The sequence below is a fragment of the Gorilla gorilla genome, chromosome Y (assembly GCF_029281585.2).
Source record: "Gorilla gorilla gorilla isolate KB3781 chromosome Y, NHGRI_mGorGor1-v2.1_pri, whole genome shotgun sequence".
In the NCBI taxonomy this organism is placed as follows: domain Eukaryota; kingdom Metazoa; phylum Chordata; class Mammalia; order Primates; family Hominidae; genus Gorilla; species Gorilla gorilla.
In genome coordinates, this window is record NC_073248.2 from 49594929 (window position 1) to 50748361 (window position 1153433).

Below are 1153433 nucleotides of genomic sequence, written 5' to 3' on the forward strand. Positions count from 1 at the left end.
TCGATTCCATTCCACTCCATTCCACTCCGTTCCATTCCATTCCATTCCATTCCGTTCTACTCGGGTTGATTCCATTCCGTTCCATTCCATTCCATTCCATTCCGTTCCGTTCCGTTCTGTTCCGTTCCGTTCTACTCGGGTTGATTCTATTCTATTCCATTCCAATCCCTTCCATTCCATTCCGTTCTACTCGGGTTGATCATTCCATTCCATTCCATTCCATTCCATTCCATTCCATTCTGTTCTACTCGGGTTGATCATTCCATTCCATTCCACTCCATTCCATTCCATTCCATTCCATTCCATTCCATTCCATTCCATTCCATTCCATTCCATTCAATTCCATTCCATTCCATTCCATTCCATTCCATTCCAATCCATTCCACTCCATTCCACTCGGGTTAATTCCATGCCGTTCCTTCCCGTTCCATTCCGTCCCATCCCGACCCGTCCCATCCTGTCCCGTCCCGTCCTATCCCGTTCCGTTCTGCTCGGGTTGATTACGTTCCATTCCGTTCCGTTCCTTTCCGTTCCGTTCCATTCCGTTTCACGCGGGTTGATTCAATTCCATTCTATTACATTGAATACCATTCCATTCCATTCCATTCCATTCTACTCGGATTGATTCCATTCCATTCCATTCCATTCCAGTCCATTCCAATCCATTCCATTCTACTGGGGTTGATTCCATTCCATTCCATTCCATTCCATTCCATTCCATTCCATTCGATTTCATTCGATTCCATTCCATTCCATTCCATTCCAATCCATTCCATTGTACTCGGGTTGATTCCTTTCCATTCCATTCCATTTCATTCCATTCCATTCCATCCTGTTCCATTCCATTCCATTCCATTCCATTCCATTCCATTCCATTCCATTCCATTCCATTCCATTCCATTCCATTCCATTCCATTCCATTCCATTCTACTCGGGTTGATTCCATTCTTTTCCATTCGATTCCATTCGATTCCATTCGATTCCATTCCATTCCATTCCATGCTATTCCATTGAATTCCATTCCATTCCATTCCATTCCATTCCATTCCATTCCATTCCATTCCATTCCATTCTATTCCACTCCATTCCTTTCCATTCCATTCCATTCCATTGCATTCCATTCCATGCTATTCCATTCCATTCTACTCGGGTTGATTCCATTGAGTTCCGTTCCGTCCCGTCCCGTCCCGTCCCGTCCCGTGCCGTTGTACTCTGGTTGATTCCATTCCATTCGGTTCCGTTCCTTTCCGTTCCGTTGCATTCCGTTCCTCTCGGGTTGATTCAATTCCATTCTGTTCTATTCCATTCCATTCCATTCCATTCCATTCCATTCCATTCCATTCCATTCCATTCCATTCCAATCCATTCCATTTCCTTCCATTCCATTCCTTTCCATTCCATTCCATTCCATTCCATTCAATTCCATTCCATTCCATTCAATTCCATTCCATTCCATTCCATTCCATTCCGTTCCATTCCTTTCCATTGCTTTCCATTCCATTCCGTTCTACTCGGGTTGATTCCATTCTTTTCCATTCCATTCCATTCGATTCCATTCGATTCCTTTCGATTACAATCCATTCCATTCCATTCCATTCCATTCCATTCCATTCCATTCCATTCCATTCTCTTCCACTGAATTCCATTCCATTGCATTCCATTCCATTCCATTCCATTCCATTCCGTTCTACTCGGGTTGATTCCATTCCATTCAATTCAATTCCATTCCATTCCATTCCATTCCATTCCATTCCATTCCATTCCGTTCTACTCGGGTTGATCATTCCATTCCATTCCATTCCATTCCATTCCTTTCCATTCCGTTCTACTCGGGTTGATTCCACTCTATTGCATACCATTCCATTCCATTCCATTCCATTCCATTCCATTCCATTCCATTCCATTCCATTCCATTCCATTCTATTCCATTGAATTCCATTCCATTCCATTCCATTCCATTCCATTCCATTCCATTCCGTTCTACTCGGGTTGATTCCATTCCATTCCATTCCATTCCATTCCATTCCATTCCATTCCATTCGATTCCATTCCATTCCATTCCATTCCAATCCATTCCATTCTACTCGGGTTGATTCCATTCCATTCCATTCCAATCCATTCCATTCCCTTCCATTCCATTCCATTCCATTCCATTCCATTCCATTCCATTCCATTCCATTCGATTCCATTCCATTCCATTCCATTCCATTCCATTCCATTCCGTTCTACTCGGGGGCATTCCATTCCATTCCATTCCATTCCATTCCATTCCATTCCATTCCGTTCCAATCCATTCCATTTCCTTCCATTCCATTCCATTGCATTCCATTCCATTCCATTCCATTCTACTCGGGTTGATTCCATTCTTTTCCATTCCATTCCTTTCGATTAAATTTGATTCCATTCGATTCCATTCCATTCCATTCCATTCCATTCCATTCCATTCCATTCTATTCCATTGAATTCCATTCCATTCCATTCCATTCCATTCCATTCCATTCCATTCCATTCCATTCCATTCCGTTCTACTCGTGTTGATTCCATTCCATTCCATACCATTCCATTCCATTCCATTCCATTCCATTCCATTCCCTTCTACTCGGGTTGATTCCATTCCATTCCATTCCATTCCATTCCATTCCATTCCATTCCAATACATTCCATTCTACTCGGGTTGATTCCATTCCTTTCCATTCCAATCCATTCCATTCCTTTCCATTCCATTCCATTCCATTCCTTTCCATTACATTACATTCGATTCCATTCCATTCCATTCCATTCCATTCCATTCCATTTCATTCCATTCCATTTCTTTCCATTCCATTCTACTCGGGTTCATTCAATTCCTTTCCATTCCATTCCATTCCATTCCATTCCATTCCATTCCATTCCATTCCATTCCATTCCATTCCATTCCGTTCTACTCGGGTTGATTCCATTCCATTCCATTCCATTCCATTCCATTCCATTCCAATCCATTCCATGCTACTCGGGTTGATTCCATTCCTTTCCATTCCAATCCATTCCATTCCCTTCCATTCCATTCCATTCCATTCCACCCCATTCCATTCCATTACATTATATTCGATTCCATTCCATTCCATTCCATTCCATTCCATTTCTTTTCATTCCATTCTACTCGGGTTCATTCCATTCCTTTCCATTCCATTCCATTCCATTCCATTCCGTTCTACTCGGGTTGATTCCATTCTATTCCATTCCATTCCATTCGATTCCATTCGATTCCATTCCATTCCATTCCATTCCGTTCCATTCCATTCCATTCCATTCCGTTCTACTCGGGTTGATTCCATTCCATTCCATTCCATTCCATTCCGTTCCGTTCCGTTCTGTTCCGTTCCGTTCTACTCGGGTTGATTCTATTCTATTCCATTCCAATCCCTTCCATTCCATTCCGTTCTACTCGGGTTGATCATTCCATTCCATTCCATTCCATTGCATTCCATTCTGTTCTCCTCGGGTTGATCATTGCATTCCATTCCATTCCATTCCATTCCATTCCATTCCATTCCATTCCATTCCATTCCATTCCATTCCATGCTATTCCATTCCATTCTACTCGGGTTGATTCCATTGAGTTCCGTTCCGTCCCGTCCCGTCCCGTCCCGTCCCGTGCCGTTGTACTCTGGTTGATTCCATTCCATTCCGTTCCGTTCCTTTCCGTTCCGTTCCATTCCGTTCCTCGCGGGTTGATTCAATTCCATTCTATTCTATTCCATTCCATTCCATTCCATTCCATTCCATTCCATTCCATTCCATTCCATTCCATTCTATTCCATTGAATTCCATTCCATTCCATTCCATTCCATTCCATTCCATTCCATTCCGTTCTACTCGGGTTGATTCCATTGAGTTCCATTCCGTTCGGTTCCGTCCCGTCCCGTCCCGTACCGTCCCGTCCCGTCCCGTCCCGTCCCATCCCGTGCCGTTGTACTAGGGTTGATTCCATTCCATTCCGTTCCGTTCCTTTCCGTTCCGTTCCATTCCGTTCCATGCGGGATGATTCAATTCCATTATATTCTATTCCATTCCATTCCATTCCATTCCATTCCATTCCATTCCATTCCATTCCATTCCATTCGGTTCTACTCGGGTTGATTCCATTCTATTCCATTGCATTCCATTCGATTTCATTCGATTCCATTCGATTCCATTCCATTCCATTCCATTCCATTCCGTTCTACTCGGGTTGATCATTCCATTCCATTCCATTCCATTCCATTAAATTCCATTCCATTGCATTCCACTCCATTCCATTCCATTCCGTTCTACTCGGGATGATCATTCCATTCCATTCCATTCCATTCCATTCCATTCCATTCCATTCCATTCCATTCCATACCATTCCACTCCATTCCATTCCATTCCATTCCATTCCATTCCATTCCATTCCATTCCATTCCATTCCATTCCATTCCATTCCATTCCATTCCATTCCGTTCTACTCGGGTTGATTCCACTCTATTGCATACCATTGCATTCCATTCCATTCCATTCCATTCCATTCCATTTCATTCCATTCCATTCCATTCTATTCCATTGAATTCCATTCCATTCCATTCCATTCCATTCCATTCCATTCCCTTCCGTTCTACTCGGGTTGATTCCGTTCCATTCCATACCATTCCAATCCATTCCATTCCATTCCATTCCATTCCGTTCTACTCGGGTTGATTCCATTCCATTCCATTCCATTCCATTCCATTCCATTCCATTCCATTCCAATCCATTCCATTCCCTTCCATTCCATTCCATTCCATTCCTTTCCATTGCATTCCATTCCATTCCATTCCATTCCATTCCATTCCATTCCATTCCGTTCTACTCGGGTTGATTCCATTCTATTCCATTCCATTCCATTCGATTCCATTCGATTCCATTCCATTCCATTCCATTCCATTCCATTCCATTCCATTCCGTTCTACTCGGGTTGATTCCACTCTATTGCATACCATTCCATTCCATTCCATTCCATTCCATTCCATTCCATTTCATTCCATTCCATTCCATTCTATTCCATTGAATTCCATTCCATTCCATTCCATTCCATTCCATTCCATTCCCTTCCGTTCTACTCGGGTTGATTCCGTTCCATTCCATACCATTCCAATCCATTCCATTCCATTCCATTCCATTCCGTTCTACTCGGATTGATTCCATTCCATTCCATTCCATTCCAGTCCATTCCAATCCATTCCATTCTACTCGGGTTGATTGCATTCCATTCCATTCCATTCCATTCCATTCAATTCCATTCCATTCGATTCCATTCCATTCCAATCCATTCCATTCTACTCGGGTTGATTCCATTCCATTCCATTCCATTCCATTCCATTCCATTCCATTCCATTCCATTCCATTCCATTCCATTCCATTCCATTCCATTCCGTTCTACTCGGGTTGATTCCTTTCTATTCCATTCCATTCCATTCCATTCCACTCCATTCCATTCCATTCCATTCCATTCCATTCCATTCCATTCCATTCCATTCCGTTCCATTCCGTTCTACTAGGGTTGATTGCATTACATTCCATTCCATTCCATTCCGTTCCGTTCCGTTCCGTTCCATTCCGTTATACTCGGGTTGATTCCATTCTATTCCATGCCATTCCATTCCATTCCATTCCATTCCGTTCTACTAGGGTTGATCATTCCATTCCATTTCACTCCATTCCATTCCATTTCATTCTATTCCATTCCATTCCATTCCATTCCACTCCATTCCATTCCATTCCATTCCACTCCATTGCATTCCATTCTACTCGGGTTGATTGCATTCTATTCCATTCCATTCCGTTCCGTTCCGTTCCGTTCCATTCCGTTATAATCGGGTTGATTCCATTCTACTCCATTCCATTCCATTCCATTCCATTCCATTCCATTCCATTCCATTCCATTCCATTCCGTTCTACTCGGGTTGATCATTCCATTCCATTCCATTCCATTCCATTCCATTCCATTCCATTCCATTCCATTCCGTTCCATTCCATTCCATTCCGTTCCATTCCATTCCATTCCATTCCATTCCATTCCATTCCATTGCATTCCATTCTACTCGGGTTCATTCCATTCCATTCCATTCCATTCCATTCCATTCCATTCCATTCCATTCCATTCCATTCTATTGCATTCCGCTCTACTCGGGTTCATTCCATTCCATTCCATTCCATTCCGTTCTACTCGGGTTGATTCCATTCTATTCCATGCCATTCCATTCCATTCCATTCCATTCCGTTCTACTAGGGTTGATCATTCCATTCCATTCCACTCCATTCCATTCCATTCCATTCCATTCCATTCCATTCCATTCCATTCCACTCCATCCATTCCATTCCATTCCACTCCATTGCATTCCATTCTACTCGGGTTGATTGCATTCTATTCCATTCCATTCCATTCCATTCCATTCCATTCCATTCCATTCCGTTCTACTCGGGTTGATCTTTCCATTCCATTCCATTCCATTCCATTCCATTCCATTCCATTCAACTCAGATTGATTCCGTTCCATTCCATTCCATTCCATTCCATTCCATTCCAGTCCATTCCAATCCATTCCATTTTACTCGGGTTGATTCCATTCCATTCCATTCCATTCCATTCCATTCAGTTCTACTCGGGTTGATTCCATTGAGTTCCGTTCCATTCCTTCCCGTCCCGTCCCGTCCCGTCCGGTCCCGTCCCGTGCCGTTGCACTCGGGTTTATTCCATTCCAATCCGTTCCGTTCCTTTCCGTTCCGTTCCATTCAGTTCCACGAGGGTTGATTCAATTCCATTCTATTCTATTCCATTCCTTTCCATTCCATTCCAATCCATTCCATTCCATTCTACACGGGTTGATTCCATGCCGTTCCTTTCCATTCCATTCCGTCCCATCCCGACCCGTCCCGTCCCGTCCCATCCCGTTCTGTTCTGCTCGGGTTGATTCCGTTCCATTCCGTTCCTTTCCTTTCCGTTCCGTTCCATTCCGTTCCACGCGGGTTGAATCAATTCCATTCTATTACATTGAATTCCATTCCATTCCATTCTACTCGGTTTGATTCCTTTCCATTCCATTCCATTCCAGTCCATTCCAATCCATTCCATTCTACTCGGGTTGATTCCATTCCATTCCATTCCATTCCATTCCATTCCATTCCATTCCATTCCATTCCATTCCAATCCTTTCCATTACATTACATTCCATTCCAATCCATTCCATTCTGCTCGGGTTGATTCTATTCAATTCAAATTTCATTCCATTCCATTCCATTCCATTCCATTCCATTCCATTCCATTCCATTCCATTCCATTCCATTCCATTCCATTCCATTCCATTCCATTCCTTTCCATTCCATTTCATTCCATTCCATTCCGTTCTACTCGGGTTCTTTCCATTCCATTCCATTCGATTCCATTCCATTCCATTGCATTCCATTCTATTCCATTCCATTCCATTCCATTCTACTCGGGTTGATTCCATTCCATTCCATTCCACTCGGGTTGATCACTCCATTCCATTCCATTCTACTCGGGTTGATCATTCCATTCCATTCCTTTCCATTCCATTCCAATCCATTCCATTCCATTCTACACGGGTTGATTCCATGCCGTTCCTTTCCATTCCATTCCGTCCCATCCCGACCCGTCCCGTCCCGTCCCATCCCGTTCTGTTCTGCTCGGGTTGATTCCGTTCCATTCCGTTCCTTTCCTTTCCGTTCCGTTCCATTCCGTTCCACGCGGGTTGAATCAATTCCATTCTATTACATTGAATTCCATTCCATTCCATTCTACTCGGTTTGATTCCTTTCCATTCCATTCCATTCCAGTCCATTCCAATCCATTCCATTCTACTCGGGTTGATTCCATTCCATTCCATTCCATTCAATTCCATTCCATTCCATTCCATTCCATTCCATTCCATTCCTTTCCATTACATTACATTCCATTCCAATCCATTCCATTCTGCTCGGGTTGATTCTATTCAATTCAAATTTCATTCCATTCCATTCCATTCCATTCCATTCCATTCCATTCCATTCCATTCCATTCCATTCCATTCCATTCTGTTCTACTCGGGGTGATTCCATTCTATTCCTTTCCATTCCATTCCATTCCATTTGATTCCATTCGATTCCATTCCATTCCATTCGATTCAATTCCATTCCATTCCATTCCATTCCATTCTATTCCATTGAATTCCATTCCATTCCATTCCATTCCATTCCATTCCATTCCATTCCATTCCATTCCATTCCATTCCATTCCCTTCCACTCGGGTTCATTCCATTCCATTCAATTCCATTCCATTCCAATCCATTCCATTCCATTCCATTCCATTCCATTCCATTCCATTCCATTCCATTCCATTCCACTCCTTTCTATTCGGGTTGATTTCCATTCCATTCCATTCCATTCCATTCAATTCCATTCCATTCCATTCCATTCCATTTCGTTCTACTCGGGTTGATCATTCCATTCCATTCCATTCCATTCCACTCCATTCCATTCCATTCCATTCCATTCCATTCCATTCCATTCCGTTCTACTTGGGTTGATCATTCCATTCCATTCCATTCCATTCCACTCCATTCCATTCCATTCCATTCCATTCCATTCCATTCCATTCTACTCGGGTTGATTCCATTCTACTCCATTCCATTCCATTCCATTCCATTCCATTCCATTCCATTCCATTCCATTCCATTCCATTCCATTCCATTCCATTCTACTCGGGTTGATCATTCCATTCCATTCCATTCCATTCCACTCCATTCCATTCCGTTCTACTCGGTTTGATTCCATTCTATTCCATTCCATTCCATTCCATTCCATTCCATTCCATTCCATTCCATTCCATTCCATTCCATTCCATTCCATTCCGTTTTAGTCGGGTTGATCATTCCATTCCATTCCATTCCATTCCATTGCATTCCGTTCTACTCGGGTTCATTCCATTCCATTCCATTCCATTCCATTGCATTCCACTCCATTCCATTCCATTCCCTTCCATTCCATTCCATTCTATTGCATTCCGCTCTACTAGGGTTCATTCCATTCCATTCCATTCCATTTAATTCCATTCCATTCCATTCCATTCCATTCCATTCCATTCCATTCCATTACATTCCATTCCGTTCTACTCGGATTGATGCCATTCCATTCCATTCCGTTCCGTTCTGTTCCGTTCCATTCCGTTCCGTTCCGTTCCGTTATACTAGGGTTGATTCCATTCTATTCCATGCCATTCCATTCCATTCCATTCCATTCCGTTCTACTCGGGTTGATCATTCCATTCCATTCTACTCCATTCCATTCGATTCTACCCGGGTTGATTCCATTCTATTGCATTCCGTTCAATTCCATTCCATTCCATTACATTCCATTCCATTCCGTTCTACTCGGGTTGATCATTCCATTCCATTCCATTCCATTCCACTCCATTCTACTCGGATTGTTTCCATTCCATTCCTTTCCTGTCCATTCCAATCCATTCCATTTTACTCGGGTTGATTCCATTCCATTCCATTCCATTCCATTCCATTCCAGTCCATTCCAATCCATTCCATTCTACTCGGGTTGATTCCATTCCATTCCATTCGATTCCATTCGATTCCATTACATTACATTACATTACATTACATTACATTACATTACATTCCAAACCATTCCATTCTACTCGGGTTGATTCCTTTCCATTCCATTGCATTCCATTCCATTCCATTCCATTCTATTCCTTTCCATTCCATTCCATTCCATTCCGTTCTACTCGGGGTGATTCCATTCTATTCCATTCCATTCCATTTGATTCCATTCGATTCCATTCCCTTCCATTCCATTCCATTCCATTCCATTCCATTCCATTCCACTCGGGTTCATTCCATTCCATTCCATACCATTCCATTCCAATCCTTTCCATTCCATTCCATTCCTTTCTATTCGGGTTGATGTCCATTCCATTCCATTCCATTCCATTCCATTCCATTCCATTCCATTCCATTCCGTTCTACTCGGGTTGATTAAATTCCATTCCATTCCATTCCGTTCCGTTATACTCGGGTTGATTCCATTCTACTCCATTCCATTCCATTCCATTCCATTCCGTTCTACTCGGGTTGATCATTCCATTCCATTCCATTCCATTCCATTCCATTCCACTCCATTACATTCCGTTCTACTCGGGTTGATTCCTTTCTATTCCACTCCATTCCATTCCATTCCATTCCATTCCATTCAATTCCATTCCGTTCTAGTCGGGTTGATCATTCCATTCCATTCCATTCCACTCCATTCCATTCCATTCCATTCCATTCCATTCCATTGCATTCCATTCTACTCCGGTTCATTCCATTCCATTCCATTCCATTCCGTTCCATTCCATTCCATTCCATTCCGTTCTACTCGGGTTGATTCCATTCCATTCCAATCCGTTCCGTTCCGTTCTCTTCCGTTCCGTTCTACTCGGGTTGATTCTATTCTATTCCATTCCAATCCCTTCCATTCCATTCCGTTCTACTCGGGTTGATCATTCCATTCCATTCCATTCCATTCCATTCCATTCTGTTCTACTCGGGTTGATCATTCCATTCCATTCAATTCCATTCCATTCCATTCCATTCCATTCCATTCCATTCCATTCCATTCCATTCCATTCCATTCCATGCTATTCCATTCCATTCTACTCGGGTTGATTCCATTGAGTTCCGTTCCGTCCCGTCCCGTCCCGTCCCGTCCCGTGCCATTGTACTCTGGTTGATTCCATTCCATTCTGTTCCGTTCCTTTCCGTTCCGTTCCATTCCGTTCCACGCGGGTTGATTCAATTCCATTCTGTTACATTGAATACCATTCCATTCCATTCCATTCCATTCTACTCGGATTGATTCCATTCCATTCCATTCCATTCCATTCCATTCCAATCCAATCCATTCCATTCTACTCGGGTTGATTGCATTCCATTCCATTCCATTCCATTCCATTCCATTCCATTCCATTCCATTCCATTCCATTCCATTAGAATCCATTCCATTCTACTCGGGTTGATTCCATTCCATTCCATTCCATTCCATTCCATTCCATTCCATTCCATTGCATTCCATTCCATTCCATTCCTTTCCATTCCTTTCCATTCCATTCCCTTCTACTCGGGTTGATTCCATTCTTTTCCATTCCATTCCATTCGATTCCATTCGTTTCCTTTCGATTCCATTCCATTCCATTCCATTCCATTCCGTTCCATTCCATTCCATTCCATTCTATTCCACTGAATTCCATTCCATTCCATTCCATTCCATTCCATTCCATTCCGTTCTACTCGGGTTGATCATTCCATTCCATTCCATTCCATTCCATTCCATTCCTTTCCATTCCGTTCTACTCGGGTTGATTCCACTCTATTGCATACCATTCCATTCCATTCCATTCCATTCGATTCCATTCCATTCCATTCCATTCCAATCCATTCCATTCTACTCGGGTTGATTCCATTCCATTCCATTCCAATCCATTCCATTCCCTTCCATTCCAATCCGTTCCATTCCATTCGATTCCATTCCATTCCATTCCATTCCATTCCATTCCATTCCATTCCATTCCATTCCATTCCATTCCATTCCGTTCCATTCCATTCCGTTCTACTCGGGTTCATTCCATTCCATTCCATTCCATTCCATTCCATTCCATTCCATTCCATACCACTCCATTCTATACCATTCCATTCCATTCCATTCCATTCCATTCCATTCCATTCCATTCCATTCCGTTCTACTCGGGTTTATTCCATTCCATTCCATTCCATTCCATTCCATTCCATTCCATTCCATTCCATTCCATTCCATTCCATTCCATTCCTTTCCATTCCTTTCCATTCCATTCCGTTCTACTCGGGTTGATTCCATTCTTTTCCATTCCATTCCATTCGATTCCATTCGATTCCTTTCGATTCCATTCCATTCCATTCCATTCCATTCCATTCCATTCCATTCCATTCTATTCCACTGAATTCCGTTCCATTCCATTCCATTACATTCCGTTCTAATCGGGTTGATTCCATTTCATTCCATTCCATTCCATTCCATTCCATTCCATTCCGTTCTACTCGGGTTGATCATTCCATTCTATTCCATTCCATTCCATTCCATTCCATTCCATACGATTCCATTCCATTCCATTCCATTCCATTCCATTCCATTCCGTTCTACTCGGGTTGATTCCACTCTAATGCATACCATTCCATTCCATTCCATTCCATTTCATTCCATTCCATTCCATTCTATTCCTTTGAATTCCATTCCATTGAATTCCATTCCATTCCACTCCATTCCGTTCCATTCCATTCCGTTCTCTTCGGGTTGATTCCATTCCATTCCATTCCATTCCATTCCATTCCATTCCATTCCATTCCATTCCATTCCATTCCGTTCTACTCGGGTTGATTCCATTCTTTTCCATTCCATTCCCTTCGATTCCATTCGATTCCTTTCGATTCCATTCCATTCCATTCCATTCCATTCCATTCCATTCCATTCCATTCCATTCCATTCTATTCCACTGAATTCCGTTCCATTCCATTCCATTACATTCCGTTCTAATCGGGTTGATTCCATTCCATTCCATACCATTCCATTCCATTACATTCCATTCCGTTCTACTCGGGTTGATCATTCCATTCTATACCATTCCATTCCATTCCATTCCATTCCATACGATTCCATTCCATTCCATTCCATTCCATTCCATTCCGTTCTACTCGGGTTGATTCCACTCTAATGCATACCATTCCATTCCATTCCATTCCATTTCATTCCATTCCATTCCATTCTATTCCTTTGAATTCCATTCCATTGAATTCCATTCCATTCCACTCCATTCCGTTCCATTCCATTCCGTTCTACTCGGGTTGATTCCATTCCATTCCATTCCATTCCATTCCATTCCATTCCATTCCATTCCATTCCATTCCATTTCATTCCATTCCATTCCATTCCGTTCTACTCGGGTTGATTCCATTCTATTCCATTCCATTCCATTCCATTCCATTCTATTCCATTCCATTCCATTCCATTCCGTTCTACTCGGGTTCATTCCATTCCATTCCATTCCATTCCATTCCATTCCATTCCATTCCATTCCATTCCATTCCATTCCATTCTATTCCATTCCGTTCTACTCGGGTTCATTCCATTCCATTCCGTTCCGTTCCGTTCCGTTCCGTTCCGTTCCGTTAAATTCCATTCCATTCCATTCCATTCCATTCCATTCGCTTCTACTCGGGTTGATTCCATTCTATTCCATTCCATTCCATTCCATTCCATTCCATTCCATTCCATTCCATTCCATTCGATTCGATTCCATTCCATTCCATTCCATTCCATTCCGTTCTACACGGGTTGAATCCATTCCGTTCCATTCCATTCCGTTCCGTTCCATTCCGTTCAGTTCTACTCTGGTTTATTCCATTCTATTCCATTCCATTCCATTCCATTCCATTCCATTCCATTCCATTCCATTCCATTACATTACATTACATTACATTACCTTACATTACATTACATTACATTACATTACATTACATTACATTACATTACATTCCGTTCTACTCGGGTTGATTCCATTGAGTTCCGTTCCGTTCCATTCCGTCCCGTCCTGTCCCTTCCCGTCCCGTCGCGTCCCGTGCCGTTGTACTTGGGTTGATTCCATTCCATTCCGTTCCATTCCTTTAAGTTCCGTTCCATTCCGTTCCATGCAGATTGATTCAATTCCATTCTGTTCTATTCCATTCCATTCCATTGCATTCCATTCCATTCCATTCCATTCCATTCCATTCCATTCCATTCTACTCGGGTTGATTCCATTCTTTTCCATTCCATTCCATTCGATTCCATTCGATTCCTTTCGATTCCATTCCATTCCATTCCATTCCATTCCATTCCATTCCATTCTATTCCACTGAATTCCATTCCATTCCATTCCATTACATTCCGTTCTAATCGGGTTGATTCCATTCCATTCCATTCCATTCCATTCCATTCCATTCCATTCCATTCCATTCCATTCCGTTCTACTCGGGTTGATCATTCCATTCCATTCCATTCCATTCCTTTCCTTTCCATTCCGTTCCACTCGGGTTGATTCCCCACTATTGCATACCATTCCATTCCATTCCATTCCATTCCATTCCATTCCATTCCATTACATTACATTCTATTCCATAGAATTCCATTCCATTCCATTCCATTCCATTCCATTCCATTCCATTCCATTCCATTCCATTCCATTCCATTCCGTTCTACTCGGGTTGATTCCATTCCATTCCATTCCATTCCATTCCATTCCATTCCAGGCCTTTCCAAACCATTCCATTCTACTGGGGTTGATTCCATTCCATTCCATTCCATTCCATTCGATTTCATTCGATTCCATTCCATTCCATTCCATTCCAATCCATTCCATTCTACTCAGGTTGATTCCATTCCATTCCATTCCATTTCATTCCATTCCATTCCATTCCATTCCATTCCATTCCATTCCATTCTACTCGGGTTGATTCCATTCTATTCCATTCGATTCCATTCGATTCCATTCGATTCCATTCCATTCCATTCCATTCCAATCCAAACCAATACATTCCATTCTACTCGGGTTGATTCCATTCCATTCCATTACATTCCATTAAATTCCATTCCATTCCGTTCTACTCGGGTTGATTCCATTCCATTCCATTCCATTCCATTCCATTCCATTCCATTCCATTCCATTCCATTCCATTCCATTCCATTCCATTCCGTTCTACTCGGGTTGATTCCATTCTATTCCATTCCATTCCATTCCATTCCATTCTATTCCATTCCATTCCATTCCATTCCGTTCTACTCGGGTTCATTCCATTCCATTCCATTCCCTTCCATTCCATTCCATTAAATTCCATTCCATTCCATTCCATTCCATTCCATTCCATTCCATTCCATTCCATTCCACTCCACTCCATTCCATTCCATTCCATTCCGTTCTACTCGGGTTCATTCCATTCCCTTCCGTTCCGTTCCGTTCCGTTCCGTTCCGTTCCGTTAAATTCCATTCCATTCCATTCCATTCCATTCCATTCGCTTCTACTCGGGTTGATTCCATTCTATTCCATTCCATTCCATTCCATTCCATTCGATTCCATTCGATTCGATTCCATTCCATTCCATTCCATTCCATTCCATTCCGTTCTACACGGGTTGAATCCATTCCGTTCCATTCCATTCCGTTCCGTTCCATTCCGTTCAGTTCTACTCTGGTTGATTCCATTCTATTCCATTCCATTCCATTCCATTACATTACATTACATTACATTACATTACATTACATTACATTACATTACATTACAATACATTCCGTTCTACGCGGGTTGATTCCATTGAGTTCCGTTCCGTTCCATTCCGTCCCGTCCTGTCCCTTCCCGTCCCGTCGCGTCCCGTGCCGTTGTACTTGGGTTGATTCCATTCCATTCCGTTCCATTCCTTTAAGTTCCGTTCCATTCCGTTCCATGCAGATTGATTCAATTCCATTCTGTTCTATTCCATTCCATTCCATTCCATTCCATTCCATTCCATTCCATTCCATTCCTTTCCATTCCTTTCCATTCCATTCCGTTCTACTCGGGTTGATTCCATTCTTTTCCATTCCATTCCATTCGATTCCATTCGATTCCTTTTGATTCCATTCCATTCCATTCCATTCCATTCCATTCCATTCCATTCCATTCTATTCCACTGAATTCCATTCCATTTCATTCCATTCCATTCCATTCCATTCCGTTCTACTCGGGTTGATTCCATTGAGTTCCGTTCCGTTCCGGTCCATCCCGCCCCGTCCCGTTCCGTCCCGTCCCTACCCATACTGTTGTACTCGGGTTGATTCCATTCCATTCCGTTCCTTTCCTTTCCGTTCCGTTCCATTCTTTTCCACGAGGGTTGATTCAATTCCATTCTATTCTATTCAATTCCTTTCCATTCCATTCCATTCCATTCCATTCCATTCCATTCCATTCCATTCCATTCCATTCTACTCGGGTTGATTCCATGCCGTTCCGTTTCTTTCCATTCCGTCCCATCCCGACCCGTCCCGTCCCGTCCCGTCCCGTCCCATCCCGTTCCGTTCTGCTCGGGTTGATTCCGTTCCATTCCGTTATGTTCCTTTCCGTTCAATTCCATTCCGTTCCACGCGGGTTGATTCAATTCCATTCTATTACATTGAATTCCATTCCATTCCATTCCATTCCATTCCATTCCATTCTACTCGGATTGATTCCATTCCATTCCATTCCTTTCCAGTCCATTCCAATCCATTCCATTCCATTCCATTCGATTCCATTAAATTCCATTCCATTCCATTCCATTCCATTCCATTCCGTTCTACTCGGGGTGACTCCATTCTATTCCATTCCATTCCATTCGAATCCATTCGATTCCATTCGATTCCATTCCATTCCATTCGATTCCATTTCATTCCATACCATTCCATTCTATTCCATTGAATTCCATTCCATTCCATTCCATTCCATTCCATTCCATTCCACTCGGGCTCATTCCATTCCATTCCATTCCATTCCATTCCACTCCATTCCATTCCATTCCATTCCGTTCTACTCGGGTTGATTACCATTTCATTCCATTCCATTCCATTCCATTCCATTCCATTCCATTCCATTCCATTCCATTCCTTTACATTCCGTTCTACTCGGATTGATTCCATTGAGTTCTGTTCCGTTCCGTTCCGTCCCGTCCCGTCCCGTCCCGTACCGTCCCGTCCCGTGCCGTTGTACTCGGGTTGATTCCATTCCATTCCGTTCCGTTCCTTTCAGTTCCGTTCCATTCCGTTCCTCGCGGGTTGATTCAGTTCCATTCTATTCTATTCCATTCCATTCCATTCCATTCCATTCCATTCCATTTCATTCCATTCCATTCCATTCCATTCCATTCCATTCCATTCCATTCCGTTCTTCTCGGGTTGATTCCATTGAGTTCCGTTCTGTTCCATTCCGTCCCATCCCGTCCCATCCCGTCCCTTCCCGTCCCGTCCCGTCCCGTGCCGTTGTACTCGGGTTGATTCCATTCCATTCCGTTCCGTTCCTTTCCATTCCATTCCATTCCGTTCCACGCGGGTTGTTTCAATTCCATTCTATTCTATTCCATTCCATTCCATTCCATTCCATTCCATTCCATTCCATTCCATTCCATTCTACTCGGGTTGATTCCATGCCGTTCCGTTCCTTTCCATTCCGTCCCATCCCGACCCGTCCAGTCGCGTCCCACAACATCCAATCCCGTTCCGTTCTGCTCGGGTTGATTCCGCTCCATTCCGTTCCGTTCCTTTCCATTCCGTTCCATTCCGTTGCACGCGGGTTGATTCAATTCCATTCTATTACATTGAATTCCATTCCATTCCATTCCATTCCATTCCATTCTACTCGGATTGACTCCATTCCATTCCATTCCATACCAGTCCATTACAATCCATTCCGTTCTACTCGGGTTGATTCCATTGAGTTCCGTTCCGTTCCATTCCGTCCCGTCCCGTTCTGTCCCGTCCCGTCCTGTCCCGTTGTACTCGGGTTGATTCAATTCCATTCCGTTCCTTTCCTTTCCGTTCCGTTCCATTCGGTTCCACGAGTGTTGATTGAATTCCATTCTATTCTATTCCATTACTTTCCATTCCATTCCATTCCATTCCATTCCATTCCATTCCATTCCATTCTACTCGGATTGATTCCATGCCGTTCCGTTCCGTTCCATTCCGTCCCATCCCGACTCGTCCCGTCCCGTTCCGTCCCGTCCCATCCCGTTCCATTCTGCTCGGGTTGATTCCTTTCCATTCCGTTCCGTTCCTTTCCGTTCCGTTCCATTCCGTTCCACGCGGGTTGATTCAATTCCATTCTATTACATTGAATTCCATTCCATTCCATTCCATTCCATTCTACTCGGATTGATTCCATTCCATTCCATTCCATTCCAGTCCATTCCAATCCAATCCATTCTACTCGGGTTGATTCCATTCCATTCCATTCCATTCCATTCCATTCCATTCCATTCGATTCCATTTGATTCCATTCCATTCCATTACATTACATTCCATTCCAATCCATTCCATTCTACTCGGGTTGATTCAATTCCATTCCATTTCATTCCATTCCATTCCATTCCATTCCATTTGATTCCATTCCATTCCATTCGATTCCATTAAATTCCATTCCATTCCATTCCATTCCATTCCGTTCTACTCGGGTTGATTTCCATTCCATTCCATTCCATTCCATTCCATTCCATTCCATTCCATTCCATTCCATTCCATTCCGTTGCATTCCATTCCATTCCACTCCATTCCATTCCATTCGATTCCGTTCTACTCGGGTTGATTACCATTCCATTCCATTCCATTCCATTCCATTCCATTCCATTCCATTCCATTCCATTCCATTCCATTCCATTCCATTCCATTGCTTTCCATTCCATTCTACTCGGATTGATTCCATTGAGTTCCGTTCCGTTCCGTTCCGTCCCGTCCCGTCCCGTCCCGTCCCGTCCCGTGCCGTTGTACTCGTGTTGATTCCATTCCATTCCGTTCCGTTCCTTTCAGTTCCGTTCCATTCCGTTCCTCGCGGGTTGATTTAATTCCATTCTATTCTATTCCATTCCATTCCATTCCATTCCATTCCATTCCATTCCATTCCATTCCATTCCATTCCATTCCATTCCGTTCTACTCGGGGTGATTCCATTCTATTCCTTTCCATTCCATTCCATTCCATTTGATTCCATTCGATTCCATTCCATTCCATTCCATTCAATTCCATTCCATTCCATTCCATTCCATTCTATTCCATTGAATTCCATTCCATTCCATTCCATTCCATTCCATTCCATTCCATTCCATTCCATTCCATTCCATTCCATTCCCTTCCACTCGGGTTCATTCCATTCCATTCAATTCCATTCCATTCCAATCCATTCCATTCCATTCCATTCCATTCCATTCCATTCCATTCCATTCCATTCCATTCCATTCCATTCCACTCCTTTCTATTCGGGTTGATTTCCATTCCATTCCATTCCATTCCATTCCATTCCGTTCTACTTGGGTTGATCATTCCATTCCATTCCATTCCATTCCACTCCATTCCATTCCATTCCATTCCATTCCATTCCGTTCTACTTGGGTTGATCATTCCATTCCATTCCATTCCATTCCACTCCATTCCATTCCATTCCATTCCATTCCATTCCATTCCATTCCATTCTACTCGGGTTGATTCCATTCTACTCCATTCCATTCCATTCCATTCCATTCCATTCCATTCCATTCTACTCGGGTTGATCATTCCATTCCATTCCATTCCATTTCACTCCATTCCATTCCGTTCTACTCGGTTTGATTCCATTCTATTCCATTCCATTCCATTCCATTCCATTCCATTCCATTCCATTCCATTCCATTCCATTCCATTCCCTTCCATTCCATTGCATTCCATTCCGTTTTAGTCGGGTTGATCATTCCATTCCATTCCATTCCATTCCATTGCATTCCGTTCTACTCGGGTTCATTCCATTCCATTCCATTCCATTCCATTGCATTCCACTCCATTCCATTCCATTCCCTTCCATTCCATTCCATTCTATTGCTTTCCGCTCTACTAGGGTTCATTCCATTCCATTCCATTCCATTTAATTCCATTCCATTCCATTCCATTCCATTCCATTCCATTCCATTCCATTCCGTTCTACTCGGATTGATTCCATTCCATTCCATTCCGTTCCGTTCTGTTCCGTTCCATTCCGTTCCGTTCCGTTCCGTTATACTAGGGTTGATTCCATTCTATTCCATGCCATTCCATTCCATTCCATTCCATTCCGTTCTACTCGGGTTGATCATTCCATTCCATTCTACTCCATTCCATTCCATTCTACCCGGGTTGATTCCATTCTATTGCATTCCGTTCAATTCCATTCCATTCCATTACATTCCATTCCATTCCGTTCTACTCGGGTTGATCATTCCATTCCATTCCATTCCATTCCATTCCATTCTACTCGGATTGTTTCCATTCCATTCCATTCCAGTCCATTCCAGTCCATTCCAGTCCATTCCAATCCATTCCATTCTACTCGGGTTGATTCCATTCCATTCCATTCCATTCCATTCGTCTCCATTCGATTCCATTCGATTCCATTCCATTCCATTCCATGCAATTCCATTCCATTCCATTCCATTCCATTCCATTCCATTCCATTCCATTCCTTTCCGTTCTACTTTGGTACATTCCATTCCATTCCATTCCATTCCATTCCATTCCATTCCATTCCATTCCATTCGATTCCATTCGATTCCATTACATTACATTACATTACATTACATTACATTCCAAACCATTCCATTCTACTCGGGTTGATTCCTTTCCATTCCATTGCATTCCATTCCATTCCATTCCATTCTATTCCTTTCCATTCCATTCCATTCCATTCCGTTCTACTCGGGGTGATTCCATTCTATTCCATTCCATTCCATTTGATTCCATTCGATTCCATTCCCTTCCATTCCATTCGATTCAATTCCATTCCATTCCATTCCATTCCATTCCATTCCATTCCATTCCATTCCACTCGGGTTCATTCCATTCCATTCCATACCATTCCATTCCAATCCATTCCATTCCATTCCATTCCTTTCTATTCGGGTTGATGTCCATTCCATTCCATTCCATTCCATTCCATTCCATTCCATTCCATTCCATTCCATTCCATTCCATTCCGTTCTACTCGGGTTGATTAAATTCCATTCCATTCCATTCCGTTCCGTTATACTCGGGTTGATTCCATTGTACTCCATTCCATTCCATTCCATTCCATTCCGTTCTACTCGGGTTGATCATTCCATTCCATTCCATTCCATTCCATTCCATTCCACTCCATTACATTCCGTTCTACTCGGGTTGATTCCTTTCTATTCCACTCCATTCCATTCCATTCCATTCCATTCCCTTCCATTCCATTCAATTCCATTCCGTTCTAGTCGGGTTGATCATTCCATTCCATTCCATTCCACTCCATTCCATTCCATTCCATTCCATTCCATTCCTTTCCATTCCATTCCATTCCATTTGATTCCATTCGATTCCATTCCATTCCATTCGATTCAATTCCATTCCATTCCATTCCATTCCATTCTATTCCATTGAATTCCATTCCATTCCATTCCATTCCATTCCATTCCATTCCATTCCATTCCATTCCATTCCATTCCATTCCCTTCCACTCGGGTTCATTCCATTCCATTCAATTCCATTCCATTCCAATCCATTCCATTCCATTCCATTCCATTCCATTCCATTCCATTCCATTCCATTCCATTCCACTCCTTTCTATTCGGGTTGATTTCCATTCCATTCCATTCCATTCCATTCCATTCCATTCCATTCCATTCCATTCCATTTCGTTCTACTCGGGTTGATCATTCCATTCCATTCCATTCCATTCCACTCCATTCCATTCCATTCCATTCCATTCCATTCCATTCCATTCCGTTCTACTTGGGTTGATCATTCCATTCCATTCCATTCCATTCCACTCCATTCCATTCCATTCCATTCCATTCCATTCCATTCCATTCTACTCGGGTTGATTCCATTCTACTCCATTCCATTCCATTCCATTCAATTCCATTCCATTCCATTCCATTCCATTCCATTCCATTCCATTCCATTCTACTCGGGTTGATCATTCCATTCCATTCCATTCCATTCCACTCCATTCCATTCCGTTCTACTCGGTTTGATTCCATTCTATTCCATTCCATTCCATTCCATTCCATTCCATTCCATTCCATTCCATTCCATTCCATTCCATTCCATTCCATTCCGTTTTAGTCGGGTTGATCATTCCATTCCATTCCATTCCATTCCATTGCATTCCGTTCTACTCGGGTTCATTCCATTCCATTCCATTCCATTCCATTGCATTCCACTCCATTCCATTCCATTCCCTTCCATTCCATTCCATTCTATTGCATTCCGCTCTACTAGGGTTCATTCCATTCCATTCCATTCCATTTAATTCCATTCCATTCCATTCCATTCCATTCCATTCCATTCCATTCCATTACATTCCATTCCGTTCTACTCGGATTGATGCCATTCCATTCCATTCCGTTCCGTTCTGTTCCGTTCCATTCCGTTCCGTTCCGTTCCGTTATACTAGGGTTGATTCCATTCTATTCCATGCCATTCCATTCCATTCCATTCCATTCCGTTCTACTCGGGTTGATCATTCCATTCCATTCTACTCCATTCCATTCGATTCTACCCGGGTTGATTCCATTCTATTGCATTCCGTTCAATTCCATTCCATTCCATTACATTCCATTCCATTCCGTTCTACTCGGGTTGATCATTCCATTCCATTCCATTCCATTCCACTCCATTCTACTCGGATTGTTTCCATTCCATTCCTTTCCTGTCCATTCCAATCCATTCCATTTTACTCGGGTTGATTCCATTCCATTCCATTCCATTCCATTCCATTCCAGTCCATTCCAATCCATTCCATTCTACTCGGGTTGATTCCATTCCATTCCATTCGATTCCATTCGATTCCATTACATTACATTACATTACATTACATTACATTACATTACATTCCAAACCATTCCATTCTACTCGGGTTGATTCCTTTCCATTCCATTGCATTCCATTCCATTCCATTCCATTCTATTCCTTTCCATTCCATTCCATTCCATTCCGTTCTACTCGGGGTGATTCCATTCTATTCCATTCCATTCCATTTGATTCCATTCGATTCCATTCCCTTCCATTCCATTCCATTCCATTCCATTCCATTCCATTCCACTCGGGTTCATTCCATTCCATTCCATACCATTCCATTCCAATCCTTTCCATTCCATTCCATTCCTTTCTATTCGGGTTGATGTCCATTCCATTCCATTCCATTCCATTCCATTCCATTCCATTCCATTCCATTCCGTTCTACTCGGGTTGATTAAATTCCATTCCATTCCATTCCGTTCCGTTATACTCGGGTTGATTCCATTCTACTCCATTCCATTCCATTCCATTCCATTCCGTTCTACTCGGGTTGATCATTCCATTCCATTCCATTCCATTCCATTCCATTCCACTCCATTACATTCCGTTCTACTCGGGTTGATTCCTTTCTATTCCACTCCATTCCATTCCATTCCATTCCATTCCATTCAATTCCATTCCGTTCTAGTCGGGTTGATCATTCCATTCCATTCCATTCCACTCCATTCCATTCCATTCCATTCCATTCCATTCCATTGCATTCCATTCTACTCCGGTTCATTCCATTCCATTCCATTCCATTCCGTTCCATTCCATTCCATTCCATTCCGTTCTACTCGGGTTGATTCCATTCCATTCCAATCCGTTCCGTTCCGTTCTCTTCCGTTCCGTTCTACTCGGGTTGATTCTATTCTATTCCATTCCAATCCCTTCCATTCCATTCCGTTCTACTCGGGTTGATCATTCCATTCCATTCCATTCCATTCCATTCCATTCTGTTCTACTCGGGTTGATCATTCCATTCCATTCAATTCCATTCCATTCCATTCCATTCCATTCCATTCCATTCCATTCCATTCCATTCCATTCCATTCCATGCTATTCCATTCCATTCTACTCGGGTTGATTCCATTGAGTTCCGTTCCGTCCCGTCCCGTCCCGTCCCGTCCCGTGCCATTGTACTCTGGTTGATTCCATTCCATTCTGTTCCGTTCCTTTCCGTTCCGTTCCATTCCGTTCCACGCGGGTTGATTCAATTCCATTCTGTTACATTGAATACCATTCCATTCCATTCCATTCCATTCTACTCGGATTGATTCCATTCCATTCCATTCCATTCCATTCCATTCCAATCCAATCCATTCCATTCTACTCGGGTTGATTGCATTCCATTCCATTCCATTCCATTCCATTCCATTCCATTCCATTCCATTCCATTCCATTCCATTAGAATCCATTCCATTCTACTCGGGTTGATTCCATTCCATTCCATTCCATTCCATTCCATTCCATTCCATTCCATTGCATTCCATTCCATTCCATTCCTTTCCATTCCTTTCCATTCCATTCCCTTCTACTCGGGTTGATTCCATTCTTTTCCATTCCATTCCATTCGATTCCATTCGTTTCCTTTCGATTCCATTCCATTCCATTCCATTCCATTCCGTTCCATTCCATTCCATTCCATTCTATTCCACTGAATTCCATTCCATTCCATTCCATTCCATTCCATTCCATTCCGTTCTACTCGGGTTGATCATTCCATTCCATTCCATTCCATTCCATTCCATTCCTTTCCATTCCGTTCTACTCGGGTTGATTCCACTCTATTGCATACCATTCCATTCCATTCCATTCCATTCGATTCCATTCCATTCCATTCCATTCCAATCCATTCCATTCTACTCGGGTTGATTCCATTCCATTCCATTCCAATCCATTCCATTCCCTTCCATTCCAATCCGTTCCATTCCATTCGATTCCATTCCATTCCATTCCATTCCATTCCATTCCATTCCATTCCATTCCATTCCATTCCATTCCGTTCCATTCCATTCCGTTCTACTCGGGTTCATTCCATTCCATTCCATTCCATTCCATTCCATTCCATTCCATTCCATACCACTCCATTCTATACCATTCCATTCCATTCCATTCCATTCCATTCCATTCCATTCCATTCCATTCCGTTCTACTCGGGTTTATTCCATTCCATTCCATTCCATTCCATTCCATTCCATTCCATTCCATTCCATTCCATTCCATTCCATTCCATTCCTTTCCATTCCTTTCCATTCCATTCCGTTCTACTCGGGTTGATTCCATTCTTTTCCATTCCATTCCATTCGATTCCATTCGATTCCTTTCGATTCCATTCCATTCCATTCCATTCCATTCCATTCCATTCCATTCCATTCTATTCCACTGAATTCCGTTCCATTCCATTCCATTACATTCCGTTCTAATCGGGTTGATTCCATTTCATTCCATTCCATTCCATTCCATTCCATTCCATTCCGTTCTACTCGGGTTGATCATTCCATTCTATTCCATTCCATTCCATTCCATTCCATTCCATACGATTCCATTCCATTCCATTCCATTCCATTCCATTCCATTCCGTTCTACTCGGGTTGATTCCACTCTAATGCATACCATTCCATTCCATTCCATTCCATTTCATTCCATTCCATTCCATTCTATTCCTTTGAATTCCATTCCATTGAATTCCATTCCATTCCACTCCATTCCGTTCCATTCCATTCCGTTCTCTTCGGGTTGATTCCATTCCATTCCATTCCATTCCATTCCATTCCATTCCATTCCATTCCATTCCATTCCATTCCGTTCTACTCGGGTTGATTCCATTCTTTTCCATTCCATTCCCTTCGATTCCATTCGATTCCTTTCGATTCCATTCCATTCCATTCCATTCCATTCCATTCCATTCCATTCCATTCCATTCCATTCTATTCCACTGAATTCCGTTCCATTCCATTCCATTACATTCCGTTCTAATCGGGTTGATTCCATTCCATTCCATACCATTCCACTCCATTACATTCCATTCCGTTCTACTCGGGTTGATCATTCCATTCTATACCATTCCATTCCATTCCATTCCATTCCATACGATTCCATTCCATTCCATTCCATTCCATTCCATTCCGTTCTACTCGGGTTGATTCCACTCTAATGCATACCATTCCATTCCATTCCATTCCATTTCATTCCATTCCATTCCATTCTATTCCTTTGAATTCCATTCCATTGAATTCCATTCCATTCCACTCCATTCCGTTCCATTCCATTCCGTTCTACTCGGGTTGATTCCATTCCATTCCATTCCATTCCATTCCATTCCATTCCATTCCATTCCATTCCATTCCATTCCATTCCATTTCATTCCATTCCATTCCATTCCGTTCTACTCGGGTTGATTCCATTCTATTCCATTCCATTCCATTCCATTCCATTCTATTCCATTCCATTCCATTCCATTCCGTTCTACTCGGGTTCATTCCATTCCATTCCATTCCATTCCATTCCATTCCATTCCATTCCATTCCATTCCATTCCATTCCATTCTATTCCATTCCGTTCTACTCGGGTTCATTCCATTCCATTCCGTTCCGTTCCGTTCCGTTCCGTTCCGTTCCGTTAAATTCCATTCCATTCCATTCCATTCCATTCCATTCGCTTCTACTCGGGTTGATTCCATTCTATTCCATTCCATTCCATTCCATTCCATTCCATTCCATTCCATTCCATTCCATTCGATTCGATTCCATTCCATTCCATTCCATTCCATTCCGTTCTACACGGGTTGAATCCATTCCGTTCCATTCCATTCCGTTCCGTTCCATTCCGTTCAGTTCTACTCTGGTTTATTCCATTCTATTCCATTCCATTCCATTCCATTCCATTCCATTCCATTCCATTCCATTCCATTACATTACATTACATTACATTACCTTACATTACATTACATTACATTACATTACATTACATTACATTACATTACATTACATTCCGTTCTACTCGGGTTGATTCCATTGAGTTCCGTTCCGTTCCATTCCGTCCCGTCCTGTCCCTTCCCGTCCCGTCGCGTCCCGTGCCGTTGTACTTGGGTTGATTCCATTCCATTCCGTTCCATTCCTTTAAGTTCCGTTCCATTCCGTTCCATGCAGATTGATTCAATTCCATTCTGTTCTATTCCATTCCATTCCATTGCATTCCATTCCATTCCATTCCATTCCATTCCATTCCATTCCATTCTACTCGGGTTGATTCCATTCTTTTCCATTCCATTCCATTCGATTCCATTCGATTCCTTTCGATTCCATTCCATTCCATTCCATTCCATTCCATTCCATTCCATTCTATTCCACTGAATTCCATTCCATTCCATTCCATTACATTCCGTTCTAATCGGGTTGATTCCATTCCATTCCATTCCATTCCATTCCATTCCATTCCATTCCATTCCATTCCATTCCGTTCTACTCGGGTTGATCATTCCATTCCATTCCATTCCATTCCTTTCCTTTCCATTCCGTTCCACTCGGGTTGATTCCCCACTATTGCATACCATTCCATTCCATTCCATTCCATTCCATTCCATTCCATTCCATTACATTACATTCTATTCCATAGAATTCCATTCCATTCCATTCCATTCCATTCCATTCCATTCCATTCCATTCCATTCCATTCCATTCCATTCCGTTCTACTCGGGTTGATTCCATTCCATTCCATTCCATTCCATTCCATTCCATTCCAGGCCTTTCCAAACCATTCCATTCTACTGGGGTTGATTCCATTCCATTCCATTCCATTCCATTCGATTTCATTCGATTCCATTCCATTCCATTCCATTCCAATCCATTCCATTCTACTCAGGTTGATTCCATTCCATTCCATTCCATTTCATTCCATTCCATTCCATTCCATTCCATTCCATTCCATTCCATTCTACTCGGGTTGATTCCATTCTATTCCATTCGATTCCATTCGATTCCATTCGATTCCATTCCATTCCATTCCATTCCAATCCAAACCAATACATTCCATTCTACTCGGGTTGATTCCATTCCATTCCATTACATTCCATTAAATTCCATTCCATTCCGTTCTACTCGGGTTGATTCCATTCCATTCCATTCCATTCCATTCCATTCCATTCCATTCCATTCCATTCCATTCCATTCCATTCCATTCCATTCCGTTCTACTCGGGTTGATTCCATTCTATTCCATTCCATTCCATTCCATTCCATTCTATTCCATTCCATTCCATTCCATTCCGTTCTACTCGGGTTCATTCCATTCCATTCCATTCCCTTCCATTCCATTCCATTAAATTCCATTCCATTCCATTCCATTCCATTCCATTCCATTCCATTCCATTCCATTCCACTCCACTCCATTCCATTCCATTCCATTCCGTTCTACTCGGGTTCATTCCATTCCCTTCCGTTCCGTTCCGTTCCGTTCCGTTCCGTTCCGTTAAATTCCATTCCATTCCATTCCATTCCATTCCATTCGCTTCTACTCGGGTTGATTCCATTCTATTCCATTCCATTCCATTCCATTCCATTCGATTCCATTCGATTCGATTCCATTCCATTCCATTCCATTCCATTCCATTCCGTTCTACACGGGTTGAATCCATTCCGTTCCATTCCATTCCGTTCCGTTCCATTCCGTTCAGTTCTACTCTGGTTGATTCCATTCTATTCCATTCCATTCCATTCCATTACATTACATTACATTACATTACATTACATTACATTACATTACATTACATTACATTACAATACATTCCGTTCTACGCGGGTTGATTCCATTGAGTTCCGTTCCGTTCCATTCCGTCCCGTCCTGTCCCTTCCCGTCCCGTCGCGTCCCGTGCCGTTGTACTTGGGTTGATTCCATTCCATTCCGTTCCATTCCTTTAAGTTCCGTTCCATTCCGTTCCATGCAGATTGATTCAATTCCATTCTGTTCTATTCCATTCCATTCCATTCCATTCCATTCCATTCCATTCCATTCCATTCCATTCCTTTCCATTCCTTTCCATTCCATTCCGTTCTACTCGGGTTGATTCCATTCTTTTCCATTCCATTCCATTCGATTCCATTCGATTCCTTTTGATTCCATTCCATTCCATTCCATTCCATTCCATTCCATTCCATTCCATTCTATTCCACTGAATTCCATTCCATTTCATTCCATTCCATTCCATTCCATTCCGTTCTACTCGGGTTGATTCCATTGAGTTCCGTTCCGTTCCGGTCCATCCCGCCCCGTCCCGTTCCGTCCCGTCCCTACCCATACTGTTGTACTCGGGTTGATTCCATTCCATTCCGTTCCTTTCCTTTCCGTTCCGTTCCATTCTTTTCCACGAGGGTTGATTCAATTCCATTCTATTCTATTCAATTCCTTTCCATTCCATTCCATTCCATTCCATTCCATTCCATTCCATTCCATTCCATTCCATTCTACTCGGGTTGATTCCATGCCGTTCCGTTTCTTTCCATTCCGTCCCATCCCGACCCGTCCCGTCCCGTCCCGTCCCGTCCCATCCCGTTCCGTTCTGCTCGGGTTGATTCCGTTCCATTCCGTTATGTTCCTTTCCGTTCAATTCCATTCCGTTCCACGCGGGTTGATTCAATTCCATTCTATTACATTGAATTCCATTCCATTCCATTCCATTCCATTCCATTCCATTCTACTCGGATTGATTCCATTCCATTCCATTCCTTTCCAGTCCATTCCAATCCATTCCATTCCATTCCATTCGATTCCATTAAATTCCATTCCATTCCATTCCATTCCATTCCATTCCGTTCTACTCGGGGTGACTCCATTCTATTCCATTCCATTCCATTCGAATCCATTCGATTCCATTCGATTCCATTCCATTCCATTCGATTCCATTTCATTCCATACCATTCCATTCTATTCCATTGAATTCCATTCCATTCCATTCCATTCCATTCCATTCCATTCCACTCGGGCTCATTCCATTCCATTCCATTCCATTCCATTCCACTCCATTCCATTCCATTCCATTCCGTTCTACTCGGGTTGATTACCATTTCATTCCATTCCATTCCATTCCATTCCATTCCATTCCATTCCATTCCATTCCATTCCTTTACATTCCGTTCTACTCGGATTGATTCCATTGAGTTCTGTTCCGTTCCGTTCCGTCCCGTCCCGTCCCGTCCCGTACCGTCCCGTCCCGTGCCGTTGTACTCGGGTTGATTCCATTCCATTCCGTTCCGTTCCTTTCAGTTCCGTTCCATTCCGTTCCTCGCGGGTTGATTCAGTTCCATTCTATTCTATTCCATTCCATTCCATTCCATTCCATTCCATTCCATTTCATTCCATTCCATTCCATTCCATTCCATTCCATTCCATTCCATTCCGTTCTTCTCGGGTTGATTCCATTGAGTTCCGTTCTGTTCCATTCCGTCCCATCCCGTCCCATCCCGTCCCTTCCCGTCCCGTCCCGTCCCGTGCCGTTGTACTCGGGTTGATTCCATTCCATTCCGTTCCGTTCCTTTCCATTCCATTCCATTCCGTTCCACGCGGGTTGTTTCAATTCCATTCTATTCTATTCCATTCCATTCCATTCCATTCCATTCCATTCCATTCCATTCCATTCCATTCTACTCGGGTTGATTCCATGCCGTTCCGTTCCTTTCCATTCCGTCCCATCCCGACCCGTCCAGTCGCGTCCCACAACATCCAATCCCGTTCCGTTCTGCTCGGGTTGATTCCGCTCCATTCCGTTCCGTTCCTTTCCATTCCGTTCCATTCCGTTGCACGCGGGTTGATTCAATTCCATTCTATTACATTGAATTCCATTCCATTCCATTCCATTCCATTCCATTCTACTCGGATTGACTCCATTCCATTCCATTCCATACCAGTCCATTACAATCCATTCCGTTCTACTCGGGTTGATTCCATTGAGTTCCGTTCCGTTCCATTCCGTCCCGTCCCGTTCTGTCCCGTCCCGTCCTGTCCCGTTGTACTCGGGTTGATTCAATTCCATTCCGTTCCTTTCCTTTCCGTTCCGTTCCATTCGGTTCCACGAGTGTTGATTGAATTCCATTCTATTCTATTCCATTACTTTCCATTCCATTCCATTCCATTCCATTCCATTCCATTCCATTCCATTCTACTCGGATTGATTCCATGCCGTTCCGTTCCGTTCCATTCCGTCCCATCCCGACTCGTCCCGTCCCGTTCCGTCCCGTCCCATCCCGTTCCATTCTGCTCGGGTTGATTCCTTTCCATTCCGTTCCGTTCCTTTCCGTTCCGTTCCATTCCGTTCCACGCGGGTTGATTCAATTCCATTCTATTACATTGAATTCCATTCCATTCCATTCCATTCCATTCTACTCGGATTGATTCCATTCCATTCCATTCCATTCCAGTCCATTCCAATCCAATCCATTCTACTCGGGTTGATTCCATTCCATTCCATTCCATTCCATTCCATTCCATTCCATTCGATTCCATTTGATTCCATTCCATTCCATTACATTACATTCCATTCCAATCCATTCCATTCTACTCGGGTTGATTCAATTCCATTCCATTTCATTCCATTCCATTCCATTCCATTCCATTTGATTCCATTCCATTCCATTCGATTCCATTAAATTCCATTCCATTCCATTCCATTCCATTCCGTTCTACTCGGGTTGATTTCCATTCCATTCCATTCCATTCCATTCCATTCCATTCCATTCCATTCCATTCCATTCCATTCCGTTGCATTCCATTCCATTCCACTCCATTCCATTCCATTCGATTCCGTTCTACTCGGGTTGATTACCATTCCATTCCATTCCATTCCATTCCATTCCATTCCATTCCATTCCATTCCATTCCATTCCATTCCATTCCATTCCATTGCTTTCCATTCCATTCTACTCGGATTGATTCCATTGAGTTCCGTTCCGTTCCGTTCCGTCCCGTCCCGTCCCGTCCCGTCCCGTCCCGTGCCGTTGTACTCGTGTTGATTCCATTCCATTCCGTTCCGTTCCTTTCAGTTCCGTTCCATTCCGTTCCTCGCGGGTTGATTTAATTCCATTCTATTCTATTCCATTCCATTCCATTCCATTCCATTCCATTCCATTCCATTCCATTCCATTCCATTCCATTCCATTCCGTTCTACTCGGGGTGATTCCATTCTATTCCTTTCCATTCCATTCCATTCCATTTGATTCCATTCGATTCCATTCCATTCCATTCCATTCAATTCCATTCCATTCCATTCCATTCCATTCTATTCCATTGAATTCCATTCCATTCCATTCCATTCCATTCCATTCCATTCCATTCCATTCCATTCCATTCCATTCCATTCCCTTCCACTCGGGTTCATTCCATTCCATTCAATTCCATTCCATTCCAATCCATTCCATTCCATTCCATTCCATTCCATTCCATTCCATTCCATTCCATTCCATTCCATTCCATTCCACTCCTTTCTATTCGGGTTGATTTCCATTCCATTCCATTCCATTCCATTCCATTCCGTTCTACTTGGGTTGATCATTCCATTCCATTCCATTCCATTCCACTCCATTCCATTCCATTCCATTCCATTCCATTCCGTTCTACTTGGGTTGATCATTCCATTCCATTCCATTCCATTCCACTCCATTCCATTCCATTCCATTCCATTCCATTCCATTCCATTCCATTCTACTCGGGTTGATTCCATTCTACTCCATTCCATTCCATTCCATTCCATTCCATTCCATTCCATTCCATTCTACTCGGGTTGATCATTCCATTCCATTCCATTCCATTTCACTCCATTCCATTCCGTTCTACTCGGTTTGATTCCATTCTATTCCATTCCATTCCATTCCATTCCATTCCATTCCATTCCATTCCATTCCATTCCATTCCATTCCCTTCCATTCCATTGCATTCCATTCCGTTTTAGTCGGGTTGATCATTCCATTCCATTCCATTCCATTCCATTGCATTCCGTTCTACTCGGGTTCATTCCATTCCATTCCATTCCATTCCATTGCATTCCACTCCATTCCATTCCATTCCCTTCCATTCCATTCCATTCTATTGCTTTCCGCTCTACTAGGGTTCATTCCATTCCATTCCATTCCATTTAATTCCATTCCATTCCATTCCATTCCATTCCATTCCATTCCATTCCATTCCGTTCTACTCGGATTGATTCCATTCCATTCCATTCCGTTCCGTTCTGTTCCGTTCCATTCCGTTCCGTTCCGTTCCGTTATACTAGGGTTGATTCCATTCTATTCCATGCCATTCCATTCCATTCCATTCCATTCCGTTCTACTCGGGTTGATCATTCCATTCCATTCTACTCCATTCCATTCCATTCTACCCGGGTTGATTCCATTCTATTGCATTCCGTTCAATTCCATTCCATTCCATTACATTCCATTCCATTCCGTTCTACTCGGGTTGATCATTCCATTCCATTCCATTCCATTCCATTCCATTCTACTCGGATTGTTTCCATTCCATTCCATTCCAGTCCATTCCAGTCCATTCCAGTCCATTCCAATCCATTCCATTCTACTCGGGTTGATTCCATTCCATTCCATTCCATTCCATTCGTCTCCATTCGATTCCATTCGATTCCATTCCATTCCATTCCATGCAATTCCATTCCATTCCATTCCATTCCATTCCATTCCATTCCATTCCATTCCTTTCCGTTCTACTTTGGTACATTCCATTCCATTCCATTCCATTCCATTCCATTCCATTCCATTCCATTCCATTCGATTCCATTCGATTCCATTACATTACATTACATTACATTACATTACATTCCAAACCATTCCATTCTACTCGGGTTGATTCCTTTCCATTCCATTGCATTCCATTCCATTCCATTCCATTCTATTCCTTTCCATTCCATTCCATTCCATTCCGTTCTACTCGGGGTGATTCCATTCTATTCCATTCCATTCCATTTGATTCCATTCGATTCCATTCCCTTCCATTCCATTCGATTCAATTCCATTCCATTCCATTCCATTCCATTCCATTCCATTCCATTCCATTCCACTCGGGTTCATTCCATTCCATTCCATACCATTCCATTCCAATCCATTCCATTCCATTCCATTCCTTTCTATTCGGGTTGATGTCCATTCCATTCCATTCCATTCCATTCCATTCCATTCCATTCCATTCCATTCCATTCCATTCCATTCCGTTCTACTCGGGTTGATTAAATTCCATTCCATTCCATTCCGTTCCGTTATACTCGGGTTGATTCCATTGTACTCCATTCCATTCCATTCCATTCCATTCCGTTCTACTCGGGTTGATCATTCCATTCCATTCCATTCCATTCCATTCCATTCCACTCCATTACATTCCGTTCTACTCGGGTTGATTCCTTTCTATTCCACTCCATTCCATTCCATTCCATTCCATTCCCTTCCATTCCATTCAATTCCATTCCGTTCTAGTCGGGTTGATCATTCCATTCCATTCCATTCCACTCCATTCCATTCCATTCCATTCCATTCCATTCCATTCCATTCCATTCCATTCCATTCCATTGCATTCCATTCTACTCCGGTTCATTCCATTCCATTCCATTCCATTCCGTTCCATTCCATTCCATTCCATTCCGTTCTACTCGGGTTGATTCCATTCCATTCCAATCCGTTCCGTTCCGTTCTCTTCCGTGCCGTTCTACTCGGGTTGATTCTATTCTATTCCATTCCAATCACTTCCATTCCATTCCGTTCTACTCGGGTTGATCATTCCATTCCATTCCATTCCATTCCATTCCATTCCATTCTGTTCTACTCGGGTTGATCATTCCATTCCATTCCATTCCATTCCATTTCATTCCATTCCATTCCATTCCATTCCATTCCATTCCATTCCATGCTATTCCATTCCATTCTACTCGGGTTGATTCCATTGAGTTCCGTTCCGTCCCGTCCCGTCCCGTCCCGTCCCGTGCCATTGTACTCTGGTTGATGCCATTCCATTCTGTTCCGTTCCTTTCCGTTCCATTCCATTCCGTTCCACGCGGGTTGATTCAATTCCATTCTGTTACACTGAATACCATTCCATTCCATTCCATTCCATTCTACTCGGATTGATTCCATTCCATTCCATTCCATTCCATTCCATTCCAATCCAATCCATTCCATTCTACTCGGGTTGATTGCATTCCATTCCATTCCATTCCATTCCATTCCATTCCATTCCATTCCATTCCATTCCATTCCATTAGAATCCATTCCATTCTACTCGGGTTGATTCCATTCCATTCCATTCCATTCCATTCCATTCCATTCCATTCCATTCCATTCCATTGCATTCCATTCCATTCCATTCCTTTCCATTCCTTTCCATTCCATTCCCTTCTACTCGGGTTGATTCCATTCTTTTCCATTCCATTCCATTCGATTCCATTCGTTTCCTTTCGATTCCATTCCATTCCATTCCATTCCATTCCGTTCCATTCCATTCCATTCCATTCTATTCCACTGAATTCCATTCCATTCTATTCCATTCCATTCCATTCCATTCCGTTCTACTCGGGTTGATTCCATTCCATTCAATTCGATTCCACTCCATTCCATTCCATTCCATTCCATTCCATTCCATTCCATTCCATTCCGTTCTACTCGGGTTGATCATTCCATTCCATTCCATTCCATTCCATTCCTTTCCATTCCGTTCTACTCGGGTTGATTCCACTCTATTGCATACCATTCCATTCCATTCCATTCCATTCGATTCCATTCCATTCCATTCCATTCCAATCCATTCCATTCTACTCGGGTTGATTCCATTCCATTCCATTCCAATCCATTCCATTCCCTTCCATTCCAATCCGTTCCATTCCATTCGATTCCATTCCATTCCATTCCATTCCATTCCATTCCATTCCATTCCATTCCATTCCATTCCATTCCGTTCCATTCCATTCCGTTCTACTCGGGTTCATTCCATTCCATTCCATTCCATTCCATTCCATTCCATTCCATTCCATTCCATTCCATTCCATACCACTCCATTCTATTCCATTCCATTCCATTCCATTCCATTCCATTCCATTCCATTCCATTCCATTCCATTCCGTTCTACTCGGGTTGATTCCATTCCATTCCATTCCATTCCATTCCATTCCATTCCATTCCATTCCATTCCATTCCATTCCTTTCCATTCCTTTCCATTCCATTCCGTTCTACTCGGGTTGATTCCATTCTTTTCCATTCCATTCCATTCGATTCCATTCGATTCCTTTCGATTCCATTCCATTCCATTCCATTCCATTCCATTCCATTCCATTCCATTCCATTCTATTCCACTGGATTCCGTTCCATTCCATTCCATTACATTCCGTTCTAATCGGGTTGATTCCATTTCATTCCATTCCATTCCATTCCATTCCATTCCATTCCGTTCTACTCGGGTTCATTCCATTCTATTCCATTCCATTCCATTCCATTCCATTCCATACGATTCCATTCCATTCCATTCCATTCCATTCCATTCCGTTCTACTCGGGTTGATTCCACTCTAATGCATACCATTCCATTCCATTCCATTCCATTTCATTCCATTCCATTCCATTCTATTCCTTTGAATTCCATTCCATTGAATTCCATTCCATTCCACTCCATTCCGTTCCATTCCATTCCGTTCTACTCGGGTTGATTCCATTCCATTCCATTCCATTCCATTCCATTCCATTCCATTCTTTTCCATTCCTTTCCATTCCATTCCGTTCTACTCGTTTTTATTCCATTCTTTTCCATTCCATTCCATTCGATTCCATTCGATTCCTTTCGATTCCATTCCATTCCATTCCATTCCATTCCATTCCATTCCATTCCATTCCATTCCATTCTATTCCACTGAATTCCGTTCCATTCCATTCCATTACATTCCGTTCTAATCGGGTTGATTCCATTCCATTCCATTCCATTCCATTCCATTCCATTACATTCCATTCCGTTCTACTCGGGTTGATCATTCCATTGTATTCCATTCCATTCCATTCCATTCCATTCCATTCCATACGATTCCATTCCATTCCATTCCATTCCATTCCATTCCGTTCTACTCGGGTTGATTCCACTCTAATGCATACCATTCCATTTCATTCCATTCCATTCCATTCCGTTCTACTCGGGTTGATTCCATTCTATTCCATTCCATTCCATTCCATTCCATTCTATTCCATTCCATTCCATTCCATTCCGTTCTACTCGGTTTCATTCCATTCCATTCCATTCCATTCCATTCCATTCCATTCCATTCCATTCTATTCCATTCCGTTCTACTCGGGTTCATTCCATTCCATTCCGTTCCGTTCCGTTCCGTTCCGTTCCGTTCCGTTAAATTCCATTCCATTCCATTCCATTCCATTCCATTCGCTTCTACTCGGGTTGATTCCATTCTATTCCATTCCATTCCATTCCATTCCATTCGATTCCATTCGATTCCATTCCATTCCATTCCATTCCATTCCATTCCATTCCGTTCTACACGGGTTGAATCCATTCCGTTCCATTCCATTCTGTTCCGTTCCATTCCGTTCAGTTCTACTCTGGTTTATTCCATTCTATTCCATTCCATTCCATTCCATTCCATTCCATTCCATTCCATTCCATTCCGTTACATTACATTACATTACATTACATTACATTACATTACATTACATTACATTACTTTCCGTTCTACTCGGGTTGATTCCATTGAGTTCCGTTCCGTTCCATTCCGTCCCGTCCTGTCCCTTCCCGTCCCGTCGCGTCCCGTGCCGTTTTACTTGGGTTGATTCCATTCCATTCCGTTCCATTCCTTTAAGTTCCGTTCCATTCCGTTCCATGCAGATTGATTCAATTCCATTCTGTTCTATTCCATTCCATTCCATTCCATTCCATTCCATTCCATTCCATTCCATTCCATTCCACTCCATTCCATTCCATTCTACTCGGGTTGATTCCATTCTTTTCCATTCCATTCCATTCGATTGCATTCGATTCCTTTCGATTCCATTCCATTCCATTCCATTCCATTCCATTCCATTCCATTCCATTCTATTCCACTGAATTCCATTCCATTCCATTACATTACATTCCGTTCTAATCGGGTTGATTCCATTCCATTCCATTCCATTCCATTCCATTCCATTCCATTCCATTCCATTCCATTCCATTCCATTCCATTCCATTCTATTCCACTGGATTCCGTTCCATTCCATTCCATTACATTCCGTTCTAATCGGGTTGATTCCATTTCATTCCATTCCATTCCATTCCATTCCATTCCATTCCGTTCTACTCGGGTTCATTCCATTCTATTCCATTCCATTCCATTCCATTCCATTCCATACGATTCCATTCCATTCCATTCCATTCCATTCCATTCCGTTCTACTCGGGTTGATTCCACTCTAATGCATACCATTCCATTCCATTCCATTCCATTTCATTCCATTCCATTCCATTCTATTCCTTTGAATTCCATTCCATTGAATTCCATTCCATTCCACTCCATTCCGTTCCATTCCATTCCGTTCTACTCGGGTTGATTCCATTCCATTCCATTCCATTCCATTCCATTCCATTCCATTCTTTTCCATTCCTTTCCATTCCATTCCGTTCTACTCGTTTTTATTCCATTCTTTTCCATTCCATTCCATTCGATTCCATTCGATTCCTTTCGATTCCATTCCATTCCATTCCATTCCATTCCATTCCATTCCATTCCATTCCATTCCATTCTATTCCACTGAATTCCGTTCCATTCCATTCCATTACATTCCGTTCTAATCGGGTTGATTCCATTCCATTCCATTCCATTCCATTCCATTCCATTACATTCCATTCCGTTCTACTCGGGTTGATCATTCCATTGTATTCCATTCCATTCCATTCCATTCCATTCCATTCCATACGATTCCATTCCATTCCATTCCATTCCATTCCATTCCGTTCTACTCGGGTTGATTCCACTCTAATGCATACCATTCCATTTCATTCCATTCCATTCCATTCCGTTCTACTCGGGTTGATTCCATTCTATTCCATTCCATTCCATTCCATTCCATTCTATTCCATTCCATTCCATTCCATTCCGTTCTACTCGGTTTCATTCCATTCCATTCCATTCCATTCCATTCCATTCCATTCCATTCCATTCTATTCCATTCCGTTCTACTCGGGTTCATTCCATTCCATTCCGTTCCGTTCCGTTCCGTTCCGTTCCGTTCCGTTAAATTCCATTCCATTCCATTCCATTCCATTCCATTCGCTTCTACTCGGGTTGATTCCATTCTATTCCATTCCATTCCATTCCATTCCATTCGATTCCATTCGATTCCATTCCATTCCATTCCATTCCATTCCATTCCATTCCGTTCTACACGGGTTGAATCCATTCCGTTCCATTCCATTCTGTTCCGTTCCATTCCGTTCAGTTCTACTCTGGTTTATTCCATTCTATTCCATTCCATTCCATTCCATTCCATTCCATTCCATTCCATTCCATTCCGTTACATTACATTACATTACATTACATTACATTACATTACATTACATTACATTACTTTCCGTTCTACTCGGGTTGATTCCATTGAGTTCCGTTCCGTTCCATTCCGTCCCGTCCTGTCCCTTCCCGTCCCGTCGCGTCCCGTGCCGTTTTACTTGGGTTGATTCCATTCCATTCCGTTCCATTCCTTTAAGTTCCGTTCCATTCCGTTCCATGCAGATTGATTCAATTCCATTCTGTTCTATTCCATTCCATTCCATTCCATTCCATTCCATTCCATTCCATTCCATTCCATTCCACTCCATTCCATTCCATTCTACTCGGGTTGATTCCATTCTTTTCCATTCCATTCCATTCGATTGCATTCGATTCCTTTCGATTCCATTCCATTCCATTCCATTCCATTCCATTCCATTCCATTCCATTCTATTCCACTGAATTCCATTCCATTCCATTACATTACATTCCGTTCTAATCGGGTTGATTCCATTCCATTCCATTCCATTCCATTCCATTCCATTCCATTCCATTCCGTTCTACTCGGGTTGATCATTCCATTCCATTCCATTCCATTCCTTTCCTTTCCATTCCGTTCCACTCGGGTTGATTCCCCACTATTGCATACCATTCCATTCCATTCCATTCCATTCCATTCCATTCCATTCCATTCCATTCTATTCCATTGAATTCCATTCAATTCCATTCCATTCCATTCCATTCCATTCCATTCCATTCCATTCCGTTCTACTCGGGTTGATTCCATTCCATTCCATTCCATTCCATTCCATTCCAGGCCTTTCCAAACCATTCCATTCTACTGGGGTTGATTCCATTCCATTCCATTCCATTCCATTCGATTTCATTCGATTCCATTCCATTCCATTCCATTCCAATCCATTCCATTCTACTCAGGTTGATTCCATTCCATTCCATTCCATTTCATTCCATTCCATTCCATTCCATTCCATTCCATTCCATTCCATTCTACTCGGGTTGATTCCATTCTATTCCATTCGATTCCATTCGATTCCATTCGATTCCATTCCATTCCATTCCATTCCAATCCAAACCAATACATTCCATTCTACTCGGGTTGATTCCATTCCATTCCATTACATTCCATTACATTCCATTCCATTCCGTTCTACTCGGGTTGATTCCATTCCATTCCATTCCATTCCATTCCATTCCATTCCATTCCATTCCATTCCGTTCTACTCGGGTTGATTCCATTCTATTCCATTCCATTCCATTCGATTCCATTCTATTCCATTCCATTCCATTCCATTCCGTTCTACTCGGGTTCATTCCATTCCATTCCATTCCCTTCCATTCCATTCCATTAAATTCCATTCCATTCCATTCCATTCCATTCCATTCCATTCCATTCCACTCCATTCCGTTCCATTCCATTCCGTTCTACTCGGGTTCATTCCATTCCCTTCCGTTCCGTTCCGTTCCGTTCCTTTCCGTTCCGTTCCGTTAAATTCCATTCCATTCCATTCCATTCCATTCCATTCGCTTCTACTCGGGTTGATTCCATTCTATTCCATTCCATTCCATTCCATTCCATTCGATTCCATTCGATTCGATTCCATTCCATTCCATTCCATTCCATTCCATTCCATTCCGTTCTACACGGGTTGAATCCATTCCGTTCCATTCCATTCCGTTCCGTTCCATTCCGTTCAGTTCTACTCTGGTTGATTCCATTCTATTCCATTCCATTCCATTCCATTCCATTCCATTCCATTCCATTCCATTACATTACATTACATTACATTACAATACATTCCGTTCTACGCGGGTTGATTCCATTGAGTTCCGTTCCATTCCATTCCGTCCCGTACTGTCCCTTCCCGTCCCGTCGCGTCCCGTGCCGTTGTACTTGGGTTGATTCCATTCCATTCCGTTCCATTCCTTTAAGTTCCGTTCCATTCCGTTCCATGCAGATTGATTCAATTCCATTCTGTTCGATTCCATTCCATTCCATTCCATTCCATTCCATTCCATTCCATTCCATTCCATTCCTTTCCATTCCTTTCCATTCCATTCCGTTCTACTCGGGTTGATTCCATTCTTTTCCATTCCATTCCATTCGATTCCATTCGATTCCTTTCGATTCCATTCCATTCCATTCCATTCCATTGCATTCCATTCCATTCTATTCCACTGAATTCCATTCCATTCCATTCCATTACATTCCGTTCTAATCGGGTTGATTCCATTCCATTCCATTCCATTCCATTCCATTCCATTCCATTCCATTCCATTCCATTCCATTCCATTCCATTCCATTCCGTTCTACTCGGGTTGATCATTCCATTCCATTCCATTCCATTCCTTTCCATTCCGTTCCACTCGGGTTGATTCCCCACTATTGCATACCATTCCATTTCATTCCATTCCATTCCATTCCATTCCATTCTATTCCATTGAATTCCACTCCATTCCATTCCATTCCATTCCATTCCATTCCATTCCATTCCATTCCATTCCATTCCATTCCATTCCATTCCATTCCATTCCGTTCTACTCGGGTTGATTCCATTCCATTCCATTCCAATCCATTCCATTCCATTCAATTCCATTCCATTCGATTCCACTCCATTCCATTCCACTCCATTCCATTCCAATCCATTCCATTCAACGCGGGTTGATTCCATTCCATTCCATTCCAATCCATTCCATTCCATTCCAATCCATTCCATTCCATTCCATTCCATTCCATTCCATTCCATTCCATTCCATTCTATTCCATTCCATTCCATTCCGTTCTACTCGGGTTCATTGCATTCCATTCCATTCCATTCCATTCCATTCCATTCCATTCCATTCCATTCCATTCCATACCATTCCATTCCATTCCATTCCGTTCCATTCCATTCCGTTCTACTCGGGTTGATTCCATTCCATTCCATTCCATTCCATTCCATTCCATTCCGTTCTACTCGGGTTCATTGCATTCCATTCCATTCCATTCCATTCCATTCCATTCCATTCCATTCCATTCCATTCCATTCCATTCCATTCCATTCCATTCCATACCATTCCATTCCATTCCATTCCATTGCATTTCATTCCGTTCTACTCGGGTTGATTCCATTCCATTCAATTCCATTCCAATCCATTCCAATCCATTCCATTCTACTCGGGTTGATTCCATTGCATTCCATTCCATTCCATTCCATTCCATTCCATTCCATTCCATTCCATTCCATTCCATTCTACTCGGGTTCATTGCATTCCATTCCATTCCATTCCATTCCATTCAATTCCATTCCATTCCATTCCATTCCATTCCATTCCATTCCATACCATTCCATTCCTTTCCATTCCATTCCATTCCATTCCGTTCTACTCGGGTTCATTCCATTCCATTCCATTCCATTCCAATCCATTCCAATCCATTCCATTCTACTCGGGTTGATTCCATTCCATTCCATTCCATTCCATTCCATTCCTTTCCATTCCATTCCATTCCATTCCAAACCAATACATTCCATTCTACTCGGGTTGATTCCATTCCATTCCATTCCATTCCATTAAATTCCATTCCATTCCGTTCTACTCGGGTTGATTCCATTCCATTCCATTCCATTCCATTCCATTCCATTCCATTCCATTCCGTTCCGTTCCATTCCATTCCATTCCATTCCATTCCATTCCATTCCATTCCGTTCTACTCGGGTTGATTCCATTCTATTCCATTCCATTCCATTCCATTCCATTCCATTCCATTCCATTCCATTCCATTCCGTTCCATTCCGTTCCATTCCATTCCGTTCTACACAGTTTGATTCCATTCCATTCCATTCCATTCCATTCCGTTCCGTTCCGTTTTGTTACGTTCCGTTCTACTCGGGTTGATTCTATTCTATTCCATTCCAATCCCTTCCATTCCATTCCGTTCTACTCAGGTTGATCATTCCATTCCATTCCATTCCTTTCCATTCCATTCTGTTCTACTCGGGTTGATCATTCCATTCCATTCTATTCCATTCCATTCCATTCCATGCTATTCAATTCCATTCTACACGGGTTGATTCCATTGTGTTCCGTTCCATCCCGTCCCGTCCCGTCCCGTCCCGTGCCGCTGTTCTCGGGTTGATTCCATTCCATTCCGTTCCGTTCCTTTCCGTTCCATTCCATTCCGTTCCTCGCGGGTTGATTCAATTCCATTCTATTCTATTCCATTCCATTCCATTCAATTCCATTCCATTCCATTCCATTCCATTCCATTCCATTCCATTCCACTCCATTCCACACGGGTTGATTCCATGCCGTTCCGTTCCGTTCCATTCCGTCCCATCCCGACCCGTCCCATTTCGTCCCTTCCCGTCCCATCCCGTTCCGTTGTGCTCGGGTTGATTACGTTCCATTCCGTTCCGTTCCTTTCTGTTCCTTTCCATTCCGTTCCACGCGGGTTGATTGAATTCCATTCTATTACATTGAATTCCATTCCATTCCATTCCATTCTACTCGGATTCATTCCATTCCATTCCATTCCATTCCAGTCCATTCCAATCCATTCCATTCTACTGGGGTTGATTCCATTCCATTCCATTCCATTCCATTCCATTCCATTCCATTCCATTCCATTCCATTCCATTTCATTCGATTCCATTCCATTCCATTCCATTCCAATCCATTCCATTCTACTCGGGTTGATTCCATTCCATTGCATTCCATTACATTCCATTCCATTCCATCCCGTTCCATTCCATTCCATTCCAGTCCATTCCATTCCATTCCATTCCATTCCATTCCGTTCCATTCCATTCCATTCCATTCCATGCTACTCGGGTTGATTCCATTCTTTTCCATTCCATTCCATTCGATTCCATTCGATTCCATTCGATTCCATTCGATTCCATTCCATTCCATTCCATTCTATTCCATTGAATTCCATTCCATTCCATTCCATTCCATTCCATTCCATTCCGTTCTACTCTGGTAGATTCCATTCCATTCCATTCCATTCCATTCCATTCCATTCCATTCCATTCCATTCCATTCCATTCCATTCCATTCCATTCCGTTCCATTCCGTTCTACTCGGGTTTATTTCATGCCGTTCCGTTCCGTTCCATTCCGTCCCATCCCGACCCGTCCCGTCCCATCCCGTCCCATCCCGTTCCGTTCTGCTCGGGTTGATTCCGCTCCATTCCATTCCGTTCCTTTCCGTTCCGTTTCATTCCGTTCCACGCGGGATGATTCAATTCCATTCTATTACATTGAATACCATTCCATTCCATTCCATTCCATTCTACTCGGATTGATTCCATTCCATTCCATTCCATTCCAGTCCATTCCAATCCATTCCATTCTACTCGGGTTGATTGCATTCCATTCCATTCCATTCCATTCCATTCCATTCCATCCCATTCCATTCGATTCCATTCCATTACATTCCATTCCATTCCAACCCATTCCATTCTACTCGGGTTGATTCCATTCCATTCCATTCCATTCCATTCCTTTCCATTCCATTTAATTCCATTCCATTCCATTCCATTCCATTCCATTCCAATCCATTCCATTCTATTCGGGTTGATTCAATTCCATTCAATTCCATTCCATCCATTCCGTTCCACTCGATTCCATTCGATTCCATTCCATTCCATTCCATTCCATTCCATTCCATTCCATTCCATTCCATTCCATTGCATTCCGTTCTACTCAGGTTGATTCCATTCTATTCCATTCCATTCCATTCCATTCCATTCGATTCCATTCCATTCCATTCCATTCCATTCCATTCCATTCCATTCCATTCCATTCCATTCCATTCCGTTCAACTCGAGTTGATTCCATTCCATTCCATTCCGTTCCATTCCATTCCATTCCATTCCATTCCATTCCATTAAATTCCATTCTATTCCATTCCATTCCATTCCATTCCATTTCATTCCATTCCATTCCATTCCATTCCATTCCATTCCATTGTACTCGGGTTCATTCCATTCCATTCCGTTCCGTTCCATTCCATTCCGTTCCATTCCGTTCCACGCGGGTTGATTGAATTCCATTCTATTACTTTGAATTCCATTCCATTCCATTCCATTCCATTCTACTCGGATTGATTCCATTCCATTCCATTCCATTCCATTCCATTCCATTCGATTCCATTCCATTCCATTCCATTCCTTTCCATTCCACTCCGTTCTAGTCGGGTTGATTCCATTCCATTCCATTGCATTCCATTCCATTCCATTCCATTCCATTCCGTTCTACTCGGGTTGATCATTCCAATCCATTCCATTGCATTCCATTCCATTCCATTCCATTCCATTGCATGCCATTCCATTTCATACCATTCCATTCCATTGCATTCCATTCCATTTCATTCCATTCCATTCCATTCCATTCCTTTCTACTCGGGTTGATTCCATTCCATTCCATTCCATTCCATTCCATTCCATTCCATTCCTTTCCACTCCATTCCATTCCACTCGGGTTCATTCCATTCCATTCCATTCCGTTCTGTTCGGGTTGATTCCATTCTATTCCATTCCATTCCATTCAATTTCATTCGATTCCATTCGATTCCATTCCATTCCAATCCATTCCATTGCTTTCTACTCAGGTTGATCATTCCATTCCATTCCATTCCATTCCATTCCATTCCATTCCATTCCATTCCATTCCATTCCATTCCATTCCATTCCACTCCATTCCGCTCTACTCGGGTTGATTCCGTTGAATTCCATTCCTTTCCGTTCCGTCCCGTCCCGTTCCGTCCCTTCCCGTCCCGTCCCGTCCCGTGCCGTTGTACTCAGGTTGATTCCATTGCATTCCGTTCCGTTCCTTTCCGTTCCGTTCCATTCCTTTCAACGCGGGTTGATTCAATTCCATTCTATTCTATTCCATTCCATTCCATTCCATTCCGTTCCATTCCATTCCATTCTACTCGTGTTGATTCAATGCCGTTCCGTTCCGTTCCATTCCGTCCCATCCCGACCCGTCCCGTCCCGTCCCGTCCCATCCCTTTCCGTTCTGTCGGGTTGATTCCATTCCATTCCGTTCCGTTCCATTCCGTTACACGCTGGTTGATTGAATTCCATTCTATTACATTGAATTCCATTCCATTCCAATACATTCCATTCTACTCGGATTGATCCCATTCCATTCCATTCCATTCCAGTCCATTCCAATCCATTCCATTATACTCAGGTTGATTCCATTCCATTCCATTCCATTCCATTCCATTCCATTCCATTCCATTCCATTCCATTCCATTCCATTCCAAACCAATACATTCCATTCTACTCGGGTTGATTCCATTCCATTCCATTCCATTCCATTCCATTCCATTCCATTCCATTCCGTTCTACTCGGGTTGATTCCATTCCATTCCATTCCATTCCATTCCATTCCATTCCATTCCATTCCATTCCATTCCATTCCGTTCTACTCGGGTTGATTCCATTCTATTCCATTCCATTCCATTCGATTCCATTCGATTCCATTCCACTCCATTCCATTCCGTTCCATTCCATTCCACTCCATTCCGTTCTACTCGGGTTCATTCCATTCCGTTCCATTCCATTCCATTCCGTTCCGTTCCGTTCTGTTCCGTTCCGTTCTACTCGGGTTGATTCTATTCTATTCCATTCCAATCCCTTCCATTCCATTCCGTTCTACTCGGGTTGATCATTCCATTCCATTCCATTCCATTCCATTCCATTCCATTCTGTTCTACTCGGGTTGATCATTCCATTCCATTCCACTCCATTCCATTCCATTCCATTCCATTCCATTCCATTCCATTCCATTCCATTCCATTCCATTCCATTCCATTCCATGCTATTCCATTCCATTCTACTCGGATTGATTCCATTGTGTTCCGTTCCGTCCTGTCCCGTCCCGTCCCGTCCCGTGCCGTTGTACTCGGGTTGATTCCATTCCATTCCGTTCCGTTCCTTTCCGTTCCGTTCCATTCCGTTCCTCGCGGGTTGATTCAATTCCATTCTATTCTATTCCGTTCCATTCCATTCAATTCCATTCCATTCCATTCCATTCCATTCCATTCCATTCCATTCCATTCCACTCTATTCCACTCGGGTTGATTCCATGCCGTTCCTTTCCGTTCCATTCCGTCCCATCCCGACCCGTCCCGTCCTGTCCCGTCCCGTCCTATCCCGTTCCGTTCTGCTCGGGTTGATTACGTTCCATTCCGTTCCGTTCCTTTCCGTTCCGTTCCATTCCGTTTCACGCGGGTTGATTCAATTCCATTCTATTACATTGAATACCATTCCATTCCATTCCACTCCATTCTACTCGGATTGATTCCATTCCATTCCATTCCATTCCAGTCCATTCCAATCCATTCCATTCTACTGGGGTTGATTCCATTCCATTCCATTCCATTCCATTCCATTCCATTCGATTTCATTCGATTCCATTCCATTCCATTCCATTCCAATCCATTCCATTGTACTCGGGTTGATTCCTTTCCATTCCATTCCATTTCATTCCATTCCATTCCATCCTGTTCCATTCCATTCCATTCCATTCCATTCCATTCCATTCCATTCCATTCCAATCCATTCCATTCCATTCCATTCTACTCGGGTTGATTCCATTCTTTTCCATTCGATTCCATTCGATTCCATTCGATTCCATTCCATTCCATTCCATTCTATTCCATTGAATTCCATTCCATTCCATTCCATTCCATTCCATTCCATTCCATTTCATTCCGTTCTACTCGGGTTGATACCATTCCATTCCATTCCATTCCATTCCATTCCATTCCATTCCATTCCATTCCATTCCGTTCTACTCGGGTTGATTCCATGCCGTTCCGTTCCGTTCCATTCCGTCCCATCCCGACCCGTCCCGACCCGTCCCGTCCCATCACGTTCCGTTCTGCTCGGGATGATTCCGTTCCATTCCGTTCCGTTCCTTTCTGTTCCGTTCCATTCCGTTCCACGCGGGTTGATTCAATTCCATTCTATTACATTGAATACCATTCCATTCCATTCCATTCTACTCGGATTGATTCCATTCCATTCCATTCCATTCCAGTCCATTCCAATCCATTCCATTCTACTCGGGTTGATTGCATTCCATTCCATTCCATTCCATTCCTTACCATTCGATTCCATTCCATTCGATTCCATTCCATTTTATTCCATTCCATTCCAACCCATTCCATTCTACTCCGGTTGATTCCATTCCATTCCATTCCATTCCATTCCATTCCATTCCTTTCCATTCCATTCCATTCGATTCCATTCCATTCCATTCCATTCCATTCCATTCCATTCCATTCTACTCGGGTTGATTCCATTCCATTCCATTCCATTCCATTCCATTCCATTCCATTCCATTCCATTCCATTCCATTCCATTCCATTACATTATATTCCATTCCATTCCGTTCCGTTCCATTCCATTCCATTCCATTCCATTCCATTCCATTCCATTCCATTAAATTCCATTCTATTCCATTCTATTCCATTCCATTCCATTCCATTCCATTTCATTCCATTCCATTCCATTCCATTCCATTCCATTCCATTCCATTCCATTGTACTCGGGTTCATTCCATTCCATTCTGTTCCGTTCCTTTCCATTCCGTTTAATTCCATCCCATTCCATTCCTTTCCATTCCGTTCCATTCCGTTCCACGCGGGTTGATTCAATTCCATTCTATTACTTTGAATTCCATTCCATTCCAATCCATTCCATTCCGTTCCGTTCCGTTCTGTTCCGTTCCGTTCTACTCGGGTTGATTCTATTCTATTCCATTCCAATCCCTTCTATTCCATTCCGTTCTACTCGGGTTGGTCATTCCATTCCTTTCCATTCCATTCCATTCCATTCTGTCCTACTCGGGTTGATCATTCCATTCCATTCCATTCCATTCCATTCCATTCCATTCCATTCCATTCCATTCCATTCCATTCCATTCCATTCCATGCTATTCCATTCCATTCTACTCGGGTTGATTCCATTGAGTTCCGTTCCGTCCCGTCCCGTCCCGTCCCGTCCCGTGCCGTTGTACTCGGGTTGATTCCATTTTATTCCATTCCATTCCATTCCACGCGGGTTGATTCAATTCCATTCCATTCCATTCCATTCCATTCCATTCCATGCGATTCCATTCCATTCCATTCCATTCCATTCCAATCCATTCCATTCTACTCGGGTTGATTCCACTCCATTCCATTCCATTCCATTCCATTCGATTCTATTCCAATCCATTCCATTCCATTCCATTCCATTCCATTCCATTCCATTCCATTCCTTTCCATTCCTTTCCATTCCATTCCGTTCTACTCGGGTTGATTCCATTCTTTTCCATTCCATTCCATTCGATTGCATTCGATTCCTTTCGATTCCATTCCATTCCATTCCATTCCATTCCATTCCATTCCAATCTATTCCACTGAATTCCATTCCATTCCATTCCATTCCATTCCATTCCATTCCATTCTAATCGGGTTGATTCCATTCCATACAATTCCATTCCATTCCATTCCATTCAATTCCATTCCATTCCATTCCATTCCGTTCTACTCGGGTTGATCATTCCATTCCATTCCATTCCATTCCATTCCTTTCCATTCCGTTCCACTCGGGTTGATTCCACTCTATTGCATACCATTCCATTCCATTCCATTCCATTCCATTCCATTCCATTCCATTCCATTCTATTCAATTGAATTCCATTCCCTTCCATTCCATTCCATTCCATTCCATTCCGTTCCATTCCGTTCTACTCGGGTTGATTCCATTCCATTCCATTCCATTCCATTCCATTCCATTCCATTCCATTACATTACATTACATTACATTCCATTACATTCCATTCCAATCCATTCCATTCAACGCGGGTTGATTCCATTCCATTCCATTCCAATCCATTCCATTCCATTCCCTTCCATTCCATTCCATTCCATTCCATTCCATTCCATTCCATTCCATTCCATTCCATTCCATTCCATTCCATTCCATTCCATTCCGTTCTAGTCGGGTTCATTCCATTCAATTTCATTGCATTCCATTCCATTCCATTCCATTCCATTCCGTTCTACTCAGGTTGATCATTCCATTCCATTCCATTCCATTCCATACCATTCCATTCCATTCCATTCCATTCCATTCCTTTCCATTCCTTTCCATTTCAATCCATTCCATTCCATTGCATTCCATTCCATTCCATTCCATTCCATTCCATTCCATTCCGTTCTACTCGGGTTGATTCCATTCCATTCCATTCCATTCCATTCCATTCCTTTCCACTCCATTACATTCCACTCGGGTTCATTCCATTCCATTCCATTCCGTTCTACTCGGGTTGATTCCATTCTATTCCATTCCATTCCATTCGATTTCATTCGATTCCATTCGATTCCATTCCATTCCAATCCATTCCATTGCGTTCTACTCAGTTTGATCATTCCATTCCATTCCATTCCATTCCATTCCATTCCATTCCATTCCATTCCATTCCATTCCATTCCATTCCGTTCTACTCGGGTTGATTCCATTCTATTCCATTCCATTCCATTCGATTCCATTCGATTTCGTTCCATTCCATTCCATTCCATTCCATTCCATTCCATTCCATTCCATTCCATTCCATTCTATTCCATTGAATTCCATTCCATTCCATTCCATTCTATTCCATTCCATTCCATACCGTTCTACTCGGGATGATCATTCCATTCCATTCCATTCCATTCCATTCCATTCCACTCCATTTCATTCCATTCCATTCCATTCCATTCCATTCCATTCCATTGTACTCGGGTTGATTCCATTCTATTCCATTCCGTTGTACTCGGGTTAATTCCATTCTATTCCATTCCATTCCATTCCATTCCATTCGATTCCATTCCATTCCATTCCATTCCATTCTATTCCATTGAATTCCATTCCATTCCATTCCATTCTATTCCATTCCATTCCATACCATTCTACTCGGGATGATCAGTCCATTCCATTCCATTCCATTCCATTCCATTCCATTTCATTCCATTCCATTCCATTCCATTCCGTTGTACTCGGGTTGATTTCCATTCCATTCCATTCCGTTCCATTCCATTCCATTCCATTCCATTCCAATCCATTCCAATCCATTCATTTCCATTCCATTCCATTCCATTCCATTCCTTTCCATTCCTTTCTATTCTATTTTTCCGTTCTACTCGGGTTGATTCCATTGAGTTCCGTTCCGTTCCTTTCCGTCCCATCCCGTCCCGTCCCGTCCCGTCCCGTCCCGTCCCGTGCCATTGTACTCGGGTTGATTCCATTCCATCCCGTTCCGTTCCTTTCCGTTCCGTTCGATTCCTTTCCACGAGGGTTGATTCAATTCCATTCTATTCTATTCCATTCCATTCCATTCCATTCCTTTCCATTCCATTCCATTCCAATCCATTCCATTCTACTCGAGTTGATTCCATTCCATTCCATTCCATTCCATTCCATTCCATTCCATTCCATTCCATTCCATTCCATTCCATTCCATTCCGTTCTACTCGGGTGGATTCCATTCTTTTCCATTCGATTCCAATCGATTCCATTCGATTCCATTCCATTCCATTCCATTCCATTCCATTCCATTCCATTCCATTCCATTCCATTCCATTCCATTCCATTCCGTTCTACTCGGGTTCATTCTATCCCATTCCGTTCCGTTGCGTTCCGTTCCATTCCATTCCATTCCATTCCATTCCATTCCGTTCTACCCGGGATGATTCCATGGCTTTCCATTCCATTACGTTCCATTCCGTTCTGTTCCTTTCCGTTCCGTTCTACTCGGGATGATTCCATTCTATTCCATTCCATTCCATTCCATTCCATTCCATTCCATTCCATTCCATTCCTTTCTACTCGGGTTGAGCATTCCATTCCATTCCATTCCATTCCATTCCATTCCATTCCATTCCATTCCATTCCATTCCATTCCATTCCATTCCATTCCATTCTATTCCATTCCATTCCATTTCATTCCGTTCCGTTCTACTCGGGTGGATCATTCCATTCCATTCCATTCCATTCCATTTCATTCCATTTTTTCCATTCCATTCCATTCCATTCCATTCCATTTCATTCCATTTTTTCCATTCCATTCCATTCCATTCCGTTCTACTCAGGTTGATTCCATTGAGTTCCATTCCGTTCCGTTCCGTCCTGCCCCGTCCCGTCCCGTCCCTTCCCGTGCCATCCCGTGCCGTTGTACTCGGTTTCATTGCATTCCATTCCGTTCCGTTCCTTTCCATTCCATTCCATTCCGTTCCACTCGGGTTGATTCAATTCAATTCTATTCTATTCCATTCCATTCCATTCCATTCTACTCGGATTGATTCCATTCCATTCCATTCCATTCCAGTCCAATCCAATCCATTCCATTCTACTCGGGTTGATTCCATTCCATTCCATTCCATTCCATTCCATTCCATTCCATTCCTTTCCATTCCTTTCCATTCCATTCCGTTCTACTTGGGTTGATTCCATTCTTTTCCATTCCATTCCATTCGATTCCATTCGATTCCATTCCATTCCATTCCATTCCATTCCATTCTATTCCACTGAATTCCATTCCATTCCATTCCATTCCATTCCATTCCATTCCATTCCATTCCATTCCATTCCCTTCCGTTATACTCGGGTTGACTCCATTCCATTCCATTCCATTCCATTCCGTACCTTTCCATTCCATTCCATTACATTCCATTCCATTCCATTCCGTTCTACTCGGGTTGATTCCATTCCATTCCATTCCATTCCATTCCATTCCATTCCATTCCATTCCATTCCATTCCATTCCATTCTATTCCGTTCTACTCGGGTTGATTCCACTCTATTGCATACCATTCCATTCCATTCCATTCCATTCCATTCCACTTCATTCCATTCCATTCCATTCTATTCCATTGAATTCCATTCCATTCCATTCCATTCCATTCCATTCCATTTCTTTCCATTCCGTTCTACTCAGGTTCATTCCATTCCTTTCCATTCCATTCCATTCCATTCCATTCCATTCCATTTCATTCCATTCCATTCCATTCCATTCCATTCCGTTCTACTCTAGTTGATTCCATTCTATTCCATTCCATTCCATTCGATTCCATTCGATTCCATTCCATTCCATTCCATTCCATTCCGTTCCATTCCATTCCATTCCATTCCGTTCTACTCTGGTTGATTCCATTACATTCCATTCCATTCCTTTCCGTTCCGTTCTGTTCCGTTCCGTTCTACTCGGGTTGATTCTATTCTATTCCATTCCAATCCCTTCTATTCCATTCCGTTCTACTCGGGTTGGTCATTCCATTCCTTTCCATTCCATTCCATTCCATTCTGTCCCACTCGGGTTGATCATTCCATTCCATTCCATTCGATTCCATTCCATTCCATTCCATTCGATTCCATTCGATTCCATTCCATTCCATTCCATTCCGTTCTACTCGGGTTCATTCCATTCCATTCCATTCCCTTCCATTCCATTCCATTCCATTCCATTCCATTCGATTCCATTCCATTCCATTCCATTCCATTCCATTCCATTCCATTCCATTCCATTCCATTCCGTTCTACTCGGGTGGATTCCATTCTTTTCCATTCGATTCCAATCGATTCCATTCGATTCCATTCCATTCCATTCCATTCCATTCCATTCCATTCCATTCCATTCCGTTCTACTCGGGTTCATTCTATCCCATTCCGTTACGTTGCGTTCCGTTCCATTCCATTCCATTCCATTCCATTCCATTCCGTTCTACCCGGGATGATTCCATGGCTTTCCATTCCATTCCGTTCCATTCCTTTCTGTTCCTTTCCGTTCCGTTCTACTCGGGATGATTCCATTCTATTCCATTCCATTCCATTCCATTCCATTCCATTCCATTCCATTCCATTCCATTCCATTCCATTCCATTCCGTTCTACTCGGGTTGATTCCATGCCGTTCCGTTCCGTTCCATTCCGTCCCATCCCGACCCGTCCCGACCCGTCCCGTCCCATCACGTTCCGTTCTGCTCGGGATGATTCCGTTCCATTCCGTTCCGTTACTTTCTGTTCCGTTCCATTCCGTTCCACGCGGGTTGATTCAATTCCATTCTATTACATTGAATACCATTCCATTCCATTCCATTCCATTCTACTCGGATTGATTCCATTCCATTCCATTCCATTCCAGTCCATTCCAATCCATTCCATTCTACTCGTGTTGATTGCATTCCTTTCCATTCCATTCCATTCCTTACCATTCGATTCCATTCCATTCGATTCCATTCCATTTTATTCCATTCCATTCCAACCCATTCCATTCTACTCCGGTTGATTCCATTCCATTCCATTCCATTCCATTCCATTCCTTTCCATTCCATTCCATTCGATTCCATTCCCTTCCATTCCATTCCATTCCATTCCAATCCATTGCATTCTACTCGGGTTGATTCCATTCCATTCCATTCCATTCCATTCCATTCCATTCCATTCCATTCCATTCCATTCCATTCCATTCCACTCGATTCCATTCCATTCCATTCCATTCCATTCCATTCCATTCCATTCCATTCCATTATATTCCATTCCATTCCGTTCCGTTCCATTCCATTCCATTCCATTCCATTCCATTCCATTCCATTCCATTCCATTCCATTAAATTCCATTCTATTCCATTCTATTCCATTCCCTTCCATTCCATTCCATTTCATTCCATTCCATTCCATTCCATTCCATTCCATTGTACTCGGGTTCATTCCATTCCATTCCGTTCCGTTCCTTTCCATTCCGTTTAATTCCATCCCATTCCATTCCTTTCCATTCCGTTCCATTCCGTTCCTCGCGGGTTGATTCAATTCCATTCTATTACTTTGAATTCCATTCCATTCCATTCCATTCCATTCTACTCGGATTGATTCCATTCCTTTCCATTCCATTCCATTCCATTCCATTCCATTCCATTCCATTCCATTCCATTCCGTTCTAGTCGAGTTGATTCCATTCCATTCCATTGCATTCCATTCCATTCCATTCCATTCCATTCCGTTCTACTCGGGTTGATCATTCCATTCCATTCCATTCCATTCCATACCATTCCATTCCATTCCATTCCATTCCATTCCTTTGCATTCCTTTCCATTTCAATCCATTCCATTCCATTGCATTCCATTCCATTCCATTCCATTCCATTCCGTTCTACTCGTGTTGATTCCATTCCATTCCATTCCATTCCTTTCCACTCCATTACATTCCACTCGGGTTCATTCCATTCCATTCCATTCCGTTCTACTCGGGTTGATTCCATTCTATTCCATTCCATTCCATTCGATTTCATTCGATTCCATTCGATTCCATTCCATTCCAATCCATTCCATTGCGTTCTACTCAGTTTGATCATTCCATTCCATTCCATTCCATTCCATTCCATTCCATTCCATTCCATTCCATTCCATTCCATTCCATTCCGTTCTACTCGGGTTGATTCCATTCTATTCCATTCCATTCCATTCCATTCCATTCGATTCCATTCGATTTCATTCCATTCCATTCCATTCCATTCCATTCCATTCCATTCCATTCCATTCCTTTCCATTCCATTCCATTCTATTCCATTGAATTCCATTCCATTCCATTCCATTCTATTCCATTCCATTCCATACCGTTCTACTCGGGATGATCATTCCATTCCATTCCATTCCATTCCATTCCATTCCATTCCATTCCATTCCATTCCATTTCATTCCATTCCATTCCATTCCATTCCATTCCATTCCATTCCATTCCGTTGTACTCGGGTTGATTCCTTTCTGTTCCATTCCGTTGTACTCGGGTTAATTCCATTCTATTCCATTCCATTCCATTCGATTCCATTCGATTTCATTCCATTCCATTCCGTTCCATTCTATTCCATTGAATTCCATTCCATTCCATTCCATTCTATTCCATTCCATTCCATACCGTTCTACTCGGGATAATCAGTCCATTCCATTCCATTCCATTCCATTCCATTCCATTTCATTCCATTCCATTCCATTCCATTCCATTCCGTTGTACTCGGGTTGATTTCCATTCCATTCCATTCCGTTCCATTCCATTCCATTCCATTCCAATATATTCCATTCCATTCCTTTCCATTCCATTCCATTGCATTCCATTCCATTCCATTCCATTCCATTCCATTCCTTTCCATTAGTTTCTATTCTATTTTCCCGTTCTACTCGGGTTGATTCCATTGAGTTCCGTTCCGTTCCGTTCCGTCCCGTCCCGTCCCGTCCCGTCCCGTCCCGTCCAGTGCCATTGTACTCGGGTTGATTCCATTCCATCCCGTTCCGTTCCTTTCCGTTCCGTTCGATTCCGTTCCACGCGGGTTGATTCAATTCCATTCTATTCTATTCCATTCCATTCCATTCCATTCCTTTCCATTCCATTCCATTCCAATCCATTCCATTCTACTCGAGTTGATTCCTTTCCATTCCATTCCATTCCATTTCATTCCATTCCATTCCATTCCATTCCATTCCATTCCATTCCATTCCGCTCTACTCGGGTTGATTCCATTCTTTTCCATTCGATTCCAATCGATTCCATTCGATTCCATTCCATTCCATTCCATTCCATTCCATTCCATTCCATTCCATTCCATTCCGTTCTACTCGGGTTCATTCTATCCCATTCCGTTCCATTGCGTTCCGTTCCATTCCATTCCATTCCATTCCATTCCATTCCATTCTACTCGGGTTGATTCCATGGCTTTCCATTCCATTCCGTTCCATTCCGTTCTGTTCCTTTCCGTTCCGTTCTACTCGGGATGATTCCATTCTATTCCATTCCATTCCATTCCATTCAATTCCATTCCATTCCATTCCATTCCGTTCTACTCGGGTTGATTCCATTGAGTTCCATTCCGTTCCGTTCCGTCCTGTCCCGTCCCGTCCCGTCCCTTCCCGTCCCATCCCGTGCCGTTCTACTCGGTTTGATTGCATTCCATTCCGTTCCGTTCCTTTCCATTCCATTCCATTCCGTTCCACGCGGGTTGATTCAATTCAATTCTATTCTATTCCATTCCATTCCATTCCATTCTACTCGGATTGATTCCCTTCCATTCCATTCCATTCCAGTCCAATCCAATCCATTCCATTCTACTCGGGTTGATTCCATTCCATTCCATTCCATTCCATTCCATTCCATTCCATTCCATTCCATTTCATTCCATTCCTTTCCATTCCTTTCCTTTCCATTCCGTTCTACCTGGGTTGATTCCATTCTTTTCCATTCCATTCCATTCGATTCCATTCGATTCCATTCCATTCCATTCCATTCCATTCCATTCTATTCCACTGAATTCCATTCCATTCCATTCCATTCCATTCCATTCCATTCCATTCCATTCCGTTCTACTCCTGTTGATTCCATTCCATTCCATTCCATTCCATTCCATTCCATTGATTCCATTCCATTCCGTTCTACTCGGGTTGATCATTCCATTCCATTCCATTCCATTCCGTACCTTTCCATTCCATTCCATTCCATTCCATTCCATTCCATTCCATTCCATTCCGTTCTACTCGGGTTGATTCCACTCTATTGCATACCATTCCATTCCTTTCCATTCCATTCCATTCCACTTCATTCCATTCCATTCCATTCTATTCCATTGAATTCCATTCCATTCCATTCCATTCCATTCCATTCCATTCCATTCCATTCCATTCCATTCCATTCCATTTCTTTCCATTCCGTTCTACTCGGGTTCATTCCATTCCTTTCCATTCCATTCCATTCCATTCCATTCCATTCCATTCCATTCCATTCCATTCCATTCCATTCCGTTCTACTCTAGTTGATTCCATTCTATTCCATTCCATTCCATTCGATTACATTCGATTCCATTCCAATCCATTCCATTCCGTTCCGTTCCGTTCTGTTCCGTTCCGTTCTACTCGGGTTGATTCTATTCTATTCCATTCCAATCCCTTCTATTCCATTCCGTTCTAATCGGGTTGGTCATTCCATTCCTTTCCATTCCATTCCATTCCATTCTGTCCTACTCGGGTTGATCATTCCATTCCATTCCATTCCATTCCATTCCATTCCATTCCATTCCATTCCATTCCATTCCATTCCATTCCATGCTATTCCATTCCATTCTACTCGGGTTGATTCCATTGAGTTCCGTTCCGTCCCGTCCCGTCCCGTCCCGTCCCGTGCCGTTTTACTCGGGTTGATTCCACTCTATTCCGTTCCATTCCATTCCACGCGGGTTGATTCAATTCCATTCCATTCCATTCCATTCCATTCCATTCCATTCGATTCCATTCCATTCCATTCCATTCCATTCCAATCCATTCCATTCTACTCGGGTTGATTCCATTCCATTCCATTCCATTCCATTCCATTCCATTCCATTCGATTCTATTCCATTCCATTCCATTCCATTCCATTCCATTCCATTCCATTCCTTTCCATTCCTTTCCATTCCATTCCGTTCTACTCGGGTTGATTCCATTCTTTTCCATTCCATTCCATTCGATTGCATTCGATTCCTTTCGATTCCATTCCATTCCATTCCATTACATTCCATTCTATTCCATTGAATTCCATTCCATTCCATTCCATTCTATTCCATTCCATTCCATACCGTTCTACTCGGGATAATCAGTCCATTCCATTCCATTCCATTCCATTCCATTCCATTTCATTCCATTCCATTCCATTCCATTCCATTCCGTTGTACTCGGGTTGATTTCCATTCCATTCCATTCCGTTCCATTCCATTCCATTCCATTCCAATATATTCCATTCCATTCCTTTCCATTCCATTCCATTCCATTCCATTCCATTCCATTCCATTCCATTCCATTCCTTTCCATTAGTTTCTATTCTATTTTCCCGTTCTACTCGGGTTGATTCCATTGAGTTCCGTTCCGTTCCGTTCCGTCCCGTCCCGTCCCGTCCCGTCCCGTCCCGTCCAGTGCCATTGTACTCGGGTTGATTCCATTCCATCCCGTTCCGTTCCTTTCCGTTCCGTTCGATTCCGTTCCACGCGGGTTGATTCAATTCCATTCTATTCTATTCCATTCCATTCCATTCCATTCCTTTCCATTCCATTCCATTCCAATCCATTCCATTCTACTCGAGTTGATTCCTTTCCATTCCATTCCATTCCATTTCATTCCATTCCATTCCATTCCATTCCATTCCATTCCATTCCATTCCGCTCTACTCGGGTTGATTCCATTCTTTTCCATTCGATTCCAATCGATTCCATTCGATTCCATTCCATTCCATTCCATTCCATTCCATTCCATTCCATTCCATTCCATTCCATTCCGTTCTACTCGGGTTCATTCTATCCCATTCCGTTCCATTGCGTTCCGTTCCATTCCATTCCATTCCATTCCATTCCATTCCATTCTACTCGGGTTGATTCCATGGCTTTCCATTCCATTCCGTTCCATTCCGTTCTGTTCCTTTCCGTTCCGTTCTACTCGGGATGATTCCATTCTATTCCATTCCATTCCATTCCATTCAATTCCATTCCATTCCATTCCATTCCGTTCTACTCGGGTTGATTCCATTGAGTTCCATTCCGTTCCGTTCCGTCCTGTCCCGTCCCGTCCCGTCCCTTCCCGTCCCATCCCGTGCCGTTCTACTCGGTTTGATTGCATTCCATTCCGTTCCGTTCCTTTCCATTCCATTCCATTCCGTTCCACGCGGGTTGATTCAATTCAATTCTATTCTATTCCATTCCATTCCATTCCATTCTACTCGGATTGATTCCATTCCATTCCATTCCATTCCAGTCCAATCCAATCCATTCCATTCTACTCGGGTTGATTCCATTCCATTCCATTCCATTCCATTCCATTCCATTCCATTCCATTCCATTCCATTCCATTTCATTCCATTCCTTTCCATTCCTTTCCTTTCCATTCCGTTCTACCTGGGTTGATTCCATTCTTTTCCATTCCATTCCATTCGATTCCATTCGATTCCATTCCATTCCATTCCATTCCATTCCATTCCATTCCGTTCTACTCCTGTTGATTCCATTCCATTCCATTCCATTCCATTCCATTCCATTGATTCCATTCCATTCCGTTCTACTCGGGTTGATCATTCCATTCCATTCCATTCCATTCCGTACCTTTCCATTCCATTCCATTCCATTCCATTCCATTCCATTCCATTCCATTCCGTTCTACTCGGGTTGATTCCACTCTATTGCATACCATTCCATTCCTTTCCATTCCATTCCATTCCACTTCATTCCATTCCATTCCATTCTATTCCATTGAATTCCATTCCATTCCATTCCATTCCATTCCATTCCATTCCATTCCATTCCATTCCATTCCATTCCATTTCTTTCCATTCCGTTCTACTCGGGTTCATTCCATTCCTTTCCATTCCATTCCATTCCATTCCATTCCATTCCATTCCATTCCATTCCATTCCATTCCATTCCATTCCGTTCTACTCTAGTTGATTCCATTCTATTCCATTCCATTCCATTCGATTACATTCGATTCCATTCCAATCCATTCCATTCCGTTCCGTTCCGTTCTGTTCCGTTCCGTTCTACTCGGGTTGATTCTATTCTATTCCATTCCAATCCCTTCTATTCCATTCCGTTCTAATCGGGTTGGTCATTCCATTCCTTTCCATTCCATTCCATTCCATTCTGTCCTACTCGGGTTGATCATTCCATTCCATTCCATTCCATTCCATTCCATTCCATTCCATTCCATTCCATTCCATTCCATTCCATGCTATTCCATTCCATTCTACTCGGGTTGATTCCATTGAGTTCCGTTCCGTCCCGTCCCGTCCCGTCCCGTCCCGTGCCGTTTTACTCGGGTTGATTCCATTCTATTCCGTTCCATTCCATTCCACGCGGGTTGATTCAATTCCATTCCATTCCATTCCATTCCATTCCATTCCATTCCATTCCATTCCATTCCATTCCATTCCATTCCAATCCATTCCATTCTACTCGGGTTGATTCCATTCCATTCCATTCCATTCCATTCCATTCCATTCCATTCCATTCCATTCGATTCTATTCCATTCCATTCCATTCCATTCCATTCCATTCCATTCCATTCCTTTCCATTCCTTTCCATTCCATTCCGTTCTACTCGGGTTGATTCCATTCTTTTCCATTCCATTCCATTCGATTGCATTCGATTCCTTTCGATTCCATTCCATTCCATTCCATTACATTCCATTCTATTCCACTGAATTCCATTCCATTCCATTCCATTCCATTCCGTTCCATTCTAATCGGGTTGATTCCATTCCATACAATTCCATTCCATTCCATTCCATTCAATTCCATTCCATTCCATTCCATTCCGTTCTACTCGGATTGATCATTCCATTCCATTCCATTCCATTCCATTCCTTTCCATTCCGTTCTACTCGGGTTGATTCCACTCTATTGCAGACCATTCCATTCCATTCCATTCCATTCCATTCCATTCTATTCCACTGAATTCCATTCCATTCCATTCCATTCCATTCCATTCCATTCTAATCGGGTTGATTCCATTCCATACAATTCCATTCCATTCCATTCCATTCCATTCCATTCCATTCCATTCCGTTCCATTCCGTTCTACTCGGGTTGATTCCATTCCATTCCATTCCATTCCATTCCATTCCATTCCATTCCATTCCATTCCATTACATTCCATTCCATTACATTCCATTCCAATCCATTCCATTCAACGCGGGTTGATTCCATTCCATTCCATTCCAATCCATTCCATTCCATTCCCTTCCATTCCATTCCATTCCATTCCATTCCATTCCATTCCATTCCATTCCATTCCATTCCATTCCATTCCATTCCATTCCGTTCCATTCTACTCGGGTTGATTCCATTCCATTCCATTCCATTCCATTCCATTCCATTCCATTCGATTCTATTCCATTCCATTCCATTCCATTCCATTCCATTCCATTCCATTCCATTCCATTCCTTTCCATTCCTTTCCATTCCATTCCGTTCTACTCGGGTTGATTCCATTCTTTTCCATTCCATTCCATTCGATTGCATTCGATTCCTTTCGATTCCATTCCATTCCATTCCATTACATTCCATTCTATTCCACTGAATTCCATTCCATTCCATTCCATTCCATTCCGTTCCATTCTAATCGGGTTGATTCCATTCCATACAATTCCATTCCATTCCATTCCATTCAATTCCATTCCATTCCATTCCATTCCGTTCTACTCGGGTTGATCATTCCATTCCATTCCATTCCATTCCATTCCTTTCCATTCCGTTCTACTCGGGTTGATTCCACTCTATTGCAGACCATTCCATTCCATTCCATTCCATTCCATTCCATTCTATTCCACTGAATTCCATTCCATTCCATTCCATTCCATTCCATTCCATTCTAATCGGGTTGATTCCATTCCATACAATTCCATTCCATTCCATTCCATTCCATTCCATTCCATTCCATTCCGTTCCATTCCGTTCTACTCGGGTTGATTCCATTCCATTCCATTCCATTCCATTCCATTCCATTCCATTCCATTCCATTCCATTACATTACATTCCATTCCATTACATTCCATTCCAATCCATTCCATTCAACGCGGGTTGATTCCATTCCATTCCATTCCAATCCATTCCATTCCATTCCCTTCCATTCCATTCCATTCCATTCCATTCCATTCCATTCCATTCCATTCCATTCCATTCCATTCCATTCCATTCCATTCCATTCCGTTCTAGTCGGGTTCATTCCATTCAATTTCATTGCATTCCATTCCATTCCATTCCATTCCATTCCGTTCTACTCAGGTTGATCATTCCATTCCATTCCATTCCATTCCATACCATTCCATTCCATTCCATTCCTTTCCATTCCTTTCCATTTCAATCCATTCCATTCCATTGCATTCCATTCCATTCCATTCCATTCCATTCCATTCCATTCCATTCCATTCCGTTCTACTCGGGTTGATTCCATTCCATTCCATTCCATTCCATTCCATTCCTTTCCACTCCATTACATTCCACTCGGGTTCATTCCCTTCCATTCCATTCCGTTCTACTCGGGTTGATTCCATTCTATTCCATTCCATTCCATTCGATTTCATTCGATTCCATTCGATTCCATTCCATTCCAATCCATTCCATTGCGTTCTACTCAGTTTGATCATTCCATTCCATTCCATTCCATTCCATTCCATTCCATTCCATTCCATTCCATTCCATTCCATTCCATTCCGTTCTACTCGGGTTGATTCCATTCTATTCCATTCCATTCCATTCGATTCCATTCGATTCCATTCGATTTCATTCCATTCCATTCCATTCCATTCCATTCCATTCCATTCCATTCCATTCCATTCCATTCCATTCCATTCCATTCCATTCTATTCCATTGAATTCCATTCCATTCCATTCCATTCTATTCCATTCCATTCCATACCGTTCTTCTCGGGATGATCATTCCATTCCATTCCATTCCATTCCATTCCATTCCACTCCATTTCATTCCATTCCATTCCATTCCATTCCATTCCATTCCGTTGTACTCGGGTTGATTCCATTCTATTCCATTCCGTTGTACTCGGGTTAATTCCATTCTATTCCATTCCATTCCATTCCATTCCATTCGATTTCATTCCATTCCATTCCATTCCATTCTATTCCATTGAATTCCATTCCATTCCATTCCATTCTATTCCATTCCATTCCATACCGTTCTACTCGGGATGATCAGTCCATTCCATTCCATTCCATTCCATTCCATTCCATTCCATTCCATTTCATTCCATTCCATTCCATTCCATTCCGTTGTACTCGGGTTGATTTCCATTCCATTCCATTCCGTTCCATTCCATTCCATTCCATTCCATTCCAATCCATTCCATTCCATTCCTTTCCATTCCATTCCATTCCATATCATTCCATTCCATTCCATTCCATTCCATTCCATTCCATTCCGTTCTACTCTAGTTGATTCCATTCTATTCCATTCCATTCCATTCGATTACATTCGATTCCATTCCATTCCATTCCATTCCGTTCCATTCCATTCCATTCCATTCCGTTCTACTCGGGTTGATTCCATTCCAATCCATTCCATTCCGTTCCGTTCCGTTCTGTTCCGTTCCGTTCTACTCGGGTTGATTCTATTCTATTCCATTCCAATCCCTTCTATTCCATTCCGTTCTAATCGGGTTGGTCATTCCATTCCTTTCCATTCCATTCCATTCCATTCTGTCCTACTCGGGTTGATCATTCCATTCCATTCCATTCCATTCCATTCCATTCCATTCCATTCCATTCCATTACATTCCATTCCATGCTATTCCATTCCATTCTACTCGGGTTGATTCCATTGAGTTCCGTTCCGTCCCGTCCCGTCCCGTCCCGTCCCGTGCCGTTGTACTCGGGTTGATTCCATTCTATTCCATTCCATTCCATTCCACGCGGGTTGATTCAATTCCATTCCATTCCATTCCATTCCATTCGATTCCATTCGATTCCATTCCATTCCATTCCATTCCATTCCAATCCATTCCATTCTACTCGGGTTGATTCCATTCCATTCCATTCCATTCCATTCCATTCCATTCCATTCGATTCTATTCCATTCCATTCCATTCCATTCCATTCCATTCCATTCCATTCCTTTCCATTCCTTTCCATTCCATTCCGTTCTACTCGGGTTGATTCCATTCTTTTCCATTCCATTCCATTCGATTGCATTCGATTCCTTTCGATTCCATTCCATTCCATTCCATTCCATTCCATTCTATTCCACTGAATTCCATTCCATTCCATTCCATTCCATTCCATTCCATTCTAATCGGGTTGATTCCATTCCATACAATTCCATTCCATTCCATTCCATTCAATTCCATTCCATTCCATTCCATTCCGTTCTACTCGGGTTGATCATTCCATTCCATTCCATTCCATTCCATTCCTTTCCATTCCGTTCTACTCGGGTTGATTCCACTCTATTGCATACCATTCCATTCCATTCCATTCTATTCCACTGAATTCCATTCCATTCCATTCCATTCCATTCCATTCCATTCTAATCGGGTTGATTCCATTCCATACAATTCCATTCCATTCCATTCCATTCCATTCCATTCCATTCCGTTCCATTCCGTTCTACTCGGGTTGATTCCATTCCATTCCATTCCATTCCATTCCATTCCATTCCATTCCATTCCATTCCATTCCATTCCATTCCATTCCATTCCATTACATTCCATTCCAATCCATTCCATTCAACGCGGGTTGATTCCATTCCATTCCATTCCAATCCATTCCATTCCATTCCCTTCCATTCCATTCCATTCCATTCCATTCCATTCCATTCCATTCCATTCCATTCCATTCCATTCCATTCCATTCCATTCCATTCCATTCCGTTCTAGTCGGGTTCATTCCATTCAATTTCATTGCATTCCATTCCATTCCATTCCATTCCATTCCGTTCTACTCAGGTTGATCATTCCATTCCATTCCATTCCATTCCATACCATTCCATTCCATTCCATTCCTTTCCATTCCTTTCCATTTCAATCCATTCCATTCCATTGCATTCCATTCCATTCCATTCCATTCCATTCCATTCCATTCCATTCCATTCCGTTCTACTCGGGTTGATTCCATTCCATTCCATTCCATTCCATTCCATTCCTTTCCACTCCATTACATTCCACTCGGGTTCATTCCCTTCCATTCCATTCCGTTCTACTCGGGTTGATTCCATTCTATTCCATTCCATTCCATTCGATTTCATTCGATTCCATTCGATTCCATTCCATTCCAATCCATTCCATTGCGTTCTACTCAGTTTGATCATTCCATTCCATTCCATTCCATTCCATTCCATTCCATTCCATTCCATTCCATTCCATTCCGTTCTACTCGGGTTGATTCCATTCTATTCCATTCCATTCCATTCGATTCCATTCGATTCCATTCGATTTCATTCCATTCCATTCCATTCCATTCCATTCCATTCCATTCTATTCCATTGAATTCCATTCCATTCCATTCCATTCTATTCCATTGAATTCCATTCCATTCCATTCCATTCTATTCCATTCCATTCCATACCGTTCTTCTCGGGATGATCATTCCATTCCATTCCATTCCATTCCATTCCACTCCATTTCATTCCATTCCATTCCATTCCATTCCATTCCATTCCGTTGTACTCGGGTTGATTCCATTCTATTCCATTCCGTTGTACTCGGGTTAATTCCATTCTATTCCATTCCATTCCATTCCATTCCATTCGATTTCATTCCATTCCATTCCATTCCATTCTATTCCATTGAATTCCATTCCATTCCATTCCATTCTATTCCATTCCATTCCATACCGTTCTACTCGGGATGATCAGTCCATTCCATTCCATTCCATTCCATTCCATTCCATTTCATTCCATTCCATTCCATTCCATTCCGTTGTACTCGGGTTGATTTCCATTCCATTCCATTCCGTTCCATTCCATTCCATTCCATTCCATTCCAATCCATTCCATTCCATTCCTTTCCATTCCATTCCATTCCATTCCATTCCATTCCATTCCTTTCCATTCCTTTCTATTCTATTTTTCCGTTCTACTCGGGTTGATTCCATTGAGTTCCGTTCCGTTCCGTTCCGTCCCATCCCGTCCCGTCCCGTCCCGTCCCGTCCCGTCCCGTCCAGTGCCATTGTACTCGGGTTGATTCCATTCCATCCCGTTCCGTTCCTTTCCGTTCCGTTCGATTCCTTTCCACGCGGGTTGATTCAATTCCATTCTATTCTATTCCATTCCATTCCATTCCATTCCTTTCCATTCCATTCCATTCCAATCCATTCCATTCTACTCGAGTTGATTCCATTCCATTCCATTCCATTCCATTCCATTCCATTCCATTCCATTCCATTCCATTCCATTCCGTTCTACTCGGGTGGATTCCATTCTTTTCCATTCGATTCCAGTCGATTCCATTCGATTCCATTCCATTCCATTCCATTCCATTCCATTCCATTCCATTCCATTCCATTCCATTCCATTCCATTCCGTTCTACTCGGGTTCATTCAATCCCATTCCGTTCCGTTGCGTTCCGTTCCATTCCATTCCATTCCATTCCATTCCATTCCGTTCTACCCGGGATGATTCCATGGCTTTCCATTCCATTCCGTTCCATTCCGTTCTGTTCCTTTCCGTTCCGTTCTACTCGGGATGATTCCATTCTATTCCATTCCATTCCATTCCATTCCATTCCATTCCATTCCATTCCTTTCTACTCGGGTTGAGCATTCCATTCCATTCCATTCCATTCCATTCCATTCCATTCCATTCCATTCCATTCTATTCCATTCCATTCCATTCCATTCCATTCCATTCCCAACCAATACATTCCATTCTACTCGGGTTGATTCCATTCCATTCCATTCCATTCCATTTAATTCCATTCCATTCCGTTCTACTCGGGTTGATTCCACTCCATTCCTTTCCATTCCATCCCATTCCATTCCATTCTATTCCATTCCATTCCATTCCATTCCATTCCATTCCATTCCATTCCATTCCATTCCATTCCATTCCATTCCATTCCATTCCGTTCTACTCGGGTTGATTCCATTCTATTCCATTCCATTCCATTCGATTCCATTCGATTCCATTCCATTCCATTCCATTCCGTTCTACTCGGGTTCATTCCATTCCATTCCATTCCATTCCATTCCATTCCATTCCATTCGATTCCATTCCATTCCATTCCATTCCATTCCATTCCATTCCATTCCATTCCATTCCATTCCATTCCATTCCATTCCATTCCATTCCGTTCTACTCGGGTTCATTCCATTCCATTCCGTTCCGTTCCGTTCCGTTCTGTTCCGTTCCATTCCATTCCATTCCATTCCATTCCATTCGCTTCTACTCGGGTTGATTCCATTCTATTCCACTCCATTCCATTCGATTCAATTCGATTCCACTGCATTCCATTCCATTCCATTCCATTCCATTCCGTTCTACACGGGTTGAATCCATTCCGTTCCATTCGATTCCGTTCCGTTCCATTCCGTTCTGTTCTACTCTGGTTGATTCCATTCCATTCCATTCCATTTCATTCCATTTCTTCCATTCCATTCCATTCCATTCCGTTCTACTCGGGTTGATTCCATTGAGTTCCATTCCGTTCCGTTCCGTCCTGCCCCGTCCCGTCCCATCCCTTCCCGTCCCATCCCGTGCCGTTGTACTCGGTTTGATTGCATTCCATTCCATTCCGTTCCTTTCCATTCCATTCCATTCCGTTCCACGCGGGTTGATTCAATTCAATTCTATTCTATTCCATTCCATTCCATTCCATTCTACCCGGATTGATTCCATTCCATTCCATTCCATTCCAGTCAAATCCAATCCATTCCATTCTACTCGGGTTGATTCCATTCCATTCCATTCCATTCCATTCCATTCCATTCCATTCCATTCTATTCCATTCCATTCCATTCCTTTCCATTCCTTTCCATTCCATTCCGTTCTACTTGGGTTGATTCCATTCTTTTCCATTCCATTCCATTCGATTCCATTCGATTCCATTCCATTCCATTCCATTCCATTCTATTCCACTGAATTCCATTCCATTCCATTCCATTCCATTCCATTCCATTCCATTCCATTCCATTCCATTCCATTCCATTCCATTCCGTTCTACTCGGGTTGACTCCATTCCATTCCATTCCATTCCATTCCATTGATTCCATTCCCTTCCGTTCTACTCGGGTTGATCATTCCATTCCATTCCATTCCGTACCTTTCCATTCCATTCCATTCCATTCCATTCCATTCCATTCCATTCCGTTCTACTCGGGTTGATTCCATTCCATTCCATTCCATTCCATTCCATTCCATTCCATTCCATTCCATTCCATTCCATTCTATTCCGTTCGACTCGGGTTGATTCCACTCTATTGCATACCATTCCATTCCATTCCATTCCATTCCATTCCAGTTCATTCCATTCCATTCCATTCTATTCCATTGAATTCCATTCCATTCCATTCCATTCCATTCCATTCCATTCCATTCCATTCCATTTTTTTCCATTCCGTTCTACTCGGGTTCATTCCATTCCTTTCCATTCCATTCCATTCCATTCCATTCCATTCCATTCCATTCCATTCCATTCCGTTCTACTCTAGTTGATTCCATTCTATTCCATTCCATTCCATTCGATTCCATTCGATTCCATTCCATTCCATTCCATTCCGTTCCATTCCATTCCATTCCATTCCGTTCTACTCTGGTTGATTCCATTCCATTCCATTCCATTCCTTTCCGTTCCGTTCTGTTCCGTTCCGTTCTACTCGGGTTGATTCTATTCTATTCCATTCCAATCCCTTCTATTCCATTCCGTTCTACTCGGGTTGGTCATTCCATTCCTTTCCATTCCATTCCATTCCATTCTGTCCTACTCGGGTTGATCATTCCATTCCATTCCATTCCATTCCATTCCATTCCATTCGATTCCATTCGATTCCATTCCATTCCATTCCATTCCGTTCTACTCGGGTTCATTCCATTCCATTCCATTCCCTTCCATTCCATTCCATTCCATTCCATTCCATTCCATTCCATTCCATTCCATTCCATTCCATTCCATTCGATTCGATTCCATTCCATTCCATTCCATTCCATTCCATTCCATTCCATTCCATTCCATTCCATTCCATTCCATTCCGTTCTACTCGGGTGGATTCCATTCTTTTCCATTCGATTCCAATCGATTCCATTCGATTCCATTCCATTCCATTCCATTCCATTCCATTCCATTCCATTCCATTCCATTCCATTCCATTCCGTTCTACTCGGGTTCATTCTATCCCATTCCGTTCCGTTGCGTTCCGTTCCATTCCATTCCATTCCATTCCATTCCATTCCGTTCTACCCGGGATGATTCCATGGCTTTCCATTCCATTCCGTTCCATTCCGTTCTGTTCCTTTCCGTTCCGTTCTACTCGGGATGATTCCATTCTATTCCATTCCATTCCATTCCATTCCATTCCATTCCATTCCTTTCTACTCGGGTTGAGCATTCCATTCCATTCCATTCCATTCCATTCCATTCCATTCCATTCCATTCCATTCTATTCCATTCCATTCCATTCCATTCCGTTCCATTCTGCTCGGGTGGATCATTCCATTCCATTCCATTCCATTCCATTTCATTCCATTTTTTCCATTCCATTCCATTCCATTCCGTTCTACTCGGGTTGATTCCATTGAGTTCCATTACGTTCCGTTCCGTCCTGCCCCGTCCCGTCCCGTCCCTTCCCGTCCCATTCCGTGCCGTTGTACTCGGTTTGATTGCATTCCATTCCGTTCCGTTCCTTTCCATTCCATTCCATTCCGTTCCACGCGGGTTGATTCAATTCAATTCTATTCTATTCCATTCCATTCCATTCCATTCTACTCGGATTGATACCATTCCATTCCATTCCATTCCAGTCCAATCCAATCCATTCCATTCTACTCGGGTTGATTCCATTCCATTCCATTCCATTCCATTCCATTCCATTCCATTCCATTCCATTCCATTCCATTTCATTCCATTCCTTTCCATTCCTTTCCATTCCATTCCGTTCTACTTGGGTTGATTCCATTCTTTTCCATTCCATTCCATTCGATTCCATTCGATTCCATTCCATTCCATTCCATTCCATTCCATTCTATTCCACTGAATTCCATTCCATTCCATTCCATTCCATTCCATTCCATTCCATTCCATTCCATTCCATTCCGTTCTACTCGGGTTGACTTCGTTCCATTCCATTCCATTCCATTCCATTGATTCCATTCCCTTCCGTTCTACTCGGGTTGATCATTCCATTCCATTCCATTTCATTCCGTACCTTTCCATTCCATTCCATTCCATTCCATTCCATTCCATTCCATTCTACTCGGGTTGATTCCATTCCATTCCATTCCATTCCATTCCATTCCATTCCATTCCATTCCATTCCATTCCATTCCGTTCTACTCGGGTTGATTCCACTCTATTGCATACCATTCCATTCCATTCCATTCCATTCCATTCCACTTCATTCCATTCCATTCCATTCTATTCCATTGAATTCCATTCCATTCCATTCCATTCCATTCCATTCCATTCCATTCCATTTCTTTCCATTCCGTTCTACTCGGGTTCATTCCATTCCTTTCCATTCCATTCCATTCTATTCCATTCCATTCCATTCCATTCCATTCCATTCCATTCCATTCCATTCCATTCTATTCCATTCCATTCCATTCCATTCCGTTCCATTCTGCTCGGGTGGATCATTCCATTCCATTCCATTCCATTCCATTTCATTCCATTTTTTCCATTCCATTCCATTCCATTCCGTTCTACTCGGGTTGATTCCATTGAGTTCCATTACGTTCCGTTCCGTCCTGCCCCGTCCCGTCCCGTCCCTTCCCGTCCCATTCCGTGCCGTTGTACTCGGTTTGATTGCATTCCATTCCGTTCCGTTCCTTTCCATTCCATTCCATTCCGTTCCACGCGGGTTGATTCAATTCAATTCTATTCTATTCCATTCCATTCCATTCCATTCTACTCGGATTGATACCATTCCATTCCATTCCATTCCAGTCCAATCCAATCCATTCCATTCTACTCGGGTTGATTCCATTCCATTCCATTCCATTCCATTCCATTCCATTCCATTCCATTCCATTCCATTTCATTCCATTCCTTTCCATTCCTTTCCATTCCATTCCGTTCTACTTGGGTTGATTCCATTCTTTTCCATTCCATTCCATTCGATTCCATTCGATTCCATTCCATTCCATTCCATTCCATTCCATTCTATTCCACTGAATTCCATTCCATTCCATTCCATTCCATTCCATTCCATTCCATTCCATTCCATTCCATTCCATTCCGTTCTACTCGGGTTGACTTCGTTCCATTCCATTCCATTCCATTCCATTGATTCCATTCCCTTCCGTTCTACTCGGGTTGATCATTCCATTCCATTCCATTCCATTCCGTACCTTTCCATTCCATTCCATTCCATTCCATTCCATTCCATTCCATTCTACTCGGGTTGATTCCATTCCATTCCATTCCATTCCATTCCATTCCATTCCATTCCATTCCATTCCATTCCATTCCGTTCTACTCGGGTTGATTCCACTCTATTGCATACCATTCCATTCCATTCCATTCCATTCCATTCCACTTCATTCCATTCCATTCCATTCTATTCCATTGAATTCCATTCCATTCCATTCCATTCCATTCCATTCCATTCCATTCCATTTCTTTCCATTCCGTTCTACTCGGGTTCATTCCATTCCTTTCCATTCCATTCCATTCCATTCCATTCCATTCCATTCCATTCCATTCCATTCCATTCCATTCCGTTCTACTCTAGTTGATTCCATTCTATTCCATTCCATTCCATTCGATTCCATTCGATTCCATTCCATTCCATTCCATTCCGTTCCATTCCATTCCATTCCATTCCGTTCTACTCTGGTTGATTCCATTCCATTCCATTCCATTCGGTTCCATTCCGTTCTGTTCCGTTCCGTTCTACTCGGGTTGATTCTATTCTATTCCATTCCAATCCCTTCTATTCCATTCCGTTCTACTCGGGTTGGTCATTCCATTCCTTTCCATTCCATTCCATTCCATTCTGTCCTACTCGGGTTGATCATTCCATTCCATTCCATTCCATTCTATTCCATTCCATTCCATTCCATTCCATTCGATTCCATTCGATTCCATTCCATTCCATTCCATTCCGTTCTACTCGGGTTCATTCCATTCCATTCCATTCCCTTCCATTCCATTCCATTCCATTCCATTCCATTCCATTCCATTCCATTCCATTCCATTCCATTCGATTCCATTCCATTCCATTCCATTCCATTCCATTCCATTCCATTCCATTCCGTTCTACTCGGGTTCATTCCATTCCATTCCATTCCATTCCATTCCATTCCATTCCATTCCATTCCATTCCATTCCATTCGATTCCTTTCCATTCCATTCCATTCCATTCCATTCCATTCCATTCCATTCCATTCCATTCCATTCCATTCCATTCCATTCCATTCCATTCCGTTCTACTCGGGTTGATTCCATTCTATTCCATTCCATTCCATTCGATTCCATTCGATTCCATTCCACTCCATTCCACTCCGTTCCATTCCATTCCATTCCATTCCGTTCTACTCGGGTTGATTCCATTCCGTTCCATTCCATTCCATTCCATTCCGTTCCGTTCCGTTCTGTTCCGTTCCGTTCTACTCGGGTTGATTCTATTCTATTCCATTCCAATCCCTTCCATTCCATTCCGTTCTACTCGGGTTGATCATTCCATTCCATTCCATTCCATTCCATTCCATTCTGTTCTACTCGGGTTGATCATTCCATTCCATTCCACTCCATTCCATTCCATTCCATTCCATTCCATTCCATTCCATTCCATTCCATTCCATTCCATTCCATGCTATTCCATTCCATTCTACTCGGATTGATTCCATTGTGTTCCGTTCCATCCCGTCCCGTACCGTCCCATCCCGTGCCGTTGTACTCGGGTTGATTCCATTCTATTCCGTTCCGTTCCTTTCCGTTCCGTTCCATTCCGTTCCTCGCGGGTTGATTCAATTCCATTCTATTCTATTCCATTCCATTCCATTCAATTCCATTCCATTCCATTCCATTCCATTCCATTCCATTCCATTCCATTCCATTCCATTCCATTCCATTCCACTCCATTCCACTCGGGTTAATTCCATGCCGTTCCTTCCCGTTCCATTCCGTCCCATCCCGACCCGTCCCATCCTGTCCCGTCCCGTCCTATCCCGTTCCGTTCTGCTCGGGTTGATTACGTTCCATTCCGTTCCGTTCCTTTCCGTTCCGTTCCATTCCGTTTCACGCGGGTTGATTCAATTCCATTCTATTACATTGAATACCATTCCATTCCATTCCATTCCATTCTACTCGGATTGATTCCATTCCATTCCATTCCATTCCAGTCCATTCCGATCCATTCCATTCTGCTGGGGTTGATTCCATTCCATTCCATTCCATTCCATTCCATTCCATTCCATACCATTCGATTTCATTCGATTCCATTCCATTCCATTCGATTCCAATCCATTCCATTGTACTCGGGTTGATTCCTTTCCATTCCATTCCATTTCATTCCATTCCATTCCATCCTGTTCCATTCCATTCCATTCCATTCCATTCCATTCCATTCCATTCCATTCCATTCCATTCCATTCTACTCGGGTTGATTCCATTCTTTTCCATTCGATTCCATTAGATTCCATTCGATTCCATTCGATTCCATTCCATTCCATTCCATTCTATTACATTGAATTCCATTGCATTGCATTCCATTCCATTCCATTCCATTCCATTCCGTTCTAATCGGGTTGATACCATTCCATTCCATTCCATTCCATTCCATTCCATTCCATACCATTCCATTCCATTCCGTTCTACTCGGGTTGATTCCATGCCATTCCGTTCCGTTCCATTCCATCCCATCCCGACCCGTCCCGACCCGTCCCGTCCCATCACGTTCCGTTCTGCTCGGGATGATTCCGTTCCATTCCGTTCCGTTCTTTCTGTTCCGTTCCATTCCGTTCCACGAGGGTTGATTCAATTCCATTCTATTACATTGAATACCATTCCATTCCATTCCATTCCATTCTACTCGGATTGATTCCATTCCATTCCATTCCATTCCAGTCCATTCAAATCCATTCCATTCTACTCGGGTTGATTGCATTCCATTCCATTCCTTACCATTCGATTCCATTCCATTCGATTCCATTCCATTTTATTCCATTCCATTCCAACCCATTCCATTCTACTCCGGTTGATTCCATTCCATTCCATTCCATTCCATTCCATTCCTTTCCATTCCATTCCATTCGATTCCATTCCATTCCATTCCATTCCATTCCATTCCATTCCAATCCATTCCATTCTACTCGGGTTGATTACATTCCATTCCATTCCATTCCATTCCATTCCATTGCATTCCATTCCATTCGATTCCATTCCATTCCATTCCATTCCATTCCATTCCATTCCATTCCATTATATTCCATTCCATTCCATTCCGTTCCATTCCATTCCATTCCATTCCATTCCATTCCATTCCATTCCATTCCATTCCATTCCATTCCATTAAATTCCATTCTATTCCATTCTATTCCATTCCATTCCATTCCATTCCATTTCATTCCATTCCATTCCATTCCATTCCATTCCATTGTACTCGGGTTCATTCCATTCCATTCCGTTCCGTTCCTTTTATTTAGTTTAATTCCATCCCATTCCATTCCTTTTCTTTCCGTTCCATTACGTTCCACGCGGGTTGATTCAATTCCATTCTATTACATTGAATTCCATTCCTTTCCATTCCATTCCATTCCATTCCATTCCATTCCATTCCATTCCGTTCTAGTCGGGTTGATTCCATTCCATTCCATTGCATTCCATTCCATTCCATTCCATTCCATTCCGTTCTACTCGGGTTTATCATTCCATTCCATTCCATTCCATTCCATACCATTCCATTCCATTCCATTCCATTCCATTCCTTTGCATTCCTTTCCATTTCAATCCATTCCATTCCATTGCATTCCATTCCATTCCATTCCATTCCATTCCATTCCATTCCGTTCTAATCTGGTTGATTCCATTCCATTCCATTCCATTCCTTTCCACTCCATTACATTCCACTCGGGTTCATTCAATTCCATTCCATTCCGTTCTACTCGGGTTGATTCCATTCTATTCCATTCCATTCCATTCGATTTCATTCGATTCCATTCGATTCCATTCCATTCCAATCCATTCCATTGCGTTCTACTCAGTTTGATCATTCCATTCCATTCCATTCCATTCCATTCCATTCCATTCCATTCCATTCCATTCCATTCTATTCCATTCCATTCCATACCGTTCTACTCGGGATGATCATTCCATTCCATTCCACTCCATTCCATTCCATTCCGTTCCATTCCATTTCATTCCATTCCATTCCATTCCATTCCATTCCATTCCATTCCATTCCATTCTATTCCATTCCATTCCATTCCGTTGTACTCGGGTTGATTCCTTTCTATTCCATTCCGTTGTACTCGGGTTAATTTCATTCTATTCCATTCCATTCCATTCGATTCCATTCGATTTTATTCCGTTCCATTCCATTCCATTCTATTCCATTGAATTCCATTCCATTCCATTCCATTCTATTCCATTCCATTCCATACCGTTCTACTCGGGATGATCAGTCCATTCCATTCCATTACATTCCATTCCATTCCATTCCATTTCATTCCATTCCATTCCATTCCATTCCTTTGTACTCGGGTTGATTTCCATTCCATTCCATTCCGTTCCATTCCATTCCATTCCATTCCATTCCAATCCATTCCATTCCATTCCTTTCCATTCCATTCCATTCCATTCCATTCCATTCCATTCCATTCCATTCCTTTCCATTCCTTTCTATTCTATTTTTCCGTTCTACTCGGGTTGATTCCATTGAGTTCCGTTACGTTCCGTTCCGTCCCGTCCCGTCCCGTCCCGTCCCGTCCCGTCCCGTGCCATTGTACTCGGGTTGATTCCATTCCATCCCGTTCCGTTCCTTTCCGTTCCGTTCGATTCCATTCCACGCGGGTTGATTCAATTCCATTCTATTCTATTCCATTCCATTCCATTCCATTCCTTTCCATTCCATTCCATTCCAAACCATTCCATTCTACTCGAGTTGATTCCATTCCATTCCATTCCATTCCATTCCATTCCATTCCATTCCATTCCATTCCATTCCATTCCATTCCATTCCATTCCATTCCGTTCTACTCGGGTTGATTCAATTCTTTTCCATTCGACTCCAATCGATTCCATTCGATTCCATTCCATTCCATTCCATTCCATTCCATTCCATTCCATTCCATTCCATTCCATTCCGTTCTACTCGGGTTGATTACATGGCTTTCCATTCCATTCCGTTCCATTCCGTTCTGTTCCTTTCCGTTCCGTTCTACTCGGGATGATTCCATTCTATTCCATTCCATTCCATTCCATTCAGTTCCATTCCTTTCCATTCCATTCCATTCTATTCCATTCCATTCCATTCCATTCCGTTCCGTTCTACTCGGGTGGATCATTCCATTCCATTCCATTCCATTCCATTTCATTCCATTTTTTCCATTCCATTCCATTCCATTCCGTTCTACTCGGGTTGATTCCATTGAGTTCCATTCCGTTCCGTTCCGTCCTGTCCCGTCCCGTCCCGTCCCTTCCCGTACCATCCCGTGCTGTTGTACTCGGTTTGATTGCATTCCATTCCGTCCCGTTCCTTTCCATTCCATTCCATTCCGTTCCACGCGGGTTGATTCAATTCAATTCTATTCTATTCCATTCCATTCCATTCCATTCTACTCGGATTGATAACATTCCATTCCATTCCATTCCAGTCCAATCCAATCCATTCCATTCTACTCGGGTTGATTCTATTCCATTCCATTCCATTCCATTCCATTCCATTCCATTCCATTCCATTCCATTTCATTCCATTCCTTTCCATTCCTTTCCATTCCATTCCGTTCTACCTGGGTTGATTCCATTCTTTTCCATTCCATTCCATTCGATTCCATTCGATTCCATTCCATTCCATTCCATTCCATTCTATTCCACTGAATTCCATTCCATTCCATTGCATTCCATTCCATTCCATTCCATTCCATTCCATTCCATTCCGTTGCATTCCGTTCTACTCGGGTTGATTCCATTCCATTCCATTCCATTCCATTCCATTCCATTCCATTCCATTCCATTCCATTCCATTCCATTCCGTTCCATTCCGTTCTACTCGGGCTGATTCCATTCCGTTCCGTTCCATTCCGTTCCGTTCCATTCCTTTCCGTTCTGTTCCATTCCGTTCCGTTCCAGTCGGTTTGATTCAATTCCATGCTATTACATTCCATTACATTCCGTTCTGTTCCTGTCGGTTTCATTCAATTCCATTCTATTACATTCCACTATGTTCCGTTCCGATCCACTACATTCCGCGTGGTTCTACTCGGGTTGATTCAATTCCATTCTTTTCCATTGAATTCCATTCCATTCCATTCCATTCCGTTCCGTTCTATTCCATTCTGTTCCTTTCCGTTCCATTCCGTTCCATTCCGTTCTGTTCTTTTCTGTTCCCCTCCGTTCTATTCTACTCTGGTTGGTTCTATTCCATTCCATTCCACTCCATTCCATTCCATTCCATTCCATTCCATTCCATACCGTTCTACTCGGGTTGATTCCATTCCATTCCATTCCATTCCATTCCATTCCACTCCATTCCATTCCACTCGGGTTCATTCCATTCCATTCCATTCCTTTCCATTCCATTCCACTACATTCCATTAAATTCCATTGCGTTCTACTCGGGTTGATTCAATTCCATTCCGTTCCATTCTATTCCGTTCCGTTCCGTTCCGTTCCATTCCGTTCTACTCGGGTTGATTCTATTCTATTGCATTCCATTCAATTCCATTCCATTCCATTCCAATCCATTCCATTCCATTCCGTTCTACTCGGGTTGATCATTCCATTCCATTCCATTCCATTCCATTCCATTCCATTCCATTCCATTCCATTCCATTCCATTCCATTCCATTCCATTCCATTCTACTCCGGTTGATTCCGTTCTATTCCATTCCATTCCACTCGATTCCATTCCATTTCATTCCATTCCATTCCTTTCCATTCAATTCAGTTCTGCTCGGGTTGTTCATTCCATTCCATTCCATTCCATTCCATTCCATTCCATTCCATTCCATTCCATTCCATTCCATTCCATTCGGTTCTGTTCTAATCGGGTTGATCATTCCATTCCATTCCATTCCATTCCATTCCATTCCATTCCATTCCACTCCATTCCGCTCTACTCGGGTTGATTCCGTTGAGTTCCATTCCGTTCCGTTCCATCCCGTCCCGTCCCATCCCATCCCGTCCTGTCCCGTCCCGTCCCATGCCGTTGTACTCGGGTTGATTCCATTGCATTCCGTTCCGTTCTTTCCATTCCGTTCCATTCATTTCAACGCGGGTTGATTCAATTCCATTCTATTCTATTCCATTCCATTCCATTCCATTCCATTCCATTACATTCCTTTCTACCCGTGTTGATTCCATGCCGTTCCGTTCCGTTCCATTCCGTCCCATCCCTACCCGTCCCGTCCTGTCCCGTCCCATCCCTTTCCGTTTTGTCGGGTTGATTCCATTCCATTCCTTTCCGTTCCTTTCCGTTCCGTTCCATTCCGTTACAAGCGGGTTGATTCAATTCCATTCTATTACATTGAATTCCATTCCATTGCATTCCATTCCATTCTACTCGGATTGATTCCATTCCTTTCCATTCCATTCCAGTCCATTCCAATCCATTCCATTCTACTCGGGTTGTTTCCATTCCATTCCATTCCATTCCATTCCATTCCATTCCATTCCATTCCATTCCATTCCAATACATTCCATTCTACTCGGGTTGATTCCATTCCATTCCATTCCATTCCATTCCATTCCATTCCATTCCATTCCATTCCATTCAATTCGATTCCATTCGATTCCATTCCATTCCATTCCATTCCATTCCATTCCATTCCATTCCATTCCATTCCATTCCATTCCATTCCGTTCTACTCTGGTTGATTCCATTCCATTCCATTCTATTCCATTCCATTCCGTTCCGTTCCGTTCTGTTCCGTTCCGTTCTACTCGGGTTGATTCTATTCTATTCCATTCCAATCCCTTCCATTCCATTCCGTTCTACTCGGGTTGATCATTCCATTCCATTCCATTACATTCCATTCCATTCCGTTCTACTCGGGTTGATCATTCCATTCCATCCCATTCCAATCCGTTATATTCCATTCAATTCCATTCCATTTCTTTCCATTCCGTTCTACTCGGGTTGATTCCATTGATTTCCATTCTGTTCCGTTCCGTCCCGTCCCGTCCCGTACCGTCCCGTCCCGTACCGTCCCATCCCATCCCGTGCCGTTGTACTAGGGTTGATTCCATTCCATTCCGTTCCGTTCCTTTCCGTTCCTTTCCATTCCGTTCCACGCGGGTTGATTCAATTCCATTCTATTCTATTCCATTCCATTCCATTCCATTCCATTCCATTCCATTCCATTCCATTCCATTCCATTCCGTTCTACTCGGGTTGATTCCATTCTATTCCATTCCATTCCATTCGATTTCATTCGATTCCATTCGATTCCATTCCATTCCATTCCCTTCCATTCCGTTCTACTCGGGTTGATCATTCCATTCCATTCCATTCCATTCCATTCCATTCCATTCCATTCCATTCCATTCCGTTATACTCTGGTTGATTCCATTCCTTTCCATTCCATTCCATTCAATTCCATTCCATTCCATTCCATTCCATTCCGTTCTACTCGAGTTGATCATTCCATTCCATTCCATTCCATTCCATTCCATTCCATTCCATTCCATTCCATTCCATTGCATTCCATTCCATTCCATTCCATTCCATTCCATTCCATTCCATTCCATTGCATTCCATTCCATTCCATTCCATTCCATTCCATTCCATTCCTTTCCGTTCTACTCGGGTTGATTCCATTCCGTTCCGTTCCATTCCATTCCATTCCATTCCATTCCATTCCATTCCATTCCACTCGAGTTCATTCCATTCCATTCCATTCCATTCCATTCCATTCCATTCCATTCCATTCCATTCCATTCCATTCCATTCCGTTCTACTCGGGTTGATTCCATTCCATTCCATTCCATTCCGTTCCGTTCCATTCTGTTCCGTTGCATTCTACTTGGGTTGATTCTATTCTATTCCATTCCAATCCATTCCATTCCATTCCATTCTACTCGTGTTGATAATTCCATTCCATTCCATTCCATTCCATTCCATTCCATTCCATTCCAATAAATTCCATTCTACTCGGGTTGATTCCATTCCATTCCATTCCATTCCATTCCATTCCATTCCATTCCATTCCATTCCATTCCATTCCATTCAATTCTATTCCATTCCATTCCGTTGTACTCGGGTTGACTCCATTCTATTCCATTCCATTCCATTCCATTCCATTCGATTCCATTCCATTCTATGCCATTCCATTCCATTCCATTCCATTCCATTCTACTCGGGTTGATTCCATTCCAATCCATTCCATTCCATTCCGTTCCGTTCCGTTCTGTTCCGTTCCGTTCTACTCGGGTTGATTCTATTGTATTCCATTCCAATCCATTCCATTCCATTCCGTTCTACACGGGTTGATCATTCCATTCCATTCCATTCCATTCAATTCCATTCCGTTCTACTCGGGTTTGATCATTCCATTCCATTCCATTCCATTCCATTCCATTCCATTCCATTCCTTTCCATTCCTTTCTATTCTATTTTTCCGTTCTACTCGGGTTGATTCCATTGAGTTCCGTTACGTTCCGTTCCGTCCCGTCCCGTCCCGTCCCGTCCCGTCCCGTCCCGTGCCATTGTACTCGGGTTGATTCCATTCCATCCCGTTCCGTTCCTTTCCGTTCCGTTCGATTCCATTCCACGCGGGTTGATTCAATTCCATTCTATTCTATTCCATTCCATTCCATTCCATTCCTTTCCATTGCATTCCATTCCAAACCATTCCATTCTACTCGGGTTGATTCCATTCCATTCCATTCCATTCCGTTCCGTTCCATTCTGTTCCGTTCCATTCTACTTGGGTTGATTCTATTCTATTCCATTCCAATCCATTCCATTCCATTCCATTCTACTCGTGTTGATAATTCCATTCCATTCCATTCCATTCCATTCCATTCCATTCCATTCCATTCCAATAAATTCCATTCTACTCGGGTTGATTCCATTCCATTCCATTCCATTCCATTCCATTCCATTCCATTCCATTCCATTCCATTCAATTCTATTCCATTCCATTCCGTTGTACTCGGGTTGACTCCATTCTATTCCATTCCATTCCATTCCATTCCATTCGATTCCATTCCATTCTATGCCATTCCATTCCATTCCATTCCATTCCATTCCATTCTACTCGGGTTGATTCCATTCCAATCCATTCCATTCCATTCCGTTCCGTTCCGTTCTGTTCCGTTCCGTTCTACTCGGGTTGATTCTATTGTATTCCATTCCAATCCATTCCATTCCATTCCGTTCTACACGGGTGGATCATTCCATTCCATTCCATTCCATTCAATTCCATTCCGTTCTACTCGGGTTGATCATTCCATTCCATTCCATTCCATTCCATTCCATTCCATTCCATTCCATTCCTTTCCATTCCTTTCTATTCTATTTTTCCGTTCTACTCGGGTTGATTCCATTGAGTTCCGTTACGTTCCGTTCCGTCCCGTCCCATCCCGTCCCGTCCCGTCCCGTCCCGTGCCATTGTACTCGGGTTGATTCCATTCCATCCCGTTCCGTTCCTTTCCGTTCCGTTCGATTCCATTCCACGCGGGTTGATTCAATTCCATTCTATGCTATTCCATTCCATTCCATTCCATTCCTTTCCATTCCATTCCATTCCAAACCATTCCATTCTACTCGAGTTGATTCCATTCCATTCCATTCCATTCCATTCCATTCCATTCCATTCCATTCCATTCCATTCCATTCCATTCCATTCCGTTCTACTCGGGTTGATTCCATTCTTTTCCATTCGACTCCAATCGATTCCATTCGATTCCATTCCATTCCATTCCATTCCATTCCATTCCATTCCATTCTACTCGGGTTCATTCTATCCCATTCCGTTCCGTTGCGTTCCGTTCCATTCCATTCCATTCCATTCCATTCCATTCCATTCCGTTCTACTCGGGTTGATTACATGGCTTTCCATTCCATTCCGTTCCATTCCGTTCTGTTCCATTCCGTTCCGTTCTACTCGGGATGATTCCATTCTATTCCATTCCATTCCATTCCATTCAATTCCATTCCTTTCCATTCCATTCCATTCTATTCCATTCCATTCCATTCCATTCCGTTCCGTTCTACTCGGGTGGATCATTCCATTCCATTCCATTCCATTCCATTCCATTCCATTTCATTCCATTTTTTCCATTCCATTAAATTCCATTCCGTTCTACTCGGGTTGATTCCATTGAGTTCCATTCCGTTCCGTTCCGTCCTGTCCCGTCCCGTCCTGTCCCTTCCCGTACCATCCCGTGCCGTTGTACTCGGTTTGATTGCATTCCATTCCGTCCCGTTCCTTTCCATTCCATTCCATTCCGTTCCACGCGGGTTGATTCAATTCAATTCTATTCTATTCCATTCCATTCCATTCCATTCTACTCGGATTGATAACATTCCATTCCATTCCATTCCAGTCCAATCCAATCCATGCCATTCTACTCGGGTTGATTCTATTACATTCCATTCCATTCCATTCCATTCCATTCCATTCCATTCCATTCCATTCCATTTCATTCCATTCCTTTCCATTCCTTTCCATTCCATTCCGTTCTACCTGGGTTGATTCCATTCTTTTCCATTCCATTCCATTCGATTCCATTCGATTCCATTCCATTCCATTCCATTCCATTCCATTCTATTCCACTGAATTCCATTCCATTCCATTGCATTCCATTCCATTCCATTCCATTCCATTCCATTCCATTCCGTTCCATTCCGTTCTACTCGGGTTGATTCCATTCCATTCCATTCCATTCCATTCCATTCCATTCCATTCCATTCCATTCCATTCCGTTCCATTCCGTTCTACTCGGGCTGATTCCATTCCGTTCCGTTCCATTCCGTTCCGTTCCATTCCTTTCCGTTCTGTTCCATTCCGTTCCGTTCCAGTCGGTTTGATTCAATTCCATGCTATTACATTCCATTACATTCCGTTCTGTTCCTGTCGGTTTCATTCAATTCCATTCTATTACATTCCATTATGTTCCGTTCCGATCCACTACATTCCGCGTGGTTCTACTCGGGTTGATTCAATTCCATTCTTTTCCATTGAATTCCATTCCATTCCATTCCATTCCGTTCCGTTCTATTCCATTCTGTTCCTTTCCGTTCCATTCCGTTCCATTCCGTTCTGTTCTTTTCTGTTCCCCTCCGATCTATTCTACTCTGGTTGGTTCTATTCCATTCCATTCCACTCCATTCCATTCCATTCCATTCCATTCCATACCGTTCTACTCGGGTTGATTCCATTCCATTCCATTCCATTCCATTCCATTCCACTCCATTCCATTCCACTCGGGTTCATTCCATTCCATTCCATTCCTTTCCATTCCATTCCACTCCATTCCATTCCATTCCATTGCGTTCTACTCGGATTGATTCAATTCCATTCCGTTCCATTCTATTCCGTTCCGTTCCGTTCCGTTCCATTCCGTTCTACTCGGGTTGATTCTATTCTATTGCATTCCATTCAATTCCATTCCATTCCATTCCAATCCATTCCATTCCATTCCGTTCTACTCGGGTTGATCATTCCATTCCATTCCATTCCATTCCATTCCATTCCATTCCATTCCATTCCATTCCATTCCATTCCATTCTACTCCGGTTGATTCCGTTCTATTCCATTCCATTCCACTCGATTCCATTCCATTTCATTCCATTCCATTCCTTTCCATTCAATTCAGTTCTGCTCGGGTTGTTCATTCCATTCCATTCCATTCCATTCCATTCCATTCCATTCGGTTCCGTTCTAATCGGGTTGATCATTCCATTCCATTCCATTCCATTCCATTCCATTCCATTCCATTCCATTCCATTCCATTCCATTCCATTCCACTCCATTCCGCTCTACTCGGGTTGATTCCGTTGAGTTCCATTCCGTTCCGTTCCATCCCGTCCCGTCCCATCCCATCCCGTCCTGTCCCGTCCCGTCCCATGCCGTTGTACTCGGGTTGATTCCATTGCATTCCGTTCCGTTCTTTCCATTCCGTTCCATTCATTTCAACGCGGGTTGATTCAATTCCATTCTATTCTATTCCATTCCATTCCATTCCATTCCATTCCATTCCTTTCTACTCGTGTTGATTCCATGCCGTTCCGTTCCGTTCCATTCCGTCCCATCCCTACCCGTCCCGTCCTGTCCCGTCCCATCCCTTTCCGTTTTGTCGGGTTGATTCCATTCCATTCCTTTCCGTTCCTTTCCGTTCCGTTCCATTCCGTTACAAGCGGGTTGATTCAATTCCATTCTATTACATTGAATTCCATTCCATTGCATTCCATTCCATTCTACTCGGATTGATTCCATTCCTTTCCATTCCATTCCAGTCCATTCCAATCCATTCCATTCTACTCGGGTTGTTTCCATTCCATTCCATTCCATTCCATTCCATTCCATTCCATTCCATTCCATTCCATTCCAATACATTCCATTCTACTCGGGTTGATTCCATTCCATTCCATTCCATTCCATTCCATTCCATTCCATTCCATTCCATTGCATTCAATTCGATTCCATTCGATTCCATTCCATTCCATTCCATTCCATTCCATTCCATTCCATTCCATTCCATTCCATTCCATTCCGTTCTACTCTGGTTGATTCCATTCCATTCCATTCTATTCCATTCCATTCCGTTCCGTTCCGTTCTGTTCCGTTCCGTTCTACTCGGGTTGATTCTATTCTATTCCATTCCAATCCCTTCCATGCCATTCCGTTCTACTCGGGTTGATCATTCCATTCCATTCCATTACATTCCATTCCATTCCGTTCTACTCGGGTTGATCATTCCATTCCATTCCATTCCAATCCGTTATATTCCATTCAATTCCATTCCATTTCTTTCCATTCCGTTCTACTCGGGTTGATTCCATTGATTTCCATTCTGTTCCGTTCCGTCCCGTCCCGTCCCGTACCGTCCCGTCCCGTACCGTCCCATTCCATCCCGTGCCGTTGTACTAGGGTTGATTCCATTCCATTCCGTTCCGTTCCTTTCCGTTCCTTTCCATTCCGTTCCACGCGGGTTGATTCAATTCCATTCTATTCTATTCCATTCCATTCCATTCCATTCCATTCCATTCCATTCCATTCCATTCCATTCCATTCCATTCCATTCCGTTCTACTCGGGTTGATTCCATTCTATTCCATTCCATTCCATTCGATTTCATTCGATTCCATTCGATTCCATTCCATTCCATTCCCTTCCATTCTGTTCTACTCGGGTTGATCATTCCATTCCATTCCATTCCATTCCATTCCATTCCATTCCATTCCGTTCTACTCTGGTTGATTCCATTCCTTTCCATTCCATTCCATTCCATTCCATTCCATTCCATTCCATTCCATTCCATTCCGTTCTACTCGAGTTGATCATTCCATTCCATTCCATTCCATTCCATTCCATTCCATTCCATTCCATTCCATTGCATTCCATTCCATTCCATTCCATTCCATTCCATTCCATTCCATTCCATTCCATTGCATTCCATTCCATTCCATTCCATTCCATTCCATTCCATTCCTTTCCGTTCTACTCGGGTTGATTCCATTCCGTTCCGTTCCATTCCATTCCATTCCATTCCATTCCATTCCATTCCATTCCACTCGAGTTCATTCCATTCCATTCCATTCCATTCCATTCCATTCCATTCCATTCCATTCCATTCCATTCCATTCCATTCCATTCCGTTCTACTCGGGTTGATTCCATTCCATTCCATTCCATTCCGTTCCGTTCCATTCTGTTCCGTTCCATTCTACTTGGGTTGATTCTATTCTATTCCATTCCAATCCATTCCATTCCATTCCATTCTACTCGTGTTGATAATTCCATTCCATTCCATTCCATTCCATTCCATTCCATTCCATTCCAATAAATTCCATTCTACTCGGGTTGATTCCATTCCATTCCATTCCATTCCATTCCATTCCATTCCATTCCATTCCATTCCATTCCATTCCATTCAATTCTATTCCATTCCATTCCGTTGTACTCGGGTTGACTCCATTCTATTCCATTCCATTCCATTCCATTCCATTCGATTCCATTCCATTCTATGCCATTCCATTCCATTCCATTCCATTCCATTCTACTCGGGTTGATTCCATTCCAATCCATTCCATTCCATTCCGTTCCGTTCCGTTCTGTTCCGTTCCGTTCTACTCGGGTTGATTCTATTGTATTCCATTCCAATCCATTCCATTCCATTCCGTTCTACACGGGTTGATCATTCCATTCCATTCCATTCCATTCAATTCCATTCCGTTCTACTCGGGTTGATCATTCCATTCCATTCCATTCCATTCCATTCCATTCCATTCCATTCCATTCCATTCCATTCCGATCCATTCTACTCGCGTTGATCATTCCACTCCATTCCGTTATATTCCATGCCAATCCATTCCATTCCATTCCATTCCATTCCATTCCATTCTATTCCATTCCGTTCCATTCCGTTCTACTCGGGTTGATTCCATTGAGTTCCATTCCGTTCCGTTCCGTCCCGTCCCGTCCCGTCCCATCCCGTGCCGTTGTACTAGGTTTGATTCCATTCCATTCCGTTCCGTTCCTTTCCGTTCCGTTCCATTCCGTTCCACGCGGGTTGATTCAAATCCATTATATTCTATTCCATTCCATTCCATTCCATTCCATTCCATTCCATTCCATTCCATTCCATTCCGTTCTACTCGGGTTGATTCCATTCTATTCCATTGCATTCCATTCGATTTCATTCGATTCCATTCGATTCCATTCCATTCCATTCCATTCCATTCCGTTCTACTCGGGTTGATCATTCCATTCCATTCCATTCCATTCCATTAAATTCCATTCCATTGCATTCCACTCCATTCCATTCCATTCCGTTCTACTCGGGTTGATCATTCCATTCCATTCCATTCCATTCCATTCCATACCATTCCATTCCATTCCATTCCATTCCATTCAATTCCGTTCTACTCAGGTTGATTCCATTCCATTCCATTCGATTCCATTCCATTCCATTCCATTCCGTTCTACTCGGGTTCATTCCATTCCATTCCATTCCCTTGCATTCCATTCCATTCCATTCCATTCCGTTCCATTCCGTTCTACTCGGGTTGATTCCATTCCATTCCATTCCATTCCATTCCATTCCATTCCATTCCATTCCATTCCATTCCGTTCCATTCCGTTCTATTCGGGCTGATTCCATTCCGTTCCGTTCCATTCCGTTAGGTTCCATTCTTTTCCTTTCTGTTCCATTCCGTTCCGTTCCAGTCGGTTTGATTCAATTCCATGCTATTACATTCCATTACATTCCGTTCTATTCCTGTCGGTTTCATTCAATTCCATTCTATTACATTCCATTACGTTCCGTTCCGATCCACTACATTCCGCGTGGTTCTACTCGGGTTGATTCAATTCCATTCTTTTCCATTGAATTCCATTCCATTCCATTCCATTCCGTTCCGTTCTATTCCATTCTGTTCCTTTCCGTTCCATTCCGTTCCATTCCGTTCTGTTCTTTTCTGTTCCCCTCCGTTCTATTCTACTCTGGTTGGTTCTATTCCATTCCATTCCACACCATTCCATTCCATTCCATTCCATTCCATACCGTTCTACTCGGGTTGATTCCATTCCATTCCATTCCATTCCATTCCATTCCATTCCACTCCATTCCATTCCACTCGGGTTCATTCCATTCCATTCCATTCCTTTCCATTCCATTCCATTCCATTCCATTCCATTCCATTGCGTTCTACTCGGGTTGATTCCATTCCATTCCGTTCCATTCTATTCCGTTCCGTTCCGTTCCGTTCCATTCCGTTCTACTCGGGTTGATTCTATTCTATTGCATTCCATTCAATTCCATTCCATTCCATTCCAATCCATTCCATTCCATTCCGTTCTACTCGGGTTGATCATTCCATTCCATTCCATTCCATTCCATTCCATTCCATTCCATTCCATTCCATTCCATTCCGTTCTACTCCGGTTGATTCCGTTCTATTCCATTCCATTCCACTCGATTCCATTCCATTTCATTCCATTCCATTCCTTTCCATTCAATTCAGTTCTGCTCGGGTTGTTCATTCCATTCCATTCCATTCCATTCCATTCCATTCCATTCCATTCCATTCCATTCCATTCGGTTCCGTTCTCATCGGGTTGATCATTCCATTCCATTCCATTCCATTCCATTCCATTCCATTCCATTCCATTCCACTCCATTCCGCTCTACTCGTGTTGATTCCGTTGAGTTCCATTCCGTTCCGTTCCATCCCGTCCCGTCCCATCCCATCCCGTCCTGTCCCGTCCCGTCCCATGCCGTTGTACTCGGGTTGATTCCATTGCATTCCGTTCCGTTCTTTCCATTCCGTTCCATTCATTTCATCGCGGGTTGATTCAATTCCATTCTATTCTATTCCATTCCATTCCATTCCATTCCATTCCATTCCATTCCTTTCTACTCGTGTTGATTCCATGCCGTTCCGTTCCGTTCCATTCCGTCCCATCCCTACCCGTCCCGTCCTGTCCCGTCCCATCCCTTTCCGTTTTGTCGGGTTGATTCCATTCCATTCCTTTCCGTTCCTTTCCGTTCCGTTCCATTCCGTTACAAGCGGGTTGATTCAATTCCATTCTATTACATTGAATTCCATTCCATTGCATTCCATTCCATTCTACTCGGATTGATTCCATTCCTTTCCATTCCATTCCAGTCCATTCCAATCCATTCCATTCTACTCGGGTTGTTTCCATTCCATTCCATTCCATTCCATTCCATTCCATTCCATTCCATTCCAATACATTCCATTCTACTCGGGTTGATTCCATTCCATTCTACTCGGGTTGATTCCATTCCATTCCATTCCATTCCATTCCATTCCATTCCATTCCATTCCATTCCATTCAATTCGATTCCATTCGATTCCATTCCATTCCATTCCATTCCATTCCATTCCATTCCATTCCATTCCATTCCATTCCGTTCTACTCTGTTTGATTCCATTCCATTCCATTCTATTCCATTCCATTCCGTTCCGTTCCGTTCTGTTCCGTTCCGTTCTACTCGGGTTGATTCTATTCTATTCCATTCCAATCCCTTCCATTCCATTCCGTTCTACTCGGGTTGATCATTCCATTCTATTCCATTTCATTCCATTCCATTCCGTTCTACTCGGGTTGATCATTCCATTCCATTCCATTCCAATCCGTTATATTCCATTCAATTCCATTCCATTCCATTCCATTCCGTTCTACTCGGGTTGATTCCATTGATTTCCATTCTGTTCCGTTCCGTCCCGTCCCGTCCCGTACCGTCCCGTCCCGTACCGTCCCATCCCATCCCGTGCCGTTGTACTAGGGTTGATTCCATTCCATTCCGTTCCGTTCCTTTCCGTTCCTTTCCATTCCGTTCCACGCGGGTTGATTCAATTCCATTCTATTCTATTCCATTCCATTCCATTCCATTCCATTCCATTCCATTCCATTCCATTCCATTCCGTTCTACTCGGGTTGATTCCACTCTATTCCATTCCATTCCATTCGATTTCATTCGATTCCATTCGATTCCATTCCATTCCATTCCCTTCCATTCCGTTCTACTCGGGTTGATCATTCCATTCCATTCCATTCCATTCCATTCCATTCCATTCCATTCCATTCCATTCCATTCCTTTCCATTCCATTCCATTCCATTCCGTTCTACTCTGGTTGATTCCATTCCTTTCCATTCCATTCCATTCCATTCTATTCCATTCCATTCCATTCCATTCCATTCCATTCCGTTCTACTCGAGTTGATCATTCCATTCCATTCCATTCCATTCCATTCCATTCCATTCCATTCCATTCCATTCCATTGCATTCCATTCCATTCCATTCCATTCCATTCCATTGCATTCCATTCCATTCCATTCCATTCCATTCCATTCCATTCCATTCCTTTCCGTTCTACTCGGGTTGATTCCATTCCGTACCGTTCCATTCCATTCCATTCCATTCCATTCCATTCCATTCCATTCCATTCCATTCCACTCGAGTTCATTCCATTCCATTCCATTCCATTCCATTCCATTCCATTCCATTCCATACCATTCCATTCCATTCCATTTCATTCCATTCCATTCAATTCTATTCCATTCCATTCCGTTGTACTCGGGTTGACTCCATTCTATTACATTCCATTCCATTCCATTCCATTCGATTCCATTCCATTCTATGCCATTCCATTCCATTCCATTCCATTCCATTCTACTCGGGTTGATTCCATTCCAATCCATTCCATTCCATTCCGTTCCGTTCCGTTCTGTTCCGTTCCGTTCTACTCGGGTTGATTCTATTCTATTCCATTCCAATCCATTCCATTCCATTCCGTTCTACACGGGTTGATCATTCCATTCCATTCCATTCCATTCAATTCCATTCCGTTCTACTCGGGTTGATCATTCCATTCCATTCCATTCCATTCCATTCCATTCCATTCCATTCCATTCCGATCCATTCTACTAGCGTTGATCATTCCACTCCATTCCGTTATATTCCATGCCATTCCATTCCATTCCATTCCATTCCATTCCATTCCATTCCATTCCATTCCGTTCTACTCGGGTTGATTCCATTGATTTCCATTCTGTTCCGTTCCGTCCCGTCCCGTCCCGTACCGTCCCGTCCCGTACCGTCCCATCCCATCCCGTGCCGTTGTACTAGGGTTGATTCCATTCCATTCCGTTCCGTTCCTTTCCGTTCCTTTCCATTCCGTTCCACGCGGGTTGATTCAATTCCATTCTATTCTATTCCATTCCATTCCATTCCATTCCATTCCATTCCATTCCATTCCATTCCATTCCATTTCGTTCTACTCGGGTTGATTCCATTCTATTCCATTCCATTCCATTCGATTTCATTCGATTCCATTCGATTCCATTCCATTCCATTCCCTTCCATTCCGTTCTACTCGGGTTGATCATTCCATTCCATTCCATTCCATTCCATTCCATTCCATTCCATTCCATTCCATTCCGTTCTACTCGAGTTGATCATTCCATTCCATTCCATTCCATTCCATTCCATTCCATTCCATTCCATTGCATTCCATTCCATTCCATTCCATTCCTTTCCATTCCATTCCATTCCATTGCATTCCATTCCATTCCATTCCATTCCATTCCATTCCATTCCATTCCTTTCCGTTCTACTCGGGTTGATTCCATTCCGTTCCGTTCCATTCCATTCCATTCCATTCCATTCCATTCCATTCCATTCCACTCGAGTTCATTCCATTCCATTCCATTCCATTCCATTCCATTCCATTCCATTCCATTCCATTCCATTCCATTCCGTTCTACCTGGGTTGATTCCATTCTTTTCCATTCCATTCCATTCGATTCCATTCGATTCCATTCCATTCCATTCCATTCCATTCCATTCTATTCCACTGAATTCCATTCCATTCCATTGCATTCCATTCCATTCCATTCCATTCCATTCCATTCCATTCCGTTCCATTCCGTTCTACTCGGGTTGATTCCATTCCATTCCATTCCATTCCATTCCATTCCATTCCATTCCATTCCATTCCATTCCGTTCCATTCCGTTCTACTCGGGCTGATTCCATTCCGTTCCGTTCCATTCCGTTCCGTTCCATTCCTTTCCGTTCTGTTCCATTCCGTTCCGTTCCAGTCGGTTTGATTCAATTCCATGCTATTACATTCCATTACATTCCGTTCTGTTCCTGTCGGTTTCATTCAATTCCATTCTATTACATTCCATTATGTTCCGTTCCGATCCACTACATTCCGCGTGGTTCTACTCGGGTTGATTCAATTCCATTCTTTTCCATTGAATTCCATTCCATTCCATTCCATTCCGTTCCGTTCTATTCCATTCTGTTCCTTTCCGTTCCATTCCGTTCCATTCCGTTCTGTTCTTTTCTGTTCCCCTCCGTTCTATTCTACTCTGGTTGGTTCTATTCCATTCCATTCCACTCCATTCCATTCCATTCCATTCCATTCCATACCGTTCTACTCGGGTTGATTCCATTCCATTCCATTCCATTCCATTCCATTCCACTCCATTCCATTCCACTCGGGTTCATTCCATTCCATTCCATTCCTTTCCATTCCATTCCACTCCATTCCATTCCATTCCATTGCGTTCTACTCGGATTGATTCAATTCCATTCCGTTCCATTCTATTCCGTTCCGTTCCGTTCCGTTCCATTCCGTTCTACTCGGGTTGATTCTATTCTATTGCATTCCATTCAATTCCATTCCATTCCATTCCAATCCATTCCATTCCATTCCGTTCTACTCGGGTTGATCATTCCATTCCATTCCATTCCATTCCATTCCATTCCATTCCATTCCATTCCATTCTACTCCGGTTGATTCCGTTCTATTCCATTCCATTCCACTCGATTCCATTCCATTTCATTCCATTCCATTCCTTTCCATTCAATTCAGTTCTGCTCGGGTTGTTCATTCCATTCCATTCCATTCCATTCCATTCCATTCCATTCCATTCCATTCCATTCCATTCCATTCCATTCCATTCGGTTCCGTTCTAATCGGGTTGATCATTCCATTCCATTCCATTCCATTCCATTCCATTCCATTCCATTCCATTCCATTCCATTCCATTCCATTCCATTCCACTCCATTCCGCTCTACTCGGGTTGATTCCGTTGAGTTCCATTCCGTTCCGTTCCATCCCGTCCCGTCCCATCCCATCCCGTCCTGTCCCGTCCCGTCCCATGCCGTTGTACTCGGGTTGATTCCATTGCATTCCGTTCCGTTCTTTCCATTCCGTTCCATTCATTTCAACGCGGGTTGATTCAATTCCATTCTATTCTATTCCATTCCATTCCATTCCATTCCATTCCATTCCTTTCTACTCGTGTTGATTCCATGTCGTTCCGTTCCGTTCCATTCCGTCCCATCCCTACCCGTCCCGTCCTGTCCCGTCCCATCCCTTTCCGTTTTGTCGGGTTGATTCCATTCCATTCCTTTCCGTTCCTTTCCGTTCCGTTCCATTCCGTTACAAGCGGGTTGATTCAATTCCATTCTATTACATTGAATTCCATTCCATTGCATTCCATTCCATTCTACTCGGATTGATTCCATTCCTTTCCATTCCATTCCAGTCCATTCCAATCCATTCCATTCTACTCGGGTTGTTTCCATTCCATTCCATTCCATTCCATTCCATTCCATTCCATTCCATTCCATTCCATTCCAATACATTCCATTCTACTCGGGTTGATTCCATTCCATTCCATTCCATTCCATTCCATTCCATTCCATTCCATTCAATTCGATTCCATTCGATTCCATTCCATTCCATTCCATTCCATTCCATTCCATTCCATTCCATTCCATTCCATTCCATTCCGTTCTACTCTGGTTGATTCCATTCCATTCCATTCTATTCCATTCCATTCCGTTCCGTTCCGTTCTGTTCCGTTCCGTTCTACTCGGGTTGATTCTATTCTATTCCATTCCAATCCCTTCCATGCCATTCCGTTCTACTCGGGTTGATCATTCCATTCCATTCCATTACATTCCATTCCATTCCGTTCTACTCGGGTTGATCATTCCATTCCATTCCATTCCAATCCGTTATATTCCATTCAATTCCATTCCATTTCTTTCCATTCCGTTCTACTCGGGTTGATTCCATTGATTTCCATTCTGTTCCGTTCCGTCCCGTCCCGTCCCGTACCGTCCCGTCCCGTACCGTCCCGTTCCATCCCGTGCCGTTGTACTAGGGTTGATTCCATTCCATTCCGTTCCGTTCCTTTCCGTTCCTTTCCATTCCGTTCCACGCGGGTTGATTCAATTCCATTCTATTCTATTCCATTCCATTCCATTCCATTCCATTCCATTCCATTCCATTCCATTCCATTCCATTCCATTCCATTCCGTTCTACTCGGGTTGATTCCATTCTATTCCATTCCATTCCATTCGATTTCATTCGATTCCATTCGATTCCATTCCATTCCATTCCCTTCCATTCCGTTCTACTCGGGTTGATCATTCCATTCCATTCCATTCCATTCCATTCCATTCCATTCCATTCCGTTCTACTCTGGTTGATTCTATTCCTTTCCATTCCATTCCATTCCATTCCATTCCATTCCATTCCATTCCATTCCATTCCATTCCGTTCTACTCGAGTTGATCATTCCATTCCATTCCATTCCATTCCATTCCATTCCATTCCATTCCATTCCATTCCATTCCATTGCATTCCATTCCATTCCATTCCATTCCATTCCATTCCATTCCATTCCATTCCATTGCATTCCATTCCATTCCATTCCATTCCATTCCATTCCATTCCTTTCCGTTCTACTCGGGTTGATTCCATTCCGTTCCGTTCCATTCCATTCCATTCCATTCCATTCCATTCCATTCCATTCCACTCGAGTTCATTCCATTCCATTCCATTCCATTCCATTCCATTCCATTCCATTCCATTCCATTCCATTCCATTCCATTCCATTCCGTTCTACTCGGGTTGATTCCATTCCATTCCATTCCATTCCGTTCCGTTCCATTCTGTTCCGTTCCATTCTACTTGGGTTGATTCTATTCTATTCCATTCCAATCCATTCCATTCCATTCCATTCTACTCGTGTTGATAATTCCATTCCATTCCATTCCATTCCATTCCATTCCATTCCATTCCAATAAATTCCATTCTACTCGGGTTGATTCCATTCCATTCCATTCCATTCCATTCCATTCCATTCCATTCCATTCCATTCCATTCCATTCAATTCTATTCCATTCCATTCCGTTGTACTCGGGTTGACTCCATTCTATTCCATTCCATTCCATTCCATTCCATTCGATTCCATTCCATTCTATGCCATTCCATTCCATTCCATTCCATTCTACTCGGGTTGATTCCATTCCAATCCATTCCATTCCATTCCGTTCCGTTCCGTTCTGTTCCGTTCCGTTCTACTCGGGTTGATTCTATTGTATTCCATTCCAATCCATTCCATTCCATTCCGTTCTACACGGGTTGATCATTCCATTCCATTCCATTCCATTCAATTCCATTCCGTTCTACTCGGGTTGATCATTCCATTCCATTCCATTCCATTCCATTCCATTCCATTCCATTCCATTCCATTCCGATCCATTCTACTCGCGTTGATCATTCCACTCCATTCCGTTATATTCCATGCCAATCCATTCCATTCCATTCCATTCCATTCCATTCCATTCTATTCCATTCCGTTCCATTCCGTTCTACTCGGGTTGATTCCATTGAGTTCCATTCCGTTCCGTTCCGTCCCGTCCCGTCCCGTCCCATCCCGTGCCGTTGTACTAGGTTTGATTCCATTCCATTCCGTTCCGTTCCTTTCCGTTCCGTTCCATTCCGTTCCACGCGGGTTGATTCAAATCCATTATATTCTATTCCATTCCATTCCATTCCATTCCATTCCATTCCATTCCATTCCATTCCATTCCATTCCATTCCATTCCGTTCTACTCGGGTTGATTCCATTCTATTCCATTGCATTCCATTCGATTTCATTCGATTCCATTCGATTCCATTCCATTCCATTCCATTCCATTCCGTTCTACTCGGGTTGATCATTCCATTCCATTCCATTCCATTCCATTAAATTCCATTCCATTGCATTCCACTCCATTCCATTCCATTCCGTTCTACTCGGGTTGATCATTCCATTCCATTCCATTCCATTCCATTCCATACCATTCCATTCCATTCCATTCCATTCCATTCAATTCCGTTCTACTCAGGTTGATTCCATTCCATTCCATTCGATTCCATTCCATTCCATTCCATTCCGTTCTACTCGGGTTCATTCCATTCCATTCCATTCCCTTGCATTCCATTCCATTCCATTCCATTCCGTTCCATTCCGTTCTACTCGGGTTGATTCCATTCCATTCCATTCCATTCCATTCCATTCCATTCCATTCCATTCCATTCCATTCCGTTCCATTCCGTTCTATTCGGGCTGATTCCATTCCGTTCCGTTCCATTCCGTTCCGTTCCATTCTTTTCCTTTCTGTTCCATTCCGTTCCGTTCCAGTCGGTTTGATTCAATTCCATGCTATTACATTCCATTACATTCCGTTCTATTCCTGTCGGTTTCATTCAATTCCATTCTATTACATTCCATTACGTTCCGTTCCGATCCACTACATTCCGCGTGGTTCTACTCGGGTTGATTCAATTCCATTCTTTTCCATTGAATTCCATTCCATTCCATTCCATTCCGTTCCGTTCTATTCCATTCTGTTCCTTTCCGTTCCATTCCGTTCCATTCCGTTCTGTTCTTTTCTGTTCCCCTCCGTTCTATTCTACTCTGGTTGGTTCTATTCCATTCCATTCCACACCATTCCATTCCATTCCATTCCATTCCATACCGTTCTACTCGGGTTGATTCCATTCCATTCCATTCCATTCCATTCCATTCCATTCCATTCCACTCCATTCCATTCCACTCGGGTTCATTCCATTCCATTCCATTCCTTTCCATTCCATTCCATTCCATTCCATTCCATTCCATTGCGTTCTACTCGGGTTGATTCCATTCCATTCCGTTCCATTCTATTCCGTTCCGTTCCGTTCCGTTCCATTCCGTTCTACTCGGGTTGATTCTATTCTATTGCATTCCATTCAATTCCATTCCATTCCATTCCAATCCATTCCATTCCATTCCGTTCTACTCGGGTTGATCATTCCATTCCATTCCATTCCATTCCATTCCATTCCATTCCATTCCATTCCATTCCATTCCATTCCGTTCTACTCCGGTTGATTCCGTTCTATTCCATTCCATTCCACTCGATTCCATTCCATTTCATTCCATTCCATTCCTTTCCATTCAATTCAGTTCTGCTCGGGTTGTTCATTCCATTCCATTCCATTCCATTCCATTCCATTCCATTCCATTCCATTCCATTCCATTCGGTTCCGTTCTCATCGGGTTGATCATTCCATTCCATTCCATTCCATTCCATTCCATTCCATTCCATTCCATTCCACTCCATTCCGCTCTACTCGTGTTGATTCCGTTGAGTTCCATTCCGTTCCGTTCCATCCCGTCCCGTCCCATCCCATCCCGTCCTGTCCCGTCCCGTCCCATGCCGTTGTACTCGGGTTGATTCCATTGCATTCCGTTCCGTTCTTTCCATTCCGTTCCATTCATTTCATCGCGGGTTGATTCAATTCCATTTTATTCTATTCCATTCCATTCCATTCCATTCCATTCCATTCCATTCCTTTCTACTCGTGTTGATTCCATGCCGTTCCGTTCCGTTCCATTCCGTCCCATCCCTACCCGTCCCGTCCTGTCCCGTCCCATCCCTTTCCGTTTTGTCGGGTTGATTCCATTCCATTCCTTTCCGTTCCTTTCCGTTCCGTTCCATTCCGTTACAAGCGGGTTGATTCAATTCCATTCTATTACATTGAATTCCATTCCATTGCATTCCATTCCATTCTACTCGGATTGATTCCATTCCTTTCCATTCCATTCCAGTCCATTCCAATCCATTCCATTCTACTCGGGTTGTTTCCATTCCATTCCATTCCATTCCATTCCATTCCATTCCATTCCATTCCATTCCAATACATTCCATTCTACTCGGGTTGATTCCATTCCATTCCATTCCATTCCATTCCATTCCATTCCATTCCATTCCATTCCATTCCATTCCATTCAATTCGATTCCATTCGATTCCATTCCATTCCATTCCATTCCATTCCATTCCATTCCATTCCATTCCATTCCATTCCATTCCATTCCGTTCTACTCTGTTTGATTCCATTCCATTCCATTCTATTCCATTCCATTCCGTTCCGTTCCGTTCTGTTCCGTTCCGTTCTACTCGGGTTGATTCTATTCTATTCCATTCCAATCCCTTCCATTCCATTCCGTTCTACTCGGGTTGATCATTCCATTCTATTCCATTTCATTCCATTCCATTCCGTTCTACTCGGGTTGATCATTCCATTCCATTCCATTCCAATCCGTTATATTCCATTCAATTCCATTCCATTCCATTCCATTCCGTTCTACTCGGGTTGATTCCATTGATTTCCATTCTGTTCCGTTCCGTCCCGTCCCGTCCCGTACCGTCCCGTCCCGTACAGTCCCATCCCATCCCGTGCCGTTGTACTAGGGTTGATTCCATTCCATTCCGTTCCGTTCCTTTCCGTTCCTTTCCATTCCGTTCCACGCGGGTTGATTCAATTCCATTCTATTCTATTCCATTCCATTCCATTCCATTCCATTCCATTCCATTCCATTCCATTCCATTCCATTCCGTTCTACTCGGGTTGATTCCACTCTATTCCATTCCATTCCATTCGATTTCATTCGATTCCATTCGATTCCATTCCATTCCATTCCCTTCCATTCCGTTCTACTCGGGTTGATCATTCCATTCCATTCCATTCCATTCCATTCCATTCCATTCCATTCCATTCCATTCCATTCCATTCCTTTCCATTCCATTCCATTCCATTCCGTTCTACTCTGGTTGATTCCATTCCTTTCCATTCCATTCCATTCCATTCCATTCCATTCCATTCCATTCCATTCCATTCCATTCCGTTCTACTCGAGTTGATCATTCCATTCGATTCCATTCCATTCCATTCCATTCCATTCCATTCCATTCCATTCCATTGCATTCCATTCCATTCCATTCCATTCCATTCCATTGCATTCCATTCCATTCCATTCCATTCCATTCCATTCCATTCCATTCCTTTCCGTTCTACTCGGGTTGATTCCATTCCGTACCGTTCCATTCCATTCCATTCCATTCCATTCCATTCCATTCCATTCCATTCCATTCCACTCGAGTTCATTCCATTCCATTCCATTCCATTCCATTCCATTCCATTCCATTCCATACCATTCCATTCCATTCCATTTCATTCCATTCCATTCAATTCTATTCCATTCCATTCCGTTGTACTCGGGTTGACTCCATTCTATTACATTCCATTCCATTCCATTCCATTCGATTCCATTCCATTCTATGCCATTCCATTCCATTCCATTCCATTCCATTCTACTCGGGTTGATTCCATTCCAATCCATTCCATTCCATTCCGTTCCGTTCCGTTCTGTTCCGTTCCGTTCTACTCGGGTTGATTCTATTCTATTCCATTCCAATCCATTCCATTCCATTCCGTTCTACACGGGTTGATCATTCCATTCCATTCCATTCCATTCAATTCCATTCCGTTCTACTCGGGTTGATCATTCCATTCCATTCCATTCCATTCCATTCCATTCCATTCCATTCCGATCCATTCTACTAGCGTTGATCATTCCACTCCATTCCGTTATATTCCATGCCATTCCATTCCATTCCATTCCATTCCATTCCATTCCATTCCATTCCATTCCGTTCTACTCGGGTTGATTCCATTGATTTCCATTCTGTTCCGTTCCGTCCCGTCCCGTCCCGTACCGTCCCGTCCCGTACCGTCCCATCCCATCCCGTGCCGTTGTACTAGGGTTGATTCCATTCCATTCCGTTCCGTTCCTTTCCGTTCCTTTCCATTCCGTTCCACGCGGGTTGATTCAATTCCATTCTATTCTATTCCATTCCATTCCATTCCATTCCATTCCATTCCATTCCATTCCATTCCATTCCATTCCGTTCTACTCGGGTTGATTCCATTCTATTCCATTCCATTCCATTCGATTTCATTCGATTCCATTCGATTCCATTCCATTCCATTCCCTTCCATTCCGTTCTACTCGGGTTGATCATTCCATTCCATTCCATTCCATTCCATTCCATTCCATTCCATTCCATTCCATTCCGTTCTACTCGAGTTGATCATTCCATTCCATTCCATTCCATTCCATTCCATTCCATTCCATTCCATTGCATTCCATTCCATTCCATTCCATTCCTTTCCATTCCATTCCATTCCATTGCATTCCATTCCATTCCATTCCATTCCATTCCATTCCATTCCATTCCTTTCCGTTCTACTCGGGTTGATTCCATTCCGTTCCGTTCCATTCCATTCCATTCCATTCCATTCCATTCCATTCCATTCCACTCGAGTTCATTCCATTCCATTCCATTCCATTCCATTCCATTCCATTCCATTCCATTCCATTCCATTCCATTCCGTTCTACTCGGGTTGATTCCATTCCATTCCATTCCATTCCGTTCCGTTCCATTCTGTTCCGTTCCATTCTACTTGGGTTGATTCTATTCTATTCCATTCCAATCCATTCCATTCCATTCCATTCTACCCGTGTTGATAATTCCATTCCACTCCATTCCATTCCATTCCATTCCATTCCAATAAATTCCATTCTACTCGGGTTGATTCCATTCCATTCCATTCCATTCAATTCCATTCCATTCCATTCCATTCCATTCCATTCCGTTCTACTCGGGTTGATTCCATTCTATTCCATTCCATTCCATTCGATTTCATTCGATTCCATTCGATTCCATTCCATTCCATTCCCTTCCATTCCGTTCTACTCGGGTTGATCATTCCATTCCATTCCATTCCATTCCATTCCATTCCATTCCATTCCATTCCGTTCTACTCTGGTTGATTCCATTCCTTTCCATTCCATTCCATTCCATTCCATTCCATTCCATTCCATTCCATTCCATTCCGTTCTACTCGAGTTGATCATTCCATTCCATTCCATTCCATTCCATTCCATTCCATTCCATTCCATTCCATTCCATTGCATTCCATTCCATTCCATTCCATTCCATTCCATTCCATTCCATTCCATTCCATTGCATTCCATTCCATTCCATTCCATTCCATTCCATTAAATTCCTTTCCGTTCTACTCGGGTTGATTCCATTCCGTTCCGTTCCATTCCATTCCATTCCATTCCATTCCATTCCATTCCATTCCACTCGAGTTCATTCCATTCCATTCCATTCCATTCCATTCCATTCCATTCCATTCCATTCCATTCCATTCCATTCCATTCCATTCCGTTCTACTCGGGTTGATTCCATTCCATTCCATTCCATTCCGTTCCGTTCCATTCTGTTCCGTTCCATTCTACTTGGGTTGATTCTATTCTATTCCATTCCAATCCATTCCATTCCATTCCATTCTACTCGTGTTGATAATTCCATTCCATTCCATTCCATTCCATTCCATTCCATTCCATTCCAATAAATTCCATTCTACTCGGGTTGATTCCATTCCATTCCATTCCATTCCATTCCGTTCCATTCCATTCCATTCCATTCCATTCCATTCAATTCTATTCCATTCCATTCCGTTGTACTCGGGTTGACTCCATTCTATTCCATTCCATTCCATTCCATTCCATTCGATTCCATTCCATTCTATGCCATTCCATTCCATTCCATTCCATTCCATTCTACTCGGGTTGATTCCATTCCAATCCATTCCATTCCATTCCGTTCCGTTCCGTTCTGTTCCGTTCCGTTCTACTCGGGTTGATTCTATTGTATTCCATTCCAATCCATTCCATTCCATTCCGTTCTACACGGGTTGATCATTCCATTCCATTCCATTCCATTCAATTCCATTCCGTTCTACTCGGGTTGATCATTCCATTCCATTCCATTCCATTCCATTCCATTCCATTCCATTCCATTCCATTCCGATCCATTCTACTCGCGTTGATCATTCCACTCCATTCCGTTATATTCCATGCCAATCCATTCCATTCCATTCCATTCCATTCCATTCCATTCTATTCCATTCCGTTCCATTCCGTTCTACTCGGGTTGATTCCATTGAGTTCCATTCCGTTCCGTTCCGTCCCGTCCCGTCCCGTCCCATCCCGTGCCGTTGTACTAGGTTTGATTCCATTCCATTCCGTTCCGTTCCTTTCCGTTCCGTTCCATTCCGTTCCACGCGGGTTGATTCAAATCCATTATATTCTATTCCATTCCATTCCATTCCATTCCATTCCATTCCATTCCATTCCATTCCATTCCATTCCGTTCTACTCGGGTTGATTCCATTCTATTCCATTGCATTCCATTCGATTTCATTCGATTCCATTCGATTCCATTCCATTCCATTCCATTCCATTCCGTTCTACTCGGGTTGATCATTCCATTCCATTCCATTCCATTCCATTAAATTCCATTCCATTGCATTCCACTCCATTCCATTCCATTCCGTTCTACTCGGGTTGATCATTCCATTCCATTCCATTCCATTCCATTCCATACCATTCCATTCCATTCCATTCCATTCCATTCAATTCCGTTCTACTCAGGTTGATTCCATTCCATTCCATTCGATTCCATTCCATTCCATTCCATTCCGTTCTACTCGGGTTCATTCCATTCCATTCCATTCCCTTGCATTCCATTCCATTCCATTCCATTCCGTTCCATTCCGTTCTACTCGGGTTGATTCCATTCCATTCCATTCCATTCCATTCCATTCCATTCCATTCCATTCCATTCCATTCCGTTCCATTCCGTTCTATTCGGGCTGATTCCATTCCGTTCCGTTCCATTCCGTTCCGTTCCATTCTTTTCCTTTCTGTTCCATTCCGTTCCGTTCCAGTCGGTTTGATTCAATTCCATGCTATTACATTCCATTACATTCCGTTCTATTCCTGTCGGTTTCATTCAATTCCATTCTATTACATTCCATTACGTTCCGTTCCGATCCACTACATTCCGCGTGGTTCTACTCGGGTTGATTCAATTCCATTCTTTTCCATTGAATTCCATTCCATTCCATTCCATTCCGTTCCGTTCTATTCCATTCTGTTCCTTTCCGTTCCATTCCGTTCCATTCCGTTCTGTTCTTTTCTGTTCCCCTCCGTTCTATTCTACTCTGGTTGGTTCTATTCCATTCCATTCCACACCATTCCATTCCATTCCATTCCATTCCATACCGTTCTACTCGGGTTGATTCCATTCCATTCCATTCCATTCCATTCCATTCCATTCCATTCCACTCCATTCCATTCCACTCGGGTTCATTCCATTCCATTCCATTCCTTTCCATTCCATTCCATTCCATTCCATTCCATTCCATTGCGTTCTACTCGGGTTGATTCCATTCCATTCCGTTCCATTCTATTCCGTTCCGTTCCGTTCCGTTCCATTCCGTTCTACTCGGGTTGATTCTATTCTATTGCATTCCATTCAATTCCATTCCATTCCATTCCAATCCATTCCATTCCATTCCGTTCTACTCGGGTTGATCATTCCATTCCATTCCATTCCATTCCATTCCATTCCATTCCATTCCATTCCATTCCATTCCATTCCGTTCTACTCCGGTTGATTCCGTTCTATTCCATTCCATTCCACTCGATTCCATTCCATTTCATTCCATTCCATTCCTTTCCATTCAATTCAGTTCTGCTCGGGTTGTTCATTCCATTCCATTCCATTCCATTCCATTCCATTCCATTCCATTCCATTCCATTCCATTCGGTTCCGTTCTCATCGGGTTGATCATTCCATTCCATTCCATTCCATTCCATTCCATTCCATTCCATTCCATTCCACTCCATTCCGCTCTACTCGTGTTGATTCCGTTGAGTTCCATTCCGTTCCGTTCCATCCCGTCCCGTCCCATCCCATCCCGTCCTGTCCCGTCCCGTCCCATGCCGTTGTACTCGGGTTGATTCCATTGCATTCCGTTCCGTTCTTTCCATTCCGTTCCATTCATTTCATCGCGGGTTGATTCAATTCCATTTTATTCTATTCCATTCCATTCCATTCCATTCCATTCCATTCCATTCCTTTCTACTCGTGTTGATTCCATGCCGTTCCGTTCCGTTCCATTCCGTCCCATCCCTACCCGTCCCGTCCTGTCCCGTCCCATCCCTTTCCGTTTTGTCGGGTTGATTCCATTCCATTCCTTTCCGTTCCTTTCCGTTCCGTTCCATTCCGTTACAAGCGGGTTGATTCAATTCCATTCTATTACATTGAATTCCATTCCATTGCATTCCATTCCATTCTACTCGGATTGATTCCATTCCTTTCCATTCCATTCCAGTCCATTCCAATCCATTCCATTCTACTCGGGTTGTTTCCATTCCATTCCATTCCATTCCATTCCATTCCATTCCATTCCATTCCATTCCAATACATTCCATTCTACTCGGGTTGATTCCATTCCATTCCATTCCATTCCATTCCATTCCATTCCATTCCATTCCATTCCATTCCATTCAATTCGATTCCATTCGATTCCATTCCATTCCATTCCATTCCATTCCATTCCATTCCATTCCATTCCATTCCATTCCATTCCGTTCTACTCTGTTTGATTCCATTCCATTCCATTCTATTCCATTCCATTCCGTTCCGTTCCGTTCTGTTCCGTTCCGTTCTACTCGGGTTGATTCTATTCTATTCCATTCCAATCCCTTCCATTCCATTCCGTTCTACTCGGGTTGATCATTCCATTCTATTCCATTTCATTCCATTCCATTCCGTTCTACTCGGGTTGATCATTCCATTCCATTCCATTCCAATCCGTTATATTCCATTCAATTCCATTCCATTCCATTCCATTCCGTTCTACTCGGGTTGATTCCATTGATTTCCATTCTGTTCCGTTCCGTCCCGTCCCGTCCCGTACCGTCCCGTCCCGTACAGTCCCATCCCATCCCGTGCCGTTGTACTAGGGTTGATTCCATTCCATTCCGTTCCGTTCCTTTCCGTTCCTTTCCATTCCGTTCCACGCGGGTTGATTCAATTCCATTCTATTCTATTCCATTCCATTCCATTCCATTCCATTCCATTCCATTCCATTCCATTCCATTCCGTTCTACTCGGGTTGATTCCACTCTATTCCATTCCATTCCATTCGATTTCATTCGATTCCATTCGATTCCATTCCATTCCATTCCCTTCCATTCCGTTCTACTCGGGTTGATCATTCCATTCCATTCCATTCCATTCCATTCCATTCCATTCCATTCCATTCCATTCCATTCCTTTCCATTCCATTCCATTCCATTCCGTTCTACTCTGGTTGATTCCATTCCTTTCCATTCCATTCCATTCCATTCCATTCCATTCCATTCCATTCCATTCCATTCCATTCCGTTCTACTCGAGTTGATCATTCCATTCGATTCCATTCCATTCCATTCCATTCCATTCCATTCCATTCCATTCCATTGCATTCCATTCCATTCCATTCCATTCCATTCCATTGCATTCCATTCCATTCCATTCCATTCCATTCCATTCCATTCCATTCCTTTCCGTTCTACTCGGGTTGATTCCATTCCGTACCGTTCCATTCCATTCCATTCCATTCCATTCCATTCCATTCCATTCCATTCCATTCCACTCGAGTTCATTCCATTCCATTCCATTCCATTCCATTCCATTCCATTCCATTCCATACCATTCCATTCCATTCCATTTCATTCCATTCCATTCAATTCTATTCCATTCCATTCCGTTGTACTCGGGTTGACTCCATTCTATTACATTCCATTCCATTCCATTCCATTCGATTCCATTCCATTCTATGCCATTCCATTCCATTCCATTCCATTCCATTCTACTCGGGTTGATTCCATTCCAATCCATTCCATTCCATTCCGTTCCGTTCCGTTCTGTTCCGTTCCGTTCTACTCGGGTTGATTCTATTCTATTCCATTCCAATCCATTCCATTCCATTCCGTTCTACACGGGTTGATCATTCCATTCCATTCCATTCCATTCAATTCCATTCCGTTCTACTCGGGTTGATCATTCCATTCCATTCCATTCCATTCCATTCCATTCCATTCCATTCCGATCCATTCTACTAGCGTTGATCATTCCACTCCATTCCGTTATATTCCATGCCATTCCATTCCATTCCATTCCATTCCATTCCATTCCATTCCATTCCATTCCGTTCTACTCGGGTTGATTCCATTGATTTCCATTCTGTTCCGTTCCGTCCCGTCCCGTCCCGTACCGTCCCGTCCCGTACCGTCCCATCCCATCCCGTGCCGTTGTACTAGGGTTGATTCCATTCCATTCCGTTCCGTTCCTTTCCGTTCCTTTCCATTCCGTTCCACGCGGGTTGATTCAATTCCATTCTATTCTATTCCATTCCATTCCATTCCATTCCATTCCATTCCATTCCATTCCATTCCATTCCATTCCGTTCTACTCGGGTTGATTCCATTCTATTCCATTCCATTCCATTCGATTTCATTCGATTCCATTCGATTCCATTCCATTCCATTCCCTTCCATTCCGTTCTACTCGGGTTGATCATTCCATTCCATTCCATTCCATTCCATTCCATTCCATTCCATTCCATTCCATTCCGTTCTACTCGAGTTGATCATTCCATTCCATTCCATTCCATTCCATTCCATTCCATTCCATTCCATTGCATTCCATTCCATTCCATTCCATTCCTTTCCATTCCATTCCATTCCATTGCATTCCATTCCATTCCATTCCATTCCATTCCATTCCATTCCATTCCTTTCCGTTCTACTCGGGTTGATTCCATTCCGTTCCGTTCCATTCCATTCCATTCCATTCCATTCCATTCCATTCCATTCCACTCGAGTTCATTCCATTCCATTCCATTCCATTCCATTCCATTCCATTCCATTCCATTCCATTCCATTCCATTCCGTTCTACTCGGGTTGATTCCATTCCATTCCATTCCATTCCGTTCCGTTCCATTCTGTTCCGTTCCATTCTACTTGGGTTGATTCTATTCTATTCCATTCCAATCCATTCCATTCCATTCCATTCTACCCGTGTTGATAATTCCATTCCACTCCATTCCATTCCATTCCATTCCATTCCAATAAATTCCATTCTACTCGGGTTGATTCCATTCCATTCCATTCCATTCAATTCCATTCCATTCCATTCCATTCCATTCCATTCCATTCAATTCTATTCCATTCCATTCCGTTGTACTCGGGTTGACTCCATTCTATTCCATTCCATTCCATTCCATTCCATTCGATTCCATTCCATTCTATGCCATTCCATTCCATTCCATTCCATTCCATTCTACTCGGGTTGATTCCATTCCAATCCATTCCATTCCATTCCGTTCCGTTCCGTTCTGTTCCGTTCCGTTCTACTCGGGTTGATTCTATTTTATTCCATTCCAATCCATTCCATTCCATTCCGTTCTACACGGGTTGATCATTCCATTCCATTCCATTCCATTCAATTCCATTCCGTTCTACTCGGGTTGATCATTCCATTCCATTCCATTCCATTCCATTCCATTCCATTCCATTCCATTCCATTCCGATCCATTCTACTCGCGTTGATCATTCCACTCCATTCCGTTATATTCCATGCCATTCCATTCCATTCCATTCCATTCCATTCCATTCCATTCCATTCCGTTCCATTCCGTTCTACTCGGGTTGATTCCATTGAGTTCCATTCCGTTCCGTTCCGTCCCGTCCCGTCCCGTCCCATCCCGTGCCGTTGTACTAGGGTTGATTCCATTCTATTCCGTTCCGTTCCTTTCCGTTCCGTTCCATTCCGTTCCACGCGGGTTGATTCAAATCCATTATATTCTATTCCATTCCATTCCATTCCATTCCATTCCATTCCATTCCATTCCATTCCATTCCATTCCATTCCATTCCATTCCGTTCTACTCGGGTTGATTCCATTCTATTCCATTGCATTCCATTCGATTTCATTCGATTCCATTCGATTCCATTCCATTCCATTCCATTCCATTCCGTTCTACTCGTGTTGATCATTCCATTCCATTCCATTCCATTCCATTAAATTCCATTCCATTGCATTCCACTCCATTCCATTCCATTCCGTTCTACTCGGGTTGATCATTCCATTCCATTCCATTCCATTCCATTCCATTCCATACCATACCATTCCATTCCATTCCATTCCATTCAATTCCGTTCTACTCAGGTTGATTCCATTCCATTCCATTCGATTCCATTCCATTCCATTCCATTCCGTTCTACTCGGGTTCATTCCATTCCATTCCATTCCCTTGCATTCCATTCCATTCCATTCCATTCCGTTCCATTCTGTTCTACTCGGGTTGATTCCATTCCATTCCATTCCATTCCATTCCATTCCATTCCATTCCATTCCATTCCATTCCATTCCGTTCCATTCCGTTCTATTCGGGCTGATTCCATTCCGTTCCGTTCCATTCCGTTCCGTTCCATTCTTTTCCGTTCTGTTCCATTCCGTTCCGTTCCAGTCGGTTTGATTCAATTCCATGCTATTACATTCCATTACATTCCGTTCTATTCCTGTCGGTTTCATTCAATTCCATTCTATTACATTCCATTACGTTCCGTTCCGATCCACTACATTCCGCGTGGTTCTACTCGGGTTGATTCAATTCCCTTCTTTTCCATTGAATTCCATTCCATTCCACTCCATTCCGTTCCGTTCTATTCCATTCTGTTCCTTTCCGTTCCATTCCGTTCCATTCCGTTCTGTTCTTTTCTGTTCCCCTCCGTTCTATTCTACTCTGGTTGGTTCTATTCCATTCCATTCCACTCCATTCCATTCCATTCCATTCCATTCCATACCGTTCTACTCGGGTTGATTCCATTCCATTCCATTCCATTCCATTCCATTCCACTCCATTCCATTCCACTCGGGTTCATTCCATTCCATTCCATTCCTTTCCATTCCATTCCATTCCATTCCATTCCATTCCATTCCATTGCGTTCTACTCGGGTTGATTCCATTCCATTCCGTTCCATTCTATTCCGTTCCGTTCCGTTCCGTTCCATTCCGTTCTACTCGGGTTGATTCTATTCTATTGCATTCCATTCAATTCCATTCCATTCCATTCCAATCCATTCCATTCCATTCCTTTCTACTCGGGTTGATCATTCCATTCCATTCCATTCCATTCCATTCCATTCCATTCCATTCCATTCCATTCCATTCCATTCCGTTCTACTCCGGTTGATTCCGTTCTATTCCATTCCATTCCACTCGATTCCATTCCATTTCATTCCATTCCATTCCTTTCCATTCAATTCAGTTCTGCTCGGGTTGTTCATTCCATTCCATTCCATTCCATTCCATTCCATTCCATTCCATTCCATTCCATTCCATTCCATTCGGTTCCGTTCTCATCGGGTTGATCATTCCATTCCATTCCATTCCATTCCATTCCATTCCATTCCATTCCATTCCATTCCACTCCATTCCGCTCTACTCGTGTTGATTCCGTTGAGTTCCATTCCGTTCCGTTCCATCCCGTCCCGTCCCATCCCATCCCGTCCTGTCCCGTCCCGTCCCATGCCGTTGTACTCGGGTTGATTCCTTTGCATTCCGTTCCGTTCTTTCCATTCCGTTCCATTCATTTCAACGCGGGTTGATTCAATTCCATTCTATTCTATTCCATTCCATTCCATTCCATTCCATTCCATTCCTTTCTACTCGTGTTGATTCCATGCCGTTCCGTTCCGTTCCATTCCGTCCCATCCCTACCCGTCCCGTCCTGTCCCGTCCCATCCCTTTCCGTTCTGTCGGGTTGATTCCATTCCATTCCTTTCCGTTCCTTTCCGTTCCGTTCCATTCCGTTACAAGCGGGTTGATTCAATTCCATTCTATTACATTGAATTCCATTCCATTGCATTCCATTCCATTCTACTCGGATTGATTCCATTCCTTTCCATTCCATTCCAGTCCATTCCAATCCATTCCATTCTACTCGGGTTGTTTCCATTCCATTCCATTCCATTCCATTCCATTCCATTCCATTCCATTCCATTCCATTCCATTCCATTCCATTCCATTCCAATACATTCCATTCTGCTCGGGTTGATTCCATTCCATTCCATTCCATTCCATTCCATTCCATTCCATTCCATTCCATTCCATTCCATTCAATTCGATTCCATTCGATTCCATTCCATTCCATTCCATTCCATTCCATTCCATTCCATTCCATTCCATTCCATTCCGTTCTACTCTGGTTGATTCCATTCCATTCCATTCTATTCCATTCCATTCCGTTCCGTTCCGTTCTGTTCCGTTCCGTTCTACTCAGGTTGATTCTATTCTATTCCATTCCAATCCCTTCCATTCCATTCCGTTCTACTCGGGTTGATCATTCCATTCTATTCCATTTCATTCCATTCCATTCCGTTCTACTCGGGTTGATCATTCCATTCCATTCCATTCCAATCCGTTATATTCCATTCAATTCCATTCCATTCCATTCCATTCTGTTCTACTCGGGTTGATTCCATTGATTTCCATTCTGTTCCGTTCCGTCCCGTCCCGTCCCGTGCCGTCCCGTCCCGTACCGTCCCATCCCATCCCGTGCCGTTGTACTAGGGTTGATTCCATTCCATTCCGTTCCGTTCCTTTCCGTTCCTTTCCATTCCGTTCCACGCGGGTTGATTCAATTCCATTCTATTCTATTCCATTCCATTCCATTCCATTCCATTCCATTCCATTCCATTCCATTCCATTCCGTTCTACTCGGGTTGATTCCATTCTATTCCATTCCATTCCATTCGATTTCATTCGATTCCATTCGTTTCCATTCCATTCCATTCCCTTCCATTCCGTTCTACTCGGGTTGATCATTCCATTCCATTCCATTCCATTCCATTCCATTCCATTCCATTCCATTCCTTTCCATTCCATTCCATTCCATTCCGTTCTACTCTGGTTGATTCCATTCCTTTCCATTCCATTCCATTCCATTCCATTCCATTCCATTCCATTCCATTCCATTCCGTTCTACTCGAGTTGATCATTCCATTCCATTCCATTCCATTCCATTCCATTCCATTCCATTCCATTCCATTCCATTCCATTCCATTCCATTGCATTCCATTCCATTCCATTCCATTCCATTCCATTGCATTCCATTCCATTCCATTCCATTCCATTCCATTCCATTCCTTTCCGTTCTACTCGGGTTGATTCCATTCCGTACCGTTCCATTCCATTCCATTCCATTCCATTCCATTCCATTCCATTCCATTCCACTCGAGTTCATTCCATTCCATTCCATTCCATTCCATTCCATTCCATTCCATTCCATTCCATTCCATTCCATTCCGTTCTACTCGGGTTGATTCCATTCCATTCCATTCCATTCCGTTCCGTTCCATTCTGTTCCGTTCCATTCTACTTGGGTTGATTCTATTCTATTCCATTCCAATCCATTCCATTCCATTCCATTCTACTCGTGTTGATAATTCCATTCCATTCCATTCCATTCCATTCCATTCCATTCCAATTAATTCCATTCTACTCGGGTTGATTCCATTCCATTCCATTCCATTCCATTCCATTCCATTCCATTCCATTCAATTCTATTCCATTCCATTCCGTTGTACTCGGGTTGACTCCATTCTATTCCATTCCATTCCATTCCATTCCATTCGATTCCATTCCATTCTATGCCATTCCATTCCATTCCATTCCATTCCATTCTACTCGGGTTGATTCCATTCCAATCCATTCCATTCCATTCCGTTCCGTTCCGTTCTGTTCCGTTCCGTTCTACTCGGGTTGATTCCATTCTATTCCATTCCAATCCATTCCATTCCATTCCGTTCTACACGGGTTGATCATTCCATTCCATTCCATTCCATTCAATTCCATTCCGTTCTACTCGGGTTGATCATTCCATTCCATTCCATTCCATTCCATTCCATTCCATTCCATTCCATTCCGATCCATTCTACTCGCGTTGATCATTCCACTCCATTCCGTTATATTCCATGCCATTCCATTCCATTCCATTCCATTCCATTCTATTCCATTCCATTCCATTCCGTTCCATTCCGTTCTACTCGGCTTGATTCTATTGAGTTCCATTCCGTTCCGTTCCGTCCCGTCCCGTCCAGTACCGTCCCGTCCCGTCCCGTCCCGTCCCATCCCGTGCCGTTATACTAGGGTTGATTCCATTCCATTCCGTTCCGTTCCTTTCCGTTCCGTTCCATTCCGCTCCACGCGGGTTGATTCAATTCCATTATATTCTATTCCTTTCCATTCCATTCCATTCCATTCCATTCCATTCCATTCCATTCCATTCCATTCCATTCCATTCCGTTCTACTCGGGTTGATTCCATTCTATTCCATTGCATTCCATTCGATTTCATTCGATTCCATTCGATTCCATTCCATTCCATTCCATTCCATTCCGTTCTACTCGGGTTGATCATTCCATTCCATTCCATTAAATTCCATTCCATTGCATTCCACTCCATTCCATTCCATTCCGTTCTACTCGGGTTGATCATTCCATTCCATTCCATTCCATTCCATTCCATTCCATTCCATTCCATTCCATTCCATTCCATACCATTCCATTCCATTCAATTCCATTCCATTCAATTCCGTTCTACTGAGGTTGATTCCATTCCATTCCATTCCATTCCATTCCATTCCATTCCATTCCATTCCGTTCTACTCGGGTTGATTCCACTCTATTGCATACCATTCCATTCCATTCAATTCCATTTCATTCCATTCCATTCCATTCTATTCCATTGAATTCCATTCCATTCCATTCCATTCCATTCCATTCCATTCCATTCCATTCCATTCCGTTCCACTCGGGTTGATTCCATTCCATTCCATACCATACCATTCCATTCCATTCCATTCCATTCCATTCCATTCCATTCCATTCCGTTCTACTCGGGTTGATTCCATTCCATTCCATTCCATTCCATTCCATTCCATTCCATTCCAATCCATTCCATTCTACTCGTGTTGATTCCATTCCATTCCATTCCAATCCATTCCATTCCCTACCATTCCATTCCATTCCATTCCATTCCATTACATTACATTCGATTCCATTCCATTCCATTCCATTACATTACATTACATTCGATTCCATTCCATTCAATTCCATTCCATTCCATTCCATTCCATTCCATTCCATTCCATTCCATTCCATTTCATTCCATTCCGTTCTACTCGGGTTCATTCCATTCCTTTCCATTCCATTAAATTCCATTCCATTCCATTCCATTCCATTCCATTCCATTCCATTCCATTCCATTCCATTCCATTCCATTCCATTCCGTTCTACTCGGGTTGATTCCATTCTATTCCATTCCATTCCATTCGATTCCATTCGATTCCATTCCATTCCATTCCATTCCGTTCCATTCCATTCCATTCCATTCCGTTCTACTCGGGTTGATTCCATTCCATTCCATTCCATTCCATTCCGTTCCGTTCCGTTCTGTTCCGTTCCGTTCTACTCGGGTTGATTCTATTCTATTCCATTCCAATCCCTTCCATTCCATTCCGTTCTACTCGGGTTGATCATTCCATTCCATTCCATTCCATTCCATTGCATTCTGTTCTACTGGGGTTCATCATTCCATTCCTTTCCATTCCATTCCATTCCATTCCATTCCATTCCATTCCATTCCATTCCATTCCATGCTATTCCATTCCATTCTACTCGGGTTGATTCCATTGAGTTCCGTTCCGTCCCGTCCCGTCCCGTCCCATCCCGTGCCGTTGTACTCTGGTTGATTCCATTCCATTCCGTTCCGTTCCTTTCCGTTCCGTTCCATTCCGTTCCTCGCGGGTTGATTCAATTCCATTCTATTCTATTCCATTCCATTCCATTCCATTCCATTCCATTCCACTCCATTCAACTCGGGTTGATTCCATTGAGTTCCGTTCCATCCCGTCCCGTCCCGTCCCGTCCCGTGCCGCTGTACTCTGGTTGATTCCATTCCATTCCGTTCCATTCCTTTCCGTTCCTTTCCATTCCATTCCTCGCGGGTTGATTCAATTCCATTCTATTACATTGAATTCCATTCCATTCCATTCTACTCGGATTGATTCCATTCCATTCCATTCCATTCCAGTCCATTCCAATCCATTCCATTCTACTGGGGTTGATTCCATTCCTTTCCATTCCATTCAATTCCATTCCATTCCATTACATTCGATTTCATTCGATTGCATTCCATTCCATTCCATACCAATCCATTCCATTCTACTCGGGTTGATTCCATTCCATTCCATTCCATTTCATTACATTCCATTCCATCCCGTTCCATTCCATTCCATTCCATTCGATTCCATTCGATTCCATTCCATTCCATTCCATTCCATTCCATTCCATTCCATTCCATTCCATTCCATTCCATTCTACTCGGGTTGATTCCATTCTTTTCCATTCCATTCCTTTCGATTAAATTCGATTCCATTCGATTCCATTCGATTCTATTCCATTCCATTCCATTCCATTCCATTCCATTCCATTCTATTCCATTGAATTCCATTCCATTCCATTCCATTCCATTCCATTCCATTCCATTCCATTCCGTTCTACTCGGGTTGATTCCTTTCCATTCCATACAATTCCATTCCATTCCATTCCATTCCATTCCATTCCATTCCATTCCGTTCTACTCGGGTTGATTCCATTCCATTCCATTCCATTCCATTCCATTCCATTCCATTCCATTCCATTCCATTCCAATCCATTCCATTCTACTCGGGTTGATTCCATTCCTTTCCATTCCAATAAATTCCATTCCCTTCCATTCCATTCCATTCCATTCCATTCCATTCCATTCCATTCCATTCCATTCCATTCCATTACATTCGATTCCACTCCATTCCATTCCATTCCATTCCATTCCATTCCATTCCATTCCATTTCTTTCCATTCCATTCTACTCGGTTTCATTCCATTCCTTTCCATTCCGTTCCATTCCATTCCCTTCCATTCCATTCCATTCCATTCCATTCGATTCTGTTCCATTCCATTCCGTTGTACTCGGGTTGACTCCATTCTATTCCATTCCATTCCATTCGATTCCATTCGATTCCATTCCATTCTATTCCATTCCATTCCATTCCATTCCATTCCGTTCTACTCGGGTTGATTCCATTCCAATCCATTCCATTCCATTCTGTTCCGTTCCGTTCTGTTCCATTCCGTTCTACTCTGGTTGATTCTATTCTATTCCATTCCAATCCATTCCATTCCATTCCGTTCTACTCGGGTTGATCATTCCATTCCATTCCATTCCGTTCAATTCCATTCCGTTCTACTCGGGTTGATCATTCCATTCCATTCCATTCCATTCCATTCCATTCCATTCCATTCCGTTCCATTCTACTCGGGTTGATCTTTCCATTCCATTCCGTTATATTCCATGCCATTCCATTCCATTCCATTCCATTCCATTCCGTTCCATTGCATTCCATTCCATTCCATTCCATTCCATTCCATTCCATTCCATTCCATTCCATTCCATTCCATTCCATTCCATTCCATTCCGTTCTACTCTGGTTGATTCCATTGAGTTCCATTCCGTTCCGTTCTGTCCCGTCCCGTCCCGTACCGTCCCGTCCCGTCCCGTCCCGTCCCATCCCATGCCGTTGTACTAGGGTTGATTCCATTCCATTCCGTTCAGTTCCTTTCCGTTCCGTTCCATTCCATTCCACGCGGGTTGATTCAATTCCATTATATTCTATTCCATTCCATTCCATTCCATTCCATTCCATTCCATTCCATTCCATTCCATTCCGTTCTACTCGGGTTGATTCCATTCTATTCCATTGCATTCCATTCGATTTCATTCGATTCCATTCGATTCCATTCCATTCCATTCCATTCCATTCCGTTCTACTCGGGTTGATCATTCCATTCCATTCCATTCCATTCCATTAAATTCCATTCCATTGCATTCCACTCCATTCCATTCCATTCCGTTCTACTCGGGTTGATCATTCCATTCCATTCCATTCCATTCCATTCCATTCCATTCCATTCCATTCCATTCCATACCATTCCACTCCATTCCATTCCATTCCATTCCATTCCGTTCTACTCGGGTTGATTCCATTCCATTCCATTCCATTCCATTCCATTCCATTCCGTTCCATTCCATTCCATTCCATTCCGTTCTACTCGGGTTGATTCCACTCTATTGCATACCATTCCACTCCATTCCATTCCATTCCATTTCATTCCATTCCATTCCATTCTATTCCATTGAATTCCATTCCATTCCATTCCATTCCAGTCCATTCCATTCCCTTCCGTTCTACTCGGGTTGATTCCATTCCATTCCATACCATTCCAATCCATTCCATTCCATTCCATTCCATTCCATTCCGTTCTACTCGGGTTGATTCCATACCATTCCATTCCATTCCATTCCATTCCATTCCATTCCATTCCAATCCATTCCATTCTACTCGGGTTGATTCCATTCCATTCCATTCCAATCCATTCCATTCCCTTCCATTCCATTCCATTCCATTCCATTCCATTGCATTCCATTCCATTCCATTCCATTCCGTTCTACTCGGGTTGATTCCATTCTATTCCATTCCATTCCATTCCATTCAATTCGATTCGATTCCATTCCATTCCATTCCGTTCCATTCCATTCCATTCCATTCCGTTCTACTCGGGTTGATTCCATTCCATTCCATTCCATTCCATTCCGTTCCGTTCCGTTCTGTTCCGTTCCGTTCTACTCGGGTTGATTCTATTCTATTCCATTCCAATCCCTTCCATTCCATTCCGTTCTACTCGGGTTGATCATTCCATTCCATTCCATTCCATTCCATTCCATTCCATTCCATTCTGTTCTACTCGGGTTGATCATTCCATTCCTTTCCATTCCATTCCATTCCATTCCATTCCATTCCATTCCATTCCATTCCATTCCATTCCATTCCATTCCATTCCATTCCATGCTATTCCATTCCATTCTACTCGGGTTGATTCCATTGAGTTCCGTTCCAGCCCGTCCCGTCCCGTCCCGTCCCGTGCCGTTGTACTCTGTTTGATTCCATTCCATTCCGTTCCGTTCCTTTCCGTTCCGTTCCATTCCGTTCCTCGCGGGTTGATTCAATTCCATTCTATTCTATTCCATTCCATTCCATTGCATTCCATTCCATTCCATTCCATTCCATTCCATTCCATTCCACTCCATTCCACTCGAGTTGATTCCATTGAGTTCCGTTCCGTCCCGTCCCGTCCCGTCCCGTCCCGTGCCGTTGTACTCTGGTTGATTCCATTCCATTCCGTTCCGTTCCTTTCCGTTCATTTCCATTCCATTCCTCGCGGGTTGATTCAATTCCATTCTATTACATTGAATTCCATTCCATTTCATTCCATTCCATTCTACTCGGATTGATTCCATTCCATTCCAGTCCATTCCAATCCATTCCATTCTACTGGGGTTGATTCCATTCCATTCCATTCCATTCAATTCCATTCCATTCCATTCCATTCGATTTCATTCGATTGCATTCCTTTCCATTCCATACCAATCCATTCCATTCTACTCGGGTTGATTCCATTCCATTCCATTCCACTTCATTCCATTCCATTCCATCCCGTTCCATTCCATTCCATTCCATTCGATTCCATTCTATTCCATTCCATTCCATTCCATTCCATTCCATTCCATTCCATTCCATTCTACTCGGGTTGATTCCATTCTTTTCCATTCCATTCCTTTCGATTAAATTCGATTCCATTCGATTCCATTCGATTCCATTCCATTCTATTCCATTGAATTCCATTCCATTCCATTCCATTCCATTCTATTCCATTCCATTCCGTTCTACTCGGGTTGATTCCATTCCATTCCATACCATTCCATTCCATTCCATTCCATTCCATTCCATTCCATTCCGTTCTACTCGGGTTGATTCCATTCCATTCCATTCCATTCCATTCCATTCCATTCCATTCCATTCCATTCCATTCCATTCCATTCCAATCCATTCCATTCTACTCGGGTTGATTCCATTCCTTTCCATTCCAATCCATTCCATTCCCTTCCATTCCATTCCATTCCATTCCATTCCATTACATTACATTACATTATATTCGATTCCATTCCATTCCATTCCATTCCATTCCATTCCATTCCATTCCATTTCTTTCCATTCCATTCTACTCGGGTTCATTCCATTCCTTTCCATTCCATTCCATTCCATTCCATTCCATTCCATTCCATTCCATTCCATTCCGTTCTACTCGGGTTGATTCCATTCTATTCCATTCCATTCCATTCGATTCCATTCGATTCCATTCCATTCCATTCCATTCCGTTCCATTCCATTCCATTCCATTCCGTTCTACTCGGTTTGATTCCATTCCATTCCATTCCATTCCATTCCGTTCCGTTCCGTTCTGTTCCGTTCGGTTCTACTCGGGTTGATTCTATTCTATTCCATTCCAATCCCTTCCATTCCATTCCGTTCTACTCGGGTTGATCATTCCATTCCATTCCATTCCATTGCATTCCATTCTGTTCTACTCGGGTTGATCATTGCATTCCATTCCATTCCATTCCATTCCATTCCATTCCATTCCATTCCATTCCATTCCATTCCATTCCATTCCATTCCATTCCATTCCATTCCATTCCATGCTATTCCATTCCATTCTACTCGGGTTGATTCCATTGAGTTCCGTTCCGTCCCGCCCCGTCCCGTCCCGTCCCGTGCCGTTGTACTCTGGTTGATTCCATTCCATTCCGTTCCGTTCCTTTCCGTTCCGTTCCATTCCGTTCCTCGCGGGTTGATTCAATTCCATTCTACTCTATTCCATTCCATTCCATTCCATTCCATTCCATTCCATTCCATTCCATTCCATTCCATTCCATTCCATTCCATTCCATTCTATTCCATTGAATTCCATTCCATTCCATTCCATTCCATTCCATTCCATTCCATTCCATTCCGTTCTACTCGGGTTGATTCCATTGAGTTCCATTCCGTTCCGTTCCGTCCCGTCCCGTCCCGTACCGTCCCGTCCCGTCCCGTCCCGTCCCATCCCGTGCCGTTGTACTAGGGTTGATTCCATTCCATTCCGATCCGTTCCATTCCGTTCCGTTCCATTCCGTTCCATGCGGGTTGATTCAATTCCATTATATTCTATTCCATTCCATTCCATTCCATTCCATTCCATTCCATTCCATTCCGTTCTACTCGTGTTGATTCTATTCTATTCCATTGCATTCCATTCGATTTCATTCGATTCCATTCGATTCCATTCCATTCCATTCCATTTCATTCCGTTCTACTCGGGTTGATCATTCCATTCCATTCCATTCCATTCCATTAAATTCCATTCCATTGCATTCCACTCCATTCCATTCCATTCCGTTCTACTCGGGTTGATCATTCCATTCCATTCCATTCCATTCCATTCCATTCCATTCCATACCATTCCACTCCATTCCATTCCATTCCATTCCATTCCGTTCTACTCGGGTTGATTCCATTCCATTCCATTCCATTCCATTCCATTCCATTCCATTCCATTCCATTCCATTCCGTTCTACTCGGGTTGATTCCACTCTATTGCATACCATTCCATTCCATTCCATTTCATTTCATTCCATTCCATTCCATTTCATTCCATTCCATTCCATTCTATTCCATTGAATTCCATTCCATTCCATTCCATTCCATTCCATTCCATTCCCTTCCGTTCTACGCGGGTTGATTCCATTCCATTCCATAACATTCCACTCCATTCCATTCCATTCCCTTCCATTCCGTTCTACTCGGGTTGATTCCATTCCATTCCATTCCATTCCATTCCATTCCATTCCATTCCATTCCATTCCAATCCATTCCATTCTACTCGGGTTGATTCCATTCCATTCCATTCCAATCCATTCCATTCCCTTCCATTCCATTCCATTCCATTCCATTCCATTGCATTCCATTCCATTCCATTCCATTCCATTCCATTCCATTCCATTCCGTTCTACTCAGGTTGATTCCATTCTATTCCATTCCCTTCCATTCGATTCCATTCGATTCCATTCCATTCCATTCCATTCCGTTCCATTCCATTCCATTCCATTCCGTTCTACTCGGGTTGATTCCATTCCATTCCATTCCATTCCATTCCGTTCCGTTCTGTTCTGTTCCGTTCCGTTCTACTCGGGTAGATTCTATTCTATTCCATTCCAATCCCTTCCATTCCATTCCGTTCTACTCGGGTTGATCATTCCATTCCATTCCATTCCATTCCATTCCATTCCATTCCATTCCATTCTGTTCTACTCGGGTTGATCATTCCATTCCTTTCCATTCCATTCCATTCCATTCCATTCCATTCCATTCCATTCCATTCCATTCCATTCCATGCTATTCCATTCCATTCTACTCGGGTTGATTCCATTGAGTTCCGTTCCAGCCCGTCCCGTCCCGTCCCGTCCCGTGCCGTTGTACTCTGTTTGATTCCATTCCATTCCGTTCCGTTCCTTTCCGTTCCGTTCCATTCCGTTCCTCGCGGGTTGATTCAATTCCATTCTATTCTATTCCATTCCATTCCATTCCATTCCATTCCATTCCATTCCATTCCATTCCATTCCATTCCACTCCATTCCACTCGGGTTGATTCCATTGAGTTCCGTTCCGTCCCGTCCCGTCCCGTCCCGTCCCGTGCCATTGTACTCTGGTTGATTCCATTCCATTCCGTTCCGTTCCTTTCCGTTCCTTTCCATTCCATTCCTCGCGGGTTGATTCAATTCCATTCTATTACATTGAATTCCATTCCATTCCATTCCATTCCATTCTACTCGGATTGATTCCATTCCATTCCATTCCATTCCATTCCATTCCATTCCATTCCATTCCATTCGATTTCATTCGATTCCATTCCTTTCCATTCCATACCAATCCATTCCATTCTTCTCGGGTTGATTCCATTCCATTCCATTCCATTTCATTCCATTCCATTCCATCCCGTTCCATTCCATTCCATTCCATTCGATTCCATTCGATTCCATTCCATTCCATTCCATTCCATTCCATTCCATTCCATTCCATTCCATTCTACTCGGGTTGATTCCATTCTTTTCCATTCCATTCCTTTCGATTAAATTCGATTCCATTCGATTCCATTCGATTCCATTCCATTCCATTCCATTCCATTCCATTCCATTCCATTCCATTCAATTCCACTTAATTCCATTCCATTCCATTCCATTCCATTCCATTCCATTCCATTCCATTCCGTTCTACTCGGGTTGATTCCATTCCATTCCATACCATTCCATTCCATTCCATTCCATTCCATTCCATTCCATTCCATTCCATTCCATTCCGTTCTACTCGGGTTGATTCCATTCCATTCCATTCCATTCCATTCCATTCCATTCCATTCCATTCCATTCCAATCCATTCCATTCTACTCGGGTTGATTCCATTCCTTTCCATTCCAATCCATTCCATTCCTTTCCATTCCATTCCATTCCATTCCATTCCATTCCATTCCATTCCATTCGGTTCCGTTCTCATCGGGTTGATCATTCCATTCCATTCCATTCCATTCCATTCTATTCCATTCCATTCCATTCCATTCCATTCCATTCCATTCCATTCCACTCCATTCCGCTCTACTCGTGTTGATTCCGTTGAGTTCCATTCCGTTCCGTTCCATCCCGTCCCGTCCCATCCCATCCCGTCCTGTCCCGTCCCGTCCCATGCCGTTGTACTCGGGTTGATTCCATTGCATTCCGTTCCGTTCTTTCCATTCCGTTCCATTCATTTCAACGCGGGTTGATTCAATTCCATTCTATTCTATTCCATTCCATTCCATTCCATTCCATTCCATTCCTTTCTACTCGTGTTGATTCCATGTCGTTCCGTTCCGTTCCATTCCGTCCCATCCCTACCCGTCCCGTCCTGTCCCGTCCCATCCCTTTCCGTTTTGTCGGGTTGATTCCATTCCATTCCTTTCCGTTCCTTTCCGTTCCGTTCCATTCCGTTACAAGCGGGTTGATTCAATTCCATTCTATTACATTGAATTCCATTCCATTGCATTCCATTCCATTCTACTCGGATTGATTCCATTCCTTTCCATTCCATTCCAGTCCATTCCAATCCATTCCATTCTACTCGGGTTGTTTCCATTCCATTCCATTCCATTCCATTCCATTCCATTCCATTCCATTCCATTCCAATACATTCCATTCTACTCGGGTTGATTCCATTCCATTCCATTCCATTCCATTCCATTCCATTCCATTCCATTCCATTCCATTCCATTCCATTCCATTCCATTCCATTCAATTCGATTCCATTCGATTCCATTCCATTCCATTCCATTCCATTCCATTCCATTCCATTCCATTCCATTCCATTCCATTCCGTTCTACTCTGTTTGATTCCATTCCATTCCATTCTATTCCATTCCATTCCGTTCCGTTCCGTTCTGTTCCGTTCCGTTCTACTCAGGTTGATTCTATTCTATTCCATTCCAATCCCTTCCATTCCATTCCGTTCTACTCGGGTTGATCATTCCATTCTATTCCATTTCATTCCATTCCATTCCGTTCTACTCGGGTTGATTCCTTTCCATTCCATACAATTCCATTCCATTCCATTCCATTCCATTCCATTCCATTCCGTTCTACTCGGGTTGATTCCATTCCATTACATTCCATTCCATTCCATTCCATTCCATTCCATTCCATTCCATTCCATTCCAATCCATTCCATTCTACTCGGGTTGATTCCATTCCTTTCCATTCCAATAAATTCCATTCCCTTCCATTCCATTCCATTCCATTCCATTCCATTCCATTCCATTCCATTCCATTCCATTCCATTCCATTCCATTCCATTCCGTTCTACTCGGGTTGATTCCACTCTATTGCATACCATTCCATTCCATTCCATTTCATTTCATTCCATTCCATTCCATTTCATTCCATTCCATTCCATTCTATTCCATTGAATTCCATTCCATTCCATTCCATTCCATTCCATTCCATTCCCTTCCGTTCTACGCGGGTTGATTCCATTCCATTCCATAACATTCCAATCCATTCCATTCCATTCCCTTCCATTCCGTTCTACTCGGGTTGATTCCATTCCATTCCATTCCATTCCATTCCATTCCATTCCATTCCATTCCATTCCAATCCATTCCATTCTACTCGGGTTGATTCCATTCCATTCCATTCCAATCCATTCCATTCCCTTCCATTCCATTCCATTCCATTCCATTCCATTGCATTCCATTCCATTCCATTCCATTCCATTCCATTCCATTCCATTCCATTCCGTTCCATTCCATTCCATTCCATTCCGTTCTACTCGGGTTGATTCCATTCCATTCCATTCCATTCCATTCCGTTCCGTTCTGTTCTGTTCCGTTCCGTTCTACTCGGGTAGATTCTATTCTATTCCATTCCAATCCCTTCCATTCCATTCCGTTCTACTCGGGTTGATCATTCCATTCCATTCCATTCCATTCCATTCCATTCCATTCCATTCCATTCTGTTCTACTCGGGTTGATCATTCCATTCCTTTCCATTCCATTCCATTCCATTCCATTCCATTCCATTCCATTCCATTCCATTCCATTCCATGCTATTCCATTCCATTCTACTCGGGTTGATTCCATTGAGTTCCGTTCCAGCCCGTCCCGTCCCGTCCCGTCCCGTGCCGTTGTACTCTGTTTGATTCCATTCCATTCCGTTCCGTTCCTTTCCGTTCCGTTCCATTCCGTTCCTCGCGGGTTGATTCAATTCCATTCTATTCTATTCCATTCCATTCCATTCCATTCCATTCCATTCCATTCCATTCCATTCCATTCCATTCCACTCCATTCCACTCGGGTTGATTCCATTGAGTTCCGTTCCGTCCCGTCCCGTCCCGTCCCGTCCCGTGCCATTGTACTCTGGTTGATTCCATTCCATTCCGTTCCGTTCCTTTCCGTTCCTTTCCATTCCATTCCTCGCGGGTTGATTCAATTCCATTCTATTACATTGAATTCCATTCCATTCCATTCCATTCCATTCTACTCGGATTGATTCCATTCCATTCCATTCCATTCCATTCCATTCCATTCCATTCCATTCCATTCGATTTCATTCGATTCCATTCCTTTCCATTCCATACCAATCCATTCCATTCTTCTCGGGTTGATTCCATTCCATTCCATTCCATTTCATTCCATTCCATTCCATCCCGTTCCATTCCATTCCATTCCATTCGATTCCATTCGATTCCATTCCATTCCATTCCATTCCATTCCATTCCATTCCATTCCATTCCATTCTACTCGGGTTGATTCCATTCTTTTCCATTCCATTCCTTTCGATTAAATTCGATTCCATTCGATTCCATTCGATTCCATTCCATTCCATTCCATTCCATTCCATTCCATTCCATTCCATTCAATTCCACTTAATTCCATTCCATTCCATTCCATTCCATTCCATTCCATTCCATTCCATTCCGTTCTACTCGGGTTGATTCCATTCCATTCCATACCATTCCATTCCATTCCATTCCATTCCATTCCATTCCATTCCATTCCGTTCTACTCGGGTTGATTCCATTCCATTCCATTCCATTCCATTCCATTCCATTCCATTCCATTCCATTCCAATCCATTCCATTCTACTCGGGTTGATTCCATTCCTTTCCATTCCAATCCATTCCATTCCTTTCCATTCCATTCCATTCCATTCCATTCCATTCCATTCCATTCCATTCGGTTCCGTTCTCATCGGGTTGATCATTCCATTCCATTCCATTCCATTCCATTCTATTCCATTCCATTCCATTCCATTCCATTCCATTCCATTCCACTCCATTCCGCTCTACTCGTGTTGATTCCGTTGAGTTCCATTCCGTTCCGTTCCATCCCGTCCCGTCCCATCCCATCCCGTCCTGTCCCGTCCCGTCCCATGCCGTTGTACTCGGGTTGATTCCATTGCATTCCGTTCCGTTCTTTCCATTCCGTTCCATTCATTTCAACGCGGGTTGATTCAATTCCATTCTATTCTATTCCATTCCATTCCATTCCATTCCATTCCATTCCTTTCTACTCGTGTTGATTCCATGTCGTTCCGTTCCGTTCCATTCCGTCCCATCCCTACCCGTCCCGTCCTGTCCCGTCCCATCCCTTTCCGTTTTGTCGGGTTGATTCCATTCCATTCCTTTCCGTTCCTTTCCGTTCCGTTCCATTCCGTTACAAGCGGGTTGATTCAATTCCATTCTATTACATTGAATTCCATTCCATTGCATTCCATTCCATTCTACTCGGATTGATTCCATTCCTTTCCATTCCATTCCAGTCCATTCCAATCCATTCCATTCTACTCGGGTTGTTTCCATTCCATTCCATTCCATTCCATTCCATTCCATTCCATTCCATTCCATTCCATTCCAATACATTCCATTCTACTCGGGTTGATTCCATTCCATTCCATTCCATTCCATTCCATTCCATTCCATTCCATTCCATTCCATTCCATTCCATTCCATTCCATTCCATTCAATTCGATTCCATTCGATTCCATTCCATTCCATTCCATTCCATTCCATTCCATTCCATTCCATTCCATTCCATTCCATTCCGTTCTACTCTGTTTGATTCCATTCCATTCCATTCTATTCCATTCCATTCCGTTCCGTTCCGTTCTGTTCCGTTCCGTTCTACTCAGGTTGATTCTATTCTATTCCATTCCAATCCCTTCCATTCCATTCCGTTCTACTCGGGTTGATCATTCCATTCTATTCCATTTCATTCCATTCCATTCCGTTCTACTCGGGTTGATTCCTTTCCATTCCATACAATTCCATTCCATTCCATTCCATTCCATTCCATTCCATTCCGTTCTACTCGGGTTGATTCCATTCCATTCCATTCCATTCCATTCCATTCCATTCCATTCCATTCCAATCCATTCCATTCTACTCGGGTTGATTCCATTCCTTTCCATTCCAATAAATTCCATTCCCTTCCATTCCATTCCATTCCATTCCATTCCATTCCATTCCATTCCATTCCATTCCATTCCATTCCATTCCATTCCATTCCATTCCGTTCTACTCGGGTTGATTCCACTCTATTGCATACCATTCCATTCCATTCCATTTCATTTCATTCCATTCCATTCCATTTCATTCCATTCCATTCCATTCTATTCCATTGAATTCCATTCCATTCCATTCCATTCCATTCCATTCCATTCCCTTCCGTTCTACGCGGGTTGATTCCATTCCATTCCATAACATTCCAATCCATTCCATTCCATTCCCTTCCATTCCGTTCTACTCGGGTTGATTCCATTCCATTCCATTCCATTCCATTCCATTCCATTCCATTCCATTCCATTCCAATCCATTCCATTCTACTCGGGTTGATTCCATTCCATTCCATTCCAATCCATTCCATTCCCTTCCATTCCATTCCATTCCATTCCATTCCATTGCATTCCATTCCATTCCATTCCATTCCATTCCATTCCATTCCATTCCGTTCTACTCAGGTTGATTCCATTCTATTCCATTCCCTTCCATTCGATTCCATTCGATTCCATTCCATTCCATTCCATTCCGTTCCATTCCATTCCATTCCATTCCGTTCTACTCGGGTTGATTCCATTCCATTCCATTCCATTCCATTCCGTTCCGTTCTGTTCTGTTCCGTTCCGTTCTACTCGGGTAGATTCTATTCTATTCCATTCCAATCCCTTCCATTCCATTCCGTTCTACTCGGGTTGATCATTCCATTCCATTCCATTCCATTCCATTCCATTCCATTCCATTCCATTCTGTTCTACTCGGGTTGATCATTCCATTCCTTTCCATTCCATTCCATTCCATTCCATTCCATTCCATTCCATTCCATTCCATTCCATTCCATGCTATTCCATTCCATTCTACTCGGGTTGATTCCATTGAGTTCCGTTCCAGCCCGTCCCGTCCCGTCCCGTCCCGTGCCGTTGTACTCTGTTTGATTCCATTCCATTCCGTTCCGTTCCTTTCCGTTCCGTTCCATTCCGTTCCTCGCGGGTTGATTCAATTCCATTCTATTCTATTCCATTCCATTCCATTCCATTCCATTCCATTCCATTCCATTCCATTCCATTCCATTCCACTCCATTCCACTCGGGTTGATTCCATTGAGTTCCGTTCCGTCCCGTCCCGTCCCGTCCCGTCCCGTGCCATTGTACTCTGGTTGATTCCATTCCATTCCGTTCCGTTCCTTTCCGTTCCTTTCCATTCCATTCCTCGCGGGTTGATTCAATTCCATTCTATTACATTGAATTCCATTCCATTCCATTCCATTCCATTCTACTCGGATTGATTCCATTCCATTCCATTCCATTCCATTCCATTCCATTCCATTCCATTCCATTCGATTTCATTCGATTCCATTCCTTTCCATTCCATACCAATCCATTCCATTCTTCTCGGGTTGATTCCATTCCATTCCATTCCATTTCATTCCATTCCATTCCATCCCGTTCCATTCCATTCCATTCCATTCGATTCCATTCGATTCCATTCCATTCCATTCCATTCCATTCCATTCCATTCCATTCCATTCCATTCTACTCGGGTTGATTCCATTCTTTTCCATTCCATTCCTTTCGATTAAATTCGATTCCATTCGATTCCATTCGATTCCATTCCATTCCATTCCATTCCATTCCATTCCATTCCATTCCATTCAATTCCACTTAATTCCATTCCATTCCATTCCATTCCATTCCATTCCATTCCATTCCATTCCGTTCTACTCGGGTTGATTCCATTCCATTCCATACCATTCCATTCCATTCCATTCCATTCCATTCCATTCCATTCCATTCCGTTCTACTCGGGTTGATTCCATTCCATTCCATTCCATTCCATTCCATTCCATTCCATTCCATTCCATTCCAATCCATTCCATTCTACTCGGGTTGATTCCATTCCTTTCCATTCCAATCCATTCCATTCCTTTCCATTCCATTCCATTCCATTCCATTCCATTCCATTCCATTCCATTCGGTTCCGTTCTCATCGGGTTGATCATTCCATTCCATTCCATTCCATTCCATTCTATTCCATTCCATTCCATTCCATTCCATTCCATTCCATTCCATTCCACTCCATTCCGCTCTACTCGTGTTGATTCCGTTGAGTTCCATTCCGTTCCGTTCCATCCCGTCCCGTCCCATCCCATCCCGTCCTGTCCCGTCCCGTCCCATGCCGTTGTACTCGGGTTGATTCCATTGCATTCCGTTCCGTTCTTTCCATTCCGTTCCATTCATTTCAACGCGGGTTGATTCAATTCCATTCTATTCTATTCCATTCCATTCCATTCCATTCCATTCCATTCCTTTCTACTCGTGTTGATTCCATGTCGTTCCGTTCCGTTCCATTCCGTCCCATCCCTACCCGTCCCGTCCTGTCCCGTCCCATCCCTTTCCGTTTTGTCGGGTTGATTCCATTCCATTCCTTTCCGTTCCTTTCCGTTCCGTTCCATTCCGTTACAAGCGGGTTGATTCAATTCCATTCTATTACATTGAATTCCATTCCATTGCATTCCATTCCATTCTACTCGGATTGATTCCATTCCTTTCCATTCCATTCCAGTCCATTCCAATCCATTCCATTCTACTCGGGTTGTTTCCATTCCATTCCATTCCATTCCATTCCATTCCATTCCATTCCATTCCATTCCATTCCATTCCAATACATTCCATTCTACTCGGGTTGATTCCATTCCATTCCATTCCATTCCATTCCATTCCATTCCATTCCATTCCATTCCATTCCATTCCATTCTATTCAATTCGATTCCATTCGATTCCATTCCATTCCATTCCATTCCATTCCATTCCATTCCATTCCATTCCATTCCATTCCATTCCATTCCATTCCGTTCTACTCTGGTTGATTCCATTCCATTCCATTCTATTCCATTCCATTCCGTTCCGTTCCGTTCTGTTCCGTTCCGTTCTACTCAGGTTGATTCTATTCTATTCCATTCCAATCCCTTCCATTCCATTCCGTTCTACTCGGGTTGATCATTCCATTCTATTCCATTTCATTCCATTCCATTCCGTTCTACTCGGGTTGATTCCTTTCCATTCCATACAATTCCATTCCATTCCATTCCATTCCATTCCATTCCATTCCATTCCGTTCTACTCGGGTTGATTCCATTCCATTCCATTCCATTCCATTCCATTCCATTCCATTCCATTCCAATCCATTCCATTCTACTCGGGTTGATTCCATTCCTTTCCATTCCAATAAATTCCATTCCCTTCCATTCCATTCCATTCCATTCCATTCCATTCCATTCCATTCCATTCCATTCCATTACATTCGATTCCACTCCATTCCATTCCATTCCATTCCATTCCATTCCATTCCATTTCTTTCCATTCCATTCTACTCGGTTTCATTCCATTCCTTTCCATTCCGTTCCATTCCATTCCCTTCCATTCCATTCCATTCCATTCCATTCGATTCTGTTCCATTCCATTCCGTTGTACTCGGGTTGACTCCATTCTATTCCATTCCATTCCATTCGATTCCATTCGATTCCATTCCATTCTATTCCATTCCATTCCATTCCATTCCATTCCGTTCTACTCGGGTTGATTCCATTCCAATCCATTCCATTCCATTCCGTTCCGTTCCGTTCTGTTCCATTCCGTTCTACTCTGGTTGATTCTATTCTATTCCATTCCAATCCATTCCATTCCATTCCGTTCTACTCGGGTTGATCATTCCATTCCATTCCATTCTGTTCAATTCCATTCCGTTCTACTCGGGTTGATCATTCCATTCCATTCCATTCCATTCCATTCCATTCCATTCCATTCCGTTCCATTCTACTCGGGTTGATCATTCCATTCCATTCCGTTATATTCCATGCCATTCCATTCCATTCCATTCCATTCCATTCCGTTCCATTGCATTCCATTCCATTCCATTCCATTCCATTCCATTCCATTCCATTCCATTCCATTCCATTCCATTCCATTCCATTCCATTCCGTTCTACTCTGGTTGATTCCATTGAGTTCCATTCCGTTCCGTTCTGTCCCGTCCCGTCCCGTACCGTCCCGTCCCGTCCCGTCCCGTCCCATCCCATGCCGTTGTACTAGGGTTGATTCCATTCCATTCCGTTCAGTTCCTTTCCGTTCCGTTCCATTCCATTCCACGCGGGTTGATTCAATTCCATTATATTCTATTCCATTCCATTCCATTCCATTCCATTCCATTCCATTCCATTCCATTCCATTCCATTCCGTTCTACTCGGGTTGATTCCATTCTATTCCATTGCATTCCATTCGATTTCATTCGATTCCATTCGATTCCATTCCATTCCATTCCATTCCATTCCGTTCTACTCGGGTTGATCATTCCATTCCATTCCATTCCATTCCATTAAATTCCATTCCATTGCATTCCACTCCATTCCATTCCATTCCGTTCTACTCGGGTTGATCATTCCATTCCATTCCATTCCATTCCATTCCATTCCATTCCATTCCATTCCATTCCATTCCATACCATTCCACTCCATTCCATTCCATTCCATTCCATTCCGTTCTACTCGGGTTGATTCCATTCCATTCCATTCCATTCCATTCCATTCCATTCCGTTCCATTCCATTCCATTCCATTCCGTTCTACTCGGGTTGATTCCACTCTATTGCATACCATTCCACTCCATTCCATTCCATTCCATTTCATTCCATTCCATTCCATTCTATTCCATTGAATTCCATTCCATTCCATTCCATTCCAGTCCATTCCATTCCCTTCCGTTCTACTCGGGTTGATTCCATTCCATTCCATACCATTCCAATCCATTCCATTCCATTCCATTCCATTCCATTCCGTTCTACTCGGGTTGATTCCATTCCATTCCATTCCATTCCATTCCATTCCATTCCATTCCAATCCTTTCCATTCTACTCGGGTTGATTCCATTCCATTCCATTCCAATCCATTCCATTCCCTTCCATTCCATTCCATTCCATTCCATTCCATTGCATTCCATTCCATTCCATTCCATTCCATTCCGTTCTACTCGGGTTGATTCCATTCTATTCCATTCCATTCCATTCCATTCAATTCGATTCGATTCCATTCCATTCCATTCCGTTCCATTCCATTCCATTCCATTCCGTTCTACTCGGGTTGATTCCATTCCATTCCATTCCATTCCATTCCGTTCCGTTCCGTTCTGTTCCGTTCCGTTCTACTCGGGTTGATTCTATTCTATTCCATTCCAATCCCTTCCATTCCATTCCGTTCTACTCGGGTTGATCATTCCATTCCATTCCATTCCATTCCATTCCATTCTGTTCTACTCGGGTTGATCATTCCATTCCTTTCCATTCCATTCCATTCCATTCCATTCCATTCCATTCCATTCCATTCCATTCCATTCCATTCCATTCCATGCTATTCCATTCCATTCTACTCGGGTTGATTCCATTGAGTTCCGTTCCAGCCCGTCCCGTCCCGTCCCGTCCCGTGCCGTTGTACTCTGTTTGATTCCATTCCATTCCGTTCCGTTCCTTTCCGTTCCGTTCCATTCCGTTCCTCGCGGGTTGATTCAATTCCATTCTATTCTATTCCATTCCATTCCATTGCATTCCATTCCATTCCATTCCATTCCATTCCATTCCATTCCACTCCGTTCCACTCGAGTTGATTCCATTGAGTTCCGTTCCGTCCCGTCCCGTCCCGTCCCGTCCCGTGCCGTTGTACTCTGGTTGATTCCATTCCATTCCGTTCCGTTCCTTTCCGTTCATTTCCATTCCATTCCTCGCGGGTTGATTCAATTCCATTCTATTACACTGAATTCCATTCCATTTCATTCCATTCCATTCTACTCGGATTGATTCCATTCCATTCCAGTCCATTCCAATCCATTCCATTCTACTGGGGTTGATTCCATTCCATTCCATTCCATTCAATTCCATTCCATTCCATTCCATTCGATTTCATTCGATTGCATTCCTTTCCATTCCATACCAATCCATTCCATTCTACTCGGGTTGATTCCATTCCATTCCATTCCACTTCATTCCATTCCATTCCATCCCGTTCCATTCCATTCCATTCCATTCGATTCCATTCTATTCCATTCCATTCCATTCCATTCCATTCCATTCCATTCCATTCCATTCTACTCGGGTTGATTCCATTCTTTTCCATTCCATTCCTTTCGATTAAATTCGATTCCATTCGATTCCATTCGATTCCATTCCATTCCATTCCATTCCATTCCATTCCATTCCATTCCATTCTATTCCATTGAATTCCATTCCATTCCATTCCATTCCATTCTATTCCATTCCATTCCGTTCTACTCGGGTTGATTCCATTCCATTCCATACCATTCCATTCCATTCCATTCCATTCCATTCCATTCCATTCCGTTCTACTCGGGTTGATTCCATTCCATTCCATTCCATTCCATTCCATTCCATTCCATTCCATTCCATTCCATTCCAATCCATTCCATTCTACTCGGGTTGATTCCATTCCTTTCCATTCCAATCCATTCCATTCCCTTCCATTCCATTCCATTCCATTCCATTCCATTACATTACATTACATTATATTCGATTCCATTCCATTCCATTCCATTCCATTCCATTCCATTCCATTCCATTTCTTTCCATTCCATTCTACTCGGGTTCATTCCATTCCTTTCCATTCCATTCCATTCCATTCCATTCCATTCCATTCCATTCCATTCCATTCCGTTCTACTCGGGTTGATTCCATTCTATTCCATTCCATTCCATTCGATTCCATTCGATTCCATTCCATTCCATTCCATTCCGTTCCATTCCATTCCATTCCATTCCGTTCTACTCGGTTTGATTCCATTCCATTCCATTCCATTCCATTCCGTTCCGTTCCGTTCTGTTCCGTTCGGTTCTACTCGGGTTGATTCTATTCTATTCCATTCCAATCCCTTCCATTCCATTCCGTTCTACTCGGGTTGATCATTCCATTCCATTCCATTCCATTGCATTCCATTCTGTTCTACTCGGGTTGATCATTGCATTCCATTCCATTCCATTCCATTCCATTCCATTCCATTCCATTCCATTCCATTCCATTCCATTCCATTCCATTCCATGCTATTCCATTCCATTCTACTCGGGTTGATTCCATTGAGTTCCGTTCCGTCCCGCCCCGTCCCGTCCCGTCCCGTGCCGTTGTACTCTGGTTGATTCCATTCCATTCCGTTCCGTTCCTTTCCGTTCCGTTCCATTCCGTTCCTCGCGGGTTGATTCAATTCCATTCTACTCTATTCCATTCCATTCCATTCCATTCCATTCCATTCCATTCCATTCCATTCCATTCCATTCCATTCTATTCCATTGAATTCCATTCCATTCCATTCCATTCCATTCCATTCCATTCCATTCCATTCCGTTCTACTCGGGTTGATTCCATTGAGTTCCATTCCGTTCCGTTCCGTCCCGTCCCGTCCCGTACCGTCCCGTCCCGTCCCGTCCCGTCCCATCCCGTGCCGTTGTACTAGGGTTGATTCCATTCCATTCCGATCCGTTCCATTCCGTTCCGTTCCATTCCGTTCCATGCGGGTTGATTCAATTCCATTATATTCTATTCCATTCCATTCCATTCCATTGCATTCCATTCCATTCCATTCCATTCCATTCCGTTCTACTCGGGTTGATTCTATTCTATTCCATTGCATTCCATTCGATTTCATTCGATTCCATTCGATTCCATTCCATTCCATTCCATTTCATTCCGTTCTACTCGGGTTGATCATTCCATTCCATTGCATTCCATTCCATTAAATTCCATTCCATTGCATTCCACTCCATTCCATTCCATTCCGTTCTACTCGGGTTGATCATTCCATTCCATTCCATTCCATTCCATTCCATTCCATACCATTCCACTCCATTCCATTCCATTCCATTCCATTCCGTTCTACTCGGGTTGATTCCATTCCATTCCATTCCATTCCATTCCATTCCATTCCATTCCATTCCATTCCGTTCTACTCGGGTTGATTCCACTCTATTGCATACCATTCCATTCCATTCCATTTCATTCCATTCCATTCCATTCCATTTCATTCCATTCCATTCCATTCTATTCCATTGAATTCCATTCCATTCCATTCCATTCCATTCCATTCCATTCCCTTCCGTTCTACGCGGGTTGATTCCATTCCATTCCATAACATTCCAATCCATTCCATTCCATTCCCTTCCATTCCGTTCTACTCGGGTTGATTCCATTCCATTCCATTCCATTCCATTCCATTCCATTCCATTCCATTCCATTCCATTCCAATCCATTCCATTCTACTCGGGTTGATTCCATTCCATTCCATTCCAATCCATTCCATTCCCTTCCATTCCATTCCATTCCATTCCATTCCATTGCATTCCATTCCATTCCATTCCATTCCATTCCATTCCATTCCATTCCGTTCTACTCGGGTTGATTCCATTCTATTCCATTCCCTTCCATTCGATTCCATTCGATTCCATTCCATTCCATTCCATTCCGTTCCATTCCATTCCATTCCATTCCGTTCTACTCGGGTTGATTCCATTCCATTCCATTCCATTCCATTCCGTTCCGTTCTGTTCTGTTCCGTTCCGTTCTACTCGGGTAGATTCTATTCTATTCCATTCCAATCCCTTCCATTCCATTCCGTTCTACTCGGGTTGATCATTCCATTCCATTCCATTCCATTCCATTCCATTCCATTCCATTCCATTCCATTCTGTTCTACTCGGGTTGATCATTCCATTCCTTTCCATTCCATTCCATTCCATTCCATTCCATTCCATTCCATTCCATTCCATTCCATTCCATGCTATTCCATTCCATTCTACTCGGGTTGATTCCATTGAGTTCCGTTCCAGCCCGTCCCGTCCCGTCCCGTCCCGTGCCGTTGTACTCTGTTTGATTCCATTCCATTCCGTTCCGTTCCTTTCCGTTCCGTTCCATTCCGTTCCTCGCGGGTTGATTCAATTCCATTCTATTCTATTCCATTCCATTCCATTCCATTCCATTCCATTCCATTCCATTCCATTCCATTCCACTCCATTCCACTCGGGTTGATTCCATTGAGTTCCGTTCCGTCCCGTCCCGTCCCGTCCCGTCCCGTGCCATTGTACTCTGGTTGATTCCATTCCATTCCGTTCCGTTCCTTTCCGTTCCTTTCCATTCCATTCCTCGCGGGTTGATTCAATTCCATTCTATTACATTGAATTCCATTCCATTCCATTCCATTCCATTCTACTCGGATTGATTCCATTCCATTCCATTCCATTCCAGTCCATTCCAATCCATTCCAATCTACTGGGGTTGATTCCATTCCATTCCATTCCATTCCATTCCATTCCATTCCATTCCATTCGATTTCATTCGATTCCATTCCTTTCCATTCCATACCAATCCATTCCATTCTTCTCGGGTTGATTCCATTCCATTCCATTCCATTTCATTCCATTCCATTCCATCCCGTTCCATTCCATTCCATTCCATTCGATTCCATTCGATTCCATTCCATTCCATTCCATTCCATTCCATTCCATTCCATTCCATTCCATTCTACTCGGGTTGATTCCATTCTTTTCCATTCCATTCCTTTCGATTAAATTCGATTCCATTCGATTCCATTCGATTCCATTCCATTCCATTCCATTCCATTCCATTCCATTCCATTCCATTCAATTCCACTTAATTCCATTCCATTCCATTCCATTCCATTCCATTCCATTCCATTCCATTCCGTTCTACTCGGGTTGATTCCATTCCATTCCATACCATTCCATTCCATTCCATTCCATTCCATTCCATTCCATTCCGTTCTACTCGGGTTGATTCCATTCCATTCCATTCCATTACATTCCATTCCATTCCATTCCATTCCATTCCAATCCATTCCATTCTACTCGGGTTGATTCCATTCCTTTCCATTCCAATCCATTCCATTCCTTTCCATTCCATTCCATTCCATTCCATTCCATTCCATTCCATTCCATTCGGTTCCGTTCTCATCGGGTTGATCATTCCATTCCATTCCATTCCATTCCATTCTATTCCATTCCATTCCATTCCATTCCATTCCATTCCATTCCATTCCACTCCATTCCGCTCTACTCGTGTTGATTCCGTTGAGTTCCATTCCGTTCCGTTCCATCCCGTCCCGTCCCATCCCATCCCGTCCTGTCCCGTCCCGTCCCATGCCGTTGTACTCGGGTTGATTCCATTGCATTCCGTTCCGTTCTTTCCATTCCGTTCCATTCATTTCAACGCGGGTTGATTCAATTCCATTCTATTCTATTCCATTCCATTCCATTCCATTCCATTCCATTCCTTTCTACTCGTGTTGATTCCATGTCGTTCCGTTCCGTTCCATTCCGTCCCATCCCTACCCGTCCCGTCCTGTCCCGTCCCATCCCTTTCCGTTTTGTCGGGTTGATTCCATTCCATTCCTTTCCGTTCCTTTCCGTTCCGTTCCATTCCGTTACAAGCGGGTTGATTCAATTCCATTCTATTACATTGAATTCCATTCCATTGCATTCCATTCCATTCTACTCGGATTGATTCCATTCCTTTCCATTCCATTCCAGTCCATTCCAATCCATTCCATTCTACTCGGGTTGTTTCCATTCCATTCCATTCCATTCCATTCCATTCCATTCCATTCCATTCCATTCCAATACATTCCATTCTACTCGGGTTGATTCCATTCCATTCCATTCCATTCCATTCCATTCCATTCCATTCCATTCCATTCCATTCCATTCCATTCCATTCCATTCCATTCAATTCGATTCCATTCGATTCCATTCCATTCCATTCCATTCCATTCCATTCCATTCCATTCCATTCCATTCCGTTCTACTCTGGTTGATTCCATTCCATTCCATTCTATTCCATTCCATTCCGTTCCGTTCCGTTCTGTTCCGTTCCTTTCTACTCAGGTTGATTCTATTCTATTCCATTCCAATCCCTTCCATTCCATTCCGTTCTACTCGGGTTGATCATTCCATTCTATTCCATTTCATTCCATTCCATTCCGTTCTACTCGGGTTGATCATTCCATTCCATTCCATTCCAATCCGTTATATTCCATTCCATTCCATTCCATTCCATTCCATTCCGTTCTACTCGGGTTGATTCCATTGATTTCCATTCTGTTCCGTTCCGTCCCGTCCCGTCCCGTACCGTCCCGTCCCGTACCGTCCCATCCCATCCCGTGCCGTTGTACTAGGGTTGATTCCATTCCATTCCGTTCCGTTCCTTTCCGTTCCTTTCCATTCCGTTCCACGCGGGTTGATTCAATTCCATTCTATTCTATTCCATTCCATTCCATTCCATTCCATTCCATTCCATTCCATTCCATTCCGTTCTACTCGGGTTGATTCCATTGTATTCCATTCCATTCCATTCGATTTCATTCGATTCCATTCGATTCCATTCCATTCCATTCCCTTCCATTCCGTTCTACTCGGGTTGATCATTCCATTCCATTCCTTTCCATTCCATTCCATTCCATTCCATTCCATTCCATTCCTTTCCATTCCATTCCATTCCATTCCGTTCTACTCTGGTTGATTCCATTCCTTTCCATTCCATTCCATTCCATTCCATTCCATTCCATTCCATTCCATTCCATTCCGTTCTACTCGAGTTGATCATTCTATTCCATTCCATTCCATTCCATTCCATTCCATTCCATTCCATTCCATTCCATTCCATTGCATTCCATTCCATTCCATTCCATTCCATTCCATTGCATTCCATTCCATTCCATTCCATTCCATTCCATTCCATTCCTTTCCGTTCTACTCGGGTTGATTCCATTCCGTACCGTTCCATTCCATTCCATTCCATTCCATTCCATTCCATTCCATTCAACTCGAGTTCATTCCATTCCATTCCATTCCATTCCATTCCATTCCATTCCATTCCATTCCATTCCGTTCTACTCGGGTTGATTCCATTCCATTCCATTCCATTCCGTTCCGTTCCATTCTGTTCCGTTCCATTCTACTTGGGTTGATTCTATTCTATTCCATTCCAATCCATTCCATTCCATTCCATTCTACTCGTGTTGATAATTCCATTCCATTCCATTCCATTCCATTCCATTCCATTCCATTCCAATTAATTCCATTCTACTCGGGTTGATTTCATTCCATTCCATTCCATTCCATTCCATTCCATTCCATTCCATTCCATTCAATTCTATTCCATTCCATTCCGTTGTACTCGGGTTGACTCCATTCTATTCCATTCAATTCCATTCCATTCCATTCCATTCCATTCGATTCCATTCCATTCTATGCCATTCCATTCCATTCCATTCCATTCCATTCTACTCGGGTTGATTCCATTCCAATCCATTCCATTCCATTCCGTTCCGTTCCGTTCTGTTCCGTTCCGTTCTACTCGGGTTGATTCTATTCTATTCCATTCCAATCCATTCTATTCCATTCCGTTCTACACGGGTTGATCATTCCATTCCATTCCATTCCATTCAATTCCATTCCGTTCTACTCGGGTTGATCATTCCATTCCATTCCATTCCATTCCATTCCATTCCATTCCATTCCATTCCGATCCATTCTACTCGCGTTGATCATTCCACTCCATTCCGTTATATTCCATGCCATTCCATTCCATTCCATTCCATTCCATTCCATTCCATTCCATTCCGTTCCATTCCGTTCTACTCGGCTTGATTCTATTGAGTTCCATTCCGTTCCGTTCCGTCCCGTCCCGTCCAGTACCGTCCCGTCCCGTCCCGTCCCGTCCCATCCCGTGCCGTTATACTAGGGTTGATTCCATTCCATTCCGTTCCGTTCCTTTCCGTTCCGTTCCATTCCGCTCCACGCGGGTTGATTCAATTCCATTATATTCTATTCCATTCCATTCCATTCCATTCCATTCCATTCCATTCCATTCCATTCCATTCCATTCCATTCCGTTCTACTCGGGTTGATTCCATTCTATTCCATTGCATTCCATTCGATTTCATTCGATTCCATTCGATTCCATTCCATTCCATTCCATTCCATTCCGTTCTACTCGGGTTGATCATTCCATTCCATTCCATTCCATTCCATTAAATTCCATTCCATTGCATTCCACTCCATTCCATTCCATTCCGTTCTACTCGGGTTGATCATTCCATTCCATTCCATTCCATTCCATTCCATTCCATTCCATTCCATACCATTCCATTCCATTCAATTCCATTCCATTCAATTCCGTTCTACTCAGGTTGATTCCATTCCATTCCATTCCATTCCATTCCATTCCATTCCATTCCATTCCGTTCTACTCGGGTTGATTCCACTCTATTGCATACCATTCCATTCCATTCAATTCCATTTCATTCCATTCCATTCCATTCTATTCCATTGAATTCCATTCCATTCCATTCCATTCCATTCCATTCCATTCCATTCCATTCCATTCCATTCCATTCCGTTCCACTCGGGTTGATTCCATTCCATTCCATACCATTCCATTCCATTCCATTCCATTCCATTCCATTCCATTCCGTTCTACTCGGGTTGATTCCATTCCATTCCATTCCATTCCATTCCATTCCATTCCATTCCATTCCAATCCATTCCATTCTACTCGTGTTGATTCCATTCCATTCCATTCCAATCCATTCCATTCCCTACCATTCCATTCCATTCCATTCCATTCCATTCAATTCCGTTCTACTCAGGTTGATTCCATTCCATTCCATTCCATTACATTACATTACATTCGATTCCATTCCATTCCATTCCATTCCATTCCATTCCATTCCATTCCATTCCATTCCATTCCATTTCATTCCATTCCGTTCTACTCGGGTTCATTCCATTCCTTTCCATTCCATTAAATTCCATTCCATTCCATTCCATTCCATTCCATTCCATTCCATTCCATTCCATTCCATTCCGTTCTACTCGGGTTGATTCCATTCCATTCCATTCCATTCCATTCCGTTCCATTCCATTCCATTCCATTCCGTTCTACTCGGGTTGATTCCATTCCATTCCATTCCATTCCATTCCGTTCCATTCCGTTCTGTTCCGTTCCGTTCTACTCGGGTTGATTCTATTCTATTCCATTCCAATCCCTTCCATTCCATTCCGTTCTACTCGGGTTGATCATTCCATTCCATTCCATTCCATTCCATTCCATTCTGTTCTACTGGGGTTCATCATTCCATTCCTTTCCATTCCATTCCATTCCATTCCATTCCATTCCATTCCATTCCATTCCATTCCATTCCATGCTATTCCATTCCATTCTACTCGGGTTGATTCCATTGAGTTCCGTTCCGTCCCGTCCCGTCCCGTCCCATCCCGTGCCGTTGTACTCTGGTTGATTCCATTCCATTCCGTTCCGTTCCTTTCCGTTCCGTTCCATTCCGTTCCTCGCGGGTTGATTCAATTCCATTCTATTCTATTCCATTCCATTCCATTCCATTCCATTCCATTCCACTCCATTCAACTCGGGTTGATTCCATTGAGTTCCGTTCCATCCCGTCCCGTCCCGTCCCGTCCCGTGCCGCTGTACTCTGGTTGATTCCATTCCATTCCGTTCCATTCCTTTCCGTTCCTTTCCATTCCATTCCTCGCGGGTTGATTCAATTCCATTCTATTACATTGAATTCCATTCCATTCCATTCTACTCGGATTGATTCCATTCCATTCCATTCCAGTCCAGTCCATTCCAATCCATTCCATTCTACTGGGGTTGATTCCATTCCTTTCCATTCCATTCAATTCCATTCCATTCCATTACATTCGATTTCATTCGATTGCATTCCATTCCATTCCATACCAATCCATTCCATTCTACTCGGGTTGATTCCATTCCATTCCATTCCATTTCATTACATTCCATTCCATCCCGTTCCATTCCATTCCATTCCATTCGATTCCATTCGATTCCATTCCATTCCATTCCATTCCATTCCATTCCATTCCATTCCATTCCATTCCATTCCATTCTACTCGGGTTGATTCCATTCTTTTCCATTCCATTCCTTTCGATTAAATTCGATTCCATTCGATTCCATTCGATTCTATTCCATTCCATTCCATTCCATTCCATTCCATTCCATTCTATTCCATTGAATTCCATTCCATTCCATTCCATTCCATTCCATTCCATTCCATTCCGTTCTACTCGGGTTGATTCCTTTCCATTCCATACAATTCCATTCCATTCCATTCCATTCCATTCCATTCCATTCCATTCCGTTCTACTCGGGTTGATTCCATTCCATTCCATTCCATTCCATTCCATTCCATTCCATTCCATTCCAATCCATTCCATTCTACTCGTGTTGATTCCATTCCTTTCCATTCCAATAAATTCCATTCCCTTCCATTCCATTCCATTCCATTCCATTCCATTCCATTCCATTCCATTCCATTCCATTACATTCGATTCCACTCCATTCCATTCCATTCCATTCCATTCCATTCCATTCCATTTCTTTCCATTCCATTCTACTCGGTTTCATTCCATTCCTTTCCATTCCGTTCCATTCCATTCCCTTCCATTCCATTCCATTCCATTCCATTCGATTCTATTCCATTCCATTCCGTTGTACTCGGGTTGACTCCATTCTATTCCATTCCATTCCATTCGATTCCATTCGATTCCATTCCATTCTATTCCATTCCATTCCATTCCATTCCATTCCGTTCTACTCGGGTTGATTCCATTCCAATCCATTCCATTCCATTCCGTTCCGTTCCGTTCTGTTCCATTCCGTTCTACTCGGGTTGATTCTATTCTATTCCATTCCAATCCATTCCATTCCATTCCGTTCTACTCGGGTTGATCATTCCATTCCATTCCATTCTGTTCAATTCCATTCCGTTCTACTCGGGTTGATCATTCCATTCCATTCCATTCCATTCCATTCCATTCCATTCCATTCCATTCCATTCCGTTCCATTCTACTCGGGTTGATCATTCCATCCCATTCCGTTATATTCCATGCCATTCCATTCCATTCCATTCCATTCCATTCCATTCCATTGCATTCCATTCCATTCCATTCCATTCCATTCCATTCCATTCCATTCCATTCCATTCCATTCCATTCCATTCCATTCCATTCCGTTCTACTCGGGTTGATTCCATTGAGTTCCATTCCGTTCCGTTCTGTCCCGTCCCGTCCCGTACCGTCCCGTCCCGTCCCGTCCCGTCCCATCCCATGCCGTTGTACTAGGGTTGATTCCATTCCATTCCGTTCAGTTGCTTTCCGTTCCGTTCCATTCCATTCCACGCGGGTTGATTCAATTCCATTATATTCTATTCCATTCCATTCCATTCCATTCCATTCCATTCCATTCCATTCCATTCCATTCCGTTCTACTCGGGTTGATTCCATTCTATTCCATTGCATTCCATTCGATTTCATTCGATTCCATTCGATTCCATTCCATTCCATTCCATTCCATTCCGTTCTACTCGGGTTGATCATTCCATTCCATTCCATTCCATTCCATTAAATTCCATTCCATTGCATTCCACTCCATTCCATTCCATTCCGTTCTACTCGGGTTGATCATTCCATTCCATTCCATTCCATTCCATTCCATTCCATTCCATTCCATTCCATTCCATACCATTCCACTCCATTCCATTCCATTCCATTCCATTCCGTTCTACTCGGGTTGATTCCATTCCATTCCATTCCATTCCATTCCATTCCGTTCCATTCCATTCCATTCCATTCCGTTCTACTCGGGTTGATTCCACTCTATTGCATACCATTCCACTCCATTCCATTCCATTCCATTTCATTCCATTCCATTCCATTCTATTCCATTTAATTCCATTCCATTCCATTCCATTCCATTCCATTCCATTCCCTTCCGTTCTACTCGGGTTGATTCCATTCCATTCCATACCATTCCAATCCATTCCATTCCATTCCATTCCATTCCATTCCGTTCTACTCGGGTTGATTCCATTCCATTCCATTCCATTCCATTCCATTCCATTCCATTCCATTCCAATCCATTCCATTCTACTCGGGTTGATTCCATTCCATTCCATTCCAATCCATTCCATTCCCTTCCATTCCATTCCATTCCATTCCATTCCATTGCATTCCATTCCATTCCATTCCATTCCATTCCGTTCTATTCGGGTTGATTCCATTCTATTCCATTCCATTCCATTCCATTCAATTCGATTCGATTCCATTCCATTCCATTCCGTTCCATTCCATTCCATTCCATTCCGTTCTACTCGGGTTGATTCCATTCCATTCCATTCCATTCCATTCCGTTCCGTTCCGTTCTGTTCCGTTCCGTTCTACTCGCGTTGATTCTATTCTATTCCATTCCAATCCCTTCCATTCCATTCCGTTCTACTCGGGTTGATCATTCCATTCCATTCCATTCCATTCCATTCCATTCTGTTCTACTCGGGTTGATCATTCCATTCCTTTCCATTCCATTCCATTCCATTCCATTCCATTCCATTCCATTCCATTCCATTCCATTCCATTCCATTCCATGCTATTCCATTCCATTCTACTCGGGTTGATTCCATTGAGTTCCATTCCAGCCCGTCCCGTCCCGTCCCGTCCCGTGCCGTTGTACTCTGTTTGATTCCATTCCATTCCGTTCCGTTCGTTTCCGTTCCGTTCCATTCCGTTCCTCGCGGGTTGATTCAATTCCATTCTATTCTATTCCATTCCATTCCATTCCATTCCATTCCATTCCATTCCATTCCACTCCATTCCACTCGAGTTGATTCCATTGAGTTCCGTTCCGTCCCGTCCCGTCCCGTCCCGTCCCGTGCCGTTGTACTCTGGTTGATTCCATTCCATTCCGTTCCGTTCCTTTCCGTTCATTTCCATTCCATTCCTCGCGGGTTGATTCAATTCCATTCTATTACATTGAATTCCATTCCATTTCATTCCATTCCATTCTACTCGGATTGATTCCATTCCATTCCAGTCCATTCCAATCCATTCCATTCTACTGGGGTTGATTCCATTCCATTCCATTCCATTCAATTCCATTCCATTCCATTCCATTCGATTTCATTCGATTGCATTCCTTTCCATTCCACACCAATCCATTCCATTCTACTCGGGTTGATTCCATTCCATTCCATTCCACTTCATTCCATTCCATTCCATCCCGTTCCATTCCATTCCATTCCATTCGATTCCATTCTATTCCATTCCATTCCATTCCATTCCATTCCATTCCATTCCATTCCATTCTACTCGGGTTGATTCCATTCTTTTCCATTCCATTCCTTTCGATTAAATTCGATTCCATTCGATTCCATTCGATTCCATTCCATTCCATTCCATTCCATTCCATTCCATTCCATTCCATTCCATTCTATTCCATTGAATTCCATTCCATTCCATTCCATTCCATTCTATTCCATTCCATTCCTTTCTACTCGGGTTGATTCCATTCCATTCCATACCATTCCATTCCATTCCATTCCATTCCATTCCATTCCATTCCATTCCATTCCGTTCTACTCGGGTTGATTCCATTCCATTCCATTCCATTCCATTCCATTCCATTCCATTCCATTCCATTCCATTCCATTCCAATCCATTCCATTCTACTCGGGTTGATTCCATTCCTTTCCATTCCAATCCATTCCATTCCCTTCCATTCCATTCCATTCCATTCCATTCCATTCCATTCCATTCCATTACATTACATTATATTCGATTCCATTCCATTCCATTCCATTCCATTCCATTCCATTCCATTCCATTCCATTCCATTCCATTCCGTTCTACTCGGGTTGATTCCATTCTATTCCATTCCATTCCATTCGATTCCATTCGATTTCATTCCATTCCATTCCATTCCGTTCCATTCCATTCCATTCCATTCCGTTCTACTCGGGTTGATTCCATTCCATTCCATTCCATTCCATTCCGTTCCGTTCCGTTCTGTTCCGTTCCGTTCTACTCGGGTTGATTCTATTCTATTCCATTCCAATCCCTTCCATTCCATTCCGTTCTACTCGGGTTGATCATTCCATTCCATTCCATTCCATTGCATTCCATTCTGTTCTACTCGGGTTGATCATTGCATTCCATTCCATTCCATTCCATTCCATTCCATTCCATTCCATTCCATTCCATTCCATTCCATTCCATGCTATTCCATTCCATTCTACTCGGGTTGATTCCATTGAGTTCCGTTCCGTCCCGCCCCGTCGCGTCCCGTCCCGTGCCGTTGTACTCTGGTTGATTCCATTCCATTCCGTTCCGTTCCTTTCCGTTCCGTTCCATTCCGTTCCTCGCGGGTTGATTCAATTCCATTCTACTCTATTCCATTCCATTCCATTCCATTCCATTCCATTCCATTCCATTCCATTCCATTCCATTCCATTCCATTCCATTCTATTCCATTGAATTCCATTCCATTCCATTCCATTCCATTCCATTCCATTCCATTCCATTCCGTTCTACTCGGGTTGATTCCATTGAGTTCCATTCCGTTCCGTTCCGTCCCGTCCCGTAACGTACCGTCCCGTCCCGTCCCGTCCTGTCCCATCCCGTGCCGTTGTACTAGGGTTGATTCCATTCCATTCCGATCCGTTCCATTCCGTTCCGTTCCATTCCGTTCCATGCGGGTTGATTCAATTCCATTATATTCTATTCCATTCCATTCCATTCCATTCCATTCCATTCCATTCCATTCCATTCCATTCCATTCCATTCCATTCCGTTCTACTCGGGTTGATTCTATTCTATTCCTTTGCATTCCATTCGATTTCATTCGATTCCATTCGATTCCATTCCATTCCATTCCATTTCATTCCGTTCTACTCGGGTTGATCATTCCATTCCATTCCATTCCATTCCATTAAATTCCATTCCATTGCATTCCACTCCATTCCATTCCATTCCGTTCTACTCGGGTTGATCATTCCATTCCATTCCATTCCATTCCATTCCATTCCATTCCATTCCATACCATTCCACTCCATTCCATTCCATTCCATTCCATTCCGTTCTACTCGGGTTGATTCCATTCCATTCCATTCCATTCCATTCCATTCCATTCCATTCCATTCCATTCCATTCCATTCCGTTCTACTCGGGTTGATTCCACTCTATTGCATACCATTCCATTCCATTCCATTTCATTCCATTCCATTCCATTCCATTTCATTCCATTCCATTCCATTCCATTTCATTCCAATCCATTCCATTCTATTCCATTGAATTCCATTCCGTTCTACTCGGGTTGATTCCATTCCATTCCATTCCATTCCATTCCATTCCATTCCATTCCATTCCAATCCATTCCATTCTACTCGGGTTGATTCCATTCCTTTCCATTCCAATCCATTCCATTCCTTTCCATTCCATTCCTCGCGGGTTGATTCAATTCCATTCTATTACATTGAATTCCATTCCATTCCATTCCATTCCATTCAACTCGGATTGATTCCATTCCATTCCATTCCATTCCAGTCCATTCCAATCCATTCCAATCTACTGGGGTTGATTCCATTCCATTCCATTCCATTCCATTCCATTCCATTCCATTCCATTCGATTTCATTCGATTCCATTCCTTTCCATTCCATACCAATCCATTCCATTCTACTCGGGTTGATTCCATTCCATTCCATTCCATTTCATTCCATTCCATTCCATCTCGTTCCTTTCCATTCCATTCCATTCGATTCCATTCGATTCCATTCCATTCCATTCCATTCCATTCCATTCCATTCCATTCCATTCCATTCTACTCGGGTTGATTCCATTCTTTTCCATTCCATTCCTTTCGATTAAATTCGATTCCATTCGATTCCATTCGATTCCATTCCATTCCATTCCATTCCATTCCATTCCATTCCATTCAATTCCACTTAATTCCATTCCATTCCATTCCATTCCATTCCATTCCATTCCATTCCATTCCATTCCGTTCTACTCGGGTTGATTCCATTCCATTCCATACCATTCCATTCCATTCCATTCCATTCCATTCCATTCCATTCCATTCCGTTCTACTCGGGTTGATTCCATTCCATTCCATTCCATTCCATTCCATTCCATTCCATTCCATTCCAATCCATTCCATTCTACTCGGGTTGATTCCATTCCTTTCCATTCCAATCCATTCCATTCCTTTCCATTCCATTCCATTCCATTCCATTCCATTCCTTTCCATTACATTACATTCGATTCCATTCCATTCCATTCCATTCCATTCCATTCCATTCCATTCCATTTCTTTCCATTCCATTCTACTCGGGTTCATTCCATTCCTTTCCATTCCATTCCATTCCATTCCATTCCATTCCATTCCATTCCATTCCGTTCTACTCGGGTTGATTCCATTCTATTCCATTCCATTCCATTCGATTCCATTCCGTTCCATTCCATTCCATTCCATTCCGTTCTACTCGGGTTGATTCCATTCCATTCCATTCCATTCCATTCCGTTCCGTTCCGTTCTGTTCCGTTCCGTTCTACTCGGGTTGATTCTATTCTATTCCATTCCAATCCCTTACATTCCATTCCGTTCTACTCGGGTTGATCATTCCATTCCATTCCATTCCATTGCATTCCATTCTGATCTACTCGGGTTGATCATTCCATTCCATTCCATTCCATTCCATTCCATTCCATTCCATTCCATTCCATTCCATTCCATTCCATTCCATTCCATTCCATTCCATTCTACTCGGGTTGATTCCATTGAGTTCCGTTCCGTCCCGTCCCGTCCCGTCCCGTCCCGTGCCTTTGTACTCTGGTTGATTCCATTCCATTCCGTTCCGTTCCTTTCCGTTCCGTTCCATTCCGTTCCTCGCAGGTTGATTCAATTCCATTCTATTCTATTCCATTCCATTGCATTCCATTCCATTCCATTCCATTCCATTCCATTCCACTCCATTCCACTCGGGTTGATTCCATTGAGTTCCGTTCCGTCCCGTCCCGTCCCGTCCCGTCCCGTGCCGTTTTACTCTGGTTGATTCCATTCCATTCCGTTCCGTTCCTTTCCGTTCCTTTCCATCCCATTCCTCGCGGGTTGATTCAATTCCATTCTATTACATTGAATTCCATTCCATTCCATTCCATTCCATTCTACTCGGATTGATTCCATTCCATTCCAGTCCATTCCAATCCATTCCATTCTACTGGGGGTGATTCCATTCCATTCCATTCCATTCCATTCCATTCCATTCCATTCCATTCCATTCCATTCCATTTCATTCGATTCCATTCCATTCCATTCCATACCAATCCAGTCCATTCTACTAGGGTTGATTCCATTCTTTTCCATTCTATTCCTTTCGATTAAATTCGATTCCATATTATTCCATTCGATTCCATTCCATTCCATTCCATTACATTCCATTCCATTCCATTCCATTCCATTCCATTCCATTCCATTCTATTCTATTGAATTCCATTACATTCCATTCCATTCCATTCCGTTCTACTCGGGTTTAATTCCATTCCATTCCATTCCATTCCATTCCATTCCATTCCATTCCGTTCTACTTGGGTTGATTCCATGCCGTTCCGTTCCATTCCATTCCGTCCCATCCCGACCCGTCCCGACACGTCCCGTCCCGTCCCATCCCGTTCCGTTCTGCTCGGGTTGATTCCGTTCCATTCCGTTCCGTCCCTTTCCGTTCCGTTCCATTCCGTTCCACGCGGGTTGATTCAATTCCATTCTATTACATTGAATACCATTCCATTCCATTCCATTCCATTCTACTCGGATTGATTCCATTCCATTCCATTCCATTCCAGTCCATTCCAATCCATTCCATTCTACTCAGGTTGATTGCATTCCATTCCATTCCATTCCATTCCATTCCATTCCATTCAATTCCATTCCATTCGATTCCATTCCATTCCATTCCATTCCATTCTACTCGGGTTGATTCCATTCCATTCCATTCCATTCCATTCCATTCGATTCCATTCCATTCCATTCCATTCCATTCCATTCCATTCCTTTCCATTGCTTTCCATTCCATTCCGTTCTACTCGGGTTTATTCCATTCTTTTCCATTCCATTCCATTCGATTCCATTCGATTCCTTTCGATTCCATTCCATTCCATTCCATTCCATTCCATTCCATTCCATTCCATTCCATTCCATTCCATTCCATTCCATTCTATTCCACTGAATTCCATTCCATTGCATTCCATTCCATTCCATTCCATTCCATTCCGTTCTACTCGGGTTGATTCCATTCCATTCAATTCCATTCCATTCCATTCCATTCCATTCCATTCCATTCCATTCCGTTCTACTCGGGTTGATCATTCCATTACATTCCATTCCATTCCGTTCCTTTCCATTCCTTTCTACTCGGGTTGATTCCACTCTATTGCATACCATTCCATTCCATTCCATTCCATTCCATTCCATTCTATTCCATTGAATTCCATTCCATTCCATTCCATTCCATTCCATTCCGTTCTACTCGGGTTGATTCCATTCCATTCCATTCCATTCCATTCCATTCCATTCCATTCCATTCCATTCGATTCCATTCCATTCCATTCCATTCCAATCCATTCCATTCTACTCGGGTTGATTCCATTCCATTCCATTCCAATCCATTCCATTCCCTTCCATTCCATTCCATTCCATTCCATTCCATTCCATTCGATTCCATTCCATTCCATTCCATTCCATTCCATTCCGTTCTACTCGCGTCCATTCCATTCCATTCCATTCCATTACATTCCATTCCATTCCATTCCATTCCAATCCATTCCATTTCCTTCCATTCCATTCCATTCCATTCCATTCCATTCCATTCCATTCCATTCCATTCCTTTCCATTCCATTCCATTCCATTCTACTCGGGTTCATTCCATTCCATTCCATTCCATTCCATTCCATTCCATTCCATTCTATTCCATTCCATTCCATTCCATTCCATTCCATTCCATTCCATGCTATTCCATTCCATTCTACTCCGGTTGATTCCATTGAGTTCCGTTCCGTCCCGTCCCGTCCCGTCCCGTCCCGTGCCGTTGTACTCTGGTTGATTCCATTCCATTCGGTTCCGTTCCTTTCCGTTCCGTTGCATTCCGTTCCTCGCGGGTTGATTCAATTCCATTCTATTCTATTCCATTCCATTCCATTCCATTCCATTCCATTCCATTCCATTCCAATCCATTCCATTTCCTTCCATTCCATTCCATTCCATTCCATTCCATTCCATTCCATTCCATTCCATTCCATTGCTTTCCATTCCATTCCGTTCTACTCGGGTTGATTCCATTCTTTTCCGATCCATTCCATTCGATTCCATTCGATTCCTTTCGATTCCATTCCATTCCATTCCATTCCATTCCATTCCATTCCATTCTCTTCCACTGAATTCCATTCCATTGCATTCCATTCCATTCCATTCCATTGCATTCCGTTCTACTTGGGTTGATTCCATTCCATTCAATTCCATTCCATTCCATTCCAATCCATTCCATTTCCTTCCATTCCATTCCATTCCATTCCATTCCATTCCATTCCATTCCATTCCATTCCATTCCATTCCATTGCTTTCCATTCCATTCCGTTCTACTCGGGTTGATTCCATTCTTTTCCGTTCCATTCCATTCGATTCCATTCGATTCCTTTCGATTCCATTCCATTCCATTCCATTCCATTCCATTCCATTCCATTCTCTTCCACTGAATTCCATTCCATTGCATTCCATTCCATTCCATTCCATTGCATTCCGTTCTACTTGGGTTGATTCCATTCCATTCAATTCCATTCCATTCCATTCCATTCCATTCCATTCCATTCCATTCCATTCCATTCCATTCCATTCCATTCCGTTCTACTCGGGTTGATCATTCCATTACATTCCATTCCATTCCATTCCTTTCAATTCCGTTCTACTCGGGTTGATTCCACTCTATTGCATACAATTCCATTCCATTCCATTCCATTCCATTCCATTCCATTCCATTCCATTCCATTCCATTCCATTCTATTCCATGGAATTCCATTCCATTCCATTCCATTCCATTCCATTTCATTCCATTCCGTTCTACTCGGGTTGATTCCATTCCATTCCATTCCATTCCATTCCATTCCCTTCCATTCCATTCCATTCCATTCCATTCCATTCCAATCCATTCCTTTCTACTCGGGTTGATTCCATTCCATTCCATTCCAATCCATTCCATTCCCTTCCATACCATTCCATTCCATTCCATTCCATTCCATTCCATTCGATTCCATTCCATTCCATTCCATTCCATTCCATTCCGTTCTACTCGGGGGCATTCCATTCCATTCCATTCCATTCCATTCCATTCCATTCCATTCCATTCCATTCCAATCCATTCCATTTCCTTCCATTCCATTCCATTCAATTCCATTCCATTGCATTCCATTCTACTCGGGTTGATTCCATTCTTTTCCATTCCATTCCTTTCGATTAAATTTGATTCCATTCGATTCCATTCGATTCCATTCCATTCCATTCCATTTCATTCCATTCTATTATATTGAATTCCATTCCATTCCATTCCATTCCCTTCCATTCCATTCCATTCCATTCCGTTCTACTCGGGTTGATTCCATTCCATTCCATACCATTCCATTCCATTCCATTCCATTCCATTCCATTCCGTTCTACTCGGGTTGATTCCATTCCATTCCATTCCATTCCATTCCATTCCATTCCATTCCATTCCATTCCATTCCAATACATTCCATTCTACTCGGGTTGATTCCATTCCTTTCCATTCCAATCCATTCCATTCCTTTCCATTCCATTCCATTCCATTCCATTCCATTCCTTTCCATTACATTACATTCGATTCCATTCCATTCCATTCCATTCCATTCCATTCCATTTCATTTCTTTCCATTCCACTCTACTCGGGTTCATTCCATTCCTTTCCATTCCATTCCATTCCATTCCATTCCATTCCATTCCATTCCATTCCATTCCATTCCATTCCATTCCATTCCATTCCATTCCATTCCATTCCATTCCATTCCGTTCTACTCGGGTTGATTCCATGCTATTCCATTCCATTCCATTCGATTCCATTCGATTCCATTCCATTCCATTCCATTCCATTCCGTTCTACTCGGGTTGATTCCACTCCATTCCATTCCATTCCATTCCTTTCCGTTCCGTTCTGTTCCGTTCCGTTCTACTCGGGTTGATTCTATTCTATTCCATTCCAATCCCTTACATTCCATTCCGTTCTACTCGGGTTGATCATTCCATTCCATTCCATTCCACTGCATTCCATTCTGATCTACTCGGGTTGATCATTCCATTCCATTCCATTCCATTCTATTCCATTCCATTCCATTCCATTCCATTCCATTCCATTCCATGCTATTCCATTCCATTCTACTCGGGTTGATTCCATTGAGTTCCGTTCCGTCCCGTCCCGTCCCGTCCCGTCCCGTGCCTTTGTACTCTGGTTGATTCCATTCCATTCCGTTCCGTTCCTTTCCGTTCCGTTCCATTCCGTTCCTCGCAGGTTGATTCAATTCCATTCTATTCTATTCCATTCCATTCCATTCCATTCCATTCCATTCCATTCCATTCCATTCCATTCCACTCCATTCCACTCGGGTTGATTCCATTGAGTTCCGTTCCGTCCCGTCCCGTCCCGTCCCGTCCCGTGCCGTTGTACTCTGGTTGATTCCATTCCATTCCGTTCCGTTCCTTTCCGTTCCTTTCCATTCCATTCCTCGCGGGTTGATTCAATTCCATTCTATTACATTGAATTCCATTCCATTCCATTCCATTCCATTCTACTCGGATTGATTCCATTCCATTCCATTCCATTCCAGTCCATTCCAATCCATTCCATTTTACTGGGGGTGATTCCATTCCATTCCATTCCATTCAACTCCATTCCATTCCATTCCATTCGATTTCATTCGATTCCATTCCATTCCATTCCATACCAATCCATTCCATTCTACTCGGGTTGATTCCATTCCATTCCATTCCATTTCATTCCATTCCATTCCATCCCGTTCCATTCCGTTCCATTCCATTCGATTATATTCGATTCCATTCCATTCCATTCCATTCCATTCCATTCCATTCCATTCCATTCCACTCCATTCTACTCGGGTTGATTCCATTCTTTTCCATTCCACTCCTTTCGATTAAATTCGATTCCGTTCGATTCCATTCGATTCCATTCCATTCCATTCCATTCCATTCCATTCCATTCCATTCCATTCCATTCCATTCTATTCTATTGAATTCCATTCCATTCCATTCCATTCCATTCCGTTCTACTCGGGTTTTATTCCATTCCATTCCATTCCATTCCATTCCTTTCCATTCCATTCCATTCCATTCCGTTCTACTTGGGTTGATTCCATGCCGTTCCGTTCCATTCCATTCCGTCCCATCCCGACCCGTCCCGACCCGTCCCGTCCCGTCCCATCCCGTTCCGTTCTGCTCGGGTTGATTCCGTTCCATTCCGTTCCGTCCCTTTCCGTTCCGTTCCATTCCGTTCCACGCGGGTTGATTCAATTCCATTCTATTACATTGAATACCATTCCATTCCATTCCATTCCATTCTACTCGGATTGATTCCATTCCATTCCATTCCATTCCAATCCATTCCATTCTACTCGGGTTGATTCCATTCCATTCCATTCCAATCCATTCCATTCCCTTCCATTCCATTCCATTCCGTTCCATTCCATTCCATTCCATTCCATTCGATTCCATTCCATTCCATTCCATTCCATTCCATTCCGTTCTACTCGGTTGCATTCCATTCCATTCCATTCCATTCCATTCCATTCCATTCCATTCCATTCCATTCCATTCCATTCCAATCCATTCCATTTCCTTCCATTCCATTCCATTCCATTCCATTCCATTCCATTCCATTCTACTCGGGTTGATTCCATTCTTTTCCATTCCATTCCTTTCGATTAAATTTGATTCCATTCGATTCCATTCGATTCCATTCCATTCCATTCCATTCCATTCCATTCCATTCCATTCCATTCCATTCCATTCTATTATATTGAATTCCATTCCATTCCATTCCATTCCCTTCCATTCCATTCCATTCCATTCCGTTCTACTCGGGTTGATTCCATTCCATTCCATACCATTCCATTCCATTCCATTCCATTCCATTCCATTCCGTTCTACTCGGGTTGATTCCATTCCATTCCATTCCATTCCATTCCATTCCATTCCATTCCATTCCAATACATTCCATTCTACTCGGGTTGATTCCATTCCTTTCCATTCCAATCCATTCCATTCCTTTCCATTCCATTCCATTCCATTCCATTCCATTCCTTTCCATTACATTACATTCGATTCCATTCCATTCCATTCCATTCCATTCCATTCCATTCCATTCCATTTCTTTCCATTCCATTCTACTCGGGTTCATTCCATTCCTTTCCATTCCATTCCATTCCATTCCATTCCATTCCATTCCATTCCATTCCATTCCATTCCGTTCTACTCGGGTTGATTCCATGCTATTACATTCCATTCCATTCGATTCCATTCGATTCCATTCCATTCCATTCCATTCCATTCCGTTCTACTCGGGTTGATTCCATTCCATTCCGTTCCATTCCATTCCTTTCCGTTCCGTTCTGTTCCGTTCCGTTCTACTCGGGTTGATTCTATTCTATTCCATTCCAATCCCTTACATTCCATTCCGTTCTACTCGGGTTGATCATTCCATTCCATTCCATTCCATTGCATTCCATTCTGATCTACTCGGGTTGATCATTCCATTCCATTCCATTCCATTCTATTCCATTCCATTCCATTCCATTCCATTCCATTCCATTCCATTCCATGCTATTACATTCCATTCTACTCGGGTTGATTCCATTGAGTTCCGTTCCGTCCCGTCCCGTCCCGTCCCGTCCCGTGCCTTTGTACTCTGGTTGATTCCATTCCATTCCGTTCCGTTCCTTTCCGTTCCGTTCCATTCCGTTCCTCGCAGGTTGATTCAATTCCATTCTATTCTATTCCATTCCATTCCATTCCATTCCATTCCATTCCATTCCATTCCATTCCATTCCACTCCATTCCACTCGGGTTGATTCCATTGAGTTCCGTTCCGTCCCGTCCCGTCCCGTCCCGTCCCGTGCAGTTGTACTCTGGTTGATTCCATTCCATTCCGTTCCGTTCCTTTCCGTTCCTTTCCATTCCATTCCTCGCGGGTTGATTCAATTCCATTCTATTACATTGAATTCCATTCCATTCCATTCCATTCCATTCTACTCGGATTGATTCCATTCCATTCCATTCCATTCCAGTCCATTCCAATCCATTCCATTCTACTGGGGGTGATTCCATTCCATTCCATTCCATTCAATTCCATTCCATTCCATTCCATTCGATTTCATTCGATTCCATTCCATTCCATTCCATACCAATCCATTCCATTCTACTCGGGTTGATTCCATTCCATTCCATTCCATTTCATTCCATTCCATTCCATCCCGTTCCATTCCGTTCCATTCCATTCGATTATATTCGATTCCATTCCATTCCATTCCATTCCATTCCATTCCATTCCATTCCATTCCATTCCATTCCACTCCATTCTACTCGGGTTGATTCCATTCTTTTCCATTCCACTCCTTTCGATTAAATTCGATTCCGTTCGATTCCATTCGATTCCATTCCATTCCATTCCATTCCATTCCATTCCATTCCATTCCATTCCATTCTATTCTATTGAATTCCATTCCATTCCATTCCATTCCATTCCGTTCTACTCGGGTTTAATTCCATTCCATTCCATTCCATTCCATTCCATTCCATTCCATTCCATTCCATTCCATTCCATTCTACTCGGGTTGATTCCATTGAGTTCCGTTCCGTCCCGTCCCGTCCCGTCCCGTCCCGTGCCGTTGTACTCTGGTTGATTCCATTCCATTCCGTTCCGTTCCTTTCCGTTCCGTTCCATTCCGTTCCTCGCAGGTTGATTCAATTCCATTCTATTCTATTCCATTCCATTCCATTCCATTCCATTCCATTCCATTCCATTCCATTCCATTCCATTCCACTCCATTCCACTCGGGTTGATTCCATTGAGTTCCGTTCCGTCCCGTCCCATCCCGTCCCGTCCCGTGCCGTTTTACTCTGGTTGATTCCATTCCATTCCGTTCCGTTCCTTTCCGTTCCTTTCCATTCCATTCCTCGCGGGTTGATTCAATTCCATTCTATTACATTGAATTCCATTCCATTCCATTCCATTCCATTCTACTCGGATTGATTCCATTCCATTCCATTCCATTCCAGTCCATTCCAATCCATTCCATTCTACTGGGGGTGATTCCATTCCATTCCATTCCATTCCATTCCATTCCATTCCATTCCATTCCATTCCATTCCATTCCATTCCATTTCATTCGATTCCATTCCATTCCATTCCATACCAATCCAGTCCATTCTACTCGGGTTGATTCCATTCTTTTCCATTCTATTCCTTTCGATTAAATTCGATTCCATATTATTCCATTCGATTCCATTCCATTCCATTCCATTCCATTCCATTCCATTCCATTCCATTCTATTCTATTGAATTCCATTCCATTCCATTCCATTCCATTCCGTTCTACTCGGGTTTAATTCCATTCCATTCCATTCCATTCCATTCCATTCCATTCCGCTCTACTTGGGTTGATTCCATGCCGTTCCGTTCCATTCCATTCCGTCCCATCCCGACCCGTCCCGACACGTCCCGTCCCGTCCCATCCCGTTCCGTTCTGCTCGGGTTGATTCCGTTCCATTCCGTTCCGTCCCTTTCCGTTCCGTTCCATTCCGTTCCACGCGGGTTGATTCAATTCCATTCTATTACATTGAATACCATTCCATTCCATTCCATTCCATTCTACTCGGATTGATTCCATTCCTTTCCATTCCATTCCAGTCCATTCCAATCCATTCCATTCTACTCGGGTTGATTGCATTCCATTCCATTCCATTCCATTCCATTCAATTCCATTCCATTCGATTCCATTCCATTCCAATCCATTCCATTCTACTCGGGTTGATTCCATTCCATTCCATTCCATTCCATTCCATTCCATTCCATTCCATTCCATTCCATTCCATTCCTTTCCATTGCTTTCCATTCCATTCCGTTCTACTCGGGTTGATTCCATTCTTTTCCATTCCATTCCATTCGATTCCATTCGATTCCTTTCGATTCCATTCCATTCCATTCCATTCCATTCCATTCCATTCCATTCCATTCCATTCCATTCCATTCTATTCCACTGAATTCCATTCCATTGCATTCCATTCCATTCCATTCCATTCCATTCCGTTCTACTCGGGTTGATTCCATTCCATTCAATTCCATTCCATTCCATTCCATTCCATTCCATTCCATTCCATTCCATTCCGTTCTACTCGGGTTGATCATTCCATTACATTCCATTCCATTCCGTTCCTTTCCATTCCTTTCTACTCGGGTTGATTCCACTCTATTGCATACCATTCCATTCCATTCCATTCCATTCCATTCCATTCCATTCCATTCTATTCCATTGAATTCCATTTCATTCCATTCCATTCCATTCCATTCCGTTCTACTCGGGTTGATTCCATTCCATTCCATTCCATTCCATTCCATTCCATTCCATTCCATTCCATTCCATTCCATTCCATTCCATTCGATTCCATTCCATTCCATTCCATTCCATTCCAATCCATTCCATTCTACTCGGGTTGATTCCATTCCATTCCATTCCAATCCATTCCATTCCCTTCCATTCCATTCCATTCCATTCCATTCCATTCCATTCGATTCCATTCCATTCCATTCCATTCCATTCCATTCCATTCCATTCCATTCTATTCCATTCCATTCCATTCCATTCCATTCCATTCCATTCCATTCCATGCTATTCCATTCCATTCTACTCCGGTTGCTTCCATTGAGTTCCGTTCCGTCCCGTCCCGTCCCGTCCCGTCCCGTGCCGTTGTACTCTGGTTGATTCCATTCCATTCGGTTCCGTTCCTTTCCGTTCCGTTGCATTCCGTTCCTGGCGGTTTGATTCAATTCCATTCTATTCTATTCCATTCCATTCCATTCCATTCCATTCCGTTCTACTCGGGTTGATTCCATTCCATTCAATTCCATTCCATTCCATTCCATTCCATTCCATTCCATTCCATTCCGTTCTACTCGGGTTGATCATTCCATTACATTCCATTCCATTCCGTTCCTTTCCATTCCTTTCTACTCGGGTTGATTCCACTCTATTGCATACCATTCCATTCCATTCCATTCCATTCCATTCCATTCCATTCCATTCTATTCCATTGAATTCCATTCCATTCCATTCCATTCCATTCCGTTCTACTCGGGTTGATTCCATTCCATTCCATTCCATTCCATTCCATTCCATTCCATTCCATTCCATTCCATTCGATTCCATTCCATTCCATTCCATTCCATTCCAATCCATTCCATTCTACTCGGGTTGATTCCATTCCATTCCATTCCAATCCATTCCATTCCCTTCCATTCCATTCCATTCCATTCCATTCCATTCCATTCGATTCCATTCCATTCCATTCCATTCCATTCCAATCCATTCCATTCTACTCGGGTTGATTCCATTCCATTCCATTCCAATCCATTCCATTCCCTTCCATTCAATTCCATTCCATTCCATTCCATTCCATTCCATTCCATTCCATTCCATTCCATTCCGTTCTACTCGCGTTCATTCCATTCCATTCCATTCCATTCCATTCCATTCCATTCCATTCCATTCCATTCCATTCCAATCCATTCCATTTCCTTCCATTCCATTCCATTCCATTCCATTCCATTCCATTCCATTCCATTCCATTCCATTCCATTCCTTTCCATTCCATTCCATTCCATTCTACTCGGGTTCATTCCATTCCATTCCATTCCATTCCATTCCATTCCATTCCATTCCATTCTATTCCATTCCATTCCATTCCATTCCATTCCATTCCATTCCATTCCATTCCATTCCATTCCATTCCATGCTATTCCATTCCATTCTACTCCGGTTGATTCCATTGAGTTCCGTTCCGTCCCGTCCCGTCCCGTCCCGTCCCGTGCCGTTGTACTCTGGTTGATTCCATTCCATTCGGTTCCGTTCCTTTCCGTTCCGTTGCATTCCGTTCCTCGCGGGTTGATTCAATTCCATTCTATTCTATTCCATTCCATTCCATTCCATTCCATTCCATTCCATTCCATTCCATTCCATTCCAATCCCTTCCATTTCCTTCCATTCCATTCGATTCCATTCCATTCCATTCCATTCCATTCCATTCCATTCCATTCCTTTCCATTGCTTTCCATTCCATTCCGTTCTTCTCGGGTTGATTCCATTCTTTTCCGTTCCATTCCATTCGATTCCATTCGATTCCTTTCGATTCCATTCCATTCCATTCCATTCCATTCCATTCCATTCCATTCCATTCCATTTCTTTCTCTTCCACTGAATTCCATTCCATTGCATTCCATTCCATTCCATTCCATTGCATTCCGTTCTACTTGGGTTGATTCCATTCCATTCAATTCCATTCCTTTCCATTCCATTCCATTCCATTCCATTCCATTCCATTCCATTCCATTCCGTTCTACTCGGGTTGATCATTCCATTACATTCCATTCCATTCCATTCCTTTCAATTCCGTTCTACTCGGGTTGATTCCACTCTATTGCATACCATTCCATTCCATTCCATTCCATTCCATTCCATTCCATTCCATTCCATTCCATTCCATTCCATTCTATTCCATTGAATTCCATTCCATTCCATTCCATTCCATTCCATTCCATTCCATTCCATTCCATTCCATTCCGTTCTACTCGGGTTGATTCCATTCCATTCCATTCCATTCCATTCCATTCCCTTCCATTCCATTCCATTCCATTCCATTCCATTCCAATCCATTCCATTCTACTCGGGTTGATTCCATTCCATTCCATTCCAATATATTCCTTTCCCTTCCATTCCATTCCATTCCATTCCATTCCATTCCATTCCATTCCATTCTATTCCATTCCATTCCATTCATTCCATTCCATTCCGTTCTACTCGGGGGCATTCCATTCCATTCCATTCCATTCCATTCCATTCCATTCCATTCCATTCCATTCCATTCCAATCCATTCCATTTCCTTCCATTCCATTCCATTCCATTCCATTCCATTCCATTCCATTCTACTCGGGTTGATTCCATTCTTTTCCATTCCATTCCTTTCGATTAAATTTGATTCCATTCGATTCCATTCGATTCCATTCCATTCCATTCCATTCCATTCCATTCCATTCCATTCCATTCTATTATATTGAATTCCATTCCATTCCCTTCCATTCCATTCCATTCCATTCCGTGCTACTCGGGTTGATTCCATTCCATTCCATACCATTCCATTCCATTCCATTCCATTCCATTCCATTCCGTTCTACTCGGGTTGATTCCATTCCATTCCATTCCATTCCATTCCATTCCATTCCATTCCATTCCAATACATTCCATTCTACTCGGGTTGATTCCATTCCTTTCCATTCCAATCCATTCCATTCCTTTCCATTCCATTCCATTCCATTCCATTCCATTCCTTTCCATTACATTACATTCGATTCCATTCCATTCCATTCCATTCCATTCCATTCCATTCCATTCCATTCCATTTCTTTCCATTCCATTCTACTCGGGTTCATTCCATTCCTTTCCATTCCATTCCATTCCATTCCATTCCATTCCATTCCATTCCATTCCATTCCATTCCATTCCGTTCTACTCGGGTTGATTCCATGCTATTACATTCCATTCCATTCGATTCCATTCGATTCCATTCCATTCCATTCCATTCCATTCCGTTCTACTCGGGTTGATTCCATTCCATTCCATCCATTCCATTCCTTTCCGTTCCGTTCTGTTCTGTTCCGTTCTACTCGGGTTGATTCTATTCTATTCCATTCCAATCCCTTACATTCCATTCCGTTCTACTCGGGTTGATCATTCCATTCCATTCCATTCCATTGCATTCCATTCTGATCTACTCGGGTTGATCATTCCATTCCATTCCATTCCATTCTATTCCATTCCATTCCATTCCATTCCATTCCATTCCATTCCATGCTATTCCATTCCATTCTACTCGGGTTGATTCCATTGAGTTCCGTTCCGTCCCGTCCCGTCCCGTCCCGTCCCGTGCCTTTGTACTCTGGATGATTCCATTCCATTCCGTTCCGTTCCTTTCCGTTCCGTTCCATTCCGTTCCTCGCAGGTTGATTCAATTCCATTCTATTCTATTCCATTCCATTCCATTCCATTCCATTCCATTCCATTCCATTCCATTCCATTCCATTCCACTCCATTCCACTCGGGTTGATTCCATTGAGTTCCGTTCCGTCCCGTCCCGTCCCGTCCCGTCCCGTGCAGTTGTACTCTGGTTGATTCCATTCCATTCCGTTCCGTTCCTTTCCGTTCCTTTCCATTCCATTCCTCGCGGGTTGATTCAATTCCATTCTATTACATTGAATTCCATTCCATTCCATTCCATTCCATTCTACTCGGATTGATTCCATTCCATTCCATTCCATTCCAGTCCATTCCAATCCATTCCATTCTACTGGGGGTGATTCCATTCCATTCCATTCCATTCAATTCCATTCCATTCCATTCCATTCGATTTCATTCGATTCCATTCCATTCCATTCCATACCAATCCATTCCATTCTACTCGGGTTGATTCCATTCCATTCCATTCCATTTCATTCCATTCCATTCCATCCCGTTCCATTCCGTTCCATTCCATTCGATTATATTCGATTCCATTCCATTCCATTCCATTCCATTCCATTCCATTCCATTCCATTCCATTCCATTCCACTCCATTCTACTCGGGTTGATTCCATTCTTTTCCATTCCACTCCTTTCGATTAAATTCGATTCCGTTCGATTCCATTCGATTCCATTCCATTCCATTCCATTCCATTCCATTCCATTCCATTCCATTCTATTCTATTGAATTCCATTCCATTCCATTCCATTCCATTCCGTTCTACTCGGGTTTAATTGCATTCCATTCCATTCCATTCCATTCCATTCCATTCCATTCCATTCCATTCCATTCCATTCCGTTCTACTTGGGTTGATTCCATGCCGTTCCGTTCCATTCCATTCCGTCCCATCCCGACCCGTCCCGACCCGTCCCGTCCCGTCCCATCCCGTTCCGTTCTGCTCGGGTTGATTCCGTTCCATTCCGTTCCGTCCCTTTCCGTTCCGTTCCATTCCGTTCCACGCGGGTTGATTCAATTCCATTCTATTACATTGAATACCATTCCATTCCATTCCATTCCATTCTACTCGGATTGATTCCATTCCATTCCATTCCATTCCAGTCCATTCCAATCCATTCCCTTCTACTCGGGTTGATTGCATTCCATTCCATTCCATTCCATTCCATTCCATTCCATTCCATTCAATTCCATTCCATTCGATTCCATTCCATTCCAATCCATTCCATTCTACTCGGGTTGATTCCATTCCATTCCATTCCATTCCATTCCATTCCATTCCATTCCATTCCATTCCATTCCATTCCATTCCATTGCTTTCCATTCCATTCCGTTCTACTCGGGTTGATTCCATTCTTTTCCATTCCATTCCATTCGATTCCATTCGATTCCTTTCGATTCCATTCCATTCCCTTCCATTCCATTCCATTCCATTCCATTCCATTCCATTCTATTCCACTGAATTCCATTCCATTGCATTCCATTCCATTCCATTCCATTCCATTCCGTTCTACTCGGGTTGATTCCATTCCATTCAATTCCATTCCATTCCATTCCATTCCATTCCATTCCATTCCATTCCATTCCATTCCATTCCGTTCTACTCGGGTTGATCATTCCATTACATTCCATTCCATTCCGTTCCTTTCCATTCCTTTCTACTCGGGTTGATTCCACTCTATTGCATACCATTCCATTCCACTCCATTCCATTCCATTCCATTCCATTCCATTCCATTCCATTCCATTCCATTCCATTCCATTCCATTCCATTCTATTCCATTGAATTCCATTCCATTCCATTCCATTCCATTCCATTCCATTCCATTCCGTTCTACTCGGGTTGATTCCATTCCATTCCATTCCATTCCATTCCATTCCATTCCATTCCATTCCATTCGATTCCATTCCATTCCATTCCATTCCAATCCATTCCATTCTACTCGGGTTGATTCCATTCCATTCCATTCCAATCCATTCCATTCCCTTCCATTCCATTCCATTCCATTCCATTCCATTCCATTCGATTCCATTCCATTCCATTCCATTCCGTTCTACTCAGGTTCATTCCATTCCATTCCATTCCATTGCATTCCATTCCATTCCATTCCATTCCATTCCGTTCTACTCGGGTTGATTCCATTCCATTCAATTCCATTCCATTCCATTCCATTCCATTCCATTCCATTCCATTCCATTCCGTTCTACTCGGGTTGATCATTCCATTACATTCCATTCCATTCCGTTCCTTTCCATTCCTTTCTACTCGGGTTGATTCCACTCTATTGCATACCATTCCATTCCATTCCATTCCATTCCATTCCATTCCATTCCATTCCATTCCATTCCATTCCATTCCATTCTATTCCATTGAATTCCATTCCATTCCATTCCATTCCATTCCATTCCATTCCATTCCATTCCATTCCGTTCTACTCGGGTTGATTCCATTCCATTCCATTCCATTCCATTCCATTCCATTCCATTCCATTCCATTCCATTCCATTCCATTCGATTCCATTCCATTCCATTCCATTCCAATCCATTCCATTCTACTCGGGTTGATTCCATTCCATTCCATTCCAATCCATTCCATTCCCTTCCATTCCATTCCATTCCATTCCATTCCATTCCATTCGATTCCATTCCATTCCATTCCATTCCATTCCATTCCGTTCTACTCAGGTTCATTCCATTCCATTCCATTTCATTCCATTCCATTCCATTCCATTCCATTCCATTCCAATCCATTCCATTTCCTTCCATTCCATTCCATTCCATTCCACTCCATTCCATTCCATTCCATTCCATTCCATTCCATTCCGTTCTACTCAGGTTCATTCCATTCCATTCCATTCCATTCCATTCCATTCCATTCCATTCCATTCCATTCCAATCCATTCCATTTCCTTCCATTCCATTCCATTCTATTCCACTCCATTCCATTCCATTCCATTCCATTCCATTCCATTCCTTTCCATTCCATTCCATTCCATTCTACTCGGGTTCATTCCATTCCATTCCATTCCATTCCATTCCATTCCATTCCATTCCATTCTATTCCATTCCATTCCATTCCATTCCATTCCATTCCATTCCATTCCATTCCAATCCATTCCATTTCCTTCCATTCCATTCCATTCCATTCCATTCCATTCCATTCCATTCCATTCCATTCCATTCCATTCCATTCGATTCGATTCCATTCCATTCCATTCCATTCCATTCCATTCCATTCCATTCCTTTCCATTGCTTTCCATTCCATTCCGTTCTACTCGGGTTGATTCCATTCCTTTCCATTCCATTCCATTCGATTCCGTTCGATTCCTTTCGATTCCATTCCATTCCATTCCATTCCATTCCATTCCATTCCATTCCATTCTATTCCACTGAATTCCATTCCATTGCATTCCATTCCATTCCATTCCATTCCATTCCGTTCTACTCGGGTTGATTCCATTCCATTCAATTCCATTCCATTCCATTCCATTCCATTCCATTCCATTCCATTCCATTCCATTCCATTCCATTCCTTTCCGTTCTACTCGGGTTGATCATTCCATTCCATTCCATTCCATTCCATTCCTTTCCATTCCGTTCTACTCGTGTTGATTCCACTCTATTGCATACCATTCCATTCCATTCCATTCCATTCCATTCCATTCCATTCCATTCCATTCCATTCCATTCTATTCCATTGAATTCCATTCCATTCCATTCCATTCCATTCCATTCCATTCCATTCCATTCCATTCCATTCCATTCCATTCCATTCCATTCCATTCCGTTCTACTCGGGTTGATTCCATTCCATTCCATTCCATTCCATTCCATTCCATTCCATTCCATTCCATTCCATTCCATTCCATTCGATGCCATTCCATTCCATTCCATTCCAATCCATTCCATTCTACTCGGGTTGATTCCATTCCATTCCATTCCAATCCATTCCATTCCCTTCCATTCCATTCCATTCCATTCCATTCCATTCCATTCGATTCCATTCCATTCCATTCCATTCCGTTCTACTCAGGTTCATTCCATTCCATTCCATTCCATTGCATTCCATTCCATTCCATTCCATTCCATTCCGTTCTACTCGGGTTGATTCCATTCCATTCAATTCCATTCCATTCCATTCCATTCCATTCCATTCCATTCCATTCCATTCCATTCCGTTCTACTCGGGTTGATCATTCCATTACATTCCATTCCATTCCGTTCCTTTCCATTCCTTTCTACTCGGGTTGATTCCACTCTATTGCATACCATTCCATTCCATTCCATTCCATTCCATTCCATTCCATTCCATTCCATTCCATTCCATTCCATTCTATTCCATTGAATTCCATTCCATTCCATTCCATTCCATTCCATTCCATTCCATTCCATTCCATTCCGTTCTACTCGGGTTGATTCCATTCCATTCCATTCCATTCCATTCCATTCCATTCCATTCCATTCCATTCCATTCCATTCCATTCCATTCCATTCCATTCGATTCCATTCCATTCCATTCCATTCCAATCCATTCCATTCTACTCGGGTTGATTCCATTCCATTCCATTCCAATCCATTCCATTCCCTTCCATTCCATTCCATTCCATTCCATTCCATTCCATTCGATTCCATTCCATTCCATTCCATTCCATTCCATTCCGTTCTACTCAGGTTCATTCCATTCCATTCCATTTCATTCCATTCCATTCCATTCCATTCCATTCCATTCCAATCCATTCCATTTCCTTCCATTCCATTCCATTCCATTCCACTCCATTCCATTCCATTCCATTCCATTCCATTCCATTCCGTTCTACTCAGGTTCATTCCATTCCATTCCATTCCATTCCATTCCATTCCATTCCATTCCATTCCATTCCAATCCATTCCATTTCCTTCCATTCCATTCCATTCTATTCCACTCCATTCCATTCCATTCCATTCCATTCCATTCCATTCCATTCCTTTCCATTCCATTCCATTCCATTCTACTCGGGTTCATTCCATTCCATTCCATTCCATTCCATTCCATTCCATTCCATTCCATTCTATTCCATTCCATTCCATTCCATTCCATTCCATTCCATTCCATTCCATTCCAATCCATTCCATTTCCTTCCATTCCATTCCATTCCATTCCATTCCATTCCATTCCATTCCATTCCATTCCATTCCATTCCATTCGATTCGATTCCATTCCATTCCATTCCATTCCATTCCATTCCATTCCATTCCTTTCCATTGCTTTCCATTCCATTCCGTTCTACTCGGGTTGATTCCATTCCTTTCCATTCCATTCCATTCGATTCCGTTCGATTCCTTTCGATTCCATTCCATTCCATTCCATTCCATTCCATTCCATTCCATTCCATTCTATTCCACTGAATTCCATTCCATTGCATTCCATTCCATTCCATTCCATTCCATTCCGTTCTACTCGGGTTGATTCCATTCCATTCAATTCCATTCCATTCCATTCCATTCCATTCCATTCCATTCCATTCCATTCCATTCCATTCCATTCCTTTCCGTTCTACTCGGGTTGATCATTCCATTCCATTCCATTCCATTCCATTCCTTTCCATTCCGTTCTACTCGTGTTGATTCCACTCTATTGCATACCATTCCATTCCATTCCATTCCATTCCATTCCATTCCATTCCATTCCATTCTATTCCATTGAATTCCATTCCATTCCATTCCATTCCATTCCATTCCATTCCATTCCATTCCATTCCATTCCATTCCATTCCATTCCATTCCGTTCTACTCGGGTTGATTCCATTCCATTCCATTCCATTCCATTCCATTCCATTCCATTCCATTCCATTCCATTCCATTCCATTCGATGCCATTCCATTCCATTCCATTCCAATCCATTCCATTCTACTCGGGTTGATTCCATTCCATTCCATTCCAATCCATTCCATTCCCTTCCATTCCATTCCATTCCATTCCATTCCATTCCATTCCATTCGATTCCATTCCATTCCATTCCATTCCATTCCATTCCATTCCGTTCTACTCGGGTGCATTCCATTCCATTCCATTCCATTCCATTCCATTCCATTCCATTCCATTCCACTCCATTCCATTCCAATCCATTCCATTTCCTTCCATTCCATTCCATTCCATTCCATTCCATTCCATTCCATTCCATTCCATTCCATTCCATTCCTTTCCATTCCATTCCATTCCATTCTACTCGGGTTCATTCCATTCCATTCCATTCCATTCCATTCCATTCCATTCCATTCCATTCCATTCTATTCCATTCCATTCCATTCCATTCCATTCCATTCCATTCCATTCCATTCCATGCTATTCCATTCCATTCTACTCGGGTTGATTCTATTGAGTTCCGTTCCGTCCCGTCCCGTCCCGTCCCGTCCCGTGCCGTTGTACTCTGGTTGATTCCATTCCATTCCGTTCCGTTCCTTTCCGTTCCGTTGCATTCCATTCCTCGCGGGTTGATTCAATTCCATTCTATTCTATTCCATTCCATTCCATTCCATTCCATTCCATTCCATTCCATTCCATTCCATTCCACTCCATTCCACTCGGGTTGATTCCATGCCGTTCCGTTCCGTTCCATTCCGTCCCATCCCGACCCGTCCCGTCCCGTCCCGTCCCGACCCATCCCGTTCCGTTCTGCTCGGGTTGATTCCGTTCCATTCCGTTCCGTTCCTTTCCGTTCCGTTCCATTCCGTTCCACGCGGGTTGATTCAATTCCATTCTATTACATTGAATTCCATTCCATTGCATTCCATTCCATTCTACTCGGATTGATTCCATTCCATTCCATTCCATTACATTCCATTCCAATCCATTCCATTCTACTCGGGTTGATTCCATTCAATTCCATTTCATTCCATTCCATTCCATTCCATTCCGTTTGATTCCATTCCATTCCATTCGATTCCATTAAATTCCATTCCATTCCATTCCATTCCATTCCATTCCGTTCTACTCGGGTTGATTTCCATTCCATTCCATTCCATTCCATTCCATTCCATTCCATTCCGTTCCATTCCATTCCATTCCACTCCATTCCATTCCACTCGATTCCGTTCTACTCGGGTTGATTACCATTCCATTCCATTCCATTCCATTCCATTCCATTCCATTCCATTCCTTTCCATTCCATTCCATTGCTTTCCATTCCATTCTACTCGGATTGATTCCATTGAGTTCCGTTCCGTTCCGTTCCGTCCCGTCCCGTCCCGTCCCGTCCCGTCCCGTCCCGTCCCGTGCCGTTGTACTCGGGTTGATTCCATTCCATTCCGTTCCGTTCCTTTCAGTTCCGTTCCATTCCGTTCCTCGCGGGTTGATTCAATTCCATTCTATTCTATTCCATTCTATTCCATTCCATTCCATTCCATTCCATTCCATTCCATTCTACTCGGGTTGATTCCATGCCGTTCCATTCCGTTCCATTCCTTCCCATCCCGACCCGTCCAGTCGCGCCCCGTAACGTCCCATTCCGTTCCGTTCTGCTCGGGTTGATTCCGTTCCATTCCGTGCCGTTCCTTTCCGTTCCGTTCCATTCCGTTCCACGTGGGTTGTTTCAATTCCATTCTATTACATTGAATTCCATTCCTTTCCATTACATTCCATTCTACTCGGATTGACTCCATTCCATTCCAGTCTATTCCAATCCATTCCATTCTACTCGGGTTGATTCCATTCCATTCCATTCCATTCCATTCCATTCCATTCCATTCCATTCCATTGCATTCCATTCGATTCCATTCCATTCCATTCGATTCCATTCCATTCCATTCCATTCCATTCCATTCCATTCCATTCCATTCCTTTCCATTCTACTCGGGTTGATTTCATTCCATTCCATACCATTCCATTCCATTCCATTCGATTCCATTTGATTCCATTCCATTCCATTCCATTCCATTCCATTCCATTTCATTCCATTCCATTCTATTCCATTCCATTCCATTCTACTCGGGTTGATTCCATTCTATTCCATTCCATTCCATTCCATTCCATTCCATTCCATTCCATTCCATTCCACTCCATTCCATTCCGTTCTACTCGGGGTGATTCCATTCTATTCCACTCCATTCCATTCGATTCCATTTGATTCCATTCCATCCCTTTCCATTCCATTCCATTCCATTCCATTCCATTCCGTTCTACTCGGGTTGATTCCATTCTATTCCATTCCATTCCATTCCATTCCATTCCACTCCATTCCATTCCATTCCATTCCATTCCATTCCATTCCATTCCATTCCGTTCCATTCCGTTCTACTCGGGTTGATTGCATTACATTCCATTCCATTCCATTCCGTTCCATTCCGTTCCGTTCCATTCCGTTATACTCGGGTTGATTCCATTCTACTCCATTCCATTCCATTCCATTCCATTCCATTCCATTCCATTCCATTCCATTCCGTTCTACTCGGGTTGATCATTCCATTCCATTCCATTCCGTTCCATTCCATTCCATTCCGTTCCATTCCATTCCATTCCATTCCATTCCATTCCATACCGTTCTACTCGGGTTGATTCCATTCCATTCCATTCCATTCCATTCCATTCCACTCCATTCCATTCCACTCGGGTTCATTCCATTCCATTCCATTCCTTTCCATTCCATTCCACTCCATTCCATTCCATTCCATTGCGTTCTACTCGGGTTGATTCAATTCCATTCCGTTCCATTCTATTCCGTTCCGTTCCGTTCCGTTCCATTCCGTTCTACTCGGGTTGATTCTATTCTATTGCATTCCATTCAATTCCATTCCATTCCATTCCAATCCATTCCATTCCATTCCGTTCTACTCGGGTTGATCATTCCATTCCATTCCATTCCATTCCATTCCATTCCATTCCATTTCATTCCATTCCATTCCATTCCATTCCATTCTATTCCATTCCATTCCATTCGATTCCATTCCATTCTATTGCATTCCGCTCTACTCGGGTTCATTCCATTCCATTCCATTCCATTCCGTTCTACTCGGGTTGATTCCATTCTATTCCATGCCATTCCATTCCATTCCATTCCATTCCGCTCTACTAGGGTTGATCATTCCATTCCATTCCACTCCATTCCATTCCATTCCATTCCATTCCATTCCATTTCATTCCATTCCATTCTATTCCATTCCATTCCGTTCTACTCGGGTTGATCATTCCATTCCATTCCATTCCGTTCCATTCCATTCCATTCCGTTCCATTCCATTCCATTCCATTCCATTCCATTCCATTCCATTGCATTCCATTCTACTCGGGTTCATTCCATTCCATTCCATTCCATTCCATTCCATTCCATTCCATTCCATTCCATTCCATTCTATTGCATTCCGCTCTACTCGGGTTCATTCCATTCCATTCCATTCCATTCCGTTCTACTCGGGTTGATTCCATTCTATTCCATGCCATTCCATTCCATTCCATTCCATTCCGCTCTACTAGGGTTGATCATTCCATTCCATTCCACTCCATTCCATTCCTTTCCATTCCATTCCATTCCACTCCAATCCATTCCATTCCATTCCACTCCATTGCATTCCATTCTACTCGGGTTGATTGCATTCTACTCCATTCCATTCCATTCCATTCCATTCCATTCCATTCCATTCCATTCCGTTCTACTCGGGTTTATCATTCCATTCCATTCCATTCCGTTCCATTCCATTCCATTCCGTTCCATTCCATTCCATTCCATTCCATTCCATTCCATTGCATTCCATTCTACTCGGGTTCATTCCATTCCATTCCATTCCATTCCATTCCATTCCATTCGATTCCATTCCATTCTATTGCATTCCGCTCTACTCGGGTTCATTCCATTCCATTCCATTCCATTCCGTTCTACTCGGGTTGATTCCATTCTATTCCATGCCATTCCATTCCATTCCATTCCATTCCGCTCTACTCGGGTTGATCATTCCATTCCATTCCACTCCATTCCATTCCATTCCATTCCATTCCATTCCACTCCAATCCATTCCATTCCATTCCACTCCATTGCATTCCATTCTACTCGGGTTGATTGCATTCTATTCCATTCCATTCCGTTCCGTTCCGTTCCGTTCCATTCCGTTATAATCGGGTTGATTCCATTCTACTCCATTCCATTCCATTCCATTCCATTCCATTCCATTCCGTTCTACTCGGGTTGATCATTCCATTCCATTCCATTCCATTCCATTCCGTTCCATTCCATTCCATTCCGTTCCATTCCATTCCATTCCATTCCATTTCATTCCATTCCATTCTATTGCATTCCTCTCTACTCGGGTTCATTCCATTCCATTCCATTCCATTCCGTTCTACTCGGGTTGATTCCATTCTATTCCATGCCATTCCATTCCATTCCATTCCATTCCGTTCTACTAGGGTTGATCATTCCATTCCATTCCACTCCATTCCATTCCATTCCATTCCATTCCATTCCATTCCATTCCATTCCATTCCACTCCATTCCATTCCATTCCATTCCACTCCATTGCATTCCATTCTACTCGGGTTGATTGCATTCTATTCCATTCCATTCCATTCCATTCCATTCCATTCCATTCCATTCCATTCCGTTCTACTCGGGTTGATCTTTCCATTCCATTCCATTCCATTCCATTCCATTCCATTCCATTCAACTCAGATTGATTCCGTTCCATTCCATTCCATTCCATTCCATTCCATTCCATTCCATTCCAGTCCATTCCAATCCATTCCATTTTACTCGGGTTGATTCCATTCCATTCCATTCCATTCCATTCCATTCCATTCCATTCAGTTCTACTCGGGTTGATTCCATTGAGTTCCGTTCCATTCCTTGCCGTCCCGTCCCGTCCCGTCCGGTCCCGTCCCGTGCAATTGCACTCGGGTTTATTCCATTCCAATCCGTTCCGTTCCTTTCCATTCCGTTCCATTCAGTTCCAAGAGGGTTGATTCAATTCCATTCTATTTTATTCCATTCCTTTCCATTCCATTCCAATCCATTCCATTCCATTCTACTCGGGTTGATTCCATGCCGTTCCGTTCCATTCCATTCCGTCCCATCCCAACCCGTCCCGTCCCGTCCCATCCCGTTCCGTTCTGCTCGGGTTGATTCCGTTCCATTCCGTTCCTTTCCTTTCCGTTCCGTTCCATTCCGTTCCACGCGGGTTGAATCAATTCCATTCTATTACATTGAATTCCATTCCATTCCATTCTACTCGGATTGATTCCTTTCCATTCCATTCCATTCCAGTCCATTCCAATCCATTCCATTCTACTCGGGTTGATTCCATTCCATTCCATTCCATTCCATTCCATTCCATTCCATTCCATTCCATTCCATTCCATTCCTTTCCATTACATTACATTCCATTCCAATCCATTCCATTCTGCTCGGGTTGATTCTATTCAATTCAAATTTCATTCCATTCCATTCCATTCCATTCCATTCCATTCCATTCCATTCCATTCCATTCCGTTATACTCGGGGTGATTCCATTCTATTCCTTTGCATTCCATTCCATTCCATTTGATTCCATTCGATTCCATTCCATTCCATTCGATTCAATTCCATTAAATTCCATTCCATTCCGTTCTATTCCATTGAATTCCATTCCATTCCATTCCATTCCATTCCATTCCATTCCATTCCATTCCATTCCATTCCATTCCATTCCCTTCCACTCGGGTTCATTCCATTCCATTCAATTCCATTCCATTCCAATCCATTCCATTCCATTCCATTCCATTCCTTTCTATTCGGGTTGATTTCCATTCCATTCCATTCCATTCCATTCCATTCCATTCCATTCCATTCCATTCCATTCTATTCCATTCCATTCCATTTCGTTCTACTCGGGTTGATCATTCCATTCCATTCCATTCCATTCCACTCCATTCCATTCCATTCCATTCCATTCCATTCCGTTCTACTCGGGTTGATCATTCCATTCCATTCCATTCCATTCCACTTCATTCCATTCCATTCCATTCCATTCCATTCCATTCCATTCCATTCCATTCCATACTACTCGGGTTGATTCCATTCTACTCCTTTCCATTCCATTCCATTCCATTCCGTTCTACTCGGGTTGATCATTCCATTCCATTCCATTCCATTCCACTCCATTCCATTCCGTTCTACTCGGTTTGATTCCATTGTATTCCATTCCATTCCATTCCATTCCATTCCATTCCATTCCATTCCATTCCATTCCCTTCCATTCCATTCCATTCCATTCCGTTTTAGTCGGGTTGATCATTCCATTCCATTCGATTCCATTCCATTGCATTCCGTTCTACTCGGGTTCATTCCATTCCATTCCATTCCATTCCATTGCATTCCATTCCATTCCATTCCATTCCCTTCATTCCATTCCATTCTATTGCATTCCGCTCTACTAGGGTTCATTCCATTCCATTCCATTCCATTCCATTCCATTCCATTCCATTCCATTCCATTCCATTCCATTCAGTTCTACTCGGGTTGATTCCATTCCATTCCATTCCGTTCCGTTCTGTTCCGTTCCATTCCGTTCCGTTCCGTTCCGTTATACTAGGGTTGATTCCATTCTATTCCATGCCATTCCATTCCATTCCATTCCATTCCGTTCTACACGGGTTGATCATTCCATTCCATTCTACTCCATTCCATTCCATTCTACCCGCGTTGATTCCATTCTATTGCATTCCGTTCCATTCCATTCCATTCCATTCCATTCCATTCCATTCCATTCCATTCCGTTCTACTCGGGTTGATCATTCCATTCCATTCCATTCCATTCCATTCCATTCTACTCGGATTGTTTCCATTCCATTCCATTCCAGTCCATTCCAATCCATTCCATTTTACTCGGGTTGATTCCATTCCATTCCATTCCATTCCATTCCATTCCATTCAGTTCTACTCGGATTGATTCCATTGCATTCCATTCCATTCCAGTCCATTCCAATCCATTCCATTCTACTCGGGTTGATTCCTTTCCATTCCATTCCATTCCATTCCATTCCATTCCATTCTATTCCTTTCCATTCCATTCCATTCCATTCCGTTCTACTCGGGGTGATTCCATTATATTCCATTCCATTCCATTTGATTCCATTCGATTCCATTCCATTCCATTCCATTCTATTCAATTCCATTCCATTCCATTCCATTCCATTCCATTCCATTCCATTCCATTCCATTCCATTCCATTCCACTCGGGTTCATTCCATTCCATTCCATACCATTCCATTCCAATCCATTCCATTCCATTCCATTCCTTTCTATTCGGGTTGATGTCCATTCCATTCCATTCCATTCCATTCCGTTCCATTCCATTCCATTCCATTCCAGTCCATTCCATTCCATTCCATTCCATTCCGTTCTACTCGGGTTGATTAAATTCCATTCCATTCCATTCCGTTCCGTTATACTCGGGTTGATTCCATTCTACTCCATTCTATTCCATTCCATTCCATTCCGTTCTACTCGGGTTGATCATTCCATTCCATTCCATTCCATTCCATTCCATTCCATTCCACTCCATTCCATTCCGTTCTACTCGGTTTGATTCCATTCTATTCCATTCCATTCCATTCCATTCCATTCCATTCCATTCCATTCCATTCCATTCCATTACATTCCATTCCCTTCCATTCCATTCCATTCCATTCCGTTTTAGTCGGGTTGATCATTCCATTCCATTCGATTCCATTCCATTGCATTCCGTTCTACTCGGGTTCATTCCATTCCATTCCATTCCATTCCATTGCATTCCATTGCATTCCATTCCATTCCCTTCCATTCCATTCCATTCTATTGCATTCCGCTCTACTAGGGTTCATTCCATTCCATTCCATTCCATTCCATTCCATTCCATTCCATTCCATTCCGTTCTACTCGGGTTGATTCCATTCCATTCCATTCCGTTCCTTTCTGTTCCGTTCCATTCCGTTCCGTTCCGTTCCGTTATACTAGGGTTGATTCCATTCTATTCCATGCCATTCCATTCCATTCCATTCCATTCCATTCCGTTCTACTCGGGTTGATCATTCCATTCCATTCTACTCCATTCCATTCCATTCTACCCGGGTTGATTCCATTCTATTGCATTCCGTTCCATTCCATTCCATTCCATTCCATTCCATTCCATTCCATTCCATTCCGTTCTACTCGGGTTGATCATTCCATTCCATTCCATTCCATTCCATCCCATTCTACTCGGATTGTTTCCATTCCATTCCATTCCAGTCCATTCCAATCCATTCCATTTTACTCGGGTTGATTCCATTCCATTCCATTCCATTCCATTCCATTCAGTTCTACTCGGATTGATTCCATTGCATTCCATTCCATTCCAGTCCATTCCAATCCATTCCATTCTACTCGGGTTGATTCCATTCCATTCCATTCCATTCTATTCCATTCCATTCGATTCCATTCCATTACTTTACATTACATTACATTACATTCCAATCCATTCCATTCTACTCGGGGTGATTCCTTTCCATTCCATTCCATTCCATTCCATTCCATTCCATTCCATTCTATTCCTTTCCATTCCATTCCATTCCATTCCGTTCTACTCTGGGTGATTCCATTCTATTCCATTCCATTCCATTTGATTCCATTCGATTCCATTCCATTCCATTCCATTCGATTCCATTCCATTCCATTCCATTCCATTCCATTCCATTCCATTCGATTCCATTCCATTCCATTCCACTCGGGTTCATTCCATTCCATTCCATACCATTCCATTCCAATCCATTCCATTCCATTCCATTCCTTTCTATTCGGGTTGATGTCCATTCCATTCCATTCCATTCCATTCCGTTCCATTCCATTCCATTCCATTCCAGTCCATTCCATTCCATTCCATTCCATTCCGTTCTACTCGGGTTGATTAAATTCCATTCCATTCCATTCCGTTCCGTTATACTCGGGTTGATTCCATTCTACTCCATTCTATTCCATTCCATTCCATTCCGTTCTACTCGGGTTGATCATTCCATTCCATTCCATTCCATTCCATTCCATTCCACTCCATTCCATTCCGTTCTACTCGGGTTGATCTTTCCATTCCATTCCATTCCATTCCATTCCATTCCATTCCATTCAACTCAGATTGATTCCGTTCCATTCCATTCCATTCCATTCCATTCCATTCCATTCCATTCCATTCCAGTCCATTCCAATCCATTCCATTTTACTCGGGTTGATTCCATTCCATTCCATTCCATTCCATTCCATTCCATTCAGTTCTACTCGGGTTGATTCCATTGAGTTCCGTTCCATTCCTTGCCGTCCCGTCCCGTCCCGTCCGGTCCCGTCCCGTGCAATTGCACTCGGGTTTATTCCATTCCAATCCGTTCCGTTCCTTTCCATTCCGTTCCATTCAGTTCCAAGAGGGTTGATTCAATTCCATTCTATTCTATTCCATTCCTTTCCATTCCATTCCAATCCATTCCATTCCATTCTACTCGGGTTGATTCCATGCCGTTCCGTTCCATTCCATTCCGTCCCATCCCAACCCGTCCCGTCCCGTCCCATCCCGTTACGTTCTGCTCGGGTTGATTCCGTTCCATTCCGTTCCTTTCCTTTCCGTTCCGTTCCATTCCGTTCCACGCGGGTTGAATCAATTCCATTCTATTACATTGAATTCCATTCCATTCCATTCTACTCGGATTGATTCCTTTCCATTCCATTCCATTCCAGTCCATTCCAATCCATTCCATTCTACTCGGGTTGATTCCATTCCATTCCATTCCATTCCATTCCGTTCCATTCCATTCCATTCCATTCCATTCCTTTCCATTACATTACATTCCATTCCAATCCATTCCATTCTGCTCGGGTTGATTCTATTCAATTCAAATTTCATTCCATTCCATTCCATTCCATTCCATTCCATTCCATTCCATTCCATTCCATTCCATTCCGTTCTACTCGGGGTGATTCCATTCTATTCCTTTGCATTCCATTCCATTCCATTTGATTCCATTCGATTCCATTCCATTCCATTCGATTCAATTCCATTAAATTCCATTCCATTCCGTTCTATTCCATTGAATTCCATTCCATTCCATTCCATTCCATTCCATTCCATTCCATTCCATTCCATTCCATTCCATTCCCTTCCACTCGGGTTCATTCCATTCCATTCAATTCCATTCCATTCCAATCCATTCCATTCCATTCCATTCCATTCCTTTCTATTCGGGTTGATTTCCATTCCATTCCATTCCATTCCATTCCATTGCATTCCATTCCATTCCATTCCATTCTATTCCATTCCATTCCATTTCGTTCTACTCGGGTTGATCATTCCATTCCATTCCATTCCATTCCACTCCATTCCATTCCATTCCATTCCATTCCATTCCGTTCTACTCGGGTTGATCATTCCATTCCATTCCATTCCATTCCACTTCATTCCATTCCATTCCATTCCATTCCATTCCATTCCATTCCATTCCATACTACTCGGGTTGATTCCATTCTACTCCTTTCCATTCCATTCCATTCCATTCCGTTCTACTCGGGTTGATCATTCCATTCCATTCCATTCCATTCCACTCCATTCCATTCCGTTCTACTCGGTTTGATTCCATTCTATTCCATTCCATTCCATTCCATTCCATTCCATTCCATTCCATTCCATTCCATTCCATTCCCTTCCATTCCATTCCATTCCATTCCGTTTTAGTCGGGTTGATCATTCCATTCCATTCGATTCCATTCCATTGCATTCCGTTCTACTCGGGTTCATTCCATTCCATTCCATTCCATTCCATTGCATTCCATTCCATTCCATTCCATTCCCTTCATTCCATTCCATTCTATTGCATTCCGCTCTACTAGGGTTCATTCCATTCCATTCCATTCCATTCCATTCCATTCCATTCCATTCCATTCCATTCCATTCCATTCCGTTCTACTCGGGTTGATTCCATTCCATTCCATTCCGTTCCGTTCTGTTCCGTTCCATTCCGTTCCGTTCCGTTCCGTTATACTAGGGTTGATTCCATTCTATTCCATGCCATTCCATTCCATTCCATTCCATTCCGTTCTACACGGGTTGATCATTCCATTCCATTCTACTCCATTCCATTCCATTCTACCCGCGTTGATTCCATTCTATTGCATTCCGTTCCATTCCATTCCATTCCATTCCATTCCATTCCATTCCATTCCGTTCTACTCGGGTTGATCATTCCATTCCATTCCATTCCATTCCCTTCCATTCCATTCTACTCGGATTGTTTCCATTCCATTCCATTCCAGTCCATTCCAATCCATTCCATTTTACTTGGGTTGATTCCATTCCATTCCATTCCATTCCATTCCATTCCATTCAGTTCTACTCGGATTGATTCCATTGCATTCCATTCCATTCCAGTCCATTCCAATCCATTCCATTCTACTCGGGTTGATTCCTTTCCATTCCATTCCATTCCATTCCATTCCATTCCATTCCATTCTATTCCTTTCCATTCCATTCCATTCCATTCCGTTCTACTCGGGGTGATTCCATTCTATTCCATTCCATTCCATTTGATTCCATTCGATTCCATTCCATTCCATTCCATTCGATTCAATTCCATTCCATTCCATTCCATTCCATTCCATTCCATTCCATTCCATTCCATTCCATTCCATTCCATTCCACTCGGGTTCATTCCATTCCATTCCATACCATTCCATTCCAATCCATTCCATTCCATTCCATTCCTTTCTATTCGGGTTGATGTCCATTCCATTCCATTCCATTCCATTCCGTTCCATTCCATTCCATTCCATTCCAGTCCATTCCATTCCATTCCATTCCATTCCGTTCTACTCGGGTTGATTAAATTCCATTCCATTCCATTCCGTTCCGTTATACTCGGGTTGATTCCATTCTACTCCATTCTATTCCATTCCATTCCATTCCGTTCTACTCGGGTTGATCATTCCATTCCATTCCATTCCATTCCATTCCATTCCATTCCACTCCATTCCATTCCGTTCTACTCGGTTTGATTCCATTCTATTCCATTCCATTCCATTCCATTCCATTCCATTCCATTCCATTCCATTCCATTACATTCCATTCCCTTCCATTCCATTCCATTCCATTCCGTTTTAGTCGGGTTGATCATTCCATTCCATTCGATTCCATTCCATTGCATTCCGTTCTACTCGGGTTCATTCCATTCCATTCCATTCCATTCCATTGCATTCCATTGCATTCCATTCCATTCCCTTCCATTCCATTCCATTCTATTGCATTCCGCTCTACTAGGGTTCATTCCATTCCATTCCATTCCATTCCATTCCATTCCATTCCATTCCATTCCATTCCGTTCTACTCGGGTTGATTCCATTCCATTCCATTCCGTTCCTTTCTGTTCCGTTCCATTCCGTTCCGTTCCGTTCCGTTATACTAGGGTTGATTCCATTCTATTCCATGCCATTCCATTCCATTCCATTCCATTCCATTCCGTTCTACTCGGGTTGATCATTCCATTCCATTCTACTCCATTCCATTCCATTCTACCCGGGTTGATTCCATTCTATTGCATTCCGTTCCATTCCATTCCATTCCATTCCATTCCATTCCATTCCATTCCATTCCGTTCTACTCGGGTTGATCATTCCATTCCATTCCATTCCATTCCATCCCATTCTACTCGGATTGTTTCCATTCCATTCCATTCCAGTCCATTCCAATCCATTCCATTTTACTCGGGTTGATTCCATTCCATTCCATTCCATTCCATTCCATTCAGTTCTACTCGGATTGATTCCATTGCATTCCATTCCATTCCAGTCCATTCCAATCCATTCCATTCTACTCGGGTTGATTCCATTCCATTCCATTCCATTCTATTCCATTCCATTCGATTCCATTCCATTACTTTACATTACATTACATTACATTCCAATCCATTCCATTCTACTCGGGTTGATTCCTTTCCATTCCATTCCATTCCATTCCATTCCATTCCATTCCATTCCATTCTATTCCTTTCCATTCCATTCCATTCCATTCCGTTCTACTCGGGGTGATTCCATTCTATTCCATTCCATTCCATTTGATTCCATTCGATTCCATTCCATTCCATTCCATTCGATTCCATTCCATTCCATTCCATTCCATTCCATTCCATTCCATTCCATTCCATTCCATTCCACTCGTGTTCATTCCATTCCATTCCATACCATTCCATTCCAATCCATTCCATTCCATTCCATTCCTTTCTATTCGGGTTGATGTCCATTCCATTCCATTCCATTCCATTCCGTTCCATTCCATTCCATTCCATTCCAGTCCATTCCATTCCATTCCATTCCATTCCGTTCTACTCGGGTTGATTAAATTCCATTCCATTCCATTCCGTTCCGTTATACTCGGGTTGATTCCATTCTACTCCATTCTATTCCATTCCATTCCATTCCGTTCTACTCGGGTTGATCATTCCATTCCATTCCATTCCATTCCATTCCATTCCACTCCATTCCATTCCGTTCTACTCGGGTTGATTCCTTTCTATTCCACTCCATTCCATTCCATTCCATTCCATTCCATTCCATTCCCTTCCATTCCATTCCATTCCATTCCGTTCTAGTCGGGTTGATCATTCCATTCCATTCCATTCCACTCCATTCCATTCCATTCCATTCCATTCCATTCCATTCCATTCCATTCCATTCCATTCCATTGCATTCCATTCTACTCCGGTTCATTCCATTCCATTCCATTCCATTCCGTTCCATTCCATTCCATTCCTTTCCGTTCTACTCGGGTTGATTCCATTCCATTCCAATCCGTTCCGTTCCGTTCTCTTCCGTTCCGTTCTACTCGGGTTGATTCTATTCTATTCCATTCCAATCCCTTCCATTCCATTCCGTTCTACTCGGGTTGATCATTCCATTCCATTCCATTCCATTCCATTCCATTCTGTTCTACTCGGGTTGATCATTCCATTCCATTCCATTCCATTCCATTCCATTCCATTCCATTCCATTCCATTCCATTCCATTCCATTCCATTCCATTCCATTCCATTCCATGCTATTCCATTCCATTCTACTCTGGTTGATTCCATTGAGTTCCGTTCCGTCCCGTCCCGTCCCGTCCCGTCCCGTCCCGTGCCGTTGTACTCTGGTTGATTCCATTCCATTCTGTTCCGTTCCTTTCCATTCCGTTCCGTTCCGTTCCACGCGGGTTGATTCAATTCCATTCTGTTACATTGAATACCATTCCATTCCATTCCATTCCATTCTACTCGGATTGATTCCATTCCATTCCATTCCATTCCATTCCATTCCATTCCAATCCAATCCATTCCATTCTACTCGGGTTGATTGCATTCCATTCCATTCCATTCCATTCCATTCCATTCCATTCCATTCCATTCCATTCCATTCCATTAGAATCCATTCCATTCTACTCGGGTTGATTCCAATCCATTCCATTCCATTCCATTCCATTCCATTCCATTCCATTCCATTCCATTCCATTCCATTCCTTTCCATTCCTTTCCATTCCATTCCCTTCTACTCGGGTTGATTCCATTCTTTTCCATTCCATTCCATTCGATTCCATTCGTTTCCTTTCGATTCCATTCTATTCCATTCCATTCCATTCCGTTCCATTCCATTCCATTCCATTCTATTCCACTGAATTCCATTCCATTCCATTCCAATCCATTCCATTCCATTCCGTTCTACTCGGGTTGATTCCATTCCATTCAATTCCATTCCACTCCATTCCATTCCATTCCATTCCATTCCATTCCGTTCCATTCCGTTCTACTCGGGTTGATCATTCCATTCCATTCCATTCCTTTCCATTCCGTTCTACTCGTGTTGATTCCACTCTATTGCATACCATTCCATTCCATTCCATTCCATTCCATTCCATTCCATTCCATTCGATTCCATTCCATTCCATTCCATTCCAATCCATTCCATTCTACTCGGGTTCATTCCATTCCATTCCATTCCAATCCATTCCATTCCCTTCCATTCCATTCCATTCCATTCCATTCCATTCCATTCCATTCCATTCCATTAAATTCCGTTCTACTCGGGTTCATTCCATTCCATTCCTTTCCATTCCATTTCATTCCATTCCATTCCATTCCATTCCATTCCATTCCATTCCATTCCATTCCATTCCATTCCATACCACTCCATTCCATTCCATTCCATTCCATTCCATTCCATTCCATTCCATTCCATTCCATTCCATTCCGTTCTACTCGGTTTGATTCCATTCCATTCCATTCCATTCCATTCCATTCCATTCCATTCCATTCCATTCCGTTCTACTCGGGTTGATTCCAGTCTATTGCATAACATTCCATTCAATTCCATTCCATTTCATTCCATTCCATTCCATTCTATTCCATTGAATTCCATTCCATTCCATTCCATTCCATTCCATTCCATTCTACTCGGGTTGATTCCATTCCGTTCCATTCCATTCCATTCCATTCCATTCCATTTCATTCCATTCCATTCCATTTCAATCCATTCCATTCTAATCGGGCTGATTCCATTCCATTCCATTCCAATCCATTCCATTCCCTTCCATTCCATTCCATTCCATTCCATTCCATTCCATTCCATTCCATTCCATTCCATTCCATTCCATTCCGTTCTACTCGGGTTCATTCCATTCCTTTCCATTCCATTCCTTTCCATTCCATTCCATTCCATTCCGTTCTACTCAGGTTGAATCCATTCTATTACATTCCATTCCATTCGATTCCATTCGATTCCATTCCATTCCATTCCATTCCGTTCTACTCGGCTTCATTCCATTCCATTCCATTCCATTCCGTTCCATTTCGCTATGTTCCACGTCGATCTACTCGGGTTGATTCAATTCCACTCTATTTCATTCCATTCCATTCCATTCCATTCCATTCCATTCCATTCCATTCCGTTCTACTCGTGCTGATTCCATTCTGTTCCGTTCCGTTCCTTTCCTTTCCGTTCCGTTCCTTTCCTTTCCTTTCCGTTCCATTCCATTCTACCCAGGTTGGTTCAATTCTATTCCATTCCATTCCAGTCCAGTCCATTACATTCCGTTCCATTCGGTTGCATTCCATTCTACTCGGGTTGATTCAATTCAATTCTATTCCATTCCATTCCATTGCATTCCATTCCATTCCATTGTACTTGGGTTGATTCCATTCCATTCCACTCCATTCAATTCCATTCCATTCCATTCCATTCCATTCCATTCCATTCCATTCCATTCCATTCCATTCCATTCCCGTCCATTCTATTCCATTCTACTCGGGTTGATTCCATTCCATTCCATTCCATTCCATTCCATTCCATTCCATTCCATTCCATTCCATTCCATTCCATTCCATTCCATTCCATTCGTTTCCATTCCAATCCATTCCATTCTACTCCGGTTGATTCCATTCCATTCCATTCCATTCCATTACATTACATTACATTACATTACATTACATTCCACTCGGGTTGATTCCATTCCTTTCCATTCCCCTCCATTCCATTCTACCCGGGTTCATTCAATTCCATTCTATTCTATTCCATTCCATTCAGTTCCCTTCCATTCCGTTCCTTACGTTCCGTTCCGTTCCATTGCTTTCTGTTCTGTTCCATTCCATTCCATTCCAGTTGGGTTGATTCAACTCCATTCTCTTACATTTCATTACATTCTGTTCCGTTCCACTACGTTCCGTGTCTTTCTACTCTGGTTGATTCTATTCCATTCTTTTCCACTGAATTCCTTTCCATTCCATTCCATCCATTCCATTCCATTCCGTTCCATTCCATTCCTTTCCATTCCATTCCATTCCATTCCATACCATTCCATTCCATTCCATTCCATTCCTTTCCGTTCTACACGGGTTGCTTCCATTCCGTTCTATTCCATTCCATTCCATTCCATTCCATTCCATTCCATTCCATTCCATTCCGTTCTACTCGGGTTGATTCAATTCACTTCTATTCCATCCCTTTCCCTTCCATTTCTTTCCTTTCCATTCCATTGTACTCGGGTTGATTCAATTCCATTCCATTCTATTCCATTCCATTACGTTCCAGTCCAGTCCATTCCATTCTTCTCGGGTTGATTCCATTCCATTCCATTCCATTCCATTCCATTCCATTCAGTTCTACTCGGATTGATTCCATTGCATTCCATTCCATTCCAGTCCATTCCAATCCATTCCATTCTACTCGGGTTGATTCCTTTCCATTCCATTCCATTCCATTCCATTCCATTCCATTCCATTCTATTCCTTTCCATTCCATTCCATTCCATTCCGTTCTACTCGGGGTGATTCCATTCTATTCCATTCCATTCCATTTGATTCCATTCGATTCCATTCCATTCCATTCCATTCGATTCAATTCCATTCCATTCCATTCCATTCCATTCCATTCCATTCCATTCCATTCCATTCCATTCCATTCCACTCGGGTTCATTCCATTCCATTCCATACCATTCCATTCCAATCCATTCCATTCCATTCCATTCCTTTCTATTCGGGTTGATGTCCATTCCATTCCATTCCATTCCATTCCGTTCCATTCCATTCCATTCCATTCCAGTCCATTCCATTCCATTCCATTCCATTCCGTTCTACTCGGGTTGATTAAATTCCATTCCATTCCATTCCGTTCCGTTATACTCGGGTTGATTCCATTCTACTCCATTCTATTCCATTCCATTCCATTCCGTTCTACTCGGGTTGATCATTCCATTCCATTCCATTCCATTCCATTCCATTCCATTCCACTCCATTCCATTCCGTTCTACTCGGTTTGATTCCATTCTATTCCATTCCATTCCATTCCATTCCATTCCATTCCATTCCATTCCATTCCATTACATTCCATTCCCTTCCATTCCATTCCATTCCATTCCGTTTTAGTCGGGTTGATCATTCCATTCCATTCGATTCCATTCCATTGCATTCCGTTCTACTCGGGTTCATTCCATTCCATTCCATTCCATTCCATTGCATTCCATTGCATTCCATTCCATTCCCTTCCATTCCATTCCATTCTATTGCATTCCGCTCTACTAGGGTTCATTCCATTCCATTCCATTCCATTCCATTCCATTCCATTCCATTCCATTCCGTTCTACTCGGGTTGATTCCATTCCATTCCATTCCGTTCCTTTCTGTTCCGTTCCATTCCGTTCCGTTCCGTTCCGTTATACTAGGGTTGATTCCATTCTATTCCATGCCATTCCATTCCATTCCATTCCATTCCATTCCGTTCTACTCGGGTTGATCATTCAATTCCATTCTACTCCATTCCATTCCATTCTACCCGGGTTGATTCCATTCTATTGCATTCCGTTCCATTCCATTCCATTCCATTCCATTCCATTCCATTCCATTCCATTCCGTTCTACTCGGGTTGATCATTCCATTCCATTCCATTCCATTCCATCCCATTCTACTCGGATTGTTTCCATTCCATTCCATTCCAGTCCATTCCAATCCATTCCATTTTACTCGGGTTGATTCCATTCCATTCCATTCCATTCCATTCCATTCAGTTCTACTCGGATTGATTCCATTGCATTCCATTCCATTCCAGTCCATTCCAATCCATTCCATTCTACTCGGGTTGATTCCATTCCATTCCATTCCATTCTATTCCATTCCATTCGATTCCATTCCATTACTTTACATTACATTACATTACATTCCAATCCATTCCATTCTACTCGGGTTGATTCCTTTCCATTCCATTCCATTCCATTCCATTCCATTCCATTCTATTCCTTTCCATTCCATTCCATTCCATTCCGTTCTACTCGGGGTGATTCCATTCTATTCCATTCCATTCCATTTGATTCCATTCGATTCCATTCCATTCCATTCCATTCGATTCCATTCCATTCCATTCCATTCCATTCCATTCCATTCCATTCCATTCCATTCCATTCCACTCGGGTTCATTCCATTCCATTCCATACCATTCCATTCCAATCCATTCCATTCCATTCCATTCCTTTCTATTCGGGTTGATGTCCATTCCATTCCATTCCATTCCATTCCGTTCCATTCCATTCCATTCCATTCCAGTCCATTCCATTCCATTCCATTCCATTCCGTTCTACTCGGGTTGATTAAATTCCATTCCATTCCATTCCGTTCCGTTATACTCGGGTTGATTCCATTCTACTCCATTCTATTCCATTCCATTCCATTCCGTTCTACTCGGGTTGATCATTCCATTCCATTCCATTCCATTCCATTCCATTCCACTCCATTCCATTCCGTTCTACTCGGGTTGATTCCTTTCTATTCCACTCCATTCCATTCCATTCCATTCCATTCCATTCCATTCCCTTCCATTCCATTCCATTCCATTCCGTTCTAGTCGGGTTGATCATTCCATTCCATTCCATTCCACTCCATTCCATTCCATTCCATTCCATTCCATTCCATTCCATTCCATTCCATTCCATTCCATTCCATTCCATTCCATTCCATTGCATTCCATTCTACTCCGGTTCATTCCATTCCATTCCATTCCATTCCGTTCCATTCCATTCCATTCCTTTCCGTTCTACTCGGGTTGATTCCATTCCATTCCAATCCGTTCCGTTCCGTTCTCTTCCGTTCCGTTCTACTCGGGTTGATTCTATTCTATTCCATTCCAATCCCTTCCATTCCATTCCGTTCTACTCGGGTTGATCATTCCATTCCATTCCATTCCATTCCATTCCATTCTGTTCTACTCGGGTTGATCATTCCATTCCATTCCATTCCATTCCATTCCATTCCATTCCATTCCATTCCATTCCATTCCATTCCATTCCATTCCATTCCATTCCATTCCATTCCATTCCATGCTATTCCATTCCATTCTACTCTGGTTGATTCCATTGAGTTCCGTTCCGTCCCGTCCCGTCCCGTCCCGTCCCGTCCCGTGCCGTTGTACTCTGGTTGATTCCATTCCATTCTGTTCCGTTCCTTTCCATTCCGTTCCGTTCCGTTCCACGCGGGTTGATTCAATTCCATTCTGTTACATTGAATACCATTCCATTCCATTCCATTCCATTCTACTCGGATTGATTCCATTCCATTCCATTCCATTCCATTCCATTCCATTCCAATCCAATCCATTCCATTCTACTCGGGTTGATTGCATTCCATTCCATTCCATTCCATTCCATTCCATTCCATTCCATTCCATTCCATTCCATTAGAATCCATTCCATTCTACTCGGGTTGATTCCAATCCATTCCATTCCATTCCATTCCATTCCATTCCATTCCATTCCATTCCATTCCATTCCTTTCCATTCCTTTCCATTCCATTCCCTTCTACTCGGGTTGATTCCATTCTTTTCCATTCCATTCCATTCGATTCCATTCGTTTCCTTTCGATTCCATTCTATTCCATTCCATTCCATTCCGTTCCATTCCATTCCATTCCATTCTATTCCACTGAATTCCATTCCATTCCATTCCAATCCATTCCATTCCATTCCGTTCTACTCGGGTTGATTCCATTCCATTCAATTCCATTCCACTCCATTCCATTCCATTCCATTCCATTCCATTCCGTTCCATTCCGTTCTACTCGGGTTGATCATTCCATTCCATTCCATTCCTTTCCATTCCGTTCTACTCGTGTTGATTCCACTCTATTGCATACCATTCCATTCCATTCCATTCCATTCCATTCCATTCCATTCCATTCGATTCCATTCCATTCCATTCCATTCCAATCCATTCCATTCTACTCGGGTTCATTCCATTCCATTCCATTCCAATCCATTCCATTCCCTTCCATTCCATTCCATTCCATTCCATTCCATTCCATTCCATTCCATTCCATTCCATTAAATTCCGTTCTACTCGGGTTCATTCCATTCCATTCCTTTCCATTCCATTTCATTCCATTCCATTCCATTCCATTCCATTCCATTCCATTCCATTCCATTCCATTCCATACCACTCCATTCTATTCCATTCCATTCCATTCCATTCCATTCCATTCCATTCCATTCCATTCCATTCCGTTCTACTCGGTTTGATTCCATTCCATTCCATTCCATTCCATTCCATTCCATTCCATTCCATTCCATTCCGTTCTACTCGGGTTGATTCCAGTCTATTGCATAACATTCCATTCAATTCCATTCCATTTCATTCCATTCCATTCCATTCTATTCCATTGAATTCCATTCCATTCCATTCCATTCCATTCCATTCCATTCTACTCGGGTTGATTCCATTCCGTTCCATTCCATTCCATTCCATTCCATTCCATTTCATTCCATTCCATTCCATTTCAATCCATTCCATTCTAATCGGGCTGATTCCATTCCATTCCATTCCAATCCATTCCATTCCCTTCCATTCCATTCCATTCCATTCCATTCCATTCCATTCCATTCCATTCCATTCCATTCCGTTCTACTCGGGTTCATTCCATTCCTTTCCATTCCATTCCTTTCCATTCCATTCCATTCCATTCCGTTCTACTCAGGTTGAATCCATTCTATTACATTCCATTCCATTCGATTCCATTCGATTCCATTCCATTCCATTCCATTCCGTTCTACTCGGCTTCATTCCATTCCATTCCATTCCATTCCGTTCCATTTCGCTATGTTCCACGTCGATCTACTCGGGTTGATTCAATTCCACTCTATTTCATTCCATTCCATTCCATTCCATTCCATTCCATTCCATTCCGTTCTACTCGTGCTGATTCCATTCTGTTCCGTTCCGTTCCTTTCCTTTCCGTTCCGTTCCTTTCCTTTCCTTTCCGTTCCATTCCATTCTACCCAGGTTGGTTCAATTCTATTCCATTCCATTCCAGTCCAGTCCATTACATTCCGTTCCGTTCGGTTGCATTCCATTCTACTCGGGTTGATTCAATTCAATTCTATTCCATTCCATTCCATTGCATTCCATTCCATTCCATTGTACTTGGGTTGATTCCATTCCATTCCACTCCATTCAATTCCATTCCATTCCATTCCATTCCATTCCATTCCATTCCATTCCGTTCCATTCCATTCCATTCCCGTCCATTCTATTCCATTCTACTCGGGTTGATTCCATTCCATTCCATTCCATTCCATTCCATTCCATTCCATTCCATTCCATTCCATTCCATTCCATTCCATTCCATTCGTTTCCATTCCAATCCATTCCATTCTACTCCGGTTGATTCCATTCCATTCCATTCCATTCCATTCCATTACATTACATTACATTACATTACATTACATTCCACTCGGGTTGATTCCATTCCTTTCCATTCCCCTCCATTCCATTCTACCCGGGTTCATTCAATTCCATTCTATTCTATTCCATTCCATTCAGTTCCCTTCCATTCCGTTCCTTACGTTCCGTTCCGTTCCATTGCTTTCTGTTCTGTTCCATTCCATTCCATTCCAGTTGGGTTGATTCAACTCCATTCTCTTACATTTCATTACATTCTGTTCCGTTCCACTATGTTCCGTGTCTTTCTACTCTGGTTGATTCTATTCCATTCTTTTCCACTGAATTCCTTTCCATTCCATTCCATCCATTCCATTCCATTCCGTTCCATTCCATTCCTTTCCATTCCATTCCATTCCATTCCATACCATTCCATTCCATTCCATTCCATTCCTTTCCGTTCTACACGGGTTGCTTCCATTCCGTTCTATTCCATTCCATTCCATTCCATTCCATTCCATTCCATTCCATTCCATTCCGTTCTACTCGGGTTGATTCAATTCACTTCTATTCCATCCCTTTCCCTTCCATTTCTTTCCTTTCCATTCCATTGTACTCGGGTTGATTCAATTCCATTCCATTCTATTCCATTCCATTACGTTCCAGTCCAGTCCATTCCATTCTTCTCGGGTTGATTCCATTCCATTCCATTCCATTCCATTCCATTCCATTCCATTCCATTCCATTCCATTCCGTTTTATTCCATTCCATTCCATTCCATTCCATTCCATTCCATTCCATTCCATTCAATTCCATTCCATTCCATTCCGTTCTACTCGGGTTAATTCCATTCCATTGCATTCCGTTCTGTTCCGTTCCGTTCCGTTCCATTCCATTCCATTCCATTCCATTCCATTCCATTCCATTCCATTCCATTCCGTTCTACTCGGGTTGATTCCATTCTATTCCATTCCATTCTATTCAATTCCATTCAATTCCATTCCATTCCATTCCATTCCATTCCATTCCATTCCATTCCATTCTATTCCACTAAATTCCATTCCATTCCATTCCATTCCATTCCGTTCTACTCGGGTTGATTCCATTCCATTCCATTCCATTCCATTCCATTCCATTCCATTCCATTCCATTCCATTCCGTTCTACTCGGGTTGATCATTCTATTCCATTCCATTCCATTCCATTCCATTCCATTCCATTCCATACCATTCCATTCCATTCCATTCCATTCCATTCCATTCTGTTCTACTCGGGTTGATTCCATTCCATTCCATTCCATTCCATTCCATTCCATTCCATTCCATTCCTTTCCATTCCATTCCATTCCGTTCCATTCCGTTCTACTCGGGTTGATTCCACTCTATTGCATACCATTCCATTCCATTCCGTTCCATTCCATTCCATTCCATTCCATTTCATTCCATTCAATTCCATTCTATTCCATTGAATTCCATTCCATTCCATTCCATTCCATTCCATTCCATTCCATTCCATTCCATTCCATTCCATTCCATTCCATTCCGTTCTACTCGGGTTGATTCCATTCCTTTCCATTCCATTCGATTCCATTCCATTCCATTCCGTTCCATTCGATTCCATTCCATTCCATTCCATTCCATTCCATTCCAATCCATTCCATTCTACTCGGGTTGATTCCATTCCATTCCATTCCAGTCCATTCCATTCCCTTCCATTCCATTCCATTCCATTCCATTCCATTCCATTCCATTCCATTCCATTCCATTCCATTCTGTTCTACTCGGGTTGATTCCATTCTATTCCATTCCATTCTATTCAATTCCATTCAATTCCATTCCATTCCATTCCATTCCATTCCATTCCATTCTATTCCACTAAATTCCATTCCATTCCATTCCATTCCATTCCATTCCATTCCATTCCATTCCGTTCTACTCGGGTTGATTCCATTCCATTCCATTCCATTCCATTCCATTCCATTCCATTCCATTCCATTCCGTTCTACTCGGGTTGATCATTCCATTCCATTCCATTCCATTCCATTCCATTCCATTCCATTCCATTCCATTCCATTCCATTCCATACCATTCCATTCCATTCCATTCCATTCCATTCCGTTCTACTCGGGTTGATTCCATTCCATTCCATTCCATTCCATTCCATTCCATTCCATTCCATTCCATTCCATTCCATTCCGTTCTACTCGGGTTGATTCCACTCTATTGCATACCATTCCATTCCATTCCATTCCATTCCATTCCGTTCTACTCGGGTTGATTCCATTCCATTCCATTCCATTCCATTCCATTCCATTCCATTCCAATCAATTCCGTTCCATTCGATTCCATTCCATTCCATTCCATTCCATTCCATTCCATTCCAATCCATTCCATTCTACTCGGGTTGATTCCATTCCATTCCATTCCAATCCATTCCATTCCCTTCCATTCCATTCCATTCCATTCCATTCCATTCCATTCCATTCCATTCAATTCCATTCCATTCCATTCCATTCCATTCCATTCCATTCCATTCCATTTCTTTCCATTCCGTTCTACTCGGGTTCATTCCATTCCTTTCCATTCCATTCCATTCCATTCCAGTCCATTCCATTCCATTCCATTCCATTCCATTCCGTTCTACTCGGGTTGATTCCATTCTATTCCATTTCATTCCATTCCATTCCATTCCATTCCATTCGATTCCATTCCATTCCATTCCATTCCATTCCATTCCATTCCATTCCATTCCATTCCATTCCACTCGGGTTGATTCCATGCCGTTCCGTTCCTTTCCATTCCGTCCCATCCCGACCCGTCCAGTCGCGTCCCATAACATCCCATCCCTTTCCGTTCTGCTCGGGTTGATTCCGTTCCATTCCGTTCCGTTCCTTTCCATTCCGTTCCATTCCGTTCCGCGCGGGTTGATTCAATTCCATTCTATTACATTGAATTCCATTCCATTCCATTCCATTCCATTCCATTCCATTCCATTCCATTCCATTCCATTCTACTCTGATTGACTCCATTCTATTCCATTCCGTACCAGTCCATTACAATCCATTCCATTCTACTCGGGTTGATTCCATTAAATTCCATTCAATTCCATTCAATTAAATTCCATTCCATTCCTTTCTGTTCTACTCGGGTTGATTCCATTGAGTTCCGTTCCGTTCCGTTCCGTCCCGTCCCGTCCCGTTCCGTACCGTCCCGTCCCGTCCCGTTGTACTCGGGTTGATTCAGTTCCATTCCGTTCCTTTCCTTTCCGTTCCGTTCCATTCGGTTCCACGAGTGTTGATTGAATTCCATTCTATTCTATTCCATTCCTTTCCATTCCATTCCATTCCATTCCATTCCATTCCATTCCATTCTACTCGGATTGATTCCATGCCGTTCCATTCCATTCCCTTCCGTCCCATCCCGACCAGTCCCGTCCCGTCCCGTTCCGTCACATCCCGTTCCGTTCTGCACGGGTTGATTCCGTTCCATTCCGTTCCGTTCCTTTCCGTTCCGTTCCTTTCCGTTCCACGCGGGTTGATTCAATTCCATTCTATTACATTGAATTCCATTCCATTCCATTCCATTCCATTCTACTCGGATTGATTCCATTCCATTCCATTCCATTCCATTCCAGTCCATTCCAATCCATTCCATTCTACTCGGGTTGATTCCATTCCATTCCATTCCATTCCATTCCATTCCATTCCATTCCATTCCATTCCAATCCATTACATTCCATTCCAATCAATTCCATTCTACTCGGGTTGATTCCATTCAATTCCATTTCATTCCATTACATTCCATTCCATTCGATTCCATTCCATTCCATTCCATTCGATTCCATTAAATTCCATTCCATTCCATTCCATTCCATTCCGTTCTACTCGGGTTGGTTTCCATTCCATTCCATTCCATTCCATTCCATTCCATTCCATTCCATTCCATTCCATTTCATTCCATTCCATTCCATTCCATTCCATTCCATTCCATTCCATTCCGTTCTACTCGGGTTGATTTCCATTCCATTCCATTCAATTCCATTCCATTCCATTCCATTTCACTCCATTCCATTCCATTCCATTCCATTCCATTCAGTTCTACTGGGGTTGATTCCATTGAGTTCCGTTCCGTTCCGTTCCATACCGCCCCGTCCCGATCCGTCCCGTCCCTACCCGTACCGTTGTAATCGGATTGATTCCATTCCATTCCGTTCCTTTCCTTTCCGTTCCGTTCCATTCGGTTCCACGAGGGTTGATTCAATTCCATTCTATTCTATTCCATTCCTTTCAATTCTTTCCATTCCATTCCATTCCATTCCATTCCATTCCATTCTTTCCATTCCATTCCATTCCGTTTTATTCCATTTAATTCCATTCCATTCCATTCCATTCCATTCCATTCCATTGCATTCCATTCCGTTCTACTCGAGTTGATTCCATTCCATTCCATTCCATTCCATTCCGTTCCATTCCATTCCATTCCATTCCATTCCATTCCATTCCATTCCATTCCATTAAATTCCATTCTTTTCCATTCCTTTCCATGCCATTCCATTTCTTTCCATTCCATTCCATTCCATTCCATTCCATTCCATTCCATTGTACTCGGGTTCATTCCATACCATTCCGTTCCGTTCCTTTCCGTTCCGTTCCATTCCATCCCATTCCATTCCATTCCATTCCGTTCCATTCCGTTCCACGCGGGTTGATTCAATTCCATTCTATTACTTTGAATTCCATTCCATTCCATTCCATTCCATTCCATTCTACTCGGATTGATTCCATTCCATTCCATTCCATTTTATTCCATTGCATTCCATTCCATTCCTTTCTAGTCGGGTTGATTCCATTCCATTCCATTGCATTGAATTCCATTCCATTCCATTCCATTCCTTTCTACTCGGGTTGATCATTCCTTTCCATTCCATTGCATTGCTTTCCATTCCATTCCATTCCATTGCATTCCATTCCATTTCATTACATTCCATTCCATTGCATTCCATTCCATTTCATTCCATTCCATTCCATTCCATTCTACTCGGATTGATTCCATTCCATTCCATGCCATTTTATTCCATTCCATTCCATTCCATTCCTTTCTAGTCGGGTTGATTCCATTCCATTCCATTGCATTGAATTCCATTCCATTCCATTCCATTCCTTTCTACTCGGGTTGATCATTCCATTCCATTCCATTGCATTCCATTCCATTCCATTCCATTCCATTTCATTCCATTCCATTTCATTCCATTCCATTCCATTTCATTTCATTCCATTTCATTCCATTCCATTCCATTGCATTCCATTCCATTTAATTCCATTGCATTCCATTCCATTCCCTTCTACTCGGGTTGATTCCATTCTATTCCATTCCATTCCATTCCATTCCAATCCATTCCATTCGATTCCATTCCATTCCATTCCTTTCTATTCCATTGAATTCCTTTCCATTCCATTCCATTCCATTCCATTCCATTCCATTCCATTCCATTCCATTCCATTCCGTTCTACTCGCGTTGATCATTCCTTTCCATTCCATTCCATTCCATTCCATTCCATTCCATTCCGTTCTACTCTGGTTGATTCCATTGATTTCCGTTCCGTTCCGTTCCTTTCCGTCCCGTCCCGTCCCGTCCCGTGCCGTTGCACTCGGGTTGATTCCATTCCATTCCGTTCCGTTCCTTTCCGTTCCGTTCCATTCCGTTCCACGTGGGTTGATTCAATTCAATTCTATTCTATTCCCTTCCATTCCATTCCATTCCATTCCATTCTACTCGGGTTGATTCCATGCCGTTCCGTTCCGTTCCATTCCGTCCCATCCCGACCCGTCCCGTCCCGTCCCGTCCCGTCCCATCCCGTTCCGTTCTGCCCTGGTTGATTCCGTTCCATTCCGTTCCGTTACTTTCTGTTCCGTTCCATTCCGTTCCACGTGGGTTGATTCAATTCCATTCTATTACATTGAATTCCATTCCATTCCATTCCATTCCATTCTACTCGGATTGATTCCATTCCATTCCACTCCATTCCAGTCCAATCCAATCCATTCCATTCTACTCGGGTTGATTCCATTCCATTCCATTCCATTCCATTCCATTCCATTCCATTCCAGTCCAATCCAATCCATTCCATTCTACTCGGGTTGATTCCATTCCATTCCATTCCATTCCATTCCATTCCATTCCATTCCATTCCATTCCATTCCATTCCATTCCATTCCTTTAAATTCCATTCCGTTCTACTCCGGTTGATTCCATTCTTTTCCATTCCATTCCATTCGATTCCATTCAATTCCATTCCATTCCATTCCATTCCATTCTATTCCATTCCATTCCATTCCATTCCATTCTATTCCACTGAATTCCATTCCATTCCATTCCATTCCTTTCTACTCGGGTTGATTCCATTCCATTCCATTCCATTACATTACATTCCATTCCATGCCATTCCATTCCATTACATTCCATTCCGTTCTACTCGTGTTGATCATTCCATTCCATTCCATTCCATTCCATTCCATTCCATTCCATTCCATTCCATTCCATTCCATTCCATTCCGTTTTACTCGGGTTGATTTCCATTCCATTCCACTCCATTCCATTCCATTCCATTCCATTCCATTCCATTCCATTCCATTCCATTCCATTCCATGCTATTCCATTCCTTTCTACTCGGGTTGATTCCATTGAGTTCCGTTCCGTTCCGTTCCGTCCCGTCCCGTTCCCTCCCCTCCCATCCCGTCCCGTCCCGTCCGGTGCCATTGTACTCGGGTTGATTCCATTCCATTCTATTCTATTCCATTCCATTCCATTCCATTCCATTCCATTCCATTCCATTCCATTCCACTCCATTCCACTCGGGTTGATTCCATGCCGTTCCATTCCATTCCGTTCCGTCCCATACCGACCTGTCCCGTCCCATCCCGTCCCGTTCCATCCCGTTCCGTTCTGCTCGGGATGATTACATTCCAATCCGTTCCGTTCCCTTCCGTTCCGTTCCATTCCGTTCCACGCGGTTTGATTCAATTCCATTCTATTACATTGAATTCCATTCCATTCCATTCCATTCCATTCTACTCGGATTGATTCCATTCCATTCCATTCCATTCCAGTCCATTCCAATCCATTAAATTCTACTGGGGTTGATTCCATTCCATTCCATTCCATTTCATTCCATTCCATTCCATTCCATTCCATTCCATTCGATTTCATTCGATTCCATTCAATTCCATTCCAATCCATTCCATTCTACTCGGGTTGATTCCATTCCATTCCATTCCATTTCATTCCATTCCATTCCATTCCGTTCCATTCCATTCCATTCCATTCCTTTCGATTCCATTCAATTCCATTCCACTCCATTCCATTCAATTCCATTCCATTCCATTCCATTCCATTCCATTCCATTCTACTCGGGTTGATTCCATTCTATTCCATTCCATTCCATTCGATTCCATTCCATTCCATTCGATTCCATTCCATTCCTTTCCATTCCATTCTATTCCATTGAATTCCTTTCCATTCCATTCCATTCCATTCCATTCCATTCCATTCCATTCCATTCCATTCCATTCCGTTCTACTCGGGTTAATTCCATTCCATTCCATTCCACTCCATTCCATTCCATTCCATTCCATTCCATTCCATTCCATTCCATTCCATTCCATTCCATTCCATTCCATTCCATTCCATTCCATTCCATTCCATTCCATTCCGTTCTACTCGGGTTGATTCCATGCCATTCCCTTCAGTTCCATTCCGTCCCATCCCGACGGGTCCCGTCCCGTCCCGTCCCGTCCCATCCCGTTCCGTTCTGCTCGGGTTGATTCCGTTCCTTTCCGTTCCGTTAGTTTCCGTTCCGTTCCATTCAGTTCCACGCGGGTTGATTCAATTCCATTCTATTACATTGAATACCATTCCATTCCATTCCACTCGGATTGATTCCATTCCATTCCATTCTATTCCAGTCCATTGCAATCCATTCCATTCTACTCGGGTTGATTGCATTCCATTCCATTCCATTCCATTCCAACCCATTCCATTCTACTCGGGTTGATTCCGTTCCATTCCATTCCATTCCATTCCATTCCTTTCCATTCCATTCCATTCGATTCCATTCCATTCCATTCCATTCAATTCCATTCCATTCCATTCCAATCCATTCCATTCTACTCGGGTTTCTTCCATTCCGTTCCACTCGATTCCATTCGATTCCATTCCAATCCATTCCATTCCATTCCATTCCATTACATTACATTGCATTCCGTTCTACTCAGGTTGATTCCATTCTATTCCGTTCCATTCCATTCGATTCCATTCGATTCCATTCGATTCCATTCCATTCCTTTCCATTCCATTCCATTCCATTCCATTCCATTCCATTCCATTCCATTCCATTCCGTTCTACTCAAGTTGATTCCATTCCATTCCAATCCATTCCATTCCATTCCTTTCCATTCCATTCCATTCCATTCCATTCCAATCCATTCCTTTCTACTCGGGTTGAGTCCATTCCATTCCATTCCATTCCATTCCATTCCATTCCATTCCATTCCGTTCTACTCGGGTTGATGCCATTCTATTCCAATCCATTCCATTCCATTCCATTCGATTCCTTTCCATTCCATTCCATTCCATTCCATTCCATTCCATTCCATTAAATTCCATTCTATTCCATTACATTCCATTCCATTCCATTTCATTCCATTCCATTCCATTCCATTCCGTTCTACTCGGGTTAATTCCATTCCATTGCATTCCGTTCTGTTCCGTTCCGTTCCGTTCCATTCCATTCCATTCCATTCCATTCCATTCCATTCCATTCCATTCCATTCCATTCCATTCCGTTCTACTCGGGTTGATTCCATTCTATTCCATTCCTTTCTATTCAATTCCATTCAATTCCATTCCATTCCATTCCATTCCATTCCATTCCATTCCATTCCATTCCATTCCATTCCATTCCATTCTATTCCACTAAATTCCATTCCATTCCATTCCATTCCATTCCATTCCATTCCATTCCATTCCATTCCGTTCTACTCGGGTTGATTCCATTCCATTCCATTCCATTCCATTCCATTCCATTCCATTCCATTCCATTCCATTCCGTTCTACTCGGGTTGATCATTCCATTCCATTCCATTCCATTCCATTCCATTCCATTCCATTCCATTCCATTCCATTCCATTCCATTCCATTCCATTCCATACCATTCCATTCCATTCCATTCCATTCCATTCCATTCCATTCCGTTCTACTCGGGTTGATTCCATTCCATTCCATTCCATTCCATTCCATTCCATTCCATTCCATTCCATTCCATTCCATTCCATTCCGTTCTACTCGGGTTGATTCCACTCTATTGCATACCATTCCATTCCATTCCATTCCATTCCATTCCATTTCATTCCATTCAATTCCATTCTATTCCATTGAATTCCATTCCATTCCATTCCTTTCCATTCCATTCCATTCCATTCCATTCCATTCCATTCCATTCCATTCCATTCCATTCCGTTCTACTCGGGTTGATTCCATTCCATTCCATTCCATTCCATTCCATTCCATTCCATTCCATTCCGTTCCATTCGATTCCATTCCATTCCATTCCATTCCAATCCATTCCATTCTACTCGGGTTGATTCCATTCCATTCCATTCCAATCCATTCCATTCCCTTCCATTCCATTCCATTCCATTCCATTCCATTCCATTCCATTCCATTCCATTCCGTTCTACTCGGGTTGATTCCATTCTATTCCATTCCATTCTATTCAAATCCACTCAATTCCATTCCATTCCATTCCATTCCATTCTATTCCACTAAATTCCATTCCATTCCATTCCATTCCATTCCATTCCATTCCATTCCATTCCATTCCATTCCATTTCTTTCCATTCCGTTCTACTCGGGTTCATTCCATTCCTTTCCATTCCATTCCATTCCATTCCAGTCCATTCCATTCCATTCCATTCCATTCCATTCCGTTCTACTCGGGTTGATTCCATTCTATTCCATTTCATTCCATTCCATTCCATTCCATTCCATTCGATTCCATTCCATTCCATTCCATTCCATTCCATTCCATTCCATTCCATTCCATTCCATTCCACTCGGGTTGATTCCATGCCGTTCCGTTCCTTTCCATTCCGTCCCATCCCGACCCGTCCAGTCGCGTCCCATAACATCCCATCCCTTTCCGTTCTGCTCGGGTTGATTCCGTTCCATTCTGTTCCGTTCCTTTCCATTCCGTTCCATTCCGTTCCGCGCGGGTTGATTCAATTCCATTCTATTACATTGAATTCCATTCCATTCCATTCCATTCCATTCCATTCCATTCCATTCCATTCCATTCCATTCCATTCCATTCTACTCTGATTGACTCCATTCTATTCCATTCCGTACCAGTCCATTACAATCCATTCCATTCTACTCGGGTTGATTCCATTAAATTCCATTCAATTCCATTCAATTAAATTCCATTCCATTCCTTTCTGTTCTACTCGGGTTGATTCCATTGAGTTCCGTTCCGTTCCGTTCCGTCCCGTCCCGTCCCGTTCCGTACCGTCCCGTCCCGTCCCGTTGTACTCGGGTTGATTCAGTTCCATTCCGTTCCTTTCCTTTCCGTTCCGTTCCATTCGGTTCCACGAGTGTTGATTGAATTCCATTCTATTCTATTCCATTCCTTTCCATTCCATTCCATTCCATTCCATTCCATTCCATTCCATTCTACTCGGATTGATTCCATGCCGTTCCATTCCATTCCCTTCCGTCCCATCCCGACCAGTCCCGTCCCGTCCCGTTCCGTCACATCCCGTTCCGTTCTGCACGGGTTGATTCCGTTCCATTCCGTTCCGTTCCTTTCCGTTCCGTTCCTTTCCGTTCCACGCGGGTTGATTCAATTCCATTCTATTACATTGAATTCCATTCCATTCCATTCCATTCCATTCTACTCGGATTGATTCCATTCCATTCCATTCCATTCCATTCCAGTCCATTCCAATCCATTCCATTCTACTCGGGTTGATTCCATTCCATTCCATTCCATTCCATTCCATTCCATTCCATTCCATTCCATTCCAATCCATTACATTCCATTCCAATCAATTCCATTCTACTCGGGTTGATTCCATTCAATTCCATTTCATTCCATTACATTCCATTCCATTCGATTCCATTCCATTCCATTCCATTCGATTCCATTAAATTCCATTCCATTCCATTCCATTCCATTCCGTTCTACTCGGGTTGGTTTCCATTCCATTCCATTCCATTCCATTCCATTCCATTCCATTCCATTCCATTCCATTCCATTTCATTCCATTCCATTCCATTCCATTCCATTCCATTCCATTCCATTCCGTTCTACTCGGGTTGATTTCCATTCCATTCCATTCAATTCCATTCCATTCCATTCCATTTCACTCCATTCCATTCCATTCCATTCCATTCCATTCCGTTCTACTGGGGTTGATTCCATTGAGTTCCGTTCCGTTCCGTTCCATACCGCCCCGTCCCGTTCCGTCCCGTCCCTACCCGTACCGTTGTAATCGGATTGATTCCATTCCATTCCGTTCCTTTCCTTTCCGTTCCGTTCCATTCGGTTCCACGAGGGTTGATTCAATTCCATTCTATTCTATTCCATTCCTTTCAATTCTTTCCATTCCATTCCATTCCATTCCATTCCATTCCATTCTTTCCATTCCATTCCATTCCGTTTTATTCCATTTAATTCCATTCCATTCCATTCCATTCCATTCCATTCCATTGCATTCCATTCCGTTCTACTCGAGTTGATTCCATTCCATTCCATTCCATTCCATTCCGTTCCATTCCATTCCATTCCATTCCATTCCATTCCATTCCATTCCATTAAATTCCATTCTTTTCCATTCCATTCCATGCCATTCCATTTCTTTCCATTCCATTCCATTCCATTCCATTCCATTCCATTCCATTGTACTCGGGTTCATTCCATACCATTCCGTTCCGTTCCTTTCCGTTCCGTTCCATTCCATCCCATTCCATTCCATTCCATTCCGTTCCATTCCGTTCCACGCGGGTTGATTCAATTCCATTCTATTACTTTGAATTCCATTCCATTCCATTCCATTCCATTCCATTCTACTCGGATTGATTCCATTCCATTCCATTCCATTTTATTCCATTGCATTCCATTCCATTCCTTTCTAGTCGGGTTGATTCCATTCCATTCCATTGCATTGAATTCCATTCCATTCCATTCCATTCCTTTCTACTCGGGTTGATCATTCCTTTCCATTCCATTGCATTGCTTTCCATTCCATTCCATTCCATTGCATTCCATTCCATTTCATTCCATTCCATTCCATTGCATTCCATTCCATTTCATTCCATTCCATTCCATTCCATTCTACTCGGATTGATTCCATTCCATTCCATGCCATTTTATTCCATTCCATTCCATTCCATTCCTTTCTAGTCGGGTTGATTCCATTCCATTCCATTGCATTGAATTCCATTCCATTCCATTCCATTCCTTTCTACTCGGGTTGATCATTCCATTCCATTCCATTGCATTCCATTCCATTCCATTCCATTCCATTTCATTCCATTCCATTTCATTCCATTCCATTCCATTTCATTTCATTCCATTTCATTCCATTCCAATCCATTGCATTCCATTCCATTTAATTCCATTGCATTCCATTCCATTCCCTTCTACTCGGGTTGATTCCATTCTATTCCATTCCATTCCATTCCATTCCAATCCATTCCATTCGATTCCATTCCATTCCATTCCTTTCTATTCCATTGAATTCCTTTCCATTCCATTCCATTCCATTCCATTCCATTCCATTCCATTCCATTCCATTCCATTCCATTCCGTTCTACTCGCGTTGATCATTCCTTTCCATTCCATTCCATTCCATTCCATTCCATTCCATTCCGTTCTACTCTGGTTGATTCCATTGATTTCCGTTCCGTTCCGTTCCTTTCCGTCCCGTCCCGTCCCGTCCCGTGCCGTTGCACTCGGGTTGATTCCATTCCATTCCGTTCCGTTCCTTTCCGTTCCGTTCCATTCCGTTCCACGTGGGTTGATTCAATTCAATTCTATTCTATTCCCTTCCATTCCATTCCATTCCATTCCATTCTACTCGGGTTGATTCCATGCCGTTCCGTTCCGTTCCATTCCGTCCCATCCCGACCCGTCCCGTCCCGTCCCGTCCCGTCCCATCCCGTTCCGTTCTGCCCTGGTTGATTCCGTTCCATTCCGTTCCGTTACTTTCTGTTCCGTTCCATTCCGTTCCACGTGGGTTGATTCAATTCCATTCTATTACATTGAATTCCATTCCATTCCATTCCATTCCATTCTACTCGGATTGATTCCATTCCATTCCACTCCATTCCAGTCCAATCCAATCCATTCCATTCTACTCGGGTTGATTCCATTCCATTCCATTCCATTCCATTCCATTCCATTCCATTCCAGTCCAATCCAATCCATTCCATTCTACTCGGGTTGATTCCATTCCATTCCATTCCATTCCATTCCATTCCATTCCATTCCATTCCATTCCATTCCATTCCTTTAAATTCCATTCCGTTCTACTCCGGTTGATTCCATTCTTTTCCATTCCATTCCATTCGATTCCATTCAATTCCATTCCATTCCATTCCATTCCATTCTATTCCATTCCATTCCATTCCATTCCATTCTATTCCACTGAATTCCATTCCATTCCATTCCATTCCTTTCTACTCGGGTTGATTCCATTCCATTCCATTCCATTACATTACATTCCATTCCATGCCATTCCATTCCATTCCATTCCATTCCGTTCTACTCGTGTTGATCATTCCATTCCATTCCATTCCATTCCATTCCATTCCATTCCATTCCATTCCATTCCATTCCATTCCATTCCGTTTTACTCGGGTTGATTTCCATTCCATTCCACTCCATTCCATTCCATTCCATTCCATTCCATTCCATTCCATTCCATTCCATTCCATTCCATGCTATTCCATTCCTTTCTACTCGGGTTGATTCCATTGAGTTCCGTTCCGTTCCGTTCCGTCCCGTCCCGTTCCCTCCCCTCCCATCCCGTCCCGTCCCGTCCGGTGCCATTGTACTCGGGTTGATTCCATTCCATTCTATTCTATTCCATTCCATTCCATTCCATTCCATTCCATTCCATTCCATTCCATTCCACTCCATTCCACTCGGGTTGATTCCATGCCGTTCCATTCCATTCCGTTCCGTCCCATACCGACCTGTCCCGTCCCATCCCGTCCCGTTCCATCCCGTTCCGTTCTGCTCGGGATGATTACATTCCAATCCGTTCCGTTCCCTTCCGTTCCGTTCCATTCCGTTCCACGCGGTTTGATTCAATTCCATTCTATTACATTGAATTCCATTCCATTCCATTCCATTCCATTCTACTCGGATTGATTCCATTCCATTCCATTCCATTCCAGTCCATTCCAATCCATTAAATTCTACTGGGGTTGATTCCATTCCATTCCATTCCATTTCATTCCATTCCATTCCATTCCATTCCATTCCATTCGATTTCATTCGATTCCATTCCATTCCATTCCAATCCATTCCATTCTACTCGGGTTGATTCCATTCCATTCCATTCCATTTCATTCCATTCCATTCCATTCCGTTCCATTCCATTCCATTCCATTCCTTTCGATTCCATTCAATTCCATTCCACTCCATTCCATTCAATTCCATTCCATTCCATTCCATTCCATTCCATTCCATTCTACTCGGGTTGATTCCATTCTATTCCATTCCATTCCATTCGATTCCATTCCATTCCATTCGATTCCATTCCATTCCTTTCCATTCCATTCTATTCCATTGAATTCCTTTCCATTCCATTCCATTCCATTCCATTCCATTCCATTCCATTCCATTCCATTCCATTCCGTTCTACTCGGGTTAATTCCATTCCATTCCATTCCACTCCATTCCATTCCATTCCATTCCATTCCATTCCATTCCATTCCATTCCATTCCATTCCATTCCATTCCATTCCATTCCATTCCATTCCATTCCATTCCGTTCTACTCGGGTTGATTCCATGCCATTCCCTTCAGTTCCATTCCGTCCCATCCCGACGGGTCCCGTCCCGTCCCGTCCCGTCCCATCCCGTTCCGTTCTGCTCGGGTTGATTCCGTTCCTTTCCGTTCCGTTAGTTTCCGTTCCGTTCCATTCAGTTCCACGCGGGTTGATTCAATTCCATTCTATTACATTGAATACCATTCCATTCCATTCCACTCGGATTGATTCCATTCCATTCCATTCTATTCCAGTCCATTGCAATCCATTCCATTCTACTCGGGTTGATTGCATTCCATTCCATTCCATTCCATTCCAACCCATTCCATTCTACTCGGGTTGATTCCGTTCCATTCCATTCCATTCCATTCCATTCCTTTCCATTCCATTCCATTCGATTCCATTCCATTCCATTCCATTCAATTCCATTCCATTCCATTCCAATCCATTCCATTCTACTCGGGTTTCTTCCATTCCGTTCCACTCGATTCCATTCGATTCCATTCCAATCCATTCCATTCCATTCCATTCCATTACATTACATTGCATTCCGTTCTACTCAGGTTGATTCCATTCTATTCCGTTCCATTCCATTCGATTCCATTCGATTCCATTCGATTCCATTCCATTCCTTTCCATTCCATTCCATTCCATTCCATTCCATTCCATTCCATTCCATTCCATTCCGTTCTACTCAAGTTGATTCCATTCCATTCCAATCCATTCCATTCCATTCCTTTCCATTCCATTCCATTCCATTCCATTCCAATCCATTCCTTTCTACTCGGGTTGAGTCCATTCCATTCCATTCCATTCCATTCCATTCCATTCCATTCCATTCCGTTCTACTCGGGTTGATGCCATTCTATTCCAATCCATTCCATTCCATTCCATTCGATTCCTTTCCATTCCATTCCATTCCATTCCATTCCATTCCATTCCATTAAATTCCATTCTATTCCATTACATTCCATTCCATTCCATTTCATTCCATTCCATTCCATTCCATTCCGTTCTACTCGGGTTAATTCCATTCCATTGCATTCCGTTCTGTTCCGTTCCGTTCCGTTCCATTCCATTCCATTCCATTCCATTCCATTCCATTCCATTCCATTCCATTCCATTCCATTCCGTTCTACTCGGGTTGATTCCATTCAATTCCATTCCTTTCTATTCAATTCCATTCAATTCCATTCCATTCCATTCCATTCCATTCCATTCCATTCCATTCCATTCCATTCCATTCCATTCCATTCCATTCCATTCTATTCCACTAAATTCCATTCCATTCCATTCCATTCCATTCCATTCCATTCCATTCCATTCCGTTCTACTCGGGTTGATTCCATTCCATTCCATTCCATTCCATTCCATTCCATTCCATTCCATTCCATTCCATTCCATTCCGTTCTACTCGGGTTGATCATTCCATTCCATTCCATTCCATTCCATTCCATTCCATTCCATTCCATTCCATTCCATTCCATTCCATTCCATTCCATACCATTCCATTCCATTCCATTCCATTCCATTCCATTCCATTCCGTTCTACTCGGGTTGATTCCATTCCATTACATTCCATTCCATTCCATTCCATTCCATTCCATTCCATTCCATTCCATTCCATTCCGTTCTACTCGTGTTGATTCCACTCTATTGCATACCATTCCATTCCATTCCATTCCATTCCATTCCATTTCATTCCATTCAATTCCATTCTATTCCATTGAATTCCATTCCATTCCATTCCATTCCATTCCATTCCATTCCATTCCATTCCATTCCATTCCATTCCATTCCATTCCGTTCTACTCGGGTTGATTCCATTCCATTCCATTCCATTCCATTCCATTCCATTCCATTCCGTTCCATTCGATTCCATTCCATTCCATTCCATTCCAATCCATTCCATTCTACTCGGGTTGATTCCATTCCATTCCATTCCAATCCATTCCATTCCCTTCCATTCCATTCCATTCCATTCCATTCCATTCCATTCCATTCCATTCCGTTCTACTCGGGTTGATTCCATTCTATTCCATTCCATTCTATTCAAATCCACTCAATTCCATTCCATTCCATTCCATTCCATTCTATTCCACTAAATTCCATTCCATTCCATTCCATTCCATTCCATTCCATTCCATTCCATTCCATTCCGTTCTACTCGGGTTGATTCCATTCCATTCCATTCCATTCCATTCCATTCCATTCCATTCCGTTCTACTCGGGTTGATTCCACTCTATTGCATACCATTCCATTCCATTCCATTCCATTCCATTCCATTTCATTCCATTCAATTCCATTCTATTCCATTGAATTCCATTCCATTCCATTCCATTCCATTCCATTCCATTCCATTCCATTCCATTCCATTCCATTCCGTTCTACTCGGGTTGATTCCATTCCATTCCATTCCATTCCATTCCATTCCATTCCATTCCATTCCATTCCATTCCGTTCTACTCGGGTTGATCATTCCATTCCATTCCATTCCATTCCATTCCATTCCATTCCATTCCATTCCATACCATTCCATTCCATTCCATTCCATTCCGTTCTACTCGGGTTGATTCCATTCCATTCCATTCCATTCCATTCCATTCCATTCCATTCCATTCCATTCCATTCCATTCCATTCCGTTCTACTCGGGTTGATTCCACTCTATTGCATGCCATTCCATTCCATTCCATTCCATTTCATTCCATTCAATTCCATTCTATTCCATTGAATTCCATTCCATTCCATTCCATTCCGTTCCATTCCATTCCATTCCATTCCATTCCGTTCTACTCGGGTTGATTCCATTCCATTCCATTCCATTCCATTCCATTCCATTCCATTCCATTCCAATCCATTCGGTTCCATTCGATTCCATTCCATTCCATTCCATTCCATTCCATTCCAATCCATTCCATTCTACTCGGGTTGATTCCATTCCATTCCATTCCAATCCATTCCATTCCCTTCCATTCCATTCCATTCCATTCCATTCTATTCCATTCCATTCCATTCCATTCCATTCGATTCCATTCCATTCCATTCCATTCCATTCCATTCCATTCCATTCCATTCCATTCCATTAAATTCCATTCTATTCCATTACATTCCATTCCATTCCCTTTCATTCCATTCCATTCCATTCCATTCCGTTCTACTCGGGTTAATTCCATTGCATTGCATTCCGTTCTGTTCCGTTCCGTTCCGTTCCATTCCATTCCATTCCATTCCATTCCATTCCATTCCATTCCATTCCATTCCATTCCGTTCTACTCGGGTTGATTCCATTCCATTCCATTCCTTTCTATTCAATTCCATTCAATTCCATTCCATTCCATTCCATTCCATTCCATTCCATTCCATTCCATTCCATTCTATTCCACTAAATTCCATTCCATTCCATTCCATTCCATTCCATTCCATTCCATTCCATTCCATTCCATTCCATTCCGTTCTACTCGGTTTGATTCCATTCCATTCCATTCCATTCCATTCCATTCCATTCCATTCCATTCCATTCCATTCCATACCATTCCATTCCATTCCATTCAATTCCATTCCATTCCGTTCTACTCGGGTTGATTCCATTCCATTCCATTCCATTCCATTCCATTCCATTCCATTCCATTCCATTCCATTCCATTCCATTCCGTTCTACTCGGGTTGATTCCACTCTATTGCATACCATTCCATTCCATTCCATTCCATTCCATTCCATTTCATTCCATTCAATTCCATTCTATTCCATTGAATTCCATTCCATTCCATTCCATTCCATTCCATTCCATTCCATTCCATTCCATTCCATTCCGTTCTACTCGGGTTGATTCCATTCCATTCCATTCCATTCCATTCCATTCCATTCCGTTCCATTCGATTCCATTCCATTCCATTCCATTCCAATCCATTCCATTCTACTCGGGTTGATTCCATTCCATTCCATTCCAATCCATTCCATTCCATTCCATTCCATTCCATTCCATTCCATTCCATTCCATTCCATTCCATTCCATTCCGTTCTACTCGGGTTGATTCCATTCTATTCCATTCCATTCTATTCAAATCCACTCAATTCCATTCCATTCCATTCCATTCCATTCCATTCCATTCCATTCCATTCCATTCTATTCCACTAAATTCCATTCCATTCCATTCCATTCCATTCCATTCCATTCCATTCCATTCCGTTCTACTCGGGTTGATTCCATTCCATTCCATTCCATTCCATTCCATTCCATTCCATTCCATTCCATTCCGTTCTACTCGGGTTGATTCCACTCTATTGCATACCATTCCATTCCACTCCATTCCATTCCATTCCATTCCATTTCATTCCATTCAATTCCACTCTATTCCATTGAATTCCATTCCATTCCATTCCATTCCATTCCATTCCATTCCATTCCATTCCATTCCATTCCATTCCATTCCATTCCATTCCGTTCTACTCGGGTTGATTCCATTCCATTCCATTCCATTCCATTCCATTCCATTCCATTCCATTCCGTTCCATTCGATTCCATTCCATTCCATTCCATTCCAATCCATTCCATTCTACTCGGGTTGATTCCATTCCATTCCATTCCAATCCATTCCATTCCCTTCCATTCCATTCCATTCCATTCCATTCCATTCCATTCCATTCCATTCCATTCCATTCCGTTTTACTCGGGTTGATTTCCATTCCATTCCACTCCATTCCATTCCATTCCATGCTATTCCATTCCTTTCTAGTCTGGTTGATTCCATTGAGTTCCGTTCCGTTCCGTTCCGTCCCGTCCCGTTCCCTCCCCTCCCATCCCGTCCCGTCCCGTCCGGTGCCATTGTACTCGGGTTGATTCCATTCCATTCTATTCTATTCCATTCCATTCCATTCCATTCCATTCCATTCCATTCCATTCCATTCCATTCCAATCCATTCCATTCCATTCCATTCCACTCCATTCCACTCGGGTTGATTCCATGCCGTTCCATTCCATTCCGTTCCGTCCCATACCGACCTGTCCCGTCCCATCCCGTCCCGTCCCATCCCGTTCCGTTCTGCTCGGGATGATTACATTCCATTCCGTTCCGTTCCCTTCCGTTCCGTTCCATTCCGTTCCACGCGGGTTGATTCAATTCCATTCTATTACATTGAATTCCATTCCATTCCATTCCATTCCATTCTACTCGGATTGATTCCATTCCATTCCATTCCATTCCATTCCAGTCCATTCCAATCCATTAAATTCTACTGGGGTTGATTCCATTCCATTCCATTCCATTTCATTCCATTCCATTCCATTCCATTCCATTCCATTCGATTTCATTCGATTCCATTCCATTCCATTCCAATCCATTCCATTCTACTCGGGTTGATTCCATTCCATTCCATTCCATTTCATTCCATTCCATTCCATTCCGTTCCATTCCATTCCATTCCATTCCTTTCGATTCCATTCCATTCCATTCCACTCCATTCCATTCAATTCCATTCCATTCCATTCCATTCCATTCCATTCCATTCCACTCGGGTTGATTCCATTCTATTCCATTCCATTCCATTCGATTCCATTCCATTCCATTCGATTCCATTCCATTCCTTTCCATTCCATTCTATTCCATTGAATTCCTTTCCATTCCATTCCATTCCATTCCATTCCATTCCATTCCATTCCATTCCATTCCATTCCATTCCGTTCTACTCGGGTTAATTCCATTCCATTCCATTCAATTCCATTCCATTCCATTCCATTCCATTCCATTCCATTCCATTCCATTCCATTCCATTCCATTCCGTTCTACTCGGGTTGATTCCATGCCATTCCCTTCCGTTCCATTCCGTCCCATCCCGACGGGTCCCGTCCCGTCCCGTCCCGTCCCATCCCGTTCCGTTCTGCTCGGGTTGATTCCGTTCCTTTCCGTTCCGTTAGTTTCCGTTCCGTTCCATTCAGTTCCACGCGGGTTGATTCAATTCCATTCTATTACATTGAATACCATTCCATTCCATTCCACTCGGATTGATTCCATTCCATTCCATTCTATTCCAGTCCATTCCAATCCATTCCATTCTACTCGGGTTGATTGCATTCCATTCCATTCCATTCCATTCCATTCCATTCCATTCCAACCCATTCCATTCTACTCGGGTTGATTCCGTTCCATTCCATTCCATTCTATTCCATTCCTTTCCATTCCATTCCATTCGATTCCATTCCATTCCATTCCATTCAATTCCATTCCATTCCATTCCAATCCATTCCATTCTACTCGGGTTTCTTCCATTCCGTTCCACTCGATTCCATTCGATTCCATTCCAATCCATTCCATTCCATTCCATTCCATTACATTACATTGCATTCCGTTCTACTCAGGTTGATTCCATTCTATTCCGTTCCATTCCATTCGATTCCATTCGATTCCATTCGATTCCATTCCATTCCTTTCAATTCCATTCCATTCCATTCCATTCCATTCCATTCCATTCCATTCCATTCCATTCCGTTCTACTCAAGTTGATTCCATTCCATTCCAATCCATTCCATTCCATTCCTTTCCATTCCATTCCATTCCATTCCATTCCAATCCATTCCTTTCTACTCGGGTTGAGTCCATTCCATTCCATTCCATTCCATTCCATTCCATTCCATTCCGTTCTACTCGGGTTGATGCCATTCTATTCCATTCCATTCCACTCCATTCCATTCGATTCCATTCCATTCCATTCCATTCCATTCCATTCCATTCCATTCCATTCCATTAAATTCCATTCTATTCCATTACATTCCATTCCATTCCATTTCATTCCATTCCATTCCATTCCATTCCGTTCTACTCGGGTTAATTCCATTCCATTGCATTCCGTTCTGTTCCGTTCCGTTCCGTTCCATTCCATTCCATTCCATTCCATTCCATTCCATTCCATTCCATTCCATTCCATTCCATTCCGTTCTACTCGGGTTGATTCCATTCTATTCCATTCCTTTCTATTCAATTCCATTCAATTCCATTCCATTCCATTCCATTCCATTCCATTCCATTCCATTCCATTCCATTCTATTCCACTAAATTCCATTCCATTCCATTCCATTCCATTCCATTCCATTCCATTCCATTCCATTCCATTCCGTTCTACTCGGGTTGATTCCATTCCATTCCATTCCATTCCATTCCATTCCATTCCATTCCATTCCATTCCGTTCTACTCGGGTTGATCATTCCATTCCATTCCATTCCATTCCATTCCATTCCATTCCATTCCATTCTATTCCATACCATTCCATTCCATTCCATTCCATTCCATTCCATTCCGTTCTACTCGGGTTGATTCCATTCCATTCCATTCCATTCCATTCCATTCCATTCCATTCCATTCCATTCCATTCCATTCCGTTCTACTCGGGTTGATTCCACTCTATTGCATACCATTCCATTCCATTCCATTCCATTCCATTCCATTTCATTCCATTCAATTCCATTCTATTCCATTGAATTCCATTCCATTCCGTTCCATTCCATTCCATTCCATTCCGTTCTACTCGGGTTGATTCCATGCCATTCCCTTCCGTTCCATTCCGTCCCATCCCGACGGGTCCCGTCCCGTCCCGTCCCGTCCCATCCCGTTCCGTTCTGCTCGGGTTGATTCCGTTCCTTTCCGTTCCGTTAGTTTCTGTTCCGTTCAATTCAGTTCCACGCGGGTTGATTCAATTCCATTCTATTACATTGAATACCATTCCATTCCATTCCACTCGGATTGATTCCATTCCATTCCATTCTATTCCAGTCCATTCAAATCCATTCCATTCTACTCGGGTTGATTGCATTCCATTCCATTCCATTCCATTCCATTCCATTCCATTCCAACCCATTCCATTCTACTCGGGTTGATTCCGTTCCATTCCATTCCATTCCATTCCATTCCTTTCCATTCCATTCCATTCGATTCCATTCCATTCCATTCCATTCAATTCCATTCCATTCCATTCCAATCCATTCCATTCTACTCGGGTTTCTTCCATTCCGTTCCACTCGATTCCATTCGATTCCATTCCAATCCATTCCATTCCATTCCATTCCATTACATTACATTGCATTCCGTTCTACTCAGGTTGATTCCATTCTATTCCGTTCCATTCCATTCGATTCCATTCGATTCCATTCGATTCCATTCCATTCCTTTCCATTCCATTCCATTCCATTCCATTCCATTCCATTCCATTCCATTCCATTCCGTTCTACTCAAGTTGATTCCATTCCATTCCAATCCATTTCATTCCATTCCTTTCCATTCCATTCCATTCCATTCCATTCCAATCCATTCCTTTCTACTCGGGTTGAGTCCATTCCATTCCATTCCATTCCATTCCATTCCATTCCATTCCATTCCATTCCATTCCATTCCGTTCTACTCGGGTTGATGCCATTCTATTCCATTCCATTCCATTCCATTCCATTCGATTCCATTCCATTCCATTCCATTCCATTCCATTCCATTCCATTCCATTAAATTCCATTCTATTCCATTACATTCCATTCCATTCCATTTCATTCCATTCCATTCCATTCCATTCCGTTCTACTCGGGTTAATTCCATTCCATTGCATTCCGTTCTGTTCCGTTCCGTTCCGTTCCATTCCATTCCATTCCATTCCATTCCATTCCATTCCATTCCATTCCGTTCTACTCGGGTTGATTCCATTCTATTCCATTCCTTTCTATTCAATTCCATTCAATTCCATTCCATTCCATTCCATTCCATTCCATTCCATTCCATTCCATTCCATTCCATTCCATTCTATTCCACTAAATTCCATTCCATTCCATTCCATTCCATTCCATTCCATTCCATTCCATTCCGTTCTACTCGGGTTGATTCCATTCCATTCCATTCCATTCCATTCCATTCCATTCCATTCCATTCCATTCCGTTCTACTCGGGTTGATCATTCCATTCCATTCCATTCCATTCCATTCCATTCCATTCCATTCCATTCCATTCCATTCCATACCATTCCATTCCATTCCATTCCATTCCATTCCATTCCGTTCTACTCGGGTTGATTCCATTCCATTCCATTCCATTCCATTCCATTCCGTTCCATTCCATTCCATTCCATTCCATTCCATTCCGTTCTACTCGGGTTGATTCCACTCTATTGCATACCATTCCATTCCATTCCATTCCATTCCATTCCATTTCATTCCATTCAATTCCATTCTATTCCATTGAATTCCATTCCATTCCATTCCATTCCATTCCATTCCATTCCATTCCATTCCGTTCTACTCGGGTTGATTCCATTCCATTCCATTCCATTCCATTCCATTCCATTCCATTCCGTTCCATTCGATTCCATTCCATTCCATTCCATTCCAATCCATTCCATTCTACTCGGGTTGATTCCATTCCATTCCATTCCAATCCATTCCATTCCCTTCCATTCCATTCCATTCCATTCCATTCCATTCCATTCCATTCCATTCCATTCCATTCCATTCCATTCCGTTCTACTCGGGTTGATTCCATTCTATTCCATTCCATTCTATTCAAATCCACTCAATTCCATTCCATTCCATTCCATTCCATTCCATTCCATTCCATTCTATTCCACTAAATTCCATTCCATTCCATTCCATTCCATTCCATTCCATTCCATTCCATTCCGTTCTACTCGGGTTGATTCCATTCCATTCCATTCCATTCCATTCCATTCCATTCCATTCCATTCCATTCCATTCCATTCCATTCCATTCCATTCCATTCCATTCCATTCCGTTCTACTCGGGTTGATTCCACTCTATTGCATACCATTCCATTCCATTCCATTCCATTCCATTCCATTCCATTTCATTCCATTCAATTCCATTCTATTCCATTGAATTCCATTCCATTCCATTCCATTCCATTCCATTCCATTCCATTCCATTCCATTCCATTCCATTCCATTCCATTCCGTTCTACTCGGGTTGATTCCATTCCATTCCATTCCATTCCATTCCATTCCATTCCATTCCATTCCGTTCCATTCGATTCCATTCCATTCCATTCCATTCCTTTCCATTCCATTCCATTCCATTCCATTCCATTCCATTCCATTCCATTCCATTCCATTCCATTCCATTCCATTCCATTCCATACCATTCCATTCCATTCCATTCCATTCCATTCCATTCCGTTCTACTCGGGTTGATTCCATTCCATTCCATTCCATTCCATTCCATTCCATTCCATTCCATTCCATTCCATTCCATTCCGTTCTACTCGGGTTGATTCCACTCTATTGCATACCATTCCATTCCATTCCATTCCATTCCATTCCATTTCATTCCATTCAATTCCATTCTATTCCATTGAATTCCATTCCATTCCATTCCATTCCATTCCATTCCATTCCATTCCATTCCATTCCGTTCTACTCGGGTTGATTCCATTCCATTCCATTCCATTCCATTCCATTCCATTCCATTCCGTTCCATTCGATTCCATTCCATTCCATTCCATTCCAATCCATTCCATTCTACTCGGGTTGATTCCATTCCATTCCATTCCAATCCATTCCATTCCCTTCCATTCCATTCCATTCCATTCCATTCCATTCCATTCCATTCCATTCCATTCCATTCCATTCCATTCCGTTCTACTCGGGTTGATTCCATTCTATTCCATTCCATTCTATTCAAATCCACTCAATTCCATTCCATTCCATTCCATTCCATTCCATTCCATTCCATTCCATTCTATTCCACTAAATTCCATTCCATTCCATTCCATTCCATTCCATTCCATTCCATTCTGTTCTACTCGGGTTGATTCCATTCCATTCCATTCCATTCCATTCCATTCCATTCCATTCCATTCCATTCCATTCCATTCCGTTCTACTCGGGTTGATTCCACTCTATTGCATACCATTCCATTCCATTCCATTCCATTCCATTCCATTCCATTTCATTCCATTCAATTCCATTCTATTCCATTGAATTCCATTCCATTCCATTCCATTCCATTCCGTTCAATTCCATTCCATTCCATTCCATTCCATTCTACTCGGGTTGATTCCATTCCATTCCATTCCATTCCATTCCAATCCATTCGGTTCCATTCGATTCCATTCCATTCCATTCCATTCCATTCCATTCCAATCCATTCCATTCTACTCGGGTTGATTCCATTCCATTCCATTCCAATCCATTCCATTCCCTTCCATTCCATTCCATTCCATTCCATTCTATTCCATTCCATTCCATTCCATTCCATTCGATTCCATTCCATTCCATTCCATTCCATTCCATTCCATTCCATTCCATTCCATTCCATTCCATTCCATTAAATTCCATTCTATTCCATTACATTCCATTCCATTCCCTTTCATTCCATTCCATTCCATTCCATTCCGTTCTACTCGGGTTAATTCCATTCCATTGCATTCCGTTCTGTTCCGTTCCGTTCCGTTCCATTCCATTCCATTCCATTCCATTCCATTCCATTCCATTCCATTCCATTCCATTCCGTTCTACTCGGGTTGATTCCATTCTATTCCATTCCTTTCTATTCAATTCCATTCAATTCCATTCCATTCCATTCCATTCCATTCCATTCCATTCCATTCCATTCTATTCCACTAAATTCCATTCCATTCCATTCCATTCCATTCCATTCCATTCCATTCCATTCCATTCCGTTCTACTCGGGTTGATTCCATTCCATTCCATTCCATTCCATTCCATTCCATTCCATTCCGTTCTACTCGGGTTGATCATTCCATTCCATTCCATTCCATTCCATTCAATTCCATTCCATTCCATTCCATACCATTCCATTCCATTCCATTCCATTCCATTCCATTCCGTTCTACTCGGGTTGATTCCATTCCATTCCATTCCATTCCATTCCATTCCATTCCATTCCATTCCATTCCATTCCATTCCATTCCATTCCATTCCGTTCTACTCGGGTTGATTCCACTCTATTGCATACCATTCCATTCCATTCCATTCCATTCCATTCCATTTCATTCCATTCAATTCCATTCTATTCCATTGAATTCCATTCCATTCCATTCCATTCCATTCCATTCCATTCCATTCCATTCCATTCCATTCCATTCCATTCCGTTCTACTCGGGTTGATTCCATTCCATTCCATTCCATTCCATTCCATTCCATTCCATTCCGTTCCATTCGATTCCATTCCATTCCATTCCATTCCAATCCATTCCATTCTACTCGGGTTGATTCCATTCCATTCCATTCCAATCCATTCCATTCCCTTCCATTCCATTCCATTCCATTCCATTCCATTCCATTCCATTCCATTCCATTCCGTTCTACTCGGGTTGATTCCATTCTAATCCATTCCATTCTATTCAAATCCACTCAATTCCATTCCATTCCATTCCATTCCATTCCATTCCATTCCATTCCATTCCATTCCATTCCATTCCGTTCTACTCGGGTTGATTCCATTCCATTCCATTCCATTCCATTCCATTCCATTCCATTCCATTCCATTCCGTTCTACTCGGGTTGATCATTCCATTCCATTCCATTCCATTCCATTCCATTCCATTCCATTCCATTCCATTCCATACCATTCCATTCCATTCCATTCCATTCCATTCCATTCCGTTCTACTCGGGTTGATTCCATTCCATTCCATTCCATTCCATTCCATTCCATTCCATTCCATTCCATTCCATTCCGTTCCACTCGGGTTGATTCCACTCTATTGCATACCATTCCATTCCATTCCATTCCATTCCATTCCATTTCATTCCATTCAATTCCATTCTATTCCATTGAATTCCATTCCATTCCATTCCATTCCATTCCATTCCATTCCATTCCATTCCATTCCATTCCATTCCGTTCTACTCGGGTTGATTCCATTCCATTCCATTCCATTCCATTCCATTCCATTCCATTCCGTTCCATTCGATTCCATTCCATTCCATTCCATTCCAATCCATTCCATTCTACTCGGGTTGATTCCATTCCATTCCATTCCAATCCATTCCATTCCCTTCCATTCCATTCCATTCCATTCCATTCCATTCCATTCCATTCCATTCCATTCCATTCCATTCCATTCCGTTCTACTCGGGTTGATTCCATTCTATTCCATTCCATTCTATTCAAATCCACTCAATTCCATTCCATTCCATTCCATTCCATTCCATTCCATTCCATTCTATTCCACTAAATTCCATTCCATTCCATTCCATTCCATTCCTTTCCATTCCATTCTGTTCTACTCGGGTTGATTCCATTCCATTCCATTCCATTCCATTCCATTCCATTCCATTCCATTCCATTCCATTCCATTCCGTTCTACTCGGGTTGATTCCACTCTATTGCATACCATTCCATTCCATTCCATTCCATTCCATTCCATTCCATTTCATTCCATTCAATTCCATTCTATTCCATTGAATTCCATTCCATTCCATTCCATTCCATTCCATTCCATTCCATTCCATTCCATTCCATTCCATTCCATTCCATTCCATTCCGTTCTACTCGGGTTGATTCCATTCCATTCCATTCCATTCCATTCCATTCCATTCCATTCCGTTCCATTCGATTCCATTCCATTCCATTCCATTCCAATCCATTCCATTCTACTCGGGTTGATTCCATTCCATTCCATTCCAATCCATTCCATTCCCTTCCATTCCATTCCATTCCATTCCATTCCATTCCATTCCATTCCATTCCATTCCGTTCTACTCGGGTTGATTCCATTCTATTCCATTCCATTCTATTCAAATCCATTCAATTCCATTCCATTCCATTCCATTCCATTCCATTCCATTCCATTCTATTCCACTAAATTCCATTCCATTCCATTCCATTCCATTCCATTCCATTCCATTCCATTCCATTCCGTTCTACTCGGGTTGATTCCATTCCATTCCATTCCATTCCATTCCATTCCATTCCATTCCATTCCATTCCATTCCGTTCTACTCGGGTTGATCATTCCATTCCATTCCATTCCATTCCATTCCATTCCATTCCATTCCATTCCATACCATTCCATTCCATTCCATTCCATTCCGTTCTACTCGGGTTGATTCCATTCCATTCCATTCCATTCCATTCCATTCCATTCCATTCCATTCCATTCCATTCCATTCCGTTCTACTCGGGTTGATTCCACTCTATTGCATACCATTCCTTTCCATTCCATTCCATTTCATTCCATTCAATTCCATTCTATTCCATTGAATTCCATTCCATTCCATTCCATTCCGTTCCATTCCATTCCATTCCATTCCATTCCGTTCTACTCGGGTTGATTCCATTCCATTCCATTCCATTCCATTCCATTCCATTCCATTCCAATCCATTCGGTTCCATTCGATTCCATTCCATTCCATTCCATTCCATTCCATTCCATTCCATTCCATTCCAATCCATTCCATTCTACTCGGGTTGATTCCATTCCATTCCATTCCAATCCATTCCATTCCCTTCCATTCCATTCCATTCCATTCCATTCTATTCCATTCCATTCCATTCTATTCCATTCGATTCAATTCCATTCCATTCCATTCCATTCCATTCCATTCCATTCCGTTCTACTCGGGTTGATTCCATTCTATTCCATTCCTTTCTATTCAATATCATTCAATTCCATTCCATTCCATTCCATTCCATTCCATTCCATTCCATTCCATTCTATTCCACTAAATTCCATTCCATTCCATTCCATTCCATTCCATTCCATTCCATTCCATTCCATTCCGTTCTACTCGGGTTGATTCCATTCCATTCCATTCCATTCCATTCCATTCCATTCCATTCCATTCCGTTCTACTCGGGTTGATCATTCCATTCCATTCCATTCCATTCCATTGCATTCCATTCCATTCCATTCCATTCCATACCATTCCATTCCATTCCATTCCATTCCATTCCATTCCGTTCTACTCGGGTTGATTCCATTCCATTCCATTCCATTCCATTCCATTCCGTTCCATTCCATTCCATTCCATTCCATTCCATTCCATTCCGTTCTACTCGGGTTGATTCCACTCTATTGCATACCATTCCATTCCATTCCATTCCATTCCATTCCATTTCATTCCATTCAATTCCATTCTATTCCATTGAATTCCATTCCATTCCATTCCATTCCATTCCATTCCATTCCATTCCATTCCATTCCGTTCTACTCGGGTTGATTCCATTCCATTCCATTCCATTCCATTCCATTCCATTCCATTCCGTTCCATTCGATTCCATTCCATTCCATTCCATTCCAATCCATTCCATTCTACTCGGGTTGATTCCATTCCATTCCATTCCAATCCATTCCATTCCCTTCCATTCCATTCCATTCCATTCCATTCCATTCCATTCCATTCCATTCCATTCCATTCCATTCCATTCCGTTCTACTCGGGTTGATTCCATTCTATTCCATTCCATTCTATTCAAATCCACTCAATTCCATTCCATTCCATTCCATTCCATTCCATTCCATTCCATTCTATTCCACTAAATTCCATTCCATTCCATTCCATTCCATTCCATTCCATTCCATTCCATTCCATTCCGTTCTACTCGGGTTGATTCCATTCCATTCCATTCCATTCCATTCCATTCCATTCCATTCCATTCCATTCCATTCCGTTCTACTCGGGTTGATTCCACTCTATTGCATACCATTCCATTCCATTCCATTCCATTCCATTCCATTCCATTTCATTCCATTCAATTCCATTCTATTCCATTGAATTCCATTCCATTCCATTCCATTCCATTCCATTCCATTCCATTCCATTCCATTCCATTCCATTCCATTCCGTTCTACTCGGGTTGATTCCATTCCATTCCATTCCATTCCATTCCATTCCATTCCATTCCATTCCGTTCCATTCGATTCCATTCCATTCCATTCCATTCCTTTCCATTCCATTCCATTCCATTCCATTCCATTCCATTCCATTCCATTCCATTCCATTCCATTCCATTCCATTCCATACCATTCCATTCCATTCCATTCCATTCCATTCCATTCCGTTCTACTCGGGTTGATTCCATTCCATTCCATTCCATTCCATTCCATTCCATTCCATTCCATTCCATTCCATTCCGTTCTACTCGGGTTGATTCCACTCTATTGCATACCATTCCATTCCATTCCATTCCATTCCATTCCATTTCATTCCATTCAATTCCATTCTATTCCATTGAATTCCATTCCATTCCATTCCATTCCATTCCATTCCATTCCATTCCATTCCATTCCATTCCGTTCTACTCGGGTTGATTCCATTCCATTCCATTCCATTCCATTCCATTCCATTCCATTCCGTTCCATTCGATTCCATTCCATTCCATTCCATTCCAATCCATTCCATTCTACTCGGGTTGATTCCATTCCATTCCATTCCAATCCATTCCATTCCCTTCCATTCCATTCCATTCCATTCCATTCCATTCCATTCCATTCCATTCCATTCCATTCCATTCCATTCCATTCCGTTCTACTCGGGTTGATTCCATTCTATTCCATTCCATTCTATTCAAATCCACTCAATTCCATTCCATTCCATTCCATTCCATTCCATTCCATTCCATTCCATTCCATTCTATTCCACTAAATTCCATTCCATTCCATTCCATTCCATTCCATTCCATTCCATTCTGTTCTACTCGGGTTGATTCCATTCCATTCCATTCCATTCCATTCCATTCCATTCCATTCCATTCCATTCCATTCCATTCCATTCCGTTCTACTCGGGTTGATTCCACTCTATTGCATACCATTCCATTCCATTCCATTCCATTCCATTCCATTCCATTTCATTCCATTCAATTCCATTCTATTCCATTGAATTCCATTCCATTCCATTCCATTCCATTCCGTTCAATTCCATTCCATTCCATTCCATTCCATTCTACTCGGGTTGATTCCATTCCATTCCATTCCATTCCATTCCAATCCATTCGGTTCCATTCGATTCCATTCCATTCCATTCCATTCCATTCCATTCCAATCCATTCCATTCTACTCGGGTTGATTCCATTCCATTCCATTCCAATCCATTCCATTCCCTTCCATTCCATTCCATTCCATTCCATTCTATTCCATTCCATTCCATTCCATTCCATTCCATTCGATTCCATTCCATTCCATTCCATTCCATTCCATTCCATTCCATTCCATTCCATTCCATTCCATTAAATTCCATTCTATTCCATTACATTCCATTCCATTCCCTTTCATTCCATTCCATTCCATTCCATTCCGTTCTACTCGGGTTAATTCCATTCCATTGCATTCCGTTCTGTTCCGTTCCGTTCCGTTCCATTCCATTCCATTCCATTCCATTCCATTCCATTCCATTCCATTCCATTCCATTCCATTCCGTTCTACTCGGGTTGATTCCATTCTATTCCATTCCTTTCTATTCAATTCCATTCAATTCCATTCCATTCCATTCCATTCCATTCCATTCAATTCCATTCCATTCTATTCCACTAAATTCCATTCCATTCCATTCCATTCCATTCCATTCCATTCCATTCCATTCCATTCCGTTCTACTCGGGTTGATTCCATTCCATTCCATTCCATTCCATTCCATTCCATTCCATTCCGTTCTACTCGGGTTGATCATTCCATTCCATTCCATTCCATTCCATTCAATTCCATTCCATTCCATTCCATACCATTCCATTCCATTCCATTCCATTCCATTCCATTCCGTTCTACTCGGGTTGATTCCATTCCATTCCATTCCATTCCATTCCATTCCATTCCATTCCATTCCATTCCATTCCATTCCATTCCGTTCTACTCGGGTTGATTCCACTCTATTGCATACCATTCCATTCCATTCCATTCCATTCCATTCCATTTCATTCCATTCAATTCCATTCTATTCCATTGAATTCCATTCCATTCCATTCCATTCCATTCCATTCCATTCCATTCCATTCCATTCCATTCCATTCCATTCCATTCCATTCCGTTCTACTCGGGTTGATTCCATTCCATTCCATTCCATTCCATTCCATTCCATTCCATTCCGTTCCATTCGATTCCATTCCATTCCATTCCATTCCAATCCATTCCATTCTACTCGGGTTGATTCCATTCCATTCCATTCCAATCCATTCCATTCCCTTCCATTCCATTCCATTCCATTCCATTCCATTCCATTCCATTCCATTCCATTCCGTTCTACTCGGGTTGATTCCATTCTAATCCATTCCATTCTATTCAAATCCACTCAATTCCATTCCATTCCATTCCATTCCATTCCATTCCATTCCATTCCATTCCATTCCATTCCATTCCATTCCGTTCTACTCGGGTTGATTCCATTCCATTCCATTCCATTCCATTCCATTCCATTCCATTCCATTCCATTCCGTTCTACTCGGGTTGATCATTCCATTCCATTCCATTCCATTCCATTCCATTCCATTCCATTCCATTCCATTCCATACCATTCCATTCCATTCCATTCCATTCCATTCCATTCCGTTCTACTCGGGTTGATTCCATTCCATTCCATTCCATTCCATTCCATTCCATTCCATTCCATTCCATTCCATTCCGTTCTACTCGGGTTGATTCCACTCTATTGCATACCATTCCATTCCATTCCATTCCATTCCATTCCATTTCATTCCATTCAATTCCATTCTATTCCATTGAATTCCATTCCATTCCATTCCATTCCATTCCATTCCATTCCATTCCATTCCATTCCATTCCGTTCTACTCGGGTTGATTCCATTCCATTCCATTCCATTCCATTCCATTCCATTCCATTCCGTTCCATTCGATTCCATTCCATTCCATTCCATTCCAATCCATTCCATTCTACTCGGGTTGATTCCATTCCATTCCATTCCAATCCATTCCATTCCCTTCCATTCCATTCCATTCCATTCCATTCCATTCCATTCCATTCCATTCCATTCCATTCCATTCCGTTCTACTCGGGTTGATTCCATTCTATTCCATTCCATTCTATTCAAATCCACTCAATTCCATTCCATTCCATTCCATTCCATTCCATTCCATTCCATTCTATTCCACTAAATTCCATTCCATTCCATTCCATTCCATTCCTTTCCATTCCATTCTGTTCTACTCGGGTTGATTCCATTCCATTCCATTCCATTCCATTCCATTCCATTCCATTCCATTCCATTCCATTCCATTCCGTTCTACTCGGGTTGATTCCACTCTATTGCATACCATTCCATTCCATTCCATTCCATTCCATTCCATTCCATTTCATTCCATTCAATTCCATTCTATTCCATTGAATTCCATTCCATTCCATTCCATTCCATTCCATTCCATTCCATTCCATTCCATTCCATTCCATTCCATTCCATTCCGTTCTACTCGGGTTGATTCCATTCCATTCCATTCCATTCCATTCCATTCCATTCCATTCCATTCCGTTCCATTCGATTCCATTCCATTCCATTCCATTCCAATCCATTCCATTCTACTCGGGTTGATTCCATTCCATTCCATTCCAATCCATTCCATTCCCTTCCATTCCATTCCATTCCATTCCATTCCATTCCATTCCATTCCATTCCGTTCTACTCGGGTTGATTCCATTCTATTCCATTCCATTCTATTCAAATCCATTCAATTCCATTCCATTCCATTCCATTCCATTCCATTCCATTCCATTCTATTCCACTAAATTCCATTCCATTCCATTCCATTCCATTCCATTCCATTCCATTCCGTTCTACTCGGGTTGATTCCATTCCATTCCATTCCATTCCATTCCATTCCATTCCATTCCATTCCATTCCATTCCGTTCTACTCGGGTTGATCATTCCATTCCATTCCATTCCATTCCATTCCATTCCATTCCATTCCATTCCATACCATTCCATTCCATTCCATTCCATTCCGTTCTACTCGGGTTGATTCCATTCCATTCCATTCCATTCCATTCCATTCCATTCCATTCCATTCCATTCCATTCCGTTCTACTCGGGTTGATTCCACTCTATTGCATACCATTCCTTTCCATTCCATTCCATTTCATTCCATTCAATTCCATTCTATTCCATTGAATTCCATTCCATTCCATTCCATTCCGTTCCATTCCATTCCATTCCATTCCATTCCGTTCTACTCGGGTTGATTCCATTCCATTCCATTCCATTCCATTCCATTCCATTCCAATCCATTCGGTTCCATTCGATTCCATTCCATTCCATTCCATTCCATTCCATTCCATTCCATTCCATTCCAATCCATTCCATTCTACTCGGGTTGATTCCATTCCATTCCATTCCAATCCATTCCATTCCCTTCCATTCCATTCCATTCCATTCCATTCTATTCCATTCCATTCCATTCTATTCCATTCGATTCAATTCCATTCCATTCCATTCCATTCCATTCCATTCCATTCCGTTCTACTCGGGTTGATTCCATTCTATTCCATTCCTTTCTATTCAATTCCATTCAATTCCATTCCATTCCATTCCATTCCATTCCATTCCATTCCATTCCATTCCATTCTATTCCACTAAATTCCATTCCATTCCATTCCATTCCATTCCATTCCATTCCATTCCATTCCATTCCGTTCTACTCGGGTTGATTCCATTCCATTCCATTCCATTCCATTCCATTCCATTCCATTCCATTCCATTCCGTTCTACTCGGGTTGATCATTCCATTCCATTCCATTCCATTCCATTGCATTCCATTCCATTCCATTCCATTCCATACCATTCCATTCCATTCCATTCCATTCCATTCCATTCCGTTCTACTCGGGTTGATTCCATTCCATTCCATTCCATTCCATTCCATTCCATTCCATTCCATTCCATTCCATTCCATTCCGTTCTACTCGGGTTGATTCCACTCTATTGCATACCATTCCATTCCATTCCTTTCCATTCCATTCCATTTCATTCCATTCAATTCCATTCTATTCCATTGAATTCCATTCCATTCCATTCCATTCCATTCCATTCCATTCCATTCCATTCCATTCCATTCCATTCCATTCCGTTCTACTCGGGTTGATTCCATTCCATTCCATTCCATTCCATTCCATTCCATTCCATTCCATTCCATTCCGTTCCATTCGATTCCATTCCATTCCACTCCATTCCAATCCATTCCATTCTACTCGGGTTGATTCCATTCCATTCCATTCCAATCCATTCCATTCCCTTCCATTCCATTCCATTCCATTCCATTCCATTCCATTCCATTCCATTCCGTTCTACTCGGGTTGATTCCATTCTAATCCATTCCATTCTATTCTAATCCACTCAATTCCATTCCATTCCATTCCATTCCATTCCATTCCATTCCATTCTATTCCACTAAATTCCATTCCATTCCATTCCATTCCATTCCATTCCATTCCATTCCATTCCATTCCGTTCTACTCGGGTTGATTCCATTCCATTCCATTCCATTCCATTCCATTCCATTCCATTCCATTCCATTCCATTCCATTCCGTTCTACTCGGGTTGATTCCACTCTATTGCATACCATTCCATTCCATTCCATTCCATTCCATTCCATTCCATTCCATTTCATTCCATTCAATTCCATTCTATTCCATTGAATTCCATTCCATTCCATTCCATTCCATTCCATTCCATTCCATTCCATTCCATTCCATTCCATTCCATTCCGTTCTACTCGGGTTGATTCCATTCCATTCCATTCCATTCCATTCCATTCCATTCCATTCCATTCCGTTCCATTCGATTCCATTCCATTCCATTCCATTCCAATCCATTCCATTCTACTCGGGTTGATTCCATTCCATTCCATTCCAATCCATTCCATTCCCTTCCATTCCATTCCATTCCATTCCATTCCATTCCATTCCGTTCTACTCGGGTTGATTCCATTCTATTCCATTCCATTCTATTCAAATCCATTCAATTCCATTCCATTCCATTCCATTCCATTCTATTCCACTAAATTCCATTCCATTCCATTCCATTCCATTCCATTCCATTCCATTCCATTCCATTCCGTTCTACTCGGGTTGATTCCATTCCATTCCATTCCATTCCATTCCATTCCATTCCATTCCGTTCTACTCGGGTTGATCATTCCATTCCATTCCATTCCATTCCATTCCATTCCATTCCATTCCATTCCATACCATTCCATTCCATTCCATTCCATTCCGTTCTACTCGGGTTGATTCCATTCCATTCCATTCCATTCCATTCCATTCCATTCCATTCCATTCCATTCCATTCCATTCCATTCCATTCCGTTCTACTCGGGTTGATTCCACTCTATTGCATACCATTCCATTCCATTCCATTCCATTTCATTCCATTCAATTCCATTCTATTCCATTGAATTCCATTCCATTCCATTCCATTCCGTTCCATTCCATTCCATTCCATTCCATTCCATTCCGTTCTACTCGGGTTGATTCCATTCCATTCCATTCCATTCCATTCCATTCCATTCAATTCCATTCCAATTCATTCGGTTCCATTCGATTCCATTCCATTCCATTCCATTCCATTCCATTCCATTCCATTCCAATCCATTCCATTCTACTCGGGTTGATTCCATTCCATTCCATTCCAATCCATTCCATTCCCTTCCATTCCATTCCATTCCATTCCATTCCATTCCATTCCATTCCATTCCATTCCATTCCATTCCATTCCATTTCTTTCCATTCCGTTCTACTCGGGTTCATTCCATTCCTTTCCATTCCATTCCATTCCATTCCATTCCATTCCATTCCATTCCATTCCATTCCATTCCGTTCTACTCGGGTTGATTCCATTCTATTCCATTTCATTCCATTCCATTCCATTCCATTCCATTCCATTCCATTCCATTCCATTCCATTCCACTCGGATTGATTCCATGCCGTTCCGTTCCTTTCCATTCCGTCCCATCCCGACCCGTCCAGTCGCGTCCCATAACATCCCATCCCTTTCCGTTCTGCTCGGGTTGATTCCGTTCCATTCCGTTCCGTTCCTTTCCATTCCGTTCCATTCCGTTCCACGCGGGTTGATTCAATTCCATTCTATTACATTGAATTCCATTCCATTCCATTCCATTCCATTCCATTCTACTCTGATTGACTCCATTCTATTCCATTCCGTACCAGTCCATTACAATCCATTCCATTCTACTCGGGTTGATTCCATTAAATTCCATTCCATTCCATTCAATTAAATTCCATTCCATTCCTTTCTGTTCTACTTGGGTTGATTCCATTGAGTTCCGTTCCGTTCCGTTCCGTCCCGTCCCGTCCCGTTCCGTACCGTCCCGTCCCGTCCCGTTGTACTCGGGTTGATTCAGTTCCATTCCGTTCCTTTCCTTTCCGTTCCGTCCCATTCGGTTCCACGAGTGTTGATTGAATTCCATTCTATTCTATTCCATTCCTTTCCATTCCATTCCATTCCATTCCATTCCATTCCATTCCATTCCATTCTACTCGGATTGATTCCATGCCGTTCCATTCCATTCCCTTCCGTCCCATCCCGACCAGTCCCGTCCCGTCCCGTCCCGTCACATCCCGTTCCGTTCTGCTCGGGTTGATTCCGTTCCATACCGTTCCGTTCCTTTCCGTTCCGTTCCTTTCCGTTCCACGCGGGTTGATTCAATTCCATTCTATTACATTGAATTCCATTCCATTCCATTCCATTCCATTCTACTCGGATAGATTCCATTCAATTCCATTCCATTCCATTCCATTCCATTCCAATCCATTCCATTCTACTCGGGTTGATTCCATTCCATTCCATTCCATTCCATTCCATTCCATTCCATTCCATTCCATTCCATTCCAATCCATTACATTCCATTCCAATCCATTCCATTCTACTCGGGTTGATTCCATTCAATTCCATTTCATTCCATTACATTCCATTCCATTCGATTCCATTCCATTCCATTCCATTCGATTCCATTAAATTCCATTTCATTCCATTCCATTCCATTCCGTTCTACTCGGGTTGATTTCCATTCCATTCCATTCCATTCCATTCCATTCCATTCCATTCCATTCCATTCCATTTCATTCCATTCCATTCCATTCCATTCCATTCCGTTCTACTCGGGTTGATTTCCATTCCATTCCATTCAATTCCATTCCATTCCATTCCATTTCACTCCATTCCATTCCATTCCATTCCGTTCTACTGGGGTTGATTCCATTGAGTTCCGTTCCATTCCGTTCCATCCCGCCCCGTCCCGTTCCGTCCCGTCCCTACCCGTACCGTTGTACTCGGGTTGATTCCATTCCATTCCGTTCCTTTCCTTTCCGTTCCGTTCCATTCGGTTCCACGAGGGTTGATTCAATTCCATTCTATTCTATTCCATTCCTTTCAATTCTTTCCATTCCATTCCATTCCATTCCATTCTTTCCATTCCATTCCATTCCGTTTTATTCCATTGAATTCCATTCCATTCCATTCCATTCCATTCCATTCCATTCCATTCCGTTCTACTCGGGTTGATTTCATTCCATTCCATTCCATTCCATTCCATTCCACTCCATTCCATTCCACTCGGGTTCATTCCATACCATTCCATTCCATTCCATTCCATTCCATTCCATTCCATTCCATTCCATTCCGTTCTACTCGGGTTGATTCCATTCCATTCCGTTCCGTTCCTTTCCGTTCCGTTCCATTCCGTTACACGCGGGTTGATTCAATTCCATTCTATTACATTGAATTCCATTCCATTCCAATCCATTCCATTCTACTCGGATTGATTCCATTCCATTCCATTCCATTCCTGTCCATTCCAATCCATTCCATTCTACTGGGGTTGATTCCATTCCATTCCATTCCATTCCATTCCATTCCATTCCATTCCATTCCAGTCCATTCCAATCCATTCCATTCTACTCGGGTTGATTCCATTCCATTCCATTCCATTTCATTCCATTCCAATCCATCCCGTTCCATTCCATTCCATTCCATTCCATCCCGTTCCATTCCATTCCATTACATTCGATTCCATTCGATTCCATCCCATTCCATTCTTCCATTCCATTCCATTCCATTCCATTCCATTCCATTCCATTCCATTCCATTCCTTTCCGTTCTACTCGGGTTGATTCCATTCCATTCCATTCCATTCCATTCCATTCCATTCCATTCCATTCCATTCCATTGCATTCCATTCCATTCCATTCCGTTCTACTCGGGTTGATTCCATGCCGTTCCGTTCCGTTCCATTCCGTCCCATACCGACCCGTCCCGTCCCATCCCGTTCCGTTCTGCTCGGGTTGATTACGTTCCATTCCGTTCCGTTCCTTTCCGTTCTGTTCCATTCCGTTCCACGCGGGTTGATTCAATTCCATTCTATTACATTGAATACCATTCCATTCCATTCCATTCCATTCTTCTCGGATTGATTCGATTCCATTCCATTCCATTCCAGTCCATTCCAATCCATTCCATTCTACTCGGGTTGATTGCATTCCATTCCATTCCATTCAATTCCATTCCATTCCATTCCATTCCATTCCATTCCATTCCATTACATTACATTACATGACATTACATTACACTACATTACATTACATTGCATTCCGTTCTACTCAGGTTGATTCCATTCTATTCCATTCCATTCCATTCGGTTCCATTCGATTCCATTCGATTCCATTCCATTCCATTCCACTCCATTCCATTCCATTCCATTCCATTCCATTCCATTCCGTTCTACTCGAGTTGATTCCATTCCATTCCATTCCATTCCATTCCGTTCCGTTCCATTCCATTCCATTCCATTCCATTCCATTCCATTCCATTCCATTCCATTAAATTCCATTCTTTTCCATTCCATTCCATGCCATTCCATTTCTTTCCATTCCATTCCATTCCATTCCATTCCATTCCATTGTACTCGGGTTCATTCCATTCCATTCCGTTCCGTTCCTTTCCGTTCCGTTCCATTCCATCCCATTCCATTCCCTTCCATTCCGTTCCATTCCGTTCCACGCGGGTTGATTCAATTCCATTCTATTACTTTGAATTCCATTCCATTCCATTCCATTCCATTCTACTCGGATTGATTCCATTCCATTCCATTCCATTTTATTCCATTCCATTCCATTCCATTCCTTTCTAGTGGGGTTGATTCCATTCCATTCCATTGCATTGAATTCCATTCCATTCCATTCCATTCCTTTCTACTCGGGTTGATCATTCCATTCCATTCCATTGCATTGCTTTCCATTCCATTCCATTCCTTTGCATTCCATTCCATTTCATTCCATTCCATTCCATTGCATTCCATTCCATTTCATTCCATTCCATTCCATTCCATTCTACTCGGATTGATTCCATTCCATTCCATTCCATTTTATTCCATTCCATTCCATTCCATTCCTTTCTAGTCGGGTTGATTCCATTCCATTCCATTGCATTGAATTCCATTCCATTCCATTCCACTCGGATTGATTCCATTCCATTCCATTCTATTCCAGTCCATTCCAATCCATTCCATTCTTCTCGGGTTGATTGCATTCCATTCCATTCCATTCCATTCCATTCCATTCCATTCCATTCCAACCCATTCCATTCTACTCGGGTTGATTCCGTTCCATTCCATTCCATTCCATTCCATTCCTTTCCATTCCATTCCATTCGATTCCATTCCATTCCATTCCATTCAATTCCATTCCATTCCATTCCAATCCATTCCATTCTACTCGGGTTTATTCCATTCCGTTCCACTCGATTCCATTCGATTCCATTCCAATCCATTCCATTCCATTCCATTCCATTACATTACATTGCATTCCGTTCTACTCAGGTTGATTCCATTCTATTCCGTTCCATTCCATTCGATTCCATTCGATTCCATTCGATTCCATTCCATTCCTTTCCATTCCATTCCATTCCATTCCATTCCATTCCATTCCATTCCATTCCATTCCGTTCTACTCAAGTTGATTCCATTCCATTCCAATCCATTCCATTCCATTCCTTTCCATTCCATTCCATTCCATTCCATTCCAATCAATTCCTTTCGACTCGGGTTGAGTCCATTCCATTCCATTCCATTCCATTCCATTCCATTCCGTTCTACTCGGGTTGATGCCATTCTATTCCATTCCATTCCATTCCATTCCATTCGATTCCATTCAATTCCATTCCATTCCATTCCATTCCATTCCATTCCATTAAATTCCATTCTATTCCATTCCATTCCATTCCATTCCATTTCATTCCATTCCATTCCATTCCATTCCGTTCTACTCGGGTTCATTCCATTCCATTCCGTTCCGTTCCTTTCCGTTCCGTTCCATTCCATTCCATTCCATTCCATTCCGTTCCATTCCGTTCCACGCGGGTTGATTCTATTCCATTCTATTTCATGAATTCCATTCCATTCCATTCCATTCCATTCCATTCTACTCGGAATGATTCCATTCCATTCCATTCCATTCCATTCCATTCCATTCCATTCCATTCCATTCCATTCCATTCCATTCCATTCGGTTCTAGTCGGGTTGATTCCATTCCATTCCATTGCATTCCATTCCATTCCATTCCGTTCTACTCGGGTTGATCATTCCATTCCATTTCATTGCATTCCATTCCATTCCATTCCATTCCATTGCATTCCATTCCATTTCATTCCATTCCATTCCATTGCATTCCATTCGATTTCATTCCATTCCATTGCATTCCATTCCGTTCTACTCAGGTTGATTCCATTCCATTCCATTCCATTCCACTCCATTCCATTCCACTCGGGTTCATTCCATACCATTCCATTCCATTCCATTCCATTCCATTCAATTCCATTCCATTCCATTCCATTTCGTTCTACTCGGGTTGATTCCATTCCATTCCGTTCCGTTCCTTTCCGTTCCGTTCCATTCCGTTACACGCGGGTTGATTCAATTCCATTCTATTACATTGAATTCCATTCCATTCCAATCCATTCCATTCTACTCGGATTGATTCCATTCCATTCCAGTCCATTCCAGTCCATTCCAATCCATTCCATTCTACTGGGGTTGATTCCATTCGATTCCATTCCATTCCATTCCATTCCATTCCATTCCATTCCATTCCATTCCATTCCATTCCATTCCAGTCCATTCCAATCCATTCCATTCTACTCGGGTTGATTCCATTCCATTCCATTCCATTCCATTCCATTCCATTCCAATCCATCCCGTTCCATTCCATTCCATTCCATTCCATCCCGTTCCATTCCATTCCATTACATTCGATTCCATTCGATTCCATTCCATTCCATTCCATTCCATTCCATTCCATTCCATTCCATTCCATTCCATTCCATTCCGTTCTACTCGGGTTGATTCCATTCCATTCCATTCCATTCCATTCCATTCCATTCCATTGCATTCCATTCCATTCCATTCCGTTCTACTCGGGTTGATTCCATGCCGTTCCGTTCCGTTCCATTCCGTCCCATCCCGACCCGTCCCGTCCCGTCCCGTCCCATCCCGTTCCGTTCTGCTCGGGTTGATTACGTTCCATTCCATTCCGTTCCTTTCCGTTCTGTTCCATTCCGTTCCACGCGGGTTGATTCAATTCCATTCTATTACATTGAAATCCATTCCATTCCATTCCATTCCATTCCGTTCTACTCGGGTTGATTCCACTCTATTGCATACCATTCCATTCCATTATATTCCATTCCATTCCATTTCATTCCATTCAATTCCATTCTATTCCATTGAATTCCATTCCATTCCAATCCATTCCATTCCATTCCATTCCATTCCATTCCATTCCATTCCATTCAATTCCGTTCTACTCGGGTTGATTCCATTCCATTCCATTCCATTCCATTCCATTCCATTCCATTCCATTCCGTTCCATTCGATTCCATTCCATTCAATTCCATTCCAATCCATTCCATTCTACTCGGGTTGATTCCATTCCATTCCATTCCAATCCATTCCATTCCCTTCCATTCCATTCCATTCCATTCCATTCCATTCCATTCCATTCCATTCCATTCCATTCCATTCCATTCCATTCCGTTCTACTCGGGTTGATTCCATTCTAATCCATTCCATTCTATTCAAATCCACTCAATTCCATTCCATTCCATTCCATTCCATTCCATTCCATTCCATTCTATTCCACTAAATTCCATTCCATTCCATTCCATTCCATTCCATTCCATTCCATTCCATTCCATTCCATTCCGTTCTACTCGGGTTGATTCCATTCCATTCCATTCCATTCCATTCCATTCCATTCCATTCCATTCCATTCCATTCCATTCCATTCCATTCCATTCCATTCCGTTCTACTCGGGTTGATTCCACTCTATTGCATACCATTCCATTCCATTCCATTCCATTCCATTCCATTCCATTTCATTCCATTCAATTCCATTCTATTCCATTGAATTCCATTCCATTCCATTCCATTCCATTCCATTCCATTCCATTCCATTCCATTCCATTCCGTTCTACTCGGGTTGATTCCATTCCATTCCATTCCATTCCATTCCATTCCATTCCATTCCATTCCGTTCCATTCGATTCCATTCCATTCCATTCCATTCCAATCCATTCCATTCTACTCGGGTTGATTCCATTCCATTCCATTCGAATCCATTCCATTCCCTTCCATTCCATTCCATTCCATTCCATTCCATTCCATTCCATTCCGTTCTACTCCGGTTGATTCCATTCTATTCCATTCCATTCTATTCAAATCCATTCAATTCCATTCCAATCCATTCCATTCCATTCTATTCCACTAAATTCCATTCCATTCCATTCCATTCCATTCCATTCCATTCCATTCCGTTCTACTCGGGTTGATTCCATTCCATTCCATTCCATTCCATTCCATTCCATTCCATTCCATTCCATTCCATTCCATTCCGTTCTACTCGGGTTGATCATTCCATTCCATTCCATTCCATTCCATTCCATTCCATTCCATTCCATTCCATTCCATACCATTCCATTCCATTCCATTCCATTCCGTTCTACTCGGGTTGATTCCATTCCATTCCATTCCATTCCATTCCATTCCATTCCATTCCATTCCATTCCATTCCATTCCATTCCGTTCTACTCGGGTTGATTCCACTCTATTGCATACCATTCCATTCCATTCCATTCCATTTCATTCCATTCAATTCCATTCTATTCCATTGAATTCCATTCCATTCCATTCCATTCCGTTCCATTCCATTCCATTCCGTTCTACTCGGGTTGATTCCATTCCATTCCATTCCATTCCATTCCATTCAATTCCATTCCAATCCATTCGGTTCCATTCGATTCCATTCCATTCCATTCCATTCCATTCCATTCCATTCCAATCCATTCCATTCTACTCGGGTTGATTCCATTCCATTCCATTCCAATCCATTCCATTCCCTTCCATTCCATTCCATTCCATTCCATTACATTCCATTCCATTCCATTCGATTCCATTCCATTCCATTCCATTCCATTCCATTCCATTCCATTCCATTCCATTCCATTCCATTCCATTTCTTTCCATTCCGTTCTACTCGGGTTCATTCCATTCCTTTCCATTCCATTCCATTCCATTCCATTCCATTCCATTCCATTCCATTCCATTCCATTCCATTCCGTTCTACTCGGGTTGATTCCATTCTATTCCATTTCATTCCATTCCATTCCATTCCATTCCATTCCATTCCATTCGATTCCATTCCATTCCATTCCATTCCATTCCATTCCACTCGGATTGATTCCATGCCGTTCCGTTCCTTTCCATTCCGTCCCATCCCGACCCGTCCAGTCGCGTCCCATAACATCCCATCCCTTTCCGTTCTGCTCGGGTTGATTCCGTTCCATTCCGTTCCGTTCCTTTCCATTCCGTTCCATTCCGTTCCACGCGGGTTGATTCAATTCCATTCTATTACATTGAATTCCATTCCATTCCATTCCATTCCATTCCATTCTACTCTGATTGACTCCATTCTATTCCATTCCGTACCAGTCCATTACAATCCATTCCATTCTACTCGGGTTGATTCCATTAAATTCCATTCCATTCCATTCAATTAAATTCCATTCCATTCCTTTCTGTTCTACTTGGGTTGATTCCATTGAGTTCCGTTCCGTTCCGTTCCGTCCCGTCCCGTCCCGTTCCGTACCGTCCCGTCCCGTCCCGTTGTACTCGGGTTGATTCAGTTCCATTCCGTTCCTTTCCTTTCCGTTCCGTTCCATTCGGTTCCACGAGTGTTGATTGAATTCCATTCTATTCTATTCCATTCCTTTCCATTCCATTCCATTCCATTCCATTCCATTCCATTCCATTCCATTCCATTCTACTCGGATTGATTCCATGCCGTTCCATTCCATTCCCTTCCGTCCCATCCCGACCAGTCCCGTCCCGTCCCGTCCCGTCACATCCCGTTCCGTTCTGCTCGGGTTGATTCCGTTCCATTCCGTTCCGTTCCTTTCCGTTCCGTTCCTTTCCGTTCCACGCGGGTTGATTCAATTCCATTCTATTACATTGAATTCCATTCCATTCCATTCCATTCCATTCTACTCGGATTGATTCCATTCCATTCCATTCCATTCCAGTCCATTCCAATCCATTCCATTCTACTCGGGTTGATTCCATTCCATTCCATTCCATTCCATTCCATTCCATTCCAATCCATTCCATTCTACTCGGGTTGATTCCATTCCATTCCATTCCATTCCATTCCATTCCATTCCATTCCATTCCATTCCATTCCAATCCATTACATTCCATTCCAATCCATTCCATTCTACTCGGGTTGATTCCATTCAATTCCATTTCATTCCATTACATTCCATTCCATTCGATTCCATTCCATTCCATTCCATTCGATTCCATTAAATTCCATTCCATTCCATTCCATTCCATTCCGTTCTACTCGGGTTGATTTCCATTCCATTCCATTCCATTCCATTCCATTCCATTCCATTCCATTCCATTTCATTCCATTCCATTCCATTCCATTCCATTCCATTCCGTTCTACTCGGGTTGATTTCCATTCCATTCCATTCAATTCCATTCCATTCCATTCCATTTCACTCCATTCCATTCCATTCCATTCCGTTCTACTGGGGTTGATTCCATTGAGTTCCGTTCCATTCCGTTCCATCCCGCCCCGTCCCGTTCCGTCCCGTCCCTACCCGTACCGTTGTACTCGGGTTGATTCCATTCCATTCCGTTCCTTTCCTTTCCGTTCCGTTCCATTCGGTTCCACGAGGGTTGATTCAATTCCATTCTATTCTATTCCATTCCTTTCAATTCTTTCCATTCCATTCCATTCCATTCCATTCTTTCCATTCCATTCCATTCCGTTTTATTCCATTGAATTCCATTCCATTCCATTCCATTCCATTCCATTCCATTCCATTCCGTTCTACTCGGGTTGATTTCATTCCATTCCATTCCATTCCATTCCATTCCACTCCATTCCATTCCACTCGGGTTCATTCCATACCATTCCATTCCATTCCATTCCATTCCATTCCATTCCATTCCATTCCATTCCATTCCATTCCGTTCTACTCGGGTTGATTCCATTCCATTCCGTTCCGTTCCTTTCCGTTCCGTTCCATTCCGTTACACGCGGGTTGATTCAATTCCATTCTATTACATTGAATTCCATTCCATTCCAATCCATTCCATTCTACTCGGATTGATTCCATTCCATTCCATTCCATTCCAGTCCATTCCAATCCATTCCATTCTACTGGGGTTGATTCCATTCCATTCCATTCCATTCCATTCCATTCCATTCCATTCCAGTCCATTCCAATCCATTCCATTCTACTCGGGTTGATTCCATTCCATTCCATTCCATTTCATTCCATTCCAATCCATCCCGTTCCATTCCATTCCATTCCATTCCATCCCGTTCCATTCCATTCCATTACATTCGATTCCATTCGATTCCATCCCATTCCATTCCATTCCATTCCATTCCATTCCATTCCATTCCATTCCATTCCATTCCATTCCATTCCGTTCTAATCGGGTTGATTCCATTCCATTCCATTCCATTCCATTCCATTCCATTCCATTGCATTCCATTCCATTCCATTCCGTTCTACTCGGGTTGATTCCATGCCGTTCCGTTCCGTTCCATTCCGTCCCATACCGACCCGTCCCGTCCCGTCCCGTCCCATCCCGTTCCGTTCTGCTCGGGTTGATTACGTTCCATTCCGTACCGTTCCTTTCCGTTCTGTTCCATTCCGTTCCACGCGGGTTGATTCAATTCCATTCTATTACATTGAATACCATTCCATTCCATTCCATTCCATTCTACTCGGATTGATTCGATTCCATTCCATTCCATTCCAGTCCATTCCAATCCATTCCATTCTACTCGGGTTGATTGCATTCCATTCCATTCCATTCAATTCCATTCCATTCCATTCCATTCCATTCCATTACATTCCATTCCATTCCATTACATTACATTACATTACATTACATTACATTACACTACATTACATTACACTGCATTCCGTTCTACTCAGGTTGATTCCATTCTATTCCATTCCATTCCATTCCATTCGATTCCATTCGATTCCATTCGATTCCATTCCATTCCATTCCACTCCATTCCATTCCATTCCATTCCATTCCATTCCATTCCATTCCGTTCTACTCGAGTTGATTCCATTCCATTCCATTCCATTCCATTCCGTTCCGTTCCATTCCATTCCATTCCATTCCATTCCATTCCATTCCATTCCATTCCATTAAATTCCATTCTTTTCCATTCCATTCCATGCCATTCCATTTCTTTCCATTCCATTCCATTCCATTCCATTCCATTCCATTCTATTGTACTCGGGTTCATTCCATTCCATTCCGTTCCGTTCCTTTCCGTTCCGTTCCATTCCATCCCATTCCATTCCCTTCCATTCCGTTCCATTCCGTTCCACGCAGGTTGATTCAATTCCATTCTATTACTTTGAATTCCATTCCATTCCATTCCATTCCATTCTACTCGGATTGATTCCATTCCATTCCATTCCATTTTATTCCATTGCATTCCATTCCATTCCTTTCTAGTGGGGTTGATTCCATTCCATTCCATTGCATTGAATTCCATTCCATTCCATTCCATTCCTTTCTACTCGGGTTGATCATTCCATTCCATTCCATTGCATTGCTTTCCATTCCATTCCATTCCATTGCATTCCATTCCATTTCATTCCATTCCATTCCATTGCATTCCATTCCATTTCATTCCATTCCATTCCATTCCATCCTACTCGGATTGATTCCATTCCATTCCATTCCATTTTATTCCATTCCATTCCATTCCATTCCTTTCTAGTCGGGTTGATTCCATTCCATTCCATTGCATTGAATTCCATTCCATTCCATTCCACTCGGATTGATTCCATTCCATTCCATTCTATTCCAGTCCATTCCAATCCATTCCATTCTTCTCGGGTTGATTGCATTCCATTCCATTCCATTCCATTCCATTCCATTCCATTCCATTCCATTCCGTTCTACTCGGGTTGATTCCATTCTATTCCATTCCATTCTATTCAAATCCATTCAATTCCATTCCATTCCATTCCATTCCATTCTATTCCACTAAATTCCATTCCATTCCATTCCATTCCATTCCATTCCATTCCATTCCATTCCATTCCGTTCTACTCGGGTTGATTCCATTCCATTCCATTCCATTCCATTCCATTCCATTCCATTCCGTTCTACTCGGGTTGATCATTCCATTCCATTCCATTCCATTCCATTCCATTCCATTCCATTCCATTCCATACCATTCCATTCCATTCCATTCCATTCCGTTCTACTCGGGTTGATTCCATTCCATTCCATTCCATTCCATTCCATTCCATTCCATTCCATTCCATTCCATTCCATTCCATTCCATTCCGTTCTACTCGGGTTGATTCCACTCTATTGCATACCATTCCATTCCATTCCATTCCATTTCATTCCATTCAATTCCATTCTATTCCATTGAATTCCATTCCATTCCATTCCATTCCGTTCCATTCCATTCCATTCCATTCCATTCCATTCCGTTCTACTCGGGTTGATTCCATTCCATTCCATTCCATTCCATTCCATTCCATTCAATTCCATTCCAATCCATTCGGTTCCATTCGATTCCATTCCATTCCATTCCATTCCATTCCATTCCATTCCATTCCAATCCATTCCATTCTACTCGGGTTGATTCCATTCCATTCCATTCCAATCCATTCCATTCCCTTCCATTCCATTCCATTCCATTCCATTCCATTCCATTCCATTCCATTCCATTCCATTCCATTCCATTCCATTTCTTTCCATTCCGTTCTACTCGGGTTCATTCCATTCCTTTCCATTCCATTCCATTCCATTCCATTCCATTCCATTCCATTCCATTCCATTCCATTCCGTTCTACTCGGGTTGATTCCATTCTATTCCATTTCATTCCATTCCATTCCATTCCATTCCATTCCATTCCATTCCATTCCATTCCATTCCACTCGGATTGATTCCATGCCGTTCCGTTCCTTTCCATTCCGTCCCATCCCGACCCGTCCAGTCGCGTCCCATAACATCCCATCCCTTTCCGTTCTGCTCGGGTTGATTCCGTTCCATTCCGTTCCGTTCCTTTCCATTCCGTTCCATTCCGTTCCACGCGGGTTGATTCAATTCCATTCTATTACATTGAATTCCATTCCATTCCATTCCATTCCATTCCATTCTACTCTGATTGACTCCATTCTATTCCATTCCGTACCAGTCCATTACAATCCATTCCATTCTACTCGGGTTGATTCCATTAAATTCCATTCCATTCCATTCAATTAAATTCCATTCCATTCCTTTCTGTTCTACTTGGGTTGATTCCATTGAGTTCCGTTCCGTTCCGTTCCGTCCCGTCCCGTCCCGTTCCGTACCGTCCCGTCCCGTCCCGTTGTACTCGGGTTGATTCAGTTCCATTCCGTTCCTTTCCTTTCCGTTCCGTCCCATTCGGTTCCACGAGTGTTGATTGAATTCCATTCTATTCTATTCCATTCCTTTCCATTCCATTCCATTCCATTCCATTCCATTCCATTCCATTCCATTCTACTCGGATTGATTCCATGCCGTTCCATTCCATTCCCTTCCGTCCCATCCCGACCAGTCCCGTCCCGTCCCGTCCCGTCACATCCCGTTCCGTTCTGCTCGGGTTGATTCCGTTCCATACCGTTCCGTTCCTTTCCGTTCCGTTCCTTTCCGTTCCACGCGGGTTGATTCAATTCCATTCTATTACATTGAATTCCATTCCATTCCATTCCATTCCATTCTACTCGGATAGATTCCATTCAATTCCATTCCATTCCATTCCATTCCATTCCAATCCATTCCATTCTACTCGGGTTGATTCCATTCCATTCCATTCCATTCCATTCCATTCCATTCCATTCCATTCCAATCCATTACATTCCATTCCAATCCATTCCATTCTACTCGGGTTGATTCCATTCAATTCCATTTCATTCCATTACATTCCATTCCATTCGATTCCATTCCATTCCATTCCATTCGATTCCATTAAATTCCATTTCATTCCATTCCATTCCATTCCGTTCTACTCGGGTTGATTTCCATTCCATTCCATTCCATTCCATTCCATTCCATTCCATTCCATTCCATTTCATTCCATTCCATTCCATTCCATTCCATTCCGTTCTACTCGGGTTGATTTCCATTCCATTCCATTCAATTCCATTCCATTCCATTCCATTTCACTCCATTCCATTCCATTCCATTCCGTTCTACTGGGGTTGATTCCATTGAGTTCCGTTCCATTCCGTTCCATCCCGCCCCGTCCCGTTCCGTCCCGTCCCTACCCGTACCGTTGTACTCGGGTTGATTCCATTCCATTCCGTTCCTTTCCTTTCCGTTCCGTTCCATTCGGTTCCACGAGGGTTGATTCAATTCCATTCTATTCTATTCCATTCCTTTCAATTCTTTCCATTCCATTCCATTCCATTCCATTCTTTCCATTCCATTCCATTCCGTTTTATTCCATTGAATTCCATTCCATTCCATTCCATTCCATTCCATTCCATTCCATTCCGTTCTACTCGGGTTGATTTCATTCCATTCCATTCCATTCCATTCCATTCCACTCCATTCCATTCCACTCGGGTTCATTCCATACCATTCCATTCCATTCCATTCCATTCCATTCCATTCCATTCCATTCCATTCCGTTCTACTCGGGTTGATTCCATTCCATTCCGTTCCGTTCCTTTCCGTTCCGTTCCATTCCGTTACACGCGGGTTGATTCAATTCCATTCTATTACATTGAATTCCATTCCATTCCAATCCATTCCATTCTACTCGGATTGATTCCATTCCATTCCATTCCATTCCTGTCCATTCCAATCCATTCCATTCTACTGGGGTTGATTCCATTCCATTCCATTCCATTCCATTCCATTCCATTCCATTCCATTCCAGTCCATTCCAATCCATTCCATTCTACTCGGGTTGATTCCATTCCATTCCATTCCATTTCATTCCATTCCAATCCATCCCGTTCCATTCCATTCCATTCCATTCCATCCCGTTCCATTCCATTCCATTACATTCGATTCCATTCGATTCCATCCCATTCCATTCCATTCCATTCCATTCCATTCCATTCCATTCCATTCCATTCCATTCCATTCCATTCCTTTCCGTTCTACTCGGGTTGATTCCATTCCATTCCATTCCATTCCATTCCATTCCATTCCATTCCATTCCATTCCATTGCATTCCATTCCATTCCATTCCGTTCTACTCGGGTTGATTCCATGCCGTTCCGTTCCGTTCCATTCCGTCCCATACCGACCCGTCCCGTCCCATCCCGTTCCGTTCTGCTCGGGTTGATTACGTTCCATTCCGTTCCGTTCCTTTCCGTTCTGTTCCATTCCGTTCCACGCGGGTTGATTCAATTCCATTCTATTACATTGAATACCATTCCATTCCATTCCATTCCATTCTTCTCGGATTGATTCGATTCCATTCCATTCCATTCCAGTCCATTCCAATCCATTCCATTCTACTCGGGTTGATTGCATTCCATTCCATTCCATTCAATTCCATTCCATTCCATTCCATTCCATTCCATTCCATTCCATTACATTACATTACATGACATTACATTACACTACATTACATTACATTGCATTCCGTTCTACTCAGGTTGATTCCATTCTATTCCATTCCATTCCATTCGGTTCCATTCGATTCCATTCGATTCCATTCCATTCCATTCCACTCCATTCCATTCCATTCCATTCCATTCCATTCCATTCCGTTCTACTCGAGTTGATTCCATTCCATTCCATTCCATTCCATTCCGTTCCGTTCCATTCCATTCCATTCCATTCCATTCCATTCCATTCCATTCCATTCCATTAAATTCCATTCTTTTCCATTCCATTCCATGCCATTCCATTTCTTTCCATTCCATTCCATTCCATTCCATTCCATTCCATTGTACTCGGGTTCATTCCATTCCATTCCGTTCCGTTCCTTTCCGTTCCGTTCCATTCCATCCCATTCCATTCCCTTCCATTCCGTTCCATTCCGTTCCACGCGGGTTGATTCAATTCCATTCTATTACTTTGAATTCCATTCCATTCCATTCCATTCCATTCTACTCGGATTGATTCCATTCCATTCCATTCCATTTTATTCCATTCCATTCCATTCCATTCCTTTCTAGTGGGGTTGATTCCATTCCATTCCATTGCATTGAATTCCATTCCATTCCATTCCATTCCTTTCTACTCGGGTTGATCATTCCATTCCATTCCATTGCATTGCTTTCCATTCCATTCCATTCCTTTGCATTCCATTCCATTTCATTCCATTCCATTCCATTGCATTCCATTCCATTTCATTCCATTCCATTCCATTCCATTCTACTCGGATTGATTCCATTCCATTCCATTCCATTTTATTCCATTCCATTCCATTCCATTCCTTTCTAGTCGGGTTGATTCCATTCCATTCCATTGCATTGAATTCCATTCCATTCCATTCCACTCGGATTGATTCCATTCCATTCCATTCTATTCCAGTCCATTCCAATCCATTCCATTCTTCTCGGGTTGATTGCATTCCATTCCATTCCATTCCATTCCATTCCATTCCATTCCATTCCAACCCATTCCATTCTACTCGGGTTGATTCCGTTCCATTCCATTCCATTCCATTCCATTCCTTTCCATTCCATTCCATTCGATTCCATTCCATTCCATTCCATTCAATTCCATTCCATTCCATTCCAATCCATTCCATTCTACTCGGGTTTATTCCATTCCGTTCCACTCGATTCCATTCGATTCCATTCCAATCCATTCCATTCCATTCCATTCCATTACATTACATTGCATTCCGTTCTACTCAGGTTGATTCCATTCTATTCCGTTCCATTCCATTCGATTCCATTCGATTCCATTCGATTCCATTCCATTCCTTTCCATTCCATTCCATTCCATTCCATTCCATTCCATTCCATTCCATTCCGTTCTACTCAAGTTGATTCCATTCCATTCCAATCCATTCCATTCCATTCCTTTCCATTCCATTCCATTCCATTCCATTCCAATCAATTCCTTTCGACTCGGGTTGAGTCCATTCCATTCCATTCCATTCCATTCCATTCCATTCCGTTCTACTCGGGTTGATGCCATTCTATTCCATTCCATTCCATTCCATTCCATTCGATTCCATTCAATTCCATTCCATTCCATTCCATTCCATTCCATTCCATTAAATTCCATTCTATTCCATTCCATTCCATTCCATTCCATTTCATTCCATTCCATTCCATTCCATTCCGTTCTACTCGGGTTCATTCCATTCCATTCCGTTCCGTTCCTTTCCGTTCCGTTCCATTCCATTCCATTCCATTCCATTCCGTTCCATTCCGTTCCACGCGGGTTGATTCTATTCCATTCTATTTCATGAATTCCATTCCATTCCATTCCATTCCATTCCATTCTACTCGGAATGATTCCATTCCATTCCATTCCATTCCATTCCATTCCATTCCATTCCATTCCATTCCATTCCATTCCATTCCATTCCATTCGGTTCTAGTCGGGTTGATTCCATTCCATTCCATTGCATTCCATTCCATTCCATTCCGTTCTACTCGGGTTGATCATTCCATTCCATTTCATTGCATTCCATTCCATTCCATTCCATTCCATTGCATTCCATTCCATTTCATTCCATTCCATTCCATTGCATTCCATTCGATTTCATTCCATTCCATTGCATTCCATTCCGTTCTACTCAGGTTGATTCCATTCCATTCCATTCCATTCCACTCCATTCCATTCCACTCGGGTTCATTCCATACCATTCCATTCCATTCCATTCCATTCCATTCAATTCCATTCCATTCCATTCCATTTCGTTCTACTCGGGTTGATTCCATTCCATTCCGTTCCGTTCCTTTCCGTTCCGTTCCATTCCGTTACACGCGGGTTGATTCAATTCCATTCTATTACATTGAATTCCATTCCATTCCAATCCATTCCATTCTACTCGGATTGATTCCATTCCATTCCAGTCCATTCCAGTCCATTCCAATCCATTCCATTCTACTGGGGTTGATTCCATTCGATTCCATTCCATTCCATTCCATTCCATTCCATTCCATTCCATTCCATTCCATTCCATTCCAGTCCATTCCAATCCATTCCATTCTACTCGGGTTGATTCCATTCCATTCCATTCCATTCCATTCCATTCCATTCCAATCCATCCCGTTCCATTCCATTCCATTCCATTCCATCCCGTTCCATTCCATTCCATTACATTCGATTCCATTCGATTCCATTCCATTCCATTCCATTCCATTCCATTCCATTCCATTCCATTCCATTCCATTCCATTCCGTTCTACTCGGGTTGATTCCATTCCATTCCATTCCATTCCATTCCATTCCATTCCATTGCATTCCATTCCATTCCATTCCGTTCTACTCGGGTTGATTCCATGCCGTTCCGTTCCGTTCCATTCCGTCCCATCCCGACCCGTCCCGTCCCGTCCCGTCCCATCCCGTTCCGTTCTGCTCGGGTTTATTACGTTCCATTCCATTCCGTTCCTTTCCGTTCTGTTCCATTCCGTTCCACGCGGGTTGATTCAATTCCATTCTATTACATTGAAATCCATTCCATTCCATTCCATTCCATTCCGTTCTACTCGGGTTGATTCCACTCTATTGCATACCATTCCATTCCATTATATTCCATTCCATTCCATTTCATTCCATTCAATTCCATTCTATTCCATTGAATTCCATTCCATTCCAATCCATTCCATTCCATTCCATTCCATTCCATTCCATTCCATTCCATTCAATTCCGTTCTACTCGGGTTGATTCCATTCCATTCCATTCCATTCCATTCCATTCCATTCCATTCCATTCCGTTCCATTCGATTCCATTCCATTCAATTCCATTCCAATCCATTCCATTCTACTCGGGTTGATTCCATTCCATTCCATTCCAATCCATTCCATTCCCTTCCATTCCATTCCATTCCATTCCATTCCATTCCATTCCATTCCATTCCATTCCATTCCATTCCATTCCATTCCGTTCTACTCGGGTTGATTCCATTCTAATCCATTCCATTCTATTCAAATCCACTCAATTCCATTCCATTCCATTCCATTCCATTCCATTCCATTCCATTCTATTCCACTAAATTCCATTCCATTCCATTCCATTCCATTCCATTCCATTCCATTCCATTCCATTCCATTCCGTTCTACTCGGGTTGATTCCATTCCATTCCATTCCATTCCATTCCATTCCATTCCATTCCATTCCATTCCATTCCATTCCATTCCATTCCGTTCTACTCGGGTTGATTCCACTCTATTGCATACCATTCCATTCCATTCCATTCCATTCCATTCCATTCCATTTCATTCCATTCAATTCCATTCTATTCCATTGAATTCCATTCCATTCCATTCCATTCCATTCCATTCCATTCCATTCCATTCCATTCCATTCCGTTCTACTCGGGTTGATTCCATTCCATTCCATTCCATTCCATTCCATTCCATTCCATTCCATTCCGTTCCATTCGATTCCATTCCATTCCATTCCATTCCAATCCATTCCATTCTACTCGGGTTGATTCCATTCCATTCCATTCGAATCCATTCCATTCCCTTCCATTCCATTCCATTCCATTCCATTCCATTCCATTCCGTTCTACTCCGGTTGATTCCATTCTATTCCATTCCATTCTATTCAAATCCATTCAATTCCATTCCAATCCATTCCATTCCATTCTATTCCACTAAATTCCATTCCATTCCATTCCATTCCATTCCATTCCATTCCATTCCATTCCGTTCTACTCGGGTTGATTCCATTCCATTCCATTCCATTCCATTCCATTCCATTCCATTCCATTCCATTCCATTCCATTCCATTCCATTCCGTTCTACTCGGGTTGATCATTCCATTCCATTCCATTCCATTCCATTCCATTCCATTCCATTCCATTCCATTCCATACCATTCCATTCCATTCCATTCCATTCCGTTCTACTCGGGTTGATTCCATTCCATTCCATTCCATTCCATTCCATTCCATTCCATTCCATTCCATTCCATTCCATTCCATTCCGTTCTACTCGGGTTGATTCCACTCTATTGCATACCATTCCATTCCATTCCATTCCATTTCATTCCATTCAATTCCATTCTATTCCATTGAATTCCATTCCATTCCATTCCATTCCGTTCCATTCCATTCCATTCCGTTCTACTCGGGTTGATTCCATTCCATTCCATTCCATTCCATTCCATTCAATTCCATTCCAATCCATTCGGTTCCATTCGATTCCATTCCATTCCATTCCATTCCATTCCATTCCATTCCAATCCATTCCATTCTACTCGGGTTGATTCCATTCCATTCCATTCCAATCCATTCCATTCCCTTCCATTCCATTCCATTCCATTCCATTACATTCCATTCCATTCCATTCGATTCCATTCCATTCCATTCCATTCCATTCCATTCCATTCCATTCCATTCCATTCCATTCCATTTCTTTCCATTCCGTTCTACTCGGGTTCATTCCATTCCTTTCCATTCCATTCCATTCCATTCCATTCCATTCCATTCCATTCCATTCCATTCCATTCCATTCCGTTCTACTCGGGTTGATTCCATTCTATTCCATTTCATTCCATTCCATTCCATTCCATTCCATTCCATTCGATTCCATTCCATTCCATTCCATTCCATTCCATTCCACTCGGATTGATTCCATGCCGTTCCGTTCCTTTCCATTCCGTCCCATCCCGACCCGTCCAGTCGCGTCCCATAACATCCCATCCCTTTCCGTTCTGCTCGGGTTGATTCCGTTCCATTCCGTTCCGTTCCTTTCCATTCCGTTCCATTCCGTTCCACGCGGGTTGATTCAATTCCATTCTATTACATTGAATTCCATTCCATTCCATTCCATTCCATTCCATTCTACTCTGATTGACTCCATTCTATTCCATTCCGTACCAGTCCATTACAATCCATTCCATTCTACTCGGGTTGATTCCATTAAATTCCATTCCATTCCATTCAATTAAATTCCATTCCATTCCTTTCTGTTCTACTTGGGTTGATTCCATTGAGTTCCGTTCCGTTCCGTTCCGTCCCGTCCCGTCCCGTTCCGTACCGTCCCGTCCCGTCCCGTTGTACTCGGGTTGATTCAGTTCCATTCCGTTCCTTTCCTTTCCGTTCCGTTCCATTCGGTTCCACGAGTGTTGATTGAATTCCATTCTATTCTATTCCATTCCTTTCCATTCCATTCCATTCCATTCCATTCCATTCCATTCCATTCCATTCCATTCTACTCGGATTGATTCCATGCCGTTCCATTCCATTCCCTTCCGTCCCATCCCGACCAGTCCCGTCCCGTCCCGTCCCGTCACATCCCGTTCCGTTCTGCTCGGGTTGATTCCGTTCCATTCCGTTCCGTTCCTTTCCGTTCCGTTCCTTTCCGTTCCACGCGGGTTGATTCAATTCCATTCTATTACATTGAATTCCATTCCATTCCATTCCATTCCATTCTACTCGGATTGATTCCATTCCATTCCATTCCATTCCAGTCCATTCCAATCCATTCCATTCTACTCGGGTTGATTCCATTCCATTCCATTCCATTCCATTCCATTCCATTCCAATCCATTCCATTCTACTCGGGTTGATTCCATTCCATTCCATTCCATTCCATTCCATTCCATTCCATTCCATTCCATTCCATTCCAATCCATTACATTCCATTCCAATCCATTCCATTCTACTCGGGTTGATTCCATTCAATTCCATTTCATTCCATTACATTCCATTCCATTCGATTCCATTCCATTCCATTCCATTCGATTCCATTAAATTCCATTCCATTCCATTCCATTCCATTCCGTTCTACTCGGGTTGATTTCCATTCCATTCCATTCCATTCCATTCCATTCCATTCCATTCCATTCCATTTCATTCCATTCCATTCCATTCCATTCCATTCCATTCCGTTCTACTCGGGTTGATTTCCATTCCATTCCATTCAATTCCATTCCATTCCATTCCATTTCACTCCATTCCATTCCATTCCATTCCGTTCTACTGGGGTTGATTCCATTGAGTTCCGTTCCATTCCGTTCCATCCCGCCCCGTCCCGTTCCGTCCCGTCCCTACCCGTACCGTTGTACTCGGGTTGATTCCATTCCATTCCGTTCCTTTCCTTTCCGTTCCGTTCCATTCGGTTCCACGAGGGTTGATTCAATTCCATTCTATTCTATTCCATTCCTTTCAATTCTTTCCATTCCATTCCATTCCATTCCATTCTTTCCATTCCATTCCATTCCGTTTTATTCCATTGAATTCCATTCCATTCCATTCCATTCCATTCCATTCCATTCCATTCCATTCCGTTCTACTCGGGTTGATTTCATTCCATTCCATTCCATTCCATTCCATTCCACTCCATTCCATTCCACTCGGGTTCATTCCATACCATTCCATTCCATTCCATTCCATTCCATTCCATTCCATTCCATTCCATTCCATTCCATTCCGTTCTACTCGGGTTGATTCCATTCCATTCCGTTCCGTTCCTTTCCGTTCCGTTCCATTCCGTTACACGCGGGTTGATTCAATTCCATTCTATTACATTGAATTCCATTCCATTCCAATCCATTCCATTCTACTCGGATTGATTCCATTCCATTCCATTCCATTCCAGTCCATTCCAATCCATTCCATTCTACTGGGGTTGATTCCATTCCATTCCATTCCATTCCATTCCATTCCATTCCATTCCAGTCCATTCCAATCCATTCCATTCTACTCGGGTTGATTCCATTCCATTCCATTCCATTTCATTCCATTCCAATCCATCCCGTTCCATTCCATTCCATTCCATTCCATCCCGTTCCATTCCATTCCATTACATTCGATTCCATTCGATTCCATCCCATTCCATTCCATTCCATTCCATTCCATTCCATTCCATTCCATTCCATTCCATTCCATTCCATTCCGTTCTAATCGGGTTGATTCCATTCCATTCCATTCCATTCCATTCCATTCCATTCCATTGCATTCCATTCCATTCCATTCCGTTCTACTCGGGTTGATTCCATGCCGTTCCGTTCCGTTCCATTCCGTCCCATACCGACCCGTCCCGTCCCGTCCCGTCCCATCCCGTTCCGTTCTGCTCGGGTTGATTACGTTCCATTCCGTTCCGTTCCTTTCCGTTCTGTTCCATTCCGTTCCACGCGGGTTGATTCAATTCCATTCTATTACATTGAATACCATTCCATTCCATTCCATTCCATTCTACTCGGATTGATTCGATTCCATTCCATTCCATTCCAGTCCATTCCAATCCATTCCATTCTACTCGGGTTGATTGCATTCCATTCCATTCCATTCAATTCCATTCCATTCCATTCCATTCCATTCCATTACATTCCATTCCATTCCATTACATTACATTACATTACATTACATTACATTACACTACATTACATTACACTGCATTCCGTTCTACTCAGGTTGATTCCATTCTATTCCATTCCATTCCATTCCATTCGATTCCATTCGATTCCATTCGATTCCATTCCATTCCATTCCACTCCATTCCATTCCATTCCATTCCATTCCATTCCATTCCATTCCGTTCTACTCGAGTTGATTCCATTCCATTCCATTCCATTCCATTCCGTTCCGTTCCATTCCATTCCATTCCATTCCATTCCATTCCATTCCATTCCATTCCATTAAATTCCATTCTTTTCCATTCCATTCCATGCCATTCCATTTCTTTCCATTCCATTCCATTCCATTCCATTCCATTCCATTCCATTGTACTCGGGTTCATTCCATTCCATTCCGTTCCGTTCCTTTCCGTTCCGTTCCATTCCATCCCATTCCATTCCCTTCCATTCCGTTCCATTCCGTTCCACGCAGGTTGATTCAATTCCATTCTATTACTTTGAATTCCATTCCATTCCATTCCATTCCATTCTACTCGGATTGATTCCATTCCATTCCATTCCATTTTATTCCATTGCATTCCATTCCATTCCTTTCTAGTGGGGTTGATTCCATTCCATTCCATTGCATTGAATTCCATTCCATTCCATTCCATTCCTTTCTACTCGGGTTGATCATTCCATTCCATTCCATTGCATTGCTTTCCATTCCATTCCATTCCATTGCATTCCATTCCATTTCATTCCATTCCATTCCATTGCATTCCATTCCATTTCATTCCATTCCATTCCATTCCATCCTACTCGGATTGATTCCATTCCATTCCATTCCATTTTATTCCATTCCATTCCATTCCATTCCTTTCTAGTCGGGTTGATTCCATTCCATTCCATTGCATTGAATTCCATTCCATTCCATTCCACTCGGATTGATTCCATTCCATTCCATTCTATTCCAGTCCATTCCAATCCATTCCATTCTTCTCGGGTTGATTGCATTCCATTCCATTCCATTCCATTCCATTCCATTCCATTCCATTCCATTCCATTCCAACCCATTCCATTCTACTCGGGTTGATTCCGTTCCATTCCATTCCATTCCATTCCATTCCTTTCCATTCCATTCCATTCGATTCCATTCCATTCCATTCCATTCAATTCCATTCCATTCCATTCCAATCCATTCCATTCTACTCGGGTTTATTCCATTCCGTTCCACTCGATTCCATTCGATTCCATTCCAATCCATTCCATTCCATTCCATTCCATTACATTACATTGCATTCCGTTCTACTCAGGTTGATTCCATTCTATTCCGTTCCATTCCATTCGATTCCATTCGATTCCATTAGATTCCATTCCATTCCTTTCCATTCCATTCCATTCCATTCCATTCCATTCCATTACATTCCATTCCGTTCTACTCAAGTTGATTCCATTCCATTCCAATCCATTCCATTCCATTCCTTTCCATTCCATTCCATTCCATTCCATTCCAATCCATTCCTTTCTACTCGGGTTGAGTCCATTCCATTCCATTCCATTCCATTCCATTCCATTCCGTTCTACTCGGGTTGATGCCATTCTATTCCATTCCATTCCATTCCATTCCATTCGATTCCATTCAATTCCATTCCATTCCATTCCATTCCATTCCATTCCATTCCATTAAATTCCATTCTATTCCATTCCATTCCATTCCATTCCATTTCATTCCATTCCATTCCATTCCATTCCGTTCTACTCGGGTTCATTCCATTCCATTCCGTTCCGTTCCTTTCCGTTCCGTTCCATTCCATTCCATTCCATTCCATTCCGTTCCATTCCGTTCCACGCGGGTTGATTCTATTCCATTCTATTTCATTGAATTCCATTCCATTCCATTCCATTCCATTCCATTCTACTCGGAATGATTCCATTCCATTCCATTCCATTCCATTCCATTCCATTCCATTCCATTCCATTCCATTCCATTCCATTCGGTTCTAGTCGGGTTGATTCCATTCCATTCCATTGCATTCCATTCCATTCCATTCCGTTCTACTCGGGTTGATCATTCCATTCCATTCCATTGCATTCCATTCCATTCCATTCCATTCCATTGCATTCCATTCCATTTCATTCCATTCCATTCCATTGCATTCCATTCGATTTCATTCCATTCCATTGCATTCCATTCCGTTCTACTCAGGTTGATTCCATTCCATTCCATTCCATTCCACTCCATTCCATTCCTCTCGGGTTCATTCCATACCATTCCATTCCATTCCATTCCATTCCATTCCATTCCATTCCATTCCATTCCATTTCGTTCTACTCGGGTTGATTCCATTCCATTCCGTTCCGTTCCTTTCCGTTCCGTTCCATTCCGTTACACGCGGGTTGATTCAATTCCATTCTATTACATTGAATTCCATTCCATTCCAATCCATTCCATTCTACTCGGATTGATTCCATTCCATTCCAGTCCATTCCAGTCCATTCCAATCCATTCCATTCTACTGGGGTTGATTCCATTCGATTCCATTCCATTCCATTCCATTCCATTCCATTCCATTCCATTCCATTCCATTCCATTCCATTCCAGTCCATTCCAATCCATTCCATTCTACTCGGGTTGATTCCATTCCATTCCATTCCATTCCATTCCATTCCAATCCATCCCGTTCCATTCCATTCCATTCCATTCCATCCCGTTCCATTCCATTCCATTACATTCGATTCCATTCGATTCCATTCCATTCCATTCCATTCCATTCCATTCCATTCCATTCCATTCCATTCCATTCCATTCCATTCCATTCCATTCCGTTCTACTCGGGTTGATTCCATTCCATTCCATTCCATTCCATTCCATTCCATTGCCTTCCATTCCATTCCATTCCGTTCTACTCGGGTTGATTCCATGCCGTTCCGTTCCGTTCCATTCCGTCCCATCCCGACCCGTCCCGTCCCGTCCCGTCCCATCCCGTTCCGTTCTGCTCGGGTTGATTACGTTCCATTCCATTCCGTTCCTTTCCGTTCTGTTCCATTCCGTTCCACGCGGGTTGATTCAATTCCATTCTATTACATTGAAATCCATTCCATTCCATTCCATTCCATTCTACTCGGATTGATTCCATTCCATTCCATTCCATTCCAGTCCATTCCAATCCATTCCATTCTACTCGGGTTGATTGCATTCCATTCCATTCCATTCAATTCCATTCCATTCCATTCCATTCCATTCCATTCCATTCCATTACATTACATTACATTACATTACATTACATTACATTGCATTCCGTTCTACTCAGGTTGATTCCATTCTATTCCATTCGATTCCATTCGATTCCATTCGATTCCATTCGATTCCATTCCATTCCATTCCAGTCCATTCCATTCCATTCCATTCCATTCCGTTCTACTCGAGATGATTCCATTCCATTCCATTCCATTCCATTCCGTTCCATTCCATTCCATTCCATTCCATTCCATTCCATTCCATTCCATTAAATTCCATTCTTTTCCATTCCATTCCATGCCATTCCATTTCTTTCCATTCCATTCCATTCCATTCCATTCCATTCCATTGTACTCGGGTTCATTCCATTCCATTCCGTTCCGTTCCTTTCCGTTCCGTTCCATTCCATCCCATTCCATTCCACTCCATTCCGTTCCATTCCGTTCCACGCGGGTTGATTCAATTCCATTCTATTACTTTGAATTCCATTCCATTCCATTCCATTCCATTCTACTCGGATTGATTCCATTCCATTCCATTCCATTTTATTCCATTCCATTCCATTCCATTCCTTTCTAGTCGGGTTGATTCCATTCCATTCCATTGCATTGAATTCCATTCCATTCCATTCCTTTCTACTCGGGTTGATCATTCCATTCCATTCCATTGCATTGCTTTCCATTCCATTCCATTCCATTGAATTCCTTTCCATTTCATTCCATTCCATTCCATTGCATTCCATTCCATTTCATTCCATTCCATTCCATTCCATTCTACTCGGATTGATTCCATTCCATTCCATTCCATTTTATTCCATTCCATTCCATTCCATTCCTTTCTAGTCGGGTTGATTCCATTCCATTCCATTGCATTGAATTCCATTCCATTCCATTCCACTCGGATTGATTCCATTCCATTCCATTCTATTCCAGTCCATTCCAATCCATTCCATTCTTCTCGGGTTGATTGCATTCCATTCCATTCCATTCCATTCCATTCCATTCCATTCCAACCCATTCCATTCTACTCGGGTTGATTCCGTTCCATTCCATTCCATTCCATTCCATTCCTTTCCATTCCATTCCATTCGATTCCATTCCATTCCATTCCATTCAATTCCATTCCATTCCATTCCAATCCATTCCATTCTACTCGGGTTTATTCCATTCCGTTCCACTCGATTCCATTCGATTCCATTCCAATCCATTCCATTCCATTCCATTCCATTACATTACATTGCATTCCGTTCTACTCAGGTTGATTCCATTCTATTCCGTTCCATTCCATTCGATTCCATTCGATTCCATTCGATTCGATTCCATTCCTTTCCATTCCATTCCATTCCATTCCATTCCATTCCATTCCATTCCATTCCGTTCTACTCAAGTTGATTCCATTCCATTCCAATCCATTCCATTCCATTCCTTTCCATTCCATTCCATTCCATTCCATTCCAATCAATTCCTTTCGACTCGGGTTGAGTCCATTCCATTCCATTCCATTCCATTCCATTCCATTCCGTTCTACTCGGGTTGATGCCATTCTATTCCATTCCATTCCATTCCATTCCATTCGATTCCATTCAATTCCATTCCATTCCATTCCATTCCATTCCATTCCATTCCATTCCATTAAATTCCATTCTATTCCATTCCATTCCATTCCATTCCATTTCATTCCATTCCATTCCATTCCATTCCGTTCTACTCGGGTTCATTCCATTCCATTCCGTTCCGTTCCTTTCCGTTCCGTTCCATTCCATTCCATTCCATTCCATTCCGTTCCATTCCGTTCCACGCGGGTTGATTCTATTCCATTCTATTTCATGAATTCCATTCCATTCCATTCCATTCCATTCCATTCTACTCGGAATGATTCCATTCCATTCCATTCCATTCCATTCCATTCCATTCCATTCCATTCCATTCCATTCCATTCCATTCGGTTCTAGTCGGGTTGATTCCATTCCATTCCATTGCATTCCATTCCATTCCATTCCGTTCTACTCGGGTTGATCATTCCATTCCATTTCATTGCATTCCATTCCATTCCATTCCTTTCCATTGCATTCCATTCCATTTCATTCCATTCCATTCCATTGCATTCCATTCGATTTCATTCCATTCCATTGCATTCCATTCCGTTCTACTCAGGTTGATTCCATTCCATTCCATTCCATTCCACTCCATTCCATTCCACTCGGGTTCATTCCATACCATTCCATTCCATTCCATTCCATTCCATTCAATTCCATTCCATTCCATTCCATTTCGTTCTACTCGGGTTGATTCCATTCCATTCCGTTCCGTTCCTTTCCGTTCCGTTCCATTCCGTTACACGCGGGTTGATTCAATTCCATTCTATTACATTGAATTCCATTCCATTCCAATCCATTCCATTCTACTCGGATTGATTCCATTCCATTCCAGTCCATTCCAGTCCATTCCAATCCATTCCATTCTACTGGGGTTGATTCCATTCGATTCCATTCCATTCCATTCCATTCCATTCCATTCCATTCCATTCCATTCCATTCCATTCCAGTCCATTCCAATCCATTCCATTCTACTCGGGTTGATTCCATTCCATTCCATTCCATTCCATTCCATTCCATTCCATTCCAATCCATCCCGTTCCATTCCATTCCATTCCATTCCATCCCGTTCCATTCCATTCCATTACATTCGATTCCATTCGATTCCATTCCATTCCATTCCATTCCATTCCATTCCATTCCATTCCATTCCATTCCATTCCATTCCATTCCGTTCTACTCGGGTTGATTCCATTCCATTCCATTCCATTCCATTCCATTCCATTGCATTCCATTCCATTCCATTCCGTTCTACTCGGGTTGATTCCATGCCGTTCCGTTCCGTTCCATTCCGTCCCATCCCGACCCGTCCCGTCCCGTCCCGTCCCATCCCGTTCCGTTCTGCTCGGGTTGATTACGTTCCATTCCATTCCGTTCCTTTCCGTTCTGTTCCATTCCGTTCCACGCGGGTTGATTCAATTCCATTCTATTACATTGAAATCCATTCCATTCCATTCCATTCCATTCCGTTCTACTCGGGTTGATTCCACTCTATTGCATACCATTCCATTCCATTATATTCCATTCCATTCCATTTCATTCCATTCAATTCCATTCTATTCCATTGAATTCCATTCCATTCCAATCCATTCCATTCCATTCCATTCCATTCCATTCCATTCCATTCCATTCAATTCCGTTCTACTCGGGTTGATTCCATTCCATTCCATTCCATTCCATTCCATTCCATTCCATTCCATTCCGTTCCATTCGATTCCATTCCATTCAATTCCATTCCAATCCATTCCATTCTACTCGGGTTGATTCCATTCCATTCCATTCCAATCCATTCCATTCCCTTCCATTCCATTCCATTCCATTCCATTCCATTCCATTCCATTCCATTCCATTCCATTCCATTCCGTTCTACTCGGGTTGATTCCATTCTAATCCATTCCATTCTATTCAAATCCACTCAATTCCATTCCATTCCATTCCATTCCATTCCATTCCATTCCATTCTATTCCACTAAATTCCATTCCATTCCATTCCATTCCATTCCATTCCATTCCATTCCATTCCATTCCGTTCTACTCGGGTTGATTCCATTCCATTCCATTCCATTCCATTCCATTCCATTCCATTCCATTCCATTCCATTCCGTTCTACTCGGGTTGATTCCACTCTATTGCATACCATTCCATTCCATTCCATTCCATTCCATTCCATTCCATTTCATTCCATTCAATTCCATTCTATTCCATTGAATTCCATTCCATTCCATTCCATTCCATTCCATTCCATTCCATTCCATTCCATTCCATTCCATTCCATTCCATTCCGTTCTACTCGGGTTGATTCCATTCCATTCCATTCCATTCCATTCCATTCCATTCCATTCCGTTCCATTCGATTCCATTCCATTCCATTCTATTCCAATCCATTCCATTCTACTCGGGTTGATTCCATTCCATTCCATTCGAATCCATTCCATTCCCTTCCATTCCATTCCATTCCATTCCATTCCATTCCATTCCGTTCTACTCCGGTTGATTCCATTCTATTCCATTCCATGCTATTCAAATCCATTCAATTCCATTCCAATCCATTCCATTCCATTCTATTCCACTAAATTCCATTCCATTCCATTCCATTCCATTCCATTCCATTCCATTCCATTCCGTTCTACTCGGGTTGATTCCATTCCATTCCATTCCATTCCATTCCATTCCATTCCATTCCATTCCATTCCATTCCATTCCATTCCATTCCATTCCATTCCGTTCTACTCGGGTTGATCATTCCATTCCATTCCATTCCATTCCATTCCATTCCATTCCATTCCATTCCATTCCATTCCATACCATTCCATTCCATTCCATTCCATTCCGTTCTACTCGGGTTGATTCCATTCCATTCCATTCCATTCCATTCCATTCCATTCCATTCCATTCCATTCCATTCCATTCCGTTCTACTCGGGTTGATTCCACTCTATTGCATACCATTCCATTCCATTCCATTCCATTTCATTCCATTCAATTCCATTCTATTCCATTGAATTCCATTCCATTCCATTCCATTCCGTTCCATTCCATTCCATTCCGTTCTACTCGGGTTGATTCCATTCCATTCCATTCCATTCCATTCCATTCAATTCCATTCCAATCCATTCGGTTCCATTCGATTCCATTCCATTCCATTCCATTCCATTCCATTCCATTCCAATCCATTCCATTCTACTCGGGTTGATTCCATTCCATTCCATTCCAATCCATTCCATTCCCTTCCATTCCATTCCATTCCATTCCATTACATTCCATTCCATTCCATTCGATTCCATTCCATTCCATTCCATTCCATTCCATTCCATTCCATTCCATTCCATTCCATTTCTTTCCATTCCGTTCTACTCGGGTTCATTCCATTCCTTTCCATTCCATTCCATTCCATTCCATTCCATTCCATTCCATTCCATTCCATTCCATTCCATTCCGTTCTACTCGGGTTGATTCCATTCTATTCCATTTCATTCCATTCCATTCCATTCCATTCCATTCGATTCCATTCCATTCCATTCCATTCCATTCCATTCCACTCGGATTGATTCCATGCCGTTCCGTTCCTTTCCATTCCGTCCCATCCCGACCCGTCCAGTCGCGTCCCATAACATCCCATCCCTTTCCGTTCTGCTCGGGTTGATTCCGTTCCATTCCGTTCCGTTCCTTTCCATTCCGTTCCATTCCGTTCCACGCGGGTTGATTCAATTCCATTCTATTACATTGAATTCCATTCCATTCCATTCCATTCCATTCCATTCTACTCTGATTGACTCCATTCTATTCCATTCCGTACCAGTCCATTACAATCCATTCCATTCTACTCGGGTTGATTCCATTAAATTCCATTCCATTCCATTCAATTAAATTCCATTCCATTCCTTTCTGTTCTACTTGGGTTGATTCCATTGAGTTCCGTTCCGTTCCGTTCCGTCCCGTCCCGTCCCGTTCCGTACCGTCCCGTCCCGTCCCGTTGTACTCGGGTTGATTCAGTTCCATTCCGTTCCTTTCCTTTCCGTTCCGTTCCATTCGGTTCCACGAGTGTTGATTGAATTCCATTCTATTCTATTCCATTCCTTTCCATTCCATTCCATTCCATTCCATTCCATTCCATTCCATTCCATTCTACTCGGATTGATTCCATGCCGTTCCATTCCATTCCCTTCCGTCCCATCCCGACCAGTCCCGTCCCGTCCCGTCCCGTCACATCCCGTTCCGTTCTGCTCGGGTTGATTCCGTTCCATTCCGTTCCGTTCCTTTCCGTTCCGTTCCTTTCCGTTCCACGCGGGTTGATTCAATTCCATTCTATTACATTGAATTCCATTCCATTCCATTCCATTCCATTCTACTCGGATTGATTCCATTCCATTCCATTCCATTCCAGTCCATTCCAATCCATTCCATTCTACTCGGGTTGATTCCATTCCATTCCATTCCATTCCATTCCATTCCATTCCAATCCATTCCATTCTACTCGGGTTGATTCCATTCCATTCCATTCCATTCCATTCCATTCCATTCCATTCCATTCCATTCCATTCCATTCCAATCCATTACATTCCATTCCAATCCTTTCCATTCTACTCGGGTTGATTCCATTCAATTCCATTTCATTCCATTACATTCCATTCCATTCGATTCCATTCCATTCCATTCCATTCCATTCGATTCCATTAAATTCCATTCCATTCCATTCCATTCCATTCCGTTCTACTCGGGTTGATTTCCATTCCATTCCATTCCATTCCATTCCATTCCATTCCATTCCATTCCATTCCATTCCATTCCATTCCATTCCATTCCATTCCATTCCATTCCATTCCGTTCTACTCGGGTTGATTTCCATTCCATTCCATTCAATTCCATTCCATTCCATTCCATTTCACTCCATTCCATTCCATTCCATTCCGTTCTACTGGGGTTGATTCCATTGAGTTCCGTTCCATTCCGTTCCATCCCGCCCCGTCCCGTTCCGTCCCGTCCCTACCCGTACCGTTGTACTCGGGTTGATTCCATTCCATTCCGTTCCTTTCCTTTCCGTTCCGTTCCATTCGGTTCCACGAGGGTTGATTCAATTCCATTCTATTCTATTCCATTCCTTTCAATTCTTTCCATTCCATTCCATTCCATTCCATTCTTTCCATTCCATTCCATTCCGTTTTATTCCATTGAATTCCATTCCATTCCATTCCATTCCGTTCTACTCGGGTTGATTTCATTCCATTCCATTCCATTCCATTCCATTCCACTCCATTCCATTCCACTCGGGTTCATTCCATACCATTCCATTCCATTCCATTCCATTCCATTCCATTCCATTCCATTCCGTTCTACTCGGGTTGATTCCATTCCATTCCGTTCCGTTCCTTTCCGTTCCGTTCCATTCCGTTACACGCGGGTTGATTCAATTCCATTCTATTACATTGAATTCCATTCCATTCCAATCCATTCCATTCTACTCGGATTGATTCCATTCCATTCCATTCCATTCCAGTCCATTCCAATCCATTCCATTCTACTGGGGTTGATTCCATTCCATTCCATTCCATTCCATTCCATTCCATTCCATTCCAGTCCATTCCAATCCATTCCATTCTACTCGGGTTGATTCCATTCCATTCCATTCCATTTCATTCCATTCCAATCCATCCCGTTCCATTCCATTCCATTCCATTCCATCCCGTTCCATTCCATTCCATTACATTCGATTCCATTCGATTCCATCCCATTCCATTCCATTCCATTCCATTCCATTCCATTCCATTCCATTCCATTCCATTCCATTCCATTCCGTTCTAATCGGGTTGATTCCATTCCATTCCATTCCATTCCATTCCATTGCATTCCATTCCATTCCATTCCGTTCTACTCGGGTTGATTCCATGCCGTTCCGTTCCGTTCCATACCGTCCCATACCGACCCGTCCCGTCCCGTCCCGTCCCATCCCGTTCCGTTCTGCTCGGGTTGATTACGTTCCATTCCGTTCCGTTCCTTTCCGTTCTGTTCCATTCCGTTCCACGCGGGTTGATTCAATTCCATTCTATTACATTGAATACCATTCCATTCCATTCCATTCCATTCTACTCGGATTGATTCGATTCCATTCCATTCCATTCCAGTCCATTCCAATCCATTCCATTCTACTCGGGTTGATTGCATTCCATTCCATTCCATTCAATTCCATTCCATTCCATTCCATTCCATTCCATTACATTCCATTCCATTCCATTACATTACATTACATTACATTACATTACATTACACTACATTACATTACATTGCATTCCGTTCTACTCAGGTTGATTCCATTCTATTCCATTCCATTCCATTCCATTCGATTCCATTCGATTCCATTCGATTCCATTCCATTCCATTCCACTCCATTCCATTCCATTCCATTCCATTCCATTCCATTCCATTCCGTTCTACTCGAGTTGATTCCATTCCATTCCATTCCATTCCATTCCGTTCCGTTCCATTCCATTCCATTCCATTCCATTCCATTCCATTCCATTCCATTAAATTCCATTCTTTTCCATTCCATTCCATGCCATTCCATTTCTTTCCATTCCATTCCATTCCATTCCATTCCATTCCATTGTACTCGGGTTCATTCCATTCCATTCCGTTCCGTTCCTTTCCGTTCCGTTCCATTCCATCCCATTCCATTCCCTTCCATTCCGTTCCATTCCGTTCCACGCGGGTTGATTCAATTCCATTCTATTACTTTGAATTCCATTCCATTCCATTCCATTCCATTCTACTCGGATTGATTCCATTCCATTCCATTCCATTTTATTCCATTGCATTCCATTCCATTCCTTTCTAGTGGGGTTGATTCCATTCCATTCCATTGCATTGAATTCCATTCCATTCCATTCCATTCCTTTCTACTCGGGTTGATCATTCCATTCCATTCCATTGCATTGCTTTCCATTCCATTCCATTCCATTGCATTCCATTCCATTTCATTCCATTCCATTCCATTGCATTCCATTCCATTTCATTCCATTCCATTCCATTCCATTCTACTCGGATTGATTCCATTCCATTCCATTCCATTTTATTCCATTCCATTCCATTCCATTCCTTTCTAGTCGGGTTGATTCCATTCCATTCCATTGCATTGAATTCCATTCCATTCCATTCCACTCGGATTGATTCCATTCCATTCCATTCTATTCCAGTCCATTCCAATCCATTCCATTCTTCTCGGGTTGATTGCATTCCATTCCATTCCATTCCATTCCATTCCATTCCATTCCATTCCATTCCATTCCAACCCATTCCATTCTACTCGGGTTGATTCCGTTCCATTCCATTCCATTCCATTCCATTCCTTTCCATTCCATTCCATTCGATTCCATTCCATTCCATTCCATTCAATTCCATTCCATTCCATTCCAATCCATTCCATTCTACTCGGGTTTATTCCATTCCGTTCCACTCGATTCCATTCGATTCCATTCCAATCCATTCCATTCCATTCCATTCCATTACATTACATTGCATTCCGTTCTACTCAGGTTGATTCCATTCTATTCCGTTCCATTCCATTCGATTCCATTCGATTCCATTAGATTCCATTCCATTCCTTTCCATTCCATTCCATTCCATTCCATTCCATTCCATTACATTCCATTCCGTTCTACTCAAGTTGATTCCATTCCATTCCAATCCATTCCATTCCATTCCTTTCCATTCCATTCCATTCCATTCCATTCCAATCCATTCCTTTCTACTCGGGTTGAGTCCATTCCATTCCATTCCATTCCATTCCATTCCATTCCGTTCTACTCGGGTTGATGCCATTCTATTCCATTCCATTCCATTCCATTCCATTCGATTCCATTCAATTCCATTCCATTCCATTCCATTCCATTCCATTCCATTCCATTCCATTAAATTCCATTATATTCCATTCCATTCCATTCCATTCCATTTCATTCCATTCCATTCCATTCCATTCCGTTCTACTCGGGTTCATTCCATTCCATTCCGTTCCGTTCCTTTCCGTTCCGTTCCATTCCATTCCATTCCATTCCATTCCGTTCCATTCCGTTCCACGCGGGTTGATTCTATTCCATTCTATTTCATTGAATTCCATTCCATTCCATTCCATTCCATTCCATTCTACTCGGAATGATTCCATTCCATTCCATTCCATTCCATTCCATTCCATTCCATTCCATTCCATTCCATTCCATTCCATTCCATTCCATTCGGTTCTAGTCGGGTTGATTCCATTCCATTCCATTGCATTCCATTCCATTCCATTCCGTTCTACTCGGGTTGATCATTCCATTCCATTCCATTGCATTCCATTCCATTCCATTCCATTCCATTGCATTCCATTCCATTTCATTCCATTCCATTCCATTGCATTCCATTCGATTTCATTCCATTCCATTGCATTCCATTCCGTTCTACTCAGGTTGATTCCATTCCATTCCATTCCATTCCACTCCATTCCATTCCTCTCGGGTTCATTCCATACCATTCCATTCCATTCCATTCCATTCCATTCCATTCCATTCCATTCCATTCCATTCCATTTTGTTCTACTCGGGTTGATTCCATTCCATTCCGTTCCGTTCCTTTCCGTTCCGTTCCATTCCGTTACACGCGGGTTGATTCAATTCCATTCTATTACATTGAATTCCATTCCATTCCAATCCATTCCATTCTACTCGGATTGATTCCATTCCATTCCAGTCCATTCCAGTCCATTCCAATCCATTCCATTCTACTGGGGTTGATTCCATTCGATTCCATTCCATTCCATTCCATTCCATTCCATTCCATTCCATTCCATTCCATTCCATTCCAGTCCATTCCAATCCATTCCATTCTACTCGGGTTGATTCCATTCCATTCCATTCCATTCCATTCCATTCCAATCCATCCCGTTCCATTCCATTCCATTCCATTCCATCCCGTTCCATTCCATTCCATTACATTCGATTCCATTCGATTCCATTCCATTCCATTCCATTCCATTCCATTCCATTCCATTCCATTCCATTCCATTCCATTCCGTTCTACTCGGGTTGATTCCATTCCATTCCATTCCATTCCATTCCATTCCATTGCATTCCATTCCATTCCATTCCGTTCTACTCGGGTTGATTCCATGCCGTTCCGTTCCGTTCCATTCCGTCCCATCCCGACCCGTCCCGTCCCGTCCCGTCCCATCCCGTTCCGTTCTGCTCGGGTTGATTACGTTCCATTCCATTCCGTTCCTTTCCGTTCTGTTCCATTCCGTTCCACGCGGGTTGATTCAATTCCATTCTATTACATTGAAATCCATTCCATTCCATTCCATTCCATTCTACTCGGATTGATTCCATTCCATTCCATTCCATTCCAGTCCATTCCAATCCATTCCATTCTACTCGGGTTGATTGCATTCCATTCCATTCCATTCAATTCCATTCCATTCCATTCCATTCCATTCCATTCCATTCCATTCCATTCCATTCCATTACATTACATTACATTACATTACATTGCATTCCGTTCTACTCAGGTTGATTCCATTCTATTCCATTCGATTCCATTCGATTCCATTCGATTCCATTCGATTCCATTCCATTCCATTCCATTCCATTCCATTCCATTCCATTCCATTCCGTTCTACTCGAGATGATTCCATTCCATTCCATTCCATTCCATTCCGTTCCATTCCATTCCATTCCATTCCATTCCATTCCATTCCATTCCATTAAATTCCATTCTTTTCCATTCCATTCCATGCCATTCCATTTCTTTCCATTCCATTCCATTCCATTCCATTCCATTCCATTGTACTCGGGTTCATTCCATTCCATTCCGTTCCGTTCCTTTCCGTTCCGTTCCATTCCATCCCATTCCATTCCACTCCATTCCGTTCCATTCCGTTCCACGCGGGTTGATTCAATTCCATTCTATTACTTTGAATTCCATTCCATTCCATTCCATTCCATTCTACTCGGATTGATTCCATTCCATTCCATTCCATTTTATTCCATTCCATTCCATTCCATTCCTTTCTAGTCGTGTTGATTCCATTCCATTATATTGCATTGAATTCCATTCCATTCCATTCCTTTCTACTCGGGTTGATCATTCCATTCCATTCCATTGCATTGCTTTCCATTCCATTCCATTCCATTGAATTCCTTTCCATTTCATTCCATTCCATTCCATTGCATTCCATTCCATTTCATTCCGTTCCATTCCATTCCATTCTACTCGGATTGATTCCATTCCATTCCATTCCATTTTATTCCATTCCATTCCATTCCATTCCTTTCTAGTCGGGTTGATTCCATTCCATTCCATTGCATTGAATTCCATTCCATTCCATTCCATTCCTTTCTACTCGGGTTGATCATTCCATTCCATTCCACTGCATTCCATTCCATTCCATTCCATTCCATTGCATTCCATTCCATTTCATTCCATTCCATTCCATTGCATTCCATTCCATTTCATTCCATTCCATTCCATTGCATTCCATTTATTTAATTCCATTCCATTCCATTCCATTCCCTTCTACTCGGGTTGATTCCATTCCATTCCATTCCATTCCATTCCGTTGTACTCGGGTTGATTCCTTTCTATTCCATTCCGTTGTACTCGGGTTAATTCCATTCTATTCCATTCCATTCCATTCGATTCCATTCGATTTCATTCCATTCCATTCCGTTCCATTCTATTCCATTGAATTGCATTCCATTCCATTCCATTCTATTCCATTCCATTCCATACCGTTCTACTCGGGATGATCAGTCCATTCCATTCCATTCCAGTCCATTCCATTCCATTTCATTCCATTCCATTCCATTCCATTCCGTTGTACTCGGGTTGATTTCCATTCCATTCCATTCCGTTCCATTCCATTCCATTCCATTCCAATCCATTCCATTCCATTCCTTTCCATTCCATTCCATTCCATTCCATTCCATTCCATTCCTTTCCATTCCTTTCTATTCTATTTTCCCGTTCTACTCGGGTTGATTCCATTGAGTTCCGTTCCGTTCCGTTCCGTCCCGTCCCGTCCCGTCCCGTCCCGTCCCGTGCCATTGTACTCGGGTTGATTCCATTCCATCCCGTTCCGTTCCTTTCCGTTCCGTTCGATTCCGTTCCACGCGGGTTGATTCAATTCCATTCTATTCTATTCCATTCCATTCCATTCCATTCCTTTCCATTCCATTCCATTCCAATCCATTCCATTCTACTCGAGTTGATTCCTTTCCATTCCATTCCATTCCATTTCATTCCATTCCATTCCATTCCATTCCATTCCGTTCTACTCGGGTTCATTCTATCCCATTCCGTTCCATTGCGTTCCGTTCCATTCCATTCCATTCCATTCCATTCCATTCCGTTCTACTCGGGTTGATTCCATGGCTTTCCATTCCATTCCGTTCCATTCCGTTCTGTTCCTTTCCGTTCCGTTCTACTCGGGATGATTCCATTCTATTCCATTCCATTCTATTCCGTTCAATTCCATTCCATTCCATTCCATTCTATTCCATTCTATTCCATTCCATTCCATTCCATTCCGTTCCGTTCTACTCGGGTGGATCATTCCATTCCATTCCATTCCATTCCATTTAATTCCATTTTTTCCATTCCATTCCATTCCATTCCGTTCTACTCGGGTTGATTCCATTGAGTTCCATTCCGTTCCGTTCCGTCCTGTCCCGTCCCGTCCCGTCCCTTCCCGTCCCATCCCGTGCCGTTCTACTCGGTTTGATTGCATTCCATTCCGTTCCGTTCCTTTCCATTCCATTCCATTCCGTTCCACGCGGGTTGATTCAATTCAATTCTATTCTATTCCATTCCATTCCATTCCATTCTACTCGGATTGATTCCATTCCATTCCATTCCATTCCAGTCCAATCCAATCCATTCCATTCTACTCGGGTTGATTCCATTCCATTCCATTCCATTCCATTCCATTCCATTCCATTCCATTCCATTCCATTCCATTCCATTTCATTCCATTGCTTTCCATTCCTTTCCATTCCATTCCGTTCTACCTGGGTTGATTCCACTCTTTTCCATTCCATTCCATTCGATTCCATTCGATTCCATTCCATTCCATTCCATTCCATTCCATTCTATTCCACTGAATTCCATTCCATTCCATTCCATTCCATTCCATTCCATTCCATTCCATTCCGTTCTACTCCTGTTGATTCCATTCCATTCCATTCCATTCCATTCCATTCCATTGATTCCATTCCATTCCGTTCTACTCGGGTTGATCATTCCATTCCATTCCATTCCATTCCGTACCTTTCCATTCCATTCCATTCCATTCCATTCCATTCCATTCCATTCCATTCCATTCCGTTCTACTCGGGTTGATTCCATTCCATTCCATTCCATTCCATTCCATTCCATTCCATTCCATTCCATTCCATTCCATTCCATTCCATTCCGTTCTACTCGGGTTGATTCCACTCTATTGCATACCATTCCATTCCTTTCCATTCCATTCCATTCCACTTCATTCAATTCCATTCCATTCTATTCCATTGAATTCCATTCCATTCCATTCCATTCCATTCCATTCCATTCCATTCCATTCCATTCCATTTCTTTCCATTCCGTTCTACTCGGGTTCATTCCATTCCTTTCCATTCCATTCCATTCCATTCCATTCCATTCCATTCCATTCCATTCCATTCCATTCCCTTCTACTCTAGTTGATTCCATTCTATTCCATTCCATTCCATTCGATTACATTCGATTCCATTCCATTCCATTCCATTCCGTTCCATTCCATTCCATTCCATTCCGTTCTACTCGCGTTGATTCCATTCCAATCCATTCCATTCCGTTCCGTTCCGTTCTGTTCCGTTCCGTTCTACTCGGGTTGATTCTATTCTATTCCATTCCAATCCCTTCTATTCCATTCCGTTCTACTCGGGTTGGTCATTCCATTCCTTTCCATTCCATTCCATTACATTCTGTCCTACTCGGGTTGATCATTCCATTCCATTCCATTCCATTCCATTCCATTCCATTCCATTCCATTCCATTCCATTCCATTCCATTCCATTCCATTCCATGCTATTCCATTCCATTCTACTCGGGTTGATTCCATTGAGTTCCGTTCCGTCCCGTCCCGTCCCGTCCCGTCCCGTGCCGTTGTACTCGGGTTGATTCCATTCTATTCCGTTCCATTCCATTCCACTCGGGTTGATTCAATTCCATTCCATTCCATTCCATTCCATTCGATTCCATTCGTTTCCATTCCATTCCATTCCATTCCATTCCATTCCAATCCATTCCATTCTACTCGGGTTGATTCCATTCAATTCCATTCCATTCCATTCCATTCCATTCCATTCGATTCTATTCCATTCCATTCCATTCCATTCCATTCCATTCCATGCCATTCCTTTCCATTCCTTTCCATTCCATTCCGTTCTACTCGGGTTGATTCCATTCTTTTCCATTCCATTCCATTCGATTGCATTCGATTCCTTTCGATTTCATTCCATTCCATTCCATTCCATTCCATTCCATTCCATTCTATTCCACTGAATTCCATTCCATTCCATTCCATTCCATTCCATTCCATTCCATTCTAATCGGGTTGATTCCATTCCATACAATTCCATTCCATTCAATTCCATTCAATTCCATTCCATTCCATTCCATTCCGTTCTACTCGGGTTGATCATTCCATTCCATTCCATTCCATTCCATTCCTTTCCATTCCGTTCTACTCGGGTTGATTCCACTCTATTGCATACCATTCCATTCCATTCCATTCCATTCCATTCCATTCCATTCTATTCAATTGAATTCCATTCCATTCCATTCCATTCCATTCCGTTCCATTCCGTTCTACTCGGGTTGATTCCATTCCATTCCATTCCATTCCATTCCATTCCATTCCATTCCATTCCATTCCATTACATTCCATTACATTCCATTACATTCCATTCCAATCCATTCCATTCAACGCGGGTTGATTCCATTCCATTCCATTCCAATCCATTCCATTCCATTCCCTTCCATTCCATTCCATTCCATTCCATTCCATTCCATTCCATTCCATTCCATTCCATTCCATTCCATTCCGTTCTAGTCGGGTTCATTCCATTCAATTTCATTGCATTCCATTCCATTCCATTCCATTCCATTCCGTTCTACTCAGGTTGATCATTCCATTCCATTCCATTCCATTCCATACCATTCCATTCCATTCCATTCCTTTCCATTCCTTTCCATTTCAATCCATTCCATTCCATTGCATTCCATTCCATTCCATTCCATTCCATTCCATTCCATTCCATTCCGTTCTACTCGGGTTGATTCCATTCCATTCCATTCCATTCCATTCCATTCCTTTCCACTCCATTACATTCCACTCGGGTTCATTCCATTCCATTCCATTCCGTTCTAGTCGGGTTGATTCCATTCTATTCCATTCCATTCCATTCGATTCCATTCGATTCCATTCGATTTCATTCCATTCCATTCCATTCCATTCCATTCCATTCCATTCCATTCCATTCCATTCCATTCCATTCTATTCCATTGAATTCCATTCCATTCCATTCCATTCTATTCCATTCCATTCCATACCGTTCTACTCGGGATGATCATTCCATTCCATTCCATTCCATTCCATTCCTTTCCACTCCATTTCATTCCATTCCATTCCATTACATTCCATTCCAATCCGTTGTACTCGGGTTGATTCCATTCTATTCCATTCCGTTGTACTCGGGTTAATTCCATTCTATTCCATTCCATTCCATTTCATTCCATTCGATTTCATTCCATTCCATTCCATTCCATTCTATTCCATTGAATTCCATTCCATTCCATTCCATTCTATTCCATTCCATTCCATACCGTTCTACTCGGGATGATCAGTCCATTCCATTCCATTCCATTCCATTCCATTCCATTTCATTCCATTCCATTCCATTCCATTCCATTTCATTCCATTCCATTCCATTCCATTCCGTTGTACTCGGGTTGATTTCCATTCCATTCCATTCCGTTCCATTCCATTCCATTCCATTCCATTCCAATCCATTCCATTCCATTCCTTTCCATTCCATTCCATTCCATTCCATTCCATTCCATTCCTTTCCATTCCTTTCTATTCTATTTTTCCGTTCTACTCGGGTTGATTCCATTGAGTTCCGTTCCGTTCCGTTCCGTCCCATCCCGTCCCGTCCCGTCCCGTCCGGCCAGTCCCGTGCCATTGTACTCGGGTTGATTCCATTCCATCCCGTTCCGTTCCTTTCCGTTCCGTTCGATTCCTTTCCACGCGGGTTGATTCAATTCCATTCTACTCTATTCCATTCCATTCCATTCCATTCCTTTCCATTCCATTCCATTCCAATCCATTCCATTCTACTCGAGTTGATTCCATTCCATTCCATTCCATTCCATTCCATTCCATTCCATTCCATTCCATTCCATTCCATTCCATTCCATTCCGTTCTACTCGGGTGGATTCCATTCTTTTCCATTCGGTTCCAATCGATTCCATTCGATTCCATTCCATTCCATTCCATTCGATTCCATTCCATTCCATTCCATTCCATTCCATTCCAATCCGTTCCACTCGGGTTCATTCAATGCCATTCCGTTCCGTTGTGTTCCGTTCCATTCCATTCCATTCCATTCCATTCCATTCCGTTCTACCCGGGATGATTCCATGGCTTTCCATTCCATTCCGTTCCATTCCGTTCTGTTCCTTTCCGTTCCGTTCTACTCGGGATGATTCCATTCTATTCCATTCCATTCCATTCCATTCCATTCCATTCCATTCCATTCCTTTCTACTCGGGTTGAGCATTCCATTCCATTCCATTCCATTCCATTCCATTCCATTCCATTCCATTCCATTCCATTCCATTCCATTCCATTCCATTCCGTTCCGTTCTACTCGGGTGGATCATTCCATTCCATTCCATTCCATTCCATTTCATTCCATTTTTTCCATTCCATTCCATTCCATTCCATTCCATTTCATTCCATTTTTTCCATTCCATTCCATTCTATTCCGTTCTACTCGGGTTGATTCCATTGAGTTCCATTACGTTCCGTTCCGTCCTGCCCCGTCCCGTCCCGTCCCTGCCCGTCCCATCCCGTGCCGTTGTACTCGGTTTGATTGCATTCCATTCCGTTCCGTTCCTTTCCATTCCATTCTATTCCGTTCCACGCGGGTTGATTCAATTCAATTCTATTCTATTCCATTCCATTCCATTCCATTCTACTCGGATTGATTCCATTCCATTCCATTCCATTCCAGTCCAATCCAATCCATTCCATTCTACTCGGGTTGATTCCATTCCATTCCATTCCATTCCATTCCATTCCATTCCATTCCATTCCATTCCTTTCCATTCCATTCCTTTCCATTCCTTTCCATTCCATTCCGTTCTACTTGGGTTGATTCCATTCTTTTCCATTCCATTCCATTCGATTCCATTCCATTCCATTCCATTCCATTCCATTCCATTCCATTCCATTCCATTCCGTTCTACTCGGGTTGACTCCATTCCATTCCATTCCATTCCATTCCATTCCATTGATTCCATTCCCTTCCGTTCTACTCGGGTTGATCATTCCATTCCATTCCATTCCATTCCGTACCTTTCCATTCCATTCCATTCCATTCCATTCCATTCCATTCCGTTCTACTCGGGTTGATTCCATTCCATTCCATTCCATTCCATTCCATTCCATTCCATTCCATTCCATTCCATTCTATTCCGTTCTACTCGGGTTGATTCCACTCTATTGCATACCATTCCATTCCATTCCATTCCATTCCATTCCACTTCATTCCATTCCAATCCATTCTATTCCATTGAATTCCATTCCATTCCATTCCATTCCATTCCATTCCATTCCATTTCTTTCCATTCCGTTCTACTCGGGTTCATTCCATTCCTTTCCATTCCATTCCATTCCATTCCATTCCATTCCATTCCATTCCATTCCATTCCATTCCGTTCTACTCTAGTTGATTCCATTCTATTCCATTCCATTCCTTTCGATTCCATTCGATTCCATTCCATTCCATTCCATTCCGTTGCATTCCATTCCATTCCATTCCGTTCTACTCTGGTTGATTCCATTCCATTCCATTCCATTCCTTTCCGTTCCGTTCTACTCGGGTTGATTCTATTCTATTCCATTCCAATCCCTTCTATTCCATTCCGTTCTACTCGGGTTGGTCATTCCATTCCTTTCCATTCCATTCCATTCCATTCTGTCCTACTCGGGTTGATCATTCCATTCCATTCCATTCCATTCCATTCCATTCCATTCCATTCCATTCCATTCGATTCCATTCGATTCCATTCCATTCCATTCCATTCCGTTCTACTCGGATTCATTCCATTCCATTCCATTCCCTTCCATTCCATTCCATTCCATTCCATTCCATTCCATTCCATTCCATTCCATTCCATTCCATTCGATTCCATTCCATTCCATTCCATTCCATTCCATTCCATTCCATTCCATTCCATTCCATTCCATTCCATTCCATTCCGTTCTACTCGGGTGGATTCCATTCTTTTCCATTCGATTCCAATCGATTCCATTCGATTCCATTCCATTCCATTCCATTCCATTCCATTCCATTCCATTCCATTCCATTCCGTTCTACTCGGGTTCATTCTATCCCATTCCGTTCCGTTGCGTTCCGTTCCATTCCATTCCATTCCATTCCATTCCATTCCATTCCATTCCGTTCTACCCGGGATGATTCCATGGCTTTCCATTCCATTCCGTTCCATTCCGTTCTGTTCCTTTCCGTTCCGTTCTACTCGGGATGATTCCATTCTATTCCATTCCATTCCATTCCATTCCATTCCATTCCATTCAATTCCTTTCTACTCGGGTTGAGCATTCCATTCCATTCCATTCCATTCCATTCCATTCCATTCCATTCCATTCTATTCCATTCCATTCCATTCCATTCCGTTCCGTTCTACTCGGGAGGATCACTCCATTCCATTCCATTCCATTCCATTTCATTCCATTTTTTTCATTCCATTCCATTCCATTTCGTTCTACTCGGGTTGATTCCATTGAGTTCCATTACGTTCCGTTCCGTCCTGCCCCGTCCCGTCCCGTCCCTTCCCGTCCCATCCCGTGCCGTTGTACTCGGTTTGATTGCATTCCATTCCATTCCGTTCCTTTCCATTCCATTCCATTCCGTTCCACGCGGGTTGATTCAATTCAATTCTATTCTATTCCATTCCATTCCATTCCATTCTACTCGGATTGATTCCATTCCATTCCATTCCATTCCCGTCCAATCCAATCCATTCCATTCTACTCGGGTTGATTCCATTCCATTCCATTCCATTCCATTCCATTCCATTCCATTCCATTCCATTTCATTCCATTCCTTTCCATTCCTTTCCATTCCATTCCGTTCTACTTGGGTTGATTCCATTCTTTTCCATTCCATTCCATTCCATTCCATTCGATTCCATTCCATTCCATTCCATTCCATTCCATTCTATTCCACTGAATTCCATTCCATTCCATTCCATTCCATTCCATTCCATTCCATTCCATTCCATTCCGTTCTACTCGGGTTGACTCCATTCCATTCCATTCCATTCCATTCCATTGATTCCATTCCCTTCCGTTCTACTCGGGTTGATCATTCCATTCCATTCCATTCCATTCCGTACCTTTCCATTCCATTCCATTCCATTCCATTCCGTTCTACTCGGGTTGATTCCATTCCATTCCATTCCATTCCATTCCATTCCATTCCATTCCATTCCATTCCATTCCATTCCTTTCCATTCCATTCCGTTCTACTCGGGTTGATTCCACTCTATTGCATACCATTCCATTCCATTCCATTCCATTCCATTCCACTTCATTCCATTCCATTCCATTCTATTCCATTGAATTCCATTCCATTCCATTCTATTCCATTGAATTCCATTCCATTCCATTCCATTCCATTCCATTCCATTCCATTCCATTTCTTTCCATTCCGTTCTACTCGGGTTCATTCCATTCCTTTCCATTCCATTCCATTCCATTCCATTCCATTCCATTCCATTCCATTCCATTCCATTCCGTTCTACTCTAGTTGATTCCATTCTATTCCATTCCATTCCATTCGATTGCATTCGATTCCATTCCATTCCATTCCATTCCGTTCCATTCCATTCCATTCCATTCCGTTCTACTCTGGTTGATTCCATTCCATTCCATTCCATTCTGTTCCGTTCCGTTCTGTTCCGTTCCGTTCTACTCGGGTTGATTCTATTCTATTCCATTCCAATCCCTTCTATTCCATTCCGTTCTACTCGGGTTGGTCATTCCATTCCTTTCCATTCCATTCCATTCCATTCTGTCCTACTCGGGTTGATCATTCCATTCCATTCCATTCCATTCCATTCCATTCCATTCCATTCCATTCCATTAGATTCCATTCCATTCCATTCCATTCCGTTCTACTCGGGTTCATTCCATTCCATTCGATTCCCTTCCATTCCATTCCATTCCATTCCATTCCATTCCATTCCATTCCCTTCCATTCCATTCCATTCCATTAGATTCCATTCCATTCCATTCCATTCCATTCCATTCCATTCTGTTCTACTCGGGTTGATCATTCCATTCCATTCCACTCCATTCCATTCCATTCCATTCCATTCCATTCCATTCCATTCCATTCCATTCCATTCCATTCCATTCCATTCCATGCTATTCCATTCCATTCTACTCGGATTGATTACATTTTGTTCCGTTCCATCCCGTCCCGTCCCGTCCCATCCAGTGCCGTTGTACTCGGGTTGATTCCATTCTATTCCGTTCCGTTCCTTTCCGTTCCGTTCCATTCCGTTCCTCGCGGGTTGATTCAATTCCATTCTATTCTATTCCATTCCATTCCATTCCATTCCATTAAATTCCATTCTATTCCATTCCATTCCATTCCATTCCATTTCATTCCATTCCATTCCATTCCATTCCGTTCTACTCGGGTTCATTCCATTCCATTCCGTTCCGTTCCTTTCCGTTCCGTTCCATTCCATTCCATTCCATTCCATTCCGTTCCATTCCGTTCCACACGGGTTGATTCTATTCCATTCTATTTCATTGAATTCCATTCCATTCCATTCCATTCCATTCCATTCCATTCTACTCGGAATGATTCCATTCCATTCCATTCCATTCCATTCCATTCCATTCCATTCCATTCCATTCCATTCCATTCCATTCCATTCCATTCGGTTCTAGTCGTGTTGATTCCATTCCATTCCATTGCATTCCATTCCATTCCATTCCGTTCTACTCGGGTTGATCATTCCATTCCATTCCATTGCATTCCATTCCATTCCATTCCATTCCATTGCATTCCATTCCATTTCATTCCATTCCATTCCATTGCATTCCATTCGATTTCATTCCATTCCATTGCATTCCATTCCGTTCTACTCAGGTTGATTCCATTCCATTCCATTCCATTCCACTCCATTCCATTCCATTCCATTCCATTCCATTCCATTCCATTCCATTCGATTCCATTCCATTCCATTCCTTTCCATTCCATTCCATTCCATTCCATTCCATTCCATTCCATTCCGTTCTACTCGGGTTCATTCCATTCCATTCCATTCCATTCCATTCCATTCCATTCCATTCCATTCGATTCCATTCCATTCCATTCCATTCCATTCCATTCCATTCCATTCCATTCCATTCCATTCCATTCCATTCCATTCCATTCCGTTCTACTCGGGTTGATTCCATTCTATTCCATTCCATTCCATTCGATTCCATTCGATTCCATTCCACTCCATTCCATTCCGTTCCATTCCATTCCATTCCATTCCGTTCTACTCGGGTTGATTCCATTCCGTTCCATTCCATTCCATTCCATTCCGTTCCGTTCCGTTCTGTTCCGTTCCGTTCTACTCGGGTTGATTCTATTCTATTCCATTCCAATCCCTTCCATTCCATTCCGTTCTACTCGGGTTGATCATTCCATTCCATTCCATTCCATTCCATTCCATTCCATTCCATTCTGTTCTACTCGGGTTGATCATTCCATTCCATTCCACTCCATTCCATTCCATTCCATTCCATTCCATTCCATTCCATTCCATTCCATTCCATTCCATTCCATTCCATTCCATTCCATGCTATTCCATTCCATTCTACTCGGATTGATTCCATTGTGTTAAGTTCCATCCCGTCCCGTCCCGTCCCATCCCGTGCCGTTGTACTCGGGTTGATTCCATTCCATTCCGTTCCGTTCCTTTCCGTTCCGTTCCATTCCGTTCCTCGCGGGTTGATTCAATTCCATTCTATTCTATTCCATTCCATTCCATTCCATTAAATTCCATTCTATTCCATTCCATTCCATTCCATTCCATTCCATTTCATTCCATTCCATTCCATTCCATTCCGTTCTACTCGGGTTCATTCCATTCCATTCCGTTCCGTTCCTTTCCGTTCCGTTCCATTCCATTCCATTCCATTCCATTCCGTTCCATTCCGTTCCACGCGGGTTGATTCTATTCCATTCTATTTCATTGAATTCCATTCCATTCCATTCCATTCCATTCCATTCCATTCTACTCGGAATGATTCCATTCCATTCCATTCCATTCCATTCCATTCCATTCCATTCCATTCCATTCCATTCCATTCCATTCCATTCGGTTCTAGTCGGGTTGATTCCATTCCATTCCATTGCATTCCATTCCGTTCCATTCCGTTCTACTCGGGTTGATCATTCCATTCCATTCCATTGCATTCCATTCCATTCCATTCCATTCCATTGCATTCCATTCCATTTCATTCCATTCCATTCCATTGCATTCCATTCGATTTCATTCCATTCCATTGCATTCCATTCCGTTCTACTCAGGTTGATTCCATTCCATTCCATTCCATTCCACTCCATTCCATTCCACTCGGGTTCATTCCATACCATTCCATTCCATTCCATTCCATTCCATTCCATTCCATTCCATTCCATTCCATTCCATTCCATTCTACTCGGGTTGATTCCATTCCATTCCGTTCCGTTCCTTTCCGTTCCGTTCCATTCCGTTACACGCGGGTTGATTCAATTCCATTCTATTACATTGAATTCCATTCCATTCCAATCCATTCCATTCTACTCGGATTGATTCCATTCCATTCCATTCCTTTCCAGTCCATTCCAATCCATTCCATTCTACTGGGGTTGATTCCATTCGATTCCATTCCATTCCATTCCATTCCATTCCATTCCATTCCATTCCATTCCATTCCATTCCATTCCAGTCCATTCCAATCCATTCCATTCTACTCGGGTTGATTCCATTCCATTCCATTCCATTCCATTCCATTCCATTCCAATCCATCCCGTTCCATTCCATTCCATTCCATTCCATCCCGTTCCATTCCATTCCATTACATTCGATTCCATTCGATTCCATTCCATTCCATTCCATTCCATTCCATTCCATTACATTACATTCCATTCCATTCCATTCCATTACATTCCATTCCATTCCGTTCTACTCGGGTTGATTCCATTCCATTCCATTCCATTCCATTCCATTCCATTCCATTGCATTCCATTCCATTCCATTCCGTTCTACTCGGGTTGATTCCATGCCGTTCCGTTCCGTTCCATTCCGTCCCATCCCGACCCGTCCCGTCCCGTCCCGTCCCATCCCGTTCCGTTCTGCTCGGGTTGATTACGTTCCATTCCATTCCGTTCCTTTCCGTTCTGTTCCATTCCGTTCCACGCGGGTTGATTCAATTCCATTCTATTACATTGAATACCATTCCATTCCATTCCATTCCATTCTACTCGGATTGATTCCATTCCATTCCATTCCATTCCAGTCCATTCCAATCCATTCCATTCTACTCGGGTTGATTGCATTCCATTCCATTCCATTCAATTCAATTCCATTCCATTCCATTCCATTACATTCCATTCCATTCCATTCCATTCCATTACATTACATTACATTACATTACATTACATTACATTGCATTCCGTTCTACTCAGGTTGATTCCATTCTATTCCATTCCATTCCATTCGATTCCATTCGATTCCATTCGATTCCATTCCATTCCATTCCATTCCATTCCATTCCATTCCGTACTACTCGAGATGATTCCATTCCATTCCATTCCATTCCGTTCCATTCCATTCCATTCCATTCCATTCCATTCCATTCCATTAAATTCCATTCTTTTCCATTCCATTCCATGCCATTCCATTTCTTTCCATTCCATTCCATTCCATTCCATTCCATTCCATTCCATTGTACTCGGGTTCATTCCATTCCATTCCGTTCCGTTCCTTTCCGTTCCGTTCCATTCCATCCCATTCCATTCCACTCCGTTTCGTTCCATTCCGTTCCACGCTTTTTGATTCAATTCCATTCTATTACTTTGAATTCCATTCCATTCCATTCCATTCCATTCTACTCGGATTGATTCCATTCCATTCCATTCCATTTTATTCCATTCCATTCCATTCCATTCCTTTCTAGTCGGGTTGATTCCATTCCATTCCATTGCATTGAATTCCATTCCATTCCATTCCTTTCTACTCGGGTTGATCATTCCATTCCATTCCATTGCATTGCTTTCCATTCCATTCCATTCCATTGCATTCCATTCCATTTCATTCCATTCCATTCCATTGCATTCCATTCCATTTCATTCCATTCCATTCCATTCCATTCTACTCGGATTGATTCCATTCCATTCCATTCCATTTTATTCCATTCCATTCCATTCCATTCCTTTCTAGTCGGGTTGATTCCATTCCATTCCATTGCATTGAATTCCATTCCATTCCATTCCATTCCTTTCTACTCGGGTTGATCATTCCATTCCATTCCACTGCATTCCATTCCATTCCATTCCATTCCATTCCATTGCATTCCATTCCATTTCATTCCATTCCATTCCATTGCATTCCATTCCATTTCATTCCATTCCATTCCATTGCATTCCATTTATTTAATTCCATTCCATTCCATTCCATTCCCTTCTACTCGGGTTGATTCCATTCCATTCCATTCCATTCCATTCCGTTGTACTCAGGTTGATTCCTTTCTATTCCATTCCGTTGTACTCGGGTTAATTCCATTCTATTCCATTCCATTCCATTCGATTCCATTCGATTTCATTCCATTCCATTCCGTTCCATTCTATTCCATTGAATTCCATTCCATTCCATTCCATTCTATTCCATTCCATTCCATACCGTTCTACTCGGGATGATCAGTCCATTCCATTCCATTCCATTCCATTCCATTCCATTCCATTTCATTCCATTCCATTCCATTCCATTCCGTTGTACTCGGGTTGATTTCCATTCCATTCCATTCCGTTCCATTCCATTCCATTCCATTCCAATCCATTCCATTCCATTCCTTTCCATTCCATTCCATTCCATTCCATTCCATTCCATTCCATTCCTTTCCATTCCTTTCTATTCTATTTTCCCGTTCTACTCGGGTTGATTCCATTGAGTTCCGTTCCGTTCCGATCCGTCCCGTCCCGTCCCGTCCCGTCCCGTCCCGTCCCGTGCCATTGTACTCGGGTTGATTCCATTCCATCCCGTTCCGTTCCTTTCCGTTCCGTTCGATTCCGTTTCACGCGGGTTGATTCAATTCCATTCTATTCTATTCCATTCCATTACATTCCATTCCTTTCCATTCCATTCCATTCCAATCCATTCCATTCTACTCGAGTTGATTCCTTTCCATTCCATTCCATTCCATTTCATTCCATTCCATTCCATTCCATTCCATTCCATTCCATTCCATTCCATTCCATTCCATTCCATTCCGCTCTACTCGGGTTGATTCCATTCTTTTCCATTCGATTCCACTCGATTCCATTCGATTCCATTCCATTCCATTCCATTCCATTCCATTCCATTCCATTCCATTCCGTTCTACTCGGGTTCATTCTATCCCATTCCGTTCCATTGCATTCCGTTCCATTCCATTCCATTCCAGTCCAATCCAATCCATTCCATTCTACTCTGGTTGATTCCATTCCATTCCATTCCATTCCATTCCATTCCATTCCATTCCATTCCATTCCTTTCCATTCCTTTCCATTCCATTCCGTTCTACTTGGGTTGATTCCATTCTTTTCCATTCCATTCCATTCGATTCCATTCCATTCCATTCCATTCCATTCCATTCCATTCCATTCCATTCCATTCCATTCCATTCCATTCCATTCCATTCCATTCCGTTCTACTCGGGTTGACTCCATTCCATTCCATTCCATTCCATTCCATTGATTCCATTCCCTTCCGTTCTACTCGGGTTGATCATTCCATTCCATTCCATTCCATTCCGTACCTTTCCATTCCATTCCATTCCATTCCATTCCATTCCATTCCATTCCATTCCGTTCTACTCGGGTTGATTCCATTCCATTCCATTCCATTCCATTCCATTCCATTCCATTCCATTCCATTCCATTCCATTCCATTCCAATCCATTCCATTCTATTCCGTTCTACTCGGGTTGATTCCACTCTATTGCATACCATTCCATTCCATTCCATTCCATTCCACTTCATTCCATTCCATTCCATTCTATTCCATTGAATTCCATTCCATTCCATTCCATTCCATTCCATTCCATTCCATTTCTTTCCATTCCGTTCTACTCGGGTTCATTCCATTCCTTTCCATTCCATTCCATTCCATTCCATTCCATTCCATTCCATTCCATTCCATTCCATTCCGTTCTACTCTAGTTGATTCCATTCTATTCCATTCCATTCCATTCGATTCCATTCGATTCCATTCCATTCCATTCCATTCCGTTCCATTCCATTCCATTCCATTCCGTTCTACTCTGGTTGATTCCATTCCATTCCATTCCATTCCTTTCCGTTCCGTTCTGTTCCATTCCGTTCTACTCGGGTTGATTCTATTCTATTCCATTCCAATCCCTTCTATTCCATTCCGTTCTACTCGGGTTGGTCATTCCATTCCTTTCCATTCCATTCCATTCCATTCTGTCCTACTCGGGTTGATCATTCCATTCCATTCCATTCCATTCCATTCCATTCGATTCCATTCGATTCCATTCCATTCCATTCCATTCCGTTCTACTCGGGTTCATTCCATTCCATTCCATTCCCTTCCATTCCATTCCATTCCATTCCATTCCATTCCATTCCATTCCATTCCATTCCGTTCCGTTCCGTTCCGTTCCATTCCATTCCATTCCATTCCATTCCATTCCATTCCATTCCATTCCGTTCTACTCGGGTGGATTCCATTCTTTTCCATTCGATTCCAATCGATTCCATTCGATTCCATTCCATTCCATTCCATTCCATTCCATTCCATTCCATTCCATTCCATTCCATTCCATTCCATTCCGTTCTACTCGGGTTCATTCTATCCCATTCCGTTCCGTTGCGTTCCGTTCCATTCCATTCCATTCCATTCCATTCCATTCCGTTCTACCCGGGATGATTCCATGGCTTTCCATTCCATTCCGTTCCATTCCGTTCTGTTCCTTTCCGTTCCGTTCTACTCGGGATGATTCCATTCTATTCCATTCGATTCCATTCCATTCCATTCCATTCCATTCCATTCCATTCCATTCCTTTCTACTCGGGTTGAGCATTCCATTCCATTCCATTCCATTCCATTCCATTCCATTCCATTCCATTCCATTCCATTCCATTCCATTCCATTCCATTCCATTCTATTCCATTCCATTCCATTCCATTCCGTTCCGTTCTACTCGGGTGGATCATTCCATTCCATTCCATTCCATTCCATTTCATTCCATTTTTTCCATTCCATTCCATTCCATTCCGTTCTACTCGGGTTGATTCCATTGAGTTCCATTACGTTCCGTTCCGTCCTGCCCCGTCCCGTCCCGTCCCTTCCCGTCCCATCCCTTGCCGTTGTACTCGGTTTGATTGCATTCCATTCCGTTCCGTTCCTTTCCATTCCATTCCATTCCGTTCCACGCGGGTTGATTCAATTCAATTCTATTCTATTCCATTCCATTCCATTCCATTCTACTCGGATTGATTCCATTCCATTCCATTCCATTCCATTCCTTTCCATTCCATTCCATTCCAATCCATTCCATTGTACTCGGGTTGATTCCTTTCCATTCCATTCCATTTCATTCCATTCCATTCCATCCTGTTCCATTCCATTCCATTCCATTCCTTTCCATTCCATTCCATTCCATTCCATTCCATTCCATTCCATTCTACTCGGGTTGATTCCATTCTTTTCCATTCGATTCCATTAGATTCCATTAGATTCCATTCGATTCCATTCGATTCCATTCCATTCTATTCCATTGAATTCCATTGCATTCCATTCCATTCCATTCCATTCCATTCCGTTCTACTCGGGTTGGTACCATTCCATTCCATTCCATTCCACTCCATTCCATTCCATTCCATTCCATTCCATTCCATTCCATTCCATTCCATTCCGTTCTACTCGGGTTGATTCCATGCCGTTCCGTTCCGTTCCATTCCGTCCCATCCCGACCCGTCCCGACCCGTCCCGTCCCATCACGTTCCGTTCTGCTCGGGATGATTCCGTTCCATTCCGTTCCGTTCCTTTCTGTTCCGTTCCATTCCGTTCCACGAGGGTTGATTCAATTCCATTCTATTACATTGAATACCATTCCATTCCATTCCATTCCATTCTACTCGGATTGATTCCATTCCATTCCATTCCATTCCAGTCCATTCCAATCCATTCCATTCTACTCGGGTTGATTGCATTCCATTCCATTCCTTACCATTCGATTCCATTCCATTCGATTCCATTCCATTTTATTCCATTCCATTCCAACCCATTCCATTCTACTCCGGTTGATTCCATTCCATTCCATTCCATTCCGTTCCATTCCTTTCCATTCCATTCCATTCGATTCCATTCCATTCCATTCCATTCCATTCCATTCCAATCCATTCCATTCTACTCGGGTTGATTCCATTCCATTCCATTCCATTCCGTTCCATTCCATTCCATTCCATCCCATTCGATTCCATTCCATTCCATTCCATTCCATTCCATTCCATTCCATTCCATTCCATTCCATTATATTCCATTCCATTCCATTCCATTCCATTCCATTCCATTCCATTCCATTCCATTCCATTCCATTCCATTCCATTAAATTCCATTCTATTCCATTCTATTCCATTCCATTCCATTGCATTCCATTTCATTCCATTCCATTCCATTCCATTCCATTCCATTGTACTCGGGTTCATTCCATTCCATTCCGTTCCGTTCCTTTCCATTTAGTTTAATTCCATCCCATTCCATTGCTTTTCTTTCCGTTCCATTCCGTTCCACGCGGGTTGATTCAATTCCATTCTATTACATTGAATTCCATTCCATTCCATTCCATTCCATTCTACTCGGATTGATTCCATTCCTTTCCATTCCATTCCATTCCATTCCATTCCATTCCATTCCATTCCATTCCGTTCTAGTCGGGTTGATTCCATTCCATTCCATTGCATTCCATTCCATTCCATTCCATTCCATTCCATTCCATTCCATTCCATTCCGTTCTACTCGGGTTGATCATTCCATTCCATTCCATTCCATTCCATACCATTCCATTCCATTCCATTCCATTCCATTCCATTCCATTCCATTCCATTGCATTCGATTCCATTCCATTCCATTCCATTCCATTCCATTCCATTCCATTCCGTTCTACTCGGGTTGATTCCATTCTATTCCATTCCATTCCATTCGATTCCATTCCATTCCATTCGATTCCATTCCATTCCATTAAATTCCATTCCATTCCATTCCATTCTATTCCATTGAATTCCTTTCCATTGCATTCCATTCCATTCCATTCCATTCCATTCCATTCCGTTCTACTTGGGTTGATTGCATTCCATTCCATTCCTTACCATTCGATTCCATTCCATTCGATTCCATTCCATTTTATTCCATTCCATTCCAACCCATTCCATTCTACTCCGGTTGATTCCATTCCATTCCATTCCATTCCATTCCATTCCTTTCCATTCCATTCCATTCGATTCCATTCCATTCCATTCCATTCCATTCCATTCCAATCCATTCCATTCTACTCGGGTTGATTACATTCCATTCCATTCCATTCCATTCCATTCCATTCCATTCCATTCCATTCGATTCCATTCCATTCCATTCCATTCGATTCCATTCCATTCCATTCCATTCCATTCCATTCCATTCCATTCCATTCCTTTCCATTCCTTTCCATTCCATTCCGTTCTACTCGGGTTGATTCCATTCTTTTCCATTCCATTCCATTCGATTGCATTCGATTCCTTTCGATTCCATTCCATTCCATTCCATTCCATTCCATTCCATTCCATTCCATTCCATTCCATTCCATTCTATTCCACTGAATTCCATTCCATTCCATTCCGTTCTAATCGGGTTGATTCCATTCCATTCAATTCCATTCCATGCCATTCCATTCCATTCCATTCCATTCCATTCCATTCCATTCCATTCCATTCCATTCCATTCTACTCGGGTTGATTCCATTCTTTTCCATTCGATTCCATTAGATTCCATTCGATTCCATTCGATTCCATTCGATTCCATTCCATTCTATTCCATTGAATTCCATTGCATTCCATTCCATTCCATTCCATTCCATTCCGTTCTACTCGGGTTGGTACCATTCCATTCCATTCCATTCCATTCCATTCCATTCCATTCCATTCCATTCCATTCCATTCCATTCCATTCCATTCCGTTCTACTCGGGTTGATTCCATGCCGTTCCGTTCCGTTCCATTCCGTCCCATCCCGACCCGTCCCGACCCGTCCCGTCCCATCACGTTCCGTTGTGCTCGGGATGATTCCGTTCCATTCCGTTCCGTTCCTTTCTGTTCCGTTCCATTCCGTTCCACGAGGGTTGATTCAATTCCATTCTATTACATTGTATACCATTCCATTCCATTCCATTCCATTCTACTCGGATTGATTCCATTCCATTCCATTCCATTCCAGTCCATTCCAATCCATTCCATTCTACTCGGGTTGATTGCATTCCATTCCATTCCTTACCATTCGATTCCATTCCATTCGATTCCATTCCATTTTATTCCATTCCATTCCAACCCATTCCATTCTACTCCAGTTGATTCCATTCCATTCCATTCCATTCCATTCCATTCCTTTCCATTCCATTCCATTCGATTCCATTCCATTCCATTCCATTCCATTCCATTCCAATCCATTCCATTCTACTCGGGTTGATTACATTCCATTCCATTCCATTCCGTTCCATTCCATTCCATTCCATTCCATTCGATTCCATTACATTCCATTCCATTCCATTCCATTCCATTATATTCCATTCCATTCCATTCCATTCCATTCCATTCCATTCCATTCCATTCCATTCCATTCCATTCCATTCCATTAAATTCCATTCTATTCCATTCTATTCCATTCCATTCCATTGCATTCCATTTCATTCCATTCCATTCCATTCCATTCCATTCCATTGTACTCGGGTTCATTCCATTCCATTCCGTTCCGTTCCTTTCCATTTAGTTTAATTCCATCCCATTCCATTCCTTTTCTTTCCGTTCCATTCCGTTCCACGCCGGTTGATTCAATTCCATTCTATTACATTGAATTCCATTCCATTCCATTCCATTCCATTCTACTCGGATTGATTCCATTCCTTTCCATTCCATTCCATTCCATTCCATTCCATTCCATTCCATTCCGTTCTAGTCGGGTTGATTCCATTCCATTCCATTGCATTCCATTCCATTCCATTCCATTCCATTCCATTCCATTCCATTCCATTCCATTCCATTCCGTTCTACTCGGGTTGATCATTCCATTCCATTCCATTCCATTCCATACCATTCCATTCCATTCCATTCCATTCCATTCCATTCCATTCCATTCCATTCCATTCCATTCCATTCCATTGCATTCGATTCCATTCCATTCCATTCCATTCCATTCCATTCCATTCCATTCCATTCCATTCCATTCCATTCTACTCGGGTTGATTCCATTCTATTCCATTCCATTCCATTCGATTCCATTCCATTCCATTCGATTCCATTCCATTCCATTAAATTCCATTCCATTCCATTCCATTCTATTCCATTGAATTCCTTTCCATTGCATTCCATTCCATTCCATTCCATTCCATTCCATTCCGTTCTACTTGGGTTGATTGCATTCCATTCCATTCCTTACCATTCGATTCCATTCCATTCGATTCCATTCCATTTTATTCCATTCCATTCCAACCCATTCCATTCTACTCCGGTTGATTCCATTCCATTCCATTCCATTCCATTCCATTCCTTTCCATTCCATTCCATTCGATTCCATTCCATTCCATTCCATTCCATTCCATTCCATTCCAATCCATTCCATTCTACTCGGGTTGATTACATTCCATTCCATTCCATTCCATTCCATTCCATTCCATTCCATTCCATTCCATTCGATTCCATTCCATTCCATTCCATTCGATTCCATTCCATTCCATTCCATTCCATTCCATTCCATTCCATTCCATTCCTTTCCATTCCTTTCCATTCCATTCCGTTCTACTCGGGTTGATTCCATTCTTTTCCATTCCATTCCATTCGATTGCACTCGATTCCTTTCGATTCCATTCCATTCCATTCCATTCCATTCCATTCCATTCCATTCCATTCCATTCCATTCCATTCTATTCCACTGAATTCCATTCCATTCCATTCCGTTCTAATCGGGTTGATTCCATTCCATTCAATTCCATTCCATTCCATTCCATTCCATTCCATTCCGTTCTACTCGGGTTGATCATTCCATTCCATTCCATTCCATTCCATTCCTTTCCATTCCGTTCTACTCGGGTTGATTCCACTCTATTGCATACCATTCCATTCCATTCCATTCCATTCCATTCCATTCCATTCCATTCCATTCCATTCCATTCCATTCCATTCCATTCTATTCAATTGAATTCCATTCCATTCGATTCCATTCCATTCCATTCCATTCCATTCCATTCCATTCCATTCCGTTCTACTCGGGTTGATTCCATTCCATTCCATTCCATTCCATTCCATTCCATTCCATTCCATTACATTCCATTCCAATCCATTCCATTCAACGCGGGTTGATTGCATTCCATTCCATTCCAATCCATTCCATTCCATTCCCTTCCATTCCATTCCATTCCCTTCCATTCCATTCCATTCCATTCCATTCCATTCCATTCCGTTCTACTCGGGTTCATTGCATTCCATTCCATTCCATTCCATTCCATTCCATTCCATTCCATTCCATACCATTCCATTCCATTAAATTCCATTCCATTCCATTCCATTCCGTTCTACTCGGGTTGATTCCATTCCATTCCATTCCATTCCATTCTATTCCATTCCATTCCATTCCATTCCATTCCATTCCATTCCATACGATTCCATTCCATTCCATTCAATTCCATTCCATTCCATTCCATTCCATTCCATTCCGTTCTACTCGGGTTGATTCCACTCTATTGCATACCATTCCATTCCATTCCATTCCATTCCATTCCATTTCATTCCATTCCATTCCATTCCATTCCATTTCATTCCATTCCATTCCATTCTATTCCATTGAATTCCATTGCATTCCATTCCATTCCATTCCATTCAATTCCATTCCATTCCATTCCTTTCTACTCGGGTTGTTTCCATTCCATTCCATTAAATTCCATTGAATTCCATTCCATTCCATTCCATTCCATTCCATTCCATTCCAATCCATTCCATACTACTCGGGTTGATTCCATTCAATTCCATTCCAATCCATTCCATTCCCTTCCATTCCATTCCATTCCATTCCATTCCATTCCATTCCATTCCATTCCATTCCATTCCACTCCATTCCACTCCATTCCATTCCATTCCATTCCTTTCCATTCCATTCCATTCCATTCCTTTCCAGTCCATTCCATTCCGTTCTACTCGGGTTGATTCCATTCTATTCCATTCCATTCCATTCGATTCCATTCGATTCCATTCCTTTCCATTCCATTCCGTTCTACTCGGGTTCTTTCCATTCCATTCCATTCCCTTGCATTCCATTCCATTCCATTCCATTCCGTTCCATTCCGTTCTACTCGGGTCGATTCCATTCCATTCCATTCCATTCCATTCCATTCCATTCCATTCCATTCCATTCCGTTCCATTCCGTTCTACTCGGGCTGATTCCATTCCGTTCCGTTCCATTCCGTTCCGTTCCATTCCTTTCCGTTCTGTTCCATTGGGTTCCGTTCCAGTCGGTTTGGTTCAATTCCATGCTATTACATTCCATTACATTCCGTTCTGTTCCTGTCGGTTTCATTCAATTCCATTCTATTACATTCCATTACGTTCCGTTCCGATCCACTACATTCCGCGTGGTTCTACTCGGGTTGATTCAATTCCATTCTTTTCCATTGAATTCCATTCCATTCCATTCCATTCCGTTCCGTTCTATTCCATTCTGTTCCTTTCCGTTCCATTCCGTTCCATTCCGTTCTGTTCTTTTCTGTTCCCCTCCGTTCTATTCTACTCTGGTTGGTTCTATTCCATTCCATTCCACTCCATTCCATTCCATTCCATTCCATTCCATACCGTTCTACTCGGGTTGATTCCATTCCATTCCATTCCATTCCATTCCATTCCATTCCATTCCACTCCATTCCATTCCACTCGGGTTCATTCCATTCCATTCCATTCCTTTCCATTCCATTCCACTCCATTCCATTCCATTCCATTGCGTTCTACTCGGGTTGATTCCATTCAATTCCGTTCCATTCTATTCCGTTCCGTTCCGTTCCGTTCCATTCCGTTCTACTCGGGTTGATTCTATTATATTGCATTCCATTCAATTCCATTCCATTCCATTCCAATCCATTCCATTCCATTCCGTTCTACTCGGGTTGATCATTCCATTCCATTCCATTCCATTCCATTCCATTCCATTCCATTCCATTCCATTCCATTCCATTCCATTCCATTCCGTTCTACTCCGGTTGATTCCGTTCTATTCCATTCCATTCCACTCGATTCCATTCCATTTCATTCCATTCCATTCCTTTCCATTCAATTCAGTTCTGCTCGGGTTGTTCATTCCATTCCATTCCATTCCATTCCATTCCATTCCATTCCATTCCATTCCATTCCATTCCATTCGGTTCCGTTCTAATTGGGTTGATCATTCCATTCCATTCCATTCCATTCCATCCCATTCCATTCCATTCCATTCCACTCCATTCCGCTCTACTCGGGTTGATTCCGTTGAGTTCCATTCCGTTCCGTTCCATCCCGTCCCGTCCCATCCCATCCCGTCCTGTCCCGTCCCGTCCCATGCCGTTGTACTCGGGTTGATTCCATTGCATTCCGTTCCGTTCTTTCCATTCCGTTCCATTCATTTCAACGCGGGTTGATTCAATTCCATTCTATTCTATTCCATTCCATTCCATTCCATTCCATTCCATTCCTTTCTACTCGTGTTGATTCCATGCCGTTCCGTTCCGTTCCATTCCGTCCCATCCCTACCCGTCCCGTCCTGTCCCGTCCCATCCCTTTCCGTTTTGTCGGGTTGATTCCATTCCATTCCTTTCCGTTCCTTTCCGTTCCGTTCCATTTCGTTACAAGCGGGTTGATTCAATTCCATTCTATTACATTGAATTCCATTCCATTGCATTCCATTCCATTCTACTCGGATTGATTCCATTCCTTTCCATTCCATTCCAGTCCATTCCAATCCATTCCATTCTACTCGGGTTGTTTCCATTCCATTCCATTCCATTCCATTCCATTCCATTCCATTCCATTCCATTCCATTCCAATACATTCCATTCTACTCGGGTTGATTCCATTCCATTCCATTCCATTCCATTCCATTCCATTCCATTCCATTCCATTCAATTCGATTCCATTCCATTCCATTCCATTCCATTCCATTCCATTCCATTCCATTCCATTCCATTCCATTCCGTTCTACTCTGGTTGATTCCATTCCATTCCATTCTATTCCATTCCATTCCGTTCCGTTCCGTTCTGTTCCGTTCCGCTCTACTCGGGTTGATTCTATTCTATTCCATTCCAATCCCTTCCATTCCATTCCGTTCTACTCGGGTTGATCATTCCATTCCATTCCATTTCATTCCATTCCATTCCGTTCTACTCGGGTTGATCATTCCATTCCATTCCATTCCAATCCGTTATATTCCATTCAATTCCATTCCATTCCATTCCATTCCGTTCTACTCGGGTTGATTCCATTGATTTCCATTCTGTTCCGTTCCGTCCCGTCCCGTCCCGTACCGTCCCGTCCCGTCCCGTCCCATCCCATCCCGTGCCGTTGTACTAGGGTTGATTCCATTCTATTCCGTTCCGTTCCTTTCCGTTCCTTTCCATTCCGTTCCACGCGGGTTGATTCAATTCCATTCTATTCTATTCCATTCCATTCCATTCCATTCCATTCCATTCCATTCCATTCCATTTCATTCCATTCCATTCCGTTCTACTCGGGTTGATTCCATTCTATTCCATTCCATTCCATTCGATTTCATTCGATTCCATTCGATTCCATTCCATTCCATTCCCTTCCATTCCGTTCTACTCGGGTTGATCATTCCATTCCATTCCATTCCATTCCATTCCATTCCATTCCATTCCATTCCATTCCATTCCGTTCTACTCTGGTTGATTCCATTCCTTTCCATTCCATTCCATTCCATTCCATTCCATTCCATTCCATTCCATTCCATTCCATTCCATTCCATTGCATTCCATTCCATTCCATTCCATTCCATTCCATTCCATTCCATTGCATTCCATTCCATTCCATTCCATTCCATTCCTTTCCGTTCTACTCGGGTTGATTCCATTCCGTTCCGTTCCATTCCATTCCATTCCATTCCATTCCATTCCATTCCATTCCACTCGAGTTCATTCCATTCCATTCCATTCCATTCCATTCCATTCCATTCCATTCCATTCCATTCCATTCCATTCCGTTCTACTCGGGTTGATTCCATTCCATTCCATTCCATTCCGTTCCGTTCCATTCTGTTCCGTTCCATTCTACTTGGGTTGATTCTATTCTATTCCATTCCAATCCATTCCATTCCATTCCATTCTACTCGTGTTGATAATTCCATTCCATTCCATTCCATTCCATTCCATTCCATTCCATTCCATTCCATTCCAATAAATTCCATTCTACTCGGGTTGATTCCATTCCATTCCATTCCATTCCATTCCATTCCATTCCATTCCATTCCATTCCATTCCATTCCATTCAATTCTATTCCATTCCATTCCGTTGTACTCGGGTTGACTCCATTCTATTCCATTCCATTCCATTCCATTCCATTCGAATCCATTCCATTCTATGCCATTCCATTCCATTCCATTCCATTCCATTCTACTCGGGTTGATTCCATTCCAATCCATTCCATTCCATTCCGTTCCGTTCCGTTCTGTTCCGTTCCGTTCTACTCGGGTGGATTCTATTGTATTCCATTCCAATCCATTCCATTCCAACCGTTCTACACGGGTTGATCATTCCATTCCATTCCATTCCATTCAATTCCATTCCGTTCTACTCGGGTTGATCATTCCATTCCATTCCATTCCATTCCATTCCATTCCATTCCATTCCATTCCGATCCATTCTACTCGCGTTGATCATTCCACTCCATTCCGTTATATTCCATGCCATTCCATTCCATTCCATTCCATTCCGTTCCATTCCGTTCTACTCGGGTTGATTCCATTGAGTTCCATTCCGTTCCGTTCCGTCCCATCCCGTCCAGTACCGTCCCGTCCCGTCCCGTCCCGTCCCATCCCGTGCCGTTGTACTAGGGTTGATTCCATTCCATTCCGTTCCGTTTCTTTCCATTCCGTTCCATTCCGTTCCACGCGGGTTGATTCAATTCCATTATATTCTATTCCATTCCATTCCATTCCATTCCATTCCATTCCATTCCATTCCATTCCATTCCATTCCATTCCATTCCATTCCGTTCTACTCGGGTTGATTCCATTCTATTCCATTGCATTCCATTCGATTTCATTCGATTCCATTCGATTCCATTCCATTCCATTCCATTCCATTCCGTTCTACTCGGGTTGATCATTCCATTCCATTCCATTCCATTCCATTAAATTCCATTCCATTGCATTCCACTCCATTCCATTCCATTCCGTTCTACTCGGGTTGATCATTACATTCCATTCCATTCCATTCCATTCCATACCATTCCATTCCATTCCATTCCATTCCATTCAATTCCGTTCTACTCAGGTTGATTCCATTCCATTCCATTCCATTCCATTCCTTTCCATTCCATTCCGTTTTTCTCGGGTTCATTCCATTCCTTTCCATTCCATTCCATTCCATTCCTTTCCAGTCCATTCCATTCCGTTCTACTCTGGTTGATTCCATTCTATTCCATTCCATTCCATTCGATTCCATTCGATTCCATTCCATTCCATTCCATTCCGTTCTACTCGGGTTCATTCCATTCCATTCCATTCCCTTGCATTCCATTCCATTCCATTCCATTCCGTTCCATTCCGTTCCACGCGGGTTGATTCTATTCCATTCTATTTCATTGAATTCCATTCCATTCCATTCCATTCCATTCCATTCCATTCCATTCCATTCTACTCGGAATGATTCCATTCCATTCCATTCCATTCCATTCCATTCCATTCCATTCCATTCCATTCCATTCCATTCCATTCGGTTCTAGTAGGGTTGATTCCATTCCATTCCATTGCATTCCATTCCATTCCATTCCGTTCTACTCGGGTTGATCATTCCATTCCATTCCATTGCATTCCATTCCATTCCATTCCATTCCCTTGCATTCCATTCCATTTCATTCCATTCCATTCCATTGCATTCCATTCGATTTCATTCCATTCCATTGCATTCCATTCCGTTCTACTCAGGTTGATTCCATTCCATTCCATTCCATTCCACTCCATTCCATTCCATTCCATTCCATTCCATTCCATTCCATTCCATTCGATTCCATTCCATTCCATTCCATTCCATTCCATTCCATTCCATTCCATTCCATTCCGTTCTACTCGGGTTCATTCCATTCCATTCCATTCCATTCCATTCCATTCCATTCCATTCCATTCCATTCCATTCCATTCCATTCCATTCGATTCCATTCCATTCCATTCCATTCCATTCGATTCCATTCCATTCCATTCCATTCCATTCCGTTCTACTCGGGTTCATTCCATTCCATTCCATTCCTTTCCATTCCATTCCATTCCATTCCATTCCATTCCATTCCGTTCTACTCGGGTTGATTCCATTCTATTCCATTCCATTCCATTCGATTCCATTCGATTGCATTCCACTCTATTCCATTCCGTTCCATTCCATTCCATTCCATTCCGTTCTACTCGGGTTGATTCCATTCCGTTCCATTCCATTCCATTCCATTCCGTTCCGTTCCGTTCTGTTCCGTTCCGTTCTACTCGGGTTGATTCTATTCTATTCCATTCCAATCCCTTCCATTCCATTCCCTTCTACTCGGGTTGATCATTCCATTCCATTCCATTCCATTCCATTCCATTCCATTCCGTTCTACTCGGGTTGATCATTCCATTCCATTCCACTCCATTCCATTCCATTCCATTCCATTCCATTCCATTCCATTCCATTCCATTCCATTCCATTCCATTCCATTCCATTCCATTCCATTCCATGCTATTCCATTCCATTCTACTCGGATTGATTCCATTGTGTTCCGTTCCATCCCGTCCCGTCCCGTCCCATCCCGTGCCGTTGTACTCGGGTTGATTCCATTCTATTCCGTTCCGTTCCTTTCCATTCCGTTCCATTCCGTTCCTCGCGGGTTGATTCAATTCCATTCTATTCTATTCCATTCCATTCCATTCCATTAAATTCCATTCTATTCCATTCCATTCCATTCCATTCCATTTCATTCCATTCCATTCCATTCCATTCCGTTCTACTCGGGTTCATTCCATTCCATTCCGTTCCGTTCCTTTCCGTTCCGTTCCATTCCATTCCATTCCATTCCATTCCGTTCCATTCCGTTCCACGCGGGTTGATTCTATTCCATTCTATTTCATTGAATTCCATTCCATTCCATTCCATTCCATTCCATTCCATTCCATTCTACTCGGAATGATTCCATTCCATTCCATTCCATTCCATTCCATTCCATTCCATTCCATTCCATTCCATTCCATTCGGTTCTAGTCGGGTTGATTCCATTCCATTCCATTGCATTCCATTCCATTCCATTCCGTTCTACTCGGGTTGATCATTCCATTCCATTCCATTGCATTCCATTCCATTCCATTCCATTCCATTGCATTCCATTCCATTTCATTCCATTCCATTCCATTGCATTCCATTCGATTTCATTCCATTCCATTGCATTCCATTCCGTTCTACTCAGGTTGATTCCATTCCATTCCACTCCATTCCATTCCACTCGGGTTCATTCCATACCACTCCATTCCATTCCATTCCATTCCATTCCATTCCATTCCATTCCATTCCATTCCATTCCATTCCATTCTATTCCACTGAATTCCATTCCATTCCATTCCGTTCTAATCGGGTTGATTCCATTCCATTCAATTCCATTCCATTCCATTCCATTCCATTCCATTCCGTTCTACTCGGGTTGATCATTCCATTCCATTCCATTCCATTCCATTCCTTTCCATTCCGTTCTACTCGGGTTGATTCCACTCTATTGCATACCATTCCATTCCATTCCATTCCATTCCATTCCATTCCATTCCATTCCATTCCATTCCATTCCATTCCATTCCATTCTATTCAATTGAATTCCATTCCATTCGATTCCATTCCATTCCATTCCATTCCATTCCATTCCATTCCATTCCGTTCTACTCGGGTTGATTCCATTCCATTCCATTCCATTCCATTCCATTCCATTCCATTCCATTACATTCCATTCCAATCCATTCCATTCAACGCGGGTTGATTGCATTCCATTCCATTCCAATCCATTCCATTCCATTCCCTTCCATTCCATTCCATTCCCTTCCATTCCATTCCATTCCATTCCATTCCATTCCATTCCGTTCTACTCGGGTTCATTGCATTCCATTCCATTCCATTCCATTCCATTCCATTCCATTCCATTCCATACCATTCCATTCCATTAAATTCCATTCCATTCCATTCCATTCCGTTCTACTCGGGTTGATTCCATTCCATTCCATTCCATTCCATTCTATTCCATTCCATTCCATTCCATTCCATTCCATTCCATTCCATACGATTCCATTCCATTCCATTCAATTCCATTCCATTCCATTCCATTCCATTCCATTCCGTTCTACTCGGGTTGATTCCACTCTATTGCATACCATTCCATTCCATTCCATTCCATTCCATTCCATTTCATTCCATTCCATTCCATTCTATTCCATTGAATTCCATTGCATTCCATTCCATTCCATTCCATTCAATTCCATTCCATTCCATTCCTTTCTACTCGGGTTGTTTCCATTCCATTCCATTAAATTCCATTGAATTCCATTCCATTCCATTCCATTCCATTCCATTCCATTCCAATCCATTCCATACTACTCGGGTTGATTCCATTCAATTCCATTCCAATCCATTCCATTCCCTTCCATTCCATTCCATTCCATTCCATTCCATTCCATTCCATTCCATTCCATTCCATTCCACTCCATTCCACTCCATTCCATTCCATTCCATTCCTTTCCATTCCATTCCATACCATTCCTTTCCAGTCCATTCCATTCCGTTCTACTCGGGTTGATTCCATTCTATTCCATTCCATTCCATTCGATTCCATTCGATTCCATTCCTTTCCATTCCATTCCGTTCTACTCGGGTTCTTTCCATTCCATTCCATTCCCTTGCATTCCATTCCATTCCATTCCATTCCGTTCCATTCCGTTCTACTCGGGTCGATTCCATTCCATTCCATTCCATTCCATTCCATTCCATTCCATTCCATTCCATTCCATTCCGTTCCATTCCGTTCTACTCGGGCTGATTCCATTCCGTTCCGTTCCATTCCGTTCCGTTCCATTCCTTTCCGTTCTGTTCCATTGGGTTCCGTTCCAGTCGGTTTGGTTCAATTCCATGCTATTACATTCCATTACATTCCGTTCTGTTCCTGTCGGTTTCATTCAATTCCATTCTATTACATTCCATTACGTTCCGTTCCGATCCACTACATTCCGCGTGGTTCTACTCGGGTTGATTCAATTCCATTCTTTTCCATTGAATTCCATTCCATTCCATTCCATTCCGTTCCGTTCTATTCCATTCTGTTCCTTTCCGTTCCATTCCGTTCCATTCCGTTCTGTTCTTTTCTGTTCCCCTCCGTTCTATTCTACTCTGGTTGGTTCTATTCCATTCCATTCCACTCCATTCCATTCCATTCCATTCCATTCCATACCGTTCTACTCGGGTTGATTCCATTCCATTCCATTCCATTCCATTCCATTCCATTCCATTCCACTCCATTCCATTCCACTCGGGTTCATTCCATTCCATTCCATTCCTTTCCATTCCATTCCACTCCATTCCATTCCATTCCATTGCGTTCTACTCGGGTTGATTCCATTCAATTCCGTTCCATTCTATTCCGTTCCGTTCCGTTCCGTTCCATTCCGTTCTACTCGGGTTGATTCTATTATATTGCATTCCATTCAATTCCATTCCATTCCATTCCAATCCATTCCATTCCATTCCGTTCTACTCGGGTTGATCATTCCATTCCATTCCATTCCATTCCATTCCATTCCATTCCATTCCATTCCATTCCATTCCATTCCATTCCATTCCGTTCTACTCCGGTTGATTCCGTTCTATTCCATTCCATTCCACTCGATTCCATTCCATTTCATTCCATTCCATTCCTTTCCATTCAATTCAGTTCTGCTCGGGTTGTTCATTCCATTCCATTCCATTCCATTCCATTCCATTCCATTCCATTCCATTCCATTCCATTCCATTCGGTTCCGTTCTAATTGGGTTGATCATTCCATTCCATTCCATTCCATTCCATCCCATTCCATTCCATTCCATTCCACTCCATTCCGCTCTACTCGGGTTGATTCCGTTGAGTTCCATTCCGTTCCGTTCCATCCCGTCCCGTCCCATCCCATCCCGTCCTGTCCCGTCCCGTCCCATGCCGTTGTACTCGGGTTGATTCCATTGCATTCCGTTCCGTTCTTTCCATTCCGTTCCATTCATTTCAACGCGGGTTGATTCAATTCCATTCTATTCTATTCCATTCCATTCCATTCCATTCCATTCCATTCCTTTCTACTCGTGTTGATTCCATGCCGTTCCGTTCCGTTCCATTCCGTCCCATCCCTACCCGTCCCGTCCTGTCCCGTCCCATCCCTTTCCGTTTTGTCGGGTTGATTCCATTCCATTCCTTTCCGTTCCTTTCCGTTCCGTTCCATTTCGTTACAAGCGGGTTGATTCAATTCCATTCTATTACATTGAATTCCATTCCATTGCATTCCATTCCATTCTACTCGGATTGATTCCATTCCTTTCCATTCCATTCCAGTCCATTCCAATCCATTCCATTCTACTCGGGTTGTTTCCATTCCATTCCATTCCATTCCATTCCATTCCATTCCATTCCATTCCATTCCATTCCATTCCAATACATTCCATTCTACTCGGGTTGATTCCATTCCATTCCATTCCATTCCATTCCATTCCATTCCATTCCATTCCATTCAATTCGATTCCATTCCATTCCATTCCATTCCATTCCATTCCATTCCATTCCATTCCATTCCATTCCATTCCGTTCTACTCTGGTTGATTCCATTCCATTCCATTCTATTCCATTCCATTCCGTTCCGTTCCGTTCTGTTCCGTTCCGCTCTACTCGGGTTGATTCTATTCTATTCCATTCCAATCCCTTCCATTCCATTCCGTTCTACTCGGGTTGATCATTCCATTCCATTCCATTTCATTCCATTCCATTCCGTTCTACTCGGGTTGATCATTCCATTCCATTCCATTCCAATCCGTTATATTCCATTCAATTCCATTCCATTCCATTCCATTCCGTTCTACTCGGGTTGATTCCATTGATTTCCATTCTGTTCCGTTCCGTCCCGTCCCGTCCCGTACCGTCCCGTCCCGTCCCGTCCCATCCCATCCCGTGCCGTTGTACTAGGGTTGATTCCATTCTATTCCGTTCCGTTCCTTTCCGTTCCTTTCCATTCCGTTCCACGCGGGTTGATTCAATTCCATTCTATTCTATTCCATTCCATTCCATTCCATTCCATTCCATTCCATTCCATTCCATTTCATTCCATTCCATTCCGTTCTACTCGGGTTGATTCCATTCTATTCCATTCCATTCCATTCGATTTCATTCGATTCCATTCGATTCCATTCCATTCCATTCCCTTCCATTCCGTTCTACTCGGGTTGATCATTCCATTCCATTCCATTCCATTCCATTCCATTCCATTCCATTCCATTCCATTCCATTCCGTTCTACTCTGGTTGATTCCATTCCTTTCCATTCCATTCCATTCCATTCCATTCCATTCCATTCCATTCCATTCCATTCCATTCCATTCCATTGCATTCCATTCCATTCCATTCCATTCCATTCCATTCCATTCCATTGCATTCCATTCCATTCCATTCCATTCCATTCCTTTCCGTTCTACTCGGGTTGATTCCATTCCGTTCCGTTCCATTCCATTCCATTCCATTCCATTCCATTCCATTCCATTCCACTCGAGTTCATTCCATTCCATTCCATTCCATTCCATTCCATTCCATTCCATTCCATTCCATTCCATTCCATTCCGTTCTACTCGGGTTGATTCCATTCCATTCCATTCCATTCCGTTCCGTTCCATTCTGTTCCGTTCCATTCTACTTGGGTTGATTCTATTCTATTCCATTCCAATCCATTCCATTCCATTCCATTCTACTCGTGTTGATAATTCCATTCCATTCCATTCCATTCCATTCCATTCCATTCCATTCCATTCCATTCCAATAAATTCCATTCTACTCGGGTTGATTCCATTCCATTCCATTCCATTCCATTCCATTCCATTCCATTCCATTCCATTCCATTCAATTCTATTCCATTCCATTCCGTTGTACTCGGGTTGACTCCATTCTATTCCATTCCATTCCATTCCATTCCATTCGAATCCATTCCATTCTATGCCATTCCATTCCATTCCATTCCATTCCATTCTACTCGGGTTGATTCCATTCCAATCCATTCCATTCCATTCCGTTCCGTTCCGTTCTGTTCCGTTCCGTTCTACTCGGGTGGATTCTATTGTATTCCATTCCAATCCATTCCATTCCAACCGTTCTACACGGGTTGATCATTCCATTCCATTCCATTCCATTCAATTCCATTCCGTTCTACTCGGGTTGATCATTCCATTCCATTCCATTCCATTCCATTCCATTCCATTCCATTCCATTCCGATCCATTCTACTCGCGTTGATCATTCCACTCCATTCCGTTATATTCCATGCCATTCCATTCCATTCCATTCCATTCCGTTCCATTCCGTTCTACTCGGGTTGATTCCATTGAGTTCCATTCCGTTCCGTTCCGTCCCATCCCGTCCAGTACCGTCCCGTCCCGTCCCGTCCCGTCCCATCCCGTGCCGTTGTACTAGGGTTGATTCCATTCCATTCCGTTCCGTTTCTTTCCATTCCGTTCCATTCCGTTCCACGCGGGTTGATTCAATTCCATTATATTCTATTCCATTCCATTCCATTCCATTCCATTCCATTCCATTCCATTCCATTCCATTCCATTCCATTCCATTCCGTTCTACTCGGGTTGATTCCATTCTATTCCATTGCATTCCATTCGATTTCATTCGATTCCATTCGATTCCATTCCATTCCATTCCATTCCATTCCGTTCTACTCGGGTTGATCATTCCATTCCATTCCATTCCATTCCATTAAATTCCATTCCATTGCATTCCACTCCATTCCATTCCATTCCGTTCTACTCGGGTTGATCATTACATTCCATTCCATTCCATTCCATTCCATACCATTCCATTCCATTCCATTCCATTCCATTCAATTCCGTTCTACTCAGGTTGATTCCATTCCATTCCATTCCATTCCATTCCTTTCCATTCCATTCCGTTTTTCTCGGGTTCATTCCATTCCTTTCCATTCCATTCCATTCCATTCCTTTCCAGTCCATTCCATTCCGTTCTACTCTGGTTGATTCCATTCTATTCCATTCCATTCCATTCGATTCCATTCGATTCCATTCCATTCCATTCCATTCCGTTCTACTCGGGTTCATTCCATTCCATTCCATTCCCTTGCATTCCATTCCATTCCATTCCATTCCGTTCCATTCCGTTCCACGCGGGTTGATTCTATTCCATTCTATTTCATTGAATTCCATTCCATTCCATTCCATTCCATTCCATTCCATTCCATTCCATTCTACTCGGAATGATTCCATTCCATTCCATTCCATTCCATTCCATTCCATTCCATTCCATTCCATTCCATTCCATTCCATTCGGTTCTAGTAGGGTTGATTCCATTCCATTCCATTGCATTCCATTCCATTCCATTCCGTTCTACTCGGGTTGATCATTCCATTCCATTCCATTGCATTCCATTCCATTGCATTCCATTCCCTTGCATTCCATTCCATTTCATTCCATTCCATTCCATTGCATTCCATTCGATTTCATTCCATTCCATTGCATTCCATTCCGTTCTACTCAGGTTGATTCCATTCCATTCCATTCCATTCCACTCCATTCCATTCCATTCCATTCCATTCCATTCCATTCCATTCCATTCGATTCCATTCCATTCCATTCCATTCCATTCCATTCCATTCCATTCCATTCCATTCCGTTCTACTCGGGTTCATTCCATTCCATTCCATTCCATTCCATTCCATTCCATTCCATTCCATTCCATTCCATTCCATTCCATTCCATTCGATTCCATTCCATTCCATTCCATTCCATTCGATTCCATTCCATTCCATTCCATTCCATTCCGTTCTACTCGGGTTCATTCCATTCCATTCCATTCCTTTCCATTCCATTCCATTCCATTCCATTCCGTTCTACTCGGGTTGATTCCATTCTATTCCATTCCATTCCATTCGATTCCATTCGATTGCATTCCACTCTATTCCATTCCGTTCCATTCCATTCCATTCCATTCCGTTCTACTCGGGTTGATTCCATTCCGTTCCATTCCATTCCATTCCATTCCGTTCCGTTCCGTTCTGTTCCGTTCCGTTCTACTCGGGTTGATTCTATTCTATTCCATTCCAATCCCTTCCATTCCATTCCCTTCTACTCGGGTTGATCATTCCATTCCATTCCATTCCATTCCATTCCATTCCATTCTGTTCTACTCGGGTTGATCATTCCATTCCATTCCACTCCATTCCATTCCATTCCATTCCATTCCATTCCATTCCATTCCATTCCATTCCATTCCATTCCATTCCATTCCATTCCATTCCATTCCATGCTATTCCATTCCATTCTACTCGGATTGATTCCATTGTGTTCCGTTCCATCCCGTCCCGTCCCGTCCCATCCCGTGCCGTTGTACTCGGGTTGATTCCATTCTATTCCGTTCCGTTCCTTTCCATTCCGTTCCATTCCGTTCCTCGCGGGTTGATTCAATTCCATTCTATTCTATTCCATTCCATTCCATTCCATTAAATTCCATTCTATTCCATTCCATTCCATTCCATTCCATTTCATTCCATTCCATTCCATTCCATTCCGTTCTACTCGGGTTCATTCCATTCCATTCCGTTCCGTTCCTTTCCGTTCCGTTCCATTCCATTCCATTCCATTCCATTCCGTTCCATTCCGTTCCACGCGGGTTGATTCTATTCCATTCTATTTCATTGAATTCCATTCCATTCCATTCCATTCCATTCCATTCCATTCCATTCTACTCGGAATGATTCCATTCCATTCCATTCCATTCCATTCCATTCCATTCCATTCCATTCCATTCCATTCCATTCGGTTCTAGTCGGGTTGATTCCATTCCATTCCATTGCATTCCATTCCATTCCATTCCGTTCTACTCGGGTTGATCATTCCATTCCATTCCATTGCATTCCATTCCATTCCATTCCATTCCATTGCATTCCATTCCATTTCATTCCATTCCATTCCATTGCATTCCATTCGATTTCATTCCATTCCATTGCATTCCATTCCGTTCTACTCAGGTTGATTCCATTCCATTCCACTCCATTCCATTCCACTCGGGTTCATTCCATACCACTCCATTCCATTCCATTCCATTCCATTCCATTCCATTCCATTCCATTCCATTCCGTTCTACTCGGGTTGATTCCATTCCATTCCGTTCCGTTCCTTTCCGTTCCGTTCCATTCCGTTACACGCGGGTTGATTCAATTCCATTCTATTACATTGAATTCCATTCCATTCCAATCCATTCCATTCTACTCGGATTGATTCCATTCCATTCCATTCCATTCCAGTCCATTCCAATCCATTCCATTCTACTGGGGTTGATTCCATTCGATTCCATTCCATTCCATTCCATTCCATTCCATTCCATTCCATTCCATTCCATTCCAGTCCATTCCAATCCATTCCATTCTACTCGGGTTGATTCCATTCCATTCCATTCCATTCCATTCCATTCCATTCCAATCCATCCCGTTCCATTCCATTCCATTCCATTCCATCCCGTTCCATTCCATTCCATTACATTCGATTCCATTCGATTCCATTCCATTCCATTCCATTCCATTCCATTCCATTCCATTCCATTCCATTCCATTCCATTCCATTCCATTCCATTCCGTTCTACTCGGGTTGATTCCATTCCATTCCATTCCATTCCATTCCATTCCATTCCATTGCATTCCATTCCATTCCATTCCGTTCTACTCGGGTTGATTCCATGCTGTTCCGTTCCGTTCCATTCCGTCCCATCCCGACCCGTCCCGTCCCGTCCCGTCCCATCCCGTTCCGTTCTGCTCGGGTTGATTACGTTCCATTCCATTCCGTTCCTTTCCGTTCTGTTCCATTCCGTTCCACGCGGGTTGATTCAATTCCATTCTATTACATTGAATACCATTCCATTCCATTCCATTCCATTCTACTCGGATTGATTCCATTCCATTCCATTCCATTCCAGTCCATTCCAATCCATTCCATTCTACTCGGGTTGATTGCATTCCATTCCATTCCATTCAATTCCATTCCATTCCATTCCATTCCATTCCATTCCATTCCATTCCATTACATTACATTACATTACACTACATTACATTACATTACATTACATTACATTACATTACATTGCATTCCGTTCTACTCAGGTTGATTCCATTCTATTCCATTCCATTCCATTCGATTCCATTCGATTCCATTCCATTCCATTCCATTCCATTCTATTCCATTCCATTCCGTTCTACTCGAGATGATTCCATTCCATTCCATTCCATTCCATTCCGTTCCATTCCATTCCATTCCATTCCATTCCATTCCATTCCATTCCATTAAATTCCATTCTTTTCCATTCCATTCCATGCCATTCCATTTCTTTCCATTCCATTCCATTCCATTCCATTCCATTCCATTGTACTCCGGTTCATTCCATTCCATTCCGTTCCGTTCCTTTCCGTTCCGTTCCATTCCATCCCATTCCATTCCACTCCATTCCGTTCCATTCCGTTCCACGCGGGTTGATTCAATTCCATTCTATTACTTTGAATTCCATTCCATTCCATTCCATTCCTTTCTACTCGGATTGATTCCATTCCATTTCATTCCATTTTATTCCATTCCATTCCATTCCATTCCTTTCTAGTCGGGTTGATTCCATTCCATTCCATTGCATTGAATTCCATTCCATTCCATTCCTTTCTACTCGGGTTGATCATTCCATTCCATTCCATTGCATTGCTTTCCATTCCATTCCATTCCATTGCATTCCATTCCATTTCATTCCATTCCATTCCATTGCATTCCATTCCATTTCATTCCATTCCATTCCATTCCATTCTACTCGGATTGATTCCATTCCATTCCATTCCATTTTATTCCATTCCATTCCATTCCATTCCCTTCTACTCGGGTTGATTCCATTCCATTCCATTCCATTCCATTCCGTTGTACTCAGGTTGATTCCTTTCTATTCCATTCCGTTGTACTCGGGTTAATTCCATTCTATTCCATTCCATTCCATTCGATTCCATTCGATTTCATTCCATTCCATTCCGTTCCATTCTATTCCATTGAATTCCATTCCATTCCATTCCATTCTATTCCATTCCATTCCATACCGTTCTACTCGGGATGATCAGTCCATTCCACTCCATTCCATTCCATTCCATTCCATTCCATTCCATTTCATTCCATTCCATTCCATTCCATTCCGTTGTACTCGGGTTGATTTCCATTCCATTCCATTCCGTTCCATTCCATTCCATTCCATTCCAATCCATTCCATTCCATTCCTTTCAATTCCATTCCATTCCATTCCATTCCATTCCATTCCATTCCTTTCCATTCCTTTCTATTCTATTTTCCCGTTCTACTCGGGTTGATTCCATTGAGTTCCGTTCCGTTCCGTTCCGTCCCGTCCCGTCCCTTCCCGTCCCGTCCTGTCCCGTGCCATTGTACTCGGGTTGATTCCATTCCATCCCGTTCCGTTCCTTTCCGTTCCGTTCGATTCCGTTCCACGCGGGTTGATTCAATTCCATTCTATTCTATTCCATTCCATTACATTCCATTCCTTTCCATTCCATTCCATTCCAATCCATTCCATTCTACTCGAGTTGATTCCTTTCCATTCCATTCCATTCCATTTCATTCCATTCCATTCCATTCCATTCCATTCCATTCCATTCCATTCCGCTCTACTCGGGTTGATTCCATTCTTTTCCATTCGATTCCAATCGATTCCATTCGATTCCATTCCATTCCATTCCATTCCATTCCATTCCATTCCATTCCATTCCATTCCGTTCTACTCGGGTTCATTCTATCCCATTCCGTTCCATTGCATTCCGTTCCATTCCATTCCATTCCATTCCATTCCATTCCGTTCTACTCGGGTTGATTCCATGGCTTTCCATTCCATTCCGTTCCATTCCGTTCTGTTCCTTTCCGTTCCGTTCTGCTCGGGATGATTCCATTCTATTCCATTCCATTCTATTCCGTTCAATTCCATTCCATTCCATTCCATTCCATTCCATTCTATTCCATTCCATTCCATTCCATTCCGTTCCGTTCTACTCGGGTGGATCATTCCATTCCATTCCATTCCATTCCATTTAATTCCATTTTTTCCATTCCATTCCATTCCATTCCGTTCTACTCGGGTTGATTCCATTGAGTTCCATTACGTTCCGTTCCGTCCTGTCCCGTCCCGTCCCGTCCCTTCCCGTCCCATCCCATGCCGTTCTACTCGGTTTGATTGCATTCCATTCCGTTCCATTCCTTTCCATTCCATTCCATTCCGTTCCACGCGGGTTGAGTCAATTCAATTCTATTCTATTCCATTCCATTCCATTCCATTCTACTCGGATTGATTCCATTCCATTCCATTCCATTCCAGTCCAATCCAATCCATTCCATTCTACTCGGGTTGATTCCATTCCATTCCATTCCATTCCATTCCATTCCATTCCATTCCATTCCATTCCATTCCATTCCATTCCATTTCATTCCATTGCTTTCCATTCCTTTCCATTCCATTCCGTTCTACCTGGGTTGATTCCATTCTTTTCCATTCCATTCCATTCGATTCCATTCGATTCCATTCCATTCCATTCCATTCCATTCCATTCTATTCCACTGAATTCCATTCCATTCCATTCCATTCCATTCCATTCCATTCCATTCCATTCCGTTCTACTCCTGTTGATTCCATTCCATTCCATTCCATTCCATTCCATTCCGTTGATTCCATTCCATTCCGTTCTACTCGGGTTGATAATTCCATTCCATTCCATTCCATTCCGTACCTTTCCATTCCATTCCATTCCATTCCATTCCATTCCATTCCATTCCATTCCATTCCGTTCTACTCGGGTTGATTCCATTCCATTCCATTCCATTCCATTCCATTCCATTCCATTCCATTCCATTCCATTCCATTCCGTTCTACTCGGGTTGATTCCACTCTATTGCATACCATTCCATTCCTTTCCATTCCATTCCATTCCACTTCATTCCATTCCATTCCATTCTATTCCATTGAATTCCATTCCATTCCATTGCATTCCATTCCATTCCATTCCATTCCATTCCATTCCATTCCATTCCATTCCATTCCATTCCATTCCATTCCATTCCATTTCTTTCCATTCCGTTCTACTCGGGTTCATTCCATTCCTTTCCATTCCATTCCATTCCTTTCCATTCCATTCCATTCCATTCCATTCCATTCCATTCCATTCCATTCCGTTCTACTCTAGTTGATTCCATTCTATTCCATTCCATTCCATTCGATTACATTCGATTCCATTCCATTCCATTCCATTCCGTTCCATTCCATTCCATTCCATTCCGTTCTACTCGGGATGATTCCATTCCAATCCATTCCATTCCGTTCCGTTCCGTTCTGTTCCGTTCCGTTCTACTCGGGTTGATTCTATTCTATTCCATTCCAATCCCCTCTATTCCATTCCGTTCTACTCGGGTTGGTCATTCCATTCCTTTCCATTCCATTCCATTCCATTCTGTCCTACTCGGGTTATCATTCCATTCCATTCCATTCCATTCCATTCCATTCCATTCCATTCCATTCCATTCCATGCTATTCCATTCCATTCTACTCGGGTTGATTCCATTGAGTTCCGTTCCGTCCCGTCCCGTCCCGTCCCGTCTCGTGCCGTTGTACTCGGGTTGATTCCATTCTATTCCGTTCCATTCCATTCCACTCGGGTTGATTCAATTCCATTCCATTCCATTCCATTCCATTCGATTCCATTAGATTCCATTCCATTCCATTCCATTCAATTCCAATCCATTCCATTCTACTCCGGTTGATTCCATTCCATTCCATTCCATTCCATTCCATTCCATTCCATTCCATTCCATTTGATTCTATTCCTTTCCATTCCATTCCATTCCTTTCCATTCCATTCCATTCCTTTCCATTCCTTTCCATTCCATTCCGTTCTACTCGGGTTGATTCCATTCTTTTCCATTCCATTCCATTCGATTGCATTCGATTCCTTTCGATTCCATTCCATTCCATTCCATTCCATTCCATTCCATTCCATTCTATTCCACTGAATTCCATTCCATTCCATTCCATTCCATTCCATTCCATTCTAATCGGGTTGATTCCATTCCATACAATTCCATTCCATTCCATTCCATTCAATTCCATTCCATTCCATTCCATTCCATTCTACTCGGGTTGATCATTCCATTCCATTCCATTCCATTCCATTCCTTTCCATTCCGTTCTACTCGGGTTGATTCCACTCTATTGCATACCATTCCATTTCATTCCATTCCATTCCATTCCATTCCATTCCATTCCATTCTATTCAATTGAATTCCATTCCATTCCATTCCATTCCATTCCATTCCATTCCGTTCCATTCCGTTCTACTCGGGTTTATTCCATTCGATTCCATTCCATTCCATTCCATTCCATTCCATTCCATTCCATTCCATTCCATTACATTACATTCCATTCCATTACATTCCATTCCAATCCATTCCATTCAACGCGGGTTGATTCCATTCCATTCCATTCCAATCCATTCCATTCCATTCCCTTCCATTCCATTCCATTCCATTCCATTCCATTCCATTCCATTCCATTCCATTCCATTCCATTCCGTTCTAGTCGGGTTCATTCCATTCAATTTCATTGCATTCCATTCCATTCCATTCCATTCCATTCCGTTCTACTCAGGTTGATCATTCCATTCCATTCCATTCCATTCCATACCATTCCATTCCATTCCACTCCATTCCATTCCATTCCTTTCCATTCCTTTCCATTTCAATCCATTCCATTCCATTGCATTCCATTCCATTCCATTCCATTCCATTCCATTCCATTCCATTCCATTCCATTCCATTCTATTCCGTTCTACTCGGGTTGATTCCACTCTATTGCATACCATTCCATTCCATTCCATTCCATTCCATTCCACTTCATTCCATTCCATTCCATTCTATTCCATTGAATTCCATTCCATTCCATTCCATTCCATTCCATTCCATTCCATTTCTTTCCATTCCGTTCTACTCGGGTTCATTCCATTCCTTTCCATTCCATTCCATTCCATTCCATTCCATTCCATTCCATTCCATTCCATTCCATTCCGTTCTACTCTAGTTGATTCCATTCTATTCCATTCCATTCCATTCGATTCCATTCGATTCCATTCCATTCCATTCCATTCCGTTCCATTCCATTCCATTCCATTCCGTTCTACTCTGGTTGATTCCATTCCATTCCATTCCATTCCTTTCCGTTCCGTTCTGTTCCGTTCCGTTCTACTCGGGTTGATTCTATTCTATTCCATTCCAATCCCTTCTATTCCATTCCGTTCTACTCGGGTTGGTCATTCCATTCCTTTCCATTCCATTCCATTCCATTCTGTCCTACTCGGGTTGATCATTCCATTCCATTCCATTCCTTTCCATTCCATTCCATTCCATTCCATTCCATTCCATTCCATTCCATTCCTTTCCATTCCTTTCTATTCTATTTTCCCGTTCTACTCGGGTGATTCCATTGAGTTGCGTTCCGTTCCGTTCCGTCCCGTCCCGTCCCGTCCCGTCCCCTCCTGTCCCGTGCCATTGTACTCGGGTTGATTCCATTCCATCCCGTTCCGTTCCTTTCCGTTCCGTTCGATTCCGTTCCACGCGGGTTGATTCAATTCCATTCTATTCTATTCCATTCCATTACATTCCATTTCTTTCCATTCCATTCCATTCCAATCCATTCCATTCTACTCGAGTTGATTCCTTTCCATTCCATTCCATTCCATTTCATTCCATTCCATTCCATTCCATTCCATTCCATTCCATTCCATTCCATTCCATTCCGCTCTACTCGGGTTGATTCCATTCTTTTCCATTCGATTCCAATCGATTCCATTCGATTCCGTTCCATTCCATTCCATTCCATTCCATTCCATTCCATTCCATTCCATTCCATTCCGTTCTACTCGGGTTCATTCTATCCCATTCCGTTCCATTGCATTCCGTTCCATTCCATTCCATTCCATTCCATTCCATTCCGTTCTACTCGGGTTGATTCCATGGCTTTCCATTCCATTCCGTTCCATTCCGTTCTGTTCCTTTCCGTTCCGTTCTACTCGGGATGATTCCATTCTATTCCATTCCATTCTATTCCGTTCAATTCCATTCCATTCCATTCCATTCCATTCCATTCTATTCCATTCCATTCCATTCCATTCCGTTCCGTTCTACTCGGGTGGATCATTCCATTCCATTCCATTCCATTCCATTCCATTTCATTCCATTTTTTCCATTCCATTCCATTCCATTCCGTTCTACTCGGGTTGATTCCATTGAGTTCCATTCCGTTCCGTTCCGTCCTGTCCCGTCCCGTCCCGTCCCTTCCCGTCCCATCCCGTGCCGTTCTACTCGGTTTGATTGCATTCCATTCCGTTCCATTCCTTTCCATTCCATTCCATTCCGTTCCACGCGGGTTGATTCAATTCAATTCTATTCTATTCCATTCCATTCCATTCCATTCTACTCGGATTGATTCCATTCCATTCCATTCCATTCCAGTCCAATCCAATCCATTCCATTCTACTCGGGTTGATTCCATTCCATTCCATTCCATTCCATTCCATTCCATTCCATTCCATTCCATTCCATTCCATTCCATTTCATTCCATTGCTTTCCATTCCTTTCCATTCCATTCCGTTCTACCTGGGTTGATTCCATTCTTTTCCATTCCATTCCATTCGATTCCATTCGATTCCATTCCATTCCATTCCATTCCATTCCATATTATTCCACTGAATTCCATTCCATTCCATTCCATTCCATTCCATTCCATTCCATTCCATTCCGTTCTACTCCTGTTGATTCCATTCCATTCCATTCCATTCCATTCCATTCCATTGATTCCATTCCATTCCGTTCTACTCGGGTTGATCATTCCATTCCATTCCATTCCATTCCGTACCTTTCCATTCCATTCCATTCCATTCCATTCCATTCCATTCCATTCCATTCCGTTCTACTCGGGTTGATTCCATTCCATTCCATTCCATTCCATTCCATTCCATTCCATTCCATTCCATTCCATTCCGTTCTACTCGGGTTGATTCCACTCTATTGCATACCATTCCATTCCTTTCCATTCCATTCCATTCCACTTCATTCCATTCCATTCCATTCTATTCCATTGAATTCCATTCCATTCCATTCCATTCCATTCCATTCCATTCCATTCCATTCCATTCCATTCCATTTCTTTCCATTCCGTTCTACTCGGGTTCATTCCATTCCTTTCCATTCCATTCCATTCCATTCCATTCCATTCCATTCCATTCCATTCCATTCCATTCCGTTCTACTCTAGTTGATTCCATTCTATTCCATTCCATTCCATTCGATTACATTCGATTCCATTCCATTCCATTCCATTCCGTTCCATTCCATTCCATTCCATTCCGTTCTACTCGGGTTGATTCCATTCCAATCCATTCCATTCCGTTCCGTTCCGTTCTGTTCCGTTCCGTTCTACTCGGGTTGATTCTATTCTATTCCATTCCAATCCCTTCTATTCCATTCCGTTCTACTCGGGTTGGTGATTCCATTCCTTTCCATTCCATTCCATTCCATTCTGACCTACTCGGGTTATCATTCCATTCCATTCCATTCCATTCCATTCCATTCCATTCCATTCCATTCCATTCCATTCCATTCCATGCTATTCCATTCCATTCTACTCGGGTTGATTCCATTGAGTTCCGTTCCGTCCCGTCCCGTCCCGTCCCGTCCCGTGCCGTTGTACTCGGGTTGATTCCATTCTATTCCGTTCCATTCCACTCCACTCGGGTTGATACAATTCCATTCCATTCCATTCCATTCCATTCGATTCCATTGGATTCCATTCCATTCCATTCCATTCCATTCCAATCCATTCCATTCTACTCGGGTTGATTCCATTCCATTCCATACCATTCCATTCCATTCCATTCCATTCGATTCTATTCCATTCCATTCCATTCCATTCCATTCCATTCCATTCCTTTCCATTCCTTTCCATTCCATTCCGTTCTACTCGGGTTGATTCCATTCTTTTCCATTCCATTCCATTCGATTGCATTCGATTCCTTTCGATTCCATTCCATTCCATTCCATTCCATTCCATTCCATTCCATTCTATTCCACTGAATTCCATTCCATTCCATTCAATTCCATTCCATTCCGTTCCATTCCGTTCTACTCGGGTTGATCATTCCATTCCATTCCATTCCATTCCATTCCATTCCATTCCATTCCATTCCATTCTATTCAATTGAATTCCATTCCATTCCATTCCATTCCATTCCATTCCATTCCGTTCCATTCCGTTCTACTCGGGTTTATTCCATTCCATTCCATTCCATTCCATTCCATTCCATTCCATTCCATTCCATTCCATTCCATTACATTCCATTCCATTACATTCCATTCCAATCCATTCCATTCAACGCGGGTTGATTCCATTCCATTCCATTCCAATCCATTCCATTCCATTCCCTTCCATTCCATTCCATTCCATTCCATTCCATTCCATTCCATTCCATTCCATTCCATTCCGTTCTAGTCGGGTTCATTCCATTCAATTTCATTGCATTCCATTCCATTCCATTCCATTCCATTCCGTTCTACTCAGGTTGATCATTCCATTCCATTCCATTCCATTCCATACCATTCCATTCCATTCCATTCCATTCCATTCCATTCCATTCCTTTCCATTCCATTCCATTTCAATCCATTCCATTCCATTGCATTCCATTCCGTTCCATTCCATTCCATTCCATTCCATTCCATTCCATTCCATTCCATTCCATTCTATTCCGTTCTACTCGGGTTGTTTCCACTCTATTGCATACCATTCCATTCCATTCCATTCCATTCCGTTCCACTTCATTCCATTCCATTCCATTCTATTCCATTGAATTCCATTCCATTCCATTCCATTCCATTCCATTCCATTCCATTCCATTTCTTTCCATTCCGTTCTACTCGGGTTCATTCCATTCCTTTCCATTCCATTCCATTCCATTCCATTCCATTCCATTCCATTCCATTCCATTCCGTTCTACTCTAGTTGATTCCATTCTATTCCATTCCATTCCATTCGATTCCATTCGATTCCATTCCATTCCATTCCATTCCATTCCATTCCGTTCCATTCCATTCCATTCCATTCCGTTCTACTCTGGTTGATTCCATTCCATTCCATTCCATTCCTTTCCGTTCCGTTCTGTTCCGTTCCGTTCTACTCTGGTTGATTCTATTCTATTCCATTCCAATCCCTTCTATTCCATTCCGTTCTACTCGGGTTGGTCATTCCATTCCTTTCCATTCCATTCCATTCCATTCTGTCCTACTCGGGTTGATCATTCCATTCCATTCCATTCCATTCCATTCCATTCCATTCCATTCCATTCCATTCCATTCGATTCCATTCCATTCCATTCCATTCCGTTCTACTCGGGTTCATTCCATTCCATTCCATTCCCTTCCATTCCATTCCATTCCATTCCATTCCATTCCATTCCATTCCATTCCATTCCATTCGATTCCATTCCATTCCATTCCATTCCATTCCATTCCATTCCATTCCATTCCATTCCATTCCATTCCATTCCATTCCATTCCATTCCATTCCGTTCTACTCGGGTGGATTCCATTCTTTTCCATTCGATTCCAATCGATTCCATTCGATTCCATTCCATTCCATTCCATTCCATTCCATTCCATTCCATTCCATTCCATTCCATTCCATTCCGTTCTACTCGGGTTCATTCTATCCCATTCCGTTCCGTTGCGTTCCGTTCCATTCCATTCCATTCCATTCCATTCCATTCCATTCCATTCCGTTCTACCCGGGATGATTCCATGGCTTTCCATTCCATTCCGTTCCATTCCGTTCTGTTCCTTTCCGTTCCGTTCTACTCGGGATGATTCCATTCTATTCCATTCCGTTCCATTCCATTCAATTCCATTCCATTCCATTGCTTTCTACTCGGGTTGAGCATTCCATTCCATTCCATTCCATTCCATTCCATTCCATTCCATTCCATTCCATTCCATTCCATTCCATTCCATTGTATTCCATTCCATTCCATTCCATTCCGTTCCGTTCTACTCGGGTGGATCATTCCATTCCATTCCATTCCATTCCATTTCATTCCATTTTTTCCATTCCATTCCATTCCATTCCGTTCTACTCGGGTTGATTCCATTGAGTTCCATTACGTTCCGTTCCGTCCTGCCCCGTCCCGTCCCGTCCCTGCCCGTCCCATCCCGTGCCGTTGTACTCGGTTTGATTGCATTCCATTCCGTTCCGTTCCTTTCCATTCCATTCCATTCCGTTCCACGCGGGTTGATTCAATTCAATTCTATTCTATTCCATTCCATTCCATTCCATTCTACTCGGATTGATTCCATTCCATTCCATTCCATTCCAGTCCAATCCAATCCATTCCATTCTACTCGGGTTGATTCCATTCCATTCCATTCCATTCCATTCCATTCCATTCCATTCCATTCCATTCCATGCCATTCCATTTCATTCCATTCCTTTCCATTCCTTTCCATTCCATTCCGTTCTACATGGGTTGATTCCATTCTTTTCCATTCCATTCCATTCGATTCCATTCGATTCCATTCCATTCCATTCCATTCCATTCCATTCTATTCCACTGAATTCCATTCCATTCCATTCCATTCCATTCCATTCCATTCCATTCCATTCCATTCCATTCCATTCCATTCCATTCCATTCCATTCCGTTCTACTCGGGTTGACTCCATTCCATTCCATTCCATTACATTCCATTGATTCCATTCCCTTCCGTTCTACTCTAGTTGATTCCATTCTATTCCATTCCATTCCATTCGATTCCATTCGATTCCATTCCATTCCATTCCATTCCATTCCATTCTATTCCACTGAATTCCATTCCATTCCATTCCATTCCATTCCATTCCATTCCATTCCATTCCATTCCATTCCATTCCATTCCATTCCGTTCTACTCTAGTTGATTCCATTCTATTCCATTCCATTCCATTCGATTCCATTCGATTCCATTCCATTCCATTCCATTCCGTTCCATTCCATTCCATTCCATTCCGTTCTACTCTGGTTGATTCCATTCCATTCCATTCCATTCTGTTCCGTTCCGTTCTGTTCCGTTCCGTTCTACTCGGGTTGATTCTATTCTATTCCATTCCAATCCCTTCTATTCCATTCCGTTCTACTCGGGTTGGTCATTCCATTCCTTTCCATTCCATTCCATTCCATTCTGTCCTACTCGGGTTGATCATTCCATTCCATTCCATTCCATTCCATTCCATTCCATTCGATTCCATTCGATTCCATTCCATTCCATTCCATTCCGTTCTACTCGGGTTCATTCCATTCCATTCCATTCCATTCCATTCCATTCCATTCCATTCCATTCCATTCCATTCCATTCCATTCCATTCCATTCCATTCCATTCCGTTCTACTCGGGGTCATTCCATTCCATTCCATTCCATTCCATTCCATTCCATTCCATTCCATTCCATTCCATTCCATTCGATTCCATTCCATTCCATTCCATTCGATTCCATTCCATTCCATTCCATTCCATTCCATTCCATTCCATTCCATTCCATTCCATTCCGTTCTACTCGGGTTGATTCCATTCTATTCCATTCCATTCCATTCGATTCCATTCGATTCCATTCCACTCCATTCCATTCCGTTCCATTCCATTCCATTCCATTCCGTTCTACTCGGGTTGATTCCATTCCGTTCCATTCCATTCCATTCCATTCCGTTCCGTTCCGTTCTGTTCCGTTCCGTTCTACTCGGGTTGATTCTATTCTATTCCATTCCAATCCCTTCCATTCCATTCCGTTCTACTCGGGTTGATCATTCCATTCCATTCCATTCCATTCCATTCCATTCCATTCTGTTCTACTCGGGTTGATCATTCCATTCCATTCCACTCCATTCCATTCCATTCCATTCCATTCCATTCCATTCCATTCCATTCCATTCCATTCCATTCCATTCCATTCAATTCCATGCTATTCCATTCCATTCTACTCGGATTGATTCCATTGTGTTCCGTTCCATCCCGTCCCGTCCCGTCCCATCCCGTGCCGTTGTACTCGGGTTGATTCCATTCTATTCCGTTCCGTTCCTTTCCGTTCCGTTCCATTCCGTTCCTCGCGGGTTGATTCAATTCCATTCTATTCTATTCCATTCCATTCCATTCAATTCCATTCCTTTCCATTCCATTCCATTCCTTTCCATTCCATTCCATTCCATTCCATTCCATTCCACTCCATTCCACTCGGGTTGATTCCATGCCGTTCCTTCCCGTTCCATTCCGTCCCATCCCGACCCGTCCCATCCTGTCCCGTCCCGTCCTATCCCGTTCCGTTCTGCTCGGGTTGATTACGTTCCATTCCGTTCCGTTCCTTTCCGTTCCGTTCCATTCCGTTTCACGCGGGTTGATTCAATTCCATTCTATTACATTGAATACCATTCCATTCCATTCCATTCCATTCTACTCGGATTGATTCCATTCCATTCCATTCCATTCCAGTCCATTCCAATCCATTCCATTCTACTGGGGTTGATTCCATTCCATTCCATTCCATTCCATTCCATTCCATTCCATTCCATTCCATTCCATTCCATTCCATTCGATTTCATTCGATTCCATTCCATTCCATTCCATTCCAATCCATTCCATTGTACTCGGGTTGATTCCTTTCCATTCCATTCCATTTCATTCCATTCCATTCCATCCTGTTCCATTCCATTCCATTCCATTCCATTCCATTCCATTCCATTCCATTCCATTCCATTCCATTCCATTCCATTCTACTCGGGTTGATTCCATTCTTTTCCATTTGATTCCATTAGATTCCATTCGATTCCATTCGATTCCATTCCATTCCATTCCATTCTATTCCATTGAATTCCATTGCGTTCCATTCCATTCCATTCCATTCCATTCCATTCCGTTCTACTCGGGTTGATACCATTCCATTCCATTCCATTCCATTCCATTCCATTCCATTCCATTCCATTCCATTCCGTTCTACTCGGGTTGATTCCATGCCGTTCCGTTCCGTTCCATTCTGTCCCATCCCGACCCGTCCCGACCCGTCCCGTCCCATCACGTTCCGTTCTGCTCGGGATGATTCCGTTCCATTCCGTTCCGTTCCTTTCTGTTCCGTTCCATTCCGTTCCACGAGCGTTGATTCAATTCCATTCTATTACATTGAATACCATTCAATTCCATGCCATTCCATTCTACTCGGATTGATTCCATTCCATTCCATTCCATTCCAGTCCATTCCAATCCATTCCATTCTACTCGGGATGATTACATTCCATTCCATTCCTTACCATTCGATTCCATTCCATTCGATTCCATTCCATTTTATTCCATTCCATTCCAACCCATTCCATTCTACTCCGGTTGATTCCATTCCATTCCATTCCATTCCATTCCTTTCCTTTCCATTCCATTCCATTCGATTCCATTCCATTCCATTCCATTCCATTCCATTCCAATCCATTCCATTCTACTCGGGTTGATTACATTCCATTCCATTCCATTCCATTCCATTCCATTCCATTCCATTCCATTCCATTCGATTCCATTCCATTCCATTCCATTCCATTCCATTCCGTTCCATTCCATTATATTCCATTCCATTCCATTCCGTTCCGTTCCATTCCATTCCATTCCATTCCATTCCAATCCATTCCATTCCATTAAATTCCATTCTATTCCATTCTATTCCATTCCATTCCATTCCATTCCATTTCATTCCATTCCATTCCATTCCATTGCATTCCATTGTACTCGGGTTCATTCCATTCCATTCCGTTCCGTTCCTTTCCATTTAGTTTAATTCCATCCCATTCCATTCCTTTTCTTTCCGTTCCATTCCGTTCCACGCGGGTAGATTCAATTCCATTCTATTACATTGAATTCCATTCCTTTCCATTCCATTCCATTCTACTCGGATTGATTCCATTCCTTTCCATTCCATTCCATTCCATTCCATTCCATTCCATTCCATTCCATTCCATTCCGTTCTAGTCGGGTTGATTCCATTCCATTCCATTGCATTCCATTCCATTCCATTCCATTCCATTCCGTTCAACTCGGGTTGATCATTCCATTCCATTCCATTCCATTCCATACCATTCCATTCCATTCCATTCCATTCCATTCCTTTGCATTCCTTTCCATTTCAATCCATTCCATTCCATTGCATTCCATTCCATTCCATTCCATTCCATTCCATTCCATTCAGTTCTACTCTGGTTGATTCCATTCCATTCCATTCCATTCCTTTCCACTCCATTACATTCCACTCGGGTTCATTCAATTCCATTCCATTCCGTTCTACTCGGGTTGATTCCATTCTATTCCATTCCATTCCATTCGATTTCATTCGATTCCATTCGATTCCATTCCATTCCAATCCATTCCATTCCGTTCTACTCAGTTTGATCATTCCATTCCATTCCATTCCATTCCATTCCATTCCATTCCATTCCATTCCATTCCATTCCATTCCATTCCATTCCATTCCATTCCATTCTACTCGGGTTGATTCCATTCTATTCCATTCCATTCCATTCGATTCCATTCGATTCCATTCGATTTCATTCCATTCCATTCCATTCCATTCCATTCCATTCCATTCCATTCCATTCCATTCTATTCCATTGAATTCCATTCCATTCCATTCCATTCTATTCCATTCCATTCCATACCGTTCTACTCGGGATGATCATTGCATTCCATTCCATTCCATTCCATTCCATTCCATTCCACTCCATTTCATTCCATTCCATTCCATTCCATTCCATTCCATTCCATTCCATACCGTTCTATTCGGGATGATCATTCCATTCCATTCCATTCCATTCCATTCCATTCCATTCCATTCCACTCCATTTCATTCCATTCCATTCCATTCCATTCCATTCCATTCCGTTGTACTCGGGTTGATTCCATTCTATTCCATTCCGTTGTACTCGGGTTAATTCCATTCTATTCCATTCCATTCCATTCCATTCCATTCGATTTCATTCCATTCCATTCCATTCCATTCTATTCCATTGAATTCCATTCCATTCCATTCCATTCTATTCCATTCCATTCCATACCGTTCTACTCGGGATGATCAGTCCATTCCATTCCATTCCATTCCATTCCATTCCATTCCATTTCATTCCATTCCATTCCATTCCATTCCGTTGTACTCGGGTTGATTTCCATTCCATTCCATTCCGTTCCATTCCATTCCATTCCATTCCATTCCAATCCATTCCATTCCATTCCTTTCCATTCCCTTCCATTCCATTCCTTTCCATTCCTTTCTATTCTATTTTTCCGTTCTACTCGGGTTGATTCCATTGAGTTCCGTTCCGTTCCGTTCCGTCCCATCCCATCCCGTCCCGTCCCGTCCCGTCCCGTCCCGTGCCATTGTACTCGGGTTGATTCCATTCCATCCCGTTCCGTTCCTTTCCGTTCCGTTCGATTCCTTTCCACGCGGGTTGATTCAATTCCATTCTATTCTATTCCATTCCATTCCATTCCATTCCTTTCCATTCCATTCCATTCCAATCCATTCCATTCTACTCGAGTTGATTCCATTCCATTCCATTCCATTCCATTCCATTCCATTCCATTCCATTCCATTCCATTCCATTCCATTCCATTCCGTTCTACTCTGGTGGATTCCATTCTTTTCCGTTCGATTCCAATCGATTCCATTCGATTCCATTCCATTCCATTCCATTAAATTCCATTCCATTCCATTCCATTCCATTCCATTCTACTCGGGTTCATTCAATCCCATTCCGTTCCGTTGCGTTCCATTCCATTCCATTCCATTCCATTCCATTCCATTCCATTCCGTTCTACCCGGGATGATTCCATGGCTTTCCATTCCATTCCGTTCCATTCCGTTCTGTTCCTTTCCGTTCCGTTCTACTCGGGATGATTCCATTCTATTCCATTCCATTCCATTCCGTTCCATTCCATTCCATTCCATTCCTTTCTACTCGGGTTGAGCATTCCATTCCATTCCATTCCATTCCATTCCATTCCATTCCATTCCATTCCATTCTATTCCATTCCATTCCATTCCATTCCGTTCGGTTCTACTCGGGTGGATCATTCCATTCCATTCCATTCCATTCCATTTCATTCCATTTTTTCCATTCCATTCCATTCCATTTCATTCCATTTTTTCCATTCCATTCCATTCTATTCCGTTCTACTCGGGTTGATTCCATTGAGTTCCATTCCGTTCCGTTCCGTCCTGCCCCGTCCCGTCCCGTCCCTTCCCGTCCCATCCCGTGCCGTTGTACTCGGTTTGATTGCATTCCATTCCGTTCCGTTCATTTCCATTCCATTCCATTCCGTTCCACGCGGGTTGATTCAATTCAATTCTATTCTATTCCATTCCATTCCATTCCATTCTACTCGGATTGATTCCATTCCATTCCATTCCATTCCAGTCCAATCCAATCCATTCCATTCTACTCGGGTTGATTCCATTCCATTCCATTCCATTCCATTCCATTCCATTCCATTCCATTCCATTCCATTCCATTCCATTCCATTCCATTCCTTTCCATTCCTTTCCATTCCATTCCGTTCTACTTGGGTTGATTCCATTCTTTTCCATTCCATTCCATTCCATTCCATTCCATTCCTTTCCATTCCATTCCATTCCATTCCATTCCATTCCATTCCATTCCATTCCATTCCGTTCTACTCGGGTTGACTCCATTCCATTCCATTCCATTCCATTCCATTGATTCCATTCCCTTCCGTTCTATTCGGGTTGATCATTCCATTCCATTCCATTCCATTCCATTCCGTACCTTTCCATTCCATTCCATTCCATTCCATTCCATTCCATTCCATTCCGTTCTACTCGGGTTGATTCCATTCCATTCCATTCCATTCCATTCCATTCCATTCCATTCCATTCCATTCCATTCCATTCTATTCCGTTCTACTCGGGTTGATTCCACTCTATTTCATACCATTCCATTCCATTCCATTCCATTCCATTCCACTTCATTCCATTCCATTCCATTCTATTCCATTGAATTCCATTCCATTCCATTCCATTCCATTCCGTTCCATTCCATTTCTTTCCATTCCGTTCTACTCGGGATCATTCCATTCCTTTCCATTCCATTCCATTCCATTCCATTCCATTCCATTCCATTCCATTCCATTCCATTCCATTCCATTCCGTTCTACTCTAGTTGATTCCATTCTATTCCATTCCATTCCATTCGATTCCATTCGATTCCATTCCATTCCATTCCATTCCGTTCCATTCCATTCCATTCCATTCCGTTCTACTCTGGTTGATTCCATTCCATTCCATTCCATTCCTTTCCGTTCCGTTCTGTTCCGTTCCGTTCTACTCGGGTTGATTCTATTCTATTCCATTCCAATCCCTTCTATTCCATTCCGTTCTACTCGGGTTGGTCATTCCATTCCTTTCCATTCCATTCCATTCCATTCTGTCCTACTCGGGTTGATCATTCCATTCCATTCCATTCCATTCCATTCCATTCCATTCCATTCGATTCCATTCCATTCCATTCCATTCCGTTCTACTCGGGTTCATTCCATTCCATTCCATTCCCTTCCATTCCATTCCATTCCATTCCATTCCATTCCATTCCATTCCATTCCATTCCATTCCATTCCATTCCATTCCATTCCATTCCATTCCGTTCTACTCGGGTGGATTCCATTCTTTTCCATTCGATTCCAATCGATTCCATTCGATTCCATTCCATTCCATTCCATTCCATTCCATTCCATTCCATTCCATTCCATTCCATTCCATTCCGTTCTACTCGGGTTCATTCTATCCCATTCCGTTCCGTTTAGTTCCGTTCCATTCCATTCCATTCCATTCCATTCCATTCCATTCCGTTCTACCCGGGATGATTCCATGGCTTTCCATTCCATTCCGTTCCATTCCGTTCTGTTCCTTTCCGTTCCGTTCTACTCGGGATGATTCCATTCTATTCCATTCCATTCCATTCCATTCCATTCCATTCCATTCCATTCCTTTCTACTCGGGTTGAGCATTCCATTCCATTCCATTCATTCCATTCCATTCCATTCCATTCCATTCCATTCCATTCCATTCCATTCCATTCCATTCCATTCCATTCCGTTCTACTCGGGTTCATTCTATCCCATTCCGTTCCGTTGCGTTCCGTTCCATTCCATTCCATTCCATTCCATTCCATTCCATTCCGTTCTACCCGGGATGATTCCATGGCTTTCCATTCCATTCCGTTCCATTCCGTTCTGTTCCTTTCCGTTCCGTTCTACTCGGGATGATTCCATTCTATTCCATTCCATTCCATTCCATTCCATTCCATTCCATTCCATTCCATTCCATTCCATTCCATTCCATTCCGTTCTACTCGGGTTGATTCCATTCTATTCCATTCCATTCCATTCGATTCCATTCGATTCCATTCGATTTCATTCCATTCCATTCCATTCCATTCCATTCCATTCCATTCCATTCCATTCCTTCTATTCCATTGAATTCCATTCCATTCCATTCCATTCTATTCCATTCCATTCCATACCGTTCTACTCGGGATGATCATTCCATTCCATTCCATTCCATTCCATTCCATTCCACTCCATTTCATTCCATTCCATTCCATTCCATTCCGTTGTACTCGGGTTGATTCCATTCTATTCCATTCCGTTGTACTCGGGTTAATTCCATTCTATTCCATTCCATTCCATTCCATTCCATTCGATTTCATTCCATTCCATTCCATTCCATTCTATTCCATTGAATTCCATTCCATTCCATTCCATTCTATTCCATTCCATTCCATACCGTTCTACTCGGGATGATCAGTCCATTCCATTCCATTCCATTCCATTCCATTCCATTTCATTCCATTCCATTCCATTCCATTCCGTTGTACTCGGGTTGATTTCCATTCCATTCCATTCCGTTCCATTCCATTCCATTCCATTCCATTCCAATCCATTCCATTCCATTCCTTTCCATTCCATTCCATTCCATTCCATTCCATTCCATTCCTTTCCATTCCTTTCTATTCTATTTTTCCGTTCTACTCGGGTTGATTCCATTGAGTTCCGTTCCGTTCCGTTCCGTCCCATCCCATCCCGTCCCGTCCCGTCCCGTCCCGTCCCGTGCCATTGTACTCGGGTTGATTCCATTCCATCCCGTTCCGTTCCTTTCCGTTCCGTTCGATTCCTTTCCACGCGGGTTGATTCAATTCCATTCTATTCTATTCCATTCCATTCCATTCCATTCCTTTCCATTCCATTCCATTCCAATCCATTCCGTTCTACTCGAGTTGATTCCATTCCATTCCATTCCATTCCATTCCATTCCATTCCATTCCATTCCATTCCATTCCATTCCATTCCGTTCTACTCTGGTGGATTCCATTCTTTTCCATTCGATTCCAATCGATTCCATTCGATTCCATTCCATTCCATTCCATTCCATTCCATTCCATTCCATTCCATTCCATTCCATTCCATTCTACTCGGGTTCATTCAATCCCATTCCGTTCCGTTGCGTTCCGTTCCATTCCATTCCATTCCATTCCATTCCATTCCATTCCGTTCTACCCGGGATGATTCCATGGCTTTCCATTCCATTCCGTTCCATTCCGTTCTGTTCCTTTCCGTTCCGTTCTACTCGGGATGATTCCATTCTATTCCATTCCATTCCATTCCGTTCCATTCCATTCCATTCCATTCCTTTCTACTCGGGTTGAGCATTCCATTCCATTCCATTCCATTCCATTCCATTCCATTCCATTCCATTCCATTCCATTCTATTCCATTCCATTCCATTCCATTCCGTTCGGTTCTACTCGGGTGGATCATTCCATTCCATTCCATTCCATTCCATTTCATTCCATTTTTTCCATTCCATTCCATTCCATTTCATTCCATTTTTTCCATTCCATTCCATTCCATTCCGTTCTACTCGGGTTGATTCCATTGAGTTCCATTCCGTTCCGTTCCGTCCTGCCCCGTCCCGTAACGTCCCTTCCCGTCCCATCCCATGCCGTTGTACTCGGTTTGATTGCATTCCATTCCGTTCCGTTCCTTTCCATTCCATTCCATTCCGTTCCACGCGGGTTGATTCAATTCAATTCTATTCTATTCCATTCCATTCCATTCCATTCTACTCGAATTGATTCCATTCCATTCCATTCCATTCCAGTCCAATCCAATCCATTCCATTCTACTCGGGTTGATTCCATTCCATTCCATTCCATTCCATTCCATTCCATTCCATTCCATTCCATTCCATTCCATTCCATTCCTTTCCATTCCTTTCCATTCCATTCCGTTCTACTTGGGTTGATTCCATTCTTTTCCATTCCATTCCATTCCATTCCATTCCATTCCATTCCATTCCATTCCATTCCATTCCATTCCATTCCTTTCCATTCCATTCCGTTCTACTTGGGTTGATTCCATTCTTTTCCATTCCATTCCATTCCATTCCATTCCATTCCATTCCATTCCATTCCATTCCATTCCATTCCATTCCATTCCATTCCATTCCGTTCTACTCGGGTTGACTCCATTCCATTCCATTCCATTCCATTCCATTGATTCCATTCCCTTCCGTTCTACTAGGGTTGATCATTCCATTCCATTCCATTCCATTCCGTACCTTTCCATTCCATTCCATTCCATTCCATTCCATTCCATTCCATTCCGTTCTACTCGGGTTGATTCCATTCCATTCCATTCCATTCCATTCCATTCCATTCCATTCCATTCCATTCCATTCCATTCTATTCCGTTCTACTCGGGTTGATTCCACTCTATTGCATACCATTCCATTCCATTCCATTCCATTCCATTCCACTTCATTCCATTCCATTCCATTCTATTCCATTGAATTCCATTCCATTCCATTCCATTCCATTCCATTCCATTCCATTTCTTTCCATTCCGTTCTACTCGGGTTCATTCCATTCCATTCCATTCCATTCCATTCCATTCCATTCCATTCCATTCCATTCCATTCCATTCCATTCCGTTCTACTCTAGTTGATTCCATTCTATTCCATTCCATTCCATTCGATTCCATTCGATTCCATTCCATTCCATTCCATTCCGTTCCATTCCATTCCATTCCATTCCGTTCTACTCTGGTTGATTCCATTCCATTCCATTCCATTCCTTTCCGTTCCGTTCTGTTCCGTTCCGTTCTACTCGGGTTGATTCTATTCTATTCCATTCCAATCCCTTCTATTCCATTCCGTTCTACTCGGGTTGGTCATTCCATTCCTTTCCATTCCATTCCATTCCATTCTGTCCTACTCGGGTTGATCATTCCATTCCATTCCATTCCATTCCATTCCATTCCATTCCATTCCATTCCATTCGATTCCATTCCATTCCATTCCATTCCGTTCTACTCGGGTTCATTCCATTCCATTCCATTCCCTTCCATTCCATTCCATTCCATTCCATTCCATTCCATTCCATTCCATTCCATTCCATTCCATTCCATTCCGTTCTACTCGGGTGGATTCCATTCTTTTCCATTCGATTCCAATCGATTCCATTCGATTCCATTCCATTCCATTCCATTCCATTCCATTCCATTCCATTCCATTCCATTCCATTCCGTTCTACTCGGGTTCATTCTATCCCATTCCGTTCCGTTTAGTTCCGTTCCATTCCATTCCATTCCATTCCATTCCATTCCGTTCTACCCGGGATGATTCCATGGCTTTCCATTCCATTCCGTTCCATTCCGTTCTGTTCCTTTCCGTTCCGTTCTACTCGGGATGATTCCATTCTATTCCATTCCATTCCATTCCATTCCATTCCATTCCATTCCATTCCTTTCTACTCGGGTTGAGCATTCCATTCCATTCCATTCATTCCATTCCATTCCATTCCATTCCATTCCATTCCATTCCATTCCATTCCATTCCATTCCATTCCATTCCATTCCGTTCTACTCGGGTTCATTCTATCCCATTCCGTTCCGTTGCGTTCCGTTCCATTCCATTCCATTCCATTCCATTCCATTCCGTTCTACCCGGGATGATTCCATGGCTTTCCATTCCATTCCGTTCCATTCCGTTCTGTTCCTTTCCGTTCCGTTCTACTCGGGATGATTCCATTCTATTCCATTCCATTCCATTCCATTCCATTCCATTCCATTCCATTCCATTCCATTCCATTCCATTCCATTCCATTCCATTCCATTCCGTTCTACTCGGGTTGATTCCATTCTATTCCATTCCATTCCATTCGATTCCATTCGATTCCATTCGATTTCATTCCATTCCATTCCATTCCATTCCATTCCATTCCATTCCATTCCATTCCATTCCATTCCATTCCATTCCATTCCATTCCATTCCATTCCATTCCATTCTATTCCATTGAATTCCATTCCATTCCATTCCATTCTATTCCATTCCATTCCATACCGTTCTACTCGGGATTGTCATTCCATTCCATTCCATTCCATTCCATTCCATTCCACTCCATTTCATTCCATTCCATTCCATTCCATTCCATTCCATTCCGTTGTACTCGGGTTGATTCCATTCTATTCCATTCCGTTGTACTCGGGTTAATTCCATTCTATTCCATTCCATTCCATTCCATTCCATTCGATTTCATTCCATTCCATTCCATTCCATTCTATTCCATTGAATTCCATTCCATTCCATTCCATTCTATTCCATTCCATTCCATACCGTTCTACTCGGGATGATCAGTCCATTCCATTCCATTCCATTCCATTCCATTCCATTTCATTCCATTCCATTCCATTCCATTCCGTTGTACTCGGGTTGATTTCCATTCCATTCCATTCCGTTCCATTCCATTCCATTCCATTCCATTCCAATCCATTCCATTCCATTCCTTTCCATTCCATTCCATTCCATTCCATTCCATTCCATTCCATTCCTTTCCATTCCTTTCTATTCTATTTTTCCGTTCTACTCGGGTTGATTCCATTGAGTTCCGTTCCGTTCCGTTCCGTCCCATCCCATCCCGTCCCGTCCCGTCCCGTCCCGTCCCGTGCCATTGTACTCGGGTTGATTCCATTCCATCCCGTTCCGTTCCTTTCCGTTCCGTTCGATTCCTTTCCACGCGGGTTGATTCAATTCCATTCTATTCTATTCCATTCCATTCCATTCCATTCCTTTCCATTCCATTCCATTCCAATCCATTCCATTCTACTCGAGTTGATTCCATTCCATTCCATTCCATTCCATTCCATTCCATTCCATTCCATTCCATTCCATTCCATTCCATTCCGTTCTACTCTGGTGGATTCCATTCTTTTCCATTCGATTCCAATCGATTCCATTCGATTCCATTCCATTCCATTCCATTCCATTCCATTCCATTCCATTCCATTCCATTCCATTCCATTCCATTCCATTCTACTCTGGTTCATTCAATCCCATTCCGTTCCGTTGCGTTCCGTTCCATTCCATTCCATTCCATTCCATTCCATTCCATTCCGTTCTACCCGGGATGATTCCATGGCTTTCCATTCCATTCCGTTCCATTCCGTTCTGTTCCTTTCCGTTCCGTTCTACTCGGGATGATTCCATTCTATTCCATTCCATTCCATTCCGTTCCATTCCATTCCATTCCATTCCTTTCTACTCGGGTTGAGCATTCCATTCCATTCCATTCCATTCCATTCCATTCCATTCCATTCCATTCCATTCTATTCCATTCCATTCCATTCCATTCCGTTCGGTTCTACTCGGGTGGATCATTCCATTCCATTCCATTCCATTCCATTTCATTCCATTTTTTCCATTCCATTCCATTCCATTTCATTCCATTTTTTCCATTCCATTCCATTCCATTCCGTTCTACTCGGGTTGATTCCATTGAGTTCCATTCCGTTCCGTTCCGTCCTGCCCCGTCCCGTCCCGTCCCTTCCCGTCCCATCCCGTGCCGTTGTACTCGGTTTGATTGCATTCCATTCCGTTCCGTTCCTTTCCATTCCATTCCATTCCGTTCCACGCGGGTTGATTCAATTCAATTCTATTCTATTCCATTCCATTCCATTCCATTCTACTCGGATTGATTCCATTCCATTCCATTCCATTCCATTCCAGTCCAATCCAATCCATTCCATTCTACTCGGGTTGATTCCATTCCATTCCATTCCATTCCATTCCATTCCATTCCATTCCATTCCATTCCATTCCTTTCCATTCCTTTCCATTCCATTCCGTTCTACTTGGGTTGATTCCATTCTTTTCCATTCCATTCCATTCCATTCCATTCCATTCCATTCCATTCCATTCCATTCCATTCCATTCCATTCCATTCCGTTCTACTCGGGTTGACTCCATTCCATTCCATTCCATTCCATTCCATTGATTCCATTCCCTTCCGTTCTACTCGGGTTGATCATTCCATTCCATTCCATTCCATTCCGTACCTTTCCATTCCATTCCATTCCATTCCATTCCATTCCATTCCATTCCGTTCTACTCGGGTTGATTCCATTCCATTCCATTCCATTCCATTCCATTCCATTCCATTCCATTCCATTCCATTCCATTCCATTCTATTCCGTTCTACTCGGGTTGATTCCACTCTTTTGCATACCATTCCATTCCATTCCATTCCATTCCATTCCACTTCATTCCATTCCATTCCATTCTATTCCATTGAATTCCATTCCATTCCATTCCATTCCATTCCGTTCCATTCCATTTCTTTCCATTCCGTTCTACTCGGGATCATTCCATTCCTTTCCATTCCATTCCATTCCATTCCATTCCATTCCATTCCATTCCATTCCATTCCATTCCGTTCTACTCTAGTTGATTCCATTCTATTCCATTCCATTCCATTCGATTCCATTCGATTCCATTCCATTCCATTCCATTCCGTTCCATTCCATTCCATTCCATTCCGTTCTACTCTGGTTGATTCCATTCCATTCCATTCCATTCCTTTCCGTTCCGTTCTGTTCCGTTCCGTTCTACTCGGGTTGATTCTATTCTATTCCATTCCAATCCCTTCTATTCCATTCCGTTCTACTCGGGTTGGTCATTCCATTCCTTTCCATTCCATTCCATTCCATTCTGTCCTACTCGGGTTGATCATTCCATTCCATTCCATTCCATTCCATTCCATTCCATTCCATTCCATTCGATTCCATTCCATTCCATTCCATTCCGTTCTACTCGGGTTCATTCCATTCCATTCCATTCCCTTCCATTCCATTCCATTCCATTCCATTCCATTCCATTCCATTCCATTCCATTCCATTCCATTCCGTTCTACTCGGGTGGATTCCATTCTTTTCCATTCGATTCCAATCGATTCCATTCGATTCCATTCCATTCCATTCCATTCCATTCCATTCCATTCCATTCCATTCCGTTCTACTCGGGTTCATTCTATCCCATTCCGTTCCGTTGCGTTCCGTTCCATTCCATTCCATTCCATTCCATTCCATTCCGTTCTACCCGGGATGATTCCATGGCTTTCCATTCCATTCCGTTACATTCCGTTCTGTTCCTTTCCGTTCCGTTCTACTCGGGATGATTCCATTCTATTCCATTCCATTCCATTCCATTCCATTCCATTCCATTCCATTCCTTTCTACTCGGGTTGAGCATTCCATTCCATTCCATTCATTCCATTCCATTCCATTCCATTCCATTCCATTCCATTCCATTCCATTCCATTCCATTCCATTCCATTCCATTCCGTTCTACTCGGGTTCATTCTATCCCATTCCGTTCCGTTGCGTTCCGTTCCATTCCATTCCATTCCATTCCATTCCATTCCGTTCTACCCGGGATGATTCCATGGCTTTCCATTCCATTCCATTCCATTCCGTTCTGTTCCTTTCCGTTCCGTTCTACTCGGGATGATTCCATTCTATTCCATTCCATTCCATTCCATTCCATTCCATTCCATTCCATTCCATTCCATTCCATTCCGTTCTACTCGGGTTGATTCCATTCTATTCCATTCCATTCCATTCGATTCCATTCGATTCCATTCCATTTCATTCCATTCCATTCCATTCCATTCCATTCCATTCCATTCCATTCCATTCCATTCCTTCTATTCCATTGAATTCCATTCCATTCCATTCCATTCTATTCCATTCCATTCCATACCGTTCTACTCGGGATGATCATTCCATTCCATTCCATTCCATTCCATTCCATTCCATTCCACTCCATTTCATTCCATTCCATTCCATTCCATTCCATTCCATTCCATTCCGTTGTACTCGGGTTGATTCCATTCTATTCCATTCCGTTGTACTCGGGTTAATTCCATTCTATTTCATTCCATTCCATTCCATTCCATTCGATTTCATTCCATTCCATTCCATTCCATTCTATTCCATTGAATTCCATTCCATTGCATTCCATTCTATTCCATTCCATTCCATACCGTTCTACTCGGGATGATCAGTCCATTCCATTCCATTCCATTCCATTCCATTCCATTTCATTCCATTCCATTCCATTCCATTCCGTTGTACTCGGGTTGATTTCCATTCCATTCCATTCCGTTCCATTCCATTCCATTCCATTCCATTCCAATCCATTCCATTCCATTCCTTTCCATTCCATTCCATTCCATTCCATTCCATTCCATTCCTTTCCATTCCTTTCTATTCTATTTTTCCGTTCTACTCGGGTTGATTCCATTGAGTTCCGTTCCGTTCCGTTCCGTCCCATCCCATCCCGTCCCGTCCCGTCCCGTCCCGTCCCGTGCCATTGTACTCGGGTTGATTCCATTCCATCCCGTTCCGTTCCTTTCCGTTCCGTTCGATTCCTTTCCACGCGGGTTGATTCAATTCCATTCTATTCTATTCCATTCCATTCCATTCCATTCCATTCCTTTCCATTCCATTCCATTCCAATCCATTCCATTCTACTCGAGTTGATTCCATTCCATTCCATTCCATTCCATTCCATTCCATTCCATTCCATTCCATTCCATTCCATTCCGTTCTACTCTGGTGGATTCCATTCTTTTCCATTCGATTCCAATCGATTCCATTCGATTCCATTCCATTCCATTCCATTCCATTCCATTCCATTCCATTCCATTCCATTCCATTCCATTCCATTCTACTCGGGTTCATTCAATCCCATTCCGTTCCGTTGCGTTCCGTTCCATTCCATTCCATTCCATTCCATTCCATTCCATTCCGTTCTACCCGGGATGATTCCATGGCTTTCCATTCCATTCCGTTCCATTCCGTTCTGTTCCTTTCCGTTCCGTTCTACTCGGGATGATTCCATTCTATTCCATTCCATTCCATTCCGTTCCATTCCATTTAATTCCATTCCTTTCTACTCGGGTTGAGCATTCCATTCCATTCCATTCCATTCCATTCCATTCCATTCCATTCCATTCCATTCCATTCCATTCCATTCCATTCTATTCCATTCCATTCCATTCCATTCCGTTCGGTTCTACTCGGGTGGATCATTCCATTCCATTCCATTCCATTCCATTTCATTCCATTTTTTCCATTCCATTCCATTCCATTTCATTCCATTTTTTCCATTCCATTCCATTCCATTCCGTTCTACTCGGGTTGATTCCATTGAGTTCCATTCCGTTCCGTTCCGTCCTGCCCCGTCCCGTCCCGTCCCTTCCCGTCCCATCCCGTGCCGTTGTACTCGGTTTGATTGCATTCCATTCCGTTCCGTTCCTTTCCATTCCATTCCATTCCGTTCCACGCGGGTTGATTCAATTCAATTCTATTCTATTCCATTCCATTCCATTCCATTCTACTCGGATTGATTCCATTCCATTCCATTCCATTCCAGTCCAATCCAATCCATTCCATTCTACTCGGGTTGATTCCATTCCATTCCATTCCATTCCATTCCATTCCATTCCATTCCATTCCATTCCATTCCATTCCATTCCTTTCCATTCCTTTCCATTCCATTCCGTTCTACTTGGGTTGATTCCATTCTTTTCCATTCCATTCCATTCCTTTCCATTCCATTCCATTCCATTCCATTCCATTCCTTTCCATTCCATTCCGTTCTACTTGGGTTGATTCCATTCTTTTCCATTCCATTCCATTCCATTCCATTCCATTCCATTCCATTCCATTCCATTCCATTCCATTCCATTCCATTCCGTTCTACTCGGGTTGACTCCATTCCATTCCATTCCATTCCATTCCATTGATTCCATTCCCTTCCGTTCTACTCGGGTTGATCATTCCATTCCATTCCATTCCATTCCGTACCTTTCCATTCCATTCCATTCCATTCCATTCCATTCCATTCCATTCCATTCCGTTCTACTCGGGTTGATTCCATTCCATTCCATTCCATTCCATTCCATTCCATTCCATTCCATTCCATTCCATTCTATTCCGTTCTACTCGGGTTGATTCCACTCTATTGCATACCATTCCATTCCATTCCATTCCATTCCATTCCACTTCATTCCATTCCATTCCATTCTATTCCATTGAATTCCATTCCATTCCATTCCATTCCATTCCATTCCATTCCATTCCATTTCTTTCCATTCCGTTCTACTCGGGTTCATTCCATTCCTTTCCTTTCCATTCCATTCCATTCCATTCCATTCCATTCCATTCCATTCCATTCCATTCCATTCCATTCCATTCCATTCCGTTCTACTCTAGTTGATTCCATTCTATTCCATTCCATTCCATTCGATTCCATTCGATTCCATTCCATTCCATTCCATTCCGTTCCATTCCATTCCATTCCATTCCGTTCTACTCTGGTTGATTCCATTCCATTCCATTCCATTCCATTCCATTCCATTCCATTCCATTCCATTCTAGTCGGGTTGATTCCATTCTTTTCCATTCGATTCCATTAGATTCCATTCGAATCCATTCGATTCCATTCGATTCCATTCCATTCTATTCCATTGAATTCCATTGCATTCCATTCCATTCCATTCCATTCCCTTCCGTTCTACTCGGGTTGGTACCATTCCATTCCATTCCATTCCATTCCATTCCATTCCATTCCATTCCATTCCATTCCATTCCATTCCATTCCATTCCATTCCATTCCGTTCTACTCGGGTTGATTCCATGCCGTTCCGTTCCGTTCCATTCCGTCCCATCCCGACCCGTCCCGACCCGTCCCGTCCCATCACGTTCCGTTCTGCTCGGGATGATTCCGTTCCATTCCGTTCCGTTCCTTTCTGTTCCGTTCCATTCCGTTCCTCGAGGGTTGATTCAATTCCATTCTATTACATTGAATACCATTCCATTCCATTCCATTCCATTCTACTCGGATTGATTCCATTCCATTCCATTCCATTCCAGTCCATTCCAATCCATTCCATTCTACTCGGGTTGATTGCATTCCATTCCATTCCTTACCATTCGATTCCATTCCATTCGATTCCATTCCATTTTATTCCATTCCATTCCAACCCATTCCATTCTACTCCGGTTGATTCCATTCCATTCCATTCCATTCCATTCCATTCCATTCCATTCCTTTCCATTCCATTCCATTCGATTCCATTCCATTCCATTCCATTCCATTCCATTCCATTCCATTCCAATCCATTCCATTCTACTCGGGTTGATTCCATTCCATTCCATTCCATTCCATTCCATTCCATTCCATTCCATTCCATTCCATTCGATTCCATTCCATTCCATTCCATTCCATTCCATTCCATTCCATTATATTCCATTCCATTCCATTCCGTTCCATTCCATTCCATTCCATTCCATTCCATTCCATTCCATTCCATTCCATTAAATTCCATTCTATTCCATTCTATTCCATTCCATTCCATTCCATTCCATTTCATTCCATTCCATTCCATTCCATTCCATTCCATTCCATTGTACTCGGGTTCATTCCATTCCATTCCGTTCCGTTCCTTTCCATTTAGTTTAATTCCATCCCATTCCATTCCTTTTCTTTCCGTTCCATTCCGTTCCACGCGGGTTGATTCAATTCCATTCTATTACATTGAATTCCATTCCATTCCATTCCATTCCATTCTACTCGGATTGATTCCATTCCTTTCCATTCCATTCCATTCCATTCCATTCCCTTCCATTCCATTCCATTCCGTTCTAGTCGGGTTGATTCCATTCCATTCCATTGCATTCCATTCCATTCCATTCCATTCCATTCCATTCCATTCCGTTCTACTCGGGTTGATCATTCCATTCCATTCCATTCCATTCCATTCCATTCCATTCCATTCCATTCCATTCAATTGCATTCGATTCCATTCCATTCCATTCCATTCCATTCCATTCCATTCCATTCCATTCCGTTCTACTCGGGTTGATTCCTTTCTATTCCATTCCATTCCATTCGATTCCATTCCATTCCATTCGATTCCATTCCATTCCTTTAAATTCCATTCCATTCCATTCCATTCTATTCCATTGAATTCCTTTCCATTGTATTCCATTCCATTCCATTCCATTCCATTCCATTCCGTTCTACTTGGGTTGATCATTCCATTCCCTTCCATTCCATTCCATTCCATTCCATTCCATTCCATTCCACTCCATTCCACTCGGGTTGATTCCATGCTGTTCGGTTCCATTCCATTCCGTACCATCACTACCCGTCCCGTCCCGTCCCGTCCCGTCCCATCCCGTTCCGTTCTACTCGTGTGGATTACATTCCATTCCGTTCCGTTCCTTTCCGTTCCGTTCAATTCCATTCCACGCGGGTTGATTCAATTCCATTCTATTACATTGAATTCCATTCCATTCCATTCCATTCCATTCTACTCGGATTGATTCTATTCCATTCCATTCCATTCCATTCCATTCCATTCCATTCGATTTCATTCGATTCCATTCCATTCCATTCCATTCCAATCCATTCCATTCTACTCGGGTTGATTCCATTCCATTCCATTCCATTTCATTCCATTCCATTCCATTCCGTTCCATTCCATTCTACTCGGGTTGATTCCATTCTATTCCATTCGATTCCATTCGATTCCATTCGATTCGATTCCATTCCATTCCATTCCATTCCATTCCATTCCATTCCATTCCATTCTATTACATTGAATTCCTTTCCATTCCATTCCATTCCATTCCATTCCATTCCATTCCATTCCATTCCATTCCGTTCCATTCCGTTCTACTTGGGTTGATTCCATTCCATTCCATTCCATTCCATTCCATTCTATTCCATTCCATTCCATTCCATTCCATTCCATTCCATTCCGTTCTACTCGGGTTGATTCCATGCCGTTCCGTTCCATTCCATTCCGTCCCATCCCGACCCGTCCCGTCCCGTCCCGTCCCGTCCTATCCCGTTCCGTTCTGCTCGGGTTGATTCCGTTCCATTCCGTTCCGTTCCTTTCCGTTCCGTTCCATTCCGTTCGACGCGGGTTGATTCAATTCCATTCTATTACATTGAATACCATTCCATTCCATTCTACTCGGATTGATTCCATTCCATTCCATTCTATTCCAGTCCATTCCAATTCATTCGATTCTACTCGGGTTGATTGCATTCCATTCCATTCCATTCCATTCCATTCGATTCCATTCCATTCCATTCCATTCCCTTCCAACCCATTCCATTCTACTCGGGTTGATTCCATTCCATTCCATTCCATTAAATTCCATTCCATTCCATTCCATGCTATTCCATTCCATTCTTCTCGGGTTGATTCCATTGAGTTCCGTTCCGTTCCGTCCCGTCCCGTCCCGTCCCGTGCCGTTGTACTCGGGTTGATTCCATTCTATTCCGTTCCGTTCCTTTCCATTCCGTTCCATTCCATTCCACGCGGGTTGATTCAATTCCATTCCATTCCATTCCATTCCATTCGATTCGATTCCATTCCATTCCATTCCATTCCATTCCATTCCAATCCATTCCATTCTACTCGGGTTGATTCCATTCCATTCCATTCCATTCCATTCCATTCCATTCGATTCCATTCCATTCCATTCCATTCCATTCCATTCCATTCCATTCCATTCCTTTCCATTCCTTTCCATTCCATTCCGTTCTACTCGTGTTGATTCCATTCTTTTCCATTCCATTCCATTCGATTGCATTCGATTCCTTTCGATTCCATTCCATTCCATTCCATTCCATTCCATTCCATTCCATTCCATTCCATTCCATTCTATTCCACTGAATTCCATTCCATTCCATTCCGTTCTAATCGGGTTGATTCCATTCCATTCAATTCCATTCCATTCCATTCCATTCCATTCCATTCCATTCCGTTCCGTTCTACTCGGGTTGATCATTCCATTCCATTCCATTCCATTCCATTCCTTTCCATTCCGTTCTACTCGGGTTGATTCCACTCTATTGCATACCATTCCATTCCATTCCATTCCATTCCATTCCATTCCATTCCATTCCATTCCATTCTATTCAATTGAATTCCATTCCATTCCATTCCATTCCATTCCATTCCATTCCATTCCATTCCATTCCATTCCGTTCTACTCGGGTTGATTCCATTCCATTCCATTCCATTCCATTCCATTCCATTCCATTCCATTCCATTACATTCCATTCCAATCCATTCCATTCAACGCGGGTTGATTGCATTCCATTCCATTCCAATCCATTCCATTCCATTCCCTTCCATTCCATTCCATTCCATTCCATTCCATTCCATTCCATTCCATTCCATTCCATTCCGTTCTACTCGGGTTCATTGCATTCCATTCCATTCCATTCCATTCCATTCCATTCCATTCCATTCCATTCCATACCATTCCATTCCATTCCATTCCATTCCATTCCATTCCATTCCATTCCGTTCTACTCGGGTTGTTTCCATTCCATTCCATTCCATTCCATTCCATTCCATTCCATTCCATTCCATTCCATTCCATTCCATTCCATTCCATACGATTCCATTCCATTCCATTCCATTCCATTCCATTCCATTCCATTCCATTCCATTCCATTCCACTCCGTTCTACTCGGGTTGATTCCACTCTATTGCATACCATTCCATTCCATTCCATTCCATTCCATTTCATTCCATTCCATTCCATTCTATTCCATTGAATTCCATTCCATTCCATTCCATTCCATTCCATTCAATTCCATTCCATTCCATTCCGTTCTACTCGGGTTGTTTCCATTCCATTCCATTAAATTCCATTGAATTCCATTCCATTCCATTCCATTCCATTCCATTCCAATCCATTCCATACTACTCGGGTTGATTCCATTCAATTCCATTCCAATCCATTCCATTCCCTTCCATTCCATTCCATTCCATTCCATTCCATTCCATTCCATTCCATTCCATTCCATTCCATTCCACTCCATTCCACTCCATTCCATTCCATTCCATTCCTTTCCATTACATTCCGTTTTTCTCGGGTTCATTCCATTCCTTTCCATTCCATTCCATTCCATTCCTCTCCAGTCCATTCCATTCCGTTCTACTCGGGTTGATTCCATTCTATTCCATTCCATTCCATTCCATTCCATTCCATTCGATTCCATTCCATTCCATTCCATTCCGTTCTACTCGGGTTCATTCCATTCCATTCCATTCCCTTCCATTCCATTCCATTCCATTCCATTCCATTCCGTTCTACTCGTGTTCATTCCATTCCATTCCATTCCATTCCATTCCGTTCTACTCGGGTTCATTCCATTCCATTCCGTTCCGTTCCGTTCCGTTCCGTTCCGTTCCGTTCCATTCCATTCCATTCCATTCCATTCCATTCGCTTCTACTCGGGTTGATTCCATTCTATTTCATTCCATTCCATTCGATTCCATTCGATACGATTCCATTCCACTCCGTTCCGTTCCATTCCATTCCGTTCTACTCTGGTTGATTCCATTCTATTCCATTCCATTCCATTCCATTCCATTCCATTCCATTCCATTACATTACATTACATTACATTACATTACATTACATTACTTTCCGTTCTACGCGGGTTGATTCCATTGAGTTCTGTTCCGTTCCATTCCGTCCCGTCCTGTCCCTTCCCGTCCCGTCGCGTCCCGTGCCGTTGTACTTGGGTTGATTCCATTCCATTCCGTTCCGTTCCTTTAAGTTCCGTTCCATTCCGTTCCACGCGGATTGATTCAATTCCATTCTGTTCTATTCCATTCCATTCCATTCCATTCAAATCCATTCCATTCCATTCCATTCCATTCCATTCTACTCGGGTTGATTCCATGCGGTTCCGTTCCGTTCCATTCCGTCCCATCCCGAACCGTCCCGTCCCGTCCCGTCCCGTTCCATCCCGTTCCGTTCTGCTCGGGTTGATTCCTTTCCATTCCGTTCCATTCCTTTCTGTTCCGTTCCATTCCGTTCCATGCGGGTTGATTCAATTCCATTCTACTACATTGAATTCCATTCCATTCCATTCCGTTCCTTTCCATTCTACTCGGATTGATTCCATTCCATTCCATTCCATTCCATTCCATTCCAGTCCATTCCAATCCATTCCATTCTACTCGGGTTGATTCCATTCCATTCCATTCCATTCCATTCCATTCCATTCCATTCCATTCCATTCCATTGCATTCCATTCCATTCCATTCCATTCGATTCCATTCGATTCCATTCCATTCCATTCCATTCCATTCCATTCCATTCCATTCCATTCCATTCCGTTCTACTCGGGTTGATTCCATTCTATTCCATTCCATTCCATTCGATTCCATTCCATTCCACTCGATTCCATTCCATTCCATTCCATTCCATTCCATTCCATTCCATTCCATTCCATTCCCTTGAATTCCTTTCCATTGCATTCCGTTCCATTCAATTCCATTCCATTCCATTCCATTCCGTTCTACTTGGGTTGATCATTCCATTCCATTCAATTCCATTCCATTCCATTCCATTCCACTCCATTCCACTCGGGTTGATTCCATGCTGTTCGGTTCCGTTCCATTCCATCCCATCTCGACCCGTCCCGTCCCTTCCCGTCCCGTCCCATCCCGTTCCGTTCTGCTCGTGTTGATTACATTCCATTCCGTTCCGTTCCTTTCCGTTCCGTTCCATTCCATTCCACGCGGGTTGATTCAATTCCATTCTATTACATTGAATTCCATTCCATTCCATTCCATTCCATTCTACTCGGATTGATTCCATTCCATTCCATTCCATTCCATTCCATTCCATTCCATTCCATTCCATTCGATTTCATTCGATTCCATTCCATTCCATTCCATTCCAATCCATTCCATTCTACTCGGGTTGATTCCATTCCATTCCATTCCATTTCATTCCATTCCATTCCATTCCGTTCCATTCCATTCTACTCGGGTTGATTCCATTCTATTCCATTCGATTCCATTCGATGCCATTCGATTCCATTCCATTCCATTCCATTCCATTCCATTCCATTCCATTCCGTTCTACTCGGGTTGATTCCATTCCATTCCATTCCATTCCATTCCATTCCATTCCATTCCATTCCATTCCATTCCATTCGATTCCATTCCATTCCATTCCATTACATTCCATTCCAATCCATTCCATTCAACGCGGGTTGATTCCATTCCATTCCATTCCAATCCATTCCATTCCATTCCCTTCCATTCCATTCTATTCCTTTCCATTCCATTCCATTCCATTCCATGCCATTCCATTCCATTCCATTCCGTTCTACTCGGGTTCATTGCATTCCATTCCATTCCATTCCATTCCATTCCATTCCATTCCATTCCATACCCTTCCATTCCATTCCATTCCATTCCATTCCGTTCTACTTGGGTTGATTCCATTCCATTCCATTCCATTCCATTCCATTCCATTCCATTCCATTCCACTCCATTCCACTCCATTCCATTCCATTCCATTCCTTTCCATTACATTCCGTTTTTCTCGGGTTCATTCCATTCCTTTCCATTCCATTCCATTCCATTCCTTTCCAGTCCATTCCATTCCGTTCTACTCGGGTTGATTCCATTCTATTCCATTCCATTCCATTCCATTCCATTCCATTCCATTCCATTCCATTCCATTCCATTCGATTCCATTCCATTCCATTCCATTCCGTTCTACTCGGGTTCATTCCATTCCATTCCATTCCCTTCCATTCCATTCCATTCCATTCCATTCCATTCCGTTCTACTCGGGTTCATTCTATCCCATTCCGTTCCGTTGCGTTCCGTTCCATTCCATTCCATTCCATTCCGTTCTACCCGGGATGATTCCATGGCTTTCCATTCCATTCCGTTCCATTCCGTTCTGTTCCTTTCCGTTCCGTTCTACTCGGGATGATTCCATTCTATTCCATTCCATTCCATTCCATTCCATTCCATTCCATTCCATTCCATTCCATTCCTTTCTACTCGGGTTGAGCATTCCATTCCATTCCATTCCATTCCATTCCATTCCATTCCATTCCATTCCATTCTATTCCATTCCATTCCATTCCATTCCGTTCCGTTCTACTCGGTTGGATCATTCCATTCCATTCCATTCCATTCCATTTCATTCCATTTTTTCCATTCCATTCCATTCCATTCCGTTCTACTCGGGTTGATTCCATTGAGTTCCATTACGTTCCGTTCCGTCCTGCCCCGTCCCGTCCCGTCCCTTCCCGTCCCATCCCGTGCCGTTGTACTCGGTTTGATTGCATTCCATTCCGTTCCGTTCCTTTCCATTCCATTCCATTCCGTTCCACGCGGGTTGATTCAATTCAATTCTATTCTATTCCATTCCATTCCATTCCATTCTACTCGGATTGATTCCATTCCATTCCATTCCATTCCAGTCCAATCCAATCCATTCCATTCTACTCGGGTTGATTCCATTCCATTCCATTCCATTCCATTCCATTCCATTCCATTCCATTCCATTCCATTCCATTCCATTCCATTTCATTCCATTCCTTTCCATTCCATTCCATTCCAATCCATTCCATTGTACTCGGGTTGATTCCTTTCCATTCCATTCCATTTCATTCCATTCCATTCCATCCTGTTCCATTCCATTCCATTCCATTCCATTCCATTCCATTCCATTCCATTCCATTCCATTCCATTCTAGTCGGGTTGATTCCATTCTTTTCCATTCGATTCCATTAGATTCCATTCGAATCCATTCGATTCCATTCGATTCCATTCCATTCTATTCCATTGAATTCCATTGCATTCCATTCCATTCCATTCCATTCCATTCCGTTCTACTCGGGTTGGTACCATTCCATTCCATTCCATTCCATTCCATTCCATTCCATTCCATTCCATTCCATTCCATTCCATTCCATTCCATTCCGTTCTACTCGGGTTGATTCCATGCCGTTCCGTTCCGTTCCATTCCGTCCCATCCCGACCCGTCCCGACCCGTCCCGTCCCATCACGTTCCGTTCTGCTCGGGATGATTCCGTTCCATTCCGTTCCGTTCCTTTCTGTTCCGTTCCATTCCGTTCCACGAGGGTTGATTCAATTCCATTCTATTACATTGAATACCATTCCATTCCATTCCATTCCATTCTACTCGGATTGATTCCATTCCATTCCATTCCATTCCAGTCCATTCCAATCCATTCCATTCTACTCGGGTTGATTGCATTCCATTCCATTCCTTAACATTCGATTCCATTCCATTCGATTCCATTCCATTTTATTCCATTCCATTCCAACCCATTCCATTCTACTCCGGTTGATTCCATTCCATTCCATTCCATTCCATTCCATTCCATTCCATTCCTTTCCATTCCATTCCATTCGATTCCATTCCATTCCATTCCATTCCATTCCATTCCATTCCAATCCATTCCATTCTACTCGGGTTGATTCCATTCCATTCCATTCCATTCCATTCCATTCCATTCCATTCCATTCCATTCCATTCGATTCCATTCCATTCCATTCCATTCCATTCCATTCCATTCCATTATATTCCATTCCATTCCATTCCGTTCCATTCCATTCCATTCCATTCCATTCCATTCCATTCCATTCCATTCCATTCCATTCCATTCCATTAAATTCCATTCTATTCCATTCTATTCCATTCCATTCCATTCCATTCCATTTCATTCCATTCCATTCCATTCCATTCCATTCCATTCCATTGTACTCGGGTTCATTCCATTCCATTCCGTTCCGTTCCTTTCCATTTAGTTTAATTCCATCCCATTCCATTCCTTTTCTTTCCGTTCCATTCCGTTCCACGCTGGTTGATTCAATTCCATTCTATTACATTGAATTCCATTCCATTCCATTCCATTCCATTCTACTCGGATTGATTCCATTCCTTTCCATTCCATTCCATTCCATTCCATTCCCTTCCATTCCATTCCATTCCGTTCTAGTCGGGTTGATTCCATTCCATTCCATTGCATTCCATTCCATTCCATTCCATTCCATTCCATTCCGTTCTACTCGGGTTGATCATTCCATTCCATTCCATTCCATTCCATTCCATTCCATTCCATTCCATTCCATTCCATTCCATTGCATTCGATTCCATTCCATTCCATTCCATTCCATTCCATTCCATTCCATTCCATTCCGTTCTACTCGGGTTGATTCCTTTCTATTCCATTCCATTCCATTCGATTCCATTCCATTCCATTCGATTCCATTCCATTCCATTAAATTCCATTCCATTCTATTCCATTGAATTCCTTTCCATTGTATTCCATTCCATTCCATTCCATTCCATTCCATTCCGTTCTACTTGGGTTGATCATTCCATTCCCTTCCATTCCATTCCATTCCATTCCATTCCATTCCATTCCACTCCATTCCACTCGGGTTGATTCCATGCTGTTCGGTTCCATTCCATTCCGTCCCATCACTACCCGTCCCGTCCCGTCCCGTCCCGTCCCATCCCGTTCTGTTCTACTCGTGTGGATTACATTCCATTCCGTTCCGTTCCTTTCCGTTCCGTTCAATTCCATTCCACGCGGGTTGATTCAATTCCATTCTATTACATTGAATTCCATTCCATTCCATTCCATTCCATTCTACTCGGATTGATTCCATTCCATTCCATTCCATTCCATTCCATTCCATTCCATTCCATTCCATTCGATTTCATTCGATTCCATTCCATTCCATTCCATTCCAATCCATTCCATTCTACTCGGGTTGATTCCATTCCATTCCATTCCATTTCATTCCATTCCATTCCATTCCGTTCCATTCCATTCTACTCGGGTTGATTCCATTCTATTCCATTCGATTCCATTCGATTCCATTCGATTCGATTCCATTCCATTCCATTCCATTCCATTCCATTCCATTCCATTCCATTCTATTCCATTGAATTCCTTTCCATTCCATTCCATTCCATTCCATTCCATTCCATTCCATTCCATTCCATTCCGTTCCATTCCGTTCTACTTGGGTTGATTCCATTCCATTCCATTGCATTCCATTCCATTCTATTCCATTCCATTCCATTCCATTCCATTCCATTCCATTCCGTTCTACTCGGGTTGATTCCATGCCGTTCCGTTCCATTCCATTCCGTCCCATCCCGACCCGTCCCGTCCCGTCCCGTCCCGTCCTATCCCGTTCCGTTCTGCTCGGGTTGATTCCTTTCCATTCCGTTCCGTTCCTTTCCGTTCCGTTCCATTCCGTTCGACGCGGGTTGGTTCAATTCCATTCTATTACATTGAATACCATTCCATTCCATTCTACTCGGATTGATTCCATTCCATTCCATTCTATTCCAGTCCATTCCAATTCATTCGATTCTACTCGAGTTGATTGCATTCCATTCCATTCCATTCCATTCCATTCGATTCCATTCCATTCCATTCCATTCCCTTCCAACCCATTCCATTCTACTCGGGTTGATTCCATTCCATTCCATTCCATTAAATTCCATTCCATTCCATTCCATGCTATTCCATTCCATTCTTCTCGGGTTGATTCCATTGAGTTCCGTTCCGTTCCGTCCCGTCCCGTCCCGTCCCGTGCCGTTGTACTCGGGTTGATTCCATTCTATTCCGTTCCGTTCCTTTCCATTCCGTTCCATTCCATTCCACGCGGGTTGATTCAATTCCATTCCATTCCATTCCATTCCATTCGATTCCATTCCATTCCATTCCATTCCATTCCATTCCAATCCATTCCATTCTACTCGGGTTGATTCCATTCCATTCCATTCCATTCCATTCCATTCCATTCGATTCCATTCCATTCCATTCCATTCCATTCCATTCCATTCCATTCCATTCCTTTCCATTCCTTTCCATTCCATTCCGTTCTACTCGGGTTGATTCCATTCTTTTCCATTCCATTCCATTCGATTGCATTCGATTCCTTTCGATTCCATTCCATTCCATTCCATTCCATTCCATTCCATTCCATTCCATTCCATTCCATTCTATTCCACTGAATTCCATTCCATTCCATTCCGTTCTAATCGGGTTGATTCCATTCCATTCAATTCCATTCCATTCCATTCCATTCCATTCCATTCCGTTCCGTTCTACTCGGGTTGATCATTCCATTCCATTCCATTCCATTCCATTCCATTCCTTTCCATTCCGTTCTGCTCGGGTTGATTCCACTCTATTGCATACCAATCCATTCCATTCCATTCCATTCCATTCCATTCCATTCCATTCCATTCCATTCCATTCCATTCCATTCTATTCAATTGAATTCCATTCCATTCCATTCCATTCCATTCCATTCCATTCCATTCCATTCCATTCCATTCCGTTCTACTCGGGTTGATTCCATTCCATTCCATTCCATTCCATTCCATTCCATTCCATTACATTCCATTCCAATCCATTCCATTCAACGCGGGTTGATTGCATTCCATTCCATTCCAATCCATTCCATTCCATTCCCTTCCATTCCATTCCATTCCATTCCATTCCATTCCATTCCATTCCATTCCATTCCATTCCGTTCTACTCGGGTTCATTGCATTCCATTCCATTCCATTCCATTCCATTCCATTCCATTCCATTCCATTCCATACCATTCCATTCCATTCCATTCCATTCCATTCCATTCCATTCCATTCCATTCCGTTCTACTCGGGTTGTTTCCATTCCATTCCATTCCATTCCATTCCATTCCATTCCATTCCATTCCATTCCATTCCATTCCATTCCATTCCATACGATTCCATTCCATTCCATTCCATTCCATTCCATTCCATTCCATTCCATTCCATTCCATTCCACTCCGTTCTACTCGGGTTGATTCCACTCTATTGCATACCATTCCATTCCATTCCATTCCATTCCATTTCATTCCATTCCATTCCATTCTATTCCATTGAATTCCATTCCATTCCATTCCATTCCATTCAATTCCATTCCATTCCATTCCGTTCTACTCGGGTTGTTTCCATTCCATTCCATTAAATTCCATTGAATTCCATTCCATTCCATTCCATTCCATTCCATTCCAATCCATTCCATACTACTCGGGTTGATTCCATTCAATTCCATTCCAATCCATTCCATTCCCTTCCATTCCATTCCATTCCATTCCATTCCATTCCATTCCATTCCATTCCATTCCATTCCACTCCATTCCACTCCATTCCATTCCATTCCATTCCTTTCCATTACATTCCGTTTTTCTCGGGTTCATTCCATTCCTTTCCATTCCATTCCATTCCATTCCTTTCCAGTCCATTCCATTCCGTTCTACTCGGGTTGATTCCATTCTATTCCATTCCATTCCATTCCATTCCATTCCATTCGATTCCATTCCATTCCGTTCTACTCGGGTTCATTCCATTCCATTCCATTCCCTTCCATTCCATTCCATTCCATTCCATTCCATTCCGTTCTACTCGTGTTCATTCCATTCCATTCCATTCCATTCCATTCCGTTCTACTCGGGTTCATTCCATTCCATTCCGTTCCGTTCCGTTCCGTTCCGTTCCGTTCCGTTCCATTCCATTCCATTCCATTCCATTCCATTCGCTTCTACTCGGGTTGATTCCATTCTATTTCATTCCATTCCATTCGATTCCATTCGATACGATTCCATTCCATTCCGTTCCGTTCCATTCCATTCCGTTCTACTCTGGTTGATTCCATTCTATTCCATTCCATTCCATTCCATTCCATTCCATTCCATTCCATTACATTACATTACATTACATTACATTACTTTCCGTTCTACGCGGGTTGATTCCATTGAGTTCTGTTCCGTTCCATTCCGTCCCGTCCTGTCCCTTCCCGTCCCGTCGCGTCCCGTGCCGTTGTACTTGGGTTGATTCCATTCCATTCCGTTCCGTTCCTTTAAGTTCCGTTCCATTCCGTTCCACGCGGATTGATTCAATTCCATTCTGTTCTATTCCATTCCATTCCATTCCATTCAAATCCATTCCATTCCATTCCATTCCATTCCATTCTACTCGGGTTGATTCCATGCGGTTCCGTTCCGTTCCATTCCGTCCCATCCCGAACCGTCCCGTCCCCTCCCGTCCCGTTCCATCCCGTTCCGTTCTGCTCGGGTTGATTCCTTTCCATTCCGTTCCATTCCTTTCTGTTCCGTTCCATTCCGTTCCATGCGGGTTGATTCAATTCCATTCTACTACATTGAATTCCATTCCATTCCATTCCGTTCCTTTCCATTCTACTCGGATTGATTCCATTCCATTCCATTCCATTCCATTCCAGTCCATTCCAATCCATTCCATTCTACTCGGGTTGATTCCATTCCATTCCATTCCATTCCATTCCATTCCATTCCATTCCATTCCATTCCATTCCATTGCATTCCATTCCATTCCATTCCATTCGATTCCATTCGATTCCATTCCATTCCATTCCATTCCATTCCATTCCATTCCATTCCATTCCATTCCGTTCTACTCGGGTTGATTCCATTCTATTCCATTCCATTCCATTCGATTCCATTCCATTCCACTCGATTCCATTCCATTCCATTCCATTCCATTCCATTCCATTCCATTCCATTCTATTCCATTGAATTCCTTTCCATTGCATTCCGTTCCATTCAATTCCATTCCATTCCATTCCATTCCGTTCTACTTGGGTTGATCATTCCATTCCATTCAATTCCATTCCATTCCATTCCATTCCACTCCATTCCACTCGGGTTGATTCCATGCTGTTCGGTTCCGTTCCATTCCGTCCCATCTCGACCCGTCCCGTCCCTTCCCGTCCCGTCCCATCCCGTTCCGTTCTGCTCGTGTTGATTACATTCCATTCCGTTCCGTTCCTTTCCGTTCCGTTCCATTCCATTCCACGCGGGTTGATTCAATTCCATTCTATTACATTGAATTCCATTCCATTCCATTCCATTCCATTCTACTCGGATTGATTCCATTCCATTCCATTCCATTCCATTCCATTCCATTCCATTCCATTCCATTCCATTCGATTTCATTCGATTCCATTCCATTCCATTCCATTCCAATCCATTCCATTCTACTCGGGTTGATTCCATTCCATTCCATTCCATTTCATTCCATTCCATTCCATTCCGTTCCATTCCATTCTACTCGGGTTGATTCCATTCTATTCCATTCGATTCCATTCGATTCCATTCGATTCCATTCCATTCCATTCCATTCCATTCCATTCCATTCCGTTCTACTCGGGTTGATTCCATTCCATTCCATTCCATTCCATTCCATTCCATTCCATTCCATTCCATTCGATTCCATTCCATTCCATTCCATTACATTCCATTCCAATCCATTCCATTCAACGCGGGTTGATTCCATTCCATTCCATTCCAATCCATTCCATTCCATTCCCTTCCATTCCATTATATTCCTTTCCATTCCATTCCATTCCATTCCATGCCATTCCATTCCATTCCATTCCGTTCTACTCGGGTTCATTGCATTCCATTCCATTCCATTCCATTCCATTCCATTCCATTCCATACCCTTCCATTCCATTCCATTCCATTCCATTCCGTTCTACTTGGGTTGATTCCATTCCATTCCATTCCATTCCATTCCATTCCATTCCATTCCATTCCACTCCATTCCACTCCATTCCATTCCATTCCATTCCTTTCCATTACATTCCGTTTTTCTCGGGTTCATTCCATTCCTTTCCATTCCATTCCATTCCATTCCTTTCCAGTCCATTCCATTCCGTTCTACTCGGGTTGATTCCATTCTATTCCATTCCATTCCATTCCATTCCATTCCATTCGATTCCATTCCATTCCATTCCATTCCGTTCTACTCGGGTTCATTCCATTCCATTCCATTCCCTTCCATTCCATTCCATTCCATTCCATTCCATTCCGTTCTACTCGTGTTCATTCCATTCCATTCCATTCCATTCCATTCCATTCCGTTCTACTCGGGTTCATTCCATTCCATTCCGTTCCGTTCCGTTCCGTTCCGTTCCGTTCCGTTCCATTCCCTTCCATTCCATTCCATTCCATTCGCTTCTACTCGGGTTGATTCCATTCTATTTCATTCCATTCCATTCGATTCCATTCGATACGATTCCATTCCATTCCGTTCCGTTCCATTCCATTCCGTTCTACTCTGGTTGATTCCATTCTATTCCATTCCATTCCATTCCATTCCATTCCATTACATTACATTACATTACATTACATTACATTACATTACATTACATTACATTACATTACATTACTTTCCGTTCTACGCGGGTTGATTCCATTGAGTTCTGTTCCGTTCCATTCCGTCCCGTCCTGTCCCTTCCCGTCCCGTCGCGTCCCGTGCCGTTGTACTTGGGTTGATTCCATTCCATTCCGTTCCGTTCCTTTAAGTTCCGTTCCATTCCGTTCCACGCGGATTGATTCAATTCCATTCTGTTCTATTCCATTCCATTCCATTCCATTCAAATCCATTCCATTCCATTCCATTCCATTCCATTCTACTCGGGTTGATTCCATGCGGTTCCGTTCCGTTCCATTCCGTCCCATCCCGAACCGTCCCGTCCCGTCCCGTCCCGTTCCATCCCGTTCCGTTCTGCTCGGGTTGATTCCTTTCCATTCCGTTCCATTCCTTTCTGTTCCGTTCCATTCCGTTCCATGCGGGTTGATTCAATTCCATTCTACTACATTGAATTCCATTCCATTCCATTCCGTTCCTTTCCATTCTACACGGATTGATTCCATTCCATTCCATTCCATTCCATTCCAGTCCATTCCAATCCATTCCATTCTACTCGGGTTGATTCCATTCCATTCCATTCCATTCCATTCCATTCCATTCCATTCCATTCCATTCCATTCCATTCCATTCCATTCCATTGCATTCCATTCCATTCCATTCCATTCGATTCCATTCGATTCCATTCCATTCCATTCCATTCCATTCCATTCCATTCCATTCCATTCCATTCCGTTCTACTCGGGTTGATTCCATTCTATTCCATTCCATTCCATTCGATTCCATTCCATTCCACTCGATTCCATTCCATTCCATTCCATTCCATTCCATTCCATTCCATTCTATTCCATTGAATTCCTTTCCATTGCATTCCGTTCCATTCAATTCCATTCCATTCCATTCCATTCCGTTCTACTTGGGTTGATCATTCCATTCCATTCAATTCCATTCCATTCCATTCCATTCCACTCCATTCCACTCGGGTTGATTCCATGCTGTTCGGTTCCGTTCCATTCCGTCCCATCTCGCCCCGTCCCGTCCCTTCCCGTCCCGTCCCATCCCGTTCCGTTCTGCTCGTGTTGATTACATTCCATTCCGTTCCGTTCCTTTCCGTTCCGTTCCATTCCATTCCACGCGGGTTGATTCAATTCCATTCTATTACATTGAATTCCATTCCATTCCATTCCATTCCATTCTACTCGGATTGATTCCATTCCATTCCATTCCATTCCATTCCATTCCATTCCATTCCATTCGATTTCATTCGATTCCATTCCATTCCATTCCATTCCAATCCATTCCATTCTACTCGGGTTGATTCCATTCCATTCCATTCCATTTCATTCCATTCCATTCAATTCCGTTCCATTCCATTCTACTCGGGTTGATTCCATTCTATTCCATTCGATTCCATTCGATTCCATTCGATTCCATTCCATTCCATTCCATTCCATTCCATTCCATTCCATTCCATTCCATTCCATTCCGTTCTACTCGGGTTGATTCCATTCCATTCCATTCCATTCCTTTCCATTCCATTCCATTCCATTCCATTCCATTCGATTCCATTCCATTCCATTACATTACATTCCATTCCAATCCATTCCATTCAACGCGGGTTGATTCCATTCCATTCCATTCCAATCCATTCCATTCCATTCCCTTCCATTCCATTCTATTCCTTTCCATTCCATTCCATTCCATTCCATTCCATTCCATTCCATTCCATTCCATTCCATTCCGTTCTACTCGGGTTCATTGCATTCCATTCCATTCCATTCCATTCCATTCCATTCCATTCCATACCCTTCCATTCCATTCCATTCCATTCCATTCCGTTCTACTTGGGTTGATTCCATTCCATTCCATTCCATTCCATTCCATTCCATTCCATTCCATTCCATTCAATTCCATACGATTCCATTCCATTCCATTCCATTCCATTCCATTCCATTCCATTCCATTCCATTCCATTCCGTTCTACTCGGGTTGATTCCACTCTACTGCATACCATTCCATTCCATTCCATTCCATTCCATTCCATTCCATTCCATTTCATTCCATTCCATTCCATTCTATTCCATTGAATTCCATTCCATTCCATTCAATTCCATTCCATTCCATTCAATTCCATTCCATTCCATTCCGTTCTACTCGGGTTGTTTCCATTCCATTCCATTAAATTCCGTTGAATTCCATTCCATTCCATTCCATTCCATTCCATTCCTTTCCATTCCGTTCTACTCGGGTTGATTCCACTCTATTGCATACCATTCCATTCCATTCCATTCCATTCCATTCCATTCCATTCCATTCCATTCCATTCCATTCTATTCAATTGAATTCCATTCCATTCCGTTCCATTCCATTCCATTCCATTCCATTCCATTCCATTCCGTTCTACTCGGGTTGATTCCATTCCATTCCATTCCATTCCATTCCATTCCATTCCATTCCATTCCATTCCATTCCATTCCATTCCATTACATTCCATTCCAATCCATTCCATTCAACGCGGGTTGATTGCATTCCATTCCATTCCAATCCATTCCATTCCATTCCCTTCCATTCCATTCCATTCCATTCCATTCCATTCCATTCCATTCCATTCCATTCCATTCCGTTCTACTCGGGTTCATTGCATTCCATTCCATTCCATTCCATTCCATTCCATTCCATTCCATTCCATTCCATTCCATTCCATTCCATACCATTCCATTCCATTCCATTCCATTCCATTCCATTCCATTCCATTCCATTCCGTTCTACTCGGGTTGATTCCATTCCATTCCATTCCATTCCATTCCATTCCATTCCATTCCATTCCATTCCATTCCATTCCATTCCATATGATTCCATTCCATTCCATTCCATTCCATTCCATTCCATTCCATTCCATTCCATTCCATTCCACTCCGTTCTACTCGGGTTGATTCCACTCTATTGCATACCATTCCATTCCATTCCATTCCATTCCATTTCATTCCATTCCATTCCATTCTATTCCATTGAATTCCATTCCATTCCATTCCATTCCATTCCATTCAATTCCATTCCATTCCATTCCGTTCTACTCGGGTTGTTTCCATTCCATTCCATTAAATTCCATTGAATTCCATTCCATTCCATTCCATTCCATTCCATTCCATTCCAATCCATTCCATACTACTCGGGTTGATTCCATTCCATTCCATTCCATTGCATTCCATTCCACTTCATTCCATTCCATTCCATTCCATTCCATTCCATTCCATTCCATTCCATTCCATTCCATTCCACTCCATTCCACTCCATTCCATTCCATTCCATTCCTTTCCATTACATTCCGTTTTTCTCGGGTTCATTCCATTCCTTTCCATTTCGTTCCATTCCATTCCTTTCCAGTCCATTCCATTCCGTTCTACTCGGGTTGATTCCATTCTATTCCATTCCATTCCATTCCATTCCATTCCATTCGATTCCATTCCATTCCATTCCATTCCGTTCTACTCGGGTTCATTCCATTCCATTCCATTCCCTTCCATTCCATTCCATTCCATTCCATTCCATTCCGTTCTACTCGGGTTCATTCCATTCCATTCCATTCCATTCCATTCCATTCCGTTCTACTCGGGTTCATTCCATTCCATTCCGTTCCGTTCCGTTCCGTTCCGTTCGGTTCCGTTCCGTTCCATTCCATTCCATTCCATTCCATTCCATTCGCTTCTACTCGGGTTGATTCCATTCTATTTCATTCCATTCCATTCGATTCCATTCGATACGATTCCATTCCATTCCGTTCCGTTCCATTCCATTCCGTTCTACTCTGGTTGATTCCATTCTATTCCATTCCATTCCATTCCATTCCATTCCATTACATTCCATTCCATTCCATTACATTACATTACATTACATTACATTACATTACATTACATTACATTACTTTCCGTTCTACGCGGGTTGATTCCATTGAGTTCTGTTCCGTTCCATTCCGTCCCGTCCTGTCCCTTCCCGTCCCGTCGCGTCCCGTGCCGTTGTACTTGGGTTGATTCCATTCCATTCCGTTCCGTTCCTTTAAGTTCCGTTCCATTCCGTTCCACGCGGATTGATTCAATTCCATTCTGTTCTATTCCATTCCATTCCATTCCATTCAAATCCATTCCATTCCATTCCATTCTACTCGGGTTCATTCCATGCGGTTCCGTTCCGTTCCATTCCGTCCCATCCCGAACCGTCCCGTCCCGTCCCGTCCCGTTCCATCCCGTTCCGTTCTGCTCGGGTTGATTCCTTTCCATTCCGTTCCATTCCTTTCTGTTCCGTTCCATTCCGTTCCATGCGGGTTGATTCAATTCCATTCTACTACATTGAATTCCATTCCATTCCATTCCGTTCCTTTCCATTCTACTCGGATTGATTCCATTCCATTCCATTCCATTCCATTCCAGTCCATTCAAATCCATTCCATTCTACTCGGGTTGATTCCATTCCATTCCATTCCATTCCATTCCATTCCATTCCATTCCATTCCATTGCATTCCATTCCATTCCATTCCATTCGATTCCATTCGATTCCATTCCAATCCATTCCATTCCATTCCATTCCATTCCATTCCATTCCATTCCGTTCTACTCGGTTGATTCCATTCTATTCCATTCCATTCCATTCCATTCCATTCCATTCCACTCGATTCCATTCCATTCCATTCCATTCCATTCCATTCCATTCCATTCCATTCCATTCCATTCTATTCCATTGAATTCCTTTCCATTGCATTCCGTTCCATTCAATTCCATTCCATTCCATTCCATTCCGTTCTACTTGGGTTGATCATTCCATTCCATTCAATTCCATTCCATTCCATTCCATTCCACTCCATTCCACTCGGGTTGATTCCATGCTGTTCGGTTCCGTTCCATTCCGTCCCATCTCGACCCGTCCCGTCCCTTCCCGTCCCGTCCCATCCCGTTCCGTTCTGCTCGTGTTGATTACATTCCATTCCGTTCCGTTCCTTTCCGTTCCGTTCCATTCCATTCCACGCGGGTTGATTCAATTCCATTCTATTACATTGAATTCCATTCCATTCCATTCCATTCCATTCTACTCGGATTGATTCCATTCCATTCCATTCCATTCCATTCCATTCCATTCCATTCCATTCGATTTCATTCGATTCCATTCCATTCCATTCCATTCCAATCCATTCCATTCTACTCGGGTTGATTCCATTCCATTCCATTCCATTTCATTCCATTCCATTCCATTCCGTTCCATTCCATTCTACTCGGGTTGATTCCATTCTATTCCATTCGATTCCATTCGATTCCATTCGATTCCATTCCATTCCATTCCATTCCATTCAATTCCATTCCATTCCATTCCATTCCATTCCGTTCTACTCGGGTTGATTCCATTCCATTCCATTCCATTCCATTCCATTCCATTCCATTCCATTCCATTCCATTCCATTCCATTCCATTCCATTCCATTACATTCCATTCCAATCCATTCCATTCAACGCGGGTTGATTCCATTCCATTCCATTCCAATCCATTCCATTCCATTCCCTTTCATTCCATTCTATTCCTTTCCATTCCATTCCATTCCATTCCATTCCATTCCATTCCATTCCATTCCATTCCATTCCGTTCTACTCGGGTTCATTGCATTCCATTCCATTCCATTCCATTCCATTCCATTCCATTCCATTCCATACCCTTCCATTCCATTCCATTCCATTCCATTCCGTTCTACTTGGGTTGATTCCATTCCATTCCATTCCATTCCATTCCATTCCATTCCATTCCATTCCATTCCATTCCATTCCATTCCATTCAATTCCATACGATTCCATTCCATTCCATTCCATTCCATTCCATTCCATTCCATTCCATTCCATTCCATTCCGTTCTACTCGGGTTGATTCCACTCTATTGCATACCATTCCATTCCATTCCATTCCATTCCATTCCATTCCATTTCATTCCATTCCATTCCATTCTATTCCATTGAATTCCATTCCATTCCATTCCATTCCATTCCATTCCATTCAATTCCATTCCATTCCATTCCGTTCTACTCGGGTTGTTTCCATTCCATTCCATTAAATTCCGTTGAATTCCATTCCATTCCATTCCATTCCATTCCATTCCAATCCATTCCATACTACTCGGGTTCATTCCATTCCATTCCATTCCAATCCATTCCATTCCCTTCCATTCCATTCCATTCCATTCCATTCAATTCCATTCCATTCCATTCCATTCCATTCGATTCCATTCCATTCCACTCCATTCCACTCCATTCCATTCCATTCCATTCCTTTCCATTCAATTCCATTTTTCTCGGGATCATTCCATTCCTTTCCATTCCATTCCATTCCATTCCTTTCCAGTCCATTCCATTCCGTTCTACTCGGGTTGATTTCATTCTATTCCATTCCATTCCATTCGATTCCATTCGATTCCATTCCTTTCCATTCCATTCCGTTCTACTCGGGTTCTTTCCATTCCATTCCATTCCCTTGCATTCCATTCCATTCCATTCCATTCCGTTCCATTCCGTTCTACTCGGGTCGATTCCATTCCATTCCATTCTATTCCATTCCATTCCATTCCATTCCATTCCATTCCATTCCATTCCATTCCATTCCGTTCCATTCCGTTCTACTCGGGCTGATTCCATTCTGTTCCGTTCCATTCCGTTCCGTTCCATTCGTTTCCGTTCTGTTCCATTGGGTTCCGTTCCAGTCGGTTTGATTCAATTCCATGCTATTACATTCCATTACATTCCGTTCTTCTCCTGTCGGTTTCATTCAATTCCATTCTATTACATTCCATTACGTTCCGTTCCGATCCACTACATTCCGCGTGGTTCTACTCGGGTTGATTCAATTCCATTCTTTTCCATTGAATTCCATTCCATTCCATTCCATTCCGTTCCGTTCTATTCCATTCTGTTCCTTTCCGTTCCATTCCGTTCCATTCCGTTCTGTTCTTTTCTGTTCCCCTCCGTTCTATTCTACTCTGGTTGGTTCTATTCCATTCCATTCCACTCCATTCCATTCCATTCCATTCCATTCCATTTCATTCCATTCCATTCCATTCTATTCCATTGAATTCCATTCCATTCCGTTCCATTCCATTCCATTCCATTCCATTCAATTCCATTCCATTCCATTCCGTTCTACTCGGGTTGTTTCCATTCCATTCCATTAAATTCCGTTGAATTCCATTCCATTCCATTCCATTCCATTCCATTCCAATCCATTCCATACTACTCGGGTTCATTCCATTCCATTCCATTCCAATCCATTCCATTCCCTTCCATTCCATTCCATTCCATTCCATTCAATTCCATTCCATTCCATTCCATTCCATTCTATTCCATTCCATTCCACTCCATTCCACTCCATTCCATTCCATTCCATTCCTTTCCATTCAATTCCATTTTTCTCGGGATCATTCCATTCCTTTCCATTCCATTCCATTCCATTCCTTTCCAGTCCATTCCATTCAGTTCTACTCGGGTTGATTTCATTCTATTCCATTCCATTCCATTCGATTCCATTCGATTCCATTCCTTTCCATTCCATTCCGTTCTACTCGGGTTCTTTCCATTCCATTCCATTCCCTTGCATTCCATTCCATTCCATTCCATTCCGTTCCATTCCGTTCTACTCGGGTCGATTCCATTCCATTCCATTCTATTCCATTCCATTCCATTCCATTCCATTCCATTCCATTCCATTCCATTCCATTCCGTTCCATTCCGTTCTACTCGGGCTGATTCCATTCTGTTCCGTTCCATTCCGTTCCGTTCCATTCGTTTCCGTTCTGTTCCATTGGGTTCCGTTCCAGTCGGTTTGATTCAATTCCATGCTATTACATTCCATTACATTCCGTTCTTTTCCTGTCGGTTTCATTCAATTCCATTCTATTACATTCCATTACGTTCCGTTCCGATCCACTACATTCCGCGTGGTTCTACTCGGGTTGATTCAATTCCATTCTTTTCCATTGAATTCCATTCCATTCCATTCCATTCCGTTCCGTTCTATTCCATTCTGTTCCTTTCCGTTCCATTCCGTTCCATTCCGTTCTGTTCTTTTCTGTTCCCCTCCGTTCTATTCTACTCTGGTTGGTTCTATTCCATTCCATTCCACTCCATTCCATTCCATTCCATTCCATTCCATACCGTTCTACTCGGGTTGATTCCATTCCATTCCATTCCATTCCATTCCATTCCACTCCATTCCATTCCACTCGGGTTCATTCCATTCCATTCCATTCCTTTCCATTCCATTCCACTCCATTCCATTCCATTCCATTGCGTTCTACTCGGGTTGATTCCATTCCATTCCGTTCCATTCTATTCCGTTCCGTTCCGTTCCGTTCCATTCCGTTCTACTCGGGTTGATTCTATTCTATTGCATTCCATTCAATTCCATTCCATTCCATTCCAATCCATTCCATTCCATTCCGTTCTACTCGGGTTGATCATTCCATTCCATTCCATTCCATTCCATTCCATTCCATTCCATTCCATTCCATTCCATTCCATTCCGTTCTACTCCGGTTGATTCCGTTCTATTCCATTCCATTCCACTCGATTCCATTCCATTTCATTCCATTCCATTCCTTTCCATTCAATTCAGTTCTGCTCGGGTTGTTCATTCCATTCCATTCCATTCCATTCCATTCCATTCCATTCCATTCCATTCGGTTCCGTTCTCATCGGGTTGATCATTCCATTCCATTCCATTCCATTCCATTCCATTCCATTCCATTCCATTCCATTCCATTCCATTCCATTCCACTCCATTCCGCTCTACTCGGGTTGATTCCGTTGAGTTCCATTCCGTTCCGTTCAATCCCGTCCCGTCCCATCCCATCCCGTCCTGTCCCGTCCCGTCCCATGCCGTTGTACTCGGGTTGATTCCATTGCATTCCGTTCCGTTCTTTCCATTCCGTTCCATTCATTTCAACGCGGGTTGATTCAATTCCATTCTATTCTATTCCATTCCATTCCATTCCATTCCATTCCATTCCTTTCTACTCGTGTTGATTCCATGCCGTTCCGTTCCGTTCCATTCCGTCCCATCCCTACCCGTCCCGTCCTGTCCCGTCCCATCCCTTTCCGTTTTGTCGGGTTGATTCCATTCCATTCCTTTCCGTTCCTTTCCGTTCCGTTCCATTCCGTTACAAGCGGGTTGATTCAATTCCATTCTATTACATTGAATTCTATTCCATTGCATTCCATTCCATTCTACTCGGATTGATTCCATTCCTTTCCATTCCATTCCAGTCCATTCCAATCCATTCCATTCTACTCGGGTTGTTTCCATTCCATTCCATTCCATTCCATTCCATTCCATTCCATTCCATTCCATTCCAATACATTCCATTCTACTCGGGTTGATTCCATTCCATTCCATTCCATTCCATTCCATTCCATTCCATTCAATTCGATTCCATTCGATTCCATTCCATTCCATTCCATTCCATTCCATTCCGTTCTACTCTGGTTGATTCCATTCCATTCCATTCTATTCCATTCCATTCCGATCCGTTCCTTTCTGTTCCGTTCCGTTCTACTCGGGTTGATTCTATTCTATTCCATTCCAATCCCTTCCATTCCATTCCGTTCTACTCGGGTTGATCATTCCATTCCATTCCATTTCATTCCATTCCATTCCGTTCTACTCGGGTTGATCATTCCATTCCATTCCATTCCAATCCGTTATATTCCATTCAATTCCATTCCATTCCATTCCATTCCGTTCTACTCGGGTTGATTCCATTGATTTCCATTCTGTTCCGTTCCGTCCCGTCCCGTCCCGTACCGTCCCGTCCCGTCCCGTCCCATCCCATCCCGTGCCGTTGTACTAGGGTTGATTCCATTCCATTCCGTTCCGTTCCTTTCCGTTCCTTTCCATTCCGTTCCACGCGGGTTGATTCAATTCCATTCTATTCCATTCCATTCCATTCCATTCCATTCCATTCCATTCCATTTCATTCCATTCCATTCCGTTCTACTCGGGTTGATTCCATTCTATTCCATTCCATTCCATTCGATTTCATTCGATTCCATTCGATTCCATTCCATTCCATTCCCTTCCATTCCGTTCTACTCGGGTTGATCATTCCATTCCATTCCATTCCATTCCATTCCATTCCATTCCATTCCATTCCATTCCATTCCATTCCATTCCATTCCATTCCGTTCTACTCTGGTTGATTCCATTCCTTTCCATTCCATTCCATTCCATTCCATTCCATTCCATTCCATTCCATTCCGTTCTACTCGAGTTGATCATTCCATTCCATTCCATTCCATTCCATTCCATTCCATTCCATTCCATTCCATTCCATTCCATTCCATTCCATTGCATTCCATTCCATTCCATTCCATTCCATTCCATTCCACTCCATTGCATTCCATTCCATTCCATTCCATTCCATTCCATTCCATTCCATTCCTTTCCGTTCTACTCGGGTTGATTCCATTCCGTTCCGTTCCATTCCATTCCATTCCATTCCATTCCATTCCATTCCATTCCACTCGAGTTCATTCCATTCCATTCCATTCCATTCCATTCCATTCCATTCCATTCCATTCCATTCCATTCCATTCCGTTCTACTCAGGTTGATTCCATTCCATTCCATTCCATTCCGTTCCGTTCCATTCTGTTCCGTTCCATTCTACTTGGGTTGATTCTATTCTATTCCATTCCAATCCATTCCATTCCATTCCATTCTACTCGTGTTGATAATTCCATTCCATTCCATTCCATTCCATTCCATTCCATTCCAATAAATTCCATTCTACTCGGGTTGATTCCATTCCATTCCATTCCATTCCATTCCACTCCATTCAATTCTATTCCATTCCATTCCGTTGTACTCGGGTTGACTCCATTCTATTACATTCCATTCCATTCCATTCCATTCGATTCCATTCCATTCTATGCCATTCCATTCCATTCCATTCCATTCCATTCTACTCGGGTTGATTCCATTCCAATCCATTCCATTCCATTCCGTTCCGTTCCGTTCTGTTCCGTTCCGTTCTACTCGGGTTGATTCTATTCTATTCCATTCCAATCCATTCCATTCCATTCCGTTCTACACGGGTTGATCATTCCATTCCATTCCATTCAATTCAATTCCATTCCGTTCTACTCGGGTTGATCATTCCATTCCATTCCATTCCATTCCATTCCATTCCATTCCATTCCATTCCATTCCATTCCGATCCATTCTACTCGAGTTGATCATTCCACTCCATTCCGTTATATTCCATGCCATTCCATTCCATTCCATTCCATTCCATTCCATTCCATTCCATTCCGTTCCATTCCGTTCTACTCGGGTTGATTCCATTGAGTTCCATTCCGTTCCGTTCCGTCCCGTCCCGTCCAGTACCGTCCCGTCCCGTCCCGTCCCGTCCCATCCCGTGCCGTTGTACTAGGGTTGATTCCATTCCATTCCGTTCCGTTCCTTTCCGTTCCGTTCCATTCCGTTCCACGCGGGTTGATTCAATTCCATTATATTCTATTCCATTCCATTCCATTCCATTCCATTCCATTCCATTCCATTCCATTCCATTCCATTCCATTCCATTCCATTCCGTTCTACTCGGGTTGATTCCATTCTATTCCATTGCATTCCATTCGATTTCATTCGATTCCATTCGATTCCATTCCATTCCATTCCATTCCATTCCGTTCTAGTCGGGTTGATCATTCCATTCCATTCCATTCCATTCCATTAAATTCCATTCCATTGCATTCCACTCCATTCCATTCCATTCCGTTCTACTCGGGTTGATCATTCCATTCCATTCCATTCCATTCCATTCCATACCATTCCATTCCATTCCATTCCATTCCATTCAATTCCGTTCTACTCAGGTTGATTCCATTCCATTCCATTCCATTCCATTCCTTTCCATTCCATTCCGTTTTTCTCGGGTTCATTCCATTCCTTTCCATTCCATTCCATTCCATTCCTTTCCAGTCCATTCCATTCCGTTCTACTCTGGTTGATTCCATTCTATTCCATTCCATTGCATTCGATTCCATTCGATTCCATTCCATTCCATTCCATTCCGTTCTACTCGGGTTCATTCCATTCCATTCCATTCCCTTGCATTCCATTCCATTCCATTCCATTCCGTTCCATTCCGTTCTACTCGGGTTGATTCCATTCCATTCCATTCCATTCCATTCCATTCCATTCCATTCCATTCCATTCCATTCCATTCCATTCCATTCCGTTCCATTCCGTTCTATTCGGGCTGATTCCATTCCGTTCCGTTCCATTCCGTTCCGTTCCATTCTTTTCCGTTCTGTTCCATTCCGTTCCGTTCCAGTCTGTTTGATTCAATTCCATGCTATTACATTCCATTACATTCCGTTCTATTCCTGTCGGTTTCATTCAATTCCATTCTATTAAATTCCATTACGTTCCGTTCCGATCCACTACATTCCGCGTGGTTCTACTCGGGTTGATTCAATTCCATTCTTTTCCATGGAATTCCATTCCATTCCATTCCATTCCGTTCCGTTCTATTCCATTCTGTTCCTTTCCGTTCCATTCCGTTCCATTCCGTTCTGTTCTTTTCTGTTCCCCTCCGTTCTATTCTACTCTGGTTGGTTCTATTCCATTCCATTCCACTCCATTCCATTCCATTCCATTCCATTCCATACCGTTCTACTCGGGTTGATTCCATTCCATTCCATTCCATTGCATTCCATTCCACTCCATTCCATTCCACTCGGGTTCATTCCATTCCATTCCATTCCTTTCCATTCCATTCCATTCCATTCCATTCCATTCCATTGCGTTCTACTCGGGTTGATTCCATTCCATTCCTTTCCATTCTATTCCGTTCCGTTCCGTTCCGTTCCATTCCGTTCTACTCGGGTTGATTCTATTCTATTGCATTCCATTCAATTCCATTCCATTCCATTCCAATCCATTCCATTCCATTCCGTTCTACTCGGGCTGATCATTCCATTCCATTCCATTCCATTCCGTTCCATTCCATTCCATTCCATTCCATTCCATTCCGTTCTACTCCGGTTGATTCCGTTCTATTCCATTCCATTCCACTCGATTCCATTCCATTTCATTCCATTCCATTCCTTTCCATTCAATTCAGTTCTGCTCGGGTTGTTCATTCCATTCCATTCCATTCCATTCCATTCCATTCCATTCCATTCCATTCCATTCGGTTCCGTTCTCATCGGGTTGATCATTCCATTCCATTCCATTCCATTCCATTCCATTCCATTCCATTCCATTCCATTCCATTCCATTCCACTCCATTCCGCTCTACTCATGTTGATTCCGTTGAGTTCCATTCCGTTCCGTTCCATCCCGTCCCGTCCCATCCCATCCCGTCCTGTCCCGTCCCGTCCCATGCCGTTGTACTCGGGTTGATTCCATTGCATTCCGTTCCGTTCTTTCCATTCCGTTCCATTCATTTCAACGCGGGTTGATTCAATTCCATTCTATTCTATTCCATTCCATTCCTTTCCATTCCATTCCATTCCTTTCTACTCGTGTTGATTCCATGCCGTTCCGTTCCGTTCCATTCCGTCCCATCCCTACCCGTCCCGTCCTGTCCCGTCCCATCCCTTTCCGTTTTGTCGGGTTGATTCCATTCCATTCCTTTCCGTTCCTTTCCGTTCCGTTCCATTCCGTTACAAGCGGGTTGATTCAATTCCATTCTATTACATTGAATTCCATTCCATTGCATTCCATTCCATTCTACTCGGATTGATTCCATTCCTTTCCATTCCATTCCAGTCCATTCCAATCCATTCCATTCTACTCGGGTTGTTTCCATTCCATTCCATTCCATTCCATTCCATTCCATTCCATTCCATTCCATTCCATTCCAATACATTCCATTCTACTCGGGTTGATTCCATTCCATTCCATTCCATTCCAATCCATTCCATTCTACTCGGGTTGTTTCCATTCCATTCCATTCCATTCCATTCCATTCCATTCCATTCCATTCCATTCCATTCCATTCCAATACATTCCATTCTACTCGGGTTGATTCCATTCCATTCCATTCCATTCCATTCCATTCCATTCCATTCCATTCCATTCAATTCGATTCCATTCGATTCCATTCCATTCCATTCCATTCCATTCCGTTCCATTCCATTCCATTCCATTCCATTCCGTTCTACTCTGGTTGATTCCATTCCATTCCATTCTATTCCATTCCATTCCGTTCCGTTCCGTTCTGTTCCGTTCCGTTCTACTCGGGTTGATTCTATTCTATTCCATTCCAATCCCTTCCATTCCATTCCGTTCTACTCGGGTTGATCATTCCATTCCATTCCATTTCATTCCATTCCATTCCGTTCTACTCGGGTTGATCATTCCATTCCATTCCATTCCAATCCGTTATATTCCATTCAATTCCATTCCATTCCATTCCATTCCGTTCTACTCGGGTTGATTCCATTGATTTCCATTCTGTTCCGTTCCGTCCCGTCCCGTCCCGTACCGTCCCGTCCCGTCCCGTCCCATCCCATCCCGTGCCGTTGTACTAGGGTTGATTCCATTCCATTCCGTTCCGTTCCTTTCCGTTCCTTTCCATTCCGTTCCACGCGGGTTGATTCAATTCCATTCTATTCTATTCCATTCCATTCCATTCCATTCCATTCCATTCCATTCCATTTCATTCCATTCCATTCCGTTCTACTCGGGTTGATTCCATTCTATTCCATTCCATTCCATTCGATTTCATTCGATTCCATTCGATTCCATTCCATTCCATTCCCTTCCATTCCGTTCTACTCGGGTTGATCATTCCATTCCATTCCATTCCATTCCATTCCATTCCATTCCATTCCATTCCATTCCATTCCATTCCATTCCATTCAATTCCATTCCATTCCATTCCATTCCATTCCACTCGAGTTCATTCCATTCCATTCCATTCCATTCCATTCCATTCCATTCCATTCCATTCCATTCCATTCCATTCCATTCCGTTCTACTCAGGTTGATTCCATTCCATTCCATTCCATTCCGTTCCGTTCCATTCTGTTCCGTTCCATTCTACTTGGGTTGATTCTATTCTATTCCATTCCAATCCATTCCATTCCATTCCATTCTACTCGTGTTGATAATTCCATTCCATTCCATTCCATTCCATTCCATTCCATTCCAATAAATTCCATTCTACTCGGGTTGATTCCATTCCATTCCATTCCATTCCATTCCATTCCATTCCATTCCATTCCATTCCATTCCATTCCATTCAATTCTATTCCATTCCATTCCGTTGTACTCGGGTTGACTCCATTCTATTACATTCCATTCCATTCCATTCCATTCGATTCCATTCCATTCTATGCCATTCCATTCCATTCCATTCCATTCCATTCCATTCTACTCGGGTTGATTCCATTCCAATCCATTCCATTCCATTCAGTTCCGTTCCGTTCTGTTCCGTTCCGTTCTACTCGGGTTGATTCTATTCTATTCCATTCCAATCCATTCCATTCCATTCCGTTCTACACGGGTTGATCATTCCATTCCATTCCATTCCATTCAATTCCATTCCGTTCTACTCGGGTGGATCATTCCATTCCATTCCATTCCATTCCATTCCATTCCATTCCATTCCATTCCATTCCATTCCATTCCGATCCATTCTACTCGCGTTGATCATTCCACTCCATTCCGTTATATTCCATGCCATTCCATTCCATTCCATTCCATTCCATTCCATTCCATTCCATTCCGTTCCATTCCGTTCTACTCGGGTTTATTCCATTGAGTTCCATTCCGTTCCGTTCCGTCCCGTCCCGTCCAGTACCGTCCCGTCCCGTCCCGTCCCGTCCCATCCCGTGCCGTTGTACTAGGGTTGATTCCATTCCATTCCGTTCCGTTCCTTTCCGTTCCGTTCCATTCCGTTCCACGCGGGTTGATTCAATTCCATTCTATTCTATTCCATTCCATTCCATTCCATTCCATTCCATTCCATTCCAGTCCATTCCAATCCATTCCATTCTACTCGGGTTGATTCCATTCCATTCCATTCCATTCCATTCCATTCCATTCCATTCCATTCCATTGCGTTCCATTCCATTCCATTCCATTCCATTCCATTCCATTCGATTCCATTCCATTCCATTCCATTCCATACCGTTCTACTCGGGTTGATTCCATTCCATTCCATTCCATTCCATTCCATTCCACTCCATTCCGTTCCACTCGGGTTCATTCCATTCCATTCCATTCCTTTCCATTCCATTCCATTCCATTCCATTGCGTTCTACTCGGGTTGATTCCATTCCATTCCGTTCCATTCTATTCCGTTCCGTTCCGTTCCGTTCCATTCCGTTCTACTCGGGTTGATTCTATTCTATTGCATTCCATTCAATTCCATTCCATTCCATTCCAATCCATTCCATTCCATTCCGTTCTACTCGGGTTGATCATTCCATTCCATTCCATTCCATTCCATTCCATTCCATTCCATTCCATTCCATTCCATTCCGTTCTACTCCGGTTGATTCCGTTCTATTCCATTCCATTCCACTCGATTCCATTCCATTTCATTCCATTCCATTCCTTTCCATTCAATTCAGTTCTGCTCGGGTTGTTCATTCCATTCCATTCCATTCCATTCCATTCCATTCCATTCCATTCCATTCCATTCCATTCCATTCGGTTCCGTTCTCATCGGGTTGATCATTCCATTCCATTCCATTCCATTCCATTCCATTCCATTCCATTCCATTCCATTCCATTCCATTCCGTTCCATTCCACTCCATTCCGCTCTACTCGTGTTGATTCCGTTGAGTTCCGTTACGTTCCGTTCCATCCCGTCCCGTCCCATCCCATCCCGTCCTGTCCCGTCCCGTCCCATGCCGTTGTACTCGGGTTGATTCCATTGCATTCCGTTCCGTTCTTTCCATTCCGTTCCATTCATTTCAACGCGGGTTGATTCAATTCCATTCTATTCTATTCCATTCCATTCCATTCCATTCCATTCCATTCCTTTCTACTCGTGTTGATTCCATGCCGTTCCGTTCCGTTCCATTCCGTCCCATCCCTACCCGTCCCGTCCTGTCCCGTCCCATCCCTTTCCGTTTTGTCGGGTTGATTCCATTCCATTCCTTTCCGTTCCTTTCCGTTCCGTTCCATTCCGTTACAAGCGGGTTGATTCAATTCCATTCTATTACATTGAATTCCATTCCATTGCATTCCATTCCATTCTACTCGGATTGATTCCATTCCTTTCCATTCCATTCCAGTCCATTCCAATCCATTCCATTCTACTCGGGTTGTTTCCATTCCATTCCATTCCATTCCATTCCATTCCATTCCATTCCATTCCATTCCATTCCATTCCAATACATTCCATTCTACTCGGGTTGATTCCATTCCATTCCATTCCATTCCAATCCATTCCATTCTACTCGGGTTTTTTCCATTCCATTCCATTCCATTCCATTCCATTCCATTCCATTCCATTCCATTCCATTCCAATACATTCCATTCTACTCGGGTTGATTCCATTCCATTCCATTCCATTCCATTCCATTCCATTCCATTCAATTCGATTCCATTCCATTCCATTCCATTCCATTCCATTCCATTCCGTTCCATTCCATTCCATTCCATTCCATTCCGTTCTACTCTGGTTGATTCCATTCCATTCCATTCTATTCCATTCCATTCCGTTCCGTTCCGTTCTGTTCCGTTCCGTTCTACTCGGGTTGATTCTATTCTATTCCATTCCAATCCCTTCCATTCCATTCCGTTCTACTCGGGTTGATCATTCCATTCCATTCCATTTCATTCCATTCCATTCCGTTCTACTCGGGTTGATCATTCCATTCCATTCCATTCCAATCCGTTATATTCCATTCAATTCCATTCCATTCCATTCCATTCCGTTCTACTCGGGTTGATTCCATTGATTTCCATTCTGTTCCGTTCCGTCCCGTCCCGTCCCGTACCGTCCCGTCCCGTCCCGTCCCATCCCATCCCGTGCCGTTGTACTAGGGTTGATTCCATTCCATTCCGTTCCGTTCCTTTCCGTTCCTTTCCATTCCGTTCCACGCGGGTTGATTCAATTCCATTCTATTCTATTCCATTCCATTCCATTCCATTCCATTCCATTCCATTTCATTCCATTCCATTCCGTTCTACTCGGGTTGATTCCATTCTATTCCATTCCATTCCATTCGATTTCATTCGATTCCATTCGATTCCATTCCATTCCATTCCCTTCCATTCCGTTCTACTCGGGTTGATCATTCCATTCCATTCCATTCCATTCCATTCCATTCCATTCCATTCCATTCCATTCCATTCCATTCCACTCGAGTTCATTCCATTCCATTCCATTCCATTCCATTCCATTCCATTCCATTCCATTCCATTCCATTCCATTCCGTTCTACTCAGGTTGATTCCATTCCATTCCATTCCATTCCGTTCCGTTCCATTCTGTTCCGTTCCATTCTACTTGGGTTGATTCTATTCTATTCCATTCCAATCCATTCCATTCCATTCCATTCTACTCGTGTTGATAATTCCATTCCATTCCATTCCATTCCATTCCATTCCATTCCAATAAATTCCATTCTACTCGGTTTGATTCCATTCCATTCCATTCCATTCCATTCCATTCCATTCCATTCCATTCCATTCCATTCCATTCCATTCAATTCTATTCCATTCCATTCCGTTGTACTCGGGTTGACTCCATTCTATTACATTCCATTCCATTCCATTCCATTCGATTCCATTCCATTCTATGCCATTCCATTCCATTCCATTCCATTCCATTCCATTCTACTCGGGTTGATTCCATTCCAATCCATTCCATTCCATTCAGTTCCGTTCCGTTCTGTTCCGTTCCGTTCTACTCGGGTTGATTCTATTCTATTCCATTCCAATCCATTCCATTCCATTCCGTTCTACACGGGTTGATCATTCCATTCCATTCCATTCCATTCAATTCCATTCCGTTCTACTCGGGTTGATCATTCCATTCCATTCCATTCCATTCCATTCCATTCCATTCCATTCCATTCCATTCCATTCCATTCCATTCCATTCCATTCCATTCCATTCCATTCCGATCCATTCTACTCGCGTTGATCATTCCACTCCATTCCGTTATATTCCATGCCATTCCATTCCATTCCATTCCATTCCATTCCATTCCATTCCATTCCGTTCCATTCCGTTCTACTCGGGTTTATTCCATTGAGTTCCATTCCGTTCCGTTCCGTCCCGTCCCGTCCAGTACCGTCCCGTCCCGTCCCGTCCCGTCCCATCCCGTGCCGTTGTACTAGGGTTGATTCCATTCCATTCCGTTCCGTTCCTTTCCGTTCCGTTCCATTCCGTTCCACGCGGGTTGATTCAATTCCATTCTATTCTATTCCATTCCATTCCATTCCATTCCATTCCATTCCATTCCATTCCATTCCATTCCATTCCGTTCTACTCGGGTTGATTCCATTCTATTCCATTGCATTCCATTCGATTTCATTCGATTCCATTCGATTCCATTCCATTCCATTCCATTCCATTCCATTCCGTTCTACTCGGGTTGATCATTCCATTCCATTCCATTCCATTCCATTAAATTCCATTCCATTGCATTCCACTCCATTCCATTCCATTCCGTTCTACTCGGGTTGATCATTCCATTCCATTCCATTCCATTCCATTCCATACCATTCCATTCCATTCCATTCCATTCCATTCAATTCCGTTCTACTCAGGTTGATTCCATTCCATTCCATTCCATTCCATTCCTTTCCATTCCATTCCGTTTTTCTCGGGTTCATTCCATTCCTTTACATTCCATTCCATTCCATTCCTTTCCAGTCCATTCCATTCCGTTCTACTCTGGTTGATTCCATTCTATTCCATTCCATTGCATTCGATTCCATTCGATTCCATTCCATTCCATTCCATTCCGTTCTACTCGGGTTCATTCCATTCCATTCCATTCCCTTGCATTCCATTCCATTCCATTCCATTCCGTTCCATTCCGTTCTACTCGGGTTGATTCTATTCCATTCCATTCCATTCCATTCCATTCCATTCCATTCCGTTCCATTCCATTCCATTCCGTTCCATTCCGTTCTATTCGGGCTGATTCCATTCCGTTCCGTTCCATTCCGTTCCGTTCCATTCTTTTCCGTTCTGTTCCATTCCGTTCCGTTCCAGTCTGTTTGATTCAATTCCATGCTATTACATTCCATTACATTCCGTTCTATTCCTGTCGGTTTCATTCAATTCCATTCTATTACATTCCATTACGTTCCGTTCCGATCCACTACATTCCGCGTGGTTCTACTCGGGTTGATTCAATTCCATTCTTTTCCATGGAATTCCATTCCATTCCATTCCATTCCGTTCCGTTCTATTCCATTCTGTTCCTTTCCGTTCCATTCCATTCCATTCCGTTCTGTTCTTTTCTGTTCCCCTCCGTTCTATTCTACTCTGGTTGGTTCTATTCCATTCCATTCCACTCCATTCCATTCCATTCCATTCCATTCCATACCGTTCTACTCGGGTTGATTCCACTCCATTCCATTCCATTCCATTCCATTCCACTCCATTCCATTCCACTCGGGTTCATTCCATTCCATTCCATTCCTTTCCATTCCATTCCATTCCATTCCATTCCATTCCATTGCGTTCTACTCGGGTTGATTCCATTCCATTCCGTTCCATTCTATTCCGTTCCGTTCCGTTCCGTTCCATTCCGTTCTACTCGGGTTGATTCTATTCTATTGCATTCCATTCAATTTCATTCCATTCCATTCCAATCCATTCCATTCCATTCCGTTCTACTCGGGTTGATCATTCCATTCCATTCCATTCCATTCCATTCCATTCCATTCCATTCCATTCCATTCCGTTCTACTCCGGTTGATTCCGTTCTATTCCATTCCATTCCACTCGATTCCATTCCATTTCATTCCATTCCATTCCTTTCCATTCAATTCAGTTCTGCTCGGGTTGTTCATTCCATTCCATTCCATTCCATTCCATTCCATTCCATTCCATTCCATTCCATTCCATTCCATTCCATTCGGTTCCGTTCTCATCGGGTTGATCATTCCATTCCATTCCATTCCATTCCATTCCATTCCATTCCATTCCATTCCATTCCATTCCGTTCCATTCCACTCCATTCCGCTCTACTCGTGTTGATTCCGTTGAGTTCCGTTACGTTCCGTTCCATCCCGTCCCGTCCCATCCCATCCCGTCCTGTCCCGTCCCGTCCCATGCCGTTGTACTCGGGTTGATTCCATTGCATTCCGTTCCGTTCTTTCCATTCCGTTCCACTCATTTCAACGCGGGTTGATTCAATTCCATTCTATTCTATTCCATTCCATTCCTTTCCATTCCATTCCATTCCTTTCTACTCGTGTTGATTCCATGCCGTTCCGTTCCGTTCCATTCCGTCCCATCCCTACCCGTCCCGTCCTGTCCCGTCCCATCCCTTTCCGTTTTGTCGGGTTGATTCCATTCCATTCCTTTCCGTTCCTTTCCGTTCCGTTCCATTCCGTTACAAGCGGGTTGATTCAATTCCATTCTATTACATTGAATTCCATTCCATTGCATTCCATTCCATTCTACTCGGATTGATTCCATTCCTTTCCATTCCATTCCAGTCCATTCCAATCCATTCCATTCTACTCGGGTTGTTTCCATTCCATTCCATTCCATTCCATTCCATTCCATTCCATTCCATTCCAATACATTCCATTCCAATACATTCCATTCTACTCGGGTTGATTCCATTCCATTCCATTCCATTCCATTCCATTCCATTCCATTCCATTCCATTCCATTCCATTCCATTCAATTCGATTCCATTCGATTCCATTCCATTCCATTCCATTCCATTCCATTCCATTCCGTTCTACTCTGGTTGATTCCATTCCATTCCATTCTATTCCATTCCATTCCGTTCCGTTCCGTTCTGTTCCGTTCCGTTCTACTCGGGTTGATTCTATTCTCTTCCATTCCAATCCCTTCCATTCCATTCCGTTCTTCTCGGGTAGATCATTCCATTCTATTCCATTTCATTCCATTCCATTCCGTTCTACTCGGGTTGATCATTCCATTCCATTCCATTCCAATCCGTTATATTCCATTCAATTCCATTCCATTCCATTCCATTCCGTTCTACTCGGGTTGATTCCATTGATTTCCATTCTGTTCCGTTCCGTCCCGTCCCGTCCCGTACCGTCCCGTCCCGTCCCGTCCCATCCCATCCCGTGCCGTTGTACTAGGGTTGATTCCATTCCATTCCGTTCCGTTCCTTTCCGTTCCTTTCCATTCCATTCCACGCGGGTTGATTCAATTCCATTCTATTCTATTCCATTCCATTCCATTCCATTCCATTCCATTCCATTCCATTCCATTCCATTCCGTTCTACTCGGGTTGATTCCATTCTATTCCATTCCATTCCATTCGATTTCATTCGATTCCATTCGATTCCATTCCATTCCATTCCCTTCCATTCCGTTCTACTCGGGTTGATCATTCCATTCCATTCCATTCCATTCCATTCCATTCCATTCCATTCCATTCCATTCCATTCCATTCCATTCCATTCCATTCCATTCCATTCCATTCCGTTCCATTCCGTTCCATTCCGTTCTACTCGGGTTGATTCCATTGAGTTCCATTCCGTTCCGTTCCGTCCCGTCCCGTCCAGTACCGTCCCGTCCCGTCCCGTCCCGTCCCATCCCGTGCCGTTATACTAGGGTTGATTCCATTCCATTCCGTTCCGTTCCTTTCCGTTCCGTTCCATTCCGCTCCACGCGGGTTGATTCAATTCCATTATATTCTATTCCATTCCATTCCATTCAATTCCATTCCGTTCTACTCGGGTTGATCATTCCATTCCATTCCATTCCATTCCATTCCATTCCATTCCATTCCATTCCATTCCATTCCGATCCATTCTACTCGCGTTGATCATTCCACTCCATTCCGTTATATTCCATTCCATTCCATTCCATTCCATTCCATTCCATTCCATTCCATTCCATTCCGTTCCATTCCGTTCTACTCGGGTTGATTCCATTGAGTTCCATTCCGTTCCGTTCCGTCCCGTCCCGTCCAGTACCGTCCCGTCCCGTCCCGTCCCGTCCCATCCCGTGCCGTTGTACTAGGGTTGATTCCATTCCATTCCGTTCCGTTCCTTTCCGTTCCATTCCATTCCGTTCCACGCGGGTTGATTCAATTCCATTATATTCTATTCCATTCCATTCCATTCCATTCCATTCCATTCCATTCCATTCCATTCCATTCCATTCCATTCCATTCCGTTCTACTCGGGTTGATTCCATTCTATTCCATTGCATTCCATTCGATTTCATTCGATTCCATTCGATTCCATTCCATTCCATTCCGTTCTACTCGGGTTGATCATTCCATTCCATTCCATTCCATTCCATTAAATTCCATTCCATTGCATTCCACTCCATTCCATTCCATTCCGTTCTACTCGGGTTGATCATTCCATTCCATTCCATTCCATTCCATTCCATACCATTCCATTCCATTCCATTCCATTCCATTCAATTCCGTTCTACTCAGGTTGATTCCATTCCATTCCATTCCATTCCATTCCTTTCCATTCCATTCCGTTTTTCTCGGGTTCATTCCATTCCTTTACATTCCATTCCATTCCATTCCTTTCCAGTCCATTCCATTCCGTTCTACTCTGGTTGATTCCATTCTATTCCATTCCATTGCATTCGATTCCATTCGATTCCATTCCATTCCATTCCATTCCGTTCTACTCGGGTTCATTCCATTCCATTCCATTCCCTTGCATTCCATTCCATTCCATTCCATTCCGTTCCATTCCGTTCTACTCGGGTTGATTCCATTCCATTCCATTCCATTCCATTCCATTCCATTCCATTCCATTCCATTCCATTCCATTCCGTTCCATTCCGTTCTATTCGGGCTGATTCCATTCCGTTCCGTTCCATTCCGTTCCGTTCCATTCTTTTCCGTTCTGTTCCATTCCGTTCCGTTCCAGTCTGTTTGATTCAATTCCATGCTATTACATTCCATTACATTCCGTTCTATTCCTGTCGGTTTCATTCAATTCCATTCTATTACATTCCATTACGTTCCGTTCCGATCCACTACATTCCGCGTGGTTCTACTCGGGTTGATTCAATTCCATTCTTTTCCATGGAATTCCATTCCATTCCATTCCATTCCGTTCCGTTCTATTCCATTCTGTTCCTTTCCGTTCCATTCCGTTCCATTCCGTTCTGTTCTTTTCTGTTCCCCTCCGTTCTATTCTACTCTGGTTGGTTCTATTCCATTCCATTCCACTCCATTCCATTCCATTCCATTCCATTCCATACCGTTCTACTCGGGTTGATTCCATTCCATTCCATTCCATTCCATTCCATTCCATTCCATTCCACTCCATTCCATTCCACTCGGGTTCATTCCATTCCATTCCATTCCTTTCCATTCCATTCCATTCCATTCCATTCCATTCCATTCCATTCCATTCCGATCCATTCTACTCGCGTTGATCATTCCACTCCATTCCGTTATATTCCATGCCATTCCATTCCATTCCATTCCATTCCATTCCATTCCATTCCATTCCATTCCATTCCATTCCATTCCGTTCCATTCCGTTCTACTCGGGTTGATTCCATTGAGTTCCATTCCGTTCCGTTCCGTCCCGTCCCGTCCAGTACCGTCCCGTCCCGTCCCGTCCCGTCCCATCCCGTGCCGTTATACTAGGGTTGATTCCATTCCATTCCGTTCCGTTCCTTTCCGTTCCGTTCCATTCCGCTCCACGCGGGTTGATTCAATTCCATTATATTCTATTCCATTCCATTCCATTCAATTCCATTCCGTTCTACTCGGGTTGATCATTCCATTCCATTCCATTCCATTCCATTCCATTCCATTCCATTCCATTCCATTCCATTCCATTCCGATCCATTCTACTCGCGTTGATCATTCCACTCCATTCCGTTATATTCCATGTCATTCCATTCCATTCCATTCCATTCCATTCCATTCCATTCCATTCCATTCCGTTCCATTCCGTTCTACTCGGGTTGATTCCATTGAGTTCCATTCCGTTCCGTTCCGTCCCGTCCCGTCCAGTACCGTCCCGTCCCGTCCCGTCCCGTCCCATCCCGTGCCGTTGTACTAGGGTTGATTCCATTCCATTCCGTTCCGTTCCTTTCCGTTCCGTTCCATTCCGTTCCACGCGGGTTGATTCAATTCCATTATATTCTATTCCATTCCATTCCATTCCATTCCATTCCATTCCATTCCATTCCATTCCATTCCATTCCATTCCGTTCTACTCGGGTTGATTCCATTCTATTCCATTGCATTCCATTCGATTTCATTCGATTCCATTCGATTCCATTCCATTCCATTCCATTCCATTCCGTTCTACTCGGGTTGATCATTCCATTCCATTCCATTCCATTCCATTAAATTCCATTCCATTGCATTCCACTCCATTCCATTCCATTCCGTTCTACTCGGGTTGATCATTCCATTCCATTCCATTCCATTCCATTCCATACCATTCCATTCCATTCCATTCAATTCCGTTCTACTCAGGTTGATTCCATTCCATTCCATTCCATTCCATTCCTTTCCATTCCATTCCGTTTTTCTCGGGTTCATTCCATTCCTTTACATTCCATTCCATTCCATTCCTTTCCAGTCCATTCCATTCCGTTCTACTCTGGTTGATTCCATTCTATTCCATTCCATTGCATTCGATTCCATTCGATTCCATTCCATTCCATTCCATTCCGTTCTACTCGGGTTCATTCCATTCCATTCCATTCCCTTGCATTCCATTCCATTCCATTCCATTCCGTTCCATTCCGTTCTACTCGGGTTGATTCCATTCCATTCCATTCCATTCCATTCCATTCCATTCCATTCCATTCCATTCCATTCCATTCCGTTCCATTCCGTTCTATTCGGGCTGAATCCATTCCGTTCCGTTCCATTCCGTTCCGTTCCATTCTTTTCCGTTCTGTTCCATTCCGTTCCGTTCCAGTCTGTTTGATTCAATTCCATGCTATTACATTCCATTACATTCCGTTCTATTCCTGTCGGTTTCATTCAATTCCATTCTATTACATTCCATTACGTTCCGTTCCGATCCACTACATTCCGCGTGGTTCTACTCGGGTTGATTCAATTCCATTCTTTTCCATGGAATTCCATTCCATTCCATTCCATTCCGTTCCGTTCTATTCCATTCTGTTCCTTTCCGTTCCATTCCGTTCCATTCCGTTCTGTTCTTTTCTGTTCCCCTCCGTTCTATTCTACTCTGGTTGGTTCTATTCCATTCCATTCCACTCCATTCCATTCCATTCCATTCCATTCCATACCGTTCTACTCGGGTTGATTCCATTCCATTCCATTCCATTCCATTCCATTCCACTCCATTCCATTCCACTCGGGTTCATTCCATTCCATTCCATTCCTTTCCATTCCATTCCATTCCATTCCATTCCATTCCAATGCGTTCTACTCGGGTTGATTCCATTCCATTCCGTTCCATTCTATTCCGTTCCGTTCCGTTCCGTTCCATTCCGTTCTACTCGGGTTGATTCTATTCTATTGCATTCCATTCAATTCCATTCCATTCCATTCCAATCCATTCCATTCCATTCCGTTCTACTCGGGTTGATCATTCCATTCCATTCCATTCCATTCCATTCCATTCCATTCCATTCCATTCCATTCCATTCCATTCCATTCCATTCCGTTCTACTCCTGTTGATTCCGTTCTATTCCATTCCATTCCACTCGATTCCATTCCATTTCATTCCATTCCATTCCTTTCCATTCAATTCAGTTCTGCTCGGGTTGTTCATTCCATTCCATTCCATTCCATTCCATTCCATTCCATTCCATTCCATTCCATTCCATTCCATTCGGTTCCGTTCTCATTGGGTTGATCATTCCATTCCATTCCATTCCATTCCATTCCATTCCATTCCATTCCATTCCATTCCATTCCATTCCACTCCATTCCGCTCTACTCGTGTTGATTCCGTTGAGTTCCATTCCGTTCCGTTCCATCCCGTCCCGTCCCATCCCATCCCGTCCTGTCCCGTCCCGTCCCATGCCGTTGTACTCGGGTTGATTCCATTGCATTCCGTTCCGTTCTTTCCATTCCGTTCCATTCATTTCAACGCGGGTTGATTCAATTCCATTCTATTCTATTCCATTCCATTCCTTTCCATTCCATTCCATTCCTTTCTACTCGTGTTGATTCCATGCCGTTCCGTTCCGTTCCATTCCGTCCCATCCCTACCCGTCCCGTCCTGTCCCGTCCCATCCCTTTCCGTTTTGTCGGGTTGATTCCATTCCATTCCTTTCCGTTCCTTTCCGTTCCGTTCCATTCCGTTACAAGCGGGTTGATTCAATTCCATTCTATTACATTGAATTCCATTCCATTGCATTCCATTCCATTCTACTCGGATTGATTCCATTCCTTTCCATTCCATTCCAGTCCATTCCAATCCATTCCATTCTACTCGGGTTGTTTCCATTCCATTCCATTCCTTTCCATTCCATTCCATTCCATTCCATTCCATTCCATTCCATTCCATTCCAATACATTCCATTCTACTCGGGTTGATTCCATTCCATTCCATTCCATTCCATTCCATTCCATTCCATTCCATTCCATTCCATTCCATTCCATTCCATTCGATTCCATTCGATTCCATTCCATTCCATTCCATTCCATTCCATTCCATTCCATTCCATTCCATTCCATTCCATTCCGTTCTACTCTGGTTGATTCCATTCCATTCCATTCTATTCCATTCCATTCCGTTCCGTTCCGTTCTGTTCCGTTCCGTTCTACTCGGGTTGATTCTATTCTATTCCATTCCAATCCCTTCCATTCCATTCCGTTCTTCTCGGGTTGATCATTCCATTCTATTCCATTTCATTCCATTCCATTCCGTTCTACTCGGGTTGATCATTCCATTCCATTCCATTCCAATCCGTTATATTCCATTCAATTCCATTCCATTCCATTCCATTCCGTTCTACTCGGGTTGATTCCATTGATTTCCATTCTGTTCCGTTCCGTCCCGTCCCGTCCCGTACCGTCCCGTCCCGTCCCGTCCCATCCCATCCCGTGCCGTTGTACTAGGGTTGATTCCATTCCATTCCGTTCCGTTCCTTTCCGTTCCTTTCCATTCCGTTCCACGCGGGTTGATTCAATTCCATTCTATTCTATTCCATTCCATTCCATTCCATTCCATTCCATTCCATTCCATTCCATTCCATTCCGTTCTACTCGGGTTGATTCCATTCTATTCCATTCCATTCCATTCGATTTCATTCGATTCCATTCGATTCCATTCCATTCCATTCCCTTCCATTCCGTTCTACTCGGGTTGATCATTCCATTCCATTCCATTCCATTCCATTCCATTCCATTCCTTTCCATTCCATTCCATTCCATTCCGTTCTACTCTGGTTGATTCCATTCCTTTCCATTCCATTCCATTCCATTCCATTCCATTCCATTCCATTCCATTCCGTTCTACTCGAGTTGATCATTCCATTCCATTCCATTCCATTCCATTCCATTCCATTCCATTCCATTCCATTCCATTGCATTCCATTCCATTCCATTCCATTCCATTCCATTGCATTCCATTCCATTCCATTCCATTCCATTCCATTCCATTCCATTCCATTCCATTCCATTCCTTTCCGTTCTACTCGGGTTGATTCCATTCCGTACCGTTCCATTCCATTCCATTCCATTCCATTCCATTCCATTCCATTCCATTCCGTTCTACTCGGGTTGATTCCATTCCATTCCATTCCATTCCGTTCCGTTCCATTCTGTTCCGTTCCATTCTACTTGGGTTGATTCTATTCTATTCCATTCCAATCCATTCCATTCCATTCCATTCTACTCGTGTTGATAATTCCATTCCATTCCATTCCATTCCATTCCATTCCATTCCATTCCAATAAATTCCATTCTACTCGGGTTTCCATTCCATTCCATTCCATTCCATTCGATTTCATTCCATTCCATTCCATTCCATTCTATTCCATTGAATTCCATTCCATTCCATTCCATTCTATTCCATTCCATTCCATACCGTTCTACTGGGGATGATCAGTCCATTCCATTCCATTCCATTCCATTCCATTCCATTCCATTCCATTTCATTCCATTCCATTCCATTCCATTCCGTTGTACTCGGGTTGATTTCCATTCCATTCCATTCCGTTCCATTCCATTCCATTCCATTCCATTCCAATCCATTCCATTCCATTCCTTTCCATTCCATTCCATTCCATTCCATTCCATTCCATTCCTTTCCATTCCTTTCTATTCTATTTTTCCGTTCTACTCGGGTTGATTCCATTGAGTTCCGTTCCGTTCCGTTCCGTCCCATCCCATCCCGTCCCGTCCCGTCCCGTCCCGTCCCGTGCCATTGTACTCGGGTTGATTCCATTCCATCCCGTTCCGTTCCTTTCCGTTCCGTTCGATTCCTTTCCACGCGGGTTGATTCAATTCCATTCTATTCTATTCCATTCCATTCCATTCCATTCCTTTCCATTCCATTCCATTCCAATCCATTCCATTCTACTCGAGTTGATTCCATTCCATTCCATTCCATTCCATTCCATTCCATTCCATTCCATTCCATTCCATTCCATTCCGTTCTACTCTGGTGGATTCCATTCTTTTCCATTCGATTCCAGTCGATTCCATTCGATTCCATTCCATTCCATTCCATTAAATTCCATTCCATTCCATTCCATTCCATTCCATTCCATTCCATTCTACTCGGGTTCATTCAATCCCATTCCGTTCCATTGCGTTCCGTTCAATTCCATTCCATTCCATTCCATTCCATTCCATTCCGTTCTACCCGGGATGATTCCATGGCTTTCCATTCCATTCCGTTCCATTCCGTTCTGTTCCTTTCCGTTCCGTTCTACTCGGGATGATTCCATTCTATTCCATTCCATTCCATTCCGTTCCATTCCATTCCATTCCATTCCTTTCTACTCGGGTTGAGCATTCCATTCCATTCCATTCCATTCCATTCCATTCCATTCCATTCCATTCCATTCTATTCCATTCCATTCCATTCCATTCCGTTCAGTTCTACTCGGGTGGATCATTCCATTCCATTCCATTCCATTCCATTTCATTCCATTTTTTCCATTCCATTCCATTCCATTTCATTCCATTTTTTCCATTCCATTCCATTCCATTCCGTTCTACTCGGGTTGATTCCATTGAGTTCCATTCCGTTCCGTTCCGTCCTGCCCCGTCCCGTCCCGTCCCTTCCCGTCCCATCCCGTGCCGTTGTACTCGGTTTGATTGCATTCCATTCCGTTCCGTTCCTTTCCATTCCATTCCATTCCGTTCCACGCGGGTTGATTCAATTCAATTCTATTCTATTCCATTCCATTCCATTCCATTCTACTCGGATTGATTCCATTCCATTCCATTCCATTCCAGTCCAATCCAATCCATTCCATTCTACTCGGGTTGATTCCATTCCATTCCATTCCATTCCATTCCATTCCATTCCATTCCATTCCATTCCTTTCCATTCCTTTCCATTCCATTCCGTTCTACTTGGGTTGATTCCATTCTTTTCCATTCCATTCCATTCCATTCCATTCCATTCCATTCCATTCCATTCCATTCCATTCCATTCCATTCCGTTCTACTCGGGTTGACTCCATTCCATTCCATTCCATTCCATTCCATTGATTCCATTCCATTCCGTTCTACTCGGGTTGATCATTCCATTCCATTCCATTCCATTCCGTACCTTTCCATTCCATTCCATTCCATTCCATTCCATTCCATTCCATTCCATTCCGTTCTACTCGGGTTGATTCCATTCCATTCCATTCCATTCCATTCCATTCCATTCCATTCCATTCCATTCCATTCCATTCCATTCCATTCTATTCCGTTCTACTCGGGTTGATTCCACTCTATTGCATACCATTCCATTCCATTCCATTCCATTCCATTCCACTTCATTCCATTCCATTCCATTCTATTCCATTGAATTCCATTCCATTCCATTCCATTCCATTCCATTCCATTCCATTTCTTTCCATTCCGTTCTACTCGGGTTCATTCCATTCCTTTCCATTCCATTCCATTCCATTCCATTCCATTCCATTCCATTCCATTCCATTCCATTCCATTCCATTCCGTTCTACTCTAGTTGATTCCATTCTATTCCATTCCATTCCATTCGATTCCATTCGATTCCATTCCATTCCATTCCATTCCGTTCCATTCCATTCCATTCCATTCCGTTCTACTCTGGTTGATTCCATTATATTCCATTCCATTCCTTTCCGTTCCGTTCTGTTCCGTTCCGTTCTACTCGGGTTGATTCTATTCTATTCCATTCCAATCCCTTCTATTCCATTCCGTTATACTCGGGTTGGTCATTCCATTCCTTTCCATTCCATTCCATTCCATTCTGTCCTACTCGGGTTGATCATTCCATTCCATTCCATTCCATTCCATTCCATTCCATTCCATTCGATTCCATTCGATTCCATTCCATTCCATTCCATTCCGTTCTACTCGGGTTCATTCCATTCCATTCCATTCCCTTCCATTCCATTCCATTCCATTCCATTCCATTCCATTCCATTCCATTCCATTCCATTCCATTCCATTCCATTCCATTCCGTTCTACTCTGGTGGATTCCATTCTTTTCCATTCGATTCCAATCGATTCCATTCGATTCCATTCCATTCCATTCCATTCCATTCCATTCCATTCCATTCCATTCCGTTCTACTCGGGTTCATTCTATCCCATTCCGTTCCGTTGCGTTCCGTTCCATTCCATTCCATTCCATTCCATTCCATTCCATTCCATTCCATTCCATTCCATTCCGTTCCATTCCATTCCATTCCATTCCGTTCTACTCTGGTTGATTCCATTATATTCCATTCCATTCCTTTCCGTTCCGTTCTGTTCCGTTCCGTTCTACTCGGGTTGATTCTATTCTATTCCATTCCAATCCCTTCTATTCCATTCCGTTCTACTCGGGTTGGTCATTCCATTCCTTTCCATTCCATTCCATTCCATTCTGTCCTACTCGGGTTGATCATTCCATTCCATTCCATTCCATTCCATTCCATTCCATTCCATTCGATTCCATTCGATTCCATTCCATTCCATTCCATTCCGTTCTACTCGGGTTCATTCCATTCCATTCCATTCCCTTCCATTCCATTCCATTCCATTCCATTCCATTCCATTCCATTCCATTCCATTCCATTCCATTCCATTCCATTCCGTTCTACTCGGGTGGATTCCATTCTTTTCCATTCGATTCCAATCGATTCCATTCGATTCCATTCCATTCCATTCCATTCCATTCCATTCCATTCCATTCCATTCCATTCCATTCCGTTCTACTCGGGTTCATTCTATCCCATTCCGTTCCGTTGCGTTCCGTTCCATTCCATTCCATTCCATTCCATTCCATTCCGTTCTACCCGGGATGATTCCATGGCTTTCCATTCCATTCCGTTCCATTCCGTTCTGTTCCTTTCCGTTCCGTTCTACTCGGGATGATTCCATTCTATTCCATTCCATTCCATTCCATTCCATTCCATTCCATTCCTTTCTACTCGGGTTGAGCATTCCATTCCATTCCATTCCATTCCATTCCATTCCATTCCATTCCATTCCATTCCATTCCATTCTACTCGGGTTCATTCTATCCCATTCCGTTCCGTTGCGTTCCGTTCCATTCCATTCCATTCCATTCCATTCCATTCCGTTCTACCCGGGATGATTCCATGGCTTTCCATTCCAGTCCGTTCCATTCCGTTCTGTTCCTTTCCGTTCCGTTCTACTCGGGATGATTCCATTCTATTCCATTCCATTCCATTCCATTCCATTCCATTCCATTCCATTCCTTTCTACTCGGGTTGAGCATTCCATTCCATTCCATTCCATTCCATTCCATTCCATTCCATTCCATTCCATTCTATTCCATTCCATTCCATTCCATTCCGTTCCGTTCTACTCGGTTGGATCATTCCATTCCATTCCATTCCATTCCATTTCATTCCATTTTTTCCATTCCATTCCATTCCATTCCGTTCTACTCGGGTTGATTCCATTGAGTTCCATTACGTTCCGTTCCGTCCTGCCCCGTCCCGTCCCGTCCCTTCCCGTCCCATCCCGTGCCGTTGTACTCGGTTTATTGCATTCCATTCCGTTCCGTTCCTTTCCATTCCATTCCATTCCGTTCCACGCGGGTTGATTCAATTCAATTCTATTCTATTCCATTCCATTCCATTCCATTCTACTCGGATTGATTCCATTCCATTCCATTCCATTCCAGTCCAATCCAATCCATTCCATTCTACTCGGGTTGATTCCATTCCATTCCATTCCATTCCATTCCATTCCATTCCATTCCATTCCATTCCATTCCATTCCATTCCATTTCATTCCATTCCTTTCCATTCCATTCCATTCCAATCCATTCCATTGTACTCGGGTTGATTCCTTTCCATTCCATTCCATTTCATTCCATTCCATTCCATCCTGTTCCATTCCATTCCATTCCATTCCATTCCATTCCATTCCATTCCATTCCATTCCATTCTAGTCGGGTTGATTCCATTTTTTTCCATTCGATTCCATTAGATTCCATTCGAATCCATTCGATTCCATTCGATTCCATTCCATTCTATTCCATTGAATTCCATTGCATTCCATTCCATTCCATTCCATTCCATTCCGTTCTACTCGGGTTGGTACCATTCCATTCCATTCCATTCCATTCCATTCCATTCCATTCCATTCCATTCCGTTCTACTCGGGTTGATTCCATGCCGTTCCGTTCCGTTCCATTCCGTCCCATCCCGACCCGTCCCGACCCGTCCCGTCCCATCACGTTCCGTTCTGCTCGGGATGATTCCGTTCCATTCCGTTCCTTTCCTTTCTGTTCCGTTCCATTCCGTTCCACGAGGGTTGATTCAATTCCATTCTATTACATTGAATACCATTCCATTCCATTCCATTCCATTCTACTCGGATTGATTCCATTCCATTCCATTCCATTCCAGTCCATTCCAATCCATTCCATTCTACTCGGGTTGATTGCATTCCATTCCATTCCTTACCATTCGATTCCATTCCATTCGATTCCATTCCATTTTATTCCATTCCATTCCAACCCATTCCATTCTACTCCGGTTGATTCCATTCCATTCCATTCCATTCCATTCCATTCCATTCCTTTCCATTCCATTCCATTCGATTCCATTCCATTCCATTCCATTCCATTCCATTCCAATCCATTCCATTCTACTCGGGTTGATTACATTCCATTCCATTCCATTCCATTCCATTCCATTCCATTCCATTCCATTCCATTCGATTCCATTCCATTCCATTCCATTCCATTCCATTCCATTCCATTCCATTATATTCCATTCCATTCCATTCCGTTCCATTCCATTCCATTCCATTCCATTCCATTCCATTCCATTCCATTCCATTCCATTAAATTCCATTCTATTCCATTCTATTCCATTCCATTCCATTCCATTCCATTTCATTCCATTCCATTCCATTCCATTCCATTCCATTCCATTGTACTCGGGTTCATTCCATTCCATTCCGTTCCGTTCCTTTCCATTTAGTTTAATTCCATCCCATTCCATTCCTTTTCTTTCCGTTCCATTCCGTTCCACGCGGGTTGATTCAATTCCATTCTATTACATTGAATTCCATTCCATTCCATTCCATTCCATTCTACTCGGATTGATTCCATTCCTTTCCATTCCATTCCATTCCATTCCATTCCCTTCCATTCCATTCCATTCCGTTCTAGTCGGGTTGATTCCATTCCATTCAATTGCATTCCATTCCATTCCATTCCATTCCATTCCATTCCGTTCTACTCGGGTTGATCATTCCATTCCATTCCATTCCATTCCATTCCATTCCATTCCATTCCATTCCATTCCATTGCATTCGATTCCATTCCATTCCATTCCATTCCATTCCATTCCATTCCATTCCGTTCTACTCGGGTTGATTCCTTTCTATTCCATTCCATTCCATTCGATTCCATTCCATTCCATTCGATTCCATTCCATTCCATTAAATTCCATTCCATTCCATTCCATTCTATTCCATTGAATTCCTTTCCATTGTATTCCATTCCATTCCATTCCATTCCATTCCATTCCGTTCTACTTGGGTTGATCATTCCATTCCCTTCCATTCCATTCCATTCCATTCCATTCCATTCCATTCCACTCCATTCCACTCGGGTTGATTCCATGCTGTTCGGTTCCATTCCATTCCGTCCCATCACTACCCGTCCCGTCCCGTCCCGTCCCGTCCCATCCCGTTCCGTTCTACTCGTGTGGATTACATTCCATTCCGTTCCGTTCCTTTCCGTTCCGTTCAATTCCATTCCACGTGGGTTGATTCAATTCCATTCTATTACATTGAATTCCATTCCATTCCATTCCATTCCATTCCATTCTACTCGGATTGATTCCATTCCATTCCATTCCATTCCATTCCATTCCATTCCATTCGATTTCATTCGATTCCATTCCATTCCATTCCATTCCAATCCATTCCATTCTACTCGGGTTGATTCCATTCCATTCCATTCCATTTCATTCCATTCCATTCCATTCCGTTCCATTCCATTCTACTCGGGTTGATTCCATTCTATTCCATTCGATTCCATTCGATTCCATTCGATTCGATTCCATTCCATTCCATTCCATTCCATTCCATTCCATTCCATTCCATTCCATTCTATTCCATTGAATTCCTTTCCATTCCATTCCATTCCATTCCATTCCATTCCATTCCATTCCATTCCATTCCGTTCCATTCCGTTCTACTTGGGTTGATTCCATTCCATTCCATTCCATTCCATTCCATTCTATTCCATTCCATTCCATTCCATTCCATTCCATTCCATTCCGTTCTACTCGGGTTGATTCCATGCCGTTCCGTTCCATTCCATTCCGTCCCATCCCGACCCGTCCCGTCCCGTCCCGTCCCGTCCTATCCCGTTCCGTTCTGCTCGGGTTGATTCCGTTCCATTCCGTTCCGTTCCTTTCCGTTCCGTTCCATTCCGTTCGACGCGGGTTGATTCAATTCCATTCTATTACATTGAATACCATTCCATTCCATTATACTCGGATTGATTCCATTCCATTCCATTCTATTCCAGTCCATTCCAATTCATTCGATTCTACACGGGTTGATTGCATTCCATTCCATTCCATTCCATTCCATTCGATTCCATTCCATTCCATTCCATTCCCTTCCAACCCATTCCATTCTACTCGGGTTGATTCCATTCCATTCCATTCCATTAAATTCCATTCCATTCCATTCCATGCTATTCCATTCCATTCTTCTCGGGTTGATTCCATTGAGTTCCGTTCCGTTCCGTCCCGTCCCGTCCCGTCCCGTGCCGTTGTACTCGGGTTGATTCCATTCTATTCCGTTCCGTTCCTTTCCATTCCGTTCCATTCCATTCCACGCGGGTTGATTCAATTCCATTCCATTCCATTCCATTCCATTCGATTCCATTCCATTCCATTCCATTCCATTCCATTCCTTTCCATTCCATTCCAATCCATTCCATTCTACTCGGGTTGATTCCATTCCATTCCATTCCATTCCATTCCATTCCATTCCATTCCATTCCATTCCATTCCATTCCATTCCATTCCATTCCATTCCTTTCCATTCCTTTCCATTCCATTCCGTTCTACTCGGGTTGATTCCATTCTTTTCCATTCCATTCCATTCGATTGCATTCGATTCCTTTCGATTCCATTCCATTCCATTCCATTCCATTCCATTCCATTCCATTCCATTCCATTCCATTCTATTCCACTGAATTCCATTCCATTCCATTCCGTTCTAATCGGGTTGATTCCATTCCATTCAATTCCATTCCATTCCATTCCATTCCATTCCATTCCGTTCCGTTCTACTCGGGTTGATCATTCCATTCCATTCCATTCCATTCCATTCCATTCCTTTCCATTCCGTTCTACTCGGGTTGATTCCACTCTATTGCATACCATTCCATTCCATTCCATTCCATTCCATTCCATTCCATTCCATTCCATTCCATTCCATTCCATTCCATTCCATTCCATTCTATTCAATTGAATTCCATTCCATTCCATTCCATTCCATTCCATTCCATTCCATTCCATTCCATTCCATTCCATTCCATTCCGTTCTACTCGGGTTGATTCCATTCCATTCCATTCCATTCCATTCCATTCCATTCCATTCCATTCCATTCCATAACATTCCATTCCAATCCATTCCATTCAACGCGGGTTGATTGCATTCCATTCCATTCCAATCCATTCCATTCCATTCCCTTCCATTCCATTCCATTCCATTCCATTCCATTCCATTCCATTCCATTCCATTCCATTCCATTCCATTCCGTTCTACTCGGGTTCATTGCATTCCATTCCATTCCATTCCATTCCATTCCATTCCATTCCATTCCATTCCATACCATTCCATTCCATTCCATTCCATTCCATTCCATTCCATTCCATTCCATTCCGTTCTACTCGGGTTGTTTCCATTCCATTCCATTCCATTCCATTCCATTCCATTCCATTCCATTCCATTCCATTCCATTCCATTCCATTCCATTCCATACGATTCCATTCCATTCCATTCCATTCCATTCCATTCCATTCCATTCCATTCCACTCCGTTCTACTCGGGTTGATTCCACTCTATTGCATACCATTCCATTCCATTCCATTCCATTCCATTTCATTCCATTCCATTCCATTCTATTCCATTGAATTCCATTCCATTCCATTCCATTCCATTCCATTCCATTCAATTCCATTCCATTCCATTCCGTTCTACTCGGGTTGTTTCCATTCCATTCCATTAAATTCCATTGAATTCCATTCCATTCCATTCCATTCCATTCCATTAGATTCCAATCCATTCCATACTACTCGGGTTGATTCCATTCAATTCCATTCCAATCCATTCCATTCCCTTCCATTCCATTCCATTCCATTCCATTCCATTCCATTCCATTCCATTCCATTCCATTCCATTCCATTCCACTCCATTCCACTCCATTCCATTCCATTCCATTCCTTTCCATTACATTCCGTTTTTCTCGGGTTCATTCCATTCCTTTCCATTCCATTCCATTCCATTCCTTTCCAGTCCATTCCATTCCGTTCTACTCGGGTTGATTCCATTCTATTCCATTCCATTCCATTCCATTCTATTCCATTCGATTCCATTCCATTCCATTCCATTCCGTTCTACTCGGGTTCATTCCATTCCATTCCATTCCCTTCCATTCCATTCCATTCCATTCCATTCCATTCCGTTCTACTCGTGTTCATTCCATTCCATTCCATTCCATTCCATTCCGTTCTACTCGGGTTCATTCCATTCCATTCCGTTCCGTTCCGTTCCGTTCCGTTCCGTTCCGTTCCATTCCATTCCATTCCATTCCATTCCATTCGCTTCTACTCGGGTTGATTCCATTCTATTTCATTCCATTCCATTCGATTCCATTCGATACGATTCCATTCCATTCCGTTCCGTTCCATTCCATTCCGTTCTACTCTGGTTGATTCCATTCTATTCCATTCCATTCCATTCCATTCCATTCCATTCGATTCCATTCCATTCCATTCCATTCCGTTTTACTCGGGTTCATTCCATTCCATTCCATTCCATTCCATTCCATTCCATTCCATTCCATTCCATTCCATTCCATTCCATTCCATTCCGTTCTACTCGGGTTCATTGCATTCCATTCCATTCCATTCCATTCCATTCCATTCCATTCCATTCCATACCATTCCATTCCATTCCATTCCATTCCATTCCATTCCATTCCATTCCGTTCTACTCGGGTTGTTTCCATTCCATTCCATTCCATTCCATTCCATTCCATTCCATTCCATTCCATTCCATTCCATTCCATTCCATTCCATACGATTCCATTCCATTCCATTCCATTCCATTCCATTCCATTCCATTCCATTCCATTCCACTCCGTTCTACTCGGGTTGATTCCACTCTATTGCATACCATTCCATTCCATTCCATTCCATTTCATTCCATTCCATTCCATTCTATTCCATTGAATTCCATTCCATTCCATTCCATTCCATTCCATTCAATTCCATTCCATTCCATTCCGTTCTACTCGGGTTGTTTCCATTCCATTCCATTAAATTCCATTGAATTCCATTCCATTCCATTCCATTCCATTCCATTCCAATCCATTCCATACTACTCGGGTTGATTCCATTCAATTCCATTCCAATCCATTCCATTCCCTTCCATTCCATTCCATTCCATTCCATTCCATTCCATTCCATTCCATTCCATTCCATTCCACTCCATTCCACTCCATTCCATTCCATTCCATTCCTTTCCATTACATTCCGTTTTTCTCGGGTTCATTCCATTCCTTTCCATTCCATTCCATTCCATTCCTTTCCAGTCCATTCCATTCCGTTCTACTCGGGTTGATTCCATTCTATTCCATTCCATTCCATTCCATTCCATTCCATTCCATTCAATTCCATTCCATTCCATTCCATTCCGTTCTACTCGGGTTCATTCCATTCCATTCCATTCCATTCCATTCCATTCCATTCCATTCCATTCCATTCCATTCCATTCCGTTCTACTCGGGTTCATTGCATTCCATTCCATTCCATTCCATTCCATTCCATTCCATTCCATTCCATTCCATACCATTCCATTCCATTCCATTCCATTCCATTCCATTCCATTCCATTCCATTCCGTTCTACTCGGGTTGTTTCCATTCCATTCCATTCCATTCCATTCCATTCCATTCCATTCCATTCCATTCCATTCCATTCCATTCCATACGATTCCATTCCATTCCATTCCATTCCATTCCATTCCATTCCATTCCATTCCATTCCATTCCACTCCGTTCTACTCGGGTTGATTCCACTCTATTGCATACCATTCCATTCCATTCCATTCCATTCCATTTCATTCCATTCCATTCCATTCTATTCCATTGAATTCCATTCCATTCCATTCCATTCCATTCCATTCAATTCCATTCCATTCCATTCCGTTCTACTCGGGTTGTTTCCATTCCATTCCATTAAATTCCATTGAATTCCATTCCATTCCATTCCATTCCATTCCATTCCAATCCATTCCATACTACTCGGGTTGATTCCATTCAATTCCATTCCAATCCATTCCATTCCCTTCCATTCCATTCCATTCCATTCCATTCCATTCCATTCCATTCCATTCCATTCCATTCCACTCCATTCCACTCCATTCCATTCCATTCCATTCCTTTCCATTACATTCCGTTTTTCTCGGGTTCATTCCATTCCTTTCCATTCCATTCCATTCCATTCCTTTCCAGTCCATTCCATTCCGTTCTACTCGGGTTGATTCCATTCTATTCCATTCCATTCCATTCCATTCCATTCCATTCGATTCCATTCCATTCCATTCCATTCCTTTCCATTACATTCCGTTTTTCTCGGGTTCATTCCATTCCATTCCATTCCCTTCCATTCCGTTCCATTCCATTCCATTCCATTCCGTTCTACTCGTGTTCATTCCATTCCATTCCATTCCATTCCATTCCGTTCTACTCGGGTTCATTCCATTCCATTCCGTTCCGTTCCGTTCCGTTCCGTTCCGTTCCGTTCCATTCCATTCCATTCCATTCCATTCCATTCGCTTCTACTCGGGTTGATTCCATTCTATTTCATTCCATTCCATTCGATTCCATTCGATACGATTCCATTCCATTCCGTTCCGTTCCATTCCATTCCGTTCTACTCTGGTTGATTCCATTCTATTCCATTCCATTCCATTCCATTCCATTCCATTCCATTCCATTCCATTACATTACATTACATTACATTACATTACATTACATTACATTACTTTCCGTTCTACGCGGGTTGATTCCATTGAGTTCTGTTCCGTTCCATTCCGTCCCGTCCTGTCCCTTCCCGTCCCGTCGCGTCCCGTGCCGTTATACTTGGGTTGATTCCATTCCATTCCGTTCCGTTCCTTTAAGTTCCGTTCCATTCCGTTCCACGCGGATTGATTCAATTCCATTCTGTTCTATTCCATTCCATTCCATTCCATTCAAATCCATTCCATTCCATTCCATTCCATTCCATTCTACTCGGGTTGATTCCATGCGGTTCCGTTCCGTTCCATTCCGTCCCATCCCGAACCGTCCCGTCCCGTCCCGTCCCGTTCCATCCCGTTCCGTTCTGCTCGGGTTGATTCCTTTCCATTCCGTTCCATTCCTTTCTGTTCCGTTCCATTCCGTTCCATGCGGGTTGATTCAATTCCATTCTACTACATTGAATTCCATTCCATTCCATTCCGTTCCTTTCCATTCTACTCGGATTGATTCCATTCCATTCCATTCCATTCCATTCCAGTCCATTCCAATCCATTCCATTCTACTCGGGTTGATTCCATTCCATTCCATTCCATTCCATTCCATTCCATTCCATTCCATTCCATTCCATTCCATTCCATTGCATTCCATTCCATTCCATTCCATTCGATTCCATTCGATTCCATTCCATTCCATTCCATTCCATTCCATTCCATTCCATTCCATTCCATTCCATTCCATTCCATTCCGTTCTACTCGGGTTGATTCCATTCTATTCCATTCCATTCCATTCGATTCCATTCCATTCCACTCGATTCCATTCCATTCCATTCCATTCCATTCCATTCCATTCCATTCCATTCCATTCCATTCTATTCCATTGAATTCCTTTCCATTGCATTCCGTTCCATTCAATTCCATTCCATTCCATTCCATTCCGTTCTACTTGGGTTGATCATTCCATTCCATTCAATTCCATTCCATTCCATTCCATTCCACTCCATTCCACTCGGGTTGATTCCATGCTGTTCGGTTCCGTTCCATTCCGTCCCATCTCGACCCGTCCCGTCCCTTCCCGTCCCGTCCCATCCCGTTCCGTTCTGCTCGTGTTGATTACATTCCATTCCGTTCCGTTCCTTTCCGTTCCGTTCCATTCCATTCCACGCGGGTTGATTCAATTCCATTCTATTACATTGAATTCCATTCCATTCCATTCCATTCCATTCTACTCGGATTGATTCCATTCCATTCCATTCCATTCCATTCCATTCCATTCCATTCCATTCCATTCCATTCCATTCGATTTCATTCGATTCCATTCCATTCCATTCCATTCCAATCCATTCCATTCTACTCGGGTTGATTCCATTCCATTCCATTCCATTTCATTCCATTCCATTCCATTCCGTTCCATTCCATTCTACTCGGGTTGATTCCATTCTATTCCATTCGATTCCATTCGATTCCATTCCATTCCATTCCATTCCATTCCATTCCATTCCATTCCATTCCATTCAGTTCTACTCGGGTTGATTCCATTCCATTCCATTCCATTCCATTCCATTCCATTCCATTCCATTCCATTCCATTCCATTCGATTCCATTCCATTCCATTCCATTACATTCCATTCCAATCCATTCCATTCAACGCGGGTTGATTCCATTCCATTCCATTCCAATCCATTCCATTCCATTCCCTTCCATTCCATTCTATTCCTTTCCATTCCATTCCATTCCATTCCATGCCATTCCATTCCATTCCATTCCGTTCTACTCGGGTTCATTGCATTCCATTCCATTCCATTCCATTCCATTCCATTCCATTCCATACCCTTCCATTCCATTCCATTCCATTCCATTCCGTTCTACTTGGGTTGATTCCATTCCATTCCATTCCATTCCATTCCATTCCATTCCATTCCACTCCATTCCACTCCATTCCATTCCATTCCATTCCTTTCCATTACATTCCGTTTTTCTCGGGTTCATTCCATTCCTTTCCATTCCATTCCATTCCATTCCTTTCCAGTCCATTCCATTCCGTTCTACTCGGGTTGATTCCATTCTATTCCATTCCATTCCATTCCATTCCATTCCATTCGATTCCATTCCATTCCATTCCATTCCGTTCTACTCGGGTTCATTCCATTCCATTCCATTCCCTTCCATTCCATTCCATTCCATTCCATTCCATTCCGTTCTACTCGTGTTCATTCCATTCCATTCCATTCCATTCCATTCCATTCCGTTCTACTCGGGTTCATTCCATTCCATTCCGTTCCGTTCCGTTCCGTTCCGTTCCGTTCCGTTCCATTCCATTCCATTCCATTCCATTCCATTCGCTTCTACTCGGGTTGATTCCATTCTATTTCATTCCATTCCATTCGATTCCATTCGATACGATTCCATTCCATTCCGTTCCGTTCCATTCCATTCCGTTCTACTCTGGTTGATTCCATTCTATTCCATTCCATTCCATTCCATTCCATTCCATTCCATTCCATTCCATTACATTACATTACATTACATTACATTACATTACATTACTTTCCGTTCTACGCGGGTTGATTCCATTGAGTTCTGTTCCGTTCCATTCCGTCCCGTCCTGTCCCTTCCCGTCCCGTCGCGTCCCGTGCCGTTGTAGTTGGGTTGATTCCATTCCATTCCGTTCCGTTCCTTTAAGTTCCGTTCCATTCCGTTCCTCGCGGATTGATTCAATTCCATTCTGTTCTATTCCATTCCATTCCATTCCATTCAAATCCATTCCATTCCATTCCATTCCATTCCATTCTACTCGGGTTGATTCCATGCGGTTCCGTTCCGTTCCATTCCGTCCCATCCCGAACCGTCCCGTCCCGTCCCGTCCCGTTCCATCCCGTTCCGTTCTGCTCGGGTTGATTCCTTTCCATTCCGTTCCATTCCTTTCTGTTCCGTTCCATTCCGTTCCATGCGGGTTGATTCAATTCCATTCTACTACATTGAATTCCATTCCATTCCATTCCGTTCCTTTCCATTCTACACGGATTGATTCCATTCCATTCCATTCCTTTCCATTCCAGTCCATTCCAATCCATTCCATTCTACTCGGGTTGATTCCATTCCATTCCATTCCATTCCATTCCATTCCATTCCATTCCATTCCATTCCATTCCATTCCATTCCATTCCATTGCATTCCATTCCATTCCATTCCATTCGATTCCATTCGATTCCATTCCATTCCATTCCATTCCATTCCATTCCATTCCATTCCGTTCAATTCCATACGATTCCATTCCATTCCATTCCATTCCATTCCATTCCATTCCATTCCATTCCATTCCGTTCTACTCGGGTTGATTCCACTCTACTGCATACCATTCCATTCCATTCCATTCCATTCCATTTCATTCCATTCCATTCCATTCTATTCCATTGAATTCCATTCCATTCCATTCCATTCCATTCCATTCCATTCAATTCCATTCCATTCCATTCCGTTCTACTCGGGTTGTTTCCATTCCATTCCATTAAATTCCGTTGAATTCCATTCCATTCCATTCCATTCCATTCCATTCCTTTCCATTCCGTTCTACTCGGGTTGATTCCACTCTATTGCATACCATTCCATTCCATTCCATTCCATTCCATTCCATTCCATTCCATTCCATTCCATTCCATTCCATTCTATTCAATTGAATTCCATTCCATTCCGTTCCATTCCATTCCATTCCATTCCATTCCATTCCATTCCGTTCTACTCGGGTTGATTCCATTCCATTCCATTCCATTCCATTCCATTCCATTCCATTCCATTCCATTACATTACATTACATTACATTCCAATCCATTCCATTCAACGCGGGTTGATTGCATTCCATTCCATTCCAATCCATTCCATTCCATTCCCTTCCATTCCATTCCATTCCATTCCATTCCATTCCATTCCATTCCATTCCATTCCGTTCTACTCGGGTTCATTGCATTCCATTCCATTCCATTCCATTCCATTCCATTCCATTCCATTCCATTCCATTCCATTCCATTCCACTCCGTTCTACTCGGGTTGATTCCACTCTATTGCATACCATTCCATTCCATTCCATTCCATTCCATTTCATTCCATTCCATTCCATTCTATTCCATTGAATTCCATTCCATTCCATTCCATTCCATTCCATTCCATTCAATTCCATTCCATTCCATTCCGTTCTACTCGGGTTGTTTCCATTCCATTCCATTAAATTCCATTGAATTCCATTCCATTCCATTCCATTCCATTCCATTCCATTCCAATCCATTCCATACTACTCGGGTTGATTCCATTCAATTCCATTCCAATCCATTCCATTCCCTTCCATTCCATTCCATTCCATTCCATTCCATTCCATTCCATTCCATTCCATTCCATTCCACTCCATTCCACTCCATTCCATTCCATTCCATTCCTTTCCATTACATTCCGTTTTTCTCGGGTTCATTCCATTCCTTTCCATTTCATTCCATTCCATTCCTTTCCAGTCCATTCCATTCCGTTCTACTCGGGTTGATTCCATTCTATTCCATTCCATTCCATTCCATTCCATTCCATTCGATTCCATTCCATTCCATTCCATTCCGTTCTACTCGGGTTCATTCCATTCCATTCCATTCCCTTCCATTCCATTCCATTCCATTCCATTCCATTCCGTTCTACTCGGGTTCATTCCATTCCATTCCATTCCATTCCATTCCATTCCGTTCTACTCGGGTTCATTCCATTCCATTCCGTTCCGTTCCGTTCCGTTCCGTTCCGTTCCGTTCCGTTCCATTCCATTCCATTCCATTCCATTCCATTCGCTTCTACTCGGGTTGATTCCATTCTATTTCATTCCATTCCATTCGATTCCATTCGATACGATTCCATTCCATTCCGTTCCGTTCCATTCCATTCCGTTCTACTCTGGTTGATTCCATTCTATTCCATTCCATTCCATTCCATTCCATTCCATTCCATTCCATTCCATTCCATTCCATTCCATTACATTACATTACATTACATTACATTACATTACATTACATTACATTACTTTCCGTTCTACGCGGGTTGATTCCATTGAGTTCTGTTCCGTTCCATTCCGTCCCGTCCTGTCCCTTCCCGTCCCGTCGCGTCCCGTGCCGTTGTACTTGGGTTGATTCCATTCCATTCCGTTCCGTTCCTTTAAGTTCCGTTCCATTCCGTTCCACGCGGATTGATTCAATTCCATTCTGTTCTATTCCATTCCATTCCATTCCATTCAAATCCATTCCATTCCGTTCCATTCTACTCGGGTTCATTCCATGCGGTTCCGTTCCGTTCCATTCCGTCCCATCCCGAACCGTCCCGTCCCGTCCCGTCCCGTTCCATCCCGTTCCGTTCTGCTCGGGTTGATTCCTTTCCATTCCGTTCCATTCCTTTCTGTTCCGTTCCATTCCGTTCCATGCGGGTTGATTCAATTCCATTCTACTACATTGAATTCCATTCCATTCCATTCCGTTCCTTTCCATTCTACTCGGATTGATTCCATTCCATTCCATTCCATTCCATTCCAGTCCATTCCAATCCATTCCATTCTACTCGGGTTGATTCCATTCCATTCCATTCCATTCCATTCCATTCCATTCCATTCCATTGCATTCCATTCCATTCCATTCCATTCGATTCCATTCGATTCCATTCCATTCCATTCCATTCCATTCCATTCCATTCCATTCCATTCCGTTCTACTCGGGTTGATTCCATTCTATTCCATTCCATTCCATTCGATTCCTTTCCATTCCACTCGATTCCATTCCATTCCATTCCATTCCATTCCATTCCATTCCATTCCATTCCATTCTATTCCATTGAATTCCTTTCCATTGCATTCCGTTCCATTCAATTCCATTCCATTCCATTCCATTCCGTTCTACTTGGGTTGATCATTCCATTCCATTCAATTCCATTCCATTCCATTCCATTCCACTCCATTCCACTCGGGTTGATTCCATGCTGTTCGGTTCCGTTCCATTCCGTCCCATCTCGACCCGTCCCGTCCCTTCCCGTCCCGTCCCATCCCGTTCCGTTCTGCTCGTGTTGATTACATTCCATTCCGTTCCGTTCCTTTCCGTTCCGTTCCATTCCATTCCACGCGGGTTGATTCAATTCCATTCTATTACATTGAATTCCATTCCATTCCATTCCATTCCATTCTACTCGGATTGATTCCATTCCATTCCATTCCATTCCATTCCATTCCATTCCATTCGATTTCTTTCGATTCCATTCCATTCCATTCCATTCCAATCCATTCCATTCTACTCGGGTTGATTCCATTCCATTCCATTCCATTTCATTCCATTCCATTCCATTCCGTTCCATTCCATTCTACTCGGGTTGATTCCATTCTATTCCATTCGATTCCATTCGATTCCATTCCATTCCATTCCATTCCATTCAATTCCATTCCATTCCATTCCATTCCATTCCGTTCTACTCGGGTTGATTCCATTCCATTCCATTCCATTCCATTCCATTCCATTCCATTACATTCCATTCCATTCGATTCCATTCCATTCCATTCCATTACATTCCATTCCAATCCATTCCATTCAACGCGGGTTGATTCCATTCCATTCCATTCCAATCCATTCCATTCCATTCCCTTTCATTCCATTCTATTCCTTTCCATTCCATTCCATTCCATTCCATTCCATTCCATTCCATTCCATTCCATTCCATTCCGTTCTACTCGGGTTCATTGCATTCCATTCCATTCCATTCCATTCCATTCCATTCCATTCCATACCCTTCCATTCCATTCCATTCCATTCCATTCCGTTCTACTTGGGTTGATTCCATTCCATTCCATTCCATTCCATTCCATTCCATTCCATTCCATTCCATTCCATTCCATTCCATTCCATTCAATTCCATACGATTCCATTCCATTCCATTCCATTCCATTCCATTCCATTCCATTCCATTCCATTCCATTCCATTCCGTTCTACTCGGGTTGATTCCACTCTATTGCATACCATTCCATTCCATTCCATTCCATTCCATTCCATTCCATTCCATTTCATTCCATTCCATTCCATTCTATTCCATTGAATTCCATTCCATTCCATTCCATTCCATTCCATTCCATTCCATTCAATTCCATTCCATTCCATTCCGTTCTACTCGGGTTGTTTCCATTCCATTCCATTAAATTCCGTTGAATTCCATTCCATTCCATTCCATTCCATTCCATTCCAATCCATTCCATACTACTCGGGTTCATTCCATTCCATTCCATTCCAATCCATTCCATTCCCTTCCATTCCATTCCATTCCATTCCATTCAATTCCATTCCATTCCATTCCATTCCATTCGATTCCATTCCATTCCACTCCATTCCATTCCATTCCATTCCTTTCCATTCAATTCCATTTTTCTCGGGTTCATTCCATTCCTTTCCATTCCATTCCATTCCATTCCTTTCCAGTCCATTCCATTCCGTTCTACTCGGGTTGATTTCATTCTATTCCATTCCATTCCATTCGATTCCATTCGATTCCATTCCTTTCCATTCCATTCCGTTCTACTCGGGTTCTTTCCATTCCATTCCATTCCCTTGCATTCCATTCCATTCCATTCCATTCCGTTCCATTCCGTTCTACTCGGGTCGATTCCATTCCATTCCATTCTATTCCATTCCATTCCATTCCATTCCATTCCATTCCATTCAATTCCATTCCATTCCATTCCATTCCATTCCGTTCCATTCCGTTCTACTCGGGCTGATTCCATTCCGTTCCGTTCCATTCCGTTCCGTTCCATTCGTTTCCGTTCTGTTCCATTGGGTTCCGTTCCAGTCGGTTTGATTCAATTCCATGCTATTACATTCCATTACATTCCGTTCTTTTCCTGTCGGTTTCATTCAATTCCATTCTATTACATTCCATTACGTTCCGTTCCGATCCACTACATTCCGCGTGGTTCTACTCGGGTTGATTCAATTCCATTCTTTTCCATTGAATTCCATTCCATTCCATTCCATTCCGTTCCGTTCTATTCCATTCTGTTCCTTTCCGTTCCATTCCGTTCCATTCCGTTCTGTTCTTTTCTGTTCCCCTCCGTTCTATTCTACTCTGGTTGGTTCTATTCCATTCCATTCCACTCCATTCCATTCCATTCCATTCCATTCCATACCGTTCTACTCGGGTTGATTCCATTCCATTCCATTCCATTCCATTCCATTCCATTCCACTCCATTCCATTCCACTCGGGTTCATTCCATTCCATTCCATTCCTTTCCATTCCATTCCACTCCATTCCATTCCATTCCATTGCGTTCTACTCGGGTTGATTCCATTCCATTCCGTTCCATTCTATTCCGTTCCGTTCCGTTCCGTTCCATTCCGTTCTACTCGGGTTGATTCTATTCTATTGCATTCCATTCAATTCCATTCCATTCCATTCCAATCCATTCCATTCCATTCCGTTCTACTCGGGTTGATCATTCCATTCCATTCCATTCCATTCCATTCCATTCCATTCCATTCCATTCCATTCCATTCCATTCCATTCCATTCTACTCCGGTTGATTCCGTTCTATTCCATTCCATTCCACTCGATTCCATTCCATTTCATTCCATTCCATTCCTTTCCATTCAATTCAGTTCTGCTCGGGTTGTTCATTCCATTCCATTCCATTCCATTCCATTCCATTCCATTCCATTCCATTCAATTCGGTTCCGTTCTCATCGGGTTGATCATTCCATTCCATTCCATTCCATTCCATTCCATTCCATTCCATTCCATTCCATTCCACTCCATTCCGCTCTACTCGGGTTGATTCCGTTGAGTTCCATTCCGTTCCGTTCCAACCCCTTCCCGTCCCATCCCATCCCGTCCTGTCCCGTCCCGTCCCATGCCGTTGTACTCGGGTTGATTCCATTGCATTCCGTTCCGTTCTTTCCATTCCGTTCCATTCATTTCAACGCGGGTTGATTCAATTCCGTTCTATTCTATTCCATTCCATTCCATTCCATTCCATTCCATTCCATTCCTTTCTACTCGTGTTGATTCCATGCCGTTCCGTTCCGTTCCATTCCGTCCCATCCCTACCCGTCCCGTCCTGTCCCGTCCCATCCCTTTCCGTTTTGTCGGGTTGATTCCATTCCATTCCTTTCCGTTCCTTTCCGTTCCGTTCCATTCCGTTACAAGCGGGTTGATTCAATTCCATTCTATTACATTGAATTCCATTCCATTGCATTCCATTCCATTCTACTCGGATTGATTCCATTCCTTTCCATTCCATTCCAGTCCATTCCAATCCATTCCATTCTACTCGGGTTGTTTCCATTCCATTCCATTCCATTCCATTCCATTCCATTCCATTCCATTCCATTCCATTCCAATACATTCCATTCTACTCGGGTTGATTCCATTCCATTCCATTCCATTCCATTCCATTCCATTCCATTCCATTCAATTCGATTCCATTCGATTCCATTCCATTCCATTCCATTCCATTCCATTCCATTCCATTCCATTCCATTCCGTTCTACTCTGGTTGATTCCATTCCATTCCATTCTATTCCATTCCATTCCGATCCGTTCCGTTCTGTTCCGTTCCGTTCTACTCGGGTTGATTCTATTCTATTCCATTCCAATCCCTTCCATTCCATTCCGTTCTACTCGGGTTGATCATTCCATTCCATTCCATTTCATTCCATTCCATTCCGTTCTACTCGGGTTGATCATTCCATTCCATTCCTTTCCAATCCGTTATATTCCATTCAATTCCATTCCATTCCATTCCATTCCGTTCTACTCGGGTTGATTCCATTGATTTCCATTCTGTTCCGTTCCGTCCCGTCCCGTCCCGTACCGTCCCGTCCCGTCCCGTCCCCTCCCATCCCGTGCCGTTGTACTAGGGTTGATTCCATTCCATTCCGTTCCGTTCCTTTCCGTTCCTTTCCATTCCGTTCCACGCGGGTTGATTCAATTCCATTCTATTCTATTCCATTCCATTCCATTCCATTCCATTCCATTCCATTTCATTCCATTCCATTCCGTTCTACTCGGGTTGATTCCATTCTATTCCATTCCATTCCATTCGATTTCATTCGATTCCATTCGATTCCATTCCATTCCATTCCCTTCCATTCCGTTCTACTCGGGTTGATCATTCCATTCCATTCCATTCCATTCCATTCCATTCCATTCCATTCCATTCCATTCCATTCCATTCCATTCCATTCCGTTCTACTCTGGTTGATTCCATTCCTTTCCATTCCATTCCATTCCATTCCATTCCATTCCATTCCATTCCATTCCGTTCTACTCGAGTTGATCATTCCATTCCATTCCATTCCATTCCATTCCATTCCATTCCATTCCATTCCATTCCATTCCATTGCATTCCATTCCATTCCATTCCATTCCATTCCATTCCACTCCATTGCATTCCATTCCATTCCATTCCATTCCATTCCATTCCATTCCATTCCTTTCCGTTCTACTCGGGTTGATTCCATTCCGTTCCGTTCCATTCCATTCCATTCCATTCAATTCCATTCCATTCCATTCCATTCCATTCCACTCGAGTTCATTCCATTCCATTCCATTGCATTCCATTCCATTCCATTCCATTCCATTCCATTCCATTCCGTTCTACTCAGGTTGATTCCATTCCATTCCATTCCATTCCGTTCCGTTCCATTCTGTTCCGTTCCATTCTACTTGGGTTGATTCTATTCTATTCCATTCCAATCCATTCCATTCCATTCCATTCTACTCGTGTTGATAATTCCATTCCATTCCATTCCATTCCATTCCATTCCATTCCAATAAATTCCATTCTACTCGGGTTGATTCCATTCCATTCCATTCCATTCCATTCCACTCCATTCAATTCTATTCCATTCCATTCCGTTGTACTCGGGTTGACTCCTTTCTATTACATTCCATTCCATTCCATTCCATTCGATTCCATTCCATTCTATGCCATTCCATTCCATTCAATTCCATTCCATTCTACTCGGGTTGATTCCATTCCAATCCATTCCATTCCATTCCGTTCCGTTCCGTTCTGTTCCGTTCCGTTCTACTCGGGTTGATTCTATTCTATTCCATTCCAATCCATTCCATTCCATTCCGTTCTACACGGGTTGATCATTCCATTCCATTCCATTCCATTCAATTCCATTCCGTTCTACTCGGGTTGATCATTCCATTCCATTCCATTCCATTCCATTCCATTCCATTCCATTCCATTCCATTCCATTCCGATCCATTCTACTCGCGTTGATCATTCCACTCCATTCCGTTATATTCCATGCCATTCCATTCCATTCCATTCCATTCCATTCCATTCCATTCCATTCCATTCCGTTCCATTCCGTTCTACTCGGGTTGATTCCATTGAGTTCCATTCCGTTCCGTTCCGTCCCGTCCCGTCCAGTACCGTCCCGTCCCGTCCCGTCCCGTCCCATCCCGTGCCGTTGTACTAGGGTTGATTCCATTCCATTCCGTTCCGTTCCTTTCCGTTCCGTTCCATTCCGTTCCACGCGGGTTGATTCAATTCCATTATATTCTATTCCATTCCATTCCATTCCATTCCATTCCATTCCATTCCATTCCATTCCATTCCATTCCATTCCATTCCATTCCGTTCTACTCGTGTTGATTCCATTCTATTCCATTGCATTCCATTCGATTTCATTCGATTCCATTCGATTCCATTCCATTCCATTCCATTCCATTCCGTTCTACTCGGGTTGATCATTCCATTCCATTCCATTCCATTCCATTAAATTCCATTCCATTGCATTCCACTCCATTCCATTCCATTCCGTTCTACTCGGGTTGATCATTACATTCCATTCCATTCCATTCCATTCCATACCATTCCATTCCATTCCATTCCATTCCATTCCATTCAATTCCGTTCTACTCAGGTTGATTCCATTCCATTCCATTCCATTCCATTCCTTTCTTTTCCATTCCGTTTTTCTCGGGTTCATTCCATTCCTTTCCATTCCATTCCATTCCATTCCTTTCCAGTCCATTCCATTCCGTTCTACTCTGGTTGATTCCATTCTATTCCATTCCATTGCATTCGATTCCATTCGATTCCATTCCATTCCATTCCATTCCGTTCTACTCGGGTTCATTCCATTCCATTCCATTCCCTTGCATTCCATTCCATTCCATTCCATTCCGTTCCATTCCGTTCTACTCGGGTTGATTCCATTCCATTCCATTCCATTCCATTCCATTCCATTCCATTCCATTCCATTCCATTCCATTCCGTTCCATTCCGTTCTATTCGGGCTGATTCCATTCCGTTCCGTTCCATTCCGTTCCGTTCCATTCTTTTCCGTTCTGTTCCATTCCGTTCCGTTCCAGTCTGTTTGATTCAATTCCATGCTATTACATTCCATTACATTCCGTTCTATTCCTGTCGGTTTCATTCAATTCCATTCTATTACATTCCATTACGTTCCGTTCCGTTCCACTACATTCCGCGTGGTTCTACTCGGGTTGATTCAATTCCATTCTTTTCCATGGAATTCCATTCCATTCCATTCCATTCCGTTCCGTTCTATTCCATTCTGTTCCTTTCCGTTCCATTCCGTTCCATTCCGTTCTGTTCTTTTCTGTTCCCCTCCGTTCTATTCTACTCTGGTTGGTTCTATTCCATTCCATTCCACTCCATTCCATTCCATTCCATTCCATTCCATACCGTTCTACTCGGGTTGATTCCATTCCATTCCATTCCATTCCATTCCATTCCATTCCACTCCATTCCATTCCACTCGGGTTCATTCCATTCCATTCCATTCCTTTCCATTCCATTCCATTCCATTCCATTCCATTCCATTGCGTTCTACTCGGGTTGATTCCATTCCATTCCTTTCCATTCTATTCCGTTCCGTTCCGTTCCGTTCCATTCCGTTCTACTCGGGTTGATTCTATTCTATTGCATTCCATTCAATTCCATTCCATTCCATTCCAATCCATTCCATTCCATTCCGTTCTACTCGGGTTGATCATTCCATTCCATTCCATTCCATTCCGTTCCATTCCATTCCATTCCATTCCATTCCATTCCATTCCATTCCATTCCATTCCGTTCTACTCCGGTTGATTCCGTTCTATTCCATTCCATTCCACACGATTCCATTCCATTTCATTCCATTCCATTCCTTTCCATTCAATTCAGTTCTGCTCGGGTTGTTCATTCCATTCCATTCCATTCCATTCCATTCCATTCCATTCCATTCCATTCCATTCCATTCCATTCGGTTCCGTTCTCATCGGGTTGATCATTCCATTCCATTCCATTCCATTCCATTCCATTCCATTCCATTCCATTCCATTCCATTCCATTCCATTCCATTCCATTCCATTCCACTCCATTCCGCTCTACTCGTGTTGATTCCGTTGAGTTCCATTCCGTTCCGTTCCATCCCGTCCCGTCCCATCCCATCCCGTCCTGTCCCGTCCCGTCCCATGCCGTTGTACTCGGGTTGATTCCATTGCATTCCGTTCCGTTCTTTCCATTCCGTTCCATTCATTTCAACGCGGGTTGATTCAATTCCATTCTATTCTATTCCATTCCATTCCTTTCCATTCCATTCCATTCCTTTCTACTCGTGTTGATTCCATGCCGTTCCGTTCCGTTCCATTCCGTCCCATCCCTACCCGTCCCGTCCTGTCCCGTCCCATCCCTTTCCGTTTTGTCGGGTTGATTCCATTCCATTCCTTTCCGTTCCTTTCCGTTCCGTTCCATTCCGTTACAAGCGGGTTGATTCAATTCCATTCTATTACATTGAATTCCATTCCATTGCATTCCATTCCATTCTACTCGGATTGATTCCATTCCTTTCCATTCCATTCCAGTCCATTCCAATCCATTCCATTCTACTCGGGTTGTTTCCATTCCATTCCATTCCATTCCATTCCATTCCATTCCATTCCATTCCATTCCATTCCAATACATTCCATTCTACTCGGGTTGATTCCATTCCATTCCATTCCAATCCATTCCATTCTACTCGGGTTGTTTCCATTCCATTCCATTCCATTCCATTCCATTCCATTCCATTCCATTCCATTCCATTCCATTCCATTCCAATACATTCCATTCTACTCGGGTTGATTCCATTCCATTCCATTCCATTCCATTCCATTCCATTCCATTCCATTCCATTCCATTCCATTCAATTCGATTCCATTCGATTCCATTCCATTCCATTCCATTCCATTCCGTTCCATTCCATTCCATTCCATTCCATTCCGTTCTACTCTGGTTGATTCCATTCCATTCCATTCTATTCCATTCCATTCCGTTCCGTTCCGTTCTGTTCCGTTCCGTTCTACTCGGGTTGATTCTATTCTATTCCATTCCAATCCCTTCCATTCCATTCCGTTCTACTCGGGTTGATCATTCCATTCCATTCCATTTCATTCCATTCCATTCCGTTCTACTCGGGTTGATCATTCCATTCCATTCCATTCCAATCCGTTATATTCCATTCAATTCCATTCCATTCCATTCCATTCCGTTCTACTCGGGTTGATTCCATTGATTTCCATTCTGTTCCGTTCCGTCCCGTCCCGTCCCGTACCGTCCCGTCCCGTCCCGTCCCATCCCATCCCGTGCCGTTGTACTAGGGTTGATTCCATTCCATTCCGTTCCGTTCCTTTCCGTTCCTTTCCATTCCGTTCCACGCGGGTTGATTCAATTCCATTCTATTCTATTCCATTCCATTCCATTCCATTCCATTCCATTTCATTCCATTCCATTCCGTTCTACTCGGGTTGATTCCATTCTATTCCATTCCATTCCATTCGATTTCATTCGATTCCATTCGATTCCATTCCATTCCATTCCCTTCCATTCCGTTATACTCGGGTTGATCATTCCATTCCATTCCATTCCATTCCATTCCATTCCATTCCATTCCATTCCATTCCATTCCATTCCATTCCATTCCGTTCTACTCTGGTTGATTCCATTCCTTTCCATTCCATTCCATTCCATTCCATTCCATTCCATTCCATTCCATTCCATTGCATTCCATTCCATTCCATTCCATTCCATTCCATTCCATTCCATTCCATTCCATTCCATTCCATTCCATTCCATTGCATTCCATTCCATTCCATTCCATTCCATTCCATTCCATTCCATTGCATTCCATTCCATTCCATTCCATTCCATTCCATTCCATTCCATTCCATTCCTTTCCGTTCTACTCGGGTTGATTCCATTCCGTTCCGTTCCATTCCATTCCATTCCATTCCATTCCATTCCATTCCGTTCTACTCAGGTTGATTCCATTCCATTCCATTCCATTCCGTTCCGTTCCATTCTGTTCCGTTCCATTCTACTTGGGTTGATTCTATTCTATTCCATTCCAATCCATTCCATTCCATTCCATTCTACTCGTGTTGATAATTCCATTCCATTCCATTCCATTCCATTCCATTCCATTCCATTCCAATAAATTCCATTCTACTCGGGTTGATTCCATTCCATTCCATTCCATTCCATTCCATTCCATTCCATTCCATTCCATTCCATTCCATTCCATTCCATTCCATTCCATTCAATTCTATTCCATTCCATTCCGTTGTACTCGGGTTGACTCCATTCTATTACATTCCATTCCATTCCATTCCATTCGATTCCATTCCATTCTATGCCATTCCATTCCATTCCATTCCATTCCATTCCATTCTACTCGGGTTGATTCCATTCCAATCCATTCCATTCCATTCAGTTCCGTTCCGTTCTGTTCCGTTCCGTTCTACTCGGGTTGATTCTATTCTATTCCATTCCAATCCATTCCATTCCATTCCGTTCTACACGGGTTGATCATTCCATTCCATTCCATTCCATTCAATTCCATTCCGTTCTACTCGGGTTGATCATTCCATTCCATTCCATTCCATTCCATTCCATTCCATTCCATTCCATTCCATTCCATTCCTTTCCATTCCGATCCATTCTACTCGCGTTGATCATTCCACTCCATTCCGTTATATTCCATGCCATTCCATTCCATTCCATTCCATTCCATTCCATTCCATTCCATTCCATTCCGTTCCATTCCGTTCTACTCGGGTTTATTCCATTGAGTTCCATTCCGTTCCGTTCTACTCTGGTTGATTCCATTCTATTCCATTCCATTGCATTCGATTCCATTCGATTCCATTCCATTCCATTCCATTCCGTTCTACTCGGGTTCATTCCATTCCATTCCATTCCCTTGCATTCCATTCCATTCCATTCCATTCCGTTCCATTCCGTTCTACTCGGGTTGATTCCATTCCATTCCATTCCATTCCATTCCATTCCATTCCATTCCGTTCCATTCCGTTCCATTCCGTTCTATTCGGGCTGATTCCATTCCGTTCCGTTCCATTCCGTTCCGTTCCATTCTTTTCCGTTCTGTTCCATTCCGTTCCGTTCCAGTCTGTTTGATTCAATTCCATGCTATTACAATCCATTACATTCCGTTCTATTCCTGTCGGTTTCATTCAATTCCATTCTATTACATTCCATTACGTTCCGTTCCGATCCACTACATTCCGCGTGGTTCTACTCGGGTTGATTCAATTCCATTCTTTTCCATGGAATTCCATTCCATTCCATTCCATTCCGTTCCGTTCTATTCCATTCTGTTCCTTTCCGTTCCATTCCGTTCCATTCCGTTCTGTTCTTTTCTGTTCCCCTCCGTTCTATTCTACTCTGGTTGGTTCTATTCCATTCCATTCCACTCCATTCCATTCCATTCCATTCCATTCCATACCGTTCTACTCGGGTTGATTCCATTCCATTCCATTCCATTCCATTCCATTCCACTCCATTCCATTCCACTCGGGTTCATTCCATTCCATTCCATTCCTTTCCATTCCATTCCATTCCATTCCATTCCATTCCATTGCGTTCTACTCGGGTTGATTCCATTCCATTCCTTTCCATTCTATTCCGTTCCGTTCCGTTCCGTTCCATTCCGTTCTACTCGGGTTGATTCTATTCTATTGCATTCCATTCAATTCCATTCCATTCCATTCCAATCCATTCCATTCCATTCCGTTCTACTCGGGTTGATCATTCCATTCCATTCCATTCCATTCCATTCCATTCCATTCCATTCCATTCCATTCCATTCCATTCCGTTCTACTCCGGTTGATTCCGTTCTATTCCATTCCATTCCACTCGATTCCATTCCATTTCATTCCATTCCATTCCTTTCCATTCAATTCAGTTCTGCTCGGGTTGTTCATTCCATTCCATTCCATTCCATTCCATTCCATTCCATTCCATTCCATTCCATTCCATTCGGTTCCGTTCTCATCGGGTTGATCATTCCATTCCATTCCATTCCATTCCATTCCATTCCATTCCATTCCATTCCATTCCATTCCATTCCATTCCATTCCATTCCATTCCATTCCATTCCACTCCATTCCGCTCTACTCGTGTTGATTCCGTTGAGTTCCATTCCGTTCCGTTCCATCCCGTCCCGTCCCATCCCATCCCGTCCTGTCCCGTCCCGTCCCATGCCGTTGTACTCGGGTTGATTCCATTGCATTCCGTTCCGTTCTTTCCATTCCGTTCCATTCATTTCAACGCGGGTTGATTCAATTCCATTCTATTCTATTCCATTCCATTCCTTTCCATTCCATTCCATTCCTTTCTACTCGTGTTGATTCCATGCCGTTCCGTTCCGTTCCATTCCGTCCCATCCCTACACGTCCCGTCCTGTCCCGTCCCATCCCTTTCCGTTTTGTCGGGTTGATTCCATTCCATTCCTTTCCGTTCCTTTCCGTTCCGTTCCATTCCGTTACAAGCGGGTTGATTCAATTCCATTCTATTACATTGAATTCCATTCCATTGCATTCCATTCCATTCTACTCGGATTGATTCCATTCCTTTCCATTCCATTCCAGTCCATTCCAATCCATTCCATTCTACTCGGGTTGTTTCCATTCCATTCCATTCCATTCCATTCCATTCCATTCCATTCCATTCCATTCCAATACATTCCATTCTACTCGGGTTGATTCCATTCCATTCCATTCCATTCCAATCCATTCCATTCTACTCGGGTTGTTTCCATTCCATTCCATTCCATTCCATTCCATTCCATTCCATTCCATTCCATTCCATTCCATTCCATTCCAATACATTCCATTCTACTCGGGTTGATTCCATTCCATTCCATTCCATTCCATTCCATTCCATTCCATTCCATTCCATTCCATTCAATTCGATTCCATTCGATTCCATTCCATTCCATTCCATTCCATTCCGTTCCATTCCATTCCATTCCATTCCATTCCGTTCTACTCTGGTTGATTCCATTCCATTCCATTCTATTCCATTCCATTCCGTTCCGTTCCGTTCTGTTCCGTTCCGTTCTACTCGGGTTGATTCTATTCTATTCCATTCCAATCCCTTCCATTCCATTCCGTTCTACTCGGGTTGATCATTCCATTCCATTCCATTTCATTCCATTCCATTCCGTTCTACTCGGGTTTATCATTCCATTCCATTCCATTCCAATCCGTTATATTCCATTCAATTCCATTCCATTCCATTCCATTCCGTTCTACTCGGGTTGATTCCATTGATTTCCATTCTGTTCCGTTCCGTCCCGTCCCGTCCCGTACCGTCCCGTCCCGTCCCGTCCCATCCCATCCCGTGCCGTTGTACTAGGGTTGATTCCATTCCATTCCGTTCCGTTCCTTTCCGTTCCTTTCCATTCCGTTCCACGCGGGTTGATTCAATTCCATTCTATTCTATTCCATTCCATTCCATTCCATTCCATTCCATTCCATTCCATTCCATTCCATTCCATTCCTTTCCATTCCATTCCATTCCATTCCGTTCTACTCTGGTTGATTCCATTCCTTTCCATTCCATTCCATTCCATTCCATTCCATTCCATTCCATTCCATTCCATTCCTTTCTACTCGAGTTGATCATTCCATTCCATTCCATTCCATTCCATTCCATTCCATTCCATTCCATTGCATTCCATTCCATTCCATTCCATTCCATTCCATTGCATTCCATTCCATTCCATTCCATTCCATTCCATTCCATTCCATTCCATTCCATTCCATTCCTTTCCGTTCTACTCGGGTTGATTCCATTCCGTACCGTTCCATTCCATTCCATTCCATTCCATTCCATTCCATTCCATTCCATTCCATTCCATTCCGTTCCATTCTGTTCCGTTCCATTCTACTTGGGTTGATTCTATTCTATTCCATTCCAATCCATTCCATTCCATTCCATTCTACTCGTGTTGATAATTCCATTCCATTCCATTCCATTCCATTCCATTCCATTCCATTCCAATAAATTCCATTCTACTCGGGTTTCCATTCCATTCCATTCCATTCCATTCCATTCCATTCCATTCAATTCTATTCCTTTCCATTCCGTTGTACTCGGGTTGACTCCATTCTATTACATTCCATTCCATTCCATTCCATTCGATTCCATTCCATTCTATGCCATTCCATTCCATTCCATTCCATTCCATTCTACTCGGGTTGATTCCATTCCAATCCATTCCATTCCATTCCGTTCCGTTCCGTTCTGTTCCGTTCCGTTCTACTCGGGTTGATTCTATTCTATTCCATTCCAATCCATTCCATTCCATTCCGTTCTACACGGGTTGATCATTCCATTCCATTCCATTCCATTCAATTCCATTCCGTTCTACTCGGGTTGATCATTCCATTCCATTCCATTCCATTCCATTCCATTCCATTCCATTCCATTCCATTCCATTCCGATCCATTCTACTCGCGTTGATCATTCCACTCCATTCCGTTATATTCCATGCCATTCCATTCCTTTCCATTCCATTCCATTCCATTCCATTCCATTCCATTCCATTCCATTCCATTCCATTCCGTTCCATTCCGTTCTACTCGGGTTGATTCCATTGAGTTCCATTCCGTTCCGTTGCGTCCCGTCCCGTCCAGTACCGTCCCGTCCCGTCCCGTCCCGTCCCATCCCGTGCCGTTATACTAGGGTTGATTCCATTCCATTCCGTTCCGCTCCTTTCCGTTCCGTTCCATTCCGCTCCACGCGGGTTGATTCAATTCCATTATATTCTATTCCATTCCATTCCATTCAATTCCATTCCATTCTACTCGGGTTGATCATTCCATTCCATTCCATTCCATTCCATTCCATTCCATTCCATTCCATTCCATTCCGATCCATTCTACTCGCGTTGATCATTCCACTCCATTCCGTTATATTCCATGCCATTCCATTCCATTCCATTCCATTCCATTCCATTCCATTCCATTCCGTTCCATTCCGTTCTACTCGGGTTGATTCCATTGAGTTCCATTCCGTTCCGTTCCGTCCCGTCCCGTCCAGTACCGTCCCGTCCCGTCCCGTCCCGTCCCATCCCGTGCCGTTGTACTAGGGTTTATTCCATTCCATTCCGTTCCGTTCCTTTCCGTTCCGTTCCATTCCGTTCCACGCGGGTTGATTCAATTCCATTATATTCTATTCCATTCCATTCCATTCCATTCCATTCCATTCCATTCCATTCCATTCCATTCCATTCCGTTCTACTCGGGTTGATTCCATTCTATTCCATTGCATTCCATTCGATTTCATTCGATTCCATTCGATTCCATTCCATTCCATTCCATTCCATTCCGTTCTACTCGGGTTGATCATTCCATTCCATTCCATTCCATTCCATTAAATTCCATTCCATTGCATTCCACTCCATTCCATTCCATTCCGTTCTACTCGGGTTGATCATTCCATTCCATTCCATTCCATTCCATTCCATACCATTCCATTCCATTCCATTCCATTCCATTCCATTCAATTCCGTTCTACTCAGGTTGATTCCATTCCATTCCATTCCATTCCATTCCTTTCCATTCCATTCCGTTTTTCTCGGGTTCATTCCATTCCTTTCCATTCCATTCCATTCCATTCCTTTCCAGTCCATTCCATTCCGTTCTCCTCTGGTTGATTCCATTCTATTCCATTCCATTGCATTCGATTCCATTCGATTCCATTCCATTCCATTCCATTCCGTTCTACTCGGGTTCATTCCATTCCATTCCATTCCCTTGCATTCCATTCCATTCCATTCCATTCCGTTCCATTCCGTTCTACTCGGGTTGATTCCATTCCATTCCATTCCATTCCATTCCATTCCATTCCATTCCATTCCATTCCATTCCGTTCCATTCCGTTCTATTCGGGCTGATTCCATTCCGTTCCGTTCCATTCCGTTCCGTTCCATTCTTTTCCGTTCTGTTCCATTCCGTTCCGTTCTAGTCTGTTTGATTCAATTCCATGCTATTACATTCCATTACATTCCGTTCTATTCCTGTCGGTTTCATTCAATTCCATTCTATTACATTCCATTACGTTCCGTTCCGATCCACTACATTCCGCGTGGTTCTACTCGGGTTGATTCAATTCCATTCTTTTCCATGGAATTCCATTCCATTCCATTCCATTCCGTTCCGTTCTATTCCATTCTGTTCCTTTCCGTTCCATTCCATTCCATTCCGTTCTGTTCTTTTCTGTTCCCCTCCGTTCTATTATACTCTGGCTGGTTCTATTCCATTCCATTCCACTCCATTCCATTCCATTCCATTCCATTCCATACCGTTCTACTCGGGTTGATTCCATTCCATTCCATTCCATTCCATTCCATTCCACTCCATTCCATTCCACTCGGGTTCATTCCATTCCATTCCATTCCTTTCCATTCCATTCCATTCCATTCCATTCCATTCCATTGCGTTCTACTCGGGTTGATTCCATTCCATTCCGTTCCATTCTATTCCGTTCCGTTCCATTCCGTTCCATTCCGTTCTACTCGGGTTGATTCTATTCTATTGCATTCCATTCAATTCCATTCCATTCCATTCCAATCCATTCCATTCCATTCCGTTCTACTCGGGTTGATCATTCCATTCCATTCCATTCCATTCCATTCCATTCCATTCCATTCCATTCCATTCCATTCCATTCCATTCCGTTCTACTCCGGTTGATTCCGTTCTATTCCATTCCATTCCACTCGATTCCATTCCATTTCATTCCATTCCATTCCTTTCCATTCAATTCAGTTCTGCTCGGGTTGTTCATTCCATTCCATTCCATTCCATTCCATTCCATTCCATTCCATTCCATTCCATTCCATTCCATTCCATTCGGTTCCGTTCTCATCGGGTTGATCATTCCATTCCATTCCATTCCATTCCATTCCATTCCATTCCATTCCACTCCATTCCGCTCTACTCGTGTTGATTCCGTTGAGTTCCATTCCGTTCCGTTCCATCCCGTCCCGTCCCATCCCATCCCGTCCTGTCCCGTCCCGTCCCATGCCGTTGTACTCGGGTTGATTCCATTGCATTCCGTTCCGTTCTTTCCATTCCGTTCCATTCATTTCAACGCGGGTTGATTCAATTCCATTCTATTCTATTCCATTCCATTCCTTTCCATTCCATTCCATTCCTTTCTACTCGTGTTGATTCCATGCCGTTCCGTTCCGTTCCATTCCGTCCCATCCCTACCCGTCCCGTCCTGTCCCGTCCCATCCCTTTCCGTTTTGTCGGGTTGATTCCATTCCATTCCTTTCCGTTCCTTTCCGTTCCGTTCCATTCCGTTACAAGCGGGTTGATTCAATTCCATTCTATTACATTGAATTCCATTCCATTGCATTCCATTCCATTCTACTCGGATTGATTCCATTCCTTTCCATTCCATTCCAGTCCATTCCAATCCATTCCATTCTACTCGGGTTGTTTCCATTCCATTCCATTCCATTCCATTCCATTCCATTCCATTCCATTCCATTCCATTCCAATACATTCCATTCTACTCGGGTTGATTCCATTCCATTCCATTCCATTCCAATCCATTCCATTCTACTCGGGTTGTTTCCATTCCATTCCATTCCATTCCATTCCATTCCATTCCATTCCATTCCATTCCATTCCATTCCATTCCAATACATTCCATTCTACTCGGGTTGATTCCATTCCATTCCATTCCATTCCATTCCATTCCATTCCATTCCATTCCATTCCATTCAATTCGATTCCATTCGATTCCATTCCATTCCATTCCATTCCATTCCGTTCCATTCCATTCCATTCCATTCCATTCCGTTCTACTCTGGTTGATTCCATTCCATTCCATTCTATTCCATTCCATTCCGTTCCGTTCCGTTCTGTTCCGTTCCGTTCTACTCGGGTTGATTCTATTCTATTCCATTCCAATCCCTTCCATTCCATTCCGTTCTACTCGGGTTGATCATTCCATTCCATTCCATTTCATTCCATTCCATTCCGTTCTACTCGGGTTTATCATTCCATTCCATTCCATTCCAATCCGTTATATTCCATTCAATTCCATTCCATTCCATTCCATTCCGTTCTACTCGGGTTGATTCCATTGATTTCCATTCTGTTCCGTTCCGTCCCGTCCCGTCCCGTACCGTCCCGTCCCGTCCCGTCCCATCCCATCCCGTGCCGTTGTACTAGGGTTGATTCCATTCCATTCCGTTCCGTTCCTTTCCGTTCCTTTCCATTCCGTTCCACGCGGGTTGATTCAATTCCATTCTATTCTATTCCATTCCATTCCATTCCATTCCATTCCATTCCATTCCATTCCATTCCATTCCATTCCTTTCCATTCCATTCCATTCCATTCCGTTCTACTCTGGTTGATTCCATTCCTTTCCATTCCATTCCATTCCATTCCATTCCATTCCATTCCATTCCATTCCATTCCTTTCTACTCGAGTTGATCATTCCATTCCATTCCATTCCATTCCATTCCATTCCATTCCATTCCATTGCATTCCATTCCATTCCATTCCATTCCATTCCATTGCATTCCATTCCATTCCATTCCATTCCATTCCATTCCATTCCATTCCATTCCATTCCATTCCTTTCCGTTCTACTCGGGTTGATTCCATTCCGTACCGTTCCATTCCATTCCATTCCATTCCATTCCATTCCATTCCATTCCATTCCATTCCGTTCTACTCGGGTTGATTCCATTCCATTCCATTCCATTCCATTCCGTTCCGTTCCATTCTGTTCCGTTCCATTCTACTTGGGTTGATTCTATTCTATTCCATTCCAATCCATTCCATTCCATTCCATTCTACTCGTGTTGATAATTCCATTCCATTCCATTCCATTCCATTCCATTCCATTCCATTCCAATAAATTCCATTCTACTCGGGTTTCCATTCCATTCCATTCCATTCCATTCCATTCCATTCCATTCAATTCTATTCCTTTCCATTCCGTTGTACTCGGGTTGACTCCATTCTATTACATTCCATTCCATTCCATTCCATTCGATTCCATTCCATTCTATGCCATTCCATTCCATTCCATTCCATTCCATTCTACTCGGGTTGATTCCATTCCAATCCATTCCATTCCATTCCGTTCCGTTCCGTTCTGTTCCGTTCCGTTCTACTCGGGTTGATTCTATTCTATTCCATTCCAATCCATTCCATTCCATTCCGTTCTACACGGGTTGATCATTCCATTCCATTCCATTCCATTCAATTCCATTCCGTTCTACTCGGGTTGATCATTCCATTCCATTCCATTCCATTCCATTCCATTCCATTCCATTCCATTCCATTCCATTCCGATCCATTCTACTCGCGTTGATCATTCCACTCCATTCCGTTATATTCCATGCCATTCCATTCCTTTCCATTCCATTCCATTCCATTCCATTCCATTCCATTCCATTCCATTCCATTCCGTTCCATTCCGTTCTACTCGGGTTGATTCCATTGAGTTCCATTCCGTTCCGTTCCGTCCCGTCCCGTCCAGTACCGTCCCGTCCCGTCCCGTCCCGTCCCATCCCGTGCCGTTATACTAGGGTTGATTCCATTCCATTCCGTTCCGCTCCTTTCCGTTCCGTTCCATTCCGCTCCACGCGGGTTGATTCAATTCCATTATATTCTATTCCATTCCATTCCATTCCATTCCATTCCATTCGGTTCCGTTCTCATCGGGTTGATCATTCCATTCCATTCCATTCCATTCCATTCCATTCCATTCCATTCCATTCCATTCCATTCCATTCCATTCCATTCCACTCCATTCCGCTCTACTCGTGTTGATTCCGTTGAGTTCCATTCCGTTCCGTTCCATCCCGTCCCGTCCCATCCCATCCCGTCCTGTCCCGTCCCGTCCCATGCCGTTGTACTCGGGTTGATTCCATTGCATTCCGTTCCGTTCTTTCCATTCCGTTCCATTCATTTCAACGCGGGTTGATTCAATTCCATTCTATTCTATTCCATTCCATTCCTTTCCATTCCATTCCATTCCTTTCTACTCGTGTTGATTCCATGCCGTTCCGTTCCGTTCCATTCCGTCCCATCCCTACCCGTCCCGTCCTGTCCCGTCCCATCCCTTTCCGTTTTGTCGGGTTGATTCCATTCCATTCCTTTCCGTTCCTTTCCGTTCCGTTCCATTCCGTTACAAGCGGGTTGATTCAATTCCATTCTATTACATTGAATTCCATTCCATTGCATTCCATTCCATTCTACTCGGATTGATTCCATTCCTTTCCATTCCATTCCAGTCCATTCCAATCCATTCCATTCTACTCGGGTTGTTTCCATTCCATTCCATTCCATTCCATTCCATTCCATTCCATTCCATTCCATTCCATTCCAATACATTCCATTCTACTCGGGTTGATTCCATTCCATTCCATTCCAATCCATTCCATTCTACTCGGGTTGTTTCCATTCCATTCCATTCCATTCCATTCCATTCCATTCCATTCCATTCCATTCCATTCCATTCCATTCCATTCCAATACATTCCATTCTACTCGGGTTGATTCCATTCCATTCCATTCCATTCCATTCCATTCCATTCCATTCCATTCCATTCCATTCCATTCAATTCGATTCCATTCGATTCCATTCCATTCCATTCCATTCCATTCCGTTCCATTCCATTCCATTCCATTCCATTCCGTTCTACTCTGGTTGATTCCATTCCATTCCATTCTATTCCATTCCATTCCGTTCCGTTCCGTTCTGTTCCGTTCCGTTCTACTCGGGTTGATTCTATTCTATTCCATTCCAATCCCTTCCATTCCATTCCGTTCTACTCGGGTTGATCATTCCATTCCATTCCATTTCATTCCATTCCATTCCGTTCTACTCGGGTTGATCATTCCATTCCATTCCATTCCAATCCGTTATATTCCATTCAATTCCATTCCATTCCATTCCATTCCGTTCTACTCGGGTTGATTCCATTGATTTCCATTCTGTTCCGTTCCGTCCCGTCCCGTCCCGTACCGTCCCGTCCCGTCCCGTCCCATCCCATCCCGTGCCGTTGTACTAGGGTTGATTCCATTCCATTCCGTTCCGTTCCTTTCCGTTCCTTTCCATTCCGTTCCACGCGGGTTGATTCAATTCCATTCTATTCTATTCCATTCCATTCCATTCCATTCCATTCCATTTCATTCCATTCCATTCCGTTCTACTCGGGTTGATTCCATTCTATTCCATTCCATTCCATTCGATTTCATTCGATTCCATTCGATTCCATTCCATTCCATTCCCTTCCATTCCGTTCTACTCGGGTTGATCATTCCATTCCATTCCATTCCATTCCATTCCATTCCATTCCATTCCATTCCATTCCATTCCATTCCATTCCGTTCTACTCTGGTTGATTCCATTCCTTTCCATTCCATTCCATTCCATTCCATTCCATTCCATTCCATTCCATTCCATTGCATTCCATTCCATTCCATTCCATTCCATTCCATTCCATTCCATTCCATTCCATTCCATTCCATTCCATTCCATTGCATTCCATTCCATTCCATTCCATTCCATTCCATTCCATTCCATTGCATTCCATTCCATTCCATTCCATTCCATTCCATTCCATTCCATTCCATTCCTTTCCGTTCTACTCGGGTTGATTCCATTCCGTTCCGTTCCATTCCATTCCATTCCATTCCATTCCATTCCATTCCGTTCTACTCAGGTTGATTCCATTCCATTCCATTCCATTCCGTTCCGTTCCATTCTGTTCCGTTCCATTCTACTTGGGTTGATTCTATTCTATTCCATTCCAATCCATTCCATTCCATTCCATTCTACTCGTGTTGATAATTCCATTCCATTCCATTCCATTCCATTCCATTCCATTCCATTCCAATAAATTCCATTCTACTCGGGTTGATTCCATTCCATTCCATTCCATTCCATTCCATTCCATTCCATTCCATTCCATTCCATTCCATTCCATTCCATTCCATTCCATTCAATTCTATTCCATTCCATTCCGTTGTACTCGGGTTGACTCCATTCTATTACATTCCATTCCATTCCATTCCATTCGATTCCATTCCATTCTATGCCATTCCATTCCATTCCATTCCATTCCATTCCATTCTACTCGGGTTGATTCCATTCCAATCCATTCCATTCCATTCAGTTCCGTTCCGTTCTGTTCCGTTCCGTTCTACTCGGGTTGATTCTATTCTATTCCATTCCAATCCATTCCATTCCATTCCGTTCTACACGGGTTGATCATTCCATTCCATTCCATTCCATTCAATTCCATTCCGTTCTACTCGGGTTGATCATTCCATTCCATTCCATTCCATTCCATTCCATTCCATTCCTTTCCATTCCGATCCATTCTACTCGCGTTGATCATTCCACTCCATTCCGTTATATTCCATGCCATTCCATTCCATTCCATTCCATTCCATTCCATTCCATTCCATTCCGTTCCATTCCGTTCTACTCGGGTTTATTCCATTGAGTTCCATTCCGTTCCGTTCTACTCTGGTTGATTCCATTCTATTCCATTCCATTGCATTCGATTCCATTCGATTCCATTCCATTCCATTCCATTCCGTTCTACTCGGGTTCATTCCATTCCATTCCATTCCCTTGCATTCCATTCCATTCCATTCCATTCCGTTCCATTCCGTTCTACTCGGGTTGATTCCATTCCATTCCATTCCATTCCATTCCATTCCATTCCATTCCGTTCCATTCCGTTCCATTCCGTTCTATTCGGGCTGATTCCATTCCGTTCCGTTCCATTCCGTTCCGTTCCATTCTTTTCCGTTCTGTTCCATTCCGTTCCGTTCCAGTCTGTTTGATTCAATTCCATGCTATTACAATCCATTACATTCCGTTCTATTCCTGTCGGTTTCATTCAATTCCATTCTATTACATTCCATTACGTTCCGTTCCGATCCACTACATTCCGCGTGGTTCTACTCGGGTTGATTCAATTCCATTCTTTTCCATGGAATTCCATTCCATTCCATTCCATTCCGTTCCGTTCTATTCCATTCTGTTCCTTTCCGTTCCATTCCGTTCCATTCCGTTCTGTTCTTTTCTGTTCCCCTCCGTTCTATTCTACTCTGGTTGGTTCTATTCCATTCCATTCCACTCCATTCCATTCCATTCCATTCCATTCCATACCGTTCTACTCGGGTTGATTCCATTCCATTCCATTCCATTCCATTCCATTCCACTCCATTCCATTCCACTCGGGTTCATTCCATTCCATTCCATTCCTTTCCATTCCATTCCATTCCATTCCATTCCATTCCATTGCGTTCTACTCGGGTTGATTCCATTCCATTCCTTTCCATTCTATTCCGTTCCGTTCCGTTCCGTTCCATTCCGTTCTACTCGGGTTGATTCTATTCTATTGCATTCCATTCAATTCCATTCCATTCCATTCCATTCCAATCCATTCCATTCCATTCCGTTCTACTCGGGTTGATCATTCCATTCCATTCCATTCCATTCCATTCCATTCCATTCCATTCCATTCCATTCCATTCCATTCCGTTCTACTCCGGTTGATTCCGTTCTATTCCATTCCATTCCACTCGATTCCATTCCATTTCATTCCATTCCATTCCTTTCCATTCAATTCAGTTCTGCTCGGGTTGTTCATTCCATTCCATTCCATTCCATTCCCTTCCATTCCGTTCTACTCGGGTTGATCATTCCATTCCATTCCATTCCATTCCATTCCATTCCATTCCATTCCATTCCATTCCATTCCATTCCATTCCATTCCGTTCTACTCTGGTTGATTCCATTCCTTTCCATTCCATTCCATTCCATTCCATTCCATTCCATTCCATTCCATTCCATTGCATTCCATTCCATTCCATTCCATTCCATTCCATTCCATTCCATTCCATTCCATTCCATTCCATTCCATTCCATTGCATTCCATTCCATTCCATTCCATTCCATTCCATTCCATTCCATTGCATTCCATTCCATTCCATTCCATTCCATTCCATTCCATTCCATTCCATTCCTTTCCGTTCTACTCGGGTTGATTCCATTCCGTTCCGTTCCATTCCATTCCATTCCATTCCATTCCATTCCATTCCGTTCTACTCAGGTTGATTCCATTCCATTCCATTCCATTCCGTTCCGTTCCATTCTGTTCCGTTCCATTCTACTTGGGTTGATTCTATTCTATTCCATTCCAATCCATTCCATTCCATTCCATTCTACTCGTGTTGATAATTCCATTCCATTCCATTCCATTCCATTCCATTCCATTCCATTCCAATAAATTCCATTCTACTCGGGTTGATTCCATTCCATTCCATTCCATTCCATTCCATTCCATTCCATTCCATTCCATTCCATTCCATTCCATTCCATTCCATTCAATTCTATTCCATTCCATTCCGTTGTACTCGGGTTGACTCCATTCTATTACATTCCATTCCATTCCATTCCATTCGATTCCATTCCATTCTATGCCATTCCATTCCATTCCATTCCATTCCATTCCATTCTACTCGGGTTGATTCCATTCCAATCCATTCCATTCCATTCAGTTCCGTTCCGTTCTGTTCCGTTCCGTTCTACTCGGGTTGATTCTATTCTATTCCATTCCAATCCATTCCATTCCATTCCGTTCTACACGGGTTGATCATTCCATTCCATTCCATTCCATTCAATTCCATTCCGTTCTACTCGGGTTGATCATTCCATTCCATTCCATTCCATTCCATTCCATTCCATTCCATTCCTTTCCATTCCGATCCATTCTACTCGCGTTGATCATTCCACTCCATTCCGTTATATTCCATGCCATTCCATTCCATTCCATTCCATTCCATTCCATTCCATTCCATTCCGTTCCATTCCGTTCTACTCGGGTTTATTCCATTGAGTTCCATTCCGTTCCGTTCTACTCTGGTTGATTCCATTCTATTCCATTCCATTGCATTCGATTCCATTCGATTCCATTCCATTCCATTCCATTCCGTTCTACTCGGGTTCATTCCATTCCATTCCATTCCCTTGCATTCCATTCCATTCCATTCCATTCCGTTCCATTCCGTTCTACTCGGGTTGATTCCATTCCATTCCATTCCATTCCATTCCATTCCATTCCATTCCGTTCCATTCCGTTCCATTCCGTTCTATTCGGGCTGATTCCATTCCGTTCCGTTCCATTCCGTTCCGTTCCATTCTTTTCCGTTCTGTTCCATTCCGTTCCGTTCCAGTCTGTTTGATTCAATTCCATGCTATTACAATCCATTACATTCCGTTCTATTCCTGTCGGTTTCATTCAATTCCATTCTATTACATTCCATTACGTTCCGTTCCGATCCACTACATTCCGCGTGGTTCTACTCGGGTTGATTCAATTCCATTCTTTTCCATGGAATTCCATTCCATTCCATTCCATTCCGTTCCGTTCTATTCCATTCTGTTCCTTTCCGTTCCATTCCGTTCCATTCCGTTCTGTTCTTTTCTGTTCCCCTCCGTTCTATTCTACTCTGGTTGGTTCTATTCCATTCCATTCCACTCCATTCCATTCCATTCCATTCCATTCCATACCGTTCTACTCGGGTTGATTCCATTCCATTCCATTCCATTCCATTCCATTCCACTCCATTCCATTCCACTCGGGTTCATTCCATTCCATTCCATTCCTTTCCATTCCATTCCATTCCATTCCATTCCATTCCATTGCGTTCTACTCGGGTTGATTCCATTCCATTCCTTTCCATTCTATTCCGTTCCGTTCCGTTCCGTTCCATTCCGTTCTACTCGGGTTGATTCTATTCTATTGCATTCCATTCAATTCCATTCCATTCCATTCCAATCCATTCCATTCCATTCCGTTCTACTCGGGTTGATCATTCCATTCCATTCCATTCCATTCCATTCCATTCCATTCCATTCCATTCCATTCCATTCCATTCCGTTCTACTCCGGTTGATTCCGTTCTATTCCATTCCATTCCACTCGATTCCATTCCATTTCATTCCATTCCATTCCTTTCCATTCAATTCAGTTCTGCTCGGGTTGTTCATTCCATTCCATTCCATTCCATTCCATTCCATTCCATTCCATTCCATTCCATTCCATTCGGTTCCGTTCTCATCGGGTTGATCATTCCATTCCATTCCATTCCATTCCATTCCATTCCATTCCATTCCATTCCATTCCATTCCATTCCATTCCATTCCATTCCATTCCATTCCACTCCATTCCGCTCTACTCGTGTTGATTCCGTTGAGTTCCATTCCGTTCCGTTCCATCCCGTCCCGTCCCATCCCATCCCGTCCTGTCCCGTCCCGTCCCATGCCGTTGTACTCGGGTTGATTCCATTGCATTCCGTTCCGTTCTTTCCATTCCGTTCCATTCATTTCAACGCGGGTTGATTCAATTCCATTCTATTCTATTCCATTCCATTCCTTTCCATTCCATTCCATTCCTTTCTACTCGTGTTGATTCCATGCCGTTCCGTTCCGTTCCATTCCGTCCCATCCCTACACGTCCCGTCCTGTCCCGTCCCATCCCTTTCCGTTTTGTCGGGTTGATTCCATTCCATTCCTTTCCGTTCCTTTCCGTTCCGTTCCATTCCGTTACAAGCGGGTTGATTCAATTCCATTCTATTACATTGAATTCTATTCCATTGCATTCCATTCCATTCTACTCGGATTGATTCCATTCCTTTCCATTCCATTCCAGTCCATTCCAATCCATTCCATTCTACTCGGGTTGTTTCCATTCCATTCCATTCCATTCCATTCCATTCCATTCCATTCCATTCCATTCCAATACATTCCATTCTACTCGGGTTGATTCCATTCCATTCCATTCCATTCCAATCCATTCCATTCTACTCGGGTTGTTTCCATTCCATTCCATTCCATTCCATTCCATTCCATTCCATTCCATTCCATTCCATTCCATTCCATTCCAATACATTCCATTCTACTCGGGTTGATTCCATTCCATTCCATTCCATTCCATTCCATTCCATTCCATTCCATTCCATTCCATTCCATTCAATTCGATTCCATTCGATTCCATTCCATTCCATTCCATTCCATTCCGTTCCATTCCATTCCATTCCATTCCATTCCGTTCTACTCTGGTTGATTCCATTCCATTCCATTCTATTCCATTCCATTCCGTTCCGTTCCGTTCTGTTCCGTTCCGTTCTACTCGGGTTGATTCTATTCTATTCCATTCCAATCCCTTCCATTCCATTCCGTTCTACTCGGGTTGATCATTCCATTCCATTCCATTTCATTCCATTCCATTCCGTTCTACTCGGGTTTATCATTCCATTCCATTCCATTCCAATCCGTTATATTCCATTCAATTCCATTCCATTCCATTCCATTCCGTTCTACTCGGGTTGATTCCATTGATTTCCATTCTGTTCCGTTCCGTCCCGTCCCGTCCCGTACCGTCCCGTCCCGTCCCGTCCCATCCCATCCCGTGCCGTTGTACTAGGGTTGATTCCATTCCATTCCGTTCCGTTCCTTTCCGTTCCTTTCCATTCCGTTCCACGCGGGTTGATTCAATTCCATTCTATTCTATTCCATTCCATTCCATTCCATTCCATTCCATTCCATTCCATTCCATTCCATTCCATTCCATTCCATTCCTTTCCATTCCATTCCATTCCATTCCGTTCTACTCTGGTTGATTCCATTCCTTTCCATTCCATTCCATTCCATTCCATTCCATTCCATTCCATTCCATTCCATTCCTTTCTACTCGAGTTGATCATTCCATTCCATTCCATTCCATTCCATTCCATTCCATTCCATTCCATTGCATTCCATTCCATTCCATTCCATTCCATTCCATTGCATTCCATTCCATTCCATTCCATTCCATTCCATTCCATTCCATTCCATTCCATTCCATTCCTTTCCGTTCTACTCGGGTTGATTCCATTCCGTACCGTTCCATTCCATTCCATTCCATTCCATTCCATTCCATTCCATTCCATTCCATTCCGTTCTACTCGGGTTGATTCCATTCCATTCCATTCCATTCCGTTCCGTTCCATTCTGTTCCGTTCCATTCTACTTGGGTTGATTCTATTCTATTCCATTCCAATCCATTCCATTCCATTCCATTCTACTCGTGTTGATAATTCCATTCCATTCCATTCCATTCCATTCCATTCCATTCCATTCCAATAAATTCCATTCTACTCGGGTTTCCATTCCATTCCATTCCATTCCATTCCATTCCATTCCATTCAATTCTATTCCTTTCCATTCCGTTGTACTCGGGTTGACTCCATTCTATTACATTCCATTCCATTCCATTCCATTCGATTCCATTCCATTCTATGCCATTCCATTCCATTCCATTCCATTCCATTCTACTCGGGTTGATTCCATTCCAATCCATTCCATTCCATTCCGTTCCGTTCCGTTCTGTTCCGTTCCGTTCTACTCGGGTTGATTCTATTCTATTCCATTCCAATCCATTCCATTCCATTCCGTTCTACACGGGTTGATCATTCCATTCCATTCCATTCCATTCAATTCCATTCCGTTCTACTCGGGTTGATCATTCCATTCCATTCCATTCCATTCCATTCCATTCCATTCCATTCCATTCCATTCCATTCCGATCCATTCTACTCGCGTTGATCATTCCACTCCATTCCGTTATATTCCATGCCATTCCATTCCTTTCCATTCCATTCCATTCCATTCCATTCCATTCCATTCCATTCCATTCCATTCCATTCCGTTCCATTCCGTTCTACTCGGGTTGATTCCATTGAGTTCCATTCCGTTCCGTTGCGTCCCGTCCCGTCCAGTACCGTCCCGTCCCGTCCCGTCCCGTCCCATCCCGTGCCGTTATACTAGGGTTGATTCCATTCCATTCCGTTCCGCTCCTTTCCGTTCCGTTCCATTCCGCTCCACGCGGGTTGATTCAATTCCATTATATTCTATTCCATTCCATTCCATTCAATTCCATTCCATTCTACTCGGGTTGATCATTCCATTCCATTCCATTCCATTCCATTCCATTCCATTCCATTCCATTCCATTCCGATCCATTCTACTCGCGTTGATCATTCCACTCCATTCCGTTATATTCCATGCCATTCCATTCCATTCCATTCCATTCCATTCCATTCCATTCCATTCCGTTCCATTCCGTTCTACTCGGGTTGATTCCATTGAGTTCCATTCCGTTCCGTTCCGTCCCGTCCCGTCCAGTACCGTCCCGTCCCGTCCCGTCCCGTCCCATCCCGTGCCGTTGTACTAGGGTTTATTCCATTCCATTCCGTTCCGTTCCTTTCCGTTCCGTTCCATTCCGTTCCACGCGGGTTGATTCAATTCCATTATATTCTATTCCATTCCATTCCATTCCATTCCATTCCATTCCATTCCATTCCATTCCATTCCATTCCATTCCGTTCTACTCGGGTTGATTCCATTCTATTCCATTGCATTCCATTCGATTTCATTCGATTCCATTCGATTCCATTCCATTCCATTCCATTCCATTCCGTTCTACTCGGGTTGATCATTCCATTCCATTCCATTCCATTCCATTAAATTCCATTCCATTGCATTCCACTCCATTCCATTCCATTCCGTTCTACTCGGGTTGATCATTCCATTCCATTCCATTCCATTCCATTCCATACCATTCCATTCCATTCCATTCCATTCCATTCCATTCAATTCCGTTCTACTCAGGTTGATTCCATTCCATTCCATTCCATTCCATTCCTTTCCATTCCATTCCGTTTTTCTCGGGTTCATTCCATTCCTTTCCATTCCATTCCATTCCATTCCTTTCCAGTCCATTCCATTCCGTTCTCCTCTGGTTGATTCCATTCTATTCCATTCCATTGCATTCGATTCCATTCGATTCCATTCCATTCCATTCCATTCCGTTCTACTCGGGTTCATTCCATTCCATTCCATTCCCTTGCATTCCATTCCATTCCATTCCATTCCGTTCCATTCCGTTCTACTCGGGTTGATTCCATTCCATTCCATTCCATTCCATTCCATTCCATTCCATTCCATTCCATTCCATTCCGTTCCATTCCGTTCTATTCGGGCTGATTCCATTCCGTTCCGTTCCATTCCGTTCCGTTCCATTCTTTTCCGTTCTGTTCCATTCCGTTCCGTTCTAGTCTGTTTGATTCAATTCCATGCTATTACATTCCATTACATTCCGTTCTATTCCTGTCGGTTTCATTCAATTCCATTCTATTACATTCCATTACGTTCCGTTCCGATCCACTACATTCCGCGTGGTTCTACTCGGGTTGATTCAATTCCATTCTTTTCCATGGAATTCCATTCCATTCCATTCCATTCCGTTCCGTTCTATTCCATTCTGTTCCTTTCCGTTCCATTCCATTCCATTCCGTTCTGTTCTTTTCTGTTCCCCTCCGTTCTATTATACTCTGGCTGGTTCTATTCCATTCCATTCCACTCCATTCCATTCCATTCCATTCCATTCCATACCGTTCTACTCGGGTTGATTCCATTCCATTCCATTCCATTCCATTCCATTCCACTCCATTCCATTCCACTCGGGTTCATTCCATTCCATTCCATTCCTTTCCATTCCATTCCATTCCATTCCATTCCATTCCATTGCGTTCTACTCGGGTTGATTCCATTCCATTCCGTTCCATTCTATTCCGTTCCGTTCCATTCCGTTCCATTCCGTTCTACTCGGGTTGATTCTATTCTATTGCATTCCATTCAATTCCATTCCATTCCATTCCAATCCATTCCATTCCATTCCGTTCTACTCGGGTTGATCATTCCATTCCATTCCATTCCATTCCATTCCATTCCATTCCATTCCATTCCATTCCATTCCATTCCATTCCGTTCTACTCCGGTTGATTCCGTTCTATTCCATTCCATTCCACTCGATTCCATTCCATTTCATTCCATTCCATTCCTTTCCATTCAATTCAGTTCTGCTCGGGTTGTTCATTCCATTCCATTCCATTCCATTCCATTCCATTCCATTCCATTCCATTCCATTCCATTCCATTCGGTTCCGTTCTCATCGGGTTGATCATTCCATTCCATTCCATTCCATTCCATTCCATTCCATTCCATTCCACTCCATTCCGCTCTACTCGTGTTGATTCCGTTGAGTTCCATTCCGTTCCGTTCCATCCCGTCCCGTCCCATCCCATCCCGTCCTGTCCCGTCCCGTCCCATGCCGTTGTACTCGGGTTGATTCCATTGCATTCCGTTCCGTTCTTTCCATTCCGTTCCATTCATTTCAACGCGGGTTGATTCAATTCCATTCTATTCTATTCCATTCCATTCCTTTCCATTCCATTCCATTCCTTTCTACTCGTGTTGATTCCATGCCGTTCCGTTCCGTTCCATTCCGTCCCATCCCTACCCGTCCCGTCCTGTCCCGTCCCATCCCTTTCCGTTTTGTCGGGTTGATTCCATTCCATTCCTTTCCGTTCCTTTCCGTTCCGTTCCATTCCGTTACAAGCGGGTTGATTCAATTCCATTCTATTACATTGAATTCCATTCCATTGCATTCCATTCCATTCTACTCGGATTGATTCCATTCCTTTCCATTCCATTCCAGTCCATTCCAATCCATTCCATTCTACTCGGGTTGTTTCCATTCCATTCCATTCCATTCCATTCCATTCCATTCCATTCCATTCCATTCCATTCCAATACATTCCATTCTACTCGGGTTGATTCCATTCCATTCCATTCCATTCCAATCCATTCCATTCTACTCGGGTTGTTTCCATTCCATTCCATTCCATTCCATTCCATTCCATTCCATTCCATTCCATTCCATTCCATTCCATTCCAATACATTCCATTCTACTCGGGTTGATTCCATTCCATTCCATTCCATTCCATTCCATTCCATTCCATTCCATTCCATTCCATTCAATTCGATTCCATTCGATTCCATTCCATTCCATTCCATTCCATTCCGTTCCATTCCATTCCATTCCATTCCATTCCGTTCTACTCTGGTTGATTCCATTCCATTCCATTCTATTCCATTCCATTCCGTTCCGTTCCGTTCTGTTCCGTTCCGTTCTACTCGGGTTGATTCTATTCTATTCCATTCCAATCCCTTCCATTCCATTCCGTTCTACTCGGGTTGATCATTCCATTCCATTCCATTTCATTCCACTCCATTCCGTTCTACTCGGGTTTATCATTCCATTCCATTCCATTCCAATCCGTTATATTCCATTCAATTCCATTCCATTCCATTCCATTCCGTTCTACTCGGGTTGATTCCATTGATTTCCATTCTGTTCCGTTCCGTCCCGTCCCGTCCCGTACCGTCCCGTCCCGTCCCGTCCCATCCCATCCCGTGCCGTTGTACTAGGGTTGATTCCATTCCATTCCGTTCCGTTCCTTTCCGTTCCTTTCCATTCCGTTCCACGCGGGTTGATTCAATTCCATTCTATTCTATTCCATTCCATTCCATTCCATTCCATTCCATTCCATTCCATTCCATTCCATTCCATTCCTTTCCATTCCATTCCATTCCATTCCGTTCTACTCTGGTTGATTCCATTCCTTTCCATTCCATTCCATTCCATTCCATTCCATTCCATTCCATTCCATTCCATTCCTTTCTACTCGAGTTGATCATTCCATTCCATTCCATTCCATTCCATTCCATTCCATTCCATTCCATTGCATTCCATTCCATTCCATTCCATTCCATTCCATTGCATTCCATTCCATTCCATTCCATTCCATTCCATTCCATTCCATTCCATTCCATTCCATTCCTTTCCGTTCTACTCGGGTTGATTCCATTCCGTACCGTTCCATTCCATTCCATTCCATTCCATTCCATTCCATTCCATTCCATTCCATTCCGTTCTACTCGGGTTGATTCCATTCCATTCCATTCCATTCCATTCCGTTCCGTTCCATTCTGTTCCGTTCCATTCTACTTGGGTTGATTCTATTCTATTCCATTCCAATCCATTCCATTCCATTCCATTCTACTCGTGTTGATAATTCCATTCCATTCCATTCCATTCCATTCCATTCCATTCCATTCCAATAAATTCCATTCTACTCGGGTTTCCATTCCATTCCATTCCATTCCATTCCATTCCATTCCATTCAATTCTATTCCTTTCCATTCCGTTGTACTCGGGTTGACTCCATTCTATTACATTCCATTCCATTCCATTCCATTCGATTCCATTCCATTCTATGCCATTCCATTCCATTCCATTCCATTCCATTCTACTCGGGTTGATTCCATTCCAATCCATTCCATTCCATTCCGTTCCGTTCCGTTCTGTTCCGTTCCGTTCTACTCGGGTTGATTCTATTCTATTCCATTCCAATCCATTCCATTCCATTCCGTTCTACACGGGTTGATCATTCCATTCCATTCCATTCCATTCAATTCCATTCCGTTCTACTCGGGTTGATCATTCCATTCCATTCCATTCCATTCCATTCCATTCCATTCCATTCCATTCCATTCCGATCCATTCTACTCGCGTTGATCATTCCACTCCATTCCGTTATATTCCATGCCATTCCATTCCTTTCCATTCCATTCCATTCCATTCCATTCCATTCCATTCCATTCCATTCCATTCCATTCCGTTCCATTCCGTTCTACTCGGGTTGATTCCATTGAGTTCCATTCCGTTCCGTTCCGTCCCGTCCCGTCCAGTACCGTCCCGTCCCGTCCCGTCCCGTCCCATCCCGTGCCGTTATACTAGGGTTGATTCCATTCCATTCCGTTCCGCTCCTTTCCGTTCCGTTCCATTCCGCTCCACGCGGGTTGATTCAATTCCATTATATTCTATTCCATTCCATTCCATTCAATTCCATTCCATTCTACTCGGGTTGATCATTCCATTCCATTCCATTCCATTCCATTCCATTCCATTCCATTCCATTCCATTCCATTCCGATCCATTCTACTCGCGTTGATCATTCCACTCCATTCCGTTATATTCCATGCCATTCCATTCCATTCCATTCCATTCCATTCCATTCCATTCCATTCCGTTCCATTCCGTTCTACTCGGGTTGATTCCATTGAGTTCCATTCCGTTCCGTTCCGTCCCGTCCCGTCCAGTACCGTCCCGTCCCGTCCCGTCCCGTCCCATCCCGTGCCGTTGTACTAGGGTTTATTCCATTCCATTCCGTTCCGTTCCTTTCCGTTCCGTTCCATTCCGTTCCACGCGGGTTGATTCAATTCCATTATATTCTATTCTATTCCATTCCATTCCATTCCATTCCATTCCATTCCATTCCATTCCATTCCATTCCATTCCATTCCGTTCTACTCGGGTTGATTCCATTCTATTCCATTGCATTCCATTCGATTTCATTCGATTCCATTCGATTCCATTCCATTCCATTCCATTCCATTCCGTTCTACTCGGGTTGATCATTCCATTCCATTCCATTCCATTCCATTAAATTCCATTCCATTGCATTCCACTCCATTCCATTCCATTCCGTTCTACTCGGGTTGATCATTCCATTCCATTCCATTCCATTCCATTCCATACCATTCCATTCCATTCCATTCCATTCCATTCCATTCAATTCCGTTCTACTCAGGTTGATTCCATTCCATTCCATTCCATTCCATTCCTTTCCATTCCATTCCGTTTTTCTCGGGTTCATTCCATTCCTTTCCATTCCATTCCATTCCATTCCTTTCCAGTCCATTCCATTCCGTTCTCCTCTGGTTGATTCCATTCTATTCCATTCCATTGCATTCGATTCCATTCGATTCCATTCCATTCCATTCCATTCCGTTCTACTCGGGTTCATTCCATTCCATTCCATTCCCTTGCATTCCATTCCATTCCATTCCATTCCGTTCCATTCCGTTCTACTCGGGTTGATTCCATTCCATTCCATTCCATTCCATTCCATTCCATTCCATTCCATTCCATTCCATTCCGTTCCATTCCGTTCTATTCGGGCTGATTCCATTCCGTTCCGTTCCATTCCGTTCCGTTCCATTCTTTTCCGTTCTGTTCCATTCCGTTCCGTTCTAGTCTGTTTGATTCAATTCCATGCTATTACATTCCATTACATTCCGTTCTATTCCTGTCGGTTTCATTCAATTCCATTCTATTACATTCCATTACGTTCCGTTCCGATCCACTACATTCCGCGTGGTTCTACTCGGGTTGATTCAATTCCATTCTTTTCCATGGAATTCCATTCCATTCCATTCCATTCCGTTCCGTTCTATTCCATTCTGTTCCTTTCCGTTCCATTCCATTCCATTCCGTTCTGTTCTTTTCTGTTCCCCTCCGTTCTATTATACTCTGGTTGGTTCTATTCCATTCCATTCCACTCCATTCCATTCCATTCCATTCCATTCCATACCGTTCTACTCGGGTTGATTCCATTCCATTCCATTCCATTCCATTCCATTCCACTCCATTCCATTCCCCTCGGGTTCATTCCATTCCATTCCATTCCTTTCCATTCCATTCCATTCCATTCCATTCCATTCCATTGCGTTCTACTCGGGTTGATTCCATTCCATTCCGTTCCATTCTATTCCGTTCCGTTCCATTCCTTTCCATTCCGTTCTACTCGGGTTGATTCTATTCTATTGCATTCCATTCAATTCCATTCCATTCCATTCCAATCCATTCCATTCCATTCCGTTCTACTCGGGTTGATCATTCCATTCCATTCCATTCCATTCCATTCCATTCCATTCCATTCCATTCCATTCCATTCCATTCCATTCCGTTCTACTCCGGTTGATTCCGTTCTATTCCATTCCATTCCACTCGATTCCATTCCATTTCATTCCATTCCATTCCTTTCCATTCAATTCAGTTCTGCTCGGGTTGTTCATTCCATTCCATTCCATTCCATTCCATTCCATTCCATTCCATTCCATTCCATTCCATTCCATTCGGTTCCGTTCTCATCGGGTTGATCATTCCATTCCATTCCATTCCATTCCATTCCATTCCATTCCATTCCACTCCATTCCGCTCTACTCGTGTTGATTCCGTTGAGTTCCATTACGTTCCGTTCCATCCCGTCCCGTCCCATCCCATCCCGTCCTGTCCCGTCCCGTCCCATGCCGTTGTACTCGGGTTGATTCCATTGCATTCCGTTCCGTTCTTTCCATTCCGTTCCATTCATTTCAACGCGGGTTGATTCAATTCCATTCTATTCTATTCCATTCCATTCCTTTCCATTCCATTCCATTCCTTTCTACTCGTGTTGATTCCATGCCGTTCCGTTCCGTTCCATTCCGTCCCATCCCTACCCGTCCCGTCCTGTCCCGTCCCATCCCTTTCTGTTTTGTCGGGTTGATTCCATTCCATTCCTTTCCGTTCCTTTCCGTTCCGTTCCATTCCGTTACAAGCGGGTTGATTCAATTCCATTCTATTACATTGAATTCCATTCCATTGCATTCCATTCCATTCTACTCGGATTGATTCCATTCCTTTCCATTCCATTCCAGTCCATTCCAATCCATTCCATTCTACTCGGGTTGTTTCCATTCCATTCCATTCCATTCCATTCCATTCCATTCCATTCCATTCCATTCCATTCCAATACATTCCATTCTACTCGGGTTGATTCCATTCCATTCCATTCCATTCCATTCCATTCCATTCCATTCCATTCCATTCCATTCCATTCAATTCGATTCCATTCGATTCCATTCCATTCCATTCCATTCCATTCCATTCCATTCCATTCCATTCCGTTCTACTCTGGTTGATTCCATTCCATTCCATTCTATTCCATTCCATTCCGTTCCGTTCCGTTCTGTTCCGTTCCGTTCTACTCGGGTTGATTCTATTCTATTCCATTCCAATCCCTTCCATTCCATTCCGTTCTTCTCGGGTTGATCATTCCATTCTATTCCATTTCATTCCATTCCATTCCGTTCTACTCGGGTTGATCATTCTATTCCATTCCATTCCAATCCGTTATATTCCATTCAATTCCATTCCATTCCATTCCATTCCGTTCTACTCGGGTTGATTCCATTGATTTCCATTCTGTTCCGTTCCGTCCCGTCCCGTCCCGTACCGTCCCGTCCCATCCCATCCCGTGCCGTTGTACTAGGGTTGATTCCATTCCATTCCGTTCCGTTCCTTTCCGTTCCTTTCCATTCCGTTCCACGCGGGTTGATTCAATTCCATTCTATTCTATTCCATTCCATTCCATTCCATTCCATTCCATTCCATTCCATTCCGTTCTACTCGGGTTGATTCCATTCTATTCCATTCCATTCCATTCGATTTCATTCGATTCCATTCGATTCCATTCCATTCCATTCCCTTCCATTCCGTTCTACTCGGGTTGATCATTCCATTCCATTCCATTCCATTCCATTCCATTCCATTCCATTCCATTCCATTCCATTCCTTTCCATTCCATTCCATTCCATTCCGTTCTACTCTGGTTGATTCCATTCCTTTCCATTCCATTCCATTCCATTCCATTCCATTCCATTCCATTCCATTCCTTTCTACTCGAGTTGATCATTCCATTCCATTCCATTCCATTCCATTCCATTCCATTCCATTCCATTGCATTCCATTCCATTCCATTCCATTCCATTCCATTGCATTCCATTCCATTCCATTCCATTCCATTCCATTCCATTCCATTCCATTCCTTTCCGTTCTACTCGGGTTGATTCCATTCCGTACCGTTCCATTCCATTCCATTCCATTCCATTCCATTCCATTCCATTCCATTCCATTCCATTCCATTCCATTCCGTTCTACTCGGGTTGATTCCATTCCATTCCATTCCATTCCGTTCCGTTCCATTCTGTTCCGTTCCATTCTACTTGGGTTGATTCTATTCTATTCCATTCCAATCCATTCCATTCCATTCCATTCTACTCGTGTTGATAATTCCATTCCATTCCATTCCATTCCATTCCATTCCATTCCATTCCATTCCAATAAATTCCATTCTACTCGGGTTTCCATTCCATTCCATTCCATTCCATTCCATTCCATTCCATTCCATTCCATTCAATTCTATTCCATTCCATTCCGTTGTACTCGGGTTGACTCCATTCTATTACATTCCATTCCATTCCATTCCATTCGATTCCATTCCATTCTATGCCATTCCATTCCATTCCATTCCATTCCATTCTACTCGGGTTGATTCCATTCCAATCCATTCCATTCCATTCCGTTCCGTTCCGTTCTGTTCCGTTCCGTTCTACTCGGGTTGATTCTATTCTATTCCATTCCAATCCATTCCATTCCATTCCGTTCTACACGGGTTGATCATTCCATTCCATTCCATTCCATTCAATTCCATTCCGTTCTACTCGGGTTGATCATTCCATTCCATTCCATTCCATTCCATTCCATTCCATTCCATTCCATTCCATTCCATTCCATTCCGATCCATTCTACTCGCGTTGATCATTCCACTCCATTCCGTTATATTCCATGCCATTCCATTCCATTCCATTCCATTCCATTCCATTCCATTCCATTCCATTCCATTCCATTCCGTTCCATTCCGTTCTACTCGGGTTGATTCCATTGAGTTCCATTCCGTTCCGTTCCGTCCCGTCCCGTCCAGTACCGTCCCGTCCCGTCCCGTCCCGTCCCATCCCGTGCCGTTATACTAGGGTTGATTCCATTCCATTCCGTTCCGTTCCTTTCCGTTCCGTTCCATTCCGCTCCACGCGGGTTGATTCAATTCCATTATATTCTATTCCATTCCATTCCATTCAATTCCATTCCGTTCTACTCGGGTTGATCATTCCATTCCATTCCATTCCATTCCATTCCATTCCATTCCATTCCATTCCATTCCATTCCATTCCAATCCATTCTACTCGCGTTGATCATTCCACTCCATTCCGTTATATTCCATGCCATTCCATTCCATTCCATTCCATTCCATTCCATTCCATTCCATTCCATTCCGTTCCATTCCGTTCTACTCGGGTTGATTCCATTGAGTTCCATTCCGTTCCGTTCCGTCCCGTCCCGTCCAGTACCGTCCCGTCCCGTCCCGTCCCGTCCCATCCCGTGCCGTTGTACTAGGGTTGATTCCATTCCATTCCGTTCCGTTCCTTTCCGTTCCGTTCCATTCCGTTCCACGCGGGTTGATTCAATTCCATTATATTCTATTCCATTCCATTCCATTCCATTCCATTCCATTCCATTCCATTCCATTCCATTCCATTCCATTCCATTCCGTTCTACTCGGGTTGATTCCATTCTATTCCATTGCATTCCATTCGATTTCATTCGATTCCATTCGATTCCATTCCATTCCATTCCATTCCATTCCGTTCTACTCGGGTTGATCATTCCATTCCATTCCATTCCATTCCATTAAATTCCATTCCATTGCATTCCACTCCATTCCATTCCATTCCGTTCTACTCGGGTTGATCATTCCATTCCATTCCATTCCATTCCATTCCATACCATTCCATTCCATTCCATTCCATTCCATTCAATTCCGTTCTACTCAGGTTGATTCCATTCCATTCCATTCCATTCCATTCCTTTCCATTCCATTCCGTTTTTCTCGGGTTCATTCCATTCCTTTACATTCCATTCCATTCCATTCCTTTCCAGTCCATTCCATTCCGTTCTACTCTGGTTGATTCCATTCTATTCCATTCCATTGCATTCGATTCCATTCGATTCCATTCCATTCCATTCCATTCCGTTCTACTCGGGTTCATTCCATTCCATTCCATTCCCTTGCATTCCATTCCATTCCATTCCATTCCGTTCCATTCCGTTCTACTCGGGTTGATTCCATTCCATTCCATTCCATTCCATTCCATTCCATTCCATTCCATTCCATTCCATTCCATTCCGTTCCATTCCGTTCTATTCGGGCTGATTCCATTCCGTTCCGTTCCATTCCGTTCCGTTCCATTCTTTTCCGTTCTGTTCCATTCCGTTCCGTTCCAGTCTGTTTGATTCAATTCCATGCTATTACATTCCATTACATTCCGTTCTATTCCTGTCGGTTTCATTCAATTCCATTCTATTACATTCCATTACGTTCCGTTCCGATCCACTACATTCCGCGTGGTTCTACTCGGGTTGATTCAATTCCATTCTTTTCCATGGAATTCCATTCCATTCCATTCCATTCCGTTCCGTTCTATTCCATTCTGTTCCTTTCCGTTCCATTCCGTTCCATTCCGTTCTGTTCTTTTCTGTTCCCCTCCGTTCTATTCTACTCTGGTTGGTTCTATTCCATTCCATTCCACTCCATTCCATTCCATTCCATTCCATTCCATACCGTTCTACTCGGGTTGATTCCATTCCATTCCATTCCATTCCATTCCATTCCATTCCACTCCATTCCATTCCACTCGGGTTCATTCCATTCCATTCCATTCCTTTCCATTCCATTCCATTCCATTCCATTCCATTCCATTCCATTCCATTCCATTCCATTCCGATCCATTCTACTCGCGTTGATCATTCCACTCCATTCCGTTATATTCCATGCCATTCCATTCCATTCCATTCCATTCCATTCCATTCCATTCCATTCCATTCCATTCCATTCCGTTCCATTCCGTTCTACTCGGGTTGATTCCATTGAGTTCCATTCCGTTCCGTTCCGTCCCGTCCCGTCCAGTACCGTCCCGTCCCGTCCCGTCCCGTCCCATCCCGTGCCGTTATACTAGGGTTGATTCCATTCCATTCCGTTCCGTTCCTTTCCGTTCCGTTCCATTCCGCTCCACGCGGGTTGATTCAATTCCATTATATTCTATTCCATTCCATTCCATTCAATTCCATTCCGTTCTACTCGGGTTGATCATTCCATTCCATTCCATTCCATTCCATTCCATTCCATTCCATTCCATTCCATTCCATTCCATTCCATTCCGATCCATTCTACTCGCGTTGATCATTCCACTCCATTCCGTTATATTCCATGCCATTCCATTCCATTCCATTCCATTCCATTCCATTCCATTCCATTCCATTCCGTTCCATTCCGTTCTACTCGGGTTGATTCCATTGAGTTCCATTCCGTTCCGTTCCGTCCCGTCCCGTCCAGTACCGTCCCGTCCCGTCCCGTCCCGTCCCATCCCGTGCCGTTGTACTAGGGTTGATTCCATTCCATTCCGTTCCGTTCCTTTCCGTTCCGTTCCATTCCGTTCCACGCGGGTTGATTCAATTCCATTATATTCTATTCCATTCCATTCCATTCCATTCCATTCCATTCCATTCCATTCCATTCCATTCCATTCCATTCCATTCCGTTCTACTCGGGTTGATTCCATTCTATTCCATTGCATTCCATTCGATTTCATTCGATTCCATTCGATTCCATTCCATTCCATTCCATTCCATTCCGTTCTACTCGGGTTGATCATTCCATTCCATTCCATTCCATTCCATTAAATTCCATTCCATTGCATTCCACTCCATTCCATTCCATTCCGTTCTACTCGGGTTGATCATTCCATTCCATTCCATTCCATTCCATTCCATACCATTCCATTCCATTCCATTCCATTCCATTCAATTCCGTTCTACTCAGGTTGATTCCATTCCATTCCATTCCATTCCATTCCTTTCCATTCCATTCCGTTTTTCTCGGGTTCATTCCATTCCTTTACATTCCATTCCATTCCATTCCTTTCCAGTCCATTCCATTCCGTTCTACTCTGGTTGATTCCATTCTATTCCATTCCATTGCATTCGATTCCATTCGATTCCATTCCATTCCATTCCATTCCGTTCTACTCGGGTTCATTCCATTCCATTCCATTCCCTTGCATTCCATTCCATTCCATTCCATTCCGTTCCATTCCGTTCTACTCGGGTTGATTCCATTCCATTCCATTCCATTCCATTCCATTCCATTCCATTCCATTCCATTCCATTCCATTCCATTCCATTCCATTCCATTCCGTTCCATTCCGTTCTATTCGGGCTGATTCCATTCCGTTCCGTTCCATTCCGTTCCGTTCCATTCTTTTCCGTTCTGTTCCATTCCGTTCCGTTCCAGTCTGTTTGATTCAATTCCATGCTATTACATTCCATTACATTCCGTTCTATTCCTGTCGGTTTCATTCAATTCCATTCTATTACATTCCATTACGTTCCGTTCCGATCCACTACATTCCGCGTGGTTCTACTCGGGTTGATTCAATTCCATTCTTTTCCATGGAATTCCATTCCATTCCATTCCATTCCGTTCCGTTCTATTCCATTCTGTTCCTTTCCGTTCCATTCCGTTCCATTCCGTTCTGTTCTTTTCTGTTCCCCTCCGTTCTATTCTACTCTGGTTGGTTCTATTCCATTCCATTCCACTCCATTCCATTCCATTCCATTCCATTCCATACCGTTCTACTCGGGTTGATTCCATTCCATTCCATTCCATTCCATTCCATTCCACTCCATTCCATTCCACTCGGGTTCATTCCATTCCATTCCATTCCTTTCCATTCCATTCCATTCCATTCCATTCCATTCCATTGCGTTCTACTCGGGTTGATTCCATTCCATTCCGTTCCATTCTATTCCGTTCCGTTCCGTTCCGTTCCATTCCGTTCTACTCGGGTTGATTCTATTCTATTGCATTCCATTCAATTCCATTCCATTCCATTCCAATCCATTCCATTCCATTCCGTTCTACTCGGGTTGATCATTCCATTCCATTCCATTCCATTCCATTCCATTCCATTCCATTCCATTCCATTCCATTCCATTCCATTCCATTCCGTTCTACTCCTGTTGATTCCGTTCTATTCCATTCCATTCCACTCGATTCCATTCCATTTCATTCCATTCCATTCCTTTCCATTCAATTCAGTTCTGCTCGGGTTGTTCATTCCATTCCATTCCATTCCATTCCATTCCATTCCATTCCATTCCATTCCATTCCATTCCATTCCATTCGGTTCCGTTCTCATTGGGTTGATCATTCCATTCCATTCCATTCCATTCCATTCCATTCCATTCCATTCCATTCCATTCCATTCCATTCCACTCCATTCCGCTCTACTCGTGTTGATTCCGTTGAGTTCCATTCCGTTCCGTTCCATCCCGTCCCGTCCCATCCCATCCCGTCCTGTCCCGTCCCGTCCCATGCCGTTGTACTCGGGTTGATTCCATTGCATTCCGTTCCGTTCTTTCCATTCCGTTCCATTCATTTCAACGCGGGTTGATTCAATTCCATTCTATTCTATTCCATTCCATTCCTTTCCATTCCATTCCATTCCTTTCTACTCGTGTTGATTCCATGCCGTTCCGTTCCGTTCCATTCCGTCCCATCCCTACCCGTCCCGTCCTGTCCCGTCCCATCCCTTTCCGTTTTGTCGGGTTGATTCCATTCCATTCCTTTCCGTTCCTTTCCGTTCCGTTCCATTCCGTTACAAGCGGGTTGATTCAATTCCATTCTATTACATTGAATTCCATTCCATTGCATTCCATTCCATTCTACTCGGATTGATTCCATTCCTTTCCATTCCATTCCAGTCCATTCCAATCCATTCCATTCTACTCGGGTTGTTTCCATTCCATTCCATTCCTTTCCATTCCATTCCATTCCATTCCATTCCATTCCATTCCATTCCATTCCAATACATTCCATTCTACTCGGGTTGATTCCATTCCATTCCATTCCATTCCATTCCATTCCATTCCATTCCATTCCATTCAATTCGATTCCATTCGATTCCATTCCATTCCATTCCATTCCATTCCATTCCATTCCATTCCATTCCATTCCATTCCATTCCATTCCATTCCGTTCTACTCTGGTTGATTCCATTCCATTCCATTCTATTCCATTCCATTCCGTTCCGTTCCGTTCTGTTCCGTTCCGTTCTACTCGGGTTGATTCTATTCTATTCCATTCCAATCCCTTCCATTCCATTCCGTTCTTCTCGGGTTGATCATTCCATTCTATTCCATTTCATTCCATTCCATTCCGTTCTACTCGGGTTGATCATTCCATTCCATTCCATTCCAATCCGTTATATTCCATTCAATTCCATTCCATTCCATTCCATTCCGTTCTACTCGGGTTGATTCCATTGATTTCCATTCTGTTCCGTTCCGTCCCGTCCCGTCCCGTACCGTCCCGTCCCGTCCCGTCCCATCCCATCCCGTGCCGTTGTACTAGGGTTGATTCCATTCCATTCCGTTCCGTTCCTTTCCGTTCCTTTCCATTCCGTTCCACGCGGGTTGATTCAATTCCATTCTATCCTATTCCATTCCATTCCATTCCATTCCATTCCATTCCATTCCATTCCATTCCATTCCATTCCGTTCTACTCGGGTTGATTCCATTCTATTCCATTCCATTCCATTCGATTTCATTCGATTCCATTCGATTCCATTCCATTCCATTCCCTTCCATTCCGTTCTACTCGGGTTGATCATTCCATTCCATTCCATTCCATTCCATTCCATTCCATTCCTTTCCATTCCATTCCATTCCTTCCGTTCTACTCTGGTTGATTCCATTCCTTTCCATTCCATTCCATTCCATTCCATTCCATTCCATTCCATTCCATTCCGTTCTACTCGAGTTGATCATTCCATTCCATTCCATTCCATTCCATTCCATTCCATTCCATTCCATTCCATTGCATTCCATTCCATTGCATTCCATTCCATTCCATTGCATTCCATTCCATTCCATTCCATTCCATTCCATTCCATTCCATTCCATTCCATTCCTTTCCGTTCTACTCGGGTTGATTCCATTCCGTACCGTTCCATTCCATTCCATTCCATTCCATTCCATTCCATTCCATTCCATTCCATTCCGTTCTACTCGGGTTGATTCCATTCCATTCCATTCCATTCCGTTCCGTTCCATTCTGTTCCGTTCCATTCTACTTGGGTTGATTCTATTCTATTCCATTCCAATCCATTCCATTCCATTCCATTCTACTCGTGTTGATAATTCCATTCCATTCCATTCCATTCCATTCCATTCCATTCCATTCCATTCCAATAAATTCCATTCTACTCGGGTTTCCATTCCATTCCATTCCATTCCATTCCATTCCATTCCATTCCATTCCATTCCATTCCATTCAATTCTATTCCATTCCATTCCGTTTTACTCGGGTTGACTCCATTCTATTACATTCCATTCCATTCCATTCCATTCGATTCCATTCCATTCTATGCCATTCCATTCCATTCCATTCCATTCCATTCTACTCGGGTTGATTCCATTCCAATCCATTCCATTCCATTCCGTTCCGTTCCGTTCTGTTCCGTTCCGTTCTACTCGGGTTGATTCTATTCTATTCCATTCCAATCCATTCCATTCCATTCCGTTCTACACGGGTTGATCATTCCATTCCATTCCATTCCATTCAATTCCATTCCGTTCTACTCGGGTTGATCATTCCATTCCATTCCATTCCATTCCATTCCATTCCATTCCATTCCATTCCGATCCATTCTACTCGCGTTGATCATTCCACTCCATTCCGTTATATTCCATGCCATTCCATTCCATTCCATTCCATTCCATTCCATTCCATTCCATTCCATTCCATTCCGTTCCATTCCGTTCTACTCGGGTTGATTCCATTGAGTTCCATTCCGTTCCGTTCCGTCCCGTCCCGTCCAGTACCGTCCCGTCCCGTCCCGTCCCGTCCCATCCCGTGCCGTTATACTAGGGTTGATTCCATTCCATTCCGTTCCGTTCCTTTCCGTTCCGTTCCATTCCGCTCCACGCGGGTTGATTCAATTCCATTATATTCTATTCCATTCCATTCCATTCCATTCCATTCCATTCCATTCCATTCCATTCCGTTCTACTCGGGTTGATTCCATTCTATTCCATTGCATTCCATTCGATTTCATTCGATTCCATTCGATTCCATTCCATTCCATTCCGTTCTACTCGGGTTGATCATTCCATTCCATTCCATTCCATTCCATTAAATTCCATTCCATTGCATTCCACTCCATTCCATTCCATTCCGTTCTACTCGGGTTGATCATTCCATTCCACTCCATTCCATTCCATTCCATTCCATTCCATACCATTCCATTCCATTCAATTCCATTCCACTCAATTCCGTTCAACTCAGGTTGATTCCATTCCATTCCATTCCATTCCATTCCATTCCATTCCGTTCTACTCGGGTTGATTCCACTCTATTGCATACTATTCCATTCCATTCAATTCCATTTCATTCCATTCCATTCCATTCTATTCCATTGAATTCCATTCCATTCCATTCCATTCCATTCCATTCCATTCCATTCCATTCCGTTCCACTCGGGTTGATTCCATTCCATTCCATACCATTCCATTCCATTCCATTCCATTCCATTCCATTCCATTCCATTCCGTTCTACTCGGGTTGATTCCATTCCATTCCATTCCATACCATTCCATTCCATTCCATTCCATTCCAATCCATTCCATTCTACTCGTGTTGATTCCATTCCATTCCATTCCAATCCATTCCATTCCCTATCATTCCATTCCATTCCATTCCATTACATTACATTACATTCGATTCCATTCCATTCCATTCCATTATATTACATTACATTACATTACATTCGATTCCTTTCCATTCCATTCCATTCCATTCCATTCCATTCCATTCCATTCCATTCCATTCCATTCCATTCCATTTCATTCCATTCCGTTCTACTCGGGTTCATTCCATTCCTTTCCATTCCATTAAATTCCATTCCATTCCATTCCATTCCATTCCATTCCATTCCATTCCATTCCATTCCATTCCATTCCGTTCTACTCGGGTTGATTCCATTCTATTCCATTCCATTCCATTCGATTCCATTCGATTCCATTCCATTCCATTCCATTCCGTTCCATTCCATTCCATTCCATTCCGTTCTACTCGGGTTGATTCTATTCCATTCCATTCCATTCCATTCCGTTCCGTTCCGTTCTGTTCCGTTCCGTTCTACTCGGGTTGATTCTATTCTATTCCATTCCAATCCCTTCCATTCCATTCCGTTCTACTCGGGTTGATCATTCCATTCCATTCCATTCCATTCCATTCCATTCTGTTCTACTGGGGTTCATCATTCCATTCCTTTCCGTTCCATTCCATTCCATTCCATTCCATTCCATTCCATTCCATTCCATTCCATTCCATTCCACGCTATTCCATTCCATTCTACTCGGGTTGATTCCATTGAGTTCCGTTCCGTCCCGTCCCGTCCCGTCCCATCCCGTGCCGTTGTACTCTGGTTGATTCCATTCCATTCCGTTCCGTTCCTTTCCGTTCCGTTCCATTCCGTTCCTCGCGGGTTGATTCAATTCCATTCTATTCTATTCCATTCCATTCCATTCCATTCCATTCCATTCCATTCCACTCCATTCAACTCGGGTTGATTCCATTGAGTTCCGTTCCATCCCGTCCCGTCCCGTACCGTCCCGTGCCGCTGTACTCTGGTTGATTCCATTCCATTCCGTTCCATTCCTTTCCGTTCCTTTCCATTCCATTCCTCGCGGGTTGATTCAATTCCATTCTATTACATTGAATTCCATTCCATTCCATTCCATTCCATTCTACTCGGATTGATTCCATTCCATTCCATTCCATTCCAGTCCATTCCAATCCATTCCATTCTACTGGGGTTGATTCCATTCCTTTACATTCCATTCAATTCCATTCCATTCCATTCCATTCCGTTCTACTCGGGTTGATTCCATTGATTTCCATTCTGTTCCGTTCCGTCCCGTCCCGTCCCGTACCGTCCCGTCCCGTCCCGTCCCATCCCATCCCGTGCCGTTGTACTAGGGTTGATTCCATTCCATTCCGTTCCGTTCCTTTCCGTTCCTTTCCATTCCGTTCCACGCGGGTTGATTCAATTCCATTCTATTCTATTCCATTCCATTCCATTCCATTCCATTCCATTCCATTCCATTCCATTCCATTCCATTCCGTTCTACTCGGGTTGATTCCATTCTATTCCATTCCATTCCATTCGATTTCATTCGATTCCATTCGATTCCATTCCATTCCATTCCCTTCCATTCCGTTCTACTCGGGTTGATCATTCCATTCCATTCCATTCCATTCCATTCCATTCCATTCCTTTCCATTCCATTCCATTCCATTCCGTTCTACTCTGGTTGATTCCATTCCTTTCCATTCCATTCCATTCCATTCCATTCCATTCCATTCCATTCCATTCCGTTCTACTCGAGTTGATCATTCCATTCCATTCCATTCCATTCCATTCCATTCCATTCCATTCCATTGCATTCCATTCCATTCCATTCCATTCCATTCCATTGCATTCCATTCCATTCCATTCCATTCCATTCCATTCCATTCCATTCCATTCCATTCCATTCCTTTCCGTTCTACTCGGGTTGATTCCATTCCGTACCGTTCCATTCCATTCCATTCCATTCCATTCCATTCCATTCCATTCCATTCCATTCCGTTCTACTCGGGTTGATTCCATTCCATTCCATTCCATTCCGTTCCGTTCCATTCTGTTCCGTTCCATTCTACTTGGGTTGATTCTATTCTATTCCATTCCAATCCATTCCATTCCATTCCATTCTACTCGTGTTGATAATTCCATTCCATTCCATTCCATTCCATTCCATTCCATTCCATTCCATTCCATTCCAATAAATTCCATTCTACTCGGGTTTCCATTCCATTCCATTCCATTCCATTCCATTCCATTCCATTCCATTCCATTCCATTCCATTCAATTCTATTCCATTCCATTCCGTTTTACTCGGGTTGACTCCATTCTATTACATTCCATTCCATTCCATTCCATTCGATTCCATTCCATTCTATGCCATTCCATTCCATTCCATTCCATTCCATTCTACTCGGGTTGATTCCATTCCAATCCATTCCATTCCATTCCGTTCCGTTCCGTTCTGTTCCGTTCCGTTCTACTCGGGTTGATTCTATTCTATTCCATTCCAATCCATTCCATTCCATTCCGTTCTACACGGGTTGATCATTCCATTCCATTCCATTCCATTCAATTCCATTCCGTTCTACTCGGGTTGATCATTCCATTCCATTCCATTCCATTCCATTCCATTCCATTCCATTCCATTCCATTCCGATCCATTCTACTCGCGTTGATCATTCCACTCCATTCCGTTATATTCCATGCCATTCCATTCCATTCCATTCCATTCCATTCCATTCCATTCCATTCCATTCCATTCCATTCCATTCCGTTCCATTCCGTTCTACTCGGGTTGATTCCATTGAGTTCCATTCCGTTCCGTTCCGTCCCGTCCCGTCCAGTACCGTCCCGTCCCGTCCCGTCCCGTCCCATCCCGTGCCGTTATACTAGGGTTGATTCCATTCCATCCCGTTCCGTTCCTTTCCGTTCCGTTCCATTCCGCTCCACGCGGGTTGATTCAATTCCATTATATTCTATTCCATTCCATTCCATTCCATTCCATTCCATTCCATTCCATTCCATTCCATTCCATTCCATTCCATTCCGTTCTACTCGGGTTGATTCCATTCTATTCCATTGCATTCCATTCGATTTCATTCGATTCCATTCGATTCCATTCCATTCCATTCCGTTCTACTCGGGTTGATCATTCCATTCCATTCCATTCCATTCCATTAAATTCCATTCCATTGCATTCCACTCCATTCCATTCCATTCCGTTCTACTCGGGTTGATCATTCCATTCCATTCCATTCCATTCCATTCCATTCCATTCCATACCATTCCATTCCATTCAATTCCATTCCATTCCATTCCGTTCTACTCAGGTTGATTCCATTCCATTCCATTCCATTCCATTCCATTCCATTCCATTCCATTCCATTCCATTCCGTTCTACTCGGGTTGATTCCACTCTATTGCATACTATTCCATTCCATTCAATTCCATTTCATTCCATTCCATTCCATTCCATTCCATTGAATTCCATTCCATTCCATTCCATTCCATTCCATTCCATTCCATTCCATTCCATTCCGTTCCACTCGGGTTGATTCCATTCCATTCCATACCATTCCATTCCATTCCATTCCATTCCATTCCATTCCATTCCATTCCGTTCTACTAGGGTTGATTCCATTCCATTCCATTCCATACCATTCCATTCCATTCCATTCCATTCCAATCCATTCCATTCTACTCGTGTTGATTCCATTCCATTCCATTCCAATCCATTCCATTCCCTATCATTCCAATCCATTCCATTCCATTCCATTACATTACATTCGATTCCATTCCATTCCATTCCATTCCATTACATTACATTACATTACATTCGATTCCATTCCATTCCATTCCATTCCATTCCATTCCATTCCATTCCATTCCATTCCATTCCATTCCATTTCATTCCATTCCGTTCTACTCGTGTTCATTCCATTCCTTTCCATTCCATTAAATTCCATTCCATTCCATTCCATTCCATTCCATTCCATTCCATTCCATTCCATTCCATTCCATTCCGTTCTACTCGGGTTGATTCCATTCTATTCCATTCCATTCCATTCGATTCCATTCGATTCCATTCCATTCCATTCCATTCCGTTCCATTCCATTCCATTCCATTCCGTTCTACTCGGGTTGATTCCATTCCATTCCATTCCATTCCATTCCGTTCCGTTCCGTTCTGTTCCGTTCCGTTCTACTCGGGTTGATTCTATTCTATTCCATTCCAATCCCTTCCATTCCATTCCGTTCTACTCGGGTTGATCATTCCATTCCATTCCATTCCATTCCATTCCATTCTGTTCTACTGGGGTTCATCATTCCATTCCTTTCCGTTCCATTCCATTCCATTCCAATCCATTCCATTCCATTCCATTCCATTCCATTCCATGCTATTCCATTCCATTCTACTCGGGTTGATTCCATTGAGTTCCGTTCCGTCCCGTCCCGTCCCGTCCCATCCCGTGCCGTTGTACTCTGGTTGATTCCATTCCATTCCGTTCCGTTCCTTTCCGTTCCGTTCCATTCCGTTCCTCGCGGGTTGATTCAATTCCATTCTATTCTATTCCATTCCATTCCATTCCATTCCATTCCATTCCACTCCATTCAACTCGGGTTGATTCCATTGAGTTCCGTTCCATCCCGTCCCGTCCCGTACCGTCCCGTGCCGCTGTACTCTGGTTGATTCCATTCCATTCCGTTCCATTCCTTTCCGTTCCTTTCCATTCCATTCCTCGCGGGTTGATTCAATTCCATTCTATTACATTGAATTCCATTCCATTCCATTCCATTCCATTCTACTCGGATTGATTCCATTCCATTCCATTCCATTCCAGTCCATTCCAATCCATTCCATTCTACTGGGGTTGATTCCATTCCTTTCCATTCCATTCAATTCCATTCCATTCCATTCCATTCGATTTCATTCGATTCCATTCCATTCCATTCCATACCAATCCATTCCATTCTACTCGGGTTGATTCCATTCCATTCCATTCCATTTCATTACATTCCATTCCATCCCGTTCCATTCCATTACATTCCATTCGATTCCATTCGATTCGATTCCATTCCATTCCATTCCATTCCATTCCATTCCATTTCATTCCATTCCATTCTACTCGGGTTGATTCCATTCTTTTCCATTCCATTCCTTTCGATTAAAATCGATTCCTTCTATTCCATTCGATTCTATTCCATTCCATTCCATTCCATTCCATTCCATTCTATTCCATTGAATTCCATTCCATTCCATTCCATTCCATTCCATTCCATTCCATTCCGTTCTACTCGAGTTGATTCCTTTCCATTCCATACAATTCCATTCCATTCCATTCCATTCCATTCCATTCCGTTCTACTCGGGTTGATTCCATTCCATTCCATTCCATTCCATTCCATTCCATTCCATTCCATTCCATTCCAATCCATTCCATTCTACTCGGGTTGATTCCATTCCTTTCCATTCCAATAAATTCCATTCCATTCCATTCCATTCCATTCCATTCCATTCCATTCCATTCCATTCCATTCCATTACATTACATTCGATTCCATTCCATTCCATTCCATTCCATTCCATTCCATTCCATTCCATTCCATTCCATTTCTTTCCATTCCATTCTACTTGGTTTCATTCCATTCCTTTCCATTCCGTTCCATTCCATTCCATTCCATTCCATTCCATTCCATTCCATTCGATTCTATTCCATTCCATTCCGTTGTACTCGGGTTGACTCCATTCTATTCCATTCCATTCCATTCGATTCCATTCGATTCCATTCCATTCTATTCCATTCCATTCCATTCCATTCCATTCCGTTCTACTCGGGTTGATTCCATTCCAATCCATTCGATTCCATTCCGTTCCGTTCCGTTCTGTTCCATTCCGTTCTACTCGGGTTGATTCTATTCTATTCCATTCCAATCCATTCCATTCCATTCCGTTCTACTCGGGTTGATCATTCAATTCCATTCCATTCCGTTCAATTCCATTCCGTTCTACTCGGGTTGATCATTCCATTCCATTCCATTCCATTCCATTCCATTCCATTCCATTCCATTCCATTCCATTCCATTCCATTCCATTCCGTTCCATTCTACTCGGGTTGATCATTCCATTCCATTCCGTTATATTCCATGCCATTCCATTCCATTCCATTCCATTCCATTCCATTCCATTGCATTCCATTCCATTCCATTCCATTCCATTCCATTCCATTCCATTCCATTCCATTCCATTCCATTCCATTCCATTCCATTCCGTTCTACTCGGGTTGATTCCATTGAGTTCCATTCCGTTCCGTTCTGTCCCGTCCCGTCCCGTACCGTCCCGTCCCGTCCCGTCCCGTCCCATCCCATGCCGTTGTACTAGGTTTGATTCCATTCCATTCCGTTCAGTTCCTTTCCGTTCCGTTCCATTCCGTTCCACGCGGGTTGATTCAATTCCATTATATTCTATTCCATTCCATTCCATTCCATTCCATTCCATTCCATTCCATTCCATTCCATTCCATTCCATTCCGTTCTACTCGGGTTGATTCCATTCTATTCCATTGCATTCCATTCGATTTCATTCGATTCCATTCGATACCATTCCATTCCATTCCATTCCATTCCGTTCTACTCGGGTTGATCATTCCATTCCATTCCATTCCATTCCATTAAATTCCATTCCATTGCATTCCACTCCATTCCATTCCATTCCGTTCTACTCGGGTTGATCATTCCATTCCATTCCATTCCATTCCATTCCATTCCATTCCATACCATTCCACTCCATTCCATTCCATTCCATTCCATTCCGTTCTACTCGGGTTGATTCCATTCCATTCCATTCCATTCCATTCCATTCCATTCCATTCCATTCCATTCCATTCCATTCCGTTCTACTCGGGTTGATTCCACTCTATTGCATACCATTCCACTCCATTCCATTCCATTCCATTTCATTCCATTCCATTCCATTCTATTCCATTGAATTCCATTCCATTGCATTCCACTCCATTCCATTCCATTCCGTTCTACTCGGGTTGATCATTCCATTCCATTCCATTCCATTCCATTCCATTCCATTCCATACCATTCCACTCCATTCCATTCCATTCCATTCCCTTCCGTTCTACTCGGGTTTATTCCATTCCATTCCATACCATTCCAATCCATTCCATTCCATTCCATTCCATTCCATTCCGTTCTACTCGGGTTGATTCCATTCCATTCCATTCCATTCCATTCCATTCCATTCCATTCCAATCCATTCCATTCTACTCGGGTTGATTCCATTCCATTCCATTCCAATCCATTCCATTCCCTTCCATTCCATTCCATTCCATTCCATTCCATTGCATTCCATTCCATTCCATTCCGTTCTACTCGGGTTGATTCCATTCTATTCCATTCCATTCCATTCGATTCCATTCGATTCCATTCCATTCCATTCCATTCCGTTCCATTCCATTCCATTCCATTCCGTTCTACTCGGGTTGATTCCATTCCATTCCATTCCGTTCCGTTCCGTTCTGTTCCGTTCCGTTCTACTCGGGTTGATTCTATTCTATTCCATTCCAATCCCTTCCATTCCATTCCGTTCTACTCGGGTTGATCATTCCATTCCATTCCATTCCATTCCATTCCATTCTGTTCTACTGGGGTTCATCATTCCATTCCTTTCCATTCCATTCCATTCCATTCCATTCCATTCCATTCCATTCCATTCCATTCCATTCCATTCCATGCTCTTCCATTCCATTCTACTCGGGTTGATTCCATTGTGTTCCGTTCCGTCCCGTCCCGTCCCGTCCCCTCCCGTGCCGTTGTACTCTGGTTGATTCCATTCCATTCCGTTCCGTTCCTTTCCGTTCCGTTCCATTCCGTTCCTCGCGGGTTGATTCAATTCCATTCTATTCTATTCCATTCCATTCCATTCCATTCCACTCCATTCAACTCGGGTTGATTCCATTGAGTTCCGTTCCATCCCGTCCCGTCCCGTCCCGTCCCGTGCCGCTGTACTCTGGTTGATTCCATTCCATTCCGTTCCATTCCTTTCCGTTCCTTTCCATTCCATTCCTCGCGGGTTGATTCAATTCCATTCCATTACATTGAATTCCATTCCATTCCATTCCATTCCATTCTACTCGGATTGATTCCATTCCATTCCGTTCCATTCCAGTCCATTCCAATCCATTCCATTCTACTGGGGTTGATTCCATTCCTTTCCATTCCATTCAATTCCATTCCATTCCATTCCATTCGATTTCATTCGATTCCATTCCATTCCATTCCATACCAATCCATTCCATTCTACTCGGGTTAATTCCATTCCATTCCATTCCATTTCATTACATTCCATTCCATCCCGTTCCATTCCACTACATTCCATTCGATTCCATTCGATTCGATTCCATTCCATTCCATTCCATTCCATTCCATTCCATTCCATTCCATTCCATTCAACTCGGGTTGATTCCATTCTTTTCCATTCCATTCCTTTCGATTAAATTCGATTCCATTCGATTCCATTCGATTCTATTCCATTCCATTCCATTCCATTCCATTCCATTCCATTCTATTCCATTGAATTCCATTCCATTCCATTCCATTCCATTCCATTCCATTCCATTCCATTCCATTCCATTCTACTCGAGTTGATTCCTTTCCATTCCATACAATTCCATTCCATTCCATTCCATTCCATTCCATTCCGTTCTACTCGGGTTGATTCCATTCCATTCCATTCCATTCCATTCCATTCCATTCCATTCCATTCCATTCCAATCCATTCCATTCTACTCGGGTTGATTCCATTCCTTTCCATTCCAATCCATTCCATTCCCTTCCATTCCATTCCATTCCATTCCATTCCATTACATTACATTACATTATATTCGATTCCATTCCATTCCATTCCATTCCATTCCATTCCATTCCATTCCATTCCATTACATTCGATTCCATTCCATTCCATTCCATTCCATTCCATTCCATTCCATTCCATTCCATTCCATTTCTTTCCATTCCATTCTACTTGGTTTCATTCCATTCCTTTCCATTCCGTTCCATTCCATTCCATTCCATTGCATTCCATTCCATTCCATTCGATTCTATTCCATTCCATTCCGTTGTACTCGGGTTGACTCCATTCTATTCCATTCCATTCCATTCGATTCCATTCGATTCCATTCCATTCTATTCCATTCCATTCCATTCCATTCCATTCCGTTCTACTCGGGTTGATTCCATTCCAATCCATTCGATTCCATTCCGTTCCGTTCCGTTCTGTTCCATTCCGTTCTACTCGGGTTGATTCTATTCTATTCCATTCCAATCTATTCCATTCCATTCCGTTCTACTCGGGTTGATCATTCAATTCCATTCCATTCCGTTCAATTCCATTCCGTTCTACTCTTGTTGATCATTCCATTCCATTCCATTCCATTCCGTTCCATTCTACTCGGGTTGATCATTCCATTCCATTCCGTTATATTCCATGCCATTCCATTCCATTCCATTCCATTCCATTCCATTCCATTCCATTGCATTCCATTCCATTCCATTCCATTCCATTCCATTCCATTCCATTCCATTCCATTCCATTCCATTCCATTCCATTCCGTTCTACTCGGGTTGATTCCATTGAGTTCCATTCCGTTCCGTTCTGTCCCGTCCCGTCCCGTACCGTCCCGTCCCGTCCCGTCCCGTCCCATCCCATGCCGTTGTACTAGGGTTGATTCCATTCCATTCCGTTCAGTTCCTTTCCGTTCCGTTCCATTCCGTTCCACGCGGGTTGATTCAATTCCATTATATTCTATTCCATTCCATTCCATTCCATTCCATTCCATTCCATTCCATTCCGTTCTACTCGGGTTGATTCCATTCTATTCCATTGCATTCCATTCGATTTCATTCGATTCCATTCGATACCATTCCATTCCATTCCATTCCATTCCGTTCTACTCGGTTTGATCATTCCATTCCATTCCATTCCATTCCATTAAATTCCATTCCATTGCATTCCACTCCATTCCATTCCATTCCGTTCTACTCGGGTTGATCATTCCATTCCATTCCATTCCATTCCATTCCATTCCATTCCATTCCATTCCATACCATTCCACTCCATTCCATTCCATTCCATTCCATTCCGTTCTACTCGGGTTGATTCCATTCCATTCCATTCCATTCCATTCCATTCCATTCCATTCCATTCCATTCCATTCCATTCTACTCGGGTTGATTCCATTCCAATCCATTCCATTCCATTCCGTTCCGTTCCGTTCTGTTCCGTTCCGTTCTACTCGGGTTGATTCTATTCTATTCCATTCCAATCCATTCCATTCCATTCCGTTCTACACGGGTTGATCATTCCATTCCATTCCATTCCATTCAATTCCATTCCGTTCTACTCGGGTTGATCATTCCATTCCATTCCATTCCATTCCATTCCATTCCATTCCATTCCGATCCATTCTACTCGCGTTGATCATTCCACTCCATTCCGTTATATTCCATGCCATTCCATTCCATTCCATTCCATTCCATTCCATTCCATTCCATTCCATTCCATTCCGTTCCATTCCGTTCTACTCGGGTTGATTCCATTGAGTTCCATTCCGTTCCGTTCCGTCCCGTCCCGTCCAGTACCGTCCCGTCCCGTCCCGTCCCGTCCCATCCCGTGCCGTTATACTAGGGTTGATTCCATTCCATTCCGTTCCGTTCCTTTCCGTTCCGTTCCATTCCGCTCCACGCGGGTTGATTCAATTCCATTATATTCTATTCCATTCCATTCCATTCCATTCCATTCCATTCCATTCCATTCCATTCCATTCCATTCCATTCCATTCCATTCCATTCCGTTCTACTCGGGTTGATTCCATTCTATTCCATTGCATTCCATTCGATTTCATTCGATTCCATTCGATTCCATTCCATTCCATTCCATTCCATTCCGTTCTACTCGGGTTGATCATTCCATTCCATTCCATTCCATTCCATTAAATTCCATTCCATTGCATTCCACTCCATTCCATTCCATTCCGTTCTACTCGGGTTGATCATTCCATTCCATTCCATTCCATTCCATTCCATTCCATTCCATTCCATACCATTCCATTCCATTCAATTCAATTCCATTCAATTCCGTTCTACTCAGGTTGATTCCATTCCATTCCATTCCATTCCATTCCATTCCATTCCATTCCATTCAATTCCGTTCTACTCGGGTTGATTCCACTCTATTGCATACCATTCCATTCCATTCAATTCCATTTCATTCCATTCCATTCCATTCTATTCCATTGAATTCCATTCCATTCCATTCCATTCCATTCCACTCGGGTTGATTCCATTCCATTCCATACCATTCCATTCCATTCCATTCCATTCCATTCCATTCCATTCCATTCCATTCCGTTCTACTCGGGTTGATTCCATTCCATTCCATTCCATTCCATTCCATTCCATTCCATTCCATTCCATTCCATTCCAATCCATTCCATTCTACTCGTGTTGATTCCATTCCATTCCATTCCAATCCATTCCATTCCCTACCTTTCCATTCCATTCCATTCCATTCCATTACATTACATTCGATTCCATTCCATTCCATTCCATTCCATTCCATTACATTACATTACATTACATTCGATTCCATTCCATTCCATTCCATTCCATTCCATTCCATTCCATTCCATTCCATTCCATTCCATTTCATTCCATTCCGTTCTACTCGGGTTCATTCCATTCCTTTCCATTCCATTAAATTCCATTCCATTCCATTCCATTCCATTCCATTCCATTCCATTCCATTCCATTCCGTTCTACTCGGGTTGATTCCATTCTATTCCATTCCATTCCATTCGATTCCATTCGATTCCATTCCATTCCATTCCATTCCGTTCCATTCCATTCCATTCCATTCCGTTCTACTCGGGTTGATTCCATTCTATTCCATTCCATTCCATTCGATTTCATTCGATTCCATTCGATTCCATTCCATTCCATTCTCTTCCTTTCCGTTCTACTCGGGTTGATCATTCCATTCCAATCCATTCCATTCCATTCCATTCCATTCCATTCCATTCCATTCCATTCCATTCCTTTCCATTCCAGTCCATTCCATTCCGTTCTACTCTGGTTGATTCCATTCCTTTCCATTCCATTCCATTCCATTCCATTCCATTCCATTCCATTCCATTCCATTCCATTCCGTTCTACTCGAGTTGATCATTCCATTCCATTCCATTCCATTCCATTCCATTCCATTCCATTCCATTCCATTGCATTCCATTCCATTCCATTCCATTCCATTCCATTGCATTCCATTCCATTCCATTCCATTCCATTCCATTCCATTCCATTCCTTTCCGTTCTACTCGGGTTGATTCCATTCCGTACCGTTCCATTCCATTCCATTCCATTCCATTCCATTCCATTCCATTCCACTCGAGTTCATTCCATTCCATTCCATTCCATTCCATTCCATTCCATTCCATTCCATTCCATTCCATTCCATTCCGTTCTACTCGGGTTGATTCCATTCCATTCCATTCCATTCCGTTCCGTTCCATTCTGTTCCGTTCCATTCTACTTGGGTTGATTCTATTCTATTCCATTCCAATCCATTCCATTCCATTCCATTCTACTAGTGTTGATAATTCCATTCCATTCCATTCCATTCCATTCCATTCCATTCCATTCCATTCCATTCCAATAAATTCCATTCTACTCGGGTTGATTCCATTCCATTCCATTCCATTCCATTCCATTCCATTCCATTCCATTCCATTCCATTCAATTCTATTCCATTCCATTCCGTTTTACTCGGGTTGACTCCATTCTATTACATTCCATTCCATTCCATTCCATTCGATTCCATTCCATTCTATGCCATTCCATTCCATTCCATTCCATTCCATTCTACTCGGGTTGATTCCATTCCAATCCATTCCATTCCATTCCGTTCCGTTCCGTTCTGTTCCGTTCCGTTCTACTCGGGTTGATTCTATTCTATTCCATTCCAATCCATTCCATTCCATTCCGTTCTACACGGGTTGATCATTCCATTCCATTCCATTCCATTCAATTCCATTCCGTTCTACTCGGGTTGATCATTCCATTCCATTCCATTCCATTCCATTCCATTCCATTCCATTCCATTCCGATCCATTCTACTCGCGTTGATCATTCCACTCCATTCCGTTATATTCCATGCCATTCCATTCCATTCCATTCCATTCCATTCCATTCCATTCCATTCCATTCCGTTCCATTCCGTTCTACTCGGGTTGATTCCATTGAGTTCCATTCCGTTCCGTTCCGTCCCGTCCCGTCCAGTACCGTCCCGTCCCGTCCCGTCCCGTCCCATCCCGTGCCGTTATACTAGGGTTGATTCCATTCCATTCCGTTCCGTTCCTTTCCGTTCCGTTCCATTCCGCTCCACGCGGGTTGATTCAATTCCATTATATTCTATTCCATTCCATTCCATTCCATTCCATTCCATTCCATTCCATTCCATTCCGTTCTACTCGGGTTGATTCCATTCTATTCCATTGCATTCCATTCGATTTCATTCGATTCCATTCGATTCCATTCCATTCCATTCCGTTCTACTCGGGTTGATCATTCCATTCCATTCCATTCCATTCCATTAAATTCCATTCCATTGCATTCCACTCCATTCCATTCCATTCCGTTCTACTCGGGTTGATCATTCCATTCCACTCCATTCCATTCCATTCCATTCCATTCCATACCATTCCATTCCATTCAATTCCATTCCACTCAATTCCGTTCTACTCAGGTTGATTCCATTCCATTCCATTCCATTCCATTCCATTCCATTCCGTTCTACTCGGGTTGATTCCACTCTATTGCATACTATTCCATTCCATTCAATTCCATTTCATTCCATTCCATTCCATTCTATTCCATTGAATTCCATTCCATTCCATTCCATTCCATTCCATTCCATTCCATTCCATTCCGTTCCACTCGGGTTGATTCCATTCCATTCCATACCATTCCATTCCATTCCATTCCATTCCATTCCATTCCATTCCATTCCGTTCTACTCGGGTTGATTCCATTCCATTCCATTCCATACCATTCCATTCCATTCCATTCCATTCCAATCCATTCCATTCTACTCGTGTTGATTCCATTCCATTCCATTCCAATCCATTCCATTCCCTATCATTCCATTCCATTCCATTCCATTACATTACATTACATTCGATTCCATTCCATTCCATTCCATTACATTACATTACATTACATTACATTCGATTCCTTTCCATTCCATTCCATTCCATTCCATTCCATTCCATTCCATTCCATTCCATTCCATTCCATTCCATTTCATTCCATTCCGTTCTACTCGGGTTCATTCCATTCCTTTCCATTCCATTAAATTCCATTCCATTCCATTCCATTCCATTCCATTCCATTCCATTCCATTCCATTCCATTCCATTCCGTTCTACTCGGGTTGATTCCATTCTATTCCATTCCATTCCATTCGATTCCATTCGATTCCATTCCATTCCATTCCATTCCGTTCCATTCCATTCCATTCCATTCCGTTCTACTCGGGTTGATTCCATTCCATTCCATTCCATTCCATTCCGTTCCGTTCCGTTCTGTTCCGTTCCGTTCTACTCGGGTTGATTCTATTCTATTCCATTCCAATCCCTTCCATTCCATTCCGTTCTACTCGGGTTGATCATTCCATTCCATTCCATTCCATTCCATTCCATTCTGTTCTACTGGGGTTCATCATTCCATTCCTTTCCGTTCCATTCCATTCCATTCCATTCCATTCCATTCCATTCCATTCCATTCCATTCCATGCTATTCCATTCCATTCTACTCGGGTTGATTCCATTGAGTTCCGTTCCGTCCCGTCCCGTCCCGTCCCATCCCGTGCCGTTGTACTCTGGTTGATTCCATTCCATTCCGTTCCGTTCCTTTCCGTTCCGTTCCATTCCGTTCCTCGCGGGTTGATTCAATTCCATTCTATTCTATTCCATTCCATTCCATTCCATTCCATTCCATTCCATTCCACTCCATTCAACTCGGGTTGATTCCATTGAGTTCCGTTCCATCCCGTCCCGTCCCGTACCGTCCCGTGCCGCTGTACTCTGGTTGATTCCATTCCATTCCGTTCCATTCCTTTCCGTTCCTTTCCATTCCATTCCTCGCGGGTTGATTCAATTCCATTCTATTACATTGAATTCCATTCCATTCCATTCCATTCCATTCTACTCGGATTGATTCCATTCCATTCCATTCCATTCCAGTCCATTCCAATCCATTCCATTCTACTGGGGTTGATTCCATTCCTTTACATTCCATTCAATTCCATTCCATTCCATTCCATTCCGTTCTACTCGGGTTGATTCCATTGATTTCCATTCTGTTCCGTTCCGTCCCGTCCCGTCCCGTACCGTCCCGTCCCGTCCCGTCCCATCCCATCCCGTGCCGTTGTACTAGGGTTGATTCCATTCCATTCCGTTCCGTTCCTTTCCGTTCCTTTCCATTCCGTTCCACGCGGGTTGATTCAATTCCATTCTATTCTATTCCATTCCATTCCATTCCATTCCATTCCATTCCATTCCATTCCATTCCATTCCATTCCGTTCTACTCGGGTTGATTCCATTCTATTCCATTCCATTCCATTCGATTTCATTCGATTCCATTCGATTCCATTCCATTCCATTCCCTTCCATTCCGTTCTACTCGGGTTGATCATTCCATTCCATTCCATTCCATTCCATTCCATTCCATTCCTTTCCATTCCATTCCATTCCATTCCGTTCTACTCTGGTTGATTCCATTCCTTTCCATTCCATTCCATTCCATTCCATTCCATTCCATTCCATTCCATTCCGTTCTACTCGAGTTGATCATTCCATTCCATTCCATTCCATTCCATTCCATTCCATTCCATTCCATTCCATTGCATTCCATTCCATTCCATTCCATTCCATTCCATTGCATTCCATTCCATTCCATTCCATTCCATTCCATTCCATTCCATTCCATTCCATTCCATTCCTTTCCGTTCTACTCGGGTTGATTCCATTCCGTACCGTTCCATTCCATTCCATTCCATTCCATTCCATTCCATTCCATTCCATTCCATTCCATTCCGTTCTACTCGGGTTGATTCCATTCCATTCCATTCCATTCCGTTCCGTTCCATTCTGTTCCGTTCCATTCTACTTGGGTTGATTCTATTCTATTCCATTCCAATCCATTCCATTCCATTCCATTCTACTCGTGTTGATAATTCCATTCCATTCCATTCCATTCCATTCCATTCCATTCCATTCCATTCCATTCCAATAAATTCCATTCTACTCGGGTTTCCATTCCATTCCATTCCATTCCATTCCATTCCATTCCATTCCATTCCATTCCATTCAATTCTATTCCATTCCATTCCGTTTTACTCGGGTTGACTCCATTCTATTACATTCCATTCCATTCCATTCCATTCGATTCCATTCCATTCTATGCCATTCCATTCCATTCCATTCCATTCCATTCTACTCGGGTTGATTCCATTCCAATCCATTCCATTCCATTCCGTTCCGTTCCGTTCTGTTCCGTTCCGTTCTACTCGGGTTGATTCTATTCTATTCCATTCCAATCCATTCCATTCCATTCCGTTCTACACGGGTTGATCATTCCATTCCATTCCATTCCATTCAATTCCATTCCGTTCTACTCGGGTTGATCATTCCATTCCATTCCATTCCATTCCATTCCATTCCATTCCATTCCATTCCGATCCATTCTACTCGCGTTGATCATTCCACTCCATTCCGTTATATTCCATGCCATTCCATTCCATTCCATTCCATTCCATTCCATTCCATTCCATTCCATTCCATTCCATTCCGTTCCATTCCGTTCTACTCGGGTTGATTCCATTGAGTTCCATTCCGTTCCGTTCCGTCCCGTCCCGTCCAGTACCGTCCCGTCCCGTCCCGTCCCGTCCCATCCCGTGCCGTTATACTAGGGTTGATTCCATTCCATCCCGTTCCGTTCCTTTCCGTTCCGTTCCATTCCGCTCCACGCGGGTTGATTCAATTCCATTATATTCTATTCCATTCCATTCCATTCCATTCCATTCCATTCCATTCCATTCCATTCCATTCCATTCCATTCCATTCCGTTCTACTCGGGTTGATTCCATTCTATTCCATTGCATTCCATTCGATTTCATTCGATTCCATTCGATTCCATTCCATTCCATTCCGTTCTACTCGGGTTGATCATTCCATTCCATTCCATTCCATTCCATTAAATTCCATTCCATTGCATTCCACTCCATTCCATTCCATTCCGTTCTACTCGGGTTGATCATTCCATTCCATTCCATTCCATTCCATTCCATTCCATTCCATACCATTCCATTCCATTCAATTCCATTCCATTCCATTCCGTTCTACTCAGGTTGATTCCATTCCATTCCATTCCATTCCATTCCATTCCATTCCATTCCATTCCATTCCGTTCTACTCGGGTTGATTCCACTCTATTGCATACTATTCCATTCCATTCAATTCCATTTCATTCCATTCCATTCCATTCTATTCCATTGAATTCCATTCCATTCCATTCCATTCCATTCCATTCCATTCCATTCCATTCCATTCCGTTCCACTCGGGTTGATTCCATTCCATTCCATACCATTCCATTCCATTCCATTCCATTCCATTCCATTCCATTCCATTCCGTTCTACTCGGGTTGATTCCATTCCATTCCATTCCATACCATTCCATTCCATTCCATTCCATTCCAATCCATTCCATTCTACTCGTGTTGATTCCATTCCATTCCATTCCAATCCATTCCATTCCCTATCATTCCAATCCATTCCATTCCATTCCATTACATTACATTCGATTCCATTCCATTCCATTCCATTCCATTACATTACATTACATTACATTCGATTCCATTCCATTCCATTCCATTCCATTCCATTCCATTCCATTCCATTCCATTCCATTCCATTTCATTCCATTCCGTTCTACTCGTGTTCATTCCATTCCTTTCCATTCCATTAAATTCCATTCCATTCCATTCCATTCCATTCCATTCCATTCCATTCCATTCCATTCCATTCCGTTCTACTCGGGTTGATTCCATTCTATTCCATTCCATTCCATTCGATTCCATTCGATTCCATTCCATTCCATTCCATTCCGTTCCATTCCATTCCATTCCATTCCGTTCTACTCGGGTTGATTCCATTCCATTCCATTCCATTCCATTCCGTTCCGTTCCGTTCTGTTCCGTTCCGTTCTACTCGGGTTGATTCTATTCTATTCCATTCCAATCCCTTCCATTCCATTCCGTTCTACTCGGGTTGATCATTCCATTCCATTCCATTCCATTCCATTCCATTCTGTTCTACTGGGGTTCATCATTCCATTCCTTTCCGTTCCATTCCATTCCATTCCAATCCATTCCATTCCATTCCATTCCATTCCATTCCATTCCATGCTATTCCATTCCATTCTACTCGGGTTGATTCCATTGAGTTCCGTTCCGTCCCGTCCCGTCCCGTCCCATCCCGTGCCGTTGTACTCTGGTTGATTCCATTCCATTCCGTTCCGTTCCTTTCCGTTCCGTTCCATTCCGTTCCTCGCGGGTTGATTCAATTCCATTCTATTCTATTCCATTCCATTCCATTCCATTCCATTCCATTCCACTCCATTCAACTCGGGTTGATTCCATTGAGTTCCGTTCCATCCCGTCCCGTCCCGTACCGTCCCGTGCCGCTGTACTCTGGTTGATTCCATTCCATTCCGTTCCATTCCTTTCCGTTCCTTTCCATTCCATTCCTCGCGGGTTGATTCAATTCCATTCTATTACATTGAATTCCATTCCATTCCATTCCATTCCATTCTACTCGGATTGATTCCATTCCATTCCATTCCATTCCAGTCCATTCCAATCCATTCCATTCTACTGGGGTTGATTCCATTCCTTTCCATTCCATTCAATTCCATTCCATTCCATTCCATTCGATTTCATTCGATTCCATTCCATTCCATTCCATACCAATCCATTCCATTCTACTCGGGTTGATTCCATTCCATTCCATTCCATTTCATTACATTCCATTCCATCCCGTTCCATTCCATTACATTCCATTCGATTCCATTCGATTCGATTCCATTCCATTCCATTCCATTCCATTCCATTCCATTTCATTCCATTCCATTCTACTCGGGTTGATTCCATTCTTTTCCATTCCATTCCTTTCGATTAAAATCGATTCCTTCTATTCCATTCGATTCTATTCCATTCCATTCCATTCCATTCCATTCCATTCTATTCCATTGAATTCCATTCCATTCCATTCCATTCCATTCCATTCCATTCCATTCCGTTCTACTCGAGTTGATTCCTTTCCATTCCATACAATTCCATTCCATTCCATTCCATTCCATTCCATTCCGTTCTACTCGGGTTGATTCCATTCCATTCCATTCCATTCCATTCCATTCCATTCCATTCCATTCCATTCCATTCCAATCCATTCCATTCTACTCGGGTTGATTCCATTCCTTTCCATTCCAATAAATTCCATTCCATTCCATTCCATTCCATTCCATTCCATTCCATTCCATTCCATTCCATTACATTACATTCGATTCCATTCCATTCCATTCCATTCCATTCCATTCCATTCCATTCCATTCCATTCCATTTCTTTCCATTCCATTCTACTTGGTTTCATTCCATTCCTTTCCATTCCGTTCCATTCCATTCCATTCCATTCCATTCCATTCCATTCCATTCGATTCTATTCCATTCCATTCCGTTGTACTCGGGTTGACTCCATTCTATTCCATTCCATTCCATTCGATTCCATTCGATTCCATTCCATTCTATTCCATTCCATTCCATTCCATTCCATTCCGTTCTACTCGGGTTGATTCCATTCCAATCCATTCGATTCCATTCCGTTCCGTTCCGTTCTGTTCCATTCCGTTCTACTCGGGTTGATTCTATTCTATTCCATTCCAATCCATTCCATTCCATTCCGTTCTACTCGGGTTGATCATTCAATTCCATTCCATTCCGTTCAATTCCATTCCGTTCTACTCGGGTTGATCATTCCATTCCATTCCATTCCATTCCATTCCATTCCATTCCATTCCATTCCATTCCATTCCATTCCGTTCCATTCTACTCGGGTTGATCATTCCATTCCATTCCGTTATATTCCATGCCATTCCATTCCATTCCATTCCATTCCATTCCATTCCATTGCATTCCATTCCATTCCATTCCATTCCATTCCATTCCATTCCATTCCATTCCATTCCATTCCATTCCATTCCATTCCATTCCATTCCGTTCTACTCGGGTTGATTCCATTGAGTTCCATTCCGTTCCGTTCTGTCCCGTCCCGTCCCGTACCGTCCCGTCCCGTCCCGTCCCGTCCCATCCCATGCCGTTGTACTAGGTTTGATTCCATTCCATTCCGTTCAGTTCCTTTCCGTTCCGTTCCATTCCGTTCCACGCGGGTTGATTCAATTCCATTATATTCTATTCCATTCCATTCCATTCCATTCCATTCCATTCCATTCCATTCCATTCCATTCCGTTCTACTCGGGTTGATTCCATTCTATTCCATTGCATTCCATTCGATTTCATTCGATTCCATTCGATACCATTCCATTCCATTCCATTCCATTCCGTTCTACTCGGGTTGATCATTCCATTCCATTCCATTCCATTCCATTAAATTCCATTCCATTGCATTCCACTCCATTCCATTCCATTCCGTTCTACTCGGGTTGATCATTCCATTCCATTCCATTCCATTCCATTCCATTCCATTCCATTCCATACCATTCCACTCCATTCCATTCCATTCCATTCCATTCCGTTCTACTCGGGTTGATTCCATTCCATTCCATTCCATTCCATTCCATTCCATTCCATTCCATTCCATTCCATTCCATTCCGTTCTACTCGGGTTGATTCCACTCTATTGCATACCATTCCACTCCATTCCATTCCATTCCATTTCATTCCATTCCATTCCATTCTATTCCATTGAATTCCATTCCATTGCATTCCACTCCATTCCATTCCATTCCGTTCTACTCGGGTTGATCATTCCATTCCATTCCATTCCATTCCATTCCATTCCATTCCATACCATTCCACTCCATTCCATTCCATTCCATTCCCTTCCGTTCTACTCGGGTTTATTCCATTCCATTCCATACCATTCCAATCCATTCCATTCCATTCCATTCCATTCCATTCCATTCCGTTCTACTCGGGTTGATTCCATTCCATTCCATTCCATTCCATTCCATTCCATTCCATTCCAATCCATTCCATTCTACTCGGGTTGATTCCATTCCATTCCATTCCAATCCATTCCATTCCCTTCCATTCCATTCCATTCCATTCCATTCCATTGCATTCCATTCCATTCCATTCCGTTCTACTCGGGTTGATTCCATTCTATTCCATTCCATTCCATTCGATTCCATTCGATTCCATTCCATTCCATTCCATTCCGTTCCATTCCATTCCATTCCATTCCGTTCTACTCGGGTTGATTCCATTCCATTCCATTCCGTTCCGTTCCGTTCTGTTCCGTTCCGTTCTACTCGGGTTGATTCTATTCTATTCCATTCCAATCCCTTCCATTCCATTCCGTTCTACTCGGGTTGATCATTCCATTCCATTCCATTCCATTCCATTCCATTCTGTTCTACTGGGGTTCATCATTCCATTCCTTTCCATTCCATTCCATTCCATTCCATTCCATTCCATTCCATTCCATTCCATTCCATTCCATTCCATGCTCTTCCATTCCATTCTACTCGGGTTGATTCCATTGTGTTCCGTTCCGTCCCGTCCCGTCCCGTCCCCTCCCGTGCCGTTGTACTCTGGTTGATTCCATTCCATTCCGTTCCGTTCCTTTCCGTTCCGTTCCATTCCGTTCCTCGCGGGTTGATTCAATTCCATTCTATTCTATTCCATTCCATTCCATTCCATTCCACTCCATTCAACTCGGGTTGATTCCATTGAGTTCCGTTCCATCCCGTCCCGTCCCGTCCCGTCCCGTGCCGCTGTACTCTGGTTGATTCCATTCCATTCCGTTCCATTCCTTTCCGTTCCTTTCCATTCCATTCCTCGCGGGTTGATTCAATTCCATTCCATTACATTGAATTCCATTCCATTCCATTCCATTCCATTCTACTCGGATTGATTCCATTCCATTCCGTTCCATTCCAGTCCATTCCAATCCATTCCATTCTACTGGGGTTGATTCCATTCCTTTCCATTCCATTCAATTCCATTCCATTCCATTCCATTCGATTTCATTCGATTCCATTCCATTCCATTCCATACCAATCCATTCCATTCTACTCGGGTTAATTCCATTCCATTCCATTCCATTTCATTACATTCCATTCCATCCCGTTCCATTCCACTACATTCCATTCGATTCCATTCGATTCGATTCCATTCCATTCCATTCCATTCCATTCCATTCCATTCCATTCCATTCCATTCCATTCAACTCGGGTTGATTCCATTCTTTTCCATTCCATTCCTTTCGATTAAATTCGATTCCATTCGATTCCATTCGATTCTATTCCATTCCATTCCATTCCATTCCATTCCATTCCATTCTATTCCATTGAATTCCATTCCATTCCATTCCATTCCATTCCATTCCATTCCATTCCATTCCATTCTACTCGAGTTGATTCCTTTCCATTCCATACAATTCCATTCCATTCCATTCCATTCCATTCCATTCCGTTCTACTCGGGTTGATTCCATTCCATTCCATTCCATTCCATTCCATTCCATTCCATTCCATTCCATTCCAATCCATTCCATTCTACTCGGGTTGATTCCATTCCTTTCCATTCCAATCCATTCCATTCCCTTCCATTCCATTCCATTCCATTCCATTCCATTACATTACATTACATTATATTCGATTCCATTCCATTCCATTCCATTCCATTCCATTCCATTCCATTCCATTCCATTACATTCGATTCCATTCCATTCCATTCCATTCCATTCCATTCCATTCCATTCCATTCCATTCCATTCCATTTCTTTCCATTCCATTCTACTTGGTTTCATTCCATTCCTTTCCATTCCGTTCCATTCCATTCCATTCCATTGCATTCCATTCCATTCCATTCGATTCTATTCCATTCCATTCCGTTGTACTCGGGTTGACTCCATTCTATTCCATTCCATTCCATTCGATTCCATTCGATTCCATTCCATTCTATTCCATTCCATTCCATTCCATTCCATTCCGTTCTACTCGGGTTGATTCCATTCCAATCCATTCGATTCCATTCCGTTCCGTTCCGTTCTGTTCCATTCCGTTCTACTCGGGTTGATTCTATTCTATTCCATTCCAATCTATTCCATTCCATTCCGTTCTACTCGGGTTGATCATTCAATTCCATTCCATTCCGTTCAATTCCATTCCGTTCTACTCTTGTTGATCATTCCATTCCATTCCATTCCATTCCGTTCCATTCTACTCGGGTTGATCATTCCATTCCATTCCGTTATATTCCATGCCATTCCATTCCATTCCATTCCATTCCATTCCATTCCATTCCATTCCATTGCATTCCATTCCATTCCATTCCATTCCATTCCATTCCATTCCATTCCATTCCATTCCATTCCATTCCATTCCATTCCGTTCTACTCGGGTTGATTCCATTGAGTTCCATTCCGTTCCGTTCTGTCCCGTCCCGTCCCGTACCGTCCCGTCCCGTCCCGTCCCGTCCCATCCCATGCCGTTGTACTAGGGTTGATTCCATTCCATTCCGTTCAGTTCCTTTCCGTTCCGTTCCATTCCGTTCCACGCGGGTTGATTCAATTCCATTATATTCTATTCCATTCCATTCCATTCCATTCCATTCCATTCCATTCCATTCCGTTCTACTCGGGTTGATTCCATTCTATTCCATTGCATTCCATTCGATTTCATTCGATTCCATTCGATACCATTCCATTCCATTCCATTCCATTCCGTTCTACTCGGTTTGATCATTCCATTCCATTCCATTCCATTCCATTAAATTCCATTCCATTGCATTCCACTCCATTCCATTCCATTCCGTTCTACTCGGGTTGATCATTCCATTCCATTCCATTCCATTCCATTCCATTCCATTCCATTCCATACCATTCCACTCCATTCCATTCCATTCCATTCCATTCCGTTCTACTCGGGTTGATTCCATTCCATTCCATTCCATTCCATTCCATTCCATTCCATTCCATTCCATTCCATTCCATTCTACTCGGGTTGATTCCATTCCAATCCATTCCATTCCATTCCGTTCCGTTCCGTTCTGTTCCGTTCCGTTCTACTCGGGTTGATTCTATTCTATTCCATTCCAATCCATTCCATTCCATTCCGTTCTACACGGGTTGATCATTCCATTCCATTCCATTCCATTCAATTCCATTCCGTTCTACTCGGGTTGATCATTCCATTCCATTCCATTCCATTCCATTCCATTCCATTCCATTCCATTCCGATCCATTCTACTCGCGTTGATCATTCCACTCCATTCCGTTATATTCCATGCCATTCCATTCCATTCCATTCCATTCCATTCCATTCCATTCCATTCCATTCCATTCCATTCCGTTCCATTCCGTTCTACTCGGGTTGATTCCATTGAGTTCCATTCCGTTCCGTTCCGTCCCGTCCCGTCCAGTACCGTCCCGTCCCGTCCCGTCCCGTCCCATCCCGTGCCGTTATACTAGGGTTGATTCCATTCCATTCCGTTCCGTTCCTTTCCGTTCCGTTCCATTCCGCTCCACGCGGGTTGATTCAATTCCATTATATTCTATTCCATTCCATTCCATTCCATTCCATTCCATTCCATTCCATTCCATTCCATTCCATTCCATTCCATTCCATTCCATTCCGTTCTACTCGGGTTGATTCCATTCTATTCCATTGCATTCCATTCGATTTCATTCGATTCCATTCGATTCCATTCCATTCCATTCCATTCCATTCCGTTCTACTCGGGTTGATCATTCCATTCCATTCCATTCCATTCCATTAAATTCCATTCCATTGCATTCCACTCCATTCCATTCCATTCCGTTCTACTCGGGTTGATCATTCCATTCCATTCCATTCCATTCCATTCCATTCCATTCCATTCCATACCATTCCATTCCATTCAATTCAATTCCATTCAATTCCGTTCTACTCAGGTTGATTCCATTCCATTCCATTCCATTCCATTCCATTCCATTCCATTCCATTCAATTCCGTTCTACTCGGGTTGATTCCACTCTATTGCATACCATTCCATTCCATTCAATTCCATTTCATTCCATTCCATTCCATTCTATTCCATTGAATTCCATTCCATTCCATTCCATTCCATTCCACTCGGGTTGATTCCATTCCATTCCATACCATTCCATTCCATTCCATTCCATTCCATTCCATTCCATTCCATTCCATTCCGTTCTACTCGGGTTGATTCCATTCCATTCCATTCCATTCCATTCCATTCCATTCCATTCCATTCCATTCCATTCCATTCCAATCCATTCCATTCTACTCGTGTTGATTCCATTCCATTCCATTCCAATCCATTCCATTCCCTACCTTTCCATTCCATTCCATTCCATTCCATTACATTACATTCGATTCCATTCCATTCCATTCCATTCCATTCCATTACATTACATTACATTACATTCGATTCCATTCCATTCCATTCCATTCCATTCCATTCCATTCCATTCCATTCCATTCCATTCCATTTCATTCCATTCCGTTCTACTCGGGTTCATTCCATTCCTTTCCATTCCATTAAATTCCATTCCATTCCATTCCATTCCATTCCATTCCATTCCATTCCATTCCATTCCGTTCTACTCGGGTTGATTCCATTCTATTCCATTCCATTCCATTCGATTCCATTCGATTCCATTCCATTCCATTCCATTCCGTTCCATTCCATTCCATTCCATTCCGTTCTACTCGGGTTGATTCCATTCTATTCCATTCCATTCCATTCGATTTCATTCGATTCCATTCGATTCCATTCCATTCCATTCTCTTCCTTTCCGTTCTACTCGGGTTGATCATTCCATTCCAATCCATTCCATTCCATTCCATTCCATTCCATTCCATTCCATTCCATTCCATTCCTTTCCATTCCAGTCCATTCCATTCCGTTCTACTCTGGTTGATTCCATTCCTTTCCATTCCATTCCATTCCATTCCATTCCATTCCATTCCATTCCATTCCATTCCATTCCATTCCGTTCTACTCGAGTTGATCATTCCATTCCATTCCATTCCATTCCATTCCATTCCATTCCATTCCATTCCATTGCATTCCATTCCATTCCATTCCATTCCATTCCATTGCATTCCATTCCATTCCATTCCATTCCATTCCATTCCATTCCATTCCTTTCCGTTCTACTCGGGTTGATTCCATTCCGTACCGTTCCATTCCATTCCATTCCATTCCATTCCATTCCATTCCATTCCACTCGAGTTCATTCCATTCCATTCCATTCCATTCCATTCCATTCCATTCCATTCCATTCCATTCCATTCCATTCCGTTCTACTCGGGTTGATTCCATTCCATTCCATTCCATTCCGTTCCGTTCCATTCTGTTCCGTTCCATTCTACTTGGGTTGATTCTATTCTATTCCATTCCAATCCATTCCATTCCATTCCATTCTACTAGTGTTGATAATTCCATTCCATTCCATTCCATTCCATTCCATTCCATTCCATTCCATTCCATTCCAATAAATTCCATTCTACTCGGGTTGATTCCATTCCATTCCATTCCATTCCATTCCATTCCATTCCATTCCATTCCATTCCATTCAATTCTATTCCATTCCATTCCGTTTTACTCGGGTTGACTCCATTCTATTACATTCCATTCCATTCCATTCCATTCGATTCCATTCCATTCTATGCCATTCCATTCCATTCCATTCCATTCCATTCTACTCGGGTTGATTCCATTCCAATCCATTCCATTCCATTCCGTTCCGTTCCGTTCTGTTCCGTTCCGTTCTACTCGGGTTGATTCTATTCTATTCCATTCCAATCCATTCCATTCCATTCCGTTCTACACGGGTTGATCATTCCATTCCATTCCATTCCATTCAATTCCATTCCGTTCTACTCGGGTTGATCATTCCATTCCATTCCATTCCATTCCATTCCATTCCATTCCATTCCATTCCATTCCATTCCGATCCATTCTACTCGCGTTGATCATTCCACTCCATTCCGTTATATTCCATGCCATTCCATTCCATTCCATTCCATTCCATTCCATTCCATTCCATTCCATTCCATTCCATTCCGTTCCATTCCGTTCTACTCGGGTTGATTCCATTGAGTTCCATTCCGTTCCGTTCCGTCCCGTCCCGTCCAGTACCGTCCCGTCCTGTCCCGTCCCGTCCCATCCCGTGCCGTTATACTAGGGTTGATTCCATTCCATTCCGTTCCGTTCCTTTCCGTTCCGTTCCATTCCGCTCCACGCGGGTTGATTCAATTCCATTATATTCTATTCCATTCCATTCCATTCCATTCCATTCCATTCCATTCCATTCCATTCCATTCCATTCCATTCCGTTCTACTCGGGTTGATTCCATTCTATTCCATTGCATTCCATTCGATTTCATTCGATTCCATTCGATTCCATTCCATTCCATTCCATTCCATTCCGTTCTACTCGGGTTGATCATTCCATTCCATTCCATTCCATTCCATTAAATTCCATTCCATTGCATTCCACTCCATTCCATTCCATTCCGTTCTACTCGGGTTGATCATTCCATTCCATTCCATTCCATTCCATTCCATTCCATTCCATTCCATACCATTCCATTCCATTCAATTCAATTCCATTCAATTCCGTTCTACTCAGGTTGATTCCATTCCATTCCAATCCATTCCATTCCATTACATTCCATTCCATTCAATTCCGTTCTACTCGGGTTGATTCCACTCTATTGCATACCATTCCATTCCATTCAATTCCATTTCATTCCATTCCATTCCATTCTATTCCATTGAATTCCATTCCATTCCATTCCATTCCATTCCACTCGGGTTGATTCCATTCCATTCCATACCATTCCATTCCATTCCATTCCATTCCATTCCATTCCATTCCATTCCATTCCGTTCTACTCGGGTTGATTCCATTCCATTCCATTCCATTCCATTCCATTCCATTCCATTCCATTCCATTCCATTCCAATCCATTCCATTCTACTCGTGTTGATTCCATTCCATTCCATTCCAATCCATTCCATTCCCTACCTTTCCATTCCATTCCATTCCATTCCATTACATTACATTCGATTCCATTCCATTCCATTCCATTCCATTACATTACATTACATTACATTCGATTCCATTCCATTCCATTCCATTCCATTCCATTGCATTCCATTCCATTCCATTCCATTCCATTTCATTCCATTCCGTTCTACTCGGGTTCATTCCATTCCTTTCCATTCCATTAAATTCCATTCCATTCCATTTCATTCCATTCCATTCCATTCCATTCCATTCCATTCCGTTCTACTCGGGTTGATTCCATTCTATTCCATTCCATTCCATTCGATTTCATTCGATTCCATTCGATTCCATTCCATTCCATTCTCTTCCTTTCCGTTCTACTCGGGTTGATCATTCCATTCCAATCCATTCCATTCCATTCCATTCCATTCCATTCAATTCCATTCCATTCCATTCCTTTCCATTCCAGTCCATTCCATTCCGTTCTGCTCTGGTTGATTCCATTCCTTTCCATTCCATTCCATTCCATTCCATTCCATTCCATTCCATTCCATTCCATTCCGTTCTACTCGAGTTGATCATTCCATTCCATTCCATTCCATTCCATTCCATTCCATTCCATTCCATTCCATTGCATTCCATTCCATTCCATTCCATTCCATTCCATTGCATTCCATTCCATTCCATTCCATTCCATTCCATTCCATTCCTTTCCGTTCTACTCGGGTTGATTCCATTCCGTACCGTTCCATTCCATTCCATTCCATTCCATTCCATTCCATTCCATTCCACTCGAGTTCATTCCATTCCATTCCATTCCATTCCATTCCATTCCATTCCATTCCATTCCATTCCATTCCGTTCTACTCGGGTTGATTCCATTCCATTCCATTCCATTCCGTTCCGTTCCATTCTGTTCCGTTCCATTCTACTTGGGTTGATTCTATTCTATTCCATTCCAATCCATTCCATTCCATTCCATTCTACTCGTGTTGATAATTCCATTCCATTCCATTCCATTCCATTCCATTCCATTCCATTCCATTCCATTCCAATAAATTCCATTCTACTCGGGTTGATTCCATTCCATTCCATTCCATTCCATTCCATTCCATTCCATTCCATTCCATTCCATTCAATTCTATTCCATTCCATTCCGTTTTACTCGGGTTGACTCCATTCTATTACATTCCATTCCATTCCATTCCATTCGATTCCATTCCATTCTATGCCATTCCATTCCATTCCATTCCATTCCATTCTACTCGGGTTGATTCCATTCCAATCCATTCCATTCCATTCCGTTCCGTTCCGTTCTGTTCCGTTCCGTTCTACTCGGGTTGATTCTATTCTATTCCATTCCAATCCATTCCATTCCATTCCGTTCTACACGGGTTGATCATTCCATTCCATTCCATTCCATTCAATTCCATTCCGTTCTACTCGGGTTGATCATTCCATTCCATTCCATTCCATTCCATTCCATTCCATTCCATTCCATTCCATTCCGATCCATTCTACTCGCGTTGATCATTCCACTCCATTCCGTTATATTCCATGCCATTCCATTCCATTCCATTCCATTCCATTCCATTCCATTCCATTCCATTCCATTCCGTTCCATTCCGTTCTACTCGGGTTGATTCCATTGAGTTCCATTCCGTTCCGTTCCGTCCCGTCCCGTCCAGTACCGTCCCGTCCCGTCCCGTCCCGTCCCATCCCGTGCCGTTATACTAGGGTTGATTCCATTCCATTCCGTTCCATTCCTTTCCGTTCCGTTCCATTCCGCTCCACGCGGGTTGATTCAATTCCATTATATTCTATTCCATTCCATTCCATTCCATTCCATTCCATTCCATTCCATTCCATTCCATTCCATTCCGTTCTACTCGGGTTGATTCCATTCTATTCCATTGCATTCCGTTCGTTTTCATTCGATTCCATTCGATTCCATTCCATTCCATTCCGTTCTACTCGGGTTGATCATTCCATTCCATTCCATTCCATTCCATTAAATTCCATTCCATTGCATTCCACTCCATTCCATTCCATTCCGTTCTACTCGGGTTGATCATTCCATTCCATTCCATTCCATTCCATTCCATTCCATTCCATTCCATACCATTCCATTCCATTCAATTCCATTCCATTCAATTCCGTTCTACTCAGGTTGATTCCATTCCATTCCATTCCATTCCATTCCATTCCATTCCATTCCATTCCATTCCATTCCATTCCGTTCTACTCGGGTTGATTCCACTCTATTGCATACCATTCCATACCATTCAATTCCATTTCATTCCATTCCATTCCATTCTATTCCATTGAATTCCATTCCATTCCATTCCATTCCATTCCATTCCATTCCATTCCATTCCGTTCCACTCGGGTTGATTCCATTCCATTCCATACCATTCCATTCCATTCCATTCCATTCCATTCCATTCCATTCCATTCCATTCCATTCCGTTCTACTCGGGTTGATTCCATTCCATTCCATTCCATTCCATTCCATTCCATTCCATTCCAATCCATTCCATTCTACTCGTGTTGATTCCATTCCATTCCATTCCAATCCATTCCATTCCCTATCATTCCATTCCATTCCATTCCATTCCATTACATTACATTCGATTCCATTCCATTCCATTCCATTACATTACATTACATTCGATTCCATTCCATTCCTTTCCATTCCATTCCATTCCATTCCATTCCATTCCGTTCCATTCCATTCCATTCCATTTCATTCCATTCCGTTCTACTCGGGTTCATTCCATTCCTTTCCATTCCATTAAATTCCATTCCATTCCATTCCATTCCATTCCATTCCATTCAATTCCATTCCATTCCATTCCATTCCATTCCATTCCATTCCATTCCATTCCATTCCGTTCCACTCGGGTTGATTCCATTCCATTCCATACCATTCCATTCCATTCCATTCCATTCCATTCCATTCCATTCCATTCCATTCCATTCCGTTCTACTCGGGTTGATTCCATTCCATTCCATTCCATTCCATTCCATTCCATTCCATTCCAATCCATTCCATTCTACTCGTGTTGATTCCATTCCATTCCATTCCAATCCATTCCATTCCCTATCATTCCATTCCATTCCATTCCATTCCATTACATTACATTCGATTCCATTCCATTCCATTCCATTCCATTCCATTACATTACATTACATTCGATTCCATTCCATTCCTTTCCATTCCATTCCATTCCATTCCATTCCATTCCGTTCCATTCCATTCCATTCCATTTCATTCCATTCCGTTCTACTCGGGTTCATTCCATTCCTTCCCATTCCATTAAATTCCATTCCATTCCATTCCATTCCATTCCATTCCATTCCATTCCATTCCATTCCATTCCTTTCCATTCCATTCCATTCCATTCCGTTCTACTCGGGTTGATTCCATTCTATTCCATTCCATTCCATTCGATTCCATTCGATTCCATTCCATTCCATTCCATTCCGTTCCATTCCATTCCATTCCATTCCGTTCTACTCGGGTTGATTCCATTCCATTCCATTCCATTCCATTCCGTTCCGTTCCGTTCTGTTCCGTTCCGTTCTACTCGGGTTGATTCTATTCTATTCCATTCCAATCCCTTCCATTCCATTCCGTTCTACTCGGGTTGATCATTCCATTCCATTCCATTCCATTCCATTCCATTCTGTTCTACTGGGGTTCATCATTCCATTCCTTTCCATTCCATTCCATTCCATTCCATTCCATTCCATTCCATTCCATTCCATTCCATTCCATTCCATTCCATGCTATTCCATTCCATTCTACTCGGGTTGATTCCATTGAGTTCCGTTCCGTCCCGTCCCGTCCCGTCCCATCCCGTGCCGTTGTACTCTGGTTGATTCCATTCCATTCCGTTCCGTTCCTTTCCGTTCCGTTCCATTCCGTTCCTCGCGGGTTGATTCAATTCCATTCTATTCTATTCCATTCCATTCCATTCCATTCCATTCCATTCCATTCCACTCCATTCAACTCGGGTTGATTCCATTGAGTTCCGTTCCATCCCGTCCCGTCCCGTCCCGTCCCGTGCCGCTGTACTCTGGTTGATTCCATTCCATTCCGTTCCATTCCTTTCCGTTCCTTTCCATTCCATTCCTCGCGGGTTGATTCAATTTCATTCTATTACATTGAATTCCATTCCATTCCATTCCATTCCATTCTACTCGGATTGATTCCATTCCATTCCATTCCATTCCAGTCCATTCCAATCCATTCCATTCTACTGGGGTTGATTCCATTCCTTTCCATTCCATTCAATTCCATTCCATTCCATTCCATTCGATTTCATTCGATTCCATTCCATTCCATTCCATACCAATCCATTCCATTCTACTCGGGTTGATTCCATTCCATTCCATTCCATTTCATTACATTCCATTCCATCCCGATCCATTCCATTACATTCCATTCGATTCCATTCGATTCGATTCCATTCCATTCCATTCCATTCCATTCCATTCCATTTCATTCCATTCCATTCTACTCGGGTTGATTCCATTCTTTTCCATTCCATTCCTTTCAATTAAATTCGATTCCTTCGATTCCATTCGATTCTATTCCATTCCATTCCATTCCATTCCATTCCATTCCATTCTATTCCATTGAATTCCATTCCATTCCATTCCATTCCATTCCATTCCATTCCATTCCGTTCTACTCGAGTTGATTCCTTTCCATTCCATACAATTCCATTCCATTCCATTCCATTCCATTCCATTCCGTTCTACTCGGGTTGATTCCATTCCATTCCATTCCATTCCATTCCATTCCATTCCATTCCATTCCAATCCATTCCATTCTACTCGGGTTGATTCCATTCCTTTCCATTCCAATAAATTCCATTCCATTCCATTCCATTCCATTCCATTCCATTCCATTCCATTCCATTCCATTACATTACATTCGATTCCATTCCATTCCATTCCATTCCATTCCATTCCATTCCATTCCATTCCATTTCTTTCCATTCCATTCTACTTGGTTTCATTCCATTCCTTTCCATTCCGTTCCATTCCATTCCATTCCATTCCATTCCATTCCATTCCATTCGATTCTATTCCATTCCATTCCGTTGTACTCGGGTTGACTCCATTCTATTCCATTCCATTCCATTCGATTCCATTCGATTCCATTCCATTCTATTCCATTCCATTCCATTCCATTCCATTCCGTTCTACTCGGGTTGATTCCATTCCAATCCATTCGATTCCATTCCGTTCCGTTCCGTTCTGTTCCATTCCGTTCTACTCGGGTTGATTCTATTCTATTCCATTCCAATCCATTCCATTCCGTTCCGTTCTACTCGGGTTGATCATTCAATTCCATTCCATTCCGTTCAATTCCATTCCGTTCTACTCGGGTTGATCATTCCATTCCATTCCATTCCATTCCATTCCATTCCATTCCATTCCATTCCATTCCGTTCCATTCTACTCGGGTTGATCATTCCATTCCATTCAGTTATATTCCATGCCATTCCATTCCATTCCATTCCATTCCATTCCATTCCATTCCATTGCATTCCATTCCATTCCATTCCATTCCATTCCATTCCATTCCATTCCATTCCATTCCATTCCATTCCATTCCATTCCTTTCCGTTCTACTCGGGTTGATTCCATTCCGTACCGTTCCATTCCATTCCATTCCATTCCATTCCATTCCATTCCATTCCCCTCGAGTTCATTCCATTCCATTCCATTCCATTCCATTCCATTCCATTCCATTCCATTCCATTCCATTCCATTCCATTCCGTTCTACTCGGGTTGATTCCATTGAGTTCCATTCCGTTCCGTTCTGTCCCGTCACGTCCCGTACCGTCCCGTCCCGTCCCGTCCCGTCCCATCCCCTGCCGTTGTACTAGGGTTGATTCCATTCCATTCCGTTCAGTTCCTTTCCGTTCCGTTCCATTCCGTTCCACGCGGGTTGATTCAATTCCATTATATTCTATTCCATTCCATTCCATTCCATTCCAATCCATTCCATTCCATTCCATTCCATTCCATTCCGTTCTACTCGGGTTGATTCCATTCTATTCCATTGCATTCCATTCGATTTCATTCGATTCCATTCGATACCATTCCATTCCATTCCATTCCATTCCGTTCTACTCGGGTTGATCATTACATTCCATTCCATTCCATTCCATTAAATTCCATTCCATTGCATTCCACTCCATTCCATTCCATTCCGTTCTACTCGGGTTGATCATTCCATTCCATTCCATTCCATTCCATTCCATTCCATTCCATTCCATACCATTCCACTCCATTCCATTCCATTCCATTCCATTCCGTTCTACTCGGGTTGATTCCATTCCATTCCATTCCATTCCATTCCATTCCATTCCATTCCATTCCATTCCATTCCATTCCATTCCATTCCATTCCGTTCTACTCGGGTTGATTCCACTCTATTGCATACCATTCCACTCCATTCCATTCCATTCCATTTCATTCCATTCCATTCCATTCTATTCCATTGAATTCCATTCCATTACATTCCATTCCATTCCATTCCCTTCCGTTCTACTCGGGTTGATTCCATTCCATTCCATACCATTCCAATCCATACCATTCCATTCCATTCCATTCCATTCCGTTCTACTCGGGTTGATTCCATTCCATTCCATTCCATTCCATTCCATTCCATTCCATTCCATTCCAATCCATTCCATTCTACTCGGGTTGATTCCATTCCATTCCATTCCAATCCATTCCATTCCCTTCCATTCCATTCCATTCCATTCCATTCCATTGCATTCCATTCCATTCCATTCCGTTCTACTCGGGTTGATTCCATTCTATTCCATTCCATTCCATTCGATTCCATTCGATTCCATTCCATTCCATTCCATTCCGTTCCATTCCATTCCATTCCATTCCGTTCTACTCGGGTTGATTCCATTCCATTCCATTCCATTCCATTCCGTTCCGTTCCGTTCTGTTCCGTTCCGTTCTACTCGGGTTGATTCTATTCTATTCCATTCCAATCCCTTCCATTCCATTCCGTTCTACTCGGGTTGATCATTCCATTCCATTCCATTCCATTCCATTCTGTTCTACTGGGGTTCATCATTCCATTCCTTTCCATTCCATTCCATTCCATTCCATTCCATTCCATTCCATTCCATTCCATTCCATTCCATGCTATTCCATTCCATTCTACTCGGGTTGATTCCATTGTGTTCCGTTCCGTCCCGTCCCGTCCCGTCCCTTCCCGTGCCGTTGTACTCTGGTTGATTCCATTCCATTCCGTTCCGTTCCTTTCCGTTCCGTTCCATTCCGTTCCTCGCGGGTTGATTCAATTCCATTCTATTCTATTCCATTCCATTCCATTCCATTCCACTCCATTCAACTCGGGTTGATTCCATTGAGTTCCGTTCCATCCCGTCCCGTCCCGTCCCGTCCCGTGCCGCTGTACTCTGGTTGATTCCATTCCATTCCGTTCCATTCCTTTCCGTTCCTTTCCATTCCATTCCTCGCGGGTTGATTCAATTCCATTCTATTACATTGAATTCTATTCCATTCCATTCCATTCCATTCCATTCTACTCGGATTGATTCCATTCCATTCCATTCCATTCCAGTCCATTCCAATCCATTCCATTCTACTGGGGTTGATTCCATTCCTTTCCATTCCATTCAATTCCATTCCATTCCATTCCATTCGATTTCATTCGATTCCATTCCATTCCATTCCATACCAATCCATTCCATTCTACTCGGGTTGATTCCATTCCATTCCATTCCATTTCATTACATTCCATTCCATCCAGTTCCATTCCATTACATTCCATTCGATTCCATTCGATTCGATTCCATTCCATTCCATTCCATTCCATTCCATTCCATTCCATTCCATTCCATTCCATTCTACTCGGGTTGATTCCATTCTTTTCCATTCCATTCCTTTCGATTAAATTCGATTCCATTCGATTCCATTCGATTCTATTCCATTCCATTCCATTCCATTCCATTCCATTCCATTCTATTCCATTGAATTCCATTCCATTCCATTCCATTCCATTCCATTCCATTCCATTCCATTCTACTCGAGTTGATTCCTTTCCATTCCATACAATTCCATTCCATTCCATTCCATTCCATTCCATTCCGTTCTACTCGGGTTGATTCCATTCCATTCCATTCCATTCCATTCCATTCCATTCCATTCCATTCCAATCCATTCCATTCTACTCGGGTTGATTCCATTCCTTTCCATTCCAATAAATTCCATTCCCTTCCATTCCATTCCATTCCATTCCATTCCATTCCATTCCATTCCATTCCATTCCATTCCATTCGATTCCATTCCATTCCATTCCATTCCATTCCATTCCATTCCATTCCATTCCATTTCTTTCCATTCCATTCTACTTGGTTTCATTCCATTCCTTTCCATTCCGTTCCATTCCATTCCATTCCATTCCATTCCATTCCATTCCATTCGATTCTATTCCATTCCATTCCGTTGTACTCGGGTTGACTCCATTCTATTCCATTCCATTCCATTCGATTCCATTCGATTCCATTCCATTCTATTCCATTCCATTCCATTCCATTCCATTCCGTTCTACTCGGGTTGATTCCATTCCAATCCATTCGATTCCATTCCGTTCCGTTCCGTTCTGTTCCATTCCGTTCTACTCGGGTTGATTCTATTCTACTCCATTCCAATCTATTCCATTCCATTCCGTTCTACTCGGGTTGATCATTCAATTCCATTCCATTCCGTTCAATTCCATTCCGTTCTACTCTTGTTGATCATTCCATTCCATTCCATTCCATTCCATTCCATTCCATTCCATTCCATTCCATTCCATTCCGTTCCATTCTACTCGGGTTGATCATTCCATTCCATTCCGTTATATTCCATGCCATTCCATTCCGTTCCATTCCATTCCATTCCATTCCATTCCATTGCATTCCATTCCACTCCATTCCGTTATATTCCATGCCATTCCATTCCATTCCATTCCATTCCATTCCATTCCATTCCATTCCATTCCATTCCATTCCGTTCCATTCCGTTCTACTCGGGTTGATTCCATTGAGTTCCATTCCGTTCCGTTCCGTCCCGTCCCGTCCAGTACCGTCCCGTCCTGTCCCGTCCCGTCCCATCCCGTGCCGTTATACTAGGGTTGATTCCATTCCATTCCGTTCCGTTCCTTTCCGTTCCGTTCCATTCCGCTCCACGCGGGTTGATTCAATTCCATTATATTCTATTCCATTCCATTCCATTCCATTCCATTCCATTCCATTCCATTCCATTCCATTCCATTCCATTCCGTTCTACTCGGGTTGATTCCATTCTATTCCATTGCATTCCATTCGATTTCATTCGATTCCATTCGATTCCATTCCATTCCATTCCATTCCATTCCGTTCTACTCGGGTTGATCATTCCATTCCATTCCATTCCATTCCATTAAATTCCATTCCATTGCATTCCACTCCATTCCATTCCATTCCGTTCTACTCGGGTTGATCATTCCATTCCATTCCATTCCATTCCATTCCATTCCATTCCATTCCATACCATTCCATTCCATTCAATTCAATTCCATTCAATTCCGTTCTACTCAGGTTGATTCCATTCCATTCCAATCCATTCCATTCCATTACATTCCATTCCATTCAATTCCGTTCTACTCGGGTTGATTCCACTCTATTGCATACCATTCCATTCCATTCAATTCCATTTCATTCCATTCCATTCCATTCTATTCCATTGAATTCCATTCCATTCCATTCCATTCCATTCCACTCGGGTTGATTCCATTCCATTCCATACCATTCCATTCCATTCCATTCCATTCCATTCCATTCCATTCCATTCCATTCCGTTCTACTCGGGTTGATTCCATTCCATTCCATTCCATTCCATTCCATTCCATTCCATTCCATTCCATTCCATTCCAATCCATTCCATTCTACTCGTGTTGATTCCATTCCATTCCATTCCAATCCATTCCATTCCCTACCTTTCCATTCCATTCCATTCCATTCCATTACATTACATTCGATTCCATTCCATTCCATTCCATTCCATTACATTACATTACATTACATTCGATTCCATTCCATTCCATTCCATTCCATTCCATTGCATTCCATTCCATTCCATTCCATTCCATTTCATTCCATTCCGTTCTACTCGGGTTCATTCCATTCCTTTCCATTCCATTAAATTCCATTCCATTCCATTTCATTCCATTCCATTCCATTCCATTCCATTCCATTCCGTTCTACTCGGGTTGATTCCATTCTATTCCATTCCATTCCATTCGATTTCATTCGATTCCATTCGATTCCATTCCATTCCATTCTCTTCCTTTCCGTTCTACTCGGGTTGATCATTCCATTCCAATCCATTCCATTCCATTCCATTCCATTCCATTCAATTCCATTCCATTCCATTCCTTTCCATTCCAGTCCATTCCATTCCGTTCTGCTCTGGTTGATTCCATTCCTTTCCATTCCATTCCATTCCATTCCATTCCATTCCATTCCATTCCATTCCATTCCGTTCTACTCGAGTTGATCATTCCATTCCATTCCATTCCATTCCATTCCATTCCATTCCATTCCATTCCATTGCATTCCATTCCATTCCATTCCATTCCATTCCATTGCATTCCATTCCATTCCATTCCATTCCATTCCATTCCATTCCTTTCCGTTCTACTCGGGTTGATTCCATTCCGTACCGTTCCATTCCATTCCATTCCATTCCATTCCATTCCATTCCATTCCACTCGAGTTCATTCCATTCCATTCCATTCCATTCCATTCCATTCCATTCCATTCCATTCCATTCCATTCCGTTCTACTCGGGTTGATTCCATTCCATTCCATTCCATTCCGTTCCGTTCCATTCTGTTCCGTTCCATTCTACTTGGGTTGATTCTATTCTATTCCATTCCAATCCATTCCATTCCATTCCATTCTACTCGTGTTGATAATTCCATTCCATTCCATTCCATTCCATTCCATTCCATTCCATTCCATTCCATTCCAATAAATTCCATTCTACTCGGGTTGATTCCATTCCATTCCATTCCATTCCATTCCATTCCATTCCATTCCATTCCATTCAATTCTATTCCATTCCATTCCGTTTTACTCGGGTTGACTCCATTCTATTACATTCCATTCCATTCCATTCCATTCGATTCCATTCCATTCTATGCCATTCCATTCCATTCCATTCCATTCCATTCTACTCGGGTTGATTCCATTCCAATCCATTCCATTCCATTCCGTTCCGTTCCGTTCTGTTCCGTTCCGTTCTACTCGGGTTGATTCTATTCTATTCCATTCCAATCCATTCCATTCCATTCCGTTCTACACGGGTTGATCATTCCATTCCATTCCATTCCATTCAATTCCATTCCGTTCTACTCGGGTTGATCATTCCATTCCATTCCATTCCATTCCATTCCATTCCATTCCATTCCATTCCATTCCGATCCATTCTACTCGCGTTGATCATTCCACTCCATTCCGTTATATTCCATGCCATTCCATTCCATTCCATTCCATTCCATTCCATTCCATTCCATTCCATTCCATTCCGTTCCATTCCGTTCTACTCGGGTTGATTCCATTGAGTTCCATTCCGTTCCGTTCCGTCCCGTCCCGTCCAGTACCGTCCCGTCCCGTCCCGTCCCGTCCCATCCCGTGCCGTTATACTAGGGTTGATTCCATTCCATTCCGTTCCATTCCTTTCCGTTCCGTTCCATTCCGCTCCACGCGGGTTGATTCAATTCCATTATATTCTATTCCATTCCATTCCATTCCATTCCATTCCATTCCATTCCATTCCATTCCATTCCATTCCGTTCTACTCGGGTTGATTCCATTCTATTCCATTGCATTCCGTTCGTTTTCATTCGATTCCATTCGATTCCATTCCATTCCATTCCGTTCTACTCGGGTTGATCATTCCATTCCATTCCATTCCATTCCATTAAATTCCATTCCATTGCATTCCACTCCATTCCATTCCATTCCGTTCTACTCGGGTTGATCATTCCATTCCATTCCATTCCATTCCATTCCATTCCATTCCATTCCATACCATTCCATTCCATTCAATTCCATTCCATTCAATTCCGTTCTACTCAGGTTGATTCCATTCCATTCCATTCCATTCCATTCCATTCCATTCCATTCCATTCCATTCCATTCCATTCCGTTCTACTCGGGTTGATTCCACTCTATTGCATACCATTCCATACCATTCAATTCCATTTCATTCCATTCCATTCCATTCTATTCCATTGAATTCCATTCCATTCCATTCCATTCCATTCCATTCCATTCCATTCCATTCCGTTCCACTCGGGTTGATTCCATTCCATTCCATACCATTCCATTCCATTCCATTCCATTCCATTCCATTCCATTCCATTCCATTCCATTCCGTTCTACTCGGGTTGATTCCATTCCATTCCATTCCATTCCATTCCATTCCATTCCATTCCAATCCATTCCATTCTACTCGTGTTGATTCCATTCCATTCCATTCCAATCCATTCCATTCCCTATCATTCCATTCCATTCCATTCCATTCCATTACATTACATTCGATTCCATTCCATTCCATTCCATTACATTACATTACATTCGATTCCATTCCATTCCTTTCCATTCCATTCCATTCCATTCCATTCCATTCCGTTCCATTCCATTCCATTCCATTTCATTCCATTCCGTTCTACTCGGGTTCATTCCATTCCTTTCCATTCCATTAAATTCCATTCCATTCCATTCCATTCCATTCCATTCCATTCAATTCCATTCCATTCCATTCCATTCCATTCCATTCCATTCCATTCCATTCCATTCCGTTCCACTCGGGTTGATTCCATTCCATTCCATACCATTCCATTCCATTCCATTCCATTCCATTCCATTCCATTCCATTCCATTCCATTCCGTTCTACTCGGGTTGATTCCATTCCATTCCATTCCATTCCATTCCATTCCATTCCATTCCAATCCATTCCATTCTACTCGTGTTGATTCCATTCCATTCCATTCCAATCCATTCCATTCCCTATCATTCCATTCCATTCCATTCCATTCCATTACATTACATTCGATTCCATTCCATTCCATTCCATTCCATTCCATTACATTACATTACATTCGATTCCATTCCATTCCTTTCCATTCCATTCCATTCCATTCCATTCCATTCCGTTCCATTCCATTCCATTCCATTTCATTCCATTCCGTTCTACTCGGGTTCATTCCATTCCTTCCCATTCCATTAAATTCCATTCCATTCCATTCCATTCCATTCCATTCCATTCCATTCCATTCCATTCCATTCCATTCCATTCCATTCCATTCCATTCCGTTCTACTCGGGTTGATTCCATTCTATTCCATTCCATTCCATTCGATTCCATTCGATTCCATTCCATTCCATTCCATTCCGTTCCATTCCATTCCATTCCATTCCGTTCTACTCGGGTTGATTCCATTCCATTCCATTCCATTCCATTCCGTTCCGTTCCGTTCTGTTCCGTTCCGTTCTACTCGGGTTGATTCTATTCTATTCCATTCCAATCCCTTCCATTCCATTCCGTTCTACTCGGGTTGATCATTCCATTCCATTCCATTCCATTCCATTCCATTCTGTTCTACTGGGGTTCATCATTCCATTCCTTTCCATTCCATTCCATTCCATTCCATTCCATTCCATTCCATTCCATTCCATTCCATTCCATTCCATTCCATGCTATTCCATTCCATTCTACTCGGGTTGATTCCATTGAGTTCCGTTCCGTCCCGTCCCGTCCCGTCCCATCCCGTGCCGTTGTACTCTGGTTGATTCCATTCCATTCCGTTCCGTTCCTTTCCGTTCCGTTCCATTCCGTTCCTCGCGGGTTGATTCAATTCCATTCTATTCTATTCCATTCCATTCCATTCCATTCCATTCCATTCCATTCCACTCCATTCAACTCGGGTTGATTCCATTGAGTTCCGTTCCATCCCGTCCCGTCCCGTCCCGTCCCGTGCCGCTGTACTCTGGTTGATTCCATTCCATTCCGTTCCATTCCTTTCCGTTCCTTTCCATTCCATTCCTCGCGGGTTGATTCAATTTCATTCTATTACATTGAATTCCATTCCATTCCATTCCATTCCATTCTACTCGGATTGATTCCATTCCATTCCATTCCATTCCAGTCCATTCCAATCCATTCCATTCTACTGGGGTTGATTCCATTCCTTTCCATTCCATTCAATTCCATTCCATTCCATTCCATTCGATTTCATTCGATTCCATTCCATTCCATTCCATACCAATCCATTCCATTCTACTCGGGTTGATTCCATTCCATTCCATTCCATTTCATTACATTCCATTCCATCCCGATCCATTCCATTACATTCCATTCGATTCCATTCGATTCGATTCCATTCCATTCCATTCCATTCCATTCCATTCCATTTCATTCCATTCCATTCTACTCGGGTTGATTCCATTCTTTTCCATTCCATTCCTTTCAATTAAATTCGATTCCTTCGATTCCATTCGATTCTATTCCATTCCATTCCATTCCATTCCATTCCATTCCATTCTATTCCATTGAATTCCATTCCATTCCATTCCATTCCATTCCATTCCATTCCATTCCGTTCTACTCGAGTTGATTCCTTTCCATTCCATACAATTCCATTCCATTCCATTCCATTCCATTCCATTCCGTTCTACTCGGGTTGATTCCATTCCATTCCATTCCATTCCATTCCATTCCATTCCATTCCATTCCAATCCATTCCATTCTACTCGGGTTGATTCCATTCCTTTCCATTCCAATAAATTCCATTCCATTCCATTCCATTCCATTCCATTCCATTCCATTCCATTCCATTCCATTACATTACATTCGATTCCATTCCATTCCATTCCATTCCATTCCATTCCATTCCATTCCATTCCATTTCTTTCCATTCCATTCTACTTGGTTTCATTCCATTCCTTTCCATTCCGTTCCATTCCATTCCATTCCATTCCATTCCATTCCATTCCATTCGATTCTATTCCATTCCATTCCGTTGTACTCGGGTTGACTCCATTCTATTCCATTCCATTCCATTCGATTCCATTCGATTCCATTCCATTCTATTCCATTCCATTCCATTCCATTCCATTCCGTTCTACTCGGGTTGATTCCATTCCAATCCATTCGATTCCATTCCGTTCCGTTCCGTTCTGTTCCATTCCGTTCTACTCGGGTTGATTCTATTCTATTCCATTCCAATCCATTCCATTCCGTTCCGTTCTACTCGGGTTGATCATTCAATTCCATTCCATTCCGTTCAATTCCATTCCGTTCTACTCGGGTTGATCATTCCATTCCATTCCATTCCATTCCATTCCATTCCATTCCATTCCATTCCATTCCGTTCCATTCTACTCGGGTTGATCATTCCATTCCATTCAGTTATATTCCATGCCATTCCATTCCATTCCATTCCATTCCATTCCATTCCATTCCATTGCATTCCATTCCATTCCATTCCATTCCATTCCATTCCATTCCATTCCATTCCATTCCATTCCATTCCATTCCATTCCTTTCCGTTCTACTCGGGTTGATTCCATTCCGTACCGTTCCATTCCATTCCATTCCATTCCATTCCATTCCATTCCATTCCCCTCGAGTTCATTCCATTCCATTCCATTCCATTCCATTCCATTCCATTCCATTCCATTCCATTCCATTCCATTCCATTCCGTTCTACTCGGGTTGATTCCATTGAGTTCCATTCCGTTCCGTTCTGTCCCGTCACGTCCCGTACCGTCCCGTCCCGTCCCGTCCCGTCCCATCCCCTGCCGTTGTACTAGGGTTGATTCCATTCCATTCCGTTCAGTTCCTTTCCGTTCCGTTCCATTCCGTTCCACGCGGGTTGATTCAATTCCATTATATTCTATTCCATTCCATTCCATTCCATTCCAATCCATTCCATTCCATTCCATTCCATTCCATTCCGTTCTACTCGGGTTGATTCCATTCTATTCCATTGCATTCCATTCGATTTCATTCGATTCCATTCGATACCATTCCATTCCATTCCATTCCATTCCGTTCTACTCGGGTTGATCATTACATTCCATTCCATTCCATTCCATTAAATTCCATTCCATTGCATTCCACTCCATTCCATTCCATTCCGTTCTACTCGGGTTGATCATTCCATTCCATTCCATTCCATTCCATTCCATTCCATTCCATTCCATACCATTCCACTCCATTCCATTCCATTCCATTCCATTCCGTTCTACTCGGGTTGATTCCATTCCATTCCATTCCATTCCATTCCATTCCATTCCATTCCATTCCATTCCATTCCATTCCATTCCATTCCATTCCGTTCTACTCGGGTTGATTCCACTCTATTGCATACCATTCCACTCCATTCCATTCCATTCCATTTCATTCCATTCCATTCCATTCTATTCCATTGAATTCCATTCCATTACATTCCATTCCATTCCATTCCCTTCCGTTCTACTCGGGTTGATTCCATTCCATTCCATACCATTCCAATCCATACCATTCCATTCCATTCCATTCCATTCCGTTCTACTCGGGTTGATTCCATTCCATTCCATTCCATTCCATTCCATTCCATTCCATTCCATTCCAATCCATTCCATTCTACTCGGGTTGATTCCATTCCATTCCATTCCAATCCATTCCATTCCCTTCCATTCCATTCCATTCCATTCCATTCCATTGCATTCCATTCCATTCCATTCCGTTCTACTCGGGTTGATTCCATTCTATTCCATTCCATTCCATTCGATTCCATTCGATTCCATTCCATTCCATTCCATTCCGTTCCATTCCATTCCATTCCATTCCGTTCTACTCGGGTTGATTCCATTCCATTCCATTCCATTCCATTCCGTTCCGTTCCGTTCTGTTCCGTTCCGTTCTACTCGGGTTGATTCTATTCTATTCCATTCCAATCCCTTCCATTCCATTCCGTTCTACTCGGGTTGATCATTCCATTCCATTCCATTCCATTCCATTCTGTTCTACTGGGGTTCATCATTCCATTCCTTTCCATTCCATTCCATTCCATTCCATTCCATTCCATTCCATTCCATTCCATTCCATTCCATGCTATTCCATTCCATTCTACTCGGGTTGATTCCATTGTGTTCCGTTCCGTCCCGTCCCGTCCCGTCCCTTCCCGTGCCGTTGTACTCTGGTTGATTCCATTCCATTCCGTTCCGTTCCTTTCCGTTCCGTTCCATTCCGTTCCTCGCGGGTTGATTCAATTCCATTCTATTCTATTCCATTCCATTCCATTCCATTCCACTCCATTCAACTCGGGTTGATTCCATTGAGTTCCGTTCCATCCCGTCCCGTCCCGTCCCGTCCCGTGCCGCTGTACTCTGGTTGATTCCATTCCATTCCGTTCCATTCCTTTCCGTTCCTTTCCATTCCATTCCTCGCGGGTTGATTCAATTCCATTCTATTACATTGAATTCTATTCCATTCCATTCCATTCCATTCCATTCTACTCGGATTGATTCCATTCCATTCCATTCCATTCCAGTCCATTCCAATCCATTCCATTCTACTGGGGTTGATTCCATTCCTTTCCATTCCATTCAATTCCATTCCATTCCATTCCATTCGATTTCATTCGATTCCATTCCATTCCATTCCATACCAATCCATTCCATTCTACTCGGGTTGATTCCATTCCATTCCATTCCATTTCATTACATTCCATTCCATCCAGTTCCATTCCATTACATTCCATTCGATTCCATTCGATTCGATTCCATTCCATTCCATTCCATTCCATTCCATTCCATTCCATTCCATTCCATTCCATTCTACTCGGGTTGATTCCATTCTTTTCCATTCCATTCCTTTCGATTAAATTCGATTCCATTCGATTCCATTCGATTCTATTCCATTCCATTCCATTCCATTCCATTCCATTCCATTCTATTCCATTGAATTCCATTCCATTCCATTCCATTCCATTCCATTCCATTCCATTCCATTCTACTCGAGTTGATTCCTTTCCATTCCATACAATTCCATTCCATTCCATTCCATTCCATTCCATTCCGTTCTACTCGGGTTGATTCCATTCCATTCCATTCCATTCCATTCCATTCCATTCCATTCCATTCCAATCCATTCCATTCTACTCGGGTTGATTCCATTCCTTTCCATTCCAATAAATTCCATTCCCTTCCATTCCATTCCATTCCATTCCATTCCATTCCATTCCATTCCATTCCATTCCATTCCATTCGATTCCATTCCATTCCATTCCATTCCATTCCATTCCATTCCATTCCATTCCATTTCTTTCCATTCCATTCTACTTGGTTTCATTCCATTCCTTTCCATTCCGTTCCATTCCATTCCATTCCATTCCATTCCATTCCATTCCATTCGATTCTATTCCATTCCATTCCGTTGTACTCGGGTTGACTCCATTCTATTCCATTCCATTCCATTCGATTCCATTCGATTCCATTCCATTCTATTCCATTCCATTCCATTCCATTCCATTCCGTTCTACTCGGGTTGATTCCATTCCAATCCATTCGATTCCATTCCGTTCCGTTCCGTTCTGTTCCATTCCGTTCTACTCGGGTTGATTCTATTCTACTCCATTCCAATCTATTCCATTCCATTCCGTTCTACTCGGGTTGATCATTCAATTCCATTCCATTCCGTTCAATTCCATTCCGTTCTACTCTTGTTGATCATTCCATTCCATTCCATTCCATTCCATTCCATTCCATTCCATTCCATTCCATTCCATTCCGTTCCATTCTACTCGGGTTGATCATTCCATTCCATTCCGTTATATTCCATGCCATTCCATTCCGTTCCATTCCATTCCATTCCATTCCATTCCATTGCATTCCATTCCATTCCATTCCATTCCATTCCATTCCATTCCATTCCATTCCATTCCATTCCGTTCTACTCGGGTTGATTCCATTGAGTTCCATTCCGTTCCGTTCTGTCCCGTCCCGTCCCGTACCGTCCCGTCCAGTCCCGTCCCGTCCCATCCCATGCCGTTGTACTAGGGTTGATTCCATTCCATTCCGTTCAGTTCCTTTCCGTTCCGTTCCATTCCGTTCCACGCGGGTTGATTCAATTCCATTATATTCTATTCCATTCCATTCCATTCCATTCCATTCCATTCCATTCCATTCCATTCCATTCCATTCCATTCCGTTCTACTCGGGTTGATTCCATTCTATTCCATTGCATTCCATTCGATTTCATTCGATTCCATTCGATACCATTCCATTCCATTCCATTCCATTCCGTTCTACTCGGTTTGATCATTCCATTCCATTCCATTCCATTCCATTAAATTCCATTCCATTGCATTCCACTCCATTCCATTCCATTCCGTTCTACTCGGGTTGATCATTCCATTCCATTCCATTCCATTCCATTCCATTCCATTCCATTCCATTCCATACCATTCCACTCCATTCCATTCCATTCCATTCCATTCCGTTCTACTCGGGTTGATTCCATTCCATTCCATTCCATTCCATTCCATTCCATTCCATTCCATTCCATTCCATTCCATTCCGTTCTACTCGGGTTGATTCCACTCTATTGCATACCATTCCACTCCATTCCATTCCATTCCATTTCATTCCATTCCATTCCATTCTATTCCATTGAATTCCATTCCATTCCATTCCATTCCATTCCATTCCCTTCCGTTCTACTCGGGTTGATTCCATTCCATTCCATACCATTCCAATCCATTCCATTCCATTCCATTCCATTCCATTCCGTTCTACTCGGGTTGATTCCATTCCATTCCATTCCATTCCATTCCATTCCATTCCATTCCAATCCATTCCATTCTACTCGGGTTGATTCCATTCCACTCCATTCCAATCCATTCCATTCCCTTCCATTCCATTCCATTCCATTCCATTCCATTCCATTCCATTCCATTCCATTCCATTCCATTCCGTTCTACTCGGGTTGATTCCATTCTATTCCATTCCATTCCATTCCATTCCATTCCATTCGATTCCATTCCATTCCATTCCGTTCCATTCCATTCCATTCCATTCCGTTCTACTCGGGTTGAATCCATTCCATTCCATTCCATTCCATTCCGTTCCGTTCCGTTCTGTTCCGTTCCGTTCTACTCGGGTTGATTCTATTCTATTCCATTCCAATCCCTTCCATTCCATTCCGTTCTACTCGGGTTGATCATTCCATTCCATTCCATTCCATTCCATTCCATTCTGTTCTACTCGGGTTGATCATTCCATTCCTTTCCTTTCCATTCCATTCCATTCCATTCCATTCCATTCCATTCCATTCCATTCCATTCCATTCCATTCCATGCTATTCCATTCCATTCTACTCGGGTTGATTCCATTGAGTTCCGTTCCAGCCCGTCCCCTCCCGTCCCGTCCCGTGCCGTTGTACTCTGTTTGATTCCATTCCATTCCGTTCCGTTCCTTTCCGTTCCGTTCCATTCCGTTCCTCGCGGGTTGATTCAATTCCATTCTATTCTATTCCATTCCATTCCATTCCATTCCATTCCATTCCATTCCATTTCATTCCACTCCATTCCACTAGAGTTGATTCCATTGAGTTCCGTTCCGTCCCGTCCCGTCCCGTCCCGTCCCGTGCCGTTGTACTCTGGTTGATTCCATTCCATTCCGTTCCGTTCCTTTCCGTTCATTTCCATTCCATTCCTCGCGGGTTGATTCAATTCCATTCTATTACATTGAATTCCATTCCATTCCATTCCATTCCATTCTACTCGGATTGATTCCATTCCATTCCAGTCCATTCCAATCCATTCCATTCTACTGGGGTTGATTCCATTCCATTCCATTCCATTCAATTCCATTCCATTCCATTCCATTCCATTCCATTCGATTTCATTCAATTGCATTCCTTTCTATTCCATACCAATCCATTCCATTCTACTCGGGTTGATTCCATTCCATTCCATTCCACTTCATTCCATTCCATTCCATCCCGTTCCATTCCATTCCATTCCATTCCATTCGATTCCATTCGATTCCATTCCATTCCATTCCATTCCATTCCATTCCATTCCATTCCATTCTACTCGGGTTGATTCCATTCTTTTCCATTCCATTCCTTTCGATTAAATTCGATTCCATTCGATTCCATTCGATTCCATTCCATTCCATTCCATTCCATTCCATTCCATTCCATTCCATTCCATTCTATTCCATTGAATTCCATTCCATTCCATTCCATTCCATTCTATTCCATTCCATTCCGTTCTACTCGGGTTGATTCCATTCCATTCCATACCATTCCATTCCATTCCATTCCATTCCATTCCATTCCGTTCTACTCGGGTTGATTCCATTCCATTCCATTCCATTCCATTCCATTCCATTCCATTCCATTCCATTCCATTCCAATCCATTACATTCTACTCGGGTTGATTCCATTCCTTTCCATTCCAATCCATTCCATTCCCTTCCATTCCATTCCATTCCATTCCATTCCATTCCATTCCATTACATTACATTATATTCGATTCCATTCCATTCCATTCCATTCCATTCCATTCCATTCCATTCCATTTCTTTCCATTCCAATCTACTCGGGTTCATTCCATTCCTTTCCATTCCATTCCATTCCATTCCATTCCATTCCATTCCGTTCTACTCGGGTTGATTCCATTCTATTACATTCCATTCCATTCGATTCCATTCGATTCCATTCCATTCCATTCCATTCCGTTCCATTCCATTCCATTCCATTCCGTTCTACTCGGGGTGATTCCATTCCATTCCATTCCATTCCATTCCGTTCCGTTCCGTTCTGTTCCGTTCCGTTCTACTCGGGTTGATTCTATTCTATTCCATTCCAATCCCTTACATTCCATTCCGTTCTACTCGGGTTGTTCATTCCATTCCATTCCATTCCATGGCATTCCATTCTGTTCTACTCGGGTTGATCATTGCATTCCATTCCATTCCTTTCCATTCCATTCCATTCCATTCCATTCCATTCCATTCCATTCCATTCCATTCCATTCCATGCTATTCCATTCCATTCTACTCGGGTTGATTCCATTGAGTTCCGTTCCGTCCCGCCCCGTCCCGTCCCGTCCCGTGCCGTTGTACTCTGGTTGATTCCATTCCATTCCGTTCCGTTCCTTTCCGTTCCGTTCCATTCCGTTCCTCGCGGGTTGATTCAATTCCATTCTACTCTATTCCATTCCATTCCATTCCATTCCATTCCATTCCATTCCATTCCATTCCATTCCATTCCATTCCATTCCATTCCATTCCATTCCATTGAATTCCATTCCATTCCATTCCATTCCATTCCTTTCCATTCCATTCCATTCCATTCCATTCCGTTCTACTCGGGTTGATTCCATTGAGTTCCATTCCGTTCCGTTCCGTCCCGTCCCGTCCCGTACCGTCCCGTCCCGTCCCGTCCCGTCCCATCCCGTGCCGTTGTACTAGGGTTGATTCCATTCCATTCCGATCCGTTCCTTTCCGTTCCGTTCCATTCCGTTCCATGCGGGTTGATTCAATTCCATTATATTCTATTCCATTCCATTTCATTCAATTCCATTCCATTCCATTCCATTCCATTCCATTCCATTCCATTCCATTCCGTTCTACTCGGGTTGATTCCATTCTATTCCATTGCATTCCATTCGATTTCATTCGATTCCATTCGATTCCATTCCATTCCATTCCATTCCATTACGTTCCGTTCCATTCCGTTCCATTCCGTTCCATTCCATTGAATTCCGATCCATTGCATTGAATTCCGTTCCATTCCATTCCATTCCTTTCCATTCCGTTCCGTTCCGTTCCATTCCGTTCTACTCGGATTGATTCCATTCTATTCCATTCCATTCCATTCGATTCCATTCGATTCCATTTGATACCATTCGATTCCATTCCATTCCATTCCATTCCATTCCATTCCATTCCATTCCATTGAACTCCATTCCATTCCATTCCATTCCATTCCATTCCATTACGTTCCGTTCCATTCCGTTCCATTCCGTTCCATTCCATTGAATTCCGATCCATTGCATTGAATTCCGTTCCATTCCATTGCATTCCTTTCCGTTCCGTTCCGTTCCGTTCCATTCCGTTCTACTCGGATTGATTCCATTCTATTCCATTCCATTCCATTCGATTCCATTCGATTCCATTCGATTCCATTCGATTCCATTCCATTCCATTCCATTCCATTCCATTCCATTCCATTCCATTCCATTGAACTCCATTCCATTCCATTCCATTCCATTCCATTCCATTCCATTCCATTCCATTGAATTCCATTCCATTCCATTCCATTCCATTCCATTCCATTCCGTTCTACTCTGGTTGATTCCACTCTATTGCATACCATTCCATTCCATTCCATTTCATTCCATTCCATTCCATTAAATTCCATTCCATTGCATTCCACTCCATTCCATTCCATTCCGTTCTACTCGGGTTGATCATTCCATTCCATTCCATTCCATTCCATTCCATTCCATTCCATACCATTCCACTCCATTCCATTCCATTCCATTCCATTCCGTTCTACTCGGGTTGATTCCATTCCATTCCATTCCATTCCATTCCATTCCATTCCATTCCATTCCATTCCATTCCGTTCTACTCGGGTTGATTCCACTCTATTGCATACCATTCCATTCCATTCCATTTCATTCCATTCCATTCCATTCCATTTCATTCCATTCCATTCCATTCTATTCCATTGAATTCCATTCCATTCCATTCCATTCCATTCCATTCCATTCCATTCCATTCCGTTCTACTCGGGTTGATTCCATTCCATTCCATACCATTCCAATCCATTCCATTCCATTCCATTCCATTCCGTTCTACTCGGGTTGATTCCATTCCATTCCATTCCATTCCATTCCATTCCATTCCATTCCATTCCATTCCATTCCAATCCATTCCATTCTACTCGGGTTGATTCCATTCCATTCCATTCCAATCCATTCCATTCCCTTCCATTCCATTCCATTCCATTCCATTCCATTGCATTCAATTCCATTCCATTCCATTCCATTCCATTCCGTTCTACTCGGGTTGATTCCATTCTATTCCATTCCCTTCCATTCGATTCCATTCGATTCCATTCCATTCCATTCCATTGCGTTCCATTCCATTCCATTCCATTCCGTTCTACTCGGGTTGATTCCATTCCATTCCATTCCATTCCATTCCGTTCCGTTCCGTTCTGTTCCGTTCCGTTCTACTCGGGTTGATTCTATTCTATTCCATTCCAATCCCTTCCATTCCATTCCGTTCTACTCGGGTTGATCATTCCATTCCATTCCATTCCATTCCATTCCATTCCATTCTGTTCTACTCGGGTTGATCATTCCATTCCTTTCCATTCCATTCCATTCCATTCCATTCCATTCCATTCCATTCCATTCCATTCCATTCCATTCCATTCCATTCCATTCCATTCCATGCTATTCCATTCCATTCTACTCGGGTTGATTCCATTGAGTTCCGTTCCAGCCCGTCCCGTCCCGTCCCGTCCCGTGCCGTTGTACTCTGTTTGATTCCATTCCATTCCGTTCCGTTCCTTTCCGTTCCTCGCGGGTTGATTCAATTCCACTCTATTCTATTCCATTCCATTCCATTCCATTCCATTCCATTCCATTCCATTCCATTCCATTCCATTCCATTCCATTCCATTCCATTCCACTCCATTCCACTCGGGTTGATTCCATTGTGTTCCGTTCCGTCCCGTCCCGTCCCGTCCCGTCCGGTGCCGTTGTACTCTGGTTGATTCCATTCCATTCCGTTCCGTTCCTTTCCGTTCCTTTCCATTCCATTCCTCGCGGGTTGATTCAATTCCTTTCTATTACATTGAATTCCATTCCATTCCATTCCATTCCATTCTACCCTGATTGATTCCATTCCATTCCATTCCATTCCAGTTCTTTCCAATCCATTCCAATCTACTGGGGTTGATTCCATTCCATTCCATTCCATTCCATTCCATTCAATTCCATTCCATTCGATTTCATTCGATTCCATTCCTTTCCATTCCATACCAATCCATTCCATTCTACTCGGGTTGATTCCATTCCATTCCATTCCATTTCATTCCATTCCATTCCATCCCGTTCCATTCCATTCCATTCCATTCGATTCCATTCGATTCCATTCCATTCCATTCCATTCCATTCCATTCCATTCCATTCCATTCCATTCTACTCGGGTTGATTCCATTCTTTTCCATTCCATTCCTTTCGATTAAATTCGATTCCATTCGATTCCATTCGATTCCATTCCATTCCGTTCCATTCCATTCCATTCCATTCCATTCCATTCAATTCCACTTAATTCCATTCCATTCCATTCCATTCCATTCCATTCCATTCCATTCCATTTCGTTCTACTCGGGTTGATTCCATTCCATTCCATACCATTCCATTCCATTCCATTCCATTCCATTCCATTCCGTTCTACTCGGTTTGATTCCATTCCATTCCATTCCATTCCATTCCATTCCATTCCATTCCATTCCATTCCATTCCATTCCAATCCATTCCATTCTACTCGGGTTGATTCCATTCCTTTCCATTCCAATCCATTCCATTCCTTTCCATTCCATTCCATTCCATTCCATTCCATTCCTTTCCATTACATTACATTCGATTCCATTCCATTCCATTCCATTCCATTCCATTCCATTCCATTCCATTCCATTCCATTCCATTCCATTCCACTCGAGTTCATTCCATTCCATTCCATTCCATTCCATTCCATTCCATTCCATTCCATTCCATTCCGTTCTACTCAGGTTGATTCCATTCCATTCCATTCCATTCCGTTCTACTCGGGTTGATTCCATTCCATTCCATTCCATTCCATTCCATTCCATTCCATTCCATTCCAATCCATTCCATTCTACTCTGGTTGATTCCATTCCTTTCCATTCCAATCCATTCCATTCCCTTCCATTCCATTCCATTCCATTCCATTCCATTCCATTACATTACATTATATTCGATTCCATTCCATTCCATTCCATTCCATTCCATTCCATTCCATTCCATTCCATTTCTTTCCATTCCAATCTACTCGGGTTCATTCCATTCCTTTCCATTCCATTCCATTCCATTCCATTCCATTCCATTCCGTTCTACTCGGGTTGATTCCATTCTATTCCATTCCATTCCATTCGATTCCATTCGATTCCATTCCATTCCATTCCATTCCGTTCCATTCCATTCCATTCCATTCCGTTCTACTCGGGTTGATTCCATTCCATTCCATTCCATTCCATTCCGTTCCGTTCCGTTCTGTTCCGTTCCGTTCTACTCGGGTTGATTCTATTCTATTCCATTCCAATCCCTTACATTCCATTCCGTTCTACTCGGGTTGATCATTCCATTCCATTCCATTCCATGGCATTCCATTCTGTTCTACTCGGGTTGATCATTGCATTCCATTCCATTCCATTCCATTCCATTCCATTCCATTCCATTCCATTCCATTCCATTCCATTCCATTCCATTCCATTCCATTCCATTCCATTCCATGCTATTCCATTCCATTCTACTCGGGTTGATTCCATTGAGTTCCGTTCCGTCCCGCCCCGTCCCGTCCCGTCCCATGCCGTTGTACTCTGGTTGATTCCATTCCATTCCGTTCCGTTCCGTTCCATTCCGTTCCTCGCGGGTTGATTCAATTCCATTCTACTCTATTCCATTCCATTCCATTCCATTCCATTCCATTCCATTCCATTCCATTCCATTCCATTCTATTCCATCGAATTCCATTCCATTCCATTCCATTCCATTCCATTCCATTCCATTCCATTCCGTTCTACTCGGGTTGATTCCATTGAGTTCCATTCCGTTCCGTTCCGTCCCGTCCCGTCCCGTACCGTCCCGTCCCGTCCCGTCCCGTCCCATCCCGTGCCGTTGTACTAGGGTTGATTCCATTCCATTCCGATCCGTTCCTTTCCGTTCCGTTCCATTCCGTTCCATGCGGGTTGATTCAATTCCATTATATTCTATTCCATTCCATTCCATTCAATTCCATTCCATTCCATTCCATTCCATTCCATTCCATTCCATTCCATTCCGTTCTACTCGGGTTGATTCCATTCTATTCCATTGCATTCCATTCGATTTCATTCGATTCCATTCGATTCCATTCCATTCCATTCCATTTCATTCCGTTCTACTCGGGTTGATCATTCCATTCCATTCCATTCCATTCCATTAAATTCCATTCCATTGCATTCCACTCCATTCCATTCCATTCCGTTCTACTCGGGTTGATCATTCCATTCCATTCCATTCCATTCCATTCCATTCCATTCCATTCCATTCCATACCATTCCACTCCATTCCATTCCATTCCATTCCATTCCGTTCTACTCGGGTTGATTCCATTCCATTCCATTCCATTCCATTCCATTCCATTCCATTCCATTCCATTCCATTCCATTCCGTTCCACTCGGGTTGATTCCACTCTATTGCATACCATTCCATTCCATTCCATTTCATTCCATTCCATTCCATTCCATTTCATTCCATTCCATTCCATTCTATTCCATTGAATTCCATTCCATTCCATTGAATTCCATTCCATTCCATTCCATTCCATTCCGTTCTACTCGGGTTGATTCCATTCCATTCCATACCATTCCAATCCATTCCATTCCATTCCATTCCATTCCGTTCTACTCGGGTTGATTCCATTCCATTCCATTCCATTCCATTCCATTCCATTCCATTCCATTCCAATCCATTCCATTCTACTCGGGTTGATTCCATTCCATTCCATTCCAATCCATTCCATTCCCTTCCATTCCATTCCATTCCATTCCATTCCATTGCATTCCATTCCATTCCAATCCATTCCATTCCATTCCGTTCTACTCGGGTTGATTCCATTCTATTCCATTCCCTTCCATTCGATTCCATTCGATTCCATTCCATTCCATTCCATTCCGTTCCATTCCATTCCATTCCATTCCGTTCTACTCGGGTTGATTCCATTCCATTCCATTCCATTCCATTCCATTCCGTTCCGTTCCGTTCTGTTCCGTTCCTTTCTACTCGGGTTGATTCTATTCTATTCCATTCCAATCCCTTCCATTCCATTCCGTTCTACTCCGGTTGATCATTCCATTCCATTCCATTCCATTCCATTCCATTCCATTCCATTCTGTTCTACTCGGGTTGATCATTCCATTCCTTTCCATTCCATTCCATTCCATTCCATTCCATGCCATTCCGTTCCATTCCATTCCATTCCATTCCATTCCATTCCATTCCATTCCATTCCATTCCATTCCATTCCATTCCATGCTATTCCATTCCATTCTACTCGGGTTGATTCCATTGAGTTCCGTTCCAGCCCGTCCCGTCCCGTCCCGTCCCGTGCCGTTGTACTCTGTTTGATTCCATTCCATTCCGTTCCGTTCCTTTCCGTTCCGTTCCATTCCGTTCCTCGCGGGTTGATTCAATTCCATTCTATTCTATTCCATTCCATTCCATTCCATTCCATTCCATTCCATTCCATTCCATTCCATTCCATTCCACTCCATTCCACTCGGGTTGATTCCATTGAGTTCCGTTCCGTCCCGTCCCGTCCCGTCCCGTCCCGTGCCGTTGTACTCTGGTTGATTCCATTCCATTCCGTTCCGTTCCTTTCCGTTCCTTTCCATTCCATTCCTCGCGGGTTGATTCAATTCCATTCTATTACATTGAATTCCATTCCATTCCATTCCATTCCATTCTACTCGGATTGATTCCATTCCATTCCATTCCATTCCAGTTCTTTCCAATCCATTCCAATCTACTGGGGTTGATTCCATTCCATTCCATTCCATTCCATTCCATTCAATTCCATTCCATTCGATTTCATTCGATTCCATTCCTTTCCATTCCATACCAATCCATTCCATTCTACTCGGGTTGATTCCATTCCATTCCATTCCATTTCATTCCATTCCATTCCATCCCGTTCCATTCCATTCCATTCCATTCGATTCCATTCGATTCCATTCCATTCCATTCCATTCCATTCCATTCCATTCCATTCCACTCTACTCGGGTTGATTCCATTCTTTTCCGTTCCATTCCTTTCGATTAAATTCGATTCCATTCGATTCCATTCGATTCCATTCCATTCCGTTCCATTCCATTCCATTCCATTCCATTCCATTCAATTCCACTTAATTCCACTCCATTCCATTCCATTCCATTCCATTCCATTCCATTCCGTTCTACTCGGGTTGATTCCATTCCATTCCATACCATTCCATTCCATTCCATTCCATTCCATTCCATTCCGTTCTACTCGGGTTGATTCCATTCCATTCCATTCCATTCCATTCCATTCCATTCCATTCCATTCCATTCCATTCCAATCCATTCCATTCTACTCGGGTTGATTCCATTCCTTTCCATTCCAATCCATTCCATTCCTTTCCATTCCATTCCATTCCATTCCATTCCATTCCATTCCTTTCCATTACATTACATTCGATTCCATTCCATTCCATTCCATTCCATTCCATTCCATTCCATTCCATTCCATTCCATTCCATTGCATTCCATTCCATTCCATTCCATTCCATTCCATTCCATTCCATTGCATTCCATTCCATTCCATTCCATTCCATTCCATTCCATTCCATTCCATTCCTTTCCGTTCTACTCGGGTTGATTCCATTCCGTTCCGTTCCATTCCATTCCATTCCATTCCATTCCATTCCATTCCATTCCATTCCACTCGAGTTCATTCCATTCCATTCCATTCCATTCCATTCCATTCCATTCCATTCCATTCCATTCCATTCCATTCCGTTCTACTCAGGTTGATTCCATTCCATTCCATTCCATTCCGTTCCGTTCCATTCTGTTCCGTTCCATTCCACTTGGGTTGATTCTATTCTATTCCATTCCAATCCATTCCATTCCATTCCATTCTACTCGTGTTGATAATTCCATTCCATTCCATTCCATTCCATTCCATTCCATTCCAATAAATTCCATTCTACTCGGGTTGATTCCATTCCATTCCATTCCATTCCATTCCATTCCATTCCATTCCATTCCATTCCATTCAATTCTATTCCATTCCATTCCGTTGTACTCGGGTTGACTCCATTCTATTCCATTCCATTCCATTCCATTCCATTCGATTCCATTCCATTCTATGCCATTCCATTCCATTCCATTCCATTCCATTCTACTCGGGTTCATTCCATTCCAATCCATTCCATTCCATTCCGTTCCGTTCCGTTCTGTTCCGTTCCGTTCTACTCGGGTTGATTCTATTGTATTCCATTCCAATCCATTCCATTCCATTCCGTTCTACACGGGTTGATCATTCCATTCCATTCCATTCCATTCAATTCCATTCCGTTCTACTCGGGTTGATCATTCCATTCCATTCCATTCCATTCCATTCCATTCCATTCCATTCCATTCCATTCCATTCCATTCCGATCCATTCTACTCGCGTTGATCATTCCACTCCATTCCGTTATATTCCATGCCATTCCATTCCATTCCATTCCATTCCATTCCATTCCATTCCATTCCATTCCATTCCGTTCCATTCCGTTCTACTCGGGTTGATTCCATTGAGTTCCATTCCGTTCCGTTCCGTCCCGTCCCGTCCAGTACCGTCCCATCCCGTCCCGTCCCGTCCCATCCCGTGCCGTTGTACTAGGGTTGATTCCATTCCATTCCGTTCCGTTCCTTTCCGTTCCGTTCCATTCCGTTCCACGCGGGTTGATTCAATTCCATTATATTCTATTCCATTCCATTCCATTCCATTCCATTCCATTCCATTCCATTCCATTCCATTCCATTCCGTTCTACTCGGGTTGATTCCATTCTATTCCATTGCATTCCATTCGATTTCATTCGATTCCATTCGATTCCATTCCATTCCATTCCATTCCATTCCGTTCTACTCGGGTTGATCATTCCATTCCATTCCATTCCATTCCATTAAATTCCATTCCATTGCATTCCACTCCATTCCATTCCATTCCGTTCTACTCGGGTTGATCATTACATTCCATTCCATTCCATTCCATTCCATACCATTCCATTCCATTCCATTCCATTCCATTCAATTCCGTTCTACTCAGGTTGATTCCATTCCATTCCATTCCATTCCATTCCTTTCCATTCCATTCCGTTTTTCTCGGGTTCATTCCATTCCTTTCCATTCCATTCCATTCCATTCCTTTCCAGTCCATTCCATTCCGTTCTACTCTGGTTGATTCCATTCTATTCCATTCCATTGCATTCGATTCCATTCGATTCCATTCCATTCCATTCCATTCCGTTCTACTCGGGTTCATTCCATTCCATTCCATTCCCTTGCATTCCATTCCATTCCATTCCATTCCGTTCCATTCCGTTCTACTCGGGTTGATTCCATTCCATTCCATTCTATTCCATTCCATTCCATTCCATTCCATTCCATTCCATTCCATTCCATTCCGTTCCATTCCGTTCTATTCGGGCTGATTCCATTCCGTTCCGTTCCATTCCGTTCCGTTCCATTCTTTTCCGTTCTGTTCCATTCCGTTCCGTTCCAGTCGGTTTGATTCAATTCCATGCTATTACATTCCATTACAATCCGTTCTATTCCTGGCGGTTTCATTCAATTCCATTCTATTACATTCCATTACGTTCCGTTCCGATCCACTACATTCCGCGTGGTTCTACTCGGGTTGATTCAATTCCATTCTTTTCCATGGAATTCCATTCCATTCCATTCCATTCCGTTCCGTTCTATTCCATTCTTTTCCTTTCCGTTCCATTCCGTTCCATTCCGTTCTGTTCTTTTCTGTTCTCCTCCGTTCTATTCTACTCTGGTTGGTTCTATTCCATTCCATTCCACTCCATTCCATTCCATTCCATTCCATTCCATACCGTTCTACTCGGGTTGATTCCATTCCATTCCACTCCATTCCATTCCACTCGGGTTCATTCCATTCCATTCCATTCCTTTCCATTCCATTCCATTCCATTCCATTCCATTCCATTCCATTGCGTTCTACTCGGGTTGATTCCATTCCATTCCGTTCCATTCTATTCCGTTCCGTTCCGTTCCGTTCCATTCCGTTCTACTCGGGTTGATTCTATTCTATTGCATTCCATTCAATTCCATTCCATTCCATTCCAATCCATTCCATTCCATTCCGTTCTACTCGGGTTGATCATTCCATTCCATTCCATTCCATTCCATTCCATTCCATTCCATTCCATTCCATTCCATTCCATTCCGTTCTACTCCGGTTGATTCCGTTCTATTCCATTCCATTCCACTCGATTCCATTCCATTTCATTCCATTCCATTCCTTTCCATTCAATTCAGTTCTGCTCGGGTTGTTCATTCCATTCCATTCCATTCCATTCCATTCCATTCCATTCCATTCCATTCCATTCCATTCCATTCCATTCCATTCCATTCGGTTCCGTTCTCATCGGGTTGATCATTCCATTCCATTCCATTCCATTCCATTCCATTCCATTCCATTCCATTCCATTCCATTCCATTCCACTCCATTCCGCTCTACTCGTGTTGATTCCGTTGAGTTCCATTCCGTTCCGTTCCATGCCGTCCCGTCCCATCCCATCCCGTCCTGTCCTGTCCCGTCCCATGCCGTTGTACTCGGGTTGATTCCATTGCATTCCGTTCCGTTCTTTCCATTCCGTTCCATTCATTTCAACGCGGGTTGATTCAATTCCATTCTATTCTATTCCATTCCATTCCATTCCATTCCATTCCATTCCTTTCTACTCGTGTTGATTCCATGCCGTTCCGTTCCGTTCCATTCCGTCCCATCCCTACCCGTCCCGTCCTGTCCCGTCCCATCCCTTTCCGTTTTGTCGGGTTGATTCCATTCCATTCCTTTCCGTTCCTTTCCGTTCCGTTCCATTCCGTTACAAGCGGGTTGATTCAATTCCATTCTATTACATTGAATTCCATTCCATTGCATTCCATTCCATTCTACTCGGATTGATTCCATTCCTTTCCATTCCATTCCAGTCCATTCCAATCCATTCCATTCTACTCGGGTTGTTTCCATTCCATTCCATTCCATTCCATTCCATTCCATTCCATTCCATTCCATTCCAATACATTCCATTCTACTCGGGTTGATTCCATTCCATTCCATTCCATTCCATTCCATTCCATTCCATTCCATTCCATTCCATTCAATTCGATTCCATTCGATTCCATTCCATTCCATTCCATTCCATTCCATTCCATTCCATTCCATTCCATTCCGTTCTACTCTGGTTGATTCCATTCCATTCCATTCTATTCCATTCCATTCCGTTCCGTTCCGTTCTGTTCCGTTCCGTTCTACTCGGGTTGATTCTATTCTATTCCATTCCAATCCCTTCCATTCCATTCCGTTCTTCTCGGGTTGATCATTCCATTCTATTCCATTTCATTCCATTCCATTCCGTTCTACTCGGGTTGATCATTCCATTCCATTCCATTCCAATCCGTTATATTCCATTCAATTCCATTCCATTCCATTCCATTCCGTTCTACTCGGGTTGATTACATTGATTTCCATTCTGTTCCGTTCCGTCCCGTCCCGTCCCGTACCGTCCCGTCCCGTCCCGTCCCATCCCATCCCGTGCCGTTGTACTAGGGTTGATTCCATTCCATTCCGTTCCGTTCCTTTCCGTTCCTTTCCATTCCGTTCCACGCGGGTTGATTCAATTCCATTCTATTCTATTCCATTCCATTCCATTCCATTCCATTCCATTCCATTCCATTCCATTCCATTCCATTCCATTCCGTTCTACTCGGGTTGATTCCATTCTATTCCATTCCATTCCATTCGATTTCATTTGATTCCATTCGATTCCATTCCATTCCATTCCCTTCCATTCCGTTCTACTCGGGTTGATCATTCCATTCCATTCCATTCCATTCCATTCCATTCCATTCCATTCCATTCCATTCCTTTCCATTCCATTCCATTCCATTCCGTTCTACTCTGGTTGATTCCATTCCTTTCCATTCCATTCCATTCCATTCCATTCCATTCCATTCCATTCCATTCCATTCTACTCGAGTTGATCATTCCATTCCATTCCATTCCATTCCATTCCATTCCATTCCATTCCATTCCATTGCATTCCATTCCATTCCATTCCATTCCATTCCATTGCATTCCATTCCATTCCATTCCATTCCATTCCATTCCATTCCATTCCATTCCATTCCATTCCATTCCATTCCATTCCATTCCATTCCATTCCATTCCACTCGAGTTCATTCCATTCCATTCCATTCCATTCCATTCCATTCCATTCCATTCCATTCCATTCCGTTCTACTCGGGTTGATTCCATTCCATTCCATTCCATTCCGTTCCGTTCCATTCTGTTCCGTTCCATTCTACTTGGGTTGATTCTATTCTATTCCATTCCAATCCATTCCATTCCATTCCGTTCTACTCGTGTTGATAATTCCATTCCATTCCATTCCATTCCATTCCATTCCATTCCATTCCAATAAATTCCATTCTACTCGGGTTTCCATTCCATTCCATTCCATTCCATTCCATTCCATTCCATTCCATTCCATTCAATTCTATTCCATTCCATTCCGTTTTACTCGGGTTGACTCCATTCTATTACATTCCATTCCATTCCATTCCATTCGATTCCATTCCATTCTATGCCATTCCATTCCATTCCATTCCATTCCATTCTACTCGGGTTGATTCCATTCCAATCCATTCCATTCCATTCCGTTCCGTTCCGTTCTGTTCCGTTCCGTTCTACTCGGGTTGATTCTATTCTATTCCATTCCAATCCATTCCATTCCATTCCGTTCTACACGGGTTGATCATTCCATTCCATTCCATTCCATTCAATTCCATTCCGTTCTACTCGGGTTGATCATTCCATTCCATTCCATTCCATTCCATTCCATTCCATTCCATTCCATTCCATTCCATTCCGATCCATTCTACTCGCATTGATCATTCCACTCCATTCCGTTATATTCCATGCCATTCCATTCCATTCCATTCCATTCCGTTCCATTCCATTCCATTGCATTCCATTCCATTCCGTTCCATTCCGTTCTACTCGGGTTGATTCCATTGAGTTCCATTCCGTTCCGTTCCGTCCCATCCCGTCCAGTACCGTCCCGTCCCGTCCCGTCCCGTCCCATCCCGTGCCGTTATACTAGGGTTGATTCCATTCCATTCCGTTCCGTTCCTTTCCGTTCCGTTCCATTCCGCTCCACGCGGGTTGATTCAATTCCATTATATTCTATTCCATTCCATTCCATTCCATTCCATTCCATTCCATTCCATTCCATTCCATTCCATTCCATTCCATTCCGTTCTACTCGGGTTGATTCCATTCTATTCCATTGCATTCCATTCGATTTCATTCGATTCCATTCGATTCCATTCCATTCCATTCCATTCCATTCCGTTCTACTCGGGTTGATCATTCCATTCCATTCCATTCCATTCCATTAAATTCCATTCCATTGCATTCCACTCCATTCCATTCCATTCCGTTCTACTCGGGTTGATCATTCCATTCCATTCCATTCCATTCCATTCCATTCCATTCCATTCCATACCATTCCATTCCATTCAATTCAATTCCATTCAATTCCGTTCTACTCAGGTTGATTCCATTCCATTCCATTCCATTCCATTCCATTCCATTCCATTCCATTCCGTTCTACTCGGGTTGATTCCACTCTATTGCATACCATTCCATTCCATTCAATTCCATTTCATTCCATTCCATTCCATTCATTTCCATTGAATTCCATTCCATTCCATTCCATTCCATTCCATTCCGTTCTACTCGGGTTCATTCCATTCCTTTCCATTCCATTAAATTCCATTCCATTCCATTCCATTCCATTCCATTCCATTCCATTCCATTCCATTCCATTCCGTTCTACTCGGGTTGATTCCATTCTATTCCATTCCATTCCATTCGATTCCATTCGATTCCATTCCATTCCATTCCATTCCGTTCCATTCCATTCCATTCCATTCCGTTCTACTCGGGTTGATTCCATTCTATTCCATTCCATTCCATTCGATTACATTCGATTCCATTCGATTCCATTCCATTCCATTCCCTTCCATTCCGTTCTACTCGGGTTGATCATTCCATTCCAATCCATTCCATTCCATTCCATTCCATTCTATTCCATTCCATTCCATTCCATTCCTTTCCATTCCATTCCATTCCATTCCGTTCTACTCTGGTTGATTCCATTCCTTTCCATTCCATTCCATTCCATTCCATTCCATTCCATTCCATTCCATTCCATTCCGTTCTACTCGAGTTGATCATTCCATTCCATTCCATTCCATTCCATTCCATTCCATTCCATTCCATTCCATTGCATTCCATTCCATTCCATTCCATTCCATTCCATTCCATTGCATTCCATTCCATTCCATTCCATTCCATTCCATTCCATTCCTTTCCGTTCTACTCGGGTTGATTCCATTCCGTTCCGTTCCATTCCATTCCATTCCATTCCATTCCATTCCATTCCATTCCATTCCATTCCACTCGAGTTCATTCCATTCCATTCCATTCCATTCCATTCCATTCCATTCCATTCCATTCCATTCCGTTCTACTCGGGTTGATTCCATTCCATTCCATTCCATTCCGTTCCGTTCCATTCTGTTCCGTTCCATTCTACTTGGGTTGATTCTATTCTATTCCATTCCAATCCATTCCATTCCATTCCATTCTACTCGTGTTGATAATTCCATTCCATTCCATTCCATTCCATTCCATTCCATTCCATTCCAATAAATTCCATTCTACTCGGGTTGATTCCATTCCATTCCATTCCATTCCATTCCATTCCATTCCATTCCATTCCATTCCATTCCATTCAATTCTATTCCATTCCATTCCGTTTTACTCGGGTTGACTCCATTCTATTACATTCCATTCCATTCCATTCCATTCGATTCCATTCCATTCTATGCCATTCCATTCCATTCCATTCCATTCCATTCTACTCGGGTTGATTCCATTCCAATCCATTCCGTTCCATTCCGTTCCGTTCCGTTCTGTTCCGTTCCGTTCTACTCGGGTTGATTCTATTCTATTCCATTCCAATCCATTCCATTCCATTCCGTTCTACACGGGTTGATCATTCCATTCCATTCCATTCCATTCAATTCCATTCCGTTCTACTCGGGTTGATCATTCCATTCCATTCCATTCCATTCCATTCCATTCCATTCCATTCCATTCCATTCCATTCCATTCCGATCCATTCTACTCGCGTTGATCATTCCACTCCATTCCGTTATATTCCATGCCATTCCATTCCATTCCATTCCATTCCATTCCATTCCATTCCATTCCATTCCATTCCGTTCCATTCCGTTCTACTCGGGTTGATTCCATTGAGTTCCATTCCGTTCCGTTCCGTTCCGTCCCGTCCCGTCCAGTACCGTCCCGTCCCGTCCCGTCCCGTCCCATCCCGTGCCGTTATACTAGGGTTGATTCCATTCCATTCCGTTCCGTTCCTTTCCGTTCCGTTCGATTCCTTTCCACGCGGGTTGATTCAATTCCATTATATTCTATTCCATTCCATTCCATTCCATTCCATTCCATTCCATTCCATTCCATTCCATTCCATTCCATTCCATTCCGTTCTACTCGGGTTGATTCCATTCTATTCCATTGCATTCCATTCGATTTCATTCGATTCCATTCGATTCCATTCCATTCCATTCCGTTCTACTCGGGTTGATCATTCCATTCCATTCCATTCCATTCCATTAAATTCCATTCCATTGCATTCCACTCCATTCCATTCCATTCCGTTCTACTCGGGTTGATCATTCCATTCCATTCCATTCCATTCCATTCCATTCCATTCCATACCATTCCATTCCATTCAATTCCATTCCATTCAATTCCGTTCTACTCAGGTTGATTCCATTCCATTCCATTCCATTCCATTCCATTCCATTCCATTCCATTCCATTCCATTCCGTTCTACTCGGGTTGATTCCACTCTATTGCATACCATTCCATTCCATTCAATTCCATTTCATTCCATTCCATTCCATTCTATTCCATTGAATTCCATTCCATTCCATTCCATTCCATTCCATTCCATTCCATTCCATTCCATTCCATTCCATTCCGTTCCACTCGGGTTGATTCCATTCCATTCCATACCATTCCATTCCATTCCATTCCATTCCATTCCATTCCATTCCATTCCATTCCGTTCTACTCGGGTTGATTCCATTCCATTCCATTCCATTCCATTCCATTCCAATCCATTCCATTCTACTCGTGTTGATTCCATTCCATTCCATTCCAATCCATTCCATTCCCTATCATTCCATTCCATTCCATTCCATTCCATTACCTTACATTCGATTCCATTCCATTCCATTCCATTCCATTCCATTCCATTACATTACATTCGATTCCATTCCATTCCATTCCATTCCATTCCATTCCATTCCATTCCTTTCCATTCCATTCCATTTCATTCCATTCCGTTCTACTCGGGTTCATTCCATTCCTTTCCATTCCATTAAATTCCATTCCATTCCATTCCATTCCATTCCATTCCATTCCATTCCATTCCATTCCATTCCGTTCTACTCGGGTTGATTCCATTCTATTCCATTCCATTCCATTCGATTCCATTCGATTCCATTCCATTCCATTCCATTCCGTTCCATTCCATTCCATTCCATTCCGTTCTACTCGGGTTGATTCCATTCCATTCCATTCCATTCCATTCCGTTCCGTTCCGTTCTGTTCCGTTCCGTTCTACTCGGGTTGATTCTATTCTATTCCATTCCAATCCCTTCCATTCCATTCCGTTCTACTCGGGTTGATCATTCCATTCCATTCCATTCCATTCCATTCCATTCTGTTCTACTGGGGTTCATCATTCCATTCCTTTCCATTCCATTCCATTCCATTCCATTCCATTCCATTCCATTCCATTCCATTCCATTCCATTCCATTCCATGCTATTCCATTCCATTCTACTCGGGTTGATTCCATTGAGTTCCGTTCCGTCCCGTCCCGTCCCGTCCCATCCCGTGCCGTTGTACTCTGGTTGATTCCATTCCATTCCGTTCCGTTCCTTTCCGTTCCGTTCCATTCCATTCCTCGCGGGTTGATTCAATTCCATTCTATTCTATTCCATTCCATTCCATTCCATTGCATTCCATTCCACTCCATTCAACTCGGGTTGATTCCATTGAGTTCCGTTCCATCCCGTCCCGTCCCGTCCCTTCCCGTGCCGCTGTACTCTGGTTGATTCCATTCCATTCCGTTCCATTCCTTTCCGTTCCTTTATATTCCATTCCTCGCGGGTTGATTCAATTCCATTCTATTACATTGAATTCCATTCCATTCCATTCCATTCCATTCTACTCGGATTGATTCCATTCCATTCCATTCCATTCCAGTCCATTCCAATCCATTCCATTCTACTGGGGTTGATTCCATTCCTTTCCATTCCATTCAATTCCATTCCATTCCATTCCATTCGATTTCATTCGATTCCATTCCATTCCATTCCATACCAATCCATTCCATTCTACTCGGGTTGATTCCATTCCATTCCATTCCATTTCATTACATTCCATTCCATCCCGTTCCATTCCATTACATTCCATTCGATTCCATTCGATTCGATTCCATTCCATTCCATTCCATTCCATTCCATTCCATTCCATTCCATTCCATTCCATTCTACTCGGGTTGATTCCATTCTTTTCCATTCCATTCCTTTCGATTAAATTCGATTCCTTCGATTCCATTCGATTCTATTCCATTCCATTCCATTCCATTCCATTCCATTCCATTCTATTCCATTGAATTCCATTCCATTCCATTCCATTCCATTCCATTCCGTTCTACTCGAGTTGATTCCTTTCCATTCCATACAATTCCATTCCATTCCATTCCATTCCATTCCATTCCGTTCTACTCGGGTTGATTCCATTCCATTCCATTCCATTCCATTCCATTCCATTCCATTCCATTCCAATCCATTCCATTCTACTCGGGTTGATTCCATTCCTTTCCATTCCAATAAATTCCATTCCCTTCCATTCCATTCCATTCCATTCCATTCCATTCCATTCCATTCCATTCCATTACATTCGATTCCATTCCATTCCATTCCATTCCATTCCATTCCATTCCATTCCATTCCATTCCATTCCATTCCATTCCATTTCTTTCCATTCCATTCTACTTGGTTTCATTCCATTCCTTTCCATTCCGTTCCATTCCATTCCATTCCATTCCATTCCATTCCATTCCATTCCATTCGATTCTATTCCATTCCATTCCGTTGTACTCGGGTTGACTCCATTCTATTCCATTCCATTCCATTCGATTCCATTCCGTTCCGTTCCGTTCTGTTCCATTCCGTTCTACTCGGGTTGATTCTATTCTATTCCATTCCAATCCATTCCATTCCATTCCGTTCTACTCGGGTTGATCATTCAATTCCATTCCATTCCGTTCAATTCCATTCCGTTCTACTCGGGTTGATCATTCCATTCCATTCCATTCCATTCCATTCCATTCCATTCCATTCCATTCCATTCCATTCCATTCCGTTCCATTCTACTCGGGTTGATCATTCCATTCCATTCCGTTATATTCCATGCCATTCCATTCCATTCCATTCCATTCCATTCCATTCCATTGCATTCCATTCCATTCCATTCCATTCCATTCCATTCCATTCCATTCCATTCCATTCCATTCCATTCCATTCCATTCCATTCCATTCCATTCCGTTCTACTCGGGTTGATTCCATTGAGTTCCATTCCGTTCCGTTCTGTCCCGTCCCGTCCCGTACCGTCCCGTCCCGTCCCGTCCCGTCCCATCCCATGCCGTTGTACTAGGGTTGATTCCATTCCATTCCGTTCAGTTCCTTTCCGTTCCGTTCCATTCCGTTCCACGCGGGTTGATTCAATTCCATTATATTCTATTCCATTCCATTCCATTCCATTCCATTCCATTCCATTCCATTCCATTCCATTCCATTCCGTTCTACTCGGGTTGATTCCATTCTATTCCATTGCATTCCATTCGATTTCATTCGATTCCATTCGATACCATTCCATTCCATTCCATTCCATTCCGTTCTACTCGGGTTGATCATTCCATACCATTCCATTCCATTCCATTAAATTCGATTCCATTGCATTCCACTCCATTCCATTCCATTCCGTTCTACTCGGGTTGATCATTCCATTCCATTCCATTCCATTCCATTCCATTCCATTCCATACCATTCCACTCCATTCCATTCCATTCCATTCCATTCCGTTCTACTCGGGTTGATTCCATTCCATTCCATTCCATTCCATTCCATTCCATTCCATTCCATTCCATTCCATTCCATTCCGTTCTACTCGGGTTGATTCCACTCTATTGCATACCATTCCACTCCATTCCATTCCATTCCATTTCATTCCATTCCATTCCATTCTATTCCATTGAATTCCATTCCATTCCATTCCATTCCATTCCATTCCCTTCCGTTCTACTCGGGTTGATTCCATTCCATTCCATACCATTCCAATCCATTCCATTCCATTCCATTCCATTCCATTCCGTTCTACTCGGGTTGATTCCATTCCATTCCATTCCATTCCATTCCATTCCATTCCATTCCAATCCATTCCATTCTACTCGGGTTGATTCCATTCCATTCCATTCCAATCCATTCCATTCCCTTCCATTCCATTCCATTCCATTCCATTCCATTGCATTCCATTCCATTCCATTCCGTTCTACTCGGGTTGATTCCATTCTATTCCATTCCATTCCATTCGATTCCATTCGATTCCATTCCATTCCATTCCATTCCGTTCCATTCCATTCCATTCCATTCCGTTCTACTCGGGTTGATTCCATTCCATTCCATTCCATTCCATTCCGTTCCGTTCCGTTCTGTTCCGTTCCGTTCTACTCGGGTTGATTCTATCCTATTCCATTCCAATCCCTTCCATTCCATTCCGTTCTACTCGGGTTGATCATTCCATTCCATTCCATTCCATTCCATTCCATTCTGTTCTACTGGGGTTCATCATTCCATTCCTTTCCATTCCATTCCATTCCATTCCATTCCATTCCATTCCATTCCATTCCATTCCATGCTATTCCATTCCATTCTACTCGGGTTGATTCCATTGAGTTCCGTTCCGTCCCGTCCCGTCCCGTCCCTTCCCGTGCCGTTGTACTCTGGTTGATTCCATTCCATTCCGTTCCGTTCCTTTCCGTTCCGTTCCAATCCGTTCCTCGCGGGTTGATTCAATTCCATTCTATTCTATTCCATTCCATTCCATTCCATTCCACTCCATTCAACTCGGGTTGATTCCTTTGAGTTCCGTTCCATCCCGTCCCGTCCCGTCCCATCCCGTGCCGCTGTACTCTGGTTGATTCCATTCCATTCCGTTCCATTCCTTTCCGTTCCTTTCCATTCCATTCCTCGCGGGTTGATTCAATTCCATTCTATTACATTGAATTCCATTCCATTCCATTCCATTCCATTCCATTCTACTCGGATTGATTCCATTCCATTCCATTCCATTCCAGTCCATTCCAATCCATTCCATTCTACTGGGGTTGATTCCATTCCTTTCCATTCCATTCAATTCCATTCCATTCCATTCCATTCGATTTCATTCGATTCCATTCCATTCCATTCCATACCAATCCATTCCATTCTACTGGGGTTGATTCCATTCCTTTCCATTCCATTCAATTCCATTCCATTCCATTCCATTCGATTTCATTCGATTCCATTCCATTCCATTCCATACCAATCCATTCCATTCTACTCGGGTTGATTCCATTCCATTCCATTCCATTTCATTACATTCCATTCCATCCCGTTCCATTCCATTACATTCCATTCGATTCCATTCGATTCGATTCCATTCCATTCCATTCCATTCCATTCCATTCCATTCCATTCCATTCCATTCTACTCGGGTTGATTCCATTCTTTTCCATTCCATTCCTTTCGATTAAATTCGATTCCATTCGATTCCATTCGATTCTATTCCATTCCATTCCATTCCATTCCATTCCATTCCATTCCATTCCATTGAATTCCATTCCATTCCATTCCATTCCATTCCATTCCATTCCATTCCATTCTACTCGAGTTGATTCCTTTCCATTCCATACAATTCCATTCCATTCCATTCCATTCCATTCCATTCCGTTCTACTCGGGTTGATTCCATTCCATTCCATTCCATTCCATTCCATTCCATTCCATTCCATTCCATTCCAATCCATTCCATTCTACTCGGGTTGATTCCATTCCTTTCCATTCCAATAAATTCCATTCCCTTCCATTCCATTCCATTCCATTCCATTCCATTCCATTCCATTCCATTCCATTCCATTACATTACATTCGATTCCATTCCATTCCATTCCATTCCATTCCATTTCATTCCATTCCATTCCATTCCATTCCATTTCTTTCCATTCCATTCTACTTGGTTTCATTCCATTCCTTTCCATTCCGTTCCATTCCATTCCATTCCATTCCATTCCATTCCATTCCATTCCATTCGATTCTATTCCATTCCATTCCGTTGTACTCGGGTTGACTCCATTCTATTCCATTCCATTCCATTCGATTCCATTCGATTCCATTCCATTCTATTCCATTCCATTCCATTCCATTCCATTCCGTTCTACTCGGGTTGATCCCATTCCAATCCATTCGATTCCATTCCGTTCCGTTCCGTTCTGTTCCATTCCGTTCTACTCGGGTTGATTCTATTCTATTCCATTCCAATCCATTCCATTCCATTCCGTTCTACTCGGGTTGATCATTCAATTCCATTCCATTCCGTTCAATTCCATTCCGTTCTACTCTTGTTGATCATTCCATTCCATTCCATTCCATTCCATTCCATTCCATTCCATTCCATTCCATTCCATTCCGCTCCATTCTACTCGGGTTGATCATTCCATTCCATTCCGTTATATTCCATGCCATTCCATTCCATTCCATTCCTTTCCATTCCATTCCATTCCATTCCATTGCATTCCATTCCATTCCATTCCATTCCATTCCATTCCATTCCATTCCATTCCATTCCATTCCATTGCATTCCATTCCATTCCATTCCATTCCATTCCATTCCATTCCATTCCATTCCATTCCATTCCATTCCATTCCATTCCATTCCGTTCTACTCGGGTTGATTCCATTGAGTTCCATTCCGTTCCGTTCTGTCCCGTCCCGTCCCGTACCGTCCCGTCCCGTCCCGTCCCGTCCCATCCCATGCCGTTGTACTAGGGTTGATTCCATTCCATTCCGTTCAGTTCCTTTCCGTTCCGTTCCATTCCGTTCCACGCGGGTTGATTCAATTCCATTATATTCTATTCCATTCCATTCCATTCCATTCCATTCCATTCCATTCCATTCCATTCCATTCCATTCCATTCCATTCCATTCCGTTCTACTCGGGTTGATTCCATTCTATTCCATTGCATTCCATTCGATTTCATTCGATTCCATTCGATACCATTCCATTCCATTCCATTCCATTCCGTTCTACTCGGGTTGATCATTCCATTCCATTCCATTCCATTCCATTCCATTAAATTCCATTCCATTGCATTCCACTCCATTCCATTCCATTCCGTTCTACTCGGGTTGATCATTCCATTCCATTCCATTCCATTCCATTCCATTCCATTCCATACCATTCCACTCCATTCCATTCCATTCCATTCCATTCCTCTCTACTCGGGTTGATTCCATTCCATTCCATTCCATTCCATTCCATTCCATTCCATTCCATTCCATTCCATTCCATTCCATTCCATTCCGTTCTACTCGGGTTGATTCCACTCTATTGCATACCATTCCACTCCATTCCATTCCATTCCATTTCATTCCATTCCATTCCATTCTATTCCATTGAATTCCATTCCATTCCATTCCATTCCATTCCATTCCCTTCCGTTCTACTCGGGTTGATTCCATTCCATTCCATACCATTCCAATCCATTCCATTCTATTCCATTCCATTCCATTCCGTTCTACTCGGGTTGATTCCATTCCATTCCATTCCATTCCATTCCATTCCATTCCATTCCAATCCATTCCATTCTACTCGGGTTGATTCCATTCCATTCCATTCCAATCCATTCCATTCCCTTCCATTCCATTCCATTCCATTCCATTCCATTGCATTCCATTCCATTCCATTCCATTCCATTCCGTTCTACTCGGGTTGATTCCATTCTATTCCTTTCCATTCCATTCCATTCCATTCGATTCGATTCCATTCCATTCCATTCCGTTCCATTCCATTCCATTCCATTCCGTTCTACTCGGGTTGATTCCATTCCATTCCATTCCATTCCAATCCGTTCCGTTCCGTTCTGTTCCGTTCCGTTCTACTCGGGTTGATTCTATTCTATTCCATTCCAATCCCTTCCATTCCATTCCGTTCTACTCGGGTTGATCATTCCATTCCATTCCATTCCATTCCATTCCATTCTGTTCTACTCGGGTTGATCATTCCATTCCTTTCCTTTCCATTCCATTCCATTCCATTCCATTCCATTCCATTCCATTCCATTCCATGCTATTCCATTCCATTCTACTCGGGTTGATTCCATTGAGTTCCGTTCCAGCCCGTCCCTTCCCGTCCCGTCCCGTGCCGTTGTACTCTGTTTGATTCCATTCCATTCCGTTCCGTTCCTTTCCGTTCCGTTCCATTCCGTTCCTCGCGGGTTGATTCAATTCCATTCTATTCTATTCCATTCCATTCCATTCCATTCCATTCCATTCCACTCCATTCCACTCGAGTTGATTCCATTGAGTTCCGTTCCGTCCCGTCCCGTCCCGTCCCGTCCCGTGCCGTTGTACTCTGGTTGATTCCATTCCATTCCGTTCCGTTCCTTTCCGTTCATTTCCATTCCATTCCTCGCGGGTTGATTCAATTCCATTCTATTACATTGAATTCCATTCCATTCCATTCCATTCCATTCTACTCGGATTGATTCCATTCCATTCCAGTCCATTCCAATCCATTCCATTCTACTGGGGTTGATTCCATTCCATTCCATTCCATTCAATTCCATTCCATTCCATTCCATTCCATTCGATTTCATTCAATTGCATTCCTTTCTATTCCATACCAATCCATTCCATTCTACTCGGGTTGATTCCATTCCATTCCATTCCACTTCATTCCATTCCATTCCATCCCGTTCCATTCCATTCCATTCCATTCGATTCCATTCGATTCCATTCCATTCCATTCCATTCCATTCCATTCCATTCCATTCCATTCCATTCCATTCTACTCGGGTTGATTCCATTCTTTTCCATTCCATTCCTTTCGATTAAATTCGATTCCATTCGATTCAATTCGATTCCATTCCATTCCATTCCATTCCATTCCATTCCATTCCATTCTATTCCATTGAATTCCATTCCATTCCATTCCATTCCATTCTATTCCATTCCATTCCGTTCTACTCGGGTTGATTCCATTCCATTCCATACCATTTCATTCCATTCCATTCCATTCCATTCCATTCCATTCCATTCCGTTCTACTCGGGTTGATTCCATTCCATTCCATTCCATTCCATTCCATTCCATTCCATTCCATTCCAATCCATTCCATTCTACTCGGGTTGATTCCATTCCTTTCCATTCCAATCCATTCCATTCCCTTCCATTCCATTCCATTCCATTCCATTACATTACATTATATTCGATTCCATTCCATTCCATTCCATTCCATTCCATTCCATTCCATTCCATTTCTTTCCATTCCAATCTACTCGGGTTCATTCCATTCCTTTCCATTCCATTCCATTCCATTCCATTCCATTCCATTCCGTTCTACTCGGGTTGATTCCATTCTATTCCATTCCATTCCATTCGATTCCATTCGATTCCATTCCATTCCATTCCATTCCGTTCCATTCCATTCCATTCCATTCCGTTCTACTCGGGTTGATTCCATTCCATTCCATTCCATTCCATTCCGTTCCGTTCCGTTCTGTTCCGTTCCGTTCTACTCGGGTTGATTCTATTCTATTCCATTCCAATCTCTTACATTCCATTCCGTTCTACTCGGGTTGATCATTCCATTCCATTCCATTCCATGGCATTCCATTCTGTTCTACTCGGGTTAATCATTGCATTCCATTCCATTCCATTCCATTCCATTCCATTCCATTCCATTCCATTCCATTCCATTCCATTCCATTCCATTCCATTCCATTCCATTCCATTCCATGCTATTCCATTCCATTCTACTCGGGTTGATTCCATTGAGTTCCGTTCCGTCCCGCCCCGTCCCGTCCCGTCCCGTGCCGTTGTACTCTGGTTGATTCCATTCCATTCCGTTCCGTTCCTTTCCGTTCCGTTCCATTCCGTTCCTCGCGGGTTGATTCAATTCCATTCTACTCTATTCCATTCCATTCCATTCCATTCCATTCCATTCCATTCCATTCCATTCCATTCCATTCCATTCTATTCCATTGAATTCCATTCCATTCCATTCCATTCCATTCCATTCCATTCCATTCCATTCCGTTCTACTCGGGTTGATTCCATTGAGTTCCATTCCGTTCCGTTCCGTCCCTTCCCGTCCCGTACCGTCCCGTCCCGTCCCGTCCCATCCCGTGCCGTTGTACTAGGGTTGATTCCATTCCATTCCGATCCGTTCCTTTCCGTTCCGTTCCATTCCGTTCCATGCGGGTTGATTCAATTCCATTATATTCTATTCCATTCCATTCCATTCAATTCCATTCCATTCCATTCCATTCCATTCCATTCCATTCCATTCCATTCCATTCCGTTCTACTCGGGTTGATTCCATTCTATTCCATTGCATTCCATTCGATTTCATTCGATTCCATTCGATTCCATTCCATTCCATTCCATTTCATTCCGTTCTACTCGGGATGATCATTCCATTCCATTCCATTCCATTCCATTAAATTCCATTCCATTGCATTCCACTCCATTCCATTCCATTCCGTTCTACTCGGGTTGATCATTCCATTCCATTCCATTCCATTCCATTCCATTCCATTCCATTCCATACCATTCCACTCCATTCCATTCCATTCCATTCCATTCCGTTCTACTCGGGTTGATTCCATTCCATTCCATTCCATTCCATTCCATTCCATTCCATTCCATTCCATTCCGTTCTACTCGGGTTGATTCCACTCTAATGCATACCATTCCATTCCATTCCATTTCATTCCATTCCATTCCATTCCATTTCATTCCATTCCATTCCATTCTATTCCATTGAATTCCATTCCATTCCATTCCATTCCATTCCATTCCATTCCATTCCATTCCATTCCATTCCGTTCTACTCGGGTTGATTCCATTCCATTCCATACCATTCCAATCCATTCCATTCCATTCCATTCCATTCCGTTCTACTCGGGTTGATTCCATTCCATTCCATTCCATTCCATTCCATTCCATTCCATTCCAATCCATTCCATTCTACTCGGGTTGATTCCATTCCATTCCATTCCACTCCATTCCATTCCCTTCCATTCCATTCCATTCCATTCCATTCCATTGCATTCCATTCCATTCCATTCCATTCCATTCCATTCCGTTCTACTCGGGTTGATTCCATTCTATTCCATTCCCTTCCATTCGATTCCGTTCGATTCCATTCCATTCCATTCCATTCCGTTCCATTCCATTCCATTCCATTCCGTTCTACTCGGGTTGATTCCATTCCATTCCATTCCATTCCATTCCGTTCCGTTCCGTTCTGTTCCGTTCCGTTCTACTCGGGTTGATTCTATTCTATTCCATTCCAATCCCTTCCATTCCATTCCGTTCTACTCGGGTTGATCATTCCATTCCATTCCATTCCATTCCATTCCATTCCATTCCATTCTGTTCTACTCGGGTTGATCATTCCATTCCTTTCCATCCCATTCCATTCCATTCCATTCCATTCCATTCCATTCCATTCCATTCCATTCCATTCCATTCCATTCCATTCCATTCCATTCCATTCCATGCTATTCCATTCCATTCTACTCGGGTTGATTCCATTGAGTTCCGTTCCAGCCCGTCCCGTCCCGTCCCGTCCCGTGCCGTTGTACTCTGTTTGATTCCATTCCATTCCGTTCCGTTCCTTTCCGTTCCGTTCCATTCCGTTCCTCGCGGGTTGATTCAATTCCATTCTATTCTATTCCATTCCATTCCATTCCATTCCATTCCATTCCATTCCATTCCATTCCACTCCATTCCACTCGGGTTGATTCCATTGAGTTCCGTTCCGTCCCGTCCCGTCCCGTCCCGTCCCGTGCCGTTGTACTCTGGTTGATTCCATTCCATTCCGTTCCGTTCCTTTCCGTTCCTTTCCATTCCATTCCTCGCGGGTTGATTCAATTCCATTCTATTACATTGAATTCCATTCCATTCCATTCCATTCCATTCTACTCGGATTGATTCCATTCCATTCCATTCCATTCCAGTTCTTTCCAATCCATTCCAATCTACTGGGGTTGATTCCATTCCATTCCATTCCATTCCATTCCATTCCATTCAATTCCATTCCATTCGATTTCATTCGATTCCATTCCTTTCCATTCCATACCAATCCATTCCATTCTACTCGGGTTGATTCCATTCCATTCCATTCCATTTCATTCCATTCCATTCCATCCCGTTCCATTCCATTCCATTCCATTCGATTCCATTCGATTCCATTCCATTCCATTCCATTCCATTCCATTCCATTCCATTCTACTCGGGTTGATTCCATTCTTTTCCATTCCATTCCTTTCGATTAAATTCGATTCCATTCGATTCCATTCGATTCCATTCCATTCCGTTCCATTCCATTCCATTCCATTCCATTCCATTCATTCCACTTAATTCCATTCCATTCCATTCCATTCCATTCCATTCCATTCCATTCCATTCCATTCCGTTCTACTCGGGTTGATTCCATTCCATTCCATACCATTCCATTCCATTCCATTCCATTCCATTCCATTCCATTCCGTTCTACTCGGGTTGATTCCATTCCATTCCATTCCATTCCATTCCATTCCATTCCATTCCATTCCATTCCAATCCATTCCATTCTACTCGGGTTGATTCCATTCCTTTCCATTCCAATCCATTCCATTCCTTTCCATTCCATTCCATTCCATTCCATTCCATTCCTTTCCATTACATTACATTCGATTCCATTCCATTCCATTCCATTCCATTCCATTCCATTCCATTTCTTTCCATTCCATTCTACTCGGGTTCATTCCATTCCTTTCCATTCCATTCCATTCCATTCCATTCCATTCCATTCCATTCCATTCCATTCCTTTCTACTCGGGTTGATTCCATTCTATTCCATTCCATTCCATTCGATTCCATTCGATTCCATTCCATTCCATTCCATTCCGTTCCATTCCATTCCATTCCATTCCGTTCTACTCGGGTTGATTCCATTCCATTCCATTCCATTCCATTCCGTTCCGTTCCGTTCTGTTCCGTTCCGTTCTACTCGGGTTGATTCTATTCTATTCCATTCCAATCCCTTACATTGCATTCCGTTCTACTCGGGTTGATCATTCCATTCCATTCCATTCCATTGCATTCCATTCTGATCTACCTGGGTTGATCATCCCATTCCATTCCATTCCATTCCATTCCATTCCATTCCATTCCATTCCATTCCATTCCATTCCATTCTATTCCATTCCATTCTACTCGGGTTGATTCCATTGAGTTCCGTTCCGTCCCGTCCCGTCCCGTCCCGTCCCGTGCCGTTGTACTCTGGTTGATTCCATTCCATTCCGTTCCGTTCCTTTCCGTTCCGTTCCATTCCGTTCCTCGCAGGTTGATTCAATTCCATTCTATTCTATTCCATTCCATTCCATTCCATTCCATTCCATTCCATTCCATTCCATTCCATTCCACTCCATTCCACTCGGGTTGATTCCATTGAGTTCCGTTCCGTCCCGTCCCGTCCCGTCCCGTCCCGTGCCGTTTTACTCTGGTTGATTCCATTCCATTCCGTTCCGTTCCTTTCCGTTCCTTTCCATTCCATTCCTCGCGGGTTGATTCAATTCCATTCTATTACATTGAATTCCATTCCATTCCGTTCCATTCCATTCTACTCGGATTGATTCCATTCCATTCCATTCCATTCCAGTCCATTCCAATCCATTCCATTCTACTGGGGGTGATTCCATTCCATTCCATTCCATTCCATTCCATTCCATTCCATTCCATTCCATTCCATTCGATTTTATTCGATTCCATTCCATTCTATTCCATACCAATCCATTCCATTCTACTCGGGTTGATTCCATTCTTCTCCATTCCATTCCTTTCGTTTAAATTCGATTCCATTCGATTCCATTCGATTCCATTCCATTCCATTCCATTCCATTCCATTCCATTCCATTCTATTCTATTGAATTCCATTCCATTCCATTCCATTCCATTCCGTTCTACTCGGGTTTAATTCCATTCCATTCCATTCCATTCCATTCCATTCCATTCCGTTCTACTTGGGTTGATTCCATGCGGTTCCGTTCCGTTCCATTCCGTCCCATCCCGAACCGTCCCGTCCCGTCCCGTCCCGTTCCATCCCGTTCCGTTCTGCTCGGGTTGATTCCTTTCCATTCCGTTCCATTCCTTTCTGTTCCGTTCCATTCCGTTCCATGCGGGTTGATTCAATTCCATTCTACTACATTGAATTCCATTCCATTCCATTCCGTTCCTTTCCATTCTACTCGGATTGATTCCATTCCATTCCATTCCATTCCATTCCAGTCCATTCCAATCCATTCCATTCTACTCGGGTTGATTCCATTCCATTCCATTCCATTCCATTCCATTCCATTGCATTCCATTCCATTCCATTCCATTCGATTCCATTCGATTCCATTCCATTCCATTCCATTCCATTCCATTCCATTCCATTCCATTCCGTTCTACTCGGGTTGATTCCATTCTATTCCATTCCATTCCATTCGATTCCTTTCCATTCCACTCGATTCCATTCCATTCCATTCCATTCCATTCCATTCCATTCCATTCCATTCCATTCCATTGAATTCCTTTCCATTGCATTCCGTTCCATTCAATTCCATTCCATTCCATTCCATTCCGTTCTACTTGGGTTGATCATTCCATTCCATTCAATTCCATTCCATTCCATTCCATTCCACTCCATTCCACTCGGGTTGATTCCATGCTGTTCGGTTCCGTTCCATTCCGTCCCATCTCGACCCGTCCCGTCCCTTCCCGTCCCGTCCCATCCCGTTCCGTTCTGCTCGTGTTGATTACATTCCATTCCGTTCCGTTCCTTTCCGTTCCGTTCCATTCCATTCCACGCGGGTTGATTCAATTCCATTCTATTACATTGAATTCCATTCCATTCCATTCCATTCCATTCTACTCGGATTGATTCCATTCCATTCCATTCCATTCCATTCCATTCCATTCCATTCGATTTCTTTCGATTCCATTCCATTCCATTCCATTCCAATCCATTCCATTCTACTCGGGTTGATTCCATTCCATTCCATTCCATTTCATTCCATTCCATTCCATTCCGTTCCATTCCATTCTACTCGGGTTGATTCCATTCTATTCCATTCGATTCCATTCGATTCCATTCCATTCCATTCCATTCCATTCAATTCCATTCCATTCCATTCCATTCCATTCCATTCCGTTCTACTCGGGTTGATTCCATTCCATTCCATTCCATTCCATTCCATTCCATTCCATTACATTCCATTCCATTCGATTCCATTCCATTCCATTCCATTACATTCCATTCCAATCCATTCCATTCAACGCGGGTTGATTCCATTCCATTCCATTCCAATCCATTCCATTCCATTCCCTTTCATTCCATTCTATTCCTTTCCATTCCATTCCATTCCATTCCATTCCATTCCATTCCATTCCATTCCATTCCGTTCTACTCGGGTTCATTGCATTCCATTCCATTCCATTCCATTCCATTCCATTCCATTCCATACCCTTCCATTCCATTCCATTCCATTCCATTCCGTTCTACTTGGGTTGATTCCATTCCATTCCATTCCATTCCATTCCATTCCATTCCATTCCATTCCATTCCATTCCATTCCATTCAATTCCATACGATTCCATTCCATTCCATTCCATTCCATTCCATTCCATTCCATTCCATTCCATTCCGTTCTACTCGGGTTGATTCCACTCTATTGCATACCATTCCATTCCATTCCATTCCATTCCATTCCATTCCATTCCATTTCATTCCATTCCATTCCATTCTATTCCATTGAATTCCATTCCATTCCATTCCATTCCATTCCATTCCATTCCATTCAATTCCATTCCATTCCATTCCGTTCTACTCGGGTTGTTTCCATTCCATTCCATTAAATTCCGTTGAATTCCATTCCATTCCATTCCATTCCATTCCATTCCATTCCAATCCATTCCATACTACTCGGGTTCATTCCATTCCATTCCATTCCAATCCATTCCATTCCCTTCCATTCCATTCCATTCCATTCCATTCAATTCCATTCCATTCCATTCCATTCCATTCGATTCCATTCCATTCCACTCCATTCCATTCCATTCCATTCCTTTCCATTCAATTCCATTTTTCTCGGGTTCATTCCATTCCTTTCCATTCCATTCCATTCCATTCCTTTCCAGTCCATTCCATTCCGTTCTACTCGGGTTGATTTCATTCTATTCCATTCCATTCCATTCGATTCCATTCGATTCCATTCCTTTCCATTCCATTCCGTTCTACTCGGGTTCTTTCCATTCCATTCCATTCCCTTGCATTCCATTCCATTCCATTCCATTCCGTTCCATTCCGTTCTACTCGGGTCGATTCCATTCCATTCCATTCTATTCCATTCCATTCCATTCCATTCCATTCCATTCCATTCCATTCAATTCCATTCCATTCCATTCCATTCCATTCCGTTCCATTCCGTTCTACTCGGGCTGATTCCATTCCGTTCCGTTCCATTCCGTTCCGTTCCATTCGTTTCCGTTCTGTTCCATTGGGTTCCGTTCCAGTCGGTTTGATTCAATTCCATGCTATTACATTCCATTACATTCCGTTCTTTTCCTGTCGGTTTCATTCAATTCCATTCTATTACATTCCATTACGTTCCGTTCCGATCCACTACATTCCGCGTGGTTCTACTCGGGTTGATTCAATTCCATTCTTTTCCATTGAATTCCATTCCATTCCATTCCATTCCGTTCCGTTCTATTCCATTCTGTTCCTTTCCGTTCCATTCCGTTCCATTCCGTTCTGTTCTTTTCTGTTCCCCTCCGTTCTATTCTACTCTGGTTGGTTCTATTCCATTCCATTCCACTCCATTCCATTCCATTCCATTCCATTCCATTCCATACCGTTCTACTCGGGTTGATTCCATTCCATTCCATTCCATTCCATTCCATTCCACTCCATTCCATTCCACTCGGGTTCATTCCATTCCATTCCATTCCTTTCCATTCCATTCCACTCCATTCCATTCCATTCCATTGCGTTCTACTCGGGTTGATTCCATTCCATTCCGTTCCATTCTATTCCGTTCCGTTCCGTTCCGTTCCATTCCGTTCTACTCGGGTTGATTCTATTCTATTGCATTCCATTCAATTCCATTCCATTCCATTCCAATCCATTCCATTCCATTCCGTTCTACTCGGGTTGATCATTCCATTCCATTCCATTCCATTCCATTCCATTCCATTCCATTCCATTCCATTCCATTCCATTCCATTCTACTCCGGTTGATTCCGTTCTATTCCATTCCATTCCACTCGATTCCATTCCATTTCATTCCATTCCATTCCTTTCCATTCAATTCAGTTCTGCTCGGGTTGTTCATTCCATTCCATTCCATTCCATTCCATTCCATTCCATTCCATTCCATTCAATTCGGTTCCGTTCTCATCGGGTTGATCATTCCATTCCATTCCATTCCATTCCATTCCATTCCATTCCATTCCATTCCATTCCATTCCACTCCATTCCGCTCTACTCGGGTTGATTCCGTTGAGTTCCATTCCGTTCCGTTCCAACCCCTTCCCGTCCCATCCCATCCCGTCCTGTCCCGTCCCGTCCCATGCCGTTGTACTCGGGTTGATTCCATTGCATTCCGTTCCGTTCTTTCCATTCCGTTCCATTCATTTCAACGCGGGTTGATTCAATTCCGTTCTATTCTATTCCATTCCATTCCATTCCATTCCATTCCATTCCATTCCTTTCTACTCGTGTTGATTCCATGCCGTTCCGTTCCGTTCCATTCCGTCCCATCCCTACCCGTCCCGTCCTGTCCCGTCCCATCCCTTTCCGTTTTGTCGGGTTGATTCCATTCCATTCCTTTCCGTTCCTTTCCGTTCCGTTCCATTCCGTTACAAGCGGGTTGATTCAATTCCATTCTATTACATTGAATTCCATTCCATTGCATTCCATTCCATTCTACTCGGATTGATTCCATTCCTTTCCATTCCATTCCAGTCCATTCCAATCCATTCCATTCTACTCGGGTTGTTTCCATTCCATTCCATTCCATTCCATTCCATTCCATTCCATTCCATTCCATTCCATTCCAATACATTCCATTCTACTCGGGTTGATTCCATTCCATTCCATTCCATTCCATTCCATTCCATTCCATTCCATTCCATTCAATTCGATTCCATTCGATTCCATTCCATTCCATTCCATTCCATTCCATTCCATTCCATTCCATTCCATTCCGTTCTACTCTGGTTGATTCCATTCCATTCCATTCTATTCCATTCCATTCCGATCCGTTCCGTTCTGTTCCGTTCCGTTCTACTCGGGTTGATTCTATTCTATTCCATTCCAATCCCTTCCATTCCATTCCGTTCTACTCGGGTTGATCATTCCATTCCATTCCATTTCATTCCATTCCATTCCGTTCTACTCGGGTTGATCATTCCATTCCATTCCTTTCCAATCCGTTATATTCCATTCAATTCCATTCCATTCCATTCCATTCCGTTCTACTCGGGTTGATTCCATTGATTTCCATTCTGTTCCGTTCCGTCCCGTCCCGTCCCGTACCGTCCCGTCCCGTCCCGTCCCCTCCCATCCCGTGCCGTTGTACTAGGGTTGATTCCATTCCATTCCGTTCCGTTCCTTTCCGTTCCTTTCCATTCCGTTCCACGCGGGTTGATTCAATTCCATTCTATTCTATTCCATTCCATTCCATTCCATTCCATTCCATTCCATTTCATTCCATTCCATTCCGTTCTACTCGGGTTGATTCCATTCTATTCCATTCCATTCCATTCGATTTCATTCGATTCCATTCGATTCCATTCCATTCCATTCCCTTCCATTCCGTTCTACTCGGGTTGATCATTCCATTCCATTCCATTCCATTCCATTCCATTCCATTCCATTCCATTCCATTCCATTCCATTCCATTCCATTCCATTCCGTTCTACTCTGGTTGATTCCATTCCTTTCCATTCCATTCCATTCCATTCCATTCCATTCCATTCCATTCCATTCCGTTCTACTCGAGTTGATCATTCCATTCCATTCCATTCCATTCCATTCCATTCCATTCCATTCCATTCCATTCCATTGCATTCCATTCCATTCCATTCCATTCCATTCCATTCCACTCCATTGCATTCCATTCCATTCCATTCCATTCCATTCCATTCCATTCCATTCCTTTCCGTTCTACTCGGGTTGATTCCATTCCGTTCCGTTCCATTCCATTCCATTCCATTCAATTCCATTCCATTCCATTCCATTCCATTCCACTCGAGTTCATTCCATTCCATTCCATTGCATTCCATTCCATTCCATTCCATTCCATTCCATTCCATTCCGTTCTACTCAGGTTGATTCCATTCCATTCCATTCCATTCCGTTCCGTTCCATTCTGTTCCGTTCCATTCTACTTGGGTTGATTCTATTCTATTCCATTCCAATCCATTCCATTCCATTCCATTCTACTCGTGTTGATAATTCCATTCCATTCCATTCCATTCCATTCCATTCCATTCCAATAAATTCCATTCTACTCGGGTTGATTCCATTCCATTCCATTCCATTCCATTCCACTCCATTCAATTCTATTCCATTCCATTCCGTTGTACTCGGGTTGACTCCTTTCTATTACATTCCATTCCATTCCATTCCATTCGATTCCATTCCATTCTATGCCATTCCATTCCATTCCATTCCATTCCATTCTACTCGGGTTGATTCCATTCCAATCCATTCCATTCCATTCCGTTCCGTTCCGTTCTGTTCCGTTCCGTTCTACTCGGGTTGATTCTATTCTATTCCATTCCAATCCATTCCATTCCATTCCGTTCTACACGGGTTGATCATTCCATTCCATTCCATTCCATTCAATTCCATTCCGTTCTACTCGGGTTGATCATTCCATTCCATTCCATTCCATTCCATTCCATTCCATTCCATTCCATTCCATTCCATTCCATTCCGATCCATTCTACTCGCGTTGATCATTCCACTCCATTCCGTTATATTCCATGCCATTCCATTCCATTCCATTCCATTCCATTCCATTCCATTCCATTCCATTCCGTTCCATTCCGTTCTACTCGGGTTGATTCCATTGAGTTCCATTCCGTTCCGTTCCGTCCCGTCCCGTCCAGTACCGTCCCGTCCCGTCCCGTCCCGTCCCATCCCGTGCCGTTGTACTAGGGTTGATTCCATTCCATTCCGTTCCGTTCCTTTCCGTTCCGTTCCATTCCGTTCCACGCGGGTTGATTCAATTCCATTATATTCTATTCCATTCCATTCCATTCCATTCCATTCCATTCCATTCCATTCCATTCCATTCCATTCCATTCCATTCCATTCCGTTCTACTCGTGTTGATTCCATTCTATTCCATTGCATTCCATTCGATTTCATTCGATTCCATTCGATTCCATTCCATTCCATTCCATTCCATTCCGTTCTACTCGGGTTGATCATTCCATTCCATTCCATTCCATTCCATTAAATTCCATTCCATTGCATTCCACTCCATTCCATTCCATTCCGTTCTACTCGGGTTGATCATTACATTCCATTCCATTCCATTCCATTCCATACCATTCCATTCCATTCCATTCCATTCCATTCCATTCAATTCCGTTCTACTCAGGTTGATTCCATTCCATTCCATTCCATTCCATTCCTTTCTTTTCCATTCCGTTTTTCTCGGGTTCATTCCATTCCTTTCCATTCCATTCCATTCCATTCCTTTCCAGTCCATTCCATTCCGTTCTACTCTGGTTGATTCCATTCTATTCCATTCCATTGCATTCGATTCCATTCGATTCCATTCCATTCCATTCCATTCCGTTCTACTCGGGTTCATTCCATTCCATTCCATTCCCTTGCATTCCATTCCATTCCATTCCATTCCGTTCCATTCCGTTCTACTCGGGTTGATTCCATTCCATTCCATTCCATTCCATTCCATTCCATTCCATTCCATTCCATTCCATTCCATTCCATTCCGTTCCATTCCGTTCTATTCGGGCTGATTCCATTCCGTTCCGTTCCATTCCGTTCCGTTCCATTCTTTTCCGTTCTGTTCCATTCCGTTCCGTTCCAGTCTGTTTGATTCAATTCCATGCTATTACATTCCATTACATTCCGTTCTATTCCTGTCGGTTTCATTCAATTCCATTCTATTACATTCCATTACGTTCCGTTCCGATCCACTACATTCCGCGTGGTTCTACTCGGGTTGATTCAATTCCATTCTTTTCCATGGAATTCCATTCCATTCCATTCCATTCCGTTCCGTTCTATTCCATTCTGTTCCTTTCCGTTCCATTCCGTTCCATTCCGTTCTGTTCTTTTCTGTTCCCCTCCGTTCTATTCTACTCTGGTTGGTTCTATTCCATTCCATTCCACTCCATTCCATTCCATTCCATTCCATTCCATACCGTTCTACTCGGGTTGATTCCATTCCATTCCATTCCATTCCATTCCATTCCACTCCATTCCATTCCACTCGGGTTCATTCCATTCCATTCCATTCCTTTCCATTCCATTCCATTCCATTCCATTCCATTCCATTGCGTTCTACTCGGGTTGATTCCATTCCATTCCTTTCCATTCTATTCCGTTCCGTTCCGTTCCGTTCCATTCCGTTCTACTCGGGTTGATTCTATTCTATTGCATTCCATTCAATTCCATTCCATTCCATTCCAATCCATTCCATTCCATTCCGTTCTACTCGGGTTGATCATTCCATTCCATTCCATTCCATTCCGTTCCATTCCATTCCATTCCATTCCATTCCATTCCATTCCATTCCATTCCATTCCGTTCTACTCCGGTTGATTCCGTTCTATTCCATTCCATTCCACACGATTCCATTCCATTTCATTCCATTCCATTCCTTTCCATTCAATTCAGTTCTGCTCGGGTTGTTCATTCCATTCCATTCCATTCCATTCCATTCCATTCCATTCCATTCCATTCCATTCCATTCGGTTCCGTTCTCATCGGGTTGATCATTCCATTCCATTCCATTCCATTCCATTCCATTCCATTCCATTCCATTCCATTCCATTCCATTCCATTCCATTCCATTCCATTCCACTCCATTCCGCTCTACTCGTGTTGATTCCGTTGAGTTCCATTCCGTTCCGTTCCATCCCGTCCCGTCCCATCCCATCCCGTCCTGTCCCGTCCCGTCCCATGCCGTTGTACTCGGGTTGATTCCATTGCATTCCGTTCCGTTCTTTCCATTCCGTTCCATTCATTTCAACGCGGGTTGATTCAATTCCATTCTATTCTATTCCATTCCATTCCTTTCCATTCCATTCCATTCCTTTCTACTCGTGTTGATTCCATGCCGTTCCGTTCCGTTCCATTCCGTCCCATCCCTACCCGTCCCGTCCTGTCCCGTCCCATCCCTTTCCGTTTTGTCGGGTTGATTCCATTCCATTCCTTTCCGTTCCTTTCCGTTCCGTTCCATTCCGTTACAAGCGGGTTGATTCAATTCCATTCTATTACATTGAATTCCATTCCATTGCATTCCATTCCATTCTACTCGGATTGATTCCATTCCTTTCCATTCCATTCCAGTCCATTCCAATCCATTCCATTCTACTCGGGTTGTTTCCATTCCATTCCATTCCATTCCATTCCATTCCATTCCATTCCATTCCATTCCATTCCATTCCAATACATTCCATTCTACTCGGGTTGATTCCATTCCATTCCATTCCAATCCATTCCATTCTACTCGGGTTGTTTCCATTCCATTCCATTCCATTCCATTCCATTCCATTCCATTCCATTCCATTCCATTCCATTCCATTCCATTCCAATACATTCCATTCTACTCGGGTTGATTCCATTCCATTCCATTCCATTCCATTCCATTCCATTCCATTCCATTCCATTCCATTCAATTCGATTCCATTCGATTCCATTCCATTCCATTCCATTCCATTCCGTTCCATTCCATTCCATTCCATTCCATTCCGTTCTACTCTGGTTGATTCCATTCCATTCCATTCTATTCCATTCCATTCCGTTCCGTTCCGTTCTGTTCCGTTCCGTTCTACTCGGGTTGATTCTATTCTATTCCATTCCAATCCCTTCCATTCCATTCCGTTCTACTCGGGTTGATCATTCCATTCCATTCCATTTCATTCCATTCCATTCCGTTCTACTCGGGTTGATCATTCCATTCCATTCCATTCCAATCCGTTATATTCCATTCAATTCCATTCCATTCCATTCCATTCCGTTCTACTCGGGTTGATTCCATTGATTTCCATTCTGTTCCGTTCCGTCCCGTCCCGTCCCGTACCGTCCCGTCCCGTCCCGTCCCATCCCATCCCGTGCCGTTGTACTAGGGTTGATTCCATTCCATTCCGTTCCGTTCCTTTCCGTTCCTTTCCATTCCGTTCCACGCGGGTTGATTCAATTCCATTCTATTCTATTCCATTCCATTCCATTCCATTCCATTCCATTTCATTCCATTCCATTCCGTTCTACTCGGGTTGATTCCATTCTATTCCATTCCATTCCATTCGATTTCATTCGATTCCATTCGATTCCATTCCATTCCATTCCCTTCCATTCCGTTCTACTCGGGTTGATCATTCCATTCCATTCCATTCCATTCCATTCCATTCCATTCCATTCCATTCCATTCCATTCCATTCCATTCCATTCCGTTCTACTCTGGTTGATTCCATTCCTTTCCATTCCATTCCATTCCATTCCATTCCATTCCATTCCATTCCATTCCATTCCGTTCTACTCGAGTTGATCATTCCATTCCATTCCATTCCATTCCATTCCATTCCATTCCATTCCATTCCATTCCATTCCATTCCATTCCATTCCATTCCATTCCATTGCATTCCATTCCATTCCATTCCATTCCATTCCATTCCATTCCATTCCATTCCATTCCATTCCATTCCATTCCATTGCATTCCATTCCATTCCATTCCATTCCATTCCATTCCATTCCATTGCATTCCATTCCATTCCATTCCATTCCATTCCATTCCATTCCATTCCATTCCTTTCCGTTCTACTCGGGTTGATTCCATTCCGTTCCGTTCCATTCCATTCCATTCCATTCCATTCCATTCCATTCCGTTCTACTCAGGTTGATTCCATTCCATTCCATTCCATTCCGTTCCGTTCCATTCTGTTCCGTTCCATTCTACTTGGGTTGATTCTATTCTATTCCATTCCAATCCATTCCATTCCATTCCATTCTACTCGTGTTGATAATTCCATTCCATTCCATTCCATTCCATTCCATTCCATTCCATTCCAATAAATTCCATTCTACTCGGGTTGATTCCATTCCATTCCATTCCATTCCATTCCATTCCATTCCATTCCATTCCATTCCATTCCATTCCATTCCATTCCATTCAATTCTATTCCATTCCATTCCGTTGTACTCGGGTTGACTCCATTCTATTACATTCCATTCCATTCCATTCCATTCGATTCCATTCCATTCTATGCCATTCCATTCCATTCCATTCCATTCCATTCCATTCTACTCGGGTTGATTCCATTCCAATCCATTCCATTCCATTCAGTTCCGTTCCGTTCTGTTCCGTTCCGTTCTACTCGGGTTGATTCTATTCTATTCCATTCCAATCCATTCCATTCCATTCCGTTCTACACGGGTTGATCATTCCATTCCATTCCATTCCATTCAATTCCATTCCGTTCTACTCGGGTTGATCATTCCATTCCATTCCATTCCATTCCATTCCATTCCATTCCATTCCATTCCATTCCATTCCTTTCCATTCCGATCCATTCTACTCGCGTTGATCATTCCACTCCATTCCGTTATATTCCATGCCATTCCATTCCATTCCATTCCATTCCATTCCATTCCATTCCATTCCGTTCCATTCCGTTCTACTCGGGTTTATTCCATTGAGTTCCATTCCGTTCCGTTCTACTCTGGTTGATTCCATTCTATTCCATTCCATTGCATTCGATTCCATTCGATTCCATTCCATTCCATTCCATTCCGTTCTACTCGGGTTCATTCCATTCCATTCCATTCCCTTGCATTCCATTCCATTCCATTCCATTCCGTTCCATTCCGTTCTACTCGGGTTGATTCCATTCCATTCCATTCCATTCCATTCCATTCCATTCCATTCCATTCCATTCCGTTCCATTCCGTTCTATTCGGGCTGATTCCATTCCGTTCCGTTCCATTCCGTTCCGTTCCATTCTTTTCCGTTCTGTTCCATTCCGTTCCGTTCCAGTCTGTTTGATTCAATTCCATGCTATTACAATCCATTACATTCCGTTCTATTCCTGTCGGTTTCATTCAATTCCATTCTATTACATTCCATTACGTTCCGTTCCGATCCACTACATTCCGCGTGGTTCTACTCGGGTTGATTCAATTCCATTCTTTTCCATGGAATTCCATTCCATTCCATTCCATTCCGTTCCGTTCTATTCCATTCTGTTCCTTTCCGTTCCATTCCGTTCCATTCCGTTCTGTTCTTTTCTGTTCCCCTCCGTTCTATTCTACTCTGGTTGGTTCTATTCCATTCCATTCCACTCCATTCCATTCCATTCCATTCCATTCCATACCGTTCTACTCGGGTTGATTCCATTCCATTCCATTCCATTCCATTCCATTCCACTCCATTCCATTCCACTCGGGTTCATTCCATTCCATTCCATTCCTTTCCATTCCATTCCATTCCATTCCATTCCATTCCATTGCGTTCTACTCGGGTTGATTCCATTCCATTCCTTTCCATTCTATTCCGTTCCGTTCCGTTCCGTTCCATTCCGTTCTACTCGGGTTGATTCTATTCTATTGCATTACATTCAATTCCATTCCATTCCATTCCAATCCATTCCATTCCATTCCGTTCTACTCGGGTTGATCATTCCATTCCATTCCATTCCATTCCATTCCATTCCATTCCATTCCATTCCATTCCATTCCATTCCGTTCTACTCCGGTTGATTCCGTTCTATTCCATTCCATTCCACTCGATTCCATTCCATTTCATTCCATTCCATTCCTTTCCATTCAATTCAGTTCTGCTCGGGTTGTTCATTCCATTCCATTCCATTCCATTCCATTCCATTCCATTCCATTCCATTCCATTCCATTCGGTTCCGTTCTCATCGGGTTGATCATTCCATTCCATTCCATTCCATTCCATTCCATTCCATTCCATTCCATTCCATTCCATTCCATTCCATTCCATTCCATTCCATTCCATTCCATTCCACTCCATTCCGCTCTACTCGTGTTGATTCCGTTGAGTTCCATTCCGTTCCGTTCCATCCCGTCCCGTCCCATCCCATCCCGTCCTGTCCCGTCCCGTCCCATGCCGTTGTACTCGGGTTGATTCCATTGCATTCCGTTCCGTTCTTTCCATTCCGTTCCATTCATTTCAACGCGGGTTGATTCAATTCCATTCTATTCTATTCCATTCCATTCCTTTCCATTCCATTCCATTCCTTTCTACTCGTGTTGATTCCATGCCGTTCCGTTCCGTTCCATTCCGTCCCATCCCTACCCGTCCCGTCCTGTCCCGTCCCATCCCTTTCCGTTTTGTCGGGTTGATTCCATTCCATTCCTTTCCGTTCCTTTCCGTTCCGTTCCATTCCGTTACAAGCGGGTTGATTCAATTCCATTCTATTACATTGAATTCCATTCCATTGCATTCCATTCCATTCTACTCGGATTGATTCCATTCCTTTCCATTCCATTCCAGTCCATTCCAATCCATTCCATTCTACTCGGGTTGTTTCCATTCCATTCCATTCCATTCCATTCCATTCCATTCCATTCCATTCCATTCCATTCCAATACATTCCATTCTACTCGGGTTGATTCCATTCCATTCCATTCCATTCCAATCCATTCCATTCTACTCGGGTTGTTTCCATTCCATTCCATTCCATTCCATTCCATTCCATTCCATTCCATTCCATTCCATTCCAATACATTCCATTCTACTCGGGTTGATTCCATTCCATTCCATTCCATTCCATTCCATTCCATTCCATTCCATTCCATTCCATTCAATTCGATTCCATTCGATTCCATTCCATTCCATTCCATTCCATTCCGTTCCATTCCATTCCATTCCATTCCATTCCGTTCTACTCTGGTTGATTCCATTCCATTCCATTCTATTCCATTCCATTCCGTTCCGTTCCGTTCTGTTCCGTTCCGTTCTACTCGGGTTGATTCTATTCTATTCCATTCCAATCCCTTCCATTCCATTCCGTTCTACTCGGGTTGATCATTCCATTCCATTCCATTTCATTCCATTCCATTCCGTTCTACTCGGGTTTATCATTCCATTCCATTCCATTCCAATCCGTTATATTCCATTCAATTCCATTCCATTCCATTCCATTCCGTTCTACTCGGGTTGATTCCATTGATTTCCATTCTGTTCCGTTCCGTCCCGTCCCGTCCCGTACCGTCCCGTCCCGTCCCGTCCCATCCCATCCCGTGCCGTTGTACTAGGGTTGATTCCATTCCATTCCGTTCCGTTCCTTTCCGTTCCTTTCCATTCCGTTCCACGCGGGTTGATTCAATTCCATTCTATTCTATTCCATTCCATTCCATTCCATTCCATTCCATTCCATTCCATTCCATTCCATTCCATTCCTTTCCATTCCATTCCATTCCATTCCGTTCTACTCTGGTTGATTCCATTCCTTTCCATTCCATTCCATTCCATTCCATTCCATTCCATTCCATTCCATTCCTTTCTACTCGAGTTGATCATTCCATTCCATTCCATTCCATTCCATTCCATTCCATTCCATTCCATTGCATTCCATTCCATTCCATTCCATTCCATTCCATTGCATTCCATTCCATTCCATTCCATTCCATTCCATTCCATTCCATTCCATTCCATTCCATTCCTTTCCGTTCTACTCGGGTTGATTCCATTCCGTACCGTTCCATTCCATTCCATTCCATTCCATTCCATTCCATTCCATTCCATTCCATTCCATTCCGTTCTACTCGGGTTGATTCCATTCCATTCCATTCCATTCCGTTCCGTTCCATTCTGTTCCGTTCCATTCTACTTGGGTTGATTCTATTCTATTCCATTCCAATCCATTCCATTCCATTCCATTCTACTCGTGTTGATAATTCCATTCCATTCCATTCCATTCCATTCCATTCCATTCCATTCCAATAAATTCCATTCTACTCGGGTTTCCATTCCATTCCATTCCATTCCATTCCATTCCATTCCATTCAATTCTATTCCTTTCCATTCCGTTGTACTCGGGTTGACTCCATTCTATTACATTCCATTCCATTCCATTCCATTCGATTCCATTCCATTCTATGCCATTCCATTCCATTCCATTCCATTCCATTCTACTCGGGTTGATTCCATTCCAATCCATTCCATTCCATTCCGTTCCGTTCCGTTCTGTTCCGTTCCGTTCTACTCGGGTTGATTCTATTCTATTCCATTCCAATCCATTCCATTCCATTCCGTTCTACACGGGTTGATCATTCCATTCCATTCCATTCCATTCAATTCCATTCCGTTCTACTCGGGTTGATCATTCCATTCCATTCCATTCCATTCCATTCCATTCCATTCCATTCCATTCCATTCCATTCCGATCCATTCTACTCGCGTTGATCATTCCACTCCATTCCGTTATATTCCATGCCATTCCATTCCTTTCCATTCCATTCCATTCCATTCCATTCCATTCCATTCCATTCCATTCCATTCCGTTCCATTCCGTTCTACTCGGGTTGATTCCATTGAGTTCCATTCCGTTCCGTTCCGTCCCGTCCCGTCCAGTACCGTCCCGTCCCGTCCCGTCCCGTCCCATCCCGTGCCGTTATACTAGGGTTGATTCCATTCCATTCCGTTCCGCTCCTTTCCGTTCCGTTCCATTCCGCTCCACGCGGGTTGATTCAATTCCATTATATTCTATTCCATTCCATTCCATTCAATTCCATTCCATTCTACTCGGGTTGATCATTCCATTCCATTCCATTCCATTCCATTCCATTCCATTCCATTCCATTCCATTCCATTCCGATCCATTCTACTCGCGTTGATCATTCCACTCCATTCCGTTATATTCCATGCCATTCCATTCCATTCCATTCCATTCCATTCCATTCCATTCCATTCCGTTCCATTCCGTTCTACTCGGGTTGATTCCATTGAGTTCCATTCCGTTCCGTTCCGTCCCGTCCCGTCCAGTACCGTCCCGTCCCGTCCCGTCCCGTCCCATCCCGTGCCGTTGTACTAGGGTTTATTCCATTCCATTCCGTTCCGTTCCTTTCCGTTCCGTTCCATTCCGTTCCACGCGGGTTGATTCAATTCCATTATATTCTATTCCATTCCATTCCATTCCATTCCATTCCATTCCATTCCATTCCATTCCATTCCATTCCATTCCGTTCTACTCGGGTTGATTCCATTCTATTCCATTGCATTCCATTCGATTTCATTCGATTCCATTCGATTCCATTCCATTCCATTCCATTCCATTCCGTTCTACTCGGGTTGATCATTCCATTCCATTCCATTCCATTCCATTAAATTCCATTCCATTGCATTCCACTCCATTCCATTCCATTCCGTTCTACTCGGGTTGATCATTCCATTCCATTCCATTCCATTCCATTCCATACCATTCCATTCCATTCCATTCCATTCCATTCCATTCAATTCCGTTCTACTCAGGTTGATTCCATTCCATTCCATTCCATTCCATTCCTTTCCATTCCATTCCGTTTTTCTCGGGTTCATTCCATTCCTTTCCATTCCATTCCATTCCATTCCTTTCCAGTCCATTCCATTCCGTTCTCCTCTGGTTGATTCCATTCTATTCCATTCCATTGCATTCGATTCCATTCGATTCCATTCCATTCCATTCCATTCCGTTCTACTCGGGTTCATTCCATTCCATTCCATTCCCTTGCATTCCATTCCATTCCATTCCATTCCGTTCCATTCCGTTCTACTCGGGTTGATTCCATTCCATTCCATTCCATTCCATTCCATTCCATTCCATTCCATTCCGTTCCATTCCGTTCTATTCGGGCTGATTCCATTCCGTTCCGTTCCATTCCGTTCCGTTCCATTCTTTTCCGTTCTGTTCCATTCCGTTCCGTTCTAGTCTGTTTGATTCAATTCCATGCTATTACATTCCATTACATTCCGTTCTATTCCTGTCGGTTTCATTCAATTCCATTCTATTACATTCCATTACGTTCCGTTCCGATCCACTACATTCCGCGTGGTTCTACTCGGGTTGATTCAATTCCATTCTTTTCCATGGAATTCCATTCCATTCCATTCCATTCCGTTCCGTTCTATTCCATTCTGTTCCTTTCCGTTCCATTCCATTCCATTCCGTTCTGTTCTTTTCTGTTCCCCTCCGTTCTATTATACTCTGGTTGGTTCTATTCCATTCCATTCCACTCCATTCCATTCCATTCCATTCCATTCCATACCGTTCTACTCGGGTTGATTCCATTCCATTCCATTCCATTCCATTCCATTCCACTCCATTCCATTCCACTCGGGTTCATTCCATTCCATTCCATTCCTTTCCATTCCATTCCATTCCATTCCATTCCATTCCATTGCGTTCTACTCGGGTTGATTCCATTCCATTCCGTTCCATTCTATTCCGTTCCGTTCCATTCCGTTCCATTCCGTTCTACTCGGGTTGATTCTATTCTATTGCATTCCATTCAATTCCATTCCATTCCATTCCAATCCATTCCATTCCATTCCGTTCTACTCGGGTTGATCATTCCATTCCATTCCATTCCATTCCATTCCATTCCATTCCATTCCATTCCATTCCATTCCATTCCATTCCGTTCTACTCCGGTTGATTCCGTTCTATTCCATTCCATTCCACTCGATTCCATTCCATTTCATTCCATTCCATTCCTTTCCATTCAATTCAGTTCTGCTCGGGTTGTTCATTCCATTCCATTCCATTCCATTCCATTCCATTCCATTCCATTCCATTCCATTCCATTCCATTCGGTTCCGTTCTCATCGGGTTGATCATTCCATTCCATTCCATTCCATTCCATTCCATTCCATTCCATTCCACTCCATTCCGCTCTACTCGTGTTGATTCCGTTGAGTTCCATTACGTTCCGTTCCATCCCGTCCCGTCCCATCCCATCCCGTCCTGTCCCGTCCCGTCCCATGCCGTTGTACTCGGGTTGATTCCATTGCATTCCGTTCCGTTCTTTCCATTCCGTTCCATTCATTTCAACGCGGGTTGATTCAATTCCATTCTATTCTATTCCATTCCATTCCTTTCCATTCCATTCCATTCCTTTCTACTCGTGTTGATTCCATGCCGTTCCGTTCCGTTCCATTCCGTCCCATCCCTACCCGTCCCGTCCTGTCCCGTCCCATCCCTTTCTGTTTTGTCGGGTTGATTCCATTCCATTCCTTTCCGTTCCTTTCCGTTCCGTTCCATTCCGTTACAAGCGGGTTGATTCAATTCCATTCTATTACATTGAATTCCATTCCATTGCATTCCATTCCATTCTACTCGGATTGATTCCATTCCTTTCCATTCCATTCCAGTCCATTCCAATCCATTCCATTCTACTCGGGTTGTTTCCATTCCATTCCATTCCATTCCATTCCATTCCATTCCATTCCATTCCATTCCATTCCAATACATTCCATTCTACTCGGGTTGATTCCATTCCATTCCATTCCATTCCATTCCATTCCATTCCATTCCATTCCATTCCATTCCATTCAATTCGATTCCATTCGATTCCATTCCATTCCATTCCATTCCATTCCATTCCATTCCATTCCATTCCGTTCTACTCTGGTTGATTCCATTCCATTCCATTCTATTCCATTCCATTCCGTTCCGTTCCGTTCTGTTCCGTTCCGTTCTACTCGGGTTGATTCTATTCTATTCCATTCCAATCCCTTCCATTCCATTCCGTTCTTCTCGGGTTGATCATTCCATTCTATTCCATTTCATTCCATTCCATTCCGTTCTACTCGGGTTGATCATTCTATTCCATTCCATTCCAATCCGTTATATTCCATTCAATTCCATTCCATTCCATTCCATTCCGTTCTACTCGGGTTGATTCCATTGATTTCCATTCTGTTCCGTTCCGTCCCGTCCCGTCCCGTACCGTCCCGTCCCATCCCATCCCGTGCCGTTGTACTAGGGTTGATTCCATTCCATTCCGTTCCGTTCCTTTCCGTTCCTTTCCATTCCGTTCCACGCGGGTTGATTCAATTCCATTCTATTCTATTCCATTCCATTCCATTCCATTCCATTCCATTCCATTCCATTCCGTTCTACTCGGGTTGATTCCATTCTATTCCATTCCATTCCATTCGATTTCATTCGATTCCATTCGATTCCATTCCATTCCATTCCCTTCCATTCCGTTCTACTCGGGTTGATCATTCCATTCCATTCCATTCCATTCCATTCCATTCCATTCCATTCCATTCCATTCCATTCCTTTCCATTCCATTCCATTCCATTCCGTTCTACTCTGGTTGATTCCATTCCTTTCCATTCCATTCCATTCCATTCCATTCCATTCCATTCCATTCCATTCCTTTCTACTCGAGTTGATCATTCCATTCCATTCCATTCCATTCCATTCCATTCCATTCCATTCCATTGCATTCCATTCCATTCCATTCCATTCCATTCCATTGCATTCCATTCCATTCCATTCCATTCCATTCCATTCCATTCCATTCCATTCCATTCCTTTCCGTTCTACTCGGGTTGATTCCATTCCGTACCGTTCCATTCCATTCCATTCCATTCCATTCCATTCCATTCCATTCCATTCCATTCCATTCCATTCCGTTCTACTCGGGTTGATTCCATTCCATTCCATTCCATTCCGTTCCGTTCCATTCTGTTCCGTTCCATTCTACTTGGGTTGATTCTATTCTATTCCATTCCAATCCATTCCATTCCATTCCATTCTACTCGTGTTGATAATTCCATTCCATTCCATTCCATTCCATTCCATTCCATTCCATTCCATTCCAATAAATTCCATTCTACTCGGGTTTCCATTCCATTCCATTCCATTCCATTCCATTCCATTCCATTCCATTCCATTCCATTCAATTCTATTCCATTCCATTCCGTTGTACTCGGGTTGACTCCATTCTATTACATTCCATTCCATTCCATTCCATTCGATTCCATTCCATTCTATGCCATTCCATTCCATTCCATTCCATTCCATTCTACTCGGGTTGATTCCATTCCAATCCATTCCATTCCATTCCGTTCCGTTCCGTTCTGTTCCGTTCCGTTCTACTCGGGTTGATTCTATTCTATTCCATTCCAATCCATTCCATTCCATTCCGTTCTACACGGGTTGATCATTCCATTCCATTCCATTCCATTCAATTCCATTCCGTTCTACTCGGGTTGATCATTCCATTCCATTCCATTCCATTCCATTCCATTCCATTCCATTCCATTCCATTCCATTCCATTCCATTCCGATCCATTCTACTCGCGTTGATCATTCCACTCCATTCCGTTATATTCCATGCCATTCCATTCCATTCCATTCCATTCCATTCCATTCCATTCCATTCCATTCCATTCCATTCCATTCCGTTCCATTCCGTTCTACTCGGGTTGATTCCATTGAGTTCCATTCCGTTCCGTTCCGTCCCGTCCCGTCCAGTACCGTCCCGTCCCGTCCCGTCCCGTCCCATCCCGTGCCGTTATACTAGGGTTGATTCCATTCCATTCCGTTCCGTTCCTTTCCGTTCCGTTCCATTCCGCTCCACGCGGGTTGATTCAATTCCATTATATTCTATTCCATTCCATTCCATTCAATTCCATTCCGTTCTACTCGGGTTGATCATTCCATTCCATTCCATTCCATTCCATTCCATTCCATTCCATTCCATTCCATTCCATTCCATTCCGATCCATTCTACTCGCGTTGATCATTCCACTCCATTCCGTTATATTCCATGCCATTCCATTCCATTCCATTCCATTCCATTCCATTCCATTCCATTCCATTCCGTTCCATTCCGTTCTACTCGGGTTGATTCCATTGAGTTCCATTCCGTTCCGTTCCGTCCCGTCCCGTCCAGTACCGTCCCGTCCCGTCCCGTCCCGTCCCATCCCGTGCCGTTGTACTAGGGTTGATTCCATTCCATTCCGTTCCGTTCCTTTCCGTTCCGTTCCATTCCGTTCCACGCGGGTTGATTCAATTCCATTATATTCTATTCCATTCCATTCCATTCCATTCCATTCCATTCCATTCCATTCCATTCCATTCCATTCCATTCCATTCCGTTCTACTCGGGTTGATTCCATTCTATTCCATTGCATTCCATTCGATTTCATTCGATTCCATTCGATTCCATTCCATTCCATTCCATTCCATTCCGTTCTACTCGGGTTGATCATTCCATTCCATTCCATTCCATTCCATTAAATTCCATTCCATTGCATTCCACTCCATTCCATTCCATTCCGTTCTACTCGGGTTGATCATTCCATTCCATTCCATTCCATTCCATTCCATACCATTCCATTCCATTCCATTCCATTCCATTCAATTCCGTTCTACTCAGGTTGATTCCATTCCATTCCATTCCATTCCATTCCTTTCCATTCCATTCCGTTTTTCTCGGGTTCATTCCATTCCTTTACATTCCATTCCATTCCATTCCTTTCCAGTCCATTCCATTCCGTTCTACTCTGGTTGATTCCATTCTATTCCATTCCATTGCATTCGATTCCATTCGATTCCATTCCATTCCATTCCATTCCGTTCTACTCGGGTTCATTCCATTCCATTCCATTCCCTTGCATTCCATTCCATTCCATTCCATTCCGTTCCATTCCGTTCTACTCGGGTTGATTCCATTCCATTCCATTCCATTCCATTCCATTCCATTCCATTCCATTCCATTCCATTCCATTCCATTCCATTCCATTCCGTTCCATTCCGTTCTATTCGGGCTGATTCCATTCCGTTCCGTTCCATTCCGTTCCGTTCCATTCTTTTCCGTTCTGTTCCATTCCGTTCCGTTCCAGTCTGTTTGATTCAATTCCATGCTATTACATTCCATTACATTCCGTTCTATTCCTGTCGGTTTCATTCAATTCCATTCTATTACATTCCATTACGTTCCGTTCCGATCCACTACATTCCGCGTGGTTCTACTCGGGTTGATTCAATTCCATTCTTTTCCATGGAATTCCATTCCATTCCATTCCATTCCGTTCCGTTCTATTCCATTCTGTTCCTTTCCGTTCCATTCCGTTCCATTCCGTTCTGTTCTTTTCTGTTCCCCTCCGTTCTATTCTACTCTGGTTGGTTCTATTCCATTCCATTCCACTCCATTCCATTCCATTCCATTCCATTCCATACCGTTCTACTCGGGTTGATTCCATTCCATTCCATTCCATTCCATTCCATTCCACTCCATTCCATTCCACTCGGGTTCATTCCATTCCATTCCATTCCTTTCCATTCCATTCCATTCCATTCCATTCCATTCCATTGCGTTCTACTCGGGTTGATTCCATTCCATTCCGTTCCATTCTATTCCGTTCCGTTCCGTTCCGTTCCATTCCGTTCTACTCGGGTTGATTCTATTCTATTGCATTCCATTCAATTCCATTCCATTCCATTCCAATCCATTCCATTCCATTCCGTTCTACTCGGGTTGATCATTCCATTCCATTCCATTCCATTCCATTCCATTCCATTCCATTCCATTCCATTCCATTCCATTCCATTCCATTCCGTTCTACTCCTGTTGATTCCGTTCTATTCCATTCCATTCCACTCGATTCCATTCCATTTCATTCCATTCCATTCCTTTCCATTCAATTCAGTTCTGCTCGGGTTGTTCATTCCATTCCATTCCATTCCATTCCATTCCATTCCATTCCATTCCATTCCATTCCATTCCATTCCATTCGGTTCCGTTCTCATTGGGTTGATCATTCCATTCCATTCCATTCCATTCCATTCCATTCCATTCCATTCCATTCCATTCCATTCCATTCCACTCCATTCCGCTCTACTCGTGTTGATTCCGTTGAGTTCCATTCCGTTCCGTTCCATCCCGTCCCGTCCCATCCCATCCCGTCCTGTCCCGTCCCGTCCCATGCCGTTGTACTCGGGTTGATTCCATTGCATTCCGTTCCGTTCTTTCCATTCCGTTCCATTCATTTCAACGCGGGTTGATTCAATTCCATTCTATTCTATTCCATTCCATTCCTTTCCATTCCATTCCATTCCTTTCTACTCGTGTTGATTCCATGCCGTTCCGTTCCGTTCCATTCCGTCCCATCCCTACCCGTCCCGCCCTGTCCCGTCCCATCCCTTTCCGTTTTGTCGGGTTGATTCCATTCCATTCCTTTCCGTTCCTTTCCGTTCCGTTCCATTCCGTTACAAGCGGGTTGATTCAATTCCATTCTATTACATTGAATTCCATTCCATTGCATTCCATTCCATTCTACTCGGATTGATTCCATTCCTTTCCATTCCATTCCAGTCCATTCCAATCCATTCCATTCTACTCGGGTTGTTTCCATTCCATTCCATTCCTTTCCATTCCATTCCATTCCATTCCATTCCATTCCATTCCATTCCATTCCAATACATTCCATTCTACTCGGGTTGATTCCATTCCATTCCATTCCATTCCATTCCATTCCATTCCATTCCATTCCATTCCATTCCATTCAATTCGATTCCATTCGATTCCATTCCATTCCATTCCATTCCATTCCATTCCATTCCATTCCATTCCATTCCATTCCATTCCATTCCGTTCTACTCTGGTTGATTCCATTCCATTCCATTCTATTCCATTCCATTCCGTTCCGTTCCGTTCTGTTCCGTTCCGTTCTACTCGGGTTGATTCTATTCTATTCCATTCCAATCCCTTCCATTCCATTCCGTTCTTCTCGGGTTGATCATTCCATTCTATTCCATTTCATTCCATTCCATTCCGTTCTACTCGGGTTGATCATTCCATTCCATTCCATTCCAATCCGTTATATTCCATTCAATTCCATTCCATTCCATTCCATTCCGTTCTACTCGGGTTGATTCCATTGATTTCCATTCTGTTCCGTTCCGTCCCGTCCCGTCCCGTACCGTCCCGTCCCGTCCCGTCCCATCCCATCCCGTGCCGTTGTACTAGGGTTGATTCCATTCCATTCCGTTCCGTTCCTTTCCGTTCCTTTCCATTCCGTTCCACGCGGGTTGATTCAATTCCATTCTATCCTATTCCATTCCATTCCATTCCATTCCATTCCATTCCATTCCATTCCATTCCATTCCATTCCGTTCTACTCGGGTTGATTCCATTCTATTCCATTCCATTCCATTCGATTTCATTCGATTCCATTCGATTCCATTCCATTCCATTCCCTTCCATTCCGTTCTACTCGGGTTGATCATTCCATTCCATTCCATTCCATTCCATTCCATTCCATTCCTTTCCATTCCATTCCATTCCATTCCGTTCTACTCTGGTTGATTCCATTCCTTTCCATTCCATTCCATTCCATTCCATTCCATTCCATTCCATTCCATTCCGTTCTACTCGAGTTGATCATTCCATTCCATTCCATTCCATTCCATTCCATTCCATTCCATTCCATTCCATTGCATTCCATTCCATTCCATTCCATTCCATTCCATTGCATTCCATTCCATTCCATTCCATTCCATTCCATTCCATTCCATTCCATTCCATTCCTTTCCGTTCTACTCCGGTTGATTCCATTCCGTACCGTTCCATTCCATTCCATTCCATTCCATTCCATTCCATTCCATTCCATTCCATTCCGTTCTACTCGGGTTGATTCCATTCCATTCCATTCCATTCCGTTCCGTTCCATTCTGTTCCGTTCCATTCTACTTGGGTTGATTCTATTCTATTCCATTCCAATCCATTCCATTCCATTCCATTCTACTCGTGTTGATAATTCCATTCCATTCCATTCCATTCCATTCCATTCCATTCCATTCCATTCCAATAAATTCCATTCTACTCGGGTTTCCATTCCATTCCATTCCATTCCATTCCATTCCATTCCATTCCATTCCATTCCATTCCATTCAATTCTATTCCATTCCATTCCGTTTTACTCGGGTTGACTCCATTCTATTACATTCCATTCCATTCCATTCCATTCGATTCCATTCCATTCTATGCCATTCCATTCCATTCCATTCCATTCCATTCTACTCGGGTTGATTCCATTCCAATCCATTCCATTCCATTCCGTTCCGTTCCGTTCTGTTCCGTTCCGTTCTACTCGGGTTGATTCTATTCTATTCCATTCCAATCCATTCCATTCCATTCCGTTCTACACGGGTTGATCATTCCATTCCATTCCATTCCATTCAATTCCATTCCGTTCTACTCGGGTTGATCATTCCATTCCATTCCATTCCATTCCATTCCATTCCATTCCATTCCATTCCGATCCATTCTACTCGCGTTGATCATTCCACTCCATTCCGTTATATTCCATGCCATTCCATTCCATTCCATTCCATTCCATTCCATTCCATTCCATTCCATTCCGTTCCATTCCGTTCTACTCGGGTTGATTCCATTGAGTTCCATTCCGTTCCGTTCCGTCCCGTCCCGTCCAGTACCGTCCCGTCCCGTCCCGTCCCGTCCCATCCCGTGCCGTTATACTAGGGTTGATTCCATTCCATTCCGTTCCGTTCCTTTCCGTTCCGTTCCATTCCGCTCCACGCGGGTTGATTCAATTCCATTATATTCTATTCCATTCCATTCCATTCCATTCCATTCCATTCCATTCCATTCCGTTCTACTCGGGTTGATTCCATTCTATTCCATTGCATTCCATTCGATTTCATTCGATTCCATTCGATTCCATTCCATTCCATTCCGTTCTACTCGGGTTGATCATTCCATTCCATTCCATTCCATTCCATTCCATTAAATTCCATTCCATTGCATTCCACTCCATTCCATTCCATTCCGTTCTACTCGGGTTGATCATTCCATTCCACTCCATTCCATTCCATTCCATTCCATTCCATTCCATACCATTCCATTCCATTCAATTCCATTCCACTCAATTCCGTTCTACTCAGGTTGATTCCATTCCATTCCATTCCATTCCATTCCATTCCATTCCGTTCTACTCGGGTTGATTCCACTCTATTGCATACTATTCCATTCCATTCAATTCCATTTCATTCCATTCCATTCCATTCTATTCCATTGAATTCCATTCCATTCCATTCCATTCCATTCCATTCCATTCCATTCCATTCCGTTCCACTCGGGTTGATTCCATTCCATTCCATACCATTCCATTCCATTCCATTCCATTCCATTCCATTCCATTCCATTCCATTCCGTTCTACTCGGGTTGATTCCATTCCATTCCATTCCATACCATTCCATTCCATTCCATTCCATTCCAATCCATTCCATTCTACTCGTGTTGATTCCATTCCATTCCATTCCAATCCATTCCATTCCCTATCATTCCATTCCATTCCATTCCATTCCATTACATTACATTCGATTCCATTCCATTCCATTCCATTACATTACATTACATTACATTACATTCGATTCCTTTCCATTCCATTCCATTCCATTCCATTCCATTCCATTCCATTCCATTCCATTCCATTCCATTCCATTTCATTCCATTCCGTTCTACTCGGGTTCATTCCATTCCTTTCCATTCCATTAAATTCCATTCCATTCCATTCCATTCCATTCCATTCCATTCCATTCCATTCCATTCCATTCCATTCCGTTCTACTCGGGTTGATTCCATTCTATTCCATTCCATTCCATTCGATTCCATTCGATTCCATTCCATTCCATTCCATTCCGTTCCATTCCATTCCATTCCATTCCGTTCTACTCGGGTTGATTCCATTCCATTCCATTCCATTCCATTCCGTTCCGTTCCGTTCTGTTCCGTTCCGTTCTACTCGGGTTGATTCTATTCTATTCCATTCCAATCCCTTCCATTCCATTCCGTTCTACTCGGGTTGATCATTCCATTCCATTCCATTCCATTCCATTCCATTCTGTTCTACTGGGGTTCATCATTCCATTCCTTTCCGTTCCATTCCATTCCATTCCATTCCATTCCATTCCATTCCATTCCATTCCATTCCATGCTATTCCATTCCATTCTACTCGGGTTGATTCCATTGAGTTCCGTTCCGTCCCGTCCCGTCCCGTCCCATCCCGTGCCGTTGTACTCTGGTTGATTCCATTCCATTCCGTTCCGTTCCTTTCCTTTCCGTTCCATTCCGTTCCTCGCGGGTTGATTCAATTCCATTCTATTCTATTCCATTCCATTCCATTCCATTCCATTCCATTCCATTCCACTCCATTCAACTCGGGTTGATTCCATTGAGTTCCGTTCCATCCCGTCCCGTCCCGTACCGTCCCGTGCCGCTGTACTCTGGTTGATTCCATTCCATTCCGTTCCATTCCTTTCCGTTCCTTTCCATTCCATTCCTCGCGGGTTGATTCAATTCCATTCTATTACATTGAATTCCATTCCATTCCATTCCATTCCATTCTACTCGGATTGATTCCATTCCATTCCATTCCATTCCAGTCCATTCCAATCCATTCCATTCTACTGGGGTTGATTCCATTCCTTTACATTCCATTCAATTCCATTCCATTCCATTCCATTCCGTTCTACTCGGGTTGATTCCATTGATTTCCATTCTGTTCCGTTCCGTCCCGTCCCGTCCCGTACCGTCCCGTCCCGTCCCGTCCCATCCCATCCCGTGCCGTTGTACTAGGGTTGATTCCATTCCATTCCGTTCCGTTCCTTTCCGTTCCTTTCCATTCCGTTCCACGCGGGTTGATTCAATTCCATTCTATTCTATTCCATTCCATTCCATTCCATTCCATTCCATTCCATTCCATTCCATTCCATTCCATTCCGTTCTACTCGGGTTGATTCCATTCTATTCCATTCCATTCCATTCGATTTCATTCGATTCCATTCGATTCCATTCCATTCCATTCCCTTCCATTCCGTTCTACTCGGGTTGATCATTCCATTCCATTCCATTCCATTCCATTCCATTCCATTCCTTTCCATTCCATTCCATTCCATTCCGTTCTACTCTGGTTGATTCCATTCCTTTCCATTCCATTCCATTCCATTCCATTCCATTCCATTCCATTCCATTCCGTTCTACTCGAGTTGATCATTCCATTCCATTCCATTCCATTCCATTCCATTCCATTCCATTCCATTCCATTGCATTCCATTCCATTCCATTCCATTCCATTCCATTGCATTCCATTCCATTCCATTCCATTCCATTCCATTCCATTCCATTCCATTCCATTCCATTCCTTTCCGTTCTACTCGGGTTGATTCCATTCCGTACCGTTCCATTCCATTCCATTCCATTCCATTCCATTCCATTCCATTCCATTCCATTCCGTTCTACTCGGGTTGATTCCATTCCATTCCATTCCATTCCGTTCCGTTCCATTCTGTTCCGTTCCATTCTACTTGGGTTGATTCTATTCTATTCCATTCCAATCCATTCCATTCCATTCCATTCTACTCGTGTTGATAATTCCATTCCATTCCATTCCATTCCATTCCATTCCATTCCATTCCATTCCATTCCATTCCAATAAATTCCATTCTACTCGGGTTTCCATTCCATTCCATTCCATTCCATTCCATTCCATTCCATTCCATTCCATTCCATTCAATTCTATTCCATTCCATTCCGTTTTACTCGGGTTGACTCCATTCTATTACATTCCATTCCATTCCATTCCATTCGATTCCATTCCATTCTATGCCATTCCATTCCATTCCATTCCATTCCATTCTACTCGGGTTGATTCCATTCCAATCCATTCCATTCCATTCCGTTCCGTTCCGTTCTGTTCCGTTCCGTTCTACTCGGGTTGATTCTATTCTATTCCATTCCAATCCATTCCATTCCATTCCGTTCTACACGGGTTGATCATTCCATTCCATTCCATTCCATTCAATTCCATTCCGTTCTACTCGGGTTGATCATTCCATTCCATTCCATTCCATTCCATTCCATTCCATTCCATTCCATTCCATTCCGATCCATTCTACTCGCGTTGATCATTCCACTCCATTCCGTTATATTCCATGCCATTCCATTCCATTCCATTCCATTCCATTCCATTCCATTCCATTCCATTCCGTTCCATTCCGTTCTACTCGGGTTGATTCCATTGAGTTCCATTCCGTTCCGTTCCGTCCCGTCCCGTCCAGTACCGTCCCGTCCCGTCCCGTCCCGTCCCATCCCGTGCCGTTATACTAGGGTTGATTCCATTCCATCCCGTTCCGTTCCTTTCCGTTCCGTTCCATTCCGCTCCACGCGGGTTGATTCAATTCCATTATATTCTATTCCATTCCATTCCATTCCATTCCATTCCATTCCATTCCATTCCATTCCATTCCATTCCATTCCGTTCTACTCGGGTTGATTCCATTCTATTCCATTGCATTCCATTCGATTTCATTCGATTCCATTCGATTCCATTCCATTCCATTCCGTTCTACTCGGGTTGATCATTCCATTCCATTCCATTCCATTCCATTAAATTCCATTCCATTGCATTCCACTCCATTCCATTCCATTCCGTTCTACTCGGGTTGATCATTCCATTCCATTCCATTCCATTCCATTCCATTCCATTCCATACCATTCCATTCCATTCAATTCCATTCCATTCCATTCCGTTCTACTCAGGTTGATTCCATTCCATTCCATTCCATTCCATTCCATTCCATTCCATTCCATTCCATTCCATTCCGTTCTACTCGGGTTGATTCCACTCTATTGCATACTATTCCATTCCATTCAATTCCATTTCATTCCATTCCATTCCATTCTATTCCATTGAATTCCATTCCATTCCATTCCATTCCATTCCATTCCATTCCATTCCATTCCATTCCGTTCCACTCGGGTTGATTCCATTCCATTCCATACCATTCCATTCCATTCCATTCCATTCCATTCCATTCCATTCCATTCCGTTCTACTCGGGTTGATTCCATTCCATTCCATTCCATACCATTCCATTCCATTCCATTCCATTCCAATCCATTCCATTCTACTCGTGTTGATTCCATTCCATTCCATTCCAATCCATTCCATTCCCTATCATTCCAATCCATTCCATTCCATTCCATTACATTACATTCGATTCCATTCCATTCCATTCCATTCCATTACATTACATTACATTACATTCGATTCCATTCCATTCCATTCCATTCCATTCCATTCCATTCCATTCCATTCCATTCCATTCCATTTCATTCCATTCCGTTCTACTCGTGTTCATTCCATTCCTTTCCATTCCATTAAATTCCATTCCATTCCATTCCATTCCATTCCATTCCATTCCATTCCATTCCATTCCATTCCATTCCGTTCTACTCGGGTTGATTCCATTCTATTCCATTCCATTCCATTCGATTCCATTCGATTCCATTCCATTCCATTCCATTCCGTTCCATTCCATTCCATTCCATTCCGTTCTACTCGGGTTGATTCCATTCCATTCCATTCCATTCCATTCCGTTCCGTTCCGTTCTGTTCCGTTCCGTTCTACTCGGGTTGATTCTATTCTATTCCATTCCAATCCCTTCCATTCCATTCCGTTCTACTCGGGTTGATCATTCCATTCCATTCCATTCCATTCCATTCCATTCTGTTCTACTGGGGTTCATCATTCCATTCCTTTCCGTTCCATTCCATTCCATTCCATTCCATTCCATTCCATTCCATTCCATTCCATTCCATGCTATTCCATTCCATTCTACTCGGGTTGATTCCATTGAGTTCCGTTCCGTCCCGTCCCGTCCCGTCCCATCCCGTGCCGTTGTACTCTGGTTGATTCCATTCCATTCCGTTCCGTTCCTTTCCGTTCCGTTCCATTCCGTTCCTCGCGGGTTGATTCAATTCCATTCTATTCTATTCCATTCCATTCCATTCCATTCCATTCCATTCCACTCCATTCAACTCGGGTTGATTCCATTGAGTTCCGTTCCATCCCGTCCCGTCCCGTACCGTCCCGTGCCGCTGTACTCTGGTTGATTCCATTCCATTCCGTTCCATTCCTTTCCGTTCCTTTCCATTCCATTCCTCGCGGGTTGATTCAATTCCATTCTATTACATTGAATTCCATTCCATTCCATTCCATTCCATTCTACTCGGATTGATTCCATTCCATTCCATTCCATTCCAGTCCATTCCAATCCATTCCATTCTACTGGGGTTGATTCCATTCCTTTCCATTCCATTCAATTCCATTCCATTCCATTCCATTCGATTTCATTCGATTCCATTCCATTCCATTCCATACCAAGACATTCCATTCTACTCGGGTTGATTCCATTCCATTCCATTCCATTTCATTACATTCCATTCCATCCCGTTCCATTCCATTACATTCCATTCGATTCCATTCGATTCGATTCCATTCTATTCCATTCCATTCCATTCCATTCCATTTCATTCCATTCCATTCTACTCGGGTTGATTCCATTCTTTTCCATTCCATTCCTTTCGATTAAAATCGATTCCTTCTATTCCATTCGATTCTATTCCATTCCATTCCATTCCATTCCATTCCATTCTATTCCATTGAATTCCATTCCATTCCATTCCATTCCATTCCATTCCATTCCATTCCGTTCTACTCGAGTTGATTCCTTTCCATTGCATACAATTCCATTCCATTCCATTCCATTCCATTCCATTCCGTTCTACTCGGGTTGATTCCATTCCATTCCATTCCATTCCATTCCATTCCATTCCATTCCATTCCATTCCAATCCATTCCATTCTACTCGGGTTGATTCCATTCCTTTCCATTCCAATAAATTCCATTCCATTCCATTCCATTCCATTCCATTCCATTCCATTCCATTCCATTACATTACATTCGATTCCATTCCATTCCATTCCATTCCATTCCATTCCATTCCATTCCATTCCATTTCTTTCCATTCCATTCTACTTGGTTTCATTCCATTCCTTTCCATTCCGTTCCATTCCATTCCATTCCATTCCATTCCATTCCATTCCATTCGATTCTATTCCATTCCATTCCGTTGTACTCGGGTTGACTCCATTCTATTCCATTCCATTCCATTCGATTCCATTCGATTCCATTCCATTCTATTCCATTCCATTCCATTCCATTCCATTCCGTTCTACTCGGGTTGATTCCATTCCAATCCATTCGATTCCATTCCGTTCCGTTCCGTTCTGTTCCATTCCGTTCTACTCGGGTTGATTCTATTCTATTCCATTCCAATCCATTCCATTCCATTCCGTTCTACTCGGGTTGATCATTCAATTCCATTCCATTCCGTTCAATTCCATTCCGTTCTACTCGGGTTGATCATTCCATTCCATTCCATTCCATTCCATTCCATTCCATTCCATTCCATTCCATTCCATTCCATTCCATTCCGTTCCATTCTACTCGGGTTGATCATTCCATTCCATTCCGTTATATTCCATGCCATTCCATTCCATTCCATTCCATTCCATTCCATTCCATTGCATTCCATTCCATTCCATTCCATTCCATTCCATTCCATTCCATTCCATTCCATTCCATTCCATTCCATTCCATTCCATTCCATTCCGTTCTACTCGGGTTGATTCCATTGAGTTCCATTCCGTTCCGTTCTGTCCCGTCCCGTCCCGTACCGTCCCGTCCCGTCCCGTCCCGTCCCATCCCATGCCGTTGTACTAGGTTTGATTCCATTCCATTCCGTTCAGTTCCTTTCCGTTCCGTTCCATTCCGTTCCACGCGGGTTGATTCAATTCCATTATATTCTATTCCATTCCATTCCATTCCATTCCATTCCATTCCATTCCATTCCATTCCATTCCATTCCGTTCTACTCGGGTTGATTCCATTCTATTCCATTGCATTCCATTCGATTTCATTCGATTCCATTCGATACCATTCCATTCCATTCCATTCCATTCCGTTCTACTCGGGTTGATCATTCCATTCCACTCCATTCCATTCCATTAAATTCCATTCCATTGCATTCCACTCCATTCCATTCCATTCCGTTCTACTCGGGTTGATCATTCCATTCCATTCCATTCCATTCCATTCCATTCCATTCCATACCATTCCACTCCATTCCATTCCATTCCATTCCATTCCGTTCTACTCGGGTTGATTCCATTCCATTCCATTCCATTCCATTCCATTCCATTCCATTCCATTCCATTCCATTCCATTCCGTTCTACTCGGGTTGATTCCACTCTATTGCATACCATTCCACTCCATTCCATTCCATTCCATTTCATTCCATTCCATTCCATTCTATTCCATTGAATTCCATTCCATTGCATTCCACTCCATTCCATTCCATTCCGTTCTACTCGGGTTGATCATTCCATTCCATTCCATTCCATTCCATTCCATTCCATTCCATACCATTCCACTCCATTCCATTCCATTCCATTCCCTTCCGTTCTACTCGGGTTTATTCCATTCCATTCCATACCATTCCAATCCATTCCATTCCATTCCATTCCATTCCATTCCGTTCTACTCGGGTTGATTCCATTCCATTCCATTCCATTCCATTCCATTCCATTCCATTCCAATCCATTCCATTCTACTCGGGTTGATTCCATTCCATTCCATTCCAATCCATTCCATTCCCTTCCATTCCATTCCATTCCATTCCATTCCATTGCATTCCATTCCATTCCATTCCGTTCTACTCGGGTTGATTCCATTCTATTCCATTCCATTCCATTCGATTCCATTCGATTCCATTCCATTCCATTCCATTCCGTTCCATTCCATTCCATTCCATTCCGTTCTACTCGGGTTGATTCCATTCCATTCCATTCCGTTCCGTTCCGTTCTGTTCCGTTCCGTTCTACTCGGGTTGATTCTATTCTATTCCATTCCAATCCCTTCCATTCCATTCCGTTCTACTCGGGTTGATCATTCCATTCCATTCCATTCCATTCCATTCCATTCTGTTCTACTGGGGTTCATCATTCCATTCCTTTCCATTCCATTCCATTCCATTCCATTCCATTCCATTCCATTCCATTCCATTCCATTCCATTCCATGCTCTTCCATTCCATTCTACTCGGGTTGATTCCATTGTGTTCCGTTCCGTCCCGTCCCGTCCCGTCCCCTCCCGTGCCGTTGTACTCTGGTTGATTCCATTCCATTCCGTTCCGTTCCTTTCCGTTCCGTTCCATTCCGTTCCTCGCGGGTTGATTCAATTCCATTCTATTCTATTCCATTCCATTCCATTCCATTCCACTCCATTCAACTCGGGTTGATTCCATTGAGTTCCGTTCCATCCCGTCCCGTCCCGTCCCGTCCCGTGCCGCTGTACTCTGGTTGATTCCATTCCATTCCGTTCCATTCCTTTCCGTTCCTTTCCATTCCATTCCTCGCGGGTTGATTCAATTACATTCCATTACATTGAATTCCATTCCATTCCATTCCATTCCATTCTACTCGGATTGATTCCATTCCATTCCGTTCCATTCCAGTCCATTCCAATCCATTCCATTCTACTGGGGTTGATTCCATTCCTTTCCATTCCATTCAATTCCATTCCATTCCATTCCATTCGATTTCATTCGATTCCATTCCATTCCATTCCATACCAATCCATTCCATTCTACTCGGGTTAATTCCATTCCATTCCATTCCATTTCATTACATTCCATTCCATCCCGTTCCATTCCACTACATTCCATTCGATTCCATTCGATTCGATTCCATTCCATTCCATTCCATTCCATTCCATTCCATTCCATTCCATTCCATTCCATTCAACTCGGGTTGATTCCATTCTTTTCCATTCCATTCCTTTCGATTAAATTCGATTCCATTCGATTCCATTCGATTCTATTCCATTCCATTCCATTCCATTCCATTCCATTCCATTCTATTCCATTGAATTCCATTCCATTCCATTCCATTCCATTCCATTCCATTCCATTCCATTCCATTCCATTCTACTCGAGTTGATTCCTTTCCATTCCATACAATTCCATTCCATTCCATTCCATTCCATTCCATTCCGTTCTACTCGGGTTGATTCCATTCCATTCCATTCCATTCCATTCCATTCCATTCCATTCCATTCCATTCCAATCCATTCCATTCTACTCGGGTTGATTCCATTCCTTTCCATTCCAATCCATTCCATTCCCTTCCATTCCATTCCATTCCATTCCATTCCATTACATTACATTACATTATATTCGATTCCATTCCATTCCATTCCATTCCATTCCATTCCATTCCATTCCATTCCATTACATTCGATTCCATTCCATTCCATTCCATTCCATTCCATTCCATTCCATTCCATTCCATTCCATTTCTTTCCATTCCATTCTACTTGGTTTCATTCCATTCCTTTCCATTCCGTTCCATTCCATTCCATTCCATTGCATTCCATTCCATTCCATTCGATTCTATTCCATTCCATTCCGTTGTACTCGGGTTGACTCCATTCTATTCCATTCCATTCCATTCGATTCCATTCGATTCCATTCCATTCTATTCCATTCCATTCCATTCCATTCCATTCCATTCCATTCCGTTCTACTCGGGTTGATTCCATTCCAATCCATTCGATTCCATTCCGTTCCGTTCCGTTCTGTTCCATTCCGTTCTACTCGGGTTGATTCTATTCTATTCCATTCCAATCTATTCCATTCCATTCCGTTCTACTCGGGTTGATCATTCAATTCCATTCCATTCCGTTCAATTCCATTCCGTTCTACTCTTGTTGATCATTCCATTCCATTCCATTCCATTCCGTTCCATTCTACTCGGGTTGATCATTCCATTCCATTCCGTTATATTCCATGCCATTCCATTCCATTCCATTCCATTCCATTCCATTCCATTCCATTGCATTCCATTCCATTCCATTCCATTCCATTCCATTCCATTCCATTCCATTCCATTCCATTCCATTCCATTCCGTTCTACTCGGGTTGATTCCATTGAGTTCCATTCCGTTCCGTTCTGTCCCGTCCCGTCCCGTACCGTCCCGTCCCGTCCCGTCCCGTCCCATCCCATGCCGTTGTACTAGGGTTGATTCCATTCCATTCCGTTCAGTTCCTTTCCGTTCCGTTCCATTCCGTTCCACGCGGGTTGATTCAATTCCATTATATTCTATTCCATTCCATTCCATTCCATTCCATTCCATTCCATTCCATTCCGTTCTACTCGGGTTGATTCCATTCTATTCCATTGCATTCCATTCGATTTCATTCGATTCCATTCGATACCATTCCATTCCATTCCATTCCATTCCGTTCTACTCGGTTTGATCATTCCATTCCATTCCATTCCATTCCATTAAATTCCATTCCATTGCATTCCACTCCATTCCATTCCATTCCGTTCTACTCGGGTTGATCATTCCATTCCATTCCATTCCATTCCATTCCATTCCATTCCATTCCATACCATTCCACTCCATTCCATTCCATTCCATTCCATTCCGTTCTACTCGGGTTGATTCCATTCCATTCCATTCCATTCCATTCCATTCCATTCCATTCCATTCCATTCCATTCCATTCCATTCCATTCTACTCGGGTTGATTCCATTCCAATCCATTCCATTCCATTCCGTTCCGTTCCGTTCTGTTCCGTTCCGTTCTACTCGGGTTGATTCTATTCTATTCCATTCCAATCCATTCCATTCCATTCCGTTCTACACGGGTTGATCATTCCATTCCATTCCATTCCATTCAATTCCATTCCGTTCTACTCGGGTTGATCATTCCATTCCATTCCATTCCATTCCATTCCATTCCATTCCATTCCATTCCATTCCGATCCATTCTACTCGCGTTGATCATTCCACTCCATTCCGTTATATTCCATGCCATTCCATTCCATTCCATTCCATTCCATTCCATTCCATTCCATTCCATTCCATTCCGTTCCATTCCGTTCTACTCGGGTTGATTCCATTGAGTTCCATTCCGTTCCGTTCCGTCCCGTCCCGTCCAGTACCGTCCCGTCCCGTCCCGTCCCGTCCCATCCCGTGCCGTTATACTAGGGTTGATTCCATTCCATTCCGTTCCGTTCCTTTCCGTTCCGTTCCATTCCGCTCCACGCGGGTTGATTCAATTCCATTATATTCTATTCCATTCCATTCCATTCCATTCCATTCCATTCCATTCCATTCCATTCCATTCCATTCCATTCCATTCCATTCCATTCCATTCCGTTCTACTCGGGTTGATTCCATTCTATTCCATTGCATTCCATTCGATTTCATTCGATTCCATTCGATTCCATTCCATTCCATTCCATTCCATTCCGTTCTACTCGGGTTGATCATTCCATTCCATTCCATTCCATTCCATTAAATTCCATTCCATTGCATTCCACTCCATTCCATTCCATTCCGTTCTACTCGGGTTGATCATTCCATTCCATTCCATTCCATTCCATTCCATTCCATTCCATTCCATACCATTCCATTCCATTCAATTCAATTCCATTCAATTCCGTTCTACTCAGGTTGATTCCATTCCATTCCATTCCATTCCATTCCATTCCATTCAATTCCGTTCTACTCGGGTTGATTCCACTCTATTGCATACCATTCCATTCCATTCAATTCCATTTCATTCCATTCCATTCCATTCTATTCCATTGAATTCCATTCCATTCCATTCCATTCCATTCCACTCGGGTTGATTCCATTCCATTCCATACCATTCCATTCCATTCCATTCCATTCCATTCCATTCCATTCCATTCCATTCCGTTCTACTCGGGTTGATTCCATTCCATTCCATTCCATTCCATTCCATTCCATTCCATTCCATTCCATTCCATTCCAATCCATTCCATTCTACTCGTGTTGATTCCATTCCATTCCATTCCAATCCATTCCATTCCCTACCTTTCCATTCCATTCCATTCCATTCCATTACATTACATTCGATTCCATTCCATTCCATTCCATTCCATTCCATTACATTACATTACATTACATTCGATTCCATTCCATTCCATTCCATTCCATTCCATTCCATTCCATTCCATTCCATTCCATTCCATTTCATTCCATTCCGTTCTACTCGGGTTCATTCCATTCCTTTCCATTCCATTAAATTCCATTCCATTCCATTCCATTCCATTCCATTCCATTCCATTCCATTCCATTCCGTTCTACTCGGGTTGATTCCATTCTATTCCATTCCATTCCATTCGATTCCATTCGATTCCATTCCATTCCATTCCATTCCGTTCCATTCCATTCCATTCCATTCCGTTCTACTCGGGTTGATTCCATTCTATTCCATTCCATTCCATTCGATTTCATTCGATTCCATTCGATTCCATTCCATTCCATTCTCTTCCTTTCCGTTCTACTCGGGTTGATCATTCCATTCCAATCCATTCCATTCCATTCCATTCCATTCCATTCCATTCCATTCCATTCCATTCCATTCCTTTCCATTCCAGTCCATTCCATTCCGTTCTACTCTGGTTGATTCCATTCCTTTCCATTCCATTCCATTCCATTCCATTCCATTCCATTCCATTCCATTCCATTCCATTCCGTTCTACTCGAGTTGATCATTCCATTCCATTCCATTCCATTCCATTCCATTCCATTCCATTCCATTCCATTCCATTGCATTCCATTCCATTCCATTCCATTCCATTCCATTGCATTCCATTCCATTCCATTCCATTCCATTCCATTCCATTCCATTCCTTTCCGTTCTACTCGGGTTGATTCCATTCCGTACCGTTCCATTCCATTCCATTCCATTCCATTCCATTCCATTCCATTCCACTCGAGTTCATTCCATTCCATTCCATTCCATTCCATTCCATTCCATTCCATTCCATTCCATTCCATTCCATTCCGTTCTACTCGGGTTGATTCCATTCCATTCCATTCCATTCCGTTCCGTTCCATTCTGTTCCGTTCCATTCTACTTGGGTTGATTCTATTCTATTCCATTCCAATCCATTCCATTCCATTCCATTCTACTCGTGTTGATAATTCCATTCCATTCCATTCCATTCCATTCCATTCCATTCCATTCCATTCCATTCCAATAAATTCCATTCTACTCGGGTTGATTCCATTCCATTCCATTCCATTCCATTCCATTCCATTCCATTCCATTCCATTCAATTCTATTCCATTCCATTCCGTTTTACTCGGGTTGACTCCATTCTATTACATTCCATTCCATTCCATTCCATTCGATTCCATTCCATTCTATGCCATTCCATTCCATTCCATTCCATTCCATTCTACTCGGGTTGATTCCATTCCAATCCATTCCATTCCATTCCGTTCCGTTCCGTTCTGTTCCGTTCCGTTCTACTCGGGTTGATTCTATTCTATTCCATTCCAATCCATTCCATTCCATTCCGTTCTACACGGGTTGATCATTCCATTCCATTCCATTCCATTCAATTCCATTCCGTTCTACTCGGGTTGATCATTCCATTCCATTCCATTCCATTCCATTCCATTCCATTCCATTCCATTCCATTCCATTCCGATCCATTCTACTCGCGTTGATCATTCCACTCCATTCCGTTATATTCCATGCCATTCCATTCCATTCCATTCCATTCCATTCCATTCCATTCCATTCCATTCCATTCCATTCCGTTCCATTCCGTTCTACTCGGGTTGATTCCATTGAGTTCCATTCCGTTCCGTTCCGTCCCGTCCCGTCCAGTACCGTCCCGTCCTGTCCCGTCCCGTCCCATCCCGTGCCGTTATACTAGGGTTGATTCCATTCCATTCCGTTCCGTTCCTTTCCGTTCCGTTCCATTCCGCTCCACGCGGGTTGATTCAATTCCATTATATTCTATTCCATTCCATTCCATTCCATTCCATTCCATTCCATTCCATTCCATTCCATTCCATTCCATTCCGTTCTACTCGGGTTGATTCCATTCTATTCCATTGCATTCCATTCGATTTCATTCGATTCCATTCGATTCCATTCCATTCCATTCCATTCCATTCCGTTCTACTCGGGTTGATCATTCCATTCCATTCCATTCCATTCCATTAAATTCCATTCCATTGCATTCCACTCCATTCCATTCCATTCCGTTCTACTCGGGTTGATCATTCCATTCCATTCCATTCCATTCCATTCCATTCCATTCCATTCCATACCATTCCATTCCATTCAATTCAATTCCATTCAATTCCGTTCTACTCAGGTTGATTCCATTCCATTCCATTCCATTCCATTCCATTCCATTCCATTCCATTCAATTCCGTTCTACTCGGGTTGATTCCACTCTATTGCATACCATTCCATTCCATTCAATTCCATTTCATTCCATTCCATTCCATTCTATTCCATTGAATTCCATTCCATTCCATTCCATTCCATTCCACTCGGGTTGATTCCATTCCATTCCATACCATTCCATTCCATTCCATTCCATTCCATTCCATTCCATTCCATTCCATTCCGTTCTACTCGGTTTGATCATTCCATTCCATTCCATTCCATTCCATTAAATTCCATTCCATTGCATTCCACTCCATTCCATTCCATTCCGTTCTACTCGGGTTGATCATTCCATTCCATTCCATTCCATTCCATTCCATTCCATTCCATTCCATACCATTCCACTCCATTCCATTCCATTCCATTCCATTCCGTTCTACTCGGGTTGATTCCATTCCATTCCATTCCATTCCATTCCATTCCATTCCATTCCATTCCATTCCATTCCATTCCATTCCATTCCATTCTACTCGGGTTGATTCCATTCCAATCCATTCCATTCCATTCCGTTCCGTTCCGTTCTGTTCCGTTCCGTTCTACTCGGGTTGATTCTATTCTATTCCATTCCAATCCATTCCATTCCATTCCGTTCTACACGGGTTGATCATTCCATTCCATTCCATTCCATTCAATTCCATTCCGTTCTACTCGGGTTGATCATTCCATTCCATTCCATTCCATTCCATTCCATTCCATTCCATTCCATTCCGATCCATTCTACTCGCGTTGATCATTCCACTCCATTCCGTTATATTCCATGCCATTCCATTCCATTCCATTCCATTCCATTCCATTCCATTCCATTCCATTCCATTCCGTTCCATTCCGTTCTACTCGGGTTGATTCCATTGAGTTCCATTCCGTTCCGTTCCGTCCCGTCCCGTCCAGTACCGTCCCGTCCCGTCCCGTCCCGTCCCATCCCGTGCCGTTATACTAGGGTTGATTCCATTCCATTCCGTTCCGTTCCTTTCCGTTCCGTTCCATTCCGCTCCACGCGGGTTGATTCAATTCCATTATATTCTATTCCATTCCATTCCATTCCATTCCATTCCATTCCATTCCATTCCATTCCATTCCATTCCATTCCATTCCATTCCGTTCTACTCGGGTTGATTCCATTCTATTCCATTGCATTCCATTCGATTTCATTCGATTCCATTCGATTCCATTCCATTCCATTCCATTCCATTCCGTTCTACTCGGGTTGATCATTCCATTCCATTCCATTCCATTCCATTAAATTCCATTCCATTGCATTCCACTCCATTCCATTCCATTCCGTTCTACTCGGGTTGATCATTCCATTCCATTCCATTCCATTCCATTCCATTCCATTCCATTCCATACCATTCCATTCCATTCAATTCAATTCCATTCAATTCCGTTCTACTCAGGTTGATTCCATTCCATTCCATTCCATTCCATTCCATTCCATTCCATTCCATTCAATTCCGTTCTACTCGGGTTGATTCCACTCTATTGCATACCATTCCATTCCATTCAATTCCATTTCATTCCATTCCATTCCATTCTATTCCATTGAATTCCATTCCATTCCATTCCATTCCATTCCACTCGGGTTGATTCCATTCCATTCCATACCATTCCATTCCATTCCATTCCATTCCATTCCATTCCATTCCATTCCATTCCATTCCGTTCTACTCGGGTTGATTCCATTCCATTCCATTCCATTCCATTCCATTCCATTCCATTCCATTCCATTCCATTCCAATCCATTCCATTCTACTCGTGTTGATTCCATTCCATTCCATTCCAATCCATTCCATTCCCTACCTTTCCATTCCATTCCATTCCATTCCATTACATTACATTCGATTCCATTCCATTCCATTCCATTCCATTACATTACATTACATTACATTACATTCGATTCCATTCCATTCCATTCCATTCCATTCCATTCCATTCCATTCCATTCCATTCCATTCCATTTCATTCCATTCCGTTCTACTCGGGTTCATTCCATTCCTTTCCATTCCATTAAATTCCATTCCATTCCATTCCATTCCATTCCATTCCATTCCATTCCATTCCATTCCGTTCTACTCGGGTTGATTCCATTCTATTCCATTCCATTCCATTCGATTCCATTCGATTCCATTCCATTCCATTCCATTCCGTTCCATTCCATTCCATTCCATTCCGTTCTACTCGGGTTGATTCCATTCTATTCCATTCCATTCCATTCGATTTCATTCGATTCCATTCGATTCCATTCCATTCCATTCTCTTCCTTTCCGTTCTACTCGGGTTGATCATTCCATTCCAATCCATTCCATTCCATTCCATTCCATTCCATTCCATTCCATTCCATTCCATTCCTTTCCATTCCAGTCCATTCCATTCCGTTCTACTCTGGTTGATTCCATTCCTTTCCATTCCATTCCATTCCATTCCATTCCATTCCATTCCATTCCATTCCATTCCGTTCTACTCGAGTTGATCATTCCATTCCATTCCATTCCATTCCATTCCATTCCATTCCATTCCATTCCATTCCATTGCATTCCATTCCATTCCATTCCATTCCATTCCATTGCATTCCATTCCATTCCATTCCATTCCATTCCATTCCATTCCATTCCTTTCCGTTCTACTCGGGTTGATTCCATTCCGTACCGTTCCATTCCATTCCATTCCATTCCATTCCATTCCATTCCATTCCACTCGAGTTCATTCCATTCCATTCCATTCCATTCCATTCCATTCCATTCCATTCCATTCCATTCCATTCCATTCCGTTCTACTCGGGTTGATTCCATTCCATTCCATTCCATTCCGTTCCGTTCCATTCTGTTCCGTTCCATTCTACTTGGGTTGATTCTATTCTATTCCATTCCAATCCATTCCATTCCATTCCATTCTACTCGTGTTGATAATTCCATTCCATTCCATTCCATTCCATTCCATTCCATTCCATTCCATTCCATTCCAATAAATTCCATTCTACTCGGGTTGATTCCATTCCATTCCATTCCATTCCATTCCATTCCATTCCATTCCATTCCATTCAATTCTATTCCATTCCATTCCGTTTTACTCGGGTTGACTCCATTCTATTACATTCCATTCCATTCCATTCCATTCCATTCCATTCCATTCTACTCGGGTTGATTCCATTCCAATCCATTCCATTCCATTCCGTTCCGTTCCGTTCTGTTCCGTTCCGTTCTACTCGGGTTGATTCTATTCTATTCCATTCCAATCCATTCCATTCCATTCCGTTCTACACGGGTTGATCATTCCATTCCATTCCATTCCATTCAATTCCATTCCGTTCTACTCGGGTTGATCATTCCATTCCATTCCATTCCATTCCATTCCATTCCATTCCATTCCATTCCATTCCATTCCGATCCATTCTACTCGCGTTGATCATTCCACTCCATTCCGTTATATTCCATGCCATTCCATTCCATTCCATTCCATTCCATTCCATTCCATTCCATTCCATTCCATTCCATTCCGTTCCATTCCGTTCTACTCGGGTTGATTCCATTGAGTTCCATTCCGTTCCGTTCCGTCCCGTCCCGTCCAGTACCGTCCCGTCCTGTCCCGTCCCGTCCCATCCCGTGCCGTTATACTAGGGTTGATTCCATTCCATTCCGTTCCGTTCCTTTCCGTTCCGTTCCATTCCGCTCCACGCGGGTTGATTCAATTCCATTATATTCTATTCCATTCCATTCCATTCCATTCCATTCCATTCCATTCCATTCCATTCCATTCCATTCCATTCCGTTCTACTCGGGTTGATTCCATTCTATTCCATTGCATTCCATTCGATTTCATTCGATTCCATTCGATTCCATTCCATTCCATTCCATTCCATTCCGTTCTACTCGGGTTGATCATTCCATTCCATTCCATTCCATTCCATTAAATTCCATTCCATTGCATTCCACTCCATTCCATTCCATTCCGTTCTACTCGGGTTGATCATTCCATTCCATTCCATTCCATTCCATTCCATTCCATTCCATTCCATACCATTCCATTCCATTCAATTCAATTCCATTCAATTCCGTTCTACTCAGGTTGATTCCATTCCATTCCATTCCATTCCATTCCATTCCATTCCATTCCATTCAATTCCGTTCTACTCGGGTTGATTCCACTCTATTGCATACCATTCCATTCCATTCAATTCCATTTCATTCCATTCCATTCCATTCTATTCCATTGAATTCCATTCCATTCCATTCCATTCCATTCCACTCGGGTTGATTCCATTCCATTCCATACCATTCCATTCCATTCCATTCCATTCCATTCCATTCCATTCCATTCCATTCCGTTCTACTCGGGTTGATTCCATTCCATTCCATTCCATTCCATTCCATTCCATTCCATTCCATTCCATTCCATTCCAATCCATTCCATTCTACTCGTGTTGATTCCATTCCATTCCATTCCAATCCATTCCATTCCCTACCTTTCCATTCCATTCCATTCCATTCCATTCCATTCCATTCCATTCCATTCCATTCCATTCCATTCCATTCCATTCCATTTCATTCCATTCCGTTCTACTCGGGTTCATTCCATTCCTTTCCATTCCATTAAATTCCATTCCATTCCATTTCATTCCATTCCATTCCATTCCATTCCATTCCATTCCGTTCTACTCGGGTTGATTCCATTCTATTCCATTCCATTCCATTCGATTTCATTCGATTCCATTCGATTCCATTCCATTCCATTCTCTTCCTTTCCGTTCTACTCGGGTTGATCATTCCATTCCAATCCATTCCATTCCATTCCATTCCATTCCATTCCATTCCATTCCATTCCATTCCTTTCCATTCCAGTCCATTCCATTCCGTTCTACTCTGGTTGATTCCATTCCTTTCCATTCCATTCCATTCCATTCCATTCCATTCCATTCCATTCCATTCCATTCCGTTCTACTCGAGTTGATCATTCCATTCCATTCCATTCCATTCCATTCCATTCCATTCCATTCCATTCCATTGCATTCCATTCCATTCCATTCCATTCCATTCCATTGCATTCCATTCCATTCCATTCCATTCCATTCCATTCCATTCCATTCCTTTCCGTTCTACTCGGGTTGATTCCATTCCGTACCGTTCCATTCCATTCCATTCCATTCCATTCCATTCCATTCCATTCCACTCGAGTTCATTCCATTCCATTCCATTCCATTCCATTCCATTCCATTCCATTCCATTCCATTCCATTCCGTTCTACTCGGGTTGATTCCATTCCATTCCATTCCATTCCGTTCCGTTCCATTCTGTTCCGTTCCATTCTACTTGGGTTGATTCTATTCTATTCCATTCCAATCCATTCCATTCCATTCCATTCTACTCGTGTTGATAATTCCATTCCATTCCATTCCATTCCATTCCATTCCATTCCATTCCATTCCATTCCAATAAATTCCATTCTACTCGGGTTGATTCCATTCCATTCCATTCCATTCCATTCCATTCCATTCCATTCCATTCCATTCAATTCTATTCCATTCCATTCCGTTTTACTCGGGTTGACTCCATTCTATTACATTCCATTCCATTCCATTCCATTCGATTCCATTCCATTCTATGCCATTCCATTCCATTCCATTCCATTCCATTCTACTCGGGTTGATTCCATTCCAATCCATTCCATTCCATTCCGTTCCGTTCCGTTCTGTTCCGTTCCGTTCTACTCGGGTTGATTCTATTCTATTCCATTCCAATCCATTCCATTCCATTCCGTTCTACACGGGTTGATCATTCCATTCCATTCCATTCCATTCAATTCCATTCCGTTCTACTCGGGTTGATCATTCCATTCCATTCCATTCCATTCCATTCCATTCCATTCCATTCCGATCCATTCTACTCGCGTTGATCATTCCACTCCATTCCGTTATATTCCATGCCATTCCATTCCATTCCATTCCATTCCATTCCATTCCATTCCATTCCATTCCATTCCGTTCCATTCCGTTCTACTCGGGTTGATTCCATTGAGTTCCATTCCGTTCCGTTCCGTCCCGTCCCGTCCAGTACCGTCCCGTCCCGTCCCGTCCCGTCCCATCCCGTGCCGTTATACTAGGGTTGATTCCATTCCATTCCGTTCCATTCCTTTCCGTTCCGTTCCATTCCGCTCCACGCGGGTTGATTCAATTCCATTATATTCTATTCCATTCCATTCCATTCCATTCCATTCCATTCCATTCCATTCCATTCCATTCCGTTCTACTCGGGTTGATTCCATTCTATTCCATTGCATTCCGTTCGTTTTCATTCGATTCCATTCGATTCCATTCCATTCCATTCCGTTCTACTCGGGTTGATCATTCCATTCCATTCCATTCCATTCCATTAAATTCCATTCCATTGCATTCCACTCCATTCCATTCCATTCCGTTCTACTCGGGTTGATCATTCCATTCCATTCCATTCCATTCCATTCCATTCCATTCCATACCATTCCATTCCATTCAATTCCATTCCATTCAATTCCGGTCTACTCAGGTTGATTCCATTCCATTCCATTCCATTCCATTCCATTCCATTCCATTCCATTCCATTCCATTCCATTCCGTTCTACTCGGGTTGATTCCACTCTATTGCATACCATTCCATACCATTCAATTCCATTTCATTCCATTCCATTCCATTCTATTCCATTGAATTCCATTCCATTCCATTCCATTCCATTCCATTCCATTCCATTCCATTCCGTTCCACTCGGGTTGATTCCATTCCATTCCATACCATTCCATTCCATTCCATTCCATTCCATTCCATTCCATTCCATTCCATTCCATTCCGTTCTACTCGGGTTGATTCCATTCCATTCCATTCCATTCCATTCCATTCCATTCCATTCCAATCCATTCCATTCTACTCGTGTTGATTCCATTCCATTCCATTCCAATCCATTCCATTCCCTATCATTCCATTCCATTCCATTCCATTCCATTACATTACATTCGATTCCATTCCATTCCATTCCATTACATTACATTACATTCGATTCCATTCCATTCCTTTCCATTCCATTCCATTCCATTCCATTCCATTCCGTTCCATTCCATTCCATTCCATTTCATTCCATTCCGTTCTACTCGGGTTCATTCCATTCCATTCCATTCCATTCCATTCCATTCCATTCCATTCCATTCCATTCCATTCCATTCCATTCCATTCCATTCCATTCCGTTCCACTCGGGTTGATTCCATTCCATTCCATACCATTCCATTCCATTCCATTCCATTCCATTCCATTCCATTCCATTCCATTCCATTCCATTCCGTTCTACTCGGGTTGATTCCATTCCATTCCATTCCATTCCATTCCATTCCATTCCATTCCAATCCATTCCATTCTACTCGTGTTGATTCCATTCCATTCCATTCCAATCCATTCCATTCCCTATCATTCCATTCCATTCCATTCCATTCCATTACATTACATTCGATTCCATTCCATTCCATTCCATTCCATTCCATTACATTACATTACATTCGATTCCATTCCATTCCTTTCCATTCCATTCCATTCCATTCCATTCCATTCCGTTCCATTCCATTCCATTCCATTTCATTCCATTCCGTTCTACTCGGGTTCATTCCATTCCTTCCCATTCCATTAAATTCCATTCCATTCCATTCCATTCCATTCCATTCCATTCCATTCCATTCCATTCCATTCCATTCCATTCCATTCCGTTCTACTCGGGTTGATTCCATTCTATTCCATTCCATTCCATTCGATTCCATTCGATTCCATTCCATTCCATTCCATTCCGTTCCATTCCATTCCATTCCATTCCGTTCTACTCGGGTTGATTCCATTCCATTCCATTCCATTCCATTCCGTTCCGTTCCGTTCTGTTCCGTTCCGTTCTACTCGGGTTGATTCTATTCTATTCCATTCCAATCCCTTCCATTCCATTCCGTTCTACTCGGGTTGATCATTCCATTCCATTCCATTCCATTCCATTCCATTCTGTTCTACTGGGGTTCATCATTCCATTCCTTTCCATTCCATTCCATTCCATTCCATTCCATTCCATTCCATTCCATTCCATTCCATTCCATTCCATTCCATGCTATTCCATTCCATTCTACTCGGGTTGATTCCATTGAGTTCCGTTCCGTCCCGTCCCGTCCCGTCCCATCCCGTGCCGTTGTACTCTGGTTGATTCCATTCCATTCCGTTCCGTTCCTTTCCGTTCCGTTCCATTCCGTTCCTCGCGGGTTGATTCAATTCCATTCTATTCTATTCCATTCCATTCCATTCCATTCCATTCCATTCCATTCCACTCCATTCAACTCGGGTTGATTCCATTGAGTTCCGTTCCATCCCGTCCCGTCCCGTCCCGTCCCGTGCCGCTGTACTCTGGTTGATTCCATTCCATTCCGTTCCATTCCTTTCCGTTCCTTTCCATTCCATTCCTCGCGGGTTGATTCAATTTCATTCTATTACATTGAATTCCATTCCATTCCATTCCATTCCATTCTACTCGGATTGATTCCATTCCATTCCATTCCATTCCAGTCCATTCCAATCCATTCCATTCTACTGGGGTTGATTCCATTCCTTTCCATTCCATTCAATTCCATTCCATTCCATTCCATTCGATTTCATTCGATTCCATTCCATTCCATTCCATACCAATCCATTCCATTCTACTCGGGTTGATTCCATTCCATTCCATTCCATTTCATTACATTCCATTCCATCCCGATCCATTCCATTACATTCCATTCGATTCCATTCGATTCGATTCCATTCCATTCCATTCCATTCCATTCCATTCCATTTCATTCCATTCCATTCTACTCGGGTTGATTCCATTCTTTTCCATTCCATTCCTTTCAATTAAATTCGATTCCTTCGATTCCATTCGATTCTATTCCATTCCATTCCATTCCATTCCATTCCATTCCATTCTATTCCATTGAATTCCATTCCATTCCATTCCATTCCATTCCATTCCATTCCATTCCATTCCGTTCTACTCGAGTTGATTCCTTTCCATTCCATACAATTCCATTCCATTCCATTCCATTCCATTCCATTCCGTTCTACTCGGGTTGATTCCATTCCATTCCATTCCATTCCATTCCATTCCATTCCATTCCATTCCAATCCATTCCATTCTACTCGGGTTGATTCCATTCCTTTCCATTCCAATAAATTCCATTCCATTCCATTCCATTCCATTCCATTCCATTCCATTCCATTCCATTCCATTACATTACATTCAATTCCATTCCATTCCATTCCATTCCATTCCATTCCATTCCATTCCATTCCATTTCTTTCCATTCCATTCTACTTGGTTTCATTCCATTCCTTTCCATTCCGTTCCATTCCATTCCATTCCATTCCATTCCATTCCATTCCATTCCATTCGATTCTATTCCATTCCATTCCGTTGTACTCGGGTTGACTCCATTCTATTCCATTCCATTCCATTCGATTCCATTCGATTCCATTCCATTCTATTCCATTCCATTCCATTCCATTCCATTCCGTTCTACTCGGGTTGATTCCATTCCAATCCATTCGATTCCATTCCGTTCCGTTCCGTTCTGTTCCATTCCGTTCTACTCGGGTTGATTCTATTCTATTCCATTCCAATCCATTCCATTCCGTTCCGTTCTACTCGGGTTGATCATTCAATTCCATTCCATTCCGTTCAATTCCATTCCGTTCTACTCGGGTTGATCATTCCATTCCATTCCATTCCATTCCATTCCATTCCATTCCATTCCATTCCATTCCGTTCCATTCTACTCGGGTTGATCATTCCATTCCATTCAGTTATATTCCATGCCATTCCATTCCATTCCATTCCATTCCATTCCATTCCATTCCATTGCATTCCATTCCATTCCATTCCATTCCATTCCATTCCATTCCATTCCATTCCATTCCATTCCATTCCATTCCATTCCTTTCCGTTCTACTCGGGTTGATTCCATTCCGTACCGTTCCATTCCATTCCATTCCATTCCATTCCATTCCATTCCATTCCCCTCGAGTTCATTCCATTCCATTCCATTCCATTCCATTCCATTCCATTCCATTCCATTCCATTCCATTCCATTCCATTCCGTTCTACTCGGGTTGATTCCATTGAGTTCCATTCCGTTCCGTTCTGTCCCGTCACGTCCCGTACCGTCCCGTCCCGTCCCGTCCCGTCCCATCCCCTGCCGTTGTACTAGGGTTGATTCCATTCCATTCCGTTCAGTTCCTTTCCGTTCCGTTCCATTCCGTTCCACGCGGGTTGATTCAATTCCATTATATTCTATTCCATTCCATTCCATTCCATTCCAATCCATTCCATTCCATTCCATTCCATTCCATTCCGTTCTACTCGGGTTGATTCCATTCTATTCCATTGCATTCCATTCGATTTCATTCGATTCCATTCGATACCATTCCATTCCATTCCATTCCATTCCGTTCTACTCGGGTTGATCATTACATTCCATTCCATTCCATTCCATTAAATTCCATTCCATTGCATTCCACTCCATTCCATTCCATTCCGTTCTACTCGGGTTGATCATTCCATTCCATTCCATTCCATTCCATTCCATTCCATTCCATTCCATACCATTCCACTCCATTCCATTCCATTCCATTCCATTCCGTTCTACTCGGGTTGATTCCATTCCATTCCATTCCATTCCATTCCATTCCATTCCATTCCATTCCATTGCATTCCATTCCATTCCATTCCATTCCGTTCTACTCGGGTTGATTCCACTCTATTGCATACCATTCCACTCCATTCCATTCCATTCCATTTCATTCCATTCCATTCCATTCTATTCCATTGAATTCCATTCCATTACATTCCATTCCATTCCATTCCCTTCCGTTCTACTCGGGTTGATTCCATTCCATTCCATACCATTCCAATCCATACCATTCCATTCCATTCCATTCCATTCCGTTCTACTCGGGTTGATTCCATTCCATTCCATTCCATTCCATTCCATTCCATTCCATTCCAATCCATTCCATTCTACTCGGGTTGATTCCATTCCATTCCATTCCAATCCATTCCATTCCCTTCCATTCCATTCCATTCCATTCCATTCCATTGCATTCCATTCCATTCCATTCCGTTCTACTCGGGTTGATTCCATTCTATTCCATTCCATTCCATTCGATTCCATTCGATTCCATTCCATTCCATTCCATTCCGTTCCATTCCATTCCATTCCATTCCGTTCTACTCGGGTTGATTCCATTCCATTCCATTCCATTCCATTCCGTTCCGTTCCGTTCTGTTCCGTTCCGTTCTACTCGGGTTGATTCTATTCTATTCCATTCCAATCCCTTCCATTCCATTCCGTTCTACTCGGGTTGATCATTCCATTCCATTCCATTCCATTCCATTCCATTCCATTCTGTTCTACTGGGGTTCATCATTCCATTCCTTTCCATTCCATTCCATTCCATTCCATTCCATTCCATTCCATTCCATTCCATTCCATTCCATGCTATTCCATTCCATTCTACTCGGGTTGATTCCATTGTGTTCCGTTCCGTCCCGTCCCGTCCCGTCCCTTCCCGTGCCGTTGTACTCTGGTTGATTCCATTCCATTCCGTTCCGTTCCTTTCCGTTCCGTTCCATTCCGTTCCTCGCGGGTTGATTCAATTCCATTCTATTCTATTCCATTCCATTCCATTCCATTCCACTCCATTCAACTCGGGTTGATTCCATTGAGTTCCGTTCCATCCCGTCCCGTCCCGTCCCGTCCCGTGCCGCTGTACTCTGGTTGATTCCATTCCATTCCGTTCCATTCCTTTCCGTTCCTTTCCATTCCATTCCTCGCGGGTTGATTCAATTCCATTCTATTACATTGAATTCTATTCCATTCCATTCCATTCCATTCCATTCTACTCGGATTGATTCCATTCCATTCCATTCCATTCCAGTCCATTCCAATCCATTCCATTCTACTGGGGTTGATTCCATTCCTTTCCATTCCATTCAATTCCATTCCATTCCATTCCATTCGATTTCATTCGATTCCATTCCATTCCATTCCATACCAATCCATTCCATTCTACTCGGGTTGATTCCATTCCATTCCATTCCATTTCATTACATTCCATTCCATCCAGTTCCATTCCATTACATTCCATTCGATTCCATTCGATTCGATTCCATTCCATTCCATTCCATTCCATTCCATTCCATTCCATTCCATTCCATTCCATTCCACTCGGGTTGATTCCATTCTTTTCCATTCCATTCCTTTCGATTAAATTCGATTCCATTCGATTCCATTCGATTCTATTCCATTCCATTCCATTCCATTCCATTCCATTCCATTCTATTCCATTGAATTCCATTCCATTCCATTCCATTCCATTCCATTCCATTCCATTCCATTCTACTCGAGTTGATTCCTTTCCATTCCATACAATTCCATTCCATTCCATTCCATTCCATTCCATTCCGTTCTACTCGGGTTGATTCCATTCCATTCCATTCCATTCCATTCCATTCCATTCCATTCCATTCCAATCCATTCCATTCTACTCGGGTTGATTCCATTCCTTTCCATTCCAATAAATTCCATTCCCTTCCATTCCATTCCATTCCATTCCATTCCATTCCATTCCATTCCATTCCATTCCATTACATTCGATTCCATTCCATTCCATTCCATTCCATTCCATTCCATTCCATTCCATTCCATTTCTTTCCATTCCATTCTACTTGGTTTCATTCCATTCCTTTCCATTCCGTTCCATTCCATTCCATTCCATTCCATTCCATTCCATTCCATTCGATTCTATTCCATTCCATTCCGTTGTACTCGGGTTGACTCCATTCTATTCCATTCCATTCCATTCGATTCCATTCGATTCCATTCCATTCTATTCCATTCCATTCCATTCCATTCCATTCCGTTCTACTCGGGTTGATTCCATTCCAATCCATTCGATTCCATTCCGTTCCGTTCCGTTCTGTTCCATTCCGTTCTACTCGGGTTGATTCTATTCTACTCCATTCCAATCTATTCCATTCCATTCCGTTCTACTCGGGTTGATCATTCAATTCCATTCCATTCCGTTCAATTCCATTCCGTTCTACTCTTGTTGATCATTCCATTCCATTCCATTCCATTCCATTCCATTCCATTCCATTCCATTCCATTCCATTCCGTTCCATTCTACTCGGGTTGATCATTCCATTCCATTCCGTTATATTCCATGCCATTCCATTCCGTTCCATTCCATTCCATTCCATTCCATTCCATTGCATTCCATTCCATTCCATTCCATTCCATTCCATTCCATTCCATTCCATTCCATTCCATTCCATTCCGTTCTACTCGGGTTGATTCCATTGAGTTCCATTCCGTTCCGTTCTGTCCCGTCCCGTCCCGTACCGTCCCGTCCAGTCCCGTCCCGTCCCATCCCATACCGTTGTACTAGGGTTGATTCCATTCCATTCCGTTCAGTTCCTTTCCGTTCCGTTCCATTCCGTTCCACGCGGGTTGATTCAATTCCATTATATTCTATTCCATTCCATTCCATTCCATTCCATTCCATTCCATTCCATTCCATTCCATTCCATTCCATTCCATTCCGTTCTACTCGGGTTGATTCCATTCTATTCCATTGCATTCCATTCGATTTCATTCGATTCCATTCGATACCATTCCATTCCATTCCATTCCATTCCGTTCTACTCGGTTTGATCATTCCATTCCATTCCATTCCATTCCATTAAATTCCATTCCATTGCATTCCACTCCATTCCATTCCATTCCGTTCTACTCGGGTTGATCATTCCATTCCATTCCATTCCATTCCATTCCATTCCATTCCATTCCATTCCATACCATTCCACTCCATTCCATTCCATTCCATTCCATTCCGTTCTACTCGGGTTGATTCCATTCCATTCCATTCCATTCCATTCCATTCCATTCCATTCCATTCCATTCCATTCCATTCCGTTCTACTCGGGTTGATTCCACTCTATTGCATACCATTCCACTCCATTCCATTCCATTCCATTTCATTCCATTCCATTCCATTCTATTCCATTGAATTCCATTCCATTCCATTCCATTCCATTCCATTCCCTTCCGTTCTACTCGGGTTGATTCCATTCCATTCCATACCATTCCAATCCATTCCATTCCATTCCATTCCATTCCATTCCGTTCTACTCGGGTTGATTCCATTCCATTCCATTCCATTCCATTCCATTCCATTCCATTCCAATCCATTCCATTCTACTCGGGTTGATTCCATTCCACTCCATTCCAATCCATTCCATTCCCTTCCATTCCATTCCATTCCATTCCATTCCATTCCATTCCATTCCATTCCATTCCATTCCATTCCGTTCTACTCGGGTTGATTCCATTCTATTCCATTCCATTCCATTCCATTCCATTCCATTCGATTCCATTCCATTCCATTCCGTTCCATTCCATTCCATTCCATTCCGTTCTACTCGGGTTGAATCCATTCCATTCCATTCCATTCCATTCCGTTCCGTTCCGTTCTGTTCCGTTCCGTTCTACTCGGGTTGATTCTATTCTATTCCATTCCAATCCCTTCCATTCCATTCCGTTCTACTCGGGTTGATCATTCCATTCCATTCCATTCCATTCCATTCCATTCTGTTCTACTCGGGTTGATCATTCCATTCCTTTCCTTTCCATTCCATTCCATTCCATTCCATTCCATTCCATTCCATTCCATTCCATTCCATTCCATTCCATGCTATTCCATTCCATTCTACTCGGGTTGATTCCATTGAGTTCCGTTCCAGCCCGTCCCCTCCCGTCCCGTCCCGTGCCGTTGTACTCTGTTTGATTCCATTCCATTCCGTTCCGTTCCTTTCCGTTCCGTTCCATTCCGTTCCTCGCGGGTTGATTCAATTCCATTCTATTCTATTCCATTCCATTCCATTCCATTCCATTCCATTCCATTCCATTTCATTCCACTCCATTCCACTAGAGTTGATTCCATTGAGTTCCGTTCCGTCCCGTCCCGTCCCGTCCCGTCCCGTGCCGTTGTACTCTGGTTGATTCCATTCCATTCCGTTCCGTTCCTTTCCGTTCATTTCCATTCCATTCCTCGCGGGTTGATTCAATTCCATTCTATTACATTGAATTCCATTCCATTCCATTCCATTCCATTCTACTCGGATTGATTCCATTCCATTCCAGTCCATTCCAATCCATTCCATTCTACTGGGGTTGATTCCATTCCATTCCATTCCATTCAATTCCATTCCATTCCATTCCATTCCATTCCATTCGATTTCATTCAATTGCATTCCTTTCTATTCCATACCAATCCATTCCATTCTACTCGGGTTGATTCCATTCCATTCCATTCCACTTCATTCCATTCCATTCCATCCCGTTCCATTCCATTCCATTCCATTCCATTCGATTCCATTCCATTCCATTCCATTCCATTCCATTCCATTCCATTCCATTCCATTCCATTCTACTCGGGTTGATTCCATTCTTTTCCATTCCATTCCTTTCGATTAAATTCGATTCCATTCGATTCCATTCGATTCCATTCCATTCCATTCCATTCCATTCCATTCCATTCCATTCCATTCCATTCTATTCCATTGAATTCCATTCCATTCCATTCCATTCCATTCTATTCCATTCCATTCCGTTCTACTCGGGTTGATTCCATTCCATTCCATACCATTCCATTCCATTCCATTCCATTCCATTCCATTCCGTTCTACTCGGGTTGATTCCATTCCATTCCATTCCATTCCATTCCATTCCATTCCATTCCATTCCATTCCAATCCATTACATTCTACTCGGGTTGATTCCATTCCTTTCCATTCCAATCCATTCCATTCCCTTCCATTCCATTCCATTCCATTCCATTCCATTCCATTCCATTACATTATATTCGATTCCATTCCATTCCATTCCATTCCATTCCATTCCATTCCATTCCATTTCTTTCCATTCCAATCTACTCGGGTTCATTCCATTCCTTTCCATTCCATTCCATTCCATTCCATTCCATTCCATTCCGTTCTACTCGGGTTGATTCCATTCTATTACATTCCATTCCATTCGATTCCATTCGATTCCATTCCATTCCATTCCATTCCGTTCCATTCCATTCCATTCCATTCCGTTCTACTCGGGGTGATTCCATTCCATTCCATTCCATTCCATTCCGTTCCGTTCCGTTCTGTTCCGTTCCGTTCTACTCGGGTTGATTCTATTCTATTCCATTCCAATCCCTTACATTCCATTCCGTTCTACTCGGGTTGTTCATTCCATTCCATTCCATTCCATGGCATTCCATTCTGTTCTACTCGGGTTGATCATTGCATTCCATTCCATTCCTTTCCATTCCATTCCATTCCATTCCATTCCATTCCATTCCATTCCATTCCATTCCATTCCATGCTATTCCATTCCATTCTACTCGGGTTGATTCCATTGAGTTCCGTTCCGTCCCGCCCCGTCCCGTCCCGTCCCGTGCCGTTGTACTCTGGTTGATTCCATTCCATTCCGTTCCGTTCCTTTCCGTTCCGTTCCATTCCGTTCCTCGCGGGTTGATTCAATTCCATTCTACTCTATTCCATTCCATTCCATTCCATTCCATTCCATTCCATTCCATTCCATTCCATTCCATTCCATTCCATTCCATTCCATTCCATTCCATTGAATTCCATTCCATTCCATTCCATTCCATTCCTTTCCATTCCATTCCATTCCATTCCATTCCGTTCTACTCGGGTTGATTCCATTGAGTTCCATTCCGTTCCGTTCCGTCCCGTCCCGTCCCGTACCGTCCCGTCCCGTCCCGTCCCGTCCCATCCCGTGCCGTTGTACTAGGGTTGATTCCATTCCATTCCGATCCGTTCCTTTCCGTTCCGTTCCATTCCGTTCCATGCGGGTTGATTCAATTCCATTATATTCTATTCCATTCCATTTCATTCAATTCCATTCCATTCCATTCCATTCCATTCCATTCCATTCCATTCCATTCCGTTCTACTCGGGTTGATTCCATTCTATTCCATTGCATTCCATTCGATTTCATTCGATTCCATTCGATTCCATTCCATTCCATTCCATTCCATTACGTTCCGTTCCATTCCGTTCCATTCCGTTCCATTCCATTGAATTCCGATCCATTGCATTGAATTCCGTTCCATTCCATTCCATTCCTTTCCATTCCGTTCCGTTCCGTTCCATTCCGTTCTACTCGGATTGATTCCATTCTATTCCATTCCATTCCATTCGATTCCATTCGATTCCATTTGATACCATTCGATTCCATTCCATTCCATTCCATTCCATTCCATTCCATTCCATTCCATTGAACTCCATTCCATTCCATTCCATTCCATTCCATTCCATTACGTTCCGTTCCATTCCGTTCCATTCCGTTCCATTCCATTGAATTCCGATCCATTGCATTGAATTCCGTTCCATTCCATTGCATTCCTTTCCGTTCCGTTCCGTTCCGTTCCATTCCGTTCTACTCGGATTGATTCCATTCTATTCCATTCCATTCCATTCGATTCCATTCGATTCCATTCGATTCCATTCCATTCCATTCCATTCCATTCCATTCCATTCCATTCCATTCCATTCCATTCCATTGAACTCCATTCCATTCCATTCCATTCCATTCCATTCCATTCCATTCCATTCCATTGAATTCCATTCCATTCCATTCCATTCCATTCCATTCCATTCCGTTCTACTCTGGTTGATTCCACTCTATTGCATACCATTCCATTCCATTCCATTTCATTCCATTCCATTCCATTAAATTCCATTCCATTGCATTCCACTCCATTCCATTCCATTCCGTTCTACTCGGGTTGATCATTCCATTCCATTCCATTCCATTCCATTCCATTCCATTCCATACCATTCCACTCCATTCCATTCCATTCCATTCCATTCCGTTCTACTCGGGTTGATTCCATTCCATTCCATTCCATTCCATTCCATTCCATTCCATTCCATTCCATTCCATTCCATTCCATTCCGTTCTACTCGGGTTGATTCCACTCTATTGCATACCATTCCATTCCATTCCATTTCATTCCATTCCATTCCATTCCATTTCATTCCATTCCATTCCATTCTATTCCATTGAATTCCATTCCATTCCATTCCATTCCATTCCATTCCATTCCATTCCATTCCGTTCTACTCGGGTTGATTCCATTCCATTCCATACCATTCCAATCCATTCCATTCCATTCCATTCCATTCCGTTCTACTCGGGTTGATTCCATTCCATTCCATTCCATTCCATTCCATTCCATTCCATTCCATTCCATTCCATTCCAATCCATTCCATTCTACTCGGGTTGATTCCATTCCATTCCATTCCAATCCATTCCATTCCCTTCCATTCCATTCCATTCCATTCCATTCCATTGCATTCAATTCCATTCCATTCCATTCCATTCCATTCCGTTCTACTCGCGTTGATTCCATTCTATTCCATTCCCTTCCATTCGATTCCATTCGATTCCATTCCATTCCATTCCATTGCGTTCCATTCCATTCCATTCCATTCCGTTCTACTCGGGTTGATTCCATTCCATTCCATTCCATTCCATTCCGTTCCGTTCCGTTCTGTTCCGTTCCGTTCTACTCGGGTTGATTCTATTCTATTCCATTCCAATCCCTTCCATTCCATTCCGTTCTACTCGGGTTGATCATTCCATTCCATTCCATTCCATTCCATTCCATTCCATTCTGTTCTACTCGGGTTGATCATTCCATTCCTTTCCATTCCATTCCATTCCATTCCATTCCATTCCATTCCATTCCATTCCATTCCATTCCATTCCATTCCATTCCATGCTATTCCATTCCATTCTACTCGGGTTGATTCCATTGAGTTCCGTTCCAGCCCGTCCCGTCCCGTCCCGTCCCGTGCCGTTGTACTCTGTTTGATTCCATTCCATTCCGTTCCGTTCCTTTCCGTTCCTCGCGGGTTGATTCAATTCCACTCTATTCTATTCCATTCCATTCCATTCCATTCCATTCCATTCCATTCCATTCCATTCCATTCCAATCCATTCCATTCTACTCGGGTTGATTCCATTCCATTCCATTCCATTTCATTCCATTCCATTCCATTCCGTTCCATTCCATTCTACTCGGGTTGATTCCATTCTATTCCATTCGATTCCATTCGATTCCATTCGATTCCATTCCATTCCATTCCATTCCATTCCATTCCATTCCATTCCGTTCTACTCGGGTTGATTCCATTCCATTCCATTCCATTCCATTCCATTCCATTCCATTCCATTCCATTCCATTCGATTCCATTCCATTCCATTCCATTACATTCCATTCCAATCCATTCCATTCAACGCGGGTTGATTCCATTCCATTCCATTCCAATCCATTCCATTCCATTCCCTTCCATTCCATTCTATTCCTTTCCATTCCATTCCATTCCATTCCATGCCATTCCATTCCATTCCATTCCGTTCTACTCGGGTTCATTGCATTCCATTCCATTCCATTCCATTCCATTCCATTCCATTCCATACCCTTCCATTCCATTCCATTCCATTCCATTCCGTTCTACTTGGGTTGATTCCATTCCATTCCATTCCATTCCATTCCATTCCATTCCATTCCATTCCATTCCACTCCATTCCACTCCATTCCATTCCATTCCATTCCTTTCCATTACATTCCGTTTTTCTCGGGTTCATTCCATTCCTTTCCATTCCATTCCATTCCATTCCTTTCCAGTCCATTCCATTCCGTTCTACTCGGGTTGATTCCATTCTATTCCATTCCATTCCATTCCATTCCATTCCATTCCATTCCATTCCATTCCATTCCATTCGATTCCATTCCATTCCATTCCATTCCGTTCTACTCGGGTTCATTCCATTCCATTCCATTCCCTTCCATTCCATTCCATTCCATTCCATTCCATTCCGTTCTACTCGGGTTCATTCTATCCCATTCCGTTCCGTTGCGTTCCGTTCCATTCCATTCCATTCCATTCCGTTCTACCCGGGATGATTCCATGGCTTTCCATTCCATTCCGTTCCATTCCGTTCTGTTCCTTTCCGTTCCGTTCTACTCGGGATGATTCCATTCTATTCCATTCCATTCCATTCCATTCCATTCCATTCCATTCCATTCCATTCCATTCCTTTCTACTCGGGTTGAGCATTCCATTCCATTCCATTCCATTCCATTCCATTCCATTCCATTCCATTCCATTCTATTCCATTCCATTCCATTCCATTCCGTTCCGTTCTACTCGGTTGGATCATTCCATTCCATTCCATTCCATTCCATTTCATTCCATTTTTTCCATTCCATTCCATTCCATTCCGTTCTACTCGGGTTGATTCCATTGAGTTCCATTACGTTCCGTTCCGTCCTGCCCCGTCCCGTCCCGTCCCTTCCCGTCCCATCCCGTGCCGTTGTACTCGGTTTGATTGCATTCCATTCCGTTCCGTTCCTTTCCATTCCATTCCATTCCGTTCCACGCGGGTTGATTCAATTCAATTCTATTCTATTCCATTCCATTCCATTCCATTCTACTCGGATTGATTCCATTCCATTCCATTCCATTCCAGTCCAATCCAATCCATTCCATTCTACTCGGGTTGATTCCATTCCATTCCATTCCATTCCATTCCATTCCATTCCATTCCATTCCATTCCATTCCATTCCATTCCATTCCATTTCATTCCATTCCTTTCCATTCCATTCCATTCCAATCCATTCCATTGTACTCGGGTTGATTCCTTTCCATTCCATTCCATTTCATTCCATTCCATTCCATCCTGTTCCATTCCATTCCATTCCATTCCATTCCATTCCATTCCATTCCATTCCATTCCATTCCATTCTAGTCGGGTTGATTCCATTCTTTTCCATTCGATTCCATTAGATTCCATTCGAATCCATTCGATTCCATTCGATTCCATTCCATTCTATTCCATTGAATTCCATTGCATTCCATTCCATTCCATTCCATTCCATTCCGTTCTACTCGGGTTGGTACCATTCCATTCCATTCCATTCCATTCCATTCCATTCCATTCCATTCCATTCCATTCCATTCCATTCCATTCCATTCCATTCCGTTCTACTCGGGTTGATTCCATGCCGTTCCGTTCCGTTCCATTCCGTCCCATCCCGACCCGTCCCGACCCGTCCCGTCCCATCACGTTCCGTTCTGCTCGGGATGATTCCGTTCCATTCCGTTCCGTTCCTTTCTGTTCCGTTCCATTCCGTTCCACGAGGGTTGATTCAATTCCATTCTATTACATTGAATACCATTCCATTCCATTCCATTCCATTCTACTCGGATTGATTCCATTCCATTCCATTCCATTCCAGTCCATTCCAATCCATTCCATTCTACTCGGGTTGATTGCATTCCATTCCATTCCTTAACATTCGATTCCATTCCATTCGATTCCATTCCATTTTATTCCATTCCATTCCAACCCATTCCATTCTACTCCGGTTGATTCCATTCCATTCCATTCCATTCCATTCCATTCCATTCCATTCCATTCCTTTCCATTCCATTCCATTCGATTCCATTCCATTCCATTCCATTCCATTCCATTCCATTCCAATCCATTCCATTCTACTCGGGTTGATTCCATTCCATTCCATTCCATTCCATTCCATTCCATTCCATTCCATTCCATTCCATTCCATTCGATTCCATTCCATTCCATTCCATTCCATTCCATTCCATTCCATTATATTCCATTCCATTCCATTCCGTTCCATTCCATTCCATTCCATTCCATTCCATTCCATTCCATTCCATTCCATTCCATTCCATTCCATTAAATTCCATTCTATTCCATTCTATTCCATTCCATTCCATTCCATTCCATTTCATTCCATTCCATTCCATTCCATTCCATTCCATTCCATTGTACTCGGGTTCATTCCATTCCATTCCGTTCCGTTCCTTTCCATTTAGTTTAATTCCATCCCATTCCATTCCTTTTCTTTCCGTTCCATTCCGTTCCACGCTGGTTGATTCAATTCCATTCTATTACATTGAATTCCATTCCATTCCATTCCATTCCATTCTACTCGGATTGATTCCATTCCTTTCCATTCCATTCCATTCCATTCCATTCCCTTCCATTCCATTCCATTCCGTTCTAGTCGGGTTGATTCCATTCCATTCCATTGCATTCCATTCCATTCCATTCCATTCCATTCCATTCCGTTCTACTCGGGTTGATCATTCCATTCCATTCCATTCCATTCCATTCCATTCCATTCCATTCCATTCCATTCCATTCCATTGCATTCGATTCCATTCCATTCCATTCCATTCCATTCCATTCCATTCCATTCCATTCCGTTCTACTCGGGTTGATTCCTTTCTATTCCATTCCATTCCATTCGATTCCATTCCATTCCATTCGATTCCATTCCATTCCATTAAATTCCATTCCATTCTATTCCATTGAATTCCTTTCCATTGTATTCCATTCCATTCCATTCCATTCCATTCCATTCCGTTCTACTTGGGTTGATCATTCCATTCCCTTCCATTCCATTCCATTCCATTCCATTCCATTCCATTCCACTCCATTCCACTCGGGTTGATTCCATGCTGTTCGGTTCCATTCCATTCCGTCCCATCACTACCCGTCCCGTCCCGTCCCGTCCCGTCCCATCCCGTTCTGTTCTACTCGTGTGGATTACATTCCATTCCGTTCCGTTCCTTTCCGTTCCGTTCAATTCCATTCCACGCGGGTTGATTCAATTCCATTCTATTACATTGAATTCCATTCCATTCCATTCCATTCCATTCTACTCGGATTGATTCCATTCCATTCCATTCCATTCCATTCCATTCCATTCCATTCGATTTCATTCGATTCCATTCCATTCCATTCCATTCCAATCCATTCCATTCTACTCGGGTTGATTCCATTCCATTCCATTCCATTTCATTCCATTCCATTCCATTCCGTTCCATTCCATTCTACTCGGGTTGATTCCATTCTATTCCATTCGATTCCATTCGATTCCATTCGATTCGATTCCATTCCATTCCATTCCATTCCATTCCATTCCATTCCATTCCATTCTATTCCATTGAATTCCTTTCCATTCCATTCCATTCCATTCCATTCCATTCCATTCCATTCCATTCCATTCCGTTCCATTCCGTTCTACTTGGGTTGATTCCATTCCATTCCATTCCATTCCATTCCATTCTATTCCATTCCATTCCATTCCATTCCATTCCATTCCATTCCGTTCTACTCGGGTTGATTCCATGCCGTTCCGTTCCATTCCATTCCGTCCCATCCCGACCCGTCCCGTCCCGTCCCGTCCCGTCCTATCCCGTTCCGTTCTGCTCGGGTTGATTCCGTTCCATTCCGTTCCGTTCCTTTCCGTTCCGTTCCATTCCGTTCGACGCGGGTTGATTCAATTCCATTCTATTACATTGAATACCATTCCATTCCATTCTACTCGGATTGATTCCATTCCATTCCATTCTATTCCAGTCCATTCCAATTCATTCGATTCTACTCGAGTTGATTGCATTCCATTCCATTCCATTCCATTCCATTCGATTCCATTCCATTCCATTCCATTCCCTTCCAACCCATTCCATTCTACTCGGGTTGATTCCATTCCATTCCATTCCATTAAATTCCATTCCATTCCATTCCATGCTATTCCATTCCATTCTTCTCGGGTTGATTCCATTGAGTTCCGTTCCGTTCCGTCCCGTCCCGTCCCGTCCCGTGCCGTTGTACTCGGGTTGATTCCATTCTATTCCGTTCCGTTCCTTTCCATTCCGTTCCATTCCATTCCACGCGGGTTGATTCAATTCCATTCCATTCCATTCCATTCCATTCGATTCCATTCCATTCCATTCCATTCCATTCCATTCCAATCCATTCCATTCTACTCGGGTTGATTCCATTCCATTCCATTCCATTCCATTCCATTCCATTCGATTCCATTCCATTCCATTCCATTCCATTCCATTCCATTCCATTCCATTCCATTCCTTTCCATTCCTTTCCATTCCATTCCGTTCTACTCGGGTTGATTCCATTCTTTTCCATTCCATTCCATTCGATTGCATTCGATTCCTTTCGATTCCATTCCATTCCATTCCATTCCATTCCATTCCATTCCATTCCATTCCATTCCATTCCATTCCATTCTATTCCACTGAATTCCATTCCATTCCATTCCGTTCTAATCGGGTTGATTCCATTCCATTCAATTCCATTCCATTCCATTCCATTCCATTCCATTCCGTTCCGTTCTACTCGGGTTGATCATTCCATTCCATTCCATTCCATTCCATTCCTTTCCATTCCGTTCTGCTCGGGTTGATTCCACTCTATTGCATACCATTCCATTCCATTCCATTCCATTCCATTCCATTCCATTCCATTCCATTCCATTCCATTCCATTCTATTCAATTGAATTCCATTCCATTCCATTCCATTCCATTCCATTCCATTCCATTCCATTCCATTCCATTCCGTTCTACTCGGGTTGATTCCATTCCATTCCATTCCATTCCATTCCATTCCATTCCATTCCATTACATTCCATTCCAATCCATTCCATTCAACGCGGGTTGATTGCATTCCATTCCATTCCAATCCATTCCATTCCATTCCCTTCCATTCCATTCCATTCCATTCCATTCCATTCCATTCCATTCCATTCCATTCCGTTCTACTCGGGTTCATTGCATTCCATTCCATTCCATTCCATTCCATTCCATTCCATTCCATTCCATTCCATACCATTCCATTCCATTCCATTCCATTCCATTCCATTCCATTCCATTCCGTTCTACTCGGGTTGTTTCCATTCCATTCCATTCCATTCCATTCCATTCCATTCCATTCCATTCCATTCCATTCCATTCCATTCCATTCCATTCCATTCCATTCCATACGATTCCATTCCATTCCATTCCATTCCATTCCATTCCATTCCATTCCATTCCATTCCATTCCACTCCGTTCTACTCGGGTTGATTCCACTCTATTGCATACCATTCCATTCCATTCCATTCCATTCCATTTCATTCCATTCCATTCCATTCTATTCCATTGAATTCCATTCCATTCCATTCCATTCCATTCCATTCAATTCCATTCCATTCCATTCCGTTCTACTCGGGTTGTTTCCATTCCATTCCATTAAATTCCATTGAATTCCATTCCATTCCATTCCATTCCATTCCATTCCAATCCATTCCATACTACTCGGGTTGATTCCATTCAATTCCATTCCAATCCATTCCATTCCCTTCCATTCCATTCCATTCCATTCCATTCCATTCCATTCCATTCCATTCCATTCCATTCCATTCCACTCCATTCCACTCCATTCCATTCCATTCCATTCCTTTCCATTACATTCCGTTTTTCTCGGGTTCATTCCATTCCTTTCCATTCCATTCCATTCCATTCCTTTCCAGTCCATTCCATTCCGTTCTACTCGGGTTGATTCCATTCTATTCCATTCCATTCCATTCCATTCCATTCCATTCGATTCCATTCCATTCCGTTCTACTCGGGTTCATTCCATTCCATTCCATTCCCTTCCATTCCATTCCATTCCATTCCATTCCATTCCGTTCTACTCGTGTTCATTCCATTCCATTCCATTCCATTCCATTCCGTTCTACTCGGGTTCATTCCATTCCATTCCGTTCCGTTCCGTTCCGTTCCGTTCCGTTCCGTTCCATTCCATTCCATTCCATTCCATTCCATTCGCTTCTACTCGGGTTGATTCCATTCTATTTCATTCCATTCCATTCGATTCCATTCGATACGATTCCATTCCATTCCGTTCCGTTCCATTCCATTCCGTTCTACTCTGGTTGATTCCATTCTATTCCATTCCATTCCATTCCATTCCATTCCATTCCATTCCATTACATTACATTACATTACATTACATTACATTACTTTCCGTTCTACGCGGGTTGATTCCATTGAGTTCTGTTCCGTTCCATTCCGTCCCGTCCTGTCCCTTCCCGTCCCGTCGCGTCCCGTGCCGTTGTACTTGGGTTGATTCCATTCCATTCCGTTCCGTTCCTTTAAGTTCCGTTCCATTCCGTTCCACGCGGATTGATTCAATTCCATTCTGTTCTATTCCATTCCATTCCATTCCATTCAAATCCATTCCATTCCATTCCATTCCATTCCATTCTACTCGGGTTGATTCCATGCGGTTCCGTTCCGTTCCATTCCGTCCCATCCCGAACCGTCCCGTCCCCTCCCGTCCCGTTCCATCCCGTTCCGTTCTGCTCGGGTTGATTCCTTTCCATTCCGTTCCATTCCTTTCTGTTCCGTTCCATTCCGTTCCATGCGGGTTGATTCAATTCCATTCTACTACATTGAATTCCATTCCATTCCATTCCGTTCCTTTCCATTCTACTCGGATTGATTCCATTCCATTCCATTCCATTCCATTCCAGTCCATTCCAATCCATTCCATTCTACTCGGGTTGATTCCATTCCATTCCATTCCATTCCATTCCATTCCATTCCATTCCATTCCATTCCATTCCATTGCATTCCATTCCATTCCATTCCATTCGATTCCATTCGATTCCATTCCATTCCATTCCATTCCATTCCATTCCATTCCATTCCATTCCATTCCGTTCTACTCGGGTTGATTCCATTCTATTCCATTCCATTCCATTCGATTCCATTCCATTCCACTCGATTCCATTCCATTCCATTCCATTCCATTCCATTCCATTCCATTCCATTCTATTCCATTGAATTCCTTTCCATTGCATTCCGTTCCATTCAATTCCATTCCATTCCATTCCATTCCGTTCTACTTGGGTTGATCATTCCATTCCATTCAATTCCATTCCATTCCATTCCATTCCACTCCATTCCACTCGGGTTGATTCCATGCTGTTCGGTTCCGTTCCATTCCGTCCCATCTCGACCCGTCCCGTCCCTTCCCGTCCCGTCCCATCCCGTTCCGTTCTGCTCGTGTTGATTACATTCCATTCCGTTCCGTTCCTTTCCGTTCCGTTCCATTCCATTCCACGCGGGTTGATTCAATTCCATTCTATTACATTGAATTCCATTCCATTCCATTCCATTCCATTCTACTCGGATTGATTCCATTCCATTCCATTCCATTCCATTCCATTCCATTCCATTCCATTCCATTCGATTTCATTCGATTCCATTCCATTCCATTCCATTCCAATCCATTCCATTCTACTCGGGTTGATTCCATTCCATTCCATTCCATTTCATTCCATTCCATTCCATTCCGTTCCATTCCATTCTACTCGGGTTGATTCCATTCTATTCCATTCGATTCCATTCGATTCCATTCGATTCCATTCCATTCCATTCCATTCCATTCCATTCCATTCCATTCCATTCCGTTCTACTCGGGTTGATTCCATTCCATTCCATTCCATTCCATTCCATTCCATTCCATTCCATTCCATTCCATTCGATTCCATTCCATTCCATTCCATTACATTCCATTCCAATCCATTCCATTCCATTCCCTTCCATTCCATTATATTCCTTTCCATTCCATTCCATTCCATTCCATGCCATTCCATTCCATTCCATTCCGTTCTACTCGGGTTCATTGCATTCCATTCCATTCCATTCCATTCCATTCCATTCCATTCCATACCCTTCCATTCCATTCCATTCCATTCCATTCCGTTCTACTTGGGTTGATTCCATTCCATTCCATTCCATTCCATTCCATTCCATTCCATTCCATTCCATTCCACTCCATTCCACTCCATTCCATTCCATTCCATTCCTTTCCATTACATTCCGTTTTTCTCGGGTTCATTCCATTCCTTTCCATTCCATTCCATTCCATTCCTTTCCAGTCCATTCCATTCCGTTCTACTCGGGTTGATTCCATTCTATTCCATTCCATTCCATTCCATTCCATTCCATTCGATTCCATTCCATTCCATTCCATTCCGTTCTACTCGGGTTCATTCCATTCCATTCCATTCCCTTCCATTCCATTCCATTCCATTCCATTCCATTCCGTTCTACTCGTGTTCATTCCATTCCATTCCATTCCATTCCATTCCATTCCGTTCTACTCGGGTTCATTCCATTCCATTCCGTTCCGTTCCGTTCCGTTCCGTTCCGTTCCGTTCCATTCCCTTCCATTCCATTCCATTCCATTCGCTTCTACTCGGGTTGATTCCATTCTATTTCATTCCATTCCATTCGATTCCATTCGATACGATTCCATTCCATTCCGTTCCGTTCCATTCCATTCCGTTCTACTCTGGTTGATTCCATTCTATTCCATTCCATTCCATTCCATTCCATTCCATTCCATTCCATTACATTACATTACATTACATTACATTACATTACATTACATTACATTACATTACTTTCCGTTCTACGCGGGTTGATTCCATTGAGTTCTGTTCCGTTCCATTCCGTCCCGTCCTGTCCCTTCCCGTCCCGTCGCGTCCCGTGCCGTTGTACTTGGGTTGATTCCATTCCATTCCGTTCCGTTCCTTTAAGTTCCGTTCCATTCCGTTCCACGCGGATTGATTCAATTCCATTCTGTTCTATTCCATTCCATTCCATTCCATTCAAATCCATTCCATTCCATTCCATTCCATTCCATTCTACTCGGGTTGATTCCATGCGGTTCCGTTCCGTTCCATTCCGTCCCATCCCGAACCGTCCCGTCCCGTCCCGTCCCGTTCCATCCCGTTCCGTTCTGCTCGGGTTGATTCCTTTCCATTCCGTTCCATTCCTTTCTGTTCCGTTCCATTCCGTTCCATGCGGGTTGATTCAATTCCATTCTACTACATTGAATTCCATTCCATTCCATTCCGTTCCTTTCCATTCTACACGGATTGATTCCATTCCATTCCATTCCATTCCATTCCAGTCCATTCCAATCCATTCCATTCTACTCGGGTTGATTCCATTCCATTCCATTCCATTCCATTCCATTCCATTCCATTCCATTCCATTCCATTCCATTCCATTCCATTGCATTCCATTCCATTCCATTCCATTCGATTCCATTCGATTCCATTCCATTCCATTCCATTCCATTCCATTCCATTCCATTCCATTCCATTCCATTCCGTTCTACTCGGGTTGATTCCATTCTATTCCATTCCATTCCATTCGATTCCATTCCATTCCACTCGATTCCATTCCATTCCATTCCATTCCATTCCATTCCATTCCATTCTATTCCATTGAATTCCTTTCCATTGCATTCCGTTCCATTCCATTCCATTCCATTCCATTCCATTCCGTTCTACTTGGGTTGATCATTCCATTCCATTCAATTCCATTCCATTCCATTCCATTCCACTCCATTCCACTCGGGTTGATTCCATGCTGTTCGGTTCCGTTCCATTCCGTCCCATCTCGCCCCGTCCCGTCCCTTCCCGTCCCGTCCCATCCCGTTCCGTTCTGCTCGTGTTGATTACATTCCATTCCGTTCCGTTCCTTTCCGTTCCGTTCCATTCCATTCCACGCGGGTTGATTCAATTCCATTCTATTACATTGAATTCCATTCCATTCCATTCCATTCCATTCTACTCGGATTGATTCCATTCCATTCCATTCCATTCCATTCCATTCCATTCCATTCCATTCGATTTCATTCGATTCCATTCCATTCCATTCCATTCCAATCCATTCCATTCTACTCGGGTTGATTCCATTCCATTCCATTCCATTTCATTCCATTCCATTCAATTCCGTTCCATTCCATTCTACTCGGGTTGATTCCATTCTATTCCATTCGATTCCATTCGATTCCATTCGATTCCATTCCATTCCATTCCATTCCATTCCATTCCATTCCATTCCATTCCATTCCATTCCATTCCGTTCTACTCGGGTTGATTCCATTCCATTCCATTCCATTCCTTTCCATTCCATTCCATTCCATTCCATTCCATTCGATTCCATTCCATTCCATTACATTACATTCCATTCCAATCCATTCCATTCAACGCGGGTTGATTCCATTCCATTCCATTCCAATCCATTCCATTCCATTCCCTTCCATTCCATTCTATTCCTTTCCATTCCATTCCATTCCATTCCATTCCATTCCATTCCATTCCATTCCATTCCGTTCTACTCGGGTTCATTGCATTCCATTCCATTCCATTCCATTCCATTCCATTCCATTCCATACCCTTCCATTCCATTCCATTCCATTCCATTCCGTTCTACTTGGGTTGATTCCATTCCATTCCATTCCATTCCATTCCATTCCATTCCATTCCATTCCATTCAATTCCATACGATTCCATTCCATTCCATTCCATTCCATTCCATTCCATTCCATTCCATTCCATTCCGTTCTACTCGGGTTGATTCCACTCTACTGCATACCATTCCATTCCATTCCATTCCATTCCATTCCATTCCATTCCATTTCATTCCATTCCATTCCATTCTATTCCATTGAATTCCATTCCATTCCATTCAATTCCATTCCATTCCATTCAATTCCATTCCATTCCATTCCGTTCTACTCGGGTTGTTTCCATTCCATTCCATTAAATTCCGTTGAATTCCATTCCATTCCATTCCATTCCATTCCATTCCTTTCCATTCCGTTCTACTCGGGTTGATTCCACTCTATTGCATACCATTCCATTCCATTCCATTCCATTCCATTCCATTCCATTCCATTCCATTCCATTCTATTCAATTGAATTCCATTCCATTCCGTTCCATTCCATTCCATTCCATTCCATTCCATTCCATTCCGTTCTACTCGGGTTGATTCCATTCCATTCCATTCCATTCCATTCCATTCCATTCCATTCCATTCCATTCCATTCCATTACATTCCATTCCAATCCATTCCATTCAACGCGGGTTGATTGCATTCCATTCCATTCCAATCCATTCCATTCCATTCCCTTCCATTCCATTCCATTCCATTCCATTCCATTCCATTCCATTCCATTCCATTCCATTCCATTCCGTTCTACTCGGGTTCATTGCATTCCATTCCATTCCATTCCATTCCATTCCATTCCATTCCATTCCATTCCATTCCATTCCATACCATTCCATTCCATTCCATTCCATTCCATTCCATTCCATTCCATTCCATTCCGTTCTACTCGGGTTGATTCCATTCCATTCCATTCCATTCCATTCCATTCCATTCCATTCCATTCCATTCCATTCCATTCCATTCCATACGATTCCATTCCATTCCATTCCATTCCATTCCATTCCATTCCATTCCATTCCATTCCATTCCACTCCGTTCTACTCGGGTTGATTCCACTCTATTGCATACCATTCCATTCCATTCCATTCCATTCCATTTCATTCCATTCCATTCCATTCTATTCCATTGAATTCCATTCCATTCCATTCCATTCCATTCCATTCAATTCCATTCCATTCCATTCCGTTCTACTCGGGTTGTTTCCATTCCATTCCATTAAATTCCATTGAATTCCATTCCATTCCATTCCATTCCATTCCATTCCATTCCAATCCATTCCATACTACTCGGGTTGATTCCATTCCATTCCATTCCATTGCATTCCATTCCACTTCATTCCATTCCATTCCATTCCATTCCATTCCATTCCATTCCATTCCATTCCATTCCATTCCACTCCATTCCACTCCATTCCATTCCATTCCATTCCTTTCCATTACATTCCGTTTTTCTCGGGTTCATTCCATTCCTTTCCATTTCGTTCCATTCCATTCCTTTCCAGTCCATTCCATTCCGTTCTACTCGGGTTGATTCCATTCTATTCCATTCCATTCCATTCCATTCCATTCCATTCGATTCCATTCCATTCCATTCCATTCCGTTCTACTCGGGTTCATTCCATTCCATTCCATTCCCTTCCATTCCATTCCATTCCATTCCATTCCATTCCGTTCTACTCGGGTTCATTCCATTCCATTCCATTCCATTCCATTCCATTCCGTTCTACTCGGGTTCATTCCATTCCATTCCGTTCCGTTCCGTTCCGTTCCGTTCGGTTCCGTTCCGTTCCATTCCATTCCATTCCATTCCATTCCATTCGCTTCTACTCGGGTTGATTCCATTCTATTTCATTCCATTCCATTCGATTCCATTCGATACGATTCCATTCCATTCCGTTCCGTTCCATTCCATTCCGTTCTACTCTGGTTGATTCCATTCTATTCCATTCCATTCCATTCCATTCCATTCCATTACATTCCATTCCATTCCATTCCATTACATTACATTACATTACATTACATTACATTACATTACATTACATTACTTTCCGTTCTACGCGGGTTGATTCCATTGAGTTCTGTTCCGTTCCATTCCGTCCCGTCCTGTCCCTTCCCGTCCCGTCGCGTCCCGTGCCGTTGTACTTGGGTTGATTCCATTCCATTCCGTTCCGTTCCTTTAAGTTCCGTTCCATTCCGTTCCACGCGGATTGATTCAATTCCATTCTGTTCTATTCCATTCCATTCCATTCCATTCAAATCCATTCCATTCCATTCCATTCTACTCGGGTTCATTCCATGCGGTTCCGTTCCGTTCCATTCCGTCCCATCCCGAACCGTCCCGTCCCGTCCCGTCCCGTTCCATCCCGTTCCGTTCTGCTCGGGTTGATTCCTTTCCATTCCGTTCCATTCCTTTCTGTTCCGTTCCATTCCGTTCCATGCGGGTTGATTCAATTCCATTCTACTACATTGAATTCCATTCCATTCCATTCCGTTCCTTTCCATTCTACTCGGATTGATTCCATTCCATTCCATTCCATTCCATTCCAGTCCATTCAAATCCATTCCATTCTACTCGGGTTGATTCCATTCCATTCCATTCCATTCCATTCCATTCCATTCCATTGCATTCCATTCCATTCCATTCCATTCGATTCCATTCGATTCCATTCCAATCCATTCCATTCCATTCCATTCCATTCCATTCCATTCCATTCCGTTCTACTCGGGTTGATTCCATTCTATTCCATTCCATTCCATTCCATTCCATTCCATTCCACTCGATTCCATTCCATTCCATTCCATTCCATTCCATTCCATTCCATTCCATTCCATTCCATTCTATTCCATTGAATTCCTTTCCATTGCATTCCGTTCCATTCAATTCCATTCCATTCCATTCCATTCCGTTCTACTTGGGTTGATCATTCCATTCCATTCAATTCCATTCCATTCCATTCCATTCCACTCCATTCCACTCGGGTTGATTCCATGCTGTTCGGTTCCGTTCCATTCCGTCCCATCTCGACCCGTCCCGTCCCTTCCCGTCCCGTCCCATCCCGTTCCGTTCTGCTCGTGTTGATTACATTCCATTCCGTTCCGTTCCTTTCCGTTCCGTTCCATTCCATTCCACGCGGGTTGATTCAATTCCATTCTATTACATTGAATTCCATTCCATTCCATTCCATTCCATTCTACTCGGATTGATTCCATTCCATTCCATTCCATTCCATTCCATTCCATTCCATTCCATTCGATTTCATTCGATTCCATTCCATTCCATTCCATTCCAATCCATTCCATTCTACTCGGGTTGATTCCATTCCATTCCATTCCATTTCATTCCATTCCATTCCATTCCGTTCCATTCCATTCTACTCGGGTTGATTCCATTCTATTCCATTCGATTCCATTCGATTCCATTCGATTCCATTCCATTCCATTCCATTCCATTCAATTCCATTCCATTCCATTCCATTCCATTCCGTTCTACTCGGGTTGATTCCATTCCATTCCATTCCATTCCATTCCATTCCATTCCATTCCATTCCATTCCATTCCATTCCATTCCATTCCATTCCATTACATTCCATTCCAATCCATTCCATTCAACGCGGGTTGATTCCATTCCATTCCATTCCAATCCATTCCATTCCATTCCCTTTCATTCCATTCTATTCCTTTCCATTCCATTCCATTCCATTCCATTCCATTCCATTCCATTCCATTCCATTCCATTCCGTTCTACTCGGGTTCATTGCATTCCATTCCATTCCATTCCATTCCATTCCATTCCATTCCATTCCATACCCTTCCATTCCATTCCATTCCATTCCATTCCGTTCTACTTGGGTTGATTCCATTCCATTCCATTCCATTCCATTCCATTCCATTCCATTCCATTCCATTCCATTCCATTCCATTCCATTCAATTCCATACGATTCCATTCCATTCCATTCCATTCCATTCCATTCCATTCCATTCCATTCCATTCCATTCCGTTCTACTCGGGTTGATTCCACTCTATTGCATACCATTCCATTCCATTCCATTCCATTCCATTCCATTCCATTCCATTTCATTCCATTCCATTCCATTCTATTCCATTGAATTCCATTCCATTCCATTCCATTCCATTCCATTCCATTCAATTCCATTCCATTCCATTCCGTTCTACTCGGGTTGTTTCCATTCCATTCCATTAAATTCCGTTGAATTCCATTCCATTCCATTCCATTCCATTCCATTCCAATCCATTCCATAGTACTCGGGTTCATTCCATTCCATTCCATTCCAATCCATTCCATTCCCTTCCATTCCATTCCATTCCATTCCATTCAATTCCATTCCATTCCATTCCATTCCATTCGATTCCATTCCATTCCACTCCATTCCACTCCATTCCATTCCATTCCATTCCTTTCCATTCAATTCCATTTTTCTCGGGATCATTCCATTCCTTTCCATTCCATTCCATTCCATTCCTTTCCAGTCCATTCCATTCCGTTCTACTCGGGTTGATTTCATTCTATTCCATTCCATTCCATTCGATTCCATTCGATTCCATTCCTTTCCATTCCATTCCGTTCTACTCGGGTTCTTTCCATTCCATTCCATTCCCTTGCATTCCATTCCATTCCATTCCATTCCGTTCCATTCCGTTCTACTCGGGTCGATTCCATTCCATTCCATTCTATTCCATTCCATTCCATTCCATTCCATTCCATTCCATTCCATTCCATTCCATTCCATTCCGTTCCATTCCGTTCTACTCGGGCTGATTCCATTCTGTTCCGTTCCATTCCGTTCCGTTCCTTTCGTTTCTGTTCTGTTCCATTGGGTTCCGTTCCAGTCGGTTTGATTCAATTCCATGCTATTACATTCCATTACATTCCGTTCTTTTCCTGTCGGTTTCATTCAATTCCATTCTATTACATTCCATTACGTTCCGTTCCGATCCACTACATTCCGCGTGGTTCTACTCGGGTTGATTCAATTCCATTCTTTTCCATTGAATTCCATTCCATTCCATTCCATTCCGTTCCGTTCTATTCCATTCTGTTCCTTTCCGTTCCATTCCGTTCCATTCCGTTCTGTTCTTTTCTGTTCCCCTCCGTTCTATTCTACTCTGGTTGGTTCTATTCCATTCCATTCCACTCCATTCCATTCCATTCCATTCCATTCCATTTCATTCCATTCCATTCCATTCTATTCCATTGAATTCCATTCCATTCCGTTCCATTCCATTCCATTCCATTCAATTCCATTCCATTCCATTCCGTTCTACTCGGGTTGTTTCCATTCCATTCCATTAAATTCCGTTGAATTCCATTCCATTCCATTCCATTCCATTCCATTCCAATCCATTCCATACTACTCGGGTTCATTCCATTCCATTCCATTCCAATCCATTCCATTCCCTTCCATTCCATTCCATTCCATTCCATTCAATTCCATTCCATTCCATTCCATTCCATTCTATTCCATTCCATTCCACTCCATTCCACTCCATTCCATTCCATTCCATTCCTTTCCATTCAATTCCATTTTTCTCGGGATCATTCCATTCCTTTCCATTCCATTCCATTCCATTCCTTTCCAGTCCATTCCATTCCGTTCTACTCGGGTTGATTTCATTCTATTCCATTCCATTCCATTCGATTCCATTCGATTCCATTCCTTTCCATTCCATTCCGTTCTACTCGGGTTCTTTCCATTCCATTCCATTCCCTTGCATTCCATTCCATTCCATTCCATTCCGTTCCATTCCGTTCTACTCGGGTCGATTCCATTCCATTCCATTCTATTCCATTCCATTCCATTCCATTCCATTCCATTCCATTCCATTCCATTCCATTCCATTCCGTTCCATTCCGTTCTACTCGGGCTGATTCCATTCTGTTCCGTTCCATTCCGTTCCGTTCCATTCGTTTCCGTTCTGTTCCATTGGGTTCCGTTCCAGTCGGTTTGATTCAATTCCATGCTATTACATTCCATTACATTCCGTTCTTTTCCTGTCGGTTTCATTCAATTCCATTCTATTACATTCCATTACGTTCCGTTCCGATCCACTACATTCCGCGTGGTTGTACTCGGGTTGATTCAATTCCATTCTTTTCCATTGAATTCCATTCCATTCCATTCCATTCCGTTCCGTTCTATTCCATTCTGTTCCTTTCCGTTCCATTCCGTTCCATTCCGTTCTGTTCTTTTCTGTTCCCCTCCGTTCTATTCTACTCTGGTTGGTTCTATTCCATTCCATTCCACTCCATTCCATTCCATTCCATTCCATTCCATACCGTTCTACTCGGGTTGATTCCATTCCATTCCATTCCATTCCATTCCATTCCACTCCATTCCATTCCACTCGGGTTCATTCCATTCCATCCCATTCCTTTCCATTCCATTCCACTCCATTCCATTCCATTCCATTGCGTTCTACTCGGGTTGATTCCATTCCATTCCGTTCCATTCTATTCCGTTCCGTTCCGTTCCGTTCCATTCCGTTCTACTCGGGTTGATTCTATTCTATTGCATTCCATTCAATTCCATTCCATTCCATTCCAATCCATTCCATTCCATTCCGTTCTACTCGGGTTGATCATTCCATTCCATTCCATTCCATTCCATTCCATTCCATTCCATTCCATTCCATTCCATTCCATTCCGTTCTACTCCGGTTGATTCCGTTCTATTCCATTCCATTCCACTCGATTCCATTCCATTTCATTCCATTCCATTCCTTTCCATTCAATTCAGTTCTGCTCGGGTTGTTCATTCCATTCCATTCCATTCCATTCCATTCCATTCCATTCCATTCCATTCGGTTCCGTTCTCATCGGGTTGATCATTCCATTCCATTCCATTCCATTCCATTCCATTCCATTCCATTCCATTCCATTCCATTCCATTCCACTCCATTCCGCTCTACTCGGGTTGATTCCGTTGAGTTCCATTCCGTTCCGTTCCATCCCGTCCCGTCCCATCCCATCCCGTCCTGTCCCGTCCCGTCCCATGCCGTTGTACTCGGGTTGATTCCATTGCATTCCGTTCCGTTCTTTCCATTCCGTTCCATTCATTTCAACGCGGGTTGATTCAATTCCATTCTATTCTATTCCATTCCATTCCATTCCATTCCATTCCATTCCTTTCTACTCGTGTTGATTCCATGCCGTTCCGTTCCGTTCCATTCCGTCCCATCCCTACCCGTCCCGTCCTGTCCCGTCCCATCCCTTTCCGTTTTGTCGGGTTGATTCCATTCCATTCCTTTCCGTTCCTTTCCGTTCCGTTCCATTCCGTTACAAGCGGGTTGATTCAATTCCATTCTATTACATTGAATTCCATTCCATTGCATTCCATTCCATTCTACTCGGATTGATTCCATTCCTTTCCATTCCATTCCAGTCCATTCCAATCCATTCCATTCTACTCGGGTTGTTTCCATTCCATTCCATTCCATTCCATTCCATTCCATTCCATTCCATTCCATTCCAATACATTCCATTCTACTCGGGTTGATTCCATTCCATTCCATTCCATTCCATTCCATTCCATTCCATTCAATTCGATTCCATTCGATTCCATTCCATTCCATTCCATTCCATTCCATTCCGTTCTACTCTGGTTGATTCCATTCCATTCCATTCTATTCCATTCCATTCCGATCCGTTCCTTTCTGTTCCGTTCCGTTCTACTCGGGTTGATTCTATTCTATTCCATTCCAATCCCTTCCATTCCATTCCGTTCTACTCGGGTTGATCATTCCATTCCATTCCATTTCATTCCATTCCATTCCGTTCTACTCGGGTTGATCATTCCATTCCATTCCATTCCAATCCGTTATATTCCATTCCATTCCATTCCATTCCATTCCATTCCGTTCTACTCGGGTTGATTCCATTGATTTCCATTCTGTTCCGTTCCGTCCCGTCCCGTCCCGTACCGTCCCGTCCCGTCCCGTCCCATCCCATCCCGTGCCGTTGTACTAGGGTTGATTCCATTCCATTCCGTTCCGTTCCTTTCCGTTCCTTTCCATTCCGTTCCACGCGGGTTGATTCAATTCCATTCTATTCCATTCCATTCCATTCCATTCCATTCCATTCCATTCCATTCCATTTCATTCCATTCCATTCCGTTCTACTCAGGTTGATTCCATTCTATTCCATTCCATTCCATTCGATTTCATTCGATTCCATTCGATTCCATTCCATTCCATTCCCTTCCATTCCGTTCTACTCGGGTTGATCATTCCATTCCATTCCATTCCATTCCATTCCATTCCATTCCATTCCATTCCATTCCATTCCATTCCATTCCATTCCATTCCATTCCGTTCTACTCTGGTTGATTCCATTCCTTTCCATTCCATTCCATTCCATTCCATTCCATTCCATTCCATTCCATTCCGTTCTACTCGAGTTGATCATTCCATTCCATTCCATTCCATTCCATTCCATTCCATTCCATTCCATTCCATTCCATTCCATTCCATTCCATTGCATTCCATTCCATTCCATTCCATTCCATTCCATTCCACTCCATTGCATTCCATTCCATTCCATTCCATTCCATTCCATTCCATTCCATTCCTTTCCGTTCTACTCGGGTTGATTCCATTCCGTTCCGTTCCATTCCATTCCATTCCATTCCATTCCATTCCATTCCATTCCACTCGAGTTCATTCCATTCCATTCCATTCCATTCCATTCCATTCCATTCCATTCCATTCCATTCCATTCCATTCCGTTCTACTCAGGTTGATTCCATTCCATTCCATTCCATTCCGTTCCGTTCCATTCTCTTCCGTTCCATTCTACTTGGGTTGATTCTATTCTATTCCATTCCAATCCATTCCATTCCATTCCATTCTACTCGTGTTGATAATTCCATTCCATTCCATTCCATTCCATTCCATTCCATTCCAATAAATTCCATTCTACTCGGGTTGATTCCATTCCATTCCATTCCATTCCATTCCACTCCATTCAATTCTATTCCATTCCATTCCGTTGTACTCGGGTTGACTCCATTCTATTACATTCCATTCCATTCCATTCCATTCGATTCCATTCCATTCTATGCCATTCCATTCCATTCCATTCCATTCCATTCTACTCGGGTTGATTCCATTCCAATCCATTCCATTCCATTCCGTTCCGTTCCGTTCTGTTCCGTTCCGTTCTACTCGGGTTGATTCTATTCTATTCCATTCCAATCCATTCCATTCCATTCCGTTCTACACGGGTTGATCATTCCATTCCATTCCATTCAATTCAATTCCATTCCGTTCTACTCGGGTTGATCATTCCATTCCATTCCATTCCATTCCATTCCATTCCATTCCATTCCATTCCATTCCGATCCATTCTACTCGCGTTGATCATTCCACTCCATTCCGTTATATTCCATTCCATTCCATTCCATTCCATTCCATTCCATTCCATTCCATTCCATGCCGTTCCATTCCGTTCTACTCGGGTTGATTCCATTGAGTTCCATTCCGTTCCGTTCCGTCCCGTCCCGTCCAGTACCGTCCCGTCCCGTCCCGTCCCGTCCCATCCCGTGCCGTTGTACTAGGGTTGATTCCATTCCATTCCGTTCCGTTCCTTTCCGTTCCATTCCATTCCGTTCCACGCGGGTTGATTCAATTCCATTATATTCTATTCCATTCCATTCCATTCCATTCCATTCCATTCCATTCCATTCCATTCCATTCCATTCCATTCCATTCCATTCCGTTCTACTCGGGTTGATTCCATTCTATTCCATTGCATTCCATTCGATTTCATTCGATTCCATTCGATTCCATTCCATTCCATTCCGTTCTACTCGGGTTGATCATTCCATTCCATTCCATTCCATTCCATTAAATTCCATTCCATTGCATTCCACTCCATTCCATTCCATTCCGTTCTACTCGGGTTGATCATTCCATTCCATTCCATTCCATTCCATTCCATACCATTCCATTCCATTCCATTCCATTCCATTCAATTCCGTTCTACTCAGGTTGATTCCATTCCATTCCATTCCATTCCATTCCTTTCCATTCCATTCCGTTTTTCTCGGGTTCATTCCATTCCTTTACATTCCATTCCATTCCATTCCTTTCCAGTCCATTCCATTCCGTTCTACTCTGGTTGATTCCATTCTATTCCATTCCATTGCATTCGATTCCATTCGATTCCATTCCATTCCATTCCATTCCGTTCTACTCGGGTTCATTCCATTCCATTCCATTCCCTTGCATTCCATTCCATTCCATTCCATTCCGTTCCATTCCGTTCTACTCGGGTTGATTCCATTCCATTCCATTCCATTCCATTCCATTCCATTCCATTCCATTCCATTCCATTCCATTCCATTCCGTTCCATTCCGTTCTATTCGGGCTGATTCCATTCCGTTCCGTTCCATTCCGTTCCGTTCCATTCTTTTCCGTTCTGTTCCATTCCGTTCCGTTCCAGTCTGTTTGATTCAATTCCATGCTATTACATTCCATTACATTCCGTTCTATTCCTGTCGGTTTCATTCAATTCCATTCTATTACATTCCATTACGTTCCGTTCCGATCCACTACATTCCGCGTGGTTCTACTCGGGTTGATTCAATTCCATTCTTTTCCATGGAATTCCATTCCATTCCATTCCATTCCGTTCCGTTCTATTCCATTCTGTTCCTTTCCGTTCCATTCCGTTCCATTCCGTTCTGTTCTTTTCTGTTCCCCTCCGTTCTATTCTACTCTGGTTGGTTCTATTCCATTCCATTCCACTCCATTCCATTCCATTCCATTCCATTCCATACCGTTCTACTCGGGTTGATTCCATTCCATTCCATTCCATTCCATTCCATTCCATTCCACTCCATTCCATTCCACTCGGGTTCATTCCATTCCATTCCATTCCTTTCCATTCCATTCCATTCCATTCCATTCCATTCCATTCCATTCCATTCCGATCCATTCTACTCGCGTTGATCATTCCACTCCATTCCGTTATATTCCATGCCATTCCATTCCATTCCATTCCATTCCATTCCATTCCATTCCATTCCATTCCATTCCATTCCATTCCGTTCCGTTCCATTCCGTTCTACTCGGGTTGATTCCATTGAGTTCCATTCCGTTCCGTTCCGTCCCGTCCCGTCCAGTACCGTCCCGTCCCGTCCCGTCCCGTCCCATCCCGTGCCGTTATACTAGGGTTGATTCCATTCCATTCCGTTCCGTTCCTTTCCGTTCCGTTCCATTCCGCTCCACGCGGGTTGATTCAATTCCATTATATTCTATTCCATTCCATTCCATTCAATTCCATTCCGTTCTACTCGGGTTGATCATTCCATTCCATTCCATTCCATTCCATTCCATTCCATTCCATTCCATTCCATTCCATTCCATTCCATTCCATTCCGATCCATTCTACTCGCGTTGATCATTCCACTCCATTCCGTTATATTCCATGTCATTCCATTCCATTCCATTCCATTCCATTCCATTCCATTCCATTCCATTCCGTTCCATTCCGTTCTACTCGGGTTGATTCCATTGAGTTCCATTCCGTTCCGTTCCGTCCCGTCCCGTCCAGTACCGTCCCGTCCCGTCCCGTCCCGTCCCATCCCGTGCCGTTGTACTAGGGTTGATTCCATTCCATTCCGTTCCGTTCCTTTCCGTTCCGTTCCATTCCGTTCCACGCGGGTTGATTCAATTCCATTATATTCTATTCCATTCCATTCCATTCCATTCCATTCCATTCCATTCCATTCCATTCCATTCCATTCCGTTCTACTCGGGTTGATTCCATTCTATTCCATTGCATTCCATTCGATTTCATTCGATTCCATTCGATTCCATTCCATTCCATTCCATTCCATTCCGTTCTACTCGGGTTGATCATTCCATTCCATTCCATTCCATTCCATTAAATTCCATTCCATTGCATTCCACTCCATTCCATTCCATTCCGTTCTACTCGGGTTGATCATTCCATTCCATTCCATTCCATTCCATTCCATACCATTCCATTCCATTCCATTCAATTCCGTTCTACTCAGGTTGATTCCATTCCATTCCATTCCATTCCATTCCTTTCCATTCCATTCCGTTTTTCTCGGGTTCATTCCATTCCTTTACATTCCATTCCATTCCATTCCTTTCCAGTCCATTCCATTCCGTTCTACTCTGGTTGATTCCATTCTATTCCATTCCATTGCATTCGATTCCATTCGATTCCATTCCATTCCATTCCATTCCGTTCTACTCGGGTTCATTCCATTCCATTCCATTCCCTTGCATTCCATTCCATTCCATTCCATTCCGTTCCATTCCGTTCTACTCGGGTTGATTCCATTCCATTCCATTCCATTCCATTCCATTCCATTCCATTCCATTCCATTCCATTCCATTCCGTTCCATTCCGTTCTATTCGGGCTGAATCCATTCCGTTCCGTTCCATTCCGTTCCGTTCCATTCTTTTCCGTTCTGTTCCATTCCGTTCCGTTCCAGTCTGTTTGATTCAATTCCATGCTATTACATTCCATTACATTCCGTTCTATTCCTGTCGGTTTCATTCAATTCCATTCTATTACATTCCATTACGTTCCGTTCCGATCCACTACATTCCGCGTGGTTCTACTCGGGTTGATTCAATTCCATTCTTTTCCATGGAATTCCATTCCATTCCATTCCATTCCGTTCCGTTCTATTCCATTCTGTTCCTTTCCGTTCCATTCCGTTCCATTCCGTTCTGTTCTTTTCTGTTCCCCTCCGTTCTATTCTACTCTGGTTGGTTCTATTCCATTCCATTCCACTCCATTCCATTCCATTCCATTCCATTCCATACCGTTCTACTCGGGTTGATTCCATTCCATTCCATTCCATTCCATTCCATTCCACTCCATTCCATTCCACTCGGGTTCATTCCATTCCATTCCATTCCTTTCCATTCCATTCCATTCCATTCCATTCCATTCCATTGCGTTCTACTCGGGTTGATTCCATTCCATTCCGTTCCATTCTATTCCGTTCCGTTCCGTTCCGTTCCATTCCGTTCTACTCGGGTTGATTCTATTCTATTGCATTCCATTCAATTCCATTCCATTCCATTCCAATCCATTCCATTCCATTCCGTTCTACTCGGGTTGATCATTCCATTCCATTCCATTCCATTCCATTCCATTCCATTCCATTCCATTCCATTCCATTCCATTCCATTCCATTCCGTTCTACTCCTGTTGATTCCGTTCTATTCCATTCCATTCCACTCGATTCCATTCCATTTCATTCCATTCCATTCCTTTCCATTCAATTCAGTTCTGCTCGGGTTGTTCATTCCATTCCATTCCATTCCATTCCATTCCATTCCATTCCATTCCATTCGGTTCCGTTCTCATTGGGTTGATCATTCCATTCCATTCCATTCCATTCCATTCCATTCCATTCCATTCCATTCCATTCCATTCCATTCCATTCCACTCCATTCCGCTCTACTCGTGTTGATTCCGTTGAGTTCCATTCCGTTCCGTTCCATCCCGTCCCGTCCCATCCCATCCCGTCCTGTCCCGTCCCGTCCCATGCCGTTGTACTCGGGTTGATTCCATTGCATTCCGTTCCGTTCTTTCCATTCCGTTCCATTCATTTCAACGCGGGTTGATTCAATTCCATTCTATTCTATTCCATTCCATTCCTTTCCATTCCATTCCATTCCTTTCTACTCGTGTTGATTCCATGCCGTTCCGTTCCGTTCCATTCCGTCCCATCCCTACCCGTCCCGTCCTGTCCCGTCCCATCCCTTTCCGTTTTGTCGGGTTGATTCCATTCCATTCCTTTCCGTTCCTTTCCGTTCCGTTCCATTCCGTTACAAGCGGGTTGATTCAATTCCATTCTATTACATTGAATTCCATTCCATTGCATTCCATTCCATTCTACTCGGATTGATTCCATTCCTTTCCATTCCATTCCAGTCCATTCCAATCCATTCCATTCTACTCGGGTTGTTTCCATTCCATTCCATTCCTTTCCATTCCATTCCATTCCATTCCATTCCAATACATTCCATTCTACTCGGGTTGATTCCATTCCATTCCATTCCATTCCATTCCATTCCATTCCATTCCATTCCATTCCATTCCATTCCATTCCATTCCATTCCATTCGATTCCATTCGATTCCATTCCATTCCATTCCATTCCATTCCATTCCATTCCATTCCATTCCATTCCATTCCATTCCGTTCTACTCTGGTTGATTCCATTCCATTCCATTCTATTCCATTCCATTCCGTTCCGTTCCGTTCTGTTCCGTTCCGTTCTACTCGGGTTGATTCTATTCTATTCCATTCCAATCCCTTCCATTCCATTCCGTTCTTCTCGGGTTGATCATTCCATTCTATTCCATTTCATTCCATTCCATTCCGTTCTACTCGGGTTGATCATTCCATTCCATTCCATTCCAATCCGTTATATTCCATTCAATTCCATTCCATTCCATTCCATTCCGTTCTACTCGGGTTGATTCCATTGATTTCCATTCTGTTCCGTTCCGTCCCGTCCCGTCCCGTACCGTCCCGTCCCGTCCCGTCCCATCCCATCCCGTGCCGTTGTACTAGGGTTGATTCCATTCCATTCCGTTCCGTTCCTTTCCGTTCCTTTCCATTCCGTTCCACGCGGGTTGATTCAATTCCATTCTATTCTATTCCATTCCATTCCATTCCATTCCATTCCATTCCATTCCATTCCATTCCATTCCATTCCGTTCTACTCGGGTTGATTCCATTCTATTCCATTCCATTCCATTCGATTTCATTCGATTCCATTCGATTCCATTCCATTCCATTCCCTTCCATTCCGTTCTACTCGGGTTGATCATTCCATTCCATTCCATTCCATTCCATTCCATTCCATTCCATTCCTTTCCATTCCATTCCATTCCATTCCGTTCTACTCTGGTTGATTCCATTCCTTTCCATTCCATTCCATTCCATTCCATTCCATTCCATTCCATTCCATTCCGTTCTACTCGAGTTGATCATTCCATTCCATTCCATTCCATTCCATTCCATTCCATTCCATTCCATTCCATTCCATTGCATTCCATTCCATTCCATTCCATTCCATTCCATTGCATTCCATTCCATTCCATTCCATTCCATTCCATTCCATTCCATTCCATTCCATTCCATTCCTTTCCGTTCTACTCGGGTTGATTCCATTCCGTACCGTTCCATTCCATTCCATTCCATTCCATTCCATTCCATTCCATTCCATTCCGTTCTACTCGGGTTGATTCCATTCCATTCCATTCCATTCCGTTCCGTTCCATTCTGTTCCGTTCCATTCTACTTGGGTTGATTCTATTCTATTCCATTCCAATCCATTCCATTCCATTCCATTCTACTCGTGTTGATAATTCCATTCCATTCCATTCCATTCCATTCCATTCCAATAAATTCCATTCTACTCGGGTTTCCATTCCATTCCATTCCATTCCATTCGATTTCATTCCATTCCATTCCATTCCATTCTATTCCATTGAATTCCATTCCATTCCATTCCATTCTATTCCATTCCATTCCATACCGTTCTACTGGGGATGATCAGTCCATTCCATTCCATTCCATTCCATTCCATTCCATTCCATTCCATTTCATTCCATTCCATTCCATTCCATTCCGTTGTACTCGGGTTGATTTCCATTCCATTCCATTCCGTTCCATTCCATTCCATTCCATTCCATTCCAATCCATTCCATTCCATTCCTTTCCATTCCATTCCATTCCATTCCATTCCATTCCATTCCTTTCCATTCCTTTCTATTCTATTTTTCCGTTCTACTCGGGTTGATTCCATTGAGTTCCGTTCCGTTCCGTTCCGTCCCATCCCATCCCGTCCCGTCCCGTCCCGTCCCGTCCCGTGCCATTGTACTCGGGTTGATTCCATTCCATCCCGTTCCGTTCCTTTCCGTTCCGTTCGATTCCTTTCCACGCGGGTTGATTCAATTCCATTCTATTCTATTCCATTCCATTCCATTCCATTCCTTTCCATTCCATTCCATTCCAATCCATTCCATTCTACTCGAGTTGATTCCATTCCATTCCATTCCATTCCATTCCATTCCATTCCATTCCATTCCATTCCATTCCATTCCATTCCATTCCGTTCTACTCTGGTGGATTCCATTCTTTTCCATTCGATTCCAATCGATTCCATTCGATTCCATTCCATTCCATTCCATTAAATTCCATTCCATTCCATTCCATTCCATTCCATTCCATTCTACTCGGGTTCATTCAATCCCATTCCGTTCCATTGCGTTCCGTTCCATTCCATTCCATTCCATTCCATTCCATTCCATTCCGTTCTACCCGGGATGATTCCATGGCTTTCCATTCCATTCCGTTCCATTCCGTTCTGTTCCTTTCCGTTCCGTTCTACTCGGGATGATTCCATTCTATTCCATTCCATTCCATTCCGTTCCATTCCATTCCATTCCATTCCTTTCTACTCGGGTTGAGCATTCCATTCCATTCCATTCCATTCCATTCCATTCCATTCCATTCCATTCCATTCTATTCCATTCCATTCCATTCCATTCCGTTCAGTTCTACTCGGGTGGATCATTCCATTCCATTCCATTCCATTCCATTTCATTCCATTTTTTCCATTCCATTCCATTCCATTTCATTCCATTTTTTCCATTCCATTCCATTCCATTCCGTTCTACTCGGGTTGATTCCATTGAGTTCCATTCCGTTCCGTTCCGTCCTGCCCCGTCCCGTCCCGTCCCTTCCCGTCCCATCCCGTGCCGTTGTACTCGGTTTGATTGCATTCCATTCCGTTCCGTTCCTTTCCATTCCATTCCATTCCGTTCCACGCGGGTTGATTCAATTCAATTCTATTCTATTCCATTCCATTCCATTCCATTCTACTCGGATTGATTCCATTCCATTCCATTCCATTCCAGTCCAATCCAATCCATTCCATTCTACTCGGGTTGATTCCATTCCATTCCATTCCATTCCATTCCATTCCATTCCATTCCATTCCATTCCTTTCCATTCCTTTCCATTCCATTCCGTTCTACTTGGGTTGATTCCATTCTTTTCCATTCCATTCCATTCCATTCCATTCCATTCCATTCCATTCCATTCCATTCCATTCCATTCCATTCCATTCCATTCCGTTCTACTCGGGTTGACTCCATTCCATTCCATTCCATTCCATTCCATTGATTCCATTCCCTTCCGTTCTACTCGGGTTGATCATTCCATTCCATTCCATTCCATTCCGTACCTTTCCATTCCATTCCATTCCATTCCATTCCATTCCATTCCATTCCATTCCGTTCTACTCGGGTTGATTCCATTCCATTCCATTCCATTCCATTCCATTCCATTCCATTCCATTCCATTCCATTCCATTCTATTCCGTTCTACTCGGGTTGATTCCACTCTATTGCATACCATTCCATTCCATTCCATTCCATTCCATTCCACTTCATTCCATTCCATTCCATTCTATTCCATTGAATTCCATTCCATTCCATTCCATTCCATTCCATTCCATTCCATTTCTTTCCATTCCGTTCTACTCGGGTTCATTCCATTCCTTTCCATTCCATTCCATTCCATTCCATTCCATTCCATTCCATTCCATTCCATTCCATTCCGTTCTACTCTAGTTGATTCCATTCTATTCCATTCCATTCCATTCGATTCCATTCGATTCCATTCCATTCCATTCCATTCCGTTCCATTCCATTCCATTCCATTCCGTTCTACTCTGGTTGATTCCATTATATTCCATTCCATTCCTTTCCGTTCCGTTCTGTTCCGTTCCGTTCTACTCGGGTTGATTCTATTCTATTCCATTCCAATCCCTTCTATTCCATTCCGTTCTACTCGGGTTGGTCATTCCATTCCTTTCCATTCCATTCCATTCCATTCTGTCCTACTCGGGTTGATCATTCCATTCCATTCCATTCCATTCCATTCCATTCCATTCGATTCCATTCGATTCCATTCCATTCCATTCCATTCCGTTCTACTCGGGTTCATTCCATTCCATTCCATTCCCTTCCATTCCATTCCATTCCATTCCATTCCATTCCATTCCATTCCATTCCATTCCATTCCATTCCATTCCATTCCATTCCGTTCTACTCTGGTGGATTCCATTCTTTTCCATTCGATTCCAATCGATTCCATTCAATTCCATTCCATTCCATTCCATTCCATTCCATTCCATTCCATTCCATTCCGTTCTACTCGGGTTCATTCTATCCCATTCCGTTCCGTTGCGTTCCGTTCCATTCCATTCCATTCCATTCCATTCCATTCCATTCCATTCCATTCCATTCCGTTCCGTTCCATTCCATTCCATTCCATTCCGTTCTACTCTGGTTGATTCCATTATATTCCATTCCATTCCTTTCCGTTCCGTTCTGTTCCGTTCCGTTCTACTCGGGTTGATTCTATTCTATTCCATTCCAATCCCTTCTATTCCATTCCGTTCTACTCGGGTTGGTCATTCCATTCCTTTCCATTCCATTCCATTCCATTCTGTCCTACTCGGGTTGATCATTCCATTCCATTCCATTCCATTCCATTCCATTCCATTCCATTCGATTCCATTCGATTCCATTCCATTCCATTCCATTCCGTTCTACTCGGGTTCATTCCATTCCATTCCATTCCCTTCCATTCCATTCCATTCCATTCCATTCCATTCCATTCCATTCCATTCCATTCCATTCCATTCCATTCCATTCCGTTCTACTCGGGTGGATTCCATTCTTTTCCATTCGATTCCAATCGATTCCATTCGATTCCATTCCATTCCATTCCATTCCATTCCATTCCATTCCATTCCATTCCATTCCGTTCTACTCGGGTTCATTCTATCCCATTCCGTTCCGTTGCGTTCCGTTCCATTCCATTCCATTCCATTCCATTCCATTCCGTTCTACCCGGGATGATTCCATGGCTTTCCATTCCATTCCGTTCCATTCCGTTCTGTTCCTTTCCGTTCCGTTCTACTCGGGATGATTCCATTCTATTCCATTCCATTCCATTCCATTCCATTCCATTCCATTCCTTTCTACTCGGGTTGAGCATTCCATTCCATTCCATTCCATTCCATTCCATTCCATTCCATTCCATTCCATTCCATTCCATTCCATTCCATACCATTCCATTCTACTCGGGTTCATTCTATCCCATTCCGTTCCGTTGCGTTCCGTTCCATTCCATTCCATTCCATTCCATTCCATTCCGTTCTACCCGGGATGATTCCATGGCTTTCCATTCCAGTCCGTTCCATTCCGTTCTGTTCCTTTCCGTTCCGTTCTACTCGGTATGATTCCATTCTATTCCATTCCATTCCATTCCATTCCATTCCATTCCATTCCATTCCTTTCTACTCGGGTTGAGCATTCCATTCCATTCCATTCCATTCCATTCCATTCCATTCCATTCCATTCCATTCTATTCCATTCCATTCCATTCCATTCCGTTCCGTTCTACTCGGTTGGATCATTCCATTCCATTCCATTCCATTCCATTTCATTCCATTTTTTCCATTCCATTCCATTCCATTCCGTTCTACTCGGGTTGATTCCATTGAGTTCCATTACGTTCCGTTCCGTCCTGCCCCGTCCCGTCCCGTCCCTTCCCGTCCCATCCCGTGCCGTTGTACTCGGTTTATTGCATTCCATTCCGTTCCGTTCCTTTCCATTCCATTCCATTCCGTTCCACGCGGGTTGATTCAATTCAATTCTATTCTATTCCATTCCATTCCATTCCATTCTACTCGGATTGATTCCATTCCATTCCATTCCATTCCAGTCCAATCCAATCCATTCCATTCTACTCGGGTTGATTCCATTCCATTCCATTCCATTCCATTCCATTCCATTCCATTCCATTCCATTCCATTCCATTCCATTCCATTTCATTCCATTCCTTTCCATTCCATTCCATTCCAATCCATTCCATTGTACTCGGGTTGATTCCTTTCCATTCCATTCCATTTCATTCCATTCCATTCCATCCTGTTCCATTCCATTCCATTCCATTCCATTCCATTCCATTCCATTCCATTCCATTCCATTCTAGTCGGGTTGATTCCATTTTTTTCCATTCGATTCCATTAGATTCCATTCGAATCCATTCGATTCCATTCGATTCCATTCCATTCTATTCCATTGAATTCCATTGCATTCCATTCCATTCCATTCCATTCCATTCCGTTCTACTCGGGTTGGTACCATTCCATTCCATTCCATTCCATTCCATTCCATTCCATTCCATTCCATTCCGTTCTACTCGGGTTGATTCCATGCCGTTCCGTTCCGTTCCATTCCGTCCCATCCCGACCCGTCCCGACCCGTCCCGTCCCATCACGTTCCGTTCTGCTCGGGATGATTCCGTTCCATTCCGTTCCTTTCCTTTCTGTTCCGTTCCATTCCGTTCCACGAGGGTTGATTCAATTCCATTCTATTACATTGAATACCATTCCATTCCATTCCATTCCATTCTACTCGGATTGATTCCATTCCATTCCATTCCATTCCAGTCCATTCCAATCCATTCCATTCTACTCGGGTTGATTGCATTCCATTCCATTCCTTACCATTCGATTCCATTCCATTCGATTCCATTCCATTTTATTCCATTCCATTCCAACCCATTCCATTCTACTCCGGTTGATTCCATTCCATTCCATTCCATTCCATTCCATTCCATTCCTTTCCATTCCATTCCATTCGATTCCATTCCATTCCATTCCATTCCATTCCATTCCAATCCATTCCATTCTACTCGGGTTGATTACATTCCATTCCATTCCATTCCATTCCATTCCATTCCATTCCATTCCATTCCATTCGATTCCATTCCATTCCATTCCATTCCATTCCATTCCATTCCATTCCATTATATTCCATTCCATTCCATTCCGTTCCATTCCATTCCATTCCATTCCATTCCATTCCATTCCATTCCATTAAATTCCATTCTATTCCATTCTATTCCATTCCATTCCATTCCATTCCATTTCATTCCATTCCATTCCATTCCATTCCATTCCATTCCATTGTACTCGGGTTCATTCCATTCCATTCCGTTCCGTTCCTTTCCATTTAGTTTAATTCCATCCCATTCCATTCCTTTTCTTTCCGTTCCATTCCGTTCCACGCGGGTTGATTCAATTCCATTCTATTACATTCAATTCCATTCCATTCCATTCCATTCCATTCTACTCGGATTGATTCCATTCCTTTCCATTCCATTCCATTCCATTCCATTCCCTTCCATTCCATTCCATTCCGTTCTAGTCGGGTTGATTCCATTCCATTCAATTGCATTCCATTCCATTCCATTCCATTCCATTCCATTCCGTTCTACTCGGGTTGATCATTCCATTCCATTCCATTCCATTCCATTCCATTCCATTCCATTCCATTCCATTCCATTCCATTGCATTCGATTCCATTCCATTCCATTCCATTCCATTCCATTCCATTCCATTCCGTTCTACTCGGGTTGATTCCTTTCTATTCCATTCCATTCCATTCGATTCCATTCCATTCCATTCGATTCCATTCCATTCCATTAAATTCCATTCCATTCCATTCCATTCTATTCCATTGAATTCCTTTCCATTGTATTCCATTCCATTCCATTCCATTCCATTCCATTCCGTTCTACTTGGGTTGATCATTCCATTCCCTTCCATTCCATTCCATTCCATTCCATTCCATTCCATTCCACTCCATTCCACTCGGGTTGATTCCATGCTGTTCGGTTCCATTCCATTCCGTCCCATCACTACCCGTCCCGTCCCGTCCCGTCCCGTCCCATCCCGTTCCGTTCTACTCGTGTGGATTACATTCCATTCCGTTCCGTTCCTTTCCGTTCCGTTCAATTCCATTCCACGTGGGTTGATTCAATTCCATTCTATTACATTGAATTCCATTCCATTCCATTCCATTCCATTCTACTCGGATTGATTCCATTCCATTCCATTCCATTCCATTCCATTCCATTCCATTCGATTTCATTCGATTCCATTCCATTCCATTCCATTCCAATCCATTCCATTCTACTCGGGTTGATTCCATTCCATTCCATTCCATTTCATTCCATTCCATTCCATTCCGTTCCATTCCATTCTACTCGGGTTGATTCCATTCTATTCCATTCGATTCCATTCGATTCCATTCGATTCGATTCCATTCCATTCCATTCCATTCCATTCCATTCCATTCCATTCCATTCCATTCCATTCTATTCCATTGAATTCCTTTCCATTCCATTCCATTCCATTCCATTCCATTCCATTCCATTCCATTCCATTCCGTTCCATTCCGTTCTACTTGGGTTGATTCCATTCCATTCCATTCCATTCCATTCCATTCTATTCCATTCCATTCCATTCCATTCCATTCCATTCCATTCCGTTCTACTCGGGTTGATTCCATGCCGTTCCGTTCCATTCCATTCCGTCCCATCCCGACCCGTCCCGTCCCGTCCCGTCCCGTCCTATCCCGTTCCGTTCTGCTCGGGTTGATTCCGTTCCATTCCGTTCCGTTCCTTTCCGTTCCGTTCCATTCCGTTCGACGCGGGTTGATTCAATTCCATTCTATTACATTGAATACCATTCCATTCCATTATACTCGGATTGATTCCATTCCATTCCATTCTATTCCAGTCCATTCCAATTCATTCGATTCTACACGGGTTGATTGCATTCCATTCCATTCCATTCCATTCCATTCGATTCCATTCCATTCCATTCCATTCCCTTCCAACCCATTCCATTCTACTCGGGTTGATTCCATTCCATTCCATTCCATTAAATTCCATTCCATTCCATTCCATGCTATTCCATTCCATTCTTCTCGGGTTGATTCCATTGAGTTCCGTTCCGTTCCGTCCCGTCCCGTCCCGTCCCGTGCCGTTGTACTCGGGTTGATTCCATTCTATTCCGTTCCGTTCCTTTCCATTCCGTTCCATTCCATTCCACGCGGGTTGATTCAATTCCATTCCATTCCATTCCATTCCATTCGATTCCATTCCATTCCATTCCATTCCATTCCATTCCATTCCATTCCATTCCAATCCATTCCATTCTACTCGGGTTGATTCCATTCCATTCCATTCCATTCCATTCCATTCCATTCCATTCCATTCCATTCCATTCCATTCCATTCCATTCCATTCCATTCCTTTCCATTCCTTTCCATTCCATTCCGTTCTACTCGGGTTGATTCCATTCTTTTCCATTCCATTCCATTCGATTGCATTCGATTCCTTTCGATTCCATTCCATTCCATTCCATTCCATTCCATTCCATTCCATTCCATTCCATTCCATTCTATTCCACTGAATTCCATTCCATTCCATTCCGTTCTAATCGGGTTGATTCCATTCCATTCAATTCCATTCCATTCCATTCCATTCCATTCCATTCCGTTCCGTTCTACTCGGGTTGATCATTCCATTCCATTCCATTCCATTCCATTCCATTCCTTTCCATTCCGTTCTACTCGGGTTGATTCCACTCTATTGCATACCATTCCATTCCATTCCATTCCATTCCATTCCATTCCATTCCATTCCATTCCATTCCATTCCATTCCATTCCATTCCATTCCATTCTATTCAATTGAATTCCATTCCATTCCATTCCATTCCATTCCATTCCATTCCATTCCATTCCATTCCATTCCATTCCGTTCTACTCGGGTTGATTCCATTCCATTCCATTCCATTCCATTCCATTCCATTCCATTCCATTCCATTCCATTCCATTACATTCCATTCCAATCCATTCCATTCAACGCGGGTTGATTGCATTCCATTCCATTCCAATCCATTCCATTCCATTCCCTTCCATTCCATTCCATTCCATTCCATTCCATTCCATTCCATTCCATTCCATTCCATTCCATTCCATTCCATTCCGTTCTACTCGGGTTCATTGCATTCCATTCCATTCCATTCCATTCCATTCCATTCCATTCCATTCCATTCCATACCATTCCATTCCATTCCATTCCATTCCATTCCATTCCATTCCATTCCATTCCGTTCTACTCGGGTTGTTTCCATTCCTTTCCATTCCATTCCATTCCATTCCATTCTATTCCATTCCATTCCATTCCATTCCATTCCATTCCATTCCATTCCATACGATTCCATTCCATTCCATTCCATTCCATTCCATTCCATTCCATTCCATTCCATTCCACTCCGTTCTACTCGGGTTGATTCCACTCTATTGCATACCATTCCATTCCATTCCATTCCATTCCATTTCATTCCATTCCATTCCATTCTATTCCATTGAATTCCATTCCATTCCATTCCATTCCATTCCATTCCATTCAATTCCATTCCATTCCATTCCGTTCTACTCGGGTTGTTTCCATTCCATTCCATTAAATTCCATTGAATTCCATTCCATTCCATTCCATTCCATTCCATTCCAATCCATTCCATACTACTCGGGTTGATTCCATTCAATTCCATTCCAATCCATTCCATTCCCTTCCATTCCATTCCATTCCATTCCATTCCATTCCATTCCATTCCATTCCATTCCACTCCATTCCACTCCATTCCATTCCATTCCATTCCTTTCCATTACATTCCGTTTTTCTCGGGTTCATTCCATTCCTTTCCATTCCATTCCATTCCATTCCTTTCCAGTCCATTCCATTCCGTTCTACTCGGGTTGATTCCATTCTATTCCATTCCATTCCATTCCATTCCATTCCATTCGATTCCATTCCATTCCATTCCATTCCGTTCTACTCGGGTTCATTCCATTCCATTCCATTCCCTTCCATTCCATTCCATTCCATTCCATTCCATTCCGTTCTACTCGTGTTCATTCCATTCCATTCCATTCCATTCCATTCCGTTCTACTCGGGTTCATTCCATTCCATTCCGTTCCGTTCCGTTCCGTTCCGTTCCGTTCCGTTCCATTCCATTCCATTCCATTCCATTCCATTCGCTTCTACTCGGGTTGATTCCATTCTATTTCATTCCATTCCATTCGATTCCATTCGATACGATTCCATTCCATTCCGTTCCGTTCCATTCCATTCCGTTCTACTCTGGTTGATTCCATTCTATTCCATTCCATTCCATTCCATTCCATTCCATTCGATTCCATTCCATTCCATTCCATTCCGTTTTACTCGGGTTCATTCCATTCCATTCCATTCCATTCCATTCCATTCCATTCCATTCCATTCCATTCCATTCCATTCCGTTCTACTCGGGTTCATTGCATTCCATTCCATTCCATTCCATTCCATTCCATTCCATTCCATTCCATTCCATTCCATACCATTCCATTCCATTCCATTCCATTCCATTCCATTCCATTCCATTCCGTTCTACTCGGGTTGTTTCCATTCCATTCCATTCCATTCCATTCCATTCCATTCCATTCCATTCCATTCTATTCCATTCCATTCCATTCCATTCCATACGATTCCATTCCATTCCATTCCATTCCATTCCATTCCATTCCATTCCATTCCATTCCATTCCATTCCACTCCGTTCTACTCGGGTTGATTCCACTCTATTGCATACCATTCCATTCCATTCCATTCCATTCCATTTCATTCCATTCCATTCCATTCTATTCCATTGAATTCCATTCCATTCCATTCCATTCCATTCCATTCAATTCCATTCCATTCCATTCCGTTCTACTCGGGTTGTTTCCATTCCATTCCATTAAATTCCATTGAATTCCATTCCATTCCATTCCATTCCATTCCATTCCAATCCATTCCATACTACTCGGGTTGATTCCATTCAATTCCATTCCAATCCATTCCATTCCCTTCCATTCCATTCCATTCCATTCCATTCCATTCCATTCCATTCCATTCCATTCCACTCCATTCCACTCCATTCCATTCCATTCCATTCCTTTCCATTACATTCCGTTTTTCTCGGGTTCATTCCATTCCTTTCCATTCCATTCCATTCCATTCCTTTCCAGTCCATTCCATTCCGTTCTACTCGGGTTGATTCCATTCTATTCCATTCCATTCCATTCCATTCCATTCCATTCAATTCCATTCCATTCCATTCCATTCCGTTCTACTCGGGTTCATTCCATTCCATTCCATTCCATTCCATTCCATTCCATTCCATTCCATTCCATTCCATTCCATTCCATTCCGTTCTACTCGGGTTCATTGCATTCCATTCCATTCCATTCCATTCCATTCCATTCCATTCCATTCCATTCCATACCATTCCATTCCATTCCATTCCATTCCATTCCATTCCATTCCATTCCGTTCTACTCGGGTTGTTTCCATTCCATTCCATTCCATTCCATTCCATTCCATTCCATTCCATTCCATTCCATTCCATTCCATTCCATACGATTCCATTCCATTCCATTCCATTCCATTCCATTCCATTCCATTCCATTCCATTCCACTCCGTTCTACTCGGGTTGATTCCACTCTATTGCATACCATTCCATTCCATTCCATTCCATTCCATTTCATTCCATTCCATTCCATTCTATTCCATTGAATTCCATTCCATTCCATTCCATTCCATTCCATTCAATTCCATTCCATTCCATTCCGTTCTACTCGGGTTGTTTCCATTCCATTCCATTAAATTCCATTGAATTCCATTCCATTCCATTCCATTCCATTCCATTCCAATCCATTCCATACTACTCGGGTTGATTCCATTCAATTCCATTCCAATCCATTCCATTCCCTTCCATTCCATTCCATTCCATTCCATTCCATTCCATTCCATTCCATTCCATCCCATTCCACTCCATTCCACTCCATTCCATTCCATTCCATTCCTTTCCATTACATTCCGTTTTTCTCGGGTTCATTCCATTCCTTTCCATTCCATTCCATTCCATTCCTTTCCAGTCCATTCCATTCCGTTCTACTCGGGATGATTCCATTCTATTCCATTCCATTCCATTCCATTCCATTCCATTCGATTCCATTCCATTCCATTCCATTCCTTTCCATTACATTCCGTTTTTCTCGGGTTCATTCCATTCCATTCCATTCCCTTCCATTCCATTCCATTCCATTCCATTCCATTCCGTTCTACTCGTGTTCATTCCATTCCATTCCATTCCATTCCATTCCGTTCTACTCGGGTTCATTCCATTCCATTCCGTTCCGTTCCGTTCCGTTCCGTTCCGTTCCGTTCCATTCCATTCCATTCCATTCCATTCCATTCGCTTCTACTCGGGTTGATTCCATTCTATTTCATTCCATTCCATTCGATTCCATTCGATACGATTCCATTCCATTCCGTTCCGTTCCATTCCATTCCGTTCTACTCTGGTTGATTCCATTCTATTCCATTCCATTCCATTCCATTCCATTCCATTCCATTACATTACATTACATTACATTACATTACATTACATTACATTACATTACATTACTTTCCGTTCTACGCGGGTTGATTCCATTGAGTTCTGTTCCGTTCCATTCCGTCCCGTCCTGTCCCTTCCCGTCCCGTCGCGTCCCGTGCCGTTGTACTTGGGTTGATTCCATTCCATTCCGTTCCGTTCCTTTAAGTTCCGTTCCATTCCGTTCCACGCGGATTGATTCAATTCCATTCTGTTCTATTCCATTCCATTCCATTCCATTCAAATCCATTCCATTCCATTCCATTCCATTCCATTCTACTCGGGTTGATTCCATGCGGTTCCGTTCCGTTCCATTCCGTCCCATCCCGAACCGTCCCGTCCCGTCCCGTCCCATTCCATCCCGTTCCGTTCTGCTCGGGTTGATTCCTTTCCATTCCGTTCCATTCCTTTCTGTTCCGTTCCATTCCGTTCCATGCGGGTTGATTCAATTCCATTCTACTACATTGAATTCCATTCCATTCCATTCCGTTCCTTTCCATTCTACTCGGATTGATTCCATTCCATTCCATTCCATTCCATTCCAGTCCATTCCAATCCATTCCATTCTACTCGGGTTGATTCCATTCCATTCCATTCCATTCCATTCCATTCCATTCCATTCCATTCCATTCCATTCCATTCCATTCCATTGCATTCCATTCCATTCCATTCCATTCGATTCCATTCGATTCCATTCCATTCCATTCCATTCCATTCCATTCCATTCCATTCCATTCCATTCCATTCCATTCCATTCCGTTCTACTCGGGTTGATTCCATTCTATTCCATTCCATTCCATTCGATTCCATTCCATTCCACTCGATTCCATTCCATTCCATTCCATTCCATTCCATTCCATTCCATTCCATTCTATTCCATTGAATTCCTTTCCATTGCATTCCGTTCCATTCAATTCCATTCCATTCCATTCCATTCCGTTCTACTTGGGTTGATCATTCCATTCCATTCAATTCCATTCCATTCCATTCCATTCCACTCCATTCCACTCGGGTTGATTCCATGCTGTTCGGTTCCGTTCCATTCCGTCCCATCTCGACCCGTCCCGTCCCTTCCCGTCCCGTCCCATCCCGTTCCGTTCTGCTCGTGTTGATTACATTCCATTCCGTTCCGTTCCTTTCCGTTCCGTTCCATTCCATTCCACGCGGGTTGATTCAATTCCATTCTATTACATTGAATTCCATTCCATTCCATTCCATTCCATTCTACTCGGATTGATTCCATTCCATTCCATTCCATTCCATTCCATTCCATTCCATTCCATTCCATTCCATTCCATTCGATTTCATTCGATTCCATTCCATTCCATTCCATTCCAATCCATTCCATTCTACTCGGGTTGATTCCATTCCATTCCATTCCATTTCATTCCATTCCATTCCATTCCGTTCCATTCCATTCTACTCGGGTTGATTCCATTCTATTCCATTCGATTCCATTCGATTCCATTCCATTCCATTCCATTCCATTCCATTCCATTCCATTCCATTCCATTCAGTTCTACTCGGGTTGATTCCATTCCATTCCATTCCATTCCATTCCATTCCATTCCATTCCATTCCATTCCATTCGATTCCATTCCATTCCATTCCATTACATTCCATTCCAATCCATTCCATTCAACGCGGGTTGATTCCATTCCATTCCATTCCAATCCATTCCATTCCATTCCCTTCCATTCCATTCTATTCCTTTCCATTCCATTCCATTCCATTCCATGCCATTCCATTCCATTCCATTCCGTTCTACTCGGGTTCATTGCATTCCATTCCATTCCATTCCATTCCATTCCATTCCATTCCATACCCTTCCATTCCATTCCATTCCATTCCATTCCGTTCTACTTGGGTTGATTCCATTCCATTCCATTCCATTCCATTCCATTCCATTCCATTCCACTCCATTCCACTCCATTCCATTCCATTCCATTCCTTTCCATTACATTCCGTTTTTCTCGGGTTCATTCCATTCCTTTCCATTCCATTCCATTCCATTCCTTTCCAGTCCATTCCATTCCGTTCTACTCGGGTTGATTCCATTCTATTCCATTCCATTCCATTCCATTCCATTCCATTCGATTCCATTCCATTCCATTCCATTCCGTTCTACTCGGGTTCATTCCATTCCATTCCATTCCCTTCCATTCCATTCCATTCCATTCCATTCCATTCCGTTCTACTCGTGTTCATTCCATTCCATTCCATTCCATTCCATTCCATTCCGTTCTACTCGGGTTCATTCCATTCCATTCCGTTCCGTTCCGTTCCGTTCCGTTCCGTTCCGTTCCATTCCATTCCATTCCATTCCATTCCATTCGCTTCTACTCGGGTTGATTCCATTCTATTTCATTCCATTCCATTCGATTCCATTCGATACGATTCCATTCCATTCCGTTCCGTTCCATTCCATTCCGTTCTACTCTGGTTGATTCCATTCTATTCCATTCCATTCCATTCCATTCCATTCCATTCCATTCCATTACATTACATTACATTACATTACATTACATTACATTACATTACTTTCCGTTCTACGCGGGTTGATTCCATTGAGTTCTGTTCCGTTCCATTCCGTCCCGTCCTGTCCCTTCCCGTCCCGTCGCGTCCCGTGCCGTTGTACTTGGGTTGATTCCATTCCATTCCGTTCCGTTCCTTTAAGTTCCGTTCCATTCCGTTCCTCGCGGATTGATTCAATTCCATTCTGTTCTATTCCATTCCATTCCATTCCATTCAAATCCATTCCATTCCATTCCATTCCATTCCATTCTACTCGGGTTGATTCCATGCGGTTCCGTTCCGTTCCATTCCGTCCCATCCCGAACCGTCCCGTCCCGTCCCGTCCCGTTCCATCCCGTTCCGTTCTGCTCGGGTTGATTCCTTTCCATTCCGTTCCATTCCTTTCTGTTCCGTTCCATTCCGTTCCATGCGGGTTGATTCAATTCCATTCTACTACATTGAATTCCATTCCATTCCATTCCGTTCCTTTCCATTCTACACGGATTGATTCCATTCCATTCCATTCCTTTCCATTCCAGTCCATTCCAATCCATTCCATTCTACTCGGGTTGATTCCATTCCATTCCATTCCATTCCATTCCATTCCATTCCATTCCATTCCATTCCATTCCATTCCATTCCATTCCATTGCATTCCATTCCATTCCATTCCATTCGATTCCATTCGATTCCATTCCATTCCATTCCATTCCATTCCATTCCATTCCATTCCGTTCAATTCCATACGATTCCATTCCATTCCATTCCATTCCATTCCATTTAATTCCATTCCATTCCATTCCGTTCTACTCGGGTTGATTCCACTCTACTGCATACCATTCCATTCCATTCCATTCCATTCCATTTCATTCCATTCCATTCCATTCTATTCCATTGAATTCCATTCCATTCCATTCCATTCCATTCCATTCCATTCAATTCCATTCCATTCCATTCCGTTCTACTCGGGTTGTTTCCATTCCATTCCATTAAATTCCGTTGAATTCCATTCCATTCCATTCCATTCCATTCCATTCCTTTCCATTCCGTTCTACTCGGGTTGATTCCACTCTATTGCATACCATTCCATTCCATTCCATTCCATTCCATTCCATTCCATTCCATTCCATTCCATTCCATTCCATTCCATTCCATTCTATTCAATTGAATTCCATTCCATTCCGTTCCATTCCATTCCATTCCATTCCATTCCATTCCATTCCGTTCTACTCGGGTTGATTCCATTCCATTCCATTCCATTCCATTCCATTCCATTCCATTCCATTCCATTCCATTACATTACATTACATTCCAATCCATTCCATTCAACGCGGGTTGATTGCATTCCATTCCATTCCAATCCATTCCATTCCATTCCCTTCCATTCCATTCCATTCCATTCCATTCCATTCCATTCCATTCCATTCCATTCCATTCCGTTCTACTCGGGTTCATTGCATTCCATTCCATTCCATTCCATTCCATTCCATTCCATTCCATTCCATTCCATTCCATTCCACTCCGTTCTACTCGGGTTGATTCCACTCTATTGCATACCATTCCATTCCATTCCATTCCATTCCATTCCATTTCATTCCATTCCATTCCATTCTATTCCATTGAATTCCATTCCATTCCATTCCATTCCATTCCATTCAATTCCATTCCATTCCATTCCGTTCTACTCGGGTTGTTTCCATTCCATTCCATTAAATTCCATTGAATTCCAATCCATTCCATTCCATTCCATTCCATTCCATTCCAATCCATTCCATACTACTCGGGTTGATTCCATTCAATTCCATTCCAATCCATTCCATTCCCTTCCATTCCATTCCATTCCATTCCATTCCATTCCATTCCATTCCATTCCATTCCATTCCACTCCATTCCACTCCATTCCATTCCATTCCATTCCTTTCCATTACATTCCGTTTTTCTCGGGTTCATTCCATTCCTTTCCATTTCATTCCATTCCATTCCTTTCCAGTCCATTCCATTCCGTTCTACTCGGGTTGATTCCATTCTATTCCATTCCATTCCATTCCATTCCATTCCATTCGATTCCATTCCATTCCATTCCATTCCGTTCTACTCGGGTTCATTCCATTCCATTCCATTCCCTTCCATTCCATTCCATTCCATTCCATTCCATTCCGTTCTACTCGGGTTCATTCCATTCCATTCCATTCCATTCCATTCCATTCCGTTCTACTTGGGTTCATTCCATTCCATTCCGTTCCGTTCCGTTCCGTTCCGTTCCGTTCCGTTCCGTTCCATTCCATTCCATTCCATTCCATTCCATTCGCTTCTACTCGGGTTGATTCCATTCTATTTCATTCCATTCCATTCGATTCCATTCGATACGATTCCATTCCATTCCGTTCCGTTCCATTCCATTCCGTTCTACTCTGGTTGATTCCATTCTATTCCATTCCATTCCATTCCATTCCATTCCATTCCATTCCATTCCATTACATTACATTACATTACATTACATTACATTACATTACATTACATTACATTACATTACTTTCCGTTCTACGCGGGTTGATTCCATTGAGTTCTGTTCCGTTCCATTCCGTCCCGTCCTGTCCCTTCCCGTCCCGTCGCGTCCCGTGCCGTTGTACTTGGGTTGATTCCATTCCATTCCGTTCCGTTCCTTTAAGTTCCGTTCCATTCCGTTCCACGCGGATTGATTCAATTCCATTCTGTTCTATTCCATTCCATTCCATTCCATTCAAATCCATTCCATTCCATTCCATTCTACTCGGGTTCATTCCATGCGGTTCCGTTCCGTTCCATTCCGTCCCATCCCGAACCGTCCCGTCCCGTCCCGTCCCGTTCCATCCCGTTCCGTTCTGCTCGGGTTGATTCCTTTCCATTCCGTTCCATTCCTTTCTGTTCCGTTCCATTCCGTTCCATGCGGGTTGATTCAATTCCATTCTACTACATTGAATTCCATTCCATTCCATTCCGTTCCTTTCCATTCTACTCGGATTGATTCCATTCCATTCCATTCCATTCCATTCCAGTCCATTCCAATCCATTCCATTCTACTCGGGTTGATTCCATTCCATTCCATTCCATTCCATTCCATTCCATTCCATTCCATTGCATTCCATTCCATTCCATTCCATTCGATTCCATTCGATTCCATTCCATTCCATTCCATTCCATTCCATTCCATTCCATTCCATTCCGTTCTACTCGGGTTGATTCCATTCTATTCCATTCCATTCCATTCGATTCCTTTCCATTCCACTCGATTCCATTCCATTCCATTCCATTCCATTCCATTCCATTCCATTCCATTCCATTCCATTCTATTCCATTGAATTCCTTTCCATTGCATTCCGTTCCATTCAATTCCATTCCATTCCATTCCATTCCGTTCTACTTGGGTTGATCATTCCATTCCATTCAATTCCATTCCATTCCATTCCATTCCACTCCATTCCACTCGGGTTGATTCCATGCTGTTCGGTTCCGTTCCATTCCGTCCCATCTCGACCCGTCCCGTCCCTTCCCGTCCCGTCCAATCCCGTTCCGTTCTGCTCGTGTTGATTACATTCCATTCCGTTCCGTTCCTTTCCGTTCCGTTCCATTCCATTCCACGCGGGTTGATTCAATTCCATTCTATTACATTGAATTCCATTCCATTCCATTCCATTCCATTCTACTCGGATTGATTCCATTCCATTCCATTCCATTCCATTCCATTCCATTCCATTCGATTTCTTTCGATTCCATTCCATTCCATTCCATTCCAATCCATTCCATTCTACTCGGGTTGATTCCATTCCATTCCATTCCATTTCATTCCATTCCATTCCATTCCGTTCCATTCCATTCTACTCGGGTTGATTCCATTCTATTCCATTCGATTCCATTCGATTCCATTCCATTCCATTCCATTCCATTCAATTCCATTCCATTCCATTCCATTCCATTCCGTTCTACTCGGGTTCATTGCATTCCATTCCATTCCATTCCATTCCATTCCATTCCATTCCATTCCATTCCACTCCGTTCTACTCGGGTTGATTCCACTCTATTGCATACCATTCCATTCCATTCCATTCCATTCCATTCCATTTCATTCCATTCCATTCCATTCTATTCCATTGAATTCCATTCCATTCCATTCCATTCCATTCCATTCAATTCCATTCCATTCCATTCCGTTCTACTCGGGTTGTTTCCATTCCATTCCATTAAATTCCATTGAATTCCATTCCATTCCATTCCATTCCATTCCATTCCATTCCATTCCAATCCATTCCATACTACTCGGGTTGATTCCATTCAATTCCATTCCAATCCATTCCATTCCCTTCCATTCCATTCCATTCCATTCCATTCCATTCCATTCCATTCCATTCCATTCCACTCCATTCCACTCCATTCCATTCCATTCCATTCCTTTCCATTACATTCCGTTTTTCTCGGGTTCATTCCATTCCTTTCCATTTCATTCCATTCCATTCCTTTCCAGTCCATTCCATTCCGTTCTACTCGGGTTGATTCCATTCTATTCCATTCCATTCCATTCCATTCCATTCCATTCGATTCCATTCCATTCCATTCCATTCCGTTCTACTCGGGTTCATTCCATTCCATTCCATTCCCTTCCATTCCATTCCATTCCATTCCATTCCATTCCGTTCTACTCGGGTTCATTCCATTCCATTCCATTCCATTCCATTCCATTCCGTTCTACTTGGGTTCATTCCATTCCATTCCGTTCCGTTCCGTTCCGTTCCGTTCCGTTCCGTTCCGTTCCATTCCATTCCATTCCATTCCATTCCATTCGCTTCTACTCGGGTTGATTCCATTCTATTTCATTCCATTCCATTCGATTCCATTCGATACGATTCCATTCCATTCCGTTCCGTTCCATTCCATTCCGTTCTACTCTGGTTGATTCCATTCTATTCCATTCCATTCCATTCCATTCCATTCCATTCCATTCCATTCCATTCCATTCCATTCCATTACATTGCATTACATTACATTACATTACATTACATTACATTACATTACTTTCCGTTCTACGCGGGTTGATTCCATTGAGTTCTGTTCCGTTCCATTCCGTCCCGTCCTGTCCCTTCCCGTCCCGTCGCGTCCCGTGCCGTTGTACTTGGGTTGATTCCATTCCATTCCGTTCCGTTCCTTTAAGTTCCGTTCCATTCCGTTCCACGCGGATTGATTCAATTCCATTCTGTTCTATTCCATTCCATTCCATTCCATTCAAATCCATTCCATTCCATTCCATTCTACTCGGGTTCATTCCATGCGGTTCCGTTCCGTTCCATTCCGTCCCATCCCGAACCGTCCCGTCCCGTCCCGTCCCGTTCCATCCCGTTCCGTTCTGCTCGGGTTGATTCCTTTCCATTCCGTTCCATTCCTTTCTGTTCCGTTCCATTCCGTTCCATGCGGGTTGATTCAATTCCATTCTACTACATTGAATTCCATTCCATTCCATTCCGTTCCTTTCCATTCTACTCGGATTGATTCCATTCCATTCCATTCCATTCCATTCCAGTCCATTCCAATCCATTCCATTCTACTCGGGTTGATTCCATTCCATTCCATTCCATTCCATTCCATTCCATTCCATTCCATTGCATTCCATTCCATTCCATTCCATTCGATTCCATTCGATTCCATTCCATTCCATTCCATTCCATTCCATTCCATTCCATTCCATTCCGTTCTACTCGGGTTGATTCCATTCTATTCCATTCCATTCCATTCGATTCCTTTCCATTCCACTCGATTCCATTCCATTCCATTCCATTCCATTCCATTCCATTCCATTCCATTCCATTCCATTCTATTCCATTGAATTCCTTTCCATTGCATTCCGTTCCATTCAATTCCATTCCATTCCATTCCATTCCGTTCTACTTGGGTTGATCATTCCATTCCATTCAATTCCATTCCATTCCATTCCATTCCACTCCATTCCACTCGGGTTGATTCCATGCTGTTCGGTTCCGTTCCATTCCGTCCCATCTCGACCCGTCCCGTCCCTTCCCGTCCCGTCCCATCCCGTTCCGTTCTGCTCGTGTTGATTACATTCCATTCCGTTCCGTTCCTTTCCGTTCCGTTCCATTCCATTCCACGCGGGTTGATTCAATTCCATTCTATTACATTGAATTCCATTCCATTCCATTCCATTCCATTCTACTCGGATTGATTCCATTCCATTCCATTCCATTCCATTCCATTCCATTCCATTCGATTTCTTTCGATTCCATTCCATTCCATTCCATTCCAATCCATTCCATTCTACTCGGGTTGATTCCATTCCATTCCATTCCATTTCATTCCATTCCATTCCATTCCGTTCCATTCCATTCTACTCGGGTTGATTCCATTCTATTCCATTCGATTCCATTCGATTCCATTCCATTCCATTCCATTCCATTCAATTCCATTCCATTCCATTCCATTCCATTCCGTTCTACTCGGGTTGATTCCATTCCATTCCATTCCATTCCATTCCATTCCATTCCATTACATTCCATTCCATTCGATTCCATTCCATTCCATTCCATTACATTCCATTCCAATCCATTCCATTCAACGCGGGTTGATTCCATTCCATTCCATTCCAATCCATTCCATTCCATTCCCTTTCATTCCATTCTATTCCTTTCCATTCCATTCCATTCCATTCCATTCCATTCCATTCCATTCCATTCCATTCCGTTCTACTCGGGTTCATTGCATTCCATTCCATTCCATTCCATTCCATTCCATTCCATTCCATACCCTTCCATTCCATTCCATTCCATTCCATTCCGTTCTACTTGGGTTGATTCCATTCCATTCCATTCCATTCCATTCCATTCCATTCCATTCCATTCCATTCCATTCCATTCCATTCCATTCAATTCCATACGATTCCATTCCATTCCATTCCATTCCATTCCATTCCATTCCATTCCATTCCATTCCATTCCATTCCGTTCTACTCGGGTTGATTCCACTCTATTGCATACCATTCCATTCCATTCCATTCCATTCCATTCCATTCCATTCCATTTCATTCCATTCCATTCCATTCTATTCCATTGAATTCCATTCCATTCAATTCCATTCCATTCCATTCCATTCCATTCAATTCCATTCCATTCCATTCCGTTCTACTCGGGTTGTTTCCATTCCATTCCATTAAATTCCGTTGAATTCCATTCCATTCCATTCCATTCCATTCCATTCCAATCCATTCCATACTACTCGGGTTCATTCCATTCCATTCCATTCCAATCCATTCCATTCCCTTCCATTCCATTCCATTCCATTCCATTCAATTCCATTCCATTCCATTCCATTCCATTCGATTCCATTCCATTCCACTCCATTCCATTCCATTCCATTCCTTTCCATTCAATTCCATTTTTCTCGGGTTCATTCCATTCCTTTCCATTCCATTCCATTCCATTCCTTTCCAGTCCATTCCATTCCGTTCTACTCGGGTTGATTTCATTCTATTCCATTCCATTCCATTCGATTCCATTCGATTCCATTCCTTTCCATTCCATTCCGTTCTACTCGGGTTCTTTCCATTCCATTCCATTCCCTTGCATTCCATTCCATTCCATTCCATTCCGTTCCATTCCGTTCTACTCGGGTCGATTCCATTCCATTCCATTCTATTCCATTCCATTCCATTCCATTCCATTCCATTCCATTCAATTCCATTCCATTCCATTCCATTCCATTCCGTTCCATTCCGTTCTACTCGGGCTGATTCCATTCCGTTCCGTTCCATTCCGTTCCGTTCCATTCGTTTCCGTTCTGTTCCATTGGGTTCCGTTCCAGTCGGTTTGATTCAATTCCATGCTATTACATTCCATTACATTCCGTTCTTTTCCTGTCGGTTTCATTCAATTCCATTCTATTACATTCCATTACGTTCCGTTCCGATCCACTACATTCCGCGTGGTTCTACTCGGGTTGATTCAATTCCATTCTTTTCCATTGAATTCCATTCCATTCCATTCCATTCCGTTCCGTTCTATTCCATTCTGTTCCTTTCCGTTCCATTCCGTTCCATTCCGTTCTGTTCTTTTCTGTTCCCCTCCGTTCTATTCTACTCTGGTTGGTTCTATTCCATTCCATTCCACTCCATTCCATTCCATTCCATTCCATTCCATACCGTTCTACTCGGGTTGATTCCATTCCATTCCATTCCATTCCATTCCATTCCACTCCATTCCATTCCACTCGGGTTCATTCCATTCCATTCCATTCCTTTCCATTCCATTCCACTCCATTCCATTCCATTCCATTGCGTTCTACTCGGGTTGATTCCATTCCATTCCGTTCCATTCTATTCCGTTCCGTTCCGTTCCGTTCCATTCCGTTCTACTCGGGTTGATTCTATTCTATTGCATTCCATTCAATTCCATTCCATTCCATTCCAATCCATTCCATTCCATTCCGTTCTACTCGGGTTGATCATTCCATTCCATTCCATTCCATTCCATTCCATTCCATTCCATTCCATTCCATTCCATTCCATTCCATTCCATTCTACTCCGGTTGATTCCGTTCTATTCCATTCCATTCCACTCGATTCCATTCCATTTCATTCCATTCCATTCCTTTCCATTCAATTCAGTTCTGCTCGGGTTGTTCATTCCATTCCATTCCATTCCATTCCATTCCATTCCATTCCATTCCATTCAATTCGGTTCCGTTCTCATCGGGTTGATCATTCCATTCCATTCCATTCCATTCCATTCCATTCCATTCCATTCCATTCCATTCCACTCCATTCCGCTCTACTCGGGTTGATTCCGTTGAGTTCCATTCCGTTCCGTTCCAACCCCTTCCCGTCCCATCCCATCCCGTCCTGTCCCGTCCCGTCCCATGCCATTGTACTCGGGTTGATTCCATTGCATTCCGTTCCGTTCTTTCCATTCCGTTCCATTCATTTCAACGCGGGTTGATTCAATTCCGTTCTATTCTATTCCATTCCATTCCATTCCATTCCATTCCATTCCATTCCTTTCTACTCGTGTTGATTCCATGCCGTTCCGTTCCGTTCCATTCCGTCCCATCCCTACCCGTCCCGTCCTGTCCCGTCCCATCCCTTTCCGTTTTGTCGGGTTGATTCCATTCCATTCCTTTCCGTTCCTTTCCGTTCCGTTCCATTCCGTTACAAGCGGGTTGATTCAATTCCATTCTATTACATTGAATTCCATTCCATTGCATTCCATTCCATTCTACTCGGATTGATTCCATTCCTTTCCATTCCATTCCAGTCCATTCCAATCCATTCCATTCTACTCGGGTTGTTTCCATTCCATTCCATTCCATTCCATTCCATTCCATTCCATTCCATTCCATTCCATTCCAATACATTCCATTCTACTCGGGTTGATTCCATTCCATTCCATTCCATTCCATTCCATTCCATTCCATTCCATTCCATTCAATTCGATTCCATTCGATTCCATTCCATTCCATTCCATTCCATTCCATTCCATTCCATTCCATTCCATTCCGTTCTACTCTGGTTGATTCCATTCCATTCCATTCTATTCCATTCCATTCCGATCCGTTCCGTTCTGTTCCGTTCCGTTCTACTCGGGTTGATTCTATTCTATTCCATTCCAATCCCTTCCATTCCATTCCGTTCTACTCGGGTTGATCATTCCATTCCATTCCATTTCATTCCATTCCATTCCGTTCTACTCGGGTTGATCATTCCATTCCATTCCTTTCCAATCCGTTATATTCCATTCAATTCCATTCCATTCCATTCCATTCCGTTCTACTCGGGTTGATTCCATTGATTTCCATTCTGTTCCGTTCCGTCCCGTCCCGTCCCGTACCGTCCCGTCCCGTCCCGTCCCCTCCCATCCCGTGCCGTTGTACTAGGGTTGATTCCATTCCATTCCGTTCCGTTCCTTTCCGTTCCTTTCCATTCCGTTCCACGCGGGTTGATTCAATTCCATTCTATTCTATTCCATTCCATTCCATTCCATTCCATTCCATTCCATTTCATTCCATTCCATTCCGTTCTACTCGGGTTGATTCCATTCTATTCCATTCCATTCCATTCGATTTCATTCGATTCCATTCGATTCCATTCCATTCCATTCCCTTCCATTCCGTTCTACTCGGGTTGATCATTCCATTCCATTCCATTCCATTCCATTCCATTCCATTCCATTCCATTCCATTCCATTCCATTCCATTCCGTTCTACTCTGGTTGATTCCATTCCTTTCCATTCCATTCCATTCCATTCCATTCCATTCCATTCCATTCCATTCCGTTCTACTCGAGTTGATCATTCCATTCCATTCCATTCCATTCCATTCCATTCCATTCCATTCCATTCCATTCCATTCCATTGCATTCCATTCCATTCCATTCCATTCCATTCCATTCCACTCCATTGCATTCCATTCCATTCCATTCCATTCCATTCCATTCCATTCCATTCCTTTCCGTTCTACTCGGGTTGATTCCATTCCGTTCCGTTCCATTCCATTCCATTCCATTCAATTCCATTCCATTCCATTCCATTCCATTCCACTCGAGTTCATTCCATTCCATTCCATTGCCTTCCATTCCATTCCATTCCATTCCATTCCATTCCATTCCGTTCTACTCAGGTTGATTCCATTCCATTCCATTCCATTCCGTTCCGTTCCATTCTGTTCCGTTCCATTCTACTTGGGTTGATTCTATTCTATTCCATTCCAATCCATTCCATTCCATTCCATTCTACTCGTGTTGATAATTCCATTCCATTCCATTCCATTCCATTCCATTCCATTCCAATAAATTCCATTCTACTCGGGTTGATTCCATTCCATTCCATTCCATTCCATTCCACTCCATTCAATTCTATTCCATTCCATTCCGTTGTACTCGGGTTGACTCCTTTCTATTACATTCCATTCCATTCCATTCCATTCGATTCCATTCCATTCTATGCCATTCCATTCCATTCCATTCCATTCCATTCTACTCGGGTTGATTCCATTCCAATCCATTCCATTCCATTCCGTTCCGTTCCGTTCTGTTCCGTTCCGTTCTACTCGGGTTGATTCTATTCTATTCCATTCCAATCCATTCCATTCCATTCCGTTCTACACGGGTTGATCATTCCATTCCATTCCATTCCATTCAATTCCATTCCGTTCTACTCGGGTTGATCATTCCATTCCATTCCATTCCATTCCATTCCATTCCATTCCATTCCATTCCATTCCGATCCATTCTACTCGCGTTGATCATTCCACTCCATTCCGTTATATTCCATGCCATTCCATTCCATTCCATTCCATTCCATTCCATTCCATTCCATTCCATTCCATTCCGTTCCATTCCGTTCTACTCGGGTTGATTCCATTGAGTTCCATTCCGTTCCGTTCCGTCCCGTCCCGTCCAGTACCGTCCCGTCCCGTCCCGTCCCGTCCCATCCCGTGCCGTTGTACTAGGGTTGATTCCATTCCATTCCGTTCCGTTCCTTTCCGTTCCGTTCCATTCCGTTCCACGCGGGTTGATTCAATTCCATTATATTCTATTCCATTCCATTCCATTCCATTCCATTCCATTCCATTCCATTCCATTCCATTCCATTCCATTCCATTCCGTTCTACTCGTGTTGATTCCATTCTATTCCATTGCATTCCATTCGATTTCATTCGATTCCATTCGATTCCATTCCATTCCATTCCATTCCATTCCGTTCTACTCGGGTTGATCATTCCATTCCATTCCATTCCATTCCATTAAATTCCATTCCATTGCATTCCACTCCATTCCATTCCATTCCGTTCTACTCGGGTTGATCATTACATTCCATTCCATTCCATTCCATTCCATACCATTCCATTCCATTCCATTCCATTCCATTCCATTCAATTCCGTTCTACTCAGGTTGGTTCCATTCCATTCCATTCCATTCCATTCCTTTCTTTTCCATTCCGTTTTTCTCGGATTCATTCCATTCCTTTCCATTCCATTCCATTCCATTCCTTTCCAGTCCATTCCATTCCGTTCTACTCTGGTTGATTCCATTCTATTCCATTCCATTGCATTCGATTCCATTCGATTCCATTCCATTCCATTCCATTCCGTTCTACTCGGGTTCATTCCATTCCATTCCATTCCCTTGCATTCCATTCCATTCCATTCCATTCCGTTCCATTCCGTTCTACTCGGGTTGATTCCATTCCATTCCATTCCATTCCATTCCATTCCATTCCATTCCATTCCATTCCATTCCATTCCGTTCCATTCCGTTCTATTCGGGCTGATTCCATTCCGTTCCGTTCCATTCCGTTCCGTTCCATTCTTTTCCGTTCTGTTCCATTCCGTTCCGTTCCAGTCTGTTTGATTCAATTCCATGCTATTACATTCCATTACATTCCGTTCTATTCCTGTCGGTTTCATTCAATTCCATTCTATTACATTCCATTACGTTCCGTTCCGATCCACTACATTCCGCGTGGTTCTACTCGGGTTGATTCAATTCCATTCTTTTCCATGGAATTCCATTCCATTCCATTCCATTCCGTTCCGTTCTATTCCATTCTGTTCCTTTCCGTTCCATTCCGTTCCATTCCGTTCTGTTCTTTTCTGTTCCCCTCCGTTCTATTCTACTCTGGTTGGTTCTATTCCATTCCATTCCACTCCATTCCATTCCATTCCATTCCATTCCATACCGTTCTACTCGGGTTGATTCCATTCCATTCCATTCCATTCCATTCCATTCCACTCCATTCCATTCCACTCGGGTTCATTCCATTCCATTCCATTCCTTTCCATTCCATTCCATTCCATTCCATTCCATTCCATTGCGTTCTACTCGGGTTGATTCCATTCCATTCCTTTCCATTCTATTCCGTTCCGTTCCGTTCCGTTCCATTCCGTTCTACTCGGGTTGATTCTATTCTATTGCATTCCATTCAATTCCATTCCATTCCATTCCAATCCATTCCATTCCATTCCGTTCTACTCGGGTTGATCATTCCATTCCATTCCATTCCATTCCGTTCCATTCCATTCCATTCCATTCCATTCCATTCCATTCCATTCCATTCCGTTCTACTCCGGTTGATTCCGTTCTATTCCATTCCATTCCACACGATTCCATTCCATTTCATTGCATTCCATTCCTTTCCATTCAATTCAGTTCTGCTCGGGTTGTTCATTCCATTCCATTCCATTCCATTCCATTCCATTCCATTCCATTCCATTCCATTCCATTCGGTTCCGTTCTCATCGGGTTGATCATTCCATTCCATTCCATTCCATTCCATTCCATTCCATTCCATTCCATTCCATTCCATTCCATTCCATTCCATTCCATTCCACTCCATTCCGCTCTACTCGTGTTGATTCCGTTGAGTTCCATTCCGTTCCGTTCCATCCCGTCCCGTCCCATCCCATCCCGTCCTGTCCCGTCCCGTCCCATGCCGTTGTACTCGGGTTGATTCCATTGCATTCCGTTCCGTTCTTTCCATTCCGTTCCATTCATTTCAACGCGGGTTGATTCAATTCCATTCTATTCTATTCCATTCCATTCCTTTCCATTCCATTCCATTCCTTTCTACTCGTGTTGATTCCATGCCGTTCCGTTCCGTTCCATTCCGTCCCATCCCTACCCGTCCCGTCCTGTCCCGTCCCATCCCTTTCCGTTTTGTCGGGTTGATTCCATTCCATTCCTTTCCGTTCCTTTCCGTTCCGTTCCATTCCGTTACAAGCGGGTTGATTCAATTCCATTCTATTACATTGAATTCCATTCCATTGCATTCCATTCCATTCTACTCGGATTGATTCCATTCCTTTCCATTCCATTCCAGTCCATTCCAATCCATTCCATTCTACTCGGGTTGTTTCCATTCCATTCCATTCCATTCCATTCCATTCCATTCCATTCCATTCCATTCCATTCCAATACATTCCATTCTACTCGGGTTGATTCCATTCCATTCCATTCCAATCCATTCCATTCTACTCGGGTTGTTTCCATTCCATTCCATTCCATTCCATTCCATTCCATTCCATTCCATTCCATTCCATTCCATTCCATTCCATTCCATTCCATTCCAATACATTCCATTCTACTCGGGTTGATTCCATTCCATTCCATTCCATTCCATTCCATTCCATTCCATTCCATTCCATTCCATTCCATTCAATTCGATTCCATTCGATTCCATTCCATTCCATTCCATTCCATTCCGTTCCATTCCATTCCATTCCATTCCATTCCGTTCTACTCTGGTTGATTCCATTCCATTCCATTCTATTCCATTCCATTCCGTTCCGTTCCGTTCTGTTCCGTTCCGTTCTACTCGGGTTGATTCTATTCTATTCCATTCCAATCCCTTCCATTCCATTCCGTTCTACTCGGGTTGATCATTCCATTCCATTCCATTTCATTCCATTCCATTCCGTTCTACTCGGGTTGATCATTCCATTCCATTCCATTCCAATCCGTTATATTCCATTCAATTCCATTCCATTCCATTCCATTCCGTTCTACTCGGGTTGATTCCATTGATTTCCATTCTGTTCCGTTCCGTCCCGTCCCGTCCCGTACCGTCCCGTCCCGTCCCGTCCCATCCCATCCCGTGCCGTTGTACTAGGGTTGATTCCATTCCATTCCGTTCCGTTCCTTTCCGTTCCTTTCCATTCCGTTCCACGCGGGTTGATTCAATTCCATTCTATTCTATTCCATTCCATTCCATTCCATTCCATTCCATTTCATTCCATTCCATTCCGTTCTACTCGGGTTGATTCCATTCTATTCCATTCCATTCCATTCGATTTCATTCGATTCCATTCGATTCCATTCCATTCCATTCCCTTCCATTCCGTTCTACTCGGGTTGATCATTCCATTCCATTCCATTCCATTCCATTCCATTCCATTCCATTCCATTCCATTCCATTCCATTCCATTCCATTCCGTTCTACTCTGGTTGATTCCATTCCTTTCCATTCCATTCCATTCCATTCCATTCCATTCCATTCCATTCCATTCCATTCCGTTCTACTCGAGTTGATCATTCCATTCCATTCCATTCCATTCCATTCCATTCCATTCCATTCCATTCCATTCCATTCCATTCCATTCCATTCCATTCCATTGCATTCCATTCCATTCCATTCCATTCCATTCCATTCCATTCCATTCCATTCCATTCCATTCCATTCCATTGCATTCCATTCCATTCCATTCCATTCCATTCCATTCCATTCCATTGCATTCCATTCCATTCCATTCCATTCCATTCCATTCCATTCCATTCCATTCCTTTCCGTTCTACTCGGGTTGATTCCATTCCGTTCCGTTCCATTCCATTCCATTCCATTCCATTCCATTCCATTCCGTTCTACTCAGGTTGATTCCATTCCATTCCATTCCATTCCGTTCCGTTCCATTCTGTTCCGTTCCATTCTACTTGGGTTGATTCTATTCTATTCCATTGCAATCCATTCCATTCCATTCCATTCTACTCGTGTTGATAATTCCATTCCATTCCATTCCATTCCATTCCATTCCATTCCATTCCAATAAATTCCATTCTACTCGGGTTGATTCCATTCCATTCCATTCCATTCCATTCCATTCCATTCCATTCCATTCCATTCCATTCCATTCCATTCCATTCCATTCCATTCAATTCTATTCCATTCCATTCCGTTGTACTCGGGTTGACTCCATTCTATTACATTCCATTCCATTCCATTCCATTCGATTCCATTCCATTCTATGCCATTCCATTCCATTCCATTCCATTCCATTCCATTCTACTCGGGTTGATTCCATTCCAATCCATTCCATTCCATTCAGTTCCGTTCCGTTCTGTTCCGTTCCGTTCTACTCGGGTTGATTCTATTCTATTCCATTCCAATCCATTCCATTCCATTCCGTTCTACACGGGTTGATCATTCCATTCCATTCCATTCCATTCAATTCCATTCCGTTCTACTCGGGTTGATCATTCCATTCCATTCCATTCCATTCCATTCCATTCCATTCCATTCCATTCCATTCCATTCCTTTCCATTCCGATCCATTCTACTCGCGTTGATCATTCCACTCCATTCCGTTATATTCCATGCCATTCCATTCCATTCCATTCCATTCCATTCCATTCCATTCCATTCCGTTCCATTCCGTTCTACTCGGGTTTATTCCATTGAGTTCCATTCCGTTCCGTTCTACTCTGGTTGATTCCATTCTATTCCATTCCATTGCATTCGATTCCATTCGATTCCATTCCATTCCATTCCATTCCGTTCTACTCGGGTTCATTCCATTCCATTCCATTCCCTTGCATTCCATTCCATTCCATTCCATTCCGTTCCATTCCGTTCTACTCGGGTTGATTCCATTCCATTCCATTCCATTCCATTCCATTCCATTCCATTCCATTCCATTCCGTTCCATTCCGTTCTATTCGGGCTGATTCCATTCCGTTCCGTTCCATTCCGTTCCGTTCCATTCTTTTCCGTTCTGTTCCATTCCGTTCCGTTCCAGTCTGTTTGATTCAATTCCATGCTATTACAATCCATTACATTCCGTTCTATTCCTGTCGGTTTCATTCAATTCCATTCTATTGCATTCCATTACGTTCCGTTCCGATCCACTACATTCCGCGTGGTTCTACTCGGGTTGATTCAATTCCATTCTTTTCCATGGAATTCCATTCCATTCCATTCCATTCCGTTCCGTTCTATTCCATTCTGTTCCTTTCCGTTCCATTCCGTTCCATTCCGTTCTGTTCTTTTCTGTTCCCCTCCGTTCTATTCTACTCTGGTTGGTTCTATTCCATTCCATTCCACTCCATTCCATTCCATTCCATTCCATTCCATACCGTTCTACTCGGGTTGATTCCATTCCATTCCATTCCATTCCATTCCATTCCACTCCATTCCATTCCACTCGGGTTCATTCCATTCCATTCCATTCCTTTCCATTCCATTCCATTCCATTCCATTCCATTCCATTGCGTTCTACTCGGGTTGATTCCATTCCATTCCTTTCCATTCTATTCCGTTCCGTTCCGTTCCGTTCCATTCCGTTCTACTCGGGTTGATTCTATTCTATTGCATTCCATTCAATTCCATTCCATTCCATTCCAATCCATTCCATTCCATTCCGTTCTACTCGGGTTGATCATTCCATTCCATTCCATTCCATTCCATTCCATTCCATTCCATTCCATTCCATTCCATTCCATTCCATTCCGTTCTACTCCGGTTGATTCCGTTCTATTCCATTCCATTCCACTCGATTCCATTCCATTTCATTCCATTCCATTCCTTTCCATTCAATTCAGTTCTGCTCGGGTTGTTCATTCCATTCCATTCCATTCCATTCCATTCCATTCCATTCCATTCCATTCCATTCCATTCGGTTCCGTTCTCATCGGGTTGATCATTCCATTCCATTCCATTCCATTCCATTCCATTCCATTCCATTCCATTCCATTCCATTCCATTCCATTCCATTCCATTCCATTCCATTCCATTCCATTCCACTCCATTCCGCTCTACTCGTGTTGATTCCGTTGAGTTCCATTCCGTTCCGTTCCATCCCGTCCCGTCCCATCCCATCCCGTCCTGTCCCGTCCCGTCCCATGCCGTTGTACTCGGGTTGATTCCATTGCATTCCGTTCCGTTCTTTCCATTCCGTTCCATTCATTTCAACGCGGGTTGATTCAATTCCATTCTATTCTATTCCATTCCATTCCTTTCCATTCCATTCCATTCCTTTCTACTCGTGTTGATTCCATGCCGTTCCGTTCCGTTCCATTCCGTCCCATCCCTACCCGTCCCGTCCTGTCCCGTCCCATCCCTTTCCGTTTTGTCGGGTTGATTCCATTCCATTCCTTTCCGTTCCTTTCCGTTCCGTTCCATTCCGTTACAAGCGGGTTGATTCAATTCCATTCTATTACATTGAATTCCATTCCATTGCATTCCATTCCATTCTACTCGGATTGATTCCATTCCTTTCCATTCCATTCCAGTCCATTCCAATCCATTCCATTCTACTCGGGTTGTTTCCATTCCATTCCATTCCATTCCATTCCATTCCATTCCATTCCATTCCATTCCATTCCAATACATTCCATTCTACTCGGGTTGATTCCATTCCATTCCATTCCATTCCAATCCATTCCATTCTACTCGGGTTGTTTCCATTCCATTCCATTCCATTCCATTCCATTCCATTCCATTCCATTCCATTCCATTCCATTCCATTCCAATACATTCCATTCTACTCGGGTTGATTCCATTCCATTCCATTCCATTCCATTCCATTCCATTCCATTCCATTCCATTCCATTCAATTCGATTCCATTCGATTCCATTCCATTCCATTCCATTCCATTCCGTTCCATTCCATTCCATTCCATTCCATTCCGTTCTACTCTGGTTGATTCCATTCCATTCCATTCTATTCCATTCCATTCCGTTCCGTTCCGTTCTGTTCCGTTCCGTTCTACTCGGGTTGATTCTATTCTATTCCATTCCAATCCCTTCCATTCCATTCCGTTCTACTCGGGTTGATCATTCCATTCCATTCCATTTCATTCCATTCCATTCCGTTCTACTCGGGTTTATCATTCCATTCCATTCCATTCCAATCCGTTATATTCCATTCAATTCCATTCCATTCCATTCCATTCTGTTCTACTCGGGTTGATTCCATTGATTTCCATTCTGTTCCGTTCCGTCCCGTCCCGTCCCGTACCGTCCCGTCCCGTCCCGTCCCATCCCATCCCGTGCCGTTGTACTAGGGTTGATTCCATTCCATTCCGTTCCGTTCCTTTCCGTTCCTTTCCATTCCGTTCCACGCGGGTTGATTCAATTCCATTCTATTCTATTCCATTCCATTCCATTCCATTCCATTCCATTCCATTCCATTCCATTCCATTCCATTCCTTTCCATTCCATTCCATTCCATTCCGTTCTACTCTGGTTGATTCCATTCCTTTCCATTCCATTCCATTCCATTCCATTCCATTCCATTCCATTCCATTCCATTCCTTTCTACTCGAGTTGATCATTCCATTCCATTCCATTCCATTCCATTCCATTCCATTCCATTCCATTGCATTCCATTCCATTCCATTCCATTCCATTCCATTGCATTCCATTCCATTCCATTCCATTCCATTCCATTCCATTCCATTCCATTCCATTCCATTCCTTTCCGTTCTACTCGGGTTGATTCCATTCCGTACCGTTCCATTCCATTCCATTCCATTCCATTCCATTCCATTCCATTCCATTCCATTCCATTCCGTTCTACTCGGGTTGATTCCATTCCATTCCATTCCATTCCGTTCCGTTCCATTCTGTTCCGTTCCATTCTACTTGGGTTGATTCTATTCTATTCCATTCCAATCCATTCCATTCCATTCCATTCTACTCGTGTTGATAATTCCATTCCATTCCAATCCATTCCATTCCATTCCATTCCATTCCAATAAATTCCATTCTACTCGGGTTTCCATTCCATTCCATTCCATTCCATTCCATTCCATTCCATTCCATTCAATTCTATTCCTTTCCATTCCGTTGTACTCGGGTTGACTCCATTCTATTACATTCCATTCCATTCCATTCCATTCGATTCCATTCCATTCTATGCCATTCCATTCCATTCCATTCCATTCCATTCTACTCGGGTTGATCATTCCATTCCATTCCATTCCATTCCATTCCATTCCATTCCATTCCATTCCATTCCATTCCATTCCGATCCATTCTACTCGCGTTGATCATTCCACTCCATTCCGTTATATTCCATGCCATTCCATTCCATTCCATTCCATTCCATTCCATTCCATTCCATTCCGTTCCATTCCGTTCTACTCGGGTTGATTCCATTGAGTTCCATTCCGTTCCGTTCCGTCCCGTCCCGTCCAGTACCGTCCCGTCCCGTCCCGTCCCGTCCCATCCCGTGCCGTTGTACTAGGGTTTATTCCATTCCATTCCGTTCCGTTCCTTTCCGTTCCGTTCCATTCCGTTCCACGCGGGTTGATTCAATTCCATTATATTCTATTCCATTCCATTCCATTCCATTCCATTCCATTCCATTCCATTCCATTCCATTCCATTCCATTCCATTCCGTTCTACTCGGGTTGATTCCATTCTATTCCATTGCATTCCATTCGATTTCATTCGATTCCATTCGATTCCATTCCATTCCATTCCATTCCATTCCGTTCTACTCGGGTTGATCATTCCATTCCATTCCATTCCATTCCATTAAATTCCATTCCATTGCATTCCACTCCATTCCATTCCATTCCGTTCTACTCGGGTTGATCATTCCATTCCATTCCATTCCATTCCATTCCATACCATTCCATTCCATTCCATTCCATTCCATTCCATTCAATTCCGTTCTACTCAGGTTGATTCCATTCCATTCCATTCCATTCCATTCCTTTCCATTCCATTCCGTTTTTCTCGGGTTCATTCCATTCCTTTCCATTCCATTCCATTCCATTCCTTTCCAGTCCATTCCATTCCGTTCTCCTCTGGTTGATTCCATTCTATTCCATTCCATTGCATTCGATTCCATTCGATTCCATTCCATTCCATTCCATTCCGTTCTACTCGGGTTCATTCCATTCCATTCCATTCCCTTGCATTCCATTCCATTCCATTCCATTCCGTTCCATTCCGTTCTACTCGGGTTGATTCCATTCCATTCCATTCCATTCCATTCCATTCCATTCCATTCCATTCCATTCCATTCCATTCCGTTCCATTCCGTTCTATTCGGGCTGATTCCATTCCGTTCCGTTCCATTCCGTTCCGTTCCATTCTTTTCCGTTCTGTTCCATTCCGTTCCGTTCTAGTCTGTTTGATTCAATTCCATGCTATTACATTCCATTACATTCCGTTCTATTCCTGTCGGTTTCATTCAATTCCATTCTATTACATTCCATTACGTTCCGTTCCGATCCACTACATTCCGCGTGGTTCTACTCGGGTTGATTCAATTCCATTCTTTTCCATGGAATTCCATTCCATTCCATTCCATTCCGTTCCGTTCTATTCCATTCTGTTCCTTTCCGTTCCATTCCATTCCATTCCGTTCTGTTCTTTTCTGTTCCCCTCCGTTCTATTATACTCTGGTTGGTTCTATTCCATTCCATTCCACTCCATTCCATTCCATTCCATTCCATTCCATACCGTTCTACTCGGGTTGATTCCATTCCATTCCATTCCATTCCATTCCATTCCACTCCATTCCATTCCACTCGGGTTCATTCCATTCCATTCCATTCCTTTCCATTCCATTCCATTCCATTCCATTCCATTCCATTGCGTTCTACTCGGGTTGATTCCATTCCATTCCGTTCCATTCTATTCCGTTCCGTTCCATTCCGTTCCATTCCGTTCTACTCGGGTTGATTCTATTCTATTGCATTCCATTCAATTCCATTCCATTCCATTCCAATCCATTCCATTCCATTCCGTTCTACTCGGGTTGATCATTCCATTCCATTCCATTCCATTCCATTCCATTCCATTCCATTCCATTCCATTCCATTCCATTCCGTTCTACTCCGGTTGATTCCGTTCTATTCCATTCCATTCCACTCGATTCCATTCCATTTCATTCCATTCCATTCCTTTCCATTCAATTCAGTTCTGCTCGGGTTGTTCATTCCATTCCATTCCATTCCATTCCATTCCATTCCATTCCATTCCATTCCATTCCATTCCATTCGGTTCCGTTCTCATCGGGTTGATCATTCCATTCCATTCCATTCCATTCCATTCCATTCCATTCCATTCCATTCCATTCCACTCCATTCCGCTCTACTCGTGTTGATTCCGTTGAGTTCCATTACGTTCCGTTCCATCCCGTCCCGTCCCATCCCATCCCGTCCTGTCCCGTCCCGTCCCATGCCGTTGTACTCGGGTTGATTCCATTGCATTCCGTTCCGTTCTTTCCATTCCGTTCCATTCATTTCAACGCGGGTTGATTCAATTCCATTCTATTCTATTCCATTCCATTCCTTTCCATTCCATTCCATTCCTTTCTACTCGTGTTGATTCCATGCCGTTCCGTTCCGTTCCATTCCGTCCCATCCCTACCCGTCCCGTCCTGTCCCGTCCCATCCCTTTCTGTTTTGTCGGGTTGATTCCATTCCATTCCTTTCCGTTCCTTTCCGTTCCGTTCCATTCCGTTACAAGCGGGTTGATTCAATTCCATTCTATTACATTGAATTCCATTCCATTGCATTCCATTCCATTCTACTCGGATTGATTCCATTCCTTTCCATTCCATTCCAGTCCATTCCAATCCATTCCATTCTACTCGGGTTGTTTCCATTCCATTCCATTCCATTCCATTCCATTCCATTCCATTCCAATACATTCCATTCTACTCGGGTTGATTCCATTCCATTCCATTCCATTCCATTCCATTCCATTCCATTCCATTCCATTCCATTCCATTCCATTCCATTCAATTCGATTCCATTCGATTCCATTCCATTCCATTCCATTCCATTCCATTCCATTCCATTCCATTCCATTCCGTTCTACTCTGGTTGATTCCATTCCATTCCATTCTATTCCATTCCATTCCGTTCCGTTCCGTTCTGTTCCGTTCCGTTCTACTCGGGTTGATTCTATTCTATTCCATTCCAATCCCTTCCATTCCATTCCGTTCTTCTCGGGTTGATCATTCCATTCTATTCCATTTCATTCCATTCCATTCCGTTCTACTCGGGTTGATCATTCTATTCCATTCCATTCCAATCCGTTATATTCCATTCAATTCCATTCCATTCCATTCCATTCCGTTCTACTCGGGTTGATTCCATTGATTTCCATTCTGTTCCGTTCCGTCCCGTCCCGTCCCGTACCGTCCCGTCCCATCCCATCCCGTGCCGTTGTACTAGGGTTGATTCCATTCCATTCCGTTCCGTTCCTTTCCGTTCCTTTCCATTCCGTTCCACGCGGGTTGATTCAATTCCATTCTATTCTATTCCATTCCATTCCATTCCATTCCATTCCATTCCATTCCATTCCGTTCTACTCGGGTTGATTCCATTCTATTCCATTCCATTCCATTCGATTTCATTCGATTCCATTCGATTCCATTCCATTCCATTCCCTTCCATTCCGTTCTACTCGGGTTGATCATTCCATTCCATTCCATTCCATTCCATTCCATTCCATTCCATTCCATTCCATTCCATTCCTTTCCATTCCATTCCATTCCATTCCGTTCTACTCTGGTTGATTCCATTCCTTTCCATTCCATTCCATTCCATTCCATTCCATTCCATTCCATTCCATTCCTTTCTACTCGAGTTGATCATTCCATTCCATTCCATTCCATTCCATTCCATTCCATTCCATTGCATTCCATTCCATTCCATTCCATTCCATTCCATTCCATTGCATTCCATTCCATTCCATTCCATTCCATTCCATTCCATTCCATTCCATTCCATTCCTTTCCGTTCTACTCGGGTTGATTCCATTCCGTACCGTTCCATTCCATTCCATTCCATTCCATTCCATTCCATTCCATTCCATTCCATTCCATTCCATTCCGTTCTACTCGGGTTGATTCCATTCCATTCCATTCCATTCCGTTCCGTTCCATTCTGTTCCGTTCCATTCTACTTGGGTTGATTCTATTCTATTCCATTCCAATCCATTCCATTCCATTCCATTCTACTCGTGTTGATAATTCCATTCCATTCCATTCCATTCCATTCCATTCCATTCCATTCCATTCCAATAAATTCCATTCTACTCGGGTTTCCATTCCATTCCATTCCATTCCATTCCATTCCATTCCATTCCATTCCATTCCATTCAATTCTATTCCATTCCATTCCGTTGTACTCGGGTTGACTCCATTCTATTACATTCCATTCCATTCCATTCCATTCGATTCCATTCCATTCTATGCCATTCCATTCCATTCCATTCCATTCCATTCTACTCGGGTTGATTCCATTCCAATCCATTCCATTCCATTCCGTTCCGTTCCGTTCTGTTCCGTTCCGTTCTACTCGGGTTGATTCTATTCTATTCCATTCCAATCCATTCCATTCCATTCCGTTCTACACGGGTTGATCATTCCATTCCATTCCATTCCATTCAATTCCATTCCGTTCTACTCGGGTTGATCATTCCATTCCATTCCATTCCATTCCATTCCATTCCATTCCATTCCATTCCATTCCATTCCATTCCGATCCATTCTACTCGCGTTGATCATTCCACTCCATTCCGTTATATTCCATGCCATTCCATTCCATTCCATTCCATTCCATTCCATTCCATTCCATTCCATTCCATTCCATTCCATTCCGTTCCATTCCGTTCTACTCGGGTTGATTCCATTGAGTTCCATTCCGTTCCGTTCCGTCCCGTCCCGTCCAGTACCGTCCCGTCCCGTCCCGTCCCGTCCCATCCCGTGCCGTTATACTAGGGTTGATTCCATTCCATTCCGTTCCGTTCCTTTCCGTTCCGTTCCATTCCGCTCCACGCGGGTTGATTCAATTCCATTATATTCTATTCCATTCCATTCCATTCAATTCCATTCCGTTCTACTCGGGTTGATCATTCCATTCCATTCCATTCCATTCCATTCCATTCCATTCCATTCCATTCCATTCCATTCCATTCCATTCCGATCCATTCTACTCGCGTTGATCATTCCACTCCATTCCGTTATATTCCATGCCATTCCATTCCATTCCATTCCATTCCATTCCATTCCATTCCATTCCATTCCGTTCCATTCCGTTCTACTCGGGTTGATTCCATTGAGTTCCATTCCGTTCCGTTCCGTCCCGTCCCGTCCAGTACCGTCCCGTCCCGTCCCGTCCCGTCCCATCCCGTGCCGTTGTACTAGGGTTGATTCCATTCCATTCCGTTCCGTTCCTTTCCGTTCCGTTCCATTCCGTTCCACGCGGGTTGATTCAATTCCATTATATTCTATTCCATTCCATTCCATTCCATTCCATTCCATTCCATTCCATTCCATTCCATTCCATTCCATTCCGTTCTACTCGGGTTGATTCCATTCTATTCCATTGCATTCCATTCGATTTCATTCGATTCCATTCGATTCCATTCCATTCCATTCCATTCCATTCCGTTCTACTCGGGTTGATCATTCCATTCCATTCCATTCCATTCCATTAAATTCCATTCCATTGCATTCCACTCCATTCCATTCCATTCCGTTCTACTCGGGTTGATCATTCCATTCCATTCCATTCCATTCCATTCCATACCATTCCATTCCATTCCATTCCATTCCATTCAATTCCGTTCTACTCAGGTTGATTCCATTCCATTCCATTCCATTCCATTCCTTTCCATTCCATTCCGTTTTTCTCGGGTTCATTCCATTCCTTTACATTCCATTCCATTCCATTCCTTTCCAGTCCATTCCATTCCGTTCTACTCTGGTTGATTCCATTCTATTCCATTCCATTGCATTCGATTCCATTCGATTCCATTCCATTCCATTCCATTCCGTTCTACTCGGGTTCATTCCATTCCATTCCATTCCCTTGCATTCCATTCCATTCCATTCCATTCCGTTCCATTCCGTTCTACTCGGGTTGATTCCATTCCATTCCATTCCATTCCATTCCATTCCATTCCATTCCATTCCATTCCATTCCATTCCGTTCCATTCCGTTCTATTCGGGCTGATTCCATTCCGTTCCGTTCCATTCCGTTCCGTTCCATTCTTTTCCGTTCTGTTCCATTCCGTTCCGTTCCAGTCTGTTTGATTCAATTCCATGCTATTACATTCCATTACATTCCGTTCTATTCCTGTCGGTTTCATTCAATTCCATTCTATTACATTCCATTACGTTCCGTTCCGATCCACTACATTCCGCGTGGTTCTACTCGGGTTGATTCAATTCCATTCTTTTCCATGGAATTCCATTCCATTCCATTCCATTCCGTTCCGTTCTATTCCATTCTGTTCCTTTCCGTTCCATTCCGTTCCATTCCGTTCTGTTCTTTTCTGTTCCCCTCCGTTCTATTCTACTCTGGTTGGTTCTATTCCATTCCATTCCACTCCATTCCATTCCATTCCATTCCATTCCATACCGTTCTACTCGGGTTGATTCCATTCCATTCCATTCCATTCCATTCCATTCCACTCCATTCCATTCCACTCGGGTTCATTCCATTCCATTCCATTCCTTTCCATTCCATTCCATTCCATTCCATTCCATTCCATTCCATTCCATTCCATTCCATTCCGATCCATTCTACTCGCGTTGATCATTCCACTCCATTCCGTTATATTCCATGCCATTCCATTCCATTCCATTCCATTCCATTCCATTCCATTCCATTCCATTCCATTCCATTCCGTTCCATTCCGTTCTACTCGGGTTGATTCCATTGAGTTCCATTCCGTTCCGTTCCGTCCCGTCCCGTCCAGTACCGTCCCGTCCCGTCCCGTCCCGTCCCATCCCGTGCCGTTATACTAGGGTTGATTCCATTCCATTCCGTTCCGTTCCTTTCCGTTCCGTTCCATTCCGCTCCACGCGGGTTGATTCAATTCCATTATATTCTATTCCATTCCATTCCATTCAATTCCATTCCGTTCTACTCGGGTTGATCATTCCATTCCATTCCATTCCATTCCATTCCATTCCATTCCATTCCATTCCATTCCATTCCATTCCGATCCATTCTACTCGCGTTGATCATTCCACTCCATTCCGTTATATTCCATGCCATTCCATTCCATTCCATTCCATTCCATTCCATTCCATTCCATTCCATTCCGTTCCATTCCGTTCTACTCGGGTTGATTCCATTGAGTTCCATTCCGTTCCGTTCCGTCCCGTCCCGTCCAGTACCGTCCCGTCCCGTCCCGTCCCGTCCCATCCCGTGCCGTTGTACTAGGGTTGATTCCATTCCATTCCGTTCCGTTCCTTTCCGTTCCGTTCCATTCCGTTCCACGCGGGTTGATTCAATTCCATTATATTCTATTCCATTCCATTCCATTCCATTCCATTCCATTCCATTCCATTCCATTCCATTCCATTCCATTCCATTCCGTTCTACTCGGGTTGATTCCATTCTATTCCATTGCATTCCATTCGATTTCATTCGATTCCATTCGATTCCATTCCATTCCATTCCATTCCATTCCGTTCTACTCGGGTTGATCATTCCATTCCATTCCATTCCATTCCATTAAATTCCATTCCATTGCATTCCACTCCATTCCATTCCATTCCGTTCTACTCGGGTTGATCATTCCATTCCATTCCATTCCATTCCATTCCATACCATTCCATTCCATTCCATTCCATTCCATTCAATTCCGTTCTACTCAGGTTGATTCCATTCCATTCCATTCCATTCCATTCCTTTCCATTCCATTCCGTTTTTCTCGGGTTCATTCCATTCCTTTACATTCCATTCCATTCCATTCCTTTCCAGTCCATTCCATTCCGTTCTACTCTGGTTGATTCCATTCTATTCCATTCCATTGCATTCGATTCCATTCGATTCCATTCCATTCCATTCCATTCCGTTCTACTCGGGTTCATTCCATTCCATTCCATTCCCTTGCATTCCATTCCATTCCATTCCATTCCGTTCCATTCCGTTCTACTCGGGTTGATTCCATTCCATTCCATTCCATTCCATTCCATTCCATTCCATTCCATTCCATTCCATTCCATTCCATTCCATTCCATTCCGTTCCATTCCGTTCTATTCGGGCTGATTCCATTCCGTTCCGTTCCATTCCGTTCCGTTCCATTCTTTTCCGTTCTGTTCCATTCCGTTCCGTTCCAGTCTGTTTGATTCAATTCCATGCTATTACATTCCATTACATTCCGTTCTATTCCTGTCGGTTTCATTCAATTCCATTCTATTACATTCCATTACGTTCCGTTCCGATCCACTACATTCCGCGTGGTTCTACTCGGGTTGATTCAATTCCATTCTTTTCCATGGAATTCCATTCCATTCCATTCCATTCCGTTCCGTTCTATTCCATTCTGTTCCTTTCCGTTCCATTCCGTTCCATTCCGTTCTGTTCTTTTCTGTTCCCCTCCGTTCTATTCTACTCTGGTTGGTTCTATTCCATTCCATTCCACTCCATTCCATTCCATTCCATTCCATTCCATACCGTTCTACTCGGGTTGATTCCATTCCATTCCACTCCATTCCATTCCATTCCACTCCATTCCATTCCACTCGGGTTCATTCCATTCCATTCCATTCCTTTCCATTCCATTCCATTCCATTCCATTCCATTCCATTGCGTTCTACTCGGGTTGATTCCATTCCATTCCGTTCCATTCTATTCCGTTCCGTTCCGTTCCGTTCCATTCCGTTCTACTCGGGTTGATTCTATTCTATTGCATTCCATTCAATTCCATTCCATTCCATTCCAATCCATTCCATTCCATTCCGTTCTACTCGGGTTGATCATTCCATTCCATTCCATTCCATTCCATTCCATTCCATTCCATTCCATTCCATTCCATTCCATTCCATTCCATTCCGTTCTACTCCTGTTGATTCCGTTCTATTCCATTCCATTCCACTCGATTCCATTCCATTTCATTCCATTCCATTCCTTTCCATTCAATTCAGTTCTGCTCGGGTTGTTCATTCCATTCCATTCCATTCCATTCCATTCCATTCCATTCCATTCCATTCCATTCCATTCCATTCCATTCGGTTCCGTTCTCATTGGGTTGATCATTCCATTCCATTCCATTCCATTCCATTCCATTCCATTCCATTCCATTCCATTCCATTCCATTCCACTCCATTCCGCTCTACTCGTGTTGATTCCGTTGAGTTCCATTCCGTTCCGTTCCATCCCGTCCCGTCCCATCCCATCCCGTCCTGTCCCGTCCCGTCCCATGCCGTTGTACTCGGGTTGATTCCATTGCATTCCGTTCCGTTCTTTCCATTCCGTTCCATTCATTTCAACGCGGGTTGATTCAATTCCATTCTATTCTATTCCATTCCATTCCTTTCCATTCCATTCCATTCCTTTCTACTCGTGTTGATTCCATGCCGTTCCGTTCCGTTCCATTCCGTCCCATCCCTACCCGTCCCGTCCTGTCCCGTCCCATCCCTTTCCGTTTTGTCGGGTTGATTCCATTCCATTCCTTTCCGTTCCTTTCCGTTCCGTTCCATTCCGTTACAAGCGGGTTGATTCAATTCCATTCTATTACATTGAATTCCATTCCATTGCATTCCATTCCATTCTACTCGGATTGATTCCATTCCTTTCCATTCCATTCCAGTCCATTCCAATCCATTCCATTCTACTCGGGTTGTTTCCATTCCATTCCATTCCTTTCCATTCCATTCCATTCCATTCCATTCCATTCCATTCCATTCCATTCCAATACATTCCATTCTACTCGGGTTGATTCCATTCCATTCCATTCCATTCCATTCCATTCCATTCCATTCCATTCCATTCAATTCGATTCCATTCGATTCCATTCCATTCCATTCCATTCCATTCCATTCCATTCCATTCCATTCCATTCCATTCCATTCCGTTCTACTCTGGTTGATTCCATTCCATTCCATTCTATTCCATTCCATTCCGTTCCGTTCCGTTCTGTTCCGTTCCATTCTACTCGGGTTGATTCTATTCTATTCCATTCCAATCCCTTCCATTCCATTCCGTTCTTCTCGGGTTGATCATTCCATTCTATTCCATTTCATTCCATTCCATTCCGTTCTACTCGGGTTGATCATTCCATTCCATTCCATTCCAATCCGTTATATTCCATTCAATTCCATTCCATTCCATTCCATTCCGTTCTACTCGGGTTGATTCCATTGATTTCCATTCTGTTCCGTTCCGTCCCGTCCCGTCCCGTACCGTCCCGTCCCGTCCCGTCCCATCCCATCCCGTGCCGTTGTACTAGGGTTGATTCCATTCCATTCCGTTCCGTTCCTTTCCGTTCCTTTCCATTCCGTTCCACGCGGGTTGATTCAATTCCATTCTATCCTATTCCATTCCATTCCATTCCATTCCATTCCATTCCATTCCATTCCATTCCATTCCATTCCGTTCTACTCGGGTTGATTCCATTCTATTCCATTCCATTCCATTCGATTTCATTCGATTCCATTCGATTCCATTCCATTCCATTCCCTTCCATTCCGTTCTACTCGGGTTGATCATTCCATTCCATTCCATTCCATTCCATTCCATTCCATTCCATTCCTTTCCATTCCATTCCATTCCATTCCGTTCTACTCTGGTTGATTCCATTCCTTTCCATTCCATTCCATTCCATTCCATTCCATTCCATTCCATTCCATTCCGTTCTACTCGAGTTGATCATTCCATTCCATTCCATTCCATTCCATTCCATTCCATTCCATTGCATTCCATTCCATTCCATTCCATTCCATTCCATTGCATTCCATTCCATTCCATTCCATTCCATTCCATTCCATTCCATTCCATTCCTTTCCGTTCTACTCGGGTTGATTCCATTCCGTACCGTTCCATTCCATTCCATTCCATTCCATTCCATTCCATTCCATTCCATTCCATTCCGTTCTACTCGGGTTGATTCCATTCCATTCCATTCCATTCCGTTCCGTTCCATTCTGTTCCGTTCCATTCTACTTGGGTTGATTCTATTCTATTCCATTCCAATCCATTCCATTCCATTCCATTCTACTCGTGTTGATAATTCCATTCCATTCCATTCCATTCCATTCCATTCCATTCCATTCCATTCCAATAAATTCCATTCTACTCGGGTTTCCATTCCATTCCATTCCATTCCATTCCATTCCATTCCATTCCATTCCATTCCATTCCATTCAATTCTATTCCATTCCATTCCGTTTTACTCGGGTTGACTCCATTCTATTACATTCCATTCCATTCCATTCCATTCGATTCCATTCCATTCTATGCCATTCCATTCCATTCCATTCCATTCCATTCTACTCGGGTTGATTCCATTCCAATCCATTCCATTCCATTCCGTTCCGTTCCGTTCTGTTCCGTTCCGTTCTACTCGGGTTGATTCTATTCTATTCCATTCCAATCCATTCCATTCCATTCCGTTCTACACGGGTTGATCATTCCATTCCATTCCATTCCATTCAATTCCATTCCGTTCTACTCGGGTTGATCATTCCATTCCATTCCATTCCATTCCATTCCATTCCATTCCATTCCATTCCATTCCGATCCATTCTACTCGCGTTGATCATTCCACTCCATTCCGTTATATTCCATGCCATTCCATTCCATTCCATTCCATTCCATTCCATTCCATTCCATTCCATTCCGTTCCATTCCGTTCTACTCGGGTTGATTCCATTGAGTTCCATTCCGTTCCGTTCCGTCCCGTCCCGTCCAGTACCGTCCCGTCCCGTCCCGTCCCGTCCCATCCCGTGCCGTTATACTAGGGTTGATTCCATTCCATTCCGTTCCGTTCCTTTCCGTTCCGTTCCATTCCGCTCCACGCGGGTTGATTCAATTCCATTATATTCTATTCCATTCCATTCCATTCCATTCCATTCCATTCCATTCCATTCCGTTCTACTCGGGTTGATTCCATTCTATTCCATTGCATTCCATTCGATTTCATTCGATTCCATTCGATTCCATTCCATTCCATTCCGTTCTACTCGGGTTGATCATTCCATTCCATTCCATTCCATTCCATTAAATTCCATTCCATTGCATTCCACTCCATTCCATTCCATTCCGTTCTACTCGGGTTGATCATTCCATTCCACTCCATTCCATTCCATTCCATTCCATTCCATACCATTCCATTCCATTCAATTCCATTCCACTCAATTCCGTTCTACTCAGGTTGATTCCATTCCATTCCATTCCATTCCATTCCATTCCATTCCGTTCTACTCGGGTTGATTCCACTCTATTGCATACTATTCCATTCCATTCAATTCCATTTCATTCCATTCCATTCCATTCTATTCCATTGAATTCCATTCCATTCCATTCCATTCCATTCCATTCCATTCCATTCCATTCCGTTCCACTCGGGTTGATTCCATTCCATTCCATACCATTCCATTCCATTCCATTCCATTCCATTCCATTCCATTCCATTCCGTTCTACTCGGGTTGATTCCATTCCATTCCATTCCATACCATTCCATTCCATTCCATTCCATTCCAATCCATTCCATTCTACTCGTGTTGATTCCATTCCATTCCATTCCAATCCATTCCATTCCCTATCATTCCATTCCATTCCATTCCATTCCATTACATTACATTCGATTCCATTCCATTCCATTCCATTACATTACATTACATTACATTACATTACATTCGATTCCTTTCCATTCCATTCCATTCCATTCCATTCCATTCCATTCCATTCCATTCCATTCCATTCCATTCCATTTCATTCCATTCCGTTCTACTCGGGTTCATTCCATTCCTTTCCATTCCATTAAATTCCATTCCATTCCATTCCATTCCATTCCATTCCATTCCATTCCATTCCATTCCATTCCATTCCATTCCGTTCTACTCGGGTTGATTCCATTCTATTCCATTCCATTCCATTCGATTCCATTCGATTCCATTCCATTCCATTCCATTCCGTTCCATTCCATTCCATTCCATTCCGTTCTACTCGGGTTGATTCCATTCCATTCCATTCCATTCCATTCCGTTCCGTTCCGTTCTGTTCCGTTCCGTTCTACTCGGGTTGATTCTATTCTATTCCATTCCAATCCCTTCCATTCCATTCCGTTCTACTCGGGTTGATCATTCCATTCCATTCCATTCCATTCCATTCCATTCTGTTCTACTGGGGTTCATCATTCCATTCCTTTCCGTTCCATTCCATTCCATTCCATTCCATTCCATTCCATTCCATTCCATGCTATTCCATTCCATTCTACTCGGGTTGATTCCATTGAGTTCCGTTCCGTCCCGTCCCGTCCCGTCCCATCCCGTGCCGTTGTACTCTGGTTGATTCCATTCCATTCCGTTCCGTTCCTTTCCGTTCCGTTCCATTCCGTTCCTCGCGGGTTGATTCAATTCCATTCTATTCTATTCCATTCCATTCCATTCCATTCCATTCCATTCCATTCCACTCCATTCAACTCGGGTTGATTCCATTGAGTTCCGTTCCATCCCGTCCCGTCCCGTACCGTCCCGTGCCGCTGTACTCTGGTTGATTCCATTCCATTCCGTTCCATTCCTTTCCGTTCCTTTCCATTCCATTCCTCGCGGGTTGATTCAATTCCATTCTATTACATTGAATTCCATTCCATTCCATTCCATTCCATTCTACTCGGATTGATTCCATTCCATTCCATTCCATTCCAGTCCATTCCAATCCATTCCATTCTACTGGGGTTGATTCCATTCCTTTACATTCCATTCAATTCCATTCCATTCCATTCCATTCCGTTCTACTCGGGTTGATTCCATTGATTTCCATTCTGTTCCGTTCCGTCCCGTCCCGTCCCGTACCGTCCCGTCCCGTCCCGTCCCATCCCATCCCGTGCCGTTGTACTAGGGTTGATTCCATTCCATTCCGTTCCGTTCCTTTCCGTTCCTTTCCATTCCGTTCCACGCGGGTTGATTCAATTCCATTCTATTCTATTCCATTCCATTCCATTCCATTCCATTCCATTCCATTCCATTCCATTCCATTCCATTCCGTTCTACTCGGGTTGATTCCATTCTATTCCATTCCATTCCATTCGATTTCATTCGATTCCATTCGATTCCATTCCATTCCATTCCCTTCCATTCCGTTCTACTCGGGTTGATCATTCCATTCCATTCCATTCCATTCCATTCCATTCCATTCCTTTCCATTCCATTCCATTCCATTCCGTTCTACTCTGGTTGATTCCATTCCTTTCCATTCCATTCCATTCCATTCCATTCCATTCCATTCCATTCCGTTCTACTCGAGTTGATCATTCCATTCCATTCCATTCCATTCCATTCCATTCCATTCCATTCCATTCCATTGCATTCCATTCCATTCCATTCCATTCCATTCCATTGCATTCCATTCCATTCCATTCCATTCCATTCCATTCCATTCCATTCCATTCCATTCCATTCCTTTCCGTTCTACTCGGGTTGATTCCATTCCGTACCGTTCCATTCCATTCCATTCCATTCCATTCCATTCCATTCCATTCCATTCCATTCCGTTCTACTCGGGTTGATTCCATTCCATTCCATTCCATTCCGTTCCGTTCCATTCTGTTCCGTTCCATTCTACTTGGGTTGATTCTATTCTATTCCATTCCAATCCATTCCATTCCATTCCATTCTACTCGTGTTGATAATTCCATTCCATTCCATTCCATTCCATTCCATTCCATTCCATTCCATTCCATTCCAATAAATTCCATTCTACTCGGGTTTCCATTCCATTCCATTCCATTCCATTCCATTCCATTCCATTCCATTCCATTCCATTCCATTCAATTCTATTCCATTCCATTCCGTTTTACTCGGGTTGACTCCATTCTATTACATTCCATTCCATTCCATTCCATTCGATTCCATTCCATTCTATGCCATTCCATTCCATTCCATTCCATTCCATTCTACTCGGGTTGATTCCATTCCAATCCATTCCATTCCATTCCGTTCCTTTCCGTTCTGTTCCGTTCCGTTCTACTCGGGTTGATTCTATTCTATTCCATTCCAATCCATTCCATTCCATTCCGTTCTACACGGGTTGATCATTCCATTCCATTCCATTCCATTCAATTCCATTCCGTTCTACTCGGGTTGATCATTCCATTCCATTCCATTCCATTCCATTCCATTCCATTCCATTCCATTCCATTCCGATCCATTCTACTCGCGTTGATCATTCCACTCCATTCCGTTATATTCCATGCCATTCCATTCCATTCCATTCCATTCCATTCCATTCCATTCCATTCCATTCCATTCCATTCCGTTCCATTCCGTTCTACTCGGGTTGATTCCATTGAGTTCCATTCCGTTCCGTTCCGTCCCGTCCCGTCCAGTACCGTCCCGTCCCGTCCCGTCCCGTCCCATCCCGTGCCGTTATACTAGGGTTGATTCCATTCCATCCCGTTCCGTTCCTTTCCGTTCCGTTCCATTCCGCTCCACGCGGGTTGATTCAATTCCATTATATTCTATTCCATTCCATTCCATTCCATTCCATTCCATTCCATTCCATTCCATTCCATTCCATTCCGTTCTACTCGGGTTGATTCCATTCTATTCCATTGCATTCCATTCGATTTCATTCGATTCCATTCGATTCCATTCCATTCCATTCCGTTCTACTCGGGTTGATCATTCCATTCCATTCCATTCCATTCCATTAAATTCCATTCCATTGCATTCCACTCCATTCCATTCCATTCCGTTCTACTCGGGTTGATCATTCCATTCCATTCCATTCCATTCCATTCCATTCCATTCCATACCATTCCATTCCATTCAATTCCATTCCATTCCATTCCGTTCTACTCAGGTTGATTCCATTCCATTCCATTCCATTCCATTCCATTCCATTCCATTCCATTCCATTCCATTCCGTTCTACTCGGGTTGATTCCACTCTATTGCATACTATTCCATTCCATTCAATTCCATTTCATTCCATTCCATTCCATTCTATTCCATTGAATTCCATTCCATTCCATTCCATTCCATTCCATTCCATTCCATTCCATTCCATTCCATTCCGTTCCACTCGGGTTGATTCCATTCCATTCCATACCATTCCATTCCATTCCATTCCATTCCATTCCATTCCATTCCATTCCGTTCTACTCGGGTTGATTCCATTCCATTCCATTCCATACCATTCCATTCCATTCCATTCCATTCCAATCCATTCCATTCTACTCGTGTTGATTCCATTCCATTCCATTCCAATCCATTCCATTCCCTATCATTCCAATCCATTCCATTCCATTCCATTACATTACATTCGATTCCATTCCATTCCATCCCATTCCATTACATTACATTACATTACATTCGATTCCATTCCATTCCATTCCATTCCATTCCATTCCATTCCATTCCATTCCATTCCATTCCATTTCATTCCATTCCGTTCTACTCGTGTTCATTCCATTCCTTTCCATTCCATTAAATTCCATTCCATTCCATTCCATTCCATTCCATTCCATTCCATTCCATTCCATTCCATTCCATTCCATTCCGTTCTACTCGGGTTGATTCCATTCTATTCCATTCCATTCCATTCGATTCCATTCGATTCCATTCCATTCCATTCCATTCCGTTCCATTCCATTCCATTCCATTCCGTTCTACTCGGGTTGATTCCATTCCATTCCATTCCATTCCATTCCGTTCCGTTCCGTTCTGTTCCGTTCCGTTCTACTCGGGTTGATTCTATTCTATTCCATTCCAATCCCTTCCATTCCATTCCGTTCTACTCGGGTTGATCATTCCATTCCATTCCATTCCATTCCATTCCATTCTGTTCTACTGGGGTTCATCATTCCATTCCTTTCCGTTCCATTCCATTCCATTCCATTCCATTCCATTCCATTCCATTCCATTCCATTCCATGCTATTCCATTCCATTCTACTCGGGTTGATTCCATTGAGTTCCGTTCCGTCCCGTCCCGTCCCGTCCCATCCCGTGCCGTTGTACTCTGGTTGATTCCATTCCATTCCGTTCCGTTCCTTTCCGTTCCGTTCCATTCCGTTCCTCGCGGGTTGATTCAATTCCATTCTATTCTATTCCATTCCATTCCATTCCATTCCATTCCATTCCACTCCATTCAACTCGGGTTGATTCCATTGAGTTCCGTTCCATCCCGTCCCGTCCCGTACCGTCCCGTGCCGCTGTACTCTGGTTGATTCCATTCCATTCCGTTCCATTCCTTTCCGTTCCTTTCCATTCCATTCCTCGCGGGTTGATTCAATTCCATTCTATTACATTGAATTCCATTCCATTCCATTCCATTCCATTCTACTCGGATTGATTCCATTCCATTCCATTCCATTCCAGTCCATTCCAATCCATTCCATTCTACTGGGGTTGATTCCATTCCTTTCCATTCCATTCAATTCCATTCCATTCCATTCCATTCGATTTCATTCGATTCCATTCCATTCCATTCCATACCAATCCATTCCATTCTACTCGGGTTGATTCCATTCCATTCCATTCCATTTCATTACATTCCATTCCATCCCGTTCCATTCCATTACATTCCATTCGATTCCATTCGATTCGATTCCATTCCATTCCATTCCATTCCATTCCATTCCATTTCATTCCATTCCATTCTACTCGGGTTGATTCCATTCTTTTCCATTCCATTCCTTTCGATTAAAATCGATTCCTTCTATTCCATTCGATTCTATTCCATTCCATTCCATTCCATTCCATTCCATTCTATTCCATTGAATTCCATTCCATTCCATTCCATTCCATTCCATTCCATTCCATTCCGTTCTACTCGAGTTGATTCCTTTCCATTCCATACAATTCCATTCCATTCCATTCCATTCCATTCCATTCCGTTCTACTCGGGTTGATTCCATTCCATTCCATTCCATTCCATTCCATTCCATTCCATTCCATTCCAATCCATTCCATTCTACTCGGGTTGATTCCATTCCTTTCCATTCCAATAAATTCCATTCCATTCCATTCCATTCCATTCCATTCCATTCCATTCCATTCCATTCCATTCCATTCCATTCCATTACATTCGATTCCATTCCATTCCATTCCATTCCATTCCATTCCATTCCATTCCATTCCATTCCATTTCTTTCCATTCCATTCTACTTGGTTTCATTCCATTCCTTTCCATTCCGTTCCATTCCATTCCATTCCATTCCATTCCATTCCATTCCATTCGATTCTATTCCATTCCATTCCGTTGTACTCGGGTTGACTCCATTCTATTCCATTCCATTCCATTCGATTCCATTCGATTCCATTCCATTCTATTCCATTCCATTCCATTCCATTCCATTCCGTTCTACTCGGGTTGATTCCATTCCAATCCATTCGATTCCATTCCGTTCCGTTCCGTTCTGTTCCATTCCGTTCTACTCGGGTTGATTCTATTCTATTCCATTCCAATCCATTCCATTCCATTCCGTTCTACTCGGGTTGATCATTCAATTCCATTCCATTCCGTTCAATTCCATTCCGTTCTACTCGGGTTGATCATTCCATTCCATTCCATTCCATTCCATTCCATTCCATTCCATTCCATTCCATTCCATTCCATTCCATTCCGTTCCATTCTACTCGGGTTGATCATTCCATTCCATTCCGTTATATTCCATGCCATTCCATTCCATTCCATTCCATTCCATTCCATTCCATTGCATTCCATTCCATTCCATTCCATTCCATTCCATTCCATTCCATTCCATTCCATTCCATTCCATTCCATTCCATTCCATTCCATTCCATTCCATTCCGTTCTACTCGGGTTGATTCCATTGAGTTCCATTCCGTTCCGTTCTGTCCCGTCCCGTCCCGTACCGTCCCGTCCCGTCCCGTCCCGTCCCATCCCATGCCGTTGTACTAGGTTTGATTCCATTCCATTCCGTTCAGTTCCTTTCCGTTCCGTTCCATTCCGTTCCACGCGGGTTGATTCAATTCCATTATATTCTATTCCATTCCATTCCATTCCATTCCATTCCATTCCATTCCATTCCATTCCATTCCGTTCTACTCGGGTTGATTCCATTCTATTCCATTGCATTCCATTCGATTTCATTCGATTCCATTCGATACCATTCCATTCCATTCCATTCCATTCCGTTCTACTCGGGTTGATCATTCCATTCCATTCCATTCCATTCCATTAAATTCCATTCCATTGCATTCCACTCCATTTCATTCCATTCCGTTCTACTCGGGTTGATCATTCCATTCCATTCCATTCCATTCCATTCCATTCCATTCCATACCATTCCACTCCATTCCATTCCATTCCATTCCATTCCGTTCTACTCGGGTTGATTCCATTCCATTCCATTCCATTCCATTCCATTCCATTCCATTCCATTCCATTCCATTCCATTCCGTTCTACTCGGGTTGATTCCACTCTATTGCATACCATTCCACTCCATTCCATTCCATTCCATTTCATTCCATTCCATTCCATTCTATTCCATTGAATTCCATTCCATTGCATTCCACTCCATTCCATTCCATTCCGTTCTACTCGGGTTGATCATTCCATTCCATTCCATTCCATTCCATTCCATTCCATTCCATACCATTCCACTCCATTCCATTCCATTCCATTCCCTTCCGTTCTACTCGGGTTTATTCCATTCCATTCCATACCATTCCAATCCATTCCATTCCATTCCATTCCATTCCATTCCGTTCTACTCGGGTTGATTCCATTCCATTCCATTCCATTCCATTCCATTCCATTCCATTCCAATCCATTCCATTCTACTCGGGTTGATTCCATTCCATTCCATTCCAATCCATTCCATTCCCTTCCATTCCATTCCATTCCATTCCATTCCATTGCATTCCATTCCATTCCATTCCGTTCTACTCGGGTTGATTCCATTCTATTCCATTCCATTCCATTCGATTCCATTCGATTCCATTCCATTCCATTCCATTCCGTTCCATTCCATTCCATTCCATTCCGTTCTACTCGGGTTGATTCCATTCCATTCCATTCCGTTCCGTTCCGTTCTGTTCCGTTCCGTTCTACTCGGGTTGATTCTATTCTATTCCATTCCAATCCCTTCCATTCCATTCCGTTCTACTCGGGTTGATCATTCCATTCCATTCCATTCCATTCCATTCCATTCTGTTCTACTGGGGTTCATCATTCCATTCCTTTCCATTCCATTCCATTCCATTCCATTCCATTCCATTCCATTCCATTCCATTCCATTCCATGCTCTTCCATTCCATTCTACTCGGGTTGATTCCATTGTGTTCCGTTCCGTCCCGTCCCGTCCCGTCCCCTCCCGTGCCGTTGTACTCTGGTTGATTCCATTCCATTCCGTTCCGTTCCTTTCCGTTCCGTTCCATTCCGTTCCTCGCGGGTTGATTCAATTCCATTCTATTCTATTCCATTCCATTCCATTCCATTCCACTCCATTCAACTCGGGTTGATTCCATTGAGTTCCGTTCCATCCCGTCCCGTCCCGTCCCGTCCCGTGCCGCTGTACTCTGGTTGATTCCATTCCATTCCGTTCCATTCCTTTCCGTTCCTTTCCATTCCATTCCTCGCGGGTTGATTCAATTCCATTCCATTACATTGAATTCCATTCCATTCCATTCCATTCCATTCTACTCGGATTGATTCCATTCCATTCCGTTCCATTCCAGTCCATTCCAATCCATTCCATTCTACTGGGGTTGATTCCATTCCTTTCCATTCCATTCAATTCCATTCCATTCCATTCCATTCGATTTCATTCGATTCCATTCCATTCCATTCCATACCAATCCATTCCATTCTACTCGGGTTAATTCCATTCCATTCCATTCCATTTCATTACATTCCATTCCATCCCGTTCCATTCCACTACATTCCATTCGATTCCATTCGATTCGATTCCATTCCATTCCATTCCATTCCATTCCATTCCATTCCATTCCATTCCATTCCATTCCATTCCATTCAACTCGGGTTGATTCCATTCTTTTCCATTCCATTCCTTTCGATTAAATTCGATTCCATTCGATTCCATTCGATTCTATTCCATTCCATTCCATTCCATTCCATTCCATTCCATTCTATTCCATTGAATTCCATTCCATTCCATTCCATTCCATTCCATTCCATTCCATTCCATTCCATTCTACTCGAGTTGATTCCTTTCCATTCCATACAATTCCATTCCATTCCATTCCATTCCATTCCATTCCGTTCTACTCGGGTTGATTCCATTCCATTCCATTCCATTCCATTCCATTCCATTCCATTCCATTCCATTCCAATCCATTCCATTCTACTCGGGTTGATTCCATTCCTTTCCATTCCAATCCATTCCATTCCCTTCCATTCCATTCCATTCCATTCCATTCCATTACATTACATTACATTATATTCGATTCCATTCCATTCCATTCCATTCCATTCCATTCCATTCCATTCCATTCCATTCCATTACATTCGATTCCATTCCATTCCATTCCATTCCATTCCATTCCATTCCATTCCATTCCATTCCATTCCATTTCTTTCCATTCCATTCTACTTGGTTTCATTCCATTCCTTTCCATTCCGTTCCATTCCATTCCATTCCATTGCATTCCATTCCATTCCATTCGATTCTATTCCATTCCATTCCGTTGTACTCGGGTTGACTCCATTCTATTCCATTCCATTCCATTCGATTCCATTCGATTCCATTCCATTCTATTCCATTCCATTCCATTCCATTCCATTCCGTTCTACTCGGGTTGATTCCATTCCAATCCATTCGATTCCATTCCGTTCCGTTCCGTTCTGTTCCATTCCGTTCTACTCGGGTTGATTCTATTCTATTCCATTCCAATCTATTCCATTCCATTCCGTTCTACTCGGGTTGATCATTCAATTCCATTCCATTCCGTTCAATTCCATTCCGTTCTACTCTTGTTGATCATTCCATTCCATTCCATTCCATTCCGTTCCATTCTACTCGGGTTGATCATTCCATTCCATTCCGTTATATTCCATGCCATTCCATTCCATTCCATTCCATTCCATTCCATTCCATTCCATTGCATTCCATTCCATTCCATTCCATTCCATTCCATTCCATTCCATTCCATTCCATTCCATTCCATTCCATTCCGTTCTACTCGGGTTGATTCCATTGAGTTCCATTCCGTTCCGTTCTGTCCCGTCCCGTCCCGTACCGTCCCGTCCCGTCCCGTCCCGTCCCATCCCATGCCGTTGTACTAGGGTTGATTCCATTCCATTCCGTTCAGTTCCTTTCCGTTCCGTTCCATTCCGTTCCACGCGGGTTGATTCAATTCCATTATATTCTATTCCATTCCATTCCATTCCATTCCATTCCATTCCATTCCATTCCATTCCGTTCTACTCGGGTTGATTCCATTCTATTCCATTGCATTCCATTCGATTTCATTCGATTCCATTCGATACCATTCCATTCCATTCCATTCCATTCCGTTCTACTCGGTTTGATCATTCCATTCCATTCCATTCCATTCCATTAAATTCCATTCCATTGCATTCCACTCCATTCCATTCCATTCCGTTCTACTCGGGTTGATCATTCCATTCCATTCCATTCCATTCCATTCCATTCCATTCCATTCCATACCATTCCACTCCATTCCATTCCATTCCATTTCATTCCGTTCTACTCGGGTTGATTCCATTCCATTCCATTCCATTCCATTCCATTCCATTCCATTCCATTCCATTCCATTCCATTCCATTCCATTCTACTCGGGTTGATTCCATTCCAATCCATTCCATTCCATTCCGTTCCGTTCCGTTCTGTTCCGTTCCGTTCTACTCGGGTTGATTCTATTCTATTCCATTCCAATCCATTCCATTCCATTCCGTTCTACACGGGTTGATCATTCCATTCCATTCCATTCCATTCAATTCCATTCCGTTCTACTCGGGTTGATCATTCCATTCCATTCCATTCCATTCCATTCCATTCCATTCCATTCCATTCCATTCCGATCCATTCTACTCGCGTTGATCATTCCACTCCATTCCGTTATATTCCATGCCATTCCATTCCATTCCATTCCATTCCATTCCATTCCATTCCATTCCATTCCATTCCGTTCCATTCCGTTCTACTCGGGTTGATTCCATTGAGTTCCATTCCGTTCCGTTCCGTCCCGTCCCGTCCAGTACCGTCCCGTCCCGTCCCGTCCCGTCCCATCCCGTGCCGTTATACTAGGGTTGATTCCATTCCATTCCGTTCCGTTCCTTTCCGTTCCGTTCCATTCCGCTCCACGCGGGTTGATTCAATTCCATTATATTCTATTCCATTCCATTCCATTCCATTCCATTCCATTCCATTCCATTCCATTCCATTCCATTCCGTTCTACTCGGGTTGATTCCATTCTATTCCATTGCATTCCATTCGATTTCATTCGATTCCATTCGATTCCATTCCATTCCATTCCATTCCATTCCGTTCTACTCGGGTTGATCATTCCATTCCATTCCATTCCATTCCATTAAATTCCATTCCATTGCATTCCACTCCATTCCATTCCATTCCGTTCTACTCGGGTTGATCATTCCATTCCATTCCATTCCATTCCATTCCATTCCATTCCATTCCATACCATTCCATTCCATTCAATTCAATTCCATTCAATTCCGTTCTACTCAGGTTGATTCCATTCCATTCCATTCCATTCCATTCCATTCCATTCCATTCCATTCAATTCCGTTCTACTCGGGTTGATTCCACTCTATTGCATACCATTCCATTCCATTCAATTCCATTTCATTCCATTCCATTCCATTCTATTCCATTGAATTCCATTCCATTCCATTCCATTCCATTCCACTCGGGTTGATTCCATTCCATTCCATACCATTCCATTCCATTCCATTCCATTCCATTCCATTCCATTCCATTCCATTCCATTCCGTTCTACTCGGGTTGATTCCATTCCATTCCATTCCATTCCATTCCATTCCATTCCATTCCATTCCATTCCATTCCAATCCATTCCATTCTACTCGTGTTGATTCCATTCCATTCCATTCCAATCCATTCCATTCCCTACCTTTCCATTCCATTCCATTCCATTCCATTACATTACATTCGATTCCATTCCATTCCATTCCATTCCATTCCATTACATTACATTACATTACATTCGATTCCATTCCATTCCATTCCATTCCATTCCATTCCATTCCATTCCATTCCATTCCATTCCATTTCATTCCATTCCGTTCTACTCGGGTTCATTCCATTCCTTTCCATTCCATTAAATTCCATTCCATTCCATTCCATTCCATTCCATTCCATTCCATTCCATTCCATTCCGTTCTACTCGGGTTGATTCCATTCTATTCCATTCCATTCCATTCGATTCCATTCGATTCCATTCCATTCCATTCCATTCCGTTCCATTCCATTCCATTCCATTCCGTTCTACTCGGGTTGATTCCATTCTATTCCATTCCATTCCATTCGATTTCATTCGATTCCATTCGATTCCATTCCATTCCATTCTCTTCCTTTCCGTTCTACTCGGGTTGATCATTCCATTCCAATCCATTCCATTCCATTCCATTCCATTCCATTCCATTCCATTCCATTCCATTCCATTCCATTCCTTTCCATTCCAGTCCATTCCATTCCGTTCTACTCTGGTTGATTCCATTCCTTTCCATTCCATTCCATTCCATTCCATTCCATTCCATTCCATTCCATTCCATTCCATTCCGTTCTACTCGAGTTGATCATTCCATTCCATTCCATTCCATTCCATTCCATTCCATTCCATTCCATTCCATTCCATTGCATTCCATTCCATTCCATTCCATTCCATTCCATTGCATTCCATTCCATTCCATTCCATTCCATTCCATTCCATTCCATTCCTTTCCGTTCTACTCGGGTTGATTCCATTCCGTACCGTTCCATTCCATTCCATTCCATTCCATTCCATTCCATTCCATTCCGTTCCATTCCGTTCTACTCGGGTTGATTCCATTGAGTTCCATTCCGTTCCGTTCCGTCCCGTCCCGTCCAGTACCGTCCCGTCCTGTCCCGTCCCGTCCCATCCCGTGCCGTTATACTAGGGTTGATTCCATTCCATTCCGTTCCGTTCCTTTCCGTTCCGTTCCATTCCGCTCCACGCGGGTTGATTCAATTCCATTATATTCTATTCCATTCCATTCCATTCCATTCCATTCCATTCCATTCCATTCCATTCCATTCCATTCCATTCCGTTCTACTCGGGTTGATTCCATTCTATTCCATTGCATTCCATTCGATTTCATTCGATTCCATTCGATTCCATTCCATTCCATTCCATTCCATTCCGTTCTACTCGGGTTGATCATTCCATTCCATTCCATTCCATTCCATTAAATTCCATTCCATTGCATTCCACTCCATTCCATTCCATTCCGTTCTACTCGGGTTGATCATTCCATTCCATTCCATTCCATTCCATTCCATTCCATTCCATTCCATACCATTCCATTCCATTCAATTCAATTCCATTCAATTCCGTTCTACTCAGGTTGATTCCATTCCATTCCATTCCATTCCATTCCATTCCATTCCATTCCATTCAATTCCGTTCTACTCGGGTTGATTCCACTCTATTGCATACCATTCCATTCCATTCAATTCCATTTCATTCCATTCCATTCCATTCTATTCCATTGAATTCCATTCCATTCCATTCCATTCCATTCCACTCGGGTTGATTCCATTCCATTCCATACCATTCCATTCCATTCCATTCCATTCCATTCCATTCCATTCCATTCCATTCCGTTCTACTCGGGTTGATTCCATTCCATTCCATTCCATTCCATTCCATTCCATTCCATTCCATTCCATTCCATTCCAATCCATTCCATTCTACTCGTGTTGATTCCATTCCATTCCATTCCAATCCATTCCATTCCCTACCTTTCCATTCCATTCCATTCCATTCCATTACATTACATTCGATTCCATTCCATTCCATTCCATTCCATTACATTACATTACATTACATTCGATTCCATTCCATTCCATTCCATTCCATTCCATTCCATTCCATTCCATTCCATTCCATTTCATTCCATTCCGTTCTACTCGGGTTCATTCCATTCCTTTCCATTCCATTAAATTCCATTCCATTCCATTTCATTCCATTCCATTCCATTCCATTCCATTCCATTCCGTTCTACTCGGGTTGATTCCATTCTATTCCATTCCATTCCATTCGATTTCATTCGATTCCATTCGATTCCATTCCATTCCATTCTCTTCCTTTCCGTTCTACTCGGGTTGATCATTCCATTCCAATCCATTCCATTCCATTCCATTCCATTCCATTCCATTCCATTCCATTGCATTCCTTTCCATTCCAGTCCATTCCATTCCGTTCTACTCTGGTTGATTCCATTCCTTTCCATTCCATTCCATTCCATTCCATTCCATTCCATTCCATTCCATTCCATTCCGTTCTACTCGAGTTGATCATTCCATTCCATTCCATTCCATTCCATTCCATTCCATTCCATTCCATTCCATTGCATTCCATTCCATTCCATTCCATTCCATTCCATTGCATTCCATTCCATTCCATTCCATTCCATTCCATTCCATTCCTTTCCGTTCTACTCGGGTTGATTCCATTCCGTACCGTTCCATTCCATTCCATTCCATTCCATTCCATTCCATTCCATTCCACTCGAGTTCATTCCATTCCATTCCATTCCATTCCATTCCATTCCATTCCATTCCATTCCATTCCATTCCGTTCTACTCGGGTTGATTCCATTCCATTCCATTCCATTCCGTTCCGTTCCATTCTGTTCCGTTCCATTCTACTTGGGTTGATTCTATTCTATTCCATTCCAATCCATTCCATTCCATTCCATTCTACTCGTGTTGATAATTCCATTCCATTCCATTCCATTCCATTCCATTCCATTCCATTCCATTCCATTCCATTCCAATAAATTCCATTCTACTCGGGTTGATTCCCTTCCATTCCATTCCATTCCATTCCATTCCATTCCATTCCATTCCATTCAATTCTATTCCATTCCATTCCGTTTTACTCGGGTTGACTCCATTCTATTACATTCCATTCCATTCCATTCCATTCGATTCCATTCCATTCTATGCCATTCCATTCCATTCCATTCCATTCCATTCTACTCGGGTTGATTCCATTCCAATCCATTCCATTCCATTCCGTTCCGTTCCGTTCTGTTCCGTTCCGTTCTACTCGGGTTGATTCTATTCTATTCCATTCCAATCCATTCCATTCCATTCCGTTCTACACGGGTTGATCATTCCATTCCATTCCATTCCATTCAATTCCATTCCGTTCTACTCGGGTTGATCATTCCATTCCATTCCATTCCATTCCATTCCATTCCATTCCATTCCATTCCATTCCGATCCATTCTACTCGCGTTGATCATTCCACTCCATTCCGTTATATTCCATGCCATTCCATTCCATTCCATTCCATTCCATTCCATTCCATTCCATTCCATTCCGTTCCATTCCGTTCTACTCGGGTTGATTCCATTGAGTTCCATTCCGTTCCGTTCCGTCCCGTCCCGTCCAGTACCGTCCCGTCCCGTCCCGTCCCGTCCCATCCCGTGCCGTTATACTAGGGTTGATTCCATTCCATTCCGTTCCATTCCTTTCCGTTCCGTTCCATTCCGCTCCACGCGGGTTGATTCAATTCCATTATATTCTATTCCATTCCATTCCATTCCATTCCATTCCATTCCATTCCATTCCATTCCATTCCATTCCGTTCTACTCGGGTTGATTCCATTCTATTCCATTGCATTCCGTTCGTTTTCATTCGATTCCATTCGATTCCATTCCATTCCATTCCGTTCTACTCGGGTTGATCATTCCATTCCATTCCATTCCATTCCATTAAATTCCATTCCATTGCATTCCACTCCATTCCATTCCATTCCGTTCTACTCGGGTTGATCATTCCATTCCATTCCATTCCATTCCATTCCATTCCATTCCATTCCATACCATTCCATTCAATTCAATTCCATTCCATTCAATTCCGTTCTACTCAGGTTGATTCCATTCCATTCCATTCCATTCCATTCCATTCCATTCCATTCCATTCCATTCCATTCCATTCCATTCCGTTCTACTCGGGTTGATTCCACTCTATTGCATACCATTCCATACCATTCAATTCCATTTCATTCCATTCCATTCCATTCTATTCCATTGAATTCCATTCCATTCCATTCCATTCCATTCCATTCCATTCCATTCCATTCCGTTCCACTCGGGTTGATTCCATTCCATTCCATACCATTCCATTCCATTCCATTCCATTCCATTCCATTCCATTCCATTCCATTCCATTCCGTTCTACTCGGGTTGATTCCATTCCATTCCATTCCATTCCATTCCATTCCATTCCATTCCAATCCATTCCATTCTACTCGTGTTGATTCCATTCCATTCCATTCCAATCCATTCCATTCCCTATCATTCCATTCCATTCCATTCCATTCCATTACATTACATTCGATTCCATTCCATTCCATTCCTTTACATTACATTACATTCGATTCCATTCCATTCCTTTCCATTCCATTCCATTCCATTCCATTCCATTCCGTTCCATTCCATTCCATTCCATTTCATTCCATTCCGTTCTACTCGGGTTCATTCCATTCCTTTCCATTCCATTAAATTCCATTCCATTCCATTCCATTCCATTCCATTCCATTCCATTCCATTCCATTCCGTTCCACTCGGGTTGATTCCATTCCATTCCATACCATTCCATTCCATTCCATTCCATTCCATTCCATTCCATTCCATTCCATTCCATTCCGTTCTACTCGGGTTGATTCCATTCCATTCCATTCCATTCCATTCCATTCCATTCCATTCCATTCCAATCCATTCCATTCTACTCGTGTTGATTCCATTCCATTCCATTCCAATCCATTCCATTCCCTATCATTCCATTCCATTCCATTCCATTCCATTACATTACATTCGATTCCATTCCATTCCATTCCATTCCATTCCATTACATTACATTACATTCGATTCCATTCCATTCCTTTCCATTCCATTCCATTCCATTCCATTCCATTCCGTTCCATTCCATTCCATTCCATTTCATTCCATTCCGTTCTACTCGGGTTCATTCCATTCCTTCCCATTCCATTAAATTCCATTCCATTCCATTCCATTCCATTCCATTCCATTCCATTCCATTCCATTCCATTCCATTCCATTCCATTCCATTCCATTCCGTTCTACTCGGGTTGATTCCATTCTATTCCATTCCATTCCATTCGATTCCATTCGATTCCATTCCATTCCATTCCATTCCGTTCCATTCCATTCCATTCCATTCCGTTCTACTCGGGTTGATTCCATTCCATTCCATTCCATTCCATTCCGTTCCGTTCCGTTCTGTTCCGTTCCGTTCTACTCGGGTTGATTCTATTCTATTCCATTCCAATCCCTTCCATTCCATTCCGTTCTACTCGGGTTGATCATTCCATTCCATTCCATTCCATTCCATTCCATTCTGTTCTACTGGGGTTCATCATTCCATTCCTTTCCATTCCATTCCATTCCATTCCATTCCATTCCATTCCATTCCATTCCATTCCATTCCATTCCATTCCATTCCATGCTATTCCATTCCATTCTACTCGGGTTGATTCCATTGAGTTCCGTTCCGTCCCGTCCCGTCCCGTCCCATCCCGTGCCGTTGTACTCTGGTTGATTCCATTCCATTCCGTTCCGTTCCTTTCCGTTCCGTTCCATTCCGTTCCTCGCGGGTTGATTCAATTCCATTCTATTCTATTCCATTCCATTCCATTCCATTCCATTCCATTCCATTCCACTCCATTCAACTCGGGTTGATTCCATTGAGTTCCGTTCCATCCCGTCCCGTCCCGTCCCGTCCCGTGCCGCTGTACTCTGGTTGATTCCATTCCATTCCGTTCCATTCCTTTCCGTTCCTTTCCATTCCATTCCTCGCGGGTTGATTCAATTTCATTCTATTACATTGAATTCCATTCCATTCCATTCCATTCCATTCTACTCGGATTGATTCCATTCCATTCCATTCCATTCCAGTCCATTCCAATCCATTCCATTCTACTGGGGTTGATTCCATTCCTTTCCATTCCATTCAATTCCATTCCATTCCATTCCATTCGATTTCATTCGATTCCATTCCATTCCATTCCATAACAATCCATTCCATTCTACTCGGGTTGATTCCATTCCATTCCATTCCATTTCATTACATTCCATTCCATCCCGATCCATTCCATTACATTCCATTCGATTCCATTCGATTCGATTCCATTCCATTCCATTCCATTCCATTCCATTCCATTTCATTCCATTCCATTCTACTCGGGTTGATTCCATTCTTTTCCATTCCATTCCTTTCAATTAAATTCGATTCCTTCGATTCCATTCGATTCTATTCCATTCCATTCCATTCCATTCCATTCCATTCCATTCTATTCCATTGAATTCCATTCCATTCCATTCCATTCCATTCCATTCCATTCCATTCCGTTCTACTCGAGTTGATTCCTTTCCATTCCATACAATTCCATTCCATTCCATTCCATTCCATTCCATTCCATTCCGTTCTACTCGGGTTGATTCCATTCCATTCCATTCCATTCCATTCCATTCCATTCCATTCCATTCCAATCCATTCCATTCTACTCGGGTTGATTCCATTCCTTTCCATTCCAATAAATTCCATTCCATTCCATTCCATTCCATTCCATTCCATTCCATTCCATTCCATTCCATTACATTACATTCGATTCCATTCCATTCCATTCCATTCCATTCCATTCCATTCCATTCCATTCCATTTCTTTCCATTCCATTCTACTTGGTTTCATTCCATTCCTTTCCATTCCGTTCCATTCCATTCCATTCCATTCCATTCCATTCCATTCCATTCGATTCTATTCCATTCCATTCCGTTGTACTCGGGTTGACTCCATTCTATTCCATTCCATTCCATTCGATTCCATTCGATTCCATTCCATTCTATTCCATTCCATTCCATTCCATTCCATTCCGTTCTACTCGGGTTGATTCCATTCCAATCCATTCGATTCCATTCCGTTCCGTTCCGTTCTGTTCCATTCCGTTCTACTCGGGTTGATTCTATTCTATTCCATTCCAATCCATTCCATTCCGTTCCGTTCTACTCGGGTTGATCATTCAATTCCATTCCATTCCGTTCAATTCCATTCCGTTCTACTCGGGTTGATCATTCCATTCCATTCCATTCCATTCCATTCCATTCCATTCCATTCCATTCCATTCCGTTCCATTCTACTCGGGTTGATCATTCCATTCCATTCAGTTATATTCCATGCCATTCCATTCCATTCCATTCCATTCCATTCCATTCCATTGCATTCCATTCCATTCCATTCCATTCCATTCCATTCCATTCCATTCCATTCCATTCCATTCCATTCCATTCCTTTCCGTTCTACTCGGGTTGATTCCATTCCGTACCGTTCCATTCCATTCCATTCCATTCCATTCCATTCCATTCCATTCCCCTCGAGTTCATTCCATTCCATTCCATTCCATTCCATTCCATTCCATTCCATTCCATTCCATTCCATTCCATTCCATTCCGTTCTACTCGGGTTGATTCCATTGAGTTCCATTCCGTTCCGTTCTGTCCCGTCACGTCCCGTACCGTCCCGTCCCGTCCCGTCCCGTCCCATCCCCTGCCGTTGTACTAGGGTTGATTCCATTCCATTCCGTTCAGTTCCTTTCCGTTCCGTTCCATTCCGTTCCACGCGGGTTGATTCAATTCCATTATATTCTATTCCATTCCATTCCATTCCATTCCAATCCATTCCATTCCATTCCATTCCATTCCATTCCGTTCTACTCGGGTTGATTCCATTCTATTCCATTGCATTCCATTCGATTTCATTCGATTCCATTCGATACCATTCCATTCCATTCCATTCCATTCCGTTCTACTCGGGTTGATCATTCCATTCCATTCCATTCCATTCCATTAAATTCCATTCCATTGCATTCCACTCCATTCCATTCCATTCCGTTCTACTCGGGTTGATCATTCCATTCCATTCCATTCCATTCCATTCCATTCCATTCCATTCCATACCATTCCACTCCATTCCATTCCATTCCATTCCATTCCGTTCTACTCGGGTTGATTCCATTCCATTCCATTCCATTCCATTCCATTCCATTCCATTCCATTCCATTCCATTCCATTCCATTCCATTCCATTCCGTTCTACTCGGGTTGATTCCACTCTATTGCATACCATTCCACTCCATTCCATTCCATTCCATTTCATTCCATTCCATTCCATTCTATTCCATTGAATTCCATTCCATTACATTCCATTCCATTCCATTCCCTTCCGTTCTACTCGGGTTGATTCCATTCCATTCCATACCATTCCAATCCATACCATTCCATTCCATTCCATTCCATTCCGTTCTACTCGGGTTGATTCCATTCCATTCCATTCCATTCCATTCCATTCCATTCCATTCCAATCCATTCCATTCTACTCGGGTTGATTCCATTCCATTCCATTCCAATCCATTCCATTCCCTTCCATTCCATTCCATTCCATTCCATTCCATTGCATTCCATTCCATTCCATTCCGTTCTACTCGGGTTGATTCCATTCTATTCCATTCCATTCCATTCGATTCCATTCGATTCCATTCCATTCCATTCCATTCCGTTCCATTCCATTCCATTCCATTCCGTTCTACTCGGGTTGATTCCATTCCATTCCATTCCATTCCATTCCGTTCCGTTCCGTTCTGTTCCGTTCCGTTCTACTCGGGTTGATTCTATTCTATTCCATTCCAATCCCTTCCATTCCATTCCGTTCTACTCGGGTTGATCATTCCATTCCATTCCATTCCATTCCATTCCATTCCATTCTGTTCTACTGGGGTTCATCATTCCATTCCTTTCCATTCCATTCCATTCCATTCCATTCCATTCCATTCCATTCCATTCCATTCCATGCTATTCCATTCCATTCTACTCGGGTTGATTCCATTGTGTTCCGTTCCGTCCCGTCCCGTCCCGTCCCTTCCCGTGCCGTTGTACTCTGGTTGATTCCATTCCATTCCGTTCCGTTCCTTTCCGTTCCGTTCCATTCCGTTCCTCGCGGGTTGATTCAATTCCATTCTATTCTATTCCATTCCATTCCATTCCATTCCACTCCATTCAACTCGGGTTGATTCCATTGAGTTCCGTTCCATCCCGTCCCGTCCCGTCCCGTCCCGTGCCGCTGTACTCTGGTTGATTCCATTCCATTCCGTTCCATTCCTTTCCGTTCCTTTCCATTCCATTCCTCGCGGGTTGATTCAATTCCATTCTATTACATTGAATTCTATTCCATTCCATTCCATTCCATTCCATTCTACTCGGATTGATTCCATTCCATTCCATTCCATTCCAGTCCATTCCAATCCATTCCATTCTACTGGGGTTGATTCCATTCCTTTCCATTCCATTCAATTCCATTCCATTCCATTCCATTCGATTTCATTCGATTCCATTCCATTCCATTCCATACCAATCCATTCCATTCTACTCGGGTTGATTCCATTCCATTCCATTCCATTTCATTACATTCCATTCCATCCAGTTCCATTCCATTACATTCCATTCGATTCCATTCGATTCGATTCCATTCCATTCCATTCCATTCCATTCCATTCCATTCCATTCCATTCCATTCCATTCTACTCGGGTTGATTCCATTCTTTTCCATTCCATTCCTTTCGATTAAATTCGATTCCATTCGATTCCATTCGATTCTATTCCATTCCATTCCATTCCATTCCATTCCATTCCATTCTATTCCATTGAATTCCATTCCATTCCATTCCATTCCATTCCATTCCATTCCATTCCATTCTACTCGAGTTGATTCCTTTCCATTCCATACAATTCCATTCCATTCCATTCCATTCCATTCCATTCCGTTCTACTCGGGTTGATTCCATTCCATTCCATTCCATTCCATTCCATTCCATTCCATTCCATTCCAATCCATTCCATTCTACTCGGGTTGATTCCATTCCTTTCCATTCCAATAAATTCCATTCCCTTCCATTCCATTCCATTCCATTCCATTCCATTCCATTCCATTCCATTCCATTACATTCGATTCCATTCCATTCCATTCCATTCCATTCCATTCCATTCCATTCCATTCCATTTCTTTCCATTCCATTCTACTTGGTTTCATTCCATTCCTTTCCATTCCGTTCCATTCCATTCCATTCCATTCCATTCCATTCCATTCCATTCGATTCTATTCCATTCCATTCCGTTGTACTCGGGTTGACTCCATTCTATTCCATTCCATTCCATTCGATTCCATTCGATTCCATTCCATTCTATTCCATTCCATTCCATTCCATTCCATTCCGTTCTACTCGGGTTGATTCCATTCCAATCCATTCGATTCCATTCCGTTCCGTTCCGTTCTGTTCCATTCCGTTCTACTCGGGTTGATTCTATTCTACTCCATTCCAATCTATTCCATTCCATTCCGTTCTACTCGGGTTGATCATTCAATTCCATTCCATTCCGTTCAATTCCATTCCGTTCTACTCTTGTTGATCATTCCATTCCATTCCATTCCATTCCATTCCATTCCATTCCATTCCATTCCATTCCATTCCGTTCCATTCTACTCGGGTTGATCATTCCATTCCATTCCGTTATATTCCATGCCATTCCATTCCGTTCCATTCCATTCCATTCCATTCCATTCCATTGCATTCCATTCCATTCCATTCCATTCCATTCCATTCCATTCCATTCCATTCCATTCCATTCCATTCCGTTCTACTCGGGTTGATTCCATTGAGTTCCATTCCGTTCCGTTCTGTCCCGTCCCGTCCCGTACCGTCCCGTCCAGTCCCGTCCCGTCCCATCCCATGCCGTTGTACTAGGGTTGATTCCATTCCATTCCGTTCAGTTCCTTTCCGTTCCGTTCCATTCCATTCCACGCGGGTTGATTCAATTCCATTATATTCTATTCCATTCCATTCCATTCCATTCCATTCCATTCCATTCCATTCCATTCCATTCCATTCCATTCCATTCCGTTCTACTCGGGTTGATTCCATTCTATTCCATTGCATTCCATTCGATTTCATTCGATTCCATTCGATACCATTCCATTCCATTCCATTCCATTCCGTTCTACTCGGTTTGATCATTCCATTCCATTCCATTCCATTCCATTAAATTCCATTCCATTGCATTCCACTCCATTCCATTCCATTCCGTTCTACTCGGGTTGATCATTCCATTCCATTCCATTCCATTCCATTCCATTCCATTCCATTCCATTCCATAACATTCCACTCCATTCCATTCCATTCCATTCCATTCCGTTCTACTCGGGTTGATTCCATTCCATTCCATTCCATTCCATTCCATTCCATTCCATTCCATTCCATTCCATTCCATTCCGTTCTACTCGGGTTGATTCCACTCTATTGCATACCATTCCACTCCATTCCATTCCATTCCATTTCATTCCATTCCATTCCATTCTATTCCATTGAATTCCATTCCATTCCATTCCATTCCATTCCATTCCCTTCCGTTCTACTCGGGTTGATTCCATTCCATTCCATACCATTCCAATCCATTCCATTCCATTCCATTCCATTCCATTCCGTTCTACTCGGGTTGATTCCATTCCATTCCATTCCATTCCATTCCATTCCATTCCATTCCAATCCATTCCATTCTACTCGGGTTGATTCCATTCCACTCCATTCCAATCCATTCCATTCCCTTCCATTCCATTCCATTCCATTCCATTCCATTCCATTCCATTCCATTCCATTCCATTCCATTCCATTCCGTTCTACTCGGGTTGATTCCATTCTATTCCATTCCATTCCATTCCATTCCATTCCATTCGATTCCATTCCATTCCATTCCGTTCCATTCCATTCCATTCCATTCCGTTCTACTCGGGTTGAATCCATTCCATTCCATTCCATTCCATTCCGTTCCGTTCCGTTCTGTTCCGTTCCGTTCTACTCGGGTTGATTCTATTCTATTCCATTCCAATCCCTTCCATTCCATTCCGTTCTACTCGGGTTGATCATTCCATTCCATTCCATTCCATTCCATTCCATTCTGTTCTACTCGGGTTGATCATTCCATTCCTTTCCTTTCCATTCCATTCCATTCCATTCCATTCCATTCCATTCCATTCCATTCCATTCCATTCCATTCCATGCTATTCCATTCCATTCTACTCGGGTTGATTCCATTGAGTTCCGTTCCAGCCCGTCCCCTCCCGTCCCGTCCCGTGCCGTTGTACTCTGTTTGATTCCATTCCATTCCGTTCCGTTCCTTTCCGTTCCGTTCCATTCCGTTCCTCGCGGGTTGATTCAATTCCATTCTATTCTATTCCATTCCATTCCATTCCATTCCATTCCATTCCATTCCATTTCATTCCACTCCATTCCACTAGAGTTGATTCCATTGAGTTCCGTTCCGTCCCGTCCCGTCCCGTCCCGTCCCGTGCCGTTGTACTCTGGTTGATTCCATTCCATTCCGTTCCGTTCCTTTCCGTTCATTTCCATTCCATTCCTCGCGGGTTGATTCAATTCCATTCTATTACATTGAATTCCATTCCATTCCATTCCATTCCATTCTACTCGGATTGATTCCATTCCATTCCAGTCCATTCCAATCCATTCCATTCTACTGGGGTTGATTCCATTCCATTCCATTCCATTCAATTCCATTCCATTCCATTCCATTCCATTCCATTCGATTTCATTCAATTGCATTCCTTTCTATTCCATACCAATCCATTCCATTCTACTCGGGTTGATTCCATTCCATTCCATTCCACTTCATTCCATTCCATTCCATCCCGTTCCATTCCATTCCATTCCATTCCATTCGATTCCATTCGATTCCATTCCATTCCATTCCATTCCATTCCATTCCATTCCATTCCATTCTACTCGGGTTGATTCCATTCTTTTCCATTCCATTCCTTTCGATTAAATTCGATTCCATTCGATTCCATTCGATTCCATTCCATTCCATTCCATTCCATTCCATTCCATTCCATTCCATTCCATTCTATTCCATTGAATTCCATTCCATTCCATTCCATTCCATTCTATTCCATTCCATTCCGTTCTACTCGGGTTGATTCCATTCCATTCCATACCATTCCATTCCATTCCATTCCATTCCATTCCATTCCGTTCTACTCGGGTTGATTCCATTCCATTCCATTCCATTCCATTCCATTCCATTCCATTCCATTCCATTCCATTCCAATCCATTACATTCTACTCGGGTTGATTCCATTCCTTTCCATTCCAATCCATTCCATTCCCTTCCATTCCATTCCATTCCATTCCATTCCATTCCATTCCATTACATTATATTCGATTCCATTCCATTCCATTCCATTCCATTCCATTCCATTCCATTCCATTTCTTTCCATTCCAATCTACTCGGGTTCATTCCATTCCTTTCCATTCCATTCCATTCCATTCCATTCCATTCCATTCCGTTCTACTCGGGTTGATTCCATTCTATTACATTCCATTCCATTCGATTCCATTCGATTCCATTCCATTCCATTCCATTCCGTTCCATTCCATTCCATTCCATTCCGTTCTACTCGGGGTGATTCCATTCCATTCCATTCCATTCCATTCCGTTCCGTTCCGTTCTGTTCCGTTCCGTTCTACTCGGGTTGATTCTATTCTATTCCATTCCAATCCCTTACATTCCATTCCGTTCTACTCGGGTTGTTCATTCCATTCCATTCCATTCCATGGCATTCCATTCTGTTCTACTCGGGTTGATCATTGCATTCCATTCCATTCCTTTCCATTCCATTCCATTCCATTCCATTCCATTCCATTCCATTCCATTCCATTCCATTCCATGCTATTCCATTCCATTCTACTCGGGTTGATTCCATTGAGTTCCGTTCCGTCCCGCCCCGTCCCGTCCCGTCCCGTGCCGTTGTACTCTGGTTGATTCCATTCCATTCCGTTCCGTTCCTTTCCGTTCCGTTCCATTCCGTTCCTCGCGGGTTGATTCAATTCCATTCTACTCTATTCTATTCCATTCCATTCCATTCCATTCCATTCCATTCCATTCCATTCCATTCCATTCCATTCCATTCCATTCCATTGAATTCCATTCCATTCCATTCCATTCCATTCCTTTCCATTCCATTCCATTCCATTCCATTCCGTTCTACTCGGGTTGATTCCATTGAGTTCCATTCCGTTCCGTTCCGTCCCGTCCCGTCCCGTACCGTCCCGTCCCGTCCCGTCCCGTCCCATCCCGTGCCGTTGTACTAGGGTTGATTCCATTCCATTCCGATCCGTTCCTTTCCGTTCCGTTCCATTCCGTTCCATGCGGGTTGATTCAATTCCATTATATTCTATTCCATTCCATTTCATTCAATTCCATTCCATTCCATTCCATTCCATTCCATTCCATTCCATTCCATTCCGTTCTACTCGGGTTGATTCCATTCTATTCCATTGCATTCCATTCGATTTCATTCGATTCCATTCGATTCCATTCCATTCCATTCCATTCCATTACGTTCCGTTCCATTCCGTTCCATTCCGTTCCATTCCATTGAATTCCGATCCATTGCATTGAATTCCGTTCCATTCCATTCCATTCCTTTCCATTCCGTTCCGTTCCGTTCCATTCCGTTCTACTCGGATTGATTCCATTCTATTCCATTCCATTCCATTCGATTCCATTCGATTCCATTTGATACCATTCGATTCCATTCCATTCCATTCCATTCCATTCCATTCCATTCCATTCCATTGAACTCCATTCCATTCCATTCCATTCCATTCCATTCCATTACGTTCCGTTCCATTCCGTTCCATTCCGTTCCATTCCATTGAATTCCGATCCATTGCATTGAATTCCGTTCCATTCCATTGCATTCCTTTCCGTTCCGTTCCGTTCCGTTCCATTCCGTTCTACTCGGATTGATTCCATTCTATTCCATTCCATTCCATTCGATTCCATTCGATTCCATTCGATTCCATTCGATTCCATTCCATTCCATTCCATTCCATTCCATTCCATTCCATTCCATTCCATTGAACTCCATTCCATTCCATTCCATTCCATTCCATTCCATTCCATTCCATTCCATTGAATTCCATTCCATTCCATTCCATTCCATTCCATTCCATTCCGTTCTACTCTGGTTGATTCCACTCTATTGCATACCATTCCATTCCATTCCATTTCATTCCATTCCATTCCATTAAATTCCATTCCATTGCATTCCACTCCATTCCATTCCATTCCGTTCTACTCGGGTTGATCATTCCATTCCATTCCATTCCATTCCATTCCATTCCATTCCATACCATTCCACTCCATTCCATTCCATTCCATTCCATTCCGTTCTACTCGGGTTGATTCCATTCCATTCCATTCCATTCCATTCCATTCCATTCCATTCCATTCCATTCCATTCCGTTCTACTCGGGTTGATTCCACTCTATTGCATACCATTCCATTCCATTCCATTTCATTCCATTCCATTCCATTCCATTTCATTCCATTCCATTCCATTCTATTCCATTGAATTCCATTCCATTCCATTCCATTCCATTCCATTCCATTCCATTCCATTCCGTTCTACTCGGGTTGATTCCATTCCATTCCATACCATTCCAATCCATTCCATTCCATTCCATTCCATTCCGTTCTACTCGGGTTGATTCCATTCCATTCCATTCCATTCCATTCCATTCCATTCCATTCCATTCCATTCCATTCCAATCCATTCCATTCTACTCGGGTTGATTCCATTCCATTCCATTCCAATCCATTCCATTCCCTTCCATTCCATTCCATTCCATTCCATTCCATTGCATTCAATTCCATTCCATTCCATTCCATTCCATTCCGTTCTACTCGGGTTGATTCCATTCTATTCCATTCCCTTCCATTCGATTCCATTCGATTCCATTCCATTCCATTCCATTGCGTTCCATTCCATTCCATTCCATTCCGTTCTACTCGGGTTGATTCCATTCCATTCCATTCCATTCCATTCCGTTCCGTTCCGTTCTGTTCCGTTCCGTTCTACTCGGGTTGATTCTATTCTATTCCATTCCAATCCCTTCCATTCCATTCCGTTCTACTCGGGTTGATCATTCCATTCCATTCCATTCCATTCCATTCCATTCCATTCTGTTCTACTCGGGTTGATCATTCCATTCCTTTCCATTCCATTCCATTCCATTCCATTCCATTCCATTCCATTCCATTCCATTCCATTCCATTCCATTCCATTCCATTCCATTCCATGCTATTCCATTCCATTCTACTCGGGTTGATTCCATTGAGTTCCGTTCCAGCCCGTCCCGTCCCGTCCCGTCCCGTGCCGTTGTACTCTGTTTGATTCCATTCCATTCCGTTCCGTTCCTTTCCGTTCCTCGCGGGTTGATTCAATTCCACTCTATTCTATTCCATTCCATTCCATTCCATTCCATTCCATTCCATTCCATTCCATTCCATTCCATTCCATTCCATTCCATTCCATTCCATTCCATTCCACTCCATTCCACTCGGGTTGATTCCATTGAGTTCCGTTCCGTCCCGTCCCGTCCCGTCCCGTCCGGTGCCGTTGTACTCTGGTTGATTCCATTCCATTCCGTTCCGTTCCTTTCCGTTCCTTTCCATTCCATTCCTCGCGGGTTGATTCAATTCCTTTCTATTACATTGAATTCCATTCCATTCCATTCCATTCCATTCTACCCTGATTGATTCCATTCCATTCCATTCCATTCCAGTTCTTTCCAATCCATTCCAATCTACTGGGGTTGATTCCATTCCATTCCATTCCATTCCATTCCATTCAATTCCATTCCATTCGATTTCATTCGATTCCATTCCTTTCCATTCCATACCAATCCATTCCATTCTACTCGGGTTGATTCCATTCCATTCCATTCCATTTCATTCCATTCCATTCCATCCCGTTCCATTCCATTCCATTCCATTCGATTCCATTCGATTCCATTCCATTCCATTCCATTCCATTCCATTCCATTCCATTCCATTCCATTCTACTCGGGTTGATTCCATTCTTTTCCATTCCATTCCTTTCGATTAAATTCGATTCCATTCGATTCCATTCGATTCCATTCCATTCCGTTCCATTCCATTCCATTCCATTCCATTCCATTCAATTCCACTTAATTCCATTCCATTCCATTCCATTCCATTCCATTCCATTCCATTCCATTTCGTTCTACTCGGGTTGATTCCATTCCATTCCATACCATTCCATTCCATTCCATTCCATTCCATTCCATTCCGTTCTACTCGGTTTGATTCCATTCCATTCCATTCCATTCCATTCCATTCCATTCCATTCCATTCCATTCCATTCCAATCCATTCCATTCTACTCGGGTTGATTCCATTCCTTTCCATTCCAATCCATTCCATTCCTTTCCATTCCATTCCATTCCATTCCATTCCATTCCTTTCCATTACATTACATTCGATTCCATTCCATTCCATTCCATTCCATTCCATTCCATTCCATTCCATTCCATTCCCCTCGAGTTCATTCCATTCCATTCCATTCCATTCCATTCCATTCCATTCCATTCCATTCCATTCCGTTCTACTCAGGTTGATTCCATTCCATTCCATTCCATTCCGTTCTACTCGGGTTGATTCCATTCCATTCCATTCCATTCCATTCCATTCCATTCCATTCCATTCCAATCCATTCCATTCTACTCTGGTTGATTCCATTCCTTTCCATTCCAATCCATTCCATTCCCTTCCATTCCATTCCATTCCATTCCATTCCATTCCATTACATTACATTATATTCGATTCCATTCCATTCCATTCCATTCCATTCCATTCCATTCCATTCCATTCCATTCCATTTCTTTCCATTCCAATCTACTCGGGTTCATTCCATTCCTTTCCATTCCATTCCATTCCATTCCATTCCATTCCATTCCATTCCATTCCATTCCGTTCTACTCGGGTTGATTCCATTCTATTCCATTCCATTCCATTCGATTCCATTCGATTCCATTCCATTCCATTCCATTCCGTTCCATTCCATTCCATTCCATTCCGTTCTACTCGGGTTGATTCCATTCCATTCCATTCCATTCCATTCCGTTCCGTTCCGTTCTGTTCCGTTCCGTTCTACTCGGGTTTATTCTATTCTCTTCCATTCCAATCCCTTACATTCCATTCCGTTCTACTCGGGTTGATCATTCCATTCCATTCCATTCCATGGCATTCCATTCTGTTCTACTCGGGTTGATCATTGCATTCCATTCCATTCCATTCCATTCCATTCCATTCCATTCCATTCCATTCCATTCCATTCCATTCCATTCCATTCCATTCCATTCCATTCCATTCCATTCCATGCTATTCCATTCCATTCTACTCGGGTTGATTCCATTGAGTTCCGTTCCGTCCCGCCCCGTCCCGTCCCGTCCCATGCCGTTGTACTCTGGTTGATTCCATTCCATTCCGTTCCGTTCCGTTCCATTCCGTTCCTCGCGGGTTGATTCAATTCCATTCTACTCTATTCCATTCCATTCCATTCCATTCCATTCCATTCCATTCCATTCCATTCCATTCCATTCCATTCCATTCTATTCCATCGAATTCCATTCCATTCCATTCCATTCCATTCCATTCCATTCCATTCCATTCCGTTCTACTCGGGTTGATTCCATTGAGTTCCATTCCGTTCCGTTCCGTCCCGTCCCGTCCCGTACCGTCCCGTCCCGTCCCGTCCCGTCCCATCCCGTGCCGTTGTACTAGGGTTGATTCCATTCCATTCCGATCCGTTCCTTTCCGTTCCGTTCCATTCCGTTCCATGCGGGTTGATTCAATTCCATTATATTCTATTCCATTCCATTCCATTCAATTCCATTCCATTCCATTCCATTCCATTCCATTCCATTCCATTCCGTTCTACTCGGGTTGATTCCATTCTATTCCATTGCATTCCATTCGATTTCATTCGATTCCATTCGATTCCATTCCATTCCATTCCATTTCATTCCGTTCTACTCGGGTTGATCATTCCATTCCATTCCATTCCATTCCATTAAATTCCATTCCATTGCATTCCACTCCATTCCATTCCATTCCGTTCTACTCGGGTTGATCATTCCATTCCATTCCATTCCATTCCATTCCATTCCATTCCATTCCATTCCATACCATTCCACTCCATTCCATTCCATTCCATTCCATTCCGTTCTACTCGGGTTGATTCCATTCCATTCCATTCCATTCCATTCCATTCCATTCCATTCCATTCCATTCCATTCCGTTCCACTCGGGTTGATTCCACTCTATTGCATACCATTCCATTCCATTCCATTTCATTCCATTCCATTCCATTCCATTTCATTCCATTCCATTCCATTCTATTCCATTGAATTCCATTCCATTCCATTGAATTCCATTCCATTCCATTCCATTCCATTCCGTTCTACTCGGGTTGATTCCATTCCATTCCATACCATTCCAATCCATTCCATTCCATTCCATTCCATTCCGTTCTACTCGGGTTGATTCCATTCCATTCCATTCCATTCCATTCCATTCCATTCCATTCCATTCCAATCCATTCCATTCTACTCGGGTTGATTCCATTCCATTCCATTCCAATCCATTCCATTCCCTTCCATTCCATTCCATTCCATTCCATTCCATTGCATTCCATTCCATTCCAATCCATTCCATTCCATTCCGTTCTACTCGGGTTGATTCCATTCTATTCCATTCCCTTCCATTCGATTCCATTCGATTCCATTCCATTCCATTCCATTCCGTTCCATTCCATTCCATTCCATTCCGTTCTACTCGGGTTGATTCCATTCCATTCCATTCCATTCCATTCCATTCCGTTCCGTTCCGTTCTGTTCCGTTCCTTTCTACTCGGGTTGATTCTATTCTATTCCATTCCAATCCCTTCCATTCCATTCCGTTCTACTCCGGTTGATCATTCCATTCCATTCCATTCCATTCCATTCCATTCCATTCCATTCTGTTCTACTCGGGTTGATCATTCCATTCCTTTCCATTCCATTCCATTCCATTCCATTCCATGCCATTCCGTTCCATTCCATTCCATTCCATTCCATTCCATTCCATTCCATTCCATTCCATTCCATTCCATTCCATTCCATGCTATTCCATTCCATTCTACTCGGGTTGATTCCATTGAGTTCCGTTCCAGCCCGTCCCGTCCCGTCCCGTCCCGTGCCGTTGTACTCTGTTTGATTCCATTCCATTCCGTTCCGTTCCTTTCCGTTCCGTTCCATTCCGTTCCTCGCGGGTTGATTCAATTCCATTCTATTCTATTCCATTCCATTCCATTCCATTCCATTCCATTCCATTCCATTTCATTCCATTCCATTCCACTCCATTCCACTCGGGTTGATTCCATTGAGTTCCGTTCCGTCCCGTCCCGTCCCGTCCCGTCCCGTGCCGTTGTACTCTGGTTGATTCCATTCCATTCCGTTCCGTTCCTTTCCGTTCCTTTCCATTCCATTCCTCGCGGGTTGATTCAATTCCATTCTATTACATTGAATTCCATTCCATTCCATTCCATTCCATTCTACTCGGATTGATTCCATTCCATTCCATTCCATTCCAGTTCTTTCCAATCCATTCCAATCTACTGGGGTTCATTCCATTCCATTCCATTCCATTCCATTCCATTCAATTCCATTCCATTCGATTTCATTCGATTCCATTCCTTTCCATTCCATACCAATCCATTCCATTCTACTCGGGTTGATTCCATTCCATTCCATTCCATTTCATTCCATTCCATTCCATCCCGTTCCATTCCATTCCATTCCATTCGATTCCATTCGATTCCATTCCATTCCATTCCATTCCATTCCATTCCATTCCATTCCATTCTACTCGGGTTGATTCCATTCTTTTCCGTTCCATTCCTTTCGATTAAATTCGATTCCATTCGATTCCATTCGATTCCATTCCATTCCGTTCCATTCCATTCCATTCCATTCCATTCCATTCAATTCCACTTAATTCCACTCCATTCCATTCCATTCCATTCCATTCCATTCCATTCCGTTCTACTCGGGTTGATTCCATTCCATTCCATACCATTCCATTCCATTCCATTCCATTCCATTCCATTCCATTCCGTTCTACTCGGGTTGATTCCATTCCATTCCATTCCATTCCATTCCATTCCATTCCATTCCATTCCATTCCATTCCATTCCAATCCATTCCATTCTACTCGGGTTGATTCCATTCCTTTCCATTCCAATCCATTCCATTCCTTTCCATTCCATTCCATTCCATTCCATTCCATTCCATTCCTTTCCATTACATTACATTCGATTCCATTCCATTCCATTCCATTCCATTCCATTCCATTCCATTCCATTCCATTCCATTCCATTCCATTGCATTCCATTCCATTCCATTCCATTCCATTCCATTCCATTCCATTGCATTCCATTCCATTCCATTCCATTCCATTCCATTCCATTCCATTCCATTCCTTTCCGTTCTACTCGGGTTGATTCCATTCCGTTCCGTTCCATTCCATTCCATTCCATTCCATTCCATTCCATTCCATTCCATTCCACTCGAGTTCATTCCATTCCATTCCATTCCATTCCATTCCATTCCATTCCATTCCATTCCATTCCATTCCATTCCGTTCTACTCAGGTTGATTCCATTCCATTCCATTCCATTCCGTTCCGTTCCATTCTGTTCCGTTCCATTCCACTTGGGTTGATTCTATTCTATTCCATTCCAATCCATTCCATTCCATTCCATTCTACTCGTGTTGATAATTCCATTCCATTCCATTCCATTCCATTCCATTCCATTCCAATAAATTCCATTCTACTCGGGTTGATTCCATTCCATTCCATTCCATTCCATTCCATTCCATTCCATTCCATTCCATTCCATTCAATTCTATTCCATTCCATTCCGTTGTACTCGGGTTGACTCCATTCTATTCCATTCCATTCCATTCCATTCCATTCGATTCCATTCCATTCTATGCCATTCCATTCCATTCCATTCCATTCCATTCTACTCGGGTTCATTCCATTCCAATCCATTCCATTCCATTCCGTTCCGTTCCGTTCTGTTCCGTTCCGTTCTACTCGGGTTGATTCTATTGTATTCCATTCCAATCCATTCCATTCCATTCCGTTCTACACGGGTTGATCATTCCATTCCATTCCATTCCATTCAATTCCATTCCGTTCTACTCGGGTTGATCATTCCATTCCATTCCATTCCATTCCATTCCATTCCATTCCATTCCATTCCATTCCGATCCATTCTACTCGCGTTGATCATTCCACTCCATTCCGTTATATTCCATGCCATTCCATTCCATTCCATTCCATTCCATTCCATTCCATTCCATTCCATTCCATTCCGTTCCATTCCGTTCTACTCGGGTTGATTCCATTGAGTTCCATTCCGTTCCGTTCCGTCCCGTCCCGTCCAGTACCGTCCCATCCCGTCCCGTCCCGTCCCATCCCGTGCCGTTGTACTAGGGTTGATTCCATTCCATTCCGTTCCGTTCCTTTCCGTTCCGTTCCATTCCGTTCCACGCGGGTTGATTCAATTCCATTATATTCTATTCCATTCCATTCCATTCCATTCCATTCCATTCCATTCCATTCCATTCCATTCCATTCCGTTCTACTCGGGTTGATTCCATTCTATTCCATTGCATTCCATTCGATTTCATTCGATTCCATTCGATTCCATTCCATTCCATTCCATTCCATTCCGTTCTACTCGGGTTGATCATTCCATTCCATTCCATTCCATTCCATTAAATTCCATTCCATTGCATTCCACTCCATTCCATTCCATTCCGTTCTACTCGGGTTGATCATTACATTCCATTCCATTCCATACCATTCCATTCCATTCCATTCCATTCCATTCAATTCCGTTCTACTCAGGTTGATTCCATTCCATTCCATTCCATTCCATTCCTTTCCATTCCATTCCGTTTTTCTCGGGTTCATTCCATTCCTTTCCATTCCATTCCATTCCATTCCTTTCCAGTCCATTCCATTCCGTTCTACTCTGGTTGATTCCATTCTATTCCATTCCATTGCATTCGATTCCATTCGATTCCATTCCATTCCATTCCATTCCGTTCTACTCGGGTTCATTCCATTCCATTCCATTCCCTTGCATTCCATTCCATTCCATTCCATTCCGTTCCATTCCGTTCTACTCGGGTTGATTCCATTCCATTCCATTCTATTCCATTCCATTCCATTCCATTCCATTCCATTCCATTCCATTCCGTTCCATTCCGTTTTATTCGGGCTGATTCCATTCCGTTCCGTTCCATTCCGTTCCGTTCCATTCTTTTCCGTTCTGTTCCATTCCGTTCCGTTCCAGTCGGTTTGATTCAATTCCATGCTATTACATTCCATTACAATCCGTTCTATTCCTGGCGGTTTCATTCAATTCCATTCTATTACATTCCATTACGTTCCGTTCCGATCCACTACATTCCGCGTGGTTCTACTCGGGTTGATTCAATTCCATTCTTTTCCATGGAATTCCATTCCATTCCATTCCATTCCGTTCCGTTCTATTCCATTCTTTTCCTTTCCGTTCCATTCCGTTCCATTCCGTTCTGTTCTTTTCTGTTCTCCTCCGTTCTATTCTACTCTGGTTGGTTCTATTCCATTCCATTCCACTCCATTCCATTCCATTCCATTCCATTCCATACCGTTCTACTCGGGTTGATTCCATTCCATTCCATTCCATTCCATTCCATTCCACTCCATTCCATTCCACTCGGGTTCATTCCATTCCATTCCATTCCTTTCCATTCCATTCCATTCCATTCCATTCCATTCCATTGCGTTCTACTCGGGTTGATTCCATTCCATTCCGTTCCATTCTATTCCGTTCCGTTCCGTTCCGTTCCATTCCGTTCTACTCGGGTTGATTCTATTCTATTGCATTCCATTCAATTCCATTCCATTCCATTCCAATCCATTCCATTCCATTCCGTTCTACTCGGGTTGATCATTCCATTCCATTCCATTCCATTCCATTCCATTCCATTCCATTCCATTCCATTCCATTCCATTCCATTCCGTTCTACTCCGGTTGATTCCGTTCTATTCCATTCCATTCCACTCGATTCCATTCCATTTCATTCCATTCCATTCCTTTCCATTCAATTCAGTTCTGCTCGGGTTGTTCATTCCATTCCATTCCATTCCATTCCATTCCATTCCATTCCATTCCATTCCATTCCATTCCATTCCATTCCATTCGGTTCCGTTCTCATCTGGTTGATCATTCCATTCCATTCCATTCCATTCCATTCCATTCCATTCCATTCCATTCCATTCCATTCCATTCCATTCCACTCCATTCCGCTCTACTCGTGTTGATTCCGTTGAGTTCCATTCCGTTCCGTTCCATCCCGTCCCGTCCCATCCCATCCCGTCCTGTCCTGTCCCGTCCCATGCCGTTGTACTCGGGTTGATTCCATTGCATTCCGTTCCGTTCTTTCCATTCCGTTCCATTCATTTCAACGCGGGTTGATTCAATTCCATTCTATTCTATTCCATTCCATTCCATTCCATTCCATTCCATTCCTTTCTACTCGTGTTGATTCCATGCCGTTCCGTTCCGTTCCATTCCGTCCCATCCCTACCCGTCCCGTCCTGTCCCGTCCCATCCCTTTCCGTTTTGTCGGGTTGATTCCATTCCATTCCTTTCCGTTCCTTTCCGTTCCGTTCCATTCCGTTACAAGCGGGTTGATTCAATTCCATTCTATTACATTGAATTCCATTCCATTGCATTCCATTCCATTCTACTCGGATTGATTCCATTCCTTTCCATTCCATTCCAGTCCATTCCAATCCATTCCATTCTACTCGGGTTGTTTCCATTCCATTCCATTCCATTCCATTCCATTCCATTCCATTCCATTCCATTCCATTCCATTCCAATACATTCCATTCTACTCGGGTTGATTCCATTCCATTCCATTCCATTCCATTCCATTCCATTCCATTCCATTCCATTCAATTCGATTCCATTCGATTCCATTCCATTCCATTCCATTCCATTCCATTCCATTCCATTCCATTCCATTCCGTTCTACTCTGGTTGATTCCATTCCATTCCATTCTATTCCATTCCATTCCGTTCCGTTCCGTTCTGTTCCGTTCCGTTCTACTCGGGTTGATTCTATTCTATTCCATTCCAATCCCTTCCATTCCATTCCGTTCTTCTCGGGTTGATCATTCCATTCTATTCCATTTCATTCCATTCCATTCCGTTCTACTCGGGTTGATCATTCCATTCCATTCCATTCCAATCCGTTATATTCCATTCAATTCCATTCCATTCCATTCCATTCCGTTCTACTCGGGTTGATTCCATTGATTTCCATTCTGTTCCGTTCCGTCCCGTCCCGTCCCGTACCGTCCCGTCCCGTCCCGTCCCATCCCATCCCGTGCCGTTGTACTAGGGTTGATTCCATTCCATTCCGTTCCGTTCCTTTCCGTTCCTTTCCATTCCGTTCCACGCGGGTTGATTCAATTCCATTCTATTCTATTCCATTCCATTCCATTCCATTCCATTCCATTCCATTCCATTCCATTCCATTCCATTCCATTCCATTCCATTCCATTCCGTTCTACTCGGGTTGATTCCATTCTATTCCATTCCATTCCATTCGATTTCATTTGATTCCATTCGATTCCATTCCATTCCATTCCCTTCCATTCCGTTCTACTCGGGTTGATCATTCCATTCCATTCCATTCCATTCCATTCCATTCCATTCCATTCCATTCCATTCCTTTCCATTCCATTCCATTCCATTCCGTTCTACTCTGGTTGATTCCATTCCTTTCCATTCCATTCCATTCCATTCCATTCCATTCCATTCCATTCCATTCCATTCTACTCGAGTTGATCATTCCATTCCATTCCATTCCATTCCATTCCATTCCATTCCATTCCATTCCATTGCATTCCATTCCATTCCATTCCATTCCATTCCATTGCATTCCATTCCATTCCATTCCATTCCATTCCATTCCATTCCATTCCATTCCATTCCATTCCATTCCATTCCACTCGAGTTCATTCCATTCCATTCCATTCCATTCCATTCCATTCCATTCCATTCCATTCCATTCCGTTCTACTCGGGTTGATTCCATTCCATTCCATTCCATTCCGTTCCGTTCCATTCTGTTCCGTTCCATTCTACTTGGGTTGATTCTATTCTATTCCATTCCAATCCATTCCATTCCATTCCGTTCTACTCGTGTTGATAATTCCATTCCATTCCATTCCATTCCATTCCATTCCATTCCATTCCAATAAATTCCATTCTACTCGGGTTTCCATTCCATTCCATTCCATTCCATTCCATTCCATTCCATTCCATTCCATTCCATTCAATTCTATTCCATTCCATTCCGTTTTACTCGGGTTGACTCCATTCTATTACATTCCATTCCATTCCATTCCATTCGATTCCATTCCATTCTATGCCATTCCATTCCATTCCATTCCATTCCATTCTACTCGGGTTGATTCCATTCCAATCCATTCCATTCCATTCCGTTCCGTTCCGTTCTGTTCCGTTCCGTTCTACTCGGGTTGATTCTATTCTATTCCATTCCAATCCATTCCATTCCATTCCGTTCTACACGGGTTGATCATTCCATTCCATTCCATTCCATTCAATTCCATTCCGTTCTACTCGGGTTGATCATTCCATTCCATTCCATTCCATTCCATTCCATTCCATTCCATTCCATTCCATTCCGATCCATTCTACTCGCATTGATCATTCCACTCCATTCCGTTATATTCCATGCCATTCCATTCCATTCCATTCCATTCCATTCCATTCCATTCCATTGCATTCCATTCCATTCCGTTCCATTCCGTTCTACTCGGGTTGATTCCATTGAGTTCCATTCCGTTCCGTTCCGTCCCATCCCGTCCAGTACCGTCCCGTCCCGTCCCGTCCCGTCCCATCCCGTGCCGTTATACTAGGGTTGATTCCATTCCATTCCGTTCCGTTCCTTTCCGTTCCGTTCCATTCCGCTCCACGCGGGTTGATTCAATTCCATTATATTCTATTCCATTCCATTCCATTCCATTCCATTCCATTCCATTCCATTCCATTCCATTCCATTCCATTCCATTCCATTCCATTCCGTTCTACTCGGGTTGATTCCATTCTATTCCATTGCATTCCATTCGATTTCATTCGATTCCATTCGATTCCATTCCATTCCATTCCATTCCATTCCGTTCTACTCGGGTTGATCATTCCATTCCATTCCATTCCATTCCATTAAATTCCATTCCATTGCATTCCACTCCATTCCATTCCATTCCGTTCTACTCGGGTTGATCATTCCATTCCATTCCATTCCATTCCATTCCATTCCATACCATTCCATTCCATTCAATTCAATTCCATTCAATTCCGTTCTACTCAGGTTGATTCCATTCCATTCCATTCCATTCCATTCCATTCCATTCCATTCCATTCCGTTCTACTCGGGTTGATTCCACTCTATTGCATACCATTCCATTCCATTCAATTCCATTTCATTCCATTCCATTCCATTCATTTCCATTGAATTCCATTCCATTCCATTCCATTCCATTCCATTCCGTTCTACTCGGGTTCATTCCATTCCTTTCCATTCCATTAAATTCCATTCCATTCCATTCCATTCCATTCCATTCCATTCCATTCCATTCCATTCCATTCCGTTCTACTCGGGTTGATTCCATTCTATTCCATTCCATTCCATTCGATTCCATTCGATTCCATTCCATTCCATTCCATTCCGTTCCATTCCATTCCATTCCATTCCGTTCTACTCGGGTTGATTCCATTCTATTCCATTCCATTCCATTCGATTACATTCGATTCCATTCGATTCCATTCCATTCCATTCCCTTCCATTCCGTTCTACTCGGGTTGATCATTCCATTCCAATCCATTCCATTCCATTCCATTCCATTCTATTCCATTCCATTCCATTCCATTCCTTTCCATTCCATTCCATTCCATTCCGTTCTACTCTGGTTGATTCCATTCCTTTCCATTCCATTCCATTCCATTCCATTCCATTCCATTCCATTCCATTCCATTCCATTCCATTCCGTTCTACTCGAGTTGATCATTCCATTCCATTCCATTCCATTCCATTCCATTCCATTCCATTCCATTCCATTCCATTCCATTGCATTCCATTCCATTCCATTCCATTCCATTCCATTCCATTGCATTCCATTCCATTCCATTCCATTCCATTCCATTCCATTCCTTTCCGTTCTACTCGGGTTGATTCCATTCCGTTCCGTTCCATTCCATTCCATTCCATTCCATTCCATTCCATTCCATTCCATTCCACTCGAGTTCATTCCATTCCATTCCATTCCATTCCATTCCATTCCATTCCATTCCATTCCATTCCATTCCATTCCGTTCTACTCGGGTTGATTCCATTCCATTCCATTCCATTCCGTTCCGTTCCATTCTGTTCCGTTCCATTCTACTTGGGTTGATTCTATTCTATTCCATTCCAATCCATTCCATTCCATTCCATTCTACTCGTGTTGATAATTCCATTCCATTCCATTCCATTCCATTCCATTCCATTCCATTCCAATAAATTCCATTCTACTCGGGTTGATTCCATTCCATTCCATTCCATTCCATTCCATTCCATTCCATTCCATTCCATTCCATTCAATTCTATTCCATTCCATTCCGTTTTACTCGGGTTGACTCCATTCTATTACATTCCATTCCATTCCATTCCATTCGATTCCATTCCATTCTATGCCATTCCATTCCATTCCATTCCATTCCATTCTACTCGGGTTGATTCCATTCCAATCCATTCCATTCCATTCCGTTCCGTTCCGTTCTGTTCCGTTCCGTTCTACTCGGGTTGATTCTATTCTATTCCATTCCAATCCATTCCATTCCATTCCGTTCTACACGGGTTGATCATTCCATTCCATTCCATTCCATTCAATTCCATTCCGTTCTACTCGGGTTGATCATTCCATTCCATTCCATTCCATTCCATTCCATTCCATTCCATTCCATTCCATTCCATTCCATTCCGATCCATTCTACTCGCGTTGATCATTCCACTCCATTCCGTTATATTCCATGCCATTCCATTCCATTCCATTCCATTCCATTCCATTCCATTCCATTCCATTCCATTCCATTCCGTTCCATTCCGTTCTACTCGGGTTGATTCCATTGAGTTCCATTCCGTTCCGTTCCGTTCCGTCCCGTCCCGTCCAGTACCGTCCCGTCCCGTCCCGTCCCGTCCCATCCCGTGCCGTTATACTAGGGTTGATTCCATTCCATTCCGTTCCGTTCCTTTCCGTTCCGTTCGATTCCTTTCCACGCGGGTTGATTCAATTCCATTATATTCTATTCCATTCCATTCCATTCCATTCCATTCCATTCCATTCCATTCCATTCCATTCCATTCCATTCCATTCCGTTCTACTCGGGTTGATTCCATTCTATTCCATTGCATTCCATTCGATTTCATTCGATTCCATTCGATTCCATTCCATTCCATTCCGTTCTACTCGGGTTGATCATTCCATTCCATTCCATTCCATTCCATTAAATTCCATTCCATTGCATTCCACTCCATTCCATTCCATTCCGTTCTACTCGGGTTGATCATTCCATTCCATTCCATTCCATTCCATTCCATTCCATTCCATACCATTCCATTCCATTCAATTCCATTCCATTCAATTCCGTTCTACTCAGGTTGATTCCATTCCATTCCATTCCATTCCATTCCATTCCATTCCATTCCATTCCATTCCGTTCTACTCGGGTTGATTCCACTCTATTGCATACCATTCCATTCCATTCAATTCCATTTCATTCCATTCCATTCCATTCTATTCCATTGAATTCCATTCCATTCCATTCCATTCCATTCCATTCCATTCCATTCCATTCCATTCCATTCCATTCCATTCCATTCCGTTCCACTCGGGTTGATTCCATTCCATTCCATACCATTCCATTCCATTCCATTCCATTCCATTCCATTCCATTCCATTCCATTCCGTTCTACTCGGGTTGATTCCATTCCATTCCATTCCATTCCATTCCATTCCAATCCATTCCATTCTACTCGTGTTGATTCCATTCCATTCCATTCCAATCCATTCCATTCCCTATCATTCCATTCCATTCCATTCCATTCCATTACCTTACATTCGATTCCATTCCATTCCATTCCATTCCATTACATTACATTACATTACATTCGATTCCATTCCATTCCATTCCATTCCATTCCATTCCATTCCATTCCATTCCTTTCCATTCCATTCCATTTCATTCCATTCCGTTCTACTCGGGTTCATTCCATTCCTTTCCATTCCATTAAATTCCATTCCATTCCATTCCATTCCATTCCATTCCATTCCATTCCATTCCATTCCATTCCGTTCTACTCGGGTTGATTCCATTCTATTCCATTCCATTCCATTCGATTCCATTCGATTCCATTCCATTCCATTCCATTCCATTCCATTCCATTCCATTCCATTCCGTTCTACTCGGGTTGATTCCATTCCATTCCATTCCGTTCCGTTCCGTTCTGTTCCGTTCCGTTCTACTCGGGTTGATTCTATTCTATTCCATTCCAATCCCTTCCATTCCATTCCGTTCTACTCGGGTTGATCATTCCATTCCATTCCATTCCATTCCATTCCATTCTGTTCTACTGGGGTTCATCATTCCATTCCTTTCCATTCCATTCCATTCCATTCCATTCCATTCCATTCCATTCCATTCCATTCCATTCCATTCCATGCTATTCCATTCCATTCTACTCGGGTTGATTCCATTGAGTTCCGTTCCGTCCCGTCCCGTCCCGTCCCATCCCGTGCCGTTGTACTCTGGTTGATTCCATTCCATTCCGTTCCGTTCCTTTCCGTTCCGTTCCATTCCATTCCTCGCGGGTTGATTCAATTCCATTCTATTCTATTCCATTCCATTCCATTCCATTCCATTCCATTCCACTCCATTCAACTCGGGTTGATTCCATTGAGTTCCGTTCCATCCCGTCCCGTCCCGTCCCGTCCCGTGCCGCTGTACTCTGGTTGATTCCATTCCATTCCGTTCCATTCCTTTCCGTTCCTTTATATTCCATTCCTCGCGGGTTGATTCAATTCCATTCTATTACATTGAATTCCATTCCATTCCATTCCATTCCATTCTACTCGGATTGATTCCATTCCATTCCATTCCATTCCAGTCCATTCCAATCCATTCCATTCTACTGGGGTTGATTCCATTCCTTTCCATTCCATTCAATTCCATTCCATTCCATTCCATTCGATTTCATTCGATTCCATTCCATTCCATTCCATACCAATCCATTCCATTCTACTCGGGTTGATTCCATTCCATTCCATTCCATTTCATTACATTCCATTCCATCCCGTTCCATTCCATTACATTCCATTCGATTCCATTCGATTCGATTCCATTCCATTCCATTCCATTCCATTCCATTCCATTCCATTCCATTCCATTCCATTCTACTCGGGTTGATTCCATTCTTTTCCATTCCATTCCTTTCGATTAAATTCGATTCCTTCGATTCCATTCGATTCTATTCCATTCCATTCCATTCCATTCCATTCCATTCCATTCTATTCCATTGAATTCCATTCCATTCCATTCCATTCCATTCCATTCCGTTCTACTCGAGTTGATTCCTTTCCATTCCATACAATTCCATTCCATTCCATTCCATTCCATTCCATTCCGTTTTACTCGGGTTGATTCCATTCCATTCCATTCCATTCCATTCCATTCCATTCCATTCCATTCCAATCCATTCCATTCTACTCGGGTTGATTCCATTCCTTTCCATTCCAATAAATTCCATTCCCTTCCATTCCATTCCATTCCATTCCATTCCATTCCATTCCATTCCATTCCATTACATTCGATTCCATTCCATTCCATTCCATTCCATTCCATTCCATTCCATTCCATTCCATTCCATTCCATTCCATTCCATTCCATTTCTTTCCATTCCATTCTACTTGGTTTCATTCCATTCCTTTCCATTCCGTTCCATTCCATTCCATTCCATTCCATTCCATTCCATTCCATTCCATTCGATTCTATTCCATTCCATTCCGTTGTACTCGGGTTGACTCCATTCTATTCCATTCCATTCCATTCGATTCCATTCCGTTCCGTTCCGTTCTGTTCCATTCCGTTCTACTCGGGTTGATTCTATTCTATTCCATTCCAATCCATTCCATTCCATTCCGTTCTACTCGGGTTGATCATTCAATTCCATTCCATTCCGTTCAATTCCATTCCGTTCTACTCGGGTTGATCATTCCATTCCATTCCATTCCATTCCATTCCATTCCATTCCATTCCATTCCATTCCATTCCGTTCCATTCTACTCGGGTTGATCATTCCATTCCATTCCGTTATATTCCATGCCATTCCATTCCATTCCATTCCATTCCATTCCATTCCATTGCATTCCATTCCATTCCATTCCATTCCATTCCATTCCATTCCATTCCATTCCATTCCATTCCATTCCATTCCATTCCATTCCGTTCTACTCGGGTTGATTCCATTGAGTTCCATTCCGTTCCGTTCTGTCCCGTCCCGTCCCGTACCGTCCCGTCCCGTCCCGTCCCGTCCCATCCCATGCCGTTGTACTAGGGTTGATTCCATTCCATTCCGTTCAGTTCCTTTCCGTTCCGTTCCATTCCGTTCCACGCGGGTTGATTCAATTCCATTATATTCTATTCCATTCCATTCCATTCCATTCCATTCCATTCCATTCCATTCCATTCCATTCCGTTCTACTCGGGTTGATTCCATTCTATTCCATTGCATTCCATTCGATTTCATTCGATTCCATTCGATACCATTCCATTCCATTCCATTCCATTCCGTTCTACTCGGGTTGATCATTCCATTCCATTCCATTCCATTCCATTAAATTCGATTCCATTGCATTCCACTCCATTCCATTCCATTCCGTTCTACTCGGGTTGATCATTCCATTCCATTCCATTCCATTCCATTCCATTCCATTCCATACCATTCCACTCCATTCCATTCCATTCCATTCCATTCCGTTCTACTCGGGTTGATTCCATTCCATTCCATTCCATTCCATTCCATTCCATTCCATTCCATTCCATTCCATTCCATTCCATTCCATTCCGTTCTACTCGGGTTGATTCCACTCTATTGCATACCATTCCTCTCCATTCCATTCCATTCCATTTCATTCCATTCCATTCCATTCTATTCCATTGAATTCCATTCCATTCCATTCCATTCCATTCCATTCCCTTCCGTTCTACTCGGGTTGATTCCATTCCATTCCATACCATTCCAATCCATTCCATTCCATTCCATTCCATTCCATTCCGTTCTACTCGGGTTGATTCCATTCCATTCCATTCCATTCCATTCCATTCCATTCCATTCCAATCCATTCCATTCTACTCGGGTTGATTCCATTCCATTCCATTCCAATCCATTCCATTCTACTCGGGTTGATTCCATTCTATTCCATTCCATTCCATTCGATTCCATTCGATTCCATTCCATTCCATTCCATTCCGTTCCATTCCATTCCATTCCATTCCGTTCTACTTGGGTTGATTCCATTCCATTCCATTCCATTCCATTCCGTTCCGTTCCGTTCTGTTCCGTTCCGTTCTACTCGGGTTGATTCTATCCTATTCCATTCCAATCCCTTCCATTCCATTCCGTTCTACTCGGGTTGATCATTCCATTCCATTCCATTCCATTCCATTCCATTCCATTCTGTTCTACTGGGGTTCATCATTCCATTCCTTTCCATTCCATTCCATTCCATTCCATTCCATTCCATTCCATTCCATTCCATTCCATGCTATTCCATTCCATTCTACTCGGGTTGATTCCATTGAGTTCCGTTCCGTCCCGTCCCGTCCCGTCCCTTCCCGTGCCGTTGTACTCTGGTTGATTCCATTCCATTCCGTTCCGTTCCTTTCCGTTCCGTTCCAATCCGTTCCTCGCGGGTTGATTCAATTCCATTCTATTCTATTCCATTCCATTCCATTCCATTCCACTCCATTCAACTCGGGTTGATTCCTTTGAGTTCCGTTCCATCCCGTCCCGTCCCGTCCCATCCCGTGCCGCTGTACTCTGGTTGATTCCATTCCATTCCGTTCCATTCCTTTCCGTTCCTTTCCATTCCATTCCTCGCGGGTTGATTCAATTCCATTCTATTACATTGAATTCCATTCCATTCCATTCCATTCCATTCCATTCTACTCGGATTGATTCCATTCCATTCCATTCCATTCCAGTCCATTCCAATCCATTCCATTCTACTGGGGTTGATTCCATTCCTTTCCATTCCATTCAATTCCATTCCATTCCATTCCATTCGATTTCATTCGATTCCATTCCATTCCATTCCATACCAATCCATTCCATTCTACTGGGGTTGATTCCATTCCTTTCCATTCCATTCAATTCCATTCCATTCCATTCCATTCGATTTCATTCGATTCCATTCCATTCCATTCCATACCAATCCATTCCATTCTACTCGGGTTGATTCCATTCCATTCCATTCCATTTCATTACATTCCATTCCATCCCGTTCCATTCCATTACATTCCATTCGATTCCATTCGATTCGATTCCATTCCATTCCATTCCATTCCATTCCATTCCATTCCATTCCATTCTACTCGGGTTGATTCCATTCTTTTCCATTCCATTCCTTTCGATTAAATTCGATTCCATTCGATTCCATTCGATTCTATTCCATTCCATTCCATTCCATTCCATTCCATTCCATTCCATTCCATTGAATTCCATTCCATTCCATTCCATTCCATTCCATTCCATTCCATTCCATTCTACTCGAGTTGATTCCTTTCCATTCCATACAATTCCATTCCATTCCATTCCATTCCATTCCATTCCGTTCTACTCGGGTTGATTCCATTCCATTCCATTCCATTCCATTCCATTCCATTCCATTCCATTCCATTCCAATCCATTCCATTCTACTCGGGTTGATTCCATTCCTTTCCATTCCAATAAATTCCATTCCCTTCCATTCCATTCCATTCCATTCCATTCCATTCCATTCCATTCCATTCCATTCCATTACATTACATTCGATTCCATTCCATTCCATTCCATTCCATTCCATTTCATTCCATTCCATTCCATTCCATTCCATTTCTTTCCATTCCATTCTACTTGGTTTCATTCCATTCCTTTCCATTCCGTTCCATTCCATTCCATTCCATTCCATTCCATTCCATTCCATTCGATTCTATTCCATTCCATTCCGTTGTACTCGGGTTGACTCCATTCTATTCCATTCCATTCCATTCGATTCCATTCGATTCCATTCCATTCTATTCCATTCCATTCCATTCCATTCCATTCCGTTCTACTCGGGTTGATCCCATTCCAATCCATTCGATTCCATTCCGTTCCGTTCCGTTCTGTTCCATTCCGTTCTACTCGGGTTGATTCTATTCTATTCCATTCCAATCCATTCCATTCCATTCCGTTCTACTCGGGTTGATCATTCAATTCCATTCCATTCCGTTCAATTCCATTCCGTTCTACTCTTGTTGATCATTCCATTCCATTCCATTCCATTCCATTCCATTCCATTCCATTCCATTCCATTCCATTCCATTCCGCTCCATTCTACTCGGGTTGATCATTCCATTCCATTCCGTTATATTCCATGCCATTCCATTCCATTCCATTCCTTTCCATTCCATTCCATTCCATTCCATTGCATTCCATTCCATTCCATTCCATTCCATTCCATTCCATTCCATTCCATTCCATTCCATTGCATTCCATTCCATTCCATTCCATTCCATTCCATTCCATTCCATTCCATTCCATTCCATTCCATTCCATTCCGTTCTACTCGGGTTGATTCCATTGAGTTCCATTCCGTTCCGTTCTGTCCCGTCCCGTCCCGTACCGTCCCGTCCCGTCCCGTCCCGTCCCATCCCATGCCGTTGTACTAGGGTTGATTCCATTCCATTCCGTTCAGTTCCTTTCCGTTCCGTTCCATTCCGTTCCACGCGGGTTGATTCAATTCCATTATATTCTATTCCATTCCATTCCATTCCATTCCATTCCATTCCATTCCATTCCATTCCATTCCATTCCATTCCATTCCGTTCTACTCGGGTTGATTCCATTCTATTCCATTGCATTCCATTCGATTTCATTCGATTCCATTCGATACCATTCCATTCCATTCCATTCCATTCCGTTCTACTCGGGTTGATCATTCCATTCCATTCCATTCCATTCCATTAAATTCCATTCCATTGCATTCCACTCCATTCCATTCCATTCCGTTCTACTCGGGTTGATCATTCCATTCCATTCCATTCCATTCCATTCCATTCCATTCCATACCATTCCACTCCATTCCATTCCATTCCATTCCATTCCTCTCTACTCGGGTTGATTCCATTCCATTCCATTCCATTCCATTCCATTCCATTCCATTCCATTCCATTCCATTCCATTCCATTCCGTTCTACTCGGGTTGATTCCACTCTATTGCATACCATTCCACTCCATTCCATTCCATTCCATTTCATTCCATTCCATTCCATTCTATTCCATTGAATTCCATTCCATTCCATTCCATTCCATTCCATTCCCTTCCGTTCTACTCGGGTTGATTCCATTCCATTCCATACCATTCCAATCCATTCCATTCTATTCCATTCCATTCCATTCCGTTCTACTCGGGTTGATTCCATTCCATTCCATTCCATTCCATTCCATTCCATTCCATTCCAATCCATTCCATTCTACTCGGGTTGATTCCATTCCATTCCATTCCAATCCATTCCATTCCCTTCCATTCCATTCCATTCCATTCCATTGCATTCCATTCCATTCCATTCCATTCCATTCCATTCCGTTCTACTCGGGTTGATTCCATTCTATTCCTTTCCATTCCATTCCATTCCATTCGATTCGATTCCATTCCATTCCATTCCGTTCCATTCCATTCCATTCCATTCCGTTCTACTCGGGTTGATTCCATTCCATTCCATTCCATTCCAATCCGTTCCGTTCCGTTCTGTTCCGTTCCGTTCTACTCGGGTTGATTCTATTCTATTCCATTCCAATCCCTTCCATTCCATTCCGTTCTACTCGGGTTGATCATTCCATTCCATTCCATTCCATTCCATTCCATTCTGTTCTACTCGGGTTGATCATTCCATTCCTTTCCTTTCCATTCCATTCCATTCCATTCCATTCCATTCCATTCCATTCCATTCCATTCCATGCTATTCCATTCCATTCTACTCGGGTTGATTCCATTGAGTTCCGTTCCAGCCCGTCCCTTCCCGTCCCGTCCCGTGCCGTTGTACTCTGTTTGATTCCATTCCATTCCGTTCCGTTCCTTTCCGTTCCGTTCCATTCCGTTCCTCGCGGGTTGATTCAATTCCATTCTATTCTATTCCATTCCATTCCATTCCATTCCATTCCATTCCATTCCATTCCACTCCATTCCACTCGAGTTGATTCCATTGAGTTCCGTTCCGTCCCGTCCCGTCCCGTCCCGTCCCGTGCCGTTGTACTCTGGTTGATTCCATTCCATTCCGTTCCGTTCCTTTCCGTTCATTTCCATTCCATTCCTCGCGGGTTGATTCAATTCCATTCTATTACATTGAATTCCATTCCATTCCATTCCATTCCATTCTACTCGGATTGATTCCATTCCATTCCAGTCCATTCCAATCCATTCCATTCTACTGGGGTTGATTCCATTCCATTCCATTCCATTCAATTCCATTCCATTCCATTCCATTCCATTCGATTTCATTCAATTGCATTCCTTTCTATTCCATACCAATCCATTCCATTCTACTCGGGTTGATTCCATTCCATTCCATTCCACTTCATTCCATTCCATTCCATCCCGTTCCATTCCATTCCATTCCATTCGATTCCATTCGATTCCATTCTATTCCATTCCATTCCATTCCATTCCATTCCATTCCATTCCATTCCATTCTACTCGGGTTGATTCCATTCTTTTCCATTCCATTCCTTTCGATTAAATTCGATTCCATTCGATTCAATTCGATTCCATTCCATTCCATTCCATTCCATTCCATTCCATTCCATTCTATTCCATTGAATTCCATTCCATTCCATTCCATTCCATTCTATTCCATTCCATTCCGTTCTACTCGGGTTGATTCCATTCCATTCCATACCATTTCATTCCATTCCATTCCATTCCATTCCATTCCATTCCATTCCGTTCTACTCGGGTTGATTCCATTCCATTCCATTCCATTCCATTCCATTCCATTCCATTCCATTCCAATCCATTCCATTCTACTCGGGTTGATTCCATTCCTTTCCATTCCAATCCATTCCATTCCCTTCCATTCCATTCCATTCCATTCCATTACATTACATTATATTCGATTCCATTCCATTCCATTCCATTCCATTCCATTCCATTCCATTCCATTCCATTTCTTTCCATTCCAATCTACTCGGGTTCATTCCATTCCTTTCCATTCCATTCCATTCCATTCCATTCCATTCCATTCCGTTCTACTCGGGTTGATTCCATTCTATTCCATTCCATTCCATTCGATTCCATTCGATTCCATTCCATTCCATTCCATTCCGTTCCATTCCATTCCATTCCATTCCGTTCTACTCGGGTTGATTCCATTCCATTCCATTCCATTCCATTCCGTTCCGTTCCGTTCTGTTCCGTTCCGTTCTACTCGGGTTGATTCTATTCTATTCCATTCCAATCTCTTACATTCCATTCCGTTCTACTCGGGTTGATCATTCCATTCCATTCCATTCCATGGCATTCCATTCTGTTCTACTCGGGTTAATCATTGCATTCCATTCCATTCCATTCCATTCCATTCCATTCCATTCCATTCCATTCCATTCCATTCCATGCTATTCCATTCCATTCTACTCGGGTTGATTCCATTGAGTTCCGTTCCGTCCCGCCCCGTCCCGTCCCGTCCCGTGCCGTTGTACTCTGGTTGATTCCATTCCATTCCGTTCCGTTCCTTTCCGTTCCGTTCCATTCCGTTCCTCGCGGGTTGATTCAATTCCATTCTACTCTATTCCATTCCATTCCATTCCATTCCATTCCATTCCATTCCATTCCATTCCATTCCATTCCATTCCATTCTATTCCATTGAATTCCATTCCATTCCATTCCATTCCATTCCATTCCATTCCATTCCATTCCGTTCTACTCGGGTTGATTCCATTGAGTTCCATTCCGTTCCGTTCCGTCCCTTCCCGTCCCGTACCGTCCCGTCCCGTCCCGTCCCATCCCGTGCCGTTGTACTAGGGTTGATTCCATTCCATTCCGATCCGTTCCTTTCCGTTCCGTTCCATTCCGTTCCATGCGGGTTGATTCAATTCCATTATATTCTATTCCATTCCATTCCATTCAATTCCATTCCATTCCATTCCATTCCATTCCATTCCATTCCATTCCATTCCATTCCGTTCTACTCGGGTTGATTCCATTCTATTCCATTGCATTCCATTCGATTTCATTCGATTCCATTCGATTCCATTCCATTCCATTCCATTTCATTCCGTTCTACTCGGGATGATCATTCCATTCCATTCCATTCCATTCCATTAAATTCCATTCCATTGCATTCCACTCCATTCCATTCCATTCCGTTCTACTCGGGTTGATCATTCCATTCCATTCCATTCCATTCCATTCCATTCCATTCCATTCCATACCATTCCACTCCATTCCATTCCATTCCATTCCATTCCGTTCTACTCGGGTTGATTCCATTCCATTCCATTCCATTCCATTCCATTCCATTCCATTCCGTTCTACTCGGGTTGATTCCACTCTAATGCATACCATTCCATTCCATTCCATTTCATTCCATTCCATTCCATTCCATTTCATTCCATTCCATTCCATTCTATTCCATTGAATTCCATTCCATTCCATTCCATTCCATTCCATTCCATTCCATTCCATTCCATTCCATTCCGTTCTACTCGGGTTGATTCCATTCCATTCCATACCATTCCAATCCATTCCATTCCATTCCATTCCATTCCGTTCTACTCGGGTTGATTCCATTCCATTCCATTCCATTCCATTCCATTCCATTCCATTCCAATCCATTCCATTCTACTCGGGTTGATTCCATTCCATTCCATTCCAATCCATTCCATTCCCTTCCATTCCATTCCATTCCATTCCATTCCATTGCATTCCATTCCATTCCATTCCATTCCATTCCATTCCGTTCTACTCGGGTTGATTCCATTCTATTCCATTCCCTTCCATTCGATTCCGTTCGATTCCATTCCATTCCATTCCATTCCGTTCCATTCCATTCCATTCCATTCCGTTCTACTCGGGTTGATTCCATTCCATTCCATTCCATTCCATTCCGTTCCGTTCCGTTCTGTTCCGTTCCGTTCTACTCGGGTTGATTCTATTCTATTCCATTCCAATCCCTTCCATTCCATTCCGTTCTACTCGGGTTGATCATTCCATTCCATTCCATTCCATTCCATTCCATTCCATTCCATTCTGTTCTACTCGGGTTGATCATTCCATTCCTTTCCATCCCATTCCATTCCATTCCATTCCATTCCATTCCATTCCATTCCATTCCATTCCATTCCATTCCATTCCATTCCATTCCATGCTATTCCATTCCATTCTACTCGGGTTGATTCCATTGAGTTCCGTTCCAGCCCGTCCCGTCCCGTCCCGTCCCGTGCCGTTGTACTCTGTTTGATTCCATTCCATTCCGTTCCGTTCCTTTCCGTTCCGTTCCATTCCGTTCCTCGCGGGTTGATTCAATTCCATTCTATTCTATTCCATTCCATTCCATTCCATTCCATTCCATTCCATTCCATTCCACTCCATTCCACTCGGATTGATTCCATTGAGTTCCGTTCCGTCCCGTCCCGTCCCATCCCGTCCCGTGCCGTTGTACTCTGGTTGATTCCATTCCATTCCGTTCCGTTCCTTTCCGTTCCTTTCCATTCCATTCCTCGCGGGTTGATTCAATTCCATTCTATTACATTGAATTCCATTCCATTCCATTCCATTCCATTCTACTCGGATTGATTCCATTCCATTCCATTCCATTCCAGTTCTTTCCAATCCATTCCAATCTACTGGGGTTGATTCCATTCCATTCCATTCCATTCCATTCCATTCAATTCCATTCCATTCGATTTCATTCGATTCCATTCCTTTCCATTCCATACCAATCCATTCCATTCTACTCGGGTTGATTCCATTCCATTCCATTCCATTTCATTCCATTCCATTCCATCCCGTTCCATTCCATTCCATTCCATTCGATTCCATTCGATTCCATTCCATTCCATTCCATTCCATTCCATTCCATTCCATTCTACTCGGGTTGATTCCATTCTTTTCCATTCCATTCCTTTCGATTAAATTCGATTCCATTCGATTCAATTCGATTCCATTCCATTCCGTTCCATTCCATTCCATTCCATTCCATTCCATTCATTCCACTTAATTCCATTCCATTCCATTCCATTCCATTCCATTCCATTCCATTCCGTTCTACTCGGGTTGATTCCATTCCATTCCATACCATTCCATTCCATTCCATTCCATTCCATTCCATTCCATTCCGTTCTACTCGGGTTGATTCCATTCCATTCCATTCCATTCCATTCCATTCCATTCCATTCCATTCCATTCCAATCCATTCCATTCTACTCGGGTTGATTCCATTCCTTTCCATTCCAATCCATTCCATTCCTTTCCATTCCATTCCATTCCATTCCATTCCATTCCTTTCCATTACATTACATTCGATTCCATTCCATTCCATTCCATTCCATTCCATTCCATTCCATTTCTTTCCATTCCATTCTACTCGGGTTCATTCCATTCCTTTCCATTCCATTCCATTCCATTCCATTCCATTCCATTCCATTCCATTCCTTTCTACTCGGGTTGATTCCATTCTATTCCATTCCATTCCATTCGATTCCATTCGATTCCATTCCATTCCATTCCATTCCGTTCCATTCCATTCCATTCCATTCCGTTCTACTCGGGTTGATTCCATTCCATTCCATTCCATTCCATTCCGTTCCGTTCCGTTCTGTTCCGTTCCGTTCTACTCGGGTTGATTCTATTCTATTCCATTCCAATCCCTTACATTGCATTCCGTTCTACTCGGGTTGATCATTCCATTCCATTCCATTCCATTGCATTCCATTCTGATCTACCTGGGTTGATCATCCCATTCCATTCCATTCCATTCCATTCCATTCCATTCCATTCCATTCCATTCCATTCCATTCCATTCTATTCCATTCCATTCTACTCGGGTTGATTCCATTGAGTTCCGTTCCGTCCCGTCCCGTCCCGTCCCGTCCCGTGCCGTTGTACTCTGGTTGATTCCATTCCATTCCGTTCCGTTCCTTTCCGTTCCGTTCCATTCCGTTCCTCGCAGGTTGATTCAATTCCATTCTATTCTATTCCATTCCATTCCATTCCATTCCATTCCATTCCATTCCATTCCATTCCACTCCATTCCACTCGGGTTGATTCCATTGAGTTCCGTTCCGTCCCGTCCCGTCCCGTCCCGTCCCGTGCCGTTTTACTCTGGTTGATTCCATTCCATTCCGTTCCGTTCCTTTCCGTTCCTTTCCATTCCATTCCTCGCGGGTTGATTCAATTCCATTCTATTACATTGAATTCCATTCCATTCCGTTCCATTCCATTCTACTCGGATTGATTCCATTCCATTCCATTCCATTCCAGTCCATTCCAATCCATTCCATTCTACTGGGGGTGATTCCATTCCATTCCATTCCATTCCATTCCATTCCATTCCATTCCATTCCATTCCATTCGATTTTATTCGATTCCATTCCATTCTATTCCATACCAATCCATTCCATTCTACTCGGGTTGATTCCATTCTTCTCCATTCCATTCCTTTCGTTTAAATTCGATTCCATTCGATTCCATTCGATTCCATTCCATTCCATTCCATTCCATTCCATTCCATTCCATTCTATTCTATTGAATTCCATTCCATTCCATTCCATTCCATTCCGTTCTACTCGGGTTTAATTCCATTCCATTCCATTCCATTCCATTCCATTCCATTCCGTTCTACTTGGGTTGATTCCATGCGGTTCCGTTCCGTTCCATTCCGTCCCATCCCGAACCGTCCCGTCCCGTCCCGTCCCGTTCCATCCCATTCCGTTCTGCTCGGGTTGATTCCTTTCCATTCCGTTCCATTCCTTTCTGTTCCGTTCCATTCCGTTCCATGCGGGTTGATTCAATTCCATTCTACTACATTGAATTCCATTCCATTCCATTCCGTTCCTTTCCATTCTACTCGGATTGATTCCATTCCATTCCATTCCATTCCATTCCAGTCCATTCCAATCCATTCCATTCTACTCGGGTTGATTCCATTCCATTCCATTCCATTCCATTCCATTCCATTCCATTCCATTCCATTGCATTCCATTCCATTCCATTCCATTCGATTCCATTCGATTCCATTCCATTCCATTCCATTCCATTCCATTCCATTCCATTCCATTCCGTTCTACTCGGGTTGATTCCATTCTATTCCATTCCATTCCATTCGATTCCTTTCCATTCCACTCGATTCCATTCCATTCCATTCCATTCCATTCCATTCCATTCCATTCCATTCCATTCTATTCCATTGAATTCCTTTCCATTGCATTCCGTTCCATTCAATTCCATTCCATTCCATTCCATTCCGTTCTACTTGGGTTGATCATTCCATTCCATTCAATTCCATTCCATTCCATTCCATTCCACTCCATTCCACTCGGGTTGATTCCATGCTGTTCGGTTCCGTTCCATTCCGTCCCATCTCGACCCGTCCCGTCCCTTCCCGTCCCGTCCCATCCCGTTCCGTTCTGCTCGTGTTGATTACATTCCATTCCGTTCCGTTCCTTTCCGTTCCGTTCCATTCCATTCCACGCGGGTTGATTCAATTCCATTCTATTACATTGAATTCCATTCCATTCCATTCCATTCCATTCTACTCGGATTGATTCCATTCCATTCCATTCCATTCCATTCCATTCCATTCCATTCGATTTCTTTCGATTCCATTCCATTCCATTCCATTCCAATCCATTCCATTCTACTCGGGTTGATTCCATTCCATTCCATTCCATTTCATTCCATTCCATTCCATTCCGTTCCATTCCATTCTACTCGGGTTGATTCCATTCTATTCCATTCGATTCCATTCGATTCCATTCCATTCCATTCCATTCCATTCAATTCCATTCCATTCCATTCCATTCCATTCCGTTCTACTCGGGTTGATTCCATTCCATTCCATTCCATTCCATTCCATTCCATTCCATTACATTCCATTCCATTCGATTCCATTCCATTCCATTCCATTACATTCCATTCCAATCCATTCCATTCAACGCGGGTTGATTCCATTCCATTCCATTCCAATCCATTCCATTCCATTCCCTTTCATTCCATTCTATTCCTTTCCATTCCATTCCATTCCATTCCATTCCATTCCATTCCATTCCATTCCATTCCGTTCTACTCGGGTTCATTGCATTCCATTCCATTCCATTCCATTCCATTCCATTCCATTCCATACCCTTCCATTCCATTCCATTCCATTCCATTCCGTTCTACTTGGGTTGATTCCATTCCATTCCATTCCATTCCATTCCATTCCATTCCATTCCATTCCATTCCATTCCATTCCATTCCATTCAATTCCATACGATTCCATTCCATTCCATTCCATTCCATTCCATTCCATTCCATTCCATTCCATTCCATTCCATTCCGTTCTACTCGGGTTGATTCCACTCTATTGCATACCATTCCATTCCATTCCATTCCATTCCATTCCATTCCATTCCATTCCATTTCATTCCATTCCATTCCATTCTATTCCATTGAATTCCATTCCATTCCATTCCATTCCATTCCATTCCATTCCATTCAATTCCATTCCATTCCATTCCGTTCTACTCGGGTTGTTTCCATTCCATTCCATTAAATTCCGTTGAATTCCATTCCATTCCATTCCATTCCATTCCATTCCAATCCATTCCATACTACTCGGGTTCATTCCATTCCATTCCATTCCAATCCATTCCATTCCCTTCCATTCCATTCCATTCCATTCCATTCAATTCCATTCCATTCCATTCCATTCCATTCGATTCCATTCCATTCCACTCCATTCCATTCCATTCCATTCCTTTCCATTCAATTCCATTTTTCTCGGGTTCATTCCATTCCTTTCCATTCCATTCCATTCCATTCCTTTCCAGTCCATTCCATTCCGTTCTACTCGGGTTGATTTCATTCTATTCCATTCCATTCCATTCGATTCCATTCGATTCCATTCCTTTCCATTCCATTCCGTTCTACTCGGGTTCTTTCCATTCCATTCCATTCCCTTGCATTCCATTCCATTCCATTCCATTCCGTTCCATTCCGTTCTACTCGGGTCGATTCCATTCCATTCCATTCTATTACATTCCATTCCATTCCATTCCATTCCATTCCATTCAATTCCATTCCATTCCATTCCATTCCATTCCGTTCCATTCCGTTCTACTCGGGCTGATTCCATTCCGTTCCGTTCCATTCCGTTCCGTTCCATTCGTTTCCGTTCTGTTCCATTGGGTTCCGTTCCAGTCGGTTTGATTCAATTCCATGCTATTACATTCCATTACATTCCGTTCTTTTCCTGTCGGTTTCATTCAATTCCATTCTATTACATTCCATTACGTTCCGTTCCGATCCACTACATTCCGCGTGGTTCTACTCGGGTTGATTCAATTCCATTCTTTTCCATTGAATTCCATTCCATTCCATTCCATTCCGTTCCGTTCTATTCCATTCTGTTCCTTTCCGTTCCATTCCGTTCCATTCCGTTCTGTTCTTTTCTGTTCCCCTCCGTTCTATTCTACTCTGGTTGGTTCTATTCCATTCCATTCCACTCCATTCCATTCCATTCCATTCCATTCCATACCGTTCTACTCGGGTTGATTCCATTCCATTCCATTCCATTCCATTCCATTCCACTCCATTCCATTCCACTCGGGTTCATTCCATTCCATTCCATTCCTTTCCATTCCATTCCACTCCATTCCATTCCATTCCATTGCGTTCTACTCGGGTTGATTCCATTCCATTCCGTTCCATTCTATTCCGTTCCGTTCCGTTCCGTTCCATTCCGTTCTACTCGGGTTGATTCTATTCTATTGCATTCCATTCAATTCCATTCCATTCCATTCCAATCCATTCCATTCCATTCCGTTCTACTCGGGTTGATCATTCCATTCCATTCCATTCCATTCCATTCCATTCCATTCCATTCCATTCCATTCCATTCCATTCCATTCCATTCCATTCCATTCTACTCCGGTTGATTCCGTTCTATTCCATTCCATTCCACTCGATTCCATTCCATTTCATTCCATTCCATTCCTTTCCATTCAATTCAGTTCTGCTCGGGTTGTTCATTCCATTCCATTCCATTCCATTCCATTCCATTCCATTCCATTCCATTCAATTCGGTTCCGTTCTCATCGGGTTGATCATTCCATTCCATTCCATTCCATTCCATTCCATTCCATTCCATTCCATTCCATTCCACTCCATTCCGCTCTACTCGGGTTGATTCCGTTGAGTTCCATTCCGTTCCGTTCCAACCCCTTCCCGTCCCATCCCATCCCGTCCTGTCCCGTCCCGTCCCATGCCGTTGTACTCGGGTTGATTCCATTGCATTCCGTTCCGTTCTTTCCATTCCGTTCCATTCATTTCAACGCGGGTTGATTCAATTCCGTTCTATTCTATTCCATTCCATTCCATTCCATTCCATTCCATTCCATTCCTTTCTACTCGTGTTGATTCCATGCCGTTCCGTTCCGTTCCATTCCGTCCAATCCCTACCCGTCCCGTCCTGTCCCGTCCCATCCCTTTCCGTTTTGTCGGGTTGATTCCATTCCATTCCTTTCCGTTCCTTTCCGTTCCGTTCCATTCCGTTACAAGCGGGTTGATTCAATTCCATTCTATTACATTGAATTCCATTCCATTGCATTCCATTCCATTCTACTCGGATTGATTCCATTCCTTTCCATTCCATTCCAGTCCATTCCAATCCATTCCATTCTACTCGGGTTGTTTCCATTCCATTCCATTCCATTCCATTCCATTCCATTCCATTCCATTCCAATACATTCCATTCTACTCGGGTTGATTCCATTCCATTCCATTCCATTCCATTCCATTCCATTCCATTCCATTCCATTCCATTCCATTCAATTCGATTCCATTCGATTCCATTCCATTCCATTCCATTCCATTCCATTCCATTCCATTCCATTCCATTCCGTTCTACTCTGGTTGATTCCATTCCATTCCATTCTATTCCATTCCATTCCGATCCGTTCCGTTCTGTTCCGTTCCGTTCTACTCGGGTTGATTCTATTCTATTCCATTCCAATCCCTTCCATTCCATTCCGTTCTACTCGGGTTGATCATTCCATTCCATTCCATTTCATTCCATTCCATTCCGTTCTACTCGGGTTGATCATTCCATTCCATTCCTTTCCAATCCGTTATATTCCATTCAATTCCATTCCATTCCATTCCATTCCGTTCTACTCGGGTTGATTCCATTGATTTCCATTCTGTTCCGTTCCGTCCCGTCCCGTCCCGTACCGTCCCGTCCCGTCCCGTCCCCTCCCATCCCGTGCCGTTGTACTAGGGTTGATTCCATTCCATTCCGTTCCGTTCCTTTCCGTTCCTTTCCATTCCGTTCCACGCGGGTTGATTCAATTCCATTCTATTCTATTCCATTCCATTCCATTCCATTCCATTCCATTCCATTTCATTCCATTCCATTCCGTTCTACTCGGGTTGATTCCATTCTATTCCATTCCATTCCATTCGATTTCATTCGATTCCATTCGATTCCATTCCATTCCATTCCCTTCCATTCCGTTCTACTCGGGTTGATCATTCCATTCCATTCCATTCCATTCCATTCCATTCCATTCCATTCCATTCCATTCCATTCCATTCCATTCCATTCCATTCCATTCCGTTCTACTCTGGTTGATTCCATTCCTTTCCATTCCATTCCATTCCATTCCATTCCATTCCATTCCATTCCATTCCGTTCTACTCGAGTTGATCATTCCATTCCATTCCATTCCATTCCATTCCATTCCATTCCATTCCATTCCATTCCATTCCATTGCATTCCATTCCATTCCATTCCATTCCATTCCATTCCACTCCATTGCATTCCATTCCATTCCATTCCATTCCATTCCATTCCATTCCATTCCTTTCCGTTCTACTCGGGTTGATTCCATTCCGTTCCGTTCCATTCCATTCCATTCCATTCAATTCCATTCCATTCCATTCCATTCCATTCCACTCGAGTTCATTCCATTCCATTCCATTGCATTCCATTCCATTCCATTCCATTCCATTCCATTCCATTCCGTTCTACTCAGGTTGATTCCATTCCATTCCATTCCATTCCGTTCCGTTCCATTCTGTTCCGTTCCATTCTACTTGGGTTGATTCTATTCTATTCCATTCCAATCCATTCCATTCCATTCCATTCTACTCGTGTTGATAATTCCATTCCATTCCATTCCATTCCATTCCATTCCATTCCAATAAATTCCATTCTACTCGGGTTGATTCCATTCCATTCCATTCCATTCCATTCCACTCCATTCAATTCTATTCCATTCCATTCCGTTGTACTCGGGTTGACTCCTTTCTATTACATTCCATTCCATTCCATTCCATTCGATTCCATTCCATTCTATGCCATTCCATTCCATTCCATTCCATTCCATTCTACTCGGGTTGATTCCATTCCAATCCATTCCATTCCATTCCGTTCCGTTCCGTTCTGTTCCGTTCCGTTCTACTCGGGTTGATTCTATTCTATTCCATTCCAATCCATTCCATTCCATTCCGTTCTACACGGGTTGATCATTCCATTCCATTCCATTCCATTCAATTCCATTCCGTTCTACTCGGGTTGATCATTCCATTCCATTCCATTCCATTCCATTCCATTCCATTCCATTCCATTCCATTCCATTCCGATCCATTCTACTCGCGTTGATCATTCCACTCCATTCCGTTATATTCCATGCCATTTTATTCCATTCCATTCCATTCCATTCCATTCCATTCCATTCCATTCCGTTCCATTCCGTTCTACTCGGGTTGATTCCATTGAGTTCCATTCCGTTCCGTTCCGTCCCGTCCCGTCCAGTACCGTCCCGTCCCGTCCCGTCCCGTCCCATCCCGTGCCGTTGTACTAGGGTTGATTCCATTCCATTCCGTTCCGTTCCTTTCCGTTCCGTTCCATTCCGTTCCACGCGGGTTGATTCAATTCCATTATATTCTATTCCATTCCATTCCATTCCATTCCATTCCATTCCATTCCATTCCATTCCATTCCATTCCATTCCATTCCATTCCGTTCTACTCGTGTTGATTCCATTCTATTCCATTGCATTCCATTCGATTTCATTCGATTCCATTCGATTCCATTCCATTCCATTCCATTCCATTCCGTTCTACTCGGGTTGATCATTCCATTCCATTCCATTCCATTCCATTAAATTCCATTCCATTGCATTCCACTCCATTCCATTCCATTCCGTTCTACTCGGGTTGATCATTACATTCCATTCCATTCCATTCCATTCCATACCATTCCATTCCATTCCATTCCATTCCATTCCATTCAATTCCGTTCTACTCAGGTTGATTCCATTCCATTCCATTCCATTCCATTCCTTTCTTTTCCATTCCGTTTTTCTCGGGTTCATTCCATTCCTTTACATTCCATTCCATTCCATTCCTTTCCAGTCCATTCCATTCCGTTCTACTCTGGTTGATTCCATTCTATTCCATTCCATTGCATTCGATTCCATTCGATTCCATTCCATTCCATTCCATTCCGTTCTACTCGGGTTCATTCCATTCCATTCCATTCCCTTGCATTCCATTCCATTCCATTCCATTCCGTTCCATTCCGTTCTACTCGGGTTGATTCCATTCCATTCCATTCCATTCCATTCCATTCCATTCCATTCCATTCCATTCCATTCCATTCCGTTCCATTCCGTTCTATTCGGGCTGATTCCATTCCGTTCCGTTCCATTCCGTTCCGTTCCATTCTTTTCCGTTCTGTTCCATTCCGTTCCGTTCCAGTCTGTTTGATTCAATTCCATGCTATTACATTCCATTACATTCCGTTCTATTCCTGTCGGTTTCATTCAATTCCATTCTATTACATTCCATTACGTTCCGTTCCGATCCACTACATTCCGCGTGGTTCTACTCGGGTTGATTCAATTCCATTCTTTTCCATGGAATTCCATTCCATTCCATTCCATTCCGTTCCGTTCTATTCCATTCTGTTCCTTTCCGTTCCATTCCGTTCCATTCCGTTCTGTTCTTTTCTGTTCCCCTCCGTTCTATTCTACTCTGGTTGGTTCTATTCCATTCCATTCCACTCCATTCCATTCCATTCCATACCGTTCTACTCGGGTTGATTCCATTCCATTCCATTCCATTCCATTCCATTCCACTCCATTCCATTCCACTCGGGTTCATTCCATTCCATTCCATTCCTTTCCATTCCATTCCATTCCATTCCATTCCATTCCATTGCGTTCTACTCGGGTTGATGCCATTCCATTCCTTTCCATTCTATTCCGTTCCGTTCCGTTCCGTTCCATTCCGTTCTACTCGGGTTGATTCTATTCTATTGCATTCCATTCAATTCCATTCCATTCCATTCCAATCCATTCCATTCCATTCCGTTCTACTCGGGTTGATCATTCCATTCCATTCCATTCCATTCCGTTCCATTCCATTCCATTCCATTCCATTCCATTCCATTCCATTCCATTCCATTCCATTCCATTCCGTTCTACTCCGGTTGATTCCGTTCTATTCCATTCCATTCCACACGATTCCATTCCATTTCATTCCATTCCATTCCTTTCCATTCAATTCAGTTCTGCTCGGGTTGTTCATTCCATTCCATTCCATTCCATTCCATTCCATTCCATTCCATTCCATTCCATTCCATTCCATTCGGTTCCGTTCTCATCGGGTTGATCATTCCATTCCATTCCATTCCATTCCATTCCATTCCATTCCATTCCATTCCATTCCATTCCATTCCATTCCATTCCATTCCATTCCACTCCATTCCGCTCTACTCGTGTTGATTCCGTTGAGTTCCATTCCGTTCCGTTCCATCCCGTCCCGTCCCATCCCATCCCGTCCTGTCCCGTCCCGTCCCATGCCGTTGTACTCGGGTTGATTCCATTGCATTCCGTTCCGTTCTTTCCATTCCGTTCCATTCATTTCAACGCGGGTTGATTCAATTCCATTCTATTCTATTCCATTCCATTCCTTTCCATTCCATTCCATTCCTTTCTACTCGTGTTGATTCCATGCCGTTCCGTTCCGTTCCATTCCGTCCCATCCCTACCCGTCCCGTCCTGTCCCGTCCCATCCCTTTCCGTTTTGTCGGGTTGATTCCATTCCATTCCTTTCAGTTCCTTTCCGTTCCGTTCCATTCCGTTACAAGCGGGTTGATTCAATTCCATTCTATTACATTGAATTCCATTCCATTGCATTCCATTCCATTCTACTCGGATTGATTCCATTCCTTTCCATTCCATTCCAGTCCATTCCAATCCATTCCATTCTACTCGGGTTGTTTCCATTCCATTCCATTCCATTCCATTCCATTCCATTCCATTCCATTCCATTCCATTCCAATACATTCCATTCTACTCGGGTTGATTCCATTCCATTCCATTCCAATCCATTCCATTCTACTCGGGTTGTTTCCATTCCATTCCATTCCATTCCATTCCATTCCATTCCATTCCATTCCATTCCATTCCATTCCATTCCAATACATTCCATTCTACTCGGGTTGATTCCATTCCATTCCATTCCATTCCATTCCATTCCATTCCATTCCATTCCATTCCATTCCATTCAATTCGATTCCATTCGATTCCATTCCATTCCATTCCATTCCATTCCGTTCCATTCCATTCCATTCCATTCCATTCCGTTCTACTCTGGTTGATTCCATTCCATTCCATTCTATTCCATTCCATTCCGTTCCGTTCCGTTCTGTTCCGTTCCGTTCTACTCGGGTTGATTCTATTCTATTCCATTCCAATCCCTTCCATTCCATTCCGTTCTACTCGGGTTGATCATTCCATTCCATTCCATTTCATTCCATTCCATTCCGTTCTACTCGGGTTGATCATTCCATTCCATTCCATTCCAATCCGTTATATTCCATTCAATTCCATTCCATTCCATTCCATTCCGTTCTACTCGGGTTGATTCCATTGATTTCCATTCTGTTCCGTTCCGTCCCGTCCCGTCCCGTACCGTCCCGTCCCGTCCCGTCCCATCCCATCCCGTGCCGTTGTACTAGGGTTGATTCCATTCCATTCCGTTCCGTTCCTTTCCGTTCCTTTCCATTCCGTTCCACGCGGGTTGATTCAATTCCATTCTATTCTATTCCATTCCATTCCATTCCATTCCATTCCATTTCATTCCATTCCATTCCGTTCTACTCGGGTTGATTCCATTCTATTCCATTCCATTCCATTCGATTTCATTCGATTCCATTCGATTCCATTCCATTCCATTCCCTTCCATTCCGTTCTACTCGGGTTGATCATTCCATTCCATTCCATTCCATTCCATTCCATTCCATTCCATTCCATTCCATTCCATTCCATTCCATTCCATTCCGTTCTACTCTGGTTGATTCCATTCCTTTCCATTCCATTCCATTCCATTCCATTCCATTCCATTCCATTCCATTCCATTCCGTTCTACTCGAGTTGATCATTCCATTCCATTCCATTCCATTCCATTCCATTCCATTCCATTCCATTCCATTCCATTCCATTCCATTCCATTCCATTCCATTCCATTCCATTCCATTCCATTCCATTCCATTCCATTCCATTCCATTCCATTCCATTGCATTCCATTCCATTCCATTCCATTCCATTCCATTCCATTCCATTGCATTCCATTCCATTCCATTCCATTCCATTCCATTCCATTCCATTCCATTCCTTTCCGTTCTACTCGGGTTGATTCCATTCCGTTCCGTTCCATTCCATTCCATTCCATTCCATTCCATTCCATTCCGTTCTACTCAGGTTGATTCCATTCCATTCCATTCCATTCCGTTCCGTTCCATTCTGTTCCGTTCCATTCTACTTGGGTTGATTCTATTCTATTCCATTCCAATCCATTCCATTCCATTCCATTCTACTCGTGTTGATAATTCCATTCCATTCCATTCCATTCCATTCCATTCCATTCCATTCCAATAAATTCCATTCTACTCGGGTTGATTCCATTCCATTCCATTCCATTCCATTCCATTCCATTCCATTCCATTCCATTCCATTCCATTCCATTCCATTCCATTCCATTCCATTCCATTCAATTCTATTCCATTCCATTCCGTTGTACTCGGGTTGACTCCATTCTATTACATTCCATTCCATTCCATTCCATTCGATTCCATTCCATTCTATGCCATTCCATTCCATTCCATTCCATTCCATTCCATTCTACTCGGGTTGATTCCATTCCAATCCATTCCATTCCATTCAGTTCCGTTCCGTTCTGTTCCGTTCCGTTCTACTCGGGTTGATTCTATTCTATTCCATTCCAATCCATTCCATTCCATTCCGTTCTACACGGGTTGATCATTCCATTCCATTCCATTCCATTCAATTCCATTCCGTTCTACTCGGGTTGATCATTCCATTCCATTCCATTCCATTCCATTCCATTCCATTCCATTCCATTCCATTCCTTTCCATTCCGATCCATTCTACTCGCGTTGATCATTCCACTCCATTCCGTTATATTCCATGCCATTCCATTCCATTCCATTCCATTCCATTCCATTCCATTCCATTCCGTTCCATTCCGTTCTACTCGGGTTTATTCCATTGAGTTCCATTCCGTTCCGTTCTACTCTGGTTGATTCCATTCTATTCCATTCCATTGCATTCGATTCCATTCGATTCCATTCCATTCCATTCCATTCCGTTCTACTCGGGTTCATTCCATTCCATTCCATTCCCTTGCATTCCATTCCATTCCATTCCATTCCGTTCCATTCCGTTCTACTCGGGTTGATTCCATTCCATTCCATTCCATTCCATTCCATTCCATTCCATTCCATTCCATTCCGTTCCATTCCGTTCTATTCGGGCTGATTCCATTCCGTTCCGTTCCATTCCGTTCCGTTCCATTCTTTTCCGTTCTGTTCCATTCCGTTCCGTTCCAGTCTGTTTGATTCAATTCCATGCTATTACAATCCATTACATTCCGTTCTATTCCTGTCGGTTTCATTCAATTCCATTCTATTACATTCCATTACGTTCCGTTCCGATCCACTACATTCCGCGTGGTTCTACTCGGGTTGATTCAATTCCATTCTTTTCCATGGAATTCCATTCCATTCCATTCCATTCCGTTCCGTTCTATTCCATTCTGTTCCTTTCCGTTCCATTCCGTTCCATTCCGTTCTGTTCTTTTCTGTTCCCCTCCGTTCTATTCTACTCTGGTTGGTTCTATTCCATTCCATTCCACTCCATTCCATTCCATTCCATTCCATTCCATACCGTTCTACTCGGGTTGATTCCATTCCATTCCATTCCATTCCATTCCATTCCACTCCATTCCATTCCACTCGGGTTCATTCCATTCCATTCCATTCCTTTCCATTCCATTCCATTCCATTCCATTGCGTTCTACTCGGGTTGATTCCATTCCATTCCTTTCCATTCTATTCCGTTCCGTTCCGTTCCGTTCCATTCCGTTCTACTCGGGTTGATTCTATTCTATTGCATTCCATTCAATTCCATTCCATTCCATTCCAATCCATTCCATTCCATTCCGTTCTACTCGGGTTGATCATTCCATTCCATTCCATTCCATTCCATTCCATTCCATTCCATTCCATTCCATTCCATTCCATTCCATTCCGTTCTACTCCGGTTGATTCCGTTCTATTCCATTCCATTCCACTCGATTCCATTCCATTTCATTCCATTCCATTCCTTTCCATTCAATTCAGTTCTGCTCGGGTTGTTCATTCCATTCCATTCCATTCCATTCCATTCCATTCCATTCCATTCCATTCCATTCCATTCCATTCGGTTCCGTTCTCATCGGGTTGATCATTCCATTCCATTCCATTCCATTCCATTCCATTCCATTCCATTCCATTCCATTCCATTCCATTCCATTCCATTCCATTCCATTCCATTCCATTCCATTCCATTCCATTCCACTCCATTCCGCTCTACTCGTGTTGATTCCGTTGAGTTCCATTCCGTTCCGTTCCATCCCGTCCCGTCCCAGCCCATCCCGTCCTGTCCCGTCCCGTCCCATGCCGTTGTACTCGGGTTGATTCCATTGCATTCCGTTCCGTTCTTTCCATTCCGTTCCATTCATTTCAACGCGGGTTGATTCAATTCCATTCTATTCTATTCCATTCCATTCCTTTCCATTCCATTCCATTCCTTTCTACTCGTGTTGATTCCATGCCGTTCCGTTCCGTTCCATTCCGTCCCATCCCTACCCGTCCCGTCCTGTCCCGTCCCATCCCTTTCCGTTTTGTCGGGTTGATTCCATTCCATTCCTTTCCGTTCCTTTCCGTTCCGTTCCATTCCGTTACAAGCGGGTTGATTCAATTCCATTCTATTACATTGAATTCCATTCCATTGCATTCCATTCCATTCTACTCGGATTGATTCCATTCCTTTCCATTCCATTCCAGTCCATTCCAATCCATTCCATTCTACTCGGGTTGTTTCCATTCCATTCCATTCCATTCCATTCCATTCCATTCCATTCCATTCCAATACATTCCATTCTACTCGGGTTGATTCCATTCCATTCCATTCCATTCCAATCCATTCCATTCTACTCGGGTTGTTTCCATTCCATTCCATTCCATTCCATTCCATTCCATTCCATTCCATTCCATTCCATTCCATTCCATTCCAATACATTCCATTCTACTCGGGTTGATTCCATTCCATTCCATTCCATTCCATTCCATTCCATTCCATTCCATTCCATTCCATTCAATTCGATTCCATTCGATTCCATTCCATTCCATTCCATTCCATTCCGTTCCATTCCATTCCATTCCATTCCATTCCGTTCTACTCTGGTTGATTCCATTCCATTCCATTCTATTCCATTCCATTCCGTTCCGTTCCGTTCTGTTCCGTTCCGTTCTACTCGGGTTGATTCTATTCTATTCCATTCCAATCCCTTCCATTCCATTCCGTTCTACTCGGGTTGATCATTCCATTCCATTCCATTTCATTCCATTCCATTCCGTTCTACTCGGGTTTATCATTCCATTCCATTCCATTCCAATCCGTTATATTCCATTCAATTCCATTCCATTCCATTCCATTCCGTTCTACTCGGGTTGATTCCATTGATTTCCATTCTGTTCCGTTCCGTCCCGTCCCGTCCCGTACCGTCCCGTCCCGTCCCGTCCCATCCCATCCCGTGCCGTTGTACTAGGGTTGATTCCATTCCATTCCGTTCCGTTCCTTTCCGTTCCTTTCCATTCCGTTCCACGCGGGTTGATTCAATTCCATTCTATTCTATTCCATTCCATTCCATTCCATTCCATTCCATTCCATTCCATTCCATTCCATTCCATTCCATTCCATTCCATTCCATTCCTTTCCATTCCATTCCATTCCATTCCGTTCTACTCTGGTTGATTCCATTCCTTTCCATTCCATTCCATTCCATTCCATTCCATTCCATTCCATTCCATTCCTTTCTACTCGAGTTGATCATTCCATTCCATTCCATTCCATTCCATTCCATTCCATTCCATTCCATTCCATTGCATTCCATTCCATTCCATTCCATTCCATTCCATTGCATTCCATTCCATTCCATTCCATTCCATTCCATTCCATTCCATTCCATTCCATTCCATTCCTTTCCGTTCTACTCGGGTTGATTCCATTCCGTACCGTTCCATTCCATTCCATTCCATTCCATTCCATTCCATTCCATTCCATTCCATTCCATTCCGTTCTACTCGGGTTGATTCCATTCCATTCCATTCCATTCCGTTCCGTTCCATTCTGTTCCGTTCCATTCTACTTGGGTTGATTCTATTCTATTCCATTCCAATCCATTCCATTCCATTCCATTCTACTCGTGTTGATAATTCCATTCCATTCCATTCCATTCCATTCCATTCCATTCCATTCCAATAAATTCCATTCTACTCGGGTTTCCATTCCATTCCATTCCATTCCATTCCATTCCATTCCATTCAATTCTATTCCTTTCCATTCCGTTGTACTCGGGTTGACTCCATTCTATTACATTCCATTCCATTCCATTCCATTCGATTCCATTCCATTCTATGCCATTCCATTCCATTCCATTCCATTCCATTCTACTCGGGTTGATTCCATTCCAATCCATTCCATTCCATTCCGTTCCGTTCCGTTCTGTTCCGTTCCGTTCTACTCGGGTTGATTCTATTCTATTCCATTCCAATCCATTCCATTCCATTCCGTTCTACACGGGTTGATCATTCCATTCCATTCCATTCCATTCAATTCCATTCCGTTCTACTCGGGTTGATCATTCCATTCCATTCCATTCCATTCCATTCCATTCCATTCCATTCCATTCCATTCCATTCCGATCCATTCTACTCGCGTTGATCATTCCACTCCATTCCGTTATATTCCATGCCATTCCATTCCTTTCCATTCCATTCCATTCCATTCCATTCCATTCCATTCCATTCCATTCCATTCCGTTCCATTCCGTTCTACTCGGGTTGATTCCATTGAGTTCCATTCCGTTCCGTTCCGTCCCGTCCCGTCCAGTACCGTCCCGTCCCGTCCCGTCCCGTCCCATCCCGTGCCGTTATACTAGGGTTGATTCCATTCCATTCCGTTCCGCTCCTTTCCGTTCCGTTCCATTCCGCTCCACGCGGGTTGATTCAATTCCATTATATTCTATTCCATTCCATTCCATTCAATTCCATTCCATTCTACTCGGGTTGATCATTCCATTCCATTCCATTCCATTCCATTCCATTCCATTCCATTCCATTCCATTCCATTCCGATCCATTCTACTCGCGTTGATCATTCCACTCCATTCCGTTATATTCCATGCCATTCCATTCCATTCCATTCCATTCCATTCCATTCCATTCCATTCCGTTCCATTCCGTTCTACTCGGGTTGATTCCATTGAGTTCCATTCCGTTCCGTTCCGTCCCGTCCCGTCCAGTACCGTCCCGTCCCGTCCCGTCCCGTCCCATCCCGTGCCGTTGTACTAGGGTTTATTCCATTCCATTCCGTTCCGTTCCTTTCCGTTCCGTTCCATTCCGTTCCACGCGGGTTGATTCAATTCCATTATATTCTATTCCATTCCATTCCATTCCATTCCATTCCATTCCATTCCATTCCATTCCATTCCATTCCATTCCGTTCTACTCGGGTTGATTCCATTCTATTCCATTGCATTCCATTCGATTTCATTCGATTCCATTCGATTCCATTCCATTCCATTCCATTCCATTCCGTTCTACTCGGGTTGATCATTCCATTCCATTCCATTCCATTCCATTAAATTCCATTCCATTGCATTCCACTCCATTCCATTCCATTCCGTTCTACTCGGGTTGATCATTCCATTCCATTCCATTCCGTTCCATTCCATACCATTCCATTCCATTCCATTCCATTCCATTCCATTCAATTCCGTTCTACTCAGGTTGATTCCATTCCATTCCATTCCATTCCATTCCTTTCCATTCCATTCCGTTTTTCTCGGGTTCATTCCATTCCTTTCCATTCCATTCCATTCCATTCCTTTCCAGTCCATTCCATTCCGTTCTCCTCTGGTTGATTCCATTCTATTCCATTCCATTGCATTCGATTCCATTCGATTCCATTCCATTCCATTCCATTCCGTTCTACTCGGGTTCATTCCATTCCATTCCATTCCCTTGCATTCCATTCCATTCCATTCCATTCCGTTCCATTCCGTTCTACTCGGGTTGATTCCATTCCATTCCATTCCATTCCATTCCATTCCATTCCATTCCATTCCATTCCATTCCATTCCGTTCCATTCCGTTCTATTCGGGCTGATTCCATTCCGTTCCGTTCCATTCCGTTCCGTTCCATTCTTTTCCGTTCTGTTCCATTCCGTTCCGTTCTAGTCTGTTTGATTCAATTCCATGCTATTACATTCCATTACATTCCGTTCTATTCCTGTCGGTTTCATTCAATTCCATTCTATTACATTCCATTACGTTCCGTTCCGATCCACTACATTCCGCGTGGTTCTACTCGGGTTGATTCAATTCCATTCTTTTCCATGGAATTCCATTCCATTCCATTCCATTCCGTTCCGTTCTATTCCATTCTGTTCCTTTCCGTTCCATTCCATTCCATTCCGTTCTGTTCTTTTCTGTTCCCCTCCGTTCTATTATACTCTGGTTGGTTCTATTCCATTCCATTCCACTCCATTCCATTCCATTCCATTCCATTCCATACCGTTCTACTCGGGTTGATTCCATTCCATTCCATTCCATTCCATTCCATTCCACTCCATTCCATTCCACTCGGGTTCATTCCATTCCATTCCATTCCTTTCCATTCCATTCCATTCCATTCCATTCCATTCCATTCCATTGCGTTCTACTCGGGTTGATTCCATTCCATTCCGTTCCATTCTATTCCGTTCCGTTCCATTCCGTTCCATTCCGTTCTACTCGGGTTGATTCTATTCTATTGCATTCCATTCAATTCCATTCCATTCCATTCCAATCCATTCCATTCCATTCCGTTCTACTCGGGTTGATCATTCCATTCCATTCCATTCCATTCCATTCCATTCCATTCCATTCCATTCCATTCCATTCCATTCCATTCCGTTCTACTCCGGTTGATTCCGTTCTATTCCATTCCATTCCACTCGATTCCATTCCATTTCATTCCATTCCATTCCTTTCCATTCAATTCAGTTCCGCTCGGGTTGTTCATTCCATTCCATTCCATTCCATTCCATTCCATTCCATTCCATTCCATTCCATTCCATTCCATTCGGTTCCGTTCTCATCGGGTTGATCATTCCATTCCATTCCATTCCATTCCATTCCATTCCATTCCACTCCATTCCGCTCTACTCGTGTTGATTCCGTTGAGTTCCATTACGTTCCGTTCCATCCCGTCCCGTCCCATCCCATCCCGTCCTGTCCCGTCCCGTCCCATGCCGTTGTACTCGGGTTGATTCCATTGCATTCCGTTCCGTTCTTTCCATTCCGTTCCATTCATTTCAACGCGGGTTGATTCAATTCCATTCTATTCTATTCCATTCCATTCCTTTCCATTCCATTCCATTCCTTTCTACTCGTGTTGATTCCATGCCGTTCCGTTCCGTTCCATTCCGTCCCATCCCTACCCGTCCCGTCCTGTCCCGTCCCATCCCTTTCTGTTTTGTCGGGTTGATTCCATTCCATTCCTTTCCGTTCCTTTCCGTTCCGTTCCATTCCGTTACAAGCGGGTTGATTCAATTCCATTCTATTACATTGAATTCCATTCCATTGCATTCCATTCCATTCTACTCGGATTGATTCCATTCCTTTCCATTCCATTCCAGTCCATTCCAATCCATTCCATTCTACTCGGGTTGTTTCCATTCCATTCCATTCCATTCCATTCCATTCCATTCCATTCCATTCCATTCCAATACATTCCATTCTACTCGGGTTGATTCCATTCCATTCCATTCCATTCCATTCCATTCCATTCCATTCCATTCCATTCCATTCCATTCAATTCGATTCCATTCGATTCCATTCCATTCCATTCCATTCCATTCCATTCCATTCCATTCCATTCCGTTCTACTCTGGTTGATTCCATTCCATTCCATTCTATTCCATTCCATTCCGTTCCGTTCCGTTCTGTTCCGTTCCGTTCTACTCGGGTTGATTCTATTCTATTCCATTCCAATCCCTTCCATTCCATTCCGTTCTTCTCGGGTTGATCATTCCATTCTATTCCATTTCATTCCATTCCATTCCGTTCTACTCGGGTTGATCATTCTATTCCATTCCATTCCAATCCGTTATATTCCATTCAATTCCATTCCATTCCATTCCATTCCGTTCTACTCGGGTTGATTCCATTGATTTCCATTCTGTTCCGTTCCGTCCCGTCCCGTCCCGTACCGTCCCGTCCCATCCCATCCCGTGCCGTTGTACTAGGGTTGATTCCATTCCATTCCGTTCCGTTCCTTTCCGTTCCTTTCCATTCCGTTCCACGCGGGTTGATTCAATTCCATTCTATTCTATTCCATTCCATTCCATTCCATTCCATTCCATTCCATTCCATTCCGTTCTACTCGGGTTGATTCCATTCTATTCCATTCCATTCCATTCGATTTCATTCGATTCCATTCGATTCCATTCCATTCCATTCCCTTCCATTCCGTTCTACTCGGGTTGATCATTCCATTCCATTCCATTCCATTCCATTCCATTCCATTCCATTCCATTCCATTCCATTCCTTTCCATTCCATTCCATTCCATTCCGTTCTACTCTGGTTGATTCCATTCCTTTCCATTCCATTCCATTCCATTCCATTCCATTCCATTCCATTCCATTCCATTCCTTTCTACTCGAGTTGATCATTCCATTCCATTCCATTCCATTCCATTCCATTCCATTCCATTCCATTGCATTCCATTCCATTCCATTCCATTCCATTCCATTGCATTCCATTCCATTCCATTCCATTCCATTCCATTCCATTCCATTCCATTCCATTCCTTTCCGTTCTACTCGGGTTGATTCCATTCCGTACCGTTCCATTCCATTCCATTCCATTCCATTCCATTCCATTCCATTCCATTCCATTCCATTCCATTCCATTCCATTCCGTTCTACTCGGGTTGATTCCATTCCATTCCATTCCATTCCGTTCCGTTCCATTCTGTTCCGTTCCATTCTACTTGGGTTGATTCTATTCTATTCCATTCCAATCCATTCCATTCCATTCCATTCTACTCGTGTTGATAATTCCATTCCATTCCATTCCATTCCATTCCATTCCATTCCATTCCATTCCATTCCAATAAATTCCATTCTACTCGGGTTTCCATTCCATTCCATTCCATTCCATTCCATTCCATTCCATTCCATTCCATTCCATTCAATTCTATTCCATTCCATTCCGTTGTACTCGGGTTGACTCCATTCTATTACATTCCATTCCATTCCATTCCATTCCATTCCATTCCATTCTATGCCATTCCATTCCATTCCATTCCATTCCATTCTACTCGGGTTGATTCCATTCCAATCCATTCCATTCCATTCCGTTCCGTTCCGTTCTGTTCCGTTCCGTTCTACTCGGGTTGATTCTATTCTATTCCATTCCAATCCATTCCATTCCATTCCGTTCTACACGGGTTGATCATTCCATTCCATTCCATTCCATTCAATTCCATTCCGTTCTACTCGGGTTGATCATTCCATTCCATTCCATTCCATTCCATTCCATTCCATTCCATTCCATTCCGATCCATTCTACTCGCGTTGATCATTCCACTCCATTCCGTTATATTCCATGCCATTCCATTCCATTCCATTCCATTCCATTCCATTCCATTCCATTCCGTTCCATTCCGTTCTACTCGGGTTGATTCCATTGAGTTCCATTCCGTTCCGTTCCGTCCCGTCCCGTCCAGTACCGTCCCGTCCCGTCCCGTCCCGTCCCATCCCGTGCCGTTGTACTAGGGTTTATTCCATTCCATTCCGTTCCGTTCCTTTCCGTTCCGTTCCATTCCGTTCCACGCGGGTTGATTCAATTCCATTATATTCTATTCCATTCCATTCCATTCCATTCCATTCCATTCCATTCCATTCCATTCCATTCCATTCCATTCCGTTCTACTCGGGTTGATTCCATTCTATTCCATTGCATTCCATTCGATTTCATTCGATTCCATTCGATTCCATTCCATTCCATTCCATTCCATTCCGTTCTACTCGGGTTGATCATTCCATTCCATTCCATTCCATTCCATTAAATTCCATTCCATTGCATTCCACTCCATTCCATTCCATTCCGTTCTACTCGGGTTGATCATTCCATTCCATTCCATTCCGTTCCATTCCATACCATTCCATTCCATTCCATTCCATTCCATTCCATTCAATTCCGTTCTACTCAGGTTGATTCCATTCCATTCCATTCCATTCCATTCCTTTCCATTCCATTCCGTTTTTCTCGGGTTCATTCCATTCCTTTCCATTCCATTCCATTCCATTCCTTTCCAGTCCATTCCATTCCGTTCTCCTCTGGTTGATTCCATTCTATTCCATTCCATTGCATTCGATTCCATTCGATTCCATTCCATTCCATTCCATTCCGTTCTACTCGGGTTCATTCCATTCCATTCCATTCCCTTGCATTCCATTCCATTCCATTCCATTCCGTTCCATTCCGTTCTACTCGGGTTGATTCCATTCCATTCCATTCCATTCCATTCCATTCCATTCCATTCCATTCCATTCCATTCCGTTCCATTCCGTTCTATTCGGGCTGATTCCATTCCGTTCCGTTCCATTCCGTTCCGTTCCATTCTTTTCCGTTCTGTTCCATTCCGTTCCGTTCTAGTCTGTTTGATTCAATTCCATGCTATTACATTCCATTACATTCCGTTCTATTCCTGTCGGTTTCATTCAATTCCATTCTATTACATTCCATTACGTTCCGTTCCGATCCACTACATTCCGCGTGGTTCTACTCGGGTTGATTCAATTCCATTCTTTTCCATGGAATTCCATTCCATTCCATTCCATTCCGTTCCGTTCTATTCCATTCTGTTCCTTTCCGTTCCATTCCATTCCATTCCGTTCTGTTCTTTTCTGTTCCCCTCCGTTCTATTATACTCTGGTTGGTTCTATTCCATTCCATTCCACTCCATTCCATTCCATTCCATTCCATTCCATACCGTTCTACTCGGGTTGATTCCATTCCATTCCATTCCATTCCATTCCATTCCACTCCATTCCATTCCACTCGGGTTCATTCCATTCCATTCCATTCCTTTCCATTCCATTCCATTCCATTCCATTCCATTCCATTGCGTTCTACTCGGGTTGATTCCATTCCATTCCGTTCCATTCTATTCCGTTCCGTTCCATTCCGTTCCATTCCGTTCTACTCGGGTTGATTCTATTCTATTGCATTCCATTCAATTCCATTCCATTCCATTCCAATCCATTCCATTCCATTCCGTTCTACTCGGGTTGATCATTCCATTCCATTCCATTCCATTCCATTCCATTCCATTCCATTCCATTCCATTCCATTCCATTCCATTCCGTTCTACTCCGGTTGATTCCGTTCTATTCCATTCCATTCCACTCGATTCCATTCCATTTCATTCCATTCCATTCCTTTCCATTCAATTCAGTTCCGCTCGGGTTGTTCATTCCATTCCATTCCATTCCATTCCATTCCATTCCATTCCATTCCATTCCATTCCATTCCATTCGGTTCCGTTCTCATCGGGTTGATCATTCCATTCCATTCCATTCCATTCCATTCCATTCCATTCCACTCCATTCCGCTCTACTCGTGTTGATTCCGTTGAGTTCCATTACGTTCCGTTCCATCCCGTCCCGTCCCATCCCATCCCGTCCTGTCCCGTCCCGTCCCATGCCGTTGTACTCGGGTTGATTCCATTGCATTCCGTTCCGTTCTTTCCATTCCGTTCCATTCATTTCAACGCGGGTTGATTCAATTCCATTCTATTCTATTCCATTCCATTCCTTTCCATTCCATTCCATTCCTTTCTACTCGTGTTGATTCCATGCCGTTCCGTTCCGTTCCATTCCGTCCCATCCCTACCCGTCCCGTCCTGTCCCGTCCCATCCCTTTCTGTTTTGTCGGGTTGATTCCATTCCATTCCTTTCCGTTCCTTTCCGTTCCGTTCCATTCCGTTACAAGCGGGTTGATTCAATTCCATTCTATTACATTGAATTCCATTCCATTGCATTCCATTCCATTCTACTCGGATTGATTCCATTCCTTTCCATTCCATTCCAGTCCATTCCAATCCATTCCATTCTACTCGGGTTGTTTCCATTCCATTCCATTCCATTCCATTCCATTCCATTCCATTCCATTCCATTCCAATACATTCCATTCTACTCGGGTTGATTCCATTCCATTCCATTCCATTCCATTCCATTCCATTCCATTCCATTCCATTCCATTCCATTCCATTCCATTCAATTCGATTCCATTCGATTCCATTCCATTCCATTCCATTCCATTCCATTCCATTCCATTCCATTCCGTTCTACTCTGGTTGATTCCATTCCATTCCATTCTATTCCATTCCATTCCGTTCCGTTCCGTTCTGTTCCGTTCCGTTCTACTCGGGTTGATTCTATTCTATTCCATTCCAATCCCTTCCATTCCATTCCGTTCTTCTCGGGTTGATCATTCCATTCTATTCCATTTCATTCCATTCCATTCCGTTCTACTCGGGTTGATCATTCTATTCCATTCCATTCCAATCCGTTATATTCCATTCAATTCCATTCCATTCCATTCCATTCCGTTCTACTCGGGTTGATTCCATTGATTTCCATTCTGTTCCGTTCCGTCCCGTCCCGTCCCGTACCGTCCCGTCCCATCCCATCCCGTGCCGTTGTACTAGGGTTGATTCCATTCCATTCCGTTCCGTTCCTTTCCGTTCCTTTCCATTCCGTTCCACGCGGGTTGATTCAATTCCATTCTATTCTATTCCATTCCATTCCATTCCATTCCATTCCATTCCATTCCATTCCGTTCTACTCGGGTTGATTCCATTCTATTCCATTCCATTCCATTCGATTTCATTCGATTCCATTCGATTCCATTCCATTCCATTCCCTTCCATTCCGTTCTACTCGGGTTGATCATTCCATTCCATTCCATTCCATTCCATTCCATTCCATTCCATTCCATTCCATTCCATTCCTTTCCATTCCATTCCATTCCATTCCGTTCTACTCTGGTTGATTCCATTCCTTTCCATTCCATTCCATTCCATTCCATTCCATTCCATTCCATTCCATTCCATTCCTTTCTACTCGAGTTGATCATTCCATTCCATTCCATTCCATTCCATTCCATTCCATTCCATTCCATTGCATTCCATTCCATTCCATTCCATTCCATTCCATTGCATTCCATTCCATTCCATTCCATTCCATTCCATTCCATTCCATTCCATTCCATTCCTTTCCGTTCTACTCGGGTTGATTCCATTCCGTACCGTTCCATTCCATTCCATTCCATTCCATTCCATTCCATTCCATTCCATTCCATTCCATTCCATTCCATTCCGTTCTACTCGGGTTGATTCCATTCCATTCCATTCCATTCCGTTCCGTTCCATTCTGTTCCGTTCCATTCTACTTGGGTTGATTCTATTCTATTCCATTCCAATCCATTCCATTCCATTCCATTCTACTCGTGTTGATAATTCCATTCCATTCCATTCCATTCCATTCCATTCCATTCCATTCCATTCCATTCCAATAAATTCCATTCTACTCGGGTTTCCATTCCATTCCATTCCATTCCATTCCATTCCATTCCATTCCATTCCATTCCATTCAATTCTATTCCATTCCATTCCGTTGTACTCGGGTTGACTCCATTCTATTACATTCCATTCCATTCCATTCCATTCGATTCCATTCCATTCTATGCCATTCCATTCCATTCCATTCCATTCCATTCTACTCGGGTTGATTCCATTCCAATCCATTCCATTCCATTCCGTTCCGTTCCGTTCTGTTCCGTTCCGTTCTACTCGGGTTGATTCTATTCTATTCCATTCCAATCCATTCCATTCCATTCCGTTCTACACGGGTTGATCATTCCATTCCATTCCATTCCATTCAATTCCATTCCGTTCTACTCGGGTTGATCATTCCATTCCATTCCATTCCATTCCATTCCATTCCATTCCATTCCATTCCATTCCATTCCATTCCGTTCCATTCTACTCGCGTTGATCATTCCACTCCATTCCGTTATATTCCATGCCATTCCATTCCATTCCATTCCATTCCATTCCATTCCATTCCATTCCATTCCATTCCATTCCATTCCATTCCGTTCCATTCCGTTCTACTCGGGTTGATTCCATTGAGTTCCATTCCGTTCCGTTCCGTCCCGTCCCGTCCAGTACCGTCCCGTCCCGTCCCGTCCCGTCCCATCCCGTGCCGTTATACTAGGGTTGATTCCATTCCATTCCGTTCCGTTCCTTTCCGTTCCGTTCCATTCCGCTCCACGCGGGTTGATTCAATTCCATTATATTCTATTCCATTCCATTCCATTCAATTCCATTCCGTTCTACTCGGGTTGATCATTCCATTCCATTCCATTCCATTCCATTCCATTCCATTCCATTCCATTCCATTCCATTCCGATCCATTCTACTCGCGTTGATCATTCCACTCCATTCCGTTATATTCCATGCCATTCCATTCCATTCCATTCCATTCCATTCCATTCCATTCCATTCCATTCCGTTCCATTCCGTTCTACTCGGGTTGATTCCATTGAGTTCCATTCCGTTCCGTTCCGTCCCGTCCCGTCCAGTACCGTCCCGTCCCGTCCCGTCCCGTCCCATCCCGTGCCGTTGTACTAGGGTTGATTCCATTCCATTCCGTTCCGTTCCTTTCCGTTCCGTTCCATTCCGTTCCACGCGGGTTGATTCAATTCCATTATATTCTATTCCATTCCATTCCATTCCATTCCATTCCATTCCATTCCATTCCATTCCATTCCATTCCATTCCATTCCATTCCATTCCGTTCTACTCGGGTTGATTCCATTCTATTCCATTGCATTCCATTCGATTTCATTCGATTCCATTCGATTCCATTCCATTCCATTCCATTCCATTCCGTTCTACTCGGGTTGATCATTCCATTCCATTCCATTCCATTCCATTAAATTCCATTCCATTGCATTCCACTCCATTCCATTCCATTCCGTTCTACTCGTGTTGATCATTCCATTCCATTCCATTCCATTCCATTCCATACCATTCCATTCCATTCCATTCCATTCCATTCAATTCCGTTCTACTCAGGTTGATTCCATTCCATTCCATTCCATTCCATTCCTTTCCATTCCATTCCGTTTTTCTCGGGTTCATTCCATTCCTTTACATTCCATTCCATTCCATTCCTTTCCAGTCCATTCCATTCCGTTCTACTCTGGTTGATTCCATTCTATTCCATTCCATTGCATTCGATTCCATTCGATTCCATTCCATTCCATTCCATTCCGTTCTACTCGGGTTCATTCCATTCCATTCCATTCCCTTGCATTCCATTCCATTCCATTCCATTCCGTTCCATTCCGTTCTACTCGGGTTGATTCCATTCCATTCCATTCCATTCCATTCCATTCCATTCCATTCCATTCCATTCCATTCCATTCCGTTCCATTCCGTTCTATTCGGGCTGATTCCATTCCGTTCCGTTCCATTCCGTTCCGTTCCATTCTTTTCCGTTCTGTTCCATTCCGTTCCGTTCCAGTCTGTTTGATTCAATTCCATGCTATTACATTCCATTACATTCCGTTCTATTCCTGTCGGTTTCATTCAATTCCATTCTATTACATTCCATTACGTTCCGTTCCGATCCACTACATTCCGCGTGGTTCTACTCGGGTTGATTCAATTCCATTCTTTTCCATGGAATTCCATTCCATTCCATTCCATTCCGTTCCGTTCTATTCCATTCTGTTCCTTTCCGTTCCATTCCGTTCCATTCCGTTCTGTTCTTTTCTGTTCCCCTCCGTTCTATTCTACTCTGGTTGGTTCTATTCCATTCCATTCCACTCCATTCCATTCCATTCCATTCCATTCCATACCGTTCTACTCGGGTTGATTCCATTCCATTCCATTCCATTCCATTCCATTCCACTCCATTCCATTCCACTCGGGTTCATTCCATTCCATTCCATTCCTTTCCATTCCATTCCATTCCATTCCATTCCATTCCATTCCATTCCATTCCATTCCATTCCATTCCGATCCATTCTACTCGCGTTGATCATTCCACTCCATTCCGTTATATTCCATGCCATTCCATTCCATTCCATTCCATTCCATTCCATTCCATTCCATTCCATTCCATTCCATTCCGTTCCATTCCGTTCTACTCGGGTTGATTCCATTGAGTTCCATTCCGTTCCGTTCCGTCCCGTCCCGTCCAGTACCGTCCCGTCCCGTCCCGTCCCGTCCCATCCCGTGCCGTTATACTAGGGTTGATTCCATTCCATTCCGTTCCGTTCCTTTCCGTTCCGTTCCATTCCGCTCCACGCGGGTTGATTCAATTCCATTATATTCTATTCCATTCCATTCCATTCAATTCCATTCCGTTCTACTCGGGTTGATCATTCCATTCCATTCCATTCCATTCCATTCCATTCCATTCCATTCCATTCCATTCCATTCCATTCCATTCCGATCCATTCTACTCGCGTTGATCATTCCACTCCATTCCGTTATATTCCATGCCATTCCATTCCATTCCATTCCATTCCATTCCATTCCATTCCATTCCATTCCGTTCCATTCCGTTCTACTCGGGTTGATTCCATTGAGTTCCATTCCGTTCCGTTCCGTCCCGTCCCGTCCAGTACCGTCCCGTCCCGTCCCGTCCCGTCCCATCCCGTGCCGTTGTACTAGGGTTGATTCCATTCCATTCCGTTCCGTTCCTTTCCGTTCCGTTCCATTCCGTTCCACGCGGGTTGATTCAATTCCATTATATTCTATTCCATTCCATTCCATTCCATTCCATTCCATTCCATTCCATTCCATTCCATTCCATTCCGTTCTACTCGGGTTGATTCCATTCTATTCCATTGCATTCCATTCGATTTCATTCGATTCCATTCGATTCCATTCCATTCCATTCCATTCCATTCCGTTCTACTCGGGTTGATCATTCCATTCCATTCCATTCCATTCCATTAAATTCCATTCCATTGCATTCCACTCCATTCCATTCCATTCCGTTCTACTCGGGTTGATCATTCCATTCCATTCCATTCCATTCCATTCCATACCATTCCATTCCATTCCATTCCATTCCATTCAATTCCGTTCTACTCAGGTTGATTCCATTCCATTCCATTCCATTCCATTCCTTTCCATTCCATTCCGTTTTTCTCGGGTTCATTCCATTCCTTTACATTCCATTCCATTCCATTCCTTTCCAGTCCATTCCATTCCGTTCTACTCTGGTTGATTCCATTCTATTCCATTCCATTGCATTCGATTCCATTCGATTCCATTCCATTCCATTCCATTCCGTTCTACTCGGGTTCATTCCATTCCATTCCATTCCCTTGCATTCCATTCCATTCCATTCCATTCCGTTCCATTCCGTTCTACTCGGGTTGATTCCATTCCATTCCATTCCATTCCATTCCATTCCATTCCATTCCATTCCATTCCATTCCATTCCATTCCATTCCATTCCATTCCATTCCGTTCCATTCCGTTCTATTCGGGCTGATTCCATTCCGTTCCGTTCCATTCCGTTCCGTTCCATTCTTTTCCGTTCTGTTCCATTCCGTTCCGTTCCAGTCTGTTTGATTCAATTCCATGCTATTACATTCCATTACATTCCGTTCTATTCCTGTCGGTTTCATTCAATTCCATTCTATTACATTCCATTACGTTCCGTTCCGATCCACTACATTCCGCGTGGTTCTACTCGGGTTGATTCAATTCCATTCTTTTCCATGGAATTCCATTCCATTCCATTCCATTCCGTTCCGTTCTATTCCATTCTGTTCCTTTCCGTTCCATTCCGTTCCATTCCTTTCTGTTCTTTTCTGTTCCCCTCCGTTCTATTCTACTCTGGTTGGTTCTATTCCATTCCATTCCACTCCATTCCATTCCATTCCATTCCATTCCATACCGTTCTACTCGGGTTGATTCCATTCCATTCCATTCCATTCCATTCCATTCCACTCCATTCCATTCCACTCGGGTTCATTCCATTCCATTCCATTCCTTTCCATTCCATTCCATTCCATTCCATTCCATTCCATTGCGTTCTACTCGGGTTGATTCCATTCCATTCCGTTCCATTCTATTCCGTTCCGTTCCGTTCCGTTCCATTCCGTTCTACTCGGGTTGATTCTATTCTATTGCATTCCATTCAATTCCATTCCATTCCATTCCAATCCATTCCATTCCATTCCGTTCTACTCGGGTTGATCATTCCATTCCATTCCATTCCATTCCATTCCATTCCATTCCATTCCATTCCATTCCATTCCATTCCATTCCATTCCGTTCTACTCCTGTTGATTCCGTTCTATTCCATTCCATTCCACTCGATTCCATTCCATTTCATTCCATTCCATTCCTTTCCATTCAATTCAGTTCTGCTCGGGTTGTTCATTCCATTCCATTCCATTCCATTCCATTCCATTCCATTCCATTCCATTCCATTCCATTCCATTCCATTCGGTTCCGTTCTCATTGGGTTGATCATTCCATTCCATTCCATTCCATTCCATTCCATTCCATTCCATTCCATTCCATTCCATTCCATTCCACTCCATTCCGCTCTACTCGTGTTGATTCCGTTGAGTTCCATTCCGTTCCGTTCCATCCCGTCCCGTCCCATCCCATCCCGTCCTGTCCCGTCCCGTCCCATGCCGTTGTACTCGGGTTGATTCCATTGCATTCCGTTCCGTTCTTTCCATTCCGTTCCATTCATTTCAACGCGGGTTGATTCAATTCCATTCTATTCTATTCCATTCCATTCCTTTCCATTCCATTCCATTCCTTTCTACTCGTGTTGATTCCATGCCGTTCCGTTCCGTTCCATTCCGTCCCATCACTACCCGTCCCGTCCTGTCCCGTCCCATCCCTTTCCGTTTTGTCGGGTTGATTCCATTCCATTCCTTTCCGTTCCTTTCCGTTCCGTTCCATTCCGTTACAAGCGGGTTGATTCAATTCCATTCTATTACATTGAATTCCATTCCATTGCATTCCATTCCATTCTACTCGGATTGATTCCATTCCTTTCCATTCCATTCCAGTCCATTCCAATCCATTCCATTCTACTCGGGTTGTTTCCATTCCATTCCATTCCTTTCCATTCCATTCCATTCCATTCCATTCCATTCCATTCCATTCCATTCCAATACATTCCATTCTACTCGGGTTGATTCCATTCCATTCCATTCCATTCCATTCCATTCCATTCCATTCCATTCCATTCAATTCGATTCCATTCGATTCCATTCCATTCCATTCCATTCCATTCCATTCCATTCCATTCCATTCCATTCCATTCCATTCCATTCCATTCCGTTCTACTCTGGTTGATTCCATTCCATTCCATTCTATTCCATTCCATTCCGTTCCGTTCCGTTCTGTTCCGTTCCGTTCTACTCGGGTTGATTCTATTCTATTCCATTCCAATCCCTTCCATTCCATTCCGTTCTTCTCGGGTTGATCATTCCATTCTATTCCATTTCATTCCATTCCATTCCGTTCTACTCGGGTTGATCATTCCATTCCATTCCATTCCAATCCGTTATATTCCATTCAATTCCATTCCATTCCATTCCATTCCGTTCTACTCGGGTTGATTCCATTGATTTCCATTCTGTTCCGTTCCGTCCCGTCCCGTCCCGTACCGTCCCGTCCCGTCCCGTCCCATCCCATCCCGTGCCGTTGTACTAGGGTTGATTCCATTCCATTCCGTTCCGTTCCTTTCCGTTCCTTTCCATTCCGTTCCACGCGGGTTGATTCAATTCCATTCTATCCTATTCCATTCCATTCCATTCCATTCCATTCCATTCCATTCCATTCCATTCCATTCCATTCCGTTCTACTCGGGTTGATTCCATTCTATTCCATTCCATTCCATTCGATTTCATTCGATTCCATTCGATTCCATTCCATTCCATTCCCTTCCATTCCGTTCTACTCGGGTTGATCATTCCATTCCATTCCATTCCATTCCATTCCATTCCATTCCTTTCCATTCCATTCCATTCCATTCCGTTCTACTCTGGTTGATTCCATTCCTTTCCATTCCATTCCATTCCATTCCATTCCATTCCATTCCATTCCGTTCTACTCGAGTTGATCATTCCATTCCATTCCATTCCATTCCATTCCATTCCATTCCATTCCATTCCATTGCATTCCATTCCATTCCATTCCATTCCATTCCATTGCATTCCATTCCATTCCATTCCATTCCATTCCATTCCATTCCATTCCATTCCATTCCTTTCCGTTCTACTCCGGTTGATTCCATTCCGTACCGTTCCATTCCATTCCATTCCATTCCATTCCATTCCATTCCATTCCATTCCATTCCGTTCTACTCGGGTTGATTCCATTCCATTCCATTCCATTCCGTTCCGTTCCATTCTGTTCCGTTCCATTCTACTTGGGTTGATTCTATTCTATTCCATTCCAATCCATTCCATTCCATTCCATTCTACTCGTGTTGATAATTCCATTCCATTCCATTCCATTCCATTCCATTCCATTCCATTCCATTCCAATAAATTCCATTCTACTCGGGTTTCCATTCCATTCCATTCCATTCCATTCCATTCCATTCCATTCCATTCCATTCCATTCCATTCAATTCTATTCCATTCCATTCCGTTTTACTCGGGTTGACTCCATTCTATTACATTCCATTCCATTCCATTCCATTCGATTCCATTCCATTCTATGCCATTCCATTCCATTCCATTCCATTCCATTCTACTCGGGTTGATTCCATTCCAATCCATTCCATTCCATTCCGTTCCGTTCCATTCTGTTCCGTTCCGTTCTACTCGGGTTGATTCTATTCTATTCCATTCCAATCCATTCCATTCCATTCCGTTCTACACGGGTTGATCATTCCATTCCATTCCATTCCATTCAATTCCATTCCGTTCTACTCGGGTTGATCATTCCATTCCATTCCATTCCATTCCATTCCATTCCATTCCATTCCATTCCATTCCGATCCATTCTACTCGCGTTGATCATTCCACTCCATTCCGTTATATTCCATGCCATTCCATTCCATTCCATTCCATTCCATTCCATTCCATTCCATTCCATTCCATTCCGTTCCATTCCGTTCTACTCGGGTTGATTCCATTGAGTTCCATTCCGTTCCGTTCCGTCCCGTCCCGTCCAGTACCGTCCCGTCCCGTCCCGTCCCGTCCCATCCCGTGCCGTTATACTAGGGTTGATTCCATTCCATTCCGTTCCGTTCCTTTCCGTTCCGTTCCATTCCGCTCCACGCGGGTTGATTCAATTCCATTATATTCTATTCCATTCCATTCCATTCCATTCCATTCCATTCCATTCCATTCCATTCCGTTCTACTCGGGTTGATTCCATTCTATTCCATTGCATTCCATTCGATTTCATTCGATTCCATTCGATTCCATTCCATTCCATTCCGTTCTACTCCGGTTGATCATTCCATTCCATTCCATTCCATTCCATTAAATTCCATTCCATTGCATTCCACTCCATTCCATTCCATTCCGTTCTACTCGGGTTGATCATTCCATTCCACTCCATTCCATTCCATTCCATTCCATTCCATACCATTCCATTCCATTCAATTCCATTCCACTCAATTCCGTTCTACTCAGGTTGATTCCATTCCATTCCATTCCATTCCATTCCATTCCATTCCGTTCTACTCGGGTTGATTCCACTCTATTGCATACTATTCCATTCCATTCAATTCCATTTCATTCCATTCCATTCCATTCTATTCCATTGAATTCCATTCCATTCCATTCCATTCCATTCCATTCCATTCCATTCCATTCCATTCCGTTCCACTCGGGTTGATTGCATTCCATTCCATACCATTCCATTCCATTCCATTCCATTCCATTCCATTCCATTCCATTCCATTCCATTCCATTCCATTCCGTTCTACTCGGGTTGATTCCATTCCATTCCATTCCATACCATTCCATTCCATTCCATTCCATTCCAATCCATTCCATTCTACTCGTGTTGATTCCATTCCATTCCATTCCAATCCATTCCATTCCCTATCATTCCATTCCATTCCATTCCATTCCATTACATTACATTCGATTCCATTCCATTCCATTCCATTACATTACATTACATTACATTACATTCGATTCCTTTCCATTCCATTCCATTCCATTCCATTCCATTCCATTCCATTCCATTCCATTCCATTCCATTCCATTCCGTTCTACTCGGGTTCATTCCATTCCTTTCCATTCCATTAAATTCCATTCCATTCCATTCCATTCCATTCCATTCCATTCCATTCCATTCCATTCCATTCCATTCCGTTCTACTCGGGTTGATTCCATTCTATTCCATTCCATTCCATTCGATTCCATTCGATTCCATTCCATTCCATTCCATTCCGTTCCATTCCATTCCATTCCATTCCGTTCTACTCGGGTTGATTCCATTCCATTCCATTCCATTCCATTCCGTTCCGTTCCGTTCTGTTCCGTTCCGTTCTACTCGGGTTGATTCTATTCTATTCCATTCCAATCCCTTCCATTCCATTCCGTTCTACTCGGGTTGATCATTCCATTCCATTCCATTCCATTCCATTCCATTCTGTTCTACTGGGGTTCATCATTCCATTCCTTTCCGTTCCATTCCATTCCATTCCATTCCATTCCATTCCATTCCATTCCATTCCATTCCATGCTATTCCATTCCATTCTACTCGGGTTGATTCCATTGAGTTCCGTTCCGTCCCGTCCCGTCCCGTCCCATCCCGTGCCGTTGTACTCTGGTTGATTCCATTCCATTCCGTTCCGTTCCTTTCCGTTCCGTTCCATTCCGTTCCTCGCGGGTTGATTCAATTCCATTCTATTCTATTCCATTCCATTCCATTCCATTCCATTCCATTCCATTCCACTCCATTCAACTCGGGTTGATTCCATTGAGTTCCGTTCCATCCCGTCCCGTCCCGTACCGTCCCGTGCCGCTGTACTCTGGTTGATTCCATTCCATTCCGTTCCATTCCTTTCCGTTCCTTTCCATTCCATTCCTCGCGGGTTGATTCAATTCCATTCTATTACATTGAATTCCATTCCATTCCATTCCATTCCATTCTACTCGGATTGATTCCATTCCATTCCATTCCATTCCAGTCCATTCCAATCCATTCCATTCTACTGGGGTTGATTCCATTCCTTTACATTCCATTCAATTCCATTCCATTCCATTCCATTCCGTTCTACTCGGGTTGATTCCATTGATTTCCATTCTGTTCCGTTCCGTCCCGTCCCGTCCCGTACCGTCCCGTCCCGTCCCGTCCCATCCCATCCCGTGCCGTTGTACTAGGGTTGATTCCATTCCATTCCGTTCCGTTCCTTTCCGTTCCTTTCCATTCCGTTCCACGCGGGTTGATTCAATTCCATTCTATTCTATTCCATTCCATTCCATTCCATTCCATTCCATTCCATTCCATTCCATTCCATTCCATTCCGTTCTACTCGGGTTGATTCCATTCTATTCCATTCCATTCCATTCGATTTCATTCGATTCCATTCGATTCCATTCCATTCCATTCCCTTCCATTCCGTTCTACTCGGGTTGATCATTCCATTCCATTCCATTCCATTCCATTCCATTCCATTCCTTTCCATTCCATTCCATTCCATTCCGTTCTACTCTGGTTGATTCCATTCCTTTCCATTCCATTCCATTCCATTCCATTCCATTCCATTCCATTCCATTCCGTTCTACTCGAGTTGATCATTCCATTCCATTCCATTCCATTCCATTCCATTCCATTCCATTCCATTCCATTGCATTCCATTCCATTCCATTCCATTCCATTCCATTGCATTCCATTCCATTCCATTCCATTCCATTCCATTCCATTCCATTCCATTCCATTCCATTCCTTTCCGTTCTACTCGGGTTGATTCCATTCCGTACCGTTCCATTCCATTCCATTCCATTCCATTCCATTCCATTCCATTCCATTCCATTCCGTTCTACTCGGGTTGATTCCATTCCATTCCATTCCATTCCGTTCCGTTCCATTCTGTTCCGTTCCATTCTACTTGGGTTGATTCCATTCTATTCCATTCCAATCCATTCCATTCCATTCCATTCTACTCGTGTTGATAATTCCATTCCATTCCATTCCATTCCATTCCATTCCATTCCAATCCATTCCATTCCAATAAATTCCATTCTACTCGGGTTTCCATTCCATTCCATTCCATTCCATTCCATTCCATTCCATTCCATTCCATTCCATTCCATTCAATTCTATTCCATTCCATTCCGTTTTACTCGGGTTGACTCCATTCTATTACATTCCATTCCATTCCATTCCATTCGATTCCATTCCATTCTATGCCATTCCATTCCATTCCATTCCATTCCATTCTACTCGGGTTGATTCCATTCCAATCCATTCCATTCCATTCCGTTCCGTTCCGTTCTGTTCCGTTCCGTTCTACTCGGGTTGATTCTATTCTATTCCATTCCAATCCATTCCATTCCATTCCGTTCTACACGGGTTGATCATTCCATTCCATTCCATTCCATTCAATTCCATTCCGTTCTACTCGGGTTGATCATTCCATTCCATTCCATTCCATTCCATTCCATTCCATTCCATTCCATTCCATTCCGATCCATTCTACTCGCGTTGATCATTCCACTCCATTCCGTTATATTCCATGCCATTCCATTCCATTCCATTCCATTCCATTACATTCCATTCCATTCCATTCCATTCCATTCCGTTCCATTCCGTTCTACTCGGGTTGATTCCATTGAGTTCCATTCCGTTCCGTTCCGTCCCGTCCCGTCCAGTACCGTCCCGTCCCGTCCCGTCCCGTCCCATCCCGTGCCGTTATACTAGGGTTGATTCCATTCCATCCCGTTCCGTTCCTTTCCGTTCCGTTCCATTCCGCTCCACGCGGGTTGATTCAATTCCATTATATTCTATTCCATTCCATTCCATTCCATTCCATTCCATTCCATTCCATTCCATTCCATTCCATTCCGTTCTACTCGGGTTGATTCCATTCTATTCCATTGCATTCCATTCGATTTCATTCGATTCCATTCGATTCCATTCCATTCCATTCCGTTCTACTCGGGTTGATCATTCCATTCCATTCCATTCCATTCCATTAAATTCCATTCCATTGCATTCCACTCCATTCCATTCCATTCCGTTCTACTCGGGTTGATCATTCCATTCCATTCCATTCCATTCCATTCCATTCCATTCCATACCATTCCATTCCATTCAATTCCATTCCATTCCATTCCGTTCTACTCAGGTTGATTCCATTCCATTCCATTCCATTCCATTCCATTCCATTCCATTCCATTCCATTCCATTCCGTTCTACTCGGGTTGATTCCACTCTATTGCATACTATTCCATTCCATTCAATTCCATTTCATTCCATTCCATTCCATTCTATTCCATTGAATTCCATTCCATTCCATTCCATTCCATTCCATTCCATTCCATTCCATTCCATTCCGTTCCACTCGGGTTGATTCCATTCCATTCCATACCATTCCATTCCATTCCATTCCATTCCATTCCATTCCATTCCATTCCGTTCTACTCGGGTTGATTCCATTCCATTCCATTCCATACCATTCCATTCCATTCCATTCCATTCCAATCCATTCCATTCTACTCGTGTTGATTCCATTCCATTCCATTCCAATCCATTCCATTCCCTATCATTCCAATCCATTCCATTCCATTCCATTACATTACATTCGATTCCATTCCATTCCATTCCATTCCATTACATTACATTACATTACATTCGATTCCATTCCATTCCATTCCATTCCATTCCATTCCATTCCATTCCATTCCATTCCATTCCATTTCATTCCATTCCGTTCTACTCGTGTTCATTCCATTCCTTTCCATTCCATTAAATTCCATTCCATTCCATTCCATTCCATTCCATTCCATTCCATTCCATTCCATTCCATTCCATTCCGTTCTACTCGGGTTGATTCCATTCTATTCCATTCCATTCCATTCGATTCCATTCGATTCCATTCCATTCCATTCCATTCCGTTCCATTCCATTCCATTCCATTCCGTTCTACTCGGGTTGATTCCATTCCATTCCATTCCATTCCATTCCGTTCCGTTCCGTTCTGTTCCGTTCCGTTCTACTCGGGTTGATTCTATTCTATTCCATTCCAATCCCTTCCATTCCATTCCGTTCTACTCGGGTTGATCATTCCATTCCATTCCATTCCATTCCATTCCATTCTGTTCTACTGGGGTTCATCATTCCATTCCTTTCCGTTCCATTCCATTCCATTCCATTCCATTCCATTCCATTCCATTCCATTCCATTCCATGCTATTCCATTCCATTCTACTCGGGTTGATTCCATTGAGTTCCGTTCCGTCCCGTCCCGTCCCGTCCCATCCCGTGCCGTTGTACTCTGGTTGATTCCATTCCATTCCGTTCCGTTCCTTTCCGTTCCGTTCCATTCCGTTCCTCGCGGGTTGATTCAATTCCATTCTATTCTATTCCATTCCATTCCATTCCATTCCATTCCATTCCACTCCATTCAACTCGGGTTGATTCCATTGAGTTCCGTTCCATCCCGTCCCGTCCCGTACCGTCCCGTGCCGCTGTACTCTGGTTGATTCCATTCCATTCCGTTCCATTCCTTTCCGTTCCTTTCCATTCCATTCCTCGCGGGTTGATTCAATTCCATTCTATTACATTGAATTCCATTCCATTCCATTCCATTCCATTCTACTCGGATTGATTCCATTCCATTCCATTCCATTCCAGTCCATTCCAATCCATTCCATTCTACTGGGGTTGATTCCATTCCTTTCCATTCCATTCAATTCCATTCCATTCCATTCCATTCGATTTCATTCGATTCCATTCCATTCCATTCCATACCAATCCATTCCATTCTACTCGGGTTGATTCCATTCCATTCCATTCCATTTCATTACATTCCATTCCATCCCGTTCCATTCCATTACATTCCATTCGATTCCATTCGATTCGATTCCATTCCATTCCATTCCATTCCATTCCATTCCATTTCATTCCATTCCATTCTACTCGGGTTGATTCCATTCTTTTCCATTCCATTCCTTTCGATTAAAATCGATTCCTTCTATTCCATTCGATTCTATTCCATTCCATTCCATTCCATTCCATTCCATTCTATTCCATTGAATTCCATTCCATTCCATTCCATTCCATTCCATTCCATTCCATTCCGTTCTACTCGAGTTGATTCCTTTCCATTCCATACAATTCCATTCCATTCCATTCCATTCCATTCCATTCCGTTCTACTCGGGTTGATTCCATTCCATTCCATTCCATTCCATTCCATTCCATTCCATTCCATTCCATTCCATTCCAATCCATTCCATTCTACTCGGGTTGATTCCATTCCTTTCCATTCCAATAAATTCCATTCCATTCCATTCCATTCCATTCCATTCCATTCCATTCCATTCCATTCCATTCCATTCCATTACATTACATTCGATTCCATTCCATTCCATTCCATTCCATTCCATTCCATTCCATTCCATTCCATTCCATTTCTTTCCATTCCATTCTACTTGGTTTCATTCCATTCCTTTCCATTCCGTTCCATTCCATTCCATTCCATTCCATTCCATTCCATTCCATTCGATTCTATTCCATTCCATTCCGTTGTACTCGGGTTGACTCCATTCTATTCCATTCCATTCCATTCGATTCCATTCGATTCCATTCCATTCTATTCCATTCCATTCCATTCCATTCCATTCCGTTCTACTCGGGTTGATTCCATTCCAATCCATTCGATTCCATTCCGTTCCGTTCCGTTCTGTTCCATTCCGTTCTACTCGGGTTGATTCTATTCTATTCCATTCCAATCCATTCCATTCCATTCCGTTCTACTCGGGTTGATCATTCAATTCCATTCCATTCCGTTCAATTCCATTCCGTTCTACTCGGGTTGATCATTCCATTCCATTCCATTCCATTCCATTCCATTCCATTCCATTCCATTCCATTCCATTCCATTCCATTCCATTCCGTTCCATTCTACTCGGGTTGATCATTCCATTCCATTCCGTTATATTCCATGCCATTCCATTCCATTCCATTCCATTCCATTCCATTCCATTGCATTCCATTCCATTCCATTCCATTCCATTCCATTCCATTCCATTCCATTCCATTCCATTCCATTCCATTCCATTCCGTTCTACTCGGGTTGATTCCATTGAGTTCCATTCCGTTCCGTTCTGTCCCGTCCCGTCCCGTACCGTCCCGTCCCGTCCCGTCCCGTCCCATCCCATGCCGTTGTACTAGGTTTGATTCCATTCCATTCCGTTCAGTTCCTTTCCGTTCCGTTCCATTCCGTTCCACGCGGGTTGATTCAATTCCATTATATTCTATTCCATTCCATTCCATTCCATTCCATTCCATTCCATTCCATTCCATTCCATTCCGTTCTACTCGGGTTGATTCCATTCTATTCCATTGCATTCCATTCGATTTCATTCGATTCCATTCGATACCATTCCATTCCATTCCATTCCATTCCGTTCTACTCGGGTTGATCATTCCATTCCATTCCATTCCATTCCATTAAATTCCATTCCATTGCATTCCACTCCATTCCATTCCATTCCGTTCTACTCGGGTTGATCATTCCATTCCATTCCATTCCATTCCATTCCATTCCATTCCATTCCATACCATTCCACTCCATTCCATTCCATTCCATTCCATTCCGTTCTACTCGGGTTGATTCCATTCCATTCCATTCCATTCCATTCCATTCCATTCCATTCCATTCCATTCCATTCCATTCCGTTCTACTCGGGTTGATTCCACTCTATTGCATACCATTCCACTCCATTCCATTCCATTCCATTTCATTCCATTCCATTCCATTCTATTCCATTGAATTCCATTCCATTGCATTCCACTCCATTCCATTCCATTCCGTTCTACTCGGGTTGATCATTCCATTCCATTCCATTCCATTCCATTCCATTCCATTCCATACCATTCCACTCCATTCCATTCCATTCCATTCCCTTCCGTTCTACTCGGGTTTATTCCATTCCATTCCATACCATTCCAATCCATTCCATTCCATTCCATTCCATTCCATTCCGTTCTACTCGGGTTGATTCCATTCCATTCCATTCCATTCCATTCCATTCCATTCCATTCCAATCCATTCCATTCTACTCGGGTTGATTCCATTCCATTCCATTCCAATCCATTCCATTCCCTTCCATTCCATTCCATTCCATTCCATTCCATTGCATTCCATTCCATTCCATTCCGTTCTACTCGGGTTGATTCCATTCTATTCCATTCCATTCCATTCGATTCCATTCGATTCCATTCCATTCCATTCCATTCCGTTCCATTCCATTCCATTCCATTCCGTTCTACTCGGGTTGATTCCATTCCATTCCATTCCGTTCCGTTCCGTTCTGTTCCGTTCCGTTCTACTCGGGTTGATTCTATTCTATTCCATTCCAATCCCTTCCATTCCATTCCGTTCTACTCGGGTTGATCATTCCATTCCATTCCATTCCATTCCATTCCATTCTGTTCTACTGGGGTTCATCATTCCATTCCTTTCCATTCCATTCCATTCCATTCCATTCCATTCCATTCCATTCCATTCCATTCCATTCCATGCTCTTCCATTCCATTCTACTCGGGTTGATTCCATTGTGTTCCGTTCCGTCCCGTCCCGTCCCGTCCCCTCCCGTGCCGTTGTACTCTGGTTGATTCCATTCCATTCCGTTCCGTTCCTTTCCGTTCCGTTCCATTCCGTTCCTCGCGGGTTGATTCAATTCCATTCTATTCTATTCCATTCCATTCCATTCCATTCCACTCCATTCAACTCGGGTTGATTCCATTGAGTTCCGTTCCATCCCGTCCCGTCCCGTCCCGTCCCGTGCCGCTGTACTCTGGTTGATTCCATTCCATTCCGTTCCATTCCTTTCCGTTCCTTTCCATTCCATTCCTCGCGGGTTGATTCAATTCCATTCCATTACATTGAATTCCATTCCATTCCATTCCATTCCATTCTACTCGGATTGATTCCATTCCATTCCGTTCCATTCCAGTCCATTCCAATCCATTCCATTCTACTGGGGTTGATTCCATTCCTTTCCATTCCATTCAATTCCATTCCATTCCATTCCATTCGATTTCATTCGATTCCATTCCATTCCATTCCATACCAATCCATTCCATTCTACTCGGGTTAATTCCATTCCATTCCATTCCATTTCATTACATTCCATTCCATCCCGTTCCATTCCACTACATTCCATTCGATTCCATTCGATTCGATTCCATTCCATTCCATTCCATTCCATTCCATTCCATTCCATTCCATTCCATTCCATTCAACTCGGGTTGATTCCATTCTTTTCCATTCCATTCCTTTCGATTAAATTCGATTCCATTCGATTCCATTCGATTCTATTCCATTCCATTCCATTCCATTCCATTCCATTCCATTCTATTCCATTGAATTCCATTCCATTCCATTCCATTCCATTCCATTCCATTCCATTCCATTCCATTCTACTCGAGTTGATTCCTTTCCATTCCATACAATTCCATTCCATTCCATTCCATTCCATTCCATTCCGTTCTACTCGGGTTGATTCCATTCCATTCCATTCCATTCCATTCCATTCCATTCCATTCCATTCCATTCCAATCCATTCCATTCTACTCGGGTTGATTCCATTCCTTTCCATTCCAATCCATTCCATTCCCTTCCATTCCATTCCATTCCATTCCATTCCATTACATTACATTACATTATATTCGATTCCATTCCATTCCATTCCATTCCATTCCATTCCATTCCATTCCATTCCATTCCATTCCATTACATTCGATTCCATTCCATTCCATTCCATTCCATTCCATTCCATTCCATTCCATTCCATTCCATTTCTTTCCATTCCATTCTACTTGGTTTCATTCCATTCCTTTCCATTCCGTTCCATTCCATTCCATTCCATTGCATTCCATTCCATTCCATTCGATTCTATTCCATTCCATTCCGTTGTACTCGGGTTGACTCCATTCTATTCCATTCCATTCCATTCGATTCCATTCGATTCCATTCCATTCTATTCCATTCCATTCCATTCCATTCCATTCCGTTCTACTCGGGTTGATTCCATTCCAATCCATTCGATTCCATTCCGTTCCGTTCCGTTCTGTTCCATTCCGTTCTACTCGGGTTGATTCTATTCTATTCCATTCCAATCTATTCCATTCCATTCCGTTCTACTCGGGTTGATCATTCAATTCCATTCCATTCCGTTCAATTCCATTCCGTTCTACTCTTGTTGATCATTCCATTCCATTCCATTCCATTCCGTTCCATTCTACTCGGGTTGATCATTCCATTCCATTCCGTTATATTCCATGCCATTCCATTCCATTCCATTCCATTCCATTCCATTCCATTCCATTGCATTCCATTCCATTCCATTCCATTCCATTCCATTCCATTCCATTCCATTCCATTCCATTCCATTCCATTCCGTTCTACTCGGGTTGATTCCATTGAGTTCCATTCCGTTCCGTTCTGTCCCGTCCCGTCCCGTACCGTCCCGTCCCGTCCCGTCCCGTCCCATCCCATGCCGTTGTACTAGGGTTGATTCCATTCCATTCCGTTCAGTTCCTTTCCGTTCCGTTCCATTCCGTTCCACGCGGGTTGATTCAATTCCATTATATTCTATTCCATTCCATTCCATTCCATTCCATTCCATTCCATTCCATTCCGTTCTACTCGGGTTGATTCCATTCTATTCCATTGCATTCCATTCGATTTCATTCGATTCCATTCGATACCATTCCATTCCATTCCATTCCATTCCGTTCTACTCGGTTTGATCATTCCATTCCATTCCATTCCATTCCATTAAATTCCATTCCATTGCATTCCACTCCATTCCATTCCATTCCGTTCTACTCGGGTTGATCATTCCATTCCATTCCATTCCATTCCATTCCATTCCATTCCATTCCATACCATTCCACTCCATTCCATTCCATTCCATTCCATTCCGTTCTACTCGGGTTGATTCCATTCCATTCCATTCCATTCCATTCCATTCCATTCCATTCCATTCCATTCCATTCCATTCCATTCCATTCTACTCGGGTTGATTCCATTCCAATCCATTCCATTCCATTCCGTTCCGTTCCGTTCTGTTCCGTTCCGTTCTACTCGGGTTGATTCTATTCTATTCCATTCCAATCCATTCCATTCCATTCCGTTCTACACGGGTTGATCATTCCATTCCATTCCATTCCATTCAATTCCATTCCGTTCTACTCGGGTTGATCATTCCATTCCATTCCATTCCATTCCATTCCATTCCATTCCATTCCATTCCATTCCGATCCATTCTACTCGCGTTGATCATTCCACTCCATTCCGTTATATTCCATGCCATTCCATTCCATTCCATTCCATTCCATTCCATTCCATTCCATTCCATTCCATTCCATTCCGTTCCATTCCGTTCTACTCGGGTTGATTCCATTGAGTTCCATTCCGTTCCGTTCCGTCCCGTCCCGTCCAGTACCGTCCCGTCCCGTCCCGTCCCGTCCCATCCCGTGCCGTTATACTAGGGTTGATTCCATTCCATTCCGTTCCGTTCCTTTCCGTTCCGTTCCATTCCGCTCCACGCGGGTTGATTCAATTCCATTATATTCTATTCCATTCCATTCCATTCCATTCCATTCCATTCCATTCCATTCCATTCCATTCCATTCCATTCCATTCCATTCCGTTCTACTCGGGTTGATTCCATTCTATTCCATTGCATTCCATTCGATTTCATTCGATTCCATTCGATTCCATTCCATTCCATTCCATTCCATTCCGTTCTACTCGGGTTGATCATTCCATTCCATTCCATTCCATTCCATTAAATTCCATTCCATTGCATTCCACTCCATTCCATTCCATTCCGTTCTACTCGGGTTGATCATTCCATTCCATTCCATTCCATTCCATTCCATTCCATTCCATTCCATTCCATACCATTCCATTCCATTCAATTCAATTCCATTCAATTCCGTTCTACTCAGGTTGATTCCATTCCATTCCATTCCATTCCATTCCATTCCATTCCATTCCATTCAATTCCGTTCTACTCGGGTTGATTCCACTCTATTGCATACCATTCCATTCCATTCAATTCCATTTCATTCCATTCCATTCCATTCTATTCCATTGAATTCCATTCCATTCCATTCCATTCCATTCCACTCGGGTTGATTCCATTCCATTCCATACCATTCCATTCCATTCCATTCCATTCCATTCCATTCCATTCCATTCCATTCCGTTCTACTCGGGTTGATTCCATTCCATTCCATTCCATTCCATTCCATTCCATTCCATTCCATTCCATTCCATTCCAATCCATTCCATTCTACTCGTGTTGATTCCATTCCATTCCATTCCAATCCATTCCATTCCCTACCTTTCCATTCCATTCCATTCCATTCCATTACATTACATTCGATTCCATTCCATTCCATTCCATTCCATTCCATTACATTACATTACATTACATTCGATTCCATTCCATTCCATTCCATTCCATTCCATTCCATTCCATTCCATTCCATTCCATTCCATTTCATTCCATTCCGTTCTACTCGGGTTCATTCCATTCCTTTCCATTCCATTAAATTCCATTCCATTCCATTCCATTCCATTCCATTCCATTCCATTCCATTCCATTCCATTCCGTTCTACTCGGGTTGATTCCATTCTATTCCATTCCATTCCATTCGATTCCATTCGATTCCATTCCATTCCATTCCATTCCGTTCCATTCCATTCCATTCCATTCCGTTCTACTCGGGTTGATTCCATTCTATTCCATTCCATTCCATTCGATTTCATTCGATTCCATTCGATTCCATTCCATTCCATTCTCTTCCTTTCCGTTCTACTCGGGTTGATCATTCCATTCCAATCCATTCCATTCCATTCCATTCCATTCCATTCCATTCCATTCCATTCCATTCCATTCCTTTCCATTCCAGTCCATTCCATTCCGTTCTACTCTGGTTGATTCCATTCCTTTCCATTCCATTCCATTCCATTCCATTCCATTCCATTCCATTCCATTCCATTCCATTCCGTTCTACTCGAGTTGATCATTCCATTCCATTCCATTCCATTCCATTCCATTCCATTCCATTCCATTCCATTGCATTCCATTCCATTCCATTCCATTCCATTCCATTGCATTCCATTCCATTCCATTCCATTCCATTCCATTCCATTCCATTCCTTTCCGTTCTACTCGGGTTGATTCCATTCCGTACCGTTCCATTCCATTCCATTCCATTCCATTCCATTCCATTCCATTCCACTCGAGTTCATTCCATTCCATTCCATTCCATTCCATTCCATTCCATTCCATTCCATTCCATTCCATTCCATTCCGTTCTACTCGGGTTGATTCCATTCCATTCCATTCCATTCCGTTCCGTTCCATTCTGTTCCGTTCCATTCTACTTGGGTTGATTCTATTCTATTCCATTCCAATCCATTCCATTCCATTCCATTCTACTCGTGTTGATAATTCCATTCCATTCCATTCCATTCCATTCCATTCCATTCCATTCCAATAAATTCCATTCTACTCGGGTTGATTCCATTCCATTCCATTCCATTCCATTCCATTCCATTCCATTCCATTCCATTCAATTCTATTCCATTCCATTCCGTTTTACTCGGGTTGACTCCATTCTATTACATTCCATTCCATTCCATTCCATTCGATTCCATTCCATTCTATGCCATTCCATTCCATTCCATTCCATTCCATTCTACTCGGGTTGATTCCATTCCAATCCATTCCATTCCATTCCGTTCCGTTCCGTTCTGTTCCGTTCCGTTCTACTCGGGTTGATTCTATTCTATTCCATTCCAATCCATTCCATTCCATTCCGTTCTACACGGGTTGATCATTCCATTCCATTCCATTCCATTCAATTCCATTCCGTTCTACTCGGGTTGATCATTCCATTCCATTCCATTCCATTCCATTCCATTCCATTCCATTCCATTCCATTCCATTCCATTCCATTCCATTCCGATCCATTCTACTCGCGTTGATCATTCCACTCCATTCCGTTATATTCCATGCCATTCCATTCCATTCCATTCCATTCCATTCCATTCCATTCCATTCCATTCCATTCCATTCCGTTCCATTCCGTTCTACTCGGGTTGATTCCATTGAGTTCCATTCCGTTCCGTTCCGTCCCGTCCCGTCCAGTACCGTCCCGTCCTGTCCCGTCCCGTCCCATCCCGTGCCGTTATACTAGGGTTGATTCCATTCCATTCCGTTCCGTTCCTTTCCGTTCCGTTCCATTCCGCTCCACGCGGGTTGATTCAATTCCATTATATTCTATTCCATTCCATTCCATTCCATTCCATTCCATTCCATTCCATTCCATTCCATTCCATTCCATTCCGTTCTACTCGGGTTGATTCCATTCTATTCCATTGCATTCCATTCGATTTCATTCGATTCCATTCGATTCCATTCCATTCCATTCCATTCCATTCCGTTCTACTCGGGTTGATCATTCCATTCCATTCCATTCCATTCCATTAAATTCCATTCCATTGCATTCCACTCCATTCCATTCCATTCCGTTCTACTCGGGTTGATCATTCCATTCCATTCCATTCCATTCCATTCCATTCCATTCCATTCCATACCATTCCATTCCATTCAATTCAATTCCATTCAATTCCGTTCTACTCAGGTTGATTCCATTCCATTCCATTCCATTCCATTCCATTCCATTCCATTCCATTCAATTCCGTTCTACTCGGGTTGATTCCACTCTATTGCATACCATTCCATTCCATTCAATTCCATTTCATTCCATTCCATTCCATTCTATTCCATTGAATTCCATTCCATTCCATTCCATTCCATTCCATTCCACTCGGGTTGATTCCATTCCATTCCATACCATTCCATTCCATTCCATTCCATTCCATTCCATTCCATTCCATTCCATTCCGTTCTACTCGGGTTGATTCCATTCCATTCCATTCCATTCCATTCCATTCCATTCCATTCCATTCCATTCCATTCCATTCCAATCCATTCCATTCTACTCGTGTTGATTCCATTCCATTCCATTCCAATCCATTCCATTCCCTACCTTTCCATTCCATTCCATTCCATTCCATTACATTACATTCGATTCCATTCCATTCCATTCCATTCCATTACATTACATTTCATTCCATTCCGTTCTACTCGGGTTCATTCCATTCCTTTCCATTCCATTAAATTCCATTCCATTCCATTTCATTCCATTCCATTCCATTCCATTCCATTCCATTCCGTTCTACTCGGGTTGATTCCATTCTATTCCATTCCATTCCATTCGATTTCATTCGATTCCATTCGATTCCATTCCATTCCATTCTCTTCCTTTCCGTTCTACTCGGGTTGATCATTCCATTCCAATCCATTCCATTCCATTCCATTCCATTCCATTCCATTCCATTCCATTCCATTCCTTTCCATTCCAGTCCATTCCATTCCGTTCTACTCTGGTTGATTCCATTCCTTTCCATTCCATTCCATTCCATTCCATTCCATTCCATTCCATTCCATTCCATTCCGTTCTACTCGAGTTGATCATTCCATTCCATTCCATTCCATTCCATTCCATTCCATTCCATTCCATTCCATTGCATTCCATTCCATTCCATTCCATTCCATTCCATTGCATTCCATTCCATTCCATTCCATTCCATTCCATTCCATTCCTTTCCGTTCTACTCGGGTTGATTCCATTCCGTACCGTTCCATTCCATTCCATTCCATTCCATTCCATTCCATTCCATTCCACTCGAGTTCATTCCATTCCATTCCATTCCATTCCATTCCATTCCATTCCATTCCATTCCATTCCATTCCGTTCTACTCGGGTTGATTCCATTCCATTCCATTCCATTCCGTTCCGTTCCATTCTGTTCCGTTCCATTCTACTTGGGTTGATTCTATTCTATTCCATTCCAATCCATTCCATTCCATTCCATTCTACTCGTGTTGATAATTCCATTCCATTCCATTCCATTCCATTCCATTCCATTCCATTCCATTCCATTCCATTCCATTCCAATAAATTCCATTCTACTCGGGTTGATTCCATTCCATTCCATTCCATTCCATTCCATTCCATTCCATTCCATTCCATTCAATTCTATTCCATTCCATTCCGTTTTACTCGGGTTGACTCCATTCTATTACATTCCATTCCATTCCATTCCATTCGATTCCATTCCATTCTATGCCATTCCATTCCATTCCATTCCATTCCATTCTACTCGGGTTGATTCCATTCCAATCCATTCCATTCCATTCCGTTCCGTTCCGTTCTGTTCCGTTCCGTTCTACTCGGGTTGATTCTATTCTATTCCATTCCAATCCATTCCATTCCATTCCGTTCTACACGGGTTGATCATTCCATTCCATTCCATTCCATTCAATTCCATTCCGTTCTACTCGGGTTGATCATTCCATTCCATTCCATTCCATTCCATTCCATTCCATTCCATTCCATTCCATTCCATTCCGATCCATTCTACTCGCGTTGATCATTCCACTCCATTCCGTTATATTCCATGCCATTCCATTCCATTCCATTCCATTCCATTCCATTCCATTCCATTCCATTCCATTCCATTCCGTTCCATTCCGCTCTACTCGGGTTGATTCCATTGAGTTCCATTCCGTTCCGTTCCGTCCCGTCCCGTCCAGTACCGTCCCGTCCCGTCCCGTCCCGTCCCATCCCGTGCCGTTATACTAGGGTTGATTCCATTCCATTCCGTTCCATTCCTTTCCGTTCCGTTCCATTCCGCTCCACGCGGGTTGATTCAATTCCATTATATTCTATTCCATTCCATTCCATTCCATTCCATTCCATTCCATTCCATTCCATTCCATTCCATTCCGTTCTACTCGGGTTGATTCCATTCTATTCCATTGCATTCCGTTCGTTTTCATTCGATTCCATTCGATTCCATTCCATTCCATTCCGTTCTACTCGGGTTGATCATTCCATTCCATTCCATTCCATTCCATTAAATTCCATTCCATTGCATTCCACTCCATTCCATTCCATTCCGTTCTACTCGGGTTGATCATTCCATTCCATTCCATTCCATTCCATTCCATTCCATTCCATACCATTCCATTCCATTCAATTCCATTCCATTCAATTCCGTTCTACTCAGGTTGATTCCATTCCATTCCATTCCATTCCATTCCATTCCATTCCATTCCATTCCATTCCATTCCGTTCTACTCGGGTTGATTCCACTCTATTGCATACCATTCCATACCATTCAATTCCATTTCATTCCATTCCATTCCATTCTATTCCATTGAATTCCATTCCATTCCATTCCATTCCATTCCATTCCATTCCATTCCATTCCGTTCCACTCGGGTTGATTCCATTCCATTCCATACCATTCCATTCCATTCCATTCCATTCCATTCCATTCCATTCCATTCCATTCCATTCCGTTCTACTCGGGTTGATTCCATTCCATTCCATTCCATTCCATTCCATTCCATTCCATTCCAATCCATTCCATTCTACTCGTGTTGATTCCATTCCATTCCATTCCAATCCATTCCATTCCCTATCATTCCATTCCATTCCATTCCATTCCATTACATTACATTCGATTCCATTCCATTCCATTCCATTACATTACATTACATTCGATTCCATTCCATTCCTTTCCATTCCATTCCATTCCATTCCATTCCATTCCGTTCCATTCCATTCCATTCCATTTCATTCCATTCCGTTCTACTCGGGTTCATTCCATTCCTTTCCATTCCATTAAATTCCATTCCATTCCATTCCATTCCATTCCATTCCATTCCATTCCATTCCATTCCGTTCCACTCGGGTTGATTCCATTCCATTCCATACCATTCCATTCCATTCCATTCCATTCCATTCCATTCCATTCCATTCCATTCCATTCCGTTCTACTCGTGTTGATTCCATTCCATTCCATTCCAATCCATTCCATTCCCTATCATTCCATTCCATTCCATTCCATTCCATTACATTACATTCGATTCCATTCCATTCCATTCCATTCCATTCCATTACATTACATTACATTCGATTCCATTCCATTCCTTTCCATTCCATTCCATTCCATTCCATTCCATTCCGTTCCATTCCATTCCATTCCATTTCATTCCATTCCGTTCTACTCGGGTTCATTCCATTCCTTCCCATTCCATTAAATTCCATTCCATTCCATTCCATTCCATTCCATTCCATTCCATTCCATTCCATTCCATTCCATTCCATTCCATTCCATTCCATTCCGTTCTACTCGGGTTGATTCCATTCTATTCCATTCCATTCCATTCGATTCCATTCGATTCCATTCCATTCCATTCCATTCCGTTCCATTCCATTCCATTCCATTCCGTTCTACTCGGGTTGATTCCATTCCATTCCATTCCATTCCATTCCGTTCCGTTCCGTTCTGTTCCGTTCCGTTCTACTCGGGTTGATTCTATTCTATTCCATTCCAATCCCTTCCATTCCATTCCGTTCTACTCGGGTTGATCATTCCATTCCATTCCATTCCATTCCATTCCATTCTGTTCTACTGGGGTTCATCATTCCATTCCTTTCCATTCCATTCCATTCCATTCCATTCCATTCCATTCCATTCCATTCCATTCCATTCCATTCCATTCCATGCTATTCCATTCCATTCTACTCGGGTTGATTCCATTGAGTTCCGTTCCGTCCCGTCCCGTCCCGTCCCATCCCGTGCCGTTGTACTCTGGTTGATTCCATTCCATTCCGTTCCGTTCCTTTCCGTTCCGTTCCATTCCGTTCCTCGCGGGTTGATTCAATTCCATTCTATTCTATTCCATTCCATTCCATTCCATTCCATTCCATTCCATTCCACTCCATTCAACTCGGGTTGATTCCATTGAGTTCCGTTCCATCCCGTCCCGTCCCGTCCCGTCCCGTGCCGCTGTACTCTGGTTGATTCCATTCCATTCCGTTCCATTCCTTTCCGTTCCTTTCCATTCCATTCCTCGCGGGTTGATTCAATTTCATTCTATTACATTGAATTCCATTCCATTCCATTCCATTCCATTCCATTCTACTCGGATTGATTCCATTCCATTCCATTCCATTCCAGTCCATTCCAATCCATTCCATTCTACTGGGGTTGATTCCATTCCTTTCCATTCCATTCAATTCCATTCCATTCCATTCCATTCGATTTCATTCGATTCCATTCCATTCCATTCCATACCAATCCATTCCATTCTACTCGGGTTGATTCCATTCCATTCCATTCCATTTCATTACATTCCATTCCATCACGATCCATTCCATTACATTCCATTCGATTCCATTCGATTCGATTCCATTCCATTCCATTCCATTCCATTCCATTCCATTTCATTCCATTCCATTCTACTCGGGTTGATTCCATTCTTTTCCATTCCATTCCTTTCAATTAAATTCGATTCCTTCGATTCCATTCGATTCTATTCCATTCCATTCCATTCCATTCCATTCCATTCCATTCTATTCCATTGAATTCCATTCCATTCCATTCCATTCCATTCCATTCCATTCCATTCCGTTCTACTCGAGTTGATTCCTTTCCATTCCATACAATTCCATTCCATTCCATTCCATTCCATTCCATTCCGTTCTACTCGGGTTGATTCCATTCCATTCCATTCCATTCCATTCCATTCCATTCCATTCCATTCCAATCCATTCCATTCTACTCGGGTTGATTCCATTCCTTTCCATTCCAATAAATTCCATTCCATTCCATTCCATTCCATTCCATTCCATTCCATTCCATTCCATTACATTACATTCGATTCCATTCCATTCCATTCCATTCCATTCCATTCCATTCCATTCCATTCCATTTCTTTCCATTCCATTCTACTTGGTTTCATTCCATTCCTTTCCATTCCGTTCCATTCCATTCCATTCCATTCCATTCCATTCCATTCCATTCGATTCTATTCCATTCCATTCCGTTGTACTCGGGTTGACTCCATTCTATTCCATTCCATTCCATTCGATTCCATTCGATTCCATTCCATTCTATTCCATTCCATTCCATTCCATTCCATTCCGTTCTACTCGGGTTGATTCCATTCCAATCCATTCGATTCCATTCCGTTCCGTTCCGTTCTGTTCCATTCCGTTCTACTCGGGTTGATTCTATTCTATTCCATTCCAATCCATTCCATTCCGTTCCGTTCTACTCGGGTTGATCATTCAATTCCATTCCATTCCGTTCAATTCCATTCCGTTCTACTCGGGTTGATCATTCCATTCCATTCCATTCCATTCCTTTCCATTCCATTCCATTCCATTCCATTCCGTTCCTTTCTACTCGGGTTGATCATTCCATTCCATTCAGTTATATTCCATGCCATTCCATTCCATTCCATTCCATTCCATTCCATTCCATTCCATTGCATTCCATTCCATTCCATTCCATTCCATTCCATTCCATTCCATTCCATTCCATTCCATTCCATTCCATTCCATTCCTTTCCGTTCTACTCGGGTTGATTCCATTCCGTACCGTTCCATTCCATTCCATTCCATTCCATTCCATTCCATTCCATTCCCCTCGAGTTCATTCCATTCCATTCCATTCCATTCCATTCCATTCCATTCCATTCCATTCCATTCCATTCCATTCCATTCCGTTCTACTCGGGTTGATTCCATTGAGTTCCATTCCGTTCCGTTCTGTCCCGTCACGTCCCGTACCGTCCCGTCCCGTCCCGTCCCGTCCCATCCCCTGCCGTTGTACTAGGGTTGATTCCATTCCATTCCGTTCAGTTCCTTTCCGTTCCGTTCCATTCCGTTCCACGCGGATTGATTCAATTCCATTATATTCTATTCCATTCCATTCCATTCCATTCCAATCCATTCCATTCCATTCCATTCCATTCCATTCCGTTCTACTCGGGTTGATTCCATTCTATTCCATTGCATTCCATTCGATTTCATTCGATTCCATTCGATACCATTCCATTCCATTCCATTCCATTCCGTTCTACTCGGGTTGATCATTACATTCCATTCCATTCCATTCCATTAAATTCCATTCCATTGCATTCCACTCCATTCCATTCCATTCCGTTCTACTCGGGTTGATCATTCCATTCCATTCCATTCCATTCCATTCCATTCCATTCCATTCCATTCCATTCCATACCATTCCACTCCATTCCATTCCATTCCATTCCATTCCGTTCTACTCGGGTTGATTCCATTCCATTCCATTCCATTCCATTCCATTCCATTCCATTCCATTCCATTCCATTCCATTCCATTCCATTCCATTCCGTTCTACTCGGGTTGATTCCACTCTATTGCATACCATTCCACTCCATTCCATTCCATTCCATTTCATTCCATTCCATTCCATTCTATTCCATTGAATTCCATTCCATTACATTCCATTCCATTCCATTCCCTTCCGTTCTACTCGGGTTGATTCCATTCCATTCCATACCATTCCAATCCATACCATTCCATTCCATTCCATTCCATTCCGTTCTACTCGGGTTGATTCCATTCCATTCCATTCCATTCCATTCCATTCCATTCCATTCCAATCCATTCCATTCTACTCGGGTTGATTCCATTCCATTCCATTCCAATCCATTCCATTCCCTTCCATTCCATTCCATTCCATTCCATTCCATTGCATTCCATTCCATTCCATTCCGTTCTACTCGGGTTGATTCCATTCTATTCCATTCCATTCCATTCGATTCCATTCGATTCCATTCCATTCCATTCCATTCCGTTCCATTCCATTCCATTCCATTCCGTTCTACTCGGGTTGATTCCATTCCATTCCATTCCATTCCATTCCGTTCCGTTCCGTTCTGTTCCGTTCCGTTCTACTCGGGTTGATTCTATTCTATTCCATTCCAATCCCTTCCATTCCATTCCGTTCTACTCGGGTTGATCATTCCATTCCATTCCATTCCATTCCATTCCATTCCATTCTGTTCTACTGGGGTTCATCATTCCATTCCTTTCCATTCCATTCCATTCCATTCCATTCCATTCCATTCCATTCCATTCCATTCCATGCTATTCCATTCCATTCTACTCGGGTTGATTCCATTGTGTTCCGTTCCGTCCCGTCCCGTCCCGTCCCTTCCCGTGCCGTTGTACTCTGGTTGATTCCATTCCATTCCGTTCCGTTCCTTTCCGTTCCGTTCCATTCCGTTCCTCGCGGGTTGATTCAATTCCATTCTATTCTATTCCATTCCATTCCATTCCATTCCACTCCATTCAACTCGGGTTGATTCCATTGAGTTCCGTTCCATCCCGTCCCGTCCCGTCCCGTCCCGTGCCGCTGTACTCTGGTTGATTCCATTCCATTCCGTTCCATTCCTTTCCGTTCCTTTCCATTCCATTCCTCGCGGGTTGATTCAATTCCATTCTATTACATTGAATTCTATTCCATTCCATTCCATTCCATTCCATTCTACTCGGATTGATTCCATTCCATTCCATTCCATTCCAGTCCATTCCAATCCATTCCATTCTACTGGGGTTGATTCCATTCCTTTCCATTCCATTCAATTCCATTCCATTCCATTCCATTCGATTTCATTCGATTCCATTCCATTCCATTCCATACCAATCCATTCCATTCTACTCGGGTTGATTCCATTCCATTCCATTCCATTTCATTACATTCCATTCCATCCAGTTCCATTCCATTACATTCCATTCGATTCCATTCGATTCGATTCCATTCCATTCCATTCCATTCCATTCCATTCCATTCCATTCCATTCCATTCCATTCTACTCGGGTTGATTCCATTCTTTTCCATTCCATTCCTTTCGATTAAATTCGATTCCATTCGATTCCATTCGATTCTATTCCATTCCATTCCATTCCATTCCATTCCATTCCATTCTATTCCATTGAATTCCATTCCATTCCATTCCATTCCATTCCATTCCATTCCATTCCATTCTACTCGAGTTGATTCCTTTCCATTCCATACAATTCCATTCCATTCCATTCCATTCCATTCCATTCCGTTCTACTCGGGTTGATTCCATTCCATTCCATTCCATTCCATTCCATTCCATTCCATTCCATTCCAATCCATTCCATTCTACTCGGGTTGATTCCATTCCTTTCCATTCCAATAAATTCCATTCCCTTCCATTCCATTCCATTCCATTCCATTCCATTCCATTCCATTCCATTACATTCGATTCCATTCCATTCCATTCCATTCCATTCCATTCCATTCCATTCCATTCCATTTCTTTCCATTCCATTCTACTTGGTTTCATTCCATTCCTTTCCATTCCGTTCCATTCCATTCCATTCCATTCCATTCCATTCCATTCGATTCTATTCCATTCCATTCCGTTGTACTCGGGTTGACTCCATTCTATTCCATTCCATTCCATTCGATTCCATTCGATTCCATTCCATTCTATTCCATTCCATTCCATTCCATTCCATTCCGTTCTACTCGGGTTGATTCCATTCCAATCCATTCGATTCCATTCCGTTCCGTTCCGTTCTGTTCCATTCCGTTCTACTCGGGTTGATTCTATTCTACTCCATTCCAATCTATTCCATTCCATTCCGTTCTACTCGGGTTGATCATTCAATTCCATTCCATTCCGTTCAATTCCATTCCGTTCTACTCTTGTTGATCATTCCATTCCATTCCATTCCATTCCATTCCATTCCATTCCATTCCATTCCATTCCATTCCGTTCCATTCTACTCGGGTTGATCATTCCATTCCATTCCGTTATATTCCATGCCATTCCATTCCGTTCCATTCCATTCCATTCCATTCCATTCCATTGCATTCCATTCCATTCCATTCCATTCCATTCCATTCCATTCCATTCCATTCCATTCCATTCCATTCCGTTCTACTCGGGTTGATTCCATTGAGTTCCATTCCGTTCCGTTCTGTCCCGTCCCGTCCCGTACCGTCCCGTCCAGTCCCGTCCCGTCCCATCCCATTCCGTTGTACTAGGGTTGATTCCATTCCATTCCGTTCAGTTCCTTTCCGTTCCGTTCCATTCCGTTCCACGCGGGTTGATTCAATTCCATTATATTCTATTCCATTCCATTCCATTCCATTCCATTCCATTCCATTCCATTCCATTCCATTCCATTCCATTCCATTCCATTCCGTTCTACTCGGGTTGATTCCATTCTATTCCATTGCATTCCATTCGATTTCATTCGATTCCATTCGATACCATTCCATTCCATTCCATTCCATTCCGTTCTACTCGGTTTGATCATTCCATTCCATTCCATTCCATTCCATTAAATTCCATTCCATTGCATTCCACTCCATTCCATTCCATTCCGTTCTACTCGGGTTGATCATTCCATTCCATTCCATTCCATTCCATTCCATTCCATTCCATTCCATTCCATACCATTCCACTCCATTCCATTCCATTCCATTCCATTCCGTTCTACTCGGGTTGATTCCATTCCATTCCATTCCATTCCATTCCATTCCATTCCATTCCATTCCATTCCATTCCATTCCATTCCGTTCTACTCGGGTTGATTCCACTCTATTGCATACCATTCCACTCCATTCCATTCCATTCCATTTCATTCCATTCCATTCCATTCTATTCCATTGAATTCCATTCCATTCCATTCCATTCCATTCCATTCCCTTCCGTTCTACTCGGGTTGATTCCATTCCATTCCATACCATTCCAATCCATTCCATTCCATTCCATTCCATTCCATTCCGTTCTACTCGGGTTGATTCCATTCCATTCCATTCCATTCCATTCCATTCCATTCCATTCCAATCCATTCCATTCTACTCGGGTTGATTCCATTCCACTCCATTCCAATCCATTCCATTCCCTTCCATTCCATTCCATTCCATTCCATTCCATTCCATTCCATTCCATTCCATTCCATTCCATTCCATTCCGTTCTACTCGGGTTGATTCCATTCTATTCCATTCCATTCCATTCCATTCCATTCCATTCGATTCCATTCCATTCCATTCCGTTCCATTCCATTCCATTCCATTCCGTTCTACTCGGGTTGAATCCATTCCATTCCATTCCATTCCATTCCGTTCCGTTCCGTTCTGTTCCGTTCCGTTCTACTCGGGTTGATTCTATTCTATTCCATTCCAATCCCTTCCATTCCATTCCGTTCTACTCGGGTTGATCATTCCATTCCATTCCATTCCATTCCATTCCATTCTGTTCTACTCGGGTTGATCATTCCATTCCTTTCCTTTCCATTCCATTCCATTCCATTCCATTCCATTCCATTCCATTCCATTCCATTCCATTCCATTCCATGCTATTCCATTCCATTCTACTCGGGTTGATTCCATTGAGTTCCGTTCCAGCCCGTCCCCTCCCGTCCCGTCCCGTGCCGTTGTACTCTGTTTGATTCCATTCCATTCCGTTCCGTTCCTTTCCGTTCCGTTCCATTCCGTTCCTCGCGGGTTGATTCAATTCCATTCTATTCTATTCCATTCCATTCCATTCCATTCCATTCCATTCCATTCCATTTCATTCCACTCCATTCCACTAGAGTTGATTCCATTGAGTTCCGTTCCGTCCCGTCCCGTCCCGTCCCGTCCCGTGCCGTTGTACTCTGGTTGATTCCATTCCATTCCGTTCCGTTCCTTTCCGTTCATTTCCATTCCATTCCTCGCGGGTTGATTCAATTCCATTCTATTACATTGAATTCCATTCCATTCCATTCCATTCCATTCTACTCGGATTGATTCCATTCCATTCCAGTCCATTCCAATCCATTCCATTCTACTGGGGTTGATTCCATTCCATTCCATTCCATTCAATTCCATTCCATTCCATTCCATTCCATTCCATTCGATTTCATTCAATTGCATTCCTTTCTATTCCATACCAATCCATTCCATTCTACTCGGGTTGATTCCATTCCATTCCATTCCACTTCATTCCATTCCATTCCATCCCGTTCCATTCCATTCCATTCCATTCCATTCGATTCCATTCGATTCCATTCCATTCCATTCCATTCCATTCCATTCCATTCCATTCCATTCTACTCGGGTTGATTCCATTCTTTTCCATTCCATTCCTTTCGATTAAATTCGATTCCATTCGATTCCATTCGATTCCATTCCATTCCATTCCATTCCATTCCATTCCATTCCATTCCATTCCATTCTATTCCATTGAATTCCATTCCATTCCATTCCATTCCATTCTATTCCATTCCATTCCGTTCTACTCGGGTTGATTCCATTCCATTCCATACCATTCCATTCCATTCCATTCCATTCCATTCCATTCCGTTCTACTCGGGTTGATTCCATTCCATTCCATTCCATTCCATTCCATTCCATTCCATTCCATTCCATTCCAATCCATTACATTCTACTCGGGTTGATTCCATTCCTTTCCATTCCAATCCATTCCATTCCCTTCCATTCCATTCCATTCCATTCCATTCCATTCCATTCCATTACATTATATTCGATTCCATTCCATTCCATTCCATTCCATTCCATTCCATTCCATTCCATTTCTTTCCATTCCAATCTACTCGGGTTCATTCCATTCCTTTCCATTCCATTCCATTCCATTCCATTCCATTCCATTCCGTTCTACTCGGGTTGATTCCATTCTATTACATTCCATTCCATTCGATTCCATTCGATTCCATTCCATTCCATTCCATTCCGTTCCATTCCATTCCATTCCATTCCGTTCTACTCGGGGTGATTCCATTCCATTCCATTCCATTCCATTCCGTTCCGTTCCGTTCTGTTCCGTTCCGTTCTACTCGGGTTGATTCTATTCTATTCCATTCCAATCCCTTACATTCCATTCCGTTCTACTCGGGTTGTTCATTCCATTCCATTCCATTCCATGGCATTCCATTCTGTTCTACTCGGGTTGATCATTGCATTCCATTCCATTCCTTTCCATTCCATTCCATTCCATTCCATTCCATTCCATTCCATTCCATTCCATTCCATTCCATGCTATTCCATTCCATTCTACTCGGGTTGATTCCATTGAGTTCCGTTCCGTCCCGCCCCGTCCCGTCCCGTCCCGTGCCGTTGTACTCTGGTTGATTCCATTCCATTCCGTTCCGTTCCTTTCCGTTCCGTTCCATTCCGTTCCTCGCGGGTTGATTCAATTCCATTCTACTCTATTCCATTCCATTCCATTCCATTCCATTCCATTCCATTCCATTCCATTCCATTCCATTCCATTCCATTCCATTCCATTCCATTGAATTCCATTCCATTCCATTCCATTCCATTCCTTTCCATTCCATTCCATTCCATTCCATTCCGTTCTACTCGGGTTGATTCCATTGAGTTCCATTCCGTTCCGTTCCGTCCCGTCCCGTCCCGTACCGTCCCGTCCCGTCCCGTCCCGTCCCATCCCGTGCCGTTGTACTAGGGTTGATTCCATTCCATTCCGATCCGTTCCTTTCCGTTCCGTTCCATTCCGTTCCATGCGGGTTGATTCAATTCCATTATATTCTATTCCATTCCATTTCATTCAATTCCATTCCATTCCATTCCATTCCATTCCATTCCATTCCATTCCATTCCGTTCTACTCGGGTTGATTCCATTCTATTCCATTGCATTCCATTCGATTTCATTCGATTCCATTCGATTCCATTCCATTCCATTCCATTCCATTACGTTCCGTTCCATTCCGTTCCATTCCGTTCCATTCCATTGAATTCCGATCCATTGCATTGAATTCCGTTCCATTCCATTCCATTCCTTTCCATTCCGCTCCGTTCCGTTCCATTCCGTTCTACTCGGATTGATTCCATTCTATTCCATTCCATTCCATTCGATTCCATTCGATTCCATTTGATACCATTCGATTCCATTCCATTCCATTCCATTCCATTCCATTCCATTCCATTCCATTGAACTCCATTCCATTCCATTCCATTCCATTCCATTCCATTACGTTCCGTTCCATTCCGTTCCATTCCGTTCCATTCCATTGAATTCCGATCCATTGCATTGAATTCCGTTCCATTCCATTGCATTCCTTTCCGTTCCGTTCCGTTCCGTTCCATTCCGTTCTACTCGGATTGATTCCATTCTATTCCATTCCATTCCATTCGATTCCATTCGATTCCATTCGATTCCATTCGATTCGATTCCATTCCATTCCATTCCATTCCATTCCATTCCATTCCATTCCATTGAACTCCATTCCATTCCATTCCATTCCATTCCATTCCATTCCATTCCATTCCATTCCATTCCATTCCATTCCATTCCATTCCATTCCATTCCGTTCTACTCTGGTTGATTCCACTCTATTGCATACCATTCCATTCCATTCCATTTCATTCCATTCCATTCCATTAAATTCCATTCCATTGCATTCCACTCCATTCCATTCCATTCCGTTCTACTCGGGTTGATCATTCCATTCCATTCCATTCCATTCCATTCCATTCCATTCCATACCATTCCACTCCATTCCATTCCATTCCATTCCATTCCGTTCTACTCGGGTTGATTCCATTCCATTCCATTCCATTCCATTCCATTCCATTCCATTCCATTCCATTCCATTCCGTTCTACTCGGGTTGATTCCACTCTATTGCATACCATTCCATTCCATTCCATTTCATTCCATTCCATTCCATTCCATTTCATTCCATTCCATTCCATTCTATTCCATTGAATTCCATTCCATTCCATTCCATTCCATTCCATTCCATTCCATTCCATTCCGTTCTACTCGGGTTGATTCCATTCCATTCCATACCATTCCAATCCATTCCATTCCATTCCATTCCATTCCGTTCTACTCGGGTTGATTCCATTCCATTCCATTCCATTCCATTCCATTCCATTCCATTCCATTCCATTCCATTCCATTCCAATCCATTCCATTCTACTCGGGTTGATTCCATTCCATTCCATTCCAATCCATTCCATTCCCTTCCATTCCATTCCATTCCATTCCATTCCATTGCATTCAATTCCATTTCATTCCATTCCATTCCATTCCGTTCTACTCGGGTTGATTCCATTCTATTCCATTCCCTTCCATTCGATTCCATTCGATTCCATTCCATTCCATTCCATTGCGTTCCATTCCATTCCATTCCATTCCGTTCTACTCGGGTTGATTCCATTCCATTCCATTCCATTCCATTCCGTTCCGTTCCGTTCTGTTCCGTTCCGTTCTACTCGGGTTGATTCTATTCTATTCCATTCCAATCCCTTCCATTCCATTCCGTTCTACTCGGGTTGATCATTCCATTCCATTCCATTCCATTCCATTCCATTCCATTCTGTTCTACTCGGGTTGATCATTCCATTCCTTTCCATTCCATTCCATTCCATTCCATTCCATTCCATTCCATTCCATTCCATTCCATTCCATTCCATTCCATTCCATGCTATTCCATTCCATTCTACTCGGGTTGATTCCATTGAGTTCCGTTCCAGCCCGTCCCGTCCCGTCCCGTCCCGTGCCGTTGTACTCTGTTTGATTCCATTCCATTCCGTTCCGTTCCTTTCCGTTCCTCGCGGGTTGATTCAATTCCACTCTATTCTATTCCATTCCATTCCATTCCATTCCATTCCATTCCATTCCATTCCATTCCATTCCATTCCATTCCATTCCATTCCATTCCACTCCATTCCACTCGGGTTGATTCCATTGAGTTCCGTTCCGTCCCGTCCCGTCCCGTCCCGTCCGGTGCCGTTGTACTCTGGTTGATTCCATTCCATTCCGTTCCGTTCCTTTCCGTTCCTTTCCATTCCATTCCTCGCGGGTTGATTCAATTCCTTTCTATTACATTGAATTCCATTCCATTCCATTCCATTCCATTCTACCCTGATTGATTCCATTCCATTCCATTCCATTCCAGTTCTTTCCAATCCATTCCAATCTACTGGGGTTGATTCCATTCCATTCCATTCCATTCCATTCCATTCAATTCCATTCCATTCGATTTCATTCGATTCCATTCCTTTCCATTCCATACCAATCCATTCCATTCTACTCGGGTTGATTCCATTCCATTCCATTCCATTTCATTCCATTCCATTCCATCCCGTTCCATTCCATTCCATTCCATTCGATTCCATTCGATTCCATTCCATTCCATTCCATTCCATTCCATTCCATTCCATTCCATTCCATTCTACTCGGGTTGATTCCATTCTTTTCCATTCCATTCCTTTCGATTAAATTCGATTCCATTCGATTCCATTCGATTCCATTCCATTCCGTTCCATTCCATTCCATTCCATTCCATTCCATTCAATTCCACTTAATTCCATTCCATTCCATTCCATTCCATTCCATTCCATTCCATTCCATTTCGTTCTACTCGGGTTGATTCCATTCCATTCCATACCATTCCATTCCATTCCATTCCATTCCATTCCATTCCGTTCTACTCGGTTTGATTCCATTCCATTCCATTCCATTCCCTTCCATTCCATTCCATTCCATTCCATTCCATTCCATTCCAATCCATTCCATTCTACTCGGGTTGATTCCATTCCTTTCCATTCCAATCCATTCCATTCCTTTCCATTCCATTCCATTCCATTCCATTCCATTCCTTTCCATTACATTACATTCGATTCCATTCCATTCCATTCCATTCCATTCCATTCCATTCCATTCCATTCCATTCCACTCGAGTTCATTCCATTCCATTCCATTCCATTCCATTCCATTCCATTCCATTCCATTCCATTCCGTTCTACTCAGGTTGATTCCATTCCATTCCATTCCATTCCGTTCTACTCGGGTTGATTCCATTCCATTCCATTCCATTCCATTCCATTCCATTCCATTCCATTCCAATCCATTCCATTCTACTCTGGTTGATTCCATTCCTTTCCATTCCAATCCATTCCATTCCCTTCCATTCCATTCCATTCCATTCCATTCCATTCCATTACATTACATTATATTCGATTCCATTCCATTCCATTCCATTCCATTCCATTCCATTCCATTCCATTCCATTTCTTTCCATTCCAATCTACTCGGGTTCATTCCATTCCTTTCCATTCCATTCCATTCCATTCCATTCCATTCCATTCCGTTCTACTCGGGTTGATTCCATTCTATTCCATTCCATTCCATTCGATTCCATTCGATTCCATTCCATTCCATTCCATTCCGTTCCATTCCATTCCATTCCATTCCGTTCTACTCGGGTTGATTCCATTCCATTCCATTCCATTCCATTCCGTTCCGTTCCGTTCTGTTCCGTTCCGTTCTACTCGGGTTGATTCTATTCTATTCCATTCCAATCCCTTACATTCCATTCCGTTCTACTCGGGTTGATCATTCCATTCCATTCCATTCCATGGCATTCCATTCTGTTCTACTCGGGTTGATCATTGCATTCCATTCCATTCCATTCCATTCCATTCCATTCCATTCCATTCCATTCCATTCCATTCCATTCCATTCCATTCCATTCCATTCCATTCCATTCCATGCTATTCCATTCCATTCTACTCGGGTTGATTCCATTGAGTTCCGTTCCGTCCCGCCCCGTCCCGTCCCGTCCCATGCCGTTGTACTCTGGTTGATTCCATTCCATTCCGTTCCGTTCCGTTCCATTCCGTTCCTCGCGGGTTGATTCAATTCCATTCTACTCTATTCCATTCCATTCCATTCCATTCCATTCCATTCCATTCCATTCCATTCCATTCCATTCCATTCCATTCTATTCCATCGAATTCCATTCCATTCCATTCCATTCCATTCCATTCCATTCCATTCCATTCCGTTCTACTCGGGTTGATTCCATTGAGTTCCATTCCGTTCCGTTCCGTCCCGTCCCGTCCCGTACCGTCCCGTCCCGTCCCGTCCCGTCCCATCCCGTGCCGTTGTACTAGGGTTGATTCCATTCCATTCCGATCCGTTCCTTTCCGTTCCGTTCCATTCCGTTCCATGCGGGTTGATTCAATTCCATTATATTCTATTCCATTCCATTCCATTCAATTCCATTCCATTCCATTCCATTCCATTCCATTCCATTCCATTCCGTTCTACTCGGGTTGATTCCATTCTATTCCATTGCATTCCATTCGATTTCATTCGATTCCATTCGATTCCATTCCATTCCATTCCATTTCATTCCGTTCTACTCGGGTTGATCATTCCATTCCATTCCATTCCATTCCATTAAATTCCATTCCATTGCATTCCACTCCATTCCATTCCATTCCGTTCTACTCGGGTTGATCATTCCATTCCATTCCATTCCATTCCATTCCATTCCATTCCATTCCATTCCATTCCATTCCATACCATTCCACTCCATTCCATTCCATTCCATTCCATTCCGTTCTACTCGGGTTGATTCCATTCCATTCCATTCCATTCCATTCCATTCCATTCCATTCCATTCCATTCCATTCCGTTCCACTCGGGTTGATTCCACTCTATTGCATACCATTCCATTCCATTCCATTTCATTCCATTCCATTCCATTCCATTTCATTCCATTCCATTCCATTCTATTCCATTGAATTCCATTCCATTCCATTGAATTCCATTCCATTCCATTCCATTCCATTCCGTTCTACTCGGGTTGATTCCATTCCATTCCATACCATTCCAATCCATTCCATTCCATTCCATTCCATTCCGTTCTACTCGGGTTGATTCCATTCCATTCCATTCCATTCCATTCCATTCCATTCCATTCCATTCCAATCCATTCCATTCTACTCGGGTTGATTCCATTCCATTCCATTCCAATCCATTCCATTCCCTTCCATTCCATTCCATTCCATTCCATTCCATTGCATTCCATTCCATTCCAATCCATTCCATTCCATTCCGTTCTACTCGGGTTGATTCCATTCTATTCCATTCCCTTCCATTCGATTCCATTCGATTCCATTCCATTCCATTCCATTCCGTTCCATTCCATTCCATTCCATTCCGTTCTACTCGGGTTGATTCCATTCCATTCCATTCCATTCCATTCCATTCCGTTCCGTTCCGTTCTGTTCCGTTCCTTTCTACTCGGGTTGATTCTATTCTATTCCATTCCAATCCCTTCCATTCCATTCCGTTCTACTCCGGTTGATCATTCCATTCCATTCCATTCCATTCCATTCCATTCCATTCCATTCTGTTCTACTCGGGTTGATCATTCCATTCCTTTCCATTCCATTCCATTCCATTCCATTCCATGCCATTCCGTTCCATTCCATTCCATTCCATTCCATTCCATTCCATTCCATTCCATTCCATTCCATTCCATTCCATTCCATGCTATTCCATTCCATTCTACTCGGGTTGATTCCATTGAGTTCCGTTCCAGCCCGTCCCGTCCCGTCCCGTCCCGTGCCGTTGTACTCTGTTTGATTCCATTCCATTCCGTTCCGTTCCTTTCCGTTCCGTTCCATTCCGTTCCTCGCGGGTTGATTCAATTCCATTCTATTCTATTCCATTCCATTCCATTCCATTCCATTCCATTCCATTCCATTCCATTCCATTCCACTCCATTCCACTCGGGTTGATTCCATTGAGTTCCGTTCCGTCCCGTCCCGTCCCGTCCCGTCCCGTGCCGTTGTACTCTGGTTGATTCCATTCCATTCCGTTCCGTTCCTTTCCGTTCCTTTCCATTCCATTCCTCGCGGGTTGATTCAATTCCATTCTATTACATTGAATTCCATTCCATTCCATTCCATTCCATTCTACTCGGATTGATTCCATTCCATTCCATTCCATTCCAGTTCTTTCCAATCCATTCCAATCTACTGGGGTTGATTCCATTCCATTCCATTCCATTCCATTCCATTCAATTCCATTCCATTCGATTTCATTCGATTCCATTCCTTTCCATTCCATACCAATCCATTCCATTCTACTCGGGTTGATTCCATTCCATTCCATTCCATTTCATTCCATTCCATTCCATCCCGTTCCATTCCATTCCATTCCATTCGATTCCATTCGATTCCATTCCATTCCATTCCATTCCATTCCATTCCATTCTACTCGGGTTGATTCCATTCTTTTCCGTTCCATTCCTTTCGATTAAATTCGATTCCATTCGATTCCATTCGATTCCATTCCATTCCGTTCCATTCCATTCCATTCCATTCCATTCCATTCAATTCCACTTAATTCCACTCCATTCCATTCCATTCCATTCCATTCCATTCCATTCCGTTCTACTCGGGTTGATTCCATTCCATTCCATACCATTCCATTCCATTCCATTCCATTCCATTCCATTCCGTTCTACTCGGGTTGATTCCATTCCATTCCATTCCATTCCATTCCATTCCATTCCATTCCATTCCATTCCATTCCAATCCATTCCATTCTACTCGGGTTGATTCCATTCCTTTCCATTCCAATCCATTCCATTCCTTTCCATTCCATTCCATTCCATTCCATTCCATTCCATTCCTTTCCATTACATTACATTCGATTCCATTCCATTCCATTCCATTCCATTCCATTCCATTCCATTCCATTCCATTCCATTCCATTGCATTCCATTCCATTCCATTCCATTCCATTCCATTCCATTCCATTGCATTCCATTCCATTCCATTCCATTCCATTCCATTCCATTCCATTCCATTCCTTTCCGTTCTACTCGGGTTGATTCCATTCCGTTCCGTTCCATTCCATTCCATTCCATTCCATTCCATTCCATTCCATTCCATTCCACTCGAGTTCATTCCATTCCATTCCATTCCATTCCATTCCATTCCATTCCATTCCATTCCATTCCATTCCATTCCGTTCTACTCAGGTTGATTCCATTCCATTCCATTCCATTCCGTTCCGTTCCATTCTGTTCCGTTCCATTCCACTTGGGTTGATTCTATTCTATTCCATTCCAATCCATTCCATTCCATTCCATTCTACTCGTGTTGATAATTCCATTCCATTCCATTCCATTCCATTCCATTCCATTCCAATAAATTCCATTCTACTCGGGTTGATTCCATTCCATTCCATTCCATTCCATTCCATTCCATTCCATTCCATTCCATTCCATTCAATTCTATTCCATTCCATTCCGTTGTACTCGGGTTGACTCCATTCTATTCCATTCCATTCCATTCCATTCCATTCGATTCCATTCCATTCTATGCCATTCCATTCCATTCCATTCCATTCCATTCTACTCGGGTTCATTCCATTCCAATCCATTCCATTCCATTCCGTTCCGTTCCGTTCTGTTCCGTTCCGTTCTACTCGGGTTGATTCTATTGTATTCCATTCCAATCCATTCCATTCCATTCCGTTCTACACGGGTTGATCATTCCATTCCATTCCATTCCATTCAATTCCATTCCGTTCTACTCGGGTTGATCATTCCATTCCATTCCATTCCATTCCATTCCATTCCATTCCATTCCATTCCATTCCATTCCGATCCATTCTACTCGCGTTGATCATTCCACTCCATTCCGTTATATTCCATGCCATTCCATTCCATTCCATTCCATTCCATTCCATTCCATTCCATTCCATTCCGTTCCATTCCGTTCTACTCGGGTTGATTCCATTGAGTTCCATTCCGTTCCGTTCCGTCCCGTCCCGTCCAGTACCGTCCCATCCCGTCCCGTCCCGTCCCATCCCGTGCCGTTGTACTAGGGTTGATTCCATTCCATTCCGTTCCGTTCCTTTCCGTTCCGTTCCATTCCGTTCCACGCGGGTTGATTCAATTCCATTATATTCTATTCCATTCCATTCCATTCCATTCCATTCCATTCCATTCCATTCCATTCCATTCCATTCCGTTCTACTCGGGTTGATTCCATTCTATTCCATTGCATTCCATTCGATTTCATTCGATTCCATTCGATTCCATTCCATTCCATTCCATTCCATTCCGTTCTACTCGGGTTGATCATTCCATTCCATTCCATTCCATTCCATTAAATTCCATTCCATTGCATTCCACTCCATTCCATTCCATTCCGTTCTACTCGGGTTGATCATTACATTCCATTCCATTCCATACCATTCCATTCCATTCCATTCCATTCCATTCAATTCCGTTCTACTCAGGTTGATTCCATTCCATTCCATTCCATTCCATTCCTTTCCATTCCATTCCGTTTTTCTCGGGTTCATTCCATTCCTTTCCATTCCATTCCATTCCATTCCTTTCCAGTCCATTCCATTCCGTTCTACTCTGGTTGATTCCATTCTATTCCATTCCATTGCATTCGATTCCATTCGATTCCATTCCATTCCATTCCATTCCGTTCTACTCGGGTTCATTCCATTCCATTCCATTCCCTTGCATTCCATTCCATTCCATTCCATTCCGTTCCATTCCGTTCTACTCGGGTTGATTCCATTCCATTCCATTCTATTCCATTCCATTCCATTCCATTCCATTCCATTCCATTCCATTCCGTTCCATTCCGTTCTATTCGGGCTGATTCCATTCCGTTCCGTTCCATTCCGTTCCGTTCCATTCTTTTCCGTTCTGTTCCATTCCGTTCCGTTCCAGTCGGTTTGATTCAATTCCATGCTATTACATTCCATTACAATCCGTTCTATTCCTGGCGGTTTCATTCAATTCCATTCTATTACATTCCATTACGTTCCGTTCCGATCCACTACATTCCGCGTGGTTCTACTCGGGTTGATTCAATTCCATTCTTTTCCATGGAATTCCATTCCATTCCATTCCATTCCGTTCCGTTCTATTCCATTCTTTTCCTTTCCGTTCCATTCCGTTCCATTCCGTTCTGTTCTTTTCTGTTCTCCTCCGTTCTATTCTACTCTGGTTGGTTCTATTCCATTCCATTCCACTCCATTCCATTCCATTCCATTCCATTCCATACCGTTCTACTCGGGTTGATTCCATTCCATTCCATTCCATTCCATTCCATTCCACTCCTTTCCATTCCACTCGGGTTCATTCCATTCCATTCCATTCCTTTCCATTCCATTCCATTCCATTCCATTCCATTCCATTGCGTTCTACTCGGGTTGATTCCATTCCATTCCGTTCCATTCTATTCCGTTCCGTTCCGTTCCGTTCCATTCCGTTCTACTCGGGTTGATTCTATTCTATTGCATTCCATTCAATTCCATTCCATTCCATTCCAATCCATTCCATTCCATTCCGTTCTACTCGGGTTGATCATTCCATTCCATTCCATTCCATTCCATTCCATTCCATTCCATTCCATTCCATTCCATTCCGTTCTACTCCGGTTGATTCCGTTCTATTCCATTCCATTCCACTCGATTCCATTCCATTTCATTCCATTCCATTCCTTTCCATTCAATTCAGTTCTGCTCGGGTTGTTCATTCCATTCCATTCCATTCCATTCCATTCCATTCCATTCCATTCCATTCCATTCCATTCCATTCCATTCCATTCGGTTCCGTTCTCATCGGGTTGATCATTCCATTCCATTCCATTCCATTCCATTCCATTCCATTCCATTCCATTCCATTCCATTCCATTCCACTCCATTCCGCTCTACTCGTGTTGATTCCGTTGAGTTCCATTCCGTTCCGTTCCATCCCGTCCCGTCCCATCCCATCCCGTCCTGTCCTGTCCCGTCCCATGCCGTTGTACTCGGGTTGATTCCATTGCATTCCGTTCCGTTCTTTCCATTCCGTTCCATTCATTTCAACGCGGGTTGATTCAATTCCATTCTATTCTATTCCATTCCATTCCATTCCATTCCATTCCATTCCTTTCTACTCGTGTTGATTCCATGCCGTTCCGTTCCGTTCCATTCCGTCCCATCCCTACCCGTCCCGTCCTGTCCCGTCCCATCCCTTTCCGTTTTGTCGGGTTGATTCCATTCCATTCCTTTCCGTTCCTTTCCGTTCCGTTCCATTCCGTTACAAGCGGGTTGATTCAATTCCATTCTATTACATTGAATTCCATTCCATTGCATTCCATTCCATTCTACTCGGATTGATTCCATTCCTTTCCATTCCATTCCAGTCCATTCCAATCCATTCCATTCTACTCGGGTTGTTTCCATTCCATTCCATTCCATTCCATTCCATTCCATTCCATTCCATTCCATTCCATTCCATTCCAATACATTCCATTCTACTCGGGTTGATTCCATTCCATTCCATTCCATTCCATTCCATTCCATTCCATTCCATTCCATTCCATTCCGTTCTACTCCGGTTGATTCCGTTCTATTCCATTCCATTCCACTCGATTCCATTCCATTTCATTCCATTCCATTCCTTTCCATTCAATTCAGTTCTGCTCGGGTTGTTCATTCCATTCCATTCCATTCCATTCCATTCCATTCCATTCCATTCCATTCCATTCCATTCCATTCCATTCGGTTCCGTTCTCATCGGGTTGATCATTCCATTCCATTCCATTCCATTCCATTCCATTCCATTCCATTCCATTCCATTCCATTCCATTCCATTCCATTCCACTCCATTCCGCTCTACTCGTGTTGATTCCGTTGAGTTCCATTCCGTTCCGTTCCATCCCGTCCCGTCCCATCCCATCCCGTCCTGTCCTGTCCCGTCCCATGCCGTTGTACTCGGGTTGATTCCATTGCATTCCGTTCCGTTCTTTCCATTCCGTTCCATTCATTTCAACGCGGGTTGATTCAATTCCATTCTATTCTATTCCATTCCATTCCATTCCATTCCATTCCATTCCTTTCTACTCGTGTTGATTCCATGCCGTTCCGTTCCGTTCCATTCCGTCCCATCCCTACCCGTCCCGTCCTGTCCCGTCCCATCCCTTTCCGTTTTGTCGGGTTGATTCCATTCCATTCCTTTCCGTTCCTTTCCGTTCCGTTCCATTCCGTTACAAGCGGGTTGATTCAATTCCATTCTATTACATTGAATTCCATTCCATTGCATTCCATTCCATTCTACTCGGATTGATTCCATTCCTTTCCATTCCATTCCAGTCCATTCCAATCCATTCCATTCTACTCGGGTTGTTTCCATTCCATTCCATTCCATTCCATTCCATTCCATTCCATTCCATTCCATTCCATTCCATTCCAATACATTCCATTCTACTCGGGTTGATTCCATTCCATTCCATTCCATTCCATTCCATTCCGTTCTACTCTGGTTGATTCCATTCCATTCCATTCTATTCCATTCCATTCCGTTCCGTTCCGTTCTGTTCCGTTCCGTTCTACTCGGGTTGATTCTATTCTATTCCATTCCAATCCCTTCCATTCCATTCCGTTCTTCTCGGGTTGATCATTCCATTCTATTCCATTTCATTCCATTCCATTCCGTTCTACTCGGGTTGATCATTCCATTCCATTCCATTCCAATCCGTTATATTCCATTCAATTCCATTCCATTCCATTCCATTCCGTTCTACTCGGGTTGATTACATTGATTTCCATTCTGTTCCGTTCCGTCCCGTCCCGTCCCGTACCGTCCCGTCCCGTCCCGTCCCATCCCATCCCGTGCCGTTGTACTAGGGTTGATTCCATTCCATTCCGTTCCGTTCCTTTCCGTTCCTTTCCATTCCGTTCCACGCGGGTTGATTCAATTCCATTCTATTCTATTCCATTCCATTCCATTCCATTCCATTCCATTCCATTCCATTCCATTCCATTCCATTCCATTCCGTTCTACTCGGGTTGATTCCATTCTATTCCATTCCATTCCATTCGATTTCATTTGATTCCATTCGATTCCATTCCATTCCATTCCCTTCCATTCCGTTCTACTCGGGTTGATCATTCCATTCCATTCCATTCCATTCCATTCCATTCCATTCCATTCCATTCCATTCCATTCCATTCCATTCCTTTCCATTCCATTCCATTCCATTCCGTTCTACTCTGGTTGATTCCATTCCTTTCCATTCCATTCCATTCCATTCCATTCCATTCCATTCCATTCCATTCTACTCGAGTTGATCATTCCATTCCATTCCATTCCATTCCATTCCATTCCATTCCATTCCATTCCATTGCATTCCATTCCATTCCATTCCATTCCATTGCATTCCATTCCATTCCATTCCATTCCATTCCATTCCATTCCATTCCATTCCATTCCATTCCATTCCATTCCACTCGAGTTCATTCCATTCCATTCCATTCCATTCCATTCCATTCCATTCCATTCCATTCCATTCCGTTCTACTCGGGTTGATTCCATTCCATTCCATTCCATTCCGTTCCGTTCCATTCTGTTCCGTTCCATTCTACTTGGGTTGATTCTATTCTATTCCATTCCAATCCATTCCATTCCATTCCGTTCTACTCGTGTTGATAATTCCATTCCATTCCATTCCATTCCATTCCATTCCATTCCATTCCAATAAATTCCATTCTACTCGGGTTTCCATTCCATTCCATTCCATTCCATTCCATTCCATTCCATTCCATTCAATTCTATTCCATTCCATTCCGTTTTACTCGGGTTGACTCCATTCTATTACATTCCATTCCATTCCATTCCATTCGATTCCATTCCATTCTATGCCATTCCATTCCATTCCATTCCATTCCATTCTACTCGGGTTGATTCCATTCCAATCCATTCCATTCCATTCCGTTCCGTTCCGTTCTGTTCCGTTCCGTTCTACTCGGGTTGATTCTATTCTATTCCATTCCAATCCATTCCATTCCATTCCGTTCTACACGGGTTGATCATTCCATTCCATTCCATTCCATTCAATTCCATTCCGTTCTACTCGGGTTGATCATTCCATTCCATTCCATTCCATTCCATTCCATTCCATTCCATTCCATTCCATTCCGATCCATTCTACTCGCATTGATCATTCCACTCCATTCCGTTATATTCCATGCCATTCCATTCCATTCCATTCCATTCCATTCCATTCCATTCCATTGCATTCCATTCCATTCCGTTCCATTCCGTTCTACTCGGGTTGATTCCATTGAGTTCCATTCCGTTCCGTTCCGTCCCATCCCGTCCAGTACCGTCCCGTCCCGTCCCGTCCCGTCCCATCCCGTGCCGTTATACTAGGGTTGATTCCATTCCATTCCGTTCCGTTCCTTTCCGTTCCGTTCCATTCCGCTCCACGCGGGTTGATTCAATTCCATTATATTCTATTCCATTCCATTCCATTCCATTCCATTCCATTCCATTCCATTCCATTCCATTCCATTCCATTCCATTCCGTTCTACTCGGGTTGATTCCATTCTATTCCATTGCATTCCATTCGATTTCATTCGATTCCATTCGATTCCATTCCATTCCATTCCATTCCATTCCGTTCTACTCGGGTTGATCATTCCATTCCATTCCATTCCATTCCATTAAATTCCATTCCATTGCATTCCACTCCATTCCATTCCATTCCGTTCTACTCGGGTTGATCATTCCATTCCATTCCATTCCATTCCATTCCATTCCATTCCATTCCATTCCATTCCATACCATTCCATTCCATTCAATTCAATTCCATTCAATTCCGTTCTACTCAGGTTGATTCCATTCCATTCCATTCCATTCCATTCCATTCCATTCCATTCCATTCCGTTCTACTCGGGTTGATTCCACTCTATTGCATACCATTCCATTCCATTCAATTCCATTTCATTCCATTCCATTCCATTCATTTCCATTGAATTCCATTCCATTCCATTCCATTCCATTCCATTCCGTTCTACTCGGGTTCATTCCATTCCTTTCCATTCCATTAAATTCCATTCTATTCCATTCCATTCCATTCCATTCCATTCCATTCCATTCCATTCCATTCCGTTCTACTCGGGTTGATTCCATTCTATTCCATTCCATTCCATTCGATTCCATTCGATTCCATTCCATTCCATTCCATTCCGTTCCATTCCATTCCATTCCATTCCGTTCTACTCGGGTTGATTCCATTCTATTCCATTCCATTCCATTCGATTACATTCGATTCCATTCGATTCCATTCCATTCCATTCCCTTCCATTCCGTTCTACTCGGGTTGATCATTCCATTCCAATCCATTCCATTCCATTCCATTCCATTCTATTCCATTCCATTCCATTCCATTCCTTTCCATTCCATTCCATTCCATTCCGTTCTACTCTGGTTGATTCCATTCCTTTCCATTCCATTCCATTCCATTCCATTCCATTCCATTCCATTCCATTCCATTCCGTTCTACTCGAGTTGATCATTCCATTCCATTCCATTCCATTCCATTCCATTCCATTCCATTCCATTCCATTCCATTCCATTGCATTCCATTCCATTCCATTCCATTCCATTCCATTCCATTGCATTCCATTCCATTCCATTCCATTCCATTCCATTCCATTCCTTTCCGTTCTACTCGGGTTGATTCCATTCCGTTCCGTTCCATTCCATTCCATTCCATTCCATTCCATTCCATTCCATTCCATTCCACTCGAGTTCATTCCATTCCATTCCATTCCATTCCATTCCATTCCATTCCATTCCATTCCGTTCTACTCGGGTTGATTCCATTCCATTCCATTCCATTCCGTTCCGTTCCATTCTGTTCCGTTCCATTCTACTTGGGTTGATTCTATTCTATTCCATTCCAATCCATTCCATTCCATTCCATTCTACTCGTGTTGATAATTCCATTCCATTCCATTCCATTCCATTCCATTCCATTCCATTCCATTCCAATAAATTCCATTCTACTCGGGTTGATTCCATTCCATTCCATTCCATTCCATTCCATTCCATTCCATTCCATTCCATTCCATTCCATTCAATTCTATTCCATTCCATTCCGTTTTACTCGGGTTGACTCCATTCTATTACATTCCATTCCATTCCATTCCATTCGATTCCATTCCATTCTATGCCATTCCATTCCATTCCATTCCATTCCATTCTACTCGGGTTGATTCCATTCCAATCCATTCCATTCCATTCCGTTCCGTTCCGTTCTGTTCCGTTCCGTTCTACTCGGGTTGATTCTATTCTATTCCATTCCAATCCATTCCATTCCATTCCGTTCTACACGGGTTGATCATTCCATTCCATTCCATTCCATTCAATTCCATTCCGTTCTACTCGGGTTGATCATTCCATTCCATTCCATTCCATTCCATTCCATTCCATTCCATTCCATTCCATTCCATTCCATTCCGATCCATTCTACTCGCGTTGATCATTCCACTCCATTCCGTTATATTCCATGCCATTCCATTCCATTCCATTCCATTCCATTCCATTCCATTCCATTCCATTCCATTCCATTCCGTTCCATTCCGTTCTACTCGGGTTGATTCCATTGAGTTCCATTCCGTTCCGTTCCGTTCCGTCCCGTCCCGTCCAGTACCGTCCCGTCCCGTCCCGTCCCGTCCCATCCCGTGCCGTTATACTAGGGTTGATTCCATTCCATTCCGTTCCGTTCCTTTCCGTTCCGTTCGATTCCTTTCCACGCGGGTTGATTCAATTCCATTATATTCTATTCCATTCCATTCCATTCCATTCCATTCCATTCCATTCCATTCCATTCCATTCCATTCCATTCCATTCCATTCCGTTCTACTCGGGTTGATTCCATTCTATTCCATTGCATTCCATTCGATTTCATTCGATTCCATTCGATTCCATTCCATTCCATTCCGTTCTACTCGGGTTGATCATTCCATTCCATTCCATTCCATTCCATTAAATTCCATTCCATTGCATTCCACTCCATTCCATTCCATTCCGTTCTACTCGGGTTGATCATTCCATTCCATTCCATTCCATTCCATTCCATTCCATTCCATTCCATACCATTCCATTCCATTCAATTCCATTCCATTCAATTCCGTTCTACTCAGGTTGATTCCATTCCATTCCATTCCATTCCATTCCATTCCATTCCATTCCATTCCATTCCGTTCTACTCGGGTTGATTCCACTCTATTGCATACCATTCCATTCCATTCAATTCCATTTCATTCCATTCCATTCCATTCTATTCCATTGAATTCCATTCCATTCCATTCCATTCCATTCCATTCCATTCCATTCCATTCCATTCCATTCCATTCCGTTCCACTCGGGTTGATTCCATTCCATTCCATACCATTCCATTCCATTCCATTCCATTCCATTCCATTCCATTCCATTCCATTCCGTTCTACTCGGGTTGATTCCATTCCATTCCATTCCATTCCATTCCATTCCAATCCATTCCATTCTACTCGTGTTGATTCCATTCCATTCCATTCCAATCCATTCCATTCCCTATCATTCCATTCCATTCCATTCCATTCCATTACCTTACATTCGATTCCATTCCATTCCATTCCATTCCATTACATTACATTACATTACATTCGATTCCATTCCATTCCATTCCATTCCATTCCATTCCATTCCATTCCATTCCTTTCCATTCCATTCCATTTCATTCCATTCCGTTCTACTCGGGTTCATTCCATTCCTTTCCATTCCATTAAATTCCATTCCATTCCATTCCATTCCATTCCATTCCATTCCATTCCATTCCATTCCATTCCATTCCATTCCGTTCTACTCGGGTTGATTCCATTCTATTCCATTCCATTCCATTCGATTCCATTCGATTCCATTCCATTCCATTCCATTCCGTTCCATTCCATTCCATTCCATTCCGTTCTACTCGGGTTGATTCCATTCCATTCCATTCCATTCCATTCCGTTCCGTTCCGTTCTGTTCCGTTCCGTTCTACTCGGGTTGATTCTATTCTATTCCATTCCAATCCCTTCCATTCCATTCCGTTCTACTCGGGTTGATCATTCCATTCCATTCCATTCCATTCCATTCCATTCTGTTCTACTGGGGTTCATCATTCCATTCCTTTCCATTCCATTCCATTCCATTCCATTCCATTCCATTCCATTCCATTCCATTCCATTCCATGCTATTCCATTCCATTCTACTCGGGTTGATTCCATTGAGTTCCGTTCCGTCCCGTCCCGTCCCGTCCCATCCCGTGCCGTTGTACTCTGGTTGATTCCATTCCATTCCGTTCCGTTCCTTTCCGTTCCGTTCCATTCCATTCCTCGCGGGTTGATTCAATTCCATTCTATTCTATTCCATTCCATTCCATTCCATTCCATTCCATTCCACTCCATTCAACTCGGGTTGATTCCATTGAGTTCCGTTCCATCCCGTCCCGTCCCGTCCCGTCCCGTGCCGCTGTACTCTGGTTGATTCCATTCCATTCCGTTCCATTCCTTTCCGTTCCTTTATATTCCATTCCTCGCGGGTTGATTCAATTCCATTCTATTACATTGAATTCCATTCCATTCCATTCCATTCCATTCTACTCGGATTGATTCCATTCCATTCCATTCCATTCCAGTCCATTCCAATCCATTCCATTCTACTGGGGTTGATTCCATTCCTTTCCATTCCATTCAATTCCATTCCATTCCATTCCATTCGATTTCATTCGATTCCATTCCATTCCATTCCATACCAATCCATTCCATTCTACTCGGGTTGATTCCATTCCATTCCATTCCATTTCATTACATTCCATTCCATCCCGTTCCATTCCATTACATTCCATTCGATTCCATTCGATTCGATTCCATTCCATTCCATTCCATTCCATTCCATTCCATTCCATTCCATTCCATTCCATTCTACTCGGGTTGATTCCATTCTTTTCCATTCCATTCCTTTCGATTAAATTCGATTCCTTCGATTCCATTCGATTCTATTCCATTCCATTCCATTCCATTCCATTCCATTCCATTCTATTCCATTGAATTCCATTCCATTCCATTCCATTCCATTCCATTCCGTTCTACTCGAGTTGATTCCTTTCCATTCCATACAATTCCATTCCATTCCATTCCATTCCATTCCATTCCGTTCTACTCGGGTTGATTCCATTCCATTCCATTCCATTCCATTCCATTCCATTCCATTCCATTCCAATCCATTCCATTCTACTCGGGTTGATTCCATTCCTTTCCATTCCAATAAATTCCATTCCCTTCCATTCCATTCCATTCCATTCCATTCCATTCCATTCCATTCCATTACATTCGATTCCATTCCATTCCATTCCATTCCATTCCATTCCATTCCATTCCATTCCATTCCATTCCATTCCATTCCATTTCTTTCCATTCCATTCTACTTGGTTTCATTCCATTCCTTTCCATTCCGTTCCATTCCATTCCATTCCATTCCATTCCATTCCATTCCATTCCATTCGATTCTATTCCATTCCATTCCGTTGTACTCGGGTTGACTCCATTCTATTCCATTCCATTCCATTCGATTCCATTCCGTTCCGTTCCGTTCTGTTCCATTCCGTTCTACTCGGGTTGATTCTATTCTATTCCATTCCAATCCATTCCATTCCATTCCGTTCTACTCGGGTTGATCATTCAATTCCATTCCATTCCGTTCAATTCCATTCCGTTCTACTCGGGTTGATCATTCCATTCCATTCCATTCCATTCCATTCCATTCCATTCCATTCCATTCCATTCCATTCCATTCCGTTCCATTCTACTCGGGTTGATCATTCCATTCCATTCCGTTATATTCCATGCCATTCCATTCCATTCCATTCCATTCCATTCCATTCCATTGCATTCCATTCCATTCCATTCCATTCCATTCCATTCCATTCCATTCCATTCCATTCCATTCCATTCCATTCCATTCCATTCCATTCCATTCCGTTCTACTCGGGTTGATTCCATTGAGTTCCATTCCGTTCCGTTCTGTCCCGTCCCGTCCCGTACCGTCCCGTCCCGTCCCGTCCCGTCCCATCCCATGCCGTTGTACTAGGGTTGATTCCATTCCATTCCGTTCAGTTCCTTTCCGTTCCGTTCCATTCCGTTCCACGCGGGTTGATTCAATTCCATTATATTCTATTCCATTCCATTCCATTCCATTCCATTCCATTCCATTCCATTCCATTCCATTCCGTTCTACTCGGGTTGATTCCATTCTATTCCATTGCATTCCATTCGATTTCATTCGATTCCATTCGATACCATTCCATTCCATTCCATTCCATTTCGTTCTACTCGGGTTGATCATTCCATTCCATTCCATTCCATTCCATTAAATTCGATTCCATTGCATTCCACTCCATTCCATTCCATTCCGTTCTACTCGGGTTGATCATTCCATTCCATTCCATTCCATTCCATTCCATTCCATTCCATTCCATACCATTCCACTCCATTCCATTCCATTCCATTCCATTCCGTTCTACTCGGGTTGATTCCATTCCATTCCATTCCATTCCATTCCATTCCATTCCATTCCATTCCATTCCATTCCATTCCATTCCGTTCTACTCGGGTTGATTCCACTCTATTGCATACCATTCCACTCCATTCCATTCCATTCCATTTCATTCCATTCCATTCCATTCTATTCCATTGAATTCCATTCCATTCCATTCCATTCCATTCCATTCCCTTCCGTTCTACTCGGGTTGATTCCATTCCATTCCATACCATTCCAATCCATTCCATTCCATTCCATTCCATTCCATTCCGTTCTACTCGGGTTGATTCCATTCCATTCCATTCCATTCCATTCCATTCCATTCCATTCCAATCCATTCCATTCTACTCGGGTTGATTCCATTCCATTCCATTCCAATCCATTCCATTCCCTTCCATTCCATTCCATTCCATTCCATTCCATTGCATTCCATTCCATTCCATTCCGTTCTACTCGGGTTGATTCCATTCTATTCCATTCCATTCCATTCGATTCCATTCGATTCCATTCCATTCCATTCCATTCCGTTCCATTCCATTCCATTCCATTCCGTTCTACTCGGGTTGATTCCATTCCATTCCATTCCATTCCATTCCGTTCCGTTCCGTTCTGTTCCGTTCCGTTCTACTCGGGTTGATTCTATCCTATTCCATTCCAATCCCTTCCATTCCATTCCGTTCTACTCGGGTTGATCATTCCATTCCATTCCATTCCATTCCATTCCATTCTGTTCTACTGGGGTTCATCATTCCATTCCTTTCCATTCCATTCCATTCCATTCCATTCCATTCCATTCCATTCCATTCCATTCCATGCTATTCCATTCCATTCTACTCGGGTTGATTCCATTGAGTTCCGTTCCGTCCCGTCCCGTCCCGTCCCTTCCCGTGCCGTTGTACTCTGGTTGATTCCATTCCATTCCGTTCCGTTCCTTTCCGTTCCGTTCCAATCCGTTCCTCGCGGGTTGATTCAATTCCATTCTATTCTATTCCATTCCATTCCATTCCATTCCACTCCATTCAACTCGGGTTGATTCCTTTGAGTTCCGTTCCATCCCGTCCCGTCCCGTCCCATCCCGTGCCGCTGTACTCTGGTTGATTCCATTCCATTCCGTTCCATTCCTTTCCGTTCCTTTCCATTCCATTCCTCGCGGGTTGATTCAATTCCATTCTATTACATTGAATTCCATTCCATTCCATTCCATTCCATTCCATTCTACTCGGATTGATTCCATTCCATTCCATTCCATTCCAGTCCATTCCAATCCATTCCATTCTACTGGGGTTGATTCCATTCCTTTCCATTCCATTCAATTCCATTCCATTCCATTCCATTCGATTTCATTCGATTCCATTCCATTCCATTCCATACCAATCCATTCCATTCTACTGGGGTTGATTCCATTCCTTTCCATTCCATTCAATTCCATTCCATTCCATTCCATTCGATTTCATTCGATTCCATTCCATTCCATTCCATACCAATCCATTCCATTCTACTCGGGTTGATTCCATTCCATTCCATTCCATTTCATTACATTCCATTCCATCCCGTTCCATTCCATTACATTCCATTCGATTCCATTCGATTCGATTCCATTCCATTCCATTCCATTCCATTCCATTCCATTCCATTCCATTCTACTCGGGTTGATTCCATTCTTTTCCATTCCATTCCTTTCGATTAAATTCGATTCCATTCGATTCCATTCGATTCTATTCCATTCCATTCCATTCCATTCCATTCCATTCCATTCCATTCCATTGAATTCCATTCCATTCCATTCCATTCCATTCCATTCCATTCCATTCCATTCTACTCGAGTTGATTCCTTTCCATTCCATACAATTCCATTCCATTCCATTCCATTCCATTCCATTCCGTTCTACTCGGGTTGATTCCATTCCATTCCATTCCATTCCATTCCATTCCATTCCATTCCATTCCATTCCAATCCATTCCATTCTACTCGGGTTGATTCCATTCCTTTCCATTCCAATAAATTCCATTCCCTTCCATTCCATTCCATTCCATTCCATTCCATTCCATTCCATTCCATTCCATTCCATTACATTACATTCGATTCCATTCCATTCCATTCCATTCCATTCCATTTCATTCCATTCCATTCCATTCCATTCCATTTCTTTCCATTCCATTCTACTTGGTTTCATTCCATTCCTTTCCATTCCGTTCCATTCCATTCCATTCCATTCCATTCCATTCCATTCCATTCGATTCTATTCCATTCCATTCCGTTGTACTCGGGTTGACTCCATTCTATTCCATTCCATTCCATTCGATTCCATTCGATTCCATTCCATTCTATTCCATTCCATTCCATTCCATTCCATTCCGTTCTACTCGGGTTGATCCCATTCCAATCCATTCGATTCCATTCCGTTCCGTTCCGTTCTGTTCCATTCCGTTCTACTCGGGTTGATTCTATTCTATTCCATTCCAATCCATTCCATTCCATTCCGTTCTACTCGGGTTGATCATTCAATTCCATTCCATTCCGTTCAATTCCATTCCGTTCTACTCTTGTTGATCATTCCATTCCATTCCATTCCATTCCATTCCATTCCATTCCATTCCATTCCATTCCATTCCGCTCCATTCTACTCGGGTTGATCATTCCATTCCATTCCGTTATATTCCATGCCATTCCATTCCATTCCATTCCTTTCCATTCCATTCCATTCCATTCCATTGCATTCCATTCCATTCCATTCCATTCCATTCCATTCCATTCCATTCCATTCCATTCCATTGCATTCCATTCCATTCCATTCCATTCCATTCCATTCCATTCCATTCCATTCCATTCCATTCCATTCCATTCCATTCCATTCCGTTCTACTCGGGTTGATTCCATTGAGTTCCATTCCGTTCCGTTCTGTCCCGTCCCGTCCCGTACCGTCCCGTCCCGTCCCGTCCCGTCCCATCCCATGCCGTTGTACTAGGGTTGATTCCATTCCATTCCGTTCAGTTCCTTTCCGTTCCGTTCCATTCCGTTCCACGCGGGTTGATTCAATTCCATTATATTCTATTCCATTCCATTCCATTCCATTCCATTCCATTCCATTCCATTCCATTCCATTCCATTCCATTCCATTCCATTCCATTCCGTTCTACTCGGGTTGATTCCATTCTATTCCATTGCATTCCATTCGATTTCATTCGATTCCATTCGATACCATTCCATTCCATTCCATTCCATTCCGTTCTACTCGGGTTGATCATTCCATTCCATTCCATTCCATTCCATTAAATTCCATTCCATTGCATTCCACTCCATTCCATTCCATTCCGTTCTACTCGGGTTGATCATTCCATTCCATTCCATTCCATTCCATTCCATTCCATTCCATACCATTCCACTCCATTCCATTCCATTCCATTCCATTCCTCTCTACTCGGGTTGATTCCATTCCATTCCATTCCATTCCATTCCATTCCATTCCATTCCATTCCATTCCATTCCATTCCGTTCTACTCGGGTTGATTCCACTCTATTGCATACCATTCCACTCCATTCCATTCCATTCCATTTCATTCCATTCCATTCCATTCTATTCCATTGAATTCCATTCCATTCCATTCCATTCCATTCCATTCCCTTCCGTTCTACTCGGGTTGATTCCATTCCATTCCATACCATTCCAATCCATTCCATTCTATTCCATTCCATTCCATTCCGTTCTACTCGGGTTGATTCCATTCCATTCCATTCCATTCCATTCCATTCCATTCCATTCCAATCCATTCCATTCTACTCGGGTTGATTCCATTCCATTCCATTCCAATCCATTCCATTCCCTTCCATTCCATTCCATTCCATTCCATTCCATTGCATTCCATTCCATTCCATTCCATTCCATTCCGTTCTACTCGGCTTGATTCCATTCTATTCCTTTCCATTCCATTCCATTCCATTCGATTCGATTCCATTCCATTCCATTCCGTTCCATTCCATTCCATTCCATTCCGTTCTACTCGGGTTGATTCCATTCCATTCCATTCCATTCCAATCCGTTCCGTTCCGTTCTGTTCCGTTCCGTTCTACTCGGGTTGATTCTATTCTATTCCATTCCAATCCCTTCCATTCCATTCCGTTCTACTCGGGTTGATCATTCCATTCCATTCCATTCCATTCCATTCCATTCTGTTCTACTCGGGTTGATCATTCCATTCCTTTCCTTTCCATTCCATTCCATTCCATTCCATTCCATTCCATTCCATTCCATTCCATGCTATTCCATTCCATTCTACTCGGGTTGATTCCATTGAGTTCCGTTCCAGCCCGTCCCTTCCCGTCCCGTCCCGTGCCGTTGTACTCTGTTTGATTCCATTCCATTCCGTTCCGTTCCTTTCCGTTCCGTTCCATTCCGTTCCTCGCGGGTTGATTCAATTCCATTCTATTCTATTCCATTCCATTCCATTCCATTCCATTCCATTCCATTCCATTCCACTCCATTCCACTCGAGTTGATTCCATTGAGTTCCGTTCCGTCCCGTCCCGTCCCGTCCCGTCCCGTGCCATTGTACTCTGGTTGATTCCATTCCATTCCGTTCCGTTCCTTTCCGTTCATTTCCATTCCATTCCTCGCGGGTTGATTCAATTCCATTCTATTACATTGAATTCCATTCCATTCCATTCCATTCCATTCTACTCGGATTGATTCCATTCCATTCCAGTCCATTCCAATCCATTCCATTCTACTGGGGTTGATTCCATTCCATTCCATTCCATTCAATTCCATTCCATTCCATTCCATTCCATTCGATTTCATTCAATTGCATTCCTTTCTATTCCATAACAATCCATTCCATTCTACTCGGGTTGATTCCATTCCATTCCATTCCACTTCATTCCATTCCATTCCATCCCGTTCCATTCCATTCCATTCCATTCGATTCCATTCGATTCCATTCCATTCCATTCCATTCCATTCCATTCCATTCCATTCCATTCCATTCCATTCCATTCTACTCGGGTTGATTCCATTCTTTTCCATTCCATTCCTTTCGATTAAATTCGATTCCATTCGATTCAATTCGATTCCATTCCATTCCATTCCATTCCATTCCATTCCATTCCATTCCATTCTATTCCATTGAATTCCATTCCATTCCATTCCATTCCATTCTATTCCATTCCATTCCGTTCTACTCGGGTTGATTCCATTCCATTCCATACCATTTCATTCCATTCCATTCCATTCCATTCCATTCCATTCCATTCCGTTCTACTCGGGTTGATTCCATTCCATTCCATTCCATTCCATTCCATTCCATTCCATTCCATTCCAATCCATTCCATTCTACTCGGGTTGATTCCATTCCTTTCCATTCCAATCCATTCCATTCCCTTCCATTCCATTCCATTCCATTCCATTACATTACATTATATTCGATTCCATTCCATTCCATTCCATTCCATTCCATTCCATTCCATTCCATTTCTTTCCATTCCAATCTACTCGGGTTCATTCCATTCCTTTCCATTCCATTCCATTCCATTCCATTCCATTCCATTCCGTTCTACTCGGGTTGATTCCATTCTATTCCATTCCATTCCATTCGATTCCATTCGATTCCATTCCATTCCATTCCATTCCGTTCCATTCCATTCCATTCCATTCCGTTCTACTCGGGTTGATTCCATTCCATTCCATTCCATTCCATTCCGTTCCGTTCCGTTCTGTTCCGTTCCGTTCTACTCGGGTTGATTCTATTCTATTCCATTCCAATCTCTTACATTCCATTCCGTTCTACTCGGGTTGATCATTCCATTCCATTCCATTCCATGGCATTCCATTCTGTTCTACTCGGGTTAATCATTGCATTCCATTCCATTCCATTCCATTCCATTCCATTCCATTCCATTCCATTCCATTCCATTCCATGCTATTCCATTCCATTCTACTCGGGTTGATTCCATTGAGTTCCGTTCCGTCCCGCCCCGTCCCGTCCCGTCCCGTGCCGTTGTACTCTGGTTGATTCCATTCCATTCCGTTCCGTTCCTTTCCGTTCCGTTCCATTCCGTTCCTCGCGGGTTGATTCAATTCCATTCTACTCTATTCCATTCCATTCCATTCCATTCCATTCCATTCCATTCCATTCCATTCCATTCCATTCCATTCTATTCCATTGAATTCCATTCCATTCCATTCCATTCCATTCCATTCCATTCCATTCCATTCCGTTCTACTCGGGTTGATTCCATTGAGTTCCATTCCGTTCCGTTCCGTCCCTTCCCGTCCCGTACCGTCCCGTCCCGTCCCGTCCCATCCCGTGCCGTTGTACTAGGGTTGATTCCATTCCATTCCGATCCGTTCCTTTCCGTTCCGTTCCATTCCGTTCCATGCGGGTTGATTCAATTCCATTATATTCTATTCCATTCCATTCCATTCAATTCCATTCCATTCCATTCCATTCCATTCCATTCCATTCCATTCCATTCCGTTCTACTCGGGTTGATTCCATTCTATTCCATTGCATTCCATTCGATTTCATTCGATTCCATTCGATTCCATTCCATTCCATTCCATTTCATTCCGTTCTACTCGGGATGATCATTCCATTCCATTCCATTCCATTCCATTAAATTCCATTCCATTGCATTCCACTCCATTCCATTCCATTCCGTTCTACTCGGGTTGATCATTCCATTCCATTCCATTCCATTCCATTCCATTCCATTTCATACCATTCCACTCCATTCCATTCCATTCCATTCCATTCCGTTCTACTCGGGTTGATTCCATTCCATTCCATTCCATTCCATTCCATTCCATTCCATTCCATTCCATTCCATTCCGTTCTACTCGGGTTGATTCCACTCTAATGCATACCATTCCATTCCATTCCATTTCATTCCATTCCATTCCATTCCATTTCATTCCATTCCATTCCATTCTATTCCATTGAATTCCATTCCATTCCATTCCATTCCATTCCATTCCATTCCATTCCATTCCATTCCATTCCATTCCATTCCGTTCTACTCGGGTTGATTCCATTCCATTCCATACCATTCCAATCCATTCCATTCCATTCCATTCCATTCCGTTCTACTCGGGTTGATTCCATTCCATTCCATTCCATTCCATTCCATTCCATTCCATTCCAATCCATTCCATTCTACTCGGGTTGATTCCATTCCATTCCATTCCAATCCATTCCATTCCCTTCCATTCCATTCCATTCCATTCCATTCCATTGCATTCCATTCCATTCCATTCCATTCCATTCCATTCCGTTCTACTCGGGTTGATTCCATTCTATTCCATTCCCTTCCATTCGATTCCATTCGATTCCATTCCATTCCATTCCATTCCGTTCCATTCCATTCCATTCCATTCCGTTCTACTCGGGTTGATTCCATTCCATTCCATTCCATTCCATTCCGTTCCGTTCCGTTCTGTTCCGTTCCGTTCTACTCGGGTTGATTCTATTCTATTCCATTCCAATCCCTTCCATTCCATTCCGTTCTACTCGGGTTGATCATTCCATTCCATTCCATTCCATTCCATTCCATTCCATTCCATTCTGTTCTACTCGGGTTGATCATTCCATTCCTTTCCATCCCATTCCATTCCATTCCATTCCATTCCATTCCATTCCATTCCATTCCATTCCATTCCATTCCATGCTATTCCATTCCATTCTACTCGGGTTGATTCCATTGAGTTCCGTTCCAGCCCGTCCCGTCCCGTCCCGTCCCGTGCCGTTGTACTCTGTTTGATTCCATTCCATTCCGTTCCGTTCCTTTCCGTTCCGTTCCATTCCGTTCCTCGCGGGTTGATTCAATTCCATTCTATTCTATTCCATTCCATTCCATTCCATTCCATTCCATTCCATTCCATTCCACTCCATTCCACTCGGGTTGATTCCATTGAGTTCCGTTCCGTCCCGTCCCGTCCCGTCCCGTCCCGTGCCGTTGTACTCTGGTTGATTCCATTCCATTCCGTTCCGTTCCTTTCCGTTCCTTTCCATTCCATTCCTCGCGGGTTGATTCAATTCCATTCTATTACATTGAATTCCATTCCATTCCATTCCATTCCATTCTACTCGGATTGATTCCATTCCATTCCATTCCATTCCAGTTCTTTCCAATCCATTCCAATCTACTGGGGTTGATTCCATTCCATTCCATTCCATTCCATTCCATTCAATTCCATTCCATTCGATTTCATTCGATTCCATTCCTTTCCATTCCATACCAATCCATTCCATTCTACTCGGGTTGATTCCATTCCATTCCATTCCATTTCATTCCATTCCATTCCATCCCGTTCCATTCCATTCCATTCCATTCGATTCCATTCGATTCCATTCCATTCCATTCCATTCCATTCCATTCCATTCCATTCTACTCGGGTTGATTCCATTCTTTTCCATTCCATTCCTTTCGATTAAATTCGATTCCATTCGATTCCATTCGATTCCATTCCATTCCGTTCCATTCCATTCCATTCCATTCCATTCCATTCATTCCACTTAATTCCATTCCATTCCATTCCATTCCATTCCATTCCATTCCATTCCATTCCGTTCTACTCGGGTTGATTCCATTCCATTCCATACCATTCCATTCCATTCCATTCCATTCCATTCCATTCCATTCCATTCCGTTCTACTCGGGTTGATTCCATTCCATTCCATTCCATTCCATTCCATTCCATTCCATTCCATTCCATTCCAATCCATTCCATTCTACTCGGGTTGATTCCATTCCTTTCCATTCCAATCCATTCCATTCCTTTCCATTCCATTCCATTCCATTCCATTCCATTCCTTTCCATTACATTACATTCGATTCCATTCCATTCCATTCCATTCCATTCCATTCCATTCCATTTCTTTCCATTCCATTCTACTCGGGTTCATTCCATTCCTTTCCATTCCATTCCATTCCATTCCATTCCATTCCATTCCATTCCATTCCTTTCTACTCGGGTTGATTCCATTCTATTCCATTCCATTCCATTCGATTCCATTCGATTCCATTCCATTCCATTCCATTCCGTTCCATTCCATTCCATTCCATTCCGTTCTACTCGGGTTGATTCCATTCCATTCCATTCCATTCCATTCCGTTCCGTTCCGTTCTGTTCCGTTCCGTTCTACTCGGGTTGATTCTATTCTATTCCATTCCAATCCCTTACATTGCATTCCGTTCTACTCGGGTTGATCATTCCATTCCATTCCATTCCATTGCATTCCATTCTGATCTACCTGGGTTGATCATCCCATTCCATTCCATTCCATTCCATTCCATTCCATTCCATTCCATTCCATTCCATTCCATTCCATTCTATTCCATTCCATTCTACTCGGGTTGATTCCATTGAGTTCCGTTCCGTCCCGTCCCGTCCCGTCCCGTCCCGTGCCGTTGTACTCTGGTTGATTCCATTCCATTCCGTTCCGTTCCTTTCCGTTCCGTTCCATTCCGTTCCTCGCAGGTTGATTCAATTCCATTCTATTCTATTCCATTCCATTCCATTCCATTCCATTCCATTCCATTCCATTCCACTCCATTCCACTCGGGTTGATTCCATTGAGTTCCGTTCCGTCCCGTCCCGTCCCGTCCCGTCCCGTGCCGTTTTACTCTGGTTGATTCCATTCCATTCCGTTCCGTTCCTTTCCGTTCCTTTCCATTCCATTCCTCGCGGGTTGATTCAATTCCATTCTATTACATTGAATTCCATTCCATTCCGTTCCATTCCATTCTACTCGGATTGATTCCATTCCATTCCATTCCATTCCAGTCCATTCCAATCCATTCCATTCTACTGGGGGTGATTCCATTCCATTCCATTCCATTCCATTCCATTCCATTCCATTCCATTCCATTCCATTCCATTCGATTTTATTCGATTCCATTCCATTCTATTCCATACCAATCCATTCCATTCTACTCGGGTTGATTCCATTCTTCTCCATTCCATTCCTTTCGTTTAAATTCGATTCCATTCGATTCCATTCGATTCCATTCCATTCCATTCCATTCCATTCCATTCCATTCCATTCTATTCTATTGAATTCCATTCCATTCCATTCCATTCCATTCCATTCCGTTCTACTCGGGTTTAATTCCATTCCATTCCATTCCATTCCATTCCATTCCATTCCGTTCTACTTGGGTTGATTCCATGCCGTTCCGTTCCATTCCATTCCGTCCCATCCCGACCCGTCCCGACCCGTCCCGTCCCGTCCCATCCGGTTCCGTTCTGCTCGTTTGATTCCGTTCCATTCCGTTCCGTCCCTTTCCGTTCCGTTCCATTCCGTTTCACGCGGGTTGATTCAATTCCATTCTATTACATTGAATACCATTCCATTCCATTCCATTCCATTCTACTCGGATTGATTCCATTCCATTCCATTCCATTCCAGTCCATTCCAATCCATTCCATTCTACTCGTGTTGATTGCATTCCATTCCATTCCATTCCATTCCATTCCATTCCATTCCATTCAATTCCATTCCATTCGATTCCATTCCATTCCAATCCATTCCATTCTACTCGGGTTGATTCCATTCCATTCCATTCCATTCCATTCCATTCGATTCCATTCCATTCCATTCCGTTCCATTCCATTCCATTCCATTCCTTTCCAATGCTTTCCATTCCATTCCGTTCTACTCGGGTTGATTCAATTCTTTTCCATTCCATTCCATTCGATTCCATTCGATTCCTTTCGATTCCATTCCATTCCATTCCATTCCATTCCATTCCATTCCATTCCATTCCATTCCATTCTATTCCACTGAATTCCATTCCATTGCATTCCATTCCATTCCATTCCATTCCATTCCATTCCGTTCTACTCGGGTTGATTCCATTCCATTCAATTCCATTCCATTCCATTCCATTCCATTCCATTCCATTCCATTCCATTCCGTTCTACTCGGGTTGATCATTCCATTACATTCCATTCCATTCCGTTCCTTTCCATTCCTTTCTACTCGGGTTGATTCCACTCTATTGCATACCATTCCATTCCATTCCATTCCATTCCATTCCATTCCATTCCATTCTATTCCATTGAATTCCATTCCATTCCATTCCATTCCATTCCATTCCGTTCTACTCGGGTTGATTCCATTCCATTCCATTCCATTCCATTCCATTCCATTCCATTCCATTCCATTCGATTCCATTCCATTCCATTCCATTCCAATCCATTCCATTCTACTCGGGTTGATTCCATTCCATTCCATTCCAATCCATTCCATTCCCTTCCATTCCATTCCATTCCATTCCATTCCATTCCATTCCATTCCATTCCATTCCAATCCATTCCATTTCCTTCCATTCCATTCCATTCCATTCCATTCCATTCCATTCCATTCCATTCCATTCCTTTCCATTCCATTCCATTCCATTCTACTCGGGTTCATTCCATTCCATTCCATTCCATTCCATTCCATTCCATTCCATTCCATTCCATTCGATTCCATTCCATTCCATTCCATTCCGTTCCATTCCATTCCATTCCATTCCGTTCTACTCGGGTTGATTCCATTCCATTCCATTCCATTCCATTCCATTCCGTTCCGTTCCGTTCTGTTCCGTTCCGTTCTACTCGGGTTGATTCTATTCTATTCCATTCCAATCCCTTACATTGCATTCCGTTCTACTCGGGTTGATCATTCCATTCCATTCCATTCCATTGCATTCCATTCTGATCTACCTGGGTTGATCATCCCATTCCATTCCATTCCATTCCATTCCATTCCATTCCATTCCATTCCATTCCATTCCATTCCATGCTATTCCATTCCATTCTACTCGGGTTGATTCCATTGAGTTCCGTTCCGTCCCGTCCCGTCCCGTCCCGTCCCGTGCCGTTGTACTCTGGTTGATTCCATTCCATTCCGTTCCGTTCCTTTCCGTTCCGTTCCATTCCGTTCCTCGCAGGTTGATTCAATTCCATTCTATTCTATTCCATTCCATTCCATTCCATTCCATTCCATTCCATTCCATTCCATTCCATTCCATTCCACTCCATTCCACTCGGGTTGATTCCATTGAGTTCCGTTCCGTCCCGTCCCGTCCCGTCCCGTCCCGTGCCGTTTTACTCTGGTTGATTCCATTCCATTCCGTTCCGTTCCTTTCCGTTCCTTTCCATTCCATTCCTCGCGGGTTGATTCAATTCCATTCTATTACATTGAATTCCATTCCATTCCGTTCCATTCCATTCTACTCGGATTGATTCCATTCCATTCCATTCCATTCCAGTCCATTCCAATCCATTCCATTCTACTGGGGGTGATTCCATTCCATTCCATTCCATTCCATTCCATTCCATTCGATTTCATTCGATTCCATTCCATTCCATTCCATACCAATCCATTCCATTCTACTCGGGTTGATTCCATTCTTCTCCATTCCATTCCTTTCGTTTAAATTCGATTCCATTCGATTCCATTCGATTCCATTCCATTCCATTCCATTCCATTCCATTCCATTCCATTCTATTCTATTGAATTCCATTCCATTCCATTCCATTCCATTCCGTTCTACTCGGGTTTAATTCCATTCCATTCCATTCCATTCCATTCCATTCCATTCCGTTCTACTTGGGTTGATTCCATGCCGTTCCGTTCCATTCCATTCCGTCCCATCCCGACCCGTCCCGACCCGTCCCGTCCCGTCCCATCCGGTTCCGTTCTGCTCGTTTGATTCCGTTCCATTCCGTTCCGTCCCTTTCCGTTCCGTTCCATTCCGTTCCACGCGGGTTGATTCAATTCCTTTCTATTACATTGAATACCATTCCATTCCATTCCATTCCATTCTACTCGGATTGATTCCATTCCATTCCATTCCATTCCAGTCCATTCCAATCCATTCCATTCTACTCGTGTTGATTGCATTCCATTCCATTCCATTCCATTCCATTCCATTCCATTCCATTCCATTCAATTCCATTCCATTCGATTCCATTCCATTCCAATCCATTCCATTCTACTCGGGTTGATTCCATTCCATTCCATTCCATTCCATTCCATTCGATTCCATTCCATTCCATTCCGTTCCATTCCATTCCATTCCATTCCTTTCCAATGCTTTCCATTCCATTCCGTTCTACTCGGGTTGATTCAATTCTTTTCCATTCCATTCCATTCGATTCCATTCGATTCCTTTCGATTCCATTCCATTCCATTCCATTCCATTCCATTCCATTCCATTCCATTCCATTCCATTCCATTCTATTCCACTGAATTCCATTCCATTGCATTCCATTCCATTCCATTCCATTCCATTCCATTCCATTCCGTTCTACTCGGGTTGATTCCATTCCATTCAATTCCATTCCATTCCATTCCATTCCATTCCATTCCATTCCATTCCATTCCATTCCGTTCTACTCGGGTTGATCATTCCATTACATTCCATTCCATTCCGTTCCTTTCCATTCCTTTCTACTCGGGTTGATTCCACTCTATTGCATACCATTCCATTCCATTCCATTCCATTCCATTCCATTCCATTCCATTCCATTCCATTCTATTCCATTGAATTCCATTCCATTCCATTCCATTCCATTCCATTCCGTTCTACTCGGGTTGATTCCATTCCATTCCATTCCATTCCATTCCATTCTATTCCATTCCATTCGATTCCATTCCATTCCATTCCATTCCAATCCATTCCATTCTACTCGGGTTGATTCCATTCCATTCCATTCCAATCCATTCCATTCCCTTCCATTCCATTCCATTCCATTCCATTCCATTCCATTCCATTCCATTCCATTCCAATCCATTCCATTTCCTTCCATTCCATTCCATTCCATTCCATTCCATTCCATTCCATTCCATTCCATTCCATTCCATTCCATTCCTTTCCATTCCATTCCATTCCATTCTACTCGGGTTCATTCCATTCCATTCCATTCCATTCCATTCCATTCCATTCCATTCCATTCCATTCTATTCCATTCCATTCCATTCCATTCCATTCCATTCCATTCCATGCTATCCATTCTACTCCGGTTGATTCCATTGAGTTCCGTTCCGTCCCGTCCCGTCCCGTCCCGTCCCGTGCCGTTGTACTCTGGTTGATTCCATTCCATTCGGTTCCGTTCCTTTCCGTTCCGTTGCATTCCGTTCCTCGCGGGTTGATTCAATTCCATTCTATTCTATTCCATTCCATTCCATTCCATTCCATTCCATTCCAATCCATTCCATTTCCTTCCATTCCATTCCATTCCATTCCATTCCATTCCATTCCATTCCATTCCATTCCATTCCATTCCATTCCATTCCTTTCCATTGCTTTCCATTCCATTCCGTTCTACTCGGGTTGATTCCATTCTTTTCCGTTCCATTCCATTCGATTCCATTCGATTCCTTTCGATTCCATTCCATTCCATTCCATTCCATTCCATTCCATTCCATTCTCTTCCACTGAATTCCATTCCATTGCATTCCATTCCATTCCATTCCATTCCATTCCGTTCTACTTGGGTTGATTCCATTCCATTCAATTCCATTCCATTCCATTCCATTCCATTCCATTCCATTCCATTCCGTTCTACTCGGGTTGATCATTCCATTACATTCCATTCCATTCCATTCCTTTCAATTCCGTTCTACTCGGGTTGATTCCACTCTATTGCATACCATTCCATTCCATTCCATTCCATTCCATTCCATTCCATTCCATTCCATTCCATTCCATTCCATTCTATTCCATTGAATTCCATTCCATTCCATTCCATTCCATTCCATTCCATTCCATTCCATTCCATTCCATTCCATTCCATTCCGTTCTACTCGGGTTGATTCCATTCCATTCCATTCCATTCCATTCCATTCCATTCCATTCCATTCCATTCCATTCCAGTCCATTCCATTCTACTCGGGTTGATTCCATTCCATTCCATTCCAATCCATTCCATTCCCTTCCATTCCATTCCATTCCATTCCATTCCATTCCATTCCATTCGATTCCATTCCATTCCATTCCATTCCAATCCGTTCTACTCGGGGGCATTCCATTCCATTCCATTCCATTCCATTCCATTTCATTCCATTCCATTCCATTCCAATCCATTCCATTTCCTTCCATTCCATTCCATTCCATTCCATTCCATTCCATTCCATTCCATTCTACTCGGGTTGATTCCATTCTTTTCCATTCCATTCCTTTCGATTAAATTTGATTCCATTCGATTCCATTCGATTCCATTCCATTCCATTCCATTCCATTCTATTATATTGAATTCCATTCCATTCCATTCCATTCCATTCCATTCCATTCCATTCCATTCCATTCCGTTCTACTCGGGTTGATTCCATTCCATTCCATTCCATTCCATTCCGTTCTACTCGGGTTGATTCCATTCCATTCCATTCCATTCCATTCCATTCCATTCCATTCCATTCCATTCCATTCCAATACATTCCATTCTACTCGGGTTGATTCCATTCCTTTCCATTCCTATCCATTCAATTCCTTTCCATTCCATTCCATTCTATTCCATTCCATTCCTTTCCATTACATTACATTCGATTCCATTCCATTCCATTCCATTCCATTCCATTCCATTCCATTTCTTTCCATTCCATTCTACTCGGGTTCATTCCATTCCTTTCCATTCCATTCCATTCCATTCCATTCCATTCCATTCCATTCCATTCCATTCCATTCCATTCCGTTCTACTCGGGTTGATTCCATTCTATTACATTCCATTCCATTCGATTCCATTCCATTCCATTCCATTCCATTCCATTCCATTCCGTTCTACTCGGGTTGATTCCATTCCATTCCATTCCATTCCATTCCGTTCCGTTCCGTTCTTTTCCGTTCCGTTCTACTCGGGTTGATTCTATTCTATTCCATTCCAATCCCTTACATTCCATTCCGTTCTACTCGGGTTGATCATTCCATTCCATTCCATTCCATTGCATTCCATTCTGATCTACTCGGGTTGATCATTCCATTCCATTCCATTCCATTCCATTCCTTTCCATTCCATTCCATTCCATTCCATTCCATTCCATTCCATTCCATGCTATTCCATTCCATTCTACTCGGGTTGATTCCATTGAGTTCCGTTCCGTCCCGTCCCGTCCCGTCCCGTCCCGTGCCTTTGTACTCTGGTTGATTCCATTCCATTCCGTTCCGTTCCTTTCCGTTCCGTTCCATTCCGTTCCTCGCAGGTTGATTCAATTCCATTCTATTCTATTCCATTCCATTCCATTCCATTCCATTCCATTCCATTCCATTCCATTCCATTCCATTCCACTCTATTCCACTCGGGTTGATTCCATTGAGTTCCGTTCCGTCCCGTCCCGTCCCGTCCCGTCCCGTGCCGTTTTACTCTGGTTGATTCCATTCCATTCCGTTCCGTTCCTTTCCGTTCCTTTCCATTCCATTCCTCGCGGGTTGATTCAATTCCATTCTATTACATTGAATTCCATTCCATTCCATTCCATTCCATATTCTACTCGGATTGATTCCATTCCATTCCATTCCATTCCAGTCCATTCCAATCCATTCCATTCTACTGGGGGTGATTCCATTCCATTCCATTCCATTCAATTCCATTCCATTCCATTCCATTCGATTTCATTCGATTCCATTCCATTCCATTCCATACCAATCAATTCCATTCTACTCGGGTTGATTCCATTCCATTCCATTCCATTTCATTCCATTCCATTCCATCCCGTTCCATTCCGTTCCATTCCATTCGATTATATTCGATTCGATTCCATTCCATTCCATTCCATTCCATTCCATTCCATTCCACTCCATTCTACTCGGGTTGATTCCATTCTTTTCCATTCCACTCCTTTCGATTAAATTCGATTCCATTCGATTCCATTCGATTCCATTCCATTCCATTCCATTCCATTCCATTCCATTCCATTCCATTCCATTCTATTCTATTGAATTCCATTCCATTCCATTCCATTCCATTCCGTTCTACTCGGGTTTAATTCCATTCCATTCCATTCCATTCCATTCCATTCCATTCCATTCCGTTCTACTTGGGTTGATTCCATGCCGTTCCGTTCCATTCCATTCCGTCCCATCCCGACCCGTCCCGACCCGTCCCGTCCCGTCCCATCCCGTTCCGTTCTGCTCGGGTTGATTCCGTTCCATTCCGTTCCGTCCCTTTCCATTCCGTTCCATTCCGTTCCACGCGGGTTGATTCAATTCCATTCTATTACATTGAATACCATTCCATTCCATTCCATTCCATTCTACTCGGATTGATTCCATTCCATTCCATTCCATTCCAGTCCATTCCAATCCATTCCATTCTACTCGGGTTGATTGCATTCCATTCCATTCCATTCCATTCCATTCCATTCCATTCCATTCAATTCCATTCCATTCCATTCCATTCCATTCCAATCCATTCCATTCTACTCGGGTTGATTCCATTCCATTCCATTCCATTCCATTCCATTCCATTCCATTCCATTCCATTCCATTCCATTCCATTCCATTCCATTCCATTCCATTCCTTTCCATTGCTTTCCATTCCATTCCGTTCTACTCGGGTTGATTCCATTCTTTTCCATTCCATTCCATTCGATTCCATTCGATTCCTTTCGATTCCATTCCATTCCATTCCATTCCATTCCATTCCATTCCATTCCATTCTATTCCACTGAATTCCATTCCATTGCATTCCATTCCATTCCATTCCATTCCATTCCGTTCTACTCCGGTTGATTCCATTCCATTCAATTCCATTCCATTCCATTCCATTCCATTCCATTCCATTCCGTTCTACTCGGGTTGATCATTCCATTACATTCCATTCCATTCCGTTCCTTTCCATTCCTTTCTACTCGGGTTGATTCCACTCTATTGCATACCATTCCATTCCATTCCATTCCATTCCATTCCATTCCATTCTATTCCATTGAATTCCATTCCATTCCATTCCATTCCATTCCATTCCATTCCGTTCTACTCGGGTTGATTCCATTCCATTCCATTCCATTCCATTCCATTCCATTCCATTCCATTCCATTCCATTCCATTCCATTCGATTCCATTCCATTCCATTCCATTCCAATCCATTCCATTCTACTCGGGTTGATTCCTTTCCATTCCATTCCAATCCATTCCATTCCCTTCCATTCCATTCCATTCCATTCCATTCCATTCCATTCGATTCGATTCCATTCCATTCCATTCCATTCCATTCCGTTCTACTCAGGTTCATTCCATTCCATTCCATTCCATTGCATTCCATTCCATTCCATTCCATTCCATTCCATTCCGTTCTACTCGGGTTGATTCCATTCCATTCAATTCCATTCCATTCCATTCCATTCCATTCCATTCCATTCCATTCCATTCCATTCCATTCCATTCCATTCCATTCGATTCCATTCCATTCCATTCCATTCCATTCCAATCCATTCCATTCTACTCGGGTTGATTCCATTCCATTCCATTCCAATCCATTCCATTCCCTTCCATTCCATTCCATTCCATTCCATTCCATTACGTTCCATTCGATTCCATTCCATTCCATTCCATTCCATTCCATTCCGTTCTACTCAGGTTCATTCCATTCCATTCCATTCCATTCCATTCCATTCCATTCCATTCCATTCCATTCCAATCCATTCCATTTCCTTCCATTCCATTCCATTCCATTCCATTCCATTCCATTCCATTCCATTCCATTCCATTCCTTTCCATTCCATTCCATTCCATTCTACTCGGGTTCATTCCATTCCATTCCATTCCATTCCATTCCATTCCATTCCATTCCATTCCATTCTATTCCATTCCATTCCATTCCAATCCATTCCATTCCATTCCATCCTATTTCATTCCATTCTACTCGGGTTCGTTCCATTGAGTTCCGTTCCGTCCCATCCCGTCCCGTCCCGTCCCGTGCCGTTGTACTCTGGTTGATTCCATTCCATTCGGTTCCGTTCCTTTCCGTTCCGTTGCATTCCGTTCCTCGCGGGTTGATTCAATTCCATTCTATTCTATTCCATTCCATTCCATTCCATTCCATTCCATTCCAATCCATTCCATTTCCTTCCATTCCATTCCATTCCATTCCATTCCATTCCATTCCATTCCATTCGATTCCATTCCATTCCATTCCATTCCATTCCATTCCATTCCATTCCATTCCTTTCCATTGCTTTCCATTCCATTCCGTTCTACTCGTGTTGATTCCATTCCTTTCCATTCCATTCCATTCGATTCCATTCGATTCCTTTCGATTCCATTCCATTCCATTCCATTCCATTCCATTCCATTCCATTCCATTCTATTCCACTGAATTCCATTCCATTGCATTCCATTCCATTCCATTCCATTCCATTCCGTTCTACTCGGGTTGATTCCATTCCATTCAATTCCATTCCATTCCATTCCATTCCATTCCATTCCATTCCATTCCATTCGTTTCCGTTCTACTCGGGTTGATCATTCCATTCCATTCCATTCCATTCCATTCCTTTCCATTCCGTTCTACTCGGGTTGATTCCACTCTATTGCATACCATTCCATTCCATTCCATTCCATTCCATTCCATTCCATTCCATTCCATTCCATTCCATTCTATTCCATTGAATTCCATTCCATTCCATTCCATTCCATTCCATTCCATTCCATTCCATTCCATTCCATTCCATTCCATTCCATTCCGTTCTACTCGGGTTGATTCCATTCAATTCCATTCCATTCCATTCCATTCCATTCCATTCCATTCCATTCCATTCCATTCCATTCCATTCGATTCCATTCCATTCCATTCCATTCCAATCCATTCCATTCTACTCGGGTTGATTCCATTCCATTCCATTCCAATCCATTCCATTCCCTTCCATTCCATTCCATTCCATTCCATTCCATTCCATTCCATTCGATTCCATTCCATTCCATTCCATTCCATTCCATTCCATTCCGTTCTACTCGGGTGCATTCCATTCCATTCCATTCCATTCCATTCCATTCCACTCCATTCCATTCCAATCCATTCCATTTCCTTCCATTCCATTCCATTCCATTCCATTCCATTCCATTCCATTCCATTCCATTCCATTCCTTTCCATTCCATTCCATTCCATTCTACTCGGGTTCATTCCATTCCATTCCATTCCATTCCATTCCATTCCATTCCATTCTATTCCATTCCATTCCATTCCATTCCATTCCATTCCATTCCATGCTATTCCATTCCATTCTACTCGGGTTGATTCTATTGAGTTCCGTTCCGTCCCGTCCCGTCCCGTCCCGTCCCGTGCCGTTGTACTCTGGTTGATTCCATTCCATTCCGTTCCGTTCCTTTCCGTTCCGTTGCATTCCGTTCCTCGCGGGTTGATTCAATTCCATTCTATTCTATTCCATTCCATTCCATTCCATTCCATTCCATTCCATTCCACTCCATTCCACTCGGGTTGATTCCATGCCGTTCCGTTCCGTTCCATTCCGTCCCATCCCGACCCGTCCCGTCCCGTCCCGTCCCGACCCATCCCGTTCCGTTCTGCTCGGGTTGATTCCGTTCCATTCCGTTCCGTTCCTTTCCGTTCTGTTCCATTCCGTTCCACGCGGGTTGATTCAATTCCATTCTATTACATTGAATTCCATTCCATTCCATTCCATTCCATTCTACTCGGATTGATTCCATTCCATTCCATTCCATTCCAGTCCATTCCAATCCATTCCATTCTACTCGGGTTGATTCCATTCCATTCCATTCCATTCCATTCCATTCCATTCCATTCGATTCCATTCAATTCCATTCCATTCCATTCCATTACATTCCATTCCAATCCATTCCATTCTACTCGGGTTGATTCCATTCAATTCCATTTCATTCCATTCCATTCCATTCCATTCCATTTGATTCCATTCCATTCCATTCGATTCCATTAAATTCCATTCCATTCCATTCCATTCCGTTCCATTCCATTCCATTCCGTTCTACTCGGGTTGATTTCCATTCCATTCCATTCCATTCCATTCCATTCCATTCCATTCCGTTTCGTTCCATTCCATTCCATTCCACTCCATTCCATTCCATTCGATTCCGTTCTACTCGGGTTGATTACCATTCCATTCCATTCCATTCCATTCCATTCCATTCCATTCCATTCCTTTCCATTCCATTCCATTGCTTTCCATTCCATTCTACTCGGATTGATTCCATTGAGTTCCGTTCCGTTCCGTTCCGTCCCGTCCCGTCCCGTCCCGTCCCGTCCCGTGCCGTTGTACTCGGGTTGATTCCATTCCATTCCGTTCCGTTCCTTTCAGTTCCGTTCCATTCCGTTCCTCGCGGGTTGATTCAATTCCATTCTATTCTATTCCATTCTATTCCATTCCATTCCATTCCATTCCATTCCATTCCATTCTACTCGGGTTGATTCCATGCCGTTCCATTCCGTTCCATTCCTTCCCATCCCGACCCGTCCAGTCGCGCCCCGTAACGTCCCATTCCGTTCCGTTCTGCTCGGGTTGATTCCGTTCCATTCCGTGCCGTTCCTTTCCGTTCCGTTCCATTCCGTTCCACGTGGGTTGTTTCAATTCCATTCTATTACATTGAATTCCATTCCTTTCCATTACATTCCATTCTACTCGGATTGACTCCATTCCATTCCAGTCTATTCCAATCCATTCCATTCTACTCGGGTTGATTCCATTCCATTCCATTCCATTCCATTCCATTCCATTCCATTCCATTCCATTGCATTCCATTCGATTCCATTCCATTCCATTCGATTCCATTCCATTCCATTCCATTCCATTCCATTCCATTCCATTCCATTCCATTCCATTCTACTCGGGTTGATTTCATTCCATTCCATACCATTCCATTCCATTCCATTCGATTCCATTTGATTCCATTCCATTCCATTCCATTCCATTCCATTCCATTCCATTCCATTTCATTCCATTCCATTCTATTCCATTCCATTCCATTCTACTCGGGGTGATTCCATTCTATTCCATTCCATTCCATTCCATTCCATTCCATTCCATTCCATTCCTTCCTCTCCATTCCATTCCGTTCTACTCGGGGTGATTCCATTCTATTCCACTCCATTCCATTCGATTCCATTTGATTCCATTCCATCCCTTTCCATTCCATTCCATTCCATTCCATTCCATTCCACTCCATTCCACTCGGGTTGATTCCATGCCGTTCCGTTCCGTTCCATTCCGTCCCATCCCGACCCGTCCCGTCCCGTCCCGTCCCGACCCATCCCGTTCCGTTCTGCTCGGGTTGATTCCGTTCCATTCCGTTCCGTTCCTTTCCGTTCCGTTCCATTCCGTTCCACGCGGGTTGATTCAATTCCATTCTATTACATTGAATTCCATTCCATTCCATTCCATTCCATTCTACTCGGATTGATTCCATTCCATTCCATTCCATTCCAGTCCATTCCAATCCATTCCATTCTACTCGGGTTGATTCCATTCCATTCCATTCCATTCCATTCCATTCCATTCCATTCCATTCCATTCGATTCCATTCGATTCCATTCCATTCCATTCCATTACATTCCATTCCAATCCATTCCATTCTACTCGGGTTGATTCCATTCAATTCCATTTCATTCCATTCCATTCCATTCCATTCCATTTGATTCCATTCCATTCCATTCGATTCCATTAAATTCCATTCCATTCCATTCCATTCCATTCCATTCCGTTCTACTCGGGTTGATTTCCATTCCATTCCATTCCATTCCATTCCATTCCATTCCGTTCCATTCCATTCCATTCCACTCCATTCCATTCCATTCGATTCCGTTCTACTCGGGTTTATTGCCATTCCATTCCATTCCATTCCATTCCATTCCATTCCATTCCATTCCATTCCTTTCCATTCCATTCCATTGCTTTCCATTCCATTCTACTCGGATTGATTCCATTGAGTTCCGTTCCGTTCCGTTCCGTCCCGTCCCGTCCCGTCCCATCCCGTCCCGTGCCATTGTACTCGGGTTGATTCCATTCCATCCCGTTCCGTTCCTTTCCGTTCCGTTCGATTCCTTTCCACGCGGGTTGATTCAATTCCATTCTATTCTATTCCATTCCATTCCATTCCATTCCTTTCCATTCCATTCCATTCCAATCCATTCCGTTCTACTCGAGTTGATTCCATTCCATTCCATTCCATTCCATTCCATTCCATTCCATTCCATTCCATTCCATTCCATTCCATTCCATTCCATTCCGTTCTACTCGGGTGGATTCCATTCTTTTCCATTCGATTCCAATCGATTCCATTCGATTCCATTCGATTCCATTCCATTCCATTCCATTCCATTCCATTCCATTCCATTCCATTCCATTCCGTTCTACTCGGGTTCATTCAATCCCATTCCGTTCCGTTGCGTTCCGTTCCATTCCATTCCATTCCATTCCATTCCATTCCATTCCGTTCTACCCGGGATGATTCCATGGCTTTCCATTCCATTCCGTTCCATTCCGTTCTGTTCCTTTCCGTTCCGTTCTACTCGGGATGATTCCATTCTATTCCATTCCATTCCATTCCATTCCATTCCATCCCATTCCATTCCTTTCTACTAGGGTTGAGCATTCCATTCCATTCCATTCCATTCCATTCCATTCCATTCCATTCCATTCCATTCCATTCCATTCCATTCTATTCCATTCCATTCCATTCCATTCCGTTCCGTTCTACTCGGGTGGATCATTCCATTCCATTCCATTCCATTCCATTCCATTCCATTTTTTCCATTCCATTCCATTCCATTTCATTCCATTTTTTCCATTCCATTCCATTCCATTCCGTTCTACTCGGGTTGATTCCATTGAGTTCCATTCCGTTCCGTTCCGTCCTGCCCCGTCCCGTCCCGTCCCTTCCCGTCCCATCCCGTGCCGTTGTACTCGGTTTGATTGCATTCCATTCCGTTCCGTTCCTTTCCATTCCATTCCATTCCGTTCCACGCGGGTTGATTCAATTCAATTCTATTCTATTCCATTCCATTCCATTCCATTCTACTCGGATTGATTCCATTCCATTCCATTCCATTCCAGTCCAATCCAATCCATTCCATTCTACTCGGGTTGATTCCATTCCATTCCATTCCATTCCATTCCATTCCATTCCATTCCATTCCTTTCCATTCCTTTCCATTCCATTCCGTTCTACTTGGGTTGATTCCATTCTTTTCCATTCCATTCCATTCCATTCCATTCCATTCCATTCCATTCCATTCCATTCCATTCCATTCCATTCCATTCCATTCCATTCCATTCCGTTCTACTCGGGTTGACTCCATTCCATTCCATTCCATTCCATTCCATTGATTCCATTCCCTTCCGTTCTACTCGGGTTGATCATTCCATTCCATTCCATTCCATTCCGTACCTTTCCATTCCATTCCATTCCATTCCATTCCATTCCATTCCGTTCTACTCGGGTTGATTCCATTCCATTCCATTCCATTCCATTCCATTCCATTCCATTCCATTCCATTCTATTCCGTTCTACTCGGGTTGATTCCACTCTATTGCATACCATTCCATTCCATTCCATTCCATTCCATTCCACTTCATTCCATTCCATTCCATTCTATTCCATTGAATTCCATTCCATTCCATTCCATTCCATTCCATTCCATTCCATTTCTTTCCATTCCGTTCTACTCGGGTTCATTCCATTCCTTTCCATTCCATTCCATTCCATTCCGTTCTACTCTAGTTGATTCCATTCTATTCCATTCCATTCCATTCGATTCCATTCGATTCCATTCCATTCCATTCCATTCCGTTCCATTCCATTCCATTCCATTCCGTTCTACTCTGGTTGATTCCATTCCATTCCATTCCATTCCTTTCCGTTCCGTTCTGTTCCGTTCCGTTCTACTCGGGTTGATTCTATTCTATTCCATTCCAATCCCTTCTATTCCATTCCGTTCTACTCGGGTTGGTCATTCCTTTCCTTTCCATTCCATTCCATTCCATTCTGTCCTACTCGGGTTGATCATTCCATTCCATTCCATTCCATTCCATTCCATTCCATTCCATTCGATTCCATTCGATTCCATTCCATTCCATTCCATTCCGTTCTACTCGGGTTCATTCCATTCCATTCCATTCCCTTCCATTCCATTCCATTCCATTCCATTCCATTCCATTCCATTCCATTCCATTCCATTCCATTCCATTCCATTCTACTCGGGTTGATTCCATGCCGTTCCATTCCGTTCCATTCCTTCCCATCCCGACCCGTCCAGTCGCGCCCCGTAACGTCCCATTCCGTTCCGTTCTGCTCGGGTTGATTCCGTTCCATTCCGTGCCGTTCCTTTCCGTTCCGTTCCATTCCGTTCCACGTGGGTTGTTTCAATTCCATTCTATTACATTGAATTCCATTCCTTTCCATTACATTCCATTCTACTCGGATTGACTCCATTCCATTCCAGTCTATTCCAATCCATTCCATTCTACTCGGGTTGATTCCATTCCATTCCATTCCATTCCATTCCATTCCATTCCATTCCATTCCATTGCATTCCATTCGATTCCATTCCATTCCATTCGATTCCATTCCATTCCATTCCATTCCATTCCATTCCATTCCATTCCATTCCATTCCATTCCATTCTACTCGGGTTGATTTCATTCCATTCCATACCATTCCATTCCATTCCATTCGAATCCATTTGATTCCATTCCATTCCATTCCATTAAATTCCATTCCATTCCATTTCATTCCATTCCATTCTATTCCATTCCATTCCATTCTACTCGGGTTGATTCCATTCTATTCCATTCCATTCCATTCCATTCCGTTCCATTCCATTCCGCTCCATTCCATTCCGTTCTACTCGGGGTGATTCCATTCTATTCCACTCCATTCCATTCGATTCCATTTGATTCCATTCCATCCCTTTCCATTCCATTCCATTCCATTCCATTCCATTCCACTCCATTCCACTCGGGTTGATTCCATGCCGTTCCGTTCCGTTCCATTCCGTCCCATCCCGACCCGTCCCGTCCCGTCCCGTCCCGACCCATCCCGTTCCGTTCTGCTCGGGTTGATTCCGTTCCATTCTGTTCCGTTCCTTTCCGTTCCGTTCCATTCCGTTCCACGCGGGTTGATTCAATTCCATTCTATTACATTGAATTCCATTCCATTCCATTCCATTCCATTCTACTCGGATTGATTCCATTCCATTCCATTCCATTCCAGTCCATTCCAATCCATTCCATTCTACTCGGGTTGATTCCATTCCATTCCATTCCATTCCATTCCATTCCATTCCATTCCATTCCATTCGATTCCATTCGATTCCATTCCATTCCATTCCATTACATTCCATTCCAATCCATTCCATTCTACTCGGGTTGATTCCATTCAATTCCATTTCATTCCATTCCATTCCATTCCATTCCATTTGATTCCATTCCATTCCATTCGATTCCATTAAATTCCATTCCATTCCATTCCATTCCATTCCATTCCGTTCTACTCGGGTTGATTTCCATTCCATTCCATTCCATTCCATTCCATTCCATTCCATTCCATTCCGTTCCATTCCATTCCATTCCACTCCATTCCATTCCATTCGATTCCGTTCTACTCGGGTTGATTACCATTCCATTCCATTCCATTCCATTCCATTCCATTCCATTCCATTCCATTCCATTCCATTCCATTCCATTCCTTTCCATTCCATTCCATTGCTTTCCATTCCATTCTACTCGGATTGATTCCATTGAGTTCCGTTCCGTTCCGTTCCGTCCCGTCCCGTCCCGTCCCGTCCCGTCGCGTGCCGTTGTACTCGGGTTGATTCCATTCCATTCCGTTCCGTTCCTTTCAGTTCCGTTCCATTCCGTTCCTCGCGGGTTGATTCAATTCCATTCTATTCTATTCCATTCTATTCCATTCCATTCCATTCCATTCCATTCCATTCCATTCCATTCCATTCCATTCCATTCCATTCTACTCGGGTTGATTCCATGCCGTTCCATTCCGTTCCATTCCTTCCCATCCCGACCCGTCCAGTCGCGCCCCGTAACGTCCCATTCCGTTCCGTTCTGCTCGGGTTCATTCCGTTCCATTCCGTTCCGTTCCTTTCCGTTCCGTTCCATTCCGTTCCACGTGGGTTGTTTCAATTCCATTCTATTACATTGAATTCCATTCCTTTCCATTACATTCCATTCTACTCGGATTGACTCCATTCCATTCCAGTCTATTCCAATCCATTCCATTCTACTCGGGTTGATTCCATTCCATTCCATTCCATTCCATTCCATTCCATTCCATTCCATTCCATTCCATTGCATTCCATTCGATTCCATTCCATTCCATTCGATTCCATTCCATTCCATTCCATTCCATTCCATTCCATTCCATTCCATTCCATTCCATTCCATTTCATTCCATTCTACTCGGGTTGATTTCATTCCATTCCATACCATTCCATTCCATTCCATTCGATTCCATTTGATTCCATTCCATTCCACTCCATTCCATTCCATTCCATTTCATTCCATTCCATTCTATTCCATTCCATTCCATTCTACTCGGGTTGATTCCATTCTATTCCATTCCATTCCATTCCATTCCATTCCATTCCATTCCATTCCACTCCATTCCATTCAGTTCTACTCGGGGTGATTCCATTCTATTCCACTCCATTCCATTCGATTCCATTTGATTCCATTCCATCCCTTTCCATTCCATTCCATTCCATTCCATTCCATTCCGTTCTACTCGGGTTTATTCCATTCTATTCCATTCCATTCCATTCCATTCCATTCCACTCCATTCCATTCCATTCCATTCCATTCCATTCCATTCCACTCCATTCCGTTCCATTCCGTTCTACTCGGGTTGATTGCATTACATTCCATTCCATTCCATTCCGTTCCATTCCGTTCCGTTCCATTCCGTTATACTCGGGTTGATTCCATTCTACTCCATTCCATTCCATTCCATTCCATTCGATTCCATTCCATTCCATTCCATTCCGTTCTACTCGGGTTGATCATTCCATTCCATTCCATTCCGTTCCATGCCATTCCATTCCGTTCCATTCCATTCCATTCCATTCCATTCCATTGCATTCCATTCTACTCGGGTTCATTCCATTCCATTCCATTCCATTCCATTCCATTCCATTCCATTCCATTCTATTGCATTCCGCTCTACTCGGGTTCATTCCATTCCATTCCATTCCATTCCGTTCTACTCGGGTTGATTCCATTCTATTCCATGCCATTCCATTCCATTCCATTCCATTCCGTTCTACTAGGGTTGATCATTCCATTCCATTCCACTCCATTCCATTCCATTCCATTCCATTCCATTCTATTCCATTCCATACCATTCCATTCCATTCCATTCCATTCCATTCCATTCCATTCCATTCCATTCCACTCCATTCCACTCGGGTTGATTCCATGCCGTTCCATTCCGTTCCATTCCGTCCCATCCCGACCCGTCCCGTCCCGTCCCGTCCCGACCCATCCCGTTCCGTTATGCTCGGGTTGATTCCGTTCCATTCCGTTCCGTTCCTTTCCGTTCCGTTCCATTCCGTTCCACGCGGGTTGATTCAATTCCATTCTATTACATTGAATTCCATTCCATTCCATTCCATTCCATTCTACTCGGATTGATTCCATTCCATTCCATTCCATTCCAGTCCATTCCAATCCATTCCATTCTACTCGGGTTGATTCCATTCCATTCCATTCCATTCCATTCCATTCCATTCCATTCGATTCCATTCGATTCCATTCCATTCCATTCCATTACATTCCATTCCAATCCATTCCATTCTACTCGGGTTGATTCCATTCAATTCCATTTCATTCCATTCCATTCCATTCCATTCCATTTGATTCCATTCCATTCCATTCGATTCCATTAAATTCCATTCCATTCCATTCCATTCAATTCCATTCCGTTCTACTCGGGTTGATTTCCATTCCATTCCATTCCATTCCATTCCATTCCATTCCATTCCGTTCCATTCCATTCCATTGCTTTCCATTCCATTCTACTCGGATTGATTCCATTGAGTTCCGTTCCGTTCCGTTCCGTCCCGTCCCGTCCCGTCCCGTCCCGTCCCGTGCCGTTGTACTCGGGTTGATTCCATTCCATTCCGTTCCGTTCCTTTCAGTTCCGTTCCATTCCGTTCCTCGCGGGTTGATTCAATTCCATTCTATTCTATTCCATTCTATTCCATTCCATTCCATTCCATTCCATTCCATTCCATTCCATTCTACTCGGGTTGATTCCATGCCGTTCCATTCCGTTCCATTCCTTCCCATCCCGACCCGTCCAGTCGCGCCCCGTAACGTCCCATTCCGTTCCGTTCTGCTCGGGTTGATTCCGTTCCATTCCGTGCCGTTCCTTTCCGTTCCGTTCCATTCCGTTCCACGTGGGTTGTTTCAATTCCATTCTATTACATTGAATTCCATTCCTTTCCATTACATTCCATTCTACTCGGATTGACTCCATTCCATTCCAGTCTATTCCAATCCATTCCATTCTACTCGGGTTGATTCCATTCCATTCCATTCCATTCCATTCCATTCCATTCCATTCCATTCCATTCCATTCCATTCCATTGCATTCCATTCGATTCCATTCCATTCCATTCGATTCCATTCCATTCCATTCCATTCCATTCCATTCCATTCCATTCCATTCCATTCCATTCTACTCGGGTTGATTTCATTCCATTCCATACCATTCCATTCCATTCCATTCGATTCCATTTGATTCCATTCCATTCCATTCCATTCCATTCCATTCCATTCCATTCCATTTCATTCCATTCCATTCTATTCCATTCCATTCCATTCTACTCGGGGTGATTCCATTCTATTCCATTCCATTCCATTCCATTCCATTCCATTCCATTCCATTCCATTCCTTCCACTCCATTCCATTCCGTTCTACTCGGGGTGATTCCATTCTATTCCACTCCATTCCATTCGATTCCATTTGATTCCATTCCATCCCTTTCCATTCCATTCCATTCCATTCCATTCCATTCCACTCCATTCCACTCGGGTTGATTCCATGCCGTTCCGTTCCGTTCCATTCCGTCCCATCCCGACCCGTCCCGTCCCGTCCCGTCCCGACCCATCCCGTTCCGTTCTGCTCGGGTTGATTCCGTTCCATTCCGTTCCGTTCCTTTCCGTTCCGTTCCATTCCGTTCCACGCGGGTTGATTCAATTCCATTCTATTACATTGAATTCCATTCCATTCCATTCCATTCCATTCTACTCGGATTGATTCCATTCCATTCCATTCCATTCCAGTCCATTCCAATCCATTCCATTCTACTCGGGTTGATTCCATTCCATTCCATTCCATTCCATTCCATTCCATTCCATTCCATTCGATTCCATTCGATTCCATTCCATTCCATTCCATTACATTCCATTCCAATCCATTCCATTCTACTCGGGTTGATTCCATTCAATTCCATTTCATTCCATTCCATTCCATTCCATTCCATTTGATTCCATTCCATTCCATTCGATTCCATTAAATTCCATTCCATTCCATTCCATTCCATTCCATTCCGTTCTACTCGGGTTGATTTCCATTCCATTCCATTCCATTCCATTCCATTCCATTCCGTTCCATTCCATTCCATTCCACTCCATTCCATTCCATTCGATTCCGTTCTACTCGGGTTGATTACCATTCCATTCCATTCCATTCCATTCCATTCCATTCCATTCCATTCCATTCCATTCCATTCCATTCCTTTCCATTCCATTCCATTGCTTTCCATTCCATTCTACTCGGATTGATTCCATTGAGTTCCGTTCCGTTCCGTTCCGTCCCGTCCCGTCCCGTCCCGTCCCGTCCCGTGCCATTGTACTCGGGTTGATTCCATTCCATCCCGTTCCGTTCCTTTCCGTTCCGTTCGATTCCTTTCCACGCGGGTTGATTCAATTCCATTCTATTCTATTCCATTCCATTCCATTCCATTCCTTTCCATTCCATTCCATTCCAATCCATTCCATTCTACTCGAGTTGATTCCATTCCATTCCATTCCATTCCATTCCATTCCATTCCATTCCATTCCATTCCATTCCAATCCATTCCATTCCATTCCATTCCATTCCGTTCTACTCGGGTGGATTCCATTCTTTTCCATTCGATTCCAATCGATTCCATTCGATTCCATTCGATTCCATTCCATTCCATTCCATTCCATTCCATTCCATTCCATTCCATTCCATTCCATTCCATTCCATTCCGTTCTACTCGGGTTCATTCAATCCCATTCCGTTCCGTTGCGTTCCGTTCCATTCCATTCCATTCCATTCCATTCCATTCCATTCCGTTCTACCCGGGATGATTCCATGGCTTTCCATTCCATTCCGTTCCATTCCGTTCTGTTCCTTTCCGTTCCGTTCTACTCGGGATGATTCCATTCTATTCCATTCCATTCCATTCCATTCCATTCCATCCCATTCCATTCCTTTCTACTAGGGTTGAGCATTCCATTCCATTCCATTCCATTCCATTCCATTCCATTCCATTCCATTCCATTCCATTCTATTCCATTCCATTCCATTCCATTCCGTTCCGTTCTACTCGGGTGGATCATTCCATTCCATTCCATTCCATTCCATTTCATTCCATTTTTTCCATTCCATTCCATTCCATTTCATTCCATTTTTTCCATTCCATTCCATTCCATTCCGTTCTACTCGGGTTGATTCCATTGAGTTCCATTACGTTCCGTTCCGTCCTGCCCCGTCCCGTCCCGTCCCTTCCCGTCCCATCCCGTGCCGTTATACTCGGTTTGATTGCATTCCATTCCGTTCCGTTCCTTTCCATTCCATTCCATTCCGTTCCACGCGGGTTGATTCAATTCAATTCTATTCTATTCCATTCCATTCCATTCCATTCTACTCGGATTGATTCCATTCCATTCCATTCCATTCCAGTCCAATCCAATCCATTCCATTCTACTCGGGTTGATTCCATTCCATTCCATTCCATTCCATTCCATTCCATTCCATTCCATTCCATTCCATTCCTTTCCATTCCTTTCCATTCCATTCCGTTCTACTTGGGTTGATTCCATTCTTTTCCATTCCATTCCATTCCATTCCATTCCATTCCATTCCATTCCATTCCATTCCATTCCATTCCATTCCATTCCATTCCATTCCGTTCTACTCGGGTTGACTCCATTCCATTCCATTCCATTCCATTCCATTGATTCCATTCCCTTCCGTTCTACTCGGGTTGATCATTCCATTCCATTCCATTCCATTCCGTACCTTTCCATTCCATTCCATTCCATTCCATTCCATTCCATTCCGTTCTACTCGGGTTGATTCCATTCCATTCCATTCCATTCCATTCCATTCCATTCCATTCCATTCCATTCCATTCCATTCCATTCCATTCCATTCTATTCCGTTCTACTCGGGTTGATTCCACTCTATTGCATACCATTCCATTCCATTCCATTCCATTCCATTCCACTTCATTCCATTCCATTCCATTCTATTCCATTGAATTCCATTCCATTCCATTCCATTCCATTCCATTCCATTCCATTTCTTTCCATTCCGTTCTACTCGGGTTCATTCCATTCCTTTCCATTCCATTCCATTCCATTCCGTTCTACTCTAGTTGATTCCATTCTATTCCATTCCATTCCATTCGATTCCATTCGATTCCATTCCATTCCATTCCATTCCGTTCCATTCCATTCCATTCCATTCCGTTCTACTCTGGTTGATTCCATTCCATTCCATTCCATTCCTTTCCGTTCCGTTCTGTTCCGTTCCGTTCTACTCGGGTTGATTCTATTCTATTCCATTCCAATCCCTTCTATTCCATTCCGTTCTACTCGGGTTGGTCATTCCTTTCCTTTCCATTCCATTCCATTCCATTCTGTCCTACTCGGGTTGATCATTCCATTCCATTCCATTCCATTCCATTCCATTCCATTCCATTCCATTCGATTCCATTCGATTCCATTCCATTCCATTCCATTCCGTTCTACTCGGGTTAATTCCATTCCATTCCATTCCCTTCCATTCAATTCCATTCCATTCCATTCCATTCCATTCCATTCCATTCCATTCCATTCCATTCCATTCCATTCCATTCCATTCCATTCGATTCCATTCCATTCCTTTCCATTCCATTCCATTCCATTCCATTCCATTCCATTCCATTCCATTCCATTCCGTTCTACTCGGGTGGATTCCATTCTTTTCCATTCGATTCCAATCGATTCCATTCGATTCCATTCCATTCCATTCCATTCCATTCCATTCCATTCCATTCCATTCCATTCCATTCCGTTCTACTCGGGTTCATTCTATCCCATTCCGTTCCGTTGCGTTCCGTTCCATTCCATTCCATTCCATTCCATTCCATTCCATTCCGTTCTACCCGGGATGATTCCATGGCTTTCCATTCCATTCCGTTCCATTCCGTTCTGTTCCTTTCCGTTCCGTTCTACTCGGGATGATTCCATTCTATTCCATTCCATTCCATTCCATTCCATTCCATTCCATTCCATTCAATTCCTTTCTACTCGGGTTGAGCATTCCATTCCATTCCATTCCATTCCATTCCATTCCATTCCATTCCATTCCATTCCATTCCATTCCATTCCATTCCATTCCATTCTATTCCATTCCATTCCATTTCATTCCATTTTTTCCATTCCATTCCATTCCATTCCGTTCTACTCGGGTTGATTCCATTGAGTTCCATTACGTTCCGTTCCATCCTGCCCCGTCCCGTCCCGTCCCTTCCCGTCCCATCCCGTGCCGTTGTACTCGGTTTGATTGCATTCCATTCCGTTCCGTTCCTTTCCATTCCATTCCATTCCGTTCCACGCGGGTTGATTCAATTCAATTCTATTCTATTCCATTCCATTCCATTCCATTCTACTCGGATTGATTCCATTCCATTCCATTCCATTCCAGTCCAATCCAATCCATTCCATTCTACTCGGGTTGATTCCATTCCATTCCATTCCATTCCATTCCATTCCATTCCATTCCATTCCATTCCATTCCATTTCATTCCATTCCTTTCCATTCCTTTCCATTCCATTCCGTTCTACTTGGGTTGATTCCATTCTTTTCCATTCCATTCTATTCGATTCCATTCGATTCCATTCCATTCCATTCCATTCCGATCCATTCTATTCCACTGAATTCCATTCCATTCCATTCCATTCCATTCCATTCCATTCCATTCCATTCCATTCCATTCCATTCCGTTCTACTCGGGTTGACTCCATTCCATTCCATTCCATTCCATTCCATTGATTCCATTCCCTTCCGTTCTACTCGGGTTGATCATTCCATTCCATTCCATTCCATTCCGTACCTTTCCATTCCATTCCATTCCATTCCATTCCATTCCATTCCGTTCTACTCGGGTTGATTCCATTCCATTCCATACCATTCCATTCCATTCCATTCCATTCCATTCCATTCCATTCCGTTCTACTCGGGTTGATTCCACTCTATTGCATACCATTCCATTCCATTCCATTCCATTCCATTCCACTTCATTCCATTCCATTCCATTCTATTACATTGAATTCCATTCCATTCCATTCCATTCCATTCCATTCCATTCCATTTCTTTCCATTCCGTTCTACTCGGGTTCATTCCATTCCTTTCCATTCCATTCCATTCCATTCCATTCCATTCCATTCCATTCCATTCCATTCCATTCCATTCCATTCCGTTCTACTTTAGTTGATTCCATTCTATTCCATTCCATTCCATTCGATTCCATTCGATTCCATTCCATTCCATTCCATTCCGTTCCATTCCATTCCATTCCATTCCGTTCTACTCTGGTTGATTCCATTCCATTCCATTCCATTCCGTTCCGTTCCGTTCTGTTCCGTTCCGTTCTACTCGGGTTGATTCTATTCTATTCCATTCCAATCCCTTCTATTCCATTCCGTTCTACTCGGGTTGGTCATTCCATTCCTTTCCATTCCATTCCATTCCATTCTGTCCTACTCGGGTTGATCATTCCATTCCATTCCATTCCATTCCATTCCATTCCATTCCATTCGATTCCATTCGATTCCATTCCATTCCATTCCATTCCGTTCTACTCGGGTTCATTCCATTCCATCCCATTCCCTTCCATTCCATTCCATTCCATTCCATTCCATTCCATTCCATTCCATTCCATTCCATTCCATTCCATTCCATTCCATTCCATTCCGTTCTACTCGGGTTCATTCCATTCCATTCCATTCCATTCCATTCCATTCCATTCCATTCCATTCCATTCCATTCCATTCCATTCGATTCCATTCCATTCCATTCCATTCGATTCCATTCCATTCCATTCCATTCCATTCCATTCCATTCCATTCCATTCCATTCCATTCCGTTCTACTCGGGTTGATTCCATTCTCTTCCATTCCATTCCATTCGATTCCATTCGATTCCATTCCACTCCATTCCATTCCGTTCCATTCCATTCCATTCCATTCCATTCCTTTCCATTCCATTCCATTCCATTCCATTCCATTCCATTCCATTCCATTCCATTCCTTTCCATTCCATTCCATTCCATTCCATTCCATTCCGTTCTACTCGGGTGGATTCCATTCTTTTCCATTCGATTCCAATCGATTCCATTCGATTCCATTCCATTCCATTCCATTCCATTCCATTCCATTCCATTCCATTCCATTCCATTCCATTCCGTTCTACTCGGGTTCATTCTATCCCATTCCGTTCCGTTGCGTTCCGTTCCATTCCATTCCATTCCATTCCATTCCATTCCGTTCTACCCGGGATGATTCCATGGCTTTCCATTCCATTACGTTCCATTCCGTTCTGTTCCTTTCCGTTCCGTTCTACTCGGGATGATTCCATTCTATTCCATTCCATTCCATTCCATTCCATTCCATTCCATTCCATTCCATTCCTTTCTACTCGGGTTGAGCATTCCATTCCATTCCATTCCATTCCATTCCATTCCATTCCATTCCATTCCATTCCATTCTATTCCATTCCATTCCATTCCATTCCATTTCATTCCATTTTTTCCATTCCATTCCATTCCATTCCGTTCTACTCGGGTTGATTCCATTGAGTTCCATTACGTTCCGTTCCGTCCTGCCCCGTCTCGTCCCGTCCCTTCCCGTCCCATCCCGTGCCGTTGTACTCGGTTTGATTGCATTCCATTCCGTTCCGTTCCTTTCCATTCCATTCCATTCCGTTCCACGCGGGTTGATTCAATTCAATTCTATTCTATTCCATTCCATTCCATTCCATTCTACTCGGATTGATTCCATTCCATTCCATTCCATTCCAGTCCAATCCAATCCATTCCATTCTACTCGGGTTGATTCCATTCCATTCCATTCCATTCTATTCCACTGAATTCCATTCCATTCCATTCCATTCCATTCCATTCCATTCTAATCGGGTTGATTCCATTCCATACAATTCCATTCCATTCCATTCCATTCAATTCCATTCTATTCCATTCCATTCCGTTCTACTCGGGTTGATCATTCCATTCCATTCCATTCCATTCCATTCTTTCCATTCCGTTCTACTCGGGTTGATTCCACTCTATTGCATACAATTCCATTCCATTCCATTCCATTCCATTCCATTCCATTCCATTCCATTCTATTCAATTGAATTCCATTCCATTCCATTCCATTCCATTCCATTCCATTCCGTTCCATTCCGTTCTACTCGGGTTTATTCCATTCCATTCCATTCCATTCCATTCCATTCCATTCCATTCCATTACATTCCATTCCATTACATTCCATTCCAATCCATTCCATTCAACGCGGGTTGATTCCATTCCATTCCATTCCAATCCATTCCATTCCATTCCCTTCCATTCCATTCCATTCCATTCCATTCCATTCCATTCCATTCCATTCCATTCCATTCCATTCCATTCCGTTCTAGTCGGGTTCATTCCATTCAATTTCATTGCATTCCATTCCATTCCATTCCATTCCATTCCGTTCTACTCAGGTTGATCATTCCATTCCATTCCATTCCATTCCATACCATTCCATTCCATTCCATTCCATTCCATTCCATTCCTTTCCATTCCTTTCCATTTCAATCCATTCCATTCCATTGCATTCCATTCCATTCCATTCCATTCCATTCCATTCCGTTCTACTCGGGTTGATTCCATTCCATTCCATTCCATTCCATTCCATTCCATTCCATTCCATTCCATTCTATTCCATTGAATTCCAATCCATTCCATTCCATTCTATTCCATTCCATTCCATACCGTTCTACTCGGGATGATCATTCCATTCCATTCCATTCCATTCCATTCCATTCCATTCCACTCCATTTCATTCCATTCCATTCCATTCCATTCCATTCCATTCCGTTGTACTCGGGTTGATTCCATTCTATTCCATTCCGTTGTACTCGGGTTAATTCCATTCTATTCCATTCCATTCCATTCCATTCCATTCGATTTCATTCCATTCCATTCCATTCCATTCTATTCCATTGAATTCCATTCCATTCCATTCCATTCTATTCCATTCCATTCCATACCGTTCTACTCGGGATGATCAGTCCATTCCATTCCATTCCATTCCATTCCATTCCATTCCATTTCATTCCATTCCATTCCATTCCATTCCGTTGTACTCGGGTTGATTTCCATTCCATTCCATTCCGTTCGATTCCATTCCATTCCATTCCATTCCAATCCATTCCATTCCATTCCTTTCCATTCCATTCCATTCCATTCCATTCCATTCCATTCCATTCCTTTCCATTCCTTTCTATTCTATTTTTCCGTTCTACTCGGGTTGATTCCATTGAGTTCCGTTCCGTTCCGTTCCGTCCCATCCCGTCCCGTCCCGTCCCGTCCCGTCCCGTCCCGTGCCATTGTACTCGGGTTGATTCCATTCCATCCCGTTCCGTTCCTTTCCGTTCCGTTCGATTCCTTTCCACGCGGGTTGATTCAATTCCATTCTACTCTATTCCATTCCATTCCATTCCATTCCTTTCCATTCCATTCCATTCCAATCCATTCCATTCTACTCGAGTTGATTCCATTCCATTCCATTCCATTCCATTCCATTCCATTCCATTCCATTCCATTCCATTCCATTCCGTTCTACTCGGGTGGATTCCATTCTTTTCCATTCGATTCCAATCGATTCCATTCGATTCCATTCCATTCCATTCCATTCCATTCCATTCCATTCCATTCCATTCCATTCCATTCCATTCCATTCCATTCCGTTCTACTCGGGTTCATTCAATCCCATTCCGTTCCGTTGCGTTCCGTTCCATTCCATTCCATTCCATTCCATTCCATTCCATTCCGTTCTACCCGGGATGATTCCATGGCTTTCCATTCCATTCCGTTCCATTCCGTTCTGTTCCTTTCCGTTCCGTTCTACTCGGGATGATTCCATTCTATTCCATTCCATTCCATTCCATTCCATTCCATTCCATTCCATTCCTTTCTACTCGGGTTGAGCATTCCATTCCATTCCATTCCATTCCATTCCATTCCATTCCATTCCATTCCATTCCATTCCATTCCATTCCGTTCCGTTCCGTTCTACTCGGGTGGATCATTCCATTCCATTCCATTCCATTCCATTTCATTCCATTTTTTCCATTCCATTCCATTCCATTTCATTCCATTTTTTCCATTCCATTCCATTCCATTCCGTTCTACTCGGGTTGATTCCATTGAGTTCCATTACGTTCCGTTCCGTCCTGCCCCGTCCCGTCCCGTCCCTTCCCGTCCCATCCCGTGCCGTTGTACTCGGTTTGATTGCATTCCATTGCGTTCCGTTCCTTTCCATTCCATTCCATTCCGTTCCACGCGGGTTGATTCAATTCAATTCTATTCTATTCCATTCCATTCCATTCCATTCTACTCGGATTGATTCCATTCCATTCCATTCCATTCCAGTCCAATCCAATCCATTCCATTCTCCTCGGGTTGATTCCATTCCATTCCATTCCATTCCATTCAATTCCATTCCATTCCATTCCATTCCATTCCATTCCTTTCCATTCCTTTCCATTCCACTCCGTTCTACTTGGGTTGATTCCATTCTTTTCCATTCCATTCCATTCGATTCCATTCCATTCCATTCCATTCCATTCCATTCCATTCCATTCCATTCCATTCCGTTCTACTCGGGTTGACTCCATTCCATTCCATTTAATTCCATTCCATTGATTCCATTCCCTTCCGTTCTACTCGGGTTGATCATTCCATTCCATTCCATTCCATTCCGTACCTTTCCATTCCATTCCATTCCATTCCATTCCATTCCATTCCGTTCTACTCGGGTTGATTCCATTCCATTCCATTCCATTCCATTCCATTCCATTCCATTCCATTCCATTCCATTCCATTCCATTCTATTCCGTTCTACTCGGGTTGATTCCACTCTATTGCATACCATTCCATTCCATTCCATTCCATTCCATTCCACTTCATTCCATTCCATTCCATTCTATTCCATTGAATTCCGTTCCATTCCATTCCATTCCATTCCATTCCATTCCATTTCTTTCCATTCCGTTCTACTCGGGTTCATTCCATTCCTTTCCATTCCATTCCATTCCATTCCATTCCATTCCATTCCATTCCATTCCATTCCGTTCTACTCTAGTTGAATCCATTCTATTCTATTCCATTCCATTCGATTCCATTCGATTCCATTCCATTCCATTCCATTCCGTTCCATTCCATTCCATTCCATTCCGTTCTACTCTGGTTGATTCCATTCCATTCCATTCCATTCCTTTCCGTTCCGTTCTGTTCCGTTCCGTTCTACTCGGGTTGATTCTATTCTATTCCATTCCAATCCCTTCTATTCCATTCCGTTCTACTCGGGTTGGTCATTCCATTCCTTTCCATTCCATTCCATTCCATTCTGTCCTACTCGGGTTGATCATTCCATTCCATTCCATTCCATTCCGTTCCATTCCATTCCATTCCATTCGATTCCATTCGATTCCATTCCATTCCATTCCATTCCGTTCTACTCGGGTTCATTCCATTCCATTCCATTCCCTTCCATTCCACTCCATTCCATTCCTTTCCATTCCATTCCATTCCATTCCATTCCATTCCATTCCATTCCATTCCATTCCTTTCCATTCCATTCCATTCCATTCCATTCCATTCCGTTCTACTCGGGTGGATTCCATTCTTTTCCATTCGATTCCAATCGATTCCATTCGATTCCATTCCATTCCATTCCATTCCATTCCATTCCATTCCATTCCATTCCATTCCATTCCATTCCGTTCTACTCGGGTTCATTCTATCCCATTCCGTTCCGTTGCGTTCCGTTCCATTCCATTCCATTCCATTCCATTCCATTCCATTCCATTCCATTCCGTTCTACCCGGGATGATTCCATGGCTTTCCATTCCATTACGTTCCATTCCGTTCTGTTCCTTTCCGTTCCGTTCTACTCGGGATGATTCCATTCTATTCCATTCCATTCCATTCCATTCCATTCCATTCCATTCCATTCCATTCCATTCCTTTCTACTCGGGTTGAGCATTCCATTCCATTCCATTCCATTCCATTCCATTCCATTCCATTCCATTCCATTCTATTCCATTCCATTCCATTCCATTCCGTTCCGTTCTACTCGGGTGGATCATTCCATTCCATTCCATTCCATTCCATTTCATTCCATTTTTTCCATTCCATTCCATTCCATTCCGTTCTACTCGGGTTGATTCCATTGAGTTCCATTACGTTCCGTTCCGTCCTGCCCCGTCCCGTCCCGTCCCTTCCCGTCCCATCCCGTGCCGTTGTACTCGGTTTGATTGCATTCCATTCCGTTCCGTTCCTTTCCATTCCATTCCATTCCGTTCCACGTGGGTTGATTCAATTCAATTCTATTCTATTCCATTCCATTCCATTCCATTCTACTCGGATTGATTCCATTCCATTCCATTCCATTCCAGTCCAATCCAATCCATTCCATTCTACTCGGGTTGATTCCATTCCATTCCATTCCATTCCATTCCATTCCATTCCATTCCATTCCATTCCATTCCATTCCATTCCATTTCATTCCATTCCTTTCCATTCCTTTCCATTCCATTCCGTTCTACTTGGGTTGATTCCATTCTTTTCCATTCCATTCCATTCGATTCCATTCGATTCCATTCCATTCCATTCCATTCCATTCCATTCTATTCCACTGAATTCCATTCCATTCCATTCCATTCCATTCCATTCCATTCCATTCCATTCCATTCCATTCCATTCCATTCCCTTCCATTCCATTCGATTCCATTCCATTCCATACCATTCCATTCCATTCCATTCCATTCCGTTCTACTCGGGTTGATTCCATTCTATTCCATTCCATTCCATACGATTCCATTCGATTCCATTCCACTCCATTCCATTCCGTTCCATTCCATTCCATTCCATTCCGTTCTACTCGGGTTGATTCCATTCCGTTCCATTCCATTCCATTCCATTCCATTCCGTTCCGTTCCGTTCTGTTCCGTTCCGTTCTACTCGGGTTGATTCTATTCTATTCCATTCCAATCCCTTCCGTTCCATTCCGTTCTACTCGGGTTGATCATTCCATTCCATTCCATTCCATTCCATTCCATTCCATTCTGTTCTACTCGGGTTGATCATTCCATTCCATTCCACTCCATTCCATTCCATTCCATTCCATTCCATTCCATTCCATTCCATTCCATTCCATTCCATTCCATTCCATTCCATTCCATTACATGCTATTCCATTCCATTCTACTCGGATTGATTCCACTGTGTTCTGTTCCATCCCGTCCCGTCCCGTCCCATCCCGTGCCGTTGTACTCGGGTTGATTCCATTCTATTCCGTTCCGTTCCTTTCCGTTCCGTTCCATTCCGTTCCTCGCGGGTTGATTCAATTCCATTCTATTCTATTCCACTCCATTCCATTTCATTCCATTCCATTCCATTCCATTCCATTCCATTCCACTCCATTCCACTCGGGTTGATTCCATGCCGTTCCTTCCCGTTCCATTCCGTCCCATCCCGACCCGTCCCATCCTGTCCCGTCCATTCCTATCCCGTTCCGTTCTGCTCGGGTTGATTCCATTCCATTCCATTCCATTCCATTCCATTCCATTCCATTCCATTCCATTCCGTTCTACTCGGGTTCATTGCATTGCATTCCATTCCATTCCATTCCATTCCATTCCATTCCATTCCATTCCATTCCATTCCATTCCATTCCATACCATTCCATTCCATTCCATTCCATTCCATTCCATTCCATTCCATTCCGTTCTACTCGGGTTGATTCCATTCCATTCCATTCCATTCCATTCCATTCCATTCCATTCCATTCCATTCCATTCCATTCCATTCCATACGATTCCATTCCATTCCATTCCATTCCATTCCATTCCATTCCATTCCATTCCATTCCATTCCATTCCACTCCGTTCTACTCGGGTTGATTCCACTCTATTGCATACCATTCCATTCCATTCCATTCCATTCCATTTCATTCCATTCCATTCCATTCTATTCCATTGAATTCCATTCCATTCCATTCCATTCCATTCCATTCCATTCCATTCCATTCCATTCCATTCCGTTCTACTCGGGTTGTTTCCATTCCATTCCATTAAATTCCATTGAATTCCATTCCATTCCATTCCATTCCATTCCATTCCATTCCAATCCATTCCATACTACTCGGGTTGATTCCATTCAATTCCATTCCAATCCATTCCATTCCCTTCCATTCCATTCCATTCCATTCCATTCCATTCCATTCCATTCCATTCCACTCCATTCCACTCCATTCCATTCCATTCCATTCCTTTCCATTACATTCCGTTTTTCTCGGGTTCATTCCATTCCTTTCCATTTCGTTCCATTCCATTCCTTTCCAGTCCATTCCATTCCGTTCTACTCGGGTTGATTCCATTCTATTCCATTCCATTCCATTCCATTCCATTCCATTCGATTCCATTCCATTCCATTCCATTCCGTTCTACTCGGGTTCATTCCATTCCATTCCATTCCCTTCCATTCCATTCCATTCCATTCCATTCCATTCCGTTCTACTCGGGTTCATTCCATTCCATTCCATTCCATTCCATTCCATTCCATTCCGTTCTACTCGGGTTCATTCCATTCCATTCCGTTCCGTTCCGTTCCGTTCCGTTCGGTTCCGTTCCGTTCCATTCCATTCCATTCCATTCCATTCCATTCGCTTCTACTCGGGTTGATTCCATTCTATTTCATTCCATTCCATTCGATTCCATTCGATACGATTCCATTCCATTCCGTTCCGTTCCATTCCATTCCGTTCTACTCTGGTTGATTCCATTCTATTCCATTCCATTCCATTCCATTCCATTCCATTCCATTACATTACATTACATTACATTACATTACATTACATTACATTACATTACATTACATTACTTTCCGTTCTACGCGGGTTGATTCCATTGAGTTCTGTTCCGTTCCATTCCGTCCCGTCCTGTCCCTTCCCGTCCCGTCGCGTCCCGTGCCGTTGTACTTGGGTTGATTCCATTCCATTCCGTTCCGTTCCTTTAAGTTCCGTTCCATTCCGTTCCACGCGGATTGATTCAATTCCATTCTGTTCTATTCCATTCCATTCCATTCCATTCAAATCCATTCCATTCCATTCCATTCTACTCGGGTTCATTCCATGCGGTTCCGTTCCGTTCCATTCCGTCCCATCCCGAACCGTCCCGTCCCGTCCCGTCCCGTTCCATCCCGTTCCGTTCTGCTCGGGTTGATTCCTTTCCATTCCGTTCCATTCCTTTCTGTTCCGTTCCATTCCGTTCCATGCGGGTTGATTCAATTCCATTCTACTACATTGAATTCCATTCCATTCCATTCCGTTCCTTTCCATTCTACTCGGATTGATTCCATTCCATTCCATTCCATTCCATTCCAGTCCATTCCAATCCATTCCATTCTACTCGGGTTGATTCCATTCCATTCCATTCCATTCCATTCCATTCCATTCCATTCCATTCCATTGCATTCCATTCCATTCCATTCCATTCGATTCCATTCGATTCCATTCCAATCCATTCCATTCCATTCCATTCCATTCCATTCCATTCCATTCCGTTCTACTCGGGTTGATTCCATTCTATTCCATTCCATTCCATTCGATTCCATTCCATTCCACTCGATTCCATTTCATTCCATTCCATTCCATTCCATTCCATTCCATTCCATTCCATTCTATTCCATTGAATTCCTTTCCATTGCATTCCGTTCCATTCAATTCCATTCCATTCCATTCCATTCCGTTCTACTTGGGTTGATCATTCCATTCCATTCAATTCCATTCCATTCCATTCCATTCCACTCCATTCCACTCGGGTTGATTCCATGCTGTTCGGTTCCGTTCCATTCCGTCCCATCTCGACCCGTCCCGTCCCTTCCCGTCCCGTCCCATCCCGTTCCGTTCTGCTCGTGTTGATTACATTCCATTCCGTTCCGTTCCTTTCTGTTCCGTTCCATTCCATTCCACGCGGGTTGATTCAATTCCATTCTATTACATTGAATTCCATTCCATTCCATTCCATTCCATTCTACTCGGATTGATTCCATTCCATTCCATTCCATTCCATTCCATTCCATTCCATTCCATTCGATTTCATTCGATTCCATTCCATTCCATTCCATTCCAATCCATTCCATTCTACTCGGGTTGATTCCATTCCATTCCATTCCATTTCATTCCATTCCATTCCATTCCGTTCCATTCCATTCTACTCGGGTTGATTCCATTCTATTCCATTCGATTCCATTCGATTCCATTCGATTCCATTCCATTCCATTCCATTCCATTCAATTCCATTCCATTCCATTCCATTCCATTCCGTTCTACTCGGGTTGATTCCATTCCATTCCATTCCATTCCATTCCATTCCATTCCATTCCATTCCATTCCATTCGATTCCATTCCATTCCATTCCATTACATTCCATTCCAATCCATTCCATTCAACGCGGGTTGATTCCATTCCATTCCATTCCAATCCATTCCATTCCATTCCCTTTCATTCCATTCTATTCCATTCCATTCCATTCCATTCCATTCCATTCCATTCCATTCCATTCCATTCCGTTCTACTCGGGTTCATTGCATTCCATTCCATTCCATTCCATTCCATTCCATTCCATTCCATTCCATTCCATTCCATTCCATTCCATACCCTTCCATTCCATTCCATTCCATTCCATTCCGTTCTACTTGGGTTGATTCCATTCCATTCCATTCCATTCCATTCCATTCCATTCCATTCCATTCCATTCCATTCCATTCCATTCCATTCAATTCCATACGATTCCATTCCATTCCATTCCATTCCATTCCATTCCATTCCATTCCATTCCATTCCATTCCATTCCGTTCTACTCGGGTTGATTCCACTCTATTGCATACCATTCCATTCCATTCCATTCCATTCCATTCCATTCCATTTCATTCCATTCCATTCCATTCTATTCCATTGAATTCCATTCCATTCCATTCCATTCCATTCCATTCCATTCAATTCCATTCCATTCCATTCCGTTCTACTCGGGTTGTTTCCATTCCATTCCATTAAATTCCGTTGAATTCCATTCCATTCCATTCCATTCCATTCCAATCCATTCCATACTACTCGGGTTCATTCCATTCCATTCCATTCCAATCCATTCCATTCCCTTCCATTCCATTCCATTCCATTCCATTCAATTCCATTCCATTCCATTCCATTCCATTCGATTCCATTCCATTCCACTCCATTCCACTCCATTCCATTCCATTCCATTCCTTTCCATTCAATTCCATTTTTCTCGGGATCATTCCATTCCTTTCCATTCCATTCCATTCCATTCCTTTCCAGTCCATTCCATTCCGTTCTACTCGGGTTGATTTCATTCTATTCCATTCCATTCCATTCGATTCCATTCGATTCCATTCCTTTCCATTCCATTCCGTTCTACTCGGGTTCTTTCCATTCCATTCCATTCCCTTGCATTCCATTCCATTCCATTCCATTCCGTTCCATTCCGTTCTACTCGGGTCGATTCCATTCCATTCCATTCTATTCCATTCCATTCCATTCCATTCCATTCCATTCCATTCCATTCCATTCCATTCCATTCCGTTCCATTCCGTTCTACTCGGGCTGATTCCATTCTGTTCCGTTCCATTCCGTTCCGTTCCATTCGTTTCCGTTCTGTTCCATTGGGTTCCGTTCCAGTCGGTTTGATTCAATTCCATGCTATTACATTCCATTACATTCCGTTCTTTTCCTGTCGGTTTCATTCAATTCCATTCTATTACATTCCATTACGTTCCGTTCCGATCCACTACATTCCGCGTGGTTCTACTCGGGTTGATTCAATTCCATTCTTTTCCATTGAATTCCATTCCATTCCATTCCATTCCGTTCCGTTCTATTCCATTCTGTTCCTTTCCGTTCCATTCCGTTCCATTCCGTTCTGTTCTTTTCTGTTCCCCTCCGTTCTATTCTACTCTGGTTGGTTCTATTCCATTCCATTCCACTCCATTCCATTCCATTCCATTCCATTCCATACCGTTCTACTCGGGTTGATTCCATTCCATTCCATTCCATTCCATTCCATTCCACTCCATTCCATTCCACTCGGGTTCATTCCATTCCATTCCATTCCTTTCCATTCCATTCCACTCCATTCCATTCCATTCCATTGCGTTCTACTCGGGTTGATTCCATTCCATTCCGTTCCATTCTATTCCGTTCCGTTCCGTTCCGTTCCATTCCGTTCTACTCGGGTTGATTCTATTCTATTGCATTCCATTCAATTCCATTCCATTCCATTCCAATCCATTCCATTCCATTCCGTTCTACTCGGGTTGATCATACCATTCCATTCCATTCCATTCCATTCCATTCCATTCCATTCCATTCCATTCCATTCCGTTCTACTCCGGTTGATTCCGTTCTATTCCATTCCATTCCACTCGATTCCATTCCATTTCATTCCATTCCATTCCTTTCCATTCAATTCAGTTCTGCTCGGGTTGTTCATTCCATTCCATTCCATTCCATTCCATTCCATTCCATTCCATTCCATTCGGTTCCGTTCTCATCGGGTTGATCATTCCATTCCATTCCATTCCATTCCATTCCATTCCATTCCATTCCATTCCATTCCATTCCATTCCACTCCATTCCGCTCTACTCGGGTTGATTCCGTTGAGTTCCATTCCGTTCCGTTCCATCCCGTCCCGTCCCATCCCATCCCGTCCTGTCCCGTCCCGTCCCATGCCGTTGTACTCGGGTTGATTCCATTGCATTCCGTTCCGTTCTTTCCATTCCGTTCCATTCATTTCAACGCGGGTTGATTCAATTCCATTCTATTCTATTCCATTCCATTCCATTCCATTCCATTCCATTCCTTTCTACTCGTGTTGATTCCATGCCGTTCCGTTCCGTTCCATTCCGTCCCATCCCTACCCGTCCCGTCCTGTCCCGTCCCATCCCTTTCCGTTTTGTCGGGTTGATTCCATTCCATTCCTTTCCGTTCCTTTCCGTTCCGTTCCATTCCGTTACAAGCGGGTTGATTCAATTCCATTCTATTACATTGAATTCCATTCCATTGCATTCCATTCCATTCTACTCGGATTGATTCCATTCCTTTCCATTCCATTCCAGTCCATTCCAATCCATTCCATTCTACTCGGGTTGTTTCCATTCCATTCCATTCCATTCCATTCCATTCCATTCCATTCCATTCCATTCCATTCCATTCCAATACATTCCATTCTACTCGGGTTGATTCCATTCCATTCCATTCCATTCCATTCCATTCCATTCCATTCAATTCGATTCCATTCGATTCCATTCCATTCCATTCCATTCCATTCCATTCCGTTCTACTCTGGTTGATTCCATTCCATTCCATTCTATTCCATTCCATTCCGATCCGTTCCGTTCTGTTCCGTTCCGTTCTACTCGGGTTGATTCTATTCTATTCCATTCCAATCCCTTCCATTCCATTCCGTTCTACTCGGGTTGATCATTCCATTCCATTCCATTTCATTCCATTCCATTCCGTTCTACTCGGGTTGATCATTCCATTCCATTCCATTCCAATCCGTTATATTCCATTCAATTCCATTCCATTCCATTCCATTCCGTTCTACTCGGGTTGATTCCATTGATTTCCATTCTGTTCCGTTCCGTCCCGTCCCGTCCCGTACCGTCCCGTCCCGTCCCGTCCCATCCCATCCCGTGCCGTTGTACTAGGGTTGATTCCATTCCATTCCGTTCCGTTCCTTTCCGTTCCTTTCCATTCCGTTCCACGCGGGTTGATTCAATTCCATTCTATTCTATTCCATTCCATTCCATTCCATTCCATTCCATTCCATTTCATTCCATTCCATTCCGTTCTACTCGGGTTGATTCCATTCTATTCCATTCCATTCCATTCGATTTCATTCGATTCCATTCGATTCCATTCCATTCCATTCCCTTCCATTCCGTTCTACTCTGGTTGATCATTCCATTCCATTCCATTCCATTCCATTCCATTCCATTCCATTAAATTCCATTCCATTCCATTCCATTCCATTCCATTCCGTTCTACTCTGGTTGATTCCATTCCTTTCCATTCCATTCCATTCCATTCCATTCCATTCCATTCCATTCCGTTCTACTCGAGTTGATCATTCCATTCCATTCCATTCGATTTCATTCCATTCCATTCCATTCCATTCCATTCCATTCCATTCCATTCCGTTCTACTCGAGTTGATCATTCCATTCCATTCCATTCCATTCCATTCCATTCCATTCCATTCCATTCCATTCCATTCCATTCCATTCCATTCCATTGCATTCCATTCCATTCCATTCCATTCCATTCCATTCCACTCCATTGCATTCCATTCCATTCCATTCCATTCCATTCCATTCCATTCCATTCCATTCCTTTCCGTTCTACTCGGGTTGATTCCATTCCGTTCCGTTCCATTCCATTCCATTCCATTCCATTCCATTCCATTCCATTCCACTCGAGTTCATTCCATTCCATTCCATTCCATTCCATTCCATTCCATTCCATTCCATTCCATTCCATTCCGTTCTACTCAGGTTGATTCCATTCCATTCCATTCCATTCCGTTCCGTTCCATTCTGTTCCGTTCCATTCTACTTGGGTTGATTCTATTCTATTCCATTCCAATCCATTCCATTCCATTCCATTCTACTCGTGTTGATAATTCCATTCCATTCCATTCCATTCCATTCCATTCCATTCCAATAAATTCCATTCTACTCGGGTTGATTCCATTCCATTCCATTCCATTCCATTCCACTCCATTCAATTCTATTCCATTCCATTCCGTTGTACTCGGGTTGACTCCATTCTATTACATTCCATTCCATTCCATTCCATTCGATTCCATTCCATTCTATGCCATTCCATTCCATTCCATTCCATTCCATTCTACTCGGGTTGATTCCATTCCAATCCATTCCATTCCATTCCGTTCCGTTCCGTTCTGTTCCGTTCCGTTCTACTCGGGTTGATTCTATTCTATTCCATTCCAATCCATTCCATTCCATTCCGTTCTACACGGGTTGATCATTCCATTCCATTCCATTCAATTCAATTCCATTCCGTTCTACTCGGGTTGATCATTCCATTCCATTCCATTCCATTCCATTCCATTCCATTCCATTCCATTCCATTCCATTCCATTCCGATCCATTCTACTCGCGTTGATCATTCCACTCCATTCCGTTATATTCCATGCCATTCCATTCCATTCCATTCCATTCCATTCCATTCCATTCCATTCCGTTCCATTCCGTTCTACTCGGGTTGATTCCATTGAGTTCCATTCCGTTCCGTTCCGTCCCGTCCCGTCCAGTACCGTCCCGTCCCGTCCCGTCCCGTCCCATCCCGTGCCGTTGTACTAGGGTTGATTCCATTCCATTCCGTTCCGTTCCTTTCCGTTCCGTTCCATTCCGTTCCACGCGGGTTGATTCAATTCCATTATATTCTATTCCATTCCATTCCATTCCATTCCATTCCATTCCATTCCATTCCATTCCATTCCATTCCATTCCGTTCTACTCGGGTTGATTCCATTCTATTCCATTGCATTCCATTCGATTTCATTCGATTCCATTCGATTCCATTCCATTCCATTCCATTCCATTCCGTTCTAGTCGGGTTGATCATTCCATTCCATTCCATTCCATTCCATTAAATTCCATTCCATTGCATTCCACTCCATTCCATTCCATTCCGTTCTACTCGGGTTGATCATTACATTCCATTGCATTCCATTCCATTCCATACCATTCCATTCCATTCCATTCCATTCCATTCAATTCCGTTCTACTCAGGTTGATTCCATTCCATTCCATTCCATTCCATTCCTTTCCATTCCATTCCGTTTTTCTCGGGTTCATTCCATTCCTTTCCATTCCATTCCATTCCATTCCTTTCCAGTCCATTCCATTCCGTTCTACTCTGGTTGATTCCATTCTATTCCATTCCATTGCATTCGATTCCATTCGATTCCATTCCATTCCATTCCATTCCGTTCTACTCGGGTTCATTCCATTCCATTCCATTCCCTTGCATTCCATTCCATTCCATTCCATTCCGTTCCATTCCGTTCTACTCGGGTTGATTCCATTCCATTCCATTCCATTCCATTCCATTCCATTCCATTCCATTCCATTCCATTCCATTCCATTCCATTCCATTCCGTTCCATTCCGTTCTATTCGGGCTGATTCCATTCCGTTCCGTTCCATTCCGTTCCGTTCCATTCTTTTCCGTTCTGTTCCATTCCGTTCCGTTCCAGTCTGTTTGATTCAATTCCATGCTATTACATTCCATTACATTCCGTTCTATTCCTGTCGGTTTCATTCAATTCCATTCTATTACATTCCATTACGTTCCGTTCCGATCCACTACATTCCGCGTGGTTCTACTCGGGTTGATTCAATTCCATTCTTTTCCATGGAATTCCATTCCATTCCATTCCATTCCGTTCCGTTCTATTCCATTCTGTTCCTTTCCGTTCCATTCCGTTCCATTCCGTTCTGTTCTTTTCTGTTCCCCTCCGTTCTATTCTACTCTGGTTGGTTCTATTCCATTCCATTCCACTCCATTCCATTCCATTCCATTCCATTCCATACCGTTCTACTCGGGTTGATTCCATTCCATTCCATTCCATTGCATTCCATTCCACTCCATTCCATTCCACTCGGGTTCATTCCATTCCATTCCATTCCTTTCCATTCCATTCCATTCCATTCCATTCCATTCCATTGCGTTCTACTCGGGTTGATTCCATTCCATTCCTTTCCATTCTATTCCGTTCCGTTCCGTTCCGTTCCATTCCGTTCTACTCGGGTTGATTCTATTCTATTGCATTCCATTCAATTCCATTCCATTCCATTCCAATCCATTCCATTCCATTCCGTTCTACTCGGGTTGATCATTCCATTCCATTCCATTCCATTCCGTTCCATTCCATTCCATTCCATTCCATTCCATTCCATTCCATTCCGTTCTACTCCGGTTGATTCCGTTCTATTCCATTCCATTCCACTCGATTCCATTCCATTTCATTCCATTCCATTCCTTTCCATTCAATTCAGTTCTGCTCGGGTTGTTCATTCCATTCCATTCCATTCCATTCCATTCCATTCCATTCCATTCCATTCCATTCGGTTCCGTTCTCATCGGGTTGATCATTCCATTCCATTCCATTCCATTCCATTCCATTCCATTCCATTCCATTCCATTCCATTCCATTCCATTCCACTCCATTCCGCTCTACTCGTGTTGATTCCGTTGAGTTCCATTCCGTTCCGTTCCATCCCGTCCCGTCCCATCCCATCCCGTCCTGTCCCGTCCCGTCCCATGCCGTTGTACTCGGGTTGATTCCATTGCATTCCGTTCCGTTCTTTCCATTCCGTTCCATTCATTTCAACGCGGGTTGATTCAATTCCATTCTATTCTATTCCATTCCATTCCTTTCCATTCCATTCCATTCCTTTCTACTCGTGTTGATTCCATGCCGTTCCGTTCCGTTCCATTCCGTCCCATCCCTACCCGTCCCGTCCTGTCCCGTCCCATCCCTTTCCGTTTTGTCGGGTTGATTCCATTCCATTCCTTTCCGTTCCTTTCCGTTCCGTTCCATTCCGTTACAAGCGGGTTGATTCAATTCCATTCTATTACATTGAATTCCATTCCATTGCATTCCATTCCATTCTACTCGGATTGATTCCATTCCTTTCCATTCCATTCCAGTCCATTCCAATCCATTCCATTCTACTCGGGTTGTTTCCATTCCATTCCATTCCATTCCATTCCATTCCATTCCAATACATTCCAATACATTCCATTCTACTCGGGTTGATTCCATTCCATTCCATTCCATTCCAATCCATTCCATTCTACTCGGGTTGTTTCCATTCCATTCCATTCCATTCCATTCCATTCCATTCCATTCCATTCCATTCCATTCCATTCCATTCCATTCCAATACATTCCATTCTACTCGGGTTGATTCCATTCCATTCCATTCCATTCCATTCCATTCCATTCCATTCCATTCCATTCAATTCGATTCCATTCGATTCCATTCCATTCCATTCCATTCCATTCCGTTCCATTCCATTCCATTCCATTCCATTCCGTTCTACTCTGGTTGATTCCATTCCATTCCATTCTATTCCATTCCATTCCGTTCCGTTCCGTTCTGTTCCGTTCCGTTCTACTCGGGTTGATTCTATTCTATTCCATTCCAATCCCTTCCATTCCATTCCGTTCTACTCGGGTTGATCATTCCATTCCATTCCATTTCATTCCATTCCATTCCGTTCTACTCGGGTTGATCATTCCATTCCATTCCATTCCAATCCGTTATATTCCATTCAATTCCATTCCATTCCATTCCATTCCGTTCTACTCGGGTTGATTCCATTGATTTCCATTCTGTTCCGTTCCGTCCCGTCCCGTCCCGTACCGTCCCGTCCCGTCCCGTCCCATCCCATCCCGTGCCGTTGTACTAGGGTTGATTCCATTCCATTCCGTTCCGTTCCTTTCCGTTCCTTTCCATTCCGTTCCACGCGGGTTGATTCAATTCCATTCTATTCTATTCCATTCCATTCCATTCCATTCCATTCCATTCCATTTCATTCCATTCCATTCCGTTCTACTCGGGTTGATTCCATTCTATTCCATTCCATTCCATTCGATTTCATTCGATTCCATTCGATTCCATTCCATTCCATTCCCTTCCATTCCGTTCTACTCGGGTTGATCATTCCATTCCATTCCATTCCATTCCATTCCATTCCATTCCATTCCATTCCATTCCATTCCATTCCATTCCATTCCATTCCATTCCATTCCATTCCACTCGAGTTCATTCCATTCCATTCCATTCCATTCCATTCCATTCCATTCCATTCCATTCCATTCCATTCCGTTCTACTCAGGTTGATTCCATTCCATTCCATTCCATTCCGTTCCGTTCCATTCTGTTCCGTTCCATTCTACTTGGGTTGATTCTATTCTATTCCATTCCAATCCATTCCATTCCATTCCATTCTACTCGTGTTGATAATTCCATTCCATTCCATTCCATTCCATTCCATTCCATTCCAATAAATTCCATTCTACTCGGTTTGATTCCATTCCATTCCATTCCATTCCATTCCATTCCATTCCATTCCATTCCATTCCATTCCATTCAATTCTATTCCATTCCATTCCGTTGTACTCGGGTTGACTCCATTCTATTACATTCCATTCCATTCCATTCCATTCGATTCCATTCCATTCTATGCCATTCCATTCCATTCCATTCCATTCCATTCCATTCTACTCGGGTTGATTCCATTCCAATCCATTCCATTCCATTCAGTTCCGTTCCGTTCTGTTCCGTTCCGTTCTACTCGGGTTGATTCTATTCTATTCCATTCCAATCCATTCCATTCCATTCCGTTCTACACGGGTTGATCATTCCATTCCATTCCATTCCATTCAATTCCATTCCGTTCTACTCGGGTTGATCATTCCATTTCATTCCATTCCATTCCATTCCATTCCATTCCATTCCATTCCATTCCATTCCATTCCGATCCATTCTACTCGCGTTGATCATTCCACTCCATTCCGTTATATTCCATGCCATTCCATTCCATTCCATTCCATTCCATTCCATTCCATTCCATTCCGTTCCATTCCGTTCTACTCGGGTTTATTCCATTGAGTTCCATTCCGTTCCGTTCCGTCCCGTCCCGTCCAGTACCGTCCCGTCCCGTCCCGTCCCGTCCCATCCCGTGCCGTTGTACTAGGGTTGATTCCATTCCATTCCGTTCCGTTCCTTTCCGTTCCGTTCCATTCCGTTCCACGCGGGTTGATTCAATTCCATTCTATTCTATTCCATTCCATTCCATTCCATTCCATTCCATTCCATTCCATTCCATTCCATTCCATTCCATTCCATTCCGTTCTACTCGGGTTGATTCCATTCTATTCCATTGCATTCCATTCGATTTCATTCGATTCCATTCGATTCCATTCCATTCCATTCCATTCCATTCCGTTCTACTCGGGTTGATCATTCCATTCCATTCCATTCCATTCCATTAAATTCCATTCCATTGCATTCCACTCCATTCCATTCCATTCCGTTCTACTCGGGTTGATCATTCCATTCCATTCCATTCCATTCCATTCCATACCATTCCATTCCATTCCATTCCATTCCATTCAATTCCGTTCTACTCAGGTTGATTCCATTCCATTCCATTCCATTCCATTCCTTTCCATTCCATTCCGTTTTTCTCGGGTTCATTCCATTCCTTTACATTCCATTCCATTCCATTCCTTTCCAGTCCATTCCATTCCGTTCTACTCTGGTTGATTCCATTCTATTCCATTCCATTGCATTCGATTCCATTCGATTCCATTCCATTCCATTCCATTCCGTTCTACTCGGGTTCATTCCATTCCATTCCATTCCCTTGCATTCCATTCCATTCCATTCCATTCCGTTCCATTCCGTTCTACTCGGGTTGATTCTATTCCATTCCATTCCATTCCATTCCATTCCATTCCATTCCATTCCATTCCATTCCATTCCGTTCCATTCCGTTCTATTCGGGCTGATTCCATTCCGTTCCGTTCCATTCCGTTCCGTTCCATTCTTTTCCGTTCTGTTCCATTCCGTTCCGTTCCAGTCTGTTTGATTCAATTCCATGCTATTACATTCCATTACATTCCGTTCTATTCCTGTCGGTTTCATTCAATTCCATTCTATTACATTCCATTACGTTCCGTTCCGATCCACTACATTCCGCGTGGTTCTACTCGGGTTGATTCAATTCCATTCTTTTCCATGGAATTCCATTCCATTCCATTCCATTCCGTTCCGTTCTATTCCATTCTGTTCCTTTCCGTTCCATTCCATTCCATTCCGTTCTGTTCTTTTCTGTTCCCCTCCGTTCTATTCTACTCTGGTTGGTTCTATTCCATTCCATTCCACTCCATTCCATTCCATTCCATTCCATTCCATACCGTTCTACTCGGGTTGATTCCATTCCATTCCATTCCATTCCATTCCATTCCACTCCATTCCATTCCACTCGGGTTCATTCCATTCCATTCCATTCCTTTCCATTCCATTCCATTCCATTCCATTCCATTCCATTGCGTTCTACTCGGGTTGATTCCATTCCATTCCGTTCCATTCTATTCCGTTCCGTTCCGTTCCGTTCCATTCTGTTCTACTTTGGTTGATTCTATTCTATTGCATTCCATTCAATTCCATTCCATTCCATTCCAATCCATTCCATTCCATTCCGTTCTACTCGGGTTGATCATTCCATTCCATTCCATTCCATTCCATTCCATTCCATTCCATTCCATTCCATTCCATTCCATTCCATTCCGTTCTACTCCGGTTGATTCCGTTCTATTCCATTCCATTCCACTCGATTCCATTCCATTTCATTCCATTCCATTCCTTTCCATTCAATTCAGTTCTGCTCGGGTTGTTCATTCCATTCCATTCCATTCCATTCCATTCCATTCCATTCCATTCCATTCCATTCCATTCCATTCGGTTCCGTTCTCATCGGGTTGATCATTCCATTCCATTCCATTCCATTCCATTCCATTCCATTCCATTCCATTCCATTCCATTCCGTTCCATTCCACTCCATTCCGCTCTACTCGTGTTGATTCCGTTGAGTTCCGTTACGTTCCGTTCCATCCCGTCCCGTCCCATCCCATCCCGTCCTGTCCCGTCCCGTCCCATGCCGTTGTACTCGGGTTGATTCCATTGCATTCCGTTCCGTTCTTTCCATTCCGTTCCATTCATTTCAACGCGGGTTGATTCAATTCCATTCTATTCTATTCCATTCCATTCCTTTCCATTCCATTCCATTCCTTTCTACTCGTGTTGATTCCATGCCGTTCCGTTCCGTTCCATTCCGTCCCATCCCTACCCGTCCCGTCCTGTCCCGTCCCATCCCTTTCCGTTTTGTCGGGTTGATTCCATTCCATTCCTTTCCGTTCCTTTCCGTTCCGTTCCATTCCGTTACAAGCGGGTTGATTCAATTCCATTCTATTACATTGAATTCCATTCCATTGCATTCCATTCCATTCTACTCGGATTGATTCCATTCCTTTCCATTCCATTCCAGTCCATTCCAATCCATTCCATTCTACTCGGGTTGTTTCCATTCCATTCCATTCCATTCCATTCCATTCCATTCCATTCCATTCCATTCCATTCCAATACATTCCATTCTACTCGGGTTGATTCCATTCCATTCCATTCCATTCCATTCCATTCCATTCCATTCCATTCCATTCCATTCCATTCCATTCCATTCAATTCGATTCCATTCGATTCCATTCCATTCCATTCCATTCCATTCCATTCCATTCCATTCCATTCCGTTCTACTCTGGTTGATTCCATTCCATTCCATTCTATTCCATTCCATTCCGTTCCGTTCCGTTCTGTTCCGTTCCGTTCTACTCGGGTTGATTCTATTCTATTCCATTCCAATCCCTTCCATTCCATTCCGTTCTTCTCGGGTAGATCATTCCATTCTATTCCATTTCATTCCATTCCATTCCGTTCTACTCGGGTTGATCATTCCATTCCATTCCATTCCAATCCGTTATATTCCATTCAATTCCATTCCATTTCATTCCATTCCGTTCTACTTGGGTTGATTCCATTGATTTCCATTCTGTTCCGTTCCGTCCCGTCCCGTCCCGTACCGTCCCGTCCCGTCCCGTCCCATCCCATCCCGTGCCGTTGTACTAGGGTTGATTCCATTCCATTCCGTTCCGTTCCTTTCCGTTCCTTTCCATTCCGTTCCACGCGGGTTGATTCAATTCCATTCTATTCTATTCCATTCCATTCCATTCCATTCCATTCCATTCCATTCCATTCCATTCCATTCCATTCCATTCCATTCCGTTCTACTCGGGTTGATTCCATTCTATTCCATTCCATTCCATTCGATTTCATTCGATTCCATTCGATTCCATTCCATTCCATTCCCTTCCATTCCGTTCTACTCGGGTTGATCATTCCATTCCATTCCATTCCATTCCATTCCATTCCATTCCATTCCATTCCATTCCATTCCATTCTATTCCATTCCATTCCGTTCCATTCCGTTCCATTCCGCTCCACGCGGGTTGATTCAATTCCATTATATTCTATTCCATTCCATTCCATTCAATTCCATTCCATTGCATTCCACTCCATTCCATTCCATTCCGTTCTACTCGGGTTGATCATTCCATTCCATTCCATTCCATTCCATTCCATACCATTCCATTCCATTCCATTCCATTCCATTCAATTCCGTTCTACTCAGGTTGATTCCATTCCATTCCATTCCATTCCATTCCTTTCCATTCCATTCCGTTTTTCTCGGGTTCATTCCATTCCTTTACATTCCATTCCATTCCATTCCTTTCCAGTCCATTCCATTCCGTTCTACTCTGGTTGATTCCATTCTATTCCATTCCATTGCATTCGATTCCATTCGATTCCATTCCATTCCATTCCATTCCGTTCTACTCGGGTTCATTCCATTCCATTCCATTCCCTTGCATTCCATTCCATTCCATTCCATTCCGTTCCATTCCGTTCTACTCGGGTTGATTCCATTCCATTCCATTCCATTCCATTCCATTCCATTCCATTCCATTCCATTCCATTCCATTCCGTTCCATTCCGTTCTATTCGGGCTGATTCCATTCCGTTCCGTTCCATTCCGTTCCGTTCCATTCTTTTCCGTTCTGTTCCATTCCGTTCCGTTCCAGTCTGTTTGATTCAATTCCATGCTATTACATTCCATTACATTCCGTTCTATTCCTGTCGGTTTCATTCAATTCCATTCTATTACATTCCATTACGTTCCGTTCCGATCCACTACATTCCGCGTGGTTCTACTCGGGTTGATTCAATTCCATTCTTTTCCATGGAATTCCATTCCATTCCATTCCATTCCGTTCCGTTCTATTCCATTCTGTTCCTTTCCGTTCCATTCCGTTCCATTCCGTTCTGTTCTTTTCTGTTCCCCTCCGTTCTATTCTACTCTGGTTGGTTCTATTCCATTCCATTCCACTCCATTCCATTCCATTCCATTCCATTCCATTCCATACCGTTCTACTCGGGTTGATTCCATTCCATTCCATTCCATTCCATTCCATTCCACTCCATTCCATTCCACTCGGGTTCATTCCATTCCATTCCATTCCTTTCCATTCCATTCCATTCCATTCCATTCCATTCCATTCCATTCCATTCCGATCCATTCTACTCGCGTTGATCATTCCACTCCATTCCGTTATATTCCATGCCATTCCATTCCATTCCATTCCATTCCATTCCATTCCATTCCATTCCATTCCATTCCGTTCCATTCCGTTCTACTCGGGTTGATTCCATTGAGTTCCATTCCGTTCCGTTCCGTCCCGTCCCGTCCAGTACTGTCCCGTCCCGTCCCGTCCCGTCCCATCCCGTGCCGTTATACTAGGGTTGATTCCATTCCATTCCGTTCCGTTCCTTTCCGTTCCGTTCCATTCCGCTCCACGCGGGTTGATTCAATTCCATTATATTCTATTCCATTCCATTCCATTCAATTCCATTCCGTTCTACTCGGGTTGATCATTCCATTCCATTCCATTCCATTCCATTCCATTCCATTCCATTCCATTCCATTCCATTCCATTCCATTCCGATCCATTCTACTTGCGTTGATCATTCCACTCCATTCCGTTATATTCCATGCCATTCCATTCCATTCCATTCCATTCCATTCCATTCCATTCCATTCCGTTCCATTCCGTTCTACTCGGGTTGATTCCATTGAGTTCCATTCCGTTCCGTTCCGTCCCGTCCCGTCCAGTACCGTCCCGTCCCGTCCCGTCCCGTCCCATCCCGTGCCGTTGTACTAGGGTTGATTCCATTCCATTCCGTTCCGTTCCTTTCCGTTCCGTTCCATTCCGTTCCACGCGGGTTGATTCAATTCCATTATATTCTATTCCATTCCATTCCATTCCATTCCATTCCATTCCATTCCATTCCATTCCATTCCATTCCATTCCATTCCATTCCATTCCATTCCGTTCTACTCGGGTTGATTCCATTCTATTCCATTGCATTCCATTCGATTTCATTCGATTCCATTCGATTCCATTCCATTCCATTCCATTCCATTCCGTTCTACTCGGGTTGATCATTCCATTCCATTCCATTAAATTCCATTCCATTGCATTCCACTCCATTCCATTCCATTCCGTTCTACTCGGGTTGATCATTCCATTCCATTCCATTCCATTCCATTCCATACCATTCCATTCCATTCCATTCCATTCCATTCAATTCCGTTCTACTCAGGTTGATTCCATTCCATTCCATTCCATTCCATTCCTTTCCATTCCATTCCGTTTTTCTCGGGTTCATTCCATTCCTTTACATTCCATTCCATTCCATTCCTTTCCAGTCCATTCCATTCCGTTCTACTCTGGTTGATTCCATTCTATTCCATTCCATTGCATTCGAATCCATTCGATTCCATTCCATTCCATTCCATTCCGTTCTACTCGGGTTCATTCCATTCCATTCCATTCCCTTGCATTCCATTCCATTCCATTCCATTCCGTTCCATTCCGTTCTACTCGGGTTGATTCCATTCCATTCCATTCCATTCCATTCCATTCCATTCCATTCCATTCCATTCCATTCCATTCCATTCCATTCCATTCCGTTCCATTCCGTTCTATTCGGGCTGATTCCATTCCGTTCCGTTCCATTCCGTTCCGTTCCATTCTTTTCCGTTCTGTTCCATTCCGTTCCGTTCCAGTCTGTTTGATTCAATTCCATGCTATTACATTCCATTACATTCCGTTCTATTCCTGTCGGTTTCATTCAATTCCATTCTATTACATTCCATTACGTTCCGTTCCGATCCACTACATTCCGCGTGGTTCTACTCGGGTTGATTCAATTCCATTCTTTTCCATGGAATTCCATTCCATTCCATTCCATTCCGTTCCGTTCTATTCCATTCTGTTCCTTTCCGTTCCATTCCGTTCCATTCCGTTCTGTTCTTTTCTGTTCCCCTCCGTTCTATTCTACTCTGGTTGGTTCTATTCCATTCCATTCCACTCCATTCCATTCCATTCCATTCCATTCCATACCGTTCTACTCGGGTTGATTCCATTCCATTCCATTCCATTCCATTCCATTCCATTCCACTCCATTCCATTCCACTCGGGTTCATTCCATTCCATTCCATTCCTTTCCATTCCATTCCATTCCATTCCATTCCATTCCATTCCATTCCATTCCATTCCGATCCATTCTACTCGCGTTGATCATTCCACTCCATTCCGTTATATTCCATGCCATTCCATTCCATTCCATTCCATTCCATTCCATTCCATTCCATTCCATTCCGTTCCATTCCGTTCTACTCGGGTTGATTCCATTGAGTTCCATTCCGTTCCGTTCCGTCCCGTCCCGTCCAGTACCGTCCCGTCCCGTCCCGTCCCGTCCCATCCCGTGCCGTTATACTAGGGTTGATTCCATTCCATTCCGTTCCGTTCCTTTCCGTTCCGTTCCATTCGGCTCCACGCGGGTTGATTCAATTCCATTATATTCTATTCCATTCCATTCCATTCAATTCCATTCCGTTCTACTCGGGTTGATCATTCCATTCCATTCCATTCCATTCCATTCCATTCCATTCCATTCCATTCCATTCCATTCCATTCCATTCCGATCCATTCTACTCGCGTTGATCATTCCACTCCATTCCGTTATATTCCATGTCATTCCATTCCATTCCATTCCATTCCATTCCATTCCATTCCATTCCGTTCCATTCCGTTCTACTCGGGTTGATTCCATTGAGTTCCATTCCGTTCCGTTCCGTCCCGTCCCGTCCAGTACCGTCCCGTCCCGTCCCGTCCCGTCCCATCCCGTGCCGTTGTACTAGGGTTGATTCCATTCCATTCCGTTCCGTTCCTTTCCGTTCCGTTCCATTCCGTTCCACGCGGGTTGATTCAATTCCATTATATTCTATTCCATTCCATTCCATTCCATTCCATTCCATTCCATTCCATTCCATTCCATTCCATTCCATTCCATTCCATTCCATTCCGTTCTACTCGGGTTGATTCCATTCTATTCCATTGCATTCCATTCGATTTCATTCGATTCCATTCGATTCCATTCCATTCCATTCCATTCCATTCCGTTCTACTCGGGTTGATCATTCCATTCCATTCCATTCCATTCCATTAAATTCCATTCCATTGCATTCCACTCCATTCCATTCCATTCCGTTCTACTCGGGTTGATCATTCCATTCCATTCCATTCCATTCCATTCCATACCATTCCATTCCATTCCATTCCATTCCATTCCATTCAATTCCGTTCTACTCAGGTTGATTCCATTCCATTCCATTCCATTCCATTCCTTTCCATTCCATTCCGTTTTTCTCGGGTTCATTCCATTCCTTTACATTCCATTCCATTCCATTCCTTTCCAGTCCATTCCATTCCGTTCTACTCTGGTTGATTCCATTCTATTCCATTCCATTGCATTCGATTCCATTCGATTCCATTCCATTCCATTCCATTCCGTTCTACTCGGGTTCATTCCATTCCATTCCATTCCCTTGCATTCCATTCCATTCCATTCCATTCCGTTCCATTCCGTTCTACTCGGGTTGATTCCATTCCATTCCATTCCATTCCATTCCATTCCATTCCATTCCATTCCATTCCATTCCGTTCCATTCCGTTCTATTCGGGCTGATTCCATTCCGTTCCGTTCCATTCCGTTCCGTTCCATTCTTTTCCGTTCTGTTCCATTCCGTTCCGTTCCAGTCTGTTTGATTCAATTCCATGCTATTACATTCCATTACATTCCGTTCTATTCCTGTCGGTTTCATTCAATTCCATTCTATTACATTCCATTACGTTCCGTTCCGATCCACTACATTCCGCGTGGTTCTACTCGGGTTGATTCAATTCCATTCTTTTCCATGGAATTCCATTCCATTCCATTCCATTCCGTTCCGTTCTATTCCATTCTGTTCCTTTCCGTTCCATTCCGTTCCATTCCGTTCTGTTCTTTTCTGTTCCCCTCCGTTCTATTCTACTCTGGTTGGTTCTATTCCATTCCATTCCACTCCATTCCATTCCATTCCATTCCATTCCATACCGTTCTACTCGGGTTGATTCCATTCCATTCCATTCCATTCCATTCCATTCCACTCCATTCCATTCCACTCGGGTTCATTCCATTCCATTCCATTCCTTTCCATTCCATTCCATTCCATTCCATTCCATTCCATTGCGTTCTACTCGGGTTGATTCCATTCCATTCCGTTCCATTCTATTCCGTTCCGTTCCGTTCCGTTCCATTCCGTTCTACTCGGGTTGATTCTATTCTATTGCATTCCATTCAATTCCATTCCATTCCATTCCAATCCATTCCATTCCATTCCGTTCTACTCGGGTTGATCATTCCATTCCATTCCATTCCATTCCATTCCATTCCATTCCATTCCATTCCATTCCATTCCATTCCATTCCGTTCTACTCCTGTTGATTCCGTTCTATTCCATTCCATTCCACTCGATTCCATTCCATTTCATTCCATTCCATTCCTTTCCATTCAATTCAGTTCTGCTCGGGTTGTTCATTCCATTCCATTCCATTCCATTCCATTCCATTCCATTCCATTCCATTCCATTCCATTCCATTCGGTTCCGTTCTCATTGGGTTGATCATTCCATTCCATTCCATTCCATTCCATTCCATTCCATTATATTCCATTCCATTCCATTCCATTCCACTCCATTCCGCTCTACTCGTGTTGATTCCGTTGAGTTCCATTCCGTTCCGTTCCATCCCGTCCCGTCCCATCCCATCCCGTCCTGTCCCGTCCCGTCCCATGCCGTTGTACTCGGGTTGATTCCATTGCATTCCGTTCCGTTCTTTCCATTCCGTTCCATTCATTTCAACGCGGGTTGATTCAATTCCATTCTATTCTATTCCATTCCATTCCTTTCCATTCCATTCCATTCCTTTCTACTCGTGTTGATTCCATGCCGTTCCGTTCCGTTCCATTCCGTCCCATCCCTACCCGTCCCGTCCTGTCCCGTCCCATCCCTTTCCGTTTTGTCGGGTTGATTCCATTCCATTCCTTTCCGTTCCTTTCCGTTCCGTTCCATTCCGTTACAAGCGGGTTGATTCAATTCCATTCTATTACATTGAATTCCATTCCATTGCATTCCATTCCATTCTACTCGGATTGATTCCATTCCTTTCCATTCCATTCCAGTCCATTCCAATCCATTCCATTCTACTCGGGTTGTTTCCATTCCATTCCATTCCTTTCCATTCCATTCCATTCCATTCCATTCCATTCCATTCCAATACATTCCATTCTACTCGGGTTGATTCCATTCCATTCCATTCCATTCCATTCCATTCCATTCCATTCCATTCCATTCCATTCCATTCCATTCCATTCCATTCCATTCCATTCGATTCCATTCCATTCCATTCCATTCCATTCCATTCCATTCCATTCCATTCCATTCCATTCCATTCCATTCCGTTCTACTCTGGTTGATTCCATTCCATTCCATTCTATTCCATTCCATTCCGTTCCGTTCCGTTCTGTTCCATTCCGTTCTACTCGGGTTGATTCTATGCTATTCCATTCCAATCCCTTCCATTCCATTCCGTTCTTCTCGGGTTGATCATTCCATTCTATTCCATTTCATTCCATTCCATTCCGTTCTACTCGGGTTGATCATTCCATTCCATTCCATTCCAATCCGTTATATTCCATTCAATTCCATTTCATTCCATTCCATTCCGTTCTACTCGGGTTGATTCCATTGATTTCCATTCTGTTCCGTTCCGTCCCGTCCCGTCCCGTACCGTCCCGTCCCGTCCCGTCCCATCCCATCCCGTGCCGTTGTACTAGGGTTGATTCCATTCCATTCCGTTCCGTTCCTTTCCGTTCCTTTCCATTCCGTTCCACGCGGGTTGATTCAATTCCATTCTATTCTATTCCATTCCATTCCATTCCATTCCATTCCATTCCATTCCATTCCATTCCATTCCATTCCGTTCTACTCGGGTTGATTCCATTCTATTCCATTCCATTCCATTCGATTTCATTCGATTCCATTCGATTCCATTCCATTCCATTCCCTTCCATTCCGTTCTACTCGGGTTGATCATTCCATTCCATTCCATTCCATTCCATTCCATTCCATTCCTTTCCATTCCATTCCATTCCATTCCGTTCTACTCTGGTTGATTCCATTCCTTTCCATTCCATTCCATTCCATTCCATTCCATTCCATTCCATTCCATTCCGTTCTACTCGAGTTGATCATTCCATTCCATTCCATTCCATTCCATTCCATTCCATTCCATTCCATTCCATTGCATTCCATTCCATTCCATTCCATTCCATTCCATTGCATTCCATTCCATTCCATTCCATTCCATTCCATTCCATTCCATTCCATTCCATTCCATTCCATTCCATTCCATTCCATTCCATTCCATTCCTTTCCGTTCTACTCGGGTTGATTCCATTCCGTACCGTTCCATTCCATTCCATTCCATTCCATTCCATTCCATTCCATTCCATTCCATTCCATTCCGTTCTACTCGGGTTGATTCCATTCCATTCCATTCCATTCCGTTCCGTTCCATTCTGTTCCGTTCCATTCTACTTGGGTTGATTCTATTCTATTCCATTCCAATCCATTCCATTCCATTCCATTCTACTCGTGTTGATAATTCCATTCCATTCCATTCCATTCCATTCCATTCCATTCCATTCCAATAAATTCCATTCTACTCGGGTTTCCATTCCATTCCATTCCATTCCATTCGATTTCATTCCATTCCATTCCATTCCATTCTATTCCATTGAATTCCATTCCATTCCATTCCATTCTATTCCATTCCATTCCATACCGTTCTACTGGGGATGATCAGTCCATTCCATTCCATTCCATTCCATTCCATTCCATTCCATTCCATTTCATTCCATTCCATTCCATTCCATTCCGTTGTACTCGGGTTGATTTCCATTCCATTCCATTCCGTTCCATTCCATTCCATTCCATTCCATTCCAATCCATTCCATTCCATTCCTTTCCATTCCATTCCATTCCATTCCATTCCATTCCATTCCTTTCCATTCCTTTCTATTCTATTTTTCCGTTCTACTCGGGTTGATTCCATTGAGTTCCGTTCCGTTCCGTTCCGTCCCATCCCATCCCGTCCCGTCCCGTCCCGTCCCGTCCCGTGCCATTGTACTCGGGTTGATTCCATTCCATCCCGTTCCGTTCCTTTCCGTTCCGTTCGATTCCTTTCCACGCGGGTTGATTCAATTCCATTCTATTCTATTCCATTCCATTCCATTCCATTCCTTTCCATTCCATTCCATTCCAATCCATTCCATTCTACTCGAGTTGATTCCATTCCATTCCATTCCATTCCATTCCATTCCATTCCATTCCATTCCATTCCATTCCATTCCATTCCGTTCTACTCTGGTGGATTCCATTCTTTTCCATTCGATTCCAATCGATTCCATTCGATTCCATTCCATTCCATTCCATTAAATTCCATTCCATTCCATTCCATTCCATTCCATTCCATTCTACTCGGGTTCATTCAATCCCATTCCGTTCCGTTGCGTTCCGTTCCATTCCATTCCATTCCATTCCATTCCATTCCATTCCATTCCGTTCTACCCGGGATGATTCCATGGCTTTCCATTCCATTCCGTTCCATTCCGTTCTGTTCCTTTCCGTTCCGTTCTACTCGGGATGATTCCATTCTATTCCATTCCATTCCATTCCGTTCCATTCCATTCCATTCCATTCCTTTCTACTCGGGTTGAGCATTCCATTCCATTCCATTCCATTCCATTCCATTCCATTCCATTCCATTCCATTCTATTCCATTCCATTCCATTCCATTCCGTTCAGTTCTACTCGGGTGGATCATTCCATTCCATTCCATTCCATTCCATTTCATTCCATTTTTTCCATTCCATTCCATTCCATTTCATTCCATTTTTTCCATTCCATTCCATTCCATTCCGTTCTACTCGGGTTGATTCCATTGAGTTCCATTCCGTTCCGTTCCGTCCTGCCCCGTCCCGTCCCGTCCCTTCCCGTCCCATCCCGTGCCGTTGTACTCGGTTTGATTGCATTCCATTCCGTTCCGTTCCTTTCCATTCCATTCTATTCCGTTCCACGCGGGTTGATTCAATTCAATTCTATTCTATTCCATTCCATTCCATTCCATTCTACTCGGATTGATTCCATTCCATTCCATTCCATTCCAGTCCAATCCAATCCATTCCATTCTACTCGGGTTGATTCCATTCCATTCCATTCCATTCCATTCCATTCCATTCCATTCCATTCCATTCCTTTCCATTCCTTTCCATTCCATTCCGTTCTACTTGGGTTGATTCCATTCTTTTCCATTCCATTCCATTCCATTCCATTCCATTCCATTCCATTCCATTCCATTCCATTCCATTCCATTCCATTCCATTCCATTCCATTCCATTCCGTTCTACTCGGGTTGACTCCATTCCATTCCATTCCATTCCATTCCATTGATTCCATTCCCTTCCGTTCTACTCGGGTTGATCATTCCATTCCATTCCATTCCATTCCGTACCTTTCCATTCCATTCCATTCCATTCCATTCCATTCCATTCCATTCCATTCCGTTCTACTCGGGTTGATTCCATTCCATTCCATTCCATTCCATTCCATTCCATTCCATTCCATTCCATTCCATTCCATTCTATTCCGTTCTACTCGGGTTGATTCCACTCTATTGCATACCATTCCATTCCATTCCATTCCATTCCATTCCACTTCATTCCATTCCATTCCATTCTATTCCATTGAATTCCATTCCATTCCATTCCATTCCATTCCATTCCATTCAATTTCTTTCCATTCCGTTCTACTCGGGTTCATTCCATTCCTTTCCATTCCATTCCATTCCATTCCATTCCATTCCATTCCATTCCATTCCATTCCATTCCATTCCGTTCTACTCTAGTTGATTCCATTCTATTCCATTCCATTCCATTCGATTCCATTCGATTCCATTCCATTCCATTCCATTCCGTTCCATTCCATTCCATTCCATTCCGTTCTACTCTGGTTGATTCCATTATATTCCATTCCATTCCTTTCCGTTCCGTTCTGTTCCGTTCCGTTCTACTCGGGTTGATTCTATTCTATTCCATTCCAATCCCTTCTATTCCATTCCGTTCTACTCGGGTTGGTCATTCCATTCCTTTCCATTCCATTCCATTCCATTCTGTCCTACTCGGGTTGATCATTCCATTCCATTCCATTCCATTCCATTCCATTCCATTCCATTCGATTCCATTCGATTCCATTCCATTCCATTCCATTCCGTTCTACTCGGGTTCATTCCATTCCATTCCATTCCCTTCCATTCCATTCCATTCCATTCCATTCCATTCCATTCCATTCCATTCCATTCCATTCCATTCCATTCCATTCCATTCCATTCCATTCCGTTCTACTCGGGTGGATTCCATTCTTTTCCATTCGATTCCAATCGATTCCATTCGTTTCCATTCCATTCCATTCCATTCCATTCCATTCCATTCCATTCCATTCCATTCCATTCCGTTCTACTCGGGTTCATTCTATCCCATTCCGTTCCGTTGCGTTCCGTTCCATTCCATTCCATTCCATTCCATTCCATTCTGTTCTACCCGGGATGATTCCATGGCTTTCCATTCCATTCCGTTCCATTCCGTTCTGTTCCTTTCCGTTCCGTTCTACTCGGGATGATTCAATTCTATTCCATTCCATTCCATTCCATTCCATTCCATTCCATTCCTTTCTACTCGGGTTGAGCATTCCATTCCATTCCATTCCATTCCATTCCATTCCATTCCATTCCATTCCATTCCATTCCATTCCATTCTACTCGGGTTCATTCTATCCCATTCCGTTCCGTTGCGTTCCGTTCCATTCCATTCCATTCCATTCCATTCCATTCCGTTCTACCCGGGATGATTCCATGGCTTTCCATTCCAGTCCGTTCCATTCCGTTCTGTTCCTTTCCGTTCCGTTCTACTCGGGATGATTCCATTCTATTCCATTCCATTCCATTCCATTCCATTCCATTCCATTCCATTCCTTTCTACTCGGGTTGAGCATTCCATTCCATTCCATTCCATTCCATTCCATTCCATTCCATTCCATTCCATTCTATTCCATTCCATTCCATTCCATTCCGTTCCGTTCTACTCGGTTGGATCATTCCATTCCATTCCATTCCATTCCATTTCATTCCATTTTTTCCATTCCATTCCATTCCATTCCGTTCTACTCGGGTTGATTCCATTGAGTTCCATTACGTTCCGTTCCGTCCTGCCCCGTCCCGTCCCGTCCCTTCCCGTCCCATCCCGTGCCGTTGTACTCGGTTTATTGCATTCCATTCCGTTCCGTTCCTTTCCATTCCATTCCATTCCGTTCCACGCGGGTTGATTCAATTCAATTCTATTCTATTCCATTCCATTCCATTCCATTCTACTCGGATTGATTCCATTCCATTCCATTCCATTCCAGTCCAATCCAATCCATTCCATTCTACTCGGGTTGATTCCATTCCATTCCATTCCATTCCATTCCATTCCATTCCATTCCATTCCATTCCATTCCATTCCATTCCATTCCATTCCATTTCATTCCATTCCTTTCCATTCCATTCCATTCCAATCCATTCCATTGTACTCGGGTTGATTCCTTTCCATTCCATTCCATTTCATTCCATTCCATTCCATCCTGTTCCATTCCATTCCATTCCATTCCATTCCATTCCATTCCATTCCATTCCATTCCATTCTAGTCGGGTTGATTCCATTTTTTTCCATTCGATTCCATTAGATTCCATTCGAATCCATTCGATTCCATTCGATTCCATTCCCTTCTATTCCATAGAATTCCATTGCATTCCATTCCATTCCATTCCATTCCATTCCGTTCTACTCGGGTTGGTACCATTCCATTCCATTCCATTCCATTCCATTCCATTCCATTCCATTCCATTCCATTCCATTCCATTCCGTTCTACTCGGGTTGATTCCATGCCGTTCCGTTCCGTTCCATTCCGTCCCATCCCGACCCGTCCCGACCCGTCCCGTCCCATCACGTTCCGTTCTGCTCGGGATGATTCCGTTCCATTCCGTTCCGTTCCTTTCTGTTCCGTTCCATTCCGTTCCACGAGGGTTGATTCAATTCCATTCTATTACATTGAATACCATTCCATTCCATTCCATTCCATTCTACTCGGATTGATTCCATTCCATTCCATTCCATTCCAGTCCATTCCAATCCATTCCATTCTACTCGGGTTGATTGCATTCCATTCCATTCCTTACCATTCGATTCCATTCCATTCGATTCCATTCCATTTTATTCCATTCCATTCCAACCCATTCCATTCTACTCCGGTTGATTCCATTCCATTCCATTCCATTCCATTCCATTCCATTCCTTTCCATTCCATTCCATTCGATTCCATTCCATTCCATTCCATTCCATTCCATTCCATTCCAATCCATTCCATTCTACTCGGGTTGATTACATTCCATTCCATTCCATTCCATTCCATTCCATTCCATTCCATTCCATTCCATTCCATTCGATTCCATTCCATTCCATTCCATTCCATTCGATTCCATTCCATTCCATTCCATTATATTCCATTCCATTCCATTCCGTTCCATTCCATTCCATTCCATTCCATTCCATTCCATTCCATTCCATTCCATTCCATTCCATTAAATTCCATTCTATTCCATTCTATTCCATTCCATTCCATTCCATTCCATTTCATTCCATTCCATTCCATTCCATTCCATTCCATTCCATTGTACTCGGGTTCATTCCATTCCATTCCGTTCCGTTCCTTTCCATTTAGTTTAATTCCATCCCATTCCATTCCTTTTCTTTCCGTTCCATTCCGTTCCACGCGGGTTGATTCAATTCCATTCTATTACATTGAATTCCATTCCATTCCATTCCATTCCATTCTACTCGGATTGATTCCATTCCTTTCCATTCCATTCCATTCCATTCCATTCCCTTCCATTCCATTCCATTCCGTTCTAGTCGGGTTGATTCCATTCCATTCAATTGCATTCCATTCCATTCCATTCCATTCCATTCCATTCCGTTCTACTCGGGTTGATCATTCCATTCCCTTCCATTCCATTCCATTCCATTCCATTCCATTCCATTCCACTCCATTCCACTCGGGTTGATTCCATGCTGTTCGGTTCCATTCCATTCCGTCCCATCACTACCCGTCCCGTCCCGTCCCGTCCCGTCCCATCCCGTTCCGTTCTACTCGTGTGGATTACATTCCATTCCGTTCCGTTCCTTTCCGTTCCGTTCAATTCCATTCCACGCGGGTTGATTCAATTCCATTCTATTACATTGAATTCCATTCCATTCCATTCCATTCCATTCTACTCGGATTGATTCCATTCCATTCCATTCCATTCCATTCCATTCCATTCCATTCGATTTCATTCGATTCCATTCCATTCCATTCCATTCCAATCCATTCCATTCTACTCGGGTTGATTCCATTCCATTCCATTCCATTTCATTCCATTCCATTCCATTCCGTTCCATTCCATTCTACTCGGGTTGATTCCATTCTATTCCATTCGATTCCATTCGATTCCATTCGATTCGATTCCATTCCATTCCATTCCATTCCATTCCATTCCATTCCATTCCATTCTATTCCATTGAATTCCTTTCCATTCCATTCCATTCCATTCCATTCCATTCCATTCCATTCCATTCCATTCCGTTCCATTCCGTTCTACTTGGGTTGATTCCATTCCATTCCATTCCATTCCATTCCATTCTATTCCATTCCATTCCATTCCATTCCATTCCATTCCATTCCGTTCTACTCGGGTTGATTCCATGCCGTTCCGTTCCATTGCATTCCGTCCCATCCCGACCCGTCCCGTCCCGTCCCGTCCCGTCCTATCCCGTTCCGTTCTGCTCGGGTTGATTCCGTTCCATTCCGTTCCGTTCCTTTCCGTTCCGTTCCATTCCGTTCGACGCGGGTTGATTCAATTCCATTCTATTACATTGAATACCATTCCATTCCATTCTACTCGGATTGATTCCATTCCATTCCATTCTATTCCAGTCCATTCCAATTCATTCGATTCTACACGGGTTGATTGCATTCCATTCCATTCCATTCCATTCCATTCGATTCCATTCCATTCCATTCCATTCCCTTCCAACCCATTCCATTCTACTCGGGTTGATTCCATTCCATTCCATTCCATTAAATTCCATTCCATTCCATTCCATGCTATTCCATTCCATTCTTCTCGGGTTGATTCCATTGAGTTCCGTTCCGTTCCGTCCCGTCCCGTCCCGTCCCGTGCCGTTGTACTCGGGTTGATTCCATTCTATTCCGTTCCGTTCCTTTCCATTCCATTCCATTCCATTCGATTCCATTCCATTCCATTCCATTCCATTCCATTCCATTCCATTCCATTCCAATCCATTCCATTCTACTCGGGTTGATTCCATTCCATTCCATTCCATTCCATTCCATTCCATTCCATTCCATTCCATTCCATTCCATTCCATTCCATTCCATTCCTTTCCATTCCTTTCCATTCCATTCCGTTCTACTCGGGTTGATTCCATTCTTTTCCATTCCATTCCATTCCATTGCATTCGATTCCTTTCGATTCCATTCCATTCCATTCCATTCCATTCCATTCCATTCCATTCCATTCCATTCCATTCTATTCCACTGAATTCCATTCCATTCCATTCCGTTCTAATCGGGTTGATTCCATTCCATTCAATTCCATTCCATTCCATTCCATTCCATTCCATTCCGTTCCGTTCTACTCGGGTTGATCATTCCATTCCATTCCATTCCATTCCATTCCATTCCTTTCCATTCCGTTCTACTCGGGTTGATTCCACTCTATTGCATACCATTCCATTCCATTCCATTCCATTCCATTCCATTCCATTCCATTCCATTCCATTCCATTCCATTCCATTCCATTCTATTCAATTGAATTCCATTCCATTCCATTCCATTCCATTCCATTCCATTCCATTCCATTCCATTCCATTCCATTCCATTCCGTTCTACTCGGGTTGATTCCATTCCATTCCATTCCATTCCATTCCATTCCATTCCATTCCATTCCATTCCATTACATTCCATTCCAATCCATTCCATTCAACGCGGGTTGATTGCATTCCATTCCATTCCAATCCATTCCATTCCATTCCCTTCCATTCCATTCCATTCCATTCCATTCCATTCCATTCCATTCCATTCCATTCCATTCCATTCCATTCCATTCCGTTCTACTCGGGTTCATTGCATTCCATTCCATTCCATTCCATTCCATTCCATTCCATTCCATTCCATTCCATTCCATACCATTCCATTCCATTCCATTCCATTCCATTCCAATCCATTCCGTTCTACTCGGGTTGTTTCCATTCCATTCCATTCCATTCCATTCCATTCCATTCCATTCCATTCCATTCCATTCCATTCCATTCCATTCCATTCCATACGATTCCATTCCATTCCATTCCATTCCATTCCATTCCATTCCATTCCATTCCATTCCATTCCATTCCACTCCGTTCTACTCGGGTTGATTCCACTCTATTGCATACCATTCCATTCCATTCCATTCCATTCCATTTCATTCCATTCCATTCCATTCTATTCCATTGAATTCCATTCCATTCCATTCCATTCCATTCCATTCAATTCCATTCCATTCCATTCCGTTCTACTCGGGTTGTTTCCATTCCATTCCATTAAATTCCATTGAATTCCATTCCATTCCATTCCATTCCATTCCATTCCAATCCATTCCATACTACTCGGGTTGATTCCATTCAATTCCATTCCAATCCATTCCATTCCCTTCCATTCCATTCCATTCCATTCCATTCCATTCCATTCCATTCCATTCCACTCCATTCCACTCCATTCCATTCCATTCCATTCCTTTCCATTACATTCCGTTTTTCTCGGGTTCATTCCATTCCTTTCCATTCCATTCCATTCCATTCCTTTCCAGTCCATTCCATTCCGTTCTACTCGGGTTGATTCCATTCTATTCCATTCCATTCCATTCCATTCCATTCCATTCGATTCCATTCCATTCCATTCCATTCCGTTCTACTCGTGTTCATTCCATTCCATTCCATTCCCTTCCATTCCATTCCATTCCATTCCATTCCATTCCGTTCTACTCGTGTTCATTCCATTCCATTCCATTCCATTCCATTCCGTTCTACTCGGGTTCATTCCATTCCATTCCGTTCCGTTCCGTTCCGTTCCGTTCCATTCCATTCCATTCCATTCCATTCCATTCGCTTCTACTCGGGTTGATTCCATTCTATTTCATTCCATTCCGTTCGATTCCATTCGATACGATTCCATTCCATTCCGTTCAGTTCCATTCCATTCCGTTCTACTCTGGTTGATTCCATTCCATTCCATTCCATTCCATTCCATTCCATTCCATTCGATTCCATTCCATTCCATTCCATTCCGTTCTACTCGGGTTCATTCCATTCCATTCCATTCCATTCCATTCCATTCCATTCCATTCCATTCCATTCCATTCCATTCCATTCCATTCCATTCCGTTCTACTCGGGTTCATTGCATTCCATTCCATTCCATTCCATTCCATTCCATTCCATTCCATTCCATTCCATACCATTCCATTCCATTCCATTCCATTCCATTCCATTCCATTCCATTCCGTTCTACTCGGGTTGTTTCCATTCCATTCCATTCCATTCCATTCCATTCCATTCCATTCCATTCCATTCCATTCCATTCCATTCCATTCCATTCCATTCCATTCCATTCCATACGATTCCATTCCATTCCATTCCATTCCATTCCATTCCATTCCATTCCATTCCATTCCATTCCATTCCACTCCGTTCTACTCGGGTTGATTCCACTCTATTGCATACCATTCCATTCCATTCCATTCCATTCCATTTCATTCCATTCCATTCCATTCTATTCCATTGAATTCCATTCCATTCCATTCCATTCCATTCCATTCAATTCCATTCCATTCCATTCCGTTCTACTCGGGTTGTTTCCATTCCATTCCATTAAATTCCATTGAATTCCATTCCATTCCATTCCATTCCATTCCATTCCAATCCATTCCATACTACTCGGGTTGATTCCATTCAATTCCATTCCAATCCATTCCATTCCCTTCCATTCCATTCCATTCCATTCCATTCCATTCCATTCCATTCCATTCCATTCCATTCCACTCCATTCCACTCCATTCCATTCCATTCCATTCCTTTCCATTACATTCCGTTTTTCTCGGGTTCATTCCATTCCTTTCCATTCCATTCCATTCCATTCCTTTCCAGTCCATTCCATTCCGTTCTACTCGGGTTGATTCCATTCTATTCCATTCCATTCCATTCCATTCCATTCCATTCGATTCCATTCCATTCCATTCCATTCCGTTCTACTCGGGTTCATTCCATTCCATTCCATTCCATTCCATTCCATTCCATTCCATTCCATTCCATTCCATTCCGTTCTACTCGGGTTCATTGCATTCCATTCCATTCCATTCCATTCCATTCCATTCCTTTCCATTCCATTCCATACCATTCCATTCCATTCCATTCCATTCCATTCCATTCCATTCCATTCCGTTCTACTCGGGTTGTTTCCATTCCATTCCATTCCATTCCATTCCATTCCATTCCATTCCATTCCATTCCATTCCATTCCATTCCATTCCATACGATTCCATTCCATTCCATTCCATTCCATTCCATTCCATTCCATTCCATTCCATTCCATTCCACTCCGTTCTACTCGGGTTGATTCCACTCTATTGCATACCATTCCATTCCATTCCATTCCATTCCATTTCATTCCATTCCATTCCATTCTATTCCATTGAATTCCATTCCATTCCATTCCATTCCATTCCATTCAATTCCATTCCATTCCATTCCGTTCTACTCGGGTTGTTTCCATTCCATTCCATTAAATTCCATTGAATTCCATTCCATTCCATTCCATTCCATTCCATTCCAATCCATTCCATACTACTCGGGTTGATTCCATTCAATTCCATTCCAATCCATTCCATTCCCTTCCATTCCATTCCATTCCATTCCATTCCATTCCATTCCATTCCATTCCATTCCATTCCACTCCATTCCACTCCATTCCATTCCATTCCATTCCTTTCCATTACATTCCGTTTTTCTCGGGTTCATTCCATTCCTTTCCATTCCATTCCATTCCATTCCTTTCCAGTCCATTCCATTCCGTTCTACTCGGGTTGATTCCATTCTATTCCATTCCATTCCATTCCATTCCATTCCATTCGATTCCATTCCATTCCATTCCATTCCGTTCTACTCGGGTTCATTCCATTCCATTCCATTACCTTCCATTCCATTCCATTCCATTCCATTCCATTCCGTTCTACTCGTGTTCATTCCATTCCATTCCATTCCATTCCATTCCGTTCTACTCGGGTTCATTCCATTCCATTCCGTTCCGTTCCGTTCCGTTCCGTTCCGTTCCGTTCCATTCCATTCCATTCCATTCCATTCCATTCGCTTCTACTCGGGTTGATTCCATTCTATTTCATTCCATTCCATTCGATTCCATTCGATACGATTCCATTCCATTCCGTTCCGTTCCATTCCATTCCGTTCTACTCTGGTTGATTCCATTCTATTCCATTCCATTCCATTCCATTCCATTCCATTCCATTCCATTACATTACATTACATTACATTACATTACATTACATTACATTACTTTCCGTTCTACGCGGGTTGATTCCATTGAGTTCTGTTCCGTTCCATTCCGTCCCGTCCTGTCCCTTCCCGTCCCGTCGCGTCCCGTGCCGTTGTACTTGGGTTGATTCCATTCCATTCCGTTCCGTTCCTTTAAGTTCCGTTCCATTCCGTTCCACGCGGATTGATTCAATTCCATTCTGTTCTATTCCATTCCATTCCATTCCATTCAAATCCATTCCATTCCATTCCATTCCATTCCATTCCATTCTACTCGGGTTGATTCCATGCGGTTCCGTTCCGTTCCATTCCGTCCCATCCCGAACCGTCCCGTCCCGTCCCGTCCCGTTCCATCCCGTTCCGTTCTGCTCGGGTTGATTCCTTTCCATTCCGTTCCATTCCTTTCTGTTCCGTTCCATTCCGTTCCATGCGGGTTGATTCAATTCCATTCTACTACATTGAATTCCATTCCATTCCATTCCGTTCCTTTCCATTCTACTCGTATTGATTCCATTCCATTCCATTCCATTCCATTCCAGTCCATTCCAATCCATTCCATTCTACTCGGGTTGATTCCATTCCATTCCATTCCATTCCATTCCATTCCATTCCATTCCATTCCATTCCATTCCATTCCATTGCATTCCATTCCATTCCATTCCATTCGATTCCATTCGATTCCATTCCATTCCATTCCATTCCATTCCATTCCATTCCATTCCATTCCATTCCATTCCATTCCGTTCTACTCGGGTTGATTCCATTCTATTCCATTCCATTCCATTCGATTCCATTCCATTCCACTCGATTCCATTCCATTCCATTCCATTCCATTCCATTCCATTCCATTCCATTCTATTCCATTGAATTCCTTTCCATTGCATTCCGTTCCATTCAATTCCATTCCATTCCATTCCATTCCGTTCTACTTGGGTTGATCATTCCATTCCATTCAATTCCATTCCATTCCATTCCATTCCACTCCATTCCACTCGGGTTGATTCCATGCTGTTCGGTTCCGTTCCATTCCGTCCCATCTCGACCCGTCCCGTCCCTTCCCGTCCCGTCCCATCCCGTTCCGTTCTGCTCGTGTTGATTACATTCCATTCCGTTCCGTTCCTTTCCGTTCCGTTCCATTCCATTCCACGCGGGTTGATTCAATTCCATTCTATTACATTGAATTCCATTCCATTCCATTCCATTCCATTCTACTCGGATTGATTCCATTCCATTCCATTCCATTCCATTCCATTCGATTTCATTCGATTCCATTCCATTCCATTCCATTCCAATCCATTCCATTCTACTCGGGTTGATTCCATTCCATTCCATTCCATTTCATTCCATTCCATTCCATTCCGTTCCATTCCATTCTACTCGGGTTGATTCCATTCTATTCCATTCGATTCCATTCGATTCCATTCCATTCCATTCCATTCCATTCCATTCCATTCCATTCCATTCCATTCCGTTCTACTCGGGTTGATTCCATTCCATTCCATTCCATTCCATTCCATTCCATTCCATTCCATTCCATTCCATTCCATTCCATTCCATTCCATTCCATTACATTCCATTCCAATCCATTCCATTCAACGCGGGTTGATTCCATTCCATTCCATTCCAATCCATTCCATTCCATTCCCTTCCATTCCATTCTATTCCTTTCCATTCCATTCCATTCCATTCCATGCCATTCCATTCCATTCCATTCCGTTCTACTCGGGTTCATTGCATTCCATTCCATTCCATTCCATTCCATTCCATTCCATTCCATACCCTTCCATTCCATTCCATTCCATTCCATTCCGTTCTACTTGGGTTGATTCCATTCCATTCCATTCCATTCCATTCCATTCCATTCCATTCCACTCCATTCCACTCCATTCCATTCCATTCCATTCCTTTCCATTACATTCCGTTTTTCTCGGGTTCATTCCATTCCTTTCCATTCCATTCCATTCCATTCCTTTCCAGTCCATTCCATTCCGTTCTACTCGGGTTGATTCCATTCTATTCCATTCCATTCCATTCCATTCCATTCCATTCGATTCCATTCCATTCCATTCCATTCCGTTCTACTCGGGTTCATTCCATTCCATTCCATTCCCTTCCATTCCATTCCATTCCATTCCATTCCATTCCGTTCTACTCGTGTTCATTCCATTCCATTCCATTCCATTCCATTCCATTCCGTTCTACTCGGGTTCATTCCATTCCATTCCGTTCCGTTCCGTTCCGTTCCGTTCCGTTCCGTTCCATTCCATTCCATTCCATTCCATTCCATTCGCTTCTACTCGGGTTGATTCCATTCTATTTCATTCCATTCCATTCGATTCCATTCGATACGATTCCATTCCATTCCGTTCCGTTCCATTCCATTCCGTTCTACTCTGGTTGATTCCATTCTATTCCATTCCATTCCATTCCATTCCATTCCATTCCATTACATTACATTACATTACATTACATTACATTACATTACATTACATTACATTACTTTCCGTTCTACGCGGGTTGATTCCATTGAGTTCTGTTCCGTTCCATTCCGTCCCGTCCTGTCCCTTCCCGTCCCGTCGCGTCCCGTGCCGTTGTACTTGGGTTGATTCCATTCCATTCCGTTCCGTTCCTTTAAGTTCCGTTCCATTCCGTTCCTCGCGGATTGATTCAATTCCATTCTGTTCTATTCCATTCCATTCCATTCCATTCCATTCAAATCCATTCCATTCCATTCCATTCCATTCCATTCTACTCGGGTTGATTCCATGCGGTTCCGTTCCGTTCCATTCCGTCCCATCCCGAACCGTCCCGTCCCGTCCCGTCCCGTTCCATCCCGTTCCGTTCTGCTCGGGTTGATTCCTTTCCATTCCGTTCCATTCCTTTCTGTTCCGTTCCATTCCGTTCCATGCGGGTTGATTCAATTCCATTCTACTACATTGAATTCCATTCCATTCCATTCCGTTCCTTTCCATTCTACACGGATTGATTCCATTCCATTCCATTCCATTCCATTCCAGTCCATTCCAATCCATTCCATTCTACTCGGGTTGATTCCATTCCATTCCATTCCATTCCATTCCATTCCATTCCATTCCATTCCATTCCATTCCATTCCATTGCATTCCATTCCATTCCATTCCATTCGATTCCATTCGATTCCATTCCATTCCATTCCATTCCATTCCATTCCATTCCATTCCGTTCAATTCCATACGATTCCATTCCATTCCATTCCATTCCATTCCATTCCATTCCATTCCATTCCATTCCGTTCTACTCGGGTTGATTCCACTCTACTGCATACCATTCCATTCCATTCCATTCCATTCCATTTCATTCCATTCCATTCCATTCTATTCCATTGAATTCCATTCCATTCCATTCCATTCCATTCCATTCCATTCCATTCAATTCCATTCCATTCCATTCCGTTCTACTCGGGTTGTTTCCAATCCATTCCATTAAATTCCGTTGAATTCCATTCCATTCCATTCCATTCCATTCCATTCCTTTCCATTCCGTTCTACTCGGGTTGATTCCACTCTATTGCATACCATTCCATTCCATTCCATTCCATTCCATTCCATTCCATTCCATTCCATTCCATTCCATTCCATTCCATTCTATTCAATTGAATTCCATTCCATTCCGTTCCATTCCATTCCATTCCATTCCATTCCATTCCATTCCGTTCTACTCGGGTTGATTCCATTCCATTCCATTCCATTCCATTCCATTCCATTCCATTCCATTCCATTACATTACATTCCATTCCAATCCATTCCATTCAACGCGGGTTGATTGCATTCCATTCCATTCCAATCCATTCCATTCCATTCCCTTCCATTCCATTCCATTCCATTCCATTCCATTCCATTCCATTCCATTCCATTCCATTCCATTCCATTCCGTTCTACTCGGGTTCATTGCATTCCATTCCATTCCATTCCATTCCATTCCATTCCATTCCATTCCATTCCATTCCACTCCGTTCTACTCGGGTTGATTCCACTCTATTGCATACCATTCCATTCCATTCCATTCCATTCCATTTCATTCCATTCCATTCCATTCTATTCCATTGAATTCCATTCCATTCCATTCCATTCCATTCCATTCAATTCCATTCCATTCCATTCCGTTCTACTCGGGTTGTTTCCATTCCATTCCATTAAATTCCATTGAATTCCATTCCATTCCATTCCATTCCATTCCATTCCATTCCAATCCATTCCATACTACTCGGGTTGATTCCATTCAATTCCATTCCAATCCATTCCATTCCCTTCCATTCCATTCCATTCCATTCCATTCCATTCCATTCCATTCCATTCCACTCCATTCCACTCCATTCCATTCCATTCCATTCCTTTCCATTACATTCCGTTTTTCTCGGGTTCATTCCATTCCTTTCCATTTCATTCCATTCCATTCCTTTCCAGTCCATTCCATTCCGTTCTACTCGGGTTGATTCCATTCTGTTCCATTCCATTCCATTCCATTCCATTCCATTCGATTCCATTCCATTCCATTCCATTCCGTTCTACTCGGGTTCATTCCATTCCATTCCATTCCCTTCCATTCCATTCCATTCCATTCCATTCCATTCCGTTCTACTCGGGTTCATTCCATTCCATTCCATTCCATTCCATTCCATTCCGTTCTACTCGGGTTCATTCCATTCCATTCCGTTCCGTTCCGTTCCGTTCCGTTCCGTTCCGTTCCGTTCCATTCCATTCCATTCCATTCCATTCCATTCGCTTCTACTCGGGTTGATTCCATTCTATTTCATTCCATTCCATTCGATTCCATTCGATACGATTCCATTCCATTCCGTTCCGTTCCATTCCATTCCGTTCTACTCTGGTTGATTCCATTCTATTCCATTCCATTCCATTCCATTCCATTCCATTCCATTCCATTACATTACATTACATTACATTACATTACATTACATTACATTACATTACATTACTTTCCGTTCTACGCGGGTTGATTCCATTGAGTTCTGTTCCGTTCCATTCCGTCCCGTCCTGTCCCTTCCCGTCCCGTCGCGTCCCGTGCCGTTGTACTTGGGTTGATTCCATTCCATTCCGTTCCGTTCCTTTAAGTTCCGTTCCATTCCGTTCCACGCGGATTGATTCAATTCCATTCTGTTCTATTCCATTCCATTCCATTCCATTCAAATCCATTCCATTCCATTCCATTCTACTCGGGTTCATTCCATGCGGTTCCGTTCCGTTCCATTCCGTCCCATCCCGAACCGTCCCGTCCCGTCCCGTCCCGTTCCATCCCGTTCCGTTCTGCTCGGGTTGATTCCTTTCCATTCCGTTCCATTCCTTTCTGTTCCGTTCCATTCCGTTCCATGCGGGTTGATTCAATTCCATTCTACTACATTGAATTCCATTCCATTCCATTCCGTTCCTTTCCATTCTACTCGGATTGATACCATTCCATTCCATTCCATTCCATTCCAGTCCATTCCAATCCATTCCATTCTACTCGGGTTGATTCCATTCCATTCCATTCCATTCCATTCCATTCCATTCCATTCCATTGCATTCCATTCCATTCCATTCCATTCGATTCCATTCGATTCCATTCCATTCCATTCCATTCCATTCCATTCCATTCCATTCCATTCCATTCCGTTCTACTCGGGTTGATTCCATTCTATTCCATTCCATTCCATTCGATTCCTTTCCATTCCACTCGATTCCATTCCATTCCATTCCATTCCATTCCATTCCATTCCATTCCATTCCATTCTATTCCATTGAATTCCTTTCCATTGCATTCCGTTCCATTCAATTCCATTCCATTCCATTCCATTCCGTTCTAGTTGGGTTGATCATTCCATTCCATTCAATTCCATTCCATTCCATTCCATTCCACTCCATTCCACTCGGGTTGATTCCATGCTGTTCGGTTCCGTTCCATTCCGTCCCATCTCGACCCGTCCCGTCCCTTCCCGTCCCGTCCCATCCCGTTCCGTTCTACTCGTGTTGATTACATTCCATTCCGTTCCGTTCCTTTCCGTTCCGTTCCATTCCATTCCACGCGGGTTGATTCAATTCCATTCTATTACATTGAATTCCATTCCATTCCATTCCATTCCATTCTACTCGGATTGATTCCATTCCATTCCATTCCATTCCATTCCATTCCATTCCATTCGATTTCTTTCGATTCCATTCCATTCCATTCCATTCCAATCCATTCCATTCTACTCGGGTTGATTCCATTCCATTCCATTCCATTTCATTCCATTCCATTCCATTCCGTTCCATTCCATTCTACTCGGGTTGATTCCATTCTATTCCATTCGATTCCATTCGATTCCATTCCATTCCATTCCATTCCATTCAATTCCATTCCATTCCATTCCATTCCATTCCGTTCTACTCGGGTTGATTCCATTCCATTCCATTCCATTCCATTCCATTCCATTCCATTACATTCCATTCCATTCGATTCCATTCCATTCCATTCCATTACATTCCATTCCAATCCATTCCATTCAACGCGGGTTGATTCCATTCCATTCCATTCCAATCCATTCCATTCCATTCCCTTTCATTCCATTCTATTCCTTTCCATTCCATTCCATTCCATTCCATTCCATTCCATTCCATTCCATTCCATTCCGTTCTACTCGGGTTCATTGCATTCCATTCCATTCCATTCCATTCCATTCCATACCCTTCCATTCCATTCCATTCCATTCCATTCCGTTCTACTTGGGTTGATTCCATTCCATTCCATTCCATTCCATTCCATTCCATTCCATTCCATTCCATTCCATTCCATTCCATTCCATTCCATTCAATTCCATACGATTCCATTCCATTCCATTCCATTCCATTCCATTCCATTCCATTCCATTCCATTCCATTCCATTCCGTTCTACTCGGGTTGATTCCACTCTATTGCATACCATTCCATTCCACTCCATTCCATTCCATTCCATTCCATTTCATTCCATTCCATTCCATTCTATTCCATTGAATTCCATTCCATTCCATTCCATTCCATTCCATTCCATTCCATTCAATTCCATTCCATTCCATTCCGTTCTACTCGGGTTGTTTCCATTCCATTCCATTAAATTCCGTTGAATTCCATTCCATTCCATTCCATTCCATTCCATTCCAATCCATTCCATACTACTCGGGTTCATTCCATTCCATTCCATTCCAATCCATTCCATTCCCTTCCATTCCATTCCATTCCATTCCATTCAATTCCATTCCATTCCATTCCATTCCATTCGATTCCATTCCATTCCACTCCATTCCATTCCATTCCATTCCTTTCCATTCAATTCCATTTTTCTCGGGTTCATTCCATTCCTTTCCATTCCATTCCATTCCATTCCTTTCCAGTCCATTCCATTCCGTTCTACTCGGGTTGATTTCATTCTATTCCATTCCATTCCATTCGATTCCATTCGATTCCATTCCTTTCCATTCCATTCCGTTCTACTCGGGTTCTTTCCATTCCATTCCATTCCCTTGCATTCCATTCCATTCCATTCCATTCCGTTCCATTCCGTTCTACTCGGGTCGATTCCATTCCATTCCATTCTATTCCATTCCATTCCATTCCATTCCATTCCATTCCATTCCATTCCATTCCATTCCGTTCCATTCCGTTCTACTCGGGCTGATTCCATTCCGTTCCGTTCCATTCCGTTCCGTTCCATTCGTTTCCGTTCTGTTCCATTGGGTTCCGTTCCAGTCGGTTTGATTCAATTCCATGCTATTACATTCCATTACATTCCGTTCTTTTCCTGTCGGTTTCATTCAATTCCATTCTATTACATTCCATTACGTTCCGTTCCGATCCACTACATTCCGCGTGGTTCTACTCGGGTTGATTCAATTCCATTCTTTTCCATTGAATTCCATTCCATTCCATTCCATTCCGTTCCGTTCTATTCCATTCTGTTCCTTTCCGTTCCATTCCGTTCCATTCCGTTCTGTTCTTTTCTGTTCCCCTCCGTTCTATTCTACTCTGGTTGGTTCTATTCCATTCCATTCCACTCCATTCCATTCCATTCCATTCCATTCCATACCGTTCTACTCGGGTTGATTCCATTCCATTCCATTCCATTCCATTCCATTCCACTCCATTCCATTCCACTCGGGTTCATTCCATTCCATTCCATTCCTTTCCATTCCATTCCACTCCATTCCATTCCATTCCATTGCGTTCTACTCGGGTTGATTCCATTCCATTCCGTTCAGTTCTATTCCGTTCCGTTCCGTTCCGTTCCATTCCGTTCTACTCGGGTTGATTCTATTCTATTGCATTCCATTCAATTCCATTCCATTCCATTCCAATCCATTCCATTCCATTCCGTTCTACTCGGGTTGATCATTCCATTCCATTCCATTCCATTCCATTCCATTCCATTCCATTCCATTCCATTCCATTCCATTCCATTCCATTCCGTTCTACTCCGGTTGATTCCGTTCTATTCCATTCCATTCCACTCGATTCCATTCCATTTCATTCCATTCCATTCCTTTCCATTCAATTCAGTTCTGCTCGGGTTGTTCATTCCATTCCATTCCATTCCATTCCATTCCATTCCATTCCATTCCATTCAATTCGGTTCCGTTCTCATCGGGTTGATCATTCCATTCCATTCCATTCCATTCCATTCCATTCCATTCCATTCCATTCCACTCCATTCCGCTCTGCTCGGGTTGATTCCGTTGAGTTCCATTCCGTTCCGTTCCAACCCCTTCCCGTCCCATCCCATCCCGTCCTGTCCCGTCCCGTCCCATGCCGTTGTACTCGGGTTGATTCCATTGCATTCCGTTCCGTTCTTTCCATTCCGTTCCATTCATTTCAACGCGGGTTGATTCAATTCCATTCTATTCTATTCCATTCCATTCCATTCCATTCCATTCCATTCCTTTCTACTCGTGTTGATTCCATGCCGTTCCGTTCCGTTCCATTCCGTCCCATCCCTACCCGTCCCGTCCTGTCCCGTCCCATCCCTTTCCGTTTTGTCGGGTTGATTCCATTCCATTCCTTTCCGTTCCTTTCCGTTCCGTTCCATTCCGTTACAAGCGGGTTGATTCAATTCCATTCTATTACATTGAATTCCATTCCATTGCATTCCATTCCATTCTACTCGGATTGATTCCATTCCTTTCCATTCCATTCCAGTCCATTCCAATCCATTCCATTCTACTCGGGTTGTTTCCATTCCATTCCATTCCATTCCATTCCATTCCATTCCATTCCATTCCATTCCATTCCATTCCATTCCAATACATTCCATTCTACTCGGGTTGATTCCATTCCATTCCATTCCATTCCATTCCATTCCATTCCATTCCATTCCATTCAATTCGATTCCATTCGATTCCATTCCATTCCATTCCATTCCATTCCATTCCATTCCATTCCATTCCATTCCATTCCATTCCGTTCTACTCTGGTTGATTCCATTCCATTCCATTCTATTCCATTCCATTCCGATCCGTTCCGTTCTGTTCCGTTCCGTTCTACTCGGGTTGATTCTATTCTATTCCATTCCAATCCCTTCCATTCCATTCCGTTCTACTCGGGTTGATCATTCAATTCCATTCCATTTCATTCCATTCCATTCCGTTCTACTCGGGTTGATCATTCCATTCCATTCCTTTCCAATCCGTTATATTCCATTCAATTCCATTCCATTCCATTCCATTCCGTTCTACTCGGGTTGATTCCATTGATTTCCATTCTGTTCCGTTCCGTCCCGTCCCGTCCCGTACCGTCCCGTCCCGTCCCGTCCCATCCCATCCCGTGCCGTTGTACTAGGGTTGATTCCATTCCATTCCGTTCCGTTCCTTTCCGTTCCTTTCCATTCCGTTCCACGCGGGTTGATTCAATTCCATTCTATTCTATTCCATTCCATTCCATTCCATTCCATTCCATTCCATTTCATTCCATTCCATTCCGTTCTACTCGGGTTGATTCCATTCTATTCCATTCCATTCCATTCGATTTCATTCGATTCCATTCGATTCCATTCCATTCCATTCCCTTCAATTCCGTTCTACTCGGGTTGATCATTCCATTCCATTCCATTCCATTCCATTCCATTCCATTCCATTCCATTCCATTCCATTCCATTCCATTCCATTCCGTTCTACTCTGGTTGATTCCATTCCTTTCCATTCCATTCCATTCCATTCCATTCCATTCCATTCCATTCCATTCCGTTCTACTCGAGTTGATCATTCCATTCCATTCCATTCCATTCCATTCCATTCCATTCCATTCCATTCCATTCCATTCCATTGCATTCCATTCCATTCCATTCCATTCCATTCCATTCCACTCCATTGCATTCCATTCCATTCCATTCCATTCCATTCCATTCCATTCCATTCCTTTCCGTTCTACTCGGGTTGATTCCATTCCGTTCCGTTCCATTCCATTCCATTCCATTCCATTCCATTCCATTCCATTCCATTCCATTCCATTCGAGTTCATTCCATTCCATTCCATTCCATTCCATTCCATTCCATTCCATTCCATTCCATTCCATTCCGTTCTACTCAGGTTGATTCCATTCCATTCCATTCCATTCCGTTCCGTTCCATTCTGTTCCGTTCCATTCTACTTGGGTTGATTCTATTCTATTCCATTCCAATCCATTCCATTCCATTCCATTCTACTCGTGTTGATAATTCCATTCCATTCCATTCCATTCCATTCCATTCCATTCCATTCCATTCCAATAAATTCCATTCTACTCGGGTTGATTCCATTCCATTCCATTCCATTCCATTCCACTCCATTCAATTCTATTCCATTCCATTCCGTTGTACTCGGGTTGACTCCATTCTATTACATTCCATTCCATTCCATTCCATTCGATTCCATTCCATTCTATGCCATTCCATTCCATTCCATTCCATTCCATTCTACTCGGGTTGATTCCATTCCAATCCATTCCATTCCATTCCGTTCCGTTCCGTTCTGTTCCGTTCCGTTCTATCGGGTTGATTCTATTCTATTCCATTCCAATCCATTCCATTCCATTCCGTTCTACACGGGTTGATCATTCCATTCCATTCCATTCCATTCAATTCCATTCCGTTCTACTCGGGTTGATCATTCCATTCCATTCCATTCCATTCCATTCCATTCCATTCCATTCCATTCCATTCCATTCCGATCCATTCTACTCGCGTTGATCATTCCACTCCATTCCGTTATATTCCATGCCATTCCATTCCATTCCATTCCATTCCATTCCATTCCATTCCATTCCATTCCATTCCGTTCCATTCCGTTCTACTCGGGTTGATTCCATTGAGTTCCATTCCGTTCCGTTCCGTCCCGTCCCGTCCAGTACCGTCCCGTCCCGTCCCGTCCCGTCCCATCCCGTGCCGTTGTACTAGGGTTGATTCCATTCCATTCCGTTCCGTTCCTTTCCGTTCCGTTCCATTCCGTTCCACGCGGGTTGATTCAATTCCATTATATTCTATTCCATTCCATTCCATTCCATTCCATTCCATTCCATTCCATTCCATTCCATTCCATTCCATTCCATTCCATTCCATTCCATTCCATTCCATTCCGTTCTACTCGTGTTGATTCCATTCTATTCCATTGCATTCCATTCGATTTCATTCGATTCCATTCGATTCCATTCCATTCCATTCCATTCCATTCCGTTCTACTCGGGTTGATCATTCCATTCCATTCCATTCCATTCCATTAAATTCCATTCCATTGCATTCCACTCCATTCCATTCCATTCCGTTCTACTCGGGTTGATCATTACATTCCATTCCATTCCATTCCATTCCATACCATTCCATTCCATTCCATTCCATTCCATTCCATTCAATTCCGTTCTACTCAGGTTGATTCCATTCCATTCCATTCCATTCCATTCCTTTCTTTTCCATTCCGTTTTTCTCGGGTTCATTCCATTCCTTTCCATTCCATTCCATTCCATTCCTTTCCAGTCCATTCCATTCCGTTCTACTCTGGTTGATTCCATTCTATTCCATTCCATTGCATTCGATTCCATTCGATTCCATTCCATTCCATTCCATTCCGTTCTACTCGGGTTCATTCCATTCCATTCCATTCCCTTGCATTCCATTCCATTCCATTCCATTCCGTTCCATTCCGTTCTACTCGGGTTGATTCCATTCCATTCCATTCCATTCCATTCCATTCCATTCCATTCCATTCCATTCCATTCCATTCCGTTCCATTCCGTTCTATTCGGGCTGATTCCATTCCGTTCCGTTCCATTCCGTTCCGTTCCATTCTTTTCCGTTCTGTTCCATTCCGTTCCGTTCCAGTCTGTTTGATTCAATTCCATGCTATTACATTCCATTACATTCCGTTCTATTCCTGTCGGTTTCATTCAATTCCATTCTATTACATTCCATTACGTTCCGTTCCGATCCACTACATTCCGCGTGGTTCTACTCGGGTTGATTCAATTCCATTCTTTTCCATGGAATTCCATTCCATTCCATTCCATTCCGTTCCGTTCTATTCCATTCTGTTCCTTTCCGTTCCATTCCGTTCCATTCCGTTCTGTTCTTTTCTGTTCCCCTCCGTTCTATTCTACTCTGGTTGGTTCTATTCCATTCCATTCCACTCCATTCCATTCCATTCCATTCCATTCCATACCGTTCTACTCGGGTTGATTCCATTCCATTCCATTCCATTCCATTCCATTCCACTCCATTCCATTCCACTCGGGTTCATTCCATTCCATTCCATTCCTTTCCATTCCATTCCATTCCATTCCATTCCATTCCATTGCGTTCTACTCGGGTTGATTCCATTCCATTCCTTTCCATTCTATTCCGTTCCGTTCCGTTCCGTTCCATTCCGTTCTACTCGGGTTGATTCTATTCTATTGCATTCCATTCAATTCCATTCCATTCCATTCCAATCCATTCCATTCCATTCCGTTCTACTCGGGTTGATCATTCCATTCCATTCCATTCCATTCCGTTCCATTCCATTCCATTCCATTCCATTCCATTCCATTCCATTCCATTCCATTCCGTTCTACTCCGGTTGATTCCGTTCTATTCCATTCCATTCCACACGATTCCATTCCATTTCATTCCATTCCATTCCTTTCCATTCAATTCAGTTCTGCTCGGGTTGTTCATTCCATTCCATTCCATTCCATTCCATTCCATTCCATTCCATTCCATTCCATTCCATTCGGTTCCGTTCTCATCGGGTTGATCATTCCATTCCATTCCATTCCATTCCATTCCATTCCATTCCATTCCATTCCATTCCATTCCATTCCATTCCACTCCATTCCGCTCTACTCGTGTTGATTCCGTTGAGTTCCATTCCGTTCCGTTCCATCCCGTCCCGTCCCATCCCATCCCGTCCTGTCCCGTCCCGTCCCATGCCGTTGTACTCAGGTTGATTCCATTGCATTCCGTTCCGTTCTTTCCATTCCGTTCCATTCATTTCAACGCGGGTTGATTCAATTCCATTCTATTCTATTCCATTCCATTCCTTTCCATTCCATTCCATTCCTTTCTACTCGTGTTGATTCCATGCCGTTCCGTTCCGTTCCATTCCGTCCCATCCCTACCCGTCCCGTCCTGTCCCGTCCCATCCCTTTCCGTTTTGTCGGGTTGATTCCATTCCATTCCTTTCCGTTCCTTTCCGTTCCGTTCCATTCCGTTACAAGCGGGTTGATTCAATTCCATTCTATTACATTGAATTCCATTCCATTGCATTCCATTCCATTCTACTCGGATTGATTCCATTCCTTTCCATTCCATTCCAGTCCATTCCAATCCATTCCATTCTACTCGGGTTGTTTCCATTCCATTCCATTCCATTCCATTCCATTCCATTCCATTCCATTCCATTCCATTCCATTCCATTCCAATACATTCCATTCTACTCGGGTTGATTCCATTCCATTCCATTCCATTCCAATCCATTCCATTCTACTCGGGTTGTTTCCATTCCATTCCATTCCATTCCATTCCATTCCATTCCATTCCATTCCATTCCATTCCATTCCATTCCATTCAATTCGATTCCATTCGATTCCATTCCATTCCATTCCATTCCATTCCGTTCCATTCCATTCCATTCCATTCCATTCCGTTCTACTCTGGTTGATTCCATTCCATTCCATTCTATTCCATTCCATTCCGTTCCGTTCCGTTCTGTTCCGTTCCGTTCTACTCGGGTTGATTCTATTCTATTCCATTCCAATCCCTTCCATTCCATTCCGTTCTACTCGGGTTGATCATTCCATTCCATTCCATTTCATTCCATTCCATTCCGTTCTACTCGGGTTGATCATTCCATTCCATTCCATTCCAATCCGTTATATTCCATTCAATTCCATTCCATTCCATTCCATTCCGTTCTACTCGGGTTGATTACATTGATTTCCATTCTGTTCCGTTCCGTCCCGTCCCGTCCCGTACCGTCCCGTCCCGTCCCGTCCCATCCCATCCCGTGCCGTTGTACTAGGGTTGATTCCATTCCATTCCGTTCCGTTCCTTTCCGTTCCTTTCCATTCCGTTCCACGCGGGTTGATTCAATTCCATTCTATTCTATTCCATTCCATTCCATTCCATTCCATTCCATTTCATTCCATTCCATTCCGTTCTACTCGGGTTGATTCCATTCTATTCCATTCCATTCCATTCGATTTCATTCGATTCCATTCGATTCCATTCCATTCCATTCCCTTCCATTCCGTTCTACTCGGGTTGATCATTCCATTCCATTCCATTCCATTCCATTCCATTCCATTCCATTCCATTCCATTCCATTCCATTCCATTCCATTCCATTCCGTTCTACTCTGGTTGATTCCATTCCTTTCCATTCCATTCCATTCCATTCCATTCCATTCCATTCCATTCCATTCCATTCCATTCCGTTCTACTCGAGTTGATCATTCCATTCCATTCCATTCCATTCCATTCCATTCCATTCCATTCCATTCCATTCCATTCCATTGCATTCCATTCCATTCCATTCCATTCCATTCCATTCCATTCCATTCCATTCCATTCCATTCCATTCCATTGCATTCCATTCCATTCCATTCCATTCCATTCCATTCCATTCCATTGCATTCCATTCCATTCCATTCCATTCCATTCCATTCCATTCCATTCCATTCCTTTCCGTTCTACTCGGGTTGATTCCATTCCGTTCCGTTCCATTCCATTCCATTCCATTCCATTCCATTCCATTCCATTCCACTCGAGTTCATTCCATTCCATTCCATTCCATTCCATTCCATTCCATTCCATTCCATTCCATTCCATTCCATTCCGTTCTACTCAGGTTGATTCCATTCCATTCCATTCCATTCCGTTCCGTTCCATTCTGTTCCGTTCCATTCTACTTGGGTTGATTCTATTCTATTCCATTCCAATCCATTCCATTCCATTCCATTCTACTCGTGTTGATAATTCCATTCCATTCCATTCCATTCCATTCCATTCCATTCCAATAAATTCCATTCTACTCGGGTTGATTCCATTCCATTCCATTCCATTCCATTCCATTCCATTCCATTCCATTCCATTCCATTCCATTCCATTCCATTCCATTCAATTCTATTCCATTCCATTCCGTTGTACTCGGGTTGACTCCATTCTATTACTTTCCATTCCATTCCATTCCATTCGATTCCATTCCATTCTATGCCATTCCATTCCATTCCATTCCATTCCATTCCATTCTACTCGGGTTGATTCCATTCCAATCCATTCCATTCCATTCAGTTCCGTTCCGTTCTGTTCCGTTCCGTTCTACTCGGGTTGATTCTATTCTATTCCATTCCAATCCATTCCATTCCATTCCGTTCTACACGGGTTGATCATTCCATTCCATTCCATTCCATTCAATTCCATTCCGTTCTACTCGGGTTGATCATTCCATTCCATTCCATTCCATTCCATTCCATTCCATTCCATTCCATTCCATTCCATTCAATTCCGTTCTACTCAGGTTGATTCCATTCCATTCCATTCCATTCCATTCCTTTCCATTCCATTCCGTTTTTCTCGGGTTCATTCCATTCCTTTCCATTCCATTTCATTCCATTCCTTTCCAGTCCATTCCATTCCGTTCTCCTCTGGTTGATTCCATTCTATTCCATTCCATTGCATTCGATTCCATTCGATTCCATTCCATTCCATTCCATTCCGTTCTACTCGGGTTCATTCCATTCCATTCCATTCCCTTGCATTCCATTCCATTCCATTCCATTCCGTTCCATTCCGTTCTACTCGGGTTGATTCCATTCCATTCCATTCCATTCCATTCCATTCCATTCCATTCCATTCCATTCCGTTCCATTCCGTTCTATTCGGGCTGATTCCATTCCGTTCCGTTCCATTCCGTTCCGTTCCATTCTTTTCCGTTCTGTTCCATTCCGTTCCGTTCCAGTCTGTTTGATTCAATTCCATGCTATTACAATCCATTACATTCCGTTCTATTCCTGTCGGTTTCATTCAATTCCATTCTATTACATTCCATTACGTTCCGTTCCGATCCACTACATTCCGCGTGGTTCTACTCGGGTTGATTCAATTCCATTCTTTTCCATGGAATTCCATTCCATTCCATTCCATTCCGTTCCGTTCTATTCCATTCTGTTCCTTTCCGTTCCATTCCGTTCCATTCCGTTCTGTTCTTTTCTGTTCCCCTCCGTTCTATTCTACTCTGGTTGGTTCTATTCCATTCCATTCCACTCCATTCCATTCCATTCCATTCCATTCCATACCGTTCTACTCGGGTTGATTCCATTCCATTCCATTCCATTCCATTACATTCCACTCCATTCCATTCCACTCGGGTTCATTCCATTCCATTCCATTCCTTTCCATTCCATTCCATTCCATTCCATTCCATTCCATTGCGTTCTACTCGGGTTGATTCCATTCCATTCCTTTCCATTCTATTCCGTTCCGTTCCGTTCCGTTCCATTCCGTTCTACTCGGGTTGATTCTATTCTATTGCATTCCATTCAATTCCATTCCATTCCATTCCAATCCATTCCATTCCATTCCGTTCTACTCGGGTTGATCATTCCATTCCATTCCATTCCATTCTGTTCCATTCCATTCCATTCCATTCCATTCCATTCCATTCCATTCCATTCCGTTCTACTCCGGTTGATTCCGTTCTATTCCATTCCATTCCACTCGATTCCATTCCATTTCATTCCATTCCATTCCTTTCCATTCAATTCAGTTCTGCTCGGGTTGTTCATTCCATTCCATTCCATTCCATTCCATTCCATTCCATTCCATTCCATTCCATTCCATTCGGTTCCGTTCTCATCGGGTTGATCATTCCATTCCATTCCATTCCATTCCATTCCATTCCATTCCATTCCATTCCATTCCATTCCATTCCATTCCATTCCATTCCACTCCATTCCGCTCTACTCGTGTTGATTCCGTTGAGTTCCATTCCGTTCCGTTCCATCCCGTCCCGTCCCATCCCATCCCGTCCTGTCCCGTCCCGTCCCATGCCGTTGTACTCGGGTTGATTCCATTGCATTCCGTTCCGTTCTTTCCATTCCGTTCCATTCATTTCAACGCGGGTTGATTCAATTCCATTCTATTCTATTCCATTCCATTCCTTTCCATTCCATTCCATTCCTTTCTACTCGTGTTGATTCCATGCCGTTCCGTTCCGTTCCATTCCGTCCCATCCCTACCCGTCCCGTCCTGTCCCGTCCCATCCCTTTCCGTTTTGTCGGGTTGATTCCATTCCATTCCTTTCCGTTCCTTTCCGTTCCGTTCCATTCCGTTACAAGCGGGTTGATTCAATTCCATTCTATTACATTGAATTCCATTCCATTGCATTCCATTCCATTCTACTCGGATTGATTCCATTCCTTTCCATTCCATTCCAGTCCATTCCAATCCATTCCATTCTTCTCGGGTTGTTTCCATTCCATTCCATTCCATTCCATTCCATTCCATTCCATTCCATTCCATTCCATTCCATTCCATTCCATTCCAATACATTCCATTCTACTCGGGTTGATTCCATTCCATTCCATTCCATTCCATTCCATTCCATTCCATTCCATTCCATTCAATTCGATTCCATTCGATTCCATTCCATTCCATTCCATTCCATTCCATTCCATTCCATTCCATTCCATTCCATTCCGTTCTACTCTGGTTGATTCCATTCCATTCCATTCTATTCCATTCCATTCCGTTCCGTTCCGTTCTGTTCCGTTCCGTTCTACTCGGGTTGATTCTATTCTATTCCATTCCAATCCCTTCCATTCCATTCCGTTCTTCTCGGGTAGATCATTCCATTCTATTCCATTTCATTCCATTCCATTCCGTTCTACTCGGGTTGATCATTCCATTCCATTCCATTCCAATCCGTTATATTCCATTCAATTCCATTCCATTCCATTCCATTCCGTTCTACTCGGGTTGATTCCATTGATTTCCATTCTGTTCCGTTCCGTCCCGTCCCGTCCCGTACCGTCCCGTCCCGTCCCGTCCCATCCCATCCCGTGCCGTTGTACTAGGGTTGATTCCATTCCATTCCGTTCCGTTCCTTTCCGTTCCTTTCCATTCCGTTCCACGCGGGTTGATTCAATTCCATTCTATTCTATTCCATTCCATTCCATTCCATTCCATTCCATTCCATTCCATTCCATTCCATTCCGTTCTACTCGGGTTGATTCCATTCTATTCCATTCCATTCCATTCGATTTCATTCGATTCCATTCGATTCCATTCCATTCCATTCCCTTCCATTCCGTTCTACTCGGGTTGATCATTCCATTCCATTCCATTCCATTCCATTCCATTCCATTCCATTCCATTCCATTCCATTCCTTTCCATTCCATTCCATTCCATTCCGTTCTACTCTGGTTGATTCCATTCCTTTCCATTCCATTCCATTCCATTCCATTCCATTCCATTCCATTCCATTCCATTCCATTCCTTTCTACTCGAGTTGATCATTCCATTCCATTCCATTCCATTCCATTCCATTCCATTCCATTCCATTGCATTCCATTCCATTCCATTCCATTCCATTCCATTCCATTGCATTCCATTCCATTCCATTCCATTCCATTCCATTCCATTCCATTCCATTCCATTCCATTCCATTCCATTCCTTTCCGTTCTACTCGGGTTGATTCCATTCCGTACCGTTCCATTCCATTCCATTCCATTCCATTCCATTCCATTCCATTCCATTCCATTCCATTCCATTCCGTTCTACTCGGGTTGATTCCATTCCATTCCATTCCATTCCGTTCCGTTCCATTCTGTTCCGTTCCATTCTACTTGGGTTGATTCTATTCTATTCCATTCCAATCCATTCCATTCCATTCCATTCTACTCGTGTTGATAATTCCATTCCATTCCATTCCATTCCATTCCATTCCATTCCATTCCATTCCAATAAATTCCATTCTACTCGGGTTTCCATTCCATTCCATTCCATTCCATTCCATTCCATTCCATTCCATTCCATTCCATTCAATTCTATTCCTTTCCATTCCGTTGTACTCGGGTTGACTCCATTCTATTACATTCCATTCCATTCCATTCCATTCGATTCCATTCCATTCTATGCCATTCCATTCCATTCCATTCCATTCCATTCTACTCGGGTTGATTCCATTCCAATCCATTCCATTCCATTCCGTTCCGTTCCGTTCTGTTCCGTTCCGTTCTACTCGGGTTGATTCTATTCTATTCCATTCCAATCCATTCCATTCCATTCCGTTCTACACGGGTTGATCATTCCATTCCATTCCATTCCATTCAATTCCATTCCGTTCTACTCGGGTTGATCATTCCATTCCATTCCATTCCATTCCATTCCATTCCATTCCATTCCATTCCATTCCGATCCATTCTACTCGCGTTGATCATTCCACTCCATTCCGTTATATTCCATGCCATTCCATTCCATTCCATTCCATTCCATTCCATTCCATTCCATTCCATTCCATTCCATTCCATTCCGTTCCATTCCGTTCTACTCGGGTTGATTCCATTGAGTTCCATTCCGTTCCGTTCCGTCCCGTCCCGTCCAGTACCGTCCCGTCCCGTCCCGTCCCGTCCCATCCCGTGCCGTTATACTAGGGTTGATTCCATTCCATTCCGTTCCGCTCCTTTCCGTTCCGTTCCATTCCGCTCCACGCGGGTTGATTCAATTCCATTATATTCTATTCCATTCCATTCCATTCCATTCCATTCCATTCTACTCGGGTTGATCATTCCATTCCATTCCATTCCATTCCATTCCATTCCATTCCATTCCATTCCATTCCATTCCGATCCATTCTACTCGCGTTGATCATTCCACTCCATTCCGTTATATTCCATGCCATTCCATTCCATTCCATTCCATTCCATTCCATTCCATTCCATTCCGTTCCATTCCGTTCTACTCGGGTTGATTCCATTGAGTTCCATTCCGTTCCGTTCCGTCCCGTCCCGTCCAGTACCGTCCCGTCCCGTCCCGTCCCGTCCCATCCCGTGCCGTTGTACTAGGGTTGATTCCATTCCATTCCGTTCCGTTCCTTTCCGTTCCGTTCCATTCCGTTCCACGCGGGTTGATTCAATTCCATTATATTCTATTCCATTCCATTCCATTCCATTCCATTCCATTCCATTCCATTCCATTCCATTCCATTCCATTCCATTCCGTTCTACTCGGGTTGATTCCATTCTATTCCATTGCATTCCATTCGATTTCATTCGATTCCATTCGATTCCATTCCATTCCATTCCATTCCATTCCGTTCTACTCGGGTTGATCATTCCATTCCATTCCATTCCATTCCATTAAATTCCATTCCATTGCATTCCACTCCATTCCATTCCATTCCGTTCTACTCGGGTTGATCATTACATTCCATTCCATTCCATTCCATTCCATACCATTCCATTCCATTCCATTCCATTCCATTCAATTCCGTTCTACTCAGGTTGATTCCATTCCATTCCATTCCATTCCATTCCTTTCCATTCCATTCCGTTTTTCTCGGGTTCATTCCATTCCTTTCCATTCCATTCCATTCCATTCCTTTCCAGTCCATTCCATTCCGTTCTCCTCTGGTTGATTCCATTCTATTCCATTCCATTGCATTCGATTCCATTCGATTCCATTCCATTCCATTCCATTCCGTTCTACTCGGGTTCATTCCATTCCATTCCATTCCCTTGCATTCCATTCCATTCCATTCCATTCCGTTCCATTCCGTTCTACTCGGGTTGATTCCATTCCATTCCATTCCATTCCATTCCATTCCATTCCATTCCATTCCATTCCATTCCATTCCGTTCCATTCCGTTCTATTCGGGCTGATTCCATTCCGTTCCGTTCCATTCCGTTCCGTTCCATTCTTTTCCGTTCTGTTCCATTCCGTTCCGTTCCAGTCTGTTTGATTCAATTCCATGCTATTACATTCCATTACATTCCGTTCTATTCCTGTCGGTTTCATTCAATTCCATTCTATTACATTCCATTACGTTCCGTTCCGATCCACTACATTCCGCGTGGTTCTACTCGGGTTGATTCAATTCCATTCTTTTCCATGGAATTCCATTCCATTCCATTCCATTCCGTTCCGTTCTATTCCATTCTGTTCCTTTCCGTTCCATTCCATTCCATTCCGTTCTGTTCTTTTCTGTTCCCCTCCGTTCTATTCTACTCTGGTTGGTTCTATTCCATTCCATTCCACTCCATTCCATTCCATTCCATTCCATTCCATACCGTTCTACTCGGGTTGATTCCATTCCATTCCATTCCATTGCATTCCATTCCACTCCATTCCATTCCACTCGGGTTCATTCCATTCCATTCCATTCCTTTCCATTCCATTCCATTCCATTCCAATCCATTCCATTGCGTTCTACTCGGGTTGATTCCATTCCATTCCGTTCCATTCTATTCCGTTCCGTTCCATTCCGTTCCATTCCGTTCTACTCGGGTTGATTCTATTCTATTGCATTCCATTCAATTCCATTCCATTACATTCCAATCCATTCCATTCCATTCCGTTCTACTCGGGTTGATCATTCCATTCCATTCCATTCCATTCCATTCCATTCCATTCCATTCCATTCCATTCCATTCCATTCCATTCCATTCCATTCCATTCCATTCCGTTCTACTCCGGTTGATTCCGTTCTATTCCATTCCATTCCACTCGATTCCATTCCATTTCATTCCATTCCATTCCTTTCCATTCAACTCAGTTCTGCTCGGGTTGTTCATTCCATTCCATTCCATTCCATTCCATTCCATTCCATTCCATTCCATTCCATTCGGTTCCGTTCTCATCGGGTTGATCATTCCATTCCATTCCATTCCATTCCATTCCATTCCATTCCATTCCATTCCATTCCATTCCATTCCATTCCACTCCATTCCGCTCTACTCGTGTTGATTCCGTTGAGTTCCATTACGTTCCGTTCCATCCCGTCCCGTCCCATCCCATCCCGTCCTGTCCCGTCCCGTCCCATGCCGTTGTACTCGGGTTGATTCCATTGCATTCCGTTCCGTTCTTTCCATTCCGTTCCATTCATTTCAACGCGGGTTGATTCAATTCCATTCTATTCTATTCCATTCCATTCCTTTCCATTCCATTCCATTCCTTTCTACTCGTGTTGATTCCATGCCGTTCCGTTCCGTTCCATTCCGTCCCATCCCTACCCGTCCCGTCCTGTCCCGTCCCATCCCTTTCTGTTTTGTCGGGTTGATTCCATTCCATTCCTTTCCGTTCCTTTCCGTTCCGTTCCATTCCGTTACAAGCGGGTTGATTCAATTCCATTCTATTACATTGAATTCCATTCCATTGCATTCCATTCCATTCTACTCGGATTGATTCCATTCCTTTCCATTCCATTCCAGTCCATTCCAATCCATTCCATTCTACTCGGGTTGTTTCCATTCCATTCCATTCCATTCCATTCCATTCCATTCCATTCCATTCCATTCCAATACATTCCATTCTACTCGGGTTGATTCCATTCCATTCCATTCCATTCCATTCCATTCCATTCCATTCCATTCCATTCCATTCCATTCCATTCCATTCAATTCGATTCCATTCGATTCCATTCCATTCCATTCCATTCCATTCCATTCCATTCCATTCCATTCCGTTCTACTCTGGTTGATTCCATTCCATTCCATTCTATTCCATTCCATTCCGTTCCGTTCCGTTCTGTTCCGTTCCGTTCTACTCGGGTTGATTCTATTCTATTCCATTCCAATCCCTTCCATTCCATTCCGTTCTTCTCGGGTTGATCATTCCATTCTATTCCATTTCATTCCATTCCATTCCGTTCTACTCGGGTTGATCATTCCATTCCATTCCATTCCAATCCGTTATATTCCATTCAATTCCATTCCATTCCATTCCATTCCGTTCTACTCGGGTTGATTCCATTGATTTCCATTCTGTTCCGTTCCGTCCCGTCCCGTCCCGTACCGTCCCGTCCCGTCCCGTCCCATCCCATCCCGTGCCGTTGTACTAGGGTTGATTCCATTCCATTCCGTTCCGTTCCTTTCCGTTCCTTTCCATTCCGTTCCACGCGGGTTGATTCAATTCCATTCTATTCTATTCCATTCCATTCCATTCCATTCCATTCCATTCCATTCCATTCCATTCCATTCCATTCCGTTCTACTCGGGTTGATTCCATTCTATTCCATTCCATTCCATTCGATTTCATTCGATTCCATTCGATTCCATTCCATTCCATTCCCTTCCATTCCGTTCTACTCGGGTTGATCATTCCATTCCATTCCATTCCATTCCATTCCATTCCATTCCATTCCATTCCATTCCATTCCTTTCCATTCCATTCCATTCCATTCCGTTCTACTCTGGTTGATTCCATTCCTTTCCATTCCATTCCATTCCATTCCATTCCATTCCATTCCATTCCATTCCATTCCTTTCTACTCGAGTTGATCATTCCATTCCATTCCATTCCATTCCATTCCATTCCATTCCATTCCATTCCATTCCATTGCATTCCATTCCATTCCATTCCATTCCATTCCATTGCATTCCATTCCATTCCATTCCATTCCATTCCATTCCATTCCATTCCATTCCATTCCTTTCCGTTCTACTCGGGTTGATTCCATTCCGTACCGTTCCATTCCATTCCATTCCATTCCATTCCATTCCATTCCATTCCATTCCATTCCATTCCGTTCTACTCGGGTTGATTCCATTCCATTCCATTCCATTCCGTTCCGTTCCATTCTGTTCCGTTCCATTCTACTTGGGTTGATTCTATTCTATTCCATTCCAATCCATTCCATTCCATTCCATTCTACTCGTGTTGATAATTCCATTCCATTCCATTCCATTCCATTCCATTCCATTCCATTCCATTCCAATAAATTCCATTCTACTCGGGTTTCCATTCCATTCCATTCCATTCCATTCCATTCCATTCCATTCCATTCCATTCAATTCTATTCCATTCCATTCCGTTGTACTCGGGTTGACTCCATTCTATTACATTCCATTCCATTCCATTCCATTCGATTCCATTCCATTCTATGCCATTCCATTCCATTCCATTCCATTCCATTCTACTCGGGTTGATTCCATTCCAATCCATTCCATTCCATTCCGTTCCGTTCCGTTCTGTTCCGTTCCGTTCTACTCGGGTTGATTCTATTCTATTCCATTCCAATCCATTCCATTCCATTCCGTTCTACACGGGTTGATCATTCCATTCCATTCCATTCCATTCAATTCCATTCCGTTCTACTCGGGTTGATCATTCCATTCCATTCCATTCCATTCCATTCCATTCCATTCCATTCCATTCCATTCCATTCCGATCCATTCTACTCGCGTTGATCATTCCACTCCATTCCGTTATATTCCATGCCATTCCATTCCATTCCATTCCATTCCATTCCATTCCATTCCATTCCATTCCATTCCATTCCATTCCGTTCCATTCCGTTCTACTCGGGTTGATTCCATTGAGTTCCATTCCGTTCCGTTCCGTCCCGTCCCGTCCAGTACCGTCCCATCCCGTCCCGTCCCGTCCCATCCCGTGCCGTTATACTAGGGTTGATTCCATTCCATTCCGTTCCGTTCCTTTCCGTTCCGTTCCATTCCGCTCCACGCGGGTTGATTCAATTCCATTATATTCTATTCCATTCCATTCCATTCAATTCCATTCCGTTCTACTCGGGTTGATCATTCCATTCCATTCCATTCCATTCCATTCCATTCCATTCCATTCCATTCCATTCCATTCCGATCCATTCTACTCGCGTTGATCATTCCACTCCATTCCGTTATATTCCATGCCATTCCATTCCATTCCATTCCATTCCATTCCATTCCATTCCATTCCGTTCCATTCCGTTCTACTCGGGTTGATTCCATTGAGTTCCATTCCGTTCCGTTCCGTCCCGTCCCGTCCAGTACCGTCCCGTCCCGTCCCGTCCCGTCCCATCCCGTGCCGTTGTACTAGGGTTGATTCCATTCCATTCCGTTCCGTTCCTTTCCGTTCCGTTCCATTCCGTTCCACGCGGGTTGATTCAATTCCATTATATTCTATTCCATTCCATTCCATTCCATTCCATTCCATTCCATTCCATTCCATTCCATTCCATTCCATTCCATTCCATTCCATTCCATTCCATTCCGTTCTACTCGGGTTGATTCCATTCTATTCCATTGCATTCCATTCGATTTCATTCGATTCCATTCGATTCCATTCCATTCCATTCCATTCCATTCCGTTCTACTCGGGTTGATCATTCCATTCCATTCCATTCCATTCCATTAAATTCCATTCCATTGCATTCCACTCCATTCCATTCCATTCCGTTCTACTCGGGTTGATCATTCCATTCCATTCCATTCCATTCCATTCCATACCATTCCATTCCATTCCATTCCATTCCATTCAATTCCGTTCTACTCAGGTTGATTCCATTCCATTCCATTCCATTCCATTCCTTTCCATTCCATTCCGTTTTTCTCGGGTTCATTCCATTCCTTTACATTCCATTCCATTCCATTCCTTTCCAGTCCATTCCATTCCGTTCTACTCTGGTTGATTCCATTCTATTCCATTCCATTGCATTCGATTCCATTCGATTCCATTCCATTCCATTCCATTCCGTTCTACTCGGGTTCATTCCATTCCATTCCATTCCCTTGCATTCCATTCCATTCCATTCCATTCCGTTCCATTCCGTTCTACTCGGGTTGATTCCATTCCATTCCATTCCATTCCATTCCATTCCATTCCATTCCATTCCATTCCATTCCATTCCGTTCCATTCCGTTCTATTCGGGCTGATTCCATTCCGTTCCGTTCCATTCCGTTCCGTTCCATTCTTTTCCGTTCTGTTCCATTCCGTTCCGTTCCAGTCTGTTTGATTCAATTCCATGCTATTACATTCCATTACATTCCGTTCTATTCCTGTCGGTTTCATTCAATTCCATTCTATTACATTCCATTACGTTCCGTTCCGATCCACTACATTCCGCGTGGTTCTACTCGGGTTGATTCAATTCCATTCTTTTCCATGGAATTCCATTCCATTCCATTCCATTCCGTTCCGTTCTATTCCATTCTGTTCCTTTCCGTTCCATTCCGTTCCATTCCGTTCTGTTCTTTTCTGTTCCCCTCCGTTCTATTCTACTCTGGTTGGTTCTATTCCATTCCATTCCACTCCATTCCATTCCATTCCATTCCATTCCATTCCATTCCATTCCATACCGTTCTACTCGAGTTGATTCCATTCCATTCCATTCCATTCCATTCCATTCCACTCCATTCCATTCCACTCGGGTTCATTCCATTCCATTCCATTCCTTTCCATTCCATTCCATTCCATTCCATTCCATTCCATTCCATTCCATTCCATTCCATTCCGATCCATTCTACTCGCGTTGATCATTCCACTCCATTCCGTTATATTCCATGCCATTCCATTCCATTCCATTCCATTCCATTCCATTCCATTCCATTCCATTCCATTCCATTCCATTCCGTTCCATTCCGTTCTACTCGGGTTGATTCCATTGAGTTCCATTCCGTTCCGTTCCGTCCCGTCCCGTCCAGTACCGTCCCGTCCCGTCCCGTCCCGTCCCATCCCGTGCCGTTGTACTAGGGTTGATTCCATTCCATTCCGTTCCGTTCCTTTCCGTTCCGTTCCATTCCGTTCCACGCGGGTTGATTCAATTCCATTATATTCTATTCCATTCCATTCCATTCCATTCCATTCCATTCCATTCCATTCCATTCCATTCCATTCCATTCCATTCCATTCCATTCCGTTCTACTCGGGTTGATTCCATTCTATTCCATTGCATTCCATTCGATTTCATTCGATTCCATTCGATTCCATTCCATTCCATTCCATTCCATTCCGTTCTACTCGGGTTGATCATTCCATTCCATTCCATTCCATTCCATTAAATTCCATTCCATTGCATTCCACTCCATTCCATTCCATTCCGTTCTACTCGGGTTGATCATTCCATTCCATTCCATTCCATTCCATTCCATACCATTCCATTCCATTCCATTCCATTCCATTCAATTCCGTTCTACTCAGGTTGATTCCATTCCATTCCATTCCATTCCATTCCTTTCCATTCCATTCCGTTTTTCTCGGGTTCATTCCATTCCTTTACATTCCATTCCATTCCATTCCTTTCCAGTCCATTCCATTCCGTTCTACTCTGGTTGATTCCATTCTATTCCATTCCATTGCATTCGATTCCATTCGATTCCATTCCATTCCATTCCATTCCGTTCTACTCGGGTTCATTCCATTCCATTCCATTCCCTTGCATTCCATTCCATTCCATTCCATTCCGTTCCATTCCGTTCTACTCGGGTTGATTCCATTCCATTCCATTCCATTCCATTCCATTCCATTCCATTCCATTCCATTCCATTCCATTCCGTTCCATTCCGTTCTATTCGGGCTGATTCCATTCCGTTCCGTTCCATTCCGTTCCGTTCCATTCTTTTCCGTTCTGTTCCATTCCGTTCCGTTCCAGTCTGTTTGATTCAATTCCATGCTATTACATTCCATTACATTCCGTTCTATTCCTGTCGGTTTCATTCAATTCCATTCTATTACATTCCATTACGTTCCGTTCCGATCCACTACATTCCGCGTGGTTCTACTCGGGTTGATTCAATTCCATTCTTTTCCATGGAATTCCATTCCATTCCATTCCATTCCGTTCCGTTCTATTCCATTCTGTTCCTTTCCGTTCCATTCCGTTCCATTCCGTTCTGTTCTTTTCTGTTCCCCTCCGTTCTATTCTACTCTGGTTGGTTCTATTCCATTCCATTCCACTCCATTCCATTCCATTCCATTCCATTCCATTCCATTCCATACCGTTCTACTCGGGTTGATTCCATTCCATTCCATTCCATTCCATTCCATTCCACTCCATTCCATTCCACTCGGGTTCATTCCATTCCATTCCATTCCTTTCCATTCCATTCCATTCCATTCCATTCCATTCCATTCCATTCCATTCCATTCCATACCATTCCGATCCATTCTACTCGCGTTGATCATTCCACTCCATTCCGTTATATTCCATGCCATTCCATTCCATTCCATTCCATTCCATTCCATTCCATTCCATTCCATTCCATTCCATTCCATTCCGTTCCATTCCGTTCTACTCGGGTTGATTCCATTGAGTTCCATTCCGTTCCGTTCCGTCCCGTCCCGTCCAGTACCGTCCCGTCCCGTCCCGTCCCGTCCCATCCCGTGCCGTTATACTAGGGTTGATTCCATTCCATTCCGTTCCGTTCCTTTCCGTTCCGTTCCATTCCGCTCCACGCGGGTTGATTCAATTCCATTATATTCTATTCCATTCCATTCCATTCAATTCCATTCCGTTCTACTCGGGTTGATCATTCCATTCCATTCCATTCCATTCCATTCCATTCCATTCCATTCCATTCCATTCCGATCCATTCTACTCGCGTTGATCATTCCACTCCATTCCGTTATATTCCATGCCATTCCATTCCATTCCATTCCATTCCATTCCATTCCATTCCATTCCGTTCCATTCCGTTCTACTCGGGTTGATTCCATTGAGTTCCATTCCGTTCCGTTCCGTCCCGTCCCGTCCAGTACCGTCCCGTCCCGTCCCGTCCCGTCCCATCCCGTGCCGTTGTACTAGGGTTGATTCCATTCCATTCCGTTCCGTTCCTTTCCGTTCCGTTCCATTCCGTTCCACGCGGGTTGATTCAATTCCATTATATTCTATTCCATTCCATTCCATTCCATTCCATTCCATTCCATTCCATTCCATTCCATTCCATTCCATTCCATTCCATTCCGTTCTACTCGGGTTGATTCCATTCTATTCCATTGCATTCCATTCGATTTCATTCGATTCCATTCGATTCCATTCCATTCCATTCCATTCCATTCCGTTCTACTCGGGTTGATCATTCCATTCCATTCCATTCCATTCCATTAAATTCCATTCCATTGCATTCCACTCCATTCCATTCCATTCCGTTCTACTCGGGTTGATCATTCCATTCCATTCCATTCCATTCCATTCCATACCATTCCATTCCATTCCATTCCATTCCATTCAATTCCGTTCTACTCAGGTTGATTCCATTCCATTCCATTCCATTCCATTCCTTTCCATTCCATTCCGTTTTTCTCGGGTTCATTCCATTCCTTTCCATTCCATTTCATTCCATTCCTTTCCAGTCCATTCCATTCCGTTCTCCTCTGGTTGATTCCATTCTATTCCATTCCATTGCATTCGATTCCATTCGATTCCATTCCATTCCATTCCATTCCGTTCTACTCGGGTTCATTCCATTCCATTCCATTCCCTTGCATTCCATTCCATTCCATTCCATTCCGTTCCATTCCGTTCTACTCGGGTTGATTCCATTCCATTCCATTCCATTCCATTCCATTCCATTCCATTCCATTCCATTCCATTCCATTCCATTCCGTTCCATTCCGTTCTATTCGGGCTGATTCCATTCCGTTCCGTTCCATTCCGTTCCGTTCCATTCTTTTCCGTTCTGTTCCATTCCGTTCCGTTCCAGTCTGTTTGATTCAATTCCATGCTATTACATTCCATTACATTCCGTTCTATTCCTGTCGGTTTCATTCAATTCCATTCTATTACATTCCATTACGTTCCGTTCCGATCCACTACATTCCGCGTGGTTCTACTCGGGTTGATTCAATTCCATTCTTTTCCATGGAATTCCATTCCATTCCATTCCATTCCGTTCCGTTCTATTCCATTCTGTTCCTTTCCGTTCCATTCCGTTCCATTCCGTTCTGTTCTTTTCTGTTCCCCTCCGTTCTATTCTACTCTGGTTGGTTCTATTCCATTCCATTCCACTCCATTCCATTCCATTCCATTCCATTCCATACCGTTCTACTCGGGTTGATTCCATTCCATTCCATTCCATTCCATTCCATTCCACTCCATTCCATTCCACTCGGGTTCATTCCATTCCATTCCATTCCTTTCCATTCCATTCCATTCCATTCCATTCCATTCCATTGCGTTCTACTCGGGTTGATTCCATTCCATTCCGTTCCATTCTATTCCGTTCCGTTCCGTTCCGTTCCATTCCGTTCTACTCGGGTTGATTCTATTCTATTGCATTCCATTCAATTCCATTCCATTCCATTCCAATCCATTCCATTCCATTCCGTTCTACTCGGGTTGATCATTCCATTCCATTCCATTCCATTCCATTCCATTCCATTCCATTCCATTCCATTCCATTCCATTCCGTTCTACTCCTGTTGATTCCGTTCTATTCCATTCCATTCCACTCGATTCCATTCCATTTCATTCCATTCCATTCCTTTCCATTCAATTCAGTTCTGCTCGGGTTGTTCATTCCATTCCATTCCATTCCATTCGATTCCATTCCATTCCATTCCATTCCATTCCATTCCATTCGGTTCCGTTCTCATTGGGTTGATCATTCCATTCCATTCCATTCCATTCCATTCCATTCCATTCCATTCCATTCCATTCCATTCCATTCCACTCCATTCCGCTCTACTCGTGTTGATTCCGTTGAGTTCCATTCCGTTCCGTTCCATCCCGTCCCGTCCCATCCCATCCCGTCCTGTCCCGTCCCGTCCCATGCCGTTGTACTCGGGTTGATTCCATTGCATTCCGTTCCGTTCTTTCCATTCCGTTCCATTCATTTCAACGCGGGTTGATTCAATTCCATTCTATTCTATTCCATTCCATTCCTTTCCATTCCATTCCATTCCTTTCTACTCGTGTTGATTCCATGCCGTTCCGTTCCGTTCCATTCCGTCCCATCCCTACCCGTCCCGTCCTGTCCCGTCCCATCCCTTTCCGTTTTGTCGGGTTGATTCCATTCCATTCCTTTCCGTTCCTTTCCGTTCCGTTCCATTCCGTTACAAGCGGGTTGATTCAATTCCATTCTATTACATTGAATTCCATTCCATTGCATTCCATTCCATTCTACTCGGATTGATTCCATTCCTTTCCATTCCATTCCAGTCCATTCCAATCCATTCCATTCTACTCGGGTTGTTTCCATTCCATTCCATTCCTTTCCATTCCATTCCATTCCATTCCATTCCATTCCATTCCATTCCAATACATTCCATTCTACTCGGGTTGATTCCATTCCATTCCATTCCATTCCATTCCATTCCATTCCATTCCATTCCATTCCATTCAATTCGATTCCATTCGATTCCATTCCATTCCATTCCATTCCATTCCATTCCATTCCATTCCATTCCATTCCATTCCATTCCGTTCTACTCTGGTTGATTCCATTCCATTCCATTCTATTCCATTCCATTCCGTTCCGTTCCGTTCTGTTCCGTTCCGTTCTACTCGGGTTGATTCTATTCTATTCCATTCCAATCCCTTCCATTCCATTCCGTTCTTCTCGGGTTGATCATTCCATTCTATTCCATTTCATTCCATTCCATTCCGTTCTACTCGGGTTGATCATTCCATTCCATTCCATTCCAATCCGTTATATTCCATTCAATTCCATTCCATTCCATTCCATTCCGTTCTACTCGGGTTGATTCCATTGATTTCCATTCTGTTCCGTTCCGTCCCGTCCCGTCCCGTACCGTCCCGTCCCGTCCCGTCCCATCCCATCCCGTGCCGTTGTACTAGGGTTGATTCCATTCCATTCCGTTCCGTTCCTTTCCGTTCCTTTCCATTCCGTTCCACGCGGGTTGATTCAATTCCATTCTATTCTATTCCATTCCATTCCATTCCATTCCATTCCATTCCATTCCATTCCATTCCATTCCATTCCATTCCATTCCATTCCATTCCATTCCATTCCATTCCCTTCCATTCCGTTCTACTCGGGTTGATCATTCCATTCCATTCCATTCCATTCCATTCCATTCCATTCCTTTCCATTCCATTCCATTCCATTCCGTTCTACTCTGGTTGATTCCATTCCTTTCCATTCCATTCCATTCCATTCCATTCCATTCCATTCCATTCCATTCCGTTCTACTCGAGTTGATCATTCCATTCCATTCCATTCCATTCCATTCCATTCCAATCCATTCCATTGCATTCCATTCCATTCCATTCCATTCCATTCCATTGCATTCCATTCCATTCCATTCCATTCCATTCCATTCCATTCCATTCCATTCCTTTCCGTTCTACTCGGGTTGATTCCATTCCGTACCGTTCCATTCCATTCCATTCCATTCCATTCCATTCCATTCCATTCCATTCCATTCCGTTCTACTCGGGTTGATTCCATTCCATTCCATTCCATTCCGTTCCGTTCCATTCTGTTCCGTTCCATTCTACTTGGGTTGATTCTATTCTATTCCATTCCAATCCATTCCATTCCATTCCATTCTACTCGTGTTGATAATTCCATTCCATTCCATTCCATTCCATTCCATTCCATTCCATTCCATTCCATTCCAATAAATTCCATTCTACTCGGGTTTCCATTCCATTCCATTCCATTCCATTCCATTCCATTCCATTCCATTCCATTCCATTCAATTCTATTCCATTCCATTCCGTTTTACTCGGGTTGACTCCATTCTATTACATTCCATTCCATTCCATTCCATTCGATTCCATTCCATTCTATGCCATTCCATTCCATTCCATTCCATTCCATTCTACTCGGGTTGATTCCATTCCAATCCATTCCATTCCATTCCGTTCCGTTCCGTTCTGTTCCGTTCCGTTCTACTCGGGTTGATTCTATTCTATTCCATTCCAATCCATTCCATTCCATTCCGTTCTACACGGGTTGATCATTCCATTCCATTCCATTCCATTCAATTCCATTCCGTTCTACTCGGGTTGATCATTCCATTCCATTCCATTCCATTCCATTCCATTCCATTCCATTCCATTCCATTCCATTCCGATCCATTCTACTCGCGTTGATCATTCCACTCCATTCCGTTATATTCCATGCCATTCCATTCCATTCCATTCCATTCCATTCCATTCCATTCCATTCCATTCCGTTCCATTCCGTTCTACTCGGGTTGATTCCATTGAGTTCCATTCCGTTCCGTTCCGTCCCGTCCCGTCCAGTACCGTCCCGTCCCGTCCCGTCCCGTCCCATCCCGTGCCGTTATACTAGGGTTGATTCCATTCCATTCCGTTCCGTTCCTTTCCGTTCCGTTCCATTCCGCTCCACGCGGGTTGATTCAATTCCATTATATTCTATTCCATTCCATTCCATTCCATTCCATTCCATTCCATTCCATTCCATTCCATTCCATTCCATTCCGTTCTACTCGGGTTGATTCCATTCTATTCCATTGCATTCCATTCGATTTCATTCGATTCCATTCGATTCCATTCCATTCCATTCCGTTCTACTCGGGTTGATCATTCCATTCCATTCCATTCCATTCCATTAAATTCCATTCCATTGCATTCCACTCCATTCCATTCCATTCCGTTCTACTCGGGTTGATCATTCCATTCCATTCCATTCCATTCCATTCCATTCCATTCCATACCATTCCATTCCATTCAATTCCATTCCATTCAATTCCGTTCTACTCAGGTTGATTCCATTCCATTCCATTCCATTCCATTCCATTCCATTCCATTCCATTCCATTCCGTTCTACTCGTGTTGATTCCACTCTATTGCATACTATTCCATTCCATTCAATTCCATTTCATTCCATTCCATTCCATTCTATTCCATTGAATTCCATTCCATTCCATTCCATTCCATTCCATTCCATTCCATTCCATTCCATTCCGTTCCACTCGGGTTGATTCCATTCCATTCCATACCATTCCATTCCATTCCATTCCATTCCATTCCATTCCATTCCATTCCGTTCTACTCGGGTTGATTCCATTCCATTCCATTCCATACCATTCCATTCCATTCCATTCCATTCCAATCCATTCCATTCTACTCGTGTTGATTCCATTCCATTCCATTCCAATCCATTCCATTCCCTATCATTCCATTCCATTCCATTCCATTCCATTACATTACATTCGATTCCATTCCATTCCATTCCATTCCATTACATTACATTACATTACATTCGATTCCTTTCCATTCCATTCCATTCCATTCCATTCCATTCCATTCCATTCCATTCCATTCCATTCCATTTCATTCCATTCCGTTCTACTCGGGTTCATTCCATTCCTTTCCATTCCATTAAATTCCATTCCATTCCATTCCATTCCATTCCATTCCATTCCATTCCATTCCATTCCATTCCATTCCATTCCGTTCTACTCGGGTTGATTCCATTCTATTCCATTCCATTCCATTCGATTCCATTCGATTCCATTCCATTCCATTCCATTCCGTTCCATTCCATTCCATTCCATTCCGTTCTACTCGGGTTGATTCCATTCCATTCCATTCCATTCCATTCCGTTCCGTTCCGTTCTGTTCCGTTCCGTTCTACTCGGGTTGATTCTATTCTATTCCATTCCAATCCCTTCCATTCCATTCCGTTCTACTCGGGTTGATCATTCCATTCCATTCCATTCCATTCCATTCCATTCTGTTCTACTGGGGTTCATCATTCCATTCCTTTCCGTTCCATTCCATTCCATTCCATTCCATTCCATTCCATTCCATTCCATTCCATTCCATTCCATGCTATTCCATTCCATTCTACTCGGGTTGATTCCATTGAGTTCCGTTCCGTCCCGTCCCGTCCCGTCCCATCCCGTGCCGTTGTACTCTGGTTGATTCCATTCCATTCCGTTCCGTTCCTTTCCGTTCCGTTCCATTCCGTTCCTCGCGGGTTGATTCAATTCCATTCTATTCTATTCCATTCCATTCCATTCCATTCCATTCCATTCCACTCCATTCAACTCGGGTTGATTCCATTGAGTTCCGTTCCATCCCGTCCCGTCCCGTACCGTCCCGTGCCGCTGTACTCTGGTTGATTCCATTCCATTCCGTTCCATTCCTTTCCGTTCCTTTCCATTCCATTCCTCGCGGGTTGATTCAATTCCATTCTATTACATTGAATTCCATTCCATTCCATTCCATTCCATTCTACTCGGATTGATTCCATTCCATTCCATTCCATTCCAGTCCATTCCAATCCATTCCATTCTACTGGGGTTGATTCCATTCCTTTCCATTCCATTCAATTCCATTCCATTCCATTCCATTCGATTTCATTCGATTCCATTCCATTCCATTCCATACCAATCCATTCCATTCTACTCGGGTTGATTCCATTCCATTCCATTCCATTTCATTACATTCCATTCCATCCCGTTCCATTCCATTACATTCCATTCGATTCCATTCGATTCGATTCCATTCCATTCCATTCCATTCCATTCCATTCCATTTCATTCCATTCCATTCTACTCGGGTTGATTCCATTCTTTTCCATTCCATTCCTTTCGATTAAATTCGATTCCTTCTATTCCATTCGATTCTATTCCATTCCATTCCATTCCATTCCATTCCATTCTATTCCATTGAATTCCATTCCATTCCATTCCATTCCATTCCATTCCATTCCATTCCGTTCTACTCGAGTTGATTCCTTTCCATTCCATACAATTCCATTCCATTCCATTCCATTCCATTCCATTCCGTTCTACTCGGGTTGATTCCATTCCATTCCATTCCATTCCATTCCATTCCATTCCATTCCATTCCAATCCATTCCATTCTACTCGGGTTGATTCCATTCCTTTCCATTCCAATAAATTCCATTCCATTCCATTCCATTCCATTCCATTCCATTCCATTCCATTCCATTACATTACATTCGATTCCATTCCATTCCATTCCATTCCATTCCATTCCATTCCATTCCATTTCTTTCCATTCCATTCTACTTGGTTTCATTCCATTCCTTTCCATTCCGTTCCATTCCATTCCATTCCATTCCATTCCATTCCATTCCATTCGATTCTATTCCATTCCATTCCGTTGTACTCGGGTTGACTCCATTCTATTCCATTCCATTCCATTCGATTCCATTCGATTCCATTCCATTCTATTCCATTCCATTCCATTCCATTCCATTCCGTTCTACTCGGGTTGATTCCATTCCAATCCATTCGATTCCATTCCGTTCCGTTCCGTTCTGTTCCATTCCGTTCTACTCGGGTTGATTCTATTCTATTCCATTCCAATCCATTCCATTCCATTCCGTTCTACTCGGGTTGATCATTCAATTCCATTCCATTCCGTTCAATTCCATTCCGTTCTACTCGGGTTGATCATTCCATTCCATTCCATTCCATTCCATTCCATTCCATTCCATTCCATTCCATTCCATTCCATTCCATTCCGTTCCATTCTACTCGGGTTGATCATTCCATTCCATTCCGTTATATTCCATGCCATTCCATTCCATTCCATTCCATTCCATTCCATTCCATTGCATTCCATTCCATTCCATTCCATTCCATTCCATTCCATTCCATTCCATTCCATTCCATTCCATTCCATTCCATTCCATTCCGTTCTACTCGGGTTGATTCCATTGAGTTCCATTCCGTTCCGTTCTGTCCCGTCCCGTCCCGTACCGTCCCGTCCCGTCCCGTCCCGTCCCATCCCATGCCGTTGTACTAGGTTTGATTCCATTCCATTCCGTTCAGTTCCTTTCCGTTCCGTTCCATTCCGTTCCACGCGGGTTGATTCAATTCCATTATATTCTATTCCATTCCATTCCATTCCATTCCATTCCATTCCATTCCATTCCATTCCATTCCGTTCTACTCGGGTTGATTCCATTCTATTCCATTGCATTCCATTCGATTTCATTCGATTCCATTCGATACCATTCCATTCCATTCCATTCCATTCCGTTCTACTCGGGTTGATCATTCCATTCCATTCCATTCCATTCCATTAAATTCCATTCCATTGCATTCCACTCCATTCCATTCCATTCCGTTCTACTCGGGTTGATCATTCCATTCCATTCCATTCCATTCCATTCCATTCCATTCCATACCATTCCACTCCATTCCATTCCAATCCATTCCATTCCGTTCTACTCGGGTTGATTCCATTCCATTCCATTCCATTCCATTCCATTCCATTCCATTCCATTCCATTCCATTCCATTCCATTCCATTCCGTTCTACTCGGGTTGATTCCACTCTATTGCATACCATTCCACTCCATTCCATTCCATTCCATTTCATTCCATTCCATTCCATTCTATTCCATTGAATTCCATTCCATTGCATTCCACTCCATTCCATTCCATTCCGTTCTACTCGGGTTGATCATTCCATTCCATTCCATTCCATTCCATTCCATTCCATTCCATACCATTCCACTCCATTCCATTCCATTCCATTCCATTCCGTTCTACTCGGGTTTATTCCATTCCATTCCATACCATTCCAATCCATTCCATTCCATTCCATTCCATTCCATTCCGTTCTACTCGGGTTGATTCCATTCCATTCCATTCCATTCCATTCCATTCCATTCCATTCCATTCCAATCCATTCCATTCTACTCGGGTTGATTCCATTCCATTCCATTCCAATCCATTCCATTCCCTTCCATTCCATTCCATTCCATTCCATTCCATTGCATTCCATTCCATTCCATTCCGTTCTACTCGGGTTGATTCCATTCTATTCCATTCCATTCCATTCGATTCCATTCGATTCCATTCCATTCCATTCCATTCCGTTCCATTCCATTCCATTCCATTCCGTTCTACTCGGGTTGATTCCATTCCATTCCATTCCGTTCCGTTCCGTTCTGTTCCGTTCCGTTCTACTCGGGTTGATTCTATTCTATTCCATTCCAATCCCTTCCATTCCATTCCGTTCTACTCGGGTTGATCATTCCATTCCATTCCATTCCATTCCATTCCATTCTGTTCTACTGGGGTTCATCATTCCATTCCTTTCCATTCCATTCCATTCCATTCCATTCCATTCCATTCCATTCCATTCCATTCCATGCTCTTCCATTCCATTCTACTCGGGTTGATTCCATTGTGTTCCGTTCCGTCCCGTCCCGTCCCGTCCCCTCCCGTGCCGTTGTACTCTGGTTGATTCCATTCCATTCCGTTCCGTTCCTTTCCGTTCCGTTCCATTCCGTTCCTCGCGGGTTGATTCAATTCCATTCTATTCTATTCCATTCCATTCCATTCCATTCCACTCCATTCAACTCGGGTTGATTCCATTGAGTTCCGTTCCATCCCGTCCCGTCCCGTCCCGTCCCGTGCCGCTGTACTCTGGTTGATTCCATTCCATTCCGTTCCATTCCTTTCCGTTCCTTTCCATTCCATTCCTCGCGGGTTGATTCAATTCCATTCCATTACATTGAATTCCATTCCATTCCATTCCATTCCATTCTACTCGGATTGATTCCATTCCATTCCGTTCCATTCCAGTCCATTCCAATCCATTCCATTCTACTGGGGTTGATTCCATTCCTTTCCATTCCATTCAATTCCATTCCATTCCATTCCATTCGATTTCATTCGATTCCATTCCATTCCATTCCATACCAATCCATTCCATTCTACTCGGGTTAATTCCATTCCATTCCATTCCATTTCATTACATTCCATTCCATCCCGTTCCATTCCACTACATTCCATTCGATTCCATTCGATTCGATTCCATTCCATTCCATTCCATTCCATTCCATTCCATTCCATTCAACTCGGGTTGATTCCATTCTTTTCCATTCCATTCCTTTCGATTAAATTCGATTCCATTCGATTCCATTCGATTCTATTCCATTCCATTCCATTCCATTCCATTCCATTCCATTCTATTCCATTGAATTCCATTCCATTCCATTCCATTCCATTCCATTCCATTCCATTCCATTCCATTCTACTCGAGTTGATTCCTTTCCATTCCATACAATTCCATTCCATTCCATTCCATTCCATTCCATTCCGTTCTACTCGCGTTGATTCCATTCCATTCCATTCCATTCCATTCCATTCCTTTCCATTCCATTCCATTCCAATCCATTCCATTCTACTCGGGTTGATTCCATTCCTTTCCATTCCAATCCATTCCATTCCCTTCCATTCCATTCCATTCCATTCCATTCCATTCCATTACATTACATTACATTATATTCGATTCCATTCCATTCCATTCCATTCCATTCCATTCCATTCCATTCCATTCCATTACATTCGATTCCATTCCATTCCATTCCATTCCATTCCATTCCATTCCATTCCATTCCATTCCATTTCTTTCCATTCCATTCTACTTGGTTTCATTCCATTCCTTTCCATTCCGTTCCATTCCATTCCATTCCATTGCATTCCATTCCATTCCATTCGATTCTATTCCATTCCATTCCGTTGTACTCGGGTTGACTCCATTCTATTCCATTCCATTCCATTCGATTCCATTCCATTCCATTCCATTCTATTCCATTCCATTCCATTCCATTCCATTCCGTTCTACTCGGGTTGATTCCATTCCAATCCATTCGATTCCATTCCGTTCCGTTCCGTTCTGTTCCATTCCGTTCTACTCGGGTTGATTCTATTCTATTCCATTCCAATCTATTCCATTCCATTCCGTTCTACTCGGGTTGATCATTCAATTCCATTCCATTCCGTTCAATTCCATTCCGTTCTACTCTTGTTGATCATTCCATTCCATTCCATTCCATTCCGTTCCATTCTACTCGGGTTGATCATTCCATTCCATTCCGTTATATTCCATGCCATTCCATTCCATTCCATTCCATTCCATTCCATTCCATTCCATTCCATTGCATTCCATTCCATTCCATTCCATTCCATTCCATTCCATTCCATTCCATTCCATTCCATTCCATTCCATTCCGTTCTACTCGGGTTGATTCCATTGAGTTCCATTCCGTTCCGTTCTGTCCCGTCCCGTCCCGTACCGTCCCGTCCCGTCCCGTCCCGTCCCATCCCATGCCGTTGTACTAGGGTTGATTCCATTCCATTCCGTTCAGTTCCTTTCCGTTCCGTTCCATTCCGTTCCACGCGGGTTGATTCAATTCCATTATATTCTATTCCATTCCATTCCATTCCATTCCATTCCATTCCATTCCATTCCGTTCTACTCGGGTTGATTCCATTCTATTCCATTGCATTCCATTCGATTTCATTCGATTCCATTCGATACCATTCCATTCCATTCCATTCCATTCCGTTCTACTCGGTTTGATCATTCCATTCCATTCCATTCCATTCCATTAAATTCCATTCCATTGCATTCCACTCCATTCCATTCCATTCCGTTCTACTCGGGTTGATCATTCCATTCCATTCCATTCCATTCCATTCCATTCCATTCCATTCCATACCATTCCACTCCATTCCATTCCATTCCATTCCATTCCGTTCTACTCGGGTTGATTCCATTCCATTCCATTCCATTCCATTCCATTCCATTCCATTCCATTCCATTCCATTCCATTCCATTCCATTCCATTCTACTCGGGTTGATTCCATTCCAATCCATTCCATTCCATTCCGTTCCGTTCCGTTCTGTTCCGTTCCGTTCTACTCGGGTTGATTCTATTCTATTCCATTCCAATCCATTCCATTCCATTCCGTTCTACACGGGTTGATCATTCCATTCCATTCCATTCCATTCAATTCCATTCCGTTCTACTCGGGTTGATCATTCCATTCCATTCCATTCCATTCCATTCCATTCCATTCCATTCCGATCCATTCTACTCGCGTTGATCATTCCACTCCATTCCGTTATATTCCATGCCATTCCATTCCATTCCATTCCATTCCATTCCATTCCATTCCATTCCATTCCATTCCGTTCCATTCCGTTCTACTCGGGTTGATTCCATTGAGTTCCATTCCGTTCCGTTCCGTCCCGTCCCGTCCAGTACCGTCCCGTCCCGTCCCGTCCCGTCCCATCCCGTGCCGTTATACTAGGGTTGATTCCATTCCATTCCGTTCCGTTCCTTTCCGTTCCGTTCCATTCCGCTCCACGCGGGTTGATTCAATTCCATTATATTCTATTCCATTCCATTCCATTCCATTCCATTCCATTCCATTCCATTCCATTCCATTCCATTCCATTTCATTCCATTCCATTCCATTCCGTTCTACTCGGGTTGATTCCATTCTATTCCATTGCATTCCATTCGATTTCATTCGATTCCATTCGATTCCATTCCATTCCATTCCATTCCATTCCGTTCTACTCGGGTTGATCATTCCATTCCATTCCATTCCATTCCATTAAATTCCATTCCATTGCATTCCACTCCATTCCATTCCATTCCGTTCTACTCGGGTTGATCATTCCATTCCATTCCATTCCATTCCATTCCATTCCATTCCATTCCATACCATTCCATTCCATTCAATTCAATTCCATTCAATTCCGTTCTACTCAGGTTGATTCCATTCCATTCCATTCCATTCCATTCCATTCCATTCCATTCCATTCAATTCCGTTCTACTCGGGTTGATTCCACTCTATTGCATACCATTCCATTCCATTCAATTCCATTTCATTCCATTCCATTCCATTCTATTCCATTGAATTCCATTCCATTCCATTCCATTCCATTCCACTCGGGTTGATTCCATTCCATTCCATACCATTCCATTCCATTCCATTCCATTCCATTCCATTCCATTCCATTCCATTCCATTCCGTTCTACTCGGGTTGATTCCATTCCATTCCATTCCATTCCATTCCATTCCATTCCATTCCATTCCATTCCATTCCAATCCATTCCATTCTACTCGTGTTGATTCCATTCCATTCCATTCCAATCCATTCCATTCCCTACCTTTCCATTCCATTCCATTCCATTCCATTACATTACATTCGATTCCATTCCATTCCATTCCATTCCATTACATTACATTACATTACATTCGATTCCATTCCATTCCATTCCATTCCATTCCATTCCATTCCATTCCATTCCATTCCATTCCATTTCATTCCATTCCGTTCTACTCGGGTTCATTCCATTCCTTTCCATTCCATTAAATTCCATTCCATTCCATTCCATTCCATTCCATTCCATTCCATTCCATTCCATTCCGTTCTACTCGGGTTGATTCCATTCTATTCCATTCCATTCCATTCGATTCCATTCGATTCCTTTCCATTCCATTCCATTCCGTTCCATTCCATTCCATTCCATTCCGTTCTACTCGGGTTGATTCTATTCTATTCCATTCCATTCCATTCGATTTCATTCGATTCCATTCGATTCCATTCCATTCCATTCTCTTCCTTTCCGTTCTACTCGGGTTGATCATTCCATTCCAATCCATTCCATTCCATTCCATTCCATTCCATTCCATTCCATTCCATTCCATTCCATTCCTTTCCATTCCAGTCCATTCCATTCCGTTCTACTCTGGTTGATTCCATTCCATTCCATTCCATTCCATTCCATTCCATTCCATTCCATTCCATTCCGTTCTACTCGAGTTGATCATTCCATTCCATTCCATTCCATTCCATTCCATTCCATTCCATTCCATTCCATTCCATTCCATTCAATTGCATTCCATTCCATTCCATTCCTTTCCATTCCATTGCATTCCATTCCATTCCATTCCATTCCATTCCATTCCATTCCTTTCCGTTCTACTCGGGTTGATTCCATTCCGTACCGTTCCATTCCATTCCATTCCATTCCATTCCATTCCATTCCATTCCACTCGAGTTCATTCCATTCCATTCCATTCCATTCCATTCCATTCCATTCCATTCCATTCCATTCCATTCCATTCCATTCCGTTCTACTCGGGTTGATTCCATTCCATTCCATTCCATTCCGTTCCGTTCCATTCTGTTCCGTTCCATTCTACTTGGGTTGATTCTATTCTATTCCATTCCAATCCATTCCATTCCATTCCATTCTACTCGTGTTGATAATTCCATTCCATTCCATTCCATTCCATTCCATTCCATTCCATTCCATTCCATTCCAATAAATTCCATTCTACTCGGGTTGATTCCATTCCATTCCATTCCATTCCATTCCATTCCATTCCATTCCATTCCATTCCATTCAATTCTATTCCATTCCATTCCGTTTTACTCGGGTTGACTCCATTCTATTACATTCCATTCCATTCCATTCCATTCGATTCCATTCCATTCTATGCCATTCCATTCCATTCCATTCCATTCCATTCTACTCGGGTTGATTCCATTCCAATCCATTCCATTCCAATCCGTTCCGTTCCGTTCTGTTCCGTTCCGTTCTACTCGGGTTGATTCTATTCTATTCCATTCCAATCCATTCCATTCCATTCCGTTCTACACGGGTTGATCATTCCATTCCATTCCATTCCATTCAATTCCATTCCGTTCTACTCGGGTTGATCATTCCATTCCATTCCATTCCATTCCATTCCATTCCATTCCATTCCATTCCATTCCATTCCGATCCATTCTACTCGCGTTGATCATTCCACTCCATTCCGTTATATTCCATGCCATTCCATTCCATTCCATTCCATTCCATTCCATTCCATTCCATTCCATTCCATTCCATTCCATTCCATTCCGTTCCATTCCGTTCTACTCGGGTTGATTCCATTGAGTTCCATTCCGTTCCGTTCCGTCCCGTCCCGTCCAGTACCGTCCCGTCCCGTCCCGTCCCGTCCCATCCCGTGCCGTTATACTAGGGTTGATTCCATTCCATTCCGTTCCGTTCCTTTCCGTTCCGTTCCATTCCGCTCCACGCGGGTTGATTCAATTCCATTATATTCTATTCCATTCCATTCCATTCCATTCCATTCCATTCCATTCCATTCCATTCCATTCCATTCCGTTCTACTCGGGTTGATTCCATTCTATTCCATTGCATTCCATTCGATTTCATTCGATTCCATTCGATTCCATTCCATTCCATTCCATTCCATTCCGTTCTACTCGGGTTGATCATTCCATTCCATTCCATTCCATTCCATTAAATTCCATTCCATTGCATTCCACTCCATTCCATTCCATTCCGTTCTACTCTGGTTGATCATTCCATTCCATTCCATTCCATTCCATTCCATTCCATTCCATTCCATACCATTCCATTCCATTCAATTCAATTCCATTCAATTCCGTTCTACTCAGGTTGATTCCATTCCATTCCATTCCATTCCATTCCATTCCATTCCATTCCATTCCATTCAATTCCGTTCTACTCGGGTTGATTCCACTCTATTGCATACCATTCCATTCCATTCAATTCCATTTCATTCCATTCCATTCCATTCTATTCCATTGAATTCCATTCCATTCCATTCCATTCCATTCCACTCGGGTTGATTCCATTCCATTCCATACCATTCCATTCCATTCCATTCCATTCCATTCCATTCCATTCCATTCCATTCCGTTCTACTCGGGTTGATTCCATTCCATTCCATTCCATTCCATTCCATTCCATTCCATTCCATTCCATTCCATTCCATTCCATTCCAATCCATTCCATTCTACTCGTGTTGATTCCATTCCATTCCATTCCAATCCATTCCATTCCCTACCTTTCCATTCCATTCCATTCCATTCCATTACATTACATTCGATTCCATTCCATTCCATTCCATTCCATTACATTACATTACATTACATTCGATTCCATTCCATTCCATTCCATTCCATTCCATTCCATTCCATTCCATTCCATTCCATTCCATTCCATTTCATTCCATTCCGTTCTACTCGGGTTCATTCCATTCCTTTCCATTCCATTAAATTCCATTCCATTCCATTCCATTCCATTCCATTCCATTCCATTCCATTCCATTCCGTTCTACTCGGGTTGATTCCATTCTATTCCATTCCATTCCATTCGATTCCATTCGATTCCATTCCATTCCATTCCATTCCGTTCCATTCCATTCCATTCCATTCCGTTCTACTCGGGTTGATTCCATTCTATTCCATTCCATTCCATTCGATTTCATTCGATTCCATTCGATTCCATTCCATTCCATTCTCTTCCTTTCCGTTCTACTCGGGTTGATCATTCCATTCCAATCCATTCCATTCCATTCCATTCCATTCCATTCCATTCCATTCCATTCCTTTCCATTCCAGTCCATTCCATTCCGTTCTACTCTGGTTGATTCCATTCCTTTCCATTCCATTCCATTCCATTCCATTCCATTCCATTCCATTCCATTCCATTCCGTTCTACTCGAGTTGATCATTCCATTCCATTCCATTCCATTCCATTCCATTCCATTCCATTCCATTCCATTGCATTCCATTCCATTCCATTCCATTCCATTCCATTGCATTCCATTCCATTCCATTCCATTCCATTCCATTCCATTCCTTTCCGTTCTACTCGGGTTGATTCCATTCCGTACCGTTCCATTCCATTCCATTCCATTCCATTCCATTCCATTCCATTCCACTCGAGTTCATTCCATTCCATTCCATTCCATTCCATTCCATTCCATTCCATTCCATTCCATTCCATTCCATTCCATTCCGTTCTACTCGGGTTGATTCCATTCCATTCCATTCCATTCCGTTCCGTTCCATTCTGTTCCGTTCCATTCTACTTGGGTTGATTCTATTCTATTCCATTCCAATCCATTCCATTCCATTCCATTCTACTCGTGTTGATAATTCCATTCCATCCCATTCCATTCCATTCCATTCCATTCCATTCCATTCCATTCCAATAAATTCCATTCTACTCGGGTTGATTCCATTCCATTCCATTCCATTCCATTCCATTCCATTCCATTCCATTCCATTCCATTCAATTCTATTCCATTCCATTCCGTTTTACTCGGGTTGACTCCATTCTATTCCATTCCATTCCATTCCATTCCATTCGATTCCATTCCATTCTATGCCATTCCATTCCATTCCATTCCATTCCATTCTACTCGGGTTGATTCCATTCCAATCCATTCCATTCCATTCCGTTCCGTTCCGTTCTGTTCCGTTCCGTTCTACTCGGGTTGATTCTATTCTATTCCATTCCAATCCATTCCATTCCATTCCGTTCTACACGGGTTGATCATTCCATTCCATTCCATTCCATTCAATTCCATTCCGTTCTACTCGGGTTGATCATTCCATTCCATTCCATTCCATTCCATTCCATTCCATTCCATTCCATTCCGATCCATTCTACTCGCGTTGATCATTCCACTCCATTCCGTTATATTCCATGCCATTCCATTCCATTCCATTCCATTCCATTCCATTCCATTCCATTCCGTTCCATTCCGTTCTACTCGGGTTGATTCCATTGAGTTCCATTCCGTTCCGTTCCGTCCCGTCCCGTCCAGTACCGTCCCGTCCCGTCCCGTCCCGTCCCATCCCGTGCCGTTATACTAGGGTTGATTCCATTCCATTCCGTTCCGTTCCTTTCCGTTCCGTTCCATTCCGCTCCACGCGGGTTGATTCAATTCCATTATATTCTATTCCATTCCATTCCATTCCATTCCATTCCATTCCATTCCATTCCATTCCATTCCATTCCGTTCTACTCGGGTTGATTCCATTCTATTCCATTGCATTCCGTTCGTTTTCATTCGATTCCATTCGATTCCATTCCATTCCATTCCGTTCTACTCGGGTTGATCATTCCATTCCATTCCATTCCATTCCATTAAATTCCATTCCATTGCATTCCACTCCATTCCATTCCATTCCGTTCTACTCGGGTTGATCATTCCATTCCATTCCATTCCATTCCATTCCATTCCATTCCATACCATTCCATTCCATTCAATTCCATTCGATTCAATTCCGTTCTACTCAGGTTGATTCCATTCCATTCCATTCCATTCCATTCCATTCCATTCCATTCCATTCCGTTCTACTCGGGTTGATTCCACTCTATTGCATACCATTCCATTCCATTCAATTCCATTTCATTCCATTCCATTCCATTCTATTCCATTGAATTCCATTCCATTCCATTCCATTCCATTCCATTCCATTCCATTCCATTCCATTCCATTCCGTTCCACTCGGGTTGATTCCATTCCATTCCATACCATTCCATTCCATTCCATTCCATTCCATTCCATTCCATTCCATTCCATTCCATTCCGTTCTACTCGGGTTGATTCCATTCCATTCCATTCCATTCCATTCCATTCCATTCCATTCCAATCCATTCCATTCTACTCGTGTTGATTCCATTCCATTCCATTCCAATCCATTCCATTCCCTATCATTCCATTCCATTCCATTCCATTCCATTACATTACATTCGATTCCATTCCATTCCATTCCATTCCATTCCATTACATTACATTACATTCGATTCCATTCCATTCCTTTCCATTCCATTCCATTCCATTCCATTCCATTCCGTTCCATTCCATTCCATTCCATTTCATTCCATTCCGTTCTACTCGGGTTCATTCCATTCCTTTCCATTCCATTAAATTCCATTCCATTCCATTCCATTCCATTCCATTCCATTCCATTCCATTCCATTCCATTCCATTCCATTCCATTCCGTTCTACTCGGGTTGATTCCATTCTATTCCATTCCATTCCATTCGATTCCATTCGATTCCATTCCATTCCATTCCATTCCGTTCCATTCCATTCCATTCCATTCCGTTATACTCGGGTTGATTCCATTCCATTCCATTCCATTCCATTCCGTTCCGTTCCGTTCTGTTCCGTTCCGTTCTACTCGGGTTGATTCTATTCTATTCCATTCCAATCCCTTCCATTCCATTCCGTTCTACTCGGGTTGATCATTCCATTCCATTCCATTCCATTCCATTCCATTCTGTTCTACTGGGGTTCATCATTCCATTCCTTTCCATTCCATTCCATTCCATTCCATTCCATTCCATTCCATTCCATTCCATTCCATTCCATTCCATGCTATTCCATTCCATTCTACTCGGGTTGATTCCATTGAGTTCCGTTCCGTCCCGTCCCGTCCCGTCCCATCCCGTGCCGTTGTACTCTGGTTGATTCCATTCCATTCCGTTCCGTTCCTTTCCGTTCCGTTCCATTCCGTTCCTCGCGGGTTGATTCAATTCCATTCTATTCTATTCCATTCCATTCCATTCCATTCCATTCCATTCCATTCCACTCCATTCAACTCGGGTTGATTCCATTGAGTTCCGTTCCATCCCGTCCCGTCCCGTCCCGTCCCGTGCCGCTGTACTCTGGTTGATTCCATTCCATTCCGTTCCATTCCTTTCCGTTCCTTTCCATTCCATTCCTCGCGGGTTGATTCAATTTCATTCTATTACATTGAATTCCATTCCATTCCATTCCATTCCATTCTACTCGGGTTGATCATTCCATTCCATTCAGTTATATTCCATGCCATTCCATTCCATTCCATTCCATTCCATTCCATTCCATTCCATTGCATTCCATTCCATTCCATTCCATTCCATTCCATTCCATTCCATTCCATTCCATTCCATTCCATTCCATTCCATTCCTTTCCGTTCTACTCGGGTTGATTCCATTCCGTACCGTTCCATTCCATTCCATTCCATTCCATTCCATTCCATTCCATTCCCCTCGAGTTCATTCCATTCCATTCCATTCCATTCCATTCCATTCCATTCCATTCCATTCCATTCCATTCCGTTCTACTCGGGTTGATTCCATTGAGTTCCATTCCGTTCCGTTCTGTCCCGTCACGTCCCGTACCGTCCCGTCCCGTCCCGTCCCGTCCCATCCCATGCCGTTGTACTAGGGTTGATTCCATTCCATTCCGTTCAGTTCCTTTCCGTTCCGTTCCATTCCGTTCCACGCGGGTTGATTCAATTCCATTATATTCTATTCCATTCCATTCCATTCCATTCCAATCCATTCCATTCCATTCCATTCCATTCCATTCCGTTCTACTCGGGTTGATTCCATTCTATTCCATTGCATTCCATTCGATTTCATTCGATTCCATTCGATACCATTCCATTCCATTCCATTCCATTCCGTTCTACTCGGGTTGATCATTCCATTCCATTCCATTCCATTCCATTAAATTCCATTCCATTGCATTCCACTCCATTCCATTCCATTCCGTTCTACTCGGGTTGATCATTCCATTCCATTCCATTCCATTCCATTCCATTCCATTCCATTCCATACCATTCCACTCCATTCCATTCCATTCCATTCCATTCCGTTCTACTCGGGTTGATTCCATTCCATTCCATTCCATTCCATTCCATTCCATTCCATTCCATTCCATTCCATTCCATTCCGTTCTACTCGGGTTGATTCCACTCTATTGCATACCATTCCACTCCATTCCATTCCATTCCATTTCATTCCATTCCATTCCATTCTATTCCATTGAATTCCATTCCATTACATTCCATTCCATTCCATTCCCTTCCGTTCTACTCGGGTTGATTCCATTCCATTCCATACCATTCCAATCCATACCATTCCATTCCATTCCATTCCATTCCGTTCTACTCGGGTTGATTCCATTCCATTCCATTCCATTCCATTCCATTCCATTCCATTCCAATCCATTCCATTCTACTCGGGTTGATTCCATTCCATTCCATTCCAATCCATTCCATTCCCTTCCATTCCATTCCATTCCATTCCATTCCATTGCATTCCATTCCATTCCATTCCGTTCTACTCGGGTTGATTCCATTCTATTCCATTCCATTCCATTCGATTCCATTCGATTCCATTCCATTCCATTCCATTCCGTTCCATTCCATTCCATTCCATTCCGTTCTACTCGGGTTGATTCCATTCCATTCCATTCCATTCCATTCCGTTCCGTTCCGTTCTGTTCCGTTCCGTTCTACTCGGGTTGATTCTATTCTATTCCATTCCAATCCCTTCCATTCCATTCCGTTCTACTCGGGTTGATCATTCCATTCCATTCCATTCCATTCCATTCCATTCCATTCTGTTCTACTGGGGTTCATCATTCCATTCCTTTCCATTCCATTCCATTCCATTCCATTCCATTCCATTCCATTCCATTCCATTCCATTCCATGCTATTCCATTCCATTCTACTCGGGTTGATTCCATTGTGTTCCGTTCCGTCCCGTCCCGTCCCGTCCCTTCCCGTGCCGTTGTACTCTGGTTGATTCCATTCCATTCCGTTCCGTTCCTTTCCGTTCCGTTCCATTCCGTTCCTCGCGGGTTGATTCAATTCCATTCTATTCTATTCCATTCCATTCCATTCCATTCCACTCCATTCAACTCGGGTTGATTCCATTGAGTTCCGTTCCATCCCGTCCCGTCCCGTCCCGTCCCGTGCCGCTGTACTCTGGTTGATTCCATTCCATTCCGTTCCATTCCTTTCCGTTCCTTTCCATTCCATTCCTCGCGGGTTGATTCAATTCCATTCTATTACATTGAATTCCATTCCATTCCATTCCATTCCATTCCATTCTACTCGGATTGATTCCATTCCATTCCATTCCATTCCAGTCCATTCCAATCCATTCCATTCTACTGGGGTTGATTCCATTCCTTTCCATTCCATTCAATTCCATTCCATTCCATTCCATTCGATTTCATTCGATTCCATTCCATTCCATTCCATACCAATCCATTCCATTCTACTCGGGTTGATTCCATTCCATTCCATTCCATTTCATTACATTCCATTCCATCCAGTTCCATTCCATTACATTCCATTCGATTCCATTCGATTCGATTCCATTCCATTCCATTCCATTCCATTCCATTCCATTCCATTCCATTCTACTCGGGTTGATTCCATTCTTTTCCATTCCATTCCTTTCGATTAAATTCGATTCCATTCGATTCCATTCGATTCTATTCCATTCCATTCCATTCCATTCCATTCCATTCCGTTCTACTCGGGTTGATTCCATTCCATTCCATTCCATTCCATTCCATTCCATTCCATTCCATTCCATTCTATTCCATTCCGTTCTACTCGGGTTGATTCCACTCTATTGCATACCATTCCACTCCATTCCATTCCATTCCATTTCATTCCATTCCATTCCATTCTATTCCATTGAATTCCATTCCATTCCATTCCATTCCATTCCATTCCCTTCCGTTCTACTCGGGTTGATTCCATTCCATTCCATACCATTCCAATCCATTCCATTCCATTCCATTCCATTCCATTCCGTTCTACTCGGGTTGATTCCATTCCATTCCATTCCATTCCATTCCATTCCATTCCATTCCAATCCATTCCATTCTACTCGGGTTGATTCCATTCCACTCCATTCCAATCCATTCCATTCCCTTCCATTCCATTCCATTCCATTCCATTCCATTGCATTCCATTCCATTCCATTCCATTCCATTCCGTTCTACTCGGGTTGATTCCATTCTATTCCATTCCATTCCATTCCATTCCATTCCATTCCATTCCATTCCATTCCATTCCGTTCCATTCCATTCCATTCCATTCCGTTCTACTCGGGTTGAATCCATTCCATTCCATTCCATTCCATTCCGTTCCGTTCCGTTCTGTTCCGTTCCGTTCTACTCGGGTTGATTCTATTCTATTCCATTCCAATCCCTTCCATTCCATTCCGTTCTACTCGGGTTGATCATTCCATTCCATTCCATTCCATTCCATTCCATTCTGTTCTACTCGGGTTGATCATTCCATTCCTTTCCTTTCCATTCCATTCCATTCCATTCCATTCCATTCCATTCCATTCCTTTCCATTCCATTCCATTCCATTCCATTCCATTTCATTCCACTCCATTCCACTCGAGTTGATTCCATTGAGTTCCGTTCCGTCCCGTCCCGTCCCGTCCCGTCCCGTGCCGTTGTACTCTGGTTGATTCCATTCCATTCCGTTCCATTCCTTTCCGTTCCTTTCCATTCCATTCCTCGCGGGTTGATTCAATTCCATTCTATTACATTGAATTCCATTCCATTCCATTCCATTCCATTCTACTCGGATTGATTCCATTCCATTCCAGTCCATTCCAATCCATTCCATTCTACTGGGGTTGATTCCATTCCATTCCATTCCATTCAATTCCATTCCATTCCATTCCATTCCATTCGATTTCATTCAATTGCATTCCTTTCTATTCCATACCAATCCATTCCATTCTACTCGGGTTGATTCCATTCCATTCCATTCCACTTCATTCCATTCCATTCCATCCCGTTCCATTCCATTCCATTCCATTCCATTCGATTCCATTCGATTCCATTCCATTCCATTCCATTCCATTCCATTCCATTCCATTCCATTCTACTCGGGTTGATTCCATTCTTTTCCATTCCATTCCTTTCGATTAAATTCGATTCCATTCGATTCCATTCGATTCCATTCCATTCCATTCCATTCCATTCCATTCCATTCCATTCCATTCCATTCTATTCCATTGAATTCCATTCCATTCCATTCCATTCCATTCCATTCTATTCCATTCCATTCCGTTCTACTCGGGTTGATTCCATTCCATTCCATACCATTCCATTCCATTCCATTCCATTCCATTCCATTCCGTTCTACTCGGGTTGATTCCATTCCATTCCATTCCATTCCATTCCATTCCATTCCATTCCATTCCAATCCATTACATTCTACTCGGGTTGATTCCATTCCTTTCCATTCCAATCCATTCCATTCCCTTCCATTCCATTCCATTCCATTCCATTCCATTCCATTCCATTACATTATATTCGATTCCATTCCATTCCATTCCATTCCATTCCATTCCATTCCATTCCATTTCTTTCCATTCCAATCTACTCGGGTTCATTCCATTCCTTTCCATTCCATTCCATTCCATTCCATTCCATTCCATTCCATTCCGTTCTACTCGGGTTGATTCCATTCTATTACATTCCATTCCATTCGATTCCATTCGATTCCATTCCATTCCATTCCATTCCGTTCCATTCCATTCCATTCCATTCCGTTCTACTCGGGGTGATTCCATTCCATTCCATTCCATTCCATTCCGTTCCGTTCCGTTCTGTTCCGTTCCGTTCTACTCGGGTTGATTCTATTCTATTCCATTCCAATCCCTTACATTCCATTCCGTTCTACTCGGGTTGATCATTCCATTCCATTCCATTCCATGGCATTCCATTCTGTTCTACTCGGGTTGATCATTGCATTCCATTCCATTCCATTCCATTCCATTCCATTCCATTCCATTCCATTCCATTCCATTCCATTCCATTCCATTCCATCCCATTCCATTCCATTCCATGCTATTCCATTCCATTCTACTCGGGTTGATTCCATTGAGTTCCGTTCCGTCCCGCCCCGTCCCGTCCCGTCCCGTGCCGTTGTACTCTGGTTGATTCCATTCCATTCCGTTCCGTTCCTTTCCGTTCCGTTCCATTCCGTTCCTCGCGGGTTGATTCAATTCCATTCTACTCTATTCCATTCCATTCCATTCCATTCCATTCCATTCCATTCCATTCCATTCCATTCCATTCCATTCCATTCCATTCCATTGAATTCCATTCCATTCCATTCCATTCCATTCCATTCCATTCCATTCCATTCCATTCCATTCCATTCCGTTCTACTCGGGTTGATTCCATTGAGTTCCATTCCGTTCCGTTCCGTCCCGTCCCGTCCCGTACCGTCCCGTCCCGTCCCGTTCCGTCCCATCCCGTGCCGTTGTACTAGGGTTGATTCCATTCCATTCCGATCCGTTCCTTTCCGTTCCGTTCCATTCCGTTCCATGCGGGTTGATTCAATTCCATTATATTCTATTCCATTCCATTTTATTCAATTCCATTCCATTCCATTCCATTCCATTCCATTCCATTCCATTCCATTCCATTCCGTTCTACTCGGGTTGATTCCATTCTATTCCATTGCATTCCATTCGATTTCATTCGATTCCATTCGATTCCATTCCATTCCATTCCATTCCATTACGTTCCGTTCCATTCCGTTCCATTCCGTTCCATTCCATTGAATTCCGATCCATTGCATTGAATTCCGTTCCATTCCATTCCATTCCTTTCCATTCCGTTCCGTTCCGTTCCATTCCGTTCTACTCGGATTGATTCCATTCTATTCCATTCCATTCCATTCGATTCTATTCGATTCCATTTGATACCATTCGATTCCATTCCATTCCATTCCATTCCATTCCATTCCATTCCATTGAACTCCATTCCATTCCATTCCATTCCATTCCATTCCATTACGTTCCGTTCCATTCCGTTCCATTCCGTTCCATTCCATTGAATTCCGATCCATTGCATTGAATTCCGTTCCATTCCATTGCATTCCTTTCCGTTCCGTTCCGTTCCGTTCCATTCCGTTCTACTCGGATTGATTCCATTCTATTCCATTCCATTCCATTCGATTCCATTCGATTCCATTCGATTCCATTCGATTCCATTCCATTCCATTCCATTCCATTCCATTCCATTCCATTCCATTCCATTGAACTCCATTCCATTCCATTCCATTCCATTCCATTCCATTCCATTCCATTCCATTGAATTCCATTCCATTCCATTCCATTCCATTCCATTCCATTCCGTTCTACTCGGGTTGATTCCACTCTATTGCATACCATTCCATTCCATTCCATTTCATTCCATTCCATTCCATTAAATTCCATTCCATTGCATTCCACTCCATTCCATTCCATTCCGTTCTACTCGGGTTGATCATTCCATTCCATTCCATTCCATTCCATTCTATTCCATTCCATACCATTCCACTCCATTCCATTCCATTCCAATCCATTCCGTTCTACTCGGGTTGATTCCATTCCATTCCATTCCATTCCATTCCATTCCATTCCATTCCATTCCATTCCATTCCATTCCATTCCATTCCGTTCTACTCGGGTTGATTCCACTCTATTGCATACCATTCCATTCCATTCCATTTCATTCCATTCCATTCCATTCCATTTCATTCCATTCCATTCCATTCTATTCCATTGAATTCCATTCCATTCCATTCCATTCCATTCCATTCCATTCCATTCCATTCCATTCCGTTCTACTCGGGTTGATTCCATTCCATTCCATACCATTCCAATCCATTCCATTCCATTCCATTCCATTCCGTTCTACTCGGGTTGATTCCATTCCATTCCATTCCATTCCATTCCATTCCATTCCATTCCATTCCATTCCAATCCATTCCATTCTACTCGGGTTGATTCCATTCCATTCCATTCCAATCCATTCCATTCCCTTCCATTCCATTCCATTCCATTCCATTCCATTGCATTCAATTCCATTCCATTCCATTCCATTCCATTCCGTTCTACTCGGGTTGATTCCATTCTATTCCATTCCCTTCCATTCGATTCCATTCGATTCCATTCCATTCCATTCCATTGCGTTCCATTCCATTCCATTCCATTCCGTTCTACTCGGGTTGATTCCATTCCATTCCATTCCATTCCATTCCGTTCCGTTCCGTTCTGTTCCGTTCCGTTCTACTCGGGTTGATTCTATTCTATTCCATTCCAATCCCTTCCATTCCATTCCGTTCTACTCGGGTTGATCATTCCATTCCATTCCATTCCATTCCATTCCATTCCATTCCATTCTGTTCTACTCGGGTTGATCATTCCATTCCTTTCCATTCCATTCCATTCCATTCCATTCCATTCCATTCCATTCCATTCCATTCCATTCCATTCCATTCCATTCCATGCTATTCCATTCCATTCTACTCGGGTTGATTCCATTGAGTTCCGTTCCAGCCCGTCCCGTCCCGTCCCGTCCCGTGCCGTTGTACTCTGTTTGATTCCATTCAATTCCGTTCCGTTCCTTTCCGTTCCGTTCCATTCCGTTCCTCGCGGGTTGATTCAATTCCATTCTATTCTATTCCATTCCATTCCATTCCATTCCATTCCATTCCATTCCATTCCATTCCATTCCACTCCATTCCACTCGGGTTGATTCCATTGAGTTCCGTTCCGTCCCGTCCCGTCCCGTCCCGTCCCGTGCCGTTGTACTCTGGTTGATTCCATTCCATTCCGTTCCGTTCCTTTCCGTTCCTTTCCATTCCATTCCTCGCGGGTTGATTCAATTCCATTCTATTACATTGAATTCCATTCCATTCCATTCCATTCCATTCTACTCGGATTGATTCCATTCCATTCCATTCCATTCCAGTTCTTTCCAATCCATTCCAATCTACTGGGGTTGATTCCATTCCATTCCATTCCATTCCATTCCATTCAATTCCATTCCATTCGATTTCATTCGATTCCATTCCTTTCCATTCCATACCAATCCATTCCATTCTACTCGGGTTGATTCCATTCCATTCCATTCCATTTCATTCCATTCCATTCCATCGCGTTCCATTCCATTCCATTCCATTCGATTCCATTCGATTCCATTCCATTCCATTCCATTCCATTCCATTCCATTCCATTCCATTCTACTCGGGTTGATTCCATTCTTTTCCGTTCCATTCCTTTCGATTAAATTCGATTCCATTCGATTCCATTCGATTCCATTCCATTCCGTTCCATTCCATTCCATTCCATTCCATTCCATTCAATTCCACTTAATTCCACTCCATTCCATTCCATTCCATTCCATTCCATTCCATTCCGTTCTACTCGGGTTGATTCCATTCCATTCCATACCATTCCATTCCATTCCATTCCATTCCATTCCATTCCGTTCTACTCGGGTTGATTCCATTCCATTCCATTCCATTCCATTCCATTCCATTCCATTCCATTCCATTACAATCCATTCCATTCTACTCGGGTTGATTCCATTCCTTTCCATTCCAATCCATTCCATTCCTTTCCATTCCATTCCATTCCATTCCATTCCATTGCATTCCTTTCCATTACATTACATTCGATTCCATTCCATTCCATTCCATTCCATTCCATTCCATTCCATTCCATTCCATTCCATTGCATTCCATTCCATTCCATTCCATTCCATTCCATTCCATTCCATTGCATTCCATTCCATTCCATTCCATTCCATTCCATTCCATTCCATTCCATTCCTTTCCGTTCTACTCGGGTTGATTCCATTCCGTTCCGTTCCATTCCATTCCATTCCATTCCATTCCATTCCACTCGAGTTCATTCCATTCCATTCCATTCCATTCCATTCCATTCCATTCCATTCCATTCCATTCCATTCCATTCCTTTCCATTCCGTTCTACTCAGGTTGATTCCATTCCATTCCATTCCATTCCGTTCCGTTCCATTCTGTTCCGTTCCATTCCACTTGGGTTGATTCTATTCTATTCCATTCCAATCCATTCCATTCCATTCCATTCTACTCGTGTTGATAATTCCATTCCATTCCATTCCATTCCATTCCATTCCATTCCAATAAATTCCATTCTACTCGGGTTGATTCCATTCCATTCCATTCCATTCCATTCCATTCCATTCCATTCCATTCCATTCCATTCCATTCAATTCTATTCCATTCCATTCCGTTGTACTCGGGTTGACTCCATTCTATTCCATTCCATTCCATTCCATTCCATTCGATTCCATTCCATTCTATGCCATTCCATTCCATTCCATTCCATTCCATTCTACTCGGGTTCATTCCATTCCAATCCATTCCATTCCATTCCGTTCCGTTCCGTTCTGTTCCGTTCCGTTCTACTCGGGATGATTCTATTGTATTCCATTCCAATCCATTCCATTCCATTCCGTTCTACACGGGTTGATCATTCCATTCCATTCCATTCCATTCAATTCCATTCCGTTCTACTCGGGTTGATCATTCCATTCCATTCCATTCCATTCCATTCCATTCCATTCCATTCCATTCCATTCCATTCCATTCCATTCCATTCCGATCCATTCTACTCGCGTTGATCATTCCACTCCATTCCGTTATATTCCATGCCATTCCATTCCATTCCATTCCATTCCATTCCATTCCATTCCATTCCATTCCGTTCCATTCCGTTCTACTCGGGTTGATTCCATTGAGTTCCATTCCGTTCCGTTCCGTCCCGTCCCGTCCAGTACCGTCCCATCCCGTCCCGTCCCGTCCCATCCCGTGCCGTTGTACTAGGGTTGATTCCATTCCATTCCGTTCCGTTCCTTTCCGTTCCGTTCCATTCCGTTCCACGCGGGTTGATTCAATTCCATTATATTCTATTCCATTCCATTCCATTCCATTCCATTCCATTCCATTCCATTCCATTCCATTCCATTCCATTCCATTCCATTCCGTTCTACTCGGGTTGATTCCATTCTATTCCATTGCATTCCATTCGATTTCATTCGATTCCATTCGATTCCATTCCATTCCATTCCATTCCATTCCGTTCTACTCGGGTTGATCATTCCATTCCATTCCATTCCATTCCATTAAATTCCATTCCATTGCATTCCACTCCATTCCATTCCATTCCGTTCTACTCGGGTTGATCATTACATTCCATTCCATTCCATTCCATTCCATACCATTCCATTCCATTCCATTCCATTCCATTCAATTCCGTTCTACTCAGGTTGATTCCATTCCATTCCATTCCATTCCATTCCTTTCCATTCCATTCCGTTTTTCTCGGGTTCATTCCATTCCTTTCCATTCCATTCCATTCCATTCCTTTCCAGTCCATTCCATTCCGTTCTACTCTGGTTGATTCCATTCTATTCCATTCCATTGCATTCGATTCCATTCGATTCCATTCCATTCCATTCCATTCCGTTCTACTCGGGTTCATTCCATTCCATTCCATTCCCTTGCATTCCATTCCATTCCATTCCATTCCGTTCCATTCCGTTCTACTCGGGTTGATTCCATTCCATTCCATTCCATTCCATTCCATTCCATTCCATTCCATTCCATTCCATTCCATTCCGTTCCATTCCGTTCTATTCGGGCTGATTCCATTCCGTTCCGTTCCATTCCGTTCCGTTCCATTCTTTTCCGTTCTGTTCCATTCCGTTCCGTTCCAGTCGGTTTGATTCAATTCCATGCTATTACATTCCATTACAATCCGTTCTATTCCTGGCGGTTTCATTCAATTCCATTCTATTACATTCCATTACGTTCCGTTCCGATCCACTACATTCCGCGTGGTTCTACTCGGGTTGATTCAATTCCATTCTTTTCCATGGAATTCCATTCCATTCCATTCCATTCCGTTCCGTTCTATTCCATTCTTTTCCTTTCCGTTCCATTCCGTTCCATTCCGTTCTGTTCTTTTCTGTTCTCCTCCGTTCTATTCTACTCTGGTTGGTTCTATTCCATTCCATTCCACTCCATTCCATTCCATTCCATTCCATTCCATACCGTTCTACTCGGGTTGATTCCATTCCATTCCATTCCATTCCATTCCATTCCACTCCATTCCATTCCACTCGGGTTCATTCCATTCCATTCCATTCCTTTCCATTCCATTCCATTCCATTCCATTCCATTCCATTGCGTTCTACTCGGGTTGATTCCATTCCATTCCGTTCCATTCTATTCCGTTCCGTTCCGTTCCGTTCCATTCCGTTCTACTCGGGTTGATTCTATTCTATTGCATTCCATTCAATTCCATTCCATTCCATTCCAATCCATTCCATTCCATTCCGTTCTACTCGGGTTGATCATTCCATTCCATTCCATTCCATTCCATTCCATTCCATTCCATTCCATTCCATTCCATTCCGTTCTACTCCGGTTGATTCCGTTCTATTCCATTCCATTCCACTCGATTCCATTCCATTTCATTCCATTCCATTCCTTTCCATTCAATTCAGTTCTGCTCGGGTTGTTCATTCCATTCCATTCCATTCCATTCCATTCCATTCCATTCCATTCCATTCCATTCCATTCCATTCCATTCCATTCGGTTCCGTTCTCATCGGGTTGATCATTCCATTCCATTCCATTCCATTCCATTCCATTCCATTCCATTCCATTCCATTCCATTCCACTCCATTCCACTCTACTCGTGTTGATTCCGTTGAGTTCCATTCCGTTCCGTTCCATCCCGTCCCGTCCCATCCCATCCCGTCCTGTCCTGTCCCGTCCCATGCCGTTGTACTCGGGTTGATTCCATTGCATTCCGTTCCGTTCTTTCCATTCCGTTCCATTCATTTCAACGCGGGTTGATTCAATTCCATTCTATTCTATTCCATTCCATTCCATTCCATTCCATTCCATTCCTTTCTACTCGTGTTGATTCCATGCCGTTCCGTTCCGTTCCATTCCGTCCCATCCCTACCCGTCCCGTCCTGTCCCGTCCCATCCCTTTCCGTTTTGTCGGGTTGATTCCATTCCATTCCTTTCCGTTCCTTTCCGTTCCGTTCCATTCCGTTACAAGCGGGTTGATTCAATTCCATTCTATTACATTGAATTCCATTCCATTGCATTCCATTCCATTCTACTCGGATTGATTCCATTCCTTTCCATTCCATTCCAGTCCATTCCAATCCATTCCATTCTACTCGGGTTGTTTCCATTCCATTCCATTCCATTCCATTCCATTCCATTCCATTCCATTCCATTCCATTCCATTCCAATACATTCCATTCTACTCGGGTTGATTCCATTCCATTCCATTCCATTCCATTCCATTCCATTCCATTCCATTCCATTCCATTCAATTCGATTCCATTCGATTCCATTCCATTCCATTCCATTCCATTCCATTCCATTCCATTCCATTCCATTCCATTCCATTCCGTTCTACTCTGGTTGATTCCATTCCATTCCATTCTATTCCATTCCATTCCGTTCCGTTCCGTTCTGTTCCGTTCCGTTCTACTCGGGTTGATTCTATTCTATTCCATTCCAATCCCTTCCATTCCATTCCGTTCTTCTCGGGTTGATCATTCCATTCTATTCCATTTCATTCCATTCCATTCCGTTCTACTCGGGTTGATCATTCCATTCCATTCCATTCCAATCCGTTATATTCCATTCAATTCCATTCCATTCCATTCCATTCCGTTCTACTCGGGTTGATTACATTGATTTCCATTCTGTTCCGTTCCGTCCCGTCCCGTCCCGTACCGTCCCGTCCCGTCCCGTCCCATCCCATCCCGTGCCGTTGTACTAGGGTTGATTCCATTCCATTCCGTTCCGTTCCTTTCCGTTCCTTTCCATTCCGTTCCACGCGGGTTGATTCAATTCCATTCTATTCTATTCCATTCCATTCCATTCCATTCCATTCCATTCCATTCCATTCCATTCCATTCCATTCCGTTCTACTCGGGTTGATTCCATTCTATTCCATTCCATTCCATTCGATTTCATTTGATTCCATTCGATTCCATTCCATTCCATTCCCTTCCATTCCGTTCTACTCGGGTTGATCATTCCATTCCATTCCATTCCATTCCATTCCATTCCATTCCATTCCATTCCATTCCATTCCATTCCATTCCATTCCTTTCCATTCCATTCCATTCCATTCCGTTCTACTCTGGTTGATTCCATTCCTTTCCATTCCATTCCATTCCATTCCATTCCATTCCATTCCATTCCATTCCATTCCATTCCATTCTACTCGAGTTGATCATTCCATTCCATTCCATTCCATTCCATTCCATTCCATTCCATTCCATTCCATTGCATTCCATTCCATTCCATTCCATTCCATTCCATTGCATTCCATTCCATTCCATTCCATTCCATTCCATTCCATTCCATTCCATTCCTTTCCGTTCTACTCGGGTTGATTCCATTCCGTACCGTTCCATTCCATTCCATTCCATTCCATTCCATTCCATTCCATTCCATTCCACTCGAGTTCATTCCATTCCATTCCATTCCATTCCATTCCATTCCATTCCATTCCGTTCTACTCGGGTTGATTCCATTCCATTCCATTCCATTCCGTTCCGTTCCATTCTGTTCCGTTCCATTCTACTTGGGTTGATTCTATTCTATTCCATTCCAATCCATTCCATTCCATTCCGTTCTACTCGTGTTGATAATTCCATTCCATTCCATTCCATTCCATTCCATTCCAATAAATTCCATTCTACTCGGGTTTCCATTCCATTCCATTCCATTCCATTCCATTCCATTCCATTCCATTCCATTCCATTCAATTCTATTCCATTCCATTCCGTTTTACTCGGGTTGACTCCATTCTATTACATTCCATTCCATTCCATTCCATTCGATTCCATTCCATTCTATGCCATTCCATTCCATTCCATTCCATTCCATTCTACTCGGGTTGATTCCATTCCAATCCATTCCATTCCATTCCGTTCCGTTCCGTTCTGTTCCGTTCCGTTCTACTCGGGTTGATTCTATTCTATTCCATTCCAATCCATTCCATTCCATTCCGTTCTACACGGGTTGATCATTCCATTCCATTCCATTCCATTCAATTCCATTCCGTTCTACTCGGGTTGATCATTCCATTCCATTCCATTCCATTCCATTCCATTCCATTCCATTCCATTCCGATCCATTCTACTCGCGTTGATCATTCCACTCCATTCCGTTATATTCCATGCCATTCCATTCCATTCCATTCCATTCCATTCCATTCCATTCCATTGCATTCCATTCCATTCCGTTCCATTCCGTTCTACTCGGGTTGATTCCATTGAGTTCCATTCCGTTCCGTTCCGTCCCATCCCGTCCAGTACCGTCCCGTCCCGTCCCGTCCCGTCCCATCCCGTGCCGTTATACTAGGGTTGATTCCATTCCATTCCGTTCCGTTCCTTTCCGTTCCGTTCCATTCCGCTCCACGCGGGTTGATTCAATTCCATTATATTCTATTCCATTCCATTCCATTCCATTCCATTCCATTCCATTCCATTCCATTCCATTCCATTCCATTCCGTTCTACTCGGGTTGATTCCATTCTATTCCATTGCATTCCATTCGATTTCATTCGATTCCATTCGATTCCATTCCATTCCATTCCATTCCATTCCGTTCTACTCGGGTTGATCATTCCATTCCATTCCATTCCTTTCCATTAAATTCCATTCCATTCCATACCATTCCATTCCATTCAATTCAATTCCATTCAATTCCGTTCTACTCAGGTTGATTCCATTCCATTCCATTCCATTCCATTCCATTCCATTCCATTCCATTCCGTTCTACTCGGGTTGATTCCACTCTATTGCATACCATTCCATTCCATTCAATTCCATTTCATTCCATTCCATTCCATTCATTTCCATTGAATTCCATTCCATTCCATTCCATTCCATTCCATTCCATTCCATTCCGTTCCACTCGGGTTGATTCCATTCCATTCCATACCATTCCATTCCATTCCATTCCATTCCATTCCATTCCATTCCGTTCTACTCGGGTTGATTCCATTCCATTCCATTCCATTCCATTCCATTCCATTCCATTCCATTCCAATCCATTCCATTCTACTCGTGTTGATACCATTCCATTCCATTCCAATCCATTCCATTCCCTACCATTCCATTCCATTCCATTCCATTCAATTACATTACATTCGATTCCATTCCATTCCATTCCATTCCATTACATTACATTACATTACATTCGATTCCATTCCATTCCATTCCATTCCATTCCATTCCATTCCATTCCATTCCATTCCATTTCATTCCATTCCGTTCTACTCGGGTTCATTCCATTCCTTTCCATTCCATTAAATTCCATTCCATTCCATTCCATTCCATTCCATTCCATTCCATTCCATTCCATTCCATTCCGTTCTACTCGGGTTGATTCCATTCTATTCCATTCCATTCCATTCGATTCCATTCGATTCCATTCCATTCCATTCCATTCCGTTCCATTCCATTCCATTCCATTCCGTTCTACTCGGGTTGATTCCATTCTATTCCATTCCATTCCATTCGATTACATTCGATTCCATTCGATTCCATTCCATTCCATTCCCTTCCATTCCGTTCTACTCGGGTTGATCATTCCATTCCAATCCATTCCATTCCATTCCATTCCATTCTATTCCATTCCATTCCATTCCATTCCTTTCCATTCCATTCCATTCCATTCCGTTCTACTCTGGTTGATTCCATTCCTTTCCATTCCATTCCATTCCATTCCATTCCATTCCATTCCATTCCATTCCATTCCATTCCATTCTACTCGAGTTGATCATTCCATTCCATTCCATTCCATTCCATTCCATTCCATTCCATTCCATTCCATTCCATTCCATTGCATTCCATTCCATTCCATTCCATTCCATTCCATTGCATTCCATTCCATTCCATTCCATTCCATTCCATTCCATTCCTTTCCGTTCTACTCGGGTTGATTCCATTCCGTTCCGTTCCATTCCATTCCATTCCATTCCATTCCATTCCATTCCATTCCACTCGAGTTCATTCCATTCCATTCCATTCCATTCCATTCCATTCCATTCCATTCCATTCCATTCCATTCCGTTCTACTCGGGTTGATTCCATTCCATTCCATTCCATTCCGTTCCGTTCCATTCTGTTCCGTTCCATTCTACTTGGGTTGATTCTATTCTATTCCATTCCAATCCATTCCATTCCATTCCATTCTACTCGTGTTGATAATTCCATTCCATTCCATTCCATTCCATTCCATTCCATTCCATTCCAATAAATTCCATTCTACTCTGGTTGATTCCATTCCATTCCATTCCATTCCATTCCATTCCATTCCATTCCATTCCATTCAATTCTATTCCATTCCATTCCGTTTTACTCGGGTTGACTCCATTCTATTACATTCCATTCCATTCCATTCCATTCGATTCCATTCCATTCTATGCCATTCCATTCCATTCCATTCCATTCCATTCTACTCGGGTTCATTCCATTCCAATCCATTCCATTCCATTCCGTTCCGTTCCGTTCTGTTCCGTTCCGTTCTACTCGGGTTGATTCTATTCTATTCCATTCCAATCCATTCCATTCCATTCCGTTCTACACGGGTTGATCATTCCATTCCATTCCATTCCATTCAATTCCATTCCGTTCTACTCGGGTTGATCATTCCATTCCATTCCATTCCATTCCATTCCATTCCATTCCGATCCATTCTACTCGCGTTGATCATTCCACTCCATTCCGTTATATTCCATGCCATTCCATTCCATTCCATTCCATTCCATTCCATTCCATTCCATTCCATTCCGTTCCATTCCGTTCTACTCGGGTTGATTCCATTGAGTTCCATTCCGTTCCGTTCCGTCCCGTCCCGTCCAGTACCGTCCCATCCCGTCCCGTCCCGTCCCATCCCGTGCCGTTGTACTAGGGTTGATTCCATTCCATTCCGTTCCGTTCCTTTCCGTTCCGTTCCATTCCGTTCCACGCGGGTTGATTCAATTCCATTATATTCTATTCCATTCCATTCCATTCCATTCCATTCCATTCCATTCCATTCCATTCCATTCCATTCCATTCCATTCCGTTCTACTCGGGTTGATTCCATTCTATTCCATTGCATTCCATTCGATTTCATTCGATTCCATTCGATTCCATTCCATTCCATTCCATTCCATTCCGTTCTACTCGGGTTGATCATTCCATTCCATTCCATTCCATTCCATTAAATTCCATTCCATTGCATTCCACTCCATTCCATTCCATTCCGTTCTACTCGGGTTGATCATTACATTCCATTCCATTCCATTCCATTCCATACCATTCCATTCCATTCCATTCCATTCCATTCAATTCCGTTCTACTCAGGTTGATTCCATTCCATTCCATTCCATTCCATTCCTTTCCATTCCATTCCGTTTTTCTCGGGTTCATTCCATTCCTTTCCATTCCATTCCATTCCATTCCTTTCCAGTCCATTCCATTCCGTTCTACTCTGGTTGATTCCATTCTATTCCATTCCATTGCATTCGATTCCATTCGATTCCATTCCATTCCATTCCATTCCGTTCTACTCGGGTTCATTCCATTCCATTCCATTCCCTTGCATTCCATTCCATTCCATTCCATTCCGTTCCATTCCGTTCTACTCGGGTTGATTCCATTCCATTCCATTCCATTCCATTCCATTCCATTCCATTCCATTCCGTTCCATTCCGTTCTATTCGGGCTGATTCCATTCCGTTCCGTTCCATTCCGTTCCGTTCCATTCTTTTCCGTTCTGTTCCATTCCGTTCCGTTCCAGTCTGTTTGATTCAATTCCATGCTATTACATTCCATTACAATCCGTTCTATTCCTGGCGGTTTCATTCAATTCCATTCTATTACATTCCATTACGTTCCGTTCCGATCCACTACATTCCGCGTGGTTCTACTCGGGTTGATTCAATTCCATTCTTTTCCATGGAATTCCATTCCATTCCATTCCATTCCGTTCCGTTCTATTCCATTCTTTTCCTTTCCGTTCCATTCCGTTCCATTCCGTTCTGTTCTTTTCTGTTCTCCTCCGTTCTATTCTACTCTGGTTGGTTCTATTCCATTCCATTCCACTCCATTCCATTCCATTCCATTCCATTCCATACCGTTCTACTCGGGTTGATTCCATTCCATTCCATTCCATTCCATTCCATTCCACTCCATTCCATTCCACTCGGGTTCATTCCATTCCATTCCATTCCTTTCCATTCCATTCCATTCCATTCCATTCCATTCCATTGCGTTCTACTCGGGTTGATTCCATTCCATTCCGTTCCATTCTATTCCGTTCCGTTCCGTTCCGTTCCATTCCGTTCTACTCGGGTTGATTCTATTCTATTGCATTCCATTCAATTCCATTCCATTCCATTCCAATCCATTCCATTCCATTCCGTTCTACTCGGGTTGATCATTCCATTCCATTCCATTCCATTCCATTCCATTCCATTCCATTCCATTCCATTCCATTCCATTCCATTCCGTTCTACTCCGGTTGATTCCGTTCTATTCCATTCCATTCCACTCGATTCCATTCCATTTCATTCCATTCCATTCCTTTCCATTCAATTCAGTTCTGCTCGGGTTGTTCATTCCATTCCATTCCATTCCATTCCATTCCATTCCATTCCATTCCATTCCATTCCATTCCATTCCATTCCATTCCATTCCATTCCATTCGGTTCCGTTCTCATCGGGTTGATCATTCCATTCCATTCCATTCCATTCCATTCCATTCCATTCCATTCCATTCCATTCCATTCCATTCCACTCCATTCCGCTCTACTCGTGTTGATTCCGTTGAGTTCCATTCCGTTCCGTTCCATCCCGTCCCGTCCCATCCCATCCCGTCCTGTCCTGTCCCGTCCCATGCCGTTGTACTCGGGTTGATTCCATTGCATTCCGTTCCGTTCTTTCCATTCCGTTCCATTCATTTCAACGCGGGTTGATTCAATTCCATTCTATTCTATTCCATTCCATTCCATTCCATTCCATTCCATTCCTTTCTACTCGTGTTGATTCCATGCCGTTCCGTTCCGTTCCATTCCGTCCCATCCCTACCCGTCCCGTCCTGTCCCGTCGCATCCCTTTCCGTTTTGTCGGGTTGATTCCATTCCATTCCTTTCCGTTCCTTTCCGTTCCGTTCCATTCCGTTACAAGCGGGTTGATTCAATTCCATTCTATTACATTGAATTCCATTCCATTGCATTCCATTCCATTCTACTCGGATTGATTCCATTCCTTTCCACTCCATTCCAGTCCATTCCAATCCATTCCATTCTACTCGGGTTGTTTCCATTCCATTCCATTCCATTCCATTCCATTCCATTCCATTCCATTCCATTCCATTCCATTCCAATACATTCCATTCTACTCGGGTTGATTCCATTCCATTCCATTCCATTCCATTCCATTCCATTCCATTCCATTCCATTCCATTCAATTCGATTCCATTCGATTCCATTCCATTCCATTCCATTCCATTCCATTCCATTCCATTCCATTCCATTCCGTTCTACTCTGGTTGATTCCATTCCATTCCATTCTATTCCATTCCATTCCGTTCCGTTCCGTTCTGTTCCGTTCCGTTCTACTCGGGTTGATTCTATTCTATTCCATTCCAATCCCTTCCATTCCATTCCGTTCTTCTCGGGTTGATCATTCCATTCTATTCCATTTCATTCCATTCCATTCCGTTCTACTCGGGTTGATCATTCCATTCCATTCCATTCCAATCCGTTATATTCCATTCAATTCCATTCCATTCCATTCCATTCCGTTCTACTCGGGTTGATTACATTGATTTCCATTCTGTTCCGTTCCGTCCCGTCCCGTCCCGTACCGTCCCGTCCCGTCCCGTCCCATCCCATCCCGTGCCGTTGTACTAGGGTTGATTCCATTCCATTCCGTTCCGTTCCTTTCCGTTCCTTTCCATTCCGTTCCACGCGGGTTGATTCAATTCCATTCTATTCTATTCCATTCCATTCCATTCCATTCCATTCCATTCCATTCCATTCCATTCCATTCCATTCCGTTCTACTCGGGTTGATTCCATTCTATTCCATTCCATTCCATTCGATTTCATTTGATTCCATTCGATTCCATTCCATTCCATTCCCTTCCATTCCGTTCTACTCGGGTTGATCATTCCATTCCATTCCATTCCATTCCATTCCATTCCATTCCATTCCATTCCATTCCTTTCCATTCCATTCCATTCCATTCCGTTCTACTCTGGTTGATTCCATTCCTTTCCATTCCATTCCATTCCATTCCATTCCATTCCATTCCATTCCATTCCATTCCATTCTACTCGAGTTGATCATTCCATTCCATTCCATTCCATTCCATTCCATTCCATTCCATTCCATTCCATTCCATTCCATTCCATTGCATTCCATTCCATTCCATTCCATTGCATTCCATTCCATTCCATTCCATTCCATTCCATTCCATTCCATTCCTTTCCGTTCTACTCGGGTTGATTCCATTCCGTACCGTTCCATTCCATTCCATTCCATTCCATTCCATTCCATTCCATTCCATTCCACTCGAGTTCATTCCATTCCATTCCATTCCATTCCATTCCATTCCATTCCATTCCGTTCTACTCGGGTTGATTCCATTCCATTCCATTCCATTCCGTTCCGTTCCATTCTGTTCCGTTCCATTCTACTTGGGTTGATTCTATTCTATTCCATTCCAATCCATTCCATTCCATTCCGTTCTACTCGTGTTGATAATTCCATTCCATTCCATTCCATTCCATTCCATTCCATTCCATTCCAATAAATTCCATTCTACTCGGGTTTCCATTCCATTCCATTCCATTCCATTCCATTCCATTCCATTCCATTCCATTCCATTCAATTCTATTCCATTCCATTCCGTTTTACTCGGGTTGACTCCATTCTATTACATTCCATTCCATTCCATTCCATTCGATTCCATTCCATTCTATGCCATTCCATTCCATTCCATTCCATTCCATTCTACTCGGGTTGATTCCATTCCAATCCATTCCATTCCATTCCGTTCCGTTCCGTTCTGTTCCGTTCCGTTCTACTCGGGTTGATTCTATTCTATTCCATTCCAATCCATTCCATTCCATTCCGTTCTACACGGGTTGATCATTCCATTCCATTCCATTCCATTCAATTCCATTCCGTTCTACTCGGGTTGATCATTCCATTCCATTCCATTCCATTCCATTCCATTCCATTCCATTCCATTCCGATCCATTCTACTCGCGTTGATCATTCCACTCCATTCCGTTATATTCCATGCCATTCCATTCCATTCCATTCCATTCCATTGCATTCCATTCCATTCCGTTCCATTCCGTTCTACTCGGGTTGATTCCATTGAGTTCCATTCCGTTCCGTTCCGTCCCATCCCGTCCAGTACCGTCCCGTCCCGTCCCATCCCGTGCCGTTATACTAGGGTTGATTCCATTCCATTCCGTTCCGTTCCTTTCCGTTCCGTTCCATTCCGCTCCACGCGGGTTGATTCAATTCCATTATATTCTATTCCATTCCATTCCATTCCATTCCATTCCATTCCATTCCATTCCATTCCATTCCATTCCATTCCATTCCATTCCATTCCATTCCATTCCATTCCATTCCGTTCTACTCGGGTTGATTCCATTCTATTCCATTGCATTCCATTCGATTTCATTCGATTCCATTCGATTCCATTCCATTCCATTCCATTCCATTCCGTTCTACTCGGGTTGATCATTCCATTCCATTCCATTCCATTCCATTAAATTCCATTCCATTGCATTCCACTCCATTCCATTCCATTCCGTTCTACTCGGGTTGATCATTCCATTCCATTCCATTCCATTCCATTCCATTCCATTCCATTCCATACCATTCCATTCCATTCAATTCAATTCCATTCAATTCCGTTCTACTCAGGTTGATTCCATTCCATTCCATTCCATTCCATTCCATTCCATTCCATTCCATTCCGTTCTACTCGGGTTGATTCCACTCTATTGCATACCATTCCATTCCATTCAATTCCATTTCATTCCATTCCATTCCATTCATTTCCATTGAATTCCATTCCATTCCATTCCATTCCATTCCATTCCATTCCATTCCGTTCCACTCGGGTTGATTCCATTCCATTCCATACCATTCCATTCCATTCCATTCCATTCCATTCCATTCCATTCCATTCCATTCCGTTTTACTCGGGTTGATTCCATTCCATTCCATTCCATTCCATTCCATTCCATTCCATTCCAATCCATTCCATTCTACTCGTGTTGATACCATTCCATTCCATTCCAATCCATTCCATTCCCTACCATTCCATTCCATTCCATTCCATTACATTACATTACATTCGATTCCATTCCATTCCATTCCATTCCATTACATTACATTACATTACATTCGATTCCATTCCATTCCATTCCATTCCATTCCATTCCATTCCATTCCATTCCATTTCATTCCATTCCGTTCTACTCGGGTTCATTCCATTCCTTTCCATTCCATTAAATTCCATTCCATTCCATTCCATTCCATTCCATTCCATTCCATTCCATTCCATTCCATTCCATTCCATTCCATTCCGTTCTACTCGGGTTGATTCCATTCTATTCCATTCCATTCCATTCGATTCCATTCGATTCCATTCCATTCCATTCCATTCCGTTCCATTCCATTCCATTCCATTCCGTTCTACTCGGGTTGATTCCATTCTATTCCATTCCATTCCATTCGATTACATTCGATTCCATTCGATTCCATTCCATTCCATTCCCTTCCATTCCGTTCTACTCGGGTTGATCATTCCATTCCAATCCATTCCATTCCATTCCATTCCATTCTATTCCATTCCATTCCATTCCATTCCTTTCCATTCCATTCCATTCCATTCCGTTCTACTCTGGTTGATTCCATTCCTTTCCATTCCATTCCATTCCATTCCATTCCATTCCATTCCATTCCATTCCATTCCGTTCTACTCGAGTTGATCATTCCATTCCATTCCATTCCATTCCATTCCATTCCATTCCATTCCATTCCATTCCATTCCATTCCATTCCATTGCATTCCATTCCATTCCATTCCATTCCATTCCATTGCATTCCATTCCATTCCATTCCATTCCATTCCATTCCATTCCTTTCCGTTCTACTCGGGTTGATTCCATTCCATTCCGTTCCATTCCATTCCATTCCATTCCATTCCATTCCATTCCATTCCACTCGAGTTCATTCCATTCCATTCCATTCCATTCCATTCCATTCCATTCCATTCCATTCCATTCCATTCCGTTCTACTCGGGTTGATTCCATTCCATTCCATTCCATTCCGTTCCGTTCCATTCTGTTCCGTTCCATTCTACTTGGGTTGATTCTATTCTATTCCATTCCAATCCATTCCATTCCATTCCATTCTACTCGTGTTGATAATTCCATTCCATTCCATTCCATTCCATTCCATTCCATTCCAATAAATTCCATTCTACTCGGGTTGATTCCATTCCATTCCATTCCATTCCATTCCATTCCATTCCATTCCATTCCATTCCATTCCATTCCATTCAATTCTATTCCATTCCATTCCGTTTTACTCGGGTTGACTCCATTCTATTACATTCCATTCCATTCCATTCCATTCGATTCCATTCCATTCTATGCCATTCCATTCCATTCCATTCCATTCCATTCTACTCGGGTTGATTCCATTCCAATCCATTCCATTCCATTCCGTTCCGTTCCGTTCTGTTCCGTTCCGTTCTACTCGGGTTGATTCTATTCTATTCCATTCCAATCCATTCCATTCCATTCCGTTCTACACGGGTTGATCATTCCATTCCATTCCATTCCATTCAATTCCATTCCGTTCTACTCGGGTTGATCATTCCATTCCATTCCATTCCATTCCATTCCATTCCATTCCATTCCATTCCATTCCATTCCGATCCATTCTACTCGCGTTGATCATTCCACTCCATTCCGTTATATTCCATGCCATTCCATTCCATTCCATTCCATTCCATTCCATTCCATTCCATTCCATTCCATTCCATTCCATTCCATTCCGTTCCATTCCGTTCTACTCGGGTTGATTCCATTGAGTTCCATTCCGTTCCGTTCCGTTCCGTCCCGTCCCGTCCAGTACCGTCCCGTCCCGTCCCGTCCCGTCCCATCCCGTGCCGTTATACTAGGGTTGATTCCATTCCATTCCGTTCCGTTCCTTTCCGTTCCGTTCCATTCCGCTCCACGCGGGTTGATTCAATTCCATTATATTCTATTCCATTCCATTCCATTCCATTCCATTCCATTCCATTCCATTCCATTCCATTCCATTCCATTCCATTCCATTCCATTCCGTTCTACTCGGGTTGATTCCATTCTATTCCATTGCATTCCATTCGATTTCATTCGATTCGATTCCATTCCATTCCATTCCATTCCGTTCTACTCGGGTTGATCATTCCATTCCATTCCATTCCATTCCATTAAATTCCATTCCATTGCATTCCACTCCATTCCATTCCATTCCGTTCTACTCGGGTTGATCATTCCATTCCATTCCATTCCATTCCATTCCATTCCATTCCATACCATTCCATTCCATTCAATTCCATTCCATTCAATTCCGTTCTACTCAGGTTGATTCCATTCCATTCCATTCCATTCCATTCCATTCCATTCCATTCCATTCCATTCCGTTCTACTCGGGTTGATTCCACTCTATTGCATACCATTCCATTCCATTCAATTCCATTTCATTCCATTCCATTCCATTCTATTCCATTGAATTCCATTCCATTCCATTCCATTCCATTCCATTCCATTCCATTCCATTCCATTCCATTCCATTCCGTTCCACTCGGGTTGATTCCATTCCATTCCATACCATTCCATTCCATTCCATTCCATTCCATTCCATTCCATTCCATTCCGTTCTACTCGGGTTGATTCCATTCCATTCCATTCCATTCCATTCCATTCCAATCCATTCCATTCTACTCGTGTTGATTCCATTCCATTCCATTCCAATCCATTCCATTCCCTATCATTCCATTCCATTCCATTCCATTCCATTACCTTACATTCGATTCCATTCCATTCCATTCCATTCCATTACATTACATTACATTACATTCGATTCCATTCCATTCCATTCCATTCCATTCCATTCCATTCCATTCCATTCCTTTCCATTCCATTCCATTTCATTCCATTCCGTTCTACTCGGGTTCATTCCATTCCTTTCCATTCCATTAAATTCCATTCCATTCCATTCCATTCCATTCCATTCCATTCCATTCCATTCCATTCCATTCCGTTCTACTCGGGTTGATTCCATTCTATTCCATTCCATTCCATTCGATTCCATTCGATTCCATTCCATTCCATTCCATTCCGTTCCATTCCATTCCATTCCATTCCGTTCTACTCGGGTTGATTCCATTCCATTCCATTCCATTCCATTCCGTTCCGTTCCGTTCTGTTCCGTTCCGTTCTACTCGGGTTGATTCTATTCTATTCCATTCCAATCCCTTCCATTCCATTCCGTTCTACTCGGGTTGATCATTCCATTCCATTCCATTCCATTCCATTCCATTCTGTTCTACTGGGGTTCATCATTCCATTCCTTTCCATTCCATTCCATTCCATTCCATTCCATTCCATTCCATTCCATTCCATTCCATTCCATTCCATGCTATTCCATTCCATTCTACTCGGGTTGATTCCATTGAGTTCCGTTCCGTCCCGTCCCGTCCCGTCCCATCCCGTGCCGTTGTACTCTGGTTGATTCCATTCCATTCCGTTCCGTTCCTTTCCGTTCCGTTCCATTCCGTTCCTCGCGGGTTGATTCAATTCCATTCTATTCTATTCCATTCCATTCCATTCCATTCCATTCCATTCCACTCCATTCAACTCGGGTTGATTCCATTGAGTTCCGTTCCATCCCGTCCCGTCCCGTCCCGTCCCGTGCCGCTGTACTCTGGTTGATTCCATTCCATTCCGTTCCATTCCTTTCCGTTCCTTTCCATTCCATTCCTCGCGGGTTGATTCAATTCCATTCTATTACATTGAATTCCATTCCATTCCATTCCATTCCATTCTACTCGGATTGATTCCATTCCATTCCATTCCATTCCAGTCCATTCCAATCCATTCCATTCTACTGGGGTTGATTCCATTCCTTTCCATTCCATTCAATTCCATTCCATTCCATTCCATTCGATTTCATTCGATTCCATTCCATTCCATTCCATACCAATCCATTTCATTCTACTCGGGTTGATTCCATTCCATTCCATTCCATTTCATTACATTCCATTCCATCCCGTTCCATTCCATTACATTCCATTCGATTCCATTCGATTCGATTCCATTCCATTCCATTCCATTCCATTCCATTCCATTCCATTCCATTCCATTCCATTCTACTCGGGTTGATTCCATTCTTTTCCATTCCATTCCTTTCGATTAAATTCGATTCCTTCGATTCCATTCGATTCTATTCCATTCCATTCCATTCCATTCCATTCCATTCCATTCTATTCCATTGAATTCCATTCCATTCCATTCCATTCCATTCCATTCCATTCCATTCCGTTCTACTCGAGTTGATTCCTTTCCATTCCATACAATTCCATTCCATTCCATTCCATTCCATTCCATTCCGTTCTACTCGGGTTGATTCCATTCCATTCCATTCCATTCCATTCCATTCCATTCCATTCCATTCCAATCCATTCCATTCTACTCGGGTTGATTCCATTCCTTTCCATTCCAATCCATTCCATTCCCTTCCATTCCATTCCATTCCATTCCATTCCATTCCATTACATTCCATTACATTCGATTCCGTTCCATTCCATTCCATTCCATTCCATTCCATTCCATTCCATTCCATTCCATTCCATTCCATTTCTTTCCATTCCATTCTACTTGGTTTCATTCCATTCCTTTCCATTCCGTTCCATTCCATTCCATTCCATTCCATTCCATTCCATTCCATTCGATTCTATTCCATTCCATTCCGTTGTACTCGGGTTGACTCCATTCTATTCCATTCCATTCCATTCGATTCCATTCGATTCCATTCCATTCTATTCCATTCCATTCCATTCCATTCCATTCCGTTCTACTCGGGTTGATTCCATTCCAATCCATTCGATTCCATTCCGTTCCGTTCCGTTCTGTTCCATTCCGTTCTACTCGGGTTGATTCTATTCTATTCCATTCCAATCCATTCCATTCCATTCCGTTCTACTCGGGTTGATCATTCAATTCCATTCCATTCCGTTCAATTCCATTCCGTTCTACTCGGGTTGATCATTCCATTCCATTCCATTCCATTCCATTCCATTCCATTCCATTCCATTCCATTCCATTCCATTCCGTTCCATTCTACTCGGGTTGATCATTCCATTCCATTCCGTTATATTCCATGCCATTCCATTCCATTCCATTCCATTCCATTCCATTCCATTGCATTCCATTCCATTCCATTCCATTCCATTCCATTCCATTCCATTCCATTCCATTCCATTCCATTCCATTCCATTCCATTCCATTCCGTTCTACTCGGGTTGATTCCATTGAGTTCCATTCCGTTCCGTTCTGTCCCGTCCCGTCCCGTACCGTCCCGTCCCGTCCCGTCCCGTCCCATCCCATGCCGTTGTACTAGGGTTGATTCCATTCCATTCCGTTCAGTTCCTTTCCGTTCCGTTCCATTCCGTTCCACGCGGGTTGATTCAATTCCATTATATTCTATTCCATTCCATTCCATTCCATTCCATTCCATTCCATTCCATTCCGTTCTACTCGGGTTGATTCCATTCTATTCCATTGCATTCCATTCGATTTCATTCGATTCCATTCGATACCATTCCATTCCATTCCATTCCATTCCGTTCTACTCGGGTTGATCATTCCATTCCATTCCATTCCATTCCATTAAATTCGATTCCATTGCATTCCACTCCATTCCATTCCATTCCGTTCTACTCGGGTTGATCATTCCATTCCATTCCATTCCATTCCATTCCATTCCATTCCATACCATTCCACTCCATTCCATTCCATTCCATTCCATTCCGTTCTACTCGGGTTGATTCCATTCCATTCCATTCCATTCCATTCCATTCCATTCCATTCCATTCCATTCCGTTCTACTCGGGTTGATTCCACTCTATTGCATACCATTCCACTCCATTCCATTCCATTCCATTTCATTCCATTCCATTCCATTCTATTCCATTGAATTCCATTCCATTCCATTCCATTCCATTCCATTCCCTTCCGTTCTACTCGGGTTGATTCCATTCCATTCCATACCATTCCAATCCATTCCATTCCATTCCATTCCATTCCATTCCGTTCTACTCGGGTTGATTCCATTCCATTCCATTCCATTCCATTCCATTCCATTCCATTCCAATCCATTCCATTCTACTCGGGTTGATTCCATTCCATTCCATTCCAATCCATTCCATTCCCTTCCATTCCATTCCATTCCATTCCATTCCATTGCATTCCATTCCATTCCATTCCGTTCTACTCGGGTTGATTCCATTCTATTCCATTCCATTCCATTCGATTCCATTCGATTCCATTCCATTCCATTCCATTCCGTTCCATTCCATTCCATTCCATTCCGTTCTACTCGGGTTGATTCCATTCCATTCCATTCCATTCCATTCCGTTCCGTTCCGTTCTGTTCCGTTCCGTTCTACTCGGGTTGATTCTATCCTATTCCATTCCAATCCCTTCCATTCCATTCCGTTCTACTCGGGTTGATCATTCCATTCCATTCCATTCCATTCCATTCCATTCTGTTCTACTGGGGTTCATCATTCCATTCCTTTCCATTCCATTCCATTCCATTCCATTCCATTCCATTCCATTCCATTCCATTCCATTCCATGCTATTCCATTCCATTCAACTCGGGTTGATTCCATTGAGTTCCGTTCCATCCCGTCCCGTCCCGTCCCGTCCCGTGCCGCTGTACTCTGGTTGATTCCATTCCATTCCGTTCCATTCCTTTCCGTTCCTTTCCATTCCATTCCTCGCGGGTTGATTCAATTCCATTCTATTACATTGAATTCCATTCCATTCCATTCCATTCCATTCCATTCTACTCGGATTGATTCCATTCCATTCCATTCCATTCCAGTCCATTCCAATCCATTCCATTCTACTGGGGTTGATTCCATTCCTTTCCATTCCATTCAATTCCATTCCATTCCATTCCATTCGATTTCATTCGATTCCATTCGATTCCATTCCATACCAATCCATTCCATTCTACTGGGGTTGATTCCATTCCTTTCCATTCCATTCAATTCCATTCCATTCCATTCCATTCGATTTCATTCGATTCCATTCCATTCCATTCCATACCAATCCATTCCATTCTACTCGGGTTGATTCCATTCCATTCCATTCCATTTCATTACATTCCATTCCATCCCGTTCCATTCCATTACATTCCATTCGATTCCATTCGATTCGATTCCATTCCATTCCATTCCATTCCATTCCATTCCATTCCATTCCATTCTACTCGGATTGATTCCATTCTTTTCCATTCCATTCCTTTCGATTAAATTCGATTCCATTCGATTCCATTCGATTCTATTCCATTCCATTCCATTCCATTCCATTCCATTCCATTGAATTCCATTCCATTCCATTCCATTCCATTCCATTCCATTCCATTCCATTCTACTCGAGTTGATTCCTTTCCATTCCATACAATTCCATTCCATTCCATTCCATTCCATTCCATTCCGTTCTACTCGGGTTGATTCCATTCCATTCCATTCCATTCCATTCCATTCCATTCCATTCCATTCCATTCCAATCCATTCCATTCTACTCGGGTTGATTCCATTCCTTTCCATTCCAATAAATTCCATTCCCTTCCATTCCATTCCATTCCATTCCATTCCATTCCATTCCATTCCATTCCATTACATTACATTCGATTCCATTCCATTCCATTCCATTCCATTCCATTCCATTCCATTCCATTCCATTCCATTTCTTTCCATTCCATTCTACTTGGTTTCATTCCATTCCTTTCCATTCCGTTCCATTCCATTCCATTCCATTCCATTCCATTCCATTCCATTCGATTCTATTCCATTCCATTCCGTTGTACTCGGGTTGACTCCATTCTATTCCATTCCATTCCATTCGATTCCATTCGATTCCATTCCATTCTATTCCATTCCATTCCATTCCATTCCGCTCCATTCTACTCGGGTTGATCATTCCATTCCATTCCGTTATATTCCATGCCATTCCATTCCATTCCATTCCATTCCATTCCATTCCATTCCATTGCATTCCATTCCATTCCATTCCATTCCATTCCATTCCATTCCATTCCATTCCATTCCATTCCATTCCATTCCATTCCGTTCTACTCGGGTTGTTTCCATTGAGTTCCATTCCGTTCCGTTCTGTCCCGTCCCGTCCCGTACCGTCCCGTCCCGTCCCGTCCCGTCCCATCCCATGCCGTTGTACTAGGGTTGATTCCATTCCATTCCGTTCAGTTCCTTTCCGTTCCGTTCCATTCCGTTCCACGCGGGTTGATTCAATTCCATTATATTCTATTCAATTCCATTCCATTCCATTCCATTCCATTCCATTCCATTCCATTCCATTCCATTCCATTCCGTTCTACTCGGGTTGATTCCATTCTATTCCATTGCATTCCATTCGATTTCATTCGATTCCATTCGATACCATTCCATTCCATTCCATTCCATTCCGTTCTACTCGGGTTGATCATTCCATTCCATTCCATTCCATTCCATTAAATTCCATTCCATTGCATTCCACTCCATTCCATTCCATTCCGTTCTACTCGGGTTGATCATTCCATTCCATTCCATTCCATTCCATTCCATTCCATACCATTCCACTCCATTCCATTCCATTCCATTCCATTCCTCTCTACTCGGGTTGATTCCATTCCATTCCATTCCATTCCATTCCATTCCATTCCATTCCATTCCATTCCGTTCTACTCGGGTTGATTCCACTCTATTGCATACCATTCCACTCCATTCCATTCCATTCCATTTCATTCCATTCCATTCCATTCTATTCCATTGAATTCCATTCCATTCCATTCCATTCCATTCCATTCCCTTCCGTTCTACTCGGGTTGATTCCATTCCATTCCATACCATTCCAATCCATTCCATTCTATTCCATTCCATTCCATTCCGTTCTACTCGGGTTGATTCCATTCCATTCCATTCCATTCCATTCCATTCCATTCCATTCCAATCCATTCCATTCTACTCGGGTTGATTCCATTCCATTCCATTCCAATCCATTCCATTCCCTTCCATTCCATTCCATTCCATTCCATTCCATTGCATTCCATTCCATTCCATTCCATTCCATTCCGTTCTACTCGGGTTGATTCCATTCTATTCCTTTCCATTCCATTCCATTCCATTCGATTCGATTCCATTCCATTCCATTCCGTTCCATTCCATTCCATTCCATTCCGTTCTACTCGGGTTGATTCCATTCCATTCCATTCCATTCCAATCCGTTCCGTTCCGTTCTGTTCCGTTCCGTTCTACTCGGGTTGATTCTATTCTATTCCATTCCAATCCCTTCCATTCCATTCCGTTCTACTCGGGTTGATCATTCCATTCCATTCCATTCCATTCCATTCCATTCTGTTCTACTCGGGTTGATCATTCCATTCCTTTCCTTTCCATTCCATTCCATTCCATTCCATTCCATTCCATTCCATTCCATTCCATGCTATTCCATTCCATTCTACTCGGGTTGATTCCATTGAGTTCCGTTCCAGCCCGTCCCTTCCCGTCCCGTCCCGTGCCGTTGTACTCTGTTTGATTCCATTCCATTCCGTTCCGTTCCTTTCCGTTCCGTTCCATTCCGTTCCTCGCGGGTTGATTCAATTCCATTCTATTCTATTCCATTCCATTACATTCCATTCCATTCCATTCCATTCCATTCCACTCCATTCCACTCGAGTTGATTCCATTGAGTTCCGTTCCGTCCCGTCCCGTCCCGTCCCGTCCCGTGCCGTTGTACTCTGGTTGATTCCATTCCATTCCGTTCCGTTCCTTTCCGTTCATTTCCATTCCATTCCTCGCGGGTTGATTCAATTCCATTCTATTACATTGAATTCCATTCCATTCCATTCCATTCCATTCTACTCGGATTGATTCCATTCCATTCCAGTCCATTCCAATCCATTCCATTCTACTGGGGTTGATTCCATTCCATTCCATTCCATTCAATTCCATTCCATTCCATTCCATTCCATTCGATTTCATTCAATTGCATTCCTTTCTATTCCATACCAATCCATTCCATTCTACTCGGGTTGATTCCATTCCATTCCATTCCACTTCATTCCATTCCATTCCATCCCGTTCCATTCCATTCCATTCCATTCGATTCCATTCGATTCCATTCCATTCCATTCCATTCCATTCCATTCCATTCCATTCCATTCTACTCGGGTTGATTCCATTCTTTTCCATTCCATTCCTTTCGATTAAATTCGATTCCATTCGATTCCATTCGATTCCATTCCATTCCATTCCATTCCATTCCATTCCATTCCATTCTATTCCATTGAATTCCATTCCATTCCATTCCATTCCATTCTATTCCATTCCATTCCGTTCTACTCGGGTTGATTCCATTCCATTCCATACCATTTCATTCCATTCCATTCCATTCCATTCCATTCCATTCCATTCCGTTCTACTCGGGTTGATTCCATTCCATTCCATTCCATTCCATTCCATTCCATTCCATTCCATTCCATTCAAATCCATTCCATTCTACTCGGGTTGATTCCATTCCTTTCCATTCCAATCCATTCCATTCCCTTCCATTCCATTCCATTCCATTCCATTACATTACACTATATTCGATTCCATTCCATTCCATTCCATTCCATTCCATTCCATTCCATTCCATTCCATTTCTTTCCATTCCAATCTACTCGGGTTCATTCCATTCCTTTCCATTCCATTCCATTCCATTCCATTCCATTCCATTCCGTTCTACTCGGGTTGATTCCATTCTATTCCATTCCATTCCATTCGATTCCATTCGATTCCATTCCATTCCATTCCATTCCGTTCCATTCCATTCCATTCCATTCCGTTCTACTCGGGTTGATTCCATTCCATTCCATTCCATTCCATTCCGTTCCGTTCCGTTCTGTTCCGTTCCGTTCTACTCGGGTTGATTCTATTCTATTCCATTCCAATCTCTTACATTCCATTCCGTTCTACTCGGGTTGATCATTCCATTCCATTCCATTCCATGGCATTCCATTCTGTTCTACTCGGGTTAATCATTGCATTCCATTCCATTCCATTCCATTCCATTCCATTCCATTCCATTCCATTCCATTCCATTCCATGCTATTCCATTCCATTCTACTCGGGTTGATTCCATTGAGTTCCGTTCCGTCCCGCCCCGTCCCGTCCCGTCCCGTGCCGTTGTACTCTGGTTGATTCCATTCCATTCCGTTCCGTTCCTTTCCGTTCCGTTCCATTCCGTTCCTCGCGGGTTGATTCAATTCCATTCTACTCTATTCCATTCCATTCCATTCCATTCCATTCCATTCCATTCCATTCCATTCCATTCCATTCCATTCTATTCCATTGAATTCCATTCCATTCCATTCCATTCCATTCCATTCCATTCCATTCCATTCCGTTCTACTCGGGTTGATTCCATTGAGTTCCATTCCGTTCCGTTCCGTCCCGTCCCGTCCCGTACCGTCCCGTCCCGTCCCGTCCCATCCCGTGCCGTTGTACTAGGGTTGATTCCATTCCATTCCGATCCGTTCCTTTCCGTTCCGTTCCATTCCGTTCCATGCGGGTTGATTCAATTCCATTATATTCTATTCCATTCCATTCCATTCAATTCCATTCCATTCCATTCCATTCCATTCCATTCCATTCCATTCCATTCCATTCCATTCCGTTCTACTCGGGTTGATTCCATTCTATTCCATTGCATTCCATTCGATTTCATTCGATTCCATTCGATTCCATTCCATTCCATTCCATTTCATTCCGTTCTACTCGGGTTGATCATTCCATTCCATTCCATTCCATTCCATTAAATTCCATTCCATTGCATTCCACTCCATTCCATTCCATTCCGTTCTACTCGGGTTGATCATTCCATTCCATTCCATTCCATTCCATTCCATTCCATTCCATACCATTCCACTCCATTCCATTCCATTCCATTCCATTCCGTTCTACTCGGGTTGATTCCATTCCATTCCATTCCATTCCATTCCATTCCATTCCATTCCATTCCATTCCATTCCGTTCTACTCGGGTTGATTCCACTCTAATGCATACCATTCCATTCCATTCCATTTCATTCCATTCCATTCCATTCCATTTCATTCCATTCCATTCCATTCTATTCCATTGAATTCCATTCCATTCCATTCCATTCCATTCCATTCCATTCCATTCCATTCCATTCCATTCCGTTCTACTCGGGTTGATTCCATTCCATTCCATACCATTCCAATCCATTCCATTCCATTCCATTCCATTCCGTTCTACTCGGGTTGATTCCATTCCATTCCATTCCATTCCATTCCATTCCATTCCATTCCAATCCATTCCATTCTACTCGGGTTGATTCCATTCCATTCCATTCCAATCCATTCCATTCCCTTCCATTCCATTCCATTCCATTCCATTCCATTGCATTCCATTCCATTCCATTCCATTCCATTCCATTCCGTTCTACTCGGGTTGATTCCATTCTATTCCATTCCCTTCCATTCGATTCCATTCGATTCCATTCCATTCCATTCCATTCCGTTCCATTCCATTCCATTCCATTCCGTTCTACTCGGGTTGATTCCATTCCATTCCATTCCATTCCATTCCGTTCCGTTCCGTTCTGTTCCGTTCCGTTCTACTCGGGTTGATTCTATTCTATTCCATTCCAATCCCTTCCATTCCATTCCGTTCTACTCGGGTTGATCATTCCATTCCATTCCATTCCATTCCATTCCATTCCATTCCATTCTGTTCTACTCGGGTTGATCATTCCATTCCTTTCCATCCCATTCCATTCCATTCCATTCCATTCCATTCCATTCCATTCCATTCCATTCCATTCCATTCCATTCCATTCCATTCCATGCTATTCCATTCCATTCTACTCGGGTTGATTCCATTGAGTTCCGTTCCAGCCCGTCCCGTCCCGTCCCGTCCCGTGCCGTTGTACTCTGTTTGATTCCATTCCATTCCGTTCCGTTCCTTTCCGTTCCGTTCCATTCCGTTCCTCGCGGGTTGATTCAATTCCATTCTATTCTATTCCATTCCATTCCATTCCATTCCATTCCATTCCATTCCATTCCATTCCACTCCATTCCACTCGGGTTGATTCCATTGAGTTCCGTTCCGTCCCGTCCCGTCCCGTCCCGTCCCGTGCCGTTGTACTCTGGTTGATTCCATTCCATTCCGTTCCGTTCCTTTCCGTTCCTTTCCATTCCATTCCTCGCGGGTTGATTCAATTCCATTCTATTACATTGAATTCCATTCCATTCCATTCCATTCCATTCTACTCGGATTGATTCCATTCCATTCCATTCCATTCCAGTTCTTTCCAATCCATTCCAATCTACTGGGGTTGATTCCATTCCATTCCATTCCATTCCATTCCATTCAATTCCATTCCATTCGATTTCATTCGATTCCATTCCTTTCCATTCCATACCAATCCATTCCATTCTACTCGGGTTGATTCCATTCCATTCCATTCCATTTCATTCCATTCCATTCCATCCCGTTCCATTCCATTCCATTCCATTCGATTCCATTCGATTCCATTCCATTCCATTCCATTCCATTCCATTCCATTCCATTCTACTCGGGTTGATTCCATTCTTTTCCATTCCATTCCTTTCGATTAAATTCGATTCCATTCGATTCCATTCGATTCCATTCCATTCCGTTCCATTCCATTCCATTCCATTCCATTCATTCCACTTAATTCCATTCCATTCCATTCCATTCCATTCCATTCCATTCCATTCCATTCCATTCCATTCCATTCCATTCCATTCCATTCCATTCCATTCCGTTCTACTCGGGTTGATTCCATTCCATTCCATACCATTCCATTCCATTCCATTCCATTCCATTCCATTCCGTTCTACTCGGGTTGATTCCATTCCATTCCATTCCATTCCATTCCATTCCATTCCATTCCATTCCATTCCAATCCATTCCATTCTACTCGGGTTAATTCCATTCCTTTCCATTCCAATCCATTCCATTCCTTTCCATTCCATTCCATTCCATTCCATTCCATTCCTTTCCATTACATTACATTCGATTCCATTCCATTCCATTCCATTCCATTCCATTCCATTCCATTTCTTTCCATTCCATTCTACTCGGGTTCATTCCATTCCTTTCCATTCCATTCCATTCCATTCCATTCCATTCCATTCCATTCCATTCCATTCCTTTCTACTCGGGTTGATTCCATTCTATTCCATTCCATTCCATTCGATTCCATTCGATTCCATTCCATTCCATTCCATTCCGTTCCATTCCATTCCATTCCATTCCGTTCTACTCGGGTTGATTCCATTCCATTCCATTCCATTCCATTCCGTTCCGTTCCGTTCTGTTCCGTTCCGTTCTACTCGGGTTGATTCTATTCTATTCCATTCCAATCCCTTACATTGCATTCCGTTCTACTCGGGTTGATCATTCCATTCCATTCCATTCCATTGCATTCCATTCTGATCTACCTGGGTTGATCATCCCATTCCATTCCATTCCATTCCATTCCATTCCATTCCATTCCATTCCATTCCATTCCATTCCATTCTATTCCATTCCATTCTACTCGGGTTGATTCCATTGAGTTCCGTTCCGTCCCGTCCCGTCCCGTCCCGTCCCGTGCCGTTGTACTCTGGTTGATTCCATTCCATTCCGTTCCGTTCCTTTCCGTTCCGTTCCATTCCGTTCCTCGCAGGTTGATTCAATTCCATTCTATTCTATTCCATTCCATTCCTTTCCATTCCATTCCATTCCTTTCTACTCGTGTTGATTCCATGCCGTTCCGTTCCGTTCCATTCCGTCCCATCCCTACCCGTCCCGTCCTGTCCCGTCGCATCCCTTTCCGTTTTGTCGGGTTGATTCCATTCCATTCCTTTCCGTTCCTTTCCGTTCCGTTCCATTCCGTTACAAGCGGGTTGATTCAATTCCATTCTATTACATTGAATTCCATTCCATTGCATTCCATTCCATTCTACTCGGATTGATTCCATTCCTTTCCACTCCATTCCAGTCCATTCCAATCCATTCCATTCTACTCGGGTTGTTTCCATTCCATTCCATTCCATTCCATTCCATTCCATTCCATTCCATTCCATTCCATTCCATTCCAATACATTCCATTCTACTCGGGTTGATTCCATTCCATTCCATTCCATTCCATTCCATTCCATTCCATTCCATTCCATTCCATTCAATTCGATTCCATTCGATTCCATTCCATTCCATTCCATTCCATTCCATTCCATTCCATTCCATTCCATTCCGTTCTACTCTGGTTGATTCCATTCCATTCCATTCTATTCCATTCCATTCCGTTCCGTTCCGTTCTGTTCCGTTCCGTTCTACTCGGGTTGATTCTATTCTATTCCATTCCAATCCCTTCCATTCCATTCCGTTCTTCTCGGGTTGATCATTCCATTCTATTCCATTTCATTCCATTCCATTCCGTTCTACTCGGGTTGATCATTCCATTCCATTCCATTCCAATCCGTTATATTCCATTCAATTCCATTCCATTCCATTCCATTCCGTTCTACTCGGGTTGATTACATTGATTTCCATTCTGTTCCGTTCCGTCCCGTCCCGTCCCGTACCGTCCCGTCCCGTCCCGTCCCATCCCATCCCGTGCCGTTGTACTAGGGTTGATTCCATTCCATTCCGTTCCGTTCCTTTCCGTTCCTTTCCATTCCGTTCCACGCGGGTTGATTCAATTCCATTCTATTCTATTCCATTCCATTCCATTCCATTCCATTCCATTCCATTCCATTCCATTCCATTCCATTCCGTTCTACTCGGGTTGATTCCATTCTATTCCATTCCATTCCATTCGATTTCATTTGATTCCATTCGATTCCATTCCATTCCATTCCCTTCCATTCCGTTCTACTCGGGTTGATCATTCCATTCCATTCCATTCCATTCCATTCCATTCCATTCCATTCCATTCCATTCCTTTCCATTCCATTCCATTCCATTCCGTTCTACTCTGGTTGATTCCATTCCTTTCCATTCCATTCCATTCCATTCCATTCCATTCCATTCCATTCCATTCCATTCCATTCTACTCGAGTTGATCATTCCATTCCATTCCATTCCATTCCATTCCATTCCATTCCATTCCATTCCATTCCATTCCATTCCATTGCATTCCATTCCATTCCATTCCATTGCATTCCATTCCATTCCATTCCATTCCATTCCATTCCATTCCATTCCTTTCCGTTCTACTCGGGTTGATTCCATTCCGTACCGTTCCATTCCATTCCATTCCATTCCATTCCATTCCATTCCATTCCATTCCACTCGAGTTCATTCCATTCCATTCCATTCCATTCCATTCCATTCCATTCCATTCCGTTCTACTCGGGTTGATTCCATTCCATTCCATTCCATTCCGTTCCGTTCCATTCTGTTCCGTTCCATTCTACTTGGGTTGATTCTATTCTATTCCATTCCAATCCATTCCATTCCATTCCGTTCTACTCGTGTTGATAATTCCATTCCATTCCATTCCATTCCATTCCATTCCATTCCATTCCAATAAATTCCATTCTACTCGGGTTTCCATTCCATTCCATTCCATTCCATTCCATTCCATTCCATTCCATTCCATTCCATTCAATTCTATTCCATTCCATTCCGTTTTACTCGGGTTGACTCCATTCTATTACATTCCATTCCATTCCATTCCATTCGATTCCATTCCATTCTATGCCATTCCATTCCATTCCATTCCATTCCATTCTACTCGGGTTGATTCCATTCCAATCCATTCCATTCCATTCCGTTCCGTTCCGTTCTGTTCCGTTCCGTTCTACTCGGGTTGATTCTATTCTATTCCATTCCAATCCATTCCATTCCATTCCGTTCTACACGGGTTGATCATTCCATTCCATTCCATTCCATTCAATTCCATTCCGTTCTACTCGGGTTGATCATTCCATTCCATTCCATTCCATTCCATTCCATTCCATTCCATTCCATTCCGATCCATTCTACTCGCGTTGATCATTCCACTCCATTCCGTTATATTCCATGCCATTCCATTCCATTCCATTCCATTCCATTGCATTCCATTCCATTCCGTTCCATTCCGTTCTACTCGGGTTGATTCCATTGAGTTCCATTCCGTTCCGTTCCGTCCCATCCCGTCCAGTACCGTCCCGTCCCGTCCCATCCCGTGCCGTTATACTAGGGTTGATTCCATTCCATTCCGTTCCGTTCCTTTCCGTTCCGTTCCATTCCGCTCCACGCGGGTTGATTCAATTCCATTATATTCTATTCCATTCCATTCCATTCCATTCCATTCCATTCCATTCCATTCCATTCCATTCCATTCCATTCCATTCCATTCCATTCCATTCCATTCCATTCCATTCCGTTCTACTCGGGTTGATTCCATTCTATTCCATTGCATTCCATTCGATTTCATTCGATTCCATTCGATTCCATTCCATTCCATTCCATTCCATTCCGTTCTACTCGGGTTGATCATTCCATTCCATTCCATTCCATTCCATTAAATTCCATTCCATTGCATTCCACTCCATTCCATTCCATTCCGTTCTACTCGGGTTGATCATTCCATTCCATTCCATTCCATTCCATTCCATTCCATTCCATTCCATACCATTCCATTCCATTCAATTCAATTCCATTCAATTCCGTTCTACTCAGGTTGATTCCATTCCATTCCATTCCATTCCATTCCATTCCATTCCATTCCATTCCGTTCTACTCGGGTTGATTCCACTCTATTGCATACCATTCCATTCCATTCAATTCCATTTCATTCCATTCCATTCCATTCATTTCCATTGAATTCCATTCCATTCCATTCCATTCCATTCCATTCCATTCCATTCCGTTCCACTCGGGTTGATTCCATTCCATTCCATACCATTCCATTCCATTCCATTCCATTCCATTCCATTCCATTCCATTCCATTCCGTTTTACTCGGGTTGATTCCATTCCATTCCATTCCATTCCATTCCATTCCATTCCATTCCAATCCATTCCATTCTACTCGTGTTGATACCATTCCATTCCATTCCAATCCATTCCATTCCCTACCATTCCATTCCATTCCATTCCATTACATTACATTACATTCGATTCCATTCCATTCCATTCCATTCCATTACATTACATTACATTACATTCGATTCCATTCCATTCCATTCCATTCCATTCCATTCCATTCCATTCCATTCCATTTCATTCCATTCCGTTCTACTCGGGTTCATTCCATTCCTTTCCATTCCATTAAATTCCATTCCATTCCATTCCATTCCATTCCATTCCATTCCATTCCATTCCATTCCATTCCATTCCATTCCATTCCGTTCTACTCGGGTTGATTCCATTCTATTCCATTCCATTCCATTCGATTCCATTCGATTCCATTCCATTCCATTCCATTCCGTTCCATTCCATTCCATTCCATTCCGTTCTACTCGGGTTGATTCCATTCTATTCCATTCCATTCCATTCGATTACATTCGATTCCATTCGATTCCATTCCATTCCATTCCCTTCCATTCCGTTCTACTCGGGTTGATCATTCCATTCCAATCCATTCCATTCCATTCCATTCCATTCTATTCCATTCCATTCCATTCCATTCCTTTCCATTCCATTCCATTCCATTCCGTTCTACTCTGGTTGATTCCATTCCTTTCCATTCCATTCCATTCCATTCCATTCCATTCCATTCCATTCCATTCCATTCCGTTCTACTCGAGTTGATCATTCCATTCCATTCCATTCCATTCCATTCCATTCCATTCCATTCCATTCCATTCCATTCCATTCCATTCCATTGCATTCCATTCCATTCCATTCCATTCCATTCCATTGCATTCCATTCCATTCCATTCCATTCCATTCCATTCCATTCCTTTCCGTTCTACTCGGGTTGATTCCATTCCATTCCGTTCCATTCCATTCCATTCCATTCCATTCCATTCCATTCCATTCCACTCGAGTTCATTCCATTCCATTCCATTCCATTCCATTCCATTCCATTCCATTCCATTCCATTCCATTCCGTTCTACTCGGGTTGATTCCATTCCATTCCATTCCATTCCGTTCCGTTCCATTCTGTTCCGTTCCATTCTACTTGGGTTGATTCTATTCTATTCCATTCCAATCCATTCCATTCCATTCCATTCTACTCGTGTTGATAATTCCATTCCATTCCATTCCATTCCATTCCATTCCATTCCAATAAATTCCATTCTACTCGGGTTGATTCCATTCCATTCCATTCCATTCCATTCCATTCCATTCCATTCCATTCCATTCCATTCCATTCCATTCAATTCTATTCCATTCCATTCCGTTTTACTCGGGTTGACTCCATTCTATTACATTCCATTCCATTCCATTCCATTCGATTCCATTCCATTCTATGCCATTCCATTCCATTCCATTCCATTCCATTCTACTCGGGTTGATTCCATTCCAATCCATTCCATTCCATTCCGTTCCGTTCCGTTCTGTTCCGTTCCGTTCTACTCGGGTTGATTCTATTCTATTCCATTCCAATCCATTCCATTCCATTCCGTTCTACACGGGTTGATCATTCCATTCCATTCCATTCCATTCAATTCCATTCCGTTCTACTCGGGTTGATCATTCCATTCCATTCCATTCCATTCCATTCCATTCCATTCCATTCCATTCCATTCCATTCCGATCCATTCTACTCGCGTTGATCATTCCACTCCATTCCGTTATATTCCATGCCATTCCATTCCATTCCATTCCATTCCATTCCATTCCATTCCATTCCATTCCATTCCATTCCATTCCATTCCGTTCCATTCCGTTCTACTCGGGTTGATTCCATTGAGTTCCATTCCGTTCCGTTCCGTTCCGTCCCGTCCCGTCCAGTACCGTCCCGTCCCGTCCCGTCCCGTCCCATCCCGTGCCGTTATACTAGGGTTGATTCCATTCCATTCCGTTCCGTTCCTTTCCGTTCCGTTCCATTCCGCTCCACGCGGGTTGATTCAATTCCATTATATTCTATTCCATTCCATTCCATTCCATTCCATTCCATTCCATTCCATTCCATTCCATTCCATTCCATTCCATTCCATTCCATTCCGTTCTACTCGGGTTGATTCCATTCTATTCCATTGCATTCCATTCGATTTCATTCGATTCGATTCCATTCCATTCCATTCCATTCCGTTCTACTCGGGTTGATCATTCCATTCCATTCCATTCCATTCCATTAAATTCCATTCCATTGCATTCCACTCCATTCCATTCCATTCCGTTCTACTCGGGTTGATCATTCCATTCCATTCCATTCCATTCCATTCCATTCCATTCCATACCATTCCATTCCATTCAATTCCATTCCATTCAATTCCGTTCTACTCAGGTTGATTCCATTCCATTCCATTCCATTCCATTCCATTCCATTCCATTCCATTCCATTCCGTTCTACTCGGGTTGATTCCACTCTATTGCATACCATTCCATTCCATTCAATTCCATTTCATTCCATTCCATTCCATTCTATTCCATTGAATTCCATTCCATTCCATTCCATTCCATTCCATTCCATTCCATTCCATTCCATTCCATTCCATTCCGTTCCACTCGGGTTGATTCCATTCCATTCCATACCATTCCATTCCATTCCATTCCATTCCATTCCATTCCATTCCATTCCGTTCTACTCGGGTTGATTCCATTCCATTCCATTCCATTCCATTCCATTCCAATCCATTCCATTCTACTCGTGTTGATTCCATTCCATTCCATTCCAATCCATTCCATTCCCTATCATTCCATTCCATTCCATTCCATTCCATTACCTTACATTCGATTCCATTCCATTCCATTCCATTCCATTACATTACATTACATTACATTCGATTCCATTCCATTCCATTCCATTCCATTCCATTCCATTCCATTCCATTCCTTTCCATTCCATTCCATTTCATTCCATTCCGTTCTACTCGGGTTCATTCCATTCCTTTCCATTCCATTAAATTCCATTCCATTCCATTCCATTCCATTCCATTCCATTCCATTCCATTCCATTCCATTCCGTTCTACTCGGGTTGATTCCATTCTATTCCATTCCATTCCATTCGATTCCATTCGATTCCATTCCATTCCATTCCATTCCGTTCCATTCCATTCCATTCCATTCCGTTCTACTCGGGTTGATTCCATTCCATTCCATTCCATTCCATTCCGTTCCGTTCCGTTCTGTTCCGTTCCGTTCTACTCGGGTTGATTCTATTCTATTCCATTCCAATCCCTTCCATTCCATTCCGTTCTACTCGGGTTGATCATTCCATTCCATTCCATTCCATTCCATTCCATTCTGTTCTACTGGGGTTCATCATTCCATTCCTTTCCATTCCATTCCATTCCATTCCATTCCATTCCATTCCATTCCATTCCATTCCATTCCATTCCATGCTATTCCATTCCATTCTACTCGGGTTGATTCCATTGAGTTCCGTTCCGTCCCGTCCCGTCCCGTCCCATCCCGTGCCGTTGTACTCTGGTTGATTCCATTCCATTCCGTTCCGTTCCTTTCCGTTCCGTTCCATTCCGTTCCTCGCGGGTTGATTCAATTCCATTCTATTCTATTCCATTCCATTCCATTCCATTCCATTCCATTCCACTCCATTCAACTCGGGTTGATTCCATTGAGTTCCGTTCCATCCCGTCCCGTCCCGTCCCGTCCCGTGCCGCTGTACTCTGGTTGATTCCATTCCATTCCGTTCCATTCCTTTCCGTTCCTTTCCATTCCATTCCTCGCGGGTTGATTCAATTCCATTCTATTACATTGAATTCCATTCCATTCCATTCCATTCCATTCTACTCGGATTGATTCCATTCCATTCCATTCCATTCCAGTCCATTCCAATCCATTCCATTCTACTGGGGTTGATTCCATTCCTTTCCATTCCATTCAATTCCATTCCATTCCATTCCATTCGATTTCATTCGATTCCATTCCATTCCATTCCATACCAATCCATTTCATTCTACTCGGGTTGATTCCATTCCATTCCATTCCATTTCATTACATTCCATTCCATCCCGTTCCATTCCATTACATTCCATTCGATTCCATTCGATTCGATTCCATTCCATTCCATTCCATTCCATTCCATTCCATTCCATTCCATTCCATTCCATTCTACTCGGGTTGATTCCATTCTTTTCCATTCCATTCCTTTCGATTAAATTCGATTCCTTCGATTCCATTCGATTCTATTCCATTCCATTCCATTCCATTCCATTCCATTCCATTCTATTCCATTGAATTCCATTCCATTCCATTCCATTCCATTCCATTCCATTCCATTCCGTTCTACTCGAGTTGATTCCTTTCCATTCCATACAATTCCATTCCATTCCATTCCATTCCATTCCATTCCGTTCTACTCGGGTTGATTCCATTCCATTCCATTCCATTCCATTCCATTCCATTCCATTCCATTCCAATCCATTCCATTCTACTCGGGTTGATTCCATTCCTTTCCATTCCAATCCATTCCATTCCCTTCCATTCCATTCCATTCCATTCCATTCCATTCCATTACATTCCATTACATTCGATTCCGTTCCATTCCATTCCATTCCATTCCATTCCATTCCATTCCATTCCATTCCATTCCATTCCATTTCTTTCCATTCCATTCTACTTGGTTTCATTCCATTCCTTTCCATTCCGTTCCATTCCATTCCATTCCATTCCATTCCATTCCATTCCATTCGATTCTATTCCATTCCATTCCGTTGTACTCGGGTTGACTCCATTCTATTCCATTCCATTCCATTCGATTCCATTCGATTCCATTCCATTCTATTCCATTCCATTCCATTCCATTCCATTCCGTTCTACTCGGGTTGATTCCATTCCAATCCATTCGATTCCATTCCGTTCCGTTCCGTTCTGTTCCATTCCGTTCTACTCGGGTTGATTCTATTCTATTCCATTCCAATCCATTCCATTCCATTCCGTTCTACTCGGGTTGATCATTCAATTCCATTCCATTCCGTTCAATTCCATTCCGTTCTACTCGGGTTGATCATTCCATTCCATTCCATTCCATTCCATTCCATTCCATTCCATTCCATTCCATTCCATTCCATTCCGTTCCATTCTACTCGGGTTGATCATTCCATTCCATTCCGTTATATTCCATGCCATTCCATTCCATTCCATTCCATTCCATTCCATTCCATTGCATTCCATTCCATTCCATTCCATTCCATTCCATTCCATTCCATTCCATTCCATTCCATTCCATTCCATTCCATTCCATTCCATTCCGTTCTACTCGGGTTGATTCCATTGAGTTCCATTCCGTTCCGTTCTGTCCCGTCCCGTCCCGTACCGTCCCGTCCCGTCCCGTCCCGTCCCATCCCATGCCGTTGTACTAGGGTTGATTCCATTCCATTCCGTTCAGTTCCTTTCCGTTCCGTTCCATTCCGTTCCACGCGGGTTGATTCAATTCCATTATATTCTATTCCATTCCATTCCATTCCATTCCATTCCATTCCATTCCATTCCGTTCTACTCGGGTTGATTCCATTCTATTCCATTGCATTCCATTCGATTTCATTCGATTCCATTCGATACCATTCCATTCCATTCCATTCCATTCCGTTCTACTCGGGTTGATCATTCCATTCCATTCCATTCCATTCCATTAAATTCGATTCCATTGCATTCCACTCCATTCCATTCCATTCCGTTCTACTCGGGTTGATCATTCCATTCCATTCCATTCCATTCCATTCCATTCCATTCCATACCATTCCACTCCATTCCATTCCATTCCATTCCATTCCGTTCTACTCGGGTTGATTCCATTCCATTCCATTCCATTCCATTCCATTCCATTCCATTCCATTCCATTCCGTTCTACTCGGGTTGATTCCACTCTATTGCATACCATTCCACTCCATTCCATTCCATTCCATTTCATTCCATTCCATTCCATTCTATTCCATTGAATTCCATTCCATTCCATTCCATTCCATTCCATTCCCTTCCGTTCTACTCGGGTTGATTCCATTCCATTCCATACCATTCCAATCCATTCCATTCCATTCCATTCCATTCCATTCCGTTCTACTCGGGTTGATTCCATTCCATTCCATTCCATTCCATTCCATTCCATTCCATTCCAATCCATTCCATTCTACTCGGGTTGATTCCATTCCATTCCATTCCAATCCATTCCATTCCCTTCCATTCCATTCCATTCCATTCCATTCCATTGCATTCCATTCCATTCCATTCCGTTCTACTCGGGTTGATTCCATTCTATTCCATTCCATTCCATTCGATTCCATTCGATTCCATTCCATTCCATTCCATTCCGTTCCATTCCATTCCATTCCATTCCGTTCTACTCGGGTTGATTCCATTCCATTCCATTCCATTCCATTCCGTTCCGTTCCGTTCTGTTCCGTTCCGTTCTACTCGGGTTGATTCTATCCTATTCCATTCCAATCCCTTCCATTCCATTCCGTTCTACTCGGGTTGATCATTCCATTCCATTCCATTCCATTCCATTCCATTCTGTTCTACTGGGGTTCATCATTCCATTCCTTTCCATTCCATTCCATTCCATTCCATTCCATTCCATTCCATTCCATTCCATTCCATTCCATGCTATTCCATTCCATTCAACTCGGGTTGATTCCATTGAGTTCCGTTCCATCCCGTCCCGTCCCGTCCCGTCCCGTGCCGCTGTACTCTGGTTGATTCCATTCCATTCCGTTCCATTCCTTTCCGTTCCTTTCCATTCCATTCCTCGCGGGTTGATTCAATTCCATTCTATTACATTGAATTCCATTCCATTCCATTCCATTCCATTCCATTCTACTCGGATTGATTCCATTCCATTCCATTCCATTCCAGTCCATTCCAATCCATTCCATTCTACTGGGGTTGATTCCATTCCTTTCCATTCCATTCAATTCCATTCCATTCCATTCCATTCGATTTCATTCGATTCCATTCGATTCCATTCCATACCAATCCATTCCATTCTACTGGGGTTGATTCCATTCCTTTCCATTCCATTCAATTCCATTCCATTCCATTCCATTCGATTTCATTCGATTCCATTCCATTCCATTCCATACCAATCCATTCCATTCTACTCGGGTTGATTCCATTCCATTCCATTCCATTTCATTACATTCCATTCCATCCCGTTCCATTCCATTACATTCCATTCGATTCCATTCGATTCGATTCCATTCCATTCCATTCCATTCCATTCCATTCCATTCCATTCCATTCTACTCGGATTGATTCCATTCTTTTCCATTCCATTCCTTTCGATTAAATTCGATTCCATTCGATTCCATTCGATTCTATTCCATTCCATTCCATTCCATTCCATTCCATTCCATTGAATTCCATTCCATTCCATTCCATTCCATTCCATTCCATTCCATTCCATTCTACTCGAGTTGATTCCTTTCCATTCCATACAATTCCATTCCATTCCATTCCATTCCATTCCATTCCGTTCTACTCGGGTTGATTCCATTCCATTCCATTCCATTCCATTCCATTCCATTCCATTCCATTCCATTCCAATCCATTCCATTCTACTCGGGTTGATTCCATTCCTTTCCATTCCAATAAATTCCATTCCCTTCCATTCCATTCCATTCCATTCCATTCCATTCCATTCCATTCCATTCCATTACATTACATTCGATTCCATTCCATTCCATTCCATTCCATTCCATTCCATTCCATTCCATTCCATTCCATTTCTTTCCATTCCATTCTACTTGGTTTCATTCCATTCCTTTCCATTCCGTTCCATTCCATTCCATTCCATTCCATTCCATTCCATTCCATTCGATTCTATTCCATTCCATTCCGTTGTACTCGGGTTGACTCCATTCTATTCCATTCCATTCCATTCGATTCCATTCGATTCCATTCCATTCTATTCCATTCCATTCCATTCCATTCCGCTCCATTCTACTCGGGTTGATCATTCCATTCCATTCCGTTATATTCCATGCCATTCCATTCCATTCCATTCCATTCCATTCCATTCCATTCCATTGCATTCCATTCCATTCCATTCCATTCCATTCCATTCCATTCCATTCCATTCCATTCCATTCCATTCCATTCCATTCCGTTCTACTCGGGTTGTTTCCATTGAGTTCCATTCCGTTCCGTTCTGTCCCGTCCCGTCCCGTACCGTCCCGTCCCGTCCCGTCCCGTCCCATCCCATGCCGTTGTACTAGGGTTGATTCCATTCCATTCCGTTCAGTTCCTTTCCGTTCCGTTCCATTCCGTTCCACGCGGGTTGATTCAATTCCATTATATTCTATTCAATTCCATTCCATTCCATTCCATTCCATTCCATTCCATTCCATTCCATTCCATTCCATTCCGTTCTACTCGGGTTGATTCCATTCTATTCCATTGCATTCCATTCGATTTCATTCGATTCCATTCGATACCATTCCATTCCATTCCATTCCATTCCGTTCTACTCGGGTTGATCATTCCATTCCATTCCATTCCATTCCATTAAATTCCATTCCATTGCATTCCACTCCATTCCATTCCATTCCGTTCTACTCGGGTTGATCATTCCATTCCATTCCATTCCATTCCATTCCATTCCATACCATTCCACTCCATTCCATTCCATTCCATTCCATTCCTCTCTACTCGGGTTGATTCCATTCCATTCCATTCCATTCCATTCCATTCCATTCCATTCCATTCCATTCCGTTCTACTCGGGTTGATTCCACTCTATTGCATACCATTCCACTCCATTCCATTCCATTCCATTTCATTCCATTCCATTCCATTCTATTCCATTGAATTCCATTCCATTCCATTCCATTCCATTCCATTCCCTTCCGTTCTACTCGGGTTGATTCCATTCCATTCCATACCATTCCAATCCATTCCATTCTATTCCATTCCATTCCATTCCGTTCTACTCGGGTTGATTCCATTCCATTCCATTCCATTCCATTCCATTCCATTCCATTCCAATCCATTCCATTCTACTCGGGTTGATTCCATTCCATTCCATTCCAATCCATTCCATTCCCTTCCATTCCATTCCATTCCATTCCATTCCATTGCATTCCATTCCATTCCATTCCATTCCATTCCGTTCTACTCGGGTTGATTCCATTCTATTCCTTTCCATTCCATTCCATTCCATTCGATTCGATTCCATTCCATTCCATTCCGTTCCATTCCATTCCATTCCATTCCGTTCTACTCGGGTTGATTCCATTCCATTCCATTCCATTCCAATCCGTTCCGTTCCGTTCTGTTCCGTTCCGTTCTACTCGGGTTGATTCTATTCTATTCCATTCCAATCCCTTCCATTCCATTCCGTTCTACTCGGGTTGATCATTCCATTCCATTCCATTCCATTCCATTCCATTCTGTTCTACTCGGGTTGATCATTCCATTCCTTTCCTTTCCATTCCATTCCATTCCATTCCATTCCATTCCATTCCATTCCATTCCATGCTATTCCATTCCATTCTACTCGGGTTGATTCCATTGAGTTCCGTTCCAGCCCGTCCCTTCCCGTCCCGTCCCGTGCCGTTGTACTCTGTTTGATTCCATTCCATTCCGTTCCGTTCCTTTCCGTTCCGTTCCATTCCGTTCCTCGCGGGTTGATTCAATTCCATTCTATTCTATTCCATTCCATTACATTCCATTCCATTCCATTCCATTCCATTCCACTCCATTCCACTCGAGTTGATTCCATTGAGTTCCGTTCCGTCCCGTCCCGTCCCGTCCCGTCCCGTGCCGTTGTACTCTGGTTGATTCCATTCCATTCCGTTCCGTTCCTTTCCGTTCATTTCCATTCCATTCCTCGCGGGTTGATTCAATTCCATTCTATTACATTGAATTCCATTCCATTCCATTCCATTCCATTCTACTCGGATTGATTCCATTCCATTCCAGTCCATTCCAATCCATTCCATTCTACTGGGGTTGATTCCATTCCATTCCATTCCATTCAATTCCATTCCATTCCATTCCATTCCATTCGATTTCATTCAATTGCATTCCTTTCTATTCCATACCAATCCATTCCATTCTACTCGGGTTGATTCCATTCCATTCCATTCCACTTCATTCCATTCCATTCCATCCCGTTCCATTCCATTCCATTCCATTCGATTCCATTCGATTCCATTCCATTCCATTCCATTCCATTCCATTCCATTCCATTCCATTCTACTCGGGTTGATTCCATTCTTTTCCATTCCATTCCTTTCGATTAAATTCGATTCCATTCGATTCCATTCGATTCCATTCCATTCCATTCCATTCCATTCCATTCCATTCCATTCTATTCCATTGAATTCCATTCCATTCCATTCCATTCCATTCTATTCCATTCCATTCCGTTCTACTCGGGTTGATTCCATTCCATTCCATACCATTTCATTCCATTCCATTCCATTCCATTCCATTCCATTCCATTCCGTTCTACTCGGGTTGATTCCATTCCATTCCATTCCATTCCATTCCATTCCATTCCATTCCATTCCATTCAAATCCATTCCATTCTACTCGGGTTGATTCCATTCCTTTCCATTCCAATCCATTCCATTCCCTTCCATTCCATTCCATTCCATTCCATTACATTACACTATATTCGATTCCATTCCATTCCATTCCATTCCATTCCATTCCATTCCATTCCATTCCATTTCTTTCCATTCCAATCTACTCGGGTTCATTCCATTCCTTTCCATTCCATTCCATTCCATTCCATTCCATTCCATTCCGTTCTACTCGGGTTGATTCCATTCTATTCCATTCCATTCCATTCGATTCCATTCGATTCCATTCCATTCCATTCCATTCCGTTCCATTCCATTCCATTCCATTCCGTTCTACTCGGGTTGATTCCATTCCATTCCATTCCATTCCATTCCGTTCCGTTCCGTTCTGTTCCGTTCCGTTCTACTCGGGTTGATTCTATTCTATTCCATTCCAATCTCTTACATTCCATTCCGTTCTACTCGGGTTGATCATTCCATTCCATTCCATTCCATGGCATTCCATTCTGTTCTACTCGGGTTAATCATTGCATTCCATTCCATTCCATTCCATTCCATTCCATTCCATTCCATTCCATTCCATTCCATTCCATGCTATTCCATTCCATTCTACTCGGGTTGATTCCATTGAGTTCCGTTCCGTCCCGCCCCGTCCCGTCCCGTCCCGTGCCGTTGTACTCTGGTTGATTCCATTCCATTCCGTTCCGTTCCTTTCCGTTCCGTTCCATTCCGTTCCTCGCGGGTTGATTCAATTCCATTCTACTCTATTCCATTCCATTCCATTCCATTCCATTCCATTCCATTCCATTCCATTCCATTCCATTCCATTCTATTCCATTGAATTCCATTCCATTCCATTCCATTCCATTCCATTCCATTCCATTCCATTCCGTTCTACTCGGGTTGATTCCATTGAGTTCCATTCCGTTCCGTTCCGTCCCGTCCCGTCCCGTACCGTCCCGTCCCGTCCCGTCCCATCCCGTGCCGTTGTACTAGGGTTGATTCCATTCCATTCCGATCCGTTCCTTTCCGTTCCGTTCCATTCCGTTCCATGCGGGTTGATTCAATTCCATTATATTCTATTCCATTCCATTCCATTCAATTCCATTCCATTCCATTCCATTCCATTCCATTCCATTCCATTCCATTCCATTCCATTCCGTTCTACTCGGGTTGATTCCATTCTATTCCATTGCATTCCATTCGATTTCATTCGATTCCATTCGATTCCATTCCATTCCATTCCATTTCATTCCGTTCTACTCGGGTTGATCATTCCATTCCATTCCATTCCATTCCATTAAATTCCATTCCATTGCATTCCACTCCATTCCATTCCATTCCGTTCTACTCGGGTTGATCATTCCATTCCATTCCATTCCATTCCATTCCATTCCATTCCATACCATTCCACTCCATTCCATTCCATTCCATTCCATTCCGTTCTACTCGGGTTGATTCCATTCCATTCCATTCCATTCCATTCCATTCCATTCCATTCCATTCCATTCCATTCCGTTCTACTCGGGTTGATTCCACTCTAATGCATACCATTCCATTCCATTCCATTTCATTCCATTCCATTCCATTCCATTTCATTCCATTCCATTCCATTCTATTCCATTGAATTCCATTCCATTCCATTCCATTCCATTCCATTCCATTCCATTCCATTCCATTCCATTCCGTTCTACTCGGGTTGATTCCATTCCATTCCATACCATTCCAATCCATTCCATTCCATTCCATTCCATTCCGTTCTACTCGGGTTGATTCCATTCCATTCCATTCCATTCCATTCCATTCCATTCCATTCCAATCCATTCCATTCTACTCGGGTTGATTCCATTCCATTCCATTCCAATCCATTCCATTCCCTTCCATTCCATTCCATTCCATTCCATTCCATTGCATTCCATTCCATTCCATTCCATTCCATTCCATTCCGTTCTACTCGGGTTGATTCCATTCTATTCCATTCCCTTCCATTCGATTCCATTCGATTCCATTCCATTCCATTCCATTCCGTTCCATTCCATTCCATTCCATTCCGTTCTACTCGGGTTGATTCCATTCCATTCCATTCCATTCCATTCCGTTCCGTTCCGTTCTGTTCCGTTCCGTTCTACTCGGGTTGATTCTATTCTATTCCATTCCAATCCCTTCCATTCCATTCCGTTCTACTCGGGTTGATCATTCCATTCCATTCCATTCCATTCCATTCCATTCCATTCCATTCTGTTCTACTCGGGTTGATCATTCCATTCCTTTCCATCCCATTCCATTCCATTCCATTCCATTCCATTCCATTCCATTCCATTCCATTCCATTCCATTCCATTCCATTCCATTCCATGCTATTCCATTCCATTCTACTCGGGTTGATTCCATTGAGTTCCGTTCCAGCCCGTCCCGTCCCGTCCCGTCCCGTGCCGTTGTACTCTGTTTGATTCCATTCCATTCCGTTCCGTTCCTTTCCGTTCCGTTCCATTCCGTTCCTCGCGGGTTGATTCAATTCCATTCTATTCTATTCCATTCCATTCCATTCCATTCCATTCCATTCCATTCCATTCCATTCCACTCCATTCCACTCGGGTTGATTCCATTGAGTTCCGTTCCGTCCCGTCCCGTCCCGTCCCGTCCCGTGCCGTTGTACTCTGGTTGATTCCATTCCATTCCGTTCCGTTCCTTTCCGTTCCTTTCCATTCCATTCCTCGCGGGTTGATTCAATTCCATTCTATTACATTGAATTCCATTCCATTCCATTCCATTCCATTCTACTCGGATTGATTCCATTCCATTCCATTCCATTCCAGTTCTTTCCAATCCATTCCAATCTACTGGGGTTGATTCCATTCCATTCCATTCCATTCCATTCCATTCAATTCCATTCCATTCGATTTCATTCGATTCCATTCCTTTCCATTCCATACCAATCCATTCCATTCTACTCGGGTTGATTCCATTCCATTCCATTCCATTTCATTCCATTCCATTCCATCCCGTTCCATTCCATTCCATTCCATTCGATTCCATTCGATTCCATTCCATTCCATTCCATTCCATTCCATTCCATTCCATTCTACTCGGGTTGATTCCATTCTTTTCCATTCCATTCCTTTCGATTAAATTCGATTCCATTCGATTCCATTCGATTCCATTCCATTCCGTTCCATTCCATTCCATTCCATTCCATTCATTCCACTTAATTCCATTCCATTCCATTCCATTCCATTCCATTCCATTCCATTCCATTCCATTCCATTCCATTCCATTCCATTCCATTCCATTCCATTCCGTTCTACTCGGGTTGATTCCATTCCATTCCATACCATTCCATTCCATTCCATTCCATTCCATTCCATTCCGTTCTACTCGGGTTGATTCCATTCCATTCCATTCCATTCCATTCCATTCCATTCCATTCCATTCCATTCCAATCCATTCCATTCTACTCGGGTTAATTCCATTCCTTTCCATTCCAATCCATTCCATTCCTTTCCATTCCATTCCATTCCATTCCATTCCATTCCTTTCCATTACATTACATTCGATTCCATTCCATTCCATTCCATTCCATTCCATTCCATTCCATTTCTTTCCATTCCATTCTACTCGGGTTCATTCCATTCCTTTCCATTCCATTCCATTCCATTCCATTCCATTCCATTCCATTCCATTCCATTCCTTTCTACTCGGGTTGATTCCATTCTATTCCATTCCATTCCATTCGATTCCATTCGATTCCATTCCATTCCATTCCATTCCGTTCCATTCCATTCCATTCCATTCCGTTCTACTCGGGTTGATTCCATTCCATTCCATTCCATTCCATTCCGTTCCGTTCCGTTCTGTTCCGTTCCGTTCTACTCGGGTTGATTCTATTCTATTCCATTCCAATCCCTTACATTGCATTCCGTTCTACTCGGGTTGATCATTCCATTCCATTCCATTCCATTGCATTCCATTCTGATCTACCTGGGTTGATCATCCCATTCCATTCCATTCCATTCCATTCCATTCCATTCCATTCCATTCCATTCCATTCCATTCCATTCTATTCCATTCCATTCTACTCGGGTTGATTCCATTGAGTTCCGTTCCGTCCCGTCCCGTCCCGTCCCGTCCCGTGCCGTTGTACTCTGGTTGATTCCATTCCATTCCGTTCCGTTCCTTTCCGTTCCGTTCCATTCCGTTCCTCGCAGGTTGATTCAATTCCATTCTATTCTATTCCATTCCATTCCATTCCATTCCATTCCATTCCATTCCATTCCATTCCATTCCACTCCATTCCACTCGGGTTGATTCCATTGAGTTCCGTTCCGTCCCGTCCCGTCCCGTCCCGTCCCGTGCCGTTTTACTCTGGTTGATTCCATTCCATTCCGTTCCGTTCCTTTCCGTTCCTTTCCATTCCATTCCTCGCGGGTTGATTCAATTCCATTCTATTACATTGAATTCCATTCCATTCCGTTCCATTCCATTCTACTCGGATTGATTCCATTCCATTCCATTCCATTCCAGTCCATTCCAATCCATTCCATTCTACTGGGGGTGATTCCATTCCATTCCATTCCATTCCATTCCATTCCATTCGATTTCATTCGATTCCATTCCATTCCATTCCATACCAATCCATTCCATTCTACTCGGGTTGATTCCATTCTTCTCCATTCCATTCCTTTCGTTTAAATTCGATTCCATTCGATTCCATTCGATTCCATTCCATTCCATTCCATTCCATTCCATTCCATTCCATTCTATTCTATTGAATTCCATTCCATTCCATTCCATTCCATTCCGTTCTACTCGGGTTTAATTCCATTCCATTCCATTCCATTCCATTCCATTCCATTCCGTTCTACTTGGGTTGATTCCATGCCGTTCCGTTCCATTCCATTCCGTCCCATCCCGACCCGTCCCGACCCGTCCCGTCCCGTCCCATCCGGTTCCGTTCTGCTCGTTTGATTCCGTTCCATTCCGTTCCGTCCCTTTCCGTTCCGTTCCATTCCGTTCCACGCGGGTTGATTCAATTCCATTCTATTACATTGAATACCATTCCATTCCATTCCATTCCATTCTACTCGGATTGATTCCATTCCATTCCATTCCATTCCAGTCCATTCCAATCCATTCCATTCTACTCGTGTTGATTGCATTCCATTCCATTCCATTCCATTCCATTCCATTCCATTCCATTCCATTCAATTCCATTCCATTCGATTCCATTCCATTCCAATCCATTCCATTCTACTCGGGTTGATTCCATTCCATTCCATTCCATTCCATTCCATTCGATTCCATTCCATTCCATTCCGTTCCATTCCATTCCATTCCATTCCTTTCCAATGCTTTCCATTCCATTCCGTTCTACTCGGGTTGATTCAATTCTTTTCCATTCCATTCCATTCGATTCCATTCGATTCCTTTCGATTCCATTCCATTCCATTCCATTCCATTCCATTCCATTCCATTCCATTCCATTCCATTCTATTCCACTGAATTCCATTCCATTGCATTCCATTCCATTCCATTCCATTCCATTCCATTCCGTTCTACTCGGGTTGATTCCATTCCATTCAATTCCATTCCATTCCATTCCATTCCATTCCATTCCATTCCATTCCATTCCGTTCTACTCGGGTTGATCATTCCATTACATTCCATTCCATTCCGTTCCTTTCCATTCCTTTCTACTCGGGTTGATTCCACTCTATTGCATACCATTCCATTCCATTCCATTCCATTCCATTCCATTCCATTCCATTCTATTCCATTGAATTCCATTCCATTCCATTCCATTCCATTCCATTCCGTTCTACTCGGGTTGATTCCATTCCATTCCATTCCATTCCATTCCATTCCATTCCATTCCATTCCATTCCATTCCATTCCATTCCAATCCATTCCATTCTACTCGGGTTGATTCCATTCCATTCCATTCCAATCCATTCCATTCCCTTCCATTCCATTCCATTCCATTCCATTCCATTCCATTCCATTCCATTCCATTCCAATCCATTCCATTTCCTTCCATTCCATTCCATTCCATTCCATTCCATTCCATTCCATTCCATTCCATTCCATTCCTTTCCATTCCATTCCATTCCATTCTACTCGGGTTCATTCCATTCCATTCCATTCTATTCCATTCCATTCCATTCCATTCCATTCGATTCCATTCCATTCCATTCCATTCCGTTCCATTCCATTCCATTCCATTCCGTTCTACTCGGGTTGATTCCATTCCATTCCATTCCATTCCATTCCATTCCGTTCCGTTCCGTTCTGTTCCGTTCCGTTCTACTCGGGTTGATTCTATTCTATTCCATTCCAATCCCTTACATTGCATTCCGTTCTACTCGGGTTGATCATTCCATTCCATTCCATTCCATTGCATTCCATTCTGATCTACCTGGGTTGATCATCCCATTCCATTCCATTCCATTCCATTCCATTCCATTCCATTCCATTCCATTCCATTCTATTCCATTCCATTCTACTCGGGTTGATTCCATTGAGTTCCGTTCCGTCCCGTCCCGTCCCGTCCCGTCCCGTGCCGTTGTACTCTGGTTGATTCCATTCCATTCCGTTCCGTTCCTTTCCGTTCCGTTCCATTCCGTTCCTCGCAGGTTGATTCAATTCCATTCTATTCTATTCCATTCCATTCCATTCCATTCCATTCCATTCCATTCCATTCCATTCCATTCCACTCCATTCCACTCGGGTTGATTCCATTGAGTTCCGTTCCGTCCCGTCCCGTCCCGTCCCGTCCCGTGCCGTTTTACTCTGGTTGATTCCATTCCATTCCGTTCCGTTCCTTTCCGTTCCTTTCCATTCCATTCCTCGCGGGTTGATTCAATTCCATTCTATTACATTGAATTCCATTCCATTCCGTTCCATTCCATTCTACTCGGATTGATTCCATTCCATTCCATTCCATTCCAGTCCATTCCAATCCATTCCATTCTACTGGGGGTGATTCCATTCCATTCCATTCCATTCCATTCCATTCCATTCCATTCCATTCGATTTCATTCGATTCCATTCCATTCCATTCCATACCAATCCATTCCATTCTACTCGGGTTGATTCCATTCTTCTCCATTCCATTCCTTTCGTTTAAATTCGATTCCATTCGATTCCATTCGATTCCATTCCATTCCATTCCATTCCATTCCATTCCATTCCATTCTATTCTACTGAATTCCATTCCATTCCATTCCATTCCATTCCGTTCTACTCGGGTTTAATTCCATTCCATTCCATTCCATTCCATTCCATTCCATTCCGTTCTACTTGGGTTGATTCCATGCCGTTCCGTTCCATTCCATTCCGTCCCATCCCGACCCGTCCCGACCCGTCCCGTCCCGTCCCATCCGGTTCCGTTCTGCTCGTTTGATTCCGTTCCATTCCGTTCCGTCCCTTTCCGTTCCGTTCCATTCCGTTCCACGCGGGTTGATTCAATTCCATTCTATTACATTGAATACCATTCCATTCCATTCCATTCCATTCTACTCGGATTGATTCCATTCCATTCCATTCCATTCCAGTCCATTCCAATCCATTCCATTCTACTCGTGTTGATTGCATTCCATTCCATTCCATTCCATTCCATTCCATTCCATTCCATTCCATTCCATTCCATTCAATTCCATTCCATTCGATTCCATTCCATTCCAATCCATTCCATTCTACTCGGGTTGATTCCATTCCATTCCATTCCATTCCATTCCATTCGATTCCATTCCATTCCATTCCGTTCCATTCCATTCCATTCCATTCCTTTCCAATGCTTTCCATTCCATTCCGTTCTACTCGGGTTGATTCAATTCTTTTCCATTCCATTCCATTCGATTCCATTCGATTCCTTTCGATTCCATTCCATTCCATTCCATTCCATTCCATTCCATTCCATTCCATTCCATTCTATTCCACTGAATTCCATTCCATTGCATTCCATTCCATTCAATTCCATTCCATTCCATTCCATTCCGTTCTACTCGGGTTGATTCTATTCCATTCAATTCCATTCCATTCCATTCCATTCCATTCCATTCCATTCCATTCCATTCCATTCCATTCCGTTCTACTCGGGTTGATCATTCCATTACATTCCATTCCATTCCGTTCCTTTCCATTCCTTTCTACTCGGGTTGATTCCACTCTATTGCATACCATTCCATTCCATTCCATTCCATTCCATTCCATTCCATTCCATTCTATTCCATTGAATTCCATTCCATTCCATTCCATTCCTTTCCATTCCGTTCTACTCGGGTTGATTCCATTCCATTCCATTCCATTCCATTCCATTCCATTCCATTCCATTCGATTCCATTCCATTCCATTCCATTCCAATCCATTCCATTCTACTCGGGTTGATTCCATTCCATTCCATTCCAATCCATTCCATTCCCTTCCATTCCATTCCATTCCATTCCATTCCATTCCATTCCATTCCATTCCATTCCATTCCAATCCATTCCATTTCCTTCCATTCCATTCCATTCCATTCCATTCCATTCCATTCCATTCCATTCCATTCCTTTCCATTCCATTCCATTCCATTCTACTCGGGTTCATTCCATTCCATTCCATTCCATTCCATTCCATTCCATTCCATTCCATTCTATTCCATTCCATTCCATTCCATTCCATTCCATTCCATTCCATGCTATCCATTCTACTCCGGTTGATTCCATTGAGTTCCGTTCCGTCCCGTCCCGTCCCGTCCCGTCCCGTGCCGTTGTACTCTGGTTGATTCCATTCCATTCGGTTCCGTTCCTTTCCGTTCCGTTGCATTCCGTTCCTCGCGGGTTGATTCAATTCCATTCTATTCTATTTCATTCCATTCCATTCCATTCCATTCCATTCCAATCCATTCCATTTCCTTCCATTCCATTCCATTCCATTCCATTCCATTCCATTCCATTCCATTCCATTCCATTCCTTTCCATTGCTTTCCATTCCATTCCGTTCTACTCGGGTTGATTCCATTCTTTTCCGTTCCATTCCATTCGATTCCATTCGATTCCTTTCGATTCCATTCCATTCCATTCCATTCCATTCCATTCCATTCCATTCTCTTCCACTGAATTCCATTCCATTGCATTCCATTCCATTCCATTCCATTCCATTCCGTTCTACTTGGGTTGATTCCATTCCATTCAATTCCATTCCATTCCATTCCATTCCATTCCATTCCATTCCATTCCATTCCATTCCGTTCTACTCGGGTTGATCATTCCATTCCATTCCATTCCATTCCATTCCTTTCAATTCCGTTCTACTCGGGTTGATTCCACTCTATTGCATACCATTCCATTCCATTCCATTCCATTCCATTCCATTCCATTCCATTCCATTCCATTCCATTCCATTCCATTCCATTCCATTCCGTTCTACTCGGGTTGATTCCATTCCATTCCATTCCATTCCATTCCATTCCGTTCTACTCGGGTTGATTCCATTCCATTCCATTCCATTCCATTCCATTCCATTCCATTCCATTCCATTCCATTCCAGTCCATTCCATTCTACTCGGGTTGATTCCATTCCATTCCATTCCAATCCATTCCATTCCCTTCCATTCCATTCCATTCCATTCCATTCCATTCCATTCCATTCGATTCCATTCCATTCCATTCCATTCCAATCCGTTCTACTCGGGGGCATTCCATTCCATTCCATTCCATTCCATTCCATTCCATTCCATTCCATTCCAATCCATTCCATTTCCTTCCATTCCATTCCATTCCATTCCATTCCATTCCATTCCATTCCATTCTACTCGGGTTGATTCCATTCTTTTCCATTCCATTCCTTTCGATTAAATTTGATTCCATTCGATTCCATTCGATTCCATTCCATTCCATTCCATTCCATTCTATTATATTGAATTCCATTCCATTCCATTCCATTCCATTCCATTCCATTCCATTCCATTCCATTCCGTTCTACTCGGGTTGATTCCATTCCATTCCATTCCATTCCATTCCGTTCTACTCGGGTTGATTCCATTCCATTCCATTCCATTCCATTCCATTCCATTCCATTCCATTCCAATACATTCCATTCTACTCGGGTTGATTCCATTCCTTTCCATTCCTATCCATTCAATTCCTTTCCATTCCATTCCATTCTATTCCATTCCATTCCTTTCCATTACATTACATTCGATTCCATTCCATTCCATTCCATTCCATTCCATTCCATTCCATTCCATTTCTTTCCATTCCATTCTACTCGGGTTCATTCCATTCCTTTCCATTCCATTCCATTCCATTCCATTCCATTCCATTCCATTCCATTCCATTCCATTCCATTCCGTTCTACTCGGGTTGATTCCATTCTATTACATTCCATTCCATTCGATTCCATTCCATTCCATTCCATTCCATTCCATTCCATTCCGTTCTACTCGGGTTGATTCCATTCCTTTCCATTCCATTCCATTCCGTTCCGTTCCGTTCTTTTCCGTTCCGTTCTACTCGGGTTGATTCTATTCTATTCCATTCCAATCCCTTACATTCCATTCCGTTCTACTCGGGTTGATCATTCCATTCCATTCCATTCCATTGCATTCCATTCTGATCTACTCGGGTTGATCATTCCATTCCATTCCATTCCATTCCATTCCATTCCATTCCATTCCATTCCATTCCATTCCATTCCATTCCATGCTATTCCATTCCATTCTACTCGGGTTGATTCCATTGAGTTCCGTTCCGTCCCGTCCCGTCCCGTCCCGTCCCGTGCCGTTGTACTCTGGTTGATTCCATTCCATTCCGTTCCGTTCCTTTCCGTTCCGTTCCATTCCGTTCCTCGCAGGTTGATTCAATTCCATTCTATTCTATTCCATTCCATTCCATTCCATTCCATTCCATTCCATTCCATTCCATTCCATTCCATTCCACTCTATTCCACTCGGGTTGATTCCATTGAGTTCCGTTCCGTCCCGTCCCGTCCCGTCCCGTCCCGTGCCGTTTTACTCTGGTTGATTCCATTCCATTCCGTTCCGTTCCTTTCCGTTCCTTTCCATTCCATTCCTCGCGGGTTGATTCAATTCCATTCTATTACATTGAATTCCATTCCATTCCATTCCATTCCATATTCTACTCGGATTGATTCCATTCCATTCCATTCCATTCCAGTCCATTCCAATCCATTCCATTCTACTGGGGGTGATTCCATTCCATTCCATTCCATTCAATTCCATTCCATTCCATTCCATTCGATTTCATTCGATTCCATTCCATTCCATTCCATACCAATCCATTCCATTCTACTCGGGTTGATTCCATTCCATTCCATTCCATTTCATTCCATTCCATTCCATCCCGTTCCATTCCGTTCCATTCCATTCGATTATATTCGATTCGATTCCATTCCATTCCATTCCATTCCATTCCATTCCATTCCATTCCACTCCATTCTACTCGGGTTGATTCCATTCTTTTCCATTCCACTCCTTTCGATTAAATTCGATTCCATTCGATTCCATTCGATTCCATTCCATTCCATTCCATTCCATTCCATTCTATTCTATTGAATTCCATTCCATTCCATTCCATTCCATTCCGTTCTACTCGGGTTTAATTCCATTCCATTCCATTCCATTCCATTCCATTCCATTCCATTCCGTTCTACTTGGGTTGATTCCATGCCGTTCCGTTCCATTCCATTCCGTCCCATCCCGACCCGTCCCGACCCGTCCCGTCCCGTCCCATCCCGTTCCGTTCTGCTCGGGTTGATTCCGTTCCATTCCGTTCCGTCCCTTTCCATTCCGTTCCATTCCGTTCCACGCGGGTTGATTCAATTCCATTCTATTACATTGAATACCATTCCATTCCATTCCATTCCATTCTACTCGGATTGATTCCATTCCATTCCATTCCATTCCAGTCCATTCCAATCCATTCCATTCTACTCGGGTTGATTGCATTCCATTCCATTCCATTCCATTCCATTCCATTCAATTCCATTCCATTCCATTCCGTTCCATTCCAATCCATTCCATTCTACTCGGGTTGATTCCATTCTATTCCATTCCATTCCATTCCATTCCATTCCATTCCATTCCATTCCATTCCTTTCCATTGCTTTCCATTCCATTCCGTTCTACTCGGGTTGATTCCATTCTTTTCCATTCCATTCCATTCGATTCCATTCGATTCCTTTCGATTCCATTCCATTCCATTCCATTCCATTCCATTCCATTCCATTCCATTCCATTCTATTCCACTGAATTCCATTCCATTGCATTCCATTCCATTCCATTCCATTCCATTCCGTTCTACTCCGGTTGATTCCATTCCATTCTATTCCATTCCATTCCATTCCATTCCATTCCATTCCGTTCTACTCGGGTTGATCATTCCATTACATTCCATTCCATTCCGTTCCTTTCCATTCCTTTCTACTCGGGTTGATTCCACTCTATTGCATACCATTCCATTCCATTCCATTCCATTCCATTCCATTCCATTCCATTCCATTCTATTCCATTGAATTCCATTCCATTCCATTCCATTCCATTCCATTCCATTCCATTCCGTTCTACTCGGGTTGATTCCATTCCATTCCATTCCATTCCATTCCATTCCATTCCATTCCATTCCATTCCATTCCATTCGATTCCATTCCATTCCATTCCATTCCAATCCATTCCATTCTACTCGGGTTGATTCCTTTCCATTCCATTCCAATCCATTCCATTCCCTTCCATTCCATTCCATTCCATTCCATTCCATTCCATTCGATTCCATTCCATTCCATTCCATTCCATTCCATTCCATTCCGTTCTACTCAGGTTCATTCCATTCCATTCCATTCCATTGCATTCCATTCCATTCCATTCCATTCCATTCCGTTCTACTCGGGTTGATTCCATTCCATTCAATTCCATTCCATTCCATTCCATTCCATTCCATTCCATTCCATTCCATTCCATTCCATTCCATTCCAATCCATTCCATTCTACTCGGGTTGATTCCATTCCATTCCATTCCAATCCATTCCATTCCCTTCCATTCCATTCCATTCCATTCCATTCCATTACGTTCCATTCGATTCCATTCCATTCCATTCCATTCCATTCCATTCCGTTCTACTCAGGTTCATTCCATTCCATTCCATTCCATTCCATTCCATTCCATTCCATTCCATTCCATTCCAATCCATTCCATTTCCTTCCATTCCATTCCATTCCATTCCATTCCATTCCATTCCATTCCATTCCATTCCATTCCATTCCATTCCATTCCATTCCTTTCCATTCCATTCCATTCCATTCTACTCGGGTTCATTCCATTCCATTCCATTCCATTCCATTCCATTCCATTCCATTCCATTCCATTCTATTCCATTCCATTCCATTCCATTCCATTCCATTCCATTCCATCCTATTTCATTCCATTCTACTCGGGTTCGTTCCATTGAGTTCCGTTCCGTCCCATCCCGTCCCGTCCCGTCCCGTGCCGTTGTACTCTGGTTGATTCCATTCCATTCGGTTCCGTTCCTTTCCGTTCCGTTGCATTCCGTTCCTCGCGGGTTGATTCAATTCCATTCTATTCTATTCCATTCCATTCCATTCCATTCCATTCCATTCCAATCCATTCCATTTCCTTCCATTCCATTCCATTCCATTCCATTCCATTCCATTCCATTCCATTCGATTCCATTCCATTCCATTCCATTCCATTCCATTCCATTCCATTCCATTCCTTTCCATTGCTTTCCATTCCATTCCGTTCTACTCGTGTTGATTCCATTCCTTTCCATTCCATTCCATTCGATTCCATTCGATTCCTTTCGATTCCATTCCATTCCATTCCATTCCATTCCATTCCATTCCATTCCATTCTATTCCTCTGAATTCCATTCCATTGCATTCCATTCCATTCCATTCCATTCCATTCCGTTCTACTCGTGTTGATTCCATTCCATTCCATTCCATTCCATTCCATTCCATTCCATTCCATTCCATTCCATTCCATTCCATTCGTTTCCGTTCTACTCGGGTTGATCATTCCATTCCATTCCATTCCATTCCATTCCTTTCCATTCCGTTCTACTCGGGTTGATTCCACTCTATTGCATACCATTCCATTCCATTCCATTCCATTCCATTCCATTCCATTCCATTCCATTCCATTCCATTCTATTCCATTGAATTCCATTCCATTCCATTCCATTCCATTCCATTCCATTCCATTCCATTCCATTCCATTCCATTCCATTCCGTTCTACTCGGGTTGATTCCATTCAATTCCATTCCATTCCATTCCATTCCATTCCATTCCATTCCATTCCATTCCATTCGATTCCATTCCATTCCATTCCATTCCAATCCATTCCATTCTACTCGGGTTGATTCCATTCCATTCCATTCCAATCCATTCCATTCCCTTCCATTCCATTCCATTCCATTCCATTCCATTCCATTCCATTCCATTCGATTCCATTCCATTCCATTCCATTCCATTCCATTCCATTCCGTTCTACTCGGGTGCATTCCATTCCATTCCATTCCATTCCATTCCATTCCACTCCATTCCATTCCAATCCATTCCATTTCCTTCCATTCCATTCCATTCCATTCCATTCCATTCCATTCCATTCCATTCCATTCCATTCCTTTCCATTCCATTCCATTCCATTCTACTCGGGTTCATTCCATTCCATTCCATTCCATTCCATTCCATTCCATTCCATTCTATTCCATTCCATTCCATTCCATTCCATTCCATTCCATGCTATTCCATTCCATTCTACTCGGGTTGATTCTATTGAGTTCCGTTCCGTCCCGTCCCGTCCCGTCCCGTCCCGTGCCGTTGTACTCTGGTTGATTCCATTCCATTCCGTTCCGTTCCTTTCCGTTCCGTTGCATTCCGTTCCTCGCGGGTTGATTCAATTCCATTCTATTCTATTCCATTCCATTCCATTCCATTCCATTCCATTCCATTCCACTCCATTCCACTCGGGTTGATTCCATGCCGTTCCGTTCCGTTCCATTCCGTCCCATCCCGACCCGTCCCGTCCCGTCCCGTCCCGACCCATCCCGTTCCGTTCTGCTCGGGTTGATTCCGTTCCATTCCGTTCCGTTCCTTTCCGTTCTGTTCCATTCCGTTCCACGCGGGTTGATTCAATTCCATTCTATTACATTGAATTCCATTCCATTCCATTCCATTCCATTCTACTCGGATTGATTCCATTCCATTCCATTCCATTCCAGTCCATTCCAATCCATTCCATTCTACTCGGGTTGATTCCATTCCATTCCATTCCATTCCATTCCATTCCATTCCATTCGATTCCATTCAATTCCATTCCATTCCATTCCATTACATTCCATTCCAATCCATTCCATTCTACTCGGGTTGATTCCATTCAATTCCATTTCATTCCATTCCATTCCATTCCATTCCATTTGATTCCATTCCATTCCATTCGATTCCATTAAATTCCATTCCATTCCATTCCATTCCGTTCCATTCCATTCCATTCCGTTCTACTCGGGTTGATTTCCATTCCATTCCATTCCATTCCATTCCATTCCATTCCATTCCGTTCCGTTCCATTCCATTCCATTCCACTCCATTCCATTCCATTCGATTCCGTTCTACTCGGGTTGATTACCATTCCATTCCATTCCATTCCATTCCATTCCATTCCATTCCATTCCATTCCATTCCATTCCTTTCCATTCCATTCCATTGCTTTCCATTCCATTCTACTCGGATTGATTCCATTGAGTTCCGTTCCGTTCCGTTCCGTCCCGTCCCGTCCCGTCCCGTCCCGTCCCGTGCGGTTGTACTCGGGTTGATTCCATTCCATTCCGTTCCGTTCCTTTCAGTTCCGTTCCATTCCGTTCCTCGCGGGTTGATTCAATTCCATTCTATTCTATTCCATTCTATTCCATTCCATTCCATTCCATTCCATTCCATTCCATTCCATTCCATTCCATTCCATTCCATTCCATTCTACTCGGGTTGATTACATGCCGTTCCATTCCGTTCCATTCCTTCCCATCCCGACCCGTCCAGTCGCGCCCCGTAACGTCCCATTCCGTTCCGTTCTGCTCGGGTTCATTCCGTTCCATTCCGTTCCGTTCCTTTCCGTTCCGTTCCATTCCGTTCCACGTGGGTTGTTTCAATTCCATTCTATTACATTGAATTCCATTCCTTTCCATTACATTCCATTCTACTCGGATTGACTCCATTCCATTCCAGTCTATTCCAATCCATTCCATTCTACTCGGGTTGATTCCATTCCATTCCATTCCATTCCATTCCATTCCATTCCATTCCGTTCCATTCCATTGCATTCCATTCGATTCCATTCGATTCCATTCGATTCCATTCCATTCCATTCCATTCCATTCCATTCCATTCCATTCCATTCCATTCCATTCCATTCCATTCCATTCCATTCCATTTCATTCCATTCTACTCGGGTTGATTTCATTCCATTCCATACCATTCCATTCCATTCCATTCGATTCCATTTGATTCCATTCCATTCCACTCCATTCCATTCCATTCCATTTCATTCCATTCCATTCTATTCCATTCCATTCCATTCTACTCGGGTTGATTCCATTCTATTCCATTCCATTCCATTCCATTCCATTCCATTCCATTCCATTCCATTCCACTCCATTCCATTCAGTTCTACTCGGGGTGATTCCATTCTATTCCACTCCATTCCATTCGATTCCATTTGATTCCATTCCATCCCTTTCCATTCCATTCCATTCCATTCCATTCCATTCCGTTCTACTCGGGTTTATTCCATTCTATTCCATTCCATTCCATTCCATTCCATTCCACTCCATTCCATTCCATTCCATTCCATTCCATTCCATTCCACTCCATTCCGTTCCATTCCGTTCTACTCGGGTTGATTGCATTACATTCCATTCCATTCCATTCCGTTCCATTCCGTTCCGTTCCATTCCGTTATACTCGGGTTGATTCCATTCTACTCCATTCCATTCCATTCCATTCCATTCCATTCCATTCCATTCCATTCCATTCCATTCCGTTCTACTCGGGTTGATCATTCCATTCCATTCCATTCCGTTCCATGCCATTCCATTCCGTTCCATTCCATTCCATTCCATTCCATTCCATTGCATTCCATTCTACTCGGGTTCATTCCGTTCCAATCCATTCCATTCCATTCCATTCCATTCCATTCCATTCTATTGCATTCCGCTCTACTCGGGTTCATTCCATTCCATTCCATTCCATTCCGTTCTACTCGGGTTGATTCCATTCTATTCCATGCCATTCCATTCCATTCCATTCCATTCCGTTCTACTAGGGTTGATCATTCCATTCCATTCCACTCCATTCCATTCCATTCCATTCCATTCCATTCCATTCTATTCCATTCCATACCATTCCATTCCATTCCATTCCATTCCATTCCATTCCATTCCACTCCATTCCACTCGGGTTGATTCCATGCCGTTCCATTCCGTTCCATTCCGTCCCATCCCGACCCGTCCCGTCCCGTCCCGTCCCGACCCATCCCGTTCCGTTATGCTCGGGTTGATTCCGTTCCATTCCGTTCCGTTCCTTTCCGTTCCGTTCCATTCCGTTCCACGCGGGTTGATTCAATTCCATTCTATTACATTGAATTCCATTCCATTCCATTCCATTCCATTCTACTCGGATTGATTCCATTCCATTCCATTCCATTCCAGTCCATTCCAATCCATTCCATTCTACTCGGGTTGATTCCATTCCATTCCATTCCATTCCATTCCATTCCATTCCATTCGATTCCATTCGATTCCATTCCATTCCATTCCATTACATTCCATTCCAATCCATTCCATTCTACTCGGGTTGATTCCATTCAATTCCATTTCATTCCATTCCATTCCATTCCATTCCATTTGATTCCATTCCATTCCATTCGATTCCATTAAATTCCATTCCATTCCATTCCATTCAATTCCATTCCGTTCTACTCGGGTTGATTTCCATTCCATTCCATTCCATTCCATTCCATTCCATTCCATTCCGTTCCATTCCATTCCATTGCTTTCCATTCCATTCTACTCGGATTGATTCCATTGAGTTCCGTTCCGTTCCGTTCCGTCCCGTCCCGTCCCGTCCCGTCCCGTCCCGTGCCGTTGTACTCGGGTTGATTCCATTCCATTCCGTTCCGTTCCTTTCAGTTCCGTTCCATTCCGTTCCTCGCGGGTTGATTCAATTCCATTCTATTCTATTCCATTCTATTCCATTCCATTCCATTCCATTCCATTCCATTCCATTCCATTCTACTCGGGTTGATTCCATGCCGTTCCATTCCGTTCCATTCCTTCCCATCCCGACCCGTCCAGTCGCGCCCCGTAACGTCCCATTCCGTTCCGTTCTGCTCGGGTTGATTCCGTTCCATTCCGTGCCGTTCCTTTCCGTTCCGATCCATTCCGTTCCACGTGGGTTGTTTCAATTCCATTCTATTACATTGAATTCCATTCCTTTCCATTACATTCCATTCTACTCGGATTGACTCCATTCCATTCCAGTCTATTCCAATCCATTCCATTCTACTCGGGTTGATTCCATTCCATTCCATTCCATTCCATTCCATTCCATTCCATTCCATTCCATTCCATTCCATTGCATTCCATTCGATTCCATTCCATTCCATTCGATTCCATTCCATTCCATTCCATTCCATTCCATTCCATTCCATTCCATTCCATTCCATTCTACTCGGGTTGATTTCATTCCATTCCATACCATTCCATTCCATTCCATTCGATTCCATTTGATTCCATTCCATTCCATTCCATTCCATTCCATTCCATTCCATTTCATTCCATTCCATTCTATTCCATTCCATTCCATTCTACTCGGGGTGATTCCATTCTATTCCATTCCATTCCATTCCATTCCATTCCATTCCATTCCATTCCATTCCTTCCACTCCATTCCATTCCGTTCTACTCGGGGTGATTCCATTCTATTCCACTCCATTCCATTCGATTCCATTTGATTCCATTCCATCCCTTTCCATTCCATTCCATTCCATTCCATTCCATTCCACTCCATTCCACTCGGGTTGATTCCATGCCGTTCCGTTCCGTTCCATTCCGTCCCATCCCGACCCGTCCCGTCCCGTCCCGTCCCGACCCATCCCGTTCCGTTCTGCTCGGGTTGATTCCGTTCCATTCCGTTCCGTTCCTTTCCGTTCCGTTCCATTCCGTTCCACGCGGGTTGATTCAATTCCATTCTATTACATTGAATTCCATTCCATTCCATTCCATTCCATTCTACTCGGATTGATTCCATTCCATTCCATTCCATTCCAGTCCATTCCAATCCATTCCATTCTACTCGGGTTGATTCCATTCCATTCCATTCCATTCCATTCCATTCCATTCCATTCGATTCCATTCGATTCCATTCCATTCCATTCCATTACATTCCATTCCAATCCATTCCATTCTACTCGGGTTGATTCCATTCAATTCCATTTCATTCCATTCCATTCCATTCCATTCCATTTGATTCCATTCCATTCCATTCGATTCCATTAAATTCCATTCCATTCCATTCCATACCGTTCTACTCGGGTTGATTTCCATTCCATTCCATTCCATTCCATTCCATTCCATTCCGTTCCATTCCATTCCATTCCACTCCATTCCATTCCATTCGATTCCGTTCTACTCGGGTTGATTACCATTCCATTCCATTCCATTCCATTCCATTCCATTCCATTCCATTCCATTCCATTCCATTCCATTCCATTCCTTTCCATTCCATTCCATTGCTTTCCATTCCATTCTACTCGGATTGATTCCATTGAGTTCCGTTCCGTTCCGTTCCGTCCCGTCCCGTCCCGTCCCGTCCCGTCCCGTGCCATTGTACTCGGGTTGATTCCATTCCATCCCGTTCCGTTCCTTTCCGTTCCGTTCGATTCCTTTCCACGCGGGTTGATTCAATTCCATTCTATTCTATTCCATTCCATTCCATTCCATTCCTTTCCATTCCATTCCATTCCAATCCATTCCATTCTACTCGAGTTGATTCCATTCCATTCCATTCCATTCCATTCCATTCCATTCCATTCCATTCCATTCCATTCCATTCCAATCCATTCCATTCCATTCCATTCCATTCCGTTCTACTCGGGTGGATTCCATTCTTTTCCATTCGATTCCAATCGATTCCATTCGATTCCATTCGATTCCATTCCATTCCATTCCATTCCATTCCATTCCATTCCATTCCATTCCATTCCGTTCTACTCGGGTTCATTCAATCCCATTCCGTTCCGTTGCGTTCCGTTCCATTCCATTCCATTCCATTCCATTCCATTCCATTCCATTCCGTTCTACCCGGGATGATTCCATGGCTTTCCATTCCATTCCGTTCCATTCCGTTCTGTTCCTTTCCGTTCCGTTCTACTCGGGATGATTCCATTCTATTCCATTCCATTCCATTCCATTCCATTCCATCCCATTCCATTCCTTTCTACTAGGGTTGAGCATTCCATTCCATTCCATTCCATTCCATTCCATTCCATTCCATTCCATTCCATTCCATTCTATTCCATTCCATTCCATTCCATTCCGTTCCGTTCTACTCGGGTGGATCATTCCATTCCATTCCATTCCATTCCATTTCATTCCATTTTTTCCATTCCATTCCATTCCATTTCATTCCATTTTTTCCATTCCATTCCATTCCATTCCGTTCTACTCGGGTTGATTCCATTGAGTTCCATTACGTTCCGTTCCGTCCTGCCCCGTCCCGTCCCGTCCCTTCCCGTCCCATCCCGTGCCGTTATACTCGGTTTGATTGCATTCCATTCCGTTCCGTTCCTTTCCATTCCATTCCATTCCGTTCCACGCGGGTTGATTCAATTCAATTCTATTCTATTCCATTCCATTCCATTCCATTCTACTCTTATTGATTCCATTCCATTCCATTCCATTCCAGTCCAATCCAATCCATTCCATTCTACTCGGGTTGATTCCATTCCATTCCATTCCATTCCATTCCATTCCATTCCATTCCATTCCATTCCATTCCATTCCTTTCCATTCCTTTCCATTCCATTCCGTTCTACTTGGGTTGATTCCATTCTTTTCCATTCCATTCCATTCCATTCCATTCCATTCCATTCCATTCCATTCCATTCCATTCCATTCCATTCCATTCCGTTCTACTCGGGTTGACTCCATTCCATTCCATTCCATTCCATTCCATTGATTCCATTCCCTTCCGTTCTACTCGGGTTGATCATGCCATTCCATTCCATTCCATTCCGTACCATTCCATTCCATTCCATTCCATTCCATTCCATTCCATTCCGTTCTACTCGGGTTGATTCCATTCCATTCCATTCCATTCCATTCCATTCCATTCCATTCCATTCCATTCCATTCCATTCCATTCTATTCCGTTCTACTCGGGTTGATTCCACTCTATTGCATACCATTCCATTCCATTCCATTCCATTCCATTCCACTTCATTCCATTCCATTCCATTCTATTCCATTGAATTCCATTCCATTCCATTCCATTCCATTCCATTCCATTCCATTTCTTTCCATTCCGTTCTACTCGGGTTCATTCCGTTCCTTTCCATTCCATTCCATTCCATTCCGTTCTACTCTAGTTGATTCCATTCTATTCCATTCCATTCCATTCGATTCCATTCGATTCCATTCCATTCCATTCCATTCCGTTCCATTCCATTCCATTCCATTCCGTTCTACTCTGGTTGATTCCATTCCATTCCATTCCATTCCTTTCAGTTCCGTTCTGTTCCGTTCCGTTCTACTCGGGTTGATTCTATTCTATTCCATTCCAATCCCTTCTATTCCATTCCGTTCTACTCGGGTTGGTCATTCCTTTCCTTTCCATTCCATTCCATTCCATTCTGTCCTACTCGGTTTGATCATTCCATTCCATTCCATTCCATTCCATTCCATTCCATTCCATTCCATTCCATTCGATTCCATTCGATTCCATTCCATTCCATTCCATTCCGTTCTACTCGGGTTCATTCCATTCCATTCCATTCCCTTCCATTCAATTCCATTCCATTCCATTCCATTCCATTCCATTCCATTCCATTCCATTCCATTCCATTCCATTCCATTCCTTTCCATTCCATTCCATTCCATTCCATTCCATTCCATTCCATTCCATTCCATTCCATTCCGTTCTACTCGGGTGGATTCCATTCTTTTCCATTCGATTCCAATCGATTCCATTCGATTCCATTCCATTCCATTCCATTCCATTCCATTCCATTCCATTCCATTCCATTCCATTCCGTTCTACTCGGGTTCATTCTATCCCATTCCGTTCCGTTGCTTTCCGTTCCATTCCATTCCATTCCATTCCATTCCATTCCATTCCGTTCTACCCGGGATGATTCCATGGCTTTCCATTCCATTCCGTTCCATTCCGTTCTGTTCCTTTCCGTTCCGTTCTACTCGGGATGATTCCATTCTATTCCATTCCATTCCATTCCATTCCATTCCATTCCATTCCATTCCATTCAATTCATTTCTACTCTGGTTGAGCATTCCATTCCATTCCATTCCATTCCATTCCATTCCATTCCATTCCATTCCATTCTATTCCATTCCATTCCATTTCATTCCATTTTTTCCATTCCATTCCATTCCATTCCGTTCTACTCGGGTTGATTCCATTGAGTTCCATTACGTTCCGTTCCATCCTGCCCCGTCCCGTCCCGTCCCTTCCCGTCCCATCCCGTGCCGTTGTACTCGGTTTGATTGCATTCCATTCCGTTCCGTTCCTTTCCATTCCATTCCATTCCGTTCCACGCGGGTTGATTCAATTCAATTCTATTCTATTCCATTCCATTCCATTCCATTCTACTCGGATTGATTCCATTCCATTCCATTCCATTCCAGTCCAATCCAATCCATTCCATTCTACTCGGGTTGATTCCATTCCATTCCATTCCATTCCATTCCATTCCATTCCATTCCATTCCATTTCATTCCATTCCTTTCCATTCCTTTCCATTCCATTCCGTTCTACTTGGGTTGATTCCATTCTTTTCCATTCCATTCTATTCGATTCCGTTCGATTCCATTCCATTCCATTCCATTCCGTTCCATTCTATTCCACTGAATTCCATTCCATTCCATTCCATTCCATTCCATTCCATTCCATTCCATTCCATTCCATTCCATTCCATTCCATTCCATTCCGTTCTACTCGGGTTGACTCCATTCCATTCCATTCCATTCCATTCCATTGATTCCATTCCCTTCCGTTCTACTCGGGTTGATCATTCCATTCCATTCCATTCCATTCCGTACCTTTCCATTCCATTCCATTCCATTCCATTCCATTCCATTCCATTCCATTCCATTCCATTCCGTTCTACTCGGGTTGATTCCATTCCATTCCATACCATTCCATTCCATTCCATTCCATTCCATTCCATTCCTTTCTACTCGGGTTGATTCCACTCTATTGCATACCATTCCATTCCATTCCATTCCATTCCATTCCACTTCATTCCATTCCATTCCATTCTATTACATTGAATTCCATTCCATTCCATTCCATTCCATTCCATTCCATTCCATTTCTTTCCATTCCGTTCTACTCGGGTTCATTCCATTCCTTTCCATTCCATTCCATTCCATTCCATTCCATTCCATTCCATTCCATTCCATTCCATTCCGTTCTACTTTAGTTGATTCCATTCTATTCCATTCCATTCCATTCGATTCCATTCGATTCCATTCCATTCCATTCCATTCCGTTCCATTCCATTCCATTCCATTCCGTTCTACTCTGGTTGATTCCATTCCATTCCATTCCATTCCGTTCCGTTCCGTTCTGTTCCGTTCCGTTCTACTCGGGTTGATTCTATTCTATTCCATTCCAATCCCTTCTATTCCATTCCGTTCTACTCGGGTTGGTCATTCCATTCCTTTCCATTCCATTCCATTCCATTCTGTCCTACTCGGGTTGATCATTCCATTCCATTCCATTCCATTCCATTCCATTCCATTCCATTCCATTCGATTCCATTCGATTCCATTCCATTCCATTCCATTCCGTTCTACTCGGGTTCATTCCATTCCATCCCATTCCCTTCCATTCCATTCCATTCCATTCCATTCCATTCCATTCCATTCCATTCCATTCCATTCCATTCCATTCCATTCCATTCCATTCCGTTCTACTCGGGTTCATTCCATTCCATTCCATTCCATTCCATTCCATTCCATTCCATTCCATTCCATTCCATTCCATTCTATTCCATTCCATTCCATTCCATTCGATTCCATTCCATTCCATTCCATTCCATTCCATTCCATTCCATTCCATTCCATTCCATTCCGTTCTACTCGGGTTGATTCCATTCTCTTCCATTCCATTCCATTCGATTCCATTCGATTCCATTCCACTCCATTCCATTCCGTTCCATTCCATTCCATTCCATTCCATTCCTTTCCATTCCATTCCATTCCATTCCATTCCATTCGATTCCATTCCATTCCATTCCTTTCCATTCCATTCCATTCCATTCCATTCCATTCCGTTCTACTCGGGTGGATTCCATTCTTTTCCATTCGATTCCAATCGATTCCATTCGATTCCATTCCATTCCATTCCATTCCATTCCATTCCATTCCATTCCATTCCATTCCATTCCATTCCATTCCATTCCGTTCTACTCGGGTTCATTCTATCCCATTCCGTTCCGTTGCGTTCCGTTCCATTCCATTCCATTCCATTCCATTCCATTCCGTTCTACCCGGGATGATTCCATGGCTTTCCATTCCATTACGTTCCATTCCGTTCTGTTCCTTTCCGTTCCGTTCTACTCGGGATGATTCCATTCTATTCCATTCCATTCCATTCCATTCCATTCCATTCCATTCCATTCCATTCCTTTCTACTCGGGTTGAGCATTCCATTCCATTCCATTCCATTCCATTCCATTCCATTCCATTCCATTCCATTCTATTCCATTCCATTCCATTCCATTCCGTTCCGTTCTACTCGGGTGGATCATTCCATTCCATTCCATTCCATTCCATTTCATTCCATTTTTTCCATTCCATTCCATTCCATTCCGTTCTACTCGGGTTGATTCCATTGAGTTCCATTACGTTCCGTTCCGTCCTGCCCCGTCCCGTCCCGTCCCTTCCCGTCCCATCCCGTGCCGTTGTACTCGGTTTGATTGCATTCCATTCCGTTCCGTTCCTTTCCATTCCATTCCATTCCGTTCCACGCGGGTTGATTCAATTCAATTCTATTCTATTCCATTCCATTCCATTCCATTCTACTCGGATTGATTCCATTCCATTCCATTCCATTCCAGTCCAATCCAATCCATTCCATTCTACTCGGGTTGATTCCATTCCATTCCATTCCATTCTATTCCACTGAATTCCATTCCATTCCATTCCATTCCATTCCATTCCATTCTAATCGGGTTGATTCCATTCCATACAATTCCATTCCATTCCATTCCATTCAATTCCATTCCATTCCATTCCATTCCGTTCTACTCGGGTTGATCATTCCATTCCATTCCATTCCATTCCATTCCTTTCCATTCCGTTCTACTCGGGTTGATTCCACTCTATTGCATACAATTCCATTCCATTCCATTCCATTCCATTCCATTCCATTCCATTCCATTCTATTCAATTGAATTCCATTCCATTCCATTCCATTCCATTCCATTCCATTCCGTTCCATTCCGTTCTACTCGGGTTTATTCCATTCCATTCCATTCCATTCCATTCCATTCCATTCCATTACATTACATTCCATTCCATTACATTCCATTCCAATCCATTCCATTCAACGCGGGTTGATTCCATTCCATTCCATTCCAATCCATTCCATTCCATTCCCTTCCATTCCATTCCATTCCATTCCATTCCATTCCATTCCATTCCATTCCATTCCATTCCATTCCATTCCGTTCTAGTCGGGTTCATTCCATTCAATTTCATTGCATTCCATTCCATTCCATTCCATTCCATTCCGTTCTACTCAGGTTGATCATTCCATTCCATTCCATTCCATTCCATACCATTCCATTCCATTCCATTCCATTCCATTCCATTCCTTTCCATTCCTTTCCATTTCAATCCATTCCATTCCATTGCATTCCATTCCATTCCATTCCATTCCATTCCATTCCGTTCTACTCGGGTTGATTCCATTCCATTCCATTCCATTCCATTCCATTCCATTCCATTCCATTCCATTCCATTCCATTCTATTCCATTGAATTCCAATCCATTCCATTCCATTCTATTCCATTCCATTCCATACCGTTCTACTCGGGATGATCATTCCATTCCATTCCATTCCATTCCATTCCATTCCATTCCACTCCATTTCATTCCATTCCATTCCATTCCATTCCATTCCATTCCGTTGTACTCGGGTTGATTCCATTCTATTCCATTCCGTTGTACTCGGGTTAATTCCATTCTATTCCATTCCATTCCATTCCATTCCATTCGATTTCATTCCATTCCATTCCATTCCATTCTATTCCATTGAATTCCATTCCATTCCATTCCATTCTATTCCATTCCATTCCATACCGTTCTACTCGGGATGATCAGTCCATTCCATTCCATTCCATTCCATTCCATTCCATTTCATTCCATTCCATTCCATTCCATTCCGTTGTACTCGGGTTGATTTCCATTCCATTCCATTCCGTTCGATTCCATTCCATTCCATTCCATTCCAATCCATTCCATTCCATTCCTTTCCATTCCATTCCATTCCATTCCATTCCATTCCATTCCATTCCTTTCCATTCCTTTCTATTCTATTTTTCCGTTCTACTCGGGTTGATTCCATTGAGTTCCGTTCCGTTCCGTTCCGTCCCATCCCGTCCCGTCCCGTCCCGTCCCGTCCCGTCCCGTGCCATTGTACTCGGGTTGATTCCATTCCATCCCGTTCCGTTCCTTTCCGTTCCGTTCGATTCCTTTCCACGCGGGTTGATTCAATTCCATTCTATTCTATTCCATTCCATTCCATTCCATTCCTTTCCATTCCATTCCATTCCAATCCATTCCATTCTACTCGAGTTGATTCCATTCCATTCCATTCCATTCCATTCCATTCCATTCCATTCCATTCCATTTCATTCCATTCCTTTCCATTCCTTTCCATTCCATTCCGTTCTACTTGGGTTGATTCCATTCTTTTCCATTCCATTCTATTCGATTCCGTTCGATTCCATTCCATTCCATTCCATTCCGTTCCATTCTATTCCACTGAATTCCATTCCATTCCATTCCATTCCATTCCATTCCATTCCATTCCATTCCATTCCATTCCATTCCATTCCATTCCATTCCGTTCTACTCGGGTTGACTCCATTCCATTCCATTCCATTCCATTCCATTGATTCCATTCCCTTCCGTTCTACTCGGGTTGATCATTCCATTCCATTCCATTCCATTCCGTACCTTTCCATTCCATTCCATTCCATTCCATTCCATTCCATTCCATTCCATTCCATTCCATTCCGTTCTACTCGGGTTGATTCCATTCCATTCCATACCATTCCATTCCATTCCATTCCATTCCATTCCATTCCGTTCTACTCGGGTTGATTCCACTCTATTGCATACCATTCCATTCCATTCCATTCCATTCCATTCCACTTCATTCCATTCCATTCCATTCTATTACATTGAATTCCATTCCATTCCATTCCATTCCATTCCATTCCATTCCATTTCTTTCCATTCCGTTCTACTCGGGTTCATTCCATTCCTTTCCATTCCATTCCATTCCATTCCATTCCATTCCATTCCATTCCATTCCATTCCATTCCGTTCTACTTTAGTTGATTCCATTCTATTCCATTCCATTCCATTCGATTCCATTCGATTCCATTCCATTCCATTCCATTCCGTTCCATTCCATTCCATTCCATTCCGTTCTACTCTGGTTGATTCCATTCCATTCCATTCCATTCCGTTCCGTTCCGTTCTGTTCCGTTCCGTTCTACTCGGGTTGATTCTATTCTATTCCATTCCAATCCCTTCTATTCCATTCCGTTCTACTCGGGTTGGTCATTCCATTCCTTTCCATTCCATTCCATTCCATTCTGTCCTACTCGGGTTGATCATTCCATTCCATTCCATTCCATTCCATTCCATTCCATTCCATTCCATTCGATTCCATTCGATTCCATTCCATTCCATTCCATTCCGTTCTACTCGGGTTCATTCCATTCCATCCCATTCCCTTCCATTCCATTCCATTCCATTCCATTCCATTCCATTCCATTCCATTCCATTCCATTCCATTCCATTCCATTCCATTCCATTCCATTCCATTCCGTTCTACTCGGGTTCATTCCATTCCATTCCATTCCATTCCATTCCATTCCATTCCATTCCATTCCATTCCATTCCATTCGATTCCATTCCATTCCATTCCATTCGATTCCATTCCATTCCATTCCATTCCATTCCATTCCATTCCATTCCATTCCATTCCATTCCGTTCTACTCGGGTTGATTCCATTCTCTTCCATTCCATTCCATTCGATTCCATTCGATTCCATTCCACTCCATTCCATTCCGTTCCATTCCATTCCATTCCATTCCATTCCTTTCCATTCCATTCCATTCCATTCCATTCCATTCGATTCCATTCCATTCCATTCCTTTCCATTCCATTCCATTCCATTCCATTCCATTCCGTTCTACTCGGGTGGATTCCATTCTTTTCCATTCGATTCCAATCGATTCCATTCGATTCCATTCCATTCCATTCCATTCCATTCCATTCCATTCCATTCCATTCCATTCCATTCCATTCCATTCCATTCCATTCCGTTCTACTCGGGTTCATTCTATCCCATTCCGTTCCGTTGCGTTCCGTTCCATTCCATTCCATTCCATTCCATTCCATTCCGTTCTACCCGGGATGATTCCATGGCTTTCCATTCCATTACGTTCCATTCCGTTCTGTTCCTTTCCGTTCCGTTCTACTCGGGATGATTCCATTCTATTCCATTCCATTCCATTCCATTCCATTCCATTCCATTCCATTCCATTCCTTTCTACTCGGGTTGAGCATTCCATTCCATTCCATTCCATTCCATTCCATTCCATTCCATTCCATTCTATTCCATTCCATTCCATTCCATTCCGTTCCGTTCTACTCGGGTGGATCATTCCATTCCATTCCATTCCATTCCATTTCATTCCATTTTTTCCATTCCATTCCATTCCATTCCGTTCTACTCGGGTTGATTCCATTGAGTTCCATTACGTTCCGTTCCGTCCTGCCCCGTCCCGTCCCGTCCCTTCCCGTCCCATCCCGTGCCGTTGTACTCGGTTTGATTGCATTCCATTCCGTTCCGTTCCTTTCCATTCCATTCCATTCCGTTCCACGCGGGTTGATTCAATTCAATTCTATTCTATTCCATTCCATTCCATTCCATTCTACTCGGATTGATTCCATTCCATTCCATTCCATTCCAGTCCAATCCAATCCATTCCATTCTACTCGGGTTGATTCCATTCCATTCCATTCCATTCTATTCCACTGAATTCCATTCCATTCCATTCCATTCCATTCCATTCCATTCTAATCGGGTTGATTCCATTCCATACAATTCCATTCCATTCCATTCCATTCAATTCCATTCCATTCCATTCCATTCCGTTCTACTCGGGTTGATCATTCCATTCCATTCCATTCCATTCCATTCCATTCCTTTCCATTCCGTTCTACTCGGGTTGATTCCACTCTATTGCATACAATTCCATTCCATTCCATTCCATTCCATTCCATTCCATTCCATTCCATTCTATTCAATTGAATTCCATTCCATTCCATTCCATTCCATTCCATTCCATTCCGTTCCATTCCGTTCTACTCGGGTTTATTCCATTCCATTCCATTCCATTCCATTCCATTCCATTCCATTCCATTCCATTACATTCCATTCCATTACATTCCATTCCAATCCATTCCATTCAACGCGGGTTGATTCCATTCCATTCCATTCCAATCCATTCCATTCCATTCCCTTCCATTCCATTCCATTCCATTCCATTCCATTCCATTCCATTCCATTCCATTCCATTCCATTCCATTCCGTTCTAGTCGGGTTCATTCCATTCAATTTCATTGCATTCCATTCCATTCCATTCCATTCCATTCCGTTCTACTCAGGTTGATCATTCCATTCCATTCCATTCCATTCCATACCATTCCATTCCATTCCATTCCATTCCATTCCATTCCTTTCCATTCCTTTCCATTTCAATCCATTCCATTCCATTGCATTCCATTCCATTCCATTCCATTCCATTCCATTCCGTTCTACTCGGGTTGATTCCATTCCATTCCATTCCATTCCATTCCATTCCATTCCATTCCATTCCATTCCATTCCATTCTATTCCATTGAATTCCAATCCATTCCATTCCATTCTATTCCATTCCATTCCATACCGTTCTACTCGGGATGATCATTCCATTCCATTCCATTCCATTCCATTCCATTCCATTCCACTCCATTTCATTCCATTCCATTCCATTCCATTCCATTCCATTCCGTTGTACTCGGGTTGATTCCATTCTATTCCATTCCGTTGTACTCGGGTTAATTCCATTCTATTCCATTCCATTCCATTCCATTCCATTCGATTTCATTCCATTCCATTCCATTCCATTCTATTCCATTGAATTCCATTCCATTCCATTCCATTCTATTCCATTCCATTCCATACCGTTCTACTCGGGATGATCAGTCCATTCCATTCCATTCCATTCCATTCCATTCCATTTCATTCCATTCCATTCCATTCCATTCCGTTGTACTCGGGTTGATTTCCATTCCATTCCATTCCGTTCGATTCCATTCCATTCCATTCCATTCCAATCCATTCCATTCCATTCCTTTCCATTCCATTCCATTCCATTCCATTCCATTCCATTCCATTCCTTTCCATTCCTTTCTATTCTATTTTTCCGTTCTACTCGGGTTGATTCCATTGAGTTCCGTTCCGTTCCGTTCCGTCCCATCCCGTCCCGTCCCGTCCCGTCCCGTCCCGTCCCGTGCCATTGTACTCGGGTTGATTCCATTCCATCCCGTTCCGTTCCTTTCCGTTCCGTTCGATTCCTTTCCACGCGGGTTGATTCAATTCCATTCTATTCTATTCCATTCCATTCCATTCCATTCCTTTCCATTCCATTCCATTCCAATCCATTCCATTCTACTCGAGTTGATTCCATTCCATTCCATTCCATTCCATTCCATTCCATTCCATTCCATTCCATTCCATTCCATTCCGTTCTACTCGGGTGGATTCCATTCTTTTCCATTCGATTCCAATCGATTCCATTCGATTCCATTCCATTCCATTCCATTCCATTCCATTCCATTCCATTCCATTCCATTCCATTCCATTCCGTTCTACTCGGGTTCATTCAATCCCATTCCGTTCCGTTGCGTTCCGTTCCATTCCATTCCATTCCATTCCATTCCATTCCATTCCGTTCTACCCGGGATGATTCCATGGCTTTCCATTCCATTCCGTTCCATTCCGTTCTGTTCCTTTCCGTTCCGTTCTACTCGGGATGATTCCATTCTATTCCATTCCATTCCATTCCATTCCATTCCATTCCATTCCATTCCTTTCTACTCGGGTTGAGCATTCCATTCCATTCCATTCCATTCCATTCCATTCCATTCCATTCCATTCCATTCCATTCCATTCCATTCCATTCCGTTCCGTTCCGTTCTACTCGGGTGGATCATTCCATTCCATTCCATTCCATTCCATTTCATTCCATTTTTTCCATTCCATTCCATTCCATTTCATTCCATTTTTTCCATTCCATTCCATTCCATTCCGTTCTACTCGGGTTGATTCCATTGAGTTCCATTACGTTCCGTTCCGTCCTGCCCCGTCCCGTCCCGTCCCTTCCCGTCCCATCCCGTGCCGTTGTACTCGGTTTGATTGCATTCCATTCCGTTCCGTTCCTTTCCATTCCATTCCATTCCGTTCCACGCGGGTTGATTCAATTCAATTCTATTCTATTCCATTCCATTCCATTCCATTCTACTCGGATTGATTCCATTCCATTCCATTCCATTCCAGTCCAATCCAATCCATTCCATTCTACTCGGGTTGATTCCATTCCATTCCATTCCATTCCATTCCATTCCATTCCATTCCATTCCATTCCATTCCATTTCATTCCATTCCTTTCCATTCCTTTCCATTCCATTCCGTTCTACTTGGGTTGATTCCATTCTTTTCCATTCCATTCCATTCGATTCCATTCGATTCCATTCCATTCCATTCCATTCCATTCCATTCTATTCCACTGAATTCCATTCCATTCCATTCCATTCCATTCCATTCCATTCCATTCCATTCCATTCCCTTCCATTCCATTCGATTCCATTCCATTCCATACCATTCCATTCCATTCCATTCCATTCCGTTCTACTCGGGTTGATTCCATTCTATTCCATTCCATTCCATACGATTCCATTCGATTCCATTCCACTCCATTCCATTCCGTTCCATTCCATTCCATTCCATTCCGTTCTACTCGGGTTGATTCCATTCCGTTCCATTCCATTCCATTCCATTCCATTCCGTTCCGTTCCGTTCTGTTCCGTTCCGTTCTACTCGGGTTGATTCTATTCTATTCCTTTCCAATCCCTTCCGTTCCATTCCGTTCTACTCGGGTTGATCATTCCATTCCATTCCATTCCATTCCATTCCATTCCATTCCATTCTGTTCTACTCGGGTTGATCATTCCATTCCATTCCACTCCATTCCATTCCATTCCATTCCATTCCATTCCATTCCATTCCATTCCATTCCATTCCATTCCATTCCATTCCATTCCATTCCATTCCATTACATGCTATTCCATTCCATTCTACTCGGATTGATTCCACTGTGTTCTGTTCCATCCCGTCCCGTCCCGTCCCATCCCGAGCCGTTGTACTCGGGTTGATTCCATTCTATTCCGTTCCGTTCCTTTCCGTTCCGTTCCATTCCGTTCCTCGCGGGTTGATTCAATTCCATTCTATTCTATTCCACTCCATTCCATTCCATTCCATTCCATTCCATTCCATTCCATTCCACTCCATTCCACTCGGGTTGATTCCATGCCGTTCCTTCCCGTTCCATTCCGTCCCATCCCGACCCGTCCCATCCTGTCCCGTCCATTCCTATCCCGTTCCGTTCTGCTCGGGTTGATTACGTTCCATTCCGTTCCGTTCCTTTCCGTTCCGTTCCATTCCGTTTCACGCGGGTTGATTCAATTCCATTCTATTACATTGAATACCATTCCATTCCATTCCATTCCATTCTACTCGGATTGATTCCATTCCATTCCATTCCATTCCAGTCCATTCCAATCCATTCCATTCTACTGGGGTTGATTCCATTCCATTCCATTCCATTCCATTCCATTCCATTCCATTCCATTCGATTTCATTCGATTCCATTCCATTCCATTCCATTCCAATCCATTCCATTGTACTCGGGTTGATTCCTTTCCATTCCATTCCATTTCATTCCATTCCATTCCATCCTGTTCCATTCCATTCCATTCCATTCCATTCCATTCCATTCCATTCCATTCCATTCCATTCCATTCCATTCCATTCTACTCGGGTTGATTCCATTCTTTTCCATTCGATTCCATTAGATTCCATTCGATTCCATTCGATTCCATTCCATTCCATTCCATTCTATTCCATTGAATTCCTTTGCATTCCATTCCATTCCATTCCATTCCATTCCATTCCGTTCTACTCGGGTTGATACCATTCCATTCCATTCCATTCCATTCCATTCCATTCCATTCCATTCCATTCCATTCCATTCCATTCCATTCCATTCCGTTCTACTCGGGTTGATTCCATGCCGTTCCGTTCCGTTCCATTCCGTCCCATCCCGACCCGTCCCGTCCCGTCCCGTCCCATCACGTTCCGTTCTGCTCGGGATGATTCTGTTCCATTCCGTTCCGTTCCTTTCTGTTCCGTTCCATTCCGTTCCACGAGGGTTGATTCAATTCCATTCTATTACATTGAATACCATTCCATTCCATTCCATTCCATTCTACTCGGATTGATTCCATTCCATTCCATTCCATTCCAGTCCATTCCAATCCATTCCATTCTACTCGGGTTGATTGCATTCCATTCCATTCCTTACCATTCGATTCCATTCCATTCGATTCCATTCCATTTTATTCCATTCCATTCCAACCCATTCCATTCTACTCCGGTTGATTCCATTCCATTCCATTCCATTCCATTCCATTCCTTTCCATTCCATTCCATTCGATTCCATTCCATTCCATTCCATTCCATTCCATTCCAATCCATTCCATTCTACTCGGGTTGATTACATTCCATTCCATTCCATTCCATTCCATTCCATTCCATTCCATTCCATTCCATTCCATTCCATTCCATTCCATTATATTCCATTCCATTCCATTCCGTTCCATTCCATTCCATTCCATTCCATTCCATTCCATTCCATTCCATTCCATTAAATTCCATTCTATTCCATTCTATTCCATTCCATTCCATTCCATTCCATTTCATTCCATTCCATTCCATTCCATTCCATTCCATTGTACTCGGGTTCATTCCATTCCATTCCGTTCCGTTCCTTTCCATTTAGTTTAATTCCATCCCATTCCTTTCCTTTTCTTTCCGTTCCATTCCGTTCCACGCGGGTTGATTCAATTCCATTCTATTACATTGAATTCCATTCCATTCCATTCCATTCCATTCTACTCGGATTGATTCCATTCCTTTCCATTCCATTCCATTCCATTCCATTCCATTCCGTTCTAGTCGGGTTGATTCCATTCCATTCCATTGCATTCCATTCCATTCCATTCCATTCCATTCCGTTCTACTCGGGTTGATCATTCCATTCCATTCCATTCCATTCCATACCATTCCATTCCATTCCATTCCATTCCATTCCTTTGCATTCCTTTCCATTTCAATCCATTCCATTCCATTGCATTCCATTCCATTCCATTCCATTCCATTCCATTCCATTCCGTTCTACTCTGGTTGATTCCATTCCATTCCATTCCATTCCTTTCCACTCCATTACATTCCACTCGGGTTCATTCAATTCCATTCCATTCCGTTCTACTCGGGTTGATTCCATTCTATTCCATTCCATTCCATTCGATTTCATTCGATTCCATTCGATTCCATTCCATTCCAATCCATTCCATTGCTTTCTACTCAGTTTGATCATTCCATTCCATTCCATTCCATTCCATTCCATTCCATTCCATTCCATTCCATTCCGTTCCATTCTATTCCATTCCATTCCATACCGTTCTACTCGGGATGATCATTCCATTCCATTCCATTCCATTCCATTCCGTTCCATTCCATTGCATTTCATTCCATTCCATTCCATTCCATTCCATTCCATTCCATTCCATTCCATTCCTTTCCATTCCGTTGTACTCGGGTTGATTCCTTTCTATTCCATTCCGTTGTACTCGGGTTAATTCCATTCTATTCCATTCCATTCCATTCGATTCCATTCGATTTCATTCCATTCCATTCCATTCCATTCTATTCCATTGAATTCCATTCCATTCCATTCCATTCTATTCCATTCCATTCCATACCGTTCTACTCGGGATGATCAGTCCATTCCATTCCATTCCATTCCATTCCATTCCATTTCATTCCATTCCATTCCATTCCATTCCGTTGTACTCGGGTTGATTTCCATTCCATTCCATTCCGTTCCATTCCATTCCATTCCATTCCATTCCAATCCATTCCATTCCATTCCTTTCCATTCCTTTCTATTCTATTTTTCCGTTCTACTCGGGTTGATTCCATTGAGTTCCATTACGTTCCGTTCCGTCCCGTCCCGTCCCGTCCCGTCCCGTCCCGTCCCGTCCCGTCCCGTGCCATTGTACTCGGGTTGATTCCATTCCATCCCGTTCCGTTCCTTTCCGTTCCGTTCGATTCCGTTCCACGCGGGTTGATTCAATTCCATTCTATTCTATTCCATTCCATTCCTTTCCATTCCATTCCATTCCAAACCATTCCATTCTACTCGAGTTGATTCCATTCCTATCCATTCCATTCCATTCCATTCCATTCCATTCCATTCCATTCCATTCCATTCCATTCCATTCCATTCCGTTCTACTCGGGTTGATTCCATTGTTTTCCATTCGATTCCAATCGATTCCATTCGATTCCATTCCATTCCATTCCATTCCATTCCATTCCATTCCATTCCATTCCATTCCATTCCGTTCTACTCGGGTTCATTCTATCCCATTCCGTTCCGTTGCGTTCCGTTCCATTCCATTCCATTCCATTCCATTCCATTCCGTTCTACTCGGGTTGATTACATGGCTTTCCATTCCATTCCGTTCCATTCCGTTCTGTTCCATTCCGTTCCGTTCTACTCTTGATGATTCCATTCTATTCCATTCCATTCCATTCCATTCAATTCCATGCCATTCCATTCCATTCCATTCTATTCCATTCCATTCCATTCCATTCCGTTCCGTTCTACTCGGGTGGATCATTCCATTCCATTCCATTCCATTCCATTTCATTCCATTTTTTCCATTCCATTCCATTCCATTCCGTTCTACTCGGGTTGATTCCATTGAGTTCCATTCCGTTCCGTACCGTCCTGTCCCGTCCCGTCCCGTCCCTTCCCGTCCCATCCCGTGCCGTTGTACTCGGTTTGATTGCATTCCATTCCGTCCCGTTCCTTTCCATTCCATTCCATTCCGTTCCACGCGGGTTGATTCAATTCAATTCTATTCTATTCCATTCCATTCCATTCCATTCTACTCGGATTGATAACATTCCATTCCATTCCATTCCAGTCCAATCCAATCCATTCCATTCTACTCGGGTAGATTCCATTCCATTCCATTCCATTCCATTCCATTCCATTCCATTCCATTCCATTCCATTCCATTCCATTCCATTTCATTCCATTCCTTTCCATTCCTTTCCATTCCATTCCGTTCTACCTGGGTTGATTCCATTCTTTTCCATTCCATTCCATTCGATTCCATTCGATTCCATTCCATTCCATTCCATTCCATTCCATTCTATTCCACTGAATTCCATTCCATTCCAATCCATTCCATTCCATTCCATTCCATTCCATTCCATTCTACTCGTGTTGATTCCATTCCATTCCATTCCATTCCATTCCATTGATTCCATTCCATTCCGTTCTACTCGGGTTGATCATTCCATTCCATTCCATTCCATTCCGTACCTTTCCATTCCATTCCATTCCATTCCATTCCATTCCATTCCATTCCGTTCTACTCGGGTTGATTCCATTCCATTCCATTCCATTCCATTCCATTCCATTCCATTCCATTCCGTTCTACTCGGGTTGATTCCACTCTATTGCATACCATTCCATTCCTTTCCATTCCATTCCATTCCACTTCATTCCATTCCATTCCATTCTATTCCATTGAATTCCATTCCATTCCATTCCATTCCATTCCATTCCATTCCATTCCATTCCATTTCTTTCCATTCCGTTCTACTCGGGTTCATTCCATTCCTTTCCATTCCATTCCACTCCATTCCATTCCATTCCATTCCATTCCATTCCATTCCGTTCTACTCTAGTTGATTCCATTCTATTCCATTCCATTCCATTCGATTCCATTCGATTCCATTCCATTCCATTCCATTCCGTTCCATTCCATTCCATTCCATTCCGTTCTAATCGGGTTGATACCATTCCATTCCATTCCATTCCGTTCCGTTCCGTTCTGTTCCGTTCCGTTCTACTCGGGTTGATTCTATTCCATTCCATTCCAATCCCTTCTATTCCATTCCGTTCTACTCGGGTTGGTCATTCCATTCCTTTCCATTCCATTCCATTCCATTCTGTCCTACTCGGGTTGATCATTCCATTCCATTCCATTCCATTCCATTCCATTCCATTCCATTCCATTCCATTCCATTCCATTCCATTCCATTCCATGCTATTCCATTCCATTCTACTCGGGTTGATTCCATTGAGTTCCGTTCCGTCCCGTCCCGTCCCGTCCCGTCCCGTGCCGTTGTACTCGGGTTGATTCCATTCTATTCCGTTCCGTTCTTTCCATTCCGTTCCATTCCATTCCACGCGGGTTGATTCCATTCCATTCCATTCCATTCCATTCCATTCGATTCCATTCGATTCCATTCCATTCCATTCCATTCCATTCCAATCCATTCCATTCTACTCGGGTTGATTCCATTCCATTCCATTCCATTCCATTCGATTCCATTCCATTCCATTCCATTCCATTCCATTCCATTCCATTCCATTCCATTCCTTTCCATTCCTTTCCATTCCATTCCGTTCTACTCGGGTTGATTCCATTCTTTTCCATTCCACTGCATTCGATTGCATTCGATTCCTTTCGATTCCATTCCATTCCATTCCATTCCATTCCATTCCATTCCATTCCATTCCATTCCATTCTATTCCACTGAATTCCATTCCATTCCATTCCATTCCATTCCATTCCATTCCGTTCTAATCGGGTTGATTCCATTCCATACAGTTCCATTCCATTCCATTCCATTCCATTCCATTCCATTCCATTCCGTTCTACTCGGGTTGATCATTCCATTCCATTCCATTCCATTCCATTCCTTTCCATTCCGTTCTACTCGGGTTGATTCCACTCTATTGCATACCATTCCATTCCATTCCATTCCATTCCATTCCATTCTATTCAATTGAATTCCATTCCATTCCATTCCATTCCATTCCATTCCATTCCATTCCGTTCTACTCGGGTTGATTCCATTCCATTCCATTCCATTCCATTCCATTCCATTCCATTCCATTCCATTCCATTCCATTCCATTCGATTCCATTCCATTCCATTCCATTACATTACATTCCAATCCATTCCATTCAACGCGGGTTGATTCCATTCCATTCCATTCCAATCCATTCCATTCCATTCCCTTCCATTCCATTCCATTCCATTCCATTCCATTCCATTCCATTCCATTCCATTCCATTCCATTCCATTCCATTCCATTCAATTCCGTTCTAGTCGGGTTGATTCCATTCCATTTCATTGCTTTGCATTCCATTCCATTCCATTCCATTCCGTTCTACTCGGGTTGATCATTCCATTCCATTCCATTCCATTCCATACCATTCCATTCCATTCAATTCCATTCCATTCCATTCCATTCCGTTCTACTCGGGTTGATTCCATTCCATTCCATTCCATTCCATTCCTTTCCACTCCATTACATTCCACTCGGGTTCATTCCATTCCATTCCATTCCGTTCTACTCGGGTTGATTCCATTCTATTCCATTCCATTCCATTCGATTTCATTCGATTCCATTCGATTCCATTCCATTCCAATCCATTCCATTGCGTTCTACTCAGTTTGATCATTCTATTCCATTCCATTCCATTCCATTCCATTCCATTCCATTCCATTCCATTCCGTTCTACTCGGGTTGATTCCATGCTATTCCATTCCATTCCATTCGATTCCATTCGATTCCATTCGATTTCATTCCATTCCATTCCATTCCATTCCATTCCATTCCATTCCATTCCATTCTATTCCATTGAATTCCATTCCATGCCATTCCATTCTATTCCATTCCATTCCATACCGTTCTACTCGGGATGATCATTCCATTCCATTCCATTCCATTCCATTCCATTCCATTCCATTCCATTCCATTCCATTTCATTCCATTCCATTCCATTCCATTCCATTCCATTCCATTCCATTCCGTTGTACTCGGGTTGATTCCATTCTATTCCATTCCGTTGTACTCGGGTTAATTCCATTCTATTCCATTCCATTCCATTCGATTCCATTCGATTTCATTCCATTCCATTCCATTCCATTCTATTCCATTGAATTCCATTTCATTCCATTCCATTCTATTCCATTCCATTCCATACCGTTCTACTCGGGATGATCAGTCCATTCCATTCCATTCCATTCCATTCCATTCCATTCCATTCCATTTCATTCCATTCCATTCCATTCAATTCCAATCCATTCCATTCCATTCCTTTCCATTCCATTCCATTCCATTCCATTCCATTCCATTCCATTCCTTTCCATTCCTTTCTATTCTATTTTTCCGTTCTACTCGGGTTGATTCCATTGAGTTCCGTTACGTCCCGTCCCGTCCCGTCCCGTCCCGTCCCGTCCCGTCCCGTGCCATTGTACTCGGGTTGATTCCATTCCATCCAGTTCCGTTCCTTTCCGTTCCGTTGATTCCGTTCCACGCGGGTTGATTCAATTCCATTCTATTCTATTCCATTCCATTCCATTCCATTCCATTCCTTTCCATTCCATTCCAATCCAATCCATTCCATTCTACTCGAGTTGATTCCATTCCATTCCATTCCATTCCATTCCATTCCATTCCATTCCGTTCTACTCGGGTTGATTATATTCTTTTCCATTCGATTCCATTCGATTCCATTCGATTCCAATCGATTCCATTCCTTTCCATTCCATTCCATTCCATTCCATTCCATTCCGTTCTCCTCGGGTTCAATCTATCCCATTCCGTTCCGTTGCGTTCCGTTCCATTCCATTCCATTCCATTCCATTCCATTCCGTTCTACTCGGGATGATTCCATGGCTTTCCATTCCATTCCGTTCCATTCCGTTCTGTTCCTTTCCGTTCCGTTCTACTCGGGATGATTCCATTCTATTCCATTCCATTCCATTCCATTCCATTCCATTCCATTCTTTTCTACTCGGGTTGAGCATTCCATTCCATTCCATTCCATTCCATTCCATTCCATTCCATTCCATTCCATTCCATTACATTACATTCCATTCCATTCTATTCCTTTCCATTCCATTCCATTCCATTTCATTCCATTCCATTCCGTTCTACTCGGGTTGATTCCATTCCATTCCATTCGATTCCATTCCATTCAATTCCATTCCATTCCATTCCATTCCATTCCATTCAATTCCATTCCATTCCTTTCCATTCCTTTCCATTCCATTCCATTCTACTCGGGTTGATTCCATTCTTTTCCATTCCATTCCATTCGATTGCATTCGATTCCTTTCGATTCCATTCCATTCCATTCCATTCCATTCCATTCCTTTCTATTGCACTGAATTCCATTCCATTCCTTTCCATTCCATTCCATTCCGTTCTAACCGGGTTGATTCCATTCAATTCAATTCCATTCCATTCCATTCCATTCCATTCCATTCCATTCCATTCCGTTCTACTCGGGTTGATCATTCCATTCCATTCCATTCCATTCCATTCCTTTCCATTCCGTTCTACTCAGGTTGATTCCACTCTATTGCATACCACTCCATTCCATTCCATTCCATTCCATTCCATTCCATTCCATTCCATTCTATTCAATTGAATTCCATTCCATTCCATTCCATTCCATTCCATTCCATTCCATTCCATTCCGTTCTACTCGGGTTGATTCCATTCCATCCCATTCCATTCCATTCCATTCCATTCCATTCCATTCCATTACATTCCATTACATTCCATTCCAATCCATTCCATTCAACGCGGGTTGATTCCATTCCATTCCATTCCAATCCATTCCATTCCATTCCCTTCCATTCCATTCCATTCCATTCCATTCCATTCCATTCCATTCCATTCCATTCCATTCCATTCCATTCCATTCCATTCCGTTCTACTCGGGTTCATTCCATTCCATTCCATTCCATTCCATTCCATTCCATTCCATACCATTCCATTCCATTCCATTCCATTCCATTCCGTTCTACTCGGGTTGATTCCATTCCATTCCATTCCATTCCATTCCATTCCATTCCATTCCATTCCATTCCATTCCATTCCGTTCCATTCCATACGATTCCATTCCATTCCATTCCATTCCATTCCATTCCATTCCATTCCATTCCATTCCATTCCATCCCATTCCATTCTACTCGGGTTGATTCCACTCTATTGCATACCATTCCATTCCATTCCATTCCATTCCATTCCATTTCATTCCATTCCATTCCATTCTATTCCATTGAATTCCATTCCATTCCATTCCATTCCATTCCATTCAATTCCATTCCATTCCATTCCGTTCTACTCGGGTTGTTTCCATTCCATTCCATTAAATTCCATTCCCTTCCATTCCATTCCATTCCATTCCATTCCATTCCAATCCATTCCATTCCCTTCCATTCCATTCCATTCCATTCCATTCCATTCCATTCCATTCCATTCGATTCCATTAAATTCCACTCCATTCCACTCCATTCCATTCCATTCCATTCCATTCCATTCCATTCCGTTTTTCTCGGGTTCATTCCATTCCTTTCCATTCTATTCCATTCCATTCCATTCGATTGCATTCAATTCCATTCCATTCCATTCCATTCCCTTCTACTCGGGTTCATTCCATTCCATTCCATTCCATTCCATTCCATTGCATTCCATTCCATTCCATTCCATTCCATTCCATTCGATTCCATTCCATTCCATTCCATTCCATTCCATTCCATTCCTTTCCGTTCTACTCGGGTTCATTCCATTCCATTCCATTCCATTCCATTCCATTCCGTTCTACTCGGGTTCATTCCATTCCATTCCGTTCCGTTCCGTTCCGTTCGGTTCCGTTCCGTTCCATTCCATTCCATTCCATTCCATTCCATTCGCTTCTACTCGGGTTGATTCCATTCTATTCCATTCCATTCCATTCCATTCCATTCGATACGATTCCATTCCATTCCGTTCCGTTCCATTCCATTCCTTTCTACGCTGGTTGATTCCATTCTATTCCATTCCATTCCATTCCATTCCATTCCATTCCATTACATTACATTACATTACATTACATTACATTACATTACATTACATTACATTACTTTCCGTTCTACGCGGGTTGATTCCATTGAGTTCTGTTCCGTTCCATTCCGTCCCGTCCTGTCCCTTCCCGTCCCGTCGCGTCCCGTGCCGTTGTACTTGGGTTGATTCCATTCCATTCCGTTCCGTTCCTTTAAGTTCCGTTCCATTCCGTTCCACGCGGATTGATTCAATTCCATTCTGTTCTATTCCATTCCATTCCATTCCATTCAATTCCATTCCATTCCATTCCATTCCATTCCATTCTACTCGGGTTGATTCCATGCCGTTCCATTCCATTCCATTCCATTCCATTCCATTCCATTCCATTCCATTCCATTCCATTCCATTAAATTCCATTCCATTCTACTCGGGTTGATTCCATGCCGTTCCGTTCCCTTCCATTCCGTCCCATCCCGACCCGTCCCGTCCCGTCCCGTCCCGTTCCATCCCGTTCCGTTCTGCTCGGGTTGATTCCGTTCCATTCCGTTCCGTTCCTTTCTGTTCCGTTCCATTCCGTTCCATGCGGGTTGATTCAATTCCATTCTACTACATTGAATTCCATTCCATTCCATTCCGTTCAGTTCCATTCTACTCGGATTGATTCCATTCCATTCCATTCCATTCCATTCCAGTCCATTCCAATCCATTCCATTCTACTCGGGTTGATTCCATTCCATTCCATTCCATTCCATTCCATTCCATTCCATTGCATTCGATTCCATTCCATTCCATTCCATTCCATTCCATTCCATTCCATTCCATTCCGTTCTACTCGGGTTGATTCCATTCTATTCCATTCCATTCCATTCGATTCCATTCCATTCCATTCGATTCCATTCCATTCCATTAAATTCCATTCCATTACATTCCATTCTATTCCATTGAATTCCTTTCCATTGCATTCCATTCCATTCCATTCCATTCCATTCCGTTCTACTTGGGTTGATCATTCCATTCCATTCCATTCCATTCCATTCCATTCCATTCCATTCCATTCCATTCCACTCCATTCCACTCGGGTTGATTCCATGCTGTTCGGTTCCATTCCATTCCGTCCCATCACGACCCGTCCCGTCCCGTCCCGTCCCGTCCCATCCCGTTCCGTTCTACTCGTGTGGATTACATTCCATTCCGTTCCGTTCCTTTCCGTTCCGTTCAATTCCATTCCACGCGGGTTGATTCAATTCCATTCTATTACATTGAATTCCATTCCATTCCATTCCATTCCATTCTACTCGGATTGATTCCATTCCATTCCATTCCATTCCATTCCATTCCATTCGATTTCATTCGATTCCATTCCATTCCATTCCATTCCGATCCATTCAATTCTACTCGGGTTGATTCCATTCCATTCCATTCCATTTCATTCCATTCCATTCCATTCCGTTCCATTCCATTCTACTCGGGTTGATTCCATTCTATTCCATTCGATTCCATTCGATTCCATTCGATTCGATTCGATTCCATTCCATTCCATTCCATTCCATTCCATTCCATTCCATTCCATTCTATTCCATTGAATTCCTTTCCATTCCATTCCATTCCATTCCATTCCATTCCATTCCATTCCATTCCATTCCATTCCGTTCTACTTGGGTTGATTCCATTCCATTCCATTCCATGCCATTCCATTCTATTCCATTCCATTCCATTCCATTCCATTCCATTCCATTCCGTTCTACTCGGGTTGATTCCATGCCGTTCCGTTCCATTCCATTCCGTCCCATCCCGACCCGTCCCGTCCCGTCCCGTCCCGTCCTATCCCGTTCTGTTCTGCTCGGGTTGATTCCATTCCATTCCGTTCCGTTCCTTTCCGTTCCGTTCCATTCCGTTCGAAGCGGGTTGATTCAATTCCATTCTATTACATTGAATACCATTCCATTACATTCTACTCGGATTGATTCCATTCCATTCCATTCTATTCCAGTCCATTCCAATCCATTCGATTCTACTCGGGTTGATTGCATTCCATTCCATTCCATTCCATTCCATTCGATTCCATTCCATTCCATTCCATTCCCTTCCAACCCATTCCATTCTACTCGGGTTGATTCCATTCCATTCCATTCCTTTAAATTCCATTCCATTCCATTCCATGCTATTCCATTCCATTCTACTCGGGTTGATTCCATTGAGTTCCGTTCCGTTCCGTCCCGTCCCGTCCCGTCCCGTGCCGTTGTACTCGGGTTGATTCCATTCTATTCCGTTCCGTTCCTTTCCATTCCGTTCCATTCCATTCCATGCGGGTTGATTCAATTCCATTCCATTCCATTCTATTCCATTCGATTCCATTCCATTCCATTCCATTCCATTCCATTCCATTCCATTCCAATCCATTCCATTCTACTCGGGTTGATTCCATTCCATTCCATTCCATTCCATTCCATTCCATTCCATTCCATTCCATTCCATTCCATTCGATTCCATTCCATTCCATTCCATTCCATTCCATTCCATTCCATTCCATTCCATTCCATTCCATTCCAATCCATTCCATTCTACTCGGGTTGATTCCATTCCATTCCATTCCATTCCATTCCATTCCATTCCATTCCATTCCATTCGATTCCATTCCATTCCATTCCATTCCATTCCATTCCATTCCATTCCATTCCATTCTGTTCTACTCGGGTTGATCATTCCATTCCATTCCACTCCATTCCATTCCATTCCATTCCATTCCATTCCATTCCATTCCATTCCATTCCATTCCATTCCATTCCATTCCATTACATGCTATTCCATTCCATTCTACTCGGATTGATTCCACTGTGTTCTGTTCCATCCCGTCCCGTCCCGTCCCATCCCGTGCCGTTGTACTCGGGTTGATTCCATTCTATTCCGTTCCGTTCCTTTCCGTTCCGTTCCATTCCGTTCCTCGCGGGTTGATTCAATTCCATTCTATTCTATTCCACTCCATTCCATTCCATTCCATTCCATTCCATTCCATTCCATTCCACTCCATTCCACTCGGGTTGATTCCATGCCGTTCCTTCCCGTTCCATTCCGTCCCATCCCGACCCGTCCCATCCTGTCCCGTCCATTCCTATCCCGTTCCGTTCTGCTCGGGTTGATTACGTTCCATTCCGTTCCGTTCCTTTCCGTTCCGTTCCATTCCGTTTCACGCGGGTTGATTCAATTCCATTCTATTACATTGAATACCATTCCATTCCATTCCATTCCATTCTACTCGGATTGATTCCATTCCATTCCATTCCATTCCAGTCCATTCCAATCCATTCCATTCTACTGGGGTTGATTCCATTCCATTCCATTCCATTCCATTCCATTCCATTCCATTCCATTCGATTTCATTCGATTCCATTCCATTCCATTCCATTCCAATCCATTCCATTGTACTCGGGTTGATTCCTTTCCATTCCATTCCATTTCATTCCATTCCATTCCATCCTGTTCCATTCCATTCCATTCCATTCCATTCCATTCCATTCCATTCCATTCCATTCCATTCCATTCCATTCCATTCCATTCTACTCGGGTTGATTCCATTCTTTTCCATTCGATTCCATTAGATTCCATTCGATTCCATTCGATTCCATTCCATTCCATTCCATTCTATTCCATTGAATTCCATTGCATTCCATTCCATTCCATTCCATTCCATTCCATTCCGTTCTACTCGGGTTGATACCATTCCATTCCATTCCATTCCATTCCATTCCATTCCATTCCATTCCATTCCATTCCATTCCATTCCATTCCATTCCATTCCGTTCTACTCGGGTTGATTCCATGCCGTTCCGTTCCGTTCCATTCCGTCCCATCCCGACCCGTCCCGTCCCGTCCCGTCCCATCACGTTCCGTTCTGCTCGGGATGATTCTGTTCCTTTCCGTTCCGTTCCTTTCTGTTCCGTTCCATTCCGTTCCACGAGGGTTGATTCAATTCCATTCTATTACATTGAATACCATTCCATTCCATTCCATTCCATTCTACTCGGATTGATTCCATTCCATTCCATTCCATTCCAGTCCATTCCAATCCATTCCATTCTACTCGGGTTGATTGCATTCCATTCCATTCCTTAAAATTCGATTCCATTCCATTCGATTCCATTCCATTTTATTCCATTCCATTCCAACCCATTCCATTCTACTCCGGTTGATTCCATTCCATTCCATTCCATTCCATTCCATTCCTTTCCATTCCATTCCATTCGATTCCATTCCATTCCATTCCATTCCATTCCATTCCAATCCATTCCATTCTACTCGGGTTGATTACATTCCATTCCATTCCATTCCATTCCATTCCATTCCATTCCATTCCATTCCATTCCATTCCATTATATTCCATTCCATTCCATTCCGTTCCATTCCATTCCATTCCATTCCATTCCATTCCATTCCATTCCATTCCATTAAATTCCATTCTATTCCATTCTATTCCATTCCATTCCATTCCATTCCATTTCATTCCATTCCATTCCATTCCATTCCATTCCATTGTACTCGGGTTCATTCCATTCCATTCCGTTCCGTTCCTTTCCATTTAGTTTAATTCCATCCCATTCCATTCCTTTTCTTTCCGTTCCATTCCGTTCCACGCGGGTTGATTCAATTCCATTCTATTACATTGAATTCCATTCCATTCCATTCCATTCCATTCTACTCGGATTGATTCCATTCCTTTCCATTCCATTCCATTCCATTCCATTCCATTCCGTTCTAGTCGGGTTGATTCCATTCCATTCCATTGCATTCCATTCCATTCCATTCCATTCCATTCCGTTCTACTCGGGTTGATCATTCCACTCCATTCCATTCCATTCCATACCATTCCATTCCATTCCATTCCATTCCATTCCTTTGCATTCCTTTCCATTTCAATCCATTCCATTCCATTGCATTCCATTCCATTCCATTCCATTCCATTCCATTCCATTCCGTTCTACTCTGGTTGATTCCATTCCATTCCATTCCATTCCTTTCCACTCCATTACATTCCACTCGGGTTCATTCAATTCCATTCCATTCCGTTCTACTCGGGTTGATTCCATTCTATTCCATTCCATTCCATTCGATTTCATTCGATTCCATTCGATTCCATTCCATTCCAATCCATTCCATTGCTTTCTACTCAGTTTGATCATTCCATTCCATTCCATTCCATTCCATTCCATTCCATTCCATTCCATTCCATTCCATTCCGTTCCATTCTATTCCATTCCATTCCATACCGTTCTACTCGGGATGATCATTCCATTCCATTCCATTCCATTCCATTCCGTTCCATTCCATTGCATTTCATTCCATTCCATTCCATTCCATTCCATTCCATTCCATTCCATTCCATTCCTTTCCATTCCGTTGTACTCGGGTTGATTCCTTTCTATTCCATTCCGTTGTACTCGGGTTAATTCCATTCTATTCCATTCCATTCCATTCGATTCCATTCGATTTCATTCCATTCCATTCCATTCCATTCTATTCCATTGAATTCCATTCCATTCCATTCCATTCTATTCCATTCCATTCCATACCGTTCTACTCGGGATGATCAGTCCATTCCATTCCATTCCATTCCATTCCATTCCATTTCATTCCATTCCATTCCATTCCATTCCGTTGTACTCGGGTTGATTTCCATTCCATTCCATTCCGTTCCATTCCATTCCATTCCATTCCATTCCAATCCATTCCATTCCATTCCTTTCCATTCCTTTCTATTCTATTTTTCCGTTCTACTCGGGTTGATTCCATTGAGTTCCATTACGTTCCGTTCCGTCCCGTCCCGTCCCGTCCCGTCCCGTCCCGTCCCGTCCCGTCCCGTGCCATTGTACTCGGGTTGATTCCATTCCATCCCGTTCCGTTCCTTTCCGTTCCGTTCGATTCCGTTCCACGCGGGTTGATTCAATTCCATTCTATTCTATTCCATTCCATTCCTTTCCATTCCATTCCATTCCAAACCATTCCATTCTACTCGAGTTGATTCCATTCCTATCCATTCCATTCCATTCCATTCCATTCCATTCCATTCCATTCCATTCCATTCCATTCCATTCCGTTCTACTCGGGTTGATTCCATTGTTTTCCATTCGATTCCAATCGATTCCATTCGATTCCATTCCATTCCATTCCATTCCATTCCATTCCATTCCATTCCATTCCATTCCGTTCTACTCGGGTTCATTCTATCCCATTCCGTTCCGTTGCGTTCCGTTCCATTCCATTCCATTCCATTCCATTCCATTCCATTCCGTTCTACTCGGGTTGATTACATGGCTTTCCATTCCATTCCGTTCCATTCCGTTCTGTTCCTTTCCGTTCCGTTCTACTCTTGATGATTCCATTCTATTCCATTCCATTCCATTCCATTCAATTCCATGCCATTCCATTCCATTCCATTCTATTCCATTCCATTCCATTCCATTCCGTTCCGTTCTACTCGGGTGGATCATTCCATTCCATTCCATTCCATTCCATTTCATTCCATTTTTTCCATTCCATTCCATTCCATTCCGTTCTACTCGGGTTGATTCCATTGAGTTCCATTCCGTTCCGTACCGTCCTGTCCCGTCCCGTCCCGTCCCTTCCCGTCCCATCCCGTGCCGTTGTACTCGGTTTGATTGCATTCCATTCCGTCCCGTTCCTTTCCATTCCATTCCATTCCGTTCCACGCGGGTTGATTCAATTCAATTCTATTCTATTCCATTCCATTCCATTCCATTCTACTCGGATTGATAACATTCCATTCCATTCCATTCCAGTCCAATCCAATCCATTCCATTCTACTCGGGTAGATTCCATTCCATTCCATTCCATTCCATTCCATTCCATTCCATTCCATTCCATTCCATTCCATTCCATTCCATTTCATTCCATTCCTTTCCATTCCTTTCCATTCCATTCCGTTCTACCTGGGTTGATTCCATTCTTTTCCATTCCATTCCATTCGATTCCATTCGATTCCATTCCATTCCATTCCATTCCATTCCATTCTATTCCACTGAATTCCATTCCATTCCAATCCATTCCATTCCATTCCATTCCATTCCATTCCATTCTACTCGTGTTGATTCCATTCCATTCCATTCCATTCCATTCCATTGATTCCATTCCATTCCGTTCTACTCGGGTTGATCATTCCATTCCATTCCATTCCATTCCGTACCTTTCCATTCCATTCCATTCCATTCCATTCCATTCCATTCCGTTCTACTCGGGTTGATTCCATTCCATTCCATTCCATTCCATTCCATTCCATTCCATTCCATTCCGTTCTACTCGGGTTGATTCCACTCTATTGCATACCATTCCATTCCTTTCCATTCCATTCCATTCCACTTCATTCCATTCCATTCCATTCTATTCCATTGAATTCCATTCCATTCCATTCCATTCCATTCCATTCCATTCCATTCCATTCCATTTCTTTCCATTCCGTTCTACTCGGGTTCATTCCATTCCTTTCCATTCCATTCCACTCCATTCCATTCCATTCCATTCCATTCCATTCCATTCCGTTCTACTCTAGTTGATTCCATTCTATTCCATTCCATTCCATTCGATTCCATTCGATTCCATTCCATTCCATTCCATTCCGTTCCATTCCATTCCATTCCATTCCGTTCTAATCGGGTTGATACCATTCCATTCCATTCCATTCCGTTCCGTTCCGTTCTGTTCCGTTCCGTTCTACTCGGGTTGATTCTATTCCATTCCATTCCAATCCCTTCTATTCCATTCCGTTCTACTCGGGTTGGTCATTCCATTCCTTTCCATTCCATTCCATTCCATTCTGTCCTACTCGGGTTGATCATTCCATTCCATTCCATTCCATTCCATTCCATTCCATTCCATTCCATTCCATTCCATTCCATTCCATTCCATTCCATGCTATTCCATTCCATTCTACTCGGGTTGATTCCATTGAGTTCCGTTCCGTCCCGTCCCGTCCCGTCCCGTCCCGTGCCGTTGTACTCGGGTTGATTCCATTCTATTCCGTTCCGTTCTTTCCATTCCGTTCCATTCCATTCCACGCGGGTTGATTCCATTCCATTCCATTCCATTCCATTCCATTCGATTCCATTCGATTCCATTCCATTCCATTCCATTCCATTCCAATCCATTCCATTCTACTCGGGTTGATTCCATTCCATTCCATTCCATTCCATTCGATTCCATTCCATTCCATTCCATTCCATTCCATTCCATTCCATTCCATTCCATTCCTTTCCATTCCTTTCCATTCCATTCCGTTCTACTCGGGTTGATTCCATTCTTTTCCATTCCACTGCATTCGATTGCATTCGATTCCTTTCGATTCCATTCCATTCCATTCCATTCCATTCCATTCCATTCCATTCCATTCCATTCCATTCCATTCTATTCCACTGAATTCCATTCCATTCCATTCCATTCCATTCCATTCCATTCCATTCCGTTCTAATCGGGTTGATTCCATTCCATACAGTTCCATTCCATTCCATTCCATTCCATTCCATTCCATTCCATTCCGTTCTACTCGGGTTGATCATTCCATTCCATTCCATTCCATTCCATTCCTTTCCATTCCGTTCTACTCGGGTTGATTCCACTCTATTGCATACCATTCCATTCCATTCCATTCCATTCCATTCCATTCTATTCAATTGAATTCCATTCCATTCCATTCCATTCCATTCCATTCCATTCCATTCCGTTCTACTCGGGTTGATTCCATTCCATTCCATTCCATTCCATTCCATTCCATTCCATTCCATTCCATTCCATTCCATTCCATTCCATTCGATTCCATTCCATTCCATTCCATTACATTACATTCCAATCCATTCCATTCAACGCGGGTTGATTCCATTCCATTCCATTCCAATCCATTCCATTCCATTCCCTTCCATTCCATTCCATTCCATTCCATTCCATTCCATTCCATTCCATTCCATTCCATTCCATTCCATTCAATTCCGTTCTAGTCGGGTTGATTCCATTCCATTTCATTGCTTTGCATTCCATTCCATTCCATTCCATTCCGTTCTACTCGGGTTGATCATTCCATTCCATTCCATTCCATTCCATACCATTCCATTCCATTCAATTCCATTCCATTCCATTCCATTCCGTTCTACTCGGGTTGATTCCATTCCATTCCATTCCATTCCATTCCTTTCCACTCCATTACATTCCACTCGGGTTCATTCCATTCCATTCCATTCCGTTCTACTCGGGTTGATTCCATTCTATTCCATTCCATTCCATTCGATTTCATTCGATTCCATTCGATTCCATTCCATTCCAATCCATTCCATTGCGTTCTACTCAGTTTGATCATTCTATTCCATTCCATTCCATTCCATTCCATTCCATTCCATTCCATTCCATTCCGTTCTACTCGGGTTGATTCCATGCTATTCCATTCCATTCCATTCGATTCCATTCGATTCCATTCGATTTCATTCCATTCCATTCCATTCCATTCCATTCCATTCCATTCCATTCCATTCCATTCTATTCCATTGAATTCCATTCCATGCCATTCCATTCTATTCCATTCCATTCCATACCGTTCTACTCGGGATGATCATTCCATTCCATTCCATTCCATTCCATTCCATTCCATTCCATTCCATTCCATTCCATTCCATTTCATTCCATTCCATTCCATTCCATTCCATTCCATTCCATTCCATTCCATTCCGTTGTACTCGGGTTGATTCCATTCTATTCCATTCCGTTGTACTCGGGTTAATTCCATTCTATTCCATTCCATTCCATTCGATTCCATTCGATTTCATTCCATTCCATTCCATTCCATTCTATTCCATTGAATTCCATTTCATTCCATTCCATTCTATTCCATTCCATTCCATACCGTTCTACTCGGGATGATCAGTCCATTCCATTCCATTCCATTCCATTCCATTCCATTCCATTCCATTTCATTCCATTCCATTCCATTCCATTCCAATCCAATCCATTCCATTCCATTCCTTTCCATTCCATTCCATTCCATTCCATTCCATTCCATTCCATTCCATTCCTTTCCATTCCTTTCTATTCTATTTTTCCGTTCTACTCGGGTTGATTCCATTGAGTTCCGTTACGTCCCGTCCCGTCCCGTCCCGTCCCGTCCCGTCCCGTCCCGTGCCATTGTACTCGGGTTGATTCCATTCCATCCAGTTCCGTTCCTTTCCGTTCCGTTGATTCCGTTCCACGCGGGTTGATTCAATTCCATTCTATTCTATTCCATTCCATTCCATTCCATTCCTTTCCATTCCATTCCAATCCAATCCATTCCATTCTACTCGAGTTGATTCCATTCCATTCCATTCCATTCCATTCCATTCCATTCCATTCCGTTCTACTCGGGTTGATTATATTCTTTTCCATTCGATTCCATTCGATTCCATTCGATTCCAATCGATTCCATTCCTTTCCATTCCATTCCATTCCATTCCATTCCATTCCGTTCTCCTCGGGTTCAATCTATCCCATTCCGTTCCGTTGCGTTCCGTTCCATTCCATTCCATTCCATTCCATTCCATTCCGTTCTACTCGGGATGATTCCATGGCTTTCCATTCCATTCCGTTCCATTCCGTTCTGTTCCTTTCCGTTCCGTTCTACTCGGGATGATTCCATTCTATTCCATTCCATTCCATTCCATTCCATTCCATTCCATTCTTTTCTACTCGGGTTGAGCATTCCATTCCATTCCATTCCATTCCATTCCATTCCATTCCATTCCATTCCATTCCATTACATTCCATTCCATTCCATTCTATTCCTTTCCATTCCATTCCATTCCATTTCATTCCATTCCATTCCGTTCTACTCGGGTTGATTCCATTCCATTCCATTCGATTCCATTCCATTCAATTCCATTCCATTCCATTCCATTCCATTCCATTCCATTCCATTCCATTCCATTCCTTTCCATTCCTTTCCATTCCATTCCATTCTACTCGGGTTGATTCCATTCTTTTCCATTCCATTCCATTCGATTGCATTCGATTCCTTTCGATTCCATTCCATTCCATTCCATTCCATTCCATTCCTTTCTATTGCACTGAATTCCATTCCATTCCTTTCCATTCCATTCCATTCCGTTCTAACCGGGTTGATTCCATTCAATTCAATTCCATTCCATTCCATTCCATTCCATTCCATTCCATTCCATTCCATTCCATTCCGTTCTACTCGGGTTGATCATTCCATTCCATTCCATTCCATTCCATTCCTTTCCATTCCGTTCTACTCAGGTTGATTCCACTCTATTGCATACCACTCCATTCCATTCCATTCCATTCCATTCCATTCCATTCCATTCCATTCTATTCAATTGAATTCCATTCCATTCCATTCCATTCCATTCCATTCCATTCCATTCCATTCCGTTCTACTCGGGTTGATTCCATTCCATCCCATTCCATTCCATTCCATTCCATTCCATTCCATTCCATTCCATTCCATTACATTCCATTCCAATCCATTCCATTCAACGCGGGTTGATTCCATTCCATTCCATTCCAATCCATTCCATTCCATTCCCTTCCATTCCATTCCATTCCATTCCATTCCATTCCATTCCATTCCATTCCATTCCATTCCATTCCATTCCATTCCATTCCGTTCTACTCGGGTTCATTCCATTCCATTCCATTCCATTCCATTCCATTCCATTCCATACCATTTCATTCCATTCCATTCCATTCCATTCCGTTCTACTCGGGTTGATTCCATTCCATTCCATTCCATTCCATTCCATTCCATTCCATTCCATTCCATTCCATTCCATTCCGTTCCATTCCATACGATTCCATTCCATTCCATTCCATTCCATTCCATTCCATTCCATTCCATTCCATTCCATTCCATCCCATTCCATTCTACTCGGGTTGATTCCTCTCTATTGCATACCATTCCATTCCATTCCATTCCATTCCATTCCATTTCATTCCATTCCATTCCATTCTATTCCATTGAATTCCATTCCATTCCATTCCATTCCATTCCATTCAATTCCATTCCATTCCATTCCGTTCTACTCGGGTTGTTTCCATTCCATTCCATTAAATTCCATTCCCTTCCATTCCATTCCATTCCATTCCATTCCATTCCAATCCATTCCATTCTACTCGGGTTGATTCCATTCCATTCCATTCCAATCCATTCCATTCCCTTCCATTCCATTCCATTCCATTCCATTCCATTCCATTCCATTCCATTCGATTCCATTCCATTCCACTCCATTCCACTCCATTCCATTCCATTCCATTCCATTCCATTCCATTCCGTTTTTCTCGGGTTCATTCCATTCCTTTCCATTCTATTCCATTCCATTCCATTCGATTGCATTCAATTCCATTCCATTCCATTCCATTCCCTTCTACTCGGGTTCATTCCATTCCATTCCATTCCATTCCATTCCATTGCATTCCATTCCATTCCATTCCATTCCATTCCATTCCATTCGATTCCATTCCATTCCATTCCATTCCATTCCATTCCATTCCATTCCGTTCTACTCGGGTTCATTCCATTCCATTCCATTCCATTCCATTCCATTCCGTTCTACTCGGGTTCATTCCATTCCATTCCGTTCCGTTCCGTTCCGTTCGGTTCCGTTCCGTTCCATTCCATTCCATTCCATTCCATTCCATTCGCTTCTACTCGGGTTGATTCCATTCTATTCCATTCCATTCCATTCCATTCCATTCGATACGATTCCATTCCATTCCGTTCCGTTCCATTCCATTCCTTTCTACGCTGGTTGATTCCATTCTATTCCATTCCATTCCATTCCATTCCATTCCATTCCATTACATTACATTACATTACATTACATTACATTACATTACATTACATTACATTACATTACATTACTTTCCGTTCTACGCGGGTTGATTCCATTGAGTTCTGTTCCGTTCCATTCCGTCCCGTCCTGTCCCTTCCCGTCCCGTCGCGTCCCGTGCCGTTGTACTTGGGTTGATTCCATTCCATTCCGTTCCGTTCCTTTAAGTTCCGTTCCATTCCGTTCCACGCGGATTGATTCAATTCCATTCTGTTCTATTCCATTCCATTCCATTCCATTCAATTCCATTCCATTCCATTCCATTCCATTCCATTCTACTCGGGTTGATTCCATGCCGTTCCATTCCATTCCATTCCATTCCATTCCATTCCATTCCATTCCATTCCATTCCATTCCATTAAATTCCATTCCATTCTACTCGGGTTGATTCCATGCCGTTCCGTTCCCTTCCATTCCGTCCCATCCCGACCCGTCCCGTCCCGTCCCGTCCCGTTCCATCCCGTTCCGTTCTGCTCGGGTTGATTCCGTTCCATTCCGTTCCGTTCCTTTCTGTTCCGTTCCATTCCGTTCCATGCGGGTTGATTCAATTCCATTCTACTACATTGAATTCCATTCCATTCCATTCCGTTCCTTTCCATTCTACTCGGATTGATTCCATTCCATTCCATTCCATTCCATTCCAGTCCATTCCAATCCATTCCATTCTACTCGGGTTGATTCCATTCCATTCCATTCCATTCCATTCCATTCCATTCCATTGCATTCGATTCCATTCCATTCCATTCCATTCCATTCCATTCCATTCCGTTCTACTCGGGTTGATTCCATTCTATTCCATTCCATTCCATTCGATTCCATTCCATTCCATTCGATTCCATTCCATTCCATTAAATTCCATTCCATTACATTCCATTCTATTCCATTGAATTCCTTTCCATTGCATTCCATTCCATTCCATTCCATTCCATTCCGTTCTACTTGGGTTGATCATTCCATTCCATTCCATTCCATTCCATTCCATTCCATTCCATTCCATTCCATTCCACTCCATTCCACTCGGGTTGATTCCATGCTGTTCGGTTCCATTCCATTCCGTCCCATCACGACCCGTCCCGTCCCGTCCCGTCCCGTCCCATCCCGTTCCGTTCTACTCGTGTGCATTACATTCCATTCCGTTCCGTTCCTTTCCGTTCCGTTCAATTCCATTCCACGCGGGTTGATTCAATTCCATTCTATTACATTGAATTCCATTCCATTCCATTCCATTCCATTCTACTCGGATTGATTCCATTCCATTCCATTCCATTCCATTCCATTCCATTCGATTTCATTCGATTCCATTCCATTCCATTCCATTCCGATCCATTCAATTCTACTCGGGTTGATTCCATTCCATTCCATTCCATTTCATTCCATTCCATTCCATTCCGTTCCATTCCATTCTACTCGGGTTGATTCCATTCTATTCCATTCGATTCCATTCGATTCCATTCGATTCGATTCCATTCCATTCCATTCCATTCCATTCCATTCCATTCCATTCCATTCCATTCCATTGAATTCCTTTCCATTCCATTCCATTCCATTCCATTCCATTCCATTCCATTCCATTCCGTTCCATTCCGTTCTACTTGGGTTGATTCCATTCCATTCCATTCCATGCCATTCCATTCTATTCCATTCCATTCCATTCCATTCCATTCCATTCCATTCCGTTCTACTCGGGTTGATTCCATGCCGTTCCGTTCCATTCCATTCCGTCCCATCCCGACCCGTCCCGTCCCGTCCCGTCCCGTCCTATCCCGTTCTGTTCTGCTCGGGTTGATTCCATTCCATTCCGTTCCGTTCCTTTCCGTTCCGTTCCATTCCGTTCGACGCGGGTTGATTCAATTCCATTCTATTACATTGAATACCATTCCATTACATTCTACTCGGATTGATTCCATTCCATTCCATTCTATTCCAGTCCATTCCAATCCATTCGATTCTACTCGGGTTGATTGCATTCCATTCCATTCCATTCCATTCCATTCGATTCCATTCCATTCCATTCCATTCCCTTCCAACCCATTCCATTCTACTCGGGTTGATTCCATTCCATTCCATTCCTTTAAATTCCATTCCATTCCATTCCATGCTATTCCATTCCATTCTACTCGGGTTGATTCCATTGAGTTCCGTTCCGTTCCGTCCCGTCCCGTCCCGTCCCGTGCCGTTGTACTCGGGTTGATTCCATTCTATTCCGTTCCGTTCCTTTCCATTCCGTTCCATTCCATTCCATGCGGGTTGATTCAATTCCATTCCATTCCATTCTATTCCATTCGATTCCATTCCATTCCATTCCATTCCATTCCATTCCATTCCATTCCAATCCATTCCATTCTACTCGGGTTGATTCCATTCCATTCCATTCCATTCCATTCCATTCCATTCCATTCCATTCCATTCCATTCGATTCCATTCCATTCCATTCCATTCCATTCCATTCCATTCCATTCCATTCCATTCCATTCCAATCCATTCCATTCTACTCGGGTTGATTCCATTCCATTCCATTCCATTCCATTCCATTCCATTCCATTCCATTCGATTCCATTCCATTCCATTCCATTCCATTCCATTCCATTCCATTCCATTCCTTTCCATTCCTTTCCATTCCATTCCGTTCTACTCGGGTTGATTCCATTCTTTTCCATTCCATTCCATTCGATTGCATTCGATTGCTTTCGATTCCATTCCATTCCATTCCATTCCATTCCATTCCATTCCATTCCATTCCATTCCATTCCATTCTATTCCACTGAATTCCATTCCATTCCATTCCATTCCATTCCATTCCGTTCTAATCGGGTTGATTCCATTCCATTCAATTCCATTCCATTCCATTCCATTCCATTCCATTCCATTCCGTTCTACTCGGGTTGATCATTCCATTCCATTCCATTAAATTCCATTCCTTTCCATTCCGTTCTACTCGGGTTGATTCCACTCTATTGCATACCATTCCATTCCATTCCATTCCATTCCATTCCATTCCATTCCATTCCATTCCATTCTATTCAATTGAATTCCATTCCATTACATTCCATTCCATTCCATTCCATTCCATTCCATTCCATTCCATTCCGTTCTACTCGGGTTGATTCCATTCCATTCCATTCCATTCCATTCCATTCCATTCCATTCCATTCCATTCCACTCCATTCCATTCCATTCCATTCCATTCCATTCGATTCCATTCCATTCCATTCCATTACATTCCATTCCAATCCATTCCATTCAACGCGGGTTGATTGCATTCCATTCCATTCCAATCCATTCAATTCCATTCCCTTCCATTCCATTCCATTCCATTCCATTCCATTCCATTCCATTCCATTCCATTCCATTCCATTCCATTCCGTTCTACTCGGGTTCATTGCATTCCATTCCATTCCATTCCATTCCATTCCATTCCATTCCATACCATTCCATTCCATTCCATTCCATTCCATTCCGTTCTACTCGGGTTGATTCCATTCCATTCCATTGCATTCCATTCCATTCCATTCCATTCCATTCCATTCCATTCCATTCCATACGATTCCATTCCATTCCATTCCATTCCATTCCATTCCATTCCATTCCATTCCATTCCATTCCATTCCATTCCATTCCGTTCTACTCGGGTTGATTCCACTCTATTGCATACCATTCCATTCCATTCCATTCCATTCCATTTCATTCCATTCCATTCCATTCTATTCCATTGAATTCCATTCCATTCCATTCCATTCCATTCCATTCCATTCAATTCAATTCCATTCCATTCCGTTCTACTCGGGTTGTTTCCATTCCATTCCATTAAATTCCATTGAATTCCATTCCATTCCATTCCATTCCATTCCATTCCAATCCATTCCATACTACTCGGGTTGATTCCATTCCATTCCATTCCAATCCATTCCATTCCCTTCCATTCCATTCCATTCCATTCCATTCCATTCCATTCCATTCCATTCCACTCCATTCCACTCCATTCCATTCCATTCCATTCCTTTCCATTACATTCCGTTTTTCTCGGGTTCATTCCATTCCTTTCCATTCCATTCCATTCCATTCCTTTCCAGTCCATTCCATTCCGTTCTACTCGGGTTGATTCCATTCTATTCCATTCCATTCCATTCCATTCCATTCGATTCCATTCCATTCCATTCCATTCCATTCTACTCGGGTTCATTCCATTCCATTCCATTCCCTTCCATTCCATTCCATTCCATTCCCTTCCATTCCATTCCATTCCATTCCATTCCATTCCGTTCTACTCGGGTTCATTCCATTCCATTCCATTCCATTCCATTCCATTCCGTTCTACTCGTGTTCATTCCATTCCATTCCATTCCGTTCCGTTCCGTTCCGTTCCGTTCCTTTCCATTCCATTCCATTCCACTCCATTCCATTCCATTCGCTTCTACTCGGGTTGATTCCATTCTATTTCATTCCATTCCATTCGATTCCATTCGATACGATTCCATTCCATTCCGTTCCGTTCCATTCCATTCCGTTCTACTCTGGTTGATTCCATTCTATTCCATTCCATTCCATTCCATTACATTCCATTACATTACATTACATTACATTACTTTCCGTTCTACGCGGGTTGATTCCATTGAGTTCTGTTCCGTTCCATTCCGTCCCGTCCTGTCCCTTCCCGTCCCGTCGCGTCCCGTGCCGTTGTACTTTTGTTGATTCCATTCCATTCCGTTCCGTTCCTTTAAGTTCCGTTCCATTCCGTTCCACGCGGATTGATTCAATTCCATTCTGTTCTATTCCATTCCATTCCATTCCATTCAATTCCATTCCATTCCATTCCATTCCATTCCATTCCATTCCATTCCATTCCATTCCATTCCATTCCATTCTACTCGGGTTGATTCCATGCGGTTCCGTTCCGTTCCATTCCGTCCCATCCCGAACCGTCCCGTCCCGTCCCGTCCCGTTCCATCCCGTTCCGTTCTGCTCGGGTTGATTCCTTTCCATTCCGTTCCATTCCTTTCTGTTCCGTTCCATTCCGTTCCATGCGGGTTGATTCAATTCCATTCTACTACATTGAATTCCATTCCATTCCATTCCGTTCCTTTCCATTCTACTCGGATTGATTCCATTCCATTCCATTCCATTCCATTCCAGTCCATTCCAATCCATTCCATTCTACTCGTGTTGATTCCATTCCATTCCATTCCATTCCATTCCATTCCATTCCATTCCATTCCATTCCATTCCATTCCATTCCATTCCATTGCATTCCATTCCATTCCATTCCATTCGATTCCATTCGATTCCATTCCATTCCATTCCATTCCATTCCATTCCATTCCATTCCATTCCATTCCGTTCTACTCGGGTTGATTCCATTCTATTCCATTCCATTCCATTCGATTCCATTCCATTCCACTCGATTCCATTCCATTCCATTCCATTCCATTCCATTCCATTCCATTCCATTCTATTCCATTGAATTCCTTTCCATTGCATTCCGTTCCATTCAATTCCATTCCATTCCATTCCATTCCGTTCTACTTGGGTTGATCATTCCATTCCATTCCATTCCATTCCATTCCATTCCATTCCACTCCATTCCACTCGGGTTGATTCCATGCTGTTCGGTTCCGTTCCATTCCGTCCCATCTCGACCCGTCCCGTCCCTTCCCGTCCCGTCCCAACCCGTTCCGTTCTGCTCGTGTTGATTACATTCCATTCCGTTCCGTTCCTTTCCGTTCCGTTCCATTCCATTCCACGCGGGTTGATTCAATTCCATTCTATTACATTGAATTCCATTCCATTCCATTCCATTCCATTCCATTCTACTCGGATTGATTCCATTCCATTCCATTCCATTCCATTCCATTCCATTCCATTCCATTCGATTTCATTCGATTCCATTCCATTCCATTCCATTCCAATCCATTCCATTCTACTCGGGTTGATTCCATTCCATTCCATTCCATTTCATTCCATTCCATTCCATTCCGTTCCATTCCATTCTACTCGTGTTGATTCCATTCTATTCCATTCGATTCCATTCGATTCCATTCGATTCGATTCCATTCCATTCCATTCCATTCCATTCCATTCCATTCTATTCCATTGAATTCCTTTCCATTCCATTCCATTCCATTCCATTCCATTCCATTCCATTCCATTCCATTCCGTTCCATTCCGTTCTACTTGGGTTGATTCCATTCCATTCCATTCCATTCCATTCCATTCCATTCCATTCCATTCTATTCCATTCCATTCCATTCCATTCCATTCCATTCCATTCCATTCCGTTCTACTCGGGTTGATTCCAAGCCGTTCCGTTCCATTCCATTCCGTCCCATCCCGACCCGTCCCGTCCCGTCCCGTCCCGTCCTATCCCGTTCCGTTCTGCTCGGGTTGATTCCGTTCCATTCCGTTCCGTTCCTTTCCGGTCCGTTCCATTCCGTTCGACGCCGGTTGATTCAATTCCATTCTATTACATTGAATACCATTCCATTCCATTCTACTCGGATTGATTCCATTCCATTCCATTCTATTCCAGTCCATTCCAATCCATTCGATTCTACTCGGGTTGATTGCATTCCATTCCATTCCATTCCATTCCATTCGATTCCATTCCATTCCATTCCATTCCCTTCCAACCCATTCCATTCTACTCGGGTTGATTCCATTCCATTCCATTCCATTAAATTCCATTCCATTCCATTCCATGCTATTCCATTCCATTCTACTCGGGTTGATTCCATTGAGTTCCGTTCCGTTCCGTCCCGTCCCGTCCCGTCCCGTGCCGTTGTACTCGGGTTGATTCCATTCTATTCCGTTCCGTTCCTTTCCATTCCGTTCCATTCCATTCCATGCGGGTTGATTCAATTCCATTCCATTCCATTCCATTCCATTCGATTCCATTCCATTCCATTCCATTCCATTCCAATCCATTCCATTCTACTCGGGTTGATTCCATTCCATTCCATTCCATTCCATTCCATTCCATTCGATTCCATTCCATTCCATTCCATTCCATTCCATTCCATTCCATTCCATTCCATTCCATTCCATTCCTTTCCATTCCTTTCCATTCCATTCCGTTCTACTCGGGTTGATTCCATTCTTTTCCATTCCATTCCATTCGATTGCATTCGATTCCTTTCGATTCCATTCCATTCCTTTCCATTCCATTCCACTCCACTCCACTCCACTGCACTCCACTCCACTCCACTCCACTCCACTCGGGTTGATTCCATTCCATTCCATTCTATTCCATTCCATTCCATTCCATTCCATTCCATTCCATTCCAGTCCATTCCATTCCATTCCATTCCATTCGGTTCCATTCGATTCCATTCCATTCCATTTCACTCCGTTCTGTTCCGTTCCGTTCCGTTCTGTTCAGTTCCGTTCTACTCGGGTTCGTTCCATTCCGTTCCATTCCATTCCATTCCGTTCTACTCGGGTTGATTCCATTCTATTCCACTCCATTCCATTCCATTCCATTCCATTCCATTCGATTCCACTCCATTCCTTTCCATTCCATTCCATTCCATTCCAATCCATTCCATTCTACTCGGGTTGATTCCATTCCATTCCATTCCATTCCATTCCATTCCATTCCATTCCATTCTATTCCATTGCATTCCATTCGATTCCATTCGATTCCATTCCATTCCATTCCATTCCGTTCTACTGGGGTTCATTCCATTCCATTCCATTCCCTTCCATTCCATTCCATTCCATTCCATTCCATTCCATTCCATTCCATTCCATTCCATTCCATTCTACTCGGGTTGATTCCATGCCGTTCCATTCCATTCTATTCCAGTCCATTCCAATCCATTCGATTCTACTCGGGTTGATTGCATTCCATTCCATTCCATTCCATTCCATTCGATTCGATTCCATTCCATTCCATTCCCTTCCAACCCATTCCATTCTACTCGGGTTGATTCCATTCCATTCCATTCCATTAAATTCCATTCCATTCCATTCCATGCTATTCCATTCCATTCTACTCGGGTTGATTCCATTGAGTTCCGTTCCGTTCCGTCCCGTCCCGTCCCGTCCCGTGCCGTTGTACTCGGGTTGATTCCATTCTATTCCGTTCCGTTCCTTTCCATTCCGTTCCATTCCATTCCACGCGGGTTGATTCAATTCCATTCCATTCCATTCCATTCCATTCCAATCCATTCCATTCTACTCGGGTTGATTCCATTCCATTCCATTCCATTCCATTCCATTCCATTCCATTCGATTCCATTCCATTCCATTCCATTCCATTCCATTCGATTCCATTCCATTCCTTTCCATTCCTTTCCATTCCATTCCGTTCTACTCGGGTTGATTCCATTCTTTTCCATTCCATTCCATTCGATTGCATTCGATTCCTTTCGATTCCATTCCATTCCATTCCATTCCATTCCATTCCATTCCATTCCATTCCATTCTATTCCACTGAATTCCATTCCATTACATTCCATTCCATTCCATTCCGTTCTAATCGGGTTGATTCCATTCCATTCAATTCCATTCCATTCCATTCCATTCCATTCCATTCCATTCCGTTCTACTCGGGTTGATCATTCCATTCCATTCCATTCCATTCCATTCCATTCCTTTCCATTCCGTTCTACTCAGGTTGATTCCACTCTATTGCATACCATTCCATTCCATTCCATTCCATTCCAATCCATTCTATTCAATTGAATTCCATTCCATTCCATTCCATTCCATTCCATTCCATTCCATTCCGTTCTACTCGGGTTGATTCCATTCCATTCCATTCCATTCCATTCCATTCCATTCCATTCCATTCCATTCCATTCCAATCCATTCCATTCAACGCGGGTTGATTGCATTCCATTCCATTCCAATCCATTCCATTCCATTCCCTTCCATTCCATTCCTTTCCATTCCATTCCATTCCATTCCATTCCATTCCATTCCATTCCATTCCGTTCTACTCGGGTTCATTGCATTCCATTCCATTCCATTCCATTCCATTCCATTCCATTCCATTCCATACCATTCCTTTCCATTCCATTCCATTCCATTCCGTTCTACTCGGGTTGATTCCATTCCATTCCATTCCATTCCATTCCATTCCATTCCATTCCATTCCATTCCATTCCATTCCATTCCATACGATTCCATTCCATTCCATTCCATTCCATTCCATTCCATTCCATTCCATTCCATTCCATTCCATTCCGTTCTACTCGGGTTGATTCCACTCTATTGCATACCATTCCATTCCATTCCATTCCATTCCATTTCATTCCATTCCATTCCATTCTATTCCATTGAATTCCATTCCATTCCATTCCTTTCCATTCCATTCAGTTCCATTCCATTCCATTCCGTTCTACTCGGGTTGTTTCCATTCCATTCCATTAAATTCCATTGAATTCCATTCCATTCCATTCCATTCCAATCCATTCCATACTACTCGGGTTGATTCTATTCCATTCCATTCCAATCCATTCCATTCCCTTCCATTCCATTCCATTCCATTCCATTCCATTCCATTCCATTCCATTCCATTCCACTCCATTCCACTCCATTCCATTCCATTCCATTCCTTTCCATTACATTCCGTTTTCTCGGGTTCATTCCATTCCTTTCCATTCCATTCCATTCCATTCCTTTCCAGTCCATTCCATTCCGTTCTACTCGGGTTGATTCCATTCTATTCCATTCCATTCCATTCCATTCCATTCGATTCCATTCCATTCCATTCCATTCCGTTCTACTCGGGTTCATTCCATTCCATTCCATTCCCTTCCATTCCATTCCATTCCATTCCATTCCATTCCGTTCTACTCGGGTTCATTCCATTCCATTCCATTCCATTCCGTTCTACTCGGGTTCATTCCATTCCATTCCGTTCCGTTCCGTTCCGTTCCGTTCCGTTCCGTTCCATTCCATTCCATTCCATTCCATTCCATTCCATTCGCTTCTACTCGGGTTGATTCCATTCTATTTCATTCCATTCCATTCGATTCCATTCGATACGATTCCATTCCATTCCGTTCCGTTCCATTCCATTCCGTTCTACTCTGGTTGATTCCATTCTATTCCATTCCATTCCATTCCATTCCATTACATTCCATTACATTACATTACATTACATTACATTACTTTCCGTTCTACGCGGGTTGATTCCATTGAGTTCTGTTCCGTTCCATTCCGTCCCGTCCTGTCCCTTCCCGTCCCGTCGCGTCCCGTGCCGTTGTACTTGGGTTGATTCCATTCCATTCCGTTCCGTTCCTTTAAGTTCCGTTCCATTCCGTTCCACGCGGATTGATTCAATTCCATTCTGTTCTATTCCATTCCATTCCATTCCATTCAAATCCATTCCATTCCATTCCATTCCATTCCATTCTACTCGGGTTGATTCCATGCGGTTCCGTTCCGTTCCATTCCGTCCCATCCCGAACCGTCCCGTCCCGTCCCGTCCCGTTCCATCCTGTTCCGTTCTGCTCGGGTTGATTCCTTTCCATTCCGTTCCATTCCTTTCTGTTCCGTTCCATTCCGTTCCATGCGGGTTGATTCAATTCCATTCTACTACATTGAATTCCATTCCATTCCATTCCGTTCCTTTCCATTCTACTCGGATTGATTCCATTCCTTTCCAATCCATTCCATTCTACTCGGGTTGATTCCATTCCACTCCATTCCATTCCATTCCATTCCATTCCATTCCATTCTATTCCATTCCATTGCATTCCATTCCATTCCATTCCATTCCATTCCATTCGATTCCATTCCATTCCATTCCATTCCATTCCATTCCATTCCATTCCATTCCGTTCTACTCGGGTTGATTCCATTCTATTCCATTCCATTCCATTCGATTCCATTCCATTCCACTCGATTCCATTCCATTCCATTCCATTCCATTCCATTCCATTCCATTCCATTCTATTCCATTGAATTCCTTTCCATTGCATTCCGTTCCATTCAATTCCATTCCATTCCATTCCATTCCGTTCTACTTGGGTTGATCATTCCATTCCATTCAATTCCATTCCATTCCATTCCATTCCACTCCATTCCACTCGGGTTGATTCCATGCTGTTCGGTTCCGTTCCATTCCGTCCCATCTCGACCCGTCCCGTCCCTTCCCGTCCCGCCCCATCCCGTTCCGTTCTGCTCGTGTTGATTACATTCCATTCCGTTCCGTTCCTTTCCGTTCCGTTCCATTCCATTCCACGCGGGTTGATTCAATTCCATTCTATTACATTGAATTCCATTCCATTCCATTCCATTCCATTCTACTCGGATTGATTCCATTCCATTCCAATCCATTCCATTCCATTCCATTCCATTCCATTCGATTTCATTCGATTCCATTCCATTCCATTCCATTCCAATCCATTCCATTCTACTCGGGTTGATTCCATTCCATTCCATTCCATTTCATTCCATTCCATTCCATTCCGTTCCATTCCATTCTACTCGGGTTGATTCCATTCTATTCCATTCGATTCCATTCGATTCCATTCGATTCCATTCCATTCCATTCCATTCCATTCCATTCCATTCCATTCCATTCCGTTCTACTCGGGTTGATTCCATTCCATTCCATTCCATTCCATTCCATTCCATTCCATTCCATTCCATTCCATTCCATTCCATTCCATTCCATTACATTACATTCCAATCCATTCCATTCAACGCGGGTTGATTCCATTCCATTCCATTCCAATCCATTCCATTCCATTCCCTTCCATTCCATTCTATTCCTTTCCATTCCATTCCATTCCATTCCATTCCATTCCATTCCATTCCATTCCATTCCGTTCTACTCGGGTTCATTGCATTCCATTCCATTCCATTCCATTCCATTCCATTCCATTCCATACCCTTCCATTCCATTCCATTCCATTCCATTCCATTCCATTCCATTCCATTCCATTCCGTTCTACTCGGGTTGATTCCATTCTATTCCATTCCATTTAATTCGATTCCATTCGATTCCATTCCATTCCATTCCATTCCGTTCCATTCCATTCCATTCCATTCCGTTCTACTCGGGTTGATTCCATTCCATTCCATTCCATTCCATTCCGTTCCGTTCCGTTCTGTTCCGTTCCGTTCTACTCGGGTTGATTCTATTCTATTCCATTCCAATCCCTTCCATTCCATTCCGTTCTACTCGGGTTGATCATTCCATTCCATTCCATTCCATTCCATTCCATTCCATTCTGTTCTACTGGGGTTCATCATTCCATTCCTTTCCATTCCATTCCATTCCATTCCATTCCATTCCATTCCATTCCATTCCATTCCATTCCATGCTATTCCATTCCATTCTACTCGGGTTGATTCCATTGAGTTCCGTTCCGTCCCGTCCCGTCCCGTCCCATCCCGTGCCGTTGTACTCTGGTTGATTCCATTCCATTCCGTTCCGTTCCATTCCGTTCCGTTCCATTCCGTTCCTCGCGGTTTGATTCAATTCCATTCTATTCTATTCCATTCCATTCCATTCCATTCCAATCCATTCCACTCCATTCAACTCGGGTTGATTCCATTGAGTTCCGTTCCATCCCGTCCCGTCCCGTCCCGTCCCGTGCCGCTGTACTCTGGTTGATTCCATTCCATTCCGTTCCATTCCTTTCCGTTCCTTTCCATTCCATTCCTCGCGGGTTGATTCAATTCCTTTCTATTACATTGAATTCCATTCCATTCCATTCCATTCCATTCTACTCGGATTGATTCCATTCCATTCCATTCCATTCCAGTCCATTCCAATCCATTCCATTCTACTGGGGTTGATTCCATTCCTTTCCATTCCATTCAATTCCATTCCATTCCATTCCATTCGATTTCATTCGATTCCATTCCATTCCATTCCATACCAATCCATTCCATTCTACTCGGGTTGATTCCATTCCATTCCATTCCATTTCATTACATTCCATTCCATCCCGTTCCATTCCATTCCATTCCATTCGATTCCATTCGATTCGATTCCATTCCATTCCATTCCATTCCATTCCATTCCATTCCATTCCATTCCATTCCATTCTACTCGGGTTGATTCCATTCTTTTCCATTCCATTCCTTTCGATTAAATTCGATTCCATTCGATTCCATTCGATTCTATTCCATTCCATTCCATTCCATTCCATTCCATTCCATTCTATTCCATTGAATTCCATTCCATTCCATTCCATTCCATTCCATTCCATTCCATTCCATTCCGTTCTACTCGAGTTGATTCCTTTCCATTCCATTCCATTCCATTCCATTCCATTCCATTCCATTCCATTCCATTCCGTTCTACTCGGGTTGATTCCATTCCATTCCATTCCATTCCGTTCCGTTCCATTCTGTTCCGTTCCATTCTACTTGGGTTGATTCTATTCTATTCCATTCCAATCCATTCCATTCCATTCCATTCTACTCGTGTTGATAATTCCATTCCATTCCATTCCATTCCATTACATTCCATTCCATTCCATTCCAATAAATTCCATTCTACTCGGGTTGATTCCATTCCATTCCATTCCATTCCATTCCATTCCATTCCATTCCATTCCATTCCATTCCATTCCATTCCATTCAATTCTATTCCATTCCATTCCGTTGTACTCGGGTTGACTCCATTCTATTACATTCCATTCCATTCCATTCCATTCGATTCCATTCCATTCTATGCCATTCCATTCCATTCCATTCCATTCCATTCTACTCGGGTTGATTCCATTCCAATCCATTCCATTCCATTCCGTTCCGTTCCGTTCTGTTCCGTTCCGTTCTACTCGGGTTGATTCTATTCTATTCCATTCCAATCCATTCCATTCCATTCCGTTCTACACGGGTTGATCATTCCATTCCATTCCATTCCATTCAATTCCATTCCGTTCTACTCGGGTTGATCATTCCATTCCATTCCATTCCATTCCATTCCATTCCATTCCATTCCATTCCATTCCATTCCATTCCGATCCATTCTACTCGCGTTGATCATTCCACTCCATTCCGTTATATTCCATGCCATTCCATTGCATTCCATTCCATTCCATTCCATTCCATTCCATTCCATTCCATTCCGTTCCATTCCGTTCTACTCGGGTTGATTCCATTGAGTTCCATTCCGTTCCGTTCCGTCCCGTCCCGTCCAGTACCGTCCCGTCCCGTCCCGTCCCGTCCCATCCCGTGCCGTTATACTAGGGTTGGTTCCATTCCATTCCGTTCCGTTCATTTCCGTTCCGTTCCATTCCGCTCCACGCGGGTTGATTCAATTCCATTATATTCTATTCCATTCCATTCCATTCCATTCCATTCCATTCCATTCCATTCCATTCCGTTCTACTCGGGTTGATTCCATTCTATTCCATTGCATTCCATTCGATTTCATTCGATTCCATTCGATTCCATTCCATTCCATTCCATTCCATTCCGTTCTACTCGGGTTGATCATTCCATTCCATTCCATTCCATTCCATTAAATTCCATTCCATTGCATTCCACTCCATTCCATTCCATTCCGTTCTACTCGGGTTGATCATTCCATTCCATTCCATTCCATTCCATTCCATTCCATTCCATACCATTCCATTCCATTCAATTCCATTCCATTCAATTCCGTTCTACTCAGGTTGATTCCATTCCATTCCATTCCATTCCATTCCATTCCATTCCATTCCATTCCGTTCTACTCGGGTTGATTCCACTCTATTGCATACCATTCCATTCCATTCAATTCCATTTCATTCCATTCCATTCCATTCTATTCCATTGAATTCCATTCCATTCCATTCCATTCCATTCCATTCCATTCCATTCCATTCCATTCCATTCCGTTCCACTCGGGTTGATTCCATTCCATTCCATACCATTCCATTCCATTCCATTCCATTCCATTCCATTCCATTCCGTTCTACTCGGGTTGATTCCATTCCATTCCATTCCATTCCATTCCATTCCATTCCATTCCATTCCAATCCATTCCATTCTACTCGTGTTGATTCCATTCCATTCCATTCCAATCCATTCCATTCCCTACCATTCCATTCCATTCCATTCCATTCCATTACATTACATTCGATTCCATTCCATTCCATTCCATTCCATTACATTACATTACATTCGATTCCATTCCATTCCATTCCATTCCATTCCATTCCATTCCATTCCATTCCATTCCATTCCATTCCATTTCATTCCATTCCGTTCTACTCGGGTTCATTCCATTCCTTTCCATTCCATTAAATTCCATTCCATTCCATTCCATTCCATTCCATTCCATTCCATTCCATTCCATTCCATTCCATTCCATTCCATTCCATTCCATTCCGTTCTACTCGGGTTGATTCCATTCTATTCCATTCCATTTAATTCGATTCCATTCGATTCCATTCCATTCCATTCCATTCCGTTCCATTCCATTCCATTCCATTCCGTTCTACTCGGGTTGATTCCATTCCATTCCATTCCATTCCATTCCGTTCCGTTCCGTTCTGTTCCGTTCCGTTCTACTCGGGTTGATTCTATTCTATTCCATTCCAATCCCTTCCATTCCATTCCGTTCTACTCGGGTTGATCATTCCATTCCATTCCATTCCATTCCATTCCATTCCATTCTGTTCTACTGGGGTTCATCATTCCATTCCTTTCCATTCCATTCCATTCCATTCCATTCCATTCCATTCCATTCCATTCCATTCCATTCCATGCTATTCCATTCCATTCTACTCGGGTTGATTCCATTGAGTTCCGTTCCGTCCCGTCCCGTCCCGTCCCATCCCGTGCCGTTGTACTCTGGTTGATTCCATTCCATTCCGTTCCGTTCCTTTCCGTTCCGTTCCATTCCGTTCCTCGCGGGTTGATTCAATTCCATTCTATTCTATTCCATTCCATTCCATTCCATTCCAATCCATTCCACTCCATTCAACTCGGGTTGATTCCATTGAGTTCCGTTCCATCCCGTCCCGTCCCGTCCCGTCCCGTGCCGCTGTACTCTGGTTGATTCCATTCCATTCCGTTCCATTCCTTTCCGTTCCTTTCCATTCCATTCCTCGCGGGTTGATTCAATTCCTTTCTATTACATTGAATTCCATTCCATTCCATTCCATTCCATTCTACTCGGATTGATTCCATTCCATTCCATTCCATTCCAGTCCATTCCAATCCATTCCATTCTACTGGGGTTGATTCCATTCCTTTCCATTCCATTCAATTCCATTCCATTCCATTCCATTCGATTTCATTCGATTCCATTCCATTCCATTCCATACCAATCCATTCCATTCTACTCGGGTTGATTCCATTCCATTCCATTCCATTTCATTACATTCCATTCCATCCCGTTCCATTCCATTCCATTCCATTCGATTCCATTTGATTCGATTCCATTCCATTCCATTCCATTCCATTCCATTCCATTCCATTCCATTCTACTCGGGTTGATTCCATTCTTTTCCATTCCATTCCTTTCGATTAAATTCGATTCCATTCGATTCCATTCGATTCTATTCCATTCCATTCCATTCCATTCCATTCCATTCCATTCTATTCCATTGAATTCCATTCCATTCCATTCCATTCCATTCCATTCCATTCCATTCCATTCCATTCCATTCCGTTCTACTCGAGTTGATTCCTTTCCATTCCATACAATTCCATTCCATTCCATTCCATTCCATTCCATTCCGTTCTACTCGGGTTGATTCCATTCCATTCCATTCCATTCCATTCCATTCCATTCCATTCCATTCCAATCCATTCCATTCTACTCGGGTTGATTCCATTCCGTTCCATTCCAATAAATTCCATTCCCTTCCATTCCATTCCATTCCATTCCATTCCATTCCATTCCATTCCATTCCATTAGATTCCATTCCATTCCATTCCATTCCATTCCATTCCATTCCATTCCATTCCATTCCATTTCTTTCCATTCCATTCTACTCGGTTTCATTCCATTCCTTTCCATTCCGTTCCATTCCATTCCATTCCATTCCATTCCATTCCATGCCATTCGATTCTATTCCATTCCATTCCGTTGTACTCGGGTTGACTCCATTCTATTCCATTCCATTCCATTCGAATCCATTCGATTCCATTCCATTCTATTCCATTCCGTTCCATTCCATTCCATTCCGTTCTACTCGGGTAGATTCCATTCCAATCCATTCGATTCCATTCCGTTCCGTTCCGTTCTGTTCCATTCCGTTCTACTCGGGTTGAGTCTATTCTATTCCATTCCAATCCATTCCATTCCATTCCGTTCTACTCGGGTTGATCATTCAATTCCATTCCATTCCGTTCAATTCCATTCCGTTCTACTCGGGTTGATCATTCCATTCCATTCCATTCCATTCCATTCCATTCCATTCCATTCCATTCCATTCCATTCCATTCCGTTCCATTCTACTCGGGTTGATCATTCCATTCCATTCCGTTATATTCCATGCCATTCCATTCCATTCCATTCCATTCCATTCCATTCCATTGCATTCCATTCCATTCCATTCCATTCCATTCCATTCCATTCCATTCCATTCCATTCCAATCCGTTCTACTCGGGTTGATTCCATTGAGTTCCATTCCGTTCCGTTCTGTCCCGTCCCGTCCCGTACCGTCCCGTCCCGTCCCGTCCCGTCCCATCCCATGCCGTTGTACTAGGGTTGATTCCATTCCATTCCGTTCAGTTCCTTTCCGTTCCGTTCCATTCCGTTCCACGCGGGTTGATTCAATTCCATTATATTCTATTCCATTCCATTCCATTCCATTCCATTCCATTCCATTCCATTCCATTCCATTCCGTTCTACTCGGGTTGATTCCATTCTATTCCGTTGCATTCCATTCGATTTCATTCGATTCCATTCGATACCATTCCATTCCATTCCATTCCATTCCGTTCTACTCGGGTTGATCATTCCATTCCATTCCATTCCATTCCATTAAATTCCATTCCATTGCATTCCACTCCATTCCATTCCATTCCGTTCTACTCGGGTTGATCATTCCATTCCATTCCATTCCATTCCATTCCATTGCATTCCATTCCATACCATTCCACTCCATTCCATTCCATTCCATTCCATTCCGTTCTACTCGGGTTGATTCCATTCCATTCCATTCCATTCCATTCCATTCCATTCCATTCCATTCCATTCCATTCCATTCCATTCCATTCCGTTCTACTCGGGTTGATTCCACTCTATTGCATACCATTCCACTCCATTCCATTCCATTCCATTTCATTCCATTCCATTCCATTCTATTCCATTGAATTCCATTCCATTCCATTCCATTCCATTCCATTCCCTTCCGTTCTACTCGGGTTGATTCCATTCCATTCCATACCATTCCAATCCATTCCATTCCATTCCATTCCATTCCATTCCGTTCTACTCGGGTTAATTCCATTCCATTCCATTCCATTCCATTCCATTCCATTCCATTCCAATCCATTCCATTCTACTCGGGTTGATTCCATTCCATTCCATTCCAATCCATTCCATTCCCTTCCATTCCATTCCATTCCATTCCATTCCATTGCATTCCATTCCATTCCATTCCATTCCATTCCGTTCTACTCGGGTTGATTCCATTCTATTCCATTCCATTCCATTCCATTCCATTCCATTCCATTCGATTCCATTCCATTCCATTCCGTTCCATTCCATTCCATTCCATTCCGTTCTACTCGTGTTGATTCCATTCCATTCCATTCCATTCCATTCCGTTCCGTTCCGTTCTGTTCCGTTCCGTTCTACTCGGGTTGATTCTATTCTATTCCATTCCAATCCCTTCCATTCCATTCCGTTCTACTCGGGTTGATCATTCCATTCCATTCCATTCCATTCCATTCCATTCCATTCCATTCCATTCCATTCCATTCCATTCCATTCCATTCCATTCCATTCCATTCCATTCCATTCCATTCCATTCCATTCCATGCTATTCCATTCCATTCTACTCGGGTTGATTCCATTGAGTTCCGTTCCAGCCCGTCCCGTCCCGTCCCGTCCCGTGCCGTTGTACTCTGTTTGATTCCTTTCCATTCCGTTCTGTTCCTTTCCGTTCCGTTCCATTCCGTTCCTCGCGGGTTGATTCAATTCCATTCTATTCTATTCCATTCCATTCCATTCCATTCCATTCCATTCCATTCCATTCCACTCCATTCCACTCGAGTTGATTCCATTGAGTTCCGTTCCGTCCCGTCCCGTCCCGTCCCGTCCCGTGCCGTTGTACTCTGGTTGATTCCATTCCATTCCGTTCCGTTCCTTTCCGTTCATTTCCATTCCATTCCTCGCGGGTTGATTCAATTCCATTCTATTACATTGAATTCCATTCCATTCCATTCCATTCCATTCTACTCGGATTGATTCCATTCCATTCCAGTCCATTCCAATCCATTCCATTCTACTGGGATTGATTCCATTCCATTCCATTCCATTCAATTCCATTCCATTCCATTCCATTCGATTTCATTCGATTGCATTCCTTTCCATTCCATACCAATCCATTCCATTCTACTCGGGTTGATTCCATTCCATTCCATTCCACTTCATTCCATTCCATTCCATCCCGTTCCATTCCATTCCATTCCATTCGATTCCATTCGATTCCATTCCATTCCATTCCATTCCATTCCATTCCATTCCATTCCATTCTACTCGGGTTGATTCCATTCTTTTCCATTCCATTCCTTTCGATTAAATTCGATTCCATTCGATTCCATTCGATTCCATTCCATTCCATTCCATTCCATTCCATTCCATTCCATTCCATTCCATTCCATTCTATTCCATTGAATTCCATTCCATTCCATTCCATTCCATTCTATTCCATTCCATTCCGTTCTACTCGGGTTGATTCCATTCCATTCCATACCATTCCATTCCATTCCATTCCATTCCATTCCATTCCATTCCATTCCATTCCGTTCTACTCGGGTTGATTCCATTCCATTCCATTCCATTCCATTCCATTCCATTCCATTCCATTCCAATCCATTCCATTCTTCTCGGGTTGATTCCATTCCTTTCCATTCCAATCCATTCCATTCCCTTCCATTCCATTCCATTCCATTCCATTCCATTCCATTCCATTACATTACATTATATTCGATTCCATTCCATTCCATTCCATTCCATTCCATTCCATTCCATTTCTTTCCATTCCATTCTACTCGGGTTCATTCCATTCCTTTCCATTCCATTCCATTCCATTCCATTCCATTCCATTCCGTTCTACTCGGGTTGATTCCATTCTATTCCATTCCATTCCATTCGATTCCATTCGATTCCATTCCATTCCATTCCATTCCGTTCCATTCCATTCCATTCCATTCCGTTCTAATTGGGTTGATTCCATTCCATTCCATTCCATTCCATTCCGTTCCATTCTGTTCTGTTCCGTTCCGTTCTACTCGGGTTGATTCTATTCTATTCCATTCCAATCCCTTCCATTCCATTCCGTTCTACTCGGGTTGATCATTCCATTCCATTCCATTCCATTGCATTCCATTCTGTTCTACTCGGGTTGATCATTGCATTCCATTCCATTCCATTCCATTCCATTCCATTCCATTCCATTCCATTCCATTCCATTCCATTCCATGCTATTCCATTCCATTCTACTCGGGTTGATTCCATTGAGTTCCGTTCCGTCCCGCCCCGTCCCGTCCCGTCCCGTGCCGTTGTACTCTGGTTGATTCCATTCCATTCCGTTCCGTTCCTTTCCGTTCCGTTCCATTCCGTTCCTCGCGGGTTGATTCAATTCCATTCTACTCTATTCCATTCCATTCCATTCCATTCCATTCCATTCCATTCCATTCCATTCCATTCCATTCCATTCCATTCCATTCCATTCTATTCCATTGAATTCCATTCCATTCCATTCCATTCCATTCCATTCCATTCCATTCCATTCCGTTCTACTCGGGTTGATTCCATTGAGTTCCATTCCGTTCGGTTCCGTCCCGTCCCGTCCCGTACCGTCCCGTCCCGTCCCGTCCCGTCCCATCCCATGCCGTTGTACTAGGGTTGATTCCATTCCATTCCGATCCGTTCCTTTCCGCTCCGTTCCATTCCGTTCCATGCGGGTTGATTCAATTCCATTATATTCTATTCCATTCCATTCCATTCAATTCCATTCCATTCCATTCCATTCCATTCCATTCCATTCCATTCCATTCCATTCCATTCCATTCCATTCCATTCCGTTCTACTCGTGTTGATTCCATTCTATTCCATTGCATTCCATTCGATTTCATTCGATTCCATTCGATTCCATTCCATTCCATTCCATTTCATTCCGTTCTACTCGGGTTGATCATTCCATTCCATTCCATTCCATTCCATTAAATTCCATTCCATTGCATTCCACTCCATTCCATTCCATTCCGTTCTACTCGGGTTGATCATTCCATTCCATTCCATTCCATTCCATTCCATTCCATTCCATTCCATACCATTCCACTCCATTCCATTCCATTCCATTCCATTCCGTTCTACTCGGGTTGATTCCATTCCATTCCATTCCATTCCATTCCATTCCATTCCATTCCATTCCATTCCATTCCATTCCGTTCTACTCGGGTTGATTCCACTCTATTGCATACCATTCCATTCCATTCCATTTCATTCCATTCCATTCCATTCCATTTCATTCCATTCCATTCCATTCTATTCCATTGAATTCCATTCCATTCCATTCCATTCCATTCCATTCCATTCCATTCCCTTCCGTTCTACTCGATTTGATTCCATTCCATTCCATACCATTCCAATCCATTCCATTCCATTCCATTCCATTCCGTTCTACTCGGGTTGATTCCATTCCATTCCATTCCATTCCATTCCATTCCATTCCATTCCAATCCATTCCATTCTACTCGGGTTGATTCCATTCCATTCCATTCCAATCCATTCCATTCCCTTCCATTCCATTCCATTCCATTCCATTCCATTGCATTCCATTCCATTCCATTCCATTCCATTCCATTCCGTTCTACTCGGGTTGATTCCATTCTATTCCATTCCCTTCCATTCGATTCCATTCGATTCCATTCCATTCCATTCCATTCCGTTCCATTCCATTCCATTCCATTCCGTTCTACTCGGGTTGATTCCATTCCATTCCATTCCATTCCATTCCGTTCCGTTCCGTTCTGTTCCGTTCCGTTCTACTCGGGTTGATTCTATTCTATTCCATTCCAATCCCTTCCATTCCATTCAGTTCTACTCGGGTTGATCATTCCATTCTATTCCATTCCATTCCATTCCATTCCATTCTGTTCTACTCGGGTTGATCATTCCATTCCTTTCCATTCCATTCCATTCCATTCCATTCCATTCCATTCCATTCCATTCCATTCCATTCCATTCCATTCCATTCCATTCCATTCCATGCTATTCCATTCCATTCTACTCGGATTGATTCCATTGAGTTCCGTTCCAGCCCGTCCCGTCCCGTCCCGTCCCGTGCCGTTGTACTCTGTTTGATTCCATTCCATTCCGTTCCGTTCCTTTCCGTTCCGTTCCATTCCGTTCCTCGCGGGTTGATTCAATTCCATTCTATTCTATTCCATTCCATTCCATTCCATTCCATTCCATTCCATTCCATTCCATTCCACTCCATTCCACTCGGGTTGATTCCATTGAGTTCCGTTCCGTCCCGTCCCGTCCCGTCCCGTCCCGTGCCGTTGTACTCTGGTTGATTCCATTCCATTCCGTTCCGTTCCTTTCCGTTCCTTTCCATTCCATTCCTCGCGGGTTGATTCAATTCCATTCTATTACATTGAATTCCATTCCATTCCATTCCATTCCATTCTACTCGGATTGATTCCATTCCATTCCATTCCATTCCAGTTCTTTCCAAACCATTCCAATCTACTGGGGTTGATTCCATTCCATTCCATTCCATTCCATTCCATTCAATTCCATTCCATTCGATTTCATTCGATTCCATTCCTTTCCATTCCATACCAATCCATTCCATTCTACACGGGTTGATTCCATTCCATTCCATTCCATTTCATTCCATTCCATTCCATCCCGTTCCATTCCATTCCATTCCATTCGATTCCATTCGATTCCATTCCATTCCATTCCATTCCATTCCATTCCATTCCATTCTACTCGGGTTGATTCCATTCTTTTCCATTCCATTCCTTTCGATTAAATTCGATTCCATTCGATTCCATTCGATTCCATTCCATTCCATTCCATTCCATTCCATTCCATTCCATTCAATTCCACTTAATTCCACTCCATTCCATTCCATTCCATTCCATTCCATTCCATTCCATTCCGTTCTACTCGGGTTGATTCCATTCAATTCCATACCATTCCATTCCATTCCATTCCATTCCATTCCATTCCGTTCTACTCGGGTTGATTCCATTCCATTCCATTCCATTCCATTCCATTCCATTCCATTCCATTCCATTCCATTCCATTCTACTCGGGTTGATTCCATTCCTTTCCATTCCAATCCATTCCATTCCTTTCCATTCCATTCCATTCCATTCCATTCCATTCCATTCCTTTCCATTACATTACATTCGATTCCATTCCATTCCATTCCATTCCATTCCATTCCATTCCATTCCATTTCTTTCCATTCCATTCTACTCGGGTTCATTCCATTCCTTTCCATTCCATTCCATTCCATTCCATTCCATTCCATTCCATTCCATTCCATTCCATTCCATTCCGTTCTACTCGGGTTGATTCCATTCTATTCCATTCCATTCCATTCGATTCCATTCGATTCCATTCCATTCCATTCCATTCCTTTCCATTCCATTCCATTCCATTCCGTTCTACTCGGGTTGATTCCATTCCATTCCATTCCATTCCATTCCATTCCGTTCCGTTCTGTTCCGTTCCGTTCTACTCGGGTTGATTCTATTCTATTCCACTCCAATCCCTTACATTCCATTCCGTTCTACTCGGGTTGATCATTCCATTCCATTCCATTCCATTGCATTCCATTCTGATCTACTCGGGTGGTCATTCCATTCCATTCCATTCCATTCCATTCCGTTCTACTCGGGTTGATCATTCCATTACATTCCATTCCATTCCGTTCCTTTCCATTCCTTTCTACTCGGGTTGATTCCACTCTATTGCATACCATTCCATTCCATTCCATTCCATTCCATTCCATTCCATTCCATTCCATTCCATTGTATTCCATTGAATTCCATTCCATTCCATTCCATTCCATTCCATTCCGTTCTACTCGGGTTGATTCCATTCCATTCCATTCCATTCCATTCCATTCCATTCCATTCCATTCCATTCGATTCCATTCCATTCCATTCCATTCCAATCTATTCCATTCTACTCGGGTTGATTCCATTCCATTCCATTCCAATCCATTCCATTCCCTTCCATTCCATTCCATTCCATTCCATTCCATTCCATTCCATTCCATTCCATTCCATTCCATTCCATTCTACTCGGGTTGATTCCATTCCTTTCCATTCCAATCCATTCCATTCCTTTCCATTCCATTCCATTCCATTCCATTCCATTCCATTCCTTTCCATTACATTACATTCGATTCCATTCCATTCCATTCCATTCCATTCCATTCCATTCCATTCCATTTCTTTCCATTCCATTCTACTCGGGTTCATTCCATTCCTTTCCATTCCATTCCATTCCATTCCATTCCATTCCATTCCATTCCATTCCATTCCATTCCGTTCTACTCGGGTTGATTCCATTCTATTCCATTCCATTCCATTCGATTCCATTCGATTCCATTCCATTCCATTCCATTCCTTTCCATTCCATTCCATTCCATTCCGTTCTACTCGGGTTGATTCCATTCCATTCCATTCCATTCCATTCCATTCCGTTCCGTTCTGTTCCGTTCCGTTCTACTCGGGTTGATTCTATTCTATTCCACTCCAATCCCTTACATTCCATTCCGTTCTACTCGGGTTGATCATTCCATTCCATTCCATTCCATTGCATTCCATTCTGATCTACTCGGGTGGTCATTCCATTCCATTCCATTCCATTCCATTCCGTTCTACTCGGGTTGATCATTCCATTACATTCCATTCCATTCCGTTCCTTTCCATTCCTTTCTACTCGGGTTGATTCCACTCTATTGCATACCATTCCATTCCATTCCATTCCATTCCATTCCATTCCATTCCATTCCATTCCATTGTATTCCATTGAATTCCATTCCATTCCATTCCATTCCATTCCATTCCGTTCTACTCGGGTTGATTCCATTCCATTCCATTCCATTCCATTCCATTCCATTCCATTCCATTCCATTCCATTCCATTCCATTCCATTCCATTCCAATCTATTCCATTCTACTCGGGTTGATTCCATTCCATTCCATTCCAATCCATTCCATTCCCTTCCATTCCATTCCATTCCATTCCATTCCATTCCATTCGATTCCATTCCATTCCATTCCATTCCATTCCATTCCGTTCTACTCGCGTTCATTCCATTCCATTCCATTCCATTCCATTCCATTCCATTCCATTCCATTCCAATCCATTCCATTTCCTTCCATTCCATTCCATTCCATTCCATTCCATTCCATTCCATTCCATTCCATTCCTTTCCATTCCATTCCATTCCATTCTACTCGGGTTCATTCCATTCCATTCCATTCCATTCCATTCCATTCCATTCCATTACATTCTATTCCATTCCATTCCATTCCATTCCATTCCATTCCATTCCATTCCATTCCATTCCATTCCATTCCATTCCATTCTACTCGGGTTGATTACATTCCTTTCCATTCCAATCCATTCCATTCCTTTCCATTCCATTCCATTCCATTCCATTCCATTCCATTCCTTTCCATTACATTACATTCGATTCCATTCCATTCCATTCCATTCCATTCCATTCCATTCCATTCCATTTCTTTCCATTCCATTCTACTCGGGTTCATTCCATTCCTTTCCATTCCATTCCATTCCATTCCATTCCATTCCATTCCATTCCATTCCATTCCATTCCGTTCTACTCGGGTTGATTCCATTCTATTCCATTCCATTCCATTCGATTCCATTCGATTCCATTCCATTCCATTCCATTCCTTTCCATTCCATTCCATTCCATTCCGTTCTACTCGGGTTGATTCCATTCCATTCCATTCCATTCCATTCCATTCCGTTCCGTTCTGTTCCGTTCCGTTCTACTCGGGTTGATTCTATTCTATTCCACTCCAATCCCTTACATTCCATTCCGTTCTACTCGGGTTGATCATTCCATTCCATTCCATTCCATTGCATTCCATTCTGATCTACTCGGGTGGTCATTCCATTCCATTCCATTCCATTCCATTCCGTTCTACTCGGGTTGATCATTCCATTACATTCCATTCCATTCCGTTCCTTTCCATTCCTTTCTACTCGGGTTGATTCCACTCTATAGCATACCATTCCATTCCATTCCATTCCATTCCATTCCATTCCATTCCATTCCATTCCATTGTATTCCATTGAATTCCATTCCATTCCATTCCATTCCATTCCATTCCGTTCTACTCGGGTTGATTCCATTCCATTCCATTCCATTCCATTCCATTCCATTCCATTCCATTCCATTCGATTCCATTCCATTCCATTCCATTCCAATCTATTCCATTCTACTCGGGTTGATTCCATTCCATTCCATTCCAATCCATTCCATTCCCTTCCATTCCATTCCATTCCATTCCATTCCATTCCATTCCATTCCATTCCATTCCATTCCATTCCATTCCATTCTACTCGGGTTGATTCCATTCCTTTCCATTCCAATCCATTCCATTCCTTTCCATTCCATTCCATTCCATTCCATTCCATTCCATTCCTTTCCATTACATTACATTCGATTCCATTCCATTCCATTCCATTCCATTCCATTCCATTCCATTCCATTTCTTTCCATTCCATTCTACTCGGGTTCATTCCATTCCTTTCCATTCCATTCCATTCCATTCCATTCCATTCCATTCCATTCCATTCCATTCCATTCCGTTCTACTCGGGTTGATTCCATTCTATTCCATTCCATTCCATTCGATTCCATTCGATTCCATTCCATTCCATTCCATTCCTTTCCATTCCATTCCATTCCATTCCGTTCTACTCGGGTTGATTCCATTCCATTCCATTCCATTCCATTCCATTCCGTTCCGTTCTGTTCCGTTCCGTTCTACTCGGGTTGATTCTATTCTATTCCACTCCAATCCCTTACATTCCATTCCGTTCTACTCGGGTTGATCATTCCATTCCATTCCATTCCATTGCATTCCATTCTGATCTACTCGGGTGGTCATTCCATTCCATTCCATTCCATTCCATTCCGTTCTACTCGGGTTGATCATTCCATTACATTCCATTCCATTCCGTTCCTTTCCATTCCTTTCTACTCGGGTTGATTCCACTCTATTGCATACCATTCCATTCCATTCCATTCCATTCCATTCCATTCCATTCCATTCCATTCCATTGTATTCCATTGAATTCCATTCCATTCCATTCCATTCCATTCCATTCCGTTCTACTCGGGTTGATTCCATTCCATTCCATTCCATTCCATTCCATTCCATTCCATTCCATTCGATTCCATTCCATTCCATTCCATTCCAATCTATTCCATTCTACTCGGGTTGATTCCATTCCATTCCATTCCAATCCATTCCATTCCCTTCCATTCCATTCCATTCCATTCCATTCCATTCCATTCGATTCCATTCCATTCCATTCCATTCCATTCCATTCCGTTCTACTCGCGTTCATTCCATTCCATTCCATTCCATTCCATTCCATTCCATTCCATTCCATTCCAATCCATTCCATTTCCTTCCATTCCATTCCATTCCATTCCATTCCATTCCATTCCATTCCATTCCTTTCCATTCCATTCCATTCCATTCTACTCGGGTTCATTCCATTCCATTCCATTCCATTCCATTCCATTCCATTCCATTACATTCTATTCCATTCCATTCCATTCCATTCCATTCCATTCCATTCCATTCCATGCTATTCCATTCCATTCTACTCCGGTTGATTCCATTGAGTTCCGTTCCGTCCCGTCCCGTCCCGTCCCGTCCCGTGCCTTTGTACTCTGGTTGATTCCATTCCATTCGGTTCCGTTCCTTTCCGTTCCGTTGCATTCCGTTCCTCGCGGGTTGATTCAATTCCATTCTATTCTATTCCATTCCATTCCATTCCATTCCATTCCATTCCATTCCATTCCATTCCATTCCAATCCATTCCATTTCCTTCCATTCCATTCCATTCCATTCCATTCCATTCCATTCCATTCCATTCCATTCCATTCCTTTCCATTGCTTTCCATTCCATTCCGTTCTACTCGGGTTGATTCCATTCTTTTCCGTTCCATTCCATTCGATTCCATTCGATTCCTTTCGATTCCATTCCATTCCATTCCATTCCATTCCATTCCATTCCATTCCATTCCATTCCATTCCATTCTCTTCCACTGAATTCCATTCCATTGCATTCCATTCCATTCCATTCCATTCCATTCCGTTCTACTTGGGTTGATTCCATTCCATTCAATTCCATTCCATTCCATTCCATTCCACTCCATTCCATTCCATTCCATTCCGTTCTACTCTGGTTGATCATTCCATTACATTCCATTCCATTCCATTCCTTTCAATTCCGTTCTACTCCGGCTGATTCCACTCTATTGCATACCATTCCATTCCATTCCATTCCATTCCATTCCATTCCATTCCATTCCATTCCATTCCATTCCATTGTATTCCATTGAATTCCATTCCATTCCATTCCATTCCATTCCATTCCATTCCATTCCATTCCGTTCTACTCGGGTTGATTCCATTCCATTCCATTCCATTCCATTCCATTCCATTCCATTCCATTCCATTCCATTCCATTCCATTCCATTCCAATCCATTCCATTCTACTCGGGTTGATTCCATTCCATTCCATTCCAATCCATTCCATTCCCTTCCATTCCATTCCATTCCATTCCATTCCATTCCATTCCATTCCATTCGATTCCATTCCATTCCATTCCATTCCATTCCATTCCGTTCTACTCGGGGGCATTCCATTCCATTCCATTCCATTCCATTCCATTCCATTCCATTCCATTCCATTCCAATCCATTCCATTTCCTTCCATTCCATTCCATTCCATTCCATTCCATTCCATTCCATTCCATTCCATTCTACTCGGGTTGATTCCATTCTTTTCCATTCCATTCCTTTCGATTAAATTTGATTCCATTCGATTCCATTCGATTCGATTCCATTCCATTCCATTCCATTCCATTCCATTCCATTCCATTCTATTATATTGAATTCCATTCCATTCCATTCCATTCCATTCCATTCCATTCCATTCCATTCCGTTCTACTCGGGTTGATTCCATTCCATTCCATACCATTCCATTCCATTCCATTCCATTCCATTCCATTCCGTTCTACTCGGGTTGATTCCATTCCATTCCATTCCATTCCATTCCGTTCCATTCCAATACATTCCATTCTACTCGGGTTGATTCCATTCCTTTCCATTCCAATCCATTCCATTCCTTTCCATTCCATTCCATTCCATTCCATTCCATTCCATTCCTTTCCATTACATTACATTCGATTCCATTCCATTCCATTCCATTCCATTCCATTCCATTCCATTCCATTTCTTTCCATTCCATTCTACTCGGGTTCATTCCATTCCTTTCCATTCCATTCCATTCCATTCCATTCCATTCCATTCCATTCCATTCCGTTCTACTCGGGTTGATTCCATTCTATTACATTCCATTCCATTCGATTCCTTTCGATTCCATTCCATTCCATTCCATTCCATTCCGTTCTCCTCGGGTTGATTCCATTCCATTCCATTCCATTCCATTCCGTTCCGTTCCGTTCTGTTCCGTTCCGTTCTACTCGGGTTGATTCTATTCTATTCCATTCCAATCCCTTACATTCCATTCCGTTCTACTCGGGTTGATCATTCCATTCCATTCCATTCCATTGCATTCCATTCTGATCTACTCGGGTTGATCATTCCATTCCATTCCATTCCATTCCATTCCATTCCATTCCATTCCATTCCATTCCATTCCATTCCATGCTATTCCATTCCATTCTACTCGGGTTGATTCCATTGAGTTCCGTTCCGTCCCGTCCCGTCCCGTCCCGTCCCGTGCCTTTGTACTCTGGTTGATTCCATTCCATTCCGTTCCGTTCCTTTCCGTTCCGTTCCATTCCGTTCCTCGCAGGTTGATTCAATTCCATTCTATTCTATTCAATTCCATTCAATTCCATTCCATTCCATTCCATTCCATTCCATTCCATTCCATTCCACTCCATTCCACTCGGGTTGATTCCATTGAGTACCGTTCCGTCCCGTCCCGTCCCGTCCCGTCCCGTGCCGTTGTATTCTGGTTGATTCCATTCCATTCCGTTCCGTTCCTTTCCATTCCTTTCCATTCCATTCCTCGCGGGTTGATTCAATTCCATTCTATTACATTGAATTCCATTCCATTCCATTCCATTCCATTCTACTCGGATTGATTCCATTCCATTCCATTCCATTCCAGTCCATTCCAATCCATTCCATTCTACTGGGGGTGATTCCATTCCATTCCATTCCATTCAATTCCATTCCATTCCATTCCATTCGATTTCATTCGATTCCATTCCATTCCATTCCATACCAATCCATTCCATTCTACTCGGGTTGATTCCATTCCATTCCATTCCATTTCATTCCATTCCATTCCATCCCGTTCCATTCCGGTCCATTCCATTCGATTATATTCGATTCCATTCCATTCCATTCCATTCCATTCCATTCCATTCCATTCCATTCCATTCCACTCCATTCTACTCGGGTTGATTCCATTCTTTTCCATTCCACTCCTTTCGATTTAATTCGATTCCATTCGATTCCATTCGATTCCATTCCATTCCATTCCATTCCATTCCATTCCATTCCATTCTATTCTATTGAATTCCATTCCATTCCATTCCATTCCATTCTGTTCTACTCGGGTTTAATTCCATTCCATTCCATTCCATTCCATTCCATTCCATTCCATTCCATTCCATTCCGTTCTACTTGGGTTGATTCCATGCCGTTCCGTTCCATTCCATTCCGTCCCATCCCGACCCGTCCCGACCCGTCCCGTCCCGTCCCATCCCGTTCCGTTCTGCTCGTGTTGATTCCGTTCCATTCCGTTCCGTCCCTTTCCGTTCCGTTCCATTCCGTTCCACGCGGGTTGATTCAATTCCATTCTATTACATTGAATACCATTCCATTCCATTCCATTCCATTCTACTCGGATTGATTCCATTCCATTCCATTCCATTCCAGTCCATTCCAATCCATTCCATTCTACTCGTGTTGATTGCATTCCATTCCATTCCATTCCATTCCATTCCATTCCATTCAATTCCATTCCATTCGATTCCATTCCATTCCAATCCATTCCATTCTACTCGGGTTGATTCCATTCCATTCCATTACATTACATTCCATTCCATTCCATTCCATTCCATTCCATTCCATTCCATTCCATTCCATTCCTTTCCATTGCTTTAAAATTCCATTCCGTTCTACTCGGGTTGATTCCATTCTTTTCCATTCCATTCCATTCGATTCCATTCGATTCCTTTCGATTCCATTCCATTCCATTCCATTCCATTCCATTCCATTCTATTCCACTGAATTCCATTCCATTGCATTCCATTCCATTCCATTCCATTCCATTCCGTTCTACTCGGGTTGATCATTCCATTACATTCCATTCCATTCCGTTCCTTTCCATTCCTTTCTACTCGGGTTGATTCCACTCTATTGCATACCATTCCATTCCATTCCATTCCATTCCATTCCATTCCATTCCATTCCATTCCATTCTATTCCATTGAATTCCATTCCATTCCATTCCATTCCATTCCATTCCATTCCGTTCTACTCGGGTTGATTCCATTCCATTCCATTACATTCCATTCCATTCCATTCCATTCCATTCCATTCCATTCCATTCCATTCGATTCCATTCCATTCCATTCCATTCCAATCCATTCCATTCTACTCGGGTTGATTCCATTCCATTCCATTCCAATCCATTCCATTCCCTTCCATTACATTCCATTCCATTCCATTCCATTCCATTCCATTCGATTCCATTCCATTCCATTCCATTCCATTCCATTCCGTTCCGTTCCGTTCTGTTCCGTTCCGTTCTACTCGGGTTGATTCTATTCTATTCCATTCCAATCCCTTACATTCCATTCCGTTCTACTCGGGTTGATCATTCCATTCCATTCCATTCCATTGCATTCCATTCTGATCTACTCGGGTTGATCATTCCATTCCATTCCATTCCATTCCATTCCATTCCATTCCATTCCATTCCATTCCATTCCATTCCATGCTATTCCATTCCATTCTACTCGGGTTGATTCCATTGAGTTCCGTTCCGTCCCGTCCCGTCCCGTCCCGTCCCGTGCCTTTGTACTCTGGTTGATTCCATTCCATTCCGTTCCGTTCCTTTCCGTTCCGTTCCATTCCGTTCCTCGCAGGTTGATTCAATTCCATTCTATTCTATTCAATTCCATTCAATTCCATTCCATTCCATTCCATTCCATTCCATTCCATTCCATTCCACTCCATTCCACTCGGGTTGATTCCATTGAGTACCGTTCCGTCCCGTCCCGTCCCGTCCCGTCCCGTGCCGTTGTATTCTGGTTGATTCCATTCCATTCCGTTCCGTTCCTTTCCATTCCTTTCCATTCCATTCCTCGCGGGTTGATTCAATTCCATTCTATTACATTGAATTCCATTCCATTCCATTCCATTCCATTCTACTCGGATTGATTCCATTCCATTCCATTCCATTCCAGTCCATTCCAATCCATTCCATTCTACTGGGGGTGATTCCATTCCATTCCATTCCATTCAATTCCATTCCATTCCATTCCATTCGATTTCATTCGATTCCATTCCATTCCATTCCATACCAATCCATTCCATTCTACTCGGGTTGATTCCATTCCATTCCATTCCATTTCATTCCATTCCATTCCATCCCGTTCCATTCCGGTCCATTCCATTCGATTATATTCGATTCCATTCCATTCCATTCCATTCCATTCCATTCCATTCCATTCCATTCCATTCCACTCCATTCTACTCGGGTTGATTCCATTCTTTTCCATTCCACTCCTTTCGATTTAATTCGATTCCATTCGATTCCATTCGATTCCATTCCATTCCATTCCATTCCATTCCATTCCATTCCATTCTATTCTATTGAATTCCATTCCATTCCATTCCATTCCATTCTGTTCTACTCGGGTTTAATTCCATTCCATTCCATTCCATTCCATTCCATTCCATTCCATTCCATTCCATTCCGTTCTACTTGGGTTGATTCCATGCCGTTCCGTTCCATTCCATTCCGTCCCATCCCGACCCGTCCCGACCCGTCCCGTCCCGTCCCATCCCGTTCCGTTCTGCTCGTGTTGATTCCGTTCCATTCCGTTCCGTCCCTTTCCGTTCCGTTCCATTCCGTTCCACGCGGGTTGATTCAATTCCATTCTATTACATTGAATACCATTCCATTCCATTCCATTCCATTCTACTCGGATTGATTCCATTCCATTCCATTCCATTCCAGTCCATTCCAATCCATTCCATTCTACTCGTGTTGATTGCATTCCATTCCATTCCATTCCATTCCATTCCATTCCATTCAATTCCATTCCATTCGATTCCATTCCATTCCAATCCATTCCATTCTACTCGGGTTGATTCCATTCCATTCCATTACATTACATTCCATTCCATTCCATTCCATTCCATTCCATTCCATTCCATTCCATTCCTTTCCATTGCTTTAAAATTCCATTCCGTTCTACTCGGGTTGATTCCATTCTTTTCCATTCCATTCCATTCGATTCCATTCGATTCCTTTCGATTCCATTCCATTCCATTCCATTCCATTCCATTCCATTCTATTCCACTGAATTCCATTCCATTGCATTCCATTCCATTCCATTCCATTCCATTCCGTTCTACTCGGGTTGATCATTCCATTACATTCCATTCCATTCCGTTCCTTTCCATTCCTTTCTACTCGGGTTGATTCCACTCTATTGCATACCATTCCATTCCATTCCATTCCATTCCATTCCATTCCATTCCATTCCATTCCATTCTATTCCATTGAATTCCATTCCATTCCATTCCATTCCATTCCATTCCATTCCGTTCTACTCGGGTTGATTCCATTCCATTCCATTCCATTCCATTCCATTCCATTCCATTCCATTCCATTCCATTCCATTCCATTCGATTCCATTCCATTCCATTCCATTCCAATCCATTCCATTCTACTCGGGTTGATTCCATTCCATTCCATTCCAATCCATTCCATTCCCTTCCATTACATTCCATTCCATTCCATTCCATTCCATTCCATTCGATTCCATTCCATTCCATTCCATTCCATTCCATTCCGTTCTACTCAGGTTCATTCCATTCCATTCCATTCCATTGCATTCCATTCCATTCCGTTCCATTCCATTCCGTTCTAATCGGGTTGATTCCATTCCATTCAATTCCATTCCATTCCATTCCATTCCATTCCATTCCATTCCATTCCATTCCGTTCTACTCGGGTTGATCATTCCATTACATTCCATTCCATTCCGTTCCTTTCCATTCCTTTCTACTCGGGTTGATTCCACTCTATTGCATACCATTCTATTCCATTCCATTCCATTCCATTCCATTCCATTCCATTCCATTCCATTCTATTCCATTGAATTCCATTCCATTCCATTCCATTCCATTCCATTCCATTCCATTCCGTTCTACTCGGGTTGATTCCATTCCATTCCATTCCATTCCATTCCATTCCATTCCACTCCATTCCATTCCATTCCATTCCATTCGATTCCATTCCATTCCATTCCATTCCAATCCATTCCATTCTACTCGGGTTGATTCCATTCCATTCCATTCCAATCCATTCCATTCCCTTCCATTCCATTCCATTCCATTCCATTCCATTCCATTCGATTCCATTCCATTCCATTCCATTCCATTCCATTCCGTTCTACTCAGGTTCATTCCATTCCATTCCATTCCATTCCATTCCATTCCATTCCATTCCATTCCATTCCAATCCATTCCATTTCCTTCCATTCCATTCCATTCCATTCCATTCCATTCCATTCCATTCCATTCCATTCCTTTCCATTCCATTCCATTCCATTCTACTCGGGTTCATTCCATACCATTCCCTTCCATTCCATTCCATTCCATTCCATTCCATTCCATTCTATTCCATTCCATTCCATTCCATTCCATTCCATTCCATTCCATTCCATTCCATTCCATTCCATTCCATTCCATTCCATTCCATTCCATTCCATGCTATTTCATTCCATTCTACTCGGGTTCGTTCCATTGAGTTCCGTTCCGTCCCATCCCGTCCCGTCCCGTCCCGTGCCGTTGTACTCTGGTTGATTCCATTCCATTCGGTTCCGTTCCTTTCCGTTCCGTTGCATTCCGTTCCTCGCGGGTTGATTCAATTCCATTCTATTCTATTCCATTCCATTCCATTCCATTCCATTCCATTCCAATCCATTCCATTTCCTTCCATTCCATTCCATTCCATTCCATTCCATTCCATTCCATTCCATTCCATTCCATTCCATTCCATTCCTTTCCATTGCTTTCCATTCCATTCCGTTCTACTCGTGTTGATTCCATTCCTTTCCATTCCATTCCATTCGATTCCATTCTATTCCTTTCGATTCCATTCCATTCCATTCCATTCCATTCCATTCCATTCCATTCTATTCCACTGAATTCCATTCCATTGCATTCCATTCCATTCCATTCCATTCCATTCCGTTCTACTCGGGTTGATTCCATTCCATTCAATTCCATTCCATTCCATTCCATTCCATTCCGTTCTACTCGGGTTGATTCCATTCCATTCCATACCATTCCATTCCATTCCATTCCATTCCATTCCATTCCATTCCGTTCTACTCGGGTTGATTCCATTCCATTCCATTCCATTCCATTCCATTCCATTCCAATACATTCCATTCTACTCGGGTTGATTCCATTCCTTTCCATTCCAATCCATTCCATTCCTTTCCATTCCATTCCATTCCATTCCATTCCATTCCATTCCTTTCCATTACATTACATTCGATTCCATTCCATTCCATTCCATTCCATTCCATTCCATTCCATTTCTTTCCATTCTATTCTACTCGGGTTCATTCCATTCCTTTCCATTCCATTCCATTCCATTCCATTCCATTCCATTCCATTCCATTCCATTCCATTCCATTCCGTTCTACTCGGGTTGATTCCATTCTATTACATTCCATTCCATTCGATTCCATTCGATTCCATTCCATTCCATTCCATTCCATTCCGTTCTACTCGGGTTGATTCCATTCCATTCCATTCCATTCCATTCCGTTCCGTTCCGTTCTGTTCCGTTCCGTTCTACTCGGGTTGATTCTATTCTATTCCATTCCAATCCCTTACATTCCATTCCGTTCTACTCGGGTTGATCATTCCATTCCATTCCATTCCATTGCATTCCATTCTGATCTACTCGGGTTGATCATTCCATTCCATTCCATTCCATTCCATTCCATTCCATTCCATTCCATTCCATTCCATTCCATGCTATTCCATTCCATTCTACTCGGGTTGATTCCATTGAGTTCCGTTCCGTCCCGTCCCGTCCCGTCCCGTCCCGTGCCTTTGTACTCTGGTTGATTCCATTCCATTCCGTTCCGTTCCTTTCCGTTCCGTTCCATTCCGTTCCTCGCAGGTTGATTCAATTCCATTCTATTCTATTCCATTCCATTCCATTCCATTCCATTCCATTCCATTCCATTCCATTCCATTCCACTCCATTCCACTCGGGTTGATTCCATTGAGTACCGTTCCGTCCCGTCCCGTCCCGTCCCGTCCCGTGCCGTTTTACTCTGGTTGATTCCATTCCATTCCGTTCCGTTCCTTTCCATTCCTTTCCATTCCATTCCTCGCGGGTTGATTCAATTCCATTCTATTACATTGAATTCCATTCCATTCCATTCCATTCCATTCTACTCGGATTGATTCCATTCCATTCCATTCCATTCCAGTCCATTCCAATCCATTCCATTCTACTGGGGGTGATTCCATTCCATTCCATTCCATTCAATTCCATTCCATTCCATTCCATTCGATTTCATTCGATTCCATTCCATTCCATTCCATACCAATCCATTCCATTCTACTCGGGTTGATTCCATTCCATTCCATTCCATTTCATTCCATTCCATTCCATCCCGTTCCATTCCGTTCCATTCCATTCGATTATATTCGATTCCATTCCATTCCATTCCATTCCATTCCATTCCATTCCATTCCATTCCATTCCACTCCATTCTACTCGGGTTGATTCCATTCTTTTCCATTCCACTCCTTTCGATTTAATTCGATTCCATTCGATTCCATTCGATTCCATTCCATTCCATTCCATTCTATTCTATTGAATTCCATTCCATTCCATTCCATTCCATTCTGTTCTACTCGGGTTTAATTCCATTCCATTCCATTCCATTCCATTCCATTCCATTCCATTCCATTCCATTCCGTTCTACTTGGGTTGATTCCATGCCGTTCCGTTCCATTCCATTCCGTCCCATCCCGACCCGTCCCGACCCGTCCCGTCCCGTCCCATCCCGTTCCGTTCTGCTCGGGTTGATTCCGTTCCATTCCGTTCCGTCCCTTTCCGTTCCGTTCCATTCCGTTCCACGCGGGTTGATTCAATTCCATTCTATTACATTGAATACCATTCCATTCCATTCCATTCCATTCTACTCGGATTGATTCCATTCCATTCCATTCCATTCCAGTCCATTCCAATCCATTCCATTCTACTCGTGTTGATTGCATTCCATTCCATTCCATTCCATTCCATTCCATTCCATTCAATTCCATTCCATTCCATTCCATTCCATTCCAATCCATTCCATTCTACTCGGGTTGATTCCATTCAATTCCATTCCATTCCATTCCATTCCATTCCATTCCATTCCATTCCATTCCATTCCTTTCCATTGCTTTAAAATTCCATTCCGTTCTACTCGGGTTGATTCCATTCTTTTCCATTCCATTCCATTCGATTCCATTCGATTCCTTTCGATTCCATTCCATTCCATTCCATTCCATTCCATTCCATTCCATTCCATTCTATTCCACTGAATTCCATTCCATTGCATTCCATTCCATTCCATTCCATTCCATTCCATTCCGTTCTACTCGGGTTGATTCCATTCCATTCAATTCCATTCCATTCCATTCCATTCCATTCCATTCCATTCCATTCCATTCCATTCCGTTCTACTCGGGTTGATCATTCCATTACATTCCATTCCATTCCGTTCCTTTCCATTCCTTTCTACTCGGGTTGATTCCACTCTATTGCATACCATTCCATTCCATTCCATTCCATTCCATTCCATTCCATTCCATTCCATTCCATTCCATTCTATTCCATTGAATTCCATTCCATTCCATTCCATTCCATTCCATTCCATTCCGTTCTACTCGGGTTGATTCCATTCCATTCCATTACATTCCATTCCATTCCATTCCATTCCATTCCATTCCATTCCATTCCATTCGATTCCATTCCATTCCATTCCATTCCAATCCATTCCATTCTACTCGGGTTGATTCCATTCCATTCCATTCCAATCCATTCCATTCCCTTCCATTCCATTCCATTCCATTCCATTCCATTCGATTCCATTCCATTCCATTCCATTCCATTCCATTCCGTTCTACTCAGGTTCATTCCATTCCATTCCATTCCATTGCATTCCATTCCATTCCGTTCCATTCCATTCCGTTCTACTCGGGTTGATTCCATTCCATTCAATTCCATTCCATTCCATTCCATTCCATTCCATTCCATTCCATTCCATTCCGTTCTACTCGGGTTGATCATTCCATTACATTCCATTCCATTCCGTTCCTTTCCATTCCTTTCTACTCGGGTTGATTCCACTCTATTGCATACAATTCCATTCCATTCCATTCCATTCCATTCCATTCCATTCCATTCCATTCCATTCCATTCCATTCTATTCCATTGAATTCCATTCCATTCCATTCCATTCCATTCCATTCCATTCCATTCCATTCCATTCCATTCCGTTCTACTCGGGTTGATTCCATTCCATTCCATTCCATTCCATTCCATTCCATTCCATTCCATTCCATTCCATTCGATTCCATTCCATTCCATTCCATTCCAATCCATTCCATTCTACTCGGGTTGATTCCATTCCATTCCATTCCAATCCATTCCATTCCCTTCCATTCCATTCCATTCCATTCCATTCCATTCCATTCGATTCCATTCCATTCCATTCCATTCCATTCCATTCCGTTCTACTCAGGTTCATTCCATTCCATTCCATTCCATTCCATTCCATTCCATTCCATTCCATTCCATTCCATTCCAATCCATTCCATTTCCTTCCATTCCATTCCATTCCATTCCATTCCATTCCATTCCATTCCATTCCTTTCCATTCCATTCCATTCCATTCTACTCGGGTTCATTCCATTCCATTCCATTCCATTCCATTCCATTCCATTCCATTCCATTCTATTCCATTCCATTCCATTACATTCCATTCAATTCCATTCCATGCTATTTCATTCCATTCTACTCGGGTTCGTTCCATTGAGTTCCGTTCCGTCCCATCCCGTCCCGTCCCGTCCCGTGCCGTTGTACTCTGGTTGATTCCATTCCATTCGGTTCCGTTCCTTTCCGTTCCGTTGCATTCCGTTCCTCGCGGGTTGATTCAATTCCATTCTATTCTATTCCATTCCATTCCATTCCATTACATTCCATTCCAATCCATTCCATTTCCTTCCATTCCATTCCATTCCATTCCATTCCATTCCATTCCATTCCATTCCATTCCATTCGATTCCATTCCATTCCATTCCATTCCATTCCATTCCATTCCATTCCATTCCTTTCCATTGCTTTCCATTCCATTCCGTTCTACTCGTGTTGATTCCATTCCTTTCCATTCCATTCCATTCGATTCCATTCGATTCCTTTCGATTCCATTCCATTCCATTCCATTCCATTCCATTCCAATCCATTCTATTCCACTGAATTCCATTCCATTGCATTCCATTCCATTCCATTCCATTCCATTCCGTTCTACTCGGGTTGATTCCATTCCATTCAATTCCATTCCATTCCATTCCATTCCATTCCATTCCATTCCATTCCATTCCATTCCTTTCCGTTCTACTCGGGTTGATCATTCCATTCCATTCCATTCCATTCCATTCCTTTCCATTCCGTTCTACTCGGGTTGATTCCACTCTATTGCATACCATTCCATTCCATTCCATTCCATTCCATTCCATTCCATTCCATTCCATTCCATTCCATTCCATTCCATTCCATTCTATTCCATTGAATTCCATTCCATTCCATTCCATTCCATTCCATTCCATTCCATTCCATTCCATTCCATTCCATTCCGTTCTACTCGGGTTGATTCCATTCCATTCCATTCCATTCCATTCCATTCCATTCCATTCCATTCCATTCCATTCGATTCCATTCCATTCCATTCCATTCCAATCCATTCCATTCTACTCGGGTTGATTCCATTCCATTCCATTCCAATCCATTCCATTCCCTTCCATTCCATTCCATTCCATTCCATTCCATTCCATTCCATTCGATTCCATTCCATTCCATTCCATTCCATTCCATTCCATTCCGTTCTACTCGGGTGCATTCCATTCCATTCCATTCCATTCCACTCCATTCCATTCCAATCCATTCCATTTCCTTCCATTCCATTCCATTCCATTCAATTCCATTCCATTCCATTCCATTCCATTCCATTCCATTCCTTTCCATTCCATTCCATTCCATTCTACTCGGGTTCATTCCATTCCATTCCATTCCATTCCATTCCATTCCATTCCATTCCATTCTATTCCATTCCATTCCATTCCATTCCATTCCATTCCATTCCACGCTATTCCATTCCATTCTACTCGGGTTGATTCTATTGAGTTCCGTTCCGTCCCGTCCCGTCCCGTCCCGTCCCGTGCCGTTGTACTCTGGTTGATTCCATTCCATTCCGTTCCGTTCCTTTCCGTTCCGTTGCATTCCGTTCCTCGCGGGTTGATTCAATTCCATTCTATTCTATTCCATTCCATTCCATTCCATTCCATTCCATTCCATTCCATTCCACTCCCTTCCACTCGGGTTGATTCCATGCCGTTCCGTTCCGTTCCATTCCGTCCCATCCCGACCCGTCACGTCCCGTCCCGTCCCGTCCTATCCCGTTCCGTTCTGCTCGGGTTGATTCCGTTCCATTCCGTTCCGTTCCTTTCCGTTCCGTTCCATTCCGTTCCACGCGGGTTGATTCAATTCCATTCTATTACATTGAATTCCATTCCATTCCATTCCATTCCATTCTACTCGGATTGATTCCATTCCATTCCATTCCATTCCAGTCCATTCCAATCCATTCCATTCTACTCGGGTTGATTCCATTCCATTCCATTCCATTCCATTCCATTCCATTCCATTCCATTCCATTCGATTCCATTCAATTCCATTCCATTCCATTCCATTACATTCCATTCCAATCCATTCCATTCTACTCGGGTTGATTCCATTCAATTCCATTTCATTCCATTCCATTCCATTCCATTCCATTCCATTCCATTCCATTCCATTCGATTCTATTCAATTCCATTCCATTCCATTCCATTACATTCCATTCCAATCCATTCCATTCTACTCGGGTTGATTCCATTCAATTCCATTTCATTCCATTCCATTCCATTCCATTTGATTCCATTCCATTCCATTCGATTCCATTAAATTCCATTCCAATCCATTCCATTCCATTCCATTCCGTTCTACTCGGGTTGATTTCCATTCCATTCCATTCCATTCCATTCCATTCCATTCCATTCCATTCCATTCCATTCCGTTCCATTCCATTCAATTCCACTCCATTCCATTCCATTCGATTCCGTTCTACTCGGGTTGATTACCATTCCATTCCATTCCATTCCATTCCATTCCATTCCATTCCATACCATTCCATTCCATTCCATTCCTTTCCATTCCATTCCATTGCTTTCCATTCCATTCTACTCGGATTGATTCCATTGAGTTCCGTTCCGTTCCGTTCCGTCCCGTCCCGTCCCGTCCCGTCCCGTCCCGTCCCGTGCCGTTGTACTCGGGTTGATTCCATTCCATTCCGTTCCGTTCCTTTCAGTTCCGCTCCATTCCGTTCCTCGCGGGTTGATTCAATTCCATTCTATTCTATTCCATTCTATTCCATTCCATTCCATTCCATTCCATTCCATTCCATTCTACTCGGGTTGATTCCATGCCGTTCCATTCCGTTCCATTCCTTCCCATCCCGACCCGTCCAGTCGCGCCCCGTAACGTCCCATTCCGTTCCGTTCTGCTCGGGTTGATTCCGTTCCATTCCGTGCCGTTCCTTTCCGTTCCGTTCCATTCCGTTCCACTTGGGTTGTTTCAATTCCATTCTATTACATTGAATTCCATTCCTTTCCATTACATTCCATTCTACTCGGATTGACTCCATTCCATTCCAGTCTATTCCAATCCATTCCATTCTACTCGGGTTGATTCCATTCCATTCCATTCCATTCCATTCCATTCCATTCCATTCCATTGCATTCCATTCGATTCCATTCCATTCCATTCGATTCCATTCCATTCCATTCCATTCCATTCCATTCCATTCCATTCCATTCTACTCGGGTTGATTTCATTCCATTCCATACCATTCCATTCCATTCCATTCCATTCCATTCCATTCCATTCCATTCTATTCCACTGAATTCCATTCCATTCCATTCCATTCCATTCCATTCCATTCCATTCCGTTCTACTCGGGTTGATTCCATTCCATTCAATTCCATTCCATTCCATTCCATTCCATTCCGTTCTACTCGGGTTGATTCCATTCCATTCCATACCATTCCATTCCATTCCATTCCATTCCATTCCATTCCATTCCGTTCTACTCGGGTTGATTCCATTCCATTCCATTCCATTCCATTCCATTCCATTCCAATACATTCCATTCTACTCGGGTTGATTCCATTCCTTTCCTTTCCAATCCATTCCATTCCTTTCCATTCCATTCCATTCCATTCCATTCCATTCCATTCCTTTCCATTACATTACATTCGATTCCATTCCATTCCATTCCATTCCATTCCATTCCATTCCATTTCTTTCCATTCTATTCTACTCGGGTTCATTCCATTCCTTTCCATTCCATTCCATTCCATTCCATTCCATTCCATTCCATTCCATTCCATTCCATTCCATTCCATTCCGTTCTACTCGGGTTGATTCCATTCTATTACATTCCATTCCATTCGATTCCATTCGATTCCATTCCATTCCATTCCATTCCATTCCGTTCTACTCGGGTTGATTCCATTCCATTCCATTCCATTCCATTCCGTTCCGTTCCGTTCTGTTCCGTTCCGTTCTACTCGGGTTGATTCTATTCTATTCCATTCCAATCCCTTACATTCCATTCCGTTCTACTCGGGTTGATCATTCCATTCCATTCCATTCCATTGCATTCCATTCTGATCTACTCGGGTTGATCATTCCATTCCATTCCATTCCATTCCATTCCATTCCATTCCATTCCATTCCATTCCATTCCATTCCATGCTATTCCATTCCATTCTACTCGGGTTGATTCCATTGAGTTCCGTTCCGTCCCGTCCCGTCCCGTCCCGTCCCGTGCCTTTGTACTCTGGTTGATTCCATTCCATTCCGTTCCGTTCCTTTCCGTTCCGTTCCATTCCGTTCCTCGCAGGTTGATTCAATTCCATTCTATTCTATTCCATTCCATTCCATTCCATTCCATTCCATTCCATTCCATTCCATTCCATTCCACTCCATTCCACTCGGGTTGATTCCATTGAGTACCGTTCCGTCCCGTCCCGTCCCGTCCCGTCCCGTGCCGTTTTACTCTGGTTGATTCCATTCCATTCCGTTCCGTTCCTTTCCATTCCTTTCCATTCCATTCCTCGCGGGTTGATTCAATTCCATTCTATTACATTGAATTCCATTCCATTCCATTCCATTCCATTCTACTCGGATTGATTCCATTCCATTCCATTCCATTCCAGTCCATTCCAATCCATTCCATTCTACTGGGGGTGATTCCATTCCATTCCATTCCATTCAATTCCATTCCATTCCATTCCATTCGATTTCATTCGATTCCATTCCATTCCATTCCATACCAATCCATTCCATTCTACTCGGGTTGATTCCATTCCATTCCATTCCATTTCATTCCATTCCATTCCATCCCGTTCCATTCCGTTCCATTCCATTCGATTATATTCGATTCCATTCCATTCCATTCCATTCCATTCCATTCCATTCCATTCCATTCCATTCCACTCCATTCTACTCGGGTTGATTCCATTCTTTTCCATTCCACTCCTTTCGATTTAATTCGATTCCATTCGATTCCATTCGATTCCATTCCATTCCATTCCATTCCATTCCATTCTATTCTATTGAATTCCATTCCATTCCATTCCATTCCATTCTGTTCTACTCGGGTTTAATTCCATTCCATTCCATTCCATTCCATTCCATTCCATTCCATTCCATTCCATTCCGTTCTACTTGGGTTGATTCCATGCCGTTCCGTTCCATTCCATTCCGTCCCATCCCGACCCGTCCCGACCCGTCCCGTCCCGTCCCATCCCGTTCCGTTCTGCTCGGGTTGATTCCGTTCCATTCCGTTCCGTCCCTTTCCGTTCCGTTCCATTCCGTTCCACGCGGGTTGATTCAATTCCATTCTATTACATTGAATACCATTCCATTCCATTCCATTCCATTCTACTCGGATTGATTCCATTCCATTCCATTCCATTCCAGTCCATTCCAATCCATTCCATTCTACTCGTGTTGATTGCATTCCATTCCATTCCATTCCATTCCATTCAATTCCATTCCATTCCATTCCATTCCATTCCAATCCATTCCATTCTACTCGGGTTGATTCCATTCAATTCCATTCCATTCCATTCCATTCCATTCCATTCCATTCCATTCCATTCCATTCCATTCCTTTCCATTGCTTTAAAATTCCATTCCGTTCTACTCGGGTTGATTCCATTCTTTTCCATTCCATTCCATTCGATTCCATTCGATTCCTTTCGATTCCATTCCATTCCATTCCATTCCATTCCATTCCATTCCATTCCATTCTATTCCACTGAATTCCATTCCATTGCATTCCATTCCATTCCATTCCATTCCATTCCGTTCTACTCGGGTTGATTCCATTCCATTCAATTCCATTCCATTCCATTCCATTCCATTCCATTCCATTCCATTCCATTCCATTCCGTTCTACTCGGGTTGATCATTCCATTACATTCCATTCCATTCCGTTCCTTTCCATTCCTTTCTACTCGGGTTGATTCCACTCTATTGCATACCATTCCATTCCATTCCATTCCATTCCATTCCATTCCATTCCATTCCATTCCATTCCATTCTATTCCATTGAATTCCATTCCATTCCATTCCATTCCATTCCATTCCATTCCGTTCTACTCGGGTTGATTCCATTCCATTCCATTACATTCCATTCCATTCCATTCCATTCCATTCCATTCCATTCCATTCCATTCGATTCCATTCCATTCCATTCCATTCCAATCCATTCCATTCTACTCGGGTTGATTCCATTCCATTCCATTCCAATCCATTCCATTCCCTTCCATTCCATTCCATTCCATTCCATTCCATTCCATTCGATTCCATTCCATTCCATTCCATTCCATTCCATTCCGTTCTACTCAGGTTCATTCCATTCCATTCCATTCCATTGCATTCCATTCCATTCCGTTCCATTCCATTCCGTTCTACTCGGGTTGATTCCATTCCATTCAATTCCATTCCATTCCATTCCATTCCATTCCATTCCATTCCATTCCATTCCGTTCTACTCGGGTTGATCATTCCATTACATTCCATTCCATTCCGTTCCTTTCCATTCCTTTCTACTCGGGTTGATTCCACTCTATTGCATACAATTCCATTCCATTCCATTCCATTCCATTCCATTCCATTCCATTCCATTCCATTCCATTCCATTCTATTCCATTGAATTCCATTCCATTCCATTCCATTCCATTCCATTCCATTCCATTCCATTCCATTCCGTTCTACTCGGGTTGATTCCATTCCATTCCATTCCATTCCATTCCATTCCATTCCATTCCATTCCATTCCATTCGATTCCATTCCATTCCATTCCATTCCAATCCATTCCATTCTACTCGGGTTGATTCCATTCCATTCCATTCCAATCCATTCCATTCCCTTCCATTCCATTCCATTCCATTCCATTCCATTCCATTCGATTCCATTCCATTCCATTCCATTCCATTCCATTCCGTTCTACTCAGGTTCATTCCATTCCATTCCATTCCATTCCATTCCATTCCATTCCATTCCATTCCATTCCAATCCATTCCATTTCCTTCCATTCCATTCCATTCCATTCCATTCCATTCCATTCCATTCCATTCCATTCCTTTCCATTCCATTCCATTCCATTCTACTCGGGTTCATTCCATTCCATTCCATTCCATTCCATTCCATTCCATTCCATTCCATTCTATTCCATTCCATTCCATTACATTCCATTCAATTCCATTCCATGCTATTTCATTCCATTCTACTCGGGTTCATTCCATTGAGTTCCGTTCCGTCCCATCCCGTCCCGTCCCGTCCCGTGCCGTTGTACTCTGGTTGATTCCATTCCATTCGGTTCCGTTCCTTTCCGTTCCGTTGCATTCCGTTCCTCGCGGGTTGATTCAATTCCATTCTATTCTATTCCATTCCATTCCATTCCATTACATTCCATTCCAATCCATTCCATTTCCTTCCATTCCATTCCATTCCATTCCATTCCATTCCATTCCATTCCATTCCATTCCATTCGATTCCATTCCATTCCATTCCATTCCATTCCATTCCATTCCATTCCATTCCTTTCCATTGCTTTCCATTCCATTCCGTTCTACTCGTGTTGATTCCATTCCTTTCCATTCCATTCCATTCGATTCCATTCGATTCCTTTCGATTCCATTCCATTCCATTCCATTCCATTCCATTCCAATCCATTCTATTCCACTGAATTCCATTCCATTGCATTCCATTCCATTCCATTCCATTCCATTCCGTTCTACTCGGGTTGATTCCATTCCATTCAATTCCATTCCATTCCATTCCATTCCATTCCATTCCATTCCATTCCATTCCTTTCCGTTCTACTCGGGTTGATCATTCCATTCCATTCCATTCCATTCCATTCCTTTCCATTCCGTTCTACTCGGGTTGATTCCACTCTATTGCATACCATTCCATTCCATTCCATTCCATTCCATTCCATTCCATTCCATTCCATTCCATTCCATTCCATTCTATTCCATTCAGTTCCATTCCATTCCATTCCATTCCATTCCATTCCATTCCATTCCATTCCATTCCATTCCATTCCGTTCTACTCGGGTTGATTCCATTCCATTCCATTCCATTCCATTCCATTCCATTCCATTCCATTCCATTCCATTCGATTCCATTCCATTCCATTCCATTCCAATCCATTCCATTCTACTCGGGTTGATTCCATTCCATTCCATTCCAATCCATTCCATTCCCTTCCATTCCATTCCATTCCATTCCATTCCATTCCATTCCATTCGATTCCATTCCATTCCATTCCATTCCATTCCATTCCATTCCGTTCTACTCGGGTGCATTCCATTCCATTCCATTCCATTCCACTCCATTCCATTCCAATCCATTCCATTTCCTTCCATTCCATTCCATTCCATTCAATTCCATTCCATTCCATTCCATTCCATTCCATTCCATTCCTTTCCATTCCATTCCATTCCATTCTACTCGGGTTCATTCCATTCCATTCCATTCCATTCCATTCCATTCCATTCCATTCCATTCTATTCCATTCCATTCCATTCCATTCCATTCCATTCCATTCCACGCTATTCCATTCCATTCTACTCGGGTTGATTCTATTGAGTTCCGTTCCGTCCCGTCCCGTCCCGTCCCGTCCCGTGCCGTTGTACTCTGGTTGATTCCATTCCATTCCGTTCCGTTCCTTTCCGTTCCGTTGCATTCCGTTCCTCGCGGGTTGATTCAATTCCATTCTATTCTATTCCATTCCATTCCATTCCATTCCATTCCATTCCATTCCATTCCACTCCCTTCCACTCGGGTTGATTCCATGCCGTTCCGTTCCGTTCCATTCCGTCCCATCCCGACCCGTCACGTCCCGTCCCGTCCCGTCCTATCCCGTTCCGTTCTGCTCGGGTTGATTCCGTTCCATTCCGTTCCGTTCCTTTCCGTTCCGTTCCATTCCGTTCCACGCGGGTTGATTCAATTCCATTCTATTACATTGAATTCCATTCCATTCCATTCCATTCCATTCTACTCGGATTGATTCCATTCCATTCCATTCCATTCCAGTCCATTCCAATCCATTCCATTCTACTCGGGTTGATTCCATTCCATTCCATTCCATTCCATTCCATTCCATTCCATTCCATTCCATTCGATTCCATTCAATTCCATTCCATTCCATTCCATTACATTACATTCCAATCCATTCCATTCTACTCGGGTTGATTCCATTCAATTCCATTTCATTCCATTCCATTCCATTCCATTCCATTCCATTCCATTCCATTCGATTCTATTCAATTCCATTCCATTCCATTCCATTACATTCCATTCCAATCCATTCCATTCTACTCGGGTTGATTCCATTCAATTCCATTTCATTCCATTCCATTCCATTCCATTTGATTCCATTCCATTCCATTCGATTCCATTAAATTCCATTCCAATCCATTCCATTCCATTCCATTCCGTTCTACTCGGGTTGATTTCCATTCCATTCCATTCCATTCCATTCCATTCCATTCCATTCCATTCCATTCCATTCCGTTCCATTCCATTCAATTCCACTCCATTCCATTCCATTCGATTCCGTTCTACTCGGGTTGATTACCATTCCATTCCATTCCATTCCATTCCATTCCATTCCATACCATTCCATTCCATTCCATTCCTTTCCATTCCATTCCATTGCTTTCCATTCCATTCTACTCGGATTGATTCCATTGAGTTCCGTTCCGTTCCGTTCCGTCCCGTCCCGTCCCGTCCCGTCCCGTCCCGTCCCGTGCCGTTGTACTCGGGTTGATTCCATTCCATTCCGTTCCGTTCCTTTCAGTTCCGTTCCATTCCGTTCCTCGCGGGTTGATTCAATTCCATTCTATTCTATTCCATTCTATTCCATTCCATTCCATTCCATTCCATTCCATTCCATTCTACTCGGGTTGATTCCATGCCGTTCCATTCCGTTCCATTCCTTCCCATCCCGACCCGTCCAGTCGCGCCCCGTAACGTCCCATTCCGTTCCGTTCTGCTCGGGTTGATTCCGTTCCATTCCGTGCCGTTCCTTTCCGTTCCGTTCCATTCCGTTCCACTTGGGTTGTTTCAATTCCATTCTATTACATTGAATTCCATTCCTTTCCATTACATTCCATTCTACTCGGATTGACTCCATTCCATTCCAGTCTATTCCAATCCATTCCATTCTACTCGGGTTGATTCCATTCCATTCCATTCCATTCCATTCCATTCCATTCCATTCCATTCCATTGCATTCCATTCGATTCCATTCCATTCCATTCGATTCCATTCCATTCCATTCCATTCCATTCCATTCCATTCCATTCCATTCTACTCGGGTTGATTTCATTCCATTCCATACCATTCCATTCCATTCCATTCGATTCCATTTGATTCCATTCCATTCCATTCTACTCGGGTTGATTCCATTCTATTCCATTCCATTCCATTCCATTCCATTCCATTCCATTCCATTCCATTCCACTCCATTCCATTCCGTTCTACTCGGGGTGATTCCATTCTATTCCACTCCATTCCATTCGATTCCATTTGATTCCATTCCATCCCTTTCCATTCCATTCCATTCCATTCCATTCCATTCCGTTCTACTCGGGTTGATTCCATTCTATTCCATTCCATTCCATTCCATTCCATTCCACTCCATTCCATTCCATTCCATTCCATTCCATTCCATTCCATTCCATTCCATTCCATTCCATTCCACTCCATTCCGTTCCATTCCGTTCTACTCGGGTTGATTGCATTCCATTCCATTCCATTCCATTCCGTTCCATTCCGTTCCGTTCCATTCCGTTATACTCGGGTTGATTCCATTCTACTCCATTCCATTCCATTCCATTCCATTCCATTCCATTCCATTCCATTCCATTCCGTTCTACTCGGGTTGATCATTCCATTCCATTCCATTCCGTTCCATTCCATTCCATTCCGTTCCATTCCATTCCATTCCATTCCATTCCATTCCATTGCATTCCATTCTACTCGGGTTCATTCCATTCCATTCCATTCCATTCCATTCCATTCCATTCCATTCCATTCCATTCCATTCTATTGCATTCCGCTCTACTCGGGTTCATTCCATTCCATTCCATTCCATTCCGTTCTACTCGGGTTGATTCCATTCTATTCCATGCCATTCCATTCCATTCCATTCCATTCCGTTCTACTAGGGTTGATCATTCCATTCCATTCCACTCCATTCCATTCCATTCCATTCCATTCCATTCCATTCCATTCCATTCCATTCCACTCCAATCCATTCCATTCCATTCCACTCTATTGCATTCCATTCTACTCGGGTTGATTGCATTCTATTCCATTCCATTCCGTTCCGTTCCGTTCCGTTCCATTCCGTTATAATCGGGTTGATTCCATTCTACTCCATTCCATTCCATTCCATTCCATTCCATTCCATTCCATTCCGTTCTACTCGGGTTGATCATTCCATTCCATTCCATTCCATTCCATTCCGTTCCATTCCATTCCATTCCGTTCCATTCCATTCCATTCCATTCCATTCCATTCCATTCCATTCTATTGCATTCCGCTCTACTCGGGTTCATTCCATTCCATTCCATTCCATTCCGTTCTACTCGGGTTGATTCCATTCTATTCCATGCCATTCCATTCCATTCCATTCCATTCCGTTCTACTAGGGTTGATCATTCCATTCCATTCCACTCCATTCCATTCCATTCCATTCCATTCCATTCCATTCCATTCCATTCCACTCCATTCCATTCCATTCCATTCCACTCCATTGCATTCCATTCTACTCGCGTTGATTGCATTCTATTCCATTCCATTCCATTCCATTCCATTCCATTCCATTCCATTCCATTCCATTCCATTCCATTCCGTTCTACTCGGGTTGATCTTTCCATTCCATTCCATTCCATTCCATTCCATTCCATTCAACTCAGATTGATTCCGTTCCATTCCATTCCATTCCATTCCATTCCATTCCAGTCCATTCCAATCCATTCCATTTTACTCGAGTTGATTCCATTCCATTCCATTCCATTCCAATCCATTCAGTTCTACTCGGGTTGATTCCATTGAGTTCCGTTCCATTCCTTCCCGTCCCGTCCCGTCCCGTCCGGTCCCGTCCCGTGCCATTGCACTCGGGTTTATTCCATTCCAATCCGTTCCGTTCCTTTCCATTCCGTTCCATTCAGTTCCACGAAGGTTGATTCAATTCCATTCTATTCTATTCCATTCCTTTCCATTCCATTCCAATCCATTCCATTCCATTCTACTCGGGTTGATTCCATGCCGTTCCGTTCCATTCCATTCCGTCCCATCCCGACCCGTCCCGTCCCGTCCCATCCCGTTCCGTTCTGCTCGGGTTGATTCCGTTCCATTCCGTTCCTTTCCTTTCCGTTCCGTTCCATTCCGTTCCACGCGGGTTGAATCAATTCCATTCTATTACATTGAATTCCATTCCATTCCATTCTACTCGGATTGATTCCTTTCCATTCCATTCCATTCCAGTCCATTCCAATCCATTCCATTCTACTCGGGTTGATTCCAATCCATTCCATTCCATTCCATTCCATTCCATTCCGTTCTAATCGGGTTGATGCCATTCCATTCCATTCCATTCCATTCCATTCCATTCCATTCCATTCCATTCCATTCCATTCCATTCCGTTCTACTCGGGTTGATTCCATGCCGTTCCGTTCCGTTCCATTCCATCCCATCCCGACCCGTCCCGACCCGTCCCGTCCCATCACGTTCCGTTCTGCTCGGGATGATTCCGTTCCATTCCGTTCCGTTCCTTTCTGTTCCGTTCCATTCCGTTCCACGAGGGTTGATTCAATTCCATTCTATTACATTGAATACCATTCCATTCCATTCCATTCCATTCTACTCGGATTGATTCCATTCCATTCCATTCCATTCCAGTCCATTCAAATCCATTCCATTCTACTCGGGTTGATTGCATTCCATTCCATTCCTTACCATTCGATTCCATTCCATTCGATTCCATTCCATTTTATTCCATTCCATTCCAACCCATTCCATTCTACTCCGGTTGATTCCATTCCATTCCATTCCATTCCATTCCATTCCATTCCTTTCCATTCCATTCCATTCGATTCCATTCCATTCCATTCCATTCCATTCCATTCCATTCCATTCCAATCCATTCCATTCTACTCGGGTTGATTACATTCCATTCCATTCCATTCCATTCCATTCCATTGCATTCCATTCCATTCGATTCCATTCCATTCCATTCCATTCCATTCCATTCCATTCCATTCCATTATATTCCATTCCATTCCATTCCGTTCCATTCCATTCCATTCCATTCCATTCCATTCCATTCCATTCCATTCCATTAAATTCCATTCTATGCCATTCTATTCCATTCCATTTCTTTCCATTCCATTTCATTCCATTCCATTCCATTCCATTCCATTGTACTCGGGTTCATTCCATTCCATTCAGTTCCGTTCCTTTCCATTTAGTTTAATTCCATCCCATTCCATTCCTTTTCTTTCCGTTCCATTACGTTCCACGCGGGTTGATTCAATTCCATTCTATTACATTGAGTTCCATTCCATTCCATTCCATTCCATTCTACTCGGATTGATTCCATTCCTTTCCATTCCATTCCATTCCATTCCATTCCATTCCATTCCATTCCGTTCTAGTCGGGTTGATTCCATTCCATTCCATTGCATTCCATTCCATTCCATTCCATTCCATTCCGTTCTACTCGGGTTTATCATTCCATTCCATTCCATTCCATTCCATACCATTCCATTCCATTCCATTCCATTCCATTCCTTTGCATTCCTTTCCATTTCAATCCATTCCATTCCATTGCATTCCATTCCATTCCATTCCATTCCATTCCATTCCATTCCGTTCTAATCTGGTTGATTCCATTCCATTCCATTCCATTCCTTTCCACTCCATTACATTCCACTCGGGTTCATTCAATTCCATTCCATTCCGTTCTACTCGGGTTGATTCCATTCTATTCCATTCCATTCCATTCGATTTCATTCGATTCCATTCGATTCCATTCCATTCCAATCCATTCCATTGCGTTCTACTCAGTTTGATCATTCCATTCCATTCCATTCCATTCCATTCCATTCCATTCCATTCCATTCCATTCCATTCCACTCTATTCCATTCCATTCCATACCGTTCTACTCGGGATGATCATTCCATTCCATTCCATTCCATTCCATTCCATTCCATTCCATTCCGTTCCATTCCATTTCATTCCATTCCATTCCATTCCATTCCATTCCATTCCATTCCATTCCATTCCATTCCATTCCGTTCTACTCGGGTTGATCATTCCATTCCATTCCATTCCATTCCATTCCTTTCCATTCCGTTCTACTCGGGTTGATTCCACTCTATTGCATACCATTCCATTCCATTCCATTCCATTCCATTCCATTCCATTCTATTCAATTGAATTCCATTCCATTCCATTCCATTCCATTCCATTCCATTCCATTCCGTTCTACTCGGGTTGATTCCATTCCATTCCATTCCATTCCATTCCATTCCATTCCATTCCATTCCATTCCATTCCATTCCATTCCATTACATTCCATTCCAATCCATTCCATTCAACGCGGGTTGATTCCATTCCATTCCATTCCAATCCATTCCATTCCATTCCCTTCCATTCCATTCCATTCCATTCCATTCCATTCCATTCCATTCCATTCCATTCCATTCCATTCCATTCCATTCCGTTCTAGTCGGGTTGATTCCATTCCATTTCATTGCTTTCCATTCCATTCCATTCCATTCCATTCCGTTCTACTCGGGTTGATCATTCCATTCCATTCCATTCCATTCCATACCATTCCATTCCATTCCATTCCATTCCATTCCATTCCATTCCGTTCTACTCGGGTTGATTCCATTCCATTCCATTCCATTCCATTCCTTTCCACTCCATTACATTCCACTCGGGTTCATTCCATTCCATTCCATTCCGTTCTACTCGGGTTGATTCCATTCTATTCCATTCCATTCCATTCGATTTCATTCGATTCCATTCGATTCCATTCAATTCCAATCCATTCCATTGCGTTCTACTCAGTTTGATCATTCCATTCCATTCCATTCCATTCCATTCCATTCCATTCCATTCCATTCCATTCCATTCCATTCGATTCCATTCCATTCCATTCCATTCCATTCCATTCCGTTCTACTCGGGTTCATTCCATTCCATTCCATTCCATTCCATTCCATTCCGTTCTACTCGGGTTCATTCCATTCCATTCCATTCCATTCCATTCCATTCCGTTCTACTCGGGTTCATTCCATTCCATTCCGTTCCTTTCCTTTCCGTTCCGTTCCGTTCCGTTCCATTCCATTCCATTCCATTCCATTCCATTCGCTTCTACTCGGGTTGATTCCATTCTATTCCATTCCATTCCATTCGATTCCATTCGATACGATTCCATTCCATTCCGTTCCGTTCCATTCCATTCCATTCTACTCTGGTTGATTCCATTCTATTCCATTCCATTCCATTCCATTGCATTACATTACATTACATTACATTACATTACATTACATTACATTACATTACTTTCCGTTCTACGCGGGTTGATTCCATTGAGTTCTGTTCCGTTCCATTCCGTCCCGTCCTGTCCCTTCCCGTCCCGTCGCGTCCCGTGCCGTTGTACTTGGGTTGATTCCATTCCATTCCGTTCCGTTCCTTTAAGTTCCGTTCCATTCCGTTCCACGCGGATTGATTCAATTCCATTCTGTTCTATTCCATTCCATTCCATTCCATTCAATTCCATTCCATTCCATTCCATTCCATTCCATTCTACTCGGGTTGATTCCATGCCGTTCCATTCCATTCCATTCCATTCCATTCCATTCCATTCCATTCCATTCCATTCCATTCCATTAAATTCCATTCCATTCTACTCGGGTTGATTCCATGCCGTTCCGTTCCGTTCCATTCCGTCCCATCCAGACCCGTCCCGTCCCGCCCCGTACCGTTCCATCCCGTTCCGTTCTGCTCGGGTTGATTCCGTTCCATTCCGTTCCGTTCCTTTCTGTTCCGTTCCATTCCGTTCCATGCGGGTTGATTCAATTCCATTCTACTACATTGAATTCCATTCCATTCCATTCCGTTCCTTTCCATTCTACTCGGATTGATTCCATTCCATTCCATTCCATTCCATTCCAGTCCATTCCAATCCATTCCATTCTACTCGGGTTGATTCCATTCCATTCCATTCCATTCCATTCCATTCCATTCCATTGCATTCCATTCCATTCCATTCCATTCCATTCCATTCGATTCCATTCCATTCCATTCCATTCCATTCCATTCCATTCCATTCCGTTCTACTCGGGTTGATTCCATTCTATTCCATTCCATTCCATTCGATTCCATTCCATTCCATTCGATTCCATTCCATTCCAATAAATTCCATTCCATTCCATTCCATTCTATTCCATTGAATTCATTTCAATTGCATTCCATTCCATTCCATTCCGTTCTACTTGGGTTGATCATTCCATTCCATTCCATTCCATTCCATTCCATTCCATTCCATTCCATTCCATTCCATTCCACTCCATTCCACTCGGGTTGATTCCATGCTGTTCGGTTCCATTCCATTCCGTCCCATCACGACCCGTCCCTTCCCGTCCCGTCCCGTCCCATCCCGTTCCGTTCTACTCGTGTGGATTACATTCCATTCCGTTCCGTTCCTTTCCGTTCCGTTCAATTCCATTCCACGCGGGTTGATTCAATTCCATTCTATTACATTGAATTCCATTCCATTCCATTCCATTCCATTCTACTCGGATTGATTCCATTCCATTCCATTCCATTCCATTCCATTCCATTCCATTCCATTCGATTTCATTCGATTCCATTCCATTCCATTCCATTCCAATCCATTCCATTCTACTCGGGTTGATTCCAATCCATTCCATTCCATTTCATTCCATTCCATTCCATTCCGTTCCATTCCATTCTACTCGGGTTGATTCCATTCTATTCCATTCGATTCCATTCGATTCCATTCGATTCGATTCCATTCCATTCCATTCCATTCCATTCCATTCCATTCCATTCCATTCTATTCCATTGAATTCCTTTCCATTCCATTCCATTCCATTCCATTCCATTCCATTCCATTCCTTTCCATTCCTTTCTATTCTATTTTTCCGTTCTACTCGGGTTGATTCCATTGAGTTCCATTACGTTCCGTTCCGTCCCTTCCCGTCCCGTCCCGTCCCGTCCCGTCCCGTGCCATTGTACTCGGGTTGATTCCATTCCATCCCGTTCCGTTCCTTTCCGTTCCGTTCGATTCCGTTCCACGCGGGTTGATTCAATTCCATTCTATTCTATTCCATTCCATTCCATTCCATTCCTTTCCATTCCATTCCATTCCAAACCATTCCATTCTACTCGAGTTGATTCCATTCCATTCCATTCCATTCCATTCCATTCCATTCCATTCCATTCCATTCCATTCCATTCCTTCCGTTCTACTCGGGTTGATTCCATTGTTTTCCATTCGATTCCAATCGATTCCATTCGATTCCATTCCATTCCATTCCATTCCATTCCATTCCATTCCATTCCATTCCATTCCGTTCTACTCGGGTTCATTCTATCCCATTCCGTTCCGTTGCGTTCCGTTCCATTCCATTCCATTCCATTCCATTCCATTCCGTTCTACTCGGGTTGATTACATGGCTTTCCATTCCATTCCGTTCCATTCCGTTCTGTTCCTTTCCGTTCCGTTCTACTCGGGATGATTCCATTCTATTCCATTCCATTCCATTCCATTCAATTCCATTCCATTCCATTCCATTCCATTCTATTCCATTCCATTCCATTCCATTCCGTTCCGTTCTACTCGGGTGGATCATTCCATTCCATTCCATTCCATTCCATTTCATTCCATTTTTTCCATTCCATTCCATTCCATTGCGTTCTACTCGGGTTGATTCCATTGAGTTCCATTCCGTTCCGTTCCGTCCTGTCCCGTCCCGTCCCGTCCCTTCCCGTCCCATCCCGTGCCGTTGTACTCGGTTTGATTGCATTCCATTCCGTCCCGTTCCTTTCCATTCCATTCCATTCCGTTCCACGCGGGTTGATTCAATTCAATTCTATTCTATTCCATTCCATTCCATTCCATTCTACTCGGATTGATAACATTCCATTCCATTCCATTCCAGTCCAATCCAATCCATTCCATTCTACTCGGGTAGATTCCATTCCATTCCATTCCATTCCATTCCATTCCATTCCATTCCATTCCATTCCATTTCATTCCATTCCTTTCCATTCCTTTCCATTCCATTCCGTTCTACCTGGGTTGATTCCATTCTTTTCCATTCCATTCCATTCGATTCCATTCGATTCCATTCCATTCCATTCCATTCCATTCCATTCTATTCCACTGAATTCCATTCCATTCCATTCCATTCCATTCCATTCCATTCCATTCCATTCCATTCCATTCCATTCTACTCGTGTTGATTCCATTCCATTCCATTCCATTCCATTCCATTGATTCCATTCCATTCCGTTCTACTCGGGTTGATCATTCCATTCCATTCCATTCCATTCCGTACCTTTCCATTCCATTCCATTCCATTCCATTCCATTTCATTCCATTCCGTTCTACTCGGGTTGATTCCAATCCATTCCATTCCATTCCATTCCATTCCATTCCATTCCATTCCATTCCATTCCGTTCTACTCGGGTTGATTCCACTCTATTGCATACCATTCCATTCCTTTCCATTCCATTCCATTCCACTTCATTCCATTCCATTCCATTCTATTCCATTGAATTCCATTCCATTCCATTCCATTCCATTCCATTCCATTCCATTCCATTCCATTCCATTTCTTTCCATTCCGTTCTACTCGGGTTCATTCCATTCCTTTCCATTCCATTCCACTCCATTCCATTCCATTCCATTCCATTCCGTTCTACTCTAGTTGATTCCATTCAATTCCATTCCATTCCATTCGATTCCATTCGATTCCATTCCATTCCATTCCATTCCGTTCCATTCCATTCCATTCCATTCCGTTCTACTCGGGTTGATACCATTCCATTCCATTCCATTCCGTTCCGTTCCGTTCTGTTCCGTTCCGTTCTACTCGGGTTGATTCTATTCCATTCCATTCCAATCCCTTCTATACCATTCCGTTCTACTCGGGTTGGTCATTCCATTCCTTTCCATTCCATTCCATTCCATTCTGTCCTACTCGGGTTGATCATTCCATTCCATTCCATTCCATTCCATTCCATTCCATTCCATTCCATTCCATTCCATTCCATTCCATTCCATTCCATTCCATTCCATGCTATTCCATTCCATTCTACTCGGGTTGATTCCATTGAGTTCCGTTCCGTCCCGTCCCGTCCCGTCCCGTCCCGTGCCGTTGTACTCGGGTTGATTCCATTCTATTCCGTTCCGTTCCTTTCCATTCCGTTCCATTCCATTCCACGCGGGTTGATTCCATTCCATTCCATTCCATTCCATTCCATTCGATTCCATTCGATTCCATTCCATTCCATTCCATTCCATTCCATTCCATTCCACTCCATTCCACTCGGGTTGATTCCATGCTGTTCGGTTCCATTCCATTCCGTCCCATCACGACCCGTCCCTTCCCGTCCCGTCCCGTCCCATCCCGTTCCGTTCTACTCGTTTGGATTACATTCCATTCCGTTCCGTTCCTTTCCGTTCCGTTCAATTCCATTCCACGCGGGTTGATTCAATTCCATTCTATTACATTGAATTCCATTCCATTCCATTCCATTCCATTCTACTCGGATTGATTCCATTCCATTCCATTCCATTCCATTCCATTCCATTCGATTTCATTCGATTCCATTCCATTCCATTCCATTCCAATCCATTCCATTCTACTCGGGTTGATTCCATTCCATTCCATTCCATTTCATTCCATTCCATTCCATTCCGTTCCATTCCATTCTACTCGGGTTGATTCCATTCTATTCCATTCGATTCCATTCGATTCCATTCGATTCGATTCCATTCCATTCCATTCCATTCCATTCCATTCCATTCCATTCCATTCCATTCTATTCCATTGAATTCCTTTCCATTCCATTCCATTCCATTCCATTCCATTCCATTCCTTTCCATTCCTTTCTATTCTATTTTTCCGTTCTACTCGGGTTGATTCCATTGAGTTCCATTACGTTCCGTTCCGTCCCGTCCCGTCCCGTCCCGTCCCGTCCCGTCCCGTGCCATTGTACTCGGGTTGATTCCATTCCATCCCGTTCCGTTCCTTTCCGTTCCGTTCGATTCCGTTCCACGCGGGTTGATTCAATTCCATTCTATTCTATTCCATTCCATTCCATTCCATTCCTTTCCATTCCATTCCATTCCAAACCATTCCATTCTACTCGAGTTGATTCCATTCCATTCCATTCCATTCCATTCCATTCCATTCCATTCCATTCCATTCCGTTCTACTCGGGTTGATTCCATTGTTTTCCATTCGATTCCAATCGATTCCATTCGATTCCATTCCATTCCATTCCATTCCATTCCATTCCATTCCATTCCATTCCATTCCGTTCTACTCGGGTTCATTCTATCCCATTCCGTTCCGTTGCGTTCCGTTCCATTCCATTCCATTCCATTCCATTCCATTCCGTTCTACTCGGGTTGATTACATGGCTTTCCATTCCATTCCGTTCCATTCCGTTCTGTTCCTTTCCGTTCCGTTCTACTCGGGATGATTCCATTCTATTCCATTCCATTCCATTCCATTCAATTCCATTCCATTCCATTCCATTCCATTCCATTCTATTCCATTCCATTCCATTCCATTCCGTTCCGTTCTACTCGGGTGGATCATTCCATTCCATTCCATTCCATTCCATTTCATTCCATTTTTTCCATTCCATTCCATTCCATTGCGTTCTACTCGGGTTGATTCCATTGAGTTCCATTCCGTTCCGTTCCGTCCTGTCCCGTCCCGTCCCGTCCCTTCCCGTCCCATCCCGTGCCGTTGTACTCGGTTTGATTGCATTCCATTCCGTCCCGTTCCTTTCCATTCCATTCCATTCCGTTCCACGCGGGTTGATTCAATTCAATTCTATTCTATTCCATTCCATTCCATTCCATTCTACTCGGATTGATAACATTCCATTCCATTCCATTCCAGTCCAATCCAATCCATTCCATTCTACTCGGGTAGATTCCATTCCATTCCATTCCATTCCATTCCATTCCATTCCATTCCATTTCATTCCATTCCTTTCCATTCCTTTCCATTCCATTCCGTTCTACCTGGGTTGATTCCATTCTTTTCCATTCCATTCCATTCGATTCCATTCGATTCCATTCCATTCCATTCCATTCCATTCCATTCCATTCTATTCCACTGAATTCCATTCCATTCCATTCCATTCCATTCCATTCCATTCCATTCCATTCCATTCTACTCGTGTTGATTCCATTCCATTCCATTCCATTCCATTCCATTGATTCCATTCCATTCCGTTCTACTCGGGTTGATCATTCCATACCATTCCATTCCATTCCGTACCTTTCCATTCCATTCCATTCCATTCCATTCCATTCCATTCCGTTCTACTCGGGTTGATTCCATTCCATTCCATTCCATTCCATTCCATTCCATTCCATTCCATTCCATTCCGTTCTACTCGGGTTGATTCCACTCTATTGCATACCATTCCATTCCTTTCCATTCCATTCCATTCCACTTCATTCCATTCCATTCCATTCTATTCCATTGAATTCCATTCCATTCCATTCCATTCCATTCCATTCCATTCCATTCCATTCCATTCCATTTCTTTCCATTCCGTTCTACTCGGGTTCTTTCCATTCCTTTCCATTCCATTCCACTCCATTCCATTCCATTCCATTCCATTCCATTCCGTTCTACTCTAGTTGATTCCATTCTATTCCATTCCATTCCATTCGATTCCATTCGATTCCATTCCATTCCATTCCATTCCGTTCCATTCCATTCCATTCCATTCCGTTCTACTCGGGTTGATACCATTCCATTCCATTCCATTCCGTTCCGTTCCGTTCTGTTCCGTTCCGTTCTACTCGGGTTGATTCTATTCCATTCCATTCCAATCCCTTCTATTCCATTCCGTTCTACTCGGGTTGGTCATTCCATTCCTTTCCATTCCATTCCATTCCATTCTGTCCTACTCGGGTTGATCATTCCATTCCATTCCATTCCATTCCATTCCATTCCATTCCATTCCATTCCATTCCATTCCATTCCATTCCATGCTATTCCATTCCATTCTACTCGGGTTGATTCCATTGAGTTCCGTTCCGTCCCGTCCCGTCCCGTCCCGTCCCGTGCCGTTGTACTCTGGTTGATTCCATTCTATTCCGTTCCGTTCCTTTCCATTCCGTTCCATTCCATTCCACGCGGGTTGATTCCATTCCATTCCATTCCATTCCATTCCATTCGATTCCATTCGATTCCATTCCATTCCATTCCATTCCATTCCAATCCATTCCATTCTACTCGGGTTGATTCCATTCCATTCCATTCCATTCCATTCGATTCCATTCCATTCCATTCCATTCCATTCCATTCCATTCCATTCCATTCCATTCCTTTCCATTCCTTTCCATTCCATTCCGTTCTACTCGGGTTGATTCCATTCTTTTCCATTCCACTGCATTCGATTGTATTCGATTCCTTTCGATTCCATTCCATTCCATTCCATTCCATTCCATTCCATTCCATTCCATTCCATTCTATTCCACTGAATTCCATTCCATTCCATTCCATTCCATTCCATTCCGTTCTAATCGGGTTGATTCCATTCCATACAGTTCCATTCCATTCCATTCCATTCCATTCCATTCCATTCCATTCCATTCCATTCCATTCCGTTCTACTCGGGTTGATCATTCCATTCCATTCCATTCCATTCCATTCCTTTCCATTCCGTTCTACTCGGGTTGATTCCACTCTATTGCATACCATTCCATTCCATTCCATTCCATTCCATTCCATTCCATTCTATTCAATTGAATTCCATTCCATTCCATTCCATTCCATTCCATTCCATTCCGTTCTACTCGGGTTGATTCCATTCCATTCCATTCCATTCCATTCCATTGCATTCCATTCCATTCCATTCCATTCCATTCCATTCCATTCCATTCCATTCCATTCCATTCCATTACATTCCATTCCAATCCATTCCATTCAACGCGGGTTGATTCCATTCCATTCCATTCCAATCCATTCCATTCCATTCCATTCCATTCCATTCCATTCCATTCCATTCCATTCCATTCCATTCCATTCAATTCCATTCCATTCCATTCAATTCCGTTCTAGTCGGGTTGATTCCATTCCATTTCATTGCTTTGCATTCCATTCCATTCCATTCCATTCCGTTCTACTCGGGTTGATCATTCCATTCCATTCCATTCCATTCCATACCATTCCATTCCATTCCATTCCATTCCATTCCATTCCATTCCGTTCTACTCGGGTTGATTCCATTCCATTCCATTCCATTCCATTCCTTTCCACTCCATTACATTCCACTCGGGTTCATTCCATTCCATTCCATTCCGTTCTACTCGGGTTGATTCCATTCTATTCCATTCCATTCCATTCGATTTCATTCGATTCCATTCGATTCCATTCCATTCCAATCCATACCATTGCGTTCTACTCAGTTTGATCATTCCATTCCATTGCATTCCATTCCATTCCATTCCATTCCATTCCATTCCGTTCTACTCGGGTTGATTCCATGCTATTCCATTCCATTCCATTCGATTCCATTCGATTCCATTCGATTTCATTCCATTCCATTCCATTCCATTCCATTCCATTCCATTCCATTCCATTCCATTCTATTCCATTGAATTCCATTCCATGCCATTCCATTCTATTCCATTCCATTCCATACCGTTCTACTCGGGATGATCATTCCATTCCATTCCATTCCATTCCATTCCATTCCATTCCATTCCATTCCATTCCATTTCATTCCATTCCATTCCATTCCATTCCATTCCATTCCATTCCATTCCATTCCATTCCGTTGTACTCGGGTTGATTCCATTCTATTCCATTCCGTTGTACTCGGGTTAATTCCATTCTATTCCATTCCATTCCATTCGATTCCATTCGATTTCATTCCATTCCATTCCATTCCATTCTATTCCATTGAATTCCATTTCATTCCATTCCATTCTATTCCATTCCATTCCATACCGTTCTACTCGGGATGATCAGTCCATTCCATTCCATTCCATTCCATTCCATTCCATTTCATTCCATTCCATTCCATTCCATTCCAATCCATTCCATTCCATTCCTTTCCATTCCATTCCATTCCATTCCATTCCATTCCATTCCATTCCATTCCATTCCTTTCCATTCCTTTCTATTCTATTTTTCCGTTCTACTCGGGTTGATTCCATTGAGTTCCGTTACGTTCCGTCCCGTCCCGTCCCGTCCCGTCCCGTCCCGTCCCGTCCCGTGCCATTGTACTCGGGTTGATTCCATTCCATCCAGTTCCGTTCCTTTCCGTTCCGTTGATTCCGTTCCACGCGGGTTGATTCAATTCCATTCTATTCTATTCCATTCCATTCCATTCCATTCCTTTCCATTCCATTCCACTCCAATCCATTCCATTCTACTCGAGTTGATTCCATTCCATTCCATTCCATTCCATTCCATTCCATTCCATTCCATTCCATTCCATTCCATTCCGTTCTACTCGGGTTGATTATATTCTTTTCCATTCGATTCCATTCGATTCCAATCGATTCCATGCCATTCCATTCCATTCCATTCCATTCCATTCCATTCCGTTCTACTCGGGTTCATTCTATCCCATTCCGTTCCGTTGCGTTCCGTTCCATTCCATTCCATTCCATTCCATTCCATTCCATTCCATTCCGTTCTACTCGGGATGATTCCATGGCTTTCCATTCCATTCCGTTCCATTCCGTTCTGTTCCTTTCCGTTCCGTTCTACTCGGGATGATTCCATTCTATTCCATTCCATTCCATTCCATTCCATTCCATTCCATTCCATTCCATTCCTTTCCTTTCTACTCGGGTTGAGCATTCCATTCCATTCCATTCCATTCCATTCCATTCCATTCCATTCCATTCCATTCCATTCTATTCCTTTCCATTCCATTCCATTCCATTTCATTCCATTCCATTCCGTTCTACTCGGGTTGATTCCATTCCATTCCATTCGATTCCATTCCATTCAATTCCATTCCATTCCATTCCATTCCATTCCATTCCATTCCATTCCATTCCTTTCCATTCCTTTCCATTCCATTCCGTTCTACTCGGGTTGATTCCATTCTTTTCCATTCCATTCCATTCGATTGCATTCGATTCCTTTCGATTCCATTCCATTCCATTCCATTCCATTCCATTCCATTCCATTCCATTCCATTCCATTCCTTTCTATTCCACTGAATTCCATTCCATTCCTTTCCATTCCATTCCATTCCGTTCTAACCGGGTTGATTCCATTCCATTCAATTCCATTCCATTCCATTCCATTCCATTCCATTCCATTCCATTCCATTCCGTTCTACTCGGGTTGATCATTCCATTCCATTCCATTCCATTCCATTCCTTTCCATTCCGTTCTACTCAGGTTGATTCCACTCTATTGCATACCTCTCCATTCCATTCCATTCCATTCCATTCCATTCCATTCCATTCTATTCAATTGAATTCCATTCCATTCCATTCCATTCCATTCCATTCCATTCCATTCCATTCCGTTCTACTCGGGTTGATTCCATTCCATTCCATTCCATTCCATTCCATTCCATTCCATTCCATTCCATTCCATTCGATTCCATTCCATTCCATTACATTCCATTCCAATCCATTCCATTCAACGCGGGTTGATTCCATTCCATTCCATTCCAATCCATTCCATTCCATTCCCTTCCATTCCATTCCATTCCATTCCATTCCATTCCATTCCATTCCATTCCATTCCATTCCATTCCATTCCATTCCATTCCATTCCATTCCGTTCTACTCGGGTTCATTCCATTCCATTCCATTCCATTCCATTCCATTCCATTCCATACCATTTCATTCCATTCCATTCCATTCCATTCCGTTCTACTCGGGTTGATTCCATTCCATTCCATTCCATTCCATTCCATTCCATTCCATTCCATTCCATTCCATTCCATTCCATTCCGTTCCATTCCATACGATTCCATTCCATTCCATTCCATTCCATTCCATTCCATTCCATTCCATTCCATTCCATTCCATTCCGTTCTACTCGGGTTGATTCCACTCTATTGCATACCATTCCATTCCATTCCATTCCATTCCATTTCATTCCATTCCATTCCATTCTATTCCATTGAATTCCATTCCATTCCATTCCATTCCATTCAATTCCATTCCATTCCATTCGGTTCTACTCGGGTTGTTTCCATTCCATTCCATTAAATTCCATTCCTTTCCATTCCATTCCATTCCATTCCATTCCATTCCAATCCATTCCATTCTACTCGGGTTGATTCCATTCCATTCCATTCCAATCCATTCCATTCCCTTCCATTCCATTCCATTCCATTCCATTCCATTCCATTCCATTCCATTCAATTCCATTCCACTCCATTCCACTCCATTCCATTCCATTCCATTCCATTCCATTCCATTGCATTCGATTCCATTCCATTCCATTCCATTCCATTCCATTCCATTCCATTCCGTTCTACTCGGGTTAATTCCATTCTATTCCATTCCATTCCATTCGATTCCATTCCATTCCATTCGATTCCATTCCATTCCATTAAATTCCATTCCATTCCATTCCATTCTATTCCATTGAATTCCTTTCCATTGCATTCCATTCCATTCCATTCCATTCCATTCCATTCCATTCCGTTCTACTTGGGTTGATCATTCCATTCCATTCCATTCCATTCCATTCCATTCCATTCCATTCCATTCCACTCCATTCCACTCGGGTTGATTCCATGCTGTTCGGTTCCATTCCATTCCGTCCCATCACGACCCGTCCCGTCCCGTCCCGTCCCGTCCCATCCCGTTCCGTTCTACTCGTGTGGATTACATTCCATTCCGTTCCGTTCCTTTCCGTTCCGTTCAATTCCATTCCACGCGGGTTGATTCAATTCCATTCTATTACATTGAATTCCATTCCATTCCATTCCATTCCATTCTACTCGGATTGATTCCATTCCATTCCATTCCATTCCATTCCATTCCATTCGATTTCATTCGATTCCATTCCATTCCATTCCATTCCAATCCATTCCATTCTACTCGGGTTGATTCCATTCCATTCCATTCCATTTCATTCCATTCCATTCCATTCCGTTCCATTCCATTCTACTCGGGTTGATTCCATTCTATTCCATTCGATTCCATTCAATTCCATTCGATTCGATTCCATTCCATTCCATTCCATTCCATTCCATTCCATTCCATTCCATTCCATTCCATTCCATTCTATTCCATTGAATTCCTTTCCATTCCATTCCATTCCATTCCATTCCATTCCATTCCATTCCATTCCGTTCCATTCCGTTCTACTTGGGTTGATTCCATTCCATTCCATTCCATGCCATTCCATTCTATTCCATTCCATTCCATTCCATTCCATTCCATTCCATTCCGTTCTACTCGGGTTGATTCCATGCCGTTCCGTTCCATTCCATTCCGTCCCATCCCGACCCGTCCCGTCCCGTCCCGTCCCGTCCTATCCCGTTCCGTTCTGCTCGGGTTGATTCCATTCCATTCCGTTCCGTTCCTTTCCGTTCCGTTCCATTCCGTTCGACGCGGGTTGATTCAATTCCATTCTATTACATTGAATACCATTCCATTCCATTCTACTCGGATTGATTCCATTCCATTCCATTCTATTCCAGTCCATTCCAATCCATTCGATTCTACTCGGGTTGATTGCATTCCATTCCATTCCATTCCATTCCATTCCATTCGATTCCATTCCATTCCATTCCATTCCCTTCCAACCCATTCCATTCTACTCGGGTTGATTCCATTCCATTCCATTCCATTAAATTCCATTCCATTCCATTCCATGCTATTCCATTCCATTCTACTCGGGTTGATTCCATTGAGTTGCGTTCCGTTCCGTCCCGTCCCGTCCTGTCCCGTGCCGTTATACTCGGGTTGATTCCATTCTATTCCGTTCCGTTCCTTTCCATTCCGTTCCATTCCATTCCATGCGGGTTGATTCAATTCCATTCCATTCCATTCCATTCCATTCGATTCCATTCTATTCCATTCCATTCCATTCCATTCCATTCCAATCCATTCCATTCTACTCGGGTTGATTCCATTCCATTCCATTCCATTCCATTCCATTCCATTCCATTCCATTCCATTCCTTTCCATTCCTTTCCATTCCATTCCGTTCTACTCGGGTTGATTCCATTCTTTTCCATTCCATTCCATTCGATTGCATTCGATTCCTTTCGATTCCATTCCATTCCATTCCATTCCATTCCATTCCATTCCATTCCATTCCATTCCATTCCATTCTATTCCACTGAATTCCATTCCATTCCATTCCATTCCATTCCATTCCATTCCGTTCTAATCGGGTTGATTCCATTCCATTCAATTCCATTCCATTCCATTCCATTCCATTCCATTCCATTCCATTCCGTTCTACTCGGGTTGATCATTCCATTCCATTCCATTCCATTCCATTCCTTTCCATTCCGTTCTACTCGGGTTGATTCCACTCTATTGCATACCATTCCATTCCATTCCATTCCATTCCATTCCATTCCATTCCATTCCATTCCATTCCATTCTATTCAATTGAATTCCATTCCATTCCATTCCATTCCATTCCGTTCCATTCCATTCCATTCCATTCCGTTCTACTCGGGTTGATTCCATTCCATTCCATTCCATTCCATTCCATTCCATTCCATTCCATTCCATTCCATTCCATTCCAATCCATTCCATTCAACGCGGGTTGATTGCATTCCATTCCATTCCAATCCATTCCATTCCATTCCCTTCCATTCCATTCCATTCCATTCCATTCCATTCCATTCCATTCCATTCCATTCCATTCCATTCCATTCCATTCGATTCCATTCCATTCCATTCCATTACATTCCATTCCAATCCATTCCATTCAACGCGGGTTGATTGCATTCCATTCCATTCCAATCCATTCCATTCCATTCCCTTCCATTCCATTCCATTCCATTCCATTCCATTCCATTCCATTCCTTTCCAGTCCATTCCATTCCGTTCTACTCGGGTTGATTCCATTCTATTCCATTCCATTCCATTCCATTCCATTCGATTCCATTCCATTCCATTCCATTCCATTCTACTCGGGTTCATTCCATTCCATTCCATTCCCTTCCATTCCATTCCATTCCATTCCATTCCATTCCGTTCTACTCGGGTTCATTCCATTCCATTCCATTCCATTCCATTCCATTCCATTCTACTCGGGTTCATTCCATTCCATTCCGTTCCGTTCCGTTCCGTTCCGTTCCGTTCCATTCCGTTCCATTCCATTCCATTCCATTCCATTCCATTCGCTTCTACTCGGGTTGATTCCATTCTATTTCATTCCATTCCATTCGATTCCATTCGATACGATTCCATTCCATTCCGTTCCGTTCCATTCCATTCCGTTCTACTCTGGTTGATTCCATTCTATTCCATTCCATTCCATTCCATTACATTCCATTACATTACATTACTTTCCGTTCTACGCGGGTTGATTCCATTGAGTTCTGTTCCGTTCCATTCCGTCCCGTCCTGTCCCTTCCCGTCCCGTCGCGTCCCGTGCCGTTGTACTTGGGTTGATTCCATTCCATTCCGTTCCGTTCCTTTAAGTTCCGTTCCATTCCGTTCCACGCGGATTGATTCAATTCCATTCTGTTCTATTCCATTCCATTCCATTCCATTCAATTCCATTCCATTCCATTCCATTCCATTCCATTCCATTCTACTCGGGTTGATTCCATGCGGTTCCGTTCCGTTCCATTCCGTCCCATCCCGACCCGTCCCGTCCCGTCCCGTCCCGTTCCATCCCGTTCCGTTCTGCTCGGGTTGATTCCTTTCCATTCCGTTCCATTCCTTTCTGTTCCGTTCCATTCCGTTCCATGCGGGTTGATTCAATTCCATTCTACTACATTGAATTCCATTCCATTCCATTCCGTTCCTTTCCATTCTACTCGGATTGATTCCATTCCATTCCATTCCATTCCATTCCAGTCCATTCCAATCCATTCCATTCTACTCGTGTTGATTCCATTCCATTCCATTCCATTCCATTCCATTCCATTCCATTCCATTCCATTCCATTCCATTCCATTCCATTGCATTCCATTCCATTCCATTCCATTCGATTCCATTCGATTCCATTCCATTCCATTCCATTCCATTCCATTCCATTCCATTCCATTCCATTCCATTCCATTCCGTTCTACTCGGGTTGATTCCATTCTATTCCATTCCATTCCATTCGATTCCATTCCATTCCACTCGATTCCATTCCATTCCATTCCATTCCATTCCATTCCATTCCATTCTATTCCATTGAATTCCTTTCCATTGCATTCCGTTCCATTCAATTCCATTCCATTCCATTCCATTCCGTTCTACTTGGGTTGATCATTCCATTCCATTCAATTCCATTCCATTCCATTCCATTCCACTCCATTCCACTCGGGTTGATTCCATGCTGTTCGGTTCCGTTCCATTCCGTCCCATCTCGACCCGTCCCGTCCCTTCCCGTCCCGTCCCATCCCGTTCCGTTCTGCTCGTGTTGATTACATTCCATTCCGTTCCGTTCCTTTCCGTTCCGTTCCATTCCATTCCACGCGGGTTGATTCAATTCCATTCTATTACATTGAATTCCATTCCATTCCATTCCATTCCATTCCATTCTACTCGGATTGATTCCATTCCATTCCATTCCATTCCATTCCATTCCATTCCATTCCATTCCATTCCATTCGATTTCATTCGATTCCATTCCATTCCATTCCATTCCAATCCATTCCATTCTACTCGGGTTGATTCCATTCCATTCCATTCCATTTCATTCCATTCCATTCCATTCCGTTCCATTCCATTCTACTCGGGTTGATTCCATTCTATTCCATTCGATTCCATTCGATTCCATTCGATTCGATTCCATTCCATTCCATTCCATTCCATTCCATTCCATTCTATTCCATTGAATTCCTTTCCATTCCATTCCATTCCATTCCATTCCATTCCATTCCATTCCATTCCATTCCGTTCCATTCCGTTCTACTTGGGTTGATTCCATTCCATTCCATTCCATTCCATTCAATTCTATTCCATTCCATTCCATTCCATTCCATTCCGTTCTACTCGGGTTGATTCCAAGCCGTTCCGTTCCATTCCATTCCGTCCCATCCCGACCCGTCCCGTCCCGTCCCGTCCCGTCCTATGCCGTTCCGTTCTGCTCGGGTTGATTCCGTTCCATTCCGTTCCGTTCCTTTCCGTTCCGTTCCATTCCGTTCGACGCGGGTTGATTCAATTCCATTCTATTACATTGAATACCATTCCATTCCATTCTACTCGGATTGATTCCATTCCATTCCATTCTATTCCAGTCCATTCCAATCCATTCGATTCTACTCGGGTTGATTGCATTCCATTCCATTCCATTCCATTCCATTCGATTCCATTCCATTCCATTCCATTCCCTTCCAACCCATTCCATTCTACTCGGGTTGATTCCATTCCATTCCATTCCATTAAATTCCATTCCATTCCATTCCATGCTATTCCATTCCATTCTACTCGGGTTGATTCCATTGAGTTCCGTTCCGTTCCGTCCCGTCCCGTCCCGTCCCGTGCCGTTGTACTCGGGTTGATTCCATTCTATTCCGTTCCGTTCCTTTCCATTCCGTTCCATTCCATTCCATGCGGGTTGATTCAATTCCATTCCATTCCATTCCATTCCATTCCATTCCATTCCATTCCATTCCATTCCAATCCATTCCATTCTACTCGGGTTGATTCCAATCCATTCCATTCCATTCCATTCCATTCCATTCGATTCCATTCCATTCCATTCCATTCCATTCCATTCCATTCCATTCCATTCCATTCCATTCCTTTCCATTCCTTTCCATTCCATTCCGTTCTACTCGGGTTGATTCCATTCTTTTCCATTCCATTCCATTCGATTGCATTCGATTCCTTTCGATTCCATTCCATTCCTTTCCATTCCATTCCACTCCACTCCACTCCACTGCACTCCACTCCACTCCACTCCACTCCACTCGGGTTGATTCCATTCCATTCCATTCTATTCCATTCCATTCCATTCCATTCCATTCCATTCCATTCCATTCCATTCGGTTCCATTCGATTCCATTCCATTCCATTTCACTCCGTTCTGTTCCGTTCCGTTCCGTTCTGTTCAGTTCCGTTCTACTCGGGTTCGTTCCATTCCGTTCCATTCCATTCCATTCCGTTCTACTCGGGTTGATTCCATTCTATTCCACTCCATTCCATTCCATTCCATTCCATTCCATTCGATTCCACTCCATTCCTTTCCATTCCATTCCATTCCATTCCAATCCATTCCATTCTACTCGGGTTGATTCCATTCCATTCCATTCCATTCCATTCCATTCCATTCCATTCCATTCTATTCCATTCCATTCCATTCGATTCCATTCGATTCCATTCCATTCCATTCCATTCCGTTCTACTGGGGTTCATTCCATTCCATTCCATTCCCTTCCATTCCATTCCATTCCATTCCATTCCATTCCCTTCCATTCCATTCCATTCCATTCCATTCCATTCCATTCCATTATACTCGGGTTGATTCCATGCCGTTCCATTCCATTCTATTCCAGTCCATTCCAATCCATTCGATTCTACTCGGGTTGATTGCATTCCATTCCATTCCATTCCATTCCATTCCATTCCATTCCATTCCATTCCATTCCATTCCATTCCCTTCCAACCCATTCCATTCTACTCGGGTTGATTCCATTCCATTCCATTCCTTTAAATTCCATTCCATTCCATTCCATGCTATTCCATTCCATTCTACTCGGGTTGATTCCATTGAGTTCCGTTCCGTTCCGTCCCGTCCCGTCCCGTCCCGTGCCGTTGTACTCGGGTTGATTCCATTCTATTCCGTTCCGTTCCTTTCCATTCCGTTCCATTCCATTCCACGCGGGTTGATTCAATTCCATTCCATTCCATTCCATTCCATTCCAATCCATTCCATTCTACTCGGGTTGATTCCATTCCATTCCATTCCATTCCATTCCATTCCATTCGATTCCATTCCATTCCATTCCATTCCTTTCCATTCCTTTCCATTCCATTCCGTACTACTCGGGTTGATTCCATTCTTTTCCATTCCATTCCATTCGATTGCATTCGATTCCTTTCCATTCCATTCCATTCCATTCCATTCCATTCCATTCCATTCCATTCCATTCCATTCTATTCCACTGAATTCCATTCCATTCCATTCCATTCCATTCCATTCCATTCCGTTCTAATCGGGTTGATTCCATTCCATTCAATTCCATTCCATTCCATTCCATTCCATTCCATTCCATTCCGTTCTACTCGGGTTGATCATTCCATTCCATTCCATTCCTTTCCATTCCGTTCTACTCGGGTTGATTCCACTCTATTGCATACCATTCCATTCCATTCCATTCCATTCCATTCCATTCCATTCCATTCCATTCTATTCAATTGAATTCCATTCCATTCCATTCCATTCCATTCCATTCCATTCCGTTCCATTCCGTTCTACTCGGGTTGATTCCATTCCATTCCATTCCATTCCATTCCATTCCATTCCATTCCATTCCATTCCATTCCATTCCATTACATTCCATTCCAATCCATTCCATTCAACGCGGGTTGATTGCATTCCATTCCATTCCAATCCATTCCATTCCATTCCCTTCCATTCCATTCCATTCCATTCCATTCCATTCCATTCCATTCCATTCCATTCCATTCCATTCCGTTCTACTCGGGTTCATTGCATTCCATTCCATTCCATTCCATTCCATTCCATTCCATTCCATTCCATACCATTCCATTCCATTCCATTCCATTCCATTCCGTTCTACTCGGGTTGATTCCATTCCATTCCATTCCATTCCATTCCATTCCATTCCATTCCATTCCATTCCATTCCATTCCATTCCATTCCATTCCATTCCATTCCATTCCATACGATTCCATTCCATTCCATTCCATTCCATTCCATTCCATTCCATTCCATTCCATTCCATTCCATTCCATTCCATTCCATTCCGTTCTACTCGGGTTGATTCCACTCTATTGCATACCATTCCATTCCATTCCATTCCATTCCATTTCATTCCATTCCATTCCATTCTATTCCATTGAATTCCATTCCATTCCATTCCATTCCATTCCATTCAGTTCCATTCCATTCCATTCCGTTCTACTCGGGTTGTTTCCATTCCATTCCATTAAATTCCATTGAATTCCATTCCATTCCATTCCATTCCATTCCATTCCATTCCAATCCATTCCATACTACTCGGGTTGATTCCATTCCATTCCATTCCAATCCATTCCATTCCCTTCCATTCCATTCCATTCCATTCCATTCCATTCCATTCCATTCCATTCCATTCCACTCCATTCCACTCCATTCCATTCCATTCCATTCCTTTCCATTACATTCCGTTTTCTCGGGTTCATTCCATTCCTTTCCATTCCATTCCATTCCATTCCTTTCCAGTCCATTCCATTCCGTTCTACTCGGGTTGATTCCATTCTATTCCATTCCATTCCATTCCATTCCATTCCATTCCATTCCATTCCATTCCATTCCATTCCGTTCTACTCGGGTTCATTCCATTCCATTCCATTCCCTTCCATTCCATTCCATTCCATTCCATTCCATTCCGTTCTACTCGGGTTCATTCCATTCAATTCCATTCCATTCCATTCCATTCCGTTCTACTCGGGTTCATTCCATTCCCTTCCGTTCCGTTCCGTTCCGTTCCGTTCCGTTCCGTTCCATTCCATTCCATTCCATTCCATTCCATTCTCTTCTACTCGGGTTGATTCCATTCTATTTCATTCCATTCCATTCGATTCCATTCGATACGATTCCATTCCATTCCGTTCCGTTCCATTCCATTCCGTTCTACTCTGGTTGATTCCATTCTATTCCATTCCATTCCATTCCATTCCATTCCATTCCATTCCATTACATTACATTACATTACATTACTTTCCGTTCTACGCGGGTTGATTCCATTGAGTTCTGTTCCGTTCCATTCCGTCCCGTCCTGTCCCTTCCCGTCCCGTCGCATCCCGTGCCGTTGTACTTGGGTTGATTCCATTCCATTCCATTCCATTCCATTCCATTCCATTCCATTCCATTCCATTCCATTCCATTCCATTCCATTCCATTCCATTCCATTGCATTCCATTCCATTCCATTCCATTCGATTCCATTCGATTCCATTCCATTCCATTCCATTCCATTCCATTCCATTCCATTCCATTCCGTTCTACTCGGGTTGATTCCATTCTATTCCATTCCATTCCATTCGATTCCATTCCATTCCACTCGATTCCATTCCATTCCATTCCATTCCATTCCATTCCATTCCATTCTATTCCATTGAATTCCTTTCCATTGCATTCCGTTCCATTCAATTCCATTCCATTCCATTCCATTCCGTTCTACTTGGGTTGATCATTCCATTCCATTCCATTCCATTCCATTCCACTCCATTCCACTCGGGTTGATTCCATGCTGTTCGGTTCCGTTCCATTCCGTCCCATCTCGACCCGTCCCGTCCCTTCCCGTCCCGTCCCATCCCGTTCCGTTCTGCTCGTGTTGATTACATTCCATTCCGTTCCGTTCCTTTCCGTTCCGTTCCATTCCATTCCACGCGGGTTGATTCAATTCCATTCTATTACATTGAATTCCATTCCATTCCATTCCATTCCATTCTACTCGGATTGATTCCATTCCATTCCATTCCATTCCATTCCATTCCATTCCATTCCATTCGATTTCATTCGATTCCATTCCATTCCATTCCATTCCAATCCATTCCATTCTACTCGGGTTGATTCCATTCCATTCCATTCCATTTCATTCCATTCCATTCCATTCCGTTCCATTCCATTCTACTCGGGTTGATTCCATTCTATTCCATTCGATTCCATTCGATTCCATTCGATTCCATTCCATTCCATTCCATTCCATTCCATTCCATTCCATTCCATTCCATTCCATTCCATTCCATTCCATTCCGTTCTACTCGGGTTGATTCCATTCCATTCCATTCCATTCCATTCCATTCCATTCCATTCCATTCCATTCCATTCGATTCCATTCCATTCCATTCCATTACATTCCATTCCAATCCATTCCATTCAACGCGGGTTGATTCCATTCCATTCCATTCCAATCCATTCCATTCCATTCCCTTCCATTCCATTCTATTCCTTTCCATTCCATTCCATTCCATTCCATTCCATTCCATTCCATTCCATTCCGTTCTACTCGGGTTCATTGCATTCCATTCCATTCCATTCCATTCCATTCCATACCCTTCCATTCCATTCCATTCCATTCCATTCCGTTCGACTTGGGTTGATTCCATTCCATTCCATTCCATTCCATTCCATTCCATTCCATTCCATTCCATTCAATTCCATACGATTCCATTCCATTCCATTCCATTCCATTCCATTCCATTCCATTCCATTCCATTCCATTCCGTTCTACTCGGGTTGATTCCACTCTATTGCATACCATTCCATTCCATTCCATTCCATTCCATTCCATTTCATTCCATTCCATTCCATTCTATTCCATTGAATTCCATTCCATTCCATTCCATTCCATTCCATTCCATTCAATTCCATTCCATTCCATTCCGTTCTACTCGGGTTGTTTCCATTCCATTCCATTAAATTCCATTGAATTCCATTCCATTCCATTCCATTCCATTCCATTCCAATCCATTCCATACTACTCGGGTTCATTCCATTCCATTCCATTCCAATCCATTCCATTCCCTTCCATTCCATTCCATTCCATTCCATTCCATTCCATTCCATTCCATTCGATTCCATTCCATTCCACTCCATTCCACTCCATTCCATTCCATTCCATTCCTTTCCATTCAATTCCATTTTTCTCGGGTTCATTCCATTCCTTTCCATTCCATTCCATTCCATTCCTTTCCTGTCCATTCCATTCCGTTCTACTCGGGTTGATTCCATTCTATTCCATTCCATTCCATTCGATTCCATTCGATTCCATTCCTTTCCATTGCATTCCGTTCTACTCGGGTTCATTCCATTCCATTCCATTCCCTTGCATTCCATTCCATTCCATTCCATTCCGTTCCATTCCGTTCTACTCGTGTTGATTCCATTCCATTCCATTCAATTCCATTCCATTCCATTCCATTCCATTCCATTCCATTCCATTCCATTCCATTCCATTCTGTTCCATTCTGTTCTACTCGGGCTGATTCCATTCCGTTCCGTTCCATTCCGTTCCGTTCCATTCCTTTCCGTTCTGTTCCATTGGGTTCCGTTCCAGTCGGTTTGATTCAATTCCATGCTATTACATTCCATTACATTCCGTTCTGTTCCTGTCGGTTTCATTCAATTCCATTCTATTACATTCCATTACGTTCCGTTCCGATCCACTACATTCCGCGTGGTTCTACTCGGGTTGATTCAATTCCATTCTATTCCATTGAATTCCATTCCATTCCATTCCATTCCGTTCCGTTCTATTCCATTCTGTTCCTTTCCGTTCCATTCCGTTCCATTCCGTTCTGTTCTTTTCTGTTCCCCTCCGTTCTATTCTACTCTGGTTGGTTCTATTCCATTCCATTCCACTCCATTCCATTCCATTCCATTCCATTCCATACCGTTCTACTCGGGTTGATTCCATTCCATTCCATTCCATTCCATTCCATTCCACTCCATTCCATTCCACTCGGGTTCATTCCATTCCATTCCATTCCTTTCCATTCCATTCCACTCCATTCCATTCCATTCCATTGCGTTCTACTCGGGTTGATTCCATTCCATTCCGTTCCATTCTATTCCGTTCCGTTCCATTCCGTTCCATTCCGTTCTACTCGGGTTGATTCTATTCTATTGCATTCCATTCAATTCCATTCCATTCCATTCCAATCCATTCCATTCCATTCCGTTCTACTCGGGTTGATCATTCCATTCCATTCCATTCCATTCCATTCCATTCCATTCCATTCCATTCCATTCCATTCCATTCCGTTCTACTCCGGTTGATTCCGTTCTATTCCATTCCATTCCACTCGATTCCATTCCATTTCATTCCATTCCATTCCTTTCCATTCAATTCAGTTCTGCTCGGGTTGTTCATTCCATTCCATTCCATTCCATTCCATTCCATTTCATTCCATTCCATTCCATTCGGTTCCGTTCTAATCGGTTGATCATTCCATTCCATTCCATTCCATTCCATTCCATTCCATTCCATTCCACTCCATTCCGCTCTACTCGTGTTGATTCCGTTGAGTTCCATTCCGTTCCGTTCCATCCCGTCCCGTCCCATCCCATCCCGTCCTGTCCCGTCCCGTCCCATGCCGTTGTACTCGGGTTGATTCCATTGCATTCCGTTCTGTTCTTTCCATTCCGTTCCATTCATTTCAACGCGGGTTGATTCAATTCCATTCTATTCTATTCCATTCCATTCCATTCCATTCCATTCCATTCCATTCCTTTCTACTCGTGTTGATTCCATGCCGTTCCTTTCCGTTCCATTCCGTCCCATCCCTACCCGTCCCGTCCTGTCCCGTCCCATCCCTTTCCGTTTTGTCGGGTTGATTCCATTCCATTCCTTTCCGTTCCTTTCCGTTCCGTTCCATTCCGTTACAAGCGGGTTGATTCAATTCCATTCTATTACATTGAATTCCATTCCATTGCATTCCATTCCATTCTACTCGGATTGATTCCATTCCTTTCCATTCCATTCCAGTCCATTCCAATCCATTCCATTCTACTCGGGTTGTTTCCATTCCATTCCATTCCATTCCATTCCATTCCATTCCATTCCATTCCATTCCATTCCAATACATTCCATTCTACTCGGGTTGATTCCATTCCATTCCATTCCATTCCATTCCATTCCATTCCGTTCTACTCTGGTTGATTCCATTCCATTCCATTCTATTCCATTCCATTCCGTTCCGTTCCGTTCTGTTCCGTTCCGTTCTACTCGGGTTGATTCTATTCTATTCCATTCCAATCCCTTCCATTCCATTCCGTTCTACTCGGGTTGATCATTCCATTCTATTCCATTTCATTCCATTCCATTCCGTTCTACTCGGGTTGATCATTCCATTCCATTCCATTCCAATCCGTTATATTCCATTCAATTCCATTCCATTCCATTCCATTCCGTTCTACTCGGGTTGATTCCATTGATTTCCATTCTGTTCCGTTCCGTCCCGTCCCGTCCCGTACCGTCCCGTCCCGTCCCGTCCCATCCCATCCCGTGCCGTTGTACTAGGGTTGATTCCATTCCATTCCGTTCCGTTCCTTTCCGTTCCTTTCCATTCCGTTCCACGCGGGTTGATTCAATTCCATTCTATTCTATTCCATTCCATTCCATTCCATTCCATTCCATTCCATTCCATTACATTCCATTCCATTCCGTTCTACTCGGGTTGATTCCATTCTATTCTATTCCATTCCATTCGATTTCATTCGATTCCATTCGATTCCATTCCATTCCATTCCCTTCCATTCCGTTCTACTCGGGTTGATCATTCCATTCCATTCCATTCCATTCCATTCCATTCCATTCCATTCCATTCCATTGCATTCCTTTCCATTCCATTCCATTCCATTCCGTTCTACTCTGGTTGATTCCATTCCTTTCCATTCCATTCCATTCCATTCCATTCCATTCCATTCCATTCCATTCCATTCCATTCCGTTCTACTCGAGTTGATCATTCCATTCCATTCCATTCCATTCCATTCCATTCCATTCCATTCCATTCCATTCCATTGCATTCCATTCCATTCCATTCCATTCCATTGCATTGCATTCCATTCCATTCCATTCCATTCCATTCCATTCCATTCCATTCCATTCCTTTCCGTTCTACTCGGGTTGATTCCATTCCGTACCGTTCCATTCCATTCCATTCCATTCCATTCCATTCCATTCCATTCCATTCCATTCCACTCGAGTTCATTCCATTCCATTCCATTCCATTCCATTCCATTCCATTCCATTCCATTCCATTCCGTTCTACTCGGGTTGATTCCATTCCATTCCATTCCATTCCGTTCCGTTCCATTCTGTTCCGTTCCATTCTACTTGGGTTGATTCTATTCTATTCCATTCCAATCCATTCCATTCCATTCCATTCTACTCGTGTTGATAATTCCATTCCATTCCATTCCATTCCATTCCATTCCATTCCATTCCAATAAATTCCATTCTACTCGGGTTGATTCCATTCCATTCCATTCCATTCCATTCCATTCCATTCCATTCCATTCCATTCCATTCCATTCCATTCCATTCAATTCTATTCCATTCCATTCCGTTTTACTCGGGTTGACTCCATTCTATTACATTCCATTCCATTCCATTCCATTCCATTCCATTCCATTCTATGCCATTCCATTCCATTCCATTCCATTCCATTCTACTCGGGTTGATTCCATTCCAATCCATTCCATTCCATTCCGTTCCGTTCCGTTCTGTTCCGTTCCGTTCTACTCGGGTTGATTCTATTCTATTCCATTCCAATCCATTCCATTCCATTCCGTTCTACACGGGTTGATCATTCCATTCCATTCCATTCCATTCAATTCCATTCCGTTCTACTCGGGTTGATCATTCCATTCCATTCCATTCCATTCCATTCCATTCCATTCCATTCCATTCCATTCCATTCCGATCCATTCTACTCGCGTTGATCATTCCACTCCATTCCGTTATATTCCATGCCATTCCATTCCATTCCATTCCATTCCATTCCATTCCATTCCATTCCATTCCATTCCATTTCATTCCGTTCCATTCCGTTCTACTCGGGTTGATTCCATTGAGTTCCATTCCGTTCCGTTCCGTCCCGTCCCGTCCAGTACCGTCCCGTCCCGTCCCGTCCCGTCCCATCCCGTGCCGTTATACTAGGGTTCATTCCATTCCATTCCGTTCCGTTCCTTTCCGTTCCGTTCCATTCCGCTCCACGCGGGTTGATTCAATTCCATTATATTCTATTCCATTCCATTCCATTCCATTCCATTCCATTCCATTCCATTCCATTCCATTCCATTCCATTCCGTTCTACTCGGGTTGATTCCATTCTATTCCATTGCATTCCATTCGATTTCATTCGATTCCATTCGATTCCATTCCATTCCATTCCATTCCATTCCGTTCTACTCGGGTTGATCATTCCATTCCATTCCATTCCATTCCATTAAATTCCATTCCATTGCATTCCACTCCATTCCATTCCATTCCGTTCTACTCGGGTTGATCATTCCATTCCATTCCATTCCATTCCATTCCATTCCATTCCATACCATTCCATTCCATTCAATTCCATTCCATTCAATTCCATTCTACTCAGGTTGATTCCATTCCATTCCATTCCATTCCATTCCATTCCATTCCGTTCCACTCGGGTTGATTCCATTCCATTCCATACCATTCCATTCCATTCCATTCCATTCCATTCCATTCCATTCCATTCCGTTCTACTCGGGTTGATTCCATTCCATTCCATTCCATTCCATTCCATTCCATTCCATTCCAATCCATTCCATTCTACTCGGGTTGATTCCATTCCATTCCATTCCATTCCATTCCATTCCATTCCATTCCATTCCATTCGATTTCATTCGATTCCATTCCATTCCATTCCATTCCAATCCATTCCATTCTACTCGGGTTGATTCCATTCCATTCCATTCCATTTCATTCCATTCCATTCCATTCCGTTCCATTCCATTCTACTCGGGTTGATTCCATTCTATTCCATTCGATTCCATTCGATTCCATTCGATTCCATTCCATTCCATTCCATTCCATTCCATTCCATTCCATTCCATTCCATTCCATTCCGTTCTACTCGGGTTGATTCCATTCCATTCCATTCCATTCCATTCCATTCCATTCCATTCCATTCCATTCGATTCCATTCCATTCCATTCCATTACATTCCATTCCAATCCATTCCATTCAACGCGGGTTGATTCCATTCCATTCCATTCCAATCCATTCCATTCCATTCCCTTCCATTCCATTCTATTCCTTTCCATTCCATTCCATTCCATTCCATTCCATTCCATTCCATTCCATTCCATTCCATTCCGTTCTACTCGGGTTCATTGCATTCCATTCCATTCCATTCCATTCCATTCCATTCCATACCCTTCCATTCCATTCCATTCCATTCCATTCCGTTCTACTTGGGTTGATTCCATTCCATTCCATTCCATTCCATTCCATTCCATTCCATTCCATTCCATTCCATTCAATTCCATACGATTCCATTCCATTCCATTCCATTCCATTCCATTCCATTCCATTCCATTCCATTCCGTTCTACTCGGGTTGATTCCACTCTATTGCATACCATTCCATTCCATTCCATTCCATTCCATTCCATTTCATTCCATTCCATTCCATTCTATTCCATTGAATTCCATTCCATTCCATTCCATTCCATTCCATTCAATTCCATTCCATTCCATTCCGTTCTACTCGGGTTGTTTCCATTCCATTCCATTAAATTCCATTTAATTCCATTCCATTCCATTCCATTCCATTCCATTCCAATCCATTCCATACTACTCGGGTTCATTCCATTCCATTCCATTCCAATCCATTCCATTCCCTTCCATTCCATTCCATTCCATTCCATTCCATTCCATTCCATTCGATTCCATTCCATTCCACTCCATTCCACTCCATTCCATTCCATTCCATTCCTTTCCATTCAATTCCATTTTTCTCGGGTTCATTCCATTCCTTTCCATTCCATTCCATTCCATTCCTTTCCAGTCCATTCCATTCCGTTCTACTCGGGTTGATTCCATTCTATTCCATTCCATTCCATTCGATTCCATTCGATTCCATTCCTTTCCATTCCATTCCGTTCTACTCGGGTTCATTCCATTCCATTCCATTCCCTTGCATTCCATTCCATTCCATTCCATTCCGTTCCATTCCGTTCTACTCGTGTTGATTCCATTCCATTCCATTCAATTCCATTCCATTCCATTCCATTCCATTCCATTCCATTCCATTCCATTCCATTCCGTTCCATTCCGTTCTACTCGGGCTGATTCCATTCCGTTCCGTTCCATTCCGTTCCGTTCCATTCCTTTCCGTTCTGTTCCATTGGGTTCCGTTCCAGTCGGTTTGATTCAATTCCATGCTATTACATTCCATTACATTCCGTTCTGTTCCTGTCGGTTTCATTCAATTCCATTCTATTACATTCCATTACGTTCCGTTCCGATCCACTACATTCCGCGTGGTTCTACTCGGGTTGATTCAATTCCATTCTTTTCCATTGAATTCCATTCCATTCCATTCCATTCCGTTCCGTTCTATTCCATTCTGTTCCTTTCCGTTCCATTCCGTTCCATTCCGTTCTGTTCTTTTCTGTTCCCCTCCGTTCTATTCTACTCTGGTTGGTTCTATTCCATTCCATTCCACTCCATTCCATTCCATTCCATTCCATTCCATACCGTTCTACTCGGGTTGATTCCATTCCATTCCATTCCATTCCATTCCATTCCACTCCATTCCATTCCACTCGGGTTCATTCCATTCCATTCCATTCCTTTCCATTCCATTCCACTCCATTCCATTCCATTCCATTGCGTTCTACTCGGGTTGATTCCATTCCATTCCGTTCCATTCTATTCCGTTCCGTTCCATTCCGTTCCATTCCGTTCTACTCGGGTTGATTCTATTCTATTGCATTCCATTCAATTCCATTCCATTCCATTCCAATCCATTCCATTCCATTCCGTTCTACTCGGGTTGATCATTCCATTCCATTCCATTCCATTCCATTCCATTCCATTCCATTCCATTCCATTCCATTCCGTTCTACTCCGGTTGATTCCGTTCTATTCCATTCCATTCCACTCGATTCCATTCCATTTCATTCCATTCCATTCCTTTCCATTCAATTCAGTTCTGCTCGGGTTGTTCATTCCATTCCATTCCATTCCATTCCATTCCATTTCATTCCATTCCATTCCATTCGGTTCCGTTCTAATCGGGTTGATCATTCCATTCCATTCCATTCCATTCCATTCCATTCCATTCCATTCCATTCCACTCCATTCCGCTCTACTCGTGTTGATTCCGTTGAGTTCCATTCCGTTCCGTTCCATCCCGTCCCGTCCCATCCCATCCCGTCCTGTCCCGTCCCGTCCCATGCCGTTGTACTCGGGTTGATTCCATTGCATTCCGTTCTGTTCTTTCCATTCCGTTCCATTCATTTCAACGCGGGTTGATTCAATTCCATTCTATTCTATTCCATTCCATTCCATTCCATTCCATTCCATTCCATTCCATTCCTTTCTACTCGTGTTGATTCCATGCCGTTCCGTTCCGTTCCATTCCGTCCCATCCCTACCCGTCCCGTCCTGTCCCGTCCCATCCCTTTCCGTTTTGTCGGGTTGATTCCATTCCATTCCTTTCCGTTCCTTTCCGTTCCGTTCCATTCCGTTACAAGCGGGTTGATTCAATTCCATTCTATTACATTGAATTCCATTCCATTGCATTCCATTCCATTCTACTCGGATTGATTCCATTCCTTTCCATTCCATTCCAGTCCATTCCAATCCATTCCATTCCACTCGGGTTGTTTCCATTCCATTCCATTCCATTCCATTCCATTCCATTCCATTCCATTCCATTCCAATACATTCCATTCTACTCGGGTTGATTCCATTCCATTCCATTCCATTCCATTCCATTCCATTCCGTTCTACTCTGGTTGATTCCATTCCATTCCATTCTATTCCATTCCATTCCGTTCCGTTCCGTTCTGTTCCGTTCCGTTCTACTCGGGTTGCTTCTATTCTATTCCATTCCAATCCCTTCCATTCCATTCCGTTCTACTCGGGTTGATCATTCCATTCTATTCCATTTCATTCCATTCCATTCCGTTCTACTCGGGTTGATCATTCCATTCCATTCCATTCCAATCCGTTATATTCCATTCAATTCCATTCCATTCCATTCCATTCCGTTCTACTCGGGTTGATTCCATTGATTTCCATTCTGTTCCGTTCCGTCCCGTCCCGTCCCGTACCGTCCCGTCCCGTCCCGTCCCATCCCATCCCGTGCCGTTGTACTAGGGTTGATTCCATTCCATTCCGTTCCGTTCCTTTCCGTTCCTTTCCATTCCGTTCCACGCGGGTTGATTCAATTCCATTCTATTCTATTCCATTCCATTCCATTCCATTCCATTCCATTCCATTCCATTCCTTTCTATTCCACTGAATTCCATTCCATTCCTTTCCATTCCATTCCATTCCGTTCTAACCGGGTTGATTCCATTCCATTCAATTCCATTCCATTCCATTCCATTCCATTCCATTCCATTCCATTCCATTCCGTTCTACTCGGGTTGATCATTCCATTCCATTCCATTCCATTCCATTCCTTTCCATTCCGTTCTACTCAGGTTGATTCCACTCTATTGCATACCTCTCCATTCCATTCCATTCCATTCCATTCCATTCCATTCCATTCTATTCAATTGAATTCCATTCCATTCCATTCCATTCCATTCCATTCCATTCCATTCCATTCCGTTCTACTCGGGTTGATTCCATTCCATTCCATTCCATTCCATTGCATTCCATTCCATTCCATTCCATTCCATTCCATTCGATTCCATTCCATTCCATTACATTCCATTCCAATCCATTCCATTCAACGCGGGTTGATTCCATTCCATTCCATTCCAATCCATTCCATTCCATTCCCTTCCATTCCATTCCATTCCATTCCATTCCATTCCATTCCATTCCATTCCATTCCATTCCGTTCTACTCGGGTTCATTCCATTCCATTCCATTCCATTCCATTCCATTCCATTCCATACCATTTCATTCCATTCCATTCCATTCCATTCCGTTCTACTCGGGTTGATTCCATTCCATTCCATTCCATTCCATTCCATTCCATTCCATTCCATTCCATTCCATTCCATTCCATTCCATTCCGTTCCATTCCATACGATTCCATTCCATTCCATTCCATTCCATTCCATTCCATTCCATTCCATTCCATTCCATTCCATTCCATTCCGTTCTACTCGGGTTGATTCCACTCTATTGCATACCATTCCATTCCATTCCATTCCATTCCATTTCATTCCATTCCATTCCATTCTATTCCATTGAATTCCATTCCATTCCATTCCATTCCATTCAATTCAATTCCATTCCATTCCGTTCTACTCGGGTTGTTTCCATTCCATTCCATTAAATTCCATTCCCTTCCATTCCATTCCATTCCATTCCATTCCATTCCAATCCATTCCACTCTACTCGGGTTGATTCCATTCCATTCCATTCAAATCCATTCCATTCCCTTCCATTCCATTCCATTCCATTCCATTCCATTCCATTCCATTCCATTCAATTCCATTCCACTCCATTCCACTCCATTCCATTCCATTCCATTCCATTCCATTCCATTCCGTTTTTCTCGGGTTCATTCCATTCCTTTCCATTACATTCCATTCCAGTCCATTCCATTCCGTTCTACTCGGGTTGATTCCATTCTATTCCATTCCATTCCATTCGATTGCATTCGATTCCATTCCATTCCATTCCATTCCCTTCTACTCGGGTTCATTCCATTCCATTCCATTCCATTCCATTCCATTCCATTCCATTCCATTCCATTCCATTCCATTCCATTTCATTCAATTCCATTCCATTCCATTCCATTCCATTCCGTTCTACTCGGGTTCATTCCATTCCATTCCATTCCATTCCATTCCATTCCATTCCGTTCTACTCGGGTTCATTCCATTCCATTCCGTTCCGTTCCGTTCCGTTCGGTTCCGTTCCGTTCCATTCCATTCCATTCCATTCCATTCCATTCGCTTCTACTCGGGTTGATTCCATTCTATTCCATTCCATTCCATTCGATTCCATTCGATACGATTCCGTTCCATTCCGTTCCGTTCCATTCCATTCCATTCTACGCTGGTTGATTCCATTCTATTCCATTCCATTACATTACATTACATTACATTACATTACATTACATTACATTACATTACATTACATTACATTACTTTCCGTTCTACGCGGGTTGATTACATTGAGTTCTGTTCTGTTCCATTCCGTCCCGTCCTGTCCCTTCCCGTCCCGTCGCGTCCCCTGCCGTTGTACTTGGGTTGATTCCATTCCATTCCGTTCCGTTCCTTTAAGTTCCGTTCCATTCCGTTCCACGCGGATTGATTCAATTCCATTCTGTTCTATTCCATTCCATTCCATTCCATTCAATTCCATTCCATTCCATTCCATTCCATTCCATTCCATTCCATTCTACTCGGGTTGATTCCATGCCGTTCCATTCCATTCCATTCCATTCCATTCCATTCCATTCCATTCCATTCCATTCCATTCCATTCCATTAAATTCCATTCCATTCTACTCGGGTTGATTCCATGCCGTTCCGTTCCGTTCCATTCCATCCCATCCCGACCCGTCCCGTCCCGTCCCGTACCGTTCCATCCCGTTCCGTTCTGCTCGGGTTGATTCCGTTCCATTCCGTTCCGTTCCTTTCTGTTCCGTTCCATTCCGTTCCATGCGGGTTGATTCAATTCCATTCTACTACATTGAATTCCATTCCATTCCATTCCGTTCCTTTCCATTCTACTCGGATTGATTCCATTCCATTCCATTCCATTCCATTCCAGTCCATTCCAATCCATTCCATTCTACTCGGGTTGATTCCATTCCATTCCATTCCATTCGATTCCATTCGATTCCATTCCATTGCATTCGATTCCATTCCATTCCATTCCATTCCATTCCATTCCATTCCATTCCGTTCTACTCGGGTTGATTCCATTCTATTCCATTCCATTCCATTCGATTCCATTCCATTCCATTCGATTCCATTCCATTCCATTAAATTCCATTCCATTCCATTCCATTCTATTCCATTGAATTCCTTTCCATTGCATTCCATTCCATTCCATTCCATTCCATTCCATTCCGTTCTACTTGGGTTGATCATTCCATTCCATTCCATTCCATTCCATTCCATTCCATTCCATTCCATTCCACTCCATTCCACTCGGGTTGATTCCATGCTGTTCGGTTCCATTCCATTCCGTCCCATCACGACCCGTCCCGTCCCGTCCCGTCCCGTCCCATCCCGTTCCGTTCTACTCGTGTGGATTACATTCCATTCCGTTCCGTTCCTTTCCGTTCCGTTCAATTCCATTCCACGCGGGTTGATTCAATTCCATTCTATTACATTGAATTCCATTCCATTCCATTCCATTCCATTCTACTCGGATTGATTCCATTCCATTCCATTCCATTCCATTCGATTTCATTCGATTCCATTCCATTCCATTCCATTCCAATCCATTCCATTCTACTCGGGTTGATTCCATTCCATTCCATTCCATTTCATTCCATTCCATTCCATTCCGTTCCATTCCATTCTACTCGGGTTGATTCCATTCTATTCCATTCGATTCCATTCAATTCCATTCGATTCGATTCCATTCCATTCCATTCCATTCCATTCCATTCCATTCCATTCCATTCCATTCCATTCTATTCCATTGAATTCCTTTCCATTCCATTCCATTCCATTCCATTCCATTCCATTCCATTCCATTCCGTTCCATTCCGTTCTACTTGGGTTGATTCCATTCCATTCCATTCCATGCCATTCCATTCTATTCCATTCCATTCCATTCCATTCCATTCCATTCCATTCCGTTCTACTCGGGTTGATTCCATGCCGTTCCGTTCCATTCCATTCCGTCCCATCCCGACCCGTCCCGTCCCGTCCCGTCCCGTCCTATCCCGTTCCGTTCTGCTCGGGTTGATTCCGTTCCATTCCGTTCCGTTCCTTTCCGTTCCGTTCCATTCCGTTCGACGCGGGTTGATTCAATTCCATTCTATTACATTGAATACCATTCCATTCCATTCTACTCGGATTGATTCCATTCCATTCCATTCTATTCCAGTCCATTCCAATCCATTCGATTCTACTCGGGTTGATTGCATTCCATTCCATTCCATTCCATTCCATTCCATTCGATTCCATTCCATTCCATTCCATTCCCTTCCAACCCATTCCATTCTACTCGGGTTGATTCCATTCCATTCCATTCCATTAAATTCCATTCCATTCCATTCCATGCTATTCCATTCCATTCTACTCGGGTTGATTCCATTGAGTTCCGTTCCGTTCCGTCCCGTCCCGTCTCGTCCCGTGCCGTTATACTCGGGTTGATTCCATTCTATTCCGTTCCGTTCCTTTCCATTCCGTTCCATTCCATTCCATGCGGGTTGATTCAATTCCATTCCATTCCATTCCATTCCATTCGATTCCATTCCATTCCATTCCATTCCATTCCATTCCATTCCAATCCATTCCATTCTACTCGGGTTGATTCCATTCCATTCCATTCCATTCCATTCCATTCCATTCCTTTCCATTCCTTTCCATTCCATTCCGTTCTACTCGGGTTGATTCCATTCTTTTCCATTCCATTCCATTCGATTGCATTCGATTCCTTTCGATTCCATTCCATTCCATTCCATTCCATTCCATTCCATTCCATTCCATTCCATTCTATTCCACTGAATTCCATTCCATTCCATTCCATTCCATTCCATTCCATTCCATTCCATTCCGTTCTAATCGGGTTGATTCCATTCCATTCAATTCCATTCCATTCCATTCCATTCCATTCCATTCCATTCCATTCCGTTCTACTCGGGTTGATCATTCCATTCCATTCCATTCCATTGCATTCCTTTCCATTCCGTTCTACTCGGGTTGATTCCACTCTATTGCATACCATTCCATTCCATTCCATTCCATTCCATTCCATTCCATTCCATTCCATTCCATTCCATTCTATTCAATTGAATTCCATTCCATTCCATTCCATTCCATTCCGTTCCATTCCCTTCCATTCCATTCCGTTCTATTCGGGTTGATTCCATTCCATTCCATTCCATTCCATTCCATTCCATTCCATTCCATTCCATTCCATTCCAATCCATTCCATTCAACGCGGGTTGATTGCATTCCATTCCATTCCAATCCATTCCATTCCATTCCCTTCCATTCCATTCCATTCCATTCCATTCCATTCCATTCCATTCCATTCCATTCCATTCCATTCCATTCCATTCCATTCCATTCGATTCCATTCCATTCCATTCCATTACATTCCATTCCAATCCATTCCATTCAACGCGGGTTGATTGCATTCCATTCCATTCCAATCCATTCCATTCCATTCCCTTCCATTCCATTCCATTCCATTCCATTCCGTTCCATTCCATTCCATTCCATTCCATTCCTTTCCAGTCCATTCCATTCCGTTCTACTCGGGTTGATTCCATTCTATTCCATTCCATTCCATTCCATTCCATTCGATTCCATTCCATTCCATTCCATTCCATTCTACTCGGGTTCATTCCATTCCATTCCATTCCCTTCCATTCCATTCCATTCCATTCCATTCCATTCCATTCCGTTCTACTCGGGTTCATTCTATTCCATTCCATTCCATTCCATTCCATTCCGTTCTACTCGGGTTCATTCCATTCCATTCCGTTCCGTTCCGTTCCGTTCCGTTCCGTTCCGTTCCATTCCATTCCATTCCATTCCATTCCATTCCATTCCATTCCGTTACATTCCATTACATTACATTACTTTCCGTTCTACGCGGGTTGATTCCATTGAGTTCTGTTCCGTTCCATTCCGTCCCGTCCTGTCCCTTCCCGTCCCGTCGCGTCCCGTGCCGTTTTACTTGGGTTGATTCCATTCCATTCCGTTCCGTTCCTTTAAGTTCCGTTCCATTCCGTTCCACGCGGATTGATTCAATTCCATTCTGTTCTATTCCATTCCATTCCATTCCATTCAATTCCATTCCATTCCATTCCATTCCATTCCATTCCATTCCATTCCATTCCATTCCGTTCTACTCGGGTTCATTGCATTCCATTCCATTCCATTCCATTCCATTCCATTCCATTCCATACCATTCCATTCCATTCCATTCCATTCCATTCCGTTCTACTCGGGTTGATTCCATTCCATTCCATTCCATTCCATTCCATTCCATTCCATTCCATTCCATTCCATACGATTCCATTCCATTCCATTCCATTCCATTCCATTCCATTCCATTCCATTCCATTCCATTCCGTTCTACTCGGGTTGATTCCACTCTATTGCATACCATTCCATACCATTCCATTCCATTCCATTTCATTCCATTCCATTCCATTCTATTCCATTGAATTCCATTCCATTCCATTCCATTCCATTCAATTCAATTCCATTCCATTCCATTCCGTTCTACTCGGGTTGTTTCCATTCCATTCCATTAAATTCCATTGAATTCCATTCCATTCCATTCCATTCCATTCCATTCCATTCCAATCCATTCCATACTACTCGGGTTGATTCCATTCCATTCCATTCCAATCCATTCCATTCCCTTCCATTCCATTCCATTCCATTCCATTCCATTCCATTCCATTCCATTCCATTCCATTCCATTCCATTCCATTCCACTCCATTCCACTCCATTCCATTCCATTCCATTCCTTTCCATTACATTCCGTTTTTCTCGGGTTCATTCCATTCCTTTCCATTCCATTCCATTCCATTCCTTTCCAGTCCATTCCATTCCGTTCTACTCGGGTTGATTCCATTCTATTCCATTCCATTCCATTCCATTCCATTCGATTCCATTCCATTCCATTCCATTCCATTCTACTCGGGTTCATTCAATTCCATTCCATTCCCTTCCATTCCATTCCATTCCATTCCATTCCATTCCGTTCTACTCGGGTTCATTCCATTCCATTCCATTCCATTCCATTCCATTCCGTTCTACTCGGGTTCATTCCATTCCATTCCGTTCCGTTCCGTTCCGTTCCGTTCCGTTCCGTTCCATTCCATTCCATTCCATTCCATTCCATTCGCTTCTACTCGGGTTGATTCCATTCTATTTCATTCCATTCCATTCGATTCCATTCGATACGATTCCATTCCATTCCGTTCCGTTCCATTCCATTCCGTTCTACTCTGGTTGATTCCATTCTATTCCATTCCATTCCATTCCATTACATTCCATTACATTACATTACTTTCCGTTCTACGCGGGTTGATTCCATTGAGTTCTGTTCCGTTCCATTCCGTCCCGTCCTGTCTCTTCCCGTCCCGTCGCGTCCCGTGCCGTTGTACTTGGGTTGATTCCATTCCATTCCGTTCCGTTCCTTTAAGTTCCGTTCCATTCCGTTCCACGCGGATTGATTCAATTCCATTCTGTTCTATTCCATTCCATTCCATTCCATTCCATTCCATTCCATTCCATTCCATTCCATTCCATTCTACTCGGGTTGATTCCATGCGGTTCCGTTCCGTTCCATTCCGTCCCATCCCGAACCGTCCCGTCCCATCCCGTCCCGTTCCATCCCGTTCCGTTCTGCTCGGGTTGATTCCTTTCCATTCCGTTCCATTCCTTTCTGTTCCGTTCCATTCCGTTCCATGCGGGTTGATTCAATTCCATTCTACTACATTGAATTCCATTCCATTCCATTCCGTTCCTTTCCATTCTACTCGGATTGATTCCATTCCATTCCATTCCATTCCATTCCAGTCCATTCCAATCCATTCCATTCTACTCGTGTTGATTCCATTCCATTCCATTCCATTCCATTCCATTCCATTCCATTCCATTCCATTCCATTCCATTCCATTCCATTCCATTGCATTCCATTCCATTCCATTCCATTCGATTCCATTCGATTCCATTCCATTCCATTCCATTCCATTCCATTCCATTCCATTCCATTCCATTCCATTCCATTCCGTTCTACTCGGGTTGATTCCATTCTATTCCATTCCATTCCATTCGATTCCATTCCATTCCACTCGATTCCATTCCATTCCATTCCATTCCATTCCATTCCATTCCATTCCATTCTATTCCATTGAATTCCTTTCCATTGCATTCCGTTCCATTCAATTCCATTCCATTCCATTCCATTCCGTTCTACTTGGGTTGATCATTCCATTCCATTCAATTCCATTCCATTCCATTCCATTCCACTCCATTCCACTCGGGTTGATTCCATGCTGTTCGGTTCCGTTCCATTCCGTCCCATCTCGACCCTTCCCGTCCCTTCCCGTCCCGTCCCATCCCGTTCCGTTCTGCTCGTGTTGATTACATTCCATTCCGTTCCGTTCCTTTCCGTTCTGTTCCATTCCATTCCACGCGGGTTGATTCAATTCCATTCTATTACATTGAATTCCATTCCATTCCATTCCATTCCATTCCATTCTACTCGGATTGATTCCATTCCATTCCATTCCATTCCATTCCATTCCATTCCATTCCATTCCATTCGATTTCATTCGATTCCATTCCATTCCATTCCATTCCAATCCATTCCATTCTACTCGGGTTGATTCCATTCCATTCCATTCCATTTCATTCCATTCCATTCCATTCCGTTCCATTCCATTCTACTCGGGTTGATTCCATTCTATTCCATTCGATTCCATTCGATTCCATTCGATTCGATTCCATTCCATTCCATTCCATTCCATTCCATTCCATTCTATTCCATTGAATTCCTTTCCATTCCATTCCATTCCATTCCATTCCATTCCATTCCATTCCATTCCATTCCATTCCATTCCGTTCTACTTGGGTTGATTCCATTCCATTCCATTCCATTCCATTCCATTCTATTCCATTCCATTCCATTCCATTCCATTCCATTCCATTCCATTCCGTTCTACTCGGGTTGATTCCAAGCCGTTCCGTTCCATTCCATTCCGTCCCATCCCGACCCGTCCCGTCCCGTCCCGTCCCGTCCTATGCCGTTCCGTTCTGCTCGGGTTGATTCCGTTCCATTCCGTTCCGTTCCTTTCCGTTCCGTTCCATTCCGTTCGACGCGGGTTGATTCAATTCCATTCTATTACATTGAATACCATTCCATTCCATTCTACTCGGATTGATTCCATTCCATTCCATTCTATTCCAGTCCATTCCAATCCATTCGATTCTACTCGGGTTGATTGCATTCCATTCCATTCCATTCCATTCCATTCGATTCCATTCCATTCCATTCCATTCCCTTCCAACCCATTCCATTCTACTCGGGTTGATTCCATTCCATTCCATTCCATTAAATTCCATTCCATTCCATTCCATGCTATTCCATTCCATTCTACTCGGGTTGATTCCATTGAGTTCCGTTCCGTTCCGTCCCGTCCCGTCCCGTCCCGTGCCGTTGTACTCGGGTTGATTCCATTCTATTCCGTTCCGTTCCTTTCCATTCCGTTCCATTCCATTCCATGCGGGTTGATTCAATTCAATTCCATTCCATTCCATTCCATTCCATTCCATTCCATTCCATTCCATTCCATTCCAATCCATTCCATTCTACTCGGGTTGATTCCAATCCATTCCATTCCATTCCATTCCATTCCATTCGATTCCATTCCATTCCATTCCATTCCATTCCATTCCATTCCATTCCATTCCTTTCCATTCCTTTCCATTCCATTCCGTTCTACTCGGGTTGATTCCATTCTTTTCCATTCCATTCCATTCGATTGCATTCGATTCCTTTCGATTCAATTCCATTCCTTTCCATTCCATTCCACTCCACTCCACTCCACTGCACTCCACTCCACTCCACTCCACTCCACTCGGGTTGATTCCATTCCATTCCATTCTATTCCATTCCATTCCATTCCATTCCATTCCATTCCATTCCATTCGGTTCCATTCGATTCCATTCCATTCCATTTCACTCCGTTCTGTTCCGTTCCGTTCCGTTCTGTTCAGTTCCGTTCTACTCGGGTACGTTCCATTCCGTTCCATTCCATTCCATTCCGTTCTACTCGGGTTGATTCCATTCTATTCCACTCCATTCCATTCCATTCCATTCCATTCCATTCGATTCCACTCCATTCCTTTCCATTCCATTCCATTCCATTCCAATCCATTCCATTCTACTCGGGTTGATTCCATTCCATTCCATTCCATTCCATTCCATTCCATTCCATTCCATTCTATTCCATTCCATTCCATTCGATTCCATTCGATTCCATTCCATTCCATTCCATTCCGTTCTACTGGGGTTCATTCCATTCCATTCCATTCCCTTCCATTCCATTCCATTCCATTCCATTCCATTCCATTCCATTCCATTCCATTCCATTCCATTCCATTCCATTATACTCGGGTTGATTCCATGCCGTTCCATTCCATTCTATTCCAGTCCATTCCAATCCATTCGATTCTACTCGGGTTGATTGCATTCCATTCCATTCCATTCCATTCCATTCCATTCCATTCCATTCCATTCCCTTCCAACCCATTCCATTCTACTCGGGTTGATTCCATTCCATTCCATTCCATTAAATTCCATTCCATTCCATTCCATGCTATTCCATTCCATTCTACTCGCGTTGATTCCATTGAGTTCCGTTCCGTTCCGTCCCGTCCCGTCCCGTCCCGTGCCGTTGTACTCGGGTTGATTCCATTCTATTCCGTTCCGTTCCTTTCCATTCCGTTCCATTCCATTCCACGCGGGTTGATTCAATTCCATTCCATTCCATTCCATTCCATTCCAATCCATTCCATTCTACTCGGGTTGATTCCATTCCATTCCATTCCATTCCATTCCATTCCATTCGATTCCATTCCATTCCATTCCATTCCTTTCCATTCCTTTCCATTCCATTCCGTTCTACTCTGGTTGATTCCATTCTTTTCCATTCCATTCCATTCGATTGCATTCGATTCCTTTCCATTCCATTCCATTCCATTCCATTCCATTCCATTCCATTCCATTCCATTCCATTCTATTCCACTGAATTCCATTCCATTCCATTCCATTCCATTCCATTCCATTCCATTCCGTTCTAATCGGGTTGATTCCATTCCATTCAATTCCATTCCATTCCATTCCATTCCATTCCATTCCATTCCGTTCTACTCGGGTTGATCATTCCATTCCATTCCATTCCTTTCCATTCCGTTCTACTCGGGTTGATTCCACTCTATTGCATACCATTCCATTCCATTCCATTCCATTCCATTCCATTCCATTCCATTCTATTCAATTGAATTCCATTCCATTCCATTCCATTCCATTCCATTCCATTCCGTTCCATTCCGTTCTACTCGGGTTGATTCCATTCCATTCCATTCCATTCCATTCCATTCCATTCCATTCCATTCCATTCCATTCCATTCCAATCCATTCCATTCAACGCGGGTTGATTGCATTCCATTCCATTCCAATCCATTCCATTCCATTCCCTTCCATTCCATTCCATTCCATTCCATTCCATTCCATTCCATTCCATTCCATTCCATTCCATTCCATTCCATTCCATTCCATTCCATTCGATTCCATTCCATTCCATTACATTACATTCCATTCCAATCCATTCCATTCAACGCGGGTTGATTGCATTCCATTCCATTCCAATCCATTCCATTCCATTCCCTTCCATTCCATTCCATCCCATTCCATTCCGTTCCATTCCATTCCATTCCATTCCATTCCTTTCCAGTCCATTCCATTCCGTTCTACTCGGGTTGATTCCATTCTATTCCATTCCATTCCATTCCATTCCATTCGATTCCATTCCATTCCATTCCATTCCATTCTACTCGGGTTCATTCCATTCCATTCCATTCCCTTCCATTCCATTCCATTCCATTCCATTCCATTCCGTTCTACTCGGGTTCATTCCATTCCATTCCATTCCATTCCATTCCATTCCGTTCTACTCGGGTTCATTCCATTCCATTCCGTTCCGTTCCGTTCCGTTCCGTTCCGTTCCGTTCCATTCCATTCCATTCCATTCCATTCCATTCGCTTCTACTCGGGTTGATTCCATTCTATTTCATTCCATTCCATTCGATTCCATTCGATACGATTCCATTCCATTCTGTTCCGTTCCATTCCATTCCGTTCTACTCTGGTTGATTCCATTCTATTCCATTCCATTCCATTCCATTCCATTCCATTCCGTTACATTCCATTACATTACATTACTTTCCGTTCTACGCGGGTTGATTCCATTGAGTTCTGTTCCGTTCCATTCCGTCCCGTCCTGTCCCTTCCCGTCCCGTCGCGTCCCGTGCCGTTGTACTTGGGTTGATTCCATTCCATTCCGTTCCGTTCCTTTAAGTTCCGTTCCATTCCGTTCCACGCGGATTGATTCAATTCCAATCTGTTCTATTCCATTCCATTCCATTCCATTCAATTCCATTCCATTCCATTCCATTCCATTCCATTCCATTCCATTCCATTCCATTCCATTCCATTCCGTTCTACTCGGGTTCATTGCATTCCATTCCATTCCATTCCATTCCATTCCATTCCATTCCATACCATTCCATTCCATTCCATTCCATTCCATTCCGTTCTACTCGGGTTGATTCCATTCCATTCCATTCCATTCCATTCCATTCCATTCCATTCCATTCCATTCCATTCCATTCCATTCCATTCCATACGATTCCATTCCATTCCATTCCATTCCATTCCATTCCATTCCATTCCATTCCATTCCATTCCGTTCTACTCGGGTTGATTCCACTCTATTGCATACCATTCCATTCCATTCCATTCCATTCCATTTCATTCCATTCCATTCCATTCTATTCCATTGAATTCCATTCCATTCCATTCCATTCCATTCCATTCAATTCCATTCCATTCCATTCCGTTCTACTCGGGTTGTTTCCATTCCATTCCATTAAATTCCATTGAATTCCATTCCATTCCATTCCATTCCATTCCATTCCATTCCAATCCATTCCATACTACTCGGGTTGATTCCATTCCATTCCATTCCAATCCATTCCATTCCCTTCCATTCCATTCCATTCCATTCCATTCCATTCCATTCCATTCCATTCCATTCCATTCCATTCCATTCCACTCCATTCCACTCCATTCCATTCCATTCCATTCCTTTCCATTACATTCCGTTTTTCTCGGGTTCATTCCATTCCTTTCCATTCCATTCCATTCCATTCCTTTCCAGTCCATTCCATTCCGTTCTACTCGGGTTGATTCCATTCTATTCCATTCCATTCCATTCCATTCCATTCGATTCCATTCCATTCCATTCCATTCCATTCTACTCGGGTTCATTCAATTCCATTCCATTCCCTTCCATTCCATTCCATTCCATTCCATTCCATTCCGTTCTACTCGGGTTCATTCCATTCCATTCCATTCCATTCCATTCCATTCCGTTCTACTCGGGTTCATTCCATTCCATTCCGTTCCATTCCGTTCCGTTCCGTTCCGTTCCGTTCCATTCCATTCCATTCCATTCCATTCCATTCGCTTCTACTCGGGTTGATTCCATTCTATTTCATTCCATTCCATTCGATTCCATTCGATACGATTCCATTCCATTCCGTTCCGTTCCATTCCATTCCGTTCTACTCTGGTTGATTCCATTCTATTCCATTCCATTCCATTCCATTACATTCCATTACATTACATTACTTTCCGTTCTACGCGGGTTGATTCCATTGAGTTCTGTTCCGTTCCATTCCGTCCCGTCCTGTCTCTTCCCGTCCCGTCGCGTCCCGTGCCGTTGTACTTGGGTTGATTCCATTCCATTCCGTTCCGTTCCTTTAAGTTCCGTTCCATTCCGTTCCACGCGGATTGATTCAATTCCATTCTGTTCCATTCCATTCCATTCCATTCCATTCCATTCCATTCCATTCCATTCCATTCCATTCCATTCTACTCGGGTTGATTCCATGCGGTTCCGTTCCGTTCCATTCCGTCCCATCCCGAACCGTCCCGTCCCGTCCCGTCCCGTTCCATCCCGTTCCGTTCTGCTCGGGTTGATTCCTTTCCATTCCGTTCCATTCCTTTCTGTTCCGTTCCATTCCGTTCCATGCGGGTTGATTCAATTCCATTCTACTACATTGAATTCCATTCCATTCCATTCCGTTCCTTTCCATTCTACTCGGATTGATTCCATTCCATTCCATTCCATTCCATTCCAGTCCATTCCAATCCATTCCATTCTACTCGTGTTGATTCCATTCCATTCCATTCCATTCCATTCCATTCCATTCCATTCCATTCCATTCCATTCCATTCCATTGCATTCCATTCCATTCCATTCCATTCGATTCCATTCGATTCCATTCCATTCCATTCCATTCCATTCCATTCCATTCCATTCCATTCCATTCCATTCCGTTCTACTCGGGTTGATTCCATTCTATTCCATTCCATTCCATTCGATTCCATTCCATTCCACTCGATTCCATTCCATTCCATTCCATTCCATTCCATTCCATTCCATTCTATTCCATTGAATTCCTTTCCATTGCATTCCGTTCCATTCAATTCCATTCCATTCCATTCCATTCCGTTCTACTTGGGTTGATCATTCCATTCCATTCAATTCCATTCCATTCCATTCCATTCCACTCCATTCCACTCGGGTTGATTCCATGCTGTTCGGTTCCGTTCCATTCCGTCCCATCTCGACCCTTCCCGTCCCTTCCCGTCCCGTCCCATCCCGTTCCGTTCTGCTCGTGTTGATTACATTCCATTCCGTTCCGTTCCTTTCCGTTCCGTTCCATTCCATTCCACGCGGGTTGATTCAATTCCATTCTATTACATTGAATTCCATTCCATTCCATTCCATTCCATTCCATTCTACTCGGATTGATTCCATTCCATTCCATTCCATTCCATTCCATTCCATTCCATTCCATTCCATTCGATTTCATTCGATTCCATTCCATTCCATTCCATTCCAATCCATTCCATTCTACTCGGGTTGATTCCATTCCATTCCATTCCATTTCATTCCATTCCATTCCATTCCGTTCCATTCCATTCTACTCGGGTTGATTCCATTCTATTCCATTCGATTCCATTCGATTCCATTCGATTCGATTCCATTCCATTCCATTCCATTCCATTCCATTCCATTCTATTCCATTGAATTCCTTTCCATTCCATTCCATTCCATTCCATTCCATTCCATTCCATTCCATTCCATTCCATTCCGTTCCATTCCGTTCTACTTGGGTTGATTCCATTCCATTCCATTCCATTCCATTCCATTCTATTCCATTCCATTCCATTCCATTCCATTCCATTCCATTCCGTTCTACTCGGGTTGATTCCAAGCCGTTCCGTTCCATTCCATTCCGTCCCATCCCGACCCGTCCCGTCCCGTCCCGTCCCGTCCTATGCCGTTCCGTTCTGCTCGGGTTGATTCCGTTCCATTCCGTTCCGTTCCTTTCCGTTCCGTTCCATTCCGTTCGACGCGGGTTGATTCAATTCCATTCTATTACATTGAATACCATTCCATTCCATTCTACTCGGATTGATTCCATTCCATTCCATTCTATTCCAGTCCATTCCAATCCATTCGATTCTACTCGGGTTGATTGCATTCCATTCCATTCCATTCCATTCCATTCGATTCCATTCCATTCCATTCCATTCCCTTCCAACCCATTCCATTCTACTCGGGTTGATTCCATTCCATTCCATTCCATTAAATTCCATTCCATTCCATTCCATGCTATTCCATTCCATTCTACTCGGGTTGATTCCATTGAGTTCCGTTCCGTTCCGTCCCGTCCCGTCCCGTCCCGTGCCGTTGTACTCGGGTTGATTCCATTCTATTCCGTTCCGTTCCTTTCCATTCCGTTCCATTCCATTCCATGCGGGTTGATTCAATTCAATTCCATTCCATTCCATTCCATTCCATTCCATTCCATTCCATTCCATTCCAATCCATTCCATTCTACTCGGGTTGATTCCAATCCATTCCATTCCATTCCATTCCATTCCATTCGATTCCATTCCATTCCATTCCATTCCATTCCATTCCATTCCATTCCATTCCATTCCATTCCTTTCCATTCCTTTCCATTCCATTCCGTTCTACTCGGGTTGATTCCATTCTTTTCCATTCCATTCCATTCGATTGCATTCGATTCCTTTCGATTCCATTCCATTCCTTTCCATTCCATTCCACTCCACTCCACTCCACTGCACTCCACTCCACTCCACTCCACTCCACTCGGGTTGATTCCATTCCATTCCATTCTATTCCATTCCATTCCATTCCATTCCATTCCATTCCATTCCATTCGGTTCCATTCGATTCCATTCCATTCCATTTCACTCCGTTCTGTTCCGTTCCGTTCCGTTCTGTTCAGTTCCGTTCTACTCGGGTACGTTCCATTCCGTTCCATTCCATTCCATTCCGTTCTACTCGGGTTGATTCCATTCTATTCCACTCCATTCCATTCCATTCCATTCCATTCCATTCGATTCCACTCCATTCCTTTCCATTCCATTCCATTCCATTCCAATCCATTCCATTCTACTCGGGTTGATTCCATTCCATTCCATTCCATTCCATTCCATTCCATTCCATTCCATTCTATTCCATTCCATTCCATTCGATTCCATTCGATTCCATTCCATTCCATTCCATTCCGTTCTACTGGGGTTCATTCCATTCCATTCCATTCCATTCCATTCCATTCCATTCCATTCCATTCCATTCCATTCCATTCCATTCCATTCCATTCCATTCCATTCCATTATACTCGGGTTGATTCCATGCCGTTCCATTCCATTCTATTCCAGTCCATTCCAATCCATTCGATTCTACTCGGGTTGATTGCATTCCATTCCATTCCATTCCATTCCATTCCATTCCATTCCATTCCATTCGATTCCATTCCATTCCATTCCCTTCCAACCCATTCCATTCTACTCGGGTTGATTCCATTCCATTCCATTCCATTAAATTCCATTCCATTCCATTCCATGCTATTCCATTCCATTCTACTCGCGTTGATTCCATTGAGTTCCGTTCCGTTCCGTCCCGTCCCGTCCCGTCCCGTGCCGTTGTACTCGGGTTGATTCCATTCTATTCCGTTCCGTTCCTTTCCATTCCGTTCCATTCCATTCCACGCGGGTTGATTCAATTCCATTCCATTCCATTCCATTCCATTCCAATCCATTCCATTCTACTCGGGTTGATTCCATTCCATTCCATTCCATTCCATTCCATTCCATTCGATTCCATTCCATTCCATTCCATTCCTTTCCATTCCTTTCCATTCCATTCCGTTCTACTCTGGTTGATTCCATTCTTTTCCATTCCATTCCATTCGATTGCATTCGATTCCTTTCCATTCCATTCCATTCCATTCCATTCCATTCCATTCCATTCCATTCTATTCCACTGAATTCCATTCCATTCCATTCCATTCCATTCCATTCCATTCCGTTCTAATCGGGTTGATTCCATTCCATTCAATTCCATTCCATTCCATTCCATTCCATTCCATTCCATTCCGTTCTACTCGGGTTGATCATTCCATTCCATTCCATTCCTTTCCATTCCGTTCTACTCGGGTTGATTCCACTCTATTGCATACCATTCCATTCCATTCCATTCCATTCCATTCCATTCCATTCCATTCCATTCTATTCAATTGAATTCCATTCCATTCCATTCCATTCCATTCCATTCCATTCCGTTCCATTCCGTTCTACTCGGGTTGATTCCATTCCATTCCATTCCATTCCATTCCATTCCATTCCATTCCATTCCATTCCATTCCATTACATTCCATTCCAATCCATTCCATTCAACGCGGGTTGATTGCATTCCATTCCATTCCAATCCATTCCATTCCATTCCCTTCCATTCCATTCCATTCCATTCCATTCCATTCCATTCCATTCCATTCCATTCCGTTCTACTCGGGTTCATTGCATTCCATTCCATTCCATTCCATTCCATTCCATTCCATTCCGTTCTACTCGGGTTGATTCCATTCCATTCCATTCCATTCCATTCCATTCCATTCCATTCCATTCCATACGATTCCATTCCATTCCATTCCATTCCATTCCATTCCATTCCATTCCATTCCATTCCGTTCTACTCGGGTTGATTCCACTCTATTGCATACCATTCCATTCCATTCCATTCCATTCCATTTCATTCCATTCCATTCCATTCTATTCCATTGAATTCCATTCCATTCCATTCCATTCCATTCCATTCAGTTCCATTCCATTCCATTCCGTTCTACTCGGGTTGTTTCCATTCCATTCCATTAAATTCCATTGAATTCCATTCCATTCCATTCCATTCCATTCCATTCCATTCCAATCCATTCCATACTACTCGGGTTGATTCCATTCCATTCCATTCCAATCCATTCCATTCCCTTCCATTCCATTCCATTCCATTCCATTCCATTCCATTCCATTCCATTCCATTCCTCTCCATTCCACTCCATTCCATTCCATTCCATTCCTTTCCATTACATTCCGTTTTCTCGGGTTCATTCCATTCCTTTCCATTCCATTCCATTCCATTCCTTTCCAGTCCATTCCATTCCGTTCTACTCGGGTTGATTCCATTCTATTCCATTCCATTCCATTCCATTCCATTCCATTCCATTCCATTCCATTCCATTCCGTTCTACTCGGGTTCATTCCATTCCATTCCATTCCCTTCCATTCCATTCCATTCCATTCCATTCCATTCCATTCCGTTCTACTCGGGTTCATTCCATTCAATTCCATTCCATTCCATTCCATTCCGTTCTACTCGGGTTCATTCCATTCCATTCCGTTCCGTTCCGTTCCGTTCCGTTCCGTTCCGTTCCATTCCATTCCATTCCATTCCATTCCATTCTCTTCTACTCGGGTTGATTCCATTCTATTTCATTCCATTCCATTCGATTCCATTCGATACGATTCCATTCCATTCCGTTCCGTTCCATTCCATTCCGTTCTACTCTGGTTGATTCCATTCTATTCCATTCCATTCCATTCCATTCCATTCCATTACATTACATTACATTACATTACATTACATTACTTTCCGTTCTACGCGGGTTGATTCCATTGAGTTCTGTTCCGTTCCATTCCGTCCCGTCCTGTCCCTTCCCGTCCCGTCGCGTCCCGTGCCGTTGTACTTGGGTTGATTCCATTCCATTCCATTCCATTCCATTCCATTCCATTCCATTCCATTCCATTCCATTGCATTCCATTCCATTCCATTCCATTCGATTCCATTCGATTCCATTCCATTCCATTCCATTCCATTCCATTCCATTCCATTCCATTCCATTCCATTCCGTTCTACTCGGGTTGATTCCATTCTATTCCATTCCATTCCATTCGATTCCATTCCATTCCACTCGATTCCATTCCATTCCATTCCATTCCATTCCATTCCATTCCATTCCATTCTATTCCATTGAATTCCTTTCCATTGCATTCCGTTCCATTCAATTCCATTCCATTCCATTCCATTCCGTTCTACTTGGGTTGATCATTCCATTCCATTCAATTCCATTCCATTCCATTCCATTCCACTCCATTCCACTCGGGTTGATTCCATGCTGTTCGGTTCCGTTCCATTCCGTCCCATCTCGACCCGTCCCGTCCCTTCCCGTCCCGTCCCATCCCGTTCCGTTCTGCTCGTGTTGATTACATTCCATTCCGTTCCGTTCCTTTCCGTTCCGTTCCATTCCATTCCACGCGGGTTGATTCAATTCCATTCTATTACATTGAATTCCATTCCATTCCATTCCATTCCATTCTACTCGGATTGATTCCATTCCATTCCATTCCATTCCATTCCATTCCATTCCATTCCATTCCATTCGATTTCATTCGATTCCATTCCATTCCATTCCATTCCAATCCATTCCATTCTACTCGGGTTGATTCCATTCCATTCCATTCCATTTCATTCCATTCCATTCCATTCCGTTCCATTCCATTCTACTCGGGTTGATTCCATTCTATTCCATTCGATTCCATTCGATTCCATTCGATTCCATTCCATTCCATTCCATTCCATTCCATTCCATTCCATTCCATTCCATTCCATTCCATTCCGTTCTACTCGGGTTGATTCCATTCCATTCCATTCCATTCCATTCCATTCCATTCCATTCCATTCCATTCGATTCCATTCCATTCCATTACATTACATTCCATTCCAATCCATTCCATTCAACGCGGGTTGATTCCATTCCATTCCATTCCAATCCATTCCATTCCATTCCCTTCCATTCCATTCTATTCCTTTCCATTCCATTCCATTCCATTCCATTCCATTCCATTCCATTCCATTCCATTCCGTTCTACTCGGGTTCATTGCATTCCATTCCATTCCATTCCATTCCATTCCATACCCTTCCATTCCATTCCATTCCATTCCATTCCGTTCTACTTGGGTTGATTCCATTCCATTCCATTCCATTCCATTCCATTCCATTCCATTCCATTCCATTCCATTCCATTCCATTCAATTCCATACGATTCCATTCCATTCCATTCCATTCCATTCCATTCCATTCCATTCCATTCCGTTCTACTCGGGTTGATTCCACTCTATTGCATACCATTCCATTCCATTCCATTCCATTCCATTCCATTTCATTCCATTCCATTCCATTCTATTCCATTGAATTCCATTCCATTCCATTCCATTCCATTCCATTCCATTCAATTCCATTCCATTCCATTCCGTTCTACTCGGGTTGTTTCCATTCCATTCCATTAAATTCCATTGAATTCCATTCCATTCCATTCCATTCCATTCCATTCCAATCCATTCCATACTACTCGGGTTCATTCCATTCCATTCCATTCCAATCCATTCCATTCCCTTCCATTCCATTCCATTCCTTTCCATTCCATTCCATTCCATTCGATTCCATTCCATTCCACTCCATTCCACTCCATTCCATTCCATTCCATTCCTTTCCATTCAATTCCATTTTTCTCGGGTTCATTCCATTCCTTTCCATTCCATTCCATTCCATTCCTTTCCAGTCCATTCCATTCCGTTCTACTCGGGTTGATTCCATTCTATTCCATTCCATTCCATTCGATTCCATTCGATTCCATTCCTTTCCATTCCATTCCGTTCTACTCGGGTTCATTCCATTCCATTCCATTCCCTTGCATTCCATTCCATTCCATTCCATTCCGTTCCATTCCGTTCTACTCGTGTTGATTCCATTCCATTCCATTCAATTCCATTCCATTCCATTCCATTCCATTCCATTCCATTCCATTCCATTCCATTCCATTCTGTTCCATTCCGTTCTACTCGGGCTGATTCCATTCCGTTCCGTTCCATTCCGTTCCGTTCCATTCCTTTCCGTTCTGTTCCATTGGGTTCCGTTCCAGTCGGTTTGATTCAATTCCATGCTATTACATTCCATTACATTCCGTTCTGTTCCTGTCGGTTTCATTCAATTCCATTCTATTACATTCCATTACGTTCCGTTCCGATCCACTACATTCCGCGTGGTTCTACTCGGGTTGATTCAATTCCATTCTTTTCCATTGAATTCCATTCCATTCCATTCCATTCCGTTCCGTTCTATTCCATTCTGTTTCTTTCCGTTCCATTCCGTTCCATTCCGTTCTGTTCTTTTCTGTTCCCCTCCGTTCTATTCTACTCTGGTTGGTTCTATTCCATTCCATTCCACTCCATTCCATTCCATTCCATTCCATTCCATTCCATACCGTTCTACTCGGGTTGATTCCATTCCATTCCATTCCATTCCATTCCATTCCACTCCATTCCATTCCACTCGGGTTCATTCCATTCCATTCCATTCCTTTCCATTCCATTCCACTCCATTCCATTCCATTCCATTGCGTTCTACTCGGGTTGATTCCATTCCATTCCGTTCCATTCTATTCCGTTCCGTTCCATTCCGTTCCATTCCGTTCTACTCGGGTTGATTCTATTCTATTGCATTCCATTCAATTCCATTCCATTCCATTCCAATCCATTCCATTCCATTCCGTTCTACTCGGGTTGATCATTCCATTCCATTCCATTCCATTCCATTCCATTCCATTCCATTCCATTCCATTCCATTCCGTTCTACTCCGGTTGATTCCGTTCTATTCCATTCCATTCCACTCGATTCCATTCCATTTCATTCCATTCCATTCCTTTCCATTCAATTCAGTTCTGCTCGGGTTGTTCATTCCATTCCATTCCATTCCATTCCATTCCATTTCATTCCATTCCATTCCATTCGGTTCCGTTCTAATCGGGTTGATCATTCCATTCCATTCCATTCCATTCCATTCCATTCCATTCCATTCCACTCCATTCCGCTCTACTCGTGTTGATTCCGTTGAGTTCCATTCCGTTCCGTTCCATCCCGTCCCGTCCCATCCCATCCCGTCCTGTCCCGTCCCGTCCCATGCCGTTGTACTCGGGTTGATTCCATTGCATTCCGTTCTGTTCTTTCCATTCCGTTCCATTCATTTCAACGCGGGTTGATTCAATTCCATTCTATTCTATTCCATTCCATTCCATTCCATTCCATTCCATTCCATTCCATTCCTTTCTACTCGTGTTGATTCCATGCCGTTCCGTTCCGTTCCATTCCGTCCCATCCCTACCCGTCCCGTCCTGTCCCGTCCCATCCCTTTCCGTTTTGTCGGGTTGATTCCATTCCATTCCTTTCCGTTCCTTTCCGTTCCGTTCCATTCCGTTACAAGCGGGTTGATTCAATTCCATTCTATTACATTGAATTCCATTCCATTGCATTCCATTCCATTCTACTCGGATTGATTCCATTCCTTTCCATTCCATTCCAGTCCATTCCAATCCATTCCATTCTACTCGGGTTGTTTCCATTCCATTCCATTCCTTTCCATTCCATTCCATTCCATTCCATTCCATTCCAATACATTCCATTCTACTCGGGTTGATTCCATTCCATTCCATTCCATTCCATTCCATTCCATTCCATTCCATTCCATTCCATTCCATTCCATTCCATTCCATTCGATTCCATTCGATTCCATTCCATTCCATTCCATTCCATTCCATTCCATTCCATTCCATTCCATTCCATTCCATTCCATTCCGTTCTACTCTGGTTGATTCCATTCCATTCCATTCTATTCCATTCCATTCCGTTCCGTTCCGTTCTGTTCCGTTCCGTTCTACTCGGGTTGATTCTATTCTATTCCATTCCAATCCCTTCCATTCCATTCCGTTCTTCTCGGGTTGATCATTCCATTCTATTCCATTTCATTCCATTCCATTCCGTTCTACTCGGGTTGATCATTCCATTCCATTCCATTCCAATCCGTTATATTCCATTCAATTCCATTCCATTCCATTCCATTCCGTTCTACTCGGGTTGATTCCATTGATTTCCATTCTGTTCCGTTCCGTCCCGTCCCGTCCCGTACCGTCCCGTCCCGTCCCGTCCCATCCCATCCCGTGCCGTTGTACTAGGGTTGATTCCATTCCATTCCGTTCCGTTCCTTTCCGTTCCTTTCCATTCCGTTCCACGCGGGTTGATTCAATTCCATTCTATTCTATTCCATTCCATTCCATTCCATTCCATTCCATTCCATTCCATTACATTCCATTCCATTCTGTTCTACTCGGGTTGATTCCATTCTATTCTATTCCATTCCATTCGATTTCATTCGATTCCATTCTATTCCATTCCATTCCATTCCCTTCCATTCCGTTCTACTCGGGTTGATCATTCCATTCCATTCCATTCCATTCCATTCCATTCCATTCCATTCCATTCCATTCCATTCCTTTCCATTCCATTCCATTCCATTCCGTTCTACTCTGGTTGATTCCATTCCTTTCCATTCCATTCCATTCCATTCCATTCCATTCCATTCCATTCCATTCCATTCCGTTCTACTCGAGTTGATCATTCCATTCCATTCCATTCCATTCCATTCCATTCCATTCCATTCCATTCCATTCCATTCCATTCCATTGCATTCCATTCCATTCCATTCCATTCCATTCCATTGCATTCCATTCCATTCCATTCCATTCCATTCCATTCCATTCCATTCCTTTCCGTTCTACTCGGGTTGATTCCATTCCGTACCGTTCCATTCCATTCCATTCCATTCCATTCCATTCCATTCCATTCCATTCCATTCCATTCCACTCGAGTTCATTCCATTCCATTCCATTCCATTCCATTCCATTCCATTCCATTCCATTCCATTCCGTTCTACTCGGGTTGATTCCATTCCATTCCATTCCATTCCGTTCCGTTCCATTCTGTTCCGTTCCATTCTACTTGGGTTGATTCTATTCTATTCCATTCCAATCCATTCCATTCCATTCCATTCTACTCGTGTTGATAATTCCATTCCATTCCATTCCATTCCATTCCATTCCATTCCATTCCAATAAATTCCATTCTACTCGGGTTGATTCCATTCCATTCCATTCCATTCCATTCCATCCCATTCCATTCCATTCCATTCCATTCCATTCCATTCCATTCCATTCAATTCTATTCCATTCCATTCCGTTGTACTCGGGTTGACTCCATTCTATTACATTCCATTCCATTCCATTCCATTCGATTCCATTCCATTCTATGCCATTCCATTCCATTCCACTCCATTCCATTCTACTCGGGTTGATTCCATTCCAATCCATTCCATTCCATTCCGTTCCGTTCCTTTCTGTTCCGTTCCGTTCTACTCGGGTTGATTCTATTCTATTCCATTCCAATCCATTCCATTCCATTCCGTTCTACACGGGTTGATCATTCCATTCCATTCCATTCCATTCAATTCCATTCCGTTCTACTCGGGTTGATCATTCCATTCCATTCCATTCCATTCCATTCCATTCCATTCCATTCCATTCCATTCCGATCCATTCTACTCGCGTTGATCATTCCACTCCATTCCGTTATATTCCATGCCATTCCATTCCATTCCATTCCATTCCATTCCATTCCATTCCATTCCATTCCATTTCATTCCGTTCCATTCCGTTCTACTCGGGTTGATTCCATTGAGTTCCATTCCGTTCCGTTCCGTCCCGTCCCGTCCAGTACCGTCCCGTCCCGTCCCGTCCCGTCCCATCCCGTGCCGTTATACTAGGGTTGATTCCATTCCATTCCGTTCCGTTCCTTTCCGTTCCGTTCCATTCCGCTCCACGCGGGTTGATTCAATTCCATTATATTCTATTCCATTCCATTCCATTCCATTCCATTCCATTCCATTCCATTCCATTCCATTCCATTCCGCTCTACTCGGGTTGATTCCATTCTATTCCATTCGATTCCATTCGATTCCATTCGATTCCATTCCATTCCATTCCATTCCATTCCATTCCATTCCATTCCATTCCATTCCATTCCATTCCGTTCTACTCGGGTTGATTCCATTCCATTCCATTCCATTCCATTCCATTCCATTCCATTCCCTTCCATTCCATTCTATTCCTTTCCATTCCATTCCATTCCATTCCATTCCATTCCATTCCATTCCATTCCATTCCGTTCTACTCGGGTTCATTGCATTCCATTCCATTCCATTCCATTCCATTCCATACCCTTCCATTCCATTCCATTCCATTCCATTCCGTTCTACTTGGGTTGATTCCATTCCATTCCATTCCATTCCATTCCATTCCATTCCATTCCATTCCATTCCATTCAATTCCATACGATTCCATTCCATTCCATTCCATTCCATTCCATTCCATTCCATTCCATTCCATTCCGTTCTACTCGGGTTGATTCCACTCTATTGCATACCATTCCATTCCATTCCATTCCATTCCATTCCATTTCATTCCATTCCATTCCATTCTATTCCATTGAATTCCATTCCATTCCATTCCATTCCATTCCATTCCATTCCATTCCATTCCATTCCATTCCGTTCTACTCGGGTTGTTTCCATTCCATTCCATTAAATTCCATTGAATTCCATTCCATTCCATTCCATTCCATTCCATTCCAATCCATTCCATACTACTCGGGTTCATTCCATTCCATTCCATTCCAATCCATTCCATTCCCTTCCATTCCATTCCATTCCATTCCATTCCATTCCATTCCATTCGATTCCATTCCATTCCACTCCATTCCACTCCATTCCATTCCATTCCATTCCTTTCCATTCAATTCCATTTTTCTCGGGTTCATTCCATTCCTTTCCATTCCATTCCATTCCATTCCTTTCCAGTCCATTCCATTCCGTTCTACTCGGGTTGATTCCATTCTATTCCATTCCATTCCATTCGATTCCATTCGATTCCATTCCTTTCCATTCCATTCCGTTCTACTCGGGTTCATTCCATTCCATTCCATTCCCTTGCATTCCATTCCATTCCATTCCATTCCGTTCCATTCCATTCCATTCCATTCCATTCCATTCTGTTCCATTCCGTTCTACTCGGGCTGATTCCATTCCGTTCCGTTCCATTCCGTTCCGTTCCATTCCTTTCCGTTCTGTTCCATTGGGTTCCGTTCCAGTCGGTTTGATTCAATTCCATGCTATTACATTCCATTACATTCCGTTCTGTTCCTGTCGGTTTCATTCAATTCCATTCTATTACATTCCATTACGTTCCGTTCCGATCCACTACATTCCGCGTGGTTCTACTCGGGTTGATTCAATTCCATTCTTTTCCATTGAATTCCATTCCATTCCATTCCATTCCGTTCCGTTCTATTCCATTCTGTTCCTTTCCGTTCCATTCCGTTCCATTCCGTTCTGTTCTTTTCTGTTCCCCTCCGTTCTATTCTACTCTGGTTGGTTCTATTCCATTCCATTCCACTCCATTCCATTCCATTCCATTCCATTCCATACCGTTCTACTCGGGTTGATTCCATTCCATTCCATTCCATTCCATTCCATTCCACTCCATTCCATTCCACTCGGGTTCATTCCATTCCATTCCATTCCTTTCCATTCCATTCCACTCCATTCCATTCCATTCCATTGCGTTCTACTCGGGTTGATTCCATTCCATTCCGTTCCATTCTATTCCGTTCCGTTCCATTCCGTTCCATTCCGTTCTACTCGGGTTGATTCTATTCTATTGCATTCCATTCAATTCCATTCCATTCCATTCCAATCCATTCCATTCCATTCCGTTCTACTCGGGTTGATCATTCCATTCCATTCCATTCCATTCCATTCCATTCCATTCCATTCCATTCCATTCCGTTCTACTCCGGTTGATTCCGTTCTATTCCATTCCATTCCACTCGATTCCATTCCATTTCATTCCATTCCATTCCTTTCCATTCAATTCAGTTCTGCTCGGGTTGTTCATTCCATTCCATTCCATTCCATTCCATTCCATTTCATTCCATTCCATTCCATTCGGTTCCGTTCTAATCGGGTTGATCATTCCATTCCATTCCATTCCATTCCATTCCATTCCATTCCACTCCATTCCGCTCTACTCGTGTTGATTCCGTTGAGTTCCATTCCGTTCCGTTCCATCCCGTCCCGTCCCATCCCATCCCGTCCTGTCCCGTCCCGTCCCATGCCGTTGTACTCGGGTTGATTCCATTGCATTCCGTTCTGTTCTTTCCATTCCGTTCCATTCATTTCAACGCGGGTTGATTCAATTCCATTCTATTCTATTCCATTCCATTCCATTCCATTCCATTCCATTCCATTCCTTTCTACTCGTGTTGATTCCATGCCGTTCCTTTCCGTTCCATTCCGTCCCATCCCTACCCGTCCCGTCCTGTCCCGTCCCATCCCTTTCCGTTTTGTCGGGTTGATTCCATTCCATTCCTTTCCGTTCCTTTCCGTTCCGTTCCATTCCGTTACAAGCGGGTTGATTCAATTCCATTCTATTACATTGAATTCCATTCCATTGCATTCCATTCCATTCTACTCGGATTGATTCCATTCCTTTCCATTCCATTCCAGTCCATTCCAATCCATTCCATTCTACTCGGGTTGTTTCCATTCCATTCCATTCCATTCCATTCCATTCCATTCCATTCCATTCCATTCCATTCCAATACATTCCATTCTACTCGGGTTGATTCCATTCCATTCCATTCCATTCCATTCCATTCCATTCCGTTCTACTCTGGTTGATTCCATTCCATTCCATTCTATTCCATTCCATTCCGTTCCGTTCCGTTCTGTTCCGTTCCGTTCTACTCGGGTTGATTCTATTCTATTCCATTCCAATCCCTTCCATTCCATTCCGTTCTACTCGGGTTGATCATTCCATTCTATTCCATTTCATTCCATTCCATTCCGTTCTACTCGGGTTGATCATTCCATTCCATTCCATTCCAATCCGTTATATTCCATTCAATTCCATTCCATTCCATTCCATTCCGTTCTACTCGGGTTGATTCCATTGATTTCCATTCTGTTCCGTTCCGTCCCGTCCCGTCCCGTACCGTCCCGTCCCGTCCCGTCCCATCCCATCCCGTGCCGTTGTACTAGGGTTGATTCCATTCCATTCCGTTCCGTTCCTTTCCGTTCCTTTCCATTCCGTTCCACGCGGGTTGATTCAATTCCATTCTATTCTATTCCATTCCATTCCATTCCATTCCATTCCATTCCATTCCATTACATTCCATTCCATTCCGTTCTACTCGGGTTGATTCCATTCTATTCTATTCCATTCCATTCGATTTCATTCGATTCCATTCGATTCCATTCCATTCCATTCCCTTCCATTCCGTTCTACTCGGGTTGATCATTCCATTCCATTCCATTCCATTCCATTCCATTCCATTCCATTCCATTCCTTTCCATTCCATTCCATTCCATTCCGTTCTACTCTGGTTGATTCCATTCCTTTCCATTCCATTCCATTCCATTCCATTCCATTCCATTCCATTCCATTCCATTCCGTTCTACTCGAGTTGATCATGCCATTCCATTCCATTCCATTCCATTCCATTCCATTCCATTCCATTCCATTGCATTCCATTCCATTCCATTCCATTCCATTCCATTGCATTCCATTCCATTCCATTCCATTCCATTCCATTCCATTCCTTTCCGTTCTACTCGGGTTGATTCCATTCCGTACCGTTCCATTCCATTCCATTCCATTCCATTCCATTCCACTCGAGTTCATTCCATTCCATTCCATTCCATTCCACTCGAGTTCATTCCATTCCATTCCATTCCATTCCATTCCATTCCATTCCATTCCATTCCATTCCGTTCTACTCGGGTTGATTCCATTCCATTCCATTCCATTCCGTTCCGTTCCATTCTGTTCCGTTCCATTCTACTTGGGTTGATTCTATTCTATTCCATTCCAATCCATTCCATTCCATTCCATTCTACTCGTTTTGATAATTGCATTCCATTCCATTCCATTCCATTCCATTCCATTCCATTCCAATAAATTCCATTCTACTCGGGTTGATTCCATTCCATTCCATTCCATTCCATTCCATTCCATTCCATTCCATTCCATTCCATTCCATTCCATTCAATTCTATTCCATTCCATTCCGTTGTACTCGGGTTGACTCCATTCTATTACATTCCATTCCATTCCATTCCATTCGATTCCATTCCATTCTATGCCATTCCATTCCATTCCATTCCATTCCATTCTACTCGGGTTGATTCCATTCCAATCCATTCCATTCCATTCCGTTCCGTTCCGTTCTGTTCCGTTCCGTTCTACTCGGGTTGATTCTATTCTATTCCATTCCAATCCATTCCATTCCATTCCGTTCTACACGGGTTGATCATTCCATTCCATTCCATTCCATTCAATTCCATTCCGTTCTACTCGGGTTGATCATTCCATTCCATTCCATTCCATTCCATTCCATTCCATTCCATTCCATTCCGATCCATTCTACTCGCGTTGATCATTCCACTCCATTCCGTTATATTCCATGCCATTCCATTCCATTCCATTCCATTCCATTCCATTCCATTCCATTCCATTCCATTCCATTCCATTCCATTCCGTTCCATTCCGTTCTACTCGGGTTGATTCCATTGAGTTCCATTCCGTTCCGTTCCGTCCCGTCCCGTCCAGTACCGTCCCGTCCCGTCCCGTCCCGTCCCATCCCGTGCCGTTATACTAGGGTTGATTCCATTCCATTCCGTTCCGTTCCTTTCCGTTCCGTTCCATTCCGCTCCACGCGGGTTGATTCAATTCCATTATATTCTATTCCATTCCATTCCATTCCATTCCATTCCATTCCATTCCATTCCATTCCATTCCATTCCATTCCATTCCATTCCGTTCTACTCGGGTTGATTCCATTCTATTCCATTGCATTCCATTCGATTTCATTCGATTCCATTCGATTCCATTCCATTCCATTCCATTCCATTCCGTTCTACTCGGGTTGATCATTCCATTCCATTCCATTCCATTCCATTAAATTCCATTCCATTGCATTCCACTCCATTCCATTCCATTCCGTTCTACTCGGGTTGATCATTCCATTCCATTCCATTCCATTCCATTCCATTCCATTCCATTCCATACCATTCCATTCCATTCAATTCCATTCCATTCAATTCCATTCTACTCAGGTTGATTCCATTCCATTCCATTCCATTCCATTCCATTCCATTCCATTCCATTCCGTTCTACTCGGGTTGATTCCACTCTATTGCATACCATTCCATTCCATTCAATTCCATTTCATTCCATTCCATTCCATTCTATTCCATTGAATTCCATTCCATTCCATTCCATTCCATTCCATTCCATTCCATTCCATTCCGTTCCACTCGGGTTGATTCCATTCCATTCCATACCATTCCATTCCATTCCATTCCATTCCATTCCATTCCATTCCATTCCATTCCATTCCGTTCTACTCGGGTTGATTCCATTCCATTCCATTCCATTCCATTCCATTCCATTCCATTCCAATCCATTCCATTCTACTCGGGTTGATTCCATTCCATTCCATTCCATTCCATTCCATTCCATTCCATTCCATTCCATACGATTTCATTCGATTCCATTCCATTCCATTCCATTCCAATCCATTCCATTCTACTCGGGTTGATTCCATTCCATTCCATTCCATTTCATTCCATTCCATTCCATTCCGTTCCATTCCATTCTACTCGGGTTGATTCCATTCTATTCCATTCGATTCCATTCGATTCCATTCGATTCCATTCCATTCCATTCCATTCCATTCCATTCCATTCCATTCCATTCCATTCCATTCCGTTCTACTCGGGTTGATTCCATTCCATTCCATTCCATTCCATTCCATTCCATTCCATTCCATTCCATTCGATTCCATTCCATTCCATTCCATTACATTCCATTCCAATCCATTCCATTCAACGCGGGTTGATTCCATTCCATTCCATTCCAATCCATTCCATTCCATTCCCTTCCATTCCATTCTATTCCTTTCCATTCCATTCCATTCCATTCCATTCCATTCCATTCCATTCCATTCCATTCCATTCCATTCCGTTCTACTCGGGTTCATTGCATTCCATTCCATTCCATTCCATTCCATTCCATTCCATTCCATTCCATACCCTTCCATTCCATTCCATTCCATTCCATTCCGTTCTACTTGGGTTGATTCCATTCCATTCCATTCCATTCCATTCCATTCCATTCCATTCCATTCCATTCCATTCAATTCCATACGATTCCATTCCATTCCATTCCATTCCATTCCACTCCATTCCATTCCATTCCATTCCGTTCTACTCGGGTTGATTCCACTCTATTGCATACCATTCCATTCCATTCCATTCCATTCCATTCCATTTCATTCCATTCCATTCCATTCTATTCCATTGAATTCCATTCCATTCCATTCCATTCCATTCCATTCAATTCCATTCCATTCCATTCCGTTCTACTCGGGTTGTTTCCATTCCATTCCATTAAATTCCATTGAATTCCATTCCATTCCATTCCATTCCATTCCATTCCAATCCATTCCATACTACTCGGGTTCATTCCATTCCATTCCATTCCAATCCATTCCATTACCTTCCATTCCATTCCATTCCATTCCATTCCATTCCATTCCATTCCATTCGATTCCATTCCATTCCACTCCATTCCACTCCATTCCATTCCATTCCATTCCTTTCCATTCAATTCCATTTTTCTCGGGTTCATTCCATTCCTTTCCATTCCATTCCATTCCATTCCTTTCCAGTCCATTCCATTCCGTTCTACTCGGGTTGATTCCATTCTATTCCATTCCATTCCATTCGATTCCATTCGATTCCATTCCTTTCCATTCCATTCCGTTCTACTCGGGTTCATTCCATTCCATTCCATTCCCTTGCATTCCATTCCATTCCATTCCATTCCGTTCCATTCCGTTCTACTCGTGTTGATTCCATTCCATTCCATTCAATTCCATTCCATTCCATTCCATTCCATTCCATTCCATTCCATTCCGTTCCATTCCGTTCTACTCGGGCTGATTCCATTCCGTTCCGTTCCATTCCGTTCCGTTCCATTCCTTTCCGTTCTGTTCCATTGGGTTCCGTTCCAGTCGGTTTGATTCAATTCCATGCTATTACATTCCATTACATTCCGTTCTGTTCCTGTCGGTTTCATTCAATTCCATTCTATTACATTCCATTACGTTCCATTCCGATCCACTACATTCCGCGTGGTTCTACTCGGGTTGATTCAATTCCATTCTTTTCCATGGAATTCCATTCCATTCCATTCCATTCCGTTCCGTTCTATTCCATTCTGTTCCTTTCCGTTCCATTCCGTTCCATTCCGTTCTGTTCTTTTCTGTTCCCCTCCGTTCTATTCTACTCTGGTTGGTTCTATTCCATTCCATTCCACTCCATTCCATTCCATTCCATTCCATTCCATACCGTTCTACTCGGGTTGATTCCATTCCATTCCATTCCATTCCATTCCATTCCACTCCATTCCATTCCACTCGGGTTCATTCCATTCCATTCCATTCCTTTCCATTCCATTCCACTCCATTCCATTCCATTCCATTGCGTTCTACTCGGGTTGATTCCATTCCATTCCGTTCCATTCTATTCCGTTCCGTTCCATTCCGTTCCATTCCGTTCTACTCGGGTTGATTCTATTCTATTGCATTCCATTCAATTCCATTCCATTCCATTCCAATCCATTCCATTCCATTCCGTTCTACTCGGGTTGATCATTCCATTCCATTCCATTCCATTCCATTCCATTCCATTCCATTCCATTCCATTCCATTCCATTCCATTCCGTTCTACTCCGGTTGATTCCGTTCTATTCCATTCCATTCCACTCGATTCCATTCCATTTCATTCCATTCCATTCCTTTCCATTCAATTCAGTTCTGCTCGGGTTGTTCATTCCATTCCATTCCATTCCATTCCATTCCATTTCATTCCATTCCATTCCATTCGGTTCCGTTCTAATCGGGTTGATCATTCCATTCCATTCCATTCCATTCCATTCCATTCCATTCCATTCCACTCCATTCCGCTCTACTCGTGTTGATTCCGTTGAGTTCCATTCCGTTCCGTTCCATCCCGTCCCGTCCCATCCCATCCCGTCCTGTCCCGTCCCGTCCCATGCCGTTGTACTCGGGTTGATTCCATTGCATTCCGTTCTGTTCTTTCCATTCCGTTCCATTCATTTCAACGCGGGTTGATTCAATTCCATTCTATTCTATTCCATTCCATTCCATTCCATTCCATTCCATTCCATTCCATTCCTTTCTACTCGTGTTGATTCCATGCCGTTCCGTTCCGTTCCATTCCGTCCCATCCCTACCCGTCCCGTCCTGTCCCGTCCCATCCCTTTCCGTTTTGTCGGGTTGATTCCATTCCATTCCTTTCCGTTCCTTTCCGTTCCGTTCCATTCCGTTACAAGCGGGTTGATTCAATTCCATTCTATTACATTGAATTCCATTCCATTGCATTCCATTCCATTCTACTCGGATTGATTCCATTCCTTTCCATTCCATTCCAGTCCATTCCAATCCATTCCATTCTACTCGGGTTGTTTCCATTCCATTCCATTCCATTCCATTCCATTCCATTCCATTCCATTCCATTCCAATACATTCCATTCTACTCGGGTTGATTCCATTCCATTCCATTCCATTCCATTCCATTCCATTCCGTTCTACTCTGGTTGATTCCATTCCATTCCATTCTATTCCATTCCATTCCGTTCCGTTCCGTTCTGTTCCGTTCCGTTCTACTCGGGTTGCTTCTATTCTATTCCATTCCAATCCCTTCCATTCCATTCCGTTCTACTCGGGTTGATCATTCCATTCTATTCCATTTCATTCCATTCCATTCCGTTCTACTCGGGTTGATCATTCCATTCCATTCCATTCCAATCCGTTATATTCCATTCAATTCCATTCCATTCCATTCCATTCCGTTCTACTCGGGTTGATTCCATTGATTTCCATTCTGTTCCGTTCCGTCCCGTCCCGTCCCGTACCGTCCCGTCCCGTCCCGTCCCATCCCATCCCGTGCCGTTGTACTAGGGTTGATTCCATTCCATTCCGTTCCGTTCCTTTCCGTTCCTTTCCATTCCGTTCCACGCGGGTTGATTCAATTCCATTCTATTCTATTCCATTCCATTCCATTCCATTCCATTCCATTCCATTCCATTCCATTCCATTCCATTCCGTTCTACTCGGGTTGATTCCATTCAATTCTATTCCATTCCATTCGATTTCATTCGATTCCATTCGATTCCATTCCATTCCATTCCCTTCCATTCCGTTCTACTCGGGTTGATCATTCCATTCCATTCCATTCCATTCCATTCCATTCCATTCCATTCCATTCCATTCCATTCCATTCCTTTCCATTCCATTCCATTCCATTCCGTTCTACTCTGGTTGATTCCATTCCTTTCCATTCCATTCCATTCCATTCCATTCCATTCCATTCCATTCCGTTCTACTCGAGTTGATCATTCCTTTCCATTCCATTCCATTCCATTCCATTCCATTCCATTCCATTCCATTCCATTGCATTCCATTCCATTCCATTCCATTCCATTCCATTGCATTCCATTCCATTCCATTCCATTCCATTCCATTCCATTCCATTCCTTTCCGTTCTACTCGGGTTGATTCCATTCCGTACCGTTCCATTCCATTCCATTCCATTCCATTCCATTCCATTCCATTCCATTCCATTCCACTCGAGTTCATTCCATTCCATTCCATTCCATTCCATTCCATTCCATTCCATTCCATTCCATTCCATTCCGTTCTACTCGGGTTGATTCCATTCCATTCCATTCCATTCCGTTCCGTTCCATTCTGTTCCGTTCCATTCTACTTGGGTTGATTCTATTCTATTCCATTCCAGTCCATTCCATTCCATTCCATTCTACTCGTGTTGATAATTCCATTCCATTCCATTCCATTCCATTCCATTCCATTCCATTCCATTCCAATAAATTCCATTCTACTCGGGTTGATTCCATTCCATTCCATTCCATTCCATTCCATTCCATTCCATTCCATTCCATTCCATTCCATTCAATTCTATTCCATTCCATTCCGTTGTACTCGGGTTGACTCCATTCTATTTCATTCCATTCCATTCCATTCCATTCGATTCCATTCCATTCTATGCCATTCCATTCCATTCCATTCCATTCCATTCCATTCTACTCGGGTTGATTCCATTCCAATCCATTCCATTCCATTCCGTTCCGTTCCGTTCTGTTCCGTTCCGTTCTACTCGGGTTGATTCTATTCTATTCCATTCCAATCCATTCCATTCCATTCCGTTCTACACGGGTTGATCATTCCATTCCATTCCATTCCATTCAATTCCATACCGTTCTACTCGGGTTGATCATTCCATTCCATTCCATTCCATTCCATTCCATTCCATTCCATTCCATTCCATTCCATTCCATTCCGATCCATTCTACTCGCGTTGATCATTCCACTCCATTCCGTTATATTCCATGCCATTCCATTCCATTCCATTCCATTCCATTCCATTCCATTCCATTCCATTCCATTCCATTCCGTTCCATTCCGTTCTACTCGGGTTGATTCCATTGAGTTCCATTCCGTTCCGTTCCGTCCCGTCCCGTCCAGTACCGTCCCGTCCCGTCCCGTCCCGTCCCATCCCGTGCCGTTATACTAGGGTTGATTCCATTCCATTCCGTTCCGTTCCTTTCCGTTCCGTTCCATTCCGCTCCACGCGGGTTGATTCAATTCCATTATATTCTATTCCATTCCATTCCATTCCATTCCATTCCATTCCATTCCATTCCATTCCATTCCATTCCATTCCATTCCGTTCTACTCGGGTTGATTCCATTCTATTCCATTGCATTCCATTCGATTTCATTCGATTCCATTCCATTCCATTCCATTCCATTCCATTCCATTCCGTTCTACTCGGGTTGATCATTCCATTCCATTCCATTCCATTCCATTAAATTCCATTCCATTGCATTCCACTCCATTCCATTCCATTCCGTTCTACTCGGGTTGATCATTCCATTCCATTCCATTCCATTCCATTCCATTCCATTCCATTCCATACCATTCCATTCCATTCAATTCCATTCCATTCAATTCCATTCTACTCAGGTTGATTCCATTCCATTCCATTCCATTCCATTCCATTCCATTCCATTCCGTTCTACTCGGGTTGATTCCACTCTATTGCATACCATTCCATTCCATTCAATTCCATTTCATTCCATTCCATTCCATTCTATTCCATTGAATTCCATTCCATTCCATTCCATTCCATTCCATTCCATTCCATTCCATTCCATTCCATTCCGTTCTACTCCGGTTGATTCCGTTCTATTCCATTCCATTCCACTCGATTCCATTCCATTTCATTCCATTCCATTCCTTTCCATTCAATTCAGTTCTGCTCGGGTTGTTCATTCCATTCCATTCCATTCCATTCCATTCCATTTCATTCCATTCCATTCCATTCGGTTCCGTTCTAATCGGGTTGATCATTCCATTCCATTCCATTCCATTCCATTCCATTCCATTCCATTCCACTCCATTCCGCTCTACTCGTGTTGATTCCGTTGAGTTCCATTCCGTTCCGTTCCATCCCGTCCCGTCCCATCCCATCCCGTCCTGTCCCGTCCCGTCCCATGCCGTTGTACTCGGGTTGATTCCATTGCATTCCGTTCTGTTCTTTCCATTCCGTTCCATTCATTTCAACGCGGGTTGATTCAATTCCATTCTATTCTATTCCATTCCATTCCATTCCATTCCATTCCATTCCATTCCATTCGTTTCTACTCGTGTTGATTCCATGCCGTTCCGTTCCGTTCCATTCCGTCCCATCCCTACCCGTCCCGTCCTGTCCCGTCCCATCCCTTTCCGTTTTGTCGGGTTGATTCCATTCCATTCCTTTCCGTTCCTTTCCGTTCCGTTCCATTCCGTTACAAGCGGGTTGATTCAATTCCATTCTATTACATTGAATTCCATTCCATTGCATTCCATTCCATTCTACTCGGATTGATTCCATTCCTTTCCATTCCATTCCAGTCCATTCCAATCCATTCCATTCTACTCGGGTTGTTTCCATTCCATTCCATTCCATTCCATTCCATTCCATTCCATTCCATTCCAATACATTCCATTCTACTCGGGTTGATTCCATTCCATTCCATTCCATTCCATTCCATTCCATTCCGTTCTACTCTGGTTGATTCCATTCCATTTCATTCTATTCCATTCCATTCCGTTCCGTTCCGTTCTGTTCCGTTCCGTTCTACTCGGGTTGCTTCTATTCTATTCCATTCCAATCCCTTCCATTCCATTCCGTTCTACTTGGGTTGATCATTCCATTCTATTCCATTTCATTCCATTCCATTCCGTTCTACTCGGGTTGATCATTCCATTCCATTCCATTCCAATCCGTTATATTCCATTCAATTCCATTCCATTCCATTCCATTCCGTTCTACTCGGGTTGATTCCATTGATTTCCATTCTGTTCCGTTCCATCCCGTCCCGTCCCGTACCGTCCCGTCCCGTCCCGTCCCATCCCATCCCGTGCCGTTGTACTAGGGTTGATTCCATTCCATTCCGTTCCGTTCCTTTCCGTTCCTTTCCATTCCGTTCCACGCGGGTTGATTCAATTCCATTCTATTCTATTCCATTCCATTCCATTCCATTCCATTCCATTCCATTCCATTCCATTCCATTCCATTCCATTCCGTTCTGCTCGGGTTGATTCCATTCTATTCTATTCCATTCCATTCGATTTCATTCGATTCCATTCGATTCCATTCCATTCCATTCCCTTCCATTCCGTTCTACTCGGGTTGATCATTCCATTCCATTCCATTCCATTCCATTCCATTCCATTCCATTCCATTCCATTCCTTTCCATTCCATTCCATTCCATTCCGTTCTACTCTGGTTGATTCCATTCCTTTCCATTCCATTCCATTCCATTCCATTCCATTCCATTCCATTCCGTTCTACTCGAGTTGATCATTCCATTCCATTCCATTCCATTCCATTCCATTCCATTCCATTCCATTCCATTCCATTCCATTCCATTGCATTCCATTCCATTCCATTCCATTCCATTCCATTGCATTCCATTCCATTCCATTCCATTCCATTCCATTCCATTCCATTCCTTTCCGTTCTACTCGGGTTGATTCCATTCCGTACCGTTCCATTCCATTCCATTCCATTCCATTCCATTCCACTCCATTCCATTCCATTCCACTCGAGTTCATTCCATTCCATTCCATTCCATTCCATTCCATTCCATTCCATTCCATTCCATTCCGTTCTACTCGGGTTGATTCCATTCCATTCCATTCCATTCCGTTCCGTTCCATTCTGTTCCGTTCCATTCTACTTGGGTTGATTCTATTCTATTCCATTCCAATCCATTCCATTCCATTCCATTCTACTCGTGTTGATAATTCCATTCCATTCCATTCCATTCCATTCCATTCCAATAAATACCATTCTACTCGGGTTGATTCCATTCCATTCCATTCCATTCCATTCCATTCCATTCCATTCCATTCCATTCCATTCCATTCCATTCAATTCTATTCCATTCCATTCCGTTGTACTCGGGTTGACTCCATTCTATTTCATTCCATTCCATTCCATTCCATTCGATTCCATTCCATTCTATGCCATTCCATTCCATTCCATTCCATTCCATTCTACTCGGGTTGATTCCATTCCAATCCATTCCATTCCATTCCGTTCCGTTCCGTTCTGTTCCGTTCCGTTCTACTCGGGTTGATTCTATTCTATTCCATTCCAATCCATTCCATTCCATTCCGTTCTACACGGGTTGATCATTCCATTCCATTCCATTCCATTCAATTCCATACCGTTCTACTCGGGTTGATCATTCCATTCCATTCCATTCCATTCCATTCCATTCCATTCCATTCCATTCCATTCCATTCCGATCCATTCTACTCGCGTTGATCATTCCACTCCATTCCGTTATATTCCATGCCATTCCATTCCATTCCATTCCATTCCATTCCATTCCATTCCGTTCCATTCCGTTCTACTCGGGTTGATTCCATTGAGTTCCATTCCGTTCCGTTCCGTCCCGTCCCGTCCAGTACCGTCCCGTCCCGTCCCGTCCCGTCCCATCCCGTGCCGTTATACTAGGGTTGATTCCATTCCATTCCGTTCCGTTCCTTTCCGTTCCGTTCCATTCCGCTCCACGCGGGTTGATTCAATTCCATTATATTCTATTCCATTCCATTCCATTCCATTCCATTCCATTCCATTCCATTCCATTCCATTCCGTTCTACTCGGGTTGATCATTCCATTCCATTCCATTCCATTCCATTCCATTCCATTCCATTCCATACCATTCCATTCCATTCAATTCCATTCCATTCAATTCCATTCTACTCAGGTTGATTCCATTCCATTCCATTCCATTCCATTCCATTCCATTCCATTCCATTCCGTTCTACTCGGGTTGATTCCACTCTATTGCATACCATTCCATTCCATTCAATTCCATTTCATTCCATTCCATTCCATTCTATTCCATTGAATTCCATTCCATTCCATTCCATTCCATTCCATTCCATTCCATTCCATTCCGTTCCACTCGGGTTGATTCCATTCCATTCCATACCATTCCATTCCTTTCCATTCCATTCCATTCCATTCCATTCCGTTCTACTCGGGTTGATTCCATTCCATTCCATTCCATTCCATTCCATTCCATTCCATTCCATTCCAATCCATTCCATTCTACTCGTGTTGATTCCATTCCATTCCATTCCAATCCATTCCATTCCCTACCATTCCATTCCATTCCATTCCATTCCATTCCATTACATTCGATTCCATTCCATTCCATTCCATTCCATTACATTACATTACATTACATTCGATTCCATTCCATTCCATTCCATTCCATTCCATTCCATTCCATTCCATTCCATTCCATTCCATTCCATTCCATTTCATTCCATTCCGTTCTACTCGGGTTCATTCCATTCCTTTCCATTCCATTAAATTCCATTCCATTCCATTCCATTCCATTCCATTCCATTCCATTCCATTCCATTCCATTCCATTCCATTCCGTTCTACTCGGGTTGATTCCATTCTATTCCATTCCATTTAATTCGATTCCATTCGATTCCATTCCATTCCATTCCATTCCGTTCCATTCCATTCCATTCCATTCCGTTCTACTCGGGTTGATTCCATTCCATTCCATTCCATTCCATTCCATTCCGTTCCGTTCCGTTCTGTTCCGTTCCGTTCTACTCGGGTTGATTCTATTCTATTCCATTCCAATCCCTTCCATTCCATTCCGTTCTACTCGGGTTGATCATTCCATTCCATTCCATTCCATTCCATTCTGTTCTACTGGGGTTCATCATTCCATTCCTTTCCATTCCATTCCATTCCATTCCATTCCATTCCATTCCATTCCATTCCATTCCATTCCATGCTATTCCATTCCATTCTACTCGGGTTGATTCCATTGAGTTCCGTTCCGTCCCGTCCCGTCCCGTCCCATCCCGTGCCGTTGTACTCTGGTTGATTCCATTCCATTCCGTTCCGTTCCTTTCCGTTCCGTTCCATTCTGTTCCTCGCGGGTTGATTCAATTCCATTCTATTCTATTCCATTCCATTCCATTCCATTCCATTCCATTCCACTCCATTCAACTCGGGTTGATTCCATTGAGTTCCGTTCCATCCCGTCCCGTCCCGTCCCGTCCCGTGCCGCTGTACTCTGGTTGATTCCATTCCATTCCGTTCCATTCCTTTCCGTTCCTTTCCATTCCATTCCTCGCGGGTTGATTCAATTCCATTCTATTACATTGAATTCCATTCCATTCCATTCCATTCCATTCTACTCGGATTGATTCCATTCCATTCCATTCCATTCCAGTCCATTCCAATCCATTCCATTCTACTGGGGTTGATTCCATTCCTTTCCATTCCATTCAATTCCATTCCATTCCATTCCATTCGATTTCATTCGATTCCATTCCATTCCATTCCATACCAATCCATTCCATTCTACTCGGGTTGATTCCATTCCATTCCATTCCATTTCATTCCGTTCTACTCGGGTTGATCATTCCATTCCATTCCATTCCATTCCATTAAATTCCATTCCATTGCATTCCACTCCATTCCATTCCATTCCGTTCTACTCGGGTTGATCATTCCATTCCATTCCATTCCATTCCATTCCATTCCATTCCATACCATTCCACTCCATTCCATTCCATTCCATTCCATTCCGTTCTACTCGGGTTGATTCCATTCCATTCCATTCCATTCCATTCCATTCCATTCCATTCCATTCCATTCCATTCCGTTCTACTCGGGTTGATTCCACTCTATTGCATACCATTCCATTCCATTCCATTTCATTCCATTCCATTCCATTCCATTTCATTCCATTCCATTCCATTCTATTCCATTGAATTCCATTCCATTCCATTCCATTCCATTCCATTCCATTCCATTCCCTTCCGTTCTACTCGGGTTGAGTCCATTCCATTCCATACCATTCCAATCCATTCCATTCCATTCCATTCCATTCCGTTCTACTCGGGTTGATTCCATTCCATTCCATTCCATTCCATTCCATTCCATTCCATTCCATTCCATTCCAATCCATTCCATTCTACTCGGGTTGATTCCATTCCATTCCATTCCAATCCATTCCATTCCCTTCCATTCCATTCCATTCCATTCCATTCCATTGCATTCCATTCCATTCCATTCCATTCCATTCCATTCCGTTCTACTCGGGTTGATTCCATTCTATTCCATTCCCTTCCATTCGATTCCATTCGATTCCATTCCATTCCATTCCATTCCGTTCCATTCCATTCCATTCCATTCCGTTCTACTCGGGTTGATTCCATTCCATTCCATTCCATTCCATTCCGTTCCGTTCCGTTCTGTTCCGTTCCGTTCTACTCGGGTTGATTCTTTTCTATTCCATTCCAATCCCTTCCATTCCATTCCGTTCTACTCCGGTTGATCATTCCATTCCATTCCATTCCATTCCATTCCATTCCATTCCATTCTGTTCTACTCGGGTTGATCATTCCATTCCTTTCCATTCCATTCCATTCCATTCCATTCCATTCCATTCCAATCCATTCCATTCTACTCGGGTTGATTCCATTCCTTTCCATTCCAATAAATTCCATTCCATTCCATTCCATTCCATTCCATTCCATTCCATTCCATTCCATTCCATTCCATTCCATTCCATTCCATTCCATTCCATTCCATTTCTTTCCATTCCATTCTACTCGGTTTCATTCCATTCCTTTCCATTCCGTTCCATTCCATTCCATTCCATTCCATTCCATTCCATTCCATTCGATTCTATTCCATTCCATTCCGTTGTACTCGGGTTGACTCCATTCTATTCCATTCCATTCCATTCATTCCATTCGATTCCATTCCATTCTATTCCATTCCATTCCATTCCATTCCATTCCGTTCTACTCGGGTTGATTCCATTCCAATCCATTCGATTCCATTCCGTTCCGTTCCGTTCTGTTCCATTCCGTTCTACTCGGGTTGAGTCTATTCTATTCCATTCCAATCCATTCCATTCCATTCCGTTCTACTCGGGTTGATCATTCAATTCCATTCCATTCCGTTCAATTCCATTCCGTTCTACTCGGGTTGATCATTCCATTCAATTCCATTCCATTCCATTCCATTCCATTCCATTCCATTGCATTCCATTCCATTCCATTCCATTCCATTCCATTCCATTCCATTCCATTCCATTCCATTCCATTCCGTTCTACTCGGGTTGATTCCATTGAGTTCCATTCCGTTCCGTTCTGTCCCGTCCCGTCCCGTACCATCCCGTCCCGTCCCGTCCCGTCCCATCCCATGCCGTTGTACTAGGGTTGATTCCATTCCATTCCGTTCAGTTCCTTTCCGTTCCGTTCCATTCCGTTCCACGCGGGTTGATTCAATTCCATTATATTCTATTCCATTCCATTCCATTCCATTCCATTCCATTCCATTCCATTCCATTCCGTTCTACTCGGGTTGATTCCATTCTATTCCATTGCATTCCATTCGATTTCATTCGATTCCATTCGATACCATTCCATTCCATTCCATTCCATTCCGTTCTACTCGGGTTGATCATTCCATTCCATTCCATTCCATTCCATTAAATTCCATTCCATTGCATTCCACTCCATTCCATTCCATTCCGTTCTACTCGGGTTGATCATTCCATTCCATTCCATTCCATTCCATTCCATTGCATTCCATTCCATACCATTCCACTCCATTCCATTCCATTCCATTCCATTCCGTTTTACTCGGGTTGATTCCATTCCATTCCATTCCATTCCATTCCATTCCATTCCATTCCATTCCATTCCATTCCATTCCATTACGTTCTACTCGGGTTGATTCCACTCTATTGCATACCATTCCACTCCATTCCATTCCATTCCATTTCATTCCATTCCATTCCATTCTATTCCATTGAATACCATTCCATTCCATTCCATTCCATTCCATTCCCTTCCGTTCTACTCGGGTTGATTCCATTCCATTCCATACCATTCCAATCCATTCCATTCCATTCCATTCCATTCCATTCCGTTCTACTCGGGTTGATTCCATTCCATTCCATTCCATTCCATTCCATTCCATTCCATTCCAATCCATTCCATTCTACTCGGGTTGATTCCATTCCATTCCATTCCAATCCATTCCATTCCCTTCCATTCCATTCCATTCCATTCCATTCCATTGCATTCCATTCCATTCCATTCCATTCCATTCCGTTCTACTCGGGTTGATTCCATTCTAATCCATTCCATTCCATTCCATTCCATTCCATTCGATTCCATTCCATTCCATTCCGTTCCATTCCATTCCATTCCATTCCGTTCTACTCGGGTTGATTCCATTCCATTCCATTCCATTCCATTCCATTCCATTCCATTCCATTCCGTTCTACTCGGGTTGATTCCATTCTATTCCATTGCATTCCATTCGATTTCATTCGATTCCATTCGATACCATTCCATTCCATTCCATTCCATTCCGTTCTACTCGGGTTGATCATTCCATTCCATTCCATTCCATTCCATTAAATTCCATTCCATTGCATTCCACTCCATTCCATTCCATTCCGTTCTACTCGGGTTGATCATTCCATTCCATTCCATTCCATTCCATTCCATTGCATTCCATTCCATACCATTCCACTCCATTCCATTCCATTCCATTCCATTCCGTTTTACTCGGGTTGATTCCATTCCATTCCATTCCATTCCATTCCATTCCATTCCATTCCATTCCATTCCATTCCATTCCATTACGTTCTACTCGGGTTGATTCCACTCTATTGCATACCATTCCACTCCATTCCATTCCATTCCATTTCATTCCATTCCATTCCATTCTATTCCATTGAATTCCATTCCATTCCATTCCATTCCATTCCATTCCCTTCCGTTCTACTCGGGTTGATTCCATTCCATTCCATACCATTCCAATCCATTCCATTCCATTCCATTCCATTCCATTCCGTTCTACTCGGGTTGATTCCATTCCATTCCATTCCATTCCATTCCATTCCATTCCATTCCATTCCAATCCATTCCATTCTACTCGGGTTGATTCCATTCCATTCCATTCCAATCCATTCCATTCCCTTCCATTCCATTCTTTCCATTCCATTCCATTGCATTCCATTCCATTCCATTCCATTCCATTCCGTTCTACTCGGGTTGATTCCATTCTATTCCATTCCATTCCATTCCATTCCATTCCATTCCATTCGATTCGATTCCATTCCATTCCATTCCGTTCCATTCCATTCCATTCCATTCCGTTCTACTCGGGTTGACTCCATTCCATTCCATTCCATTCCATTCCGTTCCGTTCCGTTCTGTTCCATTCCGTTCTACTCGGGTTGATTCTATTCTATTCCATTCCAATCCCTTCCATTCCATTCCATTCCATTCCATTCCATTCCATTCCATTCCATTCCATTCCATTCCATTCCATGCTATTCCATTCCATTCTACTCGGGTTGATTCCATTGAGTTCCGTTCCAGCCCGTCCCGTCCCGTCCCGTCCCGTGCCGTTGTACTCTGTTTGATTCCATTCCATTCCGTTCCGTTCCTTTCCATTCCGTTCCATTCCGTTCCTCGCGGGTTGATTCAATTCCATTCTATTCTATTCCATTCCATTCCATTCCATTCCATTCCATTCCATTCCATTCCATTCCACTCCATTCCACTCGAGTTGATTCCATTGAGTTCCGTTCCGTCCCGTCCCGTCCCGTCCCGTCCCGTGCCGTTTTACTCTGGTTGATTCCATTCCATTCCGTTCCGTTCCTTTCCGTTCATTTCCATTCCATTCCTCGCGGGTTGATTCAATTCCATTCTATTACATTGAATTCCATTCCATTCCATTCCATTCCATTCTACTCGGATTGATTCCATTCCATTCCAGTCCATTCCAATCCATTCCATTCTACTGGGGTTGATTCCATTCCATTCCATTCCATTCAATTCCATTCCATTCCATTCCATTCGATTTCATTCGATTGCATTCCTTTCCATTCCATACCAATCCATTCCATTCTACTCGGGTTGATTCCATTCCATTCCATTCCACTTCATTCCATTCCATTCCATCCCGTTCCATTCCATTCCATTCCATTCGATTCCATTCCGTTCCGTTCCGTTCTGTTCCGTTCCGTTCTACTCGGGTTGATTCTATTCTATTCCATTCCAATCCCTTCCATTCCATTCCGTTCTACTCGGGTTGATCATTCCATTCCATTCCATTCCATTCCATTCTGTTCTACTGGGGTTCATCATTCCATTCCTTTCCATTCCATTCCATTCCATTCCATTCCATTCCATTCCATTCCATTCCATTCCATTCCATGCTATTCCATTCCATTCTACTCGGGTTGATTCCATTGAGTTCCGTTCCATCCCGTCCCGTCCCGTCCCATCCCGTGCCGTTGTACTCTGGTTGATTCCATTCCATTCCGTTCCGTTCCTTTCCGTTCCGTTCCATTCCGTTCCTCGCGGGTTGATTCAATTCCATTCTATTCTATTCCATTCCATTCCATTCCATTCCATTCCATTCCACTCCATTCAACTCGGGTTGATTCCATTGAGTTCCGTTCCATCCCGTCCCGTCCCGTCCCGTCCCGTGCCGCTGTACTCTGGTTGATTCCATTCCATTCCATTCCATTCCTTTCCGTTCCTTTCCATTCCATTCCTCGCGGGTTGATTCAATTCCATTCTATTACATTGAATTCCATTCCATTCCATTCCATTCCATTCTACTCGGATTGATTCCATTCCATTCCATTCCATTCCAGTCCATTCCAATCCATTCCATTCTACTGGGGTTGATTCCATTCCTTTCCATTCCATTCAATTCCATTCCATTCCATTCCATTCGATTTCATTCGATTCCATTCCATTCCATTCCATACCAATCCATTCCATTCTACTCGGGTTGATTCCATTCCATTCCATTCCATTTCATTCCGTTCTACTCGGGTTGATCATTCCATTCCATTCCATTCCATTCCATTAAATTCCATTCCATTGCATTCCACTCCATTCCATTCCATTCCGTTCTACTCGGGTTGATCATTCCATTCCATTCCATTCCATTCCATTCCATACCATTCCACTCCATTCCATTCCATTCCATTCCATTCCGTTCTACTCGGGTTGATTCCATTCCATTCCATTCCATTCCATTCCATTCCATTCCATTCCATTCCATTCCATTCCATTCCGTTCTACTCGGGTTGATTCCACTCTATTGCATACCATTCCATTCCATTCCATTTCATTCCATTCCATTCCATTCCATTTCATTCCATTCCATTCCATTCTACTCCATTGAATTCCATTCCATTCCATTCCATTCCATTCCATTCCATTCCATTCCATTCCATTCCCTTCCGTTCTACTCGGGTTGATTCCATTCCATTCCATACCATTCCAATCCATTCCATTCCATTCCATTCCATTCCGTTCTACTCGGGTTGATTCCATTCCATTCCATTCCATTCCATTCCATTCCATTCCATTCCATTCCAATCCATTCCATTCTACTCGGGTTGATTCCATTCCATTCCATTCCAATCCATTCCATTCCCTTCCATTCCATTCCATTCCATTCCATTCCATTGCATTCCATTCCATTCCATTCCATTCCATTCCGTTCTACTCGGGTTGATTCCATTCTATTCCATTCCCTTCCATTCGATTCCATTCGATTCCATTCCATTCCATTCCATTCCGTTCCATTCCATTCCATTCCATTCCGTTCTACTCGGGTTGATTCCATTCCATTCCATTCCATTCCATTCCGTTCCGTTCCGTTCTGTTCCGTTCCGTTCTACTCGGGTTGATTCTTTTCTATTCCATTCCAATCCCTTCCATTCCATTCCGTTCTACTCGGGTTGATCATTCCATTCCATTCCATTCCATTCCATTCCATTCCATTCTGTTCTACTCGGGTTGATCATTCCATTCCTTTCCATTCCATTCCATTCCATTCCATTCCATTCCATTCCAATCCATTCCATTCTACTCGGGTTGATTCCATTCCTTTCCATTCCAATAAATTCCATTCCCTTCCATTCCATTCCATTCCATTCCATTCCATTCCATTCCATTCCATTCCATTCCATTCCATTTCTTTCCATTCCATTCTACTCGGTTTCATTCCATTCCTTTCCATTCCGTTCCATTCCATTCCATTCCATTCCATTCCATTCCATTCCATTCCATTCCATTCCATTCTATTCCATTCCATTCCGTTGTACTCGGGTTGACTCCATTCTATTCCATTCCATTCCATTCGATTCCATTCGATTCCATTCCATTCTATTCCATTCCATTCCATTCCATTCCATTCCGTTCTACTCGGGTTGATTCCATTCCAATCCATTCGATTCCATTCCGTTCCGTTCCGTTCTGTTCCATTCCGTTCTACTCGGGTTGAGTCTATTCTATTCCATTCCAATCCATTCCATTCCATTCCGTCCTACTCGGGTTGATCATTCAATTCCATTCCATTCCGTTCAATTCCATTCCGTTCTACTCGGGTTGATCATTCCATTCCATTCCATTCCATTCCATTCCATTCCATTCCATTCCATTCCATTCCATTCCATTCCGTTCCATTCTACTCGGGTTGATCATTCCATTCCATTCCGTTATATTCCATGCCATTCCATTCCATTCCATTCCATTCCATTCCATTCCATTGCATTCCATTCCATTCCATTCCATTCCATTCCATTCCATTCCATTCCATTCCATTCCATTCCGTTCTACTCGGGTTGATTCCATTGAGTTCCATTCCGTTCCGTTCTGTCCCGTCCCGTCCCGTACCATCCCGTGCCGTCCCGTCCCGTCCCATCCCATGCCGTTGTACTAGGGTTGATTCCATTCCATTCCGTTCAGTTCCTTTCCGTTCCGTTCCATTCCGTTCCACGCGGGTTGATTCAATTCCATTATATTCTATTCCATTCCATTCCATTCCATTCCATTCCATTCCATTCCATTCCATTCCATTCCGTTCTACTCGGGTTGATTCCATTCTATTCCATTGCATTCCATTCGATTTCATTCGATTCCATTCGATACCATTCCATTCCATTCCATTCCATTCCGTTCTACTCGGGTTGATCATTCCATTCCATTCCATTCCATTCCATTAAATTCCATTCCATTGCATTCCACTCCATTCCATTCCATTCCGTTCTACTCGGGTTGATCATTCCATTCCATTCCATTCCATTCCATTCCATTCCATTCCATTCCATACCATTCCACTCCATTCCATTCCATTCCATTCCATTCCGTTCTACTCGGGTTGATTCCATTCCATTCCATTCCATTCCATTCCATTCCATTCCATTCCATTCCATTCCATTCCATTCCATTCCATTCCATTCCATTCCATTCCATTC